Here is a 1,153,433-nt window from a genome sequence, read left to right as displayed (position 1 = left end):
CTGCAGTCTTTCGCGTCTGTATTGACGGTCATTTTTTTCTTCTGAAATGTTCTCTAAACCAATTACTATGGGGTCTTGCCCACTCTTTGCTAATAGGGTGCATAAGGGATCAGGCGTTCTCGGAATGTTATACAATAATTCAAACAAGTAACATTAGCAGTTTTATTTCTAGAAAGCAAATTGACAATACTTAAATCTGATTACAGCAAATGTCGCTAGCGAAATGAGACATGAAAACAGCAAAATTCTTTCTATACACGAAGTTCTACCAAGCACTTGATCACGACAATCTCATAGCGTAGCACAGATGTCCGTTGCAAACTGGGCTGACCTGAGCGGCAGGAGCGGCGCTTATATTCACATCCTGAATGGGGGCGTTCCTTGCGCGGCGCGGTCCAACTCCGCGCACCATTGGCCGACGTTTCCTCACCGCCTTCTATGTTCTTGCGTTCCGCATCTTCGTTCCGGCGCTTGTGGTTACACCACAACAATTAACACAGTTAGATCGGGATCCTTTCCGTGTCCGTGAGTCACTGCATGATACGAAAAATCTCCAGTCATTTAGAAAGCGCCTATGTATGACGACGCCGGCCAGAGTGGCCGAGCGGTTCTGGGCGCTACAGTCTGGAACCTTGCGACTACAGGTTCGAATCCTGCCTCGGGCATGGATGCGTGTGATGACCTTAGATTTAAGTAGTTCTAAGTTGTAGGGGACTGATGACCTCAGAAGTTAAGTCCCATAGTGCTCAGAGCCATTTGAACGTACGAAAACAACGACATGGGCACGACTGGAGAGGCAATCGTGAATGCAACCATAGTGTAAACTACAGCACCCTCGGTTACTGTCGTCGTTTGTAGTAAACATACAGAAGGTGTTGTAACAGCACTGGAAATTGATCCTTCCAACAGATTCGCTACTTTTTGTTATAGCGCGAATGACTCATGGACACATGCTGAAGCATTAAAAGCTGTCAGCGTTTTTGCTATTTAGTGTGCTGTCGTCTCTAAAAATTCGGTAAGTATGTGGATTTTAGAAAGACACGCAGGAAATTTTCCGAGCTCGATAACGCGCTCAGGCTGTGCGCTCGTTAGACAATCATCATTCGCAGGTATCAACCATAGAACAATACTTACAGAAATTAATATCAATAAATAGTGAGTTACGTACAGACTTGAGTGCAAAAGTCACAAACGCGTCCATTAGTTTCGGCCATTTAGAGCGAAATCTCAGTACCTTAGACCAAATAGTTACTATGTAACCCCCGTGACACTGTACTCGTTAAAACCTGTGCTATGGTGAGTGGGATTCACCTTATGAGAGAGGATTTTCACGTAGGTATCGACCGCTTGTACCTGAATGGTGGCAAATCGGACTTACACACACTCTTATAACAATGATCCGTCAAGTAAGTTCGAAATGCAATTACACGTCAGGATGGATCAAAAGCAAACCAGTAGATGCTACCAGTGTGACAACAATACGGTCGCCAGCCTAATTAGCCATTCACTGAGTTTCTTCCCTGTAAAAGTTGGTATATATTCATGCAAAACAAGAAGTTGTAACCAGAAAATCTATTGAACTGCTAGTTTCATGTTCTGTACTGATATTGAAAATCATGAACACTACACTACAATGTTTACTACAAAACTTTATACCGTCTATTAATCTGACTAAAATCGGGCATAGGTTACCCTAGAAATTGTGCTTTCATGCCAAACACAATATGTAATTTTTGATAAAGATAAAACATTGATAAATTTTGGCTTTTATATTGACTTTAACTTTTGCTAGTCAAACCAATTTACAACATTTCAGAATTCAAATGAATGAGAGGGGAGAGGGGGGGGGGGACCCTGAACTGTTATGATCGCTGTATTTAAAAACATTGATTGCTGAATTTATTATTCATTCAAGGTTTCCAGTATATAAGTTACTACTGTTTTCATCTTATTTCCTGATCATTTAAATGCCTTTAAATCTGTCTCGAAATAATAAACTTCATTACTGTATCAATACTAAAGTTACCTTTCGACTTCGTTAGACCTTCGCTATTCATTTACTGGTTCATTAACAAATCATTTCTTTAAACACCATTCTAATATAGCTAGTTCTGCAAATAATTATTATTAACACAACTTTTAATTTTCATTTCGGGACACTCGGACTACACAACCTTTGGAAAGGACCCTGTCTAGGTTAGTTGTGAGGATAATTAAATGATCGAAAAGTACTGGTAAAATTTAGGTTATTATTGCACCAAACAAACACAGTTCACGCTCTGATCCACACGAATACAGTACTACAAGTTTCAACTTGCTGGTTTCGATGCGGCGGTTGGCGGGCGGCAAGAAGGCGAGGCACAAAGCACACATACAACCTCAGCTATGGCTCTTGACGTATCGCCACTTTAATTCTTCTTAGCGTCGTAATACTTTTCCATTTAGTGCCTATGGAATTTTGCCATGCTGTGTGGGCGTTGGAACGGCATACCCGAGGTTCAGTGAAGCTATGTCTTCCGTGAAAGCTTCCTCGCTCCAGAAGGTGCTGCTCAGACCAGTGCCAGACTCCAGCTGCTGCTGCTGAGCCCGTTGTGCCGTGCAGTGCCCGTGTGTATTTCCCCGCGCTCGCCTGCCCTCCACCTTTTTCCGATCCCTGACAGACCGGATATTCACCCTCGGTTTTGCATTCTACATATCCTAACACATTGCCTAAGTATGGACCGGACGCACAGTTACAATTTTAAACATCTTACAACAGTCTCAACATTTGTTACATTTCAATTCTGTTCTACTACAATATTACTTGACCTTTGACATGAACATTAATATTCACATTGAAACTTGTTTTCTTAACATAATGGCATGAAACAAAAAGAAATGAAATGAGAACATCAGTTACACAAGTTTATCGTAAAAATCAGATGAAAAGAATTACTTATATGTACAATAGTTCAGACTCGTCGTTGTTACAACTACACATTCAAACAAAGTCGAAAATTTGCGCACTAACTTGAAAACACAGTTAACAGATACAACCGACAAATTAGATACAAAATTTAGCAATACGTACCATCAGCTAGATAAAAAAAAAACCTAGTGTGAGTGAAGATCAAGGTCAGAGTGCACGTCAAGCTGAGGAACTTGCAACGACGTGTAATCTGAAATTGATAGTAGTTAGAGTTTTGGGGAAAATTTAAGTGTGTGTCCAAAGTAAAGGCAAATGGCAAATGGAGGTGATGTATTTGTAGTAGACAAGCAACTCCAATCCACCGAGGTAGAAATTGAAGCTACTTGTGAGGTTGTTTGGACAAGCAGTGGTGAGCATAAAATTATTGGATCTTCCTATCGCCCACCAGACTCATCTCCGGATGTAACCGAAAATTTTAGAGAAAACCTCAGCTCACATGTACGTAAGTTCCCCAATCAACCATAATCTGCAGTGGAGACTTAACCATCTAACAATTAGGAAAATGAGTTTTGTTGGTGGTGGGCGTGATAAGACATAATGTGAACCTTTACTAAATGCCTTCTCTGAAAAATACCTAGACCAGATAGTTAGGAAACACACTCACGATGGAGGTGTATCGGATCTAATGGCAACAAATAGACTTGACCTCTTTGAGGATGTCCACATCGAGACTTGGGTCAGTGACCATGACGCAGTTGTGGCAACAATGATTACCAAAGTACAAAGGCAACTAGAACAAGCAGAAAATATATGTTCAGTAAACTAGACAAAAAATATCTGAAGTTTCGTATCTCAGTGAGGAACTTAAAACTTTCGGCACAGGGCAGGAACATGTAGACGAACTCTGGCTCAAGTTTAAAAGAGTAGTTGATCATGCACTGCATAGATATGTACCCAGTAGAACAGTTCATAATGGTATACAGTCACCGTAATGAAACTCCCGAAGCAACAGTTTACTGCACAATAGGTGTAAAACAAAGCGTAGGGCTATAAAGAGAGAGAGAGAGAGAGAGAGAGAGAGAGAGATATGCTAAATGAAACACATTTGCCTGTCAAGAGAGCAATGCGTGAAGCCTTCGACTACCATATCACGATAGTGTCAAGCGATCTTTCGAAGAAATCCAAGAAATTTTGGTTGTCTGTAAAGGCTGTTAGTGGCACCGAAGTTGGTGATTAGTCCCTAACGAATGAGACAGGAACTGAAATTGAGGGGAAAAAAAACAAAATCTGAAATGCTTAACTCCGTTTTCAAATGTTTCTTTACAATGGAAAACCTGGGAGAATTTCCCCAATTTATTCCTCGTACCACTGAAAAACGAAGGAAATAAGTATTAGTGTCAGCGATGTTTAGAAACAATTGAATTGTTAACGCTGAACAAACCTCCAAATCTGTCAGATTCTATACTGAATTTGCGCCTGAGTTAGCTCCTCCCTCCCTCCCTCCCTCCCTCCCTCCCTCCCTCCCTCCCTCCCTCCCTCCCTCCCTCCCTCCCTCCCTCCCTCCCTCCAAACTATAATCTATCGTAGATCCCTTGAACAATAAACCGTGCCCACTTCTTGGAAAAGACAAAGGTCACATCCAGCGGCAGGAGGGGTAATAGAAATGATCCACAAAAATTACTGCCCAATATCCTTCACATGGATTTGTTGTAGAACCTTAGAGTATAATCTGAGCTCAAACAAATAAGGTGTCTTGAACAGAATGACCTCCTCAATGTCAACCAGAAAGGATTTCGAAAACATCGGTCACGTGAAACCCAACTCGCGCTTTTCTTACATGACGTACTGAAAGCTTTGGGTCAAGGTAACCAGGTGGATGCAGTGTTTCTTGATTTCTGAAAAGCATTTGACACAATACCGCAGCTACGCTTATTGTCAAAAGTGTTATCATATGGGGTAGCGAGTGAAATTTGTGACAGGATTGAGGACGTTTTGAAGGGAGGACACAGCAAGTTGTCTTCGATGGAGAGTCATCATCAGATGTGAAAATAACTTCAGGTGAGCCCCAGGAAAATGTGTTGGGACCCTTGCTGTTAATGTATATTAATGAACTCGAAGATTATGTTAATACTAAAATCAGGCTCTTTGCAGGTGATGCAGTTAGCTATAGTGAAGTAATGTCCGGAAGAAGCTGCATAAATATGCGTCGTATCTTCATAAGATTTCAATGTGGTGCAGATATTGGCAACTTACTCTAAATGTTAAAATATGTAAAATTTTGCACTCCACAAAACTAAAAAATACAGTATCGTACAGCTACAATATCAACGAGTCACTGTTGGTATCAGCCAGTTCATAAAATTACCTGAGTGTAAGGTCGTGGGTAAAGCGGGTTGGAGACTTTGGTTTATCGGTAGAACACTGGGGAAATCCAATTAGTCTACAAAGGAGATTGCTTACAAATCAATCGTGCAACCGGTTCTAAAATATTGCTCAACTGTGTGGGGACCCGTATCAGACAGGACTAACAGGAGATATTGAACATACACAGAGAAGGGCAGCACGAATGGTCACAGATTTGTTTAGTTCGTAGAATGTCACAGAGATACTGAATGAACTGAATTGGGAGAGACTTAAGACAGACGTACAGTATCACGGGAAATTCTGTTAAAGTTTCAAGAACCGGCTTTAAATGAGTACTCTTCGAATACTTTATGTATCGTCCACATAGGGATCGTGAGGATAAGATAAGAATTACTGCACGCTCAGAGACATTCAATCTCTCTTCCCGCGCTCCATACGTGAATGGAAGAGGTAGAAACCCTAATAACTGGTACAACCGTCATGTACCTCAAGGTGGTGTACAGAGTATAGATATAGAATCACATTCCGCAGCTAATCATACCAGCAAAGCAGTCACGCGAACATTGTTTCGCCAACGTCAGGTTACGGCGATAGTGAAGGAGACCAGTTTGCAAACAATTAAACGTATGTGCCAGTGTCACTATATCTAACACTGGTGCCCACGAAAAGGCGTTGGACGGTGTCGCAATCTGATGTATCGCCTGGCCTATCGTCAGTCATAATAGACGAGGGTCTAATAAAACTGACAGTTCCTAGGTTTCTTACAATAATCCAAAAAAACACCACCCGCTGTCTTTGTAAAAGCTTTTAGAAACGTTTTACCCCGCTATTGGTCCGAAATGCAAAAGATTACGTTCGTTGTTGGTTACATACAAAGTGAGGCCGAAGAGGCAGACCATTGTCAAACATGTAAAGAATTTGAACAGGCGTTCCTAGAGAAAAGCCAGTCACAGGGAAGTCAGCGTACCGTGACTCACCATCAAGAAATAACGGTAGTGGCTGGAATACTTGGTGTGGTACCGGTGGTAACAGACAACGAGGGTAATAGGAATCTGAATCAACACCCACACTTAAACAGTTATAAAAACAACGTCTATGGGAGCTGCATCAACCAAAATCAGCGAACCCCCCCCCCCCCCCCCCCCAATAACGCGCAGAATAGAACTGGCAAAATACCGATCACGTTTTGAACACAGTAGAAGTGACTGGCAGGAGCGGCTGCACACCGCCAGTCCAGGCGGCAATCGGCAATCGGCAATCGGCAATCGGCAATCGACAATCGACAATCGGTCGGCAATCGACAATCGGTCGGCAATCGACAATCGGTCGGCCTAGTCACCCGCCGCCGACCGAAAACGGTAGTTGGGTCGGGACGCTAATAAACAATTATTTAAGGAAGCGATAAGTGAAATTTTAGGAAATTTGTGATAAGATCTTGAGGGACCAAAATGTGAGGTCATCGGTCCCTAAGCTTACACACTACTTACTCTATCTTAAACTAACGTACGCTAAGGACAAAACAAACACACACACACACACACACACACACACACACACACACACACACACACACACACACACACGGGAGGGAGCCAAGCGAACCGTGGCAGGACGCCATGGATCGCGTGGCTGTACACAGATAAGGCAAATGACGTGAAAGGAATAAACTATGAAGTATAGGTGATGGTTAATACCAAAATAGGAATAGTAGATGTACAAGTGATATTAGACACATGAGCTACTACGAATTTTGTTTCGTACAGCTCTTTCATCAAAGTAAAAGGGAAACTAAAACTACCCAGGAAAATTCTCGATGGAGAAAGGTAAGGCAACAACCAACCTGTTGCGACGGCACAGACTTGGGAACACGTTCTAAGTTAAATAATGGATGTTTGTTTTATCATTGAACTCCTCAGGCTGATAACTGGTGTTTGTGTTCCTGAAGGATACGGAGACAGTTTTTTCAGACATACACGTAACTAATGGGGTAAATATGTAGTCAAGTGAGCTCAGGAAATGTGCAGTCTGTCAAAAATCAAATACGAGGTGCATTCAAGTTCTAAGGCCTCCGATTTCTTTTTTTCCTAATTAACTACTCACCAGAAGTCGATGACACTGGCGTTACTTCTCGACGTAATCGCCCTGCAGACGTACACATTTTTGCAACGCTGACGCCATGATTCCATGGCAGCGGCGAAGGCTTCTTTAGGAGTCTGTTTTGACCACTGGAAAATCGCTGAGGCAATAGCAGCACGGCTGGTGAATGAGCGGCCACTGAGTGTGTCTTTCATTGTTGGAAAAAACCGAAAGTCACTAGGAGCCAGGTCAGGTGAGGAATCACTTCAAAGTTGTTATCACGAAGAAACTGTTGCGTAGCATTAGCTCGATGTGTGGGTGTGTTGTCTTGGTGAAACAGCACATCCGCAGGCCTTCCCGGACGTTTTTGTTGCAGTGCAGGAAGGAATTTGTTCTTCAAAACATTTTCGTAGGATGCACCTGTTACCGTATTGCCATTTGGAAAGCAATGGGTAAGGATTACGCCCTCGCTGTCCCAGAACATGGACACCATCATTTTTTTCAGCATTGGCGGTACCCGAAACTTTTTGGTGGCAGTGAATCTCTGTGCTTCCATTGAGCTGACTGGCGCTTTGTTTCTGGATTGTTAAATGGCATCCACGTCTCATCCATTGTCACAATCGACGAAAAGAAAGTACCATTCATGCTGTCATTGCGCGTCAACATTGCTTGGCAACATGCCACACGGGCAGCCATGTGTTCGTCCGTCAGCATTTGTGGCACCCACCTGGTTGACACTTTTCGCATTTTCAGGTCGTCATGCAGGATTGTGTGCACAGAAGCCACAGAAATGCCAACTCTAGAGGCGATCTGTTCAACAGTCATTCGGCGATCCCCCAAAACAATTCTCTCCACTTTCTCGATCATGTCGTCAGACCGGCTTGTGCGAGCCCAAGGTTGTTTTGGTTTGTTGTCACACGATGTTCTGCCTTCATTAAACTGTCGCACCCACGAACACACTCTCGACACATCTATAACTCCATCACCACATGTCTCCTTCAACTGTCGATGAATTTTAATTGCTTTCACACCGCGCAAATTCAGAAAACGAATGATTGCACTCTGTTTAAGTAAGGAACACGTCGCCATTTTAAGTATTTGAAACAGTTCTTATTCTCGCCGCTGGCGGTAAAATTCCATCTGCCATACGGTGCTGCCATCTCTGGGACGTATTGACAATGAACGCGGTCTCATTTTAAAACAATGCGCATGTTTCTATCTATTTCCAGTCTGGAGAAAAAAAAAATCGGAGGCCTTCGAACTTGAATGCACCTCGTACTTAATCAGATCACGATACAATGAATTGCATCCTATTATACAAGTTAAGTCCTTTTAAGCTCGTGTCAGTAGAAGCCACAGAACCTTTTCCAACTGCAAAAGCCTAAGTGAAGTACGTAATAGTCTTGTATGACGTGTTCTATAAATATCTGTAAATGTGTGCCAACTGAAACTCAAATGGCAGGGCCTACAATCAAGCGAATCGTGGGAGACTATTTTTGTGAAAATGGGTAAACCAAAAGCTATTCTGACTCATAAGGCAACTAACTTCGCAGATGGAAAGTGGAAAGAATTTGTCAAGTCACATAACATATGTATTCATGTATCCAGAATTCGTCCCGAGGCCAGTCCAGCAGGACGAGTATTTCGTGAGTTCAGCAGGTTTGTGAAGATGTATACACCACACACACATACTAAGTAGATTGAATACGTGACGCCCTTTCAGCAAACAGTAAATAATTTGACACACTCATCAGCAGGTTCTACATCAATCGAACTGATGCACGAGAAGTATAAATTAGATGACTGGGTTAATCCATCAGCTAAATTTCCGGATAGAGAGATACTGTTAAAAGAAAAGGTTAGACAACCCTTTATAACGTTGCAAGCAAAGGCACAAGCTAGAAAAAGTGTCATGAAAGAAAAAGTCTTACAACTACTTCTCTCGTCGGACAGGATATGCCACTGTGCACACATCTTCCATCTACCAAACGCAAAAAGCTTAAAAAAATGGCAGTTGCTGAAGGATCATACATTATGCACAGAATAGCACAGCAGGGATGCTATTTTTGCCGATCAACCCAAATAAACAGGGAAAATACGTGAATGACATCCACATAAAGATATCAAAGAATTCGTATGTTAAACAAGAGATCAATCGCTTCAGCCACTTCCGCGTCTGTAGTGATTATGGGGAAAAAATCTATAATCCTTACAGAAAATTGGAAGTCTATCTGATAGTAAGAAATGAAAACACATCTAGGGTGTTTGTTTGCCTAACTATATGCAAACTACTACTTTTGAAACAAATTAGGCTAGTTACAAGCCAAGGTCGGTATGAAGATTCTTTGAAATTTATTACCAAAATTTTGTTACTCTGCTCAGAGCGAAATGACAATATGCAAACTGTACTTTAAATAAATATTTGGAAACAGCGAATATGAACAACAATACAGTAATGCAACCTGCGCCTCGCCCTGCACGAGGGGCCGAGTTAGCTGAGCTATAGGTGGTAAACCTCTTCAACTTGTGACGTACTGTAGCTTGCAGTGGCCATATTCGTGCATGTGCGCTATTCCCAACGCGCTACTGCACCGGTTAACGAAGAATGGCTCAATATAAGAAACGCACTGCGTTGTTCAAACATTAACTATTGAAAATGAAAATACAATTGCGCAAAGGAAATACTATGAACAAACCGCATTAAACAAACACCAACACATATGGAACACAATATTACGGCAAAATCGATCAAGTGGGGCAGCAGTTTTTCCATTTTCTGTACACAGCTAGTTATAGGAACGAAGCGTACACTCGATAAACCGTATTGCTAGCCAATGTATTAACCATAAGAATAAACATGTACACTGAAGTGCGAAAGAAACTGGTATAGTTTTCGAATACAGAGAGATGTAAACGGGCATAATACGGCGCTGCATTCGTCAACGCCTATATAAGACAACATGTGTCTGGCGCAGTTGTTAGATTTGTTACTGCTCCTACAATGGCAGGTTATCAAGATTTAAGAGAGTTCGAACGTGGTGTTATAGTCGGCCACGAGCGATGGGACGCGCCATCTCGGAGGTAGCGATAAAGCAGGGATTTTCCCGTACGGCCATTTCACGAGTGTACCGTGAATATCAGGAACCCGGTGAAACATCACATCTCCGACACCACCGAGGCGGAAAAAAGATCGTGCTAGAACGGGACCAATGACGACCGATGCGAATCGTGCAACGTGACAGAAGTGCAACCCTTCAGCAAATTGCTGCAGATTTAAATGCTGGCCCATCAACAAATGACAGCGTGCGAACCATTCAACGAAACATAATCCATATGGGCTTACAGAGCCGAAAGCCCACTTGTGTACCCTTGATGGCTGCTCGACACGAAGCCTCACGCCTCGCCGGCGCCCGTCAACACCGACATTGGACTGGCGAAGTTTGGAAACACGTTGCCTGGTCGGACGAGTCTCGCTTCAAATTGTATCGAGCGGATGGACGTGTACGGGTATGGAGACAACTCATGAATCCATGGACCCTGCATGTCAGCAGGGGACTGTCCAGGCTGGGTGAGGCTGTGTAATGGTGTGGCAGTGTGCAGTTGGAGTGATACGGGAACCCTAATACGTCTAGATACGACTCTGACAGGTGACACGTACCTAAGCATCCTGTCTGATCACCTACATTCTTCCATGTCCATTGTGCATTCCATCGGACTTAGGCAATTCCAGCAGGACAATGCGACACCTAATTGCTAGAGAGGGGCTCCAGGAACTCTCTTCTGAGTTTAAACACTTTCGCTGGCCAACAAACTCCCCAGACATGAACATAATTGAGCATGTCTGGTAAGCCTTGCAATGTGCTGTTCAGAAGAGATCTCCCCCCCCCCCCCCCCTCGTACTCTTACGATTTATGGACAGCCCTGCAAGATTAATGGTGTCAGTTCCCTCCAGCACTACCTCAGACATTAGTCGAGTCCTACTTCGAGATGCGGCACTTCTGCGTGCTCGCGGGGTCCTACCCTATATTATCAGGTGTACCAGTTTCTTTGGCTCTTCAGTTTTTTATGAGTATTATTACTGCACACTTTGTATTTTATACACAGGTTTTGCTAGTATGAAGTATTTTATCTAATGATATGTCCATTCTACCATATCATTCTGAGACAAACTTCAAAAGTAACTTCACACATACGACCGTACGTAGACGTAGGACTATGCACAAGGAGAAAGATATATCAGAATAAGAAGCTATATACAGAAGAAAATATTTACACGGAAATAGCTATGATTCCGTGCGAGGAAAGAAATGTTTACAGAAAGGTTACAGTTATAGTAAAGTAATAAATAAAGCAAATGTTAACAAGTAAGCTTCGAAGAAGAAAAAGATAATGAATATAGTGACAGAACGAACATTATGTACGATTTACATTACACTATTTACAGCTACTTACAATAACGAAGGACTACGCTATTCATACATATATAAAACTACAACCGATTAGGGTATGACAATTGTACGATAGTTTGTACTATTCTATTGAAAATTACCTGTCCATTAAAGCGAATACGAAAAACTAATGTACTGCATACGAGGGAATTAAAAAGAAAAGAAAAATTCGTCTGATAAAATGGCAATAACTTTGCATAGTTAGCAACTACATGTCTCATGGTAAGTAAAGGTTCATTACGGCGAATAAGCAGAATTTACAAAAACACAGCCTTACGCAAGCCACATCTGAGGGTAAATTAAGGGGAGGTTTACTATCTTTGTCCCGAAAAAAAGCATGTTCTTTGAAAATTTCTTTCTCGGGGTGTGTTATAGGTACCAATGTCAAAGTTGGTCAAAATGTTTATTGATATTTCCTCTACAAACTAGATTTTTTTAGACCGGAAATGTATAAGAGCAAAGGCCGTCAGAACGGAACACAATTTCGATGTTGACCTCCACGCGCGGTATGTCACAGGTCAGCCGGCTAGTCTGAAATCAAAATTGTGTTGAAGTTAGCGAAGTATATAAGATTCTTTAGGAATTGTACCTCGCTTAAGTTATTTGGACCATGGGAAACAAAATGGCGGCAATTTGATAAAAATGGTTTTTTCACCGATTTTTCGACTTCGTCGGCCAAATAAAAATATTTAAAGTTGATGGATCGGAATAAAAGTGTTACAACTCCTAGACAATTTAGTTAGCTTCGTCGAAAACGAAGAATCATGCCAATCGGTTCAGTAGATTTGAAGTTACCATACTGCGTGATAAAAAAAAAGCCATTTCGAGGAAAACACGTTTGAAGTTTTGACTGCATATAAATGCAGTATGATACAACGTACATTCAATCTGCTATTCCGGGTCCATAAACTAGTTCTTCCTCTTCCTCAGAGGGCGTTCTGCTCGATCTGGGCCACCCTGCGCTACTCCAGAGCCGCTCGTACGGCCGGTGACAAGAGGTTTTCGGCCGCTTGAATCCGGTGGGCTTCAGAATGCTTGGCGAACTGCGTCGAATAGAGCTGTCATGGTCTCCAGAATTGCTGAATACCCTTCGTTGAAACTGCGCACTGCCAAGAAAGTCACAATCTCCACACCAGAATGCAAATGCTTGGCGGCTAACTTCCAAACACACGCGCTCAGACTTTCATTTGAATTTTGTGTGTTTCCTCCCAAGCACCGGTACAATAACTAGTCCTCCAAAAGAAAAAAAACTGGTTCGTGGAAAAGGCCGATTACAGGCACGTGCATTTCTTTTGTTCAACCACGAATAACAGACATTTCCATTCCGTATTCGGAAAAACCGTTTAAAGCGTGGGTTCTAAACACATTTATGGATCCAAAAATGCAATTAAAAAAAAGATTTTTTGAACCTAAAAATAATAAACCTCCCCGTAACACTTAAGTTCACTTTGTACAAAGGGTAACACAAAACTAACGTTGTAGAAGCGCTTAAACACTCTATTCAAACACAGAGTTACCAGTGAAGCTGAACATAAAATGCAATGAAAACGCACACACACACACACACACACACACACACACACACACATATATATATATATATCGGTTTGTAGCATGCAGAGACGGTTTCAACAGTGATGAGTTGAGTGAAAAATATTTTAAAAAAGGATTTTGAGACATAGAGAGGAGTAGAAACGCTATGCTGTGAGCAGAAGATGAATTTACAGACAGTATTTTACCTGTGCTCGTAGCAAGTAGTTTGTTCAAACAGATACTAGTATAAGTGAATTCGTGATGTTCATCTTAAACAGAAGGTGCTTGATAGAGTTCCTTTCGTTTTCCTCACCGTTATCTCTTGATTGTGTTGCTGATAGTGCCAGTTTTCAGGTTATTATGGAAGATATAAAAACTTTGAGCAGTAAATTGTTCACCCACTCACTGAAAGAAATAAAAAGGAGAAAATGTTCTTAGAGATAAAAATAAAGGTGCCAGGAAAAATTAATTACGAGGAATCTCGAATTAGGAGAGAAATAACGTCGGTGAAGAAACAACACCGCGAAAGTGTCAAAACAAGAATTTTAGAGGAGAGGCAAAACCTGTCTAATATACCTGATACGTTTCATAACAGCACGAAATTTGCATTGTTGCACTACTACGATACTGCGGATCGTAACAAAAAGTGAAAAAATACTCTTTAGAAAACTTAATTATGGCAATACACGGAATTTTCACAGTATTTTTGGAGGAGGACGAATAATGTTATTTACACGGTATTTGTTTGTCAGTCTCCTGTATGTCTTACCGATTTTACGCTGTTTTTGTTGCTGAAAAACAGTAACAACATCGTTTTGAAAAGACTTCACGGAAACAAATTCAAATACACTCGCGGTTCAAATAGGCCTTATACTGTCTGTAGATTTCTTCAGGAAAAACGGCCAAACGGAGAACTACATCGCACTGTCACTCTTTAAACAGTAACGACCAAGACGATGATAAGTCGTAAGGAATGTTATCACAATAGTAATGAAAATCCTTAGGAATAACGGCTTTGTTTTTGTAAATTATCTCATTTGGATTTCTTGATTGTCAGTCTTTCTTTGTCTATGTAGTTTCAGGAAGCAAACTTTTCTTTAAATGTTTCTCGGACGTCTTGGTATTTTTTGCCACACTTCGCTTAAAGTGCACTTGTAGTACAATGTCTGGACGGTACTGCATTCCCCTCATGCCCGTAACTGTTGGCTCGGTTTGAAAAAGGCGTAATGTAGGTGCTAGACTTCGTAAGGTCATAGCTTTCTTCTCGCCTCTTTAGATACCTAGGCATATTGACGAGGAAGTATAACTTCACGTCCTCTGTGTCTGTACCCGATGGAACTGGGAACTGGGTCACATTCCATCTGAGTATGACCTTTCTCCAAACACTTCTGCGTAATCAATAATCCTTAACCAATTACTAATCTTAAAAGAACGCTTGACAATACGTCGTTTTTATTCTATGAGCAGCCATTAGAATACAAAATGACTGGAGCAGACCTTTGCTTAATCGTTTTGGACAGTATGCTCACAATAAAAGAGGCAAAACTTGATGCAACAAATTAACCTTGCATTTTACCGAACCTGTAACACACAATGCGTCATGACGTTCTGAATTATACATTGGTAAGTTATGGATAGCCAATTTTGTTTCGACAAACTACACTTGCCTGTTGAAATGGTGCTTCTTTCACAACCAGTAAGTCCATGGTGCAGACTGTGAAGAGCTTCCGTTGGGCATCTTTCTTATACAGCTTTTTCTGCAACCTTGCTTGCTCTTTCCATTGTAAATGCTGCTTCCCCATGTTTTCACTCAAGTTTCCAAGCCTGTAACTGCAATACGAGTCGCATTGATCTTTCTTTGGATAAAATAAGCTAATGTTACCCTCTTCGAAATTAAAGTTAAAGGAGGCTAAACTTAATTGTGAAATCTGTTCCTTATTGCATTTCTCGGTGTAGAGTCCATACAGCTGTTGTCTGCTTTGTACAATAGGCTCAAGATACAGCCAGCTTACAGGAGGATTTCCTGCATTAATACGATGGCAGTTTCGGAAGACATTGCAGGATTTTTTTACCAAGTTTTTCTCATCTTTCTTCTTTATTGGTTTTATTTAGGAACATGAAGATTCTGAATGTAGAATTATCCAGCCAATATCTCACTGTCCATTCTTTGATGCCACAAGTGTGCTGAGATATATTTTTTTAATTTAATTTTATTTTTTTTATTTTTTTGTATACTTGATGTATCCTCATATCAATTCTCAAATAATAAACCAGCGTGTCTTTTGTTCTGAATTCGCCAGTGATCTTTCCTGGACCTTTGGTTGGTATTATGCCCACAAGATTGATTACGCAACTCTTCCTCTGATCCCATGTCATCGTTTCCCAGAAAGTGTTAAAAATTTCCTGCCTGTCAACAGCACAAATTTGATGACATTTCCTTTGGACGAATTTATGATGCACGTTTGAAGTACCTAATTTTCGGGCCTCTTTTCGACGATTGTGAGTAATTTTGTCAATTCAACTTCTTTTATATCCATTATACGCTTGTCCGAGCATTCTCCGAGTTTTGTTGGCGTTTTTCTTCCATTCTTCAGGGCAGGCTTCAGATTTCGTTTTCCCATCACTGCTTAAGTCACCACAAAATACTTGTCTTCCACTTCAATATCCTCGCTTCCATCAGCTGCCGATAAATTATATAAATTCACTGGTAAAAAAATCAGTGCCAACGGGCAGCAATAAATGTGAAGAAGTACTATCGTCTCGAATGCCAACTGTGACTGCTGTATTATTTTGTGCTTTCTTGGATGCAGTCAGTGAAGTTTCTAGAAGAGAAACGTTTCTAAATCACCTTAAGAAAACCAAAGTTGGATTTCATAGTCATGTATTTACGATAACTGTGGCAGGGAAGGCAAATTGTCGACTTCGGTTTATTGGGAGATTTTAGGAAAGAGTTGTTCACCTGTAAAGGAGACCACATATAGGACACTGGTGCGACCTATTCTTGAATACTGCTAGAGTATTTGGGATCCGAACCAGGTAGGACTGAAGGAAGACGTCGAAGCAATTCGGAAAAGTGGTGGTAGATTTATTACTGGTAGGTTCAAACAAAACGTGTTACGGAGATGCCTCGGCAACTCAAATGGGAATCAATGGAGGAAGGCGGCACCCTTTTCGGGAAGCACTATTAAGAAAATTCAGAGTACCGGCATTTGAAGCTAATTGCCGAATGATTTTGCTCCCGCCAACATACATCACGTGTAGGACCCACGAGAAATTAGGGCTCTGACGGAGGCGTACAGACGGTCGTTTTTCCGTTGCTCTATTTGTGAGTAGAACGTGAGCGCAGATGACAAGTAGTGGCACAGAGTATCCTCTGCCGCGCACCTGACGGTAGCTTGCAGAGTGTCTGTGCAGATGTAGATGAACGACCATTACAGCATCATCAATAACACTAATAGTCACCATAAAAATTACCTGCGTCATTAGATGGCCCAGGAAAAGTAACAGAAATTAATTCTTCTTCTATGCATGTAAATTCATTGTTACTACTGCTCTCACATGTTGTTCATTCGGTATTTACTGGAGAAGCGATAATCAAGTGGATATTCAAAACATCTTTATCAGAAAGGAATAAAGCGCGCACTAAGTGAAGTGAAATGTGGTATGGTATGACTAAATTTTAGAGTTTTTGCGCACTGCTGTTAATGAGATGTAAATAACAAAACAACCTTCTTACCACTGTCAATTACTCTCAAGAAGGGTTTTCTGCTTTTATGCGCTAAGTTCAGATGAGAAACATTTTCTTCATCAGTAAAGAGATCACCTTGTAAAACCCTGTCCATTTTCGGTAACTGAAGGTACAACCAAGGAACCACTTTCGAACTCTGCATTATACGCAGTAAGCAGTAGCAATCAGCTGAGGCTGTGCGCACTTTTGAAATTACACGGTGTTGTTTACAATATCTAAAACATTCTAGTTGCGCAATATTTCATACTTTGCACTTTCGCGGTAATTGCAGCTATTTTTTCGCTGTGTCAGACACGTGGCGCTGATAAAGTTCGTTTTATTTATGGATAGTTAAAAAATATCGGCATTCTGGCGGTAAGAGTTGATGCGCTGAGAGTCAATGATATCAACTGACTGAAAACGCAAAATCCACAACCTGTTAGTTACGCGGTATTCTTTCTTCGCCGAGGATAAGATTTTCTTGAAACTGTGCTTGCATGACTTATTTGTTGAATGTCTTTGTAAATATTTTGTAAACATGTGAAAACCAACGGACGTATTAGCAACTGCAAATACGTGTGAAGGAATGCTGTGTAAGTTGTGCAACGTATCTCAGATATGTTGAATTGCCACCTCGTGCTTAAAATATAGTACTGTGCAACGATTCAAGTTCGCAGTCGCCAAGTAATTCATCAACTGCTATGCAGAAAGTTTAACGAATACATACTCCCGAGATGAATAACTGGAACAGTGGTATGTATGTGCTACTAGAGAGGTGAAAACTCATGATGTGGAGTAGTGGTACGTATGTGCTTCTGGAGAGGTGAAAACGCACGAAGGTTTCATCCAGACGTAGATGGTTCAGCAGGGTCCTTCGGCTTCACGATGCAGACCGTCGTAGCTTGCGGAATCCGTAGGCAAGTGCAAACAGTTACCCAGAGTGGAGACAGAACTATTCACACTTCATTACACCCGCGAAAAATGCTCTTCGTGGTGCAGGAACTCATAACGATGGAACCAGCTCACGTCGACGACTCGACAACAGATAAACAAAGGACAGAGAAGATGCAAATTTTCGCTGTAAACTAAAGTAGGAACATGCAACGGTCATAAATATAAATAAAGATTGAATGTGAAAAAGGACTAGATGATATTAAACAAAATTTGTAATAATTTCCTTATATATGTTAAGTATTGATTTATTTGTCACTTTAATATACCAGGCGGTTATAATTAAACTTTACCTACTTACCAAGTTACAACACAGAAACTAATTACCGTACGCGTACGAAACTTGGTAGCATTAATGTTAAGGATATGGGGAAGAGAAATAACGCAGAATCAATTCAATTGAGTCACTTTTGATGTGCTGCTACGGTACATCATACCATTACACACTGGTGCCAATGACGCTACAAAAGGGGCTCAATACGGCTCCCATCAGTGTCTAGAAGAGTCAGAAAGAGCAGGATTGCATCCTGAACGACAGAACGAAGCATGTCGGTAGGTATTCTGACTACCTCTCTTGATATGTTGATTCAATTTAGCAAATGTGTGAATGTTCCGCTGGTAAACCCTGTCCTTCAGATAGTCCCACGACCAGATATCAGGTGATCGTATTGGTGAAGCACTTGGAAACGAGCGGCTGATAATTAGATCGTTTCCAAATGTATTTCGGGGAACCAGGTGAACTTCACGAGCGATGTGCGATGGGGCATCTTGCATCAAAACATGAAAACTGTCGAATTCAATGCGTCTCTCTCCTGTAGGGCGGGTATGACGTGCTCATGAAGCATATCGTAGCAGCGTTGGCCAGTCACACTGAACGCCTTTGGTCCTTGAGCGCCAAACTGTTTATTATTTTCATAATTGGCCGATGATGAATGTAGCCGTGAAGCCAAACCATATGGTGACACGTTAACCGTACAGAGGAACTTCATGCGCAGTGACTGGAGGTGAAGATCCCCACACTCAGCAGTTCTGTGTGTTCACCTCACCCTTCAGAGAAAAATGAGCTTCGTCTTCCCACAGGATGGTCCAGCGCTAGCCCTCGTCAACTTCAATCCTTGCGAGAAAGTGGAGAGCGAAGCCAGCACGTCTTTGTGAGTCCTGTGGTGCAAACTGCTGTTCGATACGGATGTTGTACACGTACCATTTGAGAATGGTTCAAACCATGTTCCGTACAGTGGACCACAGGCTGTTCGACTGTCGTAACACAGAATGCCCAGTTCTCCAGTTGATTCTAACTTATTCATCAAGCTCCGCACAGCAGGTGGAGAAAGAGGACCCTTTCGTAATCCTTTCAGCCGACGATATTCTCGAAGTGCTGCTGGAGCATTACTGTTGTTTTGATAATAGAGCCTCACCAATAACACCCTGCTCCTTTTGTCCAAGCTCATGTTGGCTTGTCAACAAGTGCACTGCGACTGGTTAGGCGTGTGAAACTACGAATCTCGATGACTGATCACGGCACCTGTTGGTCATAGTTGGAACTAGACGGTGGCGCTGTGACGCATGGAAATCATGCACTGCATACTCTGGACATCAATGCTACCTAGTTTGGTACTCGTACAGTTATCAGTTTCCGTGTTATAACGGTTTAAATACGGAAAGTTTAATTATAACCACATGGTAGTGTAAGAAAATTTTTGGTAAAATGTATGAAAAATAAAGCATTTGGTAAAAACTAGGTTCCTTCATAGCTGACAGAAGTTACTCAAATAGTACACTAAAGAATAATAGACAAATAGGCCTCCCCAGTTCTATAAAGCCCCCCAAACCCTTGACCACCTTGCGCTCCGCCTCGCCTTCTGCATTCGCCTTCCGTCCCCCACACTCATCCTCTACGACCTCATCCCCTTCCCCCACCTTCTCCTTTCCTTGAACACATCCGCACTGTATAAATTGTCCGCCCCTTGATCCCCCTCATCCCCTGGTGTCTCCCTTCCTCTCCACCCCAACCAGATGCCACCACTTTACCACTGTTTCTCACCCTCTCTCCATCTCCACACCCTCCATCTCCTTTCCCAATGCAACTTCCACCATCTACCCCTCCCGGCTGATGAGCTTCGCCCTGACATGTACCCTTCCTACCAACTCTAACCCCATCTTCCTGCCTCCTCCTCAGGGCTCCCTCTCCTCTCCCTCCCTCCTCCTGAGCGACTTCCTCCTCCTACTCCCCCTCCCTCTCTTATGCCCCCTTTCAGTGTCTCTGTACTTCTCCCTGCCTTGTCTTCCCTCTTCATCTCCCACCCCACGTGTCTCCTGCCTCATAGTGTACCCACTGACACCCCTACTCTCTTCATCGCCCCACTTCCTCTGTTGCCCCTTGCTCTCCCATCCTTTTCCATCCTCTCTGACCTTTCCCTCGGCAAGTCCCACCTGGCAGTTTTATTCTTCGGCATGTGTGCTCGAAATGAGTTTTAAGTGTGTTTTTAATACTGTGGCCGATTTTTAATCTGTGCATGCGCATTCAGTGTCTTCTCTGTGTTTTAAGAATCGCCAACTGTGTTTTTTAACTTTCTGGTGACTTTTTTAACTGTCCTCCATGGACGTCTCCATGTCAGTGTATTTTTACTTCCATTTTCTCTCCTTACTGTGCTTTTCGTTCCCCTTTTTTATCGCCTTATGTGTGTATCATTTTATTCTTGTTTTAGTTGTCGTGTCACTCGGCTGAAGAGCGGCGGATTGTGCCGCTAACAGCCCTCCCCTGCCCATATGGGGCAGGGTAATGAAATCACAATAAAGAAAAAAAATAGGCCAAAGGCTGAATGGCCAAAACAAAGGTTTCTGACCCTGTGGCCATGGAAGCAGACAACTGCACCTTGCCCCTGTGGGTACAAATAGTAAAATATATAAATTTCTATACATTAATATGAATAGTAAATCTTGTATTGAGTACTATGTTTATGAACCCACAGTCTTCAGTAGGGAGCAAGTACAGTGCCACTTGCTGGATGTTTCCAAAGAGGTATACATAAGATAAACGAAGCGAGCTGCTGCAGCAGAGATACTGTTAGATGCGAGAGGTGTGACTGTCATTTTTAAGGCGGCAGAAAGACGAGTCTGGTGTGTCCTGATGAAGAGAAGATGCGAACATTTTATTAGGCTTTTGGTGCAACATTTTGTTAATAATAATGGTTTTTGGATTATAGAAATAACATCAAGAAAAATACAGATCGTTTCTATTTGACAAACAGTTCATCTCACCATATCGAAATATGATTTTCTTTCATTTAGGTGACAGATTAACTACTTACAAGGGATAACATAGCAAAAGAAAACAGATATGTTTAGAATATTAGCACAAATTAGAAGATTTTTTTCTGAGAAACATGTTAAGGTATAAGATTCTGAGTGTCACTTAGATGTAAGAAACTACAAATCTTTCAGTGTGAAACTCTATTGAGTACCTGTGTCAGAGCAAGAAGCAGTAAGAAAGGAAATGCAAAAAAATGTTAGACGAAGGGGAGTATGGGAAGTAGGTGATTGAAATCTGTCACATTTTGCACAACACTCCGTTACAGGTGATGAGTAAGACATATTACAAGACAGGTCGTTATTGTTGTTCTTGCTGTGGTGGTTATGGTGGTGGTCATCTTCAGCTCGAATACTGATTTCATGCAGCACTCCATGCTTGTCGATCATGGGCAAGCCTCTTCATTTCTGGATAATAACTACAGTCTACACACATTTGAATGTGCTTGTTGTTGTCAAGACTTGTCCTCCCTCTGCAATTTATACCAACTTTGTATGGGAGACTACTTGCCCCCACTCCCAGTACTAATGTTGTAAGAGGGTAGTCAGTGTTGAGAACATGCCACAGCAGCCAGCATGTGAACTAGGAAGAGCATTTTTGAACTTTCTTGATGTGCAGGTAGAAGACTGTTAAGCAGGCATTATGAAATAATCCTTTACTGTATATACAGTGCTTTAATTTTCAAAAATACATTTATGTAATGAAACAGACATAAAATTATTCATTGTATTGTAAGAAAGTGATATGTACCATTACTGAAAACATGTTTATAAATAAAACATATGGAAAGCAGAGATCTATTCAGAATAGGCAAAGTTTAACTCATTTAATTTTGTGACAAACAATATGTGAACTATTGTTAAATCTGTGATTATGTCTCTTGTTACATAGCATCCACTGAAGACACCTCTCATTTAAAAGTTGAATTACATCTGGGAAACTATATGTCAAGTTCCATTTTTAAAACAAAATAATGTTTTTAGACTACAGACAGATTTCGCTTCTCTTGAAGTCAGATTCTTATGGAATTTTTCTTAATTACAAAAATCTACAATACCATATGATTTTTACCATGTTTACAGCCATTTTCAGTAGTAAAACATGTAATTCGTGTTTCTGAAGTTAATTAGTTCTCGAGTGAAACTTGGGCTTATATATGTATTTTACTGATTGTAGATCGATAGTTTCACATACTAAAGGGTTATATCATGAAAACTAGTTTTCCTGTAAATGACATTGAAAGCATGTAAGACATAACTGTATCATTGCTATCCCTATTTAGTAAAGTAAATCTAGTTTTATTTAAGTTAAATGACACTAACTTTTTTTATTAGTTTACCAATGTTATTATACCAAACTAATGACATGGCATAAGATCCGTGAATGTAGAAATATTTTATTTATTTTGCTATATTTTTCTATATTTTTCATTTTCATAATACTTTCAAAGAATTTATACAGTTATATTTACTAATTTGGAATTATGTTAACTTTTCAAACACATAAGTTTATAAATAATTAATTTGAGTCTTCGATTGTTGTAGAAGCTTTCAGAACAAAGCATAGTCGATATTACTTGTAGTTTTGGAGCAATAAGTGTCACTTCATTCACTGAAGAGCAAGACATGAAGCACTTTGGTAGTTATCACTGAACAACTATGTACTAAGTTGTGTAACAATTTTATTAACTTTAGTGGGTGAAAAGAGTACTTGTGATTTTGTGCCTGGAAATAAATGGCACATGCGGAAAAATTAAACAACAAACTTCTGCCTATTCTGCTGAAGAGCCCAGGACCTAAGGTTTTTTTTAAAAAAAAAAAAGGTTGTACAGACAATTGCAACTCCTGAACAGTGATGCCAACTGTAAGTTAACTAAAATGTTTTAAATTGGCAGAGAGTTTTCTCCTTAAAATTTTGAATATAATTAGTGCATTCACAGACTCACTAATACACAATACATTGTGGAACTATTATCTGTAAAGATAATAGCTGAGAAAGGAATTTTGTACTTTAGGGCTTGAGCTAGGACAAAAAGATTTGTTGGCTGAAGTTTTAATATAAAAAATATTGTTCAAAAACATACTACGATGTGGGAACCAAACACTATGTGATTAAAGCAGTGTGTGGAGAAATGATTCAATAACTGACACCCATTCTGAAAACAATAATTACTCATAAGAAATAACACCAGTACATGAAAAAGAAAAATCAAACAAGATCATTGCACAAGACTATAAAGGAAGAGACAAAATAAGTATATAAGAAATTTCAAAATATTTACCCTTGGTGTGAGTGGTTTTTGGAAATTTATGATGAAAAACAATGAAGAAATTGAGAGTGAAGTGGTGGGAGAGGCATTAAATGTGATTCAAGACTCGGACCAGATGCAAGTTGAAGAAAGCCAGACCCAAATGAACTTTCAGTATTAGGACAAATTAGCTTTAAATTAGGAAATATGGAGTCTGAAATAGAAGAAGTGAAAACTGAAATAAAAACTAATATAACCCTTTGGAATCTAGAATGGGGGAGACAGAATAAACTGTGAAGGCCAACAGTGAATCAGTTATCACTCAAATCTCAGAATAAAAATCTCTTCAAACAATATTATAAATTATTTTAACAATAAAACCAGCTGTGTTGTCAAAGAGTACCATTCAGTTAAGGAGACTAGTGCTGACACAACTCCAACATCCAGAAACATGGCAGCAAAATCGATTGTATTACTGAAGAAAAAAATTTCGTTATTGAAACTAGCAGTTCTCAGATCAAAAGAACACTGTATACAGGTAGATGTCTGAAAGATCAGCTGGATTGTAAAATAAATGTTTCTCGGTTTGTGGTATGTGTTGTATTGTTATATATGAGGTTTGAGAAATGTGTTCAGTTTGATGTACTGTATTTTATAGTATTGTGAAGATGTTCATGATATTCTGTGACAATGATGTGGGGATGTTGATGTGTTGTTTTGTAATTTTGTTTACTCTCATTTGCGATGGTATGTTGTCTATGGTTTTGAAGAAAGGTTACTTATGCTACATGTTGAAGTATTTTTTTCTATGGTTATGCTAATGATTTGTATGCAATGCTTCAAATGGATCTGACATATTTGTGGTATGTGAATTTTTGTTGATTACTTTATTGTGATGGCTTGTTTTAAAATGAGAAGGATACTGAAAGGACCTGTATGAAATAGAAAACATAATGTTGTTAGTGACTATAAAAAATTTAACACCTGCTGAATAAAGTTTGAAAATATCTGAAATGCTAAATGATAACTGAACACAGATAAAAATTAGGGGCTCATTCAATGATAAACAAGAGCATGGATTGCTCTTATTTAAAAATATAAATATTTCAGGGCTGCAATAAATTTAGCAAAGGCAGAGTGAAACTCGGAGATATATTTCACACTTCATAGTATACTGTGAGATTACACAAAGTAGAAACTAGGAATATTTTGTTTTTTCTTTATTACTGTGTCCATTTTATTAATTTTGTGTGTGCTGGGGTTGAAGTCTATTGTGAACATGTGTTTAACTAAAAAGTAAGTTCTATACCCATTATTTGAGAAGGTTTCTGTTAATATTTACTCCATTTTCGTAAATACATGCTTGTTTTACTTGTCAAAACAAAAGGAATTTTGAGAAATTTTACTGTGTAATGCATTATGGGTTAAACATTACTTTAAAGATATTTTATAGTGATCAAATTCTTTTATTCTTGTCTTGGTGTATGCCAGTTATATAACACAGCTTTAAATGGCACATTATTAATTATAATTGAAGTTAATTTATTTTACACCTCAAAACTTGATGCTGTGATGACCATTTAATTGTCTATGTATGCACATTTTCTTTGGCACTACATTAAACCTGTTGTATACTTACCATTATTTATTACACTATGTATTTAAGATGCTTGTCCGATTTTGACCATTTTTGTGGACTGTTGAAAATATTGAAAAATTCATGATGTTGAGTGAAAGTATCAAACCGCTTTTATATTTAAATGATCACGTAGGAAATCCCAGATATACTAACTAGACTAAATATCACTGCTAGACAGAATATCACTATTTCAATTTGCTTTGTCTACTCTGGCATGTAAAAGCATCCACATCCATGTAGTCAGTAAGAACTCACATTGTTTTATATAACACTGTCTATCAGCCCTCCCCCTTATCAAACAAAAATATGACACAATCGAGACCAAGGGCTATGTGAGACTTATAATGTCTATGGTAACCAAACGAAGACAAAGGACAATTATTTGTGGAGAAAAAGAAGTTGGGACATATGTTGGGTACCAGGTTCTTTTATATCTTTGTATTCGCAACTGAGTGTAATTACTAACATGTTATATGGACAGTTAACATGTTTAAAATGAAGAAAACAGGGACCGAGTTTTGTAATGTGCAAGTGTAAACAATTTAAACATGATATTAAGTGTCATCTCGTTTTTAGCTATGGCTGGATGCACAGTTTTTATACAGAATTTGTCTGAAACTAATTTAGTATAGATGGACCCCAGAACACACTTATTAACTACACAATTGAAAATTGATCTGTGCTTAAAATTTGAAATTATTATTTTAATATAATGGACTCTTTGTCATGCAATATGTACTCTGTTTCCTAGTTGAAAATGTTTTTAATGTATACTTTGTAATTTTCTTACTTATGGCAAAAAAGCATGTCATTTAACATAAGCTTTGCTAAACAAAAATTTTATTTCTTTAAAATTTACTCTTAAACATTCAAGATTTTGATTTCAATTTCTTATGATTTTTACAATTCGTTTCCTCAAAGTAAATGTTCTGTACTAATAATCTCCCAATCGGATCTCCAGGGTAGACGTTTTGTGAAGAATCCAACACAAGGATAGGGTGTGAAAGAAGGAATGAAGTGCAAAATCAAAGTCGAAACTTTAAACATTGCGACGTTGAAGGGAAAGAATCGAGAGATTGTAGACATGATGCAAAGAAGGAAGATAACTATCATGTGCTTACAAGAGACTAGGCAGAAGGGTGGCAAAGCCAAACTATTGGTAGAAGAATACAAGTTGTTCTATAGCAGTGTGGACAAAGAGTCCAGAAATGGAGTAGGGACTATTGTGGATAAAGATCTAAAAGAGGAATTCTGTGCAGTGGACAGAATCAATGACAGAATTATGGGTGTAAAGCTTACTATTGGAGGAGACGTCATCACAGTCCTAAGTGTGTGTGCATTCCAGAAAGGGTGTTCAGAGGAAGAGAAGGACGAATTTTGGAAAATCCTAGGTGGAGTAACAATGGAAATACCAGACAATGAAAGAGTGATAATTGGGGGAGATTTACATGGACATGTTGCTGAGAGAAGGAGTGGGGAAGACAGAATTGATGGAAAAAGAAATGCAGCAGGAAACGAGATTCCAGAATACGCTGTGTCTTTTGACCTAATGATCGCCAACACCAAGGCTAACCGGCCATTGACCTTCTTCTTCTGTGCAGATGCACACATATTGCCCGAACTCTTATGGGACTTGGTAAGATTGTCTTCTGCGAGTATTTAGTGTAATGGGCAGGGACACTACAAATGTAGTGTGTGGACATTAAGTTGGGAATGTGGGTCTCACGGGGAGCATTTAAGGGATAAGTCCCTGTAGTCCCACTCTCCTCTGTGCCACTGATGGTTCAGATGGATAGAGGGTCTGCCATGTAAGCAGAAGATCACGGGTTCGGTCCTGATCAGAGCACACATTTTCAGCTATCCTTGTTGATGTATATCAACGCCTGTTGACAGCATAGGGTCTTAATTTAATTATCGTTTCAGAAGATAAGGAGGCATGGTGGTGGTATGAGGAGGTACAGAAAGCGATAAAAGTGAAGAAAGGGAAAAATGGAACTTATGAGGAAGACAGGAAGATAGGGAAACCTACAAGACTACAAAAAAGATGGCAAAAAGAGCTGTGACAAAAGCAAAGGCTGAGTCAATGGAGGAGGTGTATGAAGAGCTGGAAAGAAGACAGGATGGCAAGCAACTCCTACGAATTGCCAAAGTACGAGATAAGGCGACAAGCACATATCATCAATGAAGTAGATAAAGGATGAATCAGGTGCATTATTACACGACCTTAAGAAAATTCTGAATAGGTGGTGGGAGTACTTTGAAAGGCTATTGAATGAAGAAAATGTACAAGAGAAGTATGAAGATGGAGAAATACATGAACAAATGACACAACGTGTAAGTAGGGAATAAGTCGAAAACACAATGAAGAAAATGAAAAATGAGAAGGCCCTAGGAGCAGACCAAATCCCAACAGAAGCATGGAAGAGTCTGGGAACTGTTGTTCTACGGGGTCTAAAGCAGAAGATCTGGAAAGGAGAAAGAATGCCACATGCGTGGGGGAGCAGTATATTGGTTACCATATATAAGGGGAAAGGGGTTATCCAAAACTGTGGCAATTATAGAGGTATAAAACTGATGTCCCACACAATGAAGATATGGGGAAGGATAATTGAGAATTGGTAGCATCTAGAAACAGAAGCATGTGAAGAACAGTTTGGGTTTATGCTGGGAAGACGAACGACCAATGCAATATTTGCACTAAGGCCACTTATGGCGAGGCTCAGAGAAGTACAAGCCAAACTGCATATGGCCTTTATCGATCTTGAGAAGGCATATGACAGAGTGCCGAGGCAAGAGATATAGAGATGCCTGCCAGAAAAATATATCAGGGTGGTAAAAGACATGTATGAAGGTGCATTGACACAAGTCAGGAGCAGTGCAGGTGCAACAAAGGCATTTCCAGTGAGAGTAGGACTACATCAGGGATCTGCTCTCAGGCTATACCTCTTTGACCTTGTCACGGATGCACTAGTCAAAGATGTGGAGCATGATGTCTGTCGATGATTTTGTAATGTGTGAACCCAGGGGGCACTTCAAGACAAGCTTGAGTAGTGGAGAAAAGCTCTAGAGGAAATGGGAATGAGAATTAGTAGGATGAAGACAAAGTATATATGTACAAAGGATGCCAAAGACGTATATATTGACCAGCAAGAAGAACAACTGAAGCTGGTGAAGAAATTTGAATACCTAGGCTCTTATATGCAAAGTGATGGAAGACTGGAGGCCAAAATATTGCACAGGATAAATAGTGGATGGATGAATCGGAGGAAACTGAGTGGAGTATTGTGTGATAAGAAGGTTAGCTGCAGAATTAAATGAAAGCTTTACAAGTCTGTGGTAGGACCTGCGATGATGTATTGCACAGAAACTTGGCCAATTACAAAAGCGCAAGAGAGGAAGGTGGAAGTGGCAGAAATGAGAATGTTAAGTTGGACTAGTGGGGTGACACGAAAGGATAGACTAAGGGATGAGTACATCAAGGTAACAGTGAAAGTGGGGCTCATATGGAAGAAGATCCGAGAAAGTAAGCTAACATGGTATGGGCATGTGCAGAGAAGAGGGGAGTACTACGTGGGGAAAAGAATTGAAGACCTAAAAATCGAAGGACCAAGGAGAAGAGGAAGATCGAAACTGAGTTGAAAGGACAATGTAGCATGGGACCTACGGGAGAAAGTATGCCTCAGAAAAGAAGCACTGGATAGACATTTATGGAAGAGAAGGATCCAGCAAAGCAACGCCAACCCCACATGACATAGCAAAAGGCTGAGATGATGATGATGATGATTACAATTTGTTCTGTCATTAACAAAGGATTTTCTATATTCAAATATTATCTAAAAGTCCACAAACAGCTAAACTTTTAAAGGATGACTAACTTTTATGCGTATTCCATAAAGCGTCACAGAAATTTTTTATCTGATCTCATGTAGAGGGTATTACAACAAGTAAGAATCTTATGGATTTGATCACAGTTAGAGAAATCTATGATACCACACGCCTTTAACCACGCTTACGCCTGTCTTCGGTAGTAAAGTATCCTGATTCATGTTTCTCTATATTTAATAAGCTTATTAGCGCTTGGATGAAGTTTCTGCTTATAGATACTTTACGGATTATACCTTGATAGTTTATTACACTAGCAGGCTGTATCATGTAAATAGGTGAATCTGATTTCAATATTTTGAACAAGGCTGCGCTTCAGCAATGGATAGAGATCAGTTATTGAGTCAAAAGCAGCCAGACTGTTGCAACGAAAGGTAGTTTTATTCAGCCTTTGACCATGATCTTGACACATGAAAACCTGTCTCCTACAGAAATACGTGTAAGCCAAAGACAATTTAACAGCAATAACTACAAACTCGGAAACAAACATGTCGAAGTTATGCATCATACAGAAACTAGAGCCCCACAAAGGGGCGTGAATACCACATATATCGTAGAAGATAACTGAAAGGATAAAACTGGTAGTCACTAAAACTTCACATTGTAAAAACACCAAATAATGAAGCAATTGGACATTTGTCCTAAGAGAATATGCTGTCAGTGGGCGTTATTGTATTTCACTACTAAATATGAAAGTCCCTGACAGATTAAAACTGTGTGCAACACTCGAACTCAGTAAGTTTCATATCAGCGCACACTCTGCTGCAGAGTGAAAATCTCATTCTGGGTTACTAAATGTGCTGGTCTCTATGATCAGGGCTTGCTAGGCGAGAGTAATTAAACTCCAGAAATAAACCCAGTGAAATAAAATGTCAGGCCATGCTATGAGCTGTGCTCCAAATGAAAGGACACAGAGTGTGAACACCAGGAACACAAAGCAGGTGGTGCATGCACTGAGAGTGAAGAAGTACGATTGCATGATGAAAGTTCAATATGTGGAAAAGCATTGGGCGGGGGGGGGGGGGGATGAAAGAATAGCGAAAAACAAAGAATAAAATGAATATAAACGATCACAACTGCAAGAAACTTTTTTTTTAGGTTACACGTTTTGGTCTGTTTTAGACTATCTTGAGACCTCATGCCATGCTGGTAGGTGATGGTGGTGACGGAGCAGGTACTATGAATCAATGAACCAAGTTTTTATTTGATTTGATTGGTTTTATTTCTGTATTTTTAACTTTTCACATTTGACAAGCCTGATCATAAGAGACAGCATATTTAATAACTTATAAAATGATATGTGCTAATAGCACATTTTCACTGGTTAAAAGATCGAAACATTATTTGGTATTTCTCCAATGTGATTTTTTAGTTACTAGTTTTATTCATTTAGTTATGTTTTACGATATGTGTGATACTTCTATACTTTTGTGGAGATCTAATCTCCATGTGTCAAGTAACTTTCACAGGTGAGTTAGCGGGTTTGTACAGGGTGTTTCAAAAATGACCGGTATATTTGAAAAGGCAATAAAAACTAAACGAACAGCGATAGAAATACACCGTTTGTTGCAATATGCTTGGGACAACAGTACATTTTCAGGCAGACAAACTTTCGAAATTACAGTAGTTACAATTGTCAACAACAGATGGCACTGCGGTCTGGGAAACTCTATAGTACGATATTTTCCACATATCCACCATGCATAGCAATAATATGGCGTAGTCTCTGAATGAAATTACCCGAAACCTTTGACAACGTGTCTGGCGGAATGGCTTCACATGCAGATGAGATGTATTGCTTCAGCTGTTCAATTGTTTCTGGATTCTGGCGGTACATCTGGTCTTTCAAGTGTCCCCACAGAAAGAAGTCACAGGGGTTCATGTCTGGCGAATAGGGAGGCCAATCCACGCCGCCTCCTGTATGTTTCGGATAGCCCAAAGCAATCACACGATCATCGAAATATTCATTCAGGAAATTAAAGACGTCGGCCGTGCGATGTGGCCGGGCACCATCTTGCATAAACCACGAGGTGTTCGCAGTGTCATCTAAGGCAGTTTGTACCGCCACAAATTCACGAAGAATGTCCAGATAGCGTGATGCAGTAATCGTTTCGCATCTGAAAAATGGGCCAATGATTCCTTTGGAAGAAATGGCGGCCCAGAACAGTACTTTTTGAGGATGCAGGGACGATGGGACTGCAGCATGGGGCTTTTCGGTTCCTCATATGCGCCAGTTCTGTTTATTGACGAAGCCGTCCAGGTAAAAATAAGCTTCGTCAGTAAACCAAATGCTGCCCACATGCATGTCGCCGTCATAAATCCTGTGCGCTATATCGTTAGCGAATGTCTCTCGTGCAGCAATGGTAGCGGCGCTGAGGGGTTGCCGCGTTTGAATTTTGTATGGATAGAGGTGTAAACTCTGGCGCATGAGACGATACGTGGACATTGGCGTCATTTGGACCGCAGCTGCAACACGGTGAACGGAAACCCGAGGCCGCTGTTGGATCACCTGCTGCACTAGCTGCGCGTTGCCCTCTGTGGTTGACGTATGCGGTCGCCCTACCTTTCCAGCACGTTCATCCGTCATGTTCCCAGTCCATTGAAATTTTTCAAACAGATCCTTTATTGTATCGCTTTTCGGTCCTTTGGTTACATTAAACCTCCGTTGAAAACTTCGTCTTGTTGCAACAACACTATGTTCTAGGCGGTGGAATTCCAACACCAGAAAAATCCTCTGTTCTAAGGAATAAACCATGTTGTCCACAGCACACTTGCACGTTGTGAACAGCACACGCTTACAGCAGAAAGACGACGTACAGAATGGCGCACCCACAGACTGCGTTGTCTTCTATATCTTTCACATCACTTGCAGTGCCATCTGTTGTTGAAAATTGTAACTACTGTAATTTCGAAAGTTTGTCCGCCTGAAAATGTACTGTTGTCCCAAGCATATTGCAACAAATGGTGTATTTCTATCGCTGCTCGTTTAGTTTTTATTGCCGTTTCAAATATACCGGTCATTTTTGAAACACCCTGTAGTTACTGCTGTCTTAGAGGTTCGTTTGTTTCTCAAGAAAATGTGTTTACATCTGTCGAAATTATGGACAAAGGTTGTGTAAAATGACCTTCTGTTCCAATTGGTTAACTGTTTTGGATTCATTTACTTTAGCAATCTTGTGTTATTCCGGCTAAATAGTACTATATTCTTTTAATTTACTGATCGATGTCATGTCAGATTAAGAATGTAGCATAAGATTCATAATTTTAGAAATATTTTATTTTGATGTCTTTTCTATTCTTTCATTCCCATAATGCTTTCAAAGAATTTACATGTGGAAATTACAACTATTAATTTGGAGTTATGTTATTGTTGTTGTGTTCTTCAGTCCAGAGACTGGTTTGATGCTACTCTCCATCCTACTCTATCCTGTGCAAGCTTCTTCATCTCCCAGTACCTACTCCACCCTACATCCTTCTAACTCTGCTTAGTGTATTCATCTCTCTGTCTCCCTCTACGATTTTTACACTCCACACTGCCCTCCTAAACTACACTAGTGATCCCTTGATGCCTGAGAACATGTCCAACCAACCAATCCCTTCTTCTAGTCAAGTTGTGCCACAGACTTCTCTTCTCCCTAATTCTATCCAGTACCTCCTCATTACTTATGTCATCTACCCATCTGATCTTCAGCATTCTTCTGTAGCACCACATTCCGAAAGCTTCTATTCTCTTCTTGTCTGAACTATTTATCGTCCATGTTTCACTTCCATACATGGCTACATTCCATACAAATACTTTAAGAAACGACTTCCTGATACTTAAATCTATACTCATGTTAACATACTTCTTTTCTTCAGAAACGCTTTCCTTGCCATTGCCAGTCTACATTTTATATCCTCTCTACTTCGATCATCATCAGTTATTTTGCTCCCCAAATAGCAAAAGTCATCTACTACTATAAGTTTCGCATTTCCTAATCTAATTCCCTCATAATCACCCCGATTTAATTCGACTACATTCCATTACCCTCGTTTTGCTTTTATTGAGGTTCATTCAAGACACTATCCATTCCGTTCAACTGTTCTTGCAGGTTGTGTCTCTAGCAGAATTACAATGTCATCGGCGAACCTCGCAGTTTTTATTTCTTCTCCATGGATTTTAATACCGACTCCGAATTTTTCTTTTGTTTCCTTTACTGCTTGCTCAATATACATATTGAATAACATTGGGGAAAGGCTACAACCCTGTCTCACTACCTTCCCAACCGCTGCTTCCCTTTCATGCCCCTCGACTCTTACAACTGCCGCCTGGTTTCTGTACAAATTGTAAGTAACCTTTCGCTCCCTGTATTTTACCCTTACCACCTTTAAAATTTGAAAGAGAATATTCCAGTTAACATTGTCAAAAGCTTTCTCTAAGCCTACAAATGCTAGAAACGTAGGTTTGACTTTCCTTAATCTTTCTTCTAAGATAAGTCGTAAGATCAGTATTGACTCATGTGTTCCAATATTTCTACGGAATCCCAACTGATCTTCCCCGAGGTCGGGTTCTACCAGTTTTTTCATTCGTCTGTAAAGAATTCGTGTTAGTATTTTGCATCCATGACTTGTTAAACTGATCGTTCGGTAATTTTCACATCTGGCAACATCTGCTTTCTTTGGGATTGGAATTATTATATTCTTCTTGAAGCCTGAGGGTATTTCGCCTGTCTGATACATCTTGCTCACCAGATGGTAGAGTTTTGTCATGGCTGGCTCTCCCAATGTTATCAATAGTTCTAATGGAATGTTGTCTACTCCCGGGGTCTTGTTTCGACTTAGGTCTTTAATGCTCTGTCAAAGTCTTCCACGCAGAATCATGTCTCCCATTTCATTTTCATCTATGTCGTCTTCTATTTCCATAATATTGTCCTGAAGTACATCACCCTTATCTAGACCCTCTATATACTCCTTCCACCTTTCAGCTTTCCCTTCTTTGCCTAGAAATGAGTTTCCATCTGAACTCTTGATATTCGTACAAGTGGTTCTCTTTTCTCCAAAGATCTCTTTAATTTATCCCTATCGATATATGCCTCTACATCCTTACATTTGTCCTCTAGCCATCCCTGCTTAGCCAGTTTGCACTTCCTGTCGATCTCAGTTTTGAGACGTTTGTATTCCTTTTTGCCTGTTTCGTTTGCTGCGTTTTTATATTTTCTCCTTTCATCAATTAAATTCAATATTTCTTCTGTTAAGGAAGGATGTCTACTAGCCCTCGTCTTTTTACCTACTTGATCTTCTGCTACCTTGATTATTTCATCTCTCAAAGCCACCCAATCTTCTTATACTGTATTTCTTTCCCACGTTCTTTCTCTAATGCTCTATCTGAAACTCTGAATTGTGTTACATCTTCCAAAAAACGGAAGTTTATAAATTATTAATCTGAGTCATGGATAGTTCTGGAAGCTTCTGTAATAAAGCTTAATTGGTGTACCTTGTAGCTTTGGTAGTTTACAATGAACAATTATGTATGATGTTGTGTAACAGTTTTGTGAACTTCAGTGGATGTAGAGAGATCTTGTGACTTTGTGCTTATTGAACAACAAGAAGTGAAAATAAACGGCAGATATGCGAAAATTAAACAAAAACGTTAGGCTATGCTAATGAAAACTAAGAACCTTTTTTTTAAGAAGTTTTAGCAGACGCTGCAAGTATTGAACACTGACACTCTAGTTCAAGGTAAGTAAAACCTTTCAAATTGTCATAGAGCTCTCTCCTTATAGTTTATGCACAGTTTACTGCATTGACAGTTTTATCCAGTAGTTCGCAATGCATTCTGTAATTGCTATCTGTAAAGTTAATACATGTGAATGGAACTCTTCACACGGATGAGTGGTTGGAGCGGGTTGGGGGAGTTTGAGCCAGGATACAAAGATTTTTTGAATGAATTTTTAACATAAACTCTATTTTTCAGAAATACACTATTATATGAAAATATGCTTAACACGAGACTGTAATCAATAAGTAAGTGAGCAAGACTGGATAATTAGCTAATACCCTAGATCTAAGCAACAGCAACAGCACAATTCACATCACCTTTCTGCATTCAGGATATACAGCCAGCATCTCAAACAACCAGGTTCACTGTGGTGGGAATACATGTCGAAGGGTACCGCACTTGCAGCCAATGAGGGTGCTCCTCAGCTGGTGCAGCAGCTCCTCGAATGTCAGACGAAGCTGGTGAAGTGACTCCTCTTGCTGCACTTGCAGCTCGTACAGATTCTGCTCCAGTTTCTGCAAGTCTTCACTCCACTCGCACTGTGAATATATACACAGAGGCTTTATAATGAGGAAATACCATAGTCACCATGTTGATTAAGACGCCATCAGACGCAGACACAAACACATCATCTACACCCACACATAAGATAAACTGCAAGAGACACATCACAGTTTCGATGTCTTATACAATTGAGGGATACATTAAACTGAGCTGTGCTTTACTGAGTGTTAGTAAGCAGAGTTCAGAGTTACATTAGCACAGGTGAACTGACAATATTGCATGAGCAATCTCCATCGTTTCTACAGGCCATCTGTCCCTCTCAGACGCGAAAAGAAGGGGTATCTGGGAACATATCAAAGGTATAGCCCAATACTTAACCATCAAAACAGTCAGATGTAAGGATTTATAAGAACACGATGATGGCAAATGATGACGCCCAACAGAAACACGAAAATCATATTTGCTGTTACATCATATTAAAAATGCGCTGAACTTGTTTATTTATGAAGCATTAGATGCAGTTCTTTAGAGTGAGTTCAAAATGGACAAAAATGTACAAGGATGCACTTGCATCACTGTAGCTCACGAGAACTTTGCCTACCCGAGTCAGTGTTCAGACTGACAGAAAAACTGCAGTTTTACGTCATTTCCTGAACAACTGGAAAGACTATTTCTTAACAGCCAAATCCGATTTTAAGATGAACTAGTTTCGCCTAGGTTGAACTCGTTCATCCTGTTACCGATAGGAGAAGACAGTTTAGCTTAGGTCGAATCGTTTTATCCTAGTAAGAATTTGCATGCCTCAGGGTAAACTTGTACCTCCTAGTCTAAATTAATTTCACCTAGTTTGTATTTTCTACAAGATTTTCAAAGTAAACTGAGTAAAGGAATAGAAATAAAATAGTTAATTAGTTATTTTTTAACTAATCAGCAATTTCACATCTATCACTAGATCGACTTACATATATCCATCCACAGAAATCATCTTATCTGCAATTTGGTTATTTACTTATTTTTCCAAGGTTTACTTTGGAGGCACTTAGAATTGCAGAGTACTTTCTTTCCTTACAGTTGCATTAGTTGTACACTTTTTCATGCAACAACATTTCACGAGGCCTTCCCTGATCCAACAGAATGTTTTGTGGGTGCAGTCCTTAAAGATATTTCAATATCCTGGTTAACATCTCTCACATCTAAAAACTTCTGAATGCAGACGTCGAAATCACTTCTAAAAAAATAAAAGAGAAATTAAAACAAATATTTTTTAATATTTTATTACAAATATTATGGAGAATTTTAATAAAATTGTACATGCAATAATGTTTTTGAAGTATGCCATGTTTGGTGCCACCTTTGTACAGGCCCTCATCAGTCTTTTGAAGTATTACTCCACTTATGTTTGGAAGGTCACCTTTACCTCTATCTACATCTGAAATAGGTATGGTTACGTTGTCTCCACTGTCAGTTGGTGGATGGGATTTGTCAGAGGAAGCTTTCATTCTTTTAGCTTTTTTTTTTTAATTTACTGTCGCAATTTGTCTAGCATTTTGAATGTCGTTTGTGTCAATTTACATGATGTTATCATCATCACTGTCTTCGTACTGTTCAGTATTGCTGTCATCTTCGATTGCCTTCTTTAGGTCATCTTCATCCTGAATATCATTTATGATTTCTTGAGGCAACGAGGAAGTGGAAAGTCTTACTCTAGGTTCGATTCCGATTAATGCTTTGTAAGGTGATTGTTTTATGCCATAGTGGTAAGCTCGATTTGTCATGAATTGGACATACCTTAATCCTTCCGACCACTTCGTCGAATTGTTGTCCTTTAACCAAGAAGTTACCATATTTTCAATGTCTTGGATGGCACGTTCATCAGATCCCTGACTCTGGCTGTGCCTTGGTTTTCCACGCACAATTTTCAGTTCTGACCAAGATTTGCGAGTTCACTTATAACATTATTGACAAATTCTGTGCCATTATCAGATTGAAGAATGCACGGCGCCCCTACAGCTAGGAATATGTCATTCAAATGATAAGCCTCTTCTTCAGCTCTCTTTGGTGTTAACGCTAGAAGGAGAACAAATTTTGTGAGATGGTCTTGGTAAACTACAATGAATTTTATATTTCCGTCTGGTTATGTTAGGAAATCAATCAGATCTACTTGGCATCTGCTATTAATTTCCGAATAGAGAATTGGCTTTGAAACTAGCCCTCTTTTCTTTTTTGTCTTCTTTTGTTGACAAATATCACACATTGATAAATAGAGGCATACCATTTCCTTTGTGATGTTGGCATTTTTTTATGTCTCGGCCAACATCCTATCGCGACCACCATGACGCACGGCTATATGAGCTGCGCCAATCACATCATCATAAGGTTCATCAACTGGAACAAGGTATTTTATATTCACTTCACACCATGCAATGAGTTTTTTCACATCTCCAATTTTCAAAAAAACCAACCGTTTCAGTCTTCTTTTTTGTAATGATGTTCTTTTCTCCAATTTTTCCGCGTCTTCTACTTGTTCAACCAAACCCGCATATTCGTCTACTGATTTTAATGAGAAGACATTTTGTTTTCACTCAGCAAAATTTCCTCCAGAAACTTTTCTCTCCACGGCTTTTGATTGGTTGTTCTACTACACGGAGGCTCGTCCATGACGAAAGGCCTCACAATAATTATACTAGGATTATAATAAAATCCTTTAAACGCAACCAGCAACTTAACACGCGTACTCGTGGATTCAAAATACCGTTCAAAACAAAGAACAGTGCGAGAAAAGAGCGGTTGGCAGGCGAGAGGGGCGAGCCAGAGATGATTCGGGGATCCCTCGTTCGTACAGGCAGCGACATGCGTTCCAACTAGGCAAAATTAGTTCAGATTGGGATGTACCATTGTAAACCGATTCGACTTAGGCTAACTATTTTATCTTATCGGTAACAGGATGAACGAGTTTGACCTAGGCGAAACTAGTTCATCCTAAAATCGGGTTTGGCGAGTAACATATGCAGTATTCTCCAGGTTCGATTAGCCGGCCGCTGTGACCGAGCGGTTCTAGGAGCTTCAGTCTGGAACAGCTGTACCGCTGCGGTCGCAGGTTCTAATCCTGCCTCGGGCATGGATGTGTATGATGTCCTTAGGTTAGTTAGGCTTAAGTAGTTCTAAGTTCTAGGCGACTGAAGACTTCACATGTTAAGTCATATTGTGCTCAGAGCCATTTGAATCTCTTGAACCAGGTTCGATTTTTTTTAGCCTTGCAAAGGAAAAATCTGAGCGATAAATTCCGATTTTCAAATCTAACTCTAAGGGTTTCTTGTGGTAATCTAGTTTTATTCTGTACTCTATCATCTCACTTCACTTTATCGTTCATTTTTGTATACCGTCAGCAATATTTAGCCTTCATGTATATCTAAAACTTAGAGGTTTTTAATATTAGAATACGATTCACTAACAATTAAGTAATTACTCTTCCCATGACCAAGATACTACAAGTTATCAGATAGATTATATAATGGTAAGACAGAGATTTAGGAACCAGGTTTTAAATTGTAACACATTTCCAGGGGCAGATGTGGACTCTGACCACAATCTATTGGTTATGAACTGTAGATTAAAACTGAAGAAAATGCAAAAAGGTGGAAATTTAAGGAGATGGGACCTGGATAAACTGACTAAACCAGAGGTTGTACAGAGTTACAGGGAGAGAATAAGGGAACAACTGACACGATTGGGGGAAAGAAGTACAGTAGAAGAGGAATGGGTAGCCCTGAGGGATGAAGTAGTGAAGGCAGCAGAGAATCAAGTAGGTAAAAAGACAAAGGCTAGTAGAAATCCTTGAGTAACAGAAGAAATATTGAATTTAATTGATGAAAGGAGAAAATATAAAAATGCAGTAAATGAAGCAGGAAAAAAGGAATACAAACGTTTCAAAAATGAGATCGACAGGAACTGCAAAATGGCTAAGCAGGGATGGTTAGAGGACAAATGTAAGGATGTAGTGGCTTATCTTACTAGGGGTAAGATAGATACTGCCTACAGGAAAATGAAAGAGACCTTTGTAGAAAAGAGAACCACTTGTATGAATATCAAGAGATCAGATGGAAACCCAGTTCTAAGCAAAGAAGGGAAAGCAGAAAGGTGGAAGGACTATATAGTGGGTCTGTACAAGGGCGATGTACTTGAGGACAATATTATGGAAATGGAAGAGGATGTAGATGAAGATGATATGGCAGATACGATACTGCGTGAAGAGTTTGACAGAGCACTGAAAGACCTGAGTCGGAACAAGGTCCCGGGAGTAGACAACATTCCATTAGAACTACTGACGGCCTTGGGAGAGCCACTCCTGACAAAACCCTACCATCTGGTAAGCAAGATGTATAACACAGGCGAAATATCCTCAGACTTCAAGAATAATATACCAATTCGAATCCCAAAGAAAGCAGGTGTTGACAGATGTGAAAATTACCGAACTATCAGTTTAATAAGTCACCGCTGCAAAATGCTAACACGAATTCTCTACAGGCGATTGGAAAAATTGGTAGAAGTTGACCTCGGGGAAGATCAGTTAGGATTCCGTAGAAATATTGGAACACGTGAGTCAATACTGACCTTACGACTTATCTTAGAAGAAAGATTAAGGAAAGGCAAACCTACGTTTCTAGCATTTGTAGACTTAGAGAAAGCTTTTGACAATGTTGACTGGAATACTCTCTTTCAAATTCTGAAGGTGGCAGGGATAAAATATAGTTAGCGAAAGGCTATTTACAATTTGAACAGAAACCAGATGGCAGTTATTAGAGTCGAGGGATATGAAAGGGGAGCAGTGGCTGGGAAGGGAGTCAGAAAGGGTTGTAGCCTCTCCCCAATGTTATTCTACGTGTGCATTGAGCAAGCAGTAAAGTAACAAAAGAAAAATTCGGAATAGGAATTAAAATCCAAGGAGAAGAAATAAAAACTTTGAGGTTTGCCAATGACATCGTTATTCTGTGAGAGGCGGAAAAGGACCTGGAAGAGCACTTGAACGGAATGGACAGTGTCTTGAAAGGAGGGTATAAGATGAATATCAACAAAAGCAAATCGAGAATAATGGAATGTAGTCGAATTAAGTCGGGTGATGATGAGGGAATTAGATTAGGAAATGAGACACTTAAGGTAGTAAAGGAGTTTTGCTATTTGGGGAGCAAAATAACTGATGATGGTCGAGGTAGAGAGGATATAAAATGTAGACTGGCAATGGCAAGGAAAGTGTTTCTGAAGAAGAGAAATTTGTTAACATCGAGTATAGATTTAAATGTCAGGAAGCCGTTTCTGAAAGTATTTGTATGGAGTGTAGCCATGTATGGGAGTGAAACATGGTCGATAAATAGTTTGGACAAGAAGAGAATAGAAGCTTTCGAAATGTGGAGCCACAGAAGAATGCTGAAGATTAGATGGGTAGATCACATAACTAATGATGAAGTTTTGAACTGAATTGGGGAGAAGAGGAGTTTGTGGCACAACTTGACAAAAAGAAGGGACCGATTGGTAGGACATGTTCTGAGGCATCAAGGGATCACAAATTTAGCATTGGAGGGAGACCAAGAGATGAATACACTAAACAGATTAAGAAGAACGTAGGTTGCAGTAAGTACTGGGAGATGAAGAAGCTTGCACGGGATAGGGTAGCATGGAGAGCTGCATCAAACCAGTCTCAGGACTGAAGACCACAACAACAACAACATGACCAAGGAGCTAAGAAAAGTACAAACCATAAAAAATAAACCACAAAAAATTATACCGCAGCAGATGGGTCTTCCAGTATCGGTCCAGGAGGTCCGGGAGGTCCAACTGGCCCAGGAATTCCATATATTCCAGGTCGCCCGGGCTCGCCCTTCATCCCCGGTGGCCCGGGAACTCCAGGGTATCCAGGTCTGCCACGTTCCCCGGGTGGGCCGGGAGGGCCTACTCGTCTGACTGCAACAGAGCTGGCCACTGTCATGCAGTCTTACAATTAGCACTGTCTTTACACAAACTAATGCAGTCGTAACGATAGAAACTAGTGAGACTACCTGTTGAGGGGAAAGCTCTTTGAGATACACAGCAGGAGTTGCAAAAAAGTAATATAAGTGCCAAATTATAAAAAGTTAATATCCATAACTCAGACATTTACCATGACATGTGATATGCTAGAAGCAGTACATAAGTAATTATTATTTTGTAATTTGAGTAGAGTTTTAGATTGTGTGAATCATGAGACACAGCAGACCCAACCGCATATTGAAACAGCGTCAGACGGTTTGCATAACCAGGACTCACCTGTAAAGACGACATGGTTCCACTGCTGTGTTTGTAGTTGTTGTTTTTCTCATCTTTGTGGCGCTACTCTCTCTGCTACCACTTCAATGGAAGCCAGAACAGTGGGCGTCCTACTGACTACAGCGCTGCTGTCGTCAACACACTGGGCCTGTTGATACTGGTCTTGCTGTAAACAAGCCCATTTCTTCATGGAAGGTATGTGACCTGCCTATACGGTACTACATGAACGAAAACATGCTGTCTCGACTTTCGGGCGCTAGTGGAGTGGAGTCGTTGAGAAAGTGCATGACGTTGGATATGTCACTCCTGTACCAATCGCTCTCAAATTCGTGTGAGAGTCTCGTTGTTTCGACCACACCAAACAGCAGTATGAGGGAATGATGAACAGCAGTTTCAATAGGCGACGATGGCGACGATATCGCCGCTGCCGCTGTCGAATTCTGAAATGTGCTTCTTACAAACAACATCAAATGCGATTTCTTAATGAGAACTGGCTATGTGTTTTTTCCCTTATGTACAGAATATACTCTTACCTATTTTGTGGGGTCTCACTGAAATGCTACTCATTTGCATATCCCATCATGTAGTAGACTTATTTCTAATTTGACATTGCTTGCCTGTTACCTTCGTGGTATTCCAGTTTTAATGACCAGTAGTTTATACATGTATAGCAATAGAATCAGATCACTACCAAACTGAAATGAATATTTATACATGTGCATTTGTTACTGAATATTGCTTTCTGACATATGAAGTTTATTATTAATGCTGAACCACAAAATAATTTACTGGGCACAACTGAGTAAAACTGAGACACCTACCATGGCTAATGCAAGAGAGTACAGAAGCAGGTCAGACCAGAGTCGACTGGATGCTGTTATATCGACAGCCTGCTGATACAAGAACTATCGCTATGACGCCAGGCAATTACCAAATCACAGACAGCCGAGGGACCAGAATTGTAACATCAGCAGAAAGGCTGTGTTGGTTACCTGTTTCCTTCACATCCAAGCACGATTTTTCTGTGATTTAAGTGATAGAAATTGATACTGTAGCAAAATCAGGGGGGGGGGGGGTCAAGTTCGTATAAATACTCTTCGTTTTTAGTCAAAGGTATCACACTCTGCCAGCCGCCAGTCCTGAGGATTTACCGAAGTCAGTCCACATGTCTATGAGTCTGTGTGTCTATGAGTCACCCTATCTGTTCCCTGTCACTGCCCTGCTGCTGACGAAGTCTGATGCGGTGACCTTAGCTTACTTCAGCTTCTATGCTGGTGGTCTATAGCTTGAGCCAGTGGTTATGCGGCCATTCATCCACTATCGGCCCTGGAGGACAACTTGCTGCTTGCCTCTACTTGCGTGGCCAGCCACCTCTGCTGCTGTCAGCCGTGTCACTCACCCTGGGTCCAGGACACAGTTCAGCATGCACCTCTGCATGCTGTGTCCTGGGCTGCCAGCAGTCTAATCTGCATTAGGAGTCGCTGCTCACTGCTGTGGTCAGTGTCCTTGTAGAATCACTGCTGTAATCACCTCTGAGTGTCCAACACTGCACCTTGTCTGGCCCCCAGCTGATGGCTGCACCTCCCTGCAGGCTACACACGGATTATGTCGCAAGGGGGTTTGGCTTCTTAAAGTACCATCATGATAGTTGTGGCTGATGAACAAAATAGGAATGTCATAACAATAAGGTTTTTAATGACAACACGTCAGACGACTACCAGGCATCCATTCACCACTCCACAACTATCCTGGCCACAGTGGTGAGCTATTGGCTACCTGACTTCTGCCAGCCCATTACCACCACCGACCATAAAGGCTTACCACAGCCACCTCTGTACTAACATGATCCATATCCTCACAACACCTGTCTCAAACCACCAAAGTACTTATTAAAATTTGTACTCATAGCAATGCACTACTTGTACACTAGAAAGATGTGAAAATTAAAGTCATGTGTCCTGGCTGTGTTATGCTAATAATTTTTAAATTTAATTAACAAGTGTGCAGCTCACTTCCCACAGAACCTTTATTTACAAGAAATCAGTTGTTAACAGTCAAAAGTTTGTTGCCTACATTAATCGAATGTACAACAAAACTGCTACACGCACAATAGATGGTGCTGAAAGTTCACACATATTAAATACAAAAAAAAAAACAGTAAAAATTTTCAACATATGCTACAAAACACGCTGAGAGTACCACACAAACTTTCATAAAGGATCATTATACGACAACCACTGCATCAGTTTCAGAATCATTCCATCAGTCATAATGTCTATGTAACGACAAGGTATGGAACGAATGAGAGAATACATTAAGGCAAGCACCACTCACCGTTCCAAATGTCTACTCACAAAAACTTCTATCAACAAAGGTTAGCTATCAATTCTACCTCTTACATTAAAACACATGGAGTGCTGAGGAGATGCCCTGTACAAGTTAGTTAGTGCATCATAAGAGCATTATCTATCTTAAATATAAATTTTTTCTCACTAAAATTTCGCTCTATAACCGCCAGACAAAGGTAACATCAATTTTACAATGTTGTATGTTGATGAAACAGAACACTGATCAACTGCCTTTTTGAAACCTTCTTATATACTCTAAAGATCCAGGACATAAGCGACAGATGGAAACAATGTTTGACTCATCCTATTTTAAATAGCAATTGCACTATTTTGTGTGCGTGGAGGGCGGGGGCGGGTGGTTACGCGCATCGTGAGTACCTCTGAGCCTGCAGTGGAGTTCAGTCCTGCAGTCATCAGTGTTAGGGTCAAGGTAATGTTCAAAGTTGTATCCACCTGCATTAGTTGTGGGGCAGTATCCGGAGGTGGCTCCACCCGCACAAGGTAGGGTGTATGCGATGCTGTTAACCCTATACTATCTGTATTAATTAGGAATGACTTAACTGACCTGAATGCACCGCACTGAAATAGTAACAGTCACATGCATTAGCTTCTTCAAAACTTATTCTGTAATATTTTGTTGAAGCCAACGCAATGCATTCAAACTATCACACTTAACTTTGTATCGAAAATCCAATTAGCTGCTGAACAAGTTGCTACCTGCACTATAATTTTCAGCTTAATGATGAGGAGGCTGTGGTGGGATGCATACCATAAATGGGATATATTAATTTGCATGACACATCCTATCGGCATATATTGTGCCACTAAAGACCAGCCGCGGTGGCCGAGCGGTTCTAGGCGCTTCAGTCGGAACCGCGCGACTGCTACGGTCGCAGGTTCAAATGGCTCTGAGCACTGTGGGACGCAACTGCTGCGGTCATCAGTCCCCTAGAACTTAGAACTACTTAAAACTAACTAACATAAGGACATCACACACATCCATGCCCGAGGCAGGATTCGAACCTCCGACCGTAGCAGTCACACGGTTCAGGACTGCGCGCCTAGAACCTCGAGACCACCGCGTCCGGCCACGGTCTCAGGTTAGAATCCTGCCTCGGGCATGGATGTGTGTGATGTTCTTAGGTTAGTTAGGTTTAAGCAGTTCTAAGTTCTAGGGGACTGATGACCTCCGAAGTCCCATAGTGCTTAGAGCCATTTTTGAACTAAAGACCAACATATATAAAACATAATATTATACAACAGTTAGATAAAAATTCACTTAAAAACAGTTAAGAGTCAACACATGTGACTTAAAAAAATGTTTTCACTGTAATTAGTTACATTCCAGCGAATGTCCTGTATAATAATTAATTCTACTTGTTACCTGTAATGCTCACAGCTGCAATAACTTTTGTGGCACATCGTGTAATTGCCTCAGCAATCTGGTTTTGTTAAGATTTAATCAACTTCATTTTTTCTTTTAGCTTGTACTGCATTAACGTGTATGACTATGAAGTGTAAAACAGCTTTAGAACATTGAATAAAGGAATGATATTCATTCATTGTTTACAAATTGATTCACATAAAAACAAAATCGCTTTTCACGTAAGTGCCTACTTAAATAATTTCATACATGCGAGAGACAGCTTGATTTTACAAAACTGCAACACTGAACTTTGCATGACGGTGTTCTGGGAACAACTTCATTGTTTCACATAACACTTGATACAAACTTATCGAAAACAGTAGACACTGTAGTGAGCACTTTGACACCTTTATAGACGATGATATATAATTCCACCAGCTGCAGCGAATCAGACATTTCGCTACATCGTGTAGGTAAGATTCCATATCCATGCTCCAGTGGCGTTAGTGTGCCCACTGTCCATGTCCGATGCCAACGTGCAACAACCTCTCACAGGCGGCAGGTAGCAGCACTACCAACGGACAGAATATAAAGCGCGTCGGGGATGCGGAAAACAGTGCAGACATTTCTGAAATGTGGAAATGGAGCCATATATCTGACGTCCAAAAGGGCATGACTATTGGCTTTTGGACCAATGGGGAAGCATTTCCAAAACAGCTCAGTTTGTAAACTATTCACATGCTTCCTTGGTCAAGGTATGCCTTGCATGGCAAAATGGCGCTATCGAAAACCGGCGTCGTGGTAACTGTGGTGCACCATCGGCCACAGATGCCACAGGTGAATGACAGCTGTAGAAATATGTACAGGCGAATAAAGGTGCAACTGTTGAACAGATGAATCACCCAGATGAACCGAGGATCTACCGGCAGTGCCTCCTCAGTGACCATTCAGTGAATGCTGCTCCATGTGGGCCTCTGCTCTAGGCTCCTGGTGCATGCTGACTGCTGTTCATCAGAGACGAAGGCTGGAATTTGCGCGCCAATATCGCAACTGGACGTCCACTATGGGTGGCAGGTTGTCTTTTCATATGAATCACGTTTTATGCTCCATTAGGCAGACGGCCGTTGGCGTGAACAGCGGGAACGGCTCAAAGCAAACATCCTGGAACAGTCATTTGAAGGAAGTGTTATGGTCGGGGGATCGTTTCCGCAGCATTGTCTGAATGGCCTTGTCATTCTGTAAGGCACAATGGATTAAACCAAATATCCATGACACAGCAGCCTTGTCATACTCTAAGGCACAATGGATTAAACCAAATATCCATGGCAAAACATATTTTCGGAGATAATGTCCACCACTACATGCAGGGTAGTTTTCCTCAGCATTATGGCATCTACTAGCAGGAAAATGCAACATTTCACACATCTCATAGTGTATCTGCACCAGGATGAGTTTACCACACTTCCCTCGCCACAAAACCCCCTGAATTTAAACCCAATCGAGAATCTGTGGGACCACCTTGGTCGAGATTTTCACGCCGTAGATCACCAGCCGAGAAACCTAGCGTATACGGTAAAGGCACTACAGTAGACATACGAGGGTCACTCCAAAAGAAATGCACACTTTTTTTTTAATCCATCTTTTATTCTACTTGTTTAAAAGTTTTATAGTGTGTAGATACATCCTTTAGCAACAATATTTTCATTTCTCCACATAATTTCCATCCCTCTCAACTGCCTTACACCATCTTCGAACCAGCGCCTGTATACCCGCACTGTAAAATTCTGGACCAACCTGTTGTAGCCACTGTTTGGCAGCGTGCACAAGGGAGTCATCAACTTCAAACCTTGTTCCATTAAGGGAGTATTTAAATTTCCCAAAGAGATGATAGCCACGTGGAGCCAGGTCAGGACAGTAAGGTGGGTGTTTCAGTGTTGTCCATCCGAGTTTTGTGAACGCTTCCATGGTTTTCTGACTGACATGTGGCCGTGCATTGTCGTGCAACAGCAAAACATCCTGCTTTTGCCGATGTGGTCGAACACGACTCAGTCTAGCTTGAAGTTTCTTCAGTGTCGTCATATGTTGTTGTTGTGGTCTTCAGTCCTGAGACTGGTTTGATGCAGCTCTCCATGCTACTCTATCCTGTGCGAGCTTCTTCATCTCCCAGTACATACTGCAACCTACATCCTTCTGAATCTGCTTAGTGTAGTCATCTCTTGGTCTCCCTCTACGATTTTTACCCGCCACGCTGCCCTCCAATACTAAATTGGTGATCCCTTGATGCCTCAGAACATGTCCTACCAACCGATCCCTTCTTCTGGTCAAGTTGTGCCACAAACTTCTCTTCTCCCCAATCCTATTCAATACTTCCTCATTAGTTATGTGATCTACCCATCTAATCTTCAGCATTCTTCTGTAGCACCACACTTCGAAAGCTTCTATTCTCTTCTTGTCCAAACTGTTTATCATCCATGTTTCACTTCCATACATGGCTACACTCCATACAAATACTTTCAGAAATGACTTCCTGACACTTGAATCTATACTCGATGTTAACAAATTTCTCTTCTTCAGAAACGCTTTCCTTGCCATTGCCAGTCTATATTTTATATCCTCTCTACTTCGACCATCATCAGTTATTTTGCTCCCCAAATAGCAAAACTCCTTTACTACTTTAAGTGTCTCATTTCCTAATCTAATTCCCTGAGCATCACCCGACTAAATTCGACTACATTCCATTATCCTCGTTTTGCCTTTGTTGATGTTCATCTTATATCCTCCTTTCAAGACACTATCCATTCCGTTCAACTGCTCTTCCAAGTCCTTTGCTGTCTCTGACAGCATTACAATGTCATCGGCGAACCTCAAAGTTTTTATTTCTTCTCCATGGATTTTAATACCTACTCCGAATTTTTCTTTTGTTTCCTTCACTGCTTGCTCAACATACAGATTGAATAACATCGGGATAGGCTACAACCCTGTCTGACTCCCTTTCCGACCACTGCTTCCCTTTCATGTCCCTCGACTCTTATAACTGCCATCTGGTTTCTGTACAAATTGTGAATAGCCTTTCGCTCCCTGTATTTTACCCCTGCCACCTTCAGAATTTGAAAGAGAGTATTCCAGTCAACATTGTCAAAAGCTTTCTCTAAGTCTACAAATGTTAGAAGCGTATGTTTGCCCTACCTTAATCTAGCTTCTAAGATAAGTCGTAAGGTCAGTATTGCCTCACGTGTTCCAGTATTTCTACGGAATCCAAACTGATCTTCCCCGAGGTCGGGTTCTACTAATTTTTCCATTCGTCTGTAAAGAATTCGAGTTATTATTTTGCAGCTGTGGCTTATTAAACTGATTGTTCGGTAATTTTCACATCTGTCAACACCTGCTTTCTTTGGGATTGGAATTATTATATTCTTCTTGAAGTCTGAGGGTATTTCGCCTGTTTCATACATCTTGCTCACCAGATGTTACAGTTTTGTCAGAACTGGCTCTCCCAAGGCCGTCAGTAGTTCCAATGGAATGTTGTCTACTCCTGGGGCCTTGTTTCGACTCAGGTCTTTCAGTGCTCTGTCAAACTCTTCACGCAGTATATCTCCCATTCCATCTTCATCTACGTCCTCTTCCATTTCCATAATATTGTCCTCAAGTACATCGCCCTTGTATAGACCCTCTATATACTCCTTCACCTTTCTGCTTTCCCTTCTTTGCTGAGAACTGTGTTTCCAACTGAGCTCTTGATGTTCACACAAGTGGTTCTCTTATCTCCAAAATTCTCTTTAATTTCCCTGTAGGTAGTATCTATCTTACCCCTAGTGAGATAAGCCTCTACATCCTTACATTTGTCCTCTAGCCATGCCTGCTTAGCCATTTTGCACTTCCTGTCGATCTCATTTTTGAGACGTTAGTATTCCTTTTTGCCTGCTTCATTTACTGCGTTTTTATATTTTCTCCTCTCATCAGTTAAATTCAATATTTCTTCTGTTACCCAAGGATTTCTACTAGCTCTCGTCTTTTTACCTACTTGATCCTCTGCTGCCTTCACTACTTCATCCCTCAAAGCTACCCATTCTTCTTCTACTGTATTTCTTTCCCCTATTCCTGTCAATTGCTCCCTTATGCTCTCCCTGAAACTCTATACGACCTCTGGTTCTTTTAGTTTATCTAGGTCCCATCTCCTATGCATCAGAATTTATGGTGGTTGCATGTGGCTTGATGTCCACAAGCAAGAGTCCTTCGGAAGTGTAAAACACCGTAGCCATAACTTTTCCAGCAGAAGGTGTGGTTTTGAACTTTTTTTTCTAGGGTGAATTTGCATGATGCCACTCCATTGATTGCCTCTTCGTCTCTGGTGAAAAATGATGGAGCCATGTTTCATTATCTGTCACAATTCTTTCAAGAAATTCACCTCCACCATTCTCGTACTGTTCCAAAAGATCGCTGCATACCGTTTTTCTTGTTTGTTTGTGAGCCACTGCCAACATCCTCGGAACCCACCTGACACAAACCTTTTTTAACGCCAACAGTTTCAGTATTCTACAAACACTTCCTTCCCGTATCCCAACGCAGAACGACAATTCGTTCTCTGTGATGCGTCTGTCAGCAGTCACCAATTCGTTAACTCTCTGCACATTTGTCTGGAGTGTGTGCAGTACGAGGCCTGCCGCTGAGAGGACAATCCTCAATATTTCCGTGCCTGCTTTCATCACATAATCTGCTTGACCACCGACTAACTGTACTGCGATCGACAGTAGCATCTCCATACACCTTTTTCTACCTCTTGTGGATGCTTCCCACTGTCTCATTTCCACAGCACAGGATTTCTATGACAGCACGCTGCTTCTGGCGAACGTCAAGTGTAGCAGCCATCTTGAAGACAAGCTCACGGGAACAGGTTGAACTAAGTTTGAAAACAGGAGGGAAGGATTTATCTACACACTATAAAACTTTCACACATGCAGAATGAAAACTGTATTTTTACAAAAATAGTGTGCGTTTCTTTTGGAGTGACCCTCGTATCTCCACATCCCTATCAGTACCTCCCAGAAGTTCAGCGACGCTGTTCTTGCACGTCTCGCAGTGATTCGCACGGCAAAATGTGGTTATTAAGGCTTTTGACAGTTCGTCACATTAATGTGATTGGACAGAGTGTAACTGCAAATTAGAAGCTTTGTCCATGCACTGAGTCTATGACTGCTCATTACATGATGTCATAGATAACTAAATACAAAAGAGGGACTAACAAGCCACTTATTGTTGTTCATCATTTACTGTAACTTACACCCCTGGATTCCCTTCAAGCGTTACTCTTTCTCTGAACCTTTTTATTTTCATTTTAACAATAACGTTTGATCGTTTATTCTACACACATCAAAAATAGTTTTTCATCACCTCGGTTCCCAGAACTCCTGTAGATAGACATTGACTCTCGATACTGTATCACAGACAGTGCCTCTGACTGTTCAGAGATGTCACTAAACGCGCCCAAGGATGTAAACAACCACGCACGAGCAGCGCCTATTAGACAGAGGGGGTCCGACAGCCGATCAGTTCCAGTCATTCCCTCAGGAAGGAGGTACACACCTCATGTTGTCTGTAGTTCAACCATGCTTAGACGGTCAATAATGCGGTTCGATAGCCTCCACATTGTTGCTTAGTGCCAGGAAGGGCTCTCAACAAGGGAAGTGTCCAGGCGTCTCAGAGTGAACCAAAGCGACGCTGTTCGGACATGGAGGAGATACAGAGAGCCAGGAACGGTTGATGACATGCCTCGCTCAGGCCGTCCAAGGGCTACTACATCTGCAGTGGATGACCGCTACCTACGGATTATGGCTCGGAGGAACCCGGACAGCAATGCCACAATGTTCAGTAAAGCTTTTCGTGCAGCCACGGCACGTCGTGTTACTACTCAAAGTGTGCGCAATAGGCTGCATGATGCGCAGCTTAACTCCCGACGTCCATGTCGAGGTCCATCTCTGCAACCGCGACACCATGCAGCGCAGTACAGATGGGCTCAAAAACATACCGAATGGACCGCTCAGGATTGGTACCACGTTCTTGTCACAAATGAGTGTCACATATGCTTTCAACCAGACAATCGTCAGAGACGTGTCTGGAGGCAACCCGGTCAGGATGATCGCCTTAGACACACTGTCCAGCGAGTGCAGCGAGGTGGATGTTCCCTGCTGTTTTGGGAGGGCATTATGTGGGGTCGACGTACACCGCTGGTGGTCATGGAAGGCGCAGTAATTGCTGTACAATACATGAGTTCCATCCTCCGACCGATAGTGCAACCAAATTGGCAGCAAATTGGCGAGGCAATCGTCTTCATGGACGACAATTCGCGCCCCCATCGCGCGCATATTGTGAATGACTTCCTTCAGGATAACGACATCGTTCGACTAGAGTGGCCAGCATGTTCTCCAGACATGAACCCTCTTGAACATGCCTGGGATTGATTGAAAAGGGCTGTTATGGACGACGTGACCCACCAACCACTCTGACGGAAACACGCCGAATCGCCGTTGAAGCGTGGGACAATCTGGACAAACAGTGCCTTGATGAACTTGTAGACAGTATGCCACGACGAATACAGGCATGCATCAATGTAAGAGGACGTGATACTGGGTATTAGAGGTACCGGTGTGTACAGCAGTCTGAACCACCACTTCTGTATGGTGGTACAACATGCAACATGTGGTTTTCATGAGCAATAAAGAAGGCGGAAATGATGTTTATGTTGATCTCTACTCCAATTTTTTGTACAGGTTCAGAAACTTTCGGAACCGAGGTGACGCAAAGCTTTTTTTGATGTGGGTTTTCAGATCCTAAATACCTTAACCAATAATAAATAAATTTTGAAACATAATAGTCTGTATGAAGCAATATTCATTGCTACAAGTAAGTAGAGAATCAACGTAACAGATAACCAGTTAGAACATTGTAATTTGATGGTATCTGTTTGTAATTCAACTATTATGACTACTACTAAACGGTGTGAGCATGTACACATCTAACATCTGCCACGACCTCTTCCAGCATACTAAATTATCTTGCTGTTCACGAACGTTGGATAATGAAAATTCACTTTTCGGGTAATATACAGTAATAAGTGCATCGTTACAGGTATTTATCGGGGGTGCAGCCAACACTGTTAGATCTGACATAGCTTTCGGAGGCACATCCACCCACGTTCCGTTCGAGTGAGGATCGGGGCGGTTCCTCGCATGTTAGGTTTGGGATAGTACTGGCAGCATTCCACAGGGTTAAAAAATCATTTATTCCCTGCATAGTATAAATGTTAACACATTTAGGCGTGTACTACTTAATTGAGCCAGCTTGTACCCTCTGCTAACCTAATAATGACTCAAGGGTGCTGTGGGAGATGTCCATGCAATATATTCGAATCCGTAACTACAAAAACCCTCCTTAATGTAACTATTATAAATTTGTTACCTACATCCATGTGTCAAAATGCTTCACAATTTCCCCTTTAGCAATATTACAGACACTTAAGAACAACAGTATACTGAGGAAGTAATCAGAATTTGCAACAGATGCTGTGTGACTTTACGGCAAAACTGTATAAAAAAGGAAGAGGACACCACATACACTATGTGATCATAAGTATCCGGACACGTGGTTGAAAATGAATTACAAGTTTGTGGCGCCCTCCATAGGTAATGCTGGAATTCAATATGGTGCTGACCCACCCTTAGCCTTGATGATAGCTTCCACTCTCGTAGGCATACGTTCAATCATTTCTGCGGAACATACTAATGTACATGATCTGTGAATGTGAAAGTCCTATCTCTAGTCCTTCAAGGTGTTCTGTTCTTTCTGAACATGAGTATCTTTTTTTCCGCCACCAGTGGTGGTAGACATTATCCGCCTCACGGGAGGATTGATGGTCCGTGGCTTACAAGATGATGGAGGGAAAAAAATGTAGCCCTGACACGCCCTGCCATGTCCGGTGAATGAGATATGAATGAGACAACACAGCCTTCAGCTGCCTACCCTTGAGGGGTAACTGTCTGACCAATGACCTGTGTGCTCTGAGCTGCACAATACACAACTGCTCTAGTGTTCGTCATGCAGTCAGCAATAATTAAACACTGCTCCATGCATGTCTGGGGAGGGGGGGCAGTAGTTGTTAAACCTACAACCAGGAGGCTACCATTGGAAGTTGTGTGGAATATGTTCCTGCACTTCCACAGTGGAATTGATACACAGAAAGAGTGTACTTTGTTTAAAGAAAATGAACCCCAAAACCACTACAGTGTAATTATTATGTGGAAGATATGTACTTTGTCTAAGAGAAATGTCTCATTTAAACAGGTGGGCTAGACCCAAGACCTTATTTTTCCTTGTCCTAAAAAGAAAGTTTGTAATAATAATAAAAATAATAACAATAATAAATAATCCTAGACAATCCCCAGGTGTGCTAGAAGTTCCTTTCCTGTGGTATTATGTGATAATAAACTATGAGCTGATAATTAAATACTGCTACAGATAATTCTGGAAGCACCTGACAAATGTTCTAAGTGTTTAAATAAATAGACAACTTTTTAAGATTTTTGGCCATTTTACACTGTCTTTTTTTTAATTTGATGTCCATTGGGTAGGAAGGAAAATATCTTGGGGAGCCATACGTGATAGTGACATAATAATGTTGATCATATTGGATTCCCCATATTGGATCATAAATTATTCTGAGTAATAAATGTCAAACTACAAGGATTCTAAATAAATAACCACCGCCCACCCTAACTGGGTAAGCAATTATAGCTGGAACCTAAATAAGCGCCGGTGATCAGTCCAAATTGCCTAAAGCGGTGTGGGAGGGCAATGGAAAAGGGGAGTATGTGTTGAAAACAATGGAAGCCATGAGTTAGCACCAATTGTAATCATCAAATGCTGCAGATCCCAATGATTGGAAAAAAAGTGCAGCCCATGCCTATGCACAACCAGATTAACAGAAAAGATCAAAGGAAGTACTGGCAAATTTCATCAACGTCCTTCTGTTGTTAAAGCCTAGATATGTTATGAGCTCAATCACAGTGAGGCATCTCAAACAGAATTTCCTTGAGCATGCTAAGCTTGGATAGCGAAAAAAAAACGATCAACTGGAACATAAGAAACTTCCTGACAGATTAAAACTGTGTGCCGGACCGAGACTCGAACTCGGCACCTTTGCCTTTCGCGGGAAAGTGCACTTCCATCTGAACATCCAAGCACGACACACGACCCGTCTTCACAGCTTCAATTCTGTCAGTACCTCGTCTCCTACCTTCCAAACTTCACATAAGCTCTTCTACGAACCTAGCAGAACTAGCACTCCTGGAAGAAAGGATATTGCGGAGACATGGCTAAGCCACAGCCTGGGGAATGTTTCCAGAATGAGATTTTCACTCCCGAGTTCGAGTCTAGGTCCGGCACACAGTTTTAATCTGTCAGGAAGTTTCATATCAGCACACACTCCTCTGCAGAGTGAAAATCTCATTCTTGAAACTGGAACATACCTTGCACTTTTCTCACATTACACCCTGAAAGACCGGCTACTGTGGCCGAGCGGTTCTAGGCTCTTCAGTCCGGAACCACGTTGCTGCTACGGTCGCAGGTTCGAATCCTGCCTCGGACAAGGAAGAGTGTGATGTCCGTAGAATAGTTAGGTTTAAGTAGTTCTAAGTCTAGGAGACTGATGACCTCAGATGTTAAGTTCCTTAGTGCTTAGAGCCATTTAGCCATCCTGAAAGCCATGAATCACGGAAATCAGATAGATGCAGAGTTTCCTGATTTCCGAAAAGCACTTAAATCTGCACCACACCAACCTTTCTTAACAAAAATACGATCTTATGGGTATCAAACAAAACGTGTGACTCGGTTAGGATGCTTTGGTAGGCTGATAGAGCATCCTATCAACAAAAATAGAAGTAACTTCGGATGTTCCCCAGGGAAGTGTATTGGGACATAGTTTGTTCATGCTGTATATTAATCATGTGGCAAGAACATTAATAGCAATCTCAGACTTTTCGCAGATGATACAGATATTTATAATTATAGTACTATCTAAAAGACCTTATAAATATTCAGGCAGTTGTTAATAAGTTTTCAAAGTTGTGCAAAGACTAGCAACTTTGTTTAAATGTACAGAAATGTAAAATTAAACACCTGACAAAACGAAAAAGCGTAGTAGCTAGTGGTTACAGTATCAGTGACTCATAACCAGAATCAGTCAACTCACTCGAATGCCTGGATGTCACATTTTGCTGGAGTATGAAATGGAACCATCTCATAGCCTCAATCGTACTTGAAGCAGGTCGCTGACTTCGATTAATTGTCAGGATATCGAGAAAATACAGTCTACAATGGAGGCTGCGTATTTGTACGTGTTATCTTAGAATATTACTCAAATCCGTTGAATATATACCAAATAGGAATAACAACGGATATTAAATGTATATAAAGAAAAGTGACACGAATGGTCACAAGTTTGTTCAACTCACTGAAGAATGCCGCAGTAATCTCAGAAACCTAAATTGGCAGACCAATCATTCCACGATAACCTACCAACGCCAGGGAACTAGTATTTAGTGAAGAAACTAGAGATAGTCTTCAGCCCCATATGTATCGCTCCCACTGTTCGTAGGAACTTTGAAGAGAAAATTAGACTAATTTCAACATTTACTGAGTCATTCTTCCCGCGCTCCGTAAACAATTGGAACAGAAACAAATCATGACATGTGATAGCACGGTCAGTACATTCTGTCATGCCCTTCACAGTGGCTTGCAGAGTATGACTGCAGATGTAGATGTAGAGGTTGGTGAATGCTTCCTTCAGGCTTCCAGATCATGATGACAGCTTCTCTGTCTACACTCATTATTCCCGTCGTTTGCAACAATAAATAGCATAAAAAATATCACGTGAATAATTTGTTGAATACTCTGTGTTGCCATCATTGATATACTCTATGAAGGAAATGAGCTTAACAAAAAATAAAAAAATGAAAAGGAAAAAAGAGAATATAGAGGTCATTAGAGATCTTTAATGACGAGACAGGTCTGATTGCAACAGCGCGTTCAGCATGAGAAACAAATTATTTGACTGTGTCAAGTTTAATTTCTTACTCAACGACAGATCTGTCATTTCGAGTACGCTGTTAGTGATGTTTTCTCCTCATTGACCTACGAGTTCTCTTTTTTTGTATTTTTTCAAGTGATTGCGGTTGAGACAGAGGGCAGGAGGGACCAAAATGATATATACGACTAACTTATGGACGCAAATAAAAAGAACGTTATCGCCAAGTGACCCAAAAAAGTTTCTGACACTCACTGATGAGTCATTCTGCCAAAGTTTACGTTGGTGTATTAAGTCCTCGTAAGCATACGTACCGTATCGCACTCCTTAGGACCAACACGTTTTGTTTGTAAACGTGCAATGCTTTTCGACTCGCATAAAAACCAGCTATGTTCCTATCGCAATAAAGCTATCACGTTTTGCGTAAATTCACTATTTGCTCTGTTACGAGATCATCTCATGAGGTAATGAAACTAAGGATGAAAAAGTATTTATTGCATATAAACGAGTTATATGCTTATTATATCGTACTGATAATGTATCACTCGGAGGAGTCATCAACTAACTCGAAATTCTAAGAGTTAACAGCTTTTAAATTTACTCTTTCGCATTGTTTATAGAAACAGCAGAAGTAAGTTACTAACGCATTGTTACATACGTTGCAAACAATTTCCATATAGATTTGTTGCTTCCATGTATGTTAATGTGTTGTAGCTTCTGGTGAAAATAATTGTAAGAAGGTGACCGGATACCAGGTACAGGAAATTTGAAACTAAATTAAAACTATATAATAGAATCTGTCTTTATGATCTGCAACGTTATCCTTCAATACAGACTCTTGATATTTGTTAAGCGTGTTCAGTTGGGAAGCTGAAATGTTTCACGTTTCTCGGTTGTGTCTAACAGTTAATATATGGAATCTAACTAAATTTAAAGACTTCATACAGTTAACTCGTGTCATTCATCTTCGCTGATGGTTTTTCAACTTTCGTTTGATGTGGATCCACATTCAAAATCTCGCTTACATGACACGTCTTGTGTTTCACCTGATCTTGCAACGTGCCAAACTATAATTTAAAATTTTCGTTCAGGGTAAAAATATTGATACTTGCCTTTTTGATGAAATTTGTGCTTTCTTAAACTGTTTTCTTTTTTCGCATGGTCATCTGCCTAATTATTATTTTTATTTTCATTTTTTATTATTGTTGGGACAAGACGCGAACCCAACTCCTGACCTTTAATTTACTGGTAAAGTGGAATAAAAGAAAGGTACAGCTGAGGAAAAGGGACGTAAATGTTATCCTGTGCAGAACGTACTTAGATCGACTGTCTTAACATTTATGAAGTATTCGTTGGTCATGGTATGAGGAAGACATCATGTGCTTACAACGTATGGCCTGTCTAGAAAAATTTTGGACTTAAGCACGAAGTTTAATCACCTAAAAAGAACTTAGGTGTGGGAAGGATAATATAAATCCAACATCGTTATTATTGTGACTAGGTCTAAAAAAAATTTTGAGACGTAAATGTTAAGCATTTGCTTAGCAATGGTTACAACGCATGAACATCCTATTGACTTAGCACACAAATGGTCATGAATGAACTTATGAACAAGTCTCTAACATCCCGCAACACGGGCCATATAAAATAGATGGTTATTATGCAAGATTAGCCTATTTGACCTGAAATGGTCTATCAAGTCAAAATAAACGAATGCACGTGCCTGGTTGAGCTTCATGACGTAGTTATGGCCATGAGTTACAGAAAACCCTAAAGTAGGGGATAATGTGGCGGCAATGGGTTACTCAATTTGTCTTCATGAAGGCGATCCACCCACATACTGTAAAAACTGTGTGGGGAACTCTGCCATCATAATTCGGGCCTGATGACCATTGCTATTGGACTTAGGGAATGATAGCGGAATTATATTTAAAGCTAAAGTGGGACTTGGCGAACATCGCTCCAGTCAACACACTTAAAATAATTGACCGACAAAGGTCAAAATGTACTTAAAGAACCAGTTAAACTATGGGAGGATGACGGGAAAATGGTTAAATTATGATGTGATTTGGCGAACAACGCTACAAAGGACACCTTTAAACATCATTGAGTAAGATCAATTCAAACTGATCCAGCCAGTCTGAACCAAAACTTCGTATCCAGTAGATTGTGGCAAGGTGACGTTACCCTCCCGTGATACTTATATGGACATGTTTGCCATTAATTATGTTAATAAAAAGTTGTGTATGACTAGGTGATGGCATCACTGTTATCATATACACATAATATTGTCCACAGTCGGTCATATTGAAGGATTATGTGGTAGCATCTATATTCTATAATGGGGTAGTGACTTGGTGATCGTCATTCTGGTTACTCCACGTACATGCTATTGACCGGCGAAGTTATTATCCACTAATTAAATCAAATGTTGAAACCGTTCTTAACTCTAGAACGTGCATACTGAATATCGGTTGACCATCTGCGTGCATGTTCAACGTGTTCAATACGCCAAATATTAACCATTTACGCTCCTACCCTATACTGGTATAATGGAAATCGGAACCCATCTGGCAAGCCCATGGTTTACCAGTCGTCTAGGCTCAAACTGGTGTAGTCATGAGTCCACGAGACGCGCGACAGGCTATATCGTGCTGTTAGCAAAGGCACTCGCGTCGGACGTCTGCTGCCATAACCCATTAACGCTAAATTTCGCTGCACTGTTCTAACTGAAACGTTCGTCGTACATCCCACATTGATTTCTGCGGTTATTTGAGACAGCGCTGCTTCTCTCTTACCACTGACAGCCATCCGCAAACGCTGCTGCTTCGGTAGTTAAGTGAAGGCCGTTGAACACAGCGTTGTTCATGGCGAAATGTGAAGCCTGAAATGTGGTATTCTCGGCACACTCTTCACACTGTGGATCTCGACGTATCGAATTCCCTAAATATTTTCGAAATGGAAAGTCCCATTCATCTAGTTCCAACTACTATTCCGCGTTCAGAGACTGTGAATTCCCGTCGTGCGGCCGCATTCACGTCGGAAACCTTTTAACATGAATCACCTAAGTACAAGTGACAGCTTCTCCATGGCACGGGCCTTGTGTACGCGATATTACCGCCATCTGTATACGTGCATACCGCTCTCCCGTGTCACTCACTGTAAATACCTAGGCGTGCGAGACGGTAGTCATAAAGTATAAATTATCACATTGAAAAATAAAATACGTAATTAATATTATGTTTCAGTTGTTTACAGATAAATGTCTACAGCCCACGTACACACAAAAACCCACGCAAGACAGTACCACAGCACGCCGATAGAGAAGTCAGAAGCAAATGGCGCAGATCATCCCCTCTTTATGAAGGAGCTGTAGAATTTTGTGTTTGTTTCCTGTAGCGGCGTGCCACGAGGTTGTGACGTGGGGATTTCGTTGTGTACAGACACGTGCCTGTAAACAAGTAATAAAATCATTAATTTCGGGAATTTATTTCTTTGGAGGTGGTAGCTGAAAGTCTGTGTCTACCCATCGTAACAATTGCGTTGAGGTATGAAATAGTTTTACGACACTATCACTCTCAATATTAAGCAGAAGGTAATTCTCCGCAATATTGAGAGTGGTAGTGATGTTCAGTCCCAATGGGGCACTGTCAAGTTGGGCGTTCCCCAAGGGTCGGTGCTGGAGCCACTGCTGTTTCTTATTTATATAAATGATATGCCTTCTAGTATTACAGGTGATTCAAAAATATTTCTGTTTGCTGATGACACCAGCTTCGTAGTGAAGGATCTTGTGTGTAATGTTGAAACAGTATCAAGTAATGTAGTTCATGAAATAAGTTCGTGGCTTGTGGAAAATAATTTGATGCTAAATCACAGTAAGACTCAGTTTTTACAGTTTCTAACTCACAATTCAACAAGAACCGATTTTGATCAGACAGAATGGGCATATTATAAGCGAGACGGAACAGTTCAAGTTCCTGGCCGTTCGGATAGATAGTAAGCTGCTGTGGAAAGCCCATGTTCACGATATTGTTCAGAAACTAAATGCAGTTTTATTTACCATTAGTATCTGAAATAAGTGACAGTTCAACACGAAAAATAGTCTACTTCGCATATTTTCATACGCTTATGTCATATGGTATTATCTTTTGGGGTAATTCTTCTGATTCAAAAAGGGTATTTTTGGCTCAAAAACGGGCTGTTCGAGCTATATGTGGTGTAAGTTCGAGGACCTCTTGTCGATCCCTATTCAATAGTCTGGGAATTCTGACATTGCCCTCACAATATATATTTTCTTTGATGTCGTTTGTTGTTAGCAATATTAACTTATACCCAAGAGTTAGCAGCTTTCACTCAGTTACTACTAGGCAGAAATCAAATCTGCATGTGGAATGCACTTCCTTGACTCTTCTGCAGAAAAGAGTGCAATATTCTGCTGCATCCAATTTCAATAAGCTGCCACAAGAACTCAAAAATCTTAGCAGTAGCCCAAACTCTTTTAAATCTAAACTTAAGAGTTTCCGACCGGCCGAGTTGGTCGTGCTGTTCTAGGCGCTCCAGTCTGGAAACGCGCCACCACTACGGTCGCAGCTTCGAATCCTGCTCGGGCACTGATGTGTGTGATGTCCTTAGGTTAGTTGGGTTTAAGTAGTTCTAAGTTCTAGGGGACTGATGACCACAGCAGTTGAGTCCCATAGTGCTCAGAGACATTTTTTTTTATTATTTTTTTTTTTTTTTGAAGAGTTTCCTCGTGGCTCACTCCTTCTATTCTGTCGAGGAGCTCCTGGAAGAGCTAAAAAATTAAGCAAATTCTAGTGTTACATTGTTGATTTTCTTTATTTAAACTTACGACTTGTCGCCTGAATATGTTTCTTATATTTCATTTTATCTGTTTCTACAATCGTGTTCTAATTTCATGTGTTGACTCGTTCCATGACCATGGAGGCTTCTCCTTAATTTGATCCTACGGAACAATAAATAAATAAATAAAATAAACACGGGCTCAGTCGAAAGTAAAGCAAATGGTACTGCGATAGGTTACTGGGAAAATGCACTTCATCTACAAAGGAGATTGTACACAGAACGCTTGTACAGTCCATACTAGATACTGCTCAAGTGTGTGGAATCCACATCAAATCGGACTCATGGAGGACGACCGGGGAATACAAAGAAGTTTGGTGCGAATGGTCCAGGGTGGAGACTGATCCAAACTCGTAAGTGGCAGACGCCTGAACACCGTCGCATTACACCTCCTAAGGACCTACTTAGAAAACATGAACAGCAGCCTTTCATGGCAGAAACTATATCTACATGGATACTCTGCAAATCACATTTAAGTGCCGGGCAGAGGGTTCATCGAATTACCTTCACAATTCTCTATTATTCCAATCTCGTATAGCAGGCAGGCAGGCAAGGCACTCCGTCTTCAGGCCACAAGTGGCCCATCGGGACCATCTGACCGCCGTGTCATCGTCAGAGGAGGATGCGGATAGGAGGGGCGTGTGGTCAGCACACCACTCTCCCGGTCGTTATGATGGTTTTCTTTGACCGGAGCCGCTACTATTCGGTCGAGTAGCTCCTCAGTTGGCATCACGAGGCTGAGTGCACCCCGAAAAATGGCACCAGCGCATGGCGGCCCGGATGGTCACCCATCCAACTGCCGGCCACGCCCGACAGTGCTTAACTTCGGTGATCTCACGGGAACCGGTGTATGCACTGTGGCAAGGCCGTTGCCTAATCTCGTACAGCGCGCGTAAAGAATAAACATCTATATCTTTCCGTACGAGCTCTGATTTCCCTTATTTTATCTTGGTGATCGTTCCTCCCTATGTAAGAACGTGTCAACAAAATATTTTCGCATTCGGAGGAGAACGTTGGTGATTGGAATTTCGTGAGAAAATTCCGTCGCAACGAAAAACGCCTTTCTTTTAATTACGTCCATACCAAATCCTGTATCATTTCTGTGACACTCTCTCCCATTTTTTGCGATAATACAAAACGTGCTGCCTTTGTTTGAACTTTTTCGATGTATTCCGTCAGTCCTATATGGTAAGGATCCCACAGCGCGCAGCAGTATTCCAACAGGAGGACGGACAAGCGTAGTGTAGGCAGTCTCCTTAGAAGGTCTGTTCTGAGTGTCCTGCCAATAAAACGCAGTCTTTGGTTAGCCTCCCCCACAACATTTTCTATGTGTTTCTTCCAATTTAAGTTGTTCGTAATTGTAATACCTAGGTATTTAGTTGAATTTACGGCTTTTCGATTAGACTGATTTATCGCGTAACCGAAGTTTAACGAGTTTCTTTTAGCACTCATGTGGATGACTTCTTCGTTATTTAAGGTCAACTTCCACTTTTCACACCATTCCGATATTTCTTCTAAATCGTTTTTAGTTTGTTTTGATCTTCTGATGACTTTATTAGTCGATAAACGACAGCGTCACCTGCAAACAACCGAAGACGGCTGCTCAGATTGTCTCCCAAATCGTTTATATAGAGAAGGAACACCAAAGGGCCTATAACACTACCTTGGGGAACGCCAGAAATCACTTCTATTTTATTCGATGACTTCCCGTCAGGTACTACGAACTGTGACCTCTCCGACAGGAAATCACATATCCAGTCACATAATTGAGACGATATTCCACAAGCACGAAATTTCACTACGAGCCGCTTGTGTGGTACAGTGTCAAAAGCCTTCCGGAAATCCAGAAATACGGAATCGATTTGAAATCCTTCGTCAATAGCACTCAGCACTTGATGTGAATAAAGAGCTAGTTGTGCGTCACAAGAACGATGCTTTCTAAACCCATACTGACTGTGTGTCAATAGACCGTTTCCTTCTGGGTAATTCATTATGTCCGAACACAATACATGTGCTAAAATCCTGTAGCACATCGACGTTAACGATATGGCCTGTAATATAGTGAATTACTCTACTACCTTTCTTGAATATTGGTGTGACCTGTGCACTTTCTAGTCTTTGGGTACGGATCTTTCGTCAAGCGAACGTTTGATATGGTTGTTAAGTATGGAGCTAATGCATGAGCATACTCTGAAAGGAACCTAAAACTAAAATTACTCCTCGGCCTCCTACGTGCTTATCCCGACATGTGTAACTAGTGAAGATAAAACTAGGCAAGTAACAGTTCCCACGGAAGGGTACGACGTGTATTTAAAAAAAAAATGTTCAAATGTGTGTGAAATCTTATGGGACTTAACTGCTAAGGTCATCAGTCCCTAACCTTACGCACTACTTAACCTAAATTATCCTAAGGACAAACACACACACTCATGCCCGAGGGAGGACTCGAACCTCCGCCGGGACCAGCCGTACAGTCCGTCACTGCAGCGCCTTATACCGCTAAAAAAACTTCCTTAAGGGCCGATAAATTCAAACCGGTCGTAATTTTATTTGTTTATAGTGGTGACAGAATAAGACCGCGTCATTGTGCTATCACTATGTAGTTGTTTCGATGAAATAATTTAGTTTCCTGTGGTTCAGGGTTCAGTCAAGCTGTAACAGTTTTTTCGGAAGGCTGAACATGGAATAACACTTAAATCAGTTTATTAGTTACTGTTCCGTTTTTTCTACTTCTGATGTTTTCTCTTGTACCGCAAGCAGACTGATTTCCCGGTGAACTTTCTGGTTTTTCCTCCAGTGATTCGTATAAGACCGTTTCGGACCGAACATTCTTTGGGCTTGGGTCGCCCCTACTGGATTTTCCATTCCCTTGGTTACGAGCTACATTCTCATTTGGTTGCGTCGGTATTTTACTTCGTTGCTTATCTGGAGCAGCAGCAGACGCTTTCGCAGTTTCGGTTGCCGGCGCCTGCCCTGAAGTGTTGACCGTGATTTCAGTTTGACCACCATTTCCTCGCTCTTTATTAATTTCATTCACTTTCTGATTGAGGGAAACAAATGGAGACTGCAGTTTTGTAACCTCTCCCTGAATTTGTTTATTAACAGATAGCTCCTGAACTTTGCAATCGGCTACTGCACCTGTTGTTTCTTGCAAATTAATGATGATTACACCCCATTCATTTTCTGGTACCGTATGTGTATTATCTTTCTGTTCATCAGTTTCTATTTGCATTTTGCCTTCAGGTTTCTGTGCCTCCTCATCGCACTGTTTTTGCTTGCGAAGTGAGGGAGTGGGACAAAACAGCTCGTCCTCTGAACAACTATCAGTTATTTCCAGAGGTCGTTTTTTCGATTGCATTTCAGTTTCACGAGTAGTGGTAACAGGGTTTCCCTTTGTTGTTAACGGTGGAAATTGACTGTTATCGTGAACGGAGACATGAGCTTGGCCCGCTGCGTTAACATCGTCAACCAGTTGATCCGGGCTATTCTTTGGTAACAGATCATTGAAGGTAAGCTTCTGAAGCTGTATCAAATTACTTTTAAGAACAAAAGTTCGCAGCGGACATTCCTGTCTGACGTGGCCGGTTTCGTTACGTATATGACATGTAGCTTCCTGACCTGTATAAACAATCTGTGCCTTATACCAACAAACAGTTATGTGAGACGGAATATTCGTCTTAACGTCCATCTCTACACAGCGGACCCCTTTGAAACACTGCAGTTTAAAGCGAGGCGACCATCTTTCATTTGCAATTGATTTAACGTCTCCGTAGTTTGAAAGAGCTTCCTTAGTCTTATCATTTTCAATTTCAATGGGTCGATTCAAGACACGAACGGTTTTGTAATGAATGTCCACTCTATAGATGGAAACCTTACTTTTATAACCATTTCTATGCACAAAATCTACGTCATAGCCCCACTTCCGTAACACTTTATCAGCAGTCGAAGCACTGATTAACTTGACAAAAACACAGTATTTTTCCTGATCCAGTTGCCAGGTATGGACGGTTTCAGAATAGAGACCAATTACCTGTGTAATCCAGTCATCTATTTCCAGGGATGTCGGCTGAACAGGACGGGATTCCTTGTCTTCCTGATCAGATCAGATCACAAGGAATAGGAATGAACACGCAGATTAAAGGGCGGACAGCACTCGGCGAAGCGTAAGTACAGCGATGTAAACACGGAAGTGCAGGGCAGCGGTCAACAGCGACCACTCGCGAGCGCGGCTGAAACGGAACTGCTCCGCTAATCGCCCGTGGCGACGGGTCTTTCTTCGTATGCTGCATAAGCGAATGGAACATTGCGAAATCTTAACATGTGGCACAGTCAAAAACGCCCTCTTCCACGAAGTTCACAGCAATGTGGATGTAGAGTACATTCTTTACAGCAACTTCCATCTGTGACATTTTGTCTCTCACTGCAGTGACTACGTTAATGCGGTCTGTGATGGGACTAATTTAGTACAATGGCTGAGACAAGAATAGAGACGCAGCTACTGTACCTCCATTGTCCTCCGGAGGTTGCGGAGGAGGAGCTCCGCCCACCACCGTCGCCACCGACAGTAAAATGAGCACCGCGAGGGCGCGCAACGTTGTGCTCGCGGCAGGCATGGCGGCTTCTCTGGCTGTCCCCGCGCTCGGCCAGCTACGGCTCTGTCCGTGACTCAGAAGCGCACCCAGCTCGACCTGTGACGCCAACAACTGGCTGCAGATAACACGACGGTCAACACGGCGCCGTAAGATCGGTTCGGGTCTCCCGAAAAGTTCACGTTGTACCGGGTGATCAAAAAGTCAGTATGAATTTGAAAACTTAATAAACCACGGAATAATGTAGATAGAGAGCTAAAAATTGGCACACGTGCTTGGAATGACGTGGGGTTTTATTAGAACCACCCCATATAGCTAGACGCGTGAAAGATCTCTTGCACGCGTAGTTTGGTGATGATCGTGTGCTCAGCCGCCACTTTCGTCATGCTTGGCCTCCCAGGTCCCCAGACCTAGGTACGTGCGATTATTGGCTTTGGGGTTACCTGAAGTCGCAAGTGTATCGTGATCGACCGACATCTCTAGGGATGCTGAAAGACAACATCCGACGCCAATGCCTCACCGTAACTCCGGACATGCTTTACAGTGCTGTTCACAACATTATTCCTCGACTACAGCTATTGTTGAGGAATGATGGTGGACATAATGAGCATTCCCTGTAAAGAACATCATCTTTGCTTTGTCTTACTTTGTTATGCTAGTTATTGCTATTCTGATCAGATGAAGCGCCATCTGTCGGACATTTTTTGCACTTTTTTTTGTTCTAATAAAACCCCATGTCATTCCAAGCATGTGTGTCAATTTGTACTTCTCTATCTACATTATTCCGTGATTTATTCAGTTTTCAAATTTATACTGACTTTTTGATCACCCGGTAGATGCTGGACATTATTTGTCTGTCTCTGTATCTAAGCTCAAGCCTTTTTCTTCTTTGTACCGTACAATACAAAAAGCAACACAAATTTCCAGTCCTTGATAACAGTTCGAAATCGTGTAAAGACTGACAACTCGTTTTAAATATTCAGAAATTCAAAACTGCGCACTTCACAAAACGCGAAAGAGTGCTATGACTACAATATCAATGAGCTGTTACCGGAATCAGTAAACTGACACAAGTTCTTGGATGTAATAATTTGTATGCGTATGGACTGGAACGATCAGGAAGAGTCAGGTATAGGTGAAGCAGGTGGCACACTTCAGTTCATTGCGAAAACTATCTGTCACCGTCATTTTCAAAAATCTGAATTGATATATGTTTCAAGATAAACGCCAATAGATGCTAAAGCCTATTTACAAACTTAACAATAAACAGTATAGGTGATGAGTCTAGAAATACAGGTGAGTCACTAACTACATCCGCCAAGAATAACACCGTAAGTTTGAAAGGTGGCTACACTAAATCACAGCGCCAGAGATTGCGCCAAAGATTATTATTCCGCCGCCTCCACTGGGCGCAGTAGTAGTTCTGAGGATGTCGAGAGCAGTCGTTGTTCTGTTGGGCGAGAGAGTAGACGATCTGAGTGTTGACTGAAATGTTGTACTGTTCGATTGGTGTAATGTATAGATGGAAGAAGATGCAACTGTCAGACTATATCTGAGAAAGGAGATGGGCTTTTGATTTATGATGCTGGTGTAATGGAATATTTTCGTTAATATAAAATTAGGTAAAAAGGTATTACAGTTTTCTTTAATAACAATCCCTCTTGCTCACAGTTACAGTCAACAAAGCATCTGGCTCATGTTCATTTATTGGACTTGTAACTCTGGTTTCTTTGTGCAGTTATAGTATTTCTGGTTTTTCAGTTAGTTCATTGTAAATGGTGTTTAAAATATTTTGTCGTATTGAGAAAGAATCGAGCCCGATACATGTACATTGAGTCACACTACCACACACGGAGCCGTTACACTTGTGTTTTGTTGTTTCGTTGCTTTTATAGTTTCAGGGGACTTAATCAATTGTGTTAATGGAAATTCCTTGTCATTCTTTATTTTTATTCTATGCTGTCAGAATACTAATACTAGTCAGGGCTAACCGGTTACGAGGCTTCGTAACCGGTCACACAGCTAGTAAAATTATTGCATTTATTCATTAATATTATCTTTTCTTTTTAATTTAAAATGGTTCAAATGGCTCTGAGCACTATGGGACTTAACATCTATGGTCATCAGTCCCCTAGAACCTAGAACTACTTAAACCTAACTAACCTAAGGACATCACACAACACCCAGCCATCACGAGGCAGAGAAAATCCCTGACCCCGCCGGGAATCGAACCCGGGAACCCGGGCGTGGGAAGCGATCTTTTTAATTAAGCCCACTTGCAAGTTTGATAGGAGCTGAAAAGTTTGTGGGACAAAAGTTGCGTGGGACAAGAGGGGCCATAATGTGACGTTGGTTCTTTGTTGCTTGGTGGGGTCGCTTCAGAGATATGAAGGTCAACTTTATTTCTTTAAATGGGATGCTATAGTTTGTTGCTTATTTTCTGGCAGCGGCTATCGAGACGAATCCAATGATGTGTCACAGTAAGGTCTTTGAAGGTAAATGACGGTCACAAAGGTGGCATCAACATCCATTTACAGAAGATGTTTGAAGTGATCACCATTGGTATCAATGCAGTGTTGCAATCTTCTTATAATGGATTGAGTGGTATTCCTTATCACATTGGCACTTACTGAAGCACATGCTCTGACGATTCTCTCGCGCATATCTTCAGCTGTAGTTGGAACGTATTTATAAACAATGTCTTTTATGAATCCCTACAAGAAAAAATCCAGAAGCGTCAAGTCTGGCGAACGAGCCGGCCACGACACATCTCCTCCGCGTCCAATCCAACGATTTGGGAATTGCCTCTGCAACTCATTTCTAGCCATCAGCGAAAAATGTGCCGAACACCCATCGTGTTGATCCACATACTGTTCCTTTTTCCTAAAGGTATTTCATTCAATAATAGGGAATGTGGTATACTTCCTAACATTAAGATTTCCTTCGATGAAATAGGGGCCTATAATTCTGTCTTCCAGAATCCCACACCATATATTCACCGACCACGGTTGTCGGTGTGCAACTTGCCGCAGCCAACATGGATTTTCAAATGGTTCAAATGGCTCTGAGGACTATGGATTTTCAGTTGCCTAATAATGTATGTTACGCAAATTAACATTTCCATGGTTTATGAATGTAGCCTCGTCTGTAAATAAAATCAAAGTAACAAATGTCTCATCCCGCTTAATCTGAAGTTGAGCCCATTGCCAGTATTCAATGCGACGCATATAAACCGACCAGTTAATTCTTGGTGGAGACTGTTATGGTAAGGATGATATTTATGGCGATGCAGAACAAGAACAACACTACTCTGGCTCATGCCAGATTCCCTAGCGATTTGACGCGAAATAACACAAGGATCTCGAACCACAGTGGCAAGAGTACCAATTTCCGTTTCCTTGTTAGTAAATTTCCTTTGGTGGATATGTTTCGATGCGTTAAAGATCCAGTTGTTCTCAATTTACCATACACATATAATATGTACGACGTGTAGGATGAATCATTGAGGATATATTTCAGCGTATAAGTCTCTAGCTCTCACTGAATTTCGTTGGAATTCTCTGTAAATGAGAAGCATATCGACTTGTTCTTCGAAAGAATACATGATTCACATTCGCTTGATTCGACGATACTAGTCTTACAGTTCCTATTTGTGTTGTATTACGAAACCGTCGAATGGTATTTACACGTCAATGGCAAGTTAGATGGATACGCCGCATTTGGTGAATATTTACTATTTGCCCGATATACGAGAGAGAATTGTCAGAGAATGTGCTTCTGTAAGTGCCGAAGTGTTAAGGAAGACCACTCAATTTATGATAAGAAGATTTCAGCACTGCATTGATACCGATGGTCATCACCTCGAACACCTTCTGTGAATGGACGTTCATGCCATCTTGGTGACCTTCAAAGACTTACTGTTGCACATCGTTGGATTCGTCTCGACAGCCGCATCAGAAAGTGATTACCAAACTGTAGCATCCCATTTAAAAAAAAACAACGTTGACCTTCATATTTCTGACGTGACCCCACCTAGCAACAAAAAACCAACGTCATATTATGGACCCCGTTGTCCCATGCAACATTTGTCCCACTAACTTTTCTGCTACTATCATACTTTCGGAGTTATTCTAGGTGGCAATAGTTAGTGACTCATCCTGTATGCTACAGCCACCTCCGTATCAACCCCACACGAACAGCGAAGACATAATTAGACTCATTGACTCAGCTTGCATTCATCGCGAATCTCTCGCCCAAAGCAAAGTCCCAAGGGACTGGAAAAAAGCGCTGGTGGCTCCCGTATATTAGAAGGGTAAAAGAACGGACCTACTAAATTACAGACCAATATCTTGAACATCCGTTAGCTGCAGAATCCTTGAACATATTGTCAGTTGGAATATAATCAATTTCCTTGAGAAGGAAAAGCTTCTGTCCACAAATGAGTACAGTTTTAGAAAGCATCGCTAGTGCGAAACTCAGATTGCCCTTTTCTCACATGAGATCTTGTGAACCACGGATGAAGGGCAACAAGCGGATTCGTTATTCCTAGATTTCCGTCAAGCATTTGATATGGTGTTACACTACCGACTATTAACGAAGGCACAAGCATACGGAAGTTCCCAGATATGCGACTGGTTCGAAGACTTGATGTATAACAGAATTCGTATGTTCTCGACGGTGAATGTTCATCAGAGACAAGGGTATCGTAAGAGTGCCACGGGAAAGTGTGATAGGACCGCTGTTATTTTCTGTATACAAAAATAATCTGGCGTACATGTTAAGCAACAGTATGCGGCTGTTTGCTGATGGTACTGTCGAATGTGGGAAGGTGCCGTTTAGTGACTTGGAGGATATAAGATGACTTAGACAAATTTTATAGTAGGTGTGATGAATGTGATTTAGCTCTTGTGAGCGTGGGTTTGATCTGCTGTTCTGTTATTCTGTGCAACGGATTAATCTGAGATGTACCCTTTACCCTGTGGCTCCTGCAAGATGCAATTTCCACCCCCACACTACTACAGAAGTCAGACAGACGCTCCTAACGTTCTAAAGAGAAATGCCTGAAAAACTTTCAGCAATATTTTCTGGAGTCTTTCGCTGTACGAAAATGACACAAAAATTCACAAAATTTCTTATGTAACTAGTGGGACACTTGGGTACTGGAGTAGTGCTAGTTAGTGTAATAAAAACACGAAACTAATGAAAATTATTATTTATTTTGCAAAAATCCTGAGAAATCACAATGGCACTTTTAGTTATGAATTGAACAAGTCATATCCTGGTTCTTTTCGGAATGTGAAGTTACCTCTCAAGGATAGGATTCGCTAATGAAATTTCTATATGAAGTTTGAGATTGTTATTCACTTGGCAGAATGGCTGAGAGGCGCGCCTACTCATCTTGAATAATTATTCTTTAGAATGTTGCTAGGTACGGTCGAGGCTGTCGTGTGTGAAATGCAGTGAAGTGTACTGTTGTGGAGGAAACATGGGGCTCGCAATAGTCGTAGCACACAATACCGTAAGCTGCGATGACTGCTGTCTGCGCCGATCGCTGCTGACAAATAAGATAACTCTCGTTCTATCTGGATTGACCTTCGCCAATCAAACTCTCCCTATGCCTTGATGAAGTCAAGGATTCCTATTTGCCCCTAGTCTAACTATTGGCGTAGTACACCAGTCAGGTAACTGGTCCACCTTGATGCCACTCAAAAATTCGCTCGCAGGCGTTTAACTATAACTCTGTCCATTCACACCACACGATAAGTGTGTCGCCGGCCGCGGTGGTCTCGCGGTTCTAGGCGCGCAGTCCGGAACCTCGCGACTGCTACGGTCGCAGGTTCGAATCCTGCCTCGGGCATGGATGTGTGTGATGTCCTTAGGTTAGTTAGGTTTAAGTAGTTCTAAGTTCTAGGGGACTAATGACCACAGCAGTTGAGTCCCATAGTGCTCAGAGCCATTTGAACCATTTTTGATAAGTGTGTCGGCCAACACAGTGAACAACACTTAATCACAAGAACTGAATATAGAGTCGCACTTCGATTCACTCTCGACAGAGGTGCTCTCCCAGTGAAGTACTGATGAGAGATTTGTTCCTCGCTCCAAGAGCGACAAGGGAACGGCGCCTCTCCGTGCCAGACGTGAAGGGGTATTTCTTTCGGTTTCTTCCATTACTCCTTCAGCTCAAGGCGTCAGAAATATCGTCTGTCAATCAGCAATGCTCTTCTAAAACGGGAGAATGACGTTTTGTTTAAGGCGACCAGTCCAGAAATCTGTAGTATCGGCGTTTGGCGTTTGCTGTCTCCCTGTGAAAATCTCTGAAACTGCGTGCTATGTGTAAAGAAGGCGTAGGTTGGATGCTCCCACACACTGTAGTGGAATTTGCTTTTAAGCCGAACACGGGGTCGTTCCCCCTTTCACTCGGACACACGCTGTCTGCTCCACGGGCGGCCGAGGTTGACTCGTCCTCTGAAGGGACCGGCCTCCCAGTGTGTGGTCTGCCTCTCTCAAACTAAAAGCGGCTGTGACCGTCATGTCTGGAATGTTTGTGTGTACGCCAGCCTCGAGTATTTCAACCCCGGTGCGCACTTGTTATTTGCATATCGTTTTCATGAATTCATACAACATTGACTTTATCTTACCGAGTTTGGGTTGGAATGAAGGTCAGGAGACCACGACGTTTTACACTCTAAATGTAGAAATCACCTTATATCGCACTTTGTTTCCTCCTGTCTTGTCAGTAGGTCTTTACTTGAAAAATATCACAGTTCAAGGAATTTGACAAAGGTCTCATTCTTGCGCTTTATGAAGATGTATACTGTATAAGCGCCCTGTCCCATGTGGAGGATGGCGCAGGAAGGCCACATCAACCATAGTCTTTGTGCAGGACGGTATACGCCACTGCAGTGATTGGAACCCTTACAGGACTAGCTCAGAAATTAGGAAGATCCTCCAGATAAGCGTGATCAGGTTAACCATTTGTTGTCGTCTCAACGAGAAAGGAAGGTAGGGACGAAAATCCGAATACTGAAGGAGCAACATAAGGCTACCAGATTAAGCATGGCTCTAGCGTACTGAAGGGAATTGCTTTCGTACTGGGAGCAAGTCATATGTACAGTGGAGAAGGTATTTTTTACTGCCCAAGTACTTTAACGAATCTATATCGATCAAGTGGAGCGGGATTCGACTGCAGATACGTCCATCAGAGGCAAAGTTGTGGCCAAACTGCTGTCACAGTTTGGCGATGGATATCAGCAAGTGGTTGCGGCGTTTTGTTGCAAATGGACCGTCCGTCTTCTAGTCATTACCTACTGCGAAACACTGGAGAACGTAATGCTTCCTTCTGTCCGTCTGAGATTTTCGGGGGGGCAGAGTAATCTATCAAAATGAACATTCTCCTGTGCACACAGCGAACTGTGTAGAACACTGGTTTCAAATGAACGGAGACGTTGAGCTGTTGGACTGGAATCCCACAGGTGCTGACCGCAGTCCCACAGAGCACGTGTGGGCAGAGGCGGAGAAAAGTATTAGGTGTAGAAGACCAACACCGACACCGACTCTGTTCGAAGCAGTTCATGACGCATGGGAAGAGCTATCACAGAGTAAGAGACTCATCCGGAAACTTGTTGCTTATATTCCCCAGCGGCGGGATGCAGGGATGCAGTCGTAGAGCAGGACGGAAACTGGACACGTTGCTGACTTATTGTGGCATTAGGGAGAAAATTTTATTTATGACAAACGAACCTCTTGTTATTCCTCGAAAAAGAGGAAAATTCGTTTATCTTATCGCTTCTTTTTTGAAAAAAGATAAAAAGGGTATCAGGCTACATACAAAAAAACTAGGCTCTCTATTTCGTCGTTATAGCCATTAAATAGACTCTTGATTTTAAATTATTTTATGACAATTGATCAAAAGACTGTGACAAAAATAAAACCAATTTTTTTTGTCACACGGCGCTTGATGTCAATGCGGATAAAAACATCAAAGAAAAAGTACTTAGTTTTTTTTACGTTGAGAAAAAGCATTATGTTAATTTGTAATCTTTTTATTTACATGGAAGCAGAACGCCAATACCGACGAAAGAACAAAAGCGATACCATTTTCTTTTAATGGAAAGCAGAAACCACAATACATTACTTGTGCACATAACATCTACTAATGTGGAATTATGTTAAATTAAAAAACAGATGTTCGTAAATTATTAATTTGAGTCATGGATTGTTCTAGAAGCTTCTGGAACAAATCACAACTGATACACCTTGTAGCTTTGGTGCCAAAATTGTCACTTCATTCACTTCATCACTTGTATTCCGATAGTGTTGATGAGCAGGGCATGAAGACCTTTGCTAGTTATTACTGAACAAGTATGCATTATGTCGTGTGACAGGTTTGTGAACTTCAGTGTAGAGAGATCTTGTGACGTTGTGCCTATTGAGCAACAAGAAGTGGAAATAAATGGCTGATATGTGAAAATTAAACAAAAAAACTTTAGCCTATTCTAATGAAAAATCAGGGACCAGTGCTTTTTAACAAGGTTAAACAGACATTGCAACTCCTGGACACTGACGCCAACTGCAAGTTGAGTTCAAATGGCTCTGAGCACTATGGGACTTAACATCTGTGATCATCAGTCCCCTAGAACTTAGAACTACTTAAGCCTAACTAACCTAAGGACATCACACTCATCCATGCCCGAGGCAACCTGCGGCCGTAGCGGTCACGCGGTTCCAGACTGAAGCGCCTAGAACCGCACGGCCACACCGGCTGGCGCAAGTTGAGTAAAACCTTCCAAATTGCCATAGAGTTCCCTCCTCAAAACGCTGTGCACAACTATTGCACCGATAGTGATGTTCGGTAATATGCAATATATTCTGGAAGTATTATTTGTAAAGTAACAGATGAGAGTGAAGCTTTATACAGGGGTGATGGAAGGGGGCGTAGTGGAAGTTCGAACCAGGGTACAAAGGTTTTTTGAATGAAGTTTTATCATAAACTATTTTTCAAAAATATACTGTGATAAGGAAATAGGCTTAACATGAGAGTGTCATCAATAAGGAAGCGAGCAACACTGGATAATCATCTAATACGTGAGCTGTAAATAACAGTTACAGGACAATCCAGGTCGCATTACTTCATTCAGGATGTGCAGGCAGCAACTCAAACCACCAGCTTCAGTGCAGTGGGAACACATGTCGGAGGATACCGCACTTGCAGCCAATGAAGACGCCCCAAGCCAACGCAGCTCCTCCTCTATACCAGAGGAGCTGGTGCACTGAACGCTCTTGCTGCACTCGCAACTCGTACAGGACCTGCTCCAGTCTCTGCAAGCCTTCATTCCAGTCGTACTGCGAATATACACAGAGGCGTCACAATGATTAAATAGCATAATCACAATGTTGGTTAAGACGCCATCAGGTACAGACACCAGAAACACACACAAACACTAACACAACAAACACACACACACACACACACACACACACACACACATACTCACACACACACACACGCACACACACACACGACAAACTGAACGAGACACATCAAGATGTTGATGTTTTGTATGCTGGGGCCATAAATTAAACTGTGCTATGCTTTACTCGGAGTTAGTGACCAGAGTCATGGACTGGCTTGGGTGTCTTCGCTGCACAAACCAGTGAGCAGGATGGATAATAGCAGCTCGTTGTCCTGCTCCAACATGTTGGTCAGGTGCACTACAGAATGCCATGATGCTGCTGTGCAGGTTTCGATGATCCGCCAGGAGGTCGCTTCAGCTCCGGATGGAGATTGCTGTTGGCCTGGTCATGCCGGGTGTCGCTGAACAAATGGTTCAAATGGCTCTGAGCGCTATGGGACTTAACATCTGAGGTCACCAGTCCCCTAGACTAATGCAGGATTCTAACCTGCGACCGTAGCAGCAGTGCGGTTCCGGACTGAAGCGCCTAGAACCGCTCGGCCACATAGGCCGGTGTCGCTGAACAAAGAAGAAGAAACAGTAATCATCCGCAGACAAAAACATGGGGTTGAATAAAGGATAAAACTAAACCACATGTACTTATTTTTAGACCTCAGTGCAGCAGTGATGGATGACGATCTCGATTTCTGTAGTTGCTCCATGGTTCTTCCACTGACTAACTACAACTGAAACTGCATCTGCCTTGTATCCCCTGATGTCACGACCAGGTGACCAGATGTAGCATTCTTGGGTCCCTATTAGCACCCACCAGTCTTCAGGTGGGTAGGGGGGAACGCTGCATTCTCGTTCATTCCTCCCAACTTTTCATCCATGACTTCACACTTTTGAGCATCCTCTGGTGATGGAGTTGTCAACTAGGCCAGTCGGTCTTGCGCTGCTGAAGAGGACGGGTCGCTTCAGACCTATCTGTTTGGCTGCAGGGAGAACCATTAGTACTTCAACATATATCGACTATCAGTGTGCTGACAATCACAGAAATGTAGCACATGGGAATAATATTACTTACCTGCTGGACTGTTGGTAATCGCCTCTTGTGCGGTGGAAGAGGCAGGCTGACGAGCCACCTCAAAGGAGGAGGACAGTTCAACCCAGCAACCGGCTGTACAGTTGCAAAATGCAGTTTCACCCCATCCTGCTGCATCACCATTATTTGACAACGAGTATTATTTTTTTGCTCCTCCATTATCTTATCTTTCAACCATCAAGAAGAACACTATGGAATGCAGTTCTCGACTGTAAGTTTACAGGTAATATGGTTATTAACCTCATCTTTGTTCAATGCTCCACACCTCATCAATTGTATACATTGCGCACACTCACAGCACCTTTCTCGCCAGAAGCTCAATGCAGATTGAGCTTTTCCCAACATTTCACAAGTGTGGAAGGGGAAGCAGCTCTAGGACAATCCACATATGAATAAATAAAAGCAGTACTTTATGCCCTCCCTCTGTAGAAGCGCACCACAGACTGCACCTCTTTCCAACCAGTTACGAATGGGGGAATGGAGGGGGGTGGCTGAAGGAGGGAGGGGGGCCGGAATAGTGGAGGAGAGACGAAGTGGGGGGAAGGGCTGAGAGTGGTGAAGTCATGTGATATTGTCACATCTATCCTCTACAGAGAGGAGTTGGGGGAAGCCCCAGGGAGAGCCTCCATCTTAAATAAATTTGATTACAATGAAACTCTCTTATTACACTATTGACAGAGCATGAGTTACTATTCTCTGTATTGCAAGTGTTAATTCGTAAATGATCAAGTTGAACTCTGAATCGTTTTGAGCTGGCGAGAATTTTATGTATTGTGATTACGAAAGGGACTTAGTTTTCGTGTGTATTTGTTAATTTGAGGATTTTGCTACGATTCTTGTAACTTCCTTAACCTAACTTTACTGCATTTGGAACGGGTATTATCTGTCTGTATTTTAATTGTATATCATAGAACCACTTCGCGTTTCTTTGTACTTTCTTGAATAAAAATTATTCAACACAATTCTCTTTCAGCTACATTAGTTACAGACGTTAGAATAGAACCTTTGTTAAAGAATTATTCACTTAACTTTTATTGTATATTTCTGTGTATTTTATTAACTTGTAATTCTAGCTAGTGCACAGATTATTTGATTGTAGTATCACAGCTACAGGTTATTATTTACAACGAATTAGTTGCAGTGCATGAAAGCAGAAGTGCGCGGCTCGAACCTGTGACTGCACCAAGTTATTCTTTTTAAACAGAGGTGTGCTTAGCCCAAAAACCTAAAGTAAGAGTAATCACAGGTAAATAAGCAGCTGTTTTGCTCTTACGGTGTGATGATCTGGAAGAGGAACTACTCTAGCAGTAATTATTATGTACCGTCGCAAGTCCGTTGTCTTGTGTGAATCGTAATAGTGAAAATATTGTGTTATACGACAATAGGGGTGGATCCTCAACTCTGAAATTGCAGCTAATGAACTATGTGGCTAATATTTTTAAAGTGGATTAAAATAAATTAAAAGGAAGAATAGGACGTTACGTCTAAATAAAATCACTTAAACATCTGAGGTCATCCTTCTCACAGTGTTGTCGTGGAAGCAAAGGTTCCGTGTCAAAAAAATGAAAGTGACCTTGAAAAATCCGAAAAAACGAAAGTCACATCCGAAAACCAAAGGTCAGCAGAATTTAGAAAGTTAACTGTCTTACACACTGCACAAAAAGGTCGGGTACTCAGTGCCCTGGAAAAAATTCACATCTTAAGAAGTCTTCAATCCCATACTCTCGATACAATTAATGAGTGCACTGACCTGTAACACAAAAATGTTTTAGTTAATTATGACATTATTAAATGTACGGTTCCGACTGCTTTCTGTTCTTACTTACCGCTTTTTTTCAGTGTAAACAGTTCACCAGTCATAGATGTTTCATACCGGGCTTGTGGTATTGATCGTGTGCAGGTTTAGTACTCATGGCTAGTCTTTACTACTACATAGTTTAATTGTTTGTGTTCCCAGTCACACAACACAGGCGAACGGTTTTATGGAATTTATGTAAATAATCGCACGAGATATGCTATTCCTCTCCCACTCCTTTATACTACATTTTACATGTTTCTAGAGTCTGGTGCTCCGGAAATGATTTCCGTTCTTCTAGGATTTTTCTAGATCGCTTTATCTTTTTGACGCGGAACCTTTGGTTACATGAACAACATGCGGATGCGGATAACCTAAGACACTTAAGTGATGTTGATTGTGAGTAACGTTCTATTCTATCTTTTAATTTATTTCACTTAATTTTAGAAATTTTTCCACAGTTCCTTATCTGACATTTCAGATTTGAGGATCCCCTCTCACTGTCGTGTAACGCAATGTTTTCGCTATTAGAGCTTACACCAAATGATGGAACTTTAAGTGTTCCGAAACCAGTCGTGTACACAATAAAAGATTGTGAATTAAGCAACTATAGAGCGACTTCTTCATTTTACAAAATATTCTTCCGCTCATTTAAATATCGTGCATAGTATGTAGATCTGAAAGATCGGAGAGTGACCAGCATCAAAAGACACATCTGTTGAGGTATATTACTTATTTGATTTGTGTGTTAAATTTAATTGATGTCCTAAAATTATGTATTTGTGAAACATTGGAGTAAAACCAGGAACTTCGTACGTTTATAAGGCACAGGAAATTGGTGCACGAGGTCACTCTTTCTCGGTCGGTCAATATCAGTCGGTCAGCCCCTGCGTCACTCTGTGCAGGAGTGATCAACATTAGTCAGACTGTGAGACACCTAAGAGGCACGCTCAGTTTGAAGTGATAGAAATATTCTCATGTTTTTCGAACTTTGTTTAAATTGCTGCTAAATTCTGTGACAGAAATCCTCGCGTGTCAGTCTCTAGCTCTGGATGACTTTTCTTTTTGTGTCATCAGTCTTCCGACTAGTTTGATGCGGCCTGTCACGAATTTCTGTGCCAACCTTTTCATCTCAGAGTATCACTTGCAGCTTACGTCCTCAATTATCTGCTGGATGTATTCCAATCTCTGTCTTCCTCTACAGTTTTTGCCCTCTAAAGCTCCCTCAAGTACCGTGGAAGTCATTCCCTCATGTCTTAACAGATGTCGTACCATCCTGTCTCTTCTCCTTGTCAGTGTTTTCCACATATTCCTTTCCTCTCCGATTCTACGGAGAAACTCCTCATTCTTTACCTTATCAGTCCACCTAATTTTCAACATTCGTCTGTAGCACCTCATCTCAAAGATTTCGATTCTCTTCTGTTCCGGTTTCCTCACAGTTCATGTTTCAATACCATATCTTAGGAGCCCCGACGGAAAACTACGTAATTTTCATTAAGATGCTGGATCTGCTTCACGTTATGAAATACTAGTAATGCTATTTGTGAGTTTCAGGGTGCATTAGCTAAACAGTGAATTCAATTCCCTAGAGCCCCCATTGCAAGGTATGGTTCTAAGCACAGTCGTCTATCCCAGAAGAGAAAACCAACTGCGTCCCACCGTTAGGCAAACGTGCAACCCAGTTTTAAAAAGTTTGTTGATAATGTTATAATATTGTGTCATACACTGTCTGCTTTAGGCCCAGCAGCTAAACTCACTCCAAAATATTGGTTTCGTAAGTGATTCTGCAGTCAGAATGACGTTTTGCGAATAAAATCAAAATAAAAGTTCGATAATTAATAAGCAAACAAATATGATAAATGATTGCATTCTGTTGGATAAATAATGGTTGGCTACAGTGAAAGGGTGATTTATTCATTTAATCAGTTACACGATAAACTGAAATAGTGGCCCTACAGAAGTAGGCAAACAAAGCATAAAACAACTGACAACTATAGAACAAATGCGGATAAGAATGCTTATGTTCGAAACAAAGTACTAACAAATTCCCACAATTCAACTGAAATGAAATGTCGTATGACGAGGGCCTCCCGTCGGGTAGACTGTTCGCCTGGTGCAAGTCTTTCGATTTTACGCCACTTCGGCGACTTGCGCGTCGATGGGGATGAAATTATGATGATTAGGACAACACAACACCCAGTCCCCGAGAAGAGAAGACACCCAGTCGCTCACTGGAGAAAATCTCCGACACAGCCAGGGGTTCGAACTCAGGCCCTTTGGATTGACAGTCTGTCGCGCTGACCACTCAGCTACCGGGGCGGACACAATTCAACTAACCATCACGGATGCACACAGCAGAAAGTCTCATGCCGCTTAACTGTTCATAAATCAATTGCTAATTCACTATTATTCGAGTCCTGTAGCTCAATTAACGCACTTAAGTTTCTGCTGATATACAACCGCTTTTATCAAACTTGCCATTCATCATAATCAAAGTCCATTAAATTGATAAACCTAGCTAATCTAAATTAACATCTGTCGAGAAATGAAAGTACGAATATTAATCAAGTTAACGTCAGTGACTGTCATAACGAATTACCAAAAATTCCATGCTAATTTCTTCTTCTGGAGGATTGTTTGAATGAGTAGTTGAGAGTCCTGTTGAATGCGTTTTGAGCGAAGCCTTGCGGATCAGTGGCGAAAAGGCCAATATCAAGCTATTAGTCCCAAGGGACCTCGGGTCCTTTTCAAAAAGTGCCGTCACAATGAATGCCATGAGCGAAGTCGCTAGAAATGGTACATCGTGTGTAAGCAGAGGCCCGCCGGACAGGTGCTATCTTCAGTTTCCCGCACGGCAGTTATGTTCGTCTGCTAAGCGACAGGAGACTACTTGGTCATAAAAGTCTTATTATTATAAATGTGGTGTCTGTTCTTTCGGATATACCCAAAAGACCACACTCCACATATTCATGATTCTGCAGCCGCACATCTACATTATGAAAAAGAAATGCAGGCACCAGATGTATGAGGGCGTTGAAATAATTCAGTGGCAACAACTGGAAATATGAGCCAGACAGGGAAACCGGATTTCCCACTTCACACCAGCTGTCATCTTAACCGCCTTCGTCTACAAAGCCCAAATTCTCAACTTGTCGCACACTACTTGCGTAGCGCCGCCCTGTCCTCTATCCTCATTCCTCGCAGCACTTGGTACGATTCCCGCAAGACATTGGACCTTGTGTGCGTGCAGTGTGCGTTCACAAAGTTCCAAGATCGATTTCTTCCTGAATAGGGGCGGACACGCTAACCGGTTCCATAAACAAGATGAAGTATTGGGGAGCGTCACAGATGGTTACAGAGATTTGTGATATCACTCAAGAGGCCTACAAAGAAGCCAGCTCACGTGCAATGGTTTCAATGTGGCATAAAAGGTTCAAAGATGGTCGCGAGGAGGCTGAAGACTGAGAAACCCTCGGCAAGCCGAACTGATGATAATTTGGTGAAAGTGCGCTTGTTCCTGCTGAATAGACTGTCATTGGTCAGTTCTGCGCTGGAGTGCTCCGCTGTATGAAGAATCGAGACCTCTGCGTCCGCGTGGAGATCAAAGACGACTGGGTTCTACACCACGACAATCCGCCCTCTTACACGTCGCTCTCCGCGGACAAAGTTCTGGCCAAGCCACCCTACAGCCCGACCTAGCTGCCAGCTACTTCTTCTTGTTCCCCTGAGGCGTCGTCACTACAAGGCAGTATAGATTACAAAACGCATGTACTGACAGAGGTCGTGCAAAGAGCACAGGAAGCACCTACGCCACGGTCAACAACTGGGCGGGGATAGGGACAATCGTGGTCTCCACAACTGGCAAGAATTCACGGGACAAAAACAGCTCCTGAAAGACAGATAAGACTCCACCTGTATCTTGATGCTAAACAGAAATACCAAAGACAGCTACAGACAACAATGCAAGACTACTGGACAAATGTGGTCATAATCCAGCTACAGAACGAGATCTGGGGACAACCATTCAAGACAGAAGCTCAACAAGTTAAGCCACCAAAAGTTCTGTCAACACTGAAAATGAAATAAAATGTCATGTGGCGAGGGCCTCCCTTCGGGTAGACCGTTCGCCTGGTGCAAGTCTTTCGATTTCACGCCACTTCGGTGACTTGCGCGTCGATGGGAATGAAACGATGATGATTAGGACAACACAACACCCAGTCCCCGAGAAGAGAAAATCCTCCACCCAGCCGGGAATCGAACCCAGGCCCTTTGGATTGACAGTCTGTCGCGCTGACCATTCAGCTACCGGGGGCGGACTCTGTCAACCCTCAAACAGGCTGAGGACAAAATGATCAGAGGATAGGGAAGCACAACACAATACCCCCTGAACAGCCTCCTCCAAGATGGCGACCCACACAGGACGAGCGACACCACACTGACATAAGAGAGAAGATGAGGCAACCATACATAAGTGACAGTGTAACAATACCATTCTCACGGCAATCAGCAGGCTTAAACCAAAAAGCATCTGCCGCAGACAAAATACTTTCAGAAACATTAAAACAAACAGCAACGCAAATCGCACCTTTTCTTACTAACATGTTGAACAAGGTACTACTATCAGGCAGAATTCCAAACCTCTGGAAAATTGCTAATGTAGTAATAATCAGGAAATCAAAAGGCAAGGAGCCAACTTGACCCCAAAACGTAGCGACCGATCTGCCTCTTAAACACACTAGTCAAGGTACAAGAAAGGCTCCTGTGTGACCGCTTACAATCGAACAGACACTTCCTCGGCCTAACGTCCCATCAACCAAGCTCTGACAGTAACATACAGCATCAGGCACTAATACGTGGCCGCCATACTAATCGACATAGCCGGGGCTTTTGACAACCTGTGATGGCCGTCCCTCTTCGTCAGCGTAAGGGAAATGAGGCTATCAGCTTCCCTCTACAACAGCCTCATCGACCATTGCAGAGAGAGAATGGCGGAGTGGAGGGCTGATACATGCAAGGTTGTGAAGAGGAGAACAAAGCGATGTCCACAGGGCAAGATCTGCGGACCAATATCTTGGGGTAGCGCAATGGAGCCCTTGATAAACACCCTGGACCGTGACGGGAGTGTAATAGGTGTGATGGAGTACACAGATGACCTGCTTCTAGTGGTGTCAGCCAACTGAGAGCAGCACTAGAGACAAATGGCACGTAACTGCTTGAGAAATTTAAAATTGCTCCAAAGAAAATAAACTAAAAATAGCACCCAACAAACCTGTATGTTTACTGCTCAGAGCGACACTACAGAGGAACCCAGTTCTAAAATTAGACAATACTAGCATACAGAGGAAGCAAGTCGCGCGTTATCTAGGACTGCATTTTGACGAAAAACAGATTTTCAACGATCGTATCAAACTGACAACTGACAAAGCCGCCAAAATCGTGCACAAACTAGCAAGACTCAATACAACTCAGTATAAATTACCTATTAAGACGATAAGGGCCTCGCACATTGCGATATTTGAATCCATCGCATGCTTCGCCACAAGTTCTTCGGCTCACATACTGAAGCTACAAAGACAATTGCAAGACGAGGTCAGTGTAATGTATTCCTGAGAATGAACGGAGCCTTCAACACCACATCACTGGAGGTACTACGCGTTGTGTTTGGGATCTCTCCTGTAGGAATAATAATACGTTATAGAGCTGCACTTTACTGGCTCAACAATGACAGGCTCGAAAACTCACAGAAACACAGGAACTAACATTATAAACAAAACACACATGCAACAACGGCGGATTCAAATATGGCAGAGAGAGTGGGATGCATCCGAGAAGGGTCGCCGAGCACACTCTTTCTTCCCTAGGCGAAAGATTACAACTGAAACAATTGAACCCAAGCCGGGGAATGGTCCTTTTCCTGATAGGCCATGAGCTGTACACGGTACATATAAGCGGCAAGGGACTAACGATGCATTTGCTGAGAAACTGGGACACTAGAACCTGTCAGACTGCTAAGCAATACCCTAGCACAAGTGAGACCTGTACATAACGACAGTGGCATCGCCAGAATAATACGTAATCCCGATGACTGGGATAGAATAAATAGAGTAACCGATATTGTAGCGAACGCACTGCATCAAGGGCACAAGCGTCAAAACCCGTATGGAAAGAGGCGTAGACAAACACAAACAATACAACAAACCACATGGGAGGACACAAGTACGATCACAGATTACGAAACGGAACCGACACACTACATGGCTCTGAAGGGATTAGCACATAAGGGACCCAAACCAATAACGCATGACACTGCATGCCGAAACACTGTCACAAACAACACAACAAGCAGTAACAACCATAAAACAGACACCTGATACCACATACCAAGACTCCAGTGGTAAGGTAACATCTCTTGAGAGGCGAAGGCGTGAAGAACTTTTACTCTAGGCTCCCCCTCCCCAATGACATGTTGCATAGTGTTTAAAGTACACTGCACACAAGCAGTAATGTATTATTAGTCTTATTGCGTGTATACAGAAGTATATTCTCTTTTTATACAAAGCAACAATCAAAGAATTTTACATATCAAAAGTGTTTTTGTATAAAATATGTAAAAAAAAACAAAAATGTAATGGATTAAGTTATTCAGGGAGTACTGCTCTCAGGTAGCAACGAACTCCATTCTATTTCTGCTAACAAATTTACGAATAAATGTGTTCTTCATGTAAAGTTAAAATTCATGTATTCTATGTATCAAATTCTCAGTTAGTATTTAATCTACATAATACCAGGTGTATGAATTCAAGTTATTACACGGAATAAACCGTAACTACTAACGATAAGAGAAATTGACAACTACTGAATATCATGTAGTGCCCTGACATGCAACACTCCAAGTAATGTATCAATACACACAAACACAATAAACATTCATAAACACGAATCATTTCATATAAGAATAACTATCTTACCTGAAGCAAGTAGAAATAGGCTATAATCAACCATACTTAGACTATATCACAAATCCAAATACAGTATACCACTGTATTGCATAGATTATATTCTCATCAACTAGGCAGAAAAAAATACATAGAACCACTTTAACAATTGTTAGGCATTTACTTTTCTGTACCCTTGAGAAATTTTTATCTATTATGTTCTTTATTTTATTTAAAAAGCATTAACAACTGTATACCAATAAAAGTCTTTGCTGTTAGATTTAGAAGCATCCGACCCAACTTACATTTCAACGTGGTGGGTTACTCTATTCTGTCAATGAAATAAATAAATAAATCTCCCTGAATCAAGAGAGACCTGAAAGGGAAGCGATTCGGAGACTAGTCTTCAAAGTTTGTGAATGTACGATTTATTTACTGTAGATATATCACAAAATTCTGTCAAGACGTATAGATATTACTACTATATCTGTGATGTCTGTTGTTTCGGACATGTCTGAAAGAACAGACAGAACACATGTAACAGTAATATCTACAGGGCGTTACAAAAAGGTACCGTCAAACTTTCAGGAAACATTCCTCACATACGAAGAAAGAAAATATGTTATGTGGACGTGTGTCCGGAAACGCTTACTTTCGATGTTACAGCTCATTTTATTACTTCTCTTCAAATCACATTAATCATGGAATCGAAACACACAACAACAGAACGTACCAGTGTGACTTCAAACACTTTGTTACAGGAAATGTTCAAAATGTCCTCCGTTAGCGAGGATACATGCATCCACCCTCCGTCGCATGGAATCCCTGATGCGCTGATGCAGCCCTGGAGAATGGCGTATTGTATCACAGCCGTCCACAATACGAGCACGAAGAGTCTCTACATTTGATATCGGGGTTGCGTAGACAAGAGCTTTCAAATGCCCCCATAAATGAAAGTCAAGAGGGTTGAGGTCTGGAGAGCGTGGAGGCCATGGCATTGGTCCGCCTCTACCAATCCATCGGTCACCGAATCTGTTGTTGAGAAGCGTACGATCACTTCGACTGGAATGTGCAGGAGCTCCATGGTGCATGAACCACATGTTGTGTCGTACTTGTAAAGGCACATGTTCTAGCAGCACAGATAGAGAATCCCGTATGAAATCGTGATTACGTGTTCCATTGAGCGTAGGTGGAAGAACATGGGGCCCAATCAAGACATCACCAACAATTCCTGCCCAAACGTTCACAGAAAATCTGTGTTGATGACGTAATTGCACAATTGCGTGCGGATTCTCGTCAGCCCACACATGTTGATTGTGCAAATTTGCAATTTGATCACGTTGGAATGAAGCCTCATCCGTAAAGAGAACATTTTCACTGAAATGAGGATTGACACATTGTTGGATCAACCATTCGCAGGAGTGTACCCGTGGAGGCCAATCAGCTGCTGATAGTGCCTGCACACGCTGTATATGGTCCGGAAACAACTAGTTCTCCCGTAGCACTCTCCACACAGTGACGTGGTCAACGTTACCTTGTACAGCAGCAACTTCTCTGACGCCAACATTGGGGTTATCGTCAACTGCACGAAAAATTGCCTCGTCCATTGCAGTCCTCGTCGTTCTAGGTCTTCCCCAGTCGCGAGTCATAGGCTGGAATGTTCCGTGGTCCCTAAGACGACGATCAATTGCTTCGAAAGTCTTCCTGTCGCGACACCTTCGTTCTGGAAATCTGTCTCGATACAAACGTACCGCACCACGGCTATTGCCCCGTGCTAATCCAGACATCAAATGGGCATCTGCCAACTCCGCATTTGTAAACATTGCACTGACTGCAAAACCACGTTCGTGATGAACACTAACCTGTTGATGCTACGTACTGATGTGCTTTATGCTAGTACTGTAGAACAATGAGTCGCATGTCAACACAAGCACCGAAGTCAACATTACCTTCCTTCAATTGGGCTAACTGGCGGTAAATCGAGGAAGTACAATACATACTGACGAAACTAAAATGAGCCCAGGCATGGAAATTAAGCGTTTCCGGACACAGGTCCACATAACATCTTTTCTTTATTTGTGTGAGGAATGTTTAGTGAAACTTTTGGCCGTACCTTTTGTAACACCCTGTATATGCTTGTTGGCATTTCATTATATATCTTCGGTTGTGGATGCAACCTAGGTCCGTCATGTTGCGGGAATCATACTACACTCCAGGAAATGGAAAAAAGAACACATTGACACCGGTGTGTCAGACCCACCATACTAGCTCCGGACACTGCGAGAGGGCTGTACAAGCAATGATCACACGCACGGCACAGCGGACACACCAGGAACCGCGGTGTTGGCCGTCGAATGGCGCTAGCTGCGCAGCATTTGTGCACCGCCGCCGTCAGTGTCAGCCAGTTTGCCGTGGCATACGGAGCTCCATCGCAGTCTTTAACACTGGTAGCACGCCGCGACAGCGTGGACGTGAACCGTATGTGCAGTTGACGGACTTTGAGCGAGGGCGTATAGGGGGCATGCGGGAGGCCGGGTGGACGTACTGCCGAATTGCTCAACACGTGGGGCGTGAGGTCTCCACAGTACATCGATGTTGTCGCCAGTGGTCGGCGGAAGGTGCACGTGCCCGTCGACCTGGGACCGGACCGCAGCGACGCACGGATGCACGCCAAGACCGTAGGATCCTACGCAGTGCCGTAGGAGACCGCACCGCCACTTCCCAGCAAATTAGGGACACTGTTGCTCCTGGGGTATCGGCGAGGACCATTCGCAACCGTCTCCATGAAGCTGGGCTACGGTCCCGCACACCGTTAGGCCGTCTTCCGCTCACGCCCCAACATCGTGCAGCCCGCCTCCAGTGGTGTCGCGACAGGCGTGAATGGAGGGACGAATGGAGACGTGTCGTCTTCAGCGATGAGAGTCGCTTCTGCCTTGGTGCCAATGATGGTCGTATGCGTGTTTGGCGCCGTGCAGGTGAGCGCCACAATCAGGACTGCATACGACCGAGGCACACAGGGCCAACACCCGGCATCATGGTGTGGGGAGCGATCTCCTACACTGGCCGTACACCTCTGGTGATCGTCGAGGGGACACTGAATAGTGCACGGTACATCCAAACCGTCATCGAACCCATCGTTCTACCATTCCTAGACCGGCAAGGGAACTTGCTGTTCCAACAGGACAATGCACGTTCGCATGTATCCCGTGCCACCCAACGTGCTCTAGAAGGTGTAAGTCAACTACCCTGGCCAGCAAGATCTCCGGATCTGTCCCCCATTGAGCATGTTTGGAACTGGATGAAGCGTCGTCTCACGCGGTCTGCACGTCCAGCACGAACGCTGGTCCAACTGAGGCGCCAGGTGGAAATGGCATGGCAAGCCGTTCCACAGGACTACATCCAGCATCTCTACGATCGTCTCCATGGGAGAATAGCAGCCTGCATTGCTGCGAAAGGTAGATATACACTGTACTAGTGCCGACATTGTGCATGCTCTGTTGCCTGTGTCTATGTGCCTGTGGTTCTGTCAGTGTGATCATGTGATGTATCTGACCCCAGGAATGTGTCAATAAAGTTTCCCCTTCCTGGGATAATGAATTCACGGTGTTCTTATTTCAATTTCCAGGAGTGTAAATGCTGCGAGATGGTAGACACAAGGGCGCTATGGGAGTAGTGTACGAACTGAGATTTTGGGTTGGGCATGAAGCGTGTTCAGACAGCCAGATTTAAGTCCCGATCCAGCACAGATGTTCATTTGCTGCCTCTGAACTACTCTGAGGCAAAAAATCGACATTAACGATAGTTGGCAGGCGTATTTCTACATCTAAAAGACGATATCTATTCAAATTTTGTGCCAGAGCGGCGCTAGTAGCACCACTATAAGGATGCAATTCATGTTTGCTTTAAATACACTCTGTGACGGTCGTGACAATTAGTTACCTTTGAGATTGGAGGTGGTGAGTTAATGTTAGTGGAGAATGTCTTTAAGGGCACAAAAACTCCATTATCAACACCTCATTAAGTTTGAATCAGGTCGTGTAAGAAAGTTACGATAAGCAGATTGTTACTTGTGGGATGCTGCAGAAAGATTCGGCCGGAATGTAGCCAGTGTACATGACTGCTAGCAGACGTAGCCACGGGTGTATACGCTGGCAAGAAGACCAGGCTCCAAAGAGGAATGACCATAGCGTTTGGCGAATGTCTCTGGCACATCGTACTGCATCTGCAACAGTAATCGGAGCAGCAGTTGACACCACAGTGACGCAACGAACTGTTACACATGGGTTACTTCAGGGACAGCTCCAAGGCACACGCCCTATAGCATGCATTCCCTCGACACCCGGCCACCGCTTTTAACTTCTATGGTGTCAAGCGAGAATTCATTGGAGAGCAGGGTGGACATCTGTTGGGTTTTCCGATGAAAGCTGGTTCTGACAGCGATGTGTAGCGGGACTTAGAATTTCGCCGCGCTACACTCGTTGCCTCAGATATAAATTATACCGTCGCAGCTGTATCAGCGCTCGACGGCAGAGAGAAATATAAGAAAATGAGGGTACTAAAATTGTAACTCCTTTAGTTTTTCTACCCGCTTTTGGCTTTGAGAGAGGAAGCTTAACTTACTTATTAGCTAGTCGTGGTCGGTTTAAGACGAAAAAACTCATTGATGTGCAGACTTATTGTGGAAATTGGTATGAAATTCGGAGGATGGAAGTAGCAACGTAAAATAAATTTAATTCAATACCGAGATGGTTTTGATCTATATAAATTAGTGATTCCTGAACGACTGAAAAATTTCGGAACAGCTACGACTTTTCACGCAGAAATGAAATAGGAAATTTTTGGTGAACAACACCTGGATGCTGCACGAGAGAAGACATGTTAACACGGTAAAGAATGAACTCTTATCTACGCCATTTCCCCTTGTTAATCACATTTTGTTATTCTCTGTTCTCTTTCAAATAGTTTTTGTAGTGGAAATTGGTTTGACTTTTGCTCAGAAACGCCACAAGGACCACCCAAACAATAGCTTTTCCGAATCACGAAGTCTGATAACTTTTCAGTAATACGAAGTCCGATTTGCATTTCATTCTTCCCCTTTTTCACGGCCATTAACGATTTTAAAAACCCCTTTTTATTCACGATTTCTTCCCACATTTTCAACCTTTTCTTTTCTTCCCTTTTTCTTTTTTATTAACCACTACAGATGGTCATGTGTTGGTCAGAAAGAGGCCAGATGAATGAGTGCGACCAACCGGTCTGCGTGCTAGACACAGTGCACTTGCACCTGGATTTGTGGTCCGGGCTGCAGTTTCGTGAGACAGCGGAAATTATCCCGTGCACTCTAACTGCAAAATTGTACTCATTCTAGTGATCCGACCTGTTGTGCCGCTATTCATCAGCAACTTTCTAAGGGGTGTTTTCCAACAGGACAACGTCATCCGCATGATGCTGTTATAACCCAGCATGCTCTATAGAGTGCAGACATATTGTCTTGGCTTGCTCGATCACCAAATCTGTCTACAATCGAGGTCTTACGGGACATCACTGGACGACAACTCCAGCGTCATCCACAAACAGCATTAACCATCCCTCTATTGATTGACCAATTGTAACAGGCCTGGAACTCCATCCCACAAACTGAAATCTGGCGCCTGTACAACACAATAGGTGGAAGTCTGCATGCTCGCAATCGACATCCTGGCAGTTGCTCCTGTTACTAATGTACCAGAATTTAAATTTTGTGGTGGCTTATCTCTCACTTACATTAACCTGTGTTCTTGCAATGTTAAACACTGTAATATGTTATCTAGACAAATGTATTCCCGTAATTTTATTACTCTAGATTAATTACTTTTTGATGTTGCGATTTTTTCCGTCAGTGTATTTTACACTACTGGTCATTAAAATTGCTACACCACTACGATTAAGTGCTACAGACGCGAAATTTAACCGACAGGACGAAGATGCTATCATATGCAAATGATTAGCTTTTCAGAGCATTCACACAACGTTGGCGCCGGTGGCGACACCTACAACATGCTGGCATGAGGAAACGTTTCCAACCGATTTCTCACACACAAAGAGCAGTTGACCGGCGTTACCTGTTGAGACGTTGTTGTGATGCTTCATGTAAGGAGGAGAAATGCGTACCATCACCTTTCCGACTTTGATAAAGGTCGGATTGTAGTCTATCGCGATTGCGGTTTATCGTATCGCAACATTGCTCTTCGCGTTGGTCGGGATCCAATGACTGTTAGCAGAATTTGGAATCGGGGGGTTCAGGACGGTAATACGCAATGCCGTACTGGATCCCGACGGCCTCTTATCACTAGCAGTCTAGATGACAGGCATCTTATCCGCTTGGCAGTAACGGATCGTGCAGCCACGTCTCGATCCCTGAGTCAACAGATGGCGACGCTTGCAAGACAACAACCATCTGCACGAACAGTTCGACGACGTTTGCAGCAGCATGGACAATCAGCTCGGAGACCATGGCCGTGGTTACCCTTGACGCTGCATCACAGGCAGGAGCGCCTGCGATGGTGTACTCAACGACGAGCCTGGGTGCACGAATGGTAAAACGTCATTTTTTCGGATGAATCCGGTTCTGTTTACTGCATCATGATGGTCGCATCCGTGTTCGGCGACATCGCGGCGAACGCACATTGGAAGCGTGTATTCGTCATCGCCATACTGGCATATCAACCGGCGTGATGGTATGGGGTGCCATTGGTTACAAGTCTCGGTCATCTCTTGTCCGCACTGACGGCACTTTGAACAGTGGACGTTATATTTCAGATGTGTTACGACACGTGGCTCCACCCTTCATTCGATCCCTGCGAAGTCCTACATTTCAGCAGGATAATGCACGACCGCATATTGGAGGTCCTGTACGGGCCTTTCTGGATACAGAAAATGTTCGACTGCTGCCCTGGCCAGCACATTCTCCAGATCTCTCACCAATTGAAAACGTGTGGTCAATGGTGGCAGAGCAACTGGCTCGTCACAATACGCCAGTCACTACTCTTGATGAAATGTGGTATCGTGCTGAAGCTGCATGGGCAGCTGTACCTGTACACGCCATCCAAGCTCTGTTTGACTCTATGCCCAGGCGTATCAAGGCCGTTACTACGGCCAGATGTGTCTGTTCTGGGTACTGATTTCTCAGGATCTATGCACCCAAATTGCGTGAAAATGCAATCACATGTCAGTTCTAGTATAATATAATTGTCCAATGAATACCCGTTTCTCATGTGCATTTCTTCTTGGTGTAGCAATTTTAATGGCCAGTAGTGTAGTACCCTCATGCGCCTGAGGCCGGTATTTCTCGTTCATCACAATAAAAGATTGTGTTTAACGTGACATGTCTGTCGGCGCCAGTGGCTCGTTGCGACGTTTTCCCACAGGCTGACAGCCACTGGTTATGCAGAACTCCACAGAACTGAACCCTCCGCCGGAATCCCATATACCGGGGAAGGCTTGGCAAGCGACGGTTTGCAATAAAATCTGAGAGGAGGAATGAGAAGAGGCCATCTGGCACCTTTGTGTTTGCGAGCGTGGCCCTAGCACTCATCAGGCTGGCGCCCAGCTAACTGCGGATGTTGATCTTTGCTTACAAACTGTAAGATCAGCTACCATTGGTTAACTTATACGATTCTGGAATGGGAGAAAGCAGCCTCTGTGTACTTGGTGAAGGATTTGTTGTCTGGAACACGAAATAGGACAGATAATGGGAGTTAGATACTGTCTGGTTCTGAGCGCCTACGCTATAGCTCCTCACTATTGGTTAATCATATTAAAACTGTGGACAGTAGACTGTTACTTTTTTCTTTTTTTTTCATCAGTCCTCTGACTGGTTTGATGTGGCTTACCACGAATTCCTCTCCTGTGCATATATTTCCATCTCAGAGTAACATTTGCAACCTACGTCGTCAATTATTTGCTGGATGTATTCCAATTTCTGTCTTTCTCTACTGATTTTACTCTGTACAGCTCCTCCTGAGTACCACGGAAGTTATTCCACATTACCTTAACAGATGTCCTATCATCCAATTCCTTCTTGTCAGTGTTTTCCATATGTTCCTCTTCTCGCCGATTCTACAGAGTACCTCCTCATTCCTTACCGTATCAGTCCACCTAATTTTCAACGTTATTCTGTAGCACCATATCTCAAATGCTTCTATTCTCCTTTGCTCTGATTTCCCACTGTCCATGTCTCACTACGATAGAGTGCTCTGCTCGAAACGCATATTTTCAGAAATTTCTATCGAAAAGTAAGGGCTGTGTTTGATACTAGTAGTCTTCTCTCGGCCAGGAATGCCCTTTCAGCCAGTAGTAGTCTGCTTTTAATGTCCTCCTTTCTCGGTCCGTCATGGGTTATTTTGCTGCCTGGGTAGCAGAATTCCTTAACTTCGTCTTCGTCGTGATAACCAAATCGGATCTTAAGTTTCTCGCTGTTCTCATTTCTGCTGCTTCTCATTGCTTTTGTCTTTCTTAGATTTACTCTCAATCCATGTTCTATACTCATTAGACTGTTCATTCCATTCAACAGATCTTCTACACTTAATGAGGATAGCAATGTCATCAGCGTATCTTGTCACTGATATCCTTTCACCTTGAATTTTAAACCCACTCTTGAACCTTCCTGCTTGGAAAAACCCCTGACATTGGGGATCTGAATCATGCACAATTCACACTCAAAATGTAAAACTTCACTTCTTGCTTGGAGCACGGGGGAAACGTCAACCGAGAGAGGGACATGGACTCCAGGGTCTGAGGGAGAGCAGTCTTCGACGCAGGACAGATGTCTTACCACAGCAGTCAGTCGCGGACACCGGTTACTAAATATGGTGAGCAATATCTTTGTTCGCAAACCAAGGCAAACGAAGACTTTAAACTAACGTTAGGATTTTCACACTTCTATTTCAAGCATACCGATTAGCAATCGTAAGCTCAACATGAGGTCAATCAAGGCAGTATATACATGCGTAAATCTTTCTGTTGGTCTTTTCTTATTTCTTGATTAACAATGGGCAATCGCAATGCAGCTTCTGCACACTTGGTTGCTACCCAAAGTGCTTGCTGATTCTAATGTGTTCGCTCCACATCCATCATCCTACTATGGCCAAGGTGTTGATGTTAATTCAGTTTTAATCTGTGTTGATACTTCATGAACGTAACTGTCCTCTATGATCTGTGCATATTTTTGTTAATCTGATGTCTATAGCGACTTCTAATAAATAGGGTTCTATAGGGAGCATAGTTTCATTCAGCAGTTTGATGAATTCCCTACATTTATCATCTTTGTAAGTGGCTGCACCTATGCTTCATGTGTCTCAGGACCATCCCTGTTTAATTATTTCAGTACACTAAGTTATCCAATGCGCGGCACCTGCAGTTACATTCATACGATCCTACGGAGAGGATCACCTTCATCTACATATATACTCCGCTAGCCACCAAGCGGTGTGTGGCGGAGGGCACAATTCACGCCAAAGTCATATTCCTCCCCCCCCCCCTCCCCCCCCCCCCTCCCTCTACATGCTCGGTGAAGATCGGATTTCGGAATTTAGTGAGCAGCCTCTTCTGTTTAGCGCGCCGTCTATCTGCAAGTGTGTTCCACTTGAAACTTTCTATGAGATTTGTAACGCTCTCACGATCGCTAAATGTACCAGTCACGATTCTTGCTACCCTTCTTTGGACCTTCTCAGTCTTTTGAATCAGACCGATCTGGTAAAGGTCCCATACAGACGAACAATACCCTAAGACTGGACGAACTAACGTATTGTAAGCTATTTCCTTTGATGAAGGACTGCATCGCTTCAGCGTTCTACCAATAAACCGCAATCTAGAGTTCGTCTTACCCGTTACTTATGTAATCTCACCATTCCATTTGAGATCATTTCGAATATTTACACCCAGATACAGATCGTTCTGACATACGTGGTGGTATGTCAATTGTTCAGTGCTCAGCCATAACCTCACACTGCAAGCTTTCATATTGTCTATCCCGCTAACCCTCAGCAAATCTCGAAGCAGCTGAAGTTAACAAAATGGACCATCACTGAAAATATAAGCAATTTGCGTCTGTTATATACATGCTGGAAAGAGCTCCTCTATCTCTCGGACGTCCTCAGACCACAATGTTCTAGGTCTAACACTTTAGTCATAAATAATTTAAACACAAATTTTGCACACACACGCATAAATTAACAACAAGGAAAACGTCATAACTAACAGGCAACAATAAAGATGGACAGCTCAATAGAAGAGTTTGCTTGAGCTGTATCCAATGGTAACAAATACAGGGTGACCCAAAAATCAGTTAACATTTGAAAATGCACTAATTTATGGAATAATGTAGGTAGAGAAACAAAAATGGATACTGATGCCTAAAATGACGTGGGGGTTTCATTGAAATTTAAAATGAATGCAAAAATTGGCCAAAAGGTGGTGCTATACAGCAACATGTCGGTAACGCCTCATAAGAATTGAGTGCAGTGAGAGGTGGAGTCAGCAACCGCAGCATGTCGACTTTACCAGAAAAGGCACTGTCAGTGAAGCTTTACGATCACAATGGAGGATACCCTGTTGCACTTTATCCTATCGCCATAAGAAAGATATTCGAATGGGGAAAGGTCCTGTGACAAGCGTCGCTGTGAGGAAAATAAGCACGAAGTTCGAAGCTATGGGTTGTTTAGACGATCGGCCCAGTGGTGGACAGTTCATGAAGAAATGGAGACTTAAGCGGTTTCATCTCCGCATGGTGAAGTCAGCGCTCGTGAAGCGGTACGTCACACTGGGATTCCGCTCACTACTGTTTGGAGAGCACTTGCAAACTTCCACTACTTTATGTAATCTGGACTTTAATAAAAATGGCAAGGTAATGTTAATCAAAAAACGAAGAGGAGTTTTGATCTAAATAACAATAGATTTATTCATTCCTAACACCACAAGACAAAAAATAGCTAAAGAAACGTTACACAAACATTTTTATTTGACAAACGCTTTCACTAATATGGGGTCTATGGTGGACAAAGTGATCAGCTGGGGATCGACACACGGCACTAACCAGAATACTAATCGCTTTTTCTGACTTCATACACGTGAATCTGGGGTATGGTACAAAAACTACGCCACAATCCACTATTCCATAAAGTAAAATATGGTTCCAAAGAACAGGGGGCAGAGAAGCATATATTGAAGGCCTACGCCGTAGCAGCAAATACTTTACCCTCCTGCTGGTCTGGACGGCACACCATGATGCGTTCGGCGACTGAAGTCATGCAAGTACGTGTTTTCGCGTTCGTCTAATTCGGAATGTAGGTACTACCCTATAAGCCTCTGAAACCCCGGTGGATTCCAGTGTGCAGGTGGACCTGTTTGCTGGTCTGCCAAACTAATCTGACTCCGTGCCACGACTATGTGTGACGGAATATGTCAAATGTTTAGACGGCTGACTCAATACAAACAAGTACACCCACGCATCATTTGTTGTGTGACGCTAGAAGCAGTACCTCTGACGGTTCAGAAGGTGACTGGCTCAGGCTCTAAGTGGCACACTAGCAAAGGACACAAGTCTCACTATTTAGGCAAACACCTGCAGTTCTTTACTAGCGAACATCAGCTCAAGAGTGTCCACTTTCTTCACCAGCTCGGTAGCAAAGCATATTCACATCTTAGACTACTCGCACTTTTGCACAACCCAATCTCGAGCTGGAGGCCGCATCCAAGGATGGGAGACTGACCCTTTCTCTGCATACCAGATTTGACCAACCAGAAACTTTAATGTTAATTTAGAGAAAAGGAAAAAAGATTCAGCTTCGCAGCATCGTTCCCACCCTCTTTTGCTAACAATATGACCTGGATGGAACCACACCCCTCCATAAAAAGATCATTATCTCCCTGTTGCGCCCATTTTGAACATTCCAAAGAACGGCCATAAACTCGCTAAAACCCTCGTGCCTTTGACGTGTCCCACGGGAATTCGCAGGAAGCTCACAGTTGTCTCACTGGCTCCTCTGCTTTATTGCCTGTCTTCAACGCTCTGGTCAATGTTATTAAAAATAATGTGGGTTGTAAGCTGAGAAGATTTTATTCCGGCATGCTACCGAAAATTACTCCAAAGGCACATATGAGTAAACTGCTAATCCTAGTTCACAGTGTTAACTTATACTTATTAATGGCAACCCTTCACTCACAGAAATAAGTGATGGGTACTTTCACATTGACATTCTTATATTGCTTCATTGATTTTGTACATTTCTCATCTTTATTTTATTTAAGAATTTCGTAGCTTTCACCCTCAAGTTGTTGGATCCACTGTCTTCTAAAAAAAAAAATAATCTCGTTGTTATTTTGTTATTTCTTTTTCATTTAAATCTTGTAACTTTATATGCTTATGATCATAACAAATGATGTGAATGCTTACCTATTTTTGTTACTGGTCATAAATACTGTCCAAAAACAGGGCACCTTACATAAAGGCTGGAGGCATTCACCATTGGATACCATATAACACATTAAAAGTTTAGCATAACACAGTTTCTGCGTAAGTCAAAAGAACTAATGCTAAGAGTATCGCCAACATCATCGGTAATAATCACTTTGCCAAGGCCATTATTACTATCATCACAAATTTAAGTCACAAGTCCTACCAGTTAGGTAGTTGTGATGATAGTAATAATGGCCTTGGCAAAGTGATTATTACCGATGACGTTGGCGATACTCTTAGCATTAGTTCTTTTGTCTTATGCAGGAATTGTGTTATGCTAAACTTTTGATGTGTTATATGGTTGCCAATGGTGAATGCCTCCAGCCTTTATGTAAGGTGCTCTGTTTGAGGTTAATTTTATATTGTATGGTGAGTAGGTTGCCTTTAGCTTCTTCTCACACATATGGAATCCAACTTGTCACTTACACTACCTTTTAATACATCATATGTTTTGCCCACATAGAGGCATATATCGTCTTCAGGAGTTTTAAAAAGATCTTGATGTTATTTTTTGTACTGTTTCCTTAATTCTTGTAACTTAATACATTTACAGCATTAAAAAGATGTGTTATGCCTACTTCTTCTTTTTATTGTTTGTTAAATATTGTACTTGATATTCAGCTTAGGGATAATTGTGAAAATTCTATCACCTACTTTTTGTGTAAAATGCTGTGACATTGTGCTTATACTTGATATGCTATTTGTAATATACTATGTATACTGCATAGTGATCATTACTGGTGGCGTATACACTGGCCTTAACATGCAGTGTTAGGTCTAATAAAGAACTTGAATGTGTCATAAACTACATTTTTTGTCATGTGATTGCCTTTATTAAAACCTCCAGTCTTTGTGAAGGATTTTGACAGATGAATGGTATTTTCTGTATCAGTAGGTCGCAAATTTTAGCTCTTTATGTTTACTTAAGAAATTTTTGATATGTTCCTTTTCAACTATTTCTTTGTTTATTTTCTATTTCATTGATCTTACATAGTTTTTATCCCATCAATGGATTTTCAAGAAAATTTTAAATTTTTTTCTATGTATACTTGATTTTCCTGGCTGTTAAATAACCCATTACGTTTTTTAGTGTTTCGCTTCCTTAGTTTCATATAACTTTGTATGGCAATGATCATAATATATGATGTTACATGATTACCTATTTTTGTACTACATAGTTTCCATACAGGTCTATCTATTTGATATAGAACTGTTTGTTGTAGCCACATTTTGCAGTTACGTTATATATCTAACCTTCCATAAGATAAAGTTGATTTTTTTAGGAGTAACACCTATATTTGAGCATTGTTTTATTGATTTTATAGTTTCAGATTGTGCTTCTTTGAAGTTATGTACACATTTCTTGTTTTATGTCGACAATTTTTGTAATGGCAATTAATTTGATGTTAATATTTATAATACGATTTTGATATAAGCAGTGCTTGTACATACAATGAACTTGTACATAGTTATAGCCTCACTTACTATCTCTGCTTTCTTGATTTCTTGCATCACCCATCTTTGGTACTTCCTTTATTACGTGTATACGACATGATGACCAGTTATCTGTTGTTTTCATGGGCTCTGTTCTGTGTTATAGTACTTATTGCCTTTCTGTATGTAAGTAACTGAAGGTCAGTAATTGATATGACGTCTGAAGAATATTAATCTTTTCATGCGTGTTATTTTGTGTAAATCCTGTATGCAAAAGATTTTCGCCTTTTATGTAGTTTTTTTTTTTTTTTTTGCTTTGTTTTGGTTGTTAGAGGAACGGAGATGGTTGTACATGATCAAAACTGGTTGTAATAAAGTTATTAATACAGCTCTCTGTCATATATTACAAAAAATTACGTTACTACAGTTGGAAATCGCCTACAAAATGTTAGATTTCAAAAACACTCTCTCTACAGAAAAGTTGTTTTTCAACTCACAAACAAGATTCCACGACATTTAAATGAAAAACAATTGCCAGCCGGTATTTTGTGTGACTTGGCAAAAGTATTTCACAGTACAGTTCGTAGTGTTCTCCTACAGAAGCTCGCATATAATGATACCAGAGATCTTGTTAGCATTTGGTTTTGGTCCCATCTAACTAAACGGCGAGTAATGCCTAAAGAAAGCCAGGGAATGTGTTAAATGGATCAGGATATTCAGAAACGGGAATAATTATTAGGTGTACCACAGACATCGATACTTGGTCTGCTCTTGCTCTTGTTAGCTATAAATGGCCTTCATCATACGTACAAAAAATCGAAATAAATCTCTTTGCTGATGGTGCAAGTATGATAATCAGACCTAACGGGGTAACGTTAACACTTGAAAAAGTAAATATTTTCTTGAAAATAATTCACTGGTTCTCTGCAAACGGAGTGTCACCGATTTTAGATAAAACACAACACATGCAGTTTAATATTATGCAAGGCCTGACCACAGCTTTATCAATAATGCTGGATGGTAAATCAATAAATTAAGTAGAATATATTAAATTATTGTGTTTTATATTGACAAGAACTGATCTCGAATTCACATGTTGAAAATCTTCTTAAATGTCTAAGGTCTACAACTGTTGCATTATGCAATAGAGATGAGAATGTCAAAAAGTTGACTCCCTTTTAAATGAAATGATCGTATGGGATTGAAGGCCGGCAGTCGCCAAATGGGGAAGTTCAGCAGCCGAGTTGCAAATTTTTTTAGTTGAGAGTTGCGCGTCAAGGATGACGACAGGATGGTGAAGACAACACAACACCCAGTCCCTGAGCGGAGAAAATATTCGACCCGGCAAGGAATCGAACCTGGGACCGCTGTATGGTAGTCAGATGAGCTGGCCACTTTTTTTTATCTCATTTTGTTCATCTTTGTCCGTTGTATCTGGTCATGGCAGACGTCGTAAGACATCCTTTTAAGTTCGTTGTTGATCGATTAACTCAGTTTTTGTTATTACAAAGGGCAGCTAACCCTCTGACCGAACACGCTGAGCTACCATGCCGACGTGTCCACTCGGTTAAGGAGGAGTATACTTTGCTTTCCTGCTTCCACTCGGTAATGTCTTACGGCATCATATCCAAGTGTAAGGAGGAGGGAGCGACAATGGTCGATTTACGGGCTAGGGAGTTTGTTATTAAGTTTCAAAACGCAAAGAGATAGGGCAGTTGAAAGCACTACACTGAGAAGGTAGCAATTCAGTGAATAGTAGAGACAATGAATAAGACCAAAGAAAGGAATCAAAGGCTGATTTGTTAGACGAAATTGAATAATCAGAGGTGAAACTGTCAAATATCCGATTTGCATACAGTAGGATTGATTAGGTACAAGGAGTAACAGAGCAAAAGAAAAAAGATCTCTTTAGATTGTTAGCACGAAGCAAAAGATATTTTCAGAGAAACCTTATACAGTAAAAAATTATGAGCGTCAGTTTGAAGTAACAGACTATGAACCTTTGAATGTGACATCAAATACAGTACAATGTTAGACCAAGGGGAAGAGAGGTGGGGGAGGAGGGGGGAGGCAGCTGATTGAAATCCGTCAGAATCCGTTACAGATGACTGGTAAGCCACATAACAAGACATACTGTTTGTTGTTGGTTTTGGTCTTCTGCATGAAGACCGGTTTGATACAGCATCCCATGCTAGTCTATACTGTACAAAACTCTTCATTTAATGATAATAACACGTGTGTTATCAAACAGAAATAAAATTGTTTATTAGCTTGTGAGAAAATGATTTGTACCACTATTAGATATCAAATTACAAATAAAACCCACAGGAAGCAGAGTTATTGTCAGAACAGGCAAAAATTAACTTAAGTATCATTTAGTTTTACGACAAATAGGATGTGAAATTTTATTAAAACAATAATTACATTATTCCAGAGCATCCACTGAAAATCTTCAATTTAAACGTCGGAACACATCTGGGAAATTAAACACCAATTCTACCGCAAGAAAAGGAGTTTTATTTATATAACAAATTTGCTTTTACATTATGGACTGATTTCTCTCCTCTTCCCATTTAATACAAGACTGGGGGTCAATAAGTAAGCGAGAAACATTGGATAATCAGCTAGTGTTATAGATACAAACGAAAGGCGAAAGTAAAGGGTAATAAAACATGAAAATAATCCCAGTAAACATAGGTCTGGAAATCAACCATTTCCCCATATGACGTATTACAACTGAGTACTTGAACAAGAGCCAAACTACAGATTTGCGTTTAATAACTTTCACATTACAACAAATGCTCCTCGTGGCCACCGTCCGTTTGAAGGCAGGCCTCAACACGTCTCCTCATCATAGTCTGTACACATCCAAAGATCCCAGTCGTTTTCCGAATGCACTGACAACCAACCACGAGACGCTCCGGCAATACATCACCACCGTCTACAAGGCTGCAATAAACCAAAACTTTTAAATATTCCCCCAGAAAAATATTCAACGGATTCAAGTCAGGGGACCATGAAGGTCAAATATGTAGGCAAACCACTACCGACATTCTTGTAGTTGAAACGCTATTTACCAGTACTTCGGTATCTGGATTGATGATAAAATCAAACGAGGGCAGATAATAACTTTGCAATTTACGCCGCGCTTGCGGTGTTTCGTAATAAACGTAGCCTTGAATATTAACAGTGTTGTAACATTAGCATGACAGCCTGTGCATACATCGTATTGAGGAACCCAATGGGATCTCGATCTTTATTTATTATGATTATTTTCTTGTTTCACTGTTGTCTACTCGTCCCTTTTTTATTGTACCTATAATAGTCAAATACCATATATATAATGGAGATATAAAGAGGGGCTACAGGACAGTGTACATCGAATTGCTGCATCCAGGATGTGCAGGCAGCAACCCAAACAGGTTCACTGTGGTGGGAACACATGTCGTTGGGAACTACACTTGCAGCCTATGAAGGCGCCCCTCACCTGGTGCAGTACCTTCTCATATGTTAGACGAAGCTGGTGGAGTGACTTCTCTTGTTGCACTCGCAGCTCGTAAAGAATCTGTTCCAGATTCTGCAAGTCTTCACTCTGGTTGCACTGCCAACAAACATAAACAGGCTTTACAATGACGAAACACCACAAAAAATGGTTCAAATGGCTCTGAGCACTATGCGACTTAACTTCTGAGGTCATCAGTCGCCCAGAACTTATAACAAATTAAACTTACCTAACCTAAGGACATCACACACGTCCATGCCCGAGGCAGGATTCGAACCTGCGACCGTAGCGGTCACGCGGTTCCCGACTGAAGCGCCTAGAACCGACGGCCACACCGGCCGGCCGAAACACCACAGTCAAGATAGGTTAACGGTTGAGACAACTTCAGGTACAAACAACGCTCCTCCATCACCCCCTCCCCCCCCCCCCCACACACACACACAAACACAAGGGATAATGGGTGAAGAAGAGAAAAACTTGGTGACTGGGAAAATATCAGCAAGGGAATCCTACAGGGTCTTATATAAACTGCCCAACAAAAATTTTGCACCACCTTCTGCATATCTCCAAATGCGTATGGGCTAGGATTCAAAGAGTGGGGTGGAACAAACAATAGACCTTATATAACAGGAAAAATGTAACTTTATTGGTACATCAAAACAAACTAATAGCTAAAATAAAGGTGTGTATTCAGAAGTGAACAGCTCAGCACATCTGTCCACTCAAAATCTTTTGATGGGTGACGTTTGATATCGCGTAGCTCCACTCCAAGAATTATTATATGCTAGGGCCCACCTTGATGGATCGTTCACCATGTGACAGAGAAGTAATTCAATGTTTCCCTGGGACATTTAAGACTCTTCTTTATCTACGATAGTGATTGAAGCAGAAGATACGAATTAAAATTTGTGCTGCATCCCCACCAGGGCAGCAGTGATAATGTAAGGGAAAATAAGCTGAAGATATGAATGAACCATGGACCTTACCGTTGGCGGGAAGGCTTGCGTGCCTCGGCGATACAGATAGCCGTACCGTAGGTGCAACCACAACGGAGGGGCATCTGTTGAGAGGCCTGACAAACATTTGTTTCCTGAAGAGGGGCAGCAGCCTTTTCAGTAGTTGCAGGGGCAACAGTCTGGATGACTGACTGATCTGGCCTTGTAACACTAAGCAAAACGGCCTTGCTGTGCTGGTACTGCGAACAGTTGAAGGCAAGGGGAAACTGCAGCCGTAATTTTTCCTGAGGGCATGCAGCTTTACTGTATGGTTAATGATGATGGCGTCCTCTTGGGTAATATACTCCGGAGGTAAAATAGTCCCCCATTCGGATCTCAAGAGGACTACTCAAGAGGACGTCGTTACCAGGAGAAAGAAAACTGGCGTTCTACGGATCGGAGTGTGGAATGTCAGATCCCTTAATCGGGCAGGTGGGTTAGAAAATTTAAAAAGGGAAATGGATAGCTTAAAGTTAGATATAGTGGGAATTAGTGAGTTTCGGTGGCAGGAGGAACAAGACTTCTGGTCAGGTGACTACAGGGTTATAAATACAAAGTCAAATAGGGGTAATGCAGGAGTAGTTTTAATAATGAATAAAAAAATAGGAGTGCGGGTAAGCTACTACAAACAGCATAGTGAACGCATTATTGTGGCCAAGAGAGACACGAAGCCCACGCCTACTACAGTAGTACAAGTTTATATACCAAATAGCTCTGTAGATGACGAAGAAATTGAAGAAATGTATGATGAAATAAAAGAAATTATTCAGATAGTGAAGGGAGACGAAAATTTAATAGTCATGGGTGATTGGAATTCGAGTGTAGTAAAAGGGAGAGAAGGAAACGTAGTAGGTGAATATGGATTGGGGGAGAGAAATGAAAGAGGAAGCCGCCTGGTAGAATTTTGCACAGAGCCCAACTTAATCATAGCCAACACTTGGTTTAAGAATCATGAAAGAAGGTTGTATACATGGAAGAACCCTGGAGATACTAAAAGGTATCAGATAGATTATATAATGGTAAGACAGAGATTTAGGAACCAGGGTTTAAACTTAAGACATTTCCAGGGGCAGATGTGGACTCTGACCACAATCTATTGGATATGAACTGTAGATTAAAACTGAAGAAACTGCAAAAAGGTGGGAATTTAAGGAGATGGGACTTGGATAAACTGACTAAACCAGAGGTTGTACAGAGTTTCAGGGAGAGCGTAAGGGAACAAATGGCAGGAATGGGGGAAAGAAATGCAGTAGAAGAAGAATGGGTAGCTTTGAGGGATGAAGTAGTGAAGGCAGCAGAGGATCAAGTAGGTAAAAAGACGAAGGCTAGTAGAAATACTTGGGTAACAGAAGAAATATTGAATTTAATTGATGAAAGTAGAAAATATAAAAACGCAAAAAGGAATACAAACGTCTCAAAAATGAGATCGACAGGAAGTGCAAAATGGCTAAGCAGGGATGGCTAGAGGATAAATGTAAGGATGTAGAGGCTTATCTCACTAGGGGTAAGATAGATACTGCCTACAGGAAAATTAAAGATACTTTTGGAGAAAAGAGAACCACTTGTATGAATATCAAGAGCTCAGATGGAAACCCAGTTCTAAGCAAAGAAGGAAAAGCAGAAAGATGGAAGGAATATATAGAGGGTCTATACAAGGGCGATGTACCTGAAGACAATATTATGGAATTGGAAGAGGGTGTAGATGAAGATGAAATGGGAGATATGATACTGCGTGAAGGGTTTGACAGAGCACTGAAAGACCTGAATCGGAACAAGGCCCCGGGAGCAGACAACATTCCATTAGAACTACTGACGGCCTTGGGAGAGCCAGTCCTGACAAAACTCTTACCATCTGGTGAGCAAGATGTATGAGCCAGGCGAAATACCCTCACGCTTTAAGAAGAATGTAATAATTCCAATCCCAAAGAAATCAGGTGTTGACACATGTGAAAATTACCGAACAATCAGTTTAATCAGTTACAGCTGCAAAATACTAGGTGTTAAAATCCATGGAGAAGAAATAAAACCTTGAGGTTCGCCAATGACATTGTAATTCTGTCATAGACAGCAAAGGACTTGGAAGAGCAGTTGAACGGAATGGATAGTGTCTTGAAGGGATGATATAAGATGAACATCAACGAAAGCAAAACGAGGATAATGGAATGCAGTCGAATGAAGTTGGGTGATGTTGAGGGAATTAGATTAGGAAATGAGAGACTTTAAGTAGTAAAGGCATTTTGCTATTTGGGGAGCAAAATAACTGATGATGGTCGAAGTAGAGAGGATATAAAATGTAGACTGGCAATGGGAAGGAAAGCGTTTCTGAAGAAGAGAAATTTGTTGACATCGAGTATTGATTTAAATGTTAGGAAGTCGTTTCTGAAAGTATTCGTATGGAGTGTAGCCATGTATCGAAGTGAAACATGGACAATAAACAGTTTAGACAAGAAGAGAATATAAGCTTTCGAAATGTGGTGCTACAGTAGAATGTTGAAGGTTAGATGGGTAGATCACGTAACTAATGAGGAAGTATTGAATAGGATTGGGGAGAATAGAAGTTTGTGCAAAATTTGACTAGAAGAAGGGATCGGTTGGTAGGACATGTTCTGAGGCATCAAGGGACTACCAATTTAGTATTGGAGGGCAGCGTGGAGGGTAAAATTGGTAGAGGGAGACCAAGAGATGAATACACCAAGCAGATTCAGAAGGATGTAGGTTGCAGTAGGTACCGGGACATGAAGAAGGTTGCACAGTATAGAGTAGCATAGAGAGTTGCATCAAACCAGTCTCATGACTGAAATCCACAACAACAACAATGAATTGAAGTTTGTGTTGGAAGAGCACTCATCTTGGGTAGTTCGTGTAGGAATGTTGACCATCGTGCAGTAGTGGTGTAATAGAAGACCCGGGTTCGAGTCCTGGCCGCAGCACAAATTTTAATTCATTTCTTCTGATTCGATCATTATGTGATAGAGATGTTGCTGCTTAAACGCGACCATCTCATCGATGGCGGGCATCCTGAAGTTATCTGCTGTCAGAGGAAGTTTCAGCTGTCTCAGACAAATACAGCAGATCATTTCGTTCGGTTGATTAATGCCTCCTGTAGGAAGGCGTTCAAGAGATTGGTAAAGTGGGCTCGTACATTATTGTCTGAAAGACAAACCCATAACAGAACATTTGTCTGTAGTTGTGTAGGGTTCTGTTCCGGTACTGCACAAGCTCCAAATCAGTCTTTGTAGCAGAAAGCACGTCTCACATCCGTACATGATGGACTGCTTGCCTTAGATGCTTATTGTTATCTCGTCAGCTAAAAACCCTTTTATGACGCTCGTTAGGCGTCAGTTACTTCCTTCACTCATTGGAGAATGGAATCTTGGTTCGTTTCCAGACGTTCACTTTCTAGTCTTCTTCACGCACCATGATGCTGAGAATTTTTTATTGTTTCTCGCACTGGCTGCCTGGAGAGTACCTTGATCTTGTCGAGACGGTCATAGGTTGTATGGATCGGCACAATCTTTGAAGTTGCCTCCGAAAAAGGTAGCACACAGCCTATGGCATTCTGTTCGAGTAGCTAAGAGCCATAGTTTGTAGGCACCAGTCACGAGCAGCGATTTTGGCCGCAGACGATCACTACGAGGCAGATCTTTGGTGTTTTGTGTCTCACGAGAGAGGCTGAGTGTTTCCAATCGACTTCCAGTGCTGAAGATTCACCTTGTGCTCAAAGTCTAAGGTTGAAATGATCCTTCGAGGCATCTTCGTAGACTCAACAGTACACACAAGCCACGTTGTCCCACTCATAACTGGAAACACGTAGGGCTATAGTCATCTGCACTGAAAATGCAGGTTAAATTTTACCGTCTTTACACAAGAATCTGTACATAGCTATTTCCCGTGAACCAAAGAACGTTTAGATAGAGGCTTGCTATCAAAAATCATAAACTATGCAGTGCATGAGAATGGTGCAAACCCTTTTGTGAGCAATTTTGTGATTGCAGAGTTGTACTTTTGCAGGCAACAATAGCATTATAATTAAACATGTTATGGGGAAATTAAAGGGGGGGGGACGTTTTTCATAATATTTTTGAAAGAATCATTAAGTGTTTCTCTGAAAATTGACACAATCTTAGTTTTGAAAAGAAAGTACTCAGCTGTACAGCAAATAGAACACAATCAACAACAACTATTGTAGCACATACGCAGGAGTTGTAACTATGGGAAAATATTACAGTTCGTTTAGTGTAAATCTTGGTGAAAAAAAAACATGTTACTCATTTGCTCAAAAGACGAAATTCAGCAAAATTTGCGCATCCTATAACAACTTGTTTTGGAAACAAGCAAATCAACGTCTTAAATATTTACACATTTCTTCTCATTGATGTCTCTTAGGTTAGTTATTGAATGACACATCACTTAGAAATAACTATTGATTCCACATAAGCAGACGATGAGTATTAAATGTAGTGTTCAACAAAAGCTAGCTTGTAGACACGTCTTCCCAAGAGTTATTCATTTTAAGTGCTCCTCCACAAGAAGTATGTGCGCTAAGTAAATTCGTCGTAAATAGTCCCTTGCAATTTTAAAAGAATAGTAATGTTCACTACATGAAAAAAATTGCTTTATTACTCATCCCAAAAGCTGTCAGTAGCTCAGAAAGGAGTACTACATTCAGCCTCAAAAATTTTCGCTCATATGCCTAGCATCATAAAATGTCTGTTCAATGGCAAAGAAATTTTGATTTTATTCTAAAGTCATTACTTCTGGACAATTTCTTCTACTTCGTAGACGAATACGTAATCAAAACCTGATGGAATGTCTAGCTTAAGAAAGGAAAAGTAACTACTTTTAAATGTATCAGTACCAAAACAAATAGTATCAAAGATTAAAACGCACATTTCATTTAACTGACGCTAGTGCACTATTTAGTAACTTGTTACTGGATAGAATATTCACAAAAAAATATATGTATGGACTCCTTCAACACCAACCCGATACAAATCGTGTAAATTATCTGTGTAACGTACACCTAATTTACTAAACCACACACACACACACACACACACACACACACACACACACACACACACACCTGAATAAAACACATCGGCGTTTTGACGTTTCTGGTACGCAAAATGTCTTATATGCTTGAGGAATAAGTTAAACTGTGTGAGAGTTAGTAAGCACAGTCACATTAGCGCATCCGAAAAGGCACCGTTACACCAGCAAGCTCCATCATGTGGGCAAACCATTTATTCCAGAAGGTAGGATGGATGACTCTGAGGCATGCCTAGATCTGAGGACATACAACAGGTACGGGCCAATGCTTAACCATGAAATCAGCAAGATATAATAAGGATTTATATACAAATGATGATGACAAATGGAAGGACCGAGGAGAACAACTAACTCATGATTAATTTCGGTACATCTTCTTGCTAATGCAGTGCACTTGCTAATTTATGAAACAACTGATGTTGCTGTTCAGTTCTGAAAATCTAAGAGGATGCAGTTGACGCGCAGCAGTTTGCCAGAACATTCATCACTAGTTCACTACTCACCCAGCAAAACATTCGTCAAAAAATTGTTTGAAAATGGACATCATTCCTTGAAAGACCGGAAATAAAGTATGCTCTGCTCTTCAGTTTAAATTTTCTGTAAGTTTGTAAATGAATAATTTGGCCTATAGATTTTCAAGTCGATATAAAAGGCTTTCCTGTGGCAAACTTATTTTATTCTGTAATGCAGTTCTTCCACTCTACTTTATTACTCATATTTACATACTGTGCTAACCTTTTACCTTCTTGTTTCTCTAATTCTTTGTAGAGGTTTTTAATTTTGAAATATTTTGTCACTGTTCTGTAAATTGTCCAAGTCTCCTTCGATGAGCGACTAGCTAGGACAAGTATGAACAATAAGGAAACCAACCGCTGTAGACTCCATCGCTGAAGCAGCGTCCAGTGCACGTCCAGGACTGCCACGTGGTCCGGGAGGTCCGACTGGCCCAGGAACTCCAGGGGCTCCAGGTATTCCAGGCAGCCCAGGATCTCCCTTCCTCCCCGGCAGCCCGAAATACCCAGGAGCTCCAGGTGGACCAGGTTTACCGGGTGGGCCGGGAGCGCAGTCTATTTTAGTAATAACAATAGAAACAAGTGAAACTGTCATAGAGAAGAAACAACCATCAGGTACAGCACAGAAGTTGGAAAATATGAATGGCTAAGTACAAAAACACGTTATCTGTAACATATATATTCACCTTGACAAGTGATATGCCAGAAGGAATAAATTAGAGATTATTATCATTGGGAATATTTTGCGATTTGGCTAAAACTTTTGGGTAAAACATCACTTCCTCATGCAGACAATGCATGTTCAACAGCACATGGACACGCCAGAACTCGCCTGTGAAGACGACATGGTACGACTCCTGTGTTTGGTGCTTTCACTGAGTGCATCACTTTTGGGCGTGACTCTCTCTGCTACCGCTTCAAGGAAAGCCGTTAGAATGATAGCTCCGCTGACAGTGGTGCTGTAGACGTCGTCAAACGGTGCGTGTAGATATTATTCTTGCTGTAAACTAGCCTATTTCTTGACTAAAGGTACGATACATGACAATATGATCCTTCACGACTAAGAGAACACTGTCTCTCCTCTCAGGCGCTAGTCGCGTGGGGTCGTTGAGACAGTGCATGACGTTGAATATACCCCTCCTGAACCCACTGCTCTAATATATGCTTGCTAATCGGGGTATCTCGACCCCGTGAGCAGCAGTATCATGGAATGATTGAGTCAGATGCTGGTAGACATTTCCCTTCTTACAAGGGGTACAACACCAACTTCTCATAAACAAACAACATCCAATGCGATCTCTGAATGAGAACTAGCTACATAATTTTTCGTTACATACAGAATATACTCTTACCCATTTTGTGGAGTCTCACTGAAAAGCTAATAGTTTGCCTGACCTAGCATGTAGTACATTTCTCGTCAATTTGACTTTGGCTGCGTGCCACCTTCATGCTATTGCGGTTTTAATAGCCAATAGAGCATACAGGGCTAAAAAAAGGCAGCGACTGGTTGTCGGCATGCGATTACACATCCGGTTTCAAGACAAAAGTTTATCTAGCAAAATCAGATCAGGTGCTTCGTGAAAACGATGGGCTGGCAACACTGTCACATCGTGCAGCGCATCGTAATGTTTAGAGAACCATGAGATCTCTCCATACTACCATACCAGCAGTTGTAGCTCGTGAAGTAGACTACTGGGACAAGAGACTAACATCCACCATGGAGCTATAATTCGAATCCTCATGAGGTTCTATAAGGTTTCCTTGTAAAACAAGCCTTATAACTATGCAATTACAATTTTATTTTTATATATAGGCACTGATTACGTCTGTGGACTCTGAATAATAATAGAATAGAGGCAAGTTATGTTATATTTTGTATTTGTAAAGGATTAATTACTACTGGATTTGTGAAATAATATCTGTGTCGGTGAGTTCTGAAACCATCATAGAAAAGAATTAGTAAAGAAAAACTCAGAGATTTCATGACAGCCAGCCATTGTATAAATAGTAGTGTAAGAATAATAATGTCGTGGTCGCCTTCTTGGAGTCACGTAGAGAGGAGAAACCTGCGACGCTATGTTTAAAGCATAGGTAGCTTTCTTTTGTCAAGATTGTAAGCAAGACGCCATTAGTCGCTGATTATAAAGAAAGGTGAGTGAACTTGTTATTATTCTAGTTTGAAATATAGTTATTTAATGAGAATTCGTATGGTATTATTAGAAAGCTTGCCTCGTATTTCAAATCTGATAATAAGGGCAATCATACCGCAATAAGCGGTCAGCTAAAAAGTTAATTTAAAATTGTTTCTTACAGCAGTTTGAGATCGGAGTACAAAGCAGCAGATTTTACGCTGTGTTTCACAGGCGGACGCGGGCTGCTAATGTTGTAAACTTTAACAGTGTCAAAGTTAAAATACTTTCATGTTTCAAAAGGAAATCTTGCTATGCAAAAATTCTGGACTGGTAAAAGTTGTAGAAAAATCATTTTCTAGTTAATAATGACAGTCTCATGCTCTAGTGTTAGCCGTGGCACTGATTAATAATTCATTTTGACGAAAACTCCACTGATAGGTTTGAGGTTCTTTAAGCATTGCGTACGGTAGCTTCATTATTTTTGATAACAGAAATAGTTCCATAACATTTTTACGATAGTTGTAGCAGAGATGGATATGTTGTGCATTCTATTGAGTTACAGTAACAAAACTGTTCATTTAATAAGAAGTCATTTCCAGTATAATAATACTTAATATCACTTGTTCGCAACATACAATTAACCAAAGTAAACGAGTGTACAGAAAAAATATTGGATCGTGAAAGTTCCCTTTTCTTATTTTGTTGACGTCCATTCGCTATCGTCGTTTGTAAGCAGGACATCATTTTGTCACATGACAGGAGCCTATTACGTAACTGTAGGATCCATTAAACTGCATGCATGTGTCTACTAACCGCGCAGTACACAACTGCAATTGATCATATTCATGTAGGGTGGAGTACACAAACTATGAATACGTGGTTTCGGTGATGGGTGCATCCGATAACCAAACTGTTGCTCCTGCTGCTCGGCACCTTCAAAGGTGCCATCCCGATAGGAATGTTTCTCGTCGCCTGGTGCAACACCCTCGGGAAACCGACAATCTTCGTCTGCAAGTAATGTACAGAGGCCGTCCAAGAACTAGGCGTACTCCACAAAGTGAGCACATGATTCTTGAAATAGTTCACCAGCCACCACGGCCAGGTACCCGTGATATTGTAAGACAGTTCCAGATATCACAAAGACTGGTTGTTGAAGTGTTGCACGATGGAGACCTACATGCTTACCATCACACGTTAACTCAACACAAGTGGCCTTTCGACGAGTACACTTTTGTGGATGGCTTTTACAGAAAGTGGAAGATAAATAACATTTTATAAATAACATGATGTGGATTAACGAATCTAGCTTCACTCTTGAAGGTATTTTCAACCTGCACGATAGCTATTATTGGTCGAAACACAGCACACGTATTATCCGTGAACGAAGCTTTCGGGCATGCTTAGGCATAAACCTGTGAGCTGGAATCGTGATAGGAGTATTTTGGGCCCTTGATTATTGCCGGACAAGTTGAATGCGCCCACGTATCGTATGTTTCTTTGCAATACTTTGTTTGACCCTATAGGAAACGATCCACTAGTTGTTTGGCGACAGCTATGGCTACAGTATTATTGTGCACCGCCACACTATGGGATAATTGTACATAACTATTTAAATGAGGCGTTTCCAGGGAAATAGATTGGTCACGGAGGTTCAGTGTGCTGACCTCCACATTTCGAGGATATTAATTCATTAGAATTTTATTTGTGGGGAAAGGAACAAGTTCTTAGCGCCCCGCCCATGGATGTATACGACCTAATACCTTGTATGCATGACACTTCGCCAATGATGGATGAATCTGTCTTGCGCAGACTTCAGCAAAGTGTGATCCAGCGAGTGACGAAATGATGATGGCTTTGAATATCTTTTCTAAAGTGAACGTTGCTCTTACGTCCACGTACCAGAACTGTGAAGTCTGGACGTCATACGTACAGAACGGAAATATTGCTCATAGCGTAATGTACAATCTAGTTTAGCCTACCAGTTGTGTTTTTTGTACTTCACTGGATGCAGACGATGTTACTGTACTCTCTATTATTTTATACTGCATTTATTTGTGTCACGGACGAAACAAGGCGGACACTTACACCTGTAAGAAGCTCATGTTAGATCTTAACGTTTCAATAAAGTAGCAGAAACAGAAATAAATACAGAAGATACCGCATTGCCAGGTGTAAACTGGATACAATTTTATGCTTTAACTGAAAAACATTTTTGGTGCGAACGCCGTTCGAACATAGGCGAGTCTGCATATGCGTTTCCCACGGCATTACCTCGTCTCACTGAGCTAATGGAACAGCTCCGGCACAATGCAGAGATCTCGGTCACGATGCACGCATTTATAGCGTTGCCAGAGACTCGTTTCTTAAATCACGTTTCTGTTAATCCTATTGGCGGGATTATGTTTTGCTAGACACACTTTTGTCTTGGATCGGGATACCGACCGCCAAGTGTTCATAACTGTTGGAGCCCTACCACGTAGGTCTGATAGAGAAGATCCAACAAAGTGTGGCACGTTACGTCAGAGAATCGTTTAATCGGCGCGAGAGCGTTACGGAAATCGCAGTCGTTACAAGAGAGGCGTGGTGCATTACGAAGATATTTACTTAGAAATTTCTAGAGAGCACTTTCCGGGAAGAGTGGGACAACATATTACTCCCCCCTCCCCACACACAGGTCTTGAGTAATGACCGAGAAGAGAAAATTGGAGTAATTAGAGCCAATACAGAGGCTTACCGACAATCATTCCTCCCACGCGCTATTCGCCAGTGGAACAGGGTTGGAGGGCACAGTTAGTGGTACAAAGTTAACCATCCGCCACACACCATTACGTGGCTTGCGCAGTATGATGTAGATGTAGATGAAGTGCGGCGTATTTTCTTCAAATGGTTAAAAAGGCTCTGAGCACTATGGGACTTAACATCTGAGGTCATCAGTCCCCTAGAACTTAGAACTATCTAAACCTAACTACCCTAAGGTCATCACACACATCCATGCGTGAGGCAGGACTCGAACCTGTGACCGTAGCAGCACCGCGGTTCCGGACCGAAGCGCCTAGAAGCGCTCGGCCACAGCGACCGCCTATTTTCTTCACCCTATAGATATATCGCAGTACAGTCAGTTGCATAGGTCAGACTGTTACTAGGCTGACTGTGAAACTGACAGTTACACATGTGTATATGTTAAATAAATAAATGAATTTATTTACTAACAGAGTCTGTGCCCATAAAAAAAGTGTCTCCAACAACCAAAGCAAAAAGTTCCTAGATCTAACTTAAAAGTAACTGTGCCCCTATTTTCCTTATTAAAATTTGTATACATACGTAATAATGGCAATCGTTTGCGTAACTGATACAGTAGAAGACTGGAAAGAAAATTATCTGTTCTGACTCCTTTTCTCTTCACCATGCTGTAGCGTGCTTCACCACAAAGGAAATCTGAGTGGTTGGGCATCGGGAAAGCCCGAGGATTGTCAAACTGAAAGTCTTGGGCCCTGACCCTCATTTGATTACATATTTTAAATTTAACTAACATCTTTTCAACCCGCTTCGCATATAAACTCGATTTACAAGGCATCTGGTACCAGCAGCCGACATTTTAAGGCTGATGTCAATCGAACGAACAGTTTGTTTGATGACTGCTGGCGTGTTCGGGATCTCCTACTCGTATATCGCCACCCACCTGCAACGTCGCATCGCTATACCGGTCATCGTTTCAGTTCCGCAGGAGCACTGGACGAAGTCAACTGGCAGGAAGCTGGCTAGTTGCGAGGGCGCGCACGGGATGGTGCCGCCACATTTGGTGCATCCGCTACGTCATTTTTCCTCAGCCAATCCGAGCCCACAGCGCTAGACCAATAGTTGCCTAGCAGTCATCCGCCATGTGGGTACAACTGCTCTCGCCCGGCGAGCAGCAAGCACTTCCGTCTCCGTCGGCAGGAGCAGAAGTTGTCCAGCACCACGCAGCCGCCCACACTCGATGTCGCCTCGCCCCTGGCATCCATACCGCCGGCTACCCGCTACTCCGGCTGTGGGCTCTGAGGGCGGAACTCCTTGTATTGCTCGCTAGGTGGGACTTTAATTTTCTGCCTCGTGCGCATGGCTAAGAAGATAGTCGCTCTCGTTTGCAACAGAACTTTTCAGAGGATACTCTCACACAAACATTTGTTAGACTTGTTTTCTAAGAACTTCTGTTGTTGTTGTTGTTGTGGTCTTCAGTCCTGAGACTGGTTTGATGCAGCTCTCCATGCTACTCTATCCTGTGCAAGCTTCTTCATCTCCCAGTACCTACTGCAACCTACATCCTTCTGAATCTGCTTAGTGTACTCATCTCTCGGTCTCCCTCTACGATTTTTACCCTCCACGCTGCCCTCCAATGCTAAATTTGTGATCCCTTGATGCCTCAAAACATGTCCTACCAACCGATCCCTTCTTCTAGTCAAGTTGTGCCACAAACTTCTCTTCTCCCCAATCCTATTCAATACCTCCTCATTAGTTACGTGATCTATCCACCTTATCTTCAGTATTCTTCTGTAGCACCACATTTCGAAAGCTTCTATTCTCTTCTTGTCCAAACTAGTTATCGTCCATGTTTCACTTATTTTCAGAAATGACTTCCTGACACTTAAATCTATATTCGATGTTAACAAATTTCTCTTCTTCAGAAACGCTTTCCTTGCCATTGCCAGTCTACATTTTATATCCTCTCTACTTCGACCATCATCAGTTACTTTACTTCCTAAATAGCAAAACTCCTTTACTACTTTAAGTGTCTCATTTCCTAATCTAATTCCCTCAGCATCACCCGATTTAATTGGACTACATTCCATTATCCTCGTTTTGCTTTTGTTGATGTTCATCTTATATCCTCCTTTCAAGACAAGAACTTCTAGTTGCCAAAAAAGTTATTCCTTTATTTTCAAAAAGGATTTTTTATTCAATATTTTAAACATAGCTGCACAACAGCAACGGTTTCACGTAATAAAATTATAAACAGCCGACCAGTTGCAATGGATAAAGAAATTCTTTACCCTGGTTTCGACAAATATAAATTTGTCTTCTTCAGAATGTAACCTACGGGCAATGAAAATCATAGCTTACATTAGGAAAGTATGAAACATATTTGTCGAAACCTAGGTAAAGAATTTCTTTATCCTCTGCAACTGGTCGGCTGTTTATAATTTTATTACGTGAAACCGTTGCTGTTGTGCAGCCATGTTTAAAATATTGAAGTTCCTGCCTGCCGAGGTATCCAAAGCTTCATCCAGGTACATGGACATCAAATTAAAAATTGTGAAAGCAGGTACGGCTACTGATTTTAATCAACAGTGCCTAGATACAGACATTACCCCTGATTATGTGAAGGCGTACTTAAATTTGAAACAGTGTAATAAAGTGCCTTCTGTTAATAAGAAACTGGTACATTTAGTCATTTCTGACAGCACAGTAAATTTGTACAAGAAAAAAGATGATCTTAACAGTGAAGCTTACTATATACACCTATTTTTAACAAAAGCCTTTAAAGATATTTTTAATTTCCAAATTAACCGCCTGTGGAATAGTATTAATGAATGGCTTTTTAATCGCATAGAGGAAATTAGGGCTAGACATGAAAGAAAGTTGTTGAAATTCAGTAATAGGGCCACAAGTAAAAATGTTAATATACCAGACAATAGCGTCAAACATCAGTTTTACGAAAGAATATTGAACGAAACTAACATTACTTTTACGCAGGCTGAAAATGACTTGTTATGTAAAGGCCTTAAATATAATTTGCCTTCTCAACTCGATAAAGATCCAGTTATCTGTAATCTTATTGTAGATCTTAAAATCGCTTTGGAATTCCTTAAATTAGAGAAAACCAAGAAAGTCAAATATGTCTACAAATGTAATAACATACCTGTAATAGACAAAGAAATTAAACTACATTCTAATGTTCAGTCGGGTGAATATAGAATAGTAAAAAAACATTCGTCGTAAAGTGAGAGATCACGACACCTTAGTCACTAAGAGTGACAAAGTGAACACTGCTGTCGTGGCTTATAAAAATGAATATATTGAAAAGACGGTAAAGTTTTTTAAGGACAATGACATCGCTGAGTTACCGTAGATCCAACCGCGTAATTGCAAAAAGAAATCCGGCGTACTTTAGCTAGTTCTGTCAGCTTGTTCAATAACTTACAAAAGAAATAGCTTAAAAAATGAACCCGAAACCACCCGTGCTCAGAAGTCAGTTTAAACTGCACAAACAAAATCACCCGATTCTCCCTGTAGTGAATGGAATAGGTAGCACACATCACACACTCGCTAGGCGCCTCCATTTCAAAATTAAAAATGCTTTCATATTTGAAAATAATTTTTCGGTGAAAAACAGCAAGGAATTGATCAACAATATTCAAACTGTAAGATGTACACCTGACACTAGACTAGTTTCCTTTGACATCGTCAGTCTTTATACAAATGTCCCTACCGATGTAACCATAGCCCTTGTAAAAAAGGTTCTACTAAAACATAAAAAAACTAAATGAAATTCAGATTGCAGAACTGATTAGTTTGCTTAAATTCGTTATGAAATACAATTACTTCCCGTTCAATGGGAAAATGTATATACAACCAGATGATTTAGCAATGGGTAGCCCCCTCGCTGGTATTTTGGAGGATGTTTTCATCAACGCTTTGGAAATAAGGTTCTTCAATTCAAGTTCACAATTACGCCACAATATCCATTATTATGCACGTTATGTTGACGACATTAACATTGCTTTTGACGGTACTGATCATGAGTTAGAGCTTCTCTTCAATACTTTTAATAGTTTACATGAAAAAATTTTCTTCACAAAAGAACTTCAGAACGAAAAAGGTGAACTTAACTTTCTTGATTTAACAATTTCTATACAGAATAGTTCCTTCAATTTCAACATTTTCCGTAAGGAAACGTGTTCAGATAATGTCATCCCTGCTGACTCAACTCATCCAAAAGCTCATAAACTGGCGTTTTTTCATTCTGCCATTCACAGTATGGTAACTACTCCTTTATCACCAGCCGATCAACAAAAATAATTGAATGTCATCGAAGCGATTGCAGTTAATAATGGGTACAATCAGAATATGATCGATTACATGTTCAGTAAGAAAAAAAAAAACTGTTCGAGTTTGAGCAACAACCCCACCCCCCGATAGCAAAGAAGCTAAACAATTTATTTCTATTCCTTTCTTGGGCAATATATAGGATAAAACGGCTTCTAATGAAAAAATATAACTGTAAAGTCTCCTTTTCTACAGATAACAGTTTAAAGAGAAATCTTTTACATTTAGTAGAGATCGCCAGCGATTGGTTTTCCAATTCAGGGGTTTACAAACTAACCTGCAACAACTGTCCTTGATATTATATTGGTCAAACAGGAAGAGCTGTGAAAACAAGATATAAAGAACATCTATTAGGTAAAAGATGAGCGAATATACACAATTCTACTTTTGCTGAACATCTCCTGATAGGCAGTCATACGCCAAAACATTTAGAAGACACTGTTGTCCTACACAGAGAAGACAAAGAGCGTAGATTAGATCTGTGAGAAGAGTTACAAATTTTCAAACATCTAGAGCTCAAGTACGGTAATATACTGAACGACCAGTTGAACCTTGCTTGTAGACAATTTTTCGAAGGCTTTAAACCTGTACTGTTTATGGTATAACATTAACGCTGGTAACCTTAGCGGTTTATTTCCTCAGGAAGCTATGATGCACCTTCAATGCTTTAAGCTCACTACCCCTTATGTAATGGTGGTTTTTTCACGATGTCTGTTTGCTACTACATCGGCCCTTATGTGATTTTGCCTGGCTCTAAAATTTTTTTTCCTGTGGATTTGTATTAACAGGATCGTGTACCAGTGTTCGTAATCTTTCTTGACAAGAGCCATTATTGTCAATTTTAAAGTTCTGACATGTATACCGTTTGTGGGCTTCACTAATATAGTAATGTAATTTTTTATATTTTAGCTGTATATGCCACTTGGCGAAAGTGCCTTTTTTTGGTGTATAACTACATGATTTGTACCAATGCTCCCATGTTGTTGTAACGGGAGTGTTAATTTCCTTCCTTTTTTATTGTTACTCTACCCAAGGACGTTATTAATACTGATAATTTACACGTTGACTTTGTACGCCAATTGGAACATATTTCTCGGCACGAGCGCCACCTGCCCTGTTTTCAGAGTAACTACGCTCGCCGATTACACTCAGTCGGTTGTGAGCTCTGCAAGATCCATGAGTTATTTTATATTAACGTGACAAACCATAATTCTAGGGCTATATTTTATTTTTTACACATGGATCTATGCCGACAATTGTAAAAACGACGATGGTAGATTAGTCCTTACTAATGTAAAATTGTAAGTACCAGTCGTCGCTATCATACTTCTTTAATGCAAGAGTTCTCTTTTTTTTAAATTAATTTTGGCTTATAACTTTCATACTTTTCTAATGTGAGCTTTGATGTTCATTGCCCTTAGGTTACCTTCTGAAGAATACAAATTTATATTTATCGAAACCTAGGTAAAGAATTTCTTTTGGATTTTTTATTGTTTGTTTTGAACTGCCAACAGAGTACAGATTGTGAACATAAACTGATTGTGTCAGTAAACTGATTTGCAAGTGTAGTCACTGACTTACTGTAAAAGAGCCCCACGCTGGAACACTTCAGTTCACGAAGAGATGTTTCAAGACTTTCACGTGACTGTTCCAGATAGCGCGCCTGTTTTTGATTCACCATGGCTCCGGCAGACGTGGTTATGGACTTTACTCATCTAATCCTCCTTCTTCTACAACAGACACAGTGGGCAACAAGGATCTTCTGGCGAAACTCGCGGATCCAGTGCACCAGCCACCAGAGGTTTTGGAGCACGGGGACACAATCCCCACTCCCAGTTGTGGCTTCCAGCAGCCGCCGTCTCCCTCCCGTGCGTTCGACTTCAAAGCTGAGCCGTGGCTGTGCTACGTAGCGCAGATGAACATTTCCTGGTCCACAAGTTGACAGTCGCCTTCCAGTGGCGCGCTTATCTTTTGGCCAACGCTGGCCCCTTTGTGTACCAGCTTATCCAACACCTGCATCCTGAGGCTGATCAAGACTGTTTTCTATGAACTTCTGAAGTCTGTCCTCTCTGACTACTTTGATTCCAGCGTTCATGTGGCCATAGACCGCCTCTGTTTCTTCATTTGTCACAAACTTTCTCATAAATCTTAGGACTCCCTCAGGACGGTTGTTTCCAGTGTGCTAAAGACCAGTGCAAACACCCGTATGCTTCCTTCCTGGTGTGGGTGAAATGGTTCAAGTGCACCCTCAGATGAGACCCTCCATCACGATTTGCTCAAGCTTAAGGATCCCTCCCTTGAGTCTTGTCTTCCCATTATTTGGGTGTACTATCAACCTCAGCACTCTTTGATGTCCCTGTAGAATCTGGCGTTGGTCTTTGCCTCTAAGCTGGCTTGGAAGCCTTCTGCCTCTTCCAAACCTCCCCAAGACACAGGCCAGCAGGGTGAACATTGGCTGCATTCTCTTCCCTAGTGCAGTCAATATTTTATTAGCCATCATGGGCAGCAATGTCTTTTCTGCCATGCCAAATGTTCAGCATGTGGAACGCCCAGCTACCATTCCAAAGTTTGGTATTCCTTGGTGACGTCTGTCGATTTAGTGTCTCTTCCCCCTCCCCTCCCCCCCACACTGACTACTCCAGGGACAGCGATGCTCTGCTGTACGTTCTTTTGATCCACATGGTGCTCCCTTCCTCCAACGAATCAATGTCTCTCCCTGTCCTGCATAAGATTGTCCCAGTTTCTCTCGAAATTGATACCGGGTCCACTTCCTCTGTCATCGACCACCCAAATTATAAGGCCCTGGGATCTCCCACCCTGCAGCCCATCCACACCCAGCTACACAATTTTAGCGACAACCTCATTTCAAGTGTGCCCTCTCAGTCTGCATACAATGCGAGAATACACCTCTCATGGGATGCATTCTGGTGGTTGAAGTTCCTCTCACCTCTAACCTTCTTAGCTTGGATCTTTTCACCACTCTGGGGCTGCAGCTTTATAATGCCAGTCCTCATGGCAGTTGGGGGAGGCGGGTTCCTACGCCTCTTAAGCACCCTCTTCTGGCCTCAAGGACTCTGAGGCCCATGTCACACTCCTTCCATCAATGGTTCCTAAGTTTTACAAAGCACAGACCATTCCCTTTGCACTCTAAGATTGTCCTGACAGGAACCCTGTCGTTTACAGGACGCTAGTGTCATCACTCCCTTCTCCAACAGAAGCTCGGATATCCCATAGTTCTTGTCAACAAGGCTAATGATGTCTTATGCATGTGCAGCGAGTGTTATGGTCAACTCCCAGTCAATGGTAAACTCTTAACTTGTGCCAAAAGTTAAAGAGATTTCCTCTAAATGGGTGCCAGCAATATTTTTGCAAAAATTGATCTTCGTGACATCTAGCTCCAACACCCTTTGGACGCAGTATCCAGGGACATTTTGGTTATCACTACCCCATTTGGCCTTTTTCAATACAATTTACTCCCTTTCAGGTATCGCCAGTGCACCAGCGATTTTCCAGCGTTATGTTGTACAATTTTTGCTGGGTGTTGCCCACGCTGCCAGCTACTTGGACGATATCTCGGTCCCCAGTGACCTCGCCCACAATCTGGACGTTTGGTTTGCAGTGTTTGATCGTGTGTGTCTCTGTTGTAACATGGACAAGTGTGACTTGTTTGTGAAACAAGTGGAATATTTTGGCCACGACCTTAGTGCTTCTAACATCTGCCCAGTCCCATAGTTCGTTGAGGCCATCCAAAAGCTCCTTGGGCCTTGCAATAAGGCTAAACTTAAATCTGTCTTAGATCAATTGAACTACTATCACCATTTCACTCCCCGTGCAACTGCCTTTGCGTTGCCCCCCCATATTTCCTCTCCCCAAAGTGAAGGGTGTTCCACCTATTAAAACAGGCGCTCCTCAAGCCTACCTTCTCGATGACCTACGATCCCTCCCAGCCGCTCACACTCGTCACAGACGCCTCCGATTATGGTATGAGAGCTGTTCTTGGAAGCTGTTCTCTCCCACATGCAGTGGAGCAGCCAATTGCATTTGTCTCTAAAGCTGTTGATTCCGCCCAGCATAAATACAGCCAAGTCGGAAAGAAGCACTTGGCATTATTTTTGGGCTCAAAAAGTTCCATTTCCCCTCTATACATACCGCAAGCTCCTGCTGCCCCTGTTCTGGGCTTTCGCAGATGTCCCCACCTACACAGCCTGCCACCTCCAGCACTAGGTCCTGTTCCTCTCTACCTATTCCTAAGAGATAGTTTTGCCTTCCCCCATGCCAATGCTGATCCTCTTTCCTGGATTCCACTGGGAAAAAACCCGACAGTCAACACTGATCTGGAATAATCAATCAACCTTAAATTTAATAAGAAGTCAAATACTGCAGTCAGTTTCGACCTGAAAGGTCTGCTGCCACCTCGGCTCTGCCACCGACGACGCCATTGTATGGCTATTTCTGAATGTGGACCTCATTTGATCCCACACTGCAGGCGATTAAGTCCTCTGCATCTTCCTCCAGCACATCTGGCAAGGCTGGCCACCCAACTAGTAGGCTCTGGAGCACCCAGATCTTCAGGCATTCTTAGGTCATCACCAGAACCTCTCTTCCCAGGATAGCATGGTCCTGCTTCATGGCAACAACTGCTGCAGTTGGGGGGTCATTCTGGCGACTCTCCTCAATAGCATCCTCCAGTTGCTCCATGGACACTGGGGATTGTCCTTACCAAGAGGCTGGCTCGCCATGACTACTGGCAGGGCACAGATTCCGCTATCCAGGATTTGGTCACCACTTGCCCCACTTACGAGAGTTGGCCTGCCAGAGCCGGCCTTCCATCTGGACTTTTCTGGCCCCTTCGTTGGCTCCGTATGAATTATCGCCACGGTCGCTGGGTACAGAGTTTTGTTCGTGGCCTGCATGTCTCCCACTTCCTCTTCCCACACCATTCGAGCCCTTATCCTAATTTTCGCCCTTCAGGGACTCCCTGAATCTATTGTCACCAATAATGGGCCTCAGTTTACTGCTTGCTACAGCATCATATTAATCCACACTGCACCTTTCCACCCTGCCTCCAATGACACTGCTGAGCATTTTGTGCGGACATTTAAGCCTTAAATGTCCAAAATATGCCAGCCACCCTCCCGTGATGAGGCTCTTCACCTTTTTCTTACGTCTTACAGAGCCAATCCAATGGAGGGCTTCTCTCTAGCAGAGCAGCTCCATGGTCAGCCTCCCCTTCCCTCTCTGTCCATTCTCCACCCACCAAACTGATCCACTTCTCCCCCCTCCTTCCCGCCAGCATCGTTTTGTCCTGGAGATCCTTCTGTCTAGGCTATGATTTTTGACAGTTGCCGATCTCCTGGGCCGAGCTGTGCTGCTCATCACACTCCTCATTGGCTCCAAACCCTGCAAGTATAACTACCATCGCCAGCCCCATCGTGGTTCCCCATCTGAGGCGGACTCCGCAACTCAGCTCGAGACACACAGGACTGCAAGTGTCTCGCTGCATGCCCAACCGATGTATTGCTTCTGCTTGTCGCTCCCTCCACCCACCAATTCAATGGCCATCGACCCACCAGCATCCCCTGCCTGGCCCTGAGGCGATGCTTCCGGCAGCGACGCCGCCCTTGACTCTGATTCCTGCCTCCACCTCTCCTCGGTCTTTCTCGGGGAAGGGAGGGGAGATATGGCGTGTTTCCGTGTTCTCCAGCAACGCCACCAACCCGCAACATTGCACCGCTATGCGGGTTATCAGTCCAGCTCCGCAGGGGCACTGATTGAAGTCATTTTATGCAGCGAATCCGAGGCCACATGACTAGACCAATAACTGTCCAGTAGTCATCTGACACATGGGTATAACTGTCCTCACCCAGCGAGCTGCAGGCAGTTCCATCTCCACCAGCAGACGCAGAAGTTCGCCAGCTCTATGCCGACACCCAGACTCGATGTCGCCCTTGCCACCTGGGATCACCGTGCATGGCAACCTATTGTTTCGGCTGTGGACTCTGAGACTAGAACTCCTTGTATTCCTCCTCAGATGAGACTTTAACATTCTACCTATTGTGCTTATCTGAGAAGAGAGTCATTTTCGTTTGCAAGAGAACTTTTCAGAGGATAGTCTCAAACAAAGAATTATTTATTTTCTAAGATCTTTTAGTTGTCAAAGAAGTCATTCCTTTATTTTTCCAGGAAGGAATTTTCTTATTTGTTTTAAACTGCTAACAGAGCACAGAACTTAGGTTTGTGAACATAAACTGATTGTGTCAAATTAATTTGTCAGTGTAAGGAATGACTTACTGTAAAAGTTCCCCAATCTGGGGCACTTCAACTGTCATAAGGATAACAGAGGAAGCTAAATGCTCACACATATTTAATACACAAGTTAAAAAAAAAAGAACAGGAAACATTATGTACAAAGGGTGCTCCATAACCAATAGTAGGGAATATACTGTAAACATTGCATTGACTTCAACATCAAACTGGGCTACTCACGTAATTTCGGGACGATGCTGCTTTCTACAATTTTTTTGTAATCGCGAAGCTTAAATATTATATGTATTCACCTTGTTTTGTATAAGTTTATGTGAGTTTTACTAACAGCTATTGTGCAATATTCTTGCTATGGACGTAAAGAGCAGTGTGTGAAAGGTACATACAACAAATGGATAATTGTAAATGTCACATTGATATGAGGCATTTTATATGTTAAAATTATCGAGACACGTTATTATAAAGTCTTGTATTGTAGAGAGAATTTCTGCAATTTTTTGGCTATTTGTTTAGGAGACAAGTACTAGATAAATTCGCAAATTTATTTAAGTAAACTGTTAGTCAATGTATGCACACTGGTGCTGTGTTCTATGCATATTAAATTTATACTTGACAATCAGATTAATTTCCTTCAATTTATGGAAGTTATCAAACAGTTGTGTGTATCTTACTGTTTCCAAATGAGGCAGTTTCCTATGGTGTCATTATAGCTTAATTAATTAGAATAGATTCGACGATATGAATTAGCGCCATAGGAAACCTAAGAAAATATTGTTGGCTGTCATTTCCTTTATTACTCCAAAATTTGCGCATCGGTGTGTGCGCAGTGTACGGTTTTACTTTTCTGATGAAATGGCAAAAGAATGTTATAGATATTTTGCTTGTCTCTCGAAAGCAGACGGGCAAATATAGAAAAACTGAAAATAATAATGGATAAGAAGGTGGTGCAAATCGCTTACCATATTCAACCACAAAAGTTTCATAGTTTCAAATGTGTTGCTTCTCGTGATACTTTGGCACCGTCTACAGTGTCACTGTAACATAAACAATTAGAACAGAGATCCGACAATACGAATAAGAGCAATACAAAACGTAAAATGTTGTTGGCTGTCACTTATTATCCCGTTACGAAATAAACGTAAGTAAAGTGAAATCTAAACTATGATTCTGTGCCAAAGAAGTACAATACCATTGCTCTTCACATCTTAAGGCCTACTTAAGTTCCTCGTCTCAAACTGTTAAGATGTCTGTAAAACGATTATACATAGTTTCACGGTTCATCTAAAGGTGACCTATTTGTAGCAGTGAAGCAATACCATAATGCTCAAAATGTTCTGAGGGCTACACGGGCTAAAATGCACCGTCCCAATATCACGTGACGCTGCAGGTGATGTTGCAGAGAGAATTCCCGTTCTGCGCATCTGAATCTCACTCCATACACAATTATACTCTATGATTCGACAAAGACTCATTATACGCTGCCCACGACATCCATTGCAGGGTCATTCCAACACTCAAAAAACCTGTGTAACGACAAGAAACGGAACAAGCGAGAGAACACAGTGAGCCAGGCACACTGCATTGATATTCGAAACACCGTTGACGTTGCAGATAGGGCCAAAACGAATCACAACTGATATTACGGTGACATACCACACATGAGCTGATGAACACTTAAGATAAGTTTCAGCATATCTCTCGTCTGGGTCTGAAATATAAAATATTCCCAGCGACACCATGCAATGATGTTTCATTCATTCATATCGATGAGAATACATAGCAACAGATTTAACTGCGATAACATCGCATATATAGTATGACTAAAGTTTAACACACCGTTAACTGCTTAATTTGATTGCAGCTAAACTTGGAAATGGATTACCAAAGCTCCAGATTCATACCACTTTCCCCAGTCGATGCTAGCTGAAACTTCCTGGCAGATTAAAACTGTGTGCCCGACCAAGACTCGAACTCGGGACCTTTGCCTTTCGCGGGCAAGTGCTCTACCAACTGAGCTACCGAAGCACGACTCACGTCCGGTACTCACAGCTTTACTTCTGCCAGTATCCGTCTCCTACCTTCCAAACTTTACAGAAGCTCTTCTGCGAAACTTGCAGAACTAGCACTCCTGAAAGAAAGGATACTGCGGAGACATGGCTTAGCCACAGCCTGGGTGATGTTTCCAGAATGAGATTTTCACTCTTCAGCGGAGTGTGCGCTGATATGAAACTTCCTGGCAGATTAAAACTGTGTGCCCGACCAAGACTCGAACTCGGGACCTTTGCCTTTCGCGGGCAAGTGCTCTACCAACTGAGCTACCGAAGCACGACTCACGTCCGGTACTCACAGCTTTACTTCTGCCAGTATCCGTCTCCTACCTTCCAAACTTTACAGAAGCTCTTCTGCGAAACTTGCAGAACTAGCACTCCTGAAAGAAAGGATACTGCGGAGACATGGCTTAGCCACAGCCTGGGTGATGTTTCCAGAATGAGATTTTCACTCTTCAGCGGAGTGTGCGCTGATATGAAACTTCCTGGCAGATTAAAACTGTGTGCCCGACCAAGACTCGAACTCGGGACCTTTGCCTTTCGCGGGCAAGTGCTCTACCAACTGAGCTACCGAAGCACGACTCACGTCCGGTACTCACAGCTTTACTTCTGCCAGTATCCGTCTCCTACCTTCCAAACTTTACAGAAGCTCTTCTGCGAAACTTGCAGAACTAGCACTCCTGAAAGAAAGGATACTGCGGAGACATGGCTTAGCCACAGCCTGGGTGATGTTTCCAGAATGAGATTTTCACTCTTCAGCGGAGTGTGCGCTGATATGAAACTTCCTGGCAGATTAAAACTGTGTGCCCGACCAAGACTCGAACTCGGGACCTTTGCCTTTCGCGGGCAAGTGCTCTACCAACTGAGCTACCGAAGCACGACTCACGTCCGGTACTCACAGCTTTACTTCTGCCAGTATCCGTCTCCTACCTTCCAAACTTTACAGAAGCTCTTCTGCGAAACTTGCAGAACTAGCACTCCTGAAAGAAAGGATACTGCGGAGACATGGCTTAGCCACAGCCTGGGTGATGTTTCCAGAATGAGATTTTCACTCTTCAGCGGAGTGTGCGCTGATATGAAACTTCCTGGCAGATTAAAACTGTGTGCCCGACCAAGACTCGAACTCGGGACCTTTGCCTTTCGCGGGCAAGTGCTCTACCAACTGAGCTACCGAAGCACGACTCACGTCCGGTACTCACAGCTTTACTTCTGCCAGTATCCGTCTCCTACCTTCCAAACTTTACAGAAGCTCTTCTGCGAAACTTGCAGAACTAGCACTCCTGAAAGAAAGGATACTGCGGAGACATGGCTTAGCCACAGCCTGGGTGATGTTTCCAGAATGAGATTTTCACTCTTCAGCGGAGTGTGCGCTGATATGAAACTTCCTGGCAGATTAAAACTGTGTGCCCGACCAAGACTCGAACTCGGGACCTTTGCCTTTCGCGGGCAAGTGCTCTACCAACTGAGCTACCGAAGCACGACTCACGTCCGGTACTCACAGCTTTACTTCTGCCAGTATCCGTCTCCTACCTTCCAAACTTTACAGAAGCTCTTCTGCGAAACTTGCAGAACTAGCACTCCTGAAAGAAAGGATACTGCGGAGACATGGCTTAGCCACAGCCTGGGTGATGTTTCCAGAATGAGATTTTCACTCTTCAGCGGAGTGTGCGCTGATATGAAACTTCCTGGCAGATTAAAACTGTGTGCCCGACCAAGACTCGAACTCGGGACCTTTGCCTTTCGCGGGCAAGTGCTCTACCAACTGAGCTACCGAAGCACGACTCACGTCCGGTACTCACAGCTTTACTTCTGCCAGTATCCGTCTCCTACCTTCCAAACTTTACAGAAGCTCTTCTGCGAAACTTGCAGAACTAGCACTCCTGAAAGAAAGGATACTGCGGAGACATGGCTTAGCCACAGCCTGGGTGATGTTTCCAGAATGAGATTTTCACTCTTCAGCGGAGTGTGCGCTGATATGAAACTTCCTGGCAGATTAAAACTGTGTGCCCGACCAAGACTCGAACTCGGGACCTTTGCCTTTCGCGGGCAAGTGCTCTACCAACTGAGCTACCGAAGCACGACTCACGTCCGGTACTCACAGCTTTACTTCTGCCAGTATCCGTCTCCTACCTTCCAAACTTTACAGAAGCTCTTCTGCGAAACTTGCAGAACTAGCACTCCTGAAAGAAAGGATACTGCGGAGACATGGCTTAGCCACAGCCTGGGTGATGTTTCCAGAATGAGATTTTCACTCTTCAGCGGAGTGTGCGCTGATATGAAACTTCCTGGCAGATTAAAACTGTGTGCCCGACCAAGACTCGAACTCGGGACCTTTGCCTTTCGCGGGCAAGTGCTCTACCAACTGAGCTACCGAAGCACGACTCACGTCCGGTACTCACAGCTTTACTTCTGCCAGTATCCGTCTCCTACCTTCCAAACTTTACAGAAGCTCTTCTGCGAAACTTGCAGAACTAGCACTCCTGAAAGAAAGGATACTGCGGAGACATGGCTTAGCCACAGCCTGGGTGATGTTTCCAGAATGAGATTTTCACTCTTCAGCGGAGTGTGCGCTGATATGAAACTTCCTGGCAGATTAAAACTGTGTGCCCGACCAAGACTCGAACTCGGGACCTTTGCCTTTCGCGGGCAAGTGCTCTACCAACTGAGCTACCGAAGCACGACTCACGTCCGGTACTCACAGCTTTACTTCTGCCAGTATCCGTCTCCTACCTTCCAAACTTTACAGAAGCTCTTCTGCGAAACTTGCAGAACTAGCACTCCTGAAAGAAAGGATACTGCGGAGACATGGCTTAGCCACAGCCTGGGTGATGTTTCCAGAATGAGATTTTCACTCTTCAGCGGAGTGTGCGCTGATATGAAACTTCCTGGCAGATTAAAACTGTGTGCCCGACCAAGACTCGAACTCGGGACCTTTGCCTTTCGCGGGCAAGTGCTCTACCAACTGAGCTACCGAAGCACGACTCACGTCCGGTACTCACAGCTTTACTTCTGCCAGTATCCGTCTCCTACCTTCCAAACTTTACAGAAGCTCTTCTGCGAAACTTGCAGAACTAGCACTCCTGAAAGAAAGGATACTGCGGAGACATGGCTTAGCCACAGCCTGGGTGATGTTTCCAGAATGAGATTTTCACTCTTCAGCGGAGTGTGCGCTGATATGAAACTTCCTGGCAGATTAAAACTGTGTGCCCGACCAAGACTCGAACTCGGGACCTTTGCCTTTCGCGGGCAAGTGCTCTACCAACTGAGCTACCGAAGCACGACTCACGTCCGGTACTCACAGCTTTACTTCTGCCAGTATCCGTCTCCTACCTTCCAAACTTTACAGAAGCTCTTCTGCGAAACTTGCAGAAGAGCTTCTGTAAAGTTTGGAAGGTAGGAGACGGATACTGGCAGAAGTAAAGCTGTGAGTACCGGACGTGAGTCGTGCTTCGGTAGCTCAGTTGGTAGAGCACTTGCCCGCGAAAGGCAAAGGTCCCGAGTTCGAGTCTTGGTCGGGCACACAGTTTTAATCTGCCAGGAAGTTTCATATCAGCGCACACTCCGCTGAAGAGTGAAAATCTCATTCTGGAAACATCACCCAGGCTGTGGCTAAGCCATGTCTCCGCAGTATCCTTTCTTTCAGGAGTGCTAGTTCTGCAAGTTTCGCAGAAGAGCTTCTGTAAAGTTTGGAAGGTAGGAGACGGATACTGGCAGAAGTAAAGCTGTGAGTACCGGACGTGAGTCGTGCTTCGGTAGCTCAGTTGGTAGAGCACTTGCCCGCGAAAGGCAAAGGTCCCGAGTTCGAGTCTTGGTCGGGCACACAGTTTTAATCTGCCAGGAAGTTTCATATCAGCGCACACTCCGCTGAAGAGTGAAAATCTCATTCTGGAAACATCACCCAGGCTGTGGCTAAGCCATGTCTCCGCAGTATCCTTTCTTTCAGGAGTGCTAGTTCTGCAAGTTTCGCAGAAGAGCTTCTGTAAAGTTTGGAAGGTAGGAGACGGATACTGGCAGAAGTAAAGCTGTGAGTACCGGACGTGAGTCGTGCTTCGGTAGCTCAGTTGGTAGAGCACTTGCCCGCGAAAGGCAAAGGTCCCGAGTTCGAGTCTTGGTCGGGCACACAGTTTTAATCTGCCAGGAAGTTTCATATCAGCGCACACTCCGCTGAAGAGTGAAAATCTCATTCTGGAAACATCACCCAGGCTGTGGCTAAGCCATGTCTCCGCAGTATCCTTTCTTTCAGGAGTGCTAGTTCTGCAAGTTTCGCAGAAGAGCTTCTGTAAAGTTTGGAAGGTAGGAGACGGATACTGGCAGAAGTAAAGCTGTGAGTACCGGACGTGAGTCGTGCTTCGGTAGCTCAGTTGGTAGAGCACTTGCCCGCGAAAGGCAAAGGTCCCGAGTTCGAGTCTTGGTCGGGCACACAGTTTTAATCTGCCAGGAAGTTTCATATCAGCGCACACTCCGCTGAAGAGTGAAAATCTCATTCTGGAAACATCACCCAGGCTGTGGCTAAGCCATGTCTCCGCAGTATCCTTTCTTTCAGGAGTGCTAGTTCTGCAAGTTTCGCAGAAGAGCTTCTGTAAAGTTTGGAAGGTAGGAGACGGATACTGGCAGAAGTAAAGCTGTGAGTACCGGACGTGAGTCGTGCTTCGGTAGCTCAGTTGGTAGAGCACTTGCCCGCGAAAGGCAAAGGTCCCGAGTTCGAGTCTTGGTCGGGCACACAGTTTTAATCTGCCAGGAAGTTTCATATCAGCGCACACTCCGCTGAAGAGTGAAAATCTCATTCTGGATGCTAGCTGAGTCCGACACGTTCAAGCATCCAAACACAAATGTTTTTCCTTCCACCGCATCGACATGTGAGTAAAGTGGGGCAGAAATGCTCGTGACGTCATGCCATATGACTCTAATGAGTTTAAATTTCTTAGTGTGGCTGTACGGCCGCCATGTTTGACGCAAATTCAATGCCGATCCGTCATTTCTTCTATATTGAAGAGCGTCGTCTGTTCATAAAGCCCCCTTGAAATTACGACAGCATCACATCAAGTTATAATCGACATATGGATAAACTTTTCGATGCAGCTAAGACTGCAACATGACTCAAAACATATTCATCTGCCCACGATAACATCTTGTTGCTCGCATACTGAATATAAATCAATGCAATTTCAGCAGGTAGTCTGAATATTATATAGTAAGCTTCGAAACGAGTTGTGCTGAGCCGGCGCAGAGATTCTGTTTGTATTTTAAGCTTAGTCAAAGCCTCAAAAATCAGAATACTATGGACGAGAACATTTAAAAGAAATTGTGTGTTACAAGTAACTAACACAAGTAGTTCAATAACAATCATAATGACTTACAATAAAATAAAATAATTTACTGCCGCTACGTGTTTATAGTGTTCTAATGTTTTCATTGGCATTTCATTGTTGCAGTGCTTTCACTCACATTCTGTTTCTGTAATGTTGTCATTGAGCTTTAAATAAAATAAGCTTAGTGTCCTGTTATCTTGCAACTTTACCTATGAGCTCACGACACTTAGAGTTATGTCAGTGATTTATTCTGAAGATAAAATAATGCTTGAGGAGTTTTTTTTACACATAATGCGCTTTCCTCCCAAATTAAATTGTTGTAAAAATGTGGTCATAGTTTATAAATAAGTACCTTCTCGTCAGTTGCAACGAAGTGTTCCTGGGTGAAACAACTTCACAAACTATATGACTTAGCAGAATAAAAAGTATGGTCAGAGCCTATTTCCTTATTTTCTGAGAATGTTGTGATACATTATAACTAGCTTGAAGTTCCAAAAGCTCCTTCAACAGGTCCGTTACGTTATCATTATTTAACGTATAAGAAACTGAAATACATAGACTTTTTTCAAACTGGCAAGTCAAGATACTAATTGCAATATTGTTCTTTTGTGTCATTCACTAAGTTGCTTTATATGTTTCTTTAGTAACATACACTCCTGGAAATTGAAATAAGAACACTGTGAATTCATTGTCCCAGGAAGGGGAAACTTTATTGACACATTCCTGGGGTCAGATACATCACATGATCACACTGACAGAACCACCGGCACATAGACACAGGCAACAGAGCATGCACAATGTCGGCACTAGTACAGTGTATATCCACCTTTCGCAGCAATGCAGGCTGCTATTCTCCCATGGAGACGATCGTAGAGATGCTGGATGTAGTCCTGTGGAACGGCTTGCCATGCCATTTCCACCTGGCGCCTCAGATGGACCAGCGTTCGTGCTGGACGTGCAGACAGCGTGAGACGACGCTTCATCCAGTCCCAAACATGCTCAATGGGGGACAGATCCGGAGATCTTACTGGCCAGGGTAGTTGACTTACACCTTCTAGAGCGCGTTGGGTGGCACGGGATACATGCGGACGTGCATTGTCCTGTTGGAACAGCAAGTTCCCTTGCCGGGCTAGGAATGGTAGAACGATGGGTTCGATGACGGTTTGGATGTACCGTGCACTATTCAGTGTCCCCTCGACGATCACCAGAGGTGTACGGCCAGTGTAGGAGATCGTTCCCCACACCATGATGCCGGGTGTTGGCCCTGTGTGCCTCGGTCGTATGCAGTCCTGATTGTGGCGCTCACCTGCACGGCGCCAAACACGCATACGACCATCATTGGCACCAAGGCAGAAGCGACTCTCATCGCTGAAGACGACACGTCTCCATTCGTCCCTCCATTCACGCCTGTCGCGACACCACTGGAGGCGGGCTGCACGATGTTGGGGCGTGAGCGGAAGACGGCCTAACGGTGTGCGGGACCGTAGCCCAGCTTCATGGAGACGGTTGCGAATGGTCCTCGCCGATACCCCAGGAGCAACAGTGTCCCTAATTTGCTGGGAAGTGGCGGTGCGGTCCCCTACGGCACTGCGTAGGATCCTACGGTCTTGGCGTGCATCCGTGCGTCGCTGCGGTCCGGTCCCAGGTCGACGGGCACGTGCACCTTCCGCCGACCACTGGCGACAACATCGACGTACTGTGGAGACCTCACGCCCCACGTGTTGAGCAATTCGGCGGTACGTCCACCCGGCCTCCCGCATGCCCACTATACGCCCTCGCTCAAAGTCCGTCAACTGCACATACGGTTCACGTCCACGCTGTCGCGGCATGCTACCAGTGTTAAAGACTGCGATGGAGCTCCGTATGCCACGGCAAACTGGCTGACACTGACGGCGGCGGTGCACAAATGCTGCGCGGCTAGCGCCATTCGACGGCCAACACCGCGGTTCCTGGTGTGTCCGCTGTGCCGTGCTTGTGATCATTGCTTGTACAGCCCTCTCGCAGTGTCCGGAGCAAGTATGGTGGGTCTGACACACCGGTGTCAATGTGTTCTTTTTTCCATTTCCTGGAGTGTATTATCTGCCTGTAGGCTGTCATATTGCGTTTTCAGCTTTCTTTGGACTTGGAAGACCGTAACTGTCATTGTCATAAACAGGTGTACTGGGAACCAGAAACAATGAAATTCCATCATTATTTTATAATAATAGTTTTAGTGCACATCCTGATCAACGCCGAGAATTGACGAGCCTGATTTTAACTCTATGGCCCACTCTTAGCCGGCCGCGGTGGCCGAGCGGTTCTAGGCACTTCAGTCCGCAACCACGCGGCTGATACGGCCGCAGGTTCGAATCCTGCCTCGGGCATGGATGTGTGTGATGTCCTTAAGTTAGTTAGGTTTAAGTAGTTCTAAGTTTAGGGGACTGATGACCTCAGTTAAGTCGCATAGTGCTTAGAGCCATTTGAACCATTTTTTTGGCTACTCTTAATGCTCTGATCCTCTTGCATTCCTTTCTCCCAGTCCTTATTGATTGACCATTTTTCCTTCTCTTCCTTTTCGTACTATCGAATCCCAGTCCCCCATGACTATAAATTTTCGTCTCCTTTAATTATCGGAATAAACGATAGCTGGGTGGTCAGCGTGACGGATTGCCGTCCTACGGGCCCGGGTTCGATTCTCGGCTAGGTCGGGGACTGGACGTTGTGTTGTCTTCATCATCATTTCATCCCCATCCGGCGCGCAGGTGGCCCAACGTGGCGTCGGCTGTAATGAGACCTGCACCAAGGCGCCGGACCTGCCCCGTAAGGGGCCTCCCGGCCTATGACGCCAAACGCTCATTTCATTTCCATCTGAATAATTTCGTCTATCTCATCATACATTTCTTCAATCTCTTCATCATATTCGTAGCTAATTGGCATATGAACTTGTACTACTCTGATAGTGTGGGCTTCTTGTCTATATTGGCTACTGTAATGCGTCCACTTTGCCGTTCATAATAGCTTACCCACATTCCTATTTTGTCATTCATTTTGAACCAGTTTCTGCATTACTCCTATTTGTTTTTGTATTTAAAACCCACTATTTACCTGACTACAAGTGCTGTTCCTGCTGCCACTGAACTTCGCTAATTACATTACACCCAACTTTAACCTAACCATTTCCGTTTTTAAATTTTCTAACCTACCTGCCCGATTAAGAGACCTGACATTCCACGCTTCGATCCTCAGAACTCCAGTTTTGTTTCTCCTGATAACGACATCCTTCTGAGTAGTCCTCTCCCGGAGATCCGAATAGGGGGTATTTTACCTGCGGGATGTTTTACCATTTAACCATATAGTAGAACTGCATTCCACCAGGGAAGGTTACGGCTTTAGTTTCCCCTTGGTTTCAGCAGTTCGCAGCACCAGCACAGCAAGGCCGTTTTGGTTAATGTTACAAGGCGAGATCAGTCAGTCATCCAGACTGTTGCCCCTGCAACTACTGAAAAGCCTGCTGCCCATGTTCAAGAACCGCGTATTTGTCTGCCCTCTCTGGCCTCTCAGCAGATACTCCCTGCTGTGTTTGCACCTACGGTACGGCTATCTGTAAATCTGAGGCACACCGGCCTCCCCACCAGCGGCAACGTCCATGATTCATATGGGGTGGGGGGGGGATGCAAAATATAGTTTCAAAATTCGATTCATGGTACAAACATTGGTCCTTGCTTTGCCGATGAAATGATTGACTCGGCTGATTTGTTTCGTTACATTGTAAGCTGTTTTGCTTTCAAAACTAATTACTTTTGCAAACGTTACAATGGTAGGTACAGCACGTCGAAAATCTTATTGCCTTGTTTAAAGTGTGGCCGATATATCATATGGACAGTTTATTCTCTCGCCCTCTTCTTCGTGCGTATGTGTGTGTGTGTGTGAAGGGATCTGACAGAATAAAAATTAAATACGTAAGTAAAACTGATAAACCCATATTGTGTCTCTCCACGTGGGAAACATATGGTCGCGAGTCCATTCGTCTTGAGAAAGTACATTAATATCAACAAGAAAACGTTAATTCTTTCAAAAAGGTCACTATTGATAGTGGACTTTACTTACGTAAATAACGAAATTTACGTAAGTTATGCTATTTACTTAAATTAATACCATTAGCAATAGTGACTGTTGCTGCTCCCTTGTTTGACAGAATCAGCCTATTTGTTGTGCACAGCCACGCTATCAAAATGTGAGTTCTCGACAAAATTGCGTAGTACGAGAAATCAGCATAAACAATCAAGAAATTGAAGACAAAACAAAACACAGAAATAAAGTTAAAAGGTGAGAAGGTTCCCAAGACAAAACAGTTGAAAAAGGGAACGAAAGAAGCGGGGCAGCAGAAAAGAGGAGAAAAAAGTGAATAGATGAAAGAGTATTGGGGAAAGTGTAAACCTAGCTAAACTTTAGTCCTTACTTGGCCTCTAGCGAAAGAAGGAGAAGAGAGGAAGCGCAGATTGCAAAGCATTTATTGAAGAGAGATTAGTAAATATACATGCAGTATTTTTTCGTCACTGCACATGGGAATGGGACATGATGTAGTAAATTGTGGGCTAAGCGGTATAGGAAAAGGGAAGGAATACTGATGTTTAACGTCCCGTCGACATGGAATTCATTGGAGGCAGAGCACAAGCTCGAATTGTTACAAGATCAGGGAATGAAATCGGCATTGTCCTTGCAAAGGAATCGTCTCAGCCATTGCCTGGAGGGATTTATAGGTATGACGGAAAACCTAAACCAGGATGGTCGGACGCTGACTGGAACCGGTGTCCGCCAGAATTTGAGTCCAATGTGCTAATTACTGTGCCACCTCGCTCGCTTTATACCATAAAGGACACGAAAGTGAGTAGCTCGCTTTCAGTACTGAACAAGACAAAGCACACAACCAATGTCTTGACACCTTGCCTAGGACTTACGTTTCTGAAGTTGGTCAATTGCGGCCGAAACCTGTCATGATTAAAAACCAGTTCTATGATTGTAGCTAGAAGCAATATAACTAACAGAATAAAGGTTAATATTCATTTGTTTGACTGACACGAACCTCTTGCAGCAAGAACTACTACATTTGGTGCTACGTTTGAAACAATTCTACCGCCCTTAGAGCAGTTTCGTGATTTTGTCTAGATATTTATTTCCTGTCACTCAGTTCTTCATTTGTAAAAACACTAGTAAATTATAAAAGATTTGTGATTTAATTCGATAGCGGAAATCATCTGCGAGAAATGAGTACCTTCCAACAAACGTTATCTGGGTATGCTTTCCGTTAAATTCTCCGAATGCCAATATATAGTTTACCACGTATAGCGTATCTGCGATACGTAATAAACATATCAAGAGCGGCGTAAAATTTATGAATCTGACCCTCCAAGTCGTCGAAATCACAACAGAGGAACCAGATTTTTATGCGTATTTTTGTTTGGTCGTCTCTTACCAGATGTATGAAACAGTGCTATCACTAAATTCGTTGCATCAACAACTGCCACCGTGGAGCCTACACAAAGCAAAGTTCATTTGGAAATAAATTTACTGGCTTCTATCTTCCGTCAGTACAATTAAGCAACAAACCTACCGTTACTGAGATGAATGAGCAGCTTACATAGCTGAAAATTCAGTACGATGCTCTCTGCCAAAGCTAGCTATTGTGTTAACCCTACTCCTCACCACGATGTACCGTAGATATTTTGATAGGAGAAATATTCCCACTGATTGGACAAGAGTACAGGTCGCAGACGTCTACAAAAACATAAAAAGAATTCATGGAGGTACATTCCGTCTTTGCAACTAAATCAAAGGCCGTTTGTTTTTCGCGATATGTACTTCACTTCTTTTATTTATGAAGCATTTTTAGTAGCATGTGTTACATGTTTGTTTTTACATATATAACAAACGCATTTTGTAGCAGCGACAAGTACTTTTTACCCGCAGTTTTACTCGGTCAGCTCTTATTGGACCTATGAATCAGTGCTATTATTAAATTCGTTCCATCAATAACTGCAAGGACTGGTAACTGCTACATAAAGCACTTATTATAAGTATAAAAACAAACATGTAATACAGGCCACTGAAAATACTTCCTAAATAAAAGAAAAGAACCCCGTTTGGCAAAAAACAAGCTGCCTCTTATTTACACGCTAAGACTGGGCCTACTTCATTGAATTTTGAAGAAACTAAGGAACGACGCAAAATGGAACTAATGATGAGAAGAAGAATTTATCCACAGAACTACTGCTCTGTGCAGTAACATTTGTATCTAGCAAAAACATTGTGTTCTCACTACAAACATTATGACCTACCACGTACAAAATAGCCTTCTCAGTACAAGAACCGTAAACATCGAATTCTCTATATCTGATCTACGGGATATTTAACTGGGTACTGCAAACGGACAGAAATTTTCCTCGTATGATGGTCGCCGCACGCTGTCCTGGATGGAGAGTCATCCACACACATTGAAGAAATCTCTGGTGTGAACCACGGGAGTGCAGGAGAATTATTGCTGTTTGTTTTACATTAATAACTTAGCAGACAGTATTAGTTAAAATGTCAGACATTTTGCAGCTGGTGCAATAATCTATGAGGAAATTTTATTCCGTAAATAAGGCAGCAATATGCAATTAGACATCGACAAAAATCAACCATTCACAAAAACTGGTAATGCAGGGAAATGAAAAGTATACTTCACACGAAACGTGACAGCCTGATAGCCTTTTATCGCACGATTAGTGGGTCACAATTGGGGCAAGACATGTCAGATACGTACAAGAGAGTGCGAGACGGTAGTCGTAAAGTTGAAATTGTTGTTGTTGTTGTGGTCTTCAGTCCTGAGACTGGTTTGATGCAGCTCTCCATGTTACCCTATCCTGTTCAAGGTTCAAGCTTCTTTATCTCCCAGTACCTACCGCAGCCTACATCCTTATGAATCTGCTTAGTGTATTCGTCTCTTGGCCTCCCTCTACGATTCCCCCCCCCCCCCCCCCCCGCTGCTCTCCCTTGATGCCTCAGAACATGTCCTACCAACCGATCCCTTCTTCTTGTCAAGTTGTGCCACAAACTCCTCCCCAATTCTATTCAATACCTCCCCATTAGTTATGTGATCTACCTATCTAATCTTCACCATTCTTCTGTGGCTCCACATTTCGAAAGCTTTTATTCTCTTCTTGTCCAAACTATTTATCGACCATGTTTCACTTCCATACATGGCTACACTCCATACAAATACTTTCAGAAACGGCTTCCTGACATTTAAATCTATACTCGATGTTAACAAATTTCTCTTCTTCAGAAACACTTTCCTTGCCATTGCCAGTCTACATTTTATATCCTCTCTACCTCGACCATCATCAGTTATTTTGCTCCCCAAATAGCAAAACTCCTTTACTACCTTAAGTGTCTCATTTCCTAATCTAATTCCCTCATCATCACCCGACTTAATTCGACTACATTCCATTATTCTCGATTTGCTTTTGTTGATATTCATCTTATACCCTCCTTTCAAGACACTGTCCATTCCGTTCAACTGCTCTTGCAAGTACTTTGCTGTCTCTGACAGAATTACAATGTCAGCGGCGAACCTCAAAGTTTTTGTTTCTTCTCCATGGATTTTAATGCCTACTCGGAACTTTTGTTTCCTTTACTGCTTGCTCAGTATACAGATTGAATAGCATCGGGGAAAGGCTACAACCCTGTCTCACTCATTTCCCAACCACTGCTTCCCTTTCAAGTCCCTCAACTCTTATAACTGCCATCTGATTTCTGTACAAATTGTAAATAGCCTTTCGCTCCCTGTGTTTTAACACTGCCACCTTCAGAATTTGAAACAGAGTATTCCAGTCAACATATTCAAAAGCTTTCTCTAAGTCTACAAATGCTAGAAACGTAGGTTTGCCTTTCCTTAATCTTTCTTCTAAGATAAGTCGTAGGGTCTGATTGCGTCACGTGTTCCAACATTTCTGCGGAATCCAAACTGATCTTCCCCGAGGTCGGCTTCTACCAGTTTTTCCATTCGTCTGTAAAGAATTCGCGTCAGTATTTTGCAGCTGTGACTTATTAAACTGATAGTTCGGTAATTTTCACATCTGTCAACACCAGCTTTCTTTGGGATTGGAATTATTATATTCTTCTTGAAGTCTGAGGGTATTTCGCCTGTCTCATACATCTTGCTCACCAGATGGTGGAGTTTTGTCAGGACTGGCTCTCCCAAGGCAGTCAGTAGTTCTAATGGCATGTTGTCTACTCCCGGGGCCTTGTTTTGACTTACGTGTTTCAGTGCTCCGTCAAACCCTTCACGCAGTATCATATCTCCCATTTCAACTTCATCTACATCCTCTTCCATTTCCATAATATTGTCCTCAAGAACTTCGCCCCTGTATAGACCTTCTATATACTCCTTCCACCTTTCTGCATCCCTTCTTTGCTTAGAATTGGGTTTCCATCTGAGCTCTTGATATTCATGCAAGTGGTTCTCTTTTCTTCAAGCGTCTCTTTAATTTTCCTGTATGCAGTATCTATCTTAACCCTGGTGAGATAAGCCTCTACATCCTTACATTTGTCCTCTAGCCATACCTGCATAGTCATTTTTGCACTTCCTGTCGATCTCGTTTTTAAGACGTTTGTATTCCTTTTTGCCTGCTTCATTTACTGCATTTTTATATTTTCTCCTTTCATAAATTAAATTCAATATCTCTTCTGTTACCCAAGGATTTCTACTAGCCCTCGTCTCTTTACCTACTTGATCCTCTGCTTCCTTCACTACTTCATCCCTCAAAGCTACCCATTCTTCTTCTACTGTATTTCTTTCCCCCATTCCTGTTAATTGTTCCCTTATGCTCTCACTGAAACTCTGTACAACCTCTGGTTCTTTCAGTTTATCCCTGTCTCATCTCCTTAAATTCCCACCATTTTGCAGTTTCTTCAGTTTTAACCTACAATTCATAACCAATAGATTGTGGTCAGAGTTCACATCTGCCCCTGGAAATGTCTTACAATTTAAAACCTGGATCCTAAATCTCTGTCTTACTATTATATAATCTATATGAAACCTTTTAGTGCCTCCAGGGTTCTTCCATGCATACAACTTCCTTTCATGATTCTAGAACCAAGTGTTAGCTATGATTAAGTTATGCTCTGTGCAAAATTCTACCAGACGGCTTCCTCTTTCATTTCTTGGCCCCAATCCATATTCACCTACTACGTTTCCTTCTCTTCCTTTTCCTACTGTTGAATTCCAGTCACCCATGACTATTAAATTTTCGTCTCTACAGGGGCGTTTTCGATGGGAAGTACCTGATCACCCACAACACTCCCCGAAATTAGTTCCCCCGTGAGTTCCATCTTTACTCACATGAACCGCTGGCTGTGAAGAGCACATTTTCGCACAGACAACGAGCTGTAGACCAGCGTAGAGAAATCGCGGAAAGCAGAGGCGGCTGCCTTCTATGCCGAGGATATTGGTATATTGGAACAACACTACGACAAATGTCTAATTGGGAAATTGTGGTAAGTACCTATGGGACAAAACTGCTGAGGTCATCTGTCCCTAGGCTTACACACTACTTAATCTAACTTAAGCTAACGGCAACACGCCCACCCAAGCCAGAGGGAGGACACGAACCTACGACGGGGGGAGCCGCGCAAACGGTGTCAAGGCGTTTTAGACCGCGCGGCTACCTCGTGAGGCTGACGACTGTGTAGAGAAGTAGCTGAAAGTTGCAGCTAACTGTTGCCTATCCCATATATAACTCATAATGATAAAATTAGGCAAGTAAGAGGTCCCACAGAAGGGTACGATTTCTGTTTCATCATTTGCCGCGTAAGTGGGAAACCTGAATACATGAGGTGTGTAAGAAAAGTAATGAGACTGGTTCTTTACCTACCAAACTTTTTTTTTTCTTTTCAAACAACAACATTGTCCCCTTAAAAGTAGTTCCCTTCCGTACCTATACACTGGCGGACTCGTTATTCCCAGTGGTGGAAGCAGCGCTGAATGCCTTCATCTGGTAGGGCCTTCAACATGTCGGTCACATTCTTTTCAATGTTCTCCAGAGACCCAAAATGACGTCCTTTTAAGACATTTTTCGATTTCGGGAAAAGAAATGCCTCAGATCAGGTGAACAGAGGGGCCGCGGAAAAAAACAAACAGGAATGGCTTTTGAGGTAAAAAATTCCGTGATAAAAGTGGCCGTGTGGTAATGTTTTTCGGCACCGTTTAGGAATAAACCTTCCGCGTGTGCAAAATTTCAGTCATAATTTTATGTACCGCCAAGGTGTTTAACAGGTCACCCTTCATCCTTGTTGTTAAACGTCAGTCGGGTCTCACCTGGTCTTGAAGTTGAATGTCTCCCTGAGCGAGGTTCATCTTCAATGTTTTGGCCTCCCAAAATGATTTGTGTCAGCAAAAAACTCGTGCTCTGGATAAACAATGTTCCCCATAAGCCTGATTCAACTTTTAAGAGGTCACACTCTCGGATTCTCCAAGTTAAACAAAACACTTGAAGGAATAACGTTGCTCTAAGCTCCACTATCCCATTTTCGTAACACGCAACAAAAACACAACTTTTCAGATGGCGCTCTCAAAAATCACTTGATGGCCGTACTGAGCTGAAACTCAGACTGAACATCTGGAAGGGATAAGCTCACCAGTCTACACGAGTAGAACAACACAGCGCCACCAGACCGCTCGCAACGTTGTTAGTCTCATTGCTGTTTTCATACACCTCCTACGGAACCCTCAAAAGTGCTTTCTTCCACGTACAGTGTAGATGTAGAGTCTATCCAAACTATGTCATTTAAGACTTTCACTTCCAGCACCTTTCCCCTGTGACGTTCTTATGTCTCACTATTAGTGACTACGTGTGATTCGTGGTGGGAACAATGAGATCATACCTTCGTTGGAGGTGTCCAGTCCCTCGGTGGTCGTTCCTGGTTGCGGAGTAGAAATTGCGCCCTCCAGCACAGACACCGAGATCAGCATCAGCACCGCTAGGGTGCGGAACGGTCTGGTCGACGACCGCATGGCGCCTCATCTGGCTCTCTGCGTGCTTGGCCAGCAGAGCGCAGAGCTCTGCCGGTGACTCACCAGCGAAGACAGCGCGATCCGTGACGTCACAGCTGGCTGCAGATAACACTCTGATAGACACTGCGCCGTCGGATCTATACGTCTCTACTTAAAAGTTTGGCGTTGCAGTTGTACACATTATTCGTATCTCCTTTGCTTACTCACTGGTCATACCGGACTCGAGAGTCCATTACCGCAGCAACGTATTTTCGCCACCTGTCCCTGTCTTGGGCTATTTCCTTCCATTCACCTTCAATACCTAGGCTCCTCAAATCAGCCTTCACATTGTCCTCCCATCTACGCCTGGATCTCCCCACAGGACGTTTTCCCTCTAGGTGCCCTACCAGTACTCTGTGTGCTGCCCTGCCCTCCTCCATTCGAGTTACGAGACCCGCCCATCGCAGCCTACGTGATTTAATAATACTTATTATGTCAGGGCTTGAATAGAGTTCGTGAACCTCTTCGTTATGCAGTTTTCGCCACTCTGCACTAATGTCATCCCTTATTGCTCCGAAAATTTTCCTCAAAATTTTGTTTTCAAATACTCGAAACGGCTTTTCATTTTGCACAGCGAGAGACCAAATCTCACTCCCATACAGCATAACTGGTAGAATAATAGTTTTGTATATTCTAATCTTTAAATTCCTAGACAATATCCGTGATGAAAGTAATCTATTCATTGAGAAATAGCACGCATTTCCCGCCCGTAATCTCTTCTTCATTTCGGATTCAATCTCATTTGTCGAAGTGATGTCCGCGCCTAGATACTTAAATGTGTTCACTTTTTCAGTCTCCATGTCTCCAACTTTTAACATTTCCTGAACTAATGCTGTTGGCATTCTAGTAGTAACGAGGTATTTAGTTTTGTCTTCACTTATCCTTAGACCTACATCTTCACTAGCCATATTAACGCATTCGCATTTGCTGTTACAGATTCTTTCCTATCGCTAATGATGTTAAGATCATCTGGATACACTAATGTCTTAATATTTCCATTTAACTCCACACCCTCTGAATTATCTGCTGCCACTCATACAATATATTCTAGGACTAAATTAAAAAGTAGCGGAGACAGGGCATCTCCTTGCTTAAGTCCGTTCTTTATTACAAATTCTTCTGACTCCAGTTTCCTCACGCGTACTCTACCTTTTGTGTTTTTCAAGCTCGCTTCTATAAGTCTAACATACTGCATTGGTATTCCAAGTTCCAAAAGAATTCTGTACAACTTTGATTGCAATACTGAGTCATATGCTTTTGTAAAATCTATGAGTAGATTATGAACTGGTTTATTGCATTCCCATTTCTTTTCCAAAATCTGAAGCAGGATGAATATTTGGTCTATAGTTGATCTGTTCCTCCGAAAGCCAGCTTGGTAATCCCCCATAATTTCATCTGCATACGGTGTAAGCCAGCTTAGCAGAATATTCGAGAAAATTTTGGAACATTCTGGTAATAGCGATATCCCTCTATAATTACTGCAATCCATTTTGTCACCCTTCTTAAAAATTGGGATCAGAATCGTCTGCTGCCACTCTTAAGGTATCATCTCTGAGTTCCATACTTTATTTATCACTTTGTGAACTACTTCCAGCAATTTCTGTCCCCCATTTTTAACTAATTCTGCAGTTATGCAGTCTGATCCTGGCGCTTTATGGTTTTTCAATTGTTAATTGCATCTCTTACATCCTTTAACGTTGGCTCAGGTATCTGGGGTTCTGCTGTATGTATTTCGTACGCCTGCTCATTTCTTGCTCCCTGGTGTACATTTAACAGATGCTCAAAATACGTCCTCCATTTACTTAATATAGTATTGGGGTCTGTCAGTATTCCCCCGGCACCCCCTCGAAGTGCATTTGTCCTTGCCTTGAAGCCCTTCCTATGCCCATTTATGTCTAGATAAAGTTCCCTAATGTTTTATGTTTTACTGTTTGTTTCCATTTCTTTTTATTTGATTGTTCAAATAATTCCTCTTCTTTGCCCGTAGCCTACGACCAACTTCCCTTCACATGTTCAAAAACTCCTCTCGTTTCCTGTCTCCCATTCTATCCCAATCTAATCGCGCTTTTCTCCTTTCCTTTACCAATTTCTTGCATTCCTCATCAAATCACGGTTTCCTCCTGTTCTTCTTAATTGTACCTATCGTGACCTCCGCTGCCTCTTTGATATTATTCCTCACAGTGATCAACTGTTTATTTACATCCTCGTATCTCCTTTAAGGACTGCGAATATCTTATTTCTCCATGCATCGTCGAAAATAAAAAAAGCAACGCCAATATCAGGCCAGATATTGATAAAATTTCGAAAAGGTACAAAGGCTGGCATATTCTATAAAATATTCAGAATTTTAAAACTGTGCACTTTACAACATGCAGAAAAGTAAATGCCTGCATCTACAATATCAATGAGTCACAACAGAAGTCAGGCGACTCATACAAATTCTTACTGTAATAATTTGTATGCATATGAACTGGAATGATAACGCAGGGACAGCTGTAGGTGAAGCAGGTGCCAGACATCCGTTAATTGAAAGGATACTGTCACGGAAGAAGGTCATGGATATGATTTTAAAAAGTCTGTATGAGTATACAATGAGGTGACTAAAGTCATGGGCTACATCTTAATATCGTGTCGGAACACCTTTTATCAGGCGTAGTGCAGCAACTCAACATGTCGTTGGATGTCACTTGCAGAAATATTGAGCCATGCTACCTCTGTAGCCGTCAACTGCGAAAGTGTTACCGGTGCAGGATTTTGTGCACGAACTGACCTCTCGATTATGCCCTGTAAATGTTCGATGGGATTCACGTTGGGCTATGTGGTTGGGCAAATCATTCGCTCGAATTGTCCAGAATGTTCTTCAAACCAATTGCGAACAACTGTGGCCTGATGATAAGTCGAATAATCAGCCATAAAAACTTCACTCTTGTTTGGGAACATCTACATCTACATTTATACTCCGCAAGCCATCCAACGGTGTGTGGCGGAGGGCACTTTACGTGCCATTTCATTACTTACCTTTTCTGTTCCAGTAGAGTATGGTTCGTGGGAAGAACGACTGTCTGAAAGCCTCCGTGCGCCCACGAATCTCTCTAATTTTACATTCGTGATCTCCTCGGGAGGTATAAGTAGGGGGAAGCAATAATTCGATACCTCATCCAGAAACGCACCCTCTCGAAACCTGGCGAGCAAGTTACACCGTGATGCAGAGCGCCTCTCTTGCAGAGTCTGCCACTTGGGTTTGCTAAACATCTCCGTAACGCTATCACGGTTACCAAATAACCCTGTGACGAAACGCGCCGCTCTTCTTTGGATCTTCTCTATCTCTTCCGTCAACCCGATCTGGTACGAATCCAGCACTGATGCGCAATACTCAGGTATAGGTCGAACGAGTGTTTTTTAAGCCACCTCCTTTGTTGATGGACTACATTTTCTAAGGACTCTCCCAATGAATCTCAACCTGGTACCCGCCTTACCAACAATTAATTTTATATGATCATTCCACTTCAAATCGTTCCGCACGCATACTCCCAGATATTTTACAGAAGTAACTGCTACCAGTGTTTGTTCCGCTATCATGTAATCATACAATAAAGGATCCCTCTTTCTATGTACTTGCAATACATTACAATTGTCTATCTACATCTACGTCTACATCCATACTCCGCAAGCCACCTGACGGTGTGTGACGGAGGGTACCCTGAGTATCTCTATCGGTTCTCCCTTCTATTCCAGTCTCGAATTGTACGTGGAAAGAAGGATTGTCGGTATGCTTCTGTGTGGGCTCTAATCTCTCTGATTTTATCCTCATGGTCTCTTCGCGAGATATACGTAGGAGGGAGCAATATACTGCTTGAATCTTCGGTGAAGGTATGTTCTCGTAAATTTAACAAAAGCCCGTACCGAGCTACTGAGCATCTTTCCTGCAGAGTCTTCCACTGGAGTTTATCTATCATCTCCGTAACGCTTTCACGATTACTAAATGATCTTGTAACGAAGCGCGCTGCTCTCCGTTGGATCTTCCCTATCTCTTCTATCAACCCTATCTGGTGCGGATCCCACACTGCTGAGCAGTATTCAAGCAGCGGGCGAACAAGCGTACTGTAACCTACTTCCTTTGTTGTCGGATTGCATTTCCTTAGGATTCTTCCAATGAATCTCAGTCTGGCATCTGCTTTACCGACGATCAACTTTATATGATCATTCCATTTTAAATCACTCCTAATGCCTACTCCCAGATAATTTATGGAATTAATTGCTTCCAGTTGCTGATCTGCTATTTTGTAGCTAAATGATAAGGGACCTATCTTTCTATGTATTCGCATCACATTACACTTGTCTACATTGAGATTCAATTGCCATTCCGTGCACCATGCGTCAATTCGCTGCAGATCCTCCTGCATTTCAGAACAATTTTCCATTGTTGCAACATCTCGATACACCACAGCATCATCTGCAAAAAGCCTCAGTGAACTCCCGATGTCATCCACCAGGTCATTTATGTATATTGTGAATAGCAACGGTCCTATGACACTCCCCTGCGGCACACCTGAAATCACTCTTACTTCAGAAGATTTCTCTCCATTGAGAATGACATGCTGCGTTCTGTTATCTAGGAACTCCTCAATCCAATCACACAATTGATCTGATAGTCCATATGCTCTTACTTTGTTCATTAAACGACTGTGGGGAACTGTGTCAAACGCCTTGCGGAAGTCAAGAAACACGGCATCTACCTGTGAACCCGTGTCTAAGGCCCTCTGAGTCTCGTGGACGAATAGCGCGAGCTGGGTTTCACACGACCGTCTTTTTCGAAACCCATGCTGATTCCTACACAGTAGATTTCTAGTCTCCAGAAAAGACGTTATACTCGAACATAATACGTGTTCCAAAATTCTACAACTGATCGACGTTAGAGATATAGGTCTATAATTCTGCTCATCTGTTCGACGTCCCTTCTTGAAAACGGGGATGGCCTGTGCCCTTTTCCAATCCTTTGGAACGCTTCGCTCTTCTAGAGACCTACGGTACACCGCTGCAAGAAGGGGAGCAAGTTCCTTCGCGTACTCTGTGTAAAATCGAACTGGTATCCCATCAGGACCAGCGGCCTTTCCTCTTTTGAGCGATTTTAATTGTTTCTCTATCCCTCTGTCGTCTATTTCGATACCTACCAGTTTGTCAACTGTGCGACAATCTAGAGAAGGAAGCACAGTGCAGTCTTCCTCTGTGAAACAGCTTTGTAAGAAGACATTTAGTATTTCGGCCTTTAGTCTGTCATCCTCTGTTTCAGTACCATTTTGGTCACAGAGTGTCTGGATATTTTGTTTTGATCCACCTATCGCTTTGACATAGGACCAAACTTTCTTAGGATTTTCTGCCAAGTCAGTGCATAGAACTTTACTTTCGAATTCATTGAAAGCCTCTCGCATAGCCCTCCTCACACTACATGTCGCTTCGCGTAATTTTTGTTTGTCTGCAAGGCTTTGGCTATGTTTATGTTTGCTGTGAAGTTCCCTTTGCTTCCGCAGCAGTTTTCTAACTCGATTGTTGTACCACTGTGGCTCTTCCCCATCTCTTACGATCTTGCTTGGCACATACTCATCTAACGCATATTGTACGATGGTTTTGAACTTTGTCCACTGATCGTCAACACTATCTGTACTTGAGACAAAACTTTTGTGTTGAGCCGTCAGGTACTCTGTAATCTGCTTTTTGTCACTTTTGCTAAACAGAAAAATCTTCCTACCTTTTTTAATATTTCTATTTACGGCTGAAATCATCGATGCACTAACCGCTTTATGATCGCTGATTCCCTGTTCTGCATTAACTGATTCAAATAGTTCGGGTCTGTTTGTCACCAGAAGGTCTAATATGTTATCGCCACGCGTCGGTTCTCTGTTTAACTGCTCAAGGTAGTTTTCAGATAAAGCACTTAAATATATTTCACTGGATTCTTTGTCCCTGCAACAAGTTATGAACGTTTGAGTCTCCCAGTCTATATCCGGCAAATTAAAATCTCCACCCAGAACTGTAACATGGTGGGGAAATCTACTCGAAATATTTTCCAAATTATTCTTCAGGTGCTGAGCCACAACAGCTGCTGAGCCCGGGGGCCTATAGAGACATCCAATTACCATGTCTGAGCCTGCTTTAACCGTGACCTTCACCCAAATCATTTCACATTTCGGATCTCCGTCAATTTCCTTCGATACTATTGCACTTCTTATCGCTATAAACACGCCTCCCCCTTCACTGTCCAGCCTGTCTCTGCGGTATACATTCCAATCTGAGTTTAGGATTTCATTACTGTTTACATGTGGTTTCAGCCAACTTTCTGTCCCTAGTACTATATGGGCGTTGTGACCGTTTATTAATGAGAGCAGTTCTGGGACCTTTCTATAGACGCTCCTGCAGTTTACTATTAGCACATTAATATTGTTATTCCCTGTTGCATTTTGCCTACTCCTGCCTTGCCGCGTCTCAGGAGGCGTCTTGTCGGGCCTAGGGAGGGAATTCTCTAACCTACACGTACTCCGCTACCCTCGTAGCCGCTTCCGGCGTGTAGTCTATGTTAAGGGTCAGTTGCCACTCCCTGCACCAAGTGCCTATCCGCTGTAGATCTTTCTGCATCAAGTCCGTGAATGGCTGCAAATGGTCTCCAAGTAACCAACATAAGTTTCCAATCAATGAGCGGTTCAGTCGGACTAGACAACTCAGTCCATTCCACGTAAACACAGCCGACACCATTATGAGGCCACCACTGCCTTGCAGAGGACCCAGTCCATTCCATGTAAAGACAACCCACACCGCTATGCAGCCACTACCAGCTTTCACAGTGCCTTGTCGACAACTCGGCTCCATGGTTTCGCTGTGTCTGTGCCACACTCGGACCCTACCACCAGCACATACCAACTTAAACTGTGATTCACCTGACCAGGCCACGATTTTCCAGTCATCTAGTGTCCAACCTGCATGGTCACGAGCCCAGGGGCAACGCTGCTGGCGATGCCGTGCTGTAAGCAAAGGCACTAGCGTCGGTAGCCTGCTGCCATAGCTCTTTAACGCCAAATTTCGCCGTATTGTCCTAACGGATTGTCGAACGTCCCACATTGATTTCTGCGTTTATTTCACGCATTGTTGCTTGTCTATTAGCACTGTCAACTCTACGCAAACGCCGTTGCTCTCGCTCGTTAAGTGAAGGCTGTCGGCCACTGTGTTGTTCATGTTGATGAGTGGTAATGCCTGAAATTTTGTATTCTCGGCACTCTCTTGGCACTGTGGATCTCGGAATATTAAACCCCTAGTGATTTCCAAAATGTAACGTCCCATGTGTCCAGCTCCAAGTCTGTTAATTCACGTTAATTCACGTAGCCTGAGTACAAATGATAGCCCCACCAACGCACTGCCCTTTCATACTCTGTGTAACCGATATTATCGCTATGTATATGCGCATATAGCTATCCCCTGACCTCTGTCACCTCAGTATATATTCGATTAGATCGCGAAGAAACCTTAACATGTGGTACGATGTTAAGTGACTTCTTCCGTGCACTTCACACTGGTTTCCAGAGTGTGTATATATGTGAAGTTATAAATGAAGATCCGTAATCCTTTATCAAGGTTCACAAATGCTACCAAGATATCGTTATTTTGCTTCAGCAGCCTTCCATTTCTAAGAGCGATGTCGAAACTTCTTCACTGGTACGCTTTCCCTTCACTGAACCACGCTGAACTTCATCCAGAAACTCTTTAATTTATTTTTTTTTTCTCCTCTGAACATTATTACAATCAGCAATATACAAACATGGCTTCAACACCTACAAAACCCAAGCGGGAGCTACAAGAAATTAATGCAAAAAATTAGATTAATGATTAAGGTAGGTACACTACTTGTCACCATTCTTGTACAATTTTAACACTGAAGAAAGAACCAAGGAAATGGAAGGAAATTTCAGAAGAGAAACACACAATGACTCCAATGCTGGTGATCGCAGGTGACGCATCTTTCTAAGCGAACGTAAAGAAGAAGTAGAAGATCTGTGGAAAGGAATGAACAGCTTACTTGGCGTACGACATGACTTTAGGATAAAAGAAGCGAAGACGACGGTGATTAGTGACAGAAAGGAGAATAACGGTTTGTATAACTTTAGAACTGACAACTGATTTACACTGCTGTGGGAGAAGTGAGAGAATTCTCCGACCTAGCATATATGAATGCTGTTACACAACTGCCTGAAGCCAGAGAAACATCACACGAGGATTGGTTCAGGAGAATAGAAATGACGGAGGAGTACCTAAAAGTGTTCGCCCTGAGCACAGCATAGAATGGAAGTGGAACGTGGACCATTGGTAATATGGAGAAGAAGAAACTTGAAGCTTATGAGATGTGGTGCTATCAAAGAACGTTAAAAATTAAGCAGGCAGATAAAATACAGAATCAAGCACTACTAAAAAGCATTGGTGACGACAGGGCGTTACAGAAAAAGGACTAGTTAGTGCGACATCTGCTGCGGCATCGATAATAGCTAAGCTGGCGCTAAGTGGAACAGTAGAGGGGGAAAATAGTACGGTACACGAAGATTAGAATCTACGAAATAAACTGTACGCAGTATTGTGTGCAAAAGTTCCACAGAGATGAAAAGATTAGCACAAGATAGAAAACGATATAAAATGTTACCAAACCACTCCAAAAATGCAAGTTTGAATAAACAAATGCATTCACATTTCAATAAGTGATTTAGTAACTATGCCATAATAACTACAACAAAGTACTGAAAATTTTCCCACATCGTCCTGAATGAATATCAGAATGGTTTCCATAAATGTCGTTCCTGTGTCAGTGCTGCACTCAGCATGTAACAGATAATCGAGAAGCATTGAGAATACGAATTGAAACACACATACATTGCTGACTGGGTTTACAAACAAGAACTAGAACTAGAACGTTAGAATTACGAGAAAAAAGATGTGGGAAATACGTACTGACAAAGACTTTCTAAGCCTTATCTTTTTCTTAACGTCAATCTTCCAACTGGTTTGATGCGTCCCATCATATTTTATTTCTATACCAATCTCTTCATATCAGAGTAGCACTTAGTCACGATCTTCACTGTTTTGTTCTTCATATTTCAGTCTCCGTGTTCTCCTACAGGCGCAAATTTTGCTTTCTACGACTCCCTGCAGTAGCATGGGAGCAATTTTTGAACTTTAACCACATGTCCTCAATCCTATCCCTGCTGTCCTTTTGTGGTAAGTTCCTATGGGACCAAACTGCAGAGGTCATCGGCACCTAGGCTTACACACTGCTTAAGATAACTTAAACTTACTTACGCTCAGCATCTTTTTGTGACATCACACCTGAAAGGTTTCTGTTCTCTTCCTATTTGGCCGGTTGTCATTTGCTGCTTCATGTGCCCGTTAAGCTGTCCACGGGGCCAGCTAGAGTGAGATGAAGGCTGTGGAAACTTCTGAAGACGTGTCAAGTTTTTTGCTGGTGTACTCTAAAAGTCCAGCTGGTTCCATGGGCTTGAGATTAGCTGCCGACTGTCTCGCTGGGACCTCCCACCAACTGGTGTGTGCAGGGTGTAAACGCTTCATACTTGCGAAATGAATTCATTGCTTCAAATTCGATAGCACGACCAATATTGTGAAACGTAGACTATGATTCCTGAAATTATGCAACGAAAACTGAAGCATTGCTCTGCACAAATATCTACAGCTAAGAACAAGAACTAAACAGCGTTTGGTAGCAGACAGTTGCAGCAGTGGCTGGAAAAAGTCGCATCCTTGTATCATGCCTGTTTTCGACGTGAAACCCATTTTAATTAACACAGGATCAATGATACATGCTAGAAAACACTTGTTGAGTGATTAACACGTATTATGAAGCAAAGTTGTAATGACCTATGCCTAATCTTCATCCTCACATATCGATACACACTGAGGTGACAGAAGTCATGGGATAGCTTCTAATCCCGAGTCGGACCTCCTTTTGGCCGGCGTAGTACAGGAGTTCGACGTGGCATGGACTCAAGTCGTTGGAAGTCCCCTGTACCAATATTGAGCTTTGCTGCCTCTATAGCGATGCATAAATGCGAAAATGTTGCCGGTGCAGAGTTTTGCGCACTAACTGACTTCATATTATCTCCCATAAATGTTCGATGGGATTCATGTCGATATGGGTGGCCAAATCATTCGCTCGAATTGTCCAGAATGTTCTTCAAATCAATTTCAAACAGTTCCATCGTTGTTTGGGAACAGAAGATCATGAATGGCTGCAAATCGTCTACAAGTAGCCGAACATAACTATTTCGAGTCAATAATCTATCCAGTGAACTAGAGGATCCAGTGCATTCAATGGAAGCACAGCTCACAACATAATGGGGCTAATACCAGTTTGCCAAGTTTGTTGACAACCTTAGATTTGTGCGGCCTGCACTACACTCGAACCCTACCATCAGCTCTTACCAATTGAAACCGGGACTCATCTCTCCAGGCCAGGTTTTCCAGTTTTCTAGGGTCCAACCTACATGGTCACGAGCCAGGAAAAGGCACTCGCGTCGGGCGTCTGCCGCTGTAGACCATCAAGGCTAAATTGCGCTGTCCTAATGGATACGTTCGTCGTTCGTTCCACACTAATTTCGGCAGTTATTTTATGCAGTGTTGATCGTCTGTTATGAGTGACAATTCTACGCAAATGCCGCTGCTCCAGGTTGTTAAGTGAAGGCCGTCGGCCACAGCGTTGTTCGTGGTGAGCGTTAATGCTTGAAATTTGATATTCTCGGCGCGCTCTTCACACTGAGTATCTCGGAACGCTGAATCACCTAAAGATTTCCGAAATGGAATGTCCGATGCGTCTAGCTCCAACTAACATTCGTAGTTCAGAGAATGTTGATTCCCATCGTGCGCCATAAACACGTCGGAAGCCTTTTCACATGAAACACCTGATTATAATTGAGAGTTCCGCCAATGCTCTGCCCTTTATGAGCTTGTGTACGTGATACTACCGCCATGTATATAGAGGGTGGTCCATTGGTAGTGACCGGGCCAAATATCCCACGAAATAACCATAAAACGAAAAAACTACAAAGAACGAAACCCGTCTACCTTGAAGGGGAAACCAGACGTAAGGACGTGTCAAGTTTTTTGCTGGTGTACTCTAAAATTCCAGCTGGTTCCATGGGCTTGAGATTAGCTGCCGACTGTCTCGCTGGGACCTCCCACCAACTGGTGTGTGCAGGGTGTAAACGCTTCATACTTGCGAAATGAATTCATTGCTTCAAATTCGATAGTATGACCAATATTGTGAAACGTAGACTATGATTCCTGAAATTATGCAACGAAAACTGAAGCATTGCTGTGCACAAATATCTACAGCTACGAACAAGAACTAAACAGCGTTTGGCAGCAGACAGTTGGAGCAGTGGCTGGAAAAAGTCGCTGCCATAGGTCAAACGGATAACAACTGGGTTTTTTTACCTAGGAACCCCCATTTTTTATTACATATTCGTGTAGTACGTAAAGAAATATGAATGTTTTAGTTAGAAATCTTATTTCGCTTTGTGATAGATGGCGCTGTAATTGTTACAAACGTATAAGTACGTGGTACCACGTAACATTTCGCCAATGCGAACGGTATTTGCTTCGTGCTACATTACCCCTGTTAAAATGGACCTTTTACCAATTGCGGAAAAGGTCGATATCGTGTTGATGTATGGCTATTGTGATCAAAATGCCCAACGGGCGTGTGCTATGTATGCTGCTCGGTATCCTGGATGACATCATCCAAGTGTTCGGACCGTTCGCTGGGTAGTTACGTTATTTAAGGAAACAGGGAGTGTTTAGCCACATGTGAAACGTCATCCACGACCTGCAACAAATGATGGTGCCCAAGTAGGTATTTTAGCTGCTGTTGCGGCTAATCCGCACATCAGTAGCAGACAAATTGCGCGAGAATCGGGACTCTCAAAAACGTCGGTGTTGAGAATGCTACATCAACATCGATTGCCCCCGATCCATATTTCTATGCACCAGGAAATGCATGGCAACGACTTTGAATGTCGTGTAAAGTTCTGCCACTGGGCACAAGAGAGATTAGGGGACGATGACAGATTTTTTGCACGCGTCCTATTTACCGACGAAGCGTCATTCACCAACAGCGGTAACGTTAACCGGCATAATATGCACTATTGGGCAACGGACAATGCACGATGGCTGCAAAAAGTGGAACATCAGCGACCTTGGCGGGTTAATGTATGGTGCAGCATTATGGGAGGAAGGATAATTGGCCGTCGAGCAATCTAAATGGTGCAATGTAATCTGATTTCCTACGTAATGTTCTACCGATGTTACTACAAGATGTTTCGCTGCATGACAGAATGGCGATGTACTTCCAACATGATGAATGTCCGGCACATAATTGGCGTGCGGTTGAAGCTAAACTGAATAGCATATTTCATGGCAGGTGGATTGGTCGTCGAATCACCATACCATGACCTGCACGTTCACCGGATCTGACGTCCCCGGATTTCTTTCTCTGGGGGAAGTAGAAGGATATTTGCTATCGTAATCCACCGACAACGCCTGACAACATGCGTCTACGCATTGCCAATACATGTGCGAACATTACAGAAGGCGAACTACTCGCTGTTGAGAGGAATGTCGTTACACGTATCGCCAAATGCATTGAGGTTAACGTATATCATTTTGAGCATTTATTGCATTAATATGGTATTTACAGGTAATCACGCTGTAACAGCATGCGTTCTCAGAAATGATAAGTTCACAAAGGTACATGTATCACATTGGAACAACCGTAATAAAATGTTCAAACGTACCTACGTTCTGTATTTTAATTTACAAAACCTACCTGTTACCAACTGTTCGTCTACAGTTGTGAGCCATATGTTTGTGACTATTACAGAGCCATCTATCACAAAGCGAAAAGAGTGGTTCAACTAAAACATTCATATTTCTTTACGTACTACACGAATATGTAATAAAAATGGGGGTTCGTATATTGAAAAACGCAGTTGATATCCGTTTGACCTATGGTAGTGCCATCTAGCGGGCCAACCATTTGCACTATCTGGTTTCCCCCTTCAAGCTAGACATGTTTCGTTCTTTGTAGTTTTTCGTTTGACGCTTATTTCCTGAGATATTTGGCCCGGTCACGATCAATGGACCACCCTGTATATGCATATCGCTATCATATGATTTTTGCCATCTCGGTGTAGCACCTCTGTAAGTCAATAAGCTTAATGAAATGAATGCTCAGTTAACTGGCCAATAATAAAATGGCCTATTGTTAAAATTTGGTGCTACTTAGAAAATAACTGATGACAAGAATTGGTGCGGCTTAGAGAGACGTGAAAGCTGAGGTGGCTATAGACACTGCCTGACAAAAAAAGGTGAAACACCAAAGAGAGGAGAAGGAAATGAAACTTCGGGGGTTGAGAGAGTAGTAATGTTATTTTAGTGATTACAAAATCGAGATAAATTTGCTATTAAGTTGGCACTTAACATATCATTATGATGTTACTCCCCATCTGGCCTGAATGTATACACCGATTCGGTTGGGAAGGGTGTCCTAAAACCGTCGTTACCTCTGCTGCGGCAAACTGGTCCACAACTATGGTAAACGGTGTTTGATATCTGGGATACTGATACTGGACACAGTTGATGTCAAGGTCCCACACATGTTCACGTATGCTGGGGTCGTGGTAGCATCTCAATACCAAGCAGACAGTTTACCGTATACACACAGGCGCTATGTATGGACGAGCATTGTGCTGTTAAAAAATGGCACCAGGATGCCGTCATAGGAGAGTTTGCGCATGAGAACGAGGAATGCTTAACGTTTTCCTGTCAGAATTCCCTCAACCACTACGGGCCGCGACCTAGAGTCGTACCCAATGGCTCCGCACAGCATGACACCAGGAGCTGCGCTTCTTCGAAACATTGTAAGAATGGCACTTCTCCCCAGGTCGCCGCCATATTCACCGACGATAGTCATCAAGAATAGTCCACAACTACGATTAATCGCTGTACACAATGCAACGCCTTTCGTCGGCAGTCAATGCTTTCCGGGCTCGTCTCCATTCCAAACTCAGCCGTTTGTGTGGTCTTAAGTGCAGCCCACACATGGGACGGAAAATCTGTAGTCTGGCTGCCACTAGTCTCAATCAATGGAGTGCGTTGGCACAAAACGTTGCAGAATTGGGTATTAATTGCTTGCTGCACAATAGGGCGATCCTCTCTTGTGATGGTTGGATTTGATCGATCGGAACCTTCAGGACGAGTATGACTTCTCTCACGTTTCCGTGCAGTCCAGCATTGGACCACCGTCACATTCTAATGCCCTATAAATTTGGACACTGCACGAATCGTCTTGCCAGCCAAACGGAGAGGAACAATGAGACCCATTTCAAACTGTTAGGTGCTGATGGCGCTATTGCATACGAGTAAGTGGCATCTCTGTTTGCTTCACAGTCATCACCGAGCATCTGACGCTGTTCATGTCCCTTATGCAAGGTGCTCCGAAATTTCCGTTACAAACTTTTAGGACTAGTAGGGGGGGGATATGGAACTACGTAATATTTTGAATAGGAAGCAATGTCCGGAAACGTCATCTGACGATACTACAGAACATCAAAGTTATAGGCGCCGGTGCCTGTTACTGTTATTGTACGAGTATGTATATACAGTGTGATTCCGTGATGATATAACAAACTCTCGAGGATAAATGGAGACGGATTAATGCATCAATCTGATGTAAGTGTCCCTGGTTGGTTCTGATATCTCTGACAGTGAAATACGTGTACCAGTACCGTTGTTATTAAGAATGTAGGGTATGCAACTTTCAGGGGTGGCAGTATGGACCGAAAAAAGGAAAAAAAAAGTCTACTAAACATGAGATCAAAAAGGCATACCTGAGGAGCTATAAGATCTTGTAAATTATAGACTGCAGCAATCATTCGTCCTTTTTAAATTGTATTATGCAGATCTAGATTTCGGCTAGAAGCTAGCCATTTTCAAAGCACTAATATTTTCGCTCAATTCATGCAAGTCCCTGTTGATCGGGCTTCACCCACAGTTGGCTAGCTTCTAGCCGAAATCTATATCTGCATAATAAAATTTAAAAAGGTCGACTGATTGCTGCAATCTATAATTTACAAGTCAATATAAGACTCGCTGAGTGCACCCGCTTTCCGAATGGAAGGTAACCTGCTATACGACCTTGTGCATCTTCACTAGTGTGAAACACGTCTTCTCTAACTAACAAGTGCTCATAGCCCTTACGGTTCGCATTTTAAAGCCCTTGTTTACTAGACATTTTTCTCGGCTTTGTCTATACTACATATCCTACAATCTAAGCAACGACAGTACCGGTACATGTTTACATGTGTGTGAATTCCTAAGGGACCAAACTGCTGAGATCATCGGTCCCTACACTTATACACTACTTAAACTAACTTAAACTATGAACACACACACACACACACACACACACACACACACACACACACACTGTAAGTAGGCTGTTTAGGTTTTTTTATTGGTAACGCCGCCGCCACGTAGCGCTCTGTATAAAAATCACTGGCTGTGCCGTGTGCAGTCTGTGGCTGGTTGGCATTGTTGTCTGCCATTGTAGTGTTGGGCAGCGGCAGCTTGATGCTAACAGCGCGTAGCGTTGTGCAGTTGGAGGTGAGCCGCCAGCAGTGGTGGACGTGGGGAGAGAGATGGCGGAGTTTTGAAATTTGTAAGAATTGGTGTCACGAAGTGATATATATATTATGACTATAAAGGTAAATACATTGTTTGTTCTCTATTAAAATCTTTCATTTGCTAACTGTGCCTCTCAGTAGTTAGTACCTTCCGTAGTTTGAATCTTTTATTTAGCTGGCAGTAGTGGCGCTCGCTGTATTGCAGTAGATTGAGTAACGAAGATTTTTGTGAGGTAAGTGATTTGTGAAACGTATAGGTTAATGTTAGTCAGGGCCATTCTTTTGTAGGGATTTTTGAAAGTCAGATTGCGTTGCGCCAAAAATATTGTGTGTCAGTTTAAGCACAGTCGTGTATAATTTTTCTAAGGGGACGTTTCATATGTCGACCCTTAGCCAAGGATACCTCACTGGAATCTTCTAATTTTTTCTTGTAGTTTGTGTAGCCTTTTTTTATTGCTAGCGCGTAATCATAGAGAGAATTTCCTTTGTAGTTGCAGCCTTTCATTGTTGTACAGTAAAACAGTTTTGGCATGCATGTAGATTTGCACCAAGTATTTCGCAGCTTCGCTTGCAATTAACTAGATATTATTTTCAGTGCTATGTTAATGTGTTCTCTTATTTTTTGCTCTTCGAATTGTACTTTTATGTGTTATCGTGTGAAATATTGTGACAATAATGGCGTGTGGAAAACGTAACACTAGGCTCCAAAGTAAACTGAGAAATAATAGTGACGATGAGCGTCGTTTATCAGCACCAATGTGTAGTGAATTAACAGACATTCGAAGTAGTAATTTGGTAATTGTGCATAGGGAAATGGAGCGGGTGGCAAATAATGGTGTAGACAATGAAACAAGTAGTGAACAGGGAACAATTATCGATCGATTAGTCGGCAACAGCTTGCCTCAAGAATCCGAAATGACAGAACACAATATTGCAAATACTGTAGACTTAGGTTATGGGTCCTCACAGTTTTCTCAAATGAGTCAAGACACATTTTCTGCCTGTCAAAATGTAAATGTTGCTGGTGGAAATGCACTGCCAAAAAGCATAAAAAAACAATTCCAGACACTAATACATTATTATTGCAATTAATGCAACAAATGGAACAAAATCAGAAACAAATGGGGCAAAATCTTCAAAAGTTAGACACAATGGAACAAAATCAGAGACAAACACAGCAAAAGCTTCAAAAGTTAGACACAATGGAACATAATCTTCAAACGTTAGACACAATGAAACAAAATCAGAGACAAACACAGCAAAAGCTTCAAAAGTTAGACACAATGGAACAAAATCTTTGGAAGTTGGACACCACACTTGAACAAACACGTGAAGATTTAACTACTGAGTTACATAACATTGAATCGAAATGTCAAAAAATCTGTAATGACGTAAAAACACAAATTTGTGAGCATTTTCAACCTATTTTTTCGCGGCATGAAAACGCATTACAGAATCACGAAGCAGCCATAAAAGAATTGCAAACTGTTGTTCGTGAAAATCACGACACCTTGCAAGCTAAAATGGACTCAGTTGCATACACCGATTCGGTTACGCAACTTGCAAGAACTCAGGAAAACTTAAAGGACACAGTAGATTCGATTTCAACACAAATGGACACTCTGAAACTTGGTTCAAAAAAACACACTGAGGAAATGTGTTCACTATCGGAGAAAGTAGCCGAACTTTCGGATCAGTTCACTAATTTATCTACGAAGGTAGATGATAATCTGAATGACACAAAACCGGTAGTCTTTAATGACACAGAAGAGTGCGAACAAATTAGGAAATTCAAACAAAGTCTGAATCAAATTAGTACGCAACACCAAAGAGAAATCCAGGAAGTACAAGATCAGCTGACACAGGTAATACAACAATTACGTATTTCAGAGGACACTCGCGCTCCAATACGGGAAGAGGGACATAGAAATACGGAACTGCCACAAAATAATAAGACAGGGCACTTTGGAGATTATGAAAGAAATTGGCAAAGTACACCGAATTTTGAGATGGAACCGCCGAAACGACGTAACAATGACCGACATGCGACTCGCCGACATGATGATTTTGACTATAAGCTGTTCATTACTACACGTAAATTCAAAACATTTAAGAATTCTGGCAACGACATTCATCCACAAGCATGGCTTCATCAATTCTCTCATTGTTTTCCTCTCAACTGATCATTTGAACATAGATTAGAATTTATGTGTAGCTACTTGGAGAATGAACCAGCTGTAAGAATGCGATCGGTCATTCACGATTGTCACAGTGAAGGAGAATTTTATCATGCTTTCCTCTCAGCATATTGGTCTCAAGCTACACAAGACAGAGTAAAACATAGCATAATGATGATGAAACACTTTGAACAATCTGAATTTTCCAGTCTTGTCAAATATTTTGAAGACATGTTGCATAAGAACAAATATCTTTCAAACCCATATAGACCTTCAGAACTCATCCGCATTTGCATAATTAAATTGCCTGAACATTTAAGGAATATTATTTTGGCAGGGCGTTGCAAAGACGACATTGAAGCTTTTCAGAGACTCTTACAAGAATTAGAAATTGACACAGACAGTCGCGGGATGTGAAAACAGGAAAACAATCACTACAGTTCACATCCGTCACAATTCCATGACGACAGAAACAATAACTGGACACGACAAGTCTATTCTTACAACGCAAATCGTGACCAAAACAGACACCACCCATATGACAACCACTGGCGGAGTAATAATAGTTACAGAGAAAGATCGCATTTCCGTAGTAATGACTATCACAGAGACAATCAGAGAAACAGACAATATGGAAACCAAAATAATTATTATCAAGGGAGACAGAATAACTTAAGACGCAACGGTCCAGCGCGCAGTTACGATTCAGGGAGAAATTCTCCACCACGTGACCGACAAGAAAGAAACTATGGAATCTACCGACATGACGACAGACGATATGATCGTAACGACAGACCTGAATTGCAGCAGAACTGGCGGGATTCAAACAGGTCAGGGCCTTCTCGCCAAGGTGAATTTGTAGAAGTTAGGTCTCCAAATCCCAATAACGACGCGCGCCAACAAAGAAACAGACAATGACTCGCACCGCAGGCAGCCGCGTGCGCCGGCTGGCTCAGAGAAAAATAACATAAGCTAACCTTGAGCAAAATACCAGTGTTCCTTACCGACGTAATCACATGATAATTGCTTTTCAGTTGACAGTCTGCGTACTAGGAAGAGTGAAGGTTTACACCACATTTCACATGTAAAACCGTTTATTGAAAGATAATCTGCTTTTTAACTTTGTCTTTGCCATAAAATTTTTCACTTCACGCTACTAGTACAATTTGTCAGACTTAGAATCTGTTAACATGCAACCATGTTTGAAGTTAAACATCCAGTCAAGAACCAAGAGAACTTATTTAAACAGAAATTACGAATGCATTGTTATAGTGAACAGACGTCACAGTGTTATTGTGCATGTACATTCTTGCTTGTTAGTTGCACGATTACGTAACGACTATAAGGCTGACATATTTAGAACAGTTACCAGTACTGCTAATGAGATTTTAATGCAACATTTTGGTTTACTTGAAAATACATTCTGGATTTAAAGTACTTTCTGTGAGATACCAGATAACACAGTGGTTAGTTTATGTGACAGCGATTTTATCACGACGCTACTAATGAGTGACAATTTACAATGTTGCTTTTGCAGTTTATCTGTTTTATATCTGCACAGTTTTTCTGAATTTTTCTGGAAAGTAAAACATGTTTTAGTAGTAACTTTGTGGTATAGCTACAATGAGACAGCCTTTCTGTAGCACTACAATACGTTACAGTACAGTACTTACTTCATCACGGCAATAAGCGTAGTAACTACGATATCTATACGCAAAGCATATCACTTTTGTTTATCATGAGGTAAGTACATTGACTTCTGTAGAACTTAGCTTTCGGAGGACGATAACTACGACACTTCCACAGAGATTGTCTTAGAACACGACCCACAGTTTAGTGCTACAGTACGCGTATTTGAGTGACTAATTTTGTACTTAAAGCATTTATTTTTAAAGATATTTGAAATACAATGATACAAAGGTTTTCCGTGATACATTTCATTCCATTGCTGTAATCTGTAACATCTGAGGATATAATTACATTAATCCTCAGGGGGGTACACGTCTACTTTGTGTACCATGTGTTTGGCAAGCACAAGGAGCCCTAGCTAATATGGTATTTGCTTATACAACTTTACACATCGGTACCATATTTCTCTAACACATAAATTACACAGCTATCTGGTTATTTAACTGAGAGAGACAAAGATTTATTTTACTACATCAGTGACAGATGTTTACGTAATTGCACCGTTGGATAACTTCACACTTATAAAATTGTATTTTGTCTGTACTTTGTGAACAGTTCATATTTTTTCGGAACCATTGTGATATTATGAGAGCTTTGAATGATGTATTTGGTATGGGATCATGATTTTTAAAGTACGTTTGAGGTAGATGACACTTTTGACATGACCAGAGAATTTTTTTTAGGTTTTGAAATTATTGGAGGATGCTACGACGATTTTGAGAGTTGACTGAGGTGTTATGATGTTATTATTACGATGACTATGTGTATTACGCTGCTGAGGTTTGTTTATGATCAATAAGCTGATGCTATATGAGGACTTTGATTATGCTACTTATTTATTATGATGAAATATCGAAGATGTGTCTACGAATATGTATATGTGTAATAAAGAAAGCAATAATGAGTAGTGGTTAGGGACTCTGGTTTGTGAAAAAGGATGTTGGAAACCGAGAATCGTACTTTAAGTGTTATGAAATGTGTGTATATGTGTGAATGTATCACTATGCTGGTGAAAATTTTTTGGACACTATTATATTTAAATGATTTTATTTCTACAGATTTTTAACGCAAATTCTTGACCTGTGAATTTTTTTATATGAGACTGCCACTGTAGCGGAAACTGGTGTCTTAATATTTCGATAAGACAGTTAAGTGACCACCTGCACGTAATGCGTCGTGGGCACCCAGCTGTGCGACAGTCGCCTGGGAAAAAAGCCATTAGTGTGTGCCTTTCAGAGGCACAGGTAAAAAAAAAGGCCATTATTCTCGCTATTGACATTTCTTTGTAGAAAGCGTCGCAAATACGACGCGCTCATACTTGAAAACATATGATTACACTTGGGAGTTCTTAATTTATGATATTTACTGAAATGAAATGATGAGAAACATTTCATGTCTATTGTCTTGCTAGTTGGAAGATTGTTTACTGCATTATGAAATGACTTATGGCTAGCGGATGACGTTTCACGCCTTGCTTTGCCTATTTTGTTTAATATCTAGTTTCTTGCTGCACTGCAGCATTGGTTAAAATAAAATTTAATATATGTACTAATATAACTATTTTCTGTCTACAGACCCAGTAAAGGATCATTTTATGATGTACTTTCTTAGAAAAGAGAGCACAAATAGACATTTCCCTTCACAGGAATTGCAAAAATAATTTTTTTACGATTTGGTAACTTATCTGCTAGCGTATGTTCTCGGGATGCATCACTTTAGTGTTAAGATGTGACATAGGTATTAAACATTTTTACTGTAATATTTTTTCTGGTTCAGCTTTGTCATGTTTAGATATAAGTTATTTCATTTGCTGCTGCTGTTTGCCAGGCATAATGTTACTGAATTTGACTTTGTATTACTCTGTTAAGCCAGTTTTACTACCGATTTATTTTTCTTGTTTGCTGCGCATTGCCTTATGTTTTAATATTGCTGCTTCTTTGACAACTTCCATTTTATTCCATTGTTGTTTGTATTAATCATTTTGTGCCGCTGCATTGCCTCGTCCCTTAGTTTAGCATCTGAGCTCAGTAGATTTAAGTTAGCTTAAGAGGGGGTAGACTATATAAGAATCTAACTATGATGAATTGGAAGAAAAGCATTGAGAAGCTATAAGAAAATGGTTTGGCCAAAAAAGTAGTGTATAATGGAGAAAAACTATTTTTGAAAGAGGATGTGAGCATAATACAGAAAGCAGGCTTCGATATGACTTTTTGGAAATAATGAAGAATGAAGGAAGATCTCTGAGAAGTAAAGAAAGTTTTGTTTGCAAAATACTGCAGTAAAACAAACCCTGTCCTTTCTTTGTGTAATCCCACTATGTGTTTGTGTACCCTTGTGTATTTGTTTTCTTCCTGTCTCTGTGTACTGTTTCATAGAATTTTTTCTCTTATAATACTAAGCTACATTCACTATGATGAGGAATACTGTTATCCTCAAATATAATTTGCATTAATAACATGTTATTTACTTCGTAAAGATGTTTACACATTATTTATTCTGTTTTGTTCTAATGCTCATGTGTGAAGTTGATGTTTCAAAAGTTATTCTGATCTTTTATGTATGTACTTATAATTTTTGTAACACTGATGTATTTGCTATTTCGATTCTTTTGTAAAACCTGTACTACTGCAAATGTTATCTGTATTGTTATGTTCTTTAAAGATGTATTTTGTACCTTTGTTATTGTATTCTTATGTTATAAAATTGTAATTGACACCAGTTCATCAAATTAAGTAACTTGTAAATTACATTTCACTGCACACGTTTCTGTTGGTCATAGTATATAGACAATATGTGAGAAGTAGGGACTAATAGTGTTTGCACGTGTGTTAATAATTCAGTAAGGGACTGGATAACAACATTGCTGGTTCTAAGGACATTTCAAAAACAATTTTTGTGAGTGCACAAGTGGTGGTTTATGGAGTTGCTATATTTTCCACAAGACTCTTTGATGGTGATTGTGCACCTGCACAGTCGCAACAGATGGCTGCTGGCCGTCTCTACATGGACTACAGTGGGTCTGCATCTTTGATGGCCCACCAATACCACTATTTCTCCAAGGACTGCAGTGGGTCTGCACCTCTGGTGGCTCACCAATACCATAATCTCTACCAGGACTACAATGGGTCTACTCTGTGATGACGTACCTACCAGTATTCTTCAAAACTTCTACTAACTCTGCTGTGGGTTTGCTCTGTTGTGGCCCATTACCTGTCTGCATGTCAAAAGTCAGCACTGTCTTTCCGTTGAAAGGACAACACTACTTCTTCAAGACTGCATGGAAATCCACTACTTCTGTGTGCATTTTCTTTTACTACTCAGACTTTGAGAAAAACACTGCAATTTTACTTTGATGAATGATCAGAACTGTCTTTATGGACTATGAGAAAATTTTAGCTTTTGACCAACATTGTATCGATAAGTGTGTGCATTTCATTTCTTTGTCATTGTAATTATGAAAAAAAATTTCAAATCTGTATTGGCCACTGCCCAAAACAATTTGTAAATTTTTTTGTGGGGAGCATGAGGGCTATGTAAGTAGGCTGTTTAGGTTTTTTTATTGGTAACGCCGCCGCCACGTAGCGCTCTGTATAAAAATCACTGGCTGTGCCGTGTGCAGTCTGTGGCTGGTTTGCATTGTTGTCTGCCATTGTAGTGTTGGGCAGCGGCAGCTGGATGCTAACAGCGCGTAGCGTTGTGCAGTTGGAGGTGAGCCGCCAGCAGTGGTGGACGTGGGGAGAGAGATGGCGGAGTTTTGAAATTTGTAAGAATTGGTGTCACGAACTGATATATATATTATGACTATAAAGGTAAATACATTGTTTGTTCTCTATTAAAATCTTTCATTTGCTAACTGTGCCTCTCAGTAGTTAGTACCTTCCGTAGTTTGAATCTTTTATTTAGCTGGCAGTAGTGGCGCTCGCTGTATTGCAGTAGCTTAAGTAACGAAGATTTTTGTGAGGTAAGTGATTTGTGAAACGTATAGGTTAATGTTAGTCAGGGCCATTCTTTTGTAGGGATTTTTGAAAGTCAGATTGCGTTGCGCCAAAAATATTGTGTGTCAGTTTAAGCACAGTCGTGTATAAATTGTTCTAAGGGGACGTTTCAACACACACACACACACACACAGATGCCCGAAGGAGGACTCGAGCCGGCTGTTGTGGCCGAGTGGTTCTAGGCGCTTCAATTTGGAACCGCGCGACCGCTACAGTTGCAGGTTCGAATCCTGCCTCGGGCGTGGATGTGTGTGATGTCCATAGATTATTTAGGTTTAAATAGTTCTAAGTTCTAGGGGACTGATGACCTCAGATGTTAAGTCCCATAGTGCTCAGAGCCATTTGAACCATTTTGAGGACTCGAACCTCCGGCGGGAGTGGCACCGCAACCCGTGACATGGCGCCTCTAGCAACGGGACTACGCGTCTGGTGCATGTATTGCACTGTTGGAGGTGCCAGAATCGTTTTCACCTATAACTTTCGACTCGTTCATCTCCAGTACAGGGACTCTTACCTCCAATTGATACATTTATTCTTCTCCACCATTCTTGAAAGCCTCCGACATCAACGCGGATTCAACCTTTATACAGGGTGTTCCTAAATTCTCGTTACAAACTTCTAGGACTTGTAGAGGGGAGTGAATACACAATATTTTGAATATCAAGCCATGTAAGGAAACTTACCGTTTCCGTGCTACAACGGTTTGAAAACATGTTTGCTTGGTAAGTATGCAACAGGGAACTCGTGGTAGGGGGTGGCTACGTCGGGTCAGCTGATGTCATTTGACGTCTGTGCTACCTCTCTGACCTCGCCCGAGGCTCATTCACGTGTCTGTGCAACGTGGCTGAGTGCACCTTTGCAAACTACACGGACACGATCCTTCTGAATGGCGAAGCTCACGGTAATGGAGGAGCTGCTCGTGACCTTTATCACGATCGTTCTGCACAACGTCAAACTCCATCGCATACCCTTTTTGCCAGAATTACAGAAAGGCTTCGAGAAACGGGTAGCTTCACCGGCAGCAGGCGTCACTGCGGTGCTCCAAGGAGACACCGCACACCCGAATGGGAAGAGCCCGTACCGCATCACGTTTACGAGAACCCAGCAACAAGAACAATTCCTTTGGCTATTAATGAGTGGAATTGTAAAACAAACGATGTACTGAGTGACACCTAATCAATTACCTGTAAAAGTGATCGCGTTGCCAACATTTTTCAAAAGGTTATAGCACAGAAACGTTACTTTCCTGACATAACTTACGATTCAAGAAACACTACTGGTCATTAAAATTGCTACACCACTACGATTACGTGCTGCAGACGCGAAATTTAACCGACAGGAAGGAGATGCTGTGATTTTGCAAATGATTAGTTTTTCAGAGCATTCACTCAAGGTTGGCGCCGCTGGCGACACCTACAACGTGCTGACATGAGGAAAGTTTCCAACCGTTTTCTCATACACAAACAGCACTTGACCGGCGTTGCCTGGTGAAACGTTGTTGTGATGCCTCTTGTAAGGAGGAGAAATGCGTACCATCACGTTTCCGACTTCGATAAAGGTCGGATTGTAACATATCGTGGCGGTTTATCGTATCGCGACATTGCTGGTCGCGTTGGTCCAGATCCAATGACTGTTAGCAGAATATGGAATCGATGGGTTCAGGAGGGTAATACGGAACTCCGTGCTGGATCCCAACGGCCTGGTATCACTAGCAGTCAAGATGACAGGCATCTTATCCGCATGGCTGTAATGGATCGTGCAGCCACGTCTCGATCCCTGAGTCAACAGATGGAGACGTTTGCAATACAACAACCATCTGCACGAACAGTTCGACGACGTTTGCAGCGGAATGGACTATCAGCTCCGAGACCATGGCTGCGGTCACCCTTGACGCTGCATCACAGACAGGAGAGCCTGCATTGGTGAACTCAACGGCGAACCTGGGTGCACGAATGGCAAAACGTCATTTTTCAGATGAATCCAGGTTCCGTTTACAGCATCATGATGCTCGCATCCGTGTTTGGCGACGTCGCGGTGAACGCACGTTGCAAGCGTGTATTCGTCATCGCCATACTGGCGTATCACACGGCGTGATGGTATGGGGTGCCATTGGTTACACGTCTCGGTCACCTCTTGTTCACAGTGAGGGCACTTTGAACAGTGGACGTTACATTTCAGATTTGTTACGACGCGTGGCTCTACCCTTCATTCGATCCCTGCGAAACCCTACATTTCAGCAGGATAATGCACGATCGCATGTTGCAGGTCCTGTACGGTCCTTTCTGGATACAGGAAATGTTCGACTGCTGCCCTGACCAGCACATTCTCCAGATTTCTCACCAACTGAAAACGTCTGGTCAATGGTGGCCGATGCAACTGGCTCGTCACAAAACGCCAGTCACTACTGTTGATGAACTGTGGTATCGTGTTGAAGCTGCGTGGGTAGCTTTACCTGTACACACCATCCAAGCTCTGTTTGACTCTATGCCTAGGCGTATCAAGGTCGTTATTACGGTCAGAGGTGGTTGTTCTGGGTACTTATATCTCAGGATCTACGCACCCAAATTGCGTGAAAATGTGATCACATGTCAGTTCTAGTATAATATATTTGTCCAATGAATACCCGATTATCATCTGCAGTTCTTCTTGGTGTAGCAATTTTAATGGCCCATAGCGAATTATCTATTGACTTCCCTCTACAAGTCCCAGAAGTTGGTAAAGGGAATGTACCACGCTTGATAACAACACTAAACACGAACAACATTAATACACCTTGCCGGCCATTCTATCCGTCACAGACAATCCCAACTTTTAAATACTTACAAACCTACCTATGGGAAATTACACTGATATCCCATCACGTCTTCTGGATGCTTCACTTTTCTTGTCAGGCAGTGTTTCTCGCAATAATTTCATTTGATTTCGAATTCGCGTTTTCGTATCTTTCGCGATGTCCGAATATTAACACTTTTTTTTATATAAAGCACCATCCATGTTACGTAGATCTGAAACGCTGGAGACTGACCCACGACGAAAGACACTTTTATTGAAATTGATTACGTGTACGTTTTGGTGTGTGAAAATTACACGGCGTACGAAAATTGTTATCCGTGAAACGTTGGAGAGAAATGTGTGTAAGTAAGCAGTGGGAAACGTGCACGAGGTCAGTCTTTATCGTTGGGTCAGTGTCGGTCGGTCAGCCGCTGTGACGTTCAGTATACGAACGGTTAGCGGAGCACGGTTCGAGGCCGCACAGATTTGACTGATAGAAATATTTCCGTGTGTTCCGAACTGTCCCGAACGTACTGTTAAATTCGTTGAAGCAAAATTTCGCATTAGTTTCAGACTAACTTTGGATGACTCTTACGTAATTTTATAGTCTTTGGGAATCCGAATTTTCTCCATGCTTTGAAACTTGAACTTTTACTTCTTTTCATTATATGGCTGCAGGACTTATTCAGCAGCTTTGAAACTTGAATTTTTATTCCTTTTCAGTATACGTTCTCAGGATTATTTAGCGGAATTTCATCTCGATTGTTTCTATTACGTTAAGAGGGATTGGGACTTTGTATTTACACGACTGTCATGTGAATTAAGAACAGAAATTGTCCACTTGATCCAAAATATTGAACTCTACGGCACGGTGATTCACTTCTGGTATTCGAAGCGCGATTCTCTCCCATACACGTGAACTTGTAACGGATACCATTCATTTAATTTCCGATGTTCATTAGATAAACATCACATATTAATTCAATTAAGAATTACCTTTCATTCGATGAATGTTGTCAGATTCTAACAATTCTTCGAATTAAGCACTAGTGTAACAACTGAATTGACGACACCCAGAGATTTATGGCTCCATATGAAATTTTCGTTTCTTTGCAGAGGTGATCATGGCCTCTGAAGATGGCACATCGAAATACAGAAATTAGTAGCCTTCAAAATACTGTAGAATAAAATAAGATCTTAAGTTAAATGGCTGTTGGTGAATTTCATTGACACTGACAATTACTTAACCCTGTCCATGATGGACCAACAAAGATACTATTAAAAGCAGTTGTCTGTCACCTCAGCTCAGAGGTCAGTGTAGATACGGAAGACCCGGTTTCGATTCCCGGTACTGCCAAGAATTTTTCCTTGACGGGAGGACTGCTACAGTGTGCACTCAGAGTAGCGGCTCCCCAGTCTGGAAAGTCTGCAAAACGACCGCGAGACCGTTGTACTGACCACGTGCCGCTCCACACCGCATCCGCCTGACGCTGCCGAGCCAGGGGATGACACGGCGGCCGGTAGACAACCCTTGGTCCTTCAGTATCTGGTGAGGAGCTCGTTTATTAAAAGCAATTTTTAAATTTAACTGTCTCTGAGAAATTATCTGCCATTAAACAAATGTAGCAGTTATGAAACTTCTGGCAGATTAAAACTGTGTGCCGGACGGAGACTCGAACTCGGGACCTTTGCCTTTCGTGGGCAAGTGCTCTACCAACTGCGCTACCCAAGCACGAATCACGCCGCGTCCTGACGGCTTTAATAACGCCAGTACCCCGTCTCCTACCTTCCAAACTTTACAGAAGCTCTCCTGCGAACCTTGCAGAACTAGCACTCCTGAAAGAGAGGATACTGCGGAGACATGGCTTAGCCGCAGCCTGAGGGATGTTTGCAGAATGAGATTTTCACTCTGCAGCGGAGTGTGCGCTGATATGAAACTTCCTGGCAGATTAAAACTGTGTGCCGGACCGAGACTCGAACTCGGGACCTTTGCCTTTCGCGGGCAAGTGAGTCTCCCGACATCACCGACCGACACTACCATACTTACAACTTTGTCCTTTTCGAACACGCTGTCCATCGTACGTCCACGCACCGCACTTGAATGTCACTGGAGCGCTTACCGAAAAACCCATTGTCTTCCGACCATCTTACCGAACGCGCCGAATACAGTTACACTTACATAAACAGTTCTGTACAAAATATAAAGTTGCAATGTACCTATGAGTTAACAATGCGTGAAATAATTTCAGCAGTGAAAGTTGTGATGAGCACAGACAACTTTAAGTTGGTAATCAAATACTGCAGATCAGGAGCTTCTCAGAACTTCTAAGGCTGTTCATGTCGACTGTTGCTGATGTGACTGTGAAGAACGACAGCTAAACATAGACCATGCAGAGCTCACGTACTGACGGACAGGGACTGTGTAGCATTCTAGAAGATGGTTGTAGCAAAATCGCATGAAATCAGCAGAGGGAATCACTTGTGACTTCCAACTAACACACTGACTATACACAGTCAGTTACAGAGAAGGTGGTACAATGGCCGAACAGTTCCTCGATGGCCACACATTTTTATAGTCAGTGCTAAGCGACGCTTGAGTTGGTGTAAAGAGCGATTCTACTGGGTCGTGGGTGACTAGACAGGAGTGATTTTGAGTGGTGAATCACGCTACACTCCGTGATAGTCCGATGGAAGGGTTTGAGTTAGGCCAATGCTAGGAGAACCTTACCTGCCATCATGTATGATGACGATGGTGAAGTACGGGGGAGGGAATTGGGGTGCTGTGACGGTATGGGGTCCATTTCTTGGTTAGGAACGAGCGAGGTGGTACAGTGGCTAGCGAACTGGATTCGAACTCGGGAGGACGACGGTTCAAACCCGCGTCTCGTCATCCAGATTCAGGTTTTCCGCGATTTCCCTAATCACCCTAGGCGAATGCCGAGATGGTTCCTTTGAAAATGGGACGGCTGATTTCCTTCGGCATCCTTGATACAATCTGAGTCTGTCTCCGTCTATGTTGTTGTTGTTGTCTTCAGTCCTGAGACTGGTTTGATGCAGCTCTCCATGCTACTCTATCCTGTGCAAGCTGCTTCATCTCCCAGTACCTACTGCAACCTACATCCTTCTGAATCTGCTTACTGTATTCATCTCTTGGTCTCCCTCTACGATTTTTACCCTCCACGCTGCCCTCCAATGCTAAATTTGTGATCCCTTGATGCCTCAGAACATGTCCTACCAACCGGTCCCTTTTTCTTGTCAAGTTGTGCCACAAACTTCTCTTCTCCCCAATCCTATTCAATACCTCCTCATTAGTTACGTGATCTATCCACCTTATCTTCAGTATTCTTCTGTAGCACCACATTTCGAAAGCTTCTATTCTCTTCTTGTCCAAACTAGTAATCGTCCATGTTTCACTTCCATACATGGCTACACTCCAAACAAATACTTTCAGAAACGACTTCCTGATACATAAATCTATATTCGATGTTAACAAATTTCTCTTCTTCAGAAACGCTTTCCTTGCCATTGCCAGTCTACATTTTATATCCTCTCTACTTCGACCATCATCAGTTATTTTACTTCCTAAATAGCAAAACTCCTTTACTACTTTAAGTGTCTCATATCCTAATCTAATTCCCTCAGCATCACCCGATTTAATTTGACTACATTCCATTATCCTCGTTTTGCTTTTGTTAATGTTCATCTTATATCCTCCTTTCAAGACACTGTCCATTCCGTTCAACTGCTCTTCTAAGTCCTTTGCCGTCTCTGACAGAATTACAATGTCATCGGCGAACCTCAAAGTTTTTACTTCGTCTCCATGAATTTTAATACCTACTCCAAATTTTTCTTTTGTTTCCTTTACTGCTTGCTCAATATACAGATTGAATAACATTGGGGAGAGGCTACAACCCTGTCTCACTCCTTTCCCAACCACTGCTTCCCTTTCATGCCCCTCGACTCTTATTACTGCCATCTGGTTTCTGTACAAATTATAAATAGCCTTTCGCTCCCTGTATTTTACCCCTGCCACCTTTAGAATTTGAAAAAGAGTATTCCAGTCAACATTGTCAAAAGCTTTCTCTAAGTCTACAAATGCTAGAAACGTAGGTTTGCCTTTTCTTAATCTTTCTTCTAAGATAAGTCGTAAGGTCAGTATTGCCTCACGTGTTCCAACATTTCGACGGAATCCAAACTGATCCTCCCCGAGGTCTGCATCTACCAGTTTTTCCATTCGTCTGTAAAGAATTCGCGTTAGTATTTTGCAGCCGTGGCTTATTAAACTGATGGTTCGGTAATTTTCACATCTGTCAGCACCTGCTTTCTTTGGGATTGGAATTATTATATTCTTCTTGAAGTCTGAGGGTATTTCGCCTGTCTCATACATCTTGCTCACCAGCTGGTAGAGTTTTGTCATGACTGGCTCTCCCAAGGCCGTCAGTAGTTCTAATGGAATGTTGTCTACTCCGGGGGCCTTGTTTCGACTCAGGTCTTTCAGTGCTCTGTCAAACTCTTCACGCAGTATCGTATCTCCCATTTCGTCTTCATCTACATCCTCTTCTATTTCCATAATATTGTCCTCAAGTACATCGCCCTTGTATAAACCTTCTATATACTCCTTCCACCTTTCTGCCTTCCCTTCTTTGCTTAGAACTGGGTTGCCATCTGAGCTCTTGATATTCATACACGTGGTTCTCTTATCTCCAAAGGTCTCTTTAATTTTCCTGTAGGCAGTATCTATCTTACCCCTAGTGAGATAAGCTTCTACATCCTTACATTTGTCCTCTAGCCATCCCTGTTTAGCCATTTTGCACTTCCTGTCGATCTCATTTTTGAGACGTTTGTATTCCTTTTTGCCTGCTTCATTTACTGCATTTTTATATTTTCTCCTTTCATCAATTAAATTCAATATTTCGTCTGTTACCCAAGGATTTCTAGCAGCCCTCGTCTTTGTACCTACTTTATCCTCTGCTGCCTTCACTACTACATCCCTCAGAGCTACCCATTCTTCTTCTACTGTATTTCTTTCCCCTATTCCTGTCAATTGTTCCCTTATGCTTTCTCTGAAACTCTGTACAACCTCTGGTTCTTTCAGTTTATCCAGGTCCCATCTCCTTAATTTCTCACATTTTTGCAGTTTCTTCAGTTTTAATCTACAGGTCATAACCAATAGATTGTGGTCAGAGTCCACATCTGCCCCTGGAAATGTCTTACAACTTAAAACCTGGTTCCTAAATCTCTGTCTTACCATTATATAATCTATCTGATACCTTTTAGTATCTCCAGGGTTCTTCCACGTATACAACCTTCTTTCATGATTCTTAAACCAAGTGTTAGCTATGATTAAGTTGTGCTCTGTGCAAAATTCTACTAGGCGGCTTCCTCTTTCATTTCTTAGCCCCAATCCATATTCACCTACTATGTTTCCTTCTCTCCCTTTTCCTACTGACGAATTCCAGTCACCCATGACTATTAAATTTTCGTCTCCCTTCACTATCTGAATAATTTCTTTTATTTCATCGTACATTTCTTCAATTTCTTCATCATCTGCAGAGCTAGTTGGCATATAAACTTGTACTATTGTAGTAGGTGTGGGCTTCGTATTTATCTTGGCCACAATAATGCGTTCACTATGCTGTTTGTAGTAGCTTACCCGCATTCCTATTTTCCTATTCATTATTAAACCTACTCCTGCATTACCCCTATTTGATTTTGTGTTTATAACCCTGTATTCACCTGACCAGAAGTCTTGTTCCTCCTGTCACCGAACTTCACTAATTCCCACTATATCTAACTTTAACCTATCCATTTCCCTTTTTAAATTTTCTAACCTACCTGCCCGATTAAGGGATCTGACATTCCACGCTCCGTCTATAATGTCCTCAATATCGACGGGACGTTAAACGCAATCTTCCTTCCTTTCTTCCTTCGTGGTCAGGGTGTAGTCCGCTTACTGTGCTTAAGAAATCACTAAATGCAGAGTTTCGTGCTTAGGCTGCGGTACACTTATCGCGCTACAGAAAACGTTGGGATATAAACACATTTTACAGCATTGTGAAGTAAGTGCAGAAAAAGAACTGTTCAGAGTCGAGGATTATTTGTATCAGCGTAACAATGCGCTGTATGTAATAAAGCAGAATCTCTGTGGCAATGTTTGCGGACAATAATATTTTGTAAATGGACTGGTCTCCAGAGTCCTGATATGAACCCCATGAAACACTTTTGGGAGGAATCAGAATGTCAACTTCGATCCAGACATCAGCGTCCAACATTACTTCTCTAGTCTCGGCTCTCGAGGAAGAATGGGTTACACAGACACTGAGTGACCCCACTGAAAGTGTCTCCAGCAGATTTCAAGCCGTCATGAAGGCGAAGCGGGGCCACGCGCAGTATTAATGTCCGCCGATGGGTGTCCGGATACTTTTGATCGTGTACTGTATGTATTGAAGTGACACGATGCTTCACCACTTAAACTTCCTGCAAATTACATTATTTTGTCTTATTCATATCAATTTAAGCGTCTTTCCTACACGCTCCTCGTGATGTGTCTATAAATTTTGTATGATTAATATTGTAGTGCAATCTGTGTAGCAATGAATTCAGGTTCTGCAGCAAGAAAGTCAATGCAGATCAGTAAACATTAGTATGAAGTAATTATTCTACCCTGTGTTGTAGAAGGGTAAACCACTACATTTTGTGTGGTGGGTGTTACAGGCAGTGTGTAAAATTTTTAGATACTATATTTATAAGAAACACATTTTTTGTCTTCTTAATTATAATACTACCACTTGCCTTAGATTATAATATATTATTTTTTAAACTGAAATAGTAATTTTGTAATGGTAGAACCTGTTATTTTACAAATATATACAGCGTGAATATTAATAAAACCGACAAACTGCAGGGACGGATTCCTGACCGGAAATGGAGGATAAAAGGTCCTATGAACGTGTGTCCAAAAACGCATCGTTGCCATGGTAGATGGCGCTGACGAGTGAAAGTTCCTCTGACCATGTTCTGCATCTTCCTTGTGTACTGCAAGCTGTGTGGAAGACGCAGCGTACTGTAAGCAGTAGAATGGTCTGGTATTCGTATCGGGAACAAGCCGAGATGGTGTTTTGAGTAGCCCCAAGCAGATGAAAACGGTCGAGAGGGAGCATGGCTATACCAAAACAAGTACTCTCACAGACACCAACCACATCACACAACATTTCAAACCATTTTTGGGCATTTGTGCTATCATTGGTCCTTTTAGACAAACGAACATGCAGGGAGGTGGCGGTCTATGCGTACAGCAGATTTGGAGGACAGGGTTCTGCAGGATATTGAGACAAATCCTAATATAAGCTCCAAGTAAGTGGTCCGCCAACATGATGTAAGCCAAAATTCGACTGTGTATATCCTCCATGGCAAACCACTACTATCTCTATCACCTGCAACGAGTCAAGGTTTATCAGCAACGGATTTGCCCATACTGGAAGGGTTTTGTGGATGGTTTTTGCACCAGACCGTCACAACTATGGGAAAGAGAGGACAATCCATGATGCGACGTGTGTACGCTTGCATTACATCAAATGGAGAACATCTGTTGAGACGTGGATGAGATGCAGCTCTGTGCTGTGCTCCGTTACATGCGCACCGTCCATTTCGCGGACGCATGTTCGAACTACCTTCTTCCCTCCATTCCCAGTCAGGAATCCGTCCCTGCAGTTTGTCGGTTTTATTAATGTTCACCCTGTATGTAGATGTTCACAGCATGGTTAATAAATTGCGTTAAATACATTAATGATTTCAAGTCTTTTCTGCATCTACATCTACATGATTACAATATAGTTCACATTTAAATGCCTGGCGTAGGTTTATCGAACCACCTTCAAGCTATTTCTCTATCGTTCCACAGGGTGTGGGGAACCTAACATTTAAATCCTCTCGTGAGAGCTCTGATTCCTCGTATTTTTTATGATGATCTTTTTTCTCTATGTGGGTGGTTGACAAAAAAATGTTTGCCCACTCTGAGGAGATAGTTGGTGATTGAAATTTCGTATGAAGTTCCTGCACCAACGAAATACGCCTTTCTTTTAATAATTGCAACCCCATTTCGTGAATCATATCGATAGTACTCTCTCCCCCGTTTCGCAATAACACAAAACGAGCTCCCTTCTTTGGGCGTTTTCGAAATCGTCAGTCAATCGTACCTGATGCGGATTCCACACCACACACAGTATTGCAGAGGAGGGCGGACAAGCGTAATGTGAACTTTATCTTTAGTAGACCTGTCACATTTCATAACTGTTCTGCCAATAAATCACAGTCTTTGGTTTGCTTTCTCTACAACACGTGGTCGTTTCAATTTGAGTTATTCGTAACCGTAATCTCCAAGTATTCACATGAATTTACAAGATTTGCGTGATTTATTGTGTAACCGAAATTTAGTGTGTTTCTTTTAGTACTCATGTACATGACTTCATACTTTTCATTATTTAGAATTAACTGCCACTTTTCACACCATGCAGGTTTCTTGTCAAAATCATTCTGCAACTCGTTTCGATCATCTGATGACTTTACAAGACATCATGATCTATAAACAATGTAAGAGGGCTGCTCATGTTGTCTCTTAAATCGTTTATACGTATTAGGAATAGCAGAAGGCGTACAACACTTCCTCGGAGAATGACAACTATTACTTCTGGTTTACTCGAAGACCTTCCGTCAGTTATTACGAACTGTGACCTGTCTGACAAGAAATCACCAATCTAATTAGACAACTGAGACGATACTCCATAGGCACGTAATTTGATTAAAGGTCGCTTGTGAGGAACGGTGTCAAAAGACTTCTGGAAATCTAAAAGCATGGAATCAGTTTGACATCGCCTCTCTATAGCACTCATTACTTCCTGAGAATAAAATGTGGTTGTGTTTCACAAGGGTGATGTTTTCTGGGTCCGTATTGTTTAATTGTCAATAAATAGTTTTCTTCCAGATAATTCATAATGTTTGAACACAGTATATGTTACAAAATCCTGCTGCAAATCGACGTTAGTAACATGAGTCGGTAATCGAGAGGGTTACTTGTATTTCCTTTCTTGGTGTTGTTGTGACTTCTGCAACTTTTCAGTCTTTTAATTTTCGAAATCACATCAATTCATGAAATCATGCAACTGTGCAATAAAATTTTATACATTAAATTTTAATCCTTAAATTACGCGTTATAGGCTTTTAATTCTAAAGTTGCTCAAAAATTTCCCTTGGTGGGACCCCTCACGATATTTCGGCCTAGGGGTTCATATACTACCCACTATACCGCCATGGTCTAAGAATTTTTTAACGTTTTTAGTCAGCACCGTATCTCAAATGCTTCCAGTTTCTCCATACCCGAGTTTCCGAAGGTTCACATTTCGCTGCCACGCAGTTCTGTGCTCCACAAGTATACGCTCAGGACCTCCTTCGTCTGTTCCATATCAATACCTGTCAGTGGATCTCTTTTATTGAAAATAGCTTTCTTTGTCTGTACCATTCTAATTCCGCTATCTTCCTTGCTTTGACCATCGTGTGAACTCCTGTTTGCTACGTACCAGAATCATACCACTTGTTTGCAACTAAAGTGTCGTTAACAATTTTGATAATGAGATAGTCGTAATTCTTCGACTTGGCTCTGCTTGTGCTTAAGCCATATTCGGCGCTGAGTATATTGTCCATTCCTTTCAGTACGTTTTCTAAGTGTTCTTTGTTTGCGAGCCTTTGCCTTGATCTGTTTCCCTTCAACTTATATTTCTGTTCCCAAATTATGTTTCACTTCCTGTATCGCCTTGTCGATGTACAAGTTTGAGCAGTAATAGTGATAAGGTTAAGTCTGCCTTACACTCTTCTTAACAAACACTTGCGTTCCGTGACCTTCAACTGTTATTACTTCCCCTTGGCTTCTGTAGATGTTATGTTAATCGAGAATTTATTCAGTTAGTTACATGTTACAGACATCATTTAATGATTCTTTTATCGAAATTGAGTTGAACGAGTCAGTTTATAGGAAACGAAAACATCGTTAGCATTAAAATTAAGGAAAACATTTTTTTAGTCCTACTTGTACAAGTACACTTAACAACTAGGGCCTTTAAGTAAACATTCGTTCATGGAATAGGAGTTTTCTAAAACAAATGAATTTGGGTTAAATTTAAAACTTGCTTTGCTACCTGTCTCTATGTTATCCGACAAATGATCAAAAAATTTTATTGCTGCATACTGAACTACTTTCTGAGGCATTGAGAGCTTTAATAATGAGTAATAAAGATAACTTTTTCCTTTAGTGTTTTAGGTATGGATGCCACTGTTCTTCTTAATTTACGGTGACATATTTGTGCTGAATTTCGTTCACTGATACATGCATTGTGGCGGTACAGTTAAAATGCCTAACTCCTTGTATGAGGTCTCTAGAGGACAACCAAGGGCTAATACTATATATTATTCTTACTTCTCGCTACTGTGCCATTAATACTTTTTTCTCAGTAATGAGTTACCACAGAAAATAATTCCAGAAGACATTATTAAGTAAAAATATGCAAAATATTTCAGGTGGTTTCCAAGACTAGAACCTACATGAAGAGCAAAAGTCGCTCAACTTATTTGTTAGAGCAGCTCAGTAATGTTCTTCTTCTGGTTCAAGTTCTCATCGGTAGATACAACTAAAAATTAGGAGCCTTCTACCCAGTGCACCGTCTCCTGCTCCAGTGCTACATCAATTGTTGGTCTGACTCCCATTTATTGTAGAGAAACGAATGTGGTGTGCTAACTCAAAATTAAGGGAGAGTTCACTTAAGAAAATCACTTAATAATTATCTGAAGAATAGCATTAAGAATCTCTCCTGTATAGAATTTTATACATACAGTTTTCAATGAAAAGTAAGGAGACCTCATATATGACTGCAGAAATCCGCTGGTTAAGTTGAGGGTAGTGCCTGGAACGATTTTTCGATTTAAATATCACTGTTGTTGAATTTATGAAGGAAAAAGGGGTGCAGGAACGAAAATTAGAACATTCGGAATGGATGGTAGATTTCGCGATTTAAATGGACTTGATTGCACTCTGCCTAAAGTAAGACATTGCAAGATAACTTCTTTCTGTTTTGACGGGGATGCAGTTAAAAAGAAAATTGCATTGTACAAGGATAGGTTCTGACAAAGACATTCCAGTTCCCTAAGTTCACTGGCGTTAAAGAAAGCGCGAGAATTCATTGTGGCCTTGCAAGAATTACAAATATACTTTTATAAAGGTTTTGAGAACACTATGGATCTTACATCTGTTTTCGAGCTGTTGTCGAAACTGTTTGCCGTTTCAGTTGAAAGCACCCCTCTGAGAGTGCAGATGTAACTGATTGGCCTGCAAGGTAATTCTAGTTTTAATTACAAACATTTTTACATTAGAAATGTGCAGGACCTCTACATTGCTTTTCTCAGATATATTTCCCAAGTCTTCATAATAATGTTGCAAAACTGATACAATGTTTCGACTGACATATTTATGTGAAAGAGCTTTTTTTCGGTTACGAAATTAAATAAGTCACGATTACATGGCAACTTGAGTGCAAAATTCTGTAAAATTTTCTGTGTCTCCATAAACCGACAGTCAACAAAAACAAATTATACAGGGTGTTTCAAAATGGACTTTACAACTTTGAAAATTAATGTAAATTATTTCATTGTACCTAAAGGGTGACTGTAGTGTCAGTTTGTAGGAAAATACATCAAGTTTTGCATCGCATAGATCGCTAGTGCGATTCGCACCGTAAGGAGCGGTAGCGGCAGTTGCGTTAAAGATGGCTGCCTTCCCTGGACCCAAGCGTGCTAGTTGTGTGTTTTCGTTTGAAAAATCCAAGTCGGCAACAGCAGTTCAGTGTAATTTCCATACCAGGTATACTGAAGATCCTTCTAGTAAGCCTACAGTTTATGAATGCTATAAATATTTTGTAGAAACAGATTTGCTCAGTAAGATATGGATAATCAACGTGTCGTCCAAACACATCTAACGACGTCGTTGAGCGAGTAAGACAACGTTTTGTCGGCAGACCTACAAAATCGACCCAGCATGCATCTCGCGAACTGCAAATCCCACGTATGGCTGTTTGGTGTGTTTTAAGAAACCATTTTCATTTGAAACCGTACAGATTGACGATCGTACAAGCAATAAAAGACACTGATAAAATTGCTCGCAAGAACTTCTGTGCCACTTAAGTGGCAAGGTTAACACACATAACTGTAGGATTTGGGGCAGTGAACATCCACACTGAATATTAGAGCATGTTTGTGATAGGCCTAAACTCAACATTTTTTGTGCATTGAGCAAGAACAAAGTATACAGCCCCTTTTTTTCTTCATGAGAGAGGCATCAATGGGATAGTGTTCCTGGGTATGTTACAACAAATGGGATTGACTAAGTACTACATGTGTACTTCATGCAAGATGGTGCACCACCCCACTACCTGGCTCATGTCCGGGATTTTCCAGGTCAATGTATTGGCCATGATGCGCCAATTGTATGGGCGTCGCGTTGTGCAGACCTGACAACACTCGATTTTTTTATGGGGATTCATCGAGGATATCGTGTTTGTACCTGCTGTGCCGGATTCTCTACCTGAACTAAGAGAAGAATTTATGTCTCCACTGAGCAAGCTACACCTGCAGTGCTACAGCGAGTTTGGGAAGAAATTGACTTCCAGTGGGATATGTGCAGGATAACCAACGGAAACCACATACAACATCTTTAGTTCAAGTTAAACCCTTGATGTGTTTCCCTGCAAACCCAGCTCTTCTTTCAATAAACTTATATGAATTTTTTAAAGTTGTAAAGTTATGTTTTAAACGCCCTGTACAGCGCGCCAAAACTAAATAATTAATTTCGGAAACTTGTTTTGTTTGTGATCTTTGTTGTTGAGAAGTTTCCCCTCTTCTCCCTCCTCGCGCTCAGACAGCGCAGCGTGGCCTTGGGGGGAATGTGAAGTGAGGCTGAGTGCATTGGCACTTGGGCCAGGGTATGGCCCACGAGCCGAAATCTTGGTCACCCCTGTGTTACAACATATGGAAAAAGCATATTTGTGCCATCAGCTGTACAATTTCATGTTTATTCTGAGCTGGTTTCGATTGTTACAATCTTCCACAAGGATAAAAACATTGTACGTCAATGGATCAATGTTACATTTGATAATAATCCCAGTTTTAATAATTATTACATGCAGAGTTATCGTCAAATGTGTACTACTCTAATTATGCCAAGGCACACAATGGATATATGGACTGTCTTGAGACATACTATTATGAGAATTAGATAGGTTTTACATTTGTACGTCTCATGTATGACAGAAGTGTATGGTTGATCCAATGATGTACAATGTTTTTCTCCTTGGAGAATCATTGCAATGATCAAAACCGAAAATAAACATAGTAGTGTTGAGCTGATGGCACAAATATTCTTTTTCAAATATCGGGAAGAATTGCTAATACCTTGAAATCTCCACATATTTGCCATTTGTACTTCTCTTGCTAGGTAAGTGTGGATAATCGGTATTCTGTGCACATTGTAGATAAGTATTACTTTCAGACTAACTTTGCTGCAATCTATGTATAACAGCCAATATCTCCTTCACTGTGTCCTGTTTGTTCATCGCTGTATTTGTCTTCAGTGTCAGTCACATTCTCAGGAGACAATGGCACAGGTAACTCTTCACGGCAACGTATAGGCTTTATAGCAGATGGTAAATTACGCTATTACACAGTTTTCCTTGTTTTCGAGCTGATTCCATTCATTCCTCTCAGACAAAAATTGCAGTTCGTTGTATCGTCTATTGGTTCCCTCCTAATCATGGAAACAGTAAAGGACATGCAAAGTGATCCACTTAGCCACTCTGTCAGGAGTGTAGCACATGACGAAAAACAGTTTGGTGGGGCCCAGCACTTGTCCTGATCGCCAACCTTAGACGTTTACAAGACTGTTTTCAGGGTAAACTATTTACTGATATAGCAAAAATAATTTGTGGTATTTACACACGTACGAGGAATTTTTTATTCTGAATTAACACAAATCGCAAACCAGAAATCTTCACGAGTTTAAAAAACCAAACGGTTGTTTACAACTGCCAGAACTGTTAATGCTGAGACGTAAGTGGCACCAAACAGTGATTCTACATGTTCAATGGGGGCTCTTCGTCAGTGCTGTGAAACCACCTCCACTTCTTGAAGGTATATTTCTGAGCTTATGGCCTTGTGTAGCAATTACTTGTACATGTTGTGATTATTTTTCGACAGTTAAATCTGCATAAAATTTAAGTCACGGAAGATTTACCAATACGCAGTATTTTCAAGTATATCGATAGACAGAAGATAGCGTGCGACAAGACAAATGATCCCAATAGTAAGAACTGATTTTATATTCTAATTCACCTGCTACGATATACTAATGAGCCCCATTCCTATTTTATAAAACAAAAAAAAATGTTGGCCAGTGTTACTAGTCTGTCTCTGTATTTTAAACTCTTATCTTCTAAGGATTATGAATATCCATTTCATCCTACATTCTCCAATGCTTTTTCTTGGACCACAAGTGTTAGAAAAGTATTGTGATTTTCTTCCGCTCAGCTTTCCATTATCAAGAGCATCAACATAAATCCTTTACGGGTTTGTTTTCCTATCGTGAAATTGATCTTCCAATACGTCCTCAACGTCTCTTTGTATTCCAAGAAATTCATCATTTTCAACAAGTTCCATCGTTAAAATCAGCACTATATCAAGTACTGCTGGGCAGTTTTGAGTCTTCGCTTGTTTCAAGGGCAGAGATGAGCGAGGACAAATAAGATGAACTCTGCATTCCAGAAAGCCAGAAACGTATTCAAGAAGAAGGCTCTGTTCGTGTGACACCAAAATTAAACATTATAATACAATAGTGAGATCTGAGGCTCCCGAACGCGCCGAAACACTAAAACTAGAGAGGAAAGGTGGCATAAACAAAAGTGTGAAAACAGAAAGAAGATTGATTAGAAGCATAGTTGTCTCGAGGACAGGAGAAATAGAATACTGCAGGCCACGATCTAACAAAAAAATCTATGATCATGTGGGAACGCAATACACACAATGTGTAAGAAAAAAATTTAGTTCTTCAGACATACCTTTAGTAAAATCATGAAGCTGAAAGGACAACCATCATGATTTACACAGACATAAATGACTTCAAAGAAGCAGACATCAACATAATGAACACACATAAAAGGAATTAAATTAGGAAGAAAGTCCAGAAAGTGGTCTTAAGGCACGAAAGGAAGTAAAAGAAAACAGCGTCAAACAACTTCGAAAGCAGAGATGAGAACTGATGAAACGAATGTGGAAGAAGAAGAAGAGTGCATGCATTAAGAACTGAAATATTGATTTAATTAAAGTGCTGTGTAAAAGGGCTATTTGCATATATAAATAAAATAAATGTGTTATGTAATGTTTGCAGATATACTACTCGTAATTCTTTAATTTTAGGACAGTGAAAGTTTCGTAAGCTTAATATACTGTTTGATTCTACTTATAATTTTTTGGGATCTTATGTTGTAACGAGTCGTCTTGGAATAGCAGAGGAAGAGTGTTGTGCCTTAAGGACAGTGTACCTAGGAACCCACGACCTTTCCTGGTCAGTGTTTCGATGTAGTGACCGATTTTAGAATAACATGTATAAATGCGCACCACAAAGCACCATAACCGCTATCCGGCGTTTTATACTGTTTCTATTGTTGAGGAATGTCAGGTTGTGTTTCGTGCAGCATTCGTGTAATCTATTAAAGCTGTTTCGAAGATGTTAATTCTTCTGTTACAGAATTTTGTGCTGAGTAAAATTCTATGTTTTTTAAACTAGGTACATAGCCTGTGGAGATTAATACACACTTTACCATTCGTGACTGTCTAGCACCTTGAAACAAAAGGAGCTTGTCTAGCATGGAAGACGTAATATTTGCAAATGAATTGAGTTTCTTTAATGTCTTAACAGTTGTACCTGACTTGAAAATGGAAATTTGTGTTAGTCATCAAATGTATTTGACTTGTAACTCGTTTTTCATAGAACTTCTTTTCACTTTGGTTTCACTTGGATGATTGTTGGTATGTAACAGACTACAAAATACAGTATTGACAAGATTTTCTCGATTTTTAAATTTAAATAGAATATTTGTTTCTGGGTAAAAGACCATGTTGCACCTTGGAACATTTTTTTCACTTTTGGAAAAGTCTTACTTTTTCGCAATAATTTTTCTAATTTCAGAAAAAAGTCTGTAGCACAGAAAAGTGAAAGCTATCCTTTAAAAACCGAACAAGAGAATATATCAGTAGAAAAATGCTCCCACCGGAGTACAAAAAGTGTGAAAGCGCTCCTATTTATTTAGGACTCTGAAAATTGGGCTACCAGATGCCTCATTTTATCTTCCTCGATACGTTTAAAAAATTTTCCAAAAATGTTGACATGTGAACGCTCTCACTCCTTTTTAACACACAACTGACCTCTAACGCCCACAAACTCCCCTAACAGTAACCCCGCTCACACACAGAAATCCACTCCCACTTGCCCATTCTCATTCTGCCCAGCTCATTGTCAATATCTCTTTGTCTCTCTCACTGTCATTGTCTCCTGTGTCACATCATAAGTCTTCTCCATTCTGTCCTGCACTGTCACTATCTCTCTTGCTCTCTCTTACTGCTACTGTCTCATTCATAGCTTCCCGCTGCTGCTCTCTCTTTGTACTGTCACTACCTCCCCCTTCCTCGTTGTCATTTTCATAGTTCCTGCCTCTCATTATCACTGGCTCTTAACTACATCCACTCTGTCCTTCTCTTTATTCCTCTGCCACTGGCATCGTCTCCTCTTCACACTTTTCCTAGCATTGTTCTGTCACTGTCAACAATGTTCCACTGCCACTGTGTCCCTCTCTTTCTCTGCCACAAACACTTATGAAACGTCCCGTTAGAAAAATTATTGAATTACTGTGCTGAAAAATCTCTTACGTTATTTGATTTTCAAACAGCTGTGCAGAACCGAACGTACTCAGACATTTCGCTCTTTACCTATTCTGATCAACACTAAACTGACACACAATATTTTTTTTTAGCGCAACGCAAATTGACTTTCAAAAATCCCTTCAGTAGAATGGCCCTGACTAACATTAAACTATACCTTTCACAAATCACTTACTTCACAAAAATCTTCGTCACTCAAACTACTGCAATACAGCGTGCTCCAATACTGCCAGATAAATAAAAGATTCAAACTACTGAAGGCACTAACTACTGATATGCATAGTTAGCAACTGAAAGATTTTGATAGAGAACAAACAATGTATTTTCCTAAATAGTGTTCAAAAGTCATTATATATATATATATATATATATATATATATATATATAGAGAGAGAGAGAGAGAGAGAGAGAGAGAGAGAGAGAGAGAGAGAGCAGTTCATGACATCCATTCTTACAAATGCACTGTTTCTGATCGTCACACGTCCAGATCATCTGCTCTCAAAAATCCGCCATCTCACTTCCCCACATCCGCCACTGCTGGCGGCTCACCTCAAGCTGCGCAACGCTACGCGCTGTTAACAGCCAACTGCCCAACACTACAATAGCAAATTCCAACAATGCCACCCAGCCACAGACTGCACACAGCACAGCCAGTGATTGTCGTACAGAGCGCTACGTGGCGTTACCAATATAAAAACCCAAACAGCCTACTTACTCACTGTCTACTGCCTCCCAGTATTTATTACCTTTCCATCTCTTTCCCACTGTCACTGTCTCCTTCCATCTTAGCAAAGAGAAGTGCGAATATGTTCGCATGCCGAAAGTTTTGGGAAAATTTTAAAGGTGCTCAGGAAGGTAGAATCAGGCAGAATCAACCTTTCAGTCAGGTTCTTTTAAATAAACATATTCTAATTTTTTGTGCTCCGATAGTAACACATTTCCGCTGGTTTCCTTCTTTTCCCTGCTGCAGCAGGGCATGTCACTTATATGAAAAGGACCGTACAGGACTGTAGAATACTGGTAGTTTACTCATGTGAAATTGAAGAAACACAAAATTAGTTTTACATCGCAGAACAGATTTTACGTGCAAAAAATTTTTGCGTGTCCTTCAGTACTACAAGGTGTTCCCAGAAACCTTACGATGATAACAGAGGCGCTTTACAGCACGTTTCTCCGTGCTACGCCACTTTATAAACTCCGTTTTCGCCTCGCACCGAATTTACTTGCTTATTTTAAGTATACAAGTAGGATAACTTTGGACCTCTGTGTCTCGAAAATGGATAGAGACACTGTATCAAGAAAATTTTCGAGGTTGCTCGAAATCGGGATCTTAGGAATATACCGAAAAAATTTCATCCATTTGCTGCCTTAGCCGCCTTGGAACAGTGACTCGGTTGTAGTACCCAAATACCATGTTCTTGGGTTGTTTCTCGATAATGACGGGTAGTAGGCTAACTTTGAATCTCTGTACCTCAGAAATAGATAAAGATACCAAAAAAAATTCTAGATTGTTTGAGATATTGATCTTAGGAATATATCGTCAAAATCGGAGCCATTTCTGTGTACAACCGTCTTGGAACTCGTGGCTAGGTTTTGGTACGAAAAACGGTAAAAAAAATGCTTTTTTCAGGTTCCCCAAGGAATCGCCCATGCACCAATGGCGTCCCTTAAACCCCGTAATGCATTTCGTAGAAAAAAACGATTTGTTCCGTTTGCCTAAGCTGTAGGAAGCGTGTAATATCCATACATTGACCCTGTCGTGTAGGATAGCGACACTAAGAGGATCCTTCTATTAGGCACTCTAACAGTCTCTGGTCCAAAGACTATCCAAAACATTTGATCCAACTACCTCATCGCCAACAGAAGCCTAGGTACGATCCGCGGAATATCGCAGTTTTAGGAGCAGCGTTTTGGAACATACTGGTAGGCGTGATATTAAACTACCATTACAGAGCTGGCTAGCGTCGGAAGTGTGAAAAGTGCTCCCAAATACAAACTCTCCTCTACTTCGCTGCACTGCGTACACAAGGATGCGATTTTTCCGCGTTTGCGAGCGCACTGCATTAAACAGTTCACCTTCGCTGTGTGTTTATAAAAAACATCTACATCTACATTTACATCCATACTCCGCAAGCCACCTGCCGGTGTGTGGCGTAGGGTACTTTGAATACCTCTATCGGTTCGCCCTTCTATTTCAGTCTCGTATTTTTCGTGGAAAGAAAGAGTGTCGGTATACCTCTGGGTGGGCTCTAATCTCTCTGGTTTAATCCTCATGGTCTCTTCGCGAGATATACGAAGGAGGGAGCAATACACTGCTTGACTCCTCGGTGAAGCTCTGCTCTCGAAAGTTCAACAAAAGCCCGTACCGAGCTACTGAGCCTCTCTCCTGCAGAATCGTCCACTGGAGTTTATATACCATCTCCGTAACGCTTTCGCGATTACTAAATGATCCTGTAATGAAGCGCGCTGCTCTCTGTTGGATCTTCTCTATCTCTTCTATTAACCCTATCTCGTACGGATTGCCGGCCGCGCTGGTCTAGCGGTTCTAGGCGCTCAGTCCGGAGCCGCGCGGACGCTACGGTCGCAAGTTCGAATCCTGCCTCGGGCATGTCCTTAGGTTAGTTAGGTTTAAGTAGTTCTAAGTTCTAGGGGACTGATGACCACAGATGTTAAGTCCCATAGTTAACATCGAATATAGATTTATGTATCAGGAAGTCGTTTCTGAAAGTATTTGTTTGGAGTGTAGCCATGTATGGAAGTGAAACATGGACGATAACTAGTTTGGACAAGAAGAGAATAGAAGCTTTCGAAATGTGGTGCTACAGAAGAATACTGAAGATAAGGTGGATAGATCACGTAACTAATGAGGAGGTATTGAATAGGATTGGGGAGAAGAGAAGTTTGTGGCACAACTTGACTAGAAGAAGGGATCGGTTGGTAGGACATGTTTTGAGGCATCAAGGGATCACAAATTTAGCATTGGAGGGCAGCGTGGAGGGTAAAAATCGTAGAGGGAGACCGAGAGATGAGTACACTAAGCAGATTCAGAAGGATGTAGGTTGCAGTAGGTACTGGGAGATGAAGCAGCTTGCACAGGATAGAATAGCATGGAGAGCTGCATCAAACCAGTCTCAGGACTGAAGACAACAACAACAACAACTGTTTCCAGTTGCTGACCTGTTATATTGTAGCTAAATGATAAAGGATCTTTCTTTCTCTGTATTCGCAGCACATTACATTTGTCTACATTGAGATTCAATTGCTATTCCCTGCATCATGCGTCTTTTCGTTGCAGATCCTCCTGCATTTCAGTACAATTTTCGATTGTTACAACCTCTCGATATACCACAGCATCATCCGCAAAAAGCCTCAGTGAACTTCTGATGTTATCCACAAGGTCATTTATGTATATTATGAATAGCAACGGTTATACGACACTCCCCTGAGGCACACCTGAAATCACTCTTACTTCGGAAGACTTTTCTCCATTGAGAATGACATGCTGCGTTGTGTTATCTAGGAACTCTTCAATCCAACCACACAATTGTTCTGATAGTCCATATGCTCTTAGTTTCTTCATTCAACGACTGTGGAGATCTGTATCGAACGCCTTGCGGAAGTCAAGAAACATGGCATCTACCTGGGAACCCGTGCCTATGGCCCTCTGAGTCTCGTGGACGAATAGCGCGAGCTGGGTTTCACACGATCGTCTTTTTCGAAACCCATGCTGATTCCTACAAAGTAGGAAAGTCCTTATACTGGAACATAATACGTGTTCCAAAATTCTACAACTGATCGACGTTAGAGATATAGTTCTATAGTTCTGTACAAGTGTTCGACGTCCCTTCTTGAAAACGGGGATGACCAGTGTCCTTTTCCAATCCTTTGGAACGCTACGCTCTTCTAGAGATCTACGTGTATTGGTTGCGAATATTTTTGCTGTTTATGGTGTTATCAACTGTCGATGTGTGTTTTTCGCCGTGTTTTGTTTGCGTTGTGATATCTACAGGGTGGGTCAAAAAAATGTACACACACTTTGAACTCTCATAGACAATTTATTTCCCGTTTTACAAGGTTGAGTATCTGTGAGAAAGTAATGTTATGTTTATTCAACAGGTGGCAGCAGTGGCAAGGAAGTAACTGCAACATGGCGGACGTGCGTTTGAGCTTTGAAGCGCGGAAGCAGATAATTAAGTGGTACTGGAAGTTTGAGAATGTAGCTGCGGTTCGAAGACAGTGGAGAAGTGAGTATGGTACAGAACCACCTTCAAGGTTAACAATTACACGTCTACGAGACAATTTCGAAATTCATGGAACAGCGTGTGATGTGCATAAAGGTCGATCTGCGCGACCTCGTACAGCTACAAGTGATGATTCCAGAACTGCGGTCTTGGAACTGTTACAGCGTTCGCCTCAAAAATCTTCAAGTCAAGCGGCATGCGAGAGTACTGTGCTACGCATTCTGAAGAAAGGCAAGTTTCGTGTGTACATTCCGAGGCTGGTGCAACAGCTAAGTGACGACAATGCAGATCGAAGGTTAGAATTTTTTGAATGGGTTCAGGAGATGGTGAGACGTGGACCGGAATTTATGGGTAGCATAATTTAGTTGGATGAAGCCCAATTCAAACTCAACAGAACTGTCAATAGGCACAATTGTGTCTACTGGGTTGAAGATAATCCTCACATTACAGTTGAAGAGGTTGTGAATCTGCCTGGTGTAAATGTGTGGTGAGGTTTGTCTGCAAGGGGACTCATTGGGCCTTTCCGCTTTGAAGGTACTGTTATTGGAGAAACGTACCTAACAATGCTTTGCTGACTCCATATTCCCTGCCATTCGAGCATTCTACGGTAATGATGAGTATTATTTCCAACAAGATGGCACCCTGCCGCAGTGAGGCGTAGCGCCTTCGCATCGCTCCTGTCACTTGTTAGGACGATATCGTTATAGGCATGAGTCATCGACAGATGTCACCAGCTGACATGGACCTGAGCTACAGAGCTGCACCTAGTTGTACTAGTAGGCGGCAGAGGTCAGCAGGTGACGGACAGTGCTAGCAGTCGTAGTTAAAACAATGTTGTAAAGTTATGTTTGATGAATATTTAATGTATTTACATAATTATAATTGTTTTATATGTGTAGTACTTAACAGTGTGAGTGTTGTATGAGTGAAGAAAAACAGAAGTAAATGAAAATTGTTTTGTTTATTCACGAAGTACCAGTTAAACTATACAGGGGATTTACTATAATTAAAGGCAGTCAGTTTATGGTGCTAATAAATTAATCGGTAATTTCAGAAGGAGTAATTTTATATTTGATACTTTTCTAAATTTATTTAGCAATAGCCATAGAAAGAAATGTTTTACTATGATTGGTCATTGAAGTAAAGCTCAGGTTAGCGCGGGATCTACATCTACACTACACTTATACCCCGCAAGCCACCCAACGGTGTGTGGCAGAGGGCACTTTACGTGCCACTGTCATTACCTCTCTTTCCTGTTCCAATCTCGTATGGTTCACGGGAAGAATGACTGTCTGAAAGCCTCCATGCGCGCTCTAATCTCTCTAATTTTACATTCGTGATCTCCTCGGGAGGTATATGTAGGGGGAGGCAATATATTCGATACCTCATCCAGAAACGCACCCTTTCGAAACCTGGCGAGCAAGCTACACCGCGATGCAGAGCGCCCCTTGCAGAGTTTGCCACTTGAGTTTGTTAAACATCTTCGTAACGCTATCACGATTAACAAATAACCCTGTGACGAAACGCGCCGCTCTTCTTTGGATCTTCTCTATCTCCTCCGTCAACCTGATCTGGTACAAATCCCGCACTGATGAGGAATACTCAAGTATAGGTCAAACGAGTGTTTTGTAAGCCACGTCCTTTGTTGATGGACTACATTTTCTAAGGACTCTCCCAATGAATCTCAACCTGGTACCCGCCTTACCAACAATTAATTTTATATGATCATTCCACTTCAAATCGTACCGCACGCATACTCCCAGATATTTTACAGAAGTAACTGCTACCAGTGTTTGTTCCACTATCATATAATCATACAATAAAGGATCCTTCTTTCTATGTATTCGCAATACATTACATTTGTCTATGTTAAGGGTCAGTTGCCACTCCCTGCACCAAGTGCCTATCCGCTGCAGATCTTCCTGCATTTAGCTACAATTTTCTAATGCTGAAACTTCTCTGTATACTATAGCATCATCCGTGAAAAGTGGCATGGAACTTCCGACACTATCTACTAGGTCATTTATATATATTGTGAAAAGCAATGGTCCCATAACACTCCCCTGTGGCACACCAGAGGTTATTTTAACGTCTGTAGACGTCTCTCCATTGATAACAACATGCTGTTTGCTAAAAACTCTTTAATCCAGCCACACAGCTGGTCTGATATTCCGTAGGCTCTTACTTTGTTTATCAGGCGACAGTGCGGAACTGTATCGAACGCCTTCCGGAAGGCAAGAAAAATAGCATCTATCTGGGAGCCTGTATCTAATATTTTCTGGGTCTCGTGGACAAATAAAGCGAGTTGGGTCTCACACGATCGCTGTTTTTGGAATCCATGTTGATTCCTATAGAGTAGATTCTGGGTTTCCAAAAACGACATGATACTCGAGCAAAAAACATGTTCTAAAATTCTACAACAGATCGACGTCAGAGATATAGGTCTATAGTTTTGCGCATCTGCTCGACGACCCTTCTTGAAGACTGGGACTACCTGTGCTCTTTTCCAATCATTTGGAACCTTCCGTTCCTCTAGAGACTTGCGGTACACGGCTGTTAGAAGGGGGGCAAGTTCTTTCGCGTACTCTGTGTAGAATCGAATTGGTATCCCGTCAGGTCCAGTGGACTTTCTTCTGTTGAGTGATTCCAGTTGCTTTTCTATTCCTTGGACACTTATTTCGATCTCAACCATTTTTTCGTTTGTGCGAGGATTTAGAGAAGAAACTGCAGTGCCGTCTTCCTCTGTGAAACACCTTTTGAAAAAGGAGTTTAGTATTTCAGCTTTACGTGTGTCATCCTCTGTTTCAATGCCATCATCATCCCGGAGTGTCTGGATATGCTGTTTCGAGCCACTTACTGATTTAACGTAAGACCAGAACTTCCTAGGATTTTCTGTCAAGTCGGTACATAGAATTTTACTTTCGAATTCACTGAACGCTTCACCCATAGCCATCCTTACGCTAACTTTGACATCGTTTAGCTTCTGTTTGTCTGAGAGGTTTTGGCTGCGTTTAAACTTGGAGTGAAGCTCTCTTTGCTTTCGCAGTAGTTTTCTAACTTTGTTGTTGTATCACGGTGGGTTTTTCCCGTCCCTCACAGTTTTACTCGGCACGTACCTGTCTAAAACGCATTTTACGATCGCCTTGAACTTTTTCCATAAACACTCAACACTGTCAGTGTCGGAACGGAAATTATCGTTTTGATCTGTTAGGTAGTCTGAAATCTGCCTTCTATTACTCTTGCCAAACAGATAAACCTTCCTCCCTTTTTTTATATTCCTATTAACTTCCATATTCAGGGTTGCTGCAACGGCCTTATGATCACTGATTCCCTGTTCTGCACATACAGAGTCGAAAAGCTCGGGTCTGTTTGTTATCAGTAGGTCCAAGATGTTATCTCCACGAGTCGGTTCTCTGTTTAATTGCTCGAGGTAATTTTCGGATAGTGCACGCAGTATAATGTCACTCGATGCTCTGTCCGTACCACCCATCCGAAACATTTGAGTGTCCCAGTCTATATCTGGTAAATTGAAATCTCCACCTAAGTCTATAACATGCTGAGAAAATTTATGTGAAATGTATTCCAAATTTTCTCTCAGTTGTTCTGCCACTAATGCTGCTGAGTCGGGAGGTCGGTAAAAGGAGCCAATTATTAACCTAGTTCGGTTGTTGAGTGTAACCTTCACCCATAATAATTCACAGGAACTATCCACTTCTACTTCACTACAGGATAAACTACTACTAACAGCGACGAACACTCCACCACCGGTTGCATGCAATCTATCCTTCCTAAACACCGTCTGTACCTTTGTAAAAATTTCGGCAGAATTTATCTCTGGCTTCAGCCAGCTTTCTGTACCTATAACGATTTCAGCTTCGGTGCTTTCTATCAGCGCTTGAAGTTCCGGTACTTTACCAAACCAGCTTCGACAGTTTACAATTACAATACCGACTGCTGTCCTGGCTTTGCCCCACACCCGTTGAGGCTGTTGCCCTTTCTGTACTTGTCCGAGGCCATCTAACCTAAAAAAAACCGCCCAGCCCACGCCACACAACCCCTCCTACCCGTGTAGCTGCTTGTTGCGTGTAGTGGACTCCTGACCTATCCAGCGGAACCCGAAACCCCTCCACCCTATGGCGCAAGTCGAGGAATCTGCAGCCCACATGGTCGCAGAACCGCCTCAGCCTCTGATTCAGATCCTCCACTCGGCTCTGTACCAAAGGTCCGCAGTCAGTCCTGTCGACGATGCTGCAGATGGTGAGCTCTGCTTTCATCCCGCTAGCGAGACTGGCAGTCTTCACCAAATCAGATCGCCGCCGGAAGCCAGAGAGGATTTCCTCCGATCCATAGCGACACACATCATTGGTGCCGACATGAGGCACCACCTGCAGATGGGTGCACCCTGTACCCTTCAGGGCATCCGGAAGGACCCTTTCCACATCTGGAATGAGTCCCCCCGGTATGCACACGGAGTGCACATTGGTTTTCTTCCCCTCTCTTGCTGCCATATCCCTAAGGGGCTCCATTATGCCCCTGACGTTGGAGCTCCCAACTACCAGTAAGCCCACCCTCTGCGACCGCCCGGATCTTGCAGACTGAGGGGCAACCTCTGGAATAGGACAAGCAGCCAAGTCAGGCCAAAGATCAGTATCAGCCTGAGACAGAGCCTGAAACCGGTTCGTCAGACAAACTGGAGAGGCCTTCCGTTCAGCCCTCCGGAATGTCTTTCGCCCCCTGCCACACCTTGAGACGACCTCCCACTGTACCGCAGGTGAGGGATCAGCCTCAATGCGGGCAGTATCCCGGGCAACCACAGTCTTAGTCCGATCGGGGGATGCGTGGGACGAGCTGGCCGTCCCCGATAAACCCCCATCCGGACCCCCACAGTGATGCCCATTGGCAACAGCCTCAAGCTGTGTGACTGAAGCCAACACAGCCTGAAGCTAGGAGTGAAGGGATGCCAACTCAGCCTGCATCCGAACACAGCAGTTGCAGTCCCTATCCATGCTAAAAAGTATTGTGCAAAGAACGTCTGAGCTAATCTACAGAGAGTGCAAACAAATCAACACAAAATTTAAACGGTTATTAAAATACAAGATTGCCTAGTAAATGCAGTAATGCTGCTACTTGAGCACTGCTGATACTGCTCGGCGGCGGATGGAGACTACGCGATTTTACACTATTCAGGTACTAAAACGCGATGCTACAACTCTCAAATACTATAATACGCCCGAAATTTATGAATTAAACAATGCAAGTACCAAAAACACGCAAAGAAATTAAGAATTAAAATATGTAACAAATGAGTGAGCTAGGAGTATACGACTTGCTGTTGCAGCTACTTATCCAACGGCGGCAGGGAGCAGGGATAATGCTGCAACCTGATTTGCTGTTTGTGATATCAGCCAATCAGAAAAATGCAGGCTCGCGCCAATCTATGCTGGGAACGAATCCTTTGGTGTTATCTAGATCGGTCGGGACTGAGGGTTCGAACTAGTAATATCTGATTGAAAGTAGCTCCGACGAAAGTACTGTAAAATCGCGGAAAATGCTAATTACGAGTTCGCGAAGTAGTACAAAACGTATTTAAGTGAACGGTATAGTGGAAGCCGTGTGGAATTTCGGACGGAATATCAAAATATTGCTTTTGACTGTTAGTTAAAACCGCGTGGCGTGTTGTGCTAGCTAAGACTGGAACAGGTGTTACTCTAGAGCAGAGTGCACAACATTTGGGCGAGCATTTTCATAACTAAACGATCTAATGAACTCTATTAACTTCGGTAAAGGGTGTAAATACCATAAGCTGGCTACGTTTGTGATTGTGGTGTGCATGGGAACTTAACATTGTGTAGACACTTAGTACGGACTTGGCAGTATTAACTGTGATCTTCATCGTAAAAATACACCTGAAAATTTACATTACTTTTATTTCGGAACTAACCACACCCCTTTTACCGGACAATTCTATGTATGTTGCGACCTGCAGTAGACAGTAGTGGCCTAGTATTTTCTAATACAGCTTTTAGCTAGACAAATGAACATTGCTGGAAACTGCCAGGGCGGTAAGAAGAAACGTACCGCGCCGCAGCACTATCATAGGGACGTACTAGCATACTTGGATCACAATGTGCCAGGCCAGTGGATAGGACGCAGGGGACTAATCGAGTTTCCTGCACGCTCTCCTGACCTCACGCCGCTGGATTTCTTCTTATGGGGCACAGTAAAAGAAGAGGTGTACAAACGTAAACCACGTAACCTGGACACACTTTGGAATGAGATTCAGGCAGTGTGCGCAGAAATCTCATTGGACACTTTGTACGGCGTATGGAATCAGTGGTGACTCGTACTCAGAAATGTATTGATGCTGAAGGCCACCAGTTTGAACATTAATCACATTTGCAAAGTACATTTATTTTTCCAATTGGATTTTAAGCTTTCCATTTCCAGAAATGTAACATTGTAGAACGGGAAGTAAATTTTCTATGACGCTTCAAAGTGTTTATACATTTTTTGACGCACCCTGTATGTATTCGTTTGTTTGATGTGTTGGTGAATGTAGATGAGAGAGGTGTTTCAGTAAAGCAGTTGACGTTTTTGTTTTGTTGTTGTTGTTGTTGTTGTTGTATGTTATTCTAGTCAATAGTTCACAAGTTTGAATCAACAGCCTATTAGTCAGATAGTTCCCGCATTTGCACGGCGTATACAGTGTGTTTTTGCAGGCGCTGGTGACGCAGATTGTGGTGCCTGTAACCGCAGTGGGGCCCGCCTGCCGTTTGTAGCTGCCTGGAGGTGGGGGTCTGCAGATATAGGCGGCCGAGCAGCCGGCGCCACGGCAGTCAGCGGTGGGCGAGCCATGGCGCTGCTACGAGTTCTGGTACGTGTGCTGGCGGCCGTCGTGCTGGGGCAGCGCGCCGCGCTTGCAGAGGGCGTCTACTCCGTGCCGGAGCCCCACATACAGGCGCTCAGGCCCAAGGGGGTCCGCTTCTCCATACCAGGTACACCACGCTACCTGCCAGACTCACTGCTACCGTGCTCTAGACCAAAACTAGCTTTCGTTCTATTCCATCTACAATCTGAAATTTCAAGGGTACCAGTGATCAACTGTTCGGAGAAAAAGGTCCTCCACAACTTGTACAGAAGAATAGAAGGATGTGAAAGATAGACGTAGCTGATAAGGGACGGAGACATTGTTCAATTTGTATACTGAGCATGTAGTGCAGGCAACTAAAGATAAAGGTAGAAAGGAAATTAAAGTTCATGGGAACGGTAGGGGCGTAAGTTTCCGTTAGAATATCGTACAGTCCAGAATCGGTATACCAATCATGCAAAATCTCCGTGAGCTTTGAGGCAATGATCCCACCGATGCACCGAGTTGAAGCTACCCGTTTGGTCCTCTTGCATGAAGAAGTCCGTAACTGCCTGCTGCACATCATCGTCCGACAGGAATGTCGAACTTTCAGTGCCTTTTTTTAAGGGCCCGAAGGCATGAGAGATAAGGACTATTCGGCGGATATGGGGATGTGTATTATCAAGTCACGGTTGATTTTCAACAAACATGCTGACCCATTCACATTCTTCATTGCCGGCCGGAGTGGCCGTGCGGTTCTAGGCGCTACAGTGTGGAGCCGAGCGGCCGCTACGGTCGCAGGTTCGAATCCTGCCTCGGGCATGGATGTGTGTGATGTCCTTAAGTTAGTTAGGTTTAATTAGTTCTAAGTTCTAGGGGACTGATGATCTCAGGCGTTAAGTCGCATAGTGCTCAGAGCCACTTGAACCATTTGAACATCCTTCATTCTTCGATGGGTATCTATCAGTGTTTGTCCTTCGGCAGCCAAGAAGAGGACAACAGCACGTTGGTCCTGTTTCGACACATTTGATAATAACCTCGCCACTGTACACGTTTCCGCATTTACAGCACCCACGTCGAAGACACAAATGCCACACTAATCCCTTGAGCACGTGCCAGCGCATTTATACGCGCATCGGAATCGCGCCACGTTTAGCTAACGTACTCAGACGGAAACTTTTTGATCGCCCCTTACAATTAAAAACTTCGAGTATAATTTCTTAGACTTTCCCTGCGATTCGCTGTTGTCTTGTAGAATCGGGCGTACTCTGTTGGTCCGCGTCTTCCCAACACGTTATTTCGACGTCGTAACTCGGCGGCTTCATCAGGTGTTTCCAGAGACTGACGAAGACGCCAGGCCATGACGCCTAAATGTCGTTTGGGAAGGCGCGGACCACCGCCAGTACACCCGATTCTACGAGATGACAAAAACTTTGAGCTTTGTTCTCTGTCAGACACGGGGAAGGAGTTGGAACATCGGCTGAACCGAATAGACAGTGTCTTGAAGAGCGTTATAAGATGAGCACCAAGGGATCGAATTAAATGAGGCGATTCCGAGAGAATTGGATTAGAAAATGAGACGCTAAAAGTAGTAGATACGTTTTGCTAGTTTGGTAGCTAAATAACTCACTTTGGCCGGCCGCGGTGGTCTCGCGGTTCTAGGCGCGCAGTCCGGAGCCGTGCGACTACTACGATCGCAGGTTCGAATCCTGCCTCGGACATGGATGTGTGTGATGTCCTTAGGTTAGTTAGGTTTAAGTAGTTCTAAGTTCTAGGGGACTGATGACCACAGCAGTTGAGTCCCATAGTGCTCAGAGCCATTTGGACCATTTTTTTTAAACTCACTTTGACAAAAGCAAAGAGGATATAAATTCAGACTTGCAACAGCAAGAAAAGTTTTTCTGAAAAAGAGAAATTTGTTAACATCTGAGGCCTTTCAGAAAACACGTGTCTTGTGTGTAGCTTTATGTAGGAGTGAAAAGACGATGAATAGCACAGACAATAGATTTCGTAACATAGTGCTAAAGATGAATCGTAAAGATGTGGTGGTTTCATCGGAAAGCTAATGAAGAGGTACTGAATCTAATAGGAGAAAGAGAAATTTACGGTAGAACTTGACTAAAAGAAGAGGTTAGTGGACAGGAGACATCCTGTGGCAATATCGTAAATGGCAGGATTCCGAGCGCGCGGAACAAGAAGGGTGGGGGAAAGGGGGGTGAGTAAATTTTTGAGGGAGATTAGAGTCAACTCAATGTCAGCTGCTATAGTTGTGCAGCGAAGAAGACACTTGCACGGCATCGGCTAGCGTGAGCTGTGCGTCAGACCAGTCCTCAGACTGAAGGCCAACTGGTTTATTAGAAAATAAACGCCGGAGGAGAAACTAAAGACGGAAGAAGGAAGAGTACAGTTTAACGTGCCGCCGACATCGACGTCATTAGAGACGCAGCCGGAACGTTTCGAGGATGGTTAAGTAAATCGGTCTTGCCCTTTCAGAGGAAGCATCCCGGCATTTGCCTGAAGCGATTTAGGGAAATAATTGAAAACGTAAACCGGAATGACCGGACACGTATTTGTATCCGGTGTGCTGATCACTGGGCCACCCCTCTCGGTGCGGAACTAAAGAGGAGATAAATGTTGACCGGCAAAAGCCACAAAAAAATTTATTGGTAAAGTTAAATGTGTTGTCGTCGAATATAAATTTGTTAGGAAGTATTTTCTGAAAGTATTTTTGTGGAGTGTATCCTTATAAGAAAGTAGGCAGTGGACGATAACAGAAGCTTTTTAAAGATGATGCTACAAAATGTTTCAAATGGCTCTGAGCACTATGGGACTTAACATCTGAGGTCATCAGTCCCCTAGAACTTAGAACTACTTAAACCTAACTAACCTAAGGACATCACACACATCCATGCCCGAGGCAGAATTCGAACCTGCGACCGTAGCGGTCTCGAGGGTCGACACTGACGCGACGCGCCTAGAACCGCTCGGCTACACCGGCCTGCGATGATGCTACAGAAGAATGCTGAAGATTTGATGAGTAGATCAGATAACCATTGAAGAGGAACGGAAACGAATCCAGGCGAAAAGTACTTTGTGAGGCAACTTGAAAATAGCACGAGTAACGTTGTAGAACAGTTACTGTGGAATCAAGAATAGGTAATTTGTAATGGAGCGGAGTAAATAAAGATCAAGAATTGAATATATATACAGTTTCGAATGGATGAGGTAGCAGCAGATAGGAATGATGTTACCCAGCAACCACTCTTCGGACGAACACCACACCTACTTTAGTATTGTAATACTAGCTTGAGGCTTGGTTCCACTACGAGGTATGGTCAGATAAAAACGTAAGTTAGTGCTTTCCCCAGCCCAAAAACAGTTTTAACATTGCAGTGTTTTATTAGGCATGGGGTGCTACGTCTTTTGCTTTCTCCATCCTTTGAAGTGAATTACCAGGCCAGTTACAGAGGTACTCACAGTATAACGTGCACTCAGAACTTGGCATTTCTCACACATGCAAATCAGACCCAGAGATAGGAGAAGCGGTAAGCAACAGAAAAAATCCTAGTGCCAACTGGGAGTAGAATCCCCACACCGCTGGGTATTTAGTCTGACACCTGCGCAGTCACCGAGCCCACATTTACTAATTTGCGACTTAATACTTTCTTCCATCGAATGTCTCGCATCTGCAGCAGTGCCGCTTCATTTATTGGTAAACCACAAGATAACAATTCTTTGATTTAAAGTTTGAGACAAGACGAGTGCCCTGGAAAGAATACGAAATTCGTTGCGCCGTATACTGCTTGAAACGGTCCTGTCAGCATCCTCTGTTCACATAGCTGTGCACAAATTCAAACTGAAATCTTACAAGGTAACTACAGTGATTCGTCTGAACAGATAACGTTGTTCGACGTCAGTATTGTAAATGGCTATTGCAGTCTGAGCGCAATGTGAGAGCTGATCTTGAAATGCTCATTTTGTATGAGGTATGGCTGCATTTATCGAGGCGCGTGCAATCGCAGGCCAATAGATGTTGCAGTACCGAAAAACTTCGGCAGTTACATCAAGAGCATCTGCATGATCTGAAAACGGGAGTATGGTGTGCAGTTAGCGCAACACAAGCTACTGGACTGATCTTCTTCCACCAAGTCGTACCTTTTGATAGGTTTGTGAACAATATACTGCAAGCTTTTTTCAGCGAACTAACAGCTAATAAAAAGACTTACAGATATTTCGTGCAGGACAATGCCAGAGGCCACACCTCCAACGTGTCTATGCTAGTATTACGAGGATAGTCCCTATGATCAGAATCAACTTTTAGTATTGTCATATTCGTATAGCCCCATAAACCTTTTCATTTTTCTAGTAATTTTCTTCCGTACAATTATTTCGTCATATTTATCTGCCAACTTAAATTTCTATGTTCTTTTCTACACTGTGTTCCAAACGTACGCCTTCAGAAACTAATACGCTGAGTTCCCTAACAGTATCAGATATCAGCAGAGCTTTCTTTGTCTGCACTTATTTGATTCTGATATACTCCTTACTTCCTCTGTTGTGTATAATCTTTCTTTTTCGTTAGCAGAATTATTTCATTTCTTCCATTACCATGTTGATCCCGACTTTCATGTTAAGCAAGTTATTCTCCTTTCAACTACTCTTCACCATCTTCGTTTTTGTTTACTATTAGCAATATTCTGCGCTAAATGTTCTGTCCATATCTTACAACAGACCATCAAAGTATTCCTTAAATTCAACCAAACTAAAAAGATTCTTTGATAGAGTAATCCAAACTATGTTAAAAATTATGTTTACATATTGATAAGCATTCAGAAAATGTGACACATATTGAAAATTGCTTTTTCGTTGTTAATCTATATCTGTGTAACACAAAAATGAATGCATGTTTGTGTATATGTTCTACCTCTCCTCCTAAACCACTGGATCGATTTCATCCAAATTAGGAATATACTACTTATTGTCTGGAAAGAAACAGTACGAACCATAAAGGCAGGGGTGGGGGTGGAAAGGGATGGTAGCCACTGACATCTAAATTGCTTCGCAGATAGTATCAGAATGCGTTCCAGAGGATACACGTGCGGACGGGCACAGCTGAGATGAGAGAATGGGAGGAGGAGATGCACAGAGAAAGAGAGAGAACGAGATGGATTGATGGAGGGAATGGGGTATGGAATGAGAAGGGGTGTAGGAGATGGACTAACTGATAGGGGAGAGGAGGAGATGGACAGATGGTGGGAGGATGAGATAGAGGCGAAGGAGGAGATAGAGAGAGGGGGGGAGGAGGAGGTAGACAGAGAGACGTGAGGAGATATGGACAGAGAGAGGGGAAGAAGGTGGACAGAGAGAAAGAAAGAGAAGATGGATAGAGAGAAGAGGGAATGGACAGATGGAGCGGGGCGAACAATGAGAGGATTATTAGAAGATGGAAGAGGGACAGGTTGTGAGGATACATATGGAAAAGGAACAGATGTGAAGAGGCAAATGGAAGTTGGACAGATGTGAGGAGGCAGATGGAAGACGATCATATTGCGAGGAACCAAAGAGAAGATGTACAAGGTGCGATGAAGCAGGTGGAAGAGGGGGGAGAGAAATGGCAGGGGGAAGCTAGGGTAGGGGAAACATTTAAATTTTTCCTGATTATTTTTATGGAACAACAGCTAAGATCTACCATCATGTAGGCAGCCGGTGTGGCTCCTGTCCTCTGTAAATCTGTGTGTTGAGAGGCAGTTGGGTTGCAAAGACAGTGACATATCAATCAGACCATCTCTGCAATGCCTGAAGCAGTTTTTCCCAAACTTGGTACACGTATCACTTGCAACCTGGTAAAAATTACTGTTACAGTTAGATATCCATGGCACCCCTGCTACTGAGGTAAAGGTGAAAAGGAGTGACGTAAAGGCATAACTCAGGGGCGCCTGTAGCAATTTCAACAAACTTTAGTATATAAATGACTCATTTATTTGTATATAAAGAGTGTGGTAAAGATACCCCTATAGCCCCTAGGGGTGGGGATGGGAAGGGAGTGAAAATTGTTCTAAAACAACCGCTTTTGGTATTTCTCTCCTCTATTTGGCTGACATAGAAAACTTTAGAAGTATGAAGTGCAATTTGTCTCTTACTTTCCTGTTCAGTGTGTCAAAAAGGTTGCGAGAATGAGGCGACCCAATACTTTTGTCAATGTGTTTTTGGACCAATGATTATGCCACACAGCTGAATACCACAGATAAATTCAACATCCTCTCTGGGGTCGTATGTTGTAAAACAGCAGAGATTGAGACATATATGTGTGAATTATATATATGGCACACACTTAGTAGGTGAAGCAGCAGGTAAAAAACTAATTGTCAATATAAACTGCACGATACCGGTACTGCTTGACCTGGTGTACTTATGACGTCAATTATTTCATATTCGTTTCACTGCTGATCATTCCATACTATATGCCAAGGAAAGCAAGTTCACGTTTTAACCTTAGCAATACCAACGCAGCACCCCATAAAAAATTAAAGAGAAAAAAATTGTTAATTGTTGTTACCTTTGAACAACATAATTTTTAAAGAGGTATTAATGTGTTAGTAGGAGCCAGAACATGAAAATATCTTTTAATGCACCCTTAGCAATATCAACGCATTTTCCAAAATCGACGCTCTTTCGGTAACATGTACTAAGAGAGGGGGGTGAGGGGGGGGGGGGGGCGAGGCGAGTACCTTATCCCCTCCCTAAAATCAAATTTAAAATATGCAGATTTCGTTAACTTGTTGACTTTTGCTCACAACATACTTTTTAGAGAGATATTGATGTGTAATTAAGATCTGAACCGAGAATATTTCATACAACATTTATTGTGGAAAGTGATCGCTACTACTATGACTTAAATTTGAGGTTAAGTTTAATTCAAAATTTAAAACATTTATGGAATCAGAAGAATTCACAAAAAATAATAATTTTTAAAAATTTTAAAATACAAACTAACTCGATTACAATATTTCCAAATGATGGGCGTGAAGAACATTCCCCTCCCCCTTGGCACTGCGAGCGTTAATGTTGTTGCTTTATTCTTAACTATTGGAAATGAAGTATCGGAGTGCTTATAAACCTTCCGCAGTTTTGTCTTCAAAATGATAGGGTGTGCGCCTGTCGAAATATCGGCGTTTGTCGACGACGTGTCCGGCTTCATTTCCGTAAATTGTGTCAACAGATGTAAAGTTTGTTTCTGAAACACCACAGAGGGTGTTATAACGCCTTTAGTGTTTACAATGCAAGGTGTTTATAAATTAGTTGTGCAGTAATCATTAATTGCGGATAGATTAAATAATTCATATCAGTGTAAGGCCAAGAGGCGGCCACACGGATAGGGGGAGCTGTGTGGCGTGGATTGGGCGGTTTTTTAGGTGAGAGGGTCTCAATGAAACACAAAAAGGGCTTCAGTCTCAAAGGGTGCAGTTTGAACACAGGAAATACGAAGAGCTAAGAACAATCGGGGTAACAGTTTAAAACTGTCGTAGCTGTGTTGGAAAAGTATCATATATCCAAACGCTAATACAAAGTACTGATGCTCAAATCGTTATAGGCACTGAAAATTTGGTTAAGCCGGAGATAAGTTGAACCGAAATTTTTGTGAAGGACCTAACAGTGTTGAAACCTTCCCGTCTAATATTGGATGAACGTTTGCTTGCTGACTGAACGCTGCGTCTCTTAAAATCTTTTAACTGCTGCTCTGTCAAGACTACCTGCTGATTATTACGACGAAACATAAAATGTGTTGTCGCCGTGGCCCTCAGTCGTTACCTGAAATTATTAAGACTGATTCTTACCTTTAATTATTTATACTGGATCGCCATCTGACTGCTACAGCAAACTGTGGAATGAATATACTTACTTCTCTTGAACATAATTATAAGCTGCTGGTGGAGTTTCATAATACTTTGTGACTGGAATTCTTTAAGTTGAAGTTAATTTAGATTTGATAAAAGCTGAAGCTCAGTTTAGACTTTTCTTTTAAGATAACAATAAATTCCGTAAAGCATTTACGTGAATGATTTTGGGATAGAAAATTCTTAATGCATTTAATCTGGTAGAAGTTAACTATATTCTGAGAACGATCTTGACAAACAATTACAAGGGGTATAGTTCTTTACAAAAATTCTTAAAAAGTAGCGTTGCGCTACATACCTAATTTTCCATCAAAATTACATAACTATATTATGAGAACGATCTTGACAAACAATTACAAGGGGTATAGTTCTTTACAAAAATTCTTAAAAACTAGCATTGCGCTACATATAGCGAGTGGCTGGCGAGCACACCGCTTCTTTCAAAGTGTTAATTCATACCTCGCTTACAGCGACCTCCTCTCATGTCTCGCTAGCTACGACTGCCTCGTCTCACATCTTACTCGCAACAACTCGCTTCCAACGCTCAATGCTACAAAAGTGCGGTCTCGCCGCCAACAATGGTTTTTGGTGCAGACAATCCCTGCTACCATTACAGATGTATTACTGCGCGCTGTTTCCCGCTCTTTCTCAAAATGTATCTATGCGCGGTTTCCCGCTCTTTCTCAATAATACACAATGCAATTTAATTAACAAAACAATTTAAATAAGAAACAGTTCAGATAATTACATGCTAAAACAGTTTAAATACGCCTATTACATAATTACATATGCCGCTAAAGACCTAACAGTGTTAAGAAAAGATAGGCTACATACAGTTGGCGGTGGGGCGTTTGTTGCTGTTAGAAGTAGTTGATCTTGTAGCGAAATTGTAGTAGATAGTTCCTGTGAGTTAGTATGATTAAAAATTATTCTTGGCAACCGGAATAAAATAATAGCTTGAGCCTTTTACCAACCTTCCAATTGAGATGATTCAATTGCTGAAAGGCAATTCACACATCTACCGACTTTAAAAAAAAAAAAAAAAAAAAAAACTTTCAAATGGCTCTGAGCACTATGGGACTTAACATCTGATGTCATCAGTCCCCTAGAACTTAGAACTACTTACACCTAACTAACCTAAGGACATCACACACATCCATGCCCGAGGCAGGATTCGAAACTACGACCGTAGCGGTCGCGCGGTTCCACACTGAAGCGCCTAGAACCGCTCGGCCACCCGGCCGGCGCCGACTTCAATTTACCAAATTTTCAAATGTGTGTGAATTCCTAAGGCACTAAACTGCTGAGACTTACACACTACTTAAACTAACTTATGCTAAGAACACCACACACACACACACACACACACACATGCCCGAGGGAGGACTCGAACCTCCGGTGGGAGGGGCCGCGCAATCTGTGACATGGCCACAGAGCATAGAAGGATGAGCATAGAAGGATACAGAGCGACCTTCCCCACGGCGGAGGCCTGGCCGGCATGTGCTCGCCTACCTCGCCCCTCTGGGCTCCTACCTGGCCGGCTGGGCACAGCCCGCGCTCCTCTTTCCTGCCTAATTTTTTGCTTACTACCTTATCTCACTTGATTTTCTGATCTCTAGTTGTTAGTTCAAATGGTTCAAAAGGTTCAAATGGCTCTGAGCACTATGGGACTCAACTGCTGTGGTCATCAGTCCCCTAGAACTTAGAACTACTTAAACCTAACTAACCTAAGGACATCACACACATCCATGCCCGAGGCAGGATTCGAACCTGCGACCGTAGCAGTCTCACGGTTCCGGACTGCGCGCCTAGATCTGCGAGACCACCGCGGCCTGCAGTTGTTAGTTATTAACGTATTCATGGAGATGAACGAATAAACTAAATAATATAGGCAGCGAGGTAAAAAAAACTTAAAAACAAATCAAATGGCATGGCACTACTTTCACTGAAAAAATTACTTTTTTAACACATACTATAATTGCTTGCTAATTTCATTACTTTCGCACGGCAATGAGCATCCAAAATTACCTGTAGATTATTGTTATGTTTAATATATTCACTAAAGAAATAACCGAAAAGCAAATAGGTTGTGCACAATTCTTTTTCATTGTCTCTCCGCACCATTCTCTTCCTAGAGATCATAACGGAAAAGCTGTTTTTCAGCGAGGTAAAAAAAACTTAAAAACAAATCAAATGGCATGGCACTACTTTCACTGAAAAAATTACTTTTTTAACACATACTATAATTGCTTGCTAATTTCATTACTTTCGCACGGCAATGAGCATCCAAAATTACCTGTAGATTATTGTTATGTTTAATATATTCACAAAAGAAATAACCGAAAAGCAAATAGGTTGTGCACAATTCTTTTTCATTGTCTCTCCGCACCATTCTCTTCCTAGAGATCATAACGGAAAAGCTGTTTTTCAATCCTATCATAATTCAGCATTAATGTCTTATTAATTTGAACATTAGCATAAATTAAAATGAGTAAAAAATAAAGTAGTAAGCTTAATTATTTCTAACAAATTTTTATTATTGGCCTTTGAAATGAAAATTATTTTGTCTAATTTTTTTGTCCCTCAATATTCTTGTTTTTAACACATGCATATTTCTTGATTCTAATACTAAAATAAATTTTCCCAATACTGTCAGTTATCCAGTTTCTGTGATCGTCTTCCCCACCATTTGAGAAGTGTGGCGAGTCGACAAATAAATTGAGATTTGAGCACTGGTTGAGCAAACTGTTTCAATAAAAGGTAAGTTTGCTCTTTGGTCTCCCTTTCAGTGTCATTGTCTCAAAAATGTTTTCACAAATCCTACATATGCGATTCACATCAGACGAAGGCTACACCAACCCTCCACGGTTTTTAATTGAAACCAAATTGACAGCTAAGTTCAAAGGCATATTTTCGTTATGTCCAGTGATTGCCACCAAACATTCTTCACATTTTATTTTCCGTCTAGGCTCCGCGCAACGTATCCTCCAATGTATTCCATAATATCCATACTTAACGAGGAAAAAACTGGCTCCATTGGTAAGAAAGGTTCATCTTCTTCATCACTTCCCCTTGAAACTTCTGCGTCCAACAAGCTTGATTTAGGCGTAGACACATTTATTTTGTCTTCACTGCTTAATTTAGTTCCAATTCCAACTCCCAAAAGGTCAATTTTATCAAGTGGTATTACATTTCCACTGCTAACATCACTTTCATGCAACTGCTTATGCACGATAATTTCCCTGAACAATTGGCAAAACTCGTAAGCACTTGGGTTGTCGTTGTTTCCCCCTCTCCTTCTGATATAGCAGAACAATCTCTCTAAATGGTCTTGACTTATTTTATACATGGGTATATATTTCAGCAACTTCTCCTCTTTTATAAGTCTGACATACATTCTGCGCATGCTGTTGATGCATATCAGAAAACCCATAAAACCAGTTTTACGGGAACCATTGAGTACTAATCTGCCGGTTTTTTTTTTATGCAGAATGTAAGTTTCTGCTCTCTCTAAAGTTAGACAAACATCAAGTTCACTATTTTCATTTATTGCTTGTTTTCAATATTTTTTCTGTAATAGTTCTGGAATTTAGTACATCAAATTAATCATTAAAAATATTTACGAATTTGATAGTTCCATCACAGTCTTCGAAGCCTGGAATGCATTTCATTTTACAATATTTCAGCGCATCCGCCACACTCCTCCTAAGCAACTGAGCTCATAGCTTCACTTTCATTTTTTATTTTTGAACCACTCATGCTGATTTTTTTTTACTTTATTAGCTTACTCTTACCTTCCATTTGTTGCAGATGTAACAGTTTATCGAAGGCTTTCCAGCATATACCTCTCCCATCTGAGTCGACTCATTTTTTCAAGTCATGGAGAGTATTGCGTACTAACTTTAGCATGTTAGATGGATCGAAAAACACATTGATATGATGAGGTCCTGTTTCGAAATGTGTTTCCAGCTACTTTGGGTCTTTGAAATTACAACCAAATTTTCCGAAATACGCAAAATTGGATGAAGTACAATCACAGGTGACTGAGACGACTTTTAGGTTTATGTCTGACAGAAGTTGCAAACACTGAGAAATCAGACAATAAATTTGTTCGCTAGTGATCCCTTTAATGAAGAAGTAATCCAGAGGAATTTTCCACAATGAATTGAGGCACACAAGATGAATGACGAACACTTCATTGGCAATTGGGGCTCCGTCGTCCGTATTTCCACATCCGAGGTCCATGTATGCATACAACTTTTTTCCATCCCAATCAATATGCTGTAGAATGGCCATTGAATCGAGTATCAAACTGCACACAAGTTCCATGGTGAAGTTTGCATTTTTCTCTCAGTACCCGGAAGATTTCTGAGCTGAAACCTGGTTCAGCATTGATGGAAGAAAACTACTTAGCAATTCTTCGTGGATGCGGCTGGCAAGTCTGAAAAGTGTGTCGTACAAAGTTGTAAGCCTTAGGAGAGAGGAAATGCAACGTTGTGGCGAAATTCCGTATGCAGTCATCGTACTGTTTCTTCATGTTTGAATTCACACGCTTTTCTGACTCTCTCTGCGCAAGACACAATGATGTTGGAGAAATGTTGCACAACAAATCGCCGTGCTCTGACTGAATATTTTTTCTTTTTAATTATTTAACGATATCTGTTAAACTAGTCACTTTTAATTGCAGTCTCTTTTGTTTCAGTTTCATATTCCGAAGTTTTTTTCTAGATTCACTTAGTTTTTGTTGGGTCTTTTCTAGTTTTTCTTTAGTTATCGTTAAATCAGTTTTTGGTACTTCGGGCACTGACGATGGAATAGGCGAAGTAACACGTTTGAGAGCTCTTCTTACCTTTGAAGCTGATGTTGATGGCTGTAGATGTGGTGGATGTGAACTAAATATCGATGGAACTGCATCTTTTTTCAAATATCTTCGAAAAGGAGAAGAATTCTCGAAGTCTTCCTCGCTGAAATGACAGCTGCAGATACGGCTGTGAGTTGAAGGTTTCTAGTTGTCTCTTCTGATCGCTCGAATCCATTTCTCCTTCAGTTCTGGATCGTTATGAATGCGGTGGAAAGAAATTCTTCTCCTCTCGATTTTTTTTTATCTACGGTTATGACAACCGTACGCCACACACACATACCCATTCGAAAGCAGGAAAATTTTCGCGCACAACAGCAAAATCTCACACAACTCGTCTCCGACTCCACACCGAACCAACACTGGACTGAACAACGAAAAGCTCTAGAGTGCATACTTGTTCGCATAAAGGAAGGAGTTAACGGTACCCAGGCTGGAACGGCAGCACAGGGCCACAGCGCGGTAGGTGTCCAGGGAAACGGGGTTACCTGGCATATCCTGCACCAGCCGAAGGCCGCTATATATCCTTCTATGCTCTGTGGACATGGCACCTCAACCGCACGGCCGCTCCGCGCGGCCTTCAATTTACCCTCGATATATTGCCGGAAATACATGTCTCAGCCCGGAGGCAGGCGTAAAGCATCATCCGAAATTGTGCTAAACGCATTCTCTGAAAATTATTTCAAGCATTTAGTTCATGAGCCCACTCGAATAGGAAATTGTTGTGAAAAAGCATGTGACTTCTGAGCAACAAATAATCGTGAGCTAATAACGAGCATCAAAACGAATACAGGGATTAGTGAACACAACGGTCCCATATCCTCCAAACATAAATGAAAAATATACCTGCTAAAAAAAGCAGATAAAATGTGCTTAACACCTTCCTGAGAGACAATCTCCAATCAATCCAAATTAAACATGTGAGTGTAGAACAGATGCGGCTTGAGTTCAGAGAAATAGCGTCGACAGCTATTGAGAGATTTACACGAAATAAATTAACAAACGACGAAAGCGCGGACTTCAATGCGGGATGCTTATACACTACTAGCCAGTAAAACAGCTACACCACTCAGATGACGAGCTACAGACGCGAAATTTCACCAACAGGAAAAAGATGCTGTGATATGCAAATGATCAGTTTTTCATAGCATTCACGCAAGGTTGGCGCCGGTGGCGACACCTACAACGTGCTGACGTGAGGAAAGTTTCCAACCGATTTCTCATACACAAACAGCAGTTTACCGGCGTTGCCTGGTGAAACGTTGTTGTGATGCCTCGTGTAATGAGGAGAAATGCGTACCATCACGTTTCCGACTTTGATAAAGGTCGGATTGTAGCCTATCGCGATTGCGGTTCATCGTATCCCGACACTGCTGCTCGCGTTGGTCAAGATCCGATGACTGTTAGCAGAATATGGAATCGGTAGGTTCAGGAGGGTAATACGTACGCCGTGCTGGATCCCAACGGCCTCTTATCACTAGCAGTCGAGGTGACAGGCACCTTATCCGCATGGCTGTAACGGATCGTGCAGCCACGTCTCGATCCCTGAGTCAACAGATGGGGACATTTGCAAGTTCAACGACGTTTGCAGCAGCATGGACTATCAGCTTGGAGACCATGGCTGCGGTTACCCTTGACGCTGCATCACAGACAGGAGCGCCTGCGATGGTGTACTCAACGACGAACCTGGGAGCAGGAATGGCAAAACGTCAGTTTTTCGGATGAATCCAGTTCTGTTTATAGCATCATGATGGTCGTATCCGTGTTTGGCGACATCGCGGTGAACGCACATTGGAAACGTGTATTCGACATCGCCATACTGGCGTATCACCCGGCGTGATGGTATGGGGTGCCATTGGTTACAGGTCTCAGTCACCTCTTGTTCGCATTGACCGCACTTTGAACAGTGGACGTCACATTTCAGATGTGTTACGACCCGTGGCTCTACCCTTCATTCGATCACTGCGAACCCCTGCATTTCAGCAGGATAATACACGACCGCATGTTGCAGGTCCTGTACGGGCCTTTCTGGATACAGAAAATGTCCGACTGCTGCCCAGGCCAGCACATTCTCCAGATCTCTCACTAATTGAAAACGTCTGGTCAATGGTGGCCGAGCAACTGGTTCGTCACAATACGCTAGTCACTACTCTTGATGAACTGTGGTATCGTGTTGAAGCTGCATGGGCAGCTGTACCTGTACACCCCATCCAAGCTCTGTTTGACTCAATGCCCAGACGTATCAAGGCCATTATTACGGCCAGAGGTGGTTGTTCTGGGTACTGATTTCTCAGGATCAATGCACCCAAACTGCGTGAACATGTCAGTTCTAGTACAATATATTTGTCCAATGAATATCCGCTACGGCCGCAGGTTCGAATCCTGCCGCGGGCATGGAGGTGTTTGAAGTCCTTAGGTTAGTTAGGTTTAAGTAGTTCTAAGTTCTAGGGGACTGATGACCTCAGAGGTTAAGTCCCATAGTGCTCAGAGCCATTTGAACCATTTTTAGTAGTAAAGTGAAACTGCATAAAATTTCGACATGGGGTGAGCAGAAACCACATTACACAATCGAACATGGATGGGACTTGCCTAAGTAATTTTTTGTGTTGTAAGCTGGTATAATAAGATTTACGGTCGTTTCTTTTTTTTCTGAGTCAACCGTAACTGGAATATCGTACCTGTATATGCCAGAACACCACCTAATGTCTCAATTACAACAGGATACGGGCACAGAATTTATTTTCCATCAAGAAGCTGTGCCACAACGTTATCATCGTGACGTTGTCGCGTATCTCTGTAGGAATGTCCCGAGTTGGATTGGACGTGGTGGAACAATATCCTGGCCTCCACGATCACGTGATTTACCCACCACGGAGTTCTGTGTATGGGGTCATACTAAAGACAGAATGTTCGTTCCTCCGCTTCCGCGAAACGTCGACGATCTGCGACAAGGGATAATACGAGGGTGGTTTGAAAAGTTCTCAGGATCACCACGAGAGGTCAGCGCTAGCGCAACGAGTTGTCCACGTGATATTCATTGGACTGTTGCCTGTAAACACGTGCCACGTCAGTGCTCTTGGAAGAGGGCTGTGGCGGTGACGTGGCTCTGTTGTTGTTCCCGCGTAGTGATTTGCGAAGATGCAAAAAATCGAGATTCGAGCAGTGATTAAATACTTAGTAAAGGAAGGTATGAAAGCAAAGAACATTCATGCCGATTTCCAGAATAGACTGGGGGACTCCGCTCCTTCATATTCAACTGTTGCCAAGTGGACAAATGAATTCAAATTTGGTTGGGAGAGATTAGATGATGATCCGCGCAGTGGTCGGCCAAGATGTATCACTACCCCAGAAATCATTGCAAAAGTGCACAAAGTGGTCTTGGAGGATCGCCGATTGAAAGTGCGTGAAATTGCTAACGCTTGCCAGATGTCATCTGTAAGCGTATATCTCATTTTAACTGAAGAATTAGAAATGAAAAAATTATCTGCAAGATGGGTGCCGCGACTCTTGATTGAGTAACAAAAACGCACGAGAATGGACATATCGGAACAATGTTTGACCAGTTTTAGGAGAAACGAACAAGATTTTTTGCACCAGTTTGTAACCAAAAATGAAACTTGGGTGCACTACTATACCCCAGAGACAAAACAACAGTCAAAGCAGTGGAAACATGCTGCTCCGCCACCAAAGAAAGCAAAGATAGTTCTTTCGGCGGGAAAGGTCATGACATCAGTGTTCTGGGATGCGAAGAGGATTGTGATTGTAGATTATCTCCCCACTGAGCAAACAATTACTGGTGACTACTATGGTAACCTCCTGGCCAAATTGCACTGGACTCGCATTCGGGAGGACGACGGTTCAATCCCCTCTCCAGCCATCCTGATTTAGGTTTTCCGTGATTTCCCTAAATCGTTTCAGGCAAATGACGGGATGGTTCCTTTGAAAGGGCACGGCCGATTTCCTTCCCAATCCTTCCCTAACCCGAGCTTGCGCTCCGTCTCTAATGACCCCGTTGTCGATGGGACGTTAAACACTAACCACCACCACCACCACCTGGCCAAATTGCAACAAAAGATACGCAAAATAAGGCCAAGTTTAGCAAGGAAGAAAGTCACCTTCCATCAAGACACTGAGCGCCCGCACACATGTGCAGTCGCCATGGCAAAATTACACGAACTAAGGCATGAATTGTTGCCATACCCACCTCATTCACCGAATATGACTCCATCAGACTTCCATCTCTTGCCAAAACTGAAAATTTTTCTTGGTGGACGAAGATTCACTTCAAAAAAGAATTGGTAACCGGAGTTGACAACTATTTTGCATGCCTACAGGAAACTCATTTTCGAGACGGGATCAAGGCACTGGAACGTCGTTGGACCAAGTGCATTAATCTGCAAGGAGACTACATTGAAAAATTTAAAAAAAGTTTCAGTGATGTAAGTACTTTTTTCTATTCCGTTCCAAGAACTTTCCAAACCACACTCGTACAAGCAGCTGCCACCATAAATCAAGGTCTGCTCTATAGACTTCGGCAGCTAACTGACTACAGATGGGACAAAATGCCTCTGAGCACTATGGGTCTTAACATCTGTGGTCATCAGTCCCCTAGAACTTAGAACTACTTAAACCTAACTAACCTAAGGACATCACACACATCCATGCCCGAGGCAGGATTCGAACCTGCGACCGTAGCAGTTGCGCGGTTCCGGACTGAGCGCCTTAACCGCGAGACCACCGTGGCCGGCCAGATGGGACGTTTGTGGTGTTACAAAAAGTAGCTGCATTAAACATTTGTAAATAAAACTTAAAGATATACTGTATTCAATGTCGTGTCAAATACTTCTGACAGTTATTTACCTTTTTCACAGTTAAAGGTTACTATTGTGTAACTACGAGTGTTGGAACTTTAATAGTGGCAACTATTTATTTACAGCTCGTAAAAAATAGATACGCGTTTCAAAGTTTTACTAACCTTCAAAGTAGTCACCAGCATTGTGTATAACCCGTTACCAGCGATGTGGAAGCCGTAGGATACTCTTAGCAGTGCTAGTTGTGTTGACAGTTCGAGCGGCGTGGTCTATTGCCCGACGAATTTGTAGCAGTTCTGAAACGAATGCCGTGAAATATTTCCTTCAGTTTAGAAATCGAGTTGAACTTACGAGGGCTTAAGTCAGGAGAGTACAGTAGCTGTTATAGCACTTAGCAGCCTCATCAGTCAAACAAATCAGTAACAACTTGCCCTGTACGTGCTTGAGCATTGTTCTGCAAATCGATGGTCAGGTCCTGCAGAAAGTGTCATCACTTCTGTCTCTAAAGCGGTCGTAGGTTGTATCCCAAAGATGAACATCAACTGTCAACACAACTGGCACTGCTAAGAGTATCCTACGACTTCCACATCGCTGGCAACGGGTTAAACAGGCAATGCTGATGACAACTTTGAAGGTCAGTAAAAGTTTGAAACACGTATCTATTTTGTACGAGCTGTAATTAAATAGTTGCCATTATTAAAGTTTCAACCCTCGTAATTTATAAATAGCCTGTACATATACGATGTTGGTTTGGTAATTCTGGCAAAAAAAAAGTAAGAAAAAGTGTTCGTTTCATAAGCAGCCCGCCTTACTTCTTAATATAATCCCCTCTGAGGGATATAAGCTTGGTACAGCGATCCTCCAGCTTTTTAGTTCCATCGAAAAAATAACTGTAAAATACTCGTTGACTGCAGCTATCACTTGCTCATTTGATGATAATTTCTTCCCAACAAGTCAAATTTTCAATTTGGGGAAGAGGAAGAAGTCACTTGGGGCTACGTCTGATGAATAGGGTAGGCAAGCAACCAATTCAAAGCCTAGGTCATGCTCTTTCGGCATTGTTACCGCTACTGTGTGCGATTGTGGAGAAGCAATTTTTTGCGTACCAATTTTGGACACGTTTCAGCCAACGCAAGTTTCATACGATACAAGCACAGTAGGATCCAGTTACGGTTCTGCCTTTTTACAAGTAATCTATGAGGATTATTCCTTAGGAATCAGCCGGCCGCGGTGGCCGTGCGGTTCTAGGCGCCGCAGTTCGGAACCGCGGGACTGCTACGGTCGCAAGTTCGAGTCCTGCCTCGGGCATGGATGTGTGTGATGTCCTTAGGTTAGTTAGGTTTCAGTAGTTCTAAGTTCTAGGGGACTGATGACCTAAGATGTTAAGTCCTATAGTGCTCAGAGCCATTTGAACCTTAGGGATCCCAAAAAACCTTATCAACTGAGGAAATGGTCTTCGCCTTCTTCGGTGCACTTTCACCGCATTTTGTCCATTGTTTTGAACATCGTTTTGACTCTGGTGTGTAAACCGAGCGAGGTGGCGCAGTGGTTAGCACACTGGACTCGCATTCGGGAGGACGACGGTTCAATCCCGTCTCCGGCCATCCTGATTTAGGTTTTCCGTGATTTCCCTAAATCGCTTCAGGCAACTTCCGGGATGGTTCCTTTGAAAGGGCACGGCCGATTTCCTTCCCCATCCTTCCCTCACCCGAGCTTGCGCTCCGTCTTTAATGACTTCGTTGTCCACGGGACGTTAAACACTTATCTCCTCCTCCTCCTCCTCTCTGGTGTGTAATGATTGATTCAGGTTTCACCAACAGTCACAAATCGGTGCAAAAAGTCTTGCTGACTACGATTTAAAGATCACCAGACGTTGATTTGAAGAGTTGTGCTGGATGCACTTTTGGTCGACTGTGAGCAATCGCAGCAACCACCTCGCACGCAGCTACTTCATGAACAACTCTCCGTGCAAGATATTATGCACTCGCTCTGTTGAAATGTCTACAGTCTCAGCACTCTCACGAAATTTTATTCGGCGGTCTTGCATTGCCATATTATGGATTCTGTCAATGGTTTCCTTCGTGGTGAATTCAACTGGTCGGCTGGAGGGTGATCGTCTTCGGTACCTGACCAACCGCATTTATATTCATTAATCCAAATGTAAATCATCTTCAAAGATGGTGCAGAGTCCTCATGAACTGCATCCAGTTCTTTTTTGTTTTGTGGAGTAATCTAACCCTTCGATTGAAAATATTTAATAACTGCACAAAATTCCATCTTCAATCACAGTCGACACACTGACAATTCCGACGGGTTCCAACAATGAACTGTGCAGTGTACATTGTTGAAAGTCCTTGGAACAATCAAGCTTACCAAGCACGACAGTGCAGCAAAAAAGTTCCATTCTTCTATGGAAATTTACCAGACTTATCAAAACACCTTCGTAAGTGATCTGGTAGATAACGTCGGAAAGTTGCAACTCCAGAAGACAGCAGCAAAAAGACGATTGATGCACGGACAGGCAGCTGGTTCTCAACGTAAATAAATGTGACGCATGTGCATAAATAGGTGAAGAGCTCCACTATTGTTCCATTACACTTTCGTGATAAAGCACTGGAATCAGCAACTACCATAAAATAGCTACGAGTAAGCTTCTGGAGCGAGTGAAATGACCACACAAAGCTAGCAGCAAGAAAAGTAGGTGCCAAGCTGAGACTCAGTAGAAGAGTCTTAAGGAAATGTAATTCATCCACGGAAAAAGAACTTACAAAACTTTTGCTCGACCGACTGTTGAGAATTGCTCGTCTGTATGGAACCGTTACCAGGTCGGATTAATGGAATATATACAGAAGGGCTAATGAAGAGCGGTGCGGTTGCTCACGAGATCATTTAATCGAGGCAGAAGCATTACGGATATGCTGAACAATCTTCACTAACAGACGCCACAAAAGAGGCGTTGTGCATTAGAAAAGGAAACATACAGTCGGCTTCTTAATCTCCTGATAAATAACATATTGTCAAAGCCAAGCTGAGACTCAGTAGAAGAGTCTTAAGGAAATGTAATTCATCCACGGAAAAAGAACTTACAAACCTTTGGCTCGACCGACTGTTGAGTATTGCTCGTCTATCTGGAACCGTTACCAGGTCGGATTAATGGAATATATACAGAAGGGCTAATGACGAGCGGCGCGGTTGCTCACGAGATCGTTTAATCGAGGCAGAAGCATTACGGATATGCTGAACAATCTTCACTAACAGACGCCATAAAAGAGGCGTTGTGCATTAGAAAAGGAAACATACAGTCGGCTTCTTAATCTCCTGATAAATAATATATTGTCAAAGTTCCGATATTGAGAAGGCTATCAACTCATACAGCGAGAATGTACCTGATTTACCAGGCCATAAATTTAGGTTATTTGTATTTTTGTGATCTGTCAAAGACATCTGACTGTGGAAATCACAAAATCCGTATAAGTAAATACGAGTATTACGGTGTAACAGAAAATATTTCGAAGTGGTTGAAAAACTATTTCTCCGACAGGAAAGAGACATCACTAGGAAAGATACGTTAATTAAGCTAGCAGACATCATCCAACTGGTAATCAACAACATGTGGCGTCTCACGAGGTTTCATCTAAGGGTCTTTATCAGTAACATAGCCAGATGCCAAGTTTGTTTTGTTTACAGATGAGACAAACATTTGCAAAAAATATCAAATCAAGTGTAGCCTTAGAAAGGTCGATTAATGCAATTTTCATGGACATTAATAGATGGCTCACAGCCACTTCTTTGTCACTAAACTTTGAAAAAACACACTATATGAAGATCAGAACCCGTAACAAGTTTCCCGTGAGTACTTATATGTGGCTAACATATGACGCGAGCAGATACAAAAAGATAACAGCCCGCCTTCCGCAAATATTAGTATTCAATGGACTGTGTACAAAGACAGACCAACAGGCATTACATGCATTGACCAAAAACGGATAGTGGTATGTAATATATAGATCATATGAGTGAAGCCATTAATTGCAACTTTTTATGACATCATCTAACTATGTACCTGTTGTGTTCTTAGCATTGAGAATGGCTAGTTTCTAGCTGAAATCTAGATCTGTCAATAAAAATTCCAAAGGACGACTGATAGCTGAAATCTATTATTTACAAATCAATATAACGGTCGCTGCGTGCAACAGCCTCGGAATGAAGGGTAACCTGATGATTCAGTGTTAAATTCTTGGGATCACAGCTTGATAATAAATTCAAATGAGAGGAGCATACCACAGAACTTCTGAAATCCCTAAACAGATCGCTATTTGCAGTGCGAATGTTGTCTGACTAGGTGTTAAGAAAATAAAAACGTAGCATGCTTTGGTTAATTTCATTCGATGATGTCAAAAAGGATTATTTTTTGGGTAATTCATAAAGCCAAGCTAACGTTTTCCGAGTCCAGTAACGTGGCACGTAAAAAGGATTATTTGCGGTGTGAAACCAAGGACGTCCTACAGAGGCCTGTTTGTGGAACGAGGGATACTAATGTAGCGGGGCGGGATTCAGGGACACTAGATATTGAGCGTCAGTGACAGAGGGGAGCAAAGGTTATTATTTTGTTAGGAATGGCGGGAAGGAAGCGACACTTTGTGGGCGGTGGAGGGGACTCATTCATCGGCTCAGTAGGGGAGGTGTGAGTGAAACATTGGTGGTTCCACTAACAGTCATGTAATGAGACATAAGACCCTTTCAGCGGACAGATTGATACATTGTGTTTTAATTTTCTCAATTCCTCGCGGCGGCGGACCGGCGGAGTTGTAGTGTGACAGCTGATGCAGCGACGGCTGGTGTTGCAGCGTCGCGCCGGTGGCTTATTCTTCCATTCAGTACTGTGCCCGTGACTTAACTGCGGTAGCGGCGTGGTCTTAGCTCGTTACGTTGTTAACAAGCGGCTACGGCATGACGAGGAGTGATGCGTCCAGGAATCGAACCAGGTTGGGCGTCTTCTGGCGAAGTACATCAACCTCTAGGCTCACAGGTTACCCATTTGGTGAGGCCACAGCTCCTTCGTCGTCATCAGCCACCTGGGTAAGTACCACTCGAGCTTCTTTCTGGTAACATCTGGGATGGTATCTTTTGCGTTGTCCTATTGGTGCGATACCGACGTCTTCTGTAGAGCAGCGTAGCAGCTAAGTCGTCGTAGCTAAGTATGACGTCCGCTGACTAATCATCGGTCCGTCCATCCAGACGACGGACCTTCGCGTCTTCTTTCGCCGCTTGCAGGGCCTCCTTAAAGGACCACCTTTCACCCGTTTGTCGGAGGTATTTATTCGGTGTTTTTGCCAATGTCGCAAAGCTTCTAGGGCGGCGACTGACTCTTCGGTCGTTGATCTATGCTTCTCACATTGGGCACAAACGTGACCAATGTGTCGGGTTTCCATTGTTCTACCTCTATGCTGGCGCGGCCGGGCTTTGCCCTGCCGCCTCCTCCGCTTCGCCAGATACGTCACGTACGTGAGTTCAGCATGCTGACAGTTCCTGGAGCATTGGCCACTGGTCGCCGCTCTCCTTGGAAGTGTTGCCCGTCTGCTCGGTCGTCGATCTGCCGAAGCAGGAGGATCTGCAGCGAATTGACGCATGGTGCACGGAATGGCAATTGAATCTCAATGTAGCGAAGTGTAATGTGATGCGAATACATAGAAAGATAGGTCCCTTATCATTTAGCTACAAAATAGCAGGTCAGCAACTGGAAGCAGTTAATTCCATAAATTATCTGGGAGTACACATTAGGAGTGATTTAAAATGGAATGATCATATAAAGTTGATCGTCGGTAAAGCAGATGCCAGACTGAGATTCATTGGAAGAATCCTAAGGAAATGCAATCCGACAACAAAGGAAGTAGGTTACAGTACGCTTGTTCGCCCAATGCTTGAATACTGCTCAGCAGTGTGGGATCCGCACCAGGTAGGGTTGATAGAAGAGATAGAGAAGATCCAACGGAGAGCAGCGCGCTTCGTTACAGGATCATTTAGTAATTGCGAAAGCGTTACGGAGATGATAGATAAACTCCAGTGGAAGACTCTGCAGGAGAGACGCTCAGTAGCTCGGTACGGGCTTTTGTTGAAGTTTCGAGAACATACCTTCACCGAAGAGTCAAGCAGTATATTGCTCCCTCCTACGTATATCTCGCGAAGAGACCATGAGGATAAAATCAGAGAGATTAGAGCCCACACAGAAGCATACCGACAGTCCTTCTTTCCACGTACAATACGAGACTGGAATAGAAGGGAGAACCGATAGAGGTACTCAGGGTACCCTCCGCCACACACCGTCAGGTGGCTTGCGGAGTACGGATGTAGATGTAGATGTAGATGTAGATGTAGATGAAGCGCTGACTGCTGCTGCACGAACTCCGGTGGTCATCGGCCTTCTCACGTTGGACAGAAACGTGACCAAAGCCACACACGTGCCGGCTTTGCTTGTGCGGCTGCTCCTGCCGCTTCCGAATATTGTGGCTTAACGTGTCAAAGTCTCTAAAATGTTCACTTAACCTATAAAAAGTCTTTCTGATTTGAACGAACATAAACAACACATAATTATTATACACTCTATACTAACTACTGCTTCCCAGTATATGTATTCCTTAATGAAATTGCCATTAATATATATCTCTTTTTCCAAACCAATAGCTCAGGTCATGGAATCAATGTTACAAATAAGAATAAATTTGACAAAGGTTATAAGTCCCATACTTTGCTCCTGAAAGGCGTACATTATCTACGAACACAAATTTTCAATGATTTGGCAGATCCAAAATCAAGATAGCTGGACGGGAATTTTAATCGCCATCCTACTTACAAATTTCAGTTTAAGAGAAGTCTAAAGGATTTAATTTTGGTCAACGCCTTCTACTCTGTTGATGCATTTCTTAAAAAAATGGCTCTGAGCACTATGGGACTTAACATGTGTGGTCATGAGTCCCCTAGAACTTAGAACTACTTAAACCTAACTAACCTAAGAACATCACACACACCCATGCCCGAGGCAGGATTCGAACCTGCGGTTCCGGACTGAGTGCCTAGAACCGCAAGACCACGGCAGCCGGCAATGCATTTCTTAGCAGAAGCGTTTGATGTATACATGTTACGAATATTTTCAGTTAATGCGAGTAGCGCGGACAATCTGAGTTCGGTACAAATTCAGTGCCGTAATGCGATCATCGTAATGTGTAACAGGTACTGGGTAGGAATCACTGACGCAGTTCTACATATTTAATAATAATAATACAAAAAGGACAAAAGCCTTTACAGGTTCAGCACGTAGCCATGTGGACAAATTAATTTGTGATGTGAATATAAAACGAGGGGCTCAAAGGCCTCTCAGCACTATGGCACTTAACATCTTAGGTTATCAGTCCCCTAGAACTTCTTAAATCTAACTAACCTAAGGACATCACACAACACCCAGCCATCACGAGGCAGAGAAAATCCCTGACCTCGCCGGGAATCGAACCGGGAACCCGGGCGTGGGAAGCGAGAACGCTACCGCACGACCACGAGATGCGGGCAATACAAAACGACTCTGAGCACTGTGGGACTTAACATCTGAGGACATGAGTCCCCTATAACTTAGAACTACTTAAACCTAACCAACCTAAGGACATCACACACAACCATGCCCAAGGCAGGATTCGAACCTGCGACCGTAGCGGTCGCGCGGTTCCAGACTGAAGCGCCTAGTACCACTCGACCACAACGGACCATGACCCTTTCCATATCACTGCTATTTATTGTGCAAATGATCCATGAAACATGAAGCAAACTAACCAACTAAGCGCTGTAGAGTGATTCTTCTATTCGGAGACGCATGGTTGCAATAGCCTAAGAATTATCATATGAATATATTTTGTGATAAGTTTATTATTACCTTCGAAATGAAATATAGCATTTATTTGTCTAGATCTCGAGTTCAGAAAATATGACCAGTTTCGATCGTGCTAGAAATTATCTTCACATCGTAAGACGTCATTGCAGGATGTAACACGTCACATGTTGTGCAATCAAGTACAGTGTCATTTAGACTTTTTAAATGAAAAAAATGGTTCAAATGGCTCTGAGCACTATGGGACTTAACTGCTGAGGTCATCAGTCCCCTAGAACTTAGAACTACTTAAACCAAACTAACGGAAGGACGTCACACACACCCATACCTGAGGCACGATTCGAACCTGCTACCGTAGCATAAATGAAAACATGTTTAAAATTTCTTAACATTGCACATACAGGAGGATAATTACACTTAGGCTCTGTGAAAGGGACAGCCGCTGTGGTCGAGCGGTTCTAGGCACTTCAGTCCGGAACTAGGCGGCTGCTAAGATCGCAGGTTCGAAACCTGCCTCTATCATGGCTGTATGTGATGTCCTTAGGCTAGTTAGGTTTAAGTAGTTCTAAGTCTAGGGGACTGACGACCACAGATGTTAAGTCCCATAGTGCTTAGAGCCATATGTGCAAGGTACATTAGAATATGTTTCTTCTTTGGAAAAATGTACTGTGTATTCTCTGACATATTCTACTGCTTGGTGGATCTCCTCAATATGGATCTTTTGGAACGAAAAGCACATTTGATTTAATCATCACAAAGAAGTTTACTGTTGAAATTCTGAGAGGGTACTTTCAAAGGATAGTTGAGCAACATACCATTTCTTCCTATATACATCTCACAAAACGAAATGATGAGAAAATCTGAGTAGTTATAGGCCATACGGTGGCTTACCGGCTGTAATTATTCCCAGCTGACAATTGTGAAATGGAATGATAGGTTTACGAAAGTATTCTCCGCTACACACCGTGCGTTGGTTTGTGGAGAATAGGTAGCGATGAACTACCTGTCGTAACAGAAGAGGGACGCGTTGAATTGTAAGCGTAAGTGATTTCTCAAAGCCGACTCCCGATGCTGCCGGTCATTATCATGATGGATACGTTGAGAAAGATGCTGAAGTGGGAGAGAAAACGGAGAGTGCCAGGGGGACGCACAGGTACACACAGTGGGCGGAGCTGCGGCCCTGACCTTTGGCGCGATGGGCGGAATTCCCCGCGGCTGGCGGGAGACGCGTCCATCTCGCCTAGCCCGTCACCGCGCGCTGCGTCTTCTGCCTCGGGCTGGCGTTAGGTAACGCCGCTACGGGGCACCCACAACCCGCAGGCTGCGCTCAATGCGGTTTCGCCGCTTCCTCTGCGTGAAACCGTGCCGGAAGCTTGAGCTTACGAAAGGGTCCACTGCTTTTCTGGTAGCTCGCATCTGGTGCGATACGGAAGTTGGGAAATACCATGCGGTACAGAATATCTTCACAACACTGCTGTGGAAACAAATCAGTTTGTTATCACAACGTAACACCAGAGCAGTTGGAGAGGATAACAACGTTTATCTTACAACTGAGGCACAACGCTACCGATCAATGATGAAATTTCCCTGGATAGCATCGTTCCAAAGTCTCCGACAAAATGGGTATACGGACGTCCTTGGAAAGAAGGAATGCGCAACAGGCACGGAGTTACCGCGGTTTCAATACAAGCCATTCATACCTAAATTTAAGGCGAGTGCGTATAAAATATGGATGGATGATTATACTTCAGCGTCCTGTCGGCGGGGTCGTTAACACGGACTGTGGAAATTATAGAAGGCGACCCATCGTCCTCTTTCGTCCCAGTATTCGCCTTAAGAGATCTAGGTAAACCACAGGAAACATGGCTGGGCGGGAATTTCAATTGCCATCCTCCCAAATACGAGTCTAGTGTCTCATCTCGCTCGATTTAACCTTATGGATGGCAGCAGAGGGGGCGAGCGCTCCGCCTCCCAGAAAGAACAAAGAAACTTTGTGGTTTATGGATTGAGCATGGGGTAGACACCACAGAGAGGTGCTGCTTTCGCGGCAACTTCCTACTCGGCCTCCACGGAATAGGCGTCAAAGGCTCTTCACCTGTTCGCGAGACTCAAGTTCAGGTGTTGTAAGTCTCGTTTTCCTTACGGCCGAGTGGCAAGCCTGTCAGCAAGTGACTTCTACAAAAGACTATGCAAATTTAAACACTAATTTCCCACCAGAATCAACACTCTTATCACATTAGGGAAAGCAACAACTTACATAATCTTCCGTGTATTGCTTAATTCTTACGTAATGCAAGCCATCGTATAACCTGAACAAATTACTATATTTGAATTGTTCTTTTTTTCCCTCAGTAATCTGAAAGATATTTATTGTTTTGTTCGCCTGTTACCATAACAGAAAATGACAGCTGTATTGAGAAAGTAAGAAGCAGAATATCTATGCGTGCCGGCCGCGGTGGTCTCGCGGTTCTAGGCGCGCAGTCCGGAACCGTGCGAATGCTACGGTCGCAGGTTGGAATCCTGCCTCGGGCATGGATGTGTGTGATGCCCTTAGGTTTAAGTAGTTCTAGGGGACTGGTGACCACAGCAGTTGAGTCCCATAGTGCTCAGAGCCATTTGAACCAATATCTATGCGTAATAGCGCTTTCAAAAAGTTGAAAGGTTTATTGACGGCAAAGATAATACCAACAGACTAAGAAACAGATGGTATTATATGGTTGTGGGTCATGGACGCTCAAAAAAAGGGAGAGAGAATACTTGGATGATTTTGAAATGCGTTTGTGGGCCTACAGTTTAACGTATACTGGGAACCACAGCGCGGCTGATAATTATTGTTTATATTATTATGTATGTATACCCTGGTTGATGAAAAATAGCAAAAGATTAATATTGCCTGTTCTGACTGACTTATTCCTCCCAGGAGCCCAGCCGGTAATGGGTTAGTACATGACTGATGATGCCGGACTTTCTGAGCTGAAAGCTCTTCTGGACCATAAGTCTTCTGTTAACGTAAACTGTGGGCATGCTAGAGTGACAATCCTGAGGCGTGAAGGTGGAACGTTACGTGCCTCAAAGAACAGAACTTCAATGACCGGATAACGAGAATGGCAAAGCTCCAACGTTCTGGCCTCAGAAGGACCAATTAGGACAGACCGACTCCCTTGTCATCGTCAGCCAATGCCGTCATCTGGATGCGGTATGGAGAAGTGTGCTCTCAGCATACCGCTCTCTCGCCCGTTATAGGCTTTGCAGACCTTGGAGCCGCTACTTCTCTTGAAGTATCTCTTCAGTTGGCATCGTGAGGCTGAGTGAACCCCGTTCTAGTCCTTCCATCAAGGAAAAATGTCTGGCAAAACCGGGAACTGAAACCGGTACCTCCACACAGCAAACTTCCACGCAGACCACTCAGCGAAGGGGGTGGACGAGAATGGTAGAGATCTCTATAAGAACCTATCACTCTCGGGGAATGAGACTTCTTGACAGATTGAAACTGATTTCTGGACAGGAATACGCACCGAGAACTGCCCTGACAACTTTACTTCCACTTTAGAAACTTCGCATAAGCTCCCCTACATACCTTGCTGGACTAATACTCCTGGAAGAAAGGATGCTATGGAGAAATGTCTTAGCCGCAATGTAAGGGATTGTTTCCACAATGAGAACTCTCAAAGCAGTGTACACACCTCCGTAGAGTGAATACTTTGATTCTTTGAGGATCTAACACATTGCTCCGTAAAAGACTGCAGGGATTGGCGTTTTTGTGTAAAGCGTAATCATTGAGTCAATATTTTAATTGTGCCGCTTAAACTGTAGTTGTTATTGCGGTTTTCAGACCAGACACTGGATTGGTGCAGCTCTTAATGCTACTCTATCCTGTGCAAGCTTCTTCGTTTCCAAGTACCTACTGCACCCTACATCCTTCTGAATCTGCTTAGTGTACTCATCTCTTGGTCTCTCTCTACTGTTTTTACCCTCCACGCTGTCCTCCAATACTAAACTGGTGAGCCCTTGATGGCTCAGAACGTCTCCTACAGCTTAAACTACCACCGTGGGCCGAACTTCACAATAACCCCGAGTTCGGTGTGGGGCAGCGGAGGGGTGAAGTGGACTGCGGTAGTTATCGTGGGGTTGTGGACCACTTCGGCTGCGGCGGGGACGGATCCTCTCCGTCGTTTCTAGGCCCCCAGTTAACACACAATACAATTTCTTTTAAATCACTAGAAGCGAATTTTTTAAATATTGAGTACTAATTGTAAAAGTAAATGGTGCACGATGCAGTTTGTTTGTTTAGCATATTAGAATTCATCAGACGAGAAAGCCACAAGAAGAAGCCATTATCGTTGACAAAAGTGTCTCGACCGTCGGTGTGTGCTGTCAGCGGTGTAGCTTGCTGCTGACTGACGCGGGCCCCTCTCTCTTGCAGACGAGCCGGGCCTGGAGCTGTTCGCCGTGCACGCCAACGTCAACAAGGAGATGCGCGACCTGGAAGCTGGACAGCTGTCCGCCGACGTGGTGCGACCGCGAGACGGCCGCTGGGTCTTCGAGGACCAGAAGACGGCGCTCCGGCCCGGCGACCGCATCAACTACTGGCTCTACGTTAAGCGCGACGGTCTGGGCTTCCGCAGGGACGGCGGCACCTTCACGGTCACAGGTTGGTGCCACTGCTGCTTCCACCCGCTCTTCGGGTGGTCGAGTACGTTTCGCACTGCTTTTTACAGGAACTGTGAGGGCGTCCAGAAACGAAGCTTTAGCTTTCTCGATAGCTGGCATTCTTGGATGTGTTAGTGACAGGAGAAAACCAGAGTTATAGCGAGAACTCTTTCAGGGATTTGTTTGTGGTTGCGCGACATGTGAAAATTTTGTGACAAGGAAGATTGTGATTTTTACTGCTCATCGTTTCACCCGCAGCAATTAAAACTGCCTTCTTAAGTTCCTGACTAACCAAACATTCTGAAATCCCCACATATTCGGAAATAAACAGCTAAGCATTTATGACAAGAAAGAATATGAATTTTAAGGTCTGTCGTTTCACTTGGCACCACTGTAAGCCTGTCCTCTTAGATTCCTGCCTAACCACACACGTCACATAATCAGAAATAAACACCGTAATATTTATTTCAGCCTTGGTTGTCTAATCAGACGGAAGCGTTAAATAACATCAAACACTGCAGAAGACACTTGTACTACACTCATAACGAAGTCCCAGATTGTGTTAACAAAAGATGAAAAAAATTAGCATTGAGTGGGATGCGAACCCAGAGCCTTCTACTTCAGAAACCAGGACGGTACCCACTACGCTATAGCCTACTAGCGCGACCAATGTCATGTTTTTGTTATTATAATGTTTCTTCAATTCTGATATCGTTACTGCGAGTTTGTGATACATTTTTATAGCGCCATTGATTTGAAATGCCGCACTGTGGCACACACATTACAAACGAAATGAGTAATCACAATGCACACAGCTCACACACAAGCCGTCCACACGCGCTCGCAAAATTAGTTGATCGAAAACCCATTAGTGACGTCACGACAGTGAAGAGTAGTGTGAATTCTACTGACCCCCCCCCCCCCCCCCTCCCACTACCACCGCTCCCCTTCGGAAGAGGCTTGTGTTCTCTTGTGCGTGTGAAGCTTATTAGCTAACGTTGTTCATCTCATAAGAAGGCAGGATAGTCGTTAGGCACAGACCAATTCTTTACAGTTCAGTCACAGTACTGCGGCATTACGTAGCGGGTAATATTCAAAATGTTGAAAGAGTTAAGGTTTTCGAACATTTGCCTCGCAAATTAAGTATTATTCACGAAACTTCTCGTTGTGATCACTTCCGGAAGCGTTTAAGCAGTCATTATTTTCGCAAAACGAACTCTCAACGAAAGGAAGAAACATAGTGAAGACAAGCGTTTTTCTTTCGAGAAAATGATTTAAAAATCATTATCACGCAGATTTTCAACAGGGCTGCAACTGTAACTTTTTTATTGGTCCTTACAAGTCGTCTTCCAAAACATCAGAAATACTCCATATCACCAGGTCTTCCTCTCCCCCCCCCCCCCCCCCCCCCCAACAGTCGTATCGGAGCCGTTGTACGTCATACAATGGGAAGTAGCGTAGGCATACAGCTCACTGTTGTTAGACACTTCGTCAATAGAGCTTCTAGGCGCAACACACAATTTAGTACCTCTGCACTCTTTGCACAATGCAGGTTTGTAATCGGGAATGGTTTGCCGCTCTGAAGTAGTTAATCCATACAGTAAGTACTCGAAGTTATGTTAGCACAGCTTCTACGCAACTTCCCTGGTTGAACTTTTTTTTTTTTTTAGTAACACGTGGGAGTGAGACATGTGCTTCACTCAGTTATTACACGTGGCACATAGTCCATTTTCCATCATTATTACCGCCACACGCTGTTCTTTTATTGCACATTTAATATTACAATACGTCAGCGTACCTTTGCGGATTGTGTAACGAAGTACGGCGGGGCTGAGAATCTCGGGCTTCACCCACGTACTGTAGTTACGTTTGTCACAGTCCCATACCTGTGTAATTACCAATTACCCAATATGCCTCGCGGAGTGGCAGCGCGGTTTTAGGCGTCACAGACTGCGCGGTCCCTCCCGCCGGAGGTTCGACTCCTCCCTCGGGCATGGTTGTGAGTGCTGCTCTTAGCTAAAGTTAGCATAAGTTAGTTTAAGTAGTGCGTAAGTCTAGGGATCGATGACCTCAGCAGTTTGGTCCCTTAGGAACTCACACACAATCGAACAATCTGAGGAGTGACATCCTTCAGTGGATATCGTCCAGAGGATAGTCTTTTGCGTTTCACAGCAGAAGCATTATTCTATCAGCAAATTCAGTGTTTCGGAGCCTTATGCCATTATTGCCAGATGTGTATGACAAGAGGTGGTAATTTCTCTACTGTGGCAGTTATCATACGCAGGTTATTTACGTCATGTAAGAAATAACAAGACCTACTAATTACCGCCTCCCCCCATGAACCATGGACCTTGCCGTTAGTGGGGAGGCTTCCGTGCCTCAACGATACAGATAGCCGTACCGTAGGTGCAACCACAACGGAGCGGTATCTGTTGAGAGGCCAGACAAACGTGTGGTTCCTGAAGAGGGGCAGCAGCCTTTTCAGTAGTTGCAGGGGCAACAGTCTGGATGATTGACTGACCTGGCCTTGTAACAATAACCAAATCGGCCTTGATGTGCTGGTACTGCGAACGGCTGAAAGCAAGGGGAAACTACAGACGTAATTTTTCCCGAGGGCATGCAGCTTTACTGTATGGTTAAATGATGATGGCGTCCTCTTCGGTAAAATATTCCGGAGGTAAAATAGTCCCCCATTCGGATCTCTGGGCGGGGACTACTCAAGAGGACGTCGTTATCAGGAGAAACAAAACTGGCATTCTACGGATCAGAGCGTGGAATGTCAGATCCCTTAATCGGGCAGGTAGGTTAGAAAATTTAAAAAGGGAAATGGATAGGTTATATAGGTTATATAGTGGGAATTAGTGAAGTTCGGTGGCACGAGTAACAAGACTTTTGGTCAGGTGAATACAGGGTTATAAATACAAAATCAAATAGGGGTAATGCAGCAGTAGGTTTGATAATGAATAAAAAGATAGGACTGCGGATAAGTTACTACAAACAGCATAGTGAACGTATTATAGTGGCCAAGATAGACACGAAGCCCATGCCTACTACCGTAGTACAGGTTTATATGTCAACTACCTCTGCAGATGACGAAGAAATGTAAGAAATGTATGATGAGATAAAAGAAATTGTTCTGGTAGTGAAGGGAGACGAAAATATAATAGTCATGGGTGACTGGAATTCTTCAGTAGGAAAAGGGAGAGAAGGAAACATAGTGGGTGAATATGGATTGGGGCTAAGAAATGAAAGAGGAAGCCGCCTGGTAGAGCATAACTTAATCATAGCTAACACTTGGTTCAAGAATCATAAAAGAATGTTGTATACATAGAAGAATCCTGGAGATACTAAAAGGTATCAGATAGATTATATAATGGTAAGACAAAGATTTAGGAATCAGGTTTTAAATTGTAGGACATTTCCAGGGGCAGATGTGGACTCTGACCACAATCTATTGGTTATGAACTGTAGATTAAAACGAAACTGCAAAAAGGTGGGAATTTAAGGAGATGGGACCTGGATAAACTGACTAAACCAGAGGTTGTACAGAGTTTCAGGGACAGCAAAACGAAACAATTGACAGGAATGGGGGAAAGAAAAACAGTAGAAGAAGAATGGGTAGCTTTGAGGGATGAAGTAGTGAAGGCAGTAGAGGATCAAGTAGGTAAAAAGACGAGGGCTAGTAGAAATCCTTGGGTAACAGAATAAATATTGAATTTAATTGATGAAAGGATAAAATATAAATATGCAGTAAATGAAGCAGTAAAGGAATACAAACGTCTTAAAAATGAGATCGACAGGAAGTGCAAAATGGCTAAGCAAGGATGGCTAGAGGACAAATGTAAGGATTTAGAGGCTTATCTCACTAGGGGTAAGATAAATACTGCCTACAGGAAAATTAAAGAGACCTTTGGAGAAAAGAGAGCCACTTGTATGCATATGAAGCGCTCATATTGAAACCCAGTTCTAAGCAAAGAGGGGAAAGCAGAAAGGTAGGAGTATATAGAGGGTCTATACAAGGGCGATGTACTTGAGGACAATATTATGGAAATGGAAGTGGATTTAGATGAAGATGAAATGGGAGATATGATACTGCGTGAAGAATTTGACAGAGCACTGAAAGACCTGAGTTGAAACAAGGCCCCTGGAGTAGACAACATTCCATTAGAACTACTGACGGCCTTGGGAGAGCCAGTCCTGACAAAACTCTACCATCTGGTGAGCAAGATGTATGAGACAGGCGAAATACCCTCATACTTCAAGAAGAATTGAATAATTCCAATCCCAAATAAAGCAGGTGTTGACAGATGTGAAAATTACCGAACTATCAGTTTAATAAGTCACAGCTGCAAAACACTAACACGAATTCTTTACAGACGAATGGAAAAACTGATAGATGCCGACCTCGGGAAAGATCAGTTTGGATTCCGTAGAAATGTTGGAACACGTGAGGCAATACGGGCCTTACGACTTATCTTAGAAGAAAGATTAAGGAAAGGCAAACCTACGTTTCTAGCATTTGTAGACTTAGAGAAAGCTGTTGACAATGTTGACTGGAATACTCTCTTTCAAATTCTAAAGGTTGCAGGGGTAAAATACAGAGGGCGAAAGGCTATTTACAATTTGTACAGAAACCAGATGGAAGTTATACGAGTCGAGGGGCATGAAAGGGAGGCAGTGGTTGGGAAGTTGGGAAGGGAGTGAGACAGGGTTGTTGCCTATCCCTGATGTTATTCAAGCAGTAAAGGAAACAAAAGAAAATTTCGGAGTAGGTATTAAAGTCCATGGAGAAGAAATAAAAACTTTGAGGTTCGCCCATGACATTGTAATTCTGACAGAGACAGCAAAGGACTTGGAAGAGCAGTTGAATGGAATGGATAGTGTCTTGAAATTAGGATATAAGATGAACATCAACAAAAGCAAAATGAGGATAATGGAATGTAGTCGAATTAAGTCGGGTGATGTTGAGGGAATTAGATTAGGAAATGAGACACTTAAAGTAGTAAAGGAGTTTTGCTATTTGGGGAGCAAAATAACTAATGATGGTCGAAGTAGAGAGGATATAAAATGTAGACTGGCAATGGCAAGGAAAGCGTTTCTGAAGAACAGAAATTTGCTAACATCGAGTATAGATTTACGTGTCAGAAAGTCGTTTCTGAAAGAATTTGTATGGAGTGTAGCCATGTATGGAAGTGAAACATGGACAATAAATAGTTTGGACATGAAGAGAATAAAAGCTTTCGAAATGTGGTGCTACAGAAGAATGTTGAAGATTAGGTGCGTAGCTCACGTAACTAATGAGGAAGTATTGAATAGGATTGTGGAGAAGAGAAGTTTGTGGCACAACTTGACTAGAAGAAGGGATCGGTTGGTAGGACATGTCCTGAGGCATCAAGGGATCACCAATTTAGCATTGGAGGGCAGCGTGGAGGGTAAAAATTGTAGAGGGAGACCAAGAGATGAATACACTAAGCAGATTCAGAAGGATGTAGGTTGCAGTAGGTACTGGGAGATGAAGTTTGCACAGGATAGAGTAGCATGGAGAGCTGCATCAAACCAGTCTCTGACTGAAGACCACAACAACATTATATATGTGTGTGGGGGGGGGGGGGGCGAGTTCTATAGGTTGGAATTATCTAATAATCCTTTGAGGGCAGAGAACAGAGTTCCATTGCAGAGAGCTGTGTATTCATTTATTCATTTATTACACTAAGCAGATTCAGAAGGATGTAGGTTGCAGTAGGTACTGGGAGATGAAGGAGCTTGCACAGGATAGATTAGCATGGAGAGCTGCATCAAACCAGTCTGAGGACTGAAGACCACAACAACAACTAATTACTGACCTATACATGTCAGTATAGTGCCAGAGCTGTCAGTACAAGCCAGTGATATTGATTACAAAATGATGTGTTACCTTTAATAGGTTTTCACTTTCGTATATTATAAATAAAAATGTTTATATCCATGAAATGCATTTTTACCTTAGTTACTTTAATTTTCTTAAAAATATATGTGTTAAACTTGTCAGAGAATGCTAGATTTAATTTAGACCTATATTTTTGTACCAGTATCTATGAACACGACAGAAAACTGCACGTCTTTATTACAACATAAGACTTTGGTTTAAATTTTCAAATTTTTTTGCCACAATTTGACGGTGTCCTGTCAGATTTCGTATCTTAGCAGTTTAAATTTCGGAACTCAAAATCCGTCCCATATTCAAGCGTACAGCAAGGAAGACAATACGTCAAATTACACATTGTTGGGACTCAAATACATGGGGAATACGTGATATGTTTTTAACAGTTGACTAACACTACGTACAATGTGTTAAAGCAGTATGACAATGGTAGCCGGCAACCTTCGGATGGAGCACAACAGTGTTAGCATACATTAGCAATCTTAGCTACGGAGGCGTGCATAGGAGAGGGCTAAATAAAAGGAAGCAATTTCTCAATCACTCTAGAGAAAAGGTACGATGCCAACGAATTGCTATTGAGCACTCTGCCTGGGACGACAATGGACTGTATGAGATCGAGACACCCCAAATAACGCTAAAAAACATTTTCTTGTTACTAAATGTCAGGCTAATTCTGGAAAGCCCTCAGCCTACATAGCCTGATGTAAAAGTCTGATCAGTCGAAGCACTGACTGCGTTTTATTGGCAGGACACTTAGAAAATGTAAACAGACCTACTAAGGAGATGCCTACACTACTCTTGTTCGTCCTGTTTTAGAATACTGCTGTTCGGTGTGGGATCCTTAGCAGATAGGACTGACCGAGTACATCGAAAAAGTTCAAAGAAAGGCAAGACGTTCTGTATTATTGCGAAATATGAGTGTCTCAGAAGTGATACAGGATTTGGGCTGGACATCATTAAAAGATCGGCGTTTTTCGTTGCGACGGAATCTTTTCCACCAACTTTCTCCTCCAAATGCGAAAATATTTTCTTGACACCGACCTACGTAGGGAGGAACGACCACCACGATAAAGTAAGGGAAATCAGAGTTGGTACGGAAAAATAAAGGTGTTCATTCTTTACGAGCACTATACGAGATTGTAATAACAGAGAACTGTGGTTCGATGAACCCTCTGACAGGCTCTTAAATGTGATATGCAGAGTATCCATGCAGATGTAGGTGTAGATGGATTGCAGTTTTCCTAAGTCCCAATAACCTTCAAAAGAATAACTCAAACGACTTCATTTGCAATAACAAGAGATTTTGACTGACCTGCTTCCGCAAAATGGTCCCCGCTGGAGACTATCAACAACGTTTCAACACAGTGTGGTTTGCCCGGTTACCAAATCGCAACGACTCTCTCGAAATAAAGCTTCCATTCTGCAGGAAAGCGTGTGTTGGATGAGGCTTACTATAATTATAGCCCGACATTTTGGACTTTCGCTTTAAAGAAAGTCCTACAAAAGTGCCAGTATTTTATTGAAAACATTAAACTCTTTTAGGACTTAACATCCTGATAAAATTTGGGATTTAAACCTTACCATTTATTGTTTTGTGGCCAACAGGCTGTGAAAAGTAGTAACATAATAGTCGAGAAAGTTATTTGTATTTATAGTTTGGATAACTTGCAATGCGCCTGAGTCTACAACGCCGTAATAGTTGCATTTTTTTTCACAGAGCTGGTGGACAAAAAAGCGCCAGCATCTCCTCCGTTGGGCTCATCCCAGCACTGCCCCCAGGTAAGTACCCTGTCTGCTGAGCAACTACACTACGCTATGCTATACACCACCCTATATTCTACACACTCTATGAGGTTTGGATAAAATATGGAAACATCATAAGATATGGATGCTCAGACATGAATGCCAACCAAGTCTGTAGGTTGCAGTGTTGTATCTGACCACGAACGGCACCTCTACAACGTCTTCAATACGTTGCCAGGGGCAATCGTGGTCAGAACAGTCTTCTGTGTAGTTGTGTGTGCACTATGTCGGAGCTGAGCGAATGCGAACGCTGGAAAATACTTGATGCTCGTGCGGTGGGTGCGTCCGTAGCCAAGGGAGCCGAAGTGTTTGGTGTTTCAAGAGGAATCACATCAAAGATGTATACCGTATATAGGAAAAGCGGAAAAACTTTATCCGCTAACTCAGAACGCGGACGGAAGTGTGTATTGACTAATCGTGACAGACCATTGACGAGCGCTGTGGCGAGAAATAAGAGAACGACAGCTACAAAAGAGAGTCACAACTGAATGTCACACACGCGAAACTGTCAGCTATAAAGCAACACGAGTGGAGCTCCTTGAGCAGGGAATTTCAGGGCAGGCTGAAATGCCAAAACCGCTCATCAGTGATGCAAAGGCCCATAACAGGAAAATTTAGTGCCAACGCCATAAAACCTGGACTATGGATCAACGGAAAAAAGTCATTTGGCAGGCTGAGTCTTGTTTGACGCTGTTTCCAACTTTCGGCCAAGTTTATGTCCCAAAAGTGAAGCATGGCAGGGGTTCAGTGATGATTTGGGGAGCCACATCGTGGTGTTCCATGGGCTCCATCGGCACTCTGTAAGGTCGCATTACTGCCAAGCATTATGTGACCATTTTGGCTGATCAGGTCCGTCCCGTGATTCTACGTTTGCTTCCAGTGGTGGCGCTGTGTTCCATGACGACAGGGCCCCTGTCCACACAGCTGGCATCGTCCAGGGCCGCCTTTGTGAGCGTGAGAATGAACTGTTGCACCTGCCCTGACTACCACAACCACCAGATCTTAACGTTATTGTGCTTTCGTGGTCTATTTTGGAAAGAAGTGTGCTTGATCGCCCGGGTTCCCGGGTTCGATTCCCGGCGGGTCAGGGATTTTAACTGCCTCGTGATGGCTGGGTGTTGTGTGTTGTCCTTAGGTTAGTTAGGTTTAAGTAGTTTTAAGTTCTAGGGGACTGATGACCATAGATGTTAAGTCCCATAGTGCTCAGAGCCATTTTTTGCTTGATCGCTACCCATTTTCACCGTCGTTAACTTGCCATTATTTTGGAGCAACAATGGAATAAGATTCCTTCGAAAACCATTAAGGGCCCGTGTTTATCTATTTCGACATGACTGGAATCTATTTTAAATGTCAACTGCTCTCCTACACCGTATTACACATGGTAATATGTTGGTTTTTGGTGTTTCCATATTTTCGTCCAGCCTCTGTATATGCTACAAACTGAATGCACTGCAGAGCGCTTGCTTGCTCAATAAAGGTCCATGAGTGGCACCGAGCATGTTAATCAACTGAGAGGTCTTAGAGGGACCCGTTGCTGTTTCATTCATTCCAAGTGTTAATATCGCAACTCTCCATGATCAAGCCACAAGAGATCGCGGAATAGATCAGCTGAAAAAGTATACACACCCTTTGCTGCTCCCGATCGTGTTCAAATATCTTTTCCTACTGCGCAAAGTCTGGGAGTCATCGCCCCAAGGGAAAGGGTGGTTTCAATGACGCCATTTATGCCACCCCCTGACGCCTTTTCGTGTCGTTACTGAGCGACGGTGTGTCTGGAATGTTTTCCTCTGCCATCCATAAGAAAACGGCGTGATTCCAACTCTGGGTTCGTGGTTCTCATCTCCATCGCAGAGATGTCGAAAGAAGGGGTGAAATGTGGGTGAGAGGAAGAGGGGGTTTGACGAACCTCCCATCGTGTGACACGTCTACCGTGGCGTTCGGCACAATTATGGTGAATATTGGTGTGACTATGACACCTTACACCTCACAAGAACTTCTGGCCAACTTTTCGCATTTGTCGACACAATGCTGTCTGACGCATCACGAGCACGTGGGTGGCTTCGCAGAGCGCCATGCTTTTGGACCATTACAGAGACAGGTTGTAGCCATCTTTCAGTCAGTTTTCAAACTTCTGCGTTATAACGGGAGACAATGCAAGGGTCTCGAAAAAGTAAACCAGTAATTCTGTTGCGCATTGTGCATATTATTATATTGTATGACACAAGTATACTAGAACATTTTTCTTTTCGCGCTTATACGGAAGTTTTGTTTCAATAAATACATTCACTTAGTTAATAGTCGACAGCAGTAGGTAGCTGTTGCTTAGATTTTACCAAATGGGTCAGCAATTCTCTTCGTTGCTCTGAGCACTATGGGACTTAACATCTGAGGTCATCACTCCCCTAGAACTTAGAACTACTTAAACGTAACTAAACTAAGGGCATCACACACATCCATGCCCGAGGCAGGATTCGAACCTGCGACCGTAGCGGTCGCGCGGTTTCAGACTGTAGTGCCTAGAAGCGGTCGGCCACACTGGGCGGCCTCTCTTCGATGACTGTCTTACTGCCTGCAGGAGGGAAACACGTAGTTCAAATGTCGAAGTGATGTTCCATCACACGGACAGGATAGGGACTCAATAATTTTAATTCGATACGACTAACTAGAAAATACAGGGTGGTTATAAATGAATATCGGAGTTTTAACGCTTCATTATATTTATTATATTAAACTTACAGTTATAAATGGTATGTCAAATGAAAGAGCAACTCAAACAGTTTTACCAAGAACCTTATAAATGTTCAATGTGAACACCATTTGTCACACAGCACTAATCAAGTCTATAGCCGAGTTCTTCCCAAACGTTCAGTGATTGTAGCAACAGCTGCTTAAATCCCGTTTCTTAATTCAGAGAGGTCTGCTGGTAGCGTAGGCACGTACACACGATCCTTGATGAAGCCCCAAAGGGAACAATCGCATGGCGTTAGGTCGGGTGAACGTGGAGGCGATGCAGAGCAAGCCCTGTCATTGGGCCCCTTGCGGCCCATCCAGTTTGGGAAGAACTCGCCTATAGACTTGATGTGTGCCGTGTGACAAATGGTGCTCACATCGAACATTTATAAGGTTCTTGGTAAAACTGTTAGAGTTGCCCTATCATTTGGCATATCATTTATAAGCGTAAGTTCCATGTAATAACTATTATAAAGCGTTAAAACCCCGATATTCGTTTATAAACATCCTGTATATTGATGAGATGTGTTTCACTTTCATGCTTATTGGCGATGTTATTTGTCTTCTGTTTCCTTTGAACGAAAGAAACCAAAGTTTAAGGAGAATATCTGCCTGTACTTCTACATAAGTTTTGCCTCTCATAATTTTAGATGGATTCCTCCTGCTTTCTCATCCTTCAAAGCTCGTTTTTAACGATAGTATTAATTTCAGTTCTTGATCATTTGAAATCGTGTGTTCGTAGCATGTTCGGTTAAATGAAATGATCGTATCGCACGGACTGGAAGATGCCGTCTAAGGGTTGTTTGGCCGTCTGGTGCAAGTCTTTCTACTTGATCCCACTTCAACAAATTGTATCTCATTGTGATAAATATGTGACGAAACGGTGACAACACAAACTTTGAGACCCGAGTGTAGAAAATCGTCGACCCGACCGGGAATCAAACCCGCGACTTCACGATTTAGATGCAGCGACGGTAATCATGACACCACGATGCAGATTAAAACTGTGTGCCGGACCGAGACTCGAACTCGGGACCTTTGCCTTTCGCGGGCAAGTGCTCTACCATCTGAGCTACCCAAGCACGACTCACGCCCCGTCCTCACAGCTTTCTTTACCTCTGCCAGTATCTCGTCTCCTACCTTCCAAACTTTACAGAAGCTCAGATGGTAGGGCACTTGCCCGCGAAAGGAAAAGGTTCCGAGTTCGAGTCTCCGTCCGGCACACAGTTTTAACCTGCCAGGAAGTTTCATATCAGCGCACACTCCGCTGCAGAGTGGAAATCTCATTCTGGATGAGACCACGAGTTGCAGATAGCATGTTTGTTTTGCTAGTTTATCCACATGCTCATCGAATATTACTTCTCACAAATTGTACCTGCTGGCAAATTACTTTTTTTTCGGTTTTTCTTGATAGCCAGAATTAGTTTATGAGGGATTTGCATCCCACTGCCTCTCGAGTGGTATATGAAGCCACTGATAAGTGTTGTGTACATAGTTCCACGTAGTCAGCGTGTACACAACTTTCCCACTAGAGCGCGCCCTGCTAAGTACAACAGTGCAGGCTTAGCACTCATCCGTCTCCGCACTACGAGATGGCGCTGCCGTAGAGACGGACCAAATTCTGCTTCCGCCGATCCGCGTATTAATATGTAACGCAACCAGTGAGATTGCTGCTAACGTAGAACCTTTTCTCCTCACGGATCACACTCGCGCAGTGATACCTGAATGCTCGAGGTATTATAACGAGTGTACAGATCTCCGATTAGTCAGTCTGCATTATTCTGTAGTCAAGTTTCAGTCTGCGCCTAATAAGATTATCATATTCCTCTACATAGCCACGAAGAGAAACGTATAGACACTTTGTCAAGTATCAGAGATGTGAGAATAAGATTAACGTACCAAGACCAAAGAAACTTTAGATTGTCAATTGTAAACAGCATCCAGAATCAAGTTACGTAATTTCTATGATTTTTTATTATTTTAATAAATGTGTGTGAAAATTAATCAAGTTATGTTTAAAGTTGGTCACCATCAATGTGCTACTCTAAGCGTGCACGTGGCATTTCTATCGTCTGACTTAACGGCAGAAGATAAACACGCCACGATAAGACCACGAGACATATTGCTGACACTCGCCTACTTCGTTAGAGCAACAAGTCAAATAATCTGATAGTGTGTGTACGGAAGGTCTTACAGTACTCACACCACATTAAGACAGGCATTTCTTTTAATTGATGAATTTTCTATATGAGTAAAATTTTCGTAAAAGTCTTGGTCTTTTTTGTACGCAATTTGTCTTCAGCAATGCCTTGTGTTGCACAGGGTTGCCCCCATGAGGGAGTCAGCGGCGGCGCGGTCGACCCGCTGACGGAACAGCGGCTGCGCCACGCAGAGGAGCTGCACCAGCAGCGCATGCGCCACGCTGAGGAGCTGCACAGAGAGCGGCTGCACCAGCTGCAGCAGCAGCAGCAGCAGCGCGCCGGACACGGCGCTGACGGCGTCGGCCCCGGCGCGGACGTGCAGGACGTGTCAGCCTTCAAGCGCATCGGCAGCAGGCGCTGATCCCTGTCCGCTGTCCGCCGACTGCACCAACACAGCCAGTTCACAGCGCTGATCCAAAATGGGCAAGAACTGGTGGTTTATATTTCTCCCAAAAAGAGCTTGAAATACCTTACAATAACATTTTAATAAAACATGAGGATAAAACTTGAACTTCGATACAGAAATTGATTTTTACACTATGTACGGCACAGAAATGAGCTCCTGGGGTAACCAATCCTACTACTCTTCTGTCAAGGAGGCTCTGATTTAATTTTACTATTTTAATAACTGATATTCAGAAAGCAGGGTATGAGTTTGATGTAGTTCACAGAAGCAGTCATTTCAGTTACTTGCACACTATTTAGTTTAACTTATTTTAAACTGCAGAACATACATAACAAAATATTCACTGAAACTTCCTGGCAGATTAAAAATGTGTGCCGGACCGAGATTCGAACACGGGACCTTTGCCTCTCGCGCGCGAGTGCTCTACCAACTTTTTTTCGATATAGTTCGTTGCGTTTGGTCTAGGCGGACGTCACAAGACATCCGTTCAAGTTGATCGTTGATTCCTTGACTCAGTGACTCAGTTGTTTTTTTTTTTCCGGGAACACGCAGCCCTCTGACCGAACACGCTGAGCAACCGTGGCAGCATAATTCTAATTTGTTTGTCTCTGAGGGTGGCATCCAACCACACCTCAATCGATCCGCCACCCCACCATGTGCGTGGATGGAGAGGGGTAGGGAGGAGAACTTTCAACTGAGCTACCCAAGCACGACTCACGACCCGTCTTCACAGCTTTACTTCTGCCAGTACCTCGTCTCCTACCTTCCAAACTTCACATAAGCTCTCCTGCATACCTTGCAGAACTAGCGCTCCTGGAAGAAAGGTATGCAGGAGAGCTTCTGTGAAGTTTGGAAGCTAGGAGACGAGGTACTGGCGGAATTAAAGCTCTGAAGACGGGTCGTGAGTCGTGCTTGGGTAGCTCAGTTGGTAGAGCACTTGCCCGTGAAAGGCAAAGGTCCCGAGTTCGAGTCTCGGTCCGGCATACAGTTTTAATCTGCCAGGAAGTTTCATATCAGCGCACACTCCACTGCAGAGTGAAAATCTCATTCTGGAAAATATCCACTCGTACATACTGTGTGTCACCACACTTCATTAACAACTGTATTCATAAAATACATGGGTCACACTGATTTTATGTATACACAAGTAAATAAATTTTAACTATTTCAGTACAAGATTCTATACAACTGTAATATGTAGGACCACAGGATAATGAAACCTCTGTTAATAGTCAGCTGATATTAGATTACCAGTATTTGCTGTTCATATCGTTGAGATTCTGCACTGCCAGTTCAAGTTGTTTGGGGCTGTAACCCACCCTCTCCCCTCTAATTTTCCTCCCCACCCCAGATATAACTGCTCTAACTTGAAATATTGTATTGTTTAACTGGAAAATACAGGAACTCTCACCATATCCTGCCAGATGTTAGTTTAGTACAATTTTTGGGGTTAGAAAGGTAAGAGAAAAGTGATTCCCAATTAAGAAAAGCAAAGTTCCTCATTTTGGCCCTGATGAGCTATTAAGACCAACCAACTGCCATATATTCCTCTGCCAATGGCATCAGTGAATGTTGTAAGAGTTTCTTTCGGCAGGAGTCAGATACTTAGTGGCAACTTGAAAGGTACACTGCTACAGTATTAGAGGAAAGGCCATAGGACCTTGTAAGTGTGCCACATCCACTATGATCAAGTTCTTCGGTAACCTGGCAGACACCCGTTGGACACTGTGATGTTGACCCCACGGTAGGGCCAGCACATTGCTTTGGGCCTTCTACATTTTGGAGCCGTTACCTCTCACTCAAGGACTCACAGATTCTCAGTTATCATCAGGAAGCTGAGTGGGCCCTGTTCCAGTCCCCTAGCCAAATAAAAATCCCTGACAGTACCGAGAAACAAACCCAGGTCTACGTTTGGCAGCCAAGCTCACTAGCGACTGCGCTATGTAGGCAGTCAGTTCCAAATTAAGGAAATGCCAGATTTGAGGGAATCCAGGAAAGCCATTGTAATAATATTGACTTGCCGCTGGCTAACGTTTAAAACTATAGGTGTCGCACTGTCATCACTTTTGACATTGCCAGAAAAACAAATTATATTAGAAATTCCTGGTTGAATTTTGCTGAGGCTAAATAAGAGGGACACCAAGGCTTGTTTTAGAAGCTGTCTGTTCATATCATGGTGTAATGCGGCAGCCTATTAATCCAAAAGTTTAGTGTTAGAACTTCTTTCACCTTTGGCTATGATATGTTTTAGTGACAAATACCAAGTTGTGGGAATCCACATTAAACTACAGGTTCCTCTATAACTGGCTGTGTGGGTCCCTTCAGTGGTCAGAGGAACGCTGTAGCGCACAGCCTCCAATAAGACCATGCCTATAGTCCGTGCAGCGAAAGAAGAGGCGTGGCAGTTACAGTGGCCTGGCGCGACTGATTCGTGCTCCTACTGCAACCAATCACATAACACGATTTTGTATATGTCTCTATGACAAATCCCACCGTTGCCACGGCTTTATAGGTGATTATTGTTTTCAGTACCTTTCACACTTCGCAGCTTAAAGCTAGCAGTAGTGTTGCTGTGTCTTAGGGCTCTTCTTTCGCCGTATAAGGTAGACGGAAGCACTATGGTGTTCAACATCTGGTTAGGCAACATGTTCACTTTCAACAGTCAAGTTCACTTCTAACACCCAGTTATGCAACCTCCACACGTACTGATCAAATAGCAACCAGTCGCGAGGTCTATGGCTGATGCAACTATTCTCAAGATCGCATTGGACAGAGAATCGTGTGCGGCAGTGGGCATTCCTCACGTCGTCATTGGAAAAAATCTTACTGAAGAAAGAGTTACAAGGGATGCACTGGAGACTGTGCACTTAAAAGAGGACATTCCATGCAGCCTCTAAATGTTTCTTACGGCAGGTGTCAGATACTTAGAGACAACGTGCAAGCTACACTGCCACAGAGTCAGAGGAAAGGCCACAGGACCTTGTAAGCGTGCCACAACAACTAGGATCACGTTCTTTGGTAACCTGGCAGACAGCCGCTGAACACGGTGATGTTGACCCCACGTGTGGTCTCATGGGACCACTGAGCCGTTAGAATAGGGTGTCAGATAAAATTTTGGTTTGATCAGAATGACGTTACATCAAACAGTGATGAACATGAAACAGAAGATTAAGGAACCAGGTTATCAAAGCAGGAAAAAACGCTATGTAAGGAGGAATATCAATTAGTAATACACTCCTGGAAATTGAAATAAGAACACCGTGAATTCATTGTCCCAGGAAGGGGAAACTTTATTGACACATTCCTGGGGTCAGATACATCACATGATCACACTGACAGAACCACAGGCACATAGACACAGGCAACAGAGCATGCACAATGTCGGCACTAGTACAGTGTATATCCACCTTTCACAGCAATGCAGGCTGCTATTCTCCCATGGAGACGATCGTCGGCCGAAGAACCCGAGACAGAAGCAAATAAGCAGTTTGTCAACAAGTGGCCACGAAAGTCTTAACAATTTTGGATCGTAGAGATGCTGGATGTAGTCCTGTGGAACGGCTTGCCATGCCATTTCCACCTGGCGCCTCAGTTGGACCAGCGTTCGTGCTGGACGTGCAGACCGCGTGAGACGACGCTTCATCCAGTCCCAAACATGCTCAATGGGGGACAGATCCGGAGATCTTGCTGGCCAGGGTAGTTGACTTACACCTTCTAGAGCGCGTTGGGTGGCACGGGATACATGCGGACGTGCATTGTCCTGTTGGAACAGTAAGTTCCCTTGCCGGTCTAGGAATGGTAGAACGATTTCCACATAATCTTTATTATCTCTAGTATCTTCCCCTCTAAAACTTGGTCCATCACTCTTATACCTTCCGACACACTGACGTTCACCCCAACCCTGAACTGTTAACTCTTACCATCAAACAATAATGATGTGTATTTTCTGGAATATTAGGCCATAGATGCCTGTCAGTACCCATCCATCAAATCTGGTGAACTACAATACTTTATACCTGAAATTTTGGAAACACTCTATCATGTGTAGAAGTTGAAAGAGATCGAACTACAAGCATAGGAGAAGTTTTAACCAAATTTAGGACACATGATTAGTAGTAAGGGTATTAAGCTGGATTCAAACAAGATGGAGGATGTCATGAAATGCCCCACATCCAATACACAGAAACAGTTGAAATTGATCCTTGGATTGATTGGATCAGGTATTAAACTGAATCAATTTGACTAATTTACTGAAAAAAGGAGTGGAATGGAGATGGATGGCAGAGTGTCAAAAGGTGTTTGAGGAGATAAAAGGGGTTTTACAAAGCAAGACAGTGCTATGCCGTCCTGACCTCACTGGGAATTTTCATGCAACAACTTATGTATCAGGATACAGAATATCGTAAGAGTAAAAGAAGTGGAAGGGCAAAAGAGTGTGAAGGACTACTGTTTTTGTCAGTAAATTTCTTACACGGTGTGAATGTAATTATTCTACCATGGAAAGGGGGACACTGTCAGTACTTTGGACTTCCAAAACGTTTTATTATTTGTTTTCAGGAATAAGGTTACTATTCACTGAGATCATGGAGCTAATTTTTTCCTGATGCAGAGTAAATTATTGCAACTGTAGGTGGACTATTCTTACAAAAAGTTGATTTTCAGGTAATGTATTCAAAATGGGAAATGAACCAGGTGGCAGATGTTATATCAAAGAGCATATTGATGATTATGAATTCAAATATGGTATCTGAGTTTATTTTCTTTCAGAACATGCAACAAGGAGATGAAGAAATTAATAACTAAGATTAGTCTAAAACAGAGGAAAGATTCATGGATTAGTAAAATATCGGAGAAGCAGAAGATGTTTACCATAGAATATGAGCGAGATTTATTGTGAAAGCTGAAGCACTTTACATAAAGAGAAGGTTTGTTTTCCCTATTGGAGATTTGTATTCCACAAAGTTGTGCAGTTCCACTGGTCAAATACATGCATACTGAATACAGTCATTTTGTGCCAAAAAATGTATTAATCAGATGAACAAATTTTACTATTTCAGAGAGATGAATATCAAAGTCAGGAATATTATAAAAATGTACAAGATATGTCAAATAGTGAAGCGGAAAGCAAAAGGAATTGATTATCCTTGGTATGCAATTGTGCCAAGAAAGTTATGGGGACTAGTAGCGGTAGATATTTATAGGCCACTACCAGCAAGTGAGGGAGGGGTGCAATATATTTCTGTGATCTTGGAAGTTTGGTCGAAATTGGTGAAACTTTACCCAATAGTAAAGATGATGAGTAAAGGACTTCTGCGGATTCTCAGAGACGAGTATTTCAGTAAATTCCATGGACTGAAAATACTTCTAACAGATAACGAACCTCATTTTACTGCCCAGAATTCCAGCAACTTTCTAAGAAAACAAGGCAAGAAACATACACTTGACTCAAAGTTTCATCCACAGGGAAACCCGACAGGGTTGGAAACTGGAGAATTGTTTAGGACATATCGTGAAAAAAGTGGGCACAATATATGTGATATTTGGAAATTATTTTAAATGATTCGTCCCATGCTGTTACAAAGGCGTCACCTATAGATGCTACTGGGAAATGTAAGCAAGGGGAACCAATTTTGAAATTAGTTGAGTAGCCATACAGATAAGGAAAGAAGAGAAGATACTACAACCTTAAAAGATAAATATCTTAAGCAGAAAGTTAGGGATTATTAAGAAAAAGTTAAGCTATTGGTTCAAGGATAAAATTACCAGATAGGAGAGAAGGTCTTAGTGAAAGTACATAAGCTTGGGAACAATGTAGAAATGTTCTTTCATATGTACCAGAGACCCTTAGAATTTATTGAGGTTATGCATGCTAAAGTATATTTGCCCAAAGATCCAGCATGGGACAAACCATGGGCTTATACAGAGTGTTCCCACCTAACTCTATCACCTCATACATTTAGGGAAAGAAATGAAATGTGAAAAATGCAATTGGTCAGGGATGCTCGAATGTCAAGGGCTCACACAATGGGTAGGAACACATAAGCAATAAAGGTCAGCTAACACCACTTTCGACAAAAAGCAAGGTTTTTTTTTAATGGCATGTATGTTTTCTTCTATGGAAATGATAACTAGAGGTGCAATTAGTGATGGCACGCTATGTTTCACTGTTCTGAACGTCATACATTCTGAAACATCAGACTTTCAAGGATCAGAATGGCACCACAGTTTCTGCCGTAATGCACAGGGCAAGGGTTACCAGCACTGTGCTGCAGCCTGCTGTCAGGGCCTCCCACACTGGGCACAAATCCGCAGTTCATAAAAATAAATAAACATCACTTTCAACACAAAGTTATGTTTATTTAAATGACACATATATTTTTTTTCTACAGAAATGGAAAGTTGAGGTACAGTTTAGTGATAAGATGTGGTTCTAGTCACATAAACACAATTATTTGCAGCATGTAGCTTCAAGTTTGTGCATGAAATCCAGCACGAAAAACACACTCACAATTAACTGGTAACAGCCCCTCCAATGACCTTTGTCACTTCAATAGAAGTATGAAGTAATGCACCATTTGCATCAACACACTTCTGAAGACGAAAAACAAGTGAGCATTGCACAGACTGTAGTGTTTCGACAGATATTGTTGTAACCACAATGGCAATACATTGTTGCATATCCCCTGACGTCATGAGTGTGTCGTAGTACACACACTCTTTCATTGTACCCTAGAGAAAGAAGTCTAACGGCGTCACGTCGTAGGACCAGGCTGGCCTCCTCACAGAATCTCCCTTTTTGATCCACCTATTTGGAAACATTGCCGCCACGATTTTAGAAAATTACCGGCCCATTTCCCTGCTGTCAGCATTCTCAAAAATAATAGAAGCAATTATGAAAGACAGATTAATGAATTATCTGAATAAATACAATCTTTTAAGCAAATCACAGTTTGGTTTCCGAAGTGGCAAAAATACGGAGTCAGCCATAGTAGAATTCACAAAAGTTGTACTTAATGCTCTTGATAAAGATGAGTGTGTCACAGGCATATTTTTGGATCTTTCTAAGGCTTTTGATACAGTCGACCACAAGATTCTATTAAATAAATTAGAAGCATTAGGAATAAGAGGGGTAGCTAATGACTGGTTTCGATCATACCTAACAGATAGGGTACAAAGAGTAGAGATAACACATACTTCAAATAGATCTAAACATTTAGTAAAATACTTATCAGAACCAAAACATATTAATATAGGGGTTCCACAAGGTAGCATATTAGGACCAATACTATTCCTGATATACATCAATGACTTTCCCAGTAGTGTTACTCATGGTGAGAAAATTCTCTTCGCTGATGACAGCAATATTATAGTCACTGAGAGAACAAGAGAACTCCTTACCGAGAAAGCAAATGAAACTCTCAAGGAAGTTTACGATTGGTCAATAAGCAACAAATTGACATTAAACATAAAGAAAACTAATGCCATGAACTTCAGTTTGAAGAGGAAAAATGACAATGTTAAATTAAATGTAGATGGCACCTCTATAGACTGTGTAACAAATGCAAAATTTCTAGGAATGAATATTGACTCTCAGCTGAAGTGGTGCGAACACACAAAGGTACTTGCAAACAGAATGTCATCAGCATGTTATGCCCTTAGAATTCTATCATCTGTGTGTAACATGCAGTGTCTTTTAGTTACATATTATTCATATGTACACTCAATTCTTAGCTATGGCATTCTTTTTTGGGGAACAAATCCACAAAATATGAACACAATTTTCAAACTCCAGAAAAGAGCCATAAGAATAATAACCAGAAATAGTAGTCGAGCTCATTGTAAAGATCTGTTCAAAACACTGGGAATTTTAACTGCTCCATGTGAACACATTTACCAGTCAGTTGTACACATCAAAAGCAACATTGGCAATTACTGCACAAACAGCTCTGTCCATGACCATGCAACAAGAGATAGACTCAACTTACATTTACCAAGAAAAAATAAACATAAAACACAAAACAGCATTTTCTACCAAGGAATAAAACTGTACAATAAATTACCAAAAGAGATTAAAGAAATTTCAAAAATACGCTTATTTAAGAAGGCAGCTAAAAAGTACCTGTTATGCAATACATTTTATACATTGAAGGATTACTTAGATAAAGCAGAGTAGGGGTTTGATAAAAAAATGTTATACAAACAAATAATAATAATAATGATGATTATAAAACATCCAATATTCCACATAACACCTTCACTTTATTATTTTTCTTCTTTTTTCCTTTCTAGAGACACTCTCCCCTCAAGCTATGCATAGCACAATACTAACACCTCTTCCTCTTTCTGAGCTCAACATCTCACTCATTATGAAGGGATGCTGACTCAGTTTTTCAGGATAGCAAATGGGAACTTGCAGTACAGAAAATGGCCCAAGGATCACCTGTGTGTGTGTGTGTGTGTGTGTGTGTGTGTGTGTGTGTGTGTGTGTGTGTATGTAGTGAGTGAAGTGTTATGAAACAATGTGTGTATAGTGTGTGCAGTGACTGATAGGGAAATATGAGTGAATAGTGTGGCATTACATTATTTAATGAGTTATTTGTAAATAAATTATTGTATACCAGGAGTAAAATCTGATGATTGTCTCTAACTAGAAGTCTGTAAATATATGTGTATACGAATTAGCTTATTGTAAATTGATCTAAGCTTGTAAATACTTTGACATGTCCTATATCCTTGTAAAAAGAGATCTACGGATGAATAAAACTACTACTACTACTACTACTACGACTGCCCTGTAAACGTGTGTAGTGTGCGGCGCGTCCATCATGCTTTATCCACAATGAGAGCTGCTTTTCCAATCCCACATCATCCACGAAAAGGCGTAGATTATCTTGAAGAACTTATGCATATCACAATCACGTTAATGTTCCCTGATAAAAACATGGACCTACAATATGATAGCAATGATGCTTCCCAAACATTGACACCCCACTGTCACTGATGAGCAACTGTGCGAAGCTAGTGGGAATTTTACATAGATCAGTAGTACATGTTTCTCAAACTCACATGAACATGCTTTGTGAACGAAGCTTCATCCATAAACAATGTACAAGGGTCACTCCAAAAGAAATGCACACTATTTTTGTAAAAGTACAGTTTTCATTCTGCATGTGTGAAAGTTTTACTGTGTGTAGATATATCCTTCCCACTTGTTTCCAAACTTAGTTCAACCTGTTCCCGTGAGTGGCGCCGTCACAGCATGTCTTCAAGATGGTTGCTACACTTGACGTTCGTCAGAAGCAACGTGCTGTCATAGAATTCCTGGGCTGTGAAAACAAGACAATGGGAAATATCCACAAGAGTTTGAAAAAGAAGTATGGAGCCGCTGCTGTCGATCGCAGTACAGTTAGTCGGTGGGCAAGCAGGTTATGTGATGAAAGCAGGCTCGGAAATATTGAGGATTGTCCTCGCAACGGCAGGCCTCATACTGCACACACTCCAGACAATGTGCACAGAATTAACGAATTGGTGACTGCTGACAGACGCATCACAGTGAACGAATTGTCACGCTACGTTGGGATAGGGAAGGAAGTGTTTGCAGAATACTAAAACTGTTGGTGTTAAAAAAGGTTTGTGCCAGGTGGGTTCCCAGGATGTTGACAGTGGCTCACAAAGAAACAAGAAAAACGGTATGCAGCGAACTTTTGGAACAGTGCGAGAATGGTAGAAATGAATTTCTTGGAACAAATGTGACAGGTGATGAAACAGACTCCATCATTTTTCACCAGAGACGAAGAGGCAATCAATGAAGTGGCATAATGCAAATTCACCCTAGAAAAAAAAAATCAAAACCACACCTTCTACTGGAAAGGTTATGGCTATGGTGGTTTTCGATTCCGAAGTACTCTTGCTTGTGGACATCGTGCCAAGTGGATCCACCATAAATTCAGATGCATATGTGAAGACACTGAAGAAACTTCAAGCTCGACTGAGTCGTGTTCGACTTCATCGGCAAAAGTAGGATGTTTTGCTGTTGCACAACAATGCACGGCCACATGTCAGTCAAAAAACCGTGGAAGCGATTACAAATCTCGGATGGAAAACACTGAAACACCCACCTTACAGTCCTGACCTGGCTCCATGTGACTATCATCTCTTTGGGAAACTGAAAGACTCTCTTCGTGGAACAAGGTTTGAAGATAATGACTCACTTGTGCACGCTGCCAAACAGTGGCTCCAACAGGTTGGTCCAGAATTTTACAGTGCGGGTATACAGGCGCTGGTTCCAAGATGGCGTAAGGCAGTTGAGAGGGATGGAAATTACGTGGAGAAATGAAAATATTGTTCCTAAAGGATGTATCTACACACTGTAAAACTTTCAAACATGTAGAATAAAAGATGGATTTTAAAAAAAATAGTGTGCATTCCTTCTGGAGTGACACTCGTATTATATAGGAAATTAGGATGACCTTGAAACCACTGAAGTCCAAAAGGACAGAATTCAATGCAGGATTCAAAGTTATTCCCATACAGTCCTTGGTGGAGTGAGACATGATATGGATGAAATGTATGCCTACGAAAAATTCTCCACACATTACTATGCCTTATTCCACAGCTGCGTGCAGTCTGTCATACACTCACCTCAGGATTGTATGCTACAGTAGCCAGAACAGCTGAACCATGATTTATTTTCAAAGAATATTCTTAGGAATTTATTTTACTTACTAGCGATTCATCAAGAACATTACCACATTTAATCACACTATGTAAGCATGGAAGTAGTTGCCAGTGAGTAACTGATGAAGTCATAGCCAAATTCCTTTTAACAATCTTATGTGCGGCGGCTTTCAAATCGTCCAGCTGGCGAACTACGTGCTCTAAAGGTAACGTTACATGTATTTCTAATATTATCCGATTTTCATCTTCTGTAATACAACAGTCTATTTCTGTGTTTAAGACAAGTACTATATCTGCATAACGTACATTGGTATGTATTGTATGCTCTGATTGTAGCACTATCTGAGCTCCTTAGCCCTTGCATTTTCCTAGAAATGTTAACTTGGCGGTACCGCTACTCTGACGTTGGATGGCTGTAATTCAACATGTAGACCTGTCAGTCCTTCATATTTGGCTGCTACGAATAAGTATTTATTGTCCCGCATGTGCGTTCAGGCACTTTGGCTCAAAATTATATACTTAAGACTGCAATCTTTAGATACCTCTCGGACTGGATGCACCATTCGTCCTTCGTATCTCTGGTGTTCATAAGTAGACATGAGAACAAAACTTTGTTTACAGATCTGGTGCATATTATTAATATGTTTAGATTTTAATTGTTCAAGAGACAGCAGGGCATATTTCCTCCTAGCTTCATCGATTATTAACAACTGGGTTGTGATGATAATACAGGTAAACGGTCTCTTAGTTGTATCAACTTCTGCAGGTAATGGCAATATCTTATGGATCGTATAACCATTGCTGTCTACTAGTGGTACATTCAGAATAAGTATTTATTGTCCCGCATGTGCGTTCAGGCACTTTGGCTCAAAATTATATACTTAAGACTGCAATCTTTAGATACCTCTCGGACTGGATGCACCATTCGTCCTTCGTATCTCTGGTGTTCATAAGTAGACATGAGAACAAAACTTTGTTTACAGATCTGGTGCATATTATTAATATGTTTAGATTTTAATTGTTCAAGAGACAGCAGGGCATATTTCCTCCTAGCTTCATCGATTATTAACAACTGGGTTGTGATGATAATACAGGTAAACGGTCTCTTAGTTGTATCAACTTCTGCAGGTAATGGCAATATCTTATGGATCGTATAACCATTGCTGTCTACTAGTGGTACATTCAGAACTTTGCTTAAAGTACGGCCAGCTAAAAATACATCTAAATCTATAAGACACAGCAATTTGTAACCTGAGTTACTGCAACTGGAAAAGTTTTGTCTTTCATGTCATCTTTAATTAACTCTAAATACAGCACCACTTGTGCTGGAGTTATTAAGTAAGTCTCTAACAACCCTTCCTATGGCCGAAATTAGCAAATCATATTCCCTTTCTCATCCATTAAACATTGCTGTTAATTGTACCAGCCCTTTCAGTTACCGTTATCAGAATTAGTGCCTGCTGTACCTTGTTACACTGTTTTCACTGTACCTTCTTCCTCACACAATTTTCATAATCTTCCGAATTTCGTCAGCTATTATCTTTTCACTCTTCGTAACCATATCGGCCGTCTGATTAAAACTCGCTAGGGAGGCCTTCACCAGTCTCACTTGGTCCTTGGATAACCTTGGTAATTCTCGCTGCTATTCCTTCAGAGCATCTATCGTAGTCCTCAAAAACCATGTGTCCTCCTCATCTAACGACTCAAACAAAATCTTACTTGCTTCTCCTATAAAATTTAAAATTCCTCTTTTCCGTTAGGCGGCGTCAAGTCTAGCTAACCTATCAGGTCTTTCGCTTTACTTACTTTGTTCTATATGCCATGTTGCGGCTTGCTGTGCATGTTCATTTTTGACTGTGGCCAACTTCGCGGTATGTAAGCTCGTTGTGCAGTTCGACACCGCTTGGTTCCTGGCTTGACGAGTTTTGCTAAACTTATCGTGCGACTGCTTCAAATTAAAATATGCTATTATACGCCAAGTAGTATTATATAAACTAACCGTTTCTCGGTTGTCGTGATAAATCCGTAGATTGGAATCGTTGTGACCGTACGTCCTTCGCCGTCTATGTTCCGCTATCGTGGTCACCACACTGTTGATGATTGTGTTGTCACTGACAATTCGCAATTTTTCACAAACACAACTTTTATTGTTGATGACTGAACAACAAAAGAAAAGGCAACAATAACGATGCCAGTAAAAGTCTCCTAATTGAGACAAACAAAAGTTTATAACAATACCGTCTGCTATTACTATACCATAACCTTAAAGTAGGAGGCAGGTCGTAAAATATAATTATCTAGTTAAAACAATTAAGGTATAATGTAACAGAGCAGTGTTACCCTCTGAGAGGAATTTTGCTATGTTGACGGTGTTGTACCTAACGGAGGTCGTTTATCGGAAGTGAAAATCAGAATTACGATATGTCTGTCTTCATTCCTGGCCAGCTACAATGTTCCTTTACTCTCTCGCACGTTCTACCCATACCCTGATGACCTCCAATAGGAGACGTATGCATTAGCTTCATTATCGCTAACTCCCCCTCGTTAGTGAATATTATTTGCTTTAGCGAATCTCCTGCCGATGTCTCTGACGCTTGGAGCATACTGTTGTCACCTCGCGCTATCTGTAGGTAGTCATTGGTAGCCATGGCCACAGCCTCAGCTACGCTGACTGCATCTACAGCGTTATCTTCTCCACTACTGCGTTTTTCACTGTTCTAGTCGCTGAGTCACTTCCTCTATCGTGTGCTTTCCGAATGCGAGACAACTCTTCTGCCACCTTATTTTGTTTGCCCTCTTCGTACAACAGCTGGTAACCGTATTCCTCTAATTTCAGTGAACTTCATGAGGCGGAATGACCGATCGGAAATACTACCTATCCACGTGAGTGGTTTGTGATCTGTCATTATCTTGATATGTCTTCCGAACAGGTAAGGTTTAAAGTACTTCATGGCTCACATTACTGCGAGTAGCTTTCTCTCTGTGGTGCTATAATTTTGTTCACCCTTGTTGAGTATCTAATCTACAAAGGCTACTGGTAGATCTTTGTCAACTAATTCTTGACCCAGAACCGAACCAATGTCATGCTAGCTAGAGTCCGTCATCACTACAAACTCTTGTTCAAAGTCTGGGTAAGGTAATATGAGCGGACTAATTACTTTCTCTGTTAACTACTGGAAAGCTTCTCCCGGTTGAGTCCCCTAGCTATACTGAATTCCCTTTTTCAATAAGCCATACTGTGGTTTCGCTGTCTTACTGAAGTTGCTTAAAAACGCCTGTAGTATCCCAAGAGACCTAAATACGTTTCTGCTGTGTTGTCGTTTGTAATTGCGGATATTTCCTGATTACTTGAACTTTGGACGGATCTGGCTGAAGTCCCTTGGGCGTCAACATATGACCCCAAAAACTGTCACCATTTCTCAAGAATTCGCACTTATCTGTCTGAACTTTAAAGTGTTTTCTCTTAACCGTTCGAACACTACTTCTAATCGGGTGTTATTCTCCTTGAGTGAAGTTCCCACGATAACTAAATCATCTAGATATACGAAAACGTGGTTACGCTGTATTCCTGCCAACAACGTATTCACCAATCTTTGGAATGTGGTTGGCACTGTCTTCAACCTCATGGTCATTTTATTGTATTCAAAGTGACTGCGGGCGTGCTAAACGCAGTTTTCTCGTGATGTCTTTCATCTGTAATCACTTGGCACCATCCCTTTGTCAGGGCCAGCGCTGAAATGTGTTTTACTTTTCCTAAGATGCCTGCCCCCCCCCCCCCCCCCAAACTAATCGAAGTGCTACTCTATATTTCCTCCCAATGAACCATGGACCTTGCCGTTGATGGGGAGGCTTGCGTGCCTCAGCGATACAGATAGCCGTACCGTAGGTTCTACCACAACGGAGGGGTATCTATTGAGAGGTCAGACAAACGTGTGGTTCCTGAAGCGGGGCAGCAGCCTTTTCAGTAGTTGCAGGGGCAACAGTCTGGATGATTGACTGATTTGGCCTTGTAACAATAACCAAATCGGCCTTGCTGTGCTGGTACAGCGAAAGGCTGAAAGCAAGGGGAAACTACAGCTGTCATTTTTCCAGAGGGCATGCAGCTTTACTGTATGATTAAATGATGATGGCGTCCTCTTGGGTAAAATATTCCGGAGGTAAAATAGTCCCCAATTCGGATCTCCGGGCGGGGACTACTCAAGAGGATGTCGTTATCAGGTGAAAGAAAAGTGGCGTTCTAATGATCGGAGCCTGGAATGTCAGATCCCTTAATCGGGCAGGTAGGTTAAAAAATTTAAAAAGGGAAATGGATAGGTTCAAGTTAGATATAGTGGGAATTAGTGAAGTTCGATGGCACGAGGAACAAGACTTTGGTCAGGCGAATACAGGGTTATAAATACAAATACAAATAAGTGTTATTGCGGGAGTAGGTTTAATAATGAATAGGAAAATAGGAATGCGGGTAAGCTACTACAAACAGCATAGTGAACACATTATTGTGGCCAAGATAGATACGAAGCCCACACCTACTATAGTAGTACAAGTTTATATGCCAACTAGCTCTGCAGATGACGAAGAAATTGAAGAAATGTATGATGAAATGAAAGAAATTATTCAGATAGTGAAGAGAGACGAAAATTTAATAGTCATGGGTGACTGGAATTCGAGAGCAGGAAAAGGGAGAGAAGGAAACGTAGTAGGTGGATATTGATTGCGGGTAAGAAATGAAAGAGGAAGCCGCCTGGTAGAATTTTGCACAGAGCACAACTTTATCATAGCTAACACTTGGTTTAAGACTCATGAAAGAAGGTTGTATACATGGAAGAACCCTGGAGATACTAAAAGGTATCAGATAGATTATATAATGGTAAGACAGAGATTTAGGAACCAGGTTTTAAATTGTAGGACATTTCCAGGGGCAGATGTGGACCCTGACCACAATCTATTGGTTATGACCTGTAGATTAAAACTGAAAAAACTGCAGAAAGGTGGAAATTTAAGGAGATGCGACCTAAATAAACTGAAAGAACCAGAGGCTGTACAGAGTTTCAGGGAGAGCATAAGGGAACAATTGACAGGACTGGGGGAAAGAAAAACAGTAGAAGAAGAATGGGTAGCTTTGAGGGATGAAGTAGAGAAGGCAGCAGAGGATCAAGTAGGTAAAAAGACGAGGGCTAGTAGACATCCTTGGCTAACAGAAGAAATATTGAATTTAATTGATGAAAGGAGAAAATATAAAAATGCAGTAAATGAAGCAGGCAAAAAGGAATACAAACGTCTCAAAAATGAGATCGACAGGAAATGCAAAATGGCTAAGCAGGGATGGCTAGAGGACAAATGTAAGGATGTAGAGGCTTATCTCACTAGGGGTAAGATAGATACAGGATACAGGAAAATTAAAAAGATCTTTGGAGAAAAGAGAACCACTTGTATGAATATCAAGAGCTCAGATGGAAACCCAGTTCTAAGCAAAGCAGGGAAAGCAAAAAGGTGGAAGGAGTATATAGAGGGTCTATACAAGGGCGATGTACTTGAGGACAATATTATGGAAATGGAAGAGGATGTAGATGAAGATGAAATGGGAGATACGATACTGCGTGAAGAATTTGACAGAGCACTGAAAGACCTGAGTCGAAACAAGGCCCCTGGAGTAGACAACATTCCATTGGAACTACTGACGGCCTTGGGAGATGCAGTCCTGACAAAACTCTTCCATCTGGTGAGCAAGATGTATGAGACAGGCGAAATACCCTCAGACTTCAAGAAGAATATAATAATTCCAATCCCAAAGAAAGCAGGTGTTGACAGATGTGAAAATTACCGAACTATCAGTTTAATAAGTCACAACTGCAAAACACTAACACGAATTCTTTACAGACGAATGGAAAAACTGATAGATGCCGACCTCAGAGAAGATCAGTTTGGATTCCGTAGAAATACTGGAACACGTGAGGCAATACTGACCTTACGACTTATCTTAGAAGAAAGATTAAGGAAAGGCAAATCTACGTTTCTAGCATTTGTAGACTTAGAGAAAGCCTTTGACAATGTTGACTGGAATACTCTCTTTCAAATTCTAAAGGTGGCAGGGGTAAAATACAGGGAGCGAAAGGCTATTTACAATTTGTACAGAAACCAGGTGGCAGTTATACGAGTCGAGGGGCATGAAAGGGAGGCAGTGGTTGGGAAGGGAGTGAGACAGGGTTGTAGCCTATCCTCGATGTTATTCAAGCAGTAAAGGAAACAAAAGAAAATTTTCGGAGTAGGTATTAAAGTCCATGGAGAAGAAATAAAAACTTTGAGGTTCGCCGATAACATTGTAATTCTGTCAGAGACAGCAAAGGACTTGGAAGAGCAGTTGAATGGAATGGATAGTGTCTTGAAATTAGGATATAAGATGAACATCAACAAAAGCAAAATGAGGATAATGGAATGTAGTCAAATTAAGTCGGGTGATGTTGATGGAATTAGATTAGGAAATGAGACACTTAAAGTAGTACAGGAGTTTTGCTATTTGGGGAGCAAAATAACTAATGATGGTCGAAGTAGAGAGGATATAAAATGTAGACTGGTAATGGCAAGGAAAGCGTTTCTGAAGAAGAGAAATTTGTTAACATCGAGTATAGATTCAAGTGTCAGGAAGTCATTTCTGAAAGTATTTGTATGGAGTGTAGCCATGTATGGAAGTGAAACATGGACGATAAGTAGTTTGGACAAGAAGAGAATAGAAGATTTCGAAATGTGGTGCTACAGAAGAATGCTGAAGATTTGATGGGTAGATCACGTAACTAATAAGGAAGTATTGAATAGGATTGGGGAGAAGAGACGTTTGTGGCACAACTTGACCAGAAGAAGGGATCGGTTGGTAGGACATGTTGTGAGGCATCAAGGGATCACCAATTTAGTATTCCAGGGAAGCGTGGAGGGTAAAAATCGTAGAGGGAGACCAAGAGATGAATACACTAAGCAGATTCAGAAGGATGTAGGTTGCAGTAGGTACTGGGAGATGAAGAAGCTTGCACAGGATAGAGTAGCATAGAGAGCTGCATCAAACCAGTCTCAGGACTGAAGACCACAACAATAACAAGCTGCCTGTTATCTCGTCCATACGGGGAAAAGGATACACCATGTTGAGAGATATGTCATTTAACTTTCTGAAGTCGGCTACCACTCTCCACCTCTGTTGTCCGCTTGCATCTACTTTCTTAGGTAACATAATGATGGGAATTCAGTGCCTCTTCCAGGGCATGCAGTGTTCTGTAAGGCCATTGACTGATAATCGTACCAGCTGCTTCTGGTGGTAGCGGTATCTGGTGCATCACGACTGTTGTATGCGTTAATCGGTCACCCAGTAAATGGAACACGTTTTTGTAGGCGACGCACAATTCTGAAATTAATTCTTTCTCTTCGTTGTTGAAATGGTCTTCTCGTATGTTCTCTAGCAGAAGACTCTTTCTATACTTAACAATTACAGGTGGATCTCTTCGTACTTTTCTTAGTTTGTAGGGGTTTGATGGAGAAACAGAATCTGCAATCACCTCAGGTACTTGTATTTGGCCGGCCTCTGTGGCCGAGCGGTTCTAGATGCTTCAGTTCGGAACCGCGCTGCTGCTGCGGTCTCAGGTTCGAATCCTGTCTCGGGCATGGATGTATGTGATGTCATGAGGTTAGTTAGGTTTAAGTAGTTCTAAGTCTAGGGGACTGATGACCTCAGATGTTAAGTCCCATAGTGCTCAGAGCCATTTGAACCATTTGAACTTGTATTTGGACGTCTTCCTCGCGTAATGTTTATCGTGCTAGTAATACATGTTCGATCTTTCACGGTCACGAGTGTCTCTGGGACAAACACACGTGGTCGTGTCTCTTGTTTCATAATAAGAGCTTCATCCCCTTCATCTCGTGTTAGTCTTACTTGCAGAAAACGCTCATCTCACGCTCCTAGCAGCGTTTTCGTTTTAACCTCTTGTAGCCGTTGCTGTTAGATTCTTGCAGGTTGATTACTGTTTATCCTTTGCAGCCTGTCACCGCGTCGTTCTGGCGGAATTCTCACCCGTGACTCATTTGTAAATTTGTGGTAAGGTTCTATGGGACCAAACTGGTGAGGTCATTGGTCCCTAGACTTACACACTAATTAATGTAACTTAAACTAACTTACGCTAAGGACAACACACACACGTATGCCCGACGGGGGACTCGAACCTCCGACGGGGGGAGCCGTTTGCGGACCGTGACAAGGCACCATTGACCGTGTGGATCGACTCTCCTTTTTTCTGTGATGCTGACAGCCTCAGGTTGGTTAAGTACAGCTTCTCCCAACGTCCTGTTCGGCTGCCTCTGTCTAGGAACCTTGTCTCTAGTTCCGCTTGTGTTTTTATTTGCCTGGGTAAACTTCTTATCCTTGAATGGGCGGCTGCTGCTTTCTGCGCTATCGCTTCCCTGTTTGCGTACCTCTGGTCCCTTTGTGCTAGATCTCGCTCGCTCGGTTCTCTTCTAGTGTCTTGCGTGTCCTGTGCCAGCACTTACGTTCGGCGCCATTCCCAGTTTGGCTACTGCTGCATATTCGTTTGCCTCTTGCAACTCAACCTACTCGTTCCATATCTTTAAGTCGCTGATCTGCATAGAAAATAACTAAGCCGTGCTGGTCAATGAAGTCCCTTCCCACTAAACCATCAAAAGGTAAATCAATACTTGCTCCATTGACCTGGAAATTCTGTACACATCTTGTCCCCTGTGGAATGTACAAGACCAATTTTGCTCTCCCTTCCGTTCAGATCTCCTTATTTGTAATACTTCGAATGGTGACAGCTTTCTTTCCATCCCAGGATCTCCCGGGCTTCAATCTTTCCTCCTTTATTAAACTTACATGTGACCCATTCTCTGTTAACTTTGCCGGAGGGTTACATGAATTAAGCATTTCCATTGAATAAAATCATTCTTGCTGGTGGAGTCCTTGGCACGTATAAATGCTGTATGCAATAGGATGTGACTGCTCTATTATGCTTTGTGTTCGTTTCCATGTTCATTCTTCTTACGCATATACATGCATCAGCTCTCTGTACAATCCCTGGTGTAGTGTCCCGAGTGGAGATATCTTCCTGATTTTCCTCGTGTACACGGGGAGTGTGTCCCGTCAGGCTGCACTGACAGCAACTCTCTGGAGATGGGCGTTGCAGTCAGGATCCATTTCCTCTGAAGTGACAAACGTCGACCTATGTGATCGATAGTCTGTTCGGAGCTTCTCTCGGTGAAGGTACTGGAGCCTGGTTAATTTGTCTGACTTGATACTGTTGTTTACAATCGCACGCCAGGTGTCTCCCCAAACATATGTAACACACTTTGTACTCATAGAGACCCTGAATATACATAAATTGCCCGTCCGAGTTTCCCGATCAATGCGTTACTTCCAGAAACATCTTCTGCATTCATTACCTTCCTCATTGATTCCCTGAAATGATATTGCACCGCATCGATTCTCACACCCCACCTAGCCACACTTTCATCCCGTGCTTGCCAGCTGCCAAATCTGCAAGAGTAATAGTCTAACGATCGCTCTTTCTCATAATTTTCAATTAAAATCTCACACACTGCAGACCAGGATTCCATATGATCACAGGCTAATAATTTGGTACGAGCTGGTCCAGCGATTTGTCCTATGATAAAATATAAATATACTTTTTTAGAGCTAGGATCCACTGACTGCCATTTGTTGTCGCACTTGTTTACGAATTGAGGCAATTGTTCATGATTACCATCAAGTTTTCGTGGCACTAATTTGGTTGCCTCACTGTAACTCTAAACTCGCAGTCCTACTACCTGGGAGACTAGTCTCTGCGCAGAGGGTGAACTCAGAGTCACCAATCACCTGCTGCTATCGTCGTCATGCTGGCTGCTGAGTCGTTCTCCCAGGTGTCTGCCACATGTCAGGGGAGTCTCCAGCTCACGGTCTGCACGGTGGCGGCGGCAGCCCCTCTGGTACTGCGCGTCTCTCGCCTCACTGTAGCGGGCTGCCGCTGCGGCCTCTCCGTGTCTACATTTTTTCTTCGACACGTTCCCGGGCGCCGTTTACTATACTGAGCTTCCCTATACCTGTTCCAGTGCCCTGACTTGATTCGACCCACATACATCAAAACACACCCACGCCACCATACCTGGCACCAAAATGAGTTCGCCACTCTTGTCGTGTCCGAAGAGGGAGTGAGGAGGAGACGTTTTAAATGTAAGGGCTTACCTCGATCGATGGCATCAAACGGCGACTTGTGCGTGGGCAGCTGGTAGAACTCCATCCTGTGAAGAATTTACAAGATAAGACGGTGTTCAGAGACGCCGAAGTCCATACATATCTCAGGGAATCTCAGGTTCAATTAAACTCCAAATAATGAAGTTCAATCAATGTTCGCTTCTGGCACTATTGACTTTAACTCGTCTGTTCAAAACATGATTCTACTACACAACTGGCCATTAAAATCGCTACACCAAGAAGAAATGCAGATGATAAACGAGTATTCATTGGACAAATATATTATACAAGAACTGATATGTGATCACATTTTCACGCAATTTGGGTGCATGGGTCCTGAGAAACCTGTACCCAGAACAACCACGTATGACCGTAATAACGGCCTTGATACGCCTGGGCATTGAGTCAAACAGAGCTTGGGTGGCGTGTACAAGTGCAGTTGCCCATGCAGCTTCAACACGACACCACAGTTCATCAAAAGTAGTGACTAGCGTATTGTGACGAGCCAGTTGCTCGTCCACCATTGACCAGACGTTTTCAATTGGTGAGAGATCTGGAGAATGTGCTGGCCTGGGCAGCAGTCGGACATTTTCTGTATCCAGAAAGGCCCGTACAGGACCTGCAACATGCGGTCGTGTATTATCCTGTTGAAATGCAGGGTTTCGCAGCGATCGAATGAAGGGTAGAGCAGCGGGTCGTAACACATCTGAAATGTGACGTCCACTGTTCAAAGTGCGGTCAATGCGAACAAGAGGTGACTGAGACCTGTAACCAATGGCATCCCATACAATCACGCCGGGTGATACGCCAGTATGGCGATGTCGAATACACGTTTCCAATGTGCGTTCACCGCGATGTCGCCAAACACTGATGTGACGATCATGATGCTGTAAACAGAACCTGGATTCATCCGAAAAAATGTCGTTCGTCGCTGATTACACCATCGCAGGTGCTCCTGTCTGTGATGCAGCGTCAAGGGTAACCGCAGCCATGGTTTCCGAGGTGATAGTCCACGCTGCTGCAAACGTCGTCGAACTGTTCGTGCAGATGGTTGTTGTCTTGCAAACGTCCCCATCTGTTGACTCATGGATCGAGACGTGCTTGCGCGATCCGTTACAGCCATGCGGATAAATTGCCTGTCATCTCGACTGCTAGTGATATGAGGCCATTGGGATCCAGCGCGGCGTTCCGTATTACCCTCCTGAACCCACCGATTCCATATTCTGCTAACAGTCATTGGATCTCGACCAACGCGACCAGCAATGTTGCGATACGATAAACCGCCGCGATATGTTACAATCCGACCTTTATCGAAGTCGGAAACGTGATGGTACGCATTTCTCCTCCTTACAAGAGGCATCACAACAACGTTTCACCAGGCAACGCCGGTCAACTGCTGTTTGTGTATGTGAAATCGGTTGGAAACTTTCCTTATGTCAGCACGTTGTAGGTGTCGCCACCGGCGCCAACCTTGTGTGAATGCACTGCAAAGCTAATCATTTGCATATCAAAGCATCTTCTTCCTGTCGGTTAAATTTCACTTTTGTAGCATGTCCTCTTCGAGGTGTAGCAATTTTAATGGCCAGTAGTGTATATGCGGCTCACTCAACTTTAACAACTAGTTGCTTTCTATCTCGCGGTCCTGAGACTATCTTGTCAGTACCGTCTCGTTCCCAGCACGGCTCTAAATATTCTAAGTAAGCAGCCTGGCGACGGCCAGCACAGGGATAGCGTCCCAGACGATTAACCTGATGTGATATCCCTTTTATTCGGGGCGAGTCCCGTCCTTATGCCGCTCACCAAGTTGCTGGAACATTCCCTCTGACGTACATCGCCTGCAAGGGGGTGTACATTATCATATTTAGGTCAACTCGTGATGCACTTATGTCACTGTGATTTTCTGCTGTACGGGATTTGGATCACACGCTGGCTGATTGTAGTCCGTCTCCATACGTGTATAATCTATGTACCACCCTTCGCTAGCGTGTCGCTGTTTGACTAGACTATTGCGGCAACTCTTCCGCCGTGTTCCCAGGACAGCTTCTAGCTATAACCTGAAGATAATGCGGTATTTCCTCCCTTATTACTGGAATCCACGACAACTTGAATATTTTATTTGGTTTAGATTGGTTATTCATGCAAGAGCCTGAATCATGTATTGCAGAACAAAACCTGTGGGTACGGTATTTCTATGGTAGCTTCTCTTCTACCGATGAGCGGGCCAAGAACACTTATGCATAATATTTGTAGTCTTTAAGAGTACTAGTGTAGTACTAGCTAACAGAAACTGTAGTCTATCATAAAATTTATAAAAAAAATAAACAAAATTCATCCGAGTTATTAGAAGGGCATGCGCTTTTTAGGAATGAGATGATATTATTATTTTGAGGAGTAAGTGATTTTAGATCAGTCAGACTTCTAGTAAAAGTTTATCTTTTACGAAGCTTGCAAGAAGCCAGTGTTTTGCAAGCTAACCATCGGCTCTACGACAATTTTCTGAGGTGTGTATCGCCCCAAGGACAGAAAATCCCAATGTAAAAACTTTGTGGAAACTTAATGCAGGGAAGTGAGTCATCTTGACAGTGGCGGCAACTATTGACAAAAAATATACATTGGTAATATTTTGATTAACACCTACATCATTCAAATACTGAGAACAGCAGGAGATAAAAGGAAAGGATTATCATAGATTCTTTATCAAACATCTATAGAATAAATTCAAAATCATATGAACGAAGGATAAATCCAAGAAAGTAATTCAGTCATTGAGACAACATGTACCATGGAAGATAGTTGTAGCCGCATCGGAAAGGAAATTCAAGGCGACTACAATGCAACTCGGATATGGAAATTTTTAGTTAGTTGCTCTAGAGTACTTTTGCGATAGCTGTCTCGACACAAACGCTGTTAGATTGTTTCAGTTTTGGAAGTTTGATAATTGGTGAGGTAGAGACTCAAGTATTGTTCAGTCATTCGACTGATGAAAGTTAATCTTTACCGTTCTCAACGCGACGGTATAGTAAGACGAGTGTTAGACCAGTTGAGTGATATTGGTTTATCGGATTTAGCCTTGGTACTGATGAACAGTTACAAACCTCAATGGATCAACGACAGAAAAACAATTCGTAGTCTGGAGTAGGACACAATAAAACGAAGACACGAAGAAAGACAAGTATGCTGCTTAGTCAAAAGTTGTCGTCAGCGTCACGATTACTGAACAGAACGGAAGTTAATCTTGAATGACATATCGGTGTGCGTGTGTTGTAGGGACAAACAATTACAGAAAGAACAATAAAATCTGAGTCAAAAGAAATCTTATGTGTCGCCTAACTCATTAAACGGACAATACAATGTGTATTGATACAAGTTGATTGACTCTTTAAACATTTTAAATGACTAAGTGAGTACAGGAATAATAAATGGAATAATTAAAATGATTAGTTTAAACCAGTATTAAGGCGTATAAAGAAATAACATTTACGCCAACGTAAGTTATCTCTGGAGTTACGTCGGACCGTTATTAATCACTTGACGTAGAAACGGAATAGTAGACAGCAAAATTTCATTCTCTATATGTATGATGTGAAAAACGAGCGTAATGATGAAATCAAGAATCAAGATTTTATTTCATCACGGAACTGACCGGGCATAAAAATAAACGATTGCAGTTTACCATTTGGCACGTGCTGAGAAGACTGTAGCGGGCAGGTGAAAGAATATTTCTAAATAACACAAGGAGCTGTATTCTTATTTGAGTTACAGGTGCTGTTCCACGTCACAACGACGGGGACGAACATCGTTACGAGTCGCGTCTCCTCCCTGCGAGGTAAAACGTTTTTTTCCCTGGCACGCCAGATCGAGTGCTACATGGAGCCGCCACGAAGCTAGCAATCCTCTTCGTGGAGCAACTGTGTGCATAAAGGAAACGCCTGTTAGCCTACTAGATGTTACATGCCTGTAATCGCTAGTTTATGGTGAAAGAGCTCATTGCAAGCAAAATAAAAATATCCCCTTTCTAACTGTCAAATGAAATTAATAGATCTGGGGAGACATAATTTATTCAGTAAAATATTGAGTGAAATTAATGGTTTTACAGTGAAATGAAAATGAATTAACACACAATAATGTCGAGTAACACGATGCTGCCCATCAGCGGAGATCGCGAGACAGTTATTATCCAAACATCGGTCTGTAAACAAATGGTACTATATTAATCATCAGTAAAGTTTATAAACTGATAGTTGAGATAGAAAAGCAAAGGACAAACCCCACAGTTGAAATAAGAATGCTTGTGTTGCGTTTCTGAACTTCCACGCTCTACAGATACTGAAATCTCCGAGAATTCAGCCCACTCTAACGAATATATCCTTCTCCAAACTATTCCATACTTCTGCGCCGGTTCCCTGGACTGCACTGCTGTCCTGTCACCCACTGCTGGATTATGTGTGTGCCAGCCAACGGTGCAGCTCTGTGTTCCACTGGGATGTCGCCTTACGTGCGGACGGGACTGCTCAGACAGCGGCTGTGCTTGTAGTCTCCACACTCCATCATAGCAGATCCCATTCCGAAATCGAAAACAAACTCCATAACTGAGAACTCGAATGAACAAGTCACTTGCCGTCACAGAAAAAGAATGCCTAGTCCTCTTTTCTCTGGCCTCCCATCTAAACTTTGAGCAGATCTCATGTCTCTCCCTCGCGACCAATTGAATACAGCCCTGAAACGGTCTTCCAATTACAGTAAATTATTCTGAACTTTTGTCTCCCACCAGAATGATAATTGTGGACTAACTAATCAGCAGACTTTTGCAAGAAGCAGCAACCGGCCGCAGCGATTCCCACTCTTAGATGGTCGTTCGCCCCGATCGTAAGATTTTTGGACACAGGAACCGAAAATTTATGTGTCTACATTCTCACGGAATACTTCGAGTCTGTACTCCACAGAGTATTCTCGAGACGATATTATTTTGACTCACCGTGCGAAGCGGTCGCGCGGTTGGGGCGCCATGTCACGGACTGCGCGGCCCCTCCGGCCGGAGGTTCGAGTCCTCCCTTGGGCATATGTGTGTGTGTGTGTGTGTGTGTGTGTGTGTGTGTGTGTGTGTGTGTGTGTGTGTGTGTGTGTGTGTGTGTGTGTGTGTGTGTGTGTTCTTAGCGTAAGTTACTTTAAGTAGCGTGTAAGTCTATGGACTGATGACCTCAGCAATTTGGTCCCATAGAAATTCAAACACATTTGAACATTTTATTTTGGCTCAGCAAGTGGTGTCTCGCTGCCTACCAGCAAACCATGGTCCACAGGTCAGCAGTCAGTTACCCAGCTTTCCTCATGGGTAACGGGGATGGATCGCCACGGTTTACCCCCGTGGTCTGGTACTCTGCATCATCCATTCTCAAAGTGGGGGACGCGTCCTACTGGGGGGAGGGACACTCAAACTGTAATTCAGGGGAGAACTGGCTTTCATTGAAATATCTATATTTTATACCATGTAAAAAAGGACTTATGGTGAACAAATGTTGCTAGTGCCAGATTCCCATTTCCATGAACCAAGTTAAAAAGCTCCCCCATCGTCAATTTGCTGTCTTACTTCACAGATACTGACCCGTAGATCCTGTCAGCAGGAATGCTCAGACACAGCTCCTGTCACCGGTCACCTGGGTGTTAGCTACTTACCAAACATTCAAAAATCGCTAACGAAAATAAGTCTTTTGACAAGGTGACCGCTACTGCCTTGCAACACTGACTACAAGGACAGATTGTTAATCACAGCCATTGTTACTCTCCATTCGATTTCAGCCAGGCTTCCGGAGTCAATTCAAAGAAACTGAATTAGCTGGAAGTTGAAGTCTAGCGCCTGTTCAGTGGTGGTATTTAACCAGATTTAAAATAAAGTGATACAAGTTCCGCCATCGCCATGAATAAATGGTTGGTTTGAAGTGGTAACAAGAGATTCCGTGGAAGTGATTCGCCGAGTGTCTCTTCTCCTTCGAAAGTGTGCAGCTCTGTTAAAGAAAAAGATTCGAATTGACTCAAAGTACATTTTTCTTTTGCATCTTCCTCTGTTCCTATCTGCGACGTTAGTTCTAAACGCACAACCAAAGTGCGTAGACATGAAGTTGATTATCTGACTTTAGGCTTTATCAGCATTCTTTTGACGTACGACCACAATCTGTTCCGTATTAGAAGACTTTAGCCAACGATAGCTTGAGGTCTATAAAATTAGAGAGACGCCTGCAGACAGAACACCCAGACTATGTAAGTAAATGCATCAAATTTTTTAGGAGTCATCAACAACAATTAAAAGGAAATGTCACACTTCTCAAAAAACAGGTATCAGGTCCTAAGAAAGCCCTAAGAGAATCCCTATCGGTTTCCTACTTAAATGCAAAATCCAAATGACCGCACATTATTGGTGAGAAATTACTTGTACCTGCGGCCATCAAAATGTGTCTGGTGACAGTCTGAAGTCGATACCACTCTGAGGTGAGACAGTGGCTGGTCGTATTGATGCCGTAGCTCCTGACATGAAAAATAAATTGCTACCTCGCCTTCATGGTAGCCCACAATCCGCTGTGCAGCTTGATGACAGTATATAGGAAATTTTACAGCTCCTTGTTTTTGTACAATGCTGCTATGAAAATGGAGATTTGTAAGGCTCTGAAAGGAAGAACAAAGGGCAGAGATATCTTCTCTCTTGTGAAATCCTTTTTTGTTGACAATCTATCACCGACAAATTGTGTTGATTTTTGTAGCTATCAGGCGGCAACGTTTACTGGAACTAAAAAGGTGTTCATAAGAGAGTGACTTGTTTCCACTTCCGTAAAATTCACACATTGTGTGATACACAGGAAGGCACTGGCTTCTAAAGCAATACAACCGGAAATCAAACTGCTGAGCGATGCAATCATTGTTGTAAATCTTGTGAAAACACTAGCTTTAAACAATAGGCTATCTGCCATTATTTTCGAGGAGATGTGTTCTACACATGATTCGCTTCTGTTGCAAACGGAGGTACATTGCTTGCCTCGTGGTAAAGCGCTTGTAGACTTGAAGGATGAACTTTGTCTTTTCTTACTGAACAGCAATTATACGCTCGTGGCTCTGTTTCTGGATGAAAAATGGCTTCTAATACTGTGCTACTCGGTCGACGTTTTAGAGAAACCGAATAATCTTCATTTCAAGGCCGAAAGAGTAGTATCATCTTTCTAAGCCAGAAAATGCTTGCGTTTAAGAGAAAGTATGGACTTTGAAAAACACAGCTGGTGATGGGTAACTGCGAGATGTCCTCTTGTCTCAATGATTTCATGAAGGAAAATGAGTTGGATGGAGGTAAAATTAGCAGAACTAGCGTATAAATTTCGAAACCCTTAGTCAACAACTTTTCAGAGCCTTCACCTGAGTATGACTGGCTCCACAATCCATTCGATAAGATCATAACAGAGCACTTGTCAACAGTAGAACAGGATGAGCTAATAGAAATCTCAAGTGGCAGAATACTTCGGAACGGATATAAATCGAAGTCTCTTGAAAATTTTTGTATGCAGACTCAAATGATTATCCCAGTTTAGCAGAACGGTAGTGGGCATATCATCAACCTTCGCATCAACTTAGTTATGTGAGTCAATACTTTCCGCTGTGGCATTAATCAAGACGACACATCGCTCTCGACTGCAGCTAGCAGTGGACCTGCGAGTGTTTCAACGATTCAACCAAACTGGATTTGCTTTCTCCACAAATTCAAGCACACACATCACACTAAATGTGCATATGTGAGACAAGCATGTGCACTTTTACTCTTGTCTATTTTCTTTAGGATGATCAGACTGAATATATCAGTTTCTAAATACGTATTTAAATGTTGACTACTGTTTTATCGTCACTTGTAGATCGTGATACTTCAAATATTAAAACACTGTAAAGGAATTAAAAGCAACATAGAAGAAATAATTAAACTTTAAATAACTAATTTGTACAAATAATATGTAGTGAAATGCACATATATGCTCGGTTTCAATAATTTCACATGCAGTCGTAGTTATTTGTAAACTACTTGTAATTGTTAACTTTCACTAACTTTGAATAATATAAACATATGACAATTTTGAAAAATGTGTAGCTGGTATATGCTCGAAGGACACACTCTATTATTGTTACCATCGGTATGCAGTGGACAGCATGCTTACCAATATATGGTAACTGAAGAAAACTTAACAAGCCAAGATCGCTAAGAAAGCATTTTATTGTATGATTGGTTTCGACAGAGCTATGCTGTCTTTATCATCGCATATTATGCTTTTGAATTTTTGCAACAGCATAAGATCTGATGACGACAGCATTGCTAACGTGTAACCAATGGCACCCCATAACATCACGCCGGGTGATACGCCAGTATGGCGATGATCAATACACGCTTCCAGTGTGCGTTCACCGCGATGTCGCCAAACACGGATGCGACCATCATAATGCTGTAAACAGAACCTGGATTCATCCGAAAAAATGACGTTTTGCCATTCGTTCACCCAGGTTCGTAGGTGAATACACCATCGCAGGCGCTCCTGTCTGTGATGCAGCGTCAAGGGTAACCGCAGCCATGGTCTCCGAGCTGATAGTCCATGCTAAAGCAAACGTCGTCGAACTGTTCGTGCAGATTGTTGTCTTGCAAACGTCCCCATCTGTTGACTCAGGGATCGAGACGTAGCATCACGATCCGTTACAGCCATGCAGATAAGATACATGTCATCTCGACTGCTAGTGAAACGAGGCCGCTGGGATCCAGCACGGCGTTCCGTATTACCCTCCTGAACCCACCGATTCAATATTCTGCTAACAGTCATCGCGAAAGGCTACAATTCGACCTTTATCAAAGTCGGGAACGTGATAGAACGCATTTGTCCTTCTTACACGAGACATCACAACAATGTTTCACCAGGTAACGCCGGTCAACTGCTGTTTGTGTATGAGAAATTGGTTGGAAACTTTCCTCATGTCAGCATGTTGTAGGTGTAGCCACAGGCGCCAACCTTGTGTGAATGCTCTGAAAAGCTAATCATTTGCATATCACAGCATCTTCGTCCTGTCGGTTAAATTTCGCGTCTGTAGCACGTCTTCTTCGTGGTGTAGCAATTTTAAAGGCCAGTAGTTTATATATTACCAACATGTTCCAAAATGGCGCGCGTAGAAAGGGATTTTCCGGTGCTCATGCCTGCAGTTCTATTGGTAGGGTTAAGTGCTTTGGATAGTCCTTGAGCTAGGGACCATTTGCATACCCAAAAGGAGGATCGTCTTAGTGTCGCTATCATACAGTACAGGGTCAAAGTATGAATATTACACACTTCGTCCTGCTAAGGCAAATGGAGCAAAGTGGTTGGTCGCTTTTGCATTTGATGTGGTCTACGGTGGGCTTTATGGGACTAACGAAGACACCATTACTTCATGAGCGGTTTCTCAGAAAATTCCAAAAATATTTCTTGATATCTTTAATCTTTTCCACATACAGAGGTTCAATGTTATCCTACTCGTACTAATAAAATATGAACGTAAAAATTAAACAGATTGGTTGAAGACGGGTACACCTTGGATGAACCCACGATTTAATTAAACTGACCGGTATATCCTTGATGAATGAATGAATGAATGATGCAGTTGTGTAAATTTAACGTGAACAGTTCGTGAAAATTGTATTACCTATCGGCTCAAAAAATTGTTGAAAACATTATTATTTAGTAAAAAACACCAGCCGCTGATTCCAAGACGGCTATGCACAATAGGTGGCTTAACTTTTTACTAAATTTTCATAAGATCCTGGTATCGAACAAAATTGAAAATTTTCGCGATATCTTCACCCGTATCCGATGTACAGACATTCATAAAGTTACCCTATTTGTGCACGTCAAATACGCATTTAAATGTGCTGTGAGGCGAAAGCGAAGTTATAAAATAATGTAGCACGGAGAAATATGATGTAAAGTGTCCCGTTTCATCAGAAACATGTCCGCTCCCTAAAGGGACCTGAAGCCAACAATTCATGTTTATCTATCATCCACTCCAATTTCTGTCTTTTTATTTGTTTCAGTTGGACATTTATTGCGTCTTTGAATCTACAACAAAATAAAAATATCTACGTACAAAAACCATTTTATATGCTGTAACAAATAAGTATGCAAAGCCCAAGCGCAGAATCGCGGTTTGGAAGGGAGGCGGGAGGGGTCTCGGTGCTCGGATCCTATTCGAGACAGAAACAGGGAGCAAAAAGTTTTTGTTTTGGCCCGGATCAGCAGCCTCCTGTCTTACTGTAGCTATGTTACAGTATATTAAGCAAGGTTTGAACGGCGAACCAGAGCAGGCGCTCAGGCAAATTGTGCAAATGGATCAATTCATTATGCAAAAGATTTTAATTGGGCTCATATTAATGCTCAGCTAATGGCTCTATTTGTATGTGCATCGTTCGGATTTTATTGGCAAAAACAGTCATCCTCGCTCGGATTTGAAGTGCAAGAACTATCGCCCTTAAATAACTTCGAACTGGAGCGAGACTGGTGGTTCAGATTTGGTCCACCCGTGTATCAGACCATAGTCTAAAAAACGGTTTAACCGTTTGAAAAAATCTTGCTTTGTTTGGATTTTGTGCGAAAAAACACGTTTTTCTGGGAGGACTTAAAGCATACCATGTATACGCTTTAAACTTATACGAATCGTTTCAAACTGTGCATATAGGTAGATGAATGGAGAAGTGAAAAAGATTTTTTTTATTCAATAATCTTTATCCGTTGTCGAGATTGGAGGGTTTAAAATCGAACTAAATATAGCAAGTAAAATTCCTTCTTAGACGAATTGAACGCGCGCGAAACCGCCTAACGTGATCAAATAAACAAAAAATGTATTCTTACGATAAAATTGAAAACTCGCTTCAAAAATCTAGCTTTATTCGGATTTTGTGTGCAAAAAAAGATTTTATGTGCAAAAACATAGTGTGTGAGCTTTTTTAATAGCACCACTTCTATGTTTCAAACTTGTACAAACCGGTTCATATTTTGTAAGATAGACAAATACATGTAATTAATGGTAGTGTTCTTGTTTTCTGAAAGCCCAAGTTCGTCAATTTTCGTACACGACTCAAAAACTTGGTAGTATTTTGTCGTGAAAAGATTGTTTCGCAGATGTTCTGCTTATTGCAGCCAAACATACTCATATTTAATTCGGATGGGTTGTTGCAACATTTCATGTCAATATTATTCACGTGAGTTTTTATAGTGGCGGTTTCTTAATTTTCAATTTTTATTTTTGCATACTTTAAATAAACAATGACAAGAATTTTATGGCAAGATATGATAACACGATGTATGTTTTTCAATAGATTATGGTTTCTTGTGTAACACATTCAACTTGTGATATAGTAAGCTTTGAAGCACGTTTATCCATGTAATATAGTCGTTTCGTACGTATATCTATGTACTATAAACTATTTACATACTTCATCATTAACTTCACGCAGTATTTAATATTTCGTTTGCTATTGTCTTTATGTTTCCTGTTATTTTGTGCACTGTATTAAGCATTTGTTTCTTTTTCATATGTTTTCATCTGCAGTCTCAAATTTATATGAGTAAAGTGTGTGTAACTATATAACAAAAAAATGGAGGAAACACTAAAAATTAAACAAAATTAGAAAATATGAAACAAAATAACAAGAATAATAAAAAATAACATGAAAAACAAATTTAAAATATAAAAAAAATAAAACAAAAATCTCCTGCAAGCATGTGATCTTGCCATGGTGGGGAGGCTAGTATTCTGAGGACAATAGGCAGCACAGGACATGTCCAACCATACCAGGCAGGTAATCATAGAGGAGCCAGATAGTGACTCCCAGTTCAAGCAAGTTGTTCATAAAGACAAGAAGTAAACCTCTACCAGATTAGTCGTTCATCAAGTCAACAAAAATCTACACGAGTTGAAAAGCTATGGCTGTGTAGTAGAGTAAAAGTGTGGTAGAATAAAAGTTCGGAACCCGAATGAAAAATGTTCCTATCATATGACCATAGTACAAGAAAGGCGAATAAGTCCTGGGCAGAGTTAGGGATGTAAAAGAAGGGAACTAGTTTTTTGAGTTATCTGGTAGCTTCCAAGACATTTAAATGAAAACATCTTGACATATTCGCGCTTTTTCACGAGTGAACCATATTTCCCCAATGCAGTGAGCTCTATTAGCGACTAGGTGTTGAGACATATGCATCTTGCAATTTATAAGCTAAAGTCCCTGATCTCGTGCCCAAAATCCAGAAGATTCGCCAGCCATTGTAAACAGTATATATCCTCATATCAGTATGGCTGAAGAGTGTACATGTAACATCCCAAAAAATTTTCTGAGGTTGGCTTTGTTCCCGAGGAGACGCTAAAGCATTTTTTTTTTATTTCTAGTGGGAGAGGGGGTTGAGTCTCTCCCCAAATGGACCACCTCTCCCCAAAACCCACTCACTGTTACATGTATGGCGGGGGGAGTGAAAGTAAGACAGAAATTTACGTGCCTCTAGAGACAGTGTGATGCATCTACAATAGAACCTATCAGAGCGGAGGTGCATCTGTAATAGGTAGTATCTCAGGGTGGACAAGCATGCATCTTAAACTTTAATGACATATTGTGTCATATTGCATGACATGACAAATGTCATGTTGGATGAACTGATGGCATGTGTCACTTGCCATTAAGTATTGTGTTACTTTACTTGATGTGATGCATTATAGTGTACGAAATGGGCACAAATTCTGAAAAGTAAAACAGCGTGAATATATCAAGAAATTTTAATTTAAATATCTTTGAACCTGCCTGATAAGTCGAAAAGCTAATTCTTCCTTTTCCTACCTAGGAAATATTCGCCTTTTTGTGCTATGATATGGGCATTATTTTATTCTATAATTTTTATTTAATAAATATATAGTTGTCTAATGTGTAAAATGAAAATAGAAGAGAGGAAAAATAGTCATTAGTGAATAAAGGAAAGAAATGCTGAATGAACAGTTTACTGATTAGTCTGTTTCCCTGTTTTCAGTTGATATTAGATGTTATCACTAAATCTGTACTCAAAGCAAGAATCTAAACTGGGATGTTTCCTGTGAAAACAGCAGTCTGATTCCTTCCCTAGCCTACCCTCAAACGCACTTACTTTTCATCTCTAACAACCTCATCATCAATTTGACAGTGAACTGTTGTCTTGCATCCTTCCTGTTATAAATAATCAAAAGGAAATACTTTCTTACATACAAAGAGTAATCACAAAAAGGAATTAGACATGAAACAACTGGCGGAAGCACCCAGTAAATATCACAGTATCTGATGCTAACACTCAGATTTTTTGTCATACATCTCATAATACTTATTATGTGTTATGATAAATTTCCTGATGACTGGAACTTCCCATACAGATGTACCGTGACTTAAGGTCAGAAAGCAGTGGAATCCAATGTCTGCTCCTTAGCCTATTAACTCAAGTCTGGATATGAAAAAGCCGAGCCTATAGCAACTACACTGGACTTACAGAAAAATCATCCTATTGATTTGAGCATTGTATGGTCATTGTATACTGTAGACAGACCAAACAACCATCAACATGTACAATTATAATAATAAAAGAAATTGATTTCGGTTAAAATAAATTCATTTTGGTGAGAACGTACTGCGAATCTGCAACAGGCTGCATGGTCCTTATGAAGAACTGGACAGCATGCTGTAAATGAAGTGTCAGCTATACATCGGGTTTGGTACCAGTGGTCCAGAGAAGGTGTAAGAACAATACTGATACTGGCCAGCACCAATACACAATGTATAACTCAAGTCCCTTTACAGACTTGGAGGATCTGTAGTGGTGACAAAGATGGTTCAGTTTAGTTACACTGATGAGCCAAAACATTATGACCACCTTTTAATAGCTTGTTTGTCTGTCTTTGGAACAAAACACTACACTGATCCAACAGTTTGCTGGTAGGTTTGTGGAGGTAAGTGGCATCTGATATCTATTCACAGGTCATGTAATTCGTATAAATAACGAGCTGCTGATTTGCATATGCTGTGATGGCGTCCAACAGTGACCCAGATGGGCTCCAAAGGATTTACATCAGGCAAATTTGGTTGCGAAGCTATCAACGTGAGTTCGCTGGATGCTCTTCAAACCACTGCAGCACGGTTATGGCTCCGAGACACATACAATTATACTGCTGAAAAACGAAGTCGCCGCATGGAAGATGTCAAGCATGAAGGAAAACAAATGATTCGCAGCCATTAGCGTGTCTGATTACTACCGCAGGCCCTATTCAAGCACAGAAGAATGTCTCCCATAGCATAATACCACCCCCACCAACATGCGTCCGCGGCTTGTTGCACACTTCGAGCTGCTGTTCACCTCAAAGACAGCGTTATGGAGATGGCCAACGTTCTACTGAGCTCCGTGTTCAACAATGTGCGTTGAATGGTGTGCTCCAAAACACTTGTGCATGCAGCAGCATTGTGCTCTTTTGGCAGAGATGCCGCAGCTCACTACCTATTCTACTTTACAGAGCAGACAAGCCTCCGAACCCAGTGTTCTGTGAAGGGTCGGGGCTGTCCAGCCATTGAGAGCCTAGTGATAGTTTCACTGTCCTTCCGCCTCTTTCTGTAGATTCTCTCAACAGTAGCCAGTGAATATTGGACCATTGTCAGCATTTTCGAGACACTCATTCACAGGGACCGTGTAATAAAGTCGCTTATATCAAGAGATTTCCCCATTTGCAGTCCATATCTTCGACAGGGTCGTCCCCCATCTGTGTCTGCTCTTACATACTTTTTGTCCTATGCCACATGCCCACAATGCCACCAGGCGGTAAACAACATTGCAGTGGGCAGTTATCATAATGTTTTGGCTTATCAGTGTACATGCAAAATACCACAACACACATTGCTCTCTGACGACTGCTACTTGTCAGCTTGGTCCACTTAAAAGTAGGGCTCGATGTGAGGACCACCAATGTCAAAGCAGGTACAGTACCCCCACACCATTCCTTGTACACATGATCACCAATCCCTGGTTGTCCAGCATCAGCCATAACCATAAACCTCGCCTATAGGGGTATAATAAATTACGGATTTCATATGACCCCATAGGTGGCAGTCAAGAAGGTTCAAGTCAGCAGAATGTGCAGGCCAAGCAATCATGCCACCACAATCTATCCACCATTGCCTGAATCCACCAGTGAATAATGATGTAGTGCGCCATCATTCTGAAACCAAGTTTTGATGCCCATGCAGTGACACATCTTCCAAGAGCCCATGCAGTGCACTGTCAAGGAATTGCAAATACACAGCACTGATGAGATATGGAGGAGGGAGTTATGGCCCAGTCACAAGTCCATCCATGAAACCAGTCCAAATGTTCAGACTATTGTTTCTGAAATCCAGGGTGGCACACAACATACAGGTTTTTTATGGGCTCACGCATGACTGTTGCAGGAATTGAGAACCTTCACAGATACATCATTAGTTTGATGCATTATTAAGTAATAGAATCCCGTACATTTCCTGGAAGATAAATGTACAACAGAACAGAATAAGATCAGGTGTGTCCCAAGAATGCATATTTTGAATGTTCTCAGTATATACGAATAATATTGTCATGTAGAAGAAGGTGTAATTAGATTAAAGACGAACATTAACTTCACACTTCGCTTAACGACTGTTTATTCAGCACTTGCACATACAAGAGCACAGAGCGAATTACCTCTGGCCACTACATATATGGTATATATACAGTTATAGAACATTCCAGTAAAATGATTCTTGATATTTGTGTATACTTGAAGAATGTCCTTGAACCAAATATAGAAATTAAAATTTTATAATTCAGGTGAGTTTTGAACTCCCAACCCTCCATGCAACAGTCTAGTATTATAACCACTACACCACATTGACTGTACCACTTAGTTTCACCTACGACACTGCTCCCTCCTTTAAGAGAACAGCGACTCGGTGTTACATCGTCCTAGTCCGGGAATGAGTTATCGATCCTGCATACTCCGACTCCCAATGACTGATGTTTACCCTGGTGGTGATCTTCCTAGAACTTCCTCTGCGCTACGGTCTTCGTCACCTTTCTTAAAAACTGCCACAAATTCAAGAACATTGACATTAATAAATTCTGTTTAGAGCAGCATCTAGAAACATGTACAACAGAAGTAGAGTTCCATAACAGATCCTATATAATAGTAACTATTTACTGAGCACTTGCAGGAAATTGTAATCTGTTCATAAATCATCTAGAAGCTCTTTTGGGTTATTTAACAGGAAGAAACAAAGAAATTAAGCTTGCTGATGACTAATACAGATTTTCTAATGCTGCAATCTTCCAGTAAACATTTACTGCAGTTAGTACTGTTGTCTTTCAATCTAACTCTCACTGTAAACTTTCCAACTAGGATCACTAAATCCCCCAGGACAGCCATTGATAACATTTTTGTAGACAAATTAAAGGAACAAAGTCATATCATAAAACCTGTAATAAATGGACTACGAGATCATGACACGCAGCTCCTTGTTTTAGATGGAAATTCTAAGCAGATTATCAACACTGCTAAATCTGAGTACAGGACAGTAGTCAATCAACCAAAAATGGTGTGTTTTAGAAAACTGCTTAAAGATATGAACTGGAAAGATATTTATAGTGCTCATGACATGAATGAAAAATATAACACATTCATGAACAATGTCAGTATCATGTTTGAAAACTGTTTTCCTCTCAAAGTTACTCAACTAAACAGAAGTCTATAATAAAACCATGGATTATACAAGGAATAAATATTTCCTGTAAGACAAAGGAAAATGTATCCGTCGACAAAGAATAGCTCCAATGCTGATGATTTAGCTAAAAATGGCTCTGAGCACAATGGGACTTAACATCTGAGGTCATCAGTCCCCTAGAACATAGCACTACTTAAACCTAACTAACCTAAGGACATCACACACATCTATGCCTGAGGCAGGGTTCGAACCTGCGACCGTAGTGGTCACACGGTTCTAGACTGAAGCGACTAGAACCGCTCGCCCACACCGGCCGGCATGATTTAGCTAAATACAAGGAATACTGTAAAATATTTTAAAAAAGGTAATTCAGACATCCAAACAAATGCACTACAAGAAGATAGCAATGTCAGGGAACAAAATAAAAACAATATGGGATATAATGAAAGAGGAGAATGGTAGAACCAGAAAGGAACAGGAGAAAATAGCATTAAGGGTAGATGACACATTAGTAACCCATGGGCATAGTGTGGCAAATCTATTTAACAAGTACTTTATATCCGTTATTGATACAATGGGATTGTCAGGATCAGTAAATAATGTCCTTGAATAACTGAAACTAGCCTTTACAAATAATTCAGGTACATTAATGTCACTCACTTCACCAAAAGAAATAACTTCCATAATAAAATCTTTAAAAACAAAGCATTCTAGTGGTTACAATGAAATATAAACAAATGTAATTAAGACATGTTCTTGTATGTTTAGTACAATTCTAAGTTACTTGTGTAACCAGTCAATTATAACTGGGACATTTCCTGACTGGCTGAAATATGCAGATGTTAAGCCTCTATTCAAGAAAGGGGATAAAGAGATACCATCAAACTACAGACCGATCTCACTTTTGCCAGCATTCTCAAAAATTTTAGAAAAAGTAATGTACAGGCAGCTTCTCAACCATCTGACCACAAATAACATATTATCAAGAACACAGTTTGGATTTCTGAAGGGTTCTGATATCGAGAAGGCTATTTACACCTACAGTGAAAATGTACTTAATTCATTAAATAACGAGTTACAAGCAGCAGGTATTTTCTGTGATTTGTCAAAGGCATTTGATTGTGTGAACCACAACATTCTTTTAAATAAATTAGAGTTCTATGGTGTCATGGGCAGTGTTGCAGAATGGTTCAAGTCATATCTCACTAACAGGAAACAAAGGTGTCAGTGCAAGGGACTAGTTAATTAAGTCATCACCAGAATGGGAATAAATTACATGTGGTGTTCCACAAGGATCCATCTTAGGGCCTTTGCTTCTGGCAGTGTAACTGATGAGAGAACATTAATGTACACAAGAAAAAGCAGAGTTCATTTTGTTTGCAGATGGCACAAGTATTGCAATAAATAGTATGTCGAGTGTAGTTCTTGAAAGATCTGCTAATGGTATTTTCATGGAGATTAATAAATGGTTTATAGCCAGCACACTGCCATTAAACTTCGAAAAGACTCACTATATGTAATTCAGAACCTGTAAGAGGTTTCCACCCAGTATATGCATAAAGTATCAAGAAGAGCAGATAAAAGAGGTTGACAGTCAAATTCCTGGGATTACAACTTGATAATAAATTCAGTTGGTAGGAGCACACCACAAAACTGCAGAAACGCCTTAACAAATCTGTATTTGCAATTCGAGTGTTAGCAGGCATAGGCGACATAAAAATGAAAAAGCTTGCATACTTTGCCTACTTTCATTCCATAATGTCATATGGTATAATATTTTGGGATAACTCTTCTTCAAAGAACTAGTTATACTAACTACTGCCTCTCAGTATGTTTACTCCTTAATGAAATTTGTCCTAAATAATATATTTCTTTTTCCAACAAACATCTCAGTTCATACAATCAATACCAGGAACAGAAATCTGCACAAGGACTTAAAAGCACTTACTTTAGTTCAAAAAGGGGTCCACTACTCAGGAACACTCATCTTCAATAATTTGCCAGCAAACATTAAAAAATTTAGTTACAAATAAAGATCAGTTCAAAAAGAGCCTAAAAGACTTACTAGTGGCCAACTCCTACTCTATTGACGAATTTTTTAATGGAAACAAATGGTGTATTGTATATACTCATACTATTAGTATTGTTATTTCAGCTTAAAAACAAATTGAAAATATTGACATGTTCCACATCCACGAGGATTTCCTCAGCACAGATCTATGGAACGAAAAACTAATCTAATCTAATCCACTTGTTGCCTGTTGCTGGAGGTTCGAATTAACCCTGGATTGCAGGATCCTTATAGGGCTTCATTCAAAGAACGTGGACCATATCTCTGATCTGTCGTCGTCTTGCGTTGGGGTCGAAATCTCCAGCTTCATAAGTAACATCAGACAACTGTCTTACAACCTTATAAGGTCCAAAGTAGCGCCTGAGGAGTTTCTGGGGCCATCCTTCCGAACAGGAGTGAAGATCCGGACAGGTCACCCGGCTGGTAGACAACAGAGCCGTGGCTCACGTCATACCTTCAGCGATTGTTTTCTTCAGCCTGCAGCGTGTGGAGTTGAGCTAACTGCCGAGCTTCCTCAGCTCTGGTTAACACCTGGTCGATGTAGACGTCGTCCACGTCATCAGCTGGTAACGGAAACACAGTATCCATTGTCATAGTCGCTTCACGTCCATGCACCAGGAAAAATGATGTAAATCCTGTGGTGTCTTGTTTGACTGTCTTGTAGGCAAATGTCACCAAAAGGTAGCACCTCACCCTACTTGCTCTGCTCAAGACTGTCGGACATTGATAGCATGTCGGCCAAGGTCTTATTAAGGCATTCAGTAAGCCTGTTAGTTTGCAGATGTCAGGCAGTCGTCACGAGATGAGTAATGTTGCACCGACAGTTTATCTGTGTCACAAGATTAGATTGAAAACTTTCCCTCGATCTGTAATTAACGATCTTGGGGCACCATGTTTTAATACAATGTCTTCCACGATGAATTTGGCTAACTTGAATGTTTCAGCTGTTTTCACGGCTTTCGTAATGGCATAGCATGCCAGATAATCAGTGCAAACAATAATCCATCTATTGCCACTGGCAGACATTGGAAATCGTCCAAGGAGGTCAATCCCAACACGCTGGAAAGGAGTTTCAGCTGGTCAAATTGGTATGAGTAGCCAGGTGGTTTCTGAGGAACTGCCTTTCTCCTCTGGCACTGTCGACAGTGCGACACACAGTGACGGACACTCCTCAATAAACCTGGCCAGAAAAATCTCTTGCGGATTCTATTGTATGTATTAATAAATCTTAAATGTCAGCCTCAGGTGTGTCCTGGAATTTCTGTAGAACATGTGCATGTTTTTAGGAATCACTGGTAGCCATGTCTTTCCAAACAGATCAAAGTTTTTCATGCAAAGTAATCCATTAACTACCTTAAATTGTCCTTTCACATCCTCTGACCGATTTAAGGCAAGCATAATTTGAGATATCTTGGCGTCCTCCTCCTGCTCAGCAGGGAGATCCTGAATGCAGGACAGTCACTATCTTCATCAAAGTCTTGATGGCCTTGCACAGGGTTTCTTGAGAGACAGTCATCATCTTGGTGTTTCCTTCCACTTCTGTACACTATGGTAATTTCATACTCGAAGACGTAGTGCACACCTGCTGAGTCGTCCTGTTGAATCCTTAAGACCTGTCAACCAACAAAGTGAATGATGGTCTGTAACAACTGTGAATGGCCTTCCATAGAGATACTGTCGAAATTTGCACATGGCCCAGATCACAGCAAGACATTCTCTTTCTGTAGTTGAGTAGCTTCTCTCGGCTTTTATAAATGCCCTAGAAGCATAGGCTATAACCGTCTCTTTTCCATCCGAAATCTGCACCAGAACAGCACCGATCCCATACCCTTTGGCATCTGCGTGTAGTTCTGTAGGTGCTCTCTCATCATTCAGACCGAGTACAGGGTAGGTCGTCAGAGCTTTTTGCAGCACATCAAAAGAATCTTGTTGAGCACCACCCACAGATGAATTTAGCATCAGCTTTAACAACTCTTGGAGTGGCCTGGCTTTGATACAAAAGTCTTTGATATAATTACGGAAATAAGAACATAATCTGAGGAAGCTTCTCACATCTCTAATACTTTTATGAATAGAAATTCGCTTATAGATCTCACCTTTTCTGGGTCTGACCGCACACCTTCATTTCACAGGTGTCCAAGTATTTTGATTTATTTTGCTCCAATGAGAGACTTTCTTGGATGAAGATTCAGTCCGCCTTGTTGGAGACAGTTAAGAATGGCCCTCAGTCTTTTTATATGTTCAACAATGTCTCTGAGAACACTATATTGTCATCTAAACAACAAAGGTACATCGTCCACTTCAGATTACTTACAAGGTTATCCATCATCCATTCAAAAGTTGCTGGTGCATTACACAAACCAAAAGGCCTAACCTTGCACTCATACAAGCCCTCAGTGGTGATGAATGCAGTTTTCTCACGAACAGCCTCATCTACTTCAATTTTCCAGTATCCCAAGTATATAGTGTGGGACAGTAAGTTGGGAATGTGGGTCTCACGGAAGGCGCGCAGCAGATAAGTCCCTGCTGTCGCACTATCCTCTGTGTCCTCGGTGGCTCGGATGGATAGTGTGTCTGCCATGTAAGCAGGAGATCCCAGGTTAGAGTCCCAGTCGGGGTATACATTTTCAACTGTCCCTATTGACATATATCAATGCCTGTATGCAGCTAAGCATAGTGATTTCATTGTAATTTCATTTGAAATCCAACTAGCTCTTTTGCTATTCTGAAGAATGCGACGACACTTCACGCACATTTGTTTATAATGTATGCAGTTTGCCAGCGTAGGGTGGCTGTTAAAAACACGGAGATCATGTCTACATGTGCGAATTGCTTCGCGGCATGCCTCAGTCCACCAAGGGACTGGGACATGGTGTGGTAGAGAGAAAGAATGGTGGATGGAACGTCCTGCAGCAGTAAGGGTACTGTTTGTGACATATTTGACCTGGGCATCATAACTGGGGAAATCTTGTTGTTTGCAGGTCGCCAGGCAGGAGTAAAGCTGCCAGTCAGTCCTAGAAAGCTGCTATTTAGGCGTGCACGTGGATGGGGTAGGGGTCAGAAAATGGATAGCACATGGCAAATGGTCACTCGAGTAAGTGTCAGAAATAAAGACCACTCTAGATGATGGGCAAGCTGGGCAGTGCAGAGGGATTGGCCCAAATTGGAAAAGGTGTGCTAGAAGTCGGAAAGGAAAGTGGGTGCTCCAGTGTTGAGGCAGAAGAGATTAAGTTGGTTAAGGTCAGCCAAAAGGGCATCTCTCTGACAGCTCCTGGGAGAAACCCAAAGGGAATGATATGCATTAAAGTCACTGACTAGCAAAAATGGGGGACGCAGCTGCCCAATAAGTTGAAGGAAGTCTGCCCTGGTGACAGCGAATGATGGAGGGACATTTAGAGGACATCAGGAAAAAGTCAGGTGGAGAAGGAAAAGGTAAACTGCCACAGCTTGAAGACTGGTAGTTAGCGAGATGGGTTGACTATGAATGTCATCCTGTATGAGTTGCATTACGCCCCCATGAGAGGGAATGCCGACCTCAGGGGGAAGGTCAAAACTAATCGGAAAGAAATGTGATAGCTCAAAGTGGTGGTGAGGGCGCAATTTCATTTCCTGAAGGCAGAGTACAAGGGGATGCTGTGATGCTAGAAGCAACCATAAATCCTCTTTGTGGGGCTGAAGGCCGTGAACGTTCCATTGGAGGCGAGTCATGACTAAGAGACATGGGAGTGACACCTTAGTGTCTGTTGAGTGACAGCTTGGGAAGAGGCACTACTACAGGGTACAGAAGCAGGAGGATCCTGCTCCATGGGGTCCAAAGAAGAATCAGTCTGCTTGTGCAGTTGGTCTGTAGAGTCCAACGCCGAAAAATGGTTGTTGGTGTACACCGGCAACACAGAGGCGGACTGGGCGAAGATATCACATGCCGATACCACCAAAGAAGATCTTTGAGGTGGCAAAGGAGAAGACCATTTGCCTTTGGACTTCTTTGAGCCTTTCTCGTTAAATGAAGACTTGGGTGTTGTTTGGCTGGAGGGACGGAGGAAGTCTTCACAGGACTACTAGTTCTGTCTTTCTGGCCTACCGGTTGTGTAGCTGGTAGTTTCGCCCCTGGAGGTGAGTGTTTGACAACTTGTTGCGCAGCTGGACTGGGGGAGGGGGAATGGTGATGCTATCTTGACACTGGGCGATTTCACGACCTCAGAGCTGAATTGGAGGTGACATGTCTGCGTGGCCATGTCCTTCATGGAGCGAGGGGTACCAACAACAGAATTATAGGCACCAGACAGGAGAACACAGAGTTTGCGACTAGCCAGTAACTTGCAAGCAACTGGATAAGGCACGTTTTCCTTTACTCGCATCTCTTGAACAGCCTGCTCATCGAAATACACCAGACACTCCCGAGAGGGGGCGGCATGGCCACCATTGCAGTTGATACAGCGGGGAGAAGAAGGTGGACAATCTCCCTCCTGCGCATCCCTACCACTGGTGACATTTGGCTGGATGTTGACAAGGCGTATTAGTGTGGTTAAAACAATGACAATGGTATCAGCACATCGGGTTCAGAATGTATGGCCACAAGGTGATAATTTCATAGCCTGCTTTGAGCTTGGATGGAAGCACCACTCTTCTCAAAGGTGAGAAAGAAAGTGCGGGTAGGCACTAAGGAGGAATCTACCTTTTCCATTACATCATGAATGGCAATGACACCCTGATCAAAGAGGTAAGATCGTATTTTGGTCTAGGTTAGACCATTGAGCAGCCTGGTGTAACTTACATCGTGAGAAGAATTCAAAGTCCTGTGGGCCTCGACACGAACAGGTTAACTGTTGAGAAGTGAGTTATTGTGCTTGAGAATCAGAAGTTGTCTAGAAAAGCAAAAGTGAGAGCAGGATTTCACAGGGCCAGCAATTGCATATACACCTTTCTGAATAATAAACGGATTTACCGTGGCGAAGGACTTACCATCTTCAGTACTTGAGACCAGGACGAACCATGGTGTAGTGGGAAGGATCTTTGAATCATTAGTCTCGTTGTACTTACATTTTGTAGAAGTTGAGTGGGAAGATGATTGACTCATCATGAAGAAATCCCCCATTATTGCCAGCGTCTCTGCCCAACTGCCCCCCACCCCCCACTAGGGGACGAACCCACCTTAGGTGATTGTACACACCTCAGGTCACACCTTCCGAACATCTGACAGAGACCAATCGAAAATTTGACAAGGTTACAGCTCAGGCAGTCACCCCTCCCTGGGCCTGACTGAAGTGTACCAGGGGGGTATGTGCGATCCTTATCAGTTGACCCAGGGCTGGGAATTACGCATTACACAGTCACCTGTTACACGTCATACACATGGGCTGACCTTCAGGAGTGCACAGAGAGGAAGAAGAAAAATAGAGGATCCTCAAATGCCAAAGTGGAGGAATGAGATGAGAAGGGAGCAAAAAACAAAGGTGAGACTGTTCGGATGTCACCAACGAATGCAGAACATTCCCAAGAATACCACAGACATGTTCCCCAAGGGAAGGGAAAAGGAACAGCAAGAGGAGAGACATGCAGCATGGAAGGGGAAAAATGCCAAAGAGTGGCGAGCCCCTTTGGGGAGGGGGAAGCCACAATTACTGTCTTACCACAAATAATATATTCTAGTAAGATATGATACATGACCCGAAAAAAAGTAATGTTAAAATCAAGTAGCAATACATCTGAAATTCTCCAAAAAAAATTTTTTTTCCGAGTCTTGTAATCAGTTGCTTCCACAACTAAATAAATTTGTTCTTGTAAATAATTAGGCAAACTCATTACATGTTGACGCTAATTTGAACTTTGATGCCTTAGAAGTTGGTTGTTGGTTGACTTAGGGAGAGGGAACCAAACCATCGATCCTATCGGATTAGGTAAGAATGGGGAAGAAAGTACGCTGCGCCCTTTTCAAAGGAACCATCCCAGCATCTGCCTGAAACGATTTAGGGAAATCACAGAAAACTTAAATCAGGACGGCCGGATGAGAGTTTGAAACCATCATCCTCTTGAATACGATTCCAGTGTGCTAACCACTGTGCACTCTTAGAAGCATTCAGGAAAGCACGAGGAGGAAGAAGAAGAAGAAGAAGAAGAAGAAGAAGAAGAAGAAGAAGAAGAAGGTCACCGTGAGGAGAAAAGGTAACGTTTTCTAATCTGCCATGCAATGCTACTACATTAGGAGTGCGCGCTTGCTGAGAACTGCAGCAGTTATGGTATAAACTGCACACAGGAATGACAAGGTTCAGTGAAAACTCATTATAGACACACAGTTGGCTTCATTGCCAACACAATAGAAAACAGCACAGCTGTCACTCTGTTGTAGCGTTACAGTTGGCAGATCTGAGACTAGCAGCACACATGATCATAATGAAGTTGACATAAAATGTACAGCTTGTAAAAGTTTTCTTCACAGTTTCACCGAGGGGAGTGCACGAAGTGGAGAAAAGAGCACAATGGTGGTGAAGGGTAAGGAAAAATGCGTAGACACACAGCAGTGATGGCATTTTTCCTCGTCATACCAATGTAATACTGTAATGTACCCTGGCTGCCCAAAATGTACCCTTGACAGATCATGAAAGAGTTTTTCATTGGCTACACTGTAGACGCAATACAGCAGCTTCCATTACACAATAGCTGACAGTCTTCCATTACCTCTTTTAACTGTAGATTAATGAAAGTACCATATCTAAAATTATAAGAATTTATTCTTGAATTAAAGCTATTGCATAATAATGTGCATGTAAGCATAACTACAGAAATTTTTGATAATGGTGCAAGGATATACAGAAACTAACCTTGACAATGAGTGATATCTAAATATAGTTTCATAATCAATGACGATGGTTGCTAGTGACAGTGAACACATGAATTGTATATCTAGACGGTACCATGATAAGTGCAAATATGCTGCTGAACAACAACATAATCCCATGCATAACAAACATTACATTTGACAATGCAGTGCGAGGTTTGGGAAACAAGGGCTTGAAAATTAATGAAAGTGTGAAAAACAAGGTAGTTGGCAGAGTTAACACTAACCAAATTTTATACCTCTTCGCTCAAAGATTTATGACATATGTCACCACCAGGCCATACCATCGAATGATAGGATACTATCAATTAACTCATTTATCCACATATTTAAACAGGAAAATACTTTAAACCATTGCAACAAGTGCATTGTATAGCAACTCTTTGCATTCATATAACGTGACATCAGAGACCTAGATCTCTTAGTCATGGACACACACACACACACACACACACACACACACACACACACACACACACACACACAGAGAGAGAGAGAGAGAGAGATGAGAGAGAGAGAGAGAGAGAGAGAGAGAGAGAGAGAGAGACAGAGAGAGAGAGAGAGAGAGAGAGAGAGAGAGAGAGAGAGAGCATTTGTTCATTTTGAAAATAAATTGACAGTACATCTGCTTATTATTATTGTCATGTCAGCTACTGCTAATGTGTACCAGGTAAGGGTTTTAAAACGAAAACATCAATATTGTACCAAACATAATGTCAGTTCATGAAATATCGATATTCATGTTTGACTATTTTCAAAACTAAAGGTGAGGTGTATACTCCAGTCCTTTCAGCAAATGTTGAAAGATTTTCTAGCTACAAGCATATGTTGACTGACAATAGACGTTCCTTTACCTTTGAAAACCTCTGCATGCTGATTGTTATACACTGTAATAGCTGTACAATGTTGCAGGACAGTTTCCATAGATCTTCAAACAACAAGATTTCTTAAAGAAAAACATTGTGATTAATTATCCTACTTGTAATTTCAGTTTCAGCCTTCTCATAAAGTTTTTCATTACTATAGTTCATTTTATAACTCATTTTACATATTATATTTTATATCATAAAAATCTTCAACAGCCCTCTATAGCACTTTTTATCCAGATTTGTAAATTGTTACAGCCAGCTTTATTCACAAAATACGTGAATAATACATGAGTTATAAGTCTTAAGCCTAATGGCCCATTGAGCCAGCGTGTTTGGGCATACTTCGCAATGGCGTCATGCTGCTGCACAAGGGCTCTGCTGGCAAGCTTGCAGCCCTGGACAACGTGGTTGGTAGTCCGAAGGCATTACACCTTGCTCAGCACTTCTCCCTGTCACAGCTGTGACTCCTGAGAGGTTTCAATGGCAGGACATTGATACACATGCAAATGCAAGTCATGTAGCCATGGCCTGACAGGAAACGACTGGTGTTGTGAATCCTGCAGTGTTGGTGAGGTGTCTTGGCAGATGACAGCAAGGCAGCCCTGTCACAGATGATATGCAGGCACACGGCCCCTCTCCAACCTGTGCAGACGTCTTCAGCAAATGGCCCTCCCACAATAGATGCTACTGCAGCACCGCCACCTCATGCTGCACCTCCTCCAGGCCTGCAGCGGTGGCAGAGTGCCCGAGCTGCAGCAAGGCAAGGAGTCTGTTCTGCCTCAGAGTTGGTTCCATCCAGCAGGCAGATGGGATGCTGTGGCCCCCTGGGCTATAGGAGAATGGAAAGAGCCCAGTGGAGTGTCAATTGGGAGGCGGAACCATCTCCTCACTGCAGCACGAACACAGATGTCCACGGCCATGCAGGTGCTACTCAAGGAGAGCACATGGTAGAGGCCCAGGAGAAGCACGTCCCAAAGTTCATAGGGCCACACTGATGTGACTTTAGCAATGCTGCCATGATGACACCCAGTTGATCCTGGATGTGGCATCTCCTATGAAAGAGGCACCGACCCGAAGATGAGAACTTTAGGTCGAGGTAGCTGTAGCTGTCATCCACACGTAGCAACAGCATGGTGGAGTCAGAGGCAGTGAAGGTGACGTCAGAATCAACCTTCACATTCTTGGCACTGCTGGATGCCACGAGGCCAAGCATGAAACACTTCCACAGGTCCAGTTGGTCGTGGGCTACTACTGCTGTGTTGATGAGGGACTGCAGACACCCCCTCCCCCCCTTTGTTGAGGCAAAGAACAGGATGTCATCTGCAAAGGCTGCCACATTGACATGGCAATCCAATACCTTGGCACTTATGTGGGAGGACAGCTGGCCTAAAACATAGTTGACGGCAATGTTAAAGAGCAGGGGGAACATAGGATCTCCTTGCCGAACACCCCTTGCTGGCCGCACGGCCATGGACCTGTTTCCGCCACCCACAATGACACAAGGACTGTCGTGCTACCCTCGACAATCCACGAATTTGTCTGGAAGACCATGGTCCTTAAGCACAGTTGGAGAGCTGCATAGCCTTACGAACTGAATGAATCGGACACAACAAGAGAGGCCACAAACGCAGAGCGACAGCGGTGGTCAGTGTCAATGAGAACCTCATGGAGGATGAAAGTATTCTCCAGCATCCTATCTGGGGGATGAACGCCCACTGACGTTCTTACACATGACATCTCCATAAGTCACCAGTACCTTGTGGACGGTCCTGACTAACACCGAGCAGGCAGCGATGGGCCAAAAGTCAGCAGGGGATGCTGGGGTGGCTGTCTTGGGCAGCAAGGAAGTCTTGGCCTTAGAGGAGAAAGAAAAGAAGCTTACAGGAGGGGAGAAACAAGTTGAGGCGCTTGGCAGTGACTCCTGCCAGCAGGAATTGCAGCTGTGCCAGTGATTGGCCATCTGGGCCTATGTTAATGACTTTGCTGAAGTGACTACACTTACACTTTTTTCGCAAAAAAAAAAAAAAAAATCATTTTATTGGCGCTATTTTATAAAGGAACACAAGTTTTAATTCTGTTCTGATTCATTAACACAATAAATGTATTATTGCAGGTAATACTACAGAGTAGTTCGTAGCTGTCAAGATGATGAAAGCTTCTTGTTATCCCCTAAAGCCAACCTGTGAGGTTATGTGCAAACTGCACTTTATCATTTTGAGTGGAAAAGATAGTCACCTGTGCAGTATATGAACACTATGATACATTAATATATAACTAAGTATCAGTGGATTACTGCTTCCACGATTTTATCTGTTTTGAGCAACATCAAGGCAAATTAGGATACATATTGAAAAAAAGGACTGTTTACCAACAAAAATCTTTTAATCAACACAACAAAATCTAGAAAAACGGGAGAGAAAAATTTTCAATATTAGGTCCGAAATGTCTTCGTACCATTTGCAGAGAATAATGGGTTACTTTTGTTGGACTCTTGAGCTAGACATAAAAATACCTTTGCGCTTAGGATAACGATGAAAAAAACTTAATATAATTCGGATTCCAGCTGGAAGTAATACTGTGATTCAGTCTCCCAACAAAACATTTTCCCACAGTGTAAAGAATTTTTCAGATAATTGTCTGACAAAGTCACTTCCGATAGCTGTTTGTCATTTCAGATTTATCAGTGGACCAGTCTTGTTAGAATGCTGGAATGTGAACAGGGAAGGGGCAGGGTGGGTGAGGACAATGACTAAAGAAAGTTGAGATCAGGAGGGCTACAGGAATGGACACTGTAGGGAAAGTTCCACCTGCACAATTCAGAAAAAAGCTGGCGTTGGTGGAAAGGATCCATATGGTACAGGCTGTGAAGCAGTCTTTGGATTGAAGTATGTCATGTTTGGAAGCAAACTCAGCAACAGCATAGTCCACTTCTTTCTTGACAACAGTTTGTCAGTGGCCATTCATGCGGACAGACAGCTTGTCAGTTGTCTTGCCCACATAGAATGCACCACAGTGGTTGCAGGTGCGCTTGTAAATCACATGGCTGGTTTCACAGCAGTTTGTCTATGTGGGCAAGGAAAAAACATTCCCGGACTTCCCGGTTAAGAAATACACTTTCTCCCAGTTGAAAACACACTTTTTTTCCTTGTTAAGTAATAGTATACCTTCCATCGGAATCTTAAAACGTATCAATCCTTTGAATGATTATGGTTTTATAAACTGGCTTAGAACCTACCACCACTTTAGGAATCAAACCCCAGAAAAAAATGCATTTTCAAAAGATCTCCGATTTGTAGCAACATGTACGCAGCATATTTTTGTATTATGAAAGTACATATGAAAGTACATAGTCATACCCCCCCCCCCCCCCCCCCCCCATGAACCATGGACCTTGCCGTTGGTGGGGAGGCTTGCGTGCCTCAGCGATACAGATGGCCGTACCGTAGGTGCAACCACAACGGAGGGGTATCTGTTGAGAGGCCAGACAAACATGTGGTTCCTGAAGAGGGCAGCAGCCTTTTCAGTAGTTGCAGGGGCAACAGTCTGGATGATTGACTGATCTGGTCTTGCAACATTAACCAAAACGGCCTTGCTGTGCTGGTACTGCGCGCGGCTGAAAGCAAGGGGAAACTACAGCCGTAATTTTTACCCAGGACATGCAGCTTCACTATATGGTTAAATGATGAGGGCGTCATCCTGGGTAAAATATTCTGGAGGTAAAATAGTCCCCCATTTGGATCTCCGGGCGGGGACTACTCAGGAGGACGTCGTTATCAGGAGAAAGAAAACTGGCGTTCTACGAATCGGAGCACGGAATGTCAGATCCCTTAATCGGGCAAGTAGTTTAGAAAATTTAAAAAGGGAAATGGATAGGTTAAAGTTAGATGTAGTGGGAATTAGTGAAGTTCGGTGGCAGGAGGAACAAGACTTTTGGTCAGGTGAATACAGGGTTATAAATACAAAATCAAATAGGGGTAATGCAGGAGTAGGTTTAATAATGAATAGGAAAATAGGAATGCGAGTAAGCTACTACAAACAGCATAGTGAACGCATGCATTATTGTGGCCAAGACAGACACGAAGCCCACGGATACTACAGTAGTACAAGTTTAGATACCAAATAGATGAAGAAATTGATGAAATGTATGATGAGATAAAAGAAATTATTCAGGTAGTGAAGGGAGACGAAAATTTAATAGTCATGGGTGACTGGAATTCGTCAGTAGGAAAAGGGAGAGAAGGAAACATAGTAGGTGATTATGGATTGAGGCTAAGAAATGAAAGAGGAAGCCGTCTGGTAGAATTTTGCACAGAGCATAACTTAATCATAGCTAACACTTGGTTCAAGAATCATAAAAGAAGGTTGTATACATGGAAGAACCCTGGAGATACTAAAAGGTATCAGATAGATTATATAATGGTAAGACAGAGATTTAGGAATCAGGTTTTAAATTGTAGGACATTTCCAGGTGCAGATGTGGGCTCTGACCACAATCTATTGGTTATGACCTGTAGGTTAAAACTGAAGAAACTGCAAAAAGGTGGGAACTTAAGGACATGGGATCTGGATAAGCTGAAAGAACCAGAGGTTGTACAGAGTTTCAAGGAGAGCATAAGGGAACAATTGAAAGCAATGGGGGAAAGAAATACAGTAGAAGAAGAATGGGTAGCTTTGAGGAATGAAGTAGTGAAGGCAGCAGAGGATCAAGTAGGTAAAAAGACGAGGGCTAGTAGACATCCTTGGCTAACAGAAGAAATATTGAATTTAATTGATGAAAGGAGAAAATATAAAAATGCAGTAAACGAAGCAGGCAAAAAGGAATACAAACGTCTCAAAAATGAGATCGACATGAAGTGCAAAATGGCTAAGCAGGGATGGCTAAAGGACAAATGTAAGGATGTAGAAGCTTATCTCACTAGGGGTAAGATAGATACTGCCTACAGGAAAATTAAAGAGACCTTTGGAGAGAAGAGAACCACGTGTATGAATATCAAGAGCTCAGATGGCAACCCAGTTCTAAGCAAAGAAGGCAAGGCAGAAAGGTGGAAGGAGTATATAGAAGGTTTATACAGGGGCGATGTGCTTGAGGAAAATATTATGGAAATGGAAGAGGATGTAGATGAAGACAAAATGGGAGGTAAGATACTGCGTGAAGAGTTTGACAGAGCACTGAAAGACATGAGTCGAAACAAGGCCCCTGGAGTAGACAACATTCCATTAGAACTACTGATGGCCTTGGGAGAGCCAGTCATGACAAAACTCTACCAGCTGGTGAGCAAGATGTATGAGACAGGCGAAATACCCTCAGACTTCAAGAAGAATATAATAATCCCAATCCCAAAGAAAGCAGGTGCTGAGAGATGTGAAAATTACCGTACTATCAGTTTAATAAGTCACAGCTGCAAAATACTAACGCGAATTCTTTACAGACGAATGGAAAAACTGGTAGATGCGGACCTCGGGGAGGATCAGTTTGTTGGAACACCTGAGGCAAAACTGACCTTACGACTTATCTTAGAAGAAAGATTAAGAAAAAGCAAACCTACGTTTCTAGCATTTGTAGACTTAGAGAAAGCTTTTGACAATGTTGACTGGAATACTCTCTTTCAAATTCTGAAGGTGGCAGGGGTAAAATACAGGGAGCGAAAAGCTATTTACAATTTGTACAGAAACCAGATGGCAGTTATTAGAGTCGAGGGGCATGAAAGGGAAGCAGTGGTTGGGAAAGGAGTGAGACAGGGTTGTAGCCTCTCCCCGATGTTATTCAATCTGTATAAGAAAAATTTGGAGTAGGTATTAAAATTCATGGAGAAGAAGTAAAAACTTTGAGGTTCGCCGATGACATTGTAATTCTGTCAGAGACAGCAAAGGACTTGGAAGAGCAGTTGAACGGAACAGACAGTGTCTTGAAAAGAGGATATAAGATGAACATCAACAAAAGCAAAACGAGGATAATGGAGTGTAGTCAAATTAAATCTGGTGATGCTGGGGGAATTAGATTAGGAAATGAGACACTTAAAGTAGTAAAGGAGTTTTGCTATTTAGGAAGTAAAATAACTGATGATGGTCGATGTAGAGTGGATACAAAATGTAGATTGGCAATGGCAAGGAAAGCGTTTCTGAAGAAGAGAAATTTGTTAACATCGAATATAGATTTATGTATCAGGAAGTCGTTTCTCAAAGTATTTGTTTGGAGTGTAGCCATGTATGGAAGTGAAACATGGACGATAACTAGTTTGGACAAGAAGAGAATAGAAGATTTCGAAATGTGGTGCTACAGAAGAATGCTGAAGATTAGATGGGTAGATCACGTAACTAATGAGAAGGTATTGAATAGGATTGGGGAGAAGAGAAGTTTGTGGCACAACTTGACTAGAAGAAGGGATCGGTTGGTAGGACATGTTTTGAGGCATCAAGGGATCACAAATTTAGCATTGGAGGGCAACGTGGAGGGTAAATATCATAGAGGGAGACCAAGAGATGAATACACTAAGCAGGTTCAGAAGGATGTAGGTTGCAGTAGGTACTGGGAGATGAAGCAGCTTGCACAAGATAGAGTAGCACGGAGTCTCAGGACTGAAGACAACAACAACAACAACAACAACAACAACAACAACAACAACTACAACTACAACAACAACTACAACAGGAATGTTAGTTTCTAAAGCATTGAAATCTAGATTGCTAGGCAGTGTTGTAAGACAATCATTGCTCATGTCAAGGGATCTCGCCAGCCGATTATAGATATTCACCGCGTTTACATGGGGCTCCCGAAAGCGGATTTCGTACACCGATCTCCCAATATCACTTCCGGGTGGTCAAGTAAACACTTCAAAATTTAATCTGGAAATCCGCTTTTGGTCACCAGTTTTCCAATTCCGCGATCAATTTTCGCTCCCGTGTAAACGCAGCCGGTATAGAAATGTGCTTGGACTGTCAGGTTTCATCTCGTTTCCCAAAAATTTCGGCTAATATTGACGAAGTGCCTTTTTGTAAAGTGAATGATGGGTAGAAATATTAGACTGAAGCTGTGTGTAGTGAGTGAAGTGTTATGAAACAATGTGTGTATAGTGTGCAGTGACTGATAGTGAGATATGAGTGAACAATGTGGCATTACATTACTTAGTAAGTTATTTGTAAAAAAAGTATTGTATACCAGGAGTAAATCTAATGATTGTCTCTAACTTGAAGTCTGTAAATATATGTGTTATTTTAAATTCATTTAAATTTGTAAATTCTTTGACATGCCCTATATCCTTGTAAAAAGAGATCTACGGATGAATAAAGCTACCACCACCACCACCACCAACTCGTATAATTGAAGAGAAATAGCGATTGTGCTGACTAAGTAATAAACTATATCAGCAGTTTTCTAGGCGCCAGAGTTAACTGGCCTAGCAAATCCGCTTCAGACCTTAACATGTAAACACGACAGCGGAAAACAGTTTCCAAAATTCAGTTTTCGTCTTTCAGAAGATATGTCGCATGTAAACGTAGTGTTTCAGAGCATAGGACACATGTGGTGTAGTCAGCCTATGACAACGTCACTGTTAAGTACCACGAACACACAAATAGGAAAAGTTAATGGTTTAAATTAATGTACATAGTGCAGCTAATTGAAAAGCTAATCTTTCACATATAATATTAGTCTTCTTGCACCTGTTGCATTTCGATACATCACACAAATGTGCCAGTAAAATTTTACATAATGACGTAAATGTTTGGTCTCTAAATTCTTCTAAGTGACTGGCCCTCAAATTGTTAAGCTTAAAATGAGAATCAGATGCACTGTGATTTAAGAAATTCAAAGCACGTTCACACACGTAACATAACTCGTACTGCGTAAAATGACACATACTTTGTAAGTAACGCTTTTCAAACCACCAATCACAAAATTTTCTAGTGACTTGTTACAATTCGTTTCAGCAGTTGTTAGAGAGCCAGAAAATGGCGTTACTGTGCCTGCACAGGTACGATGACGTCGGTAGCCCGTATATTCGTACTATATGGCATAAAGAGATTTTATGTCATAAATGAAACAGGACATCAGAGGGTACTCCAAGAGCATCTGAATTTTGTAAATCCTGCGTAAGGACGTCATTTGACTTGAAGGGCACATTCGTATTTCCAGATTCACAAAGAAGTAGGCTCCAACCTGATATGAAACTTGTTAGTGTGGTTTTCGGGATGCAAATTTTCTTGGAGTACCAGTACTGTATTATCTCCTGTTTAGTTCTTTATTATGGCATACTGCCATACGTCCCAGAAGACGACAACGTGCACTTGAAATTCTGCAAAAAGTTGACATTAGTAATAATGTTTCAAATAAATTGACAAAAATAAATTCATTGTTCTGCAAGGCAATTAATGGGTGACTGCCAAAACCTGGAAATAAAATAAAATCAGAAAACTGATACTAATAACATATTTTAGCCTTCCATAATTACCTATTTCACTTTATAGTTCCCGGCCACAGAAATCCGTTTGGTTTTCTATTGACATGAGAGCTGTGAACCAACAGGAAACAGCAAAATCACTACACGTAAACACGGTACACATGGAGACTGGCCCTAATCCCACTACATCTCAAGACTGCTCTGCGCGTAAGTGAATCTGGCAGCTTAGACGCGGCAGAAAAAATTTTCTCGGCAGCACCTAGCTGCTTGTTGCTACTTCTGATAGAGCCACCATGGTGTTTCACTTACCTAAAAGATATACTCATCTAATCCACAGACCCTACTGAGCACCACCAACATATATGCGGAATTTTTTTGGGCCTACAGAAAGCTGGAGTGATCTTCAACTTAGAAAAATTCATTTTTGAGGTGAATGAGGGTATAAATTCCTTTGACACTGGCTCCCGTCACCACCTTAAGACAGTACTGGCAGTAACAGACTTTTCACATCCTACTACCTTCAAAGACCTCTGACATTTCATTAGCATGGCCAACATTTTCCGTTGCTATCTTGAAGACACTGCTATCACCTGAGCCCTTTACTACCGCACTCCGTGATGACAAAAACTGAGTAAACAAGTTGGTCCCTTGTACCCCAGCCATGATCAAGAGCTTCCGAAAAACAAAACACGACCTAGGCAATGTGGCCCTTCTATCCCACACCCACACCCACGACCTCCCCCTCCCCCCCCCCCCCCCCCCTGAAATAGTGGCGGACACGAACCAGATGGCTATCAGAGCCATCCTACAACGCATGGACAACGTCTGGCAACTGCTCACCTGCTTTTCATCAGAGCTTTCCGATACACAATGTTGCTGGGGCACATATGACCATGTGCTGCTTGCAGCCCATGAAGCCGTATGCTGTTTCCGATCTTCAGTTGAGGGATGCTTCTTCATAGACCATAGCCCCCTCACCCCTGGTTTTTGCAGGAAAGACATAGACCATATCTCACCTCGACAGTTTAGGCTTCAGGAGTATATCATACAATTCACTACTGACATCTGGCATCCCAGACAGTTCAGCCAATTTGAGTCAAAACTGTGGTGGCAGTCTTTATTCAGACCTGGATGTCCTGCTTTGGTTGCCCACATGGCATTACTAAAGATCGGAGACACCAATTCATGTCGGCCCTCTTCCTTTCTCTGGCAGCCACCTGCAGCTCCAGTTTCCACCATACAACCAGCTACTACCCTGCAGCTAATGGTATGGTGGAGCAGTTCCACCACACACTTAAAGCCGCCATCACATCTTATTCTTTTGAATGATCTGTTGCCCTACTACAGGTACTTCTAAGCCTGTGGGTCGCACACAAAACCGACCTGGGAACTTCAGCTGCTGAGCTGACATAAGGACAGCCACTCCCCATTCCTGGCAATTTTTTTGAAGTGAGCCTGCTCCGTTGTGAAAGCACAATCCCAGGTTTCATCCAATAGCTTCAGGGCTACATGGCCCAACTGTGACCAACACCTCCATCAGCCGTGACCTCACAGCATACACACACATCATGCTTTGGGTGGATGCATACCAACCATTTCTCTTCCCTCAGTAACCAGGCCCACACCTGGTGTTGTGACACAAGGCAAGTCATTTTCCATTCATATGAATGGGTTAGCAACAACTGCCTCCGTAGTATCATACTGGTTGTTACCTATCCCATTTCTTAGATAACTGAAAAATTGTGGAATCTTATGCAGTATATTTTGGTAGGACCACAGTCTCGCCACATGTTTTTGAATGAGAATAATACGACTAGTTCCAGCACAATTTCAGCAAGACTTATTTTTTAGTAGCTGCTGAAAGATTACACACTGCAGATCGTTTGTCTAGGGGTTCTCGAAGTTTTGTCTGCAAAATAATCATTCCAATAAGCATGGCCTGGGTTTTCTTAGTGTTTGAAATAAACACCACCGGATCTGAAATACTTTCAGCTAAAAATTATATTTATTCGTACTTTTTGTTAGTAACTACACCATTTTCACTATGCACATTGATACTCTAAATCCATTATACTGCACCTGTCACATAAACACATCAATCTCTCTCCAATACAGACAAAGAAGAAGCGGACAAGCCAACATGTGCCCGGCAGTTGCAGACATTCCTGCATTCTAGATTCTTTAGTCTACTGATCTTAATAATCTCCAAAGATACATATAAATAAATACATATAAATATACAGCATTTAATATCTTAAACGAATCCATTATTTATCATAAAAGAAAATATACACAAATAAATTAAACACATTTTCTGGCAACATAATGAAATTACCTTAACTCTTTACTGTGGGCATTGTACTTTTCGCATGAGATAAACTTTATCTCCGACAGTCAATTACATTACAATAGACAGGCTCAAGCTGGTCTATGTCCTAGAGTCCACTCCAACCAACAAGCACAGCACCATCAAGGTAGAGTTTCCCCCACCTACCACTGGATCCAGCCACAGCACCATCAACAATATGCCCAATATGATGCAGGCCAACACCGTTCCCTCCGCTGACGTGCCATGGCCGCCACCGCCCCTCGATGCTGTGTCCGATACACCACCAGCTGACGCTGCCTCTGGTCCACCATCAACCGACTGCATGAGTGACACCCCTACCAGTGCTAGGGACCTCATGCTGCCACAGCACTACCCTTTTTGCAACCTCTAGCTGACAGGCAGTGCCCCATCCCAACAGGCACCTGCCACTCTCAACAGTGTCGTCACCAGCAGTTAAGTCCCATAGTGCTCAGAGCCATTTGAACCTCTGCAGAGTTGACCCCAGTGTTCTCCTCTTGGTTAACAAGTATTAGAGCATCTCAAATGTCACTTAGTTGTTAGCTTTTGGATTAATATGTTAGAACTAGACCAAGCTGCCCTTCTAGTATGCCGCATCATGTCTTACTGTTTTCTTATCTAGCACACTGCTTGGGCTTGTGCTCCCCTTAGGTGTATCGAAGGGAACATAAACCATTCCTTAAGACCTCTTGACTTTAACCTACATTCTGGTAGTTAGATCATCATCATCATCATCATCATCATCATCATCATTTAAGACTGATTATGCCTTTCAGCGTTCAGTCTGGAGCATAGGCCCCTTATAAAATTCCTCCATGATCCCCTATTCAGTGTTAACATTGATGCCTCTTCTGATGTTAAACCTATTACTTCAAAATCATTCTTAACCGAATCCAGGTACCTTCTCCTTGGTCTGCCCCGACTCCTCCTACCCTCTACTGCTGAACCCACGAGTCTCTTGGTAACCTTGCTTCTCCCATGCGTGTAACATGACCCCACCATCTAAGCCTGTTCGCCCTGACTGCTACATCTATAGAGTTCATTCCCAGTTTTCTTTGATTTCCTCATTGTGGACACCCTCCTGCCATTGTTCCCATTTACTAGTACCTGCAATCATCCTAGCTACTTTCATATCCATAACCTCAACCTTGTTGATAAGGTAGCCTGAATCCACCCAGCTTTCGCTCCCACACAACAAAGTTGGTCAAAAGATTGAACGGTGCACAGATAACTTAGTCTTGGTACTGACTTCCTTTTTGCAGAAGAGAGTAGATCGTAGCTGCGCGCTCACTGCATTAGCTTTGCTACACCTCGCTTCCAGTTCTTTCACTATGTTGCCATCCTGTGAGAATATGCATCCTAAGTACTTGAAACCGTCCACCTGTTCTAACTTTGTTCCTCCTATTTGGCACTCAATCCGTTTATATTTCTTTCCCACTGACATTACTTTCGTTTTGGAGATGCTAATCTTCATACCATAGTCCTTACATTTCTGATCTAGCTCTGAAATATTACTTTGCTAACTTTCAATCGAATCTGCCATCACAACTAAGTCATCTGCATATGCAAGACTGCTTATTTTGTGTTCACATATCTTGATCTCACCCAGCCAGACTATTGTTTTCAACATATGATCCATAAATAATATGAACAACAGTGGAGACAGGTTGCAGCCTTGTCTTACCCCTGAAACTACTCTGAACCATGAACTCAATTTACCGTCAACTAACTGCTGCCTGACTATCCATGTAAAGACCTTCAATTGCTTGCAAAAGTTTGCCTCCTATTCCATAATCTTGTAGAACAGACAATAACTTCCTCCTAGGAACCTGGTCATATGCCTTTTCTAGATCTATAAAGCATAGATACAATTCCCTGTTCCACTCATAACACCTCTCCATTATTTGCCGTAAGGTAAAGATCTGGTCCTGACAACCTCTAAGAGGCCTAAACCCACACTGAGTTTCATCAAATTGGTCCTCAACTAATACTCACACTTTCCTTTCAACAATACCTGAGAAGATTTTACCCACAACGCTGATTAAAGAGATACCTCTGTAGTTGTTACAATCTTTTCTGTTTCCATGTTTGAAGATTGGTGTGATTACTGCTTTCGTCCAGTCTGATGGAACCTGTCCCGAATCCCAGGCCATTTCAGTTATCCTGCGTAGCCATTTAAGACCTGACATTCCCCTGTATTTTATGAGTTCCAACTTAATATCATCCACCCCATCTGCTTTATTGCACTGCAATCTATTGACCATTTTCTCCATTTCCTCAAATGTGATGCTATTGCCATCATCCTTCCTATCCCATTCTACCTCGAAATCTGAAACATTACTGATCATATTTTCACCTACATTGAGCAACTCTTCAAAATATTCCCTCCATCTGCCCAAGGCATCCACAGGATTCACCAGCAGTTAGCTATCAAAATAATAATAATGGTAATTTTCAAGCTTTTCCTTCCACAAAGAAAGATATGGATGTGAGGCCCAAATACAAATGCAGCTAGAAATGTAAGGACCATCATCCTGATGCTGCAGTTGTTTTCTATGGCAATATATCTTGCCTCTAAAATACTCATTAATCAGTTAAACCTATTCTATTTCTTTGATTAGAAGTAAAAAAAACAGTGTAACCTATGTAACTACTGACTGAAAGCAACAAATGTCATTTACAGATCAACACACATTATCACAATGTAAGTAAAAATGAAAGGAAAAATTTGTGGAGATTTGCATCAAAGCCAGGTTACAAATCGTAGAATCTTGCATATTTATTCCTTAAATATTACCTTTCTTAAAATACAGTTCCTTAACAACAAATTTCAATATCATTGTTATTATGGGAGGTTTTTTTGGGACCAATGAATGTAGTCATTAAAAATAGTAATTTTTGAAAAGTAAGTTTTGTTAGGACAGGATTTTACTGGGCTTCCATAGCTCTGAACACATATTGTTTACTTAATAACATGTACATTTCACATGTTTCCAGTAACTATAGACACCTTTCAATTTTTTTAATTCACTTCTATACACTGTTTTCTCTCTTAGTATCAATGGTAACATTTATCTTGTCCTTTCCACTCATTCCTAATTTCCTTTTAAATAATCTCACAAAGATATCTGTATATATGAACGTATTGTTCATAAGACCTTAAAATAAGGAGAGCTAATGTGATCAAAAACAAGATGATATAAAGTCAACAGCTACATAAAGTAACAAAAAATTACAAACTTAAACAGATGGGGCAAATGAATAGGAAGTTCTTCCTAATGTTGATGAGCTCTTTTTTTCATTAGCCAGAAGAACAGCTCTGGGTACAGTGTTCTAAGCAGAACTGCTATATGCGCTACAAATGAGCATGTTGTTAGCTCCTTTTTTTCTGTTGCAACAGCATACAGGATCTCCTCAGCCACTTTCTCCGCTGGTGAACCATTTTCTGTTGCTGGATCCATAACTGCAGATGACATTATAAACCTCAAGTTAACTTAAAGTGTTGTTGTAGGAGAGTATATAGTGCAGTTAATGTGTTACAGAGGCAAAAAATATCACAAAAAGCGTTTTGCAAAAAAAATCTAGCAATAAATCAAAGTACTGTCATACCACTATAAAACTATCTTACCTCCATAAGACTCTCCATTTCCTGTCAATGCATTTACAGACAGCTTTGAGTGAATGTATCCTGGGCTCACAACAGTAACATTTATATTGTGTGCAGCAACTTCTGCTCTCAGGGTGTCACTAAATGCTTGGAGCGCATGCTTTGAAGCAGTGTAGGCAGACCTACACGAACATTGGCACTTTTAGAAAAAACTGGAATAAATGAACCAATTATTTTTCATGTGTGTTTAACACATGGGTAGAGTCTTTTGAATTTACATTTACCTGTGAGGAATAGCTATCTTTCCTTGAACACTGCTTACTGACACTATGTGACCACTTTGCCTGTCAATCATAGATGGCAGGACTGCTAAAAAATTAACATAAATACGTTTAACCACCACATTACCCACAACCATGCTGGATATTAATGAAACACTTAAGATTAAACTGACTTTGCAATGCTTGTTCCTCAACAGCATCAGTCCTGTGTGGGCACGTGTGTGTGTGTGTGTGTGTGTGTGTGTGTGTGTGTGTGTGTGTGTGTGTGTGTGTGTGTACGCGCATGCGCGCACTTGACGAAGGCCTTGCTGGCCAAAACCTACCTTTTTAACAGTCTTTTGTTGTGCCTTTCTACAACTCAACATCTCAACTATATGGTGAGTAGCAACTATCCTTTTCATTATATTGTTAAGATTCCATATGGGATTTTACATTGTTTGATTTTGTTGAAAAAGAAAATATTTCTGAATGGTTTGACGTGAATCACACAGAGCTAGCTTATGAGATGTTGAGTGACAGTGCTATTTTCAGTGAGTCCAAGGGAAATCCTACGTGGTGAATGACACTGACAACATTTCTCCAATTCCAGAAACTGTACTCAGTCATGCATCAGCATATCAATGGGCCGAAAGGTTACTGGGCTATCTGGAACAGCATGAAGATGCTCCCCTCTCCACCAAGTTGGTGTTGCGTGAAACTTGTAGTGCGATATGTAAAAGACGAGCAATCTCGCTGAGACAGAAATCAGTTCAAGAATATTTTGTTTCAAAGTGCAGTAGTGTAATGTGAAACTGGCTTGTACTCTGTTCTTTGTGAGTATTGTATTCTCACACATAATACAATGAATAAAGTAAAATTTATTATAAACATTACTTTAGTTTCTGAAAGTATTTGTTTGCAGTGTAGTCATGTATGGAAGTGAAACATGGATGATAACTAGTTTAGACAAGAAGAGAATAGAAGCTTTCGAAATGTGGTGCTACAGAAGAATACTGAAGATAAGGTGATTGATCATGTAACTAATGAGGAGGTATTGAATAGGATTGGGGAGAAGAGAAGTTTGTGGCACAACTTGACTAGAAGAAGGGATTGGTTGGTAGGACATGTTTTGAGACATCAAGGGATCACCAGTTTAGTATTGGAGGGCAGTGTGGAGGGTAAAAATCGTAGAGGGAGACCAAGAGATGAATACACTAAACAGATTCAGAAGGATGTAGGTTGCAATAGGTACTGGGAGATGATGAAGCTTGCAGAGGATAGAGTAGCATGGAGAGCTGCATCAAACCAGTCTCAGGACTGAGGACGACGCCGACGCCAACGCCGAAAACATTATTACTGTGTACTTTAATTGCGGGTTATCTGCAGAATTCGATTATGCATGGTTTCAAGTCCCTAATTACCGTGAACAATCGGGAGTACACTGTATGAGGTACTCTGCTGTTCACTCTTTAACAAAATTATTTACATGGACCAGCACCGAGAGTGCCACATTTGCATTACAAAGAACTGTTAGTAAATCATTTACGCAGTAAATTTCTGTATCTCCTGGCAAAGATGATTTAAAATCATCTGTGGACCAGATGACAACACGACACTTTGCCACAATACTTGTATTCATTTGGGCACAATTCAGCTGTAGACCAAAGAATTTTCATTTATACTGTAGTTGTAATACATACCAATGGAAAAACCAATCTTACTTCACCTGCAAGAGAGAATCCATATTCCAAAATACTTGCCATTGTCAACCTAGTGCAATACTACATTTTTCTGACAATGCTTAAGAAAACTAATTGCTCTTGCTTCATAAATTCTCTCTTCACAACAGTACAGAACAGTGCTCTCAAAAGGTCAATCTTTATATAATCAGATCTACTGTATGTCATTCTACAAAAGTGGTATTTTCTAAGTCCCATGCACACAATATTAACTACAAAATTTTGTGAAAACTAACAAGTGAAGAGCTGCTAACCAGTTTTAGTGAAGTTAATAAGAAGTGGTAAAAAGCTGCTATGGAGTATCGCAATAGCAACCACAGCATGGCACTTAGGTCAGAATAACACATACACAGGAGGACTTTGAAATGGGCTAGCTACACTCAGCAGAAAACTACGCCACACAGTGGTAATGGCCGTAGTGGGCAGATCAATATCAGGACACCAGAGCAAAACTCTTGTTATGCACTAGATGACTACATGCCAGGCCCTGGTGTAGAATAATGCACAACCAGAACCATACAAATCGGTTAAAATGTTGAGGCACCGGGACTACAACTAGACTCCAGCAGCAGCACCCCCACCACGATACCAGTGCCAAACCAGATAACTAGACAACTGGGCATTGGCAATAGTAGCCATGAGTTCAAGTTCAGGTTGGGCCAGTCACCACCAGCATTGAGTTCCTTGTCTCAGTATCAACACAGCAGTCACCACGAGTCACTGTGATGAGCGCATATGCGGCTGAGTTGCAAGAAGAAGCCATTCCCCAATGAAATACAGCCACAGCATAACACACAGTGCTGTTTATGCCACATCTGTTGCCTGCTGAGGCTACTGGTCATACTGCAGCCTCTTGTCAGCATCACAGGACACCTACATGGTTATCTCCTCACTAGGTGGAAGCAGCCAGTCACAAGCCAGCGCTGCCCAGGATCAGTGGAGTGAGGCATGTTTGCATCGCTGAACTAGTGTCACAATGGATAAAAGTTGAATAAACACCTTTCTTTTGGTCAGCAGTATTTCCACTGGATATCTTGACCCATTGTTATCACCACTCATCTTACCAATTGCAAAAAAAATCAAAAGAGTAGTGTCAGGAGAGCTGATATCACTGTAGTGGACAGCAGAGGGTGTTACACCCTCCACAGTGTGACACCCAAACTGCAGCCTGCGATATCGTCATTGTGGGTTGAGTGAGACTATTCCATTCTTTTGTGGTGACAATCATGGAATTGAGATTAGGAGGCATCATAACTGTAGAGTTACTGCTTGCTGTTCCAGGTAGCCCAGTAACCCTTCAGCCCATTGAAGTGCTGATGCGTGATTCATTGCTGTTTCTGAAATTAGAGAAATGTTATCTTCATCATTGTCATTCACCTCTTTAGATTTGCCTTGTACTCGCTGAACAATAGGACTGTCACTCAACATCTTATGACTTGGTTCTGTGAGATCCACATTAAACCATTCAGAAACATTTTCTTTGTCAACAGTTGTCATGCCCAAGTAGTGCAATTTACTTGGTCACTCTGCCCCTTGTACCAAGTCTGTGGCAATTTTTTGTCTTTAGATGTATCTGTTTTGGCCACTTGGCAAGGTAGTGTAGAATGTCAAGATGGCTCATAATTAGACAGAAGAAAAGAGTATGGTAGTACAAGTTGCTACAGAGTGTTCTATCTATGTTATTTTTGAACTGTTAGTACAAGGTTCGTAGAAATGAGTAAGGCTGACGCACTGGGCAAAATCAGACACACAAGGTGTCACCAGTGAGGAAGCTATTCAGTCATTTGTTAATCAGGTAGCTCAGTTGAGAGCAAAGAATACATTTGTAAATTATAAGCCAGCAGAGAATGTGAGGAAACAGAATTACTGAAGTTGCAGAATCTAGGAGTGGATCCTGGTTTCTTCCGTTTCTGGTAGGTTGTTTGTTTGTTTGTTTGTTGGTTGTTGCTTTAGGGCACAAAACAGATCAGGTCATAAGCACCCATGTTCTAACACAAAATAGTCAATTACTGAATGAGTTTGAAGTTGTTAATACCCAGAGCCTAATCAACTGGAGTGCAGGGATAGCACAAAATGATCACTTCCCCTCTGAGGAGGTTGCTCACATGGTTGAAAATTAAATTTCCATCACCATATTACTGCAATGAATGAAAAGTAAAACACGATCTACAGCTTGTGCTGTATCTGCTAAAATATCTGATAATTCAGATGACAAATGTACATTAAAACACAAATGGTTACAAAGTTGGCATTGGGTAAGAAGATGGTGCTCTGTCAGTGGTTGATTGCAGTAAGCACAGAGTGGTGCTCGGTCTCCACTTAAATGACAGTGGCTGAAATGACAATACCGAGTACGTAGGTCTTCTGAGAATGTGATGGCATTTGTACAGGATATCTTGTCATCAGTCAACATGAGTGGTTGCTCAGCTAAACAGCTGTTACAGATATCAAGGCTGCATCTGTCTGGGGCAGCAAATCCATTTGTACACTGCACAGAGGAACTGCACAAGGTAGAGACTTTTGAACAACTTAGACAAATATTAGAACAGAGATATAGAAAGCAAAACAGTGCACAGTCTATCAGTGTACAGTTGAGTGTAATTTCGAGAAGGCATAAGGATTGTGTGTATATGATTAGAAAACTTAATTTGAACAAATATGAATTGACAAACAATGAGGAAGTGAATGAGGTGTTGCTACATGAAGCTGAGCAATGACTGCTTGATGCTTCCCTAAAGGGTTTAGCACCAGAGATGTCTAGGAGGGTGCACATTGGAGTGCCCAAGGATTTCCATGCAGCAGTTATGGTGGGATTGGAATACGAGGAAACTGACATTGTGTCAGAGGTAAGGTTTACGAAAAATGTTTTTGCATCAAGTGTAAGAAATTTTAATTGCGGGCACATGGGGCATGCCAGCCACAGAGTGATATGGATGGTATGAACTACAAGCAATTTAGTATGGATCAGCAGCAGGGGTATAGGAGTAATGTTAAGTGTGGTATGAGTGGTAAGAAGTACCCCAGTAAAATTGAACGCAGTAAAAGCTGATGCAAAGGGAGAATGTGCCATAGTGGATGTAATTGGTGGTATACAGTATAAGTTTTTGTTGGACAGAGGGGCACGTGTGTCAAAAGCCTTGAGAGGTTTAGTGGGCAAGAGGTGATGGAACTCTTCGTGTTACATGTTGTGTGGGTTCGAGGACAGTGACATACTACGACTGGGGTCAGTAATGATGAGTTAGTTTGTTGGCGACAACCAAGTTTAAGCTGTGTGTTGAACTAATGTCTCGTGTAAGCAATGGCCAGCATTATCCAAGAGCTCAGTGGGAAGACATTCCAACTACAGGAAGCTGTCGTCAATGTTGATCTTTCGCAAGGAGCATTTATTGCGCACGGCAATACAGTTAACCCGTTAACAATGACATTAAGACTTAATTCATATGACAGTGTGTCAAGTGGTACCAGAAAATCACTATGGGGGAGTGTGGAGCCATGTTATGTATGGTGGAACCACTGGAAGATAGTGGTATTAGATTCAGCATGCTTAGTGAGACATAGTATTGTACACATACAAGGAAGGTGGCGGTGTTGGTTTGGGGTGGGGTTGTTTGGGGAAGGAGACCGGACAGCGAGGTCATCGGTCTCATCGGATAAGGTAAGGATGGGGAAGGAAGTCGGCCGAGCCCTTTCAAAGGAACCATCCCGGCATTTGCCTGGCGCGATTTAGGGAAATCACGGAAAACCTAAATCAGGATGGCCAGACGTGGGATTGAACTATCATCCTCCCAAATGCGAGTTCAGTGTACTAACCACTGCGCCACCTCGCTCGGTGAGTACAAGGAAGGGGTGAAGGCAAGGTGATACCCCATTAATGAGGATGTTTTTGGGGTTAAGGAGGTTAAGTCGTTCAAGGGAATGTTAGTGTCAATGTTGGAAATTCTGAACCAGGAATATTGCGTCATAAAGTTGTGGGTTATAAGAGGGCACAGGATGACATTAGGGTAGTATTTCTTGAGAAGCATTTAAAGGGGACTGAGAGGGTGCAGATGGAGGAACTGTAATTAGAATTCCAAGACCTGTTCTTTCCATCAGGGCCTTGCCTGCGATTACCGTAAAACAACAGAGGATTTTGATGGGGAATGGTGCACCAGTTTATTGGAGCTCTAACATAATACCACAGTCTGCATGACTGATTTTGGAGGAATTTATCAATCACCAATTGACTGACAACAGTATAACAGACGAGAATAGTGGCATCTGGGAGGGGGAGGGGACGAGGACTTGTGATTATACTGAAGCAGTCTACAGATTGTTCAAGGAAATATCTATTATGTAGTGACTGCTGCCATTCAAATACAAAGACTGCAATGGTTGCCTACTTGCCTACCCTATTCTGCACATTACAGAAATTACTGATAATCTTGAACAGAACCAGTACTTCTCAACAATGGACTAAGCCTGGATATTATGAGTTAGAAATGGCTCCAGAGGATGGAGAGAAGGCAGCATTTTCAGCACCGTGAGGACATTACCAGTATAGAAGAATGCCATTTGGTTTGAGAAATACTCTTGCAACATTCCAGCGTTTATTGGATTGAGTGTTGAAAGGACTGAAAACCTGTCAGTGTCTGGTGAATCTGGATAACAAAAGCATCTTTTCAAAGTGTTTGCAGAAGCATTGGCAATTACTAAGGGAAGTAATCAAGAGGTTACAGACAGCTCATTTAACATTATATATGGAGAAGTGTGACTTTCTGCTGGAAGAAGTCAATTATTTGGGCCATGTAATTAGTAAGTATGATGTGAGGTCTTATCCTACGTTGGTTCAGGTAGTGCAATATTTTCTGGTACCAGTAACAAGCAGAGTTACAATATTTTCTGGGTCTCAGAAAGTATTATAGAAAATTTGTAACAGGATTTGGGGATATTGTGAGGCTGCTCACACAGTTGTTGAAGAAAGGCATCATATTAATATGGGCTGAAGAGTGTCAAAAGGTATGTGTCAAATGAAAAGAGGTATTAACATCAAGTCTAGTGTTTGTGTTTCCAGACTTTCGAAAGGAATTTATATTGTCACTGATGCTTTGACCCATATCCTTGGGTGTTTTTTGAGCCAGAAGGTTGATGGATGAGAACATTGCTTTTGCATCAAGACAGTTGAATGGAGCAGAGACAAATTATTCAATGATGGAGAGAGATATTTTGCCTGGCATGTGGTGTGACATACTAAGAGTATTATTTGTAGAGAAGCAAATTTTAAGTTGGTGATGGACCATGCTGCTTTGAAATGGTTACTAAGTTTGAAGGACCCATACAATAGACCGACAAGGTGGGCATTAAAACTCAGCGAATTTGAGTACAAAGTAATATGCAAACAAAGGACACATGGAAATGTGGAAACTCTAAGCAGGAAAAGAGCAGTGATACAAGTACTAGGTCAACACTTATCTGAATGGCAAACAGCACAGGGTCCTGACAAGGAGTACAAATGGTATAGCAAGCAACATCCTATTTAGCATGGATGACTGATTATTGGGTATTGAGTAGGGGGATGAAGTTGGCACATCACAGTTTCTGCAAAAATATCTTCACAACACTGCACTTTTATTGTGGGTCCACATTCGAGAAATATGAAGAGCAGAGGGCCCCTGCAGACGAAGAGGTCATCTTAATGTGGAGCCACCATTTCAAGCCTGCCAGCAATAGGCAAAGCCAACAATGGAAACACCCTACATCTCCCCTGCAAAAGAAATCCAAAGCTGTTCACACAAGTTCCGGTAAGGTGGTGATGACCTCTTCAACTGCAGGGGGCCTCAACTCTTCGAGTTCCTCAACTATAGAACCACAATCAATATGCAGTGCTATGAAGGAACTTTGCAGAAACTGTGATGTGCCATAAAGTCAGAACGCCAAATGAATGCTGTTAGATGGAATCATCCTGTTGCATGGTAGCACCCATCCCTGTATTGCTAATCAGAAATGCTACGCTTCAGCAGTGTGATTGGGAAACACTGTAACATTCTCCATAAAGCTCAAATCTTCCAGTGTGTGATTTTTACATCTTTGGCAACCTGAAGAAAGACACTTATGGAAGTCAGTATCAGTCAGACAAGGTAGTTCAGGTGTGGGTGATGTCAAGAATATTACAATGATGTGACAAAAGTCATTGGTTAACTCCTAATATCATATCAGACCTCTTTTTGTCTAGTGTAGCACAGCAGCTTGAGGCGCCTTGGACTCAACAAGTCGTTGGAAGTCCCCTGCAGAAATACTGGGCCATTCTGTCTCCAAAGCTGTCCCTAATTGCGAAAGTGTTATCAGTGCAGGATTTTGTGCACGAGCTGACCTCTTGATTATGTCCCACAAATATTCGATAAGATTCATGTCAGATGATCTGAGTGGCTAAACCATTTCTTTGAACTGTCCGGAATGTTTTTCAAACCAATCACAAACAATGATCGCCCGGTGACATGGCACACTGTCATTCATAAAAACTCCATCGTTGTTTGTAACATGATATCAATGGATGGCTGCAAACATTCTCCAAGTAGCCAAACATCCAGGGGGCCCAGTCCATTGCATGTAAACACAGCCCCAACATTATGGAGCCAACACCAGCTTGTACAGTGTCTTGTTGACAACTTGAGTCCATAGCTTCGTGGGGTCTGCACCACATTTGAACCGTACCATAAACTCTTACCAACTGAAATCGGGATTTATCTGACTGGGCCACAGTTTTCCATTCATCTACGGACCAACCAATATGGTCACGAGCTGAGGAGAGGTATTGCAGGCAATGCTGAGCTGTTAGCAAAGGCACTCGCACTGGTCACCTGCTACCATAGCCCATTAATGCTAAATATCACCACACTGCCCGAAAGCTTATCTATTAGCACTGACAACTCCATGCAAATGTTGTTCCTCTTTGTCATTATGTAAAGGCTGTTGGTCACTGCATTATCCGTGGTGAGAGGTAGTGGCTGAAATGCGGTATTCTCGGCACACTCTTGACACTGAGCATTGTAGAATATTGAATTCCTAAATGATTTCTGAAATAGAATGTCCCATGTGTCTAGCTTCAACCACCATTCTGAAGTCACAGTCTTAATTCCTATCATTCAGCCACAATCACGTCACAAAAACCACTTCATGTGAATCACCAGAGTGCAAATGACGGCTCTGCCACCACACTGCTCTTTCATACCTTGTGTACATAGTACTGCCACCATCTACAGGGCTATTACAAATGATTGAAGCGATTTCATAAATTCACTGTAGCTCCATTCATTGACATATGGTCACAACACACCACAAATACGTAGAAAAACTCACAGTTTTGTTCGGCTGAAGCCGCACTTCAGGTTTCTGCCGCCAGAGTGCTCGAGAGTGCAGTGAGACAAAATGGCGACAGGAGCCGAGAAAGCGTATGTTGTGCTTGAAATGCACGCACATCAGTCAGTCACAACAGTGCAACGACACTTCAGGACGAAGTTCAACAAATATCCACCAACTGCTAACTCCATTTGGCGATGGTATGTGCAGTTTAAAGCTTCTGGATGCCTCTGTAAGAGGAAATCAACAGGTCGGCCTGCAGTGAGCGAAGAAACGGTTGAAAGCATGCGGACAAGTTTCACGCGTAGCCCGCGGAAGTCGACGAATAAAGCAAGCAGGGAGCTAAATGTACCACAGTCGGCGGTTTGGAAAATCTTACGGAAAAGGCTAAAACAGAAGCCTTACCGCTTACAATTGCTACAAGCCCTGACACCTGATGACAAAGTCAAACGCTTTGAATTTTTGGCGTGGTTGCAACACCTTATGGAAGAGGATGCGTTCAGTGCGAAACTTGTTTTCAGTGATGAAGCAACATTTTTTCCTAATGGTGAAGTGAACAGACACAATGTGCGAATCTGGGCGGTAGAGAATCCTCACGCATTCGTACAGCAAATTTACAGTTCACTAAAAGTTAACATGTTTTGCGCAATCTCACGGTTTAAGTTTACGGCCCCTTTTTCTTCTGAAAAAAAAAAACGTTACAGGACACGTGTATCTGGACATGCTGGAAAATTGGCTCATGCCGCAACTGGAGACCGACAGTGCCGACCATCTTTCAACAGGATGGTGCTCCACCGCACTTCCATCAAGATGTTCGGCATTTCTTAAGCAGGAGATTGGAAAACCGATGGATCGGTCGTGGTGGAGATCATGATCAGCAATTCATGTCATGGCCTCCACACTCTCCTGACTTAACCCCATGCGATTTCTTTCTGTGGGGTTATGCGAAAGATTCAGTGTTTAAACCTTCTCTACCAAGAAACGTGCCAGAACTGCGAGCTCGCATTAACGATGCATTCGAACTCATTCATGGGGACATGCTGCGCCGAGTGTGGGAGGAACTTGATGTCTGCTGAATCACTAAAGGGGCACATATCGAACATTTGTGAATGCCTAAAAAAACTGAGTTTTTGTATGTGTGTGCAAAGCAGTGTGAAAATATCTCAAATAATAAAGTTATTGTAGAGCTGTGAAATCACTTCAATCATTTGTAATAACCCTGTATATATGTGCATATCACTATCCCATGTCCTTTGTCACCTCAGCGTATATGGATCAGTAACTTTAATAGTGGGGATGGGTGGTGTTATGAAACAGGAAGATTCTGTCCAACACCTTATCAGGACTTGTGTGAACAGCTTTGTATTTCTTTGGCCAGGGAGATTTAGAATGTTTCTACTGTTGGATTTGCAATGGTGGCACCACGTTAAGTCATGATGACCTCGTTCAGATGTAGATGACTTCGGTTCATCGAATTTCTCAAGTGTGGCTCCACAATCAATGGGCACTGCTGTAAAGATATTTTGCAGAAAATGCAATGTGCCATAAAGTCAAAATGCTGAGGAACGCTGTTGGACAGAATTACCCTGTTGCACAATAGAGCATGCCCCCAAACCGCCAACTGGAGGAAGTCTGTGCTGTAGCAATTTGCTTGTGGACACTGCAACATCCTCCGTACAGAGTGGATCATTCACTGTGCAATTTTCAAGTCTTCGGCAGTCTGAAGAAAGACATTCTTGGACACTGGTTTCAGTCGGGTGAGGAAGAGCAAGAATGAGTGCAGTTGTGAATACGTTGGCAGCCGAGAGCGTCTTACTGAACAGGAATTGATCATCTCGCCGCCAAGTGCAATAAACTTCGTAACGCATGTGATGATTACTTTTGAATGGATCAGTTCCATGGTCCTGTTGTGGAGGATATTTGGTTTTCATTTGACTGCCCCTCATATCCTTTGATGGTTGCACTCTCTGTAATCTTGTTATTTACCTTCAGTTTCGTTCTGTTAGGCTTTTTCCCTCATAAAAAACTCATACTACTGAAATTATTTACATTAAGACTTTTTTATTAATCAGTTGTGTATGTATGAGATTTATTAGCTTCCAGTCTTACTATTTTGGTATCCAAAATGTAATTTCTTTGGTACCACTGGCAAATAATATCTTTTTTTCCTTTTGAGAGAGAACAGTAATCAAATGAAATCATGAACAGTACAAAAGCCCACACATTTGCATACTGTCGGCATAGGGCTGCTATGTTTTGCAGTTATTCTCACACCATTGATGGCACTACCACCTTCAGACACCAGCAGAAGTGCTGTCTCTATTGCATCTCTTAGGTAATAATTATTAGCTCTCTCACCAATATGGTTGTCTTCCTTGCAGACTGCTAACACTGTGGCATCTTGTAAAAGTGAATCTATTAATGTACACATGGTACAGGGAAGCAATTTTGTGTGTGTGTGTGTGTGTGTGTGTGTGTGTGTGTGTGTGTGTGTGTGTGTGTGTGTGTCAGGGGGGGGGGGGGGGGGGAATTGGATAACAAAAGCATGTAGCAGATCTGTATGTCTACTGGTTTCAGATTAAGTTTAAAAGACACCTAAGTGAAACATGAGTTACTTTTGTGTTGCTATCACGAAAGTAAGTTCATCCAATATAATTAAGTTATAAGCAACACGGTGTGTCAGTTAATAAAGCAACATTTCTTCTGCACCAAGTAACACAATTTTTAAACATATAGCTCATTGTTACAAGTTTCTAGAATGCACAAGGAGTTCATATGAAATAAGCAGGTTTATAAGTTGAACACTAGAAAAACATTGTTCATATTTTATATGCAGTGAATGATCCAAAGAACAACTTATTAAAAATCATACTACTAGTGAACAATACAAGTAATAAGATGCAATGCAATACGTTTTAATGGGCTATTACTTAATGTCATAAGGCATGTGCAAATCTAATTGTGCTTTACATATTACATGCGTGATTTACATACCTTTTGTAAGTGCCACCTGCCCAAAGTAATTAATAAGCATGAGTTTGATATCAACATCAATGGATGTGGTCAGTATATTGCCCCGATAACTGATTCCTCCATTATTTATTAAAATATCAATATGACCAAAAATTTCAAGGACCTTTGCTACTTTTCCTGGTAAAGCATTCAAATCAGAAAGATCCAGGGGCAAAACAACAGGAGGATGCGTAACATCAGTCTGAAACATTCAGTTCTTGCAAGAAAATTTTTCCATTTTGTGTGTGTGTGTGTGTGTGTGTGTGTGTGTGTGTGTGTGTGTGTGTTGAGACATAATAGCAACAAATGTTATCAATCATCTATCATTTTAAACTGGATATAGCTAGCATTTAGTTCTCAAATAACTGAAAACAGTTGCTTTGCTGAAATATCAATGCTTACAATTACAGAGAAGAAGAACATAAGTAGCTGCAAGAGCAGAAAGTAGAAAACCAATGTAGGCAAAAGAAAATCCATAAGACATTACAAATAAATGTAGAATCAGAAGAGGGAAAAATATGACAAATGCTACAACATGACAAAAACAGCTTTCTCTGTACACTATGATTAGCCTATACTATTTTGTTGCCAACATTTCAACTGGTAGCTGTGACCTTACAGAAAACATGTCGTGCAACAAATTCTATTAAGCAAGAAAACGTACCAAAATCACTCGCAGTATCAGATATACATTGGCCTAAAGAGTTAGATCAATGGGTTACATGTCATAACAATAATAAAAGAAGTCATTATATGTTAAGGGACTTACAGACAACACTTAATATAACCCTCCCATTAACAACTTCAGACACACCATTGACTCTCAAATGTAGCATTCAAACAAAATACAGTTTAATAATTAAAGCAAGTAAGGAAGATCGGAGTTTAACATCCCATTGCAGTCATTAGAAATGATGTACAACTTTTGACTGTTGTGAGGATACAGATGGAAATTAGTCATATCCTTTCAAAGGAATCATTCCAGCATTATCATGGAGTGATTAAGAGAAACTATGAAAAACTTAAATCTGGATGACTGGACGCAGATTCTCGAATGATAGTCAAGTGTGCTAGTCACTGTGCCACTGACTGCAGTTTAATCATTAAATCTAGAGCATGGTGTCTATTATATAACATCTTTGATAGCCCTGATTGAACGCAGTCTTTGAACTACCAATCCAAAAACTTAACTTTACCTTTCTGTACCTTAAATGTGATCTGTTCTTGCAGATAAAATTGATTGATAACAATAAAGGTGAGAGATTCTAGTTGTACACAAATGCATGTAATCCATTTTAGCTGCATTTATAAGTCTTCAAATAGTATCAAACATCAAACTCAGCAGATAAACATTGTAATAATACAATGCTTAGAAAGAGAAGTCACCACAGTTAGATAGTTATTCATCACTCAAAACACTTTTTTAGAAACATGACTAATTCTAAAGTCCATATGAAGGTCTGTAAATTTTTGGCCATCTTGCTGAAATATACTGATTGTAAGTTGTCTACCTGTGGAGACAAACCACATAAAAACTCATCAAGACAATGGGCCACCCAAATTTAATAATAATGAATCATTATTCCCAGCTAGAAAGCACAACTGAACTTATTTTGCTAATGTGTTTGCTTTCTTCTTCTTCCATAATCTCCTCTTCTCACTATGGTTTCTGTTACATTCTTCTTACCACATTCTCTTAGATGTAACACTTCGTTTAGCTTTAAACTAACATTTGTCAATTAAAGTTTTGAAAGCACACGTATCCTGTAAAATTTTGTTTGTAATGCCTATTTCCTGAAGATCTTTTTTCAGTTTGAAGCATCCAATTGTTTCTAACTTTCACTGACAGGGCAAATAAAGAATCCTTTTAGTCAGCTTATTATCATTCATTCTGAGAATATGACCATAAAATCTTAATCATCTTTTCGTGAAAGTGTCAGACTTTTCTCCAAAATTTTGATACATCTGTTTCATCTAGATTTCATCTAGATCCAATGATGACAGTCTCTCTCATGTCTAATACTTCATGTCTGACGATTGTGGTGTAATGTTTTTAATTTTGGGTTATGGCATACTGATTTTTTACTGTACCTATTCCACAGAACTCTACAAGCTTTTTGTAATTCAGCGATTTGCTCTTTGTTTGCTTCATGATTTAATCCAGAGGGATGGACAATTTCTTCTAGTTATTTAAATTTGGATACCTGAGATATTTCACCAAACTGTGTAAATGTGGGATGTCTATGTATCAAGGATAACCTTCCATGTAGTGGGTTCTGTCATAACAAATTTTTAGTCCACTTTTAGTGGCTGTTGCATGGAGTTTTTCAAGAGAAGTAATTGCCTGTCTCTGTTTGAAAAGATCTTCTGCAATCAATTAACCATTGTAAATAAATTTTAGTTTCATGTAGTCTGCCAACAATTGTTCCTTTTATTTCTTTTTCCCATGTTCAACTTAATTACTTTTTTTTAGTAGAAGACCATACACTAAGAGGGATAATCAATCTCCCTGCTTTTATATCAAAAGGTTGGCACACATATCACCTTGTAATTCAACTTCTAAGCTGGTATCAATTAATACTTGTTTAATCTACTATCTCATCTATCTATCCACTTTAAACCGTTCTAGTGTGACATGTATCTGTTGAATTGTACGCTTTTTGAAGAGTGCAAAGGTGATCACACTTATCTGCCATTGCATATTTCTAAGACCATCTTGAGATTGAGAATTTGTTCCTGACAAGATCTGCCTTTCCTAAAACTTGCTAGATATTAGCCAATCAAATGGCCCATTTGTGATTCAACCTTTTATAGCATTATTTTTGAAACAATTTTGTGAGTAACTTGTGCCAATGAAATCTCTCTGTAAGCATTTGTATCAGTTTTATTCCCTTTCTTGTGCAATGGATGTGGTGCACAGCCATTCAATGGGGATTGCTTCCTCGAGACTAATATTTGTCAAGACATTTATAAATTTTTTGCATGAGGTTTTTACCACCTATTTCACCACATTTCTATTACTATCACATCTTCCCCCGAAGCTTTGTTGTTTTTAAGTTCATGTAATGCTGTGTAAACTTCTGTTGAGGGTTCTGATTCTGTACTTGACCCAGGTTTTTCAAAAGTGAATTTGACTCCAGGAATTCACAATTTAAAAGATCTTTAAAGTATTCACTAAGAGTTTACAATTTTCTTTATTATTTATTTCCAGAGGCCCCCGGTCATTTAAAACAAAGACTGGGTGCCTGATATGCTGATAGTGCTTCTCTAAAAATTCTATGGGAAGTCCATGGTTCATTTTTCTTTAACTCTTGTTGTATTTCTACTGATCTGCTTTTATAATAACGGCATTTTAAAGATTGAGTGATATCTGAAATCCGTTTCTGGACTGCAGTGAATTCATGGGAATTCCAGTTTTTAATTCTTTGCTCTTTGGCTCTGGCACATATATTATTCCACCACCTATGTCTATTTTTTTTTTGGGCTGGCACCGTTACTTTGGGAAACTTGTAAGAGTATCTTTACTTGTGACCAACAGAAAGATTCTTGGCTGAAGATGTTAGTGTGGAAGATGTTCAAATTTTGATTAAGAAATTCTGTATCAGATCTTTGATTTCTACTTATTACCAGTTTGGTTCTGTTTGGCTGGAATTTACAATAATAATAATAATAATAATAATAATAATAATTATTATTATTATTATTATTATTATTATTATTGTAATTATTATTATTACTACTACTACTGTGGCTAAGTTCCATCCCTGTAATGTCCCATTCTGTTCACCTTGACTCTTCACACCACAGACCTGCATGGCAGTGACCAGAGATGGATACATGTGCATGATTCAGCAGCTCTCCCTCAGTTGGAAATTGTCTGATAGACTGCAGCCAATAGCCAGAGTGGTGTGCAGTCAAGAAGGCATGCTAGTGATGCATCCCACACACAAAGAAACTAAGAATAATTAGTGGCATCACCAATGTTCCATTCCACACGACACACTCCAGCTTTGCTCATATCTCATTCCTGGCAGCTGGCAACAAAGAGACATGCTCTACAGCAGAAGCTTCTAATTTTGTTGAAAAATTGACACACTCAGAAAACTAGGCCCTCATTTGTGAAAATAATACTTGTTGAAGATGTTATCCATAACAAACACTACATGGCTAAATAGCCTCATGATGCCTAAACAAACACAAAAATCAACAAGAGATATACTATGTGGACTCTGAAGTGCAAAGATGGTCACAGCCTATCTGTTGCCAGGCTGCAAGGAGTGTTAAAGTTAGCTAGTACAGACCCCTCTGAGGTTGGGACTCTGGCATGATGCACCCCTTGCACCCAGTATAGGGCCACCTCTGCTGAAGTTTATGCTATGGACAGGTATGCCAGAACGACGCTATAGGCTGATGGGTCAAGTGGCACACCGCTGCTTGCTACTGCACATAACCCCACCACTCACCTTCTTAGTTGTACACCACTCTTTGAAACAATGTATTATGAAGTCTGTAAATATTCACTTTGCTTACACTGTGTGTAGTTAATAACATATTTTTTACTCTTCTGAGTTCATCTTCACGTCGTGCTGCAAGGACAACTCTACATCCAGCTTGGTAGAAAGCATGAGCCAGTGCCTCACCTAAGCCGGAACTAGCACCTGTTATCAGAACCACCTGCAACAGTAACATTGCAAATTGCCATGGCTGTTTTATCTCTGTGCCCTGAAAAGTTTTACAGTGTATTATCACAAAAAATGAAATCTCATTACCAAAGCCGTTTCAAAAACAAACTCCTATCAGAATCAGTAGCAGGAAAGTAGTTGGGCATGATGTTATTCGTAAAGGGTGTCGCATCTGCTGGTTGTGTGATAAATTTGACAGTAAAAGTTAACAATTGTATGTCAATGGAAGAGATGCACGACAAACCGAGCACCAAAATTTTCCTTCAGAAGTGTAGTGTATTGAAAGAACACATTGTCAAAAATGTAGAAATGCAATGAAACTGTCCACTTCCCATATCAGTGACAGATGTGTACAGCACTATTCAGGATGGCAATTTGTGACACTGTATTTTGTGACGCTGTATTTCACGCAGATTCAAAAAGTCTGGGCTGACATGTGCAATATCATTCATTTGACTTACTATATCAGAGGCAAATACAATCAAGAAAATTAATCAATTATGAAACAGAATTTCTAGTCAGTAGTTACTTTCAGGTGACAAAATGTGCAGTACTGCTCATAAATACATATAAAAGTAAGTGTGTCAAGCTTGTAGCTTTCAGAATATATGTCCATCTTTGGGTAGGAGAGATGGATAGCTTGGGGAAGATTAAAACGGATGGGCAGGTCACTCAGATCCAAGGATAACAGGATCCCATCTGTTGTCACGATACGAGTACACAAAGTGGAAGGGGCAGACATCACATTATAATCACCCATGTTATTATTCAGATTATGTAGTTTTGATTTGAAGGGTATCATACAGCTTATTTTGGCTATTCTACCACTCTTTTCCTCCACGTACATCACTGTTTCATGGTTAGTTGGTACCGTTGAGTTCACATTAGCTCAAGAGAAGCAAAACCATTTTTTTGCAATTTCTTTGCGGATTTACATTATGAGGAAATATAGATTTTTGGGTAATTATTGGTTATATTTAGTGTTTGACAGTTGGAGGAGATATTTGCTTAATTTGGCCTCACCCAGAACGCCACCATTTCTGCTTGTGTTCTGTTTGTCACAATTTTGTTTCACAATTATTTCAAAAACATTTTTGTAACAAAAATTTGTGTGGTTTTTATTATAGTTCTATGACTGACGTAATAGTTGCTATATTGAATTTTGATACGTTCACCATTTATTGGCATCATGTATAAAATTTGAAGCTCCAGTACTGAACAATTCATACTTCCCAAAATTTTATGCTAATGTTCAGGGTATGAGTACAAGGCATTATAACAATCATCCACAAAAAGTAAATCAAGCAAATCAGATAATAAATTTAAATAAATCCCATCTAAAATTCTCTCCCTTGGTACAATGCTTTATTCTCTTTACTAACATAATCTAATGGACACATAAGAATGCAATTTAAAAAAAAATTTAAAAAAAGGCACTTGGGGGAGGACAGGAAGTACATGGGATTGATTAAATAAATTGTTCAGTCAAAGTTGATCAACAATGGACTTTTTTCAAATGCCAGTACTTCAATTTCAAATTCTAATTAAATCATTTCCATTGGGAGCAATGATCTCAACAATTAGGATTACAAATAAGGTAACCAGCAATATTCTCAATAATAACTTTTGGTTAAGCATTAAGCTGCTTTCCAATCCTTCCTTCAGTCATCCATGTTCTATAGATCTCGTCAAAAAGGAGAAGCTTCACAAATGTGAAATGAGCCAAACTTACCTTTAACCAAAGATAAGTAAATCATACCTAACCTAACACACACACTGTAATAAGACTGCACTATTGCTATACTATTACTTGTACCAGTCAAATTTAAACAAGTAAATTAGAACTCTGGACTCTCACCACAATCTATTGGTTATGAACTGTAGATTAAAACTGAAGAAACTGCAAAAAGGTGGGAATATAAGGAGATGGGAGCTGGATAAAATGACTAAACCAGAGATTTTACAGGGTTTCAGGGAGACCATAAGGGAAGGCAGCAGAGGATCAAGTAGGTAAAAAGACGAGGGCCAGTAGAATTCCTTGGGTAACAGAAGAAATATTGAATTTAACTGATGAAAGGAGAAAATATAAAAATGCAGTAAATGAAGCAGGCAAAAAGGAATACAAACGTCTCAAAAATGAGATCGACAGAAAGTGGAAAATGGCTAAGCAGGGATGGCTACAGGACAAATGTAAGGATACAAAGGTGCATATCACTAGGGGTAAGATAGATACTGCCTACAGGAAAATCAAAGAGACCTTAGGAGAAAAGATAACCACTTGTATGAATATCAAGAGCTCAGATGGAAACCCTGTTCTAAGTAAAGAAGGGAAAGCAGAAAGGTGGAAGAGGTATACAGAGGGTATATACAAGGGCAATGTACTTGAGGGCAATGTTATAGAAATGGAAGAGGATGCAGATGAAATGGGAGATATGATACTGTGTGAAGAGTTTGATAGAGCACTGGAAGACCTAAGTCAAAACAAGGCTCCGGGAGTAGACAATATTCCATTAGAACTACTGACAGCCTTGGGAGAGCCAGTTCTGACAAAACTCTACCATCTGGTGAGCAAGATGTATGATACAGGCGAAATACCCTCAGACCTCAAGAAGAATATAATAATTCCAATGCCAAAGAAAGCAGGTGTGGACAGATGTGAAAATTACCGAACTATCAGTTTAATAAATCACAGCAGCAAAATACTAACACGAATTCTTTACAGACGGATGGAAAAACTGATAGAAGCCGACCTCGAGAAAGATCAGTTAGGATTCCATAGAAATGTTGGAACACATGAGGCAACGCTGACCTACCTTACAACTTATATTAGAAGAAAGATTAAGGAAAGGCAAACCTATGTTTCTAGCACTTGTAGACTTAGAAAAAGCTTTTGACAATGTTGACTGGAATACTCTCTTACAAATTCTGAAGGTGGCAGAGGTAAAATACAGGGAGCGAAAGGCTATATACAATTTGTACAGAAACCAGATGGCAGTTATATGAGTCGAGGGGCATGAAAGGGAAGCAGTGGTTGGGAAGGGAGTGAGACAGGGTTGTAGCCTCTCCCCGATATTATTAAATCTGTATATTCAGCTATCAGTGAAGGAAACAAAAGAAAAATTCAGAGTAAGTATTAAAATCCATGGAGAAGAAATAAAAACATTGAGGTTCACCGATGACATTGTAATTCTATCAGAGACAGCAAAGGACTTGGAAGAGCAGTTTAACAGAATGGATAGTGTGTTGAAAGGAGGATATAAGATGAACATCAACAAAAAGCGAAACGAGGATAATGGAATGTAGACTGGCAATGGCAAGGAAAGCGTTTCTGAAGAAGAGAAATTTTTTAACATCGAGTATAGATTTGTCAGGAAGTCATTTCTGAAAGTATTTGTATGGAGTGTAGCCATGTATGGAAGTGAAACATGGACGATAAATAGTTCAGACAAGAAGAGAATAGAAACTTTTGAAATGTGATGCTACAGAAGAATGCTGAAGATTAGATGGGTAGATCACGTAACTAATGAGGAGGTATTGAATAGAATTGGAGAGAAGAGGAGCTTGTGGCACAACTTGACTATAAGAAGGGATCAGTTGGTAGGACATGTTCCGAGGCATCAAGGGATCACCAATTTAGTACTGGAGGGCAGCGTGGAGGGTAAAAATCGGAGAGGGAGACCAAGAGATGAATACACTAAGCAGATTCAGAAGGATGTAGGTTGCAGTAAGTACTGGGAGATGATGAAGCTTGCACAGGATAGAGTAGCATGGAGAGCTGCATCAAAGCAGTCTTGGGACTGAAGACGACGACCACCACCACCACCACCACCACCACCACCACCACCACCACTACAACAACAACAAATAAGAACAGAAGTGGCAACTTTGAAAAACCAATTCTGCATTCTCAACTACACTAGATAACTGCTGTTAATTGACTATAGGTAGCTTAATTTTTACTCGATTCGAATGCTTTAATTTTAAAAACAATATTTATCTACATCTATACTTACTGAGTCTATTTATAGTAAATTACTACTTGTCCTGCAGTTTTACCATGAACACTGCTATTTGTCATACAATTAACAGAATCATTCAGTCATGATTCTAGATATTATGATAATTCGATGAAAAACTGGCTGACAATATAGGTTTTTTTTTCTAAAAACTGGCAGATTTTCCTTTTTTCTTTTGCTTTATTTTAGACATGAGTTAGTTGTTTGTCTTCCTACCAGATTACAGAATCCCACTCTCAAACCTAGACAAGGAGGCAACATCTACATGAAAATTATTTTTATTGTGATTCATTCAGCTAAAACTTATTTTTAATGTCAACATCAAAAACATCTTTAATGTAATAAGAATTTAATGAAAAATTCCAGAATCTTTAAAAAGACTTCATTACTTGCTTTACAAAGCATCCTTACTGTTTGTTTCTGGTGAATACACTTTCTTTACTTTAGGTGGACTGCCTCCAGAAGATAATTCCAAAATACAACAGAGTGAAAATATGCTAAATAAGTCAATACTCATGTTTTTAAGTTGACACAATGAGAGTTGATTGTAAGAACAAAACACACTAAACTGAGCTTCTTGATTAGTGGATATCTGTGTGTTAACTATTTCAGTTTGTTATCTAACTGGGCACCCCAAGAAATATTACATGCAGTTTCATTTAGTACATGTCCACCAACACCTACTTCTAGTGCTGACATGTTATTATAGCTTCTGTGAAATTGCATTACTTGAGTTTTTTGTCATATTATCAAAAACTATTAGGCTATACCACTTCTGGACATGTACAGCTATCATATGAGTTGACTGTTAAGACAAAGTTTGGACCATTGTGTTATCAGCAAACATTATCATTTTTAACCATCCTTCTAAGTGATTGGAAGATTATTAATGTAGGTTAAGAACAAGAGTGGCCACAGTATGGATCATTGAGAGATCTCTTGTGTTATATTTCCCATTCTGAGGTTACTTTCTTGCCTATGAGACCATTAATAAGGCCCATTTCCCTCTGTCCTGAGGCAAGACTTAACAAAACACAAGACTGCATAAAATTTTACACATAAATATGTGCAAAATATTGACACATGTAAGTTGTAATATTACATCTACACTGGTAGCTTTCTTACTGACAGATTTATCTTGACTGTAACAAAATAAATGATATTTCATCTAAGTATAAGAGCTGTATGTACAGACAGACACAAGAGAGAAATTTCTGAAAAGTGGTAAAATAACCAAAAATCCAGTATATGTGTAAGAAAACAGAATCACATGTCTACGTCACAAAGCACACACAACCACACACATTAATTAATGTGAGTACATTAGTAAAAGACTTTTAGATTTATCCAGAAATATTCCGATAATTATATATTGTTTAGTAGAGGGATTACGAGGCAGAACTTTGAAACCTGATCAGATTCCAAATATTCATGAATGTCATAGAAGCTGTGGATGATTAGTAGATCTTTTAGTTCTATTATAAATGTACTATAGTCTGGTGTTCCATTACTTTCATGTGACAATGCAGCTCTCCATGCTACTCTATCCTGTGCAAGCTTCTTCATCTCCCAGTACCTACTGCAACCTACATCCTTCTGAATCTGCTTAGTGTACTCATCTCTCGGTCTCCCTCTACGATTTTTACCCTCCACACTGCCCTCCAATGCTAAATTTGTGATCCCTTGATGCCTCAAAACATGTCCTACCAACCGATCCCTTCTTCTAGTCAAGTTGTGCCACAAACTTCTCTTCTCCCCAATCCTATTCAATACCTCCTCATTAGTTACGTGATCTATCCACCTTATCTTCAGTATTCTTCTGTAGCACCACATTTTGAAAGCTTCTATTCTCTTCTTGTCCAAACTAGTTATTGTCCATGTTTCACTTCCATACATGGCTACACTCCAAACAAATATTTTCAGAAATGACTTCCTGACACTTAAATCTATATTCGATGTTAACAAATTTCTCTTCTTCAGAAACGCTTTCCTTGCCATTGCCAGTCTACATTTTATATCCTCTCTACTTCGACCATCATCAGTTATTTTACTTCCTAAATAGCAAAACTCCTTTACTACTTTAAGTGTCTCATTTCCTAATCTAATTCCCTCAGCATCACCCGATTTAATTGGACTACATTCCATTATCCTCGTTTTGCTTTTGTTGATGTTCATCTTATATCCTCCTTTCAAGACACTGTCCATACCGTTCAACTGCTCTTCCAAGTCCTTTGCCGTCTCTGACAGAATTACAATGTCATCGGCGAACCTCAAAGTTTTTATTTCTTCTCCATGAATTTTAATACCTACTCAAAATTTTTCTTTTGTTTCCTTTACTGCTTGCTCAATATACAGATTGAATAACATCGGGGAGAGGCTACAACCCTGTCTCACTCCTTTTCCAACCACTGCTTCCCTTTCATGCCCCTCGACTCTTATGACTGCCATCTGGTTTCTGTACAAATTGTAAATAGCCTTTCGCTCCCTGTATTTTACCCCTGCCACCTTTAGAATTTGAAAAAGAGTATTCCAGTCAACATTGTCAAAAGCTTTCTCTAAGTCTACAAATGCTAGAAACGTAGGTTTGCCTTTTCTTAATCTTTCTTCTAAGATAAGTCGTAAGGTCAGTATTGCCTCACGTGTTCCAACATTTCGACGGAATACAAACTGATCCTCCCCGAGGTCCGCATCTACCAGTTTTTCCATTCGTCTGTAAAGAATTTGCGTTAGTATTTTGCAGCTGTGACTTATTAAACTGATAGTTCGGTAATTTTCACATCTGTCAGCACCTGCTTTCTTTGGGATTAGAATTATTATATTCTTCTTGAAGTCTGAGGGTATTTCGCCTGTCTCATACATCTTGCTCACCAGCTGGTAGAGTTTTGTCATGACTGGCTCTCCCAAGGCCGTCAGTAGTTCTAATGGAATGTTGTCTACTCCGGGGGCCTTGTTTCGACTCAGGTCTTTCAGTGCTCTGTCAAACTCTTCACGCAGTATCGTATCACCAATTTCGCCTTCATCTACATCCTCTTCCATTTCCATAATATTGTCCTCAAGTACATCACCCTTGTATAAACCTTCTATATACTCCTTCCATCTTTCTGCCTTCCCTTCTTTGCTTAGAACTGGGTTGCCATCTGAGCTCTTGATATTATACTGTCCCAATAGATTTGTTAATGCAAGTCCCTAAAAAAGCCACTCCTATTCCATGTTTCATAATTATGAACTTCACTGTTCAAAGTTGAGTACTCTCAATGAGTCTTACTGAAACTGGAAATTGGAGATATAAATATACTGACAGGGTCAACAGTATACAAGCAGCTCTCCCCCTCAACGCTTCGCCGCTTTACTACACCTATATAGGTACAGCACACATGATTTAAGCAACATTCCACTCAAGATATTAACATATCACTAAAACCTCAGTGTTAAAACAGGCAACAGTTTCATACAGAAGACTACTTGGAAAGAGACACAAAAAATGAAATAAGATGAAATTAAAGAAAATTTTTTAACTGATACTAAAATAATTACAAAAAGGAAAATGGGCACCACCATTACCCCCTTTCAACATAATCACAGACCAACAATCCATATCAAAAAAATGAACCAAAGAAATAAGACACTTCAAAAGGCACATAGACGATACAGCATCTAAATATTATTCAAATATTTACACTGTGAGACACACTTCAGTCTCTCATATTCATCTACATAAATTTGGGAAGTACTACTGTAATGTTCAAAGCTCACATCTTCAGTAGTCTTTTTTTGTGCCTGTCTCACCTACATGGTGAGCAACAATCTATCCTCCTCGTAATACTGTCTTTGAATATAACTAACAGTCATAGCTTTTACAGTTCTTTCTTGGCTACGGGGTCCTTTTCTGGGAATCGAAGGCACAAAATCAACACTTCTTTTTATTGCAGAAAAGGGTAACAAGAATAATAATAGAAGCAGTTGTATGACTCGCTGAAAAGAACTATTTAAAAAAACTAGGTATCCTTACAGCACTAAGTGAGTCCACCTAAAAATCTGTGGTACAAATCGAGAAAAACATTACTAAGTACTTCAAAACTAGTACTACACAATTGTGGAACAACACACAGTTTGGAGTTCTATTTAGTAATGAAAAGCAAACATTTCCTGGCATTACAGAATCATCTGATTCTGATTCTGTGTGTGTGTGTGTGTTTTTTTTCCAATGAAGGTTTGGTTGGCTGAAAGCTCACCCTCTGACAATCTGTGTGTTGTGCCTATCTGCAACTCCCAATCTTCGCTATTGGTGAGTAGCAACTATCCTTTTCATAATATTGTTACATTAATTGCAACGATGTGGAATGAGTCAGTTTACATTCACATTATTCTTTCATATGCACGCTACACGCTGACCATCTGTAAGGACGTTTTTTAAAAAAATCCCGATGTAAATAAGTTATTCCTATCCATCATCTTTTACACATAACAGGAATAGAAACAATACTGCAGAATAGAAGGTGTTGTCAAGGGTAGGTATTTTTCACTTTGTTTTCAAATGTGACTTTCCTGTCTGACATTTTATATCAATGGGTAGGCTAACGCGCAAGTTCCACTGAGGCACTGGCAATCATCAGCTGATGATGCCGACTTGATGTTTTTTTTACAGTCTATGCTCCATGATGTCAGGAAACTTTGTGATAGGTGTAACGGAGATATGATAGCTAAGCTGTTACTTCTGAATGGGCAGCTTGATGAAGCCCAGGAGGACACGTTAGAATTCTCCATATCATGGGCTTCATCCATTTCTTCAAACACAGTCTACCCTACAGAGAGACCATCATCCACAGCTACACCATCAATGGAGACTGATCCAGTAACATTTCTTCAGAATACAACTCAAGCCAAGTCAAACTACTTTGCACCAATGACCACTTGTATAAATATTATCACAGTTTATTAATTTGTAATAATTATTTATATATGTATCACAATGAATAAAGTACCACACTATGTGGTCTTGCAAGAAAAACACTTTTCATGGTGGTATTTTTGATATTCCCACACTTTCACCAATTTGTTTTATTGTAATGAGTAGCTTTTCAATAGGAGAAATACCAAATCAAAAATTAGTATCCTGCTCCATCAGAGTAGCTGATACTAATTGCTCAAAAAACTTTCTGGATTATTTCTGTACAATGTTTCGATGCGAGATGCCTTTAATAGGTTCCACAACGAAACATTGTCTCGAAATTTGGTAGAAAATCCGAAGAAATTCTGGTCGTATGTAAAGTACACAAGCGGCAAGACGCAGTCAATACCTTCGCTGCGCAGTGCCGATGGTACTGTTATCGACGACTGTGCCGCTAAAGCGGAGTTATTGAACGCAGTTTTCCGAAATTCCTTCACCAGGGAAGACGAATGGAATATTCCAGAATTTGAAACATGAACATCTGCCACCATGAGTTTCTTAGAAATAGATACCTTAGGGGTTGCGAAGCAACTCAAATCGCTTGATACGGGCAAGTCTTCAGGTCCAGATTGTATACCGATTAGGTTCCTTTCAGATTACGCTGATACTATAGCTCCCTACTTAGCACTCATATACAACCGCTCGCTCACCGATAGATCTGTACCTACAGATTGGAAAATTGCGCAGGTCGCACCAGTGTTCAAGAAGGGTAGTAGGAGTAATCCATTTAACTACAGACCTATATCATTGACGTCGGTTTGCAGTAGGGTTTTGGAGCATATACTGTATTCAAACATTATGAATCACCTCGAAGGGAACGATCTATTGACACGTAATCAGCATGGCTTCAGAAAACATCGCTCTTGTGCAACACAGCTAGCTCTTTATTCGCACGAAGTAATGGCCGCTATCGACAGGGGATCTCAAGTTGATTCCGTATTTCTAGATTTCCGGAAAGCTTTTGACACCGTTCCTCACAAGCGACTTCTAATCAAGCTGCGGAGGTACGGGGTATCGTCTCAGTTGTGTGACTGGATTCGTGATTTCCTGTCAGGAAGGTCGCAGTTCGTAGTAATAGACGGCAAATCATCGAGTAAAACTGAAGTGATATCAGGTGTTCCCCAGGGAAGCGTCCTGGGACCTCTACTGTTCCTGATCTATATAAATGACCTGGGTGACAATCTGAGCAGTTCTCTTAGACTGTTCGCAGATGATGCTGTAATTTACCGTCTAGTAAGGTCATCCAAAGACCAGTATCAGCTGCAAAGCGATTTAGAAAAGATTGCTGCATGGTGTGTCAGGTGGCAGTTGACGCTAAATAACGAAAAGTGTGAGATGATCCACATGAGTTCCAAAAGAAATCCGTTGGAATTCGATTACTCGATAAATAGTACAATTCTCAAGGCTGTCAATTCAACTAGGTACTTGGGTGTTAAAATTACGAACAACTTCAGTTGGAAGGACCACATAGATAATATTGTCGGGAAGGCGAGCCAAAGGTTGCGTTTCATTGGCAGGACACTAAGAAGATGCAACAAGTCCACTAAAGAGACAGCTTACACTACACTCGTTCGTCCTCTGTTAGAATATTGCTGCGCGGTGTGGGATCCTTACCAGGTGGGATTGACGGAGGACATCGAAAGGGTGCAAAAAAAGGGCAGCTCGTTTTGTATTATCGCGTTATAGGGGAGAGAGTGTGGCAGATATGATACACGAGTTGGGATGGAAGTCATTACAGCATAGACGTTTTTCGTCGCGGCGAGACCTTTTTACGAAATTTCAGTCACCAACTTTCTCTTCCGAATGCGAAAATATTTTGTTGAGCCCAACCTACATACGTAGGAATGATCATCAAAGTAAAATAAGAGAAATCAGAGCTCGAACAGAAAGGTTTAGGTGTTCGTTTTTCCCGCTCGCTGTTCGGGAGTGGAATAGTAGAGAAATAGTATGATTGTGGTTCGATGAACCCTCTGCCAAGCACTTAAATGTGAATTGCAGAGTAGTCATGTAGATGTAGATGTAGATGAATGTGTTCATACTGAGAGATCGCACAAGAAACCTCAGACAAACTATGTTTGATATTTATAACATTGTATGGTTGCCCCCAGTACTTCATCCTCTTTTTTCAGTTTTTTGAGCTTTAAATAATGAAACACCACAAGAATGAAACACCTATTTAGCAGAGGTCACAACTAACTGAAACAAACCTGATTCATACTGTCTCTGTCTTATCACAAGTCCCATTACGTATCATGGCCCCGTGTGAACATGAGTGTCAAACCAATTCATGTCATGTTACTTGACCTTTATTGCAACATTTTGTATCACATATACCGCCTCAACGAAAACTATGAGTAATTACAAATTTTATTCATTGTGCACCCCATCTGTGTTAAAGACAATATCAATGTAGAATAATGAGACTTTTTTATGGCATTGTAGCTAAATATGCAAATCAGTTCTTTTTGAAATGTTGTAGGTTATTTACAACAAACTTCATGAGGAAATAAATATAATAAAGCACAAATTAAAATGCCTAAGGTTTTAATCAGAGTATTATCATGGATGAGTACCACATATTATTTTTAAAGCACATTCTTGAGCAAATACAACTTTCTTTCTTATAGATGATTTACCCCAAAACACAAACCCATGTGAAATTATTGAATGATACTATGAAAAACAGATTAACTTACGTGTATCTCCCCAAGATTTGCAATGATTCAAAGAGCATATGTAGTTGAACTAAGTTTCAGGGCTTCCAAAACATTTTTTCCTATTGAAATTCTTATCAATAAGGACACCTAAAAATTTTGAAGTTTCCACTATGTATTTGGCTAATGATTGACTTCTCAGTTGATGCAACAGGCATTGCACTCATGTGATTTCAGTTCATTCAGCAGCTGCCTGCTCAACTCGCACAGGTCAAAGGACTGATCATGGTGCTGTAAAATCTCCACAAAACACTCAGCGGCATGTGAAGTTTCTATTCCAGTTTCATCCAGGTCACCCTTCATGCCATAATTGCCATCTAGTCTAGCTGTTGCCTGCTCCACTTACAGTACTATGACCAACTGATCATCTTTGTCAAAATTCTCACACAAATTCCCTATACCCTCTGTCACCTGGCTTAAAACTAGCATTTTGGTTCACAACACTTGTGACCTTGTACCTAGTTTTTAATTCTTCCTGTACCACCTGGCCTGCATCCCTGCTGTGGCTATTTTTAGTAGCAAGACTTTTCTTTCTAATCTTTTATGTTACTTACCTACACTTAGTTTCTTTGTTAGAAGTCTCCTGCACCCTACTGTGCCATACAGCTGGCTACAACTCTACCTTCCTACTTAAGGTAACAAGTCAAACTTATTTGATACTGTGAGCCACATGTAGTTCATGAGCTGTTCTCCTCTCACCAGTTACTTGATATCTTTACTCATTTCTTATAGTGTTTTTGTACCTTCACACTATCTACCCCATATCCTGCCTGAAGGCATGGTAAAAGAGCTCTTACAGTGCTGGCTGTTTTTTCTGTTGTCTGCTTCTGTTGGTAATAGTTCATATGAAGAATCATGGTAAGTCTACAACAGGAAATCATATAATGGGATGTAGGTAGCCAAGGAGATTCTCATTCATAATTTCATATGGTTCGAAAATTAAGTTAGTTGGTTTTTGTCATGCAAGTTTAAACATGTTTAAAATTTTCAGCAAAATGGAAAAAAGGACATACAAATAGGTTGCTGTGATGACAAACATATCTCACACTACACTGCACACCAATTATAATGACAATCTTATTTGCAGATTGAGATTTGTTAGTTTCGGCAACTTTCAACCAAATTGTCACAGTCCACCCTGACCTACGCCTCACACTTTGCTTCAGGTCAGTTTTTCAGCACATCTTTTTTTTTTCCAGTCACAAAAAACAATAAGCAACCTTAAAATTAGTAACAACCAGATCAGTAAAAATTGTTCTGGTATTCTCTGTACCGAAAACAAATTTGCATTGACTGCTGAATGAATTAATTAAATTCAGTTTCTCATTGGCTAATGTATACTATCAACCAATCAACTTCAGACAGTGTCAATGGGCTGCCAACACCCACATACAATGTAAGAGCCACAAATGACGCAAGTGCACAAATCTTTATTCCCATTTAGTGATTCTAAACATCCTACACTAGATTGCACCCCAACTTCAACATATCCTCTGCAAATATGAGATGTTTCAAAGATGCTTCATCTTAGTGATATCCCACAATACATTCATATTACAAGCCTAAGGTGACAGGTGGTACTGCAGTTTTCAGTTGACCCATGATCACAATTAAACGCTTTGAAAAATGATATATGATCCCCTGAGGAATAATCTGATCTCCCAAGAAACCCCCAACCTTTTAGGAAAAGGGACACTTTATCAGCACAGATTGACTGTATTTGGCTTTCTCCTGAACTCAACATATCACAGGGGGAATGCTGACTAGTTTTTCAGACAAGTTGAGAGGAGGCCATGGAGCTGTCCAGGGGGTGCAATTGAATGTTAATGGGTCTGGGGTCAATTGTAACAATAGGCAAGTGGAGTTAAAGGCACAAAGCAGCATGTTTGTGGTCCAGGAGCCAGCAGCGGGTATCTTTTGTGTGTGGAGTGTAGAACTATGTTTTGTATTGTAAGTTATCTGGTGAATATTGTATGTAAAGCAAAGAACATTGTGCAACAAGGATCAACCTGATGAGGCACTTTATTATGATGACAAATCATATAATAGTAAGATGATCACTAGACAAATAAATCAGATTAATAACGTAATACCAATTCCCCATAAACATTAGCCGAAACAGTGGCACAAGCCAACACCCAACTGCGAGCTCACCTGTAAGATATTTAACCCAACAAAAACAAGACTTGTGACTTTACTACGCTTCCCTCCCAGTTTTGAACATGTTACTAATTACAACACTACACACTTTCCTACAAAAACCAAACCAGCGAGTCCCAGACTTCTTACTGACATCAACCCCATGACACAAAAACCACACACTCTGCATTATATAATACAAAACACAAACGTGAAATTTTATCTAAAATAAATTATGAACTCTCAAAACCATGTACTCTTCCTAAATGAACACAAAATGCAGTCAATCTGCCAAAGCCACATAAATCCATCACTATTACTATATTATCAAATTACCACATTTAACATGTCATCTTTCCCTCAATGAACCTGTGTTATTTTTAAAAACACCACAATTCTTGTTTGTCACTACAAGCTTAGGTTAACAAGCCCTTGTGCCTAGTTTTGTCATCAGTGTGTAACAGACAGCGACTTTCAGTTGCATACTATTGAAATGCACACACAGTCCTTAGCTTCAGTTTTGAGGAATTCTAAACACTGATGAGGCATCATTATTCCAGATTTAAAAATCTGAATTAAAGCTTTCCCACTGACATCACTAGGTAGACTGCAACTGAGCACAATGAAATTTACAGCAAAATGTTGCAGTTGCATTAGATAGAATTGACTCATACAGCAAGATACTTGCATCATTATAGTTTTAATAAAGTTAACTAATATTTGCAGAGTCCAATATCAACTGCTGGCATATCATAAAGAGCCATGTTCTGCACCTCAGACTAGTTAATGTTTTTACCCTGAAATTTATGGCATCCTTCAAGTTATAATTTGAAGATTAATTTTCTGTGCCGTCTTCCACAGACAACTGTAGAAGTACTTTAAACCAGTACTTATATTATTGAACACAACTGATAAATGATATACTAAATGGGTAATATACGATATTATAAAGGTCTGGGACTTTTCTCTTTTTGAAAGAAGTTACTTAACTTATTGGAATACATGAACGCTATATGCACATTAAAATATGTACAAAATGGAAAAGGTTTCATTGTCCGGGTAACATCGTTAAGGACATACGTTACAAATGACATTTATATTGCCACACTGGGCGCTGTGTAGTGTCTCACGAACAATGAGGTAACATCAAACATATAAACAACTGTGCGATCTCATTGAGGTCTTAAATAATTGGTTCTACAATAAATTTTGTAACTGTCTCCAACTCAACCTTGTCTTTCAATCTGTATTTCAGTCGACGCCTCTGTAAAGACTTGTATGCTGCATATATTCTGAATGGTAACAGAGTAACCGTAGCGCATATTGTCACCAGCGTTCGCCACATAGACATTTCTCTTCTATCAGTTGCAGTACTTTTCGTTGTATAGGCTCTTGGTTTCTTAAACCGTTACATGTTCTCCTTCAGTTCTAATTCCTCCGTGCCGCTTCTACCCCCACCACGTTTCTACTGTTGCTTTCAGCTTTGACAGATCACAAAAGTATCGAGGTATCGAAACTTGTTTAATATCGCAAGGTTAGTCGGTACACGGTACCGGCTATGATCGATATAGATCGATTACGAAAGCGCAATGGGACTACGTTTACAACTGACACACCTTTTTTTTTATTATTTATTTATTTCATGTTCCATAGATCTCGTATTGTGATCACGTCACATGAGATGTGGAACGAGTCAAACATTCAAAACAACAAACATTCAAAACAACAAACATTCAAAACAACAAACATTCAAAACAGCAAACATACAAAACAACAAACATACAAAACAACAAACATACAAAACAACAAACATACAAAACAACAAACATACAAAACAACAAACATACAAAACAACAAACATACAAAACAACAAACATACAAAACAACAAACATACAAAACAACAAACATACAAAACAACAAACATACAAAACAACAAACATACAAAACAACAAACATACAAAACAACAAACATACAAAAAGATACAAAACAGTCTTCATTAAATATATAAAAATTTCTACATAACTGCATATAGTTAATACAAAGTTTAGAGGAAAAACAGATATTGTACATATAACAGCAGATTTCTTTGAGTGTTAATACAAAATTTCATGTTTTAATTTGGAGAAAAATTGCGCGCACATTTCTTTGTTAACAAGAGGGATAATTCTATCTATATGCTATTTCCCTTTTTGTATCTTAAAAGTCTTCTAATGTATAACAGACATATTTAACAAATATTCCTTTAGTTTTGCTTTAAAAAGAGATTCATTTTCTCCTAAACATTTTATCTGGTCAGGAAGACAGTTAAAAATTACTGTTCCTGACTGTTTGACACCTCTCTGAACAACTGTCAGGTTCTTAAGTTCACAATGAGGACTTTCTTTCCCTCTTGTATTATATTTGTGATAGTTCTTATTTGATATAAATTGTGCAGGGTTCTTAGTTACAAAACACATCAGCGAATACATGTACTGCGATACAGTGGTCATTATTTTCAGCTTTTTGAAAAGGGTACAGCATGATATCCTAGGGTTTTTTTGGTTGGTTGGTTTGTGGGATTAAAGGGACCAGACTACTATGGTCATCGGTCCCTTGTTCCATAAAAACAAACCACCCAAAGAGAATAAAAAACGAACAACAGGAAAGACAGCAGACGAAACAGGACATGAAATACTCTGACAGAGACCAGACAAAACAAATTAAAACACACAGTGTGACGGTGGTTGGCCGACTGTAGAGAAAAAGAGGAAAAGCCAACCACCAAGAACACTTTAAAAACTCAGTTTAAAATCAGAGGCTAAAAGCCAGAATCAACACTTAAAAAAAAAAACCACACCGATTAAAGGATAAAAACCCCCTGCCCGAATAAAACACAAAACCAAGTCCACCATGGCAGAGTCATCTGATAAAAGAGCAGAGAGCGTGTCAGGCATTGCAAAAGTCTGCCTGAGCACGGTTAAAAGGGCGCATTCCGACAGAATATGGAGCACCATCAAGGACGCCCCCACAACGACAAAGAGGGGGATCCTCACGACACAGTAAATAACTGTGTGTGAGTCGGGTGTGGGCAATGCGGAGCCGACAAAGGACGACTGAGTCCCTGTGGTTGGCTCGCATGGATGACCACCACACAGTAGTCGTGTCCTTGACGGCACGGAGTTTGTTAGGGGTGGTCAAACCGCGCCATTCAGCATCCCAAAACGAGAGAACTTTGCGGCGTAAGACTGCCCGCAAATCAGCCACCAGGAGGCCAATCTCCAGAGATGGTGCACTGGTGGCCTCTTTCGCCAGGCGGTCAACAGTTTCATTGCCGGGTATACCAACACGGCCTGGGGTCCAAACAAAGACCACAGGCCTGCCACTACAGACGAGAGTATGCAGGGACTCTTGGATAGCCATCACCAGACGAGAACGAGGGAAACACTGGTCGAGAGCTCGTAAACCACTCAGGGGATCACTACAGATAACGAAGGACTCACCTGAGAAGGAGTGGATATACTCTAGGGCACGAAAGATGGCGACCAGCTCAGCAGTGTAAACACTGCAGCCAGCCGGCAACGAACGTTGTTCAGAATGGTCCCCTAGAGTTAGTTCATAACCGACTAGACCAGCAACGATCGAACCATCGGTGTAGACAACGCCAGAGCCCTGATACGTGGCCAGGGTGGAATAAAAGCGGCGTCGGAATGACTCTGGAGGGACTGAGACCTTCGGGCCCTGTGCCAAGTCGAGCCGAAGGCAAGGGTGAGACACACACCACGGGGGTGTACGCAGAGCGGCCCGGAAAGGAGGTGGAACAGGGAAACACCCAAGCCAGGAAAGAAGCTGTTTGACATGTACGGCGATCGGACAACCCAACCGGGGCCGACGTTCTGGCAGATGAACGACTGACCGCGGGAAGAGGACACGATAATTTTGATGCCCGGGCAAGCTAAAAACATGGGCAGCATAAGCAGCCAGTAATTGTTGGCGTCGTAACCACAGTGGAGGGACACCTGCCTCCACAAGTATGCTGTCCACAGGGCTGGTTCGGAAGGCACCAGTGGCAAGGCGTATCCCGCTGTGGAGGATTGGGTCCAGCACCCGCAATGCAGATGGGGATACTGAGCCATAAGCCAGACTCCCGTAGTCCAGACGGGACTGGATTAATGCCTGGTAAGGCCGTAGGAGAGTAGATCGGTCGGCGCCCCACCTGGTGTGGCTCAGGCATCGCATAGCATTTAGATGCCGCCAACACGCCTGTTTAAGCTGCCAAATATGAGGCAGCCAAGTCAACCGGGCATCAAAAACCACCCCCAAAAACCTATGTGACTCCACCACTGAAAGAAGCTCGCCGTCAAGATAAAGCCGCGGCTCCGGGTGAACAGTGCGTCGCCGGCAGAAATGCGTAACGCAGGTCTTGGCTGCGGAAAACTGAAAACCATGCGCTACAGCCCAAGACTGCGCCTTGCGCCCTGTAGCTTACGTTCAGCAGCTGCAATGCCAATAGAGCTGTAGTAAAGGCAGAAGTCGTCAGCATACAAGGAAGCAGAGACAGTATTTCCCACGGCCGCAGCGAGCCCGTTAATAGCTATTAAAAACAGACACACACTGACAACAGAGCCCTGTGGCACACCGTTCTCCTGGACTTGGGAGGAACTATATGAGGCCGCGACGTGCACGCGGAAAGTACTATACGACAGAAAATTGCGGATATAGATCGGCAGAGGGCCCCGAAGACCCCATCCATGAAGCATAGAAAGGATGTGATAACGCCATGTCGTATCATACGCCTTCCGCATGTCGAAAAAGACAGCAACCAGATGCTGACGGCGGGCAAAGGCAGTACGGATGGCCGACTCCAGGGTCACCAGATTGTCGGCGGTGGAGCGGCCTTTACGGAACCCACCCTGAGACGGAGCCAGAAGGCCCCGAGACTCCAGTACCCAATTCAAGGGCCGGCTCACCATCCGTTCAAGCAACTTGCAAAGAACGTTGGTGAGGCTAATGGGACAGTAGCTGTCCACCTCCAAAGGGTTCTTCCCTTGTTTCAGAATGGTGACAACAAGAATTTCCCGTGATTGCAACGGATACTCACCCTCGAGCCAAATGCGGTTGTAAAGATCGAGGAGGCGCCGCTGGCAGTCCACTGAAAGGTGTTTCAGCATCTGTGAGTGGATGCTATCTGGCCCAGGAGCGGTATCAGGACAAGCGGCGAGGGCACTTCGAAATTCCCACTCACTGAATGGAACATTGTAAAATTCAGGATGGTGAGTGCGAAAAGAAAGACTCCGACGTTCTATCCGCTCCTTAATGGAGTGGAAGCCCAAGGGGTAGTTGGCAGAAGCGGAATTCATAGCAAAGTGCTCTGCCAAGCGGTTTGCAATGACGTCGGAGTCAGTACAAACTGCTCCATTCAGTGAGAGCGCAGGGACACTGACAGGGGTCCGATAGCCATAGAGGCGGCGAATCTTGGCCCAGACCTGCGATGGAGTGACATGGAGGCCAATGGTGGACACATACCGCTCCCAGCACTCCTGCTTGCGTTGGCGGATAATGCAGCGGGCTCGCGCACGCAGCCGTTTGAAGGCGATAAGGTGGTCGATTGAGGGATGTCGCTTGTGACGCTGGAGCGCCCGCCGGCGAGCTTTAATCGCTTCAGCGATCTCAGGCGACCACCAAGGCACAGTCCGCCGCCGAGGGGACCCAGAAGAACAGGGAATGGCAGATTCGGCGGCAGTAACAGTGCCGGTGGTGACCGATTGAACCACTGCATCAATGGCATCGTTAGAGAGAGGCTCAATAGAGGCAGTGGAGGAGAACAAGTCCCAGTCAGCCTGAGTCATAGCCCATCTGCTAGGGCGCCCAGAAGACTGATGCTGTGGCAGTGACAGAAAGATCGGAAAGTGGTCACTACCACACAGGTCGTCATGCACTCTCCATTGGACAGACGGTAAGAGGCTAGGGCTACAGATGGAAAGGTCAATGGCGGAGTATGTGCCATGCGCCAAACTGAAATGTGTGAAGTCACCATCATTTAAGATCGAGAGATCGAGCTGCGCCAATAAATGCTCAACGATGGCGCCTCGACCTGTTGCCACTGACCCACCCCACAGATGGTTATGGGCGTTAAAGTCGGCCAGTAACAGGAAAGGTGGAGGCAATTGAGCTGTCAGAGCAGCCAGGACATGCTGCGCGACATCACCATCTGGTGGAAGGTAGAGACTGCAGACAGTAACAGCCTGTGGCGTCCACACCCGAACAGCGACAGCCTCTAAACGTGTGTGGAGAGGTACAGACTCGCTGTGAGGAGAGTTCAGGACATAGATGCAGATGCCACCAGACACCCTTTCATAAGCTGCCCGGTTCTTATAATAACCCTGCTAGCCATGGAGCGCGGGGGATCGCATTGCCGGAAACCAAGTTTCCTGCAGAGCAATGCAGAGGAAAGGGTGAAGGCTGATAAGTTGGCGGAGCTCAGCTAGATGGTGGAAGAAACCGCTGCAGTTCCACTGGAGGATGGTGTTGTCCATGGCTTAGAAAGGCTTGACGGGACTGGGAAGGGATATTACGCCGCTGGGTCACCTGCTGCCTCCGATTTAGCACCTGTGATAGTGCTTTCCATGGCGTCTGATGGACCAGCGAGATGGAGGTCCTCAGCGGACGCCAGAATCCCCACCGCATCCTTAGACGCAGAGCTGGAAGGTTGCGGTGGGATGGCTGCCACCGCGATTTCCTTGGGCTGAGAGCTCTTCTTGAGCTTCTCACGCCGTTCCTTGGGTCGCACCAGCTGGGAGGGTTTCACCAATTCAGTCTCCGGAACGGAGGAGGATCGTGAAGCCCTATGACCAGCTGATTGCGGGCACTTGCACCATTGTCGGTCGTCAGGCTTCTCGCTGGCGGAAACCTGGGAAGGGAGGGACCCAAGGGACCCCTTGCGAGCGTGAGAAGCCGAAGAAGTTGGACACTTCTCTGGCTTAGAAGTGGGGACGGACGTCCCCGATGGGTGGGATGGTGTTGCTCCTGAGGTAGGTGGCGCAGGAGCAACCCGGTGGGTAGAGCCCACCACTGGCGAGGGGGCAGGAGGAGTTTTATTACTCGTCGATCTGGCCACAATTGGAGAAACAGACAGGGCTAGCACAGGTGTTGTAGCAGCAGTGTAGGAAGATGTCATTCTCACAGGATGGAGTCGGTCGTATTTCCTCTTGGCCTCAGTATAGGTTAGTCGGTCCAGGGTCTTGTATTCCATGACTTTACACTCTTTCTGGAAAATTCGGCAGTCTGGCGAGCAAGGTGAATGGTGCTCCCCGCAGTTGACACAGATGGGAGGAGGGGCGCATGGAGCATTGGGATGTGATGGGCGTCCGCAATCTCGACATGTGAGGCTGGAAGTGCAACGAGAAGACATATGGCCGAACTTTGAGCACTTAAAGCACCACATCGGGGGAGGGATATAGGGCTTAACGTCACATCGGTAGATCATCACCTTGACTTTTTCCGGTAATGTATCCCCTTCGAAGGCCAAGATGAAGGCACCGGTAGCAATCTGATTTTCCTTCAGACCCCGATGAACGCGCCGGACGAAATGTACACCTCAGTGCTCTAAATTGGCACGCAGCTCTTCATCAGACTGCAAAAGAAGATCCCTATGGTAAATAACTCCCTGGACCATATTTAAACTCTTATGGGGTGTTATCGTAACGGCAACATCCCCCAACTTGTCACAAGCGAGTAACCGTCGTGACTGGGCAGAGGATGCCGTTTGTATCAGGACTGACCCAGAGCGCATTTTTGACAAGCCCTCCACCTCCCCAAACTTGTCCTCTAAATGCTCGACGAAGAACTGAAGCTTTGTGGAGAGAAAAGACTCCCCATCAACCCTCGTACAAACTAAGAAGCGGGGCGAATAACAGCTACTGCCATCCTGAGACTTACATTCTTCCCACGGTGTGGCCAGGGAGGGGAACGTTTTCGGATCGTACTTCTGAGCGTTAAACTGAGCCCGAGAACGCTTAGAGACTGCTGGCGGCTGGCCACCAGCGAGAGACGATGTACCACGCTTCATTGCGGGTCATCCGCCCTGATGCCACCTACTGTGCTGGATGTTAGGTAACATGTGGTCCATGGTCGCCGTCGGTGCAGAAAGAGGCACTGCACAGTGCAAGGTGTTATCTGCACGCAGAAAAAGAGTCATTCCCAAGAGATGGAGAGCGGACAGGACTGCAGTTCAACGGTGTATAAGCTGGCGAAAGGTCTGATCGCAAGATGGACACAATGCACCAAGTAAGGCGCCCTTCCCCAATCGGCTTGCTCTTCAGAAAATTTTGAGAGATGGAGGTCAAACCCAACAGGGGACCATCATATAAGGCCGAAAAGTTTGAGACTCCTTTTACTCGCCTCTTACGATAGGGATTTTTTTTTGTCATCACTATACTGACTGGTTTGATGCGGCCCACCACAAATTCCTTTCCTGTGCTAACCTCTTCATCTCAGAGTAGCACTTGCAACCTACATCCTCAATTATTTGCTTAACGTATTCCAATCTCTGTCTTCCTCTACAGTTTTGCCCCCTACAGCTCCCTCTAGTACCATGGAATTCATTCCCTCATGTCTTAGCAGATGTCCTATCATCCTGTCCCTTCTCCTTATCAGTGTTTTCTACATATTCCTTTCCTCTCTGATTCTGCGTAGAACCTCCTCATTCCTTACCTTATCAGTCCACCTAATTTTCAACATTCGTCTATAGCACCACATCTCAAATGCTTCGATTCTCTTCTGTTCCGGTTTTCCCACAGTCCATGTTTCACTACCATACAACGCTGTACTCCAGACGTACATCCTCAGAAATTTCTTCCTCAAATTAAGGCCGGTACTTGATATTAGTAGACTTCTCTTGGCCAGAAATGCCTTTTTTTGCCATAGCCAGTCTGCTTTTGATGTCCTCCTTGCTCCGTCCGTCATTGGTTGTTTCACTGCCTAGGTAGCAGCATTCCTTAACTTGAAACTTCCTGACAGATTAAAACTGTGTGCCCGACTGAAACTCGAACTCGGGACCTTTGCCTTTCGCGGGCAATTGCTCTACCAACTGAGATACCAAAGCACGACTCACGCCCGGTACTCACAGCTTTACTTCTGCCAGTACCTCGTCTCCTACCTTCCAAACTTTACAGAAGCTCTCCTGCGAAGGTTCACAGGAGAGCTTCTGTAAAGTTTGGAAGGTAGGAGACGAGGTACTGGCAGAAGTGAAACTGTGAGGACGGGGCGTCAGTCGTGCTTGGGTAGCTCAGATAGTGGAGCACTTGCCCGCAAAAGGCAAAGGTCCCGAGTTCGAGTCTCGGTCGGGCACACAGTTTTAATCTGTCAGGAAGTTTCATATCAGCGCACACTCCGCTGCAGAGTGAAAATCTCATCCTGATTCCTTAACTTCATTGACTTCGTGACCATCAATCCTGATGTTAAGTTTCTCGCTGTTCTCTGTTCTACTACTTCTCATTACCTTCGTCTTTCTCCGATTTACTCTCAAACCATACTGTGTACTCATTAGACTGTTCATTCCATTCAGCAGATCATTTAATTCTTCTTCACTTTCACTCAGGATAGCAATGTAACCAGAGAATCGAATCATTGATATCCTTTCACCTTGTATTTTAATTCCACTCCTGAACCTTTCTTTTATTTCCATCATTGCTTCCTCGATGTACAGATTGAAGAGTAGGGGCGAAAGGCTACAGCCTTGTCTTACACCCTTCTTAATGCGAGCACTTCGTTCTTGATCGTCCACTCTTATTATTCCCTCTTGGTTGTTGTACATATTGTATATGACCCGTCTCTCCCTATAACTTACCCCACCTTTTTTTCAGAATCTTGAACAGCTTGACCATTTTATATTGTCGAAACGCTTTTTCCAGGTCGACAAATCCTATGAACGTGTCTTGATTTTTCTTTAGCTTTGCTTCCATTATTAGCTGTAACGTCAGAATTGCCTCTCTAATGCCTTTACTTTTCCTAAAGCCAAACTGATCGTCACCTAGCGCATTCTCAATTTTCTTTTCCATTCTTCTGTATATTATTCTTGTAAGCAGCTTCGATGCATGAGTTGTTAAGCTAATTACGCGATAATTCTCGCACTTGTCAGCTCTTGCCGTCTTCGGAATTGTGTGGATGATGCTTTTCCGAAAGTCAGATGGTATGCCGCCAGACTCATATATTCTACGCACTAATGTGAATAGTCGTTTTGTTGCCACTTCCCCTAATGATTTTAGAAATTCTGATGGAATGTTATCTATCCCTTCTGCCTTATTTGACCGTAAGTCCTCCAAAGCTCTTTTAAATTCCAATTCTAATACTGAATCCCCTATCTCTTCTAAATCGACTCCTGTTTCTTCTTGTATCACATCAGACGAATCTTCACCCTCATAGAGGCTTTCAATGTATTCTTTCCACCTATCTGCTCTCTCCTCTGCATTTAACAGTGGAATTCCCATTGCACTCTTAATGTTACCACCGTTGCTTTTAATGTCACCAAAGGTTGTTTTGACCTTCCTGTATGCTGAATCTGTCCTTCCGACAATCATATCTTTTTCGATGTCTTCACATTTTTCCTGCAGCCATTTCGTCTTAGCTTCCCTGCACTTCCTATTTATTTCATTCCTCAGCGACTTTTATTTCTGTATTCCTGATTTTCCCAGAGCATGTTTGTACTTCCTCCTTTCATCAATCAACTGAAGTATTTCTTCTGTTACCCATGGTTTCTTCGCAGCTACCTTCTTTGTACTTATGTTTTCCTTCCCAACTTCTGTGATGGCTCTTTTTAGAGACGTCCATTCCTCTTCAACTGTGTTGCCTACTGCGCTATTTCTTATTGCTGTATCTATAGCGTTAGAGAACTTCAAACGTATCTCGTCATTCCTTAGAACTTCCGTATCCCACTTCTTAGCGTATTGATTCTTCCTGACTAATGTCTTGAACTTCAGCCTACTCTTCATCACTACTATATTGTGATCTAAGTCTATATCTGCCCCTGGATACGCCTTACAATCCAGTATCTGATTTCGGAATCTCTGTCTGACCATGATGTAATCTAATAGAAATCTTCCCGAATGTCCCGGGCTTTTCCAAGTATACTTCCTCCTCTTGTGATTGTTGAACAGGGTATTCGCTATTACTAGCTGAAACTTGTTACAGAACTCAATTAGTCTTTCTCCTCTTTCATTCCTTGTCCCAAGCCCATATTCTCCTGTAACCTTTTCTTCTACTCCTTCCCCTACAACTGCATTCCAGTCGCCCATGACTATTAGATTTTCGTCCCCCTTTACATACTGCATTACCCTTTCAATATCCTCATACACTTTCTGTATCTGTTCATCTTCAGCTTGCGACGTCGGCATGTATACCTGAACTATCGTTGTCGGTGTTGGTTTGCTGTCTATTCTGATTAGAACAACCCGGTCACTGAACTGTTCACAGTAACAGACCCTCTGCTCTACCTTCCTATTCATAACGAATCCTACACCTTTTATACCCGATACTCATCTCACCAGAAATCCTTGTCTTCCTTCCACTTCACTTCACTGACCCCAACTATATCTAGATTGAGCCTTTGCATTTCTCTTTTTCAGATTTTCTAGGGGGTACTCTGTACATAATTCTAATAGCCCTTTTCTGGGCCACAAAAATTTTCTTTGCCAAAGCTAAATTTCCCCAGAAGATAATTCCGTAACTCAGAACGGAGTTAAAATACCCCTAGTATGTGGACTTCATAGTGGTTAAATCTTCAATGGAAGACATCATTCTGATAGCATACATAGCTGAGCTGAAATTTTTGTGGTCTGTTGTATATGGAAGGACCAGTTCATTTTGCTATCAATATGTACTCCAAGAAATTTAGACACATACATTCTTTCTATTGATTGATTTCCACATGTTACATTTATTTCTCTTACTTTTTTGGTTTTTGTATGGAACTGGATAAAATTTGTCTTGCTTGAGTTTAGAGAGAGACCATTAACACTGAATCAGTTAATCACTTCAGAGAGTATGTTGTTAACTGACTCCTCGAAATTATCATCTGATTTTCCTCTCATGGAGATGGTGGTATCATCAGCAAAAAGAGTAAATTTGCAAGGCAGGCTTGCACACAATGTTAAGTCATTGAGAAACATCAAAAACAACAGTGGCCCCAGAATTGAGCCTTGAGGCACACCACAACTAAATGAAGTCCATTCAGACTGAGCGGAGGTGTCCCTTGACTCATCTGAGCTGTTTAAAATTTCTTTCTGTTTTCTTTCCTGAAGATAAGATTGCAGCCAGTTACCTGCGACACCCTTTATTCCAAGTAGTTAGGCTTTCTGCATGATAATGTGGTGATCTACACAATCAAGTGCCTTTGATAAGTCGCAGAAAACACCAATTCCTATCATTTTTTTGATTTAGACATTGAAGTACTTCATTTGTAAAGGCATACACTGTATCCTCAGTTGAACAGCCCCTTTGAAAGCCAAACTGGCTCTTGTTGATAAGTCTGTTCATTATGAGGTGTTCAGTAATTTTATTGTGCATTAATTTTTCTAGAATTTTAGAGAAGGCGGTTAACAGTGAAATAGGGCGGTAGTTAGTGAGATCAGCTCAAGACCCTTCTTGTGTAGGGGCTTCATAATGGCGTACTTAAGTCTTTCAGGAAAAATGTCTTGTTGAAATGAAGCATCAAAAATATGGCACAGAAAATCAATAATCCATTTACATGAAAATTTCAATAAATTATTGGATACATGATCTACTCCTGCAGAGTTCTTACACTTTAAAGACCAGATGACTGTTTGAATTTCCTCTACAGTGATAGGATTAATGTACATTTCTGGTATTATGTTGGAGTATGCATCCTGACAAAGTCATAGCTTCCTCAACAGAGGGCCTATAGCCAATTTGTTGGGTTACTGACAGGAAATGCTTGTTAAAAATTTCAGCCACATTTTTTTGATTTCCTATTAAGTTACTCCCATGCCTGATTTTTAGGTCATCTGTGTCGTTTGTTTTTGTCTTTGTCTCACTTTTTATAATGTTCCAAACTGTTTTCATTTTATTCTTAGATTTATCTATTTTCTCCTTATCGAAAAGGGCTTTTGACTTCTGTATTACTTTCTTTAAAATTTTGCAGTACAGTCTATAATGATTCGATTTTTGTGTATCATTAGTTGTTCTGATTTTAGCATAAATTTCTCTCTTAGTTCTGCATGACTGTTTAATACATTCTGTGATCCAAGGCTTACTTATGGAATTTGGATTAATATTTATGACCCATTTCTTTGTAAAGGATTCTTCGAAAAGGGCAGAAAAATCAGTTATAAAATAGTTAAATTTGTCATTAGCATTATCAATGTTGTAAATAAAGGACCAGTCCATTAGCTACGACTTACAGTTGAAGGATTATTTTGCCTCTTTGTTCATTATTCTTACACATTTCCACTGGGGAGATAATTTAACAAGAGGGTTAACACTGTAAAGAGTTATTAATTGACCATCATGGTCTGTGAGACCATTTATAACCTGGTTTACATTAACGTTCTGGTATCTACTTACATTTAAAAATACATTGTCTATCATAATTTGGGAATCTGGTGTGATTCTAGTGGGAAAATTGATTACTGAATTCAGATTATAAGTGGACATCACATTCTGGAAGTTACTTCTACTGTTATTATCAGTCAGACAGTCTACATTAAAATCACCTAAGGCTGCAATATCCTTTGTTTTTTCAAATAAAACTGACAATACCTGGTTCATGAGACTAAAAAACATTTTTATATTTACTGATGGTGCCCTGTAAACAGCCAGGACTATTAATGAATTTAGTTTTTATTTCAGTAGCACATGCTTCAAAATGTTGGTCCATACAGTATTTTGTATTGTCAACTACTTTGTAGTCAAAATTTTCCTTAATATATATTGCCGCTCCCCCCATTTCTTTATTTACTCTACAGTATTTGGTTGCTAAGTTGTAACTTGGTAAAAAGGGCATGATGCAGTTGCTAGTAACATACAGTCTTTCTTATTAATGTTGATAAGCAATTGGTCTATTTTGTTTGGGAGGCTTCTCACATTTTGATGAAAAATTGATAACCCTACCTTCTTTATTTTGTAAGTGCTGTTATTTCTTGACCAGCGATTCCAGAGGAGTCGACCTAAAGTCATGTGGTAGTAAACATTTGACAGTGTTTAGGGTATTGGCTTTTTCTTCTTCAGGCCTGCACATAAAAAAAATCATTGAAACGGGAAGGTGGCACAACATTTCTTCCACTAGACACCATTCTATCTGTTGTCTTCTCATTTGTGGTTGCTGGTGATACTACTGGCTCCCTGGGTGGTTCTGTCATCGCTGGGACTGATGCTCCTGTTAATGCAGCTTTTTTGTTGACTTCACCTTTTCAGGTAGACCTACTGCTTATGTCACTGTTTTCTCTGTTGGAATGTTAGCAGGAGTTGTATTTACAGTACCATTGTTTTGAAGTGGTAATCAACTGATATTGATAGCTGCTCGACTGTTTTTGGATACATCATTGGGATGGATGTATTGTGAAGAATGTTATCTTGCAAACTGAGTCTTTCTATTGTACATATAATTTTTTCACTGAGTAACCTTTTGCCACTTCTGTTCAGATGCATTCCATGTTTTGTGTAGTTGCACCTTTGAAGAAAGTCAACACTAAGAAAATGTGCATTTGGGAACATTTTGCAGATATTATGGAACTGCCTGTTTGCCTTTTTAATTTCGAAATTTACGCAGGAAGTAGTCATCAGATCATGTCTGCGAGGTATTCCAGTTACAATTACGATGGTCTCTCTCTTGCAGAACGTAAAAATTGCTTCAGGTTACCAATAGCAGATGCTAGTTCATTTCTATAAACATCATTGGCTCCCCCAATCAACACAATACTTCTGTTTTTGTTTTCTAAATATTCCTTGTCGATACATTTGATAACTTTCTTCATGGGTGCCCCAGGTTTAACAAAGACACGTGCTTTCACATTAAGTTCATAACGAAATATTTCTGAGACATTTCGTCCATGACGGTCACAGTAAATAACTATTTCTTCACTTTTACCAAACATCTGCGACTTCTTACACTTTTCTTGTGCTAAATTGTTCACTTCAGATTTTTTTACAGCTGTGTTGTTTGCATCTGAATGTAAGTTCTCACAGTCAGTACAACTTAAGTCGTCTGGAGATCGAGTTTTTAGAGTCTCATCATTGTATAAGCGTTTCTTATATTGGCTGTTTTTCTTCTCTAGTTCCTCACATCAGTTATGTAAAGCGCACATTTCACTTAAAAGCACTGCAATTACGTCGTCTTTACTGTCTCTTTTGTGTATACTGAGAGCAAGATTTGCATTGATACATACTTTAGATTGGGATTAATGATTACACAGTTAAAATAGTACACAGTTCTGCAATTCACGCACATTATACCTTTTACAGCACGCTTCTGACAATGGCATACCTTCGAGATCGGCGGAACTTCATGAATGGACTAGCTAGTCGCACATGCAATTTTTCTATCACATTTTTCTGCTCTAAAAGTGCTTTTTTCTACTACTTTTGCGACAATATAGCACGCCACACATAGCTGATCACAATACAAACCGAGATTATTGCAAGACGAACACTTTTCTTCGTTTACCGAGCATTTATTTACGGAACTCACAAAATCACTTTCCACCACCGCCGCCATCTTGCTTTCGAAAGACGAAAACCGAATTTCGGAAACCCTTTTTGCTATCGTGTTTGCATGTTAAGATCTGAAGCGGATTTGCTAGCCCAGTTAAATATGGCGTCTGGAAAACAGCTGATCCAGCATGTGGCCAACACAACAGTTATTTCTCTTCACTTAAATATAACAGGTAGTCAATTTCATGCTCAGTCTAATACTGCTGCTTCTGCTTCACTGCAAAATTAGTCCATATTAACCGAATATTCTAAAATAAGACGTAACTTGACAATCCAAGCACGTTTCAAACCCGGTTGCATTTAGGATCACGTCACAATTTACTACTCTCCTGCCGTTCCCTCCCCCCCTTCCCCCCTAACGTAATTTGTTGCCACTTTTACCATTAACGCACCACAAACGCCTAAGATTTTAAGGGTCAAGAGGACTTTGCGTTGCTGAGAATCGGCTTTGCCAATGGCGTAATGGTAACGGCTAATGTGACGTCACTTCTTGAGAACATTTTGAATTGCATTTTTATGGTATTATTTGTTGTGGTCTTTTTACTGGTTTCGATAGAAGTTGTATTTTTGATGTCTGCTGTAAATGAGAAACAAAATACTGTCTCCTCTGCTTCAGAGCATTTTTCGTCCTTTTTGCTTTACCATAAGTACATCTTTCAGTTCGTACTTTTTGTCATATTTTCGTTGGTTCCGAGAAAAGCAATATTTTTAATCTGTTCTGTGTATAAAAAAATACAATCTCTTCTGTTTAGAAAGCAACTGTACTATAAGGTGTCAACCAAGGCCACCAAGCCCATGGCCTGTTAGTGGCTGCCATACTGTTCGGCATCGACTGAACCCTGTCGGCATGCAGATGAGTCCCCACAGACCGAGACGTGAAAGGAAAGAAAATTAACGAGAAAATTAATGAGCCCAAGTTGTGGTGCTTGCAAAAATCAATAGTAATAATAGGGTATGGGGTTCATCTAGCTACTGAAAATAAAAAGTGGTCCAAACTGACTCAAATTTATTATTATCTGAAGTGCAAGCAAGGACAAATATGATTTGGTAATAGCTCAATTAATTCCAAACAACTGGATATAAAAGAAAATTGAAACACAATCTTTAAACAGACTATTAGACGCCACTGTAGTACGACGAATCCCACAAGCCTTGGACAAAGAAAAGGATCACATTAATGACACGCAATTCATCGAAAGCATGGAGCAAATACATGGCTCTGCTGAGGACATGACGATTGCTTCGATCTGCCGTCGGGTGAATGGATACCACACGCAAAACACCAAAGTGCCTCAATCATTAGTAAATCATCAGTTACTGAGTGCAGTTTATAAACAAGAGCGCATTATGTTATAGAAACGCACCTACAATTTCCAAATAATTCTCATCTCCCCTTCGCCTTGGCAGCAAGATCTTCTTATGTTTCCTCTCCGCAGCAAAGTGAACTGCACGCGACGTCTTGCTACACAGGGCTTGTGTCAAACGTTGGATGTCATCTCCATCTGAAGACTACAATCACCGAATGTATATCTCTCAACCGTATGAATACCTCCTATCCTCGAGTGCCCGTCCAAGCTCCAAGTGTATCCTAGCAAAATCCTCTCTACTCGTGGTTTTTCATTGAGTCCATGCATCATCCAATCAAAAAGTTTGTCAGACGCTCTCCCAGTGGGGAACCTCGTGGCAAGACTTGCTGACTCTCTCCTCCAAAGAAGCATATTTGTACTCTAGCCAACTCTAATTTTTCCAAGTTGTCAAAATCTTAACAGTTTGGCAACAATCAATCTCCCACTCTTGAGAAAAGTTTCTGCACTAACCAATGCGAGCAGCACCCGTGCTTGCTTTCCTCAGAGAACGCCATCTGATACGCCTCTTTTTAGGCACTTTCCAGTCATCGTCTTTCCGCTGCTTTCTGCAGTGCTCGTGCCAACAAACTCGGTAGCCTGGCGGACAGACTGTCGGCACACTGGCTGGCATTCCATTCCCAAACACGTTTTATACTCTCACGAGCCAAATAAGATCATATCTATCTTTCCGAAGACTCTCATCATTTTTTATGACCAGCATTCGGACTGCGGGCAACAAGCACCGTATGAGACAGTTTTAGGTGAATAGGGCACCACGTAAAGAAACGCACAGACAGTCCCCACTTTCCATTCAATACTCTTTGCTAAGCGCTGTTCGACGATGTCCCTCCGTCATGTGTCTCCTCGGCCAGCGGGCTGCACCACCGCAGCGCCGTATACACAATAGCACTGGCATGTTTATTTTATTTTTGAACTTTTCATTTTTCACCCTGAGGGAGTCGGTGGGCTGCTTGAGAGCTAGCACTACGATCCTTCCAACCGATTGCTGTACAAGTACAATTTATTTATTTATGTAATATTCTGAGGTGTGGGGTTGATCTGTTATTCTGCGCAACGGAGTAATCTGAGATGTACCCTTTACCCCGTGGCTCTTGCAAGATGCAATTTATCTGTTATTGTGCGCAACGGAGTGGCTCTTGCAAGATGCAATTTCCACCCCCACACTACTGCAGAAGTTCGACAGACACTCCTAACGTTCTAAACAGAAATGCCTGAACAACTTTCAGCAATAATTATCTTCTGGAGTCGTCCGCTATAATGAAATGACACAAAAATTCACAAAATTTCTTACGTAATTAGTGGGATACTTGGGTACTGGAGTAGTGGTAGTTAGTGTAAGAAAAACATGAAACTAAAGAAAGTTATTATTTATTTCGCAAAAATTCGTAAATCACAATGGCACTTTTACTTATGAATTGAACAAGTTATATCCTGGTTCTTTTCGGAATGTGAAGTTACCTCTCAAGGATAGGATTCGCTAATGAAATTTCTATACAAAGTTTAAGATGGTTGTTGACTTGGCAGAATGGCTGAGAGGCGCGCCTACTCAACTCGAATAATTATTCTTTAGAATGTTGCTAGGTACGGTCGAGGCTCTCGCGCGTGTAATGCAGTGTAGTGTAGTGTAGTGTAGCGTAGTGTAGTGTAGTGTAGTGGAGGAAATACGGGGCTCGCAATAGCTGTAGCGCACAATACCGCAAGCTGCGATGACTGCTGTCTGCGCCACTCGCTGCTGACAAATAAGATAACTCTCGTTCTATCTGGATTGACTTTCGACAATCAAACTCGCCCCATGCCTTGATGAAGTCAAGGATTCCTATTCGCCCCTAGTCTAACTATTGGCGTGGTACATCTGTCAGATAACCAGTCCACCGCGATGCATCTCAAAATTCGCTTGCAGGCGTTTAACTATAACTCTGTCCGTTCACACCGCACAATAAGTGTGTCGGTCAACACAGTGAACAACGCTTAATCGCAAGGACTAAATATAGAGTTGTTGTTGTTGTTGTGTTCAGTCCTGAGACTGGTTTGATGCAGCTCTCCATGCTACTCTATCCTGTGCAAGCTTCTTCATCTCCCAGTACTTACTGCAACCTACATCCTTCTGAATCTGTTTAGTGTATTCATCTCTTGGTCTCCCTCTACGATTTTTACCCTCCATGCTGCCCTCCAATGATAAATATGTGATCCCTTGATGCCTCACAACATGTCCTACCAACCGATCCCTTCTTCTAGTCAAGTTGTGCCACAAAGTCTTCTTCTACCAAATTCTATTCAATACCTCCTCATTAGTTATGTGATCTACCCATCTAATCTTCAGCATTCTTCTGTAGCACCACATTTCGAAAGCTTCTATTCTCTTCTTGTCCAAACTATTTATCGTCCATGTTTCACTTCCATACATGGCTACACTCCATACAAATACTTTCAGAAACGACTTCCTGACAAATCTATACTCGATGTTAAAAAATTTCTCTTCTTCAGAAACGCTTTCCTTGCAATTGCCAGTCTACATTTTATATCTTCTCTACTTCGACCATCATCAGTTATTTTGCTCCCCAAATAGCAAAACTCCTTTAGTACTTTAAGTGTGTCATTTCCTAATCTAATTCCCTCAGCATCACCCGACTTAATTCGACTACATCCCATAATCCTCGTTTTGCCTTTGTTGATGTTCATCTTATTCGCTCCTTTCAAGACACTCTCCATTCCGTTCAACTGTTCTTCCAAGTCCTTTGCTATCTCTGATAGAATTACAATGTCATCGGCGAACCTCAAAGTTTTTATTTCTTCTCCATGGATTTTAATACCTACTCCGAATTTTTCTTTTGTTTCCTTCACTGCTTGCTCAATATACCGATTGAATAACATTGGGGAGAGACTACAACCCTGTCTCACTCCTTTCCTAACCACGGCTTACCTTTCATACCCTTCAACTCATAACTGCCATCTGGTTTCTGTACAAATTGTATATAGCCTTTCGCTCCCTGTATTTTACCCCTGCCACATTCAGAATTTGAAAGAGAGTATTCCAGTCAACATTGTCAAAAGCTTTCTCTAAGTCCACAAATGATAGAAACGTAGGCTTGCCTTTCCTTAATCTTTCTTCTAAGATAAGGCATAAGGTCAGTATTGCCTCATGTGTTCCAACATTTCTGTTTAATCCAAACTGATCTTCGCCGAGGTCGGCTTCTACACGTTTCTCCATTCTTCTGTAAAGAATTCGCGTTAGTATTTAGCAGATGTGACTTATTAAAGTGATAGTTCGGTAATTTTCACATCTGTCAACACGTGCTTTCTTTGGGATTGGAATTATTATATTCTTCTTGAAGTCTGAGGGTATTTCGCCTGTTTCATACATCTTTCTCGCCACATGGTAGAGTTTTGTCAGGACTGGCTCTCCCAAGACCGTCAGTAGTTCTAATGGAATGTTGTCTTCTCCCGAGGCCTTGTTTCGACTCAGGTCTTTCAGTGCTCTGTGAAACTTGTCACGCAGTACCGTGTCTCCCATTTCATCTTCATCTACATCCTCTTCCCTTTCCATAATATTGTCCTCAAGTACAACACCCTTGTATAGACCCTCTATATACTCCTTCCACCTTCCCACTTTCCCTTCTTTACTTAGAACTGGGTTTCCATCTAAGCTCTTGATATTGAACAAGTGGTTCTCTTTTCTCCAAAGGTCACTAATTTTCCTGTAGCCAGTATCTATCTTACCGCTAGTGAAATATACCTCTACATCCTTACATTTGTCCTCTAGCCATCCCTGCTTAGCCGTTTTGCACTTCCTATCGATCTCATTTTTGAGACGTTTGTATCCCCTTTTGCCTGCTTCATTTACAGCGTTTTTATATTTTCTCCTTTCATAAATTATATTCAATATTTCTTCTGTTACCCAAGGATTTGTACTAGCCCTCGTCCTTTTACATACTTGATGCTCTGCTGCCTTCACTACTTCATCTCTTAGAACTACCCATTCTTCTACTACTGTATTTCTTTCCACCCATTCCTGTCAGTTGTTCCTTTATGCTGTCCCTGAAACTCTGTACAACCTCTGGTTCTTTCAGTTTATCCAGGTCCCATTTCCTTAAATTCCCACCTTTTTGGAATTTCTTCAGTTTTAATCTACAGTTCATAACCAATAGATTGTGGTCAGGGTCCACATCTGCCCCTGGAAATGTCTTACAATTTAAAACCTGGTTCCTAAATCTCTGTCTTACCATTATAAATCTATCTGATACCTTTTAGTACCTCCAGGATTCTTCAATGTATACAATCTTCTTTTATGATTCTTGAACCAAGTGTTAGCTATGATTAAGTTATGCTTTGTGGCTTTGTGTAAAATTCAACCAGACGGCTTCCTCTTTCATTTCTCTCCCCCAATCCATATTCACCCACTATGTTTCCTTCTCTCCCTTTTCCTACTCTCGAATTCCAGTCACCCAGGACTATTAAATTTTCGTCTCCCTTCACTACCTGAATAATTTCTTTTATCTCGTCATACATTTCATCAATTTCTTCGTCATCTGCAGAGCTAGTTGGCATATACTTGTACTACAGTAGTAGGCATGGGCTTCGTGTCTATCTTGGCCACAATAATGCGTTCACTATGCTGTTGGTAACAGCTTACCTGCACTCCTATTTTTTTATTCATTATTAATGCTACTCCTGCATTACTCCTATTTGATTTTGTATTTATAACCATGTATTCACCTGACCAAAAGTCTTGTTCCTCCTGCCACCCAACTTCACTAATTCCCACTATAACTTCAATCTATCCATTTCCCTTTTTAAATTTTCTAACCTACCTTCCCGATTAAGGGATCTGCCATTCCACACTCCGATCCGTATAACGCCAGTTTAGTTTTCTTTCTCCTTATAACGACGTCCTCTTGAGTAGTCCCCGCCCAGAGATCCAAATGGGGGACTATTTTACCTCCGGAATATTTTACCCAGGATGACGCCCTCATCATTTAACCATATAGTAAAGCTGCATGCCCTCAGGAAAAATTACGGCTGTAGTTTCCCCTTGCTTTCAGCCGTTCGCAGTACCATCACAACAAGGCCGTTTTGGTTAGTGTTGCAAGGCCAGATCAGTCAATCATCCAGACTGTTGCCCCAGCAACTACTGAAAAGGCTGCTGCCCCTCTTTAGGAACCACACGTTTGTCTGGCCTCTCAACAGATACCCCTCCGTTGTGGTTGCACCTACTGTACGGCCACCTGTATCGCTGAGGCATGCAAGCCTCCCCACCAACGGCAAGGTCCATGGTTCATGGGGCGGAAATATAGAGTAGCACTTCGATTAGCTCTCGACAGAGGTGCTCTCCCAGTTAAGTACTGAAGAGAGACTTGTTCCTCGCTCCAAGAGCAACAACGGAACAGGGCCTCAACGCCAGACGTGAAGGGGTATATCTTTCGGTCTCTTCCATTATTCCTTCAGCTCAAGGCGTCAGAAATATCGTCTGCCAATCAGCATTGCTCTTCTAAAACGGGAGAATGACGTTTCGTTTATGGCAAGCAATCCGGAAACCTGTAGCATTAGCGTTTGGTGTTTACTGTCTCTGTGAAAATCTCTGAAACTGCGTTCCCCCTTTCACTCGCGCCCATAGTGTCCGCTACACGGGCGGTCACCGGCCGACATAGGCTGCGTCGTCCTCTGAACGGACCGACGTCCCGTTGTGCGGTTTCTCTCCCGAACTAGAAGCTTCTGTAACCGTCGTGCCTGGAATGTACGTGTGTACGCCAGCCTCGAGTATTTCAACCACGGTGCGCTTACTTGTTAATTGCATATCGTTTACATGAATTCATACAACATTGACTTTATCTTATCGAGTTTGGGTTCGAATGAAGTATCTTGAAGTGCGGAATATGACTGAGGGCGGAATGTGTAAGCAATGAAGGTCAGGAGAACACAATGTCTTACAATATTTTTTGCATGAGTACAATAAGTCGTGCTTCCCAAAATTTACAGTTACATGTTTTCAAACATAAATAAAATAAATTTAAATTAACTTTACGTCTGGCGTGTTATAAGAAAAAGAATTAAATTAAAGGTTCATATCTAACATATTGCTAATATGGCTCAAATTTTACAAACTACAAAGTTATTACAACAAGGGTGTCATGTTCGCTTACATAGTTGAATCGAATAAGATACTTCTGCAAATTAAATGAAATTAAATGGATCAACTTAACTACATAAAGTAAATGTGTACAAGAAAGTGCAATCTGATTTAAACAAGTAATCGCTGGATAACTAAGTCATTAAGGAGAATGAATGTGCCTGCCGGAGTGGCCGAGCGGTTTTAGGCGCTACAGTCTGGAACCGCGCGACCGCTACGGTAGCAGCTTCGAATCCTGCCTCGGGCATGGATGTGTGTGATGTCCTTAGGTTATTTAGGTTTAAGTAGTTCTAAGTTCTAGGGGACTGATGACCTCAGCAGTTAAGTCCCATAGTGCTCAGAGCCATTTGAACTATTTTTAGAATGAATGTAGTTATCTTTGAATATTGGCTATACACACATCAAAATAAGTTTTGCATCACCCCAGTTCCCAGAGCTCCTGAAGACAGACGTTGACTTAGGATATTGTATCACAGACACAGTCCCTTTGACTGTTCAGAGTGTCACTAAACCCACCCAAAGATGTAAACAACCATGCAGGAGCAGTGCCTATTAGACGCATGGGGGTAAGCTGATCAGTTCCAGTCATTCAACCAGGAATGAGGTACACGGGTCGTGTTCTCCGAAGCTTAATTGTGTCTAGACGGTCAATACCGCGGTTCGATCGCGTCCGCGTTGTTACTTTGTGCCAGGAAGGACTCTCAACAAAGGAAGTGTCCGGGCCTCTCAGAGTGAACCAAAGCGATGTTGCTCGGATATAGAGGAGATACAGAGAGACAGGAACTGACGATGACATGTCTCGCTCAGGCCGCCCAAGGGCTACTACTGCAGTGGATGACCGCTACCTGCGGATTAAGGCTCGGAGGAACCCTGACAGCAACGCCACCATGTTGAATAATGCTTTTCGTGCAGCGACAGGACGTCATGTTACGACAAACTGTGCACAATAGGCTGCATGATGAGCAACTTCACTCCCGACGTCCATGGCGAGGTCCATCTTTACAACCACGACACCATGCAGTGCGGTACAGATGGGCCCAACAACATGCCGAATGGGCGCTTAGGATTGGCATCACGTTCTCTTCACCGATGAGCGTCACATATACCTTCAACCAGACAATCGTCGGAGACGTGTTTGGAGGCAACCCGGTGAGGCTGAACGCCTTAGACACAACTGTCCAGCGAGTGAAGCAAGGTGGAGGTTCCCTGTTTTGGGGTGGTATAATGTGGGGTCGACGTACGCCGCTGGTGGTCGTGGAAGGCGCAGTAACTGCTGTACAATACGTGAATGCCATCCTCAGACCGGCAGTGCAACCATATCAGCAGCATATTGGCGAAGCATTCGTCTTCGTGGCAGACAATTCGCGCCCCCATTGTGCACATCTTGTGATTGACTTCCTTCAGGATAACGACATCGCTCAACTAGATTGGCCAGCATGTTCTCCAGACATGGGCCCTATTGAACATGCCTGGGATAGATTGAAAAGGGCTGTTTTTGGACGACGTGACCCACCAACTAGTCTGAGGGATCTATGCGGAATCGCCGTTGAGGAGTGGTACAATCTGGACCAACAGTGCCTTGATGAAAATGTGGGTAGTATGCCACGACGAATATAGGCAAGCATCAATGCAAGAGGACGTGGTACTGGGTATGAGAGGTACCAGTGTGTACAGCAATCTGGATCACCACCTCTGAAAGTCTCACTGCACGGTGGTACAATATGCAACGTGTGGTTTTCATGGGCAATAAAAAAGGCGGACATTATTTTTATGTTAACTCTATTCCAATTTTCTGTACAGCTTCAGGAACTCGGAAACGAGGTGATACAAAACTTTTTTTGATGTGTATATATTAGGGGGTATAATCTTAGTTGCTCACACAGTGAAGTATTACAGTTGGTAGTTACTGGTGTGGATTAGGTGAGGACAGTTTCCATTTACCTTAGCTACTTGTTACTGCGTTGAAGAGCAGTATTGGGATACTTACAAGCCTGTTCTCAGTTCTATACCTATCTTAGTAATAGCGTGCTTAAATCTAGTGTATCAGTGTGTGTGGTTTCGGTTCTATTGAGTATTTTTCCTCTTTTGGTATGTACGTGTCAGTGTGTTTTTAGTCGTTCTGTATTTGATCTAGATTCTGGAGAAGGGGGGGGGGGATGTATTGATACTTCTCTTGTTATAGGTTCCATCGTGGGGGCGAGGTCAGAATACTCTTTGTAGGTATTGTGGGCTACTGTACGCAATGGCTGTATGTATTTGAATTTGGGCCGCCTGGTTAGTAGTGGTCTTGTTCTCAGGATGTCTTCCATGTCTGGTTGGTTAGTGAGAAAGTGTCTTCTGTAGATGGCTTTTAGTTTGGTTAGTCGGGTTTGCATGGGTTCCTCCAGTACTGTTGTCTATGTCATTACTGGATAGTTGTTCTTTTTATTTTTTAATGTCTACTAAGGTGGCAGCGGTATATTCTATTACTTGTCTTTTGAACGTCTTTTATGTGTGTATGGCTGTCACATCCGTATAGTCATCCTTGAACCGGTCTTATTAGGTGTTGTCCTTTCCTGGTCTAGTGGAGTAGGTATATTACGTGAGTTTTCCAGTTCACGTATTCGTCCAGGGACTCGACAAGTTACCTAAGAGTGTCGTTGAGTCCTAGTGGCGTGTCTCAGTGTCAGTAGTATGTTTCTTATAATCCGTCTTGATTGCAAAATTCTTTGTTCATATGATGTGATGCAGCATGTGAAAGTTGCTGAATTTGGACGGGTTACTCCTGTAACTGAAATATCAGATCTGAAGATGGTTCTGAATGAACCGAAACCGGTAATATGAACAAAAAAAATGCAATCAAGATGGATTATAAGGAACATTATAAAATCACTTGTTGCTCTTATCCCATAAGACATTATGTCTGTTTTTGCATCAGCAGTATGTTGTTGTTTTTTGGTCAGGTGTCCGTATCTGAACAGGGCTGTTTGAGTCATGGATGGGTTTGGCCGAATTCTCTCACTGGCCGCCTAATTAATCTTCAAGTCGTTGTTGGTAGGTCGCTGTCTTCCATTGTATAGTGGTCGTTTCATGCTCTGTGCACCAGTATCCCGTGCCGTCAGTGTGAAGTCCTATTGTCTGTGAGGGAGTTCAAAATGGTTCAAATGTCTGAGCACTACAGGACTTAACATCTGTGGTCAGCAGTCCCCTAGAACTTAGAACTACTTAAACCTAACTAACCTAAGGGCATCACACACATCCATGCCCAAGACAGGATTCGAACCTGCGACCGTAGCGGTCACGCGGTTCCAGACTGAAGCGCCTAGAACCGCACGGCCACACCGGCAGCCGTGGGGTGGTTGTTACAGTGGTTACGTCAGCAGTGTACTGCGCGCTGACAGAGTGACCCTTGTGGTACTCTTGCCCGTGGCGTGAATTCTTGGGATGTTGCACAGGAGACATGTATCTTGCAAGTCCTGTTTGATATGTATGCCCATATTAGATGTACAGTTTTGTTCGGGAGGCCCACTTGGGTTAGCTGGTGAAGTAATCTGGTGTACCACAGCGTGTCAAAGGCACGTTCTGTGTCTAAGAAGACTTCAGCTTGCAGCGACCTCTATACAGCTGTTTGTTTAATCAACGAGTCACTTGTCGAGTCTGCTGTGGCGGCCGCCGGCCTACTTGACCAGGCGATTCGGGGCATCGCCCTGCATCGCATGACGAACGATGGCCTACTTGTCCTCTGGGTGCTCCACTCCAGCCCGTTCTAGCAAGTTGTTCCTATGGGCATGGCTCCCAAGACGTGTCCAAATTCTCCAGCCCAGTGATTTGTAATTTGCTAGGCTTGTGATGGAACTCATTACATTTGCTCAGTTTCAAGCCAACTGCATCAGTAGACTACTTGGGTATTTAAATTTTTTTTGTCGGAACCTCATTAATTTGTTTCATCTTCATGTCCCATTTTGGGATCTAACTGAAAGGTACCCCTCTTTTCAGTAATTTAGTGAAGGGTTTCGTGTCTGTGGAGTAATCATGCACAAATATATGGCAATATTTACCAAAACCTTGAAATTATTGGGGTTCTTTCACATTCTTTGGTGCAAGAAAGTTTTCAATTGTTTCAGTGAGTCGCAGATGTGGCTTTCTCCAGCAGAACTTATACTGTGACCCAGGTATTGCACATAAGACTCTGTAAAAAAAAAAAAAAAAAAAAAAAACGCTTCTCCAATTTTAAGCTTAAATTGACGTCTTACCAACGTGATAGAGGTTGGGTCAAATAAAAGTGGCCTGGACGCGTCGATACGATTGGATGTGAATCTATGCATAAAACCACACCCTGTGTACATTCATACCACATGTAGATCTGCCACGTGATCCACATCGTTTCAGAATGTGTCAGTGTGAGTGGAGCTGTGCAAAGGGGGCGATGGTGCTCTCAGTGGAGTGGCAGGTGTTCATTGTGGAAAGGTATGTGGCAACTAAGTCGTGGAAACGCCGTGGTCAGTTGTTTGCTGAGAAGTTTGATAATGTCAAAAATCAGCAAAAAGGGCCATGCAACTCTTAGTCCGAAAATGGCGTCGTACAGGATCTGTTTTGTACAAGTCTACGAACATTCCGAAACTTGCCATCTCACCAGAAAATGTGACTGCAGTTCACAGAAAATGCTTCAGACTCCTACCAAATCAACCCGACGCCTGTCGCAAGAGACCGGCATACTACGTCGATCATGCAGACGAACATTCCACCTGGACCTGCACATGCACCCCTACTGAGTGTCTTGTTCATGCATTAAAACCGGCAGATACTCCACAGCACTTCCAGTTTTGTGAATGTTTGTTCACTGAGCTAACAATGTATGGCTTGGACGAGGATCTCTTCTTTGTGTCTGACAAAGCAGACTTCCGGCAGTTCGCCCGAAATTTCATAGAACCATCTACACGCCAGGGAAGTTTTGCATTTCACGTTCTTCCTGTTGACAGAGTATCGAATATTGGCTGCTACTATATATTGTGCATTGGCCAGTACTGTTCCATGTGGAACTATAACGTCCCGTGTTCCAAAGTTATCTTAACAAAGTGGTACACACATTTCTCCATTAATGTGTTTTTCGACTTTACAAAGAGCTTGTTTTGCGTGAAGCCAGAGGCTATATCCAAAATATCCTTTGTGACGAACAGATCATCAAGAAATATAATGTCTGTAGGTTCTCGGATGTCGGTCGTTATTGAGAGAGCTACCCCCTCTCCACTACATATGGTTTCGAGGAGTCTGGCTTTCAACATTAAGATGTACGACTTCGTGTAGACTCGCGAAGCAGGCCTTTTTCCGTGAGCTACTCGCACCTTTATAGTGATGTCGCCACGAAATCGGCACACTACGTAGCCCTCTTGGACAGTTAGGAACAGAATAAGTAAATCAGCAACATACTGCAAACTTTGTACTGCAACCGCGATACCGACAATGCATAATACACAACCACGGAAGCTAACGACATTCTCTATAACCGCTCTATTCGCTCTTCATAGGGGCTACTACCGAAAGAGGCATGTACGCTTACAAGCTTACGTTTATGACAAAACTAGGGAGATCAGTGTTTTAATTTCATAGAATTGTTTGTGTTTGTATTAGACCCCAATGTACGATCGTCACATTCGTGTTAATAAAATGCCAGTTATGCATCGATCAGATACGGTTGTTAAGGCTGACAATCAATAGTAAATACTTGTAGTTGTGCGTGTTGATGTATTTGAACGCATAAAATGACTGGGCTGATGTTTGAGACTGCCATTATAGAAATTATAAAATTCGTATCCCTATTTCACATGCACATTAGGCTCGCTCTTAATAAAACCAATAACCACTGTAACTGAAAATTTTATTTTTTGTTGGGTGCAGTTAGAACTATTGTTTCGTCATTGATCAACGACGCTCAGCGGTTTAATATATTAAGTGTGGATTTATAAAAGAAACTGTCATTTACATCACATCCAGTTTATATTTCTCTTGCTTCATCAACCGCAAGTGTTTAATATAATCTAGTAGAGACGAGAACCAGAATATTATCTTCATTTTCGAAACAACTACCAGCGACCTGCCATTACAAACGGTGCCTGATAAACCTGTTGGGTGGACCGAAAAATTTGAAACTGTGGGCTCTAACGATTCATAACAGAAGTCTTTTTATCTATTCCGCTAACATATAAGTGCTTCTTTTGCGGATCCATCAAACGTGCTGGTGCAACACGTATTAGTTAAGTGGCTCTTTCGTGGCAAGTGGGATCGATACAAACATTTTCTCGGGAGAATGGCGAAAACCGAGACCCTCGTCTCTCGATCTGGAGTGTATGCATGGTCTGACGTACCGGTCCGTAGGACTGGACAGACGAAAGCCGTCGCGGATGGAACTCGGGTCCTTCGATTTGATTACGCCAGACTGCCCCAGAGCGGGTTCTAGACGTGTCATCTTCATCCATTCGAATTTTTAGCTGGTTAGCGACATTCGTGTTAGTTACATGTTTAACGATTAGAGAGAACAGGTGAAATTAATCTGAAACTTAGTAAAACTACGAGAACGACCGTTAGACGTAACTTGGTCCTCATATAGATATAGAATCATGTTAATACCGATAAAGGAATATACTCGCGGGTTTCGTGTCGTCTTTCGCTGAATGTTGTCATCAGCAGCTTAGTCACCAACCGGACGTCCGTTTCCTATAACTGGTATGATTAAAGTGACAAACTTGTAGCACTAACAGCAGTTGATAGTCTACTTTCGTCATGTAATTCACAGAATGCCGTGTGATGTAAGCACTATTTCTTTTCAATGTATCAGAAATGTCTGACTACTGTGTCTAAATTGCAGCACCTCAAGTCTTATTGCTGACTTCTTTCGCCAAATGTAGGAAAGGATGTGTCAGTTGTTAAGAGCTTAAAAAGTTGTGGGAAAATTCAGGTGAAAAATAGCTGAAAATCCGTTGACGAGGTCTTCTGTGTCGTCCGTACAAGACACAGCCAGGGTAAAAGCACCGCAGGCGCAAAGATGCGAGCTGGTGACAATGCCATAGACTCGCCACTTGGGCGAGTTACACCAGCGCCATGGGCGGCGCTGAGGATGAAGATATCGACTTCGAATCGGCCAATTGCCGGCCGGGTACAATCCTCCAATGACCGGACGACAACGGACAGAAGCCTACTCCGAAGATAGAAAGGCACCTCTCGCCCACTTGGTTATAGATCATCGTCCAGCGCTGCCTTAGACAGGGAACATCGTGTAGTTAACTCTTAGAAGTGAACAGACAGTTGCTGCAAATTGCATTAGCTGTGTACTGTGAACATTATCTACGATTATTTGTACTTAGTCACTGAGGGCGTTTTTGTGTTACATTACAAGTAGCGTTGCAGACTTCATTGTTCGGCTAGTCACAAAGATAAGGAAACCTTTTAACTCATTTGTGTAATTTTTTTAGTAATTTGTTGGAGTGCTGTAGAACCTTCGCTCTCCTATCCTGTTACCTGACTCTGGGGAATATCTGTAATAGTGGCAGGGAGGAATTGTCTTACGGTGTGCAGCACCAGAAGCCGTTTCACGAACTCACAAACCCGCCTACCGTAACAACAGTGGCAACTCGGCCCAGTAGCGGCGAGGCCTTTACAAAACTGGCGACGAGTGTTCACAAAATGATCCACATTGTGTCATAAAAAAAAAAAAAAAAAAAAAAGCTCATCACGAAGAAATTTGTTGTTACTGGCTCTGATACATGTAGATGTCTGTTTTTCGCGTGTAATGGTAGAAATACTTGACATTTTTATTATTGTCTTTCTGCCTGAAATTCATTTTATTAACTCCTAACGTTTATCAAGTTGACGTTTCACTATTTGATTCTTGTGAAGTAAATTTGAAACAGAAGCCAGTGCACAATATGTTGGTAACACTGTATCTAGTAGCCTGTTCTGTTACACAACAGACAGCAAAGCGTTGCAGGTCGGCATACGAAAATGCTAGGGGTGATACGAATTCTGTCCCCATTGTATATTTGGTCGACATCCTTTCTTGAAATCGAAAATGACGCGCTTTTTTCCAGTTGCTCCAGCGACCTACGATAAATTGCTGCTGGAATCGGAGCAATTTCTTTCGCATAATTTCTACAACATCTTACGATTATTACATCCGGTCCACGTGCCTTTCCTCTGCTGAGTGACTTTAGTTGATTTTTCATTTCGGCGGTCACTTATTTCAATTCTGCCATTTCGGCGTTGGTGCGCTGAGTGAAAAAAGGAACCATACTACGATATTCCGCAATGAAACACTTTCGGAAGACCGAATTCAGTATCTCGGCCTTCCCTCTGTCGTCCTCAGTTTCGGAGCAAGTATATTCACTAAGTGACTAAATACACTACTGCCCATTAAAATTGCTACACCAAGAAGAAATGCAGATGATAAACGGGTATTCATTGGACAAATATATTATACTGGAACTGACATGTGATTACATTTTCACGCAATTTGGGTACATAGATCCTGACAAATCAGTACTCAGAACAACCACCTCTGGTCGTAATAACGGCTTCGATACGCCTCGACATTGAGTCGGGGGATCTGGGTGGCCAAATCATTCACTAATTGCCAGAATGAACTTCAAACCAACTGCAATCAATTGTGGCTCAGCGACATGGCACACTGTCATCCGTAAAAATTCGATCATTGCTAGGGAACATTAAGTTCATGAATGGCTGCAAATGGCCTCCAAGTAGCCGAACATAACCGTTTCCAGTCAATGATCAGGTCAGTTGGACCGGAGGATCCAGTCGATTCCAGGTCAACACAACCCACACCAGCTTGCACAGTGCCTTGTTGACAAGTTGGGTCCATGGTTTTGTGGGGTCTGCATTACACTCGAACCGTTCCGTCACGTCTTGCCAACTAAAATCAAGACTCATCTGACGAGCCCACTGTTTTTTAACTAGAGTCCAATCGATATGGCGGCCCAGGAGAGGGGCTGCAGGCGATGGCATGCTGTTAACAAAGGCACTCGCGTCGGTCGTCTGCTGCCATAGCCCATGAATGCCAAATTTCGCCACACTGTCCTAACGGATGCGTTCGGCGTACGTCCTACACGGATTTCTGAGGTTATTTCACGCAGTGTTGTTGTCTGTTAGCATCGACAAGTCTACACCAACGCCGCTGCTCTGTCGTTAAGTGAAGGCTGTCAGCCACTGCGTTGTCCATGGTGAGACGTAATGCCTGAAATGTGGTATTCTGTGCACAGCCTTGACACTGTGGATCTTGGACTATTTAATTACTTAATGATTCCCAAAATGGAATGTGCCATGCATCCAGCTGCAACAAGTATTCTGCGGTCAGAATTAGAGTCTTGCATGACCGAGTAAGCGAGCACAAAATACGAAATGGGGCGAGCACACCCTAACTGGATAGGCTGCCCGCCCTAGTTCTAGTGACCGACCATAGGTGCCGTGACCAAATACGTAGCACGTAACTTCGAACACATTACACGTGTCATTATCCGTGTGGTCTCTCTCTCTCTCTCTCTCTCTCTCTCTCTCTCTCTCTCTCTCTCTCTCTCTCTCTCTCTCTGTAATCATGCAGCGCGAGGAAGCCAGTGCAGTAAGATGTAAGATTGAAACCAACGTTTCCACATTGAAGAAACTGGAAGGTCTTAAAAGCCTAGTATGGAGTAAATTTCTGTTGATTGTAGACGAAAACAGTGTCTACTGGGTACGTATCGCGCATAAACTGCTCCACATTATCGTGTTTCCAGTCGGGAACCACCCATTTAAAGAAACAGTTGCAAGAAACCTCACAAAGATACAGCTCCTTCACGGATATCGGCAGTAATAAAAAATAGTATTACAGCAAAGTGTGTTGCCATGTGTGTTAAAGATATGAGGCCTTTTAATGCTGTTTCCGGTGAAGGTTTCAGAGAACTAGGCCAAGAATTAGCACATCTAGGTGCGCATTATGGAGAAAAAGTGGCAGATGTCATGCCACATCCCTCTACTATAAGCAGACATGTCAAAGAACGAGCTGATGCAATACGAAACAGCATAATGCATTCTGTTATTGCAGAAGTTATTAATAAATATGTGCTGCGACAGATGATATGTGGACTGGTTCGCAAAATCTGGTGCACTATTTAACGCTTACAACACATTACATTAACACAGATTGATCTGTTGTGAACAATGTATTATTTACAACAAAATTGCCGGGAGTTAAGAAGGCGGGAGTAAATATTATGATAGAAATTGAAGAGAGGATAGGTGATTGGGACATTTCGCCGGACATGTTGCACAGTTTTGTTTTTGTCTCCGACCAGGGTGCCAATGTAATAAAGGATTTGGTAAATCACGAAAGGATTCCTTATGCTGGTCATTGTATAAACACACACTTAGCCATAGTTTCGATGAAGATAACTTCTTGCTAAATCATGTCCCGAACATCGCATCAACAATAAATACTGCAAAATGCATTATAAGGTACATTCAGAGAAGTAGCCTCTGCTCGTCTTTGAGATCTTCGTTGAAACTAGAGGCCTACAAACGCTGGTACAGCTTCTACACTATGCTGGAATCCTTACACACTATTATAATAGATCCTTCAAGTACTGTGTCATCACCACCCAGAAAGAGTTCGTTTCAAGGAATGGAGGAACAACAGATCATCCGCAGCAGATGAAGTATATCTCTACATTCTAATGTACCCCGGAGATGATGATGATGGCATCTTAAAGTGGAGGAGCAGACATGAAACAGATCTGCCACGCCTGGCTGCAGTTGCACGTCGTATTTTATGTATCCCAGCAACAAGCGCACCTAGTGAAAGATGCTTCAGTAAAGCCGGCATCTTACTAACAAATCGCCGCGGCCAATTAAATGCGGAATGCGTAAGTGATTTACTGCTGATAAACAATAACTATAATTTTGTTTCTGTTGCAAACATGTGAAAAGTACAAGTCACGCCTGTAAATGTTTAATGTTCTTTGTATGCTTTCTTTATGAAGATGGTTGTCTTCTAGATTACAGGGACAACACTTATTTAATGTTTCCTATTAATGAAAGGAAAAATATATCTTCTGTTTGGAAATGAGACTCTTCTTCTATCCACGATTATATTGAAATATCATTTTACTTCCCAATTGCTTTATGAATTTAGCTGTGTCTCGTAACCGTTCTTGGAAACTTTACTTTTGTATTAAAAGAGAGAGAGACAGAGAAATACATTGTGCGTGTGCGTGTGTGTGAGAGAGAGAGAGAGAGAGAGAGAGGATTTGGATTTGCACAGTACGGTGCAGCGAGCCGGGGCGAGGCGAGTTAAGACGTCAGCGGTGACCGGTCATGCTTGGTTTTCCGCGTGTCCGGAATCCGGACAACAGACATGGGCGAGTACGTGACCGAGCCGAGTCGTGTGGGGCCGGACATTAGAGGCTCGGGCCCCTGTCAACAGGCGAGCAGTGACCGGTCAAACATTGAGCGTTGCAGCACTCGAGTCAGAATCTGTTGTCATGTGACCATAATCATATCGGAAACATTTTCACATGAATCAAATGAGTATCAATGATAGCTCCGGCAATGCACTGCCCTTTTGTATCTTGTGTGAACGATACTATCGCCATTTGTTTATGCGCATATCGCTGTCCCGTGACCCAGTATAATCTGGCTGCCTGTGTTGCTGAGCGGTATAGCAAACAAACGCCAAATGTAATAATCCAGTACATGTGATTTCGAAATGTATATTGCGATGGGAATCTCAGTAACATTTTTGTAGTAATTGCAAAACAAAGTGTTGTCTTCTCTTCGTTAGATTAACTGTTGGTCTCACGACTACTTATCTCCTCTTGCCGTCCTCAGGTAAACTCCAGGGCATGCCTCACTCCCTTTACCCACTAATCAGTTAAACACAACCTGCAAACTAAACTGGTGGAAAACCCCAATTTTCATACTTCATGATTCCTCTCTTCCTTAGCAATTCGCATACCTAACATTTGCCCCTTCGTTCACAGGACTGCGATTATGGATTATAAAGTCCCTACAGCCTTAATTACAAAATTGTTGTCTATTTCACCCTTTACAAGTGTTTCACAACGTCAAAGACTTCAAGTGCGTGATTTCGACTGTCTACAGTGAAAATTTCTTCATGTCTTCGTCATTTTAATCACTTTGCATTAATTCTATCGAATTTCACTGGTTCCTTACTATCTCATAATGTCACTTTTCAGGTGATCCTCGACTGCCAGTAGACTCTCCACCTCCAACTTGCAGTTTCGACTAGTATTAATTTTCTGTGGTGATTCATATCCTTTCTCAACTTATCTCGCAGTGCTTACGGGAATTACAGGCCAGTCAGTAAGAGATTCATAGGGTCTATAAAAAGGAATGATTTCGAAGGTTCACACACTAGGCATTCTGTTTACTGAAAATATGCGTCATCAGCAGCGATATAGACAAAAATTCCATACATTTTTTTACGAACTGTGCTCTTTGTAACTATTTAGTAACAAATTCACGCAAACAGACCACATTTTTCACATCTTTATGGTTTGAAATCCAGATACGACAGCTTCACATGATCCAAGTCATGTTTCAATGTGTGTGAAATCTTATGGGACTCAACTGCCAAGGTCACCAGTCCCTAAGCTTGCACACTACTTAACCTAAATTATCCTAAGGACAAACACACACACACACACACACACACACACACACACACCCATGCCCGAGGGAGGACTCGAGACTCCGCCGGGACTAGCTGCATAGTCCATGACTGCAACACCCTAGACCGCTCGGCTAATCCCGCGCGGCCATGATCCAAGTTAACTGGATGGAAAGTTTGGCTTCTTCGCCTCAGGTCACTCAACAATAATGCGTTGTTACTATTTTGGCCTTCAGTCCGAAGGCTGGTTTGATGTAGTTCTCCACACTAGCCTCTCTATCTTCGCATAACCACTGCAACCTTCACCCACGTGTTGCCTGTAGCCAACTCTCGGTCTCCCTGTACGCCTTTCGTATCTCCTACCACTGGAGTTTGTAGAGGTCTCTTCACTCTTTCGCGTTTACAAAACAAACGCGTGGCGAAACGCGCCGTACTTCGTTTAATTTTTCAATTACTCTTCTATTAATCCAACCTCGTAATGGTCCGAGACTGACGATCGGTACTTAAGAATCGGTCTTTAAGCCACTTCTTTCGTTATGAGTTGCATTTCCCTAGATTTCTTCCAATGAATCCCAGGCTGGCATATCCTTTTGAAGAAATAGTTTTATGTGGTCATTTCACTTTAGATCACTACCGACGTTTACTCTTTGGCGTATTGCGTGTTACATAATGGCGTTTTCACTATTTGGGAGATTGTAGAAGATGAAATTCGCAACGTTACGATATCAGAAACCTATGGCTGAAATGTGAAATAAAGTTTCTGTTGCCATAACTGGACTATTGAAAATCCATGCATTACCTGACGAGAAGATACCGTGAGAGATTCTCATTAAATATTTGACTGGAATTCTTGGAGGTCATCTAACTCGACTGCACACCTTACCAAGTTATTTGAATGGTGCATGGTATTTGAAATTTCTGGAGAATGCCAAATCTGAACTTCTGGAGGACGTTTCGTTGTAATTGTGTGCTAGTTTGTGGTTCCAGAATGACAGTGCCCCAGCGCAGTTTGATCATCAGACCAGGGAATATCTCACAGGCACCTTCAGGCTGAGGGTAACTGGAAAGGCTATGCTCAATCTCTTCCTGTGTACTCCCCTGACCTCTTGACTATTTTCATCTCTGGTTATGTAAGGTCTTTAGTGTACCCAACACCAATAGGAGCAGTAACTGAGGTTATTACACGCATCGTTACAGCGGTTGATACCATTAAAGAGGAGTGCGGAATCCTAGAAATTAAACAAAATATGGGTTGTTTAGAAAAAAACTGATTTTGGACGGTAATAATTACGAAAAATGAAACGTGCCGACATGGAAATGTGGCGTGGCCTAGAGTTTCAAAAAATCGCCATTAGATGTCAGTAGATGTGTTTTCTTAGTTAGCAATCAGTACGAAGTAAGATGGCGTCTGCACAACAGAACGTGTTTTGTGTGCTACAGTTTGCAAAGAGTGCGTCATGATTTCGGTCCGGCGTGCTTTTCGTCGGCGTTTTGGCATTGTTCGTCGTGCACCCAAAAGCATTCGTCAGTGGTATAACCAATCTGAAGAGACAAGATGCTTGTGGAAAGGTAAGAGTCTAGGTTGACTTCGCACTTCTGATTAATTCCGCAACCGTGTGAGCAGAGTCCACGAAACTGCATTCTCTGTGCAGACAGGGTACTGGCAGTGCCTTATACGACTGTCTGGCGAGTGTTCAGGCTGCGTTTGGCCTATAAAACATACAGCCTACAATTAGCACTAGCCCTTCGCGTTGGTGGTAAAAGGAAACAGGTTGACTTCAGCGTGCTCTACTAGAGGACATGGAAGACAATACATTTTTACCATGGTTAATTTTCAGTGAGGAAGCAACATTTCAGTCAGGTATAAAGTAAACTGACAAAGTGTGCACATGACGACTCCAGAGTCCTCATGACAATCAGCACGAAAGAGACTCATTTAAAGTGAACGTTTTTGCGCCATTTCTCATGAAAAAGTGTCGGTACCTCCTTTCTTGAGAAAAACACAGTGACTTGGATCACCTACCTTCAAATGTTGCAGAATTGGCCTTTCCACAATTTCCGGAGGACTCCGACTGACAGGATGGATCTCCACTACACTGACAGACCAATGTACATCAGTTTCTAAATGACACTCTGCCTCAACGCTGCGCTGCATTCTTGTCCTGCAAGAACCCCAGACATAACCCCATGCGATTTTTTCTTGTTGGATGTGTGAAGGGAAGTGTAGCAGATACATTGTGTAAATTTTATGTCGAATTTAGCTATCGTCTAGACGTTATTTGTGCTACTACTGGCGGACACAGATTATAATGAAATAGCTAAAACTAACATTTTTTTGAGTATTTTGCAATTCATCTCAGGTTTGTAGTATGTTTTTATGAGTAAATATGGAGTTTGGAAATCAGGTCATTCTTTTGGAATCACCGCTGTACTATTACTCTTCGCACATTATGCAGCGAAGTTGATGGTCGTGACGCTGAACATCTACTCTGTGGCAGGAAGACATAGATACGGTTTACAGAACTAGATTGTACTGTACTGTCAATACATGTTTTCCAAACTACAGTACTGTGCTGTTTCATTTAGCGTATTGAATGTGGAGAAAGTTTGTAGGGATGTAGGAACTATTTCATATTTCCTGATAATGGTTTCTTAATTTTTAAATCCTATATAGGGTTGTAGCGTTTCCAGTGATATATCACCAGTTGTATTTACGCGCGATACGCTACGTTTACTTACATTCAGAGTAAAAAGCCACTCCCTGCACAAATCGTCGACCATCTGCAGGACTTCCTGCAGATCGCTACAGCCTTCTGGCGCTGCAACCTCCTATTGACAACAGTCATTTGCGAACAGTCTTAAAGAGTTTTCAACATTATCCGATTGACCGCTATATTTACTGTAAACAGTAACGGCTCGATAGCATCTTGGGGTAATCTGAGACACACTCCAAAACTCAGCTCGTTCTGTTCCTCCATGAGATCCATAGCGCTGTGGAGAACGGCTCTCAGGTTGATGCCGTGCTCCATGACTTCAGAAAAGCATCTGCAACCGATCTGACACTGCCGTTTAATGAAAAAAAAAAATAGAGCTTGTCACGTATCTGACCAAACTCCCTTGTAGAGAGAATTCAACACCTCGCTCTTAACAGAACAAAATCGACATATATAAATATAATTGCCCCCCTCCTTGAACGATGGACCTTGCCGTTGGTGGGGAGGCTTGCGTGGCTCAGCGATGCAGATAGTTGTACCGTAGGTGCAACCACAACAGAGGGGTATCTTGAGAGACCAGACAAACGCGTGATACCTGAAGAGGGCAGCAGCCTTTTCAGTACGGGCAACAGTTTGGATGGTTGACTGATCTGGCCTTGTAACACTAACCAAAACGGCCTTGCTGTGCTGGCACTGCGAACGGTTGAAAGCAAGGGAAAACTACAGCTGTAATTTTTCCCGAGGGCATGCAGCTTTACTGTGTGGTTCAATGATGATGGCGTACTCTTGGGTAAAATATTTCGGAGGTAAAATAGTCCCTCATTTGAGTCGCAGGGCGGGGACTACTCAGGAGAACGTCGTTATCAGGAGAAAAAAAACTGGCTTTCTACGTATCGGATAGTGAAATGTCAGATATGGATAGGTTAAAGTTAGATATAGTGGGAATTAGTGAAGTTCGGTGGCAGAAGGAACAAGACTTCTTGTCAGGTGAATACAGAGCTATAAATACAAAATCAATGCTAGAGTAGGTTTAATAATGAATAAAAAATAGGATTGCAGGTAAGCTACTACAGACAGCCTGATGAACACACTATGGTCACGATAGACACGAAGCCCATACCTACCACTGTAGTACAAGTTTATATGTCAACTAGCTCTGCAGACGACAAAGAGATTGATGAAGTGTATGATGAGAAAAGAAATTATTTAGATAGTGAAGGGAGACAAAAGTTTAATAGTCATGAGTGACTGGAATTCAACAGTAGGAAAAGGAAGAGAAGGAAACGTAGTAGGTGAATATAGAACAGGGGTAAGAAATGACAGAGGAAGCCGCCTGGTAGAATTCTGCACAGAGCATAACTTAATCATAGCTAATACTTGGTTCAAGAACCATGAAAGAAGGTTGTATACATGGAAGAGGCCTGGAGACACTGGAAGGTTTCAGATAGATTATATAATGATAAGACAGATTTAGGAACCAGGTTTTAAATTGTAAGGCATTTCCAGGGGCAGATGTGGACTGACCACAATCTATTGATTATGAACTGTAGATTAAAACTGAAGAAATTGCAAGGAGGTGGGAATTTAAGGAGATGGGACCTGGATAAACTGAAAGAACTAGAGGTTGTACAAAGTTTCAGGGACAGCATAAGGGAACAATTGACAGGGATGGGGGAAAGAAATACAGTAGAAGACGAATGGGTAGCTCTGATGGATGAAATAGTGAAGGCAGCGGAGGATCAAGTAGATAAAAAGACGAGGGCTAGTAGAAATCCCTGGGAACAGAAGAATTATTGAATTTAATTGATGAAAGGAGAAAACATAAAAATGTAGTAAATGAAGCAGGCAAAAAGGAATACAAACGTCTCAAAAATGAGATCGACAGGAAGTGCAAAATGGCTAAGCAGGGATGGCTAAAGGACAAATGTAAGGATTTAGAAGCTTATCTCACTAGGGGTAAGATAGATACTGCCTACAGCAAAATTAAATGGACCTTTGGAGAAAAGAGAACCACTTGTATGAATATCAAGAGCTCAGGCGGAAACCAAGTTCGAAGCAAAGAAGGGAAAGCAGAAAGGTAGAAGGAGTATATGGAGGGTCTAAATAAGGGCGATGTTCTTGAGGACAATATTATGGAAATGGAAGAGGATGTAGATGAAGACGAATTGTGAGATAATACTGTGTGAAGAGTTTGACAGAGCACTGAAAGACCTAAGTCAAAACCAGGCCCCAGGAGTAGACAACATTCCATTAGAACTAATGACAGCCTTGGGAGAGCCAGCCCTGACAAAACGCTACCATCTGGTGAGCAAGATGTACGAGACAAACGGAATACCCTCAGACTTAAAGAAGAATACAATAATTCCAGTCCCAAAGAAAGCAGGTGCTAACAGATGTGAAAATTACCGAACCATCAGTTTAATAAGCCACGGCTGCAAAATACTAACGCAAATTCCTTATAGACTAATGAAAAAACTGCTCGAAGCAGGCCTCGGGAAAAATCTGATTGGATTCCTTAGAAATGTTCGAATACGTGAGGCAATACTGACCTTACGACTTCCGTTAGAAGAAAGATTAAGGAAAGGCAAACCTACGTTTCTAACATTTGTAGACTTAGAGAAAGCTTTTGACAATGTTGACTGGAATACTTTCTTTCAAATTCTAAAGGTGGAAGGGTAAAGTTCAGGGAGCAAAAGGCTATTTACAATTTGTACAGAAACCAGATGGCAGTAATAAGAGTCGAGGGGCATGAAAGGAAGCAGTGGTTGGAAAGGGCGTGAGACAGGGTTGTAGCCTATCCCCAATGTTATTCAATCTGTATATTGAGCAAGCAGTAAAGGAAACAAAAGTAAAATTTGGAGTAGGTATTAAAATCCATGAAGAAGAAATAAAAACTGAGGTTCGCCGATGACATTGTAATTCTGTCAGAGACAAAGGACTTGGAAGAGCAGTTGAACGGAACGGACAGTGTCTTGAAAGGAGGGTAGAAGATGAACAACAAAAGCAAAACGAGGATAATGAAATGTAGTCGAATTAAGTCGGGTAATGCTGAGGGAATTAGATTAGGAAATGAGACACTTACAGTAGTGAAGGAGGTTTGCTATTTGGGGAGCAAAGTAACTGATGATGCCCGAAGTAGAGAGGATATAAAATGTAGACTGTCAATCCAAGGATATAGAAATTTGTTAACATCGAGTATAGATTTAAGTGTCAAAGTCGTTTGTATGCTGCGTAGTCATGTATGGGAGTGAAACATGGACGACAAATACTTTGAATAAGAAGAGAATAGAAGCTCTCGAAATGTGGTGCTACAGAAGAATGCTGAAGATTAGATGGGTAGATCACATAACTAATGAGGAGGTACTGAATAGAATTGGGGAGAAGAGAAATTTGTGGCACAACTTGACTAGAAGAAGGGATCGGTTGGTAGGACATGTTCTGAGGCATCAAGGTATCACCAAGTTAGTATTGGGGGGAAGCGTGGAGGGTAAAAATCGTTGAGGGGGACCAAGAGATGAGTACACTAACTAGGTTCAGAAGGATGTAGGTTGCAGTAGGTACTGGGAGATGAAGCTTGCACAGGAGAGGATGGAGAGCTGCATCAAACCAGTCTCTGGACGGAAGACCACAACAGCAACAACAACAAAGATAAATGCCAGAGTACCTCAAGAAAGTACTATAGGACAGTTTCTGTTATAATGAATATAAATGAACTAGTAGAAAGCGTCTGAAGCTGTTTACGACTGTTCGCAGATGATGCGGCTGTCTACAAGAAAGTAGCAACGCCAGGAGACAGCATCAGTTTGCTGAATGACCTGCAGAGGACTGATGTATGGTGCAAACTGTGGTGGTTGACCCCGAACGTAAGTAAATATAGCATATTGTTGTTACATAGGAAAAGAAGTCCACTACTGTAGAAATACATTATTGATGACAAAGCGTTGGGAACAATATCTACCGTAAAATATGTACGGGGAACTATCCAGAGCGACCATATGTGGAATGACCATATAAAACAAATAGTGCGAAAAGCAGGTGATAGACTGAGTTTCTTAGCAATAACCTCAAGGAAACGTAACTCGTCCACGAAAGAAGTGGCTTACAAGGCGTTTGTTCGATCGATTCTTGAGTGTTTATCAGTCCTACCTCGTAAGGGTCCCAGATTGATCGAGACGATAGAAAGGACCCAACGAAAGGCGGCGCACTGAATGACGGGATCGTTTAGTCGACGCGAGAGTGTTACAGCGATCCTCAAATCCTCTGGTGGCAGATGCTACAACAGAGGCGTCGTGCACCACGAAGAGATTTACTGTTGTAATTTCGACATAGTAGTTTCCAGTAAGAGTCATACAATACATTGCTTCCTCACACATGCCTCTCAGGAAATGACCACGACGAGAAAATTAGATAAATGAGAGTTATTTCAGAAGTTACCGACTGTCATTATACCCAGGCGCCACTCGCGAGTACAGAGTAGGGGGGGATCAGTTAGTAATACCAGAAGTACCCTCCACTACATAGGGTTAGAGGGCTTGCGGAGTTTGATGTAGATCTCTAAGTTACTTTCATATCTGTAGATTTCATCCTGTTCGTTACGTTAGTGTATTTTTCGTTGAAGCAGCTATTGTTATGTAAATGAGTACTATGTATCCACGCACAAAAATTAAATATGTTATTGGCTTATAAATTGAGGTCTTCCGGTCTTCGTGAAATGCTGTGTAAACCTTTTTATAAATACGTTACTGACGTTACTCGCTAACATCCTCTAGCCAGCAGTTTCACAACACACAGCATAAAAAGTGCTGTCCTTCAATTTTTCCAATACTTCATTTCTGCTTGTACATTACTGAAGGTAAATTATTTTCACGACGATTTAAACATTTTATGAGAACTGAGCACACATTTGCTGCGAGTCGTCAACATTGACACGGATGTCGAGGGAGGTGGCAGCAAGGCTGACTAAAGTTTGTAGAAAAACCAGTTGTCTTCCTCACTGGTCACTTTAAGCTGGTAAGGGTTGGAACAGGGTCTACTCAGCCCTTTAGGACCAGGTAAAAAGCTGTTTCTTTAAATAAGCTGTGAAAATGGTGCGCGGGCCGCCGAAATGGCGTCATATTGAAAAGCTTGCCCCTGGTTGGGAACCACGACAATTCGTTTTAGTAGTCATTTCGTTCGCAACGTAAATGCGGATGGTCCAGCGGCAGACAGCGTGAGTGGGAAACGTTGCGGCAGCTGCTCTCGACGCACGTGTGTATACTGCGTGCTTGCCAGCTGAGGTCGTCTTTTGTTCTCGATAGTCCAGAGCACACAATGCGCTGTGTAGATGACACGCTATCTGCTACACCAGTACACAGTGATGCCAAAAAGTGTTCGTCCGACCACAGCGGACAAGCTTTAAGAAGCTCAATCATACACTACTAGCCATTAAAATTGCTATGCCAAGAAGAAATGCACATGACAAACGGGTAATCATTGGAGAAGTATATTATACTAGAACTGACATGTGATTACATTTTCACGCAATTTGGGTGCATAGATCCTGAGAAATCAGTACCCAGAACAATCACCTCCGGCTGTAGTAACGGCCTTGATACGCCTGGACATTGAGTCAAACAGAGCTTGGGTGGCGTGTACCGGTACAGCTGCCCACGCAGCTTCAACACGATACCACAGTATAGCAAGAGTAGTGACTGGCGTATTGTGACGAGCCAGTTGCTCCGTCACCATTGACCAGACGTTTTCAGTTGGTGAGAGATCTGGAGAATGTGCTGTCCAGGGCAGCAGTCTAACATTTTCTGTATCCAGAAAGGCCCCTACAGGACCTGCAACTTGTGGTCGTGCATTATCCTGCTGAAATGTAGGGTTTCGCAGAGATCGAATGAAGGGTAGAACCACGGGTCTTAACATCTGAAATGTAACGTCAACTGATCAAAGTGCCGTCAGTGCGAACAAGAGGTGACCGAGACGTGTAATAAATGGCGCCCGATACCATCACGCCGGGTGATACGCTAATATGGCAATGAGGAATACACGCTTCCAATGTGTGTGCACCGCGATGTCGCCAAACACGGATGCGACCATCATGCTGCTGTAAACAGAACCTGGATTCATCCGAAAAAATAACGTTTTGCCATTTGTGCACCCAGGTTTGTCGTTGAATACACCACCGCAGGCGTTCCTGTCTGTGATGCAGCGTCAAGGGTAACCGCAGCCACGGTCTCCGAGATGATAGTCCATGCTGCTGCAAACGTCGTCGAACTGTTCGTGCAGATGGTTCTTGTCTTGCAAACGTTCCTATCTGCTGACTCAGGGATCGAGACGTGGCTGCACGATCCGTTACAGCCGTGCGGATAAGATGCCTGTCATCTCGGCTGCTAGTGATACGAGGGCACTGGGGTCCAGCACGGCGTTCCGTATCATCCTCCTGTACCCACCGATTCCATATTCTGCTAACAGTCATTGGGTCTCGACCAACGTGAGCACCAATGTCGCGATACGATAAACCTCAATCGCGATAGGCTACACCTTTATCAAAGTCGGAAACCTGATGGAACGCATTTCTCTTCCTTGCGCGAGGAATCACAACAACGTTTCACTAGGCAAGGCCGGTCTACTGCTTTTTGTGTATGAGCAATCGGTTGGAAACTTTCCTCATTATAGCACGTTGTAGGTATCGCCACCGGCGCCAACCTTGTGTGAATGCTCTGAAAAGCTAATCATCTGCATATCACAGCATCTTCTTCCTGTCGGTTAAATTTCACGTCATCTTCGTGGTGTAGAAATTTTAATGGCCAGTAATGAAAAAATATAGATACGAAACGAACAATGAATATTTCCTTACATCAGTTAACATTTACATTTAGAAATTAAGCGCTATTATGGTTCGAACGTTGCTTAATTTGTATACAAATCCGTTTTAAAAAAATTCACGCTTCAGTTGATGTCAAGTATTCGTCTAGTCAGCAGTTCGGATGCACACAGGAACGTTTGTCTCAGTACAGACTTTGAGAATTGTGCATTATGAAGCTGGGTACGGGGGCCGAACAGCTCGTAGATAACCATGCATCAATAGAATCAACAGAAGGAAGTGAGTTGCATGTGCATGAAAACATAAATCCGCCGGGTTTCATTACTGGAAAAAGGTATTTACTCACGAAAGTCGTTTTCAGCTATGCACCTGTGACGAAACGAAGAAAATGCGTCAGACAAAACGTATGTAGATTTTGCTTTAGAATCGTAATTTGCAATAAAACACGGGGGTTGCCGTTCAAGATTTCTAGTTGTTCTCCACCTGGGATGGGTTGGGGGGGTCGAGTGTGGTCCATTGATGTCCCCCCCCCCCCCCCCCTCACCCCTCCGAGACAAACAAATTAGAATTATAACTTCTTTTGATCCGCAGTATAGTTCGAGATATTTCAATGTCTTCAGTTAAAATATCCCTTATATCTCTCTTAAAGTTCACAATTCTTTTTCTCTACGCTGTTGCCCGCCCATTGGCTTAAGGGGGGTAGGACGTCAAACGGGCCGACTTGGAGCAGGAGAGGCACCACAGGACATTTCATTTTCCATTGTCTATACTTCTAAAAATAAATTGATAATACTTTGTCAGCATGATCGATAAGGATTCAGAATTCACTCTTAGCAGTGGAAGTTCGAAAACATAACGAAATATTTTTTTACATGTGAAATTTCATCATTTTTTCACTTACTAATGGCAGCATTTGTTGCTATAGGTACACTTTTCTTCATAAGTAATAGAGATTCTTCGATGAATTTCGCATAGCATGCAATCCATACTTAAATGTGTATGAAAGTCTAGAACTTTCCAACTGTTAAAAACTGGTAAAAATTGAGGTAATTACTATAAAATTTGTGTTTTTTTCTAAACATGACGTTTAAAATATAACAGCTTATTCGTCTTTTCATAAATTTAATAAATTCTAGAGTTTCATACACCTGTAAGTATGGTATGTATGCTGTAGAAAATTCATCGAAGAGTCTCCCTATCTTATGAAGAAAAGTGTACCTAAGCAACAAATGCAGCCATTATTAAGTGTAAAAAAAGATAAAATTTCATACGTAAAAAAATTTATTATGTTATGTTTTCGAACTTCCACCGCAACGAGTGTGAATCCTGAATCCTTCTTGGTGGTGCTGACAAAGTGTTATGAATATATTTGTAAAAGTATAGACACTAGAAATTAAAATGTCCTGTGGTGCCTCTCCTGCTCCAAGTCGGCATGTTTGACGTCCTACCCCCCTTAAGCCAATGGGCGGGCAACAGCGTAGAGAAAAAGAAGAATTGTGAACTTTAAGAGAGATATACGGGATATTTTAACTGAAGACATTGAAATATCTCGAACTATACTGCGGATCAAAAGAAGTTATAATTCTAATTTGTTTGTCTCGGAGGGGTGGGGTGGGGGAGGGGGTGGGGGGGGGGGAAACATCAATGGACCACACTCGAGCCCCCAACCCATCCCAGGTGGGGAACAACTAGAAATCTAGAACGGCAACCCCCGTGTTTTATTGCAAATTACGATTCTAAAACAAAATCTACATACGTTTTGTCTGACGCATTTTCTTCGTTTCGTCACAGGTGCTGTTGTAATCGGAGGAATAGACATGTGTACACAGTCGTAATTGACAACGCGTTACTCAACGGCCATTGAATACCCACTGGCACATGGGACCCCACCACCATTGCTGCGAGGTTAGGACTGGCCAGTATTTCGTAACTGCTAGTTGGAAACCCCCTTCGCAACGTTGTATTCCTCCGACTTACCGCACTGGGGATTACAGGACACGAAACGAAGGAAATGCTTCAGACAAAACGTATACAGATTTTGCCGTAGTATCGTAACCTGCAGTAAAAAGCGGGGGTTCCCACTGAAGATTTCAAAGTTGTACCCCGCCACACACACACACACACACACACACACACACACACACACACACACACACACACACACGGCGTGTGGTGGCGGTTCGAGTGTGGTATAGTTGGGTGTCCCCCTCCGGAAAAAAACTGGAATTCTAAATTTTTGATCCGATGTGTAGTTTGAGAGATTTTAAAGTCTACAGTTAAAATGAATGTCAAACCTGACGTGACGAAACATACTCTGAAATCCAGAATGAGATTTTCACTCTACAGCGGAGTGTGCGCTGATATGAAATTTCCTGGCAGATTAAAACTGTGTGCCCGACCGAGACTCGAACTCGGGACCTTTGCCTTTCGCGGGCAAGTGCTCTACCAACTGAGCTACCGAAGCACGACTCACGCCCGGTACTCACAGCTTTACTTTTTGGGGAAATTTTAAGGGTATATCGAAAGTATAGGCAAACGGGAAATGGAGGTTGTGTATTTGTCGCAGTAGACAAGAAACTCAAATGCGCTGTAACAGAAATTGAAGCCACATGACAGATCGTTTGGGCAAGACTCAGTATCAGGGGTGGGCATAAAATGATAGTTGGATCCAGAAAACCTTAGTTCTCTTGTACGTAAGTTTCATACTGTAATCATCTGTGGACATCTTAATCGCCTAACAATTGACTGGGAACATTATAGTTTAAGTGGTTGGCGTGATAAGAGTTCCTGTGAAACCTTACTAAATGCCTGGTCTGAAAGCTATCTAGAACAAATAGTTAGGAATCCCATTCATGAAGGAAATATATTAGATGTAATGGCAACAGATAAACCTGATCTCATTGAGGATGTCCACATCGAAACTGGTGTCAGTGATCAAGATGTGGTTGTAGCAACAATGATTACCAGAATACAAGGGCAACTAAAACCACCAGAAAGATATATACACTCCTGGAAATTGAAATAAGAACACCGTGAATTCATTGTCCCAGGAAGGGGAAACTGACACATTCCTGGGGTCAGATACATCACATGATCACACTGACAGAACCACAGGCACGTAGACACAGGCAACAGAGCATGCACAATGTCGGCACTAGTACACTGTATATCCACCTTTCGCAGCAATGCAGGCTGCTATTCTCCCATGGAGCCGATCGTAGAGATGCTGGATGTAGTCCTGTGGAACGGCTTGCCATGCCATTTCCACCTGGCGCCTCAGTTGGACCAGCGTTCGTGCTGGACGTGCAGATCGCGTGAGACGACGCTTCATCCAGTCCCAAACATGCTCAATGGGGGACAGATCCGGAGATCTTGCTGGCCAGGGTAGTTGACTTACACCTTCTAGAGCACGTTGGGTGGCACGGGATACATGCGGACGTGCATTGTCCTGTTGGAACAGCAAGTTCCCTTGCCGGTCTAGGAATGGTAGAACGATGGGTTCGATGACGGTTTGGATGTACCGTGCATTATTCAGTGTCCCCTCGACGATCACCAGAGGTGTACGGCCAGTGTAGGAGATCGCTCCCCACACCATGATGCCGGGTGTTGGCCCTGTGTGCCTCGGTCGTATGCAGTCCTGATTGTGGCGCTCACCTGCACGGCGCCAAACACGCATACGACCATCATTGGCACCAAGGCAGAAGCGACTCTCATCGCTGAAGACGACACGTCTCACATCGTCCCTCCATTCACGCCTGTCGCGACACCACTGGAGGCGGGCTGCACGATGTTGGGGCGTGAGCGGAAGACGGCCTAACGGTGTGCGGGACCGTAGCCCAGCTTCATGGAGACGGTTGCGAATGGTCCTCGCCGATACCCCAGGAGCAACAGTGTCCCTAATTTGCTGGGAAGTGGCGGTGCGGTCCCCTACGGCACTGCGTAGGATCCTACGGTCTTAGCGTGCATCCGTGCGTCGCTGCGGTCCGGTCCCAGGTCGACGGGCACGTGCACCTTCCGCCGACCACTGGCGACAACATCGATGTACTGTGGAGACCTCACGCCCCACTTGTTGAGCAATTCGGCGGTACGTCCACCCGGCCTCCCGCATGCCCACTATACGCCCTCGCTCAAAGTCCGTCAACTGCACATACGGTTCACGGCACGCTGTCGCGGCATGCTACCAGTGTTAAAGACTGCGATGGAGCTCCGCATGCCACGGCAAACTGGCTGACACTGACGGCGGCGGTGCACAAATGCTGCGCACCTAGCGCCATTCGACGCCAACATCGCGGTTCCTGGTGTGTCCGCTGTGCCGTGCGTGTGATCATTGCTTGTACAGCCCTCTCGCAGTGTCCGGAGCAACTATGGTGGGTCTGACACACCGGTGTCAATGTGTTCTTTTTTCAATTTCCAGGAGTGTATGTTCAGTAACCAGATACAAAAATCAGCAGCGCCATATCTCAATGAGAAACTTGAAACTTTCAGCACAGGTGAGGAGCATGTAGAGGAGCTCTGGTTCTCGTTTAAAGGAACAGTTGGATATGTACCCACTAGAACAGTTCATAATGGGAGGGACCCACCACGGTATCAGTCATGGTAAAGAAATTTCCAAAGAAACAGAAATTACTGCATAAAAAGTGTAAAACAAAATGTAGGGCTATAGATACAGAGATGCTGAATGAAATGCTTTTAGCTGTCGAGAGAGCAACGTGTGATGACTTCAGTGACTACCGTAGCTGAATATTGTCAAGTGATTTTTAACAGAGCCCAAAGAAATTCTAGTCATATGTAAAGGCTTTTAATGGCACCAAAGTTACTTTCCAGACCCTAGTGAATGACATAGGAACTGAAATTGAGAGTAGCAAAGCAAAAGCTGAAGTACTTAACTCGGTTTTGAAATGTCCCGTTGCAAAGGAAAACCCAAGAGAATTGCCCCACTTTAATCCTCGTACCACTGAAAAGATGAATGAAATAAGTATTAGTATCAGTGGTGTTAAGAAACAGCTGAAGTTGTTAAAACTTAACAAAGCTCCAGGGCCCAATGGAAACCCTGTCAGTTTCTATATTGAATTTGCGGCAGGGTTAGCCCTTCTTCTAACTATAATCTATCGTATATCCTTCGAAGAAAAAAAAAACTGCCTAGTTCTTGAAAAAAGCAAGGGACACACCCGTCTACAAGAACTGTAGTAGATGTGATACACAAAATTATTGTCCAATTTCCTTGACATCAATTTGTTGTTGTATCGTAGAACTTATTCTGTGCTCAAACATAATGAGGTACCTTGAACCGAATAACCTTTTCAGTGCCAATCAGTATGGATTTCGAAAACATCGATGATGTGAAACCGAACTCGCTCTTTCTCAGATGACCTACTGAAAGCTTTGGATCAAGGAAATCGATGTATTTCTTGACTCCCGAAAAGCATTTGAGTTCGTATCACACCGGAGCTTATGGTCAAAAATACAATCATATGGGCCCACAAGTGGAATTTGTGACTGGATTGAGGACTTTTTGGTAGAGAGGTTCAAATGGCTCTGAGGTCATCAGTCCCATAGAACTTAGAACTACTTAAACCTAACTAACCTAAGGACATCACACACATCCATGCCTGAGGCAGGATTCGCACCTGCGACCGTAGCGGTCGCGCAGTTCCGGACTGAACCGCCTAGAACCCCTCGGCCACAGTGGCCGGCGGTAGAAAGGGAGCGACATGTTATCTTGGATGGAGAGTCATCGTCAGATGTAGAAGTAACTTCTGATGTGCCCCAGGGAAGTGTGTTGCGACCCTTGCTGTTCGCAACAGCAAGCTTGCAGACAATATTAATAGTTAAACCAGGCTTTTTACAGATAACGCAGTTATCTGCAATGAAGTACTATCCGAAAGAAAGATCTATTTACGAAATTTCAGTCACCACCTTTCTCTTCTGAATGCGAAAATATTTTGTTGCGCCTAACCTAACTAGGTAGGAATGATCATCAAAATAAAATAAGAGAAATCAGAGCTCAGAGAGGTTTAGGTGTTCGTTTTTCCCGCGCGCTGTTCGGGAGTGGAATGGTAGAGAGATAGTATGATTGTGGTTCGATGAACCCTCTGCCAAGCACTTAAATGTGAATTGCAGAGTAATCATACAGACGTAGATGTAGATGTATATTGACAGGGATCATGGCGAGATCACCCCCAAGCTACGGGACCCTTCCGACTGCGGTAGCCTTAAACCGGCCCTGGAAGAGCTGAACGTGTCATACAGGTATATTTGGAGTTCATTTTGCTTAGTAGTACATTTAACCAGACATCGGATTTGTTTCACATTTTACTTAGATTGTAACGTAGTGGGATTATGTACAAAAAATGCGCTAGTAAATAATTACAGCAAAGTGTTAACAGTCAAAACTGTGCAGCAGACAACAAGAAAGAGTAAAACACTCAAAAATAATCGCTCCTGTGTGGAAAATTCGGTGTTTCACTCACACTTTCAAACGCATTGGCTTGCTGTTAAGCCGTTTCTTAGTGCTATCATAGCCAAAATATGTTACAACAATATCGGCAATCGGATGAAGTGACGTTCAATAGCTAAAAAATAGCGATGGCTGCCTTAGATACCAGAAGTGAGTGCATCTGAGCTGCCGCACTTGTAGCAAAGAAGCAAAATGCCTGTTCATTTCGCTCTTCAAAGCTAGGAGTCCGGTTTCTTCTAATTATCAAACGCAGCTTGTTATGTTTACAAAATGTCTATTTGGAAATTTGTGTTAAGTCTTATGGGACCAAACTGCTGAGGTCAGCGGTCCCTAAGCTTACCCACTACTCAATCTAACTTTAACTTGCACTAAGGACAACACACACACACACACACACATGCCCGAGGGAGGACTGGTAACTATACGGGGGGGGAGGAGGGGGGGGGGAGGGAAGCCGTGGGGACAGTGGCTGGGCGCCTCGGACCACGCGGCACAGAACGTAATCACGTTCTAAATGTACACGGTGTTTCGAGGAGAAACCTGCGGCGTCCCGACATCAAGTGACATGTTGACAAAACAAAATCGTTTCTACCCATTAATAGGACTCTTACTCAAAATGATATTTCTTTGAATTTTTTCCTAGAATAGAAATGCCACTGGAGGGAGCATTTGGATGCGCGCAGCAGATTTTGTGTTCTCAACACAGTATGTGATCTCGGGACGCAGGAGCTTTTTTCATAAACCCCCCCTGTAGAGTCCACGCAAGATACGATAGACGATGCGCAGTGATCAATTTTCGTCCAAAGCGCTGGGAGGGTTCATTCGTTTATTTGGAAGGTGTAACACCTACAGCGTCTCTGTGTTGAAAAAAGAAAAGTAGCTCCCAAATCAGCTCCAATTTTTTGTTCATTAATAATTAACCCCATGTTCCTATTAGCCTGTTCAAGAGCTCTAAATGTCTCTTCCATTGCTTTTTGGGTTCTTTCCATTGTATCTATGTCATCTGCGTAGGCCAGTATCTGCACTGATTTATAGAAGATCATTCCCCTATTCAGAAGGTTTGCGTTCTCATCGCCTTCTCCAGGGTGGCATTAAAGAGAAGACATGCAAATGCATCCCCTTGTACTCAATTTTTAATACATCGTAAGCTGCTTTGAAACCTATAACGAGGCGATTTTTATTTATTTATTTATTTATTTACACGTCAAGTTCCGTAGGACCAAATAGAGGAGCAAATCTCCAAGGTCATGGAATGTGTCAGTGCGTGAGATTATAACAAAAAGTAATCGGTAAAAATAAATGTCCATGAACCTGAAAAACTTCTGTCTATAAGTTCAAGTAAATGCTATCAGCAATACAATAAGAATCAGCTTAATTTTTCAAGGAACTCCTCGACAGAAGAGAAGGAGTGACCCAAGAGCAAACTTCAGTTTCGATTTGAAAGCGCGTGGATTACTGCTAAGATTTTTGAATTCGAGTGGCAGCTCATTGAAAATGGATACAGCAGTATAATGCACACCATTTTGCAAGAGAGTTTAGGCAGTCCAATCCAAATGCAGGTTTGATTTCTACCGAGTATTAACCGAGTGAAAGTTGCTTATTCTTGGGAATTAACTAATATTGGTAACAACAAACGACAATAAGGAATATACATAATGAGAGGCCAATGTCTAAATACCCAGACTCGCGAACAGAGGTCGACAAGAGGTTCGTGAACTCACCACTTACTGCCCGAACCGCCCTTTTCTAAGCCAAAAATATCCTTTTAGAATGGGAAGAATTACCCCAAAATATATCATATGATAAGCGAATGAAAATAAGCAAAGTAGACTGGTAGCAGTTACTTCTGTTAAATATCTGGGAGTATGCGTGCGGAACGATTTGAAATGTAATGATCATATAAAATTAATTGTTGGTAAGGCGGATACCAGGTTGAGATTCATTGGAAGAGTCCTTAGAAAATGTAGTCCATCAACAAAGGAGGTGGCTTACAAAACACTCGTTCGACCTATACTTGAGTATTGCTCATCAGTGTGGGATCCGTACCAGATCGGGTTGACAGAGGAGATAGAGAAGATCCAAAGAAGAGCGGCGCGTTTCGTTACAGGGTTATTTGGTAACCGTGATAGCGTTACGGAGATGTTTAGCAAACTCAAGTGGCAGACTCTGCAAGAGAGGCGCTCTGCATCGCGGTGTAGCTTGTTCGCCATGTTTCGAGAGGGTGCGTTTCTGGATGAGGTATCGAATATACTGCTTTCCCCTACTTAAACCTCCCGTGGAGATCACGAATGTAAGATTAGAGAGATTCGAGCGCGCACGGAGGCTTTCAGACAGTCGTTCTTCCCGCGAACCATACGCGACTGGAACAGAAAAGGGAGGTAATGACAGTGGCACGTATAGTGCCCTCCGCCACACACCGTTGGGTGGCTTGCGGAGTCTGAATGTAGATGTAAATGTAGATTTAGACTAATTTTCGTGTCGCAGTATCACTCACTTTTGATACTGTTCGAATAGTAAAAATGGCGGTGTTAAGTTTTTGAACAAGATCCTGAACGTGGGCTTTCCACGACAGCTGACTATCAATCTGCACATCTAGAAATTTAAACTGTTCAGTTTCACTAATCACATGCCCGTTCTGTGAAATTTAAATTTCAGGTTTTGTTGAATTGTGTGTTAGAAACTGTAAAAACTGCGTCTTACTGTTATTTAAGATTAGTTTATTTTCTACAAGCCATGAACTGAGGTCATGTACTGCACTATTTGAAAGCGAGCCAATATTGCACCCAACATCCTTTGCTACTAAGCTAGTGTCATCAGCAAACAGGAATATTTTAGAGTTACCCGTAATACTAGAGGGCATGTCATCCTGTACGTTATTTATATAAAATAACGTACAGGAGCGGCCACAACACTGATCCCTGGGGCACCCCTCACTTGACAGTATATCACTCAGATCCCACATCATAGCCGTTGTCAACATTGTGAATAATGACCTTTTGCTTCCTATTGCTAAAATAAGAGGTGAACCGATTGTGAGCTACTCCCCATATTGCGTAATGGTCCAACTTCAGGAGCAATGCCTTAGTTAAATCAAAAAATACGCCAAGCGTTCGAAACTTTGTTTAGCCCATTCAGTACCTCACAGAGAAAAGAATATAGAATTTTCAGTTGTCAAGCGACTTCTCAAGCCGAACTGCACATTTGATACGAAATCATATGATATAAAATGATCAATTATCCTTACATACACAGCCTTTTCAATAACTTTTGCAAACACTGATGGCATAGAAATAGGTCTCAAATTATCTACATTATCCCTTTTTCCCTTTTTATAAAGCAGCTTTACTACTGAGTACTTTAATTGCTCAGGAAACTAACCATTCCTAAAGGAAAAATTACTAATATGCCTAATACAGGGCTAACATGTGCAGCACAGTACTTTACTATTCTGTTAGACAATGCATCATAACCATGAGAGTCCTTAGTCTTCAGTGATTTAATTATTGACTCAATCTCCCTCTTGTCTGTATCACAGAGGAGTATTCCATACGTCAATCTCGGAAAGGCATTTGGCAAGAAAGTTTTATGATTTCCTTAGAAACTAAAGTTTTATTTAATTCACCAGCAACGCTCAGAAAATGATTGTTAAATACTGTACATACATCTGATTTATCAGGAACTGAAATATTTTTACTGCAAACTGACTTTATATTGTCGACCTTGTGCTGTTGACCTTCACAACTGACCATATGGTTTTAATATTATCCTGTGAATTAGTTATTCTATTTGCATACCACATACTCTTTGCTTTCCTCATAACATTTTTAACCACCTTACAATACTGTTTGTAATGGGCTACTGTAGCTTGATTGTAACTATTTCTAACATTTTGATATAATTCCTGCTTTGTTCTACATGATATCCCACTAGTCAGCCACTCACGTTGCCCATTACTGCTAGTACCCCGTTTAGAATGTTCTAATGGAAAGCAACTCTCAAAGAGCATGAGAGATGTGTTAAGGAAAGCATTGTATGTATCATCTATGTTATCAGCACTATAAACATCCTACCAGTCGTGTTCCTTGACAAGTTTTAAAAACTATTGCTGTTGGATTAACTTTCCTACATAGTTTAAATTCAATGACATTGGTTTGAGTACAAAAGCCTTCAGTGTTAACATTTGTGCGTCGTGATCTTACAGGTCATACATGCTTTTACTAACAGAATGCCCATTAAGTAATGAAGAATTAATAAAAATATTGTCTGTGACTGTGCTAATGTTCCCTGCACCCTTGTTCGAAAAAAAAACAGTTTGCATCAGATCATATGAATTTAGGAGATCTACCAACATCCTTTTTCTTGCACATGTGCTAATTCATTCTCTACTTGGAAACATTAAATCTTCTGAAGGTTGGCCCCTAGTTAGAGGGACTTTCTTTAAGCAGGTATACCTATCAGCTGACTTCAATCTAAAAAAGGCGTAGCTCTAACACCAACTGTGTGCCAACTCCGTAATTTTTTTTCAGGATTTGTGAATATTTGACCTAGAGTTGACTTCCCGGAAGGTATCTGCATTGGTATGGCCACGTCTCCCTCTGTATGATCGCAAGTATGCTGTCAAATAGTGTATTAGAGAATATTTTTTGTATCCCGCCTGGAAGGCGGTTCATGGGTCTGCTCCTGTAAACTGAAGGGTAGGCCGAATGAAGGACGTGAGTAGGAGTAGGAAAAGGTGAAATGCTTCGGTATGCAATTAAAAGTGGTTTTACTTAACTTTGGCTGAGTTAAGCATGTAGGTACAAAGCTGTACATCAAGCTACAAAGATACAAGTATTGGCTCCCCACTATGAAGTAGGAATGATGTTGCTTGGTCTTCTACTCAGAATCAAATGTGCTGAATCCAGAGCGGCGCTCGTAGAGCTGCACAGCGCCAGCTAGAGGGTACTGTCGTCGGTGTCTGTTGTAGTGCCAACCTAAGAACTTGTACCTACGCCGTGGCATCGTAGCTATCGATACCACATCCTCGCCCTTGAAACGAAGCACCATCACTGAGTAGGTCTTCTGATGGCAGGTGGAGGGACCCAGGGGTGGCGCAACTGTGGGGGTGGACAGCTGAACTGCGGGGGCTGTCCATGTCCCCGAATTGCTTGTGGGGGGGGGGAGGGGGGAGGGGGGAGGGGGGAGGGGGGAGGGGGGGGGGAGGGGGGGCGAGGAAAATGCCCCGTGGAAATCTGCCCAGGCCGTGCACCGCCACTGGGTATGCTCAGATGAGGAGGCAGAGCAACGACCTTGTGGCGTAGTGCCGTATAACGATCCCGCTATGTATGCGGTTAAGTGGGAGATGTGTCTCAGAGCTGGAGAGTGACAGATGGTGACGCAAGACTGGACGCGCACGTAGTTTATGTATCAGCCGATAGAGGACAACATTGGATAGGGGGGACTGAATTTAGTTTTGATTGTGCCCACTAAAGTAATAGAATGTTTTTCATAAACTGTTCTCGTATTTTCATAAAATGTTATATCTTTTGTTTATGTAAAATGTTATAAATGTGTGAGGAGTATGAGTGATGTGCAAGTAGTTTAAGGTTAATATGAAGACAATTGTTTAACGAGTTATGTAGTAGGATTTATTGTGGAACATTTCGAAGAAGTATGGATATGACAAAGGGGATTTTTGTAGAAAAGATTTGTAAAGTAAGTTTATGGTAAAGGGAGAGTTAATTCAGGTATAAACAGCAATATAAAATAACTGTATGCATAAGCAGAACTTCAGCGTATTAGATAATGATGTCGGTAAAAAGTGCAGTCGTTAGGTATAATTTTGCGATTGGTTATTGATGAAAAGCGCGGACTGACGCGGGAGAATGTTTTGCTATTGGCTGTTGAGTTAACTGACCAATGGTAAAGCAATATTCTTCGCGCCCCTTTCTCTGCTGGTAGAGAAGACTTAGTATTCTAGAGAAGGGTGGGAGCCTAGCCATGAAACAGTTTGGATGTGTGTAGTAGCAGTTCCGATGGAAACGATAAGTTGCCCGATCTAGCAGTGTTTCATACATCAAAACTTGTGACGGCATAATTATTCCGATGGGCGTGTAGAAATTTCGGAATTTTAAGTGAATTTTGTGACGAGAAAAGACATTCCACGTGGCGTATTGAGCAGATCGATGGCTAAAAACTGACTGCATTAGGTACCGAAAGACTTAATATTTGGCGAGCATTCTCAATCAAAAACAATATTTTTGTAGCTACTACGTTTTCGGGAATACAACAGTATAAACTTGCTAACGTGAGTGAAAGGTATTGTGAGTGACTTAAGACTAGCACGGGCTTGGCAGTGATAGTTCACCTAAGTTTCAGAATATAAATTTCCAACCTTTCTTTGTGAAAACTCTCCCAAAACGTAGATTAGTGACTAATTGCAGCCTGGTTTACGCCGAAGTACAGTAGGTTTCACTCGGCTTTCCTACTGATGTTCTGCTGAGACAGTGTTCACAGGTAGGTGCAGGTTCGTCGTAAAGGGACGGAAAGAAACGCGCCGCCGTAACCTCCACGGGTGGGTGATGGCAGCAGCATGACGGCATCCTCAGCCTCCATCGGTTTCGGCACCGTGGAGGAACATGACGGCCGGAGGTGGGGCCGTGGCAGCGGCGAGAGACGCCTGTCCGATGCAGGTGACCACACCCGCAGCGGCGACGACGGCAGGCGCGGCCGCGGTGAAGGCGCCGTGGGCTGAGGCGGTGGAAGCCGCGAAGGTTCCAATTCTGCTGGAAAACCACCAGGGGGGGGGGGGGGGGGCAGCAAACCGAGGACGGCACAAACGGATCTGGTTCCGGTGTCACTTGGCAGTGCCGGAGGGACCAGAAACGACAAATAAGGCGCGTCCGAGCTGGCGAAGAATGCGCCTCTTCCCAGCGCTGATTGTTGGAGAAAACGTGACAGAACACCAAATCCTCTGGCGTCAAGCTAGAACGAGGCGAAGCAGTGGGAGCGTGCAGGGGCGGGTGCGATAGCTGCAGGAGCGACTGATGGGCACGTCTGGGAACAATAGGAAGCGAGGAAAGTCCAGAGCGCACGCTCGCGAGAGTGCGTGGCACACTACTTGCTCATCTGTGACTTAAATGTACACACAAAGTGTTCAGCCTCGCCGTTCGAATGCGGGTGGAACGGGGCCGAGGTCAGTTGGCGAATGTCATTAGCAACACAGAACACTTCAAACTCTGAGGACACAAATTGGGGGCCATTGTCACAGGCAATAACTTCAGGCAGGCCCTCAATACACAAAATAGGTGTCAAAGCCCGAATAGTACTGGCGGATGTAATAGTAGACATAGGTACAACAAAAGGGAAGTTACTGTACGCATCAATAGCTATTAACTAGCGGGAGTCCCAGAAAAGACCCGCAAAATCAATATGAACACGCTGCCAAGGCGCAGTAGGAGTCGACCAAGCAAAGCAGCGTTGGCAGGGTGCAGATTGATGCTGCGCGCAAGGGCGACAGTTAGCAAGCAATTTCTCAGTTTCTTTATCAATGCCGACCCAAGTGCAGTGACGACGCGCTAATTGCTTTCTCCGCACTATACCCCAATGACCAGCGAGCAGCAATCTGATTTCCGACTGCAACGAACGAGGTACAACCACACGAGACTGCTCATTGTCAGTTCGTAACAAGATAACACCGTGGTGTACAGACAAGTTGTGACGTTGCGCAAAGTAACGCCGTACAAGGGGACCACAATTCTGGGTTACAGATGGAGGCCATTCAGTACGAATATACTGCAAAATAATCTGAAAAGAAGCATCGGCAGCTGTCGCGGAAGCAATGCGACGAAAATCCACCGGAAAATCATCAGCTAATTCCTTATCTTGCGAATCAAACATGCATGACAATTCGGAAGAATCAAACACTGTATCAGGACCGATAGGTAGACGAGACAAAGTATCAGCATTGCCATGCTGGGCCGTAGGTCGAAACAAAATTTCGTAAGTGTAGTTAGACGAAAACAAAGACCAACACTGCAACTTTTGTGCAGTACGTTCCGTAACTGGCTTTGACGGGTGAAACGACGACGTCAAAGGCTTATTGGTCAGTGACCAAACACAACTTGCGACCGTACAAATAAATAAATTAAAAAATCATGAAACTGTCACTCCATATACAATAGGCAAAGCTTTCTCGATTTGAGAATAGTTTTGCTGGGCAGAACTGAGCAACTTAGACGCAAAAGCGATGATCGGGCGATCGACAGAATTAATGCGGTGCGAAAGTACCGCTCCGATGCCGTGAGAAGATGCATCGACAGCCAGAACAACTGGTTTGCAGGGATCGAAAGGAATCAAACAGCAATCACTCAACAAAGCAGATTTGAGCTTGTGGAAAGCAGCGTCACATTCCGACCTAACAAAAGGAACGTTCTTACGCCGAAGGCGATGCAAAGGCGCTGCATTTGGTATAAAACCGAATATAATATTTAATTTTGCCCAACACAGACTGAAGTGCTTTCAAGTTCCTGGGTGCTGGAAAGTCTAATCACACAGATGTAACGGCGAGGAGTGGATTAATCATATGTCCTAAATACTGAATCTTAGTTTGAAAAAATTTGCACTTGGCTGTTACACTTGCGTCCTGCCTGCAAAAGTACAGTACATAAGGCACGCAAACTCTGCAAATTATTTGTCAGCGGTACGACCTGATACGACAATATCGTCCCGATAATTGGAGCAACCAGGGACAGTAGCACACAACTGCTGCAAGTAAGACAAAAAATAGGAGCCGAAGCACAACCGAACGGGAGGCGGCGAAACTAACAATCCAAGGTGAGTGTTGATCACAAAAGAGCACTGCGACTGTTCATCGAGCGGAATTTCAAAGTATGTGTCCTGCAAGTCAATCGTGGAAAAGAATTTTCCACGCACCAAGCTTATCAAAAATGTCGTCAGGACGCCGTAAGGGGAACGTAGCTACTACCACTGTCTGGGGATTTACTGTAGATTTAAAGTCAGCACAAATACAAGGACGACCGATTGGTTTTTTCACACACTATAGGCAAAGCAGAAACAGGTTCAATGACACCACTTTTACAAATGCTTGAGATCAGCAGCTACGGTGTCGCGCAGTGCGTGCGGTACCTGGGGTGCGCGCCGGAAAATAGGCATGGCATTGTCTTTAACTACAACATGCGCTGCAAAGTCTGTGGCGCAACCAAGGTCATCAGAAAAGAGTTCAGCAAAATCATCGCATAGGGTGGCAACACTGCGTGGTCACCAGCGCTGATGCAAAGTACATTGTCCTGAATTGCGAGGTCAAAAAGTTCAAATGCATCCGTGCCAAAAATGTTCGTAGCATCACTAAAGATGAGCACATGGAAAAACACCGTACGTATCGTTGCACCATACGTGGCTTGCAAACTACACAAGCTGAGCACAGATTTCCTATCCAGTAAATGCAGTCAGAGTGGAATGTGAATGACGGAGCAGGGGCGAACCAAGCCATACGTCGATCTTTTCAGTAAAGAAACTGATGCACCAGTGTCCAGCTGCATGCGAACAGAACGTCCACAAAAGTGCAAAGTCACAAAAGGTTTCCTCGCATCATGCTGAATGCGAGAGAAAGTGTCTGGCAAAACTTGATTCACACGATGAGCTGCAGAAGCACGTGAGGCAGAAGGCTTTGAATAAATGGCATTAATGTCCATAGGCTGATGTGAACCATGATTATGGCAGTTTCCGTTGCGGTGACGCCCACGCGAGTCAAGCGAACAGGAAACAAATTGTGAACTAGAGTTTCTCTTACTGTACACAGCTTGCACATGTCCTTTCTTATTACAAACATAATACTGTGCTTGACGGGATAGGCAACTGTCCCGTGGGTGGGCACGAAAGCAGTTCGGGCATGATTTCAGTTTCTTAGTGGGCGCCAGGCGCGAAACTTGTTTACTGGTGCGCAAGCGGCGTGGCGTGCTGTGCTGTATCTGGCGGGAGGGCACGTGTAGTGCCTCGCTAACAGTACCCACACCCGGGGTCACGTCAAACACGGAAGTAGCCATGTCTAATGGCTATTGTCTGTCGAGCAAGTCCACTACTTCCTGCAAAGACGGGTTTTTAAATTTGAGGATTTGCTGGCGGGTGCGGTGATCCGCCACATTCTGCACAATAGCGAGTCTTATTATATCCGCATATGAGCGCCACATGAACGATTAAAGTCACAATCAGATGTTAGCCCCTGAAGGTCAGCTAACCAAGATTTATTGGACTGAGTAGGGCCTCGCCGAAGGCGAAAGAATTTGTAGCGTGCAGCTACGACATTTGCACTATCACGGAAGTGGGAGTTCAAAGCATCAATCACTTCGTCGTAAGTTTTAGTTTCTGGGCAGCTGGTGGGAAACAATTTCCCGAGCACACGGTACAACACTCGCGTTGGCAATGAACAAGGCAAGCCGCTCTGTACCTGGTATGCTGTATGCTGCGAAGTGTGCCTCGAGCTGGGCGATGAATTCTGGCCAGCGTTCAACGTCAGGATTGAAGGCACGAAATGGCGGCGCCTTCAGCGACGGCGTCGGTACAGGTGATGGCGTCGGGGGCGCTCAAGTAGCTGCTGTTTGTAGTGTGACTAGTCCATTTATGGCAGCAAGCAGCTGCGTCATTTGCTGAGCCTGAAAACGTACAAGATCGGACAGCGAAGCCTGTTCCTATGGCGAAGCCATGGTTTACACAAAAGAAAAGCTTATAGCGACTTGGGGAAGCACTCATACACTCAGACACGCACACGAGGATATCACAAAAAAAAACCAAAGCAGTACTGAGCAAAAAACAGAGGTAAGAGAGGAAAAACAATTTAGTCCCTGCTCTTCGTAACTTTTTGTATCCCTTCTGGAAGGCGGCGCGTGGGTCTGCTCCTGTAAACTGAAGGGTAGGCCGAATGTGGGAAGGGAGCAGGAGCAGGAAAAGGTGAAATGCTTCGGTATGCAATTAAAAGTGGTTTTACTTAACTTTAGCTGAGATGAGCATGTAGGTGAAAAGCTGTACATCAAGGTACAAAGTTACAAGTATTGGCTCCCCACTATGAAGTAGAAATGATGTTGCTTGGTCTTCTACTCAGAATCAAATAGGCTGAATCTGGAGCGGCGCTCGTAGAGCTGCACAGCGCTGGCTAGAGGGCACTGTCGTCGGTGTCTATCGTAGTGCCAACCTAAGAACTTGCACGTACACCATGGCATCATAGCTATCGATACCACATATTTTATCCAAAATTAAGTAGAGTGATCTCTCTGTAATTGCCATACGCCATCTTATCTCCTTTCTTATATATGGGAATATGAGACCCTCTTTCCATTGTTGGGGCATTTTCTCCTCTTCCCATGTTCTGGTGACCATTTTCAGAAGTCTTCGTTCCAGCTCTCTGCCTCCTTGCTCAAACAGTTCTGCTGGAATATCATCTGTCCTTACCGTCTTGTTGTTTTTCAATTTCTTCATGGCAGTCTTCACTTCTTCTATATTTGGTGTGGTAGTGTTGTTGCCTAGGTCCTCTTCCGCATTCGTGTCTGTTGGATTCTCTGGTATAGTTATTCTAGGTGTGAGGAGACTATCAAAATATCTGCGCCATCTTTCGCATATTCTCTTCACTTATTATATTCCCTGGATCTAATCAATCAATCATAAAAGCTATTGAAAGCCTGATAACTGAAATCCACAATGCTTTTGAGAGGAAATGACCACCTGTGCAACACTCATAAACAAGCAAAGTATTTGATTCAACACCACATGAGATAATTGTTAGAAATTAGAATATTATGATATTGCAGACAAATCATTTACTTTGATTAAATAATACCTAAATAACAGGCAATAGTGTATGTGAAGAAAGAAAATTAATAGAGGAATTCCACAGGACTCCGTTCTTGGACCCTTCATGTTCATTGTCTATGTTAATGACTTCTCAAACTATATAGCTCGCGAAAATGTCTTATGTGCTGATAATATGACGATGATCTCCACATGTGAGAATGTGTAAGAGATGGCAAACAAAAATAATGAGCTTTTTGAAACTGTAGAATGTGGTGTATTGCTAACTAGTTATGTATAAACAACACAAAAACAGAGAAACTTTACTTTAATCTGCAGATACAGAAAGAAGAGAATCAAAGTGCAAACTATTGGGACTAAAAATAGACTAAAGGCTCTCATGGGATGAGCATATAAGCTATCTGACAGGCAAACAAGCACACGTGATATTCCTTTTATATACACTAAGATATTCTGTCAGTAAAAGCTTATTGATGCTTTGCTACTATGCATTCTTTCAGTCACAGCTACGATATGGGATTCTGTTATGGGGTAATTCAACAGGCACAAGCTGTGTATTGAAATGGCAAAAAACATAAAAATAGCAATTAGATGTATACAAGGATTTGGTCTGAGAGAAAACTGTAAGAAGCTCTTCAGTTTATTAAACATAATGACCCCCAAGTCTCTGTATGTATAATTGCTTGATATACATAACAGAAAATATACAACACATTACACAGAGAATGAATTTACATTTTCACAGCACTAGAAGCAACTGCATGCTTGGTCTACTGTATTCAAGGCTGTCTCTGATATACAACAGTCACAAACATCTAAGTCTAAAGTTGTACAGGATGTTACAAAAAGATACAGCCAAACTTTCAGGAAACATTCCTCACACACATATAAAGAAAAGATGTTATGTGGACATGCGTCCGGAAACGCTTAATTTCCATGTTAGAGCTCATTTTAGTTTCGTCAGTATATACTGTACAACGTGATCAAATTGTAAATTTTCACAATCAACATGTGTGGCTGACAAGAATCCGCACGCAATTGTGCAATACGTCATCAACACAGATTTTCTGTGAACGTTTTGGCAGGCATTGTTGGTGATATATTGATTTGGCCCCATGTTCTTCCACCTACGCTCAATGGAGTACGTTATCACGATTTCATACGGGATACTCTACCTGTGCTGCTAGAACATGTGCCTTTAAAAGTACGACACAACTATGGAGCTCCTGCACATTTCAGTCGAAGTGTTCGTATGCTTCTCAACAACAGATTCGGTGACCGATGGATTGGTAGAGGCCGACCAATTCCATGGCCCCCGCGCTCTCCTGACCTCAACCCTCTTGACTTTCATTTATGGGGGCATTGGAAAGCTCTTGTCTACGTAGCCCCGGTACCAAATGTAGAGACTCTTCGTGCTCGTATTGTGGACGGCTGTGATACAATATGCCATTCTCCAGCGCTGCATCAGCGCATCAGGGATTCCATGCAATGGAGGGTGGATGCATGTATCCTCGCTAACGGAGGACATTTTGAACATTTCCTGTAATAAAGTGTTTGAAGTCACGCTGATACGTTCTTTTGCTGTGTGTTTCGATTTCATGATTAATGTGATTTGAAGAGAAGTAATAAAATGAGCTCTAACATGGAAAGTAAGCATTTACGAACACATGTCCACATAACATATTTTCTTTCTTTGTGTGTGAGGAATGTTTCCTGAAAGTTTGGCAGTACCTTTTTGTAACACCCTGTATAATAAACTGCCATAATCAGTGAAAACCCTCACCCTCTTAAAATTTAAGAGGATACTAGACACATGGTTTAAAAATAAAGCATACTACTCAATTGAAGAATATCTTGGAAGTAATTTGGAAGGAAATAATGTAGCTATTATTAACTAAATATGTAAAATTGTATAATTAATTCTTGAATGAAATAAACAAGGAAACAGTGTAACTATCATTAACTACATGTGTAAAACTGTATAATTAATTCTTGAATGTAAACTATATAATGATTATTACTGAAATCTTCTGATTAGTAAGAAGTTTATGTGTTTATGTGCATAGGTAAAATGATGATGTGTGAAAAATGTAAAAATTACTAACTACTACAAAGATGTATGTCTGAGGGTCACTCCAAAAGAAATGCACACTATTTTTGTAAAAATACAGTTTTCATTCTGCATGTGTGAAAGTTTTACAGTGTGTAGATATATCCTTCCTGCTTGTTTTCAAACTTAGTTCAACCTGTTCCCGTGAGTGACGCCATCACAGTGTGTCTTCCAGATGGCTGCTACACTTGACGTTCGTCAGAAGCAACGTGCTGTCATAGAATTCCTGTGCTGTGAAAACAAGACAGTGGGAAATATCCACAAGATGTTGAAAAAGGTGTATGGATATGCTGCTGTCGATCGCAGTACAGTTAGTCGGTGGGCAAGCAGGTTACGTGATGAAAGCAGGCACGGCAATATTGAGGACTGTCCTCGCAGCGGCAGGCGTCGTACTGCAGACAGTCCAGACAATGTGCAGAGAGTTAACGAATTGGTGACTGCTGACAGATGCATCACAGTGAACGAATTGCCACGCTACGTTGGGATAGGGGACTGAAGTGTTTGCAGAATACTGAAAGTGTTGGCGTTAAAAAAGGTTTGTGCCAGGTGGGTTTCCTGGATGTTGACAGTGGCTCACAAAGAAACAAGAAAAACGGTATGCAGCGAAATTTTGGAACAGTACGAGAATGGTGGAGATGAATTTCTTGGAAGAACTGTGACAGGTAATGAAACATGGCGCCATCATTTTTCACCGGAGACAAAGAGGCAATCAATGGAGTGGCATGATGCAAATTCACCCAAGAAAAAAATTCAAAACCACACCTTCTGTAGGAAAAGTTATGGCTTCGGTGTTTCTCGATTCCGAAGGACTCTTGCTTGTGGACATCATGCCAAGTGGAACCACCATAAATTCTGATGCATATGTGATGACACTGAAGAAACTTCAAGCTCGACTGAGTCGTATTCGACCACATCGGCAAAAGCAGGATGTTTTGCTGTTGCACGACAATGCACGGCCACATGTCAGTTAAAAACCATGTAAGCGATCATAAAACTCGGGTGGACAACACTGAAACACCCGCCTTACAGTCCTGGCCTGGATCCATGCGACTATAATCTCTTTGGGAAACTGAAAGACTCTCTTTGTGGAACAAAGTTTGAAGATGATGACTCCTTTGTGCACGGTGCCAGACAGTGGCTCCAACAGGTTTGTCCAGAATTTTACCATGCAGGTATACAGGCGCTGGTTCCAAGATGGCGTAAAGCAGTTGAGAGGGATGGAAATTATGTGGAAAAATGAAAATATTGTTCCTAAAGGATGTATCTACACACTGTAAAACTTTGAAACATGTAGACTAAAAGATGGATTAAAAAAAGAAGGGTGTGCTTTTCTTTTGGTGTGACCCTCGTATATATATGAATAATGTAAAAATTAGTAACAACTATACTCTTAGGAATATGTAAAATGTTTTTTATGAAGCCAGTTATGTGGTAAACATGCTGAGTGGCTAATAAATAAACATAAAAAAACCATATAAAACATTCATATGTCACTATAGTCCAGCCGCTTGTAGTGCTACCATTGCTGCAGCTGTTGAAAGGCTGAATTATTTTGCTCTATAGACCTTTGTTATTGTTTGACAGAATGTTACTAGTACTGGAGATTCCCAGTTAATAGATTTGATGTTGAAGTTACCAGCATCAGAAGTTGAAAATCAAATGAGTGCATAAATTTAAAAACAATATTTTATTTATTTAATTACGCTTGGTTAGTTGGACATTATTAATGTATAAACTAAGAAACCTTGCGTCTGTTTGGCCCCCTAAAAAGCTGTCAAAAGTCGCTATTTTTTTCTCCTGCTAAAAGCAGAGTTTTGGGAATCCTGGTACAGGCCCCACTACAGGCTAAGTTCGACAGCTGGAACTGCATGTAAACTATCGATATTGGAGAGTGGTATTGGAAAATTGGTCTATGAAATTGGCCGTAGAGGTAAAAAGAGTTAGATAGTCGTCATTACATCATTAACTTGTAGCAGCGTCCGCCAATCTTATGCAGTCCAAAAACTTAGGTTCACCGAATTTATACCTCGTGGTTCGCTGCTGTGAAACTTCCCCAAGCGCAGTTTCGACCGTTTGGAACAACTATCGATTTACATGATCGTATCCCAATTACAATCTTGTGCTTTGATTGTGTGGAGACATAATTCTTTCATAAAAATCTCTATGCTGCAGGCAGTTCTGTTTATTCGACATTTCTATAATCGTTCGCTTTGTTGACATGCACAAGACCTGATACGATACCTTGATTCTTTCCTCATTGCACACGTTTGTGAGCTAACAAAGAACCCGTAGGTAATTTTTTTTCCAAAACGTGAACATTAAAAACGTTGGTTCTACGAGCTCAAAGCTGAAAGTGTAACAAACACGAAGCAGTGCCAGTAAGCAAACAAACATTGGTTTCGGAGTTTCAGCTTCGTTTGCTGTGGTTACAAATATAGTAAAAGTGGAATTACATTGATTACGAAAGCATCATTTTCACATGACAGCTTATCTTCTTGGTTATTCGAAATTTATAGAGAAAAACCAGTTACATTAGCGTGGCCAAATGTGTCGTATTACTATAGCAAATACGCATTCAAGAACATAAAAACGTTCGAAATTGCCTTTCTGACACTATGTTGTTCATGAAAGCATTAGAATTTTTTGCATTTAAAAGACCTGTTGCGTGCACACGACAGAAATAACGAAGAAGAAGCATTCGCAAACGGCAGTCTAAAGTTTCTATTTGAGATGACGGCTGGCCCCGCCCACTCTGGCTTCGGAACAAAGTACTGTGATAAGTGTATAGAGAAATTTCTCTCCTTTTTTTTGTTTTTTACCTTCGTGGGATTTGGCCGCTTCTTGTGAACTTCGCAATTTTATATTCTCATTGCTTCGTGTCGTATAAAAGTAAACATCTGGCGCTATTACTCTTTCCTCTGTTTAAAAAATATTGAAATAAAATTTTAATGTTGATTAGCGATACCGATAGACATTGGATATCAGCATGAGTTCGTTTGATATAGACTTTGGATTCGCGTAGAAATTATCTCTGCTTATGCATTGTTAGGTACGTTTTCATGCATTGTTTTGTTAAATATTGTGTTAATGTTGTACTAATTACTTTATTTTTTGGTCGAATAGATACCGTTATTTTTATCTTTCATGTCGAATGGTATTATTACCGCCCAGCGTGCGTGGAACGAAATTCATAACGCAAGTATGTTATTGTGTCATTTATATAGATTTGTGCCGATTTGCAATGGTGATTATCATGAAACTTAAAATTGTCACCTGTAATAAATTAACGAAACAGCTGTGTTCCTACAGCAATTTGAAGGAGTAGGATGGCATAATGGAGACATTGATCACTTGGATCCAAGTATTGAGAGATCGTAGTATGTGTTTGCTGTTCACTTTACATTTGGTATGCATTGGGTGATTACATGCTGCCTGTAAAGTGTAGCAAACATCTCCATCAGTTCTGGAATAAAGAGATATCATAATTTTTCTTCAAATTATAAATTGCACGTAAGCGAGTGCCGACATCAGGTTCGATTAGCACGGTTCAGATGAACTGAAGAGATTCAGTATCACCCCGAAAATGTCGTGATAAAATTAACGTGTTTGACTTCGGCTCAAGAACGAATTTTGTGTATTACCTACGATGCTACATCATCTGGCGTTCCAGCGTCGAATTGACATTAATGGATGAATAACAACGACTGGCTAATATACTAGTAGACATATGGGTGGAACGGAGTTCAACCTTAGTTATGCCATCCCTATTATAAGTTTTCCATGTGTTCCCTATATAATGTAAGGCGAATGTAGGAATGGTTACTTTGAGGCGGTAGCGAAGTTCGCTCTCCATCTTTATCCTACCCTGCCACTAATGACATCGTTGTCTACAGGTCGTTAATTTTCCTACTTTAATACAGATGCAGCGAGAAAGATATAGATCAGTCCTTGATGGAAATGCTGTGCATACTTCACCTACGGTGCCGTGATGTGCTGTTAGCTACAATACCCACCTTGCTATGCGTTGTGCCACGAGAATGAGCGAAGTTTAACCTTTACAATTATTTCGTATACTTTGTGGCCCTTAGCACCAGCAAGCGAAACTATTTTTCACAGACCCCAGATTCAACGAAATGCTAAGGGAAGCAGGAATCTGTCATCAGTTATCTGCTATATTAGCAGGTCCTTTGCCTCCCCATTTTCTGTGATCCATTGCTTCCTTCTTAAGGCTGCTGTATGTTGTACCGTCCATCATGTCATCCAGTATCTGGAATCTCTTCCTTCCTAGCTTCCTTTTCCCTTCTACATAACCTTCTAAAACTGTTTTATCAGTCAGACATTCTCTCTTAATATATGCACAATCCAATTTCTTTTTCTTCTCTTTATCACATCTACATCTACATGACTACTCTGCAATTCACATTTAAGTGCTTGGCAGAGGGTTCATTGAACCACAATCATACTCTATCATTCCATTCCCGAACAGCGCGCGGGAAAACACCTAAACCTTACTGTTCGAGCTCTGATTTCTATTATTTTATTTTGATGATCATTCCTACCTATGTAGGTTGGGCTCAACAAAATATTTTCGCATTCGGAAGAGAAAGTTGGTGACAGAAATTTCGTAAATAGATTTCGCCGCGACGAAAAACGTCTTTGCTTTAATGAATTCCATCCCAACTCGCATAACATATCTGCCACACTCTCTCCCCTATTACGGGATAATACAAAATGAGCTGGCCTTTTTTGCACCCTTTCGATGTCCTCCGTCAATCCCACCTGGTAAGGATCCCACACCGCGCAGCAATATTCTAACAGAGGGCGAATGAGTGTAGTGTAAGCTGTCTCTTTAGTGGACTTGTTGCATCTTCTAAGTGTCCTGCCAATGAAACGCAACCTTTGGCTCGCCTTCCCCACAATATTATCTATGAGGTCTTTCCAACTGAAGTTGTTCGTAATTTTAACACCCAGGTACAGTAACTGTCTTTTCTCTCCCACTCTTCTCAGTACCTCTTCATATTTTACTCTGTCCATCCAACTTATTCTTTCCATCCTCCGCCATGTCCATATCTCAAAAGCCTCCAGCCTTTCTCTCTTTTTTTTTCACTCATAGTCCATGTTTCAGCGCCATATAGAAGAACACTCCATACAAGACATTTTATGAGTCTCTGAGTTCTCTGTCCAGATCTTTCCCCTTTTCTTATAAAACGCCTCTTTTGCCATTGCTATCCTTGTTTTAATTTCTGTTGTGCACTTCCAGTCGGTGTCTACCCTGCTTCCAAGAACTTAAAATGTTGCACCTGTTCTAGTATTTCCCCATTCAACATAATTTTTATTTCCTTATTTCCTCCTAGTGCCAATACTTTTGTTTTATTTGTGTTAATTTTCATTCCATATTTTTTTTCCATTAGTTGCAATGGTGTCCACCAAATCCTGTAATTCTTTTTCCCTGTGGCTAGAAGGACCATGCCATCAGCAAACCTCAAACACCCTATTCTTCTTCCTCCAATTTCTACCCTTTGTCATCTAATAAGCATTGGTCAATCACATTTTCCGAGTAGAGGTTGAAAAGAGTAGGTGATAGAAAGCATCCTTGTCTTACTCCTTTTCCTAGTCTGATCCAGTTTGTACTTTCTCCTCTCACTTTAACTGAAACTTTTTGATTAAGATATGATGAGTTTATAAGTCTTCTGGTTTTCTAGTCCACTCTCTTTTCCCTCATTATAGTCGCCAGCTTGTCCCAAACCACACTGTCAAATGCCTTTCCTAGATCTATGAAGCACATATATAGGTCTCTTCCTTTTTCAATAAACCTTTCTCCCAAGATTCGTAGGTGCTCTATTGCATCCCTAGTGCCCGTATTCAGTCTAAAGCCAAACTCCTCCTCACCAAGATTCTCCTCCATTACTTTTTCAAATCTTTTATTAATTATTCTTAACATAACTTTGGCTGCATGTGAAATGAGGCTGATTGTCCTGTGCTCGCTGCATTTCTTGGTTCCTTGTTTTTCCGGTAATGGAATCATTACTGTTGTCAGAAAGTCCTCAGGCCATTCACCACTGTCATATATTTTATTACATAACCTCAATATTTCTCTTATTCCATCTTGGTTCAAGCATTTTAGTGTCTCTCCCGGTATTGTATCTGTACCTACCGCTTTGCCATTTTTTATTGTAGCTATGGCAGACTTTACTTCTTCCATTATGATGGTTGGTCCTTTCTCGTCATCACTTACGCTGTTGTGTGGTTCAAGTTCCAGAGTTTCTGGTTTGCTATTTGTGTCGTATAGCTCTTTTAGATATTCTTCCCATCTCTGGAGGATATTGTCACAATCTTTGTACACTACCTCTTCGTCTTTACTCAAAATTTCCATAGTAGCACTTCCTGCTCTGTTTTGTTCCCATATCATAGTGTTTACTCTGCTGTATAGTAAGTTTTATCTTCCCTTCCTGTTCAGTTCTTCAATATTCCTCTTTTAGCCATTTTTTCCTAGCCTGCTCTGTTTCTCTTCACAGTTCATTATGTAACCTTCGGTATATCTTTCTTGCATTTCAGTGTTCTTGTTTTTCAATTTTCTTCTCTCCTCCATCTTGGAAATCATTTCTTGTGTGACCCATGGTTTTTTTGACAGTTTCCCTTTTACATATCCTATATTTTGCTGTCCTGCTTTAATGATGCCTTCTTTCAGCATATTCCAGTACTCGTTGGCATTACCAGGTGGTTCTTTGTCTCGTAATGTAGTTAGAAACTCCCGAGACAGCATTTCTGTAATTTGTTCTTTGTTGGATATTCTCTCTTCTAAATCCCACTTCTTCACCATGGTCGCCTTCTTCAGTTTTTTCATTCCTATTTGTTTCTTCCATAAGTAAGTTGTGGTCACTATTAATATCTGCACCTGGTAATGTGTGCACCTTCTTGATTCCATTCCTGTATCTTTCTTCTACCATTATAAAATCGATTTGTTTTCTGTATTTAGCCCCAGGTGATTTCCAAGTGTAGAGCCTCCTCTTGTGGTTCTTGAACCATGTGTTTACCGCTATCAGCTGCCTTTCCCTGCAGAAGTCAATTAATCATTCACCTCTGTCATTTCTCTTTCCAAGACCATGACTGCCTACTATGTTTCCCTCTTTTCCTTCTCCCACAATTGCGTTCCAGTCTCCCATTATTATTTTGCAGCACTTCTTATTTTCGTCCGTTATTCTCTCTATTACATTGTATGTTTCCTCTACAATTTGATCATCGTGTTCTGAAGTTTGCATATACACCTGGACAATCAGTAAATCTTTTTGTGCTCCTTTCAGCCTTACACCAATAACCCAGTCATTTGCATAGTCTATATATTCCACACATTTAGCCAATTCCTTTGTCATAATCATTCCTACTCCATTCATTCCTTTTACTTCTCCTTCTGAGTAGTACAATACATATTCATCTGACTGCAACTCTCCATGTCCATATGATTCTTTTCCACCTCTCTTTTAAGGTTTTCTAGTTTTCCTGCTTGTAGCAGAGTTCTAACATTCCAGATACCAATTCTCGTTGTGATTTTTTGCCCCTTTTCAAGTTGTCGACCCCTGGGGATCCGAATGGGGGACTATTTTACCTCCAGACACTGATTTAACGTGAGAGGAAGCCATTTTTGTGCATAAAATGGAGACTGCATTATGCAGGGAAGATAATCTGCGGTGGTAAGGAATCTGTCACAGAATACAAATTATTATTCTGTAGCAGAGCCTTTCATAAAATGGATATATTTTTCCTATCCACTATTTATAGAATACTGGTACACACCTACAGTGTTTCATCATGCCTTGTTCTCTCCCCGGTCTGATAATGTTATTCATTGGTTAGTCGTATTTTATAGCGTCCGTTTGTTCCTGTTCAAGATTCATATTCTACAGTGTTAATAATAATAAGAACACAGCTGTCATTAGCAGTAGTGGCAGTCTTTCCCTTCTGACAATTTATAGCTTTTAGTACAACAGACATTAGTTAGGTTAGTCTTGGGTAATTTTCTGACTAAAATGTAACATTTGCTATAATTTTAATACTTATTGTTTTCTTTGATACTTTCTTTGTGTGATATTCTCACACAGTTAACCGTTATGTAGAGAAAATTTCACACTGATAGCTTATCTCACATAAGACACTAAATAAAACATAGAAAGGTGCCTGAAAATTATCGCATGGAATGGGATAAATCTCAGACATTCATGGGGAATACCAACTAGAGTAATTGCAAGACGATTATACACTTCCGGAACACTATATTGGGGTATTTATTATATAATTATGTAACAGTGAGCATTAAAATATGGGAACCTTAAAAAACAGAGACAGTGTTTCTAAACCCCAATGTAATGTTTCTATACTATAGAGAGAGCTCTCTTTGTGATACTTTTTCACATTATTGTAGAGTTGTTTCATATCATCAGTGGCTTTAACATGAAAGAAGTGAATACTGACTATTTTCACTGGCCTGAAAAACTAGAAGGATTTTTCAACAAATTCCACTTGTACTTTAAATGATTGCATGTATCTACTGTCTCCTAACCAGTTTAATAACCTTATTTCAACTCCAGTCAACTCTTTCCCATTGTCCTTGCAGAACAACTTTTGTGCCTATCCCCAATAAAATATTTGACCTTAAACTGCTGTATAGATATTGGATTATGTAAAGTTTGCTTGAAATTTTTTCATAAAACTTTTGATTTCCAGACACTGTGTGTAAATATTTCTTATAGAACTGGACTGCGTCAGCTTTTCTTCCTGTAGGTGCAGTGATATATCACTGTAGAAACTCTGCCTTTATTGGATGTAGTAATCAAATCATCTTCAGCTAATTTTTTCAGCTTCTTTGTAACAAACATGTTCAGCTAATTGGACTTTTTGCCTTATCATATAGAGTAGGCCTAGCTGCTTTATTTTCAGGGCATACAGCAGCAGTATCAACTGGCATACAGCAGCTGTATCAACTGAACATCTGCCCTTCACGGGCTATATTGATGTTGATAATACTATTTTCACACGGAGAAGTCCTTTGAAACTTTGGTTTTTGGGACTGTCCCTTGGATATCTTCATGGAATTGTCAATAGCTTATTTAACAATGTAGGTACTTAAACAAAATCCATAACTACAGACAGGATCTGTAGAAGGCCCAGATCCAACTGTAGGAGCACCATGTTCAACAGAATGGTTGTCTTCTATAATTTGAGAGAATGAGAATGGTGCCGTATTTTGAACAGTGAGTTGAGTCTTGATTTCAACTCATGTTTACAGATTATGTTTTATTTCGATTGCCTGTTTGATGCTCTTGGCTGTTGCTATACTTTTCATTTCATTGTATCTGGCCTGTTTATTGCTGTTAAAATATGAACCTGGATACTTTGTGGGTCCCAGGAGTGTATCATAGGATCGAGGCCCCAGTTATGGACACATTAAGGGCAATTCGAGATAGATCACATTTGTAATATAGGAAGAAAGTATACAAATTACTTTAAAAAATCGTATCTATTGCTTCAAAGTCTACACTTTACAACCATGTAAAAACAAATATTCTAAGTTGTATAACAAGAGCAGAAAAAAATATTAAAAAATAAATGACGCGTTTCCCCGGTTTTGGCCATGTTAACCCTACCTATGACCAGTTGTTTCCCCAATTATGGCCACTTCATATTATAATAAAACTATGGCTAAAATACTCATGGGTGACTGGAATTCGGCAGTAGGAAAAGGAAGAGAAGGAAACGTAGTAGGTGAATATGGATTGGGGGTAAGAAATGAAAGTGGAAGCTGCCTGGTAGAATTTTACACAGAGCACAAATTTATCATGGCTAACACTTGGTTCAAGAATCATGAAAGAAGGTTGTATACATGTAAGAACCCTGGAGATACTAAAAGGTATCAAATAGATTACATAATGGTAAGACAGAGATTTAGAAACAAGGTTTCAAATTGTAAGACATTACCAGGGGCAGATGTGGATTCTGACCGCAATCTATTGGTTATGAACTGTAGTTAAAACTGAAGAAACTGCAAAAAGGTGGGAATTTAAGGAGATGTGACCTGGATAAACTGACTAAACCAGACGTTGTACAGAGTTTCAGGGAGAGCATGAGGGAGCAATTGACAGGAATGGGGGAAAGAAATACAGTAGAAGAAGAGTGGGTAGCTTTGACGAATGAAATAGTGAAGGCAGCTGAGGATCAAGTAGGTAAAAAGATGAGGGCTAGTAGAAATCCTTGGGTGACAGAAGAAATACTGACTTTAATCGATGAAAGGAGAAAATATAAAAATACAGTAAATGAAGCTGGCAAAAAGGTATACAAACGTCTCAAAAATGAGATCGACACGAAGTGCAAAATGGCTAATCAGGGATGGCTAGAGGACAAATGTAAGGATGTAGAGGCTTATCTCATTAGGGGTAAGATAGATACAGGATACAGGAAAATTATAGAGACCTTTGGAGAAAAGAGAGCCACTTGTATGAATATCAACAGTGCAGATGGAAACCCAGTTCTAAGCAAAGAAGGGAAAGCAGAAAGATGGAAGGAGTATACAGAGGGTCTATACAAGGGCAATGTACTTGCGGACAATATTATGGAAATAGAAGAGGACATTGATGAAGATGAATGGGGAGATATAATACTGCGTGAAGAGTTTGACAAAGCACTGAAAGACCTGAGTCGAAACAAGGCCCCCGGAGTAGACAACATTGCATTAGAACTACTGACAGCCTTGGGAGAGCCAGTCCTGATGAAACTCTACCATCTAGTGAGCAAGATGTATGAAACAGGCGAAATACCCTCAGACTTCAAGAAGAATATAATAATTCCAATCCCAAAGAAAGCAGGTGTTGACAAATGTGAAAATACCGAACTATCAGTTTAATAAGTCACGGCTGCAAAATACTAACGCGGATTCTTTACAGACGAATGGAAAAACTAGTAGAAGCCGACCTCGGGGAAGATCAGTTTGTATTCCGTAGAAATGTTGGAACACGTGAGGCAATACTGACCCTGCAACTTATCTTAGAAACTAGATTAAGGAAAGGCAATCCTACGTTTCTAGCATTTGTAGACTTAGAGAAAGCTTTTGACAATGTTGACGGGAATATGCTCTTTCAAATTCTGAAGGCGGCAGGGGTAAAATACGGGGAGCGAAAGGCTATTTACAATTTGTACAGAAACCAGATTGCAGTTATAATAGTCGAGGGATATGAAAGGGAAGCAGTGGTTAGGAAAGGAGTGAGACAGGGTTGTAGTCTCTCCCCAATGTTATTCAATCTGTATATTGAGCAAGCAGTGAAGGAAACAAAAGAAAAATTCGGAGTAGGTATTAAAATCCATGGAGAAGAAATAAAAACTTTGAGGTTCACCGATGACATTGTAATTCTGTCAGAGACAGCAACGGACTTGGAAGAGCAGTTGAATGGAATGGATAGTGTCTTGAAAGGAGGGTATAAGATGAACATCAACAAAAGCAAAATGAGGATAATGGAATGTAGTCGAAGTAAATCGGGTGATGCTGAGGGAATTAGATTAGGAAATGATACACTTAAAGTAGTAAAGGAATTTTGCTATTTGGGGAGCAAAATAACTGATGATGGTTGAAGTAGAGAGGATATAAAATGTAGACTGGCAATGGCAAGGAAAGCGTTTCTGAAGAAGAGAAATTTGTTAACATTGAGTATAGATTGAAGTGTCAGGAAGTCATTTCTGAAAGTATTTGTATGGAGTGTAGCCATGTATGGAAGTGAAACATGGATGATAAATAGTTTAGACAACAAGAGAATAGAAGCTTTCGAAATGTGGAGCTACAGAAGAATGCTGAAGATTAGATTGGGGAGAAGAGAAGTTTGTGGCACAACTTGACTAGAAGAAGGGATCGGTTGGTAGGACATGTGTTGAGGCATCAGGGGATCACCAATTTAGTATTGGAGGGCAGCGTGGAGGGTAAAAATCGTAGAGGGAGACCAAGAGATGAATACACTAAACAGATTCAGAAGGATGTAGGTTGCAGTAGGCACTCGCAGATGAAGAAGCTTGCACAGGACAGAGTAGCATGGAGAGCTGCATCAAACCAGTCTCAGGACTGAAGACCACACACACATACACATGGCTAAAATAATTGTTAATCCATGTGCCAGAAAGTAATTTGTGGTTTATACAAGTATGTAAGACAACAGACAACAAACAAACATCAAATAGGTAAAGGTACAGCAACTCAATGAACAGAAAAAAATCATTAGTCAAAGTATTGTCCCAGTAATTACTTAAATCAACTTCCAGACAAGTTTATTTCTCACGAGTATTAATGGAACCAGGAAACTTTGCTTTTAATGAATGTCCTTCTTGCATCAAGACTGGATCTGGCAGTTTCCCTATAATATCTTCACCCGTTATAGTCGAAAAATCATTTTCAGTGTATTCGAAACAAGTTTTCTGAACATAGAATTTTTTAGGCACTGAATTTCATATTTAGAGTCCGCAGCTCGTGGTCTTGCGGTAGCGTTCTCGCTTCCCGCTCACTGGGTCCTGGTTCAATTCCTGACGGGGTCAGAGATTTTCTCTGCTTCATGATGACTGGGTGTTGTGTGTTCTTCATCATCATTGACTCACAAGTCGCCGAAGTGGTGTCAACTGAAAAGGACGTGCAATACAGTGGCCGAACTTCCAACAATGCCATACGATCATTTCATTTCATATTCAGAATCAGAAATCACTTTCAAAAATACACATACATACTTAAAAATTGCAGGTCTTGTTCTTTTGTTTCCTGTTAAACTAAATTTTACCAAAATAAAGTTCACTACTTTCAAATTCTCATTCGAAGATAGTTTCACATTTTCTGGTATTTCATCTTTATCTCCTTCTATGTAGTCATCTAAACTGCTTCCACTAACCGTCCATTCTTCTTCCTTGGAAGAACTTGTTGGCCTATCACTTAACTCTTGTCTGTTTCTAGTTTTCCCCTTTCTAACATGAGATAATGCCAATTGCTCCTCTTTGGACTTTAACTCCTTCATAGCTTTTCTCTTCCTTTTTTCCTGGTCCTTCTCCTGCTTCTCTTTTTCCTTCAGTTCATGATATTCCATCCACTTGTCACTAGTCACAACAGTGTGTGTGTGTTCTTTCTTTCTCTTTGTGCCTTGTTGTTTGGGTTCTGGCCAAGTGATGACACTTTCAAAAACTGTTGCTAATGATTTTGGTGGTGTCACTTGGATACGCACTGAAGATGGACTTGGGTTGGATTTTGGAGTACCTGAATTATGTGAAGTACTATTGGGGGAATATCTGAATTTTGTAACATGCTCCTGTGTGTTGAAGATATGTCAATATTGATTTCCTTCCCACTCATGATTCCTTCTCTTGGTTGCTCTGAACTCATCTAAAAGGACGGGATCAATTTGCTTTTCTATATATGAGAAATGTCTCTGAAGCTCCTCATTTTTCTGAACTGTGGTTGAGGCTAGTATACTAAGAACAACTATCTTGCTGTAATCTACATTGTTCACGTTAAATGGAAACAGACCAGTTGCCCTGAAACCAGCACGAATATTTGCCACCATTTTAGGTTCTGTTATAATTTGTGACAGAACAGAAGGTACATCAGATTTTGAAATTTCAGTGCCATTATTTTCAAAATGCCATTTCTGAACTATCTTCTTCCACATGTTTTTCATAGGTCCAAAGACAGCTACATCTAATGGTTGCAAGATGTGTACAGAATTGGGATGGAGAGCAACTAGAATGATAGGATTTTCCCTACAATATCTGATCAAATGAAGTGTCAATTTAACACATCCATATCATTTAAAGTAATGGATACTTCGTGGAACCAGTTTCTTATTTTCTCTTCTGTAACAGAAACTCTAGCCATATTGACATATTCTGCATGTTTTTGTGACAGAACCTTGTGTCTCTTAAGAAATCCATAATACCACTTTTTTCCAGGTTGATTGTTAGTAAATGTAGCCTTACAACTTTCCATATATGCACTCTCAACAAATTTTTGCACAGATGCCTAGAGATTTTCTTCAGTAACTGGAAATTCCATGCTAGAACAGTCCAAAACCCAGTCCACCAATTTTTTTTCAGTTTGTTCTCCTAAGACAGAATGTGGACCACAGTGCCCTCTTGATTCTCGTGGAGATACACCAGAAATTTTGTTTCTTAATGTTGTCCTTGGAACTTTGAACAACATGCTTGGAGTAGCAACATTCATTCCCTCATCAATAGCCTTTAGAGCATCTTTAACTTTGCTGGGAGAATACTGAAACCTCTTATTCTTTGGTTGACTCATTTTTCTTATAAATAATGCACAAAGATGGAGTTAAAGAATGTTGCATATTTGAATAGTGCCTATTGCATATTTTGTATCTTACAAGCATAGGTAAATTAGTATGATATGCCAAGACAATAATAACAATGAGGTATACATTGCTATAAAAATACCAAAAATATTTTACTAAGCGTATTAAAATAAAATTGGCCTAGTGTAATGTAGGACAGAACACCAATATTGATGTTTTTGTATCAGTTTTTAGAAGTGACCAAAACAGGATACATATGTCGCCACTTATGGCCACATGCATGGCCTTGTGGCGGCCATTGACCACCGGAATAGAGCAGAGTGGTAGCTCTGCGCACTGACACGCTCTGAGGACACGGGTCTTACGCGCGCCGTTCGCTAGTGTGTGTTTACGTTTTGACCAGTGATGCTTGCGAGGCTTGTTTATGTGTGTACATGTGCAGTTAGAATAAATACAAGTTTCATACAAGTGGTGTTCAGGCTATTGTGGCAGCTAAGCGACCTGACTCCCGTAGTGGTGAACCCGGACTTTCATGATACGACCACAATATGTGCATTTCTCATCTTTCCTCCTGACATTGTTACGCACCAATGAACTACCACATGATTTGTGACCCAGAGCTCGCCATGAGTTTGCCTACTATTTCATTCATGGATGAATTGCCGGCAGTTCAGCCATCGATGGCTCCGACTACAGTGTTAAACCCAAGTGCACAACATAACCCCACAAGTACAGTCAACGCACTGTGGCCCACACGTGTTGCAGTGCATCCAAACGCGTGGCAGTTTCCGGGTTTCATACCGCAGGTGAAACAGGCGAAATTCCCTCACCACAGTGCTCAGCAACATCCCATATGAATATGTTACATACCAGCTCGACACACGACCAGGTACTTTTGTCCGAAGCGCATACCGCTACGTTCCCGACATACCAACAGCATGCGACAATGTTTGCAGCAGCCGCGACGCCCGCGCCTACTGCATTTGCTCCCACGCCGTGTGTGTCGTGTGGTCAGAGGCCTAATTGCGCTACAGTACAGACACTTGACCCTATACCAGTTTCCGGGCCTCAGCTGCCCCCCCCCCCCCCCCCCTCTATCGCCATCTTCCCACAACACCACAGCAGCCACCTGTAGGGCAGTTTCCACAGCTGCCACAACTACAGAAGGACAACACTATATCATGGTTTGCGTTAGTGGACAATATTCTGAACATTCACGGAGTGTGGGGAGATGACGCATGTTTCATTTGTTTAATTACCCACCTCCACGACTAACTGGACCTGGTCAGTGACCTATTGCTCACGCCACCAAGCCAGCACAAATATGCCATCGCAAGAGCTTGCATCATTGAGCGCTTATCGCGTCCTCCAGCAGAAGCCATCCAGTGCATAATTCATGATGTGCCAGTAGGAGACCGTACGCCTTCACAACTTTGGCGCCATTTAAGGGCCCAGGTGGGCAAGGAGCAACTCCCTGACCTCACACTCTGGGCGTTGTGGCTTGTGAAATTACCGCCAGACGTCCAAGTACGCCTGTTGGCTTACCAAAACACCGCTCTGGAGGAAAAACTGTGACTGGCGAACCAGGCATATTCCATTATCAAACATCGCCAGATTGCGTCCTCCTGTTTTTCCGACACTCCAAATGTTAGCGACACTGCAGTCACGCGTAACACGTTTCACAGGCTGGCCGGGAGAGGCCAGGCGTGCAGCTCACAGCAACAGCAGATGGAGCCCCCTGGTGGCCAGACTTCCGTACTTGTTACGGTTCCTCTACTAGTTGCCCGCCCACCTCCACGCGGGCGTAACAGAACACGCCATGTGATGTTGCTGGCTCGCCGGCTCAGGCACAACACCTAGCATACCCACTATGCTGGTATCATATCACGTTCAGCGACGCTGCACATTCTTGTCGCGCACCCTGCAACTATCCAAACAGGAAGCGCGAGTCAGAATAGGTGCTATGGCTCGCATCAGCAGTTTAGTGCGCCAAAAACATTATCAACTGATCACCCCCCCTGCCCACCACGAACAGCACCTATCAACAGTTCTTAGTATTCTTGCCGAGAATAGAGTCCAAATCAATGACGATAAATCTCAGTTGCGGTCTGCTAGTGTGACATTTTTGGTCTATACTGTTTCCACAGAAGGGACCCACCCCACGTCGCCTGTATACGCGACCTCCCCCTGCCCGTGACTTACCGCGACCTACATCATTTTTTAGGGATGATAAGTTTTATACGGCGGCACATCCCACATGCTGCATCCTTACAGGCTCCGTTGACCGATGCATTCATCGGAAAGAATACTTCAGGGCTCTGCAAGGTCATGTGGGGCAACGACATGCGATGCACGTTCAACGCACTAAAAACGGCACTAGCGAACGCTGTCATGCTCGTGCACCCAGTATCTGATGCCTCAATATCAATCGCAGCTGACGCAAGAGATGTTGCAAACCGTTGGTGGACGCTGTGCGTAATGCCACAACCTACCTCCCCCCCCCCCCCTCTCTCACCGACACGTGGACCTAATACGTCAATTCACAACAGACGTCCATTATATCAAGGGTGCGGACAACATCGTTGCTGACTACATGTCACGGGTCGGTACGATCTCGTTTTCTTGGTACTTCAACGACCTAGCTGCCCAGCAACAAGTGGATGACGACATTCAACAGTTACTGAATAGCGAGTCCACCGTGCTCTCAACTGAGCGCCGCTGAATTCCAGGTTTGCCCTTACCAGTCCTCTGTGACGTCTCCACAGGCACTGCCCTTGCGCCATAAGTTGTTTGCCGCTATCCACGACCTAGCACATCCCAATATTCAGGCTACCACATGCCTCATAACAGAGCGATTCGTATGGACTGGGGTTAGAGCAGACTGCAAAAACTGGACACGAGCATGCATACCTTGCCAACGTGCTAAGGTTGGCCGTCACGCATACTCACCATTGGGCTCATTTGAGGTACCGAAAGGCAGGTTCCGTCACGTCCATCTTGACATGGTTGGACCGCTCCCTCCTTCCAAGGATTTCCAATACATTTTATCTATCATCAACCATGTTAGTCGGTGGGTGGAGGCGATTCCAATAACAGTCATTACCGCCGACTCTGTCGCAAGGGCCTTCAGCGCCTCCTGGATAGCACGGTTCGGTTGCCCATCTTTGGTCACAATGGACCAGGGATGACAATTTGAAGCTGTGCTCTTTGGCAAATTATGTGATCTATGCAGGGCAAACAAATTACGTACAACCACCTACCACCCGCAAAGCAATGGGTTGGTCGAGTGCTGGCACCGCACATTAAAAGCAGCGCTGATGTGCCACAACAGATCTTGGCCTGAAGCCCTCCCCTGGGTACTACTAGGTGTCCATTCGGCTTACAAAGACGATTTGCAAGCCTCCCTAGTCGAATTGTGTATGGGGAACTCTTCGTCCTCCCAGCACAATTCGTCGAGGATTCTGATCCTCCCCTGCAGTCAGAACTTCCGACGCTTACAGAATGAGTCCGACACTTCGCTGCGAATGTATGCCCGCCGCACCCACAACCACACACAGTCCCTCATGTCTTCGTGCACAAAGACCTACACGTTTGCGATTACATGATGCTGCACGATGATCCGGTACAACCCGCGCTACACCCACCCTAATTGGGCCCACACAAAGTGATCCGGCTGACGCAGTCCGACGATGCCAACGTCGCCATTTTCCACGTCGACGTGTCACCTTTTCCGGTCGAGGACCTGTCTCTCCAGCTACAAGATGGGACACTGCTCGTCCTGCACCCCCCCCCACCCCCCCCACCCCCCACATATTGGACGATTAAGCCGCCCAGGTTACACTCCTACGCACACTTACGGTACCAACAGACGCGGAGGAGGCGGCAATCACCGCTACGATCGACGAGGACGCCGACTTCTACATTCGCATGCCACTCACGGCACACAATGCCCCTGCATCGCCGGGCCACTTGATCGCAGTTTCCCATTTCGGCTGCCTGTTACGCTCATCGGCGTGGCACTGCGACTTCATCGCAACGGACTGATCACCACACCAACCTACATCACCTCCTCTCACTATGCTCCGCAATGAAAGGGGGAGGGGGGCCTCTGTGGTGGTCATCGACCACCGGAATAGAGCAGAGTGGTATCTCTGCACACTGACACGCTCGTAGGACGCGGGTCTTGGCGTTTGCCTGGGGCCAGTGTGTGTTTGTTTCGACCAGTGATGCTCGCGAGGCTTGTTTATGTGTGTATATGTCTAATTGTGCAGTTAGAATAAATACGAGTTTCATACATGTGGTGTTCAGGTTATTACGGCAGCTAAGCGACCTGATTCCCTTAGCCATAACACAGAACCAGGGCTAAATATGGATCTGTTAATGACCACATTCTTTTGATAACATGTTTTTAGGCTGAGCCATGTAAAACTTAAAAGAAATGAAAATATAATGTCTTATCTTACCTCTGAACAGGTTAAGTTTCTTCTGATGTTTTATTTAAGCATGTAAAATACAAAAAAACAGATTATGTCTTGCTTAAAGAAAACTTCTGAAAAACCCAGCTTCTTCAAGACTGATCATTTCACAAAATAGTGTCTCCAAACAAAAACAGACAAAAGATTGATTACGTAGACAAATGAATAGAGCCTTTCACAAAGTCTATAATAATCTATGGTAGAACTGGCTGGTATTCCAGAGAAGCTTAAAAATTAAACTTTGACATCAAGGTGGCCATAAGTGGGGTAGTGGCCAAAATTAGAGCCTTCACCCCTGTAGAAAACTATCAGTTTGGCATGTAACATTTTAAACTAAAAATCTAGTAATAAAGCTTTAGTCACTAGCTTTATCGCCCAACTTTTAGTTTAATACGTGACAAGTCAATTTGAGAGTTTTATTTCTGATGAAGGCACTCATAGCAGTGTCGAAACCAGGGTCAAAAGATTCCTTTTCTGTGACCAAGGGCTGGTATTGCTGTTAATTGTACTTTGTAAATGGTCGCTGATCATGCAGCCATATTCAAAATTTTGTACAGACCCTTTTCAATTATTTTGCTTTTGCAATCTGCTAAATATATGTCCCACTGTCTCTTCAGAAATTCTAAGAAAAACTTATCTGATGGTAGCAAAAGATTAGTAAAATGTAGAGGAACCTTAATGGAGTAGTTTTCTGTTTTATCCATCCCAACCTGTTTTACATCTAAATCAAGTCAAGTCTTTATTATCACATAACATGCTTAATGCAGACAAAGATTGTGACATAGGTGACTTGTCAGTTTTACCTCTATATCCAGACTAATAAACTTTATCTAAGAATGGAAAATTCAGGATGCAGAAATGACTGTATTATGAAACGGATAGATTGCTACTAGCCATATGGTGGAAATGTTGAGCCACAGACAGACACAACAAAAAGACAGTCAGACACGTAAGCTTTTGGCCAGAAGCCCTTCATCAGAGTTATAAAACATACACTAATGCAAATGCAACTCAGGCTTTTGGTAGCCAGATTCTGTGGTTGTGCATGTGTGAGTTGCGTTTGTATGAATATGTGTGTGTATGTTGTCTAATTCCAATGAAGGCCTTTTTGGCTGAAAGATTACATGTTTGACAGTCCTTTTGTTGTGCATACCTGTGACTCAACATGGTGAGTAGCAATCAGACCTTTCCAAAATATTGTCAAAATTAATTTAAGGTTATATTAATGAAAATATTAATTTTTGCAAATATAATGTAATAGGATAGAGAAAAAAATCTACTTACAAAGCAGCAGGAGGAGAACACTCATATACAGCTTGAAGAGGAAGGAAAAAGCTGTATATGTGTGTTCTCTTCCTGCCACTTAGAGAGTAGATTTTTTATCTGTCCAATTACATTATTATCTAACTCTGTAATGCATATGGTGGTACTTCTTCAGACCGGTGCCGTTTACATGGTCATTGTTCAAAAATTTAATCTAATGTTTGGGTAACACATCCCCTTCTATATTTTATTTGTAATTTTTTTGTTTGTATAATGTGGATTTTTTTCATATAGTCTCTGAGTCTCTTGCTACGTAACATGTAACTTGCTGTCATACTGATCTATGATGGGAGCGATTCCCATCAAACAGAAGCAAGAAGGGATGCTCCTTAATAGGCAAAACTACTGTATGAAAACATGGTTGGCTATGCATCAGTGGTTGGTTATACGTACACGCCTTGTTGGTGATCTCCCAAAGAAAAGTTCCTATCATCGTACCATCATTATTGATGCATTCCATGATGACAGTAGATCACTGACATGAAAAACAATCATTGTTGTTAAGATAGTTCCATCTACACTTAACAAGTTAGCACAGTTACATTTTCTCTTCCATTTCCTTGTGCTACCTTATGCGTTAAGTTACCTCTGTATGAGACAAATATGGTTTTTGACGGATCTAGGCAAAAACTGGTCTTGTCAAGATTTCAAATAGATTTTAGGTCATATTTTATATCAAAATGCTCCAGTTCATCTTTTACTGAATAATAAAAGTAGTAAATTATGAATGGATAAATCCATGAACCATGGACCTGGCCATTGGTGGGGAGGCTTGCATGCCTCGGCAATACAAATACTTGCACCATAGATGCAACCACAACGGAGGGGTATCTGTTGAGAGGTCAGACAAATGTGTAGTTGCTGAAGAGGGGCAGCAGCTTGGATGATTGACTGATCTGGCCTTATAACATCGACCAAAACAGCCTTGCTGTGCTGCTAGTGCGAATAGCTGAAAGCAAGGGGAAACTACAGCTGTAATTTTTCCTGAGGGCATGCAGCTCTACTTTATGGTCAAATGATGATGGCATCTTCTTGGGTAAAATATTCTGGAGGTAAAATAGTCCCCCACTCGGATATCCAGGTGGGGACTAATCAGGATGATGTCGTCACCAGGAGAAAGAATAGGGCAAGTAGATTAGAAAAATTAAAAAGGGAAATCAATAGTTGAAAGTGGGAATTATTGAATCTCAGTGGCAGGAGGAACAGGACTTCTGGCCAGGTGAATAAAGGGTTATAAATACAAAATCAGGTAGGGGTAATGCAGGACTAGGTTTAATAATGAGTAAAAGAATAGTAACATGGATAAGCTACTATGAACAGCATAGTGAACGCATTATTGTAGTCACGACAGACACGAAGCCCACACCAACCACAGTAGCGTATATGCCTACTAGTTCCACAGATGAGGATGAGCTTGAGGAAATGTATGATGAGAGAAATTATTCAGATAGTTAAGGGAGACAAAAACTTTAGTGGGGAACTGGAATTCGGTAGCAGGAAAAGGAAGAGAAGGAAAAGCCATAGGTGAAGATGGGTTGGGGGGAAATGAATGAAAGAGGAAGCTGAGCGGTATAATTTTGAACAGAGCATAATTTAATCATAGCTAACACTTGGTTTAAATAACATGAAAGAAGGTTGTATATGTGGAAGAGACCTGAGACACTGGAAGGTTTCACATTGATTATATAATGGATAGACAGGGATTTCAGAACCAGGGTTTAAATTGTGAGACATTTACAGGGGCAGATGTAGACTCTGACCACAATTTACTGGCTGTGACCTGCAGCTTAAAACTGAAGAAACTGCAAAAAGGCATGATTTTATGGAGGTGGGACCTGAATAAACTGAAAAAAACCAGAAGTTGTAGAGGGTTTCAGAGGAAGCTTTAGGGAAAAATTGATAAGAACAGGGGAAAGGAATACAGTAGAAGAAGAATGGGCTGCTTGGGAGATGAAGTACTGAAGGCAGCAGAGTCTCTAGTAGGTAAAAAAAAGAGGAATAGTAGAAATACTTGGGTAGCTCAAGAGATATTGAACTTCATCGATGAAAGGAAAAAAAATAAAAATGCAATAAATGAAGCAGGCAAAAGGGAATAGAAACATCTAAAAAATGAGATTGACAGTAAGTGCAAAATGGTTAAGCAGGAATGGCTAGAGGACAAATGTAAGGATGTAGAAGCATATGCTTTGATTTATTGATTCATCCTATAAATCTTTCCAGATTGTGGGATACAGAACAGACACATGTACACACACACAAGATAATTTCAGCAGCTACACGAATTTTAGCTTTATCGCCGAAGGTTCTTGCAGTAGCTGAACTGTCTTGTTTTAGATCTTTTGTATCTTAAATGATCTAGAAATTCTGCTACTGAATAGAAACGATGATCCAATAAGAATTCCCTTAAGGTTTTACAAAAGAGTGTATACGGAAGACTATCGTAAATTTGTATAGCACTGTTTACTGTGGAGGTTTCATAGGCTGAGGTGCTTATTGTCTGAACATGAAACTTTTTCTTTTGTCTTGTATCATGTTCATGGATATTAAAATTTACATTTACATCTTTTAAATTCTTTCTAATATATTTACAGATTTCTAGTATATACCTACAGGGAACAGGGAGAATTGATGACTTTTGAAAGAGGGGTTTGCAAGAATCTGTTTGTTGAGCATGTTGCATTGCTCTTACAGTTCTTTTTTGAGTTAAGAAGATGACTGAACTAGGCGGTCTATTACCCCAGAATATAATTCCATACAGTAGGAAGCTGTGGAATTGGGCAAAGTAGGCAGTTCGGACAGTACTATAACTTTCTTTGACAGAGAGTAAATGCAGACTGTAACATATTTTATTTAGTGTCCCATTAATTTTGTTTATATGTGTGTGTGCCATTTGAAGTTAATTTGAAGCCATTTAAGCCCAAAAACTTTGTTTCCAGAGAAGATGAAAGTTTGTTGGAGTTTATTGTCACACTGGTGCAGCATGCATCACCTTTTAAACAGAAATTTAGGAATGTTACTTTTTTTTAGTGCTTATCATAAGTTTATTCCTGGGGTATTTCCTGTAATTAGGATGCTTGTGTCATCTGAAAAAAAAGTGTTTGTTTGTGACTCAGTGTTCAGGTCTAGATCATTTATATAAAGGAGAAAGAGGATTAGCCCAAGAATGGATCCCGTGTAGCTATCCTACGACGATGACTGGCAGCAAGGACAATAAACTTTATGTTACTTTTTGTGTTTTATCACTCTGGTGCTGTGCATTGTTATGACTTTTGGAATTTGCGGCAGATAGCTGTGAATCTTCATTAAAAAATGGTGAGACATTTCTGTGACTCCTTTTTTTTTGTGTACATTTTGAAGGTCAATATGATTCATGGTATCGATTAGGACATCCTGACTTCTGTTTCCCCATCGCTGTATACCTGAATTGTTTATACTGTTAGAGTTATTTTCGAGATTAGTAACAGAATAGTTTGTCTTGTCTTCTGAAATTACACTACAAACTGTTGGGCTTTTCTGGTGGATAGTGTGCACTTTAACCCTCCTATCTAATTCTATCTTATTTTTTCAGGCATCTATTATTCTGGTATAACATGAAATGCATTCTTGATTGACATAACACAATTGTAGTTTCACAAGTCTGGCACATTTCAGTATTGTTATTAGTAACACTTCTAGAATTAAGAATCACACTGTTCACATTTGACACAGAGCACATGGTTATTGCATTCCCTAATCACTAGCGGTAAGATAGATACTGCATACAGGAAAATTAAAGAGACCTTTGGAGAAAAGAAAACCGTCTGTGTGAATATCAAGTGCTCAGATGGAAAAACAGTCCTAAGCAAAGAAGGGTAAGCAGAAAGGTGAAAGGAGTATATAGAGGGTCTGTCAAGGGAGATATATTTGAGGGCAGTATTATGGAAATGGAAGAGGACGTAGCTGAAGATGAGGTTGGAGATATGCTACTGTGTGAAGAATTTGACAAAACACGGAAAGACCTAAGTCAAAACAAGGTCTCGGGAGTAGACAACATTTTGTCAGAGCTACTGATAGCCTTGGGAGAGCCAGCTATGACAAAACTCTTCCATCTGATGAGAAAGATGTATGAGACAGGTGAAATACATTCAGACATCAAGAAGAATGTAACAATTACAATTACAAAGAAAGCAGGTGCTGACAGAAGTGAGAATTACCAATCAGTTTAATAAGTCATGGCTGCAAAATACTAACATGAATCATTTACAAAAGAATGGAAAAACATGTTGAAGCCGACCTCGGCGAAGATCAGTATGGATTCTGGAGAAATGATGGAACACGCAAGGCAGTACTGACCCTAGGGCTTCTCATAGAAGGTAGGTTAAGGAAAGGCAAACCTTCATTTATAGCACCTGTAGACCTAGAGAAAGCTTTTTACAATGTTGAGTAGAATGCTCTCTTTCAAATTCTAAAGGTGGCAGGGGTAAAATACAGGAAGTGAAAAGCTATTTACAATTTGTACAGAAACCAAATGGCAGTTATAAGAGTCAAGGATCCTGAAAGTGAAGCAGTGCTTGAGAAGGAAGTGATACAGGATTGTAGCCTATCCCCAATGTCATTCAGTCTGTATATTAAGCAAGCAGTAAAGGTAGCAAAAGAAAATGTGGAGTAGGAATTAAAGTCAATGGGAAGAAATAAAAACTTAGAGGTTTGCTGATGACATTGCACGTCTGTCACAGATGGCAAAGGACCCGGAAGAGCAGTTGAACAGAATGGACAGTATGTTGAAAAGAGGATATAAGATAAACATTAACAAAAGCAAAACGTGGATAATGGAATGTAGTCGAATTAAATCTGTGATGCTGAGGAAATGAGACACTTAAAGTAGTAAATGAGTTTAGCTATTTGGGAAGCAAAATAACTAATTATGGTCGAAGTAGTGAGGATACAAAAGGTAGACTGCCAATGGCAAGAAAAGTTTTTCTGAAGAAGTAGCCGTGTACGGAAGTGAAACATGGACAATAAAAAGTTTAGACAAGAAGAGAATAGAAGCTTTTGAAATGTGGTGCTACAGAAGAATGCTCAAGATAAGATGGGTAGAATTGCATAACTAATGAGGAGGTACTGAATAGAATTCAGGAGAAGAGAAATTTGTGGCACAACCTTACTAGGAGGAGGAATCAGTTGGTAGGACACATTCTGAGACATCAAGGGATCACGAATTTAGTACTGGAGGGAATCGTGGGGGTAGAAAACAGTAGAGGGAAGCCAAGATATGAGTACAGTAAGCAGATTCAGAAGGATACAGGTTGCAGTAGTTACTCAGAGATGAAGAGGCTTGCAGAGGATAGAGTAGTGGAGAGAGCTGTATCAAACCAGTCTTTGGAATGAAAACCACAACAACAGCAAATTGTGACATCTCTTCCAACTTGCTGTAGATGCTCTGGTTTTATTGCAGACAGTGAATGATAATTAGGAGAAGAAATTATGTAGTTACAAATTTGTGTTTAGTGATGATGGGAACAGCAATGAATAATATGTTGAAATTTCTGACCAATGGGATGTGTATGTTTGTGGGGGTGTGGAGGGGGGGATGAATTGAAAGGTAATTTTTTTGTTTCTCTTGATAATTTTGAAGACTTTGGCTTCTAGCAAATATTCCCCAGTGTAAAATTAGACAGTATTAAATTTACTACGAAAAAGGACCCATTCTTTGCTCACTAGGACTGATAGTTTCCACATTGCAGGGAATAGAAAAATTGCAGATTATTAAAAATGGTCTTTTAATGGTATAAAATTAATGCATATTGTTAAATAATGTAGGTTCCTTTGGAGGTCAACAGAATGAAGAACAAGCAGGCAGTTCCTCATTCTACATCACAAAAAGCAACTGCAGGATGTTTTGCAGTTATACTAACCCGTACGCAGCTTGCCTTATGAATCACTGGCAACACAATGTCGAGACATGCCCTGCGGTGGTATAATCTAGAGCAGCGATCCCCAAACTATTTTGGACAAGTGACCCCTTTTCCGAAATGAACAGTTACCTCAGTCCCATATGGCCAAATTACCTACTTTTAAGATCAACCCCCTTATTCATAATGGTCCGCTAACTTAAAACAGCTGCTGCAGAGTGGTATTTTTCATTGACTTAGGTCAATAGAAGAAGACAGAGTGAGAATTAGCAATGCTTTAAGTTAGCAGACTATTATGAATAAGGAGGCCTATCTTTAGTCGTTGACCCCCAAAATCAGTTTTCGTTTATGTCGACCCCAAGGGGTCGATATCGACCACTTTGGGAATCCCTGTTCTAGAGAGTGCATTAATACTATTTGGAAAACAGATATGTATTAATAACAATTCTATCACAGGAAATGCATATGGGCAGAATCTACATAAATCTCTGCAGACAATTGTACAATGCTGGATGGAAATTTATTCTTAGTCATTTTTTGCTTTTGTTAAATGAGCCGTTAGATAAAAGAGCTCAACAACTGGAGCTGTCAACAGTCTACCACACTAGAGTCTGTCCCAAGTGTAACGTGATGCAAATATGTATTCTATATGTTGTCTCCACTATCAGTCAGTAGAAAACATTTTCAGCTTGAGGCTGTCAAGTGTATCATCTCAACCTCAACCTCAGCTCTCCCAATATCTGAAAAATTGGCTCCTTCTGCAACAGAAGTAGGTCACCTGTGTCTTATGGAATGTCGGATGTTACAACTCAAGTCAAGCAAAGCATTGCAGGAGGTTGCCATTCTATATTTAAAAATGATCAATCCTATTCCATCAGACATATTAAAAAACACCTTGCAAGATATACTATGGACATGTGGCAAGTGGCTCCACTCTGAGCAGCCCACTCTTATAAGTGCCAGCAATTCCTGAATGGAACGGATTTATGCAGTCTGCTAGTAACACATTTAATGGTGATAGAAGTGCAGTCACTTTCTGGTCATTCACTAATTCATCATGAAGAGACTATAATACAGTTACATGGCTTTACAGTATGCTGCCAATGACACACAGCAGCTAGATGCCACATCTATCAATCCAGCCCCTGTCCTGTCAGCACTACATTGACCACTGATGACATCACACTTGCAAGTTAAGCACTTCTCAGCCATTGTTTATAGGAACGTGTTTTACATAAAAGCTCACTTAAAAACTGCAAGAAAGTACTCACTTAATAAACTGAAAATAACTCCACTATACAGGATATCACAGAAGACCCACCAGTGTAGCCGATAGAGCTAATGCGATGCTTCCTGGACTCGGGTTGGCGCGCTGGCCCCGAATTGAATCCACCTGCCAGATTAACGACAAGGGCCAGTATGCTGGCCAGCCTGGAAGTGGTTTTAGGCAGTTTTCCACATCCCGCTAGGTTAATACCGGGCTGGTCTCCACATTCTGCCTCAGTTACATGACCCTCAGACATCTGAAACCATGTGTACTATTCTATGGCTTCCACTAGATGCAGACTTCTGTGGTACACTAATTCCGTCCCAGGGGATTCGGGGTGGCAGCAGGAAAGATATCTGGCCACTCTCTGTGACTAACATTGCCAAATCAATAGTAACACTGCCAACCCCAAGTGATACAGACAAAGGCCCCAAGAAAGAAAGAAACGGGATATCACAGAAGGAAAGACCAGTATTCAGTGATATGACCAGAATGATCATTCAAAGCAATAAATTCTAGTAAACAAGGGCTCTAAACTGCATGCCTTAAGAGGTATGAGCTCTTCGTCTTTGATACTGTGAAACAAAATCTCTAATATGGCCAGCTCTTTCCTCTCTTTATTTTGGGAAGGGGTGGTACAGATCAAGAAAGACAAAACTGTCAAGTAAACATGGCCTGTAAAATGCATATCTTAAGAGCTGTGAGCACTTGTTCAGCAGAAGAGCTGTTTTTTCACAGTAGTGAAGATGAACAAGTGCTCATAGCTCTTAAGGTAAGCTCTTTAGAGCCCATTTGCTGGACATTTTTTTCTTCTTTTGGGCCATACTATCACCTCTCAGAATATTGAATGGATAGAGATGGCAGTAGAAGAGATTTGTTTGACATTATTAGTGATGAAGAAGTGATCAAAGCTCTTACAGTATGCATTCAAGAGCCCATGTTTATTGGACTTTTTTGTTTCGAATGATCATACCTGTCATGTAACTGAATACTGATCTTTCCTTCTGGGAGATGCTGTGGAAACAGAAGCTCAATGAAGTTGTTTTGTCTGCCTATGAAAGAGTAGTGAACAGGAAATGCTAGAGAGATACAGTCTGTAAACTGAAAAGTGAGCAGTACTCATGGAGGAAGTTGCCTTTCCCAGAAGAATGTTTCAGCTGCTGTACAGGATGATAGAGTAAATTTCATCCTAGCACTTTAGAACAGTGTGCAGAGTATTAAGTAGGTTCTGGCCCTATGTGTTTCTTGCATTAGTGTTATTAGTAATACATATCTGTATTCCATATAGTGTTAACGTACTGTGTTGAAAATAAACACCCCTGGCCATATCTGCACTCGATGTTGCCAGTGTTCCAAAAGTCAAGCTGTGGAATGATTGGTACAACTTAGTGAAACACCCTGTAGCTACTTTTTGTCACATAGCACAGCAGAGAGAATGGGGAATTGGCTGCTCACTTGTCATTTTACAGACATATGAGAGAGGGAAGTGCATGACTTCACTACACAAACCCTCCTACACCATCCCTATGGTCACATCACACCATTCAGGATCTGTAAAGCATTGTTCATAACACTCTTCCCTACCCCACACATACAGATTGTATCCCTGAGGATCCAGCCAAAATACACCACTTTGGGTGGAGGTCACAAAATTTTGACCTTCCAGTTTTGCATTCAGGATGAGAATTTTTGAAAGCTACATAAAATTCATTTAAATTTCGCAGCACTAGTCGTTTCTGCTTTGTTACTTTAACTCCATTTTGCTATCTTTGCAACATGGGCACATTCTACTGTTTTCATCATCTTCAAAAAACTGCTGGATCTTTTTAATTGTTTCTTCACTTATACCTACTCCTTTCTTCTTTCCTAAAACGTGGAAGAATGCCCTGCTCTTTCACTAATTTTTGAGTTAGTTTAACCAAACAATGAGAAACGTTGAATTCCTGGACTATTTTTTTCTCGACCATGAGTCAGGGAGAAAACTTAAAATTTTAAATTTTTCCTCTTTAGATGTCACTGAACATTTAATTTTTATTTTCTCTATTAAGCTCAAATATTCAGTGTCAGACGATGCTGGTGGTAGGTATTCTTCTTCTTTAGAAATAATGTTGGTATCTGTATTATTAAAGTATGATTTCAAGTTTTTTCTAATTTTGTCTGAAATTTGTTGCACCTTATTTTCAATAGCTGCTTTTCTTTTCCTGCTACTTAATTTTATTATTTTAGAAGCAGGAGATGTCTGACTTAGAACAAGCAAAATCAACTATGCTAATAGCTTCCTCATTAGGAATATAAATGTAATTAACAAGGTTACATGATTCTGGTTCTGAATTCACAACAATTATTTTTGAGTAACAGTTTGGGAATAGGGAATTTCCAGGAATCACATTACATTTCTCTTGGAACTGTTTCACTCTCACATAACAAGGACACAAAGTTTTATTTCCCTCAAACCTTTAGTAATAGGCTTTTTATGAACTTTAAGTGGATCCCAGCACTTTTTTCCAAAAATGTGGCAGTACTTCAGAATATATTTCACACACTGATGTTACAGAAGAACTTACTTGAAATTTAAACAAAGTTTGTCTAACTTCATCAAAGCCATTGACGTTTTTCAAGTTGTTTGATACTGAACCGTAAACTGTTTTGTGACACACTTCACTTGCTATTTATCCAACAGAGCACTGTTCATCCATGTTATTGCATTCCAGTTAATCTCTCAATTAATTACAATTACACACAGAACAAAGTATATAACACATTCTACACTCTCGATGAAGTATGTACATCCACTCTAATAGAGGTTTCAGAACAGGCTGATTAAAACAGTGCCACACCCAGCAATCATGTACTTCTACAATGCCACACCCAGCAATAATGTACTTCTTTATTGACAATAAGCCTAAACTAAATGGGCATTTTTATTACCATAGAACAAAAGTGAAAGCTCTTATTGTTTAATATTGCATTATTAAAAGTAAATAAACTAAATGAATATTGGGTGATAGTGTTAACTAAATATATGTCACAATTAAATTTTATTACAATCAAACAATAAACCATTTAAATAGGCAACAGCCATAAGGTCAGTTGTAGAGTAATATGAGTTATTTCCTCATTTTCAAAAATTTATATCTTTGTTCACAGTCAGATATCAGTGTTGAAATTTTTACAGTACGCTGCTACCATATAGATGTACAAACTGTGCAAAAATCATATTATTGTAGTCAGTCCCACCTGACATAACTAACCCCAAACTTTACAAGTAATGAAAATTTTCAAATTTCAAAAATTCATAAAAAATTTAGGAAACATTTGCAAGTGTTATTGCCGTATATGAGGCTGGTAGTATATGATATCTATCTATAGGAAAAAAATAGACTCTCATAAGTCACTCCTTGTTTGTTATTTTTGGGCCTAAAAAGTGGAATTTTGAAAATTGGGATACCAAACTTTGGATGTTATTTTGACTGATTATTTTGGAATTTAAGGTATTTTGTGTAATAGACAACATTGTAGAGGACACTTTTCTAACTTATTGTTGTTGTTGTTATGGCCTTCAGTCTGAAGACTGGTTTGATGCAGCTCTCATCCTGTGCAAGCCTCATCATCTCCGAATAACTACTGCAATCCACAACCCTCTCAATCTGCTTACTGTATTCAGCTATTGATCTCCCTCTACGATTTTTACCCCACATACTTCCCTCTGGTACTAAATTGGTGATCCTTTGATACCTCAGAATGTGTCCTATCAAGCCAGCCCTTCTTCTAGCCGGGATATACCACAAATTTCTCTTCTCCGCAATTCTATTTAGTATCCTCTCATTAGTTACATGATCTACCCATCTAATCTTGAGCATTCTTCTGTAGCACCACATTTCAAAAGCTTCTATTCCCTTCTTGCCCAAACTATTTATCATACATGTTTGACTTCCATACATGGCTACACTCCATACAAACACTTTCAGAAAGGACTTCCTGACACTGATCTATACTTGATGCTAACAAATTTCTCTTCTTCAGAAATGCTTTTCATGCCATTGCCAGTCTGCATTTTATATCCTTTGTACTTTAACCATCATTAGTTATTTTGCTTCTCAAGTAGCAAAACTTATTTTATTTAATTACACTACATTTGATTACCCTCATTTTGCTTTTGTTGGTGTACGTCTTATATCCTCCTTTCAAGATACTGTCTATTCTGTTCTACTGCTCTTCCTAGTCCTTTGCTGTCTCTGCCAAAATTGCTATGTCATTGGCAAGCCTCGAAGTTTTTATTTCTTCTCCATGGACTTAAATTCCCACTCCAAATTTTCTTTTTTTTCCTTTACTGCTTGCTCAATATACAAATTGAAAAACATCAGGGGGGGGGGGTTAAAAATAGATAGGTAAGATGAAAGATGTAGAAAACTAAAATGGAGTGAAGGAAACAGTAGTTATTGTGAAGAAATGCTGAGGCGAAGAAATTAACTCAAACGAAGGCCAGGTGGGTGGCGAAAACCAAGGACATGTTGTAGTGCCAGTTCACACCTGCGGAATTCTGAAAAACTGGTGTTTGAGGGAGAATCCAGATGGTGCATGTGGTGAAACAGGTGCCGAGGTCACGATTGTCATGTTGTAGAGCATGCTCTGCAATAGAATATTGTGTGTTGCCAGTGTACACCCTCTGGCTGACACATTCATCCTAATTGAGAATGGGTGCAGAAGGAGCATAGGGTCTGACAAGAATTTTGTGGAGATTGGGATGATGACGAGAAGCTATTCTAGGTGTTGTGGGGAAAATTTCAGACAGATTTTCAGACCAAATATATCTCATTTCAGGGCATGATTTTTGGAAGTCATTACCCTGTTGAAGTAGCTGATTAATACATTCCAGATCAGGGTAATACTGAGTCGCCAGTGGTATGCTCTGAAGTTGTTTTTTTTTGGAGGGATCAGGCCTACTAGCATTGGGCGTGGTGGCCCAGGAAATTTGCTTTTGAACTAGGCTGGTGGGGTTATTACATGGAGTGAAGGCTGAGGTGAGAATGGTGGTGTAGTGCTGTAGAGACCCTGCATCCAAACAAACGTGTTTGCCCCAGATGCCAAGGCTGTGTGGGAGAGAATGTTTGACATGGAAAGGATGGCAACTAAAATGAGATTTTCACTCTGCTGGCAGAGGAGTGTGCACTGATTTGAAACTTCCTGGCAGATTAAAACTGTGTGCCGGACCGAGATGTGAACTCAGGACCTTTGCCTTTAGCAGGCAAGTGCTCTACCAAGTGCCTTCCTGCAAGTTTTGCAGGAGAGCGTCTGTGAAGTTTGGAAGGTAGGAGACGAGGTACTGGCTGAAGTAAAATTGTGAGGACGGGTTGTGAGTCATGCTTGGGTAGCTCAGTTGGTAGAGCACTTGCCCGCGAAAGGCAAAGGTCCCGAGTTTGAGTCTCAGTCCAGAACACAGTTCTAATCTGCCAGGAAGTTTCATGATGGAAACTGTCAAAATGTAAGTACTGTTGTTTGTTGGTATGTTTAATGTGGACAGAAGTGTGTAGCTGGCCTTCTGTGAGGATGAGATCAACATCAAGGAAAGTGGCATGAGATTTGGAATAGGACAATGTGAAATTTAATTGGGAGAAGGTATTCAGAGATTCCAAGAATTTTAACAGGTCAGCCTCACCATGAGTCCATATGGCAAAAACATCGCCAATGTACCTAAACCAAACCATGGTCTGAAGACATGGATCCCAGGAAAGCTCTCTCCAAGCAACCCACGAAAAGTATGGCATTGGAAGGAGCCATCCTGGTTTCTATGCCTGTAACCCGTGATCTGTATGTATGTCTGCCCCTCATTGGTGAAGCAGTTGTTGGTAGGTGTTGATTTAGGTGAGTAGGAAGGACGTCATAGACTTGGAATCAGTCGTCCACTGACTGAGGAAAAGTACAACAGACAGACAGACCATGTGTGTGGCGGACATTGGTATAGAAGGAGGTGGCATCAATGGTGACAAGCAAGGTGTGTGGTGGGAGTGGGATGGGCACATATTTCAGACAATCAAGAAAATGGTTGGTACAGTGTTGCCACAGGTTCAGAAAATCAGGAAATATCAGGGCATTTCAAACATGTCAGGGAAATTTGAGAAAAACAAAACACTGGAAAAATTTTGTTTTGTCTCAGTAGATGAAGTGGTTTGTTTACTGAGGTGTCATACATTGTCGCTGGGTGGGTGCAGCTGAGTACATGCACCACTTCCCTACTCCCTCATTATTACTGCTTCTGCCCTTCCTAGCACTCCCCTCAGCTTGCAGTCAGTGTTGCCACCACTTCTTGTCACTAACCTAGCAGGTGCAGTTGAGAGGCAACGAGGTATGATGAGTGGTTTGTTTGGGTCTGATTCTCAGAGACTGTAGATGGAACTCATTTGTGCATGAGTTGTATCTCAATGATTGTGTGAATGTGTGTGTGCTCTCATTTTCTGACAAAAGGTATGGCTGAAAATTTGGTTTTCAACTTGCCTATCTGTGGCTCAGAAATCATCTTTTTGGTGAGCTGCTACCTATCCTCATTATTATTGATTCTCAGAGAATTTGAACTAGTTTTCTATTGCATGGATAGATCACCGTCATCTCAAGGAGTTCCTTGCGGGGTGGGGGAATGGCTATATACGTAAATAGAGGTATCACGACACTGCACTGAACAGATATTTGAATGTTGTGCAGTGGTAGTTGAATTTAGTGAAACTAAACTTCTAATTGTTGTTGTTTATAGGTCCTCTAACTCCAACTTCAGAGCATTTTTGCTCAAGCTAGAGAGGGTTCTTGATTCACTTTGTAGGAAATACCAGAAACTGACTTCAATATAAATTTTGTATGTGATGGTGAAAGAAAATGGATGTTGGTAGATCTCCTAAATTCATATGATCTGATGCAGACTGTTTTTTTCAACTAGGGTGCAGAGGAACAGTAGTGCAGTCATAGACAATATTTTTATTCATTCTTCATTACTAGATTGGCATTCTGTTAGTAAAAGCGTGAATGGGCTTTCAGACCATGATGCACAAATTTTAACAGTAAAAGGCTTTTGTACTTAAACCAATGTCATATTTAATTACAAACTATGTAGGAAAGTTAATCCAACAGCAATAGCGAGTTTTTTAAACCATGTCCAGGAACAAGAGTGGCAAGTTGTTTATAGTGCTGATAACAGATGATAAATACAATGCTTTCCTTTACACATTTCTCATGCTCTTTGAGAGTTGCTTTCCATTAGAACATTCTAAACGGGGTACTAGCAGTAATGGGCAGCCTAAGTGGCTGACTATTTTATTTATTTATTTAGCATCCAATGGATCACAAATGTGATACAGGATTTGTCATTTGATTACACGTAACACATAACAACACAAACACATAATAAATTGACAAACATATACAAACAGCAAACAAATTACATACACATAGTACATAAGTAGTGTACAAGAACTTATTACACAAAAACAAAAGTACATGCTCATGATAAACAATTATAGATCATGAACTACGCCTTATACACAAAACGTATTACAGATATTTAACAGATTTTTCCTAAGTACCATAATTACAAAGTTGAAAACATGATTAAATTAGTTTGAATTTTTAAGAAACGCGTACAGCTTTCTATCCACAGTCTGAGACAGGTATTCATTTACACTGTAGTAGCAATTTTCCATCAAGTATTTATTTACTTCATGCTTGAAATTATTTTTGCCTTTCTATTCTTTAATTTGAGATGGAAGTGCTTTAAAAGCTTTATTCCGAAGTGGCTAACATGTTTCTGACTTCTAGTTTTTGCTACATAGGGAATGTGGAAGTCTTTACAATGCCTTGTATTGTGATCATGTTAGCTTGAGTTGGTTTGGAGTTTGCAGTTATTTTTACTGATCATTTCCAGGCATTTAAAAATATATATTGATGGTATTGTAAGTATCTTTAGTTGTCTGAATAAGGGTCTACAGTGAGTTTGTGGTGGGCTGTGTGTCATGATACGAATAGCTCTTTTTTGCATAATAAAAATGTCGTTTAGTCTTGACCTGGTTTTTCCCCAAAAACTTATTCCATAGCTTGCAACTGATTGGAAATAACTAAAGTACACCGCTCTAATACATTATTTGCTACATACCTTGGATATTATTCTTAATACAAAACATGGTGAGCTACGTATCTGAGTAAGATATACACTCTGTTCATTCCAGTTTAAATCTTGGTCAATTTGCATTCCCAGAAACTTTGTGCTGCACACTTTTTCTATTTGTTTGCTATCCAGCATAAGGCATATATTTTCCCCTTGACACTTGCTTCCATACTGTATAAAGTTTGTTTTCTTTGTATTTAATGTCAGCTTATTTGTATAAAACCATGACTGTATGTATGAGAGCATTTTTTCTGCTGTAGTACACAATGATTCTTTTATATCACTAATTATGATACTCGTGTCATCTGCAAATAGTAGAATTAAATAGTAGAATTTTGGCTGAGCTGTCTGGAGCCTGTATATCATTGATATAAATTAGAAATAACAATGGGCCCAGAATGCTGCCCTGTTGAACACCTATTTCAGTTTGTTTTGGTTCAGATATGAGTTTAAAATTGTGAAGATTATTGGATGACCTCAGCTCAACAACTTGTGACCTGTTTTGCAGATAAGATTCAAACCATTTTTAACAGTACCCCAGATGCCTATTGCTTCAAGTTTCTCTAGTAATATTACATGGTTCGCAGTATTGAAGGCTTTGGATAAATCTAGATTAATTCCAACAACCTGTTTATTTGACTCCAAATTTCTTACTGTTTCTGTTGTGTAGTCCAATATGGCTGTTTCTGTACTGTGCCCTGCTCGAAAGCCATGTTGACTGTTATTTATTAGTTCATGTTTTTCCAGATATTTTGTAACCCTGATTTTCATTAATTCCTCAAGTATTTTGGAGAAGGCTGGGAGGAGAGATATAGGTCGGTAATTTTCTATTTTATGTCTGTCACCATTTTTGTATAGAGGTATCACTTTATCTGGAAATATCCTTTCACTAAGGGACAAGTTTGCTATCACTTTATCCGGAAATATCCCTTCATTAAGGGACATGTTTGCTATGTGCACTATAGGTTTGACAACACATGGAGCAATTTTCTTAATTATTGATACAGGTACATCATCCAACCCAGAGAACATTTTGGATTTCAAGCATTTAATGACTTTTAGAACTTCATGCTCATCTGTTGGTATTGCCATCATGCTGGTATTTACCATTGGAGTCGTCACTGTTGGTTGTTGCTTAAATTTACTACTTAAAGTAAGCGGAATAATTACAAAATAATTGTTTACATAGTTTGCCATGGCATCTTTTTCTATGGGAATATTTTCATTCTTTTTAAGATTGATTTCCTGTTCTCTAGTTTGACCCCCAGTTTCCCTTTTTACCATTTTCCACATCATTCTGGACTTGCTACTAGCCTGCCTTATTAATCTGTCATTACTTAATAATTTTGCATTTGCTATTACTTTGCGGTAACTCTTTTTGTATGTCCTCACATACTCAACAAACTGCTGATCATGACATGTTTTTAACTTTAAACTTAGTAATTTCATGGTTTCACTTGACTTTTGAATTCCGGGTGTTATCCAGGTCCCTTTGGATCCAGATGATCTATAACTCAAAAGCTTTTTTGGGAAACACATTTCAAAGTATGTCATAAAAGTGGAAGCAAATATATTGTAAGCATCATTTGTGTTTGTTTGTGCCAAGACCTCTGACCAAACAGCATTTTTAAAATTATTTTTGAACTGATTACAATTTTCAGTAGAGAAAAATCGTTTGTACTCCTTTTTATTTTCCTCCTCCTTGGGAGTTGCAGTGAGATTAAAGGTTAGTGCAATATGATCTGATAATCCTATATTCACATTTATAACTGCAACTTCATGTGTGACCACATTTGAGAAGATGTTATCTGTTAGGCTTTCACTGGAATCTGTTGTTCTAGTGAGAGCTGATATGTGGGGGAACATGTTGAATCTTTTTAGTATGTCTAAATACTTGTCTTTTACTGAACTCTGGACCAATAGATTAATAGATAAGGATATCTTGCAGAACAAAGTGGGAATTATATCAAAATTTTAGAAGTAGTCACAGTCAAGCTACAGTAGCCCATTACAAACAGTATTGTAAGGTGCTTAAAAATGTTATGAGAAAGGCAAAGAGTATGTGGTGTGCAAATAGAATAGCTAATTCACAGGATAATATTAAAACCATATGGTCAGTTGTGGAGGAAGTATCAGGTCAGCAGCACAAGGTCGACAATATAAAGTCAGTTGCAGTAAAAATATTTCAGTTACTGATAAATCAGATATATGTACAGTATTTAACAATAATTTTCTGAGCGTTGCTGGTGAATTAAATAAAAATTTAGTTTGTACAGGAAATCATATAACTTTCTTGGCAAATGCCTTTCTGGGATTAATGTCTGAAATACTCCTCTGTGTTACAGACAAGAGGGAGATTGAGTCAATAATTAAATCACTGAAGACTAAGGACTCTCATGGCTATGAAGGAGTGTCTAGCAGAGTGTTAAAAGTACTGTGCTGCACATGTTAGCCCTCTATTAGGCATATTAGTAATTTTTCCTTTAGGAATGGTTAGTTTCCTGAGCAATTAAAGTACTCAGTAGTAAAGCCGCTTTATAAAAAAACGGAGAAAGGGATAATGTAGATAATTTTAGACCTATTTCTATGCCATCAGTGTTTGCAAAAGTTATCGAAGAAACTGAAAAAAGGTGGAAAGTTAAGGAGATGGGACCTGGATAAACTGACAAAACCAAAAGTTGTACAGAGTTTCAGGGAGAGCATGAGGGAACAACTGACACGAATGGGTGAAAGAAATACAGTAGAAGAAGAATGGGTAGCTTTGAGGGATGAAATAGTGAAGGCAGCAGAGGATAAAGTAGGTAAAAAGATGAGGGCTACGAGAAATCCTTGGGTAACAGAAGAAATATTGAATTCAATTGATGAAAGGAGAAAATATAAAAATGCAGTAAATGAAGCAGGCAAAAAGGAATACAAACGTCTCAAAAATGAGATCGACAGGAAGTGCAAAATGGCTAAGCCGGGATGGCTAGAGGACAAATGTAAGGATGTAGAGGCTTATCTCACTAGGAGTAAAATAGATACTGCTTGCAAGAAAATTAAAGAGACCTTTGTAGAAAGGAGAACTACTTGCATGTATATCAAGGGCTTTGATGGAAACCCAGTTCTCAGCAGAGGGAAAGCAGAAAGGTGGAAGGAGTATATACCTGTAGAGGGTCTATACAAGGGCGACGTACTCGAGGACAATATTATGGAAATGGAAGATGATGTAGATGAAGATGAAATGGGAGATATGATACTGCGTAAAGAGTTTGACAGAGCACTGAAAGACCTGAGTCAAAACAAGGCCCCCGGAGTAGACAACATTCCATTAGAACTACTGACAGCCTTGGGAGAGCCAGTCCTGACAAAACTCTACCATCTGGTGAACAAGATGTATGAGACAGGCGAAATACCATCAGACTTCAAGAAGAATATAATAATTCCAACCCCAATGAAAGCAGGTGTTGACAGATGTGAAAATTATAAGTTCAATAAGTCACAGCTGCAAAGTACTAACGTGAATCCTTTACAGATGAATGAAGAATTGATAGAAGCTGACCTCGGAGAAGATCAGTTTGAATTCCGTACAAATGTTGGAACACGTGAGGCAATACTGACCCTATGACTTATCTTAGAAGAAGGTGGCAGGAGTAAAATACAGGGAGCGAAAGGCTATTTACAATTTGTACAGAAAGCAGATGGCAGTTATAAGAGTCGAGGGACTTGAAAGGGAAGCAGTGGTTGGGAAGGGAGTGAGACAGGGTTGTAGCCTATCCCCAATGTTATTGAATCTGTATATTGAGCAAGCAATAAAGGAAACAAAAGAAAAGTTCGGAGTAGGTATTAAAATCCATGGAGAAGAAATAAAAACTTTGATGACATTGTAATTCTGTCAGAGACAGCAAAGGGCTTGGAAGAGCAGCTGAATGGAATGGACAGTGTCTTGAAAGGAGGGTATAAGATGAACATCAACAAAAGCAAAATGAGGATAATGGAATGTAGTCGAATTAAGTCGGGTGATGCTGAAGGGAATTAGATTAGGAAATGTGACACTTAAAGTAGTAAAGGAATTTTGCTATTTGGGGAGCAAAATAACTGATGATGGTTGAAGTAGAGAGGATATAAAATGTAGACTGGCAATGGCAAGGAAAGCGTTTCTGAAGAAGAGAAATGTGTTAACATTGAGTATTGATTTAAGTGTCAGGAAGTCGTTTCTGAAAGTATTTGTATGGAGTGTAGCCATGTATGGAACTGAAACATGGATGATTAATAGTTCAGACAAGAAGAGAATAGAAACTTTTGAAATGTGATGCTACAGAAGAATGCTGAAGATTAGATGGGTAGATCACATAACTAATGAGGAGGTATTGAATAGAATTGGAGAGAAGAGGAGCTTGTGGCACAACTTGACTAGAAGAAGGGATCAGTTGGTAGGACATGTTCTGAGGCATCGAGGGATCACCAATTTAGTACTGGAGGGCAACGTGGAGGGTAAAAATCGTAGAGGGAGACCAAGAGATGAATACACTAAGCAGATTCAGAAGAATGTAGGCTGCAGTAGATACTGGGAGACGAAGAAGCTTGCACAGTATAGAATAGCATGGAGAGCTGCATCAAACCAGTCTCAGGACTGAAGACCACAACAACAACAATTAAGGTAACCTCCTTGCTTGAGTCTTCTTGTTCCTTATTAGACCTACACCTACATTACCCATTTTGACTTTGTGTTGATAAACTAATAACAAATCCTGTTCTTCCTGCTACAGAACTTTAATATTCACTGCATCTAAGTCTAAATACATACTCCACAAGCCATTATATAGTGCTTGGAAGAGGGTGCCCTATACCACTGTTAGTCATTCCCTTTCCTGTTCCACTGGCAAATGGGCTGAGGGGAAAAACAACTGTTAATATGCTTCCTTAGAGGCCCTGATTTATCTTGTATTCATAGTATTCACAAACCTTATGTGTGATGTATGTTGGTGGCAGTATGATTATTTTGCAGTCCGGCAGATTACTGCTTAAATATCATGCACAAGTTAATAAGAGTGAAAAGCTACGTGCATTGTATGTAACAAAGATGGGAGTGGAGGGGATGCAGTGAAAAATAGGTGAGTAAGAAAATGAAAGATACAGAAAACTAAAATAGAGTGAAGAAAACAGCAGTTACTGTGAAGAAGTGCTGAGACAAAAAATTAATGTAAATTAAGGCCAGGTGGGTGGTGAAAACCAAAGAATGTTGTAGCACTAGTTCACACCTGTGGAGTTATGAGAAACTGTTGTCTGGGGGAGGAATCCGGACTGCGCGTGTAGAGATGTGATGATTGTCTTGTAGTAGAGCATGGTCTGCAACACAATATTGTGTGTTGCCGTTATACACCCTCTGCCTACGCCCATTCATTGTAATTGATAATTTGGTGGTAGTCATGACAATGTAAAAGGCTGAACAGTGTTTACGTAACAGCTGGTACGTGACGTGTTGTTTCACAGGTGGCTCTACCTTTGATAGTACATGTTTCCCCAGTTACAAGGCTGATATAGGTTCATGGTAGGAGGGTGCATAGGGCAAGTCTTGCAGAATGGATGGCCACAGGGGTAGGATCGATAGGATAGGGACTTCAGTGTAGAAGGAGCATAGGGTCTGACAAGACTATTGTGGAGATTGGGAGGACTACAAAAAGCTATTCTAGGTGAGGTGGGCAAAATTTCAGACAAAACGCATCTCATTTCAGGGCATGATTTTAGGAAGTCATAGCCCTGTCGAATTAGTTGATTGATGTATTCCAGACCAGGATAATACTGGGTCATCAGTGGAGTGTTCCAAAGTTGTTTTTTGGAGGGATCAGCAGTACCAGGACTGGATGTGATTGCCCAGGAAATTTGCTTTTGAATGAGGCTGGTGGGGTAATTACATGCAGTGAAGGCTAAAGTGAGAATGGTGGTGTATTTTGCTATAAAGACTCTGCATTCAAACAAATATGTTTGACCCAGATGCCAAGGCTGTATGGGAGGGGACGTTTGACATGAAAAGGATGGCAACTGTCAAAATTTAAGTACTGTTGTTTGTTGGTAGGTATAATGTGGACAGAAGTGTGTAGCTGGCCTTCAGTGAGGACGAGATCAACATCAAGGAAAGTGGAATAGGATTCAGAATAAAACCATGTGAGATTTAATAGGGTTAAGGTATTCAGATATACCTGGAATTTTAATAGCTCAGCCTCACCCTGAGTCAACATGGTAAAAACTTTATCAATGTACCTAAACCAAACCAGGGGCTGAAGACATGGATCCCAGGAAAGCCCCCTCCAAGTGACCCGTGAAAAGGTTGGCATTGGAAGGAGCCATCCTGGTTCCCATGGCCATACCCCTGATCTGTTTGTATGTCTGCCCCTCAAAGGTGAAGTAGTTGTTGGTAAGTGTTAAGTGGATTAAGGTAAGTAGGAATGATGTCACAGATTTGGAATCAGGTGGGCACTAACTGAGAAAATGTTCAGCAGCAGACAGACCATGTACATGGGGAACATTGGTATAGAGGGATGTGGCATCAATGGTGACAAGGAAGGTGTGTGGTGTGCTAGAAGCAAGGTGTGTGCTGTGATCTGGGAAATGTTTAGTATCTTTGATATACGAGAGGAATGTTTGTATTATGGGTTGCATGTGCTGATCAAATAAGGCAGATATAGTTTGGTGGGTGCTTTGTATACAGCAGCTATAGGATGGCCAGGATGATTAGGTTTGTGGATTATCTAAGGGTCTCACTTTCAGCCCAATCCCAAAACCTTTCCAACAGCAAACCTGACATTGAACACTGCCTTGACCTGTGCAGACTATGATCTCAACTTGATGTACCACCACTACTTCAAAATTGTCCCTCACAAGTCTTCCAAGAACTCCTCATATCCAGCATTGCTTCACAACCCTTTCTCAGCTCCCCTACAACATGACCTTAACCTGACCTCTGCATAAATCCAAGCTCTACATTCCCTAAAAGCTTATCGACTCCATCATTATCCTCCCAGAAGACAAAAGATCGACCACTGTAGTACTTTGAAAGGAGTATGTTAGTGAAGGTCTATGCCAGCTGTGTGACACCTGTACATACAGCATCTGCCATCAAGATCCCATCCCTGTAATTCAAACTGGTCTGCATTACCTCATTAAAACCTCAGGCCCCTCACAAGGCTTCATATCTCAATCTATAGAACATCTCAACCCACTACAACCACACACTCCCACCTCTCACCTTCTTCCTAAAATCCACAAAACCCAATCATCCTTGTTGTCCTATAGTTGCTGGCTACAAAGCACCCAGCAAACTTATATCTGCCTTAGTTGATCAGCACATGCAACCCAGAGTACAAAGACTCCCCTCCTATATCAAAGGTACCAACAGGGTTGCCCGAAGTTTCCCCATTTGAAATTCCCTGATATTTCTCTGATTTCAAGACAAGTTTTAGCATTTTTCTCTGACAAATTTTGACATCTCAAGGGTAAGTTAAGACTAAAGTTCACACTCTGTCTTTGCAGTTACGGTACAAGAAACAATAGTGCAAATGAGGAAATATCTGAAAAAAAGCTAGAAGCAGGAGGCGTTTCTTGATGTGAACAAAAATCTTAAGTAATAATGTCAAAATTTTTTGTAATGAACTGTTTTCAGATGGGAAAGCAAGCCAAATGGTATATGTATTTCACTAATACCACTGATGTTATTTTATTTCAATAAAACGAGTCACATTTGGTGACAAAAACACACAAGTCTTTGGAGTCGCAAGACATATTTAAAATACCTTCCTTCCATGATTTCAGAAATAACCTGAGAAAAAAGTAAAGCTCTTGAAAGAAATGTAGCAGGCGGAGAAGAACTGTGTAAACCAACACTATAGGTGATCACCAATAAAATGTTGGTTCTAATATTTCGTTATTGTCCATTATTATCCTTTGTATTACAAGTATTGTGTGATTCTGCTTTCAAGAAATATGTGAGTACATACCATAAAATGCCAGCAACTGATACAATTTTCTTCTTCTTAGTGCCCATACTTTAAATTACATTTGAAGTGCCAAAATATACTAGAACACTTAAAATGTCTATAAAATACCACAATGTACAACATATTTGTGGTGAGACAGCTGCAATTTCTGAAATCCATCATCCATGGGCTCCAGGCTGCTGAGAAGCACCACAGTACTGGGTCCATGGATAAACCATGAAATTCGACTACATTACACAACTCGCAAACAGACCTGGCCTGCAGGCAGATCAGTGAGACTAGATCCGACGGGCAGGGACTGCACATTAGAGGGAACCCAATGGCTTCATATTGGCAGACCTGATCCATTACAGAAACCTACAGAAATGGCCTACAGTTTTGGCCCATTGCAGATATCCACTCTTGTGGCCAGCTATACACAAGCCAATGACAGCATGTTGATGAACTGATTTTTATTTATTTTTATTTACACGTCAAGTTCTGTAGGACCAAATTGAGGAGCAAATCTCCAAAGTCATGGAATGTGTCGGAACATGAAATTACAACATAAAAGTAATAACAGATAAAAATAAATGTTCATGATCCTGAAAAACGTCTCTCTATAAGTTCAAGTAAATGCTATCAGCAATACAATAAGAATCAGCTAAATTTTTTAAGGAACTCCTCGACAGAAGAGAAGGAGTGACCCATGAGAGGAAACTCTTCAGTTTCGATTTGAAAGCACGTGGATAAGTGCTAAGGTTTTTGAATTTGAGTGGCAGCTTATTGAAAATGGGTGCAGAAGTATACTGCACACCTTTTTGCACAAGAGTTAAGGGAGTCCGATCCAAATGCAGGTTTGATTTCTGCCGAGTATTAACCGAGTGAAAGCTGCTTATTCTTGGGAATAAACTAATATTGGTAACAAGAAACAACAATAAGGAATATATATATTGAGAGGCCAATGTCAAAATACCCAGACTCATGAACACAGGTCAACAAGAGGTTCGTGAACTCACACCACATATTCCCCAAACTGCCCATTTTTGAGCAAAAAAATATCCTTTTTGAATGGGAAGAGTTACGAAAAAATATAATACCATATCACATAAGCAAATGAAAATAAACGAAGTAGACTAATTTTCAAGTTGAACGATCACTCACTTCTGATACTGTTCGAATAGTAAAAATGGCAGTATTAAGTATTCATGTCAAACAATCACTCACTTCTGATACTGTTCGAATAGTAAAAATGGCAGTATTAAGTCTTTGAACAAGATCCTGAACATGGGCTTTCCACGACAGCTTACTATCTATCTGAACATCTAAAAATTTGAACTGTTCAGTTTCACTAATCATACGCCCGTTCTGTGAAATTAAAACGTCAGGTTTTGTTGAATTGTGTGTTATAAACTGTAAAAACTGAGTCTTACTGTGATTTAGCGTTAGTTTATTTTCTACAAACCGTGAACCGAGGTCATGTACTGCACTATTTGAAACAGAGCCAATGTTGCACACAACAGCCTTTACTACCAGTAAATCATCACCAAACAGAAATATTTTAGAGTAACCCATAATACTAGAGGGCATATCATTTATATAAATAAGGAACAGGATTCTGGGGCACCCCCCACTTGACAGTACCCCACATCACAGCCGTTATCAACACTGTGAATAATGACCTTTTGCTGCCTGTTGATAGAGTAAGAGGTGAACCTATTGTAAACTACTCCCCACATTCTGTAATGGTCCAACTTCTGGAGCAATATTTTGTGATTGACACAATCAAGTGCCTTAGTTAAATCAAAAAAATATTGCAAGTGTCCAAAACCTTTTGTTTAGCCCATCCAGTACCCCACAGATAAAAGAGAATATAGCATTTTCAGCTGTTAAGCGACTTCTGAAGGCGAACTGTACATTTGATAGAAAATTGTCTGATATAAAATGATAAATTATCCTTACATTCACAGCCTTTTCAGTGTTTCTCCTTTCATCAATTAAATTCAATATTTCTTCTGTTACCCAAGGGTTTCTACTAGCCCTCGTCTTTTTACCTATTTGATCCTCTGCTGCCTTCACTATTTCATCCCTCAATACTACCCATTCTTCTTCTACTGTATTTATTTCCCCCATTCCTGTCAGTTGTTCCCTTATGCTCTCCCTGAAATTCTGTACAACTTCTGGTTTAGTCAGTTTATCCAGGTCCCATCTCCTTAAATTCCCACCTTTTTCAGTTTCTTCAGTTTTAATCTACAGGTCATAACCAATAGATTGTGGTCAGAGTCCATATCTGCCCCTGGAAATGTCTTACAATTTAAAACCTTGCTCCTAAATCTCTGTCTTACCATTATATAATCTATTTGATACCTTTTAGTATCTCCAGGGTTCTTCCGTGTAAACAACCTTCTTTCATGATTCTTAAACCAAGTGTTAGCTATGATTAAGTTGTGCTCTGTGCAAAATTCTACCAGGCGGCTTCCTCTTTCATTTCTTAGCCCCAATCCATATCCACCTACTACGTTTCTCTCCCTTTTCTTACACTCGAATTCCAGTCACCCATGACTATTAAATTTTCATCTCCCTTCACTATCTGAATAATTTCTTTTATTTCATCATATATTTCTTCAATTTCTTCGTCATCTGCAGAGCTAGTTGGCATATAAACTTGTACTAGTGTAGTAGGTGTGGGCTTCGTATCTATCTTGGCCACAATAATGCGTTCACTATGCTGTTTGTAGTAGCTTACCTGCACTCCTATTTTTTTATTCATTATTAAACCTACTCCTGCATTACCCCTATTTGATTTTGTGTTTATAACCCTGTAGTCACCTGACCAGAAGTCTTGTTCCTCCTGCCACCGAACTTCACTAATTCCCACTATATCTAACTTTAACCTATCTATTTCCCTTTTTAAATTTTCTAACCTACCTGCCCGATTAAGGGATCTGACATTCCACGCTCCGATCCGTAGAACGCCAGTTTTCTCTCTCCTGATAATGACATCCTCTTGAGTAGTCCCCTCCCGGTGATCCAAATGGGGGACCATTTTACCCAAGAGGATGCCATCATCATTTAATCATACAGTAAAGCTGCATGCCCTCGGGAAAAATTATGGCTGTAGTTTCCCCTTGGTTTCAGCCGTTCTCTGTACCAGAACAGCAAGGCAATTTTGGTTAGTGTTACAAGGCCAGATCAGTCAATCATGCAGACTGTTGCCCCTGCAACTACTGAAAAGGCTGCTGCTCCTCTTCAGGAACCACACATTTTTCTGGCCTCTCAACAGATACCCCTCCATTGTGGTTCCACCTACGGTACGGCTATCTGTATCATTGAGGCACGCAAGCCTCCCCACCGACAGCAAGGTCCATGGTTCATGGGGGGAGGGTTATCTTCATAGTCATTGATTTTATTGAATGTAATATATGTTAAAATTCAGGACAAACTGTAATACTTTGTTCTGTCCAGGTAACTTCATGGCCTGAGGTACAGGTCACAAGTGGTTTTTGCAAAATATTGCAGTGCTCTTCCCCCGTAATAATTCAGTATTTTTGTTCTTATTCTGTTTACAAGATAATAATTCTCATTAAAGTGATGTGTTCATGTTCCTATGCTGCAGACATCTTGTTTTTAATAAAAATCAGTTTTTCCACATAAATGCTAATTCCAAAAATTTCATTACTTTTGTTGTTGACCAGTGCCATGCAGTACTACATTCTCTGAAATGAACAACTTCCACTTTTCATCTTAATAGGTTTTGGAAGGAATATTCATGTTTTAACATTTTTTTGTATGCTTTTTATTGTGATTTTATAATTTTGCTGTCACAAACAACAGTCATAGAAATTTTGAGACTTTTACAAGAGTTGTATATGTGAGGCCAGTGTGTATCCTGAAACAGAATGTGCTACATTGATTTTGGAATTCTGCTTTGTAACATCAAAATGTTTTGCACTACTACCAGTAGCAGGTGGTTTGACTCCCACCTAAAGATGTCTGTTTAGGTGTTTATTGTGTGAGTTGTGAACTTTGTGTGAGAACTTCAAAACACTCACTTGATTCTGTGGTATACAATACTTTTGTTGATGTGTGTCATTAGTAGTATGTGATGTAGAATGGAAGACACATGTTTGAAGAAGGTGGTGACTGACCTGAAAAAGGGGAGATGGTGTGCACACCTTACACACAATTGATCTGGAAAATACGACAGATGACTCATAATATATGACATGGGAGGAGGAGAAATACTTTTTAAAAAATCTGCCATTGTTGGCCTCAATGACAAATTTAGATTATGGGGTCAATCCATACCAAGTGGTCCAGCACTGGTTGCTTGACCATCTCACAAAATTTTACATTTGCTGGGTGAATTCCCCAGTGTTTATTAGTCACTAAAATATTTTTTTAAAAAAAATATTATTTATTATTTTGACATGGTGGCCATATTTGTTCCAGGCCGTATGTGTTTTATTTGTATTTGCAAGCATCTACATTTTTTAGTTATTCAGTAGTTGATTATCCTAGGCCTTTCAGATAAAATGCATTTAGTTCAACATGCTCTGGGCTACAAATTAGCATCATTACCACTTAGCTGAATGTATTTTTATATATTTTTAATAGTTCAAAGTTATCAGCCACAAATAAAAAAAACTCAATTTTTGAACAGTAGTTTTCCGAAGAAAGATTAATTTCTCAGCTTTAATATTTTTTCTCCTATTACACTGTGTAGTATAGTTAGGATTATCAGTGGTGAGCAGCTTACACTTAAAAAAATACACTATTTTAAAAAATGGATTTTTAAAATTTCTCTATCTTTTGGCCTGCAATATCTTTGTTTGGGGACCGTACAAAAATCTGAAAACTTCACAGTTAATAGACCTTTATGATATAAAACTTCAGTATAAATTTCAACTTTGAGAATCAATTGGAAGTTATGGGAAACAGATTACAAACACGAGCCAAAAATATGTGTTTTAACATCTGCGGTGTCTAGGAGGCTAATCAAATAAAGTATACCAATTGCATAATGTAACACACTACATTACACTAGCTAATGATTATTTGTCGAAACAATGTTGTAATTGTTTCATCAGGCTAACAATTGCATCTGCAAGCCTATACAAGTCAGATTGTTGTCTTCCACCTTACACCAACAATTGTCTACTCACACTTACTTAGCTAGAAGCTCTTGAAGTGTGCAGTTGAAAAATGGCGTCTTGTAATTCACAAGAGAAAGGATAGTGAAACCTCAGATACAGAATTTTGTGACTTATGAGATGTGTGCTGCACTGCTGTTGAAATAGCTCGTTAATATTTTATAAATTTTAGACATCATTTACTTATTTTAAAATTTATTTGTTTTAATATTTGCCATAAAAGTAACTTATTAATGGATTTTCATTAATCTCAGTCTTTCTTCCTGCGTTATTGACTCAAGTGGTCTGTTATTTGTGAGTGTGCTTTTGTCGTTCGTCTAAGCCTCGCGCCTTAGTAGCGTGTTTACATTTTGTGGCGTGCACTGCATCTGTAGCAGTTATAAGCTAAGTACTGACAAACTTATTTGTGCTCTGTAATACAGTTATTAAATTTAATACATTTCAGCGGTGCTGCGTGCCGTTTGTGGCGAAATAACGACTTAATAAACTTTTGTAATCGTTCGCTCGCTGTGTTTTAGAGTTTTCAGTGTGTTGAGGTCGTTAGTAATTTTCGTGCTTTAGTTTTCAACTGACGTTTATTATTCTTTCTAGTGAAATATTTCAGTAAAATTTTCATATAGTGTTTTAACTTTGCTTAGTGTTACAGTGGTAGTTTTAATTTTTTGGTTGTAGCTAATAATTTTGTGAAGTTTTGCTGATATTGGTATCGGCTGTGTTGTAGTAGTATTAATACAAGTAGCTGCTATCTTAGTAGGCAGGGAATTTCGAGACGATTATTGGTAGTTCTTAAATAGTTCTACTGGTGTAACTGAACTTTGGTGACATAGACGAATAGTTTTTTTTTCAGTAACTGTAAAATTTACCATGAGTGAAAAGTGTGCGCTCTGTCGTAGGTTTGTGAGTAGTGGATTACGGTGTGGAATTTGTTCAAAGTATTTTCATTGGGGGGAATGCAGTGGGGAAGCCAGTGATCATTTTAGGGAGCTCCTCTCCTGGGAATGTAGAATCTGTAGTAGAAACAAGGAGCAGGTGCGTAAGATCTGTGGCCTTCAGGTGCAGTTACAATGCGCAAAGGAGGAACTAGATAGGTTGAGGAGGGTGAAGGGTGGTGGGGAATGGGAACTGGCAGTTGGCAAGAAGGTAGCTAGGAAGAGGAAGTACTCAGACAGTTTTACTTTGCATACATGCAATAGGCACGACCAACTGTCAGAGTTGAGTGGAGAGGAGCCTTGTGTAGCTGTATATGCAGGTAACTTGCAGGAGTCCTCAGCAATTAGGAGGCTTAGGTTAGTTGCAAAGCCTAGCAGAAAGGAGGTTCTGCTGCTAGGTAGTTCCCACGGTAGAGGTGCGGGGCAGCAGTTGCAGGAACTGTTGGGGAGTGAGTACCAGGTCACCAGCATTGTGAAGCCTAGTGCAGGGTTGGCTCAGGTGACTGAAAGCATAGGGGAGTTATGTAAGAAATTTACGAAAGAGGATCAGGTAGTGATAGTGGGTGGAGCAGGGAACAGTCTCGATAGGGACGGGGAATGTGATGTCAGTGGTGACTTGGTTAAGATAGCTACTCAAACTGGTGGTACTAATGTGCATTTCGTGCAACTGTTTCAGCGTCATGATCGGCCTCACCTTGATGCGGCTGTTAGGCACGTTAATGTGGGGCTAGGCACGTGGGCACTGATGGCGGAGGGCATGGATCACATCTCAGTGGTGCCAGTTGGGTCTATCAGTAGATGGGGTTTCACTAGGCATGGCCTGCACCTCAATAGGTATGGGAAGGGGAGGCTGGCTAAGCTTATAGGTGACAGTGTAGTGGGTGGTGGTGGTGGTGGTGGTAGTGGTATCACTCATGGAAAAATTCCTGGTGTTAGAGCTGCAAGTCATAGACAATATTTTTATTCATTCTTCATTACTAGATGGGCATTCTGTTAGTAAAAGGGTGAATGGCCTTTCAGACCATGATGCACAAATTTTAACACTAAAAGGTTTTTGTACTCTAACCAATGTCATATTTAATTACAAACTACGTAGGAAAGTTAATCCAACAGCAATAGCGAGTTTTTCAAAACTTGTCAAGGAACAAGAGTGGCAAGATGTTTATAGTGCTGATAACGTAGATGATAAATACAATGCTTTCCATAACACGTTTCTCATGCTCTTTGAGAGTTGCTTTCCATTAGAACATTCTAAACGGGGTACTAGCAGTAATGGACAGCCCGGTTGGCTGACTAGTGGGATAAGGATATCATGTAGAACAAAGCGGGATTTATATCAAAATGTTAGAAGTAGTCACAATCAAGCTACAGTAGCCCATTACAAACAGTATTGTAAGGTGCTTAAAAATGTTATTAGCAAGGCAAAAAGTATGTGGTATGCAAATAGAATAGCTAATTCACAGGATAAAATTACAAGCCATATGGTCAGTTGTGAAGGAAGTGTCTGGTCAGCAGCACAAGATTGACGATATAAAGTCAGTTTGCAGTAATAATATTTCTGTTACTGATAAACCAGATATATGTACAGTATTTAACAACCATTTTCTGACCATTGCTGGTGAATTAAATAAAAATTTAGTATCTACAGGAAATCATATAAATTTCTTAGAAAATGCCTTTCCGAGATTGACGTCTGAAATACTCCTCTGTGATACAGACAAGAGGGAGATTGAGACAATAATTAAATCACTGAAGACTAAGGACTCTCATGGTTATGATGGAGTATCTAGTAGAATATTAAAGTACTGTGCTGCACATGTTAGCCCTGTATTTAGCCATATTTGTAATTTTTCCTTTAGGAATGGTCAGTTTCCTGAGCAATTAAAGTACTCAGTAGTAAAGCTGCTTTATAAAAACAGAGAAAGGGATAATGTAGATAATTTGAGAACTATTTCTATGCCATCAGTGTTTGCACAAGTTATCGAAAAGGCTGTGTGTGTAAGGTAAATTGATCATTTTATATCACACGATTTGTATCAAATGTACGTTTCGGCTTTAGAAGTCGTTTGACAACTGAAAATTCTATATTCTCTTTTCTCTGTGTGGTACTGGATGCTTGGCGTATTTTTTTGATTTAACAAAGGCATTTGACTGTGTTGATCACACAATATTGCAACAGAAGTTGGACCATTAAGGGATAAGGGGGGTAGCCCACAATTGGTTCACTTCTCACTTTAGCAACAGGCAGAAAAAGGTCATTATTCACAATGTTGATAATGGCTGTGATGTGGGATCTGACTGGGGTACTGTCAAGTAGGGCATGCCCCAGAGATCAGTGTTGGGGCCGCTCCTGTTCCTTATTTATATATATGATATGCCCTCTAGTATTATGGGTAACTCTAAAATATTTCTGTTTGCTGATGACACTAGCTTGGTAGTAAAGGATGTTGTGTGCAACATTGACTCGGTTTCAAGTAGAGCAGTACATGACCTCAGTTCATGGCTTGTAGAAAATAAACTAACTTTAAATCACAGTAAGACACAGTTTTTACAGTTCCTAACACACAATTCAACAAAACCTGATGTTTTAATCTCACAGAACAGGCATATGATTAGTGACACTGAACAGTTCAGATTTCTAGGTGTTCAGATAGATGGTAAGCTGTCGTGGAAAGCCCACGTTCAGGATCTTGTTCAAAGACTTAATACTGCCATTTTCACTATTCGAACGGTGTCGAAAGTGAGTGATATTTCGACACATAAATTAGTCTACTTTGCTTATTTTCATTCACTTATTTCGTATGGTATTATGTTTTGGTGTAACTCTTCCCATTCTAGAAGGATATTTTTGCTCAGAACGGGTGGTTCGGGCAATAAGTGGTGTGAGTTCATGAACCTCTTGTCAACCTCTTTTCACGAGTGTGGGTATTTTGACATTGGCCTCTCAATATGTATATTTATTATTGTCATTTCTTGTTACCAATATTATTTTATTTCCAACAATAAGCAGCTTTCACTTGGTTAATACTCGGCAGAAATCAAACCTGCATTTGGATTGGACTTCCTTAACTCTTGTGCAAAATGGTGTGCAATATACTGCTGCATCCATTTTCAATAAGCTGCCACTCGAATTCAAAAATCTTAGCAGTAATCCACGCGCTTTCAAATCAAAACTGAAGAGTTTCCTCTTGGGCCACTCCTTCTATTCTGTCGAGGAGTTCCTTGAAAAATTAAGATGATTCTCATTGTATTGCTGATAGCGTTTGCTTAAACTTGTGGACTGATTTTCTTTCAGGTTCATGAACATTTATTTTTATCTGTTATTACTTTTTATATTGTAAGTTCATGTACTGACATGTTTCATGACCTTGGAGATTTGCTCCTCAAGTTGGTCCTACGGAACTTGACATTTAAATAAAATAAAATAAATAAATAAAAAATAAAATATCAGCAAACATTAAAAAAGTAGATACAGTTTTTGAAATCGTTTGTATATCACCTGCTAGTAAAATTAGAAAGGTAAGTCAAGATAAAAGACCAAGTGATTTGAATACAAAAACTGAGAAAGTGGCAGCTACAGTCATAAAGAATTTGGAAGTTTCATTTGAAAATACAATTTGTATTAAAACAGATGAAGGTTCTAAAACTTCACCACCCAAATATGATGATTTGATACAAAAACTAAAAACTAATTGCAGTACTTCAAACAAAGAGGATAAAGTTAAGATTATCAGTATGCTGCCTAATTCTTGGAGTCGAGCAAAAGTTAGTGATGAATTTAATATGTCTTGTTAAGTTATTTAATATGTCTTGTTAAGTTAAAAAGGCAATTAGTAAAAGAACAGGGAATTTTACCAGCATTACAAAAGTAAAGTGCATTTGGTACATGAAAACACAATCAATAAAGTTATTAAGTGTTATGACAATGACGAGAACAGCTGTTTGATGTTTGGCAAGAAAGACTGTGTTTCTGTGAAAGAAAATGGTTCTAAGATTCAAAGACAAAAAAGGTTAATATTGTGTAATTTAAATGAACTATTCACTGAATTTAAAAAGGAAAATCCTGACATTAAAATTGGAAGATCAAAGTTTTGTGAGTTGAGACCGAGATGGTGTACTGTGAGGAGGGGCATCTGGCACCCATAATGTTTGTGTTTGTTTGTATCATCAGAACTTAAAGTTGATGATAGATGGGGCTAATCTTAGAGTTGACTATAAAGACCTTCTGGAAGTTATGGTATGCAATACTGACAGTTACAATTGTGTGACCAAGGGAAAATGTGAAGATTGTCCAGGCAAAGAAACCATACTTGACATGTAAGTCTGCAGGAATTTATATTATTTTAAAATAAACATGATGCGGCCTAATAACCCAGAAGATTTTAACTTCACTTACCTGACATGTTTGAAGAATCCGAAGAAGACGATTTGATGCCTGGCAATATAAAATACAAACAGTGGGTGACCCAAGACAGAACTGAAATGGTGACAGTCATAAAATCACGAGAAGAGGTTTTTGAAGTGTTGGTGGCTAACCTTGAAAATCTGAAAATGCATCATTTTATTGCGGCAGCTCAAAGTAAATTTTTGAAAGACAAAAAGCAACGTGTAAGCAGCTCACCATCGATACTCTATAAAAAGTAACTACATTATACAGTGTAATAGAAGGAAAAAGATGAACTCTGAGAAATTAATCTTTCTTTGGAAAATTACTGTTCAAAAATAGAGTTTTTTAATTTGTGGCTGATAACTTTGAATTGTTAAAAATATATTAAAGAACACATTCAGCTAAGTGATAATGATATTAATTTGTAGCCCAGAGGATGTTGAACTAAATGCATTTTATCTGAAAGGCTTAGGACAATCTACATCTACATTTATACTCTGCAAGCCACTCAACGGTGTGTGGCAGAGCGCACTTTATGTGCCACTGTTATTACCTCCCTTTCCTGTTCCAGTCGTGTATGGTTCGCAGGAAGAACGACTGTCTGAAAGCCTCCGTGCTCACTCGAATCTCTAATTTTACATTCATGATCTCCTCGGGAGGTATAAGTAGGCGGAAGCAATATATTCGATACCTCATCCAGAAACGCACCCTCTCGAAACCTGGCAAGCAAGCTACACCGCGATGCAGAGCACCTCTCTTGCAGAGTCTGCCACTTGAGTTTGTTAAACATCTCCGTAACACGGTTACCAACTAACCCTGTGACGTAATGTGCCGCTCTTATTTGGATTTTCTCTATCTCCTCCATCAACCCGATATGGTATGGATCCCACACTGATCAGCAATACTCAAGTATAGGTCGAACGAGTGTTTTGTAAGCCACCTCCTTTGTTGATGGACTACATTTTCTAAGGACTCTCCCAATGAATCTCAACTTGGTACCCGCCTTACCAACAATTAATTTTATATGACCATTCCACTTCAAATCATTCCGCATGCATACTCCCAGATATGCTACAGAAGTAATTGCTACCAGTGTTTGTTCCGCTATCATATAATCATACAATAAAGAATCCTTCTTTCTATGTATTCGCAATACATTACATTTGTCTATGTTAAGGGTCAGTTGCCACTCCCTGCACCAAGTGCCTATCCGCTGCAGATCTTCCTGCATTTAGCTACAATTTTTTAATGCTGCAACATCTCTGTATACTACAGCATCATCCGCGAAAAGCCGCATGGAACTTCTGACACTATCTGCTAGGTCATTTATATATATTGTAAAAAGCAATGGTCCCATAACACTCCCCTGTGGCACGCCAGAGGTTACTTTAACGTCTGTAGACATCTCTCTATTGATAACAACATGCTGTGTTCTGTTTGCTAAAAACTCTTCAAACCAGCCACACAGCTGGTCTGATATTCCGTAGGCTCTTACTTTGTTTAACAGGCGACAGTGCGGAACTGTATCAAACACCTTCCGGAAGTCAAGAAAAATAGCATCTACCTGGGAGCCTGTATCTAATATTTTCTGGGACTCATGAACAAATAAAGTGAGTTGGGTCTCACACGATCGTTGTTTCCAGAATCCATGTTGATTCCTACAGAGTAGATTCTGGGTTTACAAAAACGACATGTTACTCGAGCAAAAAACATGTTCTAAAATTCTACAACAGATCGACATCAGAGATATAGGTCTATAGTTTTGCGCATCTGCTCGACGACCCTTCTTGAAGACTGGGACTACCTGTGCTCTTTCCAATCATTTGGAACCTTCCGTTCATCTAGAGACTTGCGGTACAAGGCTGTTAGAAGGGGAGCAAGTTCTTTCGCGTACTCTGTGTAGAATCGAATTGGTATCCTGTCAGGTCCAGTGGACTTTCCTCTGTTGAGTGATTTCAGTTGCTTTTCTATTCCTTGGACACTTATTTCGATGTCAGCCATTTTTTTGTTTGTGCGAGGATTTAGAGAAGGAACTGCAGTGCGGTCTTCCTCTGTGAAACAGCTTTGGAAAAAGGTGTTTAGTATTTCAGCTTTACGCGTGTCATCCTCTGTTTCAATGCCATCATCATCCCGGAGTGTCTGGATATGGTGTTTCGAGCTACTTACTGATTTAACATAAGACCAGAACTTCCTAGGATTTTCTGTCAAGTCGGTACATAGAATTTTACTTTCGAATTCACTGAACGCTTCACGCATAGCCCTCCTTACGCTAACTTTGACATCGTTTAGCTTCTATTTGTCTGAGAGGTTTTGGCTGCATTTAAACTTGGAGTGAAGCTCTCTTTGCTTTCGCCATAGTTTCCTAACTTTGTTGTTGTACCACGGTGGGTTTTTCCCGTCCCTCACAGTTTTACTCGGCACGTACCTGTCTAAAACGCATTTTATGATTGCCTTGAACTTTTTCCATAATCACTCAACCTTGTCAGTGTCGGAACAGAAATTTTTGTTTTGATCTGTTTGGTAGTCTGAAATCTGGCTTCTATTATTCTTCCTCCCTTTTTTTATATTCCTATTAACTTCAATATTCAGGGATGCTGCAACGGCCTTATGATCACTGATTTCCTGTTCTGCACATACAGAGTCGAAAAGTTTGGGTCTCTTTGTTATCAGTAGGTCCAAGATGTTATCTACACAAGTCGGTTCTCTGTTTAATTGCTCGAGGTAATTTTCGGATAGTGCACTCAGTATAATGTCACTCGATGCTCTGTCCCTACCACCCGTCCTAAACATCTGAGTGTCCCAGTCTATATCTGGTAAATTGAAATCTCCACCTAAGTCTATAATATGCTGAGAAAATTTATGTGAAATGTATTCCAAATTTTCTCTCAGTTGTTCTGCCACTAATGCTGCTGAGTCGGGAGGTCGGTAAAAGGAGCCAATTATTAACCTAGCTCAGTTGTTGAGTGTAACCTCCACCCATAATAATTCACAGGAACTATCCACTTCCACTTCACTACAGGATAAACTACTACTAGCAGCGACGAACACTCCACCAGCAGTTGCATGCAATCTATCCTTTCTAAACACCGTCTGTACCTTTGTAAAAATTTCTGCAGAATTTATCTCTGGCTTCATCCAGCTTTCTGTACCTATAACGATTTCAGCTTCGGTGCTTTCTATTAGCACTTGAAGTTCTGGTACTTTACCAACGCAGCTTCGACAGTTTACAATTACAATACCGATTGCTGTCCTGACTTTGCCCCGCACCCGTTGAGGCTGTTGCCCTTTCTGTACTTTCCGAGGCCATCTAACCTAAAAAACCGCCCAGCCCACGCCACACAACCCCTCCTACCCGTGTAGCTGCTTGTTGCGTGTAGTGGACTCCTGACCTATCCAGCGGAACCCGAAACCCCACCACCCTATGGCGCAAGTCGAGGAATCTGCAGCCCACACGGTCGCAGAACCGTCTCAGCCTCTGATTCAGACCCTCCACTCGGCTCTGTACCAAAGGTCCGAAGTCAGTCCTATCGATGATGCTGCAGATGGTGAGCTCTGCTTTCATCCCGCTAGCAAGACTGGCAGTCTTCACCAAATCAGATAGCCGCCAGAAGCCAGAGAGGATTTACTCCGATCCATAGCGACACACATCATTGGTGCGACATGAGCGACCACCCGCAGATGAGTGCACCCTGTACCCTTTATGACATCCGGAAGGACCCTTTCCACATCTGGAATGACTCCCCCCGATATGCACACGGAGTGCACATTGGTTTTCTTGCCCTCTCTCTTGCTGCCACATCCCTAAAGGGGCCCCATAACGCGCCCGACGTTGGAGCCCCCAACTACCAGTAAGCCCACCTACTGCGACTGTCCGGATCTTGCATACTGAGGGGCAACCTCTGGAACAGGACAAGCAGCCATGTCAAGCCGAAGATCAGTATCAGCCTGTGCCAGAGCCTAAAACCGGTTCATCAGATAAACTGGAGAGGCCTTCCGTTCAGCCCTCCGGAATGTGTTTCGCCCCCTGCCACACCTTGAGATGACCTCCCACTCTACCACAGGTGAGGGATCAGCCTCAATGCGGGCAGTATCCTGGGCAACCACAGTCGTAGTCCGATCGGGGGATGCGTGGGACGAGCTGGCCGTCCCCGACAGACCCCCATCCGGACCCCCACAGTGATGCCCATTGGCAACAGCCGCAAGCTGTTTGACCGAAGCCAACACTGCCTGAAGCTGGGAGCGAAGGGATGCCAACTCAGCCTGCATCCGAACACAGCAGTTGCAGTCCCTATGCAAGTACCAAAAACACACAAAGAAATTAACAATTAAACTATGTAACAAATGAGTGAGCTAGGAGTAAACGACTTGCTGCTGCAGCTGCTTATCCAACGGCGGCAGGGAGCAAATTACTGAATAATTGTAAAAAATGTAGATGCTTGCAGATACGAAAAAATGCATGCGGCCTGGAACAAATGTGGCCGCCATTTCAAAATAATAAACAATAATTAAAAAAATATTTTAGTGACTACTAAACATTGGGAATTCACTTAGCAAATATAAAATTTTTCGGAGATCCTCAAGCAACCAATTATTTTTTTTCTTGGACCACTTGGTGTGGATTGATCCAACTACTGTAACTTACATATTTCTGAATCTGCTTAGTGTATTCATCGCTTGGTCTCCCTCTATGATTTTTAACCTTCTTGCATCCCTCCAATACTAAATTGTTAATTCCTTGATGCCTCAGAATGTGTCCTACCAACCGATCCCTTCTTCTAGTCAAGTTGCGCCACAACTCCTTTTCTCCCCAGTTCTATTCAGTACCTCCTCATTAGTTATGTGATTCTTTTTACCATACATAATTATATATGCAGTTGTATTATTAGGTATATTTTCATTAAAAAGTACACATAATTTTATTTTTGTTTTTGAGCAGTTGAAACATTTCTCTTCTAGACATGTTTATTACACAGATGGGATAATTTTTAATGAATGGATTTACATTTACAACATATTTAATTTTTTTTTTTTTTTTTTTTAAACCAACATAAGGTTCTAAAAAGTTATTTGGCGGATCAAGGTTCCACAATTCTTGTGGAAAAACTCCCATTTCTTCCATTTTCTTGTATAGATATTTTGTAATTTAACATGATCGAGTAAGGGAGAATCATTTAACTCATTTTTTCGTTTAGTTTGGAAAACAACGAAAGTAAAGTAAGACATATCAAATTTAACAGAACTATAACAATTACTAATATCTGATTCTAAATTTATATTCCGATTAATCCAGAAATTTCAGTTGTTTGTAGTTCAATGAAAGAAATTGGAATTTTTGGATTTATCAGTCTTTCTTGTTCTAGTTAAGTGAATATTCTGTTTAATATTTAACAACAATAACATGAATTTCCATACTTTTTACAACAATTGTGTACTATTATCAATATTAGTAGTCAATCAAACAAGAACTTTATTGATCTTTTCTTGAACTCTGAGTGAAAATTATTGTTAGATCTCTTTCCCAAATTATTTCTTTGAAGTCCTTAAAAATCATCAAATAATTCTAATAGATAAAGTACTTCATTCTGCATATTTTTAATTTTATCATTGTTGAGAATATTGTTTTCCATAGGCAATTAATTTGATGGATATGAAGTTAATCGAATAAGAAATGATGAAGAAATTAGTGGGTTTTCTGTTCCAGATAAAATATTGTTTCCTGTTTTAATTGTAATAATATCAGGCATTTTAACACGATTATCAATTAATTTAACATTGAATTTACCATCAGATGCTGAAAAATCCATTCCATCTGTGTGAATAACATTAAATGTCATATAAAAGTTGTGAACGATTATGATGAATCCATCCATTGCCACTGTTGATATTAATTACTGTTTTATTTTTAGGAAGATATAAATGTTTGTTGTTTTCTCATTTATGGTATGGGAGTAATGTTGATAACTTACGATTTTGTTCACGATTTATTAAGGAAAAAATTATTAATTAATTTTCAAAATTACTGATACCCAAGCACCATTGAGGTCAAATATTAATTGTCATCAGTGATAGTTATTACTAAATTTTAAATAGTATCAAAAATTGAAGTAGTTATTGGCTAATTTGGTTCATGAATAATAGTTTCTGCAAATTCAGCATTTGGTTTAAATGAGGAAATCATATTTGTTTAGCTATGAAAATGATCATTATGTTTAAGAAACATTCCATCAACTAAATTAAAATTTCCTCCCCCCTCCCATCATGAACCATGGACCTTGCCATTGGTGGGGAGGCTTGCATGCCTCAGCAATACAGATCGTATGGTTCCTGAAGAGGGGCAGCAGCCTTTTCAATAGTTGCAGGGGCAACAGTCTGGATGATTGACTGATCTGGCCTTGTAACACTAACCAAAACGGCCTTGCTGTGCTGGTACTGCGAACGGCTGAAAGCAAGGGGAAACTATAACCATAATTTTTCCTGAGGGCATGCAGCTTTACTGTATGTTTAAATGATGATGGCGTTCTCTTGGGTGAAATAGTCCCCCATTCGGATCTCCAGGCAGGAACTACTCAAGATGACATCGTTATAAGGAGAAAGAAAACTGGCGTTCTATGGAGTGTGAAATGTCAGCTCCCTTAATCGAGCAGGTAGGTTAGAAAATTTAAAAAGGGAAATGGATAGGTTGAAGTTAGATATAGTGGGAATTAGTGAAGTTTGGTGGCAGGAGCAACAAGACTTTTGGTCAGGTGAACACAGGGTTATAAATACAAAATCAAATAGGGGTAATGCAGGAGTAGGTTTAATAATGAATAAAAAAAATATGAGTGCGGGTAAGCTACTACAAACAGCATGGTGAACGCATTATTATGGCCAAGATAGACACAAAGCCCACTCCTACTACAGTAGTACAAGTTTATATGCCAACTAGCTCTGCAGATGATGAAGAAATTGATGAAATGTATGATGAGATAAGAGAAATTATTCAGGTAGTGAAGGGAGAAGAAAATTTAATAGTCATGGGTGACTGGAATTCGAGTGTAGGAAAAGGGAGAGAAGGAAACATAGTAGGTGAATATGGATTGGGGCTAAGAAATGAAAGAGGAAGTCACCTGGTAGAGTTTTGGACAGAACATAACTCAATCATAACTAACACTTGGTTTAAGAAACATAAAAGAAGGTTGTATACATGGAATAAATCCTGGAGATACTAGAACGTATTAGATTATATAATGGCAAGACAGAGATTTAGGAACTAGGTTTTAAATTGTAAGATATTTGTAGGGGCAGATGTGGGCTCTGACCACAATCTGTTGGTTATGACCTGTAGATTAAAACTGAAGAAACTGAAGAAAGGTGGGAATTTAAGGAGAAGGGACCTAGATAAACTGACTAAACAAGAGGTTTTCAGAGTTTCATGGAGAGCATAAGGGAACAATTGACAGGAATGGGGGAAAGAAATACAGTAGAAGAAGAATGGGTAGCATTGTGGGATGAAGTAGTGAAGGCAGCAGCGGATCAATTAGGTAAAAAGACAAGCGCTAGTAGAAATCCTTGGGTAACAGAAGAAATATTGAATTTAAGTGATGAAAGGAGAAAATATAAAAATGCAGGAAATGAAGCAGGCAAAAAGGAATACAAATGTCTCAAAAATGAGATCGACAGGAAGTGCAAAATGGCTAAGCAGGGATGGCTAGAGGACAAATGTAACGATGTAGAGGCTTATCTCACTAGGGGTAAGGTAGATACTGCCTACAGGAAAATTAAAGAGACCTTTGGAGAAAAGAGAACTACTTGTATGAATATCAAGAGCTGAGATGGAAAACCAGTACTAAGCAAATAAGGGAAAACAGAAAGGTGGAAGGAATGTATTGAGGGTCTATACAAGGGCAATGTACTTGAAGGCAATATTATGGGGACAGATGAGTAAATAGATGAAGATGAAAGGGGAGATATGATACTGCGTGAAGAGTTTGACAGGGCACTGAAAGACCTATGATAAAACAGACAACATACCATTAGAACTACTGATAGCCTTGGGAGAGCCAGCCATGACAAAACTCTACCATCTGGTGAGCAAGATGTATGAGACAGGTGAAATACCTTCTGACTTCAAGAAGAATGTAATAATTCCAATCCCAAAGAAAGCAGGTGTTGACAGATGTAAAAATTACCGAACTATCAGTTTAATAAGTCACAACTTCAAAATACTTACACGAATTCTTTACAGACGAATGGAAAAACTCGTAGAAGCCGACCTCGAGAAAGATCAGTTTGAATTCCGTAGAAATGTTGGAAAGGCAGACCTACGTTTCTAGCATTTGTAGACTTAGAGAAAGCTTTTGACAATGTTGACTGGAATACTCTCTTTCAAATTCTGAAGGTGGCAGGGGTAAAATACAGGGAGCGAAAGGCTATTTAGAATTTGTACAGAAAGCAGATGGCAGTTATAAGAGTCGAGGGACATGAAAGGGAAGCAGTGGTTGGGAAGGGAGTGAGACAAGGTTGTAGCTTATCCTCTATGTTTTTCAATCTGTATATTGAGCAAGCAGTAAAGGAAACAAAAGAAAATTTCAGACTAGGTATTAAAATCCATGGAGAAGAAATAAAACCTTTGAGGTTCGCCGATGACGTTGTAGTTCTGTCAGTGACAGCAAAGGACTTGGAAGAGCAGTTGAACAGAATGGACAGTGTCTTGAAAGGAGGATATAAGATGATCGTCAACAAAAGCTAAACGAGGATAACGGAATGTAGTTGAATTGAATGATGCTGAGGGAGTTAGATTAGGAAATGATGCACTTAAAATAGTAAAGGAGTTTTGCTATTTGGGGAGCAAAATAACTGATGATGGTCGAAGTAGAAAAGATATAAAATGTAGATTGGCAATGGCAAGGAAAGCGTTTCTGAAGAATAGAAATTTGTTAACATCGTATATAGATTTAAGTGTCAGGAAGTCATTTATGAAAGTATTTGTATGGAGTGTAGCCATGTATGGAAGTGAAACATGGATGATAAATAGTTTGGACAAGAAGAGAATAGAAGCTTTGAAAATGTGGTGCTACAGAAGAATGCTGATGATTAGATGGGTAGATCATATAGCTAATGAGAAGGTATTGCATAGAATTGGTGAAAAGAGGAGTTTGTGGCACAACTTGACAAGAAGAATGGACCGTTTGGTAGGACATATTCTGAGGCATGAAGGGATCACCAATTTAGCATTGGAGGGCAGCACGGAGGGTAAAAATCATAGAGGGAGTGCAAGAGATGAATACACTAAGAGGATTCAGAAGGATGTAGGTTGCAGAACGTACTGAGATATGAAGAAGCTTGCACAGGATGGAGTAGCATGGAGAGCTTCATCAAACCAGTCTCAGGACTGAAGACCACAACATCAACAACAAATTAAAATTTATATTTATTAATTCAAATTGAATAATTTTAAGAACAGTATTATAACAAATTTCTTGTTCATTAGGTTCAATAATTTGATTATTAAATCCAAAAATTTGACCAATAGAATCTTTCTGATCCATAAATAATTTAATATCACTTTCAGTAATAACTTTATTTAAAATTTAACTTCTTTAACGTGTATTCTAAGTTTTTTTGATTCAATACATTTCCTAAATTTTTCAAACTTTATTGACCAACAGGACTTTGTATCATTTCTTCGTTAGTGTATAATTTATTGTTTTTGGTTGTAATATTTGGAGTTAAAAAGATGAATAAAAACCAACAAATAAAACTTTTTTGCTTTAATTCAATTTAATCTATTTTTAAAAATGATGAATTATCACACAATTGAAATTATCTATTCATTTATATTAGTAAAATTCATGTAAACAAATGACAAATTGGGAATAAAAATAAGAATTCGTGAAAAAATTAAAAAGTATACACAGTAAGCTTTTACCAAAGTCTATTTGATGTTCAGTAGTAGAAGTTGTGTAAAGCAACACTAATGATCGATAATTATATTCTACCACTCAGATGGTTAAACTGGAAAAAATTAAACCTTTGTGTGTTTATTTACAAAGTTGAGATCAACCAAAACAAATTTATATGAAGGTGTACAAAATTGGAAGACAAAATTAATTAAAAAATTACTACTATTATTGAAAATGATGATGAAATATTCTGTTAGATGAATGTGAAAATAATTCAGTTGTTGTTTTTGACTATTTCATTCTTGAAAATCAAGATACAGTTAGAGAATATTTTTCTACAGGTAGACATAACAGAATATATGGTTTTTCCTTAGCTTAAACATATTGAAAAATATCAAAATAGTTAGTAATAATCTATATTTTTAAATTATTTTCGGACAAGATGGCATGTAAGTAAAGTCCTTTGCCACATTTTTGATGCGTCACTTAAGCAAGGAATCGTTCCTGAGAGGCTTAAGTATGCAGTTGTAAAACCGCTGTATAAGATGGGGGATAAGACGGATACTGCTAACTATAGGCCGATATCACTACTGACAAGCTTTTCAAAGGTTTTAGAGAAACTAATGCATGCTAGGATAGTTATGCATCTCAGTGAACACAATAGTTTCAGCAAAAGTCAGTTTGGATTTCAGAAAGGTTTGTCAACAGAAGATGCAATATTTGCATTTACTGGCAAACTCTTGGAATCTATCAACAAACAACTGAAAGTGATTGGCATATTTTGTGACCTAACAAAAGCATTTGACTGTGTAAATCACCAAATTCTTTTACAAAAAGCTGCACATCTCGGTATAAGTTGTGCAGCAGGAAAATGGCTCTACTCATATCTGTCAAACAGGAAACAAAAAGTTGTAGTAGATAGTCAAGATGGTGTCCCAGTATCTTCAGAATGGGGTACCATCACATGTGGAGTGCCGCAGGGCTCAGTTCTTGGCCCCCTTCTTTTTATTATATTTATAAATGATCTTCCTCTCTCTACGGAACATTGTAAATTCACCAGTTTCGCAGATGACACTACACTACTTATTGATAATTCAGTAGATAAGCTTGAGGTAACGGCAAATAAGCTTTTAAATGAAACGGTGAACTGGTTCAACATTAATGCTCTTATTTTAAATTACTGTAAAACAAACTACATTCAGTTCCACAAAACATCCAAAGATGAGGAACTATTTGTAAAGGTAGGTGAGCAGACAATAACCAGGGTAGATTCCTCAAAATACCTAGGCTTGCATATTGATAGCAAACTGAATTGGTCAAACCACATCGTGGATCTGTCCAAAAGACTTAAGTTCAGCAACATACGCATTGCACATTGTTTCTTCTTATAGAATATGGAAACCATGAAGTCAGCATATTATGGTTACTTTCATGCAATTATGGCATTTGGAATTATATTTTGGGGAAATCAGCCACTGGCTAAAAAAGTACTGTGTGTACAAAAAAGAGCCATAAGGATCATGTGTGGAGTCCATCCTAGAGCCACATGCAGGAATCTTTTTAAGAAGCTTGAAATACTTACATCCACTGCGCAATATATATTCTCATTGATGTGCTTAATAAGAAAAGAAAAATCCATCTTTAAGCTGAATAGTGCATATCACAGTCACAATACTAGAAGGAAACATGATATCCACTATGAACAGCCAAATCTAAGTATGATGCAGAAAGGAGTCCATTTCAGTGGCTGTAAGATTTTTAATGCCCTCCCTTCAAGAATTAAGTGTTTTGTAGATGATGATCTCTTGTTTAAAAAAACCTTAAGGCAGTTCCTATTGCAAGGATCATTTTATACATTAGAAGAGTTCCTGAACTACAGTGTTTAACATCTCTTGTATTGTAAATTCCAAATGTATGCCCAAATTTGTATTTGTAATACCGAATATTTTGATTGTAAACATATATTTTGCAATATTTATTTCTCTGTAACACTTATTATTTTGTAATCTTTATCTCTCTCTAGAATGTATTTTTGTAGTGGGACCTAAGGAACTGTTTACTGTTTCTTGTTGTGCAATCTGTATCTATATCTAAAATGTATTTTTTGTAGTGGGACCTAAGTTACTGTTTACTGTTTTTGTTTTGTTTTATGTATTACCATAAATTCTGGCCAAGGACTTGTAAAATTGACACGTTCCATATCCTGTGATAGTGTCACAACATGGATCAACGGAACAAGAGATAAATAAATAAATAAACACATTTAAATCATATTTATCAGAAATATTTTATGATGTATATTTGTATAATTTTTTCAGACAAGATGACACAATTTAAATCATCTTTATCAGGAATTTGTTGGTGGTGTTTAAAGAAATATGTAGTAAACGTTGAAATAAAGGTGTATTATTTTTATTACAGTAGATATGACAAGAAAAATGAATAATGGTATATACACAGACAAGACTAATAATTTTTTAACATTGAACACAAAAATTTTAACATAAAAATGTTATGCATAAAATGTTGAAAATAAAACAATGAATGTAAACTGAAAATGATTATTGTATTTTTAATCTTAATAAATGTTTGTAAAATACAATCTAGAGGTTGTTAAAAAAAGCCCGACAAAATAGAAAAATAAATGAACAATTAAAAGATGTTTAAAATATGATATAATACCTAAGAGCAGATTATGATACATTAAAAAAAATCAACCAGTTATAAGCTCAATTGTACAATTTAAATAAGGAATGAAAGGGTGAGTGCAATCCGTTAAAAGCAATTGAATAGAATAGAGAAGTTGAAAAACAAATGGATCGCTATAATCAACATTATTTAGAAGAATTTAACAATAGTCCAGCAATTAAGCATCATGATAATGATAAAAGAGATTGTACATTAATTGAATGAGAAATTAATTAAATTTAATAAATAATATAGAAGAAGTTAAAACTGTTAAGATTTGGAAAGTGAAGGTTTAAAAAATAAATGTAAGTGGAAGATCATTAAACTTCTGCAGTAAGGCCTGTTCAGCAATTTAAATGTTGTTAATGTAATGGAATTATCTTAAGGTAACTATTGGTAATATGGAATATGAAGCTACAGATTGATTAATGAATTTTTTAACTAAACTATGAATCTCCGTGGATGATTTACGTAATGAATTTTATTATGTTGATATTAAAAATTATGATAATATTTTATACGACTCAAATGCTTATATTCTGATAAAATTAAATAAAAGAAATAACTATAATAATTTGATAAAACAGTTGTTGAAGAATATTTTCCTAGCTTTTCAGAAAGAAATCTAGATGATTCATTAGAAAAAAATTGTGAAGCTTTAATTAAAAAATATACAGAGAAACCAGTCTAATATATTTGGATGGATGATGGTAGAGATTATATCAATAGATATACATGGAGAATCATTAGTTGGAAATAAAAAATTATTGTAATGAAAAAGTTGGAATAACAAAAATGTTATCAAATAAATTAGTGATTTGTTATTAATGAACTGAAAGGATTTCCTTATTTAACTAGATTTTTGAGTTATTTATGACACGTTTTGGAAACTCAAAAAATATTGTTCGGGATCAGTTAATACATTAATTAATAAATTGCCGTTCGAATTACATATTCCTGGTTACAATTATTGTGTCCATGGAACAAAAGTACAAGAAAGATTAGCTAGTGGTTATAAAAGAATTAGATGGTGCATGCTAAGAACATATCATGCATGCTAAGAAGTATGCTATTTTTTATTGAGATAATAAAGAATTACAAAAAAGATATTAAGCTGATAAAAAACTTCAGTTTGCTGAAAAATCAAGAATGAATGCTTCAGATGCTTCAGTTGGTGAAAAATTAGCTTCAACTGTAGTTAGAGGAATAATGTATTGAAAACGAAAATTGGGACTTGAATTAAATGTTGATGGTAATGGATGGGGACTATAAAAATATTCTTTATTAATTTTTAATTTGTGGTTCATGGTGTGGGTTCCTGTAGTCATGTCCTAGTTCATGAACCACGGGCAACGTATGAGTGGCCAAGTAAGTGGTCCCGACAGTCGGGATACCAGTTACTTTGGAATAAGGCTGGGCATCTCAGTCATATTCTGAGTCGTGGTCACCTTTGTGCTCATACGGCAAAGACTACCAAATCCACCGGTTAATCCGTCAACCGTTAGGGGTAAAACTCAATGGGACTCGGGCAAGTAAGGCTAGCAATCTGCTTCCCTGATACTTTAAATATGATGCTGGCAACAATCAGAGCAAAAGGCCTCGGACCTTTGGAGGTGACGGGGTCCCACCTCTAACTGACAAACCAGGGACTCCTAAGATACGACTTGGCAAACAAATGGTAATGAGATGGGGAGCTATTAATATCAATGGGGGCTACTCTGGGAAGAAGGTAGAGCTGGCAGAGGCTGCTAGTAAGATGGGATTGGACGTTTTAGCTGTTAGTGACATTCGGGTAAGGGGTGAGAAAGAAGAGAAAGTGGGAGAACACAAGGTCTACCTATCAGGAGTCAAAGCAGGAATAGCACAATGGTGTGTAGGGCTTTACATCAGGAAAGAAATGGAACCCAACGTAGTTGCAGTAATGTATCTAAACAAACGACTGATGTGGATAGATTTGACAGTGTCTAGCAATAAAATTAGGATTGTGTCAGTATATTCTCATTGTGAAGGGACAGATCAAGATAAGATGGATAGTTTTTGTGAGGCACTCAGTGATGTAGTTGTTAGAGTAAAGGACAAGGACAGTGTTCTGCTCATGGGTGATTTTAATGCCAAGATTGGAAATCGAACAGAAGGGTATGAAAAGGTTATGGGTAAATTTGAAGAGGATGTGGAGGCCAACAGGAACGGGAAACAACTCTTGGATTTCTGTGCCAGTATGGGTTTAGTAATCACAAACTCCTTTTTTAAACATAAGAACATTCACCGGTATACTTGGGAAGGCAGGGGAACCAGATCCGTCATTGACTATATAATAACAGATCAGGAATTCAGGCAGGCTGTGAGGGACACACGTGTATTCAGGGGATTCTTTGATGACACTGATCATTATTTAATCTGCAGTGAAATTGGGATTGTGAGGCCAAAAGTGCAGGAGGTCAGGTCTATATGTAGGAGGATAAGAGTGGAGAAACTTCAGGATAAAAAGTCATTGGAAAAGGAATTGACAAGGTACAGGGACACAGTACTAGAAGTGGCTAAAGAATGTCTTGGAACAGTAGTGTGTAAAAGTAGGATGAAGCAAACAGCTTGGTGGAATGACACAGTCAAGGAAGCCTGTAAAAGGAAAAAGAAGGCGTATCAAAAATGGCTACATACTAGAACTCAGGTAGACAGAGAAAGTTATGTTGAAGAAAGAAACAAAGCCAAACAGATAATTGCGGCATCCAAGAAGAAATCTTTGGAAGACTTTGGAAACGGGTTGGAGACTGTGGGTCAAGCTGCTGGAAAACCATTCTGGAGTGTAATTAGGAGTCTTCGAAAGGGAGGTAAGAAGGAAATGACAAGTATTTTGGACAGGTCAGGAAAACTGCTGGTGAATCCTGTGGATGCCTTGGGCAGTTGGAGGGAATATTGTGAAGAGTTGCTCAATGTAGGTGAAAATACGATCAGCAATGTTTCAGATTTAGAGGTAGAATGGGATAGGAATGATGATGGAAATAGGATCACACTTGAGGAAGTGGAGAAAATGGTCAATAGATTGCAGTGCAATAAAGCAGATGGGGTGGATGATATTAAGTCGGAACTCATAAAATACAGTGGAATGTCAGGTCTTAAATGGCTACACAGGATAACTGAAATGGCCTGGGATTCGGGACAGGTTCCATCAGACTGGACAAAAGCAGTAATCACACCAATCTTTAAACATGGAAACAGAAAAGATTGTAACAACTAAAGAGGTATCTCTTTAATCAGCATTGTGGGTAAAATCTTCTCAGATATTGTTGAAAGGAAAGTGCGAGTATTAGTTCAGGACCAATTGGATGAAAATCAGTGTGGGTTTAGGCCTCTTAGAGGTTGTCAGGACCAGATCTTTAGCTTACGGTAAATAATGGAGAAGTGTTATGAGTGGAACAGGGAATTGTATCTATGCTTTATAGATCTAGAAAAGGCATATGACCGGGTTCCTAGGAGGAAGTTATTGTCTGTTCTAAGAGATTATGGAATAGGAGGCAAACTTTTGCAAGCAATTAAAGGTCTTTACATGGATAGTCAGGCAGCAGTTAGAGTTGACGGTAAATTGAGTTCATGGTTCAGAGTAGTTTCAGGGGTAAGACAAGGCTGCAACCTGTCTCCACTGTTGTTCATATGATTTATGGATCATATGTTGAAAACAATAGTCTGGCTGGGTGAGATCAAGATATGTGAACACAAAATAAGCAATCTTGCATATGTGGACGACTTAGTTGTGATGGCAGATTCGATTGAAAGTTTGCAAAGTAATATTTCAGTGCTAGATCAGAAATGTAAGGACTGAGGTATGAAGATTAGCATCTCCAAAACGAAAGTAATGTCAGTGGGAAAGAAATATAAACGGATTGAGTGCCAAATAGGAGGAACAAAGTTAGAACAGGTGGACGGTTTCAAGTACTTAGGATGCATATTCTCACAGGATGGCAACATAGTGAAAGAACTGGAAGCGAGGTGTGGCAAAGCTAATGCAGTGAGCACGCAGCTACAATCTACTCTCTTCTGCAAGAAGGAAGTCAGTACCAAGTCTAAGTTATCTGTGCACCGTTCAATCTTTCGACCAACTTTGTTGTATGGGAGCGAAACCTGGGTGGATTCAGGCTACCTTATCAACAAGGTTGAGGTTACGGATATGAAAGTAGCTAGGATGATTGCAGGTACTAGTAGATGGGAACAATGGTAGGAGGGTGTACACAATGAGGAAATCAAAGAAAAACTGGGAATGAACTCTATAGATGTAGCAGTCAGGATGAACAGGCTTAGATGGTGGGGTCATGTTACACGCATGGGAGAAGCAATGTTAGCCAAGAGACTCATGGATTCAGCAGTAGAGGGTAGGAGGAGTCATGGCAGACCAAGGAGAAGGTACCTGGATTCGGTTAAGAATGATTTTGAAGTAATAGGTTTAACATCAGAAGAGGCACCAATGTTAGCACTGAATAGGGGATCATGGAGGAATTTTATAAGGGGGCTATGCTCCTGACTGAACGCTGAAAGGCATAATCAGTCTTAAATGATGATGATGAGGAGGAGGAATTTTTAATTTATGTAAATGAACAATGTCAGTACTGATTATACTAAATTTCCAAATACTGAAGTCACCTCAAAATCAGTTACAGTCAAAGTAAATACCATTTTAACTGATGCATAAAATAGAAAAATTGATTAATAAACTTGTGGAAATTTGCTTATTATTTTTGGAACACAAAGGAGGATTTTTACCATTAAGCTGATTCGAAGAGCAGAAAAGACATAATCAAGGAATTTAAAATAAAGGAAAAAGGTAATAAACATTTCGAAAAAAATGCTAAATACAATAATTCTTCATCTAATTTTGACATAGGAAAATTAAGGAAATTCAATATTTTCGTGATTTTTATTACCTGATAAACCAACAAATGTAGAATGTGGAATAGTAAATTTAGATACATCTAATTATATTGGTGCTAACTGGATTTTTTTTATTGTGAGAGTGTGCATTGATATGAAACTTCCTTGCAGATTAAAACTGTGTGCTGGACCGAGACTCGAGCTCAGAACCTTTGCCTTTCGTGGGCACGTGCTCTATCATCTGAGCTACCCATGCATGACTCACGCCCCGTCCTCACAGCTTTACTTCTGGCAGTACCTTGTCTCCTACCTTCCAAACTCTACAGAATCTGTCCTGCAAACCTTGCAGAAATAGCACTCCTGAAAGAAAGGACATTGCAGAGACATGGCTTAGCCACAGCCTGGGGGATGTTTCCAGAATGAGATTTTCACTGTGCAGCGGAGTGTGTGCAGGAGAGCTTCTGTAAAGTTTGGAAGGTAGGAGATGAGGTACTGGCAGAAGTAAAGCTGTGAGGACGGGATATGAGTTGTGCTTGGGTAGCTCAGATGCTCGCAAAAGGCAAAGGTCCTGAGTTTGAGTCTCGGTCCGGCACACAGTTTTAATCTGCAAGGAAGTTTCATATCAGCACACACTCCACTGCAGGGTGGAAATCTCATCGAGGAAAGTGAATAACTTGTCTTTAAATAAATGAAATGGATCTTCCACCCATTCTGGTGGCAGTTTGTTAAACATCTTCATACCCACCACTTCACAGCTGTTCAGTGACTTGGATAATCTGTAGTAGGGTATGTCAAGATGGCTACTATTTCTGGTTCCATGAGAGTGTACACCACTTCTATGCTGGTATTCTGATAAGTTGATCTTTATATGCAGTAGGGCAGTGTAAATATACATGTTTATAACAGTTAATATTTTTAAGGTGATAAACAGTGGTTTGCAGTGGGCCAGTTTATCAGTGTTTGTGATAACTCGAATTACTTTCTTCTGAAGTACCAAAATGTCCTGAAGGTGTGAGCTATTGCCCCATATTAAAAGCCCATAAGATATAATGCTTTGTAAAAAAGCAAAGTAGGCTGATCTTACATAGGCCGCAGGTACATGGTTTTTTAATAAATTCCTTAACAAATACACCACTCTAGACAGCCTTGCACTAATTGAATATGTGGCTCCCAATTAAATTTACTATCTATAACAATACCTAAGAACTTAACACTATCCATGAGGTCTGCTACTGGCAGATGCAATCTTTTGAGTTTCACTCTCATTAACCGGGAACCCATTAGCTCGAAACCAGACTGATGCTTGTGGTATTATGTCATTTGCCACAGTGTGGAGCATAGCCATGTCTGAGCTGATATTGAAAAAAGTGCTGTCATCTGCATAGAGAATGCAGTGAGTATTTATGTAAGATGGTAGATCGTTTGTCATTATGATAAATAGCAGAGGTCCTAATACTGAGCCTTGTGGCACACCGCACTTAACTTCAGCTTGCTGTGACCTATACAAACAATTTGTTTACGGTTGCTGAGGAAAGATTCGAAAATGTTGTCAACTTTACTGTTTGTGATTCTGTAATAAACTAGTTTGTTGTGGTGTGAAATATGCTCCACACAATCGAAGGCTTTGCTCAGATCACAAAAGGTAGCCTGAGCATAATTTTTTCCTTCATAAGCATTAAGCACTTTTTTAATCAGGGAGTCAATAGCATGGACTGTGGATTTGCTCTTCCTAAAGCCAAATTGTACCACAGTAATAATGTTATTACATGTCATATAATCGCACAACTGGGAGTTGATGATGGATTCCAAAACTTTAGACAACATAGGTGTCAGAGATGTTGGGCGATTGCTAGATGGGCAATTTTTATCTCCTTTCTTGTAAATGGGCACTACCCTGGATAATTTTAATACATCTGGGAATACTCCTTCAATTAGACATCTGCTTATACATTTAGTAAGTGGATGTACTATATGCCCAATTATATTTTATAACATATTACAAGAAATACCATATGTATTTTCACTATCAGATTAGATTAGAGATTAGATTAATACTTGTTCCATAGCTCATGAATACGACACTTTGTAATGATGTGGAACGTGTCAGGTTAATGAAAGATGTCTATACAATGCGGTAATCTGCCCCAGGAATTGAAACGCCTCAAGACCGTGTTCCGAAAAAACGGGTACTCGGAATGGCAGATTAGACGCGCTCTCTGTCCCACCACCACAGCACAAACTATGGAGATGGATGAAGAGGTAGCCACTGCCTTTATTTTTGGCCAGACTGCTACACTATTAACAGCCAGTTGTACAGACCCTGGTAGCAGCCAACTAAGTTCTATTCTGGGAGTAGCGCAGAAAAAGCGTTGTACGAACACGTCATAACGCCTAACTGGAGAACAAACGAGAGGTAACTAAGCAGATGATTGTGGCAGGGTTAGTGAAATTAACCGGAGAATAAGTTTTGACACTGGCAGGAATAGTTACAGAATAAGTGATGACAAGATTGCTTGTTAGAATGAGGAAGGAGAAGAAACAGAGACATCACACAAAGTCTGGAAGCCGACGATTCCAAATTTATATAAAAATTTTGAACCACTACTTTTTGATCTCATGCTTGAGAAGCTGGAGCGTATGAATGAAATGTGAAACTATATCTGAACAATATGCTTTTTGCTTGTAGTAGGCCTGATAGGCATTTCATATTGGTACTTCCTGAATCATATCCTGTCTTGTTAAAAAAAGTGTCCACTTGTGCTAAAACAGTTTATTTATTTCGTGTGTGTTACAATTGTTGTAATATTAGGCAGGCGTATTTTGTTTTGTCTAGCCGACAGTGACAAAATACATGTAACCAGATCGAGAAATCACACCAGTCTTGGGTACTGCTTGTATTAACAGCTTTTTCAGAATTCGACAACGACATTTCAGTTTTTTTTATTTTTATTTTTATTTTTTATTTTATTTTATTTATTTATTTTTTTTTTTTCGTGTGGCAAAACGTTTGATGAAGTTTGAGGTAATAGATACTTTCGCAGAAAGGAAAGAACACCATGTAAAGCTTTAGCAGGGTTAGAGAGGAACAAATGCTAGGACTTAAGGATTGAAGAAGTGTGTACTGTCTTGCTTGTCACTTGTCCTTATTGGTTTTGGGTATTGTATATGTAATTTTATGTTACACAAAAAAGCAAGCTATTAACTATTAGGCAATTTCTGAAGAGTTCTTGTTCTCCATGTTACAAATAATCCTATCCAATATTAATTGCAAGGGTTTTTCTTTTCTTTTCTCTCTCTCTGTCCTTTATATGAAAAAAGAGGGGCTGGATGTCAAACAGGGCGACTGGGAGCCAGAGAGACAGCACAGGACATTTTAATTTCCACTGTCCTGAATATAGTTTGAGGGCATCCATTACAAAATATTATACATTCAAATTCCACAAAGCGAAATACAATGACGTCCAATAGAATAATGCTATGTGAAGAGGTGTGGCACTGCACTTTTATCCACTTAAAACCAAATAATGTGTCTTACATTTCCTTGAATACATGGTTTATCAGGCTCTTCAGAAGGACGTGTGCAACGAAATCATCACATTTTCGAAATGTCGTTTTTTTTTGTTTTTTTTGCTAGGGTGGAAAAGGGGGGGGGGGGGGACATAACTATCTAGTATTGCTGAGGTTTGGAAATATCGATGATCCGGTGCTGATACACAGAGCAGTCTGAGTTGTAGTGGGAAGGTGGATAATCTCGACGTGCCCCGTGTTTATGTTTAGTGATTTTGCTGTTATGCTCTTCGTTTATTGCACTCACATCAAATGAAAACAAAATGGATTTCTGTGGCCAGGAGGTATTAAGTGAATTAAAATACATTCACATAATTACAGAAGGCTAAAATGTGTTATTAGTTTCAGACTTTATTTCCACCTTCCTGACAGTGAAGCATTAATCGCCTTGCCGAACAATGAAGTTAGTTTTGTCGGTTTGTTAAAGAAATTTGGCTTTTATTAACCTTTTACGATGAGGCAGTCAATTTATTTGAAATGAAGTGTTTAATTGCACACTATTGGCTAGTTTCAACTCTTCGCTGCATTTCAAAAGTGCATCTTTTCATCTTCTAGCACGTATGGCATTATGCAATAATAAAGAACCAAACGTGAGATAATACAGTACTGGTTCTCCAAGAAAATTTACATCTGAATCTGGACATACGAATGCGCACTGTAAGCTGAATAATGCATTTTAGTAAAGTTCACGAAACTCCTGTTGCCTAGCGCTCTTTGGCAACTGCTGAAACAAACCTAATTCTAACAGGTCACAGGAAAATATTGCGAATGGTTGTTTGGAAAGCATTACTTTCAAAGTAAATTTCCTTTTATGGAAGCTGAACTATGTGCAAGAATGTACAATGAATTTCTTAAATCACAGAGTGTTTACCTCTTATTTAAAAATCAGCTCTTTGAGGACGACCATTTAGAAAAATTTCAAGCCCAGATCAGACATTCATGCCGCTATTAAAAATTTTACTGTCACACTTGTGTGTTAAAGCTTAAAGTGTAACACGCGCAAAAAAGATCTATATTATTTGTGAAAGCTTTTCTTTTCTTTTAGCAACACTATGTATGTTAATTTAAACCATTTACTTTTCAAATTTATGTATATGCGCTACTTAACAATGACATTGCTATTGGCTGACTACATCACTTGTCCTATGCTGTGAATATCCGCTGTCATTGGCTGGCGAGATCATGTGACATGAGCTATGACTGGAAAACGAAAGTGCATCGCAAACTCAATTTCAATGCTTCGGAAAGTAACATGCGCTGTTTGGTGGAATTCAAATTAATACTTTTGAAATACAAAAATATGTTGCTGCACATCAAAGATTTTTCCAAAACGTGACATTTATTTTTTTTATTTACTGAGCTTGGTTTTCGAAAGGGCTGGAAATTCTACGCCGGTGTATAAAACCATAACCATTCAAAGGATTGATAAGTTTTACTGTTCCAAGGAAAAGCATACTGTCACTTAACACGGAAAAAGTGTATTTTTACCCAGGAGAAAATGTATTTTTAACTGGGAAATCCGGGAATTTTATTTTCTTGTCCACATATGCACCCTGCTGGCACATTTGTGTTGTGAATCTTAAAGTGTAATTCTTGCAAAAAAGATCAACATTACATGTGAAAGTTTAGCTTCTCTTGCAGCTTATTAATCATTGAGACCAATATTATATATGAAAGCTCTGCTTTTCTTGTAGCAAAACTATGCATATTAATTTACACCATTAACTTTTCCTATTTGTGTGTACACACTACTGAACAGTGATAATACTATTGGCTGTGTATATCACGTGTCCTAAGCTCTGAATATCCTCTGTATTGGCTGGGGAGATCATGTAACTTGAGCTATGACTGGCTTTCAAAAGTGCATCACAAACTTCATTTCAGTGCTTCAGAAAGTAACATGCGGTGTTTGGTGGAGTTCGAATTTATATTTTTGTAATACAAAAGTATGCAGCGTACATGGTCTTTTTTTTCTGAGTTTCATTTTCTAAATGGCTGAGAAATTCTATGCTGGTGTATAAAACCATAACCATTCAAAAGATTGATAAGTTTTACAGTTCTGAGGAAAATTATACTGTCACTTAACACGGAAAAAGTGTATTTTCACCTGGGAGAAAGTGTGTTTTTAACCGGAAAATGCGGAAAAAATCTGGGAGTTCTTTTTCCTTGTCTGCATATACACCCTGAATGTAGTAGCAGGCACTACTTAATTTGTTAGTTATATTTTTTATATGTTGGGTGAGAACTGTTGTGTGTGGCTTGAACCCTGCATAAACATGTTTTAAAAAGTTTAATCACATTTACAGATGTGATATCTTGTGAAAGTTCTGTACTTAGGACTGTGTGCAAAAGAAGTCATTTCACATGAACATTCAGAAAGTATGTGTAATAACGGGCTATTGTTTGCAAAGTGTTGGAAGGTCCATGTTCCACTGTTTTGTCTTTTTTACTATAGATATTTCTTCAGTATCTAGTACTGTGACCTGAGAACATTCCATGGAATAACTTCATATTGCAACAGCTTATTAAAAAGAATAAGAAAAGAGATGAGCATACAACTCAGCTATCGCTGTATGTATAACTAGGCTGTGATGCAGCAAGACTGTGATACAGGCATTGATATTTACGTTTCTGGCACTTGCATGTAGGTGAGTGATTTGGCTGCCTGGAAATGGTATCAGGGGAGGTGAAAGAGCTGTGCGGCTGAATGCTAGCGGACCAAGGGCTCAGAATGTTCCACAGGAGGTCCAAGTAGGTGACCCATTTGGGTGAGTCCAGGTACAAAGCCAAGCAGCATCACCAGGAATGGGTAAATCCCAAAGCTGGGAGTATTGATGGCTGTAGCTTGCATGGTCTTTGTGCAGGAGACAGTGCTTCAAGAAATGGCCAAGTGTCCAAAAACCTGGAAGATGGCTGCTTACAGCTCTTCAAGAATCTATAATAATTCCCAGTCAAGGATTAAAGCAAAATTGTTTAGATCTGCAATCTCAGAAAAAAGAGGTGCACCCAGTGATGCAACAGTGTTTCAGTATCTTTAAAATACAGAAGCAATGAAAAGGAAAGATGCTACTCACCCCTATAGCAGAGATGCTGAGTCACAGACAGGCATATCAAAAAGACTCTCGCAGTATAAGCTTTTGGCTGGGGTGGGTATGTGGAGGAATATTTGGAAAGATGTAGGGCAGCCAGGTAGAGTTGGAAAGTTAGACTGAGGACAGGAGAGTGGTGTGTGTGAGTGGGGGGATTGCAGAAAAGGAGAGAAGTAAAAAAGACAAGACAGGTGTGTTGGTGGAATGAGTGCTGTATGCTGGTACAAAAACAGGAAAGGGGCTGGATAAATGAGAAAAATAACTAACGAAGGTTGAGGCCAGAAAGGTTATGGAAATGTAGGATATATTGCAGGGAGATTTCTCACCCTTACAATTCTAAAAAGCAGGTGTTGTGGGGAAGGTTCCATATGGCACAGGCTGTGAAGCAGTCATTGAAATGATGGGTATCATGTTGGGTAAGGTGCTCAGTAACAGGGTGATGCACTTGTTTCTTGGCCACATTTTGCTGGTGACCATTCATACGAACAGACAGTGTGGTGGTTGTCGTGCGCACATAGAATGTATCACAGTGACTGTAGCTTAAATTGTAGATTACATGACTGGTTTCACAAGTAGCCCTGCCTTTGATGGGACAGGTGATGTTCGTGACTGGACTGGAGTAGTTGGTAGTGGAAGGATGTATGGGACAGGTCTTGCATCTAGGTCTGTTACAGGGATATTAGGTAAGTGGTTGGGAGCAGGGGTTGTATAGGGATGGATGAGTATATTGTGTAGGTTTGGTGGACTGCGGACTACTACAGTGGGAGGGGCCCTCCATCTAACCTTCCAACTGCACCTGGCTGCCCCACCATCTCCCCACCTTGTCCTTGCATGCTCCCCAGCACCACTTCGCTGTCCCCCACCCCACCCTGATATCCCTCCCCCATCCCGCTCCAGCCTGCTCCTTCCCCCCCCCCCCCCCCCCCCCCCCCCCACCTAGTTGCCACTCCCATCATGCGCTGCTGCTGTTGCTCGCAGCGTGGCCTCAGCTGCCAGAGGCTGCAGTCATGTGTGTGTGAGTTGCATTTCCCCCTCTCTCTCTCTCTCTCTCTCTCTCTCTCTCTCTCTCTCTCTCTCTGTGTGTGTGTGTGTGTGTGTGTGTGTGTGTGTGTGTGTGTGTGTGTGTGTGGTCTGTTTTCGACAAAGGCCTTACTGGCCGAGAGCTTGTATTGTGACAGTCTTTTTGTTGTGCCTATCTGTGACTCAGCATCTCTACTATATGGTGAGTAGTAACTTTCCTTTTCATAATATTGTTATATTCCATCCTGAATTTTCCATTGTTGAAATACAGAAGTTAATATTTCACTGCAAGTTAACATTTTCAGAGAGATGCTTTAAGTTAAGAACTTTTAAACGATTCATGCAATTTCAACACACGACATCTCAGATGATAGTATTGTACTGTAAATATCATCTCTAAAACCCACGAATCTGTATTTATTTTACTTCATGATTTATTATGCTTTTTTTTTACCTTTTCATAATGCAAATGACTGTCAACATTGTATTGTCCATAATTGCATAGAAAATGGATGCAGAATGAGTACCTTACAATTTGTGATACTTGATACTTGTATACTTGTTAAAGGAACAGTTTACTATTTTGTCAGTAACTTTATCCAGATATTAATTACAATTTAATGAACAGTTTACTACTTTGTCAGTAATGTTATTTACAAGGGTTGACTGAAAAGTAATGCCTCCACCTTTGTAATTCTTCGATAGTTGGCAGCATTGGTATGCGGCAGGCACTGGCTTGTTCCATAGCCTCTTTATAGCTCCAGTTGGTGGGAACCCTTAGCATTGAATGGTTATGATGTTACAGTGTAAAGTATGGAACCCTGTGCAGACAGTCAGTCAGTGCGATTTAAGCAATGTGCAGTTATTGAATTCTTGACAGCAGAAGGTGTCACCCCAAAGAAGATTCATCAGATAATGAAAGCAGTTTATGGTGATTGTGTTGATGTGAGTACTGTGCGTCGTTGGGCAAGTAAGTTTAAAGGTGTTGATGCAGAAACATCTGACCTGCATGACAAACAAATGAGTTGAACTTCCTGTGACAGCAACCACTGAGTTTCACAAGCAAAATGTTTACAGATTGATTTCTTGGTCGTGGATCAACAATAAATTCAGAGCGTGACATCACAACGTTGCGAACACTGAAACGAAGACTAACAAGGGTCCGAAAGGGAAAGGGAAATGTTTTCCTGCAGTATGACAATGCCAAACCACACATTTCATGTGCCACCACAGCAGAGCTTCAGTGACTGAATCTCACCACCATAAGGCACCCTTCATACAGTCTACATTTAGCATCGCCTAACTCCATCTGTTACCGATAATGAAAGACAATCTGTGGGGACATCATTATGCTTCTGATGAAGACATTGAGAAAACTGTGAAACTGTGGTTGTGGATACAGAATGTCGACTTCTTCTGTGACAGATTCAGAAAACTTGTTCATCGTTGGCTTGGTATTTTTTATCGTAGTGAATTTAGCGATTTTCCAAATATTTATAGCAACTCTTTACGTATACACCATCAAATGGACATTTTGAAGAAATTTTTCAAGTGTGGCTTTACATTTCAACTTCAGCTAATGAGAGCAGTGCCTCAAAAAACGTTTGTTTCAGTCTGCTTTTGAACTTCGGTAAGACATGGAGACAGCAAAAGTAACAACTTTCAGCTTATTCCGGCAACAGAAAAGCATTTTCTCGACCAAAATGTGGCCACCACTATGAGTTGGAAGTCGTAGTGAATGATTCTGTGAGGAAGCAGTGATAGTGCTTATCTGTAAGTACAGAAATCATTCAAGTAAAAGCACGTCAGAAAATCCAGGATTTTAAAGGGAGCCGCAACTGGGCCTGAAAAATACAGGGAAAAACTCACATTTCAGTGCTACACCATCAGATTGCGCACCAGAAATTCATGCTGGCTTGTACAGTCGATGGCCATAAACTGCCACCGTTCATTTCACACAGACAACTTTACCGAAGTCCAAAGTATTTCCTAAAGATGTTATTGTACATGCTAACGAAATTGGCTGGTTTATGGAGGACATGGTTTTAGAGTGGATCAAACCTGTCTGGCAACATTGTCGTGGTACCTTGCTAGGTTTACCAAATATACTTGTGTTAGATTTCTACGCAGGTCATTGTACACCAGGTGTGAGAAAAATGCAGAGGGTAAAATGGACCTAGTTGTAATTCCAGAATGGATGACGTTCATTCTGCATCTGTTGGATGTTTGTTTAAACAAACCTTTTATAGACAAGCAGAAAAATATGTATACACAGTGCCTAATGAAAGAAGATAGACAATGACGCCTGCAGGACATGTGAAGTGTGCAAGCTTGTCTCAAGTGTGTGTGTGTGTGTGTATTAGTCAATCTTGGAAATATCTCACAAGTGAAACTGTTCGCCATGCATTTAAAAAATACTTTATTTCTAATGCGCTTGATGGCACGAAGGATGATGCTTTGTATGAAAGTAGCAACAAGGAGTCGCTAGTGTTAATAATAAAACATGAAAAATCAAGACTGTGTTCTGAAATGCAGTGCAACGAGCTCGCCTGCGATGTCATTGCTCACAGCTCATGTGCATGTAGATCCTGAATACTATATTTCATTAGATATCGTGAATTCTCACCATTGTCAGTGTTTTGCGATGTAATTTTATGTGTCCCAAATCCCTGAGAGGTAGGGCCACTTAATACCCTATCCATATGACGAGCCATATCTCTCACTTTTAAGTGTGGCTTTGTGGCTTGAAATCGGGTTAAAATATATATATATATATATATATATATATATATATATATATATATATATATATATATATATATATATATATATATATATAAATAAAACAGAAAGAAACTTCCACATGGGAAAAATATATTAAAAATAAAGATTCCAAGACTTACCAAGCGGGAAAGCGCCGGCAGACAGGCACATGAACAAAACACACAAACACACACACAGAATTACAAGCTTTCGCAACTGGCAGTTGCTTCGTCAGGAAGGAAGGAAGGAGAGGGAAAAATGAAAGGGTGTGGGTTTTAAGGGAGAGGGTAAGGAGTCATTCCAATCCCGGGAGCGGAAAGACTTCCCTTAGGGGAAAAAAAGGACAGGTGTACACTCGCACACACACACACACACATATCCATCCGCACATACACAGACACAAGCAGACATATTTCATATGTCTGCTTGTGTCTGTGTATGTGCGGATGGATATGTGTGTGTGTGTGTGTGCGAGTGTACACCTGTCCTTTTTTTCCCCTAAGGGAAGTCTTTCCGCTCCCGGGATTGGAATGACTCCTTACCCTCTCCCTTAAAACCCACACCCTTTCATTTTTCCCTCTCCTTCCTTCCTTCCTGACGAAGCAACTGCCAGTTGCGAAAGCTTGTAATTCTGTGTGTGTGTTTGTGTGTTTTGTTCATGTGCCTGTCTGCCGGCGCTTTCCCGCTTGGTAAGTCTTGGAATCTTTATTTTTAATATATATATATATATATATATATATATACGTTATGGGATAACTTGCAGGGCAGTATATGGACAGAGTGTGCAGTTAGTGATGATGAAAGTGTTGTACACTGGAAAGAAGAGGTGCTGCTATCCCTCTTGGAAGGTTTCAAATCTTGGGATGTGTGCTATGTGGATGAAACAGGTCTGATTTACCAACTCATGCCCTCCTAAAACCTTAAGTGTTAAAGGAGAAGCATGCCATGGAGGAAGAATGAGCAAGCAGAGAATTACTTTTCTCTTATGCAGCAGTGCAGATGGCAGCAATAAGCTGGATCCCACAGTACCTGTAGTTGGAAAGTTCCACAAACCACATTGCTTTAAAAACGGTGCTACGCTGCCATGTAAGTATTAGAGCAAGGAAGGTGCTTGGATGACTGTGGACTTGTTCAAAATGCTCTTGCAAGCTTTTGATGCTTGAACGGGTGCTAGAAACAGGAAGGTTGTTCTCTTTATGGACAAGTGTCCTGCTCATCCACCAGACTTAGGATTTTGGCGGAGTGTGAAAGTGCACTTCTTTCCTGCAAATTGCAAGCAGACTCCAGCCCATGGATCTAGGGATTATTCATAGCCTGAGAAGCTAGTAGCGGAAAGCTCTTGTCCTTTATGGATAGGAATGAAGTGCTTAAATTGAACATCCTATAAACTATGCATATGCTCACAGGAGCTTGGAAAATGGTAACTAAGGAAACCATCTCAAATTCCTTTCATAAGGGTGGATTTAATGAAATGAGCACTCACAAGAAAGGTGTCGACGAAGTAGTAGTGGACATGCATGATTGAGTGAAGGTATCTAACAATTTACCCATCACTTTTGATGAATTTGTGGCTTGTGATGATGATACCATCACTACATGCATCCGAGATGTTGAGGAAATCTACGAAGTTGAAGTAAAACTGAAGATGAAGATATTGGAAAACACGATGGTGATAGGGATGAAGAAATGCAAACACCATCATTCAGTGAAGCTATTGCCAGCTTAGACATTGTCCGGAGATTTGTCACAGTATTTAACGTGGACAAACCTGTTATAGACAGGGTAAATCAATTGGAGATGGACATTTTGAACCTAAAATCCAACATTGCTAAAAAGCAGACTACCATTTTTGATTACAGGTATTTCAAAAAATGAGGCCCTGTGAAAGTTGTGTAAATATGTAGGAAAAGTAACTCTGTACATTATATTACTGTAATTGTGTAAGTATTTTGTGGATGTTTTAATTTTGTATTGTGCTGGGAAACTACGATCTTTGACTAATGTATTAATGCCACAAAAAAAGTTGTAATTACAGTATAGTATGTAAAGGTAGGTATCTCCTTGTTTTATTGTTGTTATTGTGTAAATTATGTGTGTTGGTGCAATTCATGTCAATATAGGCAAAGAGTTCTAGGAAAGGTTTGCTTTCTATCGAAACCTCGATTTAAGGTAAACCCCCATTTAAGGTTAAAAAATTCTGGTTTCTAGAGAAATGTTAAATAGAGGTTCTACTGTATGTGGAAAAGTGAATACTGGCAATTAAAGATCACATTCTAAGGATTATTTCTGCACTTGATCTATTGAAACATTCCCATCCAAACCCAATTACGAAGGTGGAGGCATTACTTTTCAGTCAACCATTGTAAGTATTAATTACAATTGATAATACAAAATTATAGTAATTTAGCAAGTAGTCAACTGCCTATGTTAGCTGACACCACCTTTGTAAAAGACTGCCAAAAGACACTTCTGGTAGGCAGGCCTTAATAATTGTTTAAAAAATATTTAATGACAGTCAGTTGTCATTTATCATGTGCACACTTGTGCAAGAATACTGGCTTATTTAATACAAACAATTATTTATGGTTATTGTGAATGATCTCAGCATAATGAGTTTAACAGGATGCTTATAACACTTCTTTATTTAAGTACATTGTAATACATTAGTTTAGTTCGGAAGTGATCAAGTGGAGTCAAATGATGTCTGTAGAACTTAAGAATGATGTGTTTGTATTTTTTGTGGGGACAGCCTTAACCCAATGGAAAAGCATACAATAGTGAAACACTATGGGGGTCAAGTGGAGACTGGGACTTGAGTGCAGGGCTCAAGGGAGCAATTCTGGGGAATTTTACGTGAGTTCTGAAAGGAGGCAGACTTTTTTGGTGACAAGTGGTATTTGATTGTGAAGATGTCTGATTCTGGGCAGTGAAGGGCCACTTCCATACTTTTAACTTTTGAGGGACTTTGTATTTCCAAAGTTCTGAATGTGGTACAGAGTAGGACTCTTTAATTTTTTCTGTTTGTATTGTGGAACTGAGGATGGACAGAGTATGTTACTGTTATTTATATCACATATGATAATTTGTGAATCATCATGTTGAACTCTGAACTGTTTTGAGCTGGTGACTATTCCATGTACTGTGATTATGAAGTGGACTTAGTTTTCATGTATGTTTTATACAGTTTGGTTTGGGTATTTTGCTATCATGCTCATAATACTCTCAACATAACTTTACTATATTTGATAAGGATATTTTTTGTCTGTATTTTAACTGAATATTGTAGGACCACTTCCCATTTACTTGAGATGTCTTTTCTTGAATAAACATTATTCAACATAATTCTCTGTTGTCGATATCAATTACAAATGTTTGGATAGAAACCTTGTTATTAAATTATTCATTTAACTTTTATTTTGTATTTCTGTGTATTTTATTAACTCGCAACTCTAGCCAATGGATAGACTGTTTGACTGCAGGATCACAGCTATAGGTTATTATTTGGAGTGAATTACCTGCGGGGCATGAAAGCAGATGTGCGGAGCATATCCCTAGAACTACATTGAGCTTTTCTTTTAAAACAGAGCCAAGCATAGCACAAGTACCTAAAATACTAGTTACCACAGGTGAGAAACACCTGTTTTGTACACATAGGATGCTATTTAGAAGAGCAACTATGCTAGCAGTAATAGTTAGGTGCTGTCACGTACTTAGTAAAAATTTTTGATGGGGTAGTCAATGATAATGTGCCGTATAATACTTGCTGTACTGGCATCACTTTCAGTTAGAATAGTCAACAACTTGAAACAGACAAACTTGTCAGGAAGATATGTTTTAAGAATACCAAATAAATTACACAGCACTCATACTTTCAGTAGCACAGAAAGAAGTAAAATAATATTACATCCATGTGTATGTTATTTTAACTAATAATAATTGTTTTGTTTGCTTTTACAGGAAGAATGTAATATTTTTTTCATGACTACCTTATAGATGCCTATGTGTCTTTGTGGCATAGTGCAGCCTTGCCATATGAGAAGACATTTGTTTTCATACTAACTTCTGCCCAGTACTGGAAATATTTCACCAATAATGCTGTCCTGCGAGTTTGGAATGCCAACACTGAAGCAGTCTTCTACCCAAATAGATGACAGGAGTGACATGCTGCATGATCAAAATGATATAGGATATTTAGTACGAAATGAAATCCAGGATGCAGAGAAAAAACTTGTTTACCTGGGAGAGATAATTGCCGGTACAAAGGAAAAACTGAGTGCTTTCCACAGGGTATGTTTTTCCATATAAGCTTATTGCAATGTCTCCTCTTTTTCTAAAGTTTATTATTTTGTACGTAATACATCAATGCAGATAACTTGTGCATAATGTGAAACCAGTATATCTGTAAAGAGTTTTATTTCAATGGATATGAAGAAAAAATAAGTTTCACATATGTGTAAAGATACAGTGTTCAATGTGTTTTACTGTTTTTTTTTTTTTTTATATCGCATGTACACTTAGATTGAAATTATTATAGCCAGAACAAACCATTCTTCTTTCAACATGATTCAGACCATATGGCACACCAAGAAAAAGATGTTATCAGAAAGGGACGTTGTATTGTCTTCTACTGACACATGATAAGGAGGGCACAAAGTATGAGATATTTAGAAATTTAGTGTTACAATCACTTCCTACATCTACATAGCCAGTGAACGATGCTCTTGAACTGAAAATGAGAGAGCAACTGTTGTGTTGTGTATTTTTGCTTCTAACTTAGGGATGCTGTGTATCTTCACCATGCAGTGGCAGTCACAATCACTTTGTGATGTGAAGTACCTGCATTGGCCTTTGTATGTGCTACATGTGTGGTAATCCCTGGCTGGAATAGCACAGCAAGCCTGAATTAAATGTCTTCCCTGCTGGAGATATGACTTCCTAAAATCCTGCCCCAAAATGAGATCCATCCTTCATGAAATCCTCCCCACTCCACCAAGAGTGTCTTTCCGCCGTCCACCTAACCTTCGTAACCACTTGGTTCATCCCAATGAAATCCCCAAACCAACTTCCCTACCCTCTGGCTCCTACCCTTGTAACCGCCCCGGTGTAAAACCTGTCCCATGCACCCTCCAACCACCACCTACTCCAGTCCTGTAACCCGGAAGGTGTACACGATCAAAGGCAGAGCCACGTGTGAAAGCGACCACGTGATTTACCAACTGACCTGGCTACACTGTGACGCTTTCTATGTGGGAATGACCAGCAACAAAATGTCCATTTGCATGAATGGACACAGGCAGACAGTATTTGTTGGTAATGAGGATCACCCTGTGGCTAAACATGCCTTGGTGCACGGCCAGTACATCTTGGCACAGTATTACACTGTGCGGGTTATCTGGATACTTCCCACCAACACCAACCTATCCCAACTCCGGATATGGGAACTTGCCCTTCAATATATCCTCTCTTCTCGTCATCCACCAGGCCTCAATCTCCACTAATTTCAAGTTGCCGACACTCATACCTCACCTGTAATTCAACATCATCTTTGTCTCTGCACTTCCGCCTCGACTGACATCTCTGCCCAAACTTTTTGCCTTTAAATATGTCTGCTTGTGTCTGTATATGTAGGGATGGATATGTGTGTGTGTGTGTGTGTGTGTGCGCAAGTATTTACCTATCCTTTTTTCCCGCTTTCCGCTCCCGGGATTGGAATGACTCCTTACCCTCTCCCTTAAAACCCACATCCTTTCATCTTTCCTTCTCCTTCCCTCTTTCCTGACGAAGCAACCACCAGTTGTGAAAGCTCCAAATTTTGTGTGTGTGTTTGTGTGTTTTTTTATTGTGCCTACCTACCGGCGCTTTCCCGCTTGGTAAGTCTTGGAATCTTTGTTTTTAATATAAGTACATATATAGACAGTTAAGCATTTCAGAAGAAGTAATTTTGCAAAAAGTAACACTCGGAGTTCTCAGTGAAAGATATGTTGCAGAAGATTGTGAAGTCCATGAGTCAGAAGATTAACTGCTGACACTAAAAACAGTGATGACTCTGTTCATCTGGTCTGGAAGAGGATTAATTATGAACTTCTTAATGTTTTAAATATATGTCAGTACTGTCTAAAAGCATGGTGGAAATATTGAAGGCTCTGCTGGATTTGAAGGCTGAGGCTGATGAGTTAAAAACTGAAATAAATGCTAGATTAGATAAAACCAGTTTGAGTTAGATACTAAACTAGGTACAATGACTGATAGGGTAGGCCAGACACATTCTGAATTAAAAGCAAATTGAAAGGCCATAAATACATATTTCAAGTCTAAGAAATAAATAAAAATTTGTCAGAACTGGAATCTATTATCCTAAATGTGACATGGGAGCTACATTCAGATGTATGTGAACAGTATGACTTAGTTATGAATCCAGTAAATAACTATTTTGTCAAACTAAATACAGATTTCAAAGATTCTCAAACACTGCAATCAGACTTATTGTTTCAGGGGAACTTAAAGATACAGATTTACTGCAATTTCAGGCTGTACACATTGCTCGTTGTATTTCTTTATATTTCATTTTTAGCACAAAATTATTCCTTTCATACCGTCACATGAGGTGTGATCAAAATGTAATGGAGATTTTTTTTATTTTGTGGGTTCAGGTGTTTTAAATATTTAGCTTATTGTTGACAGTCAAAAAAGGTTATACGTGCTTTGAGTCCACAGAAAATTTTAACTGTTCAATAAAATGTTTCAAAAAATTTGCATTAAATTTTGCTTGAAAAATGGAATAAAGTGCAGTATCATATTTGAAATGTTGACTGTGGCTTTTGGATGATTTACTACGAGTAAGAAAAGAGTTTACAAGTGGTATAAATGTTTCAAAGGGGGTCGAGCAGGTAGAAATTGAAGCTCCATGTGAGATTGTTTGGGCAAGATTCAGTATGAGCAGCAGGCATAAAATAATTGGCTCCTTCTATTGTCCTCCACACTTATCTCCAGATGTAAACTTTAGATAAAACCTCAGTCCACTTGTACCTAAGTTTTCCACTCATACTGTAAACATCAATGGAGGCTTGAATCATCCAACAATTAATTGGGAAAATTAGAAAGTCATGCTATGGAGTAAGAACGCATGAGGATTCTGGTACAGACATTGAGATACTGGGACAGCGTTGTTAGAGAGGCCATCGAAATTCGCACCAGTGACGACCTCATAAACGGTGACTGTGGCTATAATCTTAGCAAGGCTTGGGAACCAGCGATTGGGTTAATCAAGAGTAAATCGAGCAAACGTGTAGTTGTGACAACCATGGCGGACTGAGCCATCACACCGACGTCATCTCAGACGCTGTCGCAATCTGTTCCATCCCATGACTGTGGCGCGGGGGGCGGGCCGCGGGCAGGGGCGGCGGAGGGAGCGCGCCGCGGGTGGAGGGTATTTAAATTGGCCACCGCCGCGACCTAACCCAGTTCCCTCTGAGCAGTCATAGCGTACGGATCTCTGTGCCAGTGCATTCACAGGAGCTCAGTCCGTCAGTTCACCTGATGATGGCGACATGTATGATCGCCGAAATATTGTGCCCGTTGGACACTGTAGACCGGCAGGACACCCGTGGATATTTTGATTATCAAGTATGCCAGGAGAAACTCAAGAAATAGAATTGTTTTGTTAGTAGCAGGTATGGTAAAACTTCCTGTGAAACTTTACTAAATGCCTTCTCTGGAAACTACCTAGAACAGGTAGTTAGGAACCCCACTCATGATACAAAAATATATGGAATCTAATGCCAACAAATAGATGTCTTTGAAGATATCCACATATAAACTGGTATCAGTGACCATGATGTGGTTGTGGCAACAATGGTTACAAAAGTACAAAGGACAACTAAAACAAGCAGAAAGATATACAGGGTGGGTTACCTAACATTACCGTTGGATATATTTCGTAAACCACATCAAATACTGACTAATCGATTCCACAGACCAAACGTGAGGAGAGGGGCTAGTGTAATTGGTTAATACAAACCGTAAAAAAATGCACAGAAGTATGTTTTTTAATACAAACCTCCGTTTTTTTAAATGGAACCCCATTAGTTTTGTTAGCACATCTGAACATATAAACAAATACGTAATCAGTGCCGTTTGTTGCATTGTAAAATGTTAATTACATCCGGAGATATTGTAACCTAAAGTTGACGCTTGAGTACCACTCCTCCGCTGTTCGATGGTGTGTATCGTAGAGCACCGAATTACGTAGGGATCCAAAGGGAATGGTGATGGACCTTAGGTAAAGAAGAGACTGGAACAGCACATTACATCCACATGCTAACACCTTTTTATTGGTCTTTTCACTGACGCATATGTACATTACCATGAGGGGTGAGGTACACGTACTCACGTGGTTTCCGTTTTCAATTACGGAGTGGAATAGAGTGTGTCCCGACATGTCAGGCCAATAGATGTTCAATGTGGTGGCCATCATTTGCTGCACACAATTGCAATCTCTGGCATAATGAATGTCGTGCACGCCGCAGTGCATCTGGTGTAATGTCGCCGCAGTCTGCCACAATACGTTGTTTCATATCCTCTGGGGTTGTAGGCACATCACGGTACACATTCGCCTTTAACGTACCCCACAGAAAGAAGTCCAGAGGTGTAAGATCAGGAGGATGGGCTGGCCAATGTATGCGTCCTCCACTTCCTATGAAATGCCCGTCGAACATCCTGTCAACGGTCAGCCTAGTGTTAATTGCGGAATGTGCAGGTGCACCATCAGGCTGATACCACACACATCGTAGCGTTTCCAGTGGGACATTTTCGAGCAATGTTGGCAGATCATTCTGTAGAAACACGATGTATGTTGCAGCTGTTTGGGCCCCTGCAATGAAGTGAGGACCAATGAGGTGGTCGCCAGTGATTCCGCACCATACATTTACAGTCCACGGTCACTGTCGCTCTGCCTGTCTGCTCCAGCGAGGATTGTCCACGGACCAGTAATGCATGTTCCGTAGATTCACTGCCCCGTGGTTTGTGAAACCTGCTTCATCGGTAAACAGGTAGAACTGCAACACATTCTCTGTTAATGCCCATTGACAGAATTGCACTCAATGTTTAAAGTCATCATTTGTTGATTCAGCATAAACTGGGTAAACGTACAACTTGCTTTGCCTGGAAGAAATTGCTCATTATTTATCATCAGGGTAATGGCAAAGGAGGCGAGCCAAGTTTTCCACAAATTTGTTCCATATTTCAGAAGTAAGGTCAAACTTGCTATTAGGGATGTGTTGAGCTCAGTATGACTTCCTACTGAAACAAAGTAGTCTGCTAATTCACAGAATCTCTCTTTTTGTCTCTCTGTCCCTGATAAAATTAGGTCTTTGTGAAAGTGATCAAATGCGTTACAAAGAAACTATATCACAAAAAGAACCTCTGATGTACATGATACTAATTATTGCCTTCAATCCTTCCAACAATGTGGTCAAAGTTGTGTTGTTTATTTCAGTCCGAGCACTCCATTCTGTTTTCTGTGGTATGTTATGTGATCAAAAGTATTCAGATACCTGGCTGAAAATGACTTACAAGTTCGAGCACCCTCCAGCGGTGATGTTGGAATTCAGTATGGTGTTGGCCCAACCTTAGCCTTGATGACAGCTTCCACTCTCCAGGCATACATTCAATCAGGTGCTGACAGGTTTCTTGGGGAATGGCAGCCTATTCTTCATGGAGTGCTGCACTGAGGGGTATTGCAGTTGGTCTTCCGAAACATCCCAGATGTGTTCTATAGGATTCAGGTCATGACTCTGTGCAGGCCAGTCCATTACAGGGACGTTATTGTCATGTAACCTCTGTGCCACAAGCCGTGCATTATGAATAGGTACTCGATCGTGTTGAAAGCTGCAATCGCCATCCCCAAATTGCTCTTCAACAGTGGGAGGCAAGAAGGTGCTTAAAACATCAATGTGCTACAAAACAACAAGATGTGCAACACGAGCACACCATAACACCACCGCCTCTGGAGTTTACTGTGGGCACTATGCACACTGGCAGATGACGTTCACTACATTTGCTGTACCCACACACTGCCATCGAATTGCCACATTGTGTACCATAATTCATCAGTTCACATATCATTTTTCCACTGTTTAATTGTCCAATGTTTGCACTCCTTACACCAAGTGAGGTGTCATTTGGCATTTACCAGTATGATGTGTGGCTTATGAGCAGCCGCTCGACTACAAAATCCAAGTTTTCTCACCTCCCGCCTAACTGTCATGGTACTTGCAGTGGATCCTGATGCAGTTTGGAATTCCTGTGTGATGGTCTGGATAGATGTCTGCCTATTACACATTATGACTCTCTTCAACTGTCGACGGTCTCTGTCAGTCAACAGATGAGGTCGGCCTGTATGATTTTGTGTAGTACGTCTCTCTTCGCATTTCCACTTCATCACATTGGAAACAGTGGACCTAGGAATGTTCAGGAGTGTGGAAATCTCATGTACAGACGTGTGACACAAGTGATACCCAATCACATGACCATGCTCAAAGTCCGTGGGTTTTGCGGAGTGCCCCATTCTGTCTGCTCTCTCATGATGTCTAATGACTACTGAGGTCGCTGATATGGAGTACCTGGTAGTAGGTGGCAGCACAATGCACCAAATATGAAAAACGTATGTTTTTGGTGGTGTCCGGATACTTTTGATCACGTAGTTTAGTAGTGATGAACATCAAAGCCAGCCAGTAAGAATTACCATCACTAATTCTAGAATAGATTCATCAATCACTGGCAACAATCTATATAAAGCAGATCAACATAGAAAAACAAGGATCCAGAAACTCCTAACTTACACTACAACCATCAAACAACATAAAAGATTCTCATGATACAGATAGAGCTGGCTCCCTTCCAAATTGTAATGACATGTAGGAATACTGGCATACAGAGAATTTGCCAATATCTTTCCACTGAAAATGCCCTGTGCTTTTTGTGGGCTATTATGCCAAAAGATGCTAAACACCTGGGTAATTCTATGCACAGCAGTCAATTGCAGATCGCTACTGCCAATCCGGGGTGAAGTCCACCACACCTTAGTCATGGTTGTTTTCCAATATGCTGCAATCATTTCACATTGCCATACATAGATTCCAACCATTCTGTCTAGCCACTGAAATCAGGCAAACAAAAAGAGGTGACCATCTATGGAGGTGAGGCTACCGTGAATAAAAATCCCTCATGGATAACAGTTACCAAGGTAGAAAATTACACTGACATCATTGAGAACCAGTCGATTCTGGTGTCATTTTCTGTAACATCTGGTGCCGACCATTGCCAGCTCAAGAAGACAATGTTCTGAGATTCACTGTTGTGCTGAAGGTCACAAATGGATAATAAATCAAGCCAACAGGAACTTGTATTGCGAGAATAGCTATCAACGAAAGAACATAGTTCCTTGAATTTGTAGTTTTACTAAAATGCAGCCATAATGTTATTCTTGGATGGAGTGATTGTCCTGGCAGCAAGTGCCATTATGGCAAATGGGCACAATAAAAGACACACAAAGGGTTGCGAGACAAGGATAACTGAGTGCAGCAGTAAACTACACCACACAGCAGTAACAACTTAAAAAGCGGGTCGTCACCACAGTAAGGGAAGTGTCTTATTATGGGCAACATGATTAGGTACCAACTTTTAGTGAAACAAATGCACACAAGAGGCACTTAAGTAAGTCTGAATTTTGAGACAGAAACACTACTCATTGCTGCAGACCAGCAGCACCACTAATGACACCAGAACTACGCCAGACAGTGAGACAACTGGACATCGCCACAGCAACCATGGGCTCGAGATGAGCTGCGCTTCCCACCATCACTAAGTGCTTCACAAAACTTTGGGTCATAGCCCTAACGGCCTGCCATCTGTGGCAGCTGTCACCAATATGGAGCTCCTAGTTGGACATGGCGCCTCAACACCAGGTGCCATCCGACTCTTGCAGGAGGGTGATGGGTTGAACCCTGCACTCAACTGTCTCCACGCTCCACATTGGTAAGTGGCTGCCACTGAGGTAAGTAGGATGCTGCTGAAGGCAATGACTGTGGCCTACCATGGGCCGGCTGTCTGCATCACAGGTTGCCAGCTCAGCATCCAGTGTGGAAGCCACCTTCCATATGTCTGTGCTGGCCAGGGACAACACACGGAGTCATATTTGCTCACTGAGTCATGACATATCATGTATTGGGGTGAAATAAAGTCATTCTCTACTGTCAACAGCATTTCCAGTGGACCCTCCATCCCGTCAACCGATCACTCAGCCCTCTGACTCTTCAAAATCTATGAGTAATAGGCAAACTCATTGCTCATTGCTCCTTTCTGCAGTTCTGTTCAAGTCTTGCAAATGGTTCATCGTGCTGTAAAATACAGCACAATGAAGGTGTCTTGTTCATTTGTTGATTAAGCCTTAAGCTTTTTTACGTACTTGGTGATAATTTCAGAGAAAGTTTGTACATTACAGAGAGTAGGATAATAGGTCTATAGTTTTTTGTGTCTGTATCTGTTCCATTTCTTGTGAAGAAGAGTAATTACAGTATTGTTCCAGTTTTGGGAATAGGCTTGTACCACAAAAGTTCCACAAGTAATTTTTCCATATAACTTTTCCTCTTTTGTATTAAGCCACCACTGTCAGCTCTAAGTGACTGCCATTCCTTCATATTTCTATTGATGCTATACATCACACGTTGGATTGTTTCCAGAGTATCATTATTTTTGTTATTATCTGTGTTTCTGATTGGCCTCTTGAATTGTGCAAATATTTAAAAACATCTTGCAATTTGTATATAATTTTTTCTCTGTTGTTGGTTCCTGTGCCATCTCCTGTTCTAAATTATCAGATATGGTGTTTACCCCAAAATATGTTTTCGTTGTATTTTCTTTATACACTTAACAGCTTTCAGTAGTGGCATGGGATGAGATAATGGTTATGATAGATGGGTCTTTCAGAAGCAACAAAAGAAGTTTATGTCTGTGCCTACCTGCTGCTCCTCAGGTTAATGATTTTCCTAATTGGACAAGTTAACCAACCCAACCTACTGTCCTCTGGTTTTGACCCAAAATTGTTACTTTTTGTCTTTGTCGCAGCTATCTCAATATCCTTGTCAAACATAATGTCTCACATGAGGGTTTTTTTCCCCACATTAATTTTTTTGTCTTGTGTTTCTATTCTTGTTACCATAACTGATCACAAGCACCCAGCCCCATCACTGATATGTCCAATTTTATCGTGTATTTATACACTGTCCTTGCATTTTTCCTTTGCTCACTGCCACTTCTGACTACTTAGGTTTCCAAATATCATTGATTGGTAGCATTTCCTTATTGACTCCCCTAATGTGGTGTCCCACTAACTCCCTCCCAAATCAAGGTCATGGCTGGATTCTTCACCTGTAAACTGTAAAATGCAATTTCTACATAATTTATCTCTCTCACTTTCGACAGACATGAGAACTACAGGTTCCAAAATATTGTGACTTTGGTTACCTTTTGTATGCATCTGTTACACCTCAAATATATATATTTTTTACTTTCTATGTGTGACTTCAGTTTAGTGTTCAACATTTTCCTTGTATATTGATGAAATTATTTGTAAGTTTGTACTATGTAAAAAACACATCACAATTCTCAAATATTTTCTAAATAATGTTGTGTTATTTCCAGCTTGTTGCAAGCCTTTTCATTTGACCTAAATTTTGCGGCTTAAATGTCCATTAAGATGTATATTTATCAGGCAGCTTCTCATTTTCCCTCAATAGTTTCAGTGGACCATGTCCCAGACCTGCTCATGCCAGAAAATTTGCCATTAGCACCAGAAACCCAACCCAAGATCTATGCATAAGCAGCAATATACATTAACAGTTATCTACTTAGGCAATATATTTACCAAACAACAATATAAGGCATCTGAAAGAATTGAGTCTTACTGTTATTCCTGAACAAATTGTACTGTTTTACTCTGAAGACAAGTTCTTAGCCTAAGAGACTCAATGTTTCTTTGACTATGGTTCCCTAGATATCTATAAAATTGTGTTCTATGGCTCTTATCATGGAGACCATTCAGCAGTGTGGAACAAGTCAAAGGAAATGTCAGCAGCAAGAAGTGACTGTCAGAAATATGGTGTAGGTTGTATTGTCAATTAACTGTCATTAATATAGAATAGAATCTTTATTGTCACATGACATGTTATATACAATCATTTGATTGAAACTGGAGCCTCATCAATGAATAATTCCATGCCTACCTAAGTATACCTGAAACAAGATGCTCCTGGGAGCACATTACAACATAAAAAGATAATTACATGTTAGATTTCTTCCTTTTTCTTAAAATTTCCACAATGATTTGAAATAATTATTTTAAAATATTTTTGTTTCTGTAGTTTATGAATATGGACATACTTTCATAAAAGTAGTATATATGTTTACATCTAGATGTTTAGATACATAGTTCACATGATACTTAGTTTATAAGTATGTACACTTATAAAAAGAACATATACCTCCATTAAAAGTGAACATAAGCATACACATAGAATGTGATGTAGAAAAAACGGTAAAACAAAACAGATGTAAGACTCCTTCCTGTCTTCCTTGTTTATAAAATCGTCCACAATGTAGTAGCATCTGATTTTTAAATATTTTTCAATGTTTGTGCAGGTGGATTCTAGTTTGCGGTCCTTCAATTTTGAACGGATTTTATTGCTAAGCTTCAAAGCCATGTAATATGTAGTATTTTCAAATAATGTTAGTCTGTGGCAAGGTAACATGTAATCTTGTTGGTGCCTTGTTTCATAAGTATGTTGTAAATGAATTTCCCTCAAAAAGATGTGGGTTTTTAACTCAAATAGAAGTGTTTCATATATAAACATGGAAGGAATTGTCTGTAAGTCAAAGCTTGCAAATAAAGGTTTGCATGATTATCTATTGTTTGTTCCAGTCATAGCTCTGATAATTTTTTTCTGTAGCTTGAACAGTCTGAGGAGGCTTCCCTTTTCAACTCCCCAAAACATTATGCCATATCTTAAAACTGAAATAAAACATGCATGATACACACTTTTCTTAACAGCTAAGTAATTTACTTTATTCAGAACCCTCATTGTGTAAACAAAACTATTAAACAGCTTCAGTTAGCAAGCCATATGATCAGTCCATGACAAGTTTTTGTTTATGGTCATTCCCAAAAATTTGACAGAATGTGCAGTTATCAGTTCTCTGCCTTCATAACTTAACTGTGTTACATACTCAGCAGTTTGTTTGGTCCTGAAGTGTACAATTTGTGTTTTTGTTAAGTTTAGTTTCATAGCATTATTATTTATCCAATTTTCTAGTTCATGAGGAGTCTGTTTTGTTTTCTGTGCTATTTCTTCAGTGTTTTTACAGCAGACTACTTTTATTGAGTCATCTGCACGCAGAATCGTATCTCAAGTTACCGTACCTGGCATGTCATTTATATAATATAGAAATAGTAATGGGCCTAGTATGGATCCCAAGGGTACACCTGCTCGTATTTTCTTCCAATTAGAACAAGCTTTCTCCCCCTTATGTTGTATAACGACCCTCTGCTTCCTAATTTTGATATATGACTTGAACCAATTTAAAGATTTTTCATGGAAGCCATAAGAAGCTAATTTGAGGAGCAGCTGCTTATAATTCACCATATAAAATGCCTTACTGAGGTCACAGAAGATACTGTATTCCACTTTTCTGCTTACACATGCTATGAGTGAAGGTGAAAGTAGCAGTAAAGCTGCATCTTGGAAATAAGTTGCTTTATCCTTAGCTATATCAAGTGTAACATGCTACTCCTGGGATTGCCATCAATCTCATTATATCAGAACCATCATCATTATATATTTATTGTCCCACAATCCTGAAAAGAGCTAGTTTTATCCCAAATTTGGAAAATACTGTTACGAGTTTGGTTCAAGTGCTGAAGTAATGTCATGTCTTAGCACAACACATAAATGCAGCCTCAGTTTTATTTATGTCAACTAGGTTATGTTGACAATGTTGTGTCACAGATTGTGTTGCATGTTGCGTATTCTGTATCAACGATGCAAGCACATACTAGATTTGGCTCCATAATTTGAGAAAATACCAGACTTCTCTAGTAGCATTGAAGCAGTGCCATGTGGAAGAATCGGGCAGTTCCCATTTGAATAGCGCTTTGATAAGACAATTCTTTCTAAATGTAATACAAACAGCGAGTGCAAGTTAGTAATTTTTGAAGTTTTTACTTGGGGTATACAGGGTGTGAAGTGTATTGTGACTTATACTTCGATAATGAAAATGTCATTATCAACTGTTTGCCATCTAATAAACTTATCATTGCTTATGAAAATGCCTAAGGATAGAAAGAGAGAGTGTCACTTTTTGGTTGATTATTCAAAAGAGTGGTCTTTCATCAAGAAAGGACATACAGATCTGGATTGTATGAGATTTGTAGCTGCTTCATCTCAGTAATACACAGAGGTAAGACAGATGTGGGGCATCACATTTCTACGAAGAATCATACAAGTAGATTCACAGTAGTGTCAACATCAAAGCCTATTTCCACACATTCTTGATTGAAGAAGTTATCCAGGAAGAATTGCTCATTCCTGATGCAGAACTAACAACAGCTTATAAAGTGTCAAGCATCATCAGTCCTTCAGTTCTCTTGACTACCGTGAAACTGAATGCCCCAATGTATCCTGACTCCAAACTAGCCAAGAAGCAGTCTACAGCCAGGAACAAAGCTACAGCAATTGTTAAAATATTTTCACACCACACTTTGTGTCAAAATACATAAAACTATTCCAAGAAGTTTCATTTTATGATGCAGGGGCAAAGCATCGAACCACAAGGCTGAAAAGTAATTTCCTTTAGTTGTTCAGTACTTGACTGAAATTCATGGAATCCAACAGAAGCTCTAGAAGTTTGATTCACTGAATAACAAAACATTAGAGACAGTTACAAAGTTTTGTGTCGACACTTTAAGACAATTGTCAGATTCCATTGTATAAATTAATTGCTTTTTGTGGAGATGATACCAATACCAACTTCAGATGGCTTCATCGATGGTGCCAGCAGAATGTGTTTTAAGTAATTCTAAGAAGAACTAGGAACAAAAATGTATAAGGAATTAGATGACCTGCCCTGTTCTCCACAATACTATATCAAGTGCTGCTGGAGTCTTAACTGTTGACATTGAAATAGTCGTCATGAAAATATTTAATTATTTTTCAACATGTGTGGTAAGGACAGAGAAGCTGAAAGTTCTGCTTATGCACTGATGTCAATCATCAGACTCTTCTGCCTCACTAAAAAACAAGATGACTGTCATTGGTTCCTGGAGTTGAGAGAATTCTTAAACTTTGGATTCCTTTAAAACAATTTTTTGACTCTTAATAATTTCAAATTTCTTCTGTAGTCCAGTCAGTGAAATTTACATATTACTGCAGCCAGACTTGGCTCTGTTTGAAAAAAGTATAAAAAGCTTGTAGAAGAATAAAGTCTTAATTTTTGAAATAAGAAGTATATTATTGACTCTCAAAAATGCCTGAATGATAGGAAGACTGTTAATTTTATTGGCATGCACACCAAGATGAATTTGAACAAATTAAGGAAATAAATAATTGGATTTCAAAACTTGAAGAAGAGACAGTGGCTTTCAATGCCACAGCTTTTGATGACTTCGAGTAATGGGCTATTTCATCTCATAAATATCAGGTATTCAATTGGATGACACTATCTGAAATCCCGGATTGGGTGATGATTGATGCACTATTAGATACCTGACTAAAATGGTGTGAAGATTTCAGGTGACAATTGTTTTCAGGAATGTAGGTATCTGAAGAGCTTTTTAGAAGCTAAGTATGACTGGAAAAATGGAAGTCTAAACACTGTGTGAAAGAAAGGTGGATTTACTTTATGAAGTAAGCCAAATATCAATCTACAAGCTTACTTGCATGGAGTTTTATAAATATGTAAAAGAGGAAAACAGACTTGTTGTAAAAGAAAGATGGAATCTTCCAAAAAAGATGTTGTACCAACTACTTCTGTCGTAAGAAGTTCCCTGTAATTGTGTTCTAAATAAAAGTAATTATATTAAATATTCATTTCTACACTCCCGTCTCAAAGTGTCCCAATGAGATCCAACTAGATATGGCAACCCTACAGGGTATTTCCATAAGAGTGTGCAAAAATTTGACAGGTCGTGGGATGATCTGCTGAACAATTTGAGGGGAACCTGGGTTCGGCGAAGCCAACTTAAGGAGGTAATAGAAATAAAATCACATTAGTGTGTATGTTTTTATTTACATTAGTTACAGTTAACTGCAAATATCATCATTGACACAATGAATAAACCATTTGTACTGTATCTTACAAAATGTGCATAAACTGATGGCCATCAACCTCAATGCAAGCATGATATTGGCGAACAATATTCTGACGCACCCTGACAAATATCCCTGATGTGTTTCAAATCACAGCAGAGGCAGCTACAGTTCTGTCAACTAATTCTATCTCCATACCCATTGGGGTCTCATACACCAGTGACTTTATACATCCCCACATGAAATAATCAAGGGGATTCAGGTCAGGTGACCTCGCAGGCCATGGAATAGGACCCCAATTCCAATCCAGCAATCAGGAAATACAGTATTGAGATGGTTTGCAGACATCCAGACTGAAGTGAGGTGGTTCACTATCGTGTTGTATCCACATCCTTTGACGAACAGCCAAGGGTACATTCTCCAACAACTCAGGTAGAACTCTTTACATGAATGTCAATAAAGTTCTTCTGGGTTAGAGACCGCATTGTCATTTATAAAATTCCAACGTTTCGGCGTCTGTTGCAAGACGCCTTCCTCAGGGTGTGTTGCTAACTGCTGAATGAGTGCAAGTGTGGGTGCATATATACTATGGAAGAGTGTTGTGATTGGATGTGAGGATGAGGAGGAAGGGTACTAGGAGTTCATTTTATTGGCGTTTGCATTGCGTCTTGTTATTGGCGGAAATAGGCGTTTTCCAATGACAATGCGGTCTCTAACCCAGAAGAACTTTATTGACATTGACAACGGCCGCGGAAGCCTACGGTTACATTTAACGCACCTGTATGGGCAGGAGATTTACGCAAACATCAGGCAGCTCGAATCACTGAGGCTGAAAAGAGGTAAACTGCTGAATGATCTTGCGTTCCTGAAGAGATGTAGGGATGCCAATGTAGTACCAACATTTTTATGGCTGACGTCCCACATAAAATCGTACAAGGCCAGGAAAATCTGTGCACAGGCCAGCAAAGCTTTATTGCGGGAAAGGATCCGTCACATTCGTGGTAGTCTCGACGTGAACAACAGAAAACTGTGTGAACTGCACCTCTTTCTGAGTGGGAAACTGGATGAGGATGACTGGCACAAGGTCGACAGGTTAACCTTCCAGCAAGCTGCCAGATCAAGTGAATGTACCACCAGTCGCCAGGTGACGAAGTTCGACAAAGTGCAACGGAAAACAAGAGATGAAGGACCAGTTTTGGATACGCGACGGACAGTGGTGAACCTCTCCAGCCACACCTTGAGCGATGCAGCCACAAAAGTTTTGGCGAAAGGGATGAACTATGCAATCGCACCAAAACTAGTACCGAAAGAAGACATTATCGAATCAGTGGAGGCCTCGGTACGCCATCTACCACAACCAGAAGCAGAGAAGATCCGACAAGAAACAGTACGAGTCTTGGCTCACGCAAAGCCTCCGAAGCAAAACATCAGTAAAGAGGAACGTCAGGCTATCAAGGAGCTGAAGAACAACTCTCAGATTGTGATAAACAGGCGGACAAGGGAAATGCCACTGTAGTGTTGGACACAGTAGATTACGATAAGCGGATGGAGGATCTTTTGAAGGAACCCATTTACCATAAACTTAAGGGGGATCCGACGGTCAAGATAGTGAAATCGACGCAAGCGCTGCTGAAGCAAACCAGGATGAATTTTGACACAACCCGTAGACTCATTCCACAGGTGCCACAGGCATCAAGAATATATGGGGTACCAAAGATCCACAAAGAAGCCTTCCCTTTACAGCCGATAGTGAGTAGTATCAACTCGCCGACCTACCAATTAGCGAAAGAATTGGCTCCGAAGCTTAGACGTTTAGTGAGACATACAGATGCATACGTCAAGGACTCCACCCATTTTATAGCACTTTTGAAAGAGAAGCGTGTCTCTGATACGGATTTGATGGTCAGTTTTGACGTGAAATCTTTGTTCACGAATGTACCCGTGACGGACACCATGAACATCTTAGAGGAACGCATGGCACCTGACATCAGCGAGCTAGTGCGCCACTGTTTGACGACCACCTATTTTAGGTGGAAAGGGGATTTTTACGAGCAGACGGACGGTGTTGCTATGGGTTCCCCTCTTTCGCCAGCTGCAGCAGACATTTTTATGCAAGCATTCGAAGAAACAGCACTCCTGTCCGCGCCATTACGCCCGGAATGCTGGCTACGATACGTGGATGACACCTTTGTTATCTGGCCACACGGAGAAGAAGAGCTTCAGAACTTCCACGAACATCTTAACCAGCAGCACAGCAAAATTCATTTTACCATGGAGATTGAAAAGAATGGGGTATTGCCTTTTCTCGACGTAGAAGTTTATCGTAAGCCAGACGGGGAGCCTGGACACAGAGTTTACAGGAAGCCCACCAACACGGACAGGTACCTGCATGCATCCTCCCACCACCATCCTATGCAAAAGAATTCGGCCCTGCGAACTTTAACTAAGAGAGCCTACAGGATCAGCGATGAATACAACCTGCAAGCTGAACTGCAGAACCTCAGGACCATTTTTGGAGCTAATGGCTACGACATGAGGCTGATACGCAAAACCATGGCGCCGAAGGAGGAGGGCAACAGGGAAATACAGAACGAAGCACAGAACACCGCCGTGCTACCGTATGTACAAGGGGTTACTGAACGTCTGGGCAAAATTCTCCGTCGGGCAGGTATTAAGCCGATTTTTCGTAGCAACAACAAAATAAAAGACATTCTGGGCTCGACAAAAGATACAATTGACAAGTTTCATGCCGCCGGAGTTTATGAAATCGAGTGTGAATGTGGACTGGTGTATGTAGGTGAGACTGGGCGTAAAATAAGCACAAGGCTAACTGAACATGAGAGATATATCCGCCTCAAACAATATAGCAAATCAGCGGAGTCAGAACATCATGAGCAGTGCAGGATGAACATCGAATTTCGAGAGGCCCGAGTACTGGCGAAACAGCCGTTTAGTTTGAGGAGGAAGATTAGAGAGGCTATCGAAATAGCCAAGCGACCCGATTATATGAATAGAGAAGACGGGTACAGACTTCCAGCGTCTTGGCTGCCTGTTGTGACAGATTTGCGGAAGGACAGCTCGCGCAAAGCAACAGGCGTGCGGTAGGCCACAGCGGAGGATGGTACACAGAGCGCTGACGCGGCCTAGTCGATACTAGGCAGTTAGTAAACAACGATACGCTGCAGTCGCCGCTAAGTCTCCTATTCGCCGATTTCCACCAATGGCAGGCAGTAAAGGAAACTCCAACGGAAAACGCCTATTTCCGCCAATAACAAGACGCAATGCAAACGCCAATAAAATGAACTCCTAGTACCCTTCCTCCTCATCCTCACATCCAATCACAACACTCTTCCATAGTATATATGCACCCACACTTGCGCTCATTCAGCAGTTAGCAACACACCCTGAGGAAGGCGTCTTGCAACAGACGCCGAAACGTTGGAATTTTATAAATGACAATGCGGTCTCTAACCCAGAAGAACTTTATTGACATTGACAACGGCCGCGGAAGCCTACGGTTACATCTTTACATGAACATCAAGTACTGGTGGCTGTTCAGATGGCCAGGTAGAAGATGTGGCCCAATGAGACTGTCACCTACAATTCCAGCCCAGATATTCACAGCAAAACATACTTGGTGGTATGACTCTACTAAAGTGTGAAGGCTTTCCTCATTCCAACGATGATATTCCTACTGTTCGAAATACCATCATGATAAAATGAGGCCTCATCAGTAAACAGCACAATTTTTAGGAAATCTGGTTGTTCAATCCATTGTTGGAGCAACCCCTGACAAATGCAACCCTTGGTGCAAAGTCAAGTCAAAAGCATTGCATGGGCTTGTTGTGGGTCACAGGGGTGTAATTGTTGTTCATGGAGTGCTTGCCACCTGATAGTATGCGCAGCTCTCATTTCACATGTGATACGATGACTACTTGTAGTGGGGTCTGCTGCAACATGTTCCAGCACCTCTTCTTCAAAATCGGACGCTGATTCTGATTCTGTGTTGTCTGTCAATTGTACTTCTTCCCTTTCAGGGAAGTTATTCCTCACTGTACAAATACTTGGTCAAGACATTCTCATGAAGGTGGATACTTGTTCTGCTGCCACTATCATCAATTCTCAGACGTATCTTCAGTTGGATTCTCCACTCCTGTCACCTGTCACTAGGCAATTATGGACTTAACAATAAACAGAAGATTTCTCTCTTGGGACAATTTGATGCTGAAGTATCTTACAAATCTGTCGTTCGCACTGTTCCCATATTTGTGGTCGACCATAGTAACGCGGAGAATCTTTTTGGTTTCAGTGCCTTTCTCGTTTTTGGGTTCTCCATAGATGACCGTCAATATCGTCTCTGATGCTATTCCTTATGCTCAAGTGGATTCTTTGTTGACGAGATTTTCGTCCCTTTTTTTTTCTCCTGGGTAAGCCTGTGCAAACGACTCTGAAGCTCATATCACGCTCAAACCCAATGCTCGACCTAAGTTTTTTCAGGCTCGACCCATTCCTGTAGCCCTTCATGATCAGGTCAAACGGGAGCTGAATTGTCTCACTCCTTCAGGGGTCTTGCTTCCTGTCACTTCCAGTGAGTGGTCCTCTCCTGTCGTTGTTGTTGTTAAGCAAAATGGTGATATTCGTCTCTGTGGCGATTTCAAAGCCACTGTAAATGCTCAATGCCTTATTGACACTTACCCTATGCCTCAACCTGAAGAATTGTTCACTAAACTTGCTGGAGGCCAGTATGTTTCTAAACTTGACCTGTCAGAAGCTTATCATCAACTTCCTCTCGACACTGCTTCTCGGCAGTTTGTGGTCCTTAACATGCCTTTTGGCCTCTATCAATACCAACGATTGCCATTCAGGGTTGCCAGCGCCCCTGCTCTCTTTCAGCGATTCTTGGAACAATTATTGCTCAAAGTCCCTGGGTGTATAAATTACCAGGACGACATTGTTGTCACTGGTTCCACCATTGATGAACATCTTCAGAATCTCCGCACACTTTTTCACATCTTACAGAATGCCGGTCTTAAGTGTAATCTTCAGAAATCACAATTTTTTCAGACATCTATCACTTACTTGGGGTTTCAACTCTCTCGGGATGGTATTCGTCCGCTTCAGCAAATTGTCGCTGCCATCGATGCCCTTCCTCGCCCTACATCTGTTAAGGAACTGCAGGTCTTCTTGGGGAAAATAGCGTACTATCATAAGTTTTTACCATGTGCTGCTTCGGTGGTTCAGCTGTTGCATCGCCTGTTGCATAAAAACGTGCTTTTTCACTGGTCCACATCATGCGATGCGGCTTTCCAGAATTTGAAGACTATGCTGAAACAGGCCCCATGCCTGGCTACTTATCGACCTGGCCAACACCTTGTTCTTGCCACGGACGCCTCTCAATACGGGGTCGGTGCAGTCCTTGCGCATCATTTTTGTGACGGTTCTGAACAACCCATTGCTTATGCCTCCAAAACGTTCCCGGATGCCCAATGAAAGTATTCTCAAATTGAAAAAGAAACTTTGGTTGTTATTTATGCTCTTCATAAGTTTGGTGTTTTTCTCTATGGATCCAAATTACCTTGTTCCGGATCACAAACTACTTGTTTCCTTGTTTCATCCATCTACGTCACTTCCCGCAAGGCTGCACACTGCCTCCAGCGTTGGGCTCTTTACTTGTCTCGTTTCAATTACGAGATTCATTTCTGGCTGACGGCTCAACATGTGAATACTGATGCACTGTCTCGCCTTCCCGTAGGTCCTGATCTGGCATTCGACAGGGACGAACGTTTGTGTTTCCACCTTGATGCTGCCGAGCAGCGGGTTGTGGACGGGTTCCCCATCACCAGGGACCGGCTGACGGCTGCTACGGGTTCTGACCCTACCCTCTCCCGGGTTTTACGCTGTATTCAGAAGGGTTGGCCAGATTGTCCGTCCACTAAGACTTCTTATCCGTTGCGGCACTACTACACTTTGTGTTACCACCTCACGGCTAGGGATGGTGTTATCCTCCTTTCCTCCAAAAACGCTTTGCCGCATTTTGTGGTACCTGTGTCTTTGCGTGCTTCAGTCTATCGTTCCTTCACTAAGGGTACTGGGGTGTGTCTCGCACAAAATCTCTGGCGCGCCGTCATGTGTACTGGCCCGCCATGGACTCTGAAATCGCACACATGGTCGCTGTCTGTGGCCCTTGTGAGTCACAGGCCACTGCCCCGAAGTCATCTTTGTCACCCTGACCTTCACCTGAGAAGCCCTGGGAGCGTATTCATGCTGACTTTGTGGGACCTTTTTTGGGTACTTATTGGCTTCTCGTTATTGACGCCTACTCTAACTTTCCTTCCATTGCACGTCACCTACCACCGCGGCAACCACCAATGCACTAGCTCGCATTTTCTCTTTGGAAGGCCTTTCCTCTACTCTCATTACTGATAATGGTCTGCAATTTTCCTCTTCCAATTTTGCGGATTTTTGTGCCAGTCACAGCATCATGCATGTCACGGCCCCTCAGTTCCATCCACAGTCAAACGGTAAGGCTGAGTGCCTGTTCCACACATTGAAGGCTCAGATGATGAAACTCCTGACTTCTTCTGCTGCTGATGATGTGCTTCAACAATTTCTGGCTTCTTACCGTTTCACCCCAATGGCGACCACAGCCCGGCTGAGCTCTTACATGGCTGACAGCTCAGCATGCTACTTCATCTTCTGCGGCCTTCCATCTTACAGCCACGGGTGCCTTTGCTTGGCCGGTTCACCGCCGACGACCTAGTATGGATACGGGGATATGGCAGGCAGCCAAAATGGAGTCCTGGCCGCATCTTACGACACCGTGGTCGACGCCTGTATGAAATCCAGACGGACACGGGTGTTGCAGTGCGTCATTGGGACCAGCTTGGTCCTCGTGTGCCAACAATGCCTATTCCGGATGCCGCTATACCACCTTCGGCTCTACCTGATGCTCGGGATACTGGAATCTCTCATTACTCACAACGCAGTCCTCTCACCATCATATAGGTGCCAGCTCCAGAACTGACGCCACCGGGAGATGTGCCCATGCAGGAACCAGATGACCATCATCTGTTGGAGCAACTCTACTCGCCTCCTTCTCCTACAGACGCGGACACATCCCCCATGTCTCCTGTTATAACAGCTGGACTTGCCGCAACAGGCAGATTGGTGCACGGGGCCCCAGCAGATTCGACCCCCATGTCACCTATCATTTCGACCTGTTATCATCGGGGACACTTCCGTCCGTACAGGAAATCTCCTTCTGTCAACAACACCTATGGGTGTTATCAATCTACAGGCCACCTCCATCAAGACCTGTGCAAAAAATTCAAAGTGGGTGGAAGGGTTGTGACTTGCCGATCTTTCAAAGTGCTGCCGCACAGTTAGGCGCGTTCTCTACATGCATCGCTGTCTGCCAGCCATGCAGCAGCACTGCCACCTAAGCGGCCAGCCAGCCAGCGGCCACTAGACTTGGACTCAGTTATGATTTGACTGTTAAAGTGTACACACATCGTACTCTGTTTACTTGATCTGTGACTTTCATGTATTGCGTCTTCCTTGAAATATATTTGTTCAGCTTGAAGTTATTACACCCATATTCATTGATCAAGAGAAATAAACACTCATCATGATGGATGAGGTCTGTTAGGAAATCATTCCCTGTACAGCCTTTCAGCAGTGAGGTGCATGTCAATGAGTTCAGCAAAATTGTATTGGTACTATTTCATCTACTGTATCATACGTCACTGAATAGCACTGAGTAATGAATGGGTCTGCTGTAGATTCATAGCACACCCTGTCATGGGACAATGTAAATATGATGTAACAGAGCCATCTTATGGACAAGTAAAGTAAATGATAGCTACGTCATGATTTCCCACTAATCAGGCTCATCCTCCTTGTTTTATTGCAGGCACTAAAGAATGTACATATAAATAAACAACACAGTAAATATAAACTTTTACACATGTTAGTTGTAAATAAGCTGAAAATATTAATGCTACACGGAGTGGTTGACAAGTTTACTTCCATATTTCCTTAAGTTGGCTTTTCTGACCTCAAGCTCCCTACCTCAAATTGTTCAGTGAAACATTCTCTATGTCCTGTTACATTTTTGCACACCATTAAGCAAAGGTCCTGTATATTGCTTGCTATTTACTTACATGAGTGTCTCAATAACAGTTATCTATGTTGTGTGAGAAATGGAGACACATGTACATTTATCATTATATTTATGAAGGTTTTCATTTCCCCATATGGATATTTCAATTAATAATGTTACTGAATTCTGTGAGAGTAATGTTGATAAAGTGACAGTTCCCATTCAACTTAATTATGCTAATATTTCACTCTGTGTTCTTTTTCAGAAAGGAAATCTTTCAGACCCTGAGCAAAGATTGGTGAAAGAATATGAACAAGAAATCCAAGACAGATTAAATGAGTTGCATGACACATCAAGGAGGATTCAAACTCTGATTGGCTTAACTAACTCAGATCTGGAACGACTAATCAATTCCACAGAAGCATCTGAACAAAATGAGGTGGATGACAATAATACAATTAGTGAGACAACAAGTGAAGTCTCGTCTGTGTCAGAACCATTCATAGATCTTGGAACATTATTTAATGATAGTGATACAGAAGAGGCTGCTGATTCCTTAGCTCATGCTCAGCTAGGTGTGAATGAAGTGAATCAAATACTGGAAACTATATCAGAAGAAGAAGTGCCTAATGAAGATGCACACGAGTGGATATCTGTAAACACTGCAGTCACTGAAGCATTGCAGTGTGTAGACATTCAGGAAAAATTTATCAACATTCTAACAAAAGGAGAGTTGATGACAGGGAAACCAACCCATGATTCGGATGACGGTGCACCAAAAATAGTGACTGTGTGTGAAAAAAGGAATTTTTCAGTAAGTATCAGAGCTGCAGACAGCTTGACTGCTCAGCTAAGGTATATGTTGCAGCACCTCACAAAGGAAGTATTTGAGCACTTGCTTCTCATTTATGCATTTTTTCCATAATGAATCCAGGACAATGTAACAAAGGAGTTCTTAATTCTCATTTTCCATTAAACAAGTTTCATTAGTTACTGTAAAATTTGGTGCTACCCTTATTATCCTACACTCTATCAGTCTTGGCAGATTTAGTTCATAAAGGTTCTTGTTCTAGAACTTTTACATACTGAAGCAAATTTTGTGATACTGTTTTGTTTATCTCATTTCTTCATATAAATTAATTTCTTTGAAAGGAGTTGTAAACATAGTTTTTACACACAAATAAGCAAAAACTGTAAAGAAAAACTGACTATAGATAATGTGCGAAACAAAATGTTATTGAAATCTTAAGCACATATATAGACAGGGAAAAGAATTTGTACTCTGGTTTGTAAAGTTTACAAAGTTAGTAGACATATCAGTATTGACAGTCGTCTGGGTGAAAAATATGAGAAGTAATGGAGCAATCATGATTTATTAGGAGAACTGTAGACCAACATGTATGAATGCGTGCTTATCCCAGTAAAATTAATTTGTGTGTGTGTGTGTGTGTGTGTGTGTGTGTGTGTGTGTGTGTGTGTGTGTGTGTGTGTGTGCTTCATGATGTAATAAAACTGCCAATATTTTGACTGCTATTGCAGGCAGTTTTCTTCATGGTATGTACTAGCAAGCAGTTGAACCTTTTAGCACAGGAAAGATATGTGCTTGTGTTTACAGCAGAACATTTTGAACCACCGTATGCCTCTGTTTCCAAGGATCATGTTAATTATCTTTGTGTCACAACTAACTTCATTGCAATCTCTTGGTATGTTCTGGAACAAGTCAGTTATAGTTATTGAAAACTTTCTCGATGATAAATATAGCAATGAGCTGATTATTTACATGTTTTGTCGTAAGCTCGCTGTCTCTCTCTCTCTCTCTCTCTCTCTCTCTCTCTCTCCCCCCCCCCCCCCCCCCCCTCCCCCCTCCCACATACACACACACACACACAATCAATATCTCACTGTTTTTTGTGTCACACCAATTGTTCCTCGTGCTAGAATTATATTTGTGAATGTTGCTATTGTTTTTGTATTGTGATAATATGTGGTACAGTGGAAAGTACCCTCTGCCATGCACTTTCCAGCGGTTTGCAGTGTATAGATGTAAATGGAGATAAATGATCTGTGAGACTTTTGTCAGTATTCAAAATTAATTCACTAATTGTGAATTCCTTCTCATTAGCTGTATTAGGTACATACCTACTACTCAACAGGCACATAGGAAAATTGGTACTGGACCAGGAGTCAAACTGGGATTTTCCACTTATAGCTAGTGGACACATTAACTAACTCACGTATCCATGCGCACTTTTTAGTCTGACCCAAACTTCCACATGTCACACTACCTACATCCTCATACTGTAGTCTGCTGAATTCTCTGTCCGCCACAGATGTTCATATGTTACTATAATACAGCTTGTAGTGGTTGGTGAGAGAGGCAATGTGTATTGTACAGAGCTGAAGTAATTATTATTTAGCTGCACCAAAAATTGTCTGCCCAGAAATGCACGCAGTTATAAATGTGTGCGTGTTAAGAACATTGTGACAGTTCTGGAACATTTATTCAATTTTAATTCCTTTTAGGTTTGGTGTGCGGCATGGTATTCACCTTTTCTCCATGATGATGTACAGCAATGCCAGTGTGGCTGTGGTGGCTATTCTCTTTTTGTATTTACATCGTTTTCAAGAAGGTTCATTTAAAAATGCAAGTGTCTTCATCGCATCGGGAGAAGGAAATAGGATGTAAACTTGGTAGCAGAATGAAAACTTGCAACTTCTGCATATTATAACTTTTTTTTGACCCAATGCCGAGAGAGTGCAATTACATACATCTTGATCGCACCAGCTAAAATTGAGCCAATGTGAATTAATTTTTAATCATTTTGTACAGCTGTGGGTCATCAGCAGTGTCTGTTCTGTAAGTATGCCAACTGTTAAAAGATATTTTTTTACAAGATGTTCTAGAGTGGATACCACATTGCTTCTGTGCAACAAATACTTTGCTCCTCGACAGTGAGTTATTCTGGAATATGATAGCATAAGACATTAGTGAATGAAATAGGGAAAGGAAGTCAGCTTTCCAATATTTTCAGCTCCAAAATCTGATATTATGCATAACACAAAATTTCCAGAGCACAGACATTTACAGAAATCTGTTACTGCTCTGGTATTTATCAATATGAACACCTAAGAGTTGATAATAGTCTGTTTCATTGATTGATGTATGCTTGTGCACTATTTCTAATGGTGCAGATAGGTCTTGGGCAATACAGAATTACACGTACTGTTTCCCATTGAGGTTCAGAAACAGTCCAGACAAACAGGTCATTAATTTTCAAGAAACTTTCATTTCAGTTTCAGTTGTTGATGGTTTTCCTTTGACTTGGTTTTAGTACAAAGCCAATACATGCAGTTCAATACTGCACAATCCCTATCCACATTATTAGAAATAATGCATAAGGATAAATTAATCAGTGAAATACAATATTAGAAAATCTTAGTATTTATATTCATAACAACCTGAACAGGAAAGCACCTTACAAATCTGAAACGTCTCATCTCTGCAACTTTCATGTTATGGTTAGTATCAGATGTATTAGACAAAAATGACAAAATGTTGACTTAAAGTTTCGGTTAAACATAGTCATTTCTGCTTTCGACTGTCAAATATTATTTTCTTTTTTACCTATTGCAGCTGCAGTTTTGAGTATCACTTATTTATTTGTTTAATCTGATATTATTGGGTTCATTGGGCATTCTCCTACACAGGACCAGGATTTCACACATACAATACCTATTTTACATTATAGCAACATAAAAAGTTGCTGCTATTCACAATAAAGTGCCTGGCATAGGATTCAATGAACCACCTTCAAGCTGTCTCTACCATTTCACTCTTGAACGGCACGCTGGAAAAACGAGCACTTAAATTTTTCTGTGCGAGCCCTGATTTCTCTTATTTTATTGTGATGATCATTTCTCCCTATGTAGGTGGGTGCCAACAGAATGTTTTCGCAATTGGAGGAGAAAACTGGTGATTTAAATTTCATGAGAAGATCCCATCGCAACGAAAAACGCCTTTGTTTTAATGTTTGCCACTCCATTTTAAGTATCATATCTGTGACACCATCTCCCCTATTTTGCAATAATTCAAAACGAGCTGCCCTGCTTTGTACTTCTTCAGTGTCATCCGTCAGTCCCACGTGATGTGGATCCCCCACCACACAGCAATATTCCAGAATAGGGCGGACAAGTGTGGTGTAGCAGACTCTTTAGTAGACCTGTTTCACCTTCTAAGTGTTCTGCCAATGAGTCACAGTCTTTGGTTTGCTCTACCCATAATATTATCTATGTGATCGTTCCAATCGAGTTTATTTGTAATTGTAATTTCTAAGTATTTAGTTGAATTTACAGCCTTCAGATTTGTGTGACTTATTGTGTAATCGAAACTTACCTGATTTCTTTTAGTACTCTTGTGAATAACTTTACACTTTTCTATATTAAAAACAAAGATTCCAAGACTTACCAAGCGGGAAAGCGCCGGCAGACAGGCACATGAACAAAACACACAAACACACACACAGAATTACGAGCTTTCGCAACTGGCAGTTGCTTCGTCAGGAAGGAAGGAAGGAGAGGGAAAAATGAAAGGATGTGGGTTTTAAGGGAGAGGGTAAGGAGTCATTTCAATCCCGGGAGCGGAAAGACTTCCCTTAGGGGAAAAAAAGGACAGGTGTACACTCGCACACACACACACACACACACACACACACATATCCATCTGCACATACACAGACACAAGCAGACATATTTAAAGGCATCATCTCTGCCCTTACTCTTTGCCTTTAAATATGTCTGCTTGTGTCTGTGTATGTGCAGATGGATATGTGTGTGTGTGTGTGTGTGTGTGTGTGTGTGTGTGTGTGTGCGAGTGTACACCTGTCCTTTTTTTCCCCTAAGGGAAGTCTTTCCGCTCCCGGGATTGAAATGACTCCTTACCCTCTCCCTTAAAACCCACATCCTTTCATTTTTCCCTCTCCTTCCTTCCTTCCTGACGAAGCAACTGCCAGTTGCGAAAGCTCGTAATTCTGTGTGTGTGTTTGTGTGTTTTGTTCATGTGCCTGTCTGCCGGCGCTTTCCCGCTTGGTAAGTCTTGGAATCTTTGTTTTTAATATATTTTTCCCATGTGGAAGTTTCTTTCTGTTTTATTTACACTTTACACTTTTCTTTATTCAGGGTCAATTGCCACTTTTTGCAGCACACAGACATTTTATCTAAATCATTTTGTAAGTTGTTTTCATCATCTGATGACTTTACAAGATGGTAAGTGACAGCATCATCTGCAAACCATCTAAGACAGCTACTCAGATTGTCTCGTATGTCGTTAATATAGATCAGGAACAATAGAGGGCCTATAACACATCCTTATGGAACATCGGATATTACTTCTGTTTTACTCGATGACTTTCTGTCTATTACTATGAACTGTGACCTTTCTGATAGTAAATCATGAATCCAGTCGCACAACTGAGGCGATACTCCGTAGGCATGCAGTGTGGTTAGAAGACACTTTTGAGGAACGGTGTCGAAACCCTTCTGGAAATCTAAAAATATGGAATCAATTTGACATCCCCTGTCGATAGCACATATTATTTCATGAGTATAAAGAACAAGTTGTGTTTCACAAGAACAATATTTTCTGAATCCATGCTGACTATGTGTCAGTAAATCCTTTTCTTTGAGGTACTTCATAATGTTCGAATACAGTATATGCTCAAAAACTCTGTGAGAAGAATCTGACTGGTATACAATCTGGACCGGAGGCCTTCCATTTATTAAGTGGTTTAAGCTGCTTTACTGAGGATATCTACTTCTATGTTTCTCATGTTGGCAGTTGTTTTTGATTGGAATTCAGGAATATTTACTTCGTCTTCTTTGGTGAAGAAGTTTCGGAAAATCGTGTTTAATAACTCTGCTTTAGTGGTACTGTCATCAATGGCTTCACCAGTGTTATCATGCAGTGAAGGTATTGGTTGTGTCTTGCCACTGGTGTGCTTTATATATGACCAGAATCTCTTTTGGTTTTCTGCTAGATTGTGAGACAGAATTTTGTTGTGGGAATTATTAAAAGCATCTCGCATTGAAGTACGCACTATATTTCGAACTTCAGAAAAACTTTGCCAATCTTGGGGATTTTGCGTTCTTTTAAATTTGGCATGCTTTTTTCATTGCTTCTGCAACAACGATCTGACCCATTTTGTGTACCATGGGGGATCAGTACCATCACTTATTAATTTATGTGGTATATATCTATCAATTACTGTTGATACCATCTCTTTGAAAACATTCCACAACTTTTCTACACTTCCATGATCAGATCGGAAGGAGTGGAGACTGTCTCTTAAAAAGGCATTAAGAGCATTTTTATCAGCTTTTTTAAACAGATATATTTTGCGTTTCTTTTTTATGGTTGTAGGTGTTACTGTATTCAGCCTAGCAACAACTGCCTTGTGGTCGCTAATGCCTGTATTCATCACAATACTCACCATTTGTCCAGAATTATTTGTTGCTAAAAGGTGGAAGTATGCTCTCGCAACCATTTACGCTTTGAGTGGGCTCATGAACTAATTGTTCAAAATAATTTACTGAGAAAGCTTTCAGTACAATTTCGGATGACGTTTTATGCCTGCTGCTGGCTTTAAACATACAATTTTCCCAGCATATTGAGGGTAGATTGAAGTCACTACCAACTATAATTGTATAAGCGGGGTACTTATTTGAAATGAGATGCAAGTTTTTTTGAACTGTTCAGCAACTATATCTTCTGAGTGGGGGGGGGGGGGGGGGGGGCGTCAGTAAAACTATCCAATTAATAGTTTAGTCCAATTTTCAGGTATAACCTCTACCCATACTATTTCACACGAACTATCTACTTCAGCTGCTATTTTGTCTAAAACTGACATGGTGAGACCGTGGCTATGTACAATTAATGATGTAGGTTAATTCTTACAAAGAAGAAGACAGCAACCAACCACTATTAATACTGCTATTTATTTAGCACCGTAACCAGTTTTGAACTGGCAAGTTCATCATCAGATGGTTGTTCATATTATTTGCAAGATATACTTTACGTAATCATCAGTTTTCGATTTTTATTTTGCCACAGTGGAAGAATAAAAATCGAAAACTGGCAATTATGTAAAGTGTATCTTGCAAAACATGCGAACAGCCCTCTGATGATGAATTTGCAGTTTGAAACTGGTTATGGCACTGTTTATCTAAATAAATAGCAGTATTAATAGTGGCTGGTTGCTGTCTTCTTCTTTGTAAGAATTAACCTACACTATCTACTTCAATTTCGCTACCAGGCAAACTACCTCTGACAGCAATAAATACTCCACCACCAACTGCATTTAATCTATCCTTTCTGATCACTGTTAGATTCTGCCCCCGGTAGCTGAGTGGTCAGTGTGACGGAATGTCAATCCTAAGGGCCCGGGTTCAATTCCCGGCTGGGTCGGAGATTTTCTCCGCTCAGGGACTGGGTGTTGCGTTGTCCTAATCATCATCATTTCATCCCCAGTTGCCGAACTGGCGTCAACTCGAAAGACCTGTACCAGGCGAACGGTCTACCCGACGGGAGGCCCTAGCCACACGACATTTCATTTCACTGTTAGATTGTTTGAAAAAATTTTGGCTGAACTTATTTCTGGCTTTAGCCAGCTCTCTGTACCTAAAACTATTTGAGCTTCAGTGCATTCTATTAGGGCTTGGAGCTCTGGTTCTTTCCCAACACAGCTACGACAACTATAATACCAATTGTTTCTACAACTACCTTACTGTGCTTTACCTGCCCACTTTTAGACGGACGCCCCTTCTGTGGTTCCCTGAGACCCTCTAACCTAAAAAACCGCCCAGTCCCTTCCACACAGCCCCCGCTACCCGTGTAGCCACCTCCTGTGTGTAGTGGACTCCTGACATATTAAGCGGAACCTGGAAACCCACCACCCGATGGCGCAGGTCAAGGAATCTGCAGCCTACACAGTCACAGAACTGCCTGAGCCTCTAATTCAGACTCTCCACTCAGCTCTGCGCCAAAGGACCACAGTCGGTTCTATTAATGATGCTGCAGATGGTGAGCTCTGCCTTAATCTTGGAAGCAAGACCAGCAGTCTTTACCATTGCTGCTAGCTGCCCGAAACCAGACAGAATCTGCTCAGACCCAAAGCAACACATGTAATTGGTACCAACATATCCACCACCTGGAGTTAGCTGCACCCTGTACTCTTCATGGCATCCGGAAGCGCCATTTCCACAGCTAGAATGACTACCCCCGGGATGCACACCGAATGCACACTGGTTTCCTTCCCCTCCTTGGCAGCCATTACGTGCCTAATGGTGGAGCTCTCAACTACAAGTAAACCCACCCTCTGTGAATGCCCAGACCTTGCAGGCCGAGATGCTTCCTCTGGAACAGGTTGGATGATTGCATCCGGCTCAGAGAAATCGTCAGCCACAGAAAAAGCCCGAAACCTGTTCATCAAACAAACTGGGGAGGCTTTACGATTGGCCCCTCGGAAAGTTTTCGCTGCCTGCCAGACTTTGGAATGATCTCCCACTCGACCATGGGTGAGGGGTCAACCTCAGTGCAGGTAGTAGCTGGGGCGGTCACAGCAGTGGACCGATCGAGGGACACATGGGACGTGCTTGATGTCCCTCGCATCCCTGCGTTCGATCCCCCACAGTGACCCCCTTGGAAGCAGCCTCAAGCTGTGTGATAGAAGCCAACGCAGCCTGGAGCTGTGAGTGAAGGGTTGCCTACTCAGCTCGCAATTTTACACAATAATCACAGTTCCTATCCATTACTGCAGTCGCTCCTGTTTTAAGCTTGTAAAAATATGCAACAAAAGAACGTTGTACTCGCCTTATTAACAGTAGGAGACTGAAGTGCTCTCTCACTGACGGTCTAACTGGCACTACGCTTTTCTAACCAAAAAAACAAAAGCCTGTATGATATGAGGGTCGAGATAACGGTTGATAGCAATGGCGGTACTGTTCAGTACACTGTTATTGAAATAAAAGGTTGGGCCTAGTAAGCTCTCGAACACACAAGAAATTACAAAAATAAATTAGTAACTACACAGATAACTGAAAATAAGTCACTCCTCTTTGAAGCTCATCAAAATATGTAACAAGTGAACAGTGTACTCGCCTTATTAGTAGCAGGAACTAGCGGTGTGCTCTCGCTGATGGTCTACCCAACACAGAGCTGTTCTAACCAAACGAACAAAAGCCTGTACGATACGAGGGTTGATACAACGGTTGATAGCAATGACGATACTGTAGACTACACTGTTATTGAAATAAAAGGTTGTGCCTAGTAAGCACTTGAACACGCAAGACTGTGGAGCCAGTGTGAGTAGCTTATACTGACTAAGAACTGATAACATCAATACTGGTGTGGGAATAGCATTCCTCAGTGAACATGACAGGCAGATACCCTAGATTCTCACCATTGAAGTCTTCATGGGTTGTGCACCTATCTAGTGGCACTACGATTAACATCAGTGGAACATTAAATTCCATGTCATGTGGACAATTTGGCATTTGGGTGGGAAGTGTGGTCTGCTGGGCTTCTGGGGGTACCTGCTATTGCATGATTTATAGAAAAATCCCAAGTGCTGTGGCAAAGAAAACTTGTTGTCGGATGCATACAATTCGTGATGCGTTTTTTTTCTTTTTTTTCTTTTTTTTTTTCCTTAATTCAGGCGATACATTGTCTGCTCTAGCATGAGATAATCTGCTAGACCAGATGAATGGTAGGCACAATTGTATAGTAATATGTTGCCTCACAACTTACCCTCGTCTCCCCTGCCCCCACCCCCATCTCTGCCGTGTGAGAAAGAGAAGGCAGGTTGCTGGTGGCCACTTCCAGCATCAATTGGCAGACTGCCACAGCTGGTGGTGCAATTTTGGCAGGCCTGGGGCACTGGCTATGGTGGAGGGGAAGGCATGGTCCACACGGCAGCCCCTGGAGCATCACATTGTGAGCTCAATACCCTGGCACTCTGCCAGCTGGTGCAGGGAGCGGTGATGCACCGTGGCAGGCATTAGTTGAGTGTGCTGTGGTGCTGGTGGGGGCCTAGTGGAGGGCGCGGCAGTGTACTGCTGCTCGGACAGGTTGTATATGGTAGATGGAGCACAGTGCACCCCATGCATATTGCATAATGCATGCCATCCTGTGCTAGCACTTTAGGTGACCTTCCTGCCACCTCTTGCTGGTAGACAGGGTCACCTGTTGGAGCAGAGGTGCCATGAGGGTAGCGAAAGGAGCCTGCACAAGAGGTGCAGTGGGTAGTGGTTGGGGATTGTCCTGTCAGTGAGGCCCCAGACACCAGTACATGGTCACCCAGTGGCATTGTGTTTTTTTGGACGATGTGCAGGGCATAGGCCCATGGGCTGTTTGGGGGCTGGAGCACACTGACAGAAATCCCTGCCTCAATTTTGGTCTGCACATTTCTTCGCTTACCCAGAGGAAAGCAGTGGTAGCGACAGAAAACTGTAGGGACCCAGCATCTTTGCAGTGTAGTGCAACGTATTGTGGTGAATCTCCAGGCAGGAGTTGGAATGATGAGTGAGGAGAGGAAATTCGGCGAGGAGGTCAGCAAAGGGGCCAGTGAATGACAATTGCTGAGGGCAAAATATGTGACAGTACAAGGAATGGAATGGCATGACTACCATCGAGATACTGCAATTCACGAAGTCGATGAGGAAGGTAGTAGGTGATGAATTTAATGCCAAGGATAGGCATGGTAAAGGTCCAAGCAAAATCTCTGCTGAGGCCGAGGTTGATGAACTGGATGTGGAATCAGTGAGGAGGAGATGTGAGTGGCAGGGGCAGAGGAGGCTATCATTTTGCAGGGATAGATGGTGAGGTCAGAGACAGTGTCAAGCTGTTGGGGAGGAGGGGTACATGAACAGGCACTGAGAAATAGCAGAGGAGCTGGGTGCACCTACTGCCAGCTGCTGTCAGTGTTTGGGAGCAATGGACTTGATGCCCAGTAGTTTGCAGTATCACTGCTGGAACACTTGTGATATCACCAACAATCACCGGCACCCCAAATGTCCTGGCCACCACTAGGTGATTTGGTGTGTGTGTGCCTACTTGGATGTGCTTTTTGACTGTGTTGGGAGTTGTTTGGTGAGGGGGTGAGTGGCGGGGCAGGTGTCCACTCCAGGGTGGGGGAGATTAGTTCATCTTGCTGATCATGTGGGCTATGAACTAAGCTTTCCATTGAGGGTTCATGGGATGTGGAGTACATGGACGCCGATATCGTTTTATGTGTGGGAGACTGTGTGGAGGGCCTTTGCATTGCCCTGCAGTGACAGTGTGTGGCTCTAGGGACTCGGAAGACACAGAGACTGTGGTGGGCAGACAACTGAGTCAACTTGCAAGTAGCTTTGTTTTGGAACTGATCATAAGTTCGGGAAGTGTGCGGAGATGCTGGAGAAGTAGCAAGGGCCACATGTTGATGAATTTCTGTGATGAAGATAGTGTATGCATGTGCTTCATTTCTGACATAGCTGTGGTATCAGCTGGTGTTTCAGTGCGTCGAATGTGCTAGAAGAACAGTTGAGAGTTGGACTGGGGGTATTTGTCAGGGTAGTGACAGTCCTTGCGACTTGCATGCAATGGCTGAGGAAAGCGTGAAACTCAGCTAAATGTGCTTGTTGATCTGTGGGGTGGGGGTTGTTACTGGGCAGTACTGAACTTCAAGGTAACAGTAAGATGGGATTGGAATCACCGTGCGTAAAGACACTTCATTTACTGTGTTAGCACTGGAACAGCAGAGTAGTGTGCCGCGCTATTTTTGCAGCCCGTGATGGCGTATGCTAGCTGGGAGGTGGAGGAATGTGGTGCTCAGTCTTTTGGTCTGCATGTGCGTGGCACAGTATAGAAAGGACTAGCTGGATGGTAGGGGAATGTGACAGCAGCAGCCACTCAGTGGGGCCAGCCATGGTGTAGGGCTTGGCTGAGGCAGGGTGGGAGGGTTTCTTTTTGGCCAGGATCACCAGTGGGGAAATAGTGCTCCTCATTGAACATGACAGGTGTATAACATGGGTTTGCTAGGTGCAGAGGGTAAAACAGATGGGTAAAGCAAACAAACAGTGTAACAAAATATGTCCGAATACTAAACAGTTCCTTTACTGGAACACGAACAGGCGCAATCAATCGCAGAATGCATGTACGCAGGTAAATTGGCACAAAAAATTGTGTGAACAAAAATTCAGTCGAGTCTATCTGGTACTTTCCATCACTCATGAAAGCATTATGAGAACAAATGAGGGGTGCCCCTCCATCCATTTATGGGGAATCTGCTTACACAGTTTTTCTTAAGACAACAAGAGTAACATTTTTCACATTGTTGAAGTGTGTAATCAATGAAATATGCAAGTGCAAATAAATGAACTTGGAGGTACCATAAGTTTGTCGTGTAACACTATGATCAAAGCAAAATTGAATTACAAGTAAATGAAATTGAGGCACAAAGGATGAAACTAATCTAACACTGATTAAAGCAAAATACGACATACAAAAAGACAAACTTCAGGTACCATACTTGAAGCTAATTTAAAATACGAGGTCTCTTCAAAAAATTCTGAAACATTCAAAATTTCATGCCAATGATTTGTATGCAATTGGCATCCCTGCACATCACCGTGTTTAATGTGTAACTGCTGGTAGTTTCATTGTTGTATGTTCGTTAGCTATTGTTCAGTGCTGTATTCAGTAGGACATTGTGTCACACATTTTGGGAATTTTGAGATGGCAGAGTTAGAGGAGCCATGCATCTGCATTAAAGTTTGTGTGAAACTCAAGAAAACCATTACAGAGACACACACCAAATGATGCACTAAGCATACAGTGATAAATGCTTAAGCCATACTTAGTATTGCGAATAGTTCACACAGTTTAAAAATGGTCAGGACATCCTTTGACATCTGCTGATGATGCTCATGTCAGGGACATCAATGAAATTATGTGAGCCAATCAAAGACAGGTTGTCTGAGGGATTGCAGAAGAATTGGAACATTTCAGTTGGATCATGTCATAAAATTCTGATACAGCATCTTGGAATGCATGATGTTGCCACCAAGTTCATCCCACAGCTCATGAGTCATTGAAGACCAGAAAGACTTTCACCTCACAATCTGTGAAGAGCTTTTGGATCATGCACATGAGGATGATATGTTCTTTAAGAGAAACATAACTGGTAATGAGATGTGGGTCTGTGGTTATGATGTTGACACCAAGGTTCAGTCTTCACAATGGGTCGGGAAAGGTTCTCCAAGACCAAAAAAGTTCATTAAGTCAGGTCACATGTCAAAACCATGCCAATAGTTTTCTGTGACTTTGAAGGATTAGTTCATCATGAATTTGTGACACAGGGGAAAACTGTTGAATTATGGTACTATTGGGACACGTTCTGACAACTGAAAGAAAATATTAGAATGTAAAGCAGTCTGAAATGTGGCAAGACAATTCATGGCTCTTGCACCACGTTAATGCACCCATACATTCATCCCTGTTGGTGTGTGACTATTGCACAAAAAAACAAAATCATTGTGCCACCTCATCCTCGATACTCTCCAGACCTGGCGCCTGTGAACTTTTTTTTTATTTCCAATGTTGAAAACTGATGAAAGAACAAAGATTTGCAATGATAGAGGAGATAAAAGAAAATTCGCAGATGTGCTTCGCATGATCCGGCAAGAGGCATACCAAGGCTGCTTTGGAAGTGGAAATGGCATTGGGAGCAGTGTGTCAATTGTGGAGGAGACTATTTCGAAAGAGATCATGCTTAATAAGGAAAAGGTAAGTGAAGAAAAAATTTTGTGGCCAGAATTCCAGAATTTTCTGAACAGACTTCGTAGTTAGGTCTTTCAGTCTTTAACAGCCACATGTATTGTGCCACAGGGTTTTGCATGTAGTTAACAAAAAGAGATTGGATCTTGCCACACTCACTATTATTCAACAGGCTCCATAAAGCAAATGGAAAAAAATAGCATTTGGCGTCATTGACCGGGAGGCCCCTTATGGGGCAGGTCCGGTTGCCTTGGTGCAGGTCTTATTACATTCGATCCCACATTGGGCGACCTGTGTGCCGGATGGGGATGAAACGATGATGAAGACAGCACAACACCCAGTTCCTGAGTGGGTAAAATCCCTGCCCAAGCTGGGAATCAAACTCTGGCTCCTTAGGATGGTAGTCTGTCATGCTGACCATTAAGCTATCAGGGCAGACATAAACCAGATAATCCATGCTTAGGACATGATACTACAAGGCGGGTGCTGAATAATGTTTTCCTGAAGTATGGTGTCAATCTCACTTACCAGTGCTTCTTAGGTGTCACGGGAGCCTGCAATTCTGTTTGCTTTATAGACAACACACAAACAACTCACCATTGATGTTTCCGTGGGTTGTGGACATGTCTGGTTGCACTATCTCAAGCTGCTAAGTTCCAGTAATGAAATAATTTGAACATAAACTTATTGCTTCATTAATTGTGTGGACAGCTTGGCATCAGCTTGGGAAGTGTAGGGTGTTCTGGATGCTTCATGCTTTACGAAAAACTTCATGCGCTGGAGCAAACAGGTGTGTAGCAGAGAAAACGTGTCCTCTGATGCATACAGTTCATGACACAGTTTTGTTGCTGGGTGATGTATCATCTGCTACAGTGTGAGATCATCTGCTAGGGCAGACGGGTGGTGGGCATGAATGTGTAGTGCATCGACACACTGGCAGTACCTCTACTGTTGCTGTTGCTGTGCCTAATAATGATAATTGTGATAATAATAACAATAATGATAGTGACAGATATGAAATAATTTATAGGTGTACAAAATAGATGTTTTCTAATGTAATGAATTGTGGAGAAAGGAAGTTTAAGGAGTCTACACCAGCTAAGAATACTGGGAAGTGAGGAAGATCTTGTTGGAAACAAGGATGTGCGAGGGTAATGAGTGTGTACAGGGACAAGGATAATCATTATTGTTGCTTTAGTGGATATCTCATGAACTGTCTTCTGAAGCTGTATGTTTTATTCAGTTCTCTAATATAATGTGGGAGGCTATTTCAGAGTTGGGTTCCTGATAATGAAGAGGATGTCAGGAAAAGGACTGAACGATGGAGTGGAACTGGAAGAATTCTGCTCTGATGGGAGAGGGTGTTTATGCCATGCTGTTCAGAGAAGAACGTTAAGGTCAAGGAGAAGTATGAGGGACAATGTTCATTACTAAGATAGTAGAGAAACTTACATGCTACTTTGCATGCAGCCAGGATAACTATGGATATGATAGTGAAATATTATCGGGCAGGAATCTAAAATATGTACAAGTGTGCACACAACATGAATAAATACAGCTGTTAGTAAAAATTAAGAGAGTATGAATTGCGTCCAAGTCATAAGCATATGAGTAATCCCAGAACAAAATAAAAACCATGGCAGTAACATATTTCTTACATTTTTGTGGTCCTGCTTGACATTTGGATGACAAATGTAATAAATGTACACCGATGTTCAAAAGGGCCTGATTGACAGTTTGATGACAAGTATAGCAGACAGACATCATTAGATATATGTTACAGTTGTGGTTTTGTATTTGGATTATTTTAATTTCTGATTATTTGTGTACCATACGAATTGCACATAGTTCGTACTTCACAGCTGTATTTATGCCAGGGTGCATATTTGTATTCCAGATTTCCTCCTTAAAGATGAGCAATACTTGGAATTACAGTAACAATAACTAAAAGAACAATATTATGAAAAGGATAGTTGCTACTCACCATATAGGTGCTGAGCTGTAGATAGGTCCAATGACAAGGCTGTCATAAAGTAAGCCTTCAGCCAACAAATCTTTTTGGAAATAGACAACATACACACATCACAGTTAGTTAATTAGTTAGTTAAGTATTCCATTGATAAATAGCACAGAAAAACCGTGGAATGTGTCAAATATACAAGAAATGCGTACAAGAAACATTTTTTTTTTTCATAATAGCCTTATAACTAAATATTTCTATTACCTATCCCATTCCTTTAAATGGCACAAAATGCATAGATTATATCTCCAGATTTATTTACTCATATTCAAGAATTCATCTATGGTATAGAAGGAGTTGTCAAGGAGGTATGGTATGATTTCAGTTTGTTTTTGAAGCTATTACTGCTGTCTATCAGACATTTTATTTCATCTGGTAATTTATCAAAAAGTTTTATAGCAGCATATTTTACCCCTTTCTGTGCCAAAGATAGGTTAAGTAAAGGATAGTGTAGGTCTTTCTTTTTTCTGGCATTGTAATTATGAAGGTCGCTGTTGATTTTAAACTGGTCCATGTTGTTGAGAAAAAATTTCATTACTGAGTAAACGTACTGTGAAGCTGTTATAAGAATTCGTAACCTTTTTAACAGATGCCTACAAGATGTGCGACTATAAACCCCACAAATTATTCTAACTACTTTCTTTTGAGCAGTGAATACTTTTTGCCTAAGTTTTGAATTGCCCCAGAATATTATTCCGTAAGACATCAGAGAGTGGAAGTATGCAAAGTATGTTAGCTTACTAATTTCTACATTCTCAAAATTGGCAATTATTCTGATTGCAAAAGTTGCTGAACCTAGTCGCTTTAGGAGATCCAAAATATGACTTTTCCAATTAAGATTCTCATCTATATGTACACCCAAAAACTTAGTATGCTCTACTCTGGCTACTGACTTTTTTTTATATGTTATGTTTATTGGAGGAATTATACTTTTTGCAGCAGAAAATTGGATGCACTGTGTTTTTTCAAAGTTCAAAGCAAGCCCATTCACAGAAAACCAATTAATGACGTTTCCAAAGACCTTATTTGTATCATTTTCTATCGGACTTTCTTTTACTGGATTAATAATTATGCTTGTATCATCAGCAAACAGTGTCAGTTCAGCATCTTGTTTCACATAAGAAGGGAGGTCATTCACATATATCAAGAACAGGAGGGGACCTATTATGTGTGATGATCACACTAACATGACCACAGTCTCTGGCTGCTGAGGCCATGTCAGCCTATATGTCTATTTTCGACGAAGGCTTTGTTGGCTGAAAGCTTACTTTCTGACAGTCTTTTTGTTGTGCTTATCTGTGACTCTGCCATATGCTGAGTAGCTAGCAACTATGCTTTTCATAATATTGTTACATTTCAACCTGAATTTTTTAAATAAAAGAACAATAACATCTGACAGCTGTAAGTAGAAATGAACATATTCAGTAATTACATGAAGGATGTGGAATCACCTCACATCAAATTACTTCTTTTACCAGTTTCATTCACCAATGTCTTATAGCACCATCATCTGGGTAACTCATAATTTAAGACAAACATATTTGTTGCATAGAAATATGTAATTAGTATAATATGTAGTATCCATTCTAAAACCTCTTGTAGACATTTCTTTAAACACATGAGCATAATGAAAACAGCCTCACAGTACATCTACTCCCTTATGAATTTTGTTGTTGAAAAACAGCAGTAACAATCATAAATATAATACTAGACAGAGAAATAAGTTAAACTATCCCTCATATAGTTTGAGACCAGCGAAGGAAGGAGTGAGCAGCCATAAAAATATTTGACTTCCTACCAAGTGATGTAATGATTGTGATGGCCATGAAAATTAACTTCGAACAAATACTGAAATCGTATCCACTTGGTAACTCCTCTACCCCAAAGAAGAATTTTTGAATGTATAGCAATTGTGTGTGTGTGTGTGTGTGTGTGTGTGTGTTTTTGTGCATGCGTGAATAGAATAGAATCTTTATTGTCGCTTGACATGTGATATACAATCATTTGATTGAAACATTGCTGACTTGTCAGTGAATAATTCTTTGCCCCCCCCCCATGAATCATGCTACCCACCCAGATTGCCATACCGTAGGTGCAAAGAACAACGAAGGGGAATCTGTTGAGAGGCCAGACAAACGTGTGGTTCCTGAAGAGGGGCAGCAGCCTTTTCAGTAGTTGCACGGGGCAACAGTCTGGATGATTGACTGATTTGGCCTAGTAACACTAATCAAAACGGCCTTGCTGTGCTGGTACTGCGAATGGCTTAAAGCAAGGGGAAACTACAGCCGTAAAATTTTTACCGAGGGCATGCAGCTTTACTGTATGGTTAAATGATGATGGTGTCTTCTTGGGTAAAATATTCCGAAGGTAAAATAGTCTCCCATTTGGATCTCTGGCGGGGACTACTCAAGATGACATCATTATCAGGCAAAAAAAAAAAAAAAGACGTTCTGCGGATTGGAGTGTGGAATGTCAGATCCCGTAATCGGGTAGGTAGGTTAGAAAACTTAAAAAGGGAAATGGATAGGTTAAAGTTAGATATAGTGGGAATTAGAGAATTTGGGTGGCAGGAGGAACAAGACTTCTGGTCAGGTGAATACAGGATTAAAAATACAAAATCAAATAGGGGTAATGCAGGAGTAGGTTTAATAATGAATAAAAAAAAAAATAGGAGTGCGGGTAAGCTACTACAAACAGCATAGTGAACGCATTATTGTGGCCAAGATAGACACGAAGCCCACACCTACTACAGTAGTACAAGTTTATATGCCAACTAGCTCTGCAGATGATGAAGAAATTGATGAAATGCATAATGAGATAAAAGACATTATTCAGGTAGTGAAGGGAGACAAAAATTTAATAGTCATGGGTGACTGGAATTCGAGAATAGGAAGAGGGAGAGAAGGAAACATAGTAGGTGAATATGGATTGGTGCTAATAAATGAAAGAGGAAGTCGCCTGGTAGAGTTTTGCACAGAGCATAACTTAATCATAGCTAACACTTGGTTCAAGAATCATGAAAAAAGGTTGTTTACATGCAATAATCCTGGAGATACTAGAAGGTTTCAGATTATATAATGGTAAGACAGAGATTTAGGAACCAGGTTTTAAATTGTAAGACATTTCCAGGGGCAGATGTGGACTCTGACCACAATCTATTGGTTTTGAACTGTAGATTAAAACTGAAGAAACTGCAAAAAGGTGGGAATTTAAGGAGATAGGACCTGGATAAACTGACTAAACCAGAGGTTGTACAGAGTTTCAGGGAGAGCATAAGGGAATGGGGAAAAGAAATACAGTAGAAGAAGAATGGGTGGCTCTGAGGGATGAACTAGTGAAGGCAGCAGAGGACCAAGTAGGTAAAAAGACGAGGGCTAGTAGAAATCCTTGGGTAACAGAAGAAATATTAAATTTAATTGGTGAAAGGAGAAAATATAAAAATGCAGTAAATGAAGCAGGCAAAAAGGAATACAAACAACAGGAAGTGCAAAATGAGTAAGCAGGGATGGCTAGAGGACAAATGTAAGGATGTAGAGGCTTATCTCATTAGGGGTAAGACAGATACTGCCTACAGGAAAATTAAAGAGACCTTTGGAGAAAGGAGAACCACTTGTATGAATATCAAGAACTCAAATGGAAACCCAGTTCTAAGCAAAGAAGGGAAAGCGGAAAGTTGGAAGGAGTATATAGAGGGTCTATACAAGTCCAATGTACTTGAGGACAATATTATGGAAATGGAAGAGGATGTAGATGAAGATGAAATTGGAGATACGATACTGCGTGAAGAGTTTGACAGAACACTGAAAGACCTGAGTCAAAACAAGGCCCCTGGAGTAGACAACATTCCATTAGAACTACTGACGGCCTTGGGAGAGCCAGTCCTGACTAAACTCTACCATCTGGTGAGCAAGATGTATGAGACAGGCGAAATACCCTCAGACTTCAAGAAGAACATAATAATTCCAATCCCAAAGAAAGCAGGTGTTGACAGGTGTGAAAATTACTGAACTATCAGTTTAATAAGTCACAGCTGCAAAATACTAACACGAATTCTTTAGAGACGAATGAAAAAACTGGTAGAAGCCGACCTCTGGGAAGATCAGTTTGGATTCCGTAGAAATATTGGAACACATGAGGCAATTCTGACTTTACAACTTATCTTAGAAGCTAGATTAAGGAAGGGCAAACCTACGTTTCTAGCATTTGTAGACTTAGAGTAAGCTTTTGACAATGTTGACTGGAATACTCTCTTTCAAATTCTGAAGGTGGCAGGGGTAAAATACAGGGAGCGAAAGGCTATTTACAATTTTTACAGAAACCAGATGGTAGTTATAAGAGTCGAGGGGCATGAAAGGGAAGCAGTGGTGGGAAGGGAGTGAGACAGGGTTGTAGCCCATCCCTGATGTTATTCAATCTGTATATTGAGCAAGCAGTAGAGGAAACAAAAGAAAAATTGGAGTAGGTATTAAAATCTATGGAGAAGAAATACAAACTTTGAGGTTTGCTGATGACATTGTAATTCTATCAGAGACAGCAAAGGACTTGGAAGAGCAGTTGAACGGAATGGACAGTGTCTTGAAAGGAGGATATAAGATGAACATCAACAAAAGCAGAAAGAGGATAATGGAATGTAGTTGAATTAAGTCGGGTAATGCTGAGGGAATTAGATTAGGAGCAAAATAACTGACGGTGGTTGAAGTAGAGAAGATATAAAATGTAGACTGGCAATGGCAAGGAAAGCGTTTCTGAAGAAGAGAAATTTGTTAACATCGAGTATAGATTGAAGTGTCAGGAAGTCGTTTCTGAAAGTATTTGTATGGAGTGTAGCCATGTATGGAAGTGAAACATGGATGATAAATAGTTTAGACAACAAGAGAATAGAAGCTTTCGAAATGTGGAGCTACAGAAGAATGCTGAACATTAGATGGGTAGATCACATAACTAATGAGGAAGTGTTAAATAGAATTGGGGAGAAGAGGAGTTTGTGGCACAACTTGACAAAAGAAAGGGACCGGTTAGTAGGACATGTTCTGAGGCATCAAGCGATTACAAATTTAGCATTGGAGGGCAACGTGGAGGGTAAACATCATAGAGGGAGACCAAGGGATGAATACACTAAGCAGATTCAGAAGGATGTAGGTTGCAGTAAGTACTGGGAGATGAAGAAGCTTGCACAGGATAGGGTAGCATGGAAAGCTGCATCAAACCAGTCTCAGAACTGAAGACCACAACAACAACAACAACTGCTTAAGTATACATTAAAACAATATACATTAAAATAAATCATATGCATGGTTCCAGAAGCACATTACCACATAAAAAGATAATTACATTAGTTCTCTTCTGATTTCTTAAAATTTCCACAGTGTTTTGAAATTATTCTTTTTAAGTATTTTTCATGTTTGTTTCTCTAGTATATAAATATGGACGTACTTTAAAGAGCACATACTTTCAAAATAGTAGTATATATGTATACATCCAGATATTTAGATAGATAGTTCACACTATACATAGTTTATAAGTGTGGACACATATAAAAAGAACATTTACTTCCATTAAAAGGAAACATAGGCATATGCATAGAATATAATGTAGAAAAATCCAGAAAACATAACAAATGTAAGATCTCCTACTTGTCTCCCTCATTTAGAAAATCCTTCACACTGTAGTAGCATTTGCTTGTTAAATATTTTTCAATGTTTCCATGTGAAGGTTCTAGCTTCCAGTCCTTCAACTTTGTATGCATTTTATTGCTAAGCTTCAAAGCCATTTTAATATGGATTATTTTCAAACAACGTTAGTCTGTGGAATGATAACATGTAATATTGCTTGTGCTTTGTTTTGTAAGCATGTGTTAATAAATTTCCCTGAAAAAGATGTGGGTTTATTAACTCAAAGAGAAGTGTTTTACACATAATCCTGGAAGGAATTGTCAGTAAGTCAAGGTTTGCAAATAAAGCTTTGCATTATTGTCTACTGTTTGTTCCAGTCAGAGCACGATAATTTTTTTCTGTTGCTTGAACACATTGCGGAGACTTCTTTTTTCAGCTCCCCAAAAAATTATGCCATATCTTACAACTGCTATAAAATATGTATGATACACAATTTTCCTAACAGCTAAGTCAGTTACTTTTGTTAGAACCCTCATTGTGTAAGCAGAGCTATTTACCTGCTTCAATAAGCAAACCACATGATTAGTCCATTTGACAGAATGTGCAGTTAACAGTTCTCTGCTTTCATAACTTAACTGTGTTATATATTCAACAGCTTGTTTTGGCCAGAAGTGTACAATTTGTGTTTGTGTTAGGTTTAGTTTCATAGCATTAGTATTTATCCAGTGTTATAGTTCTTGAAGAGTCTGTATTGTTTTCTGTGCTAATTCTTCAATGTTTTTATTGCTGTTGAGTCATCTGCATACAGAATTGTATCTGAAGGTACCTTACCTGGCAAGTCATTTATATAATATAGAAATAGTAAGGGGCCTTGGGTACACCTGCTTGTATTTCCTTCCAACTAGAGCAAGCTTTCTCGCTGTTATCTTGTATAACTACCCTCTGCTTCCTATTTTTGAGATACCACTTGAACCAATTTAAAGTTTTTTCATGAAAGTCGCAAACAGCTAATTTGTGGAGCAGCTGCTTATGGTTTACCATGTCAAATGCCTTACCGAGGTCACAGAAGATACCGGATACACTCTCCTTGTTATCAAGGCATTTGCTTATTTTAGTGATTAGTTCATTAATAGTAGTGCTTTGGTCCTTCCTAAATCCATACTGATTATTAAGAATAATGTTATGTTTTTTGCTATATTTTTCTAGTTTGTTACACACTACTTGCTCAAATATTTTAGAAATAGTTGGAAATATTGATACTGGCCGAAAAATTCCTATTTCCTCTTGTCTGCCCTTTTTGTGGATACGTCAAACTTTTGCATACTTCAGCCTGTCCAGAAAGCAGCCCACATCAAACGATTGATTTACTATGTGGCAAAGTTGGGGTGCAATATTATCACATCCTGCCTTTATTATTTTTGTTGGGACTTCATCCTAGCCCACAGATTTGAGATTTTTTAGGGATTTTAGAATGTTAGCCACTTGATAGCAGGATACCTTAGTGAATTAGAATTCTACTGATCTGTGCTGCATTATATTGGGACTTCTATGTGGAGGAGGGAGATTGTCAATTTTCGTAGAATTTATGTAATACCTGTTGAATTCTTGGCAAATATGTCTGGAGTTTGTAATCATTTCTCCATCTATTTCTAATTTATGATTAAAACTTTTGTTTTTTATGCACGTATTTCACTCCTGACAATTTTCCATACAGCTTTTGATTTATTTGTGGCATCTGATATGTATTTATTGTTTCCATTTGTTTTGCATGTTTAACTACTCTCCCAAATATTTTTTTTTGTATTTGTTTACATAGCTGACAAACTCTGCATCGTGGTTGTTCTTTGCTTCCATGTGCAGTTTCCTCTTTCTAATACTAGAGATCCTGATGTCTTCAGTTATCTAAGAGTTCTTTTTACAGTTTTTGTCACCATCTGTTATGAAGGGGAAGTATTCGTTGAAAATATTCATGAATTCTGCTACAAAAGCATTGTAGTTTGTGTTTACTGAGTACCGCTTGCTGAAAGGCCAGGACGTTTCATTTAGTCTTAAGACAAATGAATTCACATTGTGGTGGCTGAAGTTCCTGACTCATTTCACTGTTACAGTTGTATATAAATTTGGCAATGGGATAAAAAGGGCTGAATGGTCACACATACCTAATTCTAAGATGAACTTTACTGTAGCACCGTAGTTGATACTGCTCACTATATTATCTATATATGTTGCAGAAGATGCTGTTATTCTAGTGTACTAACTAAAGTTTAATTTTAAGCCATTTGTAGATAACGTATCCCTCAGAGAAACAGCAAACCTGTCATCAGGTCTTACATTTATGTTGAAGTCAGCACAAATTATGACATTTTTACATAACTTTTCTTCCTGAAATCTACATACCAATGTTTCATATTTGTCTAAAAATGCACATGTGGCTGAATAGTCAGGGATATGATATAAACTAATAATTAATATACTATATTACAAAAGTTCAGTACAGCAGCTTTCAAATAATAGTTCCTTGTTCAAGCAATTAAAAGTCTGCCTGACTCAAAGCTTAGTGATTCTTCTGCTAGAATGCACGGTCCTTTGTCTACAGAAACTCACTTCTAAATTGTAACCTGAAAGTGAGTTTATCAAGTCTATATTTTTCACTTTCAAGCCAGTGCTCGTTTAAGCATATAACTTTTACAGAATTTGTGTTCTCTTGAAACACTTCTAGTTCATACAATTTGTTCATCATTCCTATTGATAAACCGCCTATGTTAAGCTACATTTTGAAATTATTATGAACTAAATCAGACAGAGAACCATTTAATTGGTCATTGAATGTGGCACCTGAGTGGGTCTTTAGTTCTAAATTGAATTCTATTATTTTGTTTCTCATGGACCAAATTCCATGGGAATTGGTTCACTCTGTTAGTTTCCCTGTGACGGATCACTCAGCACAATAACAGACGTATTTCTACTTTCATTGACAAGAGAGATCTCTTCAAGAGCATTGCTTATGTTAGGAGCTAGCATCCTTTTACCATATTTGTTGAGATGCATTCCATGGTTTGTGAAACAGTTTCTGTCATAGTTACTAATGTCTATCACATTAACATTCACAAACTTGGTACAGAAGTTTTTCAGCATCAATTTAGTAAGTCTGATTTCTTTGTTAATGCACAACCAGTCTGGTATTTTTCAATGTTTGCATGTGAAGATTCTAGCTTCCAGTCCTTCAACTTTGTATGCATTTTATTGCTAAGCTTCAAAGCCATTTTAATATGGATTATTTTCAAACAACGTTAGTCTGTGGAATGATAACATGTAATATTGCTTGTGCTTTGTTTTGTAAGCATGTGTTAATAAATTTCCCTGAAAAAGATGTGGGTTTATTAACTCAAAGAGAAATGTTTTACACATAATCACGGAAGGAATTGTCAGTAAGTCAAGGTTTGCAAATAAAGCTTTGCATTATTGTCTACTGTTTGTTCCAGTCAGAGCGCGATAATTTTTTTCTGTTGCTTGAACACATTGAGGAGACTTCTTTTTTCAATGTTGTTACGATGACATTGGTGAAATTTAGGAACCGCAGCACCTTAAACAGCTTCTTAACAAAGGCACTAGCTTCATTTCTGTAGATGTTATTAACACCCACTATGAGCACAGCACAATCAGTCCTTGTGAAATCAGAACGTTCTTTGTTAACACTCACCAGGTTTTATGATTCCACAAACTTGAACACAGTCATTCACATTGTTTGTCAATAATTCTGGAATGTTTCATGCATGACTATTGCCAAGTAGTTTCACTTTGTTCTTTTGTAGTCGTTTTTCCACTGCTGAGGTGCTGTTTGATGTACACTTACCATATCCTTTGAAAAACCATTATTACATGATGCTGAGATGTTTTTCTCAGTTCCCTGGTGCTTATGGCAGTCTTCTTTTGATGAAGTATAATTTTTTACGGTGAATCAGCATGTCTGCTTTGTTTATATGAGATTCTTTATTGTGGTCTTCTAGTGATGGAGAGAAATGTATTTTCTTTTCCAAAAGTGCACTCATAGTCTTCAGAGCAGTATATTTTTTGTTTAGAGCAAACATATCACTTTGAAGTGCTCTGATTATTTCGTCCTTTTTTTCTGATTACGTCTTTAAATTTGCATTCACAGGCATCACTAACGCACATAAAACAAGACCATGTATAATCGTCAGTTACAAATTTTATTCTTACTTTGGAACATTTTTCATGAAACCAATGGTGACAGATGCTACACTGGATACACTTTAATATTTTCTTGTCACAAATCTTGCAGTTGTTTGCACTTTTAAGTTCATTTTTGCTGGTGCAGTTTTCACTTATGACTTTACCGCATGGCGCCATGGCACCATCTTAGTTGAGCGTGTGAGAAATGTAGACATTGAACATACTTGAGCATAGAAGTATTGTAAGAAGGAAAAAGAAAGAAAGAAGTAGAAGCTTAAGAGAGTCATGTAAAAAGTGAGCATGTTGCCCTCCCACATCATAGCGTAATTATGATTCCTAGAACATGCAAATAACCAGAGAGTCATACAATGCTAAACCCTCTCCTGCATCAGTATGCAGGACTCCACATGACCTGGACCATGTGGGATGAGTGGCAGAGATGATTCTAAATCTGTATATATATTGTGGAAGTCTTCAGTTGTTGCTGTTGCTCATGGTAGAATTTTGCATACTATCACTGCTTCAACAAGTGTGCACATATGGACAGAGATGGAATTGTCCTATGTCAGTTTGTGGGATTAGGGGCAGCTCTTGTCATTGGAGTGTGCAGGTCCCTGACCAGGCTGGAAGGGAGTACACATTCTGTGTTTTCCTAAGTGTACTGTGTTATCCAGTGTGTTCATCATTTAATTTAATTGAGAAGTTATCTCACTCAGTGTTTGATCCATATTAGAAAACATCAAGTGACAAAATACTCAAGAACCCATTTCACTGTATATTGTATCTGAAAAGAACAGAACCCACAAGGTTTAAATGTAGTGGAGCCTTTTCAGATGTTGTGTAATGCCAGGCTATCTGCCACAAACTTCCATTGTCTTGCATACCTGTGCTTTGTTGCTGTGTGTTGCCTCCTAATCACCAACTGCTGCTGCCTCCAGTTGTTGATGTTTCTGCATTGTGTCTACATTGCTGACTCAACTCTACTTTCCATTGCTGCTTGCTGACTTGTTACCAACTCATTATTCATAGTGAAGTTGCTGCATTGACTGCTGCCAGTGCAAGCTCGGCTGTATTAGGTGAAATACTATGACAAATGAGTTTGTAACTGCCGTTGGTGGGGAGGCTTGCGTGCCTCAGCGATACAGATAGCCGTACCGTAGGTGCAACCACAACAGAGGGGTATCTGTTGAGAGGCCAGACAAATGTGTGGTTCCTGAAGAGGGGCAGCAGCCTTTTCAGTAGTTGCAGGGGCAACAGTCTGGATGATTGAATGATCTGGCCTTGTAACAATAACCAAAACAGCCTTGCTGTGCTGGTACTGTGAACGGCTGAAAGCAAGGGGAAACTATGGCCATAATTTTCCCCGAGGGCATGCAGCTTTACTGTATGATTAAATGATGATGGCGTCCTCTTGGGTAAAATATTCCGGAGGTAAAATAGTCCCCCATTCGGATCTCTGGGAGGGGACTACTCAAGATGATGTCATTATCAGGAGAAAGAAAACTGGTGTTCTACGGATCGGAGCGTGGAATGTCAGATCCCTTAATCGGGCAGGTAGGTTAGAAAATTTAAAAAGGGAGATGGATAGGTTAAAGTTAGATATAGTGGGAATTAGTGAAGTTCGGTGGCAGGAGGAACACGACTACTGGTCAGGTGACTACAGAGTTATAAACATAAAATCAAATAGGGGTAATGCAGGAGTAGGTTTAATAATGAGTAGGTTTAATAATGAGTAGGAAAATAGGAATGCGGGTAAGCTACTACAAACAGCATAGTGAATGCATTATTGTGGCCAAGATAGACAGAAAGCCCACACTTACTACAGTTGTACAAGTTTATATGCCAACTAGCTCTGCAGATCATGAAGAAATTGAAGAAATGTATGATCAAATGAAAGAAATTATTCAGTTAGTGAAGGGAGATGAAAATTTAATAGTCATGGGTGACTGGAATTCGGTAGTAGGAAAAGGGAGAGAAGGAAACGTAGTAGGTGAATATGGACTGGGGCAAAGAAATGAAAGAGGAAGCCGCCTGGTAGAATTTTGCACAGAGCGCAATTTAATCATAGGTAACACTTGGTTCAAGAATCATAAAAGAAGGCTGTATACATGGAAGAAGCCTGGAGATACTAAAAGGTATCAGGTAGATTATATAATGGTAAGACAGATTTAGGAACCAGGTTTTAAATTGTAAGACATTTCCAGGGGCAGATGTGGACTCTGACCACAATCTATTGGTTATGACCTGTAGATTAAAACTGAAGAAACTGCAAAAAGGTGGGAATTTAAGGAGATGGGACATGGATAAACTAAAAGAACCAGAGGTTGTACAGAGTTTCAGGGAGAGCATAAGGGAGCAATTGACAGGAATGGGGGAAAGAAATACAGTAGAAAAAGAATGGGTAGCTTTGAGGGATGAAGTAGTGAAGGCAGCAGAGGATCAAGTATGTAAAAAGACGAGGGCTAGTAGATATCCTTGGGTAACAGAAGAAATATTGAATTTAATTGATGAAAGGAGAAAATATAAAAATACAGTAAATGAAGCTGGCAAAAAGGAATACAAATGTCTCAAAAATGAGATCGACAGGAAGTGCAAAATGGCTAAGCAGGGATGGCTAGAGGACAAATGTAACGATGTAGAGGGTTATCTCACTAGGGGTAAGATGATACTGCCTACAGGAAAATTAAAGAGACCTTTGGAGATAAGAGAACCACTTGTATGAACATCAAGAGCTCAGATGGAAGCCCACTTCTAAGCAAAGAAGGGAAAGCAGAAAGGTGGAAAGACTGTATAGAGGGTCTATACAGGGCCGATGTACTTGAGGACAATATTATGGAAATGGAAGAGGAGGTAGATGAAGACGAAATGGGAGATAGGATACTGCGTGTAGAGTTTGACAGAGCACTGACAGACCTGAGTCGAAACAAGGCCCCTGGAGTAGACAACATTCCATTGGAACTACTGACGGCCTTGGGAGAGCCAGTCCTGACAAAACTCTACCATCTGGTGAGCAAGATGTATGAGACAGGCGAAATACCCTCAGACTTCAAGAAGAATATAATAATTCCAATCCCAAAGAAAGCAGGTGTTGACAGATGTGAAAATTACCGAACTATCAGTTTAATAAGTCACAGCTGCAACATATTAACGCGAATTCTTTACAGACGAATGGAAAAACTAGTAGAAGCCGACCTCTGGGAAGATCAGTTTGGATTCCGTAGAAATGTTTGAACACGTGAGGCAATACTGACCCTACGACTTATCTTAGAAGCTAGATTAAGGAAGGGCAAACCTACATTTCTAGCATTTGTAGACTTAGAGAAAGCTTTTGACAATGTTGACTGGAATACTCTCTTTCAAATTCTGAAGGTGTCATGGGTAAAATATAGGGAGCGAAAGGCTATTTACAATTTTTACAGAAACCAGATGGCAGTTATAAGAGTCGAGGGACATGAAAGGGAAGCAGTGGTTGGGAAGGGAGTGAGACAGGATTGTAGTCTCTCCCTGATGTTATTCAATCTGTATATTGAGCTAGCAGTAAAGTAAAAAAAAGAAAAATTTGGAGTAGGTATTAAAATCTATGGAGAAGAAATAAAAACTTTGAAGTTTGCCGATGACATCGTAATTCTGTCAGAGACAGCAAAGGACTTGGACGAGCAGTTGAACGGAATGGATAGTGTCTTGAAAGGAGGATATAAGATGAACATCAACAAAAGCAAAACGAGGATAATGGAATGTAGTCAAATTAAGTCTGGCGATGCTGAGGGAATTAGATTAGGAAATCAGACACTTAAAGTAGTAAAGGAGTTTTGCTATTTGGGGAGCAAAATAACTGATGATGGTCGAAGTAGAGAGGATATAAAACATAGACTGACAATGGCAAGGAAAGCGTTTCTGAAGAAGAGAAATTTGTTAACATCGAGTATAGATTTAAGTGTCAGGAAGTCATTTCTGAAAGTATTTGTATGGAGTGTAGCCATGTATGGAAGTGAAACATGGACGCTAAATAGTTTGGACAAGAAGAGAATAGAAGCTTTCGAAATGTGGTGTTACAGAAGAATGCTGAAGATTAGATGGGTAGATCACATAACTAATGAGAAAGTGTTGGGGAGAAGAGAAGTTTGTGGCACAACTTGACCAGAAGAATGGATCGTTTGGTAGGACATGTTCTGAGGCATCAGGGGATCACCAATTTAGTATTGGAGGGCAGTGTAGAGGGTAAAAATCGTAGAGGGAGACCAAGAGATGACTACACTAAGCAGATTCAGAAGGATGTGGGTTGCAGTGGGTTCTGGGAGATGAAGAAGCTTGCACAGGAGTAGCATGGAGAGCTGCATCAAACCAGTCTCAGGACTGAAGACCACAACAACAACAGTTTATTGTAGGCTGCCAATCTACCTATTTCAGTTTCTTAACAATCTAGCAGATTCAGAGCAAATTCAACGAACATGTGATGCATGGAGTCTTTTGTATTTACTTTTCACTTGTGATTTTTGATTAAATTCCTTCTGGGAATGGTTTAAAATTGCTGTAGTCTTGATTTGTAATTATTATTCCTTGTTAATGGTGTTGTTATCAAGAGAAGTAGAATGTTATTTCTTCTTTGCTGATTATAACTAGTTTCTAAAAATTAATGTCAAGATATTGGATAGATAAAAAATCTACCCACAAGCAACGTCAGGAGAACACACTTATAAAAAAAGGTTTTACATATGCAAGCTGTATGAGCTAGTGGCTCCTTCTTCTGGCAGAAGAGTTGAAGGGAAAGGAAGAGGGGTGAAGGAAAAGGACTGGAGGGAGCTAGGAAAAGGGGTAGAGTTCGGGAAAGTCACCCAGAACTCCAGATCAGGGGACACTTACTGGACAGGATAAGAAAGAAAGACTGATTGCTGGAGACTGCATCATGCGAGATATGAAAACCTGAGAGCTTAAAGGTAATATGCAAGAGAGAGATTTCTGCTATAATGTTGTGCACCACTTAATAAGTATGAAAAGCTAAGTGCATTGTATTTAAGAGGTGAGAGGAGGACAGACAGGTTAGAAAATGAAAGATGTGGAAAACTAAAATGGAGTGAAGAAAGGAGTAGTTACCGTGAGAAATGTTGAGATGAAAGAAATTAAATTAAGCCCAGAATTAATGCAAATTAAGCCCAAATGGACAGTGAGAACAAAGGACATGTAGTGCTAGTTCCCACTTGTGGAGCACTGCAAAACTCTTGTCTGGCGGAAGAATGAAGATGGCGTGCATGGTAAAATAGGCACCAAGATCACAATTGTCATGTTGTAGAGTGTGCTCTGCAACAAGATTTTGTGTGTTGCTGGTGTACACCCTCTTCCTATGCCCATTCATCCTAACTGACAACTTTGTGGTAGTCATACCAATGTAAAAGGCCAAACAGTGTTTATGTAACAGCTCATATATGACCTGTCATTTCCCAGATGGCTCTTCCTTTGATAGTATATGTTTTGCCACTTACAGGGCTGGTAAGAGGCCACAAAGGGCAAGTCTTGCAGCAGGGACAATCACAGGGGTAGGAGCCGTAGGGTAGAGAGATGGGTGAGCATAGGGTCTGACAAGGTTATTGTGGAGATTGGGAGGCCAAAAAAAAGTAGTAACATGAAAATTAGATTAAAGAAAAACAAAAATAAATCTGTACACGCCACACAGTCTACACAAGTGGAGCAGCGGGTGCTAAGCTAGTGTTACATATACACGTAGCTTTGTTTACAAAGTTAGTGAGCTTCTCATAATTAAGTGATCTTTCTGTATGTATGACTACTGGCTGTTGCCTAAAGATTTTATTTCATTTAGCTAGTATTTTTTATCTCTTTACATATACTTATTTGCAATTAAGGAAAATGTTTTCTTCTGTCATTATTTAGAAGGTAATTCCTTCTAGAACTACAGTGGTTAATAAAGATAACTGATATTATTATTTTTTGTTGTTGTTTGAAAGAAGAACTTAACTTATTTCACAGGAAGAGGAGGAGGAGGAGGATTCTAAAATGCAGACTCTCAAGAACATAGAAACATCCTTTTGCACAGAGGATGGTCACAAAAAAGTAATGACATTGTGTAACACTGAAGAAATCAAAGTGCACAGCAGTAGAAATGTGGCTGACAAATCTGAGGATGCAGAATTTGGGATCACTAATGAAATTCAAGAAGCAGAAAAGAAGCTTACTTATTTAGGAGAACATATTTCTTTTGTGAAAGATAAACTGAATTTATTTCAAGAGGTAAAACATGTCTGTAGTGCTATAGTGCTATCACTTACACCTTTTTCTGTCTATGCCATCTCACATTCAATACTAAATAAATGATGACTTCACAGGACATATCTGGGCTTACTGGTCATACAAATGTTCACTTATTATCAACAGGGTAGTACATGACTAACAACTCCAACACTGAGAAAAATAGTAGTGCTGCTTTACAATTAAGTTTATTTAAATGTCACTTCGGAATCACTCACTATTTGAAATGCAACTAACATAAATAGATATAACCAGAATTGAAATGAACAACATGTTAGCACAGAGTTTCGTTAATTTCTTTGAAGACCTGCACTGATCCCAGCTGCTTTCTTTTACAGGTCCTTCTTTTCCACCACAAAAGCCACATAAAAAAGAAATCAGAGTGACTTAAATTTGGGTTCAGTGAGGTTCTAAGATTCCATCATTACATTCACCAAATACTTACAGTATTGGAGATGACATAATCACCAAAAAGTTTTAGAAGTTTGATTAAAAATGAACTTCATAAGTTATCACACAATTTTGCGTAAATCATTGATTACAGACTTTATTTTAGACCTATCACTCATCCACACCAACACATCTGTTTCTTACAATTCATAGAGCTTCATAAGAGTCGCTTCAAGCTCATGTGGTGTAACTCAAATTATTCTTAAATTTGGGTTCAGTGAGGTTCTAAGATTCCATCATTACATTCACCAAATACTTACAGTATTGGAGATGACATAATCACCAAAAAGTTTTAGAAGTTTGATTAAAAATGAACTTCATAAGTTATCACACAATTTTGCGTAAATCATTGATTACAGACTTTATTTTAGACCTATCACTCATCCACACCAACACATCTGTTTCTTACAATTCATAGAGCTTCATAAGAGTCGCTTCAAGCTCATGTGGTGTAACTCAAATTATTCTTATTGTGAGATATTGTTATTCACAATTCAACAGTACTTTATGTATTACCTTTTTATCATATATGCTGTCAGAACAGTTTATCCTTACTAAAATTAACAATGTCAATAAATTTTATTCAGTTGTAGACCTGATGTCAAGGCCCAAATTAAGTTAAGCCACTTGTGATATAAACAAGTAAAGGATTTTATTTGCTATAAAAATAGACATAGGTCTTACATAATGCATTAGATGAGTATGTGCCGAGCAAGATTGTAAGATATGGAAAAGAGCCACCATGGTACAACAACCCAGTTAGAAAACTGCTACGGAAGCAAAGGGAACTTCACAACAAACATAAACATAGCCAAAGCCTTGCAGACAAACAAAAATTACATGAAGAAAAATGTAGCATGAGGAGGGCTTGCGAGAGGCTTTCAGTGAATTCAAAAGTAAAATTCTATGTACTGACTTGGCAGAAAATACTAAGAAATTTTGGTCTTATGTCAAAGTGGTAGGTGGATCAAAACAAAATGTCCAGAAACTCTGTGACCAAAATGGTACTGAAACAGAGGATGACAGACTAAAGGCCGAAATACTGAATGTCTTTTTCCAAAGCTGTTTCACAGAGGAAAACTGCACTGTTGTTCCTTCTCTAGATTGTCGCACAGATGACAAAATGGTAGATATCGAAATAGATGACAGAGGGATAGAAAAACAATTAAAATCACTCAAAAGAGGAAAGGCTACTGGGTCTGATGAGATACCAGTTCTATGTTACACAGAGTACGCGAAGGAACTTGCCCCCTTCTTGCAGCAGTGTACTGTAGGTCTCTGGAAGACCATAGAGTTCCAAAAGATTGGAAAAGGGCACAGGTCATCCTCGTTTTCAAGAAGGGATGTCAATCAGATGTGCAGAACTATAGACTTATATCTCTTACGTTGTAGAATTTTGGAACATGTATTATGTTTGAGTGTAATGACTTTTCTTGAGACTAGAAATCTACTCTGTAGGAATCAGCATGGGTTTCGAAAAAGACGATTGTGTGAAACCCAGCTTGCGCTATTTGTCCACGAGACTCAGAAGGCCATAGATACGGGTTCACAGGTAGATGCCGTGTTTCTTGACTTCTGCAAGACGTTCGATACAGTTCCCCACAGTCGTTTAATGAACAAAGTAAGAGCATATGGACTATCAGACCAATTGTGTGATTGGATTGAAGAGTTTCTAGATAACAGAACGCAGCTTGTCATTCTCAATGGAGAGAAGTCTTCTGAAGTAAGAGTGATTTCAGGTGTGCTGCAGGGGAGTATCGTAGGACCATTGCTATTCACAATATATTTAAATGACCTTGTGTATAACATCGTAAGTTCACTGAGACTTTTTGCAGATGATCCTGTAGTATATTGAGAGGTTGTAACAATGGAAAAATGTACTGAAATGCAGGAGGATCTGCAACGAATTGATGCATGGTGCAGGGAATGGCAATTGAATCTCAATGTAGAGAAATGTAATGTGCTGCGAATACACAGAAAGAAAGATCCTTTATCATTTAATATAGCAGGTCAGCAACTGGAAACAGTTAATTCCATAAATTATCAGGGAGTAGGCATAAGGAGTGATTTAAAATGGAATGACCATATAAAATTAATTGTCGGTAAAGCAGGTGCCAGACTGAGACTCATTGGAAGAATCCTAAGGAAATGCAGTCCGAAAACAAAGGAAGTAGGTTACAGTACACTTGTTCACCCACTGCTTGAGTACTGCTCACTGGTGTGGGATCCGTACTAGATAGGGTTGATAGAAGAGATAGAGAAGATCCAATGGAGAGCAGCGTGCTTCATTACAGGATCATTTAGTAATCGCGAAAGATCTACGGAGATGATAGGTAAACTCCAGTGGAAGACTCTGCTGGAGAGACGCTCAGTAGCTCGGCATGGGCTTTTGTTGAAGTTACAAGAACATACCTTCACCAAGTAGTCAAGCAGTATATTGCTTCCTCCTACATATATCTTCCGAAGTGACCATGAGGATAAAATCAGAGAGATTAGAGCCCACACAGAGGCATACCGACAACCTTTCATTCCACGAACAATACGAGACTGGAATAGAAGGGTGAACCGATAGAGGTACTCAAGGTACCCTCCGCCACACACTGTCAGGTGGCTTGCGGAGTATGGATGCAGATGTAGAATTTTAGTTGTCATCCTTAATATTGTCATTTCCGTTCAGTGGCCAAATATCTCCAGCATTGTCAGAAAAAAAGAAGAATATGAAAGATCTGGCAGTGAACAGATGCTATGCTTGACTTGACAATAATATTGTACCAATCATTGGGACAAAAGATCTGTTGTGTCTTGGTGCAGTTTTCTATTGAGGCAAAACCACCATCATTGAAGAGATCGGAATGGCCTCTTTTCATGAACTTTTGGTCTATGATTTCAATATTATTCTACTCCTTAAAACTAGTTTCATTAATGTCAGTGCTATTTCCCAGTTCCTGGTATCACTGTACATTGCTACATGTTTTGAGGATGGTGCTCGTATTTCGCTTTGTTTGATCAAACAGGCACGAATTTCTTAGAAATGTCGAGATCCAGCCACTTCATTCCAGCAGTTTATGAATTCCAATTTTGATGACAGCTCGTGGCACCCAAATTGGAAACATGTGGATTATGTTTGTAATAAGTTACTCAATATGTCAGTACAGGATAGGGCAGAGAATTTTCTAAATCAAAAGCAAAGGCATAGTAGGAGCTATCAGAAACTGATTTTTCGTGTCCATTTTCATGGAGTCCTGAGTTTGTCCAGGCTTATGTAGATGCAATTCATGGTCTTGTTGAAGCTGTGCCTTTCTTGTTCATCTGTTGATGCTTGAGTTTATTAGCTAAAGTATCACATTGTACAAAAGAGTATTTGTGATGCACTTAGAAATGGAAGGTGAATGTGGCAAAAGTTCTATAATAAATGTTTTTGCAGCTGGCTCGTTTCTTTGACTTTCAGTATGTTTTTTGCACAAATTACTGAGCAGCTGACTATTCAATTTTTCTGTTTAATATTGTGTCATTGGGTAGTGGGATCTAGTGTGGGACCTAAGAGGGGAATGACGCTATGTGATCACATACTATTACTATTTTTTCGTTTTGAATTTTATACCAGGAACTTTTTAGCTTATTGATCTCCATGCGAAGGCTCTATAAGTTTTATCCATTTATGACTTGGGTCATTCTACCATCAGAGATTTTGAATGTTTCCAAGAAGTATTTTTTTCATTCTGTTTCACTTCTTCCATCAATATTCACATGAAAAATGTTAGTTGCAATTTTTTTAAAATTTTTACTGCACTTTGTTGGTCAATGATGTGACATTTTCCATTTTAGCAGGCCACACTACAGCACATTTTAAGTAAAGATTCTGAATGTTGTGGAAAATATTAATCGCTGGATTCATTATCATTCCAAATAATTGTCTTTATCACTATAACTCACAGTGAAACACACTGAACCCAATTTAAACAACTAAATGAGTAAAATCCTGTTATTGGAACAGTCAAAATATCGAACACCTTATGTGAATTCAGAAAACTCAAAACAATAGCAAGCACAGTGGTGTAACTCACAACTTCACCACATCAGCTGTTTATGTATAGATGTCTGTACTTACAGCAGAAACTACTTCTGCTATATGTGCTGTTGCTGAATGAGCATAGTAGAAATTATTGCTGTTACTGTACAGTTGCTTAATGAGTTATGGATCACACCATTTGCACTGTTAACAAAACACCACATGCTGAACAAAATCCTGACCCTATCAAAAGAGAAATAAAGAAAGAAAAAGTGTAGTTATATCCCTTAGATTCTAAATAGCTCATAAATTATATTTATTGCATCAAATGCTCCTAATTCAGATATACTGAAACTTTTTATGAGAGTAGCAAGAAGTATACTTTTATCCAACTCCCAAACAAATATCCTGTGCCATATTACTGTGAGCTGTGCAGATTGCAGTTTTGCATAGCGGTCAGCGTTGCTGGCTGGCATGCTGCAGGTTGCCAGCTCAGACCCGACAGTGAGCAGTTATATGTTATTTAGTGTTTATCATTTTTGAAGGCTCTCAAAATGTCTTATGTTTTTATTGCAATGCTGCCCATAATTTTGGGCATTGCTGTGGTATGCGAGGCGAGCAGGCAGGTGTGGAGGCATTGGTATGTGATGATATAAAGAATCTTATTTACACAGTACAAGGCGGCCAGGCTAAGCCGTGAAATCTTGGCAACATCGCAGAAAAGCAGCGAAACTTCGAACATGCCTGGGGAGGGCTTTCACAACATTGTGTCACAAAGATGTTGATATGTACATGCTTGGAAGGTACAAAGGAACACAATAAATGTATCATTAATTGCTGTAAATCCCCTTTGATTCTAACAGGACTATGCACTGTCTGGCAGCACGCTTTGTGATACCATGGCTATGCATGCCCCCTCCGTGTTAGCTGCGAGCAGGTGACAGTGATCTGGGCAGTCATCTGCACCAGACCAGCAGGGTTAAGTATGCACCCATGGACTTGGGCAGTATAATGGATGAGCTATCACCAGGCTGTACAGTAGCAGCCAGACTTCTGCATTGGAGGTTAGCAGTTCACAGCCAGTACGACTGCCATGCATCCTCAGCAGGGTGAACTCCTCTTCTCGTAGCAATGGACTTCTATGTGGATCTAGGCAGAAGTTCATGTTACAGACACTTCTTGCTCATAGCTGCACAGTGCTAAATGGTGCACATGCTACTGAGTGAGGCAAATAGTGGCAGCATAGCAGGATGTGGATGTCACACATCCAGCATGATTTCCACAGCCTTTAGTGCAGCCAGCAAACCATACACCTCACGGGACATATCTGTGGGGTTGGAGCACTTCAATCATTGTTGTGCATAAAGATGTTTCAGCTTTCAGCCAAGTTTTCCTAGCCAGCAGCATCACCTAACACCCTGTCATTTCATCATCTTGACACTGTAGCGGCACCACTCACCCTGGGTTGTTACAGATTGGTGTCATTAGTATCTTGGTATTAGTGGACCTTACCTGGTTGCTGTTACCAGCACAATTGACCTACATGCAGCATGGCTTCGCAACCACATCATGCAATTTTGTCAAACAGAGGGTGTGAGTGAGCAGGCTCGGTTTTTGTGGTTGTTTTCCCCATTTTATGTGTAGAAGACATGGAAAATAAGTGGGATATTCACATAAATTTGAGGGCTTCACCTGTGTAGCCAATGGAACTGGCTGATCTTTCCCAATTCTGCAGTAATGTGAAGAAGCATTATTTGGTACTGGTGTGATGTGGTCATTGTAATTTGCTTGAACATTCTGCATGGAATCAATACCAGTAATTTGTGTTGCTGTAGGTACTGTCAGATGGCTAGTCAATGCTCAGTGTTAAGATGGTTGGTGATAGGACATAATATGTAAATGTTGTATTGTGTTGTAGGTGTGTTCTGTGTTACTTCATGTATTTTATTTCATGTGCTTTGGAGATTAAAATTTTGCAGTTTCAGCACAGGATATCACGTGTCAGGATGCAGTTCAAGCTTTGGTTAATGAAGAAGCACAACTGAGAGTGGATGATATGGACTTGTGTAACAAGCTTGCAGCTAGGGATGAAGAGTTGGCATTAGCCAAGCAACCTACTCCTTTATTAGATCCAGCCACAGCCAGTTTGACCATGCCTTTCTCTGGAAAGTCAGCTAGCGACATAATGTATTTCTTGGATGACCTGCAACTAACATCCCGTGTTGCAGGATCAGTTACTGCTGGTGACAAATTTACAATTGTTAGAGAAAGACATATATCGGATGCACATAGGGACTAAGAGGTGTGCAAATGTTTGATGAACTGAAACAAGGCCCGCTACAAAGGTACAAGAAGGAAAACAGTGTAAGGTTTTCTCATGAACAGTTGAGTATTGTGTTGAAGAAAAGTCACTAGAGAATTTTGCAGACAGGACGTAAGGTGAATTTGCTGACATATGAATTAAGGGAAAGTGATGAGGGGAAATAAATTTCTACGCCAGGAAGCAGAACAGAGGGCATTGGACACTTTTTTTTTAAGGGGCTTGTCGCCTGATATGTTGAGAATGGTAAGAATGCGTATCCAGAAGCATTTGTACTCTATGATCAGATTAGCCACAGAGTTTGAAGAAATTGATCTAGCAACAGGAATGTGGGGTAAGATGGGAGCAGTTCCACTAACATGAATGCTACAAATGTGGGAGGACACGACATGCGCAGAGGCAATGTAGTAGAGGCAGTGTAGTAGATGTGGTGTTGTTGGATGCAACCAACAAGATTATAGGAATGGTAAGGGAAAACAAGGAATGAATAAGTAGGTGTTAAAGACTAGAGAGAACCCCAGGCAAGTACCCAGTAAATTTTGATGCAACAAGTACAGATGCAGAGGCAGACTGTAGTATATTTGGAGTAGTGAAGGGTAGAAAGCACAAGTTTTTTTGGACAGAGGGGTACATGTATTGGTAGCAAGTATGGACCTCATGGGTCAGAGGCAATTGCACCCTCCATGCCATAATTTACATGGTGTTGGAGATAATGACGTGGAATCTTTGGGTTCAGCAGTGGTAGATTTTCAGGTTGGGACATAGTGTTTTAAGCAATGCATACTAGTTGTGGCCTGGGTATGTGAAGGTTACGGCATGAGGTTTAGACTTTCTAATAATGCAGCATGCCAAAATGGACCTTAGGAATCATGTAGTTGAACTTATAGGGAAAACGTTCAAACTAGGGAATCATGTAGTTGGACTTATGGGGACAACGTTCAAACTAGGGGAGAAAGCTTGTAAGGGATGAAACACATGAACTATGATCAACAGGTTGGAGGTTGGCCATTGGTGGAAACTAGACTTGCTGCTTGCTGGGAGCAGTGTAGCAAGTCAGTCTGTACCGTGGCATGCTGCTATCTTCGCCAGTGGTGGCAGGCGGAAGAATGGGAATGGCTGCGCAGTGCATGTGACCCTGTGCAGTGAGTGGTAGCTGGGTAGTGGGGGTGGTGCAGTCAAGAGTCACTAGTGCGGGAAATGCATTCCTCACTTCCTAGCACACATAAGCTGTTTATGGTGCGCTAGTACGTATAGGCGTTAGTGGTTGATTTTAAAGTTCCTTTATTGGAACAGAACACCATTACATAAAAATTAACAGGAGAACAGTAACAAAATAAAATTATGTAACGAGAAGAATTCACACAGGGGAAATAATTCGTATAGAACACGGTGACCTCACTGAACTGAAGGTTGCAGTGAGCAGAAAATAACTAATTGTAAAGATAAAAAGTAATATACATTGACTTCATACATAAGCAAATACAGGGTATAAAAAGTAAAGTATTCACAAACATGCTTTGCATGAAATAATTTAATCTAAGTGTGTGTGGTATCACTACAGATGAGATACTGGGGAAAAGCCAAGATAACACCACCATAGGGTCACTCAGTTCAGGTGTGCATGCCATTTGTGTACATTTGGTCATGACGACGATCGAGGAGGCAACAAAAAAAGCTTGTGGGCATGCATATGGTAGTCTACAATGATCAGGGGACATGCAGCATACTGTCCACTAGGATTCAATTGTTACTAAGAATACCATGTAATGGAAGTAGCCTAGAGAACCCAAGAAACTGCCTGGGTTGATGTGAAAACATCAGTATCAAGTTGATTTATATGAACAAAAATTTAATCCTCTGCCACTAGCACTCAGCAAGGTTTGCAGATGCCAGCAATCATTGTTCAGCCAAAGCATGTAGTACATACTCACTGGCATTGTGTTCTCTCCATGTGTACATATCCTGAGTACTGTTACTACATTTTGTGCCAAGTCCCTTTTTCAAGGCCTTTAAATATGTCTGCTTGTGTCTGTATGTGTGGATGGATATGTGTGTGTGTGCGAGTGTATACCCGTCCTTTTTCCCCCTAAGGTAAGTCTTTCCACTCCCGGGATTGGAATGACTCCTTACCCTCTCCCTTAAAACCCACATCCTTTTGTCTTTCCCTCTCCTTCCCTCTTTCCTGACGAAGCAACCGTTGGTTGTGAAAGCTTGAATTTTGTGTGTATGTTTGTGTTTGTTTGTGTGTCCATCGATCTGCCAGCGCTTTCGTTTTATAAATTTTTCATGTACATATTCTTAAATTGACTTATGTGTATATTTTATTCCATAACTAATGTCTACACTTTGTACATTCAATTTATTATTTTTACTTCTGTTTTGAAAGGAAATCTTCTAAGGTAGTCAAATACATGTCCATATTCTTCTTATTGGTGTGGCACTACGAGATTCAAACCACTTATTAATGGCCGAAAATGGTGTGTCCTAATTTCGTTGTGCTGTATGAGCCAGGATGTCCATCACCTTATATCTAACTCAGCAACTAAATTTATTTATACTTACGCTTCTTACACAGGAATCATTTTACATCACATATATACTATTCTTGAGAGCTTTGCAATACATTGAACTTTATACACTCTTAAATCACACAAGAGGAAAGTGAATTTGGTTGACACTTCACAGCTCAAAGGTTTCTGATGATTGCAGTCCTTATGGTCTTGAGTCAGCATGAGGCACATGACTCACTGAAATGTATCAGCAGACCAGCAGTCATGTGCACTCATTGCCAGACAAACCCTCTATCAAATACAAACAAATCCACATAAAATATTGCCTAGAAATGCAGACCCATGATTCTCAGTAGTCACACTATCCAAACCCTCTCTAGAATATCTCATGCCCACTGTGATCAACTCTTAAATGTGGCTTATACAGACAAAACAAATGCACATATATAAAATACACTCCTGGAAATGGAAAAAAGAACACATTGACACCGGTGTGTCAGAACCACCATACTTGCTCCGGACACTGCGAGAGGGCTGTACAAGCAATGATCACACGCACGGCACAGCGGACACACCAGGAACTGCGGTGTTGGCCGTCGAATGGCGCTAGCTGTGCAGCATTTGTGCACCGCCGCCGTCAGTGTCAGCCAGTTTGCCGTGGCATACGGAGCTCCATCGCAGTCTTTAACACTGGTAGCATGCTGCGACAGCGTGGACGTGAAACCGTATGTGCAGTGGACGGACATTGAGCGAGGACGTATAGTGGGCATGCGGGAGGCCGGGTGGATGTACCGCCGAATCGCTCAACACGTGGGGCGTGAGGTCTCCACAGTACATCGATGTTGTCGCCAGTGGTCGGCGGAAGGTGCACGTGCCCGTCGACCTGGGACCGGACCGCAGCGACGCACGGATGCACGCCAAGACCGTAGGATCCTACGCAGTGCCGTAGGGGACCGCACCGCCACTTCCCAGCAAATTAGAGACACTGTTGCTCCTGGGGTATCGGCGAGGACCATTCGCAACCGTCTCCATGAAGCTGGGCTACGGTCCCGCACACCGTTAGGCCGTCTTCCGCTCACGCCCCAACATCGTGCAGCCCGCCTCCAGTGGTGTCGCGACAGGCGTGAATGGAGGGACGAATGGAGACGTGTCGCCTTCAGTGATGAGAGTCGCTTCTGCCTTGGTGCCAATGAGGGTTGTATGTGTGTTTGGCGCCGTGCAGGTGAGCGCCACAATCAGGACTGCATACGACCGAGGCAGACAGGGCCAACACCCGGCATCATGGTGTGGGGTCGATCTCCTACACTGGCCGTACACCTCTGGTGATCGTCGAGGGGACACTGAATAGTGCACGGTACATCCAAACCGTCATCGAACCCATCGTTCTACCATTCCTAGACTGGCAAGGGAACTTGCTGTTCCAACAGGACAATGCACATCCGCATGTATCCTGTGCCACCCAACGTGCTCTGGAAGGTGTAAGTCAACTACCCTGGCCAGCAAGATCTCCGGATCTGTCCCCCATTGAGCATGTTTGGGACTGGATGAAACGTCGTCTCACGCGGTCTGCACGTCCAGCACGAACGCTGGTCCAACTGAGGCGCCAGGTGGAAATGGCATGGCAAGCCGTTCCACAGGACTACATCCAGCATCTCTATGATCGTCTCCATGGGAGAATAGCAGCCTGCATTGCTGCAAAAGGTGGATATACACTGTACTAGTGCCGACATTGTGCATGCTCTGTTGCCTGTGTCTATGTGCCTGTGGTTCTGTCAGTGTGATCATGTGATGTATCTGACCCCAGGAATGTGTCAATAAAGTTTCCCCTTCCTGGGACAATGAATTCACGGTGTTCTTATTTCAATTTCCAGGAGTGTATATCCTATGTCACCCCATCAAATCATAAAATGTTCCCAAGTCAGTAACTCTATGCAGATTCTTATGTTTAAGCATCTGTACTATATCTGTTCAAACGTAAGTGAATCCCAAATATTTCTCTAAATTCATATCAGTCTCTTACATAATATCTTAGAACACTTTTTCTGTCATTTCTGTGGCTGAAGAATACTGACCCTTGAAACAATTGTTGTAACATACACAATAATATAGTTTCTACATCTACATCTACATGGATACTCTGCAAATCACATTTAAGTGCTTGACAGAGGGTCCATCGAACCACCTTCACAATTCTCTATTATTTCAATCTCGTATAGCGCATGGAAAGAATGAACACTTATATGTTTCCATACGAGCTCTGATTTCCCTTATTTTTCTCGTAGTGATCGTTCCTCCCTGTGTAGGTCGATGTCAACAAAATATTTTCACATTCGGAGGAGAAGGTTGGTGATTGGAATTTCGTGAGAAGATTCCATTGCAAGGAAAAAACGCCTTTCTTTTAATGATGTCTAGCCCAAATCCTGTATCATTTCTGTGACACTCTCTCCCATATTTCGTGGCAGTACAAAACGTGCTGACTTTCTTTTAACTTTTTTGATGTACTCCGTCAGTTTAATTGTATAGATAAAAAATCTGCTCACCAAGCTTCAGCAGGACACACATATAAAAGGCAAGCTTTTGGAGCCAGTGGCTCCTTCTTCAGACAAAATGGTTCAAAGGGAAGAAAGAGGGATGAAGGAAAAGGACTGGAGAAAGCTAGGAATAGGGGTAGAGTTCAGGAAAGTCACCCAGGACTGCAGGTCAGGGGAGACTTACTGCATGGCATGAGAAGAAAAGACTGATTGTTGGGGACTGCATCAGATGAGATTTGAAAACCTGAGAGCTTAAAGATGGAAGACAGGGTAAAATGTGAGACAGAGATTACTTTTTAAACATAATGTATGATTAAATAAGAGTGAAAATCTAAGTGCATTGTACTTAACGGAGGTGGTAGGGGGGGTACTGAAAAATAGACCGGTAACACAATGAAAGATGTAGAAAACTAAAATGGAATGAAGTAGAAAACTAAAATGGAGTGGAGAAAAGAGTAGTTATTGTGAAGAAATGCTGAGGTGACAAAATTAATGTAAACAATGGCCAGGTGGGTGGCGAGAACCAAGGACATGTTGTAGAGCTAGTTCTGTGAAACTGGTGTTGGGGAAAGAATCCAGATGGTGCATGTGATGAAACAGGCACCGAGGTCACGATAGTCATGTTGTAGAGCATGCTTTGCAACAGAATATTGTGTGTTGCTAGTGTACATCCTCTGTCTATGCCCATTGATCCTAATTGATAATTTGGTGGTAGTCACGCCATGTGTCATTTCACAGGTGGCTCTCCCTTTGATAGTATATCTTTTGCCAGTTACGGGGCCAGGATGGATAGGGCAAGTCTTGCATTGGGGCAGTCACAGGTGTAGAAGCCATAGAGTAGGGAGATGGGTGCAGAAGGAGCATAAGGTCTGACAAGAATATTGCGGAGATAGGGACAACAATGAGAAGCTATTCTAGATGTTGTGGGAACAATTTCAGAGCGACTGGATCTCATTTCAGGGCATGATTTTAGGAAGTAATTGCCCTGTCAAAGTAGCTAATTAATACATTCCAGACCAGGATAATACTGAGTCACCAGTGGTGTGCTCCAAGGTTGTTTTTTGGAGGGATTAGCAGTACCAGGATTGGATGTGATCAGCAGTACCATGATTGAATGTGATGGCCCAGGAAACCTGATTTTGAACTAGGCTGGTGGAGTAATTTGTAGGAGACATGTAAAAATTATCTGAACAGTGGTAGTAATGGGATGGCTGTGTTTGATAGACAACAACGCAAGTAAGGCATGTGTCATGCTGGATTGTGTGTGTTAAGTACAGACTAGGCATCAGTGTAGATTGTTTACAACTAGCCCACACTTCATATTTGCATTCAGAGGCTTAGGTCAACATGCAGTGAAATACATAACAGATTTCCAAAGATGACAAATTGTGTCGGCCCAATTATATGGAGCATCAGTAACCAAAACAGCCAACTTATTGAATGTTTCAAGAGCAACTGTTTCAATAGTCATAACAGCCTACACAAAACATGGAAAGACATCAATTATCACGTAAACGAAATAGTGGGCACAAATCAAAACTAAATGACAGAGATCATCATACACTAACATGAATTTTGTCAAAACAATACAAAACTATGATGGCTAAAGCGATTACAGAGCTCTGTAGCCATCTTTGAGACTTCATATCTATTGAGATCTATTGGCAGTGTCTGCCGAGAACTCCATAAACTGAATATTTATGGATGAGCTGCTAGACTGAAACCATTAGTGATGACAACCAACACAAAGAAGTGTAAAACACAGTGTCAGGAGCATAAATCCTGAACGGCTGATCAGTGGAAACACATCACATGGTTCAACAAGTCAAAATTTTCGATATTTCCAACATTGGGTTGGGTTTATGTCTGGAGAATGCCAAAAGAATTGTGCAATCCTGATTGCTTGATTCCAGTGGTTAAGCATGGAGGTGGAAGCATGATAGTGTGGGCAGGCTTATCATGCTATTCTGCTGGTCCCATCATTACTCTCAAAGGCCGTGTTACAGCCAATGATAATGTTCCCCAACAATGATGCCATATTTCAGGACAACCATGCACCCATAACGCAAACTCCAGAGCAGACTTCTGCCTCCCTCATCACTACAGGAGATAGAAGAGGTTTTGAATGAAGAGTGGCATAACATTCCACTAGAGACCAAACAATCATTATATGCCAGTATTCTGAGAAGAATCGCAGGTGTATTAGGGGTAAATGGGGGTACAACCCAATATTAATAAACAATTTTTAAATAAGTACAGGTGTTCATGTTATTTTGCATATCCCCCGTACATACAGTGATGGCTGAGTTGAGAATGGTGGTGTATTGTTCTAAAGAGTCTGCGTCCGAACAAATATGTTTGCCTCGAATTCCAAGCCTGTAAGAGAGGGAACATTTTACATGGAAAGGATGGCAACTGTCAAAATGTAAGCATTGTTGTTTGTTGTTAGGTTTAATGTGGACGGAAGTGTGTAGCTGGCCTTCAGTGAGGACAAGATCAACATCAAGGAAAGTGACATGGAATAGTACCATGTGAAATTTAATCAGAATTCAGAGATTCCAGGAATTTTAACAGGTCAGTCTAACCATGAGTCCATATCGTAAGTGGTCATCAGTGTACCTAAACCAAACCACAGCTGGAGACTTATGGATCTCAGGAAAGCTCCTTCCAACCAACACATGAAAAGGATGACGTATTAAGGAGCCATCCTCATTTACATGGCCATACCCTTGATCTGTTTGTAAGTCTGCCCCTCAAAGGTGAAGTAGTTGTTGGTAAGTATAAAGTTGAATAAGGTAAGTAGGAAGGATGTCATAGGTTTGGAATCAGTGGGTACTGACTGAGGAAATGTAGTAGACAGACCATGTACCTGGGGGATGTAGGTATAGAGGGAGGTGGCATCACTGATGACAATCCAAGTGTGTGGTGGCAGTGGGACAGGTATGAGTTTCAGACGATCTAGGAAATGGTTGGTATCTTTGATATAGGAGGGGACTTTTGTACTATGGGTTGCATGTGCTGATCAATTAAGGCAGATGTACATTTAGTGGGTGCTTTTAGCCCATGGGATCGTGGTTGGAACTGTTCATGGCAGGGTTCAGTGTCAGGTTTGCTGTTGGAAAGGTTTTGGGATTGGGTTGCAAAGTGATATTTACAATTGATATTACGTATGAAGGAAAGTAGGTCTGTCATCAAAGCAGCATGATAAACTGCAGGTTAGGGGCTGAAAATGAGATTCTTAGATAATACATATAATTCAGGACAGGAAAGTGCTTTAGATAAGAGTTAAGAACACTGTACTGTTGTGAATGGCTCTTGTGGTTATGGGTTATTCTTGGTCTGGGAGGCAGTGATGAAGGTTGTGGGATGTGTAAAGGAGGTTGTCCAAGCTCGGTTTGTAGGAGAGGAGTGGTGATTGATGGTGTGGCTGCTTAGGGAGCTGCAGAAGGACTGGAAGGGGAACACCACTGTTGAGGAGGTAGTTTCGGAGAAGGTGGGATAGCTTTTTGAGGTGAAGTCTGGCATGTTGTTGCAGTTTAAGTTGGCTTGGCAGATGATACCATCCAAGAAAACAAGAGGGGCAGATAACTGCAGGATTTTGTAGGAGGAGAGAAGCCTGGAGGAGTGGAAATTGGGTGGTGAGGCATATACATTACAGATTAGCCGAGTAAGAGCAAGAAATGGCTTTATTTGAAACTGTAAAAGCCTGGTGCAGAGTAGGCTTACATCCAGAAGCAGGGACTTTCCATGCTAAGCCTTTTGGAGCAACTCCAAGGGATAAGCAGGTTTCCAGAAACAGAATGTGGGACCTTCGTTTTGATAGTGCAAAAGTATGCTTTCGAAAAGAATGGATGTACTATGTATTTTGTCAAAAAGTCAAAGAGTGATTGTGTATGTTGTTACATACAAAATAATATGAATGATAGCCCCCAAATAATTATAACTACATATTTACTGTTACATAACATGCCCCTAAAGGACTAGACACAATATTATACATTTGCTGTACATGGCAATGTCACACTTTCTATTTATGTATTCTTTCTCAACATATTTTTCAACACAGTTACATTCTTCCATCCAAATGGCCTTTTGGACAATGGATATGCTAACCTATTAGCATTGGGGCATGGGCTACAAATTATCTCAAAGGGCCCGTGGTAGAGTTCAAATAGATTTTAGATTTCTCCATCAATCTCACTGGACTTTTTCTTGGTCGTTTTCAACAATTTAGCCCCCTGCTTGAACTTAGTTGGCTTATACCTGTTTCCATTCTGCTCCTGTCCTCATGCCCTTTCTTTTCACATTTGCTGTCAGGCCAGCTGTAATCTACTTCTGGCTTTTCAGACTTTGAGGTGGAGAGAAATCTACATGTTCTACTATCAAATTGTCTAGCCTGATATATTTCATGACCTCAGATGATGAGAATCCTTTTGCACAACTCTTCATTGTATTCATGAATGCCTCAAATTCAACTATATCCTCTGTCCATGTGCTATGCTCCTACTGCAAAACATCCTACATAGCCTACACAGCTCCTTCATATACCTCTCAACTGGGTTGCTGACAGGACAATACATGGAAATTCGTATATGCTTTATCCCAGGACTTTGCATAAATTTGTCCCTCACACTAAATACAAATTATGCTCCATTATCAGACAGAATGTCCTCTGATTTTGCGACAATAAAAAAGTAATTTCTCTCTAGCTTTTTAATTACAATCCGGCTGGTAGCCTTTTTTTTAGTGGATACAGCTTTACAAATTTGGAGAACACATCAACAGCTAAAAGAACTTACTTCACACCACCTTGACCTGCTGGTAGTGTTCAAATCAGACCAATAGCCAATGTGAGCTATGTTAAAAAAATTCCAGAATTTTTTCCACAAAATTTTTCTGCATCTACCTTTTACTTATTGTGCATGGTCTCCTTTGAAATACTCACCTCCACAATTGATACACTGCTCCCAACATCGTTTCCACTTCCAAAAGCAGTCTTTGTACACCTCTTGTCAGATCGCTTGAAGTGATATCCATGAATTTTCTTTCATCTCATCTACCATTGCAATTCTTCATCATTTCCATGGGCTTTTCAACTTTGGAATTAAAAAAAAAAAAAAAAAAAAAAAAAAAAAAAAAAAAAAAAAAAATCACGGGTGCCACGTCTGGAGAATAAGGAGGATGAGACAGCACAGTGATTTTGTTTTTTTGTGCAATAGTCACACACCAACAAGGATGAATGTATGGGTGCATTAACGAGATGCAAGAGCCATGAATTGTCTTGCCACATTTCGGGCATTTTTCCATTCTCACATTTTATCGCAGGTGTCGCAACAAGTCCCAATAGTACCATTGATTAACAGTTTGTCAATGTGGCATGAATTTATGATGAACTAATCCTTCAAAGTCAAAGAAAACTATCAGCATAGCTTTGACATTTGACCTGACCTAATGAGCTTTTTTTTGGTCTTGTAGAACCTTTCCTGTCCCATTGTGAAGACTGAACCTTGGTCTTGATGTCATAACCATAGATCCACATCTCATCACCAGTTATGTTTCTCTTAAGCAGCATCTCATTGTCATTTGTGCGATCCAAAAGCTCTTTGCAGATTGCGAGGTGAAGGTCTTTTTGGCCTTGACTCATTGCCCATGGGACGAACTTGGCCCAACAATATGCATTCCGAGATATTGTGCCAGGATTTCATGACATGATCCAACTGAAATGTTGCATTCTTGTGCAATCTCTCAGACAGTCAATCTTCAATAGTCATGCACAATTTCATTGACATTCCTGATATGTACACCATCTGTAGACATTGAAGAGCGCCCTGAAGGAGGGTTATTTTAACTTCCATCTGGCCACTTTTAAACTGTGTGAACCATTTATAACACCGAGTACGGCTTAAGCACTCGTCACCACAGGCTTCCTCCATCATTTGGTTTGTCTCTGTAAAGGTTTTCTTGAGTTCCATACAAAATTTACGCACTGTTCCTCTAACTCTGCTGTCTCGAAATTCACAAAATGTGAAGCACAACACTTTACACAGTACAGCAATGAACAATAGCTAACAGATGCACAACAATGTTACTTCCAGCAGTTACCCATTAAACACAGGCATGTGCAGGGATGCCAACCGCATTTCTGTCCAACACACCATTAGCGCGAAATTACGAGTGTCCCAGAAGTTTTTGAATAGACCTCACAGTTCACCTTTTTTTTCATGAATAATATTCTGCATCTCTCCTTGTTCTGCAACAGTATTATACTTTACTTTTTCACACTTTTCACAAAGCACCAATTGCCTCCTTATCCTTCTTGCTGTGTTAGTAAAATTAACATAGTCCTATAGTGTTTCCAGACACTTCTGAACCCCATAATACCCGTGACTGTGGTGGACGTAATTTATTAACATTACCACATGCTCATCTGGAAAACATACCTTCCACTTCTCTTTGTCCAAACTTCTGCACCTGTATTAAATCCTCTAATAAATTTTGTAATGTTGAACAATTTTCTCCTATCCTTTACTTCCAAAGTTGATTTTGATGAACTTCAAGGTTTGATCCCCATTCTGATGTCTCCTCATGCCCTTACAGATGGATTTTACCACTTGCTGTCCACCCAATCCCTTCTCTTCATTTTCTTCTCCAAACAAAGATAACTTTGACAAGGCATCGGCCACATTGTGTCTGTATCTGAACATACCTTATATCATAGTTTCAGAGCAAGGCAACTATTTGAATAGGAATTGTACCTCCTTTTACTACTAATATATTGTCTGTTGTTAATGTTTTTTTGAGATTTAATTTTTTTGTGATTTTCCTTGGAGGTGTCCTGGTTCAATGGTTCTTTCCACCTGGTAAGAAGAGAACAACTTCTCCTGTAGAAGTGGTCCACATCCTCTCTCCTGGCTGTCCACTAAAATCAGTACCTTTGTTTTTCTTATGTTTTTCATTTGTGCCTATTTCACTTTGGACAAACATATCTGAAACAGCAAAAACTTGGACATGTCACTACACTTATTTTGGGCATCAATTCACTTTCACTGTTTGTTTTACATATTGTTTGTCGCTGCATTTATCATCAGTAAATGAAGTTTTGGCTTTCAACTATTTGTGAGTTTCTTAATGTTTCTCTTAATCTCACTGACAAAATTTTCTGAAGATGTATTTTCATACTGTATCAGTGTTTTCTTTGTGAAGAATTTTTATAATGTCTTCTTTAGTCACTAATTAATTTTCACTTTAAAGTTAATACATCTGTCATTGCACTAATTGCAGTTGCCATTTCTAATGCTGCTCTTGTAACACACTTGTTTCTCAACCAAGTTGGCAAAGGACTAATATTTTTTAGTTTGGTTTTTCATTCACTACATGCATAAAAGCCTTGTACACTTATATTGAGGCATGTTTGCACAGAATACTATTAAATACTTAATTTTTTCAGACTGCAAGTTATAGAATGTCTTCAGTCAAATGCCATTGAGCCTTTAATGATTGGAAAAGTAGAATGTCACACATAGTATTAGCAACTCTAACAAATTAATTTGGTTCAGAGATTATGTTGACTATTGTGAAAGCTTCTACTAATAAGTACCAATACAAGTTTATGTTTTGTCATGATGAAGTCATCAGCAACCCCAGTGAAAGTTTCGTTTTCTGCATGGGAGGTCCCTCAGTGGTACAGTAATGAACATGCAGCACATTCCTGTAACTGCATGGTACTACATAATTGTCTTAAAGTAATCATCGTCACCTTCCCTGCAGTTGCAATAATTGGTCACCTTTTAAGGCATTGGAGAACTTTGAAATTTCCAAAATGTATTGACTTACTTTATGGTCATAGTGACGCAACTATCTAAAGTATATAATTCACAAAAAGTCCAAAGAGATGCAGTAATTTGCAGCATGTCTCTAAATACATGCGAATTAACTGCCACAAATATGGCTTAGATATACCATAGATGATCATTCATTATTGTAAAAGACACTGCATATGAAATTCACAACAGCTCACTGTAGAAACTACTGCAAAGGCATAAAGTAAAGCATAGGGCTGTAGCTAGAAAGATGCTGAATGAAACACATTTGGCAGTCAAGAGAACAATGCATGAAGCCTTCAATGTCTATCTTAGCTGAATATTGTTGAAATATCTTTCACAAAACCCAAAGGAATTCGGGTCATATGTAAAGACTTTTAGTGGTACCAAAGTTAATGTCTGTCCACTCATGGACAAGAGAAAACCTAAGTTTGTTTGTACATAAGATCCCTAATGATACTGTAATCACTAGAGGAGACTTTAGTCATTCAACAGTCAAATGGGTTAATTGTAGTTTTGTTAGTGGTGTGGTTGATGAGACATCCTGTAAAATGTTACAAAATGCCTTCTCAGAAAACTACCCACAAACAGAAAAGAGACCTCATCTCTTTGATGAAATCCACATTGAAACTGGTATCAGTGAGCATGAGGCAGTTATAGTAACAATGAATACTAAAACACAAAGGGCAACTAAAACAATCATAAAGCAAACTAGCCCTTCAGGGGCTTGCCATTTGTTTGCCAGGTATGGGCTTGGCGACCCCAGGGTTCCTGAGCTGGAGGCTGATAAGTGTCACCAGCCCCCTGCCACCATAAACTCTGGGCATGCTTCAGTGACCACCGTGTGGTGCAACGATGGAACATTGTGTGTCTCAGGGAATGGGGATCTTTGCTTGATTGCCCGTATCATGAGGATGGAATAAACCTCTTTAAAAAAGCCCTTAATCTCAAGGTGTGCTGCACACTGATGAGATGTGTGGCTGTTGAGGTGGAGCTGTCATTAGCGGGCAACCTCTGGGGAACCTGCCACACCTCAGTTATATAACGCTTACCTAGGCTCGCGGGACTCTGTCGAGTTGGACTTCTAGTTCCCTAGCTTCTCGTGGGACCAAGATGGATCCTTCGAAATCGTCTTTGCCTCCTCCCAACGGAAGGGGTGGGCTGCTGATAGGTACCAACACCCATTCCAACAATAGGGCACATGTAGCCAGACCTGACTCAGGAGTGAAATCTCAGGGTATCATGACTAGTGACAGAACACATGCTGGCATTCAGAATGTGTTTTTAATCATTAAAAGGAAAGAGGGCAACTTCAAGAAAGTTTTCCCTTTCTATATTCAAAAAGGGCTCGAGTGCATTGCTGGCAGTTTGAAATATGTTTAGCGATTGCATAATGGGATGCTGTTGGTGGAAACCACTATTTCCCTACAAGCTAAGAATCTATAGAATGTGCAGACCTTAGGGGAATATGCCATCAAAACTGAGCTGTACACCACCTGGTATCACAGCAAAGGTTTTGTGACATGCAGAGATACGGTGGACATTCCCAAAGAGGAACTGAAAGATGAGTGGGCTCCAGCAGGAGTGGTTGATGTGCAAAATATTATGAAGAGGGTGGACGGGGTTCTTGTTAAGTCTGACTCCTTTATCCTGATGTTTAATAGCATGAAACTCCCTGAGCATATTAAGGCAGGTTTCCTTCACTTAAGTGTGCAGCTTTATGTACCCAACCCAATGTGATGTTTCAAATGCCAGCACTTTGGGTGTACTACTCTTGTGGAGCAGCTACTTGTGGCAAGTGCATTCAGGCCGCACATGACAGTGCACACTGTTCATCTCTATTGAAGTGTGTTAATTGTTCTGGACCTTACTTCATCTGGAGTTGGGACTCCAGCATGTATCTGGAAGAACAGAAGCTACGGGAGCTTAAAACTATGAAGCGCATCCCCTACACCGAAGCAAAAAAACTGTATAAAGCCATGTTGCCCCCGTGTTCTGCCACCTCCTTCACTTCAGTTGTTAAACAGCCCATGTGGAAAGCTGATGCTGCTACACAAATGGATGCATCTAGTGTCAGCACTAGTACTTGTGTGTGTTCATGCACTTGTGCTGCTGCAGTCATTTCTAAGTCTGTCCCTCCCCAAGAACTTCAGAAGAAGCTGTGGTTGCTGATATTGTGGAGCTCCCTGCCCCTCCAAAGGTTCTGTCTGGTACGCTGTCAAATGCTGACACACCCTCAACCGCAGTTGTGGCTGCAAAGTCTACCCAGGGAAAAAATCCAAGGCGAAACGTCCAACACCGGTGGAATTGGGCAGAAAACAGCCTGATGATGTCGACATCGACCTCTCTGACATCTCTCTAAATTGTTCTTTAGAGGCTATGGAGCTCGATGTCGGACTGCAACAACCATCTCGCTCCAAAATTGAGCCTCCACACATTGTAGGCTCCCCTCCCTGCCAGGAAGTTAGGATGAAAGTACTACCCGCCTGATAGATGGCTCCCATTATACAGTGGAACATGAATGGATTCAGAACGCACATGGAGGAACTGAAACTCCTAGGGCAGCAACGCCCTCTGTTTTTGTGTTTGCTGGAAACACATTTCAAAGCATCTGATGCCCCTGCTGTACAGGGCTATATGCTATATCGCAAGGATGACCTGACTGGGGAAAGAGGCAAAGGAGGGGTTGCTGTGTTTGTCAGTAATGGGCACCCCTCCTCTGCTCTCCCCCTGGGCATTAACCTGCAAGTAGTTGCAGCTGAAATTCATTCATGTCGATGACTTACAGTTAACTCCCTTTATTTACCTCCTCTGGATGCAGTAGCCTTCGAGGCTCTCACAGATCTTGTGGAACAACTCCCCTGACCATTTCTCCACCTGGGAGACTTCAATGCTCATCATGTCCTGCGGGGCTCAACCTTTACTTGCTCTCGGGGTCGAGTTTTGGAGAGCCTCCTGACATCTCAAGTGTTGTGCATCCTGGGCACCGGTTCTCGGACTTTTGTGCTGCTACTGGGTCATTCTCAGCCATCAACCTATCTCTCTGCTCTCCAGCCTTCACTGACTATGTTCACTGGGAGGTCATTGACGACCTTCATTCCAGCGATCTCCTCCCCATGCGCATTCACCTCCTGCATGGTGTGTTGCTGGAACAGAAGCCGCCAACATGGATGATTGGCAGGGCTAATTGGCCATTGTTCAGTTGGTTGGCTGTCTTTGAACACCGTAACAGCATCCAGGAATGGATGGATCACATCACACATGTGATCCATCATGCTGCTGACCTGTCTATACTACAGTCTCTCGGCCCTCTTAAGCGGCGACCTGTACCTTGGTGGACAAAGAGTGCCATACATCCATCTGGGACAGGCGTGCAGCTTTTCGATGACTTAAATGCCACCCAACAGCAGACAATCTCATCACCTTTCGATTCACGAGATCGAAGGTTCGTTGAGTCATTAAAGATAGCAAGAAACAGTCATGACAGGAGTTCCTGGATTCCATCAACGGTTCCACTTGTTCCACAAAAGTATGGGAAGCCATCCAAAGGATTTCCAGTACATGCAGCCATTTACCTATAACAGCAGTACTGAAATAGGGGTGCCTCCAAACAACACCCAGAGACATTTCTCAGATGCTGGCCAAGCACTTTGCACAGACTACTGCCAATGTAAGCCAGGATCCAGTGTTTTGTCACTACCGGCCAACTGTGGAGAAGGAAAAGTTGGACATCAGGTCCAACGGTTCTGAGGCCTACAATTCCCCTTTCTCCATGTGGGAGCTCAAATCAGTTCTGGCTGAGACTCATGACATTGCACCCAGTCATGACCATATCCGGCACTGCATGCTTTAACATTTGCCTGCGGTGTTCCAGGAAATACCCCTAGAATGGGCACCTCCCCATTTACATTCAGTCTTTCCTGTCTCAGTGGTTTTTTCGGACCAGGGTTGGTGCCATAATCTCTGATTGATTTGAGCAGGAGAATGGTGCCCTCCAGGGCAGTGTTTTAAATGTTACCCTCTTTGCCATAGTTATCAACAGTATTACATATACGGTAAGGAGTCCTGTACATTGCTCCATATTTGTGGCTGATTTTTTGTTTCCTGCTCCTCCTCCAGTGTTGCAACAGTGAGCTGTCAGTTGTAACTTACAGTGCGGCAGTTAGAGGAGTGGGCTGCAAAGACGGGTTTTTGGTTTTCTGCTGATAAATTTGCGTGTGTTCATTTCAATCATTCTCTTCATCCTTTTAATTTGCCAGTATTGAAGAGGGGGGACACCATCCTACATTTTAGAGACACAGTGCAGTTTCTGGGCCTTAATGTTTACTCCAGATTGTCATGGTTGCCACACCTGCAAGACTTGAAAGCCCGAACCTTGAAGGCACTGAACATCCTCAAGTGCCTTAGCCACAGGTCTTGGATAGCGGACAGGTCCCATCTCCTCCAGTTTTATCAGACTTTTGTGCGTTCACGGCTGGGCTATGGGTGCACGTTGTATGGGTCAGTGAGATCTTCTTATTTGCGGATCATTGACGCTGTCCACCATGACAAGATTCAGCTGGCCACAGGTGCTTATCAGACCAGTCCCATACCCAGCCTCTAGGCTGAGGCGGGAGAACCACCACTTACCATCCGGTGCCAGGTCCTGGTGAGCCAAGCATGTAAGTTCCTCACAGCTCCTACAGCACCCGCACTCCACACTGTTGTTCATCCACATATGGAGCACCTTTTTCCCAACTGTCCATGAGTCACGATGCCGTTTGGGATCTGCGGGAAGCATATGTTGGAGTTACTCGGTATGGCGCCAGTCCAAGCCCAAATCTAGGGTTTTAACCATCTACCACCCTGGTTACTAGTGCACTCCAGAGTGATTTTAGATTTGGTGCGGTACAGGAGAGGTAGCACTCCTGCTTCTGTTTTTACTGCGGTGTTTTCTGCCACATTATCTGAGCACCACAACCATGTAGCTGTTTTTACGGATGGGTCTAAACAGGATGTCTCCGTTGGTTGCTCTGTCGATTTCCCGTATCATGTCCTCAAGGTCAGACTGCCTTCCGAATTTACTATCTTTGATCCAGAATTATATGCTATCTTGTGAGCACTTTGCGGGCTTTCAAATAAAAATTAATGGTGGTGGATCTCAACTATGTTCCCTCAGACTCAGAGTTGAAATATTAAAGGTTTTGACTGGTTTCATTGTCTAGGGGCTGGGATATGTAGTTACCGCATTACAAACCAAATACTGCTGAGTCTACAGCATACAATATGAATATACACATGAATCGAATGTTCAAAGGTTCCTATCACTCGGCAATTGTGAATTTTGAATGTGACATTGAAAGTTATAAATCGAATATTGCAATTAATAAAAGCTGCAGGTTATAAGGGGGTTGTTTGCATTGTTACCCCAGATGATGATTACACGAATATTTTTTCAGGATTTGTAAGCGGTGGGTCCTTGAGGTATGGCAGTACGGCGAACATGAGAAGTAAGTTTAAACAGTTTTATTAGGGAAGGCGGATTACAAAACACGCATGCTATGCACACCCGTGATCACCGTGTCTGACATCCTAATTATGGTCATATCGAAAGGCTCCATGGTGAGCTAAGAAAAGAGGCATATTTGCACCGGAGGCTGCGCTAGTTAAAATGGCACGCTGCGGACGGTGAGCAGTGCCGTACTCGCTGCATTGCACTCGGCCAGACACACGTGTACTGACCAAGCAAATTGTCAGCATTCCAGATAGGCCAGCTGGCAAGTGCGTGTTACATACTGTACAGGTGCGTGCATCCTGTAGACCCTTACATCACTCTCCCCACAGTAAAAGAGCAACCATAAGTGGCTCAAAATGACCTCCTGGGCATTATGAATTCTAACGCCATTTGTGGCATCAGAAGGCTTTGCAACTTGTATTTCATTTGCAGTCACAGTAACGTTCGGTCTGTGCTCCTGTATCAATAAGTAGAGTGATGTTTTTTGCACGATATACAGCACCTATCACGAAGTCATTCTCGGTCTGATTTAGCCTGGAACTAACAGGAATCACTGTCTCTGGCAAGAGGCAGACAGGGTGGTGCCCCATACGTCCCTCTACTCGTTTAAAGATCTGACAAGATTGTCTGTTGTTTGCATTACCTTTCTTCTTGTTACTACAATCTCTCGAAACATGACCCTGCATATTGCAGTAATGTTGTTGTTGTTGTTGTTGTCTTCAGTCCTGAGACTGGTTTGATGCAGCTCTCCATGCTACTCTATCCTGTGCAAGCTGCTTCATCTCCCAGTATCTCCTGCAACCTACATCCTTCTGAATCTGCTTAGTGTACTCATCTCTCGGTCTCCCTCTACGATTTTTACCCTCCACGCTGCCCTCCAATGCTAAATTTGTGATCCCTTGATGCCTCAAAACATGTCCTACCAACCGATCCCTTCTTCTAGTCAAGTTGTGCCACAAACTTCTCTTCTCCCCAATCCTGTTCAATACCTCCTCATTAGTTACGTGATCTATCCACCTTATCTTCAGTATTCTTCTGTAGCACCACATTTCGAAAGCTTCTATTCTCTTCTTGTCCAAACTATTTATCGTCCATGTTTCACTTCCATACATGGCTACACTCCAAACAAATACTTTCAGAAACGACTTCCTGATACATAAATCTATATTCGATGTTAACAAATTTCTCTTCTTCAGAAACGCTTTCCTTGCCATTGCCAGTCTACATTTTATATCCTCTCTACTTCGACCATCATCAGTTATTTTACTTCCTAAATAGCAAAACTCCTTTACTACTTTAAGTGTCTCATTTCCTAATCTAATTCCCTCAGCATCACCCGACTTAATTGGACTACATTCCATTATTGTAGTTTGGTTTTTGTCGATGCTCATCTTATATCCTCATTTCAAGACACTATCCATTCAGTTCAACTGCTCTTCCAAGTCCTTTGCCGTCTCTGACAGAATTACAATGTCATCGGCGAACCTCAAAGTTTTTACTTCGTCTCCATGAATTTTAATTCCTACTCCAAATTTTTCTTTTGTTTCCTTTACTGCTTGCTCAATATACAGATTGAATAACATCGGGGAGAGGCTACAACCCTGTCTCACTCCTTTCCCAACCACTGCTTCCCTTTCATGCCCCTCGACTCTTATGACTGCCATCTGGTTTCTGTACAAATTATAAATAGACTTTCGCTCCCTGTATTTTACCGCTGTCACCTTTAGAATTTGAAAAAGAGTATTCCAGTCAAAATTGTCAAAAGCTTTCTCTAAGTCTACAAATGCTAGAAATGTATGTTTGCCTTTTCTTAATCTTTCTTCTAAGATAAGTTGTAAGGTCAGTATTGCTTCACGTGTTCCAACATTTCGACGGAATCCAAACTGATCCTCCCCGAGGTCTGCATCTACCAGTTTTTCCATTCGTCTGTAAAGAATTCGCGTTAGTATTTTGCAGCCGTGGCTTATTAAACTGATAGTTCGTTAATTTTCACATCTGTCAGCACCTGCTTTCTTTGGGATTGGAATTATTATATTCTTCTTGAAGTCTGAGGGTATTTCGCCTGTCTCATACATCTTGCTCACCAGCTGGTAGAGTTTTGTCAGGACTGGTTCTCCCAAGGCCGTCAGTAGTTCTAATGGAATGTTGTCTACTCCGGGGGCCTTGTTTCGACTCAGGTCTTTCAGTGCTATTGCAGTAATAGCAGATTTGATTCTCTTTACAATCCTTTCGCTCGTGACCCAGCTTATTGCATCTGTGGCATTGCACTGCTGTATTGAAACCTCTGTGTTCTTGTTTCTGCATCTCATTCGGTTGTCTTAGTGCTTCAGCGAAACCAACAGCTGATTCTACTGCTTCCTGAAACGTTTTACATTGTGCAAATCTACCAGCTTTGCTTACTTCCTCTCTGTGCAGCCCATGAATGAATGTGTCCAAAGCTCTCTGGTCAGCAAACAACTGAATGCGATTTTCATTTTCATCTTCTACCAACTCATATGTTTGAGTGTTGGAGCATGGAATTTTGTTGGCAAACTGCTCCATAGATTAATCTCATCGCATTTGCAAACTGTGAAGTTGCTCTCTGTAAAATCTGACCGCGTTTTTATGTTTAAATCTCTGAACAACAATCATTCTAAACACATTGTAATCTTCTGTTTTCATGCATGTAGGCTCTGCACTAATGAAATCTTGTGCTGCTCCCTAAACTGTTCATTTGGCAACCACTAGCTTATCGGAATCTGCCCATGATCCTAACAGGGGAGCACCTTCAAGTTTATGAAAAAACATTTTCTCATCCTCTTCAGGTTTCCTCCTAAACCCTGGCACTGAGGGCAATTATGAAAATTCTTAATTTTAGTTGTACTTGTATTGCATGAACTGACATTTGACAAGTCTTTCGGAATGTAACGCTCGCTTCTTGCAGTTCATTAATAACAGTTTGTAGATTGACAACATTACTCTGACTCTGTTGCGACATTTAGTCTAATTTAACACCAGTGAGTCACTCACATGTAAAATAAAATCCATCACTGCCCTTCGCATTATAGCCAAACTGGAGTAGACCAACCTGAATTCCACCGTTGAATGTCACCGCATAGTTGGAAGATGTTCATGCTGCTGCTGCTCTAAGTTCATGTTGTGTTGCACCTCTTCAAGATTGTAGATTTTCCACAATTATCCCCATGCTGACACCACTTCTATAAGGGTCTGTTTGTGTTGTTGCCCCGGATGATGATTACACGAATATTTTGTCAGGATTTGTAAGCTGTGGGTTCTTGAGGTATGGCAATATGCGAACACGAGAAGTAAGTTTAAACAGTTTTATTAGCCAAGGCGGAATATAAAACACGCACCCTATGCACACCCATCATCACTGTGTCCGACATCCTAATTACTGTCGTATCAAAAGGCTCCATGGTGAGCTAACAAAAGAGACATATTTGCACCCGAGGCTGCACTAGTTAAAACGGCACGGTGCAGACGGCGGCCAGTGGTATAGTTGCCGCATCGCCCTCGGCCAGATGCGTATGTACTGACCAAGCGAATTGTCAGCATCCCAGATAGGCCGGCTGGAAAGCACGTGTTATATACCGTACAGCTACGTGCAACCCATAGACCCTTACAAATTGCTATTTTAACGCCTTTAATTGATGAGTATGATATTAGAAATACATTTAAGAATGCCGTTTATTACTGCAAAACACTTATTGGTGTTGATGGTCCAGGAATTAAATAAAATATAAGTTGAATAACAAGGAAAAAATAGATTCCTACTTCACGTAATTAGTTATGAACAGCAACACAGCTTGTGAGATATTCACTTCTAAACACATACTGCGTCTTCACTGCAGAAGCCGCGGAAATCTCACAAGTACACAAGTTGGAACTACAAAATATTTCTACCTCCCGGAACCACATGTAAACTGCTCAACACTCTCCAAGTATTTCCGGCTACCATCCGTCACACCTTCCCGTGCAGCCCTCCTTGTGTCCTTGACCAATTTCTTCATGAATAGTTTATAACAGATATAAACAAAGGCATAGATGAATAAATTTATTTATAAGCATATTGCTCCAATTTTTTCATGTGACTGCAGAGTACTTATGGCCTGACGCGATCAATAGTAATTGGCCATTTTGACCTCCAATACCTCATGTACTAATCAGTTTACACTAATAGCTTTCTAAAGACACGTTGATCGACGAAATCGGATGAACCTTTTAGATTTTGGAAAATTGTTGTTGGTTGTTACTTGTAAAATTTACTGTCTGATACTAAACTTCAAACTAATAAAGATATTGAAAATCTGATTACACCATCAGAATCATTGTGCAAATAATGGTAGTAAGTTTTCTTTTTAAGGTATCATGATTCCTCTGGCTACTATTAACTACTACATTAACTGTGAAATGTCTGTCATTATGGTTTCACAAAGTCCCCCATGTTTGGTACTCCTGGCATTCAAATCTCCTTCATCAACACAAAGCGCAGTGCTCATCACGGCTTCAGCATGGAATTCCCAGCCACCCAGTTGGCCTGGACCACGTTTGGCACCACACGGTTGCTGATGACCCCCGGCTTGCCGAGTGGCCCGAGCGGCCATGCCAACTCCGAACTTAGACTATTTTCAGGGCACCACAACTGCCCATTACTTCACATACCTCCACTTATTAACATTCTGGCTTGCCAGAATGTTCAGAAGTAGCACCCTTCAGTTCATACAAGTACATATAAAACAAATTACAAAGAACAGAATTAAGTGATTGAAACACCGGGCAAATAGTGTTTACAAATTTTTTGTAGTGATGTGGGATCAGCATGAATTTCGAAATAACTTAAACTAACACAAATTATGAATGAAATGGCATATTAAATATATGCCTGCATTTCAGTTATGCATAAACAATTTTCTAAACAAGAAATAATTTTTTTTTAATGCTCTTTCATTTATGTACGATTTTGTAAGCACTTCTTGTGCCACTTACTCAGTTCTAAGGCGCCTTCTTGCAGTAATTTTTCTGTCACACTACACACGCTCATACAGATTTTAGCATGTAGTATTGATCAACTCACATCAGTCTTTTGACCAAGTGCGTCGCAGTAATTGTGTCTGCCTCTGAATTCCGAGCTCCACTGTGTATCGTGACAGATCTGTCTACAACGAAAACCAATAGTAGAAACCCATCAACAAACCATTACCCAAACTGAAGCAGGATCCTTGCTAAAGATTCCTTCCAGCGGAAAACAATACTTTAGGAACAAAGTCACAGAGTGAATGACTGAATAACAGTAAGCTCAAATTCCCACGAGTTCTATTTAATTGACTTTAATAAATCCTTCCTATCTCTATGCACCAAAAAATGCGTGGATTTACAATTACAATTTTAATACCCTTCAAACTGACCACTAAATCCTATGCCACACTATTATACAAAGTGTAAATCAATACATATTTTACTCAAATCCATGAAGTCACTGACCTCCATCCAACCTGAGTGCCTAAACTTCCCCCCTCTTGCACATGCACAGTGCCACAATAAACTAACAAATTACAAATGAGTCCCCAAGTAAAACATACAAAATTATCCCTCCAAAATAACTACCACTAATTACAAATAAGAACAGCTTTTCATTTCTCCCCTGTCTCTATATACTCTTGACTGCATCAATCACTTCCTTAATTCTGTTATGCATATCGACTTCCTCACTCCAACCCTCAGTAACAATGGTATGAGCAATCTGATTTTCACCTGTTAAAAGTCTTTTAAATTTTACTTGCATTTCTTCATTCTGAAATTCAAATTCTTGGCATTTCCCTAAACAGTTAAGCAAATTATTGTATTTACTCAGGAAGTCAGTACCTAAAACTACCTCCCTTACTAGACCACTCACTACAAAACATTATATCTCGAGTTTATTTTCTCCAAATTTAAATTCTAAAAGTATTTGTTGTCTTATTGGGTTACTCATACCACCAACTGCAGTTTTAATCTGAACGCTAGTGACTGAGAAGATTACTCGTTTCCTATTTTTGATCATGTTCATAAAACTTTCCAACACCGACGACACATTACTGCCTGAATATAGAAGTGCCTCTACCATTTCTTTGCCAACTTTAATTTCAATAATTGGGTACACATTTACCATTTCCTTTCGTTCTAAATATTCCTCCCTTAATAAACCATTTTCTACGTCTCGTCCTTTCTCTTCCAATTCTGGCATATACACATTCTGTTCCACCCATCCCTCAGTCTCGTGTTCATCCCAGAATAATTAATTAAATATTTCCTTCACTCCAAATTCATTCCTTCCCTTTTATAAACCTCTAGCAATTTTAAATTTCCCTCATTTCCGCATATGAAGCAGCAATGACCATAAAGTTCTACCGTACCAGCGCCAATCAGTCTCACTAAAATCACCATCCTCCTCCACATACCAATTAGTATGAACTTCATTACACAAACTACCCCCATCCACACTATTTACATCAGTCCCCTCTAAATTTTCTATAAGTTCTTCAACACCTTTCGCTGATTCACTACCCACAGCATGCAAAACTTTACTGTTTTCCCCTCCAAAATTACACATCAGTTTCCCGTTAAACACGTTATCTTCCTGAAATAATACATCGATGCCTAAGCCATCATAACCATAAATATTCATTTCAGCAACCTTATCTGCTGATACACCATTTAAATCACTACATAAATTCACATCAGAAACCTTACTTTCCTCTGTCCACAAATTAACTTTGCGTGAATCGTACACAGCTTTATCCTCTGCTGCTACATTACACAAATTGCTGCTACCTTATTGTACAATTTTGGGACTTCCGGACTTGCTACATTTCGCTTTGATGAGACAAAAAAAAGCACGCACCACCAGTTCTGCACACTTTTCATCCAAATTAACCCCCGATCGTACTTTACATACATTGTCACATTCATAGTCTGACAAACATATTAGATCCACACGTTCATCGATAAGTTTTGTTTCGCCTTCATTCGTGAGTAGAAACGCGTAAGTATCTGAAGTATCAATACCTGTAGCTTTTACACCATTACATAATTTACCATTACTCTGTTCCTTCAAACAGAAATCATCTACCTCTGCTGATACATTTTTAACTTCAACTGCTGGCAAGACCAATGCTAGCCTCCCTTAGTAACATTGGCACTTTCCGCCGAAACACAATCACCCTCCCTTGCAGCTGGTGAGACCAAAGCTACGCCGCCTTCACTAACATCGACATTTTTCGCTGACTCACAACTACTTGCTACTACACCACCTTCCCTACTGAAATTGCTACTATTTGCTAATACCTCATCAGAACTCTCCACACAATTCGCTTTCAAAAAATTCATTTCCTCTTTAACTTCTTTTTGAACCACTGAACTTTTCTATTCATCGCCACTTGTACACTCATTCATTACACATCCATAACTTATATTATTCCCTGCAAATTTATTCCCATTACTCCTTCTTAAATCTCTCACAAATCTATCCTTCCACCATTTGTGCCTGCTTTTATTGAAAGGGCCACCTTTATAGTCTTCCTCTTTAACATACTTCATATTATACATTTGTTGCCTTTCTCCAAACCTATCAACATTTTTAACATTACCATTATTTCCAGTCCTTTTCATCACCCGTTCAGATTGCCATCCCCGGACCTGAGATGTGGCGAACATCAGTTTCCCAACTGGTTGTTACGCGATTGCACTTTGCGCGAATTTCCCCCGTCAAATCTGCGTTCATTAATTGGGGCCCATTCTAGGAAGTTATCACTTCTGTTTGTTCTCCAACCATTATGCTCATTCCAGCTACTGTCTCCCTGAAAATTCCTTTGATTTCTCTCATGATTGTTATTTTGGTGATGATTATTTGGATTCCCATTTTGATAACTACCACCCGGTTTGCTCCGAGGTTTGAACTTCAAAGCCCCTTCTAATTTTTCTACAAATTCTAGAAATTCTTCCATGGAAACACATGGACTATGGACAAGATCCCACTGTGAATTTTTGGGCAGTTGCCTTTTTAACATGGTGATTTCTGTTGAAACCCCCAACAGATGTTTCACAGGCATAAGCTTGCCAGGTTCGCACTTGCAAAAATCTCTCATCTTCCCATTACCGAACCTGTAACTTAGCCCGTTTAAAAATTCATTTTGGATCCAAGTCTGTTTGCCTCTCTCCAAAATTCATTCAAGAAACACTTCCGAACTCTTCGTACGATTCGCACAAACTACATTTAACATTTGCCCAAGACTGTGGGTTTCCCTCCAAATGCCGTATAACATATTTTATTTTCACTTCATCTGACATGTCGTGAACAAAAGCGTTCCTACACGCAGCCAAGAAATTTACTGGGTGATATCTTCTGTCATCTGTATAACATTTCACAGATCCAGTATTTGCCCAAGGGATATTTATAACAGGCATGGCCTCTTGGGAGGCTAACGAATTTAAATCACTTTTTATGTGTTGCATTTGTGTTTAAATTCATTTTCACTGGTGATATTGGACTCTATTTTATCTTCAATTTCGCCCACTTATTTCTCCTCCTCACCTACACGATTGGCAATGTCACTAAGTGCTAAATTTATATCGCTTTTATGAGCATCTTGCGCTTTTATACAGTCGCTTACCTTGCCCCCAAGTTCCGTCTGTATCTTGTCCATTTCTTTCCCCAAGGTCTTTTTCCACTTATTTGATTTTAGATTTTACTATTATAACTTTGTCTGTAATTTTCCCCATATTCACTCGGACACATTTTAATTTATCATCATTTGCTTTTCCAAGGTTACCCATAATTTTTCCAACTTCCTTTTTCACAGCAAAACCTATTTCAGCTCGAATTGTACCCATATCTGTTTGAATTGTACTGATATTATTTGCCATTGTATTCATATTATATCCCAATGCCTGGATCATTTGTATTAGCTGATACATCATATCTCCCCCACATTCATTCCTCTTGCCTGAATTCCTTCTAGTTACACTTTTGCACTCTGATTTCAGACTAATTGGCTCACTTCCATTTTCAGCATTATACATACTACCTGACTTTTTTATATTCACGAGATCTATAAGTGGAGCTTGAACTTCAGAGTTAAACATTATTTCACTATTTGCACAGGCACTTATCTGATCAGAGATGGTTCTCTCTGCCACGGTGATGGTAGTGGAAGATGACATTGAAGACTGCCCTGGAGTACTCGAAGACGCTGCTGTCGTACTGCTGTTGAAATGCATCTGCCACTGGAGAAGTCGCCTGATGTAATTGTAGCTGCTGCCGGTTACTGTGTGTACCAACTGTCTCTGATACGGCTGTCAGTTAAACACGTTAACCGCTACTGTTCCCTGCACTCAAATTATTTAGTCTCTGAGCCCCCACACAAATTGCCTTTAACATGATAGATTAGGACCTCTATCAATAGCATGTGTTAGTTGTGAAATTACTGTGTAAATTTACTATTTCCAGAAACCTACTTGCAGAAAAAAACCAATCTCACACTGTGTTTTGTGATAGGTACACTCTACAAAAATCCCTACTGGTTTTGCAAAAGTTTTTACACTTTGCATAGTACGCTGAATAACAGAGAGCTAAAAATTAATGGTGGTGGCCCTGAACAACTTACCCACAGACTCAGAATTGAAATATTAAAGGTTCTGGCTGGTTTCGCTGTCTAGGGGCTGGCATATGTAGATGCCACTTTACAAGCCAAATACTGCCGAGTCTACAATATACAATATGAATATACACATGAATTGAATGGCCGAAGGTCCTATCATTCGGCAATTGCGAATTTTGAATGTTACATAGAAAGTTATGAATGAAAGATTGCAATTAAATAAAATCTGCAGGTACTCTTTTTGATGACTTTAAATGATGAGTAAGATAGCAGAAGTAGCTTTAAGAGTGTGTTTATTACTGCAAAACACTTATTGGTGTTGATGGTCCAGCATTTAAATGCAATATAAGTTGAATAACAGGGAAACAATAGATTCCTACTTCATGTAACTAGTTATGAACTACGACATAGCTGGCGAGATATTCACTTCTAAACACATACTATGTCTTTACTGCAGAAGCCACAGAAATTTCACAAGTACACAAGTCAGAAGTACTAAATATTTCTATCTCCCGCAACCAAGAGCAAACTGCTAAACACTCTCCAAGTATTTCCTGCGACCATCCATTGCGCCTTCCCGTCCAGCCCTCATTGTGTCCTGTGCCACTGACTTCAGTAGTCGCTTACCATAGTAACGAGTGCTGTGATTGGCTAGAGTGCTCCCGCCATGTCTCCTAGCAAATGCACACTCACAAACATATTGAAACACATACATTTACACATAAATAACATGAAATTAAATAAATATTCCTACGGCTGGACCATAACACGCTCTCAAAGGAATAGAACAAAAAGTAGACCAGTAGCCTAATGTCTCTGTGCTTTCTAAAACACAGCAAATATTTGACAAATTTCTTCATGAATAGTTTATAACGGATATAAACAAAGACATAGACAAATAAATATATTTATAAGCATGCTGCTACCGTTTTTTCGTGTAACTGTGGAGTACTTCTGGCCTGACGTGATCAATAGTAATTGGCCACTTTGACCTCCAATAACTCATGTACTAATCAATTTACATGCCTGTAATTCATAATACCAATTTAGGTTTACACTACTAGCTTTCTCAAGACACATCAATCGACAAAATTGGATGAACCCTTTAGATTTTGGAAAATCATTTCTGGGGGTACTTGTATAATTTACAGTCAGATACTAAACTTTAAAGTAATAAAGATATTGAAAATCTGATCAAAGTAGTAAAGATATTGAAAATCTGATTACACCATCAGAATCATTGTGCAAATAATGGTAGTACGTTTCTTTTTACAATATCATGGTTCCTCTCGCTACTATTAATTTCTACATGAACAGTGAAATGTCTGCCATTATGGTTTCACCAAGTCCACCATGTTTGGCACTCTCGGCATACAAATATCCTTTATTGACACAAAGCTCAGTCCTTGTCACAGTGTCAACATGGAATTCCCAGCCACATGGTCGGCCTGGACCACATGCTGGGGCTACCCCTCTTGCTCCAGCTAACGTTTGGCACCACGCGGTTGCTGACGTGTCCCAGCTTCTCGAGCGGCCCCTTGCGGCCATGCCAACTCCGAACTTAGAATATTTTCAGGACGCCACAACTCGCCCGTTACCTCACAACTGGAGCAGATGAGACATTATTCCACTGTTAGATTTCTCGTCTTTTCAGATTCTCTGAGTGCCCTTTATTCTATCCAATGTTTGTACCCATCAGATAAAGTGATCCAATGTTTGCACGCAGCAGATAAAGTGACCCAGACTATTCAGGACGCCTTCCTCCAACCACAGCGACTGGGGAAGGAGATGTCTTTCTGGTGGCTTCCAGGGCACTTCAGAATTCCAGGGAATGAAAGGGTGGGTCAAGCATCCAAAGAGGCCTGTCATGACCGTCAGGTCTTTCGGTGTGTATTTGGTTCTTATCTTTGATGAGAAGTTAATATGGTTGCCACACCTTACAGAACTGAAACTGAGATGTCTCAAGGCCTTAAACATCCTTAAATGTGTCAGTTATAGGTCTGGGGGAACCTCCACTGTTTATTCGACATCATCTTCTCATGGTGGCCAAGCATATAGGCCGTTGTCTATTCCCACATTACCAGCATCCAGTTACATTGTTCAGCCACTATCGGAACTTCTGTTTGATCATTGACCACATGCAACACGGCCATTTGGCATCCATGCAAGGAAAAGCCTTGATTATTGCAGGTGGGGGGCATTAAGGTCTTAAGCCATGGGTTAGTAGGGGCTCCGCATCGCTACTACCAAGACCAAGATTGCTTTTAGAACTGACTGATTACAATAAGCATTGTCGCCAGACCATGTTTTTAAAATTAAATTTAATGAAATTTTACATAGCCACCCAGATTTTATTACTGTCTACATGGATGGTTCTAAGCAGAGAGATGTTTTCGCCTATTCTGTCGTGTTCCGTGACATTGTCCTCAGTATAGGGCTCCCAGAGCAGTTTTCAGTTCATTACACAGAACTGTTTGCTATCTTGAGGGCAATGAAGCTTCGTGACAAAAAATTTATCATCTGCTCTGATTTTCAAAGTGCCATTCTCGCTGCTGGACAGATGTACTCAGCAGATCAGATGGTGCAACAAGTACACGACGCTCTCCTTCTCTTGCACAGGCAAAACAAGGAAATAATTTTTTGCTGGGTTCCAGGGCACATATGCATCCAGGGAGTCTAACTCTCTGATGCTGATGCTAAGGAGGCTTGCTCCCTTCCACCTCCTTCCCACTGTTCAGTCTCTCTGCGGGCTGTCAGTTCATTTGTGACCAGGAAGGCCATATGTTGGTGGGAGTCCCAGTGGCTGGAAGTGAGGAACAATAAACTATGTTCCATCAAGACTTAAGTGCAACCCTGGATCACCTCCTTCCACTTGCTATTGTGTGAAGAAGTAGCCCTTACTCAGCTTAGAGTGGGACATTGTCCATTGACACATGGCTTCCTCTTATTTTGGGAGGAGCCCTCAGTATGTCAGAGATGTGGGTCACAGCTGTCAGCTGTCACTACGACATATTTTAACTAAGTTTGTTTTATATGACAACCTGTGGGTTGAATTGGATCTCCCACACGATCTTCCCTCTGTTTTAACTGATAACAAGGTGAGTGCTGTTCATGTCTTAACATTTTGTGTGCTGTCTGGAATTCCTCCCAAAATACTTGGTGTGTGATCTTAATGTGTCCCAAAGTGGTTGGGTCATGTATTATTTCTAAGTCATCATCCAGCCACACTTAATTGTCCTTTTTTTAACAACATATTTACAGGTATTTTCTCCATGATTTCATTTAGTTATCTTGCTGTGTCTCGCTGGGGTTTTATTACAGGCTTCTCTGAACCTCACCTTCTTGGGGTTGCTTTAAGTTTCCTGTGGTGGGATCAAATGTAGTTCTCCAGTTTATTGATCTTCTTCAGTGTAACATTAATACAAGGGCACTGATGACCTAGCTGTTTAGTGCTCTCACCTCGCTGTTGAGGTATAAAGTACAGTGTCAACGAGAAGACAAGTGACTAGAAGTGACTGACAATAAGCTCCATGTCATCAAGCCCACAACTCGGCCGTGGCGTACTTCATCCCAGCCACATCGATGGGATGAGGTCCTTCTTGTCTTCGTATCGGCCACAGCCCTATGATGCATGGATTTTTACCCCAGTGAGAGGACGAGCTGGTGTGTGGTGCTTGTGGTGTGCAGATCACGGTGCACCACATTTTATTGGACTGCATTTTATTTGCTGACCAGCGGACTGCAGCGGATTTGCCGGTGGATCTGCAGTCTGTATCATGTAATGATCAAACAAATGTGGTTCACATTTAAAGTTTTGTGAATTGTCCCTTGTTTTTAACAAGATTTGGGGGAGATATTTTTAATGTGACAACAGGTTGGCTGGTTCACCCAAGTTTATTGTAAGTAGTCAGCCAGTCACATTTTCCTATGTTGTTCTTTTTGCTCTTCTGTGTTTTGTTTTCCCTCTGTTTTACTTTTGTGATTAGCTATCTTCCCTCCTCATTGGTTTTAGTGCATGTGAGAGCACCGGTGCAATAGGGAGATTGTGTGGTGATTTTGAGTGCATGCGTGTAAGAAAATTTTAGTTCTTATCCACATTCGTTTGTTTTAATAAATGTCAGGGTGCTGATAACCTCGCTGTTGGGTGCCCATTAGATCCCAAAACACACATACAGGAAGGCAACAGCAAACCACTTCCATTAGGACCTTATCTGTTGTGGTGGTGTGGGTCTCTCACATCATTCCCCTACACTCTGTCAAGAAGCACGGGACTTCATTTCCATTTCATATCATAGTTAAACTGCTGTAGAAACATGGCCCATCTCTTGAGTCTTATTTAATAGCTTACATTCTTGCAAATACCTTAGAGTGTTATGGTCCATGTAGAGAATCACTTTTCTACCTTACAGATTTATCCTGAACTTCTGGTATCCAAAAACTATACCCAACAATTCCGTATCTGAGATACCATACATTAATCCATATTTGGATAGTATCCTGCTTGCAAAATCAATTGCCCTGTTCTCTTTGTTTCCATCTACTACTCTCTCCTGATATAGCTCTGCTCCTACTACTCCATAATCTGAGCAATCTGTCCCAAGACAGAAACGGAAACACATATCAGGATAATACAAAATCTTGCCATTATTTAAGCTATCCTTTATGGTTTTGAATTCCCTGTCACAGTAAGGCATACAGCACCAGATTACACATTTTTTATAGTAATCTACAGAAGTTAAGTGAATTCAGCTTACAGTCACTTATATACTTCATATAGAAAAAAACATAGTCTGATAAATGATTACAGGTGTTTCCTGTTTGTTGGCGCTTTGGAGTAGTCTTTATTTTCTCTTTATTGGGCAAAATAACCTCAGGTGTCAACTGATGTCCGAGATATAGTAATGTTGCTAGAATAAATTCACACTGACTCAATTCCAGTGTCATTCCCCCTTTATATATAGCTATAAATACATTCTCCAAGAGTTGAAAGTGCTCTTCCCAAATACTGCTAGTTATCAAAATGTGATCTACATACACTCTCAATTCCTCATTAGTTCATCACCCAGCACATGACTTAAAGCTCTCACATAAAGTGCTACAGCTGTTGATAAATCAAATGGCACACCTGTAAACTGTAAGTACTTCCTGTAAATTTGAAAGCAGTGTACTTTTTGCACTCCTCAGCTCGCTACGGCTGCCAAAAGCCTGAAGTTAAATTTAAATAGGACATAACTTCAGCACTACAAAAATTCTGGAGCCACTCATTCACATTTTCTGGCTGATCATTTTCCTCAACAATTATTTTATTTAGCTTGCTTGCACCCAACACCATTCTTATAGAGCCATCTCTTTTCTTTTTCACCACTGCTACTGGATTTCAATACTCTCTTCTCCCATCTGCAGTATTCGCCACTTCAACATCTTCTGTATTCTGGCACTTACTGTGTGTTTATCAACTACTGCTACTGCTATAGTACAAGGCTCACCCTTGTTACTTCATGTGGCACTACTCGAAAAACATAATTGAAATCTACAGCTTTTCCCAGTCTGTCAGAGAATAGATGCTTACATTCACACAACACATTTGTAAGCTGCACCCTCTGTTCCTCATTTAAATGACCCATTTCATTTATTTTATCATGTTTGTTGTTCAGTACACATTTTATTACGTATCACATCTATCCTTTGTAAATGAGTCATAGTCTCATCCCTTTTCAGTTCTCCTTTGAATTTTTTTTTCTTTCTGTTTACACCTGCATCAGATTCCACATCTCTGTCTATCGCAAAAGTGCTACAGTCACACTAGTACAGAAATCCATACTGATAATGATATTCAGTGCCAAATCCTTGATCAGAGTGCAACTTATATTAAAACAATAATCATTAACCTTAAATTCCAGTGATACTTCTTTGCTGATAGTCTTACTACATGCCCCAGTTACTGTCTCAATTTTGATTTCTGTAGCTGATAGTTATATTAATCCTAAACATTTAATTTGTTGCCAGAAAGATTCAATTCCTGCTTAGCTGAATGGTAACATGCTTGCTTCCCATGCAGTGGGCCCGTGTTCGGTTCCCTGGCAGGTTGGAGATTCTCTACACTTATGGACTGGGTGTTGTGTGGTTCTCATAATCATTTCATCCTCATCATTGACACACAAGTCGCCCAATGTGACGTCGACTGAAATAAGGCTTGCATTTGGCGGTCGAACTCGAGTGTGGCCTCCCAACCAACAATGCCATGTGATCATTTCATTTTATTTCTCCAAGAAACGAATTAATTTCACTTACTGGAATCCATCCTACTTCTTCCTTTTGCATATTATGATTGTTTTCATCACTTCCAACATGTGATCTACACTCACTAGCAACTTTCTCAAGTTTCATTGGCCACGGCTGGCAATTAAAAACACAGATACTGGAAACACAAATGCTGCTGTACTTATCTTTCAATTTCTCATGTGAGCCGATGTCTGCAGTCATCAGCAGCAGCACAACAATGTGATGACTTAGTTGGTGGCTTCCACATGCAGCAACATCGAGCTGGAGCGATGAGACATGGTGGGGATCCCTAGCAGGGCTTGGATATGGTGATGGGAAACACCGGTGATGGCGTGGAACTTTGTAAGTGTGTGGACATGACTTGGACCCTCGGTAGCATGTGGAAACGCTGTGGAAGACAGCTTTACCTACAACAAAGTGTGGAAATGGCATGGAAGTCAGCATATGTTTGGTGGCATTGCATGTGGTAGTGCATGGTCACGACTCACCAGGCAGTGCAAATGGCAGCCTTACAGTCATGGTGGCCCTATGATGTTGCCATAAACATGTGCCAGTGCGTATCTTGCCCTGTCATAACATGCTGTGACTCATTTGGCATGGACACAACAGTGCAAGCAATGCCTAATATTATGTTACTGCTACTACTGCAGAGACATAGCTCAGAGTCCCCAAATAAATTATCTACTGCAGATACCAGGAATAACTATTTAGATGCCAGATCCTGAAACAATAGCGAATATTGTGCGCAATCCTGGGTAAGACCCTATTAGTGAGCTCACTAGCTACTTCCGGGCAGGTGAACCACCTGCATGTTCACTTTGGCCCTGTCAGTAGCAACCTGTAGTGATTGGGTAAGCACACAACCATACAACAATTCTGGCTCAATTTCATCTAAGAATTGGTTATTTGCTGCTGCCTTTTGGCCCAAATAATCATACACTGCGGTGGCTGAACATATTAATCAGCGAAATTTTATAGAAGTATGCAAATTAAATGAGGCATATTCTAGAAGATAATTAAGTAAAATGTGTTGGTTCAATGTGTAACTTTGCTTGCAAGTTAAGAACCAGTGAAAACAAGTGCAAAAAGTTGGCCATATACTTCTAAGTAAACCTGCAGCAGACAAATGAATCACTGTATAGTGCAGAGCAAAGCAAGCAGGGCATCAAATGAAATTCCCTATCATCATTGTAGGTGAGAGTTTGTAGCGCATGTAAAATTTTAAACACCTTGTAACATTTTCTAAGTTGTACTAAAGCTCATTTAAAAGTACCTCTGCTGTTCCAACACCAAAGATCAGAACCCCATCTTCTCTCCTCAAATGACAGTGACAAAAAACCACACAAAGCTTCTCTGCTTGCCACCTCCAGTGCTTGGTCACATGACTAACTACTGTAGTCAGTTTTGTTACTTCCTTGCTCCACCTTAGCAGAATACACTGTTCTGTATAAATTATCAGTTTTAATATACACATGCTTAAATCTCCTTTGTGTACATCTTATTCCATCATCAGTGTAATACATATTCTTATTCTTCTTATTGTTGTGGCACTACAAGATTCAAAGCACATTTCGTAATGCTTTTACAAACATAACAAATCATATGTAAATAAATTATTACATCTTAATCCCTATTGCAAAGTCGACATGCTGCTGCTAAATAATTGTGTGCCAAATTCTGTTTTATCACAGTTTAATCAAAACTATAAATAATTTAACAATTTCTTTTCATCCGTATCACACAGCAAGCTAGCTCATCATGTAATTAAGGTTATGAACTATTTGGTGGCATATTGTACATGTTGATATGTCTGCTAATGGTTATTATGCATCATAAACAAATGGGTGTTTCAACTTTAAATATCAGTAAAAATGGTGATGATGTTCAAATATGTTAATAATTTTTGCTTAGAGCTTCCTGCAGTTCCAGAAATGTCCTTATGTTTGATTTTCCTCAACAATAGGCAATCTTGTCCATTTTAGTGGGTATACAATACTTTTAATCTGACACATTTCAGTTGCCAGATCACATTGGCATTCACCTTCTGATAGCACCCTGAAGATTGGCCATGCTGCTCATTTTGTCCAAACAATAACATAAATCATAAACCATCATATAGTCTGTCTTAAGTATTTACTGTATTAGTGATGTGATGTGAGATCCTGATGGTCTTCCATGAAAAACATTGGTATTACATTTGGAAATCGTTTGAACGTTTTTCAGTGTACCCTTTTTTGTTGTATTGTCTCAATGTGTTGGCACCACTCGATGAAGTACTCTACTGTGGTGACATTCTTCAAAAGGAACATTGCCTCAGGTGTTTAACTTGCAATGCTCTCAACATATTCAGGTTCACTGAATGGAGTTGTGTGAAAACACTCTTTATGTATGACTGTGTCATCTCCCCTGGCATTGGGCTGTTCTTCAGGTGTTTTTCAGCTATGTGCACCTGATGCTTGCTGCTACCAAATGTCTTCATAGTTTAAGCCTGAAATTTGTTGCAACTCTTGAGCTTTTTCTTGCAAAAGTAGACATTTACCAACATTTATGTCATTCCACCTTTTGTATTTAGTCACACATTCATCTCACTTTTAGCCATTTAGTTCATCCTAGCCAGAGTCTCCTGAAAATGTTCCTGCCTGATATGCATGTGATTCACCAGTGCTTTTCTGTTCACTGATACCTTGGCACTGCAGACAATCTTGAGTAACATTCTGTTTGTATTCTGGTTCCCACAAATGAAGCTGACAGTTTTTGGGTAGCGTTGTTGGAACCAATACATTGTCAGTGTCCAAGATACTCTACCATATGAGCAGTTGTCATAAACGTTTGATGATCATCTAGCGAAAATAACTTGGTGTTGGTTTTAGTTCTACTCTACATAATTACCCTTTAGTGCAAGACCATTTTTCCAATGATGGTTGAATTGGTGGCATCTTTGGTTGTAAAAGTGTATTTTTAACTGTTCGGGAAGTGTTCCACCTTGAAAACCACTTTGTTATTTTTTAAGGAATACATATCACACAATGGTTTCTACATCTGAGCAAAGAGAAATAGCATATCGAGGGTTGAGGCAGTATTTGATACCCAAAAAAAGGAGCAAGTTGTGTCTTGTGCAGGAACAGCTGTATCATTTTTGTGTAGCAGAAACACATACTTGGACAGCTTCTTCCAGTGTTTTGTAATGAGAGCCTCCTGTAATTTTGTCAAGAGATTTTGGTAGTATACTGCTGTGATATATTGCACCTTACAAGCAAAATATGTTAGTACTGTACCATGGCAATCATAAATATGGAGCATTCTTCTGTAGCACCACATCTTGAAAGCTTCTATTCTCTTTTTGTCTAAACAAGGGTCCATGTTTCACTTGCATACATTCCTACACTCCATAGAAATGCTTTCAGAAAAGGCTTCCTGACATTTAAATCTGTACGTGATGTTAACAAACTTCTCTTCTTCAGAAACGTTTTCCCTGCCATTGCCAGTCTACATTTAATATCCTCTCTTACTTCGACCATCATTAGTTATTTTGCTCCCCAAATAGCAAAACTCATCTACTACTTTTACTATCTCATTTTATAACCTAATTCCTTCAGCATCACCTGATTTAATTTGACTATATTCCATTGTCCTCGTTTTACTTTTGTTTATTTTCCTCTTATATCCTACTTTCAAGACACTGTCTATCCTGTTCAACTGCTCTGCCAGGTCCTTGGCTGTCTCTCACAGAATTACAATGCCATTGGCAAACCTCAGAGTTTTTATTGCTTCTCCATGGATTTTAACTCCTACTCCAAATATTTCTTTTGTTTCCTTTATTGCTTGCTCAGTATATAGACTGAATAATATGGGGGATATGCTAGAAACCTGTCTCACTCCTTTCTTAACACTGCTTCCCTTTCATGCCCCTCAACTCTTATAACTGTCATCTGGTTTATGTAAAAACTGTAAATAGCCTTTCGCTCCCCGAATTTGATCCCTACCACCTTCATAATTTGAAAAAGAGTATTGCAGTCAACATTGCCAAAAGCTTTCTCTAGGTCTGCAAAAGCCAGAAACGTAGGTTTGCCTTTCCTTCATGTATCTTCTAAGGTAAGTCATAGGGTCAATATTGCCTGACATGTTCCAACATTTCTACAGAATGTAAATTGATCTTCCCCAAGGTCGGCTTCTATCAGTATTTCCATTCATCTGTAAAGAATGAGTGTTAGTATTTTTCGGCCGTGACTTATTAAACTGATAGTTCAGTACTTTTCACACCTGTCAACGCCTGCTTTCTTTGGGATTGAAATTATTATATTCTTCTTGAAGTCTGAGGGTATTTTGCATGTCTCCTACATCTTGCTCACCAGATGGTAGAGTTTTGTCATGGCTGGCTCTCCCAAGGCTATCAGTAGTTCTAATTGTATGTTGTTTGTTTTATCTTAGGTATTTCAGTGCCCTGTCAAACTCTTCACGCAGTATCATATCTCCCTTTTCATCTTCATCTACTTACTCTTCTGTCTCCATAATATTGCCTTCAAGTACATTGCCCTTGTATAGACCCTCTATATACTCCTTCCACCTTTCTGTTTTCCCTTCTTTGTTTAGTACTGGTTTTCCATGGATATACATACAAGTGGTTCTCTTTTCGCCAAAGGTCTCTAATTTTCCTGTGGGCAATATCTATCTTACCCCTAGTGATATATGCCTCTATATTCTTACATTTATCCCCTAACCAGATTAGATTAGATTAATACTTGTTCCATATATCATGAATACGACACTTCGTAATAATGTGGAACGTGTCAGGTTAATGAAAGATGTCTGTACAAGATATTACATTACACAAAATATTGCATCACACTAATGCTTAAGTTAGTTTTTTCCCCTCCCTTAATTTATATCTAAAACTTCAGCCAAAGATTAGAAGGAGTTGTCATCTAAAAATTCTTTTAATTTATTTTTAAATGTTGGTTGACTGTCTGTCAGGCTTTTGATGCTATTTGGTAGGTGACCAAAGACTTTTGTGGCAGCATAATTTACCCCCTTATGTGCCAAAGTCAGATTTAACCCTGCATAGTGAAGATCATCCTTTCTCCTGGTGTTATAGCTATGCACACTGCTATTACTTTTGAACTGGGCTGGATTATTAACAACAAATTTCACAAGTGAATATATATACTGTGAGGTTACTGTGAGGATCCCTAGATCCTTAAATAGATGTCTGCAAGATGACCGTGGGTGGACTCCAGCAATTATTCTGATTACACGTTTTTGAGCAATGAATACTTTTCTACTCAATGATGAATTACCCCAGAATATGATACCATACGAAAGCAGTGAATGAAAGTAGGCATAGTAAGCTAATTTACTGAGATTTTTATCACCAAAATTCGCAATAACCCTAATAGCATACGTAGCCGAACTCAGACGTTTCAGCAGACCATCAATGTGTTGCTTCCAGTTTAACCTCTCATCAATGGATACACCTAAAAATTTTGAAAATTCTACCTTAGCTACAGACTTCTGTTCAAAGTCTATATTTATTACTGGAGTTGTGCCATTTACTGTACGGAACTGTATATACTGTGTTTTATCAAAATTTAAAGACAGTCCAATGCTGAGAACCACTTAATTTTGTGAAAAACATCATTTACAATTACATCACTTAGTTCTTGGTTTTTGGATGTTATTACTAAACTTGTATCATCAGCAAAAAGAACTAACTTTGCATCTTCATCAATATGGAATGTTAAGTCATTAATGTATATCAAGAACAGTAAAGGACCTAAGACCGAACCCTGTGGGACCCCGTGCTTGATAGCCCCCCAGTTTGAGGAATCAGCTGTTGTATTAACATTACATGAACCACTTATTTCAACTTTCTGCATTCTTCCAGTTAAGTATGAATTAAACCATTTGTGCACTGCCCCCCTCAAACCATAATGATTTAGCTTATCTAAAAGAATTCCATGATTTACACAGTCAAAGGCCTTTGACAGATCACAAAAAATACCAATGGGTGATGTCCAGTTATTCAGAGCATTTAATATTTGATCAGTGAAAGCGTATATAGCATTTTCTGTTGAAAAGCCTTTCTGAAAACCAAACTGACATTTTGTTAGTACTTTATTTTTACATATATGGGAGGCTACTCTTGAATACATTACTTTCTCAAAAATTTTTGGTAGAGCTGTCAGAAGAGAGATTGGGCGATAGTTGTTGACATCCGACGTATCCCCCTTTTTATGCAATGGTTTTACAATGGCATATTTCAGTCTATCGGGGAAAACACCCTGCTCCAAAGAGGTATTACATACGTGGCTGAGAATTCGACTTATCTGTGGGGAACAAGCTTTAAGTATCTTGCTGGAAATGCCATCAATTCCGTAAGAGCTTTTACTTTTCAGTGAGTTTATTATTTTACTGATTTCAGAGGGAGAGGTTCGTGGAAATACAGTTGTTTCAAACTGCACAGGTATGGCCTCTTCTATTAGAAGCCTTGCCTCTTCTAGTGAAGATCTAGATCCTACTTTCTCCACAACATTTAAAAAATGATTATTGAAAATATTTCCAATTTCAGATTGTTTGTTAGTACAATTGTCATTCAGTTTTATGGCACTAAAGTCTTCCTGTGCTCTTGGTTGCCCTGTTTCCCTTTCAATAATATTCCAAATTGCTTTAATTTTATTATCAGAGTTACTGATCTCAGACATGATACACATGCTTCTGGATTTTTTAATAACTTTTCTTAGTACCGCACAATAGTTTTTATAATATTGAACAATTTCGGGGTCAGTACTCCCTCTAGCTGTTAGATACAGTTCTCTTTTATGGTTGCAAGATATTCTTATTCCTTTAGTTAGCCAAGGTTTTTTATACATTTTCTTGGAATTATGTTTCACTGTTTTCTTGGGAAAACAATTTTCAAATACCCTTAAAAATGTATCGTGAAATAAGTTATATTTCAAGTTTGCATCGGGTTCCATATACACTTCATCCCAGTCTAGCTCCTTTAGTCTTTCCCTAAAGTTTGCAGTATTCATATTGTTAATTGAACGCACTGCTTCGAAATTCTGATTTGATATACTGCATGGAGCTATGCCATGTACTGTAACTAGCTGTGCACCATGATCTGAAAGACCATTCTCAACAGGATAAGCATTTATGTCCTTAAACTTATCTTGGTCTATAAAAAAGTTATCTATCAATGTCCTGCTGTTCTTTGTTATCCGAGTAGGAAAATCAATGACGGAGCTCAAATTGCAACAACTCAGTAATACTACAAGGTCATTCTTCCTATCACACTCTTTCAGGGAATCAACATTGAAATCCCCACAAATGATAATTTGCTTCCCCCTGTCTGACAGATAGCACAACAAAGCATCAAGTTTTCTAGAAATAGCTGGAAATTCCCTGAGGGGGAGCTATACACTGTTACAATTATGAAAGTGCCATCATTTAGCTTTAGTTCAGTGGCACATGCTTCCATATGTTGCTCTACATAAAATTTTTTAGTTTCTAAATGTTTTGCGCTGTGGAAGCTTTTGACATATATGGCAACTCCTCCTCTCATCATATTATCTCTACTTACATGTGCAGCTAATTTGTACCCATTGATGCTAACCTTTTGCATATCAGTGACAATGTGATGCTCAGACAGGCATAGTACATCTATTACATTCTCAGTTTCTATATCTTCTAAACAAAGCAGAAGCTCATCAATTTTATTCTTCAATCCCCCAATATTTTGATGAAATATACTAACATTTTTCATTTTACTTTTGTGAGTATCTTGAACTTTTTTAACATCTTTAGTACTTGCCTGGCTGAGTTTCCCACTGGACACTGATCTTACACTAAAAAAAGAGTTACCACCATGAGATGTAGTTCCTCCCCCCTTCAAATTTCCTGCTATCAGCCCAGCCAGTTTACCCTTCCACTTCTTGTTGAGGTGTAGGCCATGTCTAGTGTAGTCCCACCTACAGAGTGAATCAACAGGAACCACACCAATGTGTGACTCCGCATCAGATCCAAGTAGCCGTTCCAACTCAAAATTAACTCTCCTGACAGAAGAGCTCAAATGAGGCCGGTCATGGCGCTCCAGAACCGACACAAACCAAACACTGGTATGACTCGATGCCGATGCAATATTTGCCAGGTCACACTCTATGCTGTACCCCGGATCTCTGTCAATACTGTTGTCCGGCCCACCCACAATAACCACGGTATCTTCCTTAGTGAAGCCTCTACATAGTGAACCTAAATCCTCTGTAACCTGCCCCAATCCAGCACTAGGTTTGAAAAAACTTGTGACCTGGTATTCTGAGCCTAATTCATCCTGCAGAAGTTGGCCCACACCCCTAGCATGCGAACTACCTAGCAACAAGACTTTCTTTCTCTTTGCACACTTCCCTACCTTCTTATTCAATTTGCTGCTGAAAGCTTGTTGAGCCCTGTCTAGCCATTTTACACTTCCTGTCGGCCTCATTTTTGAGATGTTTGTATTCATTTTTCCCTGCTTCATTTACTGCATTTTTATATTTTCTCCTTTGACCAATTAAATTCAATATTTCTTCTGTTACCCAACGGTTTCTACTAGCCCTCGTCTTTTTACCTATTTGATCCTCTGCTGCCTTCACTACTTCATCCCTCAAAGCTACCTATTTGTCTTCTACTGTATTTCTTTCCCCCATTCCTGTCAATTGTTCCCTTATGCTCCCCCTGAAACTCTGTACAACCTCTGGTTCTTACAGTTTATCCAGGTCCCATCTTCTTAAATTCCTGCCTTTTTGCAGTTCCTTCAGTTTTAATCCACAGTTAATAACCAATAGATTGTGTTCAGAGTCCACATCTGGCCCTGGAAATGCCTTGCAATTGAAAACCTAGTTCCTAAATCTGTGTTACCATTATATAATCTATCTAAAACCTTCGAATGTCACCAGGCCTCTCCCATGTATACCAGTCTTCTTTCATGACTCTTAAACCAAGTGTCAGCTATGATTAAGTTATGATGTATGCAAAATTCTACCAGGCGGCTCCCTCTTTTGTTCCTTTCCTACTACTTTTCCTTCTCTTCCTTTTCCTACTATTGAATTCCAGTCCCCCTGACTATTAAGTTTTCATCTCCCTTCACTGTCTGAATAATTTATTTTATCTCATCATACATTTCTTCAATCTCTTTGTCATCTGTGGAGCTAGTTGGCATATATACTTGTACTACTGTGGTGGGCATGGGCTTTGTGTCTATCGTGGCTATAATAATGTGTTCAATATGCTGTTGGTAGTAGCTTACCCCTGCTCCTATTTATTCATTTTTAAACCTATTCCTGCATTACCCCTATTACGTTTTGTATTTACAACCCTGTATTCACGTGACTAAGAGTCTTGTTCCTCCTGCCACTGAACTTCACTAATTACCACTATATCTAACTTTAATCTATCCATTTCCCTTTTTAAATTTTCAAACCTACTTCCTCGATTAAGGGATCTGACATTCCATGCTCCGATCCCCAGAATGCCAGTTTTGTTTTTCCTGATAATGATGTCCTCCTGAGTAGTCCCTGCCCAGAGATCCAAATGGGGGACTATTTTACCTCGGGAATATTTTACCCAAGAGGACGTCACATCATTTAACCATACAGTAAAGCTGCACACCCTCAGGAAAACTTACGGCCGTAGTTTCCCCTTTCTTTCAGCCATTTGCAATATCGGCACAGCAAGGCTGTTTTGGTTAATGTTACAGGGTCAGATCAGTCAATCATCCATACTGTTGTCGCTGCTGCCCCTCTTCAGGAACCACATGTTTGTCTGGCCTCTCAACAGATACCACTTCATTGTGGTTGCACATACTGTATGGCTGTCTGTATTGCTGAGACACGCAATCCATATATTGCACATAAAATTTTTCATTTTGTGAATGGTAACATAGTAACAAAGCATTTCTAAAAATATTACAGTATGAGATAGCATAGGAAGTGACCAAAAACCCCATTTTACTACTATAGGCTGAGCTCCACGCATGGCACTACTGTGTTTGTACATGTTGGAGCCTGATTTTCATGGAGGCCATCACCCATCAGCTCTTAACATGACATGTCTTTTCTTTCTACCTTAATAACTGAGACAGTTATGTGCTCCAAGTTCTATGGATCATAAGTATAATCTCTCTCACTGTGATGTAGAATGATTCAGTTCGCATTTATAATATGTTTTCTCATCGAAAAATCTTGTGACACAACATTTAAATGCTTGTCAGAACAAACACACACATTATATTATACTACAACTACACATTCAGATATTTTTCATGGTAGTGGAAGAAGTTATCAAACAGATATGATTTCAAAACTTCCTGGCAGATTAAAGCTGTGTGCCGGACTGAGACTCGAACTCGGGCCCTTTGCCTTTTGTGGGCAAGTGCTCTACCAACTGAGCTACCAAAACATGACTCAGAACCTGTCCTCACAGCTTCAATTTTGCCAGTACCTTGTCTCCTACCTTCCAAACTTCACAGAAACTCTTCTGCGAACCTTGCAGATTTCGAGTCTCAGTCTGGCACACAGTTTTAATCTGCCAGGAAGTTTCATATCCACACACGCTCTGGTGCAGAGTGAAAATCTCACTGTGGAGATATGATTTTAGTCTGTTGCTTTCTGTACATCACTAGATTAATGATCAATAATTTTTATGGCTGACAACTCCTTTCCCTTCTGTGTCATACTAAGGTTGAGTGATGAATATTATTAGCATTTTCTCTTTCTAATAGTACATTTATGAATGTTTTATCAGAAATTCTGCAATAAAGAACACCACCATAAATATTAAAGTAATTGTTGTGAGGAAATTCATTTGCCCTTATAAAATCTTGTGATGTCCCTATCATTTGGCAGTATAATTTTCTACCACTTATAAATAGCACCATTTGCTGACTTTTCTAGTGCTTATGGGTACCACCCTTTGTTAGTTCTATTCAGAATCCATGTTATTGACTATGTCCATTATTTTATGGTATTTTGCTAGGAAATGTGTGTGCGCCTGCGTGTTTAGCTATTGTTTTGATTCATTGTATCAACAGTGATAATAGTTTTCGTAGTCATTCAATTATAGACAATATAAGCAGTTTTCTGTACTCGTTCTACTGCTGACTGTTAACAGAAAACTTAAAAATATTGCTTTCATAATGTTCACACAATTCAGAACTTTTTATTTCCTTAAATCTCTATAATTATTGTGGAGATTTGATTTGTAATAGAATTGTTATGGCACAGTTGTTTCTTACATCAAAATTGATGTTGTTTTGTGTTGCCTTGGAAAATATATTATGGTGAGAGATGGATGTCTATGGGAGTAAATAAATGAAGCCAGTGTGTGTGATCAGTAAACACTTTCGTAAATATTTTAATGAGTGTATGTGGATTAGCTTGTCTTTACCTTCAAGACCTTTGTCTCCTGATTAAAACCTTCTGCATCATCATTTCAAAATGGGACGGACTAAATCATAAACAAATTAAAATAATGGTATTAATAATAGTAATATTTGCCAATGTTATGGTGATCTAACTGGTATAGTGCTAGGCTTGAGGCCCAGTGGTCTTGGCTTCAATCTGGGGCAATATTGGGCATTTTTCCTCATTCCATTCATTTCAGGATGGCCCCAGGTTCTCACCCTGCTATCAACTGACCGCCAGGGATTTTTCCTGGGACAAAAGGTGGCCGGGGCAATGATCTCTCCACCCTCCCCCTGCCATGGAAAACGAAAGGCTGCATTCTACCTGCAGTCAGACCTGAAGCCTGTTTGAGTGCTATAGCCTCTTTTCCTTTACTTTTAATAATTAGTAATAATATATCATATAGTTTCTTTTTGTCTAGAGACTGAATAATGCAACTTAGTGTGTGATTGTTGCTCCAAAAATGTGCAAGATAAAGTGGTGTTACAAAATTATTTTGTGCACTTCAGAAACTACAGTGTTTTGCATAAGATTCTGTTCTTTTACTTGTTTCGTGATTGCTGCATTTTCCTATATACCTGTTCTTTGCTTTTCAGAAAGGTGAACTGACAGAGATAGAACAAAAACAAGTAGATAAATATAAGGATCAAATTAAAAACAAACTTAATGAATTACACAAGACATCGAAAAGGCTTCAAGTTCTAATTGGTGTCTCAAATACAGATCTTAAACATCTAATTAATTCAGATGAAGAACAGGTAGAATTTGAAGGACACGATAGAAATGTGATTAATGAGATGATAAATATTAAATCATCAGTCTCTGAGACCCCTGCAAACTTGGAGCCATCGTTTAATAGTGACAACAATGAAGTAGATGAAATTTCTTCAAGTCTGAATCATCCGGTTATTTTGGAAAATGAAGTAACTAAGACACTAGAGACTATATCAGAAGAGGAAGTAGTCAGTGATGGCTTTCGAGAATGGATCGCTGTAAACACTGTGATTCCAGAATTGAAGAATCAGATAAAGGATACAAAAAGAGCAAACAATTTCTTTTCAAATGAAGAATTGTTTCCAAAAGTGGTTATATGTGGTTCAGAAGGTGGTGATCCCAAGATAATCTTTTGTGACCAAACTAACTCTACAAGTGACTTTCCTGTAAGTACTCATAGTAATTATTAAGAGCTATGTCTATGTACATTCTGTACCTTTTTCTGTTTGGAGTTGCATGAAACATTTCTGCTTGTCACTGAGAGATGTTTCCTCTTGTTGTCTGCAGAATTTTGTCATGATATGAGAAATCTACCCGTGTGAATTCATGACATATTGGCTGTTATTTGTTGGGCTGTAGCTCCAGGACAATGTAGCTGTATGTGTTTTTGCACAAGTTTTTTAAGTTAGCTCTGAAAGAAGAACATTACGTAAGAACTCGGCAACATTTTCAGTCTTGTTAAGTGGTTTTTGAATGCTTGTTCTACTATCTCTCACAATGGGAATGGAAATAAAGAAAAGGACACTAACTTCAGTTAACTTTGTATTTGTTTACTCTAATTTCATTGGTCTTACTTTAAGTCCGTTGCTTGGAAAAATTCAATCATATTCAAAGACATAATAATTCTTGGAAAAAGTTTTATCACTCTTAACTAGTCTAATACCCTTTCTTCTTGAGAGTAGTATGAATGGTTAAAAACTCCTTTCTGTATGTTGAGTAATATCATGGTTGTGCAGCTTGCTGAGGTATGTAGTTGGCTGCTTGTCAAAGACGCTGCAAATTCTCAGTAAAAGCTGAAACCTCATTTAAGTTAATTTCTCTCTTCCCAAAAAATTGGCCAGAATCATCAGTGTGCCATGATAGCGTATTTAATGAAAAGTGGATGGTAGGAGAGTATGTCGATTTGTAGATTTCTTAATTGTGTTTGAAAAGGACAATAGTCTTCTTCCAGATAAGCTTCACTATGTTTGCAGATCATGCTATTAATTATATTCTTCAAACAACACTTCCCTAACATAAATTTGAACAAATTCTAATAATGATGTTTTCACAGTAACACCTTAAATTTTCATGAGATCAACATTTCTGCAATGGCGACCTACAGCAATGGCTTTAATTTGCAAAGACTTTCTCACTAGCAAATCAATTTAATTCTCAAATGTCTCACATAAAAGAGTGAGCACTGCTATTACTATTGGTAATTCACAGAATAATACTGCAAGTCTGAGAGGGTTAGCGTACTCACAGGTGTTTCTCTTTTACTGTTAATTCTTCTTTAAACAGAAATGTTCTTACTTCTTGCTATGGAAGACAAAATTCACTTAAAACCACAAATAAATGTCACTGACCTTGTTCAGCACACAGGAATCTTCTAACTATGTATAATGATATACTATATCATCATTTTATCCATGTGGTGATTGGTTACCCTTATTCCTTCCATTATTTATACTGCACCCAGACTTCTCGAGTAACATATGATTTAAATGGTCAGTTCTATTCACAGTAATAAAATCTGTGTGCCTGAAGGGAAAAGAGCAAATTTGCTTGAATAACAAATAAATCTAGAAATATAATGTGGAAATGTGCGCTCCCATATTCACAATTACAATTACAATGTCAGGGGAAAGAGCAAGCAACCATTGGTAGTGCATACAATACAGTGCACCAATTGCAAGTTGTGAATAAAATTATAGAATCAAGCAATGATTATGGGTTACCTCTGTGACTGGGAATGATAGACCTTGAGAAAGCTTTTGACTCACTTAAAAAAAAAAAAAAAAAAAAAAAACTAACATCCCTTGAGAAGGAAGGCATTAATTCAGTCTCCATTAGTATACTTGAGAATATGTACAGGGTGTCCCATTTATCTTGACCACCCTAAATAACTGTTTGTCCAGATGCAGATTACAAAATGTTTCAAGCAAATGTTCCTTAGCTTTCAGGGGGACATCAATCAGCATGATTTCCTTTGTTGTAGCTTTGTTTTTCAAAAATATATGAACAGCGGTATGAATTTTTTACATGTCATCCTGTATTTTTATTTGGTAATTCATTTCCTCTCCTAGAGACCTATTCAAAAAGGTACCACAGTGTACCATTCACTGGAACACAACATTATTAATTACGTAATTCAACATTGACATTAACATTCCCAGTGTTTAGTGCAGGTACTCGGGGTAATGGAACACATCCCCAAGCTGACAGACAGAGGACAGATGTAAACACAAGTAGAATGCACACCCATCATTCTGTCAAACATTGTTGTGTGAGTAGAATGTACACCAACGAAGAGAAGGTAGAAATGCTACTCATCTATGGGGAATGTAAGTCAGCAGAACAGTAATTGCAATACTGTTTTCTTATGTACGGGTACATTTAGCACAGTAGTTTAGTCCATTTAAATACTGTTGTGTACAGTAGACATACAGTAAAGGCTGTCCTTCCTACAAACTGCATTAACATAAACATTTCCTTTATTGTTGTTGTTGTTAAAGGTAGGCAAAATACTAGACAGGCAGCAGAACTGTACAGAGAGTGATATAGTAATAAGAAAACACCTTCCCAATGGGCGTTTTCTCGTCTTGTTGCGATGCTTCAGGAAACAGGAAGTTTCAACCCACGACTACGTAATCGTCATAGCACTCGCACAGACAAAGCTGCCAAAGCTACCGTTCTCGCCTCCATTGCTATGAATCCACATGTGAGCACATGACAGCTTGAACACAAGTTTGGTGTTCCTAGAACCAGTGTACATTGTATTCTTACCCATCACTGGTTCCATCCTTACCACGTACATCTACATCAAGAATTGCATTGTAATGATTTCCAGAATCATGTACAGTTCTGTCAGTGGGCACAGCAGCAAATGCTCGACAACCCTAACTTCTTCTCCAGTGTTCTATGTACCAATGAATGTTCCTTCTCAGACAAAGGAGAAGTAAATACAAGAAACATGCATTATTGGTCCAGCGACAACCCACAATGGCTTAGACAGGTGTAACATTCGTGTCAATGTAGACTTAATGTCTGGTGTGGGATGCTTGGTACTACAACTATTTGACCCTTACTTCATCAATGGCAGTCTAAACGGCACCACGTATGCCAACTTCCTCAGACGAATTCTTCCTCCTCTTCTGGACGAAGTGCCACTAACAATCAGAATGCTTATGTGGTATCAACACAATGGATGTCCAGCACATAATGCCTTGCATGCACATCGTGTTCTGAACTGATGGCATCCTGCCAGATGGATTGGCCAAAGAGGAACAGTTACTTGGCCTGTTAGGTTTCATGTTTTAAATCCTCTTGACTTTTCTCTTTGGGGATGCATTAAAGATGTTGACTATCGCTATACTCCAACAACTCCAGAGGACCAGAGGACATGCAGGAACATATCGTGCTTGTTTGTAATTCTCTTCAATGGAAGCAGTAAATAATTCCTTCACTCAACGAGTGCACCAGTGTATAGGTGTCCAGGGTCACCACTTTGAGCACCTTTTAATGTTCTACTCCTGTGCAATGGTTCAAGAGAGTCGATGTCAAGTTTGTGTTATGTTTTTACTTCAATCTCATTTGTTTTCTGACAACTGCAGCAGGTAGATGAGTTTCAGCAGGTAGACGAGTTTGTGATCCCGGGCTCAAAGTCAGTGTTGTGTTACGTAATTAACAACGTTTTGTTTCAGTGAGTGGTACACTGTTATACCTTTTTGAATAGGTCTTTAGGAGAGGAAATGATTTACCCAACAAAAAATACAGGGTGCCGCTTAAAGTCATAACATTCTTCAAATCTTTATAAAAAACAAAGCTACAATGAAGGCAATGATGCTGACTGATGCCCCCTGATGGCTAAAGAACATTTGCTCGAAACATTTTATAATTTGCATCTGGACAAACAGTTATGTAGGGTGGTCAAGATCAATGGGACACCGTGTATATGGCAGTATATACGAATACTACAGCTTTCAAAAGACATTGTCATGGTAGTGAAGACTTCAGAACTGAATAAGGAGTCATACAAGGAGATTCCATATCACCAAAGTTGTTTACAGAGTCCTAGTGGAAGTGTTCAGATCCGTAAACTGTGAAAACAAAGAAGCAATGTGTCTAAATTGGACATATATGAACTGTGATAAATTTATTGATGAGATTGTACTGTCTGCCACTCATGTAGGTAAACTCCAATGACAAGTAGAAGATTGTAGCACAGAAATTGTGAAAATAGGCAAAAAAATTAATTGTAGTAATACTTAACCTATATGCAATGAAAAATCAGAAAGAAAATAGTACAAATTAACAATGTAGCCAGACCCAGCCTAAAATCCCTTACATAATTTAACCACGATGAGACCAGGGAATACTGAGCTGACAGAAAAGTTCAACATACTAATGCAAAAACAACTGCTAATCTCCACCAAGAACACCAGAAGTGGCAGGTGACAACAGCACAGCAAAAACCAACACACTGTGATCCAGAGGTGGCCCAAACAAGTTAAAAAATGTGAAGCTATAGAACCAATTTTTGAGTTTCTGTATTCACAGCAGCTGAAGATGATGACTGGATGACAGGAAAATAAATAAGAAAAGTGTAAAAATAGCCTGAAGTATCTTTGATCAACGATTTGAGTTTAGAAAATTAAGCTTCCAATGAGTGTGAAACTAAAATTTTACCACTTCTGGAAAGATTTACCTCTTCCCACTTACTACAGTGAGACTGTAGTTCAAAGATGGATGCCATTCAAAAACTTACAGTGATTGGAATTGCTAGGAGAGCGAGGAAGATGAATAAATCTATTGGTATGTAGAGTGCAAGAAATAATTGTGTCTAATAAATCTGAAATTGGGATTGGGATTGCATTTACCTAGGTGAATGGATGGTAAACAGACAAAGGAAGTTATTTGCTGGATACAAGAACATAAATTAAGACCTAAATGATGATATCATAGGTAGCCTGAAGAGCTTCTGATGCAATGCAAAAATCAGTACTGTTCATTATTGAATCATGAAAAATCTGTGCAGCTTGATATTCAGAAACAGTATTCTGTTGTCCCATTACAAACATATGAAACTATTTAATTTGTGATGCATCACTTTTCAAAATGATCTTATTAAATTACTGCAGCTATTGAAAAATTTCCATAAATTAATATGAAATACTTATTTAGAGAATTTACTTTATCGGAAGTGTATTATAAGCTATTGTAATTTTATGTCATCATCACGAAATTTGTGGCAGGAATAGTACCACTTTTCTGTTAATACGTATCACAATGCCTTCATTAGCGTACCATATGCTGTAAAGTGAATATTTTTTTCAGTTTAAATTCATTTACATTTATTTACAGCCTGTGCATACATGTGAGTATGGACCATGAAACTTTTGTTATTTTTTACTTCATTTGTTTCTAATTCTTTCGATATGTGTTATACATTTTTTGACATGTTACTCACAATTGATTCAAAATATGAGTGCTCATGTTTTTGAATTGGACAGTACACACATTGCAAATACATAACCATATAGTTTATTTGCTGATTGGTTTGTGTATGTGTGGCCTAGGAGAGATTTTATTCCAGACATATCCCAAGGAATTTGTTGTGATCTGTTTCTTGAAGCTGTTGGTTTTTGTGAACGATTTGGAATTTTTTATTAATTCCTTAGGCTTAAACTGCATAATCTGGATTTTCTCAAAGTTTCTTTTTGTATCATTTGTATGTAATCAGGTATCTAAGTTCGTGAAACTCCAGTATGTAACGTTGACAGGAAGTAAATCACGCCATAGGTACGGTGTGTAACAACCACTTTATTTAGGAAAAAACAATACGTATGATAGTACACGTCCGCACACTAAAATGTACAAGACTGCACTGCCAAGTCAGAGAGAGCCTGTTCCAAAGTTCTCCCTGGTCAGCAATGCTGCTGTTCCCAGAGAGCCCCCCCCACCCCGGTAGTGCAGAGTCTGCTGGAGAGCTGATGGCTAGGGGGGTGCTGCCACAAGTACAAGCTGTACGCTGAAAGACAGTTCATAAGCATGCATGTGTGCGAATGGTGTGGCCTGCAGAGGAAGCATGGTGGTTGGTGGAGAAGAGGGCATGTCAGGATGCGTGTCAGGGCCAGGGGGCACAGGCATGATGCGGTGACGGTGTGTTCATCGAAATATAAGAGGTATTAGAGATAAAGTTAGTGAACTGCTTATAGATGTTGACTCTGAAATTATTGGTATATCGCAGCATCACTTAAATAATTTGACAATTCAGAGGCTTCCTTTAGCATATACAGATTAGCTGGCTGTTTCTCAAGGAATGGGGAGTGACTATGTACTTAAAAACCAGTATTTCATTTGAGTCCATAGACATATCACGACACTGCACTTAACAGATATTTGAATGTTGTGCAGGGGCGGATGAATTTCGTGAAACTAAACTTCTGATTGTTGTTGTTTATAGGTCCCTTAACTCCGACTTCAGAGCGTTTCTGCTCAAGCTGTAGAGGGTTCTTGATTCACTTTGTAGGAAGTATCAGAAATTAGTTATATGTGGTGACCTCAATATTAATTTTGTCTAGATGGGCATTCTGTTAGTAAAAGTGTGAATGGCCTTTCAGACCATGATGCACAAATTTTAACACTAAAAGGCTTTTGTACTCAAACCATTGTCATATTTAATTACAAACTGTGTAGGAAAGTTAATCCAGGAGACAGAGTTTTTTAAACCTTGTCAAGGGACAAGAGTAGCAGGATATTTATAGTGCTGATAACATAGATGTTAAATATAGTGCTTTCCTTAACACATTTCTCATTCTCTTTGAGAGCTGCTTTCCATTAGAACATTCTAAATGGGGTACTAGCAGTAATAGGCAGCCCAGCTGGCTGAGTAGTGGGATAAGGATATCTTGTAGAACAAAGCGGGAATTATATCAAAATGTTAGAAGTAGTCACAATCAAGCTACAGTAGCCCATTACAAACAGTATTGTAAGGTGCTTAAAATGTTATTACGAAGGCAAAGAGTATGTGGCATGCAAATAGAATAGCTAATTCACAGGATAAAATTAAAACCATATGGTCAGTTGTGAAGGAAGTGTCTGGTCAGCAGTACAAGGTCAACGATATAAAGTCAGTTCCCAGTAAAAATATTTCTGTTACTGATAAATCAGATATATGTACAGTATTTAACAATCATTTTCTGAGCATTGCTAGTGAATTAAATAAAACTTTAGTTTCTAAGGAAATCATATAACTTTCTTGGGAAAAGCCTTTCTGAGATTGATGTCTGAAATACTCCTCTGTGATACATAGAAGAGGGAGACTGAGTCAATAATTAAATCACTGAAGACTAAGGACTCTCATGGTTATGATGGATTGTCTAACAGAATATTAAAATACTGTGCTGCACATGTTATCCTTGTATGTAGCCATATTTGTAATTTTTCCTTTAGGAATGGTCAGGTTCCTGAGCAATTAAAGTACTCAGTAGTAAACCCGCTTTATCAAAAGGAAGAAAGGATAATGTAGATTATTTTAGACCTATTTCTATGCCATCAGTGTTTGCAAAAGTTGTTGAAAATGTTGTGTATGTAAGGATAATTGATCATTTTATACCACACAATTTGCTATCAAATGTACAGTTTGGCTTTAGAAGTCATTTATCAACTGAAAGTGTCTGTGTATGTGCGGATGGATATGTGTGAGTGTGCGAGTGTACACCTGTCCTTTTTTTTCCCCCTAATGGAAGTCTTTCCGCTCCCGGGATTGGAATGACTCCTTACCCTCTCCCTTAAAACCCACATCCTTTCGTCTTTCCCTCTCCTGTGTATGTGTATGTGTCTGTGTATGTGTATGTGTCTGTGTATGTGTATGTGTCTGTGTATGTGCGGATGGATATGTGTGTGTGTGTGTGTGTGCGAGTGTACATCTGTCCTTTTTTTCCCCTAAGGGAAGTCTTTCCGCTCCCGGGATTGGAATGACTCCTTACTCTCTCCCTTAAAACCCACATCCTTTCGTCTTTCCCTCTTCTTCCTGAAGAAGCAACCATCGGTTGCGAAAGCTAGCAATTCTGTGTGTGTGTTTGTGTGTTTTGTTCATGTGCCTGTCTGCCGGCGCTTTCCCGCTTGGTAAGTCTTGGAATCTTTGTTTTTAATATATTTTTCCCATGTGGAAGTTTCTTTCTATATATATATATATATATATATATATATATATATATATATATATATATATATATATATATATATATATATATATATATATATTAAAAACAAAGATTCCAAGACTTACCAAGCGGGAAAGCGCCGGCAGACAGGCACGTGTACACCTGTCCTTTTTTTCCCCTAAGGTAAGTCTTTCCACTCCCGGGATTGGAATGACTCCTTACCCTCTCCCTTAAAACCCACATCCTTTCATTTTTCCCTCTCCTTCCCTCTTTCCTGACGAAGCAACTGCCAGTTGCGAAAGCTCGTAATTCTGTGTGTGTGTTTGTGTGTTTTGTTCATGTGCCTGTCTGCCGGCGCTTTCCCGCTTGGTAAGTCTTGGAATCTTTGTTTTTAATATATTTTTCCCATGTGGAAGTTTCTTTCTGTTTTATATATATATATATATATATATATATATATATATATATATATATATATATATATATATGATGAAGTAAATGAAATAGAAAGAAACTTCCACATGGGAAAAATATATTTTTATTTTTATATATAGCCCAAGAAAAAGCAGCTTTCACTTGATTAATATTCGGCAGAAATCAAACTTGCATTTGGATCCGACTTCCTTAACTCTTGTGCAAAAAGGTGTGCAGTATACTGCTGCATCCATTTTCAATAAGCTACCACTCAAATTCAAAAATCTTGGCAGTCATCTGCACGCTTTCAAATTGAAACTGAAGAGTTTCCTCATGTGTCACTACTTCTATTCTGTCAAGGAGTTCCTTGAAAAATTAAGCTGATTCTTATTGTATTGTTGATTGCATTTACTTAAACTTATGGACTGACTTTTATCGGGTTCATAAACATTTATTTTATCTGTTATTACTTTTATGTTGTAATTTCACATACTGACACATTCCATGACCTTGGAATTTGAATCCTCAATTTGCTCCTACGGAACTTGATGTGTAAATAAAATAAATAAATAAAATCAGCATGTGTCCAGACCAATTTGAGTCTGCTGAGAGAGTGTGCAGCAAGATATTGAACGTATGATTGCCACAAAGAAGCACTTTATGGGGGGCCAAATAAGGGGATTGAGAGGCTGCACAGATAGTGTCATCAAGAAACATGATGAATCTGCAGTCACAATCTTTGGAGAGTAAAATTTTCAGCAGAGATTGAGGGGAGAGAGGAGGCAAATGGAGTTTGAAGATGTGCCTTCTCACTTGGTCAACATGGGAGGACAGAGGAGGTGTGACAGAGGTAGATTGGTCCAAAACAAAATTCACTCAGGTGGGAGAATGTCTCAATGTACAGCAGCTCTCTATGCAGTTTTTCTGTAGCATGTGATGCTGCACAAGTTGAAAAGGTTGAGAAATAAGGATGATTCAATCTGTCTGCCCTGGTTTGTGGTGATGGATAAGGGGCATCCAAAATGAGTAGATCACTAGACCCTTCACAGCAGTTGGTGCCATAATGTCTGGGGGGGGGGACTTTGGCTCCACCCATCATATTACGTGGTCAATTATGTAACACTGGCTGGCTGAGGGTGGAAGGGGCCGTATGAGATTGATGTGTGTATGCTAAAATTGACCCTTGTACATCTTGTCTATCTTGATCTACATAGATACTTCGCAAGCCACCGTACGGCACATGGCAGAGGGCACCCTGTACCACTACTAGTCATTTCTTTTCCACTCATAAACAGAATGAGGGAATTTGGGCAAAAAAAATCACTCATTTATTTGGTGTGTCGTTGGTCACACTCCAGGATGTGCAAGTTCTGATATTGCTCAGTGATATTGAGCAGTGAAAAGGCTGAGGCACAAGGGGACATGACCAGTTCTGTGATGTTTCATGGAGAACTGCCCAGTTCACGCCCTGTATGAGCCTGGGTTCAATGTGAAGGTTGTGGAAATGTTAAGTAGTTCTTGGAATTGCTGGTCACTATGTTGTGCCTGTGCAAATTCCTTGTAATCGTTGTGGATGGATATAGGACTAATGCCCAAGAGACAAACAGCTACAATGTTGTCAGCGCCTTTTACATGCTGGACATGGGTTATGTATTGTGCACAGTACACATTTGTCTGTATTGCCTATGGCACTCATCTTGGGGGTTATGGATAGCATCATTGAGTGGTCAGTGATCAGGGTACATAGCAAAGAGAGTGAAATGTCACATTGCAGAGTGTGGCTTAACCAAAATAAAACATGCAAAATGACTGAGTTGGGGTTTAAGTACACATCATTCACCTTTCAACAAACTTAATGGTGATGTTATTTTCTTTTTTTTTAAAAAAAATAATATTTATGTATTAATAGAAAACAGTTTCTGAGGTCACCAACATTCACTTTTTACAAAATTTAAAAAGGGAAACTGGGGATATGGACAACACTTTTAAAATGAAACAGGGCCATTTATCAAATTATGACTTTTTACAGACAAGTTCATAAACTGGAGATCTTTAATGTCAAATCACGACCAGATGTTATGATCATTCAAACTACAAACTATTTGTATTTCAACAAACACTATAAATAGACAGGTTCATAAACTGGAAATCTTTACTGTAAAATGATCATTTACACCACAAATATACTCCTGGAAATGGAAAAAAGAACACATTGACACCGGTGTGTCAGACCCACCATACTTGCTCCGGACACTGCGAGAGGGCTGTACAAGCAATGATCACACGCACGGCACAGCGGACACACCAGGAACCGCGGTGTTGGCCGTCGAATGGCGCTAGCTGCGCAGCATTTGTGCACCGCCGCCGTCAGTGTCAGCCAGTTTGCCGTGGCAGACGGAGCTCCATCGCAGTCTTTAACACTGGTAGCATGCCGCGACAGCATGGACGTGAACCGTATGTGCAGTTGACGGACTTTGAGCGAGGGCGTATAGTGGGAATGCAGGAGGCCGGGTGGACGTACCGCCGAATTGCTCAACACGTGCGGCATGAGGTCTCCACAGTACATCGATGTTGTCGCCAGTGGTCGGCGGAAGGTGCACGTGCCCGTCGATCTGGGACCGGACCGCAGCGACGCACGGAAGCACGCCGAGACCGTAGGATCCTACGCAGTGCCGTAGGGGACTGCACCGCCACTTCCCAGCAAATTAGGGACACTGTTGCTCCTGGGGTATTGGCGAGGACCATTCGCAACCGTCTCCATGAAGCTGGGCTACGGTCCTGCACACCGTTAGGCCATCTTCCGCTCACGCCCCAACATCGTGCAGCCCGCCTCCAGTGGTGTCGCGACAGGCGTGAATGGAGGGACGAATGGAGACGTGTCGTCTTCACCGATGAGAGTCGCTTCTGCCTTGGTGCCAATGCGTGTTTGGCGCCGTGCAGGTGAGCACCACAATCAGGACTGCATACGACAGAGGCACACAGGGCCAACACCCGACATCATGGTGTGGGGAGCGATCTCCTACACTGGCCGTACACCTCTGGTGATCGTCGAGGGGACACAGAATAGTGCACGGTACATCCAAACCGTCATCGAACCCATCGTTCTACCATTCCTAGACCGGCAAGGGAACTTGCTGTTCCAACAGGACAATGCACGTCCGCATGTATCCCGTGCCACCCAATGTGCTCTAGAAGGTGTAAGTCAACTACCCTGGCCAGCAAGATCTCCGGATCTGTCCCCCATTGAGCATGTTTGGGACTGGATGAAGCGTCGTCTCACGCGGTCTGCACGTCCAGCACGAATGCTGGTCCAACTTAGGCGCCAGGTGGAAATGGCATGGCAAGCCGTTCCACAGGACTACATCCAGCATCTCTACGATCGTCTCCATGGGAGAATAGCAGCCTGCATTGCTGCGAAAGGTGGATATACACTGTACTAGTGCCGACATTGTGCATGCTCTGTTGCCTGTGTCTATGTGCCTGAGGTTCTGTCAGTGTGATCATGTGATGTATCTGACCCCAGGAATGTGTCAATAAAGTTTCCCCTTCCTGGGACAATGAATTCACGGTGTTCTTATTTCAATTTCCAGGAGTGTATATATATAAAACAAAGATGATGTAACTTACCAAACGAAAGCGTTGGTATGTTGATAGAAACACTCACAAACACAAACACACACACAAAATTCAAGCTTTCACAACCCACGGTTGCTTCATCAAGAAAGAGGGAAGGAGAGGGAAAGACGAAAGGATGTGGGTTTTAAGGGAGAGGGTAAGGAGTCATTCCAATCCCGGGAACAGAAAGACTTACCTTAGGGGGAAGAAGGGACCAGGTATACACTCGCACACACACACATCCATCCGCACACATACAGACACAGGCAGACATATGTAAATGCAAAGAGTTTGGGCAGAGATGTCAGTCAAGGCGGAAGTACAGAGGCAAAGATGTTGTAGAATGACAGGTGAGTTATGAGCGGCGGCAACATTGAAATTAGCGGAGGTTGAGACCTGGTGGGCAATGGGAAGAAAGGATATATTGAAGGGCAAGTTCACATCTCCGCAGTTCTGATAGGTTGGTGTTAGTGGGAAGTACCCAGATAACCAGGACAGTGTAACACTGTTCCAAGATGTGCTGGCCATGCACCAAGGCATGTTTAGTCACAGGGTGATCCTCATTAGCAACAAACACTGTCTGCCTGTGTCCATTCTCACATAGAAAGCAGGTCAGTTGGTAAATCACGTGGGTGCTTTCACATGTGGCTCTGCCTTTGATCGTGTACACCTGCTGGAGAGCCACATTCTAGCAAATGAATCTGTTCCAGTCCTGAATCCCTGAACCATTACACCAATAACCTGAAAACAACTTTCGCATCCTGCAGCTACCCTCCCGACCTGGTACGGAAGCAAATAACCGGAGCCACTTCACCATCCCCTCAAACCCAGAATCTCCCACAGAAGAACCCCAAAAGTGGCTCTCCAGCAGGGATATGACTTCCTCAAATCCTGCCCTGAAATGAGAGCCATCCTTCATGAAATCCTCCCCACTCCACCAAGAGTGTCTTTCCGCCGTCCACCTAACCTTTGTAACCTCTTGGTTCATCCTTATGAAATCTCCAAACCACCTTCCCTACTCTCTGTCTCCTACCCTTGTAACTGCCACCGGTGTAAAATCTGTCCCATGCACCCTCCCGCCACCACCTACTCCAGTCCTGTAACGCAAAAGGTGTACACGATCAAAGGCAGAGCCACGTGTGAAAGCACCCACGTGATTTACCAACTGACATGCCTACACTGTGCAGCTTCCTGTGTGTGAATGACCAGCAAAAAACTGTCCATTCTCATGAACGGACACAGGCAGACAGTGTTTGTGGTAATTAGGATCACCCTGTGGCTAAACATGCCTTGGTGCACGGCCAGCACTTCTTGGCACAGTGTTACACCATCCAGCTTATCTGCATACTTCCTACTAATACCAAACTATCACAATTCCAGAGATGGGAACTTGCCCTTCAGTATATCCTCTCTTCCAGTTACCCACCAGGCCTCAACCTCCACTAATTTCAAGTTGCCACTGCTCATACCTCATCTGTCATTCTAAAACATCTTTGCCTCTGTACTTCCGCCTTGACTGACATATCTGCTCAAACTCTTTGCCTTTACATATGTCTGCCTGTGTCTGTATATGTGCGGATGGATATGTATGTGTGTGCGAGTGTATACCTGTCCCTTTTTGCCCCCTAAGGTAACTCTTTCCACTCCCGGGATTGGAATGACTCCTTACCCTCTCCCTTAAAACCCACATCCTTTCGTCTTTCCCTCTCCTTCCCTTTTTCCTGATGAACCAACCTTGGGTTGCAAAAGCTTGAAATTTGTGTGTGTGTTTGTGTTTTTTATTGCCTCTATCAACATACCAACACTTTCTCGTTTGGTAAGTTACAGCATCTTTGTTAAAGGGCATAACTTGGGAAAATGGTAATGTGTGCAAATAAGTTAAATAATATTTTCTTTTACTTTTGGCAGGAACATTACTAATTTGCCCCTCTGGGCTGCCACATTAAATAAACTACTAAACCAAAGAGTTAGCAGTTTAAAAAGGGAGCAGTGTTTTTTTGAAAAAAAAAGAAAGAAAGAAACAACTTGGCCAAGATAAAAAAATATTACAGTGTTAAAACAAGGGGTACTAAACTGGCACATGTTAACTGGCCGCTTAGGCCCTTAGAAGGAGAGAAACAACAGTTGTGTAAAAGAGCTACTAGATTACAATTACAAAAGTTAGCAAGTGTCGAACTCCACCGACCCGTTAGGCCTTAGACTGAGGAAGACCGCCATTACATGAAACAGTTAACAGATTACAATTACATAACTTGGCAAGCAGCGACCAGAGTTCCATAAGGTTTTGCATCTGACTTACTGTGATGCTGGAACAGACTAAAGCCGCAGCAACATGCTCAACAGTGCCACAACACTCTCAATACTGCAGCTGAAAACCTGCGCAGATGAGATGGGGAATTTGTAAAAGGAAATGGAGCCAACAAGGCTCGGAGGCATACTTTAGTGTTGTTTTGAAAATAGCACACAGCTTCATAGACTGCTAAGAGTTCTCTGTTGAAAGCAGACCATTTGCATTGTGATGGCATAAGCTTGTGGGAGTAGAAGTGCAGGGGCTGTTGGGAGTAATTGACTTCCTGTTGCAATACAGCACCAATGGTCAGATCACTAGCACATGCTGCAATTGAGAGTTGTGCATCAGGGAGAGGATGTGCCAAGGTGATGGCTTGATGGTATTGGGTGTTTGCTTTCCCACTTCCTCTTTTGTGACTTTTTATATAGTTGCTTTGCCTATCAATTAACAGTATGTCTGAGAAGAGTACTTCATCTAATAACTGATTAGATAGTGGGTGTGTGATTTCCATCGATCTGTTTTCCTTGGCAGGATTCCATTCCAACCCACTGTGTTTCAATTTCTTAATACTGTGTTGCCCTTTCTGTACATTTTGTCATAATTTCCTTAAACATAATTAACTAAAGCCTTTTTTCCAGATTTATTTCAAGGATTATCTCTGGATAACTATCATATCAACTGCTGCAGTGTTCCACTGTAAATATATGTGCGCTCAGATTTAAATACCTTGTTATCTTGAAACTCTGAAATGATGCATCTGTAAGTATATATTATTTGAGCCATGTTGATGCAGCTCAGTTGACTTCATTACCACTGCAGTTGTCTTTATGTTGATATCTGAGAATCTTCAACCAATTTCAGTTTGCCACCAATAAATACAAAGTATCTTTTCACTCAGTAGCTCCATATAACATGTCTCAAATGTACAGTAACTTTTGTCATTATGAAAGTTAAATACCAGTGAACACTGCTTCTGCATCTGACATCTGAGACTAACATTAGACAAATGGTGAGTGACATTAGACAAATGGCGAATGACATTTTTGACAGTGGAAATGGAAAACATTCTTAGTGCAGTTTTTTCAAAAAACAAATATTCAGCACTGTTGAGTTATCAACTCTCTGTTGCTTGTCCCTAGACTTGATCCAGGTTCCAAATCTTAGAGAAAGCCTTTCAAACATGCTGTAGTAGATGTCAAATGGTCTTTGTGCCGACTATGCATAATGCTGGAGTTCCAAAATTTAAAAGGTATGAGAAGTGTATTCTGTTATCCATAGGTGTACTAGTTAAAAACATAAAGCTGTATTTTGGAGCTTGTTTTAGCACAGATAAAGCATGATGCCTCAGTATTAATGCCACTTGCAATAAAAACTTCCATCAAGTTATTTTTTGGATACTTTCATTTTTTGGACCATAGCTGTGTACAAAATACAAATTGATTCTTGCAAACAAGAAAACGGCAAACAGCACTGTTCACAATGTTATTTGTTTACACAAATAGTGCCATTACCTGTTTTGAACTGACAGGTTCATTTTCAGAAGTCTGTTGATGTTAATTTCAGATTTATCATTTATATTAGTTGTTGCTGTTGTGGTCTTCAGTCCTGAGACTGGTTTGATGCAGCTCTCCATGCTACTCTATCCTGTGCAAGCTTCTTCATCTTCCAGTGCTTACTGCAACCTACATCCTTCTGAATATGCTTAGTGTATTCATCTCTTGGTCTCCCTCTACGATTTTTACCCTCCACGCTGCCCTCCAATGCTAAATTTGTGATCCCTTGATGCCTCAAAACATGTCCTACCAACCGGTCCCTTCTTTTTGTCAAGTTGTGCCACAAACTCCTCTTCTCCCAAATTCTATTCAATACCTCCTCATTAGTTATGTGATCTACCCATCTAATCTTCAGCATTCTTCTGTAGCACCACATTTCAGAAGCTTCTATTCTCTTCTTGTCTAAACTATTTATCGTCCATGTTTCACTTCCATACAAGGCTACACTCCATACAAATACTTTCAGAAACGGCTTCCTGACACTTAAATCTATACTCGATGTTAACAAATTTCTCTTCTTCAGAAACGATTTCCTTGCCATTGCCAGTCTACATTTTATATCCTCTCTACTTCGACCATCATCAGTTATTTTACTCCCTAAATAGCAAAACTCCTTTACTAAGTGTCTCATTTCCTAATCTAATTCCCTCAGCATCACCCGATTTAATTTGACTACATTCCATTATCCTCGTTTTGCTTTTGTTGATGTTTATCTTATATCCTCCTTTCAAGACACTGTCCATTCCATTCAACTGCTCTTCCAAGTCCTTTGCTGTCTCTGACAGAATTACAATGTCATCGGCGAACCTCAAAGTTTTTATTTCTTCTCCATGAATTTTAATACCTACTCCGAATTTTTCTTTTGTTTCCTTCACTGCTTGTTCAACATACAGATTGAATAACATCGGCGAGAGGCTACAACCCTGACTCACTCCCTTCCCAACCACTGCTTCCCTTTCGTGCCCCTTGACTCTTATTACTGCCATCTGGTTTGTGTACAAATTGTAAATAGCCTTGCGCTCCCTGTATTTTACCCCTGCCACTTTCAGAATTTGAAAGAGAGTATTCCAGTTAACATTGTCAAAAGCTTTCTCTAAGTCTACAAATGCTAGAAACATAGGTTTGCCTTTTCTTAATTTTTCTTCTAAGATAAGTCGTAAGGTTAGTATTGCCTCACTTGTTCCAACATTTCTACGGAATCCAAACTGATCTTCCCCGAGGTCCGCTTCTACCAGTTTTTCCATTCGTCCGTAAAGAATTCAAGTTAGTATTTTGCAGCTGTGACTTATTAAACTGATAGTTCGGTAATTTTCACGTCTGTCAACACCTGCTTTCTTTGGGATTGGAATTATTATTTTCTTCCTGAAGTCTGAGGGTATTTCGCCTGTCTCATACATCTTACTTACCAGATGGTAGAGTTTTGTCATGACTGGCTCTCCCAATGCCGTTAGTAGTTCTAATGGAATATTGTCTACTCCCGGGGCCTTGTTTCGACTCAGTGCCCGGTCAAACTCTTCACGCAGTATCTTATCTCCCATTTTGTCTTCATCTACATCCTCTTCCATTTCCATAATATTGTCCTCAAGTACATCGCCCATGTATAAACCCTCTATATACTCCTTCCACCTTTCTGCTTTCCCTTCTTTACTTAGAACTGGGTTTCCATCTGAGCTCTTGATATTCATACAAGTGGTTCTCTTCTCTCCAAAGGTCTCTTTAATTTTCCTGTAGGCAGTATCTATCTTACTCCTAGTGAGATAAGCCTCTACATCCTTACATTTGTCATCTAGCCATCCCTGCTTAGCCATTTTGCACTTCCTGTCAATCTCATTTTTGAGACTTTTGTATTCCTTTTTGCCTGCTTCGTTTACTGTGTTTTTATGTTTTCTCCTTTCATCAATTAAATTCAATATTTCTTCTGTTACCCAAGGATTTCTATTAGCCCTTGTCTTTTTACCTACTTGATCGTCTGCTGCCTTCACTAATTCATCCCTCAAAGCTACCCATTCTTCTTCTACTGTATTTCTTTCCCCCATTCCTGTCAATTGTTCCCTTATGCTCTCCCTGAAACACTCTACAACCTCTGGTTCTTTCAGTCTATCCAGGTCCCATCTCCTTAATTTAGCACCTTTTTGTAGTTTCTTCAGGTTTAATCTACAGTTCATAACCAATAGATTGTGGTCGGAGTCCACATCTGCCCCTGGAAATGTCTTGTAATTTAAAACTTGATTCTTAAATCTCTGTCTTACTATTATGTAATCTATCTGATACCTTTTAGTATCTCCAGGATTCTACCATGTATACAACCTTCTTTTATGATTCTTAAACCACGTATAAGCTATGATTAAGTTATGCTCTGTGCAAAATTCTACCAGACCGCTTCCTCTTTCATTTCTTCCCCCCAATCCGTATTCACCTACTATGTTTCCTTCTCTCCCTTTTCCTACTGACGAATTCCAGTCACCCATGACTATTAAATTTTCGTCTCCCTTCACTACCTGAATAATTTCTTTTATCTCATCATACATTTCATCAATTTCTTCATCATCTGCAGAGCTAGTTGGCATATAAACTTGTACTACTGTAGTAGGTGTGGGCTTCGTATCTATCTTGGCCACAATAATGCGTTCACTATGCTGTTTGTAGTAGCTTACCAGCATTCCAATTTTCCTATTCATTATTAAACCAACTCCTGCATTACCCCTATTTGATTTTGTGTTTATAACCCTGTAGTCACCTGACCAGAAGTCTTGTTCCTTCTGCCACAGAACTTCACTAATTCCCACTATATGTAACTTTAACCTATCAATTTCCCTTTTTAAATTTTCTTACCTACCTGCCCGATTAAGGGATCTGACATTCCACGCTCTGATCCGTAGAACGCCAGTTTTCTTTCTCCTGATAACGACGTCCTCCTGAGTAGTCCCCGCCTGGAGATCCGAATGAGGGACTATTTTACCTCCGGAATATTTTACCCAAGAGGACGCCATCATCATTTAATCATACAATAAAGTTGCATGCCCCCGGGAAAAATTACGGCTGTAGTTTCCCCTTGCTTTCAGCCATTCGCAGTACCAGCACAGCAAGGCCGTTTTTGTTAACGTTACAAGGCCAGATCAGTCAATCATCCAGAGTGTTGCCCCTGCAGCTACTGAAAAGGCTGCTGCCCCTTTTCAGGAACCACACGTTTGTCTGGCCTCTCAACAGATATCCGTCCGTTGTGGTTGCACCTACGGTACGGCCATCTGTATCGCTGAGGCACGCAAGCCTCCCCACCAACGGCAAGGTCCATGGTTCATGGGGGGTGGTTTTATATTAGTTGTTGAAAAAAAATCCAACAATTGATGTAAACAGAAAAACATGTAATATTAACATCAACAGCTATCTGAAAGTGAACAGTCTGTTTGAAATCTGCAATGATGTTATTTGTGTGAATGAATAGCATTATTGACAATGGGTGATTGCTGTTATCTTCTGTGCAAGAAGCAACTTGGAAAAACTTCCTTGTTATGCTTATGATATATTTTGGGTCTAAGCTGGATGTTAGCACATCATCTAACGTAATCATAATTAAACAGTGGAAAGTCCAGGATGGGATAACAATGAAAAGGAAAAGATAGATTTATAAATTATAAATTGCAGCAATCAGTCATACTTTTCTTAGATTTTATTGCACAAATCCAGAGTTCGGCTAGTAGCTAGCCATTCTCAATGCACTATTTTCTATTCTCAGTGCATGTAAGTCCATGTTGTTCAGACGCCAGTCACAGTTCTTTCAGTATTATGACTGATTGCTGCACTCCATAATTTATAAATCTATCTTTTCCTTTATAAGTCTTATAACAGTCACTGAGTGCACCCACTTCCCAAATGGAAGGTAAATTGAAAAAGATAGATTATCACCTTGCACACAGAGGAAGTGTTGAGTCGTAGACAGGGACAATAAAAAGAATATAAGAAATCTATGAGCTTTTGGACAAACTCCTTCATCAGAAGTGGAACTCTCACACATTCACACAACTCATACACAAATGACTACTCTCTCTGGCCATTAGTAATTGAATAATTTCCACCTTTCCTTTCTTCCCCTCCTCAAAGTGGTGTCAGTGGCATCTGCACCTTGTAGTGTCGGATTAATGTTCGTAATTTTTCAAATTATGGTTTTAATCTTTTTTTATGCTATGCATCTACAACTAAATCTACATAGGTTTGTTATTAAACCATGGTGGGTTTTTCCATCCTTTATCCACTTACTAGGTGCATAACTCTCCAGACCACAATTTAAATCTGCTTAAACTTTGCCCATAATTCCTCTACATCCATCTACTGGAACTAAGTGATGCCACTTCTTGTCTAAGTGAGATGTTTATAACTGCTTATCTGCTAATAACTGCTTATCTGTTCTATCTAGCAGAAACACCGTCCTAGCCTTTTTGACTGATTTATTAACTTTTTTAGTCATAGCTGCTATAATGACATCATGATTGCTAATCCCCATTCCCATACTGACATTGCTGGTAAGGTCCGGCCTATTTGTAGCTACAAGTTCTAAGACATTTCAATTGCATGTGGGCTGCTGAGTCAGCTGCTCAAGGCAATGTTCAGAAAACATGTTCCAAACTATTTTACATGACTGTCTGCCTGTACACCTCCCCACCCCACCCCATCCCCTCCTCCGCGCCTCCTGCAGTGAATTCATATGAATTCATAGACATCCCAGTTGCGTCCAACCAGTATTGTGTGATCTGGGTATTTACGGGCTATTGACTGTAGACTTTCTTTGTATGATGCTACAACTGTCACAGCAGAATTGGGTGACTGATAAAAATGTCCAACAATTGACTTGGTTTCATCTACAGCCGTTATACATGACCAGATGATTTCGCTGTTACAATCAGCTTCAGCCTCAATCAAGACAATATTTCTGTCAACTGCAATGAACACTCCCTTTCCTATGGCCTCTAATCTGTCTTTCCAATATATGTTCCATGACTCACTAAATATGTCAGAGATTTCCACTTTGGGTTTCAGCCAGCTCTCTGTCCCAAGAATAATTTGAGCGTGAGAACTTTCCTGGAGGGTCGTAAGTTCGGGAACTTTATTATGAATACTTTGACAGTTTACTAATAAAATTGTGACTGTGAAAGTGTCTTTATTCTGAGTGCTGCTTGACTTCCCTTGCTGCGTATCCACTGGTGAATGGTTCTCAGAGCACCTTAACCCTTTCCACTTCAGTGTCGAGTGCCACTCAACATCGCGAAATTTGTTTTCTGCTCAAATGTTGAACCTCATTTGACACGAGTTTTCGAAGCTCTCAGACGTATTTTGAGTCTACTAGGCATTATTGCTGCAGTGTGCTGCCATCTAGGAGATCTAGTGTTAACTCAGTGTCGAACAGTAGCAGCTGTGTTAAGTCAAAGATTGTAATTATTACGTTCAAGTCTATGCGCTCGAAATGACCAGTTCTTCACGTACAGTCCTTTCTGAGGAAGAGATTTTAGATCTTTTAGAGCAATCTCTAAGTGAAAACGAGAGTGAAAATGATTTTGTTTATGATAGTGATTCATTTCAAAACAATTCGAGTGACAATGACGAAGAAAACAGTGACAATGTTCATGTTTCTAGTGATTCAGCAGAGGAGTTGTGGCGATTGTGGAGCGACACTGACACTGACCTCACAGATTTTCCTTTTGACGAATCAAAGTGTCATTTTATAACAGAAAGTAGTTCTGTTCCATCATCGCCTGTCGGATTCTTTCAATTAATTTTTACAGATAACCTATTTCAACAAATAGCAGATGAAACAAATGGGTATGCTACATCAAAAAACGTAAAGTGACACAACTTCCACAACATTCTGCATAGTGGGACTGGAGAACTGTAACCGTGGAAGAAATTAAACGCTTCCATGGTGTGCTACTGAATATGACATTACAAAAGTGTAAGAACTTGCAGAACTTTTTTTTTTCAAGAGAATGGTTACAATCATTCAACTTCTTTCCAGACTGTTTTAGTCGCCGACGATTGATGCAAATTTTTTGGGCACTTCATGTTTCTAATCCGAGGAGTGCTACACATGTAAACAGTCAGGTTCAGTCACATCTGAGTAAAGTGACAAATGTACTGAATTACTTGTCTGGCTGGTTTCTTGAAATTTATCGACCATATCAGTATTTAACTGCTGATGAATCACAGTATCGTTCAAGGGTTGTGTATTATTCCAAATGTACAATCCTCAAAAACCAACAAAATTGGGTCTCAGAGTTTATGTAATCTCGGATTCATCAAATGGTTGTATCTGCAGTTTGATACCCTATTTTGGCGCTGTAACAACTGAGTCATTGATGTGTCCACACTTGAATTTTTCTGAGAGAATAGTTCTTCAGCTGCTAGCTAATATCAGAAATGCTACAGGGCAATCAGAGTATCATTTATACACTGACCGTTTTTATACAAGTGTTGCATTAGCTGATGAGCTGTTGAAACAGAACATGAATCTCACAGGAACGATTCAGGCCAATCGCAAAAACCTTCCAGCTGCAATCAAGAAAGGAGCTCTGCGTCTAAGGAAGCATGAAATAAAATGCCTTCGCAACACCAAAATGATGGTTCTGGCATGGCAAGATAAACGAACAGTTCTCATGCTTTCTACAAAAGCCAATAACTCAGTGTCACTTATAGAAAGGAGAAACAGAAAGGAAAGGAAAGAAATAAAGAAACCAAATGTGATTATTGATTATACTTCAAAGATGGGTGGAGTTGATCGATCTGACCATTTTATTTCCAGTTACGGTTTTCTAATGAAAAGTCTCAAGTGGTGGCGAAATTTATACTTCTGGCTATTGGAGGTAGGACTTGTAAACAGTTATTTACTATACAAGAACCACTGTGAGAAAAACATCTTGACAATACCGTCTCACAAAGCATTCCGTAAAAGTGTTATAAGAGGATTAGTTGCTGAAGAAAGAACTCAAGAACAGAAATAAGGACGTTGTTCAACTTCTGATGACGAGGAACACTTGAATGAAAAGTTGCACATTATCAACAAGTTTCCTGGGAACAAGCATAAAGATTGTGTAGTGTGCTCAGACAGAAAAAAGAAAGGTGGCAGGGGTGAAACTGTGTATTACTGCGAGACATGCTAATGAAACCCAGCTCTCCACCCTGAAGAGTGTTTCAAAAAATACCACACAATGGAAAGTTTTGTACTGTAAAATCTTACGTAAATATATGAATGAAAGCACACATTTTGTTTTAATGTATACTGTAATTGTTGGCCAGCGGCCACATTGTTTCCACAAAGAGATCCGCGCAAATCTCTGCGGTGCACTGCCGCCCAGGCGGCGGCGATTTAAATAAGAGTGCGTGGACCCACCCTGTGTATGCCTTATGGATTGCAAAGGGTTAAGGTAGTGCACTATGTTGGTAAAGTACTTTTTCTCTGCATCTGTAGCATCATCACCCTATTTTTATTCTAAAGTAATTTAGTCAATAGTTGTTTATAAAGGTGGCCATGCAGAATAAATGCTAGCCACATTCACATCAGTATTCAATAAGTTTATATCATATGATTATCACATCTCATCCTGTCTGTAATAACACTAATGTAACATAAGCAATGTCATTTTGAGGTTGTGATAACTTTGTTAAATTGATTCCATGGTTTGTCCTTTGCTCACAGGCACTATTAAAGATTCTATATATATATATATATATATATATATATATATATATATATATATATATATATATATATATATATATATATATATAAAACAGAAAGAAACTTCCACATGGGAAAAATATATTAAAAACAAAGATTCCAAGACTTACCAAGCGGGAAAGCGCCGGCAGACAGGCACATGAACAAAACACACAAACACACACACAGAATTACGAGCTTTCGCAACTGGCAGTTGCTTCGTCAGGAAAGAGGGAAGGAGAGGGAAAAATGAAAGGATGTGGGTTTTAAGGGAGAGAGTAAGGAGTCATTCCAATCCCGGGAGCGGAAAGACTTCCCTTAGGGGAAAAAAAGGACAGATGTACACTCGCACACACACACACACACACATATCCATCCGCACATACACAGACACAAGCAGACATATTTTCATATATATATATATATATATTAAAAACAAAGATTCCAAGCAGGAAAGCGCTGGTAGATAGGCACAATAAATAAAACACACAAACACACACACAGAATTTCTAGCTTTCGCAACCGAAGGTTGCTTCTTCAGGAAAGAGGGAAGGAGAGGGAAAGACAAAAGGATGTGGGTTTTAAGGGAAAGGGTAAGGAGTCATTCCAATCCCGGGAGCGGAAAGACTTCCCTTAGGGGGAAAAAAGGACAGGTGTACACTCGCACACACACACATCCATCCATACATATACAGAAGGCTTCCTCTAAGCGACCCATAAATAGGTTGTGGGTCAGGATGAAGCTGGCTAAGGTGATGAGGAATGAGGTTTTAGGTAGGGTGGCAGGTGATCGGCGTGAAAGGAAGTGCTCCGTTGTAGCGAGGCGCTGGACGTGCAGGATATTTGTGTATAGGGAAGTGGCATCAATGGTTACAAGGATGGTTTCCGGGGGTAACAGACTGGGTAAGGATTCCAGGCATTCGAGAAAGTGGTTGGTGTCTTTGATGAAGGATGGGAGACTGCATGTAATGGGTTCAAGGTGTTGATCTATGTAGGCAGAGATACGTTCTGTGGGGGCTTGGTAACCAGCTACAATGGGGCGGCCGGGATGTTTGAGTTTGTGAATTTTAGGAAGTAGGTAGAAGGTAGGAGTGCGAGGTGTCCTTAGCTGGTTACCAAGCCTGCAAGCCTGTCCTATGCACTCTCCCACCACCACCTACTCCAGTCCTGTTACCCGAAAGGTGTACACGATCAAAGGCAGAGCCACGTGTGAAAGCACCCACGTGATTTACCAACTGACCTGCCTACACTGTGACGGTTTCTATGTGGGAATAACCAGCAACAAACTGTCCATTCGCATGAATGGACACAGGCAGACAGTGTTTGTTGGTAATGAGGATCACCCTGTGGCTAAACATGCCTTGGTGCACGGCCAGCACATCTTGGCACAGTGTTACACCATCCAGGTTATCTGGATACTTCCCACCAACACCAACCTATCCAAACTCCGGAGATGGGAACTTGCCCTTCAATATATCCTCTCTTCTCGTTATCCATCAGGCCTCAATCTCTGCTAATTTCAAGTTGCCGCCACTCATACCTCACCTGTCATTCAACATCATCTTTGCCTCTGCACTTACGCCTCGACTGATATCTCTGCCCAAACTCTTTATTTGCCTTTAAATATCTCTGCTTGTGTCTATATATGTATGGATGGATATGTGTGTGTGTGTGTGTGTGTGTGTGTGTGTGTGTGCGAGTATATAGCTATCCTTTTTTCCCCCGAAGGCAAGTCTTTCTGCTCCCGGGATCGGAATGGCTCCTTACCCAGTCACTCAAGAAGGCATATTTGATATCCCGTGGCGTAGAACCCAGGATCGGAGACAGGCAGTTCTCCCTGGAGTTTATCTTGTTGGGGCTCAGGCAAGCTGATGTCGCCTATGGCAATGGGAGAGAGGAAGGCTGAGTATGGAACAAAAGACTATAAAAACCCTCAGGTAGAAGGCATTGGTCTTTTCTGGGGGCACATCAGGTTGATCTGGTTGACAGCTCGTGTATTTGGACTGCAGTCACACATCTCTCTTGTCCTGACCTAATAGATGGGTGACCACTGCTAATATACAGTGTCAGTGGTGCTGAATAATGGTAATGTCAAAGATGTCCAGTGGCTGTGGCCCTATCTTGGGATGTGTGAGGTTGGTGTTGGGAGACCTGAAGCAGTTGGCAACACTGGCAGCAGTTGAGGAGGAAGCCATCTAGAGCGAAACTCTGAGGAGACTATGTATATTAATAGATGCACTGGATGTAGATGGCGGAAAATATGTGAAAGCACACTGAAAAGGTCAATGGGGAATATTGCACCCCATTTGTGGATGTGACTGTGGGTGAACTCTGGAAGGAAAATTTTGGCACGCAAAGGCCAGAAATAAATGTGGGAGCATGTGAGAAGTACACTTCTGCCCAGAGAGCATAGTGAATGTGGAGGCAGGTCAGTAGTAAAAAATGAATGCACAAGCAAGAGAGCAGTAAAATCATTTGCTCGAGATGGTAGAAATGGGCTAGGGAGCGTCTAGAAGGAAAAAAGATTTTGCCAAGACAGAAGAGATGGATGCAGTAGAATGTCGAATGTCAAATCATTGTGCCCAGAAGGCAGAAGCAGGAGTGGGAGCACTTGAAATTGAAGAGCATTGTGCTTGCATCACATAGGTGATTGCATAGGTGGGCGTGGGATCATGGAGAAATAGGAAAACAAGTGCAGTGATCATGCCTGGAAAGAATATTCACAAAATGTGTTCCAAACTTATGCACTGGATTTTTCACATTGGAGGAATTAAACAGGAGATTTAGTGGACAACTCTTGTTAAAGTTGGTTAAATGTCTTGATATGAATAATTTACCATAGTGATAACATTCAAGCAAGTACAAGTGTAAGAATTAATTAAAAAAGCAAAATAAAAATTTTAAGGACCATAATACAAACACAATAAGGCCAGGAATATGAGATAGGGGACATGGAGCTGTGTACGGGTCATTCGGCTGACAAATCTACAGTGTCTCTCACACCTGCAGTGTGCGAGCAGCCTACCTGGAAGGGACCACAGCAGATGACAGAGCCATGACCAAGCATGCTGATTACGCCAGCAGACAGCAGTGTGAGCGCTCCTAGAACTAACTACAACAGATAGTTCTGAACCTCTCTCATGATGGAAATATGTTAGATCTATTGGCATCAAATAGACCTGACCTCTTGGAGAACATACATGTCAAATCTGGCATATGTGACCATGAGATAGCTTTAACAACAATGAATATCAAAGTACAAACAGAAACTAAAACAAGTAGAAAGATTTGTATATTCAGCGACCTAGATGAAGGAGCAGTAGTGTCATATCTCAGTGAAGAACTTGCAAATGGCCTCTCACTTCCAATTTCAAAAAGGATCATCTTTCATCATGAAATTCTGGAAGAACTGTGACCCTATTAATGTTTTGCATTGGAGGGGATAATGACTTAAACTTGGCAATACAATTGTTGTGGCATAGATGGAAATTCACTTACAGGAAGAAAATTATGCATCAGAGGAACAAAACTAGATTCAGATAGGGGGAGTATGAAATATCCAGTGCAACAAGGTCTGAAACTGCTCCATGCTGAAATGGAACCACCTTCCCATTTCTATCCTTCCCATTACTATGTGCTAATCTTAGTGTCTACTTTTGTTTTTATGCAAATGATTTGCAGATCTTAATTACGAGTTTTACTATGTGCAGATCTTAGTGTCTACTTTCAGCTTTATGACAGTTGTTAATCAAATCTCAAATTATGCATTTTATAATGTGACAGAATTATTGATATTAATTTTAGAGGTTAAATCATTAATCTTCCATTTCCAAAGATGTTAATGTTTTGAAAATTGTTTGTTCTTTGGGGGAGTTGTGTTTTGGAGGGAAGTTGGAACAGCAGTGGAATGCACGTGGCGGATGTTGATGGAACGATTGTACAATGAAAGTGTTTTGTATTTTTCATGAATAAAAGTCAATTACTCAATAATTCTGCAGTTTATTATTGCAACATACACCTATAGGAAGACCAGCTGCAGTAAGCCGAAGGAGTCTCTTTCCTAGGGAAGGAACCTACATCCAAAGCATTTTAGGTTAAGTTTTCCTTAACCAGCAACAAAGAACCATGTGCTTAATTCTGTAAGTTGCGATGTTACTATTCAATGCAATTTTTAACATCGATAGTAATTGGGATGCTTCCCAAGTTAGCAGGAACATTTCAATGCCTCTTCTCAACCAGTACAAATAGATAACCTTCTGTTGACTTAAAAGAACTATTCCAAATCTGTGATTTTTGCTAGTGATTCTATCTTAATAATCTAGGTCCCATAGAGAACCATATAAGACAGAGCCCATTTGATCACAGGATAACCATCCAACTGGTTCACAGCAAACTGTTTCAATCTTAATTTCATGAAGACTTGTGTTACACAGTTTGAAACAAATAAAAATGACCTCCTGATGCAATAAATGTACATTGCTGGTCTTGAACCAAGTGAAGCAGTATATGTGAAATTCCTCGGATTTCAGCAGTAACAAGCTAAAATGGAGTTAACACGTGGACAAACCAATCAAGCAATTCAGCCCAGGTTGTTTTGTATGTAGAAGAATTTCCAATTGTGTTAAGCAGTAGAGTAGGTTTGCAGCACATTCTGCAGTTTTACTCCCTGTTGTCTTATGGGAATAACTTCTGCATGTCAGTGCCACAGTACATTACATTTCATACAGCATTAGTAAGAAGTAAGAAAAATGTGTAAACCTGAAAACCACAAACCTTTTGCAGACCTTATCAAAATTCTCATAATTCATATACTCAATCCCCAATATATTTACTCTTAATGTATTTATTGCTAAAAACAAAAGTCAGTTCTTGTTGATTTACATAACCATTGTGCAAGACAGGAAAATAATATTTGCATAACCTTTGCTTCCTAGCTGAGGGATAAGAGTGGGTTACTGTGTTCAGATGCAGGGTTCAACTCTCCCATAATACAAAAAGAAGAAACAAAGAATCACTAAAAATTCATCTTTAGCTACTCCTCTCCCAAATTATCTGATTGTCTATTTTGAAGAACTGAAGATTTCTATTAGCCGCATGATAAGTGGCAACATTCATTATATCTTAGCCTCTTTTATAACTGTAGGTAATTGTGTGTGATAAGTAAGTATGAGAACATGTAGGTTATAAGCTGTTTAACATATCTTAAAAAAATCAGCAGTGTTGGTACTGACTTTACTGTGTTAAATTCAAACCAAGTAAGCACAAACAATTTTGTGAGCATTTAAAAATAGTTTTAACTGCTACTTTTCTTTTCTAATGTATACTATAACTTGACTTGTAGCATATTCTTACTCTTTTTCATGATTTTAATGCATTTATTAAAAAGAGAAGGAAATATGTAATAACAGATTGTGATTGTTACAATAGTTCACAAATCAAAGACAGAAATAGAGACTAGTGATATTTTTATCACTAGTGTAGTATAAATTTAACTTACCAATGATTTTGTACAAAATTTTGCAGGTGATTGTGACACAGTTACCATATTTTCTCCATAAGATTTTGTCTATGAGAGAAAAATCTTTGATTGAGATTGAAAACCTACAAAATAAGAGGTAAGGTTCAGTCTGTTTCAGTAGATGCGTCGAGAGTTGCTGTAAGACATAACTTTAATCCCAAAATTACTTTCATTATTGGAATTCAATAGCAGTGTTTCATTGATACTATATGTTTTGTTATAGGTTTAATTTTTTATTGATTTAGCACAAAAGAGGGATATGTGTTTGTATTGTTCTCTGAAAATCTGTTTACTTTTCTGCATATCCATCAGATTTGAGCTATAAAATCTTCATGTTCACTGATATTTAAGAAATAAATTCTGATATGATTAATCGTAAAATATTTATTTCCATTTATTGTATAAGGTAATATAAAGGATCTCTTTATATTGAAAAAGTTCATTTTGACTTCTGGAGATGGTTCAAAAAGTGTTCAGTGTCTTATAAAATTTAAACCCCTATGTGAAAGATAACTCTTTTAGTTTTTTTGATTTCTCCAGGCAAGTTCTGGTAACTTAATTCCTATAAATGATTGTCTTAATCCATGCATTATTTCTTTATTTACTTTTTTGTTCTAATTCTTAGTATCTCCTTTTTAGTGTGATAGTCCTTCTGGATTGTGTAAAAGGTGTCAGGGTTGATGGAATGGGTAAGTAGCTCTTGTTCGAGGAGGGTAGAGACATAGAGATTGAAGACAGCCAAATGGTGTCAAAGTTCTCAATTGTTAACTATAGACAAATGGAATCCAGCGTGCCTGCATTAATGAAACAGCAGGCAATGGCCTGAGTTCTTGACCCAGGTGCACTAATATGTTTCTCGAGGAGGCAGCTAGTAGTGAGCATACTGGTTCATTCCAGCAGCTGGCTGATGCATAGTGAGGATGATTTGAAGGCATTCCAAAATCAGGTGGCCGGAGCTAGAAGGACCAATGGCTTACCCAGTGGAAGAGGTGGTGTGGCCCAGGGTGGTGAACCCATGGCACATGGCTGGAGATTGGTGCTGCATCTGGTGGACCCCCAATGGTTCGAAGCTGGTAGGACTGTGATTCATACTTTGTACCATCAGGCAGTGGCAGGATCCATGCAGACTGTCATGTGGAGACAATGGCAAAGTGAAGGTGGCCCAGTGGCTACACCATCAAGCAGACATTCTTGGTTTGAAACCTGGCTGTGAAGATGATAGCTGCATCACAAATGTGTCTGTGACCCCACAACAGAAACCAATATACACCAGACATCACTGCATAGCCCTGCCATGCCAATGACCAGCTCAGATGGCCAGGAGGTATATATAAGGCCAAAGTGAGCTCGCTTACACGGAAGACAAGTACTGCCATATATTTCAGTGCTAACAAAACTTTCTGATAGTTGGTCATTCTGTGGAGAACTGGGTCACTGCTGAGGTAGGTAGCTGTTGAGGATGCTGCCAATATGATAAAATGTGGTGTCAGCTGGCTGCAACTGACATCCGGAATACAGCACTGATCTCTTGCCTTTCTACATCTACGTCTACATACATATTCTTAAGCCATTGTATGGTGCATTGTGTAGGGTATCCCATAACACAACTAGTCACTTCCTTTCCTGTCCCACTCACAGACAGAGCAAGGGTAAAACAACTGTATGCCTCCATATGAGCCGTAATTTCTCATATCTTGTCTTTGTAGTCCATATGCGAAATGTATGGTGGTGACAGTAGGATCGTTCTGCAGTCAGCTTCAATGTTGGTTCTCCAAACTTTCTCAGTAGTGTTCCCTCCAGAGATTCCCACTTGAGTTCCTGAAGCATATTTGTAACACTTGCATGGTAATTGAACCTACTAGTAACAAATCTAGCAGCTTGCCTATGAACTGGGTCAATGTCTTCCTTCAATCCAACCTGGTGCAGATCCCAAACACTCAAGCAGTACTCAAGAATAGATTGCACTGGCATCCTATGTGTGGTCTCCTTTACATATGAAATACATTCTCCCAATAAACCGAAGTTGACCATTTGTTTTCCCTACCACAATCCTCACGTGCTCATTCCATTTCATATCACTTGTTCTACTTTAATGCAGTTCTTTGAGAATGAGTCACTTCTTCATTGGTGCTGACTGTAGTATGGTTGAAGGTTGGTAAGGGTAGAATCTGGCCACATCTGTGCATGAGATTGCAGTAAGCAGTAATCTCCAAATTATGCAGGCAGCTGATATGGTAGATCCTACAGTGATGAGTTGCTGATGATGTTCAGTACAGTATTTTTCGCATGGTTGAGCAGGTTTTCCATCAATATGTGGCCATTTTGCACAGCTATCATACGGTCTAGGAAGGTAAGGAGGAGTAGGTTGGAGGAATCATTTAGTTTGGTTAAATTTTCCAGGGGCAGGATCTCAACGGATAAGCCAGAAATGTTGACCAATAGGTGATGTTTAGGTTTGTGATTCCAGTGATGGTGGCATGTAACACTAGTCAATAGCACTTTTATCACAAGTAGTGTGAGTGGTGTTTTTAGCTAATTTGTGGTTACTGAATTCGAAAATGAAATCCGTTATTGCCTATTGGGTTTCATGATATGGTATCTTTTATCTATTATATAACCTGAAAATGCAGGATATTGCTTTCTTTACAGTTAATTAATAAATTTGCTTTCATTAATTTTTGTGGATGTAATTGTTGGTAAACAATTGAAATATATACAAGGAATTCCATATATGATCCTTACTTCTGACATTCATCGCCAGGATATGATGGAGGCCAATGTGTTATGTTCATGTTGCATCAATCTCAGTAGTGATAGAGCTCTGACCTTGTGAAGTAAGTTCCTGTAGGTTCATGAAGATCTGAGTTTTGTGTGAATTCAAAAGAGCAAATACCTTGTACCTGTATAAGCAACCCCAATTATTTTTGTTACACCTGTGCTAAGTTAACTCTGAAATCACAAAAGTGCTCCTTACAGGTTGGTTAAAAGGATCATATCACATGTCCTTTGATTGCCCCATAAGTTTGAGAGAAACAGTGAATCACACAAAAAACTGTTATTTCTTCTTGACAAAAATTGCTGGAATCACCTCTAAAACAAAGAAAACTCGAGAATTCTAATTTACTATGTGCTTTAAGATACCACAGTGAAGAAATACCAGTGCCAGTGCCTCCTGAGAATGTGACAGTGAGTGAAGTGGAATATAGGGCCAAACACATAGAAGACAACGAAGGAGATGCGTATGCCAGCCCAACATTACACACCCCCTGTGAGTCAAATGAGCCACTTCTTTCTCTCAAGGGATTTCAGTGATATTATTCATGTTTTAAAATTGTCAATGCAACAAGCTGACCTTCTAGCTTCACAATTAAAAGAAAGGAATCTTCTTCTTCCTGTTATGAAAGTGAGTATTTATCATGACCACCATGCTCTTTTTTTCTGAATAAGGTGGCATGGTGTTTTGTAATGACATCAAATCCAGTATGGAGACTTTTCACCATTATTTCAGTGTAAGTGATGCGCACTTCATCATAAAGTCTAGCAAAAGTAGTCTGAAAGCAGTACTTCTCCACAGTGAAATCAAATTTTCTTCTGTTTGAAGTGCTCAAGCAGTTAACATTAAGGAGGCATATGAGAACTTTAAACTGCTATTCACACATATCCAATGTAAGAAATACAGATGGCATACGTGTGGAGATTTCAAGATTATTGCAGTTCTGCTTGGTTTGCAGCTGGGGTACACAAAGTATTGCTGCTGTACATGCAAGTGGGACAGCAGACAGAAAAAAAACACTATTCTGAGAAAAATGGCCTGCTCGGGAAGAACATGCCTGGAGAGAAGAATGTGGCAAAGACTTTCTTGTTGACTCAAAATTTGTTTATCTACCTCTGCTGCATATTAAATTGGAGCTTATTGAAAACATCATGAAAGCCATGGAACAAAATAATCTGGCGGATGCATGTATTTGTGAGATAAGTTTCCAAGGATCGGTGAAACAAAAATTACGGAGGTAATATCTGTAGGACCACAAATAAGGGAATTAACCATTTTGACTTCTTTCTGGGTAACAGTAGTGGCATTAGTGATGTGCATGTAAAATGGGTCCAACAGGACATTTCTCAAATCAAAAAGCATTATCAAGACAATTGGAGTACTGCAATATTGTCTGTCTGCTGCTGGACCTATCGAAGATACATTCCTGAGGCAAAGGGTCACAGGAATAAAATATTATTAGGTATGTTTATTCACTTTTCTTTATTCTTATGTTGCTCATTTCTTTGATTAATTTATGTGCCTTTTACAGATTTTTTCTTTCTTTCTTTCTCTCTCTCTCTCTCTCTCTCTCTCTCTCTCTCTCTCTCTCTCTCTCTCTCTCTCCCCCGCCCCCTCCTCCCCAGTCACACATACATAGGCTAATGTAAGCATTTATAGAAACCAGTATCACATGGAAACAGGCCAATGCAAAAATTATGAATTTAGATCTGGACTCAGGGATGAATTACCTCCCAGAAACAACATTTCTTTTTTATTTTGCACACTTCCACTCGCTGTGCTCTTAGCAGGTGCAAATGCAAATGACAACTACCAGATTTGTCACCAAGAGTGGTCAGTGTGATACCATCTTTTGAAAGAATTCAGTTCTATTTGTGCCTCTGTGGGGCACTCGGTCGCAGGCTTCTTGGAATGACCCAAGGACTGGGTGTATCTGTTTTGTTATGCAGTGACTTGCCTAGTTCTGCACTGTAATAATTCCATGGTGAAGAAGGAGACATGGGACTTTCTCAGATTACCCTATCACCTTCAGTGACTAAATTAACTTAGAAAACATCCATTTTTAAAAAATCTTTAACCATTTACACCAAAGACTAAAACACATATAAACACCTACTTGTACGTCCTAACAGCCTACTTCCTGTTACAACTCTGCACAACTACTTCTACTACACAAACCACACACATAACAGAATGATCATCATACTGCAATACATAACCTTAGTGTTTACTTACCAGACTAAATTAAACTTGCTATTGTTCCACTACCATTACAATGTGGCAAATAAAAATTTCACCCGGAAGTTCCTGTAACCTATTATCTAAACAAAAATGCTTCCTTTACGGTCACTCATGTGTCTGTTTCTTACATGCAACACCGTTCATGGTTTGGTACTTTTTAAAACATAACCATAACATATACACACACATATCCCTGATAACTAATAAGAAAACCTATAAAATTCACATATGTATTGTATTCTCAGTTAGCTCACAAAGACACACTATGACCTTAAGACATATGAGTACCTCAGAGTGACCACAGGAGTGTCCATTTTCCTAACCTTTACCCCCCCCCCCCCCCCCCCCCCCCCACTTCCAAATCCCCCTCCCATACGCACACTTTCCTCCATCAGAAGAAGAGAAGGAGCTGGCAGCAATTTGGGCAGTGCTTCCAGAGCACTCTTAAATGAATAAATCTGCCTTACATGCACAGCTGTAGTCGTGATGCAGGGAAATTGTATCTCAACTTCTTGATAAGGTCCTTGGTTACATGTAATGAATTGTTTTGCTTTCTCTTGCAGCACAGTTATCCATTGCCCGACATGGTGAATGGGCAGTTTTATATTTCTGTTGTGAGTCCATTTCTGCCGGTGTAGGGCTTTTGTATTGATCTTCTAACCTGGAACCTGATACTTTTTCATCTTTCAGCAAAGTTTCGAGAAGAGCGGATAGAGCATATACTTCTCCCAGGAGTGATTTGCATCATTTGAAAGGGGCCAAAAGCATCTCATTTGGAGAATGCCATACTCTCACAGGATCTTTGAGTTATAGGTTACTATAGATGGTAGGAGAACATTCTAGCCACCTTGGCCACTATTCATGTGATAATTCAGCATTTTACCTATTGTCCAATGTACTACCGCAGTTCTCATTTGCTTGCAGTTATAGTGCACTTGTCCATAACATTTTTATGCTTAACAGTTGACACAATTTTATCTTGGACATAAAGTTAGTGCCACGGTCATTTACTGCAGACTTTCGTATTCCAAACATCATTATCCACTGATTAAACATTGCCCAAGCCATTGTTTCTGCCAGTTGATGTGGTGCAGTGATCAGTGCCAGTTGACATGGTGCAGTGATCAGGGGCACAAATGTGAAAAATGACCAATAGCAGTTAATTCATGATAATGCCTCCTATCCCCAGTGTATATGCAAAGGAACCAAGAATGACCATACTGATCATTTGGAACGGTCTCTCTTCCTCCACAAACTTTTGTAAGGGGTTCACTGAAGACTCAAGTGCATAAGGGATGCAGTTCTACCCTACCAAAATGGAATTATAAGACTGTCTCAATACCTTGTTCCTTAAACTTGCCAGCACAACTACGCATTGATAGCACCTCATCTGTGTATACAGCATTCCATCAACAGTGCTGAATTGCATATATTTGATGAATTTTGTAAGTATTAGATTTGACTGGATAACATGAATAAAAACAGTGAGTCAAACAAGAGTTGAACCAGCAATTATGTCTCAAGCACTACCAATTTTGATCTGTACATATTTTATGTTTCACAGAAATGCTTGTAGAATGTGCACCATTGATTAAAAGTTGGCATCAGCCAGAATAAAACTCTGGCCACCCACATGGCAGGCGAGCATTCTACCACAGAGTCATGTGGCTTGTCAACAAAATCAACCATAAATTACTTAATTAAAGGCATTCTGAAAATTTCAAAGTTGCATTGAATTGCTTCAGATAGATAATATTTTAATTCTGAACTGAAATATAAAAGATCACAAAAATCCAGTAGCCATGTGGTCTCCTTGTTAGTCAGTCCACATTACTGTGTGATTTCCCTGTCAGTGTACAAATCCAAAATCAAATTTGTGTAGTTCTAAAGCCCAAAGCTCTTTAAAGTCCACAAATAATTTCATTGCTGCGCAATATATTGTCACTGTAAAACATCATCAACATAAGTAACAATGAAAGGAGGTGATGCCATACATTATTGTGATTATTTCCTTTTCTCTTGTTGAGTAATTCTTGTCCACCTTATTGTGCTGTGTAGAAGCATAATATGTCAGGTGCTCTGTTCCATCCACTTCATGGCTCAGTACACACCATAGGGCATGACTGCTAAAATCACACGATAACGAAGAAGGTGCAGCAGCCAGTCAGCAGGTGGCTCCTAAGCTAGCAGCACTTGAGTACAGGAGCAGCCAATCAGCATGCAGATGGACACAGCTGAATGGAGATAAACAAAACCCCTCGCCCACATGAATGTAACTTTGAAGGATGGGGGCAAAAGTCCTATTGTAAAGAGCGAAATGGACTAAAACAGTTTTGAAGTGGATGAGGTCATTAAGGTTAAGGAGGAAGAATCTAGTAGCGAAAGTCAGCAAGGGAAAAAGTTTATGGCAGACGAAAATTTGGAAGTGATGTTTTGGCAAATTATGAATAATATGAGTATGAAGACATTAGTGAGTATGAAGACATTAGTAACATGGAAGCAGACATGAATAGGATAGAAAGAAGTATGAAAGAAGGCATTAGTACGGTGAAAAGAAAACTGATAGCATTCTATTCTATTCTATTTTTTATTGGTCCATTTAAATCATGTTTGCACAAGGTACATTTTGATATTGGACAAGTCAATTTTATAAACTAAAATATGCACTTATAAATACATAATTTACATTGCGAGTTGTTAAACATCACAGTCTGTACAAATTAGGAAAAAAACAGAGAGTGAACAGATTTATATGTTTATGCTATAGTACATTTTTACATGTTTTCCAATTTACATACATACTTTACATAATATGAGCTATATATCTGTTTGATTTCAATACAGGAAGCATACAATTCTATTGTTTAACAAGGTTATACAAATTAGGTCTTCAACAATGATCTAAACATTTATATTTTTAGTCTGCTAGATATTCAGCAATACTATAATAACATTTCTGATGAAGGTTGGTTTGGACAGCTGTTTTAAATGTTGGAATATGTTTGATTGTTTTTATATCAGTTGGTCGTTTGTTGTACAGTTTGTTCCCTGCTTGGAGTGGTCCATTTTGTTTTAGTTTTGTATTCGAATGTTGGACATGTATGTCCTGGTTTCTTCTTGTATTGTGGCAGTGAACACTCTGGTTTTTAAGTACAAGTTGATTTTTATCATCTAGCATTTTCTTAATGAAAATTATTGCTTGCAAAATGTATAAACAAGGTAGTGGAAGTATTTTTAGTTTTTTGAACAAAGGCTTGCATGAGGTTCTGGGACCTGCATTTACCATAGCTCGTACAATTCTCTTTTGGGCTGTGAAACAACTTTTGCTAGCACCTGTGTTTCCCCAGAAGATTATGCCGTAGCGGAGAAGAGATTCTGCTTTGGCAAAGTAGACATTTTTTATTGTTTCCTTTGATGTGCAACCTGAGAGAATTTTTATGCAATAACAGATAGTGTTCATTTTATTTGTTATGTACTTTGTGTGTTCAACCCATTTCAGATCTTGCTGGATCCATATTTCAAGGAACTTTGTAGCACTTACATTTTCCAGAGTTTTAGTGGATAACTCAATCGGTGGTGTTTGTGGATACTTATTCTGTACTGTGTGGAGATGCATAGTAAATGTTTTTTGGATATTTATTATTAAACCATTTTCAAAAAACCAATTTGAAATATCTGAGGTGCACATTTTGATTTCGTCTTGTAACTCTTGGCCGGTCGTTCCTTTTATTAAAACATTTGTGTCATCTGCAAATTTAACATACTTCTGATGTGGGCTTGTTGGTTCCAGGTCATTTACAAACAGTAAAAACAGGACTGGTCCCAGTATGGATCCTTGTGGTACACCATATTTATTACAGAGTTTTTCTGAGTAATAGGAGTAAATATTATTCTTTTCTTGGAATGCAAGTTCTACTATTTGCTCTCTGTTTTGTAGATAGGACTTCATCCACTCAAGGGCTGGTCCCCTGATTCCTACGTTTTCCAGTTTTGTAAGCAAGATGTTGTGACTTATAACATCAAACACCTTTGAGAGGTCTAAAAAGACTGCAGAAATATGTTCTTTATTATCAATTGCATTTAGAGCTTCATTAAGGAATGCGAAAATGGCAGTTTCAGTTGATTTGGATTTACGGAAACCGTGCTGTGACTCTGAAAAATAATTATTTTTTTCTATAAAATTTATTAACCTCTTGTAGTAAATTTTCTCCATTATTTTTGAAAAGCCAGATAGGAGTGATATGGGTCTATTATTTGAGACATCTGTTTTTTCCCTTTTTTATGGAGGGTCTTAACCTTAGCTATTTTTAATTTTTGGGGGAAAACACCTTCTGATAGTGAACAGTTGCAGATGTTGACTAAAGGCTTGACTATGGAGGGTGCACATTTTTTATTATAAAGTCAGGAATATTGTCTACACCAAATGAGTGTTTTGATTTGAGCTCCTTTATTATATTTAACATTTCCTTCTCATTAGTAGGATAGAGGAATAGAGACTTTTCATTTGGGTTGCACCTGAATTTGTTTCTTTTTGTACATTTTAGGATTTTCTGAACGAGATTTTCTGCTACCTGTGTAAAGTAAGAGTTAAATTTTTTTGCAACTTTTCTGGGGTCTGATAATATACCTGTACCTTCAGAGAGATTAATATTTTGTAATTCATTTTGTTGTGCTGCTGTTTCCCTCTTTGCAGCATTCCACATGGCTTTCATTTTATTTTCAGAGTTTTTTATGTAACTGTCATTTGCTGTTCTTTTTGCATGTTTTATAACCCTATTGAGAATGTTTTTGTAGGTTTTGAAATATGTATCAAACTCTGGAGACGCTTTTTTTTTTTTTTAATTGATATTCGTATTCCATTGGTAATCCAGTTTTTTTTCATACTTTCTACTTGTATTATTATTATTTATTTTATTTTATTTATTTATTTATTTTTAAAGGGGGAAGCAAAGTTCAAAGTAGTAGGTGAAGTTCCTGATGAAGCTGTCAAATTTATCATCAGTATTTGAACATTTATATATTTCTTCCCAGTTTTCTTTGCTTAATGAACAGAGAAAGTAATTTATGTTCTCATCACTGTAACATCTACCCATTTTTGTTAAGCCTGTCCTTAGGTTAAGTTGGTTTTGTAGCTGAACAGTAAGTTTCTGTGCTGTGTGGTCCCCAAAACCTGTGTTAAGTGTTTCTGCAAGGAATTTTATTTGCACATTTATAAAAATCTGGTCAATTGTAGAGGAGGAATTTTTTGTGGTCCGTGTTGGGGTTTTTATGGTAGGTTGCAAGTTGTAGGTTAACAGGAGGCTCAAGAAATCTGTTCTTTGGTTGGACTCTTTTGAAAAGTCTATACTGAAGTCACCACATAGAATTATACTTCTGTTTCTATGGACTAGCTAGCTAAGCACTGATTCTAAACTTTTTAGCAAGTTGTTCATATCACCAGTTGGTGCGCTATACAAACAAATTACAGCTATTTTTGCATCTAGTATTTCAACTCCTCATACCTCTGCATCTTTATCTTTAACTATTTCCTCAGGGATATATACTGTTTCAAAATGTATATTTTTTCTTACATAAATGCAACTACCACCATGTTTGTAGTTATTTCTACAATAATGACTACCTAGTACATAATTTTGAAAAACCACCATTTGAAGTTTTCTTTCATCGAACCAGTGTTCTGTTAGACACATTAATGATGTATCTTTTAATTCATTTTCTAACAATACCTGAATATCATCTATTTTATTTGACAGTGATTGTACATTCTGATGAAATACAACTAAATTTGAATTTATGTTTTTGTTTTGTAACTCACTTGTGACGATACTTGTTTTGGAGTGGGCATTTTCTTGGCATCTTATCTGTGAGGTCCTTTCATGTGTTGCCACTGAAAATCCTGGCTGGATATGGTCTTGATTTACTTTCTGCTGTGTCTTCTTCCACTGATGGCGTTTCATTCTTTTCACCTTCTGTAGCTGTTCTCTCTGCATCATCTTTTTCTGTTTCTACTGTTTCTTCTGCAGTCGTCAAAGCTGTTGTTTCTGTTTTTCTGTATCTACTTGGGATCCAGAAACCAAGTGTGCAGTAGTGGAAGAGGAAAAACTAGTAAAAGTAAATACAACTGTTGATTCAAAATTGGCTGAAATAGAGAAATAGTTGGAAGAGGTACAAAATCTAGAGCATAGAGTATGGAGTGTCCCCAAACAGTCCCTCATTTGTCAGTTGTAAGAAATTTAATAATTTTCAACCTTATGGGGGAGTGCAGCCACTGGATTTCATTAGGGAATTTAATGATTTGCCTGAAACATGGAATGACAAAGAGAAAATATCGTGTATGAGAGGTTTTTTGAAGGGGGATGCTTCTGGATGGGCAGCTCAAGTAGCTGACAGTTGTACTTTGTGGCAAAGCTTTGAGAAAGCATTTTAGATCAATATTGGTCCAAAGAGAAGCAGCAGAGAACTTTAAGTGAGTGAATTTTGGGGAGGAGAGAGATTTGACTCTATGAAGGGTACTGTGAAAGGTTTCTATCAGCTTTGGATAAACAAACAGAAATATTTGGACAAAGAGCTAGGTAGTGAATCAATAATTATGGGTTTAGAAACTAAGTTGCCTCAGAAAGTTAGAGAATTGCTTGTACCTGCCCCTTGGGGTGATATTGGTGATTTCTTGAATTATGATGATGAATTGGAGAGGGTGAAGCCCTCACTGGAAGATTGTAGGAGGAATTTTGATGACAGTACTCAACCAGGGCAAGAATTTCAGGTAAATAGGATGAACAGGACTAATTGCAATGGAAATTCAAGGAATGGTTGGGTGGAGGATAGCCAGAATGGGCACGGAAACGATAGGTGAAATTCAAGTAGAAGAAATGGAGGAGATGACTTTGACTCTGGATCAAACCATTTAAACTAGGGAATCCTCTAGTTTTGGCTCACACTCAAGCTAGGTAGTGAATCAGTAACTATGGGTTTAGAAACTAAGTTGCCTCAGAAAATTAGAGAATTGCTTGTACCTGCCCCTAGGGGTAATATTAGCAATTTATAGAATTATGTTGATAAATTGGAGAGGGTGAAGCCCTCAGTGGAAGTTCGTAGGAGAAATTTTGATGAAAAAACTCAATCAGAGCGAGAATTTCAGGTAAACAGGATGGAGAGCCACATGTATATAAATATGCTGTAATCACAGGTAAGAGTAATGTAGTAGTAAGACAAGTCTAATTTCTAATTTTAGTGAGATGTGGAATGACGGTGAGGTAGCAATGTTTATCCCATAAAAGGAGAGGAACTTACTATAATAAAATAAAGTGATAAAACAGTGTGTGGTTATTGTTGCTCAGGATGTCCAAAGTCTCAAAATGGATGGTAATATTTTAGGGCAACATAAGGAATTCAGGTGTTTTGCTTTGTGGACTAATACTGGAAACAAGAATCAATTAATTAGCCAAGTATTTGAGGACAGTAAAAGTGACAATGGGTCTGCTTCTGACAGTTGTAATGATGATAGCATGATGAATCCAGTAGTGGTGAGGACGAGTTATTTGAATTTATAATTGATGATGATGGCCATGTGGAAAGTAAAAAAAGAATAAAGGAGGATAATATTAGGCCTAATGAAGAGTTAGAGTTTGAAAGTGATAATGGGGAAGAGTACCATGTTATCTGTCATTTGACTGTGTCTGATAATCAGTTTAGTAAGCAGGACAATAGTTTTTCCAGGGAAAGGTCTAATGAGGATTTGTTGTATGAAGAAGATGACATGGTAAGTAAAAAGGAAGTGTAGCATCCTGTAATAACAGCACATGTACAAGGGATATGTGTAAAGAGTATGAAAGAAGAGAGACTATTAACTGTGGAATTGGCAGAACAGTAGTTGAAGTAAAATTTGTTGGTGATTCAAAATCACAGCAGTGATGCAATATTGGGAACTAATTTCTTGTGCAATTAGGTAAGTCTTTCCCCAATGGTAAGTCTTTCCGCTCCCGGGACTGGAATGACTCCTTACCCTCTCCCGTAAAACCCACATCCTTTCGTCTTTCCCTCCCCTTCCCTCTTTTCTGATGAAGTAACCTTGAGTTGCGAAAGCTTGAAATCTGTATGTGTGTCTGTGCGTATTTTTATTGTGTCTATCTGCCAGCACTTTCTCGTTTCGTAAGTCAGAGCATCTTTGTTTTTTATATATATTTTTCCCACGTGGAACGTTACCTTACCAAATGAGAAAGTGCTAGTATGTTGATAGACACAGTAAAAATAAAGAACACACAAACACACACACAGATATTAAAGCTTTCGCAATCAATGGTTGCTTCATCAGGAAAGAGGGAAGGAGAGGGAAAGACGAAAGGATGTGGGTTTTAAGGGAGAGGGTAAGGAGTCATTCCAATCCCAGAAGCGGAAAGACTTACCTTAGGGGGAAAAAGGACAGGTATACACTCGCACACACACACACATCCATCCGCACACATACAGACACAGGCAGACATACACTCCTGGAAATTGAAATAAGAACACCGTGAATTCATTGTCCCAGGAAGGGGAAACTTTATTGACACATTCCTGGGGTCAGATACATCACATGATCACACTGACACAACCACAGGCACATAGACACAGGCAACAGAGCATGCACAATGTCGGCACCAGTACAGTGTATATCCACCTTTCGCAGCAATGCAGGCTGCTATTCTCCCATGGAGACGATCGTAGAGATGCTGGATGTAGTCCTGTGGAACGGCTTGCCATGCCATTTCCACCTGGCGCCTCAGTTGGACCAGCGTTCGTGCTGGACGTGCAGACCGCGTTAGACGACACTTCATCCAGTCCCGAACATGCTCAATGGGGGACAGATCCGGAGATCTTGCTGGCCAGGGTAGTTGACTTACACCTTCTAGAGCACGTTGGGTGGCATGGGATACATGCGGACGTGCATTGTCCTGTTGGAACAGCAAGTTCCCTTGCTGGTCTAGGAATGGTAGAACGATGGGTTCGATGACGGTTTGGATGTACCGTGCACTATTCAGTGTCCTCTCGACGATCACCAGAGGTGTACGGGCAGTGTAGGAGATCGCTCCCCACACCATGATGCCGGGTGTTGGCCCTGTGTGCCTCGGTCGTATGCAGTCCTGATTGTGGCGCTCACCTGCACGGCGCCAAACACGCATACGACCATCATTGGCACCAAGGCAGAAGCGACTCTCATCGCTGAAGACGACACGTCTCCATTCGTCCCTCCATTCACGCCTGTCGCGACACCACTGGAGGCGGGGCTGCACGATGTTGGGGCGTGAGCGGAAGACAGCCTAACGGTGTGCGGGACCGTAGCCCAGCTTCATGGAGACGGTTGCGAATGGTCCTCGCCGAAACCCCAGGAGCAACAGTGTCCCTAATTTTCTGGGAAGTGGCGGTGCGGTCCCCTACGGCACTGCGTAGGATCCTACGGTCTTGGCGTGCATCCGTGAGTCGCTGCGGTCCGGTCCTAGGTCGACGGGCACGTGCACCTTCCGCCGACCACTTGCGACAACATCGATGTACTGTGGAGACCTCACGCCCCACGTGTTGAGCAATTCGGCGGTACGTCCACCCGGCCTCCCGCATGCCCACTATACGCCCTCGCTCAAAGTCCGTCAGCTGCACATACGGTTCACGTCCACGCTGTCGCGGCATGCTACCAGTGTTAAAGACTGCGATGGAGCTCCGTATGCCACGGCAAACTGGCTGACACTGACGGCGGAAGTGCACAAATGCTGCGCAGCTAGCGCCATTCGACGGCCAACACCGCTGTTCCTGGTGTGTCCGCTGTGCCGTGCGTGTGATCATTGCTTGTACAGCCCTCTCGCAGTGTCCGGAGCAAGTATGGTGCGTCTGACACATCGGTCTCAATATGTTCTTTTTTCCATTTCCAGGCGTGTATGTAAATGCAAAGAGGTTGGGCAGATTTGTAAGTTGAGGTGGAAGTACAGAGGCAAAGATGTTGTTGAGGTGAGGTACGAAGGGCGGCAACTTGAAACTAGCGGACGTTGAGGCCTGGTGTGTAAGAGGAAGAGAGAATATAAGGGAAGACAAGTTCCCATCTCCGGAGTTCTGATAGGTTGGTGTCAGTGGGAAGTATCCAGATAACATGGTTGGTGTAACACTGTGCCAAGATGTGCTGTCCGTGCACCCAGGATTGGAATGACTCCTTACCCTCTCCTTTAAAACCCACATCCTTTCGTCTTTACCACTCCTTCTCTCTTTCCTCATGAAGCAACCATTGGTTGCGAAAGCTTGAATATTTGTGTGTGTGTTTGTGTGTTCTTTATTTTTATTGTGTCTATCAACATACCAGCGCTTTCTCATTTGGTAAGTTAAAGCATCTTTGTTTTTTATATATATTTTTCCCTCATGGAAGGTGAAAGAAACTTCCACATGGGAAAAATATATTAAAAACAAAGATTCCAAGACTTACCAAGCGGGAAAGCGCCGGCAGACAGGCACATGAACAAAACACACAAACACACACACAGAATTATGAGCTTTCGCAACTGGCAGTTGAAAGAAATTTCCACATGGGAAAAATATATTAAAATCAAAGATTCCAAGACTTACCAAGCGGGAAAGTGCTGGTACACAGGCACAATAAAATAACACACAAACACACACACAAAATTACCGGCGGTTGCTTCATCAGGAAAGAGGGAAGGAGAAGGAAAGATGAAAGGATGTGGGTTTTAAGGGAGAGGGTAAGGAGACATTCCAATCCCGGGAGCAGAAAGACTTACCTTAGGGGGAAAAAAGGGTAGGTATATACTCGCGCACACACACACATATCCATCCATACATATGTAGACACAAGCTGACATATTTAAAGGCACAGAGTTTGGGCAGAGATGTCAGACGAGGCAGAAGTGCAGAGGCAAAGATGATGTTGAATGACAGGTGAGGTATGAGTGGCGGCAACTTGAAATTAGTGGAGATTGAGGCCTGGTGGATAACGAGAAGACAGGGTATATTGAAGGGCAAGTTCCCATCTCCGGAGTTGGGATAGGTTGGTGTTGGTGGGAAGTATCCAGATAACCCGGACGGTGTAACACTGTGCCAAGATGTGCTGGCCATGCACCAAGCCACAGGGTGATCCTCATTACCAACAAACACTGTCTGCCTGTGTCCATTCATATGAATGGACAGTTTGTTGCTGGTCATTCCCATATAGAAAGCGTTACAGTGTAGGCAGGTCAGTTGGTAAATCACGTGGGTGCTTTCACACGTGGTTCTGCCTTTGATCGTGTACACCTTCCGGGTTACAGGACTGGAGTAGGTGGTGGTGGGAGGGTGCATAGGACAGGTTTTACACCGGGGGCGGTTACAAGGGTAGGAGGTGGTTTGGAGATTTCATAGGGATGAACCAAGAGGTTACGAAGGTTAGGTGGATGGCGGAAAGACACTCTTGGTGGAGTGGGGAGGATTTCATGAAGGATGGATGTCATTTCGGGGCAGGATTTTAGGAAGTCGTATCCCTGCTGGAGAGCCACATTCAGAGTCTGTTCCAGTTCCGGGAAGTATCCTGTCACAAGTGGTTCACTTTTGGGGTTCTTCTGTGAGAGGTTCTGGGTTTGAGGCAATGTGGAAGTGGCTCTAGCTATTTGCATCTGTACCAGGTCGGGAGGGTAGTTGCACAGTGTGAAAGCTGTTTTCAGGTTTTTGGTGTAATGGTTCAGGGATTCAGGACTGGAGCAGTTTCGTTTGCCACGAAGGCCTAGGCTGTAGGGAAGGGACCGTTTGATGTGGAATGGGTGGCAGCTGTCATAATGGAGGTACTGTTGCTTGTTGGTGGGTTTGATGTGGACAGATGTGTGAAGCTGGCCATTGGACAGATGAAGGTCAACATCAAGGAAAGTGGCATGGGATTTGGAGTAGGACCAGGTGAATCTGATGGAACCAAAGGAGTTGAGGTGGGAGAGGGAATTCTGAAGTTGTTCTTCACTGTGAGTCCAGGTCGTGAAGATGTCATCAATAAATCTGTACCAAACTTTGGGTTGGCAGGCTTGGGTAACCGAGAAGGCTTCCTCTAAGTGACCCATAAATAGGTTGGCATACGTGGGGGCCATCCTGGTACCCATGGCTGTTCCCTTTAATTGTTGGTATGTCTGGCCTTCAAAAGTGAAGAAGTTGTGGGTCAGGATGAAGCTGGCTAAGGTGATGAGGAAAGAGGTTTTAGGTAGGGTGGTAGGTGATCGGCGTGAAAGGAAGTGCTCCATTGCAGCGAGGCCCTGGACGTGCGGGACGTTTGTGTACAGGGAAGTGGCATCAATGGTTACAAGGATGGTTTCTGGGGGTAACAGACTGGGTAAGGATTCCAGGCGTTCGAGAAAGTGGTTGGTGTCTTTGATGAAGGATGGGAGACTGCATGTAATGGGTTGAAGGTGTTGATCTACGTAGGCAGAGATACGTTCTGTGGGGGCTTGGTAACCAGCTACAATGGGGTGGCCGGGATGTTTAGGTTTGTGAATTTTAGGAAGTAGGTAGAAGGTAGGAGTGCGAGGTGTTGGCAGGGTCAGGAGTTTGATGGAGTCAGGTGAAAGGTTTTGTAGGATGCCTAAGGTTCTGAGGATTCCTTGAAGCTCCGCCTGTACATCAGGAATGTGATTACCTTGGAAAACTTTGTATGTAGAGTCGTCTGAAAGCTGACGCAGTCCCTCAGCCACATACTCCCGACGATCAAGTACCACGGTCGTGGAAACCTTGTCAGCCGGAAGAATGATGATGGATCGGTCAGCTTTCAGATCACGGATAGCCTGGGCTTCGGCTGTGGTGATGTTGGGAGTAGGATTAAGGTTTTTCAAGAAGGATTGAGAGGCACGGCTGGAAGTGAGAAATTCCTGGAAGGTTTGGAGAGGGTGATTTTGAGGAAGAGTAGGTGGGTCCCGCTGTGATGGAGGACAGAACTGTTCCAGGCAGGGTCCAATTTGGATAGTGTCTTGGGGAGCTGGATCATTAGGAGTAGGATTAGGATCATTTCTCTTCGTAGCAAGGTGATATTTCCAGCAGAGAGTACGAGTGTAGGACAGTAAATCTTTGACGAGGGCTGTTTGGTTGAATCTGGGAGTGGGGCTGAAGGTCAGGCCTTTGGATAGGACAGAGGTTTCGGATTGGGAGAGAGGTTTGGACGAAAGGTTAACTACTGAATTAGGGTTTTGTGGTTCCAGATTGTGTTGATTGGAATTTTGAGGTTTTGGAGGGAGTGGAGCTGGAAGTGGGAGATTGATTAGATGGGAGAGACTGGGTTTGTGTGCAATGAGCGGAGGTTGAGGTTTGCTGGAAAGGTTGTGAAGGGTGAGTGAGTCCTCAATCTCCACTAATTTCAAGTTGCCGCCACTCATACCTCACCTGTCTTTCAACAACTTCTTTTCCTTTGTACTTCTGCCTCGACTGACATCTCTGCCCGAACTCTTTGCCTTTACAAATGTCTGCTTGTGTCTGTGTATGTACGAATGGATATGTGTGTGTGTGTGTGTGTGTGTGTGTGAGTGTACATCTGTCCTTTTTTCCCCCTAAGGTAAGTCTTTCCGCTCCCGGGATTGGAATGACTCCTTAGCCTCTCCCTTAAAACCCACATCCTTTCGTTTTTCCCTCTCCTTCCCTCTTTCCTGAAGAAGGAACCGTTGGCTGCGAAAGCTAGAATTTTGTATGTATGTTTGTGTTTGTTTGTGTGTTTATCAACCTACCAGCGCTTTTGTTTGGTAAGTCCCATCATCTTTGTTTACTAAAAACAAAGTTTATATGACTTACCAAACAAAAGTGCTGGCAGGTCAATAGATACACAAACATACACACAAAATTCTAGCTTTTGCAACCAACGGTTGCTTCTTCAGGAAAGAGGGAAGGAGAGGGAAAGGCGAAAGGATGTGGGTTTTAAGGGAGAGGGTAAGGAGTCATTCCAATCCCGGGAGCGGAAAGACTTACCTTAAGGGGAAAAAAGGACATGTATACACTCGCACACACACACGTATCCATCCGCACATACACAGACACAAGCAGACATTTGTAAAGGCCATGTGTGTGTGTGTGTGTGTGTGTGTGTGTGTGTGTGTTAGTGATAAATAATGCAGTCATCAGAGGGAGGATGAAAGAAAATTGGTACTATGTTTAAATAATTTCTGCCAAGAAGGTAAAGTAAACTAAAAATGAAAGGTGTCACCATATGTGGAGGATAATTAACATCTGAAGTAATCAGCTAATTGGTGTAGCAGCAGAGGCATTATGCAGTAAAAAAACTATCTTAAATACTGGGTCCTAATATTAATTATGGTACAATAGAAGTTTTTGTGTTTAGTGCAATCAGTATATGGAGATAACTATCTACCTATGTATCATGGTATTGCCTTTTCTAACATTAAGAAATCACAACTTTAAACGTATTTACCTGGAGTAATGTGTGGAAAGAATAAGCAAGTATTGTATGTATATTGCCCTTCATCTAAAAATTTAAGCAATTTGATGGAGTACAGTGAAATAATAGTTTCTCTGAGTAATAATTTTTTTTTGATCAGTAATGAGAGTTTAGTTTGTCTTAGTATAAGGATCTGTTATTGTGGAGTGTTTATCAGTAGAGTCAGTTTTGCATTAGGTAAGTAGAGCAGGTGTTTATTTATTAGGTAATGAAATGATAAAGGAAATAAATAATGGTTAGGGAGTCTCTCTCTGCAGTAGGGATATTTTTTTGATAATGCAACTCCACTAGCTAACAAGATAAGAAAAGTAAGTAAAATACTGGGGCTGACTGGCGTAACTGTAACGATGATCTATTTTTGAACTAGGCCACATCAAGCACTGTGTATATCGTGCAATTCATGACAAGGCATCTGGGAATGAGAGATTAACAGAAAGAGCAACATTTACAAGCTGTATAATGGTGCATCATTGGATCTATAGGTTATCTAAAAACTTCTATTTGTGCTCTGAGAAAATACAAGCTTAAAGTGGTAATGCTGGAACAAAGAACAATAAGTTTGCTGATTAACTGATAACTGTGAGGATAGACTGATGTGAATATTCTGACAGGTCAACTGTTTGGTAACTTTTAGTGATTTTGTGAAGATTTACTTTTCCAGTTGTATGAGAGTACTACTCAGACTAAAGAAGTAGGGCAATGATTTGGTACAACTTCAGTCCCCTTAATTTTGATTTGTGTAGGAATTAAGTTATGTGATGGTGACTCTATTTTTTTATCATAACTTAATGTTTAGTAAATCTATACTACTGCACATCTTGAGTTTTTACTGGAGGTAATGCACATCTTGAATTTTAACTATTTTTGCAAATGGGAAAGAAACAAAAATCTTTCAAGTTTAATCAGTTTCAGACAGAGTTATGACTTAGAGTAATGTTTCATAGTGTGATGTGCAATTGATTTTAAATTTTTATAGTCACCACCTTTCATACTATAGTCAATTTTAGTGATAATTATTGTAATGTTATGAGAACTATGTATTTATATATGATGTAATGACTGTCATTTGCCATTAGTGATAAACAATTTTTTTTAGACTTAAGTTAGAAGTAAAAGTAAGTGTATTAAAGTGGGGCATTCAGTCTCATTTTTTCGTGTACTGTGGTGGAGGTGAACCACCTCCAAGGCAACTAATCTTGGTGCATAGTATAATTTCTTTCCCCCAACTCATGAGCATTTATTTTGTTTAGCAAGACAGGACTTGTACAAAGTGGCATGTATTTTAAAATGTAATCTTCACTTAACAAAAAAGGACATCACTTATGATGAAGATGCGCTTTTTTTTTTTTTTTTTTTTTTTTTTTTAGTTATTTTGTGATATTGTACAACAATACACTGTATGTAATTATTTTGTAAAGGGATTTTTGTATACCCAGTTCATATAAGTAGAATTTTGAAAACACTTATGTACTGAAGTTTTTGATAAGGTTTCTTATGTGATATTTTTTGTGTGTAGATTTTAAACCCAATTTTGTGGCATCATCTTTGCTCATTGAATTGTCCAGTTACCTATTTGCAATATCTATCTGGTGAATCCAGCTAGGTGGTGATGTGACGAAGCAAGCTTGAATAATTTTAATTCCCCTCTTGTTTTGCCAGCTGCCTCCTTAAAATTCACTTTTTTTCATTTTGAACTAATTAACATTAACATACATGAGGATAATCTGCATTTTCATAAAAGGGAAAGTTTGGCCCTCAGTTTTAAAGAATATAGCACCAGATCTAATTTAATGCTTAGTTTTATGTATGTAATTAATTTTCTAATTTATTTTGACTATTACTAGTTAGTTGTTGTTGTTGTTGTGCTACTCTATCCTGTGCAAGATTCTTCATCTCCCAGTACCTACTGCGACCTACATCCTTCTGAATCTTAGTGTATTCATCTCTTGGTCTCCCTCTACGATTTTTACCCTTCACACAGCCCTCCAATACTAAATTGGTGATCCCTTGATGCCTCAGAACATGTCCTACCAACCGATCCCTTCTTCTGGTCAAGTTGTGCCACAAACTTCTCTTCTCCCCAATCCTATTCAATACTTCCTCATTAGTTATGTGATCTACCCATCTAATCTTCAGCATTCTTCTGTAGCACCACATTTCAGAAGCTTCTATTCTCTTCCTGTTCAAACTATTTATCGTCCATGTTTCACTTCCATACATGCCTACACTTTATAAAAATACTTTCAGAAAAGACTTCCTGACACTTAAATCTATATTCGATGTTAACAAATTTCTCTTCTTCAGAAACGCTTTCCTTGCCATTGCCAGAGTACATTTTATATCCTCTCTACTTTGACCATCATCAGTCATTTTGCTCCCCGATATTACTTTCATCGTTCTTGTAGATGCGGTCTGGCATGTAATCGTTTGCAGAAAACACTTTTTCCAGGTTCTCAAATTATCATCATCACAGTTGAATCCAGTGATTCTGTTAACACTTCTGGATGTGGGTTTTCTGGTGCTTATGGTTGGATTTCACTTCAGAAAGCCATGAAAACGATATTTTCCTGCTAAATGCTAATTTTGTGAAAACCTGTTAGCTTATAGCAAATTTGAAGGTTATTATTCTTCGTACTTCCTGTGCAGGTGGACCATAAAAAAGTTTGATGATAACTTTATTCTATTGGTAAGTTCTTCTTGTTGTTTCTGAGTGAAAGTGGCATTACATTCCTAGGTTTAGTTGTTTTATTTTTCTGCTTACGTTCTTGTGGAGTGCTAAATGGGATATTGGACAAACTGCTTGCTACGCTAATGGAGTTACCTCTGACAATAAAATTCAGTGTATTTTTACAAGCTTCTTCTGACCAATTTTCCGGATTCTTGGTTCTTTTCCATGTTCTTGGCACCTCTTTAATTTGGGGGGGGGGGGGGGGGGCAGGGTGGTAGCTTGCACCATTGCTACCTATGTATGTAAAATACTTGCATAATACAGTGAACTAAGCTTTATGAAATACTAGTATTCATGGAGTGTAATGTAGTGAAGAAATGGTGAAGCAAGTGCAGCTTAACAGGCTAGAAAACATGAAAATTAGAGTGGAAGCATGTTAAAAGATTCCCCAACCACAACTGCTCAACAGATGACTCAGCAATGGTGTTGCTGGCAAGGTTAGCTCATCATATTGCTGTGAAGAGTGCAGCACCAACCAGAGCTCTTCGAGATGGAAATATCAGCTGAAAATCAACCTACCGGGGCTACCTCCCTACTGGGGATATCCCATTCTCCCCTACATTTAGTAACACTGTGTGTTGCATTTTAAGGCTTATGGCTATAATTATGTTTACTTTAGGGATCACTCAATGGCATCATTGCAGTATACTTACATAGTTAACTGTCATCTTGTTTATCAGTGATTGAAGGTAGAAAGTTTATAGTAGTGAACTATGCACTGTATCGTGCATTTTACATTACATAGATGCAGGGCACTTTCTAGGAAGAATTGCACTGATTAATTGAAAGATAGATGAGAAAGATTTATGATGCATTTGTCCTTCTAATCTGGAAGGAGAATAGAATAGTTAATTTAGAGGGCACCAAAATATCGTTATAGGTGAGGTGTGCCTCACATAACTAGTCGCAGAGCAGGAAAAAGTGGACATTCATTTATTGCAGCATTATTTTCAAAAAATTATTCAATGATAGGTATTTTATTTACTTTTACCTGAGGCAAACTGAGCATTAAATTTTTTTTTCCCATTTATTGGTCCATAAAGGAAAAGAATTTATTGGAAACAGTTTTGTATCATAATTGAGGCCCCTACACATGCACCAACCGACCAACCATCCAGTGACAAACTGGACTTGTATGGGCATTTTGAGTGACAGATCAACTGACTAACGAACTTTCCTTGTCAGCATGTCAGGTGGGTAGCTATACCTGACAGCCAATCCCCCCACCAGCCAAACAAATTGTGCTAGTGTAGGGCTGTTATACCAACAACCCAACAAAAGTTCATTTTTCATCACTGTGCAAGGAATAAATACTATTATAATATACATAACAGGATGGGAGGCAGATAAAACTTTCAAGATAGAGTTTCTGGAGAAATTTAAAGACAGCAGGTGTCTGTGGGACATGTCATAGGAGGTGTAGTTATAAGAAATAGAGCACTTATTTAATATTTTTTAATTAGTCCTTAATGGCTTTGTGTGGCATACAGAGAGAATAAAAGTCCATTGACCTTCTGTTTTTAGGTTTCATTTCCAGAGAGTGCAGGGCGGGAAGGAGCGCCGGTCCCCGGCATGAATCCGCCTGGCGGGTTTGTGTCGAGGTCCAGTGAGCCGGCCAGTCTGTGGATTGTTTTTAGGTGGTTTTCCATCTGCCTCGGCGAATGCAGGCTGGTTCCCTTTATTCCTCCTCAGCTACACTATGTCGGCGATTGCTGCGCAAATGAGTTCTCCATGTACACGTACACCACCATTACTCTACCACACAAACATAGGGGTTACACTCGTCTGGTTTAAGACGTTCCCTGGGTGGGTCCACCAGGTGCTGAAAAGGACAATAACCCTGGGTTCAGTGTGGGGCAGCAGAGGGGTGAAGTGGAATTCAGTAGTCGTCGGGGGGTTGCATCTCTGCTATATGGTGAGTAGCAACTTTCCTTCTCATAATATTGTTAAAAATCAAAATACAGAAAGACTAGATCTTAGATTTCATCTCCGATATGTATTGGAAATAAAACTGAAATCTAGACAGTTGATGTACTTTTGTTCATGAAATATACTTTCTTCACTGCTAGAAGTGTTAAGATAAATCCAGGCTATACATGCCTTCTGCTACAAAGTGCAAAGTGTTGGGCTTTTTTTTGCAGTTGTGACAGTTGTTAAATTTTCATTTATTATTTATCTGTTGTTGTACTTAATAGATTATGTGTGCCACCACTATTTGCAGTCTTTCTTCTTATAATTTGCAATGAATTTGTGAAACATACAGGTGATGTCTTTTATTCCACATACATAATTAGTAACGTTTGTATGGACATCTTTTATTTATTTATTTATTGTTTTGCTTTACCATGACACATTTCCTCAGGAATCTGTGAACCACATTACAAGTTTTAGTATCATTTTAGATTATGATTGTGAGGATAAAATTGACCAGAATTGGAGGTCCTCATGACGCCAGTGGTTAGAAATCATATTGTAATTCAATAGCCTCTCGTTGCAGCTTACAACCTTTTTCATTACTGTACTGAATTCTTTTTCATTAAGCATTAGCTCTGAAAAACATAGATAATTATGAAAACCACTGGCTCACAACTGCTTAAGTAACAGAATGTGGGTGAATTTCTTTCTTTGCATTAGCCTCTTTGCCCACAGTTTTCTTTCAGCTCCCCCCTCCCCCTTGCTCTCTTAAACAGCCAAGGCAAACCGCCTTTTCTGTTCCTGTGTAAAACCAAGTGAGATCTCATAGAATTTAAAATCAGTGAACTTAAGTAAGCAAATTGCAACAATAGGGCAGTGTTGTAATCGCCGAGTGCAGTCAGTTGGGATGTGTGTAGGCTGCCACTAAATTGGTCAGTTGGTCGTTAAATTGGTGCCTGTTTAGGGGCCTTTCACACAAGAAGGTGTTCAGCAGTTTTCATCTATGTTGCAGAAAACTGAATGTTAAGTATAGTCGCTGGTTCAGCAACAGAGCAAAAACTAGGACACTAAGACATTACTATATATAAAACACTCGTACTTTACTGAAATTGAATATTAAATTAATAGTCCAATCTACAGAAAGTATTTTAGTGATAAGTAAGATACTGTGAGCTATGTGAGATCAGAATATTTATAGTTAACCCTGACACTGGTCAAGGAAAAGGACTGTACAGTATTGATATGTTAAAGAAATAAAAACTCTCAGGATAATTTGCCACCTTTCCAGATTAGGCAGACTGACAACTGCCATTTTTCAAATTGACTGCTTCAAACTTGCATATTTTGTTTTCCTTGGGGCAGCTACTTCTACTCTTACTATCCAATGATTCTTTACTTGTATGTATCTCATTGTCCTGTCCTGATTTTAGTTACAGAATGGCATTAAAATTTTACCACCGTCCTGTTTGTAGAGGAACTTAACGTAATTCTCTAGTAAATGAAAGAAATGATAATAATGATCTAAACATACTCTGTCACAATTATAGTATAAGTTGTTGCAGAATGAACATCATATATGACTTACATAAAATGGGAATTTTATACTTTTTCTATAGAATGACATATTGGTTGGGTTTCTGTAAATTTTTATTTGGGATTTTACATACCATAAACTAGTAGTGGGGTTGATGACAATGGCTGACTGACTTCTAATGATGATTGATAGAAGGATTACCTAATGTGCTATTATGCTTACAATAGGGGTATGTTAGGATCAATTTTCGGGGCCTGTATAGATGAATGCAAGTCATTACTGTAGGTTATGCCGACCACACTTCATCCTCTAGCAACTCAGTGAAGAAACCATGAGGAAAGGGATCCTGTTTTAGGGAGCAGTATGGAATTTTGTCTTTGTGGCTTTTGTCTTCTTTCTTCCTTGTACCTACTCTGTCTTCCCATGTTCACATTGATATGTTCCTCTCGCAGAAACTCTTCTTTCCTGCAGACCTTATCGTGGTACTTACAGCCTACCAATGTAGGATGGCATGAGGCAGTAACACATGTATGTCGACAAGAAACACACACTGTTAACTTGCACAGACAATGTATTTGGAAGTAATACATATATTATGAAAAGGATAGTTGCTGCTTATCATGTAGCAGAGATGCTGATTCACAGACAGGCACAACTAAAAGATTGTCGCAAGTAAGCTTTCGGCCAAAAAGGCCTTCATCTGAAATAGAAAACACACACACACACACACACACACGTTAGTCACATCACAAAAACCAGGGGGAAAATGGATGGAAATCATTCCCTAAATGGGGACAAACTAACATATAAAAGAAAGTAAAGCATTAGTTCATAGAGAAAATTAACTGTCAGCTGCACTTGTTGATGTAATTATTTCTAGAGAAGTGCAGGAATATTATCAAGAATAAACAAAGTAACAAACTTAGGAAGAACCTTAAGATCAGATGTTTTATTAGATACACTCCTGGAAATTGAAATAAGAACACCGTGAATTCATTGTCCCAGGAAGGGGAAACTTTATTGACACATTCCTGGGGTCAGATACATTACATGATCACACTGACAGAACCACAGGCACATAGACACAGGCAACAGAGCATGCACAATGTCGGCACTAGTACAGTGTATATCCACCTTTCGCAGCATTGCAGGCTGCTATTCTCCCATGGAGACGATCGTAGAGATGCTGGATGTAGTCCTGTGGAACGGCTTGCCATGCCATTTCCACCTGGAGCCTCAGTTGGACCAGTGTTCGTGCTGGACGTGCAGACCGCGTGAGACGACGCTTCATCCACTCCCAAACATGCTCAATGGGGGACAGATCCGGAGATCTTGCTGGCCAGGGTAGTTGACTTACACCTTCTAGAGCACATTGGGTGGCACGGGATACATGCGGACGTGCATTGTCTTGTTGGAACAGCAAGTTCCCTTGCCGGTCTAGGAATGGTGGAACGATGGGTTCGATGACGGTTTGGATGTACTGTGCACTATTCAGTGTCCCCTCGACGATCACCAGAGGTGTACGGCCAGTGTAGGAGATCGCTCCCCACACCATGATGCCGGGTGTTGGCCCTGTGTGCCTCGGTCGTATGCAGTCCTGATTGTGGCGCTCACCTGCACGGCGCCAAACACACATACAACCCTCATTGGCACCAAGGCAGAAGCGACTCTCATCGCTGAAGACGACACGTCTCCATTAATTCATGCCTGTCGCGACACCACTGGAGGCGGGCTGCACAATGTTGGGGCGTGAGCGGAAGACGGCCTAACGGTGTGCGGGACCGTAGCCCAGCTTCATGGAGACAGTTGCGAATGGTCCTCGCCAATACCCCAGGAGCAACAGTGTCCCTACTTTGCTGGGAAGTGGCGGTGTGGTCCTCTACGGCACTGCGTAGGATCCTACGGTCTTGGCGTGCATCCGTGCGTCGCTGCGGTGCACCTTCCGCCGACCACTGGCGACAACATCGATGTACTGTGGAGACCTCACGCCCCACGTGTTGAGCAATTCGGCGGTACGTCCACCCGGCCTCCCGCATGCCCACTATACGCCCTCGCTCAAAGTCCGTCAACTGCACATACGGTTCACGTCCACACTGTTGCGGCATGCTATCAGTGTTAAAGACTGCGATGGAGCTCCGTATGCCACGGCAAACTGGCTGACAGTGACGGCGGCGGTGCACAAATGCTGCGCAGCTAGCGCCATTTGACGGCCAACACCGCGGTTCCTGGTGTGTCTGCTGTGCCGTGCGTGTGATCATTGCTTGTACAGCCCTCTTGCAGTGTCTGGAGCAAGTATGGTGGGTCTGACACACCGGTGTCAATGTGTTCTTTTTTCCATTTCCAGGAGTGTATTTTCATATATGTAACGTAAAATTAATAAGAGGGTTTTAAGGTTCAAATTATGGTTAGAAAAGGGGGGGAAAGTTTCTAAAATTACTTACAAAAAGGTGAAAAAAAAGGTGCTGATGAAATTACTTTATTTGGGTTTGAACTAGCTGTGTTAACTTCCTTTGACCCCTTTACAGGGTTCTGTTACCTAGATTACACACATCACATCAGTGTTTTTGAAACTATATCACTGGTGCTTTCAGCTCAATTGCTCATTATTTATGGAGAAACTGCACTCAACATCTACAGAAACCGATAGAGGTGTAGTTAGCATCTTTAAAGGAAGTTCAGGCAAAGCTGCAAAGTTTTCCGCATGTGATTTGTTTTTCAAATTTAATTTCCACCAAGGATGTTCGCAACACTCATCAACTTCCTCCACTGCTCCTCCTCCTCCTCCGCACCTTCTTCTTCTAAATTCTGAATCATGTCGAGCAAATAGTTATGGCCATATACTATAAAAAGTTCCAACTGTTATGTTTTTGCTGTTGACAAGTGGTTGCTGCATCTATTGAGTGTAGGGCACATGCAAAGTGGTTGGTTTTATCAAAGTTTTTGCACAACAAAAATTGCCCATCTTATCCACGTTTCCCACCTTGTGATGACAGAAGCTGTGGAAATTGGAGCCCATTCAGTTGTTGATTCAAAACTTGATGACTGGGAATCTTTCCCAGACTCTGCTTCAGGGCAGCTATGAAGTCATTTACCCTACAGTATTTTTTCCCTGATATTTCCACAAACACGGTTTAGACCATATTCAACACATGTCACATGGTTGAGGTTGGGGTACATGCCTTTCAATTGTTAGACAGCCAAAAGCCTGTAGTGTGGTTGATCATTTGCCAAAAGACTGATTTTTTCATATTGTATGTCCCCTGGCCACAGGGTCCTACATGAGTCATTGAATGTTGCACTCTAATGCAGCAATTTGTCTTCTCAACTTTGTTCATTTTTTTGAAAAACTTCACCAGATAATGGAATATCCAACACATTCAAAATATATCTTTGAGATCGTCAGTAGCTTCATCTAAAATGAATCCCACTTCATGATTGCTGACCACCCCTTTTATTTTCTCGAAAACATTCTCATCAATTGGTGGTATGTAACTTTTTCTCAGAGTGCTCTCACCTGGTATTGACATTTTTCTGTACTTTTCAAGAAATTGTCTGCATGCAGGATTGTTTATCTTGTGGACTGGGATTCCTGGCTGGATTAATGTCATGGCAAGATCTGCGAAAAACTTATTTAAAGACTGCTGTTTTTCAGATCCTGAAATGAATGTTTGTATCAGAATACTTTGCTTAGGTTTTGACTTGTGAAGTTCAGTGTTGTTGTTCTTGATGTGCTCGTTTATTCTGTTTCTTAGATGCCTGTCATTGATTGTAATATTTACTTTGCAGACAGCACATTGCAGAATGATGCCATCAGTTTTGACAAGCTGTCTTGCAATCTTCTGAAAGTGCACACAACTTCTCCTTCTTAACCTTCGGCAAGATTTTGGTATCGGATCTCTTATGGTGAAACATTAATATGGACAATAAGGCAGTACACAGTCAATAGATAGGAACCATTAAATTTATATGAGCACTAACTGAATTCAGGTTTCAGCTGTTGCAGCACCATTGTTTAAATTTTATTTGATTTTACAGCTGCAGGTTGCCAATTGTTAACAGAGGTTAATAGCTGTTGCTGAGATTGTCCATTTTTGCTGGTGATCTGAATAATTTCTGGTGATTTCCACAAATTATTTTTTAAATTTTTATTGGCTGTTGTTGATGTCTGATAAACAAAACCTAAAAATCACGTTTAAGGTAGAAGTAGGAAAAAAAATTATCAAATGTATTTAAACCACATATAAAAATGGGAGAAATGTGCTTAAGCATGGAACAGAAGAGAAAATATACAAAAGCTAGTAATCTCACGAAAAGGTGCAACAAATTGTGCTTATTTTGCTTCAGTCCTGTTCTCAAATGCATATATTGACATGTCTGAGTGAAAATATCTGTATTTCTGGAAAGGTACTGCACTTTAAAATCCCTTCTTTCCTTATTACATTTCGTAGGGAAAGTAGGTCAAAGCTATAAATGAAAAGTTAGGAAACACATGTCTGGAATAACCAGGTAGGTTTAATGTACTATGGAGAAACTTCATCATTAGAATGTATATAAAAAAAGGGGGGTTAGAGACTTTGCATGCTGTTAAATATTAAGATGGTTTGTGACTGACTTTGGGTCGGTACTGGAGAATAAAGGGTAGGCAGACTAACGGAAGGGATGGCCTAAGCCTAGGTCATGTGGATCCATGGAAGGAACACCCTGTACCATTTCTTACAGTAGCACTCAAAAGTATTTTCCAGCATAAAATTTTGTTATTATTTCTCTTAAAATAAAACACTATCGAACAGTGTCTTGAGTATAGTGGAGAGCAGCATAACTGCGATTTTTTGACGGTGTCAGGTTTATACCTGTTTGTTTATAGTTTGTACTGCTGGATGAGTGTGACTTTTAGCAAGCTCAAAAGTATTTTGAATTCATGGACACTACTTGCTTCTAAGTTCTGATTTCTACTGATATTTACTTGCAGTGGTTATTTCAATATGTAAGAAATATTCAAGTGACTTTAGAAACGCTGTGATAAATGCATTAAAACAAGGACTGAAACAAACTGAAGTTGCTCATATTTTTAAAGTGTCTCATCAGCTCATTAGTACATGGAAAAAATGATATAATAAATGAAAGACTGTCGAAAATAAACCTCACAGTGGACATAAAAAAAAAATCTCCCAATGGCAATCATATCATAAATTTATCAACAAGTAATCTTTGCTTGTCGGCTATAATGAAAGAAAAATATGACATCAACATTCGCATTTACACTGCAAAACAATGCTTGAAACTCTTTGGATTACAGGGACAAAAACTGACGAATAAGCCTTTAGTATCTACAAAAAACAGGAGGGCTCAATTTGTGTTTGCAAAACAGCACAGATCATTGTCAAGTTCAGACTGGTCTAAAATTCTGTGGAGTAACGGGAGCAAATTTAATTTAATGTCATCTGATGGTATAAAGTGTGTTCAATGTCCTGTAAATAAAAGATATGACTTTGGTACCAAATTCCCATGCTCAAATATAGAGGTGGCAGTGGATGGTTTAGGGATGTCACTCTAGAGTTGGACTGTTAATTCGAATTGAAGGTAATATAGATTGATTCGTTTATGAAAAAGTATTAAAGACTCAAATGCTACTATATGTTAAATGTCACATGCCAGCTGAATGGTATTTTCAACAACATAACAATTCCAAGCACAAGTCCAAGTACATTAGTGATTTTTTAAAGCACAAAAAGTCTTGGTTTTGTAGTGCCCAAGTCAAAGTTCGGATCTGAATCCTATAGAACATCCATGGGAGGAGTTGGATCACAGAATAAGAACAAAGAACAAAGGCACTTTCTTTGAAGCTCACAAAAATGAATAGGATAAAATTCCAATGGATTGATTCCAAAAGTTGGTCGACTCAATGCCGGCACCATGTCAGGCTGTCATAAAACCCAAGGGATAGCCCCCTAAATACTGATTTGCTTATTATGGTAGATGATAATTATGTGTTAAAAATGATTTTTTCTACAATGTTATAATATTTTTGCTCCACCATTATCCTCATGTTTAAAAATTACACTCTCTTATGTTATGAACATGGGCTATTTGGTGACTATTCTGTAGGACATTGAATATCTATCGATGAAATCAATTATTGATTTTCAAGTTTCATATTTGTTTTTAATTAATACAATTAATATGTTTGTCAAAATACTTTTGAGCACTACTGTATATGTGATGAAGTGAGGAGAAGGACACTTAAATCAAGGAGATTAAAAAAGTATTTGCACAGTATTTACCCATAGAAGAAGATGTAAGTGCAGCTCTTACAGAGGTGAGAAGCTGTAAGTGATGGTTGGCTTCACTGTTGAGGTTTTCTCCAAAATAGTTAAACTGTAATAGAGACACCTGGGAATTTGTATTCACTTTTCCTCACATTTTGACTTACCACTAATTGAGATTTCAAGTTATAAAAAGGGTTGATATTTAAAATGCCATGAAACTAATAGTTTTTTATCTTTAAATATTTGAGAAACTTAGGCTCTTATGATTAATTACGTAAAGCTGCAAAACGCCAGATGCATATGACTAGCCGAGATGTAAGCTGGATAAGCGCGTCTACTATTTTTAACATTCTTCACTATAAAAAAGGCAATTATGCACTTGGAAACTCATACAATGAAGCAAAAATATACAAAATCAAGAAAGTATTTACTAGAATAAAGGACATGATGAACGAAGGAACAGTCAGTGGAACATGCACAAATATTCTTGACAAAGTATATCAGGTATGATGCAATACTTTGCCAGGTCAAACTGGATTAATTGATGAAGGTTCATTTCAGATATAAAAAAGTATTAGAATCAGAATTTAAAAGAGCTTTGGAAGACATAAGATCAAATAAGGCAGAAGGGATGGATAGCATTCCATTTGAATTTCTAAAATCATTGGGGGAAGTGGCAACAAAATGGCTATACACATTGGTGTGTAGAATATATGAGACTGGCGATACACCATCAGACTTTCAGAGAAATATCATCCCCACAATTCTGAAGACTGCAAGAACTGAGAAGTGCAAGAATTATCATACAATCAGCTTTTAACAGCCCATGCATCCAAGACAAGAATAATATACAAAAGACGGCAAAAGAAAATTGAGACTATGTCAGATGATGATCAGTTTGGCTTGAGAAAAGGTAAAGGCACCAGAATGCAATCTTGACATTGCTTTTGATAATGGAAGCAAGACTAGAGAAACATCAAAACATTTTCATTGGATTTGTCGACCTGGAAAAAACGCTCAACAGTGTAAAATAGTGCAAGATGTTTGAAATTTTGAAAAAAATAGGAGAAAGCTATACACAATACTAGCAAACCCAGAAGTGCTTTGCATTTTCTAAACATGTATGAGAATTGGATATCTCCTCCTCTCCCCTCTCTCGGCCCATCTCCTCCTCTCCCTCTCTATGTCTATCTCCTCCTCTGCCTCCTCCTCTCTCTGTGCATCACTTCCTACTCCCTCTCTCTGTCCATTTCCTCTTTCTCCATCTCTGTTTCCATTCCCCATCCTCCTCCTTTCCCTCTGTCCATCTTCTATTCCCCCTCTCTCTCTGACCATCAATCTTCTTTATATTATTGCAAATTCAGATTCTGTAGGTGTATTCTTCATAAGCCAACAAGTCATAAATACAAGAGGAACTTCAGTGTAGGGGAAAGTTGGCAATTTTCTTTCTTTGTTCCCTTTTAGTTTATGATAACTACTCTGTCCCATGCATAGAAATCCCAGTGCACACAGATTGAAGCAGTGGTGGGAGACATAAACAGCACATGATGGGAGAAGCAGTCTGGGTGGTAGGGGTAAGGAGGCAGCTGCAGCAGGAAGGAGAGGCACAGCAGGATAAGGGTTGGGGACAGTTAAAGTGCTGCTCATGGGGGCATATGAAGATGAGCGGGAGAAGGGTAGGGCAGCTAGGTACAGTCAAGAGGGTATATGGAGGGTGGGGCAGTGGGGGAACAGAAAAAAGAGAGAAATAAGAGAGCAGTGGGTGGTTTAGTGCAATAGAAGGCTGTGTATGATGGAGTGGGAACAGAGAAAGGGATTGGTGGATGAAGGACTCTTTGACTCATGAAGACTGAGGCCCGGAGTGTTATGGGATATGTTGCAGAGAGAGAGAGCCCACCTGCACAGTCCAGAAAAGCTGGTGTTTGCACACTGGGAAGTGGTCTTTGTACTGAAGAATGTTGGTTTGGGCAAAGTGCTAAGCAACTTGATGGCCCAGCTGTTTTTTAGCCACAGCTTGTTAGTGGCCATTCATGTGCTTGTTAGTTGTCATGTGCACATAGAACACAGCACAGTGGTTGCAGCTTAGCTTATGGATCATGTGACGGGTAGCCCTGCCTTTGATGGGATAGTTGATACTTGTGACCAGACTGGAGTAGGTGTTGTTGGCAGGATCTGTGGGACAGGTCTTGCATCCAAGTCTATTATAGGAATAAGACCCATGAAGCAAGGAGTTTGGAGCAAGGGTTCAGTAGGGATTGGAGAGGATATTATGTAGGTTCAGTGGGCAGCAGAAAACCTCTGTGGGAGGGGTGGGAAGGGTAGTGGGAAGGATATTCCTCATTTTTGGGTATGACAAGAGGTAGTCAGAATACTGGCGGAGAATGTGATTAAATTGCTCTAGATGTGGGTGGTCATGAGGGGAATGCTCCCATGTGGCAGATGGTGGGACTTTAGGAGTGACTGGAGAGAAGAGGCACAGATTTGTTTCTGTGCAAGGTTTTGAGGGCAATTACAGTCTGTAAAGGCCTCAGTGAGATCCTTAGTATATTTTGAGAGGGACTGCTCGTCACTACAGATGCGATGACCACAGGTGGTTAGGCTGAGTGGAAGGGACTTCTTGATATGGAATGGGTGGCAGCTGTTGAAGTGGAGGTATAGCTAGTGAGTGATAGTTTTGGTATGGATGGAGGTACTGATGTAGCCATCTTTGAGGTGGAGGTCAACATCGAGGGAAGTGGCTTGTTGGGTTGAGGAGGACCAGGTGAAACAAATGGGGGAGAAGATGTTGAGCTTCTCGAGGAATGTGGATAGGGTGTCCTCACCCTCAATAGAGAACATAAACATGTTGTCTGTGAATCTGAACCAGGTGAGGGTTTGGAATTCTGGATGATTAAGGAAGGATTCCGCTAGAGGCACCATGAGTTGGTTGGTGTAGGATTGTGTCATGTGGGTGCCCATTGCTGTACCCCCAGATTTGTTTGTATGTGATGCCTTCAAATGAGAAGTAATTGTGGGTGAGGATATAGTTGGTAATGGTGACCAAGAAGGCAGTTGTAGGTTTGAAATCCATTTGATTTTCTGAAAGGTAGTGTTCAATAGTGGCAAGGCCATGGGCTTCATTGATGTTAGTGTACGGGGAGGTGGGAGGTAACATCAATAGTAATGAGCAGGCCACTATGTGGTAAACGAATAGGAACTTTGAAGACTCAGTGGAGGAAATGGTGATGTGTTTTATGTAGGAGGGTAGGTTGCTGGTAATAGGCTGAATGTTGGGCTACGAGAGCAGAGATTCTGTCAGTGGGGACACTGTAGCTGACCACAGTTGGGCATTCTATTACAAGCATAATCTATCCCATCAAAGGCAGGGCTACCTGTGAAACAAGTCAAGTGATCTAAAAGCCGAGCTGCAACTGCTGTTCTGCATTCTACATGGGCGTGACAACCAACAGTCTGTTTGTCCACATGAATGGTCACCCACAATCTGTGGCCAAGAAACAGATGGACCACCGAGCTGCTGAGTACACTGCCCAAAACAGTATTCTTCATTTCAATGACTGATCACAACCTGTGCCTCTGCATCCTTCGTACCACTACCAGCTTTTCTGAACTGTTCAGGTGGGAACTCTTCCTGCAAGTATGTCTGTTAGTTATTGTTCAGTGCTATATTGAGTAGAATGTTGTGTCACACAGTTTGCGAATTCAAGATGGCAGAGTTAGAGGAGCAATGTGTGTCCATTAAATTTTGTGTGAAACTCAAGAAAACTTTTACAGAGACACATCAAATGATGCAGGAAGCCTATGGTGATGAGTGCTTAAGCTATGCTCGGTGTTACAAACAGTTCACACAGTTTGAAAATAGCTGGGTAGAAGTTAAAAATGACCCTCATCAAGATGCCCTTCAGTGTCCACTGACAATGCTGATGTCAGAAATGCCAACAAAATTGTCATGCCAATCAGAGGATGACTGACTGAGAGGTTGCAGAAGAATCTAACATTTCAGTTGGATCATGTTATGGAGTCCTGTCACAGTATCTTGAAATGTATCGTGTTGTCACCCAGTCTGTGGCATGGCTCATGAGCCAAGACTGGAAAGACCTTGTTGGTGCATGCCTATTGCACAAAAAAAAAAAAAAATGAAATCACAGTGCTGCCTCATCCTCTATACTCTCCAGACCTGCAGACTGTTTTGGTTTCCAAAGTTGAAAACCCCGTTGAAAGGATGAAGATTTGCAATGATAGGTGAGATAAAAGAAAATTCACACAATCCAGCAAGAGGCATACCAAGATTGCATTTGCCTTTGCCTGGCATGGCTCATGAATCAAGACTGGAAAGACCTTGTTGGTGTATGCCTATTGCACAAAAAAATGAAATCACAGTGCTGCCTCATCCTCTATACTCTCCAGACCTGCAGACTGTTTTGGTTTCCAAAGTTGAAAACCCCGTTGAAAGGATGAAGATTTGCAATGATAGGTGAGATAAAATAAAATTCACACAATCCAGCAAGAGGCATACCAAGATTGCCTTTGTAAGTGGAAACAGTGTCAGGAGTGGTGTATCAATTATGGAGGAGAATATTTCAAAGGAGACTGCACACAGTAAATAAAAGATAAGCATAAAAAGTTTTGTGGACAAAGTTCCGGAATTTTCTGAACAGACCTCATATATCTTACGTTTCTGTAACCCTAATGGCCTCAGCCTCCATTAGTCAATGTCCTTCATCCATGTATCCCCTTTCCTGTTCACTCTCCAGCACACACAGCCTTCTATTCCAGCAACACACCCACAGCCTTTTTACCTCTCTCTTTTTCTGCTCTCCTGCCCTTCTCCTGTCTAACATTGTGACTGCACCTAGCTGCCCTACACTTCCCCCACTTCATCCATGTGTTCTTTCATGAGTAGCACTTTATTGCCCCCACTCCTACACTGCCATCCTTCCCCTTCCTGCTCCAGCCATCTCCTACCCCTACACCTACCACAGAGACAGTGGACATGTGAGCGTGAGATGTGTGTGTGTGTGTGTGTGTGTGTGTGTGTGTGTGTGTGTGCGCGCGCCATTTAATTCAGAAGAAGGCTTTAAGAGTGAAAGCTTATTTGTTTAGCAGTTGTGCCTGTCTGCGACTTAACATCTCTGTTATATGATAAGTTGGAATGTGTCAATTTCATAATATTGTCATTATTCCATTTTCCATAGTGTGTGCATGTGTGTGTGTGTGTGTGTGTGTGTGTGTGTGTGTGTGTGTGTGTGTGTGTGTGTGTGTGTGTGTTTGATACCATCTCATCTTATAAGAGCTGTACAGGATTTATATATGAACAACAAAATACAAATAAAAATAGCTGGCAGCAGACATAATAAAGCTGAATGGTTTCCCCTACACCCTCTCTTTTTAGACATCACTTTGACTCAGGTGCACACAATGAGCAACTTCTTTTTCTTCTTCTTGCATTATGGCCTCTGTAGGACCATGGGTAGCCCCTTTGTGAGCTGCATTTTCCTCTTCTTCTCCCAGAACCTCTTCATTCTTTCTCTTCTTCTCTCAGAACCTCTTCATTCTTTCTCTTCTTCTCTCCCACTCTTCTTCCGAGATCTTCAGCATGATTTTCGTCTGTCGGCTCCACTGGTGACACTCTAATCTTTTCCTGTAGTCCTCTCTGTCTTTGATCTCTGGCATTTTGGTTGTTGTATATTTGTTCCTCCAATTTTCGTTTCTTTTGACCTTGATCCCCAATTCCAACCACTCCTTCTGAAGTTCAACAACCCACTTGGTTCCTGTCTTTCCCCTTTTCCTCCCTGTTGTTTCCCACATCCTCTTCATCTTTCTGCCCATACTCATCCTAATTACATGTCCAGCAAACCCTGCCCTTTTGTGTTTGCTTTCCCTGGATATTGTTCTCATGTTGCGGTACAGTTCTTTCCTGGTCTTTGCATCCATATCTCTCGATCTCTTTTGGGATCTAGTATTTTTCTCTCTTCTTTCTTTAGTTGTTCTGCCCCAATTCTTCCTAGTGTCATCCTCTCAGCAGCATATAATTCTGCACCCCTTACCATTGCCTTGTAGTGGCTTATCTTTGCCTCTGCCAATATATTCTTTTTATTGTATATCTTTCTCGTCATACAGAAGGTTGACCCCATCTTCTTTATCCTCTCTGTTATTCCCTCCTTGCTCCTGTTCCTTCCTGTTATAAATTCTCCCAGGTATTTAAATTTGTCCACCATTTGCACAGTGCCTTCTGGTGTTTCTCAGTCTGCAATGGTATTTAATGTCTTTGTCTTGTTATAGGTGATCCTGCAAAGGCTAGGCAGTCTGCTTGAGCCCTGTTGTCCTTTTGGCCCCCACAGGGGTCTTTTGGTATTCCAATTTCCTCGTTTATTGCTCTCCACTGCCTGATCATTTCATCCAGTGCTATACTGAACAACAATAGTGACAATCCATCTCCGTGTTTAACACCAGTCTTGATCTCAAATTCTTCTGACAGTGCTCCTCTGAATCTCACTTTTGGTTTTGGATCTGTCAGAATTTCTTTCGTGAGTTCATTTGCAGTTCCATCTAGTCCTCTGTTCTTCAGTATTCTAACAAGAGTCCGTCTGTCGATGGAGTCATATGTTTTTGTGAAGTCACAAAGGTAATTACTGTCTTTTTGTTTTTTAACGCCCTATGTTCTATCAGTTGCTTCAGCAAGTTGCCTTATTGACAAGCCTTCTGTGCATAATGTGATGATGCAGACCCATTGTTGGTTGTGATTGTCCTTCGTGGCATTGTGGATGTTCACTCTACTGTTCCACGGATGTTTTTGATGTATCCATACTTCCGCTTTACTTTCAAATGAAATGCTATAATCCATTCCAGTGGGGTGTTCTACCCATACAGTAGGACTCTTGGTAACTGTGTGTATGTTTACAAACAACGTTAGGGGAGACTTACCAATCAGTACAGGAACAGTAACAGCATCAACACACACATATATCTTATCAGAGTGATGCAACACTTTTGTTTGATAAGTGTATAACTTATAAGTGTATAACATATACCATGAACCATGGACCTTGCCGTTGGTGGGGAGGCTTGCGTGCCTCAGCGATACAGATGGCCGTACCGTAGGTGCAACCACAACGGAGGGGTATCTGTTGAGAGGCCAGACAAACATGTGGTTCCTGAAGAGGGGCAGCAGCCTTTTCAGTAGTTGCAGGGGCAACAGTCTGGATGATTGACTGATCTGGCCTTGCAACATTAACCAAAACGGCCTTGCTGTGCTGGTACTGCGAACGGCTGAAAGCAAGGGGAAACTACAGCCGTAATTTTTCCCGAGGACATGCAGCTTTACTGTATGATTAAATGATATGGTGTCCTCTTGGGTAAAATATTCTGGAGGTAAAATAATCCCTCATTCGGATCTCCGGGCGGGGACTACTCAAGAGGATGTCATTATCAGGAGAAAAAAAACTGGCGTTCTACGGATCGGAGCGTGGAATGTCAAATCCCTTAATCGGGCAGGTAGGTTAGAAAATTTAAAAATGGAAATGGATAGGTTAAAGTTAGATATAGTGGGAATTTGTGAAGTTCGGTGGCAGGAGGAACAAGACTTCTGGTCAGGTGACTACAGGGTTATAAACACAAAATCAAATAGGGGTAATGCAGGAGTAGGTTTAATAATGAATAGGAAAATAGGAATGCGGGTAAGCTACTACAAACAGCATAGTGAACGCATTATTGTGGCCAAGATAGATACGAAGCCCACACCTACTACAGTAGTACAAGTTTATATGCCAACTAGCTCTGCAGATGACGAAGAAATTGAAGAAATGTACGATGAAATAAAAGAAATTATTCAGATAGTGAAGGGAGATGAAAATTTAATAGTCATGGATGACTGGAATTCGAGTGTAGGAAAAGGGAGAGAAGGAAACATAGTAGGTGAATATGGATTGGGGCTAAGAAATGAAAGAGGAAGCCGCCTAGTAGAATTTTGCACAGAGCACAACTTAATCATAGCTAACACTTGGTTTAAGAATCGTGAAAGAAGGTTGTATACATGGAAGAACCCTGGAGATACTAAAAGGTATCAGATAGATTATATAATGGTAAGACAGAGATTTAGGAACCAGGTTTTAAGTTGTAAGACATTTCCAGGGGCAGATGTGGACTCTGACCACAGTCTATTGGTTATGACCTGTAGATGAAAACTGAAGAAACTGCAAAAATGTGGGAAATTAAGGAGATGGGACCTGGATAAACTGAAAGAACCAGAGGTTGTACAGAGTTTCAGAGAGAGCGTAAGGGAACAATTGACAGGAATGGGGGAAAGAAATACTGTAGAAGAATAATGGGTAGCTCTGAGGGATGAAGTAGTGAAGGCAGCAGAGGATAAAGTAGGTAAAAAGACGAGGGCTGCTAGAAATCCTTGGGTAACAGAAGAAATATTGAATTTAATTGATGAAAGGAGAAAATATAAAAATGCAGTAAATGAAGCAGGCAAAAAGGAATACAAACGTCTCAAAAATGAGATCGACAGGAAGTGCAAAATGGCTAAACAGGGTTGGATAGAGGACAAATGTAAGGATGTAGAAGCTTATCTCACTAGGGGTAAGATAGATACTGCCTACAGGAAAATTAAAGAGACCTTTGGAGAGAAGAGAACCACGTGTATGAACATCAAGAGCTCAGATGGCAACCCAGTTCTAAGCAAAGAAGGGAAGGCAGAAAGGTGGAAGGAGTATATAGAAGGTTTTATACAAGGGCGATGTACTTGAGGACAATATTATGGAAATGGAAGAGGATGTAGATGAAGACGAAATGGGAGATACGATACTGCGTGAAGAGTTTGACAGAGCACTGAAAGACCTGAGTCGAAACAAGGCCCCCGGAGTAGACAACATTGCATTAGAACTACTGACGGCCTTGGGAGAGCCAGTCATGACAAAACTCTACCAGCTGGTGAGCAAGATGTATGAGACAGGCGAAATACCCTCAGTCTTCAAGAAGAATATAATGATTCCAATCCCAAAGAAAGCAGGTGCTGACAGATGTGAAAATTACCGAACTATCAGTTTAATAAGTCACAGCTGCAAAATACTAACGCGAATTCTTTACAGACGAATGGAAAAACTGGTAGATGCGGACCTTGGGGAGGATCAGTTTGGATTTCGTAGAAATATTGGAACACGTGAGGCAATACTTACCCTACGACTTATCTTAAGATTAAGAAAAGGCAAACCTACGTTTCTAGCATTTGTAGACTTAGAGAAAGCTTTTGACATTGTTGACTGGAATACTCTCTTTCAAATTCTAAAGGTGTCAGGGGTAAAATACAGGGAGCGAAAGACTATTTACAATTTGTACAGAAACCAGATGGCAGTCATAAGAGTCGAGGGGCATGAAAGGGAAGCAGTGGTTGGGAAAGGAGTGAGACAGGGTTGTAGCCTCTCCCCGATGTTATTCAATCTGTATATTGAGCAAGCTGTAAAGGAAACAAAAGAAAAATTTGGATTAGGTATTAAAATTCATGGAGAAGAAGTAAAAACATTGAGGTTCGCCGATGACATTGTAATTCTGTCAGAGACGGCAAAGGACTTGGAAGAGCAGTTGAACGGAATGGACAGTGTCTTGAAAGGAGGATATAAGATGAACATCAACAAAAGCAAAACGAGGATAATGGAATGTAGTCAAATTAAATCGGGTGATGCTGAGGGAATTAGATTAGGAAATGAGACACTTAAAGTAGTAAAGGAGTTTTGCTATTTAGGAAGTAAAATAACTGATGATGGTCGAAGTAGAGAGGATATAAAATGTACTCTGGCAATGGCAAGGAAAGCGTTTCTGAAAAAGAGAAATTTGTTAACATCGAATATAGATTTATGTATCAGGAAGTCGTTTCTGAAAGTATTTGTTTGGAGTGTAGCCATGTATGGAAGTGAAACATGGATGATAACTAGTTTGGACAAGAAGAGAATAGAAGCTTTCGAAATGTGGTGCTACAGAAGAATACTGAAGATAAGGTGGATAGATCACGTAACTAATGAGGAGTTATTGAATAGGATTGGGGAGAAGAGAAGTTTGTGGCACAACTTGACTAGAAGAAGGGATCGGTTGGTAGGACATGTTTTGAGGCATCAAGGGATCACAAATTTAGCATTGGAGGGCAGCATGGAGGGTAAAAATCGTAGAGGGAGACCGAGAGATGAGTACACTAAGCAGATTCAGAAGGATGTAGGTTGCAGTAGGTACTGGGAGATGAAGCAGCTTGCACTGGATAGAGTAGCATGGAGAGCTGCATCAAACCAGTCTCAGGACTGAAGACAACAACAACAATAACATATTGATAAACAAGCAGTTTTTCAGGGTATAACATGCTTGGGCTCATCTGAAGTGTACATGTGGAGGAATCGATGTTCTGATATTTTTGTGCAATTAACAATAAGCAAAACACCCTCTAATTCAATCTATATAAAAGATATTAAATTTGACATTTAGCGATGAGTGGTGGCCTCAGCGACCATCTAATACCTTGATTGTAAAGATCAGTCCACACATCTATGAGATATTAATTTTTAAAGATTTGGGTAATATTGTTCCTATACTATGCAGACATAACCTTAGTTTTTGAAATATAGTTATTATTAAAACCTCACTGCATGTTCTTTAATGATGTGATCACCTTGGCACACTTGGACTTTATATATGATGTTGTGATTTACTGTGTAATTTTGTAGTATTCTGAGGCAGCCATTATCTGTCATGCTGCAAAGTCTGCCATCTTAAATGTCTCTGTGCTTTTGTTGCTCAAGGTAACCACTTCACTCCCATCTCCACCATGCTGGGAGAACCAACCAGAAGTCCTCATGCATGTCACAGTGTGCCCCTCATTGATACACTGCTCAGCCCTTTGGCCAGTCCACAAGCCATGCTGACTCATGCTCTCTGACTTTGCCCCACTGACAGCTCACCAGAATGGTCATTACATCACAACTAGCACTATGGTGAGTGTCCAGGGCTCTAATTACACAACATCAGTAAGGTGTCTTCTATGTTTTCTAATACTCAGTTCATATAACATCATTAGCTGGCAAACCTTTGGCCTCTTCACATATTATACTGTCAGGCTTTTTGCCAGATGGCATTTCTGCAGGGCATATCCTCTGGAGTCATATAATATGTTGTATCAGATGCTTTCAAACTGTAGGACATGCTGTTACCATTTTTTTCATGTTTTCTTGGACTTTATACTCTGCAATACCTTAACTCACATGCTCAGCATACTTGGATGTTGGCTTGAAACATGATATGTTCACTGGCTACACACCAAATTCCTTCAATATTTCAGTCCATTTCTTTTCAGTGAACTGACTTCTCGTCTCATTGATCATATTCTCCAAATGAAAATAATCAATTTTTGAAAATATAATATACAAGGCCAAGATTACAGATACAACATCATACACATCCTAGTAAGAGTGGAAAGCGAAGTGCATTTTATGTGGCAGAGGTGAGGGTGGTGAAAAATACGCAGGTCTTTCCCCAGACACCAATTTGTCAGAACTCTGCAGATGGGAACTGGAGTTATGACATGTCCATAGGTATTGCCACCTACCTGATCTTAATTTATGTTAACTTCTTTGGTCTCAGCATTTCTTCACAAACTATTCCTTTATTCACTCCCTCTCAGTTTTCTGTATTTTTCAGCGTCTGACCTGTCTACTTGTCTCCCCGACCCCCCCCCCCCCCCCCCCCCTTGCGTATATTACCTTATCTTCCACCTTTAAGCTCTCAGGTTTTCGAATCATCTCATCCAGCACCGTCCTCAGCTCTCAATCTTTCCTTCTCCTCCCATCAGGTAAGATCCCCTGACTTGCGGTTTTGGGTGACTTTCCAGAACTCTCCCCATTTACTAAATCTCACCAGTCCTTCTCCTTTGTCTCTATTCCTTCCCCTTCAACCCATCTGCCAGAAGGAGTCACTGGCTCAAGGTGTCATTGGATCTGAAAACTTGCACATTTAAATACCTTTATATGCGGTTTCTACTGCCGCCACTTGGTCAACAGATTTTTTATCTAGCATATTACATATGATAATATTTTCTGGAATATCCATTTTCAAGAAGTAATCCTCACTCAATTGTTCTACTATATATGTTCTTTTTCATAAAAGATAAACGTAACATACTTAGAGAGCAGTTCTAAAGTTTTTGCCAGAATATCCCCATCAAGGTCTTGTTCCAAACATATCCAGAAGCACTGGATGCATAGAACATTTTTTTTAACCACTGACATCTTGATTGCTTGATACAGACCACAGGTTTCTAGTATTTTGGTTCTTCTGACGAAGTTATTGAAAAGATGTTTCTATTTAGCTTCTCCAAACATTTTTGTACTCCAAAATGTCCAGTATTGTAATGCGTATGCCAACACCATATCAATTGATTTACACCATGCTCATGAATACCAAGTTTCTGGTCTTCATATTTCATGTTTTTCTGGTGGTACAATATTGTATTATGCAGCAGATAATATGTTCTTATTTTGTCTTTAATTGCATGCTTGTATTACCTTTTGGCCATTTGCTGGCACACATAATTGTTTTGATCACTTTTCAAATATTTTCTTAAGGAAAGTCTTACGCTGTTCTCCTCTTATGATTCTCTAGTTCATCTTTGCAATTTGCTACTCCTTTTCTGTTGTGTTGGATGTCTGGACAACACATCTGACATTAACTTCTCTTGTCCTGGTATATAATGTTGAAATTTAATTCATTTAGGACTAAAACACATCTTGTTAACTCACTGTGTCTTAATTCACAACTGGACACTTTACGTTCAGTTACAATGGTTGATTACCAACTGGTAACCTAATACCTAAATTTTTAACATCCATGTACCACAGTGAGTGCTTCCTTCACTGTCACTTTGTATTTCCTCTCTCCAAGAATGTAATATAAATTTGCTATGATGATTCTAACATAAATATGTTAAAAATTTTTAGTAGTCTTGACCCCAATAAACATAAAATTACAACATAAAGTTTAGAATTAACATACCCTCATTTTTAATTTTTAGTGTTATTTCTGTAGTTACACATTGTCCCATGTCATTATTAGAGAGTGAGTGAATTATGAAGTTTAACTGTTGTCATTGTGCCTTAACTTGAGGTCTGTACGACAACAGCAGCAATAAACAAAGTACTATAAGCTGTTCCTGGCGCCTCAGTGTTTAGATTTTGAGACAAGAGCCCATGATGGATGCAACATGTTATGCAGTTGTAGAACTTTTTAGTATGTGAAAGCATTGCTATTGTAGAGTATGCTATTGAGTAGGCTTTGTAAGAATATTTTTATGTAATTTTATAATGTCATTACTTGCCAAGAACCCAAGAAAATTCCAGTTTTACATGAAATCAACAAGTGGGTCAAAGACGTCTGTTGAGACACTCATTGACCAGTCTGATGTGGCAGTAGAAGAGAGCAAAAGTAAAGCTGAAGTTTTAAATTTTGCATTTAAGAAATAATTTACACAGGAGAATCATACAAACATACTGTTGTTTGACCATCACACAGACTCTCATGTGGAGGAAGTAGTAATAAGCATCACTGGTTTAGGGAAACAACTGAAAGAGCTGGAAGCAAATAAGTCACCAGGTCCTATGGAATCTCATTTCAGTTTTACAAGTAGTACTCTACAGCATTGGCCTCTTACTTGGCTTGCATTTATCATGAATCTCTCACGCAATGCAAAGTCCAAGTGACTGGCAAAAAGTACAAGGGACTTTTGTAGGTAAGAAGGGTAAAAGAATGGACCAGCAAAATTTCAGACCAATATCTTTAACTTTGGTTTGCTGCAGAATCCTTGATCATATTCTCAGTTCAAATAAAATAAATTACCTTGCAAGGGAAAAGCTTCTGTCCACATATCGCCAAGGGTTTAGAAAGCATTGCTCATGCAAAACTCAGCTTGCCCTTTTCTCATGTGAGATCCTGTGAATCATGGATGAAGGGCAACAAGCAGATTCCATATTCCTAGATTTCCATAATGTGTTTGACACAGTGCCACTCTGCCAACTGTTAACAAATGTACAAGCACATGCAATAGGTTCTCAGATATGTGTGTGGCTCGAAGACTTCTTAAGTAACGGAACCCATTATATGGTCCTTGATGGTAAGTGTTTATCAGAGAGGTGTGTTAGGACCACTCTTATCTGTTATTTGTTTTCTGATAATGCTGTGGCGTATGGGAAGGTGTTTTTGTCAAATGACTGTAGGAGGATGCTAGACAATTTAGATTAAATTTCTAAAAATGGCAGCGAGCTCTTAATGTCGAAAAATATAAGTTAATGCAGATGAGTAGGAAATACTAACCCTTATTATTCAAGTACAGTGGTAGTAGTGTGTTGTCTGACACAATCTCGCTGATTAAATATCTAGGTGTAATGTTGCTAGGCAATGTGAAATGGAATGAGCATTTAAGGATTGTTGTAGGGAAAGCGAATGGTTGACTTCAGTTTATTAGGAGAATTTTAGAGAAGTGTGGGCCATCTGTAAAGGAGACTGCATGTAGGACACTAGTGCGACACAATGTTGAATGCTGTCAGTGTGTTGGGGATCCACACCAGGTCGGATTAAAGGAAGATGTTGAAGCGATTCAGAAGATGGCTGCTGGATTTGTTACCGGTAGGTTTGAACAACACACAGGTATTATGGATGTGCTTCAGGAAATCAAATGAAGATCGCTGGAGGGAAGGTGATGTTCTTTTTGAGGAGTGCTATTGGGAAAATTTAGAGAACTGGCAATTGAGGCTGACTGCAGATCGACTCTACTGGTGCCAAAATACATTTTGCATAACAACCATGAAAATAAGGTTAGATAGATTAGGGCTTTTACAGAAACATATAGGCAGTGATTCCCGATGCATAATGAGTACTACCTACAACTCCTTCTCAGAAAAGAAAGCTAAATATCCACACTGAGATTAGGCACTTGGAGAGGAAAACAATGTGAGCACTACAGTTACTGTTCATAAATCACTTGATTGCTGGACTCCTTACGTCTGTACTTCTGAGCAAGTAGAAATAAGAAGACTTCAGTCTTTTAATGATTTCACCGCTGAATAATAATAAAATATTGGGAAGAGTACTAAAGTGTCATGTTACCAATTAGTTCATTTATCTGTTTCGAGATGAGCAATGAAGTAATTTCTGATCTGTTGTGGGAACTAACTACAACTTGGAGAAGACATTTTCATGAGATAATTAGCGTTTGTTACATATATGCCTCACTTTTACTGTTACAAATGTGTGGTTCAAAGCAGAAATGATGTGAGAAGTGGGTGAACTATATGAGGAACCTGTAACCTCCACAGTGTCGTATCATGCATTATTGCTAGTAATTGAGAAAAAAGTAGTTACTGGTAACTTATGTAGTCACTATCATAGTCTTACAAAATTCTGATAATAGTAATGTTCTTTAAAAAATAATTTAGTTTCATGGCTGAAACACAATCAAACCCCTCCTTTTTTTCTGCTTATGCGAATATTAATGTCTAAAGGTTGGGTCCTCATCTGAGTGTCTCAGAGTGTCTCAATGAGTGGCATTGTGTGTGATGGTTCAAATCCAGCTGATGTGAACTGCTCATATCTGTCATGCTTGTTGCTTGCAAGATGTCTTATCACGTTTTGTTGTAGGTGCCAATGTTACCTAGAAATTCCTCACACTCAGAACATTAGCTTCCACCTCCAACATAATCTATTTTCATAATCTTACACTTCCATTCAAGCTCCGCAGCTGAGGGCAAGATTCCATCCATAAGTTATTCTTGTGTTACATTTGAGCTATTCTGTGTCATATATTGTGTTTATGAGGAGCTCCTTGCTTCTCAATAACTGTACTTGGAAATATTGGCTGTAGTGCAAGATATCTAGTGTAGTTTGAATTAGTGAAATATGTTGTGAATGTGAGCCATATTAATGTTGCAACTCATTTCTGCATTTTATCATTTGGCAGGTATTACCTCCAGCAAGAACTTTCTGAAAAAGATCATGCAGTGGAAGAGCTTCTTGGCAAAGTAAACAAACTAGAGACTGAACTAAGCCTTATCTCAAAGAAAAACATTTCTTTGAAAGAGAAAGTAAACATGGCCCATTCAATGGTAACACATTTCTAATGCTGTTTTATGCACTGTTTTAAGCTAACTTTTAAACTTTTAGAGCACTAAATTATGTTTTCCAGGTGAATTGTTCTTGATTCCTCCTTTCCTCATGTATTTATTCAGCAATGAGGCACAGTGCTGATTTTGTGCAGTTAACTGTTACAAACTTTGTTAGTTCAACCATGCATTTGCTTATATCCATATCTGATGGATGAATATGTGGACCACCCTGTTGCTGAACATACTACCAAATATGATGCCCTCATTTCAGTGACTGCTTCACAGCCTGTGTAAGGCTGCAGAAAAAAAGGCAGTTGTTGTTGTCGTTGTTGTCTTCAGTCCTTAGTTTGGTTTGACACAGCTCTCCATGCTGCTCTATCCTGTGCGAGCCTATTCATCTCCAAGTAACTACTACAACCTATATCCTTCTGAATCTGCTTACTGTATTCTTCTCTCGATTTGTCTCTTTGACCTTTTCCTCCCACAGTTCCCTCCAATATTACGTTGGTGATCCGTTGATGTATCAGAATGTATCCTATCAACTGATTCCTTCTTCTAGTAGGGCGTGCCACAGATTTCTTGTTTCCTCAATTGTATTCAGTACTTCCTCTTCAGTTACATGATCTACCCATTTAATCTTCAGTATTTTTCTGTAGCACCACATTTCAAAAGCTTTTATTCTCTTCTTGTCTACATTGTTTATTGTCATGTTTTACTTCCATACATGGCTACACTTCAGACAAATATCTTCAGAAAAGATTTCCTAATACTTACGTCTATGTTCGATGTTAACATATCTCTTTTTTTTTAGAAATGCTTTTCTTGCCATTGCTAATTTCCATTTATATCCTCTCTACTTTGGCCATCAGCAGGTATTTTTCTGCCCAAATAGCAAACTCGTCTATTACTTTAAGTATATCATTTCCTAATCTAATTCCCTCACCATCACCTGATTTAATTTGACTACATTACAGTATCCTCATTTTGCTTTTGTTGATGTTCATCTCATATCTTCCTTTTGTAACACTGTCCATTCCATTCAACCACTCTTCAAAGTCCTTTGCTGTCTTTGACAGAATCACAATGTCATCAACAAACCACAAAGTTTCTATTTCTTCTCCCTAGACTTTTCCCTGTATTGCAAATTTTTTCTTTGGTTTCCTTTACTGCATGCTCAAGATTCAGATTGAATAACACTGGGATATCTTACAAACCTGTCTCACTCCCTCCCCAACCACTGTTTCCTTTCCATGCTTCTTGATTCTATTAATTGCCACCTGGTTTATGTACAAGTTGTAAATAATCTTTCGCTCCCTGTATTTTAACCCTATAAACTTCATAATTTTGAAGAGAGCATTCCAGTCAGCATTGTCAAAAGCTTTCTCTATATGTACAAATGTTAGAAATGTAGGTTTGCCTCTCCTTTACCTATCTTCTAAGATAAGTCATAGGTTCAGTATTACCTTGCATGTTCCTGCACGTCTCTAGAATCCAAATTGATTTTCCCTGAGGTCAACTTCTACTGGTTTTACCATTCTTTTTTAAAGCATTCATGTGCGCATTTTGCAGCTATGACTTATTAAACTGTTAGTTTGCTAATTTTGAAATCTGTCAGCAACTGCTTTCTTTGGAATTATAATTATTACACTCCTAAATTCTGTGGGTATTTCGCCTGGCTCACCCAAGGCTATCAGTAGTTCTGACAGAATGTTGTCTAGTCCAAGGACCTTGTTTTGACTTAGGTCTTTCAGTACTCTGTCAAATTCTTCTTGCAGAATCACACCTCCCATCTCATCTTTGTCTACATCCCAAATTATTGGAACCCATAATGCACATTGAAACTCTTGCCCTGCAGGAACTTGAGCAACATGCACAACGCCACCTCAAAAAGTTCTCCATCCTGCTCACTTCTCTCTCCTGCCTTGGAGTACCACTATCCGTCACCTCTACAATACCCTCCAAAACTCCCTCCCACCACCACACAGAATCCACAACCTAAACAGACCCGCAACACAGTCATAAACCTTCCCTCTAGAAGCCTTAGCCCCACAGAAATGTCAGTTCTTTCCAAAGGTCTCACCTTTTGCCCCACTCCCAAATTCAGTTATGCAGGACTTGTTACAGACCTTCTCTCATTCTCCCGGCCCCTACAGTGGAAACATTTTTTCACCACTAACCCTACCAGTCAGACTTAACCAAAGACCAATATTGAACCTTGCCTAACTGAGTTCACTCATCCATCCAACCATGATCCACCCCCACTGCCTCCAAACTACCCCCTATTAACTTTCCAGAATTTCTTAACTTTAAACCTTGCCTCACCATCATTCCCCAAATCCTTCAACATGCAGACTAACCTTACATCCACAGAAAGAACCACAGTACACCATCTAAAAGCTGATCCCGACCTAATAATGTTATCTGTGGACAAAGGCTCCACCACTGTTGTTCTGAACTACAAGGATTACTTGGCTGTCAGATACTTCCACCTACAAACCTTACCACTGTGACCCCATTCCAGTAATCCAGTAGGATCTCCTTAGGCCAGTCCCAGAACCTCCCCCCTGAGTCCATCTCTCTACTCACCCCTACCACTCCCTGCACTCCTAATTTCTGCATGCTTCCTAAAGTCCATAAACCTAATGACCCAGGATGCTACATTGTGGCCAACTACTGTCTCCACTGAGAGAATCTCTACTCTCATAGACCAACACCTTCAACTTATTACCCAGATCCTATCCTCCTATGTAAAAGATACCAACCATTTCCTCCATTGACTCTCCACAGTTCTGTCCCTTCACTACATGGTGCCCTGCTCATCACTGCACCTCTCTATACACTAACACTCCTAATGCCCATGGCCTTACTGCTATTGAACACTACCTTTCCCAACGCCCCATGGATTCCAAACCAACAACCTCCTTCCTAGTCGCCATGACCAATTATATCCCCGCCCACAATTCCTTCTCCTTCGGAGACATTACCTACAAACAAATCCAGAGTAGGGCCATGGGTGCCCACACGGTACCATCTTATGCCAAACTATTCATGAGCCATCTAAGAGGAATCCTTCCTAAAAATCCAGAATCCTAAACCCCTCACCTTATTCGGATTCATTGATGACATCTTTGGAAGGTCAGGACACCCTATTCACATACCTCCACAACATAAACAACTTCTCCCCCATTTGCTTCACCTGGTACTACTCAACCCAACAAGCTACCTTCCTAGATGTTGACCTCCACCTCAAAGATGGCTACATCAGTACCTCCATCCATATCAAACCTACTAACCACCAGCAATACGTCCACTTTGATAGCTACCATCCATTCCATACCAAGAAGTACCTTCCATACTTCCATACAGCCTTGCCACCCATGGTTGTCGTGTCTGCAGTGACGAGCAGTCCCTCTCGAAATATTCTGAGGGTCTCACTAAAGCCTTCACTGACTGTCATTATCTTCCCAACCTTGTAAAAAAAAAAAAAAAAAAAAAAAAAAAAATTCTGTGCCTTATCTTGCCAGTCCCCCCCCCCCAAAGTTCCACAGACTGGCAATACAGGAGCATTCCCCTCATAACCCAGTACCATCCAGGACTGAAGCAACTGAATTACATTCTCTGCAAGGGTTTTGATTACTTCTCATCATGCCCTGAAATGAGAAATGTCCTGCCCACTATCCTTCCCACCCCTCCCACAGTGATATTTCGCCATCCACTGAACCTACACAATATACTCATCTATCCTTACACAATCCTTGCTTACCTCTTGGCTCATACCCCTGTAGTAGACATAGATGCAAGACCTGTCCCATACATCCTCCCACTACCACCTACTCCAGTCCGGTCACTAACGTCACCTGTCCCCCCTCAAAGGCAGGGCTATCTGTGAAACCAGTCACGTGATCTACAAGCTAACCTGCAACCACTGTGCTGCATTGTATGTAAGCATGACAACCAGCAAGCTGTCTGTCCACATGAATGGCACCGACAAACTGTGGCCAAGAAATATGTGGACCACCCTGTTGCTGAACATACTACCAAATATGATGCCCTCATTTCAGTGACTGCTTCACAGCCTGTGCCATATGAATTCTTCCCACGAACACAAGCTTTTCTAAATTGCAAAGGTGGGAATTTTCCCTGCAATGTTCCCATAGCCCTCCTGGCCTCAACCCTCAGTAGTCACTGTCCTTACCCCTTCCAGCCCCTTCCCTGCTTCCATTCCAGCACTACACAGTCATCTTTCCACAACCACATCCAGTCTTTTTGTTTATTTATCTCCTTTTCCACTACTCCCCTCCCCCTCCCAACCTCTTCCCTGCCCTCTGCCTAACCTGCAGCACTTCACGGTCCACCACCCCCACCATACTATTCCTCCCCCTCCCAGCTCCTGCCTCCTCCCCACCCAGTGTGGCTTTAGTTGCCTGAGACTGCAGTTGCATGTGTGAGTTGCATTTGTGTGTGTGTGTGTGTGTGTGTGTGTGTGTGTGTGTGTGTGTGTGTGTGTATGCATATGTGTGTCTATTGTTGATGAAGGCCATTGGCTTTGAGATTAGATCCCTGTTGAGGAGATCCTCGTGGATGTGGAACATGTCACTTTTTTTTTTTAAGCTTAAATAACAATACTAATAGTATGAATATATACAATATATCATTTGTTTCTATTAAAAAATTCGTCATTGGAGTAGAAGGAGTTGGCCACTAGTAAGTCTTTCAGGCTCCTTTTAAACTGTTCTATATTTCTAACTAAATTTTTTACGTTTTCTGGCAAATTTTTGAAGATGAGTGTTCCTGAGTAGTGGACCCCTTTTTGAACTATTAAGTCCTTGTGCAGATCTTTTTTGTTCCTGGTATTGTATGTATGAACTGAGCTGTTTGATGGAAAAAAGAGATATATTATTTAGCACAAATTTCATTAAGGAGTAAATATACTGAGAGGCAGTAGTTAGTATACCCAGTTTTTTGAAGAGGTTTCTACAAGGCATCCGTGAAATTACTCCACAGTTACCCCAAAATATTATACCATATGACATTATGGAATGAAAGTAGGCAAAGTATGCAAGCTTTTTCACTTTTATGTCGCCTGTGTCTGCTAACACTCGAATTTCAAATACAGATTTGTTAAGGCGTTTCTGCAGTTCTGTGGTGTGCTCCTCCCAACTGAATTTATTATCAAGTTGTAATCCCAGGAATTTAAGACTGCCAACCTCTTCTATCTGCTCTTCTTCGTACTTTATGCATATGCTGGATGGAAACCTCTTACAGGTTCTGAATTGCATATAGTGAGTCTTCTTGAAGTTTAATGTCAGTGAGTTGGCTTTAAACCATTTATTAAGCTGAAGCTGGAAGCTTTGAGTGTGAAAGTCTTTTTGTTGTGCCTATCTCTGACTCAGTTTCTCCTCTATATACCTATATGATGAGCAGCAACTTTCCTCCTCATAATACTGTAACAGAAGAGTAACTTTAACAGTAAAAACCCCCTAAGTCAAAGGAGCTGTTTTTAATGACTTGTTACCAAATGAAGTTAAGATATTAACAGTTTTTAAAAAGTGAGTCAATCAGTGACTTATCCAAAAATGTCCTTATAACTTGAATTTATCATGAATTAATGATGTAATAAGAAATAATGTAAACAAAAAAATGTAATTGTAAAAACTTGATACTTAGTTGAAAATACACATGCATGTAAAATTACGTGTTACGAGCAAAAACTTGAAATTGAAAGTACTGTGTTTTTTCAGTGTGTTATTGGCCATATTCGCAGGCAATGCTGTAAATTCCAGGTAAATTCAGTTTAAGTGGGTCCCTCACAGAGCTAAACTACTCTTTTGTCTTTGCCAGTGGTTAGAAGATGGTTTTTGCAGAGGATATTTCAAGAAGGCTTGCAATTTTGGCTGAGAGCAGTATCAATGAATGACATTGTGCAGAGGGTTTCAGACTTTTTGTCACTGTTGGGGCAGAGGTCGATTTTCCTACCCAGTCTGGACAAGTACAGAGGGTGGGTATGCTAGTCACTGGGAGCTCCAATGTTAGGTGGGTGATGCAGCCCCTCAGGGAGATAGCAGGCAACACGAGAAAGAACTCCAGTGTACATTCAGTATGTTTGCTGGGAGATCTCATCCATGATGTGGAGGAGGCTCTGCCAGCAGCTATTGAGTGTACTGCATATAGTGGCACATGTCAGCATGAATGACACCTGCCACTTAGATTCTGAGGCCATCCTTAGCTTCTTTAGGCAGCTGGCTATTTTGGTGAAGGCAACTATCAATGCACATGGGGTGCAGGCTAAGCTGTCTATTTGTAGCATCATACCCAGGGTTGATTGCAGTTCTCTGGTTTGGAGCAGAGTGGAAGGTCTAAACCAGAAGCTCAGACAGCTCTGCGATGGTATCAGATGCTAACTTCTTGACCTCTGCTATCGGGTGCAGAATTTTAGGGTTCCCCTTAATAGGTCAGGCGTGCACTATATGCAGGAAGTGGCTACTATGAAAGGAGAGTATGTGTGGCCTGCACATGGGACTTTTTTAGGTTAGAGGACCCCTCCCTTGGGAGCAAACACGATTTGCCTGTTAAATCACCCACATCAACCTCAGAGAATCTTGGTCCTCAGAGATCAGAGATAGAAAAGACATCAATGACAACAAAATCCTAAGTTAAGACCAAAATGTTTATCGTAAGGATAGGTTTGTTGCCAATGGTGGCGGCATGTTTATTGCAGTAAAAAATATAGATATAATCTAGTGAGGTTATCACGGATTCCGAATGTGAATTATTCTGGGTGAAACTGAGTGTCAAAGAATGGTCAAAAATGGTGATCAGATGCTTTTATAGACCACCTGGGTCAAGATCTATAGTTGTAGTGTGCTTCAGACAGAGCTTGCAGAATATCATTAGTAATTTTCCTGATCATACATTGCAATAGGGGGTAACTTCAACTTGCCAGGTATAGATTAGGAGTGTTATGCCATCAAAACTGGTGCCAGAGACAGGTAATCGTGTGGCATTGTTCTGGATGTCCAAAAATTACCTTGGGCAGATAGTTAGAGAACCAACTCGTGAGGGTAATGTCTTAGATCTCCTGGCAACAAACAGACCTGAACTTATCGAATCAGTCAACGTAGAGGAAGGTATCAGTGATTATAAGGCTGTGACAGCATCTATGACGATGGGTCCTAAAAGGAATGTTAAGAAAGGTAGGAAGATATACTTGCTCGGCAAGGGTGACAGGATACAAATTTCAGAATATCTCAGCAGTCAGTATCAAATATTCGGTGATGAGGATGAACATGTGGAGAGCAAATGGAAGAAATTCAAATGCATTGTTCAATATTCCCTAGACGACTATGTTGCAAATAAGGTTTTAAGGGATGGGAAAGATCCTCCATGGTTTAATAGCTGTGTTAGAAAAGCACTACATAAACAAAGAGCACTTCATCTCAGATTCAAGAAAAGCGCTACATAAACAAAGAGCACTTCATCTCAGATTCAAGCGGAGTAAAAACCTAACTGATAAACAAAAACTGAACAAAGTGAAAATGAGCATATGAAGAGCTATGAGAGAAGTGTTCAATGATTTCAAAAGTAAGATGTTGTCAACTGACCTGAGTAAAAACACTAAGAGATTTTGGTCATATGTAAACTCAGTAAATGGGTCAAAATCATATATTCATTCTCTCAGTGATCACACCGGCACTGAAATGGAAGATAACAGGGAAAAGGCTGAAATACTGAATTCGGTCTTCTGAAGTAGTTCCACCGCAGAAGATCATAACACTGTCCCTCCTCTGTTCCTCCATGAGATCCACAGCACAGTGGACAGTAGCACTTAGGCTGATCCCATATTCCTTGATTTCAGTAAGGCATTTGACACCATCCCACATTGCCGTTTATTGAAAACAATATGAGCTTACAGAGTATCAAAGCAGACCTGTGATTGAATTCAAGACTTTCTTGCAGATAGAACTCAACACGTCACTCTTAACAGAAGTACCACAGGGAAGTGTGGTAGGACCATTGCTGTTCACAGTATATATAAATGATCTAGTAGAAAGCGTCGGATGCTCTTTAAGGCTACTCGCAGATGATGCAGTTATTTATACCAAAGTAGCAACATCAGAAAATAGTAATAATTTACAGAACGACCTGCAGAGAATTGATGAATGTGCAGACTCTGGCAGTTGACCCTGAACCTTAATAAATGTAACATATTACGCACACATAGGAAAAGAAATCCACTACTCTACAGCTACACTATTGATGACAGATAGCTGGGGACAGTGTCTGCCATAAAATATCTAGGTGTAACTATCCAGAGTGACCTTAAGTGGAATGAGCATATAAAGCAGATATTGGGAAAAGCAGACACAAGACTCAGATTCATCGGAAGAATCTTAAGGAAATGTAACTCGTCCATAAAAGAAGTGGCTTGTTAAGTGCTTGTTCACCAAGTTCTTGAGTATTGTTCATTTATCTGGGATCCCTATGAGGTGGGACTGATAGAAGAGATTGAGAAGATCCAACACTTGAGCGGTGCGTTTTGCCACAGGATCGTTAAGCTGGCGAGAGAGCGTAATGGAGGTGCTAAACAGACTCCACTGGCAGACATGAGAAGAGAGACGTGCATCACAGAGAGATTTGCTACTGAAATTTTGGGACAACACTTTTCAAGAGCCGGCCAGTGTGGCCGAGCGGTTCTAAGGACTTCAGTCTGGAACCACGCGACTGCGACGGTCGCAGGTTCGAATTCATCTCCGGGCGTGGATGTGTGTGATGTCCTTAGGTTAGTTATATTTAAGTAGGTCTAAGTTCTACGGGACTGATGACCTCAGATAGTGCTTAGAGCCATTTGAAGTTTCCGGGAGGAGTCAGACAACATATTACTTCCCCACACAAACATCTCACATTTTGACCATGAGGAGAAAATTTGAGAAATTAGAGCTTACTGAAAATCGTTCTTCCCACACACTATTTGCGAGTGGAACAGAATTGAAGGGATCAGATAGTGGTCCCGAAGGTACCCTATGCCACACACCATTAGGTGACTTGCAGAGCATGATGTAGATGTAGATATCACTCAAAACTTGTGGAAATTTTGTCTTACTTCTGGAGCTTGTTCACTTTTAATGAACACTGAGGTGTGAGAGGGGGCAAGTGCAGAAGTTCCATCTTCCTCAGTGCTGACAAATGATGCTGATCATCTACTACATGTAGCAGAAATGTGACACCCAGGTAATATGGTTTTGTGGAAGCACTTTTTTACATGGTCATTCATGTTCACATGTGGCACTTCAAATAATATGAAATTAAATTAAGTTGGATCTCATACAGATTTTCAATGAATAAGAGAGGAATACCATTTAAAATATTTATTAATCTCTTATATCACAAATAATATGTACTACTTGTAATAAACTGAACGTGGAGAATAGTAAGAGTCCAAAAAAGAAAACAAAAATTCATAATCAAATCAAACTTTGACACCAAATCAGACTTCAGAATCACTATTAGTCAGTTTTTAAATTTACGTTCTGATGAAAGATCACCTACAAGTTTCAGCCATAACATAGGAGAATTATTTCACTTACCATATACCAGTAGGTTTTTTGTTTACTTGTAAGTATTACACCTGTATTTGCATACCATCAGTGGAATGTGTATCACCGTCTGGAAACTCCTGACCTAGTGTACGACGTGATTTCTTCATTATTAGTATGTCCAAGAAAGGCAGTCAACCCTTTTCATGTGTAATTCCATAATGAGAGCAGTGGTCTGCTGCATGCTGTTAAGTTGTCCAGAAACTCTTCCATTGCCTGTCTGCCATGCTCCCATACCACAAATGTATGTCTGAAAAGACTCCTTGGTACTGCTGTTTCAGTGGCAAATAGTGAAAATTCTTGAACATGCTCTAATGATCAGTCATTTCAATTGAAATGGAGAGCTTTATGAACAGGTCGATGGAGCAGTGGCTATGGGATATCTACTGGCTCCTCGGATCGCAAATTTCTACCTGAAATACTTTGAGGATGTGGCTCTTCTACATGCAATACTTTGAGGACGTGGCCTTTCAAACTGCTCACCAGAAACTGTAGCAGTTCTGCTATGTCAAAGATACATTTGTAGCATGGGAGCATGGCAGACAGGCACGCTATGGGTTTCTGGACCACCATAAAAGCATCCATCAGATCATTGCTTTCGCAATGGAGAGAGGAAATTAGTAGTCTCCCTTTCTTGGATATAATAATAAAGAGCAAGGATGTTCGCACATTAGGCCATTCAGTACATAGGAAGAAGACCCATACTGATCTCTACCTTCATGCAATGAGTTGGCACCATCCACTATAATGGCATACAGTGCTGGCCATCCTGGTACAACAGGCACATGTTATGTGTAATAAAGAAAACCTCCCATCCCAACCGAACTACAACAGCTGAAGTAAGTGACCAGGAAAAATAGCTAAGTGAAGCACAGATTCAGGGCATTTAAGAAGAGAAAGGTACAGCAAACGAGGAAGAGGAGGAAGAAGGCAGGAAACTTCCTTTCCTTCACTGCATGTGACTGCTCACAACCAAAACTGCAAAGCTTCTGAAAAGGCCAACATAATCTGGGATTTACAGTGTCTCCTGCAAATGTGGCCAACAATACATTGGGAAAATGCAGCAATGTATTTCAAAAACCTGCAAGGAGCACATCAGGCATGTGTAACAGGGACATGCAGAGAATTCAAGCATAGCAGAAAATAAAATCAAGAAAGACAGTGCCTTTGACTTTCAGAACACTGAAGTGCTATGTTGAGCAACTGGCTATTGGTATAGTATCATAAAAGAATCCTTTGAAATGTGGCTTCATCAGAATCTGGTAAACAGCGATAAAGAAGGCCAACTGAGTGCAGCATGGAATCCCACATTAACGACAACGACAAGAGCACACCAGAATGATCCATCTCATGAGATGCAGCTGAAATACCCAGACAAAGTTGCAAACGTGCACCCGCTATAAACACCGCAGAAACCTCAACCCCCCCTCCGTGCCTGCTGGCTGGGTAGTACCAAGCTGCCGATAGCTAGATGGAGGGGGCTGCACCAATAGTATAAATATTATAGCGTCCACAATATCTCAACACTTCGCCAGAAGATGATGAGTATGACACTCTTCATAAGGTCACAGTATTTTAACACTGTCACCCTGCTGGAAAACTGAGAGTTTCTCATAGCAGTGTATGCCAAGAGAGTCTAAATTCACAAAAGTCTGCTTCATTAGCCATTCCTAACTCTAATATGTGTATCAAATAGGTCCTCCTTTTTCCAGTATATAGACAGCTAATAGTGGTCTGTGTAAAGTTAAAATGCTTTGAAGTATTAGATAACACCAGTAGTTGAGTAGTATAGAAGGAGCAGCGCTGGCTTTTTACAAAGTAGCTGTTTTTCTCCTAGCATACATATAAAAAGTAATCTAAAAGGAATTATCTGTTTGAGTGGCTTAGCACGAGTCATAATTTGTTGTCAGCTTACTTGCCGCCCTTTAGTCTTCAGGTAGAGCACAAGACTCCAACTCTGGGGGTGTCCTGCATTCGATGTAGGATAGGCATAGGAATCCTATCTCTATTCTAGTCCATCCTGTGGGCAGGCACAGGTCCATTCATCCTGCTATCAAACTGAGCAATGGAGAGCTTTCTGGGTATAAAAGGTGGCTGGGGTAAAGGGCTCACCCCACTCCCCCTCATAGTGCCACAGCACATGAGAGGCTGCACTCCACCTGCAGCCAGCCCAGAAACCCACTCACACGTTGAGCACCACAAACTTTACCTATACATCACAGAAGTAGCTTGCTTCTGGCTCTTAATATGTAACTTGACTCATTCCACATCACTGAGGGTCATCCTTCATTATGGGATTGATGGAAAACGGTGTGTGAGTAAATGAATAAAGTACATTGCATTGTTAGCTCTGAACTAGATGATAATGCCTTGCACCAGTCAAAATGTTTTGTTGACCCATCTCCAAACAGTTTCAGATCACCTGCAAACTTAATAGTAGCACTGCTCAAAATGTTTGCTTGATTGTCAGTTTTAGGTAAGATGATGCCATATGTCACTTAGAATGGTCACAAGCTACGACATGGACTTTCCTGTCCAGAATCTGAAAGCACACACATACATTCAGGTTTCAGTACCTTATAGGTCAAACATATGCAGTGCATTACTTATTAAGAAACAGGTTTTCACACAAACAGATATTTTCAATTCTTGGGTAAGTTACTCTTTGCACTTTCTTCTGCATTCTAAAATCTTTGCTGAAAGGAGATAACAAATTTGAATATTTAGTGCATGCCCAGAATGAATAAACCACACAATGTAGCAATTTAGCATGGCAAACTACCACTTTTCAACTAACGGGGATTTCACATGATCCTGAAGAAGATCCCAACAGAGGAATTGAAACATTAACTGTGAAAGAATTAATTTGAAGAGGTATGTGACATGACTAACAACCTAGAACATTTTATCTTCAGTACTAGTCCTGTTAAAAATGTTGTCAAATTGTAGCCACAGTCAATGCATGCACATTTCAGTTGCTGATCCAGTCATCACCTGCTATTTGTAGACAAGGGGTTGAAGTCATTGGGTAGTCTATGAAGATGTTACTGGATAAGGAAGTGATTCCATAGATTTTCCCAGCATTTTATGTGTTATGCATTTCATGGATATGCTGCTGGATATGATCGTCTTCTCTACATGATATTTTGACGATTCATCTGGCATCTTCAGGTGCGATCGCTGAGTACACAGTTGTGCCAGAACTGAATGAACATCAGAAATGGGAGCTCCTTCATACACCGAGTCCAGGCCACTGTACCTGCATGAGAAGCGGAAGAGCTGCCCCCTGTGAAGCAAAGAATTGCAGCACCACTGGCAGTAGAAACTGGCAAAAGTAATAAGTCGCAATTTAAGATGTAGTGGGTTGAAAACCAGACCGCTGTTGTTTTATATCAGATAAAATAGGGTTCCATATCTTGCTTAAAGGGAAGCCTTTATTTTTATTGGTACAATGGTGCCTTGGGACATAATGTATCTATAAACCTGCACATACGGACCATTAATCTTCATTCTACAAGCTGTCATCTGCCACATCAGCACATTGGGAGTTCTACATACATTAGTCAAGAGAGCTTATACCATCTCTAATTCCAAAAATTTAAATAGGAACTAGAGCTGTCTTCAAGCGCAATGGATATACCAATCATCAAATTAATTGTGCTTATCAATTTGGACCATCAAGTTAACCAGTGCCAGATACTAGTAAATCTGCTACCCCTTGCTTGAAAACTTTCTTAAAAAATTTATGGAATTCTCAGGAAATATGATATTAAAAGTGTCCTTTTGTCTGGCCAAGACTAGAGCCCTTTTTGGTTCTGTTAAAGATGATTTGGGCTTGAGAAATCCTAGAGTTTATAAAATTCTCTGTCATTGTGGAAAGGCCTATATTGGACAGACTATTTGCATTATTCATGACCGATGTGTGGAACATCAGCATCACATATGTTTGCGCCAGTCTTAAAAATCTGCCATCACCAAACATTCTCTCAATGAAGGGCATAACGTGCCGTTTAAAGAGACACAAAATTATTGCTGTGGCTTTTCATTACTGGGGTTGTGTGCTCAAGGAATCCATCAAAATATGATAACCTGATGACATTATCAATAGAGATAAAGGTTTCCCTTTAAGCAAGATATGGAACCCTGATTTATCTGATAGAAAACAACAAGTCTTGTTTTTTGACCCGCTACATCTTAATTTACAACTTATAACTTTTGCCAATTTCTACCACTGGCGGCACTGCAATTTTTTGTTTCACAGGGGGGAGCTCTTCCATTTCTACCACAGGTGCAGTGGCCTGGACCTTGGGTATAAAGGGGCTGCCATTTCTCATGTTCATTCAGTGCCAGTGTGATTGTGTGTTCAGCAATCGCACCTGAAGATGGTTTGTTGTGAAGACTATCATACCTGGCAGCATACCCATAGTGGTTATAGTGTCATAAGGAGGAATTATTGATAAATTATTATTCGGTTATTTACTGGTCTCACAATGAACTTGCTCTGCTCCTTGCTATACCACTTTGTGTGGTTCTTTACAGTTAAGTTGATTTCATATTATCTCCTTCCAAAAGTCCATTTGTCATTTCTTCACAATATTCCTTCTGTTTCCAGAATGAAATTTGCACCCTGCAGCAGAATGTGTGCTGATATGAATGTTGTTGTTGTTGTGGTCTTCAGTCCTGAGACTGGTTTGATGCAGCTCTCCATGCTACTCTATCCTGTGCAAGCTTCTTGATCTCCCAGAACCCACTGCAACCTACATCCTTCCATTTCCATAATATTGTCCTCAAGTACATCGCCCTTGTATAGACCCTCTATATACTCCTTCCACCTTTCTGCTTTCCCTTCTTTGCTTAGAACTGGGTTTCCATCTGAGCTCTTGATGTTCATACAAGTGGTTCTCTTATCTCCAAAGGTCACTTTAATTTTCCTGTAGGCAGTATCTATCTTACCCCTAGTGAGATAAGCCTCTACATCCTTACATTTGTCCTCTAGCCATCCCTGCTTAGCCATTTTGCACTTCCTGTCGATCTCATTTTTTAGACGTCTGTATTCCTTTTTGCCTGCTTCATTTACTGCATTTTTATATTTTCTCCTTTCATCAATTAAATTCAATATTTCTTCTGTTACCCAAGGATTTCTTCTAGCCCTCGTCTTTTTACCTACTTGATCCTCTGCTGCCTTCACTACTTCATCCCTCAAAGCTACCCATTCTTCTTCTACTGTATTTCTTTCCCCCATCCCTGTCAATTGCTTCCTTATGCTCTCCCTGAAACTCTGTACAACCTCTGGTTCTTTTAGTTTATCCATGTCCCATCTCCTTAAATTCCCACATTTTTGCAGTTTCCTCAGTTTTAATCTACAGGTCATAGCCAATAGATTGTGATCAGAGTCCACATCTGCCCCTGGAAATGTCTTACAGTTTAAAACCTGGTTCCTAAATCTCTGTCTTATCATTATATAATCTATCTGATACTTTTTAGTATCTCCAGGATTTTTCCATGATATGAATATCCTGGCATATTAAAACTGTGTGCCAGACCGAGACTCAAACTTGGGACCTTTGCCTTTCGCGGGCAAGTGCTCTACCTACTAAACTACCCAAGCATGACTCACAACCCATCCTCGCAACTTTAATTCTGCCAGTACTTTGTCTCCTAACTTCCAAACCTCACAGAAGCTCTTGTGTGAACCATGCAGGGCCCTAGTTCGAATCTCAGTCCGGCACACAGATTTAACATGCCAGGAAGTTTCCTTTCTTCTGTTGTTCTGCCTTACTGTATCTCCTTTGATCTGTAGTTATTAACTGTCTGAAAAACTTTCAGCCTTCCTTTCTCCCCTGTTTCCATTCCATTCTCTACTATCTCTTTTCCTGTTCTAGATTTTTTTAGCTCTTAGTACTCTGATCACAATGTTACTTAGACCTAAGTTAAATTCTGGTGCCAAACATAAACACATATATTCTTTATCTATAGTCCGAACCTTAGTTTCCAAGTCCCTAAACAACTGTTAACAATAAATAAATTTTAACTAATGACACTTTTTTGGTTCTTGTGGATCACGTTCTTTTCCAGTGTTGTCAATACTTCACAGAGATGTCTTCTCCACACTATATAATGCTCTGTGTTGCTTCATAGTTATCCCATTACTTTATAATAATTCATATATCTCTTTGGAATTTGGCATGAGTCATCATACACAAAATTTGGTGCCTTTTTCACATGCCACCACGTATAATCGTACTGTCACAGGAGATGTATTGGGAATAATTGTTTGTATCCTAATGTTAAACTAAGTGAAATGATTGTAGGGAATTGTTTAAAAGTTCGTTATATTTACTGTACTTTTATTGGAAATTCAGCAAAGTCCCAAATTGATCCATGCATCAGTTTCATATTTTGTGATGGTAGGCACCACACTTATACACACTGTATTATCACTAATAGAACCCTTATTATTTATTTCAATTGCAGAATATGTAAGACATGCACAAATTAGTAGAAAAGGCATGCACAAAGTGTAGTATACAGAACATGTCCTAACTCAAGTTTACAGTCTAGAAACCCATCAAATTTGAGGAATAACCAAGTATCCATATCCTAAACTGCTGTAGAGATAACAACTGATGTTTTTGGCTCAGTTCGTCTTGTTAAACATATTACGTGTACCATGAGCAATATGCAATTCAAACACTAAAACTGTTGTTGATTGAAGCACCTCGGTATAAATATGTTAGTGTAGAAATAATTTGCTGTTTGAAAAGTGAATAATCATTAGAAAATTACTCTGATTTCATAGGAAAAGCGATCTGATAAGGTGGAGAATCACTTGCACACCATCCAGACAGACAAAGAGGAAGAAATATATGGAAGTGAACAGTATGAACAACAGAGCACGGCTTCGAGTGATACAGCAGTAAATTTTGATGAGGTATGTGCTAATGAACTCATGGAATACTTATTTCATGAAACACATAGTTACAGATCAGACCAGTAAGTAGTCAGTCCAGTCAATCCAGTATTGTACATTACATGTAAGTTTCCTTTTAAATTTTGTATTGCAATTGCGTTTGTCGCAGTTGTTCTCATTTTTCAGAGTATGGCAGTCTAGACACAAATGAAGTAATATTTCAATTGCTTGAATTAGTAAATTTTTCAATTGAGATGACATGTCTGATATCATTTTGTAAATGAGAAAGAATCATCTAAGTACCTAATTAAAACAAATCCACTTGGCAAACAGCGGCTGAACATGCCCATGAAAGAAGGTTATAATTAGGCAAGCTTTCAGCGCCAGTGGCTCCTTATTCTGACTGGAGGACTGCAGGCGCGGGGGGAGGGGGGGGGGGGGGGTTAAAGTAAAAGGGCTGTAGAGGTCTAGCAACAGGGAAGGGGAAAACTGATTGTTGGGGAGTGCACTAGATGAGATTTAAAAACCAGAGAGCTTAAAGGTGGAAAACAGTATAATATGCAGGACAGAGATTGTTGCTTAAATGTCATGCACATGTTACTAGGAGCGGTTGGGGGGAGGAGGGGGTGAAAAATAAATGGGTAAGACAATGAGATATGTCGAAAACTAAAATGGAGTGAAGAGAGAAGAAGTTACTATGTACAAATGCTGAGACCGAAGAAATTAACGTAAACTGAGGCCAGGTGGGTGGCAAGAACCAATGACATGTTGTAGTGCCGGTTCCCACCTGTGGAATTCTGAGAAACTAATGCCTGGGGGAAGAATCCATAAGGCAAGTGTGGTGAAACAGGCACTGAGGTCATAATTATCATGTTGTAGAGCATGCTCTGCAACAGGATACTGTGTGTTGCTAGTATACACCTCTGCTTATGCCCATTCATCCTAACATGATTTGGTTGTAGTCATGCCGATGTAAAAGGCTGAACAGTGTTGTTTCACAGGTGGCTGTGTTTGATAGTATATGTTGTGCCAGTTGCAAGGCTGGTGTAGGTGATGGTAGGTTGGTGCATAGGGCATGTCTTGCAGCAGATGTGGTCACAGGGGTAGGAGCCATAGGGTAGGGAGATGGGTGCAGAAGGAGCATAGGGTCTGACAAGAATACTTTGGAGATTGGGATAGGCAACAAAAAACTATTCTAAGTTTGGTGGACAATATCTCATACAGAATGGATCTCATTTCAGACTGCTGTTGTAGTAAGTTGTGCCTTGTCAAAGCAGCCTATTAATACATTCCGGACGAGGATAATACTGAGTGACCGGTGGTGTGCTCAGAATTGTTTTTTGGAGGAATCAGTAGCATCAGTATTGGATGTGATGGGCCAGGATATCTGCTTTTGAACTAGGCTGCTGGGGTGATTATGTCTAATGAAGGCAGAGTTGAGAATGGTGGTGTATTTCTGTAAAGAGTCTGCACATGAACAAATATGTTTGCCTCGAATGCCAAAGCAGTATTGGGAGGGTTGTTGTTGTTGTGGTCTTCAGTCCTGAGACTGGTTTGATGCAGCTCTCCATGCTACTCTATCCTGTGCAAGCTTCTTCATCTCCCAGTACTTACTGCAACCTATATCCTTCTGAATCTGCTTAGTGTATTCATCTCTTGGTCTCCCTCTATGATTTTTACCCTCCACGCTGCCATCCAATGCTAAATTTGTGATCCCTTGATGCCTCGAAACATGTCCTACCAACCGGTCCCTTCTTTTTGTCAAGTTGTGCCACAAACACCTCTTCTCCCCAATTCTATTCAATACTTCCTCATTAGTTATGTGATCTACCCATCTAATCTTCAGCATTCTTCTGTAGCACCACATTTCGAAAGCTTCTATTCTCTTCTTGTCCAAACTATTTATCATCCATGTTTGACTTCCATACATGGCTACACTCCATACAAATACTTTCAGAAACGACTTCCTGACACTTAAATCTATACTCGATGTTAACAAATTTGTCTGCTTCAGAAACGCTTTCCTTGCCATTGCCAGTCTACATTTTATATCCTCTCTACTTCGACCATCATCAGTTATTTTACTCCCTAAATAGCAAAACTCCTTTACTACTTTAAGTGTCTCATTTACTAATCTAATTCCCTCAGCATCACCCGATTTAATTTGACTACATTCCATGATCCTCGTTTTGCTTTCGTTGATGTTCATCTTATATCCTCCTTTCAAGACACTGTCCGTTCCGTTCAACTGCTCTTTTAAGTCCTTTGCTGTCTCTGACAGAATTACAATGTCATCGGCGAACCTCAAAGTTTTTATTTCTTCTCCATGAATTTTAATACCTAATCCAAATTTTTCTTTTGTTTCCTTTACTGCTTGCTCAATATACAGATTGAATAACATTGGCGAGAGGCTACAACCCTGTCTCACTCCCTTCCCAACCACTGCTTCCCTTTCATGCCCTTCGACTCTTATAACTGCCATCTGATTTCTGTACAAATTGTAAATAGCCTTATGCTCCCTGTATTTTACCCCTGCTATCTTCAGAATTTGAAAGAGAGTATTCCAGTTAACATTGTCAAAAGCTTTCTCCAAGTCTACAAATGCTAGAAACGTAGGTTTGCCTTTTCTTAATCTTTCTTCTAAGATAAGTCGTAAGGTTTGTACTGCCTCACGTGTTCCAACATATCTACGGAATCCAAAATGATCTTCCCCGAGGTCCGCTTCTACCAGTTTTTCCATTCATCTGTACAGAATTCGCGTTAGTATTTTGCAGCTGTGACTTATTAAACTGATAGTTCGGTCATTTTCACATCTGTCAACACCTGCTTTCTTTGGGATTGGAATTATTATATTCTTCTTGCTCACCAGATGGTAGAGTTTTGTCATGACTGGCTCTCCCAAGGCCGTCAGTAGTTCTAATGTAATGTTGTCTACTCCCGGGGCCTTGTTTTGACTCAGGTCTTTCAGTGCTCTGTCAAACTCGTTCTGCAATATCGTATCTTCCATTTCATCTTCATGTACATCCTCTTCCATTACCATAATACTGTCCTCAAGTACATCGCCCTTGTATAGACCCTGTATATACTCCTTCCACCATTCTGCTTTCCCTTCTTTGCTTAGAACTGGATTTCCATCTGAGCTCTTGATATTCATACAAGTGGTTCTCTTCTCTCCAAAGGTCTCTTTAATTTTTCTGTAGGCAGTATCTATCTTACTCCTAGTGAGATAAGCCTCTACATCCTTACATTTGTCCTCTAGCCATCCCTGCTTAGCCATTTTGCACTTCCTGTCAATCTCATTTTTGAGACGTTTGTATTCCTTCTTGCCTGCTTCATTTACTGCATTTTTATATTTTCTCCTTTCATCAATTAAATTCAATATTTCTTCTGTTACCCACGGATTTCTATTAGCCCTCGTCTTTTTACCTACTTGATCTTCTGCTGCCCTCAGTACTTCATCCCTCAGAGCTACCCATTCTTCTTCTACTGTATTTCTTTCCTCAATTGCTGTCAATTGTTCCCTTATGCTCTCCCTGAAACTCTCTACAACCTCTGGTTCTTTCAGTTTATCCAGGTCCCATCTCCTTAAATTAGCACCTTTTGTACTTTCTTCAGTTTTAAACTACAGTTCATAACCAATAGATTGTGGTCAGAGTCCACATCTGCCCCTGAAAATGTCTTACAATTTAAAACTTGGTTCCTAAATCTCTGTCTTACCATTATATAATCTATCTGATATCTTTTAGTATCTCCAGGATTCTTCCATGAATATAACCTACTTTCATGATTCTTGAACCAAGTATTAGCTTTGATTAAGTTATGCTCTGTGCAAAATTCTACCAGACGGCTTCCTCTTTCATTTCTTCCCCCCAACCCATATTCACCTACTATGTTTCCTTCTCTCCCTTTTTCTACTGACGAATTCCAGTCACCCATGACTATTAAATTTTCATCTCCCTTCACTACCTGAATAATTTCTTTTATCTCATCATACATTTCCTCAATTTCTTCATCATCTGCAGAGCTAGTTGGCTTATAAACTTGTACTACTGTAGTAGGCGTGGGCTTTGTGTCTATCTTGGCCACAATAATGCGTTCACTATGCTGTTGGTAGTAGCTTACCCGCACTCCTATTTTTTTATTCATTATTAAACCTACTCCTGCATTACCCCTATTTCATTTTGTATTTATAACCCTGTATTCAGCTGACCAAAAGTCTTGTTCCTCCTGCCACCGAACTTCACTAATTCCCACTATATCTAACTTTAACCTATCCATTTCCGTTTTTAAATTTTCTAACCTACCTGCCCGATTAAGGGATCTGACATTCCACGCTCCGATCCGTACAACGCCAGTTTTCTTTCTCCTGACAACAACGTCCTCTTGAGTAGTCCACACCCGAAGATCCGAATGGGGGACTATTTTACCTCCGGAATATTTTACCCAAGAGGGCGACATCATAATTTAATCATACAGTAAAGCTGAATGCCCTCGGGAAAAATTACGGCTGTAGTTTCCCCTTGCTTTCAGCTGTTCGCAGTACCAGCACAGCAAGGCCGTTTTGGTTATTGTTACAAGGCCAGATCAGTCAATCATCCAGACTGTTGCCCCTGCAACTACTGAATAGGCTGCTTGCCCCTCTTCAGGAACCACATGTTTGTCTGGCCTCTCAACAGATATCCCTCCATTGTGGTTGCACCTACGGTACGGCCATCTGTATCGCTGAGGCATGCAAGCCTCCCCACCAACGGCAAGGTCCATGGTTCATGGGAGGGTGCGTTAGACATAAAAAAGATGGAAACTGTCAAAAAGTAAGTACTTTTGGTAGTTAGTAGATTTAATGTGTGGTGCAGTATGTAGCCAGTCTTCAGTGAGGATGAGATTAACATCAAGGAAAGTGGCATGGGATTCTGAACAGAACCATGTGAAATTTAATTGGGAGAAGGTATTCAGAGAGTCCAGGAATTTCAACAGGCCAGCCTGTGTAGGTACATGGTGAAAGACCTCTTGGATATAGTAAGTTTAAAATTCATTTTAAAAAAGAAATGAAACAGCGATTTATGATAAGCATTGGCAAAATCATTAATTATGAATGTGCGGTAAGGTGCAGACAAATGAAAAAGAAAAAAAAAATCATTTATTTTTCTTTGTACATTACTTTGTTTTTCACTGTCTAGTATGTAGAAGGATGAATAAGATGTATCGCTTACAAGTATGAATTATTACGAGTGTTATGTATTATACATGCGTATGAATAAGAGAAGACGTAACAACAGTATTAAGTATTTTTATTGAAGTGAAGTGGAGTCAAGTAAGGAGGATTTTCTTCATTTTTTGACATGCACTAGTGTCCTGGAAGTCAGCTGCCTGCATCTATAATTGAAATGTAAGAGAGGAAGTCCGAATAGCCTAAATTCATACAAGCAGAACATTTCAAATAATGCAATTGTATTATCCTTTAAATTTTTTCCATTCATACATGTATATTTTCTTTTTTATTATTATAACACTACTGGCGACCTGAGTGCCATGACTTTAGGGCACCTGTTGTAAGTAGTGTTTGTTAACTATTGATATAGTAAGAAATTTCTATGACATTGTTATTAGGCATAAAAACTAATTGTCTATATTTTCTGTTTGCATGAATCACAGTGGGGAGCATGTAAAGGTGAAAATTTTGGAAAGGAATAACAATTGGATACAGGGTACATGAAATTTTCCGTAGTAAGCTGTTTTGTTTGGCGCAGCAAATGTAGGATGGCTACACAAGTTGCATGCATGGTTACCCTTGGTAGTGCTTCTTTTGGTGTAGATAGAAACCTTTTTCTCATTATCCCCTTCCTTGAATTTTATGGTGGAAAATTTACAGGAATTTTTCAGTGTGATACACACTGTCAGTAAAACATAAAGAATTGTGACACCATAGTCTGTGCATCATAATAGACATAAAACAGGCTTTGACATTGCTTAAATTACAATTATCAAGTGTAATAAGTAGCATATGAAATCTTAAAGTTTTTGTGAAATTTTTATTTTTGCATATTCAAAGAACATGGCAGAAAAATATATGTCCATTGTTGATAGCAGTAGCAAAAACGCAGTCAGCCAAGATGGCGTAGAATTGTGCAACTGAACAATTGAAGTTCAGGAGCCATGCAATGCCTACTGCAGAAGGCTTAAGTAGGTCAGAGATGGTTGTTGCAGGTGTGAAAAATGATACTGACATTCCACAGCAGAATAACCATGATGACAATGTTTACAATTGACAAGACAATGTCACACATCTCCCAGATTGATATACCGCTCATGACTGAAACATAGGAGAGCAATGCAAATATGAATATTGACAATACTTGACAAACATCACTTGTTTACAACACAAACATTAACTTGGAAAGTACAGCTGACAGCAACCACAGCAGTACACTGAAGCACTGCTATAGCAGTTATTATATAGCATAAACACAAAATTTAATAATACAAACACCAATCTCAGTGATTTGAAACATAATATGAACACCAATCTCAGTTATATGAAATGCAATATGATATGAAACAAGATATGAATACCAACATTGATAATTTGATACACACTATCACACAAGATCTAAATATAATGAAACAAGAACAAAAACAAGTATTCAAAGACTTAGCCAAAACTCTTCGCACTGAAATTTTTGAAATTAACAGTAACATTATGGAGTTAAAACAGAAGGTAGACTCTTTTAATGACCGTCATGATCTAGTAGAGCAACAGATAAAGAAAATCAAAGACACAAACACAAATATTTAAGCCACACAAAACCTGTTGTGTTCGACAGTAAGAAAGGTAACCATTGTCGTTAACAAATTAAATAAAGACTATGAAGGTGCACCTCTAGCTGTAGACGAGCTTATTTTAAGGGAAGCAACATTAGAAGTTGACGCAGCATGTGCTAAGAAGGAGAGAGAGAAGATCAGTGAATGTCTAAGTGATATTTTTAGTCACGCTGAAGCAGGTACATTAGATAAGGGTAGTATCATTGCAGAGAAGTAACAGATAGTACATTATACACAGATGTAGTAGAAAAGGCTATTGAGAGAAAAGAAAATGAAATAGTGAAGAAAGTTAACATTAACCTACAAGCTGTAAAAAATAGGATCCACACTCTTTTGGAAGAAAATATTACCGGATCTCAAAATCGCATGATATTACCGGATCTCAAAATCGCATGTAAATAATACAAAGTCTCCAGTGAACAAACCACAACCTGTTGATATTTATCCACAAATTGTTACGAGTCCTACAGGAGGCACCAGTGACAGTTGTAGCGTGCAAAATGTAAACTTACCTACAACTCCAACATCTGAGCAATTACCAACTGCAGTTACAGTTTATGTAGACGACATGCTAACAGCTGCACCCACTGTTCTAACCGAACAAATCAGGATGGTTGAACAGGTACTTCAACAATTTTCAGATTGCAGAGTAACAACCAATTTAAAAAAGTCTAGTTTTGGTAGGGAGCAAGTCAAATTTTTAGGACATATTGTGTCAGAACAAGGTATATTACCTGATATGAAAAAAAAAAAAAAACCTTGATGCCAAACGCAATTGTCCAGCTCAAAGGAATAAAAGACAACTAAAGCTTTAGGACTAGCATCCTTTTTTCATAAATTCCTTTCGCAGCAAGTGATGGACAATGATGCATTACTCAACTTGTTACGAAAAAATAGGCCTTGGTTATGGGACGATAATTGTCAGGAGGACTTTAATAACATTAAGCAGGCATTACTCAATGCAAACATTCTTAGCTACCCTTGACATGTCCAAGGATTTTTGTATATGCACAGATGCCTGATCTCATGCGTTGGGGATGTGCTTGTTCCAGATGCAAGAAGAAGAAGGTAAAGAAGTATCGAAGGTCACCAGTTTTGTTAGTCACACATTATCAGAAGCAGAAATATCTTACTCTGTTTCAGAATTGGAAAGTTTAGCTGTAATATGGGCATTTAAAAAGTTTGCATATTTTTTGTGGGGTAAGAAATCCAAAGTTTACTGTGACCATCAGTCACTGTCATTTCTTTTATCGGGTAAACATTTGCACTGTATATTAGCTAGGTGGTGTCTATATTTACAAGAATTCAATTTTGAGACCATTTATATGAAAGGAAGTCAGAATGTTATTGCAGATGCCTTGTCTAGATTACCGCAAGATTTAGAGGAATTTAGTGAATTAACAGGACGAGATTCAGAAATCAAAACATTATTAATGCAAGTTACAACACAACAGTCTGATTACCATAAGTTTTGTAACCAATTGAGAATTATACATCAGCAAGATCTCAGATACAGTAAAGTCATGCAAAACCATAAGCAAGATGAAGGTGTAAAGGTAAGTAAATGGTATCAGGAGTACAAGGGCATTTTGTTTCATAGGAAACATGAAAAATCTGAACAAAGGTGTGTGTGTATTCCTGAAGCTTATTTCAACGAATTTATAAGACACACACATGAAGTATGGGGACATTATGGAGTAGGAAAATGTACTGAAAAAATTGCAACACTTCGTTATTTTCCAAATTTGAGAAGGCGGGTCCTACAGATATTAAGAAAGTGTGCAATATGTCAAAAATCAAAACAGTCCAATGTGCTACAACCACTACAAAAAAAACCTCTAGATACTATACAATATTTTCTTGAAACATGTCAAAATGTGAGCCATTAAAAATGCAACAGCCACAAATATCAGAAAAAAACTAAGGGGGGGGGGGGGGGGGGGGGGGTGAGTAGGTAAACCAAAGGTTAACTGATTTTTTTTTTTGTCATCAGTCTACTGACTGGTTTGATGCGGCCTGCCACGAATTCCTTTCCTGTGCTAACCTCTTCATCTCAGAGTAGCACTTGCAACCTACGTCCTCAATTATTTGCTTGACGTATTCCAATCTCTGTTTTTCTCTACAGTTTTTGCCCTCTACAGTTCCCTCTAGTAACATGGAATTCATTCCCTCATGTCTTAGCAGATGTCCTATCATCCTGTCCCTTCTCCTTATCAGTGTTTTCCACATATTTCTTTCCTCTCCGATTCTGCGTAGAACCTCCTCATTCCTTACCTTATCAGTCCACCTAATTTTCAACATTCGTCTATAGCACCACATCTCAAATGCTTCAATTCTCTTAGGTTCCGGTTTTCCCACAGTCCATGTTTCACTACCATACAATGCTGTACTCCAGACGTACAGCCTCAGAAATTTCTTCCTCAAATTAAGGCCGGTACTTGATATTAGTAGACTTCTCTTGGCCAGAAATGCCTTTTTTGCCATAGCGAGTCTGCTTTTGATGTCTTCCTTGCTCCGTCCGTAATTGGTTATTTTACTGCCTAGGTAGCAGAATTCCTTAACTTCATTGACTTCATGACCATCAATCCTGATGTTAAGTTTCTCGCTGTTCTCTTTTCTACTACTTCTCATTACCCTCGTCTTTCTCCGATTTACTCTCAAACCATACTGTGTACTCATTAGACTGTTCATTCCGTTCAGCAGATCATTTAATTCTTCTTCACTTTCACTCAGGAAAGCAATGTCATCAGCAAATCGTATCATTGATATCCTTTCACCTTGTATTTTAATTCCACTCCTGAACCTTTCTTTTATTTCCATCATTGCTTCCTTGATGTATAGATTGAAGAGTAGGGGCGAAAGGCTACAGCCTTGTCTTACACTCTTCTTAATACGAGCACTTTGTTCTTGATCGTCCACTCTTATTATTCCCTCTTGGTTGTTGTACATATTGTATATGACCCGTCTCTCCCTATAGCTTGCCCCTACTTTTTTCAGTATCTCGAACAGCTTGCACCATTTTATATTGTCGAACGCTTTTTCCAGGTCATCAAATCCTATGAACGTGTCTTGATTTTTCTTTAGCCTTGCTTCCATTATTAGCCGTAACGTCAGAATTGCCTCTCTCGTGCCTTTACTTTTCCTAAAGCCAAACTGATCGTCACCTAGTGCATTCTTAATTTTCTTTTTCATTCTTCTGTATATTATTCTTGTAAGCAGCTTCAATGCATGAGCTGTAAGCTGATTGTGCGATAATTCTCGCACTTGTCAGCTCTTGCCATCTTCGGAATTGTGTGGATGATGCTTTTCCGAAAGTCAGATGGTATGTCGCCAGACTCATATATTCTACACACCAATGTGAATAGTCGTTTTGTTGCCACTTCCCCTAATGATTTTAGAAATTCTGATGGAATGTTATATATCCCTTCTGCCTTATTTGACCGTAAGTCCTCCAAAGCTCTTTTAAATTCCGATTCTAATACTGGATCCTCTATCTCTTCTATATCGACTCCTGTTTCTTCTTTTATCACATCAAATCTTCACCGTCATAGAGGCTTTCAATGTATTCTTTCCACCTATCTGCTCTCTCCTCTGCATTTAACAGTGGAATTCCCGTTGCACTCTTAATGTTACCACCGTTGCTTTTAATGTCACCAAAGGTTGTTTTGACTTTCCTGTATGCTGAGTCTGTCCTTCCGACAATCATATCTTTTTCGATGTCTTCACATTTTTCCTGCAGCCATTTTGTCTTAGCTTCCCTGCACTTCCTGTTTATTTCATTCCTCAGCAACTTGTATTTCTGTATTCCTGATTTTTCCGGAACATGTTTGTACTTCCTCCTTTCATCAATCAACTGAAGTATTAACTGATAATGCTTCATATGTCATTGGACAAAAGTGGAAACAATTTATGACCTCACAGGGCACAAAACAAGTACTAGTAAGCTTTTTTCACACAGAAGCAAGCCCAGTAGAACTGAGTCTTTAAAGAATTTAACTTGTTTATTATCACATGCACCCCTCACAAACCCACCTGATGGGTAGAATAGGTAACTCCTTTCATGTAAGTTGTCAATAACCTTCAACATTCTTCAATAGGTTTCACACCTAATGAGTTGATGTTCCAGACAAAACAAACGAACAAGTGGGAGTTGCCCATACCAAAGGTAACCATTACAGAAATGACACTACAAGACAAAAACCAAACAAACTTGGGTTACACTAGAAAGCAGGGGTGAGTATAGAAAGTAAATGTATTATAATAAACTGATAAGTGTTACACAGTTTTTTGAAGGGCAACAAGTCCTCAATTCACTTTTTTTGTGAATAGGTCTTATAGAGACTGTTAATATGTGTTATGATGTTATTTTCAATATTATGAAAAGGATAGTTGCTACTCAACATATAGTGGAGATGCTGAGTTGCAGATAGGCACAACAAAAAGACTGTCAGAAAGTAGTTTTCAGCCAACTAGGCCTTTGTCAGAAATAGACAAGACCGCAGTCTCTGGCTACTGAAGCCAGGTAGCCAGAGACTGTGATCGGTTGTGTGTTTTTGTACTATCTGTGACTCAGCATCTCCACTATATGGTGAGTAGCAACTATCCTTTTCATAATATTGTTGCATTCCATCCAGAATTTTCTGTTATTTAATGATATTATTATCCTTACAGATACAGTGCTCTCTTTTTATGAAAAGAAGCTTTATTTCCTTCACCCTCCAGCCTTTCCCCTGTCATTTTTGTCTGATATATGTGGTGTATGCAGGGCTGCATCCCTGCATATTTGGCCAATACACTTACGGATATGCTTCACAAGCCAGGCATGGCCTCTTCCTCACCTTGGAGGTTGTTTGTCAATACAATTATCACTTAACTTTCTACTAACAAACCTCCTGCACCCACCACAATGTCTGGGGTCACAATCCATGTTGATGCATTGGTGTGCCAGGTCATGGTACACAACCTGCAGGTACAGGCACGTATTCGTGTCCACATGGACACCTGTCCACACTGTATAGGCCCCCCTTATCTTTTTCTTTTATTAAAATTTCAGTCTTATTGCAGTTTCATACTATTATTACAATATTTTTTTGTAAATACCTAAAAGTGCAGAGATTATATGCTGATGATATTACCTAATTTGAAGTTTTGCATCAGTGTCCATGCATAGTTTGCATTACGTAACCCTGTTGAAAATAAATGTTGTCCTGTGTGTCAGTCCAGACAAGGTTGAGTTATAATATTATGATCTCAATGTAAACACCTTCTTTGCACTTTATACAGTTCCAAAAACAGAAATGTGGAGACATTTTCATATACAGCATGTCATAGTGTTCACACAAAGACTTAATGTGCAGTTTCTTATTTTTCTGTGAGCTTCAAAGCAAAGAGACTTCATGAAGTGACAATCTGAACTGCAGAATTAGAAGTAGCCAAGTGCAAGTCTTTGGCATCAATTTCATGGTATATATGAATTATTTCAATTTAGAAGCATCCAGAACATTCGGCAAATCAAAGTAGTGATACAATCATTTTTGCTTTTAAGATTTAAGATAGATCTAAATAAAATTATTATTATTATTATTATTATTATTATTATTATTATTTGTAAAGAGAAAACTTTTTAAAATGTAATGAAAATAAAGGGTGTTTGTGTGTGTGAAAATAAAGTAGATATTTCTCAAAAAATATGCTAAGTCAAAAGCTTTACTTAAAATAAGGTGGTAAATTAATCAAATGTATGTCACATCTCTTATGAATGATATCATGATATGGCACTGATTTTATGAATCCAAAGTAAAATGAGGTTATATTTTATACATCATTGCAGCAGTTACAGGAGAACTATTTTTTTTTTTTTTTTTTTAAGCAACGCAGAAATATGTAGAGTTATTGATATGTACATGACTAACTTTGAGCAAGGCATAAGTTGATTGGAGTGCTAAGATATTGTGTAAATACACAAAAACATGAATCAGATACTGGAGTGCTAAGATATTGTGTAAATACACAAAAACATGAATCAGATACTCCATATCCGAAAATAGTTCAACTATATTTGCAAATAGAGTGGTATTGCAAGTTTCTGTTAACTGAAAAGTTACTTCAAAATCTTGGTTTGTTATAACATCCCCCTCATACAATGTTGGACATGTAATATGAATGACATTACATGATTCTGTGGAACATATACTGTTATGAAAATTAGTCATCCAATAAAAAATTTATGAGTTTATTAAATGATTGTTAATATTCAAATGTATAGAATCTTTTAGTTATGATAACATGAAATAAGCAAAAAATGTTTGTTTTTGACTAGAAATCTTGCATGAAATTTTTAAGAAAATTATATAAAATTAAAATTTTTAAACAGATAATGTTCATATGTGTTTAATTACTGACAATATCTATTAAAATGTTCAAATCATTTTAATCAAAACCATGAGCTACTGGTGATACCTTTCTATTACCAAAACTTTTGTGTTAGATATATGTTAGGTAAATGGTCATAAATTACATAAAATACTTAGGTCACCACTTCGCCCCTCAAGCCGGCCGGGGTGGCCGAGCGGTTCTAGGTGCTACAGTCTGGAACCATACGACTGCTATGGTCGCAGGTTCACATCCTGCCTCGGGCATGAGTGTGTGTGATGTCGTTAGGTTAGTTAGGTTTAAGTAGTTCTAAGTTCTAGGGGACTGATGACCTCAGAAGTTCATTCCCATAGTGCTCAGAGCCATCATCGCCCCTCAAGACCCAGTTACAGTCTGGGCTCCATCTGACCATCAGCTTTCATGAGTCTTTGTTACAGACCCAAAGCCTGCCATTGCTGCTGCCTGTTGAGATGTTGTCTCACACTCAACGTGAGCACCATATACAAAGGACTTCCATCAGGTGCTCATGAGGGAACTGCTTCCCAGGATTTGTGTCTGGACTGCCTGCGAGCTATCGCCTCATGGGACAATGTCGTTACTGCACCTTTCTGTGCATTAGTTGGCTTCGTACGAGCTCCCAGCCTCATGAGACCATGTCGTTGCTTATCCTGCCCACTCCTATTCACTTCAACATTAATTGACACCTGTCCTCAAAATTTTTACGCAGTTTGGTTCAAGTTAGTAAATAGACAGTTGTTATTGCATCAATTTCTACCATCACATCACTTAGCCAAAATACATAACAATGGTTACGAGGCTGATTTTACATATGTTAAAGTGCATTTTTGAGTTGTCTCCTCTCCTCTCGTCCACCATTCATAACAGTGGTGATGAGGTTGTTCTTCGTGTGTATTTTAGTGGTTACTGATGTGTATTAGTTCGCTTTGCTGGAGCAAGGTATAATTTTTTTCTAAACTGATCATGTGGTTTTCCAACCAACGGATTTTTCCTTGTGTAATATATCATCTTGATGGGGTAGCTTTTTGAAGCTTATTGTGTTGTGCCAGTATGTATTCAGTGGTATTAGTCACAGTCCATGAATCCTACTGCTGTGCAAGTGTTTCCAACCATGTACCAGACTTACTGGACTAGGACTGTTTGTTTCTTTAATTTTGTTACTGTTCATTGAATTTCATGTCTAGATTTAGCAGGCGTTCAGTTTGTAGTTGATGTCCAAGCTCCTCAGTAACTTCAAGTTGGTGAAACTAGTTTTTTGGTAGTTGTTCTATTTTCTGCATCACTTGAGCAGACCATTCATGTGTTTTTGAAATAGGAACTCTCTTAATTCATAGTGTTTGTATGCATTGGTTTCAATGGTTATTTGGTGCATTTTTCATACTTTTATGACAGTTTGGTTTCCAATTCACTGGCACTTTCTTTTCGAGTAAGGTTTGGTGTTCTTTTGAATTATCATATTGGTCCAGTCATTGGAACTGTCTTCCACTTAAATTGTGAGCAAATTCAGAAACTGCTGCAGAGCGTAACTCAGCTCACTGAGGTTCTCACTACAGCAGCTGTATCTCAATAAGCCACTCCTGCATCTGTGCTGAATTTTTGGGTGTTTGACAGCCAGAAATAGGAGTGAGCCATGTACTGTCAACAGTAGGAGATGCACTTTATAGCCTACGACATATAAGGTATGCAGTGAAGTGCTCACTTTATTGCAAGTACTGATACAGAAAAATTCCATTTTTGTTGTCAATTTCTTCCAGACTCTTGTCTGGAGGAAATAGACTGTGACTTATTAGTGGAATGTTACATGAGCATTTTGGTAGTGACATTCACCTGCAGCCATGCCGGGCATGTAGGAGTTTCTTGGTTCATGATGGGCAGTCCTCTCCACAGTGTTTGAGTGAGTGTGATTGTGAACAGTGTCTGGACTGCCATCCATGAATTTTGTGGCAAGGTGGGTCATCATCAGCCAGGTTGTTTGCAATGTTGTCATGCCAAGCAACACTCAGTTTTTTGTTCACAGAGCTCTACAGCAGAAGTCCATCTGCACTCAGCCCACCCCTTGTTATGCCAATGGACGCCAACTTTGTCATGCCGCCCCTATCATGGCTGGCCCTGTCATCGCCAGCTCTGTAGATGATGACACCAGACCTCTTGTCAGTCTAGTCATCCCTGTAATGGCCAGCCCTCCTGTCATTGCAGCCTGTCAACAGTGCTGCAAGCCTCATCATCAGTCTAGTCATCATCGGCCCAGTCACATCCAGCCTTTCTGCTGATGCCAATGCCAGCTTTCTTTTCAGTCAAGTCATTTCCAGCCATGTCATGGCTAGCCTGCTGCATCTACCAACACCCCTATGGCTGTCCCTGCTGCCAGTCTGGCCATCCCCACTGGCACTGCCCCACTAGCCACTCCTGCTGTTGTTATTGGCCATGCTGCTGGTGTCACCATTCCTGTCGGCACTGCTGATCCCATCATGTCTTCTTCTGTTCCTTTGGTTGTGCCTTGACGGAAATTTCACCACAAGCCCTGCCTACATCTAGCCCTCCCTATCATAGCTTGTGATGACCAGTTGCTGTTCACCTGCATGGACAGGGCATGGGCATACTTGTTTTATCAGGATAATTTTCTTGTGTTGGTTAGTGGTTTAATTCAGTATATTCCTACACCTTGCAATGAGTGTTTATAAGTTATTGTGGAATAATTACATAATTTTTCTATTCTTCTGTATGAGATGCAACATCAACATATGCTCAGCATTCTTGTTCACTGTATCTTGCAGTCTAATTCAGAGGTTTGTGCAATTTCTGGAGGGTAGCAAGGATGGAGGCATGGTTGTCAGAGGGAAGCCAAAGATATTCTACTGTTTCCCTTTCCCTGTTGCTTCATAACCTGGGTCGTGAGTAACTAAATCCACTTTCCCTTCTTCCCTTTCTTTCCCCCCCTCTCCTCCCTGATGAAGGAACATTTATTCCGAAAGCTAGGAACGTAAATTTTCGGTTGTTTTTTGTGTATCTATCGGCTGTACTGAGCTGAGGTAAGTACTGGCCAGCCCCTCTATCTCTTTGTTAGTATTTGTTTCACAATAATAAATTAAAGTAGGTTACTTCTTCCTGGCTGAAGTTCCTGCATTTTACCTTTAGTATTTTGCTTTTTGCTTTTCTCCTTTAACCATAATAGCAACTTTATCATTGTTGAGGCCTTTATTGTACACTGTTGTACACTTAAATTTATCTGTCTCAGTCAGGATTTTGCTCAAGGCTGTTATTCGTTTTACAGCATTTGCTGTGACAGTGAGATGAAATGAGTGGTCTTGTGCAATATACATGTGGTCTGATGCATAATGGGTGTGAAAAACTTTTACAAGCATCTTGAGCCTTACAGCACATTATTTAATTACAGTTTGAAACTTAAAACTACAGAGAAACAATATAAAATATCCATGTACATCAGGTTATTTTGTTGTCACATCACATTAATACCCTTGAGTACAAAATGTAAAGTTTTCTTGTTTTGTATTGTATTCATATATAGATCTATTTGGCAACTGAAACACACAGATATAATTTCAGCATTTATGTAATACAGCATTATTAAGCAATTTTTGTAATTAGGAGAGAACATTGCAATATACTTAAGGTGATGATTATGTTCCCCATTACTCATTTTCTTCATTAGTGTCACTGCTCATTTCTGATACTTCAGCCATTTTGAGACCCTTATAGAATTCATGGTATATTGGGGGTATGTATGTTAGAAGGCTCTGAATATCTTTCAGTTTTTCAGGGCGTGGAGTGCATCCTAATGGATACAGTGTAGGTAGTGTAATTTGACTGAGGCAACAGTGGCAAGCTTTTAAGCGTTTATATAAATTCACTGAAGAGTATTCTTCCATGTCATTGTGGCTGTATTTGTACGCTTTATCCCCGGCCTCTCTTTTGAAAATCTCATTTCCTTAATCCTAAGCCACTCAACCTTTTCTCCAGAAAGATTTCCTTTTCTGTTAGACATTGCTTTTTCGAGTAGCATAGTACTTTCTAAGTCACTATAATCCCTTTTGAAGTCACTACAATCCGTTTTTACAATTAAGATTTACCTTTCTTCACCCTACCATTCTTAGTAATACAATAGAGCTGTTCAGGAGCAAATAATTGTAGATAATACCATAGTTTCCTCTCTATATCCCCAAAATCACTGTCATTTGGAAGATACGAGTGACCAGGTTCAACAAATTTGTGCGTAGTTTCCTCAATGTTAGTTTTGTCACTCTGAACCAAATACATCCAAATTGTCATAATTTTAAAATTCCTGTTTTGCCCCCCACATGAATCTGACCATACTACCCTCATTGGACCAATATCATGAGATTCGACGTGCTTCAATACACAAGAGCCTACCTCTTGAGCTCCCCTTGAAGCACTACTTTCATTCCAGCAAAGCATTACTGCCTTTCCACTTTTAATGTCATGAATTCCAAGATTAAAGCAGGAGAGTTGATGTTTATAGTATGCAACACCTGTTGTCAATTTCTGCAGCATTAATGCGTTCTGCAAATCAAATGAAAAAACTGTAAGATTATCTTCTGACTTGGAGTTCTCCATATCCCTTTTCAAGCAATCTCTTGCAGCTTCAGCCTTCCTGTGGTGCAATTCCTGCTCCTTTCTTAATTTTCGTAGCTTCTCAGTGTCTGCCTCGCCAGCTCTAAGTGTCTCCTCTGCTGTAATCAGCGTGTTTAGCCTGTCATATGTTTGATATGTATCCTTTTGACGAGGCTTGAAACTGAGATTGAAGTCTCGTCTAAATACTTTTTCGTACAGTGATTGGCTGGGAGGTTTAACATTGGGATCTTCTTCTTTCAGCTTATCAATGAATAATCTGTACATCAAACTAAGATTTAGTCTACTGCCCAAGTACTTTTTTGACAAATCCCTTCTGCAATAGTGACTCGATGCACTGGGAAAACTATTAATATGATTATGGATGTGAATAATAACTGAGTCAGCACTTTTATTATGAGGTACATGTTTTCCACACTGGTCACATAAAGAGCTTGTCTTTACTTTGGCTATGGCTTGATGCACCCTGCTGCCAGAAATCTGTAGCGCCTTTAGATAAGTTTCTTTGCACGCCTTCACATCATTTCCATCCACACTAGGAATATAATAGTTCCTAGAAAACTTCTTCTTGTCAGTTTTAGAACGCTTCCTTTTGATGGGAACATTTTTAACTGAACCATATATTATTGATGTCTGCACATACCAAGACCCGCTTCCATAAAATGTGTCAGAAAACGTTCTTTTCTCCTTACAATTTATTTTTTGCCAGCATTTTTGTCTACATGAACAATTAAAATCAACAAATGTCTTTCCTGGGACAGTCTCCCCTTTACTATAAACGTAAGTTTCCCCACTATTTCATTTCTTCTCCCTTAGGGTTTTCTTCCATTGTTTCCTGTTTCCTTTTTTTCTTTTATTGCCAGAAATTTCATGTTCATCTGAAACACAAGTTACTTAGATCTACAAATTCATTTTCAAAACTGATTTATTCAGAATGCAAATCATGAGACCAAGTTAGGATGTTCCATTTCATTACTTTGGTAGCTGATGAATATGCGTAATACAATTCTTTCAGGAACTCTTGTGCCAGAGTGAACCATCTCCACATTAAATCACATTTCCTGCCCTAAATAAAGAGGTATTTCTTTCCATGGGGTCAATTTTCCTCTCCCCTCATTATTTATGGCAGCACTGGCCGCAATATCAACATACACTCACTATCGATTGTGCAGTGACCTTAGATTTACTACTTGTGGTCATGGTTCATTCTGGCATGTGAGGTAAACAACATAACCTCCAATTCATGAGTTTATTCTATAAACTAAAGTATCACTAGTTATAAAAATCCACTAACCATTTGATGATTGAGAGGCACCATCACTAGGTAGGTTCATATAAATCAGAAGAACTGGAACTAAATGACTCATCTTCACAATTACCATCATTTTCTGCCATTGCGCGGGAATGTGCGCCTGAGCTATATACCATGGTAGCCATCTTGTGATGCCGCATGGTTCACTTTGGAATAAGAGAATGAATAGTACCAACCTTCTGCCAAAGAAATCCCTTGCTACAGCAATGAAACGAGGTGAGTTTTCAGATAGTTTGTTTTGTCATAAGACAAAATGAAACCCTATCATTTTAAAACGGTGAAGAACTCGATTTTTTTAAATATGTTGCTTAGTTCATTCTGGCATAAGACCACTCAAATGATTTTTTGAGGTCAGCTAAGGTGGCTCTGTCCACTTGTACTGAGAAAGTTAATTTTAAAATTGCCATGAACTGGAACCTCTTGTCTTATTGCACTAACACTACTTAGGAATCACTCCATTTTCTCCAGAACCATCCCAAAATTTCCTGATGGAGAACAGTATAGTGTGGATACTATCTAATTGATCTTCGCAAGTACCATTGCTGCGATTGAAAAATCTTTTTTACTGGTTTGGAGGGCCATATTAACTATATTACCCTTGTTGAATACGGATTCTTCAACATAGTGCCCATTAATGCAACACTAGTCAGTTAAAGACAGAGTTTAAATTATTAGCATATTTAAATCTTCTATTTTACTGTATGAGAATTGAACATTTTGTTAAAAGACCTTCATTATGGAGTTTGGAATGGTTTCCTGTTTACAAAAAATATCTACAATACCTCTCACCTTCGGGTTAAATGCTGCTCCCCTGGAACTCGTGTTTCTATTGGAACAATAAGTTATTTCGTCCACCACAAGATTCTGTAGTCACTGGGATTAAATTATTGGCAGATGCAGCAGAATTTACCATCTGAATGATGGCCATCTTAATATAATCTTTTTTTGTGTGCATATTTTGGTTAATCTGGAGAGCCATTTGATGCCCCTGAGCAATCATCATGTGTAGCCTGCACTAATGTAATACTATTTCCTCAAATGTTTTCTTTTTATTGTCTGTTACTCTGATCCACTGGTCAGTTGTAGTTTACACTGTTTTGATTATTTTCTTTTCTCTGTCTTCTGCTTTTTTCTTTTTTGTCCACCTGTCAATTGTAGTTCATACTGTCTTGCTCATTTCCTTTCCTACAATGTCTCCTTTCTTATTACTTATCCGTGTATCAATAGTTTCCAAGAAGGACTGCTGAACAATTTGGATTTTTAATTTGTTCATGCCAGTGGGAAATTATAGTCTTTCACATCCCTGTTTATTCTGTTTCCTTTTCATGTGGAAGCCATGTAGTCTTTCCATTTCAAAATTTACAGTGGTCCTTATTTTATTTGAATCTCTTAATTCACTTGTTGTAAATACCATATAATGATTTGCTGCATCAATTTTTGCTTTAAGATGTTGTGTGTCATGTTGCTTGAGAATAGACTGAATAATTACATTCATTTGTGTGTTACATAGTTTCAGTACTGTCTCTAATGTTTTGTGTACACATTTTTTAACTTTTTAGTGATTCTTTCTACCTGGTAAGAGAAGTCTGACTCATCCTTTTGAAGTTACTCACTGTCTTTCCTAGGTGTTAGCTAAAATAAGAACTTCGTTCTTCTTATATCCTTCATTTGAATCATTTAACATTGAGCAAACATACTTGTAACAGGCAAATACTTGGAAATTTCCAGTTTACTCATTTTTGCTTCATTTCACTTCCACATTTTGTTTTTGCTTCTTGTTTGTCAACTTTCCGGCTACTACTGTGTTTAATACCATTAATTAAATTCAACTTTTTACTGGTTTTTTGTTTATTTAATGCATATCACAAGCTCTCTGATAGAGCTTTACAATTTTATGCTTTTTTCCTTGCTAATTCACATTATAAATTTGTGTTGTACTTTAAAGTTATATGTTTGTCATTGCCCAGTTTACAGTTACCACATCTGTTTGTTATACTTGTGTCTCGTCATTATTGTTACACTGTTCTGTTTTGGTTTTAATTCACATGTACTGCACTCACTTAACCTTTGAATACTTACTGGTAAGTTTAAGCATTTTTTGCTCAAAATAATATTAAATAATGTATGGCTCTCTGGTCTGCCACCAAATTATGTTTTGTAGATTCCACAACATTTCTTTCAGTGTGTTGACAATGTCAGGTGGTTGCCCCAAAGAAATATTGAAGGATTTATGATACATGATTTGGCAGCAGGATGAAGACCAAAAAATGCACACATCTGTCAGAATAGAATTTCATGTTCCAAAGATAGGTTAGTGTAGTTGGAGGATTTAAATAACATCAAGAGGAGTATATTGGTATTATAAGAAATATATCACAAATAAGAAAATTAAGGAAGAATTCTGCAGAGCAAACCAGAGTTGAAATAAAGGTGTCACATTTAATGCAAATAAGAGAATTCTTAAAAGACTTAGACAGAATAGCAAAACTTATTTTAAAAATACTAAAAATATATTCAATAGATATCACCCAGCACCATGCACCAATGTGGTCAGGTTCTGATGTGATGTGATAGAGGAGTTTTGTGAAAATCTATAAAAACTTATAAATGAAAGAAAGTCCCACAACAGGATGATAGTATGAGATTTTAATGTGAAAACTGAAGAAAAACTGAAGAACAGTTCTTCAATGTGAAACTTTGGACATGATACCAGAAATGAGAAGGGTTGTAGAACAATTTGCCAGCTATAAGGACATGTTTGTGCTTCACATATTATTTCAGTAGGAAAAAAGTTGAGATGGGCTTTTGAAGTGCCAAATGAAACTAATAATGAGACTGACTGTATTATGTCAAACAATGAAGTAATTATTAAGGATGTGCCAGACATAAACCTCTTTTGAGTTAGCAACTGCATAGTTCAGAGAAACTTTTGCTGGAAGGGAATATCCAAATAGCATGCATAGTAAAGTAGCTGTTAAAGGTCATTTGTGTGGTACACGGTATGTTCAGCAACTAATTGCTCAAGTTTGGTTCATCCCAGTTTGACAGTGGATATTCATTCTAATAGTAATTTAGTTACCTGACACCCACATAGAATGCTACACAGAAGTAGCAACATATTGTTGCTGATATATGGTTTGGCTGATTTCACATGTTTTACTGTCTTTTATATGATGGAAAATGCCAGTGGCTCTACTGTGCTATGAAGTGATGGGTGCATGTATGTGACAGGATTTGTACTTTGGTTATCTACTGGGAAATTGGAATAGGGATGGACAATGATGTTCTGTGGGCTGAGTTGATGGGTGATGTGGATAGGATTTTGGGAGATGTAACCCTCATCTCTGGGCACAGCAAGAGAGAGTCGTAGCCCTGGTGAAGGATGTGTTTGATCTTGTCAAGGTCAGGATGATACTGGGTGATCAGAGCAGTGCTGTGTGTGGCTGGTTAACAGGTTTATGGTATCAGAGGAGGAAATAACATGGGAGATAATTATGGGTGAGGTGCATAGAATATTGGCCGTCACTACTATCTGTGGGTAAGGTTATCAGTACATTTCAATGACTCCTGCTTTTCCCCGCCATTATGGCATCCATGACTGATGAGGCTGTAAGGAAATGACATTTTGACATGGAAAACATGACATCTGTGAAAGTGGAAGTGCTGTTGGTGATTGGTACACTTGATACAAACGGACATATCTATGAAGCTATCTGAGAGATGGAGATTGACATCTAGGAAGGTGGATCTGAGTTGAGAAAAATCTGGTGAAGCAGATTTGGGAGTAGTTGGTTAGGTTATGGAGGAAAGAGAAGGCTGTCCTTGCCATGAGTCCATATCACGAAAATGCCATGAATGGATCTGAAACAGACAAGGGATTTTAGGTGTTGATTGGGTAGAAAGGATTCCTCCACATTCTGTGTGAGCATGAAAGGTAACTAATTCTGTTTTCACATGAATGACCACTGCCAAACTGTGGCCAACCACAAACTTGATCATCCGGTAGCAGAACAAGCTGATTACAACTACACAAGTGAATATTAACGGCTTCTTCATTATGCATGCCATTTAGATATTCCCTTCCAGCACAAGTTTCTCTGAATTATGCCAATGGGAATTGCCTCTCCAGCACATCATGTGTTCTCATAATCCCCCTGGCCTAAACCTCCGCTAACCATTTTCCAAGTTTCCTACTACCTCATCTTTCCTTTCCATTTTCTGCTCCATCATTTTCCACACCACTTCTTCCACATATAGTTTGTGTACTGACTTCTGCCATCAGCCTACCGCTACCCTCATGTAAGCATCCCTCTCTCTCTCTCTCTCTCTCTCTCTCTCTCTCTCTCTCTCTCTCTCTCTCTCTCTCTCTCTGTCTCTCCCCCCTCCCCTTCTCTGCTCACTCCTCCATTCCCATTCCTCTCCCTGTCTCTCTCTCACTTTCTCATCTCCCTCTCTGTCTCATCCACCCTCTCTTTGTTGTCCTCCCTCCCTCTCCCTGTCTCCCTCCCTCTACATATCTTATATACTCTGCCACCCCCTCCCTCCCCAACTAACATCCTTTTGTCTTGTTGTGCCACTGCTGAACCATCTGTCTTTCTCACTCCTGCCTCACATTACTCCTCTACCTACTCTTTGCCTTTTATGTTTGTCCTTATCCCCTCTCTGCTTCTACCAGCCCACACACATCCTCTCAATAACTGCAGTAATCAATAATGAGAGGTGCCATACCCATAATAGTGTGTGTTTGGGCTGTCAGTGTGGTTGTATGTGTGAATGAGTGTACACTTTACTTGAAGAAGACCCAGAGCTCAAAATATAGTGAACACTGTTTACCTTTACATGTCTCTATCCCCCACACATTAGACTGTTGCAGGCAAGTGGTTGTCTTTCCTTCATTTTACATAAAGAACTTGGTCTGTTTGGCATTCCTTCATATGGCTATATGTTTCTCTCATCTCCATTTCATTTCCAGTGAGTATGTCTTTCTCTTTTGTTTGTCCCCTGACCAAGTTTTCTTCAAGTAATTCTCAATAATAAACTCTCTTATTCTTGTTGGAAAATCTTTTAAGTTTTTCCATTGATTTCTGCATTAAAATACCATGCTTCATTGCCATGAGTAGAACTGGTTGTTAACTTTCCATTTCAGACACATTTAAAACTAAGTTTTCAAAAATATTTGGATTATTAAAACCACTCCAAGCTACTAATACTCAGCTACTGATTTATATTTGCTGTCTTTAAATGACCTAAATATTAAAAAAAATGTGCATTGTTTTAGTCTTATTGTGATTGATTTTCAAGGATGCTTCAAATTTGTCCTATTATGTGCTTCTATTAGCTTAATTGCAATAGAAACAATCACTATATTAAGCAACAAGTTTAGCATCTTACAAAGTGAAGATTGTACAGATGTAGACAAAAAGGGTCAGTTATTTAACATAGGTACATATACAAACAGAAGAAGGTATTTTCATACAAAGAAAGAAAATAAAGTAAATTTCTATTGGAACAAGGAAACTATTAAAGGGAAGGAGAGGCTTTCAACAGGCAGGAACAGGAATGTTTTTTTGAAAATTTAAAAATCTTATTTATATTTTATGGTTTTCATGGGACCATGTTTATCAGTTTCATAAAAAGGAGTTTTCAAGTTTTCTGCCAGCCTAGTATTTTTTTCATTTCTTGTATGCCAACATTCTTTCTGTGTCTGAAATCATCTTTCTCATTGATTTGTTGTTAACCTGTAGTCTGGTTTCTGTACCTTCGAGATGTAGTGCTATAGAAGTATGTTGAAAATTTGGTGAAATGATAAGATAATACATGAGGAGATTCTCCACAGACTTAATGAGGAGAGGAACATGTGGTAAGCATTGACTAGAAGAAGAGACAATGATACGACATGTGTTAATGTGTCAAGGAATAACTTCCAAGTGGTTTTTGAGGGTGTTGTAGAGGATAAAAACTGCATCGGAGGACAGATATACAATAATATCCTACAGTAATTGAGGATATTGAAAGAAAATGCTACTCTTGAGTTGAAGAGGTTGGCACTGGAGAGAAATTCATGGCTGGCCTCAACAAAGCAGTCAGAAGGCTGGCAAAGGAAAAAAATGTTATTTCCATTCCCTCAAATATTACTTGATTTCAGTAAATGAAAACCACCAGTTTGCTTTTGTTCTACAATATTACTTTTATTATGCTAACCAGTTTTCGGCCTACAAGGCCATCTTAAGACATTTACTGAGCATTGTCACCAAAGAAGTTACAATGTTTGCAAACAACATTGGAAGAGAAGTAACACATCTAGAATGAAGCAGGAACACACAGTAAGTAACATATTTGACAGTGTGATGGTAATGCAATGAAAAAGTAAAAAAAATTGAACAGTAAATAAATAGCAACAAAGTAGACTGGAAGACCTTCTACATGAAATAGGAACAGCACACCTACATAACAGTTTCTGTTAATAATAACTTGATGTCTGTAATCATCTGTATTACTCTCCTGATGACTCTGCTTTCTGGTGTCCAGGTTACATATCCATAACATTAAATGTGGTTTCCCTGAGTGTGCTCACTATAAGTTCCAGTTCCTTGTAGACTATTCAATTATATGTTAGTCTACAGTGTTCCTTTTCCCAGGATTTTTTTTTATTCATTCGTCTTGAGTATCATGTGTTTTTCCACAGTGTTATTTGTTTTGAAAATGATTTCATTGGCATATCTTATTTCTGATTGTGTATCTCTTTAATAATGTTTTAATATTATGACTATTGATAGATTTTTTTTCTGTTTCATATATTCATAGGGATATAGTGTGTTTTGGCTAGTTTGTTTATTATATTATGGCAGGTACGTTTTGAGTTGAGCATATATGTTATGATTTCTCTTAAAGATTTAAAGTTGTCAACAATTTTGGTTTTCTGTTCTATAATGAATTGGTTTATAAGTGGTAGGTCATTTAAGAAAACTTTTGTTTCTACAAAGGGCATTTTGAGGCTGACTTTGTGCACGATTTCCTGTGGTAATTTAACTTGTCATGTTTTCTGAATATTGGTTGGATAGAAGAGAGAGGGCATTAGTGAATCTGAGATATTTTAAATTTGTTTCTGTTGTGACCCGCCGATCTTTCAAAGTGCTGCCACACAGTTACGCGCATCCTCTACATGCGGCGCTGTCTCACAGCCATGCAGCAGGCGCGCCACCTAAGCGGCCAGCCAGCCAATGGCCGCTAGACTTGGACTCAGTGCGGATTTGACTGTTCCAGTGTACACGTGTCTTACTTTGCTTATGTGATCTGTGACTTACATGTATTGTGTCATCCTAGAAATATATTTGTTCAACTTGACGTTACATGAATTGGCGATGAGGTAGTGAATTTTTCTTTCTTATCGTTGACCCACAGGTTTCCATGGCTAATTTAGAGCAACTATTGCAAGGTCTCATTGAGCAGCAAACACTTCTCACATCTGCGATTCGTGATTTCGTTGTGGCATCCAATGCAGGGCGTCTTTCGTCGTTGTCTATACCTCCTTTTCTTCCTTACGACGAGACGGCGGAAGACTGGTCTGATTACGAAAAAGGTCTTCGACAGCACTTCTTGGCATTCCACATCATGTTTGAACTAACATGTAAGTCTATGTTCCTTTCATGGATTGCACCTCAAATGTACCAGTTGTTGCAATTGGCTCCTTTGAAAGACCCTGCATCTTTGTCCTTTGCTGAAATGTGCTCACTTCTGTCCGTCTATTTTCAAAAGCATACACATGTGGTAGCCTCTCATGTTGCCTTTTATTGTTGTCAAAAACAACTGCATCAATCCTATTGCTCTTGGGCTGCTGAGCTTCATGGCCTCAGTAGAAAGTGTCAAATTGTTACTGACGTTCACAAAGAATCCTACGCCGATACCATGGTATGGGACGCTATTATCCGATCGGCGCCTGACAAAGAAGTTAAGCAACGTGCCCTTCAGTTGGCAAATCCGACTCTCGATGGGGTCGTATCCACTGCACAGTCTTTTGAAATTTCTCGTGCCGCTGGAGCACAAATAGAGGTGTGGGGTGACGTTGGGGAAATACAACCTCTGTGCGCTGTTGACGCAGCGTACGGCCGCAGTATACTCCCAAGCGCCTAATCATCAACAACAAACCTCTAAGAAATTACAGCAAAACCCCCGGCACCTTCCTTCGTGTCCGCAGTGTTTTATGAAACGTTCACGGGAGGATTGTCCCCAATGTTGGGCCGTGTATCACACATGCAAAAACAGGGGTCATATGTCCTCCGTTTGCAAATCCGCCCCCATACCTGATATTTATGAAAGTGATGCTGATTCTGCTTCTGTGTTGTCTGTCAATGATATTTCTTCCATTTCAGGGAAGTTATTCCTTGCTGTCCAAATACTTGGTCGAGATGTTCGCATGCAGGTGGATACTGGCTCTGCTGTCACTCTCATCAATTCTCAGTTGGGTTCTCCAATCCTGTCACCTGTCACGAGGCAGTTACGGACGTACAATAAACAGAAGATTTCTCTCTTGGGACAATTTGATGCTGAGGCATCTCACAAATTCGTCATTCGTACTGTTCCCATATTTGTGGTCAACCATAGTGACGCAGAGAACCTTTTTGGTTTTGATGCCTTTCGCGTTTTTGGGTTCTCCATAGACGATTATGTCAATATCGTCTCTGATGCCATTCCTTGTGCTCAATTGTATTCCTTGTTGACGACATTTTCATCCCTTTTTTCTCCTGGGTTAGTCCTTGCAAACGATTTTGAAGCTCATGTCATGCTCAGACCCATTGCTCGGCCAAAGTTTTTTCAGGCTCAGCCCATTCCTGTGGCCCTTTGTGATCAGGTCAAATGGGAGCAGGATTGTCTCACTGCTTCGGGGGTCTTACTTCCTGTCACTTCCAGTGAGTGGTCCTATCCTGTCGTTGTCATTTCTAAGCCCAATGGTGATGTTCGTCTCTGTGGCGATTTCAAAGACACTGTAAATGCTCAATGCCTCATCAACACTTACCCAATGCCCCGACCTGAAGAATTGTTCACTAAACTTACTGGAGACCAGTATTTTACTAAACTTGACCTGTGAGAAGCTTATCATCAACTTTCTCTCGACTCTGCTTCCCGGCAGTTCGTGGTCCTTAATGGGCCTTCGGCCTCTATCAATACCAACGATTACCATTCGGGGTTGCCAGTGCCCCTGCTCTCTTTCGACAATTCTTGGGACAATTATTGCTCCCTGTCCCTGGGTGTATAATTAAATGGATGACATTGTTGTCACCGGCTCCACCACTGAAGAACATCGTCAGAATCTCCGCACACTTTTTCATGTCTTACAGACTGCCAGTCTTAAGTGTAACCTTCAGAAATCAAAATTTTTTCAGGCATCTGTCACGTACTTGGGGTTTCAACTCTCTCGGGATGGTATTCGTCCGCTTCAGCAAACTGTCACTGCGATCGATGCCCTTCCTTGCCCTACATCTGTTAAGGAACTGCAGGCCTTCTTGGGGAAAATAGCATACTATCACAGGTTTTTACTGTCTGCTGCTTCGGTGGCTCAGCCGTTGCATCGCTAGTTGCATAAAAACGTGCCCTTTCACTGGTCCGTGTCATGCGATGCAGCTTTCCAGAAATTGAAGACTATGCTGAAACAGGCCCCATGCTTGGCTACTTATCGACCTGGCCAACATCTTGTTCTTGCCACGGACGCCTCTCAATACGGGGTTGGTGCAGTCCTTGCACACCGTTTTTCTGACTGTTCTGAACAACCCATTGCTTATGCCTCCGAAACGCTCACAGATGCCCAACAAAAGTATTCTCAAATTGAAAAAGAAGCTTTGGCCATTATTTATGCTCTTAATAAGTTTGGTGTTTTTCTCTATGGATCCAAATTTCATCTTGTTATGGACCACAAATCACTTGTTTCCTTGTTTCATCCATTAATGTCACTTCCCGACAAGGCTGCACACCGCCTCCAGCGTTGGGCTCTTTACTTGTCTCGTTTCAATTATGAGATACATTTTTGGCCGACGTCTCAACATGCGAATGCTGATGCACTGTCTCGCCTTCCCCATGGGTCCTGATCTGGCATTCGATAGGGATGAACATTTGTGTTTCCACCTGGATGTTGCCGAGCAGCAGGTTGTGGATGGGTTCCCCATGACCGGGGATTGGCTGGTGGCTGCTACGGGTTCTGACCCTACCCTCTCCCAGGTTTTACGCTGTATTCAGAAGGGCTGGCCAGATCGTCCATCCGCTAAGACTTCTGATCCGTTGCGGAACTACTACGCTTTGCGTTACTGCCTCATGGCGAGGGATGGTGTTATCCTCCTTTCCACCAAAAATGCTTCGCTGCGTGTTGTGGTACCTGCATCTATGCGTGCTTCGATGTTGTGCCTCCGGCACCAAGGGCACTGGGGTGTCTCTTGCACAAAATCTGTGGCGCGCCATCATGTGTACTGGCCCGACATCGACTCTGAAATCGCACACATGGTCGCTGCCTGCGGCCCTTGTGCATCACAGACCGCCGCCCTGAAGTCATCTTTGTCACCATGGCCTTTGCCTGAGAAGCCCTGGAAGCGTATTCTTGCTGACTTCGCAGGACCTTGTTTAGGTACTTATCGTCTTCTTGTTATTGATGCCTACTCTAACTTCCCTTTCATTGTCCATTGCACGTCGCCTACCACCACGGAACCCACCAATGCTCTAGCTCACATTTTCTCTTTGGAAGGCCTATCCTGTACCCTTTTTACCGATAATGGTCCGCAATTTGCCTCTTTTGATTTTGTGGATTTTTGTGCCCGTCATGGAATCATGCATGTCACAGCCCCTCCGTTCCATCCACAGTCAAACGTTGAGGCTGACCGACTGGTCTGCAAATTTAAGGCTCAGATGAGGAAACTCCTGACTTCTTCTACTGCTGATGATGCGCTTCTCCAATTTCTGGCTTCTTACCGTTTCACCCCCATGGGCGACCATAGCCCAGCTGAGCTCTTACATGGCCGACAGCCCCACATGCTACTTCTTCTGCGGCCTTCCACTTCACGGCCGCGAGTGCCTTCCCTTGGCCAGTTCACTGCGGGCGACTTTGTATGGGTATGGGGATATGGCAGGCGGCCAAAATGGAGTCCTGGCCGCATCTGACGACACCGTGGCCTACGCCTGTATGATGTTGGCTATCTGATGTTGCCTATCTTGCCGATGGACTACTCAGTTTGTATATTTTGCTTATTTTTTTCATAGTTCCACACAACTTCTTCCTGTTTTCTTGACTGATCTGTGTTCAGTTTTTGAAGGCCTATCCACTGTGCCAACTTATAATTAAATCTGAGGGGGGTGCGATGGGGAGGTTCCCTTGTAAATTGAAACAGGGCCCCAGGAGTGGGCAATATTCCGTTAGAAGTACTGACAGCCTTGGGAAAGCCAGCCATGACAAAACTCTTCCATCTGGTGAGCAAGACGTATGAGACAGGCGAAATACCCTCTCATTTCAAGACGAGTACAATAATTCCAATCCCAAAGAAAGCAGAGGTGGACAGGTGTGTAAATAGCAGTACTATCAGTTTAATACATAATGGTAAAAAAATACTAACACTAATTCCTTACAGAGGAATGGAAATCTGGTAGAAGCCAACCTCAGGAAAACTCAGTTTGGATTCCATGGGCATGTTGAGACATCTGAGGCAATACTGGCCCTACGACTTATCTTAGAAGATAGGTTCAGGAAAGGCAAACCTAAGTTTCTAGCATTAGTAAACTTAGAGAAAGCTTTCGACAATATTGACTGGAATACTGTCTTTCATATTCTGAAGGTGATGGGGATCAAATAAGGAGAGTGAAAGGCTACTTACAATTTGTACAGAAACCAGGTGGCAGTTATAAGAGTCGAGGGGCATGAAAGGTAAGCAGTGGTTGAGAAAGGAGTGAGACGGGTGTAGCCTCTCCCCGATGTTATTCAGAATGTATATTGGGCAAGCAATAAAGGAAACAAAAGAAAAATTTGGAGTTGAAATTAAAATCTAAATTGAGTTTTGCTATTTGGGAAGCAAAATAACTGATGATGGCTGAAGAAGAGAGGATATAAAATGTAGACTGGCTATGGACAGGAAAGCATTTCTGAAGAAGAGAAATTTGTTAATATTGAGTATAGTCTTGAGTGCCAGGAAGTCTTTTCTGAAAATATTTGCATGGAATATAGCCATGTATGGAAGTGAAATATGAACGATAAACAGTTTAGACAAAAAGAGAATAGAAGCTTTTGAAATGTGGTGTTACAGAAGAAAGCTGAAGATTAGATGGGCAGATTACCTAACTGATGAAGAGGTACTGAATAGAATTTGGGAGAAGAGGAATTTGTGGCACAACTTCACTAGAAGAAGGGATCAGTTGGTATGGCACATTCTGAGGCATCAAGGGATCACCAATTTAGCACTCGAGAGAAGTGTGCAGAGTAAAAATTCTAGAGGGGGACCAAGAGAAGAATACACTAAGCAGCTTCAGAAGGATGTAGGTTGTAGTAGTTATTCAGAGATGAAGAGGCTTGCAGAGGATGGAGTAGCATTAAGAACTGCATCAAAACAGTCTCTGTACTGAAGACCACAACAACAACAGGCTTTATGTCTCAGATATTTCTAGTAATAGTTTTTGAAGCAGTAATATTCTGCATACACTACTTGCATTCCAGCAAAAGATTATTCCATAGCTTACAATATATTCAAAATTGCTGTGGTAAATAACTTTCCTAGTGCCCAAGTTACTTGCGTAGGACAGTACTGTCTTTGTCAATCTAAGACTGCTTAGTTTGTTTGCCAAGTAGCTTATAGGACAAGACCAGAATAATTTTTTTCTAGAAATATCCCCAGGAATTGGACAGATTCTGCTTCACTAAGTTCCTAATCTGTATGGGTAATTTGGGAGTCAACTTATTTTGATTTTTTAGATTTAAACTGTGTAAGTTACTTTTTAAATTCAATTTTAATACACTCACATCAAAAGCAAAGCTCTAAACTATTTATAGTGTCAATGATTCTTTGGGAAATTTGATTTTCTGTTAAATATGATTTAACCAATTCAATGCTCTACCATCTATTTTGTATTTTTTAAATTTCTAACAGTAGAGAATGGTTTACACAGTCAAAAGCCTTCATAAGGTCACAGGAAATTTCTGTGACTTTTTGAGATTTGTTCAGAGATAAGCAAATTTTATCAAAAAGTTTATTGATGGCACTTTCTGTACTCTTCCCTTTCTGGTAGCTGAACTGATTTTATGTGATGATATTATATTTTGCCATGAAATTTTGAATCCAGATTGCCACAATTATTTCAAATACTTTTGAAAATATTGGTAGAAGATTTACTGGTCAGTAATTTCCTACCTCTTCCTTTGAGCCTTTCTCAGATAGTGGCTTTACTACAGTGTACTTTAGAGCATCTAGGAAGTATCCATCCTCAAATTACTGTTTTATCATTTCAGATATGGATTGTGATATGATAGTAGAAACTGTTTTAATTGCTCAAGTAGGTATTTCATCACATACAGTCAAATTTTTATTTTTAAGGAAGAATAGTACCTTTTCTATGTCTTTAGCTGTAACTCGTTCAAATTTAGTTAGAACTCACCTGTCATCCTGACTGAAACTGAAGTGTTTGACATTATCTAGGTAACTGCTTACATCAACATCTGATTTTGATATGTTTACAAAAAAAATCATTGAATTATTCTGATATTTCTGAAGGATTTACAATGAATTTGTCGCCTATCTTAATTCTGGAAATTTCTGGACTACTGGCTGTGACAGTAAGTTCAGATTTTACAATCACCCATACTACGTTTTATTCGTTTGCATGGCTCAGAATTAATTTTTTGTGGACCACATCTTTCACTGCCTATACCAACTTTCTAAATACAGTTTTACACCTTTTTTAACATAGTTTATAAAAACTAAATTTGTATTAATTTTTGGTTCATTGTGCAGTTTTCTTTTTCCTGCCTTGACAATTTTGTACCAACAACTATCCATTTTTGTTTGCTTGTCATTTTTACATGGCAGATTGTTGGGGAAAATATTTCATTAAAAACATGCAAAAAATTCTCAAAAAATCTGCCATAGTTTTTAGAACTTGTAGAGCAATGATTCTTGGCTAGTTTACTTCTTTCAATGTACAACAGTACAACGTTTGATGCATTTTTCCCCCCCTAATGGCTGGTTTGTTTATTTTTGGTAACTCAAAAAACCATTCAGAATCACGAGAAATACCTAAATCAATGCAGCATATTTTTGACTCATCAAATGAATAATTTGTCAGAATATTATCTGTACTGCTTGCAGTTTGTATCCTCTCTTTTGTGAATTCTGTGAAGTTCAAACCAATGCTTGAATCAGATCAATAAATTCTGATGATTCATTGCATTCGTTTATTATGTTTATGTTGATAATCCTTTTCTTTTTCTATTTTCTTAGTGTCTGTAAGAGTCTCCATAGTTTAAAATGAAATGATTTTGCTAATTCTTTACCTGAGGTTCTGTATATCAAAATTATTTTGTCTCTCTAGTAATACACAGCAACTTTCAAATATGTCCTCATCATATGCAAAATTAAAATCTCTCTTATGTTATATGTTAAAGAATTTTTAACTAGTATGCAGAAACCCCCCTGAATTTTGTTACTTATATAAAAGCTACCAACTACAACATAATTCTCTAATTTATTAAGGATTTTGTTAACCAATGCAAAGGAATGATATATTACTCCCATATGTCAAGAAAATTTGTAGATCATCAATTTTTGCTTCTTGCCATTTATGTGTTTCGTTTGTAAACCTTTTATGTTTAAATGCATCGAAAATGTGCTTTTACTGTTACCTATTGTCTTATGAATGGATTTTCTTAACAGCTCTTTAGCTTTTATTGTTCACAATTTACTAACATTTCCATCACACTTGCATATAATTGTTTTAATGATGACTAGTTTATACACTTGCATTCATTTTCATTCATTGCCTACATTATAACGTACAGTATTAATAAAAGCATAAAATACAAAATGTTAAAATACTTGACACTTTTATCAAATTGTATTTAAAGATTACTTAAGGCACTTAATCTGTTGTAACACCTGTTCCTCTAATGTTTAGCTGTACATAATTAATTTCAGTGTAACATTAAAAAGATTTCTTCTTAGATTACATCTATATAACAAATATAATTTGATTGTAGTATAATTCCAGTGGCACATTCAAAACTTTACAGGCATATTTAGTTGTTTGTACTTGCAAAACTTTATAGTTAGGTGTCTTCAGCTATTTATTATCTGTGCATGTGCATTGTCTTTCTGTGTACTATAAAGTTAAAATGTACTACATGAAACAATGAACATGAAAACATGAGCAATGAAAAATCCAGGATGGAATGTAAAAATATTATGAGAAGGAAAGTTGCTACTCACCATATAGTGGAGATTCTGAGTTACAAATAGCCACAATAAAAAGGTTTTTCACACTAAAAGCTTTCGGTCAATAGCCTTTGTCAACATTAGACACACACACACACACACACACACACACACACACACACACACACACACACAAATGCAACTCACGCACACGACTTCAGTCTGAGGCAACTGAAACCATTCTGTGAGCAGCAGCACCCATGCATTATGGGAGTGGCGACTAGGTGGGGGAAAGGAGGAGGCTGGGACACAGAGGGGGAGAGATAGTGTGGTGGGTATGGCAGACAGTAAAGTGCTGCAAGTTGGGCAGTGGGCAGGGGAGAGGGGGAGGGGGGGGGGGGGGGGGGGAGTAGCGGAAAAGGTAAGAAATTGTGAGAAATAAACAACAACAAAAAAATTAAAAAAAGACCGGTTGTGGTGGTCGAATGACGGCTGTGTAATGCTGGAATAGGAGCAGGGAAGGAGTATGGGGGGTGGTAGGGGTGAGTAGAGAGATGACCTCTGGGGACAGGTTCGGGGATGGGCCTAAGGATTTGAGTAGTGACTGGAGATCCTGCTGGATTACTGGAATGATGGGGTCACTGTGGCAAGGTTTGTAGGTGGAAGTATCTGACAGCTGACAGAGTCCTTCCACCAGGTAATCCTTGCGGTTCAAAACAACAGTGGTGGAGCCTTTGTCCGCAGGTAGGATATGGTGGCCTGCGGTTTTTTCAGCAGATGTAAGATTAGTCTGCATGCCCTGCCCATCAATATTGATGCCACCTCTAACTAATGCCCATGGTCTAGCCACCCATGGTCGTTGCACCTGCAGTGACAAGCAGTCCCTCTCAAAATATACTGAGGGTCTTACTGAATCATACACAATACACAATATAATTTACCATCTTTTAACAACTGCTGCTCCTAATCCCTTACCTCACGGTTCATACCCTTATAAAAGACATAGATGCAAGACATGTCTCATACATCCTCCCACCACCACCTACTCCAGTCAGGTCACTAACATCACCTATCCCAACAAAGGCAAAGCTACCTGTGAAACCAGTCATGTGGTCTACAAGCTAAGCTGTAACCACTGTGCTGGATTCTATGTAGGCATGACAACAAGCTGTCTGTCGATATGAATGGCCACAGACAAACTGTGGCCAAGAAACATGTGGACCACCCTGTTGCTGAACACGCTGCAAAACATGATATCCTTCATTTCAGTGACTGCTTCACAGACTGTGCCAATGGATCCTTCCCACCACCACCAGCTTTTCTGAACTGTGTAGGTGGGAACTTTCCCTGCAATACATCCTATGTTCCCGTAACCTTCCTGGTCTAAAACTTCGTTAGTCACTGTACTCACCCATCCAGCCCCTTTCCTGCACCCATTCCAGTACTACACAGCTGTCATTCCACCACCACATCCAGTATTTTTTTTATTTATTGATTTTTATTTATTTCTCTCTATTTCTTTCCTTTTCCGTTACTTCCCCCCCCCCCCCTCCGTCCCCCTCCCCTCCTGTCCCCTGCCCGCTGCCCAACCTGCAGACCTGCAGCACTTCACTGTCTGCCATCCCCCCCCCCCCCTCCCCCATCCCTGCCCGAGCCTCCTCCTTTCCCCCACCCGGTCACTACTCCCATAATGTGCTGGTGCTGCTGCTCGCAGTGTGGTTTCAGTTGTCTGAGACTGCAGTTATGTGTGTGAGTTGCGTTTGCGTGAGTGTGAGTGTGCATATGTGTGTCTAATGTTGACAAATGCCACTGGTCAAAAGCTTTAAGTGTGAAAATCTTTTTGTTGTGCCTATCTACAACTCTGCATCTCTGCTGCATGGAAATAGTATTGATGAAGGTTTCAAATCTTTATACCAAAACAATGTTGGAATTGCTTAAGTTTAAAGTGACTATGTGTACCATGCAGTTTCTCCAGGATCTGAAGATAATTTTTGTTCTAGTCTTGTATACTCCTGTCCTGTAGAATTCTGTTATGTGCTGTCCAATGGAGATTGGCCTCTGTAAGTATGTGGGCTGCGATGTATTTAGGTTTAGCCTTTACTGGAGATACTGAATTGCAGATAGACACAACAAAAAGATTTTCACACTTAAAGCTTTTGGCCAATGGCCTGTGTCAACAAGAGACACATATATGCGCATTCACAGTCACAGTTTTGATGGTTTTTGGGTTCTTTGAAGTTTTTTTATTTATTTAATTGTGTCAGAAACACATACTATAGCTTACAAGTTATACAAAATATTCCAATACAAGGTATTATAAGTATTACAGTTATCTTCACAGTTTAGGGGTTTATTGAACACTTCAGAATTTTCCTTGTCACTGTGTGCCACTTTTACTTCCTCATTTTTCATAAGTAAAATAGGGGGTCATATTTTTGTAGATGCTTCCCAATGGTTATGTAATAATCTCTGGAATTTATTTTGTGCTTCCATTGAGTTGTTAAAATCTTTCCAAAATTGTCTCTGTATTTGTGTGATAATTAAAACAATAAGTTTATGAGGTTATTCAGATTTTCTCTGTTTTGTGGGTATAAAATTTTAACAGCGCCTAGTGGTTTCTTCTTGAATATTCTGAAGCCCATCAAGTGGTTTTTGATGTGTTTTATGTGAGATTAATTAGGCCAAATTTTCAGCTCTTCTGAATTGTCTGTTAATTTTATGGTTCATGTTGTTTCTTGACAATAATACTTTCTGGTGTGGGTTGTAATTATTATTTTTTTTCTTAGTTGGTTTTCAGTTCCTTGTTTGTTAGATGTGTGAATTTAATTTTGATTTTGACTGCATACTGGTCTGGATATGTTTCTACTCCTCTTAGTACTTTAACATTGGATATTTCTCTATGAAAAGATTTGTCCACACATTCATGATCAAACTGCCATTCCACTTCTCTCCTATCAGGATGTTTCCAAGTTTTAATTTAGTACCTCTCATTGGTGACTGGTTGCAGTGTCTGCAGAATTCGACAATTCTTTGGACATTCCTATTAGGATGATTCAATGGAAGCCATTTCCTACTTATATATCTTTTTTTCTCTCTTTCTGGTTGAGTATGGAAATTCTTGTTTATGATTTTTCCACTTCTTTCCTGGTCTTTAGAACAAATTATTTTTGTTAGTAGGAGCATGAGCATTTATGATGGTATGAATTTTGTTTGTCTGTTTCTTTGTTTTTAAGGTTGCTTGCTGACACTGCAGACATCTGTTAGACTTCATGAGGTGTCTGATGAATTCAGAATTAAGAGAAGAGCCGGGCAGAGATATTTTACATCATCAGAACTCTCCTCAGCTTTACTTGAGAAAGTTGTCAAATCCTTAAACAAGAAAATTTCAGAAATAAGACATGTTAATGTAACATAAGTGGACTACACTTGTTTTATGAATGACATTCATCTACGTCTACATACATACTCCAAAAGTTGCCGTATTGTGAAGGGCACCACTACTAGTCATTTTCTTTCCCCACTCACAAATAGAGCAAGGGAAAAATGATTGTTTATATGCCCCTGTATGAAACCTAACTTATCTTATTTTTGTGGTCCTTACATGATATGCACACTGGTAGGGATCCCAAATGCTTAAGAAATATTCGAGGAGGTGTCACACTAGTGTTGTATAGACTTGCATATTGGTCTGAAATTTTACAAGTACATTCCTTTACCCTTCTTATATACAGGTGTCACATGTGCTCTTTTCCAGTTGCTTGGGACTTTGTGCTTGGTGAGAGCTCTGTTTATAAATGTGAGCTAAGTAAGGGGCCAATGCCGTAGAATACTCACTGTGAGACTAAATTGGGATTCTATCTGAACTTGGGAACTTATTTGTTTCCACCTGTTTCTGTTGCTTCTCTTTGCCAGGGCTGCCTATTACAATTTCCTGCATATGGAAGGCTGTGTAATAGTCAAACAATAGTATCTTTGTATGAACCTCCTGCCTGAATGATTTCTTCAGTGTGAAATTTGCAGCTTCATCCTTCCTTTTGCTGTCTTCTATTGCCACAACAGGTTGGTCAATTATTCACTTAACATTTAGGGTCAAATTTTTTTCGTGTTCTTCCAAGATCTTTTGCTACGGTATGATAGTGGAAGTAGTTGTATGCTTCATGCATTGATCTTTCTACAAACATTCAAATTTTGCTAAAATTTGCCTGTCATCATTTTTGTGTTCTTTTTTGAACTGACAGTGCAACAGTCTCTGCTTCCACAGCATTTTCCAAATTTTTCTTTTAAACTGTGATGAGTCTTTTCTGTTTTCAACCCACTTACACAGCACGTACTTCTCCAGAACTCAGTTTACAATTAGATTACACTTTGCCTCGTTGCTTTCTTGATGAATTTATAAACTTTAGTTATCATCATTGATATGATGATATAATGATGATTAATTCTGTTTCTACACTGACAGTGTGGATAAGGTCAGAAATTTTTGTAGGTACCTGATAATGTTGATAAGGTCAGGCATTTTTGTAGCCACAGAGTCTAAAATATTTCTATTGGGCTATTGAACTGGGCAGCTCAAGACAGTTTTCAGAAAACATGTTCAAAACTACTTCACAACAGTCTTTGTCAGTACCACCTGCAATGGATGCACAGACATCTCAGTTGAAGTTTCCTCCAACTAATATTGCATGGTGTGGGTGTTTCTGTGTCACTGAGTGTAAACTTTCTTTGAATGATTCTAAACTTCTCATGTTGGAATCAGGAGACTGTTTAAAACATCCAATAATTAACTTGAATTCACCTGGTCCTGTTACTTGCATCCAGATATCTACACAGATAGACTCAATTTTGACCTAAATAGACACAATATTTTTGTTGACTGCAGTGATCACTCCCTGCCTACAGCATCTCATCTGTCTTTTTGATATACATCCCATGCCTCGCTAAATATTTCAGACCTTTCTAGTCAAGCTTTCATGCAGCTCTTGGTTCAGAAAATAGTTTGAGAGCAATTCCTGGAGGACAGTAAATTCAGGCACTTTGCTACAAATTTTTTGACAGTTCCTGTTAAAATTTTGACAACTGAAATGTCCTTAATTTTGTATGTGGTCTGATTTTGCTCTCTGCTTATTGACTGGCAAGCATTCATCAGAGGACCTCAATTCACAACCCAGCCTAAAAAAAGGCCACAAGTACTCTGCTACCCTGATTAGCTGCTTCCTGTGTGCAGTGCACCCATGACCTATTGAAGGGAGCCCTACAATTCTCCACCCTGTAATGCTGGTCCTATCTGCAGCCAAGACTGTCACAGAATTTATGGAGCCATCAGTTGAGACCCTGACAGTGCAACAGGACCCCGATCAACTCTGGGTAAAATGCTACAAACTCTGAGCTCTGCATCCACCCCATGAGTGATGCCAGGAATCTTCTCCTTTCTGCCACTTGCCCATACAAACTGAACATGGCATTAGGACCCAAGCTACAGATGTAATTACTGTTGATGTGAGTCACAAATGCAGACAACTGCACCCTGCATACGCAATAGCTGCCAGTAGGGCCTCCTTTTGGATGGGGTCCTTGTAGCAGACATACTGAGAAGTAATTGGACTTCTTTTCAGAAGCATATGCTATTAGCCTAAGGAGCTCTATGACATGCATAACATAGTGCTCCTGGTCAGTAGCAAAATCCTGTTGCCATGTGTCTGCTTGGCCAGCCTTCGTGTTGACACTCTGCCTTCAGTGACACGAATGTATTACAACTTGTCACTAACCCTGTGTAGCTGGTGGTTCAAAGGAAATGAGTACTGTAGTACAGATTGTGTGAATATACAGTTTACAATTACTAAAACACTATACTGCACCTTTAAGTACAAAAAGACACAAGGAATTAAAAATCAAGCCAGGAAAACACACAAAAAACTAAATACTTACCAATGAAAATAACCAATTTTTGAAAGTATAATATAACTGGATGGATAAAAAAGCTACGCACCAAGCAGTGGCAGGACAACACAAGTATAAAAGGTATTATGTATGGAAGCTTTTGGAGCCAGTGGCAGAAGGGTTGAAGGAAAAGGAAGAGGGGTGAAGGAAAAGGACTGAGGAGTTTTAGGTAAAGAGGTATTGTTCAGAAAAGTCATCCAGAACCCCTGGTTGGGGAGAGATTTATTGGAAGTGAGGAGAGGCAAAGACTGATTGTTGGGAACTGCACAGGACAAGATTTGAAAACCCAAGAGCTTAAACATGGAAGATAGTGTAATATGCAATATAGCGATAAGCCTTCTGCCCCTGGTATGATTTAGATACATTGATGACACCTTTGCTGTATGGACTCATGATGAGGCTGATCTGTTAAAATTCCTGGAATCTCTAAATACATTTTCCCAGTTAAGTCTCACTTGGTATTATTCCGAATCCCATGGAACTTACCTTGATGTTGATCTCATCCTCACCGAAGGCAAGCTACATACTTCTGTTCACATTAAACTTACTAACAAACAACAGTACTTAAATTTTGACAGTTGCCATCCTTTCTATGTCAAAATCGCCCTCCCATATATCCTTGGCATTTGAGGCAAATGTATTTGTGCAGATGCTGACTCTTTACAGCAATATATCAACATTCTCACCCCAGCCTTTACTGGACATAGTTACTCCACCAGCCTAGTTCAAAAGCAGATTTCCCAGCCATTACATCAAATCCTGGTACTGCTGACCCCTCCACAAAACAACTCAGGAGTACACCACTTGTTACTCAGTATTGTCCTGATCTTGAATGTATTAATCAGTTACTTCAACAAAGCCATAACGTCCTAAAATTATTCTATGAAATGAGGTCCATTCTGTCTGAGATTTTGCCCACCACACATTGTCCTCCTGATCTCTGCAATATCCTTGTCAGACCCTATGCTCCTGCACTCATCTCTCCATCCAATGGCTCCTACCCCTGTGACAACACACACTACAAGACTTGCCCTATGCACCCTCCCACCACCACCTTTGCCAGACCTGTGACTGGCAAAACATAAATGAGACATGTCATATACTAGCTGTTATGTTAACACTTTTGGGCCTTTTAAATTGGTGTGACTATCATCAAACTATGAGTTAGGATGATTGGGTATAGACAGAAGGTGTACGTTGGCAACATAGAGTTTCCTGTTGCAGAGTATGCACTACAACATGATAGTCGTGACCTCGATGCCTATTTCACCACACATTCCACCTGGATTCTTCCCCCAAACACTCAGCAGGTGGGAACTGACATTACAACATGTTTCTCACGTTAATTTCTTCGACCTCAGCACTTTTTCACAGTAACTATTTCTTTCATTACATCCTTTTAGTTTTCTTTGCCTTTCGTTTTCTGATCTGTCTGTTTTTCCCCACCCCCTTTCCACATATGCCCTCCTACCTCTTATCACATATAATGCACTTATCTTTCCACCCTTATTAACTCAACCATGATGTTTTAGAAGTAATCTCTGACGTGCAAATTACACTATCTTCCACCTTTAAGCTCTCAGGTTTTCAAATGTCATGAGCTGCAGTCCCCAACACTCAGTCTTTCCTTCTCATCCCTTCCTGTAAGCCTCCCTTGACCTGGTGTTCTGGGCGATTTTTCTGAACTTCCTTTTCCTAAACCTGATCAGTCCTTTTCCTTCACCTCTCTACCTTCCCCTTCAACCCTTCTGACATAAGAAGGAGCCACTGGCTGTGAAAACTTGCATAAGTAATACTTTTTATTGTGTGTTCTCCTGCCACCACTTGGTGACTAGATTTTTTTTATATATGCAATTACATTATAAATATGTAACTTGCTACTCTCCTGGTGTCTCTTTGGTGGCAGCTGGAGCCTGACAGTCTACTGTGTGTTTCGACTGCAGATAAACTTAACAACCAAGGGACCAGCTTAATAGTGCATATTTGAAAATTTGTCTGAAAATCAATTTCTTTGTTTAATCCAAACTTGTTTACTAATCTGTTTGTGTCAGCTGGCTTGCACTCATGCAAACTAATGGTGGGAGAATAGAGGGAATAGGGAATTGGAACAAAGTAGTTTTGCAAGACAAAATGTTGTCAATGAGTAGTTGTATAACTGCTAACAGGACACTCTGTGGAGATGTTTTGCATAAGGGTGATTCCTTAATGAATTTAGTGCTAAATTTATTTTGTATCCTTATATATTAATGAAAATAGCAATGAAATTATACTTACATCACTTTTAATAATCTGATGAAATAAAGAAAGAGTGAAATAAGTATATTATGATTGACACAGCCTTATAATGTATACTGTTTTCACACAGAATTTAAATTGACATCAGCCTGTATTTGGTGACCATTTTATTCAAATGCTAAACATAAAAATGCAAAATGACAGTGGATATTACTTATTTGGCTTTTCACTTTAAGGTTAAATGTCTAGTAACACTTTATTAGTGCTGCTAATTCAGAGAAGAACTTTTCAGATGAAGCCTGTCAGTGAGCTTGTGTGGGTAGATTTCATTCTCTTCATTGCGGAAAAAAGATGTTTGTGTAAGTATGTAGATCCAATCATTGATCATAGCTGCAAATTTGTAAAGTCATGGAAATTTATGCTGAGGAAAATTCTTATAAAAGTCTGTGAAACAAATTTTGTAGGAAACGCCTGTCATATTTTAAGTCTTAAGTTCCAACTGTAGCTTGGTTTCCAAATTCTCAACATCAAATGAAATGGGAAGATAAAATAGTGAAAAGACATTAATATTTCATTTAACTTTTCAGACTCCTGGAAATGAATTCCAAATTCAAGGAAAAGATCAATGATTATATTTTTATAGCGTTCAAGATTCCACTGTGCCTCCATCTTTAAAGAGGATACTTTGGTGAAATGAAGTGTTCCCATTTTCTAGTTGTCTGTTCCCCAAAGAGAATTACACCTTGAACCCATGAATGGAGCCACACATCTCTGAAATTAACCTATTTTTACTTTTCAATGATAAATTCATAACATTCATATGGTATGTAATGTCACGGAGAAAGGCAAGTGTAAGGAAATAAAAATTACGCAGATACAGAAAAACAATAACACACTCCTCTCGCCCCTTCTGAACAGCTATATACAGAAATCTACAAAAGAGTGACATGCCAGGCAAAAAAATGGCCAATGATAACTTCATAAGAGAGTAAGTAACTAAAAGCCAAGCAGTTTGGAAAGTAGTAAGGAAGATAGCAAATATACAATGGAAAATATCACTCTGAACCATGAGAAAAAGAGTGTAATTGATCCCCTACACATCCTGAATATTTTCAGGTGTTATTATTCAGATATGTTGTTGTTGTTGTTGTCTTCAGTCCTGAGACTGGTTTGATGCAGCTCTCCATGCTACTCTATCCTGTGCAAGCTGCTTCATCTTCCAGTACCTACTGCAACCTACATCCTTCTGAATCTGCTTAGTGTACTCATCTCTCGGTCTCCCTCTATGATTTTTACCCCCCACGCTGCCCTCCAATGCTAAATTTGTGATCCCTTGATGCCTCAAAACATGTCCTACCAACTGATCCCTTCTTCTAGTCAAGTTGTGCCACAAACTTCTCTTCTCCCCAATCCTATTCAATACCTCCTCATTAGTTACGTGATCTATCCACCTTATCTTCAGTATTCTTCTGTAGCACCACATTTCGAAAGCTTCTATTCTCTTTTTGTCCAAACTAGTTATCGTCCATGTTTCACTTCCATACATGGCTACACTCCAAACAAATACTTTCAGAAACGACTTCCTGATCCATAAATCTATATTCGATGTTAACAAATTTCTCTTCTTCAGAAACGCTTTCCTTGCCATTGCCAGTGTACATTTTATATCCTCTCTACTTCGACCATCATCAGTTATTTTACTTCCTAAATAGCAAAACTCCTTTACTACTTTAAGTGTCTCATTTCCTAATCTAATTCCCTCAGCATCACCCGATTTAATTTGACTACATTCCATTATCCTCGTTTTGCTTTTGTTAATGTTCATCTTATATCCTCCTTTCAAGACACTGTCCATTCCGTTCAACTGCTCTTCCAAGTCCTTTGCCGTCTCTGACAGAATTACAATGTCATCGGCGAACCTCAAAGTTTTTACTTCGTCTCCATGAATTTTAATACCTACTCCAAATTTTTTTTTTTTTTCCTTTACTGCTTGCTCAATATACAGATTGAATAACATCGGGGAGAGGCTACAACCCTGTCTCACTCCTTTCCCAACCACTGCTTCCCTTTCATGCCCCTCGACTCTTATGACTGCCATCTGGTTTCTGTACAAATTATAAATAGCCTTTCGCTCCCTGTATTTTACCCCTGCCACCTTTAGAATTTGAAAAAGAGTATTCCAGTCAACATTGTCAAAAGCTTTCTCTAAGTCTAGAAACGTAGGTTTGCCTTTTCTTAATCTTTCTTCTAAGATAAGTCGTAAGGTCAGTATTGCCTCACGTGTTCCAACATTTCTACGGAATCCAAACTGATCCTCCCCGAGGTCTGCATCTACCAGTTTTTCCATTCGTCTGTAAAGAATTCACGTTAGTATTTTGCAGCCGTGGCTTATTAAACTGATAGTTCGGTAATTTTCACATCTGTCAGCACCTGCTTTCTTTGGGATTGGAATTATTATATTCTTCTTGAAGTCTGAGGGTATTTCGCCTGTCTCATACATGTTGCTCACCAGATGGTAGAGTTTAGTCAGGACTGGCTCTCCCAAGGCCGTCAGTAGTTCTAATGGAATGTTGTCTACTCCGGGAGCCCTGTTTCGACTCAGGTCTTTCAGTGCTCTGTCAAACTCTTCACGCAGTATCGTATCTCCCATTTCGTCTTCATCTACATCCTCTTCCATTTCCATAATATTGTCGTCAAGTACATCGCCCTTGTATAAACCTTCTATATACTCCTTCCACCTTTCTGCCTTCCCTTCTTTGCTTAGAACTGGGCTGCCATCTGAGCTCTTGATATTCATACACTTGGTTCTCTTCTCTCCAAAGGTCTCTTTAATTTTCCTGTAGGCAGTATCTATCTTACCCCTAGTGAGATAAGCTTCTACATCCTTACATTTGTCCTCTAGCCATCCCTGCTTAGCCATTTTGCACTTCCTGTCGATCTCATTTTTGAGATGTTTGTATTCCTTTTTGCCTGCTTCATTTACTGCATTTTTATATTTTCTCCTTTCATCAATTAAATTCAATATTTCTTCTGTTACCCAAGGATTTCTAGCAGCCCTCGTCTTTAATTTAATAATCAGTGGCAAGAAAGATTCTAGAAAGAAATAGAAAAACAAAGTAAAGTCATGTTCTTCTTCAATGCTTGTGGAGCATCTCCAGGTGAAATCATCCATGTTTGATCAGCTCTTTCAGACTTTAGTTAAATCAAAGAAGAAATAATGTGTAACAGGTTAATGAAATTTTTAGAGAAAAACAAATATCTCTTTGATATTCAACATGGATTCAGGCAAAATAAATCAACAACTGGTGCCATCTGTGATTTTATACACTATGCTCTGCAAACAGCTGACAAGAAACCACTGGAATTGTTTTAGACTTTACTAGCCTTAGACAGATTGCACCACAACATAATGTTTCACAACATCCAAGTGCACTGATCAGTCAGAACATTATGACCAACAACCTACTATCAATAAAACACTGCCAGTCCTTGTTGGGTGTTCGAGGGGTGCTGTGGTGAGTGTCTTGAATATGTGGCAAAACCAAGTTGAAACCATGTCCAGACATTGAAGTGTTGTGTGGCCACCTCTCATTATCAGACATCATTGTCTGGGGGGGGGGGGGGGGGGGGGGCTGGAAAACAGGACCAGTGGTGGACAGTGGCAGAACTAACAGCAGACTTTAATGCTGGACAGAGTAAAAATATGTCTAAACACAAAATGCTCTGAACACTGATGGGCATCTGCAGTTGATGATCCACGCAGGTGCCAATGTTAACACCATGACATTGGCAATTGCAACTGAAGTGGGCTCAACCATCAGCACTGGATGTTAGTTCAATGGCAGAATGTTGTATGGTCTGATGAATCCTGATACCTTCTTCATCATTCCAATGGAAGGCCACGAATTCATCATTGTCCAGGGGAACAGCTCCTTGACACATGTACTGCTGGAAGGAGCCTAGCTGGCAGCAGCTCTATTATGCTCTGGGGAGCATTTGCATAGGTATCCATGGGTTCTTTGAAGTTCTTGCAAGGCACCGTGGTGGCCAAGGAGTATCATACACAGGCTGCAGACCACTTACACACCTTCATGACGGTCATGTTTCCCAACAGCTGTGGCAGTTTTCAGCAAGATAATGCACCATGTTACAAGGCCAGGGGTGTGATGGAGTGGTATGAGGAGCTTAGTGGTAAGTTACAGTTGATGTGCTGGTGCTCCATCTCACCAGAGCTGAATCCAATCAAACACATCTGGGATGTGATTGAATGTGATGTCAGAGCTCATCGCCCCCTTCCTGGAATTTACCTGTGTGTACAGATATGCTGCCAGCTCCCTCCAGCGGTCTACCAAAGCCTCATTGCTTCCAAGCCTTGATGAGTCGCTGCTGTTATTCATCCCAAAGGTAGACATACCAGCTATTAGGCTGATGGTCATAATGTTCTGGCTGATTAGTGTATGTGGCATTAGAGGTACTGCACTAAAATGGTTCATATCATACTTTACAAACAGGAAACAGAAATTACAAATAAAACATGAACTAAAGGAAAATACTAGGTCATGTTTCTCGGATGCAGAGTCTCTCTCAGCGATCCATTTTTGGGCCAATCCTCTTTCTTTTGTATATAATCGATTTAAATCTAAACACTGAGTCTAAAACAAATACTGTTTTTGCAGATAACACAACCATCTTTATTACAGGAAACACCTGAAGTCGGCTAGAAGCAGCTGTAAATAAAACAACATGCCATCTAAATAGATGGACTGAGGGGAATAAATTACTGATAAGCATAAAAAAAACCAATACCATTGTGACAATAAACTCCAACAAAATTTCATCTTCACTGGAAACAAAGTTTTTAGGCATATGGCTTCAAAATAACTTCAAATGGCATACACATATAAACAAAATAAATGGAACACTGAATAAAATATGTTATAGTCTATGATTACTTTCTGTTATTGCGTGTCTTAGCACCATCCAAGTTGCCTACTTTACTCAATTCCATAGCATCCTCCTGTATGTAGTTATATTCTGGGGTAATACACCACTTAAGTTCACTCATTTTCCTAGCCAAAGGAAGAACTGTAAGAGCAATGCCACATGCTCAACATACAGATTCTTGAAGAAACCTCTATGAGAAGTTGTAAGTACTCCTCCCATTTCCGTGCATGCACATACTAGAAAGCTATAAGTATGTTAGAAAGAATTTAAAAGACAAATAAAAGTTTTAATGTCCATGAGCATGATACAAGACAAAAGGGGAAGCTTCAAGTAAAATCAGTTAGGACATTACCCTACAAAACACCCACAATAAACAGTGGTTTATAAATGTACATTAGTCTTCCACAGAACGTAAAAATCATATCATTATTTAATTTTCTGCAACCTCACAAAGGTGTTTGATTCTGTAAACCATGCATTGCTTGTTTAAAAACTTGAAAAGTATTGTTTTAGTGACTGTGCCCTACAGTGGCTTAAATCCTACTTATCAAACAGAAAGCAAAGAGTTAGCACCTCTCTTCAAATGGTGTACATTATTTTTTTCTGACGGGGGGGGGGGGGGGGATATATATTTTCTCAGGGTGTTCCACAAGGATCCATATTAGGCCCAGTCCTATTTCTCTTCCCTGTTAATGACTTACCATTAAATATCAGCTCCCCATCAGTTCTGTTTGCACATGATACTTCTGCCTTAGTTGAAGATCAGGATTCATAAAAAATTCCCAAATCTGTGATCAGTACCCTCACTACCTTAGAAACTTGGTTTCAGCTAAATGTGCTGAATCTAAACATATCTAAGACTCACATGATGCAATTGAACACCAAATAGTCAAAATGTGAATAGATTAAGCTTGTACACAACATCCAAGATATAGAAGAAGTTGACTCAGTCAGACTCTTAGGTTTAAATGTAGATAAAAATTTGAGCTAGCCAACACACATTGAATACCTAGCAAACAAACTGAGCAGCTTTGCATTTGCATTGCAAATATTATCAGCTGCAACTGACATGGACACACAAAAAGTAGCATATAGAGGCTACTTTGAATCCATTATTAGGTATGCAATTGTTTTTTGGGGTAACTCGACAAACATAGTGTGGATACTAGAAATACAGAAAAAAAGTCATTCAAAATATGTGCACTGCGAATCACAAAGAACTATGATGACCAGTATTTAGAAAACTGAAAATACTAACTCTGCCATCCTTATACATACATGAGATTATTATATTTTTGTACACAAGACATGAATTATTTAAGGGAAACCATTTTGTCTGTTCACATGATACTAGAAACAAAGAAAATTTTGAGCTACCCACCCACCACCTCAGGCTGTATGCCCAGAGAATGGAAATTTGTAATAAATTAAATGGGAATAAGTTGATGAAGATGAATTTAGGTTCACTTAAAAGAAATCCATATGCTGTACTGACACTGAAGTGTTATTACTCAGTGGATGAATTCATGCTAGACAGACTGGAAATTTGAGCTTGATACAATCTGTTACATATTCCAAGAAATATCCTTGTAGTGTTATTATTTATCATAGTGCTGTTATTTATTAATGTAAAAATAATTGTAGTAGTATTATAAATTTTTGACATGTCTCCTGTACGCAAACCTAATCCATTGCAAGGTACACCGTAGGATGAATAAAACACAATTAACCCTAAGGGCATTCTTAGAACACTGCTTCTATTCAGTGGCAGATTTTTTTAGAAAATTTGAGATAAGAGAGACTTTAAACAAGACAGTGTAGCTACTGCTAGTAGTGAAAGCGTTTTTGTGGATAAAGCTAAAATTTATGTATCTGCTGAAATAACACTGTATTTTTACTGTGATGTGTTACTCTTTGGTTTTGTGTTGTTCTGTCTCCTACAATCTGTAAAGATGTTTTGGATGAATAAATAAATAAAATAAAGGTAAAGTACTAATCACATCTTTGTAAATTCTCCTTCACTGAAATTGCACACTGCTTTGGCAATTTCAAAATCAATGTGGTAACTTGCTCAGATTGGAGACGCATTTTTTGAGTGTTCATACTGAAAACAAAAATAGGTACCATGGTTGGAAATGTAGGAGGAAATTATTCAGACATTAATTTCCTTGTTCTATAGTATGAATATTTACTTCAGTCACATTGCTTAATAGTACATTTCTTAATTTTTGCAGCTCCACTTCTCTGAGTTTACTTTCTACGTGTCCATTATCTTTTACATGGAAGGTATTGTAATGTCTTTGTAAACTGAATTTGTTTCATCATGCACAGAATTTTGAAGCATACTAAGCGCCTTATACACCATCACAAACCATAAATATATAAGTGTCCTGCATTGCTATGATGTAAATTAGTATTGGTGAGTTTATCTTTCATGCACTGCTTTGGCAATTTAAAAATCAATGTTAATTTGCTTGAATTGCAGATGTATTTGTTGAGTGTTCATACTGAAAACAAAAATACACATTCATGGTTAAAAAGTAGGAGAAAATCATTTGGACAGTAATTTCTCTGCTCCCCATATGAATATTTACTTCAGTCACATTTTTTGCCAGTACTTTCTTTACTTTTTGTATCGCCCCTTCTCTTGCTTCATTTTGTAAGTGTCCAGAATCTTTTACATTGAAGATATTGTAATTTCTTTGTACTTTGAATTTTTTCATTGTGGTCAGAGCTTTGAAGCACACTTAGCACCTGATATACCATCACATACTATAAATATATATGTGTCCTGCACTGATGCATTGTAAATTGATGCTTGTGTGTCTATCTTTCACTTTGAAGTTCCTAATCCCGTCATCATGCCACTTTTCATTGATTTAAAAAAGCTACTGCCAACTTTAGGCACTACGCTTTAAGTGTATATATAACCTAACGGTGGGTAGACCTTTGAAGACAACACATTGCTTACAGTTCCCCTGTGCTACATAATAATGTCTGACCACCAAGTTTAACTGTGAGCAATCACTCCATAGAAGGCATTGGAGCACGAGTAATCATGCTGGCCTAGCCACTGTAGTACTGGACATCACAGCTTTGGTGTCTTGCAACTAAGAAGTTGGAAAATAAGGTATCAAATATAAAGATGTTCGCATATGTCAAATCATTTTGAGGAATGATGTGCATCTTCAGCACGGGACTGCTTACAGCAACTTTGCAAGAGGAAGTACCTGCTCAGACAAAAATAGAGAAGTTCCTCATACATAGAGTGATCTTGGTTTTGCAGTTTAGAGTCATGAATCAGTGATCAGATTAGTGGCTGGAAATGGGAAGGCGTTGTCAATGAAACACACTAATGAGTTATAACTCGTATCAGAAATTATGCAAAATAGAGTGACACATCTTGAAATTGGGTACAGCCTTGTGATGCTTGATTTCATTTTACAGCAAGAAAACCTGGCAGTGAATGTATTTTTGTGTACATATACATGATGTATTTTTTCATTTTATTATTACAACTGTCTTCTATGACTGATAAAACTTAATCATGTAATACATTTGGTCATCATCATCATCATCAGTTTCCTGCTGTATTTGCAGGTTCTTTGCATCTGTTTCATGTGACTCATTGCACCCTTCTTAATTCTGGTGTATGTACTGCCATCCATCACATCATCCATGATCAGGAATGTCTGGCTTCCTCACCTCCTCTTTCCTTTCATGTACCCTTTTAAGACTGTTTTTGTAAGCCCCTCATTCGTTATTAATTTATGTCGATACATTGGGTATGAGTGTTTATTTATTTGTGATTAGACTCTAATGAACACGTTGCTGTGTGCCATGAGCCAGACAACAGTAAACAAACAAACCATAATAACAAAGTAAATAAATAAATAATGTCTTGTACATCACATTGTCCAATGCACTCTACAAGATGCTGACACCAAACATTAATGTGTAACCGCATCCCATTTGTCATAATGTGTAACCTCATCCTATTTGTCATCTACTAACTGCATTTACACTTTCTCATTCAGATATATTCATAAATACTTAGACATATCTAAAAACAAAGATGATGTGATTTACCCAACAAAAGCGCTGACAGGTCGATAGACACACAAACAAACACAAAATTCAAGCTTTCGCAACCAACGGTTGCTTCGTCAGGAAAGAGGGAAGGAGAGGGAAAGACAAAAGGATGTGGGTTTTAAGGGAGAGGGTAAGGAGTCATTCCAATCCCGGGAGCGGAAAGACTTACCTTAGGGGGAAAAAAGGACAGGTATACACTCGCACACACATACATATCCATCCGCACATACACATACACATACCGTTGGTTGCAAAAGCTTGAATTTTGTGTGTGTGTTTGTGTTTGTTTGCGTGTCTATTGATCTGCCAGCACTTTCGTTGGGTAAGTCACATCATCTTTGGTTTTAGATATATTTTTCCCAAGTGGAATGTTTCCCTCTATTATATAAATACTTAGACATATGTATATCTAATTACAGGAGTGACTATATAAAAGGCCAGGTACTATTAGGAACAAGTCACTCATAATTACGATAATCAAAAGTGGTGGGTGGAGGAATAACAATGTAATGAGTAAAGTACTTACCAAATCGCTAATGCATTGTGTGGTCAATACACACATGAGCCTATTGGCTGCTCAATACCTCAGTTATTTAATATCTTTCCCCTTCCACTATATATATAAATATCACTTATACGTTTACTAATCTGAGTGAATATTGTCCAATGTTCATATAAAATACTTTAAGCTTGATCTAAAGAAATATTTAGCATGTTTCTTGAGAATTGCAGCACTGCATTTCAACCACGTGCCAAGACCCTAACTCTAAAAAATCTTGCCTACAGGTTGCTACTGAGGAACGCCTGTCATATGTTAAAGAAGAATATAATAAAATGCTGGAAGAATACACAATAAGAGAAAGAGAACTGGAAATATTACATGGACAAATGAGTGAACAAAATGGAGATGAGCATCAGGTTAGAGAACTATTGGCATCTTCTGAAACAGAGATGTTGGAACTGGAGGGAAGACTGCATGCATTAAGGACACAGACAAATGAGGTACTGATGAGTGTTAATATAGAAAAAAACTTCTGATATTTGTAGTATATCCTCTAAATTATCAGCATTTAGTTCATTCATTTTTGTACAGTATTTACCAAATAGAAGAGGTGCTGAGGTGCGAACAAGCTTATATAAAGGATGATAGACTGCTTATCTTCATGAAAAATACATTCTCTTAGGGTTGAGAAAAATGGAAGAAAGCATTTACATGCACACAGCTTTATCATATCTTAGTACTGCCATGCTGAAGGTCACCAGTGACTGGATACATTTGAGTATCTCTCTCTCTCTCTCTCTCTCTCTCTCTCTCTCTCTCTCTCTCTCTCTCTCTCTCTGTGTGTGTGTGTGTGTGTGTGTGTGTGTGTGTGTGTGGGTGTGTGTGTGTGGGTGTGTAAATGTTACACACATAAAAAAAAAGCTATGCATCATCTCGGTTCTGACAGTTCTAGAACTTATACAGAAAACTGGAATAGAGATCAATGTAAACATCATTTCTGCCCTTTTTATTGCTCATCAAAACCACACATTGCATGTTGTACCACCATACAGTGAAACCTTCAGAGGTGGTAGTCAAGATTACTGTATGCACTGGTACCTCTAATTCCCAGTAGCACATCCTCTTGCATTGATGAATGTCTGTATTCATCATGGCATACTATCCACAAGTTCATCAAGGCCCTGTTGGTCCAGATTGTTCAACTCCTCAATGGCGATTCGGCATAGATCCCTCAGAGGGGTTTGTGGGTCACATTGTCCATAAACAGTGCAAATTGTCGTCCATGAAGATGAATGCCTTGCCAATGTGCTTCCGATAGGGTTGCACTTAATGTTATAGGATGGCATTCACGTATCGTACACCTATTACAGCGCCTCCCATGACCACCAGCGGCGTACATTGGCTCCACATAATGCCACCCCAAAACCGGCAGGGAACCTCCACCTTGCAGCACTCACTGGACCGTGTGTCTAAGGCATTCAGCCTGCCTAGGTTGCCTCCATACATGTCTCTGACGATTGTCTTGTTGAAGGCATATGTGACACTGATGCCAATCCTCAGCGGTCCGTTTGGCATGTTGTTGGGCCTATCTGTACAGCACTGCATGGTGTCATTGTTGCAAAGATGCCCCTCACCATGGACATTGGGAGTGAAGTTGCTCATCCTGCAGCCTTCTGTGCGCAGTTAGAGTCATAACAAGATGTCCTGTGGCTGCAGGAAAAGCATTATTCAACATGGAGACATTGTTGTCAGGGTTCCTCCGAGTGATAATCCATAGATCGTGGTCATCTACTGCAGTAGTAGCCCTTGAGCGGCCTCAGAAAGGCATGTTATCAACAGTTCCTGTCTCTCTGTATCTCCTCCATGTCTGAACAACATCACTTTGGTTCACTCCAAGACACCTGGCCATTTCCCTTGTTGAGAGTCCTTCCTGGCACAAAGTAACAATGCAGACATAATCGAACCATGGTATTGACCGTCTAGGCATGGCTGAACTACACACAACACGAGCTGTATACCTCCTTCCTGGCAGAATGACTGGAACTGATTGGCTGTTGGACCCCTTCTGTCTAATAGGCACTACTCATGCATGGTTGTTTACATCTTTGGGTGGGTTTAGTGACATCTCTGAACAGTCAGAGGGACTGTGTCTGTAGTACACTATCCACAGTCAATGACTATCCTGTATGAGCCTCTTCTACAGGATGTGTCCTATCAACCAGTAATTTCTTTTGTGAAGTTATGCCATAAATTAATTTTCTTCTCAAATCAGTTTACTACTTCTTCGTTACTTACTTGATTTACTCATCTAGTTTTCAGCATTTTTCTGTAGCACCACATTTCAAAAGTTTTCGTAATCTTCTCATTTGAACAGTTTGTCAACCAAGTTTTACTTCACACAAGGTCTCACTCCAGATAAACGCCTACTGCAAAGATTTACAAACAGCTAAATTCAGTGTTAACAAATTTCTCTTTCTTAGAAATGCATTTTTTGTTGTTGCCAGTTTTTACTTTATATGATTTGTACTTCTGCCATCACCAGTTATTTTGATGCCCAGATAGCAGATCTAAAGTACTATTTCTCATGTCTTAATTTCCTAGTCTAATTCCATCAGAATCATCTGATTTGATTTTTATTTATTTATTTTTATTGTTCCCTGGGACCACATTAAGGAGAAGTCTCCATGGTCATGGAACGAGTCAATACATGAAATTATAACACGATTGTACAAACAGATAAAATGAAATATAAGAAACATATTCAGGCAACAAGTCTTTAGTTTAAATAAAGAAAATCAAGAATGTAACACTGGAATTTGCTTAATTTTTTAGCTCTTCCAGGAGCTCCTTGACAGAATAGAAGGAGTGAGCCATGAGGAAACTATTTAGTTTAGACTTAAAAGTGTTTGGGCTACTGCTAAGATTTTTGAGTTCTTGTGGTAGCTTATTGAAAATGGATGCAGCAGAATACTGCACTCCTTTCTGCACAAGAGTCAAGGAAGTGCATTCCACATGCAGATTTGATTTCTGCCTAGTATTAACTGAGTGAAAGCTGCTAACTCTTGGTAATAAGTTAATATTGCTAATAACAAACGACATTAAAGAAAATATATACTGTGAGGGCAATGTCAAAATTCCCAGACTATTGAATAGGGGTCAACAAGAGGTTTTCGAACTTACACCACACGTAGCTCGAACGACTACTTTTCGTGTTGAAATGTCACTTATTTCAGATACTGTTCTAATGGTAAATAAAGCGGCATTTAGTTTCTGAACGAGATCCTGAACATGGGCTTTCCTCAACAGCTTCCTATCTATCCGAACGCCTAGGAACTTGAACTGTTCTGTCTCGCTTATAATATGCCCATTCTGTCTGATTAAAATATCAGTTCTTGTTGAATTGTGAATTAGAAACTGTAAAAACTGAGTCTTACTGTGATTTAGCATCAAATTAATTTCCACAAGTCACGAACTTATTTAATGAACTACATTATTTGATAATGTTTCAATATTACACACAAGATCCTTCACTACCAAGCTGGTGTCATCAGCAAACAGAAATATTTTTGAATCGCCTGTAATACTGGAAGGCATATCATTTATATAAATAAGAAACAGCAGTGGCCTCAGCACCGACCCTTGGGGAATGCCCCACTTAACGGTGCCCCATTGGGACTGAACATCACTACCACTCTCAATATTGCGGAGAATTACCTTCTGCTCTCTGTTCTTAAAGTAAGAGGCGAACCAATTGTAAGCTACTCCCCTTACTCCATAATGGTCCAACTTCTGCAGTAATATTTTGTGGTCAACACCGTCAAAAGCCTTCGTTAAATCAAAGAAAACACCTAACGTTCGCAACCTTTTATTTAATCCGTCCAAAACCTCACAGAGAAAAGAGAATATAGCATTTTCAGTTGTTAAGCCATTTCTAAAACCAAACTGTACTTTTGACAGCAAAGTATGTGAATTTAAATGCTCCAGTAACCTTGTATATACAACCTTCTCGATAACTTTAGCAAACACTGATGGCATAGAAATAGGTCTATAATTGTCAATATTATCCCTGTCTACCTTTTTATAAAGTGGCTTCACTACCGAGTACTTTAATCTGTCAGGAAACCTACCACTCCTAAAGAAAAAGTTACAGATATGGCTAAGTACTGGGCTAACATACATGGAACAATACTTCAGTATTCTGCTAGATACCCTGTCACATCCATGAGAGTTCTTGGTCTTTAGTGATTTAATTATTAACTCAATCTCCCTCTTGTCAGTATCATGGAGGAGCATTTCAGGAAACAGTCTCGGAACACTTTTTTCTAAGAGTGCTATATGATTCCCTGTTGGGACTAGGTTTCTATTTAGTTCACCTGCTATATTCAGAAAGTGATTATTAAATACTGTACATATATGCGACTTATCAGTAACACAGACATTCCCACTATGCACTAATTCTATATCCTCTACCTGTCTCTGCAGACCAGCCACTTCCTTTATGACTGACCATATGGTTTTAATTTTATCCTGAGACTTAGCTATTCTATCTGCATACCACATACTTTTTGCCTTCCTAATAACTTTTTTAAGCACCTTACAATACTGTTTGTAATGGGCTGCTGCATTTAGATTCTGACTGTTTCTAACATATTGATGTAATGGCCACTTTGTTCTACAAGATATTCTTATCCCTCTAGTCAGCCACCCAGGCTGCCTGTTTGTGCTAGTACCCTGTTTTGAACGTTCTAACGGAAAGCAACTTTCAAAGAGCATGAGAAAAGTCTTGAGAAAAGCATTATATTTATTGTCTACTGTATCAGTGCTATAAACATCTTGCCACTCTTGTTCCTTGATGAGGTTTACAAATGTGTCTACAGCAACTGAATCTGCTTTCCTAAACAGCTGATGACTATATTTAACATGTGATGCAGCACAAAAATCTTTTAGAGTTAAAATTTGTGCATCATGATCTGAAAGGCCATTCACCTCTTTGCTAACAGAATGCCCTTCTAGTAATGAGGAATGAACAAAAATATTGTCTATGGTTGTTCTACTGTTCCCCTGCACTCTCGTTGGAAAGAATACGGTTTGCATAAGATTATATGAATTAAGGAGTTCTACCAGCATCCTTTTCCTTGCACCATCATTTATACAATTAATTTTGAAGTCACCACATATAACTAACTTTTGTATTTCCTATAAAGTGAACCAAGAACCTCCTCTAGCTTTAGCAAAAATGTTGTGAAATCAGAGTCTGGGGATCTATAAATAACAACAGTTAGAAGTTTAGCTCCACTAAATTTAACCACACCTGCACAACATTCAAACACCATTTCAGTGCAGTACTTTGAAACATCAATTGACTCAAATGGGATACCGTTTTTCACATACATAGCTACTCCCCCACACCGCAAAGAGCTCCTAGAAAAGCTGCCAGCCAACCTGTATCCTGGTAAAGGAAGCCTCTGAATTATCTCCTTATTTAAGAAGTGTTCAGATATACCAATAATTTCAGAGTGAACATCTATAAGCAATTCACTGACTTTATCTCTAATACCCTGTATATTTTTATGAAATATACTAATTCCCTCATTAATCGGATACCTAAGCTTTGTCAAAAGTGGTTTCTTTGTTAGAGAGACTTCCCTTAAGCAGGAATACCTATCAGCTGACGTCAATCTAAAAAAGGTACAGCTCTAACACCCACAACTACCGGAATTTTCCCCCACCTATGCTGTCACTATAAGCTTTCCAAACCTCCCTTTTCCATACCTTTTGAGGTGCAGGCCATGTCTAGTGAAACCCGTCCTGCTGATAGACTCCACCGACACCACTGAAATGTGACTCATGCCTTCTGTCATCACCGCACCCCCAAGTCTCATATTATTATGCCTGACGGCTGTATTAAGATGAGGCCGATCGTGACGCTGAAACAGCTCCACGAAATGCACATTCATGTTGCCAGTGTGAGTGGCTATCTTTTCCAGGTCATGTCATACTCCTCATCCCCTATCAATACTATTACCAGCCCCACCCACAATCACTATCTGATCCTCTTTAGTAAAATCCCTACATAACCCCCTATGTTAACAGTCACCTGAGCCAATCCTGCATTAGGCTTCACAATTCTGGTGACCTGGTACTCACTCCCCAAAACTTCCTGCAACTGCTGGCGTACACCTCTACCATGAGAACTACCTAACAGCAGATTCCATTACCCTTGGTATCTTTTTGTAAACCTCTTTTCAAAACAGTATCTCTTTGATTCAACTGATTTTGCAAGTCTGTTGCTGTCTTTGATGGAAGTACAGTGTCATCAGTCAACCTCAAATTATAAATTTTTTGCCTTGAACTTTAATTCTGTTTTCTATACTTCATCTATACATGGTGGAGAAAAATTGTGTCACAAAATTTTAACCCTGGATAGTTAATGCCAGTAAGAACTAAAATTACTAATGTTGTGTAGGTCAACAATGCACTATTTTTAAACTATGGAAACTTGGCACCACGCACTCTGATTGCCCTTTTGCCGGATGCTCTAGACAATGCATGACCATGAATGCTTTGCCTGCCAGAGATCGTAATGTATCCAAGGCAGCCCGCATGCTCAGTGGTAGCATGCTAGCCTTCCACACTGGAGGGCCTGGAGCGAATCTTCCGGGGTCCTTGACACATCTATTGTAGTATTGTTATAAGAAATACTGGGAACAAACCCATCAACAGCTGTTAGTTCGCGTACAGAAAGCTTGTGAACAAATTGTGTCAACCCTGAGAGGGGCCTTTTGTAGCTAGGATAATGTTTACTTAAAGCAGGTGCTCGAACTGGTGATCGACTGACACGAGTTTGGTAATGTTGCATGGCCTTTTGCTGAGCTCTTTCAAATTATTCCTGGCACTGCCCTTACATGATCGGCAGCTTGTTGAATGTGCTCCATCAATTCTTCTTTGTTTCTAGGTGGTTTGCATCCTAGTGGGTTCACTAGAACCTTGAAGAATCCCATAGGAAAAAGTCTGGTTGCGTGAGGTCTGATGATCATGGGGGCCATGTCCTGCAACCACGTCTGCCAGTTACCTGGCTGTCAAAGAGTTAATTTAAATATCTGCACACAGCATGGCTATTATGTGTGAGTGCTCCATCATGCAGCAAATGTGTAGCCGTATGTCCAGGGGAACATCTTTCAGCAGGCTGGGTAGATTTCCTTGCAAGAAGTGAATGTAATTTTCACCGGTAACTTGAGGACATAGATGGGCCAACCCAATCAGATGGTCACCCACAATGCCTGCCCAAATGTTGAGCAAAAATGGGTCCTGGTGTATGTCACATGAGGATTTTCCCTTTCCCAGAAATGAATGTTTCAAATGTTGTAAAGGACATCCCCGTGGAAGGTGCACTTGTCAATAAACAACACAGTAGTGGGGAAATCGGGATCTCGTGCAACATGTCGCAGAAACTACCGGAAAAACCCTAGCCTGTGTACATATTCTGCAACAAGATTTAGGTCTCGGCAGGGTGGAAGCTAAAAGGATGCTGGTCATCATCCCTCAAAACCTCCCAGACTGACCGATGAGTGACCCCCATGTCATGTCCAACCACTTGAGTACCTGTTGTAGGTGTTTCCTCAAAGCACACAAGAACAGTCTCTTCAAACAAAACTTTGTTTCCTCAAAGCACACAAGAACAGTCTCTTCAAACGAAACTTTGTTTCCTCAAAGCACACAAGAACAGTCTCTTCAAACGTAACTTCCCATTCTGTTCGATGTCTTCCAGCATCACTATATTCTGCTAATGAGCCTCTTTTGCCACGTCACAGGGTGAACTGCTGTAAATGTTTCCAGATGTGGGTAGCGTCTTGGCGGGTACCATTCTTCATACAACCATCAAGCTTCATCTGCGTAACTGTCAACTAGTCCATAAACAAAAACCATATCTTGTTGCAGGTGATGTGTGTGTGCTCTGAAACAAAGCTTAGGTGTGAATGCCTCTGATGTGAGGTGGAGAAGAACAGCAAGACCTATATGACATGTGTGGGTATCGTGTTGGAGCAGTGATGGGGTGAGAGACATTTGTATGTGTGAACTGACAACCATAGTGCTGCCCGTTAACGGCCTAATGGCAACAGGGCAATTCCACGGCAAATCAGAACACGTTCTAGTTTAAAAATGGTGTGTTGTTGACATACCCAACATTAGTAATTGTGATTCCTATTGTCATCAGCTATCCAGGGTTAAAATTTCGTGACACAATTTTTCTCCACCTCATATACATGTACATACATACTCTGCAAGCCACTGTATGGTACGTAGTGGTAGGGCCCTTGTACCACTGTTGGTCATTTCCTTTCCTGTTCCACTTGTAAATATAACAAAGTGACAAAATATTGTGTCAGATCTCCTTTTGCCCAGCAGACTGTCATGGCATGGACTCAACAAGTGGTGGAAGTCCCATGCAGCAATACTGACCCTTGCTACCTCTATAGCAGTCCATAATTGCGGAACTGTTGCTGGTGCAGGATTTTGTGCATGAATTGATCTCTCATTTATATCATATAAATATTTGATAGGATTCATGCTGGGTGATCTATTTGGGCAAATTATTCACTTAAACTGTCCAGATTTTTCTTCAAACCAGTCATGAACTATTGTGGCCTGGTGACGTGGCACATTGTTGTCCATAAAAATCCCATCCTTGTTTGTGAACGTGAAGTTCATGAATGGCTGCAAATGGTCTTGAAGTAGCCAAACATAACCATTTTCAGACAGTGACTGGTTCAGTTGGACCAGAGGATCCAGTCCATTCCATGAAAACACGGTCCATACCATTATGGAGCCACCAATAGCTTGCACATTGCCTTTTTGACAACCTGAGCCCGTGACTTCCTGGGGACTGCGCCACCCTTGAAACCTACCACGAGCTCTTACCAACTGAAATCAGGACTCATCTGACCAGGCCACAGTTTTCCAGTTGCCTAGAGATAGAGTCCAACCGATACTGTCCCAGGCCTAGGGGGACAGTGCAGGTGATGCCGTGCTGTTAGCAAAGGTATTTATGTGAGTCATCGTCTGCCAAATCCCATTAATACCAAATTTTGGTGCACTGTCCTAATGGAAATATTCATTGTATATCCTGCATTGATTTCTGCCATTATTTAACACATTGTTTCTTGTCTGTTAGCACTGACAACTCTACACAAATGGTGTTGCTCTCAGTCGTTAAGTGAAGGCTGTCATCCACAGTGTTGTCTGTGGTGAGAGGTAAAGCCTGAAATTTGGTATTCTCAGTATACTCTTGACACTGTAGATGTGGGAATATTGAATTCCCTTATGATTTTCAAAATGGAATGTCCCATGCATCTGTCTCCATTTACCATTCCACATTCAAAGTCTGTCAATTCCCATTGTGCAGCCTTAATCACATTGGAAACCTTTTCTCATGTGTCACCTGAGTACAGATGACAGCTCCTTTTATATCTTGTGACTGCAATACTACCTCTATCAGCATATCATCATCCCGTGACTTTCACCACATCAGTGTAGGGCAAGGGAAAAATGACCATCTATATGCGCCTATATGAACCCTAATTTCTCTTATCTTATCTTTGTGGTCCCTATACAAAATGTACTTAAGCAGCAGTAGAATTGTTCTGCTGTCAGTTTCAAATGCATGTTCTCTAAATTTTCTTAATAGTGGTCTGCGAAAAGAACATTGTCTTTTCTCCAGGGATTCCCACTTGAGTTTTCGATGCATCCCTATAATACACACATGTTGATCAAACCAACCAGTAACAAATCTAACAGCCTGCCTCTGAATTTCTTCTAAGTTTTTCTTCAATCAAACCTGCTGGAATCGCAAACACTTGGATAGTATTCAGGAATGGGTATGCACTAATGTTCTATACACGGTCTCCTTAGCAGGTGAACCACAGTTTCCTAAAATTCTCCCAATAAACCAAAGTCAACAGTTCACTATCCCTACTAATGACCGTCTGTGCTTGCTCCATTTCATATCACTCTGCAATGTTATGATTTGATATTTAATCATTTGGACTGTGTCAAGCAGCACACTACTAATTCTGTATTTCAACTTTATGGGATTGTTTTTCCTACACATCTACATTAACTTACATTTTTCTACATTTAGAGCAAGCTGCATTCATCAGAGCAACTAGAAATTTTGCCCAAGCCATTTTATATCCTCCTACAGTCACTCAATGGCACCTTTTTGCATGCCACAGCATAATCAGCAAATGGCTGCTGGTTACTGCTCACCCGGTCTGTCAGATCGTTTATGTGTATGGAGAATATTTCTTCTTGGTTTTCCTTACTGGTCATTCAGTGTACGTACAGATTGAATATCATCTGAGATTGGCTATAACATTGTCTCATCCCCATCTCGAAAACTGCTTGTTTTCCTCATCATTCAGTTCTTGCAGTTGGTATTCATACAAATTGCGAACAGTCTTTCACTTCCTATAATTGATCCATTCTACCTTCAGAATTTCAAAGAGTGTATTACATTTGACATTGTCAGACACTCTTTCTAGATCCACAAATTCTCTAAAGGCAGGTTTGCCTTTTGTAAATGTATTTGCTAAAGTAAGTATTGCTTCAGGTGACCCTTCATTTCTCTGGAATCCAGATTGATAATCTCCAAAGATTACTTCTACCAGCCCTTCCATTCTTCTATAAATAATTTGTGCTAGTATTGTGCAGCCATGACATTAATCTTATGGTTTGGTAGTATTCACTCCTGTCAGCACCTTTATCTATGAAATAGTAGGTATTACAGTCTTCTAGAAGCTGAAGTTAGTTTTCCTGCTGCTTCATATACCTTTTATACCAGGCAAAATAATTTCATTGTGGCTGGCTCTCCCAAGAATCTCAATACTTTTGAGGGAATACAGATGTCTAACAAATGACATGACACAAAATGCTAAACAGAAAAGCAGGAATGACTAAAGCTGAAATGCAAGCCTGTAAAACAATGCATGACTATTGGGGTTGGCGGCAGATGGGGCGGGATAGGGGGGATTTGGCAGACAGATGATTTATCTAAAAGTAATCAATTTAAAAAAAATACTGTAAATAATGATGGCAGCAATAAAAATGGTCTCAAATGTTTCTCAATTTTGAATTCTTTTTATAGTATATCTCCCATCCTGGTTTCCTCATTTCATTTACAAGGTGTACAACTTTGCTTCCAACATTTGCCGATAGGTGGCGACAATGATAAGTAACGGTCGAAAGAAACAGATCGCAGCCATCAGGCAGTTAGCTTGGACCTCAGTCAACATAACCTCATTCAAACATTAGTCGATTTGTGTCGGCATCGTTTGAAAATGTCAGTTTACGAGCCAATGCTCGTCATTTGCGGGAGGTGTTACTGTTTTGTTTCAATATGAAGAAAACAGTGCCTGAGTCTCATCGATTGCTCTCAAGTACATATGGTAAGGACACTATTAGTGAAAGAACGTGTAATGAGTGGTTTCAATGCTTCAAGAACGATGATTTTAACATCGTAGACCAGCATAGTGGTGGAAGAGAGAAAGTTTTCGAAGGTGCAGAATTGGAGACATTGCTGAGTGAAGACTCACGTCAAACTCAAGAATAATCGGCATGATTAGTAGGAGTGACACAGCAATCCGTTTCAAAACGTCTCAAGGCTATGGGCATGATTCAGAAAGAAGGAACTTGCATCCCCTGTGAGCTGAAACCAAGAGATGTTGAACGGCGTTTGTGTGTTTGTAAACAGTTGCTTCAGAGGCAAAAACGGAAGGGATTTCTGCATCGCATTGTAACTGGGGACAAAAAATGGGTTCATTATGATAATCCTAAATGCAAAAATTCCACGTCAACGGCCAAACTGAATATTCACAGCTCCGAGATCATGCCCTGCATTTGGTGGGACCAGGACGGCATCGTGTACTGTGAGAAACAGTGAAACAGTCATAGGTGCTCGTTATCGAACACAATTAATGCATTTGAGCAGAGCATTAAAAGACAAACGGCCGCAACACAGCGAGAGGCACAATAAAGTGATTTTGCAGCATGGCAACGCTTGACCCCATATTGCAAAAAAGGTCAAAACATACTTGTATATGTTAAAATGGGAAGTCCTACTCCACCCGCCATATTATCCAGACTTTGCTCCCTCTGACTATCTACATCTTAGATCAATCGTGCATGGCCTGGCTGACAACCACTTCTGACCTCATGCAGAAGTCACATATTGGATCGATTCATGAATCACTTTAAAAGATGATCAATTTTTTCGACGCAGGATTCGTACACTGCCTGAAAGATTTGAGAAAGTAGTGGCCAACGATGGAAAATACTTTGAATGATACACATGTAACCAATTTGTTTCATTGAAGCTTTAAATGTTGGGGAAAAAACGGCGGAAGCAAAGTTGTACATCTTGTACTTTTTCTTCTCTTTATGTAATAATGTCTTCAAGTTTGTTTCCTTCTTATATATCCTGTCCATATATTCTATAGATTTCTTCTAGACTCTCGATATATTCCTTCCACACTTCAGCCTTCCCTCCTTTGATTAGCACTGGCTTGCCATCAGAGTTCTTAATATCCTTCCAGGTGTATCTCTTTTCTCTAAAGATATTTTTAATTTTTCAATAAGCAAAATAAATTTTTGGTCAGATGTTTGAGCAGAGTGAAAGCAAAATTCCCTATAAATTTCACAGTGGTTTCATAGCCAAACAAATAGTGCAAAATAAACAAATGGATTATCAAATTCACCATTGCAAGGACTACTGTTGCAAAATAGAATTTATTTGTTTAAATTTAATCAGACAATTAAGAAACATTTAACTAGTGATGTGAGGAAAAATTTATGTCCGAATTTTCATAGTCAAATAGAGAATGGGAAGTGTACAAATACAGTATCAAATTGACCAGCAAAAGTTCGAGTTTTGCCAAAAAATATTTAATGGCTTTAAAGCAAAACACAGAAATTTAGGAAAACTTAATTCCAGATTTTCAGAGCCAAACAAAGTGTGGGACATGGACAAACAAGGTATGAAATTGACCTGCATGTGGGGGCTAGTAATCATGGTATATAAGAAAAATTTCATTAACAGTTTGAGAAAAAATAAAAATATTTCGTGAACAGCTGCTACGAGACTAAAGTGCAAAAAAGTTTATCTCTTCAAGACCAAGCTATTTTATGCATTAGTAGTTTCATTGGTACTATATTTAACTGACAATAAGGCTTCCTTTCAATCAAGTACTAAATTCAGAACATTCCAAGAATATAAGATGATAGGAAAGCAAATGAGGTGTCAATGCGATCATGCTTTCTGAAAAAAACTTGAAAATAACACAATATTTTGAAAAAAGAAGTGGTCAGTTAAATTATTTATCTAAAATTAAGAAATAGAATATTAGAGATTCCTCTAATATTCTATTTCTTATCATATCTTAAGTTATAGAAACCAGTATGCTGTTCTCGACAGCGAGTGTGTATCAGAGACAACAGGAGTGCCCTGGGGAAGTGTGATGGGACCACTGTCTTTCTCTATATACATAAAGCATTTGGCTGGCAGAGTGGACAGCAGTCTGTGGATGTTTGCTGGATATGAGATGATACAAGATGACTTAGACAAAATTTCTATTTCATTTGATGGATGGAAGCTAGGTCTAAATGCATAAAAATGTGAATTAATGTGAATGAGAAACAAAAACAAACCCATATGAAATGGAACTATCATGTGAGTATTGTGGTAGCAAAGGCAAATGGTCAACTTTGATTTATTGGGAGAATTCTAGGAAACTATGGTTGATCTGTAAAGGAAGGACACTAGTGCACCCTATTCTTGAGTACTGCCCTGGTGTTTGAGATTCATACCAGGTTGGATAAAAAGGGGACATCAGAGCAATTTAGAGGTGGGCTGCTAGAATTGTTACTTGTAGGTTCGAACAACACGCAAGTGTTATGGAAATGCTTCGACAACTCAATTGGTAATCCCTGGAGGAAAGGCAATATTCTTTTCTATGAACACTATTGAGAAAATTTAGAGAACTGTCATTTGAAGCTGACAGCAGCATTCTTGTTGCCTCCAACATACATTGTTCATAAGCACCATGAAGACAGGATACGAGAAATTAGGGTGTGTGCGCTCAACTACTGTTCGGTGCCCATTGTGCTGGCTGCTTGTGATGTGGAACTGCTGACTGCAAACTTTGTGTGGGAATTGCTGATAAACAGGTGTAGGGTGCCTACTGTGATCTCTGTGTCCGATTTGTCAAACTATTGTTCCTGGCAAATTAGTTAACACACATAACAGAGTCAGAGTATGCAAAGTTTCTATATATACAGCTGTAACAGTCAATTTTCTGACTCTTCATTACTTAAAGACTATTCAAAATTAAATTCAGTTTATAGAAAATCTCATTTGTTTTTAATACTGACTGATAAATATTGCAGAACACTCATTACTATTTTTTGTTGTCATTTTTTAATGTCTTGACACCCTTTTGTTTATTACTACTGCTATAAAAATTTATTCTTTTATGCAGTATTTACCCAAGTACAAGATGATCATGAATGTAAGAGGGCACACACACACAAAAAAAAACCTCATAGCAATATTGTAATTGATGTTAAGGTGCTTTTCAATAAGTCTTTTCTTCTTTCTAAGTGTTCAAAAACTATTTAATACTTGTACAATTCTTCACCTATCTTTATTACATTCCTCTGATATACATTCAGGGTTACCTGTCATTTCCTGGCAGTCAGATCCATTGAAGTGATATATCTCCTCTGTTCAAATTTAGCTAGCAACTTTCGAGTGCAGATGGGTCTGACTCTCACTGTTCCTTTGTGTTTATTATGTGCCCTTGTATTTAATACCAAGTGCACCCCTTCTGTAGCTTTCCTTATTACTAATAAGGGATTGTTATGTAAACTTAAACTTCTTTCTATTATTCTATTTCCACCATCTTATTTACCTCTTATTGTACGGCAGGCTTTAAACTTAAAGGAGTGGGATACAGTTTACAAGGGAATCATTCATTGTTTGTTATTTTAAATTGGCAGACATGCTCACCTGTTACTCCTGGTTTATCAAGGAAGATGCTGCTGTACTTTAATGTGATACTGTATAAATAATGCCTTTGTCACACAGGTAAAATGCTACATTTGTAAGCTTTAATCCATATCTGTTCATTCAATTCATCAAAGTCGATTACTAATTCCCCTGTTGCGCACTACCTGAGTAGTACCACTAAATGTTCATTATCTAATAATATATTTTGTATATTTGCCAGGTTATTTACGTTAAATAGTACTCCGTAATTAGAATCTCCATTTTCTCAGTACAGTACTTTAGTGTCAAAGTCTAATTATTCTTACACACTATTAATCAGTCAGTACCTAGTAGTATTTGCTATTTTACATTAGATACCACTAATAAAGTTTGCATACACCTGAACTTATTTATGTCTACAGGTAACCATGCTTCTTCTTTAATTATCCTTCCTTTATTTCCACTTGTTCCAACAATATAGACTCCAGTTACTGATAATACGGGACAAGAATTCTTATTTCTACTTGACTCCATGAAATCTTGTGATACTAAGATATCTCACTCCTGAAGTCATTGTAAATATCTACCTTCTTTCTCCATACATTTCTTACTTCTGTAGATTTTGTTTATTCTTCATCTGACACCTTATCTTCAGTCAATAACCATTCCTTTTTATGAATAGTTCATGTGAAAGCAATTATTTCCTCTCCATATGGACCTATGATCCTGTCAGCACATCCTGGATTGTGGCTCTTTTCCAGGATGTTCCCCGTTTTCTCTTACTGTAATAGGATAATTACCCTTGTGTGTGTCTCAATAGTACAGTAGCATCAACAGTATTTGAGGCATTTGGGACAAATACTTGGGATTGCACTTTCTTTTCCCCATGCACCCCTTGATAGCCTCTATTCCTAATTTTACTGTTAACTCTACAGAAGTTATTTTCCTTTTTCTTTGCAAATTTGTTTAGATAACTGTTACTCATTATTGTCACTTACTCAATTTTCCCACTGTGTATAATAACTTCTTTCCTTATTTAAAGTGTCCAGGCCTTCAACAAAAGTTTAAAAAATCACCAACATTCATCCACCCCCAATACCAGATCCCTTTCCTAACATAATATGACAGTCTGTGAACTAATACTTGTACAAGAGATGTCTCTTCTTTTGGAATAGCTAAATATTTTGATCTAGTGAGATGCCACTCTGTATACTTCTTTTAACTACTCCATGTACTTCTTTAATACTTTGGATTTAATAATTCTAATGTCCCTGTTTGCTTGTCGACCAGCACTTTCGTATAAGCTTTTTCTGAAAACCCTCCCATGATTTAAATTTTTCCTAATGGACAGTTTCCCATTGTGTGGCATCACTCACTAAGTAACTGAGAGTCAAATTTATTCTGTTTAAGTCCTCCCATTTCGTAGATAATGATCTGAAGAATACCTTCAAAAATAGGTAGTATATACTTGCCCATCAGGCTTTAATTTAGGAAAGTTGCTATAAATCCATTTGTGTTCCAAGCTGAAGCCACCCTAACTGATCACCTCATGTCCCATTGTTACCACTATCTGACCTCTTGCAGTGTTCTAATGGGTCTTTTCCAATTCTTCCCACTTGTATATTGCCCACAGAATTAGGCATAGTGTTGGCAGAATCTACTTTTTCTTGTACTTTCAGTAGTCATTCTTCCAAATGAGCCGATGTGTTTCATTGAATTCTCTGCTCTGTTCTAATAAACTGATGGGTTTTGATAAATTCCTTGTTCTGATCTAACACCTCTACCCTGCCCCATGTATCAGAGATTTTTATTATTTAACGTCTTAAGTCCATTATGTTCTTTGTTTCTTATTAGATCGCACTGTTTATTTACTTCAGCCTGTAACTCCTTAGACAAATTTGATATTATTGATTCTAAATGAGGAATCTGAACAACTTGTGTATCAATGATAGAAGTATATTCCGTTGATTTCGTTTTAGTGGTTTTAACTTCGGTCATCAGTTCCACCAACTTCACAAATAAGGCCATTACATTCTCTTCCACTTTTAATGTGACCGCAGGCATATAATAGTAAACAAACTAAATATTTAGAATTGAAAGTATTTCTGTCTTGTCACTTCATGTTAACCTCCCTACGCCAATTGAACCTTAGTTTAAACACAACAAAGTGCATGAAATCTCAGTTCTAGTTTGAGAACTGCTCACCTGACGATGAGAACAGTTCACTGTGCTATGATCCCAGCAATCAGCATACACATAGCTTGTGTATTGTGTCATTGAACTGTGCCCCGTCAGTGTGTAGCTATGAGCCGCTGTCATGATGACATGACGATTGTCAGCTGCTATAGTGATCTCATGAACTGCTGAGTCAGTTGTAGCCCCGCAGCCCAAGACAGGAAATCATCGTACTCAAACGATGAAATCTTCTTATATTCCCATGACTAATTTGACTTGAACATCGTCATGTCTACTGTTGTTGTCAGAGTTGCTATGGACAACAAAGTTAAATCTCAGAGTTACCTTTTTAATTCAGTTTTCTCAACTTCTTTTAAATGTTATTTGAAGTTACTTTTCTTCATATAGTTTGATTTATTATGCTACACTGCATATTTTTATCCTTCTTATAAATGTATGTTGTTGGTATCATTCATCCTTGGCAACAATGAATTTTCCCAAATTATTCCAATAACACTTGCATAAAATCTTTTAATTATCTGTTTCTTTGTAGAATGAATATAGAATGTAGTTTATTCGTCTCATAATGTACAGTTACAAATCAAAGATTTTTGTACTGGAGACACGTCAGTTTACTTTTAAGAAATAAGTTTATAATAATTAACATATTTCAGCAAGCATTTCTACATTTTTACACATGAACAATTTAACAAGAACATATACAACACTTATGGTCATTTTGCAGCTTGCAATACAATTTCTACAATAGATAAACACTTTATTATACAATACATAATCTTTATTGTTTCTTTTCTTTTCAAATTGCCAAACTGTCCTGCATGAATTCTGCATTCGAATAATAACATTTTTCCACTAGTATATTAAATAACAAGTTTTTTAGTGGGTCAAACTCCATATTTAACAGATTTGTGTTTTTAAATTTATTGTTAATTTTTAACCCTGTGTACAATGGTGTTTGAGCATGAAGTTTTAAATTATGAGAGGAAAGTTTGAAACTGTCTCTGTGATGAATACTGTAATTGTGGTTGAAATGAAAATTGTCAAGTGAGTTTTGATTCTTATAGATGAAAATAAAAATTTGTAGATATACAGAGAAGGAATAGTTAATATTTTTAATTTTTTAAATAATGGGCAACATGATGTTTTTTGACTAAACACATGTTTCTTATTATTCTCTTTTGAAGTGTAAGTAATCTCAGGCTGTTCATAGAGTTTCCCCAGAAAATTATTCCATACCGAATTATAGTCTCAAAGTAGCTGTGGTAGACTATCATCCTGGTGGCCATAAGGGTGGAACCAGACAAGACATTCATTGCATAAGCAATGCTGTTTAGTTTGTTTGCTAAGAAGTCTACATGTGCCTTCCAATTTAAATTTTTGTCAAGATTTAAACGTACCTTAATATTACATAACTTGCTTCTGTCATTTCCTGATTGCTGTGCACTATTTTTGTGGGCGATGCTGATGATGTTTTGACACTGAACTGCACTGATTGTTTTTTTGTGACATTGAGTTTTAATCCATTTTGCTGAAACCATAATTCTAGGTTTCCCATTATGTTTTCCACAGTATCGTGAATTTGTTCGAAATTGTCATTTTAAATTAAAACCGAGGTGTCATCTATGAATAAAACAGAGTGATCATCAATGTTTAAAGATAAATCATTTATGTACAGCAGAAAAGGATAAGGCCCTGAAATTGAGCCCAATGGGACCCCTGTGCAAATCTTTTTCCAATCTGAGAGTGATTTTTCCCCATTTGAATTTAAAATAACTCTGTGCTTTCTTTCTGACAAATAAGATTTGAACCACTGCTAGTCCATGTCCTTTCATGGCCATCACAATGGAATGGAATGTTGATAGTTTTTGGTACAGTTTCAGTGTTCCGTTTCCAGTGTTTGATCTGTAACCTTCTTATATTTGGTAGCAGTAGCTTTATTTAATAAGGTTTCTTTTTGTCACCTTTTCTTGTTATTTGGTAAGGTGGATCTGTTAGTCAGTTCCATCCAACTGTGTTTCACAAATCTTCACAGGACTTATGTGTTGATGGGTGCTGAAAGAGATTGTTAATTGTCCTCCAAACTCTCTGAATGATGCAAATGACACAACTTTCTGTATTCAGTACTCTTTTTACAACACAATCTCATGTACTAAGTGGGTTGACAGATTGCCTTAAACCTATGTAGCTTTTGCAAAAGCAAGACAACAAGTATATTATCCATAAGCAAATTTGACATCCTTTTTCACAGCATCAATTCTAGTCATGCCCTTTCCTCTTTTTCTTGTGTTGTTCTAAACACCTCCAAAGCTTGACTTTAAGCAACAAAAGGCCCCACACACCAGGTTGAGATACTCACTCACCGCCTCGTCTTGTAGAAGTGATGGGTTCAAGACATTCTTCCATCTGCACATTTATAAAAATATCTCCCAACACTTACTACTAAATGGCCATGAACATTTCTCATTATCACCAAAGCTTGGAAGTAAGACATACTATTCTAAAAATGTCATGTCACACTTCAATGAGACAGGTGAAACACTACCAGACCTAAAGCATAATGTAATAATTCCTGTTCCAAAGAAAGTAGATGGTGGCAGTTGTCAGTGTTAGTAGTGAACATAAGTAATGGTTGCAGAACACAAATTATTTACAGAAGAGTGGAAAGACTGATGAAAGCCAACCATTGGCAATATCAGTTTGGATTCTGGAGAAATGATGGAAATGCAAGATAATACTGACCCTAACTCTTTATTATGATAAAGAAGGTTGCTACTCACCATATAGTGGAGATGCTGAGTCGCAGATACACTATGTGATCAAAAGTATCTGGACAGACCAAAAAACATATGTTTTTCATATTAGATGCATTGCTCTGCCACCTACTGCCAGGTACTCCATATCAGTGACCTCAGCAGTCATTAGGCATTGTGAGAGAGCACATGGGACACACTATGGAACTCGTGGACTTCGAGTGTGGTTAGGTGATTGGATGTCACTTGTGTCATACATCTCTACATGAGATTTCCACATGCCTAAACATCCCTAGGTCCACTGAAGTGGAAACATGAAGGGTCACATATAGCACAAAAGTGTATATGCAAACCTCATCTGTTGACTGACAGAGACTGCCAACAGTTGAAGAGGGTCATAGTGTGTAATAGGCAGACATCTCTCCAGAACATCTAACAGGAATTCCAGACTGCATTAGGATGCATTGCAAGTACTATGACAGTTAACCGGAAGGTGAGGAAACTTGGATTTCATGGTTAAGCAACTGCTCATAAGCCACATGTCATCCCAGTAAATGCCAAATGACACCTCCGTTGGTGTAAGGAGGGCAAACATTGGATGATTGAACTGTGGAAAAACATTGTGTGGAGTGATGAATCATGGCACACAATGTGGCGATCCTATGGCAGGGTGCGGGTATGGCAAACCCCCAGTGAACGTAATCAGCCAGCATGTGTAGTGCCAACAGTAAAATTCAGAAATGGTGGTGTTATGATGTGGTCATGTTTTTCATTGAGGGGGGACACCACAGGGCTATACTGATGTTTTAAGCACCTCCTTGCTTCCCACTGTTGAAGAACAGTTCGGGGATGGCAATTGCATCTTTCAACACAATTGAGCACCTGTTCATAATGCACGGCCTGTGGTAGTGTGGTTACATAACAATAACATTCCTGTAATGGACTAGCTGGTACAGTGTGCTGACCTGAATCCTATTGAGAATATATGGGATGTTTCGGAACACCAACTTTGTGCCAGGTCTCACTAAATGACATTGATACCTCTCCTCAGTGCAGAATTCCATGAAGAATGGGCTGTCATTCCCCAAGAAACCTTCCAGAACCTGATTGAGCATAAGCCAGCAACACTTTTAGCACCGGTGGGACTTAGTAATACTAGAGGAGACTTCAATCTACCCTCGATTTGTTGGCGGAAATACATGTTGAAAGCTGGTGGTAGACAGAAAACATCTTCTGAAATTGTACTTAATGCTTTCTCTGAGAATTACTTTGAACATTTAGTTTATGAGCCCACACGAATTGTAAATGGTTTCAAAAACACACATGATCTTTTAGCCGCAAATAATCCTGATCTAATAGAGAGCGTCATGACGGATACAAGGATTAGAGAACACAAGGTCATTGTAGCAAGGCTCAAAACATATCAACGAAAACCACTAAAAATAAAGACAAACTATATCTATTTAAAACAGCAGATGAAAATTCACTTGATGCCTTCCTAAGAGAGAGTCTCCATTCCTTCCAAGCTAATTATGTAAGTGTAGACCAGATATGGCTCTAATTTAAAGATACAGTGACGACAACAATAGATAGATTCATACTGCATAAGTTAACAAGAGGCAGGACTGATCCACCAGGGCACACAAAACATGTCAGAACACTGCTGCAGAAGCAATGAAAAAAGCATGCCAAAATCAGAAGAATGCAAAATCCCCAAGACTGGCTAAGTTTCACAGAAGCTCGAAATTTAGTGTGGACGTCAATGCCAGATGCTTTTAGTAGTTTACACAATGAAATATTGTCTCAAAAAATGGAAGAAAACCCAAAGAAATTGTAGTTGTATGTAAAGTACACCAGTGGCAAAAAACAGTCAATACAGTCTCTGCACGATAGCGATGGAAATGTTACCAATGATGGTGTCTCTAAAGCAAAGTTACTAAATACAGTTATCCATAATTCCTTCATGAAAGAAGACGAAGGACATATTCCAGAATTCGAAACCAGAACAGCTGTTAGCATGAGTGACATCAAAGTAGATATCTTAGGTGTTGCGAAACAATGCAAATCACTTAAGAAAGGCAAGTCTTCCGGTCCAGATGGTATACCAATCAGGTTCCTCTCAGAGTATGCAGACACAATAGCGCCTTTCTTAGCAATCATATACAACTGCTCACTTGACGAAAAGTCTGTTCCTAAAGACTGGAAAGTAGCACAGGTCACACAAATATTCAAGAAGGGAAATAGGAGTAACCCATTGAATTACAGACCCACGTCACTGACCTCAATATTGATACGTAACCAACAAGGATTCAGAAAATATTGTTCTTGTGCAACACAGCTGGCTCTTTATTCCCATGAGGTAATGAGTGCTGTAGACAAGGGATCTCAAATCGATTCCATATTCCTAGATTTCCAGAAGGCTTTTGATACCATTCCTCACAAGCGACTATTAATCAAATTGCGTGCATATGGAGTAACATCTCAGTTGTGTGACTCGATTCATGATTTCCTCTCAGAGAGGTCACAGTTTGTAGTGATAGACCATAAATCATTGAGTAGAACACAAGTGACATCTGGCGTTCCACAAAATAGTGTCATAGGCCCCTTGCTGTTCCTGATTTACATAAATGATCTAGGTGATAATCTGAGCAACCCCCTTAGACTGTTCACAGATGACCCTGTAATTTACCATCTAGTAAATCATCAGATAATCAATTCCAATTACAAAATGATCTAGAGAGAATTTCTGTATGGTGCGAAAAGTGGCAATTATCACTAAACAAAGAAGAGTGTGAGGTCATCCACATGGGTACTAAAAGAAATCCCGTAAATTTTGGTTATATGATAAATCACACAAATCTAAGGACTGTCACTTCAACTAAATACCTAGGAATTACAATTATGAGCAACTTAAATTAGAAAGACCACACAGATAATATTGTGGGGAAGGTGAAACAAAGACTGCGCTTTGTTGGCAGAACACTTAGAAGATGTGACAAACCCACTAAAGAGACAGTCTACATTCCACTTGTCCGTCCTCTGCTGGAATATTGGTGTGTCGTGTGGGATCCTCACCAGGTAGGATTGACAGAGGACATCGAAAAAGTGCAAAGAAGGGCAGCTCGTTTTGTGTTCTCACGCAATACGGCTGAGAGCGTCACTGATATGATACGCGAGTTGGGGTGGCAGTCACTCAAACAAAGGCTGTTTTCTTTGCAGTGAGATCTATTTGCAAAATTTCAGTCACCAATTTTCTCTTCCAAATGCGTAAATATTTTGTTGACACCCACCTACATAGGGAGAAATGATCAACATAATAAAATAAGAGAAATCAGAGCTCGAACGGGAAGATTTAGGTGTTCCTTTTTCTCACGTGCCATTCGAGAGTGGAATGGTAGAGTAGTAGTAAGAAAATGGTTCCATGAACCCTGTGCCAGACACTTAAGTGTGAATTGCATAGTAACCATGTAGATGTAGATGTAGGTGTAGAGTGGAAGCTGTCATCAAGGCTGTGGGTGGGCCAATACCATACTGAATTCCACCATTGTTGATGGAGTGCACCACGAACATGTCATTTCCAGCCAGGTGTCTGGCTGCTTTTGATCACAAAGTGTAGGCATGACAAAAAGACTCACACAGTTATACCTTTTGGCCATTAAGGCCTCCTTCAACAAAATACACACACACACACACACACACACACACACACACACACACACACACACACACACACACACACGACTGCAGTCTCAGGCAACTGAAACAACACTGTGAGCAGCTTCACCAGTGCATGATGGGAGTGGTGGTGGATGGGTGGAGGCTGGGGCAGTGAGCGGTAGGGATAATATGATGGGTGTGATGGACAGTGAAGTGCTGCAGGTTAGAGGAAGGGCAGAGAGAGATGAGGAGGAGGGGGTGATGGGGGAGTGGCAGAAAAGGAGAGAATAGAAAGAGACTGAGTGTGTTGGTTGAAAGATGCTGTGTAGTGCTGGAACTGGAAAAGGGAAGGGGCTGGAAGGATGAGGAAAGTGGCTAACAAACATTGAGGCCAGGAGGGTTATGGGAGCATAGGATGTATTGCAGGGAAAGTTCCCATCTGCATAATTCAGAAAAGCTGGTGTTGGTGGGAAGGTTCATATGGCACAGGCTGTGAAGCACTCATTGAAATCATGTTTGGCAGCATGTTCAGTAACAGCATGGTCCACTTGTTTCTTGGCCACAGTTTGTTGGTAGCCATTCATGCTGACAGACAGCTTGTTGGTTGTCATGCCAACACAGTGACTGAAGCTTAGCTTGTAGACCACATGACTGGTTTCACAGGTAGCCTTGCCTTTGTTGGGATAGGTGATGTTAGTCACCGGACTGGAGTAGGTGTTGGTGGGAGGATGTATGGCACAGGTCTTGTATCAAGGTCTATTACAGGGGTATGAGCTGTGAGATAAGGGACTGAGAGCAGGCGTTGTGTAAGAATGGATGAGTATATTGTGTTAGGTGGATGACAGGATACCGCTATGGGAGTGGTGGGAACGATAGTGGGAATGGCATTTCTCATGTCAGGGCACAATGAGAGGTAATTGAAACCCTGGCAGAGAATGTAATTTGGTTGCTCCAGTCCTGGGTGGTAGTGAGTTACAAGGGGATTGCTCCCCTGTGGCCAGATGGCGGGACTTTGGGAGGTGGTGGGAGGCTGCAAAGATAAGGCATGGGACATTTGTTTTTGTACAAGGGTGGAAGGATAATTACAGTCAATGAAGGCATTTGTGAGACCCTAAGTATACTCCAAGAAAGACTGCTCATCACAGCAGATGCGATGACCATGGGTGGCTGGGCTGTAAAGAACGGACTTCTTGGAATGGAACGGGTGGCAGCTTTCAAAGTGGAGGTATTGCTGGTGGTTAGTAGGTTTGATATGGATGGAGTTACTAATGTAGCCATGTTTGAGGCGGAGGTCAACATCTAGGAAGTTGGCTTGTTAGGTTGAGTGGACCATGTGAAACAAATGAGGGAGAAGTTGTTGAGGTTCTGGAGGAATGTGGATAGGGTGTCCTCACCTTTGATCCAGATAGCAAAGATGTTATCAATGAATCTGAACCAGGTGAAAGGTTTAGGATTCTGGGTGTTTAGGAAGGATTCTTGTAGATGGCCCATGAATAGGTTGGTATCGGATGGTACCACATAGGTTCCCATAGCTGTACCCTGGATATGTTTGTACGTAATGCCTTTGAAGGAGTAGTAATTGTGGGTGAGAATATAGTTGGTCATGGTGACTAGGAAGAAAGTTGTTGGTTTGGAATCCGTCAGTCGTTGGGAAAGGTAGTGTTCAATAGCAGTAAGGCCATGGGCATTAGGAATGTTAGTGTACAAGGAGGTGGTATCAATAGTGGTAAAGGAACAGGAACTGTGTAGAGTTGATGGAGGAAATTGTTGGTACCTTTTATATAGGAGGGTAGGTTCTGGGCTATAGATTGAAGGTGTTGGTTTATGAAAGCAGAGATCCTCTTGGTGGGGGCACAATAATCAGCCACAATGGGGTGTGCTGGGTGGTTAGGTTTATGGACTTCAGGAAGCATGTAGAAAGTAGGAATGCAGGGAGTGCTAGGTGTGAGCAGAGAGGTGGACTCTGAGGAGAGATTGTAGGTTGGGCTGGGTTACTGGAATGGGGTCACTGTGGCAAGGTTTGTAGGTGGAAGTATCTGACAGGTGGTGGAGTCCTTCTGCCAGGTAATCCTTGCAGTTCAAAACGACAGTGGTGGAGCCTTTGTCTGCAGGTAGGCTTATGATGTCAGGATCAGTTTTCAGATGGTGGACTGCAGTTCTTTCTGCAGATATAAGGTTAGCTTGCACATTGAGGGATTTGGGGAATGATGGTGAGGCAAGGTTCAAGGTTAAGATTAGTCTTTGGTTGAATCTGATTGGTAGGGTTGGTGGTGAAAATATATTTACCCTGTATGGACCAGGAGGAGGTGAGAAGGTCTTTAACAAGACCTGCATGGTTGAATTTGGGAGTGAAGCTAAAGGTGAGGTCTTTGGAAAGGACTGATATTTCTGTGGGTTTAAGGCTTCTGGAGGAAAGATTCATGACTGTGTTGTGGGTCTATTTAGGTTCTGAATTCTGTATGGTGGTGGAAGTGAGTTTTGGAATGTGGGGTAAGTGTAGTAGGTCTGTGAGACAGGGTTGGTCAGCTTTGAGGGGACATGGTAGAGGTTTGGAGGTTGTTGTAGAGGTAGTTGAGAGTGGTACTCCAAGGTGGGAGTAGGAAGTAAGCAGGATGGGGAGCTTTCAGAGGTGGCATTGTGCATGTTGCTCAAGTTCCTGTAGGGCAAGAGTATGAAAGTGTGTTACGGATTCCAGGAATTCGGGATTGCGTAGCAGGAGAATTTTGTGGATGGCGAGAAGGTGCTGCAAGGAAGCTTGGGCTTGGTTGCTGTGGTTTTGATGGCTAAGCATTGGCAGAATCTGAACAGGTGGAGGTCATTGTGGAAGGAGGGGTTGCAGCAAGAGATGGATAATTTGATGGTAAGGCCATTAGGGGGAATTCCATGGGCCAAGCTACAATGCAGGAACAGTATGTGGGACTGGGATCTGGCTACAGATAAGGAAACTTTTCTTTACTGATGCCAATGGAAGGAGCAAGAGTCCATGATGATGCAAAAATGTGAAAAATTACGTAATTGATGTAGAATTACGTCTGAAAAATTTTGCAAGAATACACCCAAATACACATGAAAAGTTATGAAAAGGATGAAATGGATGCAAATGGGGGAAACAAGACTAAATCTGAGGGATATCCAATAACGAAAAACGAAAACTCACTAAAATTGGTGAGAAGTCACAAGGATCAAAGTAAAGAATAACTAATAAAAAAATATATATATTACAGTGAGTAGCAGGTCGAAGGGTGAATAAATGTGAAGAAAGGGGATGTGAAGAAGGGGGATGGCATACGTGACTGGATGGTAGAATTAGTGGGTGTGAACTTCAGCCAGTTTCCGGTGATTAAAGGTGGCAGTGTGGTACTAATGTGTAAGACTCGCACTCCCCCTTGGATGTCGATCTTACTTGGAGTTACTTCACATACTTTTAAATAACTCAGTACACTCAAGAATACTTTGAATTCAATCTCACTATATCTCATAATATATAACAGTTTTCATACACTAAACATTTCCTGTAAGCTCGACACCTTCTGGTCCGACAGAAGCTATTACAATCATCTTTCTATACACACAGCCTATAAATCTCTCCAAGTTTAACAAGACAACTGTCCCGACTTTACAGCAGTAAATGAGAGAATGAGTGAACAAAAGTCTCTTCTTTTCTTTCAACAACCTTCAAATGTTCACACCAGTAATGTTTTATATCTCACAGAGAATGATTCGTTTACTTCATGGGTGGGACGTGTAACTTCTTAGGCACCGATCATCCATCCGATACATGACTGTCCTGTATGCATATAATTGTGGCACAGTAGACATAGTTCTACTTTACCACACTTATCTCTAAAATAACGTTTGTTCAAGATGGTGGAAATACGAGTGTCTCTAGAATTTACCCCTAATTCTCTTAGCACTACATATCCCCTTCCTTAGCTCGAACACACAATATTTTATACATGTTTGTTATGTACATCAATATCATATTTGTATAACATTACTTTATGATTCCAACAGTTTTACTTTTAACAATTGTCTACTTAGTACATCATGGACCTTTTGGTTAATTTAAACTTTGTAAGGACAAGGATCTTTTTGTTCCCTTTCCAATCATCCATTCTGAGTGTGCATTACCCAAGTGTATGCTGTTATTTGCTCTTACTTCATGTACTGCTTTCTCTAAGTATGGATTTATTCACTATTTATTACAAACTGGAGGAACTCTGTGTTCTTTTCAACACATGTAACTTCACACAAATATAACATGCGAGTGGAAACGAGGATTCAAACTTACCAGAATAATCTCGACAAGATTTGTGACTTTTGTCACAATACTGCTGTTTTTCTTTAGGCACAGTACCTATACCTTACCCAAAGGCAGACACTATGAATGCACTACATCATTCCGTTTTGTTAGGTATGCCCCTTTAAACAAATTCCTAATATAATATGATACAGGTCAATCCCCTTCTTGGTCCCCCTACCTGCACAGTATAGGTCAGCCTTCCCTGGGTCTGCCTACCTGCCCTTTTCCATCCAATCAATTCTGGGTGCACCCTGCTTATTTTTCCTGAGCAGGCTTCATAGTCAATTGCCCTAGTATACCAATTTATGTACACTGTGATTCAAAACTACCCAGAAAAATTAATATTCTATTTTACCCCTCACACTTGCTTCACAATACTTACTTTAACCCTTTCTTGAGTCCTCCATTGCTCTTCCAGTCCTAAGTTTCCAATAGACACCATACTTGGGAAAATATATAGACACACACACACACACACACACACACACACACACACACACACCTATTCATGCACTGCTTGTCCCATTACCCTACAGTTCATCAAGAAAAGTCGTTAAACTGACACCAATTCTGTCCATTTAAGTATATGCTGTAACATAATGAACCACCAGGTGTTCCTCCTTCTCCAACGTACACCTGCTATGTTGTAATACTGTCATCATAGCTGTGAATACTCTCAGTTCTTACCTATATAAATATCCCTGTACATGACCATGAATACTCTTCTGTACATACCTTTATGTGATGTGGAACAGTCAACTCACATAACCAAGTGTGAATACCTATCACTATGTGCACCATTTTCTCCCTCCTACACATGACGGTTCTCACATTACCTTAAACTGTACTCTTTCTGTTTGTGTCTTTGTGTTTCACTGTGTGTATGCATATGGGTATTTGTGTAGCCTATTTCTTCAGCCAGCTTATGTAAAATAACTTGAAGGTTACAGAAAACCACGGAAATTGAGAAGGACTTCAGCAGTAGAAGTGTATGCATATGGACAGAGGGAAAGATAGACTGGTTCTCAAAAGAGAAGTAAGAAGGGAATAAGTAGAAATGGTTGCTAAGATCGAATAAGAGAAAGAATATAGCCCCAAAGACAGGAAACTCTTCCCACCCCCCTTCCCAGAATCCCCACTTTGCCAGTACTTGAGTGAGTATGGATGTAGATGTAGCGAGATGTAGAAGCCAGAAGAGGTCCTTTACTGTTCTTGATATACATTAATGACTTACCATTCCATATTGATGAAGATGCAAAGTCAGTTCTTTTTGCTGATGATACAAGTATAGTAATAACATCCAAAAACCAAGAACTAAGTGATGTAATTGTAAATGATGTTTTTCACAAAATTATTAAGTGGTTCCCAGCAAATGGACTCTCTTTAAATTTCAATAAAACACAGTATATACAGTATATATATACAGTACAATATGTACAGTTCTGTACAGTAAATGGCACAACTCCAGTAATAAATATAGACTTTGAATAGAAGTCTGTAGCTAAGGTAGAATTTTCAAAATTTTCAGGTGTGTCCATTGATGAGAGGTTAAACTGGAAGCAACACATTGATGGTCTGCTGAGACGTCTGAGTTCAGCTATGTATGCTATTAGGGTTATTGCAAATTTTGGTGATAAGAATCTCAGTAAATTATCTTACTATGCCTACTTTCATTCACTGCTTTCGTATGGTATCATATTCTGGGGTAATTCATCATTGAGTAGAAAAGTATTAATTGCTCAAAAACATGTAATCAGAATAATTGCTGGAGCCCACCCATGGTCATCTTGCAGACATCTATTTAAGGATCTAGGGATCCTCACAGTAACTTCACAGTATACATATACACTTATGAAATTTGTTGTTAATAATTCAACCCAGTTCACAAGTAATAGCAGTGTGCATAGCTATAACACCAGGAGAAAGGATGATCTTCACTATGCAGGGGTTAAATCTGACTTTGTCGCAGAAAGGGGTAAATTATGCTGCCACAAAAGTCTTTGGTCACCTACCAAACAGCATCAAAAGCCTGACAGATAGTCAACCAACATTTAAAAATAAATTAAAAGAATTTCTAGATGACAACTCCTTCTACTCATTGGCTGAATTTTTAGATATAAATTAAGGGAGGGAAAAAAACTAACTTAAACATTAGTGTCATGCAATATTTTGTGTAATGTAATATCTTGTACAGACATCGTTTATTAACCTGACATGTTCCACATCATTATGAAGTGTCGTACTCATGATCTATGGAACAAGTATTAATCTAATCTAATCTAATCTAAATGTCTCCTGCAGAACCGGCACTCTCACCTTCACATTTGAAGTCCCTGAAGAAAGATCTTAGCAACTCCTATGGAACAGCAAATGGTGAAGAATCAGTCACACTTGTCTACGAGGCTTGTGTGAAAGGTGTTGTGTGTGTGTAGTGTTAAACTTGTGTGCCTACACTACCCACCCCCTTTCAGAATTGATACAAACCCTCCCCATTCATACAATATCTCACAAATGGTATAAATATTCTATAAAAACAGGAAATTATACACTGCAACCAAATAGTTATTTTACCAGTTAGTCACTTCACATTATATCTTATACACACTTAAAATACCCTGTTCATGTTATGTCATCTATATATCATTCTTCTTAAACAGTACCATCATATTATATCGTCACTTATAATGTTATTCTGTTAGTTTTACCTCATGCTTAGAGGTCACTGTTTACCGTGCCCTCCTTAAATTAATCATATCTGTGCAGTCATAATAGGTCACATAAATACTAATATGATAGGATAGTTTAAGAAGTTGTAAATATATTACAGAATAGTTGAAGATTTTAAGGGAATTTGGTGTAGGAAAACTAATGTGGAAGCAACATCAAACTCAACTCAGGAACCTACGGTCGTCACTCCACCTGTTAACACAGAATGTTAACATCCCTGGGGAATAATGTGATTCCTTCTGGATCCCATGTATCTGCTCTTAACCTCACTTGAGCATGTGCAGACCTATACTTCCGGTTAAATTTTGTATGAAAGTCTACCCACAACCAAACAATTTCCATATTATTATGTAACCCAACATTAGGTAAAGTTATTCTGTGTTCTAACTTGTTCTGGATAAGTTCGAATTCTTTCCATGGGTCATCCATAACTTTGATAATATCATTAGGTTTGGAAAGGTGTGGAAGATGTGACATTTCGGGAGATTATACTCTCGGTAATTTCTCGGTCTACAATTAGCTCAAAAGGTTCTGCCAGACTGTTCATACTTATAATGTCGAAGTCAACCGCCTTTTCTTTGAAATTTTGTTCTACATTATTTACTCACAACTGACAGTTGGTGTACCAACAGCTGGAATTTTCGATTGAATAATCGATATTAATTCCTTTGATCGATCTGCTCTCTTTCAATATATTCAATTTCTGTCTTACAGAATTACATTTAACATTATACACATTTTCACAAGATTCCAATGTTTCATTAAACTCTGCCTCTAGGCTACTACACTTGTCTTCAATATCAAATTCTAGTTTCTTGGTCAAATTCTGTAATTGCTCCTCCTGTCTTTGGTTAAAGTCTGTAAATATTTGATTCATTTGTACTGTTAAATAATTACTTAATTATTTCTTTAAAGCTACTTGTAAATTTTCCACTTTATCATTTAACGCCTGAAACTTAGAATTTAAAGCTTCACCCTGTGCTTCTAGTTTTTCAAAAGCTTCACCCTGTGCTTTGAGTTTTTCATTTAATAAAGCATTCTGAACATTTATAGCATTTAATTGAATACTCTGAGCTATGATTAAGTTTATTACTTCAGACAAATCTGGCATGTTTTTGTTCACCATCAAGGCCATGGCTGGTCCTGTAGTTCCTGTAGGTTGTTGTTCCTTCTCCAAGTCCTAACCTTCCATGATCTCATGATCATTAAAAAAAATCACCTCTGCAAATAATGACCACCCTAGTTTACATTTAAATGGTTATTATCTTGAGCTCACCTGGCATAGGATTGTAGGCTGCATTGGGGAGGTGTAGAAATGGCTCCGGTGAACCGCCCAGGCACTGGCAGCATCACACATTGGTCGTGGCAACGGTATCAGCAGGCATGAAGCCAGCAACTCAAGGAGCAACCAGCAACGATGGCGTGTTACTGCGATTACTTCGACGTTGCCTGGTTACTGTGTCGGTGTTGGTTGATTACTGCGTCAGCTTCGGCGTCGGCTGGTTACTGCCTGTGTGAGGATTGTTTGCTCCCCACAACCAAATCTTCTTGATCGGATCTTGCAGACCAATTTCTTTGTCTCATTATTATGTGTTGCTACGGCAAATCTCAACTTTTTCTAATCTCCATCTTCTTCAGAAAAATTCCTCCTTTTCTTGTCCTGTCATGTTCACCACATTCTGGTGATTAAGAGGGTCAGTGTGATACTAGTGTCCAAGACTCACACTCCCCCTACCTACTTGTAGTTACTTTGCTGATCTTCTTTCAGGATAGTCGGCTGCGATATTCTACCCAGCTTCTTTTCCGAAGAATAGATGCTACTCTAGAGGAATTTTTTATACTTTTAAATAACTCATTACATTCGAGAATACTTTCAATTCAATCTCACTATATTTTATAAAACATAAGAGTTTTCATACACTAAACATTTCCTATAAGCTCGACACCTTCCAGTTCGACAGAGGCTATTACAATCATCTTTCTATACATACAGTCTATAAATCTCTCCAAGTTTAACAAGACAAATGTCCTGACTTTATGGCAGTAAATGAGAGAATTAATGAGTAAAAGTCTCTTCTTTTCTTTCAAAAATCTTCAAATGTTCACACCAGTTAATGTTTTATATCTCATAGAGTATGATGCGTTTACTCCATGGATGCCTCACGCCGATCGTCCATCCGATACACGTCCGTCCTGTATGCACATAATTGTGGGGCAGTAGACTGGGATAGAATGGAGAAAGTTAGGAGTGTGGAGGGGGGGGGGGGGGTTGTAGGATGAATACTAGATCATGTGGCACTGGAAAGGTGCAGGAGAGCATGCAGACATATGGGAAATGACACAGGGAGAGTGATCAATTTGAAAGTATAGGATTAATTATATTGGCGGGAGTAATGTGGGACATAAGGTGCTTCACCAACAATCAGTGTGGTTTTGTAGCCATCTGTTGTGTGCTGCTGAGGCAGTTATTACAGTGTGGCTTGTAAGTAGAGTGTAAACTGCAGTTTGTAAGGTGACAAGAGAGACACAGGAAAAAAGACAAAGAAGAATGAACATTGAGTATAGTGAAAATACTAACAAAGAAAAACAGCTCTAGGTTAGGATCAAAAAAGCTGTGAGGCAAATCAAACAATGGAAAATCCGGGATAGAATGTAATAATATTATGAGAAGGAAAGTTGCTACTCATTGTATAGCGGAGATGCTGAGTCCCAGATAGGCACAAAAAAAAGACTCTCACAATTATAGCTTTCAGCCATTAAGACTGTCTTCAACAGTAGACACACACACACACACACACACACACACACACACACACACACACACACACACACACACACATGCAAATGCAACTCACCCACGACTGCAGTCTCAGGCAACAGAAACAACACTGCAAGCAGCAGCACCAGTGCATGATTGGAGTGGCAACTGGTTGGGGGTAAGGAGGAGAGTCTGGGGCTGGGAGGGGAAGGGATAGTATGGTGGGGATGACAGACAGTGAAGTGCTGAAGTGCTGCAGGTTAGACGGTGGGCAGGGAAGAGATGGGAAAGAGGGGGGGGGAGGGGGGTGTGAAAGGAGAGAAATGAAAAGAGACTGTGTGTGGTGGTGGAATCATGCCTGTGTAGTGCTGGAATGGGAACAGGAAGGGGCTAGAAAGGTAAGGACATTAATTTCTCTGTCAGGGTTTTGATTGTCATGCCCTGAAATGAGAAATGTCCTGCCCTCTACCGTTCCCACCCGTCTCACAGTGGTAGACCAATATCCACCGAACCTACACAATAGACTTGTCCATCCTTATACAACCTCTGCTCCCAATCCCTTACCTCATGGCCCATACTTCTGTAATAGACTTTGATTCAAGACCTGTCCCATTCATCCTGCCAGCACCACCTACTCCAGTGCGGTCACTAACATCACCTATCCCATCAAAAGCAGGGTTACCTGCACCTCACGTGGCCTACAAGCTAAGCTGCAACATCTGTGCTGCTTTCTATGTAGGCACGAGAGCCAACAAGCTGTCTGTCTACATGAATGGCCTGTGTTCCCAAGAAACAAGTGGACCATCCTTTTGCTGAACACGCTGCCAAACATGACATCCTGCTTCACAGCCTGTGCCATATGGATCCTTCCTACCAACACCAGCTTTTCCTAATTGCATTACATCCTATGTTCCCGTATCCCTTTTGGCCTCAATCTTCCTTAGTCACTATCCTTGCCCTTCCAGCTGCTTCCCTGTTCCCATTCCAGCACTACACAGATGTCATTCCACCACCACATCCAGCCTCTCTTTATTTCTCTCCTTTTCTGCCACTTCCCCTCCCCCTCCCCCCCCTTTTCCTCCGTCACTGTCCATCTCCCCCACCATACTATTCCTCCCCCTCCCCACCCCAGCTACCTCCTTAGCCCCACCCAGTCACCACTCCCATCTCCACTGGTGCTGCTGCTCACAGTGTGGTTTCAATTGCCTGAGACTGCAGACGTGTGTGTGAGTTGTGTTTGTGTGAGTGTGTTTGTGTGCGTTTGTGTGTCTATTGTTGAAGAAGGCCTTAAGGGCTAAAAGCTGTAATTGCAAGAGTCTTTTTGTTGTGCCTATCTATTACTTAGCATCTCTGCTATAGGGTGGGTAGCAAGTCTCCTTCTCATAATATTGTTACATTCAGTCCTGAATTTTCCATTGTTTGATTTTTGACTCTACATCTTCTTGTAGAAGATATGTTAAGGATAGGTAAACCTACATCCATGGCATTGTTAGACTTAGAGGAAGCTCTTGACAGGTTGACTGTAATATACTCTTCGAAATTGTGAATGTAGCAGGGGTAAAATACAGAGAGCAAAAGATTATTTACAACTTGTACAGAAACCAGACAGCAGTTGCAAGAATCAAAGTGCATGCAAAGGAAACATTGGTTGAGAAGGGAATGAGACAGGGTTGTAGCCCTGATGTTATTCAATCTGTATTATAAGCAAGTAGTAAAGGAAATCAATGAAAAATTTGGAAAGGTAATCGAAGTTAAGGGAGAAGAAATAAAAACTTCAGAGTTTGGTGAGTACATGGCAATTCTGTCAGAGACAGCAAAGGACTTGGAAGAGCAGTTGAACAGAATGGATAGCATCTTGAAGAGAGTTTCTATGATGAACATCAAGAAAAGTAAAACAAGGTACTTGAATAAAGTCACATTAAATCAGGTGATGTTGAGAGAATTAGATTAGGATATTAGACACAAAAAGCAGTAGATGGGTTTCGCTGTTTGGGCAGCAAAATACCTGATTATGATTGAAATAGAGAGGCTATAAAATGCAGAGTGGCTGTACCAAGGAATGCGTTTTTTAAAAAGGAGAAATTTGGTACATAAACTATACATTTATTGTATTAGGAAGTATTTTCTGAATGTATAAGTCTGGAGTGTATCCTTGAATGGAAATGAATTGTTGATGATAAATAGTTCAGACAAAAAGAGAATAGATGCTTCTTAAATGTGGTTCTATGACATTCCACTATAATTTTATATTGAAAACAAATTTGCATATTTTGTGTTTTGGCTTCTAACTGAACTTAAAAGCATATTGCAGAATGTTAAAACTGTTTGTAGTTGAATGCTACTTATCTTAGGTCTCCTCTGTTGTTATAGGTCTCATTATGGATTATCTTGCTTGGCTGCATTTTATTTGTTAAAGGATTAATCACATGTGTAGAAACAGAAAGCTAACATTCTTAGTCACTAAATTGATGTACACATAGCTCTTGTTTTACATTCACTGTATTATCAAATCCTATAGAAATACATTGATCTTGTTGCATACCATAACAACAGAGTACTTCTCATACAGACTTAAAAAACATTGAATTACAACTACCAAATCTGCATATTTCTGTACAGTACTTGACTCAAAGCATTTTGCACAAAAGCTAATCCATATGGTCTGTGCTTACAGTTCAATTACAACTACCCACAGTGACTGACTAATTTCATACTGTCTGCACATTCTTCTACAGAACTTGACTCAAAAACGTTTGCACAGAAGTTAATCCACATGGTCTGTGCCACACTACGACATGTAACATAGTAACTATTACATTTTTTAAACAGATAATTATATCAATTAACTTAAGTGAAAATTCACATTTTATAAAATATTTCTGACATTGTGTAATACTGCAGATTGAAATAAATCTTCTGTCATTTGGACAGTTCAAACTGACCCTAACATCTGACCCCCACAAATGTTCAACAACATTCTTGAGTGCATTACATGTTGCCACTTCTTGCCATATAAGAGTATGTCCATCATTCTCAAACATGATCATTTTGATGGTCCAGGTGACACTGTGGGAAAGTATAAGGTCGCATGAGCGTACTGACCTGAAAGTCTCTGCACACAGTACACTCACCAGCCAACATTTTTGTGACACTGTATTCTTTCACAATGTGCACCTTTTCAGGTGTGCATTCAGTGCTGACTCCTTTTTTATGGGTGCCACTCCTCAATGGCTTTAATTATCACAGGTGTAGGTGCTCTTGGAGTGAGAGGATATTCAGTGAGTGGACTGGCCTGCCCATTCCCCTCATTTAAATCCCACCAAGAATGCATAGACTGTGATGGGGAGGTGTATTGCACTACAGGTTTGCGTTGAGGAGATGTATTGCAGAACAACCACATGCACCAATAACTATCCAGCAGTTGTCAACCACACTGGTGGATGAATGGAATACCCTACCACATGAACTCCTTACCAACCTTGTGACCAGCACTGGAGCACATTGCAAAACATTCACTACCATTCATGATGATTGCTTACCCTATTAAGAACCTTATCCAGCCTTTCATAATGTCCAGAGATCATCATGAATCATGGTGACTTCAGTGTAATTGAATAGAAGTGTCATATCTGTTGTTGCCATGGCATGTTTCTTTCAGTTACCTCTGGGCTATATTTTAGCATTTTTTGTATATATTGTTCAATTCATTGAGCTTTGTTACTTGGCAGTGACATATCATGCAAAATTTACTTTCATCCTTAAGTTTTACATACCAGTGTATCTGAAGACACAATAATAAAGGACACCAAATAACATATGAATAATTATGATTTCTAGGTTGCTCTGTACCAGGAGAAAGTCACCCAGTCAGAACAAAATTTAATAACTTCAAAAATCATGTACTTTAAAGTGCAAGATCAAGCAGAAAAGTGTAGAGTATTAATCAAAGAACATGCACAGGAAACTGAAAAATATCGCAAAAAGGTTTGTGCATTATATTATATCACTGATGTTATCTTTCATTCTGTATGCGACTGTTAGCTTTCAGAAGCCAAAGATTCAGTTCTCATAACTGTCATCAAAACAATAAAATCCTGCATTTCCTGTGTCATTTCAAAAGTCTGTATTTGTTTGTATTATAAAACTTGACCAACTAGTCTATAGTATAATTATGCTAGTGGCTGGAGTTACATTAACTGGCTCCACCATAGAAATAAAAATAATTGCAGGAAGTGGCAGTGTATTGGAAAAAGACTTAGATGTAATTTGTTGACATTTCAAGAATACTTACCAAGAGGTTATATATAACTGAACGTACTAGACACAGTGAAGAGCTGAGCTAATGTGTTTATAAATGTTTCACTGCAAAGATATTTTCTGTTAGTCTTGTACAGGTTCATACTAGGTAGGTTAAAGTAAATAATGATTAATGACAACTAGCTGTCACTTACTAAATTTAACATCCTTATAATGGGGTTGACAAAGATTAAACTTTTACCTTTCTCCCACTCAACCATATATTGTATTTTTCTCCAAAAATTTCTCAGGTGTATTGTCTGTGGTGTTTCTGCAGATATTTGAATTTTTTTGGTGGAGTTAGACCATGTAAACTATGCTCATTACATGTTTCATGCATGCCTGTTGCCAGTAGGAAAGGTCAGTTTTACTAAAAAAACCTGTTTTTTTAAATGAAGTTTTATGCATCTATTCAAAAGGATGATCTTAACTAAGTGTAGTGTGATAATACGTTGAACAATATGTATTACCAGATACATAAAACATGAGAAATAAGCAGTCCAGCTGACTCTCAGGAGAGAGAGCCACTGTAAAATACAGGATATGCAGAATTTAAAGTGAATGTAAGTTGTACTGTAACTAAGACTCAGATTTATCAATGGAATTATTATCGCAGTATAAGAGAATAAGTTGCTGTTGCTGCTGATGTTAAGACTTCTTGTCTATTGTACATGATATTCTTGTAAAATCTTCTGATCTGAATTTTTAGCTTCCTTACAGGGGTGTTCTTCCAGAACTGGCTGCACATTGTAGCAGACCGTCACACTTGAACTTTTAAGGACAGTATTTCCCACATTTATTGCCTTATCATTTGATAATTGTTTTGTACAAACACACCATTATTTAGAATTGTACGTTGTGGTGGAGCTCTCCCTATTGTATATGATTCAGAAGATGAAGATTCTAATTTTGTTGAAAATTTGCTTGCAGATTGGTAATGGAGGTGATGCAGATGCTGTACACTCTTCTGGAAGTTCAAATTCCGATCCCTGAAAGCAATTACGTACTTGGTGGTAAGATTACACTCCAACATGGCAACAAGAAATGAACTCTTAGGGGAATACACAACCTTAGTTTTGAGCTTTTTGATTCAATTAGAAGTTTCTTCGCAACCACCATCTGCCTTTGGTTTAATGACCTTATTAGAATTTCTGAAATCTCAGAGCACTGGTAATTCACTGACGTTATTGTCATCAGTGGACCAGATGATGTTAATGAATTGTGTAGATGAGTTACTATTATCTCACAAAACTATCCTGGTGAAGTTATCACGTACAAACAAGATGGGGACCACTTCCACATTATCCATGACTGTTTCTACTCCTCCAGGCGATGCCGATGCTGTTTCTGCACCGACTCATTTATTTGCCACTACAATTTAAAAAAACAATCGACACACCAGACCAATCGCGGCGATGTCCAACATTGACTGGCTCAAAATATTGTTATATCTCTACTTGCAAAAACGGCCAAGTTGTGGACAAGTATGGCTTAGAGAAACAAATAAGTGATTACCTGGTGAGTATGAAATTGTACAATGGCAAAGCTTCATTGAAGGATCCTTACATGTATTGGAATTATTGATCAGTGCAGAACAGGTGTCAACGGTCATGGAACATGTAAATGGCCTTATAGCAAGCGGCAGCCAATCATTACACGGCAAAAGGTGCAACGCTGAAACCACAGCATCAAGGTACTTTCTCTATTAATATCTTATTATTGCATTCCTCCATCGGCTCATCTGTATTTTATAAATTTAATTGATCCAAAGTTTAAAAGGTATTTGGACATGGGAATGGAGTTGTATAAAGAAAACTATTAATGAATTGGATTTAAAAGGTTTAGAAACTTTACTTGCTTCTGGTTCAGAAGATAATATTTTCTATTCCCACATTACAGTATTCTGGGAATATGATTACACTTTGCAAGATTCTTTATGTTAGTCAAAAAATTACTTTTATTTCAATGTAATGATGATACAGATGAAACTACAAAATTTTTAACAAATTTAGTATTGTGGTTTAACCATAATGGTTTATTTTAGTGGCAGGATGTGAATGGTACAGAATGTTATGTTCCTAATAAAAAATTGAACACTTTATACATTGTTGGACCCCCTAATTCTGATAAAAATTGGTTTTTCATTTGTTTTATTTCTCTCGCATTAAATGTTGGCCACATTGGAGATTGCAACAATAAGACATGAAATTTCATTGGAAGAAGTTGATACTGAAGATTTTAGAAAAGTTTGTAAAGGGATAGCATGTAACATTCATTTAAAATATGAAGGAGATGCCATTTTAAGACATACTCCATTGTTATTGATATCAAATTATCAACCTGTAATATGTTCTTCCCCTGATTTGAATAATGTATATGTGGAACTGTCCGTTGGAGGAAATTTGATGAACTGAAAAATGCATCTAAAAAACCATACCCACATACTTTTTTAAACTTATTATAATTGTATAAAGTGAAATATTATATAAATGTAACACTTGTTTGTATTACATATTTTTTACTGAAATTTTTACAACATTAATGTAACATTGTACTATACAAATTTGTTTATGATATATACATCAAAAGTATTACGATTGTTTCATTTCATATTGTCCCTTATATATTGATGACTCCTCATTTCTTGTTACATTAGACATATAAATCAGAAGTTTGAACATTTGCTGCATTTACATGAGGATAATGGGCTTCTAAAGCATCTGAATACACAAAACATTCATCAATAACTTCAAATATCATTTGGGTATCTGTGTATTTTGCAACATCAGAATTTAAACTACTTGTTCTTAAAGCATATGTAGGATTTATCCCAACTTGAAGATTGGGTTGAACATTAGTATCATGAAGTATAGTATTGTAGCCTGCAGAAGCAATGTCAGCCTTCTCTATTAAATTGTTGTATCCAGATTTTTCTACATTTGTTACGAAACCAACAGCTCCTACTAGTTGCTCTTGAATTTGTGCTGTAGAAAAATTATCACAAGTCATGAAAGGATTATAATGCTTATCGCCATTCGTTCTGTATCGTTGAGGTACACCAGATGAATTATTAGTAATGGGAAAAATATCAACATTACATGGTTTTGGTATTTTAAGAAAACCTAATGTGGCATTATATTTATAATTAACAACGACACTTCCTGTACGTGCATCAGTATCTACTTCATAAATAAATGATTGTACACATTTCCAACCCCAATTATGTAAGCCTTTCTCTTTTGTGCTTCACACGCATGCATAATAGACACTTTCAGATTAATAGGTTGCCCAAATTGATGTGCAGGAAATGTAGTTCAAAAAGCGTCTCTGTTATTTTGATATCCATACCATGACTTCCAAATTGGAGATACATCTCATTTCTAGTCAGTACTAGTTGTTTCCATTGGGGGCCGAAGCACCAAATGTGGTAGGCTTTCCATTAAAACCAGGAATTTTCATATTAATGCCAATACTAGTAATCATATTTTTATTTTGATTAAAAGTTGCAAATTCTGAATCCAATGAATTAGTTGGAAAAGCAATCCTAAGGTTACGGGCAATTACTTTTGCATAACAGTGAACAATTCTACTACCATCCGGAAGTAAATCAAATTCAGATGGCGTCATGTGCAAAAATGGTCTATCGACAGTAGTTTCAGCTAAAGGTGTTATCATAAAGACAGCACTTTCAGGAGTTATTACATTGTATGCCAACCCATATGTAAAAAATCTATGTACTTTTCTATATCGCGTTAAGTTTCCCATGTCTAAAATGGATTGCGCAGGCAAAGGTACATCATATCTATTTGCAGAATCAGCCATTCCTCTTGATGGTGCTGCGGTGCCTGGTTATGATTTGTTTCTTTTCTCTGAATCGTTTGCCTTTTGTGATTGTGCTATACGTTTACCTGAATCTACATCGATACCACTCATATTTTTGTCAGAGTCAGAATATGAAACCAATGGTACACCTGCGTTGTGATCATCTGATTCTTCTTCTGAATGCTCTACATCGTCTTCAGAGAAGTTGTCTTCGTAATGAGGGGCAGTTTCTCCAGTTGATGCTATAGATGTACGTCCAGAAGTTGATGGTTGCTCGTGATCTATAGGCAAACCACGACGTACATGAGATATTATCCATTGTTCATATGCATAATGTTTCTGGTCTTCTTGCATTCGATTCAAATATAATCACTACCTGGTAACGTCGTGTAGTTTCAGCTTTATCCATTTCTATTGCTGTGTGACCTTCCTCGCCGTACTGATATGGATGGTGCTGGCTCAGCCCAGTATTGACTTCTTCTGCTGGCTTTGGCTCCAATTCAAATTCAAAAACTTCTTCGTCTAAATCATCATATACTGGATTTTGACCAAATCTAATTTTATTTGCAGCATCTTGCCTCACAACTGTCCTTATACTGTTGCTTCTATTAGCATTAAAATTGTTCCCTCTTTCCGACATTTCAGTATCGTCCACCGGTCCTGGATATAAAGTTCCTCCATCATACTGTATTGAACTATGCGCAGGACAAAATAGTTCAATACAGTATGACAGACGAAATTTATATCCTGAGCCAGTGGATGATATTGAAATGGCAGAACTGGGGAACAACTTTAATGCTAATAGAAGCAACAGTATAAGGACAATTGGTAGGCAAGATCCTGCAAATGAAATTAGATTTGGTCAAAATCCAGCATATGATGATTTAGACGAAGAAGTTGTTGAATTTGAATAGGAGCAGAAGCCGACAGAAGAAGTCAAGAAATGGATACAGCTGAAAATATGCTTCTGTTATCTGGAGCGACTGGAACAGCAGTTGATGGCATGACATTAAGCTCCTCGTTATTAACAGTGCAAATAGTTAGCACTGCTGGTGTAACAGCTTTAGCAGGTCCTGGAGTAGCATACGGGACAATGAAATTAATTGAAAGAGTGAAAAATAAAGCATTAACGTTACCACGAAGCGCTTATGTCGGGCCTGGAAACCCTATAAATATAGACGCACTACGAAGTGGAGCTGATGCCATTGCTAAAGAACATGATGTTGGGTACGATCGCCTACTAAAGGAAGCTCGAGAACCTGTTTTTACTGAAGAACAATTTAGGTAACAAGTACAGCAGTTGGATACTAAAACGATTATAGACTTTGCCATTGATTGGAGTCATACAAGAAATTGGCATTCCTTTGCAGGAAAGTACAGATTGAAATTGAAAGCATTTGTTGAAAAGAAACTTGAAAAAATGTTATATCCAAAAAAACCTGATGCCAGACAACAAGGTATGTGAATTTCTTTATCTTATCTTTTTGTTTATAAAATGTTGTATTATGTATTGAATATAATATTAACGTTTCTTGACTTCAGAATTATGATTGGACACCTTGGGAATGTCCAAATTGGAATCGAATGCATGAAGGCCAGAAATGTTACGCATATGAACAATGGCTAATGTCTCGTGTACGTCGTGGTTTGCCTATAGATCATGAGCAACCATCAACTTCTGGACATACATCATTAGCATCAACTGGAGAAACTGCCCCTCCTCACGAAGACAACTTCACAGAAGACAACTTAGAGCATTTGGAAGAAGACTCAGATGATCACAGCGCATGTGCACCATTGGTTCCATATTCTGACTCTGACACAAATATGAGTGGTATCTATGCAGATTCAGGAAAACGTATAGCACAATCACAAAAGGCAAACAACGCAAAAAAAAAAAAAAAAGAAATCATTACCAGACACTGCAGCACCATCAAAAGGAATGGCTGATTCTGCAAATAGATATGATGTACCTTTGCCTGCACCATCCATTTTAGACATGGGAAACTTAACGCGATATAGGAAAGTACATAGATTTTTTACATATGGGTTGGCATACAAAGTAATAACTCCTGAAAGTGCTGTCTTTATGATAACACCTTTAGCTGAAAATACTGTCGATAGACCATTTTTGTACATGACACCATCTGAATTTGATTTGCTTCCGGATGGTAGTAGAATTGTTCATTGCTCTGCAAAAGTAATTGCCCGTAACCTTAGGATTGCTTTTCCAACTAATTCATCGGATTCAGAACTTGCAACTTTTAATCAAAATAAAAATATGATTACTAGTATTGGCATTAATATGAAAATTCCTGCTGATAATGTAAAGCCTACTGCATTTGGTGCTTCGGCCCCTATGGAAACAACTAGTACTGACCATAAACGAGATTTATCTCCAATTTGGAAGTGATGGTATGAATATCAAAATAACAAAGACGCTTTTTTAACTATAGTTCCTGCACATCAATTTGGGCAACCCATTAATTTGAAATACTATGATGCATGTGTGTCAAGCACAAAAGAGAAAGGCTTGTGTTGTTGTTAATTATGAATATAACCCCACATTAGGTTTTCTTAAAATACCAAAACTATGTAATGTTGATATTGTTCCCATTACTTATAATTCATATGGTGTACCTCAACGATACAGAATGAATGGCAATAAGCATTGGAATCCTTTCATGACTTGTGATAATTTTTCTACAACGCAGTTAGAACCAACGCAAATTCAAGAGCAACTAGTAGGAGCTGTTAGTTTAGTAACGAATGGAGATAAATCTGGATACAACAATTTAATAGAGAAGGCTGATATTGCTCCTGCAGGCTACAATATTGTACTTCATGATACTAATGTTCAACCCAATCTTCACGTTGGGATACATCCTACATATGCTTTAAGAACAAGTAGTTTAAATTCTGATGTTGCAAAATACACAGATACCCAACTGTAATTTGAAGTTATTGGTGAATGTTCTGTGTATTCAGATGCTTTAGAAACCCATTATCCTCATGCAAATGTAGCAAATGTTCATACTTCTGATATGATTTATATGTCTAATGTAACAAGAAATGAGGAGTCATCAATATATAAGGGACAATGTGAAATGAAACAATCATAATACTTTTGTTATATATATTGTAAATAAATTTGTATAGTACAATGTTACACAAATTTTATAAAAATAGAGTAAACAATATGTACTACAAACAAGTGCTGTTGTTGTAGTGGTCTTCAGTCTTGAGACTGGTTTGATGCAGCTCTCCATGCTACCCTATCCTGTGCAAGCTTCTTCATCTCCCACTACTTACTGCAACCCACATCCTTCCGAATCTGCTTAGTGTATTCATCTCTTGGTCTCCCTCTAAGATTTTTACCCTCCACGCTGCCCTCAAGAATTCGCGTTATTATTTTGCAGCTGTGACTTACTAAACTGATAGTTCGGTAATTTTCACATTTGTCAACACTTGATTTCTTTGGGATTGAAATTATTATATTCTTCTTGAAGTCTGAGGGTATTCTGCCTGTCTCATACATCTTCCTCACCAGATGGTAGAGTTTTGGCAGGACTGGCTCTCCCAAGGCTGTCAGTAGTTCTAATGGAATGTTGTCTACTCCCGGGGCTTGTTTCGACTCAGGTCTTTCAGTGCTCTGTCAAACTCTTCATGCAGTATCATATCTCCCATTTCATCTTCATCTACATCCTCTTCCATTTCCATAATATTGTCCTCAAGTACATCGCCCTTGTATAGACCCTCTATATACTCCTTCCACCTTTCTGCTTTCCCTTCTTTGCTTAGAACTGGGTGTGTTACATTTATTTAATATTTCACTTTATACAATTATAATAAATTTAAAAAAGCATGTGGGTATGGTTTTTTAGATGCATTTTTCAGTTCATCAAATTTCCTCCAACGGACAGTTCTCACACATACACTATTGAAATCAGGGCGAGAAAATATTACAGGTTGAGAATTTGATATCAATAACAATGGAGTATGTCTTAAAATGGCATCTCCTTCATATTTTAAATGAATATTACATGCTATCCCTTCACAAACTTTTCTAAAATCTTCAGTAGCACCTTCTTCCAATGAAATTTCATGTCTTATTGTTGCATCGTCCAATGTGGCCAACATTTAATGTGAGAGAAATAAAACAAATGAAAAACCAATTTTTACCAGAAATAGGGTGTCCAACAATACATAAAGTGTTCAATTTTTTATTAGGAATGTAGCATTCTGTACTATTCACATCCTGCCACTGAAGTAAACCATTATGGTTAAACCACAATACTAAATTTGTTAAAAATTTTGTAGTTTCATCTGTACCATCATTACATTGAAATAAAAGTAATTTTTTTAACCAACATAAAGAATCTTGCAGAGTGTAATAAAATTCCCAGACTACTGTAATGTGGGAATAGAAAATATTATCTTCTGAACCAGAAGCAAGTAAATTTTCTAAACCTTTTAAATCCAATTCATTACTAGTTTTTTTTGTACAACTCCATTCCCATGTCCAAATACTTTTTAAACTTTCTATCAATTAAATTTATAAAATACGGATGAACTGATGGTATTACATTGACGATGTTCTCTGGAGGAATGCAATTAAAGACATTAATCGGGAAAGTACCTTTGACACTGTGGTTTCAGCGTTGCACCCTTAACCTGCTATGAGGCCATTTACGTGTTCCATGACTGTCGACTCCTGTTTTGCACTGATCAATAGTTCCAAACGTTTCCCCTGCCAATACATGGAGGGATCCTTCGATGAAACTTAGCCATTGTACAATTTCGTACTCACCAGGTAATCACTTATTTGATCCTGTAAGCCATACTTGTCCGCAACTTGGCCAATTTGGCAAGTAGAGATATAACAATATATAGAGCCAGTCGATGTCAGAAATGGCGTGATTGCTCTGGTGTGTCGATTGGTTTTTTTTTTTTAATTCTGGTGGCAATAAATGAGTCATTGCAGAAACGGCATCGGCATCCTCTGGAAGAGTAGATACAGTCATGGATAATGTGGAAGTGGTCCCCATCTTGTTTGTACATGATAACTTCTGCAGGGTAGTTTTGTGAGATAATATTAATTCGTCTACACACTTCATTAACATCATCTGGTCCTCTGATGACAATAACGTCAGTAAAATACCATAGCTCTGAGATTTCAGAAATTTTAATAAGGTTTTTAAACCAAAGGTAGATGGGGGTTGCGAAGAAACTTCTAATTAATCAAATAGCTCAAAATTAAGATTGTGTATTCCCCTAAGAGTCCATTTCTTGTTGCCATGTTGGAGTGTAATCTCGTCACCAAGTACGTAAGTGCTTTCAGGGATGGAGTTGGTACTTGAGCTTGCAGAAGTGTGTACAGCATCTGCATCACCTCGATGATGTTGTCCGTTACCAATCTGCAAGCAAATTTTCAACAAAATTAGAATCTTCATCTTCTGAATCATATACAATAGGGACGGCACCACCACAATGTACACTTCACACACAGATTCTATTATGAAGAAGTTTACTCACTGTTGTAGTTTCCTCTGTCAGCGATGATCTGGCAACTGCAGAAGCTGAGCTAATGATGCATGGGCCTACAGTTTCTCTCTCTTATATACACAAAAATCCATTCTGTTGCTAAGGTACTTTTTTATCTGTCAATAGTTTTTTATTATTTCTTCTCGTGCTCTGCTCATGCCAACCTTTTGTTGGATGGGTGCTTGCCCAGATAGTGACCTAAAAGGACAACTATCTCAGCGGGTCAGTGATGCTGCCATGCTGACCTTTGGACCTGGACAGTTGACCCCGGTCAGGACACACCTACCTTGGGTGTCAAAACGAAATGCCATGCGCGTGCCATGTTTAATGTTTCGTGTTTCATGAAGCCCAAGGTCGTTTGGTCGCTGTGCCCAGACCGGGGTCAATGGCCCATGTCCAAAGGTCAGCATGGCGGTGTCACTGTCCTGCTGAGATTGTTGTCCTTTTAGGACACTATCTGGGCGATCAACCACACCAGCAAAAGGTTGGCATGAGCATATCACAAGAAGAAATAACAAAAAACTTGTGACAGATAAAAAAGTACTTTAGCAACAGGATAGATTTTTGGGTACATAAGTGAGAGAAACTGTAGGTCCCTGCATTTGTTGCCTTATCATTTGATAACTGGTTGTTAAAAGGTGTTTCAGGACTGCTGGGGCATTCATTGGTGTACTAGTGACTGAATGGCAGGGTATGAGCAACACCTTGTTTGTGTTTATGTTTGCGTAGCCAGTTGCAACTCGGCAAGTCACCCATAGCTAAATATAATGAAAAATTTGTCAAAATCTAGACTTTGCTAATGTTTTACAAAAATACTGAATCAGTGTAAACGAAATGTCAGTGACGCAGATGTAATTACTAAATGCCTGAACAGTTTGACAATGGCCTTAAGCTACAATCAATTATGGAATAATAAAAATATTTTCAATATGACACTGACTTTATTAAATTAGTTGCATTCAGAAAATTAAGTATTAAAAAAGATTTGAACTATTTACCCCTTAAGAGTTTCAAAAGTAAATCTTGCAGTTGCCTCTACATATCTCTCTGTGTTTCATGCAATAATTCAGAAGTGTTTCCAGAGAATAATAACTCTTGTAACATACTTACGTGTTCTTCGCTATGTACAGCCACATTTGCAGTCATTATAAACATAATGTTCAAAAAGTGTAGGAAAGATGACATGAATGACTACACACCAGTCAGTGTCAGTCACCACATAGAGGAGGCATTGATTCACGGACAGGCACAATGAATATAATTGCTAGACATATTCAGCTATCGGACTAAGTCCTTAATCTGACATGGAAAATGCACACTCATTCACACAAGCAAAACTCACACACCTATGGTTATCATTATCTCCAGGCACTAAGGCCAAACTGCAACTATGTCTGAGGTAAGCAGCAACCTTTGTTGAGGTGGGTGATGGGGGTTCAGAGGAGGTGTGGGCAGAGAGGGGGAGAGAGTGCATGGTAAGGGTGGGGGAAGACACTAGTATTGCCTGTGGGGATGTGCAGAGTCATGGTGGAGCCAAGACAAGACTGTTAGGTGTATCACTAGAGGACTGTGCTAGGAAGGGAAGTGGGGAAGGGGGTGGGATGTGGGGAGGGGGAGGGGAGGACATTGCAGGGGAATGGAAATTTCAGGTGCTTTGGCAGCGTAGAAGGTATGTGTAGTACTGGAGTGTGACCAAGCATGGTGATAGGCAGGTGGAGGATAAGGCCTAGCAACGGCTGTGATCAGGGTGTTACATGAATGAGGTATATGTTGCAAGAAACTGTTGTGGGATCTCTCCCTACAACACATACTTCGTTCCTGTAATGCCCGAGCTTCAATCTTTTCCAGTATCTGGTCACCACCTGCCTAACCCCTTCCCTGCTCCCACTCCAGTACTACACATGCATTCTATCCTGTCAGTGCACCAACAATGTTCATTTCCCCTTCCCTACTTCTCGTCTCTACTTTTCCTCCCGCCCCTCCCCCCCCCCCTCCCCCCTCCCCTCTCAAAACCCCCAGTGCCCAACACAGCCAATTGATGGTGAGCCTAGCAGCCCTATCCTACTCCAGCCACATCTCTGCGTACTCTCACAGGAAACACTAGTGTCTTCCCCCATCCCTACCCTACTGTCATTCCATCTCCCTGCCCTACACCTCCTCTGCGTGCCAACTATGCACCCCAGTAAATACAGGATGTACATAAAGTCTGGGAACATTTCAATTATTTATTGCACAAGAACTAAACATTGTACTGATGTCATACATTTTGCATTTTGTAGAGAAACTCTGAAATATTTTTTTTACAAACATTTGTTATACAAACCATGAGTAACCTGGCAGATGTCAATATGATAATCAAATTCTCCCCATACCCACCCCAGCATGGCATCATAGACTGTGGGAGCCGCTTTCCAAATTCTCTCCCGGAGCTCTGCTACATCATGTGGCAGAGGCGTAGATACACCAGATCTTTAATGTGTCCCTACAGTAAAAAGTCACACGGAGTGAGATCTGGTGATCGGGGAGGCCATTTCATGAAACAGCTGTCTCCTCATGTAGCATGGCTGATCCATCGATGGGGCACTTCCATGTTCAGGTACCCACGAACTTCATGACGAAAATGGGGTGGAGCCCCATCCTGCTGAAAGATGAACAGAGAGTCCAATTGCATTTGAGGCATCAGCCATTGCTGCAACTTGCCCAAGTAGGAATATCCAGTGACAGCACTCTCGGTGAAGAAGAAGCCCACACAGTTTTTGACGTGACATGGCACAAATAACATTTACCTTTGGGGAATCAGGATAAAATTCAATGCATTTGTGTGGATGCTTTGCACCACAGATTTGACAGTCATGCCTGTTCACTTTCCCATTAGTGTGAAAAGTGGCTGGCTTCGTCACCAAAAATTAAGCAATCAACAATGTCATCCCCATCCTCATCCAATTGTTGCAACTGCGAACAAAATTCAAAATGCTTGTCTTTGTCACCATCATTGAGCTTCTGCACTAGCTCCAATTTGAATGGTTTCATAGACAGCTTCTGTCACAGGACTTTCCACACTGTCATTGGAGCCATTTCGAGTTCAGGGGATGCACGACACACCAATTTCCTCTTTATGAATGTCTCTTGTACACTCTCCACATTCACTTCACTGACACTGGGACATCCGCTTCTCTTTGCCAGGCACAAGCAACATGGCCTAATGAATTTGTTGTGCCGGTGGCAAATGGCCTTCCTTGTTGGTGGCTTTTTACCGTACTTGTTTCTGAACATCCATTGCACAGATGTAACACACTTGTTTTTGTTGAACTCCAACACACAGAAAGCTCACTCCGCACCTGAACTCACCATGTTTGTGACTAGCACTAACTATTGGCAAATTACCAAACTATGCTGTGGTGATATAAATGGGGGGGGGAATCAGGGTTTCTCTTCAAAATGACATATGTATGATATCTGTACAATGTTTGGTTCTTGTGCAATAAATAATTGAAAGTCTTCCCAGATTGTATGTACACCCTGTATTGTTGTGTACCTGTGTACCTCAGACACAGTCGCAGTTGGACCTTTGTCTCCGGAGATGACAGTAGCTGTGTGTGTGTGTGTGTGTGTGTGTGTGTGTGTGTGTGTGTGTGTGTGTGTGTGTGTGTGTGTGTCATGTTGTCATGAACGTGAGTGAGTTTTCTCTCAACACATTCTGTGTGTGGTGAGCAGGAATCTATCCTTTGCATACTGTTGTTATTCCACCCTGAATTTTCCATTGTTTAAAACTGATGTCATTTGTAGATAATAATGGTATACTTATTAGGACACAACATGAATTCTTAAAATGTAATTAAATCTGATTAACAAGGATACGTTTAGATCTGTCTAAAGTTTTTCACATTGTAGACCAACAGACCACTTCCCTTAACCGCCCTCCCCTTCTCAAGTACAATTTGATGTCTCTGTCACTTCTAACATTCTTCACTTTAGAAGTAGAAGAACTAACAGAGCATAAAATCAAAGTATGCACTCACTATTGTCAATATTTCACTTAGCACTATGATTGTAAACAGAGGCATTCAGTCTGTGGCTGTCCAAGCATATAAATGAGATGAATACTACTTGTTTCAATTACTTCCACCTGAAATAGTTAGTGATTTATGTCACTTTTTCCCTTAGTTGTAGGACTTCTCTCTTCACTCTTGCCTTACTCAAGTTCTTATAGTTTTACTAATTCTACACATGAATGCATGAACCAAGTCAGATTTATAGATGTCTGCAAGTTTGCCCATCCTGTGAATGGGCACCATTATCTTCCTGGAGTTCACTCTGGAGCTAGTCAGCCCACAACCCCGTCCTTATGGACTGGGCCTCAAGTGAGAAATCAAAAGTTGCCTGTATTAAATATAGCTTGTCATTCTGGAATTCCTTGCTGTTTTAGGCTGCTTACAGTTTTTGATGTGACAAGGCACAAATGACATTTACCTTTGGGGAATTACACTCAAATTCAATGCATTCGTGTGGATGCTTTGTACCCTTTGTGCGAAACTTGAAAATTGGTATATGTAAATATATTAACATCTTTAGTAAAATGTTCTTTGCAGTGGGGGGAATATGTCTGCCCCCCCCCCCCCCCCCCTTTCATCTCCCCTTCTGTTGAATCTGCAGCTTCCCTACTACGTTAGAGCATTATGGCAAACAAAAATGATCATTCTCTGATAATTGAAAATGGTTGGCAACAGTGAAGTACACTGGCAGAAAATGCCACACCAAGTAGCCACTAAAATTACACCAAAGGAACACCAATCACAATTGACCTCTTCTTGTGCAACAAAGTGATATTGGAATTTGATTTGCAACACAATTACATCTTTCTGCTATGAAGGATAAGTTTTCATTACTGCTAGCAGTGTTAACATCCCTGGATAAAAAATTAAAATATTATTTTTTATGTTGTATTGTGTTTACTGATTTATACATGTACTTGATGGTTGATTACGCTCTAACTGAGTTAGCCGACATGCAATAGTCAGGCAGCAAAGTGACTGTATGCAGAACTATTTCCAGGGAGAAGGTTACCTAACCATGTCACATTTTTAAAGATTTTATGGTTATCTTCATGAAATAGGATACCTTAGATCAAACCATACCTAACAGTGTGTGAACTGTTCAGTTTGAGAAAGCTGTATTAAAGTGAACTGAGGGCAACCCAAGCACCAGTACACAATCCAAGGAACTAAATACCTCCAATTACAATTTGTGGAACATGTGACATATATCAGCTGATGACTCTCCCCATTGCTGATGAAAAAACCAGTGCTGTTCAATGTGCATGATTATAATGGAACAGCAAGCAGAGTGGCACAAAGCAGAACAGCATAGAGCAGTACTGAAGGAATAAAACATGTTTTTTTCTCATAGTGTAGACCAGAGTATACTAGTAACTCCGGCTGCATTCAGGCAATGGTGGCAGCAATTGGCTGTTGTTGTCAGTAGCAGAGTCAGTACTGTTACTGGGACTTGTGTTTCTCTTGTTATACTGTTGAGAAAATGAAGTTAGTGGACACTATGATAGCACAGCTGTTTTTACTTGGCCTCCATTATGGGACCAGGGAGATAACAGTCTTCACAACTGATTCGTCCTGTACAAGTTATGTGAATGGGTTACAGAGTTACAGAAGACATTAATTCCTTAATTTTTTATGTTTTCATTGCCTTAAAGTGAGAGGTAATAATAAAACTGAAGTAGTATAGCTTACAAACACACAAAACTCATGTTTTATTACATGAGAAAAAGAAATCTCACATTTTGCGCTTTTGTCCAATATGGATAAAAGTGGTTTTCTAAAGTAGGCTACTTTAAATGATATGGTCCACACCAATTTTGCTGTTCAAACACATTTACTTAAATGAAACAGATAATCGGTTAGCCATGTGCTGCTCTGTTGTCTTGCAATACTTGCAATTTTCCGGAAGCACCAAATAAAGACAGTCTTCTATTCACCATGTGAAATGCAGGTACTGCTTCATAGTGTCAAAGATGACCTTAAAGTACAGAAATCTGGAGTCTATCAGACACCATGCAAATGTGCAAGATATTTATAGGTCAGACAGTGCGTAGCTGATATCACCACTGGTACTCCAGGTTTCATCAGCTTCATGAATACATTTACATGGAAAGTTGCTTTTCAGAATTACATGGAATGGATTATGACTGTACTAATGTTCTTAGACAGACATCTAACTTCTGGGACTGTGTCATTAAATAATCTATAGTGATTTGAGTAAGGAACTACTGATCAGTGATAATAGTAGGTACATTCTCAGTGAGGTTTGAGAACCTGCAATTAGTCTGATCAAGAAGAAAAAGGAGATATCCCACAATGAATTGATTTTGAAGGCAGGTGGAGGAACAACAGAAGTGCTGCCAGCACATGAACTTAAGCCAGAGAAGTGTGTCAGCAGGAAGACTTGACCCAATGGTGGCAGCATGGTTGCATGCTGAAATTTGTGTCCATTGGACACTGACATCCAGCCATTTACCCATGGATATATTTTTCAGCTTCACATAATTTCAAACCTTTTCTAAACTTTTTGTTGCTTATATGCTTAACATCAAATATTTAACATATTAGGCATAATTCGTATCATTTCAGGAGGGGGGGGGGGGGGGGGGGAGGGGGGGAGGTTACCTTCATAGTCTCAGATGTTATTGAATTTACCATATGTTAAAATTCAGGAATAAGTAAGAAACATGTATTTTTTTTTTGTTTTCTCCAAATAAATTCTAACTTCGAGATACAAGCCTCCAAAAATGACACTGCGAACACCATTTTGAAGATGTGAATTTCGGAATTTTTTTAAAAGTTTGTATCTCTGTAGCTGTTCTAGATAGTTTGTTCAAGTTTTTTTTATTTGAAAGATAATTGTTTTGTGATTACAATGGTATTCTCTGTTTTGACATATCTGTCAAAGTTCTTTTACTGTCAGCTTTAGAATATTTTTTTTTTTTTTGCAATTTACAGAAAAAAATATTTTTTGTCCAAAAATGCCAATCCAGAAAGGCTAGATTTTTTTCTGTTGACTAGTACAATGTGGTACTATAGTCACCGTAAAGGAGAGATTCCACTTTTAAGTTCGGCAGGTTTTCTTTCTTTCTTTCTTTCTTTCTTTTTTTTTTTTTTTTTTTTTTTAAGGCTAATGTACTCATATGTCTTCACTGAAGTTGTTTTGTACTAAGTTCTTTGTTACAATGTTTATTTTTATTGCCTTCATTGCAGTTATTTCTTATCATTTCCTTCATTGCAGTTATTTCTTTTCACTTTCATTGTTGCAGATAATTCTTACACTTTGTTGTAGTTTCTTGTCAGTTTCTTTGTCGTGGTTGTTCATTGCATGTTTCTGTATTGTTTTTGTTCAGGTTCAGTCTAATTTGTTTACTGAAGAGGCTTCTAAGAAATCTGAGATTATCCAGTGACTTATATGTTTTTGTGAGGAATTTGCCTGTCAACACAGCTGCAGCGTGTTTTGTGAAAAGGACTGTCTGAAAGGTCTTCTGACTGGGGCCACAGGAGAGTGAAGTGTGCTGACTATTTGCATACCCATAAAAGAGTGATATATAAGACAAACAAAAAAATCCAGACTTTGTTCAGGTTGTAAATAAGTGTTTTCATTTGAAGACTCTGTTTCAAGGTGATGACTTTTTGTGTTCTAAATGTTTTGCCAGAATAACAACAATGATAGTATTTGAACAAGGTGAAGCCTCCCATGGTGCATATGATGCAGATTTTACATCAATAGAGGAAGAATTAAATACCCTGAATCAGTGAACTACATAGTTAGGTGTTAGTCCTATTAAAAACTGTGGTCATTCAAGTCGAGTCATAAGCTCTATGTGGCAAGTAAGCACAGAGAAATTACTAAAGCTATGGATGAATTCAAAACTGACCACACTCTTCAAAGTAGAAATTCCATCTTCAGAAGAAAATGAACTGAAGCACTCTTGCACCTCTTGCCAGAAATTTTCCCCAAATATCAATGATGTTGAATATTGTGCATCCTACAGTGAACAGATGCAACTTTTAACTATTGCTTCAGAGATATTTCCAAAGAAAATAATTTTGGACCATGTTCCATCACTATTAAAGTACATGGTAGACAACTCAAGAAATGTGAGGTCTGTCAAAGGAGTCTTTGGAAGACCAGATCCCTATTATGGTCACCCTGTAGAAGCAGCTTGTATTGTTATGTTAGCCACTGATGATGTTTACGATAGTGTTAAGATATTTTATAAGAAATACACACCCAAAAGTGAACAATCTGTCAACGGAACTGGAAGAACTAGAGAATTTATTGAAACTGGTTTCTGCAAGAAAGAAAAGAATTATTTTCATTAGATACGCTGTGGTGGTGCAGATCATCTAACATATACCCATCATACCTAATGGAAATAAAAATAGGACAGCTTAATAACATGAGAAGAACCAGCATATCACATGAAACTAGGGAAGTGACAGAAGAGTTTAATTTATATATATTGTGTTTCCAAGAACAGCAGACTAACGCAAGAATGGTCCTCAATATGCAAATAACTGCCCAGATAATCAGGTAATGGTAATGTATCATCACAGCAATAATAGTATTTAACAAGGCAATTACAGTGATGAAAAGAACACAATGTTAGTTCAGATCATTGTGGAAATATTTGCTGGAAAGGAGAGTTGCATCCTGGTTTCTGTGTGTTTTAAATTTAGTGATTAGATAGATGAGGTTCTGCTAAGATAAAGATATTAGTCACCTAGCCTCTTCTTTATGGCACTGATTGAACACAAAGTGAATATTGTGGTATAGCTGCTTGATGGATGATACTTGGAAGGGAACTAGAAGAAACTATCATGGAACACAGTCTACAGGTATTGAAAGAACCTTGCAGTCCACCAACCTATGAGGGGAGAATCAGAGCAACATCAAACATAGACATCACTCCAACAAATATGGTTGCAGAATGCCATGTTAAATGCCGGAAAGTTGAAAGTGGAATGACATCAAGTGATCCAAATATCATATACTGCTCCATCACTGAAAGTAAAATCCAAGACATCACAGAAAAAAATGTACTTAAGGCCCAAATACAACATCAAGGAGGCTAACTGGGAGAAAATGAGAAGGGTGATCGCAGGAAGTCCATCATTGGGTGACAATACAGATGTTTAAGTTCAAGAACAGTCAGTGGCTACACATAGATGAATTGAGACATCAATACCTGTCAGACGAGGTACTTCTATAGGAGTACCTTGCATCTGGAGCAAAGTGCTACAGAAGACGTGAAAGAAGAAGAGCCAGGAAGATATACTATAGTTGCATGACACAAGAAGAAAGAATTCAAAGACTGCTTTGATACATGCATGTTAAACATTTTAAGCAAAAGCTATTAAGGAAGAGGGGAAAGAACAGAACAATGGAAATAATTCATGGACACTTACTAAGAAACTGATCCCTAGGAAATGCTGTATGGAATAATCTAAGAGAAAATGCTATTACTAATATTCTCGTCCTCTTTGATTCCATAAGGAAGTGTTGTGCACAGTGACCATAGATTAATTAAGAAAGGATAGGAACACAGAAATCAGTCATAGTCCCACTTTTTTCCAAGAATTCAGCTATAAATAGCCATCTTCAGTGCTAAAATACAAGTAAATTGCTGAATCGGAATTGATTTACATAAAACTATAAGTAAAACACTGTGTTATCCAATAGCAATAATCCATTCTAGATAACTAACCATTAGTGTGAGTTACCATCCAACAAGTTCACAGCAGTACATGTCATCGTATGACTTTCGTTGTTTATAGGCTGATGGTTTTATATTAATTATTTAGTGTATCACTTAACTACTGTGATATGAGTGACTCTTCTATATTCTACACTTTGACAAAATTCAAATATGTACGGAACTATATTTTATCAAGACCATCTTCAAAGGAACTTTTCTTTTTTTTCTTTTTTTTTTTTTTTTTTTTAGACTGTCATATGAACCCATTAATGATCTTTTGCATAAGATTTGGTGGATTGCTTCACCATAAATACATGAATAAACACATTGCAAATCAGCATTTCTTGAAGCATGTTAAAAGTGATAGGCAAATATACATGCTGGTTTTATTAATTAAAACAAGGGTTTAAAATTACTATATTGGAATGAAGCTAGGTTAGTTATTTTTTTAATATAAAGGATGTTACTTATACTACACAATGCAGATTGAGGTGGCTGTACTTGTTGTTGTAAACAGTAACCACAGTTTCCATTTTCCTATATGCCAGTGAAGTCAAGTCATTGGTCAACCTTCTCTGGGATGTATGTATTATGCTCACACGATGGATATTGTCGATCTTCAAGAAACATTCAGAACAAAGCATTAAGTTGCACCATGAACATCGAATTAAGAATAGTGTGCCACAGTGATCATAAAGGTTCACATCATCAAGATCGAAGGCGAACTCCTTGAGAATTACAAATCTTGCAGATGTTTAGCTAGAGATCCAGTCTTCAAGAATTCATATAGAATCATATTGGTGTAATGGGCTGATGAGAGCTGTGGAATGTGACAGTATCCAACGAAATGAGAAAAAGTCTGCTCTGGAGCTTATCATGAAAGTGGCTATCCTTTAAGGCCTTGCTCCAGGCAGTGCGATAATATATTTTATAAGGCAGAAAAAAATATCCAGAGGCTGAATTTGTCCAGTGGTTCCAGGTGCTATGAGCTGCAAAGTCACACACTTTTCAGGAGGGATAGTTTGCTCTAAAGTAGTATGATTCTTATATGCATACCAGAAATCAAGCAAAATTAAGTAGTTTTGACCAGCTGTTGGCCAAAAGCAGGATTGAATTGTAACTGAAGTTATTAGTTAGTTGACAAGAATGGATCATTGATATTGGATAACGTTGTATTTTACTTACTGTTTTATGTAAATCAGTTCTGATTCTGTAATTTACTTGTATTTTAGCAGTAAGGTAGCTATTTATAGCTTGATCCTGGGTATGCAAGAATAATAAAAAACTAGTGAGATTGCGACTGATTGTTGGGTTCTTATCTCTTCTTAGCAGTCTTGTCCATGCTTGAAACAAACTTAAGGACAGTGACATAAAGTTTGGGACAGTCAGCTGCTGTGCTAATGGAAACATTGCTTTTGACAATGAAGGAAAAGACAAGAAAGAAGATTAGTGTAAATTACGAATGATGTTATGTGCAGTAAATTATGAACAATGTTATGTGCAAAAACAATAAGCTTGTGTATCCTTCTGTACAAAAAGAAATTAGGCAGATGACTTTAAGACTGAAAAATAAAAAAAAGTGTAGGACCTGATGTAACCCCTGCTAAAGAACAAATCTTATGTGACCAGTTAAGTATTTACAGTGTTATGAAAAGAATAGATTGCTACTCACCAAATAGAGGAGATGGTGGGTTGCAGACAGGCACAGTAGAAATACAGCTATACATTTGAGCTTTCAGCCAAAAGGCCTCAGTAACCAGAGGCATTGGTCATGTGTGTGTCAGAGTTGTGTTTGTGTGAAAGTGTGTGTGTGTTTTCTAATTTAGAAGGCCTTTTGGCTGAAAACTCAAACCTAAAGCTGTCTTTTTGTTGTGCCTATTTACAACTCAAAATCTCCTCTGCATGGTGAGTAGCAGTCTTATCCTTTTCACAATACTGTCATTATTCCATATGGATTTTACATTGTTTGATTAGTTATTTACTGTAGAACGAGTGTCTCTTGCAAGAAAGCGTTCCTGCACCATGGAAGAATGCTGCGGTTGTGATTATTAGGAAAGGTCACGACAGGGATCCAGTGATACCCAAATCATGCAGACCAGTTTGTCTTCTAAACATTCTTGGTAAGATATTTTCAAAACCATTATGCAAAAGATTCAAGATCATAGACTACTACATGGGGTGAGTCCTTACCATTATGGGTTTAGAAGAGGCAAGTCAACAGAAGATACAATTAATATAATGATCTTGCATGGTCAGTCTAGTGGTGGAACACACTACTGACACCCAAACCTCCATTTCTTAGACACTCAGATCTGTGCAAAACATTGTATGTTACAGAGTATCAATAAAAACTCTGATTTAGTTCATACTATGTGCAGTGATCCCGCAGAATTGGCATAAACATTAATTAAAATTAACATCAGAACTACCAGAACTCAGGAAAAGCATGTCTGTGAATGATTAATACATATACTAACAAAGAGATAGAGGGGCTGGCCAGTACTTACCTCAGCTTAGTACAGCCGATAGAAACACAATAAAACAACCGAAAATTTAAGCTCCTAGCTTTGGGAATAAATGTTCCTTCATCAGGGAGGAGAGAGGGGAAAGAAAGGGAAGAAGGGAAAGTGGATTTAGTTACTCACAACCCAGGTTATGAAGCAACAGGGAAAGGAAAACAGGGAAGGTAGCAAGGATGGAGGCATGGTTGTCAGAGGGAAGCCAAAGATATTCTACTGCAGGTACTGTGCCAGCTTCAAACCAAAGAGGATGCATACAGAAGTAAAGAGGTGTATAGTATAAAGATGTAGGATGGAAAGATGCATGAATGGCTAAAGAGGAAAGGGAAAGAGGAGAAGACTGAAAAGTAAATGGGAGTGAGGTTGTTTAACGTAGGTTTAGTCCAGGGGGATGGCGGGATGAAAGGATGTGCTGGAGTGCAAGTTCCCATCTCCGAAGTTCAGAGGGACTGGTGTTGGGTGGGAGAAGCCAAATGACACATACAGTGTAGCAGGTTCCTAGGTCCCTGGAATTATGCTGGAGAGCATGCTCCGCTACTGGGTATTGGACATCTCCTAGTCGGACAGTTCGTCTGTGTCCGTTCATGCGCTCAGCCAGTTTAGTTGTTGTCATACCGATGTAAAAGGCTGTGCAGTGCAGGCATGTCAGCTGATAAATGACATGTGTAGTCTCACACGTGGCCCTGCCTTGAATTGTGTATGTTTTCCTAGTAGCGGGGCTGGAGTAGGTGGTTGTGGGGGGATGCATGGGGCAGGTTTTGCAGCGGGGTCGGTTACAGGGGTAGGAACCGCTGGGTAGAGAAGGTAGTCTGGGAATATTGCAGGGTTTAACAAGGATGTTACGGAGGTTAGGGGGACGACGAAAGGCAACTCTGGGTGGTGTGGGGAGAATTTTGTCAAGGGATGATCTCATTTCAGGGGTTGACTTGAGAAAGTCATATCCCTGGCGGAGTAATTTATTGATGTATTCGAGGCCAGGATAATATTGGGTGACAAGGGGGATGCTTCTGTGTGGTCTGAGGGTAGGAATATTGTTGTTGGACGGGGAGGAATGTATTGCTCAGGAGATCTGTTTGTGGACAAGGTCTGCAGGGTAGTTGCGGGAGAGGAAAGCACTGGTCAGGTTATTGGTGTAATTGTTAAGGGATTCGTCACTGGAGCAGATACGTATGCCACGAATACCTAGGCTGTAGGGAAGGGAGCGTTTGATGTGGAATGGATGGCAGCTATCAAAGTGAAGGTACTGTTGTTTGTTGGTGGGTTTGATATGGACAGAGGTGTGGATGTGAGCTTCAACAAGATGAAGGTCAACATCCAGGAAGGTGGCTTTGGTTTTGGAGAAGGACCAGGTGAAATTCAGATTCGAAAAGGAGTTGAGGTTATGGAGAAAATTAAGGAGTGTTTCTTCACCATGAGTCCAGACCACAAAGATGTCATCTATAAACCTATACCAGGCCAGGGGAAGCAGCTGTTGGGTCTTCAGGAAAGCCTCCTCCATGCGGCCCATGAGGAGGTTGGCATAGGATGGAGCCATCCTGGTTCCCATGGCAGTTCCCCTGATTTGTTTGTAGGTCTGGCCTTCAAAAGTGAAGTAATTATGGGTGAGGATGAAGTTGGTAAGTGTGATAAGGAACGAGGTTTTTGGAAGATCTTCGGGTGGGCATTGGGAGAGGTAGTGTTCAAGGGCAGAGAGACCATGGGTGTGTGGGATGTTTGTGTAAAGGGATGTAGCATCTATGGTGACAAGAAAGGTTTCAGGTGGGAGAGGAGTGGGAATGGATTTGAGGCGTTCTAGGAAGTGGTTTGTGTCCTTGATGTAGGATGGGAGTCTGCAGGTGATAGGTTGGAGGTGTTGGTCTACCAGAGCTGAGATACGTTCTGTTGGGGCTTTGAAGCCTGCTACAATGGGACGGCCAGGATGGTTCTCTTTGTGGATTTTGGGTAATAGGTAGAAGGTAGGGGTACGTGGCTCAGGTGGAGTGAGTAAGTCTATGGAAGCCATTGTGAGGCCTTGTGAGGGACCTTGGATTTTTAGGATTTTCTGCAGCTCAGTCTGAATGGAGGGAATGGGATCCTGGGTAACAGCTTTGTGGGTTGAGGTGTCAGAGAGTTGACGCAGTCCTTCTGCCACATACTCCACACGGTCAAGTACCACAGTTGTGGAGCCTTTATCCGCCGAAAGGATTACAATAGAGCGGTCTGTTTTCAGCTGCTTAATGGCACGGGATTCAGCTGGGGTGATGTTGGGGGTTGTCGGAATGTTCTTCAAGAAGGACTGGGAGGCAACACTGGATGTGAGGAATTCCTGAAACGTCTGCAAGGGATGGTTTTGGGGGAGGGGAGGAGGATCCCTTTGAGAAGGCGGTCGGAACTGTTCTAAACAAGGTTCAACACTGGGTCTAGTATTTGGGGGCTGTGTTTGGGTGGTGAAGTGATATTTCCAGTTGAGGTTCCGGGTGAAAGAGAGGAGATCTTTAACCAGGGCAGTGTGGTTGAATTTAGGTGTGGAGCTAAAGGTTAAGCCTTTTTGATAGAACAGATGTCTCTTGAGGAGAGAGGGATCTGGATGAGAGGTTTAGAACTGAATTGGAGTTGGTGATATGTGGCATTTGACTGTGGTTATAGTTGAGATTTGGTCTGTGTGGGGTATGTGCTGGGATGGGGAGATTGAGTAGGGTGGCTAGGCTAGGTTTGTTGGCTATGAGGGGGGTTTGTTGACGGTTCTGTTGTGGTTGGTGTTTGTGAGGGATAGGGAGAGGGACCCCACTTCTTAGGTGTTGCACTAGCACTGTGGATAGTTTTTTCAGGTGGTGTGTGGCATGGGACTCAAGTTTGCGGCTGGCTTCTAGGATGATGTTCCTGAGTGTGTTCTCCAAGCAAGGGTTTGAGAGGCGGAGGACTTTGGAGAGAGATAGGAGCTGTTGGGAGTGGTGGTTACATGAAGTAGTGTAGAGGTTCAGGACAAGTTGGGTAAGGGCTAAGGATTGAAGGTTCTGGAAGTCCAGTAGAGATTGGTGGAAGGAGGAATTGCACCCAGAGATGGGAACTTTTAAGGTAAGTCCTTTAGGGGTAATTCCAAAGGTTAAGCAGGAACAGAGGAAAAGTATGTGGGATTGCAGTTTGGCTACGGTAAATGCATGTTTCCGGAATGAATGTAAATAATGTGGTATAGGATTAGGGTACATAGTGGGTAACTGGTGGGTAGGGAAATTAAATAACTAAAGTTAGAATAGTAATCATAAGAAGGAATAAAACACGGAAGGAAGGGCGAGAAAGAAAGAAATTGTGTTGGTAACGTTAAATACCAAAGAAAGACCACCGAATAAGAAAAATACGGAAACAGTTGACCAGACCAAGCAAGTATGTCCAGATCAGGGGAAAAAGAACACACGGTGCTCAAAAACAGAGATAGCGAGTAAAACACTGAAGAAGAGAAAGTGTTTAGATGACAGATGTAAGTGATAGCTAACAAAAGGGACAAAACAATGAAGAATGTGGACCATATAGGTGATCTAACTAATTAATGGAAAATCTCATATAAAGATGTGAAACAATTATTAACAAAGAGATAGAGGGGCTGGCCAGTACTTACCTCAGCTCAGTACAGCCGATAGAAACACAAAAAAACAACCGAAAATTTAAGCTCCTAGCTTTCGGAATAAATGTTCCTTCATCAGGGAGGAGAGAGGGGAAAGAAAGGGAAGAAGGGAAAGTGGATTTAGTTACTCACAACCCAGGTTATGAAGCAACAGGGAAAGGAAAACAGGGAAGGTAGCAAGGATGGAGGCATGTTTGTCAGAGGGAAGCCAAAGATATTCTACTGCAGGTACTGTGCCAGCTTCAAACCAAAGAGGATGCATACAGAAGTAAAGAGGTGTATAGTATAAAGATGTAGGATGGAAAGATGCATGAATGGCTAAAGAGGAAAGGGAAAGAGGAGAAGACTGAAAAGTAAATGGGAGTGAAGTTGTTTAACGTAGGTTTAGTCCAGGGGGATGGCGGGATGAAAGGATGTGCTGGAGTGCAAGTTCACCATTTCCGAAGTTCAGAGGGACTGGTGTTGGGTGGGAGAAGCCAAATGACACATACAGTGTAGCAGGTTCCTAGGTCCCTAGAATTATGCTGGAGGGCATGCTCCGCTACTGGGTATTGGACATCTCCTAGTCGGACATTCCATTATTTAACATTCCATAATTTTAACGTTCGTTATTCGCTGTTTTCCAGCCAACAATCACTGCCAACAATCTCTTCCACACCTATCAGTATCATCCAATTCCGTCGTTTTCGTGTTGCTGGTGATATTTTTGTGCCATTGCCTGTCTTTCTCTGCCACAGGAAACATTTTTTGAAACATTTCTGCGCCCCCCGCGAACCTTTTTGCGGCACACGCGATCTTTTTTGCGCACGCACGATCTTTTTTGCGGCACGCGCGATCTTTTTTGCGTCACGCGCGATCTTTTTTGCGTCACGCGCGATCTTTTTTTCGCTACTCGCTATCTCTGTTTTTGAGCAGCGTGTGTTCTTTTTCCCCTGATCTGGACATACTTGCTTGGTCTGGTCAACTTTTTCCGTATTTTTCTTATTCGGTGGTCTTTCTTTGGTATTTAACGTTACCAACACAATTTCTTTCTTTCTCGCCCTTCCTTCCGTGTTTTATTCCTTCTTATGATTACTATTCTAACTTTAGTTATTTAATTTCCCTACCCACCAGTGACCCACTATGTACCCTAATCCTATACCACATTATTTACATTCATTCCGGAAACATGCATTTACCGTAGCCAAACTGCAATCCCACATACTTTTCCTCCGTTCCTGCTTAACCTTTGGAATTACCCCTAAAGAACTTACCTTAAAAGTTCCCATCTCTGGGTGCAATTCCTCCTTCCACCAATCTCTCCTGGACTACCAGAACCTTCAATCCTTAGCCCTTACCCAACTTGTCCTGAACCTCTACACTACTTCATGTAACCATCACTCCCAACAGCTCCTATCTCTCTTCAAAGTCCTCCACCTCTCAAACCCTTGCTTGGAGAACACACTCAGGAACATCATCCTAGAAGCCAGCCGCAAACTTGAGTCCCATGCCACACACCACCTGAAAAAACTATCCACAGTGCTAGTGCAACACCTAAGAAGTGGGGTCCCTCTCCCTATCCCTCACAAACACCAACCACAACAGAACCGTCAACAAACCCCCCTCATAGCCAACAAACCTAGCCTAGCCACCCTACTCAATCTCCCCATCCCAGCACATACCCCACACAGACCAAATCTCAACTATAACCACAGTCAAATGCCACATATCACCAACTCCAATTCAGTTCTAAACCTCTCATCCAGATCCCTCTCTCCTCAAGAGACATCTGTTCTATCAAAAAGGCTTAACCTTTAGCTCCACACCTAAATTCAACCACACTGCCCTGGTTAAAGATCTCCTCTCTTTCACCCGGAACCTCAACTGGAAATATCACTTCACCACCCAAACACAGCCCCCAAATACTAGACCCAGTGTTGAACCTTGTTTAGAACAGTTCCGACCGCCTTCTCAAAGGGATCCTCCTCCCCTCCCCCAAAACCATCCCTTGCAGACGTTTCAGGAATTCCTCACATCCAGTGTTGCCTCCCAGTCCTTCTTGAAGAACATTCCGACAACCCCCAACATCACCCCAGCTGAATCCCGTGCCATTAAGCAGCTGAAAACAGACCGCTCTATCGTAATCCTTTCGGCGGATAAAGGCTCCACAACTGTGGTACTTGACCGTGTGGAGTATGTGGCAGAAGGACTGCGTCAACTCTCTGACACCTCAACCCACAAAGCTGTTACCCAGGATCCCATTCCCTCCATTCAGACTGAGCTGCAGAAAATCCTAAAAATCCAAGGTCCCTCACAAGGCCTCACAATGGCTTCCATAGACTTACTCACTCCACCTGAGCCACGTACCCCTACCTTCTACCTATTACCCAAAATCCACAAAGAGAACCATCCTGGCCGTCCCATTGTAGCAGGCTTCAAAGCCCCAACAGAACGTATCTCAGCTCTGGTAGACCAACACCTCCAACCTATCACCTGCAGACTCCCATCCTACATCAAGGACACAAACCACTTCCTAGAACGCCTCAAATCCATTCCCACTCCTCTCCCACCTGAAACCTTTTTTGTCACCATAGATGCTACATCCCTTTACACAAACATCCCACACACCCATGGTCTCTCTGCCCTTGAGCACTACCTCTCCCAACGCCCACCCGAAGATCTTCCAAAAACCTCGTTCCTTATCACACTTACCAACTTCATCCTCACCCATAATTACTTCACTTTTGAAGGCCAGACCTACAAACAAATCAGGGGAACTGCCATGGGAACCAGGATGGCTCCATCCTATGCCAACCTCTTCATGGGCCGCATGGAGGAGGCTTTCCTGAAGACCCAACAGCTGCTTCCCCTGGCCTGGTATAGGTTTATAGATGACATCTTTGTGGTCTGGACTCATGGTGAAGAAACACTCCTTAATTTTCTCCATAACCTCAACTCCTTTTCGAATCTGAATTTCACCTGGTCCTTCTCCAAAACCAAAGCCACCTTCCTGGATGTTGACCTTCATCTTGTTGAAGCTCACATCCACACCTCTGTCCATATCAAACCCACCAACAAACAACAGTACCTTCACTTTGATAGCTGCCATCCATTCCACATCAAACGCTCCCTTCCCTACAGCCTAGGTATTCGTGGCATACGTATCTGCTCCAGTGACGAATCCCTTAACAATTACACCAATAACCTGACCAGTGCTTTCCTCTCCCGCAACTACCCTGCAGACCTTGTCCACAAACAGATCTCCTGAGCAATACATTCCTCCCCGTCCAACAACAATATTCCTACCCTCAGACTACACAGAAGCATCCCCCTTGTCACCCAATATTATCCTGGCCTCGAATACATCAATAAATTACTCCGCCAGGGATATGACTTTCTCAAGTCAACCCCTGAAATGAGATCATCCCTTGACAAAATTCTCCACACACCACCCAGAGTTGCCTTTCGTCGTCCCCCTAACCTCCGTAACATCCTTGTTAAACCCTGCAATATTCCCAGACTACCTTCTCTACCCAGCGGTTCCTACCCCTGTAACCGACCCCGCTGCAAAACCTGCCCCATGCATCCCCCCACAACCACCTACTCCAGCCCCGCTACTAGGAAAACATACACAATTCAAGGCAGGGCCACGTGTGAGACTACACATGTCATTTATCAGCTGACATGCCTGCACTGCACAGCCTTTTACATCGGTATGACAACAACTAAACTGGCTGAGCGCATGAACGGACACAGACGAACTGTCCGACTAGGAGATGTCCAATACCCAGTAGCGGAGCATGCCCTCCAGCATAATTCCAGGGACCTAGGAACCTGCTACACTGTATGTGTCATTTGGCTTCTCCCACCCAACACCAGTCCCTCTGAACTTCGGAGATGGGAACTTGCACTCCAGCACATCCTTTCATCCCGCCATCCCCCTGGACTAAACCTACGTTAAACAACCTCACTCCCATTTACTTTTCAGTCTTCTCCTCTTTCCCTTTCCTCTTTAGCCATTCATGCATCTTTCCATCCTACATCTTTATACTATACACCTCTTTACTTCTGTATGCATCCTCTTTGGTTTGAAGCTGGCACAGTACCTGCAGTAGAATATCTTTGGCTTCCCTCTGACAACCATGCCTCCATCCTTGCTACCTTCCCTGTTTTCCTTTCCCTGTTGCTTCATAACCTGGGTTGTGAGTAACTAAATCCACTTTCCCTTCTTCCCTTTCTTTCCCCTCTCTCCTCCCTGGTGAAGGAACATTTATTCCGAAAGCTAGGAGCTTAAATTTTCGGTTGTTTTTTTGTGTTTCTATCGGCTGTACTGAGCTGAGGTAAGTACTGGCCAGCCCCTCTATCTCTTTGTTAATAATTGTTTCACATCTTTATATGAGTTTTTCTATTAATTGATTAATACATATGGCTTTTGTGGGCGAGCTAGTAGAGCATTGGGTCATCGTAGTAAGCATCTCGGGCTCTGTTCCCAATGATGACATTTTTTTAACTGTATTAGATGGGAATGTGTTATATGGGACAACATGTTTATGAAATCTAAAAGGGCTGTTGGGAGTTTACAGCAGTGTCCTCTTGGCAGTCTGTGTTCGCTTTGTTTCTTAGAAGGTAATAAGTGTATAGGGTACATTAGTAGTTTGACACAGTATAGAAACAGAACAGAAAAATAAAGAAACAACTTCATCACATGTGGGGAAGGAAGTAATAGCATTAGTAACAACAATAATAATAATAAAACTAATAGTAGTAGTAATAAGCAAAATTACAAAATTAAACAATTAAACTGCATAACATTCAAAACTCAATGCAAACATGACCTCTCCCCTCCCCCCCCCCCCCTCTCTAAACACACACACACACACACACACAGATATATATATATATTAAAAACAAAGATTCCAAGACTTACCAAGTGGGAAAGAGCCGGTAGATAGGCACAATAAATAAAGCACACAAACACACATACACAGAATTTCTAGCTTTCGCAACCGACGGTTGCATCTTCACGAAAGAGGGAAGGAGAGGGGAAGACGAAAGGATGTGGGTTTTAAGGGAGAGGGTAAGGAGTCATTCCAATCCCAGGAGTGGAAAGACTTCCCTTAGGGGGAAAAAAGGACAGGTGTACACTCGCACACACACACATATCCATCTGCACATACACAGACACAAGCAGACATTTGTAAGGGCAAAGAGTTCAGGCAGAGATGTCAGTCGAGGTGGAAGTACAGAGGCAAAGAAGTTATTCAAAGACAGGTGAGGTATGAGTGGCAGCAACTTGAAATTAGCGGAGAATGAGGCCTGGTGGATAATGAGAAGAGAGGATATATTGAAGGGCAAGTTCCCATCTCCGGAGTTCGGATAGGTTGGTGTTGGTAGGAAGTATCCAGATGACTCGGACGGTGTAACACTGTGCCAAGATGTGCTGGCCATGCACCAAGGCATGTTTAGCCACAGGGTAATCCTCATTACCAACAAACACTGTCTGCCTGTGTCCATTCATGAGAATGGACAGTTTGTTGCTGGTCATTCCCACATAGAACGCGTCACAGTGTAGGCAGGTCAGTTGGTAAATCACGTGGGTGCTTTCACATGTGGCTCTGCCTTTGATCGTGTACACCTTCCGGGTTACTGGACTGGAGTAAGTGGTGGTGGGAGTGTGCATAGGACAGGTTTTACACCGGGGGTGGTTGCTAGGATAGGAGCCAGAGGGTAGGGAAGGTGGTTTGGGGATTTCATAGGGATTAACCAACAGGTTACGAAGGTTAGGTGGACGGCGGAAAGACACTCTTGGTGGAGTGGGGAGGATTTCATGAAGGATGGATCTCATTTCGGGGCAGGATTTTAGGAAGTCGTATCCCTGCTGGAGAGCCACATTCAAGGTCTGATCCAGTCCCGGGAAGTATTCTGTCACAAGTGGGGCACTTTTGGGGTTCTTCTGTGAGAGGTTCTGGGTTTGAGGGGATGAGGAAGCGGCTCTGGTTATTTGCTTCTGTACCACGTCGGGAGGGTAGTTGCGGGATGCGAAAGCTATTTCAGGTTGTTGGTGTAATGGTCGAGGGATTCAGGACTGGAGCAGATTGGTTTGCCACGAAGGCCTAGGCTGTAGGGAAGGGACCGTTTGATATGGAATGGGTGGCAGCATAATGGAGGTACTGTTGCTTGTTGGTGGGTTTGATGTGAACGGATGTGTGAAGCTGGCCATTGGACAGATGGAGGTCAACGTCTAGGAAAGTGGCATGGGATTTGGAGTAGGACCAGGTGAATATGATGGAACCAAAGGAGTTGAGGTTGGAGAGGAAATTCAGGAGTTGTTCTTCACTGTGAGTCCAGATCATGAAGATGTCGTCAATAAATCTGTACCAAACTTTGGGTTGGCAGGCTTGGGTAACCAAGAAGGCTTCCTCTAAGCGACCCATAAATAGGTTGGCATACGAGGGTGTCATCCTGGTACCCATGGCTGTTCCCTTTAATTGATGGTATGTCTGGCTTTCAAAAGTGAAGAAGTTGTGGGTCATGATGAAGCTGGCTAAGGTGACGAGGAAAGGGGTTTTAGGTAGGGTGGTAGGTGATTGGCGTGAAAGGAAGTGCTCCATTACAGCGAGGCCCTGGACATGCAGGATATTTGTGTATAGGGAAGTGGCATCAATGGTTACAAGGATGGTTTCCGGGGGTAACAGACTGGGTACAGATTCCAGGCGTTGGAGAAAGTGGTTGGTGTCTTTGATGAAGGATGGAAGACTGCATGTAATGGGTTGAAGGTGTTGATCTATATAGGCAGAGATACATTCTGTGGGGGGCTTGGTAACCAGCTACAATGGGGCAGCCAGGATGTTTGGGTTTGTGAATTTTAGGAAGTAGGTAGATGGTAGGAGTGCGAGGTGTCGGTGGGGTCAGGAGTTTGATGAAGTCAGGTGAAAGGTTTTGTAGGGGGCCTAAGGTTCTGAGGATTCCTTGAAGCTCTGCCTGGACCTCAGGAATGGGATTACCTTGGCAAACTTTGTATGTAGAGTCGTCTGAAAGCTGACGCAGTCCCTCAGCCACATACTCCCGACGATCAAGTACCTCGGTCGTGGAACCCTTGTCAGCCGGAAGAATGATGATGGATCAGTCAGCTTTCAGATCACGGATAGCCTGGGCTTCGTCTGTGGTGATGTTGGGAGTAGGATTAAGGTTTTTCAAGAAAGATTGAGAGGCAAGGCTGGAAGTGAGAAATTCCTGGAAGGTTTGGAGAGGGTGATTTTGAGGAAGAAGAGGTGGGTCCCGCTGTGATGAAGGACGGAACTGTTGCAGGCAGGGTTCAATTTGGATAGTATCTTGGGGAGTTGGATCATTAGGAGTGGGATCAGGATTATTTTTCTTCGTGTCAAAGTGATATTTCCAGCAGAGACTACGAGTGTAGGACAGTAAATCTTTGACAAGGGCAGTTTGGTTGAACCTGGGAGTGGGGCTGAAGGTGAGGCCTTTGGATAGGACAGAGGTATCGGATTGGGAGAGGGGTTTGCAGGAAAGGTTAACTACTGAATTGGGGTGTTGTGGTTCCAGATTGTGTTGACTAGAATTTTGAGGTGTTGGGGGGAGTGGAGCTGGAAGTGGGAGATTGAGTAGATGGGAGAGACTGGGTCTGTGTGCAATGAGAGGAGGTTGAGGTTTGTTGGAAAGGTTGTGGAGGGTGAGTGAGTTGCCTTTCCGGAGGTGGGAAACCAGGAGATTGGATAGTTTTTTTGAGGTGGAGGGTGGCATTTTGTTCTAATTTGCGGTTGGCCTGTAGGAGGATGCTATATACAGCTGGTGTGGATGTGGACCACCTACTCCAGTCCTGTAACCCGGAAGGTGTACACGATCAAAGGCAGAGCCACGTGTGAAAGCACCCACGTGATTTACCAACTGACGCTTTCTATGTGGGAATGACCAGCAACAAACTGTCCATTTGCATGAATGGACACAGGCAGACAGTGTTTGTTGGTAATGAGGATCACACTGTGGCTAAACATGCCTTGGTGCACGGCCAGCACATCTTGGCACAGTGTTACACTGTCTGAGTCATCTGGATACTTGCTACCAACACCAACCTATCCAAACTCCGGAGATGGGAACTTGCCCTTCAATATATCCTCTCTTCTCGTTATCCACCAGGCCTCAATCTCCGCTAATTTCAAGTTTGCGGCACTCATACCTCACCTGTCTTTCAACAACATCTTTGCCTCCACACTTCCGCCTCGACTTACATCTCTGCCGTTACTCTTTGCCTTTAAATATGTCTGCTTGTGTCTGTGTATGTGTGGATGGATATGTGTGTGTCTGTGTGTGCGCGAGTATATACCTATTCTTTTTTCCCCCTAACATAAGTCTTTCCGCTCCCGGGATTGGAATGACTCCTAGCCCTCTCCCTTAAAACACACATCCTTTCATCTTTCCTTTTCCTTCCCTCTTTCCTGACGAAGCAGCCGCCGGTTGCGAAAGCTCAAAATTCTGTGTGTGTGTTTGTCTGTTTTATTCATTGTGCCTATCTACCGGCGCTTTCCCGCTTGGTAAGTCTTGGAATCTTTGTTTTTAATATATTTTTCCCATGTTATTTACATTATCATATATATATATAATAGAAAGAAACTTCCACATGGGAAAAATATATTAAAAACAAAGATTCCAAAACTTACCAAGCGGGAAAACGCCGGCAGACAGGCACAAGAACAAAACACACACACAGAATTACTAGCTTTCGCAACTGATGGTTGCTTCTTCAGGAAGGAGAGGGAAAGACAAAAGGATGTGGGTTTTAAGGGAGAGGGTAAGGAGTCATTCCAATCCCGGGAGCGGAAAGACTTCCATTAGGGGGAAAAAAAGGACAGGTGTACACTCGCGCACACACACACACGCACACATATCCATCCGCACATACACAGACACAAGCAGACATATTTAGGCAACTAGTAAGGGCAGAGATGTCAGTCGAGGCGGAAGTACAGAGGCAAAGAAGTTATTGAAAGACTGGTGAGGTATGAGCGGCGGCAACTTGAAATTAGCGGAGGTTGAGGCCTGGCGGATATCGAGAAGAGAGGATATACTGAAGGGCGAGTTCGCATGTCCGGAGTTCGCTTAGGTTGGTGTTGGTGGGAAGTATCCAGATAACTCGGACGGTGTAACACTGTGCCAAGATGTGCTGGCCGTGCACCAAGGCATGTTTAGCCACAGGGTGATCCTCATTACCAACAAACACTGTCTGCCTGTGTCCATTCATGCGAATGGACAGTTTGTTGCTGGTTATTCCCACATAGAAAGCGTCACAGTGCAGGCAGGTCAGTTGGTAAATCACGTGGGTGCTTTCACACGTGGCTCTCCCTTTGATCGTGTACACCTTCCGGGTTACAGGACTGGAGTAGGTGGTGGTGGGAGGGTGCATAGGACAGGTTTTACACCGGGGGCGGTTGCAAGGGTAGGAGCCAGAGGGTAGGGAAGGTGGTTTGGGGATTTCATAGGGATGAACCAACAGGTTATGAAGGTTAGGTGGACGGCGGAAAGACACTCTTGGTGGAGTGCGGAGGATTTCATGAAGGATGGATCTCATTTCGGGGCAGGATTTTAGGAAGTCGTATCCCTGCTGGAGAGCCACATTCAAGGTCTGATCCAGTCCCGGGAAGTATTCTGTCACGAGTGGGGCACTTTTGGGGTTCTTCTGTGAGAGGTTCTGGGTTTGAGGGGATGAGGAAGTGGCTCTGGTTATCTGCTTCTGTACCAGGTTGGGAGGGTAGTTGCGGGATGCGAAAGCTGTTTTCAGGTTGTTGGTGTAATGGTCGAGGGATTCAGGACTGGAGCAGATTTGTTTGCCACGAAGGCCTAGGCTGTAGGGAAGGGACCGTTTGATATGGAATGGGTGGCAGCTGTCATAATGGAGGTACTGTTGCTTGTTGGTGGGTTTGATGTGGACGGATATGTGAAGCTGGCCATTGGACAGATGGAGGTCAACGTCTAGGAAAGTGGCATGGGATTTGGAGTAGGACCAGGTGAATCTGATGGAACCAAAGGAGTTGAGGTTGGAGAGGAAATTCAGGAGTTGTTTTTCACTGTGAGTCCAGATCATGAAGATGTCATCAATAAATCTGTACCAAACTTTGGGTTGGCAGGCTTGGGTAACCAAGAAGGCTTCCTCTAAGCGACCCATAAATAGGTTGGCATACGAGGGGGCCATCCTGGTACCCATGGCTGTTCCCTTTAATTGTTGGTATGTCTGGCCTTCAAAAGTGAAGAAGTTGTGGGTAAGGATGAAGCTGGCTAAGGTGACGAGGAAAGAGGTTTTAGGTAGGGTGGCAGGTGATTGGCGTGAAAGGAAGTGCTCCATTACAGCGAGGCCCTGGATGTGAGGGATATTTGTGTATAGGGAAGTGGCATCAATGGTTACAAGGATGGTTTCCGGGGGTAACAGACTGGGTACGGATTCCAGGCATTGGAGAAAGTGGTTGGTGTCTTTGATGAAGGATGGGAGACTGCATGTAATGGGTTGAAGGTGTTGATCTATATACGCAGAGATACGTTTTGTGGGGGCTTGGTAACCAGCTACAATGGGACGGCCAGGATGTTTGGGTTTGTGAATTTTAGGAAGTAGGTGGAAGGTAGGAGTGCGAGGTGTCGGTGGGGTCAGGAGTTTGATGGAGTCAGGTGAAAGGTTTTGTAGGGGGCCTAAGGTCCTGAGGATTCCTTGAAGCTCCGCCTGGACCTCAGGAATGGGATTACCTTGGCAAACTTTGTATGTCGAGTTGTCTGAAAGCTGACGCAGTCCCTCAGCCACATACTCCCGACGATCAAGTACCACGGTCGTTCTCGAACTTACACCACATATAGCTAGAACAGCCCATTTTTGAGCCAAAAATACCCTTTTTGAATCTGAAGAATTACCCCAAAAAATAATACCATACGACATAAGCGTATGAAAATATGTGAAGTAGACTACTTTTCGTGTTGAAGTGTCACTTATTTGAGATACTGTTCTAATGGTAAATAAAGCAGCATTTAGTTTCTGAACAAGATCCTGGACATGGGCTTTCCACAACAGATTACTATCTATCCGAATGCCTAGGAACTTGAACTGTTCCGTCTCGCTTATAATATGCCCATTCTTTCTGATCAAAATATCAGTTCTTGTTGAATTGTGAGTTAGAAACTGTAAAAACTGAGTCTTACTGTGATTTAACATCAAATTATTTTCCACAAGCCATGAACTTATTTCATGAACTATATTATTTGATACTGTTTCAATATTACACACAAGATCCTTCACTACCAAGCTGGTGTCATCAGCAAACAGAAATATTTTTGAATCACCTGTAATTCTAGGAGGCATATCATTTATATAAATAAGAAACGGCAGTGGCTCCAGCACTGACCCTTGGGGAATGTCCCACTTTACACTACCCCATTGGGACTGAACATCACTACCACTCTCAATATTGCGGAGAATTACCTTCTGCTCTCTGTTCTTAAAGTAAGAGGAGAACCAATTCTAAGCTACTCCCCTTACACCATAATGGTCCAACTTCTGCAGTAATATTTTGTGGTCAACACAGTCAAAAGCCTTTGTTAAATCAAAGAAAACACCTAGCGTTCGCAACCTTTTATTTAATCCGTTCAAAACTTCACAGAGAAAAGAGAATATAGCATTTTCAGTTGTTAAACCATTTCTAAAACCAAACTGAACATTTGACAGCAAATTATGTGAATTTAAATGCTCCAGTAACCTTGCATATACAACCTTCTCGATAACTTTAGCAAACACCGATTGCATAGAAATAGGTCTATAATTGTCAATATTTTCCCTATCTCCCTTTTTATGAATTGGCTTCACTACCGAGTACTTTAATCTGTCAGGAAACCGAGCACTCCTAAAGGAAAAGTTACAGATATGGCTAAGTACTGGGCTAACATACATAGAACAATACTTCAGTATTCTGCTAGGTACCCCGTCATATCCATGAGAGTTCTTGGTCTTTAGTGATTTAATTATTAACTCAATCTCCCTCTTGTCAGTATCATGGAGGAGCATTTCAGGTAACAGTCTCGGAACACTTTTTTCTAAGCGCGCTATATGATTCCCTGTTGGGACTAGGTTTCTATTTAGTTCACCTGCTATATTCAGAAAGTGATTATTAAATACTGTACATATATGCGACTTACCAGTAACACGGAAATTCCCACTATGCACTAATTCTATATCCTCTACCTGTCTCTGCAGACCAGCCACTTCCTTTTCGACTGACCATATGGTTTTAATTTTATCCTGAGACTCAGCTATTCTATCTGCATACCACATACTTTTTGCCTTCCTAATAACATTTTAAGCACCTTACAATACTGTTTGTAATGGGCTGCTGCATTTAGATTGTGACTGTTTCTAACATATTGATGTAATTGCCAATTTGTTCTACAAGATATTCTTATCCCTCTAGTCAGCCACCCAGGCTGCCTGTTTGTGCTAGTACCCTGTTTTGAACGTTCTAACGGAAAGCAACTTTCAAAGAGCATGAGAAAAGTCTTGAGAAAAGCATTATATTTATTGTCTACTGTATCAGTGCTATAAACATCTTGCCACTCTTGTTCCTTGATAAGGTTTACAAAGGTCTCTACAGCAACTGGATCAGCTTTCCTAAACAGCTGATGACTATATTTAACATGTGTTTCAGCACAAAAATCTTTTAGATTTAAAATTTGTGCATCGTGATCTGAAAGGCTATTCACCTTTTTGCTAACAGAATGCCCTTCTAGTAATGAGGAATGACCAAAAATGTTGTCTATGGTTGTTCTACTGTTTCCTTGCACTCTCGTTGGAAAGAATATGGTTTGCATAAGATTATATGAATTAAGGAAGCCTACCAGCATCCTCTTCCTTGCACAATCACTTATATTGAAGTCACCACATATAACTAACTTTTTGTATTTCCTATAAAGTGAACCAAGAACCTCCTCTAGCTTTAGCAAAAATGTTGTGAAATCAGAGTCTAGGGATCTATAAATAACGACAGTTAGAAGTTTAGCTCCATTAAATTTAACCACACCTGCACAACATTCAAACACCTTTTCAGTGCATTACTTTGAAATATCAATTGATTCAAATGGGATTCCATTTTTCACATACATGGCTACTCCCCCACACCACAAAGAGCTCCTCGAAAAGCTGCCAGCGAACCTGTATCCTGGTAAAGGAAGCCTCTGAATTATCTCCTTATTTAAGAAGTGTTCAGATACACCAATAATTTCAGAGTCAACATCTATAAGCAATTCACTAACTTTACCTCTAATACCTTGTATATTTTGATGAAATATACTAATTCCCTCATTCCTCGGATACCTAAGCTTTGTCAAAAGTGGTTCCTTTCTTAGAGAGATTCCTTTAAGCAGCTGACTTCAATCTAAAAAAGGTGCAGCTCTAACACCCAGTACTGCAGGAATTTTCCCATGAGTGATCCCACCAACCCCACCTATGCTGTCACCTATAAGCTTTGCTAACCTTCCCTTCCCATACCTGTTGAGGTGCAGGCCATGCCTAGTGAAGCCCATCCTGCTGATAGACTCCGCCGACATCACTGAAATGTGACCCATGCTTTCTGTAATCAGCGCACCCCAAGTCTCATGTTATTACGCCTGACGCCTGTATTAAGATGAGGCCGATCGTGACGCTGAAACAGTTCCATGAAATGCACATTCGTGTTGCCAGTGTGAGTGGCTATCTTTTCCAGGTCACCATCTATGTCATACTCCCCATCCCTGTCAATACTATTGGCAGCCCCACCCACAATCACTACCTGATCCTCTTTAGTAAAATCCCTACATAACCCCCCTATGTTAACAGTCACCTGAGCCAATCCTGCGTTAGGCTTCACAATGCTGGTGACCTGGTTATTTGCAAAGTATGCATTTATCTGTTGTGGTATTGGGATCTTTAATAATATGCTTGCTGTAATATCTGATGTTTATTTTTTGATCCTGTATTGAAATCGTGAATCCTTCCATCTCACTGTATATAATGCCTTTTCTTAGCCATGTGTTGGTTGCTTCCTGATCGATGTGTGCCTATGTTATATGATACGGGTGCTTGCCATGTAGTGTTTCTTTTTCCAATTTACGTTCTTCGTATCTGTTGATGTTATGTGATTAAAGGGTTGTAGAACTGATTATGAAATTGCAGTGGTGTAGCCGATGTATTTATATGAGTGATTGCTTTGTGTATTTTGCTAGTTTCTGCTCGTTCTATAAAGAATTTTCTTTAATTGTCTACCTGCCCGTAATGTAGGTTTTTTATGTCGATAAATCCCCTTCCTCCTTCCATTCTGCTTAATGTGAATCTTTCTGTTGCAGAATGTGTGTGATATATTCTGTATTTGTGGCATTGTGATCGTGTAAGAGTATTGAGTGCTTCTAGGTCTGTGTTACTCCATTTCACTACTGCAAATGAGTAGGTCAATATTGGTATAGCGTAAGTATTTATAGCTTTTGTCTTGTCTCTTGCTGTCATTTCTGTTTTCAGTATTTTTGTTAGCCTTTGTCTATATTTTTCTTTTAGTTCAGCTTTAATATTTGTATTATCTATTCCTATTTTTTGTCTGTATCCTAGATATTTATAGACCTCTGTTTTTTCCATCACTTCTATGCAGTCGCTGTGGTTATCCAATATGTAATCTTCTTGTTTAGTGTGTTTTCCCTTGACTATGATATTTTTCTTACATTTGTGTGTTCCAAAAGCCATATTTATTGCTGAATACTTCTGTTATCTTTAGTAATTGGTTGAGTTGTTGATTTGTTGTTTGCCAGTAGTTTTAGATCATCCAATGTATAGGAAATGTGTCATTTTGAATTGGTATGTTCCAGTAATATTGTATCCATAATTTGTATTGTTTAGCATGTTGGATAGTGGGTTCAGAGCAAGGCAGAACCAGAAAGGACTTAATGAGTCTCCTTGATATATTCCACACTTCATCTGTATTTTCTGTGGTGTGATATTATTTGAATTTGTTTGGATATTAAGTGTGGTTTTCCAGTTTTTCATTACTACGTTTAGGAACAGTATCAATTTAGGGTCTACTTTGTATATTTCCAGTATTTGTAGTAACCATGAGTGGTGTACACTATCAAAAGCTTTTCGGTGATCAATGTATGCGTAGTGTAGCGACCTTTGTTTAGTTTTAGCTTCGAATGTCACCTCTGCATCTATTATCAGTTGCTCTTTACATCCCCGTGCTCCTTTGCAACGGCATTTTTGTTCTTCATTTATAATTTTGTTCTGTGTTGTATGTGTCATTAATTTCTGTGTAATTACTGAAGTTAATATTTTGTATATTGTTGGTAGGCATGTTATGGGGTGATATTTAGCTGGGTTTGATGTGTCTGCTTGATCTTTAGGTTTCAGATAAGTTATTCCATGTGTAAGTGTATCAGGGAATGTGTATGGGTCTGCAATGTAACTGTTAAATGTATGGGTCTGCAATGTAAGTGTTAAATAATTTAAATAAAATAGAAAGAAACTTCCACATGGGAAAAATATATTAAAAACAAAGATTCCAAGACTTGCCAAACGGGAAAGCGCCGGTAGATAGGCACAATGAATAAAACACACACACAGAATTTCGAGCTCGGTAAGTCTTGGAATCTGTGTTTTTAATATGTTAAATAATTTAGTTAGATGTGAATGTGTTGAGGTGAACTTCTTTAGCCAGAAATCTGCTATTTGATCTCTTCCAGGGGCTTTCCAATTGTGTGTAGAATTGACTGCTTGGGTGACTTCATGTTGCAAAATTATCACTTCACGCATTTGTGGTACCATCTTGTATGTGTCTGTTTCTGCTTGTATCCACCATGCATTCCTCTTATGTTGTACCGGTTTGACCATATGTTGCTCCAGAAGTGTTCCATGTCTGTTATGTTTGGTGGATTGTCTATTTTATTGTGTTTGTTATGTAATTTCCGCTTCTTTTCATCTAATTGCTCTATCGCTTCTTGCTGTGAGATTTTACCTAACCTTTTTCGTTTTTTGTCTGATATTTTATTTCTTATAAATTGTGTTAGCTGTCCGATGTCTCTTCTCAGTTTTTCTATTCTGAACTGTAGCCTGTGTTGCCATGCTGGTTTTGTGGGTTTCTTCTGTGTGTTGGTTGGTTCTGATCTCTGTCTAGTGTGTATATTTAGTGTAGTTGTAACTCTTCCATAGTTGTATTTTCATTTATTTTGTTGTGTATGATTGTGTTGATAGTTGTTATTGTTGTTTCGACTGGTGGGTTATTTGGTGGTCTATGCAAGAATGGTCTAATGTCTGTACTTGTGTCTTTGTATTCTATATATGTCAGCTGAAATTTTTCTGCTATATGTAACATGTGTGTCACTTTGTGTTGTATTTGTGCTTGTTCTGGTGGCTGTCTTAAGATTTCATTTTCCTCTGATTGTTTAATTGATGTGTGTTGTTCTTTGTTTGTTTGCTCTGGGATGTTTTCCATTACTGTATTTTCTTCTTCTTCTGACTGCACATTATTTTGTTCCAGTATTTGTTGTACTTGTTGTTTGATGTTTTCTAATTCTGACTGGGGTATCCTGTTATTTTTGATTATTACACGGATCTGATCAGCTAGTCGTTGTTCTGTTAAAAATTTTAATTCTGGGTATCTGGTAATCAATGTTGTGTATACTTGTGATCTGTATCCAGTTGTGTTGGTTCCTAAGTTTCCTGCTTGGTACTAATAGAACACGAGGTGTCGGTTAACTTCATCTGACCATCTCATCCTCTGTCTTTGTTTTCCTTCTAGGGTGGTTGCAGGAAGCATATCCTGCAAAACACCTCTATTTGGATTTAAATCATTTTCTGTGTGGCTAGCAGTGTCATTACCATTGTGGACGGGCATAGGGTTCAAGAGCTGTCCCTGACCATGACAGTGCTTGTCCGAGGCTTCATTAGTTCTGTCCTGAACCAACTAATTACACTAAAAGGGGGGTTAGCCCTATTAGTGGTTTGTTCTTTTCGTCGCCTTTTATGACTGTCAGAACATACCAGAGGCCTATTCTTTTCCCGGGCCTCCACGGGGTTTATTATTATTATTATTATTATTATTATTGTCACAATTATGAAAAGGAAAGTAGCTACCCACCATATAGCAGATATGCTGAGTCGCAGATAGGCTCAACAAAGACTGTCACAGACAGTCACAAATAAAGTTTCAGCCAGTAAGGCCTCTGTCAACAATAGACCACACACACACACACACACAAGTGTGGTTTCAGTTGCCTGAGACTGCAGTAATATGTGTGAGTTGCATGTGTGTGTGTGTGTGTGTGTGTGTGTGTGTGTGTGTGTGTGTGTGTGTGTTTTGTCTATTGTTGACGAAGCCCTTACAGGCCGAAAGCTTTATTTGTGACAGTCTCTCAATCTTTCTTTTTTTTGACTCAGCATCTCCGCTATATGGTGAGTAGCAACTTTCCTTTTCATAATTGTTACATTCCACCCTGGATTTTCCATTGTTTTATTATTATTGTCATTATTTTATTGTTGTTGTGTTGTTGTCTTCAGTCCTGAGACTGGTTTGATGCAGCTCTCCATGCTAGTCTATCCTGTGCAAGCTTCTTCATCTCCCAGTACCTACTGCATCCTACATCCTTCTGAACCTGCTTAGTGTATTCATCTCTTGGTCTCCCTCTACGATTTTTACCCTCCATACTGCCATCCAATGCTAAATTTGTGATCCCTTGATGCTTCAAAACATGTCCTACCAACCGATCCCTTCTTCTAGTCAAGTTGTGCCACAAACTTCTCTTCTCTCCAATCCTATTCAGTACCACCTCATTAGTTACGTGATCTATCCACCTTATCTTCAGCATTCTTCTGTAGCACCACATTTCGAAAGCTTCAACTCTCTTCTTGTCCAAACTAGTTATCGTCCATGTTTCACTTCCATACATGGCTACACTCCAAACAAATACACTCTTGGAAATGGAAAAAAGAACACATTGACACCGGTGTGTCAGACCCACCATACTTGCTCCGGACACTGCGAGAGGGCTGTACAAGCAATGATCACACGCACGGCACAGCGGACACACCAGGAACCGCGGTGTTGGCCGTTGAATGGCGTTAGCTGCGCAGCATTTGTGCACCGCCGCCGTCAGTGTCAGCCAGTTTGCCTTGGCATACGGAGCTCCATCGCAGTCTTTAACACTGGTAGTATGCTGCGACAGCGTGGACGTGAACCGTATGTGCAGTTGACGGACTTTGAGCGAGGGCGTATAGTGGGCATGTGGGAGGCTGGGTGGACATACCGCCGAATTGCTCAACACGTGGGGCGTGAGGTCTCCACAGTACATCGATGTTGTTGCCAGTGGTCGGCGGAAGGTGCACATGCCTGTCGACCTGGGACCGGACCGCAGCGACGCACGGATGCACGCCAAGACCGTAGGATCCTACGCAGTGCCGTAGGGGACCGCACCGCCACTTCCCAGCAAATTAGGGACACTGTTGCTCCTGGGGTATCGGCGAGGACCACTCGCAACCGTCTCCATGAAGCTGGGCTACGGTCCCGCACACCGTTAGGCCATCTTCCGCTTACGCCCCAACATCGTGCAGCCCGCCTGCAGTGGTGTCACGACAGGCGTGAATGGAGGGACGAATGGAGACGTGTCGTCTTCAGCGATGAGAGTCGCTTCTGCCTTGGTGCCAGTGATGGTCGTATGCGTGTTTGGCGCCGTGCAAGTGAGCACCGCAGTCAGGACTGCATACGACCGAGGCACACGGGGCAAACACCCGGCATCATGGTGTGGGGAGCGATCTCCTACACTGGGCGTACACCTCTGGTGATCATCGAGGAGACACTGAATACTGCATACGACCGAGGCACACGGGGCAAACACCCGGCATCATGGTGTGGGGAGCGATCTCCTACACTGGCCGTACACCTCTGGTGATCATCGAGGAGACACTGAATAGTGCACGGTACATCCAAACCGTCATCGAACCCATCGTTCTACCATTCCTAGACCGGCAAGGGAACTTGCTGTTCCAACAGGACAATGCACGTCTGCATGTATCCCGTGCCACCCAACGTGCTCTAGAAGGTGTAAGTCAACTACCCTGGCCAGCAAGATCTCCGGATCTGTCCCCCATTGAGCATGTTTGGGACTGGATGAAGCGTCGTCTCACGTGGTCTGCACGTCCAGCACGAACGCTGGTCCAACTGAGGCGCCAGGTGGAAATGGCATGGCAAGCCATTCCACAGGACTACATCCAGCATCTCTACGATCGTCTCCATGGGAGAATAGCAGCCTGCATTGCTGCGAAAGGTGGATATACATTGTACTAGTGCCGACATTGTACATGCTCTGTTGCCTGTGTCTATGTGCCTGTGGTTCTGTCAGTGTGATCATGTGATGTATCTGACCCCAGGAATGTGTCAATAAAGTTTCCCCTTCCTGGGACAATGAATTCACGGTGTTCTTATTTCAATTTCCAGGAGTGTACTTTCAGAAACGACTTCCTGACACATAAATCTATATTTGATGTTAACAAATTTCTCTTCTTCAGAAACGCTTTCCTTGCCATTGCCATTCTACATTTTATATCCTCTCTAATTCGACCATCATCAGTTATTTTACTTCCTAAATAGCAAAACTCCTTTACTACTTTAAGTGTCTCATTTCCTAATCTAATTCCCTATCACCCGATTTAATTTGACTACATTCCATTATCCTTGTTTTGCTTTTGTTGATGTCCATCTTATATCCTTCTTTCAAGACACTGTCCATTCCGTTCAACTGCTCTTCCAAGTCCTCTGCATCTCTGATAGAATTACAATGTCATCGGCAAACCTCAAAGTTTTTACTTCTTCTCCATGAATTATAATACCTACTCCGAATTTTTCTTTGTTTCCTTTACTGCTTGCTCAATATACAGATTGAATTACATCAGAGAGAGGCTACAACACTGTCTCACTCCTTTCCCAACCACTTCTTCCCTTTCATGCCCCTTGACTCTTATGACTGCCATCTGGTTTCTGTACAAATTGTAAATAGCCTTTCGCTCCCTGTATTGTACCCCTGCCACCTTCAGAATTTGAAAGAGAGTATTCCAGTCAACATTGTCAAAAGCTTTCTCTAAGTCTACAAATGCTACAAAAGTAGGTTTGCCTTTTCATAATCTTTCTTCTAAGATAAGTCGTAACATCAGTATTGTCTCCCGTGTTCCAACATTTCTATGGAATCCAAACTGATCCTTGCTTGCTACGTTCACTTGTGTTAACGTGCCACAGCAATGCCTCTGCGATGTGCATGGCGTCGTCGCTGGCGGTGCAGTGTACCTGTGTATCGCAGCTTGAAGGCTATTGATATTGACCTTGCTGGTCAATTTAATAAGCAGCAGTTAATTGGAGGCCCCAATGTTTTTCGTGGGTTGCATCTGAATTTTACCTGTGATGTACAGCCAGTGTTTGGAGGTAGTACTTGGCTCACACTTGCTGTAGTGTGGGGCAATCAAGCAGATTATGGTGGCCTTGAAGCTTTTCCAGATGCTAATATTCTCACATGGAAGACATGGAGTATATCAGAGACTACAGGGCCATTGGCCAAACAGCCTAATGGTACACTAGTTCCAAGCATGCCATTTGTTTTGAGTACGAGCAGTGTACAAGCATCTACCAGTTTTTCCATTCGTCCGTAAAGAATTTGCGTTAGTATTTTGCAGCTGTGACTTATTAAACTGATAGTTCAGTAATTTTCACCTCTGTCAGAACCTGCTTTCTTTGGGATTGGAATTATTATATTCTTCTTGATGTCTGAGGGTATTTCGCCTGTCTCATACATGTTGCTCACCAGATGGTAGAGTTTAGTCAGGACTGGCTCTCCCAAGGCCGTCAGTAGTTCTAATGGAATGTTGTCTACTCCGGGAGCCTTGTTTCAACTCAGGTCTTTCAGTGCTCTGTCAAACTCTTCACGCAGTATCTTACCTCCCATTTTGTCTTCATCTACATCCTCTTCCATTTCCATAATATTTTCCTCAAGTACATCGCCCTTGTATAAACCTACTATATACTCCTTCCACCTTTCTGCCTTCCCTTCTTTGCTTAGAACTGGGTTGCCATCTGAGCTCCTGATATTCATACACACGGTTCTCTTCTCTCCAAAGGTCTCTTTAATTTTCCTGTAGGCAGTATCTATCTTACCCCTAGTGAGATAAGCTTCTACATCCTCACATTTGTCCTCTAGCCATCCCTGCTTAGCCATTTTGCACTTCCTGTCGATCTCATTTTTGAGACGTTTGTATTCCTTTTTGCCTGCTTCATTTACTGCATTTTTATATTTTCTCCTTTCATCAATTAAATTCAATATTTATTCTGTTACCCAAGGATTTCTAGCAGCCCTAGTCTTTTTACCTACTTTATCCTCTGCTGCCTTCATGACTTCATCCCTCAGACTTACCCATTCTTCTTCTACTGTGTTTCTTTCCCCTATTCCTGTCAATTGTTCCCTTATGCTCTCCTTGAAACTCTGTACAACCTCTGGTTCTTTCAGCTTATCCATATCCCGTGTCCTTAAATTCCCACCTTTTTGTAGTTTCTTCAGTTTTAACCTACAGGTCATCACCAATAGATTGTGGTCAGAATCCACATCTGCCCCTGGAAATGTCCTACAGTTTAAAACCTGATTCCTAAATCTCTGCCTTACCATTATATAATCTATCTGATACCTTTTAGTATCTCCAGGATTCTTCCATGTATACAACCTTCTTTTATGATTCTTGAACCAAGTGTTAGCTATGATTAAGTTATGCTCTGTGAAAAATTCTACCAGATGGCTTCCTCTTTCATTTCTTAGCCCTAATCCATATTCTCCTACTATGTTTCCTTCTTTCCCTTTTCCTACTGACGAATTCCAGTCACCCATGACTATTAAATTTTCGTCTCCCTTCACTACCTGAATAATTTCTTTTATCTCATCATACATTTCACCAATTTCTTCATCATCTGCAGAGCTAGTTGGCATATAAACTTGTATTACTGTAGTAGCCATGGGCTTCATGTCTATCTTGGCCACAATACTGCGTTCACTATGCTGTTTGTAGTAGCTTACCCACACTCCTACTTTTTTTATTCATTATTAAACCTTCTCTTGCATTACCCCTATTTGATTTTGCATTTATAACCCTGTATTCACCTGACCAAAAGTCTTGTTCCTCCTAATTCCCACTATATCTAACTTTAACCTATCCATTTCCCTTTTTAAATTTTCTAACCTACCTGCCCGAATAAGGAATCTGACATTCCATGCTCCGATCCGTAGAACGCCAATTTTCTTTCTCCTGATAACGACGTCCTCCTGAGTAGTCCGCACCCGGAGATCCAAATGGGGGACTATTTTACCTCCGGAATATTTTACCCAAGAGGACGCCGTCATCGTTTAATCATACAGTAAAGCTGCATGTCCTCAGGAAAAATTACGGCTGTAGTTTCCCCTTCCTTTCAGCCGTTCGCAGTACCTGCACAGCAAGGCCGTTTTGGTTAATGTTGCAAGGCCAGATTAGTCAATCATCCAGTCTGTTGCCCCTGCAACTACTGAAAAGGCTGCTGCCCCTCTTCAGGAACCACATGTTTGTCTGGCCTCTCGACTGATACCCCTCCGTTGTGGTTGCACCTACGGTACGGCCATCTGTATCGCTGAGGCACGCAAGCCTCTCCACCAACTGCAAGGTCCATGGTTCATTATTGTTGCTATTAATACTTCTGCATGTATGATACAATTGTTTCTTTTTTTCTATTGTCACATTGCCTATGGTTTATTTTGTGTTTATTCTTTCAATCAGTTGTAATGTATGGTATTATTTTTTGGGGAAATTCAAGAAATATATTGCGCATACTAAAGTTACAGAAAAGAATAATAAGGAACATGTGTAGTGCCCATCCAAGGACATCATGTCACCCACTATTTGTAAAATAATAGTTATTCGCAGTTCCCTCCTAATACATCTATGACATCATCATCTTTCTACACAACAATTTAGAGTTATTCAAGAAAAACTGTTTCAATCACACGTATAACACAAGAAACAAATACAATTTTATGCTTCCCACTCATCGCTTAAACCTATATGCGCAGTCTCTCAGTATATGGCAATGAAAATTCATAACAAGCTAAAAGGAAAGAAAGTTCTGAGTATGAACTTAGAGACACTGAAAACAAATACATATATGATATACTTGTCAAACACTGCTACTACACTGTTGAGGAGTTCATGAAGGGTGAACTGAACATTTGAGAAGGATAAATTTACATATAGTCTTGTGTGTCAATGTAGCTGTGCTTTACAAAAGGGAGGAAAGAAAAATAAAAGTTTATATTAATGTTAAAATTCTTTGTTCCAATTAGGCCTAAGTTGTGTTATCCACTTTTTGGCGTGTGTCCTGTACACCAATCATATGATTAGAAATTTTATGTTATGAGACGAATAAAACACTATTCATATGTGTTAGCTGCTTCATCATGAGTGGTGTGTGTTCTCTCACACATGTCCAACAGAACACCACACCTGTTTATACAAATGTACTCTATATGTTTGATACTGCAACTAATGAAGCAATGAAGACCGCCAAAAGAACATCTCTACAAACTCTGAAAAGTATTTTGACATGCCAGGAAAATGTTTTTCCATATAACAGTTTCACATGTAAACAGTTTTAAAAAATAGTATACAGTTGAAAGAAATAGTCATTAATGGGGTTTTGAAATCAGGACCCTTGGTACAAGAACCTAATGCTCTACCAACTCACCCACGGAAGCCACACAAGTTAATCACTCATAGATTTGCTTGACCTATGCTCTGATGGTTCTGGTGTTACTTTTAATGAATGTTTACACCCATTCTGCTGGGCAACTGCACATGCTATGAACCAAGTTGGAGTTTTGGTTGATACTCTGTCAACATGCAATGTTTGGTATGGGTCTGACATATGGAAGTTTGGGTGTGAGCCCAAAATGATTGAGTTCAAATGGTGCCTCACAACCCATACCATCTGTATTTTCCCACCCTCCTCCCCTCCCCCACCACCAGCTTTCCCGTATTAAGCAGATGAGAGCTATCCTTGGAGCACCTCCCTTTCTCCCATGATCCTCCTGGCCTCCATCTCTTCTAACCCACTGAACCCACAGCCTCTACCTAACAAATCATCTTCCTCTTGCCTGTCATTTTCCTACCAATCCACACCTTAACTTCGTCGTCATTGGGCACTGCATGAATTAAGCAGCTTCGGTGCCTATGTGTACAATCCTCTCCCCTGCCTCCCTGTTGTATATTCCTACCCTGTCCCCAACTGCCTACCTACAAGCCATCAGCTACCACTCTCTTAACACCTCCTCCTACTTTCACCCTCTTTCTCTCTCTACCCACCCCACTCAACACAACCCGCCACTCCAGTCCACCTGCAGAACTGAGACCCCAGCATTGTGTTTTATTGTGTTTTCAGCCAGCACTAAGTAGCTGCACTCTGTGTGTGTGTGTGTGTGTGTGTGTGTGTGAGAGAGAGAGAGAGAGAGAGTGCGCGCGTGCGCGCCCATGCATGCATATGCATGTGTGCATCCGTGTGCTCGTGCATGCAGGCATGTTTGCTTGCTTATGTGTTTGTTCTCTATCTTGTTAAATGGTTTGTCTGAAGGCCAGCAAGTTTTTATTGTTTTTCATGTGCCTGTCAACGACTCAATTCTTCTACTATTTTGTGAGTGGTCTGCTTTATTCCTAAATTATTTAGCTTCTATCATTACTTCCCTTACCATCTTTGCTTATTTTACAATTTATCTGAGTAGTTGTATTCTGTGACTACTAATCCTTGTTATTTTTGGGGTGAGTAGTTTAAATGCTAAACTAAGCACCAGTTCTTAAATACTGAGTTAACTAATAGTGATTGAAAATGACTTAGATTGTTACTCTATTGCTTAACCAACTACGGCTGTATTACTTCATTGTTTAAACTCATACACAATACAAATTAATTTATGTGACAAATTTTACTTCATATTCTGATCCAAAGCTGCTATATATTATATTTCATATCCTGCCTCTAATATTGCAGTATCTGAAGACTCAACAGGCTGCTGATGACTTAAGAAGACAAATGGAAGTAAAAGAAACAGAAAGCAACCACATTCACAGTCAAGTTAGCATGGAAATATCACTTGTGCAGGTTTCTGAGCTCTAACATCAACAAACTTTAGATAATTTAAGCTAGCTAAATATGCTTAGCTGTTTAGTAAGTATGATAACTTTACTTATGTCTTTCAGAATCAATTTCAAGAACAACTGCAGTTATTGTCATCAATACCAGATGCAGTCAACAAACTACAGCTTCAAGTGCAGGAAGAAGAGCAGCAGTGGTGTATGGCCGAATTTCGACGCAGGGAGCTGATGCATGAACTTTATGATGCTAAACAGCAGGTTAGTATTTTCCTGTAGTGTTCAGTGCCAGTAATGCAGTTGTAACATTCCCTGGTCTTGTACTAAAAGTGAAAATCAAAATATTAATTGGAATTGCTTCAGAATGATTGCAAAAATATCGCAGTGTTAGTGTCTTCAAGCAGCAATGTTGCCTTGTATGGAATAAAATGTATAGTAACTTGTATGTCATGTTGCTTAACAAATTAAGTGGCATTCTGCTTGCCACTTTTGACTAGTTAATCTTTAAATAAAAGCTCATACACTTCAGATAAGTTTGTTTGCTGATTTAAATAACTTTCAGACATTTTTTTTTTTTTAAATAAAAATTACGATACAATATGTCCTAGCAACATATCCCTTCTTCTAGTCAAGTTGTAACACAAATTTCTCTTCTCCCCAATCCTATTCAATACCTCCTCATTAGTTATGTGATCTACTCGTCTAATTTTCAGCATTCTTCTGTAGCACCACATTTTGAAAGCTTCTATTCTCTTCTTGTCCAAACTATTTATCATCCATGTTTCGCTTCCTTATTGGCTACAGTCCATACAACTACTTTCAGAAATGACTTCCTGACACTTAAATCTATATTCGATGTTAGCAAATTCCTCTTCTTCAGAAACACTTTCCTTGCCATTGCCAGTCTACATTTTATATCCTCTCTATATCAACCATCATCAGTTATTTTGCTCCCCAAATAGCAAAACTCCTTTACTACTTCAAGTGTCTCATTTCCTAATCTAATTCCCTCAGCATCACCCGACTTAATTCGATTACATTCCATTATCCTCCTTTTGATTTTGTTGATGTTCATCTTATATCCTCCTTTCAAGACACTATCCATTCTGTTCAACTGCTCTTCCAAGTCCTTTGCTGTCTCTGACAGAATTACAATGTCATCGGCGAACATCAAAGTTTTTATTTCTTCTCCGTGGATTTTAATACCTACTCCGAATTATTCTGACAATCCACACTCCGATCCGTAGAATGCCAGTTTTCTTTCTCCTGATAACGACATCCTCTTGTGCAGTCCCTGCCTGGAGATGCAAATGGGGGACTATTTTACCTCCGGAATATTTTACCCAAGAGGACGCCATCATCATTTAACCATACAGTAAAGCAGCATGCCCTTTGGAAAAAATATGGCTGTAGTTTCCCCTTGCTTTCAGCCGTTTGCAGAACCAGCACAGCAAGGTCATTTTGGTTAGTGTTACAAGGCCAGATCAGTCAATCATCTAGACTGTTGCCCCTGCAACTACTGAAAAGGCTGCTGCCCCTTTTCAGGAACTACATGTTTGTCTGGCCTCTCAACAGATACCCCTCCATTGTGGTTGCACCTACGGTACGGTTATGATATACATAATCACATAATTCCTTAACACTACTTTTTACCAGTACAGGATGACATTGCACATAGTAATGTTATTAAATTGATTTTCTTGTGATGTAACATTACATTATCATACACAATGCTATAATATTAAACAGTCACATTATTCACATGATAGCTATAGTAATATTATTAAATTGTTTTTCTTTATATATGTATACAGTATTATACAAAATGCTATAAACACTCACACTATTCAAACGATGATTTCATCCTTCAAAAATTCCTTAATTGAATAGTAGCATTTTTCCACCAGGAGATCATATAGTTTTCTCTTCAGTGAACTTATCTCCATGCTCAGTTCATCTCAACCCTTGAGTTTATTCTAAATTTTCATTCCCATGTACTGGAGTGTGTGTTGGTAGAGTTTGAAGTGATATGGAAGCATGAAATTTTCTTTGTGTCTAGTGTTATACATATGTTTGAAATGGTTTTCTACCATTAGCTCAGGGTTACTATGTAAAAAAAAAAAAAAGGTAATTTCAAATACGTACAATGCAGGGATAGGTAATATTTTTAGGTTCTTGAATAATGGGTGGCAGGATGTTATTGGAGGGGCAGCACACATTTTTCTAACAATTCCTTTTTGAAGTAGCATTATTAGTGACATATAGTTTGAATTTCCCCAAAAATTAAACCATATCTAATTATGGATTCAAAGTAGCTGTGGTACACCACTTTTCCGCAGCTTATGTCTGTTTTACCAGATAGTATATCTATTGCATAGGAAAGGCTGTTTAATTTTTGTAGTTAAATAATCTATATGTGTTGCCGGCTTAGATTTTTTCCAAGTTCAATCCGAAGAATTTAATGGACTGAGCTTCATCCATAACTTGATTTTTATGTACAATACCGATTTCACTGATTCTTTATTGTTTAGTTCTAAATTGTGTAAACAAGGTATTTGAAAAATTAAGTTTAAGGCCATTTTGTTGAAACCATGTATCTAGGTTGATTAGTGTGTTTATAGCACCATCTGAAATTTCTTCCTCATTTAGTTTTTCAAGGAGTACTAAAGTATCATCAGCAAACATGATCGGCTTTGATTGATATTAAGAGGTTAATCATTTATATAAAAGAGAAACAATATTGGCCCTAAGATTGAGCCTTCAGGGCCCAATTGTTATATTGTGTCCCACTGAGATGTATAATTTGTCATATAAGACGTGAGCCACTGCAAAGCATTTTGCTTGATGCCATACCTGTCTAGTTTATGAAGCAGCATAGAGTGATTCACAGAATCAAATGCCTTTGTAAGGTTGCAGAAGATACCTGCTACTTTGTTGCTTCTGTCCAGTGATTAGAAGATTTTTTCACTGAATTCTTTATAGCACTCATCGTGCTTTTCCCTTTTTGGAACCCATGTCGGGTTTTAAGAATAACACTATGTCTCACAATAAAATTTTGTTATCTGGGCTGCAGCTATTTTTTCAAGTACTTTGGATTGCACTGGGAGGATAGAGATGGGGCAGAAACTTCCCATATCCTCTCTCGATCCTTTTTGGTGTAGTGGTTTTACCTCTGCATCCTTAAGTACATCAGGGAAGTTGACTTGCTCAAATGACTGATTGATTATTAAAGACAGAGGGTATACTGTTTTATCGTATACAGATTTAATTACTTTGGTGGGTATTCGATTCCACCCTGCAGCATTTTAGTTTTTTAAGGACCAAATAGCATTTTTTACATCTTCAGCTGAGACTTTACTAAATGTCACAAGGGGTCGCTATTCTGGTCCAGGCCAAAGAAATCCGCACTGTTTCGATAAGTAGTCACATTTGCATCAGATTTTGTTACATTTATGAGAAACATATTAAAACATTTAGCTATTTATAAGCAAGGTTTGAAATAGTATGGTTGTTTCATTAGATTTTTTAGATTTCCTGGAGGTTAACTGTTTTATCTAATTCTGATTTAATCACAGAAAATAGTGCTTTAGATTTATTCTTATGTCCTACAATGAACTTACCATTTGGCATTCTTTTGGTAGCTTTAACAGCACTTTTAAATACAACTTCATAACATCTCACCAAGTTAACAAATTCAGGGTTTTTATTATGTTTAATTTCTTTATGTAGCTCTTGTTTTTGAGTACTAGGTTCTTTTACGCCTGGAGTAATCCAGTTTAGTTTGCTTTTAACTTTTTTGTGCCAGATCCTAGATGGGAATGATTCATTGAATACCTACAGAAAAATTCTTAGAAAATTATCGAAGTTCTCAGTACTTGTTGTTGTTGTGGTCTTCAGTCCTGAGACTGATTTGATGCAGCTCTCCATGCTACTCTATACTGTGCAAGCTTCTTCATCTCCCAGTACTTACTGCAACCTACATCCTTCTGAATCTGCTTAGTGTATTCATCTCTTGGTCTCCTCCTACGGTTTTTACCCTCCACGCTTCCCTCCAATACTAAACTGGTGATCCCTTGATGCCTCAGAACATGTCCCTTCTTCTCGTCAAGTTGTGCCACAATCTTCTCTTCTCCCCAATCCTATTCAATACTTCCTCATTTGTTAAGCGCTCTACCCTTCTAATCTTCAGCATTCTTCTGTAGCACCACATTTCGAAAGCTTCTATTCTCTTCTTGTCCAAACTATTTATCGTCCATGTTTCACTTCCATACATGGCTACACTCCATACAAATACTTTCAGAAAAGACTTCCTGACACTTAAATTTATACTCGATGTTAACAAATTTCTCTTCTTCAGAAACGCTTTCCTTGCCATTGCCAGTCTACGTTTTATATCCTCTCTACTTCGACCATCATCAGTTATTTTGCTCCCCAAATAGCAAAACTCCTTTACTACTTTAAGCGGCTCATTTCCTAATCTAATTCCCTCAGCATCACCCGACTTAATTCGACTACATTCCATTATCCTCGTTTTGCTTTTGTTGATGTACATCTTATATCCTCCTCTCAAGACACTGCCCATTCCATTCAACCTCTTGTTCTTTCAGTTTATCCAGGTCCCATCTCCTTAAATTTCCACCTTTTTGCAGTTTCTTCAGTTTTAATCTACAGGTCATAACCAATAGATTGTGGTCAGAGTCCACATCTGCCCCTGGAAATGTCTTACAATTTAAAACCTGGTTCCTAAATCTCTATCTTACCATTATATAATCTATCTGATGCCTTTTAGTATCTCCAGGGTTCTTTCATGATTCTTAAACCAAGTGTTAGCTATGATTAAGTTGTGCTCTGTGCAAAATTCTACCAGGCGGCTTCCTCTTTCATTTCTCTCCCCTAATCCATATTCACCTACTACGTTTCCTTCTCTCCCTTTTCCTACTACCAAATTCCAGTCACCCATGACTCTTAAATTTTCGTCACCCTTCACTATCTGAATAATTTCTTTTATTTCATCATACATTTCTTCAATTTCTTCATCATCTGCAGAGCTAGTTGGCATATAAACTTGTACTACTGTAGTAGGTGTGGGCTTCGTATCTATCTTGGCCACAATAATGCGTTCACTATGCTGTTTGTAGTAGCTTACCCACATTCCTATTTTCCTATTCATTATTAAACCTACTCCTGCATTACCCCTATTTGATTTTGTGTTTATAACCCTGTAGTCACCTAGCCAGAAGTCTTGTTCCTCCTGCCACCGAACTTCACTAATTCCCACTATATCTAACTTTAACCTATCCATTTCCCTTTTTAAATTTTCTAACCTACCTGCCCGATTAAGGGATCTGACATTTCACGCTCCAATCCGTAGAACGCCAGTTTTCTTTCTCCTGATAATTACATCCTCTTGCGTAGTCCCCACCTGGAGATCCGAATGGAGGACTTACCTCCGGAATATTTTACCCTAGAGGACGCCATCATCATTTAATCATACAGTAAAGCTGCATGCCCTCGGGAAAAATTACGGCCGTAGTTTCCCCTTGCTTTCAGCCGTTCGCAGTACCAGCACAGCAAGGCCGTTTTGGTTATTGTTACAAGGCCAGGTAAGTCAGTCATCCAGACTGTTGCCCTTGTAACTACTGAAAAGGCAGCTGCCCCTCTTCAGGAATCACACGTTTGTCTGGCCTCTCAACGGATACCCCTCCGTTGTGGTTGTACCCACGGTACGGCTATCTGTATCGCTGAGGCACGCAAGCCTCCCCACCAACGGCAATGTCCATGGCTCATGGGAATGAATAAACCTAAGCAACAGAAGAATTGAAGTTAACGATTTTCAATCTACAATTTAATCTTGTCCTTCATGTTGAGGAATAACATATCTCCTGCAAATCAACTTCACATTAATGGTGCCACCTTCAGAATCCAACAAAAATAATGCACAACAGTGTTGTTAATAATAAAATTTCACTACACTATGTATTTAATGATACACTACTTCATTTCAGTCACTTATGCTTCATTTGTGAATCACTACAAAGATGTTCATAGCAAAGAGATCTCTGGGACTAGATGCAGGTTAGACACTGTGCATTTTGACATAATAAACAAAGCATGTTACCAGTATCAAAAAAGTATTTCACAAACCTCTTCCTCACACCACTGTACAGCACTTTGCATTCAAGCACTAAGCAGCTTGCAGTGGGGTGGATTGAGTGGCAAACATACCATGTGTGCAAAAATTTAAAAGACGTAGTTTTGGAAGGTCATATTTGCTTCCTGTCAGAGTTATAGCACAAATTTTTAAGTGGGACTGATTGCTCTGAGGCTGATATCTTGGAAATGTGCATTTTTTGTCCTTAAAATATGAGGCCAAGTTTTTGATGTTTCCTCGTCAGCCAGCTAAGAAGTTGAATAATTTGTCTATATATAATCTCTGTTTTGATCAAGCTCACTTCTATTCAGTATGTAAATCACCAGATCAAAAATTAATTTCAAAAATACTGTTGCAGGTTCACTTGTATCATTTAACTCAATTATTCACCACATTGCACCAAAGAGATTATATATAGCAGTCCATTACGCTCAGATATTATTTAACCTCACATCAAAGAGCATTCAAAATTAACATACATTAACATCGAAGTTAATCAAACAGATTCTCCTCCCTCTCTCTCTATCCATTTCTTCCTCTTTCCCTCCTCTCTCCATCAACTCCTCTCCCCTCTGTCTGCCCCCCTCCTCCTCTTCCCTTTCTCTGTTCATTTCCACCTTCCATCTCTCTTTCCAGCTCTTCCTCCCCATCTCTCTCTGCCCCTCTCCTCCTCCCCCTGTTTCTGTCCATCTGCCACTGTCTCCTTTCTCTATCCATCTCCCCCCCCCCCCCCCCCAAATCTGTTGCCAATCCCTTCTTCCACCTCACTCTCACTGTCTGCCCAATTCCTCCTCCCATCTTTTGTCTCAACGTTATCACCTCCACCCCAGTAAGAGGCTGGCAGCTCATACTCCCTCCCCCCTCACTCCCCCCCCCCCCCCCCCCCCCCCCGTATTTCATTCGATATTGTAACTGGTATATGTACCATGTTTGGTAGCAACTGTTCCAGGAGTTTAGGACATGTTAAATATATTTCACATACATTTAATATTTTCCACAGTATTTGTACCCTTATTTCACCTGTATCTCTAGCGAACTTCACTGTCCAGTTTCATTTTCACACAGCTCAATTTTTATGGTCCTATCTTCTGAACTACATGTCGTACAATGATATAACTTCGCAGATACATCGAGGTGTATATGTGGCTACCATCTGTGAAATTTGTTGTGAGTAGAGTAAATAGTTAAGACGTAACAAATCAAAACTTGTAATGCAGCAATTTTTCATGTGGCTCAATGTTTATGACATCATAGCAGATGGTTATAATTAAAGTGTAGCTACACATGGCAATAAATTGTGGGCTGTAATTATCGTATGATGCCAGAAGTTGGTAGAGATGCTAATACGTTAATGCAGACTCAATTTAAACAGGAAAAAAAGTAATTCCAATTTTAGCTACCAGCTGCAAATCTGGCTCTGTACAGCACTTCGTCAACATCTCCAGTGCTCTTACTGAACAAAAACATTACACCTCTCTCCCTTTTTTACCATTCCTGCCCATGTCTCATTCTTAATCCATTATAGATGAAAACATTGCATTCACAGCTCAAGATTTGCTCCTAGTGGCCAAAATTGGAACTAACTTTTTCCCAGAGTAAATCAGTTTAACATTAACTCATTAGAATATCTACCAAGTTTCACTGCCATATGATTATTACAGCCTATGGTGGACCTCTGTGAGTAGCTGCACTTTAATTATAACCACCTGGTATCTCCTGAACTGTGTGTCATACAATATCATATTTGTGTAGGTACATTCAGTGGTATATGTCCATTGTCTGCCAAATGTGTTGAAAATAAGGAGTTACTTACTGTAAAGAAGACATGTCAAGTTGTAGACAGGCAGCTTTCAGCCACAGCCTCCGTCAGTAAGGACACACACACACATACACACACACACACACACACACACACACACACACACAAGCAAGCATGCCACATGTACACATGACTGCCAACTCCAGAATCTCGGTCGACAGAACAGAGGGGTAGGAAATATCTTGGGTAGAATGTCCCTCATTTCAGGGCATGAAGATAATCAATCAAAGCTCGATGGAAGAATGTAGTTCAGTTGTTCCAGCCCTTGGTGTTACTGGGTGATGAAGTGGTTTGTTCTTGGGGATGGTGAGAGGATTGTAAGTGTGTGGGGAAATGACACAGGAGACTTGTTTGAAGACTAGGTCTGGAGGTAATGCCTGCCTGTGAAGGCCTTGTTGAGACCCTCAAGCAAGGGAGTTCATCTCACTGCAGGTATGCAGAGCACCACCATCAAGCCCCTATCCTACATACAGTCTTCCTCCATGTCAGCTGCTTGTAGCTCACAGACCCTGCCTAGCTAACATTTTCAATTTGCCACATTCCCCAAAACCTTCCTATCAACACTCCACCAAATCCATAGCTGAAACATTTCTGTAACACTGTTGTTAACCTTTCCACCAAAACCCGCAAAAGTTTCAGTCCTATCGAAAGGCCTCACCTTTAGCCCTACACCCAAATTTATCTATGTTGGACTGGTCTAAGACCTACTTTCTTTCTCTCAATCCCTACAATGGAAACATTTATTTGCTACCAGTCTCTTCAATCAAAGCCAACATAATTCCAGTCTTGAACTCCCTCTCCCATTTCATACCACTATACAACCATGATCCTCCTATCCCTCCCATCTATCCAACCCCTTGTCACTTTCCAGGAGTTCCTTACCTCCAACTTGGCCTTACCAATATCAGAATATCAATCTTTCAGCAGTGGAAGAAAGGACAACCATATACTATCCCAAAACAAATCCTAAAGCAATTGTCTTACCTGCAGACAAATGTTCCATCACTGTCATTATGAATTGCACTGACTACCTGGCAGAAGGCCTTTGCTAATTATCTGATTAATCCACTGATAAACTCTGCCACACTGATCTCATCCCAGAAGTCCAGCATAGCCTTGAATCCCTGCTTAAAGGCTTAGCCCCTTCCCAGAACCTCTCCCCTGAATCAATTTCCCTTTTCACTCATATGACACTCTACATCCTCCACAAAATCCTCAAATCAAACAATCCTGGTTGCCCCATTTTGCCTGGTTGTTGTGCCCTCACTGAAAGAATTTTGCATGCAATACCACCATGGTCTGGAACAACTGAACCACATCCTTCCTTAGGGCTTCGATTATCTATCATTATGCCCTGAAATGAGGGACATCCTACCCAAGATGCTTCCCACCCCTCCTAAAGTAGTTTTCTGTCACCTACCCAACATCCAGAATATCCTTGTCCATCCCTATACCAATCCCAATCCCAACCACTTGCCATTGGAATCATATGCGCATGGAAGAAGCAGGTGGAAGACTTGCACAATACATCCACCCAGCACTTCTTATTCCAGTACTGTCACAGGTTTATCCTACCTCTTCAGAGGACGGGCCACCGGCGAAAGCAGCCATGTCATACACCAGTTCTGCTACAATCATTGCACAGCCTTTTATATTCTTATCACTACGAACCAGCTGTGAACAGGATGAATGGCTATTACCAAACTGTGGCCAGGAAAAAAGTGGACCACCGTGTGGCACAATATGCAGCTGAACATAACATGGTTTATTTCAATGTCTGCTTCACAACTGGACCATCTTGTTTCTCTCCTCCACCACCAGCATTTCTGAACTGCACAAATGGAAATTATCCATACAACTCATTCTTTGCTCCCTAAATTATCACAGCCTCAGACTGTGGTAACCTACTGCCCCATACCATCTACACAATAGTTTCTGTCCCCTTTGTCCTATCGCCTCCTTCCTATTGTCGTTCCTTCATCCTCATTTGTTTACCAATCTCTGTCAATGCACCCACCCATCTTTCTCCTTCCCTTCTCTTATTATGCTCCCTGTGCCCCTCCCTCCCCCCTCCCCACCTCCATGCCCCACAGTCTCTCAATACTGTGTCTGTTGGCAGTCTAGTTGCTGCATATTCTGCCAGACAGTGCCTTTCTCTCCCCCCACTTGTACCCTGCTATCCCTTCCCCTTCCCCACTTCCTCCAGATTCCTACTTCTATGTGACAGTTGCATTCCAGTCCAAGCTGGTGAGATGGTAGCCATGTGTCCATAAGATGTGCTTGCTTGTTTGATTGAATGTACGTATTTCCTTCTCTGAAGAAGATTTTGGCTGAAAGCTAAATATGTAAGTGTCTTTTCATTGTGCCTGTCTGCAACTCAATGTGTCATGTGTATGGTGAACAGTAATCTATCTTTTCCTTATATTGTTGATATTCCAACCTGGAGTTTCCATTGTTTCATTGTTTGATAATTTTTTTGCATAATTCATTAATTTCATTGAAAATTTTCATCTTGCTAATCAGGATAAACTCATTTGGACAAGATTACTATTTTTTTTCAAAGTGTGTCAGTAAATAACTCTTCTCCATCATTATCCAAACTAGTAGATTCTGACATTTCATTTGCAACTCCTTTTACTTTTGAACTTTCCTCTGACAACTTAATGAATAACAAGGAACCATCTTCCTCCTCATCCAAGAAGCCATCTTTCAATCCAACAAAATTACCAACATTTTCATTTTCATTTCTCTTAATTTCACAGTCATCAATAACATCAATTACATTACAAATATTAATTGCATCTTCATCAATAGTCTATTAAAATCATCACTAGTCTATTAAAATTTTTCCTCGTATTGACATTGTAAATATTTTCTAGGTCTCCTTCTTGCAACTCATAATTAAAATTTTTTGTTCTTGTTTTATTTTGGTCTTTAACCCAGTCTTGCCAGAAATTACTCCAAAACTCTTGATCCACATTAATTTTATTAATTTTGTATCCTTGTGTATTTACCCTTCTCTTGAAGCAACCATTCTATATTTGATATCAGTGGCCATTATTGGTCCATAAATTAAATTTATTATTCTTCGCTCTCATGTTGTGGACCTTCAACAGAGTAACCATAAGTTTACCAGCTTAGTAATTTTAGTGCCCTGACAGAAATACTGAGTGGATGTTGACTATGATTCCAGTTTCTATTACTTTGTTCATATTCCCTGTCACATTGTCTCCCTCTTATACCAAATTCTCTTGGTGGACCCATTTTGTGGTTTCTGTGATTACTACCTCCGTTTCTCCCACAATAATTATTATTTTCTCATCTCCCATTGTAAACAACCTGTACTTAATCATTTCTATAAAAAGTTCTATACAACTTACCTACCTATTTAAGGAACTGTACAACCAATTTGTCAGGCCCATACACCAACTCTCAGTGAACATTCTCAGGTAATCTTCTCATCAGTGCATCAATTTGTGTCAGTTTATCAAAAAGTTGATTAGATTAACAATACTACCTCTTGTCCTCCGTAACCTGGTCCATTGAGGAATTTGCTTTTTATTGTAGCATTTTCTGACTGTGGCCAACATTTATTAAAGAAGCACTTCTAAAAATCTTGATATGTTAAATACCATGTACAAGTCTGCTTTGCCCAAGATAGTGCCTTTACATCCAAATGTCCTTCTGCAACTTAACTCTAACAGTCCGGACTGGAATGAAATTGTCTTTATATTATTTCAATAAATGAAAAGGATGCAACATGTCATCGCCAGTAAAACTTTTAATTGACATATTAGACAAAACAAAACATTACAACCTAAGTAAAAAAAATTTTGCTGCTGCACCTTCATGTAAATGATGTAACTGTTTTTGAACCTCAAGAAAATTATTTTCCAAGTGTGACACACTATTCTTACATTTACTGTCTTTGTCAAAAATGGTCTTTTCAATACTAACAGCTTTTTCATTTATGTTACAAAATTTCAGCAGTATGATCATTTGTTTCAGTTATTTTCCTGCCTACAATGTCACTGTTTCTAGCTATTCCACTTACTAACCATTTTTAGACTGAGTACTAATATCATCATGTCATTCATAAATTGTTCTGATAATGGTTTGTCTGTTGCCTCTACTGAGTATTCCATACTCTGATTTTGAAGTCCTAAACCTTAATCATCCTCCTCAAATAACGCCTGAACTGAACCATTTATCTCTCTTCTTAGGACCATTTTCAAAGTTTGAACAGTAATAGAAGTCTACAAAATTATGTTTCACATGCAAAGGAGAGTTATAACTAATAATTTTTTTGTCACTGCACTCTACCTGATGACATAATTAGATAAGAAAGCTGAAATAATCTAATTAACTTCTGCTGTTGTGTTTCAGTTGCATCCTCTTTCTTATTCAGTCCTATTGTTCACAGATGTTAATTCCCTTTCCATTTCGTGTCCACTCTGCTGACTTTTGCATTCATTATAATTTTTTTCACTTTTAGGTTATCTGTAGAATATGTCAGTGATTAATATTTTTTCATACAATATTGATTTCCCAGGATGAGGTATCCACATTTAATGTGCTGATTCAATACTGTAAATAGAATGATTTGTTCATGGAATGGATGTTTCTCATTATTCTGAATGGAATTGCATTGAAGGTTACATTCACTTTACTAACATAGTTTTAACTGATTACCTTGAAGATGGTTTTTTTGTATTTCTTTAGAGGTGTGATAAAGCCATAGGTTTGCTTTGTATAGACAAAACCCATTGATAGAAGGATTCTGAAAGTCTGGTGAATCTCTGTCTACTAAATGTAATAAATATCTGCACTTTGTTCATGGCATCATACCTTGTTAGCTATGGGAGGCAGGTGGTTTTTTTTCCACCAGTAATTATTGCCTGACAGTAAGGGATATATGTATACCAAGTTTGGTTTAAATTGGTCTACTGTTTTAGGAGGAGATGTGGAACATATACACATATACACGTCCATTTTTATGACATGTTTGGGTTACAACTGCTTCTATTTTTGTTCCAGATTCTAATTTTTCTGTAGTAACAAAATTGCTGCAGTGATACTTCATTCGATTTTGAAAATAGACTTTTTGAGATGGGAAAATGCAAGTTCCTTTGTGACTGGCTTGAAAAGATATAGTTTTAAATGCAGAGTTGCTGCACAGGAAAAATTTAGTCAAAGAGAAATGTTTTGCAGTGTGTGTTCTTGCTCTATTAATTTTGAGACAAAAGGTTTTCAGGCAGCTTTTAACCAATCAAGTCCAATAAAAATTAAGTGTAACTTTCAAATTAAATGTGGACCACATTGGTTACATTTAGAACTCCCAGATCATAATTAACCTTTAAGAACAGTACATGCATCAACAATACATACATTAAATATCAAGGATAGTTCCACCACTGTTGAATTGATTTGCTCAATGAATTGATTGATTACCAAGTACCCTATGGATTCATCAAATGATACTGTAACATTCTTAAGATGATGTTCCGTGGGTAGTGTTCCTGAAAAGCTTTCACTCTGATCTAAGAAAATGAGGTAAATAATAACTGATGGACAGTACCATACTTCCAGAAACATATGTTAGAAGAAACATGTTCATCACGTTACATATTGAGTTTTGATGAAGCAGCCAATTTTAAAGCTAAAAAAAGCATATCAGCAAAGTGAATGATGAAACGTTACATCAGAAATTACGTGAAGCACTTTCTAAAGCCAACTTGTCCCTAAATAAATGCCTCATGCTAGGAGTTGACAAACCTAATCTAAATTTAAAATGTTTAGCCCTTTAGATAGTGATGTCCAGGAGGCCCAAGGTAGAGAACTTATAAGCATTGGAGTGCGCAACATCCAATCAATGCTTAATGCCAGTGTAAAGGCTACAGAATTTTTAAGTGAAGAAGCACCTGAATTTCTAATCAATATTTACCGTTATTTTGACAGTTGGCCTATTCACTGGAAAGAATTTGAAGGAGTTCAGTCTTTGGTTTAACATTCCACAGCACAAGTTGTAGAGGCATACAGACAAAAGGTGGCTTGCTTTAGGACCTTCAGCCAACAGGATTTTGTAACAGTGGGATGGTATTCAGTACTACTTTCTTAAGCATATACTTCTAAAAAAATGCTTTTGCAGTACAAATCCTACAACATCATTGTGAATGCTTTAATAAAACCTTCAGTGAAAGCAGAACTTAATTTCATAATTTCTTTCTGAAGTTCTCCATAATGAACTCTTGACACTGGACAGTCTGCTTTCTTTTGAACAATGAGTTATTAGCAGGCAAGTAACAGAAAAGCTTAGTAAACTGGAAGAGTGTGACAAGGTGTGGTTTCTGAATAATGGCCAAAAACATTATCTCACAGCTTGAAAACAAGTGATGGAAGAGACGAGCCTATCAAGTGTGCCACTGAAAAGTTTTGGGTTTTTAGATCCCAAAGAAAGAACGAAGAGCACAAGTTACAGTGAGCTTTTAAAGTCTGAAAAAATGATCACACGTGATGTCCAGTAATATTACTTATTAAATGAATGAAATGTTCTACAGTTGGAAAAAGATGACAACAAAGGTTTTGACAATTACTGGGACAGCAGCACATCTCAAAAAGAGACTCACCTTTCATAGAGTTAAGCTATCCAAATGTTATAAAATTTGTTGAGGCTTCTCAAACATCGTGCCAGAGAAATGCAAACATAGAGAAAAGGTATTCCATTTTGAAGCACATATTAGGAGAAAAAGGCATTGAAGATTGAAAGATTTTTAAATAGTGTTTAGACTGTGTGGGATGCTTTTGGACAATACTCCCTTTTTTTTCTCTGTCCATTGACTCACAGATCGTTAGGTATGGACAGCAAACTTTTGCAAATTATACTGCTTACAAAGAGGACTGTGAAAGGAAAAGGAACTAGAATTGGGAGGAAAACAAAAAGAGGAACAAAACCAAAGTCATCTTGAAGAGTACATTTGAAAGATGAAGGATGTGAAAAATTAAGTTGACAATGAGGCAGTTGCTCTCAAAGGAAAAAACGGCAACTATCTATCGAGATACGAGAACGTTTCTCTCAAGCTTCATCTAAATTGAAGGAAGCACTTAAAGAAAATGATTTAAAGGTGGCAAAATTGACACAGAGTATGTTTGAGGGTGCACAAATCATGAAACTGGAAGAAAGAGTGCAAAAAATGGAAGTGGAAACCGTTCACAAAAATATTGATACAAGGAAGTATAGTATGATTACTCTATATCTGCCAAGATTCCAAAAATAAAAAAACAACAGTAATATAAAAATATTTTGTTGGTCTTCTCCTAATATTGAGGGGTAGAATATAAAGATATGATTTATATTTTGTTTGTAAATTACAGGTACCAATTACAAATACCAAATTACCAGTGTACCTCCATATAATAATAAATTTGTATGAAGGAAAAAATGGCCATACCCCACCCAGGCTCTTAATAGAGACATTTGTTATGGTCTTAACTGTGCTTTTTGGCATGGGTTATCAAAAATGGAAACAAGGCATTTGAGCCATATCCATTTATTGAAATAATTTGTCACCTTTTAATCACTTGCATAAAATACTTATATCACCTTTCAATCATCTTTTTCAAATATTTTGTCACCTTTCTCAACTCCATTACTCACAACTTCCTGCAGGTATTCACAAAGAAGAAGCGCAAAGCTAACATTTGAAGCAAAGGGGTTTGAATAATTGTCAAAGACATTATCAGACAGCAATTTAGCAAAACATGGTAGATTATAAGTTAGATTTTTGTGTTAAATCTTCAAAAGTTGGTAGGGGGGCTTGCGTGCCTCAACGATACAGATAGCCGTACCGTAGGTGAAAACACAAGAGAGAGGTATCTGTTGAGAGGCCAGACAAACATGTGGTTCCTGAAGAGGGGCAGCAACCTTTTCAGTAGTTGCAGGGGCAGCAGTCTGCATGATTGACTGATCTGGCCTTGTAACACAAACCAAAATGGTCTTAAGGTGCTGGTACGGCGAATGGCTGAAAGCAAGGGGAAACTACAGCCGTACTTTTTCCTGAGGGCATGCAGCTTTACTGTATACTTAAATGATGATGGCGTCCTCTTGGATAAAGTATTCCGGAGATAAAATAGTCCCCTATTCGGATCTCTGGGCGGGGACTACTCAGGAGGATATTGTTATCAGGAGAAAGACAACTGGCATTCTATGGGTCAGAGCGTTGAATGTCAGGTCCCTTAATTGGGCAGGTACATTAGAAAATTTAAAAAAAAGGGAAACAGATAGGTGAAAGCCAGATATAGTGGGAATTAGTGAAGTTCAGTGGCAGGAGGAACAAGACTTCTCGTCAGGTGAATACAGGGCTATAAATACAAAATCAAATAGGGGTAATGCATGGGTAGGTTTAATAATGAATAAAAAATAGGAATGTAGGTAAGCCACTATAAACAGCATAGTGAATGCATTATTGTGGCCAAGATAGATACAAAACCCACACCTACCACAGTAGTAAAATTTTATATGCCAACTAGCTCCGTAGATAATGAAGAGATTGCTGAAATGTATGGTGAGATAAAAGAGAAACGTAGTAGGTGAATATGAAGTGGGGGTGAGGAATGAAAGAGGAAGCCGCCTGGTAGAATCTTTGCACAGAGCATAACATAATCATAGTTAACACTTGGCTCAAGAGTCATAAGAGAAGGTTGTACCCATGGAAGAAGCCTGGAGATACTGACAGGTTTCAGATAGATTATATAATGGTCAGACAGAGATTCAGTAAACAGGTTTTAAATTGTAAGACATTTCCAGGGGCAGATGTGGACTCTGACCACAATCTATTGGTTATGAACTGTAGATTAAAACTAAAGAAACTGCAGAAAGTTGGGAATGTGAGAAGACGGAACCAGGATAAATTGACAAAACCAGAGGTTGTAGAGAGTTTCAGGGAGAGCATTAGGGAACGATAGACAAGAATGGGGGAAAGAAATACAGTAGAAGCAGAATGGGTAGCTTTGAGAGATGAAATAGTGAAGGCAGCAGAGAATCAAGTAGGTAAAAAGACGAGGGCTAATAGAAATTCTTGGGTAACAGAAGAGATACTGAATTTGATTGATGAAAGGAGAAAATATAAAAATGCAGTAAATGAAGCAGGCAAAAAGGAATACAAACGTCTCAAAAATGAGATCAACAGGAAGTTGCAAAATGGCTAAGCAAGGATGGCTATAGAGGACAAATGTAAGGATGTAGAGGCTATAGAGGACAAATGTAAGGATGTAGAGGCTTATCTCACTAGGGGTAAGATACATAATGCCTACAGGAAAATTAGAGACCTTCGGAAATAAGAGAACCACTTGCATGAATATCAAGAGCTCAGATGGAAACCCAGTTCTAAGCAAAGAAGGGAAAGCAGAAAGGTGTAAGGAGTATATAGAGAGTCTATACAAGAGCGATGTTCTCGAGGACAATATTATGGAAATGGAAGAGGATGTAGATGAAGATGAAATGGGAGATGAGATACTGCGTGAAGAGTTTGACAGAGCACTGAAAGACCTAAGTTGAAACAAGGCCCCGGGAGTAGACAGCATTTCATTAGAACTACTGATAGCCTTGGGAGAGCCAGTCCTGACAAAACTCTACCATCTGGTTAGCAAGATGTATGAGACAGGCGAAATACCCTCAGACTTCAAGAAGAACATAATAATTCCAATCCCAAAGAAAGCAGGGGTTGACAGATGTGAAAATTACCGAACTATCAGTTTAATAAGCCACGGCTCCAAAATACTAACGCGAATTCTTTACAGTCAAATGAAAAAACTGGTAGAAGCTGACCTCTGGGAAGATTGGTTCGGATTCCGTAGAATGGAACACGTGAGGCAATACTGACCCCACGACTAATCTTAGGAAATAGATAAAGGAAAGGTCAACCTACATTACATTTCTAGCATTTATAGACTTAGAGAAAGCTTTTGACAATGTTGACTTGAATACTCTGTTTCAAATTCTGAAGGTGGCAAGGGTAAAATACAGGGAGCGAAAGGCTATTTACAATTTGTACAGAAACCAGATGGCAGTTATAAGAGTCGAGGGGCATGAAAGGGAAGCAGTGGTTGGAAAGGGCGTGAGACAGGGCTGTAGCCTATCCCCAATGTTATTCAATCTGTATATTGAGTATATATTGAGTAAGCAGTAAAGGAAACAAAAGAAAAATTTGGATTAGGAATTAAAATCCACGGAGAAGAAATAAAGACTTTGAGGTTCGCCGATGACATTGTAATTCTGTCAGAGACAGCAAAGGACCTGGAAGAGCAGTTGAACGGAATGGACAGTGTCTTGAAAGGAGGATATAAGATGAACATCAGCAAAAGCAAAACGAGGATAATGCAATATAGTCGAATTAAGTTGGGTGATGCTGAGGGAATTAGATTACGAAATGAGACACTTAAAGTAGTAAACGAGGTTTGCTATTTGGGGGAGCAAAATAACTGATGATGGTCGAAGTAGAGAAGACATAAAATGTAGACTGGCAATGGCAAGGAAAGTGTTTCTGAAAAAGAGAAATTTGTTAACATTGAGTATAGATTTAAGTGTCAGGAAGTCGTTTCTGAAAGTATTTGTATGGAGTGTAGCCATGTATGGAAGTGAAACATGGATGATAAATAGTTTAGACAAAAAGATAATAGAAGCTTTCAAAATGTGGTGTTACAGAAGAATGCTGATAGTTAGATGGGTGGATGGGTAGGTGAGGAGGTATTGAACAGTTTTGGAGAGAAGAGAAATTTGTGGCACAACTTCACTAGAAGAAGGGATTGGTTTGTAGGACATATTCTGAAGCATTAAGGGATCACCAATTTAGTATTGGAGGGCAGCACAGAGGGTAAAAATCGTAGAGGGAGACCAAGAGATGAATACGCAAAGCAGATTCAGAAAGATGTAGGTTGCAGTAGGTACTGGGAGATGAATAAACTTGCACGAGATAGGGTAGCATGGAGAGCTGCATCAAACCAGTCTCTGGACTGAAGACCACAACAATAACAATTTTATAAGAACATTTGAATTGAATTGATGAAATGAAATTCCTGATACCAATAGTATCGAAGTGTGAATATGTCTCTGGTTTGATTACTGTTAATATGTCTCTGGTTTGATTACGTTACATCACAGCATGTACGTGTATGTACAAAAACAAACAAACAAACAAACACAAACATATTGTCAATGTCATGGCTCACACGTGCGCGCGCGCGCGCGCGTGTGTGTGTGTGTGTGTGTGTGTGTGTGTGTGTGTGTGTGTGTGTGTGTGTGTCTGTTTGTTTTTGTACTTTAGGTCGACAAAGGCTTTATTCTGAAAGCTAGCAAGTATCTTTCTCTTTTGTGTGTGCCTGTCAATGACTCAGTGCATCTGCCATTTGGTGAGTGGTCTCGATTACTCCTAAAGTACTTACATTCAGCCAGAACTTTCCTTATCATATGAATTTGTAACCAGTTTAAGTAACAAAGAACATCAAACATATACAGAGAAGGAATATGGAATGTTTCACTAGTGAGAGACTTACAGAAATGCTGCAAAATTCGTACTGACAGACACACTAAGAAAGACACTTCATATCCCATGCTTGCTCATAACATTCCAAGAATCTGCTTTCAGGAAGATTTCTACAAGCATTCTTCAGCCCCTAAAATTTGCTTCTGTACAGATCTTAAAGGTAAAAGTAGATTAACAATAGCGTGCATAGAGGAATCCAAGGTGGCATACTTGGCACAATTCATTCTGTGGGTGAAATGGGAAAAAACTGCAAAGTATTCCACCATAAAAATGCCCTCTGCTACTTGTTTTATAGTCATCCATGGAGTATAGATGCTCACCCTGAGAATCATCCCAATAAATAGTAGTCTGGCATTTGTTTTGCACATGTCAGACTGCTGCACTGAGGCACACTCAGTTTCATTTGCTTACAATGTTTGTGATGGTGATGATGATGATGATGATGATGATATGTAATTCTACATCAGATGCAGGTACCAGTATCTGACAAGCAGTTAGACGCTTGTATGATTACTTATTTAATGAGCACATGCTATATTAATTAAGCAAAGAATGGAACTAGACCCTTTGTGTTTTGCAGGCCTTAAAACATGACATTCACTCTATGTAGAGCCTCCTGCATCTTATGAATACAGACATTTCATGGTTGTGTTTACTGAATTCCACACTGATGTAGGATCTGATCAAACTATTCATGATATTGTGTTATAAAACGTACCATAGAATTTTTGCAGCAGACTGATATGAAAGAGGTAAAAGTCATTATTCTTCCTGAAAGCAAGACACATTTATGAAAAAGCCTGTTGTACAGCCATCTACAGTAATGCCAGGATAGCATTGATGGAATCATATACCCTCACTGAAAATGGCTGAAAAACCATCTATGATGAAAAAGGTATTGCCCTCTCATCTGGCTTCTTTAATCCCATGTTTTCCTAGGAAATAAGAGCAAAGCTGTAATTACTATTCGGACAGATTTGGTCCTCCAGATTCCTCTCTTCAAATTGAGAAATTGACCTGTCATATACATAAAGCAACATAAAGCAACAATCTTGTGGCCTACAATCATATACAAATAGTGCACTACAACTCATATATGATGCCACAATTTACAAATATTTAAAAAGTTTCACTTTTTGTTAATTTTTGTACATAATTTTTCCATAATGACTATTCACTGTAACAGTAAATACAGTAGCCAAAAATATGCACTGATTCTTTCAAAGATTTGCAAAGAATCACTTTCACATCATTTTATGCACTCTGGTTGCACCTGATCAAAGTGTTCCATTGGAAAGAAATTTGAGAGGCTGAATTGTACCTGCAGAGCAATGTAAGTTCTCTGCTTCAGGACTTATTAAAATTGACCTTCCTGGTACATCTAGCAGCTCTAATTCCATACCTCAGACCAGTCTTGCATCCATACAATTGTCTGTCCTGTCCTGTCTCATCAAAAGTAGGACTACCTGTGAAAGCAGTCACGTGATCTACAAACTAAGCTGCAATCACTGTGCTGTTTTCTATATGGACATGACAACTAAAACACTGTCTGTCCCCATAAATGGCCACTGACAAACTGTGACCTAGAGACAGCTGAACCACCCAAATGCTTCACTTCAATGATTGCTTTACAACCTCCGCCATTTGGATTATTTCTACAAACACCAGCTTTTTTTAATTGTGTGGGTTGGAACATTCCTTGTGATATATTCTACATTGCTGTAACCCCCCCTCCCCCAACTGGCATCAATCTTTGCTAGTCCCTGACCTCCATTTACCTATCCCTTTCCCTGCTCCCACATCAGTATAACATAGACTTCCATTCCACCAATGCAGCTACTAGTCTTTTGTCCTTTCAATATCTCTCCTCCCATCCCCCATATCTCTGAAGAATAAAAGTACTAAAGATGTTAAAAAAGTTCAAGGTACTCACAAAAGTAAAGTGAAAAATACTGTTAGTATATTTCATCAAAATATTGGGGGATTGAAGAATAAAATTGATGAGCTTCTGCTTTGTTTAGAAGATATAGAAACCAAGAATGTAATAGATATACTATGCCTGTCTGAGCATCACATTGTCACTGATATGCAAAAGGTTAGCATCAATGGGTACAAATTAGCTGCACATGTAAGTAGAGATAATATGATGAGAGGAGGAGTTGCCATATATGTCAAAAGCTTCCACAGTGCAAAAAATTTAGAAACTAAAAAATTTTGTGTAGAGCAACATATGGAAGCATGTGCCACTGAACTTAAACTAAATGATGGCACTTTCATAATTGTAACAGTGTATAGGTCCCCCTCAGGGAATTTCCAGCTATTTCTAGAAAACTTGGATGCTTTGTTGTGCTATCTGTCAGACAGGGGGAAGCAAATTATCATTTGTGGGGATTTCAATGTTGATTCCCTGAAAGAGTGTAATAGGAAGAATGACCTTTTAGTATTACTCAGTTCTTTCAATTTGAGCTCCGTCATTGATTTTCCTACTCGGATAACAAAGAACAGCAGTACATTGATAGATAACTTTTTTATAGACCAAGATAAGTTTAAGGGCATAAATGCTTATCCTGTTGAGAATGGTCTTTCAGATCATAGTGCACAGCTTGTTACAGTACATGACATAGCTCCATGCAGTATAATAAATCAGACTTTCAAAGCAGTGCGTTCAATTAACAATATAAATATTGCAAACTTTAGGGAAAGCCTACAGCAGCTAGACTGGGATGAAGTGTATAAGGAACCCGATGCAAACTTGAAATATAACTTATTTCACAATACATTTTTAAGGGTATTTGAAAATTGTTTTCCCAAGAAAATAGTTAAACATAATTCCAACAAAACATATAAAAAACCTTGGCTAACTAAAGGAATAAGAATATCTTGCAACCGTAAAAGAGAACTGTATCTAACAGCAAGAGGGAGTACTGACCCCGAAATTGTTCAATATTATAAAAACTATTGTGCGGTACTAAGTAAAGTTATTAAAAAGTCCAGAAGCATGTGTATCATGTCTGAGATCAGTAACTCTGATAATAAAATTAAAGCAATTTGGAATATTATTGAAAGGGAAACAGGGCAACCAAGAGCACAGGAAGACTTTAGTGCAATAAAACTGAATGACAAGTGCACTAACAAACAACCAGAAATTGAAAATATTTTGAATAATCATTTTTTAAATGTTGTGGAGAAAATAGGATCTAGATCTTCACTAGAAGAGGCAAGGCTATTAATAGAAGAGGCCATACCTGCGCAGTTTGAAACAACTGTAATTCCACCAACCTCTCCCTCTGAAATCAGTAAAATAATAAACTCACTGAAAAGTAAAAGCTCTTACGGAATTGATGGCATTTCCAGCAAAGTACTTAAAGCTTGTTCCCCACAGATAAGTAGGATTCTCAGCCACGTATGTAATAGCTCTTTGGAGCAGGGTGTTTTCCCTGATAGACTGAAATATGCCATTGTAAAACCACTGCATAAAAAGGGGGATACGTCGGATGTCAACAACTACCGCCCAATCTCTCTTCTGACAGCTCTATCAAAAATTTTTGAGAAAGTAATGTATTCAAGAGTAGCCTCCCATATTTGTAAAAATAAAGTACTAACAAAATGTCAGTTTGGTTTTCAGAAAGGCTTTTCAACAGAAAATGCTATATATGCTTTCACTGATCAAATATTAAATGCTCTGAATAACCGGACATCACCCATTGGTATTTTTTGTGATCTCTCAAAGGCCTTTGATTGTGTAAATCATGGAATTCTTTTAGATAAGCTAAATCATTATGGTTTGAGTGGGGCAGTGCACAAATGGTTTAATTCATACTTAACTGGAAGAATGCAGAAAGTTGAAATAAGTGGTTCGTGTAATGTTAAAACAACAGCTGATTCCTCAAACTGGGGTGCTATCAAGCACGGGGTCCCACAGGGTTCGGTCTTAGGTCCTTTACTGTTCTTGATATACATTAATGACTTACCATTCCACATTGATGAAGATGCAAAGTTAGTTCTTTTTGCTGATGATACAAGTATAGTAATAACATCCAAAAACCAAGAACTAAGCGATGTAATTGTAAATGATGTTTTTCACAAAATTATTAAGTGGTTCTCAGCAAACGGACTCTCTTTAAATTTTGATAAAACACAGTATATACAGTTCCGTACAGTAAATGGCACAACTCCAGTAATAAATATAGAATTTGAACAGAAGTCTGTAGCTAAGGTAGAATTTTCAAAATTTTTAGGTGTGTCCATTGATGAGAGGTTAAACTGGAAGCAACACATTGATGGTCTGCTGAAACGTCTGAGTTCAGCTACGTATGCTATTAGGGTTATTGCAAATTTTGGTGATAAGAATCTCAGTAAATTAGCTTACTATGCCTACTTTCATTCACTGCTTTCGTATGGCATCATATTCTGGGGTAATTCATCGTTGAGTAGAAAAGTATTCATTGCACAAAAACGTGTAATCAGAATAATTGCTGGAGCCCACCCACGGTCATCCTGCAGACATCTATTTAAGGATCTAGGGATCCTCACAGTAACCTCACAGTATATATATTCCCTTATGAAATTTGTTGATAATAATCCAACCCAATTCAAAAGTAATAGCAGTGTGCATACCTATAACACCAGGAGAAAGGATGATCTTCACTATGTAGGGTTAAATCTGACTTTGGCACAGAAAGGGGTAAATTATGCTGCCACAAAAGTCTTTGGGCACCTACCAAACAGCATCAAAAGCCTGACAGATAGCCAACTAACATTTAAAAATAAATTAAAAGAATTTCTAGATGACAACTCCTTCTACTCATTGGCTGAATTTTTAGATATAAACTAAGTAAAAAAAAAACTTAATCATTAGTGTTATGCAATATTTTGTGTAATGTAATTTCTTGTACAGACATCTTTTATTAACCTGACACATTCCACATCATTACAAAGTGTCGTATTCATGATCTATGGAACAAGTATTAATCTAATCTAATCTAATCTGGACTGCATCTAGCAGCCCTACCCTGTCACTATTATGTCCCTGCACACTGCCACAAACTGTATTATACATTCTCCACCCCACCAAGCTATCCCTTCCACTTCCCCACCCCATGCCTCCACCTTGCCCTCACCACCTGATTGCTACAGTTACAACTCAATTCAGCCGTAGCGGCCAGAGACAGTGGTCACATATGTGGGTAGTGCTTGGGTGAATGTGTTGTGTGCTTTCTACTTCAGAAGACCTTTTGGCTGTAAGCTAAAATGCATTAGCAGTCTTTTGTTGTGTCTGTCTGCAACTCAAGTCTCCTCTGTGTGGTAAGTAGTGATATGTCCATTTCATAATATTGTCACTAGTATCAGTGTATTTTAATTATGTGTTCTGGTGTCAGCAATTTTTTACTCGCATTTTTTATAATCTACATTTTTTAGCTAAATAATATCCTCACTGAGAACTTTATAGTGGTGTTACTCTTTTCTTTATAGTATGTATACATGATATCTCATTTTGTACTGTATCAATAAGTGTGTGCTCCATGTGTTTAATAAAACAAGTTCAGTTGGCTGTTGGTCTATGGAAACTATGTCTGTTCACCACCTCACCACTGTTGCCTTGTCCAGTGGACATGTTTGGTATGGTTCAATATGGCCATTTGTATCTTATACTTGTGTCATGAGCAGCAATTACAGTATATGAATAGTTCTCTGCTACTTTTCAAATATCATAATCAGCAACAGAAATAGTTTGAGTATCATACATCATGTTTTATCTTATTTTACATTCTCATGTTTTACTTTCCCTAGCCTGGGAATGAATTATTCATGGCTCCTTCTTTCTTTTGTACTTATTTTCCTGTCCCTATAGTAATTATCTGTCCAGTCACTTGCTGTGTTCTATTCTCTGGCCCTCAGTAGACATTCATCCACATTTGCTTATTTTCCATTAATAAGTTCTGAAAGCTTTTCTTTGTTTTGGAGGTATCATTGATTCAAATATTTTTCTAATTTTAGTCACTGGAATTATGCACAATTTGTTTGCTTAATCCACATACTCCAGTTTGTTTCACATCAAGTGGAATGGATACATACAGTAGGTGTTACTATAGCCGAGTTGTGTAAGAAGATCTCTCATAGCTGGCAGCACTCTTGCAAGCATTCAACTGTGAAATGTAAACAGCTCCACTTGAAAACTATAGTAGTCTGTGGAATTGCAACAACACTGACACATTCCCATAGAGTCATTTACAAAACTACGTTATGTGGAGGGTTAACTTAAGCACAAAAAGCTGCCATATCCATCACACCATAACTGTTAGGGATCTACTAACCCCAACTCAACTATAGACTTCATATATAGGGATCTACTAACCCCAACTCAACTATAGACTTCATATATGGCAATGAGACACTGTCTTTTAAGTTGGAAACATTTAAAAACTGAAGACTAGAGAGTAATATTGGGAACTGCACAAACGGATCAGAGGAAAGATTAGAATGAAAGACATAATTGTGACCTTAATGAGGCACATAGCCAGACAAATAGATACTATATGGACTGATGAAGTTCTTCACTGGACTCCAAAAACTAAAAAGGATCAAGATAACAATGAAATAGAAATCAGGCATTTGATACTTGAAACACTGGTGCACATAGCTGTTTAGTCAGCTGTTTGTAGTCACGTTAAAATTTCGGACCATTAGCTTCAATATTTCATGATTCCTGTATCAACTGTTACCAGGGAACTGAATCTTCTCTGTCAAGCAGAGCTCTCTCTCATTAGCATGGCTGGCCAGTGTGGCCGAGTGGTTCTAGGCGCTTCCGTCTGGAACAGCATGGCCGCAACGGTCGCAGCTTCGAATCCTGCCTCGGGCATGGATCTTTGTGATGTCCTTAAGTTAGTTAGGTTTAAGTAGTTCTAAGTTCTAGGGGACTGATGACCTCAGCTGTTAAGTCCCATAGTGCTCAGAGCCATTTGAACCATACCCCATGTTTTTCTTTTTGTTCCCGTTCAATTTTATTTTGATTTGTCATTGGAGAAAACAGTAACATATATGAGTTCTGCTCAAAAAATTCTGGAACTTTGTCCACAGAATTTTTCTACACTTACCTTTTGTTTATTGCGCATGGTCTCCGAAATTCACTCCTTTACATTTGATACATTGCTCTCTACACCGTTTCCATTTCTGAAAGCATTCTTGGTATGCCTCTTGCTGGATAGTGCGAAGCGCTGTCTTCAATTTTTCTTTTATCTCACCTGTCATTGCAAATCTACGTCCATTAAAGGTGGTTTTCAGTTTTGGATATAAAAAGAAGTCTGCAGGGGCCAGGTCTGGAGAGTACAGAGGATGCCTAGGGAGTAAAGAGGATGACACATCACAGTGATTTTGTTTTTTGTGCAATAGTCACACTCCAACAGAGATAAATATGCAGGTGCATTATCTTGATGCAAGAGACATGAATTTTCTCGCTACATTTACATTAATTGTCTCACCACATTTCAGACTGTTTCCATCTCACATTTTCTTGCAGGCATCACAACATGTCCCAGTTTGACCCAGTGGCACGAATTCACGATGAACTAACCTTCAAAGCCAAAGAAAACTATCAACATAGCTTTGGCATTTGACCTTTCCTGACAAGCTATTTTTGGTCTTGGAGAACCTTTCCCAAATTATTGTGAAGATTGAACCTTGGTCTCAACATCATAACCATAATCACTAGTTGTAATTCATTCAAGGAACATCTCATTCTCATTTGTGTGGTCCAAAAGATGTTCACAGATTGCAAGGTGGAGGCCTTTCTGACCTTGGCTCATGAGTCATGGGACAAAAATGTTGGCCACGATGCATACCAAGATGCTTTGTCAGGATTTCATGATATGATTCAACTGAAATGTTACATTCTTCTGCAATCTCTTGGACATTCAGTCCTCAATTGGCACACACAATTTTGTTGATGTTCCTGACATGAGTGTCATCGGTAGATGTCGAAGGGCTTCCTGATCGAGGGTCAACTCTTAACTTCCATCTGGCCATTTTTAAACTGACCTTCTATCTGGCCATTTTTAAACTGTGTGAACCATTTGTAATGCCGAGCGAGAATGGCTTAAGCACTCATCACTGTAGTTTTCATGCATCATTTCGTGTGTCTCTGTACAGGTTTTCTAAAGTGTCATACAAAATTTAATGCAGACGTATTGCTACTCTAACTCTGCCATCTCGAAATTCACAAACTATGTGACACAATGTTCCCCTCAGTGCTGCACTGAACAATGTCTAACAGACATACAACAATGAAACTTCTGCCAGTTACACATTAAATGCTGGTGTGTGCACAAGGATACCTACCACATTTTGCTCCAACACAGCATTGGCACGAAATTTTGAATGACCCAGAAGTTTTTGAACAGAACAGATATACAAAACTACATTTCAGAAGATATTAAATTTATTGTTTGCTTCATTAATATACAGTGTTCATATTTTAATGGGTAAATATTAACACAGACACAAAACAAAGCATTATGTCACAAGTCAGTAACAGTTAATAGATGAGATATCCTGCAATAAAATTTGTGTGTAAAGAATTGAACATTTTGATTAACAGTCTGTACTACTATCCATTTCACCTCAATCAATATCAAAGTACAACAAGCACACTATATATAGCCTACCAGCTTAAATGTATGACTTATGTAAACTTCATTCATTCTTACTGTTGCAGATGGATTGCTATACAAAAGAAATAAATGAAATTCAAGTAAGGCTACAGGAAAGTAAAGATGAGCAGAAGGAGTTACATAAACAACTAAAGAATTGTGAGAAGGAAAATGAGGAGTTACAAAATGAAGTCTCAGCATTAAAGTAATGTTATTTTTCAGTTTTTGTTTCCATTGTTGTGAAACCCGGATGAATAAGAGATGGAAATTATTTGTTTTTTATTTTTATATGTTTCTTGTTTGTATGATCCATCTCCAGCAATTCTCCTGTATGTGAATGTATTTCTTGTATTACTTCTGTCATTTATTGTTCAGAAACTATTTGTTTTAATGTTTTTTAGAATTTTGTTCCATTTATCTAGCATGACTTTTGATTTCTTATATTTATTTATTTATTCATTCATTCTGTGATTGCCGTTCAGAGACTTGACACTTTAATATACAGCATGTACATTAAGTCCGAGTACACTTTCAATTATTTATTGCGCTAGAACCAGACATTGTTGGAGTTCAACAAAAACAAGTGTGCTACAGCTGTTCAATGGATGTTTAGAGCCAAGTATGGTAAGAAGCCACCAACAAGAAAGGCAATTTATGACTGGCACAACAAATTCATTACGATGGGTTGCTTGTGCCCACCAAAGAGAAGTGGATGTCCCAGTGTGAGTGAAGTGAATATAGAGGGTGTATGAGAACATTTATATGGAATCCAAAGAAATTTATGTCACTCATGGTTCGCATATCGAATGTTTGTAAAAAATACTTTCAGAGTTTCTCTTCAAAATGCAATATGTATGGCATCTGTACAATGTTTAGTTTTAGTGCAATAAATAGTTGAAAGTGTTCCTGGACTTTCTGTACACTCTGTTTATTAACAATAGAGAGTTAACAGTGTAAATTAGATTTTGAGCACATATTATTTTACAATAGAAACTCATATATGTATAAAAATTAAAACATACACAAAACAAAACTTTATTATTAATTTAATTTACTAGGTGTAGGCACCAGATTTCACTTTCTGTAACAATGTCTGAGTTTTGATCATACATAAAAAAAGACTTGTGTACTTTTTGGTCCCACCGTATACATAGTAAGTACATTTCTCATGATTTTGTCTTAATGCTACTATTTATTTCAGTTTATTGTCCCAAAATATTCCTTAGCAATGTACAAACATGTTGTTTTCATGTACTCTCTTAGTTTTGTTTTGAAGATTGGTAGTGCTTTTACATTTTTTTAATGGCCTGACAGTCATTGTATAATAAGCATCCAGCTGTAGCAGGGTCTTTATCAACCAGCTATAGTTGGATGCTGTTGGTGTGATAATTGTGTTTGACTCCTGTGCTTTATTTGTTGAATTCTCCATGTAGCCTTAATGATCAGTTTAATTTGAGATATATGATAATTTCACAGACATTCATAGAGGGAACTATCAAAATTTTAAAATGTTTCCACAGTACTGTTTACCTTGTATTTTAATTCTACACATTCTTCCAGGGAAACATCAATTTTTTTAAAAAAAATTTCACAATATTGTTTACCTTATATTTTAATTCTACACTTTGTTGTCTGTTTTCTGCAAACTATTTTATAGACTGGTTGCATTCTCCCTGATACCATATCTATGCAGTTTATCTAACAGTGTAGTGTAGCACACACAATCAAAGGCTTTTGACCGGTCCAGGAATACGTTACAAAATTTTCATTTTCTTCTAATGCTCTGATTATGTGTGTCTTGAAGCTTGTTTCTGCTGTTTTTGCAGACTTCCCTTTTCTAAATATGTGCTGTGCTTCAACCAGGGTGTTTTTTTCTGGTAATTTTATAAATCTGTTGTTACTAGTGATTTAATCTTTGAGAAGGTGGGTCAAATCATTATAGGCCTGTATTTTCTTGGATGCCTTCACCACCAACTTCATAACTTGGTTCTACTTTTCTCTTTTTTAGACATGGTGGGGATAGTTACCATTACCAGTTTACTAGGAATATCTGAAGCATTGCCAGAGATTGTGATGAGTGTTTGATTACTTTTGCAGATATTCTGTTTATGTCATCTGTATTTTTCTTCGAATTGTCTGATTATATTTGTAATTTCTGTTTCATTTGTTGGAAAAAAGAATAGGCATATTGGTATTTCTGGTACAGTCTTCTGACTGGTTTGATGCAGCACATCACAAATTCCTCTCCTGTGCTAACCCCTTCTTCTCAGAGTATTATTTGCAACCTACATCCTTTATTATTTGCTGCATATATTCCCCTCTTCTTCTCAGAGTAGCACTTGCAACCTACGTCCTTTATTATTTGATGCATGTATTCCAATCTCCGTTTTCCTCTGCAGTTTTTGACTTCTGCAGCTCCCTCTAGTACTGTGGAAGTCATTCCCCGATGTCTTAACAGATGTCCTATCATCCTGTCCCTTCTCCTTATCAGTGTTTTCCATATATTGCTATCCTCTATGATTCTGCACAGAACTTCCACATTCCTTACCTTATCAGTCCACCTAATTTTCAAAATTTGTCTAGAGCATCACATCTCAAATGCTTCGATTCTCTTCTGTTCCAGTTTTCCCGCAGTCCATGTTTCACTATTATACAGTGCTGTACTCCAGACATATATTCTCAGAAATTTCTTTCTCAAATTAAGGATGATATTCGAAATTAGTAGACTTCTCTTGGCTGGGAATCTCCATTTTGCCATTGCTAGTCTGCTTTTGATGTTCTCCTTGGTCTGTCCGTCACTCGTTATTTTACTGCCTAGGTTGAAGAATTCCTTAACTTCATCTACTTTGTGACCATCGATCCTAATGTTAAGTTTCTCACTGCTCTCTTTTCTACTACCTCTCATTACCTTCATCTTTCACAGCATTTCACCCACAAATAAATAGAACATTATTATTGGAAAATATCACTCGAGCTGCTGTCAATTTATGTCACAGATTTAGATTTATGTCACAGCATGCATAACCCACTATTTACTCTCAATCCATACTCCATACTTATTAGACGGTTCATTCCATTCAGCAGATCATGTAATCTTCTTAACTTTCGCCAAACACTTTTTCCAGGTCGACGAATCCTATGAACATGTCTTGGTTTTTCTTTAGTCTTGCTTCCATTATTAACCACAATGTCAGAATTGCCTCTTACCTTTCTTCAAGCCAAACTGATCATCATCTAGCGCATCCTCAATTTTCCTTTCCATTCTTCTGCATATTATTCTTGTCAACAACTTGGATGCATGAGCTGTTAAGCTGATTGTGTGATAATTCTTGCGCCTGTCAGCTTTTGCCGTCTTTGGAATTGTGTGGTTGATGTTTTTCCAAAAGTCACCAGATTCAAACATTCTACACACCAACATAAATAGTCGTTTTGTTGCCACTAACCCCAATGATTTTAGAAATTATGAGGGAATGTTACCTATCCCTTCTGCCTTATTTGATGTTAAGTCCTCCAAAGCTCTTTTAAATTCTGATTCTAATACCGAGTACCCTATCTCTTCTAAATCAACTCTTGTTTCTTCTTATATCATATCAGCCAAATCTTCTCCCTCATAGAGGCTTTTAATGTATTCTTTCCATCTATCTGCTCTCTTGTCTGCATTTAACAGTGTAATTTGTGTTGCACTCTTAATGTTATCACCTTTGCTTTTAATGTCACCTCTGGTTGTTTTGGCTTTCCTATATGCCGACCATCATTGCTTTTTCGATTTCTTCACATTTTTCATGCTGCCATTTCATCTTAGTTTTCCTCAGTGACTTGTATTTCTGTATTCCTGAGTCTCCTGAAACATTTTTGTACTTCCTCCTTTCATCAATCAATTGAAGTATTTCTTCTGTCACCAATGGTTTCTTCCCAGTTACCTTCTTGGTACCAATGTTTTCCCAACTTCTGTAATCACCCTTTTTAGGGATGTCCTTTCCTCTTCAACTGTACTGCCTAGTGAACTATTCCTTATTGCTGTATGTATAGCTTTAGAGAACTTCAAGCATATCTCATCATTCCTTAGTGCTTCCATATCCCATTTCTTTGCGTATTGATTCTTCCCGACTAATGTCTTAAACTTTAGCCTACTCTTCATCACTACTATGTTGTGATCTGAGTTTGTTTCAGCCCCTAGGTATGCCATACAACCTAGTATCTGATTTCAGAATCTATGTCTGACCCTGATGTAATCTAACTAAAATCTTCCCGCATCATGTGGTCTTTTCCAAGTATACATCCTCCTCTTGTAATTCTTGAACAGAGCATCACAATTACTAGCTGAAGTTTATTACAGAGCTCAATCTTTCTCCTCTCTCATTCCTTGTCCCAAGCCCATATTCTTCTGTAACCTTTTCTTCTGCTCCCTTCCCCAACAACTGCATTTCAGTCCTCCATGACTGTGAGATTTTCATACTGTATTAACTTCTCAATATCCTCATACACTTTCTCTATCTCTTCATCTTCAGCTTATGACGTCGACATGTATACCTGATCTATCATTGTCAGTGTTGGTTTGCTGTCAGTTCTGATAAGAACAACCCTATCATTGAACTGTTCACAGTAACACCCTCTCTGTACTACCTTCCTATTCATAACAAATTCTACTCACATTACACGATTTTCTGCTGCTGTTGATATTACCCTATACTCATCTGACCAGATATCCTTGTCTTCTTTTCACATTACCTCACTGACCCCTAGTATACCTAGATTGGGCTTTTGCATTTCAATTTTCAGATTTTCTAGTTTCCCTGCCACGTTCAAGCTTCTGGCATACCACACCCCAACTCATAGAATGTTACATTTTGTTGATTATTCAATCTTTTTCTCATAGTAATCTCCCCCTTGGCAGTCCCTTCCCAGAGATTCGTTTATTCTGGAATCTTTTACTAAAGGAGAGATCATCATGACACATCAATGACAGGCCACATATCCTGTGGATACACATTATGTGTCTTCAATGCAATGGTTTCTATTGCCTTCTGCATCCTCATGCCGTTGATCATTGCTGATTCTTCTGTCTTTAGGGACAGTCTCCCACCCCTAGGACAAGAGAGTACCCTGAACCTCTGTCCACTCCTACACCCTCTTTGACAAGGCTGTTGGCAGAGTGAGGGTGATTTCTTATGCTGGAAGTCTTCGGCTACCAATGATGATTATGAATCAAGATTTAAGCCACGGCGGGACTCAAACCCGGGTCCGAAGACATTTTGATTATGAGTCAAAGACGCTACCCCAAGACCACAGGTGCCTTTTTGCCCTATGCTTCATTTTGTTTCATTTGTTTCTGTACTGTGTTTACGTAATACCAGTTTAAAGTGGAACACCTTTCATGTAAGTCAGTTAGTTCTTCCTGTTGTGCAGTAAGTACTGTGTTCCCATTTTGTCTCTTATTTGATTAATCCCAGTTTGTATTTATGTGTGACCAGACTGTCTTAGAAGCATTTGATGAGGTTCTGATTCACATGTACTTACCACATTCTAATTGACTATTACATTTCTGCTGTCTTTCATACAAATCTCTTAAATCTTCTCTAGCATTCATAATCTGTGTTATGATCTATTCCTACTATGTCTTAAATTTATCTTTCTACCTAAGTTTCGAAAGATATATTAAAAACAAAGATTCTAAGACTTACCAAGCGGGAAAGTGCCGGCAGACAGGCACAATGAACAAAACACACAAACACACACACAGAATTAATAGCTTTCGCAACCGATGGTTGCTTCTTCAGGAAGGAGAGGGAAAGACGAAATGATGTGGGTTTTAAGGGAGAGGGTAAGGAGTCATTCAAATCCCGGGATTGGAAAGACTTCCCTTAGGGGAAAAAAAAGGACAGGTGTACACTCCACACACACACACACACACACACACACACACACACACACACACACACACACACACACACACACACACACACATATCCATCCGCACATACACAGACACAAGCAGATATATTTAAAGGCAAAGAGTAAGGGCAGAGATGTCAGTCGAGGCAGAAGTACAGAGGCAAAGAAGTTGTTGAAAGACAGGTGAGGTATGAGCGGCGGCAACTTGAAATTGGTGGAGGTTGAGGCCTGGCGGATATCGAGAAGAGAGGATATACTGAAGGGCGAGTTCCCATCTCCGGAGTTCGGATAGGTTGCTGTTGGTGGGAAGTATCCAGATAACTCAGACGGTGTAACACTGTGCCAAGATGTGCTGGCCGTGCATCAAGGCATGTTTAGCCACAGGGTGATCCTCATTACCAACAAACACTGTCTGCCTATGTCCATTCATGCGAATGGACAGTTTGTTGCTGGTCATTCCCACATAGAAAGCGTCACAGTGCAGGCAGGTCAGTTGGTAAATCACGTGGGTGCTTTCACACGTGGCTCTCCCTTTGATCGTGTACACCTTCTGGGTTACAGGACTGGAGTAGGTGGTGGTGGGAGGGTGCATAGGACAGGTTTTACACCAGGGGCGGTTGCAAGGGTAGGAGCCAGAGGGTAGGGAAGGTGGTTTGGGGACTTCATAGGGATGAACCAAGAGGTTACGAAGGTTAGGTGGACAGCGGAAAGACACTCTTGGTGGAGTTGGGAGGATTTCATGAAGGATGGATCTCATTTCGGGGCAGGATTTTAGGAAGTCGTATCCCTGCTGGAGAGCCACATTCAAGGTCTGATCCAGTCCGGGAAGTATTCTGTCACAAGTGGGGCACTTTTGGGGTTCTTCTGTGAGAGGTTCTGGGTTTGAGGGGATGAGGAAGTGGCTCTGGTTATCTGCTTCTGTACCAGGTTGGGAGGGTAGTTGCGGGATGCGAAAGCTGTTTTCAGGTTGTTGGTGTAATGGTCGAGGGATTCAGGACTGGAGCAGATTCGTTTGCCACGAAGGCCTAGGCTGTAGGGAAGGGACCGTTTGATATGGAATGGGTGGCAACTGTCATAATGGAGGTACTGTTGCTTGTTGGTGGGTTTGATGTGAACGGATGTGTGAAGCTGGCCATTGGACAGATGGAGGTCAACGTCTAGGAAAGTGGCATGGGATTTGGAGTAGGACCAGGTGAATCTGATGGAACCAAAGGAGGAAAGATATGTTTAAGTCTCTGTATGTCCATCCTTTTAAAAATGGTTGTGGGACTTGACTGTTCGATAAAGGATGTCAAATTAAGTACCTTTCAGCCATCAATTTTCAGCCTTATTTTATTTGGCAACCAGTTTCAGCATTTCACTACACCATCTTCAGGCCCCAGACTGACGCACAGGAAGAATTTACCTCAGTTGTGTTTATGTGGTGACATAAGCTTGAACTGAAAGTTTCCCAGCTGTCTTCTACATTAGTATGTTCAGATTTCCTGCACTTGCCAGCTTCCACTCTACAATTACATTTCGAGTTTGAATTTTCTTGTTCTGTAGCTCAGTTAACTGACAATGGTGATCTGAAACAACTGCATTAATTGCATGTATTTTCAGATTATTTAAAGGTACATTTGTCTGATGATGATTCAGTGCTACTGCTGGGCTATTTATATGCAGCTTTGTATTATATGTTTTTACAATATTATGAAAACATTTTTGTACAGCCACTCTGCTTCAGTATGTTTATATTTAGATCACCAGATACTGTTGAATATGGAAATTATTTAATAGCTTTGTCAAGTAGTACTTCAAGTTCTGTTGGGAAATCTTTTATTTTCGAGCTTTGAGGCCAATATATCCCTAAAACTAGACATTTGCTCTCCCCAAAATTTGTTTGGACTTGAGGGAATAGGATATAGTTGTAGGTAAACAACTAGAAATCTCTTAGATACAGATTTATTAGCACTTCGCTTCTACACAGATACAAGTCCAGAGGCTAACTGCCGTTAGCGGCCAACGTCCTCCCAAAACCCTCTCCTCAAAGATAGCACACTTATACACTGAACAAATATCGATATTTATGGCACTCTATGCCACATAGCCCCCTTACCCTTCCCCCACCCCCACCCCCCCACCCCCCGCCCCCGTGCAGTATGGAGTACATCCCTGTGGATGGGGGGGTAAGAAGTTAGGAAGGTGACGTACAGTTCTTCCACGTCAGGCAGAAGCGGTCGACTGGTAGGAGACCAGGGGGTGAAACCTGGTACCTCGATGGCGAAGTCAGCAATCGACGCTGTCGGCTGAAGACAACGTCCCATCCTGGAGTGGAGGTGTAGCACTTCGTCAGCAGGCAGGCGGAGAATCGCCTTGCCAGAAGGCCTCACAAAGGCACGTAAATTGCCACACACAGCACTTGTGCTCAATTTAAAGCGGCACACCACATGAGTTTCCGCACTTCCTCCCTCAACATTGTCACACGTGAGAACCACGCACACCGTATTGCCATCTACGACAACAGATAATTTATGTATGTCATCGGGGTGTACATGTGTTGAGAATTCTTGAGTGGCACCTGTACATGCAATGGTAGGGAGGCAGAGAGGTCTGGGAAAGCCATGGCAGGGGGAAGCATCTGCGAAGAGGAGAGTGACAGGTGCACTGGACTGCGCAGGCAACAACCTGAACAGCTGATGGACGAGGGAGCGTGACCGAAGGCAATGAGGAGCCAGCGTGGATTGAACGGTGTGACAAAGAGCTGTCACATGAAGATGGTAACACAATGGTAGAATCCGAGTGGTTGGCAGTTTGACTGCGAGGGCTGTGAGGAGTGAAACCTCAAAAAGATTGGCCACTCAAATTAGATGAACGCGGAGAAGAAGCAGTGCTTGGCAGAGAAGCACGCTGTGGAGAATCAATACCCAAATGTATGGTATGAGAAGATGGATGGCGCTCGAAGCAGGAGTGGGAGATAATCAGGGAGGTTCACCTGAGGCTCAATGAAAGCTGGTTTCACTCGGTCGAGTGAGACCGCAGTAACAGAGTCTTTTATGGGATCCATGTTATTCTCGGACGTTTGACGACCTTGTAATGACCTGTGTAGGGTGACTGAAGCGGGGCTTTGATTGAGTTGTCTCTGAGAAACACGTACTCACAAGAGTCTAGCATGCGCGGTATGTACATGCGCGGAGGTGTATGAGTAGCCGGAGGTGGCGGCTGAATTTTGCTGCAGTGCAAGCGCACTCGCTCGAGAAGTGACACACTTGCTCGAGATGTGAAAGGAGTTCAGAGGGCTGTGGAAGTGGGGTGGGAGTGACTAATTCTCCAGGCAAAACCAGAGGTTGGCCATACACAAAGTCAGCAACGGAACCCTTTAGGTCTTCTTGAAAGTCGCACGAAGGAAAAGAAGCACAAAGGGCAGTGCTTCTATCCATAGTGAGTCATGGCAACCCAAGGCAGACTTTAAGGTGCGATGCCGTCTCTCGACAAGCCCATTGCCTTGGAGGTGGTATGCAGAAGAATGAATTTTGAAAATACCACACATTTTCCATAAGTCGGAGAAAACTGAAGACTCAAATTGTCGTCCCTGGTCATTGGTGAGGTAAACAGGTGAGCCAAATCTAGAGATCCACAAATCTAAGAATGGTCGACTTACTGTCTCAGAGGTAATAATTCAGAATAGGTACAGCCTCAGCCCACGGAGTCATCCTGTCAATAGCTGTGAACAAGTAACAGAAACCCTCGGAGGGGGGCAAAGGGCCTACGAGGTCCACATGAACATGGTGAAACCGGCCTGGCAGTTGGTCAAAACAGCCAAGGGGTGGGGAAGTGTGCCTGGAAACTTTGCTCTATTGACACAACACGCATGCCCTGGCCCAAGACTGACAGGGTGGAAGCTTTGACACGGGGGTGTGCTAATGTGTGTAATTTGTCAAAGACCTGGCATTGAAGGGGCTTAGGACTGAATGGCCATAACGTATCAGTCGATTCATCACACCACACTATGTCAGATATGCCAGGGAAAGTAGAGCATACCGGTTGGAGAGAGGAGCTGTGGTCTGAAATTAACTGCATGGTATCAGGATCTGCTGATTACAACCAAGGTAGGTCTGTTAAGTCAATTAAGGTTGTGACAGCACCAACATGCGAGAGAAAATTAGCAACCACATTGTCCACTCCTCAGATGTAGCAAATGTCATTTGTAAATTGCAAGATGTAATCGATGTGACGAAAGCGTCATAGGGGCGGATCAGCCGCAGGATTTCTTATGGCAGGAACCAACAGCTTGTGATCAGTGAGCACATAGAAATCTAGTCTCTCAACATCAGTTCTGAAGTGTCTTATGGCCTTGTAAACTGCAAGTAATTCTCTGTTGAATGCTGAGTATTTCTTCTGCGCATTGTTTAGCTTTTTTGAGAAAAACTGCCTGCGGGGTCGTAACATCATTGTATGTCTGACTCAGTACTGCGCCGCAGCCTTGTCACTAGCATCAGTAGTGATAAACATTGTGGCATCCCCACATGGGTGAGCAATAGTGGGAGCGGAGGCCAACAGCTGTTTGACTTCCTTAAACGCCTTGTTCATGTCTGGTGTCCATGGGACCTGGTGGGTGCCAGAGGAGCCTGCACCGCAGAAGCTGCTGTCACATGTTTATGGTAATAATTAACTGTTCCGATGAACCTGCGCAATTCCTGTAGGTCTGAGGGCGTGGCATCTCGAGAACAGGCTTGATCTTGTGCTGCGGTGGTGTCAGACCATCCAACGACACAACGTAACTTAGGAATATGACGGATGACTGGTGCAATTGAGTCTTTTATTGTTCAGTTCAATACCAGCGGCTGCTAAAATATCTGTCACGACTTGAACACGCTCCTCACTTTGTTCCAAAGTAGAAGCAAAAACCAATATGTCGCTCATGTATACGAAACAAAAGTCTAGATGGGATAAAGTTTGATTGATGAAATGCTGCCACGTTTGTTTTTCAACCCAAATGGCATAAATTTGTATTGAAACAGCCCGAAGGGAGTGGTTATGGCAGTCTTCTCAATATCCTCTGGAGCCATAGGAATCTGATGAAATGCATGCTTACAGTCCAAAACAGAGAATTACTTTGCACCTCTAAGCACATGACTGAAGTCCACAATGTGTGGGACCGGGTATTTATCAATGATGGTGCGGGCATTTAAACGCCTATAGTCTCTGACCATACGCCAAGTACCGTCTTTCTTTTCGTCAAACAGGATAGGACTAGCCCAGCAACCAGAAGAAGGTTCAGTTATTCCCTTTTGTAATAGATCATCTAATTGTTCTTTTGCAATTTACATACATTCCGGCTTGAGGCAGTGTGGGCCTTGCAATATGGGCGGCCCATCGGTTAGACATAACCAATGAACTGTGCCATTAGTGATTACTGCAATACGTGGTGCGGCACGACAGTCAGATGTCCGTGAAGCGGAGCAGGCGATGGCGGACGGGCAAAGCTGTGGCGCTGAGAGCACGGAAGTACAGGTGTGCCAACCGCTCGTAGGCTGCATAAAGGCCACATGCGTGTTAACATGAGCAAAGTTAGTATACTGATTCTTGGTAGTGGGCTGTGCCACTTCGAGTGCTGTAGGCGCAAGCAGGCATGGCCGAACAGCAGATGGCCATGGTTCATTGCCACGAGCTTGGGAAGTTAATTGTCCATTTGGAACGCAAGGAACATAAGCACTCGGGCATACACTGTCATTACAAGAGGGGGTACTGACACAGTTTACAGAGTTCACAACATTGTCATTAACATGCGGGCACGGGAATACCAGATTGGCACGTCTGACCTTGTCTGTAGCAGACGAGTTGTTTGCTTGTAGTGTCGCGAGGCGTTGTTGTTGTGTGCAGACCAATTCGTGGTGTATGTTGCGGAGATGCAGCAGCATTTCCATATGTTCCATCTGCAACTTCGAAGACCTGACGCACTCCACTAGCCACTTGTTTGTCCAAGATTGCAGCTCCAAGGATAGGTTTAAACACTTCTTAGCACAGCACACATGTTTGGTGTTAGTCGATCTGTCACTTGGCGGAGCGATAGGGATATGTTTGTTTAGTGGTGGGTAAAACACAGTATTTTGCACGAAAACTAGTGACAACTGATAGTGCTTGAGGAAACCAATTCCAAGAATAGCTTCTTCAATTGTTGACACTAAAAACATCCACTCCAGCTTGCACTCGGGCAAAAGTTTCACTGTATACAGAGTAGAACCCGAACACTGTAGGGTAGACAAGTTCACTGTTTTGTGTGGTTGCACTTTATTGGTTGCTAGGCAAACTGGTAGCAAAGAGACGTCTGTGCCAGTGCCTACCAGAAAACGTACACCTGATTGCAAATTGCGAACATAGACTCAACCACACTTACTGTTGTTATCCGAAATGGAATGCAACGTTGGATGGTGCCCGTTGTTTACATCACAGGAGGTGGCACTGCAGCCTACCTGCGGTTGGAGTTTGGGTAAGAACACGGTGACTGGCATTTGCGAGCTTGCTCCCCAAATCTTGCATGGAAGAAACAGTAAGGTTGGGCAGGCCTTTGCTCCTGTGGGTAATTGCTAGGTGACGGAGTATATGATCCAGAGTCTTCCACAGAGGCCGATGCACTGTCATTGTGGGGAGTTGAAGGTGCAGGCAGGGTGGCTAGTTTAACAAACTTGTTATTAGCAGCACCAGACAAGGGCATGCTGTCAGAAAGCTTCTTAGTGCATTGACATCCACAATGCAGTGTATGGAGCTCATGTTGCCTGGCCGAGTATGCTCTGTCAGCGGCGCATAAATGTTCATTTACTGGCCTACCTTCATACACAGAGATTGCAGTCTGGACAGGCAAGGGCAGCTTTTCTGTCCAGATTTCTGTGAGCGTATCATCAGGCATAACTTGCTCATCGACAAAAAGACGGATGCATTGCAACAGCTGGGACGGAGACCTGTCACCGAGACGCTCTTCATAGATGAGCTGTCGCACATTTTCTCCCCTCGTTTTTGAGACGCACTCCAGTATCGTCTGTTTCATCACAGCATACTTCCCTGCTAGGGGGGTGCTTTGACCAGATTGTAAATTAAATCAATGCAGTCGTGAAGATGGTTCTTGAGGCAGGCATGTTTGCTGAACTAGGTTAAATCAGAACTCCGGGTGAGCGGGTTTGAAGTCTCGTAGTTTCGTCAGATTTGGCACTGCAGTCACTGCAGAGGTGCGCCTATTTGTTCAGATGGAAGTAGAGCATGCAGAAGATAGCGAGTCCGAATTATTGGCGTCCCGTAATGCGGGTATCGCAAAATTCAGTTGACACCCGGGGGAGGGGGGAGGGGAGGGGGTTGAGAAGTGACAGACGCTTGTGAGTGTGAGGATCGTAGTCAAAATGTACATTCTCATTTATGTGGTAGCTCAGAAAGAAGCCACAAGTACTTAAGTACGCCGGTGAATTTCCGTTATGCACACTGTATTCACTCAACCGTGAGTGGTGGGGCTGGTTGTAGATGTCCGGGTAATTATTGCCCAGCACAGAATTGTAGACTTGATTAAAAGCAACACAAGGATCCCACAAATGTCCACTAGGATGCACACTCGGTATGATATTTGCTGTTTGGCGAGCATTGAGCACCTGTTGACTAGCCGGCGTGGAAGGATACACACATGGCGGGATCTGATTCGAGTTTGAATTTAGTACTGGATTTTCCAAAGTAGCAAAACTTTGCTCAACACCACGAACTGTATTGAATTGTGCATTCGACACAGGAGTAGGAATGTTCTGAACAACACTCTGTGGAGAACACGTGGAAATGTCTAGGCTAACAAAGCCAGAGTCCGCAACTGTTGGCGGTTGGAAGAACCTGGCGGCACTCGATGAATTCCACTGCATGTTCGGGTTGAAGGATTCCGAAGAGTCTTGCGGTATGTCCACTATGATGGCAGGAGTGCTGGAGAGATGTTGCTGAAACCCGAGTGGCGGTGAGTGCTGAAAGGCCATTGTCTGAAGCTGAACAACGGCAATCGCGAAGAAACCCGATGCAGTAGGCGCGTAAATAACCTTTGGGCGGTAACTCAGACACATATTACACAAAAAACGGGGTCACCAGTGAGGGAATAGGATATAGTTGTAGGTAAACAACTAGAATTCTCTCAGATACAAATTTATTAGCACTTCGCTTCTACACAGATACAAGTCCAGAGGCTAACTGCCGTTAGCGGCCAACATCCTTCCAACACCCTCTCCTCAAAGATAGCACACTTATACACTGAACAAATATCGAAATTTATGGCGCTCTACACCACCAACTTTTATTTTCTAAATACATATATGATCTGGCAGACAGGGTGAGCAGCAATCTGCACCTGTTTGCTGGTAGTGCTGCGGTGTATAAGGAGGTGAAAATTTCTAGTTGGTGTTATGAATGGCAGGTAACTCCAAATGTAGAAAAAATGCAGATTAATAGGGAAAAAGTCCCATAATGTTTGAATACAGCATTAGTACTGTGCCGATTGAGAGCTACAGTGATTAAATATTTAGGCATAATGTTGCAAAGCGATATGAAATGGAACATTTAAGGAAAGACAAATGGTCAATTTAAGTTTATTGGAGGAATTTTTGGAAAGAGTAGTTTTCTATGTAGAGGAACCATGTATAGACCATTAGTGTGACCCATTCTTGAGTACTATTCAAGTGTTTGGAATCCCTCTAAGCTTGGATTAAAGGAAGGCATCGAAGCAATTCAGAGGTGGGCTGCTAGGTTCATTACTGGTAGGTTTGAACAACATGCATGTATGATGGAGATGCTTTGGGAGCTCAAATGGGAAATGCTACATGGAAGGTGACATTCTTTTTGAGGAACACTAATGAGAACATTTAGAGAACCAGCATTTGCACCCGATTGCAGAGCAGATTCTACTGCTGCCAAGGAACATTTCACATAAAGACACAAGAGAGAAGGTAAGAGGAACTATGGCTAATACAGAGGCATATAGACAGTTGTTTTTCCCACGTCATATTTTGAGTGGAACAGATAAGGAAATGACTAGTAGTGATACAGGGTACCCTCTGTCATGTACTGTGCAGTTGCTTGTCGAATATTTATGTAGACGCAGATGTAAATGTGATGTGATCTCTCAGGTTTCCTTGGCATGATTTACTAATGGTGTGCTTCCAGGTGTTCTGCTGAGTATTTTGATGATTGACTCCGTCATCTCTCAGGTGGTGCAAGTTTTGCTGATACATGTACTTGCTATCTGTACTTGACCAGACTGTGAACTGTTGTTGATCTTGCGCTGCTGTTTACAGCTGAGTTCCACTCACAGCACTTGCCATGCCCTTTGATGCTCAGTCCTAAAGACTCTGGTTCACAGAGCTCAAATACTTTCATAAAAGGAGAGCTTTACTGAAGAATTACAACACCTACAAATAGTGTTCCATAGTAATGTATACTTAGCTTTTACTGTGGTGGGACACTAGACACTTAAGAAGAAAGACAAGTGAATGTCAGAATGTATTATTTATGTTTCTGCCACTTGTATTTCCCCCAAAAAAAAAGTAACTGAAAGACAGTTCTGAAGATAGCATAGCAAGCTCACACCATTAATTTCTCAATTATACACCTTCAGTATCACCCAGATAGCATAGCAAGCTCACACTGTTAATTTCTCAATTATACATCTTCAGTGTCATCCTTAACTTTTTTCAGAAATGTGCATAGCCTATGATATAAGCTGGTTAAGTTTTCAATATTGCTTATCTCCCTAAATTAAGTGCATGCCACATATACATGACAGACTTCATATGCAGCAATATCAATGTTTCTTTTTCTTTACGTGTTTTCCTGAAGCCAGATACGTAGTCACTCAAAGAAATAGTTCCTTTTTTGTTTTCAATTAGGTACTTACTTCATCCTGGGTATTAACATCACTATTTATGTTTCAGTATAAGACCAGTACATGAGCAAAATGCTTGTAAATGATTGTTTGTAGCATTCAGTGGAAGATTATTTAGAGAAGAAGAATGATTTCCGTGTCTAAGGGTGAAATTGACATCAAGAATTTGTCTGTAGATTCAGAAGAGCACAAGTATAATACATGGAAAGTAAAATATAATAAAAGTCACATACTACACTCAAAATGTGTCAATGGATCTCGTGAAGACAATAAAAATAAATGCTTGTTGTGCATTTAAAACAGTGAAGTAGAGCTTCCACATTTACCTGACATGGTATTCCCGAACAATGTGATGGTGCTACAGAATGATAATGGTTGTGGATTAGAGTTCAGTGCCTTGGATGCTCTGTGAAGAGTCAGTAATAGAAATTTATCTGTGAAAGTTGCCTGTTCTGAGGAATGGAAGGAATCGAGACAGGAGCACACTCAGATCATCTAATTGAGCAAACATTGCAGTCAGAATCATGAACACCTAAAATACAGATTGAGACTGAGTCTGAGGATGAGAAGCCAAAATTACTTATCTACCTTGTGTTGGCATAGTATCTGGAGAGTTTGGTAGACTCATAGGGAAACAGGTCATCCAGTGTATTTCATCCTCTTCAAGTGAACTAAAAAGTTTATTTTATAATGTTGAAGATGATCTAGGTATCCAAAACATCAGTGTGATCACAGTCCATGCAAATTTGGCATGTCATATGTGAGGAGACTGTCAAAACAGCCCCGGAAAGATGCAAGAAACATCAGTTACATGCTCAAATAACACAACCAACCGAATCAGCTGTTGCCGTCACTGTCTCGAATAAATCATGAAATAAACTTTTACAAGACCAGTATGGTGGTGCAAATGCCAAGTTTCTGGGACATCATAATTAAGGATTTTAACAAAATAAAGTAGATAGAAATTTTAATAAATGGGGACAAAGGTTTCACTTTAAACAAGGCTTGGGGGTTTGGCATTCAATTTATTACGGTGGCCAGCATCACATCTACTAGAGTTGGAAGTGCTGAGAGCATTTGTGTTTCTCAGAATATCAGTGAGTTCTAGAAAAGAAAAGAGCATCAGAGGGCATAGTGTGTATCAGGAACTGAAATCAGCTACAAATAGCAGTGCAAGACTAACAATAGTTCACAGTCTAGTTGGGAGTCCAGGCAGCCAGTACACATAACAGCAAAACTTGCAGCACCTAAAAAAGATGGCTGGGTTGCTCATTGAATTATAGTGCGTAAAATGGAAACAACTCAGCAGAAGACCCAGAATAAACCATTAATTTATTTCATTTTCATTTCATGATCAGTCTTTGTGAAAGATATTTGAAACCTTGGCAGCAAGTAACATTTCTGTCTCTCCCTGCCCCCCTCCCTTTTTTTACAATGCTTTCTTCAGAACTGTCTTTCAGTTACTTCTTTAAAAAAAATATAAGTGGCAGAAACATAAATAATACATTCTGACACACACTTGTCTTTCTTCTTAAGTGTCCATTGTCTCACCATAGTGAAAGCTAAGTAAACATTACTATGGAACACTATTTGTAGATGTAATTCTTCAGTGAAGCTCTACTTTTATGAAAGTATTTGAGCTCTGTGAACCGGAGCCTTTAGGACTGAGCATCAAAGGGCACGGCAATTACTGTGAGTGGAACTCAGCTGTAAACAGCAGTGCAAAAGCAACAACAGTTTTTAATCCCTGACACAGTACTCGTTAAAGCCTGTGCTATGGTAAGTGAACGGGATTCACGTTATGAGAAAGGATTTTTTTATTGTTATTGACCGCATGTGCCTTTTATAAAGATAAAACACTGTTTAGAACACTTCAGAATTCAAATGAATGTAGGGGTGGGGGACTCTATAACAACAATAATCCGTCATGTAAATTCGAAATGCAATTACACATCAGGATGGATCAAAAGCAATTAGATAATTATATGGTCGCCAGCCTAATTAGGCATTAACTGAGTTTCTTCCCTATACAAGTTGGTATATATTCATGCAAAACAACAAGTTGTAACCCTGCATAATATTGTCGAATTTTAGAACCAGAAAACGTATTGAACTCATAGCTTCACGTTCTGTACTGATATGGATGAATACATAACACTACACTATAATGTATACTACAAAACTTTATACTGTCTATTAATCTGATTAAAATCACGCATAGGTTACCCTAGAAATTGCACTTTCGTGCCACACACAAAATGTCAATTTTGATCAAGATAAAACACATAAATTTTGTCTTTTATATTGGCTTTAACTTTTGTTGGTCAAACCAATTTAGAACACTTCAGAATTCAAATGAATGAGGGGGGACCTGAAACTGTTATGATCGCTTTATAAAATTGATTACTCAGTTAATTATGCGTTCAAGATTTCCAGTATATAAGTTACTACTCTTTTCATCTTATTTACTGCTCATTTAAATGCCATTTAAATCTGAGTTTATTATGCGTTCAAGATTTCCAGTATATAAGTTACTACTCTTTTCATCTTATTTACTGCTCTTTTAAATGCCTTTAAATCTGAGTTTATTATGCTTTCAAGATTTCCAGTATATAAGTTACTACTCTTTTCATCTTATTTACTGCTCATTTAAATGCCTTTAAATCTGAGTTTATTATGCTTTCAAGATTTCCAGTATATAAGTTACTACTCTTTTCATCTTATTTACTGCTCATTTAAATGCCTTTAAATCTATCTTGAAATAATAAACTTCACTACTATATCAATACTAAATGCGGCGATTGGCGGGCGGCGAGATGGCACGGCACAGAGCACACATACAACCACAGCTATGGCTCTTGATGTATCGGCACTTTAATTCTTCTTAGCGTCACAATACTTTTCCATTTAGTGCCTATGGAATTTTGCCATGCTGTGTGGGCTTTGGAACAGCATACCCGAGGCTCAGTGAAGCTATGTCTTCCAGGAGAGCCTCCTCGCTCCAGAAGGTGTTGCTCAAACCAATGCTAAACTCCAACTACTACTGTGCCCGTTGTGCCGTGCAGTGCCTGCGCGCATTTTCCCGTGCTCGCCTGCCATCCACCTTTTACCGCTCCCTTACAGACAGGGTATTCACCCGAGGTTTTGCATTCTACATATCCTAACACATTGCCTACGTATGGACCAGACACAAGTTACAATTTTAAACATCTTACAACAGTCTCAACATTTGTCACATTTCAATTCTGTTACAATATTACTTGACATTTGACATCAACATTAATATTCACATTGAAACTTATTTACAGATTTCTTAAAACAATGGCATGAAAAAAAATTGAAATCAGAACATCAATTACACAAGTTTACCATAAAATCACATAGAAAAAAATTACTTATATGTACAATAGTACATCGTCGTTGGTGTTACAAGTTCACACTCTGGTCAAGTCCAGATAACAAGTACACGTAACAGAAAAACTCACTGAAACCTGAGAGATGACTGAGTCAGTCATCAAAATACTGTGCATACCATGGAAACAACAACTCAGCAGAACACCTGGAAGTACACAATTAGTCAGTCATGCCAAGGAAAGCTGAGAGATCACATGACATTTACATCTGCATCTATTTTATCAAGGACAGTGAAGCAAAGCAAGCGCTGTATCATGTATAAGATACAGAGGCGAGCGAGTGCACGGGACTTACCCTAGTTCACTGCTAGTAGCGTCACGTCATCGTAACGCGCCTGCATATAGTATTGCACCACATTTAACATAAAAGTAAAAATTAAGATTTGTGTGTAAAACTTTGTTAAAGTATAGTTCTATGTAATAATGTTTCAGGTAACAAATCTTAATGTTATAAAATTAGTAGTTTACGTAAAATTCACGTTTTGAAAGAAAAATAGGAGGCGCTAAATAATGACGCTAGGAAGCCAAATTTTGGTGAGAAGGTGCAGTAAGAAGTCATTAATGAGTGGTGCTGGTTTCCAAAACCATAAAACTAAAATTGACTCCAGAATCCGCGTTTTTCGGAAAAATCAGAGGCGCGAAATAATAGAGCTACAATATTGAAAATTGGTAGGATGCTTCAGTTCACCCTAATAATAATAATGGAAATACCACAATCAGTTACCTCTTCTAGTTTTTTTAGTAATTTAGTAAAAACTACTTTTGTGAGTAAAATGTACATAAGCATTATAGATTAAGTACTTTAAATTTTAATGATAAAACAAATTCTTTAAGACCAATGATCAGATAGGACAATTAACAAAGCTACACCAAGTTTTAGTCTTGTAGCATAATTAACAGCTGATACAAGTCTTGATAAAGCTATGGTTCAGAGGTAACCATCTACTGTTAGTTCCATTGTAAAAATTCTAGAGAGTAAAGTTTTAATTTTAGCGGGCTGAGATTTTCTACGTGCTTCTGTACTGCTCAGATGTATGTATACAAAAATTGAGAAGTTTGTAAAGCTATTATTAAATGTGATATTTAAGATTATGTGCCTGAGATAGCGATCATTTGGAGGCTGCAGGCATCTGCATAGGAACGAAAAGAACAGATGCTCTCTTGGCGGTACGCGCCGGAGCTATATAAAAAGAGCGGCAGAGGCAGTAGGAAGCTCACTCCGCATTAGACCAACGCCTAGTCCACGCGAGCTTAACGTCCGATCGCGCCTCGCCTCGGGTGACGTCATAGCGGGCTGTGACATGCGCGTACTTAGCAATGTAAACGGACATTGAAAATCGCGAGGACTGTACACCGTCCTGGATCGTTTAGACTTCGGTAACAAACTGTTATTGTGCCGTCCGTGTGAAGTATAATTCCGCGTGGCAAGTGGTGACTAACTCCACTTTTAAGGCGAGCATTAATTTTTTTTTAACATTATTGCGAACTATTAATAGAGCACCGTTAGTTAGAGTAATGAACTATTCGGGAGGAACTTGCTGTAGAAGTCGCCTCTGAACTATTAAACGATTGGCTGAATTAACAATATTTAATGTCTTTAGCATTTTCAGAAGTTTCGAGTAATTTGTGTGAGCCTTTAAGATAATAAAATCTTGTTTGGAACTTTAAATTTTATTGAAGCAGCCCTAATCTCGTGAAGAACTATGGATATTTTTTGTTTAGCTGGGCTGTACAGGAATGTGGCCGTGCAGACTGGGAACTAAGGTCAGTAAGTTTCCCTTCGCTTTCTGACTGGCCACCAAATTAGTTGCCAGGCTCGCGTGATTTAAGGTGGCAATGTTCAACTTTCATTCAACATTAAACAACGACTTCTTCGCCGTCCCACATATGTTGCATCGGCAATAGTCTGTTACGTGAAATGAACATTCAAACAACTCATACGACGACTTCTTCGCCGCCCCACATATGGTGCTTATCGGCCGGGAAAACTGAATTAAAAGCAAATAAAAGTGCTCGATGTGTGAAAGCGATTGGTATAAATTAACGAACTCGGTAGGCAATAACAGGACACTGAATTGAACTAGTGTGGGAACAGTGTTACCAGTAAAGGCAGGTGTAGTGTATAACAATAAGTGTCTACCGCTGTACGTTGGTTAGTGACGATGGTGAGGAAGGCGACGATGCTGGATCGCGGCTGCCGACGGCGCTGAGACTAAAGGAAGACGGTGCGTCATCGCGGAGCTGCGCTGATCTGCGAGACAGCTGCCGGCTGCGCCGAGCGGTCAACGGTGCCTTGCTGCCCCCCCCCCCCCCCCCCTGGAGCTATTGCAGTAGGCGATTCCTGTGGCGGTACTCGACGCTACAGCTGCTGCTGCTGCCTTCAATACGTCGCGACGCGTCGCATCACGATTGCTGGTACACCGCGACGACATCATTCGTCGAAATCAAGCATTTAAGTTAAGTCAAAGACTTTTAAAATATTTATTAACTGCTGCTAACAAACTAAAAGATATGGAAAGTAGTGTACATTTCAGAAGGGAACCGGTCTCTGACCAAGAATCCTCAGGATCAGGAATTAAGTTTAATGAGGATGGTTCCATTAATCCCTCAAATATTGAACTAGAACGTAATTTGTCACCAGTAAATTATGACTTTAATTTAAATGAGAGTGCAGGGATGCAATCAATAAGTCAAATAGAAGTCAAAAGGGAGCCAGTAGAGTTGCTAACTTTGTCAGGTAGTGAAACTGAGCTCAATATATCTCCAGCTCAGTCAAGTCAAGAGATACAAAGTATCAAGGTAGAAGCTCCGGATTGGATGCAAATACTGTTTGCCAAACTCGAATCAAACCAAAATAAAATTGAGGCTAAAATTGAAAATAGTAATAAAAAGTTGGAGAATAAAATTGAGGTTAGTAATAAAGAACTAAAAGAAGAACTGCAATCAAAATGGAATAGTTTGAATTATAAGATAGATGCTATTCATCATGACATTCAAGTAAAAGTAGGGCAACAGTTAACTAAAATGCATAGTACTTTCAAATGTGAAATAGATCAAATTCAAAAAAATTATCAAGAGGCAGATGAACTTTTGGAAGTGAGGTTGTCCGAAAGATTGAGCAACGAGTCCAAACTTTGCTCTGACAAAGTTAAAGAGGTACAAATTAAAGTAGATACTTGTCAGAAAAACATTGAGAAAGTAAAAGAAACCTGTACCGAAATTCGTGGTGCAGTGGAACAAAGATGTTCTGCCAGGATAAAAGCAGTAGAGTCACAAGTAGAGGAATTAAATACTAACATTGCTAACCTAGAAAATAGAGTAACCTCTGTTAATTCTAGTCATTCTACTGTACAGCATGTGACTTCAGTTGACGCCGCTTTTATAGGGTGTCGACAGTTTTTGCGCTTTGATCCTGATAAGTACATTCACCCTCTTGAATTTTGGAATGACTTTGAGGATGTTCTCCCCAACACTTGGTCAGAAAGAGAAAAAATTTCATTTATAAGAAGTCATTTGTCAGGTGATGCTTTGCGATGGTCAGCGGATGTAATGATCAAATGTAAAACTTTATCTGAATTTAAGTCTGCATTTCTCAACGAATACTGGTCACATAACAAACAAAATGATGTGTTAAGGGAATTCTGGAGTGGTAAGAAGTTTTTCCCAGGGCGTGAATCAGTAAAGGATTTCGCTAGGAAGTGGGTTTCAAGACTGTCACATTTGACAGAAAAGATGAAGCCAGATATGATCATTATGGGTTTAGAAGGTAAGCTGCCGTGGTACTGGCAGAAGAGGATCATTTCCGCCCCTAGAGATAATATAGACAAATTTATTGAATATCTGGAAAGAGTGGAAAGAGTAGCTGCTGCTGAAGAGCAGGTGCAGCAGAATAACAAATCTTCTAACAATCACGTACAAAATAATGGAAACGTGAACGTTAGAAATATGGAAGTTAGGCACACCAAAACAAACTATCGAAACCAAAGCCGTGGCAGAGGAAGAGGGGGTAGATACTCACCACGCTTTCGTAACAACTACTATGACGAAAGTGGAGAAGTAAATACTATGCCATTAAGACAAGAAGGGAGTCATGATGCTACTATATCTAGTGGTGTCACAGATGAACACAACAGGCCGCGTGTGGGAAACTAAATCCCGTCTATGAGGAAACTGGCGCTCACCAGGCGGTAACAGTAACACAGGCAGTAACGGAAACACAGACAATCAGCCAATATACACAGACAGACAACATGGATGACGAAATAAATACAGATAATACCAGTGATGTGTTAAGCCACTCTCACAAAATAGTGGATAGTATTTTGGATACACTAGAAAAATGGGTCAAGGAAGAACAGGAACTCAAGGTAGATAATGGGGAAGAAATAGATAATGGGTTTGAGTCTGATGGGAATAATGATGAAGTAAAAGCTTACATCTTCGATGAAAATGGCAATCTAAAAGCTGAAGTAGAAGTAGCAGAAGTAGAATCAGTACTGCAAAACTTTAGAGAGGAGGAAATGATGAATGAAGGGGGTAGAAATAGTAACGAGGTGAAAGAATCTAGTAGCTGTGTAAACGTGCCACAAATGGTTGAAGGTGACGACATTCTTATGAACAGCAATATTGCGCAGGGACGCAGTTGCTCAGAGGTAGAGGATAGTTTGGCTGATGTGCAGCAAACAAAAGTAGAAAAAGTCGTCAGATGCTTCGATTTAAAGTTAGTGGACAGATTAGAGAAAGCAGCTAAGATTATAGAGCATGATGAGCCCCAGGATGTAAATGTAAATGTAATTGCAACTGATCAGAATTACTTTAGCTGGAAGAACATAGAACGAGATTTATTAGACGAGGTGTGTGAGCAACCTGTTCAATGTAAAATAACTCACCCTGTTATCAAAGTAAACATATCAGGAGTCACTGTGCGTTGTCTGCTTGCCAGTGGCAGTGAAGCAAGTGCTTTATCACAAACATTTTTTGACACCATACCCAATAAAGAGAAGTTAACAGTTATGAAAGTAAGTGCCTTAAAGATTATAGGTGCTACTGGAAAAGTCTCTAGACCAGTTCAACACGAAGCTTTGATACCCATTGGTATAAATGACGTAGTAATAGATCATCCTTGTTTGATTGTGCTAGGCTTAAGTGTTGATATGTTGATTGGTACTGATTTCTTATCAAAGTACCAGGGAAAGATCAATTTTGATCAGAACAACTTAATTTTAACTTTACCTGACTCTAAAGTGATAAGAGAGTCTTTTATAGGAAGTCATATAGGCGGTAGTAATGAAACTTGGGAACTGCCTATTAGAGTAATAAAGAATAAGGAATTTAAAATTAACAGTAATTAATTACTGTAGGGAGTCTGCCACTCTTTGGCGGATACACGGTTTGGCGTACCGTGCAGTCCCAGCTGGGTGAAACTTTATTTCCTTTTCAAGTTTCATTCCCTTCTTCTGGTCTATCATAACAGGTAAGAATCACATATGTCTTCATGTTGTATATATGCTATTAGGTTTTAAGTATTCTTAGTAAGGATCTACCTAGTGAATGGCAAAACAAAAGTCTGAGTACCAATAAGAGGCAAACATGGCTAAAATAAATAAATTAAAATATTTCATGTAATTGTAAAGGGTTAGAAACTACAACTAAGAGAGACACTTTGCAGTATACGAAGTACGGTATGAATATGAATAATCCATGAGATTAGGCAGAAGGTAGTATGTTGCTAGAAATAAGGTTGTCTGAAGGAAAACAGCGTAAGAAGGTAATGCTCATAGAGGCAAGCAATGGCGTTTTAGAATTAAATAAATGGAGATGTGTGGAAGTGGTGTGAGGATCGCACCAAATATATAGAAACAGGACGTCAATAGGCTGACAAAAGGAAAAGGGAGAAAGAAGTGGAGAAATGAAGTATTTTGAATCTGGAAGAAAAGGGAGAAAATGAATAAGGTGAAGAAGTGAAGTAAGTAAATTGAAGTAAATGATGTAGGATTAAAGAATAATTCCCTCACGTCTCGTGAAATGGTGAAAAACGCTAAATCTTGCTTGAGGCAAATAAATAGTTAAACAGACAACAGAAACACACAAATATTGGAAAATGCAGAAATTTGGAATCGGTATACTGAAAATAACTAATTTCTTTAGTAATTCATACAATAAAGCAAAGTGATGGTCAGCAAATGACTTCTTTGATGAACTAATCCATACGATAATTAAGCCAGAGTACATTAAAACTAAAAGGTTACTCAATTTTCTAAGTTGAAGCAAGATCTTAATATATTAATTTGCTAAAAGAATTTTCACTATTTAGGAACCTAAAAGATTATTTATGAAAGAAGAAAGTAGGAGCTATTGTATCAGATACGACTTAGTGCTAAATGTCTTTCTGACAACTTCACAATTAGTAAAATAGTGCCAGAATATAAACTATAAAATGTACTTTGTCCTACCTTAGATATAAGTTGAAAACAGAAACTTAGACTGTATTGTCTGTTTCTCAGGGACATGCAGGCTGCATGAATGACTGACAACAAGCGGTAGGGAGATTGGAAGTAGAGACGCAAACCACAGTGAATACCATTTCCTCCCACAATTTTGTCAATCAGTGAAATTAAATGAGTGTTACAATAGGACACCCACCACAGTGCCGAGTATTATAGTAAAAAGAAAAATGTGAGTGCGTTGCAGTGATAAAAGTCGTGTGTATTTTCTTTTTCAGGAAGAGACTGATTTTAAAGAAAAAAAAAATAACTATTTTGTAACCATTGAAAAATTTATATTTCCATGTAAATGTATGTAAATAATTTGTGAATGTCTTCTGTACTAGGTTTTCTATGTGTATATGAGTATGGTTATTTTGTGTATGTAGTAATAAGGAATTTCCTAAGAAGAAGCAACTTAAGTTGAAAGAGGTATACTAAAGTAATCCATCGCTTGTTTGTTCTTTTAGAAATTTAATTTTGTTCAAAAATAGATTTTCACGAAAATTAAAAAGGGGGTGATGAAGCAAAGCAAGCGCTGTATCATGTATAAGATACAGAGGCGAGCGAGTGCACGGGACTTACCCTAGTTCACTGCTAGTAGCGTCACGTCATCGTAACGCGCCTGCATATAGTATTGCACCACATTTAACATAAAAGTAAAAATTAAGATTTGTGTGTAAAACTTTGTTAAAGTATAGTTCTATGTAATAATGTTTCAGGTAACAAATCTTAATGTTATAAAATTAGTAGTTTACGTAAAATTCACGTTTTGAAAGAAAAATAGGAGGCGCTAAATAATGACGCTAGGAAGCCAAATTTTGGTGAGAAGGTGCAGTAAGAAGTCATTAATGAGTGGTGCTGGTTTCCAAAACCATAAAACTAAAATTGACTCCAGAATCCGCGTTTTTCGGAAAAATCAGAGGCGCGAAATAATAGAGCTACAATATTGAAAATTGGTAGGATGCTTCAGTTCACCCTAATAATAATAATGGAAATACCACAATCAGTTACCTCTTCTAGTTTTTTTAGTAATTTAGTAAAAACTACTTTTGTGAGTAAAATGTACATAAGCATTATAGATTAAGTACTTTAAATTTTAATGATAAAACAAATTCTTTAAGACCAATGATCAGATAGGACAATTAACAAAGCTACACCAAGTTTTAGTCTTGTAGCATAATTAACAGCTGATACAAGTCTTGATAAAGCTATGGTTCAGAGGTAACCATCTACTGTTAGTTCCATTGTAAAAATTCTAGAGAGTAAAGTTTTAATTTTAGCGGGCTGAGATTTTCTACGTGCTTCTGTACTGCTCAGATGTATGTATACAAAAATTGAGAAGTTTGTAAAGCTATTATTAAATGTGATATTTAAGATTATGTGCCTGAGATAGCGATCATTTGGAGGCTGCAGGCATCTGCATAGGAACGAAAAGAACAGATGCTCTCTTGGCGGTACGCGCCGGAGCTATATAAAAAGAGCGGCAGAGGCAGTAGGAAGCTCACTCCGCATTAGACCAACGCCTAGTCCACGCGAGCTTAACGTCCGATCGCGCCTCGCCTCGGGTGACGTCATAGCGGGCTGTGACATGCGCGTACTTAGCAATGTAAACGGACATTGAAAATCGCGAGGACTGTACACCGTCCTGGATCGTTTAGACTTCGGTACAAACTGTTATTGTGCCGTCCGTGTGAAGTATAATTCCGCGTGGCAAGTGGTGACTAACTCCACTTTTAAGGCGAGCATTAATTTTTTTTTAACATTATTGCGAACTATTAATAGAGCACCGTTAGTTAGAGTAATGAACTATTCGGGAGGAACTTGCTGTAGAAGTCGCCTCTGAACTATTAAACGATTGGCTGAATTAACAATATTTAATGTCTTTAGCATTTTCAGAAGTTTCGAGTAATTTGTGTGAGCCTTTAAGATAATAAAATCTTGTTTGGAACTTTAAATTTTATTGAAGCAGCCCTAATCTCGTGAAGAACTATGGATATTTTTTGTTTAGCTGGGCTGTACAGGAATGTGGCCGTGCAGACTGGGAACTAAGGTCAGTAAGTTTCCCTTCGCTTTCTGACTGGCCACCAAATTAGTTGCCAGGCTCGCGTGATTTAAGGTGGCAATGTTCAACTTTCATTCAACATTAAACAACGACTTCTTCGCCGTCCCACATATGTTGCATCGGCAATAGTCTGTTACGTGAAATGAACATTCAAACAACTCATACGACGACTTCTTCGCCGCCCCACAACAGCACATTTTGGTGGAACAGTACAAGATAAGTACTATTGTTTTATGCTTAGTTTGCTTAGTTGTTATTTGTCAGTACTCAGACCTGAATGTTCATGTTTAAAAAGGAAGCAAGCAGGATGCACACACACACACACACAAACACACACACACACACACACACATAGAAACTCCCACATGGGAAAAATATATTAAAAACAAAGATTCCAAGACAAGACTTACCAAGCGGGAAAGCGCCGGCAGACAGGCACAATGAACAAAACACACAAACACACACACAATTACTAGCTTTCGCAACCGATGGTTGCTTCTTCAGGAAGGAGAGGGAAAGACGAAAGGATGTGGGTTTTAAGGGAGAGGGTAAGGAGTCATTCCAATCCCGGGAGCGGAAAGACTTCCCTTAGGGGGGAAAAAAGGACAGGTGTCCATTCGCGCGCACACACACACACACACACACACACACACACACAAACCCACACACATATCCATACACAGACACAAGCAGACATATTTAAAGGCAAGCCCTTACTCTTTGCCTTTAAATATGTCTGCTTGTGTCTGTGTATGTGCGGATGGATATGTGTGTGTGTGTGTGTGTGTGTGTGTGTGTGTGTGTGTGTGTGTGTGTGTGTGTGTGTGTGTGTGTGTGTGTGTGTGTGCGCGCGAGTGTACACCTGTTCTTTTTTTCCCCCTAAGGGAAGTCTTTCCACTCCCGGGATTGGAATGACTCCTTACCCTCTCCCTTAAAACCCACATCCTTTCGTCTTTCCCTCTCCATATATATATATATATATATATATATATATATATATATATATATATATATATATATATATAAGATTCCAAGACTTACCAAGCGGGAAAGCGCCGGTAGATGGGCACAATGAATAAAACACACAAACACACACACAGAATTTCTAGCTTTCACAACCGATGGTTGCTTCTTCAGGAAAGAGGGAAGGAGAGGGAAAGACAAAAGGATGTGGGTTTTAAGGGAGAGGGTAAGGAGTCATTCCAATCCCAGGAGCGGAAAGACTTACCTTAAGAGGAAAGAAGGACAGGTACACACTCGCACACACACACACCTATCCATCCGCACATATACAGACAAAAGCTGACATATTTAAAGGCACAGAGTTTGGGCAGAGATGTCAGACTAGGCAGAAGTGCAGAGGCAAAGATGATGTTGAATGACAGGTGAGGTATGAGTGGCGGCAACTTGAAATTAGTGGAGATTGAGGCCTGGTGGATAACGAGAAGAGAGGATATATTGAAGGGCAAGTTCCCATCTCCGGAGTTGGGATAGGTTGGTGTTGGTGGGAAGTATCCAGATAACCCGGACTGTGTAACACTGTGCCAAGATGTGCTGGCCGTGCACCAAGGCATGTTTAGCCACAGGGTGATCCTCATTACCAACAAACACTGTCTGCCTGTGTCCATGCATGCAAATGGACAGTTTGTTGCTGGTCATTCCCACATAGAAAGCTTCACAGTGTAGGCAGGTCAGTTGGTAAATCACATGGGTGCTTTCACATGTGGCTCTGCCTTTGATCGTATACACCTTCTGGGTTACAAGACTGGAGTAGGTAGTGTTTCTTGGTAATGAGGATGCTTGTGTCTGTGTATGTGCGGATGGATATGTGTGTGTGTGTGTGCGAGTGTATACCTGTCCTTTTTTCCCCTCAAGGTAAGTCTTTCCGCTCCCAGGATTGGAATGACTCCTTACCCTCTCCCTTAAAACCCACATCCTTTCGTCTTTCCCTCTCCTTCCCTCTTTCCTGAAGAAGCAACCTTTGGTTGCGAAAGCTTGAATTTTGTGTGTATGTTAGTGTTTGTTTGTGTATCTATTGACATGCGCTTTTGTTTAGTAAGTCACATCAACTTTTTTTTTAGATAAATTTTTCCCACGTGGAATGTTTCCCTCTATTTTATATATATAATTTGGTGTTTGTTCTTTAACCATAAAAAACATTTTTGATTAAATTATAAAATTGTCAGCAGTTAAGGTTCCATGAAGTTATTTCGCTGAAAAAATCAAGTGCTGCAGTTTTTTTAGCATCAAATCCTGCCCTAAAATGAGATCCATCCTTCATGAAATCCTCTCCAGTCCACCAAGAGTGTCTTTCCGCTGTCCACCTAACCTTCATAACCTCTTAGTTCATCCCTATGAAATCCCCGGACCACCTTCCCTACCCTCCGGCTCCTACCCTTGTAACTGCCCCTGGTGTAAAACCTGTCCCATGCACCCTCCCACCACCCCCTACTCCAGGCCTGTAACCCAGAAGGTGCACACGACCAAAGGCAGAGCTATGTGTGAAAGCACCCACTTGATTTACCAACTGACGTGCCTGCACTTTGAAGCTTATTATGTGAAAATGACCAGCAAAAAAATGTCCATTCGCATGAACGGACATAGGCACACAGCGTTTGTTGGTAATGAGGATCACCCTGTAGCTAAACATGCCTTGGTGCACGGCCAGCACATTTTGGCACAGTTTTACACTGTCCGAGTTATCTGGATACTTCCCACTGACACCAACCTATCAGAACTCCGGAGATGAGAACTTGCCCTTCCATGTATTCTCTCTTCCCATTACTCACCAGGCCTCAACCTCCGCTTATTTCTAGTTGCCACCCCTCGTACATCACTTGTCATTCAACAACATCTTTGCCCCTGTACTTCCACCTCGATTGACATCTCTGTCCAATCTCTTTGCCTTTACATATGTCTGCCTGAGTTTGTATGTGTGTGTGTGTGTGTGTGTGTGTGTGTGTGTGTGTGTTGTTGGTAATGAGGATCACCCTGTAGCTAAACATGCCTTGGTGCACGGCGCGCGCGCGCGTGTATACCTGTCCTTTTTTCCCCCTAAGGTAAGTCTTTCCGCTCCTGAGATTGGAAAGACTCCTTACCCTCTCCCTTAAAAGCCACATCCTTTCGTATTTCCCTCTCCTTTCCTCTTTCCTGATGAAGCAACCTTGGGTTGCAAAAGCTTGAAATTTGTGTGTGTGTTTGTGTTTTGCATTGTTTCTATCTACCAGCACTTTCTCGTTTGGTAAGTCACAGCATCTTTGTTTTTTTATATATAAAGAAAGAAACATTATTTTTCAGCATTTGACATTTTTTTTTAAAATATCATAAAATGGAGATAAGTGAGGCTACTCCCAAGCTTTGATTTTATTACTGAAAAATGCTTTTTCAAATTATTTCATTCTGAACATACTAGAGACTTGAGTAACTATTTTTAAAAACTGCAGAAGATGTGTATGAGGAGATTCTCATAAAAGATTTCCATATTTTCTGCAATGTGAAATACTTTCCGTTCCAAATGATTGCAGTGAAAGTCAGTGAGATGCAACAGTATTTCAGAAGACACCTTTCCACTTTTCACTGAAAAATTAGGTGCAAGAACATCACTATCAAATTCAAACTGATTTAGCTTGCTAAGTCCAATGTCATAGTTTTCTGGCACTCCCAGTTGCACTGTAATGAGTCCATAAAAAAAATTTCTCAGCGTCTGTCACCAAATTTTTTTCTATTTACAATTAGTTTGTCAAGACTGGTTTGATGCAGCTGTCCATGCTAGCTAATTCAGTGCGATCCTCCTCATATCTATATAGCTACCACAACCTACATACATTTGAACCAGCTTACTCTATTCAGCTTGGTCTCCCTCTACAATTTTTAATCTCATCCACCACCTCTTCCTTCAATTGACAGATTGATGATTCCTTCACACCTCAGGAAGTGTCGTACCAACTGATTCATTTTTTTAACTTTAAATTTGTTTTTACCCCAATTCAGTACAGGACCTCCTCATTTGTTATTCAGTCCACATACCTAGTCGTCAACATTATTCTGTATCACTCCATGTCAAAAGTTTTTCTTCCTGCTTACTATCCACCATTCAGTCCCATACAAGACTGCACTCAAGACAGATACCTTGAGGAAAAATATCCTAACACCTAAGTTTATGTTTAATGTTAACAAATTTAACTCTTTCTGAAATGCTTTTCCTGCTGTTACCAGTCTACTTTTTATATCCTCCCTATTTTGTCTGTCATCGGTTATTTTGCTGTCCAGGTAGCAAAACCTGTTTAAACCTAAATAGGAAAGTTCATCTACTACTCTTAGTGTCTCATTTCTTTAAAAAATTCCCTCAAAATAAACCGATTTAATTCAACTAAATTCCATTACTCTTTTCAAAATGCTATTCATTCTGTTGAAGTACCCTTCTAAGAACTTTGCCACCTCTGACAGAATTTCATTGTCATTGGCAAACCTCACATCCTCTCTCACTTTTTTCTCTAGCATTGCTCCAATTTCACATCCTTTGACTCTTATAACTGCAGTCTTGTTATTGTACAAGTTTTAAATAACTTTGCTACTTTCAAAATTTCAAAAAGTGCATTCCACTCAACATCACTGAAAATTTTCTCTAAATCTACAAATGGTATATATGTAGGTTTGATTTTCTTCAGCATTAATATTGCCTTACATATACCTACAGTTGTCCATAACACAGACTGATCTTCCCCAAGGTCAGCTTCTACCAGTTATTCCATTCCTCTGTATATTATTGGTGTCAATATTTTGGAACCATGACTTACATATTAAACTGTGAGTTCAGTATACTCACATCTGTCAACATCTGCCTTCTTTAAAATTAGAATTATTGTATTCTTTCTGATGTTTTATGGTATTTCCTATGTCTCATATATCTTGCACACCAGGTGGAATAATTTTCTTATGGCTGGTTTTCCCAAGGATCCCAATAATTCCAAGGGAATGTCATCTACTCCAGGGGCCTTGTTTCCACTTAGGTTTTTCAATACTGTGTCATATTTTTCTCTCAGTATCATATCTCCCATCTCATTTTTACCTACTTCCTCTTCTGCTTCTGTAAAACGGTCTCCAAGTTTGTTTTCCTTATGTAGATGCTCTATATCCTGCCTTTCAGATTTCCCTTCTTTGCGTAGAACTGGCTTGTCATCAGAGCTCTTGAGCACTCTCCATCAATCTCTTATTTTAGACATTTCTACTCCCTTTCACCTGTTTCATTTGCTGCATTTTATCCAATGATTTCTACTAGATCTTGTCTTTTTACCTATGTGATTCTTTGCTTTCATCTATTACAGCTAACCATTGATTTTCTGTCATGTTCAGTTCCCTGTTTCATTCTACCATTACCTAATGCACCGTCTTAAATTCTTGACTACCTCTGGTTCCTTCAGTTTATGCAGGTACAATCTTCTTAACTTCCTAGCTTTTTGCAGTTTCTTCAGTTTTAATAAGCAGCCCATAACTAATAAATTATTGTCAGAGTCCACATTTGTCCTTAGATATGTTTTACAGTTTAAAAACTGTCTTACAATTATATAATCTGCCTAAAAACTTCCAGCATCCTCAGGTCTCTTCTCAATACACAACCTCCTTACATGATTCTTAAACCATGTATTAGCAATGATTAACTTAACCTCTAAGCAAAATTCCACCAGGTGCCATCTGCTTTCCTTCGCTTCCATCTCGTGCTACAAAATTCCATTCCCCCACTGCAGTTAAATTTTCATCCCCCTTAACTATCTGAATAATTTTCTTTATTTCATCATACATTTTTCAAGCTCATCATTATCTGCAGAACTAGTGTGTGATGTTTGTCTGTTTTATTTGTTCGTTGATAGTCCTCAGTGTCGACATACTGCATTGTTATACTGACTTAAAAATGGTGGGGGGGGGGTCAGTTTAACAATGAGTACTGTAAATGATGTAGCCGCCAGTTACATAACTGTGTTTCACAGTTCTGTATGTTTACTGTTCACAACCCTCAAATATTACACAAGTATATGGCCAGTTCACCATTGGTAAATGTTGATAAGCCTCATTAATAGGTTGCAGGCAACATCAGTATACTGCTACAATAGTTAAATGTTGAACACCTGCAAGCAGTAAAAACCTAACCACACAGTTCACAGTCTTTCAAATAAATTTAACAGACACCGTCATTGCTTTAACGCACGGCTTGTTGGTGTAACACTTATTTCACAGTTAAGTCGATGCATTGTTGTTCTTCTAGACAACACATGTTTTTTGTCTGAAACTTGGCCGTGGATTGACTGTCTCAGAACCAAAAATTCGGCCTTTGTATATCCTCACAATAATAGGCACTGAAACTATACATTATTCGATGTTTAATTTACAGAAATTACAATTAAAACATAACTCATTCAATTAACTGAATACATTGAAAAATTCCTTCTTTTTAACTGTTCCTTCTTCCACAAAGGTTAGGATGAATTATTTGTTTACATAATGAAATTAACAGGTATAGTTGTTCAAACAATACTTTTGACAAAACAGGTAATTATTTTGGGATTAATTAAGGGCTGGCTTTGCTAATATGTTTTCGAATAGAACCAAATAAATACTTTAAGAATCCTAGTAGTTCTTCTTCCAAATGTTTGTAATTCCTCTTCTTCAGAAACGCTTTCCTTGCCATTGCCAGTTACATTTTATATCCTCACTACGATCATCATCAGTTATTTTGCTCCTCAAATAGCAAAACTCCTTTACTACTTTACGTGTCTCATTTCCTAATCTAATTCCCTCAGCATCACCCGACTTAATTTGACTACATTCCATTATCCTCGTTTTGCTTTTGTTGATGTTCATCTTATATCCTCCTTTCAAGACACTGTCCATTCCGTTCAACTGCTCTTCCAAGTCCTTTGCTTGTCTCTGACAGAATTACAATGTCATCGGCGAACCTCAAACTTTTTATTTCTTCTCCATGGATTTTAATACCTACTCCGAATTTTTCTTTTGTTTCCTTTACTGCTTCTGCAATATACAGATTGAATAACATCGGGGAGAGGCTACAACCCTGTCTCACTCCCTTCCCAACCACTGCTTCCCTTTCATGCCCCTAGACTCTTCTAACTGCCATCTGGTTTCTGTACAAATTGAAAATAGCCTTTTGCTCCCTGTATTTTACCCCTGCCTCCTTTAGAATTTGAAAGAGAGTATACCAGTCAACATTGTCAAAAGCTTTCTCTAAGTCTACAAATGCTAGAAACTTAGGTTTGCCTTTCCTTAATCTTTCTTCTAAGATAAGTCGTAAGGTCAGTACTGCCTCACATCTTCCAATATTTCTACAGAATCCAAACTGATCTGCCCCGAGGTCGTCTGTAAAGAATTCGCATTAGTATTTTGCAGCTGTGACTTATTAAACTGATAGTTCGGTAATTTTCACATCTGTCAACACCTGCTTTCTTTGGAATTGGAATTATTATATTCTTTTTGAAGTCTGAGGGTATTTCGCCTGTCTCATACATCTTGCTCACCAGATGGTAGAGTTTTGTCTGGACAGGCTCTCCCATGAACGTTAGTAGTTCTAATGGAATGTTGTCTACTCCTGGGGCCTTGTTTCAGCTTGGGTCTTTCAGTGCCCTGTCAAACTCTTCACACAGTATCGTATCTCCCATTTCATCTTCATCTACATCCTCTTCCATTTCCATAATATTGTCCTCAAGTACATTGGCCATGTATAGACCCTCTATATACTCCCTCCACCTTTCTGCTATCCCTTCTTTGCTTAGAACTGGGTTTCCATCTGAGCTCTTGATATTGATACAAGTGGTTCGCTTTTCTCCAAAGGTCTCTTTAACTATCCTGTAGGCAGTATCTATCTTACCCCTAGTGAGATAAGCCTCCACATCCTTACATTTGTCCTCTAGCCATCCCTGCTTAGCCATTTTGCACTTCCTGTCGATCTCATTTTTGACCCGTTTGTATTCCTTTTTGCCTGCTTCATTTACTGCATTTTTATATTTTCTCCTTCCGTCAGTTAAATTCAATATTTCTTCTGTTACCCAAGGATTTCTACTAGCCCTCTTCTTTTCACCTACTTGATCCTCTGCTGCCTCCACTACTTCATCCCTCAAGAGCTACCCATTCTTCTTCTACTGTATTTCTTTCCCCCATTCCTATCAATTGTTCCCTTATGCTCTCCCTGAAACTCTGTACAACCTCTGGTTCTTTCAGTTTATCCAGGTCCCGTCTCCTTAAATTCCCATCATTTTTGCAGTTTCTTCAGTTTTAATCTACAGTTCATAAGCAATAGATTGTGGTCAGAGCCCACATCTGCCCCTGGAAATGTCTTACAATTTAAAACCTGGTTCCTAAATCTCTGTCTTACCATTATATAATCTATCTGATACCTATCAGTATCTCCAGGATTCTTCCATGTATACAACCTTCTTTTACGATTCTTGAACCAAGTGTTAGCTATGATTAAGTTATGCTCTGTGCAAAATTGTACCAGACGGATTCGTCTTTCATTTCTTAGCCCCAATCCATGTTCACCTACTATGTTTCCTTCTCTCCCTTTTCATACTCTCGAATCCCAGTCACCCATGACTATTAAATTTTCATCTCCCTTCACTACCTCAATAAATTCTTTTATCTCATCATACATTTCATCAATTTCTTCATCATCTGCAGAGCTAGTTGGCATATAAACTTGTACTAATGTGGTAGGCATGGGCTTCGTGTCTATCTTGGCCACAATAATGTGTTTACTATGCTGTTTGTAGTAGCTTACCCACAGTCCTATTTTTTTATTCATTATTAAACCTACTCCTGCATTACCCCTATTTTATTTTGTGTTTATAACCCTGTAGTCACCTGACCAGAAGTCTTGTTCCTCCTGCCACCGAACTTTACTAATTCCCACTATATCTTACTTTAACCTAGCCATTTCCCTTTTTAAATTTTCTAACCTACCTGCCCGATTAAGGGATCTGACATTCCTCACTCCGATCCGTAGAACGCCAGTTTTCTTTCTCCTGATAACGACGTTATCAGGAGAGCTGAATGGGGGACTATTTTACCTCCGGAATATTTTACCCTAGAGGATGCCATCATCATTTAACCATACAGTAAAGCTGCATCAGGAAAAATTATGGATGTAGTTTCTCCTTGCTTTCAGCTGTCCGCAGTACCAGCACAGCAAGGCCGTTTTGGTTATTGTTACTAGGCCAGGTAAGTCAATCATCCAGACTGTTGCACCTGCAACTACTGAAAAGGTTGCTGCCCCTCTTCAGGAACCACATGTTTGTCTGGCCTCATGGTTCATGGAGGGAGCAATCCATCATGTGGGGTAGGACTGTATTAAAAAACTTTGGAAGCCATTTCGCGTAACTTCAAAATTTTCATCTTTGAGGAACATTTTCTCAAAAATTGCTAACAGTATATCAATTAAATTTATACACAATTGTTTTTACTTCTTTTCCTTCATTTTTATAGCAAATTGTAGATAATATTGTTTAATTCAAGAGTTATAGGAGAAGAAGTGCAAAATTGTAGAGAAAAAAATTAACATCTGTTTAAAAAAATTGTAAAACAAACCAATAAATATTTCTTAACGTGGCATTATAACTTGTAGAGAAATATTCACTGAACATGTAGTCCAAATTTCAGAGCAATATGTTTAATGGTTTTAGAAAAAATGTCCCTTCTATTTGCTAAAATTAACATAGTGGAGTCTGCAGCTCGTGGTCTCGCGGTAGCGTTCTCGCTTCCCGAGCACAGGGTCCCGGGTTCGATTCCCGGCGGGGTCAGGGATTTTTCACCTGCCTCGTGATGACTGGGTGTTTGTGTCGTCTTCATCATCATCATCAATCATCCCCATTACGGTCGGAGGAAGGCAATGGCAAACCACCTCCACTAGGACCTTGCCTAGTATGGCGGCGCGGGTCTCCCACGTCGCTCCCCTACGCTCGGTAAACGGAGTATGGGACTCATCATCATCATCATCATCAACATAGTGGAGATGGATCATTCCGGCTCGCCTTAAAACATAAAGTTTTCAATTCTCTTCCATCATATATTTAAGTTGACATTAATGTCCCACATACATTTAAATATAAATGAAGAAAACACTTAGTGGATAAGTTGTTCTAGTCTCTTGATGAATACATACAGGTTAATCAATAATTGTTTTTGTAAATCTGCTTTATCATTGCATTCATCTTCCTTAATTAATGTGGTCAGTGTAGAAATATTCTTTTTTTTCTTTCTTAAGTTATTCTCAGTAATTTATGTGATTTGTACTTGCAGTATAGCTTATTAATTTCCTTATAATTTTTAATTTTACTCACCAGTTTGCTACATTTTTGTTATTGTACATTTGTTTACTGTATCTGTATAATGTTGTAAATCTGGCCAAGTCCACATCCTTGTGATTCATCACAACATGTATCAATGCAGTTTAAAACAAATAAATAAATTTACCTGAAGTAATTCAGAAAAGCTAAGAAGAATGTATATCAGGATTACTGATATAAGTTTGGACTATGCAACTCCATTGAAGGAAAGAGTGAATGAATAACATACGTCATTGGTACTGACTATCGTGCAGTGCATTTTCTTTCAAAATGAAAATGACATGGAGATACAAAAAAAGGCATCATCAATTGTTCATGAAATTTAACTTTGCATATAACAATTTCCTGGCACTGAGACTGATAAAAGTCTGAAATAGAGATAATATACTCATAAACTAATAAAAAAGTTGAATACCCTGTATTCAGCAGAACACCTCAGAAAAATACTCCATTTGCACAATGTCAGGCAAAAATGCTAGCTTATTTTGTATTTGTAATTCTCTGCATTACAGAAATATTTTCTGCGTAAAGCACCTAAAGTAAATTTATTTATTTATTTACGTTTTTTGCATGTAGGCCATCAAGCTGATGTCTTTTGCAAATGTCATACATACGTTGAGTAGATTACTATAGATAGCACTTACATATAGTGATAGTACATACATTTGTCTTAGTATTCTAATCATATTACATGCTTCAAGAGAGGGGATTAGAATTCACTAAGTTACTATAATCATTTATTTACTCAGAAGGCTTAATTTCTTTTGGAACAGCTTTGTTTCACAAGTTTTCAAAGCTTGTGGCATCTTATTGAACCATATCTACCCATTAATATAAGGACTATTGTCAGTTATTTTTAATTTTGTCCTCTGTCTGAAGTAGTTCTCCTTATTTTAGTATCACAATTATGTGTATCACAGCACTTATTTAGTGAGTGTGTTTTTACTATTTAAAAAAATAAGTTTATGCAAGGAATATACTATTAGATATTTATGATGGACAAGGGTTTCACGACAGGACTCGCTGGACTTTATTCCATGTAACACTGATATTCTGTTCAGGTGCAGATTTGCCACACAGTTGAACACCATAATTAAGAAATGGATAAACTGTTCCACAGTAAACAATTTTTGGTGTCTTGATTGACACTATTTTTGCCAAATGACTCATAAATACAGGCTACTGCCAATTTTCTCACACACAGAAGCTTTGGTCAGGAAACAACTGAGTTGAAAGTTAAAACACCAAATATGTTATGGGACAAATTTTCCAATAAAATATGAGTATCCACATCATTTGTCATACACGGTAATGTATTGATTTGCTATTGTTGACCAAGTGGAAGGCTTACCTTATGAGAGGTGAGGACGATAAACATCACCAATGCACTACGGAAGCCCTGATCTTTGTGGACATATGTGCTTATAACTTGCATTTTGAGTCAGTCATTCCAACAGTATGTTGTTTTAATCTGGCTTGTAATGTAATATGTTCCATACCTTTGTAAAAATGATGAATAGATAAATATAACAATAATAATATTTTTGCAAGCTCCATAGCTGTAATATGTTTATAAAGAAAGACATGTTTATATACACCACCATCTACTGTATAAAAAAAGCAGCTGATGTTGTGTATAAACATGTCTTTCATTAAACAGTAATAATGGTACTTTTCTCCTTCCAGAAGGATTCACATAGCTATGTTACACTCTTACCACATCCTCAGTGGATTACAAAAACAATAATCATTTGAAACTCAACTCACATTTTTGCTACATGACATACAGAGGAAAATATCCAATGTGTGATATTACAAGAATGTGCAGATCAGTTTAAGGGTCCATTCCATCCAATCCGGCATCCTGGAAATGTTCAATTCAGTTTTCTGAACTCCAATGACCAGTGAAGTGGAGCACCACCTTGTTAAAAGCAAAGGTTTGGTTGCATGTTGTTGACCTGGGGAAAAACAAACATCTCTAACATGTCTAGGTTCATCTTACCTGTGATCGTCACCTCAGCAAGAAAGAATGTATCAATTATCTTACTGCACATGAGTCCACACCAAACATTCACTTTAAGGTGGCCTTGCACTTTTCTCGTGATGGATTCTATGAGCCACCAATGTTTTCAATTGAATGATTGTATAAAAACATGTTATGTGACAATAAAGTATCTTATCTTATCTTATCCCCAAATCCAAATGTTTATGCTTATTCACAAATCTGCAGACATGGATTGTGGCCTCATGGGAGAACATTATACTTGGAAAAAAAGAAAGTAGGATCCTGTCAATCCGGTTAAGCACTTCACACGCAAAATGCATCACCAGCGCATGTCATCTGGCTTTCAGCTTACAGAAACTGTACCTTGTATGAATACAAATGCAACTGCTTTTGCAGGATCTTATGAATAGCTTCATGTGGCATCTGATTTTTTATTATTTTTTACACCACAACAATGGATTTAAAATCTGTTTACCAAAGCACAGTTTGTGCCTTCTTCTGAACTGCTTGGGCAGACAACAGGGAAACAATGAAAATGTGTCAAACATTGGCAAAAATTAGGCACCTATTTTAGATCCTTCTGCACCCAACAGACAAGTCGGACCAGAAACAAAGAAATATTTACTATTTTTAAACTTCCCCAGAAAAGTAGTGCAGTTTGGTGTAGACTCCTACATATCACTCCTGTAGGTGTCAGTGTGCAGTGTGCACAGAGGCATTTAAACAGCCATTCTTCCCATGCTCTGTACATGAATTTCAGGGGAAGAAGCCCTAATAACTGTGGGACATACCCTTTGCCATGCACTTCACAGTGGTTTGCAGTATACAGAGATAGATATGATTACTAGCTGAAATGCTTACCTAATCATAATGAAATTATTTTAATTTGCTTGGATTAAAACTATAATACTATTTCGTGCTAAAAACTGATTTAATTTGCAGAAGCAATACAGAAATCATGTTATCAGAGTATGAGATGGCTGAGAAGAACACCAAAGAAAAAATAAATGAAATAACACAATTGTCAAAAAAACTTGAAACGTATTCTGATGACTTTGCTCATGAGCTGTCACATGCCAAAAATCAAAATGAAAAAAACAGGATAGCACTGCAAATTAAAATCTCACAGCTTGATGATGATCTTTTGCAGCTTCGCACATTTGCAAAAGTTATGGAAAAAGACAGAGACCAAGTAAGTGTTTAAAAAGAGGTATGTTAACTAATTACTTTTTATTTTGACAAAACCTAACTCACTGCTGTTTTCACATTACAGTAGCATGCCCTGATGCCTCACTTTGCAGGTTTCATATTAGAAATTTAAAATTACAAGTGTATTCAGCTGTCATTTAAGTGTCTTTTGATGAATATTGTCCTTAGAACTGGTTCGATTATTTTTGTAATTTGAGAAATGATCCAGAATACCCCAATCAAAAATGAACTTTCTAGTTTCATCAGATATATACTTGATCAGTTTTCATCTGTACGGGTTGTTGTTTGCTCATTTTCTCTAGTTAAATCAGTGAAGTTTAACTTTAAATCATGTTCTTGAATCAGATCTGTAAATTCTGAATTTAAATTTTACATTATTTTTTCATTTTAAAATCAGCTGCTACTACAATCCTTGTGTTTTTCACTTTATCAAAAGACTCCAGCACTTGAATACAAATACTTTAGTTTTTTCTTTACCTGAAATTCAGTGTATTGAAGTACAGAATTTTGTACCTTTAATTCTACATATCACCTTTTGACCATGCACTCTTCATTTTGCCATTCTGTATGCAGGTTTCAGTGAAATATTACACATCTCTCTCTCTCTCTCTCTCTCTCTCTCTCTCTCTCTCTCTCTCTCTCTCTCGATCTGGCTCTTTCATTTTCCCATTTGAGCATCTGCCAGTTGAGATTTTTTAACTTTTATATTACATCCATTGATGAGCCAAGTAATTAAGTAATCTGTGACCATTTATCCTGTCATTCTTTGCACACACTCAACAGCCCCTCTTGGTCTGGACTATGGCTCCCACACACTAAGACAGTGCTCCAGTACAGGCTACACATTTGTCTTCTAAGCAATTCCAAACTACAGATCAGTTGATGCAGCTAAGGCAGTGGACTCACATTTGGGATGAACAGGGTTCAAATCCCTTCCAGTCTTCCATATTTAAATTTTGTGTGGTTTCCCTAAATGAGTTAAGGTGAATGCCAAGATGATTTCTTTGAGACAGACAGTTCCATTTCCCTCTCCAACCTTATCTTCAATTGTACTCCATCTCTAACAGCCTTATTTATTATCAGTGGAAAATTGAAATCTGACCTTCCTTCTTCCATGTTTTTCATAGATGAAATGCAGGTTCTCAGTGCAAGAGGTGGTAGCATGTACCAAAACAAGACAAAGATGCCCAGAAAACATGGGCTCTAAAATGCACACTTTAGCATTATGAGCACTTGTTTATCATTGCATTGTGAAACTCTTCTCATCTATAGCAAGCTCTTTACTGTTAAGAATGATTTGTGGAATGCAGTAAACAAATGAGGACAAGTTCCTCTGTTATTGTCCATGAATACAGTATACAGTACAGTATAATAAGATATAGTGAGATTTATACTGCTTCACAATATGAAGCAATGTTGGTGAATACAAGTGTTAAAAGGTGCATCAAACATGGCCGTCGGATGCTTTTATATACCCCCTGCCTCAGCAGCAGTACTATTGGAACAAATGAGATGAAACTTGAACAATATTTCATGTAAATTCCCTGGTCAAGGTATAGTTTTAGGTAGAGATTTCAACTTACCAGCTATAGACTGGGAGACTCAGATGACTAGGACAGGAAGTAGGGACAGGGAATCATGAGAAATTCTTCTAAGTGCCTATCCTAAAATTCCCTTGAGCAGTTAATCAGAGAACCAACTTTTGAAGATAACGTATTAGAAATGAACCACAGAATTGGTAATCGGTGATAATAAGACTGTTAGAGCATCATTGAATACAGCTGTAAATAGGAATTCAAAGAAAGATAGGAAGATCTATCTGTTTATCAACAGAAATAGATTTCAGGTTTGTCAGGATTGACAGATCATCATGAAAATTTCTCCAGCACTGGCAATGTTAAGCATCAATAGATGTAATTCAAGATGTAGTTAGACTGGTATGCACTGAGCAAAATGTGAGGGATTGAAAAGATCTGCCTTGGTTCGACAACCATGTTGGAAAGCTGCTATGAAAGCAAAGGGAATTGCATTGCCAATTTAAACATATTCAAAGTCTTGTGACATTTGCCTGCTTTATTTCTTCGTTGCTTGTCCTCGGTGTTGATGTACTGCATTGCTACACTGCTGAAAAATGGGGTTTGTAATTTTGATGCTGATTACTGTAAATAATGCAGCAGACAGGTGCACAGTTACGTTTCACAGTTCTTTCCTTTCACTGCTCACAACCACCCAATAATACACAGTTATATGGGCAGTGCACTATTGTTTAACTTTCGATAAGCCTCATTAATAGTTTGCAGGCAAACATCCATATACTACAATAGTTTTCTGTTGAACATCTACGAGCAATAACAACCTAATCATACAGTTTACAGCCTTTCAAATACTGTCACTGCTTTAACACACGGCGTATTGGTGTTACACTTATTTCACCCTTAAGTTGATGCATTGTTGTTGTCCTAACCAACACAGGTTTCTTGTCTGAAACTTGGCCATGGACTGTCTCAAGACCAAAAATCAGGCCCCTATACATCCTCACAATAAAGGGACTGAAACTATACATTGTTCGATGTTTATTTTACAGAAATTGCAATTAAAACTCTTTAAATTAAATGGATACATTAAAAAATGGGTTCTTTTTAACAGTTTCTTCTACTACAAGAATTAGGCTGAATTATTTGTTTAAATCGTGAAATTAACAAATATCATTACGCAAACAATACTTTTAACAAAACTGTCAATTACTTTGGAATTAATTAAGAGCTGGCTTTGCTAATATGTTATGGAATAGAGCCAAATAGATCCTTTAAACTTACTATTAGTTGTTCCCCCAAATGTTTATAATTATTATAGAATTTATATTTGGTTGTAAGCCAACAATAGAATTTAAGTTACAAAGCAATCACTGACTTTCACCTTATAATGAAAGTATTAACTAGGAATAGTCAAAATAAATTAGAAAATCAGTTACATACATAAAACTACACACAAAATTAGATCTGATGTTATATTCTTTAAAACTGAGGGCCAACCTTTCTCTTTTATGAAAATGCAGATTTTACTCATGTGTGTTAATGATAATTAGTCAAAAATGAAAAAATGAATTTTAAGGAGTCAGATTGCAAAACAAGAGGAGAATTAAAAATATACCAGTTTGCTTCGTCACAGCCTCACCAACAAATAAAAGCTAAACAAAACGAAAATTAGTGTAAGGTGGTCCAAGTGTGAAGCATTCAACGAATTCAGAAATAATTTCTATATACTGACATGATAGAAAATCTTGAGAAATTTTGACCTATGTTAAATCAGTAAATGGATTGAAGCCACCTGTCCAGACACTCTGTAACTATACTGGCATTGAAACAGTGATTACTACAGAAATGTCTGTGGGATTTCGGTTATGTTCTAGCTCGAGGAAACACTAATTTCTGTAAGACCTAGTATATTTCATTACAGATTTCCACATCACAACAAGTCATAAAGCCAACTGAACAAGCAAGATGGTGTGTGCCATTAAGTTACAGAGTCAAAGTACGTGTGATGGTGGAGGTATGTCATTTGTACTTGTTGATGGCACAGAGACACACTCCCCCCTCCTTGGAGTGGGGAGCATGGTTCCAGTGCAGTGGAAGGGGGACATGTCCGGTGACGGAGGTGGTGAGGGAGACAGCAGTGATGTAATGGCGATGTCCATCTCTAGAGGTTGTTGCGGCAGGGACCATGCTGGGAGGCCATGTGGAACTCCCTATAAGTGGTGTGGGTGGACAGGGCATCGGCCCACACTTGAGGATGGAGCAGTGTGGGGCAGGACTGTGTCCCCCACGTGATCAGCTGGCAGCATTCGAACTGTAACCCTCCCAAGGGGGGGTTGTCATAGCTAGGAGAAGCGTGTGGTCAACACACACTTCAAAGCGGGACTTTGGTTTGCAATACCATTAGAGGGAGTAGGGGGGAGGAGGTAGATAAGAAGGAGAGAGCCTGAGGAAAGACATTGATGGTGACTTAGACACATGTTCGGGTGAGGGCTGCAGTGGCACCTCTGAGGAGTCATAGGTTGAACATGAGTCCTCAGTACTGGGAGACTGCTTAACGTCATTAGGTGTGAAAGATGCTGGGTTGAAGTATGCTGGTTTCATGCAGTGGAGAGAAGCAGTGAATGGTGAACCTTGAACCCAGATTTCTATTGTGTTAGCAGTGTGGTTTATGACCTTGGATGGGCTGAATATTGTGGGGCAAGTGGGACCTGGACGGTGACGTCGTGGAGCAAAATGAATGTGCATGAAAGATTGGAGGGCACGTAGGAGATGGGGGAAGTATGACTAGATTGGGGGGAGGGGGGAGGGGGCAGGAAAATGCATTCGTATCCAACTTACAAAGTCAGGAAGTGGGGTGGGATTGTTGAGGGAGGTAGGTTTTAGCAACTCCCCACCAGGGAGGACATGGTTTTCACCATACATGAACTCACTCATGGTGCCCTAGATATCTGGTTTGTACAGTGACTGTAGGATGAGGAGTACCCATGGAAGGACCTCAGTCCAAAGACTGTTTTGACACTGCAGTGATGTCTTGAAAGTGCAATGCCACCATTCTACCAGTTCGTTTGCTTCAGGGGGGTAGGCAGTCATACAAAATTTGTTGATACCACACAGCTGGGTGAAGAGTGCTGATTCAAACTGCTGCCGGCCCTGGCCAGTGATGACAGTAGCATGGCAGCCAAAGCGGGTAGTCCAGGAACACACAAAAGCTTTAGCCATGGTTTTGGCAGTTATGTTGGTGAGAGGGATGGCCTCTACCCACCAAGATAAACGAGTGATGCAAGAAAGAACATAACGGAAGCCCTCTGATGGGGGTAAGGTGATCGATGAGGTCCAGGTGTACATGGTGAAAGTGGCCAGATGTAATATCAAATTTGTGGAGATGTGGAATAGTGTGCCTGGCAACTGTTGCACTGGCAGGTGATGCAGTTCTGGGCTCTGGTCAGACAATTGCACTCCATGTCTCACCACACAAATCGTTCGGATAAAGCATTTTGATGACTTAATTCTGGGGTGTGCTAGAGAATGTTGTGTGTCAAACACTGAATGGTGGAGGGGGATGGGGTTGAAGGATCAGAGGGAGCCATTGGAGGAGTTGCACCAGACTTCCTCTCAGATGTTGGTGAATTTTGCTTTGTTGAAAGACAGAATGGGATATGCTGTTGAGAAGTTGCTGTGTATCCTCATCCCGGTTCTGCAGAGACACAAGGTTGCAAAGATCGATGGCTGTTGAGCTGGTGCTAATGTGGGAAAGGAAATCTGCAATGTTGATGTCAGCACCTTTGATATAGTGGACATCAGGAGAGAACTGAGAGATGAAATCGAAATGCTGAAAGTGATGGAGGGGAAGTTCGAGAGGGGTGTTGCATATGGCATCTGCTACTGGCTTATGGTCGGTCAGGATGTGGAAAGGTCAGCCCTCGACATCGGGGCAGGAGTGTTTCACCCCCTCATAAACTGCTAAACGTTCACAGATGAAGGCTGAGTGTTTTTGTTGGGTGTGTGAAAGTTTCCTTGAAAAGAACTGAAGTGGCATGACCACATCATTGTGGCATTGTTGTAAGACTGCACCTACTTCTCATTTACAGCAAGCTCTTTACTGTTAAGAATGATCTGTGGAATGCAATAAACAAATGAAGACATGTTCTTCTGTTATTGTCCATGGATACAACATCAGTGGTGATAAAGCGTTCAGCATCAAAGATTGGATGAGTGAGGGTGACAAGCTCATACGAGAGAGTCTCTCAGGGCCTGTAAGGCTGTGCGCATTGGTTCCATCCACAGAACAGGGCACATCCCTGAAGTTTGCTTGCTAGGGAGGGCATTAGTGAGGGCAGCCTGAGTGTTGGCTGCTGCAGGCAAATCACGACGGTAGCAGTTTATTGTTCCCAGGAACTGATGGAGCTCTTTGTGTACCCCAAGAATTGGATAGATTTGTGGTGCAGTTGCAGTTTGTTGGTGTTGATCTTAAGTCCATTTGAAGAGAGAGTGTCCTTTTCTATGGTGATGTGGCGTTTGTGATCTTGCTCAGATTTGCTGAAGATCAGGATATCATCAAGATATGCGGAACAGAAGTTGAATTGGAACAAGAGAGAGTTAATAAAGTGTTGCCACGTCTGGACAGCTTTTTTTAACCCAAATGGCATGAAATGGTACTCTTATAACCTGACGGGGGCGATAACCACCATTTTAGGAATGTCTTCGGGTGCAACTGGGATTTGGTGATAAGCGCGTTTGCAATCTAGTACGCTGAAAATTGTATCTCCCAGGAGAAGGTGAGAGAAGTTGTCCATCACAGTTCTAGTGTTCAAGAGTCTGTAATCACCACACACATGAATGGAGCTGTCCTGTTTGGGGGTGAGGTGTATGTGTGACAACCAGTCACTATCAGAAGTATGCTGATGTTGACCGAGAGATCCACACTGGCACTGAGCAGCAGCTGCCGAGTACCAGCACCGCACAATGTCAAAGGTATTGACCTGCATGATACGCACTACTAACAAAGCCTACCTTGCATGACCTGTTGCAGGCAGCAAGAAAACTGCTACTGCTCTTACAACCTTACTCAACTATCACAGAGGTTTTTTCCCTTGGCTCTTGCCTAGGCACTTTTCCCCTCTGCCCTTCAAACAGCTACCCTTTGTTCAACTTTCGACATAATCTATCTCCAGATTAGCATGTATTTATGGTGAACCAGATGTAAACAAACATCGCAGTACCCACATCCTGTGAGAACTCACTCTTGTAAAAACTAACCCTTTTGCAGAGATGGCAGTAGACCTTTTGTGTTGGACATCAAGCTGGTGTGCGCATATAGGGGCTCCACCTCTATTAAAAATCGGAGGGCTGTAAAATTCCTGCCTCAGGAAGTTCCTGATGACAGCAGGCGGGCGGGGCGTTGTGTTGGTTCATTTATTGATTTATTAGGGACGCCTGGCTTGGAAGTTATTAGGGGCGCCTGGCTTGGAAGCAGTGTAGTTGTCTGCGTGAGAGGAGAATGGCAGCAAAAAAGTCAGTGTGTGTTATGTTTAAGCCAATGTGGACGGCAGTTTGCAAGTACTGAGCATGAGATGGGCACAAGCAGTGTTCATAGAGGCTGTCCATTGTCCATAGTGCACGAGAGCAGGCTCAGTGGTGGCGGCGCTGCTGGCATGTGTGGAGCTATGGAGTGAGCTCTCCAAGGAGGCATGAAAGGGGGATTGCTTATCAACATACTGGGAGGGCACGTGCCTGATAGGGGGGGGGGGGGGGGGGATGGTTGGAGCCCAGATTGTCTAGAGGAGCATGAGTGTTAGTTTTCGAAACAGGTGAGAGAGACATTGAGCAGAACACACTTGATGGGGCTGGGGGAGGTGAGTGTAACAGTGTGTGGTTGAGACTGGAGTCACACGAGATAGGTGTAGTGTTTCTAACCTGTTTACTGTTATCAACAGAGCTTTCAGGTGTGGCAGATGAAGGCTCAGGTGTCAATGTTACTGAGTGGTGTGAATTGATGTGAGCGGTGATAGCGGCAAGCTCGTCCTCGACTTTTGGAATGCAACATTTAAAAACAGCGTCCTCACAACAGAGGACACGTCTTGGCACTTTCCGCCAGGATGTGATTCACAGTTGCAAAAGTCCTCATGAGAGCTGCGCATGGTGCACTAAGCAGTTATGGCGTTTACACTCAGAGCAAGTGGCAGAGCACAGTCACACTGAATGTGAGAGTTAGAGGTGTGGTGAAACAGAGAACCTCAAACAATGTTTGGAGATAGGTGGTGGCATGAGAAAAAGGTGATTCCCAGGATTGGTTCTGTGATGTCCGCCATGTGGAAGATCCAGGGGAGGGAGAGGCCATTAGAGATGTGGAGTTGAAGCTCGATGGAGATGCAGGTCTGGAGTGTAAATGAGTTCATGGCTCACAGGAGGCAGCGTGTGCCTGAGGGGGGCATGTGACCATCAATTTAGGTATGACTAAGATGTCTGTACCAGTGTCCATGAGGAAGTTTGGACTCAAAGAATAGTCTTTGATGTAAAGGCGGCCATTCAACGGGATGGAGGCATGGAGGGAATGTAGCATGGGTTGGCGCTTATTGGACGACTGGCTTTTCGGATGCTTGTGCCATGTGGGGGGGGGGGGGGGGGGGGGGAAGGGGGGGGGTAGCATTTTTTCGTGTTATCGCTGAATATGTTGTGGTACCAACAGTGAGGGTACATTGGGAGAGGAGGCAGCTGATCATCCTCTATGTGTTCAGGTTCGTACACTGGGGTGTTCGGCGCAGGCACGATATGCAATGGCTAGTAGCTTGGTGGGCAGAGAGTGCAGCACCTGGGGGACCTGGGAGCCAGGTGGAGCAGCAGTTTCAGGGTGTCGGGGGGGGGGGAGTGGAGCAAGGCCTTCCCCTGCCTGCGGCAAGTGAGTTACTGGTGCAGGAGTGCCAACCTTTTGCATGAGCTCCTGGTGATGGTGGTAGCATGTGAGCAAATAGACATGATCAGCCATCCACAGATGCAAACCAATGGATTCCAGTGCGTGGAGGAGGAGATGAACCTGGAGATCTGTAGGCAGTTTTGATAACCACACTGACCACAGGATTTCATCTGGCATCATCTGCTCGCTGACCGGGAGCATAGCCGGGGTCAAAGTTGGGATGGGGTGTAGTCACTGAGATGTGAGATGTTCCTAGTAAAGTGTTTGCAGGCTAACCTCTTGTGGGGAATGCGAGAGGTGCTTGATGATAGTCTGTTTCACAAAATCATACTTCGAAGTTAGTAGCTGCATCAGAAGTAGGTCACAGATCAGGTCTGTGTGCCTGTGCAGTTGAGTCATGAGGCACAGGAATTTTGAATTGTCATTGGTCATGCGGTACAGTGCAAACAAGTTCTCTACCAGTGCAAACCACATTGCTGGGTTGTCCTTGGATAGTGGGGGTAGTGTTGGTAAGCAGCCTGGTGGTGGTGACGAAGGCACAGCTAGTTTTGTATCTGAGTCTCTCATATCACTCGTATGATGTGGATGCTGGACCAGTGCGGTTGGCGCACACAGCACTGCATAGGGTGCGAGCGAGCAGTCTTGTCAGGGTGGATGAGAATGGTACTGAAGCACTAGGAAATGATGCTGTAGGACTGTCCAATGCAATGTTCGCAGTGTGGAAGTCCGATGCAGAAGGCATTGCTGGTGCCATGTGAAAAGCGAGCAGGTGAACTGCTGCAACCTAAACCTCTGCAAGAGAAGTCATTAGACATAAATGTTACTTTGGGCATACCCCAGCAGAGTGTTATAAGACCATTACTTTTCACAGTGTATATAAATGACATAGGACATAATGTGGGAAGTTCCATGAGGTTTTTTTGTGGATGATGGTGTTGCATACAGAGAAGTCGTAATGCTAGAACATTGTAGCAAAATGAAGGAAGACCTTTGGAGGATCAAAACTTTGTGCAGGGAGTGGTAATTGACGCTCAACATAAACGAATGCAGTGTATTGCAAACACATAGAAAGACCCTTTATTCTATTATTACACAATAGCAGAACAATCAATGGAAGCAGTTACCTCCATAAAATATATAGGAGTGTGTGTGTAGAGCAGTTTAAAGTGGGACGAGCCCATAAAATTAGTCCATCAACAGAGGATGTAGCTTACAGAAAACTTGTTTGACCAATGTTTGAAACCGAGCAAGGTGGTGCAATGGTTAGCACACTGGACTTGCATTCGGAAGGATGACAGTTCAAACCTGCGTCCGGCCATCCTGATTTAGATTTTCAGTGATTGCCCTAAATCTCTTCAGGCAAATGCCGGGGTGGTTCCTTTGAAAAGGGCACGGCCGAATTCCTTCCCTAATCCGATGAGACCGATGATCTCGCAGTTTGATCTCCTCCCCCAACACAACCCAATCAATGTTTGAATATAGCTCATTAGTGTGGGATCTGTACCAATTGGATCAATAGATGAAGAAGAGAAGATGCGAAGAAGAGCAGCAAGTTTCATTACAGGTGGAACTGTTTGGCCAAAAAATCCAGCATGTCTTGTACTGGAACCCTCATAAAAAGTGAGACAATGTCCAGACTAACCTGTACATAGTTCCGAATGATTAGTGTATCAGCAAACGTCTGTGAGTTCGCAACATGGTGTTCACAATATCCCCATTTTGGCACTAACAGTCCTGCAAGAAGTTGAGCGAGCTGACTGCAATAACAACGGGCCTAGAGGGACATTTTCCTTATGTATCTTCAATAAATCCATAAAGCATGGGAAGTCTGGCAGCATGAGGCATTAATTTCTTACACTACTTTGTCTGGTACACCAAAGTCCTTTAATAACATCACTGTCTTCCTGACGATGGCCTGTGTGAGTTCATGACTGAGCTTCTGGTATGTATTATATTCTAACAAATATAGCACCTTCAGATGGTTGTTTTCTCTGTTCATAATCACAATGGCATTTCCTTTGTTGGCTGGTAAGACACCGAAGTCTTTGCTCTCACACAGTAATCATTGCCACGTCATTCCTCCCTGCTAATATATTAAATGTTAGTGGCTTAGCTTTTGCCAGTATATTTCTAGTTCTTAGTCTGACATCCTCAGCTGTGTTGTGTGACAGATGCTGAATACAGTGTTCTATTCCACTAATATCCAAAATTGGTATACTTCACAGGACTGGTGAAAAATAAAGGCCTTTACTCAGTGCTGACACAGAACTCTCATCCACTTTCTGGTTAGAGGGACTAACAAATATTCTATGGGCCTTATCATTCTCCATGTCAGTTTTTCCATGAATTAAGTGGTCAAACTTGTTGCATTGCTTAGACATTGTCTTGCATAAAATTACTTGCTGTTGTGCTGCTGTGTCTATGTCCACCTACACTCAGTCAAATGACAACAAAGTTGACGACAAAAATTGATGACAATCAAATAGGTTCCTGGCATTAAGATCAAGCTCATATCTTGTTTGCTGTATCTGCTGTCTCACTATGGCATGACTTGTCCTCTTCAAACTTCTGTCCACTGCAGTAGTTTGGATGCAGTGCTTAACTACAGCAAACCAAGGAATTACCTACTTATCCTGACATCATTTTAGAATGCTAAAGAACTCAGCAGAGGTGATTTCTTTTTCCACAGTTTTCCCAGCAGTCTCATGCTGTGCTTTACATCCTCAGAGTCTTTCATGGTGGTATGTGTGAATAAAATCTTCTCGGTTTTCAAGTTGCATCAGTTTGAATAAGGTTCTTGAGCCTGCAGTGGCCTTCTCCACCATCGTCATTAGGGTTAAAACCATTGACTGCTAGGGCTGGCATGGTTTTCTGCTTATACAGCCATGATTGCAGCCTCTGGCACCAACGAGACAGGGTTGAAACGAAGGAAGTTATTGGACAGCTCATAGCACCTTCTGCCTGCCACAGAACTCAATCAGTCAGGTGGTGCAAGGCACCAGCACCATGTTTGAAACTCCAACTCCCACATCTACAAGCATCAAGCATTCATCATTGCTTCCTTTCGACATCCAAAGCCTGCCCCCATGCCCCACACAGTGTGTACCCCTGGCCTCTGTTAAAACAAAGGGAGCTTCACAAGCTGGCCATAGCTGAGCATTGCCAGGAAAATGGACACAAAATACTGTTTAAAACACAAGAGTTTTGGCTCATGCATCAACGTACTGGGATTCCTTTATAAAAGAGGCAGCTGAGATTAGAATGAACAGCAACAGTTTTAACAGAACCCATGGGTACACACTCAGTAGGATGTGGAGACGGGCTTTGGATGTCAAAAGGAAGCAACATTGAATGCCTGACGCTTGTAGGGAGGTGGGAACAGCAGTTTCAAGCATGGTGCCAACCCCTTGCACCACTTGATGTCACTCAGTCGAATGGTGGGCCAGAGCTGCTATGAGCTGCCTAATGACCTTCCATGCTTGCTTCATTTCGGCTCTCTCTAATTGGTGCCAGAGGCCACAATCATGACTATGTAAGCAGAAAACCATGCCAGCCACAGCAGTCATTTATTTGAATCGACGCACCTTGAAAACCAAGAAGATCTTATTCAGACATGCTGCCAAGGAAGACTCCATGGCCACAGTGCCTGTTCCTTCAGACATGCATGCATACGTGAAGGAACATTGCATCATTCTTCTTAACAAGACAGATACTGCAATATCATTATAATGAATGTGTTGCACACTAACAGATGTTACATGCTGCATCCACGGAGAATAACAAAAGAATATGTGTTCACTTTCTTTCTGTATTCTTTAGATCACTGGTAATAGCAAAGAGCTTGGAGCAAAAGAGACGTATTCACAGTAGAGAAAATGAAGAAGCGCTCATAGCTCTTAAGGTATGCATTTTAGAGCCCATGTTTATTGAATATTTTTGTCTTGTTTTGGTACATAGTTCCACCTCTGAAGCCAAATGCAAAATTTTGGACTACATGGAGTGTAAAAATACTATAGCCTTCGATTACACAATTAATTAATCACAGCTGGAGTTAGTCCTACAAATACCTGAGCATAACAATGGACATCAGCATTACATAAGATCACTTTTTTATATATTATTTTTCCTGATCACATCTCATGTCTTTACTGAGTCAGCATGTTATTCTGGACTTCTTAATGTTACTTGCCTTTCCTGTTTCCATGCCCCCCCCCCCCCCCCCCACCTCACCCCACCCATCTCAGGATGAAATTTGTGTACCCCATCTGTCCGCATCTAGTGTTACCGCATCTAAAACTTTAAAAACATTTTCAAAGTCTTTGTGAATTATATAACTGATGCGGGATGTGGGTACGAGCATGGTATTCATCTATTCAGATGTGGGAAACTGCCTAGAAACTACTCCGGGCTGGTTGGCACAGTGATCCTCATTGCAAATCTGGCACAGCGACCCTCATTGCAAAGCTGCTGAACATATTTGATTCAGGGCCAACGGACATCTGTGAGTACTAGAAAACTCTCTCTCTGTGATTCTCCATCCCCCCCCCTCTGCCCTCTCTCTCTCTCTCTCTCTCTCTCTCTCTCTCTCTCTCTCTCTCTCTCTCTCTCTCTCTCTCTCTCTCTCTCTATCTATCTATCTATCTATCTATCTTATCTCTTTCTCTGATAGTCAAAAAAGCTATCAATAGAGCATACAAAATAGTAAGAGGTTAGGGTCATTGTAGAAAGTATGTAAGAATACAAGGTAGACTTGGGATCTTGCAGGCACCAACCAGAAATTCACTAAGAATATGTGGAATTCCACCTCAGAATGAGTTAAAGGTGACAGATGAATACAACACTGTGCAGACAGTAATGCAATTTATTTCTCTTGCAGGCACATACAAAACATGTCACACAGCTCAGTATCCATACAGCAAACTGTCTTTCACAACCAAATATCCCTTTAATGGGGATGCTGTCAGTTGTCAGAGAGATTTATACCTTGCTGAGATCCCACAAAGGTGGCCCCCACCCCTCTGAAGAGTGCAGAGCACTGGAGGATGGAGTGTGGTATAATTGTAATGTGAGTGTTGTCAAGAAGTGTGGACTGTCGATCATCATCACTGGCTGTTGTTCGGCAATCGCATACAAGTGGTACAGGGCAATTCGAGATGGGAGTCAATGTGGTCACCTGTAGCGAGAAGTGGTGGGGATGGGAGTTCATTCTGATTCTGTTGTGACATTGTTGGATCAGCTGTTGGCAGCAGTAAGCTCAGCAGTATATTTGTGGTTGGCGAATTGCTTGGAGAAATATTTGACAGGGTGACTGTGAGCTCACCTGCCAAAGGAGATTCATGAGAATACCTTTGCATAATCTAGGATTATCAATACATGTTAAGTGCATAGGATTCTGATAGCAGTCGGATTGGTTGTGTAGTTCAGGGCCAGCAAGAGGTCAGTCTCTGCTAGTCTGACTGCAACTTCTCCTGGTTGGAAGCCATGGACATCAATTGTGGGTCTCACTGGCTCAGTGGGTGGCAATCCAGTCATGTGCACAATGGCAGGACAGCAACACCACCATGTTGAATAATGCTTTTCGTCCAGCCACAGGATGTCATATTATGACTCAAACTGTGTGCAATAGGCTGCAGGATGCGCAAATTCACTCCTGACGTCCAAGGTGAGGTCCATCTTTGCAACCACAACACCATGCAGTGCAGTACAGATGGGCCCAACAACATGACAAATGGACTGTTCAGGATTGGCATCATGTTCTCTTCACTGATGAGTGTCACGTATGTGTTTAACCCAGTCACACTGAACGCCTTAGGCACACTGTTCAGTGAGTACAGCAAGGTGAAAGTTCCCTGCTGTTTTGGTGTAGCATTATGTGGGTTCGACATACGCCACTGGTAGTCATGCAAGGCACCGTAACGGCTGTATGATGCCTGAATGCCATCCTCTGACCAATAGTGTAACCATATTGGCGGCATGTTGTCAAGGCATTCGTCTGTTTTCGAGGCATTCGTCTTCATGGACAACAATTTGTGCCCACATTGTGCACATCTAGTGAATGACTTCCTTCAGAATAACAACATCGCCCGACTAGAGTGGCCAGCATGTTCTCCAGGCGCAAACCCTATTGAACATGCTGGGATAGATTGAAAAGGACTGTTTATGGACAACGTGACCCAGCAACCATTCTGAGGGATCTATGCCAAATCGCTGTTGATGAGTGAGACAATCTGAACCAACAGTGCCTTAATGAACTTGTGGATAGTATGCCGCAATGAATACAGGCATGCATCAATGCAAGAGGATGTGCTATTGGATATTAGAGGTACTGGTGTGTACAGCAATCTGGACAACCCCCTCTGAAGGTCTCGCTGTATGGTGGTACAACATTCAATGTGTGGTTTCCTTGAGCAATAAAAAGGGCAGAAATGATTTTTATCTTGATCTCTGTTCCAATTTTCTGTACAACGTCTGCAACTCTGGCAACTGGTGTGATGCAAAACCTTTTTTGATGAGTAGATTTCCACTAGCAAAGTGTACAGATCATCCTTAAATGCCATGAGGACACCAAAGAGCACCACAGAAGATCCTGAGTCCATTTGCTCCTGTGGCACATGAGGGCTGTCTTTGTAGTACAGTGCCATTGCTCCACCATGCTGTTACTCTGCAGATGGTGTTGTGTGGTACAGTGGTGGGAGGTACCAGAGAAGTTTCAGAGAGTGGTGAAGAGTAGAGGTTCGAATTGGCAATGCTGATCCATTGTGGTGGTATCTGAGCAATCAAAATGTGATATCCAAGCTGTTATGAAGGCCTTGGCAATGTATTCAACCATATTATCACTTGGCAGGATTCCTTTGACCCATCACAAAACTCAGTCTATCATGGAGAGGAGGTTTTTGTATCCTTCTGTCTCTGGCAGAGGTTCAACAAGGTCTAGGTGAACATTGCAGAAGCACACATAAAGCATTTCAAATTAGCCAAGAGGAGTTTTCACATGTTGGCCCACTTTGCTTTGTTGACAATTGATGCACATTTGCATCCATTCATGGCAGTTGCTTCTGACACCCAGCCCAACAAAGTACTCAGTGACAAGATGAGTCACTGGTCGAGCTCCCCATCGCTATGATGAGAGTGAAATCAGTTGCTATGATGAGAGTGAAATCAGTTGGATACTGTGCTGTGAGATGTCACAAAGGACGCTGACCTCTGAAGCTAGAAATGATAGCCATTCGATTTTTAGGTTTGAGGAACTATCATTGAGGAATGCTGGAGTAGTCATGTCCCACTCTTTTTTATCATCAGGTGTGCTGTAATTAAGCATAAAGGTAATCAATTGCATTTACAAAAGGTAGTCCATGAAAATTTTATCCATCCTGTGCAAGTGTCGGACATCACTAGAGTATTGGGCAATCAGGTAGAGATAACGGATTTGTTGTGATTTGACTGTTGTTGACAGGTGTCGCGTGGAGTCTGCCAGTGGTTTGTGATTGGTGTAAATGATGGCAAGGCATCCCTCTTTGTCTTCCTGGAAGTACTGTACAACCTCGTATACAGCTACAATTCATGCTCAAAAGCTGATCGTTTTGTTTGGGATGCTGTTAACGTCCTGAAACAATGTGAGAGCCGAGTGTGACCACAACTTATTGCTGGAGAACCATCCCAATAGCTGTGTCACTGGCAGCTGTGGTAATGGTCAACTGACCATTCAGTATAGAGAGTGCTAGTTAAACTGCTGTTATAAGACTTTCTTACAGCAGTCGTATGCCATTTGCAAGTTTTTGTTCCATATAGTTTTCATTTTCCTTTGTGTGTGTGTGTGTGTGTGTGTGTGTGTGTGTGTGTGTGTGAAAGTCTTAGCTGCCATGAGCAAATGTGTGAAATCTTGAATGTTGGGTATGGGTTATCTGTCATGAATCATGTCAGAATTAACCCTTTAACTGCTCTGGACGTGTTAATGCGCGCGTCTTTGTACCTGTCCCTGTGTGCTCTGAATGTGTTTACACGCACCACCATTCCTTGCACCTGGTAATCTGAGTGTGTAGACACATTCAGAGTACCAGGCCTTTGTCCTCTGGCCCCTTCAACACCCACAAACCAACCAACCGAAAGAGCTGTAACCTCCCCCTCACTTATCGACCTCAATGACAGTGAAAAATTAAACTGCGTGCACCTAATGGAAATTTGGGAAAAGCAATCGTCACCGAAGTTAATTTGTCAGTAAAGATGGAGGAAAGGGTTACATCTAAATGAAAGGAAAAATGCAAAAGAAATTGGTGGAAATTGATTTTGAGAAAAGGGTAAAATTAATGAAGAAAGTAAATGTGTGGTCATTACATTAACAATTAATTATTTGAGATTTGGGGAAAATTACGGTATCCAGTCCTATGGACAACTACTATAATAACTGAAAATGAAAGATTAATACGCATATAATTAGTACTACCCAGTCTGGTACGGATCCCACACTGATGAGCAATATTCAAGTATAGGTCAAACGAGTGTTTTGTAAGCCACCTGCTTTGTTGATGGACGTTCCGCTATCATATAATCATACAATAAAGGATCCTTCTTTCTATGTATTCGCAATACATTACATTTTTCTATGTTAAGGGTCAGTTGCCACTCCCTGCCCAAGTGCCTATCCACTGCAAATCTTCCTGCAATACAGTATATTGTATATTTCTTTCTGTTACTGTTACCTTTATTTTAACATTAAGACATAACATTGATTTCTTACAGACAAACAACCACTCTGGCCATGACACAAAAGCCAGTAGAGACTAATAGTGTATAAGCATTACCATCTGTATCCAATGAGGTACACAAAACACAATAAGTGAGCTACACTAGATTGCACATTTTTCCATGATCAGTAATTCCATTGTGCATGTTTGACGTCCAGCCTTCTCTTCATAAGAGCCAGTACGTACACGTATGAGCAATGTTCACTTAAAGATGATATTCAAAGTGACCACCTTGCATTTCCAAACACTTTTCCGCTCAATGAATTGATGTTGACAGGCATCACATCTTCTCTGGCATTGTATGTTTGTGTCATGCTTCCTATTCAAGATTTTTCTAGTGTCTACCTATATTACAAGTCAGAGAGTCAGTTTGAAGTGTAACAATATCAGTTAGTTTTCTATTATACCTGATTATAAACTTACATGGTTGCCCTACCTAAGGAATTGTTAGTGAGAAGTTATAGTACTTTAGGTATCTCAAATGTATTTTTCAGAATAGTACACCCAGTTAAAGAATTGTTAGTGAGAGGTAATAGTACTTTAGGTATCTCAAATGTATTTTTCAGAATAGCACACCCAGTTAAAGTTGCTTGTAACTACACATCATCAGCCAAGGCAATTTTCAGTAGAGCGCAGTTCATGATCAACTGCCACGGTGTGTCGAAACAGGTTTTGCAGTAGGTTATATTCTCACATTGATAAAGAACACCTCTCTCCCATCCTCTATAGATGCCTGAGTCCAGTGGTATTTTTAGGCAGAGAGAAAAGATTCCTCAGCTACTATTCATCTTCAAGAATAAATAATTTTTATTGTCATTCAGATTTCATACACTCATATGAAAGTATATGTATTACACTTATAACTATTTGTTCATGGATTTATATTTATTATTGTTTTCTCCATAGGTAAAGATGGATCTTCAAACTCATATAAACTGGCTAACTGAAAAGAATGATGAAGCTGCAGCTATAATACACAATCTCGAAATGCAACTGAATAATTCTCACAGCAGTGACAACACTTTCCATACCACTTATATCTCAATGGCCAATTAGTGGTTAAAGGGCTGCACACAGAGTGCAAAACTGTAAAAGAGAAAGCTGAGGACATGCAGCAGAATTCTACACTGTAAAACTAAGATGAATTGTTTGTGTAAGTGTATGTGTGTATGTATGAATAGATCAAATTTTGTAATTTGTTGTAAAGTAAAAATTGAAGTTTGTCAAAACACTTATAACATCTGTTATTTTGATGTTAAAAATTAAATATTCTTTTCTGTTAGGAAGGGCTCTTTTCCTCTGACATGTACTTCAATGACCTTATCTTTCCTTCCATAAAAACTGAACCTGAGGGATAGGTGAAAAATTCTCAGCTTGGTAATGAAATATCATTATTTAAAGGAAATTTGCTATTCACCATATAGTAGAGACCGCAGATAGGCACAACAAAAGACTCTCACAATTAAAGCTTTCAGCCATGAAGGCCTTTGTCAACAATTGACAGTTGCCTGTGACTGCAATCATGTGTGTGTGTGTGTGTGTGTGTGTGTGTGTGTGTGTGTGTGTGTGTGTGTGTTTTGTCAGAGGCCTTAACGGCTGAAAGCTTTAATTGTGAGAGTCTTTTTGTTGTGCCTATCTGTGTCTCAGCACCTTTGCTATATGGTGAGTAGCAACTTACCTTCTCGTAATATTGTTACATTCCATCCTGGATTTTCCATTGTTTAATATCATTATTTAACTATACCGTTTGTGAACTTCACTCTTGTGGAACTTCATCCAGCTATTCCTAAAATGTGATTCTGGAATGCATGCAAAAAATGTTCATCAACAGCTGCCATAACTATTTTGTTGGATTAAAATTGTTTTCGAGCCAAAAATTTCTCGGTGGAAGTCACAAGAGCAATTTTTGAGTATTTCAAAGTTGCATACTTCAGATCACTCAGTTTTCCCATTGTTAAAGTTCTTATGGGTAGATGCTCTTTCATGACAGAAGAATGCCTCCCCTCCCTCCTCTTTCCCTAATCCATACTTCTATGCAATACTGTCCTCCTGAAGGCTTGTGTAGTATTAGCTAGTTATTGTTTTATTCTTCACAACATAATCAAAAAGAATAATTCATTTCACATCCCAGAAACTGTAAGAGCCAAGTCGTGTGGATTACAGAAGAATCAAAAATTGTCCAAGTCCAGCTATTAGCAATAAGCCTTGTAACTTAGACTGAGAAATACAACAGCAGGAGACAACACAAGTCGCTTTTGCCAGCTCAGTATGTGGCCATACACATCGAAAACCCACTGATGTCACACTCACTGATTGTGAGATAAACACAATAGAATGTGTAGTCAAATGCAGTCAAATGCCATCTGAAAGTAGACAAGACAAAATGCAATAAATAGTGGCCATCAGTTGAAAAGTAAAGGAGAGTTCCAGCCAGCAGCATAGTTTGACCTTGGTGTACATTGAAACCAGCATCTCTGATGACTACCAGCCCTTAGCAGAAATAAAACTTGCCTGACTGTACCTCTAGACTGTGGTTGCATGTTTTGTCTGTACATCTGCCTACATGTACCTATTTCGGGTCGTCATTGTCATTATAGCATATAACTGAACTTAAGGGTTCGATTACAGCAATAATATCTGGCTCCTTTCATGATTCATTGTTTGAATTCCATCTTTAGACATTACTTATGTGTACTCTAAACATAATAAATGGTTAGGCTTGTGTGGCCTTTTGTCTTTGTAATTACTTTAGCATCTAGTAATAGTCTGAGGTTATAAACCTTGTCTTTTAGATTTATGTTGCGATGCGTCTGCCACTGGCAGGCACAAGTAAACAGGCCAGGTATTGAACATAATTTCCACAGAAATGTTCTCCACAATGAAACAAAAGAAAAGATGGTTCTTCAACAAGGGAAACAAAATGGATGCTAGTCCTTCAGTAAGTAAAACAAAATAAACTATGGTTCTTAAAGAACAGAGCCACATAGACTTCTGGATTCACAAAGTAAATAAATAAGTTCTGTGATACTTGAAAGAGTTTGTGCTTCAGTGAGCACAATCTTGAAGTCTTAGAATACTTACGTTAAAAACAGTGAATTGAGTTTTCTGTAGTTAACCACTCTATAATGAGCAGAGTCTTGAAGTCCTAGTAACTTATGGTTAAAATAGAAAAGTAAGTTTCTCACATCATGTTTAAAACCAAAGTCCAAATTCAAGGTTCAGCAAGAAGCATAAATACATAACTCTTATGGTGTACTTCACTGAAGAATTTTTGAGAGCCAATAACAATGAAATATCTAAGTCTGACAAGGATAGTATAATTTACCAAGTCTCAACAAGCATGTCATTGATCACTGGTCTCAGCAGAGGAGGCAGTGTGCAGTCCAAAAGTCAATGGCTCAGTCCTTGGCATGGCACTGTGGAGATCAGGTTGCTGGCTGCAACAGAACTACTCTCTGTAGCTCATGCACCTGCCTTAATAGCTGCCTCATGAATGGATATATGCAGGCCTATTTTTGAAAAGTGACATGCCAGATACATGAAGAGGTGCGGTTTGGCAACAACGTCTGTTGCTACTGTGTGTGGCTCCTGGTGACCTGGCATGAATGCTGTTGACGCCCTCTGTTCCAGGGTTGTGAAATTCCATGTCATCTGCACTGTAGGGGCTGAGCTTGTAGCAATCTGCATGATGAATAAATTAATCATGGTGCCTTCACACCTGATATCTAGGGTTCCATGGCACATTAAGTAGGCCCCAGTACTCAAGTTACAAACCAATGTCTGCTCTCTTTGGCATGTATGTGTAAACAGGTGTAGAAGTGTTAAAAAGCAGACCTAAAGCCAAAACAAAGTCTTATTTCCATAGTAACATAGTATCTACCTTCTTAACCTGACATTCAAGGCCAGTTTTTACTGCCTCACATCGCAGATATCTAAAAAGCCTCAGCTTGACCTTTACCACCGTCTCAACCCCACAAATAAGTGCTCACATGCTAAAGACAGATAACCTAAAATCCCACGTCATCTTCAACCCATGCCACCTCCAGTCTGATTCTGGAGTTAAAAATAATAATGTTGTGATGTATGTCAAGTTATGATAGTTTGTGTCACATTTGGGGTTCAGGCTTCAGTACCTGGCTGACTATGTTAACTAAGAAGTAGGATGCCTTATAGTACAGAAGATGGGACTTTCTCTGAGGAGACCTAGCAAGTCTAGTCTTAGGACAAATTGGCTTGAGTTTTTTTTTTTAAGTAGATCAGGTAGAGTGAACAAGGAGGAGGAGGAGATTACTGTTTAACGTCCCGTCGACAATGAGGTCATTAGAGATGGAGCACAAGCTCGGATTAGGAAAGGATGGGGAAGGAAATTGGCCATGCCCTTTCTAAGGAACCATCCTAGCATTTGCCTGAAGTGATTTAGGGCAATCATGGAAAACCTAAATCAGGATGGCCGGACGCGGGATTGAACCGTCGTCCTCCCGAATGCGAGTCCAGTGTGCTAACCACTGCGCCACCCCCTTGGTGTAGAGTGAACAGACAAAACATTCCTTTCTGGTGTACAGCAGGAAAGAAGAGTATGGTGTCGGGAGATCATCTGCCATCCCACTTCACAGAGTTATGAGAAAGCCATTAGTAGCCTGCAGGAATGAGCAGAGGATGCATGTTTTCGCAGCAGTATGCCAGCAGAGATAGTGGTCACCAACAACTGAGTAAGCTGCACGTGTGTGATGATAACATTATATTCCACTGTTACACCTTTAGGAGGTGCCAAAACAACCCACCTGACCAAGAAATGTAGTGAGTGAGTCACAACATAGAATGGAAACCTATTCTGGAGCTTTGAGAAAGGACAAAAAAATCCCCTAATATGAATGAAGAGGTAAGTGAAGCCTCCACCCAGCAAACAGTCTTGTGTGATGCATTTAAATTAATATGTAGAGCTTTTAATGGGAATTAAGATGGACTTAGAGAGTTCTTAGACAGTTGGCACTAAACATTCAAACTAATGCCAAGCCATAGTCATAGTGCGCCGTTGAAATTTGTTATCACTAGGGTTTTGGAATGTAATGTAACTAGTCTGACTACATGAAATTCTATGTACCAAGTGTAATACCTGATACAAGATGTTTGGTCATGCATTTTCCGCTCTCCTTTTTTAATAGTCATAAATTTTGTAAATATTTCTTGTAAAAAGTTGTCTTGAGTATTTTAATAAGTGTAAATGTCAGAGAGTTATGTAAGTAGGAGAAATTTAATAATCTTTGACCAATGAGGTTATTATCTTTGTATTTAACAAACTATGGATTATCAATTGGTAAAATAAGAAGTTGCTGTGGAGTAGTTGGTCAAGAGAAGTTGTGTACGGCCACATGTGGACAAAGTTGAATGAGTGTCGCCCATTATGGATAAATAACAATGCTCAAAAGTATCCTTTTATAACGGTGAACTTCAAAAATAAAGTGTTATTTAAAATTTGGAAAATGATTTCAAGAATATATCAACAAAGTGAAAACTGAAACATGTTCATTGTTTTGGTTAGAACTGATGCGATAAGATCAAGCCTTGAACTCCTGCAAATCCAAATATTTTGTCAAGTTTCTACAGGAAACAAGAATGGAGAGCCCTACTGCGCTAACCATGAGAAACAATGAAGGAACAATTTTATCAGCTAAGTGCCAATTATTTTGATCGGTCAATATTTCTGGACTTTCCACTTTGTTTGCTCAGTGTGTTGTTATAACAGGGGAGACAGGGGGGGGGGGGGGGGGGCTAGTGAATTGCATAACAATGGGGACTGTGAAGTGTTTAATAACTGGGACCTAAGTGGAACAGTGAAGCACGAAAATTTATCTTTTCTGGAACCCGACTTTGTTGAGAGAGATCATGTAATGGAGAGAGATGAGCAACTGGAGCAACTGGGATATGATTATAGTGAGGTAGCCAATTTAAAGCAGTTAATGCTAGATATAGGCAGGTCGCTGTAACTGAACAATCAAAAGAGGGACCATAGTAATTGACAATGAATCAAAAGTTAATGTGATATCTACTAAATTGGACAAGGCTGAGGTATGGGTGGGAGCCCCTAGAGACAGAAGTTGTAGTAGCGGTCCCTTATTGTTACAGGGCCCACACAACCGACATGCAAGATGAGTTACTGATCCCCTTTCAGGAGCACAGAGAGAAACATCGCCAGCGAACAGAAAAAATAACAGACTTTCCAAATAAACATGGAACGACTTTGACAGACAACATGTGACTGTGTTCCACCAATCACAACTCATATAACTCATGTAGCACTCCGCCGACCTGGCTTTGGAAGCATGCCCCGATAGTGTTTACCAACCACCAGGGACAGCTCCGGCCAGTACTTATGCAGGCCCTTGTGTTGTATTCATTCACCATAGCATTGAAGTAGCACGTTATATTTTGTAGAGTAGATTTTGGTCAGTATTTCCTTCCATTGCTTTGTTTTCCTTATCTGGTTTTCCACTACAAGAGTTGTGGGTTTTTTCTGCTTGTTCTTGTGTTTTAATCCTTAGTGTATGCCAAGAAGGCATTTATCTTTAATTATAATAAAGTGTGTTCAAACTGACTGTTAGTTCTTTCCTGATGATTGCAGGACACTACAGTTGTTATTGATGAGGATGGGATTTTCATTTTCGAATCGAATGACCTCCACCAAGGAGCTTCTTCAGTCCTTGGTGGAAACTCTACAGCAGATTCAGGCAATCCTCATGCCTTCCGAAATTCACTCTCACTCTCCAGCATTGCAAGAGATAGCTCATAGAGTTGATTCCATCACAGGTAAATTGAACACTTTGCACGTGGCTCCACCGATGCTTCCGGCGTTATATCAAATGGTTGGAATAACATTTACTGGCACATGTGGTGGTGGTCCCCCCCCCCTCCGTCCGCCTGTCACACTTTCTCTTCTTGTTGAAAATACCAAGGTCAGACTTATCAGAAGCCATGGATTACAATGCCCCAGGGACTCTCCTGCGATTGAAAATTCCGATGCACCAATGTTACTTGCAAACAGTCTTATATCACTTCGTTGAATCACGATATGGTGGTGTTTCACACACCAGACAAGGGTCTTTGGGCTGATATTTTGAAGTTACAGGACCCGTCCCTCGTCACCTGTCTGACGATCATTTGTGCATTTGAACAGTCCCACTGGCTACAACCTCTGCTTCTTGATCCAGCTGTTTTTGTGGCTTGCTAGTTGCCTAGAGCCGAATGGGAGCCTCATCAATCCACTGGTCCACTCCACGACAGGGAGTCTTTCACCCGGCTTCCATCCCGTACGGACTGTTTCCAGACTCACCAAGGGTCCGAGTGCCTCCACTAATGAGCAAGATGCACAGCTTGCAGCCAAACGGGCCATCTCGCCGTGGTGTGTCAGGCTTTGCAGAAATGTTGCATAGATGTCACGATACCTGTGGACACACAGGCTCGTCAAACATCATCACCTCATGACCTGAAAGCTTCGCATGCCATTGATGGCCAAGTATTCTCCATCTTTCCCGAGTCAGGTGCCCATTTACCATGGAGGTCGCAAATATTCCGTTGGTCTTCCAAATTGACAAGGCATCATCCATTTCTATTGAGGATAGTGTCACATACCAACATTTGGACTCTGGCTTTATCCCTGTATACCCGTACCTTGTGCAGTTTCAGTAATCACTCTATATCAGCTGAGGGGGTTTTTTCCACACCAATCTCTTGCAACGGTTGTTCCTTCACCGCTCAGTTTTTGGTGGGCACATCCCCCGGGGCTACTAACCTTCTGGGCATGGACATTTGTGGTTGTCTGAGTTCACCAGTGCAGGACATGGTACAGGCATGTTGATTTCCTCATCGGATACCCTCCTCACCCTGTTGCTCAGCAAATACAAAACATTTTTCTCATCCTCCACACCAGGGATGAAGGGTTTCACCGTGTGTGTTCAGCTTCTTCCCTCTTCCTCGTTTTCTTAAGGCCCACCTGGTCCCATTTGCTCTCCAAGACAGGCTCCATGTGGAACTTCGCAGCTTACAAGATGAAGGTATCCTTTCTCACATCATGCACAGTCACTAGGTGACACCTAATGTGATAGTTGAGAAGCCGAATGGTGCTTTTTGCTTCTGTGGCAATTTTAAGGTCACAGTCAATTCTCAGCCCATCATTGATACCTAACCTGTCCCATCAGTGGATGACATACTCACACGTCTTGTGGGCTCAACCATTTTCACCAAACTTGATTTGTGCAATGCTTATTTGCAGCTGCCATTGGATGAGGAATTGCAGCAGACCGAAGTCATCAATACCCCGTGTGGCCTTTTCCAGTACAACGTCCTCCCGTTTGGCATTGCCAGCATACTCCCCATTTCCCAACATTATTTCGAATGCCGCCTCACACGGCAGGTGCCCAGGGCAGCAAATTATCTGGATGATGTAATCATCTGTGGCTTGTCCGTGGTGGACCTAGAGGACAAGCTGGATCGGCTGTTTCTTCCGAGGCTAACCTGCATTGACAGAAAGAAAAGTGTGACTTTTTTCGCAAGAGGTCAGTTACCTCGGGTTCACGATTGATGCCCATGGCCTACATGCCTCTCACCAACATGAAGCAACTGTAATATGTTCTCTGTCAAATCAACTATTATTGGCATTTTATACCCCACACCACTGAGATTTCATTGCCTCTGACTGGGTAGTTGCATAAGGGTGCATGATGGGTTTGGAACACGGCATGTGGGCAGGGTTTCACATGTCTCAAGTCAGGTCTCCCCTGACCTCCTTGTCTGGCCACTTACGATCCTTCCCTGCCCCTCATGGTTGCCACTGATGCCTCAGACTATGGCCTGGGTGCAGTCCTCTCACAAGTGGACCACACAGTCCTCTCACAAGTGGACGACACTGTTGAGAGGCCAGTGGCTTTCGCATCCAAAAAATTCACCGACACTCAAATCAAATATAGTCAAATTGAAAAGGAAGCTTTGGCTCTGGTTTTTGCCCAGATGAAATTCTACAATTTTATGTATGGTCATCATTTCACACTGCAGACTGACCACAAACCTTTGGTTTCTTTGTTTCGCCTGGATGCTGCTATGCCCACCCAAACAGAGTACCGCCTCCAGCATTAGATGCTTTTCCTAGTGATGTTCATCTCTGATATTATACCTCTGAACAGCACACAAACAATGATTTTCTGCCCTGGCTGCCTGCCGGGACAGGCTGTGAGTTAACACCTACACCTTGGTTTGTTTTCATGTGGAAGTGGACGTGAACACAGATCTGGATGTGCTTAGCATCCCCAGTTGGACTTTGCAGGGCCGTTCCATGGTTCCCAGTGGCTCATACTTATCAACTGTGGGCCGCGATACCTCTATGTCTCCCGCATGATGAACACCTCTTTTGCTGAGACTATCAAAATTCTACGGTGTCACTTTGCTGTTAAGGGCTTTCCTAAAATGATTGTTATGGATAATGGTCCACAGTTTACTTCATCCGAGTTTAAGCAATTCTGTACTGCCAATGAAATTTACCTCATCCATACTGCCCCATTTCACCCTGTGTCAAATGGCCAGGCAGAGCATTTTGTGTGGACGTTAAAGACACAGCTCAATAATCTGATGAGCCATCACCCGCTGGAGGAGGCTGTGCTTCTCTTTTTGGCTACATCCCATGCCACTCGCCATGCAGGTAAAAGTCCGGCAGAGATACTTCACGGTTGTGCTTTCGCTCTCCCTTATCTGTCCTGGTTCCCGAGGTTTCTCACCCTCCCACCTGCACACCAGCACACTCCTTTCACGTTGGGCAGGGGGTCTGGGCATGGACCTTCTCTCATCCACAGGTGTATTGGGCACCTGTAGTCATCACCTAGCTCTGCAGTTGGATGATGGCATATCTCCAGTGGGCTGACAGTTCAACCACCTGCCGGCACCTCAACCAGCTCCACCCTTGTCTGGTGGAGCATGATGCCCTGGGGGAGCTGCCAGTGCCTATCACCGACTGCCCTGTGGCTGAACCTCCGCTTCCGCCTCTGCCTCAGCTGCTGTCTCTGCTGCCTGCTGCCCGTGCTGTGTTGCCACCTGCCCCTGCCGGCCACGAACCCATGGACATCAATCAGGGTGCTCCTATTCCAGTGGACATTTATGGTGCTGTGCATCTTCTTCCCAGGGGGCGAAATGTTGTAGCAGCCCCTTATTGTTAGAGGGCCTGTGCAACTGACAGACAAGATGGGCTGCTGACCCTCTTTCAGGAGCATGGAGAGAAACGTCGCCAGTGGACAGAAAAATAACAACTTTCCAAATAAACATGGAACTACTTCACCAGACAACATATGACAGTGTTCCAGCAATCAGAACTCGTGTGATTCATGTAGCACTCTGCTGACCTGGCTTTATATGCCTGCCTAGAGCATCAGACCGGCAGTGTTTACCAACCACAAGGAACAGCTCCAGCCAGTACTTATACCAGATGTTGCATTGTATTCATTTGCCATAGCATTGTAGTAGCATGTTCTTTTTTGTATTTTGTAGAGTAGATTTTGGTCAAAAATTTTTTTTCATTGTCTTGTTTTCCTTATCTGGTTTGCCACCACAAGAGTTGTGTTTTTTTTCTGTTTGTACTAGTGTTTAACAGTTAGTGTATGCCAAGAAGGCGTTTTTCTTTAATTATAATCAAGTGTGTTCAAATTGACTGTTATTTCTTTCCTGCCAACCACAAGACACTACATGAGCGGAGGAAATTGATAAGGGCATTACTAAAAAAAATAGACTATTAACAGATGAACTTGCTACTGATAGGGAAAAATGTAAAAGCGCCCTTAACAAAGTACGTTAGCAAATCACTGCTTTCAATGAAAATACAGAGAAAAATATTAACATTGTTGAGGAAAACATGAATGTGAAGCTACTTACTGTTAATAGTAGCCTAGAACAGAAAGTAAAATTGGTTGATTAAAGTGTTGAACTCAAACACGTAATCAGCTAAAATTACATAAACAACTTAGAAAGTAATTTCTCTCTACTAGCTAAGAAAGTAGAAAGCTTCAATGCAAATATTCTCAGTAGAAACATAATTAATAATCTGGTATGATGTGTATACGCCAGAGAAAAACTTTTCTGGTGAAGGTAGAATGCACCCTGTAGATTTATGTAGCACTGTAAAGATAATTTTGTGCCAAGCATGACCAGATGCATGAAAATTAAGTTTGATAAGGAGTAGGTACTGGGAGATGAAGAAGCTTGCACAGGGTAGAGTAGCATGGAGAGCTGCATCAAATCAGTCTCTGGACTGAAGACCACAAAGACAACAACAACAACAAGGAGTTTTTAGAGAGTGAAGCATTATCATGGACAAACCAAAATTTTTGTACTGACATCTCATTTGAAGCTTTTGAAAAGAAATTTTTAGAGAAATTTTGGTCAGAAACAGAGCAGGGACTGGTTTTTTGAATGGACCAAGGTACAGTGAGGGGAGAGAGACTATGAGATAATTTCGCAGGAAACTGATACCCAAATTAGTACACATTGGTAAACCTTTTGATGAACACACAATGCTTGATGCTTTAAGACATAGATTACTAGCTGATATTCAGTGGGATCTAATTTATGGACCAGATGATGCACTCGAACAGCATTTAAAGTATGTTGACAATTGGATAGCACTTTGGAAAGAATAGGAAAACAGCACCATAGTTACCACAATTTTGAACAGCACCATAGTTACCACAATTTTGCACACAAAAATGGAATCAAAATTGAGGAAATAATATTTATCACAAAAAAGAACACAAAGACTATCACCATCTCAATAACTTACCACCAAAGAATCACATTAGTCATGGTGAAAACAATCAGTATCAGCAGAATGGGTATCACACCACAATTTGCCACAGGAATGACAATAAAAATTTGAACACAGAAACAGACATTGGAAAAAGCATCACAATTCTAGAGAATACCAAGGTGCAACTGTACATGAAGTATGTAAAAAAAAAAAAAAAAAAGAGTAAGGCTCCACTGTTGGTCCACAAGTTATGAGCAGAGAAATGCCGTAATAGTAAACAGACCAAACAATATAATTATCCACAGAAAATTATTTTAAGGAAATGTATTATCCACAATGTGCCATTACAGTGGAGAAGAATGAATGCCACACATGAAAACAAAAAGACATAATTGACAACACATACGGTAACACTGAACATGAAGTAGAAATGAACTTATAGATTTTTATGAATGGGCAGAAAATAACAGTTTATCAGAACAAATAACTGAAGTATGTAATGATTTTTGGGCTCAGTCAATTTATGGAGGAACCGGGTAAGTCAGAATTACATACTGTGCTATGTGAAAGTGACTGTCTTGAATGTGAATATGAAAATGATGCTGTGTTTAAGAATGATTTGAAAGGTAATGATTTTTGTAGTATTATTTGTGTTAGTAAATGTGAAGATGATGATGATCTTGTGGGGAAAATTGAGGAAGAAAAGTATTTTATATATTTTAAGGAAGAAGTTGAGGCATGGAAGTTGAGTGCTGTAAAAGTATACAAGACGTAGTTGAGAAATGGGTAATTGTAATGATAGTGTAAAAGCTACTGAGTTCCTATATTTAATTTCTAGTAAAATGTTACATCCCAGTGGTGAAGATACTTTAGCTAACTGCTATGAGTTTAATGATAACTTTTTGGCTAAGATGACTAGTGACGAAGTGTTCTTTTATAATTTGTAGTTAAATAGTAGGACAGTTCAAAATGATGAAAATTTTAGAAAAATATTAACCACTTTTTGGCTGAGATGACTAGGATGAAGCGTTCTTTTATAATTTGTAGTTAAATAGTAGGCAGTTCAAAATGACGAAAATTTTAGAAAAATATTAATCAACGTATGTTCAACTTTGTGTCCAAACTGATGGCACAAAATTAAGTATGATCCCTCTAAACAACTAAAAATAAGTTCGTGAGTGAAGATCTATGTCAGTGGTGAAAGTGATTATTTTAAATTACTGGTGGTTGGAGTTAAAATCAGAGGTAATACAGGCAGACATGGGAAAACAGTCAAGGATCAGGCTCTGATTACTTTTAATATTGAAGGTGTACAGTTTACTCAAGAATGTCTTATAATTGCAGAACTTTCAGAGGATTTAATACCAAGGATAAATAGGAAACGTCAGTGTAGATGTTGATTGGGGAGGACAGAAGCTTTGTATTCCAAGACCAGATGGAAGCTGTATTGTAACCAATTTCCTCAAGTCAGATTTCAACAGCAACAGTGAAGTTTATAGTAGTAAGTTTTTGAAAGGAGGAGGAGGTGTGAACTATGACACTCTGGTATAGACACAAACGAAGACAGTGTTTGAAGAATTTGTTAACACTAAAGTAGGTGAAGCTGGCTCAGTGAACATCAAAAACAAGAATTAAGATCTTTACTTTGGGAGTACAGTGATGTCTTTAATAATGTGCCAGGAAAAGTAAAAGCTTACTAGTGTTCTTTACAGTTGAAATCTCAAGAACCAATTTTTTCCAAGACCTTATAGTGTGCCACCTGCCAAAAGACCAGTAGTAGACAAAGAATTACAAAAAATGGAAGTAAGTGATGTTTAGTTATGAAGTGTGAGATTGGTGTTGGATTCTAGACAGTTAAACAAAAATTTTATACAGAGAAACAGTCCATGCTGAAAACACTGATGAGCTTTTACACAAATTTAAGAACATACAATTGATGTCAACCCTCAATTTCACCTCTGGATTTCACTTGGTGCCATTAGCAAAAGATTCAAGAAAGTATACTGCATTTTTATATAGTGATTGTTATCAATATTGTGGTGTACCATTTGGTTTGAATTAATCTGTTGCTGAATTTATTAGAGTTCTTTATCACGCACTTCTTAGAGAACTAGTATCACAACTGACACACTATATAGATGACGTTATGGTAACTGGAGAAGACTGGAATGAACACTTTCAACTTTTGAAAAAAGTGTGCAATAAACTTAGACAAGGGAGAAATTAGAGAAGTGTAAATTTGCTGTGCCAGAACTTAAATTTTTAGGTAGTGTTATTACTAAAAATGGAATTCTTCTTGATCCTGAGAAAATAGAAACCATTTCCAAATTTCCAGCACCCTACAGCAGAAAGCAGTTAAAGTCATTTTTTGGTTTATGTGGAGTCTGTCGAACATTTGTAAGTAATCAAAGTTTGAATACAACATGTTTGAGAAATTTACATAAAAAGAATACTGTACTTTGGAGTGATGAATGTAAGGAAGCTTTAGAATGTATTATGAAAGAAAAGAGCTACCAACACTTAAGACATAGTCCTGATTTCAGTTTGCCTTTCTGCTTACACACTGACAGCAGTAATTGTAGATTAGGTGCTGAGGTACTTCAGGAAAAAGAAATTGATGTAAAATTACACATTGTGCAATTGCTTTTGGAAGTATAATATTACTCAAACATCAAAAGTCTTACGCCTTTATTAAAAAAGAATTATTGGTTATTCACTGGGTATTTGACAAGTTAGGTAATAAAATCAAATTATACTCAGATCAAAAAGCATATGTTTTTTTTCTGCAATTTGACTATGAAGTAGTACACATCAAAGGTACTGATAATGTTGTTGCAGATGTTTTATTTAGGGTACCTTTAGGTGCAATTAATAAATTACATGATCAGGTAGAGGAAAAGGAGTTTAAGATGAGATATATGAAGTTTGTTCATGATGAAAAAGTTATTAGGGGCATGTATAGCAGAATTGGGAGAAACCAATATCATTATTCAAACTGAAGGTTAGTCAAAAGCTGTTTAGGTAAGAGAGGTTATGAAAAAACAGGATAAATTTTACAAATGTACACAAAGCAACACTGTTTAGGAGGACCGATTCTGACTCTGATAACTGAAAGTTATATTGGCCAGAGGAAGATGCTGAAAAATTAAACAGCTACACTCATGAATCATATAGACTCTGTGGCATTCAGAAATGCATTCAAAGTCACAAGAGACTGCTTGTTTTTACAATATCGCTAAAAAAGTAAGGAAAGAATTGTCGTCCTGTGATAGATGTCAAAGGGTAAGGGTAAGTGATAGGACATGTCAAAGTGCAATGCAGAGCATAATTCCTGAAAAACATATGGATTTGGTAGCTATCAACATCTATGGATCTTTGTCAAAGTGTAAAGGTGGTCACAGTTAGATTTTTGTTATGGTTGACATTTTTTCCAACTCTATGAAATTGTACAATGTCAGAAATGCCAAAAGCAAAGAGATTATTTATAAGTTTGATAAGGATTACTTTAAAGTATCCTACTTGGTTTGAACATATTAGTGATTTTGAAGACATCATGAATAGCATACAACACAGTTCTACTGTATTTACATCTTTTAAGATTATGTTTCATAAGAAACCTGCAATCCTTTCAGAGTTGATTGGATACCCACCATATACAATTTTGTTTACACAGGAAAGAGAGGAAATTGTCAGAGAAACGATGAAGAAACAGGGAGAGGCACCAAAATGGAGGCATGACAGTAAAGACAGTAAAGTTCAAGTAACTTAATTTAAGATAGGGGATTATGTATTTGTGAAATCACATGAAAGATTTAGAATGTTAATAGCAGAACTAAAGAAATTCTTTGACATATGCATTGGTCCATTCTAAATTGTTGAAAATCTGCATCCTTATGCATACCTGATTTATCCAAAATCTAGAAACTTCTTGGGTTGGGGAATATTACCTTGTTAAAACCATACAAACAAAAAAGTAGGTTATTTGAAGTTTTGTGTTTCATAATGAACTTGTTGATTAAAGAAAAAAAGCTTTTTCTGGTAAACAGAAATTTAGATGCGAAACTAGTAACTTAGTATGAATTTAGATTCAGGTATTTGTCTTTAACTCTATTTATGCTAAAGTATATGCAAATATGTTGTCTTGATGTCACGATTGTAATCCTCAGAGTGATATACACTTCTTTGTACTTTATGTAGTTGTTGTAGTACTGTCTCATGTTGGTTTTTTTGCTACAGCTTCTTCTACTATCTTTGAACCTGTCAATGTTTTCTTCTACTGTCAGTGCTATCTTTTCCTTTCAATAACACTAATCATGATGAAATACTTACATATTTATCTATAAAATGTTTATATATAAAATGCTGTGTATTGATTGAACACTACATAATTTACCTACTTGGATACAAGTATGGGGAAAACTTGGGAATTTTTTCATCTGGGAGAAAATCAGGAAAAACCCGGGAATATTTTAGAATTCTGGCAATTTTTCATTGTTTTTGTTTACAATTAAATTTTTGTAATTTTGACTGGTAAGAACCGATACTCTAACAAAGGATATTACTGTATCCTGCTACTGCAAAATAATACGGCAGCAATAAAATATGAATGAAAGAAAAAAATGCAACTTAAATTGTAAAGGAAATGCACCATATACCAGAACAAAACACATTGCTCTTACAAGCATCTGCCAACGGCGGCAAAAGGAATCAAAGACTTTAGGAAGACTGTGAAATGCTTCGTAACAACAAATTGCCTCCAATGATTCGTAACAACAAATTGCCTCCAATGAGCATTACGTCACAACTGTTTGTACAGTTGAGTAGCAGTTTCTCCTGCTTCTGGCTACAGAAATGTGGTTGTTTGGTTGTTGGCTATGTAAGCAATCGCAGCAAGCAGCTAGATACTACTGAGAAAAATTTTACTGGAGCGCCCAAGCTGCCAGATTCATGCATGCGCAGCAGGCCTGGATCTAGGAGGAGTGGGGTAAGGGGTGAGAGGGGGGGGGGCAAATTCATATTCTTGAGGGAAAAAAAACCTTTGTTTCACAAAGCACCTAGCATTCAGTGCACATTGATATATCAGTTATTCACGTGACTGTGAAACGCATCCCTGATGGTTTTTGAACATATCCTAAGTTGGTTTCCAAATAAATCATAAGATGGTTTGTGAATGTGTGCATAGTGTATGTGCTGTCTCTGTCAGGGGAATTCCTGTCACATCTAGAAATAAACTTTCCTGCAGACACAAGTGGCTATACGAGCTGAACTGAGTAAAGCCAAACGGATGAATGCCAACCAAACGGATGAATGCCAACCACTGTCTAATTGCATGGTTGACTGGGTTTGTAAGTGATGAGTGTTGTTATAATTAGTAGCAAAATCCATAGATTAAGACTACCCGAGTGTTAATAAACAACTAATAGGAATAACAGGTAAGAGGGATTACATATTATCTTCTCAGTGTATCCAAGAAAATAAAATTTTGACAAAAAATTTTTGGCCAGATCACTATACTAGTAAGGGCCAGTGTTACAGTCCTTGGCTAGCAGCCGCTTTAAGTTCTAAGATGCTCAAAAACAAAGCAAAAAAACGTATGAAACGTAGCTTCACAGTGTTAAGTGTAGGTGTGTGAAAACAATACAATGGTGTGCGTGTGGTGAACTAAAAATGGCAGTAATTAGTGTATCGTGAATTTTCTGTGCTCAACAACATTATAAAAGCAGCAAGGAACTTACCTTTTCAAGGAATGTCAGATGTATGGCTGGTCGCTCCATGGAATAAGTGAGACTGACGAGGTGAAATAAATTCCTGGCAGCTAATAAGGAAGCCAGTTGTCAACCCATTCGAGATTTCACAAAGGATTACACTGCTTGTAGTCATTCAAGAATTTCTGTGTAAATTCTAGAACCACTCAGCCTTCTACCGTCTGGAGCACACGATATTCTGGATATGACTGTGGGATGGTAGAATCCTACTTACTGTGGGTGCAAGGTTAAAATCAGTAGTTGGAAGAAGTAGATGCAGCGGTCAGATGGCACCGACAAGTACCTGTCAGGCAATCCATAGATATTTTAATGAGTATGTAAGGAAGAACGACAAAGTTTATATGCAGCTCTGTGCTTATTGTGTTATTGGCTATTGTTATTAAAATGAGAACAGTTGAAAAAGTACTCTTGTAGCCCCTGGATGCAACCTAGTTAGAGGCAAGACTCATTTCATGATTCTTATGTCCGACAGTATGAGAGACTTGCAGGAAGTTACATATTAATGTAGGAAGTGAGATTTTTATTGTGTAAGGAGGTCAAAAGTATCATTAGTTGATGAAAAGTTAAGTGTGTATGTCTACTTATTTCATAAGTAGAAAAAGTTTGAAAATGTACCTAGCATTATTCAATGGAGGAGAAGTCAAGAGGGTTTCCAGCAGCTGGCTATTCAGTAAAGAAGAGTGGCTGCAAATTCCAAGTAAGTCATCTCATAAAGAAGTCAAAGGTGGTTTGGGGGAATAAGCCGATATAACCCAGATCTACACTCACACTTTAAGTCATTACAACACATTAGACCATGGTGACCTGTGTGAAAGGATGGAGAAAATAGGAATTTTAAGTTAAAAATGAGAGAAGAAGCCATAGCAACCAAACATAACAAGACAAGGGAATTACTCCTAGAAATTGGAATATGTTCAAGTATCCAGTGGGACGAAATTAAATTGAAAAACATTGAAGAAATGAAAAATTCACAATGATAAAAATAGTAAAGAAGATTTCAATGTATTTGACTAAGAAGAAGTATGCATAGAATGCTTCAACTAAGAAGATGCAGTGTGGTAAGTATACAGCTGTCACACACATTGCGGGGACACAGACGCGGAAACAAACATACATCTGAAGTCACCGGCACCAACTGCCATTCACTGGTGCTGACATGCCTCCACATCCACTCACCTACACAACAAGAATTCTACGCCAAGTGAGCATGAAACAAAACTTGATTACTTTAGTACAAAGTGGTACAAGATACTGTTATTGTGTAATTATCATATTTAAAGTTAGTTTTAAATGCTTACAAGAGCTAAGGTATATAAAAGTATGGAAAATATACAACAAGTTGGGGAAATTCAAGACCAAGCTATGGCCATGAAGATTAGCAAAGAAGTGACTGACTGGGCTGAGTTGATAAATTTAATCAAAGATCAGAGTCTTAAGTTAAACTCATTAAATTCTCAATTAAATGCTCGGAGTGCAACTAAGTAAAGAACTAGACTTACTAAATTCTAAATTAAATGTTCAGAGTGAAACTCTAAATAGTCAGACAACAAATTTTGGTTTGTTGAACACCAAAGTTGACTCACGAAGCAAAGAATTTAGTAATCTATGCGATGGTATGGGTGCTTTGAAGACTGAGGTTGACGCAATAAGTAATAAAGTAGAGAATTTAAAAGTAGATTTAAAGAACGAGTTGACAAATTCTTTTACCACTCATATAAATCATATGTTTACTGACCTTAGTCAGAAACAGAATGATACTTTTCAAGATTTATCGAAAATGTTAGAACTTGACATTGGGAACAAATGTAATAATGTAGAATCAGAACTTACTGAAAAGTTACGATCTTTTGAAAATGTGTACAATATTATAGTGATGTAAGACAGGAAATGAATACTTTGAGAGAGAATGTAGATAAGCATAATGAATTAATGTCAATCATTCAATCACAAATTACAGGTGTCAATACACAGGTAGATAATGTAGAAAGGAATTTCAAAGAGAAAATAGCTAACTCTGATTTAATACATGTAATTAGTTTGGAGGAGCAATTTGGAGAAATTATAGATAGAAAGGTTACTGAGAGAATAACATCCGGGAACGTATTGCCTACTCCTTCTTGCGAACTTAATGATACCAGGAATGGTATGGATGACCTGTGGAGAGAAATTAAGCTTATCCAAGACAAAGTAGAAAAAAGGGTAACTTTACCTAATGTATTAACTAGTGAAGTGGACAGCTAATTCAGGGTTATCTACACAATTCCCTAAATTTAAGCTGGACAGAGATGTACATCAGAGTCATTTCTTAAAAAGATTTAACCAGGGTTTGCCAAAAAATGGTGAAGATTCCAAGATCAAGTTTGCTGTGGGGTACCTTATGGGTACAACACATAACTAATGAGGAGGTACTGAATAGAATTGGGGAGAAGAGGAGTTTGTGGCACAACTTGACTAGAACAAGGGATCAGTTGGTAGGACATGTTCTGAGGCATCAAGGGATCACCAATTCAGTATTGGAGGGCAGCATGGAGGGTAAAAATCATAGAGGGAGACCAAGAGATGAATACACTAAGCAGATTCAGAAGGATGTAGGCTGCAGTGGTTATTTGGAGATGAAGAAGCTTGCACAGGATAGAGTAGAATGGAGAGCTGCATCAAACCAGTCTCAGGACTGAAGACCACAACAACAACAACATTCTAGGTGAAGCCTCAGAATGGGGAACAATAAATATTGAGAATTTTTCCTCTTGGGAAGATTTTCAAAAGAAATTTAAAGAGAAGTACTGGTCTGCCAGTGCTTAAGAAAAGTTAGTACCGGATCTATGGGTCCCAAAATGTTATAATAATACTTGGGGAACTATAATGAAATACTTTGATCAGTATTTAACATAAGCAAAAAAAATGGGGTGGGGGAATATGCTATAAAGGGTGTAAAATTGTATATACCCCAGGGACGTTAACATTCTGAGTTAATGGGCAGAGTAACGACCATCAGATCTCAAGTTGTTTTTGGTGTTTCTTCCAACATAGTTTCCTTCACCAAATTCTTTTAAAATCTTAAACTATTCTGTCATCTATCCCCCAAGCATGTTAACATTCTAAGTTAATGGGCAGAGTAATGACCGTCGAATCCCGAGTTGTTTTCAGTGCTTTTTCCAAATAGTTTCCTGCACCGAATTCCTTTAAAATCTAGAACTATTCTGTAATCTTATTGCTTAGAAAACTGGATATGACTATGAAATACAGAACAACTTAAGAGAATCACAGAAAAAAGTGATATTTAAATGAAATAAACTAAATAGAGTATTATATTTGTGGAAAATATAATAGTATGTGACAAACTGAACAACTGTTATACCGTAGTGTATAGATTTTCTATTTTGTATAGAGTAATTTATACCTTTTATGAGATGTGATACAGATGGGAAGGTTTGTATAAATTTTGAAATGGGTGGGTATTGTAGCTAAAAGCATGATTTATGAGAACACATAAATCATGACTAACACAAAACACATGTAATGCCTTTCAAACAACCCTCACAAACAAGTGTGCCTGAGTTTTCATCCTTTGCAGTTTCCATATGGTTGCTAGGATTTCTTTTGGGGACCTCAAAGGGTGAAGGTGGAACAAGTCTGTTCTGCAGGAGCGATTTAACACCAAACCTCCTCCAGCATCTCACTCAAGTACCTGAGGGGAAGGGATCCAAGGGAAGGGGGGAGGGAAGGGTTTCCTGTCTTTGGGGCTATCTTCTTTCTCTTCTTCGATCCCTACATCCATATCTAGTTTTTTCTTTCTTACTTCTCATTTAAGAACCTGTCTATTTTTTCCTTCTTTTCATATTCACAAACTTGTATCCCTGAAGTCCTTCCTTATTTCCGTAGTTACTAAAAACCTAAATCTTATCTTTAGGTAAGAGAAGGCTGAAGAATCAGACTACATTAACACACATCCACATATGCATAAATATACACTTCTACACAAACATTGAATCACATAAGAGGAAGCCTGTCACAAAGTGAGAACCGCCAAGTGTTGTAGGGAAAATTTGTGTACATATGGAAATATGTACACATATATAGGAAGCTATGACGGTTCTACTTTGAATATACATAAGAATAAGTGCACATACATAATGAACAACTATAAAGTAGTAATGAGTAATAGATAAATAAGAGAGAGGCATGAGCAAAGAAAGAAAATAAAAGTAGGAGTAGAATTAGTCATGTTGATCATTAAGAAAAGTCAGCATAGTAAGTACTATGATGAATTGAAGGATAATGGGACCTAAATAGTATATGTCTATAGAAGTTGATAAGTAGAGGAGGACTCTAGAGAGTAAGTGATTTAATGAATGCGAAGTTCAAAATAGATCTATATCTTTACCAGAAGATAATTATGGTATACATACAAATATACAGAGGTCTACTCAGAACGGATAAGGGGGGCATACCCGCCGTTCACTAAGTATAAAGGGCAGGCGTACCTATGGGGAGATGGGACGATCTGTGGCCAAAAAAAAAAAAAGGATGTTTTGTTAGGGGCGTACATCCCAGAATGGAAAGAGGAAGTGCTCTCATACGGTCAACCCAAAAGCAGGGAATAGGTGCTGATCCTAGGAGAAGGGGACAGTATTGGAACAAAAGTTGCAAATTTTATTCTGGGAAGTGTGAATTCTATGAATGACTAGCATTATTAGGTTTTGTGGAAACAAATGAGTTTGAAAAGTACACTTTCATTTCATCCATAGTTCCTCCAAGCTACAAATAATGAAAATAGTATATACTAGAAAAAAGGTAGTATAAAAGATAAGAATAGAAAATAGATTACTCTTCTGTCAAAAGCACCTGAAGTTTACGACTGAAAAAAAGGAAGGGGGGAATAAAGAAAAGAAAAAGAGTCCTCAAAATTTCTAAATATTAGTAAAACTGACTAAAACCACGAGTATATGCTCATGTCTTGAGAAAAAAGTAAAATAAGAAAAGAGTAGAGAAACAATAAGTGAAAGATTGTACAAGAGAAGACAGAGAATTGTTATTGAAAGGAAAGATTTGTATATAAACATATGTAAGAAATGTATACTGTTAAGAAGTGAAATGTTATTATGAGTGATATTATTTGCATAATGATTAGTGTAAAATATCGCGTGTTCAACCTGAGTGAGGGTGGGGGAGATATGTAGTGATTTGAGAATTTCTGTGTAAATTCTAGAACAATTCAGCCTTCTACCATCTTGAGTACATGATATTATTCTGGGTATGAGTGTGGGATGGTAGAATCCTACCTACTACATGTCACATGTTTGTGTGTGCAGGTTTAAAATCAGTCGCGGGAAGAAAGTACATGCAGCAGTCGGACGGCACTGACAAGTACCTGTCAGGCAATCCATAGATGTTTTGGTGAGTGTGCAAGGAGGAACCATGGAGTTTATATGCAGCTCTGGGCTTATTGTGTCATTGACTATTATTATTAAAACAAGAACAGTTGAAAAAGTACTCTTGTAAACCATGGACGCAACTTTGTTAGAGGCAAGACTCATTTTATGATTCATGTTAAGAAAGGTCATGGTATCCAAGCCAACTTTCTTTTAACTGTAACTCAATTTGTTTCTTACATCCAACAGTATGAGAGACTTGCAGGAAGGTACATATTAATGTGGAAAGTGAGATTTTTATTGTGTAAGGAGGTCAAAAACATCATTAGTTGACAAAAAGTAAAGTGTATGTGTCTACTTATTTCATAAGTAGAAAGAGTCTAAAAATTACTGTATCCAGCATTATTCGATGGAGAAGAAGCCACGAGGGTTTCCAGCAGCCAGCTATTCAGTAAAGAAGAGTGGCTGCAAATTCCAAGTAAGTCATCTCGTAAAGAAGTGGAAGGTGGTTTAGGGGAATAAGCCAATATAACCCAGATCCGCACCCACACTTTAAGTCATCGCAATGTTAGATGCTGAATAAGAGCTGCAAAAATTTATGCAGCGAAAGCTGCTGTAAACACATGATACAGGCACTCTGGCCTCTTACTGAACATGTGAGTGCCAACTGCGACAATAACGGACATTGGGCTGTGTGCGCATTCTTCGCAAGCTAAACACTGTGAAGATGCTGACTGACAACAATGGGACTATGTGGTTACAGCAAGCACTTTGTTAGGAGGGAAAATGTATGTATGTGTTAAAAGCTGACATGCCCATATAAATTGATAACCATTCAGGATAACTCCAATGGCCGAAAATTAAGGCTATGCCCATACCAGCCAGGGTTATCTACCCTCAAAAAGGGAAATAAGCTCAGACACTGTGCATCTCCATATGACGTCAGTGCACAATGGGGTACAATTGCACTGAATCATATTATTTTTTTCACTCTTTTCTTTTCTTATAAGCTATACATAAACTGAATGAGTTATAGACATCATCAAAGGTAAATTAATGAGTTGCTTTGTGGCAAGGATAATGTTTTGGTACATTGTTAAATAGTAAGAAATACGCTCTTCAATTTACTAATTCCTGTATCTTCACCCTTTTTATTTCAAATAGTGTAGCGTATGGACATATGCTTAGATCTGTTGTACCAGCATTGTTAAATATGTCTATTTTAACCACATATTAAAAGTGTTACAAAAAGTTATTGGGAAATTAATATTTATTTGCACAGTTAAGAGGTAAACTCCTATCTGTTCATCAGTGACTCACTGCTGAGATCCTGCATCAGCATATTCGGAGCAGAGAATAATAATTTAGGTGGTATCTGGAGGAGCGTTCCTGCATCAACAGTGTCACAATCAAGGCTAAAAACAATGGAATTAAAGTGAAGCAGTATGTAATGCAAATTATATTTATTGATCTTGAATGTATTGATATTAAAGGTCTGCTGATGTTGGTATATCAGTTAAAGTTCACCCAGAATTTCGTACAGATTCATAAATTACATGCAAATTTATTTCAACTATTCTTTTTGATCAATTTTTCTATTTATTCTAGCAATTATTAATCAGTTTCCATTCCCACATAATACCTGTTCCATTCATATATATTATGGTATAAAACGTGTGAGTTATTTGACCTAATCTTGGTCATGTGTGTTATTCAGTTAGCCTGTAATTAATCAGTTACTTAGTTAAACAAGAAAGAAGATATCACAGAGGGTATTCACAAAATAAATTGAACTTAAAGAACTAGTACTTAGTCTAAGGTAATCATGAAAAATTACATAAATACATACAATTCAAAGGTAACCAAGTTGCAGATTCGCTTCCCAGGATATTCCTGAAATCTCATGTTGAAGTCAACAAATGGCATAAAGAAAAGGGTTGCATCAACAGAAACATATGCATATGGAAAAGAGGTAAACAGGTTGGGTAATCATCAAACATATGACACAGTATAAAAGATAGAAGAAAATATGGCATGTTAGGAATGAATAAAACTGAAGGCAGATTCTCCATATATTTTCCTGTCCTGAATACCACTTCCCCCCCCCCCCCCCCCCCCCCCCACCCGCCTTGCCAAGGCCCCAATATCTCAATATCAATGAAGGTAATACCCAGATGTAAGTATTGCCACGTAGCCAATTGCATAATAACCTGCCGATCAACCGCCGTGACCAAGTTGACCTTCTGCCGCAACAACCAGTCCCGCTTCGCTCCACGCCGGGCTTCCTACTAACGGGATTTCGCTTCCCCTCCAGCTACTATGAACACAGCTTGCTTGTCCGTTTCCTCTCTAACGCCCTCACAATGTAGAATTAACTCTGACTTGCCTACTCCTGCGTCCGCGAATGGCTGCCCGCATCCTTCAACAGCCAGTTCATCGAATCTACTGAAACTTCCGGCATTCAAACCTGCCCATCCGGAATTCTGGTTCAACCTGGTCGAGCAAACTTTCAGTGTCTGTGCACTTGATGACAATGCTCGTTTCACATCCCTCGTGAACAACCTCCATGACCGGGTCAACTGGTTAAGTCACCTTCTCCGAACAAGAAGTACACTACAGCTAAACAAGCAGTACTGGAACGTGTCTCCAAGACAAGAAGAGAAAATGTTTGACAGCTCATCTATGAAGAATGCCTCGGCAACAGTCTCCATCCCAGCTGTGGCTATGCCTTTGACTTCTCGTCGGTGAATGCGACATGCCAGATGCCACACTCACTGAGATTTGGACGGAAAAGCTGCCTCTGTCTGTCCAAATGGCCATCTCCGCCTACAAAGATAGACCAAATAGCGAATGCTTGTGCACCACCAACCAAGCTTACTCTGCTCTATGGAAGATTCTGGGCCACCACCATCTGACCACTCGCAGGAGCAGACATCCGCCCAAAAATACCGTTTCTTCCATGTAAAATTCGGGGAACAAGCACGCAATTGTAAACAGCCGTGCTTCTACACAAACTTCAACCGCAGGTAGGCAGCGGCGCCACCTCGTGCGACATAAACAACAGGCGTTGTCCCAAGCTCCATTCTGTGTCCAGCACTACTGCTTTGAATGGACGAGTCTACGTGCGGGACTTGAACTCTGGCAAAAACTTTCTCATCGACACGGGCGCAGATGTTTCCATCCTTCCATCTCGTCTTGCTACCAAAAAGATCTGACTACACAAAACTGCTCTACGTGCTGTAAACTCATCTAGTTTGTCGTGCTTAGGTTCTACTTCATATGCAGTGTCCCTCTCGCCTAAGTGCAACCTGAAGTGGTCCTGTCTGGTGGCTGACATCAACGATCCCATTTTGGGCATCAACTTCCTACAACACCAGAACAGGAACACATACTGTGTGCTTCATCAAGTGTCAATAGTACTGCTAAACAGGTCCACCTGGCTAGAAAGAGTAATAACCCCTCCTTCGAGTTCTTGTCATGGACCAATAAGTGGCTCAAGGAGTGTGTCGAGGTCTACACGCCTGCGCTTGGAACAACTTGGGCTACGCTATCGCCTCAACGATTTAAGTAACGAGTTAACTTTGGCGTGGCAGCAGCTTGCAGAAGACGACACCCCGGCAACACACTAGGTTAGTCGGTGCCACTACAGTGTTCTCGTGCCCAAGTGCATTTGTGACTGTGTGCCACAAAAACTGTACAGTGTCCGTGCTCCTGCCAGCTCTAACTGTGTTAATTCAATCGCACATTCATCCCCCTCCTCGCTTGGGCAGCCAACTTTCCCGGCGCAAGTTAATGTTTTTGATTTACTGCCATCAGCTGTTCTTTCGCACCCGGCACTGCCCACAAACTTCACTTGCAAGACACCGCCTATCTCTTGCCGACCACGCCGTCTCTAGCCAGAACTCATAAAAGTGGCTCGCGAACAAAGAGACGATCTTTTAACAGCCGGCGTCATTGAACGATCTGCCGGGTGCTGGGTCTCGCATATCCACTTCGTCACAAAAAGTGACGGCACCTGGTGTATGGTTGGCGACTATACTAAGTTGAACTCACGTACTATCATAGACAAGTACCCGGTTCCTAATGTCATGGATTTCAACCATTCTCTTGCAGGGGCCAAACATTTCTCGGTAGTGGACTGTAGGAGGGCCTATCATCAAATTCCAATGGCACCAGAGGTTATTGAAAAGACAGCTCTTACAATACCTTTTGGCCTTTTCCAGTACCGGTTCATGCCTTTTGGCCTCCGCAACACTGCACAAACTCGGCAGAGATTCATAAACAAAGTGTTGTTTCACCTGGATTTTTGTTTCATTTACTTGGACAACGTTCTTATTTTCAGTCCTGCTTTGCAAAAGAACAAGGAACATTTGCAGATTGTTATTTTGTAAAGACACTCTTACCGCTGCCGATGTTGAACTAAATAATAAGAAGCTCCAGTTGCACCAGACTTCGGTAAGATTCTTAGATTATATCATGTGAGCTAAGGCCCTCACTTCTCCCGAGGATAAAATCAAACCTGTTTTGGATTTGCCACGCCCTCACTTGTTTACGGAGCTGCGCAGGTTCATCGGAACAGTTAACTATTATAGGAAGCACTTGCCTGCCGCAGCCGAGGTTCAGGCTCCCCTAACAGACGCCCTTGCTGGCAAAAATACAACCGGTATCTGCCCGGTCCCCTGGACTATTCCCACCCGCATCCAGGTGCCACATTTTTTATTACCGTGGATGCCAGTGATATCACAGTAGGTGCTGTCTTCAACCAAACCGTCGGAGATACTACCTCTCCTTTGCAGTTCTTTTCTAAGAAGCTCAATAGCGCTCAAAGAAAGTACTCAGCCTTTGATAGGGAGCTCTTGGCAGTTTACGCAGCTGTGAAAAACTTTCGCGCCGAGGTTGAGGGTAGGGACTTCTACATTTTAACTAACCATAAACCTTTGGTTTCTGCTGTAAAGAACCCCCCGACTGACCCTCCACCTAGACGCTTCCGTCATTTGGACTTTATATTGCAATTTACCTCTGACATATGATGCATCCCGGGTGCAGCTAATGTGGTCGCAGATTTTTTGTCTCGTGTCGGCGCTCTCATAACTCCGATAGACCTCTCTAACTTGCCTCAGCTGCAGTCTGCTGACACGGACACTATCGACCTTTTTTCCAATCACAGCTCGTCACTCAAACCTGTGCGATCCACCTTTCCCAGTGTCATACGCGAGGTTCAGTGTGACGAATCAATAGGTACGCTGCATCCCTTCATACTCAAACCCCTACAGAGACAAGTGTTCGGCAAATTACACAACCTAGCTCACCCATGTGTGGGAGCCTCTACCAGACTTATTTCAGAGTGCTTTGTGGTGCAACATGCATCGCGACTGCCAAGCCTGGGCCCGTGCCTGCATTCCATGCCAACAAAATAAAGTTTCATGGCACACATCGCCCCCACTAGGCAGCTTCACCGCTGCTCCCAGTCGCTTCCAGCACATTCACATCGACTTGGTGGGCTCCCTCACCCCCTCCGACGGTTACAGATACGTGCTATCTATTATAAACAGAACCTCTCGTTGGGTGGAAGTTGCCCCACTACCCAATATTACTTCTGAATCAGTGGCACGATCCTTCATAGGCACTTGGATTTCACGCTTTGGCTGCCCTGTTTACTTGACGACCGATTAAGGTCTTCAATTTGAGTCTGCCTTGTTTTCTGAACTATTAAGGCTGTGCGGCATCAAGAAAATTCATTCAACAGCATACCATCTCCAAAGCAACGGCCTCGTGAAATGTTGGCATAGGACGCTTAAGACGGCCCTACGTAGCCATGGCCTCCTTTGGATGGAAGCCCTGCCATTTGTCTTACTCAGTTTGGGGACCACTTTCAAGGAAGACCTTAAAGCAGGGCCAGGTAGAAATCGTGCATGCATGCGGTGCTCTGCACATGTGCAACTTCTGGTCACAACGTGCACGCCGCAGCCGTCAGCATTCACGTAGTACATGTTTCTATGCACAGATATCGCTTTATCCACTTGCTGGGATACTCTGTACCATCGCATTCTAGTGCTCTTTCCACAGCTTGAAAACCAACCATGGAAAGGTATTTCACATATTAAACATTTAAAATACTGTCACAGTCTACTCACTGAGACGTGTACTTTTATGTTGACAGTTTAACCCAGTAAGACAAGTAATACAGTTAACAACCATGGGTTTTTATTAAGGCAGCTTGAGTGACGGCACGTAAATACGCGTAATGTTTTTGATCTAATATTTAAGAAAGAGAGCACTTAGCGAATTCCAATGAACCTTATTCATGATTTCAAATAACATTAAACTAATGCAAGGTTTCCTATAACTACTTCTCGGTGCCCTCAGTTCCACCCACATAATTTCTGTCTCACTCGCCTCTGAACAGACTGATAACAGCATGATCACCTGTTATTTCATCAGTTTCGTCTGAAATCTGTATAATAACTGGCAAATTAGATGAACGCTATGTTTTATCAACTTCAGCTGAGTGTAGCCCCCAAAAAAAAAAAAAATAAAAAAAAAAAATTGCAAAGATTTTCATCACTTATGAAACTTCCTGGCAGATTAAAACTGTGTGCCGGACCGAGACTCGAACTTGGGACCTTTGCCTTTCGTGGGCAAGTGCTCTACCGGCTGAGCTACCCAAGCACGACTCACGCCCCTTCCTCACAGCTTTACTTCTGCCAGTACCTTGTCTCCTACCTTCCAAACTTTACAGAAGCTTTACAGAAGCTCTCCTTCTTCATCACTTATACTTGATTGAAACCTTGATTTATTCATTTTCATCACCGAGAAAAATCATTCACAAACATATGTCGACCCGAATATGGATATAACTCTTGCAGCTTCTCAATGCAGGTGTGGAAATTCATGTTGTGAAAAATTTTTGTAGAATTCTTTTGTCCTTCGCACTGCAAACAACTTGTCCTTCAGTCTTGTATTGCACTGTAGGTCGATGAGTTCCATCTGTAGATCATTCAGAGCATCTCCAACTGACGATGAGAACGGCCGTGCAAAGAGGCAAATGACAGGAGACAAACTCATAACATCTGCAATCCGTGCTCGAAATTGTTCCTTAATTTTTACATTTATTGATATGTATTCTTGAAATCTAGTACTTTCACGGACCAGTCCAAGAGTCAGGAAATGTGCAGTGTTTTCTGTCAATAGCTGACTCTCCCAAAGTGCAAGCTTCCTTTCAAAGGCATTTACTTTTCCCAACATGTCAGAAATTAAATTATTTTCACCTTGTAAACTGATGTTCAGGCTGTTCATGTGAGACGTAATGTTCACTAGAAATTCAAAGTCTGATATACAACAAGGGTCTTCCAACATAAGTTCACTTTTTCCTTTCTCATGTAAGAATGTATGACCAAACGTAAATCAAAAAATATTTTCACCATTTTACCTTGACTAAGCCAGCGTACTTCGGTATAGCAAGGTATGTCACCATACTCCGCTCCTAATTCCTCCAAGAACCGCCGAAACTGACGATGCGTAAGCCCATGTGTCTTCAGATAGTTTACAGTATGCACAACAATTTGCATGGCGTTTGCTAACATTACTGATTTTGCACAAAGCGCCTCTCAATGCAGAATGCAGTGAATTCCATAGAACGTCTCGTCTGTGCACCCTAGCTTTTTGTGCATCCATCCTATGAGTCCTCTCTGATGGCCTTGAATTGATGGTACTCTATCTGTGGTCACTGAGACTAACCGATTCCAGTCCATACCGACACCATCAATCGTTTGCTCGACACCTTGGAGTAAGTCCGCATCTGTAGTAGTACCTTTCAAAGGTTCTAAGTCCAAAACGTCCTCTGTTACACAAAGTGCGTTACTGACACCTCATATGTATATCACAACCTGGACTGTATCTGTAAGATCTGTTGCTTCATCGAGCGCAACAGAGAAAGCCTTATATATTAGCTGCCTGTGCACATCGCTGGCCATAGCACTGATACGTCTTGTCACTGTTTGTTTGGATAGACTGATTTCTTGAAACCTGCTAATATTCATGGGATACACAAGTTCTGCAGCATCAATCAGACACCCTTTCACAAACTCCCCTTCGGAAAAGGGTTTCCCAGATTGTGCAATTCTTAATGCGATTTTAAAAGTTGCTCGCAGTGGAGATTTAGTATGGTTGTCATTCTGGAAAATTGAAAACAGTATCTTGTACAGCGTACAGTAAAGTAGATATAAATGTAACACAGGAAACTAAGAGTTCAAGAAGTATCATTTACTTTGACATACAGTAAAATCGAGTTGATGTGTCTCATCCATTTTCTTAAGGACACATAATTTTGCTTGCCGTTCTTCACTGTTGAGTACACTACACTTATCTTTGTGATATGTATTGTAGTGTCTTTCAATTGAAAACTTACGCTGGCTGCCTATTATTTGGTGGCACCGCAAACACTGTGAGTTTTCATCAATGGTTACAAAAAAGAATTGCAGTTTCCACTCATTTTTAAATGACTGAGAACATAGATCGTCCATCCTTTGCTTTTTCACCGTACCTGCCATTTCTCAGTACTTCTCTATTAAGGTTACGGTCACCAGGGGTAAAAGAGACTGGGTATGTTGCGCTCTTGCTTGTACCACATAAACAGGGAAGTGGAGCCGCTGCCATTCATTTAGGACACATGTATAATAACAGATGTCGCTGTCGCACATGAGCACACATGTGCAGCACTTCCGCATGTCTGCACACTGTGCAGCGTTTGGCCGGCCCTGCCTTAAAGGCTAAGTGGCTGAGTTCGTCTACGGCCAGTCCCTTACACTGCCAGGTGAACTTGTTGCTCCTACTCCAGTCACCAAACTGTCTGAACTGCCGTCCTTGGTAGAATGGGTGAGGTTACACTGTAACAAGCTTCGACCCCTGCCCCCTTCCAGCCACACTCCGCCACACACATATGTTCCCAAGGCGCTCGACACTTGCGAATTTGTGTTCCTTCGCGACAACACTGTAAAAGCTCCATTACAGGCCCCCTTACACAGGCCTGTACCGTGTTGTCAAAAGGACCAGTAACACAATGGACATCGTAATTAAGGGTTCAGTAACTACTGTCTCCCTCAACACAGTTAAACCTGCTTACATCGAGTTTTCCCTGCCTCACCCACCGTTGAAGAGACCACGCTCTCTGGCCACCCTCGGCCTTCTTCCTCTGCTTGTGATTCGAGTAAGCTCATGCCTACACCGGCCCCATCAATGATCCCACACTCATTCCAGGGTTTTCCGCCCTTAGCTCCCATAGCAGGGGCCCCAGCTCCCAGGGCTCTAATATAACAGTTCCATCTTCATGTGACAGCACACCACACCGCTCTTCTAACCGGTGCAGTCCGCAGATTCCTGCCACGCCCACTCAGACCTCACCATCTGACACTCACCCCTCTACTCGCAGCACACCACCCTCACCGTGCTACGGTTTCCCCACCCCACCAGATCAGCATATCCCTCCATTAGCAGGCGCCACTTACGACGAGCTCTCTACCCACATTCATCCTAATGACATTTGTGATTTATCTGTCATCGTTAGTGGTGAAACCGCATTAGTGCTGCTTGCGTGTGATGATTTGTGCAACTCGTTAAGTGGTGTGTCACAACGTGTAGTGAAGTGTTTCAAAATCTCTCGAAGTGCTACATGTGGCAACCTACGTGCTTACGTTAGGCCAAGTGTAAAGGTGATCATTAGGTTCCCTGCCAACGACACCCTTCCACACCAGCGTTCCCGCACTGGCCAATGACTATGACTGCTGACGTCGCTTCAAGACTTCAGCATTAGCATTCCAGGATTTGCTCCACACTCTCCTGCCACACAGCCCGTGCTGTTAGACTGTTAGATGCGAAGGAACTCACCGTAACCCACTTAAACTCTTGCCAATCCCCCCTCCCATCTTCAGGTACGTACTCCATACTACAGGGGGGGGGGGGGGGGGGGGGCTAAGTGGAATCAATCCACGGATCGACAGGACAGAACATCATATGTGTATTATGTCTTCAAGTTGATCTTTGTTTTGTATACTTCTGGGACCTCAGTTCCTGCCTAATCTTCGACCTGTATGTTTGTCGTGTAATAAAAGTATTGATGATTAGAAGAGAGCACCGTGGTCATTACCTTACCACTTTGATATCTCCTTCACTTTCAAACCTTTATCATGCCTTAACTTTTTGTTATTATAATAGGCTTCAATATTTATCCTCACAATATCCTCTCTCTCATCTGGCGAAAGATTAGAGCATACAGGGAACTTAACTAATTCATACAAAAGGTTTGCAGGTTTCTTATTGTAATAAATTTCATATGGAGAAAACCCAGTAGTGGTGTGTTGTAAATAGTTGAGGATATCCTCAAACTATTTTATGTAAGAATACTAGTTACTGTGGTCCTTAGAAAAATAAGTCCTACAAAAGGTGTTCAATCACTCTCATGTATCTCTCTGTTGGATTGCAAGAAGGCGAATAGACTGAAAGCATATATGTTTAATGTTCTGATCTGTAACAAACTACTTCCCAACATCGGCTATAAATTAACTGCCACTGTCAGATAGGGCTGCTTTCGGTTGATCCACATTGTTGAAGTAATCATTGACAAAATATTGGATTATCTTGTCGCTAGTGGCTTTCTTCGATGGATACAGCTTAACTAATTTAGTGAACAAATCAGCAACTACAAACACACAAAAGTATCCCCCTCTTGATCGAGAAAGTTGACCATAGAAATCAACTCCAATGAGCTCAGACTTGCCTTTGGGAATAATGCTATGTAGGAATCCTTTATGACTTTGATTTGTCACCTTTACCTTCTGACATCTGTCACAAGATGTGATATAAGACTTCACCCTCTTAGAGATATTATTAAAATAAACATTCTCTTGCAACTTCTGGATGCACTGCCAGAATGTCCAAAACTTTCATGTGTAAACTTAATAAGTAAATCAATGTGTTGTTTAGGCCAGCATAATTTCCACTGATCAGAGTCAAGCCTGTGACTTTCAAACAGAATACCCATGTGTACCTGGTAGTATTGTGCAACTTTCTCATACCCTTTTTTTCCAAGTAAGGTCTTTACTAAGGTCTTCATCCTGATTAAGATGTCACCCCAACTGTTCACATATTTTAACTGTTCCGACAAATTGACAAGTGATGGCATGAGCACTAAGATGGCAAGAGCAAAGAAGACAGTGAGACGACGTCAGCCAATAGCTTGCTGACTAGGACCACACAACAACAGGAGTGGCCTCTACAAGAAGAGAATATAAGCACCGCTCCTGCCACCCTCGGGACAGTATTTGCACAGTACTAGGAGAGCACTAAGATAGCAGCAACGTGTGAGCCATATCAATTGCTTACATGGACATGGTATCTAGCAAAGGACTCTGACTTGTCTGCATGTCATCCATCACTTGCGACACCTTTATAAGTTCAGAGTTAAGTATTGTCATTCTGCTTTACTGAAATAAAACTACTGACGTGATTTGCTTGTAATGTATAGCATTCCGAGAACTCAGTATCCTTTAGGGACCCTATTTGGGATGACTGGACAGGTCCTCACATTAACTATTGCATTTTCACCTTTTACCCCTTTGACAGACATGATTCTGAAGTTCTTATCATCATGTATTCCAACATTTTCCTGCTCACTCTCTTTTGGCAATGTAGATCGTGTGTCTGCAACACAGTTCTGCTCACCTTTAATATGTAAAGTAATGTAATCAACTTTTGCAACAATAGGGCCCAATGTGTTATCCCTTTATGATAAAGTTTACATTCTTGCAAATAGCATAAAGCTTTATGATAAGTAAAAACAATAACCTTCTATCCAGTTCAATAATTTCTCAACTTTTTGAATCCCCACACAACGGCAAGTTGTCTGTGTCTGCATATGTGCGGCTAGATATGTGTGTGTGTGTGTGTGTGTGTGTGTGTGTGTGTGTGTGTGTGTGTGTGTGTGCGCACGCGCGCGAGTGTATACCTGTTCTTTTTTCTCCCTGAGGTAAGTCTTTCCGCTCCCGGGATTGGAATGATTCCTTACCCTCTCCCTTAAAACCCACATCCTTTTGTCTTTCCCTCTCCTTCCCTCTTTCCTGATGAAGCAAACTTGGGTAGCAAAAGCTTGAAATTTGTGTGTGTCTTTTTTTATTATGTCTATCTACCAGCGTTTTTCCGTTTGGTAAGTCACAGCATCTCTGTTTTTTGTATACATTTTCCCTGCGTGGAATGTTTCTTTCTATTATATGAATATAAACAAATATATTAAAAACAAAGATTCAAAGACTTACCAAAGTGCCGGTAGATAGGCACAATAAATAAAACACACAAACACACACACAGAATTTCGAGCTTTCGCAACCGGCAGCTGCTTCGTCAGGAAAGAGGGAAGGAAAAGGAAAGATGAAAGGATGTCAGTTTTAAGGGAGAGGGTAAGGAGTCATTCCAATCCCGGGAGCCGAAAGACTTCCTTAGGGGGAAAAAAAGGATAGGTATATACTAGCGCACACACACACACACACACACATATCCATCCATACATACACAGACACAAGCAGACATATTTAAATATGTCTGCTTGTGCCTGTGTATGTATGGATGGATATATATGTGTGTGTGTGTGTGTGTGTGTGTGTGTGTGTGTGTGTGTGTGTGAGTGCGCGTGCACGCTTGGTAAGTCTTGGAATCTTTGTTTTTAATATATTTTTCCCATGTGGAAGTTTCTTTCTATTTTATTTACATCATCATTAATATAAACAAATACTTAGATAAGTTATAACAAAAGCAAAGAAAATGGAAAATAACAAACAAATTTAAAAAATTCCAGGAATAAGACTAAAGCAACCTGGAGTATCATAAAAAGAGAAACAGGTACTACATTATTAGCCCACAAAAATACAGAACTTCATGAAAACAACAATAAAATAATCAACCCCACAGTAGTGGCTAATAAATTTAACAACTAATTTTTTAATGTAGCACACCACCTGATTACCAAACATTACGACTCACAACTAGTCAGCAATACAGTCCAGTCAGACACAAAAATTCTTACAAGAAACCTATTCATGTCTCCTGCAACACCTGAGGAATTATCTGTCATTATAAAAATATTACCCAATAAGTATTCAGCAGGTACTGATGAAATACCAGATATTATCATCAAAGCAAGTGTAACATCTATCACAGAACCATTATTGGATATTTTCAACTCATCATTCATGAGTGGTATATTCCCGAAAAATCTGAAAATGGCAAAAATGACATCATTGTACAAGAAAGGGAACAAACATGAAGCTGCAAACTATAGACCTGTATCAGTATTGTCAGGCTTTGACAGAATTCTTGAAAAACTATTTCTTAGAAGGCTGACAGCCTCTCTAAAGAAAGAAAACATAATAAGTGATGGACAACATGGATTCAGAACTGGAAGATCAACACAGTCAGCTATTTATACCTTCTTAAATGAAATTCTAGCTGCAGTAGATAATACCTTAGTGAAGCCTTCGATGTAATTGATCATAATACTCTGTTACAGAAGCTAGGTAATTATGGAATACGAGGCCTGCCAAACAAGTAGATACATTCCTACCTTCTCACTTAGATAAAATACAAAGATATAAAACCACAAAAAAATTGTAATTTTTACAGTAATGCACAAAACATTACACATGGAGTTCCCAAGGGTCAGTCCATGGGCCAATTCTTTCCATTCTTTATGTTAATGATTTGTCAGCAAAAATAACTACAGGGACAACAGTACTTTTTGCACAAATATCCTAATCAAATCATGTGATGAGGAAAGCCTAAAAAAAGCGGCTACAGGTGTAATACAAAATTTAAGACAATGGTTCAGAACAAACAAGGTAATAATAAATAATGAAAAAAACAGTGACTGTCAATTTCCACAATTCACAGCCGTGTGTCAGTGATCACAATGTACCATGGCAGTATTCAGTCACTGCTGATGTATGGTATCATCTTTTGGGGAACTCCGTAGGCACAAACAAAACATTTAGGCTACAGAAAAAGATTGTTAGAATAATAAACCACGCTAAGTACAGAGACTCCTGTAGACCAATACTTAAAAATCTCAATATACTGTCTGTTCCTTGCTTATATATGTATGAAATACTAAATTTCACAAAAAGAAGTGTTTTAAAAGATGAAAATACCTGCAAGTATAACTGTGATTACCTCCCTCATGATACTAGACAGAAGCATTATTTGCATGTCAATACAGTAAGTACAAATTTTGTAAGAGAGGAGTGTACCATTCTGGAATAATGCTGTATAATCACATGCCACGCTATTCGAACCAGATGGAAAAATTTCCGAAAGTTTAAAGTGAAACTGAAAGAGTACTTGCTTGACCACTGCTTCTATTCTGTTTCCTGGTTTTTAGAGTACCAGAAAAGTATAGCCTAGTGTAACTGTTCAAATATGCTTAACCAATTTACCATTTTATTTCATTATATTACTTTTGTCATCAATATTCAACAAGTATTGAATAATTTTTAATTATTTATCTTTTCAAAATAACAATGTGTATGATGTTGGATATACTGTACCAACCTGACTTGTCCTCGTTTGTGCAAAACATGTACCTAAACGGGATTTACAGGACCAATAAAGAAATACAAATACAAACACTCCCTAAAGATCAGAATTTGTTATTGTCTAGTCATGAAAAGTATGTAATTCCACCAGCTGACTGGCATCAAGTGAAGGTATTGAAAGATTTCCTGGTTCTGGTTACTATGGTTTCTGTTCTGACTATTGTCATTAACATTCCTATTATTATTACTGTTGTTATAAGTATTATGATTCCTTCTGTTACCATTCTGTCTATTTTGCTAGTTGTGTTGAGATGACCCCCCCCCTTCCCCCATTACACAGTAATTGTTGTTTCTGTTGTTCTTTGAGTTATTAATGCTGTCATCTTCCTCAAAACCTTTGTCAGGTTTGTAACGTCTCCTGGCAAAACACACATTATATGTGGTAAAAAAGGAGAAAAGAATAATTGAACTGGATGATGGTAATTGCGTGGACAATGATTGTGTGAACTTTATGTAATAAAGAGAAACCATTGTGTGTAATGTTTAATACTTGTATAGAATTATGTACTGATTTCTTTAAAGGTAATATCTGCGTCGGCGAGTACTGAAACCGCCACAGACGATAATTATTAAATATCAAACAAAGATGAGAATATGTCACAACGAGTATAAATAGTAGTGACCGAACATTAATTTCTCTCTCGTCTCCTTGGAGTTACGTGAGTAGGAAGAGCCTGTGACGTTATATTGAACGCATTTTTTTGTCAAGACTGAGAGACGTACGTTATTAGGTACTGATTAGTAAAGGTGTGTAATAATTTAATCTGTTTAAATGTTTTGAATAGAGTTACTTAGTGAAAACGTGCATTATGATTTGTAATAAGCTTGCCTGGTATTTTATTCCATCCTTTTAAGACATTCTCAGCTATTTAAATATTATTCGTGGTGCAGAGCTGCGCTACGAACGAACGAGCCGCTGCCGCGCCGCATTCAAACTGCATTAAATTAAACCACTCTTAAAGAAGCGGACAGGTAATAGTGAACTAAAATTGTTTCTTTCAGCTTCGGAATTGCAGGGCAGAGCAGCAGATTTTATGATGTGTTTTACAGGTGGACTTGGGCTGTGGATGATATATTATTGACAGTGCAAAAAGCTAATTTACCTTCATAACATAAAAGAAATCTTGCTGTGCGTAGTTCTGGTCTGGCAAACATTATAGTAAAAACATCTTTTTCTCTGATAATAGTCTCATGTTCTCGTGTTAGTCGTGGTACTTATTGGTGTTTTACTGTTAACAAAAATCCACTGTAAAATTTTTATGATGAACAAACATTGCGTACTGTAACATCAGTATTGAAAACGAAATAATTTTCAGTAACCTTTTCAATAACTGTAAAGCAGGGAAGATATGTTGAACTTTATGGCGAGTTACAGTCACGAAAAAATGTTCCTTTAATAGAAAGCCAGATCCAGAATAATAAGAACATAATATAATTTGTTTTGATGAAATTTAATGATCCAAAGAAAGTCACATCACAGTATCCCTAAAAAGGAAATTTCAGGGCTCTTTTCGTAGCAACATATTTTATCACATATATTAGTTTTTAGGCGAGCAATAATAAAACAAAGCAAAGAGCCAGCGAAAGGTTATCAACATGCTTTAAAAAATTCTCTACTGAATCATCGGGATCGCAAACGTGGCCCCAATTACATCTCATTGTTAGACTTGTTTTCAAGGCACCAATAAGAATAAGTTCATCAAAAGGTTTGTCCAGGTGAACAAGCTGACGTAACTGTTTCTCACAAATTTCTCATATCGAGAGATTACCTGGTCTGTACCTACTACCTTTCAAAAATGCTGTCTTGATGTCCGCCTGTTTACTTTCGGACGAGAATTTATTCAAGAACATCTGTTCGAATTCATTAAATGTTACGTTTGGCTTTACGTTTTCATTAGCCCATCACAACGCTTCACCATCAAGGAAACGTTTGGTTTGTTTAATTTTCGTATTATCAGGCAAGTGCGGTGGGAAACTACATTGCCACTGAGTGTATTTTAAAATCCTCAGGTATGTATTTAAGAGATAAGTTGTTATAAAATGGTACAAAATTTCCGCCGATTTGCGGATTTGTTTCAACATCTCTTAACTATTAATTTGATAATCAGTTAGTTTTGGTTTCTGTTCGATGGATTCACTTCCCTGCTCTGTACAGGGTGTTACAAAAAGGTACGCCCAGACTTTCAGGAAACATTCCTCACACACAAATAAGAAAAGATGTTATGTGGACACGTGTCCGGAAACGCTTAATTTCCATGTTAGAGCTCATTTTAGTTTCGTCAGTATGTAATGTACTTCCTCGATTCACCGCCAGTTGGCCCAATTGAAGGAAGGTAATGTTGACTTCGGTGCTTGTGTTGACATGCGACTCATTGCTCTACAGTACTAGGATCAAGCACATCAGTACGTAGCATCAACATTGGAGCATTGTATGCTGCTGTCTTTTTGTCTCGGTCACTATATTCTTAACTTTTAATCTTCCACAAACATGGGTGGTTTCTATATATTTCAATGAATTCACTTACAAAATCTTGAGAACACTGACGAGTATCAGCTATTTTAATGACCTGTGCGCACAAATACAAACATCAGACTGAGCAAACAGCTGTTTCGCGCCAGATTTGCGGCGATCTTCTGTCCACACGCTCCAACTTGTATGCGCAGATGTGGTTTGAACCCCCAGATTTGAGAGGGTTTCGCTCAAACCTCCAGCTCCAACTTCCAGGTTTGCACACACCACACGTTGGTGCAAACCTACTGTCCATATGCAACGATCGGTCTGCGCAGATGTGATTTGCGCAGACAGATCGTTTCATGTGAATGGGCCTTTAAACTTCATCAAAAGCAGAGTTAATAGTCAGTTAAATACTTACTAAATAAAGACATTAAGTCCTACGTTATCAGTTACGTATCAAAATAAATGCGGAATTAGAAGAAAGTAAAAAAAAAACAATTTACGACACTAGGAGTGGAGATAACTATTTTTTAATTTTACTGTATGCTACACATTTCAGCAAAACTATGATAACATGCAACACAGATGTATAATAAAACAAGAATAAAACAGGCCACGTTTGCTGAAGCTTCTGATAATTCCGATGCACTAATAATTTCACTTTCGCACGTAATCGTTTTCTCTGCCTCGTCTCTGGTATCTTTAAGTGCCGACGTCGACAATGAGGTTGTCAATGGCTATTTCCATGCCTCCAGTGCTCCTACTAAAGCTGTTGTAGCTATTTGCAGTAACCTTTCCAGTCTTCCTCAGTAACATCCTGAAGACAATCGTTTCCAAGAGTCAACAGATTTTCGGATGACACCTGTAATGTTGCGGTCCCAACAAGAATCTTTTCATTTTTGCCCACGCTAGCTCAATGGCATACAAATCGCAATTGTATGGCGACAAACAAATTACTTAGTGGCCTTCTCTTGTCGCCAGTATGTCAACTGCATACGTCTTTGCTCCTGCCCCCGAATCCGGGAGTTCAGAGCCTCCTTTGTCATACTTTCATCACATTGGATTATTCTATTCTGCAGCCACTGTATCATAGATACTTTCCCAACGCATTTGGTGGGCGGTTTGTTAAGTTGTCTGCCGTGATAAGGTGCATTGTCCATGATTATGACAGGGGACGAAGATTTGGGAGTGCAAGTTCTTCGAACCATCTCCCTGGGTTGATTTGGCCCAGAACTTAAGCTCTGCCTGCCTAAAGAATCCGCTCTAAAACCCACACTTACAGCTATTAGTCTTCTGGAGACGCTTCCCCATGCAGTAACACCCAAACATCTTTGTTTTTGGCTGCATTTACCCCAAGTTAGGTTACTGCCCATGCAATATTCGTCCAAATTAAAAAAAAAAAATCTGTGCCAGCCTCCCTGATGTTTTTCAAATCGACGAAGAACTGGGACCGTCAATGCACAATGTCGCCATGTTCCAAAAATAAAGTTCTCTTGTTTTCAACCTTTCTCCACACGAAACCAATGGACTTTAACACTTTTCTGTTCAAGAACTGGCAGAAGTTTTCGTACAGTGGGCACAACCTTCTGCACAGTGTAAAACTCTTCTGTTGCGTGCCTGATGACTCGTTTGTTGAAGTTATCAACAACTGCTTCAATTTCCCCGTTTTTTTCCTAAGTCGAAGAGAAAAAAATGCTTATTTTACGAACTGAAATTGTATTAGAATATTTTCTGAAACGGGTTTAAGTGTACGATTAGTCATTACTGTAAGCATCTGTCTTTCTACTGGCTCTATCAGTAACAGAGCACACATTTTAAATTAATAACAACCAAATGTGGAGCTATTTAGAAATATTCTCTAATAGGACTATAACTGAAACTAATCTCTTTTTGCCAGGAGTTCCTGGGGATACGTCTGGGTGATTCTTGGCAAAGTCTCTAACTCTCGCAATACAACGCAGACTCTTCCCAGTGTACGTCGCAGCTCTGAGGGAAGACTGCCAAATAGGGTGTAACAGTAATTTTTGGTTTTCTTCATCCTTGCAGCACTACACTACGTTCATCATTTTACGACAAGCGCTCCTTATAACTGGGTTCTTTTTCGGAACTGGAGTAGACGGTAACTACCGCGATGGGCCAGCAACCGGATCACCATTTTTTTGAAATAGTGAAAACACGGCTACTATACACTGACAGCAGCAGCACAGCTAAGCAAGCGACATAGCAGGCAACAAATGCAGACGACAAATGCAGTCTACACGGCACAGTTGTCAACATATACAAATCGCCACGCCACGAAATCTCACGATTGCTGCCGATAGTTTCCGATCCGGCACAAGGGGGCCCGCATGCCAAGTTGCAGTTCCAATACAACACGTAATCAACCTTATTGTTTACTGTTTGAGCTTAAAGGGCAATCCACTCACGTAATTGACTAATTTTTGAAAGGGAGTTTGCTGTTTGTTTCTGCATAGTCTGAATTTTTCTATCCATTGTTTTAACAGTGTCATTCAGATTAACAATACTCATTTTTAGATCATTGTTTTGACTTGGAAGTTCTCTTCAAATCATTATTGTAACTTGTAAGCGTATGATCCAAGGGTTGAGAGGCCTGTTGATTTAGAGAAAATCTTAAAAAAGGTAATGCCTTCTATGATGTATCAATGATTGAGGACGTTGAGTATATGAAACGTTGAAACCTCTGAGGTATATCAAGATCCTCCGTGCTTGCCATATTTGAGGGTAATACTGCACACAAAACACGGAAATAAATCTACTTAACCAGATTATCATCACACGCAAATTCACAATTATCGTGCCTATCAACAGTTACACCACAAAACAAAGTTGGAAAAATGTTAATCTGAGGAAAAGTAATTTAAAAATTGTGCTCATCTCAAATGTGGTCCAACAATGAGTTGCCGCACCACACTTTCTATCTTGGCCCAATTGTTGTCCAATAATAGATTGTTACATGTCACCAACGTAGACTCATTTCATGTTCGGGGACTCGAGTTATAACTCACTGTCCGTGCTCTTCGGCATATTTGTGTAAACAAGTGAAGAAGCATTACTCCCTGAACTGACATACAGTGCAAAAATTAGTACACAGATTTACACGTATCCCAGCTCAGTGACACCATATTAAAATGCCACCCTTAATAGTGAGAGTAGAAAGCTCATTAATTGCCACTGATGATGAGTGGGAAAAATGAGTAGTATCTCAAATGCTGTCTGTAGTTGGAAATTGGTTATACTGAATTCCCAATCATATCATTGGAGCAAATTAATAATTTGGGCTGCACCATTCACAAGTACGAAGAGGGAGTGAAAATAGAAATTTTCAACCACAGTTAATGAAAGTTCACATAAAAGTTATTTGCTCCTCATGATGAGATAATCAATTTTGATATCCTTGGGGGTTGTTGCTACAGAAATTCCTCGATCCTTGTGTAGCTGCAGTACTAGTTTTGTGTGGTGTCACCGCCAGACACCACACTTGCTAGGTGGTAGCCTTTAAATCGGCCTCGGTCCGGTAGTATACGTCGGACCCGCGTGTCGCCACTATCAGTGATTGCAGACCGAGCGCCGCCACACGGCAGGTCTAGAGAGACTTCCTAGCACTCGCCCCAGTTGTACAGCCGACTTTGCTAGCGATGGTTCACTGACTTCTACGCTCTCATTTGCCGAGACGATAGTTAGTATAGCCTTCAGCTACGTTATTTGCTACGACCTAGCAAGGCCCCAGTATCCGTACTATTGATATTGTGAATTATGTACCATAAAGAGCGACGTTCGTCATTAATGGATTAAAGTTAAGTATTCCACCAGCTACGTCCGTTTTTCTCAATTCTAATTCCCTTGTCATGTTCCAGACCTCAAGCCAGCCTGCGTGAGCTAAAACGCGTGCATTTCGGCCTCCTTTAACCATACGATTGGCTCTCCTGCCAGCCACAACATTTGGCGACGAGGCAATACCGCGTTCTTTTCTAAATTGCCCTGATTTACTTGTGTAATTGCTTCGCCACAATCTCCAGGTGTACTGTCCGAATTTTATCGCTTATAGAATCAGCAGACGCAGGCCTTACTGGATGCCCTTGGACAGCTCGTCCAGGGTCAACGTGCGATGCAAAACGATGCGGCGGCAGTCGCTTCGCCGCTAACGCAGCCACAACACGCTGTTGCACCAACTTTTCAACCTTTTGATGCTGCACTGGAAAGCTGGACGGAGTGGTCGCGCCAATTTGGATTCCATCTCGCCGCCTACAGAATTCAAGATAACGAGCGGCAACCATTTCTGTTGTCATCCGTCGGGGTGACCACGTTCCGTGTGATAGTCAAATTATTTCCCCGACGCGACGTAGCAACTCTGTCCTACGAAGAAATTTTGTCTGCATTAGATGCATATTTCAAAGAATCAGTCAATGTAGTTGCCACACGGTATACCTTCTTTCGTACAAAACGAATGGCAGGTCAGACTAATCGGGAGTGGATTGCAACCTTGCAAGGCCTTGCTAGGGATTGTGCTTTTGAGTGTCAATGTGGACTCCCTTATTCAGATACTATGGTACGTGATGCAATTACACAGAACGTTTCTGATGCTCGTATAAGGGAACAGATTTTGAAACTATCAAATCCCTCCCTTCAACAAGTGATGGGCATATTGGATCAGCAAGACACATTTGACTTTGCTCAGGAATCATTTGAAACTTTGCCAGCAGTGTGTCAGGTTAACCGGCCCGCCGGGCGAGCTGCACAGAGCAGTAAACAGCCCTCGCACCCGGCCGCGCCGCTGCCGCCATGCTCTCAGCCACGTGTATCGCACCGGCACGCAAATGCAGTGATCAAATCATGCCCACGGTGTGCTACTAAACATTCGCGTGAGAATTGCCCATCACGCCAAGCTATTTGCTTTTATTGTAATAAAAAAGGACATGTTCAGAGTGTTTGCCAGAAAAAGCTCAGATCTGAAGCTCAAAACCCTTTCCAGACCCTTTGCTTCGCGCCGGAATCGGAATCGAACCAAGGATACTCAGGCTTGCGAAACTTCACCCATGGAAATTCATGTAATTCATTCCACTCCGCCCAGTGCCACGCTCTCTAAAAGTGACTGTGTCTGTCCCAAAAATAGTGTGCGTCGACATCGCCGGAACTCCCGTCAAGTCGCAAGTGATTCTGTACCAGTGTCTGTTCACACTGCATGAGACAGTCGCTCTTGTCGTCAGCAGGACAATAAACTTTTTGTAGACTTGGACATTAACGGCAAAGTGATACCATTCCAGCTCAATACTGGAGCTGCAGTTTCACTGATCGATCAAGACACTTACAAACTGCTGGGCACACCTCCATTGCGTGCCACAAATGTTAGGTTACATAGCTAGTCCTGTCAAGATATCCCTGTGTTAGGACAGTGCTGCCTTCTTGCAACATACAAAGGACAAACAAAACTTGTCATTTTACCTCCTTCATTCTTCTGCAGTGATCTTGTTTGGTTTCGATTTATTTCAGTTGTTTTATTTGTCTATAGTAAATAAGGTCCTATCAGTGAACCAGACTGTGCCTTCAGACAGTGTTTCTCGTCTATGCGAAGAATTTGCAGACATTTTTGCACCGGGCCTTGGTTGCGCTAAGAACTATAAAGCACATTTGGAACTGAAAGTAAACGCGCAACTGAATTTTTTCAGAGCGCGCAGTGTTCCCCACGCATTGCGTGATGAGGTCACGAAAACATTACACGATTTGGAATCACAAGGTGTAATTGAACGTGTGCAGGCTTCTCTCTGGGCATCACCTTTAGTAATTTTGCCAAAACCTTCCGGAAAGTTCAGACTTTGTGTGGACTTCAAGGCAACAGTGAATCCACAACTAGTGATTGCAACTTTTCCTTTACCCCGCCCGGAAGATCTTTTTGATAAACTGTGCCCGGGTAAATATTTTTCGAAGTTGGACCTCGTAGATGCGTACTTGCAAATACCGGTGGACGAAGAATCCCAGCATGTTTTGGTGGTTAACACGCATCTTGGTTTGTATCGATTCAAATGACTGCCATTCGGGTGTGCATCCGCCCCTGCATTGTTTCATCAATATCTACAAACTGTTTGTGCGTCGGTCCCTACTGCAGCAAATTATCTGGACGATATTGTGATCTGCGGAAAGATGGAAGAAGAACATTTGATCAATCTCAGAACATTATTTCAGGTCTTGCGACAAAATGGTCTTCGCTTGTGGAAGGACAAATGTGTGTTTTTGCTCGGGACTTACCATACTTGGGACATGTACTCAATGCCCAAGGCATACATCCCAGTCCCACGCACATTCGTGACATCCAAGACTTGCCTTCGCCGCAGAATTTGAAGCAGCTACAGAGTGTGCTGGGAAAAATTATGTATTACAATAAATATGTGCCGCATGCCTCTTCCATTTCAGCTCCGCTTCATCGTTTACACCGTAATGGTGTTCCGTTTGTCTGGCCGACGGAATGCGAACGCGCCTTTCGCCAGTTGAAATCGGCGTTGCTTTCCAATACTTGCCTTACGCCATTCAATCCCCAGAAGCCCCTTTTGTTGATGGTGGATGCCTTGGATTTTGGGATCGGTGCTGTGCTTGCGCACAAAGATGGATCGCACGATCGCCCTATTGCCTTTGCGTCAAAATTACTCTCGTCTGTGCAAATAAATTATTCACAGATCGAGAAAGAAGCATTGGCTCTCGTATTTGGTGTTACAAAGTTTCATGATTTCTTGTATGGTCGTCACTTTACCATAATCACAGACCACAAACCTTTGACATCGCTTTTTCATCTGACCAAGCCTGTACCTCCACGTACAGCAAAGAAATTCATTTGCTGGTCTATATTCCTCTCGCAACTCCGCTACGATATCTTGTATTGGTCCACTGCTAAGCACAGAAACGCCGATGCGTTGTCCCGCTTGCCTGTTACTGAGGATAGGGCATTCGATTCCTCCGAACTTGCTTGCATGTTCATTGATGCGGAAACCGATGACGTGGTCAAATCGTTTCCAATTGATTTTCGTCGTGTAGCTACAGCCACAGCTGCCGACCCTGTCCTTGCTCCCGTTCTGTGTTTTGTTGCTACGCAATGGCCCTTGTCAAAGTCATGGATCAGGGACCCGTTGGTTCGCCACTTTTTTGCCCACAAGGAGAGACTTTTTGTACGACGTGGTGTTTTGCTATTGCGATCTGATAATGATCAGTCCAGGGTCGTGGTACCACGTTCGTTACAGTTCTCTGTCTTACAACTTCTCCACCATGGACATTGGGGTATAGTGAGAATGAAACAACATGCTCGTCAGCACTGTAATTTGTTTGGAATCGATGCCGCAATTACGAATATGTGCTCTTCTTGCATGGTGTGTGCCAAACAACAATCAGCACCACCGCGGAAATTCTTTACATGGCCAAAAGCCATTTCCCCGTGGCAATGCTTACACATCGATTTTGCTGGTCCATTCTGGAATGCTCGATGGTTGGTAGTGGTAGATTCATTCAGTAATTTTCCTTTTGTTGTCCAGATGTCTTCCACGACATTATCTGCAACCATCCAAGCATTATCCGCTATCTTTTGCATTGAAGGTCTTCCACAGATTATTGTTTCCGACAATGGCCCACAATTCATGTCTGCAGAATTTCAGTCATTCTGCAAGGCCAATGGTATTCAACATCTGACGTCCGCGCCATTTTTGCCACAGTCAAACGGTGCCGCTGAACTATTGGTCAGGACTTTCAAGTCACAGATGTTGAAGTTGAATGAGTCGCATTCTCGGGAGGATGCGTTATTGCTCTTTTTGTCCTCGTATCGCTCTCAGCCCCGAGATGGTCGCTCGCCGGCTGAGTTGCTCCACGGCTGCCCTCAGCGAACCTTGATGTCTTTGCTACATCCGCCACATCAGGTTCCTGTGCAGCAGCATACACCTGCTTTTGTTCCAGGCGACATTGTATACTATCACCACTTTCGCGGTTCACAGCATTGGCACGAAGGGCGCATACTTCGCTGCCTCGGCCGCACTATGTATCTGGTTTTGGGGTCCTCTGGTGAGGTGCGCCGGCATCTCAACCAGCTGCGCCTCTGTCATCGCACGGGATCTGCCGCTCGCCGTCTGCTGTCAGCGACAGTGCCGTCCGGTCAGCGCCCCGGGGAGCCATCTACTGGCTCGCCTCAGCCCCAGAGGTTACCAACGCTGCCTTCCATTTTGCCCCATGGCGATGCGCTGCCACCACCACCGACACCGCAGCCGCCGCCGCCTGTTCTCCCGCCGGTGACGCCCGCAGAGGACGCAACACTGCAACCGCCGGGCGCCTCCCTGGGTCACGCGCCACAGATCGCTTCCCGTGACCAGTTGTCCTCCGACATGGAACTCTTGCCCGCTCCGGACCATATGTCGTCTTCGCCCGTCGGGTGCCCCGGCCCGATGGAGGTCGACCCTTCGGCCCCTCCAGTCTCTCTACGGGCGCATACACCACATGTTGGCGTGCACCCTGGAGCAGGTTTTCAGGCGTTTCCTAGCTCCCCGCTGTCCGAATGGCAGGGTGCGGGTGGCACAGCCTCGCCTGTTGTTAGGCTCCCCACCTCGTCACATACGTCAAATGCGGTCCTCCCCACGGCGGGCGGAAGCCTTATTCCACAACCGTACGCCGATTTGCGTGGGAGGAATGTGGTGTCACCGCCAGACACCACACTTGCTAGTCGTTAAATCAGCCGCAGTCCGGTAGTATACATTGGACCCGCATGTCGCCACTATCAGTGATTGCAGACCGAGCGCCGCCACACGGCAGGTCTAGAGAGACTTCCTAGCACTCGCCCCAGTTGTACAGCCGACTTTGCTAGCGATGGTTCACTGACTTCTATGCTCTCATTTGCCAAGACGATAGTTAGCATAGCCTTCAGCTACGTTATTTGCTATGACCTAGCAAGGCGCCAGTATCCGTACTATTGATATTGTGAATCATGTACCATAAAGAGCGACGTTCGGCATTAATGGATTAAAGTTAAGTATTCCACCAGCTACGTCCGTTTTTCTCAATTCTAATTCCCTTGTCATGTTCCAGACCTCACGCCAGCCTGCATGAGCTAAAACGCGTGCATTTCGGCCTCCTTTAACCATACAGTTGGCTCTCCTGCCAGCCACAACATTTTGAAATAAAACACAGAGTTTAATACATATCTTGTCATATATTGTGACTGATTACCAGTACCAAGTAAACAAGTGGAATACATTCCTTTAAATTTCAGGCATGCAGCTGAAAAATAAAATATCAGTGGAAGAAATTTTATTTGCGCGGCTGCATGCCCGAAGTTTAATGGACTATTCATTATCTCGCGAAAAGTTGAAAATGCCCAGGTGGAATATACATTGGACATCAGACAGCCTCCAAAAATACTCACACACAAACAGCTTTCGAAAGACAATAATACAGACGTACTAACATTGTGGCTCATGCCCCACTTTTTTTTACGCAAAACAAAACAATTGCATGCATTACTGAATTTGAGATTTACAAAATAACATTAAAACTCATTATATAATAAAATCATTTGTACTAATTTTTAAAAGGCCATTTACTACAGGAACTGGGTATAGATTTAACAATATAAAGTCTAGATATTTAATAATTCAAACTAAAACGTCCTCTGCAGAGGATGTTGACTTGAGGAAGGTATTTTAAATCGGGATGGGAAGGTAGACCATTTCAGGTTTGGGGACAGAGGCTATAACCCAGTGTGTGTGCTCTTCAGCATATTTGTGTAACCAGGTGAAGAAGCATTAAAAGCTGACAAAAAGCCACCTCAGAGTCTTATTTCCATATTAACATCATATATACCTCCTTACCCAGACATCGGTATCATTTTATATTGTCTTCCATCATGGAAACATAAACCTAAGCTCGACCTTCATCACCATCACAACCCGTATGTAGCTGCCCGCATGCCTAAGACAGGTGACCACCAATCTGATTTTGAGATTAAAATTAAGTACATTGTAAACCATGTCAGGTTACAAAAAAAAAAAAACAGTGGTCACTATCATTCGTTTCAGATTAAACCGACTTGTTTTGGTGCACAGCCACTATTCACTATTTTGATTTGTTACATTTCAAAATAGCTCCGGCATAAGGAGACATATATGAAAGATCTGGATATGCATGGCCTTCAGAAGCCACTGGCTCAATCTTCTAATGGGACGTCCTCCTCTAGCATTACTTTTCCTCAACAGAAGTAGTCAATACCAGAAACTTTTTCCGAATTTTAAACAGGTCAGTATTACTTCATCTGTTTTTCTAAAATATTTCATATGATTTTGTACACACTGTGTTATATTATCTATAAAAATAAATTACTTAATTTTCATTGTTAGAATTGATATGTACTAGTTTTGAATGTACAGTTAAAGTCATATTTTTTAGAACCATTTGAAATTGCAAAATATTTGGCAAACTTAAAATTCCTATTTTTAATTATGGAATCTAGTACAGTTTATTATGTTTATTTCTAGATTCGTTTATAAAATAATAATAATAAACTAATACAAATTTATTAATCAAGGAAGATTGTAAACTCTTTGGAATATTGTTATTACTGCAAAGTGAGATGGTAGTGGGCGTTCCTCTCATGTGATCAGATGTGTTACAATGTGATAAAAGTAAAATGTGACACAAATAGACATTGAAAAGACAAAAATTCTGCATAGATATTCTCCAAATTTATTTAGATCAACTGGACCATGAGAAATTGTACTCTTCTCAAATCTTATGAAAATACTTAACCATAGAGACAGTTGTGACAACAATGGAGGTAGAAGTAGGTTACAAATGTGGGCAATGTGTGGGATCAATTGAATAATAATGAAATTATGTCTTTATTTCAAAGATAATTCCGCACTGGCTGTATGAATGATTTTTATTAAATCTGCTACCAGTTTTGCACCATTTATTGGTGCATCCTCAGGCAATCTGTACAAGAAATAATATAATAAGAGCTCATATAATCTATTTGATACCCCAATTCTGAGGTGTAAATTAAACTTTTAAATAGCCAGGTTTTTGAATGAAGCAAGAAAGTACTCACATACACTATTTATAGTAACGTTGGACATTGCCATGTAGCCACTCCCCACCATTCATGTCCAATATACCGTTATCTGGTGAAAGCGGTAGAAAAAATTTAAAAATCTTTTTAAAATTTTTTTTTTTAATGATGGTAGCGGCAATGACCTAGAAAATAAAAATAAAATACGATGTTGATAAAACTCCCCTAAACACAAACGACGAAGAGCAGAACATTAACATGAACAAACAGCGGAATTAGAGCCATTTAAACATATCAGAACATACCATGTAAGTTGAGAGGAGCCGCACAGCACCGGACAATACCATACTAGGTGGCCAATATAAAAAAATGGGCAGTTAGTTAAAAATGGGGTTCTGATTGTTTAAGGCCCAGAATACGCCTAAAAATATATTGGACAGGACCTACTAACAAGTAAGCTATAAGGGTAAGGCTACCTGTTTAAGTAATCAAAATTTTCTAAAAGACTCTTGTGCCTCAGATCAGTCGGGGCATTAAGTGAGAAGTGAGGGGATTTCTTCAGAACTCTGAAGATTTCAATCTCTTCCAAAACATTCAGGGTGTTGCCCCTACTTTCCAAGTGTAACACCCGCATGTTGTTCTGAATACCAGTGATCTTGTGGCCCATTTCCCACAAATGCGCACCTATGGCCAATTTTGAGCCTGGGTCACTGATGTGCTTTTTATCTGTTGCAGAAGGGAGGGTGATTTGTGTCATTTGCAGTTTATGTATGAATGGGTTTCCAATCATATGCAATAAGATGACTGAGGGCTGCCCAACAAAACAAATCAAACCAAAAGTGACAATGTATTACCAATTACGATGGACCAGATTGAATGAAAAAGGACTTTACAACTACAACCACAGACATCAAAAAGAAAAAACAAGTGCAAACTGTTTCTGAAGTTAATTTGTTTGTGGATTCATGTGCTTGTTAACAACATGAATATAGATGAGGGTAGGAGTGAGGTTGAAATGAAAGCTGTAGGATCTAGCCAGGACATGTCTAAGCAAAGTGAAATTGTAGTCAGTAAAGAAACAATAAAAACTGATATTTTGCAGTTAATTTTGGCAAAACTAGAGGAAATGAAGACAGATAACAATAGCAAATTTAGTGCAGTTAATGATCAGTAAACTGAAATAAGAACTGAAAACAGCAGCAAAGTAGACAAAACACAAGATCAGATAGGTCAAGTTAGTAATCAAGTTTCAGAGAAAAAAAAAGGGTTGTCGGAGGGGCTAAAAAGTGTGAATGAAGAAGCTGATGTTTTAGAAAATAAATTTATTGTTTTGGAAAGTGAATTGGTAGTTGTGTGAGCGAGATGTTGATGACATCAGAGTTTATTTACTTATTTATTTATTTATTTATTGAGTCCTTTGATCATATGTAGTACAGTGTACAGGATGATATTGGACTTATTACTAAGTTCAAAATGATACATATTTAAATAATTATTTTTCAACATGCTACCAATTTCAATAGTTGTAGTTCTTACAATGATACAATGTTACAAATTACAGTAGCTTTAGTTCTTAACAGTTATTCTTCTCCAAGTATTCCTTTACTGAGTAGAAACAGTGGTACTGTAGATATTCTCTGACAGATCTTTCAAAGGCACTAATATTTTGTAAGCATTTTATACTATTTGATAGTCTATTATAGAGTTTAATACCCAGATAGCATGTATCTTTCTGATACAAACTGGTACTGGCTGGGGGTACATGCAAGTTATATTTTATTAGAGTATTATAATCATGTATATCTTTGTTTTTTAAAGGATTATCATCATTTCCAATAATATACTTTTTTACGTACATTAGTGTGTCAACAATAAACATACACGGTAGAGGTAGTATATTCAGTGCTTTAAATATTGGTTTGCAGGACTGTCGAGCACCAGTCCCTGTCATAATCCTAATGGCTCTTTTTTGTATTCTGAAAGTCCCTTGAGTTGCTGGGGAATTTCCCCAGAACATGAGTCCATACTTGAGATGGGCACTGAAGTACACATAATAGGCACACAATAGAGCCTGTTCATTTATGTATCGTTTGAGAACCCTAAGAAGATAACAGCCTGTGCTCAGCTTGGCATTAATTTGTTCTATGTGTTTGTCCCATTTTAAGTCTCTTTGTATCCAGATGCCGAGAAATTTTGTAGCCTCATCATTTGCAATAGAGTGTTGATTGATTTTTATTTCTGGATATATCAATGTGGTGTTTTGGTTGTTATGGAAATTTAAGACTACTGTTTTGTTGTAGTTTATTATCAACTGATTTTCTATTGTCCAATCACTTAGATGTTTTGTAACTGTATTTACTTCTTCTTGTATATCTTCATTTTTTGCTGCTTTTACCAGTATTGTTGTGTCGTCAGCAAACAGTATTACTTTGTGGGAATCAATATGTATATCCAAATCATTAATATATAACAAGAAAAGTAAGGGTCCCATTACCGAGCCTTGCGGTATCCCGTAAGTGATTGGGCTTTCTGATGATACATATTATGTGATTATTTGTGCTTTATCATCTATATGTCTGATGGATACTTTTTGTTTACGGTCGCTGTGAAATGAACGAATCCAATCATTTGCCAACCCCCTAATTCTGTAGTGTTCTAGCTTCTTCAATAGGGTTTTGTGGTTTACCATATTAAAGGCTTTGGTTAGGTCCAAAAATATACCTGTTGTTTGTTGTTTTTCATCTATTGTTTTTAATACAGTAGATATGCATTCATAGAGTGCTGTCTCCATTGATTTCTTGCTTCTAAAGCCATGTTGAGTATTAGATAGCACACTATTTTTGTTTATAAACTTTAACAACTTACTACACATAATTTTTTCTATTACTTTTGAGAAACAGGATGTTAATGTAATGGGACGATAGTTTATTACTTCATCTATGTCACCAGCTTTGAAAATAGGGATGAGTTTTGATGTTTTTAGTTGATCTGAAAAGATGCCTGACTCTAGGGAACAGTTGCATAAGTGAGTTAGGGGGGGTCAATTAGATTTTGGACACAGAATTTTAGGATTCATTTCGATATACCATCAACTCCTGCTGAGTATGTTGCCTTTAGTTCTCTGACAGCTTTCAATGTCTCCTCCCTGCTTACTTGGTCCCCAAACATTGAAAATTTATTACTGTTGCCCTTGTTTACCACTTGATGCTGAGCTGAACTAAAATTAGTTTTTATTAAATTTTCAGCTATCCCAGTGAAGTATTAGTTGAATATGCTTGCTGTTTCTGTAGGCTGTAAAATCTTTTTATTGTTGTGTATCAAGACAATGTTCTCCTCAGTTCTCTTATTTTTGCCAGTTTCTTTTTTAATGATGTCCCACATAGCTTTCACTTTATTTGTAGAATTATTTATGTAGTAATCATTGTACATTCTTTTTGCCTGTTTAATGACCGTTTGTAAGATTTTAGTGTATGTTTTGTAGTGAGTATGCATTTCCTCAGTGGCATTATTTTCTTTGCATATTCTGTGGAGCTCCCTTTTTTCTGGCAAAACGTTCTGATTCCCTTAGTAATCCAACCCTTTCTTCTTGTTTTCTCTCTTATATTTAGCATTTTTTGAGGGAAGGCCGTATCAAAATGCTTTACCATTTTTTCTACAAAAATATTGAATTTTGAATTCTGATTTTGCTTTGAAAAGAAGACCGTAGCAGAAAACATGGAACAAAATATTGCCAGTTTAAACAAAAAAATTTAAATGTCAAAAGTAATATGCAAACTAATTTTAAATTTCAGCTGTTCTGGAAATTTATGTGAACTAGAGTCTGTGTGCAAACAATGATATTGCATGATCGAACACACCTATCAAAAGTTTTCCAGCAGACAATTTACATCCAGTGGATTTTCTACACCACTGCAAAGATTGTTTTGTGTCAGGCATGAATGAAAACCAAAACATTAAATTTGTTAAAAGATGTCTTGGAGGTGAAGGTCTGACGTAGGTAAATTTAAATCAGTGGAAAACATATCAGAGTTTTGAGAATACATTTCTAAAAAAAATTTTGGTTGAAAGCTGAACAGGGGAGAACTAAAAGTGAATTTTTGAATGACCCTTATTGTAGAAACAGAGATGGGACTTTGAAAGAGTTTTGTAAGAACCAACTTAAAACACATCTTGACAAATCATTTGACAAAATGACTGTGATTGATGCACTTGAAAGGAAATAACCAGAAAGGTTGCAGTGTGATTTAGTACACACACCTGATGATTGTCTTGAACATTTTTATGATATGTTGACAGGCTGGATATGGTAGTAAAAAGAACTGTGTACCATAATAATCAGATGGTAGTATTACAATGGTAGTTATTTCAGAAACAGAGGTAACTGCAACTTCTATCAGGATCCAAGTGTCGATAGAGTGAGAAGTTTTGAACATCATCAGGGTAGGAGTAATGGGGTTAATCATGGGCATTTTAATAGGAGAAACAATCATAGAAGTAACTGCTGGGAAATGGCAGTTCGCTTCAATGAATATCCACAGTTTTGGGCTGAGGAAACACAGCAAGCACAGGACCCCTAAGTTACACTTGCAATTAGACAATAATAACAGTGTTAATGCTATGGCATGTGCATTTGAGATTGAACAGAAGTTATGTTTTCGTCAAAAGTTTTGGAATACTATGTTTAATTATGGTGAAGTAGGTGCTAATCACAAACCAGAATGTGAGAGTGGTGAGAATTTAGATGTAGTATGTACTAATGATTTCTTCTCTTGGTTGGAAAACAGTGTTATTGATGTACGTAAATCAGGTGATGACTGCATTGTATCTGAACTAAGTGATATTTCTGATGTAGATGTGAATGAGAGCTTTGAAACAATTGAGGTCAGTAAGTCTGAGACTGATTTTATTTATTTATTATCTTTTTTTTTTTTTTTTTTTTTTGCATATAGTCACCAACTGGTGACTTTTGCGAACATCATAGCATTTTTATACAATTTTTGTACAAACAGTAGGAATTTGCAATTCACAAGTACAAGAAGCCACCTACGGGTGACTCACTTGGCAATATATGGTACAGTACTTCATAATGCAACATACAGTTGTTACATAGTATAGGTATTTGAATTTACAGCATTTTGTTACAAAAATAATATATATTTCAATTACCTCAGAATAGTACATCATATAGGTAGAAGAGTGCAAACATTTGAGAGTTAAGAATGATTTTAATTCCCTTTTGAATACTTTACCTCTGTGGCATCTTATAGCACTTGGCAGTTTGTTAAACCATATCTGGCCATTAATCCAAGGACTATGATCTGTTGTCTTTAGTTTAGTTCTGTTTCTGAAGAAGAAATCTTTTTGTATGGTGTTGTGGGTATGCACATCAGAGCACTTAGTTTCATTATTTTTATGGTCCACAAAGAATGTTATTAATTTGTACGGATACAACGAATAGACTGATAGATATTTGTGTTGTACAAAGGCTTCCCTACATGAATCTTTGTATCCTAGTCAATGCGTGGTCTTGATTGCTCTTTTCTGCAATGTTATGGTCTACCCATCTAAGATTTTTGTGTAGGTATATCCCCAAAAATTACATTTGTCAGTGTCTACATTTTTGATGCCACTTATATTATCAATACAGGTTTGGTATGAATTACCAAGCTTAAATGGTAATAGCTGGGATTTGCTAATATTTACTTTTAGACCTTGATCATGGAAGTAAGTAGTTATTTGATTTAAACCATCAGTTGCAGCCAATGTCAAGTCATTTGTTTGTTTGCAAAAGAACAAAAGTGAGGTATCATCTGCATAACTTACTACTTGGGAATACAGAGGTGCCTCAATATTATTAATGTAGACCAGGAAACAGAAAGGGTACAATACGGAGCCCTGATGTACACCTTGTTTTACTGTTTCAAAGCTGGATTGGAAATGTTTGATCTGATCATTAATTTCGTAACTCAGCTTTGTACACTGCTTATGATTGGTTAGATAAGTGATCAGTAGCTGTATTGGTGTGGCATTTCTATTGTAAGTTTCCAGTTTGCTTAGTAGTGGATCATGGTTACTGAGTCAAATGCTTTAGTAAGGTCTAGAAATATCCCTGCTGTCTGCATTCCCTCATCCAGGGCATCATACACCTTGTGGAGAAATTCAGTAATTGCTGTAATGGTACTGTAATGCTTTCTGAAGCCATGCTGTGTTTCTGCTAGTAAATTATTCTTTGTGAAATAATCAATAAGTTGTGTCAACAGCACAATTTCAAATATTTTACCAAAAATTGGGCCTGACGTTTGATAGGTGTTCTTTCAGTCCTTTTTTATGCACAGGTTTAACTGTACTTTTCTTCAATATATTTGGAAATATGTGCTCCCTGATACTACTGTTGATCATATGAGTAATTATTCCAACTAATTCCTTATTGCATTTTTAATTATAGTACTACTCAGTACATCCCAGCCAGATGAGGTCTTATACTTTAAGCTATTTATTTTTTTCCCTATTTCCTCCACACTCACTTCCTTAAATTCAAAAGCAGTTTACAGCCTAGGGTAAGGCTTTACCATCTGAGTCAGACCTGTGTTATTAACTGGATTCACTGTTGAAGATATAAAATATTCATTAAATATATTGCAGATTTTATCTGGATCATTAATATGGTTTCCTTCATGTTGGATTCCGTCAATCTGAGCATCTAACTTAGGGGTTGCTTTGCGATATCTATTTATTATATTCCATGAAGTCTTCCCTATATTTGTTGCCTGAGCTATTTCCTTATCTAGGATCTGTTTTCTTAAATTTGAGAGTTGTTCCTGAAATTGTTTTTTAGCTTGATTGTACTTATCCTTAAATATTTGCAATTTAGTTGACTTATGTAGCGCACTTAGATCCTCAATATTTTGCCTGAGTTTAATCATGTAAGCTGGAAGAATCAGTCTGGTGTTTTTTGCATTTTGGTTTACATTTTGGTTGTGAGTTACTACTTTATTAATTTCTTTCACTGGACAGCAAAAATAAAGATATTGTAAAATGATATCATAAAATTTAGCCCATTTGTATTTCATGTAGTAGATGTAGACAGTGATCTTTGTTAACATGATGCAATTTCAAATGTGTCCACATACTTTCTTTGCTAAATTTTGAATTCTCAGCTGCACATTCTAGCCAATAGTTGAACCAAGTGCAATTTCTACATTTACATTTATACTCCACAAGCCACCCAATGGTGCGTGGTGGAGGGCACTTTACATGCCACTGTCATTACCTCCCTTTTCTGTTCCAGTCGAGTATGGTTCACGGGAAGAACGACTGTCAGAAGCCTCCGTGCGTGCTCAAATCTCTCTAATTTTACATTCGTGGTCTCCTTGGGAGGTATAAGTAGTGGGAAGCAATATATTCGCACCCTCTCAAAACCTGGTGAGCAAGCTACACCACGGTGCAGAGCGCCTCTCTTGCAGAGTCTGCCACTTGAGTTTGCTAAACATCTCCGAAACGCTATCATGGTTACCAAATAACTCTGTGACGAAACGCGCCACTATTCTTTGGATATTCTCTATCTCCTCCATCAACCCAATCTGGTACGGATCCCACACTGAGGAGCAATACTCAAGTATAGGTCAAACGAGTGTTTTGTAAGCCACCTCCTTTGTTGATGGACTACATTTTTTAAGGACTCTCCCAATGAATCTCAACCTGGTACCTGCCTTACCAACAATTAATTTTCTATGATCATTCCACTTCAAATCGTTCTGCAGGCATACTCCCAGATATTTTACAGAAGTAACTGCTACCAGTGTTTGTTTCGCTATCATGTAATCGTACAATAATGGACCCTTCTTTCTATGTATTCGCGATACATTACATTTGTCTATGTTAAGGGTCAGTTGCATTTGTGGTCTGAGTAGTGGAAGTCCACATTCCAGCATCTAATACTATCTTTTACCTCTTTACTTAGTATTATGTAGTCTATTCTGCTAGAAGTAGACTGAGTTACTCTTGTATCTGAATTTACTGCATTCATAAGACTATAGGAGTTAAGGGTATCTATTAGCCTGCTGTTATAGTTATTGCAAGATGTTGCCTCTATGTTCAAGTCACCAAGTATTGTTACCTCATTTGGGTCACAGTGTCCCACTATTCTACTAAAAATATCTATGAATCACCCTACCTCTGATTTTGGTGGAAAATAAATCCCAATAATTTTCTCTTTCACCGTGCCCTTTCCGCAACCTTTAATATGGAGTTAAAAGCCTGTCACTTCAGTCAAGCCTTCATTATTATACAGATCTAGATGGTTTAGTTTATTTACTTTGAGCTGCTCTCTAACAAATATTGCTACACTTCCACCTTTATGATGCCGTCTACAGTAGTTATTTCCTACGAAATAGCCATCTAGTTTAAAGTAAATAATTTCCTCAGATTTCAGTCCATGCTCGGTTAACACAACTACAAGAGGTGAATGATCATTTACAAAAGTTTGCAAAATATTGACCTTGTTTCTAAGATATTGTGTATTTAAGTGAATGAGCTTTAATGGTACTTTTAGTTTGTCACTTTAAATTTACTCCTGTTCTGGATTGTTTATATTGGGCCAAATCTGGTTGGAGTCCTTTCCACTAGTTTCCCTGTGTGTTGGGATTTAGGGTGAGAGCTGTTTTCACAGCTGTTTTCAAACATTATTACGTCAACAGCTTTGTTTATGTCTGATGTAAGTCTCTTTTTACCAGATAAATTTCAGTGTTGACCATGCTTTGTGAAACTAGTGTTTTTGTAGCTGTTGACATCAAGAAGTCTTAAGTTTTTAAACTTGGAGCAGAAATGTTGTAATTTTTTATTTGTTCATTGAATTTCACTAATTACACAAGACCAGTCTGCCAGATCAAATTTCAGAGGTAAATTCACTATTATCACATTTGTAGTTGATAGCAACTGCAAGATAATGATCAGATTTCTTATAAATGCGCAGGCCCTGTCGCAGTACACATCATTTGATCCCACTATGAGAACAACACAGTCACTTTTAGTGGAACTGGCACATTCTTTTTGTATATTGCTGGTTACATTTCCGAATTTTGCTCCAGGCTTAACAACAGCTGACACACTCGTGTTCTCCTTAGCAGAGTTTGACACAAAGTTTGAAACATTGCATGCATGGCTGTCTTCGAATATTTTTAATTTGAATCCATGATGTATTTGTTTTTGCATGCCTGAAGAATTGTTCTTTGGAGATTTCATGTTTGTTTTGTGATTTTTAACACTGCAGAGCTGTCTTCAACATTGTCAGCACAAGCTTTTTTTTGTTAGGGTTTTGAATATTTATGGAACGTTGGTACTTGTCTGTTAATCTTACACTATTTTTACCTGAATTGTCATGTTCTATTTTTTCAGATGCAGCATATTTCTTGCGTTCATGTGATTTAACAGTTACAGTACATTTGTTTTCATTAACTTTTAAATTATTGCTGCTCCTCAGGATTTTGCATTTGTGTTCTAAAGCACCACACTTTATTTGTAGCAGTTCAGTATCACTTTGCAACATTTCAGTTATTGAATCCTTGTCTCTGATAATATTTATATACTTCTTTTCACACATTTATGTTACACACACATCACACGACCACAGTTATTAATTTTATGTTTATTTTACAACAGTTTTCATGAAACCACCATTTACAATATTTGCACTAGATAGCTTTCCTGACTTTTTTGTTACGTAACTTGCAGTTGTCACCACTTTTCACTTCACTTTTATATCTTTTATTGGAACTATTTACACCCACTAGTCCGATCTACTGATGGCTTATTGCAAATGACTTCTGTTGTTAGTGATGTTGTTGATGAAGTAATTTTGGAGGAATAAGATGATGATGAGTATCAGGTATTTGTGGAGTTTAAGAATAATGAAGTTTCAGAGTTATTTGGGAATGATGTTGACAATAAAGGTTAGGTATGTGATGACGTAAGTGAGAGTCATGGAATACCAGATGAGTCAAAGCAGTTTTTCGTTAATGTCATGCAGATTAATAGTCCAACTGGTAAAGGTGAGTTATCTGTAAGCCTAGAGAGTAAAGGTGAAAACTTTTTTATGTTTGTTTGGGACCAGATTTATGATAACGTAGGTAAATGTGCATTCTGGAATAAGTTAGCTCTGGTTAGTCAGAATTTTTATTCACATTGGTGGAATGAAGTGAAAGAGGATCTAAGCAGGAAGTGTAATTTTGACTGAAATGTGTTTTGTGTTTCTTCTGTAACAAGTGATGTTAGTTGTGCCATGGAATCTATTCAGTTTGTTCAGTCTTTACCGGACAACATGATTAACCAAAGTAATGCTACGATGCCAGTAAAGTTGATAAAACACTGTAAAGACAGTGTGGATGTAGCATTTGATGAAACTAAAAGTGATCTTTGAGATAAAGGGTGAACCTGATTACATTAAAATTAAGACTGACCAATGGGAAGGTAACTATTTGATTGATACAGGTAGCCCGATTTGTGGTATATCTGAATAATTTAGAGACAAGATCAAGCATAGTAAGAATCTTGTGGAAATGTCGATTGTACATATAAAGATAAGAGGAGCTACTGATAAGCTAAGAAAATTGGTAAAATCTGTTAACTTTTAGTATAGAGGACAAGACCTTTGAACATGGATGTATAATGATCCCTAGACTGGAAGAAAATTTACACTATGTTTGCAGATTCACACGACAACATAATTCTGTTTTGTTAATCAGGATTAAATCTAAGCTACACTATGTTTGGAGGTTCATACAACTATATAATTATGTTTTCTAATGGATTTAGAATTTGATACAAGAACGCTAGGAGACTAAATGAGTAAATCCTTTTACAATTTTGAAATGGGACAATGCCATTAAATATCTAGTAATAAATTTTCATATATTGTACTGTATAAATTAGGAACAGTATCTCAGTATATCTCTGTGTACCACCTTACTAGTTAATTTCATCATTGCATTAGCTCTGTTTATTAAAGTTTCATATGTGAACCCCTTTTAATCCTTTTTGACGAAGTCCTGTGTACTTGTTTTTTCAATATAAATAGGCAGAGCAAATACTGTGTGATGTGAGGGAGGTATTAAACAGCATACTTAGTACATAAAACAAGGTTGCAGGATTTGATGTGAAAGCTAGACAGGAAGTTACATGTCCAATGGAGCATGTAATGACAAAGCTAGGGAGGGAACTGAAAGATTTTGGTGGATCCATTCCCACACTCCTGTATGGCTGTACCCTTGCTGGTCCACTCAGCTTACAAGAGATCATAGGTTCTGGGTAACATCTGTCAACTACATCAGTGTTGTGACTGAAATTTGTAAATTGTTTGCCAAGAAATAATCCTATATGAAGAATTCATGGTACTATTTGTTTAGAAAAGTCATCACTGACATGGACAACATTATTTCACATATATGTATGTTTCTTCGAGTAGGGGGATTAAGTTTCCAATACATTATGTAAATTTAAATCAGTATTTATTATTTTTTATCAGTTGTAAATGAATCATCCAGGCTTCTATGTATGTATGTATGTAGGTTAGTTTGTATGAACAATTAGGAAATAATGTGGAAGACATTTACTAGTATAAACAGTATAACAAGATGTATACATTTTTGATCTCACACACTGATTTTGGTCCTCAAACTACTAAATTATGTCATTATTCAAGGCTATTTATGACTCTGATTGCCTGTGTTTATCTTGAGTACTGCAATATTGTATCTCATTGGAACTTGAGTTGTGGGCAAACTCAAGTTTAACTCTGTTTTGGGTACCCCTGGCCATCACGACTGTGAGTGTGTACTTAAAGAAAGTGTTCAACTATTGATTGCGATTAGATGCTTCCTATAATTATTCTTTACATATGATTGAACTTATTGATATATAGTTATGAACTTTATTAATTTTGTTGTTTCGAAACATTTCTTCTGGTCTGTGGTTTGTATTCCTCGGTCGGTCCCCACATCGTAATCTTAGGCCCTAATATTTTTTCATTATTTTCTCCTTTCATGAGTCAACATATCCTTGCATACACTGGTTTATGTGGCTGATTGATTTTGTGCTGTATTCCTACTTTTGATTGAGCATATTATTCTGGTCTGTACCCACAGTTGTGATCTTTTTGAGTCAACTCACTCAACATACACTTAGGCTCTGATTTTTTTTTTCTTCTCTCTTGGAGTTTTTGAAGGTGTGATTTTATAGATGTAAATTTGCAATTTCTAATTCAAGTAACTTACGTTTTCTCTTCACTTATTTCTATAGTTTAATGTTGTAGTTTTGATTTTGTATCATCTGTCTTGAGACAGACTGTTCCACAGATGTGAAAATCTGAATGCCATGTTCTGATATATGTATAAATTATGACTTGTATAGTACATGTTTTCCTTATGTTTTCTGTAATATGTTATGTATCAGATATTTTTCTGTACATCTGTATTCCATCTTTTGGCATCAGTTTGTATACCATTTGGCAAACCTTATAGTAGGTAACCAAATATTGACCAAATATTGTAAACACATTGTTTACAAGTTTTGCGAGGGGAATATTGTAAAGGGACATCCTCCTCTAGCATTACTTTTCCTCAACAGAAGTAGTCGATACAAGAAATTTTTTTGTGACTCATGAAGAGGTCAGTATTATCTTGACTATCTTTCTAAAAAATTTCAGTATGTTCTGCCAGTCATAAAGGCGACGAAAAGACAAACCACTAATAGGGCTAACCCCCCTTTTAGTGTGATTAGTTGGTTCAGGACAGAACTAATGAAGCCTCGGACAAGTGCTGTCATGGTCGGGGACAATGCTTGAACCCTAAGCCCATCCACAATGGAAACGACACTGCTGGTCACTTGGAAAATGGTTTAAATCCAAATAGAGGTGTTTTGCAGGATATGCTTTCTGCAGCCACTCTAGAAGGAAAACAAAGACAGAGGATGAGATGGTCAGATGAAGTTAACCTACACCTCATGTTCTGTTATTACCAAGCAACAAACTTAAGAACCAACACAACTGGAACCAGATCACAAGTATGCACAAAATTTATTACCAGATACCCAGAATTAAAATTTTTAACAGAACGACTAGCTGATCAGATCCATGTAATAATAAAAAATAACAGGATACCCCAGTCAGAATTAGAAAACATCAAACAAGTACAACAAATACTGGAACAAAATAAAGTGCAATCAGAAGAAGAAGAAAATACAGTAATGGAAAACATCCCAGAGCAAACAAACAAAGAACAACACACATCAATTAAACAGAGGAAAATGAAATCTTAAGACAGCCACCAGAACAAGCACAAATAAAACACGAAGTGACACACATGTTAGATATAGAAGAAAAATTTCAGCTGACATATATAGAATACAAAGACACAAATACAGACATTAGACCATTCTTGCATAGACCACCAAATAAGCCACAAGTCGAAACAACGATAACAACTATCAACACAATCATACACAACAAAATAAATGCAAATACAACTATGGAAGAGTTACAACTACTGATTTATATAGGAGCACTCACTACACTAAATATACACACCAGACAGAGATCAGAACCAACCAACACACAGAAGAAACCCACAAAACCAGCATGGCAACACAGGCTACAGATCAGAATAGAAAAACTGAGAAGAGACATCGGACAGCTAACACAATTTATAAGAAATGAATTTTCATACAAAAAACGAAAAAGGTTAGGTAAAATCTCACAACAAGAAGCGATAGAGCAATTAGATGAAAAGGAGCAGAAATTACAAGCATTGGCCAAACGACTTAGGAGATACAAAAAAAGTGAAAATAGAAGGAAACAAAACCAAACATTTGACACAAACCAAAAGAAATTTTACCAGACAATAGATAACACACACATTAACATAGACAATTCACCAAACATAACAGACATGGAACACTTCTGGAGCAACATATGGTCAAACTCGGTCAAATTTGATTACCAAAAAGCTTTTGATAGTGTTACCCACTCATGGTTACTACAAATATTGGAAATATACAAAGTAGATCCTACATTGATACAGTTCCTAAAGATAGTAATGAAAAATTGGAAAACCACACTTAATATCCAAACAAATTCAAATAATATCACATCACAGCCAATACAGATTAAGTGTGGTATATATCAAGGAGACTCATTAAGTCCTTTCTGGTTCTGCCTTGCTCTGAACCCACTATCCAACATCCTAAATAATACAAATTATGGATACAATATTACTGGAACATACCAACACAAAATCACACATTTGCTTTACATAGATGATCTAAAACTACTGGCAGCAACAAATCAACAACTCAGCCAATTACTAAAGATAACAGAAGTATTCAGCAATGATATAAATATGGCTCTTGGAACAGACAAATGTAAGAAAAATAGCATAGTCAAGGGAAAACACACTAAACAAGAAGATTACATATTGGATAACCACAGCGACTGCATAGAAGCGATGGAAAAAACAGATGCCTATAAATATCTAGGATACAGACAAAAAATAGGAATAGATAATAAAAATATTAAAGAAGAACTAAACGAAAAATATAGACAAAGACTAACAAAAATACTGAGAACAGAATTTACAGCAAGAAACAAAACAAAAGCTATAAATACTTATGCTATACCAATATTGACCTACTCATTTGGAGTAGTGAAATGGAGTAACACAGACCTAGAAGCACTCAATAGACTTACACGATCACAATGCTACAAATATAGAATACATCACATACATTCAGCAACAGAAAGATTCACATTAAGCAGAAAGATAGGAGGAAGGGGATTTATCAACATAAAAAACCTACATTATGGACAGGTAGACAATTAAAGAAAATTCTTTATAGAATGAGCAGAAACTAGCAAAATACACAAAGCAATCACTCATATAAATACATTGGCTACACCATTGCAATTTCATAACCACTTCTACAACCCTTTAGATCACATAACATCATCAGATACGAAGAAAGTAAATTGGAAAAAGAAAACACTACATGGCAAGCACCCGTATCATCTAACACCCACACATTGATCAAGATGCATCCAACACATGGCTAAAAAAAGGCAATATATACAGTGAGACAGAAGGATTCGTGATTGCAATACAGGATCAAACAATAAACACCAGATATTACAGCAAGCACATTATTAAAGATCCCAATACCACAACAGGTAAATGCAGACTTTGCAAACAACAAATAGAAACAGTAGACCACATCACAAGTGGATGTACAATACTAGTAAATACAGAATACACCAGAAGACATGACAATGTAGCAAAAATAATACATCAACAACTAGCCATACAATATAAACTAATAAAACAACACGTTCCCACATACAAGTATGCACCACAAAATGTACTGGAGAATGATGAATACAAATTACACTGGAACAGAACCATTATAACAGATAAAATAACACCATATAACAAACCTGACATCATACTCACCAATAAAAAGACAAAATTAACACAACTAATTGATATATCCATACCCAATACAACAGATATACAGGAGAAAAAATTGAAAAATACATCCAACTGGCTGTGGAAGTCAAGGACATGTGGCATCAGAATAAAACTGACATTATACCAATTATACTATCAACTACAGGAGTCATACCACACAATATCCACCAGTACATCAATGCAATACAGCTACATCCAAACGTATATATACTACTACAGAAATCTGTAATTATTGATACATGTTCAAATACCCGAAAGTTCCTAAATGCAATGCAACATATACCATTCACTTTCCATTTTTAACCAGACATAACGTCTGAGAAAGGAAAGATAATAGTAATAATAAACTAATCAAATTCATTTGTCAAGAAAGGTTGTAAACCCTTTGGAATATTGTTATTACTGCAGAGTAAGGTATTAGTAGGCAAACCTCTGATTTGATTGGACATGTTTTTGCATTTAAGATGAACAATGTAATTTTAGTTTTGTTAATGTGAGAATTCGAAAGACAGTGTGATATAGTAAAATGTAATGCAAATAAACATTGAAAAAAAGAAAATTCTACACAGATATTCTTGAAATTTATTTAGTGAACATTTCAGCTTCAAGAATCAGAACCCTTGACATGAAAAACTGGAGCCAAAGGCTTGAGAAAAGAAGATAAGTAAAAAGTTTATTGGAAATCTTACTCTTCTCAAATCTTATGAAAAGACTTAACCATAAAGACAACTGTAACAGCAGAAGATGGAGGGGTAAATTAGTCTTCTGGCAAAAAGTTTGAAGGGAAAGGAAGAAGGATGAAGTAATCGAATTGGTGAAGTTTAGGACATGGGAAGGGCTGTGGAAAAGGAGGAGTGAATGAGGAGTGATTAGTGGAAAAGGATTCAGATGGTGATATACGTCAATCGTCACCTCTTTCACAACAGTAGGTACAGTTGGAAGTCTCTACAAAGATGATTGCAAGGGATGGAATCGTGTGGGAGAAGGCAGTCAGCTGTGAATGTTTGGAAGGAGAGAAGAGGTCCCACTGCTTATGCTTGGTGCTATGTCTCGTGAAGAAATACACAGAATCCAATGCTTGAAAAGTTCTAAAAACAATGACTGGACTCTGTCACTTGAGGAACTGGAGAAACTGATAGCCATCTTGTATGATTGGAGTGTATTGTGGCCAAAAGGTATGTCTATGGATGATCTCTGGTCTCGCACTCTTGGGGGTCCTGCTTTTATCCAGAACATTATGCTGAGGGACAGATTTCAGGAGCTTCTCAGATTTCTCCATTTTTATGAAAAATCAACCTGCACTGAATGCCTGGCAGCCAACAAATACGCTCTTGTATCTGAAATTTGGGGAAAGTTAATTGAAAAAAGTATTCGCACTTACTGCTGTGGAGAAAATATAACCATTGATGAGCAACTGTTACCAAAAAAAAACAAGATGCAGGTTCACTCAATTCATGTGCAACAAACCAGACAAATATGATCTCAAATTCTGGTTGGCTGTTGATGTAACAACAAGGTATATATGTAATGTTTTCCCATACTTAAGCAAAAACACATATAGAAAGAAACAACCACTTGTAGAGTACGTCATTCTGCATCTCATGGAGCCATTTGTAAATCAAGGAAAAAATGTGACCACAGACAACTTCTTTGTCTCTTCAGCTTGCTAAAAAACTCAAAGACAAGAAAACTTCATTAGTTAGTACAATGGACAAGACCTGCTGTAAAATCCTCGACGAAGTAAGGAAGCAGAATGCTGAAATACACTCCACCACAATAGTGGCAACACAGACTCCACCTTGACTGTATACCAAGGAAAGAAGAATAAAAATGTAATTCTTCTGAGTACGCTGCATGCTGAAGTAGCAGCAAGTAAGGAAGGAAAGAAAAAACCAGAAACCAGAACATTCTACAATGCAACAATGTATGCAGTGGACATGCGTAAATTACTATGAAGATTGCATCTAGGAGATAGCCAATGCATGTCTTCTACAACATACTGGACATGGTAGCAATAAATGCATGGGTCATCTATAACATAGCAATGACCAAGAAAATGGAAAGGAAGACATTCCTACTTCAACTGGCAAATGAACTCAAGGGAATGAAAGAGCAAAAACATCAGGCAAAGGAAGAGGGTATGGGACTGAAATAACCTAGAATGCACAGGAAGTGCCAAATCAGCCTCTGCAAAGGCAGCAAGAACAGCAAAAACTCTGTAAAGTACCTCAAAGCCTTGTGTGGAGAAATTGCATATCAAACAGAAATCACCTGTGCTAAGTGCATCTAGCCGTTTCAAATGACTTGAGTGAAAAGTAATGTAAAGCTGTTTGAGAACATATGTGATAGAAAAATGGACCGAATATACTAAATATGTCTGGAAGGTTGTGTGAATAGTCAATAAATTAAAATGTATAGTTAAGAAACTTGTTAGGAGTACCAACAATAAATTTTTATGATACATTGTTGTACAAATAAATTAGTAATTATTATTTATTATTGTAAATAACTGTTGTGATTACTAGGAATAAAGTATGCATTAACAAACACTAAAAAATTACTTGTTTAAGTCAAATATGAAAATATTTTATGTGGGGTCAAAATGACCCCTTTCTGCCATTTTAGGAATGTCAGAAGCTCCGCCGTTCCAGTGTTAATAGCAACATACTTTATAAAAGCCTTTCATCTCCTATTTCAGAAAATCCCTTCTTATACTTCAAGTTTTTATCCTTGGCGGTTTGGGTTGAGCAGTGGTGAGTCAGTGAATCAGTCTGACCCTATTTCACCCCCTAAAGGATTGAATATCCAAAAACAATGAAACAAGTATTTTTCCATTTCTTACTGAGAAGCCAAACGCCAGTTTTCAAAGATTTATCTTTAAAAATACTTTCACAGTGAAATATTTTCATAAAACATTTCACCCCCTTATTTCCTAAAATGTGACTTACACATGTTTTATTTATAACAAAGAAGCCAAATACAAATTGTCATAGATTTAGCTTAAAGAATGCTTGCACAATGAAATATTTCCATAACAACCTTCAGCCCCCATTTCACACCCATAGGGGTTGAATTTCTAACTGAGAAGCCAAATTTACATTTTCATAGATTTTGCTCTAAAACTACTTTCATAATAAAATATTTCCATAGAAAAATCTCATCCACTATTTCACCTCCTTAGGGTTCAATTTTCAGAAGCACTGAAACACGTATTTTTCTTATGTGTAATTGAGAAGTCAGACACAAATGTTCATAGATGTCACTTTAAAAATACTTTAGTAGTTCTTTAATAATGACATACTTTCACAAAAATGTTTCATCCACCATTTCACCCCCATAGTGTTAAATTTTCAAACATGTTGAAAAACATATTTCTTTAAATCTGACCAAGAAACAAAATACCAATTTTCATAAGTCTAGCTCACAACACCCCCCCCCCCCCCCCCATCCCCCAGCCACACACTTTCTCCATTCTATCCCAGTTCGCACCCACTAATTCCACCATCCAATCACATCTGCTGCCCCCCTTCTTCACATTTATCCACCCTCAGACCTGCTACCGGTACCTATAGTAATATACATTTTTTATCAGTTATTCTTTACTTTGATCCCTGAGACTTCTCGCCAATTTTAGTGAGTTTTCGCCTTTTCCTATTGTCGACTCCCTCAGATTTCATCTTGTTTCCTCCTTTTGCATCCATGTCATCCTTTTCATGAATTTTCACACGTATTTGGGTGTATTTTTGCAAAATGTTTTGGACTTAATTCTACATTCTTTACATATTTTTTTGCATTTTTACACCACCGTGGATCCTTACTCCTTCCATCTGTGTCAATAAAGAAAAGTTTCCTTATCCCTAGCCAGATCCCAGTCCAACATACTGTTCCTGTGTTGTTGCCTGACTCATGGAATCCCCCCTAATGGCCTTACCATCAAATTACCCCTCTCCAGCTGCCACCTCTCCTTCCACAATGACATCCACCTGTTCAGATTCTGACAATCATTAGCCCTCACTAACATAGTCTTGCAAAACCATATCAACCAAGCCCAAACCTCCTTGCACCACCTTTTCTCCATTCGTAAAATTCTCCTGCTATGCAATCCCAAATTCCTGGAACCCATAACACACATTGAAACTCTTGTCCTGTGAAAACTTGAACAACACACACACCACCACCTCAAAAAGCTCTGCACCCTGCTCACTTCCTACTCCCACCTTAGAGTACCACTGTCCACCACCTTTACAACATCCTCCAAACCTCCATCATGTTCCCTCATAGCTGACATACCCTGTCTTGTAGACCTACCACCCTCCAAAATTCCCTCCTTCACCACACAAAATCCAGAACTTAAACAGACCCACAACATAGCCACGAACCTTTCTTGCAGAAGCCTTAGCCCCACAGAAATATCAGTCCTTTCCAAAGGCCTCACCTTTTGCCCCACTCCCAGATTCAATCATACAGCACTTGTTAAAGACCTTCTTTCATTTTCCCAGTCCTTACAGTGGAAATACTTTTTCACTACCAACCCTACCAATTAGACACAAACATAGACCAATGTTGAACCCTGCCTAACTCAGTTCACACCTCCACCCAACTGCGATCCACCTCTACTGCTCCCAAATTTTTTAACCTCAAACTTTGCCTCACCTTCATTCCCCAAATCCCATAACATGCAAACTAACCTTACATCTGCAGAAAGAATCACAGCCCACCATTTCAAAACTGATCCCAACCTTATAATCCTACCTGTGGACAAAGTCTCAACTACCGTTGTTTTGAACCGCAATGATTACCTGGCGGAAGGGCTTCACTAGCTGTCAGATACTTCCACCTACAAACATTGCTACAGTCACCCCATTCCAATAACCCAGCAGGATCTCCAGTCACTAATGAAATTCTTAGGCCCATCCCAGAACCTCTCCCCAGAGTCCACCTCTCCAATCACCGCTACCAATCCCTGCACTCCTACCTTCTACATGCTTCCTAAAGTCCATAAACCTAACCACCCAGGACTCTCCATTGTGGCTGGTTACTGTGCCCCTACTAAGAGAATCTCTGCTCTCATAGACAAACACCTTAATCCTATTACCCGGAACCAAGCCTCCTATATAAAAGATACCAACCATTTCCTCCACTAACTCTCCACAGTTCCTCTCCCTTTACCACAGGGTGCCCTGCTCGTCAGCTCCCTGTACACTACCATTCCTAATGCCCATGGCCTTACTGCTATTGAATACTACATTTCCCAACTCCTGACGGATTCCAAACCAACCACCTCCTTCCTATTTGCCAAGACCAACTATATCCTCACCCTCAATTACTTCTCCGTTGAAGGCATTACCTACAAACAAATCCTGGGTATGGCTATGGGAACCTGCATGGCACCATCCTATGCCAACCTATTCATGGGCCATCTAGAGGAAACCTTCCTAAAAACCGAGAATCCTAAATCCCTCACCTGGTTCAAATTCGTAGATGACATCTTTGCTATCTGGATCGAAGGTGAGGACACCTTATCCACTTTCCTCCAGAACATCAACAACTTCTCCCCCATCTGCTTCACCTGGTCCTACTCAGTGCAACATGCCACCTTCCTAGATGTTGACTTCCACCTCAAAGATGGCTACACAGTACCTCTCTCCATATTAAGCTACCAATCACCCCTCCACTTTAACAGCTGCCTCCCATTCCATACCAAGAAGTTAATTCCGTATAGCCTAGCCACCCTTGGTTGCTGAATCTGCAGTGACAAGCAGTCACTCTCAAACTATACCAAGGGTCTCACTGAAGGCTACACTGATTGTAATTATCCTTCCAACCTTGTACGAAAACAAATCTCCTATGCCTTACCTTTTCAGTCTTCCACCACCTCCCAAAGTCCCACTGTCCAACCATAGAGGAGCATTCCCCTTGTAACTCAGTGCCACCCAGGACTGGAGCAACTGAATTACATTCTCTGCAAGGGTTCTGATTACCTCTCATTGTGCCCTGAAATGAGAAATGTCCTGCCCACTATCCTTCCAACTCCTCCCACAGTGTTATTGTGAGTCCACCAAACCTACACAATATACTAGTCCATCCATACACAACCCCTGCTCCCAATCCCTTACCTCATGGCTCATACCCCTGTAACAGACATAGATGCAAGAACTATCCCATACATCCTCCCACTACCACCTACTCCAGTCCGGTCACTAACATCACCTATCCCATCAAAGGCAGGGCTACCTGTGAAGCCAGTCATGTGGTCTACAAGCTAAGCTGCAACCACTGTGCTGCATTCCATGTAGGCACGACAACCAATATGCTGTCTGTCTGCATGAATGGCCACTGACAAATTGTGGCCAAGAAACTAGTGGACCACACTGTTGCTGAACACGCTGCCAAACATAATATCATTCATTTCAGCGAGTGCTTCACAGCCTGTGTCATATGGATCCTTCGCATCAACACCAGTTTTTCTGAATTGCATCCTATGTTCACATAACCCTCTTGGCCTCAACCTTCATTAGTCACTGTCCTCACCCTTCCAGCCCCTTCCCTGTTCCCATTCCAGCATTACACAGCTGTCATTCCACCACTGTACCCAGTCTTTTTATTTCTCTCCTTTTCCACTACTTGCTCCCCCCCCCCCCCCCCAACTCTCCCTTGCCATACGCCTAACCTGGAGCACATCACTGTCCGCCACCCCCACTGTACTATCTGTCCCCGTCCCCACCCCAGCCTCCTCCTTGCCCCCACCCAGTCACCACTCTCATCATGCACTGGTGCTGCTGCTTGCAGTGTGGTTTCAGTTGCCTGAGATGGCAGTTGTATGTGTGTTGTGTTTGTGTGAGTGTGTGCGCGTGTGCGTACATGTGTCTATTGTTGACGAAGGCCTTAATGGCCGAAAGCTATAATTGTGAGTCTCTTTGTTGTGCCTATCTGCAACTCAACATCTTCGCTATATAGTGAGTAGCAATTTTCTCTCTCATAACATATATAGAGATCAGTAGGTCACACTTTCCTCAATGTTTTCATCTGATAGTTTTGGAACATTCTTCATGTGGATAATCTACTAGAAAAGCATAGGAATGCTTTAATTCATCTCTTATCCGTTGGCAGTAAAGGTGCAGACACCTTAAAAATATTAGAAAATTGTGGACTAGTTATGAAGAAACACATTAATTTAATGGCTGCAAGCTGTATCAGTCTAACCAGATGTACACTCCTGGAAATGGAAAAAAGAACACATTGACACCGGTGTGTCAGACCCACCATACTTGCTCCGGACACTGCGAGAGGGCTGTACAAGCAATGATCACACGCACGGCACAGCGGACACACCAGGAACCGCGGTGTTGGCCGTCGAATGGCGCTAGCTGCGCAGCATTTGTGCACCGCCGCCGTCAGTGTCAGCCAGTTTGCCGTGGCATACGGAGCTCCATCGCAGTCTTTAACACTGATAGCATGCCGCGACAGCGTGGACGTGAACCGTATGTGCAGATGACGGACTTTGAGCGAGGGTGTATAGTGGGCATGCGGGAGGCCGGGTGGACGTACCGCCGAACTGCTCAACACGTGGGGCGTGAGGTCTCCACAGTGCATCGATGTTGTCGCCAGTGGTCGGCGGACGGTGCACGTGCTCGTCGACCTGGGACCGGACCGCAGCGACGCACGGATGCACGCCAAGACCGTAGGATCCTACGCAGTGCTGTAGGGGACCGCACCGCCACTTCCCAGCAAATTAGGGACACTGTTGCTCCTGGGGTATCGGCGAGGACCATTCGCAACCGTCTCCATGAAGCTGGGCTACGGTCCCGCACACCGTTAGGCCGTCTTCCGCTCACGCCCCAACACTGTGCTGCCCGCCTCCAGTGGTGTCGCGACAGGCGTGAATGGAGGGACGAATGGAGACGTGTCGTCTTCAATATGAGAGTCGCTTCTGCCTTGGTGCCAATGATGGTCGTATGCGTGTTTGGCGCCGTGCAGGTGAGCGCCACAATCAGGACTGCATACGACCGAGGCACACAGGGCCAACACCCGGCATCATGGTGTGGGGAGCGATCTCCTACACTGGCCGTACACCTCTGGTGGTCGTCGAGGGGACACTGAATAGTGCACGGTACATCCAAACCGTCATCGAACCCATCGTTCTACCATTCCTAGACCGGCAAGGGAACTTACTGTTCCAACAGGACAATGCACGTCCGCATGTATCCCGTGCCACCCAACGTGCTCTAGAAGGTGTAAGTCAACTACCCTGGCCAGCAAGATGTCCGGATCTGTCCCCCATTGAGCATGTTTGGGACTGGATGAAGTGTCATCTCACGCGGTCTGCACGTCCAGCACGAACGCTGGTCCAAATGAGGCGCCAGGTGGAAATGGCATGGCAAGCCGTTCCACAGGACTACATCCAGCATCTCTACGATGGTCTCCATGGGAGAATAGCAGCCTGCATTGCTGCGAAAGGTGAATATACACTGTACTAGTGCCGACATTGTGCATGCTCTGTTGCCTGTGTCTAAGTGCCTGTGGTTCTGTCAGTGTGATCATGTGATGTATCTGACCCCAGGAATGTGTCAATAAAGTTTCCCCTTCCTGGGACAATGAATTCACGGTGTTCTTATTTCAATTTCCAGGAGTGTATTAAATACATGCAACACATTTACTTTATAGAGTTATATGAACCAAACTATTGCAAGTAAGACACTGTCACTTCACAATTGCCCAATATGTAACCAACATAATAAGAACAAAATATCCCTATTTTCAACTTATCTTTGCACCACGCCATTAACTATTCATCCTTCTCTTCTATAGTCAGTCTAAGAAAATGAATAAAGTTGTGCTGGAAAATTATAGCTGTGATGGATCTAGTGGCTATACTCATTGCTCTCCTGTCCAAAATGGCCAACCAGAATTCCACTTTCATTATTCATATGGGCAAGAGTGCTCATATTTCCTTGGAAGTCGGGCAGCATCCAAAAATCTACATATAACAACAAAAGTGAAATTGATACACACTCACTCCCATTATTCATGAGCCCAGTTAGAATTCAATTTCACTGGCAGAATAGTCTTATTTACTTTACCTTGTGTGTTCAGTGTTTAAATGTTACTATTCGCAGTCCTCTTTACCCATCACTGGATTTATAAATTCAGTGTTTAACTATGATAACGATTATGGATCTGTTATTCATTATAAATTCAGTAATGTCAGTTCATTTTGTTCCAGCATAACACAAAGAAAGATTATTTAAAAGTGAAGGTATTGTTTTAATTTCAGCTATTTGTTCATGGCTCAGCCTGCACTACAAGTAAACTCTGTTGCATTGTGTTAACATTGGGCTGGACTGACTTATAGATCTCTGAATTGTAATTTAAATTTTTTTAAGGAATGGATTCAGCGTCTAGCCAAGATGGTTAAGTCTAGGATGAAAAATTTACACTATCTCTGCGGCCTGGGACATGTTATGTCCTATTTGCCAATTACCACAAAAGTAATTAGTAAAATGCCATTTATTTTGTTAAGAACTGTCTTGCATTGTAGTATGTTGACATAACTAATGTCATGGCAGTATTCTCTCATATCTCCATATTAATGTTCTATGTTGTGATGCTAACTTTCGCATTCAGGGATGACATTTTTGTACTCTTAGCAGAGTATTCTGAACAAAGAACAGTTGTTAAAAATTAAAAATTCCTGCCAGAATTCATACCTGGACCTCTTTGTCTTTTGTAGCCCATGTGTGTTAACCAAGTGCACTACCCGACACGCCTCATAGACTAATTTTATGTTTCCTTCCATACCTACCAAGCTAAAAAAACACCTCAGTATACCAGTGGGCCTGTGGTTAGGTGAAACTCTCTGCTGTATCCTTCCCCCCCCCCTCCCCCCCCCCCCCACCGCACAATGCCTGCAGCTAACAGAAGAGCCATTCTTCACCTTAGAAGACATAGAGGAAAACAAGTGACAAGTTAAGACTTTGTGACTGTCCTCGAGGAGTACCAAGAAAGTTAGAATATAGTAAGATGCACTAATAAAAAAATGTGAAGCCTGACTCTGCCACATCAGTGAGTCTTGGTGAACTATTCATATTGCAGTGCTCCTTTTCAGTCTCACTTAAAATAGGAATAAAATGGTCAGCTGCCTTGCCACAATGTACATCATGCTCAACAAGTGAGATCTGGCAATAAAAAATTAATTTTTCAGCTGTCTGATGGTGAGTATTCATCCACAAAAGTATATTGCTTCAAAGTATATCAAAGTATGTACTCAGAACTGATTGTCAATTCCATACATTAATGCTAAGAAATTAGGTTTAACATACGGTTTTAATGGAGAAATAGTCTACTAAAAGTCCTCTTGCTGGCAGACAGACTTCACCTGACATTTGTGCTTGGCTTGGATAATGGCATCTCCCCTTTACTTTAACCTCCTTGAGTTAGGCATAGACAGTACACCTTGTAACATGCTTCTCACAAAAGGCATGGAGCTGGATTTGAGTCCTTCTCTGGCACAGAATTTTAGCTTGTTATAAATGTTAAACTTCATTCTTCATATATACATGCCAAATTTAAACCATTTTTTTCTCCAAAGTCTTTGTCACGTTACCAGATCATCACTAAAATACTGTGTGATTTACACCTGGTTTACTTCTCCCAAAAGCGATATTAAGATATTTCGTTAAATATTGTATGATGCTTTATATATTACAGACATTCTGATCAGGGTGTGATCCTTGTATTGTATTATCTGCAGAAATACTTTAGAGCCACGATCACATTTAAATATTTATTCTGTATTGATGACCAGTTTCAACAATGCTTTGTTGACATCTTTGGATCTTCAATATGATATAAATAAACAATGCATATATAAAAATACTTTCTATGCCAGTAGTAATGAAACTATACTATTTTACATTATGCAATATATTTGCCATATGCCATTATGCCATATATTTTTGGAAACCCCCCATGAACCATGGACCTTGCCGTTGGTGGGGAGGCTTGCGTGCCTCAACGATACAGATAGCCGTACCGTAGGTGAAACCACAACAGAGAGGTATCTGTTGAGAGGCCAGACAAATGTGTGGTTCCTGAAGAGGGGCAGCAGCCTTTTCAGTAGTTGCAGGGGCAACAGTCTGGATGATTGACTGATCTGGCCTTGCAACATTAACCAAAACGGCCTTGCTGTGCTGGTACTGCGAACGGCTGAAAGCAAGGGGAAACTACAGCCATAATTTATCCCGAGGACATGCAGCTTTACTGTATGATTAAATGATGATGACGTCCTCTTGGGTAAAATATTCCGGAGGTAAAATAGTCCCCCATTCGGATCTCCGGGCGGGGACTACTCAGGAGGACGTCGTTATCAGGAGAAAGAAAACTGGCATTCTACGGATCGGAGCGTGGAATGTCAGATCGCTTAATCGGGCAGGTAGGTTAGAAAATTTAAAAAGGGAAATGGATAGGTTAAAGTTAGATATAGTGGGAATTAGTGAAGTTCGGTGGCAGGAGGAACAAGACTTTTAGTCAGGTGAATACAGGGTTATAAATACAAAATCAAATAGGGGTAATGCAGTAGTAGGTTTAATAATGAATAGGAAAATAGGAATGCGGGTAAGCTACTACAAACAGCATAGTGAACGCATTATTGTGGCCAAGATAGACACAAAGCCCATGCCTACGACAGTAGTACAAGTTTATATGCCAACTAGCTCTGCAGATGATGAAGAAATTGATAAAATGTATGATGAGATAAAAGAAATTATTCAGGTAGTGAAGGGAGACGAAAATTTAATAGTCATGGGTGACTGGAATTCGAGAGTAGGACAAGGGAGAGAAGGAAACATAGTAGGTGATTATGGATTGGGGCTAAGAAATGAAAGAGGAAGCCGTCTGGTAGAATTTTGCACAGAGCATAACCTAATCATAGCTAACACTTGGTTCAAGAATCATGAAAGAAGGTTGTATACATGGAAGAATCCTGGAGATACTAAAAGGTATCAGATAGATTATATAATGGTAAGACAGAGATTTAGGAATCAGGTTTTAAATTGTAGGACATTTCCAGGGGCAGATGTGGACTCTGACCACGATCTATTGGTTATGACCTGTAGGTTAAAACTGAAGAAACTGCAAAAAGGTGGGAATTTAAGGACATGGGATCGGGATAAGCTGAAAGAACCAGAGGTTGTACAGAGTTTCAAGGAGAGCATAAGGGAACAATTGGCAGCAATGGGGGAAAGAAACACAGTTGAAGAAGAATGGGTAGCTCTGAGGGATGAAGTAGTGAAGGCAGCAGAGGATCAAGTAGGTAAAAAGACGAGGGTTGCTAGAAATCCTTGGGTAACAGTAGAAATATTGAATTTAATTGATGAAAGGAGAAAATATAAAAATGCAGTAAATGAAGCAGGCAAAAAGGAATACAAACATCTCAAAAATGAGATCGACAGGAAGCGCAAAATGGCTAAGCAGGGATGGCTAGAGGACAAATGTAAGGATGTAGAAGCTTATCTCACTAGGGGTAAGATAGATACTGCCTACAGGAAAATTAAAGAGACCTTTGGAGAGAAGAGAACCACGTGTATAAATATCAAGAGCTCAGATGGCAATCCAGTTCTAACCAAAGAAGGGAAGGCAGAAAGGTGGAAGGAGTATATAGAAGGTTTATACAAGGGCGATGCACTTGAGGACAATATTATGGAAATGGAAGAGGATGTAGATGAAGACGAAATGGGAGGTAAGATACTGCGTGAAGAGTTTGACAGAGCACTGAAAGACCTGAGTCGAAACAAGGCCCCCGGAGTAGACAACATTCCATTAGAACTACTGACAGCCTTGGGAGAGCCAGTCATGACAAAACTCTACCAGCTGGTGAGCAAGATGTATGAGACAGGTGAAATACCCTCAGACTTCAAGAAGAATATAATAATTCCAATCCCAAAGAAAGCAGGTGCTGACAGATGTGAAAATTACCGAACTAGCAGTTTAATAAGTCACAGCTGCAAAATACTAACGCGAATTCTTTACAGACAAATGGAAAAACTGGTAGATGCGGACCTCGGGGAGGATCAGTTTGGATTCCGTCGAAATGTTGGAACACGTGAGGCAATACTGACCTTACGACTTATCTTAGAAGAAAGATTAAGAAAAGGCAAACCTACGTTTCTAGCATTTGTAGACTTAGAGAAAGCTTTTTACAATGTTGACTGGAATACTCTCTTTCAAATTCTGAAGGTGGCAGGGGTAAAATACAGGGAGCGAAAGGCTATTTACAATTTGTACAGAAACAAGATGGCAGTCATAAGAGTCGAGGGGCATGAAAGGGAAGCAGTGGTTGGGAAAGGAGTGAGACAGGGTTGTAGCCTCTCCCCGATGTTATTCAATCTGTATATTGAGCAAGCAGTAAAGGAAACAAAAGAAAAATTTGGAGTAGGTATTAAAATTCATGGAGAAGAAATAAAAACTTTGAGGTTCGCCGATGACATTGTAATTCTTTCAGAGACGGCAAAGGACTTGGAAGAGCAGTTGAACGGAATGGACAGTGTCTTGAAAGAAGGATATAAGATGAACATCAACAAAAGCAAAACGAGGATAATGGAATGTAGTCAAATTAAATCGGGTGATGCTGAGGGAATTAGATTAGGAAATGAGACACTTAAAGTAGTAAAGGAGTTTTGCTATTTAGGAAGTAAAATAACTGATGATGGTCGAAGTAGAGAGGATATAAAATGTAGACTGGCAATGGCAAGGAAAGTGTTTCTCAAGAAGAGAAATTTGTTAACATCGAATATAGATTTATGTATCAGGAAGTCGTTTATGAAAGTATTTGTTTGGAGTGTAGCCATGTATGGAAGTGAAACTTGGACGATAACTAGTTTGGACAAGAAGAGAATAGAAGCTTTCAAAATGTGGTGCTACAGAAGAATGCTGAAGATTAGATGGGTAGATCACGTAACTAATGAGGAGGTATTGAATAGGATTGGGGAGAAGAGAAGTTTGTGGCACAACTTGACTAGAAGAAGGGATCGGTTGGTAGGACATGTTTTGAGGCATCAAGGGATCACAAATTTAGCATTGGAGGGCAGCGTGGAGGGTAAAAATCGTAGAGGGAGACCAAGAGATGAATACACTAAGCAGATTCAGAAGGATGTAGGTTGCAGTAGGTACTGGGAGATGAAGCAGATTGCACAGGATAGAGTAGCATGGAGAGCTGCATCAAACCAGTCTCAGGACTGAAGACAACAACAACAACAACAACAATGTTGAAAATCTAAATAGCTGTACACATGCTCTGCAAGCAGCTAGATCACAACCCAATCAGCATGTCATTAATAAAAATACTATTTACTATCATGCTGTCATGCAGTTTTTGCCAATTGCATGTGACCACACATATGCTCATCTGAAGCTGTACTGAGTTGGGCACTGTGACAGGCAAGCTACCTGTTACGTCTGCTAGGTAGGATAATTTATACAGTTTCTAATTAGAAAATTATAAAATGTCTACAATATTCTTTTACTTCAGATTTGGACTATTTTAATTGCTGCAGAAGTTTCTAATAAGTGAACTATATAAATTATCTAACGTAAATGCAAACAGGAAAATCTGTTACCAAGTTTCCATCTAGCAGACATAAGAGGCAGTTTGCCTGTCACAGCACCCAACTCAGTACAGTTCCAGATGAGCATGAGTGTGGTCGCATCTAATCAGCAAAAGCTGCATGCCATTGTGATTGTAAATACTATTTTTATTAATGACATGCTGATTAGTTGTGATTTATCTGCTGGTAGAGCTTGCATTTGCAAACTATTTGGATTTTTAACATTGTCAAAAAAAAAAAAAGTCATAATTTGTAAACATGAAGTATGTTACCCATTTATAAAACATTATACTTAAGTATTTCATTACTACTGGCATAGAAAATATATTTACATATTAAATGCATAGCTATGTCATATTGCAAATCTAAAGATGACAAAAAGTATGGCTCAAACTGTTCATCAGCTCAAAATAAATATTTAAATGCGGTCTTGGCTCTGAAGTATTTCTTTAAATATTACATACTGTGTGTCTGTTGCTACTTAAGTCTGTGTATGAGCTGTATTTATAAAATTTTAATTATCATCTCAAAACACATAATTTTTTGTTGTTTGCTGGTACGTGCCTGCAGTCTTGGTACACATTGAAATATCCATCCATAGTACCATCACATGCCACTAGAGGAGCCAAAATGAAATGACACAACCCATTGCTAAAGTGGAGGGAGTTTTGTGCAGTAATTCATTTTCTGCATTTGAAGGGGAACAATGCTGCAACACTACATGCTGAGATAGTGGAAGTGTATGACGAAAATGCAACACCATGTAAATACATTGGTTAGATGGTGCAAATAGTGTGTCAAGCAAGTCTGAATGAAAAAGAACAAAGCAACAGCTCATGTCTGTGAAGAACTAGGAATCACAGCAGAAGTGGGATCCCTGGTAGTTGGAGATTGACATATTTCAGTTGAGGTGACAGTGGAAAAATCAGTCAGGAATCAATATTCAACACCTTGCATGATGCTGTGAATGCAATACAGGTCACAGCCCACTGGGTTGTGTGTTTGTTCACACCCTTACAAAAAGCCCATGGAAGTGAGGCAGTAGTCAAAATGTTGTAGCTGTGTTACACCAATTCATATGACTCCTTTAGCCACCTAATTACCATGCATTAGTGCTGGTTTTATCACTACAATCTCAAGACAATTGAGAAAAGCAGTGGAAATGTGTGAATTCACCACTGCCAAAATTAGCCCAGCTCAGTTTGCACAGAATGTGAGCTCTGTTGCTAAATGAACAGTCCAGTTCCTGAAAAATGATTAAATTGTGATAAAAATTTACTAGAGGAGAATTGACATGATCCTGTTCATGGGACCACATGTAAGCGCTCTACTAACAAATTGTTATTGCAGTTTCATTAATTTTCAACAGTCAGACCTTTTAATCAGTAGTAGAACTCACATCCATTAGCCATATTTGCTTCTAACAGTTAATGAGTGCCCATAACTAATATGACCATGAGTAAAATCATTATTGTGGGTATTTACTACTAATGACTGGAAAGTTATAGAATAATGACAGTTCAAGTTTCACAATGATTTATACTTCTTACACATAGATTGTGTAGTGTAACATATCTCTTTGGTAAAGTGATGTGTTACCCAACATCTACAACCAACAATAGTGGCCGTGGCAGGTAAAAGTATTTTTATTAGTTAAGTATAAGGGACGATAAAAACGTTTCCATTTAAGGGCATTGCTGCAGCGTATATGCAACATAGTGTGACTCTGAAGAGAGTGGAAAAGCACCAGCATAGTCAAAGGATTAGTGTCACAATCACAGCTTTCTGATGTGCATGCGATAAATGCAGAAATGTGAACTACGGTGACACTCTTACCAACATGCTGTTATTCTTTTCTTGGCTGCCAGAGGACAAACACCTGTTGATATCCATAAGAGAATGAAGAATGTGAATGAGGCAGCAAGTCTGTCAAAAACCACTGTTGTGAAATGGTGCACCAATTTCATGATAATGCATGCCCCCATATCAGAAATGTCGTAACACAGAAAATATGCCAACTCAAATGGGTGACATTCGAGCACCTGCCTTATAGTCCTGATCTTTCCCTATGTGACCATCATGCCATTGATACCTTAAAAAAAGGCCCTGATGGCTTGGTGGTTCTTGTCAGACGTGGATGTGTAGCATTCAGTTATAGACTATTTCATGCAGCAGGACACAACGTCTTCCCAAACGAGTCTCTTCAACCTGGTACATCAGTGGGACAATTGCCTCAGTGCTCACAGTGATTTTACCAGATTTTCACACCTAATCTGCAGTGTACAGCCTTTGAACTGAAACTTTCTGATCACACATTACAGCTTAAAATCAGAAACTGTGCAATTGCTTTGTAAATGTTTGTGCATTTAAGCTAGTATGGATGGACACTGCATGACTTCTAGGTGTAATGACAAAAGCAATGCCTCACAGTATCTGCTTGCTGGCTTAACAGTATTCTATTCTGCAGTATCCCAGCTTGAAGTAGTGGGATGTTCCAGCGAATAATAAGACACGCCATGACAATATATCAAAGTTTACAGATTCCAGCACATGGCTGCAGTGGTGAATAAGTCCACATTAATAAAACCTACAAGGTCTCTTTGAACATTATTTTAAAATGGAGCAGATCAGAACTTAACACTAACAGTGCTCATAATCTGAATATAAGCTTCACTCACAGAAACCCAAGTCAAGGTACACTTCAACTTCAGTTTTCAGGTATTGGGGATAGATTTATAGCTTGAGGAGCTGTTTCATGGGATTGTGATTGTAGGATTTGTATGCACAGGCGTCGAAAAGTTGGTGGAGACTCTCAGCCACATAGTCATTATGATTCATGACCCCTGTGGTCTGTGGGAAGAGCATGATAAGGCCTTGATTGGTTTTCAGGTTACATACACTGTGTGTTCCATATGAGTGATACTGAACTCACTGGGAAGAGATTTAGGAAAGGAACACGGGACCTGGCTATAAGTGAAGATTTCCTGAAAGGTTACCAGGAGATGACTCTGTGGAAGGGAAGGAAGATCACCATTGGTGGGTAGGTTGGAAATGTTTTAAACAAGATCCTATGTGTGGTTTTGTTATCAGTGTGGAGTGCGACAAAGAAATGTTTCCAAAGTACAGCGTAAGTAAAAGAAAGAAGGTCTTTTATAACATCAGCATTGTTGAACTTAGGTCGGGCATAATGTGAGGCCTTTCAAAACTACTGAAATGTCTGCATTCTACAGGGTTAAACTTTTTGGCAGAAAGGTCAACAAGTGTTATGCAATGGGTGGTTGGGAGTAGTGTGTTTTTCATGAAGTGTGGGGGAAGTGAAAGGGGGAATAAGTCAGCAAAGAAGCTATGACAGGGTTTAACAGGAAACAGTGTGTGTGTGTGTGTGTGTGTGTGTGTGTGTGTGTGTGTGTGTGGGTGGGTGGGGTTGGATCAGAGTGATCGTAGGCTCTTTCTTGGCTAGAGGTAATCCCATGTGGGCATAGAACAGGAGTATCTACACCTACATAGATACTCCATAATCCATCATACAGCACAGGGCGGAGGGTACCCCATACCAGTATCAATCTTTCATTTGCTGTTCCAATCACAAATAGAGCAAGCAAAAAAATGTTATCAGTGGGGAGTGTGACAAAGAAATGTTTCCAATGTACAGCGTGAGTAAAAGAAAGAAGGTATTTTATAACATCTACATGCTTCCATATGAGCCGTAATGTCTCATATCTTTTATTCATGATCTTTGTGCGCAATGTATGTTGGAGGCAACAGAATCTTTCTGCAGTCAGCTACAAATGCCAGTTCTCTAAATTTTCTGAACAGTGTTCCACAAAGAAAGCATTGCCTTCCCTCCAGGGATTCCCATTTGAGTTCCTGAATCATCTCCATAACACGTGCATGTTGTTCAAACCAATGAGTAACAAATGTAGCAGCTGGCCTCTAAATTGCTTCAATCTCTTCCTTTAATCTGACTTGATATGGATACCAAACACGCAAGTAGTACTCAAGAATAGGTTGCACTAGTGTCCTATATGAAGTCTCCTTTACAGATGAACTACACTATCCCAGAATTCTCACAATAAACTGAAGTCAACTATTTGCTTTTCAAGCCACATCCTCACATGCTCATTCCATTTCATATCGCTCTACGATGTTATGTGTGGATATTTAAATGGCGTGACTGTTTCAAGCAGAACACTACTAATGCTGTATCTGGACACTACAGGTTTGTTTTCCTACTCATCAGCATTAACTTGCATTTTTCTACATTTAGAGCATTCATCAAACCAACAAGAAATTTTGTAAGTTATCTTGTATCCTCCAACAGTCACTCAACTTCAACACCTTAGTGTGCACCACAGCATCATCAGCAAACAACTGCAATTTGCTGCCCCCAAATTGTTGAAATATATAAAGAATAATAGTGGTCCTATTACACTTTTCTGGGGCACTTCCAATGATACATCTTTCTCTGATGAACGATCGCCACTGAGGACAACATTCTGGGTTCTATAACTTGAGGACAAGAGTCTGGGTTCAATACTTTAAGAAGTATCTGCTACAATGTCATCAGACGATGTTAAAAATGCTGTTTCAACAGTTGAAGGCAAGAGTTTCTATTGCAGTGATAGCATTCTGGAATATGTGGTCACAGGGTAAAAGGATTTTGTGTACGAAGCAGAGGCTGTCAAGTATGGTTTGAGCTTGGATGGTACGATTATAAAAGACCAGATTGTTGAGGGTGAGGGACTGATGTGGAACTGTAAAGATGAAGTTTCTTGCAGAAGGATGTGAGATAGTATGAGATGCCAATTTTAAGGGCAAGTCCACTAGATGGGATACCTTATGTCAGACCAGATTTCAGAAAGAGAATGTGTGGTTACCGTTTTGGTAGAACAAAGGAGAGTTTTCGGAATTGGTAGAGGTATAATGAGGCTGGAATCCATGGTTGACCGTCAGAAGACAAAAGGAGTGGACTAAAAAAATATGTAAAAAAAGATTGAAAATTGTTGTTGTTGTTGTTGTTGTTGTGGTCTGAGACTGATTTGATGCAGCTCTCCATGCTACTCTATCCTGTGCAAGCTTCTTCATCTCCCAGTACCTACTGCAACCTACATCTGAATCTGTTTAGTGTATTCATCTCTTGATCTCTCTCTATGATTTTTAACCTCCATGCTGCCCTCCAATATTAAATTGGTGATCCCTCGATGCCTCAGAACATGTCCTACCAACCATCCATTCTTCTAGTCGAGTTGTGCCAGAAGCTCCTCTTCTCCCCAATTCTATTCAATACCTCCTCATTAGTTATGTGATCTACCCATCTAATCTTCAGCGTTCTTCTCTAGCACCACATTTCGAAAGCTTCTGTTCTCTTTTTGTCTAAACTATTTATCATCCACGTTTCACTTCCATACATGGCTACACTCCATACAAGTACTTTCAGAAATGACTTCCTGACACTTAAATCTAATTTCAATGTTAATAAACTTCTGTTCTTCATAAACACTTTCCATGCCATTGCCAGTCTACATTTTATATCCTCTCTACTTCGACCATCATCAGTTACTTTGCTCCACAAATAGCAAAACTCCTTTACTACTTTAAGTGTCTCATTTCCTAATCTAATTCCCTCAGCATCACCCGACTTAATTCGACTACATTCCATTATTCTCATTTTGCTTTTGTTGATGTTCATCTTATATCATCCTTTCAAGACACTATACATTCCGTTCAACTGCTCTTCTAAGTCCTTTGCTGTCTCTGACAGAATTACAATGTCATTAGCGAACCTCGACGTTTTTATTTCTTCTCCATGGATTTTAATACCTACTCCAAATTTTTCTTTTGTTTTCTTCAATGCTTGCTCAATATACAGATTGAATAACATCGGGGATAGGCTACAACCCTGTCTCACTCCCTTCCCAACCACTGCATCCCTTTCATGCTCCTCAACTCTTATAACTGCCATCTGGTTTCTGTACAAATTGTAAATAGCCTTTCGCTCCCTGTATTTTACCCCTGCCACCTTCAGAATTTGAAAGAGAGTATTCCAGCCAACATTGTCAAAAGCTTTCTCTCATTCTACAAATGCTAGAAACGTAGGTTTGCCTTTTCGTAATCTAGCTTCTAAGATAAGTCATAGGGTCAGTATTGCCTCATGTGTTCCAACATTTCTACGGAATCCAAACTGATCTTCGCCGAGGTTGGTTTCTAACAGTTTTTCCATTTGTCTGTAAAGAATTCATGTTAGTATTTTGCATCTGTGACTTATTAAACTGATTGTTTGGTAATTTTCACATCTGTCAGCACCTGCTTTCTTGGAAATTGGAATTATTATGTTCTTCTTGAAGCCAGAGGGTATTTTGCCTGTCTCATACATCTTGCTCACCAGATGGTAGAGTTATGTCAGGGCTGTCTCTCCCAAGGCTGTCAGTAGTTCTAATGGAATGTTGTCTACTCCGGGGGCCTTGTTTCGACTCAGGTCTTTCAGTGCTCTGTCAAACTCTACATGCAGTATCGTATCTCCCATTTCACCTTCATCTACATCCTCTTCCATTTCCATAATATTGTCCTCAAGTACACCATCCTTGTATAGATCCCCTATATACTCCTTCCACCTTCCTGCTTTCCCTTCTTTGCTTAGAACTGTGTTTCCATCTGAGATCTTGATATTCGTACAAGTGGTTCTCTTTTCTCCAAAGGTCTCTTTAATTTTCCTGTAGGCAGTATCTATCTTACCCCTAGTAAGATAAGCCTCTACATCCTTACATTTGTCCTCTTGCCATCCGTGCTTAGCCATTTTGCACTTCCTGTCAATCTCATTTTTGAGACGTTTGTATTCCTTTTTGCCTGCTTCATTTACTGCATTTTTATATTTTCTCCTTTCATAAATTAAATTCATTATTTCTTGCGTTACCCAAGAACTTCTACTAGCTCTCGTCTTTTTACCTACGAGATCCTCTGCTGCCTACACTACTTCATCTCTCAAAGCTACCCATTATTCTTCTACTGTATTTCTGTCCCCCATTCCTGTTAATTGTTCCCTTATGCTCTCCCTGAAACTCTGTACATCCTCTGGTTCTTTCAGTTTATCCAGGTCACATCTCCTTAAATTCCCACTTTTTTTGCAGTTTATTCAGTTTTATTCTACAGTTCATAACCAATAAATTGTGGTCAGAGTCCACATCTGCCCCTAGAAATGTCTTATAATTTAAAACATGGTTCCTAAATCTCTGTCTTACCATTATTTAATCTATCTCAAATCTGTCAGAATTTCCAGGCTTCTTCCATGTATACACCTTCTTTTATGATTCTTGAACCAAGTGTTAGCTATGATTAAGTTGTGCTCTGTGCAAAATTATATCAGGCGGCTTCTTCTTTCATTTCTTAGCCCCAATCCATATTCACCTACTACAATTCCTTCTCTCCCTTTTCCTACTACCAAATTCCAGTCACCCATGACTATTAAATTTTCGTTTCCCTTCACTATCTGAATAATTTCTTTTATTTCATCATACATTTGTTCAATTTCATCATCATCTGCAGAGCTAGTTTGGCATACAAACTTGTACTACTGTAGTAGGCGTGGGCTTCGTGTCTACCTTGGCCACAATAATGCATTCACTATGTTGTTTGTAGTAGCTTACCCGTACTCCTATTTTTTTATCCATTGTTAAACTGACTCCTGCATTACCCCTATTTGATTTTGTAATTATAACCCTGTATTCACCTGGCCAAAAGTCTTGTTCCTCCTGCCAGTGAACTTCACAAATTCCTACTATATCTAAGTGTAACCTATCCACTTTCCTTTTTAAATTTTCTAATCTACCTGCTCGATTAAGGGATCTGACATTCCACGCTCCGATCCGTAGAATGCCAGTTTTCTTTCCCCTGATAACGTCGTTCTCCTGAGTAGTCCCCACCTGGAGATCAGAATGGGGGACTATTTTACCTCCGGAATATTTTACCCAAGAGGACACCATCATCATTTAACCATACAGTAAAGCTGCATGCCCTCGGGAAAAATTACAGCTGTAGTTTCCTCTTGCTTTCAGCCGTTCGCAGTACCTGCACAGCAAGCCCATTTTGGTTAGTGTTACAAGGCCAGATCAGCAATCATCCAGACTGTTGCCCCTGCAACTACTGAAAAGGCTGCTGCGCCTCTTCAGGAACCACACATTTGTCTGGCCTATCAACAGATACCCCTCTTTTGTGGTTGCACCTATGGTACGGCTATCTGTATCACTGAGGCATGCAAGCCGTCCCACCAATGGCAAGGTCCATGGTTCTTGGTTATTGAAAATAATAAGGTGAAAACTCATTGTTGAAGTGTTATAATGGAAATAAATTGTAAGTACTATATAGAGAGCTATATAAAAAGTTATAGGGAAGGTCAAGATTTGTTTTAAAGAAGCAGATAGTAGTAGGCATGCTCATAAAAAAAGGTAGTTCAATCGAAATTGACTGACACGACTTTAAATAAACATGCACAACCATGCGACGTGATCATAAGTAAGCACATCTGACTGACTAACAGTCAAGATGAGCAGCACAAATGGAGAACGTGTTAAAATAGCACTGTTATTAAATGTTTGGAAAGAGGCCATCAGCTCAAGATCAGGGAGTTTTAATACAGCTCTTATTAGCATGGTAGGCTGTTACAAGAACAGGCATACTGATTGCATGCACGACAAGGGTTGGCTGGTGTGTTTTGAAAGCAGGTACTGTATAGGAGAAGAAACTATATTCCCACCTCCATAGCCCAGAGCAACTAGTGCCAGAAACTACAATGCTGCACAGTAATTGCAGCTTAGATGACATATAAAATGGCTGCTTTCACGTATGGCCTTGCCTTTCATCGGGTAGGAAATGCCTGTTACTGGATTATGGTTGGAGGTGGTGGATGGATGTACGGAGCGTGTCTTGCACCTCGATAGACCACAAGAGAATGACCCATGGGCTGCAGGATCAGAAGGAGGATAGACAAGGATATTCTGTAGATTGGATGAGCAGTGGAACACTACATTGGGTGATGTGGGCAGGATTTTGGGTAGAATATCCCTCATATCAGGGCTGCACGAGAAGCAGTTAAAGTTCTGATGAAGGACGTGGTGTGCTTTTCAAGACCAGGGTGATAGTGAGTGATCAGAGAAGACCTGGTTAACAGATGTAATGGTGTCACAGGAGGAGATGGCATGGGGGATCTGTTTATGGATGAGCCGGATAGAATACTGCCTGTCAACAAAGGCTACGGCGACTACTTAGTTAACTGTTGTGTGGTGCATAGAAACATGCAACAGAAGACAGTATTTACACTATCTTTCAACCTGTTGCTCTTTCTCTAGTTAAAGTACACACATTTACATACACAGTCACACAGACACCCAAACACCAAATGCCTTCATAAACATGTCTGTTCATATCAAGTGCACCAACCAGAAACAGGTTTCCCAGTGACGCAGAAGGTTACGGCACAGAGTATCTGTTTACAGATGATCTGGATAGGATACTGAGTGTCAATATAGGATTTTGGTAAAGTTATTAGTATATTTTGACATCTCCTACTTTCCAATGCAGATATGGTGTCAGTGGGTGGTAAGGCAAGAGACTTTCTGGCATGGAGTGAGTGATAGGTTTCAAAGTGGAGACACTGTTGATGGTTGGAGCACTTGATGTGAACACATGTGAGATATGGAGACCAATATCTTGGAAGGTGGCTCATTGAGCTGAGAAGGACCATATGAAGTGGATTGGGGAGTAGGTGTTGAGGTTATGAAGGAAAGAACAGAGGGTGTTTCTGCCATGAGTCCAGATCATGAAAATATTACAATGAACTGAACCACATAAGGGGTTTTGGGTGCTGACTGGGTAGGAAGGAGAGTCAGTCTCCACCTATCCTCGTTTGTCTTTCCCTATCCCTTCCCCCTCTTCCCACAATTCCACCTGCCCAGGCATCTGCTATCGATGATCAGAAACCAAAAGTCAGTCTCGCCACAGCCACGGGATGTGTGCATTTGGGTATCTGTGTGGTTGTGTGTGTGAATGTGTGTACCTTAACTGGAGAAAGAGCAACATCTCAAAAGTTTGTGTACATATGATCTTCTGTTGCGTTTTTCTACATGACACAGTCAGTCAGCTAAAAGTGATTGGTTGCTTTCCTTTATCTTCCATCCCATTCCCTTTATCTTGGTTACTGTCATTCTTTACTTATCTAACAACTCATTTGTCCATTCTTTATTCACTATTATGTCTATACTTTCTTTTTATATGCAGTACCCTCCTGCAAAACACATGCTGGATACCCTGTGTTGTGCAATTTGTATACCCACTGTTGCAAAGGTCCACAATGCTAGTAACTGCTGTACTATAACTCCCTGCTCTCGCAGTCTGATGGCCCCTTTTTGAACTTTTAATTCCATTGCTGTTTCTAACATATTCTGCATTTGGAACTCGTGCTCCCATCATAACTGTTGGCTATATATGTATATTTATTTACAATCACATGCATTTATTTAAAGCCGCACATACCAATTTGTGATCGAACATGCCTATTTATGAGTGCACCTATGACTTCTTGCTTCTTTAAAACATTTTCTGACTGTCCTAAATTCCTGAATACATAGTACCTACCATTTATTTCTGTTATAACACACTGACCATAAATATTCATTTTCTCCCCTTGGTTCCTGACTCAGAGTTCACAGATTCCAGCACAGAGCTGCAGCAATAAAGTAGTCCACATTAATGTCAGCTACATGGTTTGTTTGAACATTATTGCACACTGCAGCAGTTCAGATCTTAGAGAGTAACAGCACTCATAATCTGAACATAAGTATTTCTCACACAAAACCAAGTTAGTGAACGAGGAACATTTCAATTTTTGAAATCACAATCCTACCTTTCATACATTAATCCACTGTCAGTGATAATTTGTAATGGTCAACATAAGACACATTCTGTATAATCTCTCATGATATCATATTTTCTGTCCCCTCATTAACTAACAGTGTTTTGTCATGGTCCCCCTGTGAGAAGGGAAGCTCCCAATCTGTAATTTACAAGGTTATTTTGTTTCACTCACAGCAGATTCTTTCAACATTTTTGTGTTAGTGTATAGTAGCATAGTAAATTACATTATTCTAACATGTAATATACACATACATTTTCCAATATAGTTTAGATGGTCATATATGAGTTATTGAAATCCTTTGATCAAAAATTCAGTGTTGATACAAGCATTCACAAGTACGTGTTAATGTTGTGTTACAGCTACAAAATTTTCCATTTTGAAGGGTTTTACACATGACACACAAAAACTTATTATTGTAAATTTTCTTGTCTTAAAGTAGACTGAAACATAAATGACAATTTTCCCATGTACATATACAAAAATATATTTACTTTATTTTTAGCGTTATGAAAATGATAGATTACTACTGGCCATAAAAATTACACTTTCAGTTGCAGACAAGGGCAATGAAAAGACTTTACACATTCATCAAAGTCTTTTCAGAGAAGAAAACACATACACACAAGCTAGCACATCTCATGAACATATGACTGCAATCGCCAGCAGCTCTAACCAGACTGCAACTACCGTGCTCGGGAAAGCAGCAATCTGGAGTGGGGGAGGGATAGCAGGGTACAGGTGAGGGGAAAGAAGAGTGCTTTTTGGCAGGGCTTGCAGGGACTACATAGATGGCAGCATGACAAGACTAACAGGTGTAGTGTCGGGAGTCTGTGGGGTGATGGGGGGGGGGGGGGGGGGGGGGGAGCAGTTGGTGGGAAACAGCAAGTGAGAAAGCAGAGGAACAGGGAAGAGAAAAAGATGGGTCAGTGTGTTGGCAGAGAATAGTACACAATGAGGATGAGAGGCATGCAAAGTGAGGAGGTAATAAAACTGAGGAGGCAGAAACTGTTGGATGACAGTGTGGGGACAATAGGTTACCACAGGTAGTTCAGAAAAACTAGTGGTGCAGGGCAGGATCCAGATAGCTCGAAATCAAACATGTTATGTTCAATTACATGTTAAGTTACAGGATGGTCAACTTTTCTCTTGGCCACAGTTTGGCAGTGGTCACCCAACCTGATGGATAGCTGGATGGTAGTCAGACCAACATAAAAAGCTGTGCAATACTGGCAGCAGAGCTAGTATGTTACATAGCTGTTTTCACAGGTGGTCCAGCCCCTGATGGTGTGGAGTAAGCCTGTGACATGGCTGGAGTAGAAAGTGCTGGATGGCTGGATTGGGTGGGTGTTGCACCCTGGTCTTTCACAGGGAAAAGATACCTGTGGCAGGGGACTGCGATTAGGAGTGGCATAGGGATGGACTAAGACGTTGTGGAGATGGGGTGGGTGACAGAATACCATTTCAGTAGAGGTGGGAAGGACCTTAGGTAGAATCTCTCATTTCAGGGCATGTTGTTGTTGTTGTCTTCAGTCCTGAGACTGGTTTGATGCAGCTCTCCATGCTACTCTATCCTGTGCAAGCTGCTTCATCTCCCAGTACCTACTGCAACCTACATCCTTCTGAATCTGCTTAGTGTACTCATCTCTCGCTCTCCCTCTACGATTTTTACCCTCCACGCTGCCCTCCAACACTAAATTTGTGATCCCTTGATGCCTCAAAACATGTCCTACCAACCGATCCCTTCTTCTAGTCAAGTTGTGCCACAAACTTCTCTTCTCCCCAATCCTATTCAATACCTCCTCATTAGTTACGTGATCTATCCACCTTATCTTCAGTATTCTTCTGTAGCACCACATTTCGAAAGCTTCTATTCTCTTCTTGTCCAAACTAGTTATCGTCCATGTTTCACTTCCATACATGGCTACATTCCAAACAAATACTTTCGGAAACGACTTCCTGATACATAAATCTATATTCGATGTTAACAAATTTCTCTTCTTCAGAAACGCTTTCCTTGCCATTGCCAGTCTACATTTTATATCCTCTCTACTTCGACCATCATCAGTTATTTTGCTCCCCAAATAGCAAAACTCCTTTACTACTTGAAGTGTCTCATTTCCTAATCTAATTCCCTCAGCATCACTCGATTTAATTTGACTACATTCCATTATCCTCGTTTTGCTTTTGTTGATGTTCATCTTATATCCTCCTTTCAAGACACTGTCCATTCCGTTCAACTGCTCTTCCAAGTCCTTTGCCGTCTCTGACAGAATTACAATGTCATCGGCGAACCTCAAAGTTTTTACTTCGTCTTCATGAATTTTAATACCTACTCCAAATTTTTCTTTTGTTTCCTTTACTGCTTGCTCAATATACAGATTGAATAACATCGGGGAGAGGCTACAACCCTGTCTCACTCCTTTCCCAACCACTGCTTCACTTTCATGCCCCTCGACTTTTATGACTGCCATCTGGTTTCTGTACAAATTGTAAATAGCCTTTCGCTCCCTGTATTTTACCCCTGCCACCTTTAGAACTTGAAAGAGAGTATTCCAGTCAACATTGTCAAAAGCTTTCTCTAAGTCTACAAATGCTAGAAATGTAGGTTTGCCTTTTCTTAATCTTTCTTCTAAGATAAGTCGTAAGGTCAGTATTGCCTCACGTGTTCCAACATTTCGACGGAATCCAAACTGATCCTCCCCGAGGTCCGCATCTACCAGTATTTCCATTCGTCTGTAAAGAACTCGCGTTAGTATTTTGCAGCTGTGACTTATTAAACTGCTAGTTCAGTATTTTTCACATCTGTCAGCACCTGCTTTCTTTGGGATTGGAATTATTATATTCTTCTTGAAGTCTGAGGGTATTTCGCCTGTCTCATACATCTTGCTCACCAGCTGGTAGAGTTTTGTCATGACTGGCTCTCCCAAGGCCGTCAGTAGTTCTAATGGAATGTTGTCTACTCCGGGGGCCTTGTTTCGACTCAGGTCTTTCAGTGCTCTGTCAAACTCTTCACGCAGTATCGTATCTCCCATTTCGTCTTCATCTACATCCTCTTCCATTTCCATAATATTGTCCTCAAGTACATCACCCTTGTATAAACCTTCTATATACTCCTTCCACCTTTCTGCCTTCCCTTCTTTGCTTAGAACTGGGTTGCCATCTGAGCTCTTGATATTCATACACGTGGTTCTCTTCTCTCCAAAGGTCTCTTTAATTTTCCTGTAGGCAGTATCTATCTTACTCCTAGTGAGATAAGCTTCTACATCCTTACATTTGTCCTCTAGCCTTCCCTGTTTAGCCATTTTGCACTTCCTGTTGATCTCATTTTTGAGACGTCTGTATTCCTTTTTGCCTGCTTCATTTACTGCATTTTTATATTTTCTCCTTTCATCAATTAAATTCAATATTTCTTCTGTTACCCAAGGATTTCTAGCAGCCCTCGTCTTTTTACCTACTTTATCCTCTGCTGCCTTCACTACTTCATCCCTCAGAGCTACCCATTCTTCTTCTACTGTATTTCTTTCCCCTATTCCTGTCAATTGTCCCCTTATGCTCTCCCTGAAACTCTGTACATCCTCTGGTTCTTTCAGTTTATCCAGGTCCCATCTCCTTAATTTCCCACATTTTTGCAATTTCTTCAGTTTTAATCTACAGGTCATAACCAATAGATTGTGGTCCGAGTCCACATCTGCCCCTGGAAATGTCTTACAACTTAAAACCTGCTCCCTAAATCTCTGTCTTACCATTATATAATCTATTTGATACCTAGTAGTATCTCCAGGGTTCTTCCACATATACAACCTTCTTTCATGATTCTTAAACCAAGTGTTAGCTATGATTAAGTTGTGCTCTGTGCAAAATTCTACTAGGCGGCTTCCTCTTTCATTTCTTAGCCCCAATCCATATTCACCTACTATGTTTCTTTCTCTCCCTTTTCCTACACTCGAATTCCAGTCACCCATTACTATTAAATTTTCGACTCCCTTCACTATCTGAACAATTTCTTTTATTTCATCGTACATTTCTTCAATTTCTTCATCATCTGCAGAGCTAGTTGGCATATAAACTTGTACTACTGTAGTAGGTGTGGGCTTTGTATCTATCTTGGCCACAATAATGCGTTCACTATGCTGTTTGTAGTAGCTTACCCGCATTCCTATTTTCCTATTTATTATTAAACCTACTCCTGCATTACCCCTATTTGATTTTGTGTTTATAACCCTGTAGTCATCTGACCAGAAGTCTTGTTCCTCCTGCCACCGAACTTCACTAATTCCCACTATATCTAACTTTAACCTATCCATTTCCCTTTTTAAATTTTCTAACCTACCTGCCCAATTAAGGGATCTGACATTCCATGCTCCGATTCGTAGAATGCCAGTTTTCTTTCTCCTGATAACGACATCCTCCTGAGTAGTCCCCGCCCGGAGATCCGAATGGGGGACTATTTTACCTCCGGAATATTTTACCCAAGAGGATGCCATCATCATTTAATCATACAGTAAAGCTGCATGTCCTCGGGAAAAATTACGGCTGTAGTTTCCCCTTGCTTTCAGCCGTTCGCAGTACCAGCACAGCAAGGCCGTTTTGGTTAATGTTGCAAGGCCACATCAGTCAATCATCCAGACTGTTGCCCCTGCAACTACTGAAAAGGCTGCTGCCCCTCTTCAGGAACCACATGTTTGTCTGGCCTCTCAACAGATACCCCTGCGTTGTGGTTGCACCTACGGTACGGCCATCTGTATCGCTGAGGCACGCAAGCCTCCCCACCAACGGCAAGGTCCATGGTTCATGGGCATGAGGGTAGTTAATCAAAGTACTGACAAAGGTGTGGTTCTGTTCTTCCAGTCCAGAGTGGTATTGGTTGATGAAGAGGGTGCTTTGTTGTAACTAGATCTTGGGGTTTCTGGGAGGATTGGAGGTGTGTGGGAATATGGCAAGGGAAATCTATTTGGAGACCAGGTCTGGGGGATAGTTCCAGTCTGTGCGGGTCTTGGTTAGATCTTCAGCATAATGGCAAAGGGGGTTCTTGTCACTGAAAATATTCTGTCCCCAGATGGCCAGTCTGTATGGGAGGAACTTTCGGTGTGGAAAAGATGGCACCTGTCAAGATGCAGGTACTATTGGTGTTTGGTGGGTTTAATGTGATCTGAGGTGTGGCTGGAGTCATCACAGAGGAGGAAGACAACGTCCAGGATAGTGGAACATTGGGTTGTGGAGGACCAGGTGAATTGGAAGAGAGAGAAGTTATTGAGGCTGTGAACCAATGAGGACAGAGTGTCTTGGCCCTCAGTCCAGATAATGAAGATATCATCAGTGAACCTGAACCAGACCAGCAGTTCAGGGTGTTGGGAGGCTAGGGCAGTTTCCTCAAGATGGCTTATAAACAGTTTGGCATAGGAGGGTACCCATGTCTGTGCCATAGGTTTGTGTGTACACCTTCCCTTCAAAGCAGAAGTAGTAGTGTGCTAGGATAAAGTTAGCAAGACGTATGATGTATGAGGAGTGGGGTATTAGGTCTGGAGTCCGCAGAACATTAGGAAAGGTAGTGTTCAATAGAAGCAAGACAAGGGGCATGAGGGATGCTGGTGTACAGGGAAGTCGCGTCAGTAGTGATAAACAGAAATTCATAAGGTGAAGGGCTGGGCATGACAGAGAGTCAGTGAAGGAAGTGGTCGGTACCTTGACATGGGAGGCTGGAGTTTGGGCAATTGAATGGAGGTGTTAGTCAATGAAGGCTGAAATTTTTTCAGTGAGAGCACAATAACAAGCTACAATAGGGCATCCAGGGATTGTGGGATCAGTGGACTTTGAGGACCATGTAGAAGTTGGGTGTGTGGAATTTCATATGGCTTTGGAGGGAAATAGATTCAGGGGAGAGGTTCTGGGCAGGGCCTAAGTCTTTAAGCAGGGATTTGAAGTTATGTTGGACTTCAGGACTAAATCATTCTGGTAGAGCTTAAAGGTAGAAGCCTCAAACTATGGTAACCTGCTGTCCCCACAGCTTCCATCCAACAATTTCTGCCTCCTCTGTCTTATCACCTTCTCCCTTTTCACATCCCCTCACTCTCATCATAGGCTGCTCTCCACCAGTGTACCCATCCATCTTTTCCCCTTCCCTCATCCTTTCCTTTCCCGCTCCCAATTTTCTGCTGCTCCCAATCCGCACTTCCTTGCACACAGTCTCCTGAAGTGCATGAGGTGTTCAGGCTTGTGTGTATGTGTATGTTTCCTTTTTTGAAAAAACTTTGGCTGAAACCTAGATGTGAAACAGTCTTTTGTTGTACCTGTCTGTAAGTCAACATGTCATCTTCATGACGAGTATCAATCTATCATTTTCCTAATATTGTTGATTTTCCAACATGGTCTATGCATTGTTTCATTTTGCCTAACAGTTAGTCTTCCATCCTACAGTCCTATGATTTTTTGTTGTTGCTATTCTTTAAAGCATTAGTCTTCTCAATGTCAATTATTTCTCCTCTTCTTTCCTTCATTTTTTTCATCCTCTTCCAAACTGCATATGCCTTGAGTTCCAAACCACACTGTATCTGTCTCATCCACACACAACATAAGTCTACATGAGTGCTTGGGCTGTTGGTGCAGCATCTCATGCCCCAAATTCTTCCCGCCAATTATCACCATCCCTATTGATCACATTCCTGCCCTCATCCCCTTGTATTTTTGTGTGTTATTTTCCACACAAATTTGTGAACCTCAGCTGACCAATCCCATTTCCCGTCTTCCTTCCCTTTATCCCAAAACGCACATATTCCCATACCTCATCCATTTCTTTTTTTCTGGCCTTTTTACGCATTATTGTTTATTTTCATGTATTTTTAATAGTTGTACATATTTGTGCATGCCTGCACTTACTTTTGTGTGTCTTTTTGATGTCCAGTTCCTTTCACAACCACCTAATGCCTTCATATGTCCATTTACTCCGTCATTTCCTATTTCCCTATGTCATCTTTGCCACAATTGATACCTGCTCCATCTTTCTGCACCAGTTCAGAAAAGGATCCCTTTCCCTGTCTAAAACACAGTCCCACACCTGTTCTTTACATGTTGTCCTTTCTCTGGATCCCACCTTCTCCTTTCACAGTGACCTTTTCAGATTATGCCAGCCCCTGGCCCTCACTAACCTGGTACTGCCCCGAAACACCTCTGCTTCATCCACAAGATACTGCTGCTGTGCAATCCCAACTACATATGGCACATCTCTGAAATTTAATCCCAACACCTGGAAGAGCATTTCAGACACTTGCCACCACCTTAAGTTATCCAACATGCTGCATTTGGGCACCACTACCCATCCCTTATCCTACCCACATTGTTCATTCTTGTAAAGCCCTCGTAGCACCCAGATCCTGCCTAGCTGGCCCTTTCAACTTGACATATCAGCCCAAACTGCCTACCAACTCCACTAAATCCAGAACCAAAACAATCCCAAGACATTGTTCTTAACCTTTCCATCAAAATCCTCAGCCACATAGATGTTTCGGTCCCATTCGAAATTCCTTCACCAAGGAAGACAAATGGAATATTCCAGAATTTGAAACACGAACAGCTGCTAGCATGAGTTTCTTAGAAGTAGATATCTTAGGGGTTGCGAAACAACTCAAATCGCTTGATACGGGCAAGTCTTCAGGTCCAGATTGTATACCGATTTGGTTCCTTTTTCAGATTACACTGATACAATAACTCCCTACTTAGCACTCATATACAACTGCTCGCTCACTGATACATCTGTACCTACAGATTGGAAAATTGCGCAGGTCGCACCAGTGTTCAAGAAGGGTAGTACGAGTAATCCATCTAACTATAGACCTATATCATTGACGTCGGTTTGCAGTAGGGTTTTGGAGCATATACTGTATTCAAACATTATGAATCACCTCGAAAGAAACGATCTATTGATACGTAATCAGCATGGTTTCAGAAAACATCGCTCTTGTGCAACGCAGCTAGCTCTTTATTCGCATGAAGTAATGGCCGCTATCAACAGGGGATCTCAAGTTGATTCCGTATTTCTAGATTTCCGGAAAGCTTTTGACACCGTTCCTCACAAGCGACTTCTAATCAAGCTGCGGGCCTATGGGGTATCGTCTCAGTTGTGCGACTGGATTCGTGATTTCCTGTCGGGAAGGTCGCAGTTCGTAGTAATAGATGGCAAATCATCGAGTAAAACTGAAGTGATATCAGGTGTTCCCCAGGGAAGTGTCCTGGGACCTCTGCTGTTCCTGATCTGTATAAATGACCTGGGTGACAATCTGAGCAGTTCTCTTAGTTTGTTCGCAGATGATGCTGTAATTTACCGTCTAGTAAGGTCATCCGAAGACCAGTATCAGTTGCAAAGCGATTTAGAAAAGATTGCTGTATGGTGTGGCAGGTGGCAGTTGACGCTAAATAACGAAAAGTGTGAGGTGATCCACATGAGTTCCAAAAGAAATTCGTTGGAATTCGATTACTCGATATATAGTACAATTCTCAAGGCTGTCAATTCAAGTAAGTACCTGGGTGTTAAAATTACGAACAACTTCAGTTGGAAAGACCACATAGATAATATTGTAAGGAAGGCGAGCCAAAGGTTGCGTTTCATTGGCAGGACACTTAGAAGATGCCACAAGTCCACTAAAGAGACAGCTTACACTACACTCATTCATCCTCTGTTAGAATATTGCTGCGTGGTGTGGGATCCTTACCAGGTGGGTGGTGGTGGTGGTTAGTGTTTAATGTCCCGTCGACAACGAGGTCATTAGAGACGGAGTGCAAGCTAGGGTTAGGGAAGGATTGGTAAGGAAATGGGCCGTGCCCTTTCAAAGGAACCATCCCGGCATTTGCCTGAAACGATTTAGGGAAATCACGGAAAACCTAAATCAGGATGGCCGGAGACGGGATTGAACCGTCGTCCTCCCGAATGCGAGTCCAATGTGCTAATCACTGCGCCACCTCGCTCGGTTTACCAGGTGGGATTGACGGAGGACATCGAAAGGGTGCAAAAAATGGCAGTTTGTTTTGTATTATCATGTAATAGGGAAGAGAGTGTGGCAGATATGATATGCGAATTGGGATGGAAGTCATTACAGCAAAGACGTTTTTCGGCGCGGTGAGATCTTTTTACTAAATTTCAGTCACCAACTTTCTCTTCCAAATGCGAAAATATTTTGTTTAGCCCAACCTACATAGGTAGGAATGATCATCAAAATAAAATACGGGAAATCAGAGCTCGAACAGAAAGGTTTAGGTGTTCGTTTTTCCCGCGGTCTGTTAGGGAGTGGAATGGTAGAGAGATAGTATGATTGTGGTTCGACAAACCCTCTGCCAAGCACTTAAATGTGAATTGCAGAGTAGTCATGTAGATGTAGATCCAAAGGTCCCACATTTTGCCCTAAACCCAAATTTAACCATGTTGGACCTGTCAAAGACCTACTCTTCTTTACCCGCTCCCTGCAATGGAAGCACCAATCACTCCAGCCAAGGCCAACCTAATCCCAATATTGAACCTGCCTCTCCGAGTTTATAACACTATTCAACCGTGATCCTACCCTCCCACATAACACCGCCCGGTCTTCTTCCAGGAATTTCTTCCCCATGTCCTCTCCTAAGAAAACCAATCTTTCAGCAGACTAAAGGAAGGCCATACAGTCTCAAAACAAATCCTGGCCTAATCAACATACCCACAGACAAATGTTCCACCCTGTGACTACTTGGTGGAAGGCCTCTACCAACTGTCTTAGCCCTCCATCTACAAACTCTGCCAGAGTGATCCCATCTCAGAAGTCCAACGTAACCTCCAACACCTGCTTACAGCCCTAGGCCCTTCCCAGGACCTCAGCCCTGAATCCATTTCCCCCCTCACCCCTATCACATCCTGCACACCCACCTTCCACACGTTCCTCAAAATCCACAAATCCAACAATCTTTGATGCCCAATTGCAGCTGGCTATTGTGCCCCCACTGAAAGAATTTTGGCCCTCCAACTATTTGTGCAAAATCTAGCCTCCCACATCAAAGATACCATCCACTTCCTTCACCAACTCTCAACCACACCCTCACTTTTACCCACTGGATCTGTATCCATCACTGCTGATGCCACTTCCCTATACACCAACATCCGTCATGCCTGCAGTCTTGTCACTAATGAACACACAGGTGCCGACTTCATGGGACCTGAGGGGGCCAGAGCCCTCTCAGAAATTCGTTTGGGGGGGGGGGGGGGGGGGGGGAGGAGGTTTAAGCCCCCCCCCCCCAATAATTTAAGAAATGTATTAGTTATATTATGCTTTGTAAAATGACAAAATTATGTTGGAATTTTTAATTTTCCTTGTTTGTTGATAGTTACCTTTTAAAATACATTCAGTAATGAGTTAAAGCAAATAATTATTACAGTAGTAAGCAGGTTAACTGAAAACGAGTGGTGTTAATCATGATAGTGTTACAGTGCTGTGGGCACACTTATAATTTGTCCCAGTGCACGAACCTTCGGGTAAAGTCTGGAGCCGGTGGGCCAGCACTGCAGGTTACCTTGAGTCAATGTTATTATTCAAGACTTATTTCTTTTTTCATCTTTATTGCCATGCAATGGACCAAGTTGAGGATGTCAGAGAAAAAATTCAATGCCCTCATCTTCGTGTTTGCTGATCTGTAAAACATAATGAGGGTTGATTTGTATATTGTTTGTATATTGAATTGAAGGTGTGATAGCTTTGAACACTTTTGGGAATTGTGTTTAAAAGAAAAACCTTCACAAGTTGATGGTCCTTCGTTTCCTTGGGAGTGAAGTATACCAAAGAAGTATGAAAACAACAAAGCCAGCTTATCGCACAATGTCAACCCCCCAAAGGAATGCTAAAAAGCTATTTACTTTGAAGTTTGTGAAATGGTGCAATCTTACATTACCAAGTGGTTTGCTTCGATTGGACTCACAAAGGTAAAGGTCATTGCAGTTGAACATGAGTGCTTGCTTTTAGTAAACAGTGGTGAAACAGATTTGGAAAAATTAACTGAGTTTTTCAAAAATGACCTAGACATTGACAGATTGCGCTTACACTTGAATATGTTAGCAGATATTGATAATAAAAAAACAACTGATCTTAAAAAACATGCCTGATGTAAGAAAGTACATTGCACAAAAGCCTGCAGTTGGAGAAATGTTATGTGAAGTAGTGAAGTGGATTAAACTTCTCCAAGTAGTTCCAATCATAACAGCAACAGCAGAAGGGTCATTTAGTACCCTTAGACTTCTGAAGTTATATACCAGATCAACAATGGGATAGAAGCGGCTAAACAACTTGACTGTTCATGTCCACCGAGATATTTTGGATGAATTGGATATCTGACCAGTCACCAACGACTTCATATACAGTAATCCACTCAGACGGTTGACATTTGCACCTTTCTAAAGACACTCTAGTCCTAATAATGGTGTTTAGAGCAATACTAAAAATCTTTATAATATAGGGAGTTTAAATACATACATAATGTTAAATTTTCAGTTTCAAAATATTATTACTTGTTTAGAACTGTATTACTATAGTACTGTATTAATTATTTTCAAATGCTAAAATTTTAGGGTTTAAGACCCAATTAAAACCCACTATTTACATACTTTTTGACTGAAAGTATTAGGCATACTGTATTAACTTTATTAACTGCATTAAAGCATTAACTTTGAGTTATTGTTTTTATTTAATGAACCCTGAGCCTTATTCAAAGAAAGCTCCAATTACCTATTTCATTTATTAATCAAAGCGCTATTAGTGTGTGATAGAAATATTTTATGTTTTACTCTTTTAATGATAGTTTAGGATTTATTTAAATATAGTTTCAGTCTTTTCAGAGCTATATATTCACTGCTCTGTAATAGTCTATAAGCATGATTATTACTGTAAATTAAATTAGCTTTTTACAAAAATACCGTGTTTCTTTTTTCGAAAACACAAAATATGTCAGGCTTGATGAGTTTCCCAGAGTGTCAACTTATTGAGAGCCCAATTTTTGGGGTTCTAATGTTGATCGTATGACCCTAAAATGATTAAAAAAAACTTTAAAACTCAATATTTTTCATCTATAATTTAGAAAACTTTCCAGGCCAAGACCCCTGGGGGCCACCCCAATATTTTTTAAAAGTTAGCGCCGCTGAATGAACACTACCTTTCCCAGCATCCTTCAGACTCCAAACCCACTACCTTATTTCTCATACACCATACTAACTTCTTCATAACACACTAATTCTCCTTTGAAGGGAAAGTATACAAAACAAATTTGCAGCACAGCCATGAGGACCTGCAGGACACCTTTCTATGCCAAACTGTTTATGGGTCATTTACAGGAAACTTTTCTAGCCTCCGAAAACCCTGGTGTGGCTTAGGTTCATTGATGATATCTTCATGATCTGAACTCAGGGCCAAGGCATCCTATCCTCATATCTTCACAACCTCAACACCTTCTCTCCCTTCCTCTTCACCTGTTCCTCCTCAATCCAGTGTCCCACCTTCCTGGACACTGACCCCTTGCTCCCTGGTGGCTCCAGCCACACCTCTGTATAAATTAAACCCACCAACCAACAACATACGTGTGTTTCAGCAGCTGTCATCCCTTCCCACATCAAAAACCTCTCCCTTAAAATCTGGCCATCCAGGAATGGCATATTTGCAATGACAAGGACTCCCTTGGCCACTACGCTGAATATATAACAAAGACCTACACAGACCAAAGCTATCCCTCGGACATAGTCTGTAAATACAGTGCCCTTGCCATATTCCCACACACCTCCAATCCTCCCACAAAAAACCCTGAGAACCAGTTACAATGGAGCACCCTCTTCATCACCCAATACCACTCCGGACTGGAACAACTGAACCATATCTTTGTCAGTGCTTTGATTATCTATCCTCATGCCCTGAAATGAGGGACATCCTATACAGGGTGAAAAGTATTTAAACCGACAAACTCTGGGAGGTTGTAGGGGACATCGAAACAAATATTTTTCCCGAATGTCATTTTTTCCTATGGGGATTATTTAAACCGGTGGAGGCCATATTACGTTCTTCAGTTGTTAGAGGTCGTATTATGATCTTCAGTTGTTAGAGAGCGTATTTCGCTCTTCAGTTGTAGGCAACTGTTGTCCACCAGTGCAGTAGTGCACCGAGCTGCACAGCAGGTTTATCAGTAACAATGTCCTAATCGCCGTATCCAGTATCATACGGACTTTGCTGCTGTGTACCAACGTCTGCGTGAAACCGGGTCATTTAGCAGATTACCTGGACAGGGACGCCATTGCACGGTAAGAAGGCTGCAAGTTGAGGAAGCTGTCTTGCATCATGTGGAGCGGGATCCTTCAATCAGCACTCGTGCAAATTGCACGTAACATGGGGACAAATCAGACAAATGTAAGAACAGTCCTTCGAGAGCCAATTGCTACGTCAATTTCACTTACAGCGTGTCCACAACCTGGAACCAGTTGATTATCCACCCAGAGCACAGTTTTCACGGTGGTACCTGGAATAGTATGAAATGCATCCTACATTTCCATCCTCTGTGTTGTTTACCGATGAAACAACGTTTGGGGGTGATGGAGTCTTCAACATGCACAGTTTGCATGTTTGGAGCGAGGATAACCCACATGCCACAGTTACTAGCATCCATCAAGTGCGGTTCTTCGTTAACGTGTGGGTGGGTGTTGTTGGGGACTGTTTAATTGGGCCATATCTGCTACCTAGTTGTTGTCTCTTGGTGATAAAAAAAATGGAAAAGTGTTTATTGGTTTAATTAATTTGCTGCCAGAGAAATCTTCCTCTACTGGTTTAAATACTCCTCATAGGAAAAAATTACTTTAGGGAAAAATATGTGTTTTGATGTCCCCTACAACCTCCCAGAGTTTGTCGGTTTAAATACTTTTCACCCTGTATAAGATCCTTCCCACCCCTACTGAAATGGTGTACTGTCACCCATCCCACCTCCACAGTCCATCCCTATGCCACTCCCAAACCCAGTCCCATGCCACAGGTATCATTTCTCTGTGGAAGACTAGGGTGCAAGACCCACCCAATCCAGCCACCCAGCACTTCCTACTCCAGCCCTGTCACAGGCTTACCCCACACCATCAGAGGCTGAACCACCTTTGGAAGCAGCTGTGTAATATAACAGCTCTGCTGCCATTGTTGCACAGCTTTTTATATTGGTCTGACTATCATTCAGCTGTCCACCAGGATGAGTGGCCACTGCCAAACTGTGGCCAAGAGAAAAGTTGACCATCCTGTAGCTTAACATGTAACTGAACATAACATGCTTCAATGGTTGCCTCAGAAGGCGAGCTATCTGGCTGCTCCTCTCCACCAACAGGTTTCTGAACTGTGCAGATGGCAGTTATCCTTATAATCCACATCCACTACCAAAACTATCCCAGCCTCAATCCACAGTAACCACCAGTCCCTACACTGACGACCCAACAGTTAACTCACCCTCACTGTGTGTTGCTCTCCATTAACACACTAGCATGACTTTTCTCCTTACCTGCTCCTCTCTTTTGTGCTTCGTTTCCTGCTGACCCCACCGTCCCCTAACTCCCTGCGCCACAGCCTCCTGACAACTATTCCTGGCAGTCTTGTCGTGCCATCTACGTAGGCCCTGCTTGTTCCACCAGGCAATGGTCTTCTCCCCTATCACCCCCCGCCCCACCCATTCCCATTCCCTGAACCCCTCCCATTTCCCTGCCTCACTCCTGATTGCTGCTTTCGTTCAAAGTGACAGTTGTAGTCTGGTTACAGCTGCAGGAGATAGTAGTCATGTGTGATTGCTTCTTTGAATGTGTGTGTCTATGTGTTTTTTTCCTTTTCGGAACAAGATTTTGGTGGAAATCCAAATTTTTAGCAGTCTTTTTGTTGTGCCTGTCTGAAACCCAACATTTCGTCTTTGCAGTGAGGATCACTGTATTGCTTTGCTAATATTATGATGGACCAAAAGATACCTTGCTAATGTTGTAAGTATTTTAACCTAGACTTTCCAGTGTTTTATTTTACTTTTCTTATATATTTCACATGTAATTGCATTCTTATGAGTTGTGCTATGTTTTCATACTATAAAATGCTCTGAAATGTGTATTCCTTATTTTATTGCTCCACATTACCTTTCTTATAAAAATGTGTTAACACTTTCATAAAGTTACAGAAATATTAATATGTTGTAGACAAAGCCTAATCAAGTTAACCCTTCACTACGTAGCTTTGCATATCTGCAAAGTGGAATTAAACAAAATTTTCTCAGGTATCTTTGCTAGTTTAACATTAAAGTTCCCTTTACACAACTGTAATGCTGCATATCTAAAACTGAGTGCAAGAATTTGCCACTAGTCGATGCCACTGTCAATTTATATGACTTACGTTTGTCGTGTATACAGAAACTTCAGTTTTAGCATGAAGCACCATCTTATAATATGTGATGCAGTAACAATGGTGAATATGTCTTCATGGTGTTCAAGCACATTTGTTTCCTGTACACTTGTTGACAAAGCATTACTGTGATGGATTCCGTTGTGTATTGGGATAATAGAAAACATAAGGTTTTGACATGAGATGAATTTATGGTGATGGTTTGCCCTTCTGAGAGTAAAGAAGGGGTGGAATTGGACAATTCTGATGAAGATCCAAAATAAACGTCCAAAGCCTTTAATCTCCAGATAGCGATAGTTATCCTGGAATTCTTCTTCGTCATGCATTAGGCTTTCCCTCAGTCTGTTGCAGCTATACCTGGTCCTTTCACCATTTTGCAGGTCTTTCGATGCATCTTTTACCTTGCAGAGTATATCACCAAAAGTGTAGTGGTAATCTTGATTTGTCCATTCATAACAGATGGGATATCTGTTTTTATCGGTATTCCTCCACTTTACTGCTTATATCAAAAATATTTAATTCCTTCCTGATACTTGTATTTCTGGTGTATCCTGCTATGTACCTCAGGAATTTCATTTCATTGGCTTGTAATCTTATTTTATCTTTCTTTTTCATTACCCAAGATTTACTCCCATATAGTAATTTTGGTACCGACATAACTTTATAAAATTTTATATATGTTCCGGTTCTTGCTTTATGTTGGAGGGCTCTTCTGATAGTGCCATTTAAGTAGTTAAATTTCTCAATTTTGTCTTTTTGATCTAGGTCTCCGCTGTACAACAGCATGGTTCGTAGAAATTTGAATCTATCTACTCGCTCTAATTATTTTTGTTCTTACTGAATTTTTCTCCACAGAAAGCCATGGCTTTAGTTTTTTGTATTGCTATTGACGTATTATATATCTGGTACGTTTAGTATAGTTTGTAGGCAGCTCACTGGAGTCCATCTTCATTATTCAAAATTAACACTTGGGCATCTGCGAATAACAAAGTCATAATTTAATCTTTTTGGTTGAAGTTATATGTAAAGTTCTTCAGTTTCTTTCTCCATTATTGTATAATGTTGTCAATGTATATATCAAAAAGCAGAGAAGAAAGGCTGCAACCTTGTCGAACTCCTAAATTAATAATCTTTGTTTCTTCATTATCCCCAATTATTTGAATTCTTGTATTAGCATAGACCTTATATTACCATAGATCTTTTGAACTTCCAGAAATTCAAACTAAAATTCCTGTTACCAATACAAGAAATATAAAAAAACGTCGCATTTTATTGAAAAAGCAAAGTTTTCCTTTCTCTCCCAGGAAGTTCCCATTCACAGGAAAGGACAATTTACACCAGTCAGTCCTACAGCTATCTACATTGTACAAATTTTTAAAATATTTCCTCATTGATGAAATTATATAAAAAAATTGTGGATGAAACAAATTTATATGTTATTCCACAAAATCCAAACGAGCCAATTTATTGTACAAATGATTACATTTATAATCTTTTTGGTATATGCATCATCAGTGCTTTGGCCCCGTGAGCCAACATCCGTGATCAATGCTGATGAAAATCGCGTAATTAATGGTTAACAGTATGGAAGGAGTAAAGCATATTTTCATAGTTTATAAATGAGTACGATGGATGAGCCATTATGGGTGTGTCTTTTGGGTGTCATTTTTTGCTCCACTTTATTTTTATTATTTTAAAAATTGTTTTTGTACTCTCTCTTCTACCATTGGTTCTCACTGAAATGCAGCACAGATAGCGCAGATTATAGTCATAGAGTCGGGCCTCTCAAGCCTAGAGCCTATGTGTGTATGCAAGAAGCATAGTCATATTACAGACAAAAGTGAATAAAACACTTAGTTAAAAGAAGATGACGAATTGGTAAGTGATTTATGCAAAAATTATCTTTTGTAGGTCACTAAAAAATTAATACTGGTAATAGACTTGAGTATAAAAGGTAGGATTGTGACTTCCACAGTGTGCATGTGTAAGCAGCAGAAATCATGCCGATTGATTTTTGATGAAAAATTCCAAGTTTTTGTGAAAGTAACTGGTATTATTCAATACTTTTCCAGTCATTATAGCTCATACTCATAGTAATGACTTAAATCATGGTTATATCTGTTTGGGGCAATGCAGTATTGTTAAAAACAAATATGACTAACAGAGGGGAAATCCACCACCAATTAAACTTTCTGACCACCAATTAAACTTTCTGACTGCCAAAAACTAATCAAATGATGATAATTTACTGGTAGAATGGGCCTTTTATATTCTGAAACCTTTCTTCCTTTTGATTTGTTGGGTACTTTGAGGACAAGCTGAGTTACATTTGGAAGGGGGTGGGAGTGAGTGGGTGGGGAGAGGAGGTTAAAAAATTTAACCAGCTGTAATTCTTACCTACCACACTTTTGTAAAAAGATGAAATTGATTGCCTTGCTTAGAATGTTGTTTTTCCCATATTGTTGTGAAAGATTTTCACAGGGGAACCGTTCTTGAAACTATTTCACATCATACTGTTGTGCAATCATTATAAAAAATGAGTTTTGCAAAAACTAGCAAAGTTTTCAATCTTGCTTATGTGGCTTTTGATGACTCAGTACCTCTGCTATTCAGAGAGTTGTCACCTTAACTCATTAATTTATTAACAGTCCTCATGGTTGTCAATACAAAATGCAATGCAGAGGTCTTATTTCCAAGGCAACAATGAGGTGGAAGTAACACTTTCCACTGTTCAAGGGAAATGAAGAAGAGTTACATAATTGATTCAAAGAAAACTGTTCCATTAACCAGTAGGGAAGAGTAAGCTTAAGACCATACAACTTTTTTTTTTTTTTTGCCTACAGACAATTAACAGCAGTAATGTGACCTGCCACAAACATTATTTAGTGATAATGTCAACTATCCCAATGAATGTCGGGCAATTATATGAAAAAAATTTGCTTTAATTACTTTGCAACGGTAGCATGTAAACACATTTCTCTTTTTATGATGGTGAAAACTTTTAAATATGTACACTGAAGCAAACCCCTGTAAATTTCACAATTTAATGTTTATAATTTCATCAACTAAATATCTGGAAAGAGGAAAAAGGAAGACTAGACAATTCATTTCATCAGGTTTAGTTTATTGAGCAAACCTTTTATAACAATGCCTGCCACAATATGACGAACATCACATCAGTCATTACAGTCTTAACAAATAAAATTCTTTTCATACTAATGCTGTACTACACTTTGGTTTACCAAAATCTTCAGATCATTTGCACAAAATATGTGACCTCATAACATACTTTTGTACATTTGTTGAATATAAAAAAGCCGTATATTATCTTTCATAAACATCCACATTTAAAAGTAAAAGAAAATAATAATAATAGTACTTAAGAATTTGTCACACTATTAACAATAAATTTCTTCAACATAAGTTTGACTGAACTTATGTGAGAAAACAAAACAGTTTATACATTTAACATAAAATAATATTTATGCAATAGTAGTTTTAAAGTGGGTGTAACTTGGACTTGAGTAAGTGTGATCGTAACATCTGCCCCTTGTCTTACAACTGCAATTACCTATACTCTTCTCTCAAGCCTGATTTACAAGACAGCTCTGAGCAGCTAACAAAACATAGGATTTTTAGTAATAATTTTATGCATGAAGACAAGAAATACTGCATCTCATAATGAAATAACTGCTGGGCACAAGCTCAATACCAAGAAATGTCATATGCAGAAACAGAGGAGACTAGCACAAAAAACCCGCATCAATTAAAATCAATAAAAACAGTTCCTATTAATTACATTTATTCTTTGTAATTAACTGGACAGTCAAAATTAATATATTTTTAAACATGTTAATTTCAAAAAGGACCTTTCAACAGGTGTATGATATATATGCAAACTGAAAAAGCAAGCAATGGAGAGGCTTGCATATGAGATAAGGATTACGAAAGAGAAAGTATATCAACAATAAACAGCAGACCAAATTATTGTAAAGTTATTGTTTTCCTTCTTTCATATGCAGTAAGTACACAACATAGTATAAGAGCACTGTTTCCTTAGATTTTTTATCCAGTGCTCAGTACAATGATTTGCTAGTCCCCACTGGCTCAGTCTCCAAATTGACACTGACGAACATGAGATGCAGTGTGAGCACTAAGAACAGTGCTTCAAACAACCGCATTACAAGAAAATCTTTACTAATATAAATTCCTCCAGTGCTAAATCCCCACCGTACATACTACAAAGGGATTTCTAGTCGGCAGCTCAACAACACACCGCCACGAGGCACCATGATTACATCCCTACAAGATCTCTTTCAGTTATGTCACTTCAAAGCACGGTAAAGCCTCCAACCCCAGAAAGCTGTAGCCACAAATGACACACCAACATGGAGCAGCTGAAACCGCATGCTGGGTCGGCGCACCAGTACAACTGCAGAAGCCTGCGTGCAAGATGGAGGGAGGCGCCGTGGCAGGCGCCGGCGGTCCCGCTCTACTTGATATTGACAGCACGGGTCCAGTTGCCATGACACAGCATACAAACCAGTGCAAAGTAGGGACACCGCTGTCAGTGGTGCGTAGGCACAAGGCCGGTCGGGCCATAAGAAACCTTAATAAAATTCAAAGATCTGTCAAAATCATTTCACACTGAAGTAACAAACTTCAGATTCATTTTGGTTAATTTACATAATATAAACAACAATGGAAAACATAAATATGATCCAAAAAAGAATACATATTACTGCATCAACAACAGGAACTAAAACTTAATTACATTCCTTTAACTAGTAAACAGGCACATTAGAAACTATGATTTTATATACAGATATCAACGATAACTTCATATGACAAAACAACCGAAAAACAATAGTGAAGGTCAGCCTAGTGCTCAGTGCTTTTCGAGTGATATGGCAAGGAATCTGCAAACTTCCTACTTCATTTAAAGAATCAATCCTCTCCCAAAATTTTTTTCTATTAATTTCAATCCACAACAACAACAAAAAAATGCAGGCTGGAGCATGTGTGACTTAAAAATGAAATTCCAGTACTCACTGATAGCATGGTACTCAAAAGTTCTGTAGATAAGGAAAACACAGTGAGCTTTAGATTAAAACATTTTGCGTCAAAAGCAGAGTTCTTTTTGAATGTAAATAGCAGTTTGTATTTTGTGAAATTGGGAAATATGGTAGCAACAGTTTGAGCACTGAATGGAACAAGAAGAGGATGTTGTACAAGACATATATCAGTCTCTCCAGAGCTCAACTCTCCAACTTCAGAACTCTGCAATATCTGTAATGCGGACAGTCAAAAGCATGCAATTTGATAACTAAGTATGATCAAATACGAACTGTTCGCTTAGCGTATACACACATCAAAAAAAGTTTTGCATCACCCCAGTTCCCAGAAATCCTGAAGATAGATGTTGACTGTGGATATTGTATCACAGACACAGCCACTTTGACTGTTCAGAGATGTCACTAAACCTGCCCAAAGATGTAAACAATCATGCATGAGCAGTGCCTATTAGATGGAGAGGGTCCGACCGCTGATTAGTTCACGGAGGGAGGTACACAGCTCGTGTTGACTGTCGTTCAACCATACTTCACTCAGGCCGCCCAAGGGCTACTACTGCAGTGGATGACTGCTACTTACGGATTATGGCTAGGAGGAACCCTGACAGTAATGTCACCAAGTTGAATGATGCTTTTCGTGCATCCACAGGACATCGTGTTACAACTCAAACTGTGCGTCATACGCTGCAGGATGCGCAACTTCCCTCCCGACATCCATGGCGTCCATCTTTGCAACCATGACACCATGCAGCGCAGTACAGATTGACCAAACAACATGCCGAATGGACTGTTAATGATTGGCATCACTTTCTCTTCACCAATGAGTGTTGCATATGCCTTCAACCAATCATCAGAGGCAGTCCGGCCACTCTGAACATCTTAGACACACTATTCAGCAAGTGCAGCAAAGTGGAGGTTCCCTGCTGTTTTGCACGCAGCTGATGGTGAACACTATACCAATTTATACAAAGCACTGAAACATAAATAAACTTCCAAAACATTCAAAACACAATCCACATACCACACACAGGATGCCCTTTAATTTTCCATTTTTAACAGGTGTTGTGACTATAGACTTCCATACCACTGTAGTGCTTCCATGTAGTATGAAGATAAGAGCAGTGCGATTTCAGAATTTCCTTTGAAAAGAAAGTATTTGTCTTCAAATGACACAGGACAACTTTCTTTTAATATCTCCTACAGGAGTTTACTCAACTCTAATGCTCTTTAACTAAAGAAATAAACTTGCCCTTGAATAAAAAAATGAACGATTTTATGTCATCTCAAACAAGCAAGCAATGTTCAAGAAACAACTGCATTACTGTCTGGTTATTAAGCCTTTTGGCCAAGAGGTTCTCATTCTGAAAAGTACAACATAGCAGCTACCTCCACAATATGAGGTACAGATGGTGGAAAATTAGTTCATATGAAGTTATCAATAACAAATTTACTGATGTTAATAAACACCAAACTTATGTATTTCCGTTAAGGTTTGATATGGCACAATGTTTTAGCTGTGTAAGACACAGCCCCACCTTAACAATTTTTTTTTAATCCAGTACAGCGTGTGTCTATATCTTGTAATAATCGAGTGCTGAGGTCTTCGATATTGGCACTGGTTACAGAATCTGCATCCACTTCAGTGGCAACAACAGTCACTGAACTACGTTTACATTATGATGGCAGAGATTAAAGATGACATGCCAAAATACCCATCTGGTGGGTGTTCCTGCATCCAAGCCAGTGAGTATTAGGCCAAAGACATGGACAATATAGATTCTAAAGTGCAGTGATAAGGAAAACTTTAATTTCTTTTTGTCATCCTTAGTGTCAGTAGTATCCAATCAGACCTGGAGAGCAGCAAGGTACCATGATACAGAACTTGTTTCAGAGCACAAATACAAAATTTCAAATCTTAAAGGGCAATTCATGCAAGCAGCTTTTGGGCATAGAATAAGCTATTCAATAATTTGAACAATGGTTTAGGTAAGTGGTTCAAGCATACAGAGTAGAAATTTAAATAGTAGTAAAGAATTCAGGACCTTGAGTCTCTAATATGAAAGTATAATGGGGAGCAGCTACGAGTCCTGGTTAAGGACAGCGTGGGAATACGTTGGATGGTTTGTGAGGGTTAAAGGGACCAGACTGCTACGGTCATCTGTCCCTTTTTCCAAATACTAAAAACACTCACAGAGGATAAAAACGATCAACAGACGATAAGACAGACAACACAGAACAAGAGAAACATAGACAAAGACCAGACAAGACGAACTAAAATCACACAGAGTGATACGGTGGTTGGCCGACCATACAAACAAAAAGGGAAAAGCCAACCACCGAGGAACACATGAAAAAAAATCAGACAAATCGTAGGCCATAGGCCAGAATCAACACAAAAACACACACTTACATTAAGCGATAAAATCCCCCTGCCCGAATAAAACGCAGAACTATGTCCGCTATGGAAGAGTCGTCAGATAAAAGCGCAGAGAGCGTATCAGGCAGCGCAAAAGTCTGCCTGAGCACAGTTAAAAGGGCGCACTCCGGCAGAATATGGACCACCGTCAAGGACGCCCCACAACGACAAAGAGGGGGATCCTCACAACACAGTAAATAACTGTGCGTGAGTCGGGTGTGGCCAATGCGGAGCCGGCAAAGGACGACTGATTCCCTGCGGTTGGCTCGCATGGATGACCGCCACACAGTAGTCGTCTCCTTGATACGGCGGAGTTTGTTTGGCACGGGCAGGTTGCGCCAATCAGTGTTCCATAAATCGAAAACTTTGCGGCGTAATAGTGCCCGCAAATCAGTCGCCGGGAGGCCAATCTCCAGAGATGGTGCACTAGTGGCCTCTTTCGCCAGGCGGTCAACAGTTTCATTTCCGGGTATCCCAACATGGCCTGGGGTCCAAACGAAGACCACAGATCTGCCGAAACGGGCAAGAGTATGCAGGGACTCCTGGATAGCCATCACCAGACAAGAACGAGGGAAACACTGGTCGAGAGCTCGTAAACCGCTCAGGGAATCGCTACAGATAACAAAGGACTCACCTGAGCAGGAGCGGATATACTCTAGGGCACGAAAGATGGCGACCAGCTCAGCAGTGTAAACACTGCAGCCAGCCGGCAACGAACGTTGTTCAGAATGGTCCCCTAGAGTTAGTGCATAACCGACTAGACCAGCAACCATCGAACCGTCGGTATAGACAACGCCAGAGCCCTGATACGTGGCCAGGATGGAATAAAAGTGGCGTCGGAAGGCCACCGGAGGGACTGAGTCCTTCGGGCCCTGTGCCAAGTCGAGCCGAAGGCAAGGGCGAGGGACACACCATGGGGGTGTACGCAGTGGGGCCCGGAAAGGAGGTGGTACAGGGAAACACTCAAGCCCGTAGAGAAGCTGTTTGACGCGTACGGCGATCGGACAACCCGACCGGGGCCGACGTTCTGGCAGACGGACGACTGACTGCGGGAACAGGACACGATAATTTGGATGCCCGGGCGAGCTAAAAACATGGGCAGAATAAGCAGCCAGTAATTGTTGGCGTCGTAACCGCAGTGGAGGGACACCTGCCTCCAGAAGTATGCTGTCCACAGGGCTGGTCCGGAAGGCACCAGTGGCAAGGCATATCCCACTGTGGAGGACTGGGTCCAGCAGCCGCAACACAGATGGGGATGCTGAGCCATAAGCCAGACTCCCATAGTCCAGACGGGACTGGATCAACACCTGGTAAAGCCGTAGTAGAGTAGATCGGTCAGCACCCCACCCGGTGTGGCTCAGGCATCCCATAGCGTTTAGATGCCGCCAACACGCCTGTTTAAGCTGCCGAATATGAGGCAGCCAAGTCAACCGGGCATCAAAAACCACCCCCAAAAACCTATGTGACTCCACCACTGAAAGTAGCTCGCCGTCAAGATAAAGCTGCGGCTCCGGGTGAACAGTGCGTCGCGGGCAGAAATGCGTAACGCAGGTCTTGGCTGCCGAAAACTGAAAACCATGCGCTACAGCCCAAGACTGCACCTTGCAGATTGCGCCCTGTAGCTGATGTTCAGCAGCTGCAATGCCAATAGAGCTGTAGTAAAGGCAGAAGTCGTCAGCATACAAGGAAGCAGAGACAGTATTTCCCACGGCTGCAGCGAGCCCGTTAATAGCTATTAAAAACAGACACACACTGAGAACAGAACCCTGTGGCATACCGTTCTCCTGGACTTGGAAGGAACTGTATGAGGCCGCGACGTGCACGCGGAAGGTACGATACGACAGAAAATTGTGGATATAGATCGGCAGAGGGCCCCGAAGGCCCCATCCATGAAGCGTAGAAAGGATGAGATGACGCCATGTCGTGTCATACGCCTTCCGCATGTCGAAAAAGACAGCGACCAGATGCTGACGGCGGGCAAAGGCAGTACGGATGGCCGACTCCAGGCTCACCAGATTGTCGGCGGCAGAGCGGCCTTTACGGAACCCACCCTGAGACGGAGCCAGAAGGCCCCGAGACTCCAGTACCCAATTCAAGCGCCGGCTCAACATCCGTTCAAGCAACTTGCAAAGAACGTTGGTGAGGCTAATGGGACGGTAGCTGTCCACCTCCAAAGGGTTCTTCCCCGGTTTCAGAATGGGGACAACACGACTTTCCCACCATTGCGACGGTAACTCACCCTCGACCCAAATGCGGTTGTAAAGGTCGAGGAGGCGTCGCTGGCAGTCCACTGAAAGGTGTTTCAGCATCTGAGAGTGGATGCTATCTGGGCCAGGAGCGGTATCAGGACAAGCGGCGAGGGCACTGCGGAATTCCCACTCACTGAATGGAACATTGTACAATTCAGGATGGTGGGTGCGAAAAGAAAGACTCCGACGTTCCATCCGCTCATTAATGGAGCGGAAGCCCAAGGGGTAGTTGGCAGAAGCGGAATTCAGAGCAAAGTGCTCTGCCAAGCGGTTTGCAATGACGTCGGAGTCAGTACAAACTGCTCCATTCAGTGAGAGCGCAGTGACGCTGACAGGGGTCCGATAGCCATAGAGACGGCGAATCTTGGCCCAGACCTGTGATGGAGTGACATGCAAGCTAATGGTGGACACATACCGCTCCCAGCACTCCTGCTTGCGTTGGCGGATAATGCGGCGGTCTCGCGCACGCAGCCGTTTGAAGGCGATAAGGTGTTCGATTGAGGGATGTCGCTTGTAATGCTGGAGCGCCCGCCGGCAAGCTTTAATCGCTTCAGCGATCTCAGGCGACCACCAAGGCACAGCCCGCCGCCGAGGGGACCCAGAAGAACGGGGAATGGCAGATTCGGCGGCAGTAACGATGCTGGTGGTGACCGATTGAACCACTGCATCAATGTCATCGTTAGAGAGAGGCTCAATAGTGGCAGTGGAGGAGAACAAGTCCCAGTCAGCCTTATTCGAGCCCATCTGCTAGGGCGCCCAGAAGACTGACGCTGTGGTAGTGACAGAAAGATCGGAAAGTGGTCACTACCACAAAGGTCGTCATGCACTCTCCATTGGACAGACGTTAAGAGGCTAGGGCTACAGATCGAAAGGTCAATGGCGGAGTATGTGCCATGCGCCACACTGAAGTGTGTGAAGGCACCATCATTTAATATTGAGAGATCGAGCTGCGCCAATAAATGCTCAACGATGGCGTCTCGACCTGTTGCCACCGACCCACCCCACAGATGGTTATGGGCGTTAAAGTCGCCCAGTAACAAGAAAGGTGGCGGCAATTGGGCTATCAGAGCAGCCAGGACATGCTGTGTGAAGGTAAAGACTGCAGACGGTAACAGCCTGTGGCGTCCACACCCGAACAGCGACAGCCTCTAAAGGTGTTTGGAGAGGTACAGACTCGCTGTGAAGAGAGTTCAGGACATATATGCAGACGCCACCAGACACCCTTTCGTAAGCTGCCCGGTTCTTATAATAACCCCGGTAGCCACGGAGGGCGGGGGTTCGCATTGCCGGAAACGAAGTTTCCTGCAGAGCAATGCAGAGGAAAGGGTGAAGGCTGATAAGTTGGCAGAGCTCAGCTAGATGGTGGAAGAAACCGCTGCAGTTCCACTGGAGGATGGTGTTTCCCATGGCTGAGAAAGGCGTGATGGGACTGGGAAGGGAGATTATGCCGCTGGGTCACCTGCTGCCTCCGATTTAGCACCTGTGATAGTGCTTTCCATGGCGTCTGATAGACCGGCGAGATCGAGGTCCTCAGCGGACGCCAGAATCTCCACCGCATCCTCAGACGCAGAGCTGGAAGGTTGCGGTGGGATGGCTGCCACCGCGATTTCCTTGGGCTGAGAGCTCTTCTTGAGTTTCTCACGCCGTTCCTTGGGTCGCACCGGCTGGGAGGGTTTCACCAATTCAGTCTCCGGGACGGAGGAGGATCGTGAAGCCCTACGACCAGCTGATTGCGGGCACTTACGCCACTGTCGGTTGTCAGCCTTCTCGCTGGCAGAAACCTGGGAAGGGAGGGATCCAAGGGACCCCTTGCGAGCGTGAGAAGCCGAAGAAGTTGTACACTTCTCCGGCTTAGAAGTGGGGACGGACGTCCCCGATGGGTGGGATGGTGTTGCTCCTGAGGTAGGTGGCGCAGGAGCAACCAGGTGGGTAGAGCCCCCCACTGGCGAGGGGGCAGGAGGAGTTGTACTATTCGTCGATCCGGCCACAATTTGAGAAACAGACGGGGCTAGCACAGGTGTTGTAGCAGCAGCGTAGGAAGATGTAATTCTCACAGGATGGAGTCGGTCGTATTTCCTTTTGGCCTCAGTATAGGTTAGTCGGTCCAGGGTCTTGTATTCCATGATTTTACGCTCTTTCTGGAAAATTCGGCAGTCTGGCGAGCAAGGTGAATGGTGCTCCCTGCAGTTGACACAGATGGGAGGCGTGGCACATGGAGTAATGGGATGCGATGGGCGTCCGCAATCTCGACATGTGAGGCTGGAAGTGCAACGAGAAGACATATAGCCGAACTTTGAGCACTTAAAGCACAGCATCGGGGGAGGGATATAGGGCTTAACGTCACATCGGTAGACCATCACCTTAACCTTTTCCGGTAAGGTATCCCCTTCGAAGGCCAAGATGAAGGCACCGGTAGGAATCTGATTTTCCTTCGGACCCCGATGAACACGCCGCACGAAATGTACACCTCAATGCTCTAAATTGGCGTGCACCTCTTCATCAGACTGCAAAAGAAGATCCCTACGGTAAATAACTCCCTGGACCATATTTAAACTCTTATGGGGTGTGATCGTAACGGCAACATCCCCCAACTTGTCACAAGCGAGTAACCGTCGTGACTGGGCAGAGGATGCCGTTTGTATGAGGACTGACCCAGAGCGCATTTTTGACAAGCCCTCCACCTCCCCAAACTTGTCCTCTAAATGCTCGACGAAGAACTGAGGCTTTGTGGAGAGAAAAGACTCCCCATCAGCCCTCGCACAAACTAAGAAGCGGGGCGAATAACTGCTACTGCCATCCTGAGACTTACGTTCCTCCCACGGTGTGGCCAGGGAGGGGAACATTTTCGGATCGTACTTCTGAGCGTTAAACTGAGCCCGAGAACGCTTAGAGACTGCTGGCGGCTGGCTACCAGCGAGAGACGATGTACCACGCTTCATTGCGGGTCATCCGCCCTGATGCCACCTACTCCGACCAAGGGCCCTCCCCACGGGCGCCACCCAGCCACGGCAAGAGCCACCTGGCAGGATGGCCGTTGCCGGGAGTCCCGATACCCCAGGAGGATAGGCATCTACTCCTTGGCGTACTTGGGGTGTTTACGGCGCAGGCATCAGTAGAGCGATCCCTGTGTTGTCAGGGGGCTACAACCAACAGGGTACATGGCGGCCCCACCACAACGGACTGGCTACCGTGCTGGATGTTAGGTAACATGTGGTCCGTGGTCCATGGTCGCCGTCGGTGCAGAAAGAGGCACTGCACAGTGCAAGGTATAATCTGCACGCAGAAACAGAGTCATGCCCAAGAGATGGAGAGCGGACAGGACTGCAATTCAACGGTGTATAAGCTGGCGAAAAGTCTGATCGTAAGATGGACACAATGCACCAAGTAAGGCGCCCTTCCCCAATCGGCTCGCTCTTCGGAAAATTTTGAGAGATGGTGGTCAAACCCAACAGGGGACCGTCATATAAGGCCGAAAAGTTTGAGACTCCTTTTAGTCGCCTCTTACGACAGGCAGGAATACCGCGGGCCTATTGGAAACCCCGAACCCGCAGGGGGGACAGCGTGGGAATAAAAGCACATATACAAATAACAGTTAAATTAAGAGAGACCAATAATGAAACTGAACTTACTAATAAATACTAACTTAAGTTATCACAGGCGACACAAAATAAAGGGGCAGTCAACAAGATAATGGCAAACGACTCAGCAACCATTTTCACTGGGGTTGATGTGATAAAGTTACATGAAGATGTCCACCATCTAACTGCGGAACAAGGAGACATTCAAAACTATTTTTTTAGTATAAGAAATTAACAAACTAAGGAAGAGTGTAAAGGTTTTGATCGGTCTTGAAAACGGCACACAAGAAAGTACAGAATTCGTCTGCCAACTGCCATTTTTAAAAATATTTTGTAGGATTTTACCTGGCTCAACTCAGATATGAAGAGTCACCTGTATCTCAGAATTTCAAGTATTAAGCCCCTGTAAGCATGATAAGAGGTGAGGGTGGCCTATGTCATTCTTTTTCTCAGAAGTTAATGAAAATCATTTCTATAAAAAAGGATTACAAGTGGTCTCAACCACACAAAACATTTGAAACTTCCTGTCAGATTAAAAGTTTGTGCCGAACAGACTCGAACTCTGAACATATGCCTCTTGCGGGCAAGTGCTCTACCATCTGAGCTACCCAAGCACAACACACACTCCGTCCTCACAGCTTCACTTCCACCAGTACCTCGTCTCCCACCTTCCAAACTTCACAGAAGCTCCCCTGCAAAACTTACAGAATTAGCACTCCTTGAAGAAAGGATAGTGTGGGGACATGGCTTTGCCACAGCCTGGGAGATGTTTCCAGAATGATATTTTCAGTCTGCAGAAGAGTGTGCTGGTACGAAACTTCCTGGCAGATTAAAACTTTTTGCCAGACCGAGACTCTGGCTGGGGACCTTTGCCTTTTACGAACAAGTGCTACACCATCTGAGCTATCCAAATATGACACACAGCTTTCATATCAGTGCACACTCCACTGTAGAGTGAAAATTTCATTCTGGAAACATCCCCCAAGTTGTGGCAAAGCCATGTCTCCACAGTATCCTTTCTTCCAGGAGTACTAGTCCTGCAAGTGTCGCAGTAGAGCTCCTGTGAAGTTTGGAAGGTAGGAGACAAGGTACTGGCAAACATAAAGCTGTGAGAACAGCATTAGCGTAGTGCTTCATTCCTTACAAAAGGTCCAATTTTATGAACTTTTAGTATGTTGTGAACAGATGGCCTGTGGTGTAGGATCCAAGTTTTACACTTCTTGAAACTCTACCGCTAACTTGAGGAAAAATGAAAAGCTGCACAAAGTTGGCAACTTTCTGTCTTTTCTACATTATGATTTGCATGCCTATGACAAAAACCACTTAAGATCTTTCTTATACTGCTTAAATATTGTACTATTTTCATTACCTGAACATATTTTTGAACAACATACTTACCAAGATATAATGCTTGAAAGACAAAGCAAAATTCTCAAACTGCAAAACGGACAGGTTTCAGCATTACAATTTTAATTGAACATAAAAAGAGAGTAGTAGTTGCCTTTAATTGTCAACATTTATCATCTCCAACAGCCCCCCCCCCCCCCCCCCCCCGCAATTGGGCATTCTTTTCTGCTTGGGTTGGAGAGTAGGGTAGCAAAGTGTCCTATGGAAACCCCATCAGCCGGTACCCTTCATCCACCATCTCTGCCTGGGCTGTTGTTGAAAGCGGGATTTCTTCATGTAGGATTGTGGTCCAACTGTTACACTATGGATTCAGTAATTTCACACGTGTAAGCCATTGCAAGAATTCGTTAAGCTAAAGGGATGGGGTACTGATTACTCAGAATGAGATTTTCACTCTGCAGCGGAGTGTGCGCTGATATGAAACTTCCTGGCAGATTAAAACTGTGTGCCCGACCAAGACTGCAAGGTTCGCAGGAGAGCTTCTGTAAAGTTTGGAAGGTAGGAGACGAGATACTGGCAGAAGTAAAGCTGTGAGGACCGCACGTGAGTCGTGCTTCGGTAGCTCAGTTGGTAGAGCACTTGGCCGCTAAAGGCAAAGGTCCCGAGTTCGAGTCTTGGTTGGGCACACAGTTTTAAACTGCCAGGAAGTTTCATATCGAGTACTGCACAGTGAATGTGTCAAATTGATTTCCTACTCCCTCACACCAGATCATTTGACCTGCACTGGGGCTGACTCATTGTCACAGCATAATGAGTCATATAAAACACCTATATAGATGCATTAGTAGTTCTTGATAGGTGTCCTATTGAAGCTCATTACCAAAGCAGAGGAACAATCTTAGCAGGTTTTACTGAACTTTTTCTCAATTCCAATGACTGGACAAAGGGCACTGTCGTTAAGCAGACAATATAGCATGTTGCTCTGACAATAATTAAAAATGCTATATCAAAGGCAGCCGACTTCAATAGCATTACTATTGTATTTCCAGAAGAGCAGAAGGGGTAATTTCCCATCCTTCTGTACTCAACAACATCCCGTAAATTCAATGTACAGGATATTGTTTCCCTTCATGTTACAAGTAAGTGTGACATTACTTTAATCATCTTTGGACAAGAAAAAAGAAAGTACCATTTACGAGAGAACTCTTTCCATGCCCAGCATGATATTTTCAAACAGCCAGTTGCAACAGATGCCAAATTACTAAAGCAGAAGAAACATTTCTTGTAGCACTGTACAATGGAAATGTAAACAAAAATAAACTGGACAATCTTCTCTAATGACAATCTCTAAATCAGAGGCAAATCCAAATTCCAACTTGGGAGACTGCCACCAAAATGAGACACTGACCTGTACCATTCTTTTTTTACCTACAAATTTAGGCATGGTTTGAGGGTGAACATTAATAAGAAGAAGGATGAAAAATGAAGCTACACACCCTTCACTGAAAATAATTTCATGTTAATGTACGAAATGATGTACCAAAGTGGCATTGAGCTACTCTGGTCCTTTACCATTTGCAATCATTCTTGTGACATACATGCAAGAATTTGTCCAAACTGACTCTTACTGAGCTGGACACTGAATGGACTTACAATGACAGGGAAATCCTAACCACTGACATCATTACTGCAGAGGAAGAAACTGATACCCAACTTGAATTGTCATCTGGACCAAAGAGGTCAAGTTATTAACTTGTTTTGTGCAAGTTTGTACTCTGTTACATATTTTTTCCATTAGCAGTAAACTTCATTTTTGCATTATGTCTTTAGCTGGTACGAAATTACACTGTAATGGAACTTTCTATGAAATATACATTGTATACATCAAAAGCTGTTTTCCTGAAGTTATATGCCTGTACTCAATGAAAACCCCACTGAGGACTGGGAGGGAAGTGTGTTCTCAGCATTGTTGTAGTTAATATTTAGAAGAACCAACTATAAGAAAGCATAATTTATACAATTTTTGTGCAGGTTTAGTAGAAATGAGCAACCAACTGTAAAATATTCGCCATTAAAGGCATCTGCAATTGTCCTTTTAAAAATGTTGTAAAACTGAAATTGTAATGCTAAAACCTGTCCTTTTGTGCAGTTTTTCGATAAGCTGAGTTTGGACACTTTTTTCACATTCTTTATTTTGGTAAGTATGTGGTGTAAAAATGCAGGGTTACAATTATTGAACTACACGAAAAAAAAAAAAAAAAATCATGACGTGCACACACTTTATTCAACATGTAAATTTCACTACAGATATTCAAATTTAAGCTTGATATGCCTGCCATAATTAGTGATGATGTGGTGCAGATGAATAGCAAAAGTTCGCATGACCCGCTCAAGTATGGGCACATCGATGCTGCTGATGATTTCCTGAATGTCAGTTTTCAACTCAGCAATGGTTTTGGGCTTCTTGTTGTACATCTCGTCTTTAATAATGGTGGGGAGGCTTGCGTACCTCAGCGAAAGAGATGGGCGTACCGTAGGTGCAACCACAACGGAGGGGTATCTGTTGAGAGGCCAGACAAACGTGTGGTTCCTGAAGAGGGGCAGCAGCCTTTTCAGTACTTGCAGGGGCAACGGTCTGGATGATTGACTGATCTGGCCTTGCAACACTAACCAAAACGGCCTTGCTATGCTGGTACTGCGAACGGCTGAAAGCAAGGGGAAACTACAGCCGTGATTTTCCCGAGGGCATGCAGCTTTACTGTATGGTTAAATGATGATGGCATCCTCTTGGGTAAAATATACCGGAGGTAAAATAGTCCCCCATTCGGATCTCCGGGCGGGGACTACTCAAGAGGACGTAGTTACCAGGAGAAAGAAAACTGGCATTCTACGGATCAAAGTGTGGAATGTCAGATCCCTTAATCGAGCAGGTAGATTAGAAAATTTAAGAAGGAAAATGGATAGGTTGAAGTTAGATATAGTGGGAATTAGTGAAGTTCGGTGGCAAGAGGAACAAGACTTTTGTCCAGGTGAATACAGGGTTATAAATACAAGATCAAATAGCGGAAATGCAGGAGTTGGTTTAATAATGAATAAAAAAGTAGGAGTGCGGGTAAGCTACTACAAACAGCACACTGAATGCATTATTGTGGCCAAGATAGACACGAAGCCCACGCCTACTACAGCAGTACAAGTTTACATGCCAACTAGCTCTGCAGATGAAGAAGAAATTGAAGAAATGTATGATGAAATAAAAGAAATTATTCAGGTTGTGAAGGGAGTCGAAAATTTAATAGTCATGGGTGACTGGAATTCGAGAGTAGGAAAAGGGAGAGAAGGAAACATAGTGGGTGAATATGGATTGGGGGGAGATAAATGAAAGAGGAAGCTGCCTGGTAGAGAATTTTGCACAGAGCACAACTTAATCATAGCTAACACTTGGTTCAAGAATCATAAAAGAAGGTTGTATACATGGAAGAACCCTGGAGATACTAGAAGGTATCAGATAGATTATATAATGGTAAGACAGATTTAGGAACCAGGTTTTAAATTGTAAGACATTTCCAGGGACAGATATGGACTCTGACCACAATCTATTGGTTATGAACTGTAGATAAAACTGAAGAAACTGCTAAAAGATGGGAATTTAAGGAGATGGGACATGGATAAACTGAAAGAACCAGAGGTTGTAGAGACTTTCAGGGAGAGCATAAGGAAACAATTGAGAGGAACTGGGGAAAGAAATACAGTAGAAAAAGAATGGGTAGCACTGAGGGATGAAGTAGTGAAGTCAGCAGAGGATCAAGTAGATAAAAAGACGAGGGCTGGTAGAAATCCTTGGGTAACAGAAGAAATATTGAATTGAACTGACGGAAGGAGAAAATATAACAATGCAGTAAATGAAGCAGGCAAAAGGGAATACAAACGTCTCAAAAATGAGCTCGACAGGAAGTGCAAAATGGCCAAGCAGGGATGGTTAGAGGACAAATTTAAGGATGTAGAGGCTTATCTCACTAGGGGTAAGATAGATACTGCCTACAGGAAAATTAAAGAGACCTTTGGAGAAAAGAGAACCACTTGTATGAATATCAAGATCTCAGATGGAAACACAGTTCTAAGCAAAGAAGGGAAAGCAGGAAGGTGGAAGGAGTATATAGGGGGTCTATACAAGGATGGTGTACTTGAGGACAATATTATGGAAATGGAAGAGGATGTAGATCAAGATGAAGAGGGAGATATGATACTGCATGAAGAGTTTGACAGAGCACTGAAAGACCCGAGTCGAAACTAGGCCCCAGGAGTAAACAACATTCCATTGGAACTACTGACGGCCTTGGGAGAGCCAGTCCTGACAAAACTCTACCATCTGGTGAGCAAGATGTATGAGACAGGCGAAAGACCCTCAGACTTCAAGAAGAATATAATAATTCCAATCCCAAAGAAAGCAGGTGTTGACAAGTGTGAAAATTACCGAACTATCAGTTTAACAAGTCACAGCTGCAAAATACTAACGCGAATTTTTTACAGACGAATGGAAAAACTGGTAGAAGCCGACCTCGGGGAAGATCAGTTTGGATTCCACAGAAATGTTGGAACACATAAGGGAATATTGACCCTACGACTTATCTTAGAAAATAGAATAAGGAAAGGCAAACCTATATTTCTGGCTGTAGTAGACTTAGAGAAAGCTTTTGACAGTGTTGGCTGGAATACTCTCTTTCAAATTCTGAAGGTGGCAGGGATAAAATACAGGGAGCGAAAGGCTATTTACAATTTGTACAGAAACCAGATGGCAGTTATATATGAGTCGAGCGGCATGAAAGGGAAGCAGTGGTTGGGAAGGGAGTGAGACAGTGTTGTAGCCTGACCCCGATGTTATTCAATCTGGATATTGAGCAAGCAGTAAAGGAAACAAAAGAAAAATTTGGAGTAGGTATTAAAGTCCATGGAGAAGAAATAAAAACGTTGTGGTTCGCCAATGACATTGTAATTCTGTCAGGGACAGCAAAGGACTTGGAAGAGCAGTTGAACGGAATAGACAGTGTCTTGAAAGGAGGATATAAGATGAACATCAACAAAAGCAAAACAAAGATAATGGAATGTAGTTGAATTAAGTCGGGCGATGCTGAGGGAATTAGATTAGGAAATGAGACCCTTAAAGGAGTTTTGCTATTTGGGGAGCAAAATAACTGATGATGGTCGAAGTAGAGAGGATATAAAATGTCGTCTGGCAATGGCGAGGAAAGCGGTTCTGAAGAAGAGGCATTTGTTAACATCGAGTATAGATCTAAGTGTCAGGAAGTCGTTTCTGAAAGTATTTGTATGGAGTGTAGCCATGTATGGAAGTGAAACATGGACGATAACTAGTTTGGACAAGAAGAGAATAGAAGCTTTCGAAATGTGGTGCTACAGAAGAATGCTGAAGATTAGATGTGTAGATCACATAACTAATGAGGAGGTATTGAATGGAATTGGGGAGAAGAGGAGTTTGTGGCACAACTTGACAAGAAGGGACCGGTTGGTAGGACATATTCTGAGGCATCAAGGGATCACAAAGTTAGCATTGGAGGGCAGTGTGAGGGGTAAAAATCGTAGAGGGAGACCAAGAGATGAATACACTAAGCAGATTCAGAAGGATGTAGGTTGCTGTAAGTACTGGGAGATGATGAAGCTTGCACAGGACAGGATAGCATGGAGAGCCGCATCAAACCAGTCTCAGGACTGAAGACAACAATAACAACCTACATACAACATGCTAAGATTTTATAAAGTTCGGACCTTTGTAAGGTCCAATGTACCCACAAAGTTGACTACTCTTCCTAATGAGACGACAACCCACACCTTCAATACCATGGGTTAAACAAAAATCTCATCTCCATGGGAGCGACAATCCGGCGTTTGAGAGGTTCCTGTCTTTCTTCTCGTTTCCATGTCCATTGATCTTTCTTTTTTCCATTTATTAGCATTTCTCATTTCCCTGTCAATATTCTTATGTCTCAAAGCAAAAACTATTTTCTACTTTTACCAATTTCAGGAGATGAAATCCCAGTACTGGTGATAAACTGATTAAAAATGAAAAACTAACCCTGTCTTTCAGAGCTACTGGTTCCTTCCTCATGGAGGAAAAAGGGATATGCTCTGTAAAATTCAGAAGGAAGGTCACTCACTAGGATTGAAGCAACAAAACCACAGTCTCCACCAGAGTTTTGACTTCCTCTTGTCTTGCCCTGAAATGACAAATATTCCTCCCACTATCCTCCCCCAAGTGGTGTTCTGCTGCTCATCCAACTGATGCAATTTCCTTGTCCATTCCTATACCATCTGTACTCCAGGTGCCTAGTTCCATGGCACACATCACTGTAATATACCAAGATGCAAGACCTGTCACATTCATCCACCCACTATCATCTACTCGAGTCCTGTCACAGGAATTTTCTACCCTATCAGACAGGGCCAGCTGTGGAAGTACACATGTAGTCTACCAACTTAACTGCAACCACTGTGTGGCATTTGGCAGCCTACGTGGCTATGAGCACTAACAAGTGGTCTATCAGCATGACTTGCCATCGCCAAACCGTGGCCAAGAGACAGCTGCACCACCCATTTGCTGAGCACCCCACCCAACACAATGTACTTCACTTCAATGACTACTTCACCACATATGTCATCTAGATTCTGACTGCAAACACCAACTTTTCTGAAATGCACATGTGGGAACTCTTTCTGCAAACTATCCTTCATTTCCGTAAACCTTCAATGGCCTCAACCTGCATCTATGCCTTTCCCTGTTCCCACCCCAACCTCTCACCCCTCCCCCCACACAGCTGCATAGTCCCCCTTCTCTGCATTTTTCCTCTCCCCTTTGGGTCCACAGCACAGTCTCCTGATGCTGCACTTAGCCTACCATCTTGTCTCTGCCACATCCCAGCACACTCCTACAGGCAGCACTATAGCACCTTCCCCCACCCCTAACCACTGTGCCTCTTACTACTAATGAAGATGATCACAACCGTCAATAAGTACTTCCATTTGGTGTTACGCAACTATTGATCACATGAGACAATGAAATGATGTATATGAGACAGCAACATTGCTGTCCAACACTGGCATGTCAGTCAAAAAGTTATTTTAATCAAAATATAAAAATAGGTCACAAATGCATTCAGCCAAGTGCTAGTTTCAACTAAGAATCTGATCAGCCTCACAATGAATTAACATATTTTATTGAGAGATGCACCAGAAGAAAGTGACATCATTGTACATATAGTTTTGTTACAAGATCCTTATTGAGACCAGAACCTCCATTACTGCCACTTAGGAAGTCCAACTCGTAAACTGACCCGCAATGAACAGTAACCATAAATGCTGCCAGGTATGATTTACACTAAAGAGATTTTGACTCCACAAATCAATGCCATAAATTAACTGAAGATCTTGTATGGTAATGTTGTGGGTCTAATTTGTTCCTTCATATACTGCTTATTTGCAAGAGTAAAATGAAACATAGTATAAACCAAATTTATACTATGTACGAAGGCCATCATTCTAAATAACATTTTTTACACATCACATACATACGCTCATACAGTGGCAAAATGTACAAACCTGCCCCTATTGAACATATACTGGACAAAACAGCTGTCTTCCGTAAACAGTTCCCAACAGCTATCCAACGGGCTGTTTCATCTCCTAGCCTTGAAGGTTCAATGACAATTATGCTGCATCCAGCTTCCAGTGCTCTTTCCAGTTCAAGTTCAAATGTTTCGTGCGCATTTTCACTGTCGTACACTTCATGGATGATGGCAATTTGTGAAGGGTCTAGATCTCTGAAACATATATTTAATTTTCTGTCATAAGATTTGCAGTTTATGACAAACAGTACAAAGTGCTTCTACAACCTGAAACCAAAACTAATAATGTTCCATATGTACCAAGCGAGTAAAACAAAAAAATACACATTCGTCAGTCTTTGGTGTGTGTGTGTGTGTGTGTGTGTGTGTGTGTGTGTGTGTGTGTGTGTGTGTGTGTGTGTGTGTGAGAGAGAGAGAGAGAGAGAGAGAGAGAGAGAGAGAGAGAGAGAGAGAGAGAGAGAGAGAGAGAGAGAGAGAGAGAGAGAGAGAGAGAGAAGAAGAAGAAGAAGAAGAAGAAGAAGGGTGGGGGGTGGGCAGGGGGGCATCAATTTCACAGTACTTTCCCACCAATACTGATTGATTGTGACACAAGGATCAGTTTTCCCACAGTTCTGACGCATCACTTTTTTTCACATTGTTTTCCTTTAATAACCTATCAAACCCCAAGACAGGAGAGTATGGCAAGATATAAGTCACCGTGTAACTGGAATCGGTCTTCAACTGAGAAGCATTTGGAAATATCTTGGCTATGGGATTGGGTTGTTTGGGGGGAAGAGACCAAACAGCGATGTCATCGGTCTCATTGAATTAGGGAAGGATGGGGAAAGAAGTCGGCCATGCCCTTTCAAGGGAAACATCCCAGCATTTGTCTGGAACGATTTAGGAAAATCACGGAAAACCTAAATCCTCCTCCCGAATGCGAGTCCAGTGTGCTAACCACTGCAACTTGACAATGTCTTTGCCATGTTAATTTGGGGTAGTTATAAAAAAAATTATGGCCAGTGTGAGAGTGCCCCACCCAAAATGCAGCAGAGACCAAGGTCTATGTTACACTGGAACGTTACACCTTTTCGTTGTGACTGGGCAAAGCCTACAAATGTGAATACAAAGTAATGGTTGGGCAACAGATTGATCTGTAGCATAGTCTAAGGTCTATGTTCATTGTTGGCAAGATTTCCTCCGTACTTCATACAAGCCATTATGACAATATGTGAATCCTTTGTTCATGGTTCCATTATTTCTAATTGTTGTATGATGCACTGTAGCCAACATTCACTCCACATTTAATGAACTTTTCTTTAAAAATAAACTGCATGGTAAATTTCAATATGTCATGTTACATAATACACACATCTTCGACGGTGTAATGGTGCATACTACTACACATAGTATATAGTACATGGACTATGAAAAATGCACAGAGCGGCAGTACTATATTACTCTTACTCAAATTACTTGTACTTTGTTATAGAAGCTATGTTTCAGAAGTGATGGTGATTTCTGAAAAAAGCAGTGATACAGTATCAATTTAAAAAAAGTATGTAACTTTTAGTGGGTGTGCATCCAGCTACTTACTTTACTAGGTATGGATCCACTGGAAGTGGTTTGCACTCTGTTTCCCTCAACTTTTGAAATGACTTGCGAGACGAGTTATAAAAGGCTTACAGTTTTAACATTAACTTCAAACCATGGTGTAGTTTGACATTTATCACACATACAAATCAATGACAGAGCTGAAAGAAATGAAAGTGGCCAAACATCCACAGAGTACTGAACCCCAAACCTTGGATTTATAGTCTGACACTTAGTCACCAAGCCACACTACAATCTTCATTTCATGAGAGAGGGTGCAGTGAAAATTGTGATACAGTAGTTGTACAGCGATGTCACCACTGGTTTTATTTTATATTTTATGAATGTAAGTTATGGTGAAACTCTGCTTGGCATTTTCTCATATGCTGTGAACTATGGATGAAATGCAGACAGACAGATTCCATATTGCTAGATTTCCAGAAAGTATCAACACAGAGCCCCACTGCAGACTTAACAATGGTACGAGCATACTAATCAGGTTTCCAGATATGTGAATTGCTGACTTCTTAATGACAGAATTCAGTATGTTGTCCTGGACAGTGAATGTCCATCAAAACCAAGGCTATGATCAGGAGTGCCCCAGGGAAGTCTGGTATAACTGCTCTTGTTCTCTATAAACATAAATGATTTGATACACAGGGTGAACAGCAATCCGCTGAGGACGCTGCAGTGTACAGGTAGGCATCATTGTTTAGTGTCTGTAGGAAGATACAAGATGACAGACAGAATTTCTATATGGTGTGATGAATGGCAGCTTACTTTAACTGTAGAAAAAAGTAAGTTAATGTGGATGAGTAGGAAAATCAATCCTTTAATGTTCAAATGCAGTGACAGTAGTGTCCTTCTTGACACAGTCAAGTCGACTAAATATCTAGAGGTAACACTGCAGAGTGACGTGAAATGGATAGAGCATTTAAGGATAGTAATAAGGAAGGCGAATGGTTGGCTTCTGTTTATTGGAAGAATTTTAGGAAAGCATAATTTATTTATAAAGGAGACCACATACAAAACACTAGTGTGACCCATTCTTGAGTACTGCTTAAGTGTTTGGGATCCCCACCAGGTTGGATTAAAGGAAGTCACTAATGCAATTCACAGGTGTGCTGCTAGATTTGTTACCGGTAGGTTTGATGAACAAGCAAATATCACAGAGATGATTCAGGAACTCAAATTGGAATCCCTGGAGGGAAGGTGACATTCTTTCCACAAAATTCTATTGAAAAAGTTGGAAGCTTACTGCAGAATGAGTCTACTACAGCCAGTGTACATATTGTTAAAGGACAACTAAGAAAGAGAAATGGATTATTTTCACTTGCACGTGGAACAGGAAACAAAGTGCTTAGCGATGGTACAAGGTACCCTCTACTATGCACAATATAGATGGCCTGTGGATTATGTACAGATATAGATGCCTGCTGACTGACCTTTACTGTAATCCAAGGTTGGTTGGTTAGTTATTTAGTTAGGTCAAGGTTAGATTGAAAAGTGGTAATTCGGTTGTGGGTTGGCAAAGCCAAGAAATGAGAGTTTACTACAATACTGTTTTTATACATAATAGTAAATAATATACAGACAATAACAAATAATTTACAGACAGACACTAAATTTTTAATATCATGACTTGGGTCATTTGCTGTCATCAGGGACTCATTGACTGCACAAAAAGCGCATTTTCAAGATGAAGCCTTATCATATTTGTCAACAGTGTCCATTCTTCTGCTACAATTGGTGTGTACTCTTAACCATTGTCCGTGTTCTGCATAACTGATTGAAGGCGAAAGGTTTGTTTCTTACGCGGGGTGAATTCTGGCAATGGCCTCAGTCCAGTCCCATTCCCAAGATTCAGTTAAATCGGACTGAGACGTGCATAGCTCTGTGTCTGTTTTCGAGGACTGTTTTCTTGATTGAAGTCAGTTTCTTTCTAGGGTAACCATGTATTGATAGGATAGGGAGATGTAGGTTTCCTTGTACACATTTCAACTCAGTACCTATACACTATTCTGAAAATGGAGGTTGTGGATACTAATTGATCTGTAGCACGGGGTAGAGTTCTACATTTGGCTCAAATGTGACAGTTTGGTTGTGATGACAAAGCTAACAAATGTGTCATGACAATTTATTTAAATATATTTTTTACACTATAGTTATAGTTGCTGCCCCAATTAAAACTGTAGGGCCATGAGAGCCCCCAATACTTTGACACCTAAAATAATAGTGATTATATAATACTACAGTCGCTATATTGGCTGACAGCGTGTCTGGTGTAAGATGACAAGTTTTACTGCATTCTTCATATTTCCATAAAGTGTGTGAACCAGACATGCAAAAGTCATATCCTAGCACTTAAGTTGAATCGGTAGAAAGGGTGACAGTAAAAGGTGAAAAAGGGGGGGGGGTATCAAAATGGGCAGTATTCTTCATAATGTACGGGAGAGAAACTGCTGCCACATACACGCACAGAAGAAGGAACTTTTTTACTATGTACGTGATGCATATGATACAGTCACGATGGAGGTTGCAAAAACATGAGTGTCCACAAACACAAAAATTTAAAGAAAAATACTGAGATGAATTCACACAAAGTACTGTGCCAAAATAACTTGTCTTAGAAGTTTACAGTAATGACTTTATTTCCACACAATATTTTATTATATGAACTAGCTTACAAAATATAATTTTCCAAATTGATTTGGATGTATGAATTTTTTGCATTATGTAAGTGGCACACTACAATTAAGTAAAAGAGTTTCACTAATCATGGACTTCATTTTCCAATGAGACGGTAAATTTATTGCTTCAATAGTAAAATAATGGTGGTTGTTTTGCTTTCATTTAAACTTTCACATTATGAAGAAACATTAGAAAATGAAGCCAAATGAAGGAACTAGTTAAACAATGTACCATTTCACTGCACAATACAAATGTATGTTTCTTAAGGATCATCCAGCGTGAAAAAGAGTTAAGCAAACAGGAGTAAAATAAATAGTTGTCACAATCACAATTGTTGACGAGTAGCCAGAGAACTGCTGTTTACATTGTTAAAACCCCTCACTTTCCAAAGCAACAAAGTTTTTATTCACGATAAAATTGGTATTTTAAAAAAAATAAAAGGACGAACATTTTGAGAAATATATTGATAGGTAAAATTCATTGTGTAGTTTTCATCCAGTAATTGAAGACAGTAGATTAAAAAGTCACTCAAATGAACAACTTCGACAACTGACACATTAAGTAAAAAATGTAAAATCAGTTAGATGTTGGATGAACCTCCAAACTGAACTTAAATTGGTTTACTGGCAAGTATTAACATTTCTTTGGTAAACGTCATGACTGACGGCACGACATTTTCATGAAACCTTCAACATGAACCAATGAAGACGCATTTCCAACAACCTTTCACAAATAACAAACAGCTTAGTCACAAAAACTTTAACACTTAGTCAATACCTCTACTAACGCAACCAACCTGCTATCCCCTTCATCCACCATCTTTGCATCAGAGATCCAGTATTAAAATGATTACCGTCAGTGATGACCGTGCTGCGCAGATAAACCTCAGCTGGATAGGTATGATGTTTGTCCTACACCTGTATCGATAGAATATCATTATAGTTTTTTGTAGTCGATCGATTTTATAAGCCACTATTTCAGTGCCACATTGATATAATTAATGTTGCCAAATATATAGGCCTTCGCCATATTAATCGGTTTAGTTTTATCAGTTTGAAAATAATATTTATTTTTTGTTCGTCCGCACTTGATACTCGGGTCGCAATATATTTTTAATAGATATTGGGCTTTACAACTTCTTAATTGCGTCCTGCTTAAGAACTAGTAACAATTGTAAGGAAATGTGAATGATTTTAGTTTCTAACAAATATGTAGTATCTTCGATACTGAACTGCTGCGCCCGTGGAAGATGTAAAAGTTCGTAATTTCGAAAGTGTTTGTAGTGTTGTTCCGCGACAGTGATGAATGCAACGAGTTTGTATGTTTCGACTTGTAGACTTGTATTACAAGCAGATTCGGAAGATTCATCGTCTTGGACGGACTTATTTCGTCTGGTTCCCTATCTAAGACAATCTTTGTCTTGCACGGTTTGTGGGAACTTGTTAATTGAACCGTATACTCCTACAGAGACGAACTGTCAGCATCATGTGTGCCGTTCTTGTAAGGGCGGAAGAAAAAAGCTCAAGCCATCTTGTAGTTGGTGCAAAAACTACGAAAAATATGTGGAAAATGTGCAGCTACGTATATTACTTCAATGCTATAAAAAACTGTGCGAATATGTGACCAGCACATCGATTTACCGCAGTTTATTTGTGTCCGCAACCAGCAATGGGGGATCAGGTGATGGAACGTCGAGTCTTGTGGATCTCATACAGGAGGGTGCAGGTTTCAAAGATGATTTCAAAAGTAATGCAGGATTGTCGAAATCTGCTTACAGCATACTACCATGTGTTTATACTAGTACTTCAACACAGACGGGTGTTGCGCCTGCAACCATTGGGCAGTCGGAAGGAAATAGCTGCTTGCAGGCTGTCGAACCACAAGCCATACGAACTGTGTCAAATGGTTCTTCACTATACTCAGTGCTGTTTAAGGGAACAGGAAATAAAATAACTATAAAAAGGAAAGCCAATGATTTAGAAGGAGACCCGGGCGACGGTAATGGGTGCAATACAGATGCAGTATCCACAATAGTACGTGTGCAAAACATAATTTTTCCACTATAGAAAGAATAATTTTATTTGGTAATATGAAAGGCAAATCCATTTGTTCATACCCAAGGCCTCACAGAAAATGTTTTCACCTTCTCTTTGCAATACTGGGCGTTGTGTAACGACGAAATCCCCAGTGATAAAGCTATTTTTGCTTTATTTAGAAAATGCAACTTACGTGATTCTATTCGAATTGACTAACAAATGCACTTCAGGTATCTAGGTAACAAAATTTGTTTAAAAATTACAGTAAACTGCTACTAGTGCTGCTTCTGGGCTGACATGTATCATACATGCCTCAATTTCTGTTTCACTACATGCTGATCATTTACAACTACTCTTTTTCTTCTTTTATTTATTTATTTTTAAGAAAGATTGACAGATGTGGGTAGTTAATTCTTACCCACCGTCTCTTACACATCACAATAATAGACACTGTTCTGCAGAACAGCAGTTGTCAAGCAGAATCTTTTTCATTTTGTTTTCAAATTTAACTTTGCTGTCAGTCGGACTACTTTTGTATCAGAGTGTGAAATTTTGTTTGCAGCATTGTGCACCACATTTTGTACTAAAGGAAAATTTAATGTGAAATAATGATTGTCATATTTTCTTCAACTATTGTAATTATGTACATCTTTGTTGCTTGTGAGCTGCAGTGGATTATTTACAACAAACTTTGTGAGGGAATAATAGGCTATACTGTGAAGCAGTAGTCAACATAGGTAACTCAAACAAATGTCCACCAGATGATTGAGGATTAGCACACATTATCCTTACAGCTCATTTTTTAGCAGTAAAAATCTTTTCTTTCCAGTAAAGATGCCAGAACATTATCCCATATGACATTATTTAATGAAAATATACAAAACATCAGTGAACTGTTTTCTCCCTCCCCAAGATTTGCAACAATTCTAACTGAAAATATAGCTAAACTAAGTTGTCTTAGGAGTTCCAAAATGTGCTTTTCCCAGTTTAAATTCTTATCAATGTGGACACCTAAGAATTTTGAAGTTTCCGATCTATTCATTATTCCTCCGTGAGGTATTATACGTATCATTTATATAGTACCTCTACATGTGCAGAACTGAATATGTTGTGATTCTTGGAAAAAAGACAGCAAGACCATTTGCATAAAACTAGTCAGTGATACTTTTAAGGTTATTGTTTAGTTTTTTCTGGTGCTGTATGTGTGCTTGTATTGATTACAGTACTAATGCCATCTGCTAAAAGAACTAATTCTACTTGCTACATGTAAAATGGAAGATAATTTACATACATGAGGAACATGCCCAATGAGATAAATAGAACTGCATATGTATATAACAAAAAAAATTGTCAAGACAAATTTGTTGTCACCTTCCATCGTAACCTAGACCATCACCATCTCCACTGGACCTGTGTAAGTGTGGTAAACAGCATGGTCTAAGCCATCACCCCCAAGAAATAAATGGAAATATTATAAACAGATGATGCAGCAGTCATCCAGAGTTGAAACAAACAAAATTTCAGACATAACATATGACTTCACTCTTCATTGTTCATCAGACCAACCAAAGACAGCAATACTCGGTTATCAGTTAGGTGAGAGTTTTTAAAGCAACCAAGAAAATTGTGTATGAATTCTTCTTCTTCCACACTAGCTATGGTTAGTAGCACCAAAAAGTTTCATTGTATGTCAGACACTATAAATTTATCACACAAATAAGGCACATTAATTGGGAAAATTATAGTTTGTTAGTGGTGGGTATGATAAGACATCCTGTGAAGATTTACAAAATGCCTTCTCTGAAAACTACATAGAACAGATAGGAACCCTAATAACGATGGAGGTATATTGGATCTAATCACAAAAAATAGACCTGACCTCTTTGAGGATGTCTACATTGAAGCTGGTATCGGTGGTCATGGCATTGTGGCAATAAGGATTACAGAAGTACAGAGGACAACTAACACAAGCAGAAAGATATATACATTCAGTGAACTAGATTAAAAAAATCAGTAGTATATCTCAATGAGAGAATTGAAACTTTGAGCACAGATCGGGAGCATGTAAAGGAAGTCAGCACAAGTTTAAAAGAATAGATGACCCTCACACTTAATAGATTTGTATCCAGTAGAACAGTTCATAATGGGAGGGAACCTCCATGGCATACAATCACTGTCTAAAGAAACAGAGGTTACTGCATGATAGGTGCAATATAAAGCATAGGGCTATAGTAGAGATGCTGAATGAAACATGTTTGGCTATGAAGAATGCAATGCGTGATGCCTTCAGTGATTACTGTAGTAGGGTATTGTCAAATGACATTACACAAAATCCAAAGAAATTCTAATTGTATGTACAGGCTGTTAGTGGCAACAAAATTAGTGCCCAGTCCCTAGTGAATAAGTCAGGAACTGGAATTGAAGGGTAGCAAAGCAAAAGCTGCATTGTTTAACTCAATTCTCAAATGTTCCGTCACTAAGGGAACCCAGGAGAACGCCCCAATTTAATACTCCTACTGCTGAAAAAATGAATGTAATAAGTGTTAGTGTCGATGATGTTGAGAAACAGCTGAAGTCATTAAAATTGAACAAAGCTCCAGGTCCTAGTGGAATCCCTGATAGATTCTGTATTGAATTTGTGGCGGAGTTAGTACTCTCTTCTCACTATAATCTATTGTAGATCCCTCAAACAAAAAACCGTGCCCAGTTCTTGGGAAAAGGCACAGGTCATACCAGTCTACAAGGAGGATAGTAGAAATGATCCACAAAACTACCATGCAGTATCCTCGACAACGATTTGTTGTAGAATCTTAGAACATAATGAGGTATCTTCAACAGAATGACCTCCTCAATGCCAACCGGCATGGTTTTCGAAAACGTTGATCATGTGAAACCCAGCTCGCACTTTTCTCACATGATGCTTTGGGTCAAGGCAACCAGGTAGATGCTGGAAAGCATTTGACTAAGTACCGCACCTATGCTTATTGTCAAAAGTGCTATCATATGAGGCATCAAGTGAAATTTGTGACTGGATTGAGGGCATTTTGAAGGGAGGACACAGCATGTCTTGGATGGAGAGTCGTCATCAGATATAGAAATAACTTCAGGTGTGCCCCAGGAAGGTGTGTCGGAATGTTTGCTGTTCATGTTGTGTATCATTAATCTTGCAGACAATGTTAATAGTAAAAATCAGGCTGTTTGCAGCAGATGCAGTTATCTATAGTGAGGTACTATATGAGAGAAGGTGCATAAATATTCAGTCAGATCTTGACAAGATTTCAACACGGCGAAGAGTTTGGCAACTTGCTCTAACTGTTCAGAAATGTAAAATTTTGCACTTCACAAAACGAAAAAACGTAGTATCCTATGACTATATCACTGAGTCACTGTAGAAATTGGCCAACACATACAAATACCTGGTTGTAACACTTTGTAAGGATGTGAAATGGAATGAACACGTAGGTTCAGTTGTGGGTAAAGCAGATGGTAGATTTGGGTTCATTGGTAAAATACAGGGGATGTGCAATCAGTTTACAAAGGAGACTGCTTAAAATCACTTGTGTGACCCATGTATAATATTCAAGTGTGTTGGGTCCGTACCAGGTAGGATTAATAGGGGTTTGATGAGTCATTCTTCCCGTAAATGATGATGATGATGCTGTGGTGTATGGGAAGGTGTCGTTAAGTGACTGTAGCAGCATACAAGATGATTTGGACAGGATTTGTGAGTGGTGTAAAGAATGGCAGCTAACTCTAAATATAGATAAATGTAAATTAATGCAGATGAATAGGAAAAAGAATCCCATAATGTTTGAATACTCCATTAGTAGTGTAGCGCTTGACACAGTCACGCCGATTAAATATTTGGGCGTAACATTGCAAAGCGATATGAAGTGGGACAAGCATGTAATGGCAGTTGTGGGGAAAGCGGATAGTCATCTTCAGTTCATTGGTAGAATTTTGGGAAGATGTGGTTCATCCGTAAAGGAGACCACCTATAAAACACTAATACGACCTATTCTTGAGTACTGCTCGAGCATTTGGGATCCCTATCAAGTCGGATTGAGGGAGGACATAGAAGCAATTCAGAGGCGGGCTGCTAGATTTGTTACTGATAGGTTTGATCATCACACGAGTATTACGGAAATGCTTCAGGAACTCTGGTGGGAGTAACTGGAGGAAAGGAGGTGTTCTTTTTGTGAATCGCTACTGAGGAAATTTAGAGAACCAGCATTTGAGGCTGACTACAGTACAATTTTACTGCCGCCAACTTATATTTCATGGAAAGACCACAAAGATAAGATAAGAGAGATTAGAGCTCGTACAGAGGCATATAGGCAGTCATTTTTCCCTTGTTCTGTGTGGGAGTGAAACAGGGAGAGAAATTGCTAGTTGTGGTATGAGGTACCCTCCACTAGGCACCGTATGGTGGATTTCTGAGTATGTATGTAGATGTAGATGAAACCCCAATAATTGGTACAATAGGATGTACCCTCTGCCATGCACCTCACAGTAGATGTAGAAAGACATTTAAATAATCATAGTTTAATACAATTAACATTAACGATTGGCATGTTTGGGAGAACATGCTGCTCTCATCAGGTAAACAACCATACGCGAATCAATGTATGTTATCAGTTTCAATAATTTAAAAAATGCTAATGTGTTAAAACAGTTCCCATCATTTCCCTTCATGAACAGTCCTTGTCACTGTACAGCTATGACAGAGGACACTGTATATCGGAGAAAGTAGGCCTGTGGTATTATGGTGAACGTGGTGGTTGATGAAGGTACTTTTAATGAAGGCGAATACAGTTCAGTCTGACTTTCTTAACCTAAGAATTTTTTAATCTTGATTGGCCTAACATACTTTGATTTTTGTTCTTTAACTAAAGATGCTTGTGCTCAGAAACACATTGATCGTTAATATCAATTATGCCAACAAATCATAGATGTGATTCAAATTAGCTGATTTCAAATACTTTATTAATGGATGTGAGGTCTGATTGTAAGCTTATCCCATATGTTCTAAAGTCTTATTAATTATGATGATAGACCTGAGGGTGGGGCACAGGGCTGAGTAAATTTAGAAATATTGCTGTATACAGTTCCTACATACAATCACCAATGAAAATGTCACATGTATAACTAACAAAAAACTCTGAAAATAGAAGGAACATCCATAACAACACACATTTTCAGATTTTTGACGTTAAAGAGATCATATGTCTGGAGTCCATTATGAAATATTTAAAGCCCGTATTGTACAGAAACTTCTGAGTGAAATATAAGAACCTGCAAAACAGAAGTTTACAATACAGCATTTCATTACACATCACGTAGTTCACATTGTGTGCTGTTGGAGTTAAACTCCTCTCCCGCTATTTTGTTATGCTAATCAACATTCTACATCACAGTGGACAAATCAGTCCTAAACGAACAAATCATGTGCTCCTAAGACTGATAAAATGGTCATACGTAAAGTGAATAGCAAACAGCAAGACTGGATATGAGAACAGAACAGCACAAATGATATAGATGTGCCATGGCATTACTAGTGTGCAGAAATTGTTGAATTTTAATCACTGTTCATAATGTAACCATCACTGCATTAGCCAGTGCACATTATCTACAGTTTTCTGAATTTCATAAATAGATTGGGCAGTTCGAGCATCCCTTGTTTGCTTTTTGCTAAATTCTTAATGATTTGTACATACTTTTTTTTTTTTTTTCAAATGCCAAAATAATCATTATGTGGGCACAATGTGTGTTACAGAACTCTAAAACAGCTCTCCCCTTTCTCTATAGGAATTATGCCATTTACCAAAGACAATATATATTTAGTCACTGACTTGGGTCAATGTATGGTCCACAGGACTACCTTCCTGTTTCATCTCTCGTTCATTTTCAGTATTAAACAATCGAAAATCCAGGATGGGATAATGGCAACATTATGGAAAGGATAGACTGTTAACTTACAGCGGAGATGTTGAGTCACAGACAGACAACAAAAAGAAAAAGACTACTAAAAAATATTAGCTTTCAGCCAGAAGGCCTTCTTCTAAAAATAGCATATCCCCCCCGCCGTGCGCGCACGCGCGGAACAGAGAAAGGGATAGTTGGGTGAAGAACAGTGGCTAATGAAGGTGGAGGGAGGAGGGTTGCAGCAACATAGGGAGAGTTCTCATCTATGCAAATTCAGAAAAGGTGGTGGTGTTAGGAAGAATCCAGATGGCACAGTGTGTGAAGCAGTCATTAAAATTATGAATGTGTTGAGCAGCACACTCAGCAACTGGGTGATCTAGCTGTTTCCTCGCCACCATTTGTCAATGGCCATTCATGCGGACTGGTGACTTGTCGGTCGTCATGCCTATGTAGAACGAGACACAGTGGTTCAGGTTAGATTGTAGATCACATGACTGCTTTGACAGGTAGTCCTGCCATTGATGGAATAATCATCATGTGGTCTACAAGCTAAGCTACAGCCAGTGTGCGTGTGACAACCAATAAGCTGTCTGTTCACATACATGGCCCCCAACAAACTGTGAGCAAGAAATAGCTGCACCACACAGTTGCTGAGCATGCTATCCCACACAGTGTTCATTTTAATGGTTGCTTCACAGCCTTTGCATCGGGATCCTTCCTACTAACATAAGCTTTTCTGAATTGTGCAGGTGGGCACTCTCCTTGCAATACCTGCTGTGTTCCCATAACACTCCTTATCTCAACCTTAATTAGTCATTGTCCTGCACTCACCTGTCTTCTTCACTGTTCCCACTCCAGCACTACACAGCCCTCTGTTCCACCAATGCACCCACAATCTTTTTACTTCTCCCTTTTTCTGTCCTCCCCCCCACCCCGCCCTCCATCTAATCTTCTGACTGCTCCTAGCTGCCCTACACTCTCTCCACCTCATCCCTGTATGCTCCACAAGCAGCACTTTACTGTCCACCACCCCCTAACCTTTTGTCCCTCCCCTTATGTGTTTAGTAGTGTTTTGTTGTGCATGTCGGCGACTCAACATCTCCATCATTTATGTTATTGATAACTTCACAAGCAATGTGTCCAACTGAAATAATATTACCCAGTTAGAGGCAGTAGTGTCGTATCTCAAAGAGGAATTCAGAACAGTTACCTCTGTGCAAGAGCACGTAGATGAACTGAGGTTCAAATATAAAAGAGTAGTTGACCAAGCATTGTGTAGATGTGTATTACTTGTCAAAGTGAACCATAAATCTATGTGTCACAAGATTATGGTACAGCCACATTCCAGTTCAAAGCAATGTGCAACTACAGGAAGTGACCACCGAAAATACTCCCACAGGAGGCTGCGATGGCCTGCTGTACACATAATTAAATTTATGGACCCTGAGGAGGAGGAAAGAATAACTGTGTTAAGAGATAATGTGATCAGATGTGCAAGCAAAATGTTATTGTTGAATAAGTTGATGGTGTATGAATTAAGGTAGGGTGCACAACACACTGCTGAGTGAACTGTGATTCAGTTATCTGCACACAAGTAACGAAGTGTACACAAAAAATATCTTCCTAATGGTATGGATAAATGTGTTACTAGACAAAAATATTTGTTGTATTATGAACAATACAATGAAATGTCCAACTTCACGAAAACTTTTCATATTTTATCTCACAGAATTGGACTCCAGTCTCAAAGAAAATGTTCAGTCTGTAGAATTTTATTTTAAAAAGTGCCATGATAACAGTCATCATTTGCAAACCACCTACATCTACATATATACTCCGCTAGCCACCAAGCGCTGTCTGGCGGAGGGCACATTTCGCGCCAGTCATATTTTCTCCCTATGTTCCACTTGGGGATCACACAAGGGAAAAACGACTGTCTGAACACCTCAGTAAGAGCTCTAATTTCCCTTATCTTTGAATGGTCATCATTGTGCAATTTGAAATTTGGTGGTAATAATATATGCTCTACATCCTCGGTGAAGATAGGATTTCGGAATTTAGTGAGCAACCCCATCCGTTTAGCGTGCCATCTATCTGCAAGTGTGTCCCACTTCAAACTTTCTATGAGATTTGTAACGCTCTCGCGATGGCTAAATGTACCAGTCACGAATCTTGCCCCTCTTCTTTGGACCGTCTCAATCTCTTGAATCAGACCCAACTGGCAAGGGTCCCATACAGATAAACAATACTCTAAAACTGGATGAACTAACGTATTGTAACCTGTTTCCTTTGTTGAAGGACTGCATTGCTTCAGGATTCTACCAATAACCGCAATCTAGAGTTTGCCTTACCCGGTACTTGTGAATCTGATCATTCCATTTGAGATCATTTCGAATAGTCACACCCAGATACTTGATGGATGTTACCGCTTCCAAAGACAGGGCATTTATTTTGTACTCGTACATTAATGGGGATTTTCACCTTGTTATATACAGGAGGTTACACTTACTAATATTGAGAGATAACTGCCAGTCATTACAACACACATTTATTTTCTGCAAATCCTCATTGATTTGTTCACAACTTTCATGTGATACTACTTTCCTGTAGACTACAGCATCATCAGCAAACAGTTTAATGCCACTGTCAATACAGTCAACCAGATCGTTATGTAAATCATAAGAAGCTGCGGACCTAATACACTGCCCTGGGGCACACCTAATATTACACTTGTATCTGTTGAAGTCATCCCGTTCAGGACGACATACTGCTTCCTGTCTGTTAGAAAACTTTCTATCCAACCGCATATGTCATCGGATAGACCATAAGCCCGCACTTTTTTGGAGCAAGCGACAGTGCGAAACTGAGTCGAACACCTTTCAAAAGTCTAAAAATATGGTATCAACCTGGGAGCCTGTATCTAGGGCCTGTTGTATATCATGTATAAAGAGGACCAGCTATGTCTTGCACGACCGCTGTTTCCTAAAACCATGCTAGTTTCTGCAAATGAGCTTCTCAAGAGTCTGGAAAGGTCATTATGTCTGAACACAAAATATGTTCCATGATTCTACAACAAATCAATATCAGTGAAATTGGCCGGTAATTATGTGCATCCGATTTTCTACCCTTTTTATAGATTGTTATGACCTGGGCCTTCTTCCAGTCCCATGGAACTTTCTGCTGTTCCAATGATCTATGATAGATGATGGATAAGAATGGTGCTATGTTTGTAGCATAGTCAACATGTAATCTAAATGATTAATGGAAAATCTCATATTAAGAGGTGAAACAAATACTAACAAAGAGATAGAGGGGCTGGCCAGTACTTACCTCAGCTCAGTACAGCCGATAGATTCACAAAACAGAACAGAAAATTTACATTCCTAGCTTTCAGAACTTTGTTCTGCATCAGGGAGAAGAGAGGGGGGAAAAGGGAAGAAGGGAAAGTGTATTCAGTTACTCACAACCCAGGTTATAAAGCAACAGCAAAAAGGTAAACTGAGGGTAGCAAGGATGGAGGCATGGTTGTCAGAGGAATCTATCAGCTGTACTGAGCTGAGGTAAGTACTGACCAGCCCCTCTACTCTTTGTTAGTATTTGTTCAACATATAATCTTACAGGGATACCGTCTGGGCCAGGTGCCTTCCTGGCGTCTAAGGAATTTAACTGTTTTACAGTCCCAGATACACTAAACACTATGTCAGCCATCCTTGCGTTTTTTCGATAATTTAACATAGTTCAAAAAAAGGCATACTACATTAGATTTACAAAAAAAAAAAAAAAATAGTATCAGGATCAAAGTGGCAGTTATAAATAGATTGAAGGTGGAGTCATACATACTACACTGCAAATAAATTGTTTAATATTGATACTGTACTAGAAGCATTGTCAGATAAAAGTGCCAATCAGCATTTAATTATTGTGCTACTCAGAACATTGGCTTATAGACATGTAGCACAGGAGCACTCCACTAATAAGAATTCTGGAGTTTGTGATGTTACTACTTCCCTTCACTGTTTTTTGAATGTACACTTGATGGTGTTGCCACACTTGCCAGGTCTTCGGTTCATGTTGTTGAGTTACATCTAGTAGAACAGTTCATGATAGGAAAGACCCTTCACAGAATACAATCACTGTAAAGAAACATTAGCATAGACCTTTAAATAAAAAGGTGTTGAATACAATGTAACTGTCAGAAGGGCAATGTATGACACCTTCAGTGACTATTGTAAAAGAATTATATTGTAAGGTTTCTCATAAACCTCGAAGAAAATTTTGTCTTATGTAAAGGAAACAAGGGCTAAAACACTCATGGATGATGTAGGAACTAAAATTAACAAAAGCAGAAATGTTCTTCATTTTCGAATGTTCTTTCACAAAGGAAGATACAGAAGTATTAACTCAGTTTTGTATGCACACTTCTGCAGAGATGAGTGATGTATGACGGTGGTCATAACATTTCAGTCATTGCCGCCTAAATGTAAAGTTACACAATTCTTTTTGTTCATTTGCAGCTACACGTCTACAGTCTTAGTGTACTTTGAAATCTGCTCGCCAAAGTACTGTAGCATGCTGCCCATTGATAAAATGAGAAGTCATTTTTTTTGTCATTTAGAAGAGGATAATGCTGTAACAATCCATGGTGGAATTGCATAGCAACAATGTACCATAATATGACACAGTGGTTAGACAATGCTGATGCTTAATGTGTGATCAGATGAGTCTGAATGACAGAGAATCAAGTGGAAGACCATCTCTAAGTGAAGAACCAAGAGTAGCGGATGCTGTGGCCCTCAAGACCATTGTATCACTATCAAGGTGATAGTTCTAAAAAGTGAAAATCAGCCGTTGGCCTTTTATCAACATCTTGCATGATATTTTGAACGTAACCTGGGTTCCATGGCTGCTCATACCCATTCCAAATGTGTGTCGAAGTGAAAGCAGTGAAAATGTTGCAGCTGTGCTAGTGTAAGCCATATAGCTGCATTATCAGTGGGCTGCACCACACAAAAAGGTTTAACTTATGCAAGCTTTTGGAGCCAATGGCTCCGTCTGCTGGCAGAAGAGTTGGAGAGGAAGGAAAAGGAGTGAAAGAAAAAGACTGGAAAGGTTTAGGAAAAGGGGTACAGTTTGAGAAAGTCACCCAGAACCCCGAGTCAGGCAAGACTTGCTGGACAGGTTGAGAAGGAAAGTCTGTCTTCCTTACTGTCCAACTCTTTTTACCCGAAGAATGTGCAACTGGCTCTGAAAGCTTGATAACATTTCTAAGTAGTGCAAAGATTGGAGACTTGTTTTAAATCTGTGAAAATATAAACATGTACACTTAATAAAACTTAGAATAGTGGTATCTAATGATTGCAACATGAATGAGTCACAATTAGAATCAGCTAACTCATATTGATACCTGGGCATAATAATTTGTGGGTATATGAAGTGGAATAATCACCTTGGCCCAGTTATAGGTAAAGCCAATGCCAGACTTTGGTTCATTGGTTGATTACTAGAAAAATACACTCAATCTATGAAGGAGTCTGCTTGTGAAACACTTGCGCATTTCATCTTAGAATATTGTCCAAGTTTGTGGGGCCCATACCAAATAGAAATAACAGGGGATTTTGAACATAAACCAACTTCAGTATGGGTACTCACAAGTTTGCTTGGCTAATGGGGGAGCATCACAGAAATGCTGAAAAACCTGAATTGGAAAAACTTTAAAATCGGTGGCAATTATCCTGTGAAAGCCTCCTTGCAAAGTTTCAAGGACCAGTATTAAGTGAAGAATCTACTAATATTCTTCACCTTCCTATGTATCACTTCCAGAGGGGCTGTGAAGACAAGATTAGATTAATTACGGGGAACAGTGAGGCATTAAAGCAGCCATTCTTCTTATTCTCGGCATACGAATGGAACAGGGAAAACCCTAACATGTGATACAGTATTAAGTACTTTCTGCCAGGCATTTCATAGTGGTTTCCAGAGCTATTGGAATTGAAGCAAGTTTTTGTGATCTAGAAGATCGTGTATTAGGAGGGAAGCTCACATCTATCTCAACTCATTAGTTCCACCTACACGAAGTAGTACCTGTGACTACATGATTACTAATGGCTTGTAGCTATTATTTTTATTCCCAGTATGTTATGCAATTTAAATTGTCTGTGGGTATGATCAGTTTAATGTACCTCCAGTTTGGAGTTTACAGGTTACTCTGCCATGTGTCAGAATACAACTTGTAAATAAAATAGAAAGAAACTTCCACATGGGAAAAATGTATTAAAAACAAAGATTCCAAGACACAAGCAGACATCAAGTGCTTGTGTCTGTGTATGTGCGGATGGATATGTGTGCGTGTGTGTGTGTGTGTGTGTGTGTGTGTGTGTGTGTGTGTGTGTGTGTGTGTGTGCGCGAGTGTACACCTGTCCTTTTTTTCCCCTAAGGGAAGTCTTTCCGCTCCCGGGATTGGAATGACTCCTTACCCTCTCCCTTAAAACCCACATCCTTTCGTCTTTCCCTCTCCTTCCTGAAGAAGCAACCATCGGTTGCGAAAGCTAGTAATTCTGTTTGTGTGTTTTGTTCATGTGCCTGTCTGCCGGCGCTTTCCCGCTTGGTAAGTATTGGAATCTTTGTTTTTAATACAGAATACAACTTGTGGTATAGAATGAGTTCTTCTTCTTTGTGATAGGCCTTGGCCTGCTTTAGGACATCATTCCATTCATCCCTGTCCAACATTATGCATGTCATCATCTGATGCCAATAAGTTTTAGTTCTTGTATGTCATCCAAGTATCAAAGTCATGGTCTTCCCATGCTTTTTTGTCATACTGATTTTTTTAGCAGTGCTCTTTTTGTTGGGTTCTTATCTACCATGTTAAAAAATGGCCGACCCATTTCAGGGGGTTTATTTTAATGAACTTTATGATTTTGAGGTCTTTACAAAGGTCTTTTGTGAAGTTCAAAATTATATTTTCTACACCACACTCCACCTTCATTAGTTGCCCCATATATTTTTCATAACATCTTCTGTTCAAAAGATTTACTATCTCTTCACATTGCTGTGTCAATGTCCAGCATTCTGAGCCATATGTTAATACTGGCTTATTAAAGTTTATGCGGTTGGCACTTTGTTCTCATGGACATGTTTCTAAACTTGTGGGGCCAGCCCATAATAGCATTAATTAGCTAAATGGGTGTGTCACTTTATTTCCACAGCAATATTGTTGTGTGATGTAATCCATGTTCCAAGACAGACAAATTCTCTAATAAGTTCTGTTTGTGCTTAGTCAATTTTGAGTGTTTTATTTAGTTTTGGCCACATTATTCTCATGTATTTGGTTTTATTGATGTTCACTTTCACTCGTATTTCTATTGTTGCTGCCACCAATGCCCTGTATGTTTCTTTAGCAGCTAGTTCTGTTCTTACAATAATATCCAAATCATCTGCATAGGCCAGAACCTGCACAATTCTATTGTGTATTGTGCCTCTTGAGCTGACCTTATAACATCTCTTGTAACTTTCTCTAGTGCTGCATTAAAGAGCATACATGATAGTGCATCCCCTTGCCTTAGTCCACAGTTAGTCTCAACATTTGGTGTTGAAATTTCCTTGTATCCATACTTTAAATACTGCATTTTTGATAGTCAGACTCATGGGGCATATTAACTGTTGTGGCATGCAGAGTTTATTAATGGCTTCAATAAGCTTTATCTCTTTATGGTGCCATATACTATTTTAAAAGCAATAAACATATGATGTTCCTGTATAGTGTATTCCCCCTTTTTTTTTCAAAATTTGCCTCAGTGTGGATATTTGGCCAGTAATTGATTTGCCAGATTGAAAGATTGATTGATATCTCCTGATTGCTTTTCCTGCAAAGGATTTTATATATTTAAAAGTGGGGAGAAGAATATTTTATCTCTGTTGTTCAACAATGTAATTCTTCTGTACTTTGTACATTACTGGCTGTCCCCTTTCTTATACATAGCACGTATTACTCCCATATTCTAATAATCTGGGATGACTTTTTTGCATCCAGTATCCAGAGATCAGGATGTGCAGGCATCTAACTAGATGATCTCACCACACTTAATAAGCTTGAATTCCAGGTTGTTGTTGTCAGGTGACTTATTGTTAGCTAGCTTCTATATTGCTTGCCGAATTTCTTGCATTGAATGACCCTGTTTTCCTCTTCCTCTGCCTGTTGGTTTTTGGTTAGTTCCCATGCTTCAACATTCTGTGATTACAGTGAGTCCTCAATCTGCTCTGCCCATTGATGCATTGCTTCAGCCTATGTTGCTAGAAGTTCTCCATTTTCCTCTTTACATATTGTTGTGTTTGGTTGAAAGCCCCTTCTTAGGTTATTGGCCTCTTTATAGAACTTCCTGCTTTCATGAGCATTACTCAGTAATTGAATATCCTGCATCTGTGTTTTGAAAAAGCTTACCTTCTTTGTTATTAGAATCTGCTTTTCTGCATGCCTTTTTTCACTGTAGTCATCTACTAGCAGTCTTGTTCTTCTGGCTTGCATTTTTTTGTTTGCTTTGTTCTTTTTGCCTCCTCACACCCTTCATCACACCTTTCATTGCTTTTGATCTGTTATCCCATACAAATCACTTCCTCTGCAGCAGTCTGTGTTTCATATCTAATTTTATTACACTGTAAAATCCAGGAGGGAATGTAACAATATTATGAGAAGGAAAGTTGCTACTCACAATATAGCAGAGATGCTGAGTTGCAGATAGGCACAACAAAGATTTTCACACTTAAAGCTTTCGGCCAATGGCCTTCTGGCTTTCGGCCAATGGCCTTCTGTCAATCTGTTTTCCAAATTAATAGCTAGTTGTTCAGCTTTACAGGGGCCCTTAATTTCTAATATATTATGCTTATTTTGTCTCTCTCCTTTAACTGTACACACATTCAAATTCTCACTCTTATTTTTGCTAGGAGGAGGTAATGATCAGAGTCCATATTAACATCTGTGAAACTACAGCATTCTGTACACCAGAGCCTTGCCTGATGTTTATTAATATATCAATAATTTGGTTCTTAGTATTGTTGTCTGGAGACACCCAAGTCATTTAATGTATATTCTTGTACTGTAAATGTGCTAGAAGCTGTTAAGTGGTGCAAAATTTATAAGGTGCAGTTCACTGTTGTTATTCTATATATGGAGGTTGCATTTACCAATGGTAGTGAAGAAGAAGAAGAAGAAGAAGAAGAAGACTCACAAGTCAGTCCTGCCCTACCTTAGCATTCATATCTCCTATCACAATTTCATATCAGTTTTTGAACACTATTGATAAACTTGTTGCAGTTCCTCATAGAAAGTATCCTCCTCCTCCTCCTCCTCCTCCTCCTCCTCCTCCTCTGCTGTTCTCAGTAAGGGCAGGTGCATTTGAGAGGTTGTAGGTAAGTGTTTCCCTTTTATTCATACATAGCATGTACTTGGATGTACTGCTTTAAATACTGTCACTAGTTGTTCAATGCTTTGATTAGCTATAAATCCCACACCAAATATGTGTTCACTATTGTGGCTTTTGTAATACATAGTACACTGCTATTTCTTGATGGTGTCATTGTCCAGTCCATCTTATCTTTTGCAAGGCCATGATATCCACCTTATAGACTTTCACTATCCAATTAGGCACCCAATGTGCATAATGTCTGTACATTCCACAATCCAGTTCTCAAATTTCTTCTTACTTTGCCTTAGGCTCCATCTGACTATATTTCCTTGCACTTTTGTAGTAAGACTTTTTTTTTTGGTATGGGTTGTTAGCCCATAGCCGAACCCCTATTCTTCAGAGGACTGTTTCCCCCACTTTCATTTGCCCTGATCCTATTTCCCACTGGGGTTGGGATCCAATCTTCCACAAGGTTGCTCAGGTTCTTAGGGTTCACCAGCTTGGAGGTGAGAGATGGAGTTGTGTAGATGAAACTGAGATACCTTGATTTGCTTAAAGTCATATTTTATGCATCATTACCCCATTTGAAACGCACAACATGACTTTTACCTTGAGCATGGGAAAATGGGAGAGAGAGGAAAAGATGTGCTTCAAACACCACATGGTCCATAGGTCACTGGTACATGGTTCAGAGAAGGTAGAAGTATATTACTTACAAAATAACTTTGTATGGTAAAATATTTTAATGATCAAATTGTCAACTTGCTAATTTGGTAGTTAGTGTTACTTGACGTTCAAGATTCTTGTTATAAACTGTAAATGAACACGATTGTCAACATATTCAATGTCTGCAGTATATCACTCCTATCACACAGAGTTCATGCAAACTTCATTATCAGTGTCACCTCCTCGGTGGAACTGCCCTGTCGCCCACTCTTGTAATCTTTGTGTACCCATTACCCCTCTTCTTCAGCATTGCCCTCCCCCTCTTGTGAAATCACTCCCAAGTCACCCCTCCATAAGCCACTCTTCAACACCACATCACTCAGCAGGCTCCCCAATTTCTCCCCCGGCAGAGTATTCAGTATCACCCTTTGACGTAACTATTTCAGCATTCTACACATACTATTTTAATTAGTATCCTAAAGTCATAAAAATGTGGAAATATTGAGTCTACCAGGGCCACCCATCTCTTTTGCTCCATGGCATCATCAGTGATGACACACACTTCTTATTCACCTGATCTCGACTTCGTTAATCCTTGGCTTTTTCCAGTAATGAAAAGTGCTTTCCATGGGTGCTGGTTTTCCAGTGAGATTTATCTCATCAACTCTTTTCCATTGGATGAAATAGGATACTAACACAGGTGCCATGAAGGCACAGTGGATATTGTAAAAATGATATTCATGTACAGGGGATTTATACTGGAAAGTAACAGTGGATTAAATTTATTGGTGTAGTGGTTTGTCAGAATAAATTAGCTGATTTCTGAAACATGGAAACACCTCATATGTCAACATAAAGTGAATAATGCTATCGTACAGAGCAAATATTTGGATCACTATGTAGCCTGCTGTGCATATTAGAATTCCTCTTTCAAAGTGCAGCAACTGAGCTGTTTTAACACTTCGACTGTCATTATGCCACTGCTGGCGACAGATGCTGTGTCCCCTTTGGGAGCCACAGAAGAGCCTTACACTTGACACCATAGCCTAGCTTGGCGTGATCTGGTAATGGAACATCCGTCACCATGCCTTTTCAATCTGCAGTAACACATGCTGGACAATTGCTTTTTTAAAAAAAAAAAAAAGAAAGAAAGAAAAACTCTGCAGAGCAAGATGTAGTTTTGATGCTCTTCAGAATCAAGGGGGATTTGTTATTCCTAATTGATAAACTGGTGTTGCTCTTCCTTAAAATTAGACTGTATTTATCTTACTTTTGTATAAGTAGTTCAAACAGCTTAGCCAAAAAAGTCAACAACAATTACAAACACACAAATATGAACAGAAGTAGGTTGCACAACAAACATAGTTCTTTATGGAAAAAGTATATTTTTTATGTGAGGGGAAGTATTATGGAGTTTGCTACTTTTCCTTTTAAAGCAGCGCACCATAGTTGAAGACCTGAGATTGCTGGATGACAATTGTGATGCCTTTTCCTTAGATTTTTAATCTATACATAGCAGCATGTTAGAGCACAACACTCGGTACTAAAATTGCAGTCCATCAAAGCATAATAAAAATCCCATGCCAAAAACTCCAGAAAGCTGTGGCATTTGGTATAGCTTTTAATTTTGATGCTGTATGTTTTCATTTTGAAATATTCCTATGTTCAGTAATTTTACCTTCATCTCTTGCAATGAGTTGTAGACGTGAAAAAAAAAAAAAAAAAAAAAAAGTTCTGCTCAATCTCAAGTGAATTGTGACATTCTGTTCCTTCTTTATTTGATGTTGCAGAGCATCTATATATGTTCTTCACTTTGAATGGTGCTGAAACTTCTATTTGTGAGTCATCCTATTGCCCTACTGAGCAAAAATTCAAAGCGTGTTTTTGTTCTATGTGTGCTACATAACCGTGGTGAAAGGAAAATCCTTTCTCAAAGTGCTGTTGTTTACAAGAAAAGTATTGGAAAAGTCTCCAGATATTTTAAGATATGCAGTTTTTATTTTGATATCCCAGTAGCGATTTTATGTATTTTTCCATATGATCTAATCGTGAACAACATGCTGGAGAGAGTAATTTGGAATCGATTCAGCGTGTGCGTTGTCATCTTTATGAACTAAAAATATAATTGACAATATTTTGACTAGATCACCACCACATTTCTACAATGTCCAAATTGAACTATGTTCATTATTTGTGTGGTGGTGCTCCTGGCAGCTTAAATTGGCAGCAAAGTAGGGTAATCTTGTTTTTTCAGTATAAATTGGTTAATATGTGTCCTCGGCAAGAAGTGCTCTCTGCTGGTAGCTTCGATCACTCGCGAGATTTAGTGTATGTCATTGTTTAAATAGTTTGTGTGGGTTTGTTACTGCTTACTGTTTTTCTTTCCAAGATGATAATTGTACTATTGTGTAACAACACAAAGTTCTTGTGCTTTGTTGCTGTAGTTGCATGTTGCCACAAATTTGAATGTTTCACATCTATCTTATTCAAGATTAGATTTACATACAGTATCTGAATATACAGGCAAATGGTGCTACAAACAACTGGGATGTATTCAAGAAACCTGCACCAAGAGTGACGACTGTACGTGGTCCCGGTGGGGCGAAGAGACGAGGTTGTCGATGTGGAAATGCAACGGCTACTCCAGGCAAACTGACTTGCTGCGGGCAGCGATGCCCATGTTATGTCGAGAGTAAGGCATGCGTCGAATGCCGGTGCCGTGGCTGTCGTAACCCTCACAGACCAGGAGGCAAAAAGGTGAGGATCATCCGTATCTGAAGCTAAATCTGTAGGTGCTATTCTTGTAATACTGTCTGGTGTAAAAGTGGAAGTTAGAAGTAGAAAGAGCTTGAAGCAAAGCAGCACCAGAGTAACATCACAATATAGTTGGAGGAGTTCAAATTTTGTCAACCACTTCTAGTGAAAGAAAGAGAGAGATGTATTGAGAAAAGATGACTTGTAAAAGGAAATATTATTCAGAAAATTCTCCAAATATTACAGGCTACAAGAGGTGTGCAGAACAGGGTGAAATGTACATGAGTAGTAGAATTGCAACAAATGCAATATGGAAACATGATAACATGGAAATGATTGAAAAATGCATGAAGGGAAAGGTACAGAAATTAAAGAATAAATACAAAAAAAAGTCAGAGAGAAGACACAGGGAGGGGGTAAGCTTAAGGTGGAATGGTGTAAAGCAGAAGAAAGGTCTTAAGGAGATATTAGAAGGGAGAATGGATGGTTGAGAGAAAAAGACAAAACCTAACCAGTTGTCGGTGACAGCTGGCCGGAGTGGCTGAGCTGTTCTAGACGCTTCAGTCTGGAACCGCACGGCAGCTACGGTCGCAGGTTCAAATCCTGCCTCGGGCATGGATGTGTGTGTCGTCCTTAGGTTAGTTAGGTTTAAGTAGTTCCAAGTTCTAGGGGACTGATGACCTCAGATGTTAAGTCCCATAGTGCTCAGAGCCAGTTTTTTGTTGGTGACATGAACAAAAACAGAGGTCGTGTTTAAGCCAGGAATGTAGTGTGTGATGCACACAAAGCTGGTGCTGGCAAAGATTTAAACACTAAATCTTTGAGAAGGAATCCAAGTCATCTGTGTGGTAAAGTCATTTTTCTTGTCCTCACAGCAAGCATTGTGAGGTCAGAGTAAAAAAGACCCTCTGTGTTCATTCATTCTTCCCATCAACTTTGTCATCTTGTCTACGTAAATATCATTGCCAAAATAATGGAAAACACACACACATACCAGTACACATCATCTGTTTGAGGCAGTAATACTGCATGTTTTTGCTCTTTTAATTGGTGCATGAAATTAGTATGTTGTGTAACTGATAAGATATAGGTGTAATAAAATAGATCACTCTGACATTAAGTAAGGGCACTAACTGGAACAATTGTGTCAAAGCCTGCTACTGTGTTAGTTTTATTGACAGCACAAGGTAATAGGAAAAATGCAACCATGAAAGACTGTGTGCGTTTACCAAGTCCCACTGTGAGCTTCTCTGAAACAGTTTCAAAATCATCATGGATTCTTAGCAATTTGGCTTCAGACCAAAAAGGTCAAGAAAACTTTTTTTAACTTTTTGTAACTTAAATTTTGTAGGTTATTTTTGCCTGCAGTTATAAGCAACACAGTTATTAACTCCAACTCTTTTGAGAAATTTGAGTTTCTAGGTATTTGACATGTCAAGTACAAAATTATTTCTACAGTATTAAGAAAATCCTGTTGTGGACTTTAGCGCGAGGACTAGGTTAATGCAGCTGTATATGCTAATCTGTCTTGGACAAGCCTCTCTATTCTGAGTAAACATTGCAACCTTCATCTATTTGATCCTGCTTACTGTATTCAAGCCTTGATCTGTCTTCATTCATACATTATTTATACCTATTTAATCTTAAGCCTTCTCCTGTAGCCCCACATTTCAAAGCCTATTCTCTTCTTATCTGAATTGCTCGTTGTCCTCATTTCACTTACATACAAGGCCACACTCCATGTAATTACCTTCAGAAAAGACCACTTAAATTTATATTTGATGCTAAAAAAATTGTTTTCAGAATTGGTTTTTCTTGCTATTGCCAGTCTATATTTTACACACACTCTAATTCAGCCATTATTGATTATTTTTCTGCCCAAATAGCAAAACTCGTCTGCTGCTTTTAGTGTCTCATCTGGTAATCTAATTTTCTCAGCAACAACTGATTTAATTTGACTAAGTTCCACAGTCCTTCGTTTACTTTTGTTGCTCTTTATCTTATATTTTCAAGATACTGTCAATTCCATTCATCTGTTCTCTCAAGTCCTTTGCTATTTCTAAAAGAAATGTAAACTCATCAGAAAACCTCAAAGTGTAAATGTCTTCTCCATGCACTTTTATTCCCTTTCCAAATTTCCCCCTGGTTACCTTCACAGTATGCACATTGTACAGATTTAATAACATCGGTGTTAGGCAAGAACCGTGTCCCTCCCTTCCCAGCTACTGCTTTCTTTTCATGTCCTACATTTATACCTGCAATCCAGTTTCTGTACAAAGCTGCAGATAACAGCTTGTTTCCTGTATGTTATTGACAAGGTGTTATTTTCTTTCCCCATTAAAAAAAATTGCTCTGGTGCATAGCCCACATAGTAATACTGTGAAAAAGATATCAATAAACCGACTTCCTACAGAGTCTTTAATTTAACATCAACACTTGCCAGCTGTTGATTTGTTTCAGAGTCTATTCTGTGTAACTTATTTATGTTTTGTTTCACAGATTCATTCATGGCATCACCTACATCATCCAATTTGGCCTATGTATTGCCAGACTCAAGCTCTGACTCTCTCAATTGGACTCTGATGTTGGGAGATCTGATTTTAGTTTGTGGTTTTTTTAACTCTATGAGGTCACAAAGCTCTTTAAATATATGTTCATTATCATATTGTACAGAAAATCATTACTTTCTTGCAGCATCTGTATCAAATTGTAAACACATAACGCACTCTCCCAGTTCACCAGTAGCCACAGGATTCACTTTTACCTCAACAGTAGCTATTGTAGCATGTATGTTCCCACTGAAGAAATACTTGATTTTTAAAAAAATAACAATTACCTCTCTTGTATATATCCTGGGTGATACATGATGTCGACAGCTTTGAGATATGAGCACGCAAAGATTCTGTGAAGGCAGAAGTCAATTTGTGATATTCGCAGCATTTGCTCTATGAGAGTTTTGACGTAATTTGGTAAGTGCTCAAATTTTTTATTGTTGAATACCTCATTCCTTCGTCTACCACACTGAGACTGATTGATGGAGAGAGTAAGTTTATCTGCTTCTATTATTATACAGTGACAGGAAAAAAGATTGTAACACCAAAAAACAATTAATGTAAAGTCATTAAATTTCAAGAATACATTTGTCTAGATAATTTATGTAAGTGATTAACATTGCAAAATCACAGGTTAATGTAAGTGTGACATAAGCCATTGCAAATGCAAAATGCTGATGCATTAATAACTGGTGTAATTGCCAGAATGTTGAATACTTGCATGCATTTTGTTGCACAGTTGCCAGATGTCAGTTTGTGTGATGGAGTTCCATGCCTGTTTGACTTGGTTGATCAATACAGGGACAATTAATGCTATTTGTGGATGGCACTGGGGTCATTTTCGAATAATGTCCCTTATGTTCTTGATTAGAGACAGATTTGGTGACATAGCAGGCCAAGGCAACATGTCAACGCACTATAGAGCATGTTCGGTTGCAAAAGTGCTATGTGGATAAGCTCTATACTGGGGGAAAAGACCCCTTGGAATGCTGTTCACGAATGGTAACACAGCAGGTCGAATCATCAGACTGACATATACGTTTGAAGTCAGGGTGCATGGTGTAACCATGAGAATGCTCTTGCTGTCAAATAAAATTGCACTTCAGACCATAACTCCAGGCATACATCCAGTGTGTCTATCATCCAAACAGATTGGTTGCAGGCCCTCAGCTGCATCCTCCTAACCAAAACACAGCCTTCACTGGTACTGAAGCAGATCCAGCTTCCATCAGAAAACACAACAGACCTTACCCTGCCCTCCAATGAGCTCTGGCTGGACATCACTGAAGTCGCAAATGGTGGTGATTTGGGGTCAATAGAATGCACGCTGAAGGGCATCTACCTCTGAGCTGTCCTTGAAGTAAGCAATTTGTAATAGTTCGTTGTTGCAGTGTGGAGCCAATTACTGCTCAAATTGCTGCTGCAGATGCAGTACGATGTGCCAGAGGATATGCTGAATACGAGTGTTTTCCCTCTTGGCAGTGCCATGTGACCGTCCAGAGCCCAGTCTTCATGCAGCTGTACAGCCTCATGAATGCCGCTGCCAGCAATCACATACTGTGGCTACATTCCTGCCAAGTCTTCCTGCAGTATTGTAGAAGAAACATCCGGCTTCTCTTAGCCCTATTACATGATCTCGTTCAAACTAAATGGGGTATTGCACCTTAAAGGCATTCTTGACTAACATCATTTCACCACATCCAATCTCAAAGGTAACTAACACTCATGATTGTTACAGTGTTTATTTAAAGCAGACGTGATTTGCATCCTCATAATGTCGCTACTAGTGCCACTCTAACGCAACTGGCAAGAAATTTGAACAGACATCATGTTTCAGATGTAGAAACATGCCTACCAACTTTTGTTTATGTCGCACAACTCCTTAGTGTTGTAATTTTTTTCTATCAGTATATTTATTAATGTTGCTACTGTTTTTGAACTGCAGTGGATTATTGACAGCAAACTTCTTAGGGGAGAAAATATACTTGTGGGACTATTATCAGTATACCCAGTTCTTTAAAGACTTGTCTACAAGAAGTTCTGGCGTGAATGCCACATATTATCTCTGGTACATGTTTCTGTGGAAAAAAGCGCGCGCGCGAACACACACACACACACACACACACACACACACACACACACACACACACACACACACACACACACGAGCGCGCGCGCACGCGCGCGTTTTTCACTGAAGTTAGCCCAGAATATACGGGTGTATGACAGTTGTGAATCAAGAGAGGAAAAGTAAGTAAAATTGAAACCCTTTTTTCTCTTAAGTGTGTTGCTGTTCATAATGGAGAAGTTCAGTGTTTAGACATTTAAAACCACTGTAACATGTGTCTTTCAGTTCATGGTCTTATCGATATAAACTCCAAAATGTTTGTGATATTCCATTTCATTTCTCAACAGCAGGATATCAGAGGACACTACAATATTTCATTTTGTTGTAATCTGGAGAAAAGCATAAAGAGGTTGCATTGTTTACTGCAACCTACATCCTTCTGAATCTACTTAATGTACTCATTCCTTGGTCTTATTCTATGATTTTTATCCCCCACACTTCCATGCAGTACTAAATTGGTGGTCCCTTGTTGTACCAGAATGTGTCCTTCCAACCAGTTCCTTCTTCTAGTCAGGTTGTGTGACAAATTCCTCCTCTTCCCAATTCTATTCAGTACCTCCTCATTAGTTATGTGATCTACCAATCTAATTGCCAGCATTCTTCTATAGCACCACATTTAGAAATCATCTATTCTCTTGTTGTCTTCCATACATGGCTACACTCCATACAAATACTTTCAGAAAAGACTTTCTGACTCCTAAATCTGTACTTGATGTTAACAAATTTCTCTTATTTAGAAATGCTTCCCTTGCCATAGCCAGTCTACTTTTTGTATCCTCTCTACTTCGACCATCATCAGTTGTTTTGCTAGCAAAACTCATTTACTACTTTGTCTTATTGCCTAATCTAATTCCCTCTGTATCATCTGATTTAATTCAGCTACATTCCGTTATCCTCATTTTGCTTTTGTTGATGTTCATGTTATGTCCTCCTTTCAAGACCCTGTCCATTCTGTTCAACTGCTCTTGCAAGTCCTTTGCTGTGTCTGACAAAATTACAATGTCGTCGGCAAACCTCAAAGTTTTTATTTCTTCTGTATGGATTTTAACTTCTACTCCAAATTTTTCTTTTGTTTCCTTTACTGTTTGCTCAGTATACAGATTGAATAACATTGGGGATAGGCTGCAATCCTGTCTCACCCCCTTCTCAACCACTGCTTCCCTTTCATGCCCTTTGACTCTTATAACTGCCATCTGGTTTCTATTTGAGTTGTAAATGGTAATTCACTCACTGTTTTGTGCCCCTGGTACCTTTAGAATTTCAAAGAGAGTATTCTAGTCAACATTATCAAAAGCTTTCTGTAAGTCTGTGAATGCTATAAACATAGTTTGCCTTTCCTTAACCTATACTCTATGAGAAGTCATAAAGTCAGTATTGCCTTGCATGTTTCTACATTTCTCCCGAATCCAAACTGATCTTCTGTGAGGTCAGCTTCTACCAGTTCTTCTGTGAAGAATTCGTGTTTGTATTTTGCAACCATAACTTAATTGTACTGATAGCTCGGTAATTTCCACACCTGTCAGCAACTGCTTTTTCTTTAATTGGAATTATTATATTCTGTTTGAAATATGATGGTATTTCACCTGTTTCTCACATCTTGCTCACCAGGTGGAAGAGTTTTGTCATGGCTGGCTCTTCCAAGGTTATCAGTGTTCTAATGAAATTTTGCCTACACAGAGGGCCTTTGTTTTGGCTTAGGGCCTTCAGTGATCTGTCTGATTCTTCACACAGTATCATATCGCCTATCTCATCTACATCCTCTTCCATTTCTATAATATTTCCCTCAAGTACATCTCCCTCTATATTGTCCTTTCACCTTTCCCTTCTTTGCTTCATACTGGTTTTCCATTTGAGCTCTTGATATTCATAAAGATGATTCTCTTTTCTCCAAAGGTCTCTTTAATTTTTTTCCTGTAGGCAATATCTAACTTTCCCCTAATGAAACATGCATCTAAATCCTTACATTTGTCCTCTAGCCATCCTGCTCAGCCATTTTGCACTTCCTGTCAATATCATTTTTTTAGATATTTGCATTTCCTGTCACCTGTTTTATTTACTGCATTTTTATATTTTTTCCTTTCATCAATAAAATTCAATATATTTCATCAATTAAATTCAATATCTCTTGTGTTACCAAGGATTTCTGCCAGGCCTTCTCTTTTAACATACTTGATCTTGTACTACCTTCACTATTTCATCTCTCAAAGCTCCCCATTCTTATTCTATTGTATTCCTTTCCATGTTCTTGTCAGTTGTTCCCTAATGCTCTCTCTGAAACTCTTAACAATCTGTAGTTCTTTCAGTTTATCCAGGTCCCATCTCCTATCCTACTTTTTCCTTCCTTCCTACTTCCTACTTTTCACAGTTTATTTAGCTTCAATCTACAATTCATAATCAATAAATTGTGTCCAGAGTCCACATCTGCCCCTGGAAATGTCTTACAATTTAAAATCTGGTTCCGAAATCTCTGTCCTACCATTATATAATCAATCTGAAACCTTCCACTGTCTCCAGGTCTCTTTCATGATTCTTAAACCAAGTATTAGCGATGATTAAATCATGCTTTGTGCAAAATTGTACCAGGCAGCTTCCTCTTTCTTTGCTTTCCCCCAGTCTGTGTTGAGCTACTGTTTTTCCTTCTCTTCCTTTTCCTGCTATCGAATTCTAGTCTCTCATGACTATTAAATTTCCTTCTCTCTTAACTATCTGAATAATACCTTTTATCTCACCATACATTTCTTCAATCTCTTTATCACCTGTGGAGCTAGTTGGCATATAAACTTATACTACTGTGGTGAATGTGGACTTCGTGCCTGTCTTGGCTATGTAATGCATTCACTATGCTATTCATAATAGCTTATCCAAATTCCTATTTCCTTATTTATTATTAAACCTATTCCTGCATTGCCTCTACTTAATTTTGTGTTTATAGCACTGTATACACCTGATGAGAAGTCCTGTTCCTCCTGGTACTGAACTTCATTAACCCCCATTATATCTAACTTTAACCTACCAATTTCCCTTTTTAAATTATCAAACCTACCTAGGGGAACTGACATTCCACCCTCTGATCCATAGAACACCAGTTTTGTTTCTCCTAATAATGACATCCTCCTGAGTAATCCCCACCTGGAGACCCAAATGGGGGACTATTTTACCCAAGAGGATGTCATCATCATTTAACCACACAGTAGAGCTGCATTCCCATGGGAAAAATTACAGCTGTAGTTTCCCCTTGCTTTCAGCCAGTCACAGTACCAATACAGCAAGGCTATTTTGGTTGGTGTTACAAGGTCATATCAGTCAATAATCCAGATCACTGCTCCTACAACTACTGAAAAGGCTGCTTCCCCCTTCAGAAACCATACATTTATCTGGCCTCTCAACAGATATCCCTTTGTTGTGGTTGCACCTATGGTATGGCTATCTGCCTCCCCACCAACAGCAAGATACATGGTTCCTGGGGGGTGGGGGATGAGGTTATATATTAATCAATGTCTGTTTCCTCATTTCTTCTTTTATAAGTGTTGACAAGAGTCACTAACACAGCTAACAATCACAAGTGTGCGTACAACCAATAAACCAGTGTGACAGACAGTTTAAGTATGTGCATCTAACTGTGCATTTTTCAAAGTAATTTTGTAGCTATTCACACATTTTATAAGCAACATAATTCTGGAAATACATTCTTGCCTATTGTTGCAACAGTATCTCGGAACATAACCTCACTGACACAACGAGCAAAAATTATTTTGTACTTCACAGAAATGTTTAATAAACAGTGATGTGTACATAACGGTTAGACAACAAATGATGCTGCAGAAATGCATCATACTAATAATTATTTGGATAAAAATGTGACTGAAGCTGAAAAACTGTTATTTAATGATAGTATTGACTACCTTTATATCCGGTGAAGACAGTGAGTGTGTCCCTACATCTGACAGTTCAAGTGAATGTCACAAAAATCTTTATTAATTGGTCACAGCACCACCATGACCACCACCACTTTGATTTCTTCATGTGGCGTTTTTGTTCTAATTGTTCTCACAGTCGTACTGATAGTTGTTCTGTTTATTCTCACCAATATTTTCAAGAACTGTATAAGACATCCTAGCTTAGTATTCTGCAACTGTTCTTTAAAAATACATTGGAAAACAGTAAGAGTGTGAACGTAATCAGAATTTAATACTTATGGTACCTTTCAACGGATGTTTTGAAAAGCAGCAGGCACCATGGTGTTTCCTTCCACTCTCACACACTGAAAGGGTGTGACAACCTCAGGGGTCTAGTGTGCTCTTTGCGAGTTGCTGACATCAATCATTAAGTCCAAGCAAGCTGAGAAGTGAATTTTGATTTTCCTCTGCAGTGAACTACTTTAGGGATAATGAAGATACTGAGAGAACTTATTGATGGCCCAAGTAATAAAAGGTACTCTCACTCCATTATTCAAGATTCCTTCCACATCTTTGAGAGTTGTAATATTTATTGTGTGACATCTTATTTTCAGGGAGTCTAATCTTGGTCTGGACACATTCTTTTGCCAAATTTCTTGTTATACTGTGCTGGGAGATACAGCTAGGGAATGTGGAGATGATTTGATTTTGAAATGTTTACTTCTTCAGAAGCAAAAAGCTGTTTATTTGTAACCATGCAATGACACTGTGTCATCATTGAAATATTGTGGAATACTGCTGAGTTGCACACAAAGTAGGTGCTGTTGGTTGTTCCATAGGTTGGTTAGCACTGTTTATGTCATTTAATGCTATAACCTGCAACTTGTCTAATATAAGCCCTTTTCTGTTGAAGTTCTTCTCATACTTTTCAGTTTCTATGGTTTGTCTATATGTTCTTGCATAGTGATCATTAGATGTATATAAAACATAAGTTTTGCAGAATCAAATTGATGGTACTGGCATATGAGTTGCTACCACCAGTTTATCTATCTTGACTAGAAAACAGTTTTTCGTGTGTTCTTGAAGTTAGGTGTCAGCAGTTCCAGTACACAACTAGATTGCACTTGTAGAGGATATTGTACTCACCAGTCTTGGCTGCAATCAGTGAGTTGTTTCACCAACTTAACCCTCACTCTTCCTCTCTCTGTCACCCCCTCCCCCTACGTCTTCTTCCTCCACTCTTTCCCTTCCTGTTCAACCACTATTTCCCGCCCTTTTCCCCCCATTCCTTCTCTCCCTGTTCCACCGCTATTTCCTTTCCACCTCCCTCATTCTTCCTTCGCCTTGCCTTTCCCTCTCTCACTATTCCCTTTCATCTTATCCTCTCTCTTCTTCCCTCTTCCACCCTACTCTCACTACATTAAATGCCATTCCATCTTCCCACACTCCCTTACCACCTCTTCTCCTACTCTCATTCTCACCATCCTCATGTCTCACTCCTTCTCCTCCCCTCCCTCTCCCCCCCACTCCCTCTCCCACCATTTCCTTCTCCCCACTTCCCTTCCCCCCACTTCCTCTTCTTCGTCACTCCCTCTCTCCTGTCACTCTCCCTCTTGCCCTCTTCTGAGTACTCTTCACTTTCTCCCTCCCTCTCCCATCTACTATCCTGTGTCACTCTCCTCCTCCACCCTCTCACTTCTGTCCATTCTGTCAATACCCTCTACCCTCCCATTTTCTTCCTGCTCTCTCACTACCCCTCCCTCTCTCTGTCCCCACCCTCTCACCACCCTCCACCCTACCCCCTTCTTACCCCCACCAACTTGACCCACTCCCACACACACGCACTACCTCCTGTCTTCCCCACACTATCTTCCCCCCCCTCCCTCCCCCCCCCCCCCCCCAACAAACACACACGCTCTGCCTCTGTCTTCCACCAAGCAAGGTGGTACAGTGGTTAGCGCACTGGACTCACATTTGTGAGGATGATGGTCCAAACCTGCATCTGGCCATCCAGATTTTGGTTTTCTGTGATTTCCCTATATCATTTCATATAAATGCCGGAATTCTCTCTCTCTCTCTCTCTCTCTCTCTCTCTCTCTCTCTCTCTCTCTCTCTGAATAAGTTACATGTCCTTGTTACAGAAACTCATTTTCTCATTCTTCCTTGTTGGCAGCTTTAAGAAATTCCATGTATTTGCTGCTCCAATAAACACCTATTCCACCATAGGTTTCTTGAACTGAATTTTATCAGAAAAAATATGTTTTCTGCCTGTATGATTGTGCATTGCATTTCAGCTCAGCTCAGTTGGAGCATTGTTCTTCGTCACTGACCTTTTCATATGTTCACTTACCCTGCACCCTGCTACAGATATTGTTGAAAGAATAGTGAATTAAGATATGTATTCCAATGACCATTTTCTATCCTGGGAAAACTTTCCAGGCAGAGTAGTCCTTTAAAGGAAACTAGTGAAATGAATGCTCAGTAGAAAAAAAAATAGAGACCCTACTCTGTCTATTAGTTGTACATAAACATATACACAGTGTCCAGGAATAGCTTGATCTTATAACATTTTAGCTAGATCCATCTTGTCTCTGATTCATTCACATTGAAAAATTAAAGACATCTTATGTAATAACCTGCACCTTTTGTTCTGAGAAGTCCTTTTCACATATGTGGTAATGCTAAGATTCAAGTTCAAACAATTGTAAGAAAATGTTTTGGGTGGCAATTGCAAAAGCCTTTTGAATAATTATATGTATTTTTTATGTCACGCAAACAGGCCCAGGTGATTGCAAGCAGTTACAAGCCTCCTCTTCTAATTGGTTCTATTTCCTGCTATCCACAGCAGGTCCTCATTAATTCAATCTCTCTTTTTTGGTTTGCCTAGTGGTCTCCTTCCCCAAAGAGCAAAATCCATGGATTTCGAAGGTCATTGATGTTTATCTAGCTGGAATATGTCTTCCCATAAAAGCCATTTGGTTTTCACAACGCCTACAATATTTGACATGCTGTAGATGGTGTCCAGCTCACAGTTACACCAAATCCTCCATTCCCCAGTGATTTCATCTGGTACCGGACCATAGATCTTCTGTAAGTATTTTTTCCATGTACTACAAGTTTCACAACCATATGGCCCTACAGGTTAGTTCAGTGTCCTGTACAGCTGTAGTTGAAATTCCTTGAGAGATGGCATGATTTAAAAAGTTGACTCAGACTGAAGGGTGACCAGTTTGTGACGTGGATCCTCACTTTTTATTTCTGCCTCCAAGCTACATGCTCCATAAAGTTTACCACCTCCTAATATTTAAAATTATGAACCCTTTTGAAAAACCAGGTGAGGTGGTGCCGTGGTGAGCACATCATACTCCCATTTGGGATGATGACAGTTCAAATCCACCTCTGGCCATACAGATTAGGTTTTTCCATGAGTTTTCGAAATCGCTCCAGGTAAATGCCAGAATGGTTCCTTTGAAAGGGCATGGCCAGTTTTCTTCCACATTCTTGAAACATTTGGAGCCTGTGATCTGTCTCTAATGACCTTAATATCAATAGGATATTAAACCCTACTCTTCTTTTACTTTTGAAGAAACCGTTTCTGACTACAAGTCGCTGGAGCGGCAACGAGTTCTGTTCATCACCAGATAGTTGGTCTTTGCTGTTGTTGCTGCCTCCATGCTGTTGCTCATCTGTGTCAGTTCTTCCTTAAATCTGGACAACAGGGACATGTCATTGGCAAACGTGAGATATGTGGCTTTTTCACCTTCTAGCTTGATCCCATCCTAATTCTGGTGGAAAGCTTCTGTCATTAGCTTTTTGAGTCCCATGTTGAACAGTATCAGTTACACACCATCTCCTTGTCTCAATACTGTGTTTATGTTAAAGCTCTCTATGTCTTGGTTCATGAGCTTCACTTACCCAAACTAGAATGATATTTTCACTCTGCAGCGGAGTGTGCGCTGATATGAAACTTCCTGGCAGATTAAAACTGTGTGCCGGACTGAGACTGAAACTCGGGACCTTTGCCTTTCGCGGGCAAGTGCTCTATCAACTGAGCTACCCAAGCACGACTCATGCCCCGTCCTCACAGCTTTACAGATGGGGTGAGTCATGCTTGGGTAGCTTAGTTGGTAGAGCACTTGCACGCGAAAGGCAAAGGTCCCAAGTTCGAGTCTCGGTCCGGCACACAGTTTTAGTCTGCCAGGAAGTTTCAAACCCGAACTAGATTGGTGAGTTTCCTGGGTATTCCAAATTCAGTTTGGCAATCCGTCAGGCTCTCCTAGGGCATACACATATGCTTTCTTAAAATCTATGAATAGTACTTCATGGTCTTCACCATATTCCCACATGTTTCTGAGCTGTTGTACAACATGGATGTTGTCTACAGTCAAATGGCCCTTTCTCAAACCACTCCAATATTCAACAGTAACTTCTTCTACAAACAGCTGGATTCTATCCAGTACACAGTTTGACAAGATCTTATAGCAGATGTTCAGGAGAGTAATTCCTCCGTCGTTGCACAGTCCATTTTGTCACCTTTCTTTGGTATAGGACAGATGACTGTTGTCTTCCAATTTTCTGGAATCTCCTGTATGGTTCAGATCCTCCTCATTAGTTGGTGAATTCTCTTGTGGAGTCTCTGCCCTCCAGCTTGAATGACTTCCACTGGGATTACATCTTCTTCTGCACTTTTGTTTCAAACTTCATCCAGCATAGGTGGTGAAAAATGAAAATCTACAATGTCAGAAGGTTGGAATTTGAGCAGATCTGTAGGCTCATCTCAGTTGAGGAGCGGTCTGAATTATGTTTCCGTCTCTCAGCAATATTGAATTCATAGCTAAGTACCACCCCAGTATTATCCTTAACAAACTTTTGGTATAGCTTCTTAAAGAAGTTAACTTTCTAGTTTATCTCTTTAGCCTCTTTTCCCAAGAATCTTGTTGAACCTCCACTATCATCCCTCCAATACATCATGGAGTAACTGGTCTGATGATGATCTCACACATATTGAAACTGGTCACCTTTTAAAACAAAAATAAATTATTTTAACAGTTAAGACTTTATTTAAATTTAAATTTTTAATTTGAAAAATCATGATTCATGATTTATAAGGTCTCTGTATTATCATATTTTTTCTTTGTTTTCATTTAAATTAATTTGTTCTGTATTTTTGTTTCTAAAGGCACTAAAAATGAGCTCTTGACACATATTACCTGCTTCCGTATTGAAACCTTTATTTGTGTAATGTTTTCACAGGTGCGCCCAGTGATACCTGAACTGCAGAGCTTGCAGCTGGCCCTGGAAGAGAGTAACTGTGACAACAGCGCTGCTGTGCAGGTGGTGTATGCAGATGATCTCCAGTCTTCGCTGTTGGTTCCTGATGTGCGACATACAGCTGACTGTTCGCCAGATGACACAAGTGACATCGAAGTGGATGTTTAATATGTGGTCTTAAGTTTTGGTCATCCTGGTTTCACGGCTGACATTTTCTGTGCTGCGGCCCATTGTCATATTTGTGTAATGTGGCATATCTTTTTGTACAGTGCAAGAATATAGATTGCAGAAAAATCCAGCAGAAGAATGTTCTTTACGTATGGCATTAAATTTCTGTGTCATGATTCCATTCCAAGACTTTGGTTTTACTGTAAACTATTGGCTTAATGTACTCTTTAGGTAGCTGCATCAGCAGGTGTTTTGTAATTATTTAACATATTATTCCTAGTGTGACCTTTAATCTTTCTTGCCTTTTGTTGTATGCAGATGAGATACTTTGCAGTTGACAAGTACTATTAAAATTGTAAAGTACAAAATTTATTCATTGTTATGCATAGATCATCTTTGTCATTTCTTGAAATATATGTATATCAGTAAAGGGAATTATTTTGAATTAATCCCATTACCCATATTGTGAAATAAACCTTATCAAGTATCTGTATCACCCATGGATGCAGTTTTCGGGTCAAAAGACCCGCTAATCATCCATTGGACCAGGTGCTTTTTCAATAAAGTAAAGAAGTGAACTGAATTTGGTTTGAATATCTTAGTTACAAATTCGTTTCGTCCAGCCAAATTGAGTTTCTTAGGAGCTTTTCAAAAACAAGTGTAGGCTTGTTCCAGGTTTATCTTTGTATAAAGATAACTGCAGACCATACGTGGCAAATTTTGTCACTGGCGAGATACAGGTGCAATGTTTCTGGTATATATTGTCAAATTTCAAGTCTGTTAAATTCTTGTACACTATTGGCCATCAAAATTGCTACACCAAGAAGAAATAAAGATGATAAACGGGTATTCATTGGACGAATATATTATTTTAGGACTGACATGTGATTACATTTTCACACAATTTGGGTGCATAGATCCTGAGAAATCAGTACCCAGAACAACCACCTCTGGCCATAATAACGACTTTGATACGCCTGGGCATTGAGTCAAACAGATCTTGGATGGCATGTACAGATACAGCTGCGCGTGCAACTTCAACACAATACCACAGTTAATCAAGAGTAGCGACTGGCGTATTGTGACGAGCCAGTTGCTCGGCCACCTTGACAGACGTTTTCAGTTGGTGAGAGATCTGGAGAATGTGCTGGTCAGGGCAGCAGTCGAACATTTTCCGTATCCAGAAAGGCCCATACAGGACCTGCAACATGCTGTTATGCATTATCCTGCTGAAATGTAGGGTTTCGCAGGGATCGAATGAAGGGTAGAGCCACGGGCTGTAACACATCTGAAATGTAACTTCCACTGTTCAAAGTGCCGTCAATGCTAACAAGAGGTGACCAAGACGCGTAACCAGTGGCACCCCATACCATCACACCGAGTGATACGCCAGAATGGCAATGATGAATACACGTTTCCAATGTGCGTTCACCGCAATGTCGTCAAACGCTGCAACTGTCATGATGCTGTAAACAGTACCTGGATTCATCCGAAAAAATGACGTTTTGCCGTTTGTGCACCCAAGTTTGCCATTGAGTACACCATCGCAGGCACTCGGTCTGTGATGCAGCGTCAAGGGTAACCGCAGCCATGGTCTCCGAATTGATAGTCCATGCTGCTGCAAACGTCTTCGAACTGTTCGCAAGGTGTGGCTGCACGATCCGTTACAGCCATGCGGATAAGATGCCTGTCATCTCGACTGCTAGTGATACGAGGCCATTGGGATCCAGCACGGCGTTCCGTATTACCCTCCCGAATCCACCGATTCCATATTCTGCTAACAGTCATTGGATCTCGACCAACGCGAGCAGCAGTGTCGCGATACAATATACTACAATCGCCAAAGGATACAGTCCGACCTTTATCAAAATCGGAAACGTGATGGTACGCATTTCCCCTCCTTACAAGAGGCATTACAACAATGTTTTACCAGGCAATGCCGGTCAACTGCTGTTTGTGTATGAGAAATCGGTTGGAAACTTTCCTCATGTCAGCTCGTCATAGGTGTCGCCACAGACGCCAACCTTGTGTGAATGCTCTGAAAAGCTAATCATTTGCATATCACAGCATCTTCTTCCTGTTGGTCATCTTCGTGGTGTAGCAATTTTAATGGCCAGTAGTGTAGATCTAAATTACTGTACCTGAAATGTATTTTCTGTTTTGATCATGGACTCTGTTGCTGCTGCACTCATGAGTAATGGAATCTTCACATAATAAGGAATTCTCATTAATGAATTGAAAGTGTTGCATCTATAACAACTTTTGTATATTGTTCCATAAATGCACAACAGCTTCTACACAAAAATGTAGGAAACATCACATAAGAGCATGAATGTCAGTTTGACACAGTGATGAATGAATGAAGAAAGGAAGGAATACAATGCAAGTTTATTCTACCTCTGCGTGGGTCTTACACAGTATTATAATGCTATGGGCATTTACTATGGGACAATGATGCGTGGAGTGTGTACAAATGGCCATACAGGTATTTAATCTTGTGGCATTATTGCTCTTGTGTGCCGCAGAATTTGAATCCATGACGTCTGGCATGGAGTTCAAAAATCCCTAGAGGTCTCTGCACCATAACCCTGTAAGCTGTGACGGCACATACCTCCGCGGCACCCCCAATCGGGTATTTAAGTGCCTGCCTCTCGCTCAGCCAGCCAATCTAATCTTGCATGCGTCTCTGGACTTATCGCCTTGCCTTAGACAGCGTCTTTACTTTCCAGTTTTGTATACTAGTGGACATGGTATTCTTGTGATTTTGTTGTTTTGATCTTGTCATTGTTAGTTTGGTCCTGCGTTGGTTGTGTCCGTTTGTGTCATCGTTAGAATCAGCTCTGCCCTTGTGCCCCCGCGGGACTCGCACCGCTGCCTCCTCCCCTACCTCCTTCAGGTACGGACATGGTCCTCGAGTTGCCGCCCCTGCCCCTGGTTGCCGTCTCCCCACAGGCCTGCCGCCAGCTCTCCCCACCCCCAGGTGGGTCGGCCGCTTCGGCCCCGGCTCTGGACTCTGGGTCAGCCGTCGTGGATACCTCGGGCGTCCTGTCCTCCCCGCCGACAGCAGTTGATGAGCCCGGCTCTTCTTCCCACTGTCGCCCACCTCGGAACTGTCCAGGGCTTTCTGCCCCTACACGCAAGTTTCAGGGAGGAGGGATCTGGTACTGCGCGCCACAGAATTTGAATCCACACCAGACAGCATGGAGGTCGAGGACCCCTAGAGGTCTCTGCACCATCGCGTTGTAAGCTGTGGCGGCGTTCGCCTCCTGGCCCACATTTAGTGTGAGGGCGCCACAGTGGAACATGTGGTCCTGGTGGCTAATAGATGCCCCCGATCATGTATTTAAGTGCCTGCCTCTTGCTCAGCCAGCCAGTCTAATCTTGCATGCGTCTCTGCACCTATCACCTTGCCTTAGAGTGTCTTTACTTTCTAGTTTTGTGGACATGGTTTTCTTGTGATTCTGTTGTTTCGATCTTATCGTTGTTAATTAGGTCCTTTGTTGGTCTTGTCCGTCCTATCCTGTTTGTGTCGTCGTTCGCGGGCCACTCCGTGGGTTCGGCCACGCTTTCCGTCATGTCAACCCCACGACTTTTCTCATCGCCGTTACAACACTACCCCCACCTACAAGACATGCCACATCGTGTACTGCCCCCCAGAATTTTACGAAAGTCTGGAGACACTTGTGTTCCAGCCGTTTCAAACACGCATTATTTTAAAGCAGAGCGTAAGGATGAGCATAGGATACTGCACCCATTTATTGTTTGTGCCAGCGAAACTGGAAGGGAGATAGTTTGTCGACGCGACCTGCGAAGAATAAACACATATGGCCCGGAAGCTCCATGGCTGGCTGCAAAGAGTAATGTAGCTTTGTATTGTTGAAAAACAAATGGAGTGACTCGAGATAGTGACTGTTTTAGTAGACATTGAACTGCTGTTGAGAGTACGTGGAGTGGACGTGGATAGTCAGCTGCGATAAAAGCTTATGTATTAATTGTGTTCAAAAATGTGTAATTAACTGATCTTGGGTGCCCAGTAATGTGTGGCCTTACGTCATAAAGTTTAGTTGTTTTTTTGTACAAAGTGGAAATAAATATGTTCTGGTGCATTGAATGATATTCCACAAGTAATGTATTTTTAAATAAGAAGAGAGTGAGAGAGTGAAAATTTCCCCTTCCTAGCAGTGAAATCCTCAGAGAAGCATCCGGTGCTAGCAGAAGACATTGATGCTGCAAGAAAGCAGAACGAGCATTCTTCTACAAGTAAGTCCACAAAAACGCTTAAGGTGTATATAGGGAGCTTAACATTACACCGGGCCACCGCAATCCCTCAGTACACCATACCAAGCAAAAATATATAACAAAAACTGTAGAAACTTTTGCTCTCCCAAATATTAAATTACTGTATCGCTTCTAGTTTATGAGCATTATTTGTTAGTCAGGGAGATATAAGGTTAGAGATCTCACTATCAAAATGATATGTAACCCATAAATGTTATGATAATTACATAAACCAAAGTAGTTTCCATATGATTGATTCTTTCAGCAACTATTGCTTGTATCACACTGTTAAGACTTAAAAGTGGACAGGAGCTCCTTTATCAATAAATAATTAAAAATAAATTGTAGTTTGACTGGAATATCTTTGACATTGTTTAAAAAGATAACAAAGAAGTGAGAAGCCATTGTTTCTGTTAAAAAGATAATGAAGAAGCGAGAAGCTTTGGTTTCTGTTAAAGAGAAATTTGAATTCCTCAGCTGTAATGATGAATGCCGTTTTTTCCTTCAGTAAATATTAATGTGTGTGATATGATCATTTTATTCTACTCCAACAATGGTTATGGTTGCAAGAGCACAAAAAAATAAAATAGAGAACTGCGTTAGTATCAGTTAGCCAATCTAATGACAAATTCGAAAAACGTTTAGTGATGCCGAGTTGTGTTTGTGCATCTTGCAGAAAAGAGAAGCTTTCTTTTAACGACAGTAAGATGATTAGTGAAACATACAGATATGATGGAGAATAGACACAGCATTAAGAAACTAAATGGAGTGAATTATGCTTCATGGTCCCAACAAAATGAACATAATTCTAACACATTCTAATTTATGATTTAAAATCGAGCCTGGCAAGATGAAACCTAGTGAAGGTGCATCAGTTACTGATAAAAAGGCGTGTATATCACATCAAGATAAGCTGGTAGTGAAAACTACAGTTCACAAATGTGATGAGCAACAAATAGATATTCAAAATTTGACATCCGAAAACAATGTGGGAAGGATATGTCTCAATAGATCGCAAATTTTGCACAGTGCAACTGAGACAGAAATTGAATTCACTAAAACTGAAGAATTGTGAGTCTATGGAAAATTATGTTTAACTGATAAACAAAACTTTAGCTGATCTAGGAAACATTGATGACAAAATTGAATATGGATATCTAGCAATGATTATTCTATGCGGATGTTCAGATGAAGTGAGTTATTGTAGTTACAGCTTTGTGCATTTGTTAGGTAATGAATTTAAGTGTGCTGCAATTAAAAGACATTTACTTGCTGAAGATGCTAGACATTATGAATATAGTGAAGATAAACATTCTGCAATGTCCTTGAAAGCTAAAAGTGCCATCAAAGAAACTGAAAAATATGATTTATGGATCAACATAATAAAGTACAGGAACAAACAAGGAAAGAAGTAACATGAAAATGTACTTTTGTTGGTTACAGATCTCACTATGTTGGTCACATATCCAGAAAATTCCCTGAATAGGAGAAACGGGAAAAAAGAGCAAAAGGAACATGGTGCTGTTAGTTTTGAGTGCGTCCTGTGACACAGTTACATTAAGTAGTGATAGCAGATAATGGGTTCCACAGCAACTCATCATATGGCCCCAAAAGACATTTATTTTTCAGCCATTGATAAAAATATTTTAGTTGAAATCATTACTTTGGCTGATAGCAAAAAAGTAGAAGGTGTGGGGAAAGGTACATTAAAGGTGAAGATGATTAACAGTGAAATGTTTAGCTGAAGATTTTTTAGCAAAGTATACTTTACTTGTGCTTGCAATCAAACATGCAATGTCATCTGTTTGACAGCTCATTAAAAATGATATAAAGGTTATTTCCAATGAAGAAGGTGATACATTGGTAGCAAAAATTTCATATTCTTTGTTCAAGATCTTAAACTCTGAATGTTCTTTACTAATTCCTTCCAAATATTGACAAAATGTTGGATTCAAATACGTGCATTTTTTAAATACCTATTAGAGTGCGATATGGTGTGTGCCTTTATGTAGTAAATAAAGAAAAACACGCTTACTCGAATCCAACTTTGTGTCAAAATTTCAAAGGAATCAGTGAAGAACTTTCAGATATTCAAGCTTTTTCGCAGAGAACTTGTAGGTTTTTTTTTTAATCAATATATCCCCTTTATTTATTATATATATAAGGTGAAAAAAAAATGCCCCACACAACAAGGAGCTGGCAGCAGTGTCACATCATGCAGCACATTGGAATGTACAGAGGAACATGTCTCTCTCCACATTATTGTACAGCCATTACAACGTATTGAGTAGACTGCTGGGACTGCAAACATATGTCCACCATGGAGCCAGGGTTTGAACCCTTGTCAGGTTCCATTTTTATTTTTTATATGTCTGTTCCCTAGTTCTCATCATTTATAAGCAGGAAATCATTTTTTTACATGACAATAGCCTTATCACACGACAGAGGGATCCCTTAAACTGCGCACACGTCTACTAACCACACAGTGCACAACCACAACTGGTCCTGTCAAGTTTATGCAGGGCAGCTTCTCAATGGAGTTCACAAACAATGAATGCATTGATTGCCTTTAGTGTTGATGCTCATACTATGCTACAAGATACCCTCAAAAGTGCCATCCAGATAAGAATGTTTTTTGTCATCCGAAGCAATGTCTTCCGGAAACTGGTAATCTTCAACCACAAGTTATGGATGGTGGTCATCCAAGTACTAGATGTACTTTACAAACAGAGGGTGCAATTCTTGAAACCGTTCACCAGTCACTCCCACAAAATGTCCATTATATTGCAAGGCAGGTCCAGGTATCTCAAAGACTGTTTGTTGAAGTGTTACACAATAAGCAATGGCATCCATATGATTATACATTAATTCAACACCAGTGGCCTGAAGGCCCTATTCAATGAGTGCAGTTTTGTGAATGGCTTTTGCACAAAGTGGGAGATAACAAACTTTTTGTAAGTGATGCGATACAGACTGATAAATCTTGTGAAGGTGAATAATTTCTTTACTACTGTGGTAGGTGTGGGCTTCGTATCTATCTTGGCCACAATAATACATTCACGATGCTGTTTGCAGTAGCTTAGCCGCATTCCTATTTTCCTATTCATTATTAAAGCTACTCCTGCATTACCCCTATTTGATTTTGTGTTTATAACCCTGTAGTCACCTGACCAGAAGTCTTGTTCCTCCTGCCACCGAACTTCACTAATTCCCACTATATCTAACTTTAACCTATCCATTTCCCTTTTTAAATTTTCTAACCTACCTGCCCAATTAAGTGATCTGACATTCCACACACCAATCCATAGAATGCACCAATTTTGCTTATCAATGAACCCATCCAAATGAAAGTGGGCTTCGTCACTTAAGCCAAACCATATTCACATCAAAGTCCTGTTCATCAATTCTGTGAACACTATTGTTGACAAAACTCAAGTGCTGTCCCATGGCCCTGGGACTTAATTGCTGATGGTTATGAATTTTGTATGGGAAGAGATGCAGGTCTTAGATGACAATTTGTCACTGTATCTCCCAGTTGATTCCCACCTGTTGTGCAGCTCATATGATTGATTTCCTGGGGCTAGTTTGAAACACAATGCATGTCTTACTGATGTTTTCAGGCATTTTCACCCTTTTCAGATGACTGACATTGCCAACACTGTCATCACGGATGCTACCCATTTTCTCAATCTTGTGAATAATATTCTTGATTGTTAAGACATTTGTACCAGTTCTCCTGTTCTCTTCAACTAGAACTTGGTTGAAAATTTCCTTTGACCTGAAGTTGGGCTGTTATTACTAGCATGTAGGCCTTTATGAGCGATACATGCTCAGGCACGCTGTACTGTGACACTTTCATATGCAAATTGCCAACATTAACAAAGTGTGTGCACATGCTACAAGGTACTGGACACTGAGGCCTTTTATGTAAGGGCAGCCTTTAACAACCGATGCTACAACATTTCACTATAAAATTCAAATGTCGCAATCATGCCACTCGATAGTCTGTTCACAATTCACAAAATACACTCTTGTCTGCTGTCCTAAACCACTGTATTGCACTCCACTTGATTGCTTTCAAAAGTGGCTACCAACCCACTACTTCCCCCAGATGGGCGGCACGTCCGTCTCTTAGTGTTGCTCAAACCCAACTCCCTGTCATCAAAGATGGCTACTGTGGTGTCACCGCCAGACACCATACTTCTAGGTGGTAGCCTTTAAATCGGCCGCTGTCCGGTAGTATACGTCGGACCTGCGTGTCGCCACTATCAATGATTGCAGACTGAGCGCCGCCACACGGCAGGTCTAGAGAGACTTCCTAGCACTCGCCCCAGTCGTACAGCCGACTTTGCTAGCGATGGTCCACTGACTTCTACGCTCTCATTTGCCGAGATGATAGTTAGCATACCCTTCAGCTACGTTATTTGCTACGACCTAGCAAGGCGCCAGTATCAATACTATTGATATTGTGAATCATGTACCATAAAGAGCGACGTTCGTCATTAATGGATTAAAGTTAATTCTAATTCCCTTGTCATGTTCTAGACCTCACGCCAGCCTGCATGAGCTGTGACGCGTGCATTTTGGCCTCCTTTAGAAAAACACGGTTGGCTCTCCTGCCAACCACAACAGCTACCCCACATAATCCTCAAAATGACTGCTTAACTCAAAGCAATGTATGACAAAATTACGGATATTCTAAAACTAAACACATACGATATATTGAAAAATATGGAAATTTTATGGGCAATAACAATTTAAAGTCCAATTTTTGTATCTGCCACAATTTTTCACAAATAATGTTTTTGTGGCATGATATTGCTTTTCCCAGATTTTTGATACTTAACATAAATAAACATTAAAAATACGTACTTAATTACTCATCTACCTCTTTAAACTTTAGAGTGCTGCCACTGGTCTCATCTCTCTAAATTTATTTATTACCAAAAACACAGTTTCTCTCAGTTAAATCCCATATTCCGAACTCTCATTAAAAGTTGGTACATGTTTTGCTAAATCAACTATGATTACTTGATGTAGCTCCACGTCTGTAGACACTTTGTTTATATTAATCAGCCAAAGCATTGCCAAGATATTACCTTTTAAACTTTCTTAAATTTAAAATTTTTTAGACAACAATAACTTTTAAACTACTACATATTTTTGTGATGTGTATAGATAATTTAGAAATAAATAAACTGGAAGCAGTCTTGATTGCATAACTTATTTAATATGTTGACCAATTTTGATCTTTTTATCAGATCATCTTCAGACCATGAATGTCTGGCAACCCTCATGCTTCTGGCTGGTGGTGTACTGCCCTTACACCACCAGCCAGAAGCAACACCGCCACTGCCTCTGCCAGACAGTCATGGTCTGAAGATGATCTGATAAAAAGATCAAAACTGGTCACCATATTAAATAAGTTATGTGAGCAAGATTGCTTCCTGTTTTCCTATATAAGAACTATGTTCTTTAAAATGTTAGATAATTTAGCTTTCATATATTTCTGTCTATGAGTGCCAACTCGCACCTCTGTGTCACTCTTAGTTCTGTTTTTATCATATTTTCTCTGGCATATAAATTTCTTCAAGCACACCAACACAGCCATATGCACCCCTGCCAAGCATCCTCTTGAGTTTTTCCAATGCTGCATACACGCTAGCTGCTCACCGTGGTCCCCTAGCAACCACCAGACACATGCTATGCGGCGGGAAACTGCTGCTCTAATCTTCTGCCACAGCTTGTATGCTCACAATGAAAATGCTAATTCCCATCATTCCCTGTGGCCAATTGTGCAGTTTGAACATCCTAATGCAAAACGTTCAAAAGTTATGACAATTTTGTTTCATATAGTTCAATGATTGTCACCATATAAATGTCATATATTAGGCTCTCTACCTGTTCATAATTTTTTAGGCTTTTTTTTTGTTATTAAGGCTATTTGTAACACAATTTCTTATCTATGCTGCAGTGTTCATCAGCTCAGCCCAAGAACTCTTCATTAAATTGTTTTTTGAAAACTGCGGGCTAACCATATCCATTATTATTCTATTGAGGAGTTCAGCTACACCAGTTTGTTGCAGGTTATGTGTCATAGTTGCTTCACGAACAATTTCTAAAGATTCACAGAACTGTCACTATTTGCACGAAGAGAATTCTACGCTATTGTCAGTGGTATAGGGATTCAGACAATGTGACACATGGAAGTTTGGGTCAGTGTGCATCCAGTGGTGAAGGTGATTGCTCGCGATAACTTGGAAGTCCAGGTTCGTGTATGATCTGTCGGAAGCACAACTCCAGTATGCACTAAACATAGACATAATTTGCATTACTGAACATTGACAAAGTAAAATTAACCTCAATCTCAGGATACAGTTTAGCAAGTCATTTTAGCTGAGAGTTTTCCAAATATGGTGGCTCTGCTACCTTTGTGAAAGAACAAATAAAGTTCTGTGATGTCAGTAAAAGCTATATAGACTCAATTGAAAAAGACTTTGAACTTTCCATTACCAAACTGCCAGAGCTTAATTTCATAGTTATTAACATATATAGAGCACCAAGTGGAAACCTGTCAGTCTTCATGAATAAACTAGAGGTTCTGTTGAACAAGATCAGTGCACTAAATATGAAGATAGTGTTTTGTGGGGATTTCAATACTGATTTTTCGAAAGACAGCAGCAGCAGAGATGCTTTGATAAATATGACCAACACATTCAATATGATCCCCACAATACACTGTTCAACAAGATTAACAGAATGCACAAATTCCATTATTGACCAAATATTCATCACAGAAACAACTTACACATTCACAAGCAGAGTACTGAGCATGGGTTATAGTGATCATGCGGCACAGCTGCTGTGTATAGAAATGCCAACAAGTAGTAGCAGTTCCAGAAAAGCAGTTCAAAAGAGAACCTTTCCTGAAGCTAACATTAAATCTTTTAATCTCTTACTGGCGAAGGAAAACTGGGAAAGCATCGCCACTCAGAACAATGTTGATAGCATGTACATGAGTTTTCAGAGCACCTTTCTTCACTATTTTAATGTAGCATTTCCAAAAGTAGTAAAAACAGTAAAACCTAACAATAATATGCAATGGGTAACTAAAGGCATAAAAATTTCCAGTGGGAGAAACAGATTTCTGCAGTACTCTTGTAAGAAATATAGAGTAACCCAAGAATTCGCAGATTATTGAAAAGCCTACAAAAAAATCTGTGGTACAGTAGCCAAAGAGGCAAAAATTATGTGGAATGACAATTTGATAAGAAACTCATCTAACACAGTGAGATCCATGTGGAGAGTTATAAAGAAAGAAACATGTAGTTCAGTGCCAAAGAAAAAGACTGTATCATTAACACTAGAAGGCCCAAAAGTCACAGACCCAAATTCAGTTGCGGAAAAATTCAATGAATACTTCACCTCACTAGCTGAAGACCGCATTGAAGTACACTGTCAAGGACCAGTCCCAAGTTTCTCGAGCAAGTCAGTGACCTTCAATGCTTCTATGTATGTGTATGGAACAAACCCCAATGAAATTATAAGTAAAATTAAATCACTAAGCAATAAAATGTCAAGGGGTCTTGATGAAGTACCTGATTTCATACTAAAAGCATGTGCTCACCACATAGCAAACTCCTTGGCAAAAATTTTCAACCTCTCTTTAAAAACTGGTGTATTCCCAGATATTTTAAAAATAGCAAAAGTTTCACCACTGCTAAAAAAAAAGGTTCTTCTGAAAAAATATCAAACTACCGACCTGTGTCACAGTTAAGTTCCATCTCAAAAATTCTATAAAAACTCTTCTATGACAGGCTTTTAAGTTTCATAAATAAATATGCACCTCTTACAGCACAACAACATTGTTTTAGGAAGTCTAAATCTACACAGACAGCAATTTTCGAATTCTTAGACTGCATTTTAAAATCCCTTGATCAACATAAATTAGCTGCAGGCATTGTTCTAGATCTATCAAAACCCTTCGACGTCCTGGACCATAAAATTCTGCTCGAAAAATTAGAAAGACGAGGAGTAAGAGGTGTAGCACATAGCTGGTTGTGTTCACACCTAAAAAACTGCAGGCAGAAAGTATCACTTCAGTATGAATTCAACAAAATGAATAAAATGAGAAACAACTCCTTTCTTTCTAGGTAATTACCAATAAAATATGGTGTACCACAGGGCTCAATCCTAGGTCCACTACTCTTCTTGATTTATGTGGGTGACTTAGTTGAATATATGAGTCCTACAAAAACTATCCTGTTTGCCGATGACACCAGCATATTGCAGAAACTTTGCAGTCCACAGTAGAAAGTTCTATTAAAGGACTTTCTGAGTGGTTCACAAGAAACAAACTCATTATAAATACTGAAAAAACTGTGTGTGTCGATTTTCATTTAATTCCTCCAACTAATCAAATGTCTATTCAAGCCCAATTAAAAAATGATCCGCTAGAAAATGTAAGTGTCACAAAATTCTTGGGTCTTTGGGTTCATCAAGACTTAAAGTGGGACACAGATATAAATAACTTGTGTAGAAAACTATCATTTAGGTGCTATGGCCTAAGAATTTTAAAGGCTACAACAAGCAAAACAACAGTACTGCATGCATACTATGCACAGTTCCACTCACTAATCCGATATGGGATCATTTTCTGGGGATACTCAACTCACAGTGTAAAGGTTTTTAGAATGCAAAAAAGAGCTTTAAGAATAATTTGTGGCCTTAAAAAGAGGGAATCCTGTAAATCACATTTTACTGAGCTTCGTGTTCTAAATGTTCCAAGTTTATTCATTTATGAAACTATCTTGTTCACTAGGGACTAACTTGTGAAAACAGGCAAACTGCTACAGACCAAAGATGTACACAACTATAGTACCAGAAGGGAATCAAATGCACATAAAAAATATCACAGAACAACCACCTATCAGAGGAGCATAATTAGCATTGGTGTAATACTACACAATAAGATTCCAGAGGAAATAAAACATACTACTCATCCAATATTTAAAGCTAAACTAAAGGCATTTCTAATAAAGCACAGTTTCTATTCTGTCAGAGAATTTCTGAATAAGTAACAAAATTCATTGTAGTAGGTACCTAATTTTAATTGCTAATACTATGTATTATTGTAACTTATCTTTGACCTGTCCAATATCAATTGTACAATTTGTGCTATATGATAAAACTGGACCAATAAAAAATCAAATCTAATCAAATCAAATACTAACTATTTTCACTTTTTCTAGTCTGGGAAAGAAATACAGTAGAAGAAGAATGGGTAGCTCTGAAGGATGAAGTAGTGAAGGCAGCAGAGGATCAAGTAGGTAAAAAGACGAGGGCTACTAGAAATCCTTGGGTAACAGAATAAATATTGAATTTAATTGATGAAAGGATAAAATATAAAAATGCAGTAAATGAAACAGGCAAAAGGGAATACAAAAGTCTCAAAAATGTGATCGACAGGAAGTGCAAAATGGCTAAGCAAGGATGGCTAGAGGACAAATGTAAGGATGTAGAGGCTTATCTCACTAGGGGTAAGATAGATACTGCCTACAACAAAATTAAAGATACCTTTGGAGAAAAGAGAGCCACTTGTATGAATATCAAGAGCTCAGATGGAAACCCAGTCCTAAGCAAAGAAGGGAAAGCAGAAAGGTGGAAGGAGTATAGACAGGGTCTATACTAGGGCGACGTACTTGAGGACAATATTATGGAAATGGAAGAGGATGTAGATGAAGATGAAATAGGAGATACGATACTGCATGAAGAGTTTGACAGAACACTGAAAGACCTAAGTCAAAACAATGCCCTGGGAGTAGACAACATTCCATTGGAACTACTGATGGCCTTGGGAGAGCCAGTCCTGACAAAACTCTACCATCTGGCGAGCAAGACGTATGAGACAGGCGAAATACCCTCAGACTTCAAGAAGAATATAGTAATTCCAATCCCAAAGAAAGCAGGTGTCGACAGAAGTGAAAATTACTGAACTATCAGTTTAATAAGTCACAGCTGCAATATGCTAACGCAAATTCTCTACAGACGAATGGAAAAACTGGCAGAAGCTGACCTCAGTGAAGATCAGTTTGGATTCTGCAGAAATATTGGAACACGTGAGGCAATACTGACCCTACAACTTACTTAGAAAATAGATTAAGGAAAGGCAAACCTACACTTCTAGCATTTGTAGACTTAGAGAAAGCTTTTGACAATGTTGACTGGAATACTCTCTTTCAAATTCTAAAGGTGGCAGGGGTAAAATACAGGGAGCGAAAGGCTATTTACAATCTGTACAGAAACCAGATGGCAGTTATAAGTGTCGAGGGGCATGAAAGGGAAGCAGCATTTGGGAAGGGAGCAAGACAGGGCTGTAGGCTGTCCCAGATGTTATTCAATCTGTATATTGAGCAATCAGTAAAGGAGTAGATATTAAAGTCCATGGAGAAGAAATGAAAATGTTGAGGTTCGATGATGACATTGTAATTCTGTCAGAGACAGCAAAGGACTTGGAAGAGCAGTTCAACGGAATGGACAGTGTCTTGAAAGGAGGGTATAAGATGATCATCAACAAAAGCAAAACAAGGATAATGGAATGTAGTCAAATTAAGTTGAGTGATGCAGAGGGAATTAGATTAGGAAATGAGACACTTAAAGTAGTAAAGGAGTTTTGCTATTTGGGGAGCAAAATAACTGATGATAGTCGAAGTAGAGAGGATGTAAAATGTAGACTGGCAATGGCAAGAAAAGCATTTCTGAAGAAGAGAAACTTGTTAAGATTGAGTATAGATTTAAGTGTCAGGAAGTCGTTTCTGAATGTATTTGTATGGAGTGTAGCCATGTATGGAAGTGAAACATGGACAATAAATAGTTTGGACAAGAAGAGAATAGAAGCTTTCAAAATATGGTGCTACAGAAGAATGCTGAAGATTAGATGGGTAGATTGCATAACTAATGAGGAGGTATTGAATAGAATTGGGGAGAAGAGGAATTTGTGGCACAACTTGACAAGAAGAAGGGACCGGTTGGTAGGACATGTTTTGAGGCATCAAGGGATCACAAATTTAGCACTGGAGGGCAGCGCGGAGGGTAAAAATAGTAGAGAGATACCAGGAGATGAATACACTAAGCAGATTCAGAAGGATGTAGGTTGCAGTAAGTACTGGGAGATGAAGAAGCTTGCACAGGATACAGTAGCATGGAGAGCTGCAGCAAACCAGTCTCAGGACTGAAGACAAAAACAACAACAACAACAACAACAATCTTCTCTTCATCATGCGATGTTACTAACATTTGTGTTCAGTAGTATGTACCACAATATAAGGGTCTGATCAACAAAGACTGAGACGTTTTTCCTTCCTCCCCCCTCCCTCCTCCCCACAGATTATTATTAACTCATTTCTATGTTTACAATATCTTTTTTCAGAGTCCACCCCTCCTACTTGAAATCACTTTTTAAAGTTTCTCTGCCCGACCTCGAACACATGGTGCAGGCCATTCTTTGTCAGTTCCTTAAAAATCACCTCATTTTCCTTGAACAGTGCTTCAGAGTTCTGAAATCAAATGCTCTAGAGCTTAGCATTTATTGATGGGAAAGGAAAAAAAATCATCAGATGAAATATTGTGGCTATAAGGTGGTGCAGTATACAGGCAATGGTGAACTGAACCAGAAATTTCATGACTCAGTTTGTGACATGAGGCCATGCATTGTCATGATGAAGTCACCGCCCAGTCCAAGAAAGTTCAGTTCATTTCCTTGCAATGTGCTTCCTAATTTTAAGCAATACTAACATGTACATTGCTGCTGTAACAGTAATATGAGGTGGAACTGCATGTTGGTAAATCATTCCACGACAGTCAAAAAATGTGGTCACCTTCACTTTCTCTGTAGATGAGACAATTTCCACCTTTTTTTAAATATTGGTGAACATGGCGAAGTCCTTGCTGTACTGGCTTGTTTTTTGTCAGGATCATAATGATGCAGCCATGACTCAGTACCAGTGATAACAGGTTCCAGAAATGCATCTCCTTCATCAGCAAAGAGATGCAGCACCTCACAGCTTGCCTCCATTTGCACAGCCTTTTTCTCAGGAGTCAACAGACATGGCAACCAATGGCATAAACACAGGTCATACGGTGATGACCATGCATAATAATAATAAAGACATTGCCATATGAAATTCTCAAAACTTCACTGAGGTTATGTAACATCATCCATTGATCCTCATGGTGAATCACAGCAGCTATGCTAGTGTTAACTTCAACAGCAGAAGCCAAAACACCGGGCCCACTTTACTTAACACAAACAAGTTGGACCTCTTTGAAGTCCTTGAACCACCTAAACACTGTTGCATGAGGTAATGTATCTTCACAATATGCTTGCTGCATCTTCTCGTAAGTTTTAATGGCTGTGTGGCTTAAAAAACACAGAATTTTGCTGCACCATACTGTTCCTCTTGTGTCACCTCCACTGTTTGGTATGCAGAATGCAAAGAGCATCTAGAAAATAAGAGCATTAACACAACCTACTGATATGATGATATGAGAGTGGTGCTGCCTATGGACATTATATATAAAAACTCCTCTCCCCAAATATTCATGGTAGAGATAGGAAAATATTTTTACACATCATATCCCTCAGCTCCACAAAAGTTTCAGTCCTATCCAAAGCCCACACCTTTAGCCCTAGACCCAAATTTAACCATGCTGGACTTATCAAAGACTTACTCTCCTTCTCCCGATCCCTGCAACGGAAGCTCTTCTTAGCAGCCAATCCCTCAATCAAAACCACCCTAATTCCAATACCAAACCGTTCCTCTTCCAGTTCATACCACCATCTAACTGTGATCCTCCCCCCTCCCACCTAAACCCCCACTGGTGACCTTCCAGGAATTCCTTACCTCCAGCTTAGCCTCACCATTCTCTCCCAGGTCCCTTCCTCAGGACACCAACCTTTCAGTAGAAGAACGAATGGCCATACACAACCTCGAAAAAAATCCTGACCTAATCAACCTACCTGCAGACAAATCACAGTGACTACCTGGCAAAAGGCCTCTGCCAATTGTCTGACTTCTACCTATAAACTTTGCCAGAGTGATCCCATCACAGAAATCCAACACAAACTCCAATCTCTACCTAAAGGCTTAGGCCCTTCCCTGAACATCTCCCCTGAATCCATGTCCCTCCTCACCCCTATGACACCACCCACACTCACCTATTACATGCTCCCCAAAATCCACAAATCCAATAATTCTGGACACACCATTAAGGCTGGTTATTGTGCACCCACTGAAAGAATTTTGGCATTCATTGACCAACACCTCCAACCAATTGCCTGTAATCTACCCTCCCATGTCAAAGACGCTAACCACTTCCTTCACAACACTCCACCATCCCCACCCCTTTCCCTCCTGAGTCCTTACTCATCACTGTTGACACCACCTCCCTATACACCAACATCCCCACACACCCATGGTCTTAGCGCTATTAAACACTACCTTTCCCAATGTCCTACAGACTCCAGCCCCATTACCTCATTCCTCATACGTTTTACTAACTTTATTGCAATCCACAACCACTTCTCATTTTACAGGAAGGTATATAATCAAATCCATGGCACAGCCATGGGCACTCACATGGTAAATTTCTATGCCATCCTTTTTATGGACCATCTAGAGGAAACCTTCGTAGTCTCTCAAAACACTGAAACCTAGTCTGGTTCAGGTTCATTGATGATATCTTCATATCCTGGACCCATGGCCAAGACCCCCTGTCTTTGTTCCTTCACATCCTCAACACCTTCTCTTCCAGCCACCCACATGGTCCTCCTAAACCCAGTGTGCCACCTTCCTTGATGGTGACCTCCTTTTTGATGGCTCCATCCACACATATGTCCACATTAAAGCCTACCAGCCACCAACAGTGCCTGCATTTTGGTAGTGGTTAACACTTTCACACCAAAAAATTCCCTCCCTTATAGCCTGTTTACCTGGGGACGGTGTATCTACAGTGATGAATCTCCCTTGCTCAGTATGCTGAGGGTTTCACTAAGGCCTTCACACAGTCAGTCACTATCATCCAGACCTAATCTGCGAACAAATCACCCATGCCATTTCTCCTCATAATCCCTATCCTCCCTCCGCCACAAAAAATTAACCACAAAGGAATGCCTCCTTTGGTACCCAGTACCACTCTGAACTGGAGCAAATGAACCACATCCTTTGCCAGGGCTTTGGTTACCTATCATTGGGCCCTGAAATGAGGGACATCCTACCTGAGATAGTTCCCACGCCTCCTAAAGTGCTGTTCTGTCACCCATCCAACCTCCACAGCATCCTAGTCTATCCCTATGCCACTCCCAATTCCAACCCCTTGCCACAAGCATCATATCCATGTGGAAGACCGAGGTGCAAAACCTTCCCAATCCACCCACCCAGCAGTTTCTATTCCAGTCCTGTCACAGGTTTATCCTACCCCATCAGGGACTGGGCCACCTTTGAAAGCAGCCATGTCATTTACCAGCTCTACTGCAATCGTTGCACAGCTTCTGACATTGGTGTGACGACTAACCAGCTGGCCCATGGGATGAACAGGCACTGCCAAACTGCGTCCAAGAGCAAAGTAGACCACCCTGTAGCACAATATGCAGCTGAATGTGACACACTTGATTTCAATGGATGCATCACCATCCGAGCCATCTGCCTCCTTCCCCCCAACACCTGCTTTTCTGAACTGCACAGATGGGAGTTATCCTTACAACACATTCTCCACACCTGTAATTATCCCAGCCTCAACCTACAGTAACATACTCTCCCCACACCCTCCACCAATAGTTTGCACCCCCTCTGTCCTATCATATCCTCCCCATTCTCGTCACTCACCCTGTTTATTTGCAGCCCTCTGCCAATGCATCTGGCTGTCTTTCCCCACACCTCTCCTTTTTGGTTCCTTTTCCATCACCTCCCTGTACTACAACCTTCTGAAGCCACACCTGTTGGCAGATTAGTCCCTGCAGACTCCACCAGGCAGTGTTCGTCTCTCTCCATCTGTATGCTACTATCGCTATCCCTTCCCCACCCCCACCCCTTCCTACATGATGTTGCATTCCGGCCCAAGATGCTGGGAAGTTGGCGATCATGTGTGCATGAGGTGTACTCACTTTGTGTGTGTGTGTGTGTGTGTGTGTGTGTGTGTGTGTGTGTGTGTGGTGTGTGTGTGTGTGTGTGTGTGTGTGCGCATTGTGTCTGCAACTTGATGTGTCTTCTTTACGGTAAATAGTGATTTATCTTCTCCTACACTGTTGATAAACTGTCACTGAAGCTATGGGAAAAAAATCAGTTTCAGTTTTTCTTGATCAGCCCTTGTATTTCTGGATAAATGTAAGTAAACTGTTTATTATTTCAGAAGGAATCACCATAATTGTTAACACATTTATACTACTGTGAGACAAGGGCCCCACATGTTCGTAAGGTTGTTTCAACTATGCTGCAGAAGTTTCTCCAGAAAGCAGTTACACATCCTCCATATAGCCCTGATCCTCCACCATGCGATTTCCATATTTTTGGTGGCAATCGATTTGCTTCGGATGGAGAGGTGCATGCCTGGGTATAATCATGGCTCCGTAGGCAACCCCAAACATGTTACCATGAAGACAATGACATCTTGTCTCACAGTTGAATAAATTTCTCAATAGTTATGGTGCTTACTTTTGAAATTAAAAAATTCCTTTTTTCACCTGTCTTGATTTTATTTGACTTCCCTTATGATATTGAATCAGAAGATAATGAAAAACTTTCTGTGATGAATAATTAACTATTTTCTGCCCTTTATAGAATGTATACATGGCAACTCAGACATTTTTTACAAATATGAATGAACATTACTATTCTGAAGTAATCCTTCATACACTCCTGGAAATGGAAAAAAGAACACATTGGCACCGGTGTGTCAGACCCACCATACTTGCTCCGGACACTGTGAGAGGGCTGTACAAGCAATGATCACACGCACGGCACAGCGGACACACCAGGAACCGCGGTGTTGGCCGTCGAATGGCGCTAGCTGCACAGCATTTGTGCACCGCTGCCGTCAGTGTCAGCCAGTTTGCCGTGACATACGGAGCTCCATCGCAGTCTTTAACACTGGTAGCATGCCGCGACAGCATGGATGTGAACCGTATGTGCAGTTGACGGACTTTGAGCGAGGGCGTATAGTGGGCATGTGGGACGCCGGGTGGACGTACTGCCGAATTGCTCAACACGTGGGGCGTGAGGTCTCCACAGTATATCGATGTTGTCGCCAGTGGTCGGCGGAAGGTGCACGTGCCCGTCGACCTGGGACCGGACCGCAGCGATGCATGGATGCACGCCAAGACCGTACGATCCTACGCAGTGCTGTAGGGGACCGCACCGCCACTTCCCAGCAAATTAGGGACACTGTTGCTCCTGGGGTATCGGCGAGGACCATTCGCAACCATCTCCATGAAGCTGGGCTACGGTCCCGCACACCGTTAGGCCGTCTCCCGCTCACGCCCCAACATCGTGCAGCCCGCCTCCAGTGGTGTCGCGACAGGGACGAATGGAGACGTGTCGTCTTCAGCGATGAGAGTCGCTTCTACCTTGGTGCCAATGATGGTCGTATGCGTGTTTGGCGCCGTGCAGGTGAGCGCCACAATCAGGACTGCATACGACCGAGGCACACAGGGCCAACACCCGGCATCATGGTGTGGGGAGCGATCTCCTACACTGGCCGTACATCTCTGGTGATCGTCGAGGGGACACTGAATAGTGCATGGTACATCCAAACCGTCATCGAACCCATCGTTCTACCATTCCTAGACCGGCAAGGGAACTTGCTGTTCCAACAGGACAATGCACGTCCGCATGTGTCACGTGCCACCAACGTGCTCTAGAAGGTGTAAGTCAACTACCCTGGCCAGCAAGATCTCCGGATCTGTCCCCCATTGAGCATGTTTGGGACTGGATGAAGCGTCGTCTCACGCGGTCTGCACGTCCAGCACGAACGATTGTCCAACTGAGGCGCCAGGTGGAAATGGCATGGCAAGCCCTTCCACAGGACAACATCCAGCATCTCTACGATCGTCTCCATGGGAGAATAGCAGCCTGCATTGCTGCGAAAGGTGGATATACACTGTACTAGTGCCGACATTGTGCATGCTCTGTTGCCTGTGTCTATGTGCCTGTGGTTCTGTCAGTGTGATCATGTGATGTATCTGACCCCAGGAATGTGTCAATAAGGTTTCCCCTTCCTGGGACAATGAATTCACGGTGTTCTTATTTCAATTTCCAGGAGTGTATTTCAACAAAGTGTATAATGCTTGTGAGAGAAGACATTAAACATAGTGCTACAATCCCATGTGCCTATGCAAATATTTCTCTCAGTAAACTTGTAATTCTGGTGTTGTTATTGAGGTCTGCAGTCAAAAGACTGGTTTGATGCAGCTCTCCATGCTGCTCTATCCTGTACAAGTGTCATCATCTCCGAATAACTACTGTGAATTACACCCTTCTGAATCTACTTACTGTATTCATCTTATGGTCTCTCTCTACAATTTTTGCCCCCCCCCCCCCTCCCGCCCCGCCCCACACACCCCTCCAGTACTAAATTAGTGATCCTTTGGTGTCTCAGAATGCGTCCTCACAAACAATTCCTTCTTCTAGTAAGGTTGTGCCACAAATTTCTCCCCAATTCTGTTCAGTACCTCCTCATTAGTTAAGTGATCTACCCATCTAACCTTCGGCATTATTCTGTTAACATTTCAAAATCTTCTATTCTCTTCTTGTCTAAACTGTTTATGTTCCATATTTCACTTCCATACATGGCTACATTCCATACAAATACCTGTATAAAATACTTCCTGACACTTAAATCTGCACTCAACACTAGCAAATTTCTCTTCCTCAGAAAAGCTTTTCTTGCCATTGCCAGTTATTTTGCTGCCCACATAGCAAAATTCAGACACTACTTTAAGTGTCCCATTTCCTAATCTAATTCTTTCAGCATCACCTGATTTAATTCAACTACATTCCATTATCCTCCTTTCAAGACACTGTCCATTCCACTCAACTGCTCTTCCAAGTCCTTTGCTGTCTCTGACAAAATTACAATGTCATTAGCAAACCTTGGGGTTTTATTTCTTTTCCTGGGACTTTAATTCCTACTCCAAATTTTTCTTTGGTTTCCTTTGATACTTGCTCAATGTACAGATTGAATAACATCAGGGATAAGCTACAACCCTGCCTCACTCTCTTTTCAACCATCAATTCCCTTTCATGCCCTTCAACTCTTATAACTGCCATCTAGTTTCTGTACATGTTGTAAATAGCGTTTCACTCCTTATATTTTACCACTGTTACCTTCAGAATTTCAAAGAGAGTGTCCCAGTTGACATAGTCAAAAGCTTTCTGTATGACTACAAATGCTATAAATGTAGGCTTGGTTTTCCTTAACTTATTTATCTTCTATGACAAGTTTTAGTGTCTGTATTACCCTTACACATTCATACATTTCTCCTGAATCCAAACTGATCTTCCTCAAGGTTGGCTTCTACCAGTTTTTCCATTCTTCTGTAAAGAATTTTTGCTAGCATTTTGCAACCATAACTTATTAAACTGATAGTTCGGTAATTTACACACCTCTCAGCAAGCTGCTTTCTTTGGAATTGGCATTATTATATTCTTCTTAGATTCTGAGGGTATTTTGCCTGTCTTGTACATCTTACTCACAAGATGGAAGAGTTTTGTTATAGCTGTCTAAACCAAGGTTACCAGGAGTTCTAATGGAATTTTGTCTGCTCCCAGGGCCTTGTTTCGGCTTTGGTCTTTCAGTGCTCTGTCAAATTCTTCATGCAGTATCATATCTCCCACCTCATCTTCATCTATATCCTCTTCCATTTCAATAATACTGCCCTCAAGTACATCTCCCTTGTATAAACCCTCTATAAACTCCTTCCACCTTTCAGCTTTCCCTTCTTTGCTTAGTACTGGTTTTCCATCTGAGTGCTGGATATTCGTACATGTGTTTCTCTTTTCTCTAAAGGCCTCTTTAATTTTCCTGTAGGTGGTAACCATCTTTTCCCTAGTGATATCTGCTTCTAAATCCTTACATTCATCCTTTAGCCATTCCTGCTGTGCCATTTTGCACTTCCTGTCAATCTAACTTTTTAGACATTTGTATTCCCTTTTGCCTGCTTCATTTACTACATTTTTATATTTTCTCCTTTCATCACTGAAATTCCCATATCTCTTGTGTTGTCCAAGGATTTCTACTAGGCCTTGTTTTTTTACCTATTTGATCCTTTGCTGCCTTCACTATTTCATCTGTCAAGACTACCCATTCCGCTGTATTCCTTTCCACTGCTCTTATCAGTCATTGCCCAGTGCTCCCTCTGAAACTCTCAACAACTGCTGGTTCTATCAACTTATCTAGACTGTAATTCTGGTAAACTTCTCACAAAAAAAACTTTTTGGGAAACAAATCGGGGGTAAAGAGAATGGTTTCTTGATGACGACTATTGAATATGGAAAGGGGGAGGATAAAACTGCTACCCAAAAGAGAGAAGTAACAAGGGCAACAAAAGATAAGGAATGTTGAGATCTAAGAAGGAAAGGAAACCACCCTAAAAACATATATCCTTCCCACCCCCCACCCCAGGATCCCTCCCTGGCGTGTACACCCCAAGTGGGCTGCAGGTCAGTGATTGTTGTTGATAGTTACTTCACTAAGAGATAGAGCTGTAGACTAAAATAAAAGTATTGCAATCTTTGTATCACCTGCGAACAAAACAAACTTAGCATCTGGCAATGTAACATATGAGAGGTCATTAATGTACACAAGAAAAAGCAATGGATCCAAGATGGAACCTTGAGGAACACCACATGTAATTAATTCCCTGTCAGATGAATACTGACTTCTTACTGCATAGGTATTTCGCAATGACGCTCTTCGTTTCCTGTTAGATAAATAAGACTCAAACCACTTCGCAGCCTTGCCAGTGACACCATAATATTCTAATTTACTTAGGAGAGTGATGTGGTTCACACAGTCAAAAGCTTTTGACAGGCCTCAGAAAATGCCAGTAGCCTCTAATTTATTATCTAATGAGTTAAGTACATTTTCACTGTAAGTCTAAATTTCTTTTTCTATAAACAACCCTTAAGAAAACCAAACTGTGACTTTGACATATATTCTTTGCAACCAGATGCTTAAGGAGATGCTTGAACACAACCTTTTCAATATTTTTGAGAAAGCTGGAAAAAGTGAAATTGGTTGATAGTTTGATGGTATCTCTTTATCCCTCTTCTTGTAATGAGGCTTAACTTTAGCACATTTTAGCCATCTGGAAATGTTCCACTGATAAGAGACGGATTACACAAATAACTTAAGATAGAACAAAACTCGCACGAGCAGTTTGTGATTAACTTCGTTTATATGTTATCATAGTCACTGGACTACTTAGATTTTAACAATTTTATGATGGATGCTACTTCTTTGGGAGACGTGAGTGTCATTTCCATTTTACTGAAATTATTTTTAAAGACTGGTCTCAGATACTCCATTGCACTTTCACCAAACCTGGAAACCCGAAGCTGTCAGTAACAGAAATGAAGTACTTGTTTAAGAGATTTGTAACACTACATCCACTTGCAACTGAAGTCTCATTTACTTGTAGAGCTATCTGTTCCTCTTCTTTTTTGGCCCCACTTGTCTCTGTCTTTGCTATATCCCGTACAGTTTTTATTTTGTTGCCTGATGTAATTATCTTTTTCTGCTGCTTCGATTTCTGGATTTCTTGCTTAAATAATTTGCTGTATTCTTTGTAATGCATTACAATTCTAACATCAGAAGGGGAGGGTCATTGCACCCAAAACAAAAAAATGTGGAAATGTAATGATGAACTAGGGTCTTCTAAAGCTTTGGATGACTTAAAGTGGTGATGTATGTGTATAAACTCCCACTTCTTTAACGATATGACTTGAGATAGTCAACCAACTTTCCTTGCTTGTTAGCTTGCTGCTACAACCTCCTTTTCTCTTCTTCTCTGAAGTATATTTGCTAGGACCAGGAGTTTCTCAAGACTCTTTCTACTTATAAAATAAGCAGATGTACATAGTTTCTTTTTCTTCGCTTAACGACATAGATTTGAACATCAAACTTTTACAAATCTCAGTCACTACATAAAAAAATACTATCAAGTACATCTCTTCACATCGCCAAAGCTTAGAAACAAAGCATATTTACCTATAAGGTAAGGTTGGCTTGATAACCATGTCCTTTTTCAATATGAATTTGAATACAGATCTTTTCCTTTCCAAGTCCAAAATGAGCTTTAATTAATAATATCTCAACTGTTCTTATTTTTCCACTACAATTGTCAAAGTTATAAAACAGTACAGAATACATCAACACTCCCTGTTCTTTCACTATGGCTTCAATGGCGCGACCAGAAAACACTTGTCGGTGCCGTTCGACCAGTACATCTATAGTCGTCTCACAATAAACTTCAAACCTTCACACACAGACAGGTGATGCGCAGTAAATAGGCTCTCACTCACTTATATTTAAAATATTGTGTGTTTGAGATGGTAGAAGGCCAAATGGTTCTAGAATTTACGTGGAAATTCTCGAAGCACTACATATCCCCCCCCCCAGATTGAACACATGATATTTTGTACATAATCATTATGTACATTAATATCATACATAATAACAATTCACATTTTAAAAGTATTCATTTATAACATAGTTTTATATATATTTTCTTTTTTCTTTTTTTTTTCCACCTGTAAATCTTTATACTCTAAAGAGCAAGCTTCCGCTTCTTGTCTTTCTACTGATTCCTTACTCTACCTTGTTTTTTTTTAGAACATAAGCATTTTTTTATGATTTCATTCCACAGCCACAGTATTATTACTTCGGAAATGTGAGGACACTTTCTTTAACTCCAATTGCAATCTTCAGGTGTTCATGACATTTGAGTACTTTATTCTTTATTCTAATTCCTTGTACTACTTCTTTAGTATGTAATAGTTTCGTTATTTATAGACTGTAGTTTGGAGGAACTCTGGGCAAAATAAAAGCGTTCCTTTTGATACTCGCAAAGTTACCTAAAATGTGATAATGTTAGTGTTACATAGAATTCAAACTTACCAGGATAATCCTATAAAACATGTGACTTCAATCACGATACTGTCCCCTCCTGCTAGTATCAGTACTTAGACCTTACTTGTGGGTTGACCGTATGAGTGCACTTCCTCTTTTCATTCTGGTAGGTACCTCTCTTTATAAAACATCCCTATTCATTCAGCTACAGGTCATCCTATCTCCTTGTAGGTATGCCTGCTCTAAATATTTAGCAAATGCCGGGTACACCCTCCCCTTATCCTTTCTGAGTAGGTCTCATGGTTCATTACCCTCAGTATACATTCCTATGTATACTGTAGTTAAGTATTTCCCGGTAAAGCTACAAATCTATTCTACACTTCACATTCACTTCTTAATACCTCATCAACTCCCTAGAGTCCTCCTCTACTCAGCAACTTCTATACGTGTAAGAGATACCCTGTCTGGATGTACTACACAGTACATAATATGTTTACTTAGGCTATATGGATTCCACTATCCTACAATTCATATTCATCAGAATATTTGTTAGACTGACATTCCTTAATGACTATCACAATTAACTCCTCTTTGGCTTATGTTCTCTTCCATTACTCATTGTAGAATCATCATAGTTCACACACACACACACACACACACACACACACACACAATTCCCTAAATTCTTTCTCTTCTTCGATCTTAGCAACCATTTCCGTCCTGAGAAATTCTATTTATTTCCTTTCTTACTTCTCATTTGAGGACCTATCTATTTTTTCCTTCATTCCATATTCACATGCTTCTATTGCAGATGTCCCTTCTACTTTCTGTGATTTCTAATAACCTTTCGATAAGAAAGCCGAAGAATCAGACGACACGCACACATGTCCACATATGCACATAGCGAGACAGATACACAAACAGTGAGGTAACAGATTAGAAAGATGTGAGAACTGCCAAGTGTGGTAGGGGGAAAGAAATGTCCACACCAGGAAATATGCACCTGGTTTTTATTTTATTTTATTTTTTATTTTTTTAAATATTTTTTATCGCCTATTTATATATAAACTATCTCTCTCTCTCTCTCTCTCTCTCTCTCTCTCTCTCTCTCTCTCTCTCTCTCTCACACACAGTTTTATGGCCACCCAGCGTAGAGTTTAGGCTGTTGCAGTGAGCAGATGTGGAATCAGCACCGGCTGAGCAGCAACTGGTACCATCAGCGTAGGATGTTGTTTTCCGTGTCTGCATCCTAGTGATGTGTATGAGAGCTGTCTACTCCCCACACCAGATCTTCTTAGTTGAATTGTTCTTGGTGTATCTCTTCATAGTCTAATATGTCAAGATGATCTCTCTTTTCTTTTAACATTATGTCTTTCTTACGTCTTCTCTTTTGTTGCAATGGCATTTTAAGCTGTATCCAATTCTGTGAACTGATTCTTTTGTCTTGGGCTTGGTTGCTATGACAACATATAATATCTTCTTGTCTCATCTTCATCTCAAAATTCGTTTTTTTTTTTTTTTTTTTTTTTTTTTTTTTTTTTTTTTTTTTTTTTTTTTTTTTTTACTCGAAACCAAACAGAATTTTCTGTAGAACATAGATATATGACTGCCAGAAACCAACTAAACAACATTTATGAGAGAGTTAGTTTAATAACCATTCCTCTTCTCACTATCTTATCCTCTCCATGTCCAAAACGAACATTAATTAAGTCTTTTTCCAACCCCATTGTTCTTTTGTCACTAAAATCATCAAAGTTACAGAACAGCACTGAATACATAAACATTCCTTGTTCTTTCACTATGGCTTCAGCAGTGCGACCGGCAAACACTTGTCAGTGCCATTCAACCACCATGTCTATAGTCGTCTCATGATAAACTTCAAACCTGCACACACAGACAGGTGATGCACAGTAAATAGGCTCTCTCTCACTTATATTTAAAATATCGTGTGTTTGAGACACTAGAAGGCCAAGTGGTTCTAGAATTTACATGGAATTTCTTGAAGCACTACAGTCGTCATACACACCACCACACAAAATTTACAAAGAACATAAATATGAATCATCTGAGAACTTGTGATACATAACAACAAGAACTTCATGCCTGTGGTGTTAGAAAGTATATTCCAGTAACCATTTTGGGGTACGCCTGCCGACCCACACAACTCAGTTTGCCTAATATAAGCATGAGGCTGTCTACCTTCTATCTCAGAACTTCCTTTATGTCTCTTTCTGATTTTCCACAAATATTTAAATTCATCATGGTTCATAATGTGAAATTTGAACTTGAAGATACTACTGAATTTCCCTTTTTTAATTTTGTAAGTAATCTCCACAGTTTGGTTGGGGAGCAGCTGTTGTTGCTGCTCCCAGTTGCTGCATTGTCATTATGGTCTCAATGAATGCAGATGTAATCCTTTATAGGCCAGCCACCAATCTTCTGACTCATGGATTTCAAAAACTTTCTTCTTAATATTATTGCTGATAAGTTTGATTTTTATTTATTGAGGAAAATTATTTCTCCTTAACTGTTTGAAATTATATGCATTAAAAACAAAGATTCCAAGACTTACCAAGCGGGAAAGCGCCGGCAGACAGGCACATGAACAAAACACACAAACACACACACAGAATTACTAGCTTTCGCAACCGATGGTTGCTTCTTCAGGAAGGAGAGGGAAAGACGAAAGGATGTGGGTTTTAAGGGAGAGGGTAAGGAGTCATTCCAATCCCGGGAGCGGAAAGACTTCCCTTAGGGGAAAAAAAGGACAGGTGTACACTCGCACACACATACACACACACATATCCATCCGCACATACACAGACACAAGCAGTTTTTCCATGCATTCTTGTAAATGCACAGAATGGTTTCCGAAAAGGCAAATCTACAAACAGCTCTCTTCAGTTTCCTAAAACTTATTTACAAAGATATTGAGGACAAGGAACTGATCCGTGGGATGTTTTTGGACCTTTCCAAAGCATTTGATTTTATAAATCATATTTTACTGCTGTTAAAATTGTATAATTATGGTGTCAGTGGTATTTCCCAAGAGTGGTTCAAATCATATTTAACTGATAGGAAACAAAGAGTACAAATTTCTCAGGACGGAAATGTGTACCATTCTGATGGCTCAGTATTGGGACAATTATTCTTGATTTTTATTAATGACCTACCACAACAGTTCTCAACGGCTGATACCATATTATTTGCTGATGATACCAGCTTCATTATAAAAGGGAAGAATGATTATGAGATTCAGCAAAAAATCAACAAAACAACAGAAGTGGCAGAAAAATGGTTTAAAGATAACTGTCTAGTTGTCAATTACAAGAAAACTGTATGGATGAACTTCAACCGTATAAGGAACAAAAATAGGACCAATGTAAAATTCACATTATCGATTAGCCAAATTCAGCAAAAGAATCACATAAAAATTTTAGGATTATGGACGCATGAGCTTCTAAGATGGGAAAAACATGTTGAAATGCTTAACAAAAAATTAAGCATGTAGTGTTACACATTAAGAGTGTTTAAAGATTGCTGCAATACCAAAACAGTGTTAAGTGCTTATTATGCAAACATGCATAGTCTACTGAAATATGGTATAGTGTTCTGGGGAAATGCCTCTTTTGCAAAGCAGTCTTTGTAGCTCCAAAAGAAAGCTGTAAGATTAATAAGTGATGTTGCTTACAGAGCACCATGTAGAGGTATCTTTAAGGAATTAAAGATCATCGCCTTACCACCTATATTTATATTTGAAAGCATCTGATTCATTAAAAACCATCACGTTTCAGCTTTGAATAGTGAGATCCACAGTTATCAAACACGGAACAGGGATCACTGTCATAGGAATGGCAAACAAAATCAATATATCAGGACAATGCTGTTTACAAACCAAAAATTATGTACAGCTCCTTGCCAGATAGCCTAAAAAAACATTAATGCATTCAAAAAATAACTAAAAAATCTACTAATAAACAACAGCTTCTACAAAATTAATGAATACCTGGAATTTTGCTCACTCCTGTAGGTCTGCTTTGTAACTCTCTAAACAAAAATTCATAATTATCAACCTTTCCTGGATAAAACCAAACTTCTTTCATCCATGTATGTATCTAATCATGCACCTAGCTTTTGTGCTGTATGTTACTATGCATAGTTAATTGAAGTACTGGTATTTAATAGTTTTAGTAAAATCAACCAAGGGGTTTCACCAGCTTTCATTGTATCTGTAAGTACATATATAATTTTATCATCTAATTAAGCATAATAATGTTTTTGTTAGAAAGATGTGTTGTTACCAATGATAAGATTTTGTACATGATGTAAATATGTAATATTTTATACTGTTCTGTACTTTGAGAAGTCCTATATCATGAATGTGATAATATGGGCACTAAATAAATAAATAAATAAATAAATCCATGCACCTCTTCTTAATGTTCTGCTGTTTACTCTCTTGTCAATGATAGCAATGGTAATTTCCCAGTAAATATTCTATTAAACTTTAATTTCTTCCCTGCATCAATTTATGGTTATTCTTCTATTTCACTTTTATTGAATTTCAGCTTTAATTATTCTGTGTCCTGTCACCATAGTCCAAGCCTGTATATATTCGCAGATTTGGAGTCTGTCAATGTATTGTGGTTTGTCTTTGATCATGGTGGTGAAGATCTTTCGGACTTCACTGCTGCTGCAGTCTTGAATACTGCTGGAATTATAATCTTCAAATAATAAGGAACTCTCATAAACAAATTTGAAGCTTTCTTATATAACAACCTTATATATTGTTCAACAAATATACAACAACTTCTTCTATACAAAAATTGTCGGCGTAGAAAATGCCACTTAAGAGTATAAACTTCAGTTTGACAGATTGTTAACTGAATGAATGAATATAACACAAGCTTCTGTTTCTCCATGACTCTCTCGCAGTATTGTTACTGTAACATGGTCATCTGCAAGGTAGGAGTGGGCAACTGGTTATTTGCTGAAGGTTGGCAATGGAATAGGTGAAGTAGCAGCCATTCATTTGATAGAACACTTTGTTTATGAACATGAACAGACATGGTTTATCACATCTGAAACAGACAGACTGTAGAAGATGGGAGGTGATTCTCAGACCACAGCACATGAGTATAGACGTTCTGCTGCATGCGTTTCTTGTGAGCGGTAGCAGCAACACCACTAGAGAGAAGGCCTGTGCACTGAGCAGCCTATCAAGAGTAGGAATACAAGTCTTTTCAATTCAAGAACAGTTTCTTCTGGCAGGCACTTCTAGAAACAGTTTTTTCTGGCTAAATATTATATTCTTAGTGGCATACATCACTGTTTTAACAAAATTAACCATATCAGTTATTTCATACATTTATACACTCAAACTTACCTGTTTTGATACTGAAAACCTGAAACTTATACAGTGACTGATGGCTTCTTCATTAGTCCTACACACATGTGTTTAACTACATACAAATTAGTGTGTTTATTAACAAAAACGTCAGAATCATTCCATGTGAAATCAAATAATAAAAAATTAAATTTGAACATTGATGATTTAGAATTTTGAAATTTTCATTTTATTCTACCTGTCAGAATAATGAAAAATCCATATTTTTTAAATTTTTTATTATTTTTATTTTTTATATTTTCATTTTAGAGATCTTAATTTTTAAAGCAACCAATGTTTATAACATTTTTGTCATCCTCTGAAATCTTAAAAGACTACATCTCCAAAATTATTTGAATTACAGGATTGAAATTTGTTCTAAGTTATTCACTTTCTTCTCAAGTTTAAGAATTCGTGCTACTTTAGATTCAGAAGAGTGTATACTTTTCTGAAACCAATTTTTTTAACTCTTAAAATTTAAACATTAGATTTTTTTTTAAAGTTTCTTTTACACTTTCTATAATGTGTGCGCTAAATCTCATTATAGTATTCCAATGAGATTGTGCTGAAATAAATTTAATTTTACTGAAATTTTACTTTGCCATCTCTATCACAACTTTTGCAGACTGAATGATAAAACTATGGTTCATAAAACTAAAGCTAAAATGACATTAAAAAGTTATTCATGGTGCATTTTTGCAGCAGCCTTGTATAAACTACAGTAGTTTAAAAGAAAAATGCCTTCTGCAGGTTGCACATTAAGAATTTTTTTATCTTACTTGTGCACCCAGAACCATTTCACCTTATTTGGTTGGTTGGGTGTGGGATTGAAGGGACCAGACTGCTAAGGTCATCGGTCCCTTGTTCCACGATAAAAATCACACGAAATAAAAACTGTCAGTCGTTAAAAATGGAGAACTGAGACAAGGGACGACACAATACAAGAAAGACAGACAAAGACCAGACAAACGGAACTAAAATCACACCGAGTGTGAAGGTGGTTGGCCGACCATGAAAATAAGGAAAAGCCAACCACCAAATGACATTAAAACCCACAGTTTAAAACCACAGGCCAAAGGCCCAAGTCAATACAGGAAATAAAAGGATAAACACTCAAATCATACGATAAAAACCCCCTGCCCGAATAAAACTCAACACGAGGTCCGCCATAGCAACGTCATCACATAAAAGGGCAGGGAGGGTATCAGGCAGCGCAAACGTCTGCCTGAGTCCTGTTAAAAGCAGGCAGTCCACCAAAATGTGGACCACCGTCAGAGCTGCCCCGCAGCGACATAGCGGTGGGTCCTCCCGGCGCAACAAATGGCCGTGCGTCAGCCACGTGTGGCCAACGCGCAGCCGGCAGAGGATGACAGAGTCCTTCCGAGAGGCCCGCATGGAGGAGCGCCACACACCGGTCGTCTCCTTCACCGCCCGAAGTTTGTTGGGCGTGGGCAGGGTGCGCCACTCGTCACCCCAGGCACCAAGCACTTTCTGGCGCAAAAGCGACAGGAGATCACACTCCATAAGGCCGAGTTCCAGAGCCGGTGAACTCACTGCCTGTTTAGCCAGTGTGTCAACCCGCTCATTGCTCGGGATGCCGACATGACCTGGGGTCCAAACAAAGACCACTGAGCGGCCGCAACGGGCAAGAGCATGGAGCGACTCGTGGATGGCCATCACCAGACGGGAACGAGGAAAGCACTGGTCAAGAGCTCGTAAACCACTCAGGGAGTCACTACAGATGACAAAGGACTCACCTGAGCGGGAGCGGATATACTCTAGGGCGCGATAGATGGCAACCAACTCGGCAGTGTATACACTGTTCCCGGGTGCCAGCGACCGTTGCTCACAATGATCATCTAGAGTAAGAGTGTAACCAGTGCGACCAGAGACCATCGAACCGTCGGTATAGGCCACGGCAGATCCGGGAAACTCGGCAAGGAGAGAAACAAAGCGGCGGCGGAGGGCCGGAGGAGGGACCGAGTCTTTCGGACCCTGTGCCAAATCCAGCTGAATGCATGGTCGGCGCACACACCACACACCCATAATCAAGGCGGGACTGGATCAGCGCTTGATACAGCCGGAGAAGGGTGGACCGATCGGCACCCCATCCGGTGTGGCTAAGGCAACGGAGAGCGTTTAAATGCCGCCAGCACATTTGTTTACGCTGCCTAATATGAGGCAGCCAAGTCAACCGGGCATCAAATACCAGTCCCAAGAACCGATGTGTCTCTACCACAGCAAGAGGTTCACCATCAAGGTAAAGGCGTGGCTCAGGGTGAACCGTGCGATGCCGGCAGAAATGCATAACGCAGGTCTTTGCGGCCGAAAACTGGAAGCCGTGCGCTACAGCCCACGACTGCGCCTTGCGGATAGCGCCCTGCAGCTGGCGCTCAGCAACTGCAATGCCAGCGGAGCTGTAGTAGAGGCAGAAGTCGTCTGCAACGAAGCTGCGACGGACGATCCCACCGCCTCAGTGAGCCCATTGATCGCAATTAAAAACAGGGAAACTGAGGACAGACCCCTGTGGGACCCCGTTCTCCTGGACCCGGGAGGAACTATGGGACGCAGCAACTTGCACGCGGAAGGAACGAGACGACAGAAAATTCTGAATAAAAATCGGGAGCGGGCCCCTAAGACCCCACCAATGAAGTGTGGCCAGGATGTGATATCGCCAAGTCGTATCGTATGCCTTCCGCATGTCGAAGAAGACGGCAACCAGATGTTGGCGGCGTGCAAAGGCTGTACGGACGACAGACTCTAGGGAGACCAGATTATCGACGGCAGAGCGGCCTTTACGGAACCCACCCTGAGACGGAGCCAGAAGGCCTCGAGACTCGAGGAGCCAACTCAACCTCCGACTCACCATACGTTCTAGCAACTTGCAAAGAACGTTGGTGAGGCTTATGGGGCGGTAGCTGTCCACCTCCAGCGGGTTCTTGCCAGGTTTCAACACGGGGAGGACGATGCTTTCTCGCCATTGAGACGGGAACACACCCTCAACCCAGATGCGGTTGAAAACATCTAGGAGGCGTCGCTGGCAATTCACAGAGAGGTGTTTCAGCATCTGGCTGTGGATGCGGTCTGGTCCAGGAGCCGTATCAGGGCAAGCAGATAGTGCACTCTGGAATTCCCAGTCGCTGAAAGGAGCATTGTACAACTCCGCGTGGCGCGTGTGAAAGGAAAGCCTCCAACTTTCCAACCGCTCTTTCCAGGAGTGGAAGGCCAGTGGGTAATTCGTAGATGCGGAACACTGAGCAAAATGTGCTGCTAACCGGTCCGCAATCGTGTCGGAGTCAGTACACACCACTCCATTCAGCGAAAGCCCAGGGACAGAGACAGGCGGCCGATAGCTATGGAGTCGCCTAATCTTAGCCCAAACCTGCGATGCAGAGGTACGGACGCCAATGGTGGAAACATACCGTTCCCAGCACTCCTGCTTCCGTTGGCAAATAAGGCGTCGGGCACGGGCACGGAGCTGTTTAAAAACGATGAGGTACTCCAAGGACGGGTGCCGCTTATGGCGTTGAAGAGCCCGCCGGCGATCTCTAATCGCCTCTGCGATCTCGGGCGCACACCAAGGCACAGTCCTCTGCCGAGGGGACCCGGATGAACAGGGAATCGCAGATGCCGCCACAGAAACGATGCCGGTGGTGACCGACTGAACCACCGCATCAATGGTGTCAGGGGAAGGAGGTGCGATAGTGGCGAGAGAGGAGAACAAGCCCCAATCAGCCTTATTCAGAGCCCATCTGGGGGGGCGTTCAGAAGAGTGACGCTGTGGTAGTGACAGAAAGATGGGGAAATGGTCACTACCACATAAGTCATCATGGACACTCCAGTGGATGGATGGTGAAAGTCCGGGGCTGCAGATAGAAAGGTCGATGGCCGAAAATGTGCCATGGACTACGCTGAAATGTGTCGGCTCTCCCGTGTTTAAGAGGCAGAGGTCAAGCTGCGAGAGAAGAGTCTCGACATCTCTACCCTGGCCAGTAATCGCGGCGCTACCCCACAGGGGGTTATGGGCGTTAAAGTCGCCCAGTAACACAAAAGGAGGAGGCAGTTGTGCTATCAATGCAGCCAACACATGACGCGAGACATCACCATCTGGCGGAAGATACAAACTGCAGACAGTAATAGGCTGAGGCGTCCACATCCTTACAGCGACAGCCTCTAAAGGTGTGTGAAGAGGTACACATTCGCTGTAGACAGAGTTAAGGATGTAGACGCAGACTCCACCAGATACCCTCTCATAAGCTGCCCGGTTCTTGTAATAACCCCGATACCCACGTAGGGCAGGGGTCCGCATTGCCGGAAAACAAGTTTCCTGTAGGGCAATGCAGAGGAAAGGGTGACTGCTGATGAGTTGGCGAAGCTCAGCAAGGTGGTGGAAAAAAGCGCTGCAGTTCCACTGGAGTATCGCTTTGTCCATGTCCGAAAAAGGCGTGAAGGGGCCGAGGAGGCAGATCACGCCACTGGGTCACCTGCTGCCACCGATGGAGGACCAGTACAATCTGCTTCCATGGTGTCTGAGGGTCCGGCGAGATCCAGGTCCTCAGCAGACGCCCGGATCTCCACCTTATCCTCGGACGCAGAGCCTGTAGGGAGCAGTGGGGTGGATGCCACCGCATGGTCCTTGGCCTTAGAGGTCTTCTTCTTCGTCTTGTCTCTCTGGTCCTTGGGTTTCATTGGCTGGGAGGGCTCCAGCGAGTCAGTCTCCGGGACGGAGGAGGAGCGGGAAGCCCTGCGATCAGCCGCTGGTCTGCTTTTCTTCCATTGGCTGACGTCACCCTTCCCAGAGGCGGAAACCTGGGAAGGAAGGGACCCAAGGGACCCTTTCCGTGCTATTCGAGCCGGGGAAGTTTGAGGCTTCCCCAGCTTAGAAGTGGGGACTGCTGTCCCCGATGGTTGGAGGGTTGCTGCTACTGAGGCAGGTAGTACAGGAGCAGCAGTGAGTGAAGTGCCCCCCACCATCAAGGGGGCAGGTGTAGCATTCCGGCTCTGAGAGGTGGCAGTCTGAGGGAGAGCTAATGGGGCCAAAACAGTAGTAGCCGCGGCATAAGAGGCAGTCATTCGAACAGGATGGAGGCGTTCGAACTTCTGCCTGGCCTCAGTGTATGTCAGGCGGTCCAGGGTCTTATACTCCATGATTTTGCGCTCTTTCTGGAAGATCCTGCAGTCCGGCGAGCAAGGCGAGTGGTGCTCTCCACAGTTTACACAGATGGGAGGCAGAGCACATGGAGTATTGGGATGTGATGGGCGTCCACAATCTCGACATGTGAGGCTGGAAGTACAGCGGGAAGACATATGCCCGAACTTCCAGCACTTAAAGCACCGCATCGGGGGAGGGATATATGGCTTGACGTCACAACGATAGACCATCACCTTGACCTTCTCAGGTAAGGTATCACCCTCGAAGGCCAAGATGAAGGCACCGGTGGCAACCTGCTTATCCCTTGGACCACGATGTACGCGCCGGAGGAAGTGAACACCTCGCTGCTCTAAATTGGCGCGAAGCTCGTCATCGGACTGCAATAGAAGGTCCCGATGGAATATTATGCCCTGGACCATATTAAGACTCTTATGGGGCGTGATTGTAACCGGAAGATCACCCAGCTTGTTACAATCGAGTAACCGGCGGGACTGGGCGGAGGACGCCGATTTGATCAAAACCGAGCCCGAGCGCATTTTGGACAAGCCCTCCACCTCCCCGAACTTGTCCTCTAAGTGCTCGATGAAGAACTGAGGCTTCATGGATGTAAAGGATTCACCATCAGCTCTTGTACACACCAGGTAGCGGGGCGAGTATGGTTCGCTGGCATCCTTAGTCTTTCGTTCCTCCCATGGTGTAGCCAGGGAGGGGAACGATTTGGGGTCATATGTAGTTGCGTTGTATTGAGCCCTGGAACACTTAGAGACTGCTGGCGGCTGGCCGCCAGCAAGAGATGATGTACCACGCTTCATTGCGGGTCATCCGCCCTGATGCCACCTACTCCGACCAAGGGCCCTCCCCACGGGTGCCACCCAGCCTCAGCAACGACCACCTGGCAGGATGGCCATTGCCGGGAGTCCCAATGCCCCAAGGAGATAGACATCTACTCCTTGGCATACGTGGGGAGTTAACGGCGCTGGCATCAGCAGAGCGATCCCTGTGTAGTCAGGGGGCTACAACCAACAGGGTACATGGCAGCCCCACCACAACGGACTGGCTACCGTGCTGGATTTCAGGTGATGTAGTCCAATATCGTCATTGGCGCATAAAGCGACACAGCATAGCAGACTGCAATAAACTGCACCCAAGAACAAATCCACGCCCAAGAGATGGTAGGTGAGTGGGACTGCTAAGCGATGACGACAAACCTGGCTAGAGATGGTAATGCATGATGGACACATCGCTCCTTGTAAGGCGCCCTTCCCCAATCGGCTCGCTCTTCGGAAAATTTAGAAGGATGGAGGTCAAACCCGTTAGGGGACCATCTCACAAGGCCAAAACGTTTGAGACTCCTTTTAGTCGCCTCTTACGACAGGCAGGAATACCGTGGGCCTATTCTTACCTCCGAACCCGCAGGGGGGTCACCTTATTTCAAGGTGTGTTTACAGGATGTTAGATCAGTGTCTACAGCTGTTTGTTTTACAATTAATGAATTACAATGGACATATCAGAAGAGAAGCACTGCCATTAAATAATAATTAAACAAAACTTTACAATTTTATTGACCCAAGAATGAACTTCAGCAAAGATCAATTCTTGAAACAAAGTTAGCAAAACACAGGAGGGAGAAAGAGGAGCAGGTTGCTGCAATGCAACATGCGATGCACAAGTCAAGCTTATATGTAGCAACCTTTCTGAAATAGGAGGAGCGCCATTTTACTCAGAATCCAATAAAAATCATTACAATCTGGGGACTCTGGCACCAAACTTCGCTGGCATGCATTACTAGATTTGAGTAATGGTTTCAAAAAATTGTTCCTTCACAATTAATGCACTAATTTTATTTATACTAATGATTTTTTATTTTTATATGTGTTAGAGATTTCATCTTTTTGATGCTTGTGTTTTATATTTCTTTGATTTTCTAAGCACACACACTATGAATAAAAATTGGTCAAAGTTTTGTTGCAATCCCTTAAAAAGAAACTAACACTGGACGATTGAAATTGGATACTGAAGAAAGAATGAAAACCTGCATTTCACACAGAGAGAAACTATCAATGAAAGAAAACCTGACCCACTGATAACTGAAACAAAAGAATCTTATGGAAAAGCACAACTGAGTTGTGGCACAACTGATGACCCTGAGTTTGTGGATGCTGAAGAAGGCTTGCATTTGTTGAACTACTCTTTGGCTACATAGAAAAGTTTGGAGTAAGAAACTAAATGGTAAAAAAGAAAATAGTGGAAGGAAAGAGCATACACACTACTCCAGATCCCAAGCCTGGACAGTCCTTGTCTGGTGAAACAGTTCTGTTAGTGAAAGAGTTTTTTGTAATGACAATAGTAGCAGGTGAATGCCTAACAAATGGGATAACATTTCTACAGGAAAAAATGGTGTCGGCAGTCCTATGTATTTTCAAAACAGAATAGTTTTAAGAAACATACGAGAAGTGTACAAACTTTTCAATTGTATGATGGGACTCACACGGTTTGCATTTGTGCAGCTCATCAAAAATTGAAAGTAATCATAGCTGGAACAAACATGAAGATAAAGAAAAGTAAAAAAAAAAAAAAAGAAGATCAAAATCTAAGGTGTCAAGAATTACACCATTGGTTGATTTCACATGGACTGACCCATTATTCAGTCTTTTTACAGTAATAGCTCCATTAATCACAATAGTTATGGCTAATAAAGGATAGTAATGAATAACAATATTATCGTAATTTATATGTACAGTCTATATTGCAACCAAATCCCACTTCACAAATTCTGTGCACACTGTAAAATTAAAGCTTAATTCAGGATTCATCTGCTTTTTACTAAATATGTTTTTCTTTCTAGGGACAGTATCCTTCAAAATACTCTGATTCTTCTTTCTAGTGAAACTGTTAAGAAAAACATTTGTTAAAATCCATATTACTTTTTTGCAAATGTCTTGAGCACTGCGACTACCACATTCTCTTTCCCAAAGAAGTTCATTCATTAAGACTGAATTCCAAGCCAGGTCTGAAACCAGTTCTCTTTGGTTCAAAACTTTAAGAAACTCAGTTTCAAATTTATCACACAATTTTGTAACTATCATGAAAGTAGTGACAACCACACAGATAACTTGAGAGCAAGGAATGAGTAGTTTTCTACCACACACATTCTGTATAAAGAAATATATTTCCTGATCACCTAAAATGTCATCTAACACCAAAATATCTTTACAGAATTCACACTTTGTATGTTTCAAAACAGAGTAGGAATAATAACCTTCTATGTATGTCAGAACATGCAAATCGTCATTACACTTTTAAGCAATTCCTAATGGATTAACTACTATTTTATCATATGGGGAAAAACCTCTGTGCCCATATTTTGTACCTCAGAGAAAATGTCCTGTATGGATTGTATACTGGTCTCACCATAAACAGTTGATTTTAAATTTAACCTAATTACAGACTGGAAGTGAAGCTTCTTTTCTACTTCATAGACCTGTTTCTTGCTGACATAGTACTGAACTCTACACAATTGCCTATACTTTCCAAATCTCTCTTCAAACAAATCAATCTGAAACTTTCCATGCAGAAAGTAAGAAAACTGCAACTCATTAATGTAATATTCAGACAGTTTTATAAAGACCCGCTGTTGTTTGCATTAATGCTGAACAAGAATAAATGTTTCACTCTGGAGCAGAGTGTGCACTGAAATGAAACTTCCTGGCAGATGAAAACTGTGTGCTAGAATAAGTTCAAATCTCGGTTCAGCACCAGCTACTGTACATTATTCTACAGAGCTCAAGAATTCATCATTTAACCAGTTACCTTTAAATGGTGTTTTCACATTAGCTACTTTCCACCATTTGACAAACAGACCAATGTAATTTGCTGTTTCTACACAATGAGGTAAAGAGTGTTTTAGACCAAGGGTTTGAAGGGCATTAGCTGTGACATCACTGAAAATTTACAGAGCTAGTTTAGCATTGCTTTCAGAGTCTGGCGATAACAACATTTTGCCAGTTTTTCATGTTCAAGGTCATACACTAAAGTAAGGTGTCAAAACAGGCATGATGAATGCAAGAATCATTGTCCTGAAATGTGGGGTAAATCATACAAGAATTATGTTTTAGCTTTAACCAGTTATGCCAGATCCACTTCATAATTATGAAAAACAAAGATCTTGTTGAATCTTTAGGATGGTTATATACATAAGAGACTGAAGGGGGATTTGAAAATGATGATGACATTGCCTTTCTGTTAACAGAATAATTGTCTGAAATTACAGACAACTACAAACAACTCTTTGAATCCTGTATCTTCAAGACTCAATGCAATTCTTTTAATCCATTGATTTTCACAATGCTCATTCTGGCGACCTAAGTTAATGCCAGAATACACCCTTTCAATAACTGATGGATGAGGGCCTACAAAAAAAAAACCATAACCCCTATTAAACCTATAAACACATGGAGAAATACTGTAAGAGAAACAAGAAAATATCATGAATGAGTGAGTTATGAAAGGTTCTCTGATGATAGTAACTTCAACTGTTTGATGAAAATGATTATGTTTTTGCTATTTTCATCCTCAGATAATTGAAGTGTCTGCACAATGTCACACATAAAACTCAAAATCTGCTCAACATTATTGGCCACATTAAGCTGCATATCAGCTTTCCCCACCAGTCTAACAATGCTTGAAACACTTGTTACAAACGTATCCCTAATTAGGCCTAACTTGTTTATTTGCTTGTTCAAAACAAATACTGATACATCAAGGGTTTCACTAACAAGAACAGAATGTTTCATCACAGGAGCAGGAACTGTTTGAATGTTAGCAAACAATACAGATGCAGGTTTTGTAATGATACCCAGTTAATTTTAACATTTACAATTTGGTCTTTAACTCACACAGTGATGCAATGGACTGAGCTTTTAAATATATTTCCCTTCTTTTCAGACTCTCTTGAACAGCTGCCTGAATATTTTTCTCCTCAGGATTCTGTCTCTTTACCTCAGGGTCAACCCTGTAGCTTCCAGGTTTTCTCCAATAGAGAAGGCAATTTGGTAAAACAGATGGAACTGTTGATGAAAGCAGACTTGGTCTGGTGAGCATGTGAGGAACTTCTTCATTTCTTCTGTTATCTCGCGATATTCTTATAATTCATGAGGGTGAAAATGCTTTTCACACAACTATAACTTGAACCCACATGATAACCATGCAGTACTGATTACCATGATCTTAATAGAAAAGAACTAATATTACTTAAAGACTAGCTTAAAATATTTTTTTTAGAAACTATGATATTTTTAAACACTGAATATCATATTTTGTAAATATTTCTGGTAGATATTTATGAACTATTGGCTGAGTTATCATAATGACCTCAGTGTCTGGCCATTCATATTAGGCTACCTGTTCTTTTCCAAGTCCCATTATGCAAAAAGCAGGTTGAAATCCTTTCTCCTCTTTTGCAAATATCTTGACCATTGTGATTACCACAGTCTTTCTCAGAGCAGTTCATTCATAAAAACAACTCAGAAAACTTAACATGGAAAATAATAAATTAACCTGCTCTAGCGAGTATGACCATGTGCCTCAACACCCAGAACCTGATCAGGAAATGTGTAAGACTGATCAAGCTAGAGAATGCTTGGTCTTGCTCACAACAATGAGCATCAGAATATGATAGAAAAGAGACACTAAAAACAAGTGAACGGAATAGATCCAGTGTACTTCCCTGCAGCATAAGTGAGCTAATTTTGCTACACACATATCTGCTGTCTGTAAGTAATAAAGTTACCGAACTCTGATAAAGGTCTGACGAAATTATGTGCAGCATTCTATGTGTGAACAGAGACTGAATAAAAGTACAGAAATAAGTTTGTTTGTACCATGTGGTTATCCACTGGCAACAAGTTATGTTTTTGAAGCCTTTGCTATGGCACTGCACACTCAGACACTTCTTGTTGTATATCCATTTACTAAATGTCAGCTTCTGGTAAAGAAACATCTGCAAAATAGTTCTCCATTTTATTTTAACAACTGCCAAATATAAGCACTACAAAATTTATGTTCGTATCTCTGATGTTTGCTTCAACCAGCCAGACAACCCTAACTTCTGAAAGGACCCACATACTTCCCTCCAGATCGTTCCCTGCAACTTACTGGGCTCAGTCAGACCACTGTGGTGCAATACATCCATGGACACCGCCTGGCCTTTCGTTCCCTCTGCACTGCATCACCAAGTATTCACTACATTACATAACATTCCCCATCCTGGTGCTAAGGCTTATTAACGCAGAAATAAGAGAAAAAATGTGGTGTGTTTCCTAAATGTGTTAAGATCAATGAATTTCTATTGCTGAAACCAGAAGCTAACTAGGAAGGGAGTATGCCTTGACAATCGACAATGTGTGTAGAAATTAAGTAGAAAGTGACACCATCAGATTTGGAATATCTGATCATTAAGACATATGGCTCAAAGTTGGAAATCGGCCTACTGATAATTCCAAGATGTTAACTACATATACACAGTTCTCAATGAAGGGAAAACTGAAAGAATGAGAAATGACTTTAAACTAATTGAGTTGTCCAATATACTAACCAATGAGAAAGATATTAATGAATGCTTCTTCATATTCCTTTCCAACATGAAACTTACACTAGACAGAAATTGCCATCTGGTTTCTGAAAGATGCAAGTACAGTGAAATCAGGTGATTTTACTCATGCTGAAGGACATGTCTAATGACAGTTGTGAGAACAAGAAAAACTTTATAAGCTTAAGAAAAACATTCATATCTGAAATTAAAGCAGCAAGAATCAAAGCCAATGAGGAGTACATTTTCAATATGAAAAGTAACTGTAAAGCAATGGCGTAAAAAGTGAAATAAATATGGGAAAGGAGAAAATCACTATCCCAGTCAACTCTCAGACTCTCAACGAATATTTTGTGATTTCTGAAAGTTCCCTTTGTGGGTTTTCTGGCAATAGTGACTGACCGGGCATAGAAAACTCCAACCTATTATAATCAAGCACTTTTATTAAGGTTTGTGTAACTACACAAAACACAAGAAAAACACTACAGAAAATCACAACATGTACATCGTAACCCAAGTCCACAAGACCGAACCAAAGAACAAAAAGTCCCCAAAGACCATTTACTTTGCACTTCATGGGTGGCAGTTACTGGCAGCTGATGGTCACGAAAGAGCCCCCTGCCTCCAGGAGTCTGGAGCACTGGGAGACTGCAAGAAGGATGTGGGCGTCTTTCTGTGTAGTGCTGTTGTGGGATGCTCACTGGTTGATAGAGGTGTGTGCGAAGAGTCCACGCTGTCGGTGCAGGGTGGACTAGCACTGGGGGGGTGGGGGGGGTGAGGGGGGTGGACAGACTGGTCGACCTACACACGCATACTGGACTGGCATGGAAGATGTCAGTGTTGCAGTACAGGCAGAGAGGGGGATGCGAATCTTGAGCATCCTGTCGGTGCTGAACATTGCCGCTATGCCAGGCGTATCTACCCCGTTTGGGATGGAGACTGTGCGCAGGATGGTGATATGTGATGTTTGAGGGGGCTCGTACGAAGTGCCCCTTATGCAGAGGATGAAGACGGATCCCTCATGGAGCTGCAAGGAAAGCTCATCACATGGGCACTCAGAGGCACTGGTGAGATGCAGATTTGGTTGACAGTGGACATAGGGGGCACCAGGGAGGTGGTGGGGAAAAATAATGTAGTTAAGGAGAAACACTGGAACACTTGCGATAGGATAATGTCACATGCAACATGTGGTTGGGCCCGAGGTTGTTAATTGTCACACGCAGTGAACTGAGCGAAACGAGAATAGACTATCATAACAGGCAACAACTAAGCTGCCCACAGGTGTAGGCTCAGTGAACATATGATAATGGTCGGGCGCAGGGGAATGGGCAGCCGGTGAGAGATCGGAGTTGTCACCTGATGGAGGAACACTTGACTCGAGAGGGTGTGGTACAGATTCCTTGATCATCCAGGCTGGTTTCACGAGTTGAAGGGAACCTGTCTACCAACGGCCACTGACGACAATGTCCATAGTATTGTCCACGTGAGCCACTACTCGATGTGAGCCAGAGTAAGGTGGCTGTAATGCCATTTGGACTGTGTCATCCCATAATATAACAAACTCACAAGGGTCCAGTGCCGAATGCAGGAAGACCTGAGGACAGGTGTGTGGTCACGAAGGGGGTGTGCGGATCACAGCTACGTGTGTCTGGACATGCTCAACTAGAGTGGGGAGGTCAGACAGATCAACAATTGCCTCATCGTTGACGAACTCTGTGGGGAAAACTAGGGTCTCGCCATACAGGAGCTCTACAAGTGAAGCCTGCAGATCTGTCTTGTAAGCCATGCATATTCCTTACATAAACCAGAGAAGGGCATCAGACGACTCACTGCTGTGGCACATGAGGGCCATTTTCAGAGTTCTGTGCCATTGCTCAACCAGTCCATTGCTCTGTGAGTGGTAAGCCATAGCACAGAATCTATCCACCCCACAGAGTATGCAGAGTTTGTTAAACAGCAGGGATTCAAACTGCCTTCCCTGGTCGGTGCTGATGGATTTAGGGCAGCCGAATTGAGCTACCCAGGATACGAATGAGCATGCTATGGAATCCCCTGTGATGTCTGGCAAGGGTGTTGCCTCTACACAATGTGTAATGCGGTTGATGACAGACAAGATATACCTGAAACCATCAGATATGGGTAATGGTCCTATGAGGTCCAGGTGCACATGTCAGAAGCAGCCTTTTGGGGTGTTGAATTTACCTAGACGGGGTTGTGTGTGCCTGCCGACTCTGCTGCACTGGCACTGTAAACAAGCACAAGCCCAAGTATGACAATTCCTCTTCACACCCGGCCGCACAAAGCCTTCTATAACAAGAGGCACAATAGCCTTAGCACCAGGATGTGAAATGTTATGTAATGTAGTGAATACTTGGTGATGCAGTGCAGAAGGAACAAAAGGCCAGGTAGTGTCCATGGATGTATTGCACCACAGAGGCCTGACTGAACCCAGTAAGTTGCAGGGAACAATCTGGAGGGAAGTATGTGGGTCCTTTCGGAAGTTAGGGTTGTCTGGCTGGTTGAAGCAAACATCAGACATACGAACATTCCCCGTGTATTAGTAGCACACGGGATAAAGTGCTGCACTTCACACTCGAACGACCATTTTGTGGTCATGGCGTCCTGCACTGCCAGAAAAACTGGAGGTTGTGACATTGTCTATTGGTGTGAAACCGGTGGTTTACAGTGAGTGAATGGAACATATTTTTGTGACTTGGGGTCACCAACGTGGGTTTTCTGGCTATAGTGACTGACCGCACAAGAAAACTCCAACCTATTACGATCAGACATTTTTATTAAGGTTTGTGTAATTACACAAAACACAAGAAAAACAATACAGAAAATCACAACACAAACATCGTAACCCAAGTCCACAAGACCGAACCAAAGAACAACAAGTCCCCAAAGACCATTTACTCTGCACTTCGTAGGTGGCAGTTACTGGCAATCAATGGTCACTGCACCTTGTATCACGAAGGGGTGACATACGTGATGTGGAGGCCTTCCTTTTGCAGTCACAGAGTAGAGGAAATAGAAGATTCACTTGGAGAAGAATTACCGCTACAGACCTTATCTACTTGGTAAACATGCTGAAAAGCTCCAGAACAGAGAACTGACATGAGCTCAACAACAATGTTCTAAAATGAATAATTAGAATGTAAATGCTCTTTCTTGTTAATAAAATTATTGCTGATAGTACTTCCCCTGAATGCTTTAAAATTGCTAACAGGCTGAAATATCTAAAACTGCTGACACAATGCCTTGTAGGATTTCCATGAGCAGCTCAGTTCACATAGTAATAAACTTCATATATGTATTGCTCTAAATCAGTAACATACTGCCAAAACATTAACACAGTAAGTGCTAGGTGTTGCGTAAATCTGAGGTTATAATTCATGTTATTAACTTCATCCTACAGTATAATCATAAAGAAATTTTAATGACTTGCTTTTGTTGTTTTGTTGATTGTTAAATTTTTCCTGGGGTTAACCTGTTTCCATTTTTCTAACAATTCTTCTTTCTTCAGAAATGAAAAAACTTGCATTTTCAGGCCTGTAGGGAAATTGCCTTTACACCCAGTCACACAACATCTGTAAGGCATTTTGTCTCTCACTAACACAAATTAACACTGTGTATCACAGAAATAAAGTTAAAAACATTATAGGACAGTTACACTGTGTAGCATTCATACACTCCTATGCTCAGAACAACACAAATCGCTTCATTTTGTTATGACTACTCGTGATATACCCATCATGCCATTCACAGCCAGTGCACAGGCCTTCTCTATCTAGGTGGCGTTGGTAGTGGTGGCATGGCAGTGAGGGGATATCCCTGTGCCCAGGATGGATACTCAGGCAGCAGTCATCAGTTTATGACCTGGTGGCGGGAGCATCATAGATGCAGCAAGACCAACACAGGTTGTGCATCATTGGACGGTCCAATTGAGACAACTTGCTGATGGGCTGGTCCTGATGGTTTGAATCCTGTTTCCACATTCTGACAGTTGTGAAAGGCTCCCTATATCAAGGCCACGTTGAAATGTCTGGAGTGGAATCAGTGGCCTGGAACAGTGTAATTGGTAGGTCGGTCAATCATACAGCGAGAGTCCGTCGACAGGAGCACCATCTGCAGAAGCCATGTCTGCTGATGTTGCTAAACTGGCAGGGCATTGGCCAATGATCTGTGGCTGGACTGCAGTCTCAGCTGCCAGTCTCTGGGCCATTAACATTTGCTCCCTCCTTAGATCAATTTAGTCCTCCAAATTCCTATTTTCTTGGTCTGATTGTGACACACACACACTTACGTATCTATCATTGTTTCTTCATTTCTCAAGTAAGACTTTAGCATGTCCACCTTTTCATTTTCATTTTACACTAGAAACAGTATCTTACTTGTATAAAGCTTAAGTGCTGCATTTCTGTGGCCCTCTTCGCCCACAACCCCCCCCCCCCCCCCCCCCACCCTTTTTTTCTCTTTTTTTTCACAACTTGTTACTGTTTACTTGGTTGAGTCACTTCTTTACTGGTACCACCTTGAGTATGGTGAACTGTAGGTTGAAGGAAGGTAAGGCAGGATTTAGGCAATTCTGTATCTGAGATGGCAGTACACATTAATTGTTATGATCAAAATTACATAATGGTAGTAGTCGTTATGGTTGTGAGTTGGTGGTGTCATGTGTATCGATATTTTCTTATGTGATCAAGTTGATGTTTAATTATCACACAACCTTTTTGTGCTGCTATCCTCAGGTCCCCGATGGCCAGAAGAGATGGGTCTAACATGGTGTTTAGGAAAGTGAGGTTTTCCTTGGGCAGGATTTCAAAGTATAGATCTGGCAGGTAAATCAATGAGTAGCTGGTTTTGGAATTGTAATTCCAGTAATGGTAGCCAGAAAGTGGGACTTGAAATGTCACATTGCTTACCATTCATTAGCAATCCCTTACCTTGTAGCTCTCTGCACTGAGTAGTGGTTTCAGTATGGAGTACAGCCAGTACAAGTCTGTCTCCTGGAAAAATTCAGTTTGACTTGTAATGATATCCCTGGGGCATTTGGTTGCAGGTTCTCATGGCGAAACAGAGTATATTCCCATGAATCAGGCACAGTGTGTATTTGCTTTGTGGAGCAAACAGTGACTATCCTGGCTTGGCACTGCAGTGGCTCCAAGGTGGAGAGTAGTACTTTCTCAAATCACTCATCATCTTAAATGACTGAATTAATTTAGAAAGCACCTGTTATAAAAAATCTCCAAACTTTAAGCTACATGCCAAAGTGTCTCACACATATTACTCACTCATTTTCAGTTACTGCTAATTTATGCTCTACATACTTCTTTACCAGCTACATATAAAGCAAAACACTTTGTTTAAATTAGACATGCTAATGTTCTATTAATAGTTCTCTAACTTGCTATCTATATGCAAATGTTTGCCATGAACCTTTCTCATAGAAATAAAACAATATGAATATAAATGTAATAACTAACAATTAATAAGTACATACAAACATTCAGCTCATAAAACTACCTCATGGTCTTAAGATGTATGGATGTGTTGGAACCATTTCAGGTACACTCTGTGCCACTTGCTTATAACTACCTTTCTTTCTTCTATTTTCTTACTCAGTTTGCTTCCCCCTTCAGAAGGGGCTGCCAGCAGTTGAAGCAGTGCTCCAGAAATTGAGGCAGTGCTACCCCTGTCCACCTTGAAATGGATGCAATCCAATCATAAGGACAACCATACTTAGAGTGGGTAGTTGTATTTTAACATTAATTGGGGATGTCTTTTTGATTACCTGGTACCATGGAATAAATTTTTTTGTTTTCCCCTTCGGAAAGTGATGGCTAATAACATAATCCACTAACCCAACACGATACACTACTGGCCATTAAAATTGCTACACCAAGAAGAAATAAAGATGATAAACGGGTATTCATTCGACAAATATATTATACTAGAACTGACATGTGATTACATTTTCATGCAGTTTGGGTGCACAGATCCTGAGAAATCAGTACCCAGAACAACCACCTCTGGCTGTAATAACGGCCTTAATACGCCTGGGCATTAAGTCAAACAGAGCTTGGATGGTGTGTACAGGTACAGCTGCTCATGCAGCTTCAACACAATACCACAGTTCATCAAGAGAAGTGACTGGCGTATTGTGACGAGCCAGTTGCTCGGCCACCATTGACCAGACCTTTTCAGTTGGTGAGAGATCTGGAGAATGTGCTGGCCAGGGCAGCAGTCAAACATTTTCTGTATCCAGAAAGGCCCACACAGGACCTGCAACATGCGATCGTGCATTATCCTGCTGAAATGTAGGGTTTCACAGGGATTGAATGAAGGGTACAGCCAAGGGTCGTAAGGCATCTGAAATGAAATGCCCACTGTTCAAAGTGCCGTCAATGTGAACAAGAGGTGACCGAGACATGTAACCAATGGCACCATGTACCATCACACCGGGTGATACGCCAGTATGGCGATGACGAATACATGCTTCCAATGTGCGTTCACCGCAATGTCGTCAAACGCTACGACTGTCATGATGCTGTAAACAGTTCCTGGATTCATCCGAAAAAATGACGTTTTGCCATTCGTACACCCAGGTTCATTGCTGAGTACACCATGGTAGGTGCTCCTGTCTGTGATGCAGCGTCAAGAGTAACTGCAGCCACGGTGTCCAAGCTGATAGTCCATGCTGCTGCAAACATCATCGAACTGTTCATGCAGATGGTTGTTGTCTTGCAAACATCCCCATCTGTTGACTCAGGGATCGAGATGTGGCTGCACGATTCATTACAGCCATGCGGATAAGGTGCCTGTCATCTCGACTGCTAGTGATATGAGGCCGTTGGGATCCAGCACGGCGTTCTGTATTACCCTCCTGAACCCACAGACTCCATATTCTGATAATAGTCATTAGATCTCGAACAATGCGATACGATAAACCGCAATCACAATAGGCTACAATCAAACCTTTATCGAAGTTGGAAACGTGATGGTACGCATTTCTCCTCCTTACACGAGGCATCACAACAATGTTTCACCAAGCAATGCCAGTCAACTGCTGTTTGTGTATGAGAAATCAGTTGGAAAGTTTCCTCGTGGCACCACGTTGTAGGTGTTGCCTCCAGCGCCAACCTTGTGTGAATGCTCTGAAAAGCTAATCATTTGCTTATCACAGCATCTTCTTCCTGTCAGTTAAATTTCGCGTCTGTAACACGTTATCTTCATGGTGTAGCAGTTTTAATGGCCTGTAGCTACTTAATTATGAATTTTTATTGTGAGTGTTTACCTGTCATTCTAGTTTTGTGTTCATTTTTTCCATATGATGCCATATCCCTTTTAGCTTTTTAGTAAAGTCCCGAACAGAGGATTCATCCTCCCCTGGAATAGGTTGGTGGATATTTTAACTGTACTCGCTTATGAAATCCTGTAATTGGGTGTCCCTGTTAGCACGACTACTATTGACATAATAACTTAGCATTATTTTGCACAGTGTCCTATGCACTCTCTCTGTTATACAGTTCATTTGCAGATGAAGGGCACTAGTTCATAATTTCTTAATGCACAAAATTTGATATAGCCGCTTAAACAATTCAGTCACAAAGTTCATGTCTTGGTCTGTTATTATTGCTTCTGGTGCAGTGAGTTTCAATAGCCAATGGTTAATGAAAGGATAAGCTACTGTATCTGCTTGTTGGTATGGTGTGGTGTGGTGATCATGGCCAAGTAACACAAACGATTAACAGTTATGGTTAGCACATCGGTTTCCTGCTGGTGTTTGTGTAAAACGGCCAAGGATGTCAAGGCCAATTAGCTGAAAAGGTTTCTCTGCCTCAGTCAGTCATTGCAATGATATTTGCTGATGACACAGCTCAACTCTTCAAGCACAAAGGATGCAGTTCTTCATGAGGTGTTGTTTCCTCTGTGGCTGCCAGTAATTTTCCACAAAGCTGTGGTCTGTGGCTCATCATCCACTGCGCCCAGCTAAGACAGAACCATGGGTTTGCTTCAGTACTTCATCCTGTTCACAGGCTGGCACAATAATACAGCAGCTGCATTGTGTTTGTTTGTAAAGCACTCCATCATCAGAGCTGAACTGCACTTGTTTTACATAACACTGACTACTAGGGGCAGCAGCCTGATCTCTGCACAACTCTCCTGTGCTTATTCCGATGCATTGTACATCACTTAATCCATTGGCACTACCATGAGACTTCCCTTGATGATGCACTATCTCAAAATCGAATTCGCAAAGTCTTCAAGACCAGTAGGTTAGCTTACTGGTTGGATCCTTCAACCTCAGAAGCTATTTTAGTGCAACGTGATCTGTTATGATCTGGAAGTGCCTCCTATAGATATAGCAATGACAATATGTGATACCAAAAATTAGTGCCAACGATTTCTGAAGTTGCATAGCTTTTCTTCTACTTTATACAATTACCTGGAAGCATATAATATGGGGTGTTCCTTCCCACCCCACTCTTGGCTCAGAATGCAACTGAGAGCATGGTTACTCGAACCACATGACATAAATTGTCTGTTGTTATAGGTTATCTGTCTTGAGCTGACTACAATGTAGTTAAAAAGAATTACACCAGACATGTTTTGCTTTTATTTATGAAGCATCTTCTGTGATATTCTGTAAATTGGATACACACATTTGTGCATTTTTTTGATTATTTTAGGCTAAAAACAGTGTTTTCTTTATGAAGTTGGTCTGTAAGCTACTTATGGTGTTTCTTTACGTAGTCTGCACCTTCCCCTCTTGCTAACAGTGGTTGGTGTCAACAGGCTTCATTTCACATCTGCAGTTTTTGGCATTTTGCATTATTTCCTGCACTGCACTATCTGGTTTTCATTCATCACTGCCACAGTGTTTATGCCTATTTGTTTGTTTTTGTTCATGTTGTTTTTTTCCCTTCCAAAGGGGGATTGGGGGGGGGGGGGGGGGGGGAACGACAGGGATGGCCTGGAAAGTGATTATGCAACAGATATGGGAGGAAATGGTAGTGGTAAATGGAGCCTGTGGTTATATTTGTACTTTTAATGTTATATTAAATGGTCAATCAGTTTAAAGAGTGTGTGGTTTGCCAAGTTCATCTGATTATTTATGAGTCGTTTCTTTTCTGCTATGGTTTTTTGGATGTGGTAGTTTTCTTGTAAGGTGAGGAAGTGTTTTTTATTCTTATTTATCCTTATGATTTCCATGTCTGTGTCTCTGGTTGTAATTTTATGTTGGTGTTGGTGTAAGTGTTCTGCAAAAGTTAAATCATTTGTCCTACACTTCCATTCTTTTTGTATCTGGTGTCAAATGTCCTCCTGGTTGGAACTATATATCTTCCATCACATGTACTGCATTTCAGTTGGTATATTCCTGATTTCTGATACAGTTCAGTTTTTCCTATTGTTTTTGGGAAGTATTTCTGAATTGAGTTGTTGGTTTGGTGTACTAGTGTTATGCCTTGTTTTTTGAAAATATTGGATATTTTGTTTGTGTATTTGTGGTTGTATGTCATTGTGTACCATCTTTTACTTTCAGTTTCTTTCAAACTTCGTGTTGTTTCTATTCTTGTACTTTGTGCACTTGTTTGCGTGTGATTTTGTCCTTGTGTTGGTGACAGTTGGGTGTTTTTTCTTTTCTGTTTTATGATTTTCTTGTTCAGCTTTGTTACTAAGTTCTCTTTGTATCCAATGTTTGTGGCTATTTGTATTATAGTATTCATTGCTTTTTTGTAATTGTCTGTATCTAATGGTACTGTGTTTAGTCTGTGGAGCATGTGTCTAATTGCTGCCTGCTTTTGAGAATTAGGTTGTTGTGATGTCTCACGTATAATTGTGTCTGTTGTTGTCAGTTTTCGGTATATGGCAAATGTGTGTTGGTCGTTTTGAATCTTTATGGTGATGTCCAAAAAATTTAACTGTCTATTTTGCTCTTTCTCTATTATAAAATGTATCTTATCATGAAAAGAATTTATGCCTGTGTGTACCTGGTCAATTTTATTGTTTGGTTCATATATCAGGCACAAGATATCATCCATATATCTAATCCAGTATAGGATGTTGTACCTGCTTGGTACTATTTTGTTAAATATAATCTGTTCTACATGGTTCATAAATATGTTTGCTATGGTTCCAGACACTGGAGATCCCATTGGTAATCCTTCACTTTGTAAACAGAATTCACTATTGAACTGAAAATAATTCTGTTCTGTTATTAGCTCTAGAAGCCTTACTCTTTCTTTGATGTATTCATGTGGAAGTGTACTGTGTGTCTTAAGATTTTGTTGTTTAATGTTTATTGTTTCAGGTATTGGTATACTGGAACACACATTCTCTACATCAAATTACAGGAGGGTGGCTGTGTCTGGAACTTGTATATCTTTTACGTAGTTAATCAATTGTGTGGTATTTCTTATAGCCCTCTCTTCTTGTCATTTGTAGTTTTCTGGTAAGGTTTTCAACATGTATCCTGCAAGTGGGTAAGTGGGAGCATTTCTATAACTCACAATAGCTCTGACAGGGAGATCTTTCTTGTGTAGCTTTGGTTGGCATTGAAGAGACAGTGCACTGGGATTTCCTTTTTCATTGTTTTCTATTGTATGTTCAATGTCTTTTAGAGTGCTTCTCAGCTTCGTATGGAATCTGTTTGTTAGATCTGATTTTAATTTTATAATTTTCTTTTTTGTGATGAACACTTGTATCTTACTGATGTATTGCTCTGTATCCATGAGAACCACTGTGTTTCCTTTATCTGCCTTTGTGATGATGGTGTTGTGTTCCTGTACTTTTTTTCTAAGTTTTGCCAGTGTTATAGAATCTGTATTGTTTTAGTTTCTTCTGTTTTCTTTCATATATGTTACTATGTTTTTGATTTCATTACTGACTAGCTCTCTTGTCAGACCAATGTTTACCTCATTTGTTTTGTTTCTGTTTTCCTGTGTGAGAATGCTTTCTGATTCAACTATGAGATTTTCTATGTATTTTGTGTATATCTGTGTGCTGACATTGTGCATGAGCATGTACAACAAAGTATGTCACACAAAACAATGCATTCAAACCAATAACGTGTTCACTGGCAAAGGCCCTACAGCACATAGTATTAACAGGGGCATATCACTTTCTAGATTTCTGCACACCAGCATTCCTACACTTTTCAGTGTTGTATCCTGTGAGTTGAGTCTAAGAGCCTATACTCACAGCTTAACCAACTTACCTAGCGTCTTGAGTGTTCTTTAAGACATTTCAGCTCTTTCAACTGTAAAACCTAGACTAAACAATATCCCGTCCAGCTCTATCATGCACTGCTGCAGACTGACTCTAGTGTGATGTTTAGTCAGGAAGTCCAGACCCACAGTGTCATTGTAACTAAGGCCCACAAAAGGCAGAACTTCCATACACATTTAGAAGTCTCTCCTTCAGACTCGGTAACCCAATAATATGGAACTGAGAGAATTCACACTCTTACTGTTCACACCATCTAACCTACAGCATGGTGGGCTTAAATTCCCTGTACTCAATATACTCTGGCTAGCCATGAATACCTGTGATCCTGTATTCAACAAAACTTACATGACCTTCCCTCGGCGGCCATTGTGGCCGAGTGGTTCTAGGCACTTCAGTTTGGAACTGCGCTGCTGCTATGGTTGCAAGTTCGAATCCTGCCTCGGGCATGGATGTGTGTGATGTCCTTAGGTTAGTTAGGTTTAAGCAGTTCCAAGTCTAGGGGACTGATGACCTCAGATGTTAAGTCCCATAGTGGTCAGAGCCATTTTTTTACCTTCCCTTTATATAACCAGATAGACAAATGTCAGTCACTGATTTTGCAGCAGGGTGTTCCTTAGTCAAACTTACTGAGAGCATTACAAAGAGGTCACACCACTCCTTGTACAATTTAATGCAGATGCACGAGTGTTAATGCTAATGCCACCGTCCGTGCCCCTTTGAAAATATTTGAACAGAGTGCCCCACTTTCTTGCACATCTGACATTAGGGCTCCATACAGAAATGTTGAATGGGGTCTGGAGCATCACACCTTTAACATATAATCTCCACATGGAACACTACCTCCTCCCCCTTGGTCTAGTTACAGAATCAGTTTCAGTTGAAGCTAATGGAAGTGCCATTGCTTCTTTCAGTGTTCTCAGAAATTCCATGTGTACTTTCTGTGACATTTCAGATGACAAGCACGGCGAAAATACATCAAATGCCCATAGTTCCACCTCCTGTAAAATGACTTTACTACCACAATCAACATTTGTTAATTCATACATATTAATTTTGATCTGCAGTCCACAAAACTTTACTGATTCTCCTTGCATCTGCACTACACCATTAAGTTGTTCATGGCAATGCTGTGATGTCCTGCAAATTTCCAAAGTATTGAGCATCCCCCAGTTTCTCATTGCACAGCATTTACAACTTGACATCCACTGCCGATTTTAAATAAGCTACACATAAAAATTGTTCATCTCTCCAGTTCCTTAATTTTGCAGTCATATGCAAATTATCCATAAATACAAATATATCTTCACAAGATTTACCAGAAAACAGTTTCACCAATGCGGTGATGCCAACATCAAAGATTGATGAAGATAGGTCTGCAAATGACACTTCCCCTATTTCATTCTTCAAATGATTCACTTCTGTACACAAAACATCAATGTCAGCTCTAACCTTAGCTAACTCATTTATTAGATGCTGTAATGTCTCCTAGATTGTTGCTTTTTCAGGGATAGCCATTTTGCTCAGAACTACCACCACAAGTGTATAGTACACCCAAAATAGAGAGGAAAGGACACAACAAGACAAGCCCAAAATAAAACACTTCCACTGGCACTCACTTGAAAACTTGCACTGAACATCACTCTGCTGCACCACCTCCTCTTCAGGACTCCATTGGATGACCATTTCCAGAACCAGCAGGTGTTCTGACACCAATATTGTAACATTCCGTAATGGAGTACATGTGGGCAGGTGGTTCTCTGTTGGAGGTTGGTGATGGAGCAGGCAAAGAAGGCAGCCAATCAGTTGAAAGGACACTTTATTGATGAATAGACATGGTTCAGTACATCTGAAGCAGAAAGACTGCAGATGGCAGGTGGTGATACTCGAACCCCAGCACACTGGTACAGGTGTTTCAACACAGGCGTTTCCTGCGGACAGTAGCTGTGGTCTGGTTACCACAGCATGCTGGTGGCTGGCGACCAATGGTTGCAAATGCAACATCCAGCAACAAGGCAACATCCTTGTGCCTGAGATTCAGGCAGCAGTCATTGGTTTGTGGCCCAGCAGAGGTAGTGCCAAGGATACCGTGACGGTCGACATATGCTGTGTGTCATCAGATGGCCAATTGTGATTTGCTGATGGGCTGGTCATGGTGGTTTTCAAATCCTGTTTCCACATGCTGACAGCTGCAGAAGGCCCAGTGTATGAAGGTCATGTTGAAACATCTGGAGCGGGGTCAGTGGCATGGCATGGCGTAATTGGTGGGTTGTTCAGTCATGCAATGTGATTCCACATCACGTTTCACTTGCTGACAGGCAGGAGTACCAGCTGTGGGAGCCATGACTGCCGATGCTGCTGAGCTGGCAGGACAATGGCTGATGGTCTGCAATCTGGTTTCAGTTGCTAGGCTGATGTTCTGGTTGCTGGTGTCTGGGCCTTTACATTACATTGTGGGCATTTATTCTGGGCCTGCAACACTACCCAATGTGGAACAATGATGCATTGAGTGTGCAAATTGGCAGGACAGGTATTTAATCTCATGGTGTTACATCTTGGAAAACATATGAAATCTCTCGGTACACTTGTTACATGCACAAATAAATAACAAAAACTGTAAAAAGATGTGATCTCCCAAATATTTATTCAGTATATCACTTCTAGTATGCAAAGCGGCATTCTTTGGCCAGGTAGACATAAGGTTACATGTCACTCTACTGGAGGGATACGTAGTGCCACAAGGCATGTTAAATTTCAAAGTAGTAAATATTTTTGTGCGCTATAGTACAGGAATATGAGACAATTTGTTTTTCATCTTTCACATTTTGTTGATAATCAGAAAAACGAAGTGTAATAATGTGGCAGAAGATGACTTTGTAACTCAGTTTTGACAGAAGATCTGGAACAACTCGAGCAACCCACTGAGACTAGGCCGATCAGCGTGGGGCTGTCAAAAGCAGATCGCCAAATGTGGATGGAAAAAAACAGTGTGGGAATGGACAAGTAAAGATATCACTATGATAAACAAGTCCAGCAAATAATTCACATAGAGAGACCCTGACAGTGAAGTGGCAACCAAGAAACATCAATGCATTACAACTAGCAATATGAATGTGAGGTAAATACACCACTGAATGATGTGTCACTGTAAGGCAGAGCTTATAGGCCACCCGCAAGCTGATGTTATACCGTATTTTATTACCATTTGTTAGACTTATCATTGGTGTTGTAGCTTCCCTATATGTGCAGAACTGAATACCTCAATTTGCGTCCTTCTGGAATTGAGAGTGAAACCATTTGCAGAAATGATGATGGTGCAGTCCCGTACTCCTTCACAGAGCATAGGGGAACGATGCAGGAGACCCGCACTGCCGTGTACTAGCCAAGGCCTTAGTGGAGGTGGTTTGCCATTGCCTTCCTCTGACCATAATGGGGGTGGATGATGATGATGATGATGATGATGATGATGAAACAACAACATCCAGTCATCTCAAGGCAAGTGAAAATCCCTGAACCCGGGACCCAGTGCTCAGGAAGCGATAACGCTACCGCAAGACCACAAGCAGCGGACATTGGCAGAAGACTACCTAATAATACTTTTAAGAACATTATTTACCATTTTTTTCATTGTTGTATCTACTTTAAACTTTGGAATTATATGTAAATTTATTGAGATAACTTACAGAATTGGTAGATGCATCATTTTGTAGGAAACAACCTCAAGTTTCCCATAAAAGTGGCAAGTGTCATCATTTTTCAATGTGAGTACCATTTGTGCTGTGGCAAACATCCCAATGGCAATCAATTTCTTCCCACATTCATTGCAGCAAATCAGGCGTAATGTGTGCAACAGCAGCATAGATCGATTCTTCAGGTCACTTAAATCATTTGGTAGTGGAAGCAGATACTATGTTTAATGAAACCCCACAGAAAGAAATCCAGCTGTGTCAAGTCTGGGGAGCAATGTGGCCACGTGTCAACAAAGTTCTTATGTCTAGAATAAATTGTAGCCCTTCATGGAGGTTCTTTACTGTATTTGGTATGAATTTTGCATTAAACCAAAACACACAGCAAGCATGCTTTGCACTGGTGAAAGTAGCCATCTTAATTGTGCATTAAGCTTGTCCTCCTGGTGTTGGAATGGGATAGTGATACAGTGTGCATGAGTAAAACTCAAGGTTGTTTGGTACAAAATGTCCCACCTACCAATTCCATAAGTTGTCTCAATAAATTTCTATATAATTCCAAAGCTGTGAAGTCTTTTAATGGTAGCCTAATACAACTTTTAGAATCACTGTGAACCCAAAGTTTTGGCAGAGAATACAGTGGTGAGTAAAAATATCAATACTTCCCATACTACTGAATATCTAAGAAGCTAAAGCCTATTTGCGAAATTTATTACACCCTTGTCATACTGAAGAGATACTTTCAATTTTATATACAATATTTGTTTTCTTCAACCCTAATGATCCCTTGTTTATTGCGCTTTATGAATGCTGAGATTACCCCAGTTTGACTCCTGAAATGAAATCTATACTTTTGACCTCCATCTCAAGTAGCTCTTGGCCAACCACATCCATGGAATATTTTGTTGCCTTTATTTTAACAGAGTGCTTATGACTGGTGATTCCTTAGGTAGTCTGACAACATACGTTTATTCAGCATCACCACACGGAAAAATTAAGTTCCACATAAGACAGCAACAGCTGAAATGATAATCCTTGATCAGAGATGAGTACAAATCACAGTCCATAGGAATGTCAGGGGAAAAATCACACTATCCAAGTATGCAGTCAATGCTCACAGAAGCACCGAGACCCAGGAAGATTGCAGGTAACTGCTGGACAATGGCATGGTGTGGTGTAGACTCAGCAGGAACACTCCAACAGAAAGGGAGCTGAAGGTAGCTGGTGCATGTGGCCTGCAGCTGAGCTGCTACTGCAACTATCTGTTAGAGGTTGAGCCATAACTTAAGTACACAGCAGGCAGAGGAAGTCTTTGGACTCTTTATTGCCAAGTGACCCATGTACACAGGCTAGTTCCCTCAATAGCAGTGCTGCCTTTGCTCCTGTGCATGCTGCCTACGAATGATGGTGGTCGATGGTGGCATTGACTAGCATTAAGCCTCTCAACATCAGTACAGGATCCAAGCCTGCAACTTACTAGTGAGGTGCATAAACAGTCTCCGAAGGTCAAGGGCAGGTAACCCACAGGGCACAATCATAGCGGAAACGGGAGTGGCAGATGAACGGCCAAATACTAGAGGATGCTAAATTCCTCTTCCATCCCGAAATGTGACAAAACCAGCTGAGTCTTAATGAGCAGTTATATCACTACATTTGTGGTGATAGCTTCTGACAATGGTTGCACGGCTGTGCCTAACTGAGCTGGATTTTAGGCAACACTACTTTGCTGGACATCTGCAGAGATGAATTCAAAAGTAGTGTGCATAAAAAGGGCTTGATATGGCTAACCAGTGCCTCTGTAATATTTGATGGCAGATCCAGGAAGATAGTGTTTATAATTTTTTGTATGATCCTTTTGATTAGCTCAAGAAATTATGGTGATGACAAGCACTAGTCCCAACTGTGACACAGTTAACTTTTTGTATGTGTTTTTATATTTTAATTCTTAAATTCATTGTTGTGTATATCTATTTATGAGGCGCAGTCTCACATTTTAGTAAGTGTATAATGTACATTCACATAGTTTATAGAGCAGTTTTCATTTGTTTTGAACAGCTGTGACAAAGTATGTAGGGGTAAAATGACATGATAACTTTTAGACAAATGGTACAAGGACTGATGATAAAAATACATTTTTATTGATAATCTGTAATTACATGGTATAAAGATGTACAGGAAAGTTAAGATAAAATTACCAATAAGGTCATAGGAATCTTAATTAAAATGAACATTTTCAGTCCTCTGTTATCTTCCAAATTTTTGATGTATTCAGTTAATTTAATGAGTTAAGTTTTAACTGTAATTTCTATAAATTTAACTTCAAACAATGTGTAGTTTCAGTACCTGTTATTGTGATGATATATAAGGGTCCGATTTTTGGTCATGAGACAGTCAGTCCACAGCCAAGTTTCAGACGAGGAACCTGTGTTGGATAGAACGACAAAGATGCATCGACTTAATGGTGAGATAAGTGTTACGTCAATAGGTCATGTGTAAAAACAATGACATTGTTTGTTTCCATACATGCCTGTTGATTCTTCAAGGACTGTGAACACTGTGGTTAGGTTTTTACTGCTTGTAGATGTTCAGTAGTAGACTATTGAAGAAGTGTGTGCGTATTTGCCTGCACGATATTAATGTAGATTAAAACTGAAGAAACTGCAAAAAGATGTGAATTTAAGGAGATGGGATCTGGACAAACTGATTAAACCAAAGGTTGTACAGAGTTTCAGGGAGAGCATAAGGGAACAATTGTCACAAATGGGGGAAAAAATACAGTAGAAGAAGAATGGGTAGCTTTGAGGGATGAAGTAGCGAAAGCAGCAGAGGATCAAGTAGGTAAAAAGACGAGGGCTAGTAGAAATCCTTGAGTAACAAGAAATATTAAATTTAATTGATGAAAGGAGAAAATATAAAAATGCAGTAAATGAAGCAAGCAAGAAGGAATACAAACGTCTCAAAAATGAGATCGACAGGAAGTGCAAAATGGCTAAGCAGGGATGGCTAGAGGATAAATTTAAGGGTGTAGAGGCTTATCTTGCTAGGGGTAAGATAGATACTGCCTACAGGAAAATTAAAGAGACCTTTGGAGAAAAGAGAACCACTTGTATGAATATCAAGAGCTCAGATGGAAACCCAGTTCTAAGCAAAGAAGGAAAAGCAGAAAGGTGGCAGGAGTATATAGAGGGTCTACACAAGGGCGACATACTTGACGACAATATTCTGGAAATGGAAGAGAATGTAGATGAAGACAAAATGAGAGATACAATACTGCGTGAAGAGTTTGACAGAGCACTGAAAGACCTGAGTCGAAACTAGCCCCCTGGAGTAGACAACATTCCATTAGAACTACTGACGGCCTTGGGAGAGCCAGTCCTGACAAAACTCTACCATGTGGTGAGCAAGATGTATGAGACAGGCGAAATACCCTCAGACTTGGAGAAGAATATAATAATTCCAAAGAAAGCAGGTGTTGACAGATGTGAAAATTACCGAACAATCAGTTTAATAAGCCATAGCTGCAAAATAATAACACGAATTCTTTACAGACGAATGGAAAAACTGGTAGAAGCCGTTCTCAGGGAAGATCAGTTTGGATTCCGTAGAAATGTTGGAACACGTGAGGCAATACTGACCTTAAGAGTTATCTTAGAAGGAAGATTAAGGAAAGGCAAACCTACATTTCTAGCATTTGTAGACTCAGAGAAAGCTTTTGACAATGTTGACTGGAATACCTTCTTTCAAATTCTAAAGGTGGCAGGGGTAAAATACAGGGAGCGAAAGGTTATTTACAATTTGTACAGAAACCAGATGGCACTTATAAGAGTCGAGGGGCATGAAAGGGAAGCAGCGGTTGGGAAGGGAATGAGACAGGGTTGTAGTCTCTCCCCAATGTTATTCAATCTGTATATTGAGCAAACAGTGAAGGAAACAAAAGAAAAATTTGGAGTAGGTATTAAAATCCATAGAGAAGAAATAAAAACTTTGAGGTTAGCCGATGACATTGTAATTCTGTCAGAGACAGCAAAGGACTTGGAAGAGCAGTTGATTGGAGAGGACAGTGTCTTGAGAGGAGTATATAAGATGAACATCAACAAAAGCAAAATGAGGATAATGGAATGCAGTCGAATTAAGTCGGGTGATGCTGAGGGAATTAGATTAGGAAATGAGACACTTAAAATAGTAAAGGAGTTTTGCTATTTGGGGAGCAAAATAACTGATGATTGTCGAAGTAGAGAGGGTATAAAATGTAGACTGGCAATGGAAAAAAAAAAAAAAAAGAACCGTTTCTGAAGAAGAGAAATTTGTTAACATCAAGTATAGATTTAAGTGTCAGGAAGTCATTTCTGAAAGTATTTGCATGGAGTGTAGCCATGTATGGAAATGAAACATGGACGATAAATAGTTTGGACAAGAAGAGAATAGAAGTTTTCGAAATGTGGTGCTACAGAAGAATGCTGAAGATTAGATGGGTAGATCACATAACTAATGAGGAGGTATTGAACAGAATTGGGGAGGAGTTTGTGGCACAACTTGACAAGAAGAAGGGACCGGTTGGTAGGACACGTTCTGAGGCATCAAGGGATCACAAATTTAGCATTGGAGGGCAGTGTGAAGGGTAAAAATCGTAGAGGGAGACCAAGAGATGAATACACTAAGCAGATTCAGAAGGACGTAGGTTGCAGCAAGTACTGGGAGATGTAGAAGCTTGCACAGGATGGAGTAGCATGGAGAGCTGCATCAAACCAGTCTCAGGACTGAAGACCACAACAATAACAATAACAACAACAACAACAACAACAACAACATCAATGAGTCTTATCGAAAGACAAACAATAGTGCACTGGCCATATAACTGTGTATTACTAGGGGCTTGTGAACAGTGAAATTAAAGTACTGTGAAACGCAACTGTGCACCTGTCGGCTACATTATTTACAGTAGTCAGTGTCAGAATCCACAAACCATTTTTCAGCCAGTGTAGCAATGCAGTACGTCGACACCAAGGACAACAAACGAAAGAAAATAAAGCAGGTGGAACTGCTACAAGCAGATGGATATAACTAACTACGTCCTGCCAGTATGGTTTAAAAATGTTGATTCCAACCATATATTATAAAAGGAGTTATGAAAGTTATTAGGAAAACCAAGCTTCATCCAATGTGCGTGGCTTTTGTCGATAAACAACGTCCTTTAGTGTTCCCCACAGGTAAAAGTCCAGAGGAGTTAGGTCTGGGAATGTGGTGGATACTCCACAGCACCTCTATGGTCTATCCATCTTCCTGGTATATTTTCGTTGAGATACGCCCTAACCCAATTTCGGTAATGGGCTGGGGCACCATCTTGTTGAAAGTAAACTCTGCCGTCTCCATACAAGTCTCGGATGACAGGTAAAATGGATGTCTGAAGCTTTTGAAGGCACAACTCACTGGTAACTGTGCCGGTGGAAGATAGATAGGCTGTAGAGATGCTGTGGAGTATCCACCACGTTCCCCAGACCTAACTCCTCTGGACTTTTACCTGTGGGAAACACTAAAGGACGTCATTTATCGACAAAAGCCACACACACTGCATGAACTTCGAGAATCCATTGTACATTCATGTGCAAATATCTAATTGAACACGTTGCAGTCAGTAGTTCGTGCTGCACTTCAGCGGCATCATTTGTGTGTGGATGTTAATGGTGTCCATTTCGAACACCTACAGCGATATCATTAAGTTGGACTTAAAGCTACACTTTCACCAAAAATGAGACAACTCCATCAATTAGTTAGCCAGTTATGGACTTTTAAACAGTGGATACATTTTTTTGGACCGCTCTGTATATTTATTTACATCAATAATACCCATCTGTTCATCATTTCACCTGTGCCGAGAATCCTGCATCATGAGGTTTGAAGCAGACAAGAGGAATTTGTGTGACCAGTGGAGGGGCGATGCTGCATCAGTATTTTTATCATCAGCTCTATGCACAATGGAACTAATGAGAAGAAGTACATAACTTTAAATGATAAATGTTGTTCTTAAAAGTGTTGACATTGAAGGTCTGTTGACATTAGCACCAGGCAAAGTTCACTCAGGATGTGTGTGCAAGTTTATAAATTACCTTCCAATTTTAGTCAATTCTTCTTTCCAATTAATCATTTTAATTATTCAAGCAGCAATTATTAATCAGTTTCCATAATTTTCGTCCCCCCACTCATTGTGCCACTATTCAATGGCAACCGTTTATAGGACAGCACCCAGAAAATTAAGAACAAACCTTTCAATTGTTGAGATAAAAAAAAATGAGGTAAATAATGCATTTTATTGTCACAAGAAACTAATGAGACTTCTGTCGAATTTGTTACATGTTCATAGGACTGGAATTAAGGGAAACATCGAAGGACCAAATTAAAGTTAAATTCTGCCTACAAAAGAGACACACCGGAAATGCTGGTATCAGTGGAAAAGGTAGGAAGTTGCTAAGCTGTATGCTTATATGGCTGCAGTTGGTGCCGTCTCTCTGGCAGTGGATAACCTCCTTTCCTTCCAATTAATATTCTTTATGGAAAGAGCATTTCTTCAGAAAAGACAAAAATTTGTAGACAGTCATCATTAATGTGCAAGGTAAGTCACTGAATTCTAGAAGATTGTGTCAGATAATAATCAGGTTTATTAGTGAATACGGAGCTAAATCTGCTTTAATTGAAAAGTACCTATACAGACAAAGTTTCATTTTTGAAAAATTTTGCTCATAACTTTGATAAAAACTATTCACAATGGAGTCAAAGAAAATGGCCATTGTTGAAAATTCAATACAAAATTTAATAAGCCAAGATGATGGAAATCTGACTTGGCAACAGTTGAAGGTAATGCGCCAATTCGTGAACTGGCCGATGGGTGGAGAAAAAAAAAAAAAAAAAAAAAAAAAAAAAAAAAAAAAAAAAAAAAAAAAAGTTGGCATCCCACTATCAAAAAACAATGACACTGGTAATATAACTAATCATTATGTCACTTTTTGATGCTCAATTAGACAATTTATTAGTTCACACCGGGAAACATTTTTCCAAATAGTGAAATTGAAGCGTGTGACAGCGAAAATTTCTTGATTATTTGCTCACAACATCGCAAACAACAACAGAAAACAGTTCTTAAAAACAATGTAAATGCTAGTGACACCCACAATTTGACACAACTCATGCAACTAAAAACACAACAGTTCACAAAACAACAGGAATTTCAGCAAAGTGTAACAAAACAACTTAAGGGTATAGGACAATAGTTTACACACCAAAATCAGGAATTTGACAATTTCAAGAATAGTACTAATCACCAGTTCAGTGAGGCGAGCAAAACTATACACACTGAATTATTGTTCGAAATATCCAGGAAGTTTACATAGGTAGGTAAACAACTAAAACATGAAATAATTACCGACATGTCCCACAATATAAATAAATTAACGGAAAAAGTATCATTCATAGACGATAAACAGGAACAACTTGCAGGTGAGTTCCAAAACCATAGTGATGCATATTTCCAAATTCAGGAGACGCAATCTCAAGGGGATGCACTGGTAAAAAATGTGACAAATGCAGTCAGTGAGTTGCAAGACATATGCAAAAATTTACCTACAGAAATACAAAAGTTAAGTCTAAGAGTGGACCCGTTTAGTCTAGGGTAGGCCCGTTTAGTCTAGGGTAGGCCCGTTTAGTCTAGGGTAGGCCCGTTTAGTCTAGAGTAGGCCCGTTTAGTCTAGAGTAGGCCCGTTTAGTCTAGAGTAGGCCCGTTTAGTCTAGAGTAGGCCCGTTTAGTCTAGAGTAGGCCCGTTTAGTCTAGAGTAGGCCCGTTTAGTCTAGAGTAGGCCCGTTTAGTCTAGAGTAGGCCCGTTTAGTCTAGAGTAGGCCCGTTTAGTCTAGAGTAGGCCCGTTTAGTCTAGAGTAGGCCCGTTTAGTCTAGAGTAGGCCCGTTTAGTCTAGAGTAGGCCCGTTTAGTCTAGAGTAGACCCGTTTAGTCTAGAGTAGACCCGTTTAGTCTAGAGTAGACCCGTTTAGTCTAGAGTAGACCCGTTTAGTCTAGAGTAGACCTGTTAAGTTTAGAGTCAAACTTTTCCAAAAAAACAAAGAAGTAAGTTATATCTAAAAACAAAAATGATGTAACTTACCAAACGAAAGCGTTGGTCTGTTGATAGAGACACTAACAAACACAAACACAAAATTCAAGCTTTCGCAATCCACGGTTGCTTCATCAGGAAAAAGGGAAGGAGAGGGAAAGGAGTCATTCCAATCCCGGGAACAGAAAGACTTACCTTAGGGGGAAAAAGGGACAGGTATACACTCGCACACACGTGGGTTGCGAAAGCTTGAATTTTGTTCAAAAAATGGCTCTGAGCACTATGGGACTCAACATCTATGGTCATCAGTCCCCTAGAACTTAGAACTACTTAAACCTAACTAACCTAGAACATCACACTACACCCAGTCATCACTTGAATTTTGTGTGTGTGTGTTTGTGTTTGTTAGTGTGTCTATCAACAGACCAATGTTTTCATTTGGTAAGTTACATCATCTTTGTTTTTAGATATAATTTTCCCACATGGAATGTTTCCGTCTATTATATTCATATCAAAGAGATAAGTTATGTGCGGATGTAAAGGAAATAACTGAAAAGGCTGAAACCGGAGTGCTGGATGAGGGCACCACCCTTGCTCAAAAGGTAGTGTCAAGAGTACAAAATTTATGTAGATAATGTAGTAGAAGCTCTAAAATAAAAAGAAAGTCAACCTCTACCTAAATTTATTTAGGTTTAAAGGAAGCATAGGAAAGATTACAAGGCAGTATTGCTAAAACTACTGACGTTTCAAAACAACATTTGACAGGAAACAAACACACGATTTTAAAGAAGTTAGATACTTCACTGGTTACCCACATTAAGTAGGTTGCCCATTGAAGGAAAATAGTGAAGGTTGCAGAATGCAGCAACACTTGCCAACAGCTGTAGCTGCCAAGCAAGCGCAGTTGCCACGCACTACGCAACAAGCGAACACAAACACTCCTGTCACTGACAGTATGGCATGTTTGTCAACATTACTTGCAGATGAGAGATTACTTAGGCATCAACAATTTCCAATATTTACCTCTAAAGGGAAAAGAACGCACCCTATGATCTTTATCAGAGGATTTTGGAATGTTTTACCTTGTACCTGTACCAAAGCCCAGAAAATTAGATTGTTATTGGATACACACAAGGTGATGTTTTGCTCTGGGCTACAGACATGGTGGAATGTTGCCACTAATATGGACAGTTTGGGATAGCCTTTCTGAATAAATATTGGTCCGAGGCCGTATGAGAGAGGTTCAGATGTGAAGTATTTAACCCAGCTCCATTTGATAGCAAACATGGAAGCTTAAGGAGCTATTTTGAAAAGTATGAGAGAGAGAGAGAGAGAGAGAGAGAGAGAGAGAGAGAGAGAGAGAGAGAGAGAGAGACTGGCTAAACCTGGTATCTCAAGTAGATGTGATGAAAATTTTAAAAATCTGTCTGCATGCCCACTTTAGGGAAAAACTCATTACCATTCTGGAACGCGACACCAAATACTTTCTATCTGAACTGGACTCGATAGATTTGATATACGAAGAGAGCTCAGTACAACCCAAGCCTGTTAATACACAAATAGTGCCACAGATGTTTACATACCAACAAATAAACAACAGATTTGTAGTACAACACAGACGGCAACCTTACCCCACACATACCTACTGTAATGGTAACAGTAACCACAATGGCAATGGACAAAGCCATAAATTCAAGAGAGGATATAAAAGAAATGGGCAAAAATTTAACAAAAACAGCTACAACAGGCAAGTAGCCTATGGCCAGCCTGTGCAACATGTACAAAGACAAGCTACTGGCAATAATCAACCAATCACTTGGCAAACACAAACTGATAGCAGACATCCCAATAATCCACAGACAGTGGAATTTGGACAGCAAAGTGAGACACATATGCTAAATAACACGCAAAGGCAAAGAATATTTCAATCGAGAGCCTCACAAGATACTAATTGGCGTAATCAAACACCAACAGTCCATATGGTAGAAGTTACACGTAACCCAGAGACCGATGCCACCGCAATGCCGGAAAACATGAACCAGTCACAGTAGTGTGCTCTTGACAAGGTGAATTTATCATTTGCACAGCAAGTTAAGGAGCACATCGGTATTTTGGGACCTGAATATATGGAGAACTCTTATAGGAGTGGATTCAACCTGGAATTGCACTCTGGATGTATTTTGTTTCAAAAGGGTGCAAAAAAGTTTGAATCCATGGCACAGTCACTGTCATCAGTTACAGTTATGTGACTCAGCTGCTGCTGCTGGCAGTCTGCTTATCCCCTTTGTCATAATTTTAAAAGAAAGTAATCGAGAGTTTGCACTGAGAATTAGAGAACCTCTTTTTGAAGACCCAAACTTTCCTTTTGTGGTACTGAAACCTGGTATAAACTGTCTGACACTGTTAAAATATACTTGACAGAAGTTTTCTTTCCCAATGTGGGAGGAAAGTCTGTGCGATTGTTACATTCGTGGGGTGGTCAGTATGAAGCAATTGTTTGGATTGTCGTATGTGGAAAAGGAAGTTTTTTACCTGGTGATCGCAAAAGGCTTGACGGTGCAGGTACAGCAGTTGGATATATACAGCTTTCAATGTTGGAAGAAATTTGCGCGAAAATTTTCAGATCTCGTTCTGTTGCTTGATTATGGTGTCAGTCTCCACATGAGAAGCAATATAATCAAGTTGCAGTCATCAGTATGTAGTCAATTCTCTTCACCGAGGTTTTCTAATGTACTGCAATATCCCTGGTACAAATCAGGATATTGAGGAAGTCACCAACCACAATTTGCAACATCTGCTGACTTTTGTTTTTACTGTCGCATCCATTGTATGTATTATGTAAAGAAATGTCATTCATTTTCTGTGCATGGTGTACAAAAATGTTACATTTTAAGCATTTATTTGTAGATCATCATTATTGTAATAATTTCGTATTAAAATAATGAATTATTTCCTATTAATAGAATACACATGTTAAACATTAAAAAACAAATTGAAAACGTAAAATAATAATTTACATAATACAACAAAATATGTACAACAAATAATTAGAGCAATATTGTAGATTTTGGTATTTCAATTAGGTATGTGACAATATTAGAGAAGTAAAGTTGCTACTCACCATATAGCAGTGATGCTGAGTCATGATACGCAAAAAAAAAAAAAAAAAGGATTCATACAATTATAGCTTTCGGCCATTAAGGCCTTTGTCAGCAATAGGCACACATACAAACGCGCGCGCACGCACTCGTCTGGAGTCTCAGACAAGTGAAACCACACTGCGAGCAGCAGCACTAGTGCATGATGGGAGTGGTGACTAGGTGGAGGTAAGGAGGAGGCTTGGGTGGGGAGGGGGAGGGATAGTATGGTGGGGGTGGTGGACAGTGAAGTGCTGGAGTTTAGACGGAGGGCAGGAGAGAAGCTGGTGAGGGGCGTTAAGTATCAGAAAGGAGAGAATTAAAAAGAAATAAGACTGGGTGTGGTGATGAAATGACAGCTGTGTAGTGTTGGAATGGGAACAGGGAGTGGCCAGATGTGTGAGAACAGTGGCTAACGAAGGTTGAGGCCAGCGTGCAGCGGAGGCTTCAGTGAGACCCTCGGGATATTTTGAGAGGGACTGCTTGTCACTGCAGATGTGACGACCATGGGTGGCTAGACTGTAAGGAACGGACTTCTTGGTATGGAAGGGATGACAGCTGTTGAAGTGGAGGTATTGCTGGTGGTTACAAGGTTTGATATGGACAGAGGTACTGATGTAGCCATCTCTGAGGTGGAGGTCAACATCGAGGAAGGTGGCTTTTTGGGTTGAGTAAAACCAGGTGAAGCAAATGGAGGTGAAGTTGTTGATGTTGTGGAGGAATGTGGTTAGTATATCCTCAGCTTCAATCCAGATAGCAAAGATGTCATCAATGAATCTGAACCAGGTGAGATGTTTAAGATTCAGGATTTTTAGGAAGGATTCCTCTAAATGGCTCTTGAATATGTTGGCATAGGATGGTACCATGCACTATTCTTTCCTTTCTGCTACTTAACTCTCCCTCCCCACCTTCTTTCCTGCCCTCCGCCTAAATTGCAGAACTTCACTGTCAACCACCCAACCCACCCTCCCCCTCCCTGCCACCTCCTTACCTCCACCCAGTTGCCACTCCCATCATGCACTGGTGCTGCTGCTGATCACTGTGTGGTTTCAGTTGTCTGAAACTGCAGACGTGTGCAAGTTAAGTTTGCGTGAGTATGTGTGCCTATTGCTGACAAAGGCCATAATGGCTGAGAGCTCTATAAGTGTGTGAATCTTTTTGTTGTGCCTATCATGACACAGCATCTCCACTATATGGTGAGTAGCAATTTTCCTTTTCTAATATTGTTACATTCCATCCCAGATTTTCCATTGTTTGATTTCAATTAGGTATGTTACATATATGTCAACAGCACATTTCGTACACCTTATTTTGTAAAAATGGTATTACAGGAACCAGCATTATTATCACACATGTATGTATCTTGTGTGAAAGCTTCTCTAATTTATGTTGTAAAAAAGCTTCCATTTTCCAAAATTCATTCACTGTAGTGGGGTAATTTGCAAAAATCATCTTTTTTCAAAAGTTGGTTATACAGTTTTCAGGAAAGTTAGTTACATTTCATCTTTTATATGAAACCCCATTTTTTTATATTTCATGATCTCAAAGCTATAACTTGTGAACCTAATATGCAAAATTACCTTTTGGGATGCCAATGATAAAAGCCGTCAGAGTTGAAGTAATTATTTATTTCTTAAAATGAAAGCACTACCTGGTTTCAGGATGTATGTCCCATCTTCAGGTGCATATTAAAATGAGTCCCCAAAGGATGCATAGTAAAAGTTA

The 1,153,433-nt window shown here is 40.7% G+C and overlaps 6 protein-coding genes, 1 non-coding gene and 2 pseudogenes across 11 annotated transcripts; 4 read left to right on the top strand and 5 right to left on the bottom strand.

The window, feature by feature from the left end:
* Positions 1-35,399: 35,399 nt before the first annotated feature.
* On the bottom strand, positions 35,400-65,903 carry LOC126355652 (KRAB-A domain-containing protein 2-like; annotated as a pseudogene).
* Positions 62,047-62,164, bottom strand: LOC126357198 (5S ribosomal RNA; annotated as a pseudogene).
* A 35,370-nt stretch (positions 65,904-101,273) lies between the features above and the next one.
* On the bottom strand, positions 101,274-224,179 carry LOC126355038 (collagen alpha-2(IX) chain-like). Its single transcript, XM_050005190.1, has 4 exons — positions 224,095-224,179; positions 142,833-143,061; positions 109,453-109,649; positions 101,274-102,634 (listed from the first exon to the last, which is right to left on the bottom strand). The coding sequence occupies exons 2-4, from the start codon at positions 142,960-142,962 to the stop codon at positions 102,458-102,460; spliced, it is 504 nt and encodes a 167-aa protein (XP_049861147.1). The 5' UTR covers positions 142,963-143,061; positions 224,095-224,179; the 3' UTR covers positions 101,274-102,457.
* Positions 197,461-240,724, top strand: LOC126355037 (beta-1,3-glucan-binding protein 2-like). The gene is made up of 4 exons (XM_050005189.1): positions 197,461-197,620; positions 227,333-227,560; positions 235,197-235,258; positions 240,335-240,724. The coding sequence occupies exons 1-4, from the start codon at positions 197,479-197,481 to the stop codon at positions 240,572-240,574; spliced, it is 672 nt and encodes a 223-aa protein (XP_049861146.1). The 5' UTR covers positions 197,461-197,478; the 3' UTR covers positions 240,575-240,724.
* Positions 240,725-241,528: 804 nt separating this feature from the next.
* On the top strand, positions 241,529-241,603 carry Trnas-uga (transfer RNA serine (anticodon UGA)). The gene has a single exon. It is a non-coding gene; the product is annotated as a tRNA-Ser (tRNA).
* Positions 241,604-301,573: 59,970 nt separating this feature from the next.
* LOC126355035 (dehydrogenase/reductase SDR family protein 7-like) lies at positions 301,574-334,752 on the bottom strand. The gene is made up of 6 exons (XM_050005187.1): positions 334,488-334,752; positions 319,288-319,431; positions 314,740-314,959; positions 302,699-302,783; positions 302,436-302,596; positions 301,574-302,270 (listed from the first exon to the last, which is right to left on the bottom strand). The coding sequence occupies exons 1-6, from the start codon at positions 334,605-334,607 to the stop codon at positions 302,083-302,085; spliced, it is 918 nt and encodes a 305-aa protein (XP_049861144.1). The 5' UTR covers positions 334,608-334,752; the 3' UTR covers positions 301,574-302,082.
* A 67,216-nt stretch (positions 334,753-401,968) lies between these two features.
* On the top strand, positions 401,969-914,481 carry LOC126355033 (putative leucine-rich repeat-containing protein DDB_G0290503). Of its 4 annotated transcripts, XM_050005181.1 has the most exons (16): positions 402,004-402,031; positions 402,154-402,181; positions 484,646-484,975; positions 507,411-507,959; positions 538,755-539,015; positions 592,113-592,676; positions 621,757-621,848; positions 669,612-669,756; positions 686,149-686,280; positions 738,769-738,984; positions 775,753-775,899; positions 826,516-826,626; positions 826,725-826,877; positions 854,834-854,973; positions 895,791-896,040; positions 914,150-914,481. In XM_050005181.1, exons 3-16 carry the CDS (start codon positions 484,781-484,783, stop codon positions 914,297-914,299), a joined length of 3,105 nt encoding a protein of 1,034 aa, XP_049861138.1. In that variant the 5' UTR covers positions 402,004-402,031; positions 402,154-402,181; positions 484,646-484,780; the 3' UTR covers positions 914,300-914,481. The 4 variants fall into 4 exon arrangements, with proteins under 4 accessions (XP_049861139.1, XP_049861137.1, XP_049861138.1 ...); XM_050005182.1 differs by lacking the exon at positions 402,154-402,181 and having other exon boundaries at positions 401,969-402,031; XM_050005180.1 differs by having other exon boundaries at positions 401,995-402,181.
* A 109,311-nt stretch (positions 914,482-1,023,792) lies between these two features.
* LOC126355036 (transmembrane protein 11 homolog, mitochondrial) lies at positions 1,023,793-1,048,172 on the bottom strand. Its single transcript, XM_050005188.1, has 3 exons — positions 1,048,042-1,048,172; positions 1,042,957-1,043,177; positions 1,023,793-1,025,298 (listed from the first exon to the last, which is right to left on the bottom strand). Exons 1-3 carry the CDS (start codon positions 1,048,062-1,048,064, stop codon positions 1,025,015-1,025,017), a joined length of 528 nt encoding a protein of 175 aa, XP_049861145.1. The 5' UTR covers positions 1,048,065-1,048,172; the 3' UTR covers positions 1,023,793-1,025,014.
* A 291-nt stretch (positions 1,048,173-1,048,463) lies between these two features.
* On the top strand, positions 1,048,464-1,082,469 carry LOC126355034 (E3 ubiquitin-protein ligase MSL2). 2 transcript variants are annotated; one of them, XM_050005185.1, is made up of 3 exons: positions 1,048,464-1,049,278; positions 1,067,794-1,068,027; positions 1,081,854-1,082,469. In XM_050005185.1, the coding sequence occupies exons 1-3, from the start codon at positions 1,048,547-1,048,549 to the stop codon at positions 1,082,037-1,082,039; spliced, it is 1,152 nt and encodes a 383-aa protein (XP_049861142.1). In that variant the 5' UTR covers positions 1,048,464-1,048,546; the 3' UTR covers positions 1,082,040-1,082,469. The 2 variants fall into 2 exon arrangements, with proteins under 2 accessions (XP_049861142.1, XP_049861143.1); XM_050005186.1 differs by lacking the exon at positions 1,081,854-1,082,469 and adding an exon at positions 1,072,059-1,072,283 and having other exon boundaries at positions 1,048,473-1,049,278.
* Positions 1,082,470-1,153,433: the final 70,964 nt, after the last annotated feature.

This window comes from Schistocerca gregaria, chromosome 3, assembly GCF_023897955.1.
Source record: "Schistocerca gregaria isolate iqSchGreg1 chromosome 3, iqSchGreg1.2, whole genome shotgun sequence".
Lineage (NCBI taxonomy): Eukaryota > Metazoa > Arthropoda > Insecta > Orthoptera > Acrididae > Schistocerca > Schistocerca gregaria.
Note: the sequence above shows the minus strand (reverse complement) of the source record. Positions and strands in the feature narration are given on the sequence as shown.

Coding starts and splice junctions, on each gene's coding strand:
- LOC126355033 (XM_050005182.1), top strand. CDS start 484,781: ATGCTGTCCTGCGAGTTTGGAATGCCAACACTGAAGCAGTCTTCTACC. Junction 539,016..592,112: donor AACTGAATTTATTTCAAGAG/GTAAAACATGTC, acceptor TTTGCTTTTCAG/AAAGGTGAACTGACAGAGAT. Junction 854,974..895,790: donor AATGAAGTCTCAGCATTAAA/GTAATGTTATTT, acceptor TTTAATTTGCAG/AAGCAATACAGAAATCATGT.
- LOC126355038 (XM_050005190.1), bottom strand. CDS start 142,962: ATGCGGTCGTCGACCAGACCGTTCCGCACCCTAGCGGTGCTGATGCTG. Junction 109,650..142,832: donor ACTGGACACCTCCAACGAAG/GTATGATCTCAT, acceptor TTACTAAAATAG/ACTGCGCTCCCGGCCCACCC. Junction 102,635..109,452: donor CAGCGATGGAGTCTACAGCG/GTTGGTTTCCTT, acceptor GTTTGTTGGCAG/TGCAACCAGAGTGAAGACTT.
- LOC126355034 (XM_050005185.1), top strand. CDS start 1,048,547: ATGAATGCAACGAGTTTGTATGTTTCGACTTGTAGACTTGTATTACAA. Junction 1,049,279..1,067,793: donor CAGATGCAGTATCCACAATA/GTACGTGTGCAA, acceptor CTGAATATACAG/GCAAATGGTGCTACAAACAA. Junction 1,068,028..1,081,853: donor ACAGACCAGGAGGCAAAAAG/GTGAGGATCATC, acceptor ATGTTTTCACAG/GTGCGCCCAGTGATACCTGA.
- LOC126355036 (XM_050005188.1), bottom strand. CDS start 1,048,064: ATGGTGGATGAAGGGGATAGCAG. Junction 1,043,178..1,048,041: donor GTGGATGAAGGGGATAGCAG/GTTGGTTGCGTT, acceptor TATATGTTTCAG/AGATCTAGACCCTTCACAAA. Junction 1,025,299..1,042,956: donor TATATGTTCAATAGGGGCAG/GTTTGTACATTT, acceptor AATTTTATTAAG/GTTTCTTATGGCCCGACCGG.
- LOC126355037 (XM_050005189.1), top strand. CDS start 197,479: ATGGCGCTGCTACGAGTTCTGGTACGTGTGCTGGCGGCCGTCGTGCTG. Junction 197,621..227,332: donor GGTCCGCTTCTCCATACCAG/GTACACCACGCT, acceptor TCTCTCTTGCAG/ACGAGCCGGGCCTGGAGCTG. Junction 227,561..235,196: donor CGGCACCTTCACGGTCACAG/GTTGGTGCCACT, acceptor TTTTTTTCACAG/AGCTGGTGGACAAAAAAGCG.
- LOC126355035 (XM_050005187.1), bottom strand. CDS start 334,607: ATGTCTATGTGGCGAACGCTGGTGACAATATGCGCTACGGTTACTCTG. Junction 302,597..302,698: donor AAGATAGCTATTCCTCACAG/GTAAATGTAAAT, acceptor ATGTTCGTGTAG/GTCTGCCTACACTGCTTCAA. Junction 302,271..302,435: donor AAATGGAGAGTCTTATGGAG/GTAAGATAGTTT, acceptor TGTCATCTGCAG/TTATGGATCCAGCAACAGAA.